At 41.1% G+C, this 1,007,204-nt stretch overlaps 13 protein-coding genes and 2 long non-coding RNA genes across 42 annotated transcripts; 5 read left to right on the top strand and 10 right to left on the bottom strand.

The window, feature by feature from the left end:
- Positions 1–10,950: 10,950 nt before the first annotated feature.
- Positions 10,951–78,970, bottom strand: AHRR (aryl hydrocarbon receptor repressor). The gene is made up of 10 exons (XM_075140683.1): positions 78,903–78,970; positions 71,528–71,709; positions 38,531–38,631; positions 22,051–22,140; positions 20,610–20,739; positions 19,023–19,156; positions 17,498–17,697; positions 15,719–15,837; positions 14,635–14,776; positions 10,951–12,070 (listed from the first exon to the last, which is right to left on the bottom strand). Exons 1-10 carry the CDS (start codon positions 78,962–78,964, stop codon positions 10,951–10,953), a joined length of 2,280 nt encoding a protein of 759 aa, XP_074996784.1. The 5' UTR covers positions 78,965–78,970.
- A 48,988-nt stretch (positions 78,971–127,958) lies between these two features.
- MSANTD3 (Myb/SANT DNA binding domain containing 3) lies at positions 127,959–138,552 on the bottom strand. Of its 3 annotated transcripts, XM_075142267.1 has the most exons (4): positions 138,354–138,552; positions 137,554–137,726; positions 132,115–132,560; positions 127,959–130,790 (listed from the first exon to the last, which is right to left on the bottom strand). In XM_075142267.1, exons 3-4 carry the CDS (start codon positions 132,527–132,529, stop codon positions 130,381–130,383), a joined length of 825 nt encoding a protein of 274 aa, XP_074998368.1. In that variant the 5' UTR covers positions 132,530–132,560; positions 137,554–137,726; positions 138,354–138,552; the 3' UTR covers positions 127,959–130,380. The 3 variants fall into 3 exon arrangements, with proteins under 3 accessions (XP_074998368.1, XP_074998369.1, XP_074998370.1); XM_075142268.1 differs by lacking the exon at positions 138,354–138,552 and having other exon boundaries at positions 137,554–137,907; XM_075142269.1 differs by lacking the exons at positions 137,554–137,726; positions 138,354–138,552 and adding an exon at positions 134,760–134,987.
- On the top strand, positions 138,425–169,537 carry LOC142078937 (uncharacterized). 5 transcript variants are annotated; one of them, XM_075142265.1, is made up of 18 exons: positions 138,425–138,818; positions 139,474–139,551; positions 140,461–140,529; positions 140,994–141,024; positions 145,450–145,509; positions 145,935–146,015; positions 146,698–146,834; positions 148,748–148,870; positions 154,698–154,740; positions 155,896–156,015; positions 156,830–156,971; positions 158,993–159,038; positions 159,408–159,467; positions 161,590–161,697; positions 163,380–163,476; positions 164,494–164,694; positions 167,820–167,903; positions 169,000–169,537. In XM_075142265.1, exons 2-17 carry the CDS (start codon positions 139,501–139,503, stop codon positions 167,897–167,899), a joined length of 1,449 nt encoding a protein of 482 aa, XP_074998366.1. In that variant the 5' UTR covers positions 138,425–138,818; positions 139,474–139,500; the 3' UTR covers positions 167,900–167,903; positions 169,000–169,537. The 5 variants fall into 5 exon arrangements, with proteins under 5 accessions (XP_074998366.1, XP_074998365.1, XP_074998363.1 ...); XM_075142264.1 differs by having other exon boundaries at positions 168,632–169,537; XM_075142262.1 differs by lacking the exon at positions 169,000–169,537 and having other exon boundaries at positions 167,820–168,048.
- Positions 164,313–170,634, bottom strand: LOC142078940 (uncharacterized). Its single transcript, XR_012672412.1, has 3 exons — positions 170,332–170,634; positions 168,988–169,041; positions 164,313–164,419 (listed from the first exon to the last, which is right to left on the bottom strand). It is a non-coding gene; the product is annotated as an uncharacterized LOC142078940 (long non-coding RNA).
- Positions 170,635–171,412: 778 nt separating this feature from the next.
- On the top strand, positions 171,413–232,182 carry TEX10 (testis expressed 10). 6 transcript variants are annotated; one of them, XM_075142246.1, is made up of 17 exons: positions 171,413–171,505; positions 171,978–172,107; positions 174,952–175,140; positions 175,948–176,654; positions 183,079–183,322; positions 185,370–185,482; positions 186,721–186,959; positions 187,467–187,499; positions 191,537–191,672; positions 197,825–198,000; positions 198,533–198,710; positions 214,117–214,205; positions 215,407–215,540; positions 227,195–227,275; positions 229,381–229,562; positions 230,529–230,739; positions 231,971–232,182. In XM_075142246.1, exons 3-17 carry the CDS (start codon positions 174,961–174,963, stop codon positions 232,082–232,084), a joined length of 2,817 nt encoding a protein of 938 aa, XP_074998347.1. In that variant the 5' UTR covers positions 171,413–171,505; positions 171,978–172,107; positions 174,952–174,960; the 3' UTR covers positions 232,085–232,182. The 6 variants fall into 6 exon arrangements, with proteins under 6 accessions (XP_074998347.1, XP_074998349.1, XP_074998351.1 ...); XM_075142248.1 differs by having other exon boundaries at positions 171,978–172,149; XM_075142247.1 differs by having other exon boundaries at positions 171,423–171,524.
- Positions 229,975–333,712, bottom strand: INVS (inversin). 5 transcript variants are annotated; one of them, XM_075142242.1, is made up of 19 exons: positions 333,582–333,692; positions 332,834–333,013; positions 330,615–330,682; positions 326,912–327,081; positions 319,106–319,272; positions 288,092–288,265; positions 282,255–282,422; positions 277,814–277,994; positions 274,067–274,176; positions 269,539–269,710; positions 264,772–264,927; positions 263,042–263,271; positions 261,328–261,434; positions 257,748–257,960; positions 249,409–249,710; positions 244,304–245,108; positions 237,319–237,551; positions 236,240–236,320; positions 229,975–233,361 (listed from the first exon to the last, which is right to left on the bottom strand). In XM_075142242.1, exons 4-19 carry the CDS (start codon positions 327,036–327,038, stop codon positions 233,246–233,248), a joined length of 3,342 nt encoding a protein of 1,113 aa, XP_074998343.1. In that variant the 5' UTR covers positions 327,039–327,081; positions 330,615–330,682; positions 332,834–333,013; positions 333,582–333,692; the 3' UTR covers positions 229,975–233,245. The 5 variants fall into 5 exon arrangements, with proteins under 5 accessions (XP_074998343.1, XP_074998341.1, XP_074998344.1 ...); XM_075142240.1 differs by lacking the exon at positions 332,834–333,013 and having other exon boundaries at positions 333,582–333,712; XM_075142243.1 differs by lacking the exons at positions 326,912–327,081; positions 330,615–330,682; positions 332,834–333,013; positions 333,582–333,692 and adding an exon at positions 324,584–324,794.
- LOC142078936 (uncharacterized) lies at positions 320,771–710,504 on the top strand. The gene is made up of 3 exons (XR_012672411.1): positions 320,771–320,780; positions 628,031–628,057; positions 710,492–710,504. It is a non-coding gene; the product is annotated as an uncharacterized LOC142078936 (long non-coding RNA).
- On the top strand, positions 333,694–385,777 carry ERP44 (endoplasmic reticulum protein 44). 3 transcript variants are annotated; one of them, XR_012672410.1, is made up of 14 exons: positions 333,694–333,983; positions 354,484–354,556; positions 355,820–355,859; positions 358,999–359,114; positions 369,351–369,535; positions 370,019–370,134; positions 374,116–374,173; positions 375,500–375,616; positions 379,587–379,698; positions 380,146–380,287; positions 383,248–383,350; positions 383,960–384,230; positions 384,316–384,455; positions 385,546–385,635. XR_012672410.1 is itself a non-coding variant. In XM_075142253.1 (12 exons), the coding sequence occupies exons 1-12, from the start codon at positions 333,921–333,923 to the stop codon at positions 385,645–385,647; spliced, it is 1,227 nt and encodes a 408-aa protein (XP_074998354.1). In that variant the 5' UTR covers positions 333,777–333,920; the 3' UTR covers positions 385,648–385,777. The 3 variants fall into 3 exon arrangements, 1 of the variants encoding a protein (XP_074998354.1); XR_012672409.1 differs by having other exon boundaries at positions 383,960–384,455; XM_075142253.1 differs by lacking the exons at positions 383,960–384,230; positions 384,316–384,455 and having other exon boundaries at positions 333,777–333,983; positions 385,546–385,777.
- On the bottom strand, positions 388,262–424,628 carry STX17 (syntaxin 17). 7 transcript variants are annotated; one of them, XM_075142255.1, is made up of 9 exons: positions 424,501–424,628; positions 422,859–423,042; positions 417,356–417,537; positions 409,804–409,869; positions 399,347–399,566; positions 393,875–393,993; positions 393,741–393,791; positions 391,862–391,948; positions 388,262–391,143 (listed from the first exon to the last, which is right to left on the bottom strand). In XM_075142255.1, the coding sequence occupies exons 3-9, from the start codon at positions 417,476–417,478 to the stop codon at positions 390,904–390,906; spliced, it is 906 nt and encodes a 301-aa protein (XP_074998356.1). In that variant the 5' UTR covers positions 417,479–417,537; positions 422,859–423,042; positions 424,501–424,628; the 3' UTR covers positions 388,262–390,903. The 7 variants fall into 7 exon arrangements, with proteins under 7 accessions (XP_074998356.1, XP_074998358.1, XP_074998357.1 ...); XM_075142257.1 differs by having other exon boundaries at positions 422,950–423,042; XM_075142256.1 differs by lacking the exon at positions 424,501–424,628 and adding an exon at positions 424,255–424,361.
- On the bottom strand, positions 456,616–486,475 carry NR4A3 (nuclear receptor subfamily 4 group A member 3). Its single transcript, XM_075142239.1, has 8 exons — positions 486,064–486,475; positions 483,367–483,531; positions 479,895–480,781; positions 477,568–477,697; positions 476,444–476,616; positions 470,623–470,822; positions 469,236–469,414; positions 456,616–459,594 (listed from the first exon to the last, which is right to left on the bottom strand). The coding sequence occupies exons 3-8, from the start codon at positions 480,777–480,779 to the stop codon at positions 459,332–459,334; spliced, it is 1,830 nt and encodes a 609-aa protein (XP_074998340.1). The 5' UTR covers positions 480,780–480,781; positions 483,367–483,531; positions 486,064–486,475; the 3' UTR covers positions 456,616–459,331.
- Positions 710,505–827,161: 116,657 nt separating the features above from the next.
- On the bottom strand, positions 827,162–831,648 carry SEC61B (SEC61 translocon subunit beta). The gene is made up of 4 exons (XM_075142238.1): positions 831,529–831,648; positions 831,331–831,428; positions 830,886–830,987; positions 827,162–827,495 (listed from the first exon to the last, which is right to left on the bottom strand). Exons 1-4 carry the CDS (start codon positions 831,529–831,531, stop codon positions 827,408–827,410), a joined length of 291 nt encoding a protein of 96 aa, XP_074998339.1. The 5' UTR covers positions 831,532–831,648; the 3' UTR covers positions 827,162–827,407.
- Positions 831,649–831,910: 262 nt separating this feature from the next.
- On the top strand, positions 831,911–833,726 carry ALG2 (ALG2 alpha-1,3/1,6-mannosyltransferase). Its single transcript, XM_075142237.1, has 2 exons — positions 831,911–832,312; positions 832,799–833,726. The coding sequence occupies exons 1-2, from the start codon at positions 831,974–831,976 to the stop codon at positions 833,699–833,701; spliced, it is 1,242 nt and encodes a 413-aa protein (XP_074998338.1). The 5' UTR covers positions 831,911–831,973; the 3' UTR covers positions 833,702–833,726.
- A 56,288-nt stretch (positions 833,727–890,014) lies between these two features.
- Positions 890,015–918,729, bottom strand: GLIPR2 (GLI pathogenesis related 2). Its single transcript, XM_075142236.1, is given in 6 exon segments — positions 890,015–891,595; positions 892,661–892,738; positions 900,585–900,688; positions 904,396–904,504; positions 917,913–917,940; positions 917,942–918,729. Coding segments are annotated over 6 exon segments (615 nt in total). The 5' UTR covers positions 918,077–918,729; the 3' UTR covers positions 890,015–891,434.
- An 11,217-nt stretch (positions 918,730–929,946) lies between these two features.
- BLOC1S4 (biogenesis of lysosomal organelles complex 1 subunit 4) lies at positions 929,947–937,050 on the bottom strand. Of its 5 annotated transcripts, none has more exons than XR_012672408.1 (6): positions 936,799–937,049; positions 936,258–936,329; positions 935,149–935,250; positions 934,278–934,412; positions 932,471–932,567; positions 929,947–930,929 (listed from the first exon to the last, which is right to left on the bottom strand). XR_012672408.1 is itself a non-coding variant. In XM_075142234.1 (6 exons), exons 1-5 carry the CDS (start codon positions 937,009–937,011, stop codon positions 933,708–933,710), a joined length of 552 nt encoding a protein of 183 aa, XP_074998335.1. In that variant the 5' UTR covers positions 937,012–937,050; the 3' UTR covers positions 932,552–932,567; positions 933,695–933,707. The 5 variants fall into 5 exon arrangements, 3 of the variants coding, with proteins under 3 accessions (XP_074998333.1, XP_074998335.1, XP_074998334.1); XR_012672407.1 differs by lacking the exon at positions 932,471–932,567 and having other exon boundaries at positions 929,947–930,428; positions 930,681–930,929; positions 936,799–937,045; XM_075142234.1 differs by lacking the exon at positions 929,947–930,929 and adding an exon at positions 933,695–933,737 and having other exon boundaries at positions 932,552–932,567; positions 936,799–937,050.
- An 844-nt stretch (positions 937,051–937,894) lies between these two features.
- Positions 937,895–1,006,626, bottom strand: PARD6G (par-6 family cell polarity regulator gamma). Its single transcript, XM_075142231.1, has 3 exons — positions 1,006,546–1,006,626; positions 992,834–993,056; positions 937,895–941,180 (listed from the first exon to the last, which is right to left on the bottom strand). Exons 1-3 carry the CDS (start codon positions 1,006,615–1,006,617, stop codon positions 940,321–940,323), a joined length of 1,155 nt encoding a protein of 384 aa, XP_074998332.1. The 5' UTR covers positions 1,006,618–1,006,626; the 3' UTR covers positions 937,895–940,320.
- Between the last annotated feature and the right edge of the window lie 578 nt (positions 1,006,627–1,007,204).

Here is a 1,007,204-nt window from a genome sequence, read left to right as displayed (position 1 = left end):
TGCACCGGTTTTAACAAAATTCCAAAATATCAAATCCACGTTTTACTACCTGTTTTTAATTAGCCCGCTAGTGATATATCTTGACGTCTATTATACTTGTATACAAAGCAGCATAGTTGATACTGGTTAGGTTACGTGTTACCAAAGGCATTTTCGTTAACTCCTTTTGCTTTCGCAGGAGTTGCTGGGTTGACCTCCCCAGGGCAGCCGTTGGGGCTGGAGCTGTGCTTGCCCGTCGCTGGCCTGCCTACATACTTCAGTTGTCAAGGTAGCCAGCACGCGTGCCTGAATCGCATGCCTAAATGCACGCGTTACATGCGCAAAACGGTATGTTTTCAAATAATGCTCAGGTGGTTATGGTGTTCTCTCCAGAAATGTGCCCTTGATTTTGGGAATCATGCAATACCAGTGAGGCCAAAACTGTTGGTAGATCTCCATGCACCTCTTTTTTAATCTTGTCCTCCACCGTGTTTCTTCAGGAGGAGCAGGAATGGCACTTTTAATACAGGATTATTAGTGGAGTTTGGGGGCAGATTATACCCCTTTTCAAGATGAATGATATTATTTGTACTGGTATTTTTCATGGGCATTTCTGTAACAGTCAGAGGCCTTTACATGGAGTCACATTAAAACGCTTGATAATTCTTTGTGGTTCTAATCTCAAAACCTAAAATAGACTAATTGAAAACACTGCACTGTACATGTTGTGTAATGCTTCCACACACTTCTTTTTAAAAAAAATTACATATTAAAAGTGCAATTGCACAGTGAAAGAATAAACACGTGTAGAAAAAAATGAGAGAACCGAAAAAGGAGAAAATGAGTTCCTTGGTTTTTTGAAAGAGAGACCAGGTCTAAACACAAAAGGATTTGGCGGTACATATACTTGCAGAACTAAACTGCTGGTGGTAGCTCAGAGTTTTTTGGCAGTACAGCCTGCTCAAGAGAGGATGATGTTTCACCAGCACTTTTTTTCTGGTTTAGGAGTATACAACTGTAATTAGTGAGTACCTCTGTCTTATTAAGGAGGGCAGGGGGGAAATGGGGGATTGCACTTCTGCCTAACATTGTTCTTTTGGCAAAACTTTTGAAGTATGCCTAAACTGGAAATAAAGCTACAGACACAGAAAACAGAAAGGGTGGAGGCCACAATGTACCATCCTATAAAATCACACAGGTAGAAAAGGTAGAGGAAGAAAAAGGAATTTTTTTTGATGGACACAACTGCCTTTAAGGAAGAAAGCGTTCTTTGGTTTTGTTAAGAAGCTGTGTAGGGGAGAAGGATGTGAGAAAGGACCCTTTCAGAAGAGGGAAGGTTACTGACCATGCAGAGGAAGAATCTTTTTGGCTATGATAAGAATAGAAAGAAAACTGAATACTGTTACTGAGATAACTTTTACCTCTTTGAAGTTCTTTCTTAGAAAGACAACATTTAGAAAAAACACACAACAGTTGTTGCTTGCCTCTCCTTATCTCACATTTTAAATGAACAAAGGGAGGATACATATGGTCCAAAAGTTAAAAGAAAAAAAGAGGTTTGGAAGGGAGAGTAGTGGGATAAGAAAGGGAGAAACCAAAGTTGACCTAAAGACGCAGAACAGCGGTGTAATTCCTATCAATCACACCCTCCTGTGCAAAATGGGGAGCTCTAGACCAGAACTTCACCTGATTTTTTTTATAGCCTTTTAGTTAGTTAAGTACAATTACTGAGACTAGCTAAGCAGCTGATGTTCTTTCTATTACCTTCTGCCACATTTTTGTATTAGTTATTGGAATACAATAATTCTACCAATAAAATGTGAAACTCTAAGTTTTGGCTGTTGTACAGCTGTCCCTGGAGCCCTGTTGCATCAAGGAAACCCCGAGAAACTTCAGACTGCACAGTTAGAGCACCAGCTGCACAACTGAGCTACAATGACCAGCAGCAAGAGAGTTGATGCAGACACTGAATTGCCAGAGTTTCAAAGACTAACCCCAGGAAAGGAGCAGGAGCACCTCACACCTCCTAGAATGATGTTTTCAGTCTGACTGAGAAATACAACTTAGCACTGAATTACCTCAATCTTTGTTTTCAAGAAATTGTTTGCAGCCTGAAAAGTTATAAATTCAATTCTACAGAAAATATAAGGACATGATTTCAGAGCAGAGAGTTATTAGCACTGGGTGGAGAATTAATGCTATAATCACAGAATAATTACACCTTGACAGCCATATATCAGTCAAAATGATCTTTTTTCTTCCCGAAATTTGCCTTAATCTTTCTTTACTTTCCCTCCAAACCTTCACCCAAAGAAGTTCTTTACCTAAGCACAGGCAGGTGCTTGGATCTCCATATGTTTCTTTTTTCAAAAAGTACTTTCTGGTTTTACTGTATTTTTCAGCCTGTCACTGATGATTTTGTTCAGAAGAATTTCTGATAACATGATAGGGAAATGTATTTATAATGACAAGAACATATGCCACGTGTATTCAAACATGACAAAGACATCAGGGTGGTAGTGTCTATGAACATAAGCTACCAGCAGCCCTCTTGTATGAGTCTCCTTCAGCTAGATAAGAACCTTGTGACTGCAACCTGAGCACGACCATCTGCGGAATCTCTTTGCTCACTATGCATGTTACAGAAGTCTGATTCAGTTGCGACACATGATTTCACATAGGACTTTGCAAGATTTCAAAGAGAACAAGAAACTCCAGGGAAAGAAACTGCTTTTCTAGCAAGAAATTTTCTACACTCTGGTTTAGGTTTAGGGTTTTTGTCTCAATATAATCAGAAAAGTCTTTCCATTTTGAATATTTACACTAAGACAGTAGAGAGAAAGAAAGGAAAGAAGAGAGCAGAAAGGAAAGACAAGAAAAATAGAACAACGGCTCTATACCTCCATCATTCTGAGGTTGGGTTTCTTAGTTACATGACACTCTGATGAAAGAAAATGAGTACATTAACTTTTTTCCCACTACCTAAGGCAATGTATGTATTCATAGGTAGGGGAAATGGTGTCTTTTAACTATTTCAATTAATACATCACACATTGTGAAGACAATTTAATGGCTTTTCTGAAGTGACTACAGTGGATGAGCGTGTCCTATTTAAGTTCCAATATGGCTTCAACACGAAAAGTTAAGAAAGGCTTCTAGGCAGCAGAAGCTGATCTTATCCTACAGAATATTCCTTGTCTCAGGCTTGTTGCCTCCCATTTAAGTATTTTAAGTACTAGGAATTTCCAGAAGAATCGCACATGCCCTGTCGATCTCAATACCATACCAAAGGATCAGCACCTAAAGTCTTACTGAGCTGGCTGATGCGCAAATGTCAGTCTCCCTGTGCCATCCAGAGGAGACTCAGTTCTAAGGATTTTAAGAATACATCACTGTGTTCTAATGAAGGGTGATTAAAACATAGAATATACTTCACATTACTGTATTACAATCAAGGAGTAGGAAGTCAGTCTTTCCTACAGGGAATTTAGGTACAGTCCCTTGATCTTTCATTTCACTAGACAAATATCCAAACTGAGGACCAGCTGAAACCAGCTTACCCTTGCACACTGCTGCCCTCACTTCAGATTTTCAAAACAAAACTCTGCTTTGGTATCCGAGGAGTCTGAAGTGATTGATTATAAATTATTGATAGTGTTATCTACAGTGGAGGTCTGCCCCAGTTTCAACCACTGGTGTAGCTGCATCCCAGCAAACGTTAGAAGCAGCAGGAAAATCCACTCTTTGCTGTACGACTTTACCCCTGGGTCAAATCAGGTTGGTTTTCAGTAAAAATAGTGGCTTACAATGGTGTACTTCAGTTGGACTAGCACTTGTATGGTACTCGGCAGCTGTCCACTGGTAGCTAAAATCAGGCCACATTCTCAGTAAAGACAAGACCTTAATCGGAAGCTTTAGCTGTCTGTGGACCGAGTAACATCTGAGAGGGAGATACATTCTCAGAGCTTTCAGAACTGCTCACCTTCCATACCAAAAAATACCCTCCCCAAACACCAGAATCCAGAGTTCATTCTGTCTCAGACTCGGGAGAGTTTATGGCTGAAGAAGTTTGAATGCTATTATTGGGCAGGTATTAGAGGCACGCACTAGAAAAAGAAAGCATTTCTTTCAGCCTGAAAGCTCCAAGTTCATATCAGGCAAGCGTTTGACTAGACATTTCTTCTACAAGAATAATTTTTTTATTGTTGTTACAGTAAATGCCTTGGGAGGCTCCTAAAACAGACTATGGGGCCACGCTTGAGGGATACAAATACCAGCTCATTAAGGAGAAAAGCTAAACACCGGTCACTGAAAATATCTTAAACCGTACTTCTCAGTGCTAGTTTTTAAAATAATATCAAAGCAACAACAACCACTAAGAAAATGTAACCATTTAAAACAACTGGTCTATCTTTCATGCTATTTACTGATCAGTGTCAGGGGATCATTAACCTTTATAAGGTTAAATCAGCGGCAATTTAACAGGGTACAATGCAGTGTCAGATTTCAGTCCAGACTCAATCCAGGGCACATGTCATGGGGAGAGGATGAAGGAATATCTGTGCCTTAAAAGCAGATAGCAAGAGATTCTTTTTTAGTGTATGTTTCCTCTGTTCTTTCCAAATGGTGCAATATACCAAGTACTTAGAAGGAACTGGTCTTGTTTACTATCAACAGTGGTTAGCGACTGTCCAAAAAGAGGATAAGCTGCTGATCTCTTTATAAGCACAGTTCTTAGGACATTGCTGCATGTGTGTGATAACTTAAACTAGAAGGCATTCCATTGATACCACATTTTTTCATGTGAGACCTGGAATAACAACTCGGCCACAAATGAAGTGGGCCAAATTCAAACAGGATGCACAGGTGTGTTTTTCTTGGGTTCAGACTTTATGGAAAGGTAAAGAAGCAAACCTGACTGCATTTACATAGGGGGGAGTCAGAAGGTGACATCTCACTTTTGATTCACACGTTTGTCCATCCTCCTAGAAGGCGACTGTTACATCTCTTATATCAGATTAGATTCTGTTACATGCGGAAGCTTCATCTACCTCTGTAATATCAATTAAGATGCATAAAATGTATCTGGGTTTCTTGGAAACAGGAGAAAAATCATGCCAACTGAAATAAACCAGGAAAGCCTTAGAGTAGATAGAGTTATGGCAACAAAATAGCCTTTATTCTGTAATGGAGAGATCTGTAGAGAACTTCTATTGTTAGTATAAGTTGCTTCCGCACTGAAGAGAGAAATCTGGCTGGTATAGTTCTCCCACTGTTCATGCCAGGAAATATTTCTAAGCACAGACAAGGCATTCAGTGGCACAGTCCTCTACACAGTTGCACCTGGTATGACCACTTACATCTGTGCAAAATGGCACCAGCATGTCCAGATGAGGATAACAGTGTTTTACAGTCACGTTGCATCAATGTAAATGGCAAGAGAAGGTGCAAAAAAACAGGTAGTGCAAAACCAGGCCCAGGGACTCTCATTCAGAGGGGTGTGACAGCGAGTCCAAGCGTGGAATTAAATGAGCAGCTTTTCAGCAGTCACGCTGGCGTGTCCTCCACTTGCCCGCAGCCACCTATTCTCTTACTACCCTGTCTCCACACTACCCCATTTCTGCCAGGCAGCTGCACAAGGAGCTGGACTGGAGAATATTACAAGGTTCATAGCACAACCCTACCAGCGGCCACAGCAGAGTGTCTGGCACCGGGACGTAAGCAGTGCCACTATGCATGCCAAGCAATGGCCTATGAGAGCTACTCCAAGAGAGTCTAAAAGGAACTGCTGCTCTTGTTTTTCTAGGTAGTGAATCAACAAGGTAGTGTTGTGCAGCACCACTGATATCTGACACTCTCACTCTACATGAGTAACCAGTTTCCTTGCCCAGAATTATTTTTGCAATTGGGATTAATTTAATTTAGATTTGAAGAGGGAAAGGGATAAAACCAGGCTTACTAGAGATGACCCTGGGGATGGCACGCCAATGTTTGAGGGACAGTGTGATAGTGAGGTTCTTCGGTCTGCCGTCTCAGAGGAGGCAGGGGATGGAGATCCATGTGGCAGCAAAGACCCAAGGGTTATGGATGTGTTAGAAACCATGGAAGCACCTGAGAAGAATGGTCACGTAGGAATTAGGGTTTCTCTCCCCAAAAAGGAGGCGGGATCAATAGCCCAACTGAAGTGCGTCTACACCAGTGCACACAGCATGGGCAATAAACAGGAGGAGCTGGAAGCCACTGTGCAGCAGGAAAGCTAGGATATAGTTGCAATCACGGAAACATGGTGGGATGACTCGCACAACTGGAGTGCTGCAATGGATACCTATAAACTCTTCAGAAGGGATAGGCAAGGAAGGAGAGGCGGTGGGGTAGCCCTCTATGTTAGGGAGTGTTTTGATTGTCTAGAGCTTAATGATGGTGACAATAGCGTTGAGTGTTTATGGGTCAGAATCAGGGGGAAGGCCAAGGCAGATAATATGGTGGGAGTCTGTTACCACCCAACCAGGAAGAAGAGACAGATGAGTTATTCTACAAGCAGCTGGGAGAAGTCTCACTATCACTAGCCTTGTTCTCGTGGGGGAATTCAACTTACCAGATGTCTGCTGGAAATACAATACAGTAGAGAGGAAACAGTCCAAGAGGTTCCTGGAATGTGTGGAAGATAACTTCCTGACACAGATGGTGAGTGAGCCAACCAGGGAAGGTGCCCTGCTGGACCTGTTGTTTGTGAACAGAGAAGGACTTGTGGGTGATAAGGCAGTTGGAGGCTGTCTTGGGCATAGTGATCATGAAATGACAGAGTTTTTGATTCTTGGAGAAGTAAGGAGGGGGGTCAGCAGAACTGCTACCTTGGACTTCCGGAGGGCAGATTTTGGCCTGTTTAGGAGCCTGGTTGACAGAGTCCCTTGGGAGGCAGTCCTGAAAGGCAAAGGAGTCCAGGAAAGCTGGACATTCTTCAAGAAGGAAATCTTAAAGGTGCAGGAGCTGGCCGTCCCCATGTGCCAAAAGATAAGCCGGTGGGGAAGAAGACCAACCTGGCTGAACAGAGAGCTTTGGCTGGAACTCAGGAAAAAAAGGAGAGTTTATGACCTTTGAAAGAAGGGTCAAGCAACTCAGGAGGACTACAAGGATGTCGTGAGGTTATGCAGGGAGAAAATTAGAAGGGCCAAAGCCCAACTAGAACTTAATGTGGCTACTGCTGTAAAAGACAATAAAAAATGTCTCTATAAATACATTAGCAACAAAAAGAGGGCTAAGGAGAATCTCCATCCTTTATTGGGTGTGGGAGGAAACATAGTGACAAAGGATGAGGAAGAGGCTGAGGTACGTAATGCTTTCTTTGCCTCAGTCTTTAGTAGGAAGACCAGTTATTCTCTAGGTACCCAGCACCCTGAGCTGGAAGATGGGAATGGGGAGCAGAATGAAGCCCCCATAATCCAAGGGGAAATGGTAAGCGACCTGCTACACTACTCAGACACACACAAGTCTATGGGGCTGGATGGGATCCACCCAAGGGTACTGAGGGAGCTGGCGGAAGTGCTCACCAAGCCACTTTCAATTATTTATCAGCAGTCCTGGCTATCCAGGGAGGTCCCAGTTAACTAGAGGTTAGCAAATGTGATGCCCATCTATAAGAAGGGCCGGAAGGAGGATCCGGGGAACTACAGGCCTGTCAGTCTGACCTCGGTGCCAGGGAAGGTTATGGAGCAGATCATCTTGAGCGCCATCACGTGACATGTACAGGACAACCAGGTGATCAGGCCCAGTCAGCATGGATTTATGAAAGGCAGGTCCTGCTTGACCAACCTGATCTCCTTCTATGAGCAGGTGACCCGCTTACTGGATGAGGGGAAGGCTGTGGATGTTGTCTACCTGGACTTTAGTAAAGCCTTTGACATCATTTCCCACAGCATTCTCCTGAAGAAACTGGCTGCTCCTGGCTTGGACAGGCGTACTCTTCACTGGGTAAAAACCTGGCTGGACAGCTGGGCCCAAAGAGTGGTGGTGAGTGGAGTTAAATCCAGTTGGTGACTGGTCACAAGTGGTGTTCCCCAGGGCTCAGTTTTGGGGCCGGTCTTGTTCAATATCTTTGTCAATGATCTGGACAAGGGGATCAAGTGCACCCTCAGTAAGTTTGCAGATGACACCAAGTTGGGTGGGAGTGTTGATCTGCTGGAGGGTAGGAAGGCTCTGCAGAGGGACCTGGACAGGCTGGATCGATGGGCCGAGGCCAACTGTATGAGGTTCAACAAGGCCAAGTGCCGGGTCCTGCACTTCGGCCACAACAACCCCAGGCAACGCTACAGGCTTGGGGAAGAGTGGCTGGAAAGCTGCCCAGAGGAAAAGGACCTGGGGGTGCTGGTTGACAGCCAGCTGAATATGAGCCAGCAGTGTGCCCAGGTGGCCAAGAAGGCCAACGGCATCCTGGCCTGTATCAGAAATAGTGTGGCCAGCAGGAGTAGGGAGCTGATCGTGCCCCTGCACTCACTGCACCTCGAATACTGTGTTCAGTTTTGGGCCCCTCACTACAAGAAGGACATGGAGGTGCTGGAGCGTGTCCAGAGAAGGGCAACGAAGCTGGTGCTTCTAGAGCACAAGTTTTATGAGGAGGGAACTGGGGTTGTTTAGTCTGGAGAAGAGGAGGCTGAGAGGAGACCTTAGGGCGCTCTAGAACTACCTGGAAGGAGGTTGTAGTGAAGTGGGCATTGGTCTCTTCTCCCAAGTAACAAGAGATAGGACAAGAGGAAATGGCCTCAAGTTGCGCCAGGGGAGGTTTAGATTGGGTATTAGGAAAAATTTCTTCATCGAAAGAGTGGTCAAGCATTGGAACAGGCTGCCCAGGGAAGTGGTTGAGTCACCATCCCTGGAGGTATTTAAAAGATGTGTAGATGTGGTGCTTAGGGACATGGTTTAGTGGTGGACTTGGCAGTGCTAGGTTAACGGACTTGATGATCTTAAAGGTGTTTTCCAACCTAAACGATTCTATAATTCTATGATTATGTGACATGAACAGTGGTGTGCCAGAGAGCAGTGTAAATTCCACCATTACGGTCTCATCTCTGAAAGGGTTCTGATGTTGCATTGCACCCACTGGTAAGAGTATTAAGCCAAGGATATCAAGACTGTCTCAAATAAGAGGCAGCACATAGCCAACAGGGAGCTGATTTACCTCAGACACAAAGAAAGAGAGATGTTCTCATGGCTTAGGAATGGTCAGCTGGACTACGGCAGATTTAACTTGCACTACGATAAGATATTATTGCACTTCTTTACTGTCCACTCTTGCCTTTCTGCTGGGAATACTGCCTTCTGCAGAACAGTCATCAAAAGGTATGTGTGTTACCTCAATCACTTCAGTGTAAAGTGCAGCATTTCAGAATAAACTATTGTTCATAATCAGAGAATGTATATCTTTACATTTGCCAACTCTAATGTACAGGCAGTAATTTCTATCAGAGAAGGCAGACAGTCTTGGAGAAGAGCAGCCTCCCAGGTGCAGAACCATTCCCCTACCTGAAAACTACATTTAACCCACATATTTATAGCATTCAGGAGAAGTTATGCCACTTTTCTGGCATGTAAAGCCATTTAATGACTAGTAGATATAGAAATGAAGACATTATAATTATTTATATTATTTAATTATTTTGAAAAAGAAAACATTCATTATAAGGCTTCTTTCAAAAAGCACATATACATCTAAGCTTTTTTAAAATGATGTGGTTTTTATATAGGTGAAGTTGATATAAAGTTGAAATAGTGCAATTTTAAAACAAAAGTTAGTGCAGGAATCAAACTACAACAACAACAAAAAACAAAACAAGTTGTAGATTTTTTTTTTTGTGTGGAAATACATTACTGCCTGGGTTCTAAGGAAAGCATACGGATCAGTTTTCAAAAGCACCAAAGTGCACCAAACTGCTTTTGAAAGGCGTACAACCTCCAATTAGCTCTCAGTGAGATTAAGATTTTCTTTTGGGAATGAAACTAGGATGCTTTTGAAAATAGCATATCTAATCTTAGTGTGGGATTTGGTTTTGGTGTCAGGTGACGATGTCTAACAAGCTGCTATCAGTGAAAGAGATACTATCAAATAAAGTGCATTTCCTTCGTTAATGTTATAAGTAACAGCGAGGAAAATAATTGGAGAAATATTTTCTTCTCATGTACATTTAAGAGCACTTTATAACTTATTATAGAAGTGGATAACATCCCATTGTTCAGTCTTTCAAACAGCAACATGAAAGGCTGGTGGCTTTAAAATGGAAAAATATGGGTGCTAAAACATTAGTATTATCAAGGAAACTGGGAAAATTGTCAGTTTGAAGTGAAATAATTTCTAATGCATTTTATGAAAGTCATTGGTTTTAATTAATGCTATCCTTTTAAACTAAGAGGTTGTGTTGGGAAGCCCGTGCCTGTTGCCATCAATTTAATGTTGAGATAAAGGACTAGCTGATGCTTCTTACTAGAGTAGCAAAAAAATAAAAATGCAAAAACTCCTAAGGTAAACTGGTCACACTGAAGACCATAAAGATTTTCTCTTTGCACAGAGGCATCACATCAGCTTGAGAAAAACAAACAGAACAAAGGCAGGAAACAGAAATAGCCAGACCTTGGTAATGAGCTGTAGACAAGAGAGGAAAGATGATAAAGACAAATTAGCAGGTATACTTGTGCAGTGAGTAATGATTATTTTTCTGTGCCTGAGGTTTTATCTTTCTTTCTTTCTTTCTTTCTTTCTTTCTTTCCAAAGATCACTAAGAGAAGGGCAATAGGGGAGGTAGGGGGTGTAGGATGTGTGCATGTCTGTGTCTGGTTTTTCTCACACACAGATGCACACACACACACACACACTCTCAAAATCTTTCCACTGGCTTTTAATTTTAGTAACTCATTTAACCCAGCTGGAAGAGAATCTACAACTTCTTGCTTTTAACATTATAAATATTCCAAAGGTTATAAAATCTATTGTAAAAATGTACATTCAGTGGCTTTATGAGGCACAGGACCTGCTAATGTATTTTCAGGGAAGCTCACATGTACTCTGTTCTGTCCACTGTTGGACAATGGCGGAGAATCCAGGGGCTCACGCTTGATTGCTTGAACCAAGCAGGGGTTTTTAAATTCGCATGGCATTTTAAACACCTCGTTATTCTGCTCTTTCTCTTCCCCTGGGCTGGGGCTGTAGAAGTGGTCATAGCACGCTGTGTGCGGCAGATCAGGCATGCTTTCCAAACACCCAGAGGAGTTCTGAGGGCAAAACGGGGCCACCTCCTTGCTACGTGAACCCTTGCAAGATCTGTTCAGGTTTAGGTTGTTGGGATGATTTGCTACGATGCATTGCCAATTATGAGGCGTGTAAAGGCAGTGCCTTGGCTTCTGACAAGGTGAGGTTGGCTCACAGAGGTCCGGTTCTGTTTTGAGGTGCACTCTATTGGGGTAGCTAAACACCTGCTTTCTCACCGAGCCGTTCTCATCCAGCCAGGCTCGGTTTTGCGACGTCAGGTAGTTATCGGCAATATTTTCAGAATCGGAATCGTATTCCGTTTTGATAGGCATTTCCAAGGGAAAGGCTGCGTCATAGAGAGACTCTGAGGATATTAACGGTCTCTGCAGTTTCAGATGGTCCGTCGCATAGTTCTCTGCATAACGCTGTTGTACGCCCGAGTAAGACTGGCAGCTTTCTGCACTCCCCCAGTGAGAAGGGCAAGTTGATGCTAAATTTAAGAAACTTTGGTCTCTGTTGTAGAATGATCCAGCTCTCCTGTTTGAACATGTGTTCATTCGCTGGCTCATAGAACAAGAGCTTGAGTTTCTTAAAGTCCAGCTACTGTTTGTGGTGCAGTTGTTTTGAACACCTAAAACTGATGTGTTAGAACTGAGAGGTTCCTCTTGCATAAAACACTCACCGTTTGTATGAGGCTCAAACTTCACTTTTACATTATCTTGTTCGTTTTTTACTGCTGTCCAGTTAAGATGCTTCCACTGGCCCAGAGTTTCAATGGCACTGTTATAGGAAAGTCCCTCCAGGTTTCCTTTCAAACTGGAAAAACTGCTTGGTATCTTCAGTTGTTCATCTTCTTCCCTTTCAATACAGTAGAAAAAAATCAGTCAATCAGAGGTTTCTAAATGGATGTTTTCTGGGATACAAATGGAGTGGCTCAACATACATTATAAGCGATACTTTGTCCTTAATATGGGACTTTCATGCTCTTGTCCATACAACATTTGCATTTGTTCGAGAGAAGAAAAGAGTGTGCATGCATCTGGGCGTCAATGTGTGTGCACAGCTACCTTTCTGTGGCACTGTTTGATTTAAATTCTGACAAGTATTTACTCTTCCATTTCAGGCACACAGTTCACAAAGACCTTAAATATTGTAGTTCAGTATGGTAACTACCTTACACTTTTGTTCTTCCCTTAAAATATATCTAAATAATATTTGTGTGCAGAAAAATCTAGAGATAAAATGCAAAGAGTGTCTTAAATGAGATATATTTTGTTAACAAGGAATTATTTGGACGTATAAGAACCTTCTGATCAAAGTGATTTGAGGGAGAACCATGGGGATCTTACATTTTGGGAATGCAGAGTTAGCTGAGAGGAAATAAAATGCCTGAATTAAGTGTCCAGAATAGTCACAGATGTTCATATTTGGCATAGGTTTGTTTTACATGTCTAACTTAATTCATGTTGTCTTTCGTTTTCTAAGATGGCTAGTGAATTAATTTTCCATGACCTCCAGCTGAAGTATTCAACATTAGTGAAGAGCTCTGGCAGAAAAAGTTGCCTGAGCATTTCCATGCCCGATGCAACGGTTTTCAGAACTTGGGGTCCAAATCTTCAGGTTCAGGATTTGTCTGGAATTCACTAACGTGCTGATTCCCGACGAGACAGGATCAGTGCTACAAAGCCGCCCCCTCCCTCTCCGAACAAGAAGTGGACATCTCAATAAGAAATGGAGCATGAAAACCTAGAGACCTAGTAAGGGTTTCAGAAGGCTTTTTTCTTAGCTATTAGCAATTTTTTCCTTGGATATGGACTCAATGTGCAAGTATAGAATTTTCCAGTAGAGGGAGTCCATGTTGTTACAAAGAGAGAATGCCCCACTGTAATAAATGTACACCAATAAAGGAGAATATTTTCTCCTTTTTTTTCCATTAGGTATTAAATATTTTCAGTCCCCTGCTAAATATTGTTATTGTTATTATTGATAGTCTTGGGATGCAAATGGTATGATACAAGTTTGCTGCAGAACTGGCTTTTCAGGAAATGGTCTAATTGGAAAGCAATGGACTGAACAAAACGCAATAGTCACAAAAGCTTAGACCCCCAAATGAAGAATTTTACAGTGAAATAGTATCTCGTGAAAATTCTCCAAAAGAATATATGTTTCCAGGAAGACAGCATACATTTTAACAAAAAAAGTAGTAGTAAGGATGAAGTCTATTGCAGAGTATCAAGAGGACAGAACTGAACATAATCTCCAAGGCCAACTCTTGTAACACTTCAGCCTGCAGGAACTATCAAGCACAGAGGAAGGTTTTTAACCACTCAGAGGGTAAAAATGTAACTAAATAAACATCAGAGAGTATGCTTAATTACACAGAAAACAATTTAGAAGTAGAGACTTGAATACAAGAAACAGCCACTTTTAATCTGCTTCTCAATAGCATGGCAAGATTATGTTTGTGCCATCCCAGTAACGGTAGAGTTCCACCACCCTCAGGTGGGAGCTCCTCTGCTATTCACATGGATCCTGAGAGAGATGCTGCCTGCAAGTGATACCTACTCTAGAAGTTCAAAGACTTTTTCATTTATTTCTTCCACCTGTGAGGCATCCTAAAGGAAGAAAAACAGTGATAACAGCCACATTTTTTCCACTGGGCCAGATGGTGGCTGTGTACACCTCCTGGCCCCTGCTCATTCAGTCCACCCTTTTATCTCTTCCCTCAGACCAGCTTGAAGAGACATCTCAACAAGACCCTCAGGAACTGCAACAGACAATCCCATGGAGGAAGAAAGAAAAGCCTATTTGGGAGGAAAGGGTAAAACCCAGCGGAGAGGTCCTCTTTGAATGCAAATCTGTGAGATTAGCTTCTCCTCCAAGGCTGAGCTTACAGCCAACTAGACGTATCTATCTACAAACATACGATGAATATGAGCATCCCTGTTTAGATGATGTTGAGCATCCACAACTAAAAACATGACCTCAACTGTCATCCATAAAGAAAAAAAAAAAGCTTAACATAATCAAATGTTAAAAAGTAGAAAAACCAGGACACTAAATCAGCGAAGAGTTTCAGCTGCAAAGTAAAGCAAAACCCCAAAATACATTTTTGTGTAAGAAAGTCAAAACATACTAATAATCAAGCATTTGGGTTTTGAAATATTCTGTTTTAGTATGTATGTACACTCAACTTCAGAAGAAAAAAAGACTGAAGAAAAGAAATAAATTTTGTTTAAGTTTATAACAGCCATTTCATATGATCCAAGACAAAAATGGATTTCCATTTTGTAAGTAAACTAAATCCTTCTCAGTCAGCTCTTCTCTTAGGTCACTACAGTCCTTTTAAAGATCTCATACATAAAGAACACATTCATTTTTCTGAAATACAGATTTTTTTTTGTATTGGAAAATATACTTACTTTAACATTTGCTGTTGGGCAAGGACATATTCTGAACAACCACTTCGATACAGAAGTTGAGTGTTAGCTTGAACCCAGACCCAGTGATCTTCATTTGTTTGTACTTTGACTAGAGAAATGCCATTTTCTCCATTATTCTTTGCTATACAATTTAAAAGAAAATCTATTTTAATACAAGCAGTATTTAGTATTTTTTCTTACCTCAACTATGGGTGAATGTTCACAGGTTTGTTTGCTGCCCTGGAATCATCAGCATAGGAAAGTACAAGCTAAAATATGTCACAAAACTAGGCAAATTACCTTTAAAAAATAAAATTTGAAAAACCTCATGAGGTCCTTAAACTGTGACCAGGGATTTTTCAGTATTATTAGTTCATTATAATTTTTCCCTCTCAGTAATAGTACTATTACAACAAAAAATGTTCATGAAAAATGGGGCTATGACAGAGGAATGGTTTTAAAGAAGTTGAAGGTTTCCATCAGGTATGACAGAAGGCTGACCACAACTCTACTCAAGAAGAAGTTGCCCATTGGGATAGACTCACCATCAAAATTTTCTCCACTGTAAAATCTGAAATACAGCATAGACTCTCATAACATTGCCACAGCCAAACACTGGAAAAGCATGAGTCAAAGCTGCAAGCAAATCGTGAGTTTTAAAGACAATACATTCTAATTTTCCTCTGTTTTCTGATCTTTAGGGAAAACTAGCATTTGTAACATATCATCCACTTTTCTCAAAGAGGGATAGATACTGTCATTAATTGTTAAGATTTTCACATAATCTTATTAAGTTCAGTGCTGCCATTTTTAGGAAAGCATATGTTGAGCGTTCTTATTTACTATGATTATTTATATATCTGTAAACTTGGCATCACAGTATTTCTGCCCACTCCGAAATAGCAGACTGATAGTACTATCTTTTAAGGCAGAAATTTTTTTTTGCATTTTTTTAAAGAAGGAGGTTTAGAGAGAAGAAAAAAGAGAGCATTGGGACCAAAACGTGAAAAACCTAACAGAAAAGAAAAGACAAGGTTCTTTCTCCATAAACTGTATATAACCCAGAAGTATTTAGCAGACACACCTTTGATTTGGTTTTCAGCAATCTGTAACACATTAGTGAAAGCGGCACCTTCATGATGACTGTTTCTTCCATATAATTCTGCTGCTTCACACAGCCCTGAATTACCTTTGGAACTGGAGCTATAGAGAGGACAGAAAATGTGGAAAATTCCTTGTCAGTGAATCAGTAAAATCACAAACTCTGAAAGATGTGATCTTCAAGTTGACCATTAGCAAATGCTTATGGTTTAAATATATAGTAAACAACACTAAATAATTATCTATGTTTCCCGCATCATTCAGTTGCTCAAACTAGTGTATGACTGGAATTCTGCATTCAATTAAGAGGAATAGTTATGTTTAGGAATATTCTGCTCACAACTCACTATATCTGCAATAATAAGTTTCAGCTTGAATCGAGACAAATGCTGTGTATATTCTGCTCTGCCTATTCAAGGTACATTCAAGGTTCGTTCAAGGTACGTACTGACCAGCAATGCACTTAAGAGTTAGCATGACTTCAGTTTGCAATAATCGTTACATGATTTGAATGAATTTTTTCCAGTCTTTAGTTCAAAATGCATGTTAGGGCTTGGAAAGGGTGCAAAGTCCATAACGCCGCTTTACAGAGTATTCCCTTTATTAAGACAATCAGAAAAAAAACTACTATATAAATTTGCCCACCATTCCTGGCTAGTATGCTTCAGGCCTGAACCAAAGGAAACACTGAAGTTAAATGCCCACTTCATTCTTGTCAAATCCTTGGCCAGTCTCCAGTCAGTTAGTAAAACTTAAGTAAAAAACCTCTCTTCTAGGAGCGGAATTCTGATCATCAATTAATTTCACCTGGGCCACTGAAAAACTAGCATATGAAAATGACTTTCCAACTCTGTTCCAAAAGCCTGCATAGTCCATTACATCAGCCTTCCAGAAATTCAATTCTTGTCAAAAGGATGTATGTGCTAGAACCACATTACATGTCTGGATAGGAACACATACACAAGCATATTCTAATTAAAAGCCGAATTATGATGCTGTCAGTCACACTGATGAGCGTTTTGCTTCACAGCAATGGACCTCATTGCTGTAAGGTTATGTTTAACCAAATAAGGGAAAATATAATCCTAGCCCCAAACATCAACTAAAATTCAATCATAGGAGAGTAAGGAAAATAAGTGTTAGGAAGGAAATGAGTCTCAACACAATCTGTCCCGATCTTCTGTGATTGCTACCAAGTGATCAGCCCCAGGCCATTTAGTGCAATTGTAGACTTATGTGTTCATAAGCCTTCTGTTGTAAGATAAATACATACACCAAATACATCTCATTTGACTCTACGTGAACACCCACACCCACACATTCAGCTTTCTGAAGTTTTCCTTTTCCTTTGTTTGCTACCAAAATGCCCAAGTCCAAATAATTGTGCTACCAGAAGATACTGAAATTTGAAAACTGTCAGTAAAAACACTTTTTCTTTTCTACTTTTACAATTAGTAGAATGACTTATTGTGTTGGTAATTTCTGAAGGTTAGGAAGATATCCTAACTTTCCAGTTTTTATATAAATTTATATAGATGGTAATATAATACTTAATATGTATTACATATAAAGTACAATATATTATGTTATAACATAGTTATTATGTATTACATAGTTAAATCCAGATAAATTACTCACTTTTCTAAGAAAGAGTTTTAAAATAGAGAGTTATTTAGCCTCATTTGTGCTTTTTACATGCTTAATAAACATAAAGCCCCCATAGTATATTTTACTAATTGCTAAAAGATTAATTTGAAAATACTTTGTATTCACTGCTGCTGCATCATCAGCTTTGTGTTTTGCTTTCACAAGCAGGCTTTTCATCTTCATCTCTGTCACAGAAGGGAGCAGAAGTGGTACCACTATGCAGAATAAGGACAGCTGAGGTGGCAATACTGTTCCTGATGAGGACTTCTTCCTTTGTCCAAAAAGAAACTTTAGTTTGCCTTGGAACTGCATTGTCTGTTATACAAAAAAATAATAGAATTATCTTAAGCATTTAGTGTATAAACATTTAAAATGCTAATACAACCTATGGACCATGTTGTTTAACACCAAAACCAGTTTTGAAACAGGAAGAAAAAATAGGAATTTCATTATCTTCATACAACTTAAACCATGCCATTTCAGAGGCATGGTGAGTGGATGTACTATCAACAGTAAAATGAGACATTTGAGGCTGGTTTTTGGTTTTTTCTTTCCTGCGTACTTAAAGCAGTTGTTCTGCGTTATGTTCTGTTCACCAAGATGGGCAGCGTATGGTGGTGCAAACAGCTATTTCCTCTGTGCCTCACTCTGAAGCTATTATTTTTCCATGCTCTGTTCCCTCCAGTGAGATGGTTCCTGAGTTTCTTTCCTCTTGCCCTGCACTTTCTCTGGGAAGCATATGGACTGGCACAACCCAAGGGCTGTGCAGGCAGATGCCAAGGGAAAAGATGTGCCCAAGATAGCCAGATACAAAGTACATAGCTTGGAAGAAACCATCCATCCCTGCCTCCAATCTCCATATAATCGGAAGGCAGAGATCAAGTTCATAGCAAGCTGCTGCCTCTCGGTGAAAAAATTACCTACCACAAAATGACCAGAGAAAAATCCATTTGAGTTGGGCATTTTCCAGAGCTACAAGATTAAAACAAGGATGCAGAAACGACTAACTGGTATGGCTGTTCAGACCCATAGTCTTCCAGCAAATGAGCATCTGAGACAGAAGTTGCATTTCCCTGTCTCGTGCTGATCCTCTCATTTTCTTTGCACGTGCCGTACTTTGTCATAAGAAGAAACAGCATTGGTCTTTACTAAGCAAATGGGGAAGTGATTTCTAGAAATGAGCCACTCCTAGTAAGGATATCTGAGCGTATGAGAGACTTTCTAATTCCAGTTTTTATTATTAAAGGACCCTTTACAAAAGGGGAAAATGGACCATTATTATTCCTGTTCCTTAAAGCAAATACTTCGTGCTTAAATGTTAATCGTTGAAACTCAGGCTTGCCACCCTTGTGCTAGGCCCAGTACAAGTCGAGGACAGATATTGTCCAAAAGAGCTTAAAACATAAAAGTTTATAGATTCTTTCAATTTCAAATACTACAACCTTCTTTCCTCCCATCACTCTTTATACATATTAATAAATGTCTTTAAGTGTTTGTTGTTAGTGCACAGCAAATGAAAAGTGTATCCTGTCCATGGCTCTCCACAATATTTATGTTCAATATTTGTGTTGAAACATTTTTCATATGAATTAAAATCTAGTATGTCATGACTACAGTTCTCTAAATGAAATTATACTTACAAGGAAGCCAGAAGTACTGTCCAACAAGCAGCGAACTCGACAGATGAAACAACGGGTTAAGAAGGAAGAATAATCTGTTGTCATGCTGTCATTCTCTTGTGCTTTAAACAATTTACTGAGAATATATTCTTCTCCTAGGAACAACAGTGGAGGCAATATATATCAGATCACACTAAGAAAGAATGAAAATGTTCTGTAGCCAATTGAAGAAGCTGTTATGGAAATTGCTAAAAATTACTTTTTGGAAGGGCAAATATTAAATTGTATCATGTATAGATACATCTGCACATGCTCTACCAAAAGAAAAAAGAGGAGACCTACAACGGGATTCAGGTGAGTTTCTTCAGAAACTTTGACTTTTTTATTTCCTGAGTTTTTGTGATTTTTAATGATGCAAAGCAGGGTAACAGATGTTGCTGGTTTTGAGATCAGAGATGAAACAAAATACATTAGAAAAAGGAACAAAATAAGGAAAAATGCTAATGCAAGAAAAAAACAAACAAATGAACAGTGGCTGATTAGCTAATATTCAGCTGTTGCCTCCTTGATTGTTAATGAAGCGTTTTTCAGTTTTGGACTACAAGTGCATAGCTTTTGAAATACTTATTTCCCAAAAGACACAAGTATTTGTACAGAAGTATGAACTCAGGAACTGAAATTCTCCACTGTATATATTAGGACAAAAATTCCAAATATTTGTAACTTTTTATAGTTTGAAATATTAATGCACATTGTTTAGTTTTCTGTGTACTTCCTACAAAATCTTGCAAAGTTCCTCAGATATCTGTAAGACCCCTGCAAAACACAGAAACTGCAAGAAATTCTACCAAAGTTTCATGACTGTATTCCTGAGGACTTCATAAAGGCTGCTGAAGGATTCCTTGCAAGTTTCTCCCCACGCATCAGGAGGCTGCTCTTCCTCAACTTCTTTCCTCAGTTACTTCCTCACCTTCTGGTGAAATGCATACATTTTGCTGGGATCAGTAATTCGTTATAAAGTTAACAATTTCAACCCCATTGTAGTCGTGATTTCAGCTTAACGCCTCATGTAGGAGAAACCTTGAGCACATGTATACTCCTGCCATCCTAGGGAAATACAGCCTCAGAGGAAAAAGTGCATCACTAAACCTACTTGTTCTTCTGAAGACTCCCGTCTATATAATTTTGCATGGGAAAACAAATGGCAGAAAGTGATGTTGCCACTGTGGTACTATACAGAAATGTTTTGCAGGGGATTTTTTTGCATTAATGAGAAGAATACTAATGTCCTGATCAGTGTGAACAAAAGGTTGGTAGGATGAACACTGATGCTGTTCATTCTGCATGGATAAGAATATCCATAGGTACATTAGTCAGAGAAAAATAAAGGAAACATCAACTTTGTAGCCTCAATGGCATGCACTACCTTATAAATTTCAAGGATCAGAAAGAAACATCGTCTATGGGACAATAACATTATAAATGGCCACTATTCAGCTTTCCAGTGAAGAATCTGACTTGATGTGGAACAGGCATGGGCATAGGTGGAGTGCAATTCTACCTCTATGCAGTGGTGCCTATGTTTCCAAACAACATATACAATCCCACCTGTTTCTGTCTGCAGTTGCTGCCCAGACAACATCTGGGGAGGATTCATGGCCCAATGCAGTTGTCTACAGAAATCCTGGCGATCATCCACGTGTATGTAATCATATATGTTTTGGTGCATTACATCAGTCTGAAACAATTACAACAAGAAATGTTTTATTTGTAAGTGTAGTGGGGCAGACACTTATCTTTAGGTTGATCCTTTTCTTAAAATAATGACTGGTGTAAGAAACCTTCAGAGCAAAGATTGATTGAGAAAAGTCATTTCAGAAGGCCCTGTTTGTCACATCTGCTTTTTGACTTCACATCCCAAGATGATTCTTTTTATTCTTAATTCTTTCGTGCATATGCAAATGTGAGTCATAAAAAAGTCCAACTAGCAGCCGGTGACTAGTGGCATCCCCCAGGGTTTGATGCTGGGACCAACCCTGTTTAATTTCTTGATTAGTGAATGATGGGATAGAGTGCACTCTCAGCAGGTTTGCAGAGGGTACCAACTGGGGAGAGCAGGACGGCTACTCAGACCTTGACGGGCTGCAAAAATGGGCTGACAGGAACCTCAGGAAGTTCAACAGCGGCAAAGTTCTCTCTAATTTTGGATACCCCAGGAAAAGAAAGATATTAGCATACCAAAGTGAGCCCAGGAGAATGCTACCAAGACACTTAAGAGGGCTGGAGCACATGACATTTCAGGAGAGGAAAGAACAGGGTTTGTTCAGCCGTAAGAAGAGAAAACCTCAGGAAGAACTTGCTGCTGTCTACATCGACCGAGTGAGCGGGTGAGAGGAGACAAAGCCCAACTCTTCTCAGAAGAACAAAGTGGGAGGACAAGAAGCAACAGACACAAGTTGCAACCTGGGAAACTGGGACTTGATATAAGCAAAAAAAATTTACAGTCAGGGTGGTTAAACACTGGAACAGGTCTTCCAGAGGGGTCAGAGGAACTCAAAACTTGACTAGATGAGTCCCACATCAACCTGCTCTAACTGTATCTGCTTTGAGCAGGAGGTTGGACTAGATGACCTCCAGAGGTCCTTTCCAACAACATGGTTCTGTTATTCTGTGACTTTACAAGGTATTTATTATACACAGGCAACCAGTCTAGAGTAGCAGCTTCTTATACTGAAATTGAAAGGAAACTTTTAGCTAAATCTTATTTGTATAATAGATCATGTTTCTGTTAACAAAAGATTTACAAAAGGAACAACATTACAAGGAATTAATCTTCACCTGTTAGATCACAAAAAAAAAGGCAAATTAGTCTGAAATGGCATAGTAAAATAACTTAATTTCAGTAATAGTGCATGTCTAATCAGCAGTAGAAAGATAAGGTGAAACAACAGAGTGCTGCATTTTAGAAAGCCAGTTAGCAGGAGTGACTACAAGAAAGTCATTACAATGACAGTGACTAAGTATTCTAAATATTTGTTAATATATTTACCTGATGAAACCCTAGATAGTCCACAATCGTCGATGATGCATAAAATATCATTCCATCTGCACTCACCACCAACGCAAAACCGTTCAGTGACTAAAGAAGGGAAAATAAAATCATTAAAAAGATAATCAGAAAGTAAAGAGTAAAATGCATATAAAATGTAATAATTTTAAGAATATTCTAGATATGAAAAAATCACTCTAGAAAAAAGTTTGACATCAAATTTTTGCAGAAAGGCCTTTTTTTCCTAAAATGAAAAAATTAATAACAGTCTGGAATGTGCTTTTTTCCTTTTTTCAAGAAGTTAGGATAGCTAATTATAGTGTAACTACCATATTACATTACTAGTTTATTATCTACTTTAAATTTTATTTTGTCATTAATTCATATAATTAAAAGTTTAATAGCAAGTGTCAACTACTTTTTTTTTGCTTTTAATTTAAAACATCACATTCCATAATAATTGCTTTGAATTTATATGCATTGATACCTATAGATAATATAATAATCTCCAACAAGAAAATTAAATACATGTGCTGTTGTAGCTATGACTTTAAAACTGGACATGTATTTTAAAGTATGGCTATTTTCTTAAGCTTCTATAAATATAGATACATAGCATAATTGCATAAATGCAATGGATATAAAAAGTAGGCAATAAATACTTCACTGATATAGACCAATGTTTAGTCTAGAAAAACGCTAAATTAATTCTCATAGACTCAGTGATGCAAGGAAAGCAACCAGAGAAATCCAAAAATACAAGTTAGGATTAAATGAAATACATGACGTAAACATTAAGATCCATCATGCTGCATGCAGACTGACTAATTTTGCCTCTCTTCCCTTGATAAAGATTCAGTAACGTATCTTCACTCCAGCGGGCTTGCATTCCAAGGTAGTTTAGATGATCCTTTCATGTGACGGTTTTGAGGTCTTTTGAGATTACAGTTCAAAATAGCTGCTGATGAAGTACTGCTATATTATTATTATTATCCTTGCTTCACCTTTCTCTCAGTTTACTGTTGTAGCGACGTGCCTATTAATCCTGAGTTAATCCTGAAGCACAATGAGGGCAGATTTTCAATTGCTCAGTAACCAGATACACTGACATATTTTTGTGAGCTTGGGTCTCTTTTCGGTTCCTAAATAAGGACCAGATTTCCAAGACTGCTCGAAGCCTGTTCCCACTGTGACAATGGTGGGCAGAATTTCAAGAGTTCAGTGCACAATAGGCCGACCTCCTCAGAAGATTTGGCCCCAATCATAAATGTGGAGCACCTTTGGAAATGTGGCCCAATGGGGGCCATACATGGCCAGGGGCTTTGCGCCTCGAAGAACCTGTGAAATGGTGACTGGAGGAATCTAATGGAGAGACTGCAATGGCTCACCTATGTTTGGAAAGAGCTGTAGCAGCAACTGATTCAATCAGTCAGTGCTAACCATAAGTCATCGCTAAGAATAGTCAAGGGCAAACCGTGTTCAGCTCCAGGTCAGCTCCATAGATACAGATCCTTTCCAGAATAAGCGTTATCTCTGGCTACCTGGGTTTGTGTTGAACACTAGTTATCCCTCTCTACTCTTCCAGCACAAGTTGTTGCTGGACTGGTGCTATTTGCTGCTCTAAACAATGCCCAAATTCATCCCACCACCTCACCAACCAGAAGACGGTGTGTCAAGATTTCTACATCTTCACATCTGTGCCTTTCACTGCGCTGAGAGGAGCCTCCATAGATGGTATCTGTCATATCCATTTCCAATGTCAAGTGGAAATAAGAAAGCATTTTTGGCACCTTGTCTCTTTGGACTCATCTTCACAGCAATGAAACCATCAGTGATGTGATGTTAGGAATTTTATTACATTTTGAACATCTGGCAGGTCTTTTAATTTGGACAGACTAGAAATTTCCACAAAGATAACCATAGGACATTTAAGGGAGCTCCTTCAAGCGGATGTCTGTGGCTGTTACTGTGCACGTTCCAAAAGACCTCCAGTCCAGCCCGTGCAGCCAGGGCAGGTAGAAATTAAGAGCATTAAAGAAATGTTCTTAACCTATGCAAATTAATGCACCCACCCCTATCTGGGAAGACTTCAAAAATAACTACAAGATCTGAATATGATCAAAGAATCTCTCACAGTATCATGCTGAACATCCTTAAAATATGCCTTCCAGTGTCCTGCAGGCAAGCTGCAGTTTTTCAGCCCCTGTAGGAAATAGATGGGGGAGCACCTGCCTTTGCCAAGGATTGTTTTTATGAATCAAGAAATAAATACCCCTATTCAAAAATGAATCTTCTTCATCCAACATACAGGTACATACTCTTTAGGCCCAGACACATACCCTAAGAGATGAGTCTCTACCTGTAGGATGTAAAACTTGCCCCCCCCCAGCAGAAGGCGGGCAGCTTTTTCTTTACACAAGTTTTTATTTCACAAAGCCAGAGCTGGGCTGGACCAGGTGCAGCAGTTTGTAAAAATGAGAAGGGGAAATGGGACCGTGTGTATTTCTAAGGGTTCAGATCAGTGGAGTGGCAACTACATCTGTGAGGTTGGAGGAGGTATTAAGGAAGGGTGGGAGAGAGCAAGAGGAAAGAAGTAGTGGAGGAAAAGTTCAAGGAGCCATGTGTTTAAGTTAAGCCAGAAAAGAGTATGGATTTGAGGGAGGTATGTAAATGAAGAGAATTATAAACTTCCCCTGCTTTGGTTTTGTTTTGTTCTCAAAATGCTGATGTCCTCTCCTGAGTTAAGATCTCTTAACTAAGCATCGCCTGGTTTTCATGACCCCGAACACAGACATCAGATGCTCTGCCCTGCAGGCAGGAAAAGCGAAACCCACTTTGGTGCAACAACAACTTTTATGGAGCCACATGAAGCTATTGAGGGTTAACACAAATTCCATGTGTCTAAACCTCATTTTAGCTGGGAAACCTGCTGCTTCAACCACACTAAAAAGAGACAAGCTGGACACAGAGTAAAACTTCATAACCAGTGAATCTTACCCATGGCTGCAAATTTTTCTGTTTTCTCAATATTACCCTAAAGTGCGGTTCAGTGTGAAACCTGACATCTGTAGCACAGAGGACTCTGAATAGCGTCAGAGTTGGGCTGAGATTTATACTTTTCTTACCTACTTACCACAGCTGGGGAAAAGGAGGAGGGTGTTTGCTAGCACAGGTCTGGTACACCAGAAGTGAGTAGTAGTGATTACAAATTAGTAGGAAAAGACCTCTTCTGACCTCTCAGATAAATCTCTCAGGTATCATATACAACTCCATACTCAAGCCCTTTACAGTAACACTGCACAGATTTTCCATTATTCTGGCCAGAATCCTAGTGATTTGTTAGACTGAGTGGAAGAGAGAGACAGCTTCAGTTCATGAGAATGAACAAAAACTATTCCCAGCTTTTTTGTTCGAAGTTACCAGGCCTCACATTAAACAGGACAACAAAGTATATGGCTCCACTTATGATTTTAAACATCCTCAGTTACTGAAATAAAATTTCAGCAATAGCTTTCTCTCGTTCCCAGTGAAGGGGAGGCTGCACTGGTGTGCTGTGTCAGAACCACAGCAGCCATCCGCCCGGGTTATCGATAACCTGGGGGGAGGAAAAGGGAAAGAGGACACGGACCAGCCTCATACCCGTGCAGTTTGCGCTCCCTAATGTAAGCACGTGTCTGCCCAAAACACAGAGGGGACAGCACAGAGAAGTAAAGGCAGCTCTCCTCATTTCACTTTATTCCTTTCAGTAGAAATAATGGAAAGCCTAAAATAGGGCTCTTGGATTTACAGGAGGAAATAACCGAACTCTACAGCTCAATGTCGATGCTATTTGCTTTGTGTGCAACTGGTGTGTTTTAATCAATGAAGTCCACTTGCATCCTATCACAATTTTTAGCAATTTGCATATACTTATAAAAGCACACAGGGACACACTCACACGTAGAAACGCACACACACGCACAGAAAGATATTAGCACGGACATTAAAACTTTTGCAACAAAAAACAACTAACTTCGAATTTGCAAAAAATACATGGTTGTAAACTGCCATTTGGTAAACCATATGGATTCAATGACAGATGGAATTTCTAATCCAGGATAATAACTGAAACATGTGAGACAGACTTAAGTATGTATTGTGAACATTTGTTTGTTTGTATTTGGCTTTTTAAAAACACTTACACAAGTTTTCTACATTGTACTTAAAAAATGAAATAACTCTTTCTTTTTCCCAAATGGAAAAAAAAAAAAAAAGAGCTTGGCACCAGACAGGGGCCTGTGTTCTTTTGAAAAAACATGTACATCCAATTATGTACTCACGAAAAGCTGCACCTGCTACTGAAACAAAAAACAATTAATCTGTCAGTTCAAAGAAAGTACGACATTATTCTGGTGCCCGCAGTAGCTGTGAGATGAAAGTTATCAGTTCCTTCCATTAAGAAGTTTTCGAAACATTAGTCAAGACGTTCTCTTTGGGAATGAAGGCAAATATTTTGAGGAAGATAGGACTTCCTTTGGCAAGATCCTTTATATATCCTGATATTTTTTCTGGTCCCATAGCAGAAAATCAGCCAGCAAATACTTCAAAGATATTTTGGTCAAGGTCATGGCATAGTAAAAATAAGGAGGGGAGGGGAAAAAAAAAAAAAAGAGAGAGAACAAGTTCCAAGCCACATTTCTCTTATTACTCTTCCTTGAAATAAAGGAAAATTCACTAGCATTAGGTCTCCAGAGACCATGTTACTATGGTTACTAAAGTACAACAGTCAAGGCCTGCAGCCATGCCTTGCTTTGAACAGATTTTCGAGTCACGCAACTTGGGTACTAAATTTCCAGGGTCAGTTGGCTCACAGTTTATCTGGAACAGCTTCATTTAATAGTGGATCGCTGGGTTTTTGCATCCTATGTGGGATGGGGCCATTTTCTGGTGATCTAAATAAGTAGCTATTTAAAAACTCTGGAAATGATATACTCGTTCTTGTCTTATGAATATTAGGAGGAAAATGCAGACAGTTAATGTGTCTTCTGTCTTTAACTGTATTGTTTAGTGAACCAGTATTTCTTTCCACTGGTGTTTTTAGGACTCATAATTGCCCTTCTCAAAAATTCCTCTGGAATCCCTGAGGTTCTCTTTATAAACCGAAAAAAAAATGAAACTCTTACAGAACCCTGAAATAAAACCCTGCATAAAAGACTATTCAGAAATACCGCATCGGGTGACATCAGAATATGGCCTTTGCTCAACCAGTACAGTATCTCTTAGCCCTCCGGACTCTTATGTATTTCTCTGGTATCTACAAAGCAACTTCAAAAGGAATATTTCTGTGAGTAAGCACTATTTCGTGCAAAGGGGGAGTGGCAGAATTGTTTTTAGCATTCACTTTTGATCAAAGGCTTGCATGTACTGCTTAATTTTCAGGCAAAAGAAACAAAGCAGAAGATGAATTTCCATCATTTGAGCCAGGGGAGGAAGTAAATCCTACAGGCTGAAGCCTACAGCCATGGGTTTATATGCGAAGCCTTTCGGAGGGAAATGTTCCATCTGATTGATTGGTTTTCGTAGACAGCAGAAACGTTTCTTTTCAAATACAAAGAAATACGCACATAGGATCATTATGCCCCTTTCACTCTTCTTGTCTTCCCAGATAAAACAAAGTTCACGTTCCTGCCTATCTCCTTGAGCCTGGATATCACTTCAGGCTCCTTAAAGACAGTATGGAAATCCAGCATCTAGTGCTGCGCTACCCAGAGCAGGGCCTGGCAAAATTTTCAAAGGTCATTCACACTGCCAGAAGAATTTGAGCCCTGGCCCTCCCATTTACTGTTGGAGGGAACAGCTGTGCCATCTGAAAGGCATGGGTGATTATGAGCCATTCAGCTGGTGAAATTTCTCGTTATTCCATTTTTCAGTATCCCACCGCTTCCATCAAGGAATTAGGGCAACTTTAGAGATACTTGTTTATATGTGTGTCTTCAGTCTAACGAGGGAGCTGGAATGCTGTGGCTTGTCAAGAGGCAGCAGACAAAACTGGCCTCCTGGAAATCAGTTAGGAAAATGTAAGTCATTGGGCTCTGGTAATTGTGAGCTATAAACTTTCAAGAAAACATAGTAGTTCCCTGGAGGGTGAGATTGTAGTGTGTGCACACATGTAAACGCATTTTAAACCACGGTGATGTTGTTTTTCATATGCTTGATATGTAATAAGTATTGGACACAACCAAGAACAACTTTGCCTTTAAAGTTTTTTGATTGCATGATGCAAAATTGTACATGTAGTTTTCTTCCCTTATACTTTCCTTCCATGCTAAGTTTTTGTAACAAAGCTTGCGTAGTCTATGTCAAGTCCTTAGGGTAGGGCCTCTCTTCTTTACTATATGCCGTGAGCCTGGCGCCTCAAAACCAACCGCTCTGCCCAAGTCGGTACTGAGGAAGAAGAGCTGTGTGCAGACTGATCTGACTTTGTATGTGCAGAAAGTTGATGTGGTGATCTCTGGAAAGAGATACATGCCAATTGAATCCCATTGTTTTCACAAGTACTAAACACTGGAAATGAGAATACAGACCGTGCTTCCAGAGTGGAGCAGTACTAGCGACTAATAGCTTACGGACAGGTTAGGGAAGGTTTTATTGCCGCAAAAGTGAATTCATGGGTGACACCAAACACCTCAGAACAAATTTGTTATATGGCATGTTTGTTTAGCACAAATTATTAACACCAACAATGCTTGCTATTGATGGCAAGGTTTGGTGGATTTTTTGATGTCTAATTGTAAAAAATCCATTATTCTCTTCTTTGCATAACCAGTTAGGATTTCATATGGGAAGTGAGTATATTGATACTACCTGAGATTAATGGACATTATACAAGTACTGGACACTATTTATAGTAATCTAAAGAAGAAGAATATTCAAATCATTAATTCTAAAATTCTCAGAAAAAAGCACATTTTATTTATGAATACATAGATGTATGTATCATGATTACTGGATATGCTAGTGAGTACTTGGATGAGTAACATGTCATTTACCTTAGCAATTATCATGAAAGCATGCTAAAGTATGACATAATCTTGTATATATTTTCCTTTAGCCTCCTCATTAATCATGATGTTGAATTTAAAATTGTGCTCTACCAGTAATGGAACCCTACTGTCAATGCTCTTTCACAAATACTATGCCCTGGACTACACTTGGAAATAGAAACAATCTTTATATTGATTTATGCAGTTTCTCATTTCACTTCCTCAAAAGCAGATGTTGTATTCACAGATGGAAGCAAAGCTGGGGCAATATTGTATCTTCAGTGCAAGTTCAGCCCTTCATTCTTTCTGAGTTCTGCAGCTGCTCAGGGCTTTTCAGTCTTCCCTTCAACCGTTTCAATATAGAAAATGCAAGCCTGATTAATTCCATTTGAGAAGACTCAAAATGAAGCATTAATTGCTCACTAGTCTGCACTTGTAATAACAAATTTAGTTAGGTAGCCTTTGCAATAACAAATGTAGTAAGATTACCCATTATCTTCCACAGAAATAACTTACTGAAAAGGATCTTGAGTAATATTTATCCAACATGTTGGACAATTAGACATATGTAAGTACCAAATGTCTGGAATTTTTTTTCAGTGTTATTTACATATAAGTGCATCAAGTCCTGAAGAGAAGAAGCCGCCATAATATTCCATCCACAGCTGACTTTTATTTGTACTTGCAAACTGTTAACGAGCATGAATGGCAGACATCTCTTTCTGTAAGGAATCAAAACCTAAAAGAGATAATGTTGTAGCCTGCATACTGTAAATAGAATGTGATATCCTAATTTCAGAGCACTATTTTTCTGTGTATTTAGCACATATATCACATTTTCTAACACAGCACTATTTCAGGGGGCGGGAAGAAGAGCAAAACAATCCGTATTTCACATTCTGTCCAATAATATATGCTAAACCATCTTTTATAAACACCATTTCAGGTCAGTGGATTTTTTATGGAGTGTGGCATTCCTGAATTTGACTCTGGGAACGGTCTTACTGTGCTAGTTATCATCTTATGCATGTTTTGTATCCTGTAAGTATCCTGTATAAAAGACACCCTGTCCCACACTGGCAGCAGGTGTGAATTCTGCTATTAATGTGTTATGCTGACCCAGAGAGGGAAGCAACATTTTCTCTAATCTAGATATCAAGTGGATGACAGTGGATCGTCTGGAAAGAGGTAAGGATGGAAAGTTAGAGGCAACTCCTCTAACCAGCAGCAATGATTGCAAATCTTAAGCTGAGTTACAGACGAGCTGAACCCCTCCCCAAGGTCTTTCTGCAAGCCCCTGCTTTCGTTTGAGCAGACATTTGTTTTCTTATTGCTAAAAAAAGCCCAATCTCAGTTACTGGAGAATTCTGGGGGTATTGCCGTACTGGGAGGAGGGGGGAAGGTGTAAAACATGTTGGGGAAAATGCCTGCTGTTGGCCACCATCAGCTTTTGCAGCTAGGAATTCCTGGAAGAACTGCAATTACAATGGGATACAAAAACCATCTCATTTTTCTTTTTTCTACTCATAAAATGTCAGGGACCATTAAAATCAGAATGATGGTGATTTCTCTTGAAGTTCGTGGAACAGGAACAGAACTATTTGAAGGGTGCCTATCTGTCCTCCTGTCTCCAAATCAATACTATATCCTTGCTAATAGGAAACAGTACATTTAATAGTCAACATAATGCTTTTTAATAGCAGTTTTCTTTTCAGTTCAAACCCATCAAATAGCATATTCAAGTTTTATTAACTGAGGCAGGCAAAAAGTAAAATTGAAATGTACTCAATATTTCTAGTAAAATATATAAGTTTTTCTTTTGAGACCTTCATAACGACAAAACAAAATCATTGCAAATTTGCAAAAATTCTTAAGACAACACACAATCTTGCCTGGACTTGCTTTCTTGCTCGTCACTTACTGAGGAGATAGCAAGGCTGCAGCTTATTAGCTTTTCTGAGTTGAGAATGAGGAATATACTGGAAGCAAGTGTCAGTTGTAAATACAGATTAGGCTACTAATTTATAATTTCACTTCAACCAGTTGAAGACCACTTAAACAATGTAAGATTGCAATTATCTATGATGATAGACAGGCATTATTTAAAGCGTATTTCTATTTCTTTTGAGGTTTTTTTTCACAATACATGACTTTGCCATCTTCAAAAACAGGACACTTCCCCAAAAGCAAACGCTCATAAAGAAACCTGTACGGAAGGAACAGTGTGTTATGATTGCCTTCGTTACTTGAATGCAAGAAGTCCAGCTCTAGTAGCAGACTAAATGCTGACGCATCTGTAGGACGCAGCGCTCACATACAGATATTGAACCTATTGATCAGCGAGAAGGGTTGCCAAGGGTTAGCTCTGAAGTCAGTGAGGAAAAAAACCTAACCGAGCTGAAACGGGAGAGTGTTTTGTTGGGGAGGAAGTCACGTGGCCGCTGGACCGTCTCCAGAGGCACCGAAATAGCCTGAGCAGGAACAGAGGAAGCGGCTGTGAAAAGTGAGCTCGGGTGGAGCTGGCTGTGATGAACAGGCTGGAGACAGCAACAGCGATCTTAAATTCGGATCCACATCTGGTCTGTGCCCAAAGCTTATTGATTCTTTACCTTAATGCTGCTGATGGACAGCTTCTCCGTTCACTGGTACACCTAAAATTTCTCAGCTAGGCCTCCTCATATGACAGCAGGTTTGCCTCTGCCCCAGCAAAGGGAAGCCAACTTTTCTGATGCCCGTGCAAACCAGAGAGGATGTTAACTGTCTCTCCTCGCTGCACACCTGCGCTGGCTGCCCGCTCCCCCTTCTCTATCACATTAAACATAAGCTGCTTGTCCTGATTTTCTGACTGGCTCACAGCTTGCTCCCCCCTCAATTACAATCTGTCATTTCTTGTTGGAGAAGCTAAGTACTAACTCTCATCAGTCCAACATGTTACCCTTACCCATATGCAAGATTTGAAAACAAGCACTTAATGGTGTTTCCCATTTTGCTAAAAGGCTCCACGCAAGCCGCTGCAGGGGTACCTGATTTTTCTCCTTCAAATCCCTCCTTAAAACTCTTGCAAAAGTCTTGGGAAAGGTCAAGCTGCTCATACACTATGAGTACTGGCAATCGTGATTACCATTTTGTTCATTATTTCCACACTCTGTGTTGCCCATCGAAATGCATCTTTCATCACTTGTCTCATATTTAGGCTGCAAATCTGAGGGAGGGGATCACATCTTTTTGTTTTGCTCTGCCCCTGGAGGGCAGAGCTGGAGGGTGCCACCGCCTGTATTTCAGAAACCTCAGCGCTGTGGCAGCATCGTGATCACTACAGTCGTAACAGTAGCACTAAGGACTGGAATAGAGAGCAAATGGTATTTAGAGGTCATGGGCTTTTCTGTCCAGATTTGTTTGAGAAGAAAAAAAAAGAAGAAAGGAATAAGCGAGAACATTAGTTATTTGTTTAAAGGGCAACAGAAAGGATATTTTTTGCACAAAGTTGTGGCCATGCCAAATTTCAAGTCTGGATTTTAGAAATATGCCTATTTGCAAAGAAAAAAAAAGGGACCAGGGCCTCTGAAATGTTCCTTTGTGTTTTGCCTGTGCCTGGCAAGAAGAAAGTGAATGTACGCATGTGATAAAATGGCAAGTTACTCCTGACCCCATTTATGGTGCTTTTTTTCACGGATAAATTCTCTGTAAGTCATCCCAAGTGACTAATGTAGCTTAAATCATGTCATCTGAATTACTGGGAGAAGGTTCATGTTTGAAAACAAAGGAAAGCAATAGGGTTGTTTGGGTAACTTTTAAAAGTTATATTAAGTGAAAAAGAAAATGCACGGAGACTATGAGCTTTTTATGAGAACTTCCTATTTTGATGGCCCCATTTTAAACCAGTAGATTAAAAGGTGAAGCACTATATCATCATCTAACAGGATTTACTTTAGAAGAACTTACTAAGAGAGTCAGCACCATTGGAAGCTGAAAAGGAATTCAAGACCAGAATAAATTAAAAAGCCTCTCTCTACCAGCTTCTGATTTCTGAAGTCTGTGCCTTGGTCATAGCCCCATATAACAACCACGCACTTTTGTCTGACTCCCAATTTTCCTTTTCAAGTTTAAATTAAAAAATAACAGGAAGAGTAAAATCTCTTGCTCTCAGCCTGAAATTCAAACTGGATTACCTTTTTCAAGAGCACAGTTTTATCAAGTACTGATTACATAAATCAGTTTGGAAGGAGGAAGTGGAATTAGACTAACAAGTTTAAAAAAATTACAGGAAACCAAGTGGGAAAAGGGTTTCCTATGTTATTTCCTTATGCAGAGTGAAGAACAGCACCAATAGGATGTTTTCTAATGTATCATTTTCCAACTCCCTTGGAATGAAACTTGAACTCTACTTCAAGCTGTTAGTAGAGGCCACCTGGAAATACCTCTCAGTGCCAAAATGTGCACATACACCTCTCTGTTCAAAGTAACTCCCAGAAAGCTTATTATTCGCAGCCACTCTTAAGGTAACGACATAATGTTAAATCATATGCTTCACGCTTGCATTGTATCAAATCCTGAATCCTTTGCTTTCAGATAAAAAGTCTGACTTTCCTTGGTTTTTATTAAGAAGACTTGGGCTCTATTTGGTATTAAAGCTAATGAAAAAAAGCCTCACTGACTTCAGTGGGAACTACCAAGCAAGAACCAAAATTTCCTATTCACAATAGTGCCCAAAACTGTGATATGGAATTAAGAAATAATATATAAAGGACTCGTCTGTGTGATAACGTGCCTATACCTGATTATGCTATCGCTTTGCACCAACAGTCAATTTGAAGCACAAATGCTGCTGGCTCAGTAGGTAGACACCTGAATTGCCTCACTGGTCATGTTACTTAAAACTCAAATCAGCAAAATTCATCTGCTAAATGGTAGAACAAAAGCATGCCTACAAGAAAGGCAGAAGCTCAGTTTGAAAATTCCAATTTTAGATGATTAAGTGCTTAATGTAATGAAGCTAAGATTATTGATACCAGTGCAGAATTATAAGGGCCGCACCACCAAAACTAATTTTCACTGTTTTTCTCCACTTTTGAAGACAGACATGATTTTGAAGAAGTTGTTACTTTTTTTTTTTAAACAAAAGACCATATATCTGTGGTTTTAAGATATTTTTTAAGATGCCAGGCATCTGACAGTCTTTGTCTAAAAATTTAAATAAGTAAGTTGTAATTGTAGTACTGTTTAGCTTCCTAATGGAGCTATGCAGAATGAGACTTTTGCCATAGATTAATACACAACATGCCAATAATTTGCTTTTTCTGCCATTGGTGAAAACTAAGAGGTCTGTCCTGTGTTTGGCCGGAAGAGACAAAGTCTCTTTCCTACGCACGAGGAGATTCCAAAGCATTCAGCAGCCTCCTGCTAAGCATATACACTGAGTGCACGGGTCTCCTGGGCAGTCTCCTGACATGCTACAATGAATAAAGATTGGTGTAGTTACCACCAGATGCTCCGGAAGGGTGGGGTGGGCTGCACAACCAGGGAGGCGCAGACGTTCCCATTGAAAGAGCAGGTGATTTCGGCATCGGAGCAATGCCGTGGAGGCTTTCATAAGGGAGCCTGTTGTCATCCTGAACTATGTACAGAAAAATAGGCTACGGGTTTTTTCTCTTCAGCGCGCAGACATGTTGAGCCTGCAGGCACCCTTCTGGGTTGTAATTCAAATTATGCCTGAAAGGTCCTTGCATTTCTTGCTCCCACGCATGGGTTTTATAGTGAAATAGCAACCAAATCCAATACCTCGTTATTCAGCCATGTGCCATTATTTGTTTTCAGTGGGAAAAAGGTAACTTGGGCATGCGTAGCTAACTATCTCTGCTCCGGAAGAGTAAATGTACAGTGTCACTGAATAAGAAATACCAGGATAGTATGATGACTGGCATCTTCAGTGCAGCCATAAAGAAAAACATGAGACATAACCACAGAAATGTGATTCTTGTGCCCTGAAGTCTGAAGAGTAGAGGACTCATGTGGAAATCTGTCTGTGAACTGGGCAAAAGAGTGGCTTGGAACGTTCTGAAAACAACACGGACCTTCCCTGAAAGAGTGCGAGCTGCCGGTGAGCACAGAAATGACAAAACAGGCCAGGTCTGGCCTTTATCAGTATTCATCAGCGAGATGGGGCATGACAGAACCAGGCAGCCTTACTCCATTAGCATCTGTTTGGGAGCTGCCTGGATCATCCGGATTTCTTTTTAATTTTTGTGACATTTTGGATATAAAACACTATTTTCACACCTGAAAAGAATTATGTCCAGTACATCTGGAGACAGAGATACCATAAATCCTGTGCTGCAGCCTACAACAGCAGAATAGAAGACCAACAGACATAACAAAGAAGGAAAGAAAGCCCATCAAGACATCTCCTTCAGCAGCAAGTGTTGAGACAGAAATTTGAACATCAGTGATTCTTCCATAACGAGCAGAAAAACTGCAGGAGCAACTGTGAGGTGGTCAATGAAGTCCGAGTGACAATTTTAGCAGGGTGCTGCTTAGTGTATGGGTGATGATTACGCAAGAAGCAGTGTCAGTGGGGACGATGGGGCCACTGCCTGACTGCATGTCATTGAGAAAACAAGTCCAGAGAGGGCCTCCCTCTCCACAACATTTAATTCTTCTGATAGGATAGTATAACAAGTGAAAATTACACATGCATTTGGGATGAGGAATTACCTGCACGACAGTGTAGACTCTGAGTCTGGACTTGAGACTGTGAGTGCAGCATAGCTGGGGGGAAGAGTAGGAGGTGGCTAACAGCCATGAGATGATTATTGCAATCAAGGCTATTGCCTAGATACCCACCAGTGATTCATTCTTATGCTTCCAAGTCACCATTTTATTGTGTTTCTCCACCCCATCACCCCATAAATTCTATCTGGATTTATTGACTGCCAATACAATTTATTTTCCCACTTCTCTGGTTATGGGTTTGGCCCAGTGTTCCTTAAGTATTCAGTAACAAGCTTCAGAAACTGAATGTGGCCCTTTTCTGCCAGAAGACCTGTGGCACAAGGGTTGCAATACCACCTGTCTTGGAAAATATTTTGAAAGTGCAAAGTTAAAAATCATTACTGCAATCAAACAGTTGGGTTCTGAAATCTCCAAGACTTCAAGAGAGCAAAGATTGTGCGAATGGGGTATACTCAAAAAGACCGTTAATAAAGTTGGACTTTGGTTCTTAGAGCTTTGTCTGTCTTTCCTCCAAAGGGGAACAAAGATGGCAAGAAAAGACTCTCTTATCCAGAAGAAGTGATCTTAAAACACTGGAAGAAATTATTTATTTAGATACCTGCTGTGCTCCACTAGAAAGTCTTTGATAAACTGCTATCATTGTTTATTCCATGATTGCTGATGAAAGCTACTTGATTATAGCTGTAAAAAATCTCTATAAAATCTTAAATAAAAAACACATGTTGTGGCAGAGGCCTGTAGAAATAAAAAACATTTTAAACATACTTTGAAGACAGCCTAATTCCATTGTTTTCTTTCAAGCTGAAAGGGGAAGAATCGCATTGTTCCAAGACTCGAGAGTCACAGATACATTATTTACCAGTAATTAGGGTTCTTGTTATTCCATGTTTCTATCTATACATAGAGCACAGTGATCATACCCACTAGGAAAAAAAAATGCAATTATCCCTGGTTTTCCATTAACATTGCCGTCAGGTACAGTATTATTCACACATATTTTGGTGATTCAGATTATTTGGTTTGTATTATATAAAGCATCTAGAAGAGGTTGCACAGTGCAAGGTGGTGTCACGAGAAGGAAAGCAGCTTTTGACAGCTGAAAAATATCTTTTGAGAGCCAATAAAGTGGCCAGATTCACAAGTCAATATACAAAGCACAGCAACCACCAGCAAGATTGTTTGCTTCTCCTCGGAAGGAATCACAAATGCAACTATTTAGTTAAATGGTGAATTTGGCTGAAAAACAAAAAAAACCACTTTTCTTCACATGCCGTGGCCACTGAATGAGCATCCGAGCCAAACTCAGTCCCCAGGGAACATTCCCAGCAAGGCCTAAGGAAAATTTACCCTCTTATTCAGGTCAGACATGCTCATAACTGAAGCCTGGTGAATAAATTCATATTAACATGCACTTAATCATCTAGTTAATGATCCACATTAAGTATGATCCAGGATAAAAGATCTCCCATATATCCAAAAGGAATGTGACTCTCATATACCCTGTAGTAAGCAGACCATTAGCATATTCAGTAGTATTAGTCTCTTGTAATCTGCCTGAAATTACATATTGGTGTTCTCTCCATGTGCTCGTAGCAGTAGGGCTACTGATTGAAGATCCTTAATGATTATAACTTCTGGGCATGTAATATACACCCAACAAAACATAGACTAACGATAGGAGAGCCTCATTAAAAATTAGATACTCACCATATTTACCGTTTATTGTACGCCCTGTACTCCCTGTTCATTGAGAATGGAAATGATTGCAAACAATACCTGACAGCCAAACATCTCATTTTGGCACTAGCACTAACTAATCAGATGCCTCTGTGTTACTTTTTTGAAATACAAAATTAAAATCTTCTAAAGTATTAAGAGGAAAGAAAGCAGGGTGCCAGTTTCCATTCCATAGACTTGAATGACTTATGATATTAGATCCCATGATAAAATGTCTTTTTTCTTTAGTAGTATACAGCGTTTATTTGCTGGAGGCTACTATTTAATTTACATTTACATGTACCTCAAAGCTGTGATTAAAACACAATTTTTATATCATGAATATTATCCTATCTAAAACAACTATACATATGTAGTCTTAATCACATAGGAATTTCCAAGGACCTCAGTGTATAAAAGGCATTATTACATCATGTGTTTGAAATGCAGATGTATGTGGGATGGACTGCTGTGCTCTAGCTGGTTCAGTAGTTCACAGCAGTATTAGTTCTTCATCCAGATTAATGGATCCAATTCTTAGTAACAGTATGGCCCCTTTATGCTGCTCTGCCAATATAAAGTCATCCTAAAGGGGATAAAAAATGCGTAGAAGGAATAACTTCTGCACACACGACTTCCCTCAGAGCACAGAGCTGAGGAAGTAGGGTAAATTAAAATATCCCAGAATAATCTTAACTCAGATCAGAAACCAGGCAAGCTCCTGTTGGCACCCTCAAAATATGGGCCAAGTAAAATAAACCTCTGCTATCGCTCCCAGTGAAGAAGAACTGTGAACTGGCCCACTGGTAATTTCAAGGATGTAGGGGTGCAAGGGACAATTGCCCAAACAGAGACTGACCGGGACTATCACGACTGCCAGTTTTGCTCTTGCAAGAAGCGCTCACAAGTGTGATTCCGGAATGACTCACTCCAAGTTCCCACAAAGCATTAACCTGGATACATGATCAAACTGAAGAAATTAGAGCCAGAAAAGACAGCGTTTTTTCACTCACTTCTAGTAGAAGTCCACCTTCTTGTACAGCAGTCTTGTTAGACACATTGTCTTCTTTTATTGTTTGGCCAACTTGCTTCTTAAAGTGCTTTTCTTGAATGGCTGTTGGAAAGAGTTATTATCAATTTAGAAATCAAAATGATTAGGGCCGCTAGACTAAAATTCTTATTTAGGCACTTAACATGCATGGATTTAATTGGGAGTTACTGTCTTTGTGGTCTGGATCTCAGTTACTGACAACTTTCTTTTGCTGTGAGGGAGATAGATACATATTTGGAAGTCCAGATGTTTTTTATATGAAATATCTATCACATTTTTTATTGAACATATTTTTTCCATTAGTGTACTCTACATAAAGCAACAACCAAAACCCACAGGAAAGAAACAAAAGAAAGTTAGCAAGTTGTTTTGTATATAAAAATATGTATTATGACAATATAAAGAAATGCCTATATAGCTCAGAAAACGGGGGACTGAAATAAGTTTCTTATTTTCAGTGCTGACCTTCTTGGCATCAGATTATTTTCAGTCTCACTTTACCCTATTCACTTCTACAAGTCTGAGCCTGACTGTAAGATTCAAAGGAATGTTCTTAAACTGTTTAATTTTTAAACAGAGGTTTAAAGTTTGTTTTTAGCAGGTCATTTACTACATGAAATTCATGAAAATCTCTTACTATAGATTAAAATTACATGTATTTTACTACTGATAATGAAAACCTTCACGGGAGTCAAAACTGGTGAGTGCTCTTCCCACACATGGGTTATCATTGCTTGATCTGAAATATCTTTGAATACTCAGATTAAAGTCTTCATATCGATATATCCCACAGAAAAATCCCTGAAATACAATCCCATTTCTGGGGATAATGAAAGAATTTCTCAGAAGGCTGAGATCACTTGATACATTGGGCTTCTGCATCATCTAGGGAGTATGACAGGACCTGTCTTTATCATTTGGTCAGTAAAAATTAAGGAGTCAGCTTGACGCTCACTGCCCCATCCCAGAGATGGGTCATACAAATATCCCGGTAGCAAACAGAGATTCAGTTTTCTGTTTGTTCTCCTTTCCACGGAGAGAATGAGAGAGGAGAGCATACCAGTGAGATTAGCTGGGACATTTGATACACATTGTCCCTTCCAGCTAAAGGAGAGCTGGAGCAGCCACAGCCAGAGATGGTTAATAATCCAAAAAAAGAAGGGTTGAGACAGACGGGAATAGTTTATACCAAACCAGAATAAGAAGAGGAGACAGCCAGCAAGCCTCTAATGCTCCTGAGCTCGTTGCTAAAAGTCACGACAATGGGATTTAAATTTTTAGTAAGATACCGAATTACGAAAAAGGTCTACATTTTTAAATGGCTTGAATAATATTTGTTGCAGAGGACCAAGCACATGATCTAGATGGAGTCACTTCCTTTCCAAAGGGCTGTGCAAGAGCCTCCGTATCAATATAACAGCCTAGTGAGGGGCTGTTGCAAGATACATCAGTGTTTTACAACAGATGATGGCTACACAGAACCACACTGACTGAATATTCGTGATGTTTTTTAGCTTACATTGTAAATATTTGCTGCCAGCGATAATGTCGGTCATTACCCCAAAGCAATCATCTCAAATGCATAATTAGATGTAATAAATCCCTCCCCTGGGCATGGGAAAACACATCAGGAAAATCCCAAGCTGCCTAAACCAGATCCCTACTCACGTTTTCCAGCCAAAACAATTTTGTGATTTCAGACTTGTAAGCTAGGCTGCTACGAGTGGGATATACAGATTCTTCAATCTGTATTTTCATTTTGGTATACCTTTTGCACTAATTGGAAAAGATTGCTTTTTTCCCCCCCCGATCAGCCAAGCCTTCTGCTACGCCTGTCCATAAGAACAGACATATGGACATTCGTGACAACAATTTTCAAAAGCCCAGCCCCTATTCCAATGGCCTCTTCCAGAGTTCCCCCCTCAGAAAAGATGGTTTTGTAATTACTGAGACGGTGGTTTGCAGTCTTTGTGCAGCTTAAAGGACAGACAGGGAGGGGTGAAAGGAAACGAAGGTTTATTTTTTTGATGCGTTCTTTTGGCGTTGTGAAAATTCCACCAGTTCTAACTTCATCGTTAGTGGAAACTATTATTTTACCCGACTGAGCGGGCCAGAGCTCCCTGCCTGTTTGTTAGCCTTCAGGCTCACACAAACACAGCAGCAGAAGCACAAGAGATGTTTGTTCCGCAGCTCGTCTGGCTACTATAAATTCCATCTCCAAATGGAAAGTATTTTAATGTTATTTTGCCGGCTAGAGTTACCCGTATGTTAGGCCACACACATCCGTTTCATAACATACCCTACTCACTGGCCTGGGCTGCAAGGAGACCCATTGCACCGCCAAAGACGAATGACACCCTTCGCGCCCAGAAGCAAGAGCTCCTCAGAGACAGGGGCCTCTGTTCCTCACACCTGAGGCAGCAGAGCCACCGCTCACTGTTCATGCTTGTTCTGCCTCCCTGCGCTGGAGATACTCCATTAATCCACCCCGGGCTTGGCTGATACGGCAGTGACAGCTCAGAAGAGATGCTACTGCTGGTGATAGCCTGTTACTCAGAGAAAGCACGGCAAGAAGGGCAGAAAACCATGCAGAGCTCCAAAATGAATGAGGAGGAGGAAAAGCAAGACATGACGGGGTGAGGAGGGAAAATTGCAAGGTGTTATCCGACTAGGCAGAAAAATAGGGAAAAGGAAACAGAGCAGCCTAACGATACCCCTGTCACCACCAAGGATCAAGTGGGAGAACTGGAGGAAAGTAAGTATTGGTTGTGACGGGTGGCTTGATAGCAAGGGCCCTGATGCCAAGACAGCTGTGATCAGACTTAGACATTACATAAAATGGTGGCCCTCTGGAGCAAAGGTGAAGCCTACGATGCCGAAAACAAATGAAAGGCTGGAGAATGCAGGAGTACTGTCTCTAGTAGTCAGGGAGGAGCAAACTGTGGAAAGATAAAAAATAACAAACAGCAAAGGATGACTCAGTGACCTGAGGGGAAAAACTCAGGCTGCTGGAGTTCCCATATATCAAGAATGGGGCAAGAAAAAAAAAATATTGCAGGCAGTCTGATGAATGCTGCTGGCTGTAAAAAACTGGAAAGTTTCAGCTTTATGGAGCCTTGGACTGCTTTCTGTGGGAGCGGCAACGCTTTGGACTAGACTGTCAGCAATTCAGCGTAGAGCGGTCACCTACTAGGTTCAAAACTGGCAAACTGAAGAGATGGGAAGCAGGAACAGCAGGGACCTTTTTCTGAGCACAACTTATCTAGCCTGCACTTCCAGAACACGAAATAAAACAGAAGATGGAGCTGTTCTGCCAAAGAAGATGAATGAGCGTATTGATACCATAGGGTGATAAATACAAGACATACACGTTCCAGAGCTGACAGTTTTGCAAGGTCATGCGATCCAGTGAGCGTGGTGCAATCCCAGGCAACATTAAAAACCCACAAGTTTGGAAATGCAGAAGGACAACACTGTGGAAATATACAGGGCAGGGGGGAAAGAAGGGGGCTAGGAGGAGGAAAAGGAGGGAGAAAAAAATGAAGAAAAATGGCCAATGCAGTTTCCTGAAGGAAAGGTCAAAGATCTGAGGACATTGTTCCAATTTCTGATCTGAAAGCGGTGAAAGGAGTGGAAACCAAAAAATAATGTAGAGTTAGAACTAACAGTTAATTAATGGAGGAAAAAAAGTCCACAAAAGGGATGATAAGTTGGTTGAAGGAGTATGAGACCGTCTCAGACAGTGCTGCTGAGCCTTTCACAGCTGCACTGTCTCTCCCCAGAACACTGTAAAAAGCTGAGATCTCTTTTGAGCCTTCAGTTCTGATACGAGCATCGCTATCTGCATTTGCAAACCCCTTGGCTTGAAAACCAAATCTGGAATATTGTAAAGCAGAGAAAAACTGCCTGACACTTTAAAGTCTATAGAAGCATCATGAAACCAGCCGTTCTCTTACCCTCAGAAATAACAGAACATTTATTCATTGCAGAATACTCTCTAGTTCAGAGGAGTGGAAATTTCAGGACCCTCATAAAACCGTACTTTTTAAACCCATAAGATTACATTCTCCATAGTACCCCTTCCTGCACAACTTCTTTCTTCAGAAAATAATTAGAAAAATTCCTGCCAAGCTAAACTCTGTAACAAACTAATGCGTGGTCAAACTCTACCCCAGCCGTCCCAGGGGCCTTGCACTGCTCAGGCTACCTGTGTCAAGCAACAGCACACGTGAGAAATGAGCAGTGAAGGGATGCTGGTTTGTGTCTGGACACCTCGCCTGGGTTCATTTGAGGTGTCAGAAGGGGACAGCCTGTCTTCTTCAGACATGGTGCGATGCAGGCGTATCAGTTTCAAGCCTTTCTACGAGGAGCACCTGTGAGATGATTTCTCTCCAGTGATGCCCAGGGGATAAATTGTTTCTTAAAAGGGCAGATGAAAATACCTGAATCTAGCTTGCAGGTTCAGAGATACTGCTTTATGCACACAAGTCTTACTTTTGGTAACTGTTACTTGAAAGGAAGTGAAAACACGTTTGTTCTTCCTGGATCTTCTAGCTGCAGGAAGAATCAGCTATGCGTGTCACCCTGAATGCTAAGAAAACAAAACAAAACAACTAGGAAACACTCGGTGCGAGCAATTCTGCTTAACAAACCTACAGCTATGAACTGAAATGATCTGTTTCCTCTTGCTGCATTACAGAGAACACCGAGTGACAATAAGGACAGCGCTCATTAGATGCACGCTGAAATTAAACAATATACAACATAAAGAACAATTATTATACATTGCCGAATGATATGAAAGGGATGTTTGCGCTCTGACATGCCACAACATACAGGTTGCACAAACGCTTCGGGAAAGAAACAGCACCAAAATGCACCCTCTGAATAAAAGCTGTATGGTGCTCAGTCCTGTTGCAGCGGCTACCAGAACGCCAGATGAAATTATGCTAGCAATAACGAAAAGTTTTTCTTCCCAACTTAGCGGTTTTCTCAGTCTGCTTCTTCTTAAGAGATGCTTTGAAATCTGACTGCCCTTTGAAGTTTCTCGAGTACAGCATGACATTTATTTAAGGTACAAACCAAACTGTTTGCTTTCCAGATCCCGTCCCCTCTTTCTCTCAGAACCTCTTTCCCCCCTTTCCCAGCGAGCCTCATCCATTTTTCCCCGCGCACGAGAGGGGCATCAAAGAGGTGCCACCGCCCGGCAGCCCTCCTCTCCCCGCGGCCCTCGCGCGGAGCTGGTGGGGCCACCTCGCCCCCCTGAGACCCCGGCCCCTGTCCCACCCCCGTCCGGAGGAGCCCTTTTGAAGGGGAGGCGAGGGGGAGGAGAAGTCCCCGCTGCGGAGGAGGCAGACTGCTGACTAACCCCAGCCCCGCTGTCACGCAAGCCTCGCCGCCTGTCAATCTCCCGGCGGCTCTGACAGGGGCCTGGCGCCCGTTCAAACCCTTGCGTGCGAGCAGACGAGCCGCATTACCCTATGAAGTATTTCATAATAACAACAGCTGTTAAATATTGATGACTCCTGGCAAGCGCTGAATGCTTTTTGAGAAGGTTAAGCCTTCGTGTAATGGAACCTAATTCCTCATTACATACTGTATCAGATATCTGGAAGTTGCCTAAAAAAAGCAAAGGGGCTTAAAGTAAAGGATCAGAAAATAACTCTCGTGCAGCAGGGAGAGGGGAGAAAGCCCTCGGTGCGAGACGTGAGGAGTGTTTCCCTGAAGTCAAATTCTTTCGCAAACAGTAAAAAATGCTGCCGGAGTGAGCATCGAAACGGTCGGTTTCGCTATATTCCACTGGATGGTTTTGTGTTTTTAGAAATTATTGCAGATGAGATAAAACAGCGACCCAGCTGCCACTGCTGTCTGTGTATGTAAGAGTACACATGGAAATTATTTCTACAGAAAAACATAGAAAAGAGGGAGAAAGCTCGCATTCCTATAGTTTTTCTACAAACATCAGCCCTGAGAGATCTGGTCCGTTAGAAGATTTAGTGGTGATCAGACAAGATATTAAGGATAAGATCTCAGAGAGTGTTTCCAGCAGGCAAGAAAGGGAGAAGGGCGAGACTTTTGCCTTGGGCAGGTCCTGATCTGCTCTCCTCCAGTTCCCAGAAGAAATCCCCCCTCTTCCTCACAGTGTCCTCTAAAATCCCCTCAGTCCTATCTTTTCCCTCTTGACCTAACTGTTGAGCAAGGTCGTGTCAGGAAGGGAATCAGTTTGGCGTAAGAGTTCATGACTGACAGACCCAGTCTTTGGGAGGGAGCTGCCGTGATGCCGGGGCAGGCAGTACCGGGGAGTCCAACAAAAAGGCAGCATCAGAGTCAGGGTGCGAATGGAAGAGAAAAAACACAAACCGAGGACTTCTTGGTGAGGCAACCAAGACAGGGTGGTTTTTTCTTGCATGTGAACAGAGGTCTGTGTGCCTTTGGGGAATACAATTTAGATGAGGCAAGCTGAGAAGCTGAAAACAATTACCTGCTTATGTTCAGTTGTGCTGCGGCGCAAGGAGTTCGGCGAAGCTTTGGGAAAGTATTTTACCTGTGGGGAACCCAGGCCTATTGATTGAGTCAGGATAGGGAATCACGGAAACTTAGGAAGCTGTAGGTTGGAAGGGACCTTTGAAGGTCAGCTGGTCTGCTCCACCCTGATCAAAATAGAGCTAACTTCAGTTAGGCAGGCTGCTCAGGGTTTTTGTTGAGTATCCCCAGTAATGGACATTTCACATTCCCTCCAGGAAAACCTTCATTGTTTAATTACAAACAGGATTAATTTTGTAAGGTAAGAGCTGCTTATGGTTTCAGGTGAATGAGTATTAGGATAAGTTCTGGATGGACACTTCCTGTTTCCACAATTCTTGGTCTGTAAAACGTGTAGAATAATTTAAGAAATGCTGAGAATGATTGAGTGGCTGTCATGAAAAGTGTGTGTATATGAAGAATATTTGAATTAAGTTATTAGCTATTCCTATAATGTTTTTTGATGGTTTATTCTATCTGTATCTCACACAACTGGCTCACAAGAAACCACACCTGTATGTCACATTTTTGTCTAGTCTGGGACTGTAACGTCTCCCTTATCCTATAACTTCTGAGGGATCACAGAACCAAAGAAAAGCTGTGCCTCCATGCGAAACCGAATTGTGTGCTAACTATACAAGCAACAGACTCAAAAGAACTTGTCTAGAAAGCACATTTCCTCTCTGCAGCTTACTGTTGCAACCTTTCTCTCTTCATACGTCTCAACAGATGATCTCCCCAACAGACAACTCCACATTGCACGTTGGCAAAGAAGATATTTTAGAGATCTGTTTGCATCAGTGTGAGTAAATATTTGAATTATCAGTTGGTCTGGTAAGTCTATAGTCATATTGGCTATAAGACTGCCAAAGACATGCAGTCCATGCAGTCCTCCTCAATTATCCCAAGATACAATACTTATTCCAAGTAACTGTCTTCCACTTCATCTTCATAATTCCATTTGATTACCTACTACTTTAAATATGATGATCTGATGATGGGAACTTATTGATTCATAGGTTCAGTCCTGGGGCCTTAATTTTATCCCTGTATTATTCCATTCTTAGTTTAATTAAGCTGTAATGCATTAGCTTGTCTGAGTGTGTATTTGCTTGCACACCCTTTTGAATAAATCCATAAAAGGTAAATACAAATGGGTTATTCTGTCAAACTACAAAATGGATCGCAGGCTTGAGTTATTGGCAACCTCGAGTAAGAAATCTGCAAACCACTTAGTCCACTTCCAAATCAATACCCACATCCCTCATAAAAATTAAGACAATTCCAACAAATTCCTTGCCCCTTAAGTCGTGAGTTTGTAAATTACATGTCCATTAATCAGAATCAAGATATACAGCATAAGTTTAGTGTAGAAAAAAATAAATTTAAGAGAACTATTCTGTATTTAGAAAACTTGCTTAACATTGGTTAATTCCAGAGTTAAGGACCTCAGATGATACAACCAGTTTTATGTTTGTTCTACTCTAGTTTCCATTTTCCTCTGTACTACACTCTGAAACACTTCACGTTAAGTCTATGTAGAGGGATTCAGACTTCACCAAACTAATCCACATTAGCCTTAAGTGTACTGCAGTGTGTTCTGACCTGCCACATCCTGATTGCTTGAGTGGGATCTCAGCAAATCCCACCGATCATGATACACATACATATTCAGAGGAATAGCACATCAGGACACATTGATTCTAGGATCTATGGAGCAGATGGCCTATCAAAACAACTTGCAGAGTTTCCCAGTTCTTCTAACTGTCCTTCATGATGTGTTGTTGGCTGAATAGCTGTTAATCTTTTCCTTTGTCCAGATATTTTTAAAAATCTGTACAGGGAAAAATAAAATTTCGTTTCGTTATATCCTCTGAATTCCCAGCACTTTATCTCTCTATGGCCCAAGACTGTAGTCTTCTTTTTATATGGCTCATATTATTTCATTGTCCCGAGGCCATTTTTTCACTGGTTTGATTCTCCCAATGAAAATAATACAACAATGGACCCTGGGGCCCACAGCAGAGGCAGCTACCCTTTGAGGAGAGACTAAAACGGTTGTGACTGTTTACTGAGGAGAGAAGGATGAGGGCAGATGTAACAGAGGTTTACAAAATTGTAAAGGCAATGGATAAACTGAATGCAGAACTGTTGTTCACCCAACCCCACAATATGAGGACTGTGAAGTGCTCAGTGACACCAGTACAAGAATGCTTTAGAGTAGATAAAAGACAGCAATTTTGGAGAAGAGAATACCAGACTAGATGGACCACTGGTGTGACACAGTATTGCATTTCTTATGTTGTTTTATGCTCACTGCAATGCCACAACCTTGTCCACGAAATTTGCTGCAGACAGAAAATAAACAACAGATGAACAAAAGCAGCATCTGTGACGCAAAATAAAGTATATCACAGAAGTGACAATAAGAAAAATCAGAACCTTATGAGAAAGCGTGTATGTGACTAAATTTAAGCATATGATGAAAGACCAGCTTGTGACTAATCATTGCATCCAAACAAAAAAAAAATTCTTTTATGATAAACAGCCTATTGAAATAAATTTGAGTCTGAAATATTTTTCAGAAACGTAAGTAATGAGACCAAAATCCATTTTTACTGCAAAGACAGCTAAGAGAAAAGCTATGTGTGTTCATAAGTAAGCAACTACAGTCTACTGGAATCTTCCCCACTTCAAAAAAGGAGAATGTAAGAATTGCATCTTAGAGCAGAAATGCAACGAAGTCCTGATAACAGATTTATCTTGAGAATATCAGAACATTTTTAGTCTTTATTGGCTGTGGAAGATGTGCACCATTTTACCCTCTTCAATTTAGATCTACAGTTTAGAACAAATCAATCCCTGAAGAACGAGATCAAATCAAAGACCAAGCGTGAAAATAAATGCAACTAGGAAAGTGCATGAGAAAGCATCCCTCCCCCTTCCTGATTAAATCAATCTGACAATGGCTGACTTATGTGAGATTTACATGATCTTTTCTAGCTTTTTTGGATTTGATAACTTCTTTTCCAGGCCTATGTTTCAAACAGACTATCTCCTGAGCTTCCACTCCTCAATTTCTACTGCTTTTATAACATTCTTGTCCCTTTACAATTTTGTTTGCACCACTCTGCATGGAAAGGCACGGGCTAAAGTCATACCTGCTAGCTCCAAGAGAGAATTTAAGTCAGTATCTCTTAGAAGAGAGTTGAAAGAGCATGTGTCAGTAGGCCAGTATATCACCCAAGAGACTGTTTAAAAATAGCCAAAGCACACGAGCTGGAGAGGATAAAGGAAACCTTTAAGATGAAATAAACATTGCATCTAAAATATTCACACTGAGACCTGAGTGCACAGGATGTGCATATGTTACCCAGAAAACCAAATCTGGCTTCATCAGTTTCAGAGTCAGAAATATCATAAGAGCAATTCCTTAATATCTGCTTTATATAGCAGCCACACTGTATCCGATATTAAAGGCAAAGACACAGCCACATTTGCTTTCCAGTGTACTTTAAGTAAGCAAACACTCCTGACAGAAGAAATGCGAGAATCTCCACCTTTAAGTCAGCTGGAGACCACAGCACGATCACCGATAAATACACACACACCAGAGAACACTCTCTTTCTAAGGCAGAGCTGCTTTGCTTTGGTCTTTTCTGCTATCTGTGGAGACCGCCGTGATGAGATTGACTGCATGAAGCCTTGAGAGGTTAGATGAACCTAACGAGCTGTGGGAAAAATATGCCTGAGAGGAGGTCCTTGAGCTTTGGCTTTCCTACTTCAGGAAGTAAAAGAACATGCCGAGACAAGATACAGGCAAATGAAACATCAGGAACAGTATCTAAAAGTTTAAAAAATGCTTTCAGAATCAATTTTCAGGATAATTTTAAAACACTGAACTATGTTCCAGAACGTTTTAGAATGCTGAAGAAAACCAGTAACATGAAAATCTTACCTAAAAGCTCACAATGAAGAACATTCCAACAACAGAAGTCAAAAACTACCAGAACCCTAAATTGATCATGTTACAATCCCTGGATATGTTTAATGGGTTTTTATACACATTAATATTTTAATGTATGCATTTAAAGACTAGTCCTGAAAAGCTATCCGAACAGATGGACCCTGCTCCCAACTGGAATCCCTTGTAAGTCAGAGCGCCTGCAGAGAAGACATTATGGTTTGTCCAAAAATAAATTGCTTTGCAGAACAGGAACCTTCTGCAGAAGTAGAAAACGCATGCACATGGTGCATTCAATTACTACAAGAACCTTCATTTCTCACTTCCTCACAAACTTTTTGCTTTGCCTTTTTTCACAGCCAGGTTCCGTGCTCAGAAAAAGATCCCAAGCAGATGCTAAAGACCCTAAGCAGACCATGGGCTTACATGTTCTCTTCCCCTTAGCACTAGAGAAATTAAGTTTTTTAAAAATGCCACAGTCCCTAGGTCAACGACCAGAATTTGGACCGTCAGATTTTCTAAGCATAATAAAAAATACTGTCTTTAAAAAAGGCAGGAAAGGTAATATTTGAATGCTCTAAAAATGTAAATTGTGGCCCTGCTTTGATTTGCTTTTCAATTTTTAAAAACAGAGACTACTAAGATATAGTGGTAAAATTAAAAGGCAGCCACAGAGTTCTTATCAGACTTGCCCCATGTGAAGACAAGGAACAACCAAACGATGTTCTGTATTTCAGAAACAAAGTTCTAGCTAATAAAATATAACCTTTTCTCCAGTTTCAACTCTTCTGCGTGTGTGTCATTGACTTGAACAGGCAAGCCTGACTCCTGTGAAGGTGCCTGCTCCCTTGACTCATAGCAAGCTACCAAAGAAATAATGAGTATTCCCTATGGGATAAGGACAGGAAACTTGTCTCCCACTCATGAGACATACAGCATTGCAGCCTCAACTTTCAAGGCAATTATAGTTCATTACAGCTTTCACTGAGTGATCAATACTAGGTGAATAGTATGTATAAAGAGAATGATGATACATAAATTACTTCTAGTGCTTCTTATTCTGTCAAGGCCTTCTGGATGAAAACTGGTGATTTCTTACCTACTGACTCAGATCTGTTTTACACTCATTATGTGAGATAAACATCAGCTTATATTGGTTTTTCATCACTTATAATACGATCTTCATTGGATATACACTGCGACTCGCTGCCAGAGTCAGTCCAATAACCATTGAAACAAAACTTATTAGCGCTATGCTAAGGAAAATATGAATAGGTTTAAGGCAGAAAACGAACATTGCAAATTGCAGAAAGCAAAAGCAAAGATGCTTTTGCACATATTCTTAAAAAAATGTGAAAGTTAACTGGAGCAAATGTGTACTCTAGAGACTACTTTGTTTTAAGCCGAGTATTTTTCAGAGGAGTCATTAAAGCCTTCGTCTATGAATGCTGCATCCAAAAGAGGAACATTTTTTCTCCTGCCGGGGCAGATTTGCAGGGAGGAGGCTCATTTCTGCCTTGCTGGTCTGGCAGGCAGCAGAGCTCTATTCCTCTGATCAAGAGATCACTTTCATAACCACTTTTCTGAGGTCACAAATGAGTCTGCTGCAGTCACGCAACCCCTCGCCTACCAGAGCTGACTATAACAATACAGGTTCACAGAAACCTTTTAAAGAGGCAGCCCATCCTTTCGACCCACGCAGATATAAGGCACACGCATGTTATCGTACGGGCTTCCCTCAAATATGTCACGGGACTATTTTATTTCCGTTCGAGCAGGGAAGAAAGGTATAGCTTGGAGTTTCATCTGGATGGAGTCATGTTGCTTGAGTAGAATTCGATAACAGTTTAAGATAAATAGCTTTTAAACTACACTGGCACCTTTTTCAAATATTTATTCAGCCCGTTCCTTTTTATTGTCTTAAAGGTCCATGTCTGCCAACCATGTGCTACTGTGAATTATGCTAATTAAGATATTTAAAAGCCATGGTAAACAGTCAAACAAACATTAGATTCAATAAACAACAGATACGATTGCCCTGAATTAAACACCACCCTGCTGCAGTGTTAGAAACACCAGCGATACAGAAATGGTAGATCAGGAAACGCTCTTACTATCAAAAGTTTATTCTGAAGAAATACTATGAAAATACAAGGAGTTCTACTTAGAGCTTGTTTCTAGGACAGAAAAACCTATTTTATATTTTAGCTGACAATGTCCCACAAATGACCAACATACTACTCTGTTGTACGGACGCGCCTTGTAGGTGGTAGCTGGAATGGCCTTTGGGTGATGGGGGGCAGGTGGGAATTAAAGTTGAAAATATTTTTCCTCTTACGGTAAGTCAACTCTACCCCGTGAAGGGAGGGTTTGGCCTATTTTCACAAGCAGTTAGCGCTATGAAAGCAACCGTTGTTGTTCTGTCATGAATTATTTGCACTAATTACCTGAAATAAAGTTTTCAAAAGCTGTTAAATTACTTTGGAGCCTACAATTTAAAAAATTAAGTTGGATGTATTGCTCATTGACATTTTATGACGATTAGTATACAGACACATTTCATTTAAAGGCAGCACAAACAAACTTGCCCGAACCAGCTTTATAATCCATCTTAAATAAGTAACAACAGCAATGAGGGCACAGCATTAAGCCTGTTGAGGACTCACAGTGTGGGCTGAGATGACTCGTTCGCACACTGTCCCGCAAGTTCATTGCTATTATTAGCCACGCTAGCCAGGTGAAAGCTCGTTCAGGTGCGCCCACACACGCTACAGACAGCTTCAGGGACCCTGGAGATGCACCCACAGGCTGTGAAGTGCCCTTGGCTTCATCCAAAGTGATACTGAGGCTTGACCTTGATGTGTATCTTCACCCAGCTCAAGCACGGGGAGAGCTCCCCTCCCATCTGCACTGCAGTTTGTCATTTACACAGAAGATGACCTCCCGGTCTAGCTTTGGTATGAAACTAAGACACCCCAAAATCAGCCTCGTCTCTGCTCCAGGTCTCGCCTACATTTGTGGAGGGGAATTAGGCCGGAATCTGGATGGGGGATTGTGAGGTTACTGCTGGTGAACCTCACCGTCACACCCTGGCGCGCTCACATCATGGATGGGAAGTCAGGGCAGGGAGGCAGGGTCAACCTCAGATGCCGAGCATCACCACAGTTTCTCAGCTCGGACAAAGTGCTGGTGGAGCTGATGAGACAGAGACGCTGATCTATAAAGGGAGGGTGTTGGCAGCCTCCAGTGTGACCTCGAGGGTAACAGTACCAGTGCAGACAAGGCCGCGCAGGCATTTTTGAAGGTAGGCCGTAGTTTCAAAGATCTCTGAAACTTCTGAAGATGTTGCCCTGAGCCTTGTGTTACTGATATGTGACCATTCACTTACCACTACAACAGCTTCCCATAGAAATGAAATTATACAAGGTCAACTCCTGCCTAAACAAAGAGATGTGACTTTGTCCCTCTTTATGAACTTTGGCTAAACCGCAAGAAGTTAATCTACAGTGAAAGAGCATTGATACTAATGCAAGTATTTAATTAACACGACAATTTTTCCTTTCTAGTTATGGAAAGAGATACATGAGAATACTGTTGTGCTACTTTACCTTTACGAACAAATTATACTGTTCTTCTGGAGGCAGCTGGCAAAAAAAATCATTGGTAACAGCAGGAATGAGTTTACGTATGGGTATTTCAGGGTAAACAGCTGCTAGAGTACTTGCTGCTCAGCTCTGTTCTGCACGGCAGTCTGGCCACAGAGCTGGTAAAGACTAAAAAGTCTTGCCTTACTGAGAGTCCTTTTTATATTCCTTATTATATGAAAATAAAATAATTGCCATCTTTTTTCAAGAATATGACCTCTTCTACTCAAAGACAGTGTGGTCAATTGCTCCATTTTCTAAGGAGACGCAAGAAGGCATCTAATACATGTGCCTAAGTGCCATTGGACCTGCAATTCTAGAGAAAGAATTGGTCAATAATTTAGTATACTGAAATCAGGATAAACAATGACTTCTGATATGCCAGTTTCCAAATAATTACTGCAAGCTTTCCTGATTGCCTCCACAGCTCTAAAAACTTGCACCTGACAGTCAAAGATTTGTACACCACTTATACGTATAAGAGAACATGCAGACAGTAATTTGGATTAGCTGCAAATCTGCCTTTACATTATTTTTTTTAAGTCCTTTTGTGAAGTTTATTTAATTTGAAAATTATCCAGAGAAATGTAATCCAGCTCACTTATACTCCAACTAATAATCCAAAATCAAACGATTAGTGTAATATAAATCATTATTTAATAAATAAATTGACTTTAAATAGCTACTAAGAGGTATTCTTTCATTAGAAATAAGTTTAAGTACTGTGAGAAATTACAGTAATTACAATCAAGCTTTAAAGATTTCTGAGTAACTCAGTTACAAAAATTATAGCAAGCATGCTCAAAAAAAACCCTTCACCCTCACCCTCTTCCTGCTGCTCCAACATATTTGATGCTCATCTACCTTTCTACCATGGCCCAGTGCTTTCCAGCCAGTTTTTGTCTGGAATTCGAGGAAAAAAGTATTCTGTTATTGCAAGGTAAATAAAGTTCTAGCTTGGCCAGGACTGCTAAAGGATACCTGGCACCATCCAAGTAGAAGGCAGATTAAAGAGGACAGCAAATAGTGCAGCTGCACGAATTAGTTGTTTAAAGCAAATTGTTGTGACTGAGCCTTCCACACATGGTGGTCTATACAACCTGTCCTAGCATGGCGTAGCCTTTGCCTGGTGTGCAGGATGAGAAAAGGAGCTGGAGCGCCTAACCGTAGCGCCCCGGCCAAGGCAACGCAGCCGGGAGTCGGTGGAGTCAAGGCAGGACGGGGCAGGCTGGGAACAGGGCAGCTGGAACATTCTTATGCCTGATGTATTTTCCACTGCCCAGATGTTCCCCAGTTGACACGAGCTGTGAGACGCTGGATGCGCCAGTCCCGGAGGGTGTTCTGACCCCTGGGAAGCGCTAAAGAGGCCCAGGCCTGCCCGGCATCGAGGAGGCACAAAGGTATTTTGAAGCTCTGACGGACTCTTCTCCCACTCGGTCCCTGTGCCAAGTTCAGCTGTGGTGCGGGAACTCAGCTGTGGCGCAAGATTCGTTTTGTACATTAACCCGATGAGCTAAAATACCATCTGAGACCAACATGTAGTTAATTGCTGTGAGAACAAAACTTTAAATTTCCTGACCTATTCAAAGTTTGAATTTCCCATTAACTCCCCATTCCCATACAAACAGATGGTATACAGGGTGTAGTTTCAAAACTCCCTGCATCGGAGCGTATGCAAAGAGAACAAGACGAGCTGAATTGCACACCCCTGGAAACCTGCTCTTTAAATGCAGAATGGTAAACCTCTAAATAAATCAATTAATGTGCCCAAGCGCCCCCCCTCCCCCTTCCACGCAGATAATCCTGGCTGAAACTCTTATGCCAAAGCTATCCCTGCCATGGGGAGCTGGAAAAGCACTGGTTAGCAGAGCTGACTCATCAGCTGACTAGCCCACAACATCAGCCACAAAGGACCAAGAATGCTGGTGGTGGCATGAAGCGTGTGGGTGGGAGCAAGGAATAAGCAATCATCTGGCAGCCTAATGCAGTAGGGAGGGTTGACAACAATTCATTATTTATTCCCCCCTCCCGCCCTAAGGCTTCATCCCTCTGCTGCAGTGATTCTCATCATCTTGACGCTGTGGTAGGGCTCTGCGTAGGGGAGGGAATGAAAGGTACATCCCCTCCCTGTGGCCCATGCAATGAAAGCATCAGCAGGCTATCTGAGCTCACCACACCCAGACCACATAGGGCAAAAGGCCCTCATGGAGGAGAATGGAAAAGAGGTTTGCCCGGTCCCTCTTTCACCCAACAGGAGACGAGAACAATGTCTTACTAGGAAAAAAAAGAGAGCATCACTTTCCCACCAAAGTCAGTCTGTTAGGAGAGAGAAGAGATGGAGATCCAGTTCTGGAATGGCAGAGGCAGATGTGAGAAAAAGCTCTTAGGGACGAAGCAAGGAATACAGGGAAAAGGGAGAATGTTGTAGCAAAGATGGGAGCACACAGCAAAAAACCTATATGGAGAAAACAAGAAAATCTACAGATGCGGAAGATGCAAAAAAGAAAAGAATTTAAAAAGAGGTGAGATGGGTTATCTCTAGAAAGGCTGCTAGACAAAAAGAGGCAGAAAATATATCTCAAAGATTTTGGAAGAAAACAAATTAACAAACTACAGACACTGAAACAGGGAAGGAAAGTCACCAAGGTAAAAAGCGAAAGCGCATACAGGAAAAAGAAAATTGGCAGACTTAATTAAAAGCTTGACATGAAAGTACACTGATAAAATCCCCCAAATTGTTCACATGTATCCCATTATCTCCGTGTAAATCTGAGTTCACTTTCCAGTGTTCTTTCCCTCCAGCAGCCTGCTACCCCTGCGGATCTGGCTGCAATATGGCTAGCTGGTCCCCAATTTACCTAGCACGAAACACTCTCCAGCCAAATTACTGGAGCGGTGAAGGTGTGAGTTCACCCCTCCCAGGCTTCAACCTTTTCAATGGCATTTTTGCTTTGATTCCTAAAAATACATTTAACTTCAGGCAATGCAGTTTTCAAAACACTGGGCCAGATTTTGAAGGCCTGACTTGTATTACTCCACTAATGCCAAAGTTAAGCAAAACATAATAAGGAATTAAGGACTTGACCAGTTGTCTTCATGTTTCCTCCCCAGCCAAACCTGTTGTTTTCCGAGAAGAGGCTTTTTGCCCAAAATTTGCCTGCAGTAGGTCTTTCCTGGCAGATTGCCTCAGTGGGAAGGAGATTTAGGTTTCCCACTGTCCTCTTTATCCTTGGAAAGTTTCTGTTACATTTCCCAGTCTCCACTACAGGCATTTCAGGGCTTAAAAGTCTTCCCCAACATGTTTTTCCCATGCTGTTGTATGTATCATTTGGCAAGAGAGCCATGGAGAGTCACAAAATTGCAGTTTGCCATTGCAGCTTTTCTCTAGCTGGAGAAACCATTCCACTTTATTTCCTGAACTAACGCTAAGCTAGTTGAACATTATCTTCAGAGATTCAGAAGACGGAATATCTGCTGAAGCTAGAATATCTGAAGTAAGCATGCTGACCCCTGTCTGGACATCATGACTTGGCTTGACTTGACTAGATAAAGACAAGAAACAATAAACTTACTCCTCTTTTTCAAATAACCTCTTGGAACTTGGTGCCCCTGCAGTGTTGCTGCGCGGGCATGTCCTCTATCCAGAAACTGACCTCTCCTCCCACCTCATTCTGCCAGAGGTGACTATCTCAGTCACACTACTGGTTTTAAAGACATTATCAATTACCACCATGATAATTATAAGGTGTGATCACAAAGCAAACCTTCAAACTGACATTATCTCTGCTTTCCTAGCCATAAGTCGTCAGCAACAAATGTAGGGTGGATCACCCCAAATAATATGGCACTTACTACGAAATTTATTAAATATTTCTAAAGTGCTTGTTAGTAAGAATAAAGACTGAATATGGCAATGCATAATACCTTCAAACTCTCTGCCATGTCACCAAGTATATATTTGGCTCACAAGAAAGAACTCTTCCCTTAAACAGGTATATAGAACTATATTGCTAGGGTTTAATTGTTATAGAGTTCTGATGGTTCTGAAGAAGTGTTGAGAACAATTAGTTTCTGTTGAACACAGTAATTTGAGCATGACTGAGCCTTTAATAACTATTAAAGTAATTCCTATGATTTTAAACATCTCTAATTTCCTCACACAAATATTACTTGTTTTGAGATGTACAGCCTTTTTCTTTATGCAGTGATGTAGATTAAGACATAAAAAGGTATAGAAAGAAAAAATGCAATTCCATTTTTCTCCACTTACTGTCTTAGCCCTCATAAAAACATATTGGAATATTTTCCAGATAAATCCTTACATTCATCAGTTCAAGATGTATTATCTAGGTTAGATTATTTCTCCTCTCAAGAAATGTTTTCATAAAGTATTATTTATTGGGCCATTTTCCCGTACGAGGTTTATAGGGGTCATTTGATGGCACAATATAATAATAAATTATTTGGAACAAAATACAGAGTTTTTATGACAAGTTTTCAGTGACACTGATATACAACATAATACTAACACAGAGAAGATAGCATTTTCTATACAGATGTTGAAACACTCAGGGGAATATATAAGATTAATATAAGGTGACATGTTTTGCAACAATTAGTAAAGTGGTTATGAAGTTGTTATTGAACTAGAAAAAGAAAACTTAAAATATGTTGGGTTTTGATTCAGATCTGATCTTTGCTTGTTTTCAATCCTCTTCTCTCACCTTCTTTCAGCTGTTTACAATATGGAAGTAGCCAATTCATGTTGCAGGTTCAGAGGTAAATGGGAATAGTGGACATTTTATTTATTATAACAAAAAACTACAGGCAGAGACCTACTTCCTATATATACCTTCAACTTGATATATTCCATGCAGATATAAAAAGGGAATGCACTGAGGGGATTTCAATGGAATTTTAGGGACACAGTAAATCCATGTGATATGTGTTTGGCAAGACTGTTATATAGCATCGAATTTTCACAAAAGAAATTATGAGCTTCTTTGAAGGTAGTTTTATATGTCTGTTTGTAACTTCTCTTAGTAAGCATTTAATTTAGTTTACTGATATGCATTCTGCTTCCACTTCTACTCATATAGATGTCAAGATTTTAGAAAATTTCATCAGTTGCATTATCTACATGATTGTACCAAAAATTATAATCAAATTAAAACTGGATTTATAAAGGGAAATCTGCTGTGCCTCATCTGAAAAAATTATTTCATTTCATGGTGGTGAATGTTCAGCGCACTGACTAATATGTTACTGCTACATTAGATAGAGAAGTAAAGCATCTGTGTTAGTCAGTTGGGATTTTCTTCCCAGTAACATAAAAAAGACAGTAGACCAAATACAATTAAATGAAAACAAGCCCTTCAGAGTAATCCATTGAGCCAAACTGTAGGACTAATCATATAGCAAAATGAGGTAAGCTTTGCAGACACCAGCTCGCATCTCATGGTTTATGATTTCCAAGCACCTAAATAAGATCTAGTCGCAGCCTACAGAGACAGGTGTCTTGCACAGATTCAGCCCTATAAATCACGTGATAAATCATAAACTTTTGGGTTTCACTAAATCATCAATTTCTTTATTTACTTTCATACTTCTATAAACCTACCAGCCACCTGCAGCTCTGCTTATAACTAACAAGTTTTTTGTGCAGGAGGAATTGGTGGGTAACCCAGGCATGATTTCAGGAAGGGCATTTCATCCATAAAGGGCAACGTGAAGAAAATGAATGACGACTGTAGAAGAAAGAGTCAAAGCTACGGAAAGAGGAGTGAGGGTTGATAAGAATAAAGACTTGGTAGGCAAGGATTATTAAATTACATGGCCTGTAATGGGAAAAAGCTGGGCATAGAGATGCCCATGGAGGTGGCAGAGCAAGTTGCTCAGTCAGAGAAATGGCCAAGAAAGAGAAGTTAGTAGCTATGGATTCTGTGGAGCACAAACGCCAATGATGTCAGGAAGGCCTGCGATACAGAGGTTACAAAACGATGAAGATGATACAAGATTTGGACAACAGTCTTTGCATTGTGTTCAGAAAGGAAGTTACAGTCCAGAAATGGTGGAGGGTTCCCAGGGTATAGAGGCAAGACAGAGAGAGAAGGTAGAGCGTGGCCTCAGCTGGACCCCAGGGAGGTGCCCCATGCCCGGGATTGGGGCTGTCCCTGGTGCCCCCTAGCTGCCCTGCTCCTGACTGGCAGTGGTGGGACAGGCTCTGGTTGGGAGGTCCTGATGGACACCATGGGGAGCCTCCATCCCTTAGGGAGCAGCCAGCCCTCGCAGCACCCTAGTAGGCGCTTCTGACGGTGGATGCTGGAGCAGCAGTGATGTCAGCAACCAAACGGACAGGGGTTTAGGAGAAAAGAAAGGAAGCATCAGTCTTGTCCATGGACAGCATTCAAAGATATGCCAAACTGTTTTGGAAATTACGCAACATGGAAGATTGAAAGGCATAAACTGAAAAGACTTTGGTCTTCTCCAAGTCTGTGAGGACTGGTCAGAACGTGGAAAATCAATTATTAAAGAAATCCTAAGAAACGGTGTCTGCAGGTCACCTGATAAAGTTCTTCCTCCCATGTCAACACTGAGCAAATGCCTCAGGCTGCTACTCAGAGAAGATGTCACCATTGAGTGTTGCATGACATAAAATAAGAGTTTCCAGATATTGGCACACATTTTCTGAAGCAGTAACTAGGTTAACCAGGGCTGCCTACCTGAATTCTAGTGAAAATTTTGTTTATTGCTAGCGTTTGATTTAGATTTCATTTGCTTGTTTTAAACTCAGTTAAAACTCCAAGCACAGTATGCAAAAAAACCCCCATGCACCCCAAGTACATCCAAAAAAGTCCATAAAGTGCTATCAGAAAACAAAATTTAAATTTAATTTGTCAGAGACTAAATAAAATCTTGAAAAGACACAATGAATTACTGAAAACCCTCAGGGCACTTAGCCTTGCCCTATTCCTTGTCTTCGTATCCTCTTGTCCCTAGGTTGAGTCATTCTAGTGGATCTTTAGGGCTATTGGAGATGGAAACACACTTGGCCCCTCAGAATAAAACACGGGTCACTCACTGACAAAGCATGCACATACCTAGGATAAGGCAGGAAACAACAGACACATACAGACAACGCAGAGGGAGCAAAACAAAAAAAACCCAATGAGACAATAGTGATGCTGATGCACATCACAGGCAAAGGTCTCAGAGCTTCAGTGACCTACCAATTAGCAGGACTTTGGGGAGCAGAACAAGAAAGAAGTTTTTAAAAATAAAACTCTTGAAAGTAAATAATCTGTGAGTGGTTAATAGACAGAAGCAACACAGCATTTATTTAAAAATCTGGTAAGTAGATGATGGAAGCCAGTTAAGGATCTGGCTATTAATCTTTATCATCTCCCCTCCAGCCTATGCTTCATATATTAGGTATGAAGTCCAGTTGAAAATCATGATAGGGCAAAGTGCTTTTAAATACAATTTAAAATAATATCATTTTGTCTAGTCTTGACACATCTTTGCAAAGTCCACTTGTACCCTGCCCCCATGCCTAGCCTTCAGACTGCATCTCATGGACTTCTTAGAGTCCCAGCAACCACCATGCATTGCTAGTGAGGCATATGAGACAGCATTTCAGAACTTCATGAACTGACTCTATGAAAGTACTACAAAGTCCAGAAGCTAAATGGTAGTCTTGTAATTAAAATTATTTTTAAAAAGGAAGTATTGTTTTAGATTTACATCTGAATGACAGACTCTTAATTCAAGATATTAATGGGTTTGCAGCTTTCCATCTCCATGGACCACAAGTGTCATCTTGAGATCTGCCTTGGCATAGCCAATATAATTGTACAGACTCAAAAGATTGAAGTTACCTGACCTGGCAAGCACCAGAGAGGTATGTCTGCACTGGACATGATGCAGTGTAGCACAGAGATCTTTGAGCTAGCTCTAAGGATGTTGTTATGGGCACACAGTGTCTTACGCTGCTACATGGAGATAACAGGAGCTTGAAAAAAAGTGTGGCTGTATTGGGATGGCAAGGCACATAATCCACTAAGCTGTGCCTCTCAGAAGGACTAATTCATGTGGGCTTGTCCCCAAAGTGACATAGCCACTCTGCTTCTTGCTACAGGACCCGCTCTAACATCCGCATTGTTTCAGAGTTCTCTGCAGAGAGCTTCACCATGTACTGTAAGCCAAAAGTGAGGCAGTAGCAAAGTGGGAAGAGAAACCAGGAGGACAGTCTCCCACACTGTTCTCTAGCCTAAAACTATTTGTCCTATTTGTCTTCAAAGCCCTTTGCAATTATATTATGCCAAGCTAAATTCCTTGTTCTGTTGGATAAGAGGTATTGCCTTTCCTTTAGAACATATCTGTGTTTAAAATAAGAAACAAAGTAAATCATTTTCTTGACAGTAAAGAAACACGTTTCCTCTCAGAGATGGTAATCACTCATGAAGCTGAGAACAAGTGTAAACCAAGCCAAAGTTCATGCCTGAGGGAATGCTTTCCTATCTCCCATCCACTGCAGCAGTGATTAGGACAGAATTATTGCTAGGACCTTCTACAATCACTGCGATTGCTAGCAACTTCTGGAGTAAAAATACAATCTTTCCTGTGATGAAAACCAATCTTGTTTCCATATCCAAGGAAAACTTGGGTCGCAGTTGAACTAAACTTATGCTAAGTTCTTTCTCAGTCTCCAACTTCCAAACACTCAAGAAAATGAGGTCAATAAAAGTTCATTCATTATAGCATAGAAAAATAGAATTTGATCCAGAGGGGACTATGAGGGTACTTCAACAGCCGGTACCAGGCTGGGCCAAGGAGGGTCTTAGCTGCAGAGGAAGGATTGAGGAAGCACAGCGCTCGAGCAAGATGAACATCACTGAATACAAAAGACAATGCGTATATTAGTCTACTGGATTAGATGGGCCCAGTTTTTTCCTTGCCACATACCTACAATTATTTACATTGATGCTACATGAGATGCATAGTGTGAGCTAACCAAATGCAACCAAGCATAAAAGCCTACCAAATCGGAATGGTTAAAAATGACTAGGCAAGCTGGAGAAAGATAGAGACCCGCACTTAACAGCTCAGAGTATTTTGGGGACTTCCCCTAGCATTGGACCAATATAGCAGCTGTGGTTTGTGGGAACACCTATAAAACCAGCCACTGTGTGTGTCTGTGACCATGTTGTCTGGTTCTGAGTGTACTTCCACTATTGCTGGAAACGGTGGAACTCTTCCAGTGCCAAGTGCCCTCAGGAGAAATCTAACAGTCAAAGATCCCCTTCCTGTCACTTGTCATTTCCAACTCCCTGATTTTATAATCAGTCTTGCCTATACCGGGCGAAACATTGAGGCCTACAGGGATGTTCACTTGAATGGCATCCAACAATAGAAAAGTGGTATAAGACATCATAGATCCGGAATCGCAAGAGGAAGTTCTGCAAAAAGAATCATAATGATGGGGTATTTCCCAAGACAGCACAAAGTCTATGGAGTCCAGCCCTCTTTGTGCAGATGACTGACTCAGCCTAACAGCTCTGAGTTTGTGAGGTCTGACAATGTGAACAACCTACAGCACATGACATGTGTAACCAAGGAGTACCAGAAAAGATCTGACACTTATTTATAACTAAGGTCCTTTATTTGCCATTACTCCAAAACAGAGCCAGTCTCAGAATATGACACTTAACATAGTGTTGCACTAACAGGTTCCCTTGGTCTTCAAAGGTGACAAGTCATTTAAGAGTCCTCTTGTTCTTCCTGAATATAGGCTTATTCCGAAGCAAATCCTGCTTGCAAATCTACTCTCCTTCTCCTACAAAATCCATGTTGTTTGCAGGAAACTAAAGAGAAAGCCAACTAGAAGAACAAGGTCCATCCTCTTACAACAAGGCACAAAGAGGAGATACGGTCCTCTTCCAAGGGTCAGCAAAGGTCTCCCAAGGGTCAGAGAGATCTCCAGGTTATCCAAGACGATATGTAGCGCAAAACAGCCTCAGGTATTTGTTACATGGAATGAATGATGTCCTCAGGAAACAAGAAGAAAAAAGTGAAGCATTGGTATAAGCAATATGTCACAATAAAATGGTCTCTCTGGCAATTAAAAATGTCAAAAAATCCAGTCAAAATAATCCACTGTTTGAAAATCGGTAACGTAGGGAAGAGTCTATGTGCAGCTGCTTCTCCAGAAATTAGTCCTGCCAGATCTCAGGAATGAATATATGCAGCTAGCCTGCTTAAAGTCTTGACGCTTGTACTAAAACTGCACTGATGTAGTATTTTAGCACTTGTTTAGATAATGACTTTCAGACAGTAGGTCTTCCTTCAAAGATTTACTTATGTACCACTTACACAGCAGAACACTTTTTCCTCTTTTCAATTGCTACATTGTTATGAAGATGGTAAAATTATAGAGCAGTAGAAGGTGGAAAATATTTCTTTCATGAACACTCCCTTTTTGGCTGAAACACTCTGAATGCTGTGGTAATTTGAATACGATGATTCAATACAGCCACAGGAATAACCTCACCTTTACCCACTCTGACCATGAAGGTTCCTCCTCAGTGCAAGCTGTTGAATATGCTGCCCTAAGAAACCTAAACAGCCTAAATGCTTATAGACAATCTAATAAGCTATGACTGTGGACTACAGCAACAGATACCCTAAAGACATTTTGTATGTGTGCAAAAAGAAAAGTCCTTATTTCTCTTTCAAGAAAGAAATCATTCAGTCATTCTGTTTCAGAGGACAGCATTGGGAGTGCTCTAAGTCAGTAGAATATGTCTTTAAAAAACAAAGTTGTAATTGTTAAACTGTTCAGATATGTTGGGGACTTCTTGACTCAAGGTATCAGCTTCAACCCTAGTTAAGCAGAGAACCACAACTGAAAACCTAGATTTATAATTCAAAGTACAGGTTTCATCAAAAACTAGAGGCTTGTTGATAATCTGAAAGCCTCTTATTATTTCCATAATGGAAATCAATATATAAATCATACCAAGAAAAGATCAGTGGGATTGAAGAGATGGAGTCAAGGAGGTATAATTCCATGATTGTTGATTTAGGCATTTTACCCTGTTCCCAACGTAGCCTCTCTTATAATCTTTATTCGTATTTCAGATCTTTTATTATTCTACTTTTCCTATATCTGTTCTAAATATATCCAGTACAAAGGACCTGGAGGGAGTCCAATGAAAGGGCACAAAGATGATGAAGGGACTGGAGCATCTCTTCTATGAGGAGAGGCTGAGAGAGCTGAGACTGTTCAGCCTGGAAGAAAGCTCCGAGGGGGGATCTCATCAGTGTGTATAAATACCTGAAGGGAGGGTGTAAAAAAGATGGAGCCAGGCTCTTTTCAGTGGTGTCCAGTGACAGGACCAGAGGCAATGGGCACAACCTGAAACACAGGAGGTTCCCTCTGAACATCAGGAAACACTTTTTCATTGTGAAGGTGACTGAGCCCTGGCACACGTTGCCCAGAGAGGTTGTGGAGTCTCCCTCCTTGGAGATGTTCAAAAGCCATTTGGACATGGTCCTGGGCAACCTGCTTGAGCAGGGTGGTTGGACCAGATGACCTCCAGAGGTCCCTTCCAACTTCAACCCTTCTGTGATTCCGTGATTCACTAAGACTATGGTTTTAAATTTAAGGGAAAGCTTCAGGCTACTGGAACCAGCTAACAAATTAAAGAAGAAATTTTCCCATGGAAATGTATCCAGTATATGCCATAATTGTAACAATAAACTCAAATGTATGAGTGTAGTTTCAAAATCAGTTAAATCCTGTTGTGGAAAAATTTTCCTTGCTTATGTAAAGTAAAATCTAAAAACCATATTTATACCAAAAGAGCAGAACTTGTCAATCCAGAAAAAAACTTCAGCTGAGAGATTTTGAAAAGAAAATCTGGGAAACCAGAAATGTTAGGGAGAGTCAGTGGGGAAAAAAGGGATGCCTGATAACCCCTCTGCTTGCACTGCAGTGGAATCCTGGATCCTCGGACCAGGAGCTTTGGTTCAGGTAAGCAGCAGTCATAAAGCAATGTTGAATAGCATTACGGTGCTGATAATACACTGAAAGCAAGATCATTCTTTGCTTCCCTACGCACCTCAAGTTTCAATTTCTTAATTTTCTGTGAGTGTCACAGGAGTGACAGGCGTGTCACATTAGAAACAGGTCTGCAAGCTATAGAGTGTAGACTGCAGCACTAAATATTCAAATACTACAATAAATAATAGCTGTCCTTCCTTAGGACAGCCTAATCTAAAGAATCCAATGAATGAACCTAAGGAATCTGAATCAAAGTAGTAAGAAGTCCATGTATGTTATTGAGCTATGAGACCAAGGGCCATGGATACAGTAGGAGGAGATGAAAGCTGGAACAGACTGCAAGTAATTGAGGATACTGAAAATCAGGCCAGCTGGGAGGAATGCTTTGTTGCTTTCTTCTTAAAAGGGATAAATTCAATTTCCATTAAAGATAAACATTGGTGGGAATTGGATCACACCAAACGCATAAATGAGTAAAAGGAAATGACCCACTAATATACATGCTAAATCAGAAGAAAGACAGAAACCACACAGTGTGTGCTATCCTGCCAGAACTAAAAAAAAATAAATATATAAGAGATTTAATTGAAGGGGAGAAACGGGTTGGAAGGAGGGAGGGCAGCTTGGTGAAAGTGACCAGGAAATCCTGGAAGCAATGGTTATTCCAGCAGCAGCAATCCAAGGCACAGTAACGTGAAGACACCAGACCTAAAGAAGGGAGACTTCAGTACACCTGGCGAACTGGAAAGAAAAATCTCAGAGGACAGATATCTAAGGGAAGTAGGATGTTCTTTCAACAAACCAATGCGTAGGGGATAAGTGTAAACTATCTCAATGGCAGAGAAGAGTGGGAAATATAAGAAAAGAACATCTTAACAAAATCCTGAGTTCTTCAATGACTGGAAGCTCACAGAAAATATTTTTTAAAATGAATAAAATAAAGCACAAGTGTATAAGAAAAAGAAAACAAACACAGAAAAGCCAATGCATAAAATAAGATGTAGCAAGAAAGGAAAGGTTATAAAAAGCATGCTGGAAGCCCTTTAACCATAGAAGGTTGGGAAAAGAGTTTTCTGCTACTCAGCAAAGGGGGAGCTACAGATAAGGCAAAAAAAAAGCTTAAGTTTATTGCCTCTTTTTGCTTCCATTAACTAGGATCAGGCAGATACTGCCACTAAACACCAGCAATAAGGCTAACACATAGGTACTTGGATGAGTTTAGTATTTGCAAGTTAGTTGCATCTGGTGAAAGTCATTGCAGCATATTCTGAAAATGAGCTGAAGCATACTCAGCTATTAGCTATTAGTCTATGAGAAATCATGATAAAAAGGGGAGATTTTGAAAGACTAGAAGAGGACAAATGTGGAGCTTATCTTTAGAAAGCATGGGAAGAGAAACCAAAGAATAGTAGGACCACTAAGCTGAGCTTCAATCCCTAGAAAAATATTGGAGAAAAATATCAAACAACCTATTTGTAAAGACTTAAAGATAATAAAAAAGAAGTAGAAATCAACAGATCTGTCAAGGACATGTTGCCATGTTACACTAAATTAATTACCTTCTACAACTGGACATGTGGATGGGAAGAACAATAGATATATTTACATGTCTTCATAACTTTAAAAAGGTTATTCTTACTGTCTCACAATGTTTTCAGAAGTAAACTGAAGAATCTTGTTGGAAGGGGGTCCAAGCTTACTTAAGAAACCTAAGAAAAGTTATCAATCATTTGCTGTAAAATGGAAGGATGCGTTGCACATACCCTAGATTAAATTTGAAAAAAGACAAAAGCAGAGCAACAAGAATGATTAAAGAAAATATAGCCTTTGAGAAAAAAAACAAAGGAGCAGGTCAGGGCTGTTTTGTCTAAAGAAGAAAAGATTGAGGGAAACATGGGACACCTTCATGGCTGTAAAAGCAGAGGTGCTACGAGAAAAGGGAATAAATTGTTCTCTACAGAAAGAGGGATTACACTGCAGTAGCAGAGATCCAGCTTGGATGTTGGGGATTGCCAAGGAATCACTCATGTTGCAGATTTACAAAACCTTCAGACAAATGTCCCTCAGGTTTAGGCAGAGTTGATTCTTCATTGAGGAAAGTCCATTACAGGCCTGCTTCCTAAAATCTTAAATTCTACGTGGAAGAAGATGACATAATATTTGTGACAAGTTTCTCAGATTCTACTATAATTCGGTTTAAAAATCCATATATAACTTCAGTCTAAGGCATGTCAAACAACATGTCTCCATGTTTGACTGTCACTAATTTTTGAAAGGTCTGGATTACAATTTTGATATAAAATTTAGAGAAACCTTGAATATATTTATTCACAGAGTTAATTCAGGATTCTCTACATTCCTTATTTAGTCACCCATAAATTTATCAACTTTTCAGCTTTCAAGATGAAATGAAGTCTGGAAGTAAGTAAATACAGAGAAGGCACTGAAGTCTGAAAGTAAATAAACACAGAGAGTCAAAATAATGCTGCAAGGGAGATTTTTGTTGGGAAGACACTCTTTTTGTGTGTGCATGCATGTCTCCGTGTTGGCATATGTGTATGTGTGAATAAACACAAAACACGCATTTGTGCATGCATAAAATGTCCAGATGGGAAAAATAACATAAACTATTGAATTAAATTACTTTTTATCTAAATGATGTAGTGAAGGATTTAAAATACCCCCACTCTTGAATAATCAAAAAACTGATCCATATTAAGGCCTCTACATTTGCCATCTAAGACTGTACTCAGCAACATTAGTTATCATTTATTAGGCATGCTTATGGCTAAAAGGATTAACATTAATGAATGGTATGTTGAAGGAAAGCTTGAGTGGCCTACCGATATAAGGTCAGTTACACTAAGAACTGAAAGATGAGAAGCTTTAAGCCCTGGTTGCAACTGTATTGGTCTACCTAAATTGTCGTAACTTTTTTTGTCTACCTAAATTTGTCGTATTTTCCTCACAGGTACTGGGAAGCTTAAGTTAGCTGTCTCTCAGAAAGGATCTGAGATGCTAAAAGAACAAGGTGCTATTCTTTTTACATTGATTACAAAATTAACACCTATACTAGAAGGGAACAATTTAAACGATCAACAAAAGGGAGTCGGTTTTGAAATAGAGCAAGACCACCATTTTTCCACCAGTGGAAAAACTGAGAAATAGGAGGTACTAAAGGATGTATTGTCAAGAGTGGTAAAGGAAGACAGATTACAATTAACCAAGATGGAATATGGCCAAGACAGAGGCCCAGCAAGCTCAAGTGGTCACAGCCACCGAGTACCACTCCACTCCCACAGGAGCCCCAGCCCAGGCAGATTTTTGTCAGGGCCAAATGACCGGCACAGCTTCCTCTTAGCAGTTGCTGTCTCTCAGTCTAAGTACTGGTTTAGATCCACACTGCTTTACACAAGAGATCTGGTGAGATTGGAAGGTTACTGCTGCAAGCCATTTTGAAGTGCTTATCAGGAAAATGCAAAATTAATAAATGCATATAGCTTGGGGGGAGTGGGGCTGTTAATAGAGCCACTGCCAACTGATAACGGAGATACGAAGACTGTAAACCAAGTAACAGAAGAATTGTTCTGAAGCCAAAGGAAAGCATTTCTAAGAATGAGAGAGGGAATCCACCATAGTGACCGTTAAAGTGAATACTAGAAAAATGTGTCTCAACAACCAGATCTAAATTTTGGAAAGGAACCAGGCCTTTGCGTAAACAACTTAACTAAGATGAACTGGCCATACGCTTCAAGGTACTAACCCGTAATGGTCACCGAAGAGGGAATAAATGACTGATGAATATTCTTTATCCCATAATACCTAATTCTCTGCAAAATGATTTTCATACTTGAAATCAATATGGTGAGGTCACTCCATGTCCTTTAATTGGCTATTGATCTTTATAAATACAACATTTGTGCTACACACCGAGTATTGCAGAGTAGCTACTGAAAGGACACCTAGTGGTAAGCAAATGAGTATGTCTAGAAACCTCTGGGACTGTTAAAGGTGTGTAATTACAATTATCAAGGGAATTGCTCAACTGTTATGGGTTGAATCTGCAATGTCATATATGAACTTATGTGCCAAATAGCACTATTCATGGTTTTTAAAAAAATGGCAAACAGCATTCTTACCAGCACTTTTTAAAAACATGGAATTTAAGCTTAACTTCCTTAAAACTCACAGAACAGTCTCTTAAATGAAAGATGCACATGCCTGTGTGTCATAGATCGCAATTTTGAATGTCTTGAAGCTCCACTGCATCAATTTTAGGAATATTGGAGAGCTGAACAGAACTCATTACAGATATGTTTTGCTCGATATTCAAGACAAATTTCAGCTTGCTCATCATCAATCCTTGGGTCCTCCACTGTGCCACTCTAAAATATCCTAAGCAATTCCTTCCCTTCTTGTCTTTCTCTCCTACGAAGACAAACAGCCGAAGCATATAAATTGTACACATTTGAGCTAATTTCACTCTTTTTTTTTTTTTGTCCATCCAACTTTGTAGTCACTTCTTGCCTGTGTTTATTCCAAACCCCTTAATATGTACTAATGCCCTTGTGACCAGGAGATGCCCACAACAGAAAGCTGTGTTCCAGATGGAGTCATGCTGGTCTCATGCAGAGAGGGATTATAACCTTCCTGTGTAGTGACATGCTGCCTCTGGGCAAACAGACCAAAATCCACACTTGGCTTTCTTGTTTATGTCAACATATCGTATTACAAGCATAGAACAATTTGCTGACCACTGTCCCTCTTCGATTATTGTTTTTATGTTCTCTTTTCCAGGTTTCTCTCTTCTATTGAACATCAGTTCCTCTGGATTAATTTTCCATGAGTGAATTAGTACGGATTTGCTAGGTCAGTTTCTCCAGATACGTTTTTTTTTTATCCAATTTTATAACATCTCTGTTTGCCACTGGTCTGTTCTCTGTCCTCACAGTGGTTATAACAGCTCACAACTTAGTACCATCCTTTGATTTACAAAGCCACAAACAAGCCATTTCTGCTCTTCTGTCCTCTTTCATCACAACAAAGATCGAAATACTGGGATGGATATTTTTATTTTGTTTTTTTTAGGTGACTTCTTACCAAAGTTTCTGTCTTATTCCTCCACAACTACAAGGAAGTAGATCGTGACGTGCCATGAAGCTGAGGCTGCAGCTCCTGCTCTTACCCAAACATTAGCACCCATTCCTCACCCAAATCTGTTTCCACAGCTCACCTCTCCTCCACTCCACCCTTCTGAAGCTCCAGCCTGCTCTCTTGTCTTGAAATGGCGTGTAGTTTCCTTCCTTTACTATAAACAATGCTTTCTGTAACCTTAGTTTCATGATGTAAACATTTAAAAATAAGAATGAAGGGAACACAGACTATGTGTTCAATTAGGTAATTTGGGGATTAAATTAAATGAAATCTCTCAAAACATGGAACATTTCAGAGGAATGAAGTCTGGCTTTACTTGTTTTCCTTTTATCCCATCCCCTTAAAAAAGGGAGACAATGAATCTTAGAAACTCTGGCAGAAGAGTAGTAAAGGCAGCTGAAGACGGCTTATTGCTTGTGAATCCAAGAGAAACCAAGAAAGTAAAGCTCAGAGGAAGGAGCCGTAACACTCAGGTATGTGTTCAAAGGGAAAGAGAGGCACTCTGTAAACCGCAGGATGCTGGAGGCTGGGCAACCAGCTGCCACAGTTGACATGGGAGGCTCCTGCTATCAGTAACATCACCATCTGTAATCTGATGTCAGCTTGTAAAATGCCCTACGGTTTGCCAAAGCCTCTTCTGGCATGTGTTTTATATATGTTAAAATAGATTTTAAAAAGCAAGAAACCAACCAACAGGTATCATTCTTCAGTCAAAACAAACAAAGAAAAAAATGGGGCTCCCTTGTACGCACTGTGCATTATAAGGAATAGTAACAGGAAGGAGCGGTAAAGAGCAGTAAAAGAAAAATAATGTCCCTAAAAAAATCTCTGCAGTCCACCTATAAGTTTTGGTCAATTATACTCCTTCAAATAGGCTTTTTTTTTTTTTTGCTTTTTTTTTTTTAAACAACTGTAGAGAGGATTTTCATTGTTAAATCCCTAATCCGGATTTTGCTCTTGTGAACTCTTCAACAACAGAAGAAACTAAGACTGTCTGCAAATTTAGAATAATTCTTATTATGTACATCTGAACATGCACATTTGGCTTTCATTGTGCAGTGTGCCAGACAGCTACAAAACCAAAGCGCAGCCTACTACAGCTTCAGTCAGCACTTTAAACTTAGATGTCACTTATCCTGAAAGAAAGTGATCTTTCTGGCCTTTCAAGCAAGCCCATTTCCTCTTGGCATACAGCAAACACAGGTAGGAAGGTAGTTGCTTGACTTTCACATCGTATTTAAACAGGCACTGCAAACAGGCACGATAATAGCTTCAAAAAGGGAGTTCAAAGTATCTACAGGTATTACATCTGCCCCAAGCCTCTTTGCCAGTTTAGGGATTTTACAGTCATGTTTTCCCGTTTCCTAAAGCCTGCTGAGGAAGGGTGGGGGTTATCCCGTTATTTGGTGAAAAACACACAAACGGCATAGGAGGAAATGCACAAAATTTCCAACACAACATCCCATGCACAAAATAAGTTCAATAGTAGATCTTTTTTTCCCTCCTTTATCGGAATAATGCTACTTGTTAATTTTACTCAGGATTAGTTCAAAGCAGCAATAAATTAGAGGGAGACTTTTAATGGGATATTGATATCTTAAAGGGACCTACCTTGAAAGAAACTTTTGACTCGGAGATAGCTGACACTGAGGCGCAAGACGGACAGTTTGTCCAGCTTCGATATGATGTCAGGTGGAAACGGCAGGAGGCTGGCCAGATGGTCCAGTTCCGCATTCAGACGGTCCCTGTGTCTCTTCGAAGGATTCGATTTTTCATTCCCGATTGCAGGCCTTCTGTGGTGGAGAACACATTTTCGATTACCTGTTTTACCTCCAGATAGCACACCTGGAGACTGAGACGTTGTCTGCAATTAGTTGATAACTGGCATATTTAACCTAGCTTCTGTGAAAACCTTTGAAGTTTTTATCCCCTGCCAAAAAGAGATTTACCATTCTGCATTTGCCATTGTGCAAAGACATGGACATTGGCCTCTCTTTTCACATCTGCCCAGTGAAAAACAGATGAAGAACTGATACCACTTACTCAGGACCCTCTCACCTTAGGGGAATGGGCACTATCTTCATGTTTTAGTGAATACCAGGAAAAATGATTTCTTATCTATGATGTTGTACAAATGAGGGTCAGAACAGCAGAGGAAAATTACCATGACTAATGCATGAACCCATTCAATAATCACTGTATTCATTCAAAGCATCTTGGTGCCCTCCATCTAATGACTCAAAGTTAACCTGTGGGTCAGGAGATAATTTAGAAAAGAGCCTGTCTTTAGACATGATTTTAAAAAGTACGGGAAGCAAGGTGAAAAGATGTTCTTTCCTCAAGCTCAAAAATCCTGTGAACATTCTCACATTTACCTTTCTACGTCATTAATAACAAAGATAAGAATTTGGTTTCTCTCTTAAGCACATTTGTATTCCTCCCAAAACATAAAAACTAATGTTACTTGGATTTCTAAGCCAAGCACTCCTAGCCCATCCCCATTTCATGTCCCTCTCATGCAGTGAACAGGACCAGATGTCTCAGAAAAGCTATTGTGAAAATGCATTAAGATGAAATACATCACAAATGAGGAAGCTCAGTTTTGGGGTGTCTGCTGATATTCTTCTCACAGAGCATGTAAGATGCTGTTTTCACAAGGGAGAAAAGGAAAAACTGGTGCACTTGCACACAGTCATGGAAACCTGATTTCCAGCATGACAGCGAGGAATGGTCAGTGCTGAAGCACAGATTTGTCAATTAAGCAAGAAGACCTGAGAGGTAAGTTTGAGAAGGTGATTATCTCCAGCAGACATCCATTGCTGGATCCAGCAGTAGTCAATGCGTTACCCAGGAATGAGCCACAGGCCACTGGAGCCATAAACTACGCGGATCCATGATCTCAGAGGGAGCCCAGTGCTATAGCTGAGCTAGCATCGCCCAGGGGACTTAGTGCTGTGCCTGCTGGTCCTCCACTCGCTCTCGTAATGCCCGCGTTCAAGTTCTTACTGTAGCACATCGCCACTTTCCTCCTGAAGCACCTTCTCCAGAATAAGAGACATTGAGAGAAAAATCAAGGAGAAAAAGATGGAAAAACACTGAAGAATGGGAAATGGTAGGTAAGGAAAAGACAGGTGTGCTAACAGTTTCCACTTTCACCTAACTGAAGGCGAGAATCATAATCTTGCGTAGCTTAGCTGGTGCTCCAGTGAAGAATCAGAGTAAAACTAATTATTTGTAGCACTTTACTACTGCATTTCCACGGTCCACACATTTACTATATTTTTCAATCATAATTTAATATTTTGAGCATTAGTATTTCACAAGGTGGTTAAAGGGTTAAATTGCAACATTTGCGTGTTCCCCTCTTATAGGTGCAATCTTAATTTATCATTGTAACTGTGATTAAAAAAAAAATAGTGTTGTGTTTAGGAATTAGTAAAAAAAAAAATCAATGTCTTGTGCACGTGATAGCTGACTTTGCTGCTAATTGAAAACCTCTTAAACCAAATCAGGTATGAAAAATTCATTGCTACTTTTGCGAGCCTTCAGTTCATTGTAACAGGATAACACTGATGGACAGAATGAATGAAAAAATGTTTGAGGTAACTGTCAGTGAAAACATTTAATTCCTGCTTTTTCAAATTCAAAATTACCACAACTGGTATGTGGCCCTTCGATAACACAATGAGTTGCTTTCAAAGACATGGGGGAGATTTTGTGGATTGGGATGAATAAGATACTTTCCTCTATTGGAGAGAGCAATTATACAACAAATAATGCAATCAACAAAGAAGGAATACTCTTTTTTTACTTTTCCAGAGTTAGTGTCCATATTGGGCACTAATTTTTTGGAGTACACCCTGAAGCTCAGCCATCCTCATGACACCAAAAGGATGTCTGACCTGTGGAGAGTAGTAATTTTGTGGGACTATAGCCTATAGTTCAGTAGAAACTAAAGAACATAAGCTTTTACTAATTGCTTTTTGTATCTGACAACCCAGCTGAAGCAAGGAAGCAATTTAAGATGGAAAAAATTAATTCCAATAAGGAAAATTAGACTAGTGAGTTCAAGGGGTAAAAATTGTCAAGACTAACATGGAATAGAAATAGAAATTGTTCAAGCCTATTTACCATGTAAAATAGTGACTGCTCTATGCCAGCGAGGTATGGTTTGAGGCAATTATATGGACTGCATTTGTACTGAGCGTAAGGAATAGTCTTCTGGAGATTGCAAGGAATGGTGTAAAAAGACTAAGGAGAAAGTTCAGGACAGAGTCTTCCTGAAAACTCAAGGAAATGATTTAGTGAGGGAGTGAATCCAAACAGGGGTTTGATGTAAATGGCAATTGGGTGCCAAGTGGATGCGATTTAAAACAATGCAAGTGTCATGGAAAGGCTAGGGTAGCTATCCACAAACAGAAAAGGGCAGGCAGGGAAATTCTTCAGTGGGCTGTTTTGAGGTAAATGGAAATTCTAGCCCTTATTTTGAGCTGTAAGTAGATGGTGCTTGTTTTGTTTGCGTTAAACCAGGGATTCTCAAACTGCGTAAGTCAGGTCTAAACAGAGACATAGCACGCACTCTTTTACTCTGCTTTTCATACAACACTACTACAATGAAGTAGCAAATGTAATTAAAACAATAAAGCTGGCATTTCCCTCTTTGCATTGTTAAACCATTCAAATTCTGCTCTGCAGTAACAAGTACTTGTACCTGTACAAGACCCATATCACCAGTCCCTGTTTGGTAGGAACTGAGTGTGGGAGCTGGTGCAGAGAACATTTTCTGTTCAGTGGTACGTAAGGCATTGAGCCGTTTGCGCTTTCATGATTCAGTGTGCCCATGACACGCAGGCCACCACTACTGCAAACCAGTTTGGTGAGCTTGCAGAGGAATTTCCTGCAGCTACAGCTCTGTCTGATGTTCGCTACCTTCTGAGGGAGCCCTACCCTGTAACGAAAAGTTCACTCTGAGTAAGTTTTCGAAGGATGATGAAGTGTTAAACCAGCAGGTGATCTAAACTGAGAAAAATCTAATCATTTACTATGACTGCAAGCTTTCAGTAAGAAGGGGAAGGGAAGAGAGACCATGAGATGCAACAGATAGGCTAAGTGCAAAGTAACAGCAAGATGATTATCATGAACCTGCTGACCAGCACCCACAACCACTGAGCTGTGCTTGGGCACTGCATGGGTATCCTGGCAGAGATGAGGTCCAGGGCCAGCTGTATATGTGCAGATGTTCACCATCTCCTAGGAGCAAAAAGGACCACCTGAGAGAAAGCTGTGTGAAGGAAAGGGGGCCCTTTGCCACCTTCTACCTCTTCTGGGTTTTCACAGTAAGGAAAGGCGAAAGCAGAATTAATGGTCAAGAAGACATGACACTGGCAGAGCAGATGAGAGGTGGGATAGTGTGATACCAAGTAAGAGGAGGGGCTATGCCACAGAGGGCCTTAAAATGAGAACTAGGAAGCAGGAGAGAGCTGCACCTCCTGAGGTCTCTGTTTACCCTGGCACTGGTACCGTCCTGGCTGAAGCGGGCAGTTTGGAGCAGTTATAGATACACGCAGAGCTAAGGCAGCTGTAGCTTGCCTTTAAAGAGCTGTAAAACATTACAAGAAATGTTTTGTGAGGGGAGAGAGTTTTACAAGATGCCAGGGTTTGAGACGAAGAAGTGGCTGAAGCTCTCAAATGGTAACTGTCCTGAAGTGTTGCCTTAGCATTTCTAGTGTAAGTATTAATTTCAGCACAGTGATTTTAGTTTGAGGTTAAAAACAAGATCTCTTTAGTTTTCACATGCTTGAATTACCAGTAAAATGTTAGGTTTCCACAGGAAACAAACACTTGGTAGAAAATATTTCCTTTAGTCAAAACTCCAGTTCTCTGGCTGCAAAGCATATCTGATGGAAATTTTTCAATCAGTTCAAGCTCCAGGTGTTTGAACTGGTTCCATAAAAGCCAAAATTCTTTAGTGTAGACCACATTTAATGGGGCTTGTTTGGAAGCTTTCTGGGGCAAAAGGACAACAGCTAGAGTTTTTTATTTATTTGCATGTATAAAAGTAGAACTTAAACCCAATGTATTGTGTGAAGAATGGCAACCTAATGAAGATAGTCTCTCCTAGTTCTGTGTAGAGAAGACGACTGAAACATATTAGGTCTTCCTAGTAAAACAAGTTTTCCCACACATTCTTCCACAGTCTTGTGGGTCTCTGCATTCTCTTGTAGAGCTTCTTCATACATTTTCATCACTATTCTGTAAAACTACCTCAGAATAGAATTTCTGTGCCTGAAAAACCACGGAAGTAGTGAGCAATATCATTCTGTGACATCCTGAATTAAGAGCCAGCTGCAGGATCATCACCTGGCTTGACAGCCTGGTCACAAAAAGCTGATGGAGAGGCAGAGAGTTGGCCTCCTGGGATACACTGAGTATGGGTAGACATGAACGTCCCAGTTGTTCTGCAAAGGGGAAAACTGCTCCTCTGTCTTTTGAATCCTGGCCTTCAAAAGGACTAATCCATTAATCCCTACAGAAATCCAAGTATCCTGCTCAGACTGGCACCTGAGCTCACTTATTCCTTTGTCAAGAGAAAGTTAAATTTCTAGAGGCTATTAGTGGAAAAAAGAGAGGAATCATTATTAGGACTGGCCAAAGAATTCCCATCAACTTTTTTTCCTGTGAAAAATTAGTTTTTCAACTGAACAAATACCTCTGCCAGAACAGGTGGCAACATCTACCATGGTTCATTATCAGAATGACAGGGGGAAAAGTAGAACAAGGCCATGGGGGAAAATGTGCTATGCTATCAAACAAGAGAAAAAAAGCTGTAACAAAAATGGTATGACATGGATCAAAATCATGGTTAAATATACTGTTCAATTAATAGGCTATGTCTACCCTTCTAAATTCAAGATAAATTATTTGAGGCAACATAACAGTAAGGATACCTCAGAGTCCTGAAATGTCAGTAAGGTCTATAGGTCTGAAGGACAGAGACCGTGAAAGGAGCTCTGTCAGCCCGTCGGTCTTGGGCATTCAGAGCCTCTTTAACTCCTAATCAGAGTTAGGAAGTCCCTGAGTGAGGGAATGAGCACAGGAAAGGCTTACCAGAGACCAAGCCCCCAAACAGATAAGGTTTGAGGAAGAGACCAATGTTGCTAGGAACTGAGACATCATCCTCAGCAAGTGATAAGTAACCAACCACAGGAAAAAGAAAAAATAAATAGAAAATCCCGTCTCCATTGCGGGAGCTCAATAGTCTAATAATTCAAAGCATGTGATTCCCTTTGTTTTAATCAAAACCAAGTTTCTTGATCAAAATTGTATATGTCCTGGCTGGATAAGCTCATGCTCAGGTACCTGTACTGCAATCTCATAGCAAAGCTATTTTCAAGGTAGCGTTACTTACAATGGCTCCCAAGGTGAAAACTTGCTTCCATCAAAGTAAGTGAGAATTTGCTTCTGATTTTGTTGAAGCCAGAACTTCAAAAAGGCTAACGAGGACATTTCCGTCCTTTGTTAGCCGGTAGTTTTCTTAACCATTGCGTTTATCTAGAAGTCATCTTTGAGAGAAGTTCTTCTAGCTAGCATATACGGTCCAGACATGAAGCTTAATGTTTCTCAAAGCAACGGCAACTCTCCCTCCTTTCTCACAAAAGTTACGATCCATAAACAGTTCTGCACAGAGGTAATTTCATGTATTGGAGTGGTTCCATACCTCATGCAGTTATAAAGTTAAATATCCACATCCATACTTGAACAGTAGTGCAGAAATGTTACATACATTTTGGATTTAACACTCAGGTTTTCCAGGAAGAATCGTTTTCTTACGTTCATTATCTTTGTTTATTGTCACCTATGATATATTTTACACTAAAAGAAATATTTTTTTAAGTGGGAACAAGTGGTTCATGTGCAAATCCTCTCCAAAATCCAAACAAAATCAACAGATTTCACTCAAACATTCACAGAAACTCCTCTTTGACTTTAGACCAATATATACAATTTTAAGCCAAGTGGGTTATTTTTAGAAGTTCTGAACAACTGAAAATAGGGAAATCTATTTTAGTTACCTTCTCATCCTTAAATTGTCTGTGAAGGCCACCAGTGCTAGTTCATAATTTTAACACAGTAAAAATGTGTGTTTCATAACCATGTAATCAAGTGTAACACAGAAGACGTGGGATGATTATATTAAAAAGCTTCATTTCACAGCATGGTTTATGGCATCTGGAAATCATTTTACATTTGAGTGATAGCAACCTTTTTTCCCTCTCATTTCAAGCATCTTGTAGTAACAACTTCCCATTGTTTTTTTTCTTTTTCTGTTTTGCCTTCACACATGCAATTCCTCTTTCCCTTTTCTCTCCTAATGAAAGTGATCCCATAGTACATGGTCTGGTCTTTATGCAAAAGTGAGTCACCAGTCTGCTTTTTCAGTTGACTGAACTGACCCACTTTTCGGGCTCGCACAGGTTGGACCTAGCGATGCCCCAAGCGAGGCTAAGCCCAGGAAGGGGGAAGGGGGGAGCGCAATGCCAGCGCACTGGTGCCACTCGACACACAGCTTCTCAAGAGCCTCCTTCAACAGGCGGCGGGGAACTCAGAAGCGCGGAGGTGGCAGCCACCCCTCCGGCCCATCGCCCAGCTGACATTTAGTCCACCAGTATCTTCTGCCTACGAAAAAGTGCCGTCCCCCTCCGCTCCTCACGGCAGGTGCTCTGCGGTACACACCACAGCCACCACTGGCCTCCTCCTGGGACACCGAGTGATGGGTAGGGACGGTTTGACCCATGCTCGGCATCCTTTCTGCAGCCACTCTTACCCGTGAAGAGCCAGCCTCCCGACCAGGGGTTCCTCGCGGCAGAGGAAGAGATTAGGTCTCTCCTGCGTCAGCGGGCCGTGGGAGGAAGGGACTCCTTCTTCCACCTCATTTCTAGCACATACATTCGGAGGGAGATGCCTCCTGATGAATATGATACTTAACTGTTTCTGAATGGGTTTCCTCCTTTTCCTCCCAGCATATAGGCATTCCCCCGGAGGAATCATTGTTTTGATGCTGAAAAACAAAAGGGATAGGTTTCTTAGTTTAGAGGTTTCTGTGTTTCATGCCGCTGTACAAAATGACAGCACCGAGAAAGTTCAGCTGAGGAAAATGTTTATTCCTTGAGTGTGGCATTCAACAACACTAAAAAGCACAGTGGCATTAGTTAAGATAGAAGCTTAAGGCTTATTCCAATTTCCTACCTTAATATTATTAGAATATTGATGTTTATATTCCATTTTCATTTTTTCAAATTAAGCATACTACACATGGTATAAAAATGGGTATAAAATACATCCTGTTTACTCGATATCCAAAATTAATTTTTTTTCCTTCTAGGCTCATTTTTAAATTCAGCTAAACAAATAAGAATGAATAATACTACCCATCATCTTCCGCAGGGAGGATTTCACAGCTTTTCAAATACACAAGAATATTGTCTTCCCTTACTGGCACTGTGATAAGTAGGATGCAATTATTCAAATCAGCATTTTTCCAGGTCCTCACATCCTCATTTTTAAAGACTGAAAGTATATCTGTTGGCACTTAAGAAGTGACACGCAGTATTGTGGTTAGCACTGGGACCCATCGCAGTGCTGATTGAGGCGACAATTTTCTGACAAAACAACCTTATTATTGCTCTGTTTGAGCATGTTAGCCTTGGAGACATTGCAAGCTCTGAAACAAGTCTTTGCATTCAGTCTGTTTAAATCTTCCGGAGATTAGCTGAATATCAAAGTCTCTTGATTTTCTGTCTGAAAGAGTATTTTAGTCTTGCTGTGTGCTGTTCAACAGTGGGTGCATGCTGCCTGAGAGGTTATTACATCTCAAGAGTATTTGCTGCTTTGTGTAAGATGTAAAATTAAGAGGCCCTTCTACGTCACTGAATCAAATCCCATGCTATTGAAGGCACCTATATCATATAACGCAAATCATAAACTTACCGAACTTCATTTAACAACTGTTTAGAGGAGCTTTGCTTTTCATTGAAAGGCAGCTTTCTGATAACTAGAAACCTTTCGCCTTCCGGCTTAAATTTGTTCATGGTCATTTTATGCCCATTTGTTCTTCTGCCAACATTGTCTTTTAGTTTAAATAGCTCTTCCTCCTCCATTGTGTTTACTCATTGGTGTATTTTTAAATATCAGTCATATCTTCATTCAGCCTTCATTTTTCTATTCTAGGACAACCCAAACTCTTTTATTCCCCTCTCACGTTACAAACTCTCTATTCTTCCCATCATCTTAGGAGGGTTTATTTTCTCATTTCAATCAATCTGTCTAAAACGCGGATAAACATAATCATGCACAGCATATTAATAAAGTCTAAAAGTATTTCATACATGCATATATAGACATATTTATTGACAAACCATTAATTCTTTATGGGAATTATCTCACATGATATTTGTGTGACTGCATTTTCTTTTTTCATAGCCATTATCAAATTCATGGCTTACAGCCATCCAGTGGTACCTAATATGCACAGTTCTCCGTCTTCATGTATAACTTACAATAAATAAACGCACAGTTTATGGAGGAAATCTAACTTTTAGTGCCCAAGTGCCTGGCCATCCCATTCATACAATTAACGTCCTTTTTGTTGTGTGAGAATTGTATCCTCTTCTGTATTGATGGTGCAAGCAATTAAGTTTATTGGTATACTCTTGGTTTTGCACAAAATTTCTTAGTAAAAATATGATTGTCTCCAAACTGTTGAGGAACTCTGCTTGTAGTTTCCCTCCTCATCAGTCATTTTCCTTTCAGCACGCTTTATTGACCCAGTTCCTTCCCCCAAGCCTTTCAATTCTTTACTAGTCCTCAGCAGCACAGCATCCTTTGCGTAATTCAGATAGATTAGGTCTACCATAATTCCCTCATATGGAAAATCAGTTATTGTATCAACAGAAAGCTATCAGGTTACTTTGTCAAAATCGTCTAAACCTACATTCCATTTTTATTCCATTACACAACTAACCATAGCCATTAATGGTTCTTTCCATGAGAATTCATTCTAAAATGATGCACAGTATAGAGGTCAGACAAATAGGTCAGTAGTTGCCTTCTCTCAGTTGTGGCTGGTGGTGGAAACACCAGTCATTCTCCAATTGGTGCAGTGTCACGTATCAAGTTCTTCCAGAAATACACAAAACCGTTTTTTTCACTATTACGGGGACAATTTCATGTGAAATTAGATGGATGAACTGCTTGGCCAAAGCCTATGAGGCATAAGATATGGTGCGATAAATACTGCTCCAGGTTAAGAAAGTTTGTTTATCTCACACACTTTGCTTAGATAAAGCCTTCTTGCCACCTTCAAAGACCTTGTTAGGTTAGGCTAGTCTACAAGCTCATTTTTTGAGACAGTCTGCCAGTTTTTAAGATTTCATCTACCCTGGTGGGTTTTCTGCTCCAGTCGGAAGCTGAAATGGTGTGAAGATGCCAAAAGAATTGCTGCAGTTTCTTGTGAGACCTTACATTAAAAGCTATTTTCTTTATATTGTAATACTTTTGTGTTGTGAGTCCTTCCCGTCCATAATATGAATCTATGACTCATAGTTCATGTTTCAAAACAGTGTCACATGCTAGACTTCCCTTCTCTTGCCTTCATGAGCAAAATTACAAGGAGGAGAAAGACTTGGACAGCATAATTCAACTGAAAACTGAAAGTTAAGAGTTCATTCGATCTCCCAAAAGGACCACTTTGTTTTAAAACCCATTCTGGTTCAGTTGATGAATATGTGACAGCAAATAGAAATAAATTAAAAGACCTCAGTATTCAAACAACTGAAAACCAGGAAATAAATAGCAAACAATATGAGCCAGAATTTATGAAGTGTAAAATGCTGGTTAAGAAAGATAAAGGCCCAAAGGAAAATTCACAAGTTGCAGCACTAAAGAGAAAAGATAGTATGCTTTTTAGAAGAATACTATGAACAAAAGAAGTCTAAAAAGTGTGTACAGTGCTTATTAGATGGAGATGGCTGTATGTTAGAACTGCATAAAAGGTAAGAGTGTTCCACAGATTTATTTCTAGTCTCTGAAAAGGAGGAGAATCGTGCACTTGCATCAAATAAGAATAAACCATGCACTCTTCAGGCTTTCTACAGGAACTTTCTACAGAATTAGGACAAGGGGTTACCACAGCAACATCATATGAAGCACTGCCTCAGCAACTGAAGACCAATGTCCTAGATATGCGTACAGCCAAGAGGTGCTTCTGCTACTACCACTAATGCCAATAGTGCCATGCAGATGGAATGAATGTACGGGAATAAAAACCAAGTCAGAAGGCTCATAGCTAGTGGTTGTAAAAATATGGCTGAAAACAGCACTTGAAGATGTTGAGCTGCACAGAACCATAGACCAAGAAAACCTTTCTTTTAAAAAACGGGGAAGAACATATATTCATGGTCCCGCCTGGACCATGCCCTTTTCTGATCATCTGTGAGCTCTCCTCTCCACCGCTGGGACAGAACGGCCCATCTCCACCTGCGGGAGGCTGGGGGCTCCGTCCCCTACCAGCCCACCAGCCTCAGATGTGAATGAGAAACGGGAAGAAGTTTGACAGCACTTGGCTGCTCAGGACAATCATGCTCTTTCCTTTCCCTTTCTCTCTGTAACACTTGAGAGTCCTCATGTGCTCTGCCCCTGTTTGAGGGAGGACAAAGACAAACCCAAAACTGCAACCTTCCACTCCCCCAGCACCAGAAGAGGGGGCTTACAAGCTTGAGGAGCTTCAGGAGGAGGATAGCTAGGAGTCAAAGGAACAGAATTGCTGGGAAAGGGCAGGTGTGGGCCTCGATCATTCACTTTCTTATGTCAGATGCGTTTAATCACTGCTGTCATTAAGTCATAATGAACCTCTGAACACTGGGGAAATCCAAAGGACTGAAAGACAGCTGCTATATGACAGTCTTCAGAGAAGGGAAACATAATGATCCAGCTAACCACCAGACAGCGAGACTGACATCCATCCCAAGGAAAATAGCAGAAAAGCTGATAAGAAAGACAAACGACATCACTTAGCAGAATTCTATGCTCTTTCGAGGGAAACTAGCTCAGTGAGAAGTTATCAACTCTAGCTGACAAAGAAATTCATTTGTATTAGTAAATCATTTAACTTAGCAGCACAAACGTTCTGATTTTAAAAAGCTACCATGAAGTATTATAGAGCACAGTTCCAGTAAGTAAAGAATTTGTCAAGAGACAGATGAAAAAAAAAAAAAGACTAATCTTTGAGAAATCACTGCTAAATAGAAAGGTTTTTATAAAGATCTTGCAGGCATCAAGGTTCAATACAAAGCCATTGGTGATAACATTTGCAAAGTTATAAAAATTTAAAAGAGTGGTAAATAATGCTGAAGACATAGTGAAATAGAGCAATCTGGCATGCCCGGTAGGCTGTTTCTGTTTATCCACAATGCATTTTAATATTGCCAAACGCAAACGCTAGCATCTCAGAATAGGGAATGCAAGTCATTGCTACTGAATAGGGACTGCATCCTGAAATGCCAGTGATTCTTGAAAGGAATTAGGGATCAAAGTGAAAAATGAATACAATCCATACCCTGAGCTCCCAGGGAGGAGCTGCTGCAAAGGCAGCTAATGCAGTTGCTGACCTAAGTGAAGTGATTTTATCTCTGTTTACAGATACGATGAGACTGATGCTGGAACAGCGTGTACAGGTCCCATGTAAGTGTTTTTCAAATAATGTTAGAAATTGGAAAGGGTGAGGAAAGAAGCGAAAAAAAGTACACATGCCTTGCATGGAAAAAAGAATTAGGTGACTTGAGTAAAGTGAAGTACTTTCATGGGGAAGATATCTGAAACACAGCAAGCACTTAGAAAGTGAAGCTGAAGCCAGATACATCCAAATAAGAAATAAGGCATTAATCTGTAACATTGTGAGTATTTAAACACTGGGGCAAGCTACAAAGGATTTAATGGATCCTGCTGTCTTGAAACCACTGTTAGATGTCTTTCTGTAATGTACACTCTACCCTAACAGCAGTTATGCTTAAATTAAATACAAGCAGTTGGGCTGAATGCAGGCATACTCATAAAAAAAAAAATTTGGTAGCTTTGGTAGCTATAGGAGGTCAAATTACATTATCCAATGATCTCTCCTTTCATTAAATTTTATGAATCATTTCCTGCCCAAATGTGATCACATACCACGCATTCAATGTCTGAACTACATAAAAGGGCTGTGCAGACCACAGCTTCGAAGCGGCGCAGGTTTCGAAGAGGCAGCCTGGGAAGAAGGAAGTTGTGTTCTCATCCCTACCGCACCGCAGAACCGCGGCGCAGCTTCACGGGCAAAGCAAGAAGGGGATGGTGCTGGAGTACAGCCTGGCTTTTCACAGGATTCTGTGTTGCTTCTTCCTTGGGAGGCAGCAGCTCTGGAAAAAGACTTCCACTCGCCATGGCTAACCAACGGAATAGGAATCTACCTGCCTGCTGTCACTAAATGAATTGCCATTAGCCCGTTTCTGCCCAATGCTTTGCTTCTGATGAACGGTCATGTTTTAGGAGAAAATATGATAACGGCTTTGGACCTATTATCTTTGCAAATAGCATGCAATACTGTGTCCAGAAGCAGCCACACTTCGAGAGAAACTGGAGCAAAGGGTCACAAAAATGATTAAAGGCTGGGAAAATGAGCCCCGCAGCCAGAGTCCGGGAGCACAAACTGTTTGGGTTATCATGAAGAACAGCAACGGAGAACTTCCTCACAACAAGTAACTACATTATGTAAGCAACAAACATTTCGTGACAGAGATCAAGCTAATTCTAGGCAAGATCCAATTTGCAGAATTTGAGGCTAATTAAATTCAAACTACAAATAAATGAGGATAACTATTAAAGTAATTTACGCAGAACTGTAGAGCATTTTGCTCCATTACTGAGCATTTTTTTATCAAGATTTTTTTGCTTAAGAAAACTATTAGACCTGTGTGGTGAAGAATTTGTTTAAGCATGTCTGATGGTCCATGTTATACATGAGATCGAAACAAGATCACGGTGGCTCTTTCTGGCCCTAAAATTTACTCTTCTGCCTCAATCTTCTCTCCAGTGAAAAAGGAAAAAGGTTAATTCACTAACCTGAAGAGTTGTTAGAAACGTTAATTTACTAATGAAAAGGTATATAATGCTTGACTTACAGTGCTGCAAGTACTGGGGATCATATGCTGGGCTTACAACACAGCTAAGGCTGTCTGACATGGCATATATAAAATCTCTCTTTAATTTCCTTTAAAGAAAATATGTACAAATTTGGCTATGTTTGGAGCTTCTGAAAAAAAATCCAGTTCGCGCGTGCTGGGGAGATTTGTTGTAGTCTGACAGTTATCTATAGTTTCTGCCTGAGCTGAGCACACGTCATCCCCTTCATCCCTCCTACAGGCATCTGCACTAAACATATGCATCCCCATGCGCTTTACATGCCTCCCCTCGGAGCGGGAAAGGCAGAGCCAGGCTTTCCCTCTCGCTGTTCCTCCCTGTCCTGGTGTGCGCTCCCCGCTCCAGCCGCTACAGCCCAGAAACAAGGGATTCCAAATAAAAGGCATGGGAGTGAGAAGTCGGCTGTGGGAAGGACTGGGAGGCAGACTGAGACGAGGCAGGGAGGGGACAGAAGCAGACTGCTTGCACCCCTGAGCCTCAGCATCCCTAAGACTTGCAGACAGAAGCTGTGCTTCCTAACGCTCCAGAAAGGGACCATCGGGGAGCGCTGCTTTTGAATTACCATTAGGACTTCAAAGTAACTGTCCAAAATCTGGGATTTTTGCCAGAAATTAGGTGGCCTGCATCCTCCCTAAAGCATTCTCCTGCCCGGGTCTCCTGCGGGCTCCTTTGCCGTTGCCGCTTGCGTTACCAGAAGAAGTCTGAGCAGGCAGAGCCAGATCCCTGCCCCGCTCAGAGAGCTTAGGGAAGGATTCGGGGCTGTGCAGGGGCTGTAGGAATGAGGGCTGCGTGATGCGAGGCATGCCACTACAGCCAGTGATGTCAGAGGCATCAACCCTCCTTTTCTGGGAGCCTCCGTCTGATTTCTAAAAGCGATGAGCGTTCAGTGCCGCAGCTGAAGGCACCCAGAACTGCGCTCTGCTTGAACGTACACCAAAGGCTGTGTCTTCAGAAAAATCACCTCCTGAGTGCCTGGAATTGAGTAAATGAGAATACATCTTTCAGATTTGTCTCGATGGATAAGAACATATGTCTCAGCGGTATAATAAAGGTTAATTCAGCCATGGTTTTGGTGTACTTAGATATTATAGTCACAATTATCACAGAAAAGTCTGTGACAAAATCAATAGCACTGTGTTTGCACGGGATTTGAACAGTGCGTCACACGGAGCTGGGACCACAAGGTGAATGAGGATAATAAAAACAAAATATGCAATTTCTATTTTTAGTATGAGATCAGGTTTAGTGCCTGTCCACATAGGTGAGGAATTCACATTTCATCTTTAATTCCCGGGTTTCCTAATTTGCAAGTGCTTGACTTTGAAACATGGCAGCCCTTTGCTACAGGGTGAGTATGCAGCTACGCTCTTCAGGAATCTTTAGCAGAACAATAATTTCAATCACTATTCTTCCCTCACAAACTAGTTCATTTGGGGACTAAATTATCTCATCCGCCCTCCTTTCTGTATTTGTTTAAATAAGAAAGCCTGCAATTAAGTTCAAGGAGACTTTTTTGAGCTTTGAGTATGTAAATAACTAACTTTTTTAAAAAGCTTAGATGCAAGGGTTTTTTAAAGTGATGTTTTAAAAATTAAGCTGTTTTTAGAACTTCTAACATATGCACTGTGTCACTTCAGGAAGGATATGGACCATAGTACATATGAAAACACAGAAAAAAAATCTGATTGGGCATATGTTTGGTACAATCCTTTATAGTTAGTGGAGTAGCATCTCTTTCTACCAGGCTTGACTTTGGTCCTCCATTGTCTTTGTCACAGACCGTCTGAGGAGAATAGGGGGTTGCCACAGCAGTTAGACTACCCTTTGCACAAAAAGGTGTGAGCAGTGATGAAAAGTTTTGCTACAGCTGGGGCATTTAAGATATCGTCTGAACCATAAGGCTTATTTGATGATTAACAAGACGCTCAATCTCACATTGCAGCCTTGCCCTCAGAAGGGATATTAGTGCAGCGTGTTTCACCTTTAAACTCTCAGGATCGTAATATCTTTGAGATCTCTGTCCCTCTGTTATGCATGCTGGAACCTGACTAACAGGTCAAAAGAAGTAACTTCTGGAGACTGAAAAGCAGACACTGTGAAAGCATAAGCATCATTTCCATAACAAATTTGACTAAAAACAGTAAGATAGGTCAATGAAATATTTCTGCCATGAATGTGTAGTGTACAGCCGTCTTCAAACTTTAGCTAGTTCAGGTTCTGGGAGCAGCTTTATGCTGGCAACACAGAGCTCAGTACAAGCTAACAACTCCAGTATATTTATCAAGTGTATATATAACTTTCCAGATAGGTTCTACCCAGATTTAGCTCTGGGCTGTCATGATAAGGCTGCTAGAGCTACTTAGTTCATCAAGTTTGTCTAGTTCATTAGTTTTCCCACACTACTCTGCACTTGTAAATGAGGGATAAATGCCCTTAGATAAAAAGGATAACAGTATCGCTTATTTTTTCACAAGACACATGTGGCCTTGCATTGGCTGCTTTTTGGGTTGTTTTATCCTCATGTTCCACTTCCCTGTTCCACCATAAGGTGAAACATGTTCCAGCACCCATACACCACCCTGATGGGGTGAACTAGACATGTCACTTTGAGTTGCAGAACTAGCCACAGGTTGCAAATGCAGCTATGAAGCTATATATGAATATATGCATATATATATATGCTGCAAATGCAGCTGTATGAAGCTATGCTGGTCCTCCAAACCCTCGTATAAGTTCACTAGCATTCCTGGTGCTACTTTCCCAACCACCTATATTTTAATACCCCGCTTGTCATTTCATCGTCTTTTGATCATCTGGGGTTTGGAGTTCTCTTTGAAATACTAGAAGAATGATAAGACTATTTACCATCCTGCATCCACCAGGCCAAATTAGAAGTGTGGTGCAATTTTGGAGCAAATGCTAACAGCATGAGAAACCCTGAGTTGTACAAAGGGAGGCTACAGATAGATTAGAGGATTGAACAGATGAGACAGGAAGAGAGAAACACTAGGAACCATTTTTAGGAGTTTTCTACTGTAAAACCAAAATGGAACTAATTTAAATGGGATCTTTATCAGGAAAGGTTTGCTTATCAAAATTAGGGAGACTCTCCACAGTAGCCAGTAAGCTGGTGATCCCCTCCTGCGAGTGGGCCAAGATCCAATTCCAAGTCTTTCAAAAAAGTCTACCATACACCATAACTGGACTCTCATTTCCCTGATTCCTCTCTTCTTTTCCACAAAAGGCTTCTTAAAAGGTTTTAGCTCCAGTGCAGAATAGGAGTCAAAATATATGACAGCTCATATATTTTGTATATCTGTTTTTTTCGTATATATATATTTCATATATATATCATATATTTGTATACTTCTGTATCACTATAGACAGAGAGACAGTGTGGAAAGAGAAAGAAGTGGCTGTCTGTGGCTCAGAGACACGGCCTGTCCTCAGAGCAGCCTCTGTGACACCAGGAGAACACAGCACAGCGTTTTCCCCAAGAAAAGAAGCAAAAGAGGGCTGGATCTAAGGCCAACAAAATGGGGACTGACATCTTTATTATTATAAAAGTTATTATGAAGCGTGTGTGTGTAGGAGTAGGAAAGCAGCGAGAAAAATGACTTAAAAACCTAGATGTAACATCACCTTGTTGGGAAGACACAATCCCATTCGTCTCCTGGCTTTGCTCTTCTGTGTCGCTCCTCCTCAGTCATTCAGTGGAAGAAAAGGAGAAGCAGAGGATGAAATGCCAAGAGCCCCCTAACAGAGATTCAGCAGAGCTTAGATATCTGAAGATCCACAGAAAAAAAGCCCCAAACTTTCAGGGAAAAAAGATGGTGTTTTTCTCAAAGCTTGAGATGGAAAATGGGAATGCAGAGAAAAATTGAAGTGAAACATGAAATATTTTCTCCCAGAACTGAGCAAGTTATGTTAGCTTGATGCTTAAATTGACATTGTTGTTATTGTTATCGCTGCAATTCAGTCTTTTAAAATGGTTTTGCTACCAGTGTAAGAACCACTGCAGCATTTGAAAGCAGCAGGTCACAGTTTGGAAACGCACGCCGAGAGCCAGGCTGGCGTGTGAGTTGTCAAGATTTTGCTCAGTTCTTGCAAGTCTTCAGTTTAATGAAGTACATGAAAATCAGAATGAAAACTCAAAAGTTCCTGTTTTTTCAGATACAGAATCTGAAGACAAAAGTAAAAATAAAACCTGATGTAGCTATTATTTTTGAGATTATAAAAGTAGCTAAACAAGTTATACTGGTCGAAAGGCTGGCTAGTTTTATTTGCTACGATGACAAGGTGCTACTCCAGCACCTTGGTTTGAATATGTACTCAAATTTATTGCAGGTCTTTAACTATGTATGTATATGTATACGATTTCCTCTCCTGGAACATGAATTTCTCCTTTGTAAGCAGTATAACATATCTATTCCTATTCTGTTTCTGAGATCTATGGACATATCTACCTTTTTTTGTCCATTCCTTGACAATTTTTGGCACTTTCTATTGTAAATACTTTTCCTGTTTATAGATATGTCTCCAGGGGAAAAATATATTTAAATATATTTGCAAGTTGTCTGCAGTACAACTCTGTCTTCTAATACTATTTATTATTACTATACTGTTACTACCCTAAAGTAATAAATATATACAAATTTATTCTCATTAATATCCCCAGCAGTAGTATTTTCTATGTGCTCACTAAATTTTTCATCATATATTTTTAGATTTTTTTAAAGAATTAAATTTAATTTTCATAAACATGTAATGACTGCAAGTATTTCACTTTATATAATTAGGGTAAGAGGTGGGGGGAAATTTGACCTCTTTCCTTCAAAACTCCCAGAATTTTTTTTAGTCTCTAAGATAAGAAGGCTAACGTTTTGTGGATACATCCTACCACAATATGATTTGTCATAAAGCATTTTTTACCATCCAAAACCACGTGACACTAATAAAGCAGCTAGTTTAATGTTTACTGATTCCCAACCACTCCTGAAAAGTAATAAACAGGAGTTTTTCGTGGAGTGAAAATCTTAGGGAATCTCCCTGATTGCAGGGTAGGGGAGAGCTCTTTTATCTGCTTTCATACCATGCCTTCCCTCCCCAGTACCTGAACACCCATCTATCCCAAGACAGAAAGATTTTGTTAATTATTACATCTTTGCCAATGGGGCTGAAAGGACCCTCAAGAGATCATATGGAACATCCTTCCCTGTTTCATACAGAAGCAGCTGTACCAAAACCATTCAGAGGTTTCAAATCGGAGAAATGGCTTGTGAACATGAAAGCCTTGTCTGTTTTTTCTAGCTAAATCAATTGATACAATAAAAAAGCGCCACATCTTTCTAGTCCTTTCCATTCTTCCATGCTTAGGCCATCATAGCTGTAACAACACAGCTGTTAAACCACTCCCAAAAGCTGCTTATACTGAAGAAGTATAGTTTCTATGAGTACCCCAGAGATTTTATTCCAGCATTTAACTATTGCTAAAATCACAAAATTTTTCCTAAGCATCTTAACCTAAATTTCCTTACTGCAACATAGGATTGTAATTTCTTGCCCTAGCCGACATAACTTAAATAACAGTTTAAGTTCAACTAACTTTGCAGCTAACCGTATGTTTCTAAAGATTTTAACTCCTTTACTTTTATTCTTCCCCTCTCTAGACTAAAGAATTATTTTAGTCTTTTCTTATGATGTTTTCTAGGTATCTGATCATTCCTGTTGCTCTCCTCTGGACTCTGAATTTGGTCTGTATTCTTCCTCAAGTACCCTGCTCCCAACTGAGCGCAATACTCCATCTGAGGACCTACCTGGGCTGAGTAGGGCAAAAAGATTATGCATACATCTTAGAAAAAACACTCCTATTTTTACACCCCATTGTTCCCTTTACCATTTTCACAATAGCACGATGCTACTGACTCATGTTCAGTTTGTGATCCACCAAATTTCCACATCCTTTTCTCCTTAGCTCGTGTTGCCTAGCCAGCCATTCCCCATGCTGTATTTGAGTCCATGATTATTCCTGACTGAAGACAAACTTTTGCGTAAAACCTTACAGACTCACATCCTGCTTGGTTTTCTGGAGGTTGTGACTGTCAAAAATCACTCTGAATTTGGCTCTAGTCTTCCAGGGTGCCTGAAACCTGTTTCAGCTTGGTGACATCTGCAGGCTGAATGCCCACATGCTCTGGCCCGTCCTTCGAGCCATTCGTGAAATGGGGAACAGCTCTGACAGACCCCCGTGGAGTCCCAACCTGAATGATACTTTTCTCAGTATACCCCTCCAAAATCTCTAGTACCTGTATTCTTCACCCACAGAACAACCTCAGCAAATTTTGCTTCTCTAGAAATGGCCCAAAACAAGAAGAAAAGACGGTGTTTGTGGAAGGATTCCTCATCTGAGGACAAGGAGAGGAAGACTCAATCTGAAAAGTGCGCTAGGAGTTCTCAGACATCAGAAAAACACATTTTGGAGAAGCAAATCCCTGTGAAAGACCATGAGGCCGAGAAGAGCCCACCTTCCAGACAATGCTGCCGTGATTGCAAGGTGAGGGCATCATATTTGGAGTTTCAGCAAAAGAAAAAGTTCGAGAGGCTATTCAGCATCCTGACTCCCAGGGATCAGTATACTACCAAATGTAGCCAACAGCTCATGGGAAAGCGAGACAATGACCCCAAAACTGCCACATATTCAACTTCACTCTGTCTCAGCTCCAGTGTTACAGAAGAGGGAGAAATCCACTAATGGTGGATTTTTACAGTCCTAATGAGTGACAAAATTTGATTTTATGTTAGCACATGTTTTCAGCAAGCTAAACGTACTGAAATGACCACCATTTAGCATCAAGACAAATAAAGTTTAAGAGTAAGAAATAAGTATTTAATGTATTTAATATATTTAATATATTTAATGCTTATATGGATATTGCTGTTGAATACAGAGCAATAGCTCTGATGCACCAGGCACCACTGCGGTCACAGGGCAGGTCAAATACATGATTGCAAGCAACATGTTTTGCAGCCCCAGCTTAATAGACTGCATCATGCAAATTATTTATTTCTTGTCTGCAGATGCAGCCTTGGTTCAAAACCGTAGACAGTATGGTCCAGCCCAAAGCGATCGCATCATCCGACAGGTACCTGGGTTCAGACTAAATGCTTCGCTCGTATACGCACATATTAAAGGCGTTCCACTAACCTAAGCTAAGCACAACCATTTTGCACAATTTTACACCACCATCCTGCACTGGCCCTGCTGCTGCATACCAGAAGGCGCCTATCAGAGGGAAAGGATAAGATCCAGAATAAGCTTTGAAAAACAAAAGTAAAAAAGATAGATATACTGGGTTTCTTGCGATTGTAGCTGCATGCCTGCATACCTGAGGATTATACTTGAGTGAAGAGATCCTACCTTGTCTACACTGAAATGGTTGTATCACACACTGGCACTAGGGACCTCGGGGGTTCATAAGTATTTGGGGTGCTTTTAGTTGACATTATGTTGGCATCATTTTGTCCACCCCACCCATGCAATCCTGTAAGTGCATCCATTCAAGTTCTGCAGTTACCCGTGTCATACTTGTTATGTTGACAACAGCGCAACGCAGCCTCAACTGCTATAGAAACGTCAAAGATCACGACCCTGAAGGTAAGTTGAACTAAATCCAAAATGACTGCCAACAGCTCTGTGGGAGCTCTGGACCGACAGAGCAATGCAAACACGCTCCTAAAGCATTTCCGTCTTAGGATGTTCAGCTGGTCCCTAACTGAGTCAAACTCCTTGCAAAGCCCCTTGGCATTTTCATTCTTCATGCAGACCTGGGAGTCTGCATTATGGTCATCGTTCTCTTAAAAAAAGCATCCGCTTGGTACACATAAGGCTGCATCGTTGCCCTTGTGTCCACCTTCTTTGCTTTGACCTCAAAATGTTTGTAGCAATCCTGGTCTGCATCTTCTAGTAGCAGTTTGCATAGAGGGCCAACAAAGAAACTTTTCTCCCAAAGCAGCAGCCCTTGCTACTGCTAGCCAAGTATGGCCAGATTTATTTATATATATATTTTAGCATATACCTCTGACATATAACTGACCTTCTCGTACCAGCAGGTAACTGACAGGAAATTAGTTTCTGGGGCGAAGACAATTTTTTGCTTTTCTCATCTCGTTGCAGCGATGCCCCATTCTGAACATCGGCGAGCGCTGCACTGCTCCAAAGCCCTCCTCTCCTGCTTGCCATGGCCACGCAGCGACGGTGACCACCGCCAGCGAGCTGTCACAAACACGGCAGTTAGGCAGCAATGGTGTGGGAACATTCACGTTGACAAATGTCCCGTTGCTTACCTCATGGCCGAACCGATGACGTCTTCACTCTACCTGTACCAGGGAGGCAGGCAGGCGCTGCCTGCTGTCCAGGTAACCCCGTTCCAGTGGGAGCAGCCAGAGTTGAGCAAAATCGCACTTGTGCCGTTCAGGCAGATTGTGTTAGCAGTTGATGAATTGTGGTTATCTGAGCTATAGCTTATTCCTCATGGGTAAGCCAACTCAAATTGAAAACATCACCACTCTTCAGCAACGAGTTTGTGTGTGTGGACATGAGTCAAATTAGAAGCAATGTCTGAGTTAGGACTCCAGTTTTTCCATAGTGAAGACAAGCCCATGTTATCCAAATCACCCCCTTCCCGGGACTCAACTTTATTGGTTATTCAAACATTACTGTAAAAAAAAAACCCTGGCTGTCACTTCCTACCCAAACTTGGCAATTCCTTAAATTTTCCTCCAAAATCTGCTTTGTCCTAGCTGTCTCTGGGCACAAAGAGACACTCCCACATCCTTTACATTCCAGTTGGGGCTAATTGAACTCACATGTCAGCATGAGTCAGCAGTAATTACCAGGAATATTAAGGAAAGATTTGGCACCGGACCTTGGTTATTCAACAGCAGAGCCCCCACGTTTAGTGGGGTCTCGGCTTAAATGGAACCCCTTAAAAACACGACAGCAAAAGCTGTACTGAGTTCTCAGTCTAGTTCAACTACGTATAGGCAGTTCCCGATACCGAAAGTGTTTTTACTGTATTTTTAGATATACCTACAGAAAGACAAATCTAATGGAAAAATCATTTCTAACTACTAAATCCTCCACGGTGGAGTTGAAATCTGTTTATGCACTGAAACCGATGAATCAATATTAGACGGGCTGGCTGGTTTTTGTAAGCATCCGCACTGCAAACAGGGCCTAGCAATGCATTTCCTCCTCACGATTCCTGGGCAGAAATCTGAATCGATGGGAAGTTGAGGTAATAATGTACCTCCTCCTCCCACGGCTCGTTTGGAATAAAAATCCTGAAACCACAACAACCCGGATTTTCCACATGCAAGTGTTCGTTTCCCCACCGAAACAGTCCCCCTCGGTACACCTTCACCCTACGGGCTGTGGATCCTTGGGCTTCCAGAGCTGGAGGTGTTTACACGCTAGCTCAAGGCAGCCCTTAGGAACCCAATCCTCTCCTTGAGACCAGAGAATACCCAAATGCACTTTTCCGGTCACCTACTGAAAAAAATAGGTTGTCACAAACATATATACTGATGCAGAGATGCAGTGGATGCGGCAGTGAAGAGTGAGGACTGTCTCAGCCCATGCTCAGGCAGGGGCTGCCGGCAGGAGCAGGCATTACTATCCAAAGTTACTATCCTAAACCTTAACTGGTAACTCTTTCTGGTTCTTAACAGCTACGCTATTAGGTACTTTTTTTTTTCAAGGAAATAAATCCTTGCTCTTGGTTGCAAATTAACCGAGTGTCTTAAATGCAATGATTTAGTCTTAGCCCTGGATAATAACAGTCTCTATGGTTAAAACAGGAGAACTGTTTTATTTTATCTGCTGCAAACATATGTGCATCAAGATTCTTCTCAACATACTATTTCTGAGCCCAACCGGATCAGTCAGTTTTATTTAAATCCAGTCCCGGTTGCCTTTTTGAAACCTCCAACTACCAAAGAACGTCAAGCATATTCTTGGGTTTTTCTGGTGGGTTTTGTTTCCTTTTTTTTTTTTTTTTTTTGGTCTTAATAATCTATCTCCTAGAAACTCACTAAATGACGCACAAATGCTGTTTGTGCCCGTCTTCAGGAAAAAAAAAGTTTTTTACATGATATAACTTGGTTTTATGCTATTTGCATTATTCTTTAATAGAGACGTAAAACTACAGCTTCACCCGAAGACATACAAAATTCTTGTTTACTAAACAAAGTAACGCAAAGTCAGAAAAAGCACCGGAGCCCGTACACACGCTTCGCCCTTCCCTCACTGATTTCTCCCGCTTTGGTATGTCAAACTGAAACACAACAAGAATTTTTAGCTCCGAAGTTACAAACTGCTGAAAACGAAGATTTTCAGGGGAAGTACTGCCGGACCCCGAAGCGTACCCACCCTGTGCAATGCCAAGCGAGCGCAATTCGGGCTTGAAAAAGGCAACGTGAAACTTTATTTCACTTGCTTTCCCCCCGAAGGTCTCTCGAGGTATCAGAGGAACGGATGGGTGAAGCCAGATGTGGCCAAGGTGCCACGGCGGAGCCCTCCGCCACCCCGGTTTCAGCCCTCGGGACAGCGGGGCAGCACCCCGGGCATCCCCCACCCGGGGACCGGCGGGCACCCGGCACCTCCCGGGGCTTTCGCGTGGGAGCTGCGGACCGTCACCGGCGCTCGGGTGGAAGAAGCGGGGCGCGTCCTGCGCGGCTGCGGTCCCACCGCCGCCGAAACGGCCGGGGGGAGGGAGCACCGACACCCCGGGGTGGTGGGGGGGGTGGTTTAGGGGGGCGAGGTGGCCGGAGCCGGCGGTCCCCCGGTCCCCCCGCAAAGCCCGGGCTGAAGCCTCGCCTGCCCACCGCGAGCTCTCGGGATGCAACGACTTACCCCACGGTCCCCGCCACGACCCGGGGGTGCAAAGTTTCTCCGGGCGAGGAGCAGCCCCCGGCCGCGGCACAGAGCGGACGGCCGAGGCGCGGCGGCGGTGCCGGGGCGGAGGTGGGGGGAGCGGGACGGAGGGCGCCGGGGGTGGGGAGGATGCTCGGCCGCCGCTTCCCTCGTGATTCAGGTGGCGGGCTGGCGGCCGAGTGACAGGGCGAGCCGCCGGCTCCCCGCTCGCACGCGATCCCCGGCCCGCCGCCGCCGCCGTCACCCCCCGCCGGCGGCAGAGGGCGCTGCGGCGGCGCGGCGGCACCGGCGGCCGGGGGCGGGCGGCGGCGGCGGGGACGGGGCCACCGGGCGCCGCCGGACGGGGTCGCAGCCTTAAGCGCGCGTCCCCGCCGGTGCTGCCCGCCGCTCCGCCGCGGGATGGGGGGGGCCGAGCCGGGCACACACCCCCCCCACAGCCCCCCGGTGCGGTGCACCTGCCCGCGCCGCCGCCGAGCCCGGCTCTCCCGAAGAGTTGAAAGGGAAAAGTACGGTGCGGGCCCTTCCCCGCCTCCGGGACGTCTGGAGCAGCCTCAACACCCCCGGCATCGGTGCCTGCGGAGGGGGCTTCCCTCTCCCCCCGACGGGCAGCTCACCTGCCCCTCCGCCCGCCCCGGCCTCTGCCCGATGCCGGTTTCTTTGCGCTTGTCACCTGGCGCGGTAGGAGACCGTCTCCCTCTGCGTACCGGTGCCTTCAGTTCAGCACCGTATTTACCAGCTTCACCAGGAAGCTGAGTAATTGCTGGGATTTTTGTTTTTTAACTAGCAGGTTTTTTTCCCCCAGAACGTTTTGCCAACGGATTTCTGGTTTGTTCTGGAAGTGGCAGGGGATCCCAGTCAAGCAGCAAGGCCTTTTGCGAGTGGTGTTAGATGCTGGTGTTTGATAAGTACCTAAAGCAGCTCTGGCACAGGAGGCTTAAGGACAGGACAGCCAAACCTGGGCAGGCTGATATGGAAAGTCCAAGGTAACAAAGTGAAAAAGAATCCTTGAACCCCCAGCAGACTTCTGGGACTGGTTGCTGTAGGGAGGATCTGTCTACTGCTCCTCAGCCCTGGACTGCCGAGGTGTCCCCTCGGATGCAGATGCTGTGGCCGGTACCACCTTCAGACAGCAGAGCCCTGCACCGCCTGCCTTCGCCCCAGATGCAGTGTTGCAGCTTCTCAGGCCCCAGCTGGCTTAGCTCTATATCCATGGCCAATCCTTCTGGGAAAGCCCAATTATCAAGATACAGGTGGCAGGAATAATGTATAGGGAAGCAAAGAACTCCTTTTTTGCTAATCTTAGAATCATAGAATAGTTTGGGTTGGAAGGCACCTTTAAAGGTCACCTAGTCCAACCCCCCTGCCGTGGGCAGGGACATCTTCAACTAGACCAAACTGCTCAGAGCCCCGGCCAACCTGACCTTGAGTGTTTCCAGGGATGGGGCATCTACCACCCCTCTGGGCAACCCGTGCAAGTGTTTCACCACCCTCATCACAAAAAATTTCTTCCTTATCTAGTCTGAATGATCTAACAGATGTTTCGTCCATACGAAGCTTCACTCTCAGGTTGCTTGTGGTACAGATGAATGAAAATGCAGTGCCTGGGCATGAATTTACTGGGGAAGGAGTGGAGAGGAACAGGAGTGTTAGAGAGTACCTGAGCCTTCCCTTCTCCCCTCTCGCCCCGGTCAGCAGTGAGAAGGGTGGCACCAGCTCCGTGGTAGGTCTCTGTGGCTGCAGTTGCGTGGCTTCCCAGCTTCCCCAGCAGTTCAGAGCTATGTCTCTCTGCAGTGCCTCACCACCTGACCTCACGATCACTGTTAAGTCTTTGACTTGACCGCTCAGTCTTGCTTTTAGCAGGGAGACCTCACTTTGACAAATGTATTTGCATAATAAGCTTCCATCCCTCTTTTGCCCACGTTCTTTAAGATGAGGGGAAGCCCGGACCCCAGCCCTCCTGTCCCGCGCATGAAGCTTGAAGAGCCCAGCTCGCAGGAACACTATTGTTCCAGCAAAATAGAACCAGTCAGTGTTGTTGATTGCTCTGTTACATCTTCCCAGACAGAGCCTTGGCTATAAAAATAGATGCAATAATCCACATGGACAGTCGCAATTGTAAACGGCATTCAAAAAGCAAAAACGGAATTCATAGTTTGACACAGACATATCCCCAATCCGTCAGGATGTGACACATTGGCAGCATGTCTGTGCCAAACTATGAATGCCACTATTTACTTTTCTTCTGAATGCTATTTACGATTGTAACCTTCGCAATAAATTAGTGTATCTATTTTATATCGGACATTTTCTGAGAGGCTTTGGTATTGTCTGCACTTATTATATTCACAGAATTGATGTAAGTTAGACCAATTCGGGCCACAATAAATCTTCGGGGATTACAGACTGTGCTTATGTTAGGAGGATTTGCCAGCATAACCCTACCAGCAAAATCCTATCTGGCAGAGGCGAGGCCTATGTTTGGAAAGAGAAATCAAAGGCCATCAACACTGAATAGCTCTCCACTAGATGGAACAATGGTACTTCTGCTGCCAGGCCATTGACAGGGAGTGATTTACCCAGAAGAGAATTGGGGAAGGGGGGGGGTGGAGCCCAGAAAGTGCTGGATAATGGTGAGACAGTCATGGGACAACTATTGTTCATCACTTCTCCTGGTGAACGCAATGCCACGGAGGAGAGCCGGGGAGCTAGGAGGTGCCTTGGTGTGTGAAGACACATCTGAGCTCATTGATGGGGCATGAACCGGCTCTCATTTAGAAGCGGCATCACCACGTGGTGTTCAGGCCACTCTACCAAATCTTTTAGCGAGTTCGTTTGACTGGGAACGGGGCCCAGCTAGCATATGTCCAGCTTGGAATTTGGACCCTTTTGCACCTGTCTGCATCGATACGTCCGAAGACGACGGTTCAGATGTTTCATGGGAGCTTATTCCATGTACAGCTGAATGACCCAGCCTGCAGAGAGAATATTTGTGCTGTGTTCTCTTCACTCCCTGGTTTTTAAATTTTGTTAAAAGTAATTACATTTGCCAGGCAAGAATTGTTTTTCATAATCTCATGCTGCTGACTGTTTATACTTATACCAGCTATGTGCAGATCTTTTTTATACAAGTTAGGCTTACTGAACAACTGCCAGATAGTTCTGCTTTCCTTCTTGAATTTTAATTGCTTACTCGCCCAGCATCTATTTTTAAAATGGAACTGTAAATGGAACAGTAAGTACCATCACTCACCGTAGAGGCAGGGGGTCAGCGTCCTCCTTACTCCTCCTCCGCTCCCTCCTGCAGGGGAATGTGGAGGAATCGGGACCTGAGCTGTCAAAGCATTTAATCACGGGCATAAGTTCAGGCATGCATCTAGACACTTTGCAGGACTGGAAGTAGAGCTCAGTATTTCACAGGGCTGAGACCAAGGTTATCAGGACATACTGATTTTATATTAAAGTCTGATCATCTATAGACTCACATGCACAAACGCACACATATACGTAGAGACACAGAAACGGCTGTAGTTGCAGCGCACAGAGAGTAGGAGGCTACAGACCCGTGCAGTCTCAGCTGCGTTGTGTGACCAGGAAAGCAGGTTCTGGATAGTGCTACTGGTGGCTTATAGACCCTTCATCCACTTAGTAAATCTGTGCCTGCACACGGGATTTCAAAGCGGAAATTTTGAATTATCACTCTGCTTTCTCCTCAAACTCCTTCTACTTGGTGGAATATGCAAGCATGTTCATTCAAAGGTTTGAATACGGAACCTAGACTCTCATCCACACCTTCGTTTTCAAGACCACGTGCCATTAATTTCTCACATAACCCCACTTCACTTCTGGAAAATAATTATAGACCTTAGTCTTCCTCTGTCTTCTTACGGTCATCATTACTTCAAGCCCCTGTACACTCAGAACACCCATTTTATCTCTAGTATTACTGCTTTTCAAATGTAACTGGCTTCTCAACTGTATACTTTTGCTCATTTTTTAATATTTCCCATTATTTTTAGATTACCGGGAAGGGAGGTGATCTTGTGCAGGAAAATAGCAGGGAGCTGGAAGCCAATATAATTTTCTTCTTGATGCTTTAAATGACACACACTATTTGAAAAAAGAGACAGACATTCTTAATATTCTCATAAACACAAGCATTTCCTCATGAAGCAACACTGGTTGCTTCTTACTCTTTCCATACTGCTTTTATAAACTCTTAAAATACGAAGTGATTGAAATACAGTAGGTCTCCAGATTGCCAGAGCTACCAATTTCAAATTACCTTCTTTTCTTTGAATCGAGTTTTTCAGAACTATGAAATCCCATGTAAGGGAAAAAATTAAAAAAGGATGTGTACGATATTTGGATAACATTCTTGTTAAACTGCAAGCCGTTCTCACTCTGTATTTAGTCCCTGATTCAATCAACTGCGCATAATAAATGCAGAAGTCATCAAAACACAGCTCGAAAAAGCATCGTGATGACCAGTTGGTATTTTTTTTTAATTTTTCAAGACGTGTTTAACTGATATTGGATAGCTCTCTACACTTGCATACTTCTAAGGGTTGTCTCTATTAATCTCATCTGACGGTGTTACACGCTAACAAAAATTTCGTCGTCTGAGCTACTTTTGCTTTCATTTTCCTCTTCCTACTCCTCAGAGGGCTGTAGGTTGGTAAAGGCTGTTGTGCTGATGTTTCATTGAAGGCTTCTGAATGCTGCAGAGAGGGAAAGAGGAACTTCAGTTGATGCGCTGCTGCTGCCGCCTGCGTGCAGGGGCTGCTGCTTGCTTGCTTGCGCAGCGAGAAGCCGGTCTGGGAGCCGTGGGAGACAGAAGGCTGAAACTGCTGCTCGCTGCCGCCTGGAGTAGTGGTAGATGCGAGATCTCAGATAACTGCACCCTGGAAGTGACAGTGACCTCGGTAATGAAACTCAAGTCACTTTTGTTGTCGCTTCCCCACCAAGGGGAAGGTTGGCTTCAGCCAGGGGTGGGACCTGGTGTCTCACCCAGAAACTGTCGGTGGTGCCTGGGGAACAGACTCACCTTTACAAGCCACCGGAGAAACGGAGATGAAAAAGAAAAATGAAGTGTTTTAAAATAAATGCAGAGAGCTCAAAAGAAGAATGAGTGCTTATAACAGGATACTTCTTGCATCCTTCTGTAGCACTTTTTGCATGCTTCTGTGTGCTCCAACTCTGTTTCTAGCAATTCCCCCAACCCTTCTTACCTAGAAGTCCATATGAACCTGTGAATTGCAGCAAAACGCACGGAGAAATGTTTAGCACACTCATATAGAGACTGGAGAAAGAAGAAAGGATGTTTAGAAATCGAAATTCTAACTGTATTTTCCCAATGGGAGTAAGCAGAAAGAAAATGATAAGAAAATATTTATAATAGCACATTATGAGATACCAAAATACGATTTGTCATATTATTCATTTATTGTGAGAAGGCATACAGGCAGCTAAATGGACTTGATTTCCTTAAGTATTAAAAGAGGGTGCTAAAGCAACAGAGAAACGGCAGAGTGGAGCCCTTACAGGTCATTATTGTCTATAAAAATCAATAAATAACTGCATCATGTCAGTGAATTTTTAAGTCAGTTCATTCCACATGGTCCATCTTCCCTCAGACAAGTCAGTTGCTAAAACAAGCAATAAATCATCCCCATTCTTTTATTTTAATACTGTAAAGAATATTTGTTTTTATAACCAAATTGATTTAAGACTTAGCGCGGCCACAAAACATTCTAAACAGATGTCTAACTTGAAAGACACTAGTATACTTTCTTACCCTGTAGTTATGGAAATTTGAGGTGCATGCAACCTGAAACCTAGATTTTTAAGCCTAAAGGAAAATGCATTTAGATAACATATATGTTATTATAAATATGTATTTGTAATAACTGACTTTAGTGAATAGAAAACATGCTTGCTACACAGCTCTGTAACTGAATTAAAAGCTGTGCAAACAGAAAAGTTGTTACGATACTTAGGATTTATGTGCAGAGGAAATATCACTGTATTATATGTGGATTTCTGTTTACAGCTATAGATGGCTCAGAGAAGAGAAAGTTTTTATTGACACATATGTGAAGAATCTGATGTGTAGCACAGCCCACGAGCTTTTATAATTGTTTGCGCATAGCACTTTCTCTGGGAAGTATTAGAAATGTTTCATTCCGAGGGACACAGCAACACAGGAGCACCAAACGCTTCTTTCTTCGACCTTGGGCTCAGAGTTATGATGGTAGGGCAACAATATTCTCTTTCAGAAAGTTGCCTTCTGCCTTCCTCTGGCTGGTGCATGGACTGGTAAAGCGGGCACTGCACATTCACCAGACTATTCTGGAGCTTTTCCAGCAGAGGGTTAGGACTGGTAAAGAGGCTAAACTCAAATCAAAGGGGGAAAAACCAACCACAGTGAAAAGGGGCATCGTCCAGATCTTTTTCTGAGTCCTGTATAAGATAGAGGGCATTTCTTCTGTCAGGAAAAAGCTCACAGATCTGATATGAAGCTACGCCAGTCCATCTCGCCCCTGCACACAACTCACTTGGACAGCGCAGGCATCATGAGCATGTGTGGCCAGCTCGCACCGATGCCACAGTGCCCCATCCCTGACCTTCTGCCTCTGCTCACCCTGCTTAGGTGACTATTAGAGACTACCCGGGAAGGACAAACGAGGCTGTTTCCTTTCCTAAAGAAGTCTCTGGCATATGAAGCAGCATGACACGGGAACAGGTGCCAGGCCGTGGTGCAGATGGGCAAAAAGGCAGTGCTGGGCAGGGACACCCTCAGCTCAGCTCCCAGTCCCGCTGTGGGGAGCTCCTTGAGATACTTGGAGCGGCCTTAAGCTGCCCCCTCCCAAAAAGCAGCAGCCCATAAGATGAGGATAGGGCACAGGGGACTAGTTTGCTGTGGAGGACAGTGAGGTAGAGCAATTGTTTTTTGACGCTCTGGATGGCCTTATGAATTTTAAACTAGCAGAATAGCCCTTGCCAATTGTGGATGCTTGTGCATGTGCATGTGGTGAGGAATGGGAGGGTAGATATGGGCATATTTTTGTATTTTCATTGAATTTAAAATGTTGACTACCGTAAACTGCAATTTGATGTCCAGTTTGAGTGCCTGGACCTACCAGGTTCCTTGTGGAGGGTCTGGGGGAGAGAGGGATTGCATATGGCTAATGGTACAGAGAAGGAAAGCTCTGCACAACTCAACAGCTTCTCGCCTGTCCCACCATAGAGTTCAAAGTATTCATCGTGGTGAGGGGAGGCAGTACTGTCTCTTGTGTTCCCCCAGGAAATAGTTTGGCTGTAGGTATTTCACGGACATGGCTATGTACATGACTAAATACAAGGTATAGGTGTTACTAAATGTGCAAACAAGTGTGCAAATATTATATATATAAAAATATATATATTTTACATATAAAGATATATAAATATATATATTATATATATTACTGTGCTAATAGTAAAAGTTTAAATTAAGGAAAAGGGAGAATTTGAGATAATATCTTGAACACAATGAAGTCAAAGTTACTGGAGTAGACTGCCTTCCTCAGGGTTGTTGCAAGAAGAAGCAACCCAACTTTTAGATCTAAAGGCACTTTGCTCCCTCAGGAAGGGAAGAATTGAGACAGGTGAGTCTTGCCAGCACAATACCTGGTGGTGGTTTAATCACTTACAGGCTGATAGAAATAAGGTTTGGGAACCCTGCAGCTTAGAAGATGGGGAGCAGGTAGAAGTTTTGACAGAGCCTGTCCTCATGGCGTTTGATTGTTTACCTATGCAATGTGCCATGTCACCTCTGTATCAACTGGCATTTTTAACAGCCACGTCCCATTCAACCACCTCAAGTCCCTCTTCTGGTAGGTCATCTGGCAAGTTTAATATTTTCACCTCTCTCTGCTGTTATCCTTGGCCTTTCATTCGCTGTCTCCTCCTTTGCCTTTTCCTTGCCTTAGAGACACCTTTGAGAAATCCTGCAGTTGTCCCGGAGACCTCCCTTTCCCGCAGGCAAGCCAGAAGTTTGGTCTTCCTTTAACTAAGCAGGTCAGTACATTTCAGGAACAGGCACAAGGCTGTGTTTGTCAGTACAAAGCTCCGTGGAGAAGACGCAGCCAAAGTGTTGCTTCATTATGCCTTCACCATCTTCTTCATTGTGATTCATGGAAGAGTTGAGATAGCGCTTGATAACTTTACTATCAAAAAATGCTCTGCCAAGGTACATACTGAAAATTCACAATCTTTTTCTGAAGTGATTTCCTTTGTGATCAAAATCCAATATGTACGCTGTAGGAGACAAATCCTCAGCTATGCAGTGCTCTCCCCTCAAACGTTTCTATGGTAGGGTTCATGGTGTGTCGGGATGGCCTACGATGGCCTACGGAAGCCGGGTACGCAGCACCACAAGAGAAGCAATGGCCAGGTTAGAAAGCTAACGCAGGGCAGATGCAGTGCTACAGGAATCGAGTTGATTGATTCCAGGGAGTGTAAGGGGGAATAAGGTGAGTTTTGTCTTTAGATATTAAAGACTTCTAGATTTTGTGGATAACTATAAAACACATTTAACACATTTAATTAAGGAATTACCTTAATTCCTTGGTAAACACATTAGAAATTTGAGCCAAATTTTGGCATCTTTTGTAAAGACAGGATAAGTAGAATTAGCAGGTCTCATTGCTGAATATCTTGAAATTGTTATATCAAACCCAATGAAGCTTTAGAGTTTTGATGTGGCAGGTCAGCTGAACTGGATGGTACCAGACCTTTACGCTTGTTTCTCCAGCTCTGACCAATCTGGCCCCGTCCCTTGCTTTCCCAGATACTCACCCTTGGAGCTGGGGTGGATTGCTATCCCTTCTCTAAGCTCACAAGAGGCAGATTTTTTACTCCCCAAAAAATGAAGGGGGTAAAAAAACCAAACTGAGATGACATATGTAGCAGGCTGGGCAAGGGCTTGCATTCAGTCATTTTCAGTAGTGTGCTAATCCTGATATTCCAGTAAAAAACAGAGTCCCTGGGGTGAAGGAAGAAACATCTAGTCTTTCCCTTAGGGAATCCTAAGGGAATTTTTCTGCCTCTTTGGAGCTTTGAAATCAGCATACCAACCTCAGGCACAGAGCGGTTTTTACCATCTTCTCTGAAGGGTTGCTGACAGGGAAAGCGTTCTCAGGGGAAGGAGGTTGGCTGGTGGTGGAGCGAGAGGATGGGGTGCCATCTCCATTTCTGCAAATTCTTGTCAGGCTTCAGCTATCTGGTGCACTCTTTCAGGAGGAATCATCAATCTTGTTTCCTTGGCACTTGCCGTCTGTCATCAACCTCTCTACTGTTGGCCATGCCGAAATGTGTGGGTCTGAATGAGTGTACCATGCCAACAATCCTGTCCAATTTCAGAGCTGGGAGACATGACGGGAGCCTTGCCCAGAGTGGTGTTTGCTTCAAGTGCTGTTGTTGGCCACTTTCAAATCCTTGATCTTTTTTCCATGCCGTAGTGTCACATCTGCAGCCCTACACAAGCATTACAGTGGCAATACCACCAAGAGCATGAGCTTCTGCCTTGATACAGACTGTCTGCGTCGTCACTTTACCCCAGGGGCAGGCATCAGTTGGAGCGCGATGACCAGGACTAGCTGAAAAACATCAGATGTATTTGCCAGGGTGTGCCTGTTGAGTCCTAAAGCGTGCAAGTGCATGTGCTGTACCAGAACATTGAGGTCGAACAGTAGCATCTGCTCGCTTTGACCCCAGGAGCAGTATCATCCTTCACATTTCTCTCCCCCTGTCTCATTCCTCCCATGAAGCACAACAGCAACAGGCACTGCCATGCTCTGAAGCAAGAGGCATCTGCAGAACAGCAGCCCTTTACAAACTGGCTAGCCAGAACTTGAGTAGCCTGCTGCAATTGCCCCTATGGCTGGGGCAGATTCGTGTATCCCTCTGAGGCAAGAGATCACCTTGGGCAGCAGTTGGACTCCAGTCCCAGATTCTTAGACAGGGGCATAATCAGACAAAAGGTTGTAGCTGGCTCCCTCTGTCTTTTATAGGAGTTAGAGAACTACATCAGGACTATTGCCAGAGTCACTGCGGTGTGCGAAGCTCCTCTACCATTCACTAAGACTCTGCTAGTTAAAGTTTTCTTGCACTGTCTTTCCTCAGGAGTTCTCTTTAGATCTCCTCTATGCGTCACATTTTGCGAATGGAGAGTCTTTGCTTGCTTTTGAGTGCCCAGATGTGCAGATAAATTTTCCTGGTTTGGGGGTGAGGAGATCAAGGCATCTTTCTTAAGCATTTTGGTATGTATGCCTGGAAATTGAATCCAGTCCCTTTTACAGTTAATCATTGCCTGGCAAAAAGGTTCATATAAAAAGTTGGTTGGTGATGCAGAACTTAGTATTGCGGTCACAGATTTATACCAATGGTGAGAAGCACGCAATAATGCTATTTTTGCAAACTAGATTGTTAGTTTTGAACTTTCAGAACTTTTGCTTGCGTTGGTTTTTGCCTGCACTCTCGAGAGGCTCATCTTGTAGGTTTAAGAACAGAAAGCCACATGCAGGCTCTGGTTTTGTTTTAAGCTCTTAGTGAAAGAAGCTAGTATTAGGCGAAGATCACACTAAGCGGTTACAATATTGTCACAGTGACTTGTGCTTTTCCTGTATTCTGAGCAATTGAACCAAGATTCTGACTGGGTAAAATGATATGGTGCATCCCATCTCCCTCTTCCTCTCCCACTCCAGTATGATCTGCTAATGTTATTCACATTCTTGTAACTTTTGAGGACAGATATATTTAGTGAGGGATAGTGAACAATGTAGTTTTTAATCTTTTTCTAGTCTTTGTCTTATAAGCCTATTCTGTGCAACTCTTGGGGGAAATATGCTTCTAGAAAACTCAATGTAAGTCATTTGAGCAATCTCATTTGAGATTCTTATTTTTTGACCAACACTTAGAATGACAAATGGATTTTCACAGTTCACCAATAAAGTATGGTACCAGAGTGATCCTTCATCTCTGAAAGCTCAGAAGTGCTGATATATATATTAACACAGAGGGAATATATATATATATATATATATATATATATATAGGAGAGAACTCCAATCTGCTAAGTAACCTCTTACCCGCTATTGAAAGGAGAAAGTGGTACTCCTTGTAGCCATCTACCAGTTGTTCCCCAACAGGTACTCCAGCTAGGAAAGGGAGATACTGCTCATCTCCTTTTCCTCCAGTATTAACTGACGAGGGAAAGGAAACCAGCCACGCTCTCCTTTCTTTGCATTCCTTTTTCTGGGAAACTGTGATCTGTGGTGGGGAGAGGGATGTAGCAGGCACATAACTAGCGAAGCCTCAAAGAGACAAGTTCTGAAAAGAGCAATTCATGGTTGTGTCATTTCATGTGTCATGCTTGTTTTGTTCAGCTGTGAATGTCAGTGAAGAGACGGCTTCGTTTCACACTTGAACCTCCGCTGCTGCAGATGGAAGTGTGCAACCGCCTTCTAAACTCCTGGTCCATAACATGCATCACTTCTGCCTGCAGATGGTACATACTGTTCTTACAGTTCACCACCTTTCTTCCTTCCCGGGTGGCCAGGGAAGAGAAGTATTAAAACAGTGAAAGCTTGGAGAAGAGTAAGGGAGAATGGGTGGGAAGAAAGTGATCAAAGCTGTTTAGAAGACCAGTGATCACAGCTGTTTTCTTTAAGGGCATCCTTTATCACTATATCTGCTGTGGATGGGCCCAACCACACTGTACAGGTGAGGTGCAGGGTCTAGCGAGATTATCCTCTCTAGGTCAAATCCCTGCACTGAGACATTACCAGTCATATGTAGATCACAGACAGACAACAGACGGAGGTTGAACTGAAGAATAAAGAGTTCCCAGTGAGATTCCAGAAATTCCTTTGGTATCCTGTTCAAGTGCTTCAATATCCTATTAAAAACTTTCCTATTATTATTTTCTGCAAAGCAAGTCCATTTATTCTTGTCCTTTTCCCAGTGGAGGTTAGTAATAAGTAATCACCATTCCATTCTAATACGTAGGATTTAATAAGTTCCTTCTAGAAAAGAGAGGAAAACAGAAAAAAGCCTGTCCCCTGTCTTTTGCCAGACATCATTATTTCTAAAACTCTGATCACTCTTGTTGCCCTACTTGGATTCACTTTTGGGAGGCTTTTTTTACTTGAAGTATTGTGTTTAAAACTAGGCACTGCTTCAGTTCACTAGTAGCCTCTTATCCGAAACCAGCACTCTCACGTGCCAAGATGGCCTCATGATGTTTGTCCAGCACGGCTCAGTTCTTCGGTGGCAATGTAGATAAAACAGGAGTGACAAAGCAGTTTAATTATGTTTCCCTGGAGGTAATGTGGGCCGGGGAACATGAAGATTCCGAAAATCTAATCAATACAGAAATTAATTGCTCAGATCTATCTTTAATAAAGGGGTATAGAGTTATCCAGTGGATGCTTTGCAGCCTTTCAAAACATCCAGTTCTGCTACACTCAAATCTTTGGAGAGAGGGCAAAGTACATGTTTGTCCCAAACCAGAGCTCAACTCTGCATGTCATTTCTCTCCCTTCAAAGGTTATAGGATTTTTTCAGAATGAACTAAACATGAATTTTTCCATAAAAAGACTCTGCAGGGTAAGATATAGCACCCTATTTTAAATTAGACAGCCCCAATCTGCTCATTGCTCTGTGTTAATTCCTATTCATTCATTATGTTAGGGGCTAGTATACCAAAGAGTGACAAGATTAATTAAAACAGCCTGGCAAAGCTGTCTAGGGCAGGGGAACTGCGCTAGAATATCCTGAGCCATATTTCAATGAATTTCTGCAGATTGTGTCAGTGGCAGCCATCATGGTCAGGAAATTTTCTTGCCTTAGCAATGCCAGCCTTGTGCAATAGCACTCCCCATAGCTTTAAGGATGACAAGTCTCAGCAGGAAGAAAAAATGAAGCAATGGTGATTTCTGGTGGTGTTCTGCAGCAATTGGAAGCTTTCCACCCTCAACACTTCATTTCCCAGTATGGAGAAAGACTGTGGCTGGAACTGGCACTTCTCGCTGCTGCCACTGGTAGTCTTACCTTCACTAATGTTGTTTGGGAGGGGGGAAGGAGGAGAGGGACACATTCACTGTGCCTTTCAAAAGATGGGCCTGTAAGACTTCTACTATTTCTTCATTCCCTGTTTTCAAAATGTAGCTACACCATGAGATCTGTCTCTGGGCAGATTGCAGAGACGCACATTAACCAGCTATGGAAACCTGCAGACTTCTGCCAGCATCTCTAAGTATGTCTTACTCCTCAGCTAACCTCTAATTTCTTCAGGTGTTTTGGTGTTTTTCCTCTACAGCATCTGCAGTCTTTCCTATCCTTTTCACAAATGCTTGTGTCGTGTAGAAACTGAAGTCTTGCGTAGCAAAGAGCTCTTTCCCCTTCCAGTAGCCGACTTCTTTCCTGTGATCGTCTCTGGAGCAAGGACAGATGGCTCCGATCTTTGCCTAGGAAAAGGAGCGCACTGTTCCTCTGCCAGACCCAGCGCAGGTCTCCTCCCACTGCAGGGAGACAAAAAAACGAGGAATCATCTCAAGCGGTCCCTCTCGCGTGCCAACTGGAACACTGTCGTTTCTGAGTCACCGCTGGGGCTTTGAGTACTCTCTTCACATGCCTCTCATCCACTAGTCCTACCCTGACAGACAGTGTGGGAAGAATGTAAGTGGTGTCATTCCAGAAGTCATCCCCCGCTGTCCTCATAGCCAAAGGAGAGGGTTTGAGGCACGACTGTGTTGCTGTTCATCTCTACTGAGTCTCCTTAGCCCCAGGCTTCAGGCTTGTCTCACGGGGGCAGAGAGTTTTCCTTGTACGCAGGAAGAACAAGGCATCTGCCACAAGCCGCTTGCCAGCAGAACTTTTATGCACCAAAGGTTCCTTTGTTTTCAGGTTTTTTGGACAGCCCAAATGTAACCCGTATTTTCAGACTGTTAAAACATTCAGGAACAGTTAGCAGCAGCACTGAAATTCCCGAGCATGTTTCTTCAGAAAAAATACAGGTGATAGCAAAGGTATTTTTCTGCTTGTTTTGTTCTTTCCACTACTTTCTTTTACTAGCAATTGGAGGGAGTTTATTTTGTCAAAATGATTATACCCCTAGAATGGCAAAACTTTTATCTGCTTTAAGAAGGAGAAAGAGTGCCGAAATGAAACCCCAAACAATTTGGACATCTGTGTTTATAAATACAACTTGACAAGCAGAATAACTACACCTGGCACATGATTTATTGATCACACATTGTGATATGATCTGCTAATTTCTTAATATGCTGACTTAGAGTGGCTTACAAGTTTCACTCTTGTGTTCACTTACTGAATCAGTTCTTTATTCTTTTCCAGTATAACATTTGAGTTAAAGGCAAATATTTTTAAAGCGCAAATGGATCATCATTGACATCACACCATTCATAGATTTTGATCATCTTTAATGCCCATTCATATATGCTCTGTGGACTTAGTGCTGAAGTTAGCTTCTCTAGCTTTTCAATTCAGTGTTTCTTTGACTATATTTAGATAATACAGAGTATCTTATATTGCAAGGGAATGAAGACATATATGAAAAAGGGGGAATCTTATCAACGTATATAAATACCTGAAGGGAGGGTACAAAGAAGAGCCAGACTCTTTTCAGTGGTGCCCAGTGACAGGACCAGAGGCAATGGGCACAACCTGAAACACAGGAGGTTCCCTCTGAACATCAGGAAACACTTTTTTACTGTGAGGGTGACTGAGCACTGGCACAGGTTGCCCAGAGATTGTGGAGTCTCCCTCCTTGGAGATATTCAAAAGCCATCTGGACATGGTCCTGGGCAACTGGGTCTAGATGAACCCTGCTTGAGCAGGGGGGTTGGCCCAGATGACCTCCATAGGTCATCTTCCCACCTCAACCCTTATGAGATCTGTTGTGATCTATGATTCTGTGAAAAAGACACAATGAAATTTATTTAAAAATTAGAATACTCACTCTGTCTAAGTCAAATGTTTTTGTCACTACAATAAATAACTTGCAGAATCGTAGTTTAAAAGTGCCTTTTTATTTCAGTTAAGTATAGCTTGGTATCCCCTTGTTTTGCTAAGGAACAATTAGGTACTAAATAACTTCCTGTCAAAATACAGAATTTCTACCCATTTTCTACCCGTACTGTTTGGATCTTCCTCAGCACCCAGGACTACACTGCATGAGAAGGGGCAAACCAATTCTTTGATGAGTCAGCCTGCTTATTTTTCTGTCCAAGTTCAAAGTCAATGAAGCCTGGCTTTCTTAGTACTCAGAAGGAATGGAGATGAAGAGACAGAGATATGTAGGGTATTCCTGTGACAAGTGCGTCAGCCTTTCCCTTAGTACATTTCTCCTGTGGTTTTTGTGGTATCCAGTATGATACACACCATTCTCATTGCTGAGTGCATTCATTTCATCTGATGCCTGATGTCTGTCTCTTGTTTATTAGTTGCACTGTTGACACACTCCATAAACCTAAAAGCAAGGAATTTATCATGAAAACATAGGTATTACCAACAGCACAACAGTAATTCTGTGTACTGTGGTCAAAGAGTCAAATATCCCCAGCGGTTTTCTTTGCCATAGCTTTGCTGATGCATCAAAAAGGGTGGAAGAGAGAGTGGAGCCCAACAGTATTCCAGAGGTGAGTCCTTCACAATCCTTCCTCCAGGAATCGCCCCAAGTCCCCAGTGCAAAGGAAGAGCCCTTTAGTTACGGCTGTAGATTTGATAATTATGTGCATCTGACAAACCTCTCAGGTGCAGAAATTGCTCTCAGGCCTCTGGGACAGACATCTTCTGCAAAAACGGTATCAAGGAAGAAAGTCTGGAGACAGTAATTTCAGAACTGTACATTGGGGGTGCCAGCGGAGCAGTGAAGCTACAGAGATATCTGGTGGAAGGGAGAAGAACTGGGACAATCCTGTGAGGTATATTGTTTATGTAGGGTTTGAACATCCTGACCCCATTTTTCTTGGTGGAATGGGAAGTGCCCTTATGCTTCCTATTTAGACAATTGGTACGTTCTCTGGGTGAGGCTAGCGATGCATGGCAAGAGAAGGAAGGCAGCGCAGAGCTGGTTTGGACCTGCTTCTAGTGGTAATGGCTGTAACATTTCTAGGACGGAGCTGATCTGTCATTAGCATTGGTGATTTAATAAAGCACAGAGCTCAGACTCGCAGATCCTGCAGGACCTCTGACTGTTTGCATGGACTATGTTTCCCATAACTGTGGGTCTCATGAAGGTATGTCAGCTTGGGCATGATGTCAGACTCAAACCACTTCTGGGTATTTATGTGGGCCTGCACATTGACAAGTAAGCTTCCTGGATAGCGAGGGACCTGGGAGCAGGAGGGAGATACCTAAGGAGTTCTCCTGGTGTTGGCCAGTTCTCCTGGCACTGACCGGGAGCTAATGGGCTCCAGCTGAATGGACCTGACTCTGCCACTGGGCACCTGCACACCATACACCCACCGCTGTGTTTCAGCAGTAGAGCTGAAGCTCTGAAGTTACTAAATGTTGTGAGACAAAAGCCAACACAGGCTCTCGCCCCATCTCTTACCTTCCTTATCTCCTCTCCCGATCACTGCGTTGCCCATAGTTCCCTTATCTTGCTATCACAGTAACCCCGAAGCCGTTCACATCCAGGAGGTGCTGCGTGCTGTCTGCCTGGTTGAGCAGTGAGATAATAAGCCCTCCTGGATTTCAGAGCAGTGGGTATCGGCATAAGATGCTCAGAAAACATTGGGACTTTACGAAAGGTAACGAGCCCAAATAGACTCAAGCTTATAGATGTTCATCAGAGTACTTAACGTAGCTCAGAAACAGCTTGGCTGTTCTGCTGACCAAGGGTAGTGCAAAATTGCTGGAAAGCAGTAACTTTACTGGCTAGCAGGAGTGCTCCAGACTTACCCAGACAGGCAGTGGTCTTTAGTTACTTGTTTACATTCTGTTTCTTCAGTAATACAATAAATATCAAGTAACTCTTCTGGAACTTGAGATAGGAATCTGTCGCATTTTTCAGTCTTGGCACAAATACTCTTTATTAAAAACAAAAATTGGGGGAGGAGAGGGAGTTGAAACCAGAAGACTTATCATAGATGGTTCTTCTGTTAGAGTGAAGGAAACTGATAATATCTGTAGATTTGACTTCATCGTAATTTGCGCAAGTGCCCGGATAGGAGTAGTCCACAGGTTCCTCTCTTCTGCCCATTGCAGTCTTCTGATTTTCCCCAAAGTGGCTAGAAGCAGAGAACAGTTTATTATTCATTTAGTTTACTCCGCTATACAATACATGGCTTACTCTTTACTCTTTGAATAGTGTCACTGATGTTTAGAAAATTCCTTGGCATTTTTGTATATTACAAATATATTGGCAAATGCAAAAGATATTTCTGTGTTTAGCTTATGTCCTCTGCGGGTTTGGCCGTGCCATTTCTAGCGAGATCCCAGCGGCCGGAGAGCACAGAAGGGGCTCACTCGTGGTGGCCACCTGCGAGGGGCGGGTGAGCCCCTCTCAGGCCTCCTCCCTCCAGCAGAAAGGCCATGTGAGCAGCTGACCGGAGTGGGCTGAGTCTCAGTTGACACCTGTTTGCGGCTTTTGGTTTACAGTTATCCCATTAAAATAAAGCTCTGGTGGCGGTAGGGCTATATTTGTATTTAATGATAGAGGGCCAAGAGATGTGTGCCTGTGCAGCTTTGATGCTTGAGATGAAGGACCCCCAGGCAAGCAAGACAGGAGAGAGGGAGAAAAAAAATTAAAATGAAATAAGGATGTCTTTCTTTGCTCACAGGGACTAGATGTGGATCCTGTTCACCATTCATTTCTCTGCTAAGAAAATAGACTTGTGGTACCCTTGGACCTGTCATGTCCCAGAAGAGTCGAAGAGGCTGGGGAGGCAGAAGAGGGAGAGGGCTGCGGGGACGGCCGTGGCTGGGGCGGGCAGCAGAGCGGTGACTTGCAAGCAGCTGGCGGTAGGCAGCGACGGTGGCTGCTGTACCGGCCGGTGCTGAGGCCGCTGCCTGGAGCGGGAGCACTGCCAGGGCCTAAACACCAACCCCTGGAACACCGGGACGCATCCAGGCCGGAACCATAAGCTGGGATCGGGTGCAGCTGCTAGCTGGGGCAGCGTGGCTGTCTTACCAACCGTGCAGTGCCGAGAGCCAGGATTGGGTCAGGACGATTGCCAGCACTGGGTAGCTATTTCTCCTATTAGTTAAGCAGGTTTTCCAAGTTTATATGTTGTTGTATTTTTTTCTCTTCTCTGGCCTCTCTCCTTGGGTCAGAAAATGTGTACGTCTAGAGCCCTTTTGTTTAGCTCTCAGCTTGGGAGCGGGAAAAAGTTACTCATGCCTTGAGCTCTCGGGGTATAATTTAATTTCCTGGGTCTGGGGCTAGTAATTTAAACCGGTGTCATTTAGGAGTTTTTTAGCCAGAGCACCTAGAAGCTGAATTGGCGGAAATGATATGACAAGGTACAGGTATGCTTTCTCTGAAAACAAGAAACAAATGTGAATGCTACCAAGAACCGGGAACTTCAGTTTTTTGTGTGTACTTTAGTGTTATCTGCACTGATCAGCCTCCCCAGTCTTTGGTTGTCTTTGTTTTCATTTTCGCATGAACACAATGATGGTGCTTTTAGACTGAGGTATTTCAGGCACTGTGTCTTACGCAATTTGCTCTTAAACAGCTGAGACATGGGTGCCTATCTGTGTATGACAAGGATTAGTTTATTGCTTATTTAATAGAGATCTTGAAAACTTGTTTATAACTGTTTACATACAATTTTTTCAACAATTCGGATTGCCTAAGGCTACGGCATGTTCCCCGTGCTTATGTGCAGTGTGTAACCCCCGTGTGGCCTCAGGCAAATGGAGTGGTTAAAAGATTTATGCACTGTGTGGATAAACAAAATCTGGGAGAATTTCCCTGAGGCTTTGCCTGGATTGGCAAAATGGTGTGATTTTAAAACATGATAGTTAGTACCTGGCATTTCTCATATATGCTGGCTTGATGAGGAAAAACCTGTATGAGAGAACCAGGGTTTTTAAAGAAACCCCACTTAGGTATAGCGTATGTTCACAGCCTGCCCTTTCTAACTAACTTTTTATAAGACAGCGACTACTGTCACTGAAATGCAACCCTTTTTCCTCGTGTAGACGTAACCTGAGAAAATAAATGCCTCAAAGACTTCCGAGAATTTCCCTGACCAGACGATGCAAAGGACGCGCCAGACTGAGACAGAGATTTGGGGAATTTCTCTTTCTGGTGGAGGAAACAAAGACGAGGCTACCAAAATCTCCTGCGGGTTCGGATCCTGCCCTGACCCTTATCGAGGACTTCCTGGAGCCCGATATCAATGGGAAAACTTCCACAGGCTGAAAAATGTGAGGATTTCACCTGCAATGCGTTTCCTTTGTTCTGGTTTTGTGTTGAACCCACAAAACTCTAGACTTTGGGAGTGGGGGGGGATAGCAAAGGATTTGGAAAGCCTTGCTCGCTCGGCTTTTAAGCAAAGTACAACAGGCTATATATAGGCCATATGTAATTCTGATTTCTCTAGGAAAGTGATTGATTTTCTTTCAGTATAAACCAGTCTCCCACTGGCTTAGGCCGAAACGAAATAAAGATGTTGGCTTGGCTTCCAACACCAGCAAGGAAATTAATTTTAAAACAGCACCGTCCGTTACACCAGGCCAGCATTCGCCTGGGCCTCAGACCGCCGCGGAAGGTCACAGGAGCCGGCCATTTTCCTCACGCCTCTGGCGCAGGCCCCCAGCCCCTGCGGGGGAGGGGGCTCTCGGGAGAAGGGGGGCACCGCGACCCCCACCCCACCATTCCGCCCCCGCTTTGCAGCCACCTCCCCGGGGCCAGCTCGGTGAGCGCCGCCGGGTGCCAGGGGATGATCCGGGGGGGCTTCTCCAGCTCCCGGCAGCGAATCTGGGAGCAGGTTTCCCGCTCGGGAGCTGCAGCCGCCCGGCGCTTCCCGGGAGACCGGCGAGCCCGGGGACCCTCCTGCTTCCTCGGGGAGGAGCCGCCTTCCGCCTGGGAAAGCTGCTGCTGCCAGGGAAGCGCCCGGACGCCGGGCGGCCCCGGCCCGCGGCCCGCGGCTGCCGCCCGCTGGAGGGAGCGGGCAGGGCCTGGGGCGGGGGGAGGGGAGCGGGGCGTCCCGTCGTCCTGCTTGTCCCCGGGCCCGGCGTTTCACCCTCTGCCACCCGCTGCCTCTGAATCAAGCCCATGACTGACTGACCGCAGCCCCTAGAAAGGTACCTAGTCTCAGCGGGGTGGCATCGGAAGGTGAAGCAGCCCTGTGGTGGTTTTTCTTCTGGCGGTCGTCTGCCCGTCACCATTAGGGCTTCTAAGTCTCAGGCTTACTCTGCTAGAGCACTTTTTGTCTCGATTAAAAAGCCCTTCAGCAATCTTTTTTATTCCTGAGGAGAATTCTTCTGCACTCAGATCATGCTACTTTACCAAATCCTTATTTATAAGCCCAAAAGGCTGCTCTCGTTAAGACAGCTGGTACGAGGAAACCTCTCTTACCCCTCGCCCAGAACACTTTATGGCTCATACCCACAGCCTCGCCTATTCAGGTTTTAACATCGGCACGAAGCGTAGGCATGAGGTCCAACAATATTTTGTCGTTGGATTCCCCAGGGCTACGTAGGAGGTACCACTTCCATCTCTTGCCACCACCCCTCGTTTATATTTCCTTTTAATCCTCTTTGCGGGTGCACCCCCTCAGAAGCCCAGGTCGGGTGCCTGCCACCGTGATCCAGAAACGCCGCTCGCTGGGGGTGCCTGCCTTTGCCTTCAGGCACGGCCTCTGCGCCTCAGGTCCAAATACAGAGTTTCGCGTTTGCATTGAGGTGCTTTAGTGAACTGGCCCGTCTCACAGAATAAGCCAGGCCGTATCGTATCTCTGCCTTGCCCTATCACTACCCTTTTCGCTCACTTGGTGCTAACTGTAAATGAGAGCGACGACTTGCACATTTCCTTCAAGATTATTCTTGCTACCTAATGCCTGTGGAATGTCTCTAGAGAAAGCTTTGACCAACAACTGTTTTTCAAGTGTTTTTATGCCTGTCAGTTAAGCAGTTTTAGGCCATTTAATTTGGACCGTTTCTTTTTCATAAATCATGTTAGGCTGAAGCAAAGAGTTTATTGATATGCATGTGTTTTTTATCAGTGCAGTTACCTCTTTTATCACAATTCTGACTTTGTCTAAGAACAAAACCAGATTTTTTGATAAGGTGGTTGTTTTGGTTTGTTTTTTTTTTCCTGTAGAAGCGATGCTAGTTACATGCAGATTTCCCTACATGACCCTTTCCTCAACTAGCAACCATCAGTCCTCCTCCAGGTTTCTGAGTTTTCCCAGTCTTCTGAGATGAGTATCAGTTGAACAGTAATGGTCAGCCATCATTGCTGGGACTCTTGGTACAAGTTTCCTGCACATTTTAATGAAAAAAACCCAACTGCCCAAACCTGGTCTTTCCCTCTAGCAGAAACCTGACATTCTCTTTCTGTAGAAAGGACTGTGAGGTTCTTTGTCATCCTCGTATGACAAATCAACCATCACCCATAAATCAATATCTTGCTGCTTTCTAAATACAGAAGAGACTATCCATTTTAATATTTGCTTTTTCTGTATTGATAACAGTTTACCATTGGCATATAATAACAGGACTATATACTTCAAGTTTTTGTTCCCTGCCTTGTACACCTCAAAAACACTTTTCTTGTGTTTAGGTCTGCTGGTCAACATTTCTTTTCCTACTGTGTTTAGCTTTATTTACCACGATTTAACTTCATTAGTTTCTTGTCTATATTTATTACTATCTATTTTCATTTCCTGCTGTTTGAAAAATAATGCCCTTACTGCCAACAGGTACATTTATTTCCCCTTTGAAGCAGACTGCGCTTGTGTTGTTCTTTTCACCACCACGAGCATGAAGTGTGGACACTGTCCCGACCCGGCTGGTTTAGAAGTTAAAGGGATATGGTGGCAGCACAGTAGTGACTGCCACTACAGGGAGCCAGTCAGGTTTATAACCATTTATCACATGAGATCCTTCAATTCATGGCTTTACCTTTTTCAAGGAGCATTCAAGTTTTCTGCGAAAAAAATCCAGATTATGGCATAACGTGCTGAATCTTGCAGATTCAATTACAAGGAAAAACTGCTTAGTTTGATGGTGTAATCAGCCACAAACGTGGCTACTTCTGTTCAGGAATCAAGTGGTAAGATAAAGGTTATAGACAGAAGCCTTCAGGTGCACAAACCTCTTTTCCGCTGTCCTGTGGTCACATTCTGGAAATCTTCAGGAAGATGAAACGGTTTGAGGAGCATCCTGCTGGCCAAAAGAAACCATCTAACACAAAGGCTTTTTTAACTCAGTGGAACTATTCTTTCCTGTTGAAAATGAGTTAGCGAAGAAAAGGAGAAACCTTATTTTTAAGTGAAGAGTGGCCACTATAAAAGCATAAAAGTGAAGTTCTATCCCTACTTTTATTTGTAACTATGCTACCGTTTCTTTTTTCTTTTGGATTTCATGAAAGTATTTAATGTCTTCTGATAAAATGCACTGGGAGACATTAGCTGATATTTTTCTGTATCAGTTAAAAAACAACCTTGTGTTGATGTAAGAGAAACCGACTGAATGAGCTATTCTAACCCTTATCTGATTTGAACCAGTCTTAAGACCTATGAGTTTCTAACTCAAGGTTCCACATGGAAAGATAGGGCAGCAAGCTAAAATAGCAGGAATTGGCTTCAGAGCAAATAAAGGAAGCCATTTCTTCACTCTACATATATTTCAGCTGTGGAACATATGGTTACTGATAGCTTACATAGGTTCAGAAAGATCTTGGACAGATTTATACAAGAAAAATCCATTGAAGGTCATTCTATGCAAAGATTCCGCTATGGTCTCATGGAGTATCTGCCTCATGAAGCAGTGCATGCTGTGAAAGTATTGTACACTTGCTTTTATTTTTACTTTTTGCTGGGCAGATGCTATTAGCCTCTTTTGTAGGCAGGATACTGGATTAGATGGAGCTGTGGCCTGATCCAGAACAGCTTTTGCATGGTCTTATGTACATGAATCCAACTGTCTCTAAGGTCTTGTCCCAGTTCCTCTGGACATTGTAATACTCACCACGAAGTTCTACATGTGGCATAGACGAGACACCATTGGGAAATTGTCCCATACCAACATGGCTTTCAGTACATTGGGTCGGCGCAGAAAATCCTAGAGAATCAGGGAGAAAGCTCAGGTTGTCCTTATCCAGTCATTGCTCTCCCTCTCCTCTGCTTGCTTCTGGAGACTCAGCCTTGTGGGTTTCCACACCCCACTGTTCATCTCGCTGCTTGTGAGTGAGAGGGACTTTCACTTTCTTGAATGTGTCACAGCATGGTTTAGTTTCAGGCTCTGAACTGATATCGTTAAGATGCTCTTAATAGGAACCCAATTATTTTTATTGCCCATCAGTGCCTGACACAGGCTGCCCAGAAACAAAGTGCTAGTGCTTAACTCAGGTTCAAATCTGATCTACTCAATAGACCTACAGGATGAACATTTCAGAGGATCCTATGACTGTATCAGCATTTAATCAAACAAAATACAAAGTTCTGTGGAGAATACGTACAACGGGCCTCACAAATAGCACTTTCTCCCACAAAATCTGACAGTGCCACTGAGAAAGTTTCTCTGTTCCATGCAGTTGAGTGGAGTTTAGTTTAAAAGACAGAAATAGCACAGTCATGTGTAAATTAAATGACATTATTTGAAAACAACTGTGAAAGAATGGAGACTAAAAATCTCGTCTAATTAATGTGTAACGATAGTCGATGATTTATTGACTTTTCTGTGAATATACAGTTTCTATTAACAATATTTAGATAAATTTTCTCAGAAATTCTTAATTATTTATGTTTAGTAATTTATGATTAAACATTTTACAAGAAACAAGGCACTAAAATGTACAGTTAGTCATCCTTATTACATACGCTGTTTCAGGCATAGACTAGATTCTCCTCACTTAGACAGTTATTGAATCTCTTCCTCCAATGGTACTTTTTGTTGCATTTCATACATCCCTGTCTGTTAGAAAGTATACATTTTAGGGCCCTACTTTTGTCTCCTTTTACTCACTGTTTCTGTAGGAAAATCAAAGAATTTGCTATGAAAATTAGCTACACAACAAAGATAATGAAAACCCCATTCCTCACATTTCTAAGGACTCAGACACACTGTAAGCTCCTTAGAGATTCGAACTATAATGTGGGCATTATTTATCAATTAAAAACAACAGTAACAAAAAAATTTTGTTTAAAGGTGTGATTCCAGAAGCTACTTCCGTGCAAGGCAGAAACAGCTTTGGCGGTGTTTGAGGCACCAAAATACTAAACCAACACTTTACAACAGGTGAGATGACTGAGGTTGACACCATGCTAGGAAAATCAGATTTGCCTCGTGGCTACCATTTGACTAAAAAGGGGATTTTAAATAATGTATAGTTTTTAGTGCAATTTAAAAAGCAAAACCCAGAAACTGTTGCTAATAAAAGGCAAAGACCACAAGAGATACCATCTAATGCTCCATTAAAATATTTAGTATCAGAAGGAGTGTATACATTTTCAAGTATCTTATGACAAATAGCCCAGTACTTAAGTGCTAGTTCCGGTTTAGATGCTCACCAACTATAAGCACAAACACGGCACAATGTAATTTTATATATTGTTAAAATACAACGGAATCTAATGTCACATAATAAATACAACACGGTGTAAAGAAAGAGTGGTCCTAATTATTTGACCACTTATATAAAAATGACAAAAAGGAGCGCCTAGATTCAAGTTTCTTCTTGAGATTCTCAAGCTCTCGTGCTGGCAATGTTTTAGAGGTCCAATTTTCAGTGCCTCTGTGTTTAGACTGCAGTGATCCTGAGCCCCCCGAACACACATGGAAAGATTACCACTTTCAGAGGTTTCCAGAGGATCCTTGCAGTCTCCTTGACCAAAGGAATTCAGGTGCAATTCCATGGCTGGTGGAATATACATGCAAACTCGGGGAAGCTTCTGCAGGATAAGAAAAAGTGATGGTGGAGAGAGAACCTCTTGCAACAACCTCGAATAATACCCTGGGTCATTGCCAAATAAAAGTGAAAGTTACTTTTTCCCCTTCGAAAGATAAGACTTCTAAAAACCTGGCCAGTAAGACTTCTCAAAACATGGCCAACATGATCTACCATCACAAGATGGTAGTACTGGCAGAGATGGCAATAACACATTTGGAAACAAATTATCTCTTAAAGCGTTTTCACTTCCTGGGTGTTGTAAAAATGCTTCTGTAAACGGCATGAATTTTTGGAAAAGAGAGGTTCTTACTCACTTAACCATACGAGTCACTCAAAGATTACAGGAAGGAAAATGTTAAAGAAAACCATTTTGTGATTGCTTTTGATAAGTAAAAAGTATTTTTTTTTCTTGCTCGTAGTCGCGTAGGCAGGAAATTCCAGAAGATGCCCAGGGGAAATGGGGCTCCAGTGCTCCCTGGAAATTGGTGGGATCTGAAAGTGTAACCAACGTGCTCTGTTGAAAATCCCATCCATGGTTTCTAGAGCCCATTTTGCCCAGAGGTCCGGATTTGCCATGACCCCTGCTGAAGATAGTGGGTCAGCACCTCTAGAAAACAGGCCCTGTAACTACACTAGTGCTGCTGGATGCTGGTTGGTGGTAAAACAGCTTGTACGTCTTCTGACTGGAAGTTCACAAACACAACCACAAGAAGAAAGATATGCTTAGGGCTATGCCCTCTAGTTCTCTGGGAAGTAGAACAGACTGGAATATCTCTGGTTTTGCATTTACGGACTACTAGAGCTTTTCTCTGGTACCGATCTAAAATGACAGGACATCTGCTTCTTGAGAAGCTGAAGATCAGATATCTCATTCTTTAACCTTAGGCTCTTCAGAAAAAAAATGGTGGAAATTATAAATAAACACAAAAGCCCACGTATACCTGAAAATACAAAATATTAGAAAAAGATTTGATATATTGTTCATTTGGTTGAATTTATGTATATTTCTAACTGGGGATGGATTAACGTAGTTGGCTTTATTTTTTTAATTAAGAATGTGAACTAATTTGATGGAAGTAGCAAAGATTTTACAAGGAAGAAAGGTGGGAGGGGGCCTGTGTGATATATTAACCATACCAGTTAACCAAATCCTAACAGAAAACTGAATCTGTTGGACTAAAGCGACAGTGTTAATTTATTGCTCTTGATAGTTGAACACTGACAGGGTATAATTTTAACCTGTCCCATGATTTGGAAGATTTTAATATATAACAATTTAAAAAACTAATTTCTTACCACCCAAAGCCATTTTTACAGATCACCAAAGTAACCAACTGCTGTTACTATGTCTGTACTTGTGTTTTAAGTTGTGACAGGATGTGGGCTTGAGTTTGCTGTGCCGTGGGGCTTGAGCCACTTATGTCCATGCTGTGTGTAGGAGAAAGGTGTAAGTTTAAGGCAGTCTTTTCCCATGCCTCATTTTCCCAGCCTGGCTTCCTGACAACACACTTGTGCTGGATTTACGGAAGCAGCGTCGGTGGCTGTAGCATTAGGACCAGAATGAGCGGGGAGATCTACACTTATCTATCAAGCCAGCGGCAATATGTAGAGAAAAGTATCGGCTTCAGCGGGACTGTGGAAGTATAAACTGGAAGCAAGCAATTAATTTATCAGTCTACAAGAGGAGAAAAAGCAAGATTTACCCCAGAAGACAGTGTTGTAATTGGCTGAGACAAAGTACCATTGTGATTGTTTATTGATTATACCTCTAAATTTGCCACCTTATCAGTGTGTCAAGGCACCTCAGTGACACAGTTAGCAATGATGATTGTTCCTGCTGGCCAAACCTCCTCATTTTTCATTTAATTTCATCCACCACCACTGATTTGGTAATCGGAAAAGATGCAGGGAGTCAGTGCCACACAGCTTGAGAACGTGAGCCCCTCACCATGGTCTGACTGGCACCACTGCATGGCTAAGTGCATCCAAGTAGGAGTATTGCATTGAAGAGGAACAGGACAAAATCAGTATGGGAAGTCTTCTTCAACTGCTATCATCAGCCACCAGCGGAGTGCAACATAAAGCCCAGTCTAGCCTCAGAGCCCTCAGGCAAGCCAGTAATTGAAAGCACAACAAGTGCATTTTGGAAACCAATGTTGCTTTATTTGGCAAGGACTTCTCATTACACCTCATTTTAGACAGAAAGTTGGAGGTAAGGCAATATTTGGATTGGATATTATTGTTCCTTAAGCAGAAGCTGAACCTCACTATTAGGTCAGCACTGATAACTCTCAGCCTGCCAAAATTTCTGCCCTGGTTAAAATACCAAATCCATCACATCACCTCCCTAATTTGTACTTTCCAGAGTCTCAGTATGTGAAAGCATTTACAAGATCTTTTTCAGATAAATGGAAATTACCATGTGTGTGTCAATTCAGACTTCATACAGTCCATAGGCTTGGTATTCAAAAGTTATAAAGCCACGTGGCTCATTGGGTTGAAGGACGGTTCTGTGGGAGCACATAGGTGTCTAATAGAACAAAACAATTTTTAGCAAAGTGTGTGAGAGCAACAGGTCAAAATTTCAAAACTCCACAATTAAACAGAAGCAGTAGTTTTTTTCCTCGCGTTTTACTGTGATACAGAATGCATGGCAGGAATTCATATGGGCAATTCTGCTGGTCCATTTGTGGCTTAGTACTTAATTTCAGGGCATAATTCTAAGAAAAGGGAAGGGATTTGTACGTGACCAAGTAATGGACAGAGCTTGAGCAGCTTATATGTCAACTCGTTAGTGCCATATAAATAATAAATTACTACTAAATTGGTGTATAATGCCAGTTTCAGATTCAGGGCTGTCCAAAACCAGCCTCTTATATCTGAGAAGAAATATCTAAAGACTTGTGGAACACAATCAATCTCAAGTTGTGCTGAATGCAAACCTACTTCTAGTCTCTTGCCAAACAAATTTGATTAATGAGGTGCTCTAACATTTGGTCAGAAACTGAAGCACACAACTATTCTGCAGCTGGACTGAATAACAAAAGGAAAACAAACAATCTCAATCAGCATTTAAAAAAAAACCCACATAAATTAAATAAGAACAATCTAAAAATCTATCTTGCTTTATTTCTGTTACATTAGGGAGTTATTTCCCTAGTGTAGCTTTTTATCTAGCCAGCTCTTCATCAGGAAGGCAACAGATTGTTTCTAGCTATTTTGACTGCTTAATTTTTTTTTCTTTTTTTTCCTTTTGTTTTTGTCCTGTGGCTGTTTTGACAGATTGGGAAATCCAGACTAGGATGAATTAGAAGGTTTGGCAAAAATACATGTTGATTCTTACTGTTAAAGAGGCTGACCATCCAGTGAGATGCATCCACACGCCCTCATGAATGTAACAGTTTTATAACCCAGAGCCAGTTGCCCAGTGGACAACCTTTTCCTTTTCCTTGCTGCATAGCCCATGCCATTTGGCAGACTGCGTGCTGGACAGATTTCACGTGCCTTTCCGCAGTGCATAGGATGCGTGTCTGGATAACGCAGTCTCAGAAAATTGTCCAACTTCAGTTTAGTAAAGAGTGAGGTCTAATAACTCTGGTGGGATTCCTACTTGACACGGTTACTTTTCTTATTGTCAGGCACTTGGAGCTGTGAATGGTATGATAGAGGTGTCCAGAGGCTCGAAGGAAAGAGTAATCAGAGAAGGTGAAGGCTACATGGGGGAATTGTTCGACAGTGATTGTTCATGAGAGTGTTACCTCTTGGGACAGCTAAGAGCTGTCTTCACTTCTGACTCGCTCTGAAAACCATGCCAACCCTTTTTTTTTGCCTTTGCAATTTTTTATTTTGTTCAGTGTTATTAACATGACTGATGATGTTGTGGGATGCCTAATCCCTTCACCACCAGAATAGTAAAATGTCCAGAGCCACAGCTAGCACTTTTCTATTTTATTGCTCTTGTTTTAGGCCCAGAAATCTGTCCACATTTCTATGTGCACCTTCTTTACATATGAGAGAATCAAGCTGTTTTCTGTAATTCTGTGACCCAAAAAAAAAAAAAAATTTTAAAAAAATTAAAAGATATCTAAGAAGCAAAGTCCCTTGTAAATCAGCAGCACAGAGGTTAATCTGTGATACCAAAACCAGAGATCACTGCTTGCTTTCACTATAAAAATGTGTTATTATCCTATTCTTATAGATGGCAACAAATTGTCTTCTTTTTATCAAATACACAGAGCTGTCCCCTATAATGTTTTTTGAATTATATTAACAGTCACTGCATATTATCCCATCATCTTGTTACTTGGTTTATTTTATTAGCCTAAATGTATTAATTGTGGTACACATTAGTACTTAATTTGCACAGAAACGTTTTTGAATATCTAACTAGAGACAAACTTCAGGAAGAGTGATGATGTGAGTTTACAGTCAGCTGCTTTAAGAAGAAACAGAAAAATAATGCGAAAAGACAGGCAATTATCATATGAATACAACTAAGATGCATCGGTTTTATAAAATTAGCTTTGAACAAGCTAGCTCAAAATATGAAATCACAGGACTACTTGTGAGGGACTTTACTTGCCTGGAAAAAATACAATTAAATGTGTAGCAGTTTATTGTTTCAACGTAATCATGAGAAAAGTACCTGAAAATATGATATGGCACGGATGTGGGGTTGTACAGACTGTAACCACAGAGATTCAGAATGAAACTGGAAGCATTATAATGCAAGTGGGGAAGAAGGAAGAGGACACATTGTAAAAGTCACTGTAACTATAACCAGCAAAAAAATAATCTACAAAAGATCATTGAAAAACACGTGTGTGATCATACAAATCCTTGGGAGACTGCTAAAATTTGGTGTTGGAAACACGCGAAGATAAAAGATCCTTAAACAAAATTCAAGACAACTAGATGTGGTATAATGTAGAAAAGGGTAACCCTGAGCCACCCTTCCCCTCTCTGGTCACAGGGCTGCAACGGGGCTATTTCAACCCTGCGATCCGAGGCTGAGCTCAGCCACGCCAGCTGTCCCTGCTCCGTAAGGACTGCTTCTCTGAGCAACGGCTGGCCAGGGGGGCTGTGTCTTTCAGCCCTGGCTAAACACATCTCTGCAGCGTAGGAAGGAGCATCACAGAGAGGATTTGTGGCAAGCAGCAAGATCCCTTGCTCCTGTGACAGAGCAGCCTGGGCATTGAAAGAAGTAGTATAATAGATTGCAGGATGGGTTATTTCTTTGTCAGGGTAAGAGCCTCGATTTGAGGAAATAAATATCTGAGAAAATCTTCCACTGAGACTCTTCCACTACCTAGAAAGAAGGAACATTGTTGTCAGGAAACCCCAAATCTAACGTCTGCAGAACCCCAAGGATTTACGAAGAATCAGTACCACTTACACAGCTTCAACACCCTGCATTAGCTCTGGTCCTGATGAATGACTTTGTACTCACAGACTGTCCTCCCAGAATTACATGGAGCAGCTGGAGTGGAGAAAGTGCTCTTTTCTATACAGATCTTTCTCTATACTAACCTCTCTTTAAAATCCTCTGATGTTCCTAGCCTGTGTGCAGAATCCAGAACGTATGGGCAGCTGTGTAGAAAAGGCTAACTAACCATGCTTTCTGTGGAAGGGGAAGATGACGACTGAAGAGCACCCGTTTCATGCTCAAATGCGATCTAGGCAATCTGGGCAAGAGAAAGGAAAGAGCAAAACACATAGCTCTGGATTAAATCCCCTGCTCATATTGCCAGTTAAAAAAACAAGAAGGAACACAGACATATGAAAGAAATACAGAAGAAAAAAATCAACAAATAAAAAAGATTTTACCAGATAGTAAGTTAGATGATCTCCAAAGAGAGACAGCACTTGGAGCCAGGTTCGTGTCATTTTGGGGAGCATAAAGGAATTCACCATACCTTGCCTGGAAGATCGTCGTTTCTCCTCATAAGAATATAGAGTCTGAGAACAATGGCCACTACATGTCTGGTATATATTTTTTGTTACGGAGTTAAGCAGGGATAATTTTGCCCAGTGTATCTTTTAAGTTCATTCTTGCCAACAACTTGTATAAAAAATAAAATACCGCTGTATATTATCTATGGAAAAACCTTGGGAAAGATTGGCCAAATGGTTAACAGGAAAACACAATTATGTGGAAGTATTTGAATGATGTAAGCTAGGAAAAAAGGGAGAGGAACAAATGGACGTATCATCTGAGATGGCTGTATTACATATAAGAAAAGTCAAACAAAAGAAAAGATAAACCCTAATACCAGAGGAAGTAATTGCAAAAAAAAAAAAAAAAAAAAGGTAAAAGCCACATTTCTCAAGTCATTGAAACTCCACCACACCAATCACGTTACAAAGCCTTCAGATGGAGAAGCCAAAGCCGGGCAAGGAGACACATTACCTCATCTTGTTGATCTTTTACATCTTTCTGTGTCTATCACCCAACCTTAGGGCAACCAACAGTCAACCACAGGTGGGAAAGCAAAAGCCTGTGTCATCAGTAAGCCATCTATTACCTGTACCACAAAAGCATCTTGTATCATTTGTGTTAGGTGTGACATTCCCATTCTTCCTCTGCGCATGTAGTGATCATTCTTTCTTTCATATCTTCATCTTGGCTCTTTCTAATTTTTCTCCTCTGATCTTCTGTTCAGCCTAAGAACTGTAACTTTTGGTCTCAGAATAAGAATATATCCCAAAATGTAAGGCATTGCCCACTTAGTACAGTCTGAAAACATGCATATTTTAAACGATTTTTTAATATAAAAATAAAACAATCTTTCATGAGCAATGGTATAACTTTCAGGAGTAAAAACTACCCTAATCTCACATTTCGTGAGATTCTCCCTGGACTATTTCATACCTTCTCACAGGATTATCTAGACCTGGATTGTCTCTCTGTTCTTGCTCTCTTCACAGTGCTGAAATTGTCTCCATTCATCACCTTTTGACACCTTAACATACATGGTTTCAATTTCATAGTTTCAAATTACTTTCACTTAGAAGCATTGTGGAAGGAATCCCATCATTGGTTAAGACAAATGGCTTTCCTATTCTTTTTTCTGGATGGTGCCTGAACAATTGTCATAACCACTCAAATAACTGACTCATCTTCTAGACCACAGAATGCATCCTCAGAACAAAAAGGTCCTCACTCCTGTTTACTTCTTTCCTTTGCCTCTACTGTTATTATACTTTCCAATAGTGTTTCCATTCAGCAGAAAAAAAAAGTGTCCATAACAATATCCTTCTTTGGAAGTTCTGTGCTTCCTTCATGCACCCAATTTATAAGAAAACTGAGTTTGCTGTCAAAAAGATCTGTCTTCAGATTTCATACACGGCCTATTTTTTTGATCTTGCAGCAGCTCTGCAAATTTTTTTTCTCTGTCATATAAAATAAGTTGTAATAAATCACTCCCATTGCGATTGTTGGTGTTAGCACGTTGAAGAGAGCAACGCATGTACCACAGCGTTAACCACAGTGAGTACTGTGGTTGGTAATGGCAGTGCTTGCAAAGATGAATCACCAGCAGGGAAAGCAGTTCAAGAAAAAAGAACACACACACACACAAAAACAACCCCAAAACAAAACCAAAAGGAACTCACCCCACCAGAAAGGACATCCAGGGAAGAGATGGGAGTATAACTGGGAATGTATGTTTTGTAACATATTCTAATTTGAATATGTTGCTCACTGTATGGACTGGCCCTCATGAATTATAATCTGAAAATACTTTATTGAATAATGGAATACTCAGGTTTTTCAATGAAAAGTTATGTTTCTGTTCATTTTTCTCACTGCTTCAAATGACGGTTGTACACCTTCCTGTAAAACAGCTTTTCACACATCAGAAGTTCTTATGAATCTTTGCGGAGTTTGGTATTTAATGTTTTCTTAATCCTTGCCGCACGAGACTAAATGATTGCCTGCGGAAGGATTATCTTTATTTGTGCTTTCCTACCACCTACTATTCTGGAGCCCCAAACTCTGTGGGGACCTTCATGTGAATACTTTCATACAAATCATGTCCATCACCCCTCTGATCACTGACAGCAAAGGCAAGAAACACACCACTGTGACACACAGGACAGAGCAAAAGAGAACAATGCTCCAAGAGAGGAATGATTCCCTTGAACTGCTTCCCACCCTATGTGAAGGAAAAAAGGGTGAGTCTTAGTCTTTTCTTCTAGCTAGGGAGAGGTTGAAATACTCAATCTAGCTGCTACGCTATCAAGTATTGCATAGGGAGATAGAGGGAGACTTTGCAAATGGGCTGGCTGGCTCACTACATTTTAAAAACTTTATGAATTGTTAAAAAGCTCTTCCCGTCAGAATGACTCCAGGTGAAGAGCACACGGTGCTGGCAGCAGCATGCGACCCTCCTATTTCAGTATTCTACTTGAGTACAAGATGGGTCTGGAAGAGAAAGGACAAGCACAATGGCTTCTCAGAAAGAAGTCACCTTCTTTCCAGCTTCTTAAGGGTCAAGGCTCAAACAACTGGAGGGCCAGTCCACAACCATTCTCTCAATCAACCAGCCAGCTGGAAAATATTACTGTTCTTCACAAGTAAAGGGCTCAGTTACTACAGTGGTCCTTTTGCTACTTCCTTCATTTTCACATCTTCTGTGAAGAATAAGTTATGAACTATATTAACTAGAGACAGGGTTTTTTTTGCTAAGCCCCAGCATAACAATCAACCAATATCTGTCAATCACCTTTTGTTTCAATAGCAGAGAGCAACTCCAACCCTTGCCTTCAATCCGGAAATGGTAGATAGGAAGAGATAGAAATCAAAATAAACACTATAACCTGATGTTTAAAGCTGTTAAGTTTTCTTAAGAACACCCAATGTAAGAATACCCGGAGTACCTTAAATTTCAAAAGGACGTTAGGGTATTCTGAGAGGGGAAAATATGTTCACATTTTAGAACACTGTGCATGTCTGAGAGTTAAACAAATCAGAACTACCTACAAATGAACAATACAGTTTTCCCCTTGGTGGACTCTACCACTGTTTCCCTAAACATTAAGAGTCAAAGTGTGTTCACTATCAGCCAGGCACCTATCCTGTCACTGTACATTCACATTAAAAAACCTTCTTTCCAGTGCGCGTTACTCATAAATGTGCTCAATCAGACTGACTCTCTGCCCCTTTACGTTCTAAGGTGAATTAGGAAAGGGTCTGTTAAAGGATGATACAGGCCATTCTTTTGTGATGGTCTGCAGTTTTCTCTCCCAATACATTTTCTTTTTATTTAGCACTTCCATTTTTATCCTGTGTTCCTCTTCAGCCATCTCACACTCTCTTTCTATTTGCTGTATTTTTGCCACATGAACTTCATTCATTTGGATTAACTGCAGTTGCAAAATTGACATTTGCTGATGATGTTCTTCCTCGTGCATCTTTTTCAGAGCACTTTCCTGAGATGCTTTACTTCTGTAGTTCTTATCTGCTGCTATTCTGACATCAGAACACGAAGGCTCAGGTTGGGAGGTACCTTCACATACTGGGAAATGTACCAGCTCTTTCTCTTCATCACAAAGTTCTCTATTTGAGACAACAAATGACTCTGCAAAACATAAGAGGAAAAAGTATTATAGTATTCCTTTCTTCTCCCTCAAAAACACAAACTTGTGATAATATAGTTATTGGTGCATGCATCTAAACCCTGTGCTTCTGTACCATAGTACAGGAGCCACTACATAATGTAGTTCTGTCACAGAATACTAAAGGCATAATGGTCTGAACTGAACCACTTCGGGTTCTATTGATAGACCTCCATGGCTATAACGGGAGCTCGGAATACTAAAGTGAATGTAGACATTTATAAGTGGGCACCTAAATTTAGGTGGCTGACTCTGAAGCTGAATCTTAATGCAGCTGTTTAAGCCAAACCCGTATGTGACTCGCAAAATTTTTATGAAAGATCTGTGTCAGGTGAAGAGCTGTATCAACACGAATACCAAGGGACTGAGGGAATACTAGGAAGAATACTACTTATTCCTTCCTTTTCACTACTGTACGTGTCGTAAACGTAGTGGTGTATATTTTTAAGAAAAAATTACATTATTCTAACTTTGAGAAGGTTCTACCAATTCTTCTGAAATAAAAGAAGCTACTCATGGAATAAAATAGTTACCACTGCAAATAAGGATCTCAAAATACATTCCTTTGCAAATCCTGATGACTACTTATGGTAAATACAATTATGAAAGAGACACTCTAAGAATGTTATCTCACAAAGTAGTTACTGTTGTCTTTTGAGCAAGGACATTCTTCTATGTGAGATCCTGACATAATAAAGTTTGCAAGAAACCGCTGTAGCCACTCTCCCTTCTGGTTTTGGATTATTCCTTCTGTGTATGCTTGCCAAACACAGAAGAATGTTGTGCTGAACTTTTTCAGAAAGGCCATTCTCCAATGTGGACTGCAGTGTGAAATATGGCTCTACGTACTCTTTTTAGTCCATGAAAACAAAGGAGGAAAGACCTACAGGGAACTCTTACAGCAGACAATTGTGTATCAATTTGCTGCTGGTGGCTTTTTTTTTTTTTTTTAAATGCTCAATGTTTTCCCATCAAAATGGTACTTTATAAAGGATCAAAATATCCTTGGGACTGTTCCCTGGGAAGCCAGCATGATAGCTACTGTGATGCTTGCCACAAAGTAGCAGATATGTCAAAAACTGATGAAAAAAAAAATGAGTAAAACCTCAGTTTAACTCCTGGGGGCCTAGGGAAATACACAGAGTCTTGTAATATCATAGCTCTGAAATTACTTTTCTATAACCAGCAGTCACAGCTAATTGGAGAGATTTAGACTGCTGAAAGAGAATCACTGGCAAAACCACATACAAAACAATACTACTTCTATCATTACAGTAACATTTATACCTTGACTAGAAGCATCAGGCTGATATTCAGAATCTTCTTCTGGTGGGCTCTGCAAAAAGTACATTTGCTCAGGCATTATGCTGGCAATCTTCTCTTTCCCTATGATGTGAGTATTTATAAGTGGACTAATACTTCTTTTTACCTTCTCCCGCCTTTCATGTGCCATTATCTTTTTTGTCCGTGCCTTGATATTTTCCCAGCATTTCTTTAACTGTTTGAAGTCTCGCAGTGATACACTGGGCTGTGAATTATATTCATGAGCTAGTGCTTGCCAGGTACGTTGTTTCAGCGCAATAGTTCTTGCATCACTTTTTTTACATTCAAGCACGTATTTGTATTTTTCAACTAATGCAAGCAGCACACTTTTCTCCACTTCTGAGAAGTATTTAGCAGGCTTTATTATTTCGTTTTGCATTTTCTACTGTTTCTCCAAGAAGCCAAAAATCCTATGGAAACAATGTTGAAAGCAAAAAAACAAACACAAATTAGAACTGGTTACAGTATCAGAAAACTGCATTTCAGCAAATAACTCCTAAGCATAGCTTCTGATTCTAACACACTTCTTTTTCTAGAATAGTTTGTGAGTAGTTCCAGAGCACTTAATGAAACATTCAGGTAAGATATAGTATAATTATATGGTGTTTTCTATTGCCACTTTAGCGGCTACACAGTTACAGAAGTATACCATAATGAGGAGAAGCTTCTTGTCTTTGTTACAATTTGTCTTAATACAAAAATACTCTGTATTCAATTTACTTAGTAACTTATTTTTAATAACTTGTTTTCCTACTCATTGTACTTTGTTACACCCAGAGAGTTTTCAAAGCGCTGAACTGTGGAACAAGTTCTGAAATCCAGCCCTTGACAGCTTCAGGTTTAAGTCTAAAGCCACCTTCAGCAGGCTTGGGTTTCCTTTGGTGCACAAAGTCAGCCCTTGCTGACTGCGTACAACTAATTTCTCCCCTCTCTCTACAATATTTGAAAGTTGTATAGAAATGATAGTAAGAAGTTCTCTTTTTAAAGACTTCTGTCGGTTTGGTTCTCCCCCATGCTCAGCCCTCCTTGTGTGACACCCAATAGGCAGGAGGATCCTGACCAGTATTACAATACTGAGAAGAGGCAAGGGTTGCAAGAAGACATGAATTAATTATGGAAATTAACCGCTCTGAAGCTACAAGTCCTTCACCCTTTACTGCTGATTCTGTGTGTGTGGCACTCTTCCTTAGGCTTGCACTTCCTTAGGTCACTCTCAGGAGCGAATGACCAGGCTAAAAAGAGTTTTGACCTCACTCAATACTGCTATATACTTACACTATGTTAACAACTGCCTCTCTTCTCAAGCCTAGGACTTACTTAGTCAATAGGAAGAGGGTAGCTGATACCAGGGAATTCTTAGCCATAAAAAAATGAATAAAGCAGTGTTTCCTTGAATTATTAACACATGACTGTGCTGCAAAGTGCGGTTTTTTCTTTTATCTTTCTACACGTCTTTCCTCATTCCCTCCCACTACAACTGTGTAGTCCCAATTACTTTTACATTTTGGGCGGAAACTTCTGGATAATTAAGTAGAAAATGGGGAAGCAATGCTGTCTTAGCTCACATTTCTTCTGGTTTTAATCATAAAACTCAGAGATGGAACATATATAATAAGATAATTGGTTCATATTCTTAACAGTCTAGGATTCTCCCAAAATTAATTTTCTAATATTTTGCCCATTGTTTCCACTACTTCCCTCATAACATTACTTGAAGATGTAATAGCACATCAGATTTCCTCTTTTCAATATTTTTTCCTTAACTCCATTGCACTAGCACTCTCTTCATACCATCCTTGTAATTCTTTTCCTCCAAACATCTTAATACTTACAGTTATTCTCATCTCTTTCAGTGAACGTAACTACTTATATTTACAAAGAAAGCTAACAGACTGGCTAATATCAAAATGAGAACCCAACTCTGACATAAGAACAGGAGCTTTCTGAAGTTGCCCATAAAATATGACAAAACCCAGCAAAACAAAGAAAAGGAGTCAAAGAATAGAGGAGGCAGTAGAACAAAGCCTAGAACAGCAAAACTGAAACAAAGTTAATAGAAATAAGTAATAGTCTGAGTTTAAGTGAAGTATGTTAAGTCAGTAGCAGTAGCTAAGTTGTACCCCTACTGAAAAAGAGGCAACAAACACTCAGTTTGTACTTTCTGTCACTGCTCGACTGGGTAATCACTGGGCATGTACCGACCGGACAGCTGGCACCTATGTGGTTCCTGACTAGTCACAGTTCTGCTGTCTCTCATCAAATGCTGCTGTCAGGAGGACATGGGAGAGCTGGAGTTTTTGCAGCAGACAGGATTTAGGAGACAAAGGGAAAGATCCACAGGAAACCAGACTTTATTAGTTCTGCTGCTCGCAGAACAGCTTGTTTATTTTGCAAGAAAGAAAAAGGTGGAAGAAGGAAGAGAGCTGGGTGGCTGAGCATAAGGAAGACAGTTCCCTGATCAGCATTTCCTCCATCACACTATATCAAGTTATTTATTGCTGTCTGTGAAAACTTAATCACCCCATGCGTTGGTGACAGGAATTCTTAAACACTTATAATCCCACAGAACACACTAAGTGTATGTAAACAAACTTGAAAGTATCACATACCAATCATTATAATGTCTAGGTCTAATAGACAGAAGAGAACATCTGCTTCAGAAGTTCCTTAAATAAAAAATAAATTAAAAAAATAAGCAAAAAGTCAGGAAATGGACATCCAACAAAGAGATACTGAAAACTGGCAACTTTGATCCACGAAAAAGCTCTCAAAACATGTAAAATAAAAGAGACCTATAAAGAAATGGACTCTATCTACTATTTTACCTATGTACTTATTGTACCATTCCAAACCATTGACCTGCTTTGGACAGCTGCTGAAATGAAATTCAAACTGTCTTAGCCTCAGTTTCACTGAGGAACAGGATGAAAAGCAGTCCCACCAGCAAGTCATAAGGTCCAATACCGTATGACCCTGAAAAACCAGGATCAGAGACTCTGTGTAATCAGAAATGGCTGATTCTGCCTTCCACTGATGCATGTAAATCTTATTTCTAGCTTTGAAAAGGTGTGAGAATCTCAGACCAAAAATCATAACATGTTTGTGTGTAGAAAATCCCTTCAATTAGAAAACCAATGGATTTTCAAGAACTTTGGAGACCAAATTCAAAAAGTTAAACAGTGATACTGGGACTTCTGGATTCCAGGTGCTAAATATTTAGCTACACAGACTGGCAGAGGTCAACTGATATCAGTAAATACTTAAAACATTTCCAAATATGACTTCATGTATATTAACAACCTATGTACTAGGATAAAAGCTCATCTTTCATGGATGGAGCCACAGCAAACCCTTAAGTATCACTTTCATACCACACTATCATTTATTACTATCATTTTTACTGTGGTAGCATCTGAGATCCCCAGTCATAAGCTCAAATACTGTACATTTAAGAATGGAAATGTAGGTCCTACTCTGAGAAGAATACAATATATGTCTTCCCTTCCCCCATACACATTCCTAACTATTTTTTTCCTACACATACACACCGTACTTGTGTCCTTTCTATGAAAAAGCCAGGATTATGATCTAGGATGCATAAAAGAACTCAAGAACAGGTGAAAGCAGTTTAATGCACTTACTACACAGAAGAAAAGAGTTCTTGAAGATTCTTTTCAAGCTCTTACATACTTAGCCTGCTTGCTTCAATATATTAAAGCCTATTTTCAATTAGGTGAACAGAAAGCACTTTGAGATGTCAGAGAACTTCAAATACTGAGAAGTTGCAGCAAAACACCACCATATATTTATATTCACCTCTTTTTCTTTATGCATATCAATCACCTTCTAGCAGCCCACTGGCTCCTCTGCGGAATATGAGAAAGGACTCTCACAAGCCCAAACAATTTCCATTTCGAGGCTAAAAGATCCTTCCAGGACATATGCCCATGATATAATTTAGCATATAGGAATCTGTGCTGAAATGGAAGCAGTTTACTGGGTATAGCTCATAGAGTAAACAGGATTGATTTGGGAATGTGTAGGGACATAGGGACAGTTGCACAGCAAATTCTAAGAAACAAAGAATGGAAGGCTTCTCCCATGCTTACAGGTGCCCAGGCTCTAAGACATGTGCAGTAAGGAAGTACTTTTTCCTAAATATCTTCTCCTGGCATGGCTCAATTCACAACTTGCATTAAAACAAATCAGTGTCCTAAGTACTTGTCCTCTCACACTAACCTTTAATGCTTTAAAATAACAAAAATGTCTCTCAACTCCTCATTTTTACTTTGAAATGTTGTGTGGCATTTGTCTTTTAAAGACTATAAGGGATGCGATCTGCAGGAAGAATATCTTGAAAAAAGATTACACAAGTGAAGAAGTGCACATATGTTCATAAATATGCATATATGTATTATGTTGCTTGCACACACCTAAACATACACCCAAACTCCAACCAGTTGCAAAGAAGCAACTTCAGGTTGGCATGTGTGAGCATTTTCAGTCCCCGAAATATTTTTTTAGGCATAAGAAAATGCAAAGAGAAAGTTATGGTGGAAGACTTAACGCAAATGTTAAGGTTACACTAACCAAACCCAAAGAAAATAGTTTGCTAGCAACCTGTGGTCACTTACGGTGTGAAAATGGAATTCATTTACCAATGCCAACAGGATTACTACCAGAAACAGTTAAGGATTGAAAAACAGAAAATTTACTTGTCCGACTTAAATTGCAGATGAAGCTTTAAGCATAGTCAGTAATTAACAGCATTGAAAATCAGTCATAATTCTGTCCTTTTCATCCAGTGTTTGAGGGTGAAAGAAAGGCATGGAAATGTAATGACCCAAACTAGTCACAACAACAGGTTTATATTTCATTTGAATGACAGAACCAGCAGTAAACAGTGTCCTTCTTTCTCATATGTTAGGTTTTCCTCACAGAGCTTCCATCAGAGTGTTCCAGGCCTGACCCTGTCTACCTTGAGACTTGAAATCACTAGGTAATTAGGTGCATATTACAAATATGAACGAGATTTATATGGAAATTGCATTACATATAATCAGATAAAAGAAAAACTCTTTGGGTGCTTTCCCCCCCGTTTTAATACAAATTAATAGTTATCATGGATCATCCAGCAAATGAATAAAATAATCTATTAGTAAAAATTCACAGTACTTTGCCTAAATTTCTCCTGGCAAATTTTATATACATATAGACACAAATGTATTTTAAAAAAAAAATTACATTATACATACACACACAGAGATATATTTCAAGCGGGTCATCCCACTACCTATGGAGGACATCCAAAGCAGTTTGTGCAAAGGAAGGTAATGGACGCAGGTTGTTATTTCAAACGATTGTCTGAAATTCATCAAAAATAGGCATAAACAGGAATCCTACCAGACTCTCCTGCACCCGAACTTCTCAAACATTAACTCGAGCTTGTTTTTATTTCCTCGCTAGCTCCTCTTCTGCTTGAACGAGAAAGCAGAGCAGGTCCCGGCTCGACAAAGACGACCGCTCCACCCAGGGCGGGCATGCAGGCTGCGGCTGAGGCGCCGATTCAGGGACATCTACCGCGGCAGGAGGAGCGGCAAATGGTCACGCTGTCATCCAGCGCCCGCGGAGACCGCGCTCTGCGGGGGCGGCGGGGACAACCCCACCCTGCAGCCCCCTGGTTTCTCCCTTCTCGTAACAAAGCGTCGCCGCCGCCGGCTTCGCTCCCCTCCCCTCTCCTCCTCCCCCCCCCCCCCCCGCGCTGGGCGGCCGGGCCTGCCTCCCTCACCTCCTCGCCGGCAGGTCGCCGGCACTCCTTCAGCTCCCCGCAAACCCCGCGCTGGATTTCCGCCTCTCCAGAGGAAAGGCGGCGCGGCACCGGCCTCTCGGGGCCCGCCGTTGCCGCGGCGAGGAACCGTCCCGGGGGACTCTGAACCTTCAGGTGCAGCAGCGCTGCGGAGGGGGGTGTGTGTGTCTGTGGGGTGTGGGTTTTGGGGAGCGACGTGCAAACCCCCAACGGCCGCCAGGAAGAGGGTGGGCAGCCCCGTCTGCACCTGGCGCAGGCCGGCGGGCCGAGCTCCCGGGCCGCACGTCGCTAGCGCACCCCCGGTGCGGTGCGGAGCGGGGTGGGGGTCCCTGACCCCGTCCGCCCGCCCGTCCGTCCGTCCCGGTGCAGCGGCAGAAGACGCCAGCTCGGGCTTTACCTCCGATAGCGCCCGGCGGAGCGACGCGCGTGTGTGCCAGCGCCCCCAGCGGCGGCTGGGGGAGGCGGGCCGGGGGTGCCGCGCCGCGCCCCGTCTCCTCTCGCCGACGCGGAGCTCCTGGTCCTCGCTACCGTACCGTCCCCCGGTCCGGTCGGGCTCCCGCGCCCCTTCCGCGCGTAGCGTGACGCAGTTCCTGCCCGCCCGGTGCGCCCCGGGCCCCGCCGGCGGCGGCGGTTGGGAGTGTAACGGCGAGCGCGCGCGAGCCGCTAGCGGGAGGCGCGCGCGTTGGCTCTCCCTCAGTCCCCTCCCCTCCGCGGTTGCCTGAGGAGGAGCTGGGAGCTGCGGCGGAGAGTCGCCCCGCAAGCGGGTCGGTGGGAAGGAGCCGGTCGGGCAGCAGGGAGTGCCGGTGGCCGCTGGGTGCCGGCACCCTCGGCTCCTCCGAGTGCTATCAGCTCCCGGGCTGGGGTAAGTTGGGCGCAGCGGCGGCCCAGCGGTGTCCCCGGCTGCTTGCGGGAGCAGGTGTCCGTCCCCTCCCCGGCAGAGCTGGAAGTGTCGGCAAGGCCACTGTTCCCGCGTCGTGCTGGGTCAGCTCCGCGGGCGGCCCAGGGGCCGGCTCGCTTTCTCGGCGCCGCTGTTCCCAAGGGGTTTGTAGCTTCGGCCCCCCAGCCCCCCCGCTGCCGCGGTCCGGAGTGGGAGCGTGCTTTTCTTCACAAAACCCCGCCGTGCTCTTGTTACAAAGGCATACCTCGGGCTCTGCATGCCTGGCTCTTGCCTCTGCGTGTCATCTGTCCCAGCCCATGCGCCCATTTCAATCCCAGGAAAGAAGGGGGAAGCTTGAAATAGTTCGGATTAGTTTTGTGTCGGGATATGTGTAATCTCCTGGTGGCTTTTTGTTTCCTGAGGGGAAACTCTTGGAGACGAATTGTTGCTTTCCACGCTGTACTTTTGCTCTCAAGTTAAAAATATGATCATTTGCCTGGAGATTTAAAGGTTGAGTGTAACTGAGGGTGAGGCACAAATTAAAATGGAATACGCATGACGCTTAAATAGGCGGAAGAAGAATATGAATGATTCTGTGAAGCTAAAATAATAGTTCGCAATCTTCTTGCAATTCGCCTAGAGTTTCCTTATCATCTAAAGATCAAATATGGACCCTGAAGCTGAGATAAAGAAGCAAGTAAACCCTTTCTACTGCAATGTAAGTATTCCTTACTGAAAATTGTAACTAATACAAAATAATTTTGGTAAAACAAAGTTGGACTAAACTAAGTGTGAACTTTTTTTTTTTCTCCTCTTGAGCAAAATTGATAAATAGCACTGGAGTTTAACTTATTCTGCTGTCTTTGTCATGTTTGACTTGGATGTGTGTCAGGAACCAAGATATTAAAATGAATAATTTTAATAATATTATGTTTCTAAATAAAGGCACTCTTTTAAAGTGGAAGATTAAACTGCAGCTCCTGTTCAGAAAAAAAAATATTCCTAATTTATCTGGTTCTCAGGTTTATTGTTGTTGTTTTTAAGCATCTTGATTTTTTTAGAGGAGGAGAAAATATTTGGACTGCCTTTGCTCATTCACCTGAATTTGAACCTAATCTGCTCCTGTTCTGAACCAGCCCAGGCATAAACCAGCTGTGATTGGAAAACTTCATATGCATGTGAGTGAGGCAGGCCCCAAACTGATAAGTGTGTCAGTCTGGATGCGGCACTGAGGACAACTGGCTCATCTTAGACAGGTGTACTGGCTTGTTACAATTATGCCTTGCCTCTGGTTCAGACTTGGTTAAGAGTTTGTGAGGAAGATCTTGGATCTGTCTTTACTTATCCACACAAAAATATGCTATGAGATAGCTGCAGGGTTCTGGAGACATCTGAAATTTTTATGTGATATGGAGATTCCTTTTCATTACGCTGTATTGGGTGGTCTTGGAGCCTCATAAAGAAAAGTTCTAGAAGCTGCTTTATTTTGTCTTTGCAGGAATAGTACTTTTGTAGAACTTACCTATACTGACATTTCGATAGCAGATTTGTTTTGTTTTGATATCAGTGGTATTTTTTTCTGTTGGTTTGTGTGCAATGCTAGAAATACCTCTTCTCTTTAACCTAGATTTGCAAAATCTGGTGTGCTTCTGCATTAAACTTGCAGACTCACTTCCTTGGATTCAAACACAAGACGGTAAGATCAGTTTTTGAATCCACCTCTTCTCAGATTTTACAGATTTATTTCACAATAGAATATGGGTTTGAAATCTAATTTTTAATGTAGTATTAAAATGTGCAATTTCAGATATTTAACTAGTTTTGTTGCTTTACTGCAATAAAGTAGAACTTAGTTTTGTACATTAGTCCTATCAGAAAATGTTGTTACAACTTTGTGTCTTGTATTCTGGATTAGTAAAGACAATACATGAGAGTATGTGGCTGTTAATAAACGCAGAATGGAATTATTTAAATCATAGACAATCTAGGGAAAAAGATGTATGTCTCTTTCAAGTTTCATGTAATTATCTATTCACCTGAGATAATCTGTGGTGTTGGTGTTAATCTAATTATTTTATAAATAATAAAATGTTTGCAATGTTATTTTTTGAATCTTTTGTCTGTCTGTCTTCCTTGTTGGTTGATGACTTGGTAACTTAGGTTGAAGAAGCACTGAAAGCTCACGGCATTGGTAAGTGCAAGATTTTTTACTTCCTGCTCTGCTCTATACATGCACTTTTCTCCCCATCCCGATGTAGTTGTTTATGAAACAAACAAGAAAAAGACTTTCTCGAGGCTTGTGTTTTAAGACCTGTCTTGTGTTTTTTAATGACATAACTATCTAATGCTACAGAAATCAATCAAATATGAGCAAGAGGTATGCAAAGTTTATTAAAAAGTGCTAGCTACAATACTACAAATCACCTACATTAAAATTTTGAGAAACCTTAAAGAATTCAAGATTTAAAATACATTTTAAAAAACTATGCTTCTTAAAGCGTGTAGAAATACTTCTTTCTTTATATACTTTATATTTGTTTTTCAAAAAAGCTTATTAAAAATACCTTAACTAGCTGAAGCAAAGTACTTTTAATAGGTTTAATATATCATTAAACCTTCCCCAGGTCTTTATGAACTGATCTAGTTCCAGAAGGAATGAAGGTCTAACTATGTTCATAATTGTTCTCCTACTTCTGTTTCATGATGCACCAAAATGTATTTACAGGTTTCTACAATGCACTGCTCCTAGAATTTGATTTGAAAGTTGTGGCCCAAGTATGCATAGTCATTCCACCGACCCAGTCTGGGAATTTTGTACAGACTGTAAAGCAAATTTAAATATTTACGAGCTGGGTGCTGTTGAAATGGATGCCCTGGAATGTTTAGAGGTGAATTGGCAGATAGTCATCATGTCTTTTTCTTTCTTCTTTTTTTTTTTTTCTTTAAGGATTGGTTGGCCACTAAAAAACTTGATGAGTTCTAGTGACCAGAATGTGATTCATGTAATTAGAGTCTTTGTAGGTTTATCTCCGTAACACTTTATTTCTTCTCTTTTACTCTTCTGATCTTTTGATTAAGATCATTTCAGAAGGTTGGTGGTAATGCAGACAGTATTAAGTAAAATCTAATTGGTAGGAATGAGCTGGCAGCTTCATCAGTTGTCAACACAGTATAGTTTGTAACTTAAATATTCAAGAAAAGCTTTCATGAAGATTATCTCTGTAATCAAAACATATGTGACTCTCTCTTGCAGTAGAATCATAGAATAGTTTGGGTCATCTAGTCCAACGCCCCTGCTATGGGCAGGGACATCTTCAACTAGACCAGGTTGCTCAGAGCCCTGTCCAACCTGACCTTGAATGTTCCCAGGGATGGGGCATCTACCACCTCTCTGGGCAACCTGTTCCAGTGTCTCACCACCCTCATTGTAAAAAATTTCTTCCTTATATCTAGTTTAAATCTACCCTCTTTCAGTTTAAAACCATTCCCCCTTGTCCTGTCGCAACAGGCCCTGCTAAAAAGTCTGTCCTCATCTTTCTTCTAAGCCCCCTTTAAGTACTGAAAGGCTGCAATAAGGTCTCCCTGAAGCCTTCTCTTCTCCAGGCTGAATAACCCCAACTCTCTCAGCCTTTCTTCACAGGAGAGGCGTTCCATCCCCCTGATCATTTTTGTGGCCCTCCTCTGGACCTGCTCCAACAGGTCCATGTCTTTCCTGTGCTGAGGGTTCCAGAGCTGGACGCAGTACTCCAGGTGGGGTCTCACCAGAGCAGAGCAGAGGGGCAGAATCACCTCCCTTGACCTGCTGGCCACGCTTCTTTTGATGCAGCCCAGGATACGGTTGGCCTTCTGGGCTGCGAGCGCACATTGCTGGCTCGTGTCCAGCTTTTCATCCACCAGTACCCCCAAGTCCTTCTCGGCAGGGCTGCTCTCAATCCCTTCATCCCCCAGCCTGTGTTGATACTGGGGATTGCCCCAACCCAGGTGCAGGACCTTGCACTTGGCCTTGTTGAACCTCATGAGGTTCACATGGGCCCACTTCTTGAGCTTGTCCAGGTCCTTCTGGATGGCATTCCATCCCTCAGGTGTGTCAGCTGCACCACTCAGCTTGGTGTCATCTGCAAACTTGATGAAGGTGCACTTGATCCCATTGTCTATGTTATTGATGAAGGTATGAAACAGTATTGGTCCCAATACGGACCCCTGCGAGACATCACTTGTCACCAATCTCCATCTGGACATTGAGCCGTTGATCACTACCCTCTGGATGGGACCATCCCACCAATTCCTCATCCACCCATCAAATCCATATCTCTCCAGTTTAGAGAGAGGGATGTTGTGGGAGACCGTGTCAAAGGCCTTACAGAAGTCCAGATAGATGCCATTGGTAGCCCTTCCCATGTCTTCTGATGTAGTCACTCCATCATAGAAGGCCACTAGGTTGGTCAGGCAGGACTTGCCTTTGGTGAAGCCATGCTGGCTGTCTCGAATCACCTCCCTGTCCTCCATGTGCCTTAGCATAGCTTCTAGGAGGATCTGCTCCATGATCTTGCTGGGCACAGAGGTGAGACTGACTGGCCTGTAGTTCCCCGGGTCTTCCTTTTTTCCCTTTTTAAAAATGGGGGTTATGTTTCCCCTTTTCCAGTCAGCGGGAACTTCACCGGACTGCCACGACTTCTCAAATAAGATGGATAGTGGCTTAGCAACTTCGTCCACCAGGTCCCTCAGGATCTATGGATGCATCTCATCAGGTCCCATCGACTTCCCATCGGGGTCCCATCCCCCTGCATCTTCAGGTTCCTTAGATGGTCTCAAGCCTGATCATCTTCTACAGTGGGCAGTTCTTCATTCTCCCAGTCCCTGCCTTTGCTTTGTGCAACTTGGGCGGTGTGGCTTGAGCGTTTGCCGGTGAAGACTGAGGAAAAAAAGTCATTGAGTACCTCAGCCTTCTCCATATCCCAGGTAGCCAGGTCTCCTGTTTCCTTCCAGAGAGGGCCCACATTTTCGCCAGTCTTCCTTTTATCACTGACGTACCTGTAGAAGCTTTTCTTGTTGCCCTTGATGTCCCTGGCCAGATTTAATTCTATCAGGGCTTTAGCTTTCCTAACCTGATCCCTGGCTGCTTGGACAATTCCTCTGTATCCCTCCCAGGCTACCTGTCCTTGCTTCCACCCTCTGTAGTCTTCCTTTTTGTGTTTGAGTGTGTCCAAGAGCTCCTTGTTCATCCATGCAGGCCTCCTGGCATTTTTGCCTGACTTCCTCTTTGTTGGGATGCATCATTCCTGAGCTTGGAGGAGGTGATCCCTGAATATTAACCAGCTTTCTTGGCCCCCTCTTCCCTCCCGGGCTTTATCCCATGGCACTCTACCAAGCAGATCCCGGAAGAGGCCAAAGTCTGCTCTGCTGAAGTCCAGGGTAGTGAGCTTGCTGTGCCCCCTCCTCGGTGCCCTAAGGATCTTGAACTCCACCATTTCATGGTCACTGCAGCCAAGGCTGCCCTTGAGCTTCACATTCCCAGTAGTATAGATTGAAGCCTTCTGACTCCCACCTGCTATTTAGGGTTTCTTGTAAGCCTTATGCTCAACTTCGTATCAATATCTGATGTTTTAGTACGAGATTACTTGCAACAGGAGAGCAAGAGGGTTGAGGGGCATTTAAGAGATGAAAAAATCAAATTTGCCATTAGCTGGCGTTGTTTCAGGCACTGCTTTATTTATTTATTTATTTATTTATTACCATGTAGTAAAATGCTGAGCTTTCTGAATTTCTGAAATTCTATTCTTCTTGTTGTCCTATAGTGAGTGCATTAGGCCCCTATTCAAAGAGTAGCAACTTGCTTCCTTTGCGTGCTTGGCATTCCACTCCCAAACACACAGAATCTCATCTCCTACAGATATCTCTCTCTCTCCAGGTTCCTCAATGGCCGATCATGTTACGTGGTCATCTCTGTCTCACCTTGCTTAAGGTCTGCAGCCCCAGCCCTATCACATGCCGTATGTGGATAGAAAAAAATATTTGACTGGGGAGCAGATAGCTGCAGAACTTTTCAAAAAGACGGAAAGGTTATGGGCTGAGTCAAGTGCCTTGCCAGTGGGCTGGCAGTTTAAGCACCTCAAGTTCAGTGGATTTAAACTTAATTGCTGTGATGTATTGGATTAAAGTAGTCCTGAAATTTATGAAATGAAGTTTTGTTCATTACAGAATAAAAGAAATTTGCACGGTGGTGAATCAGTCAGGCTTTTCCCTTATTGAAGGTTGTCTTATATATAAATTAAATTACAGCCAAAATTACTTACAGTTTAAGCCACTGGTTAATAATTTAATTTTGTGATGTGTGTTTGAACCCATGTTGTGCGATAACTACTGGCTCGGTTGGTCTTCCTCTCCATCTGCGTTGTTGAATTGCCTGACATTAAATAACTTCGTTATTGTTTGGTGTGAATGTTTTCTGACCATTTTTTTCCAAAAAAAATCTCATAGTACATTCAAAACTAAATATAAGTTATTTTTCTCATGTTGGCAAAAGCTCAAAGAGTTTTCTTTAAAAAAATCCATTATCATACCAAATTGGTTTTTGTACTTACAATTTTATTTCCACTTCTGGTTTGTTTTTATTTAGTTAAAACTGCAAGTGGCTCAGGGGAGCAAGTGAAAACACCTGTAAAGCTTCCTGATTATGGTAAGAATGTTTAATGAAAAAAAAAGAAAAAGAAAAGAGGGAGAAATAAAATGTTTTGAGGTACAGTGTTACAAGTGATGTCTAGACCTTAGCAGGTCATTGGGAATTCATTTCTGTTCACTGTTATTTTCCATCTGCAGTAATATTTTGTAATAATACTTAAAACAGTATTTGCAAACAAAATGCTATAAAAAGAGTGAAAATAGGATTGGGGGGATAAAGTTTTTCAATAACTGACTTAATTTGTGATGGGGGGCCATGTATGAGCAGGGATTTACTTGAATGTGAATTTCTCAGCATATTTTCTCTAGGCCAAAGAGAAGTTTATTTCTTTTTGGAGGGTTTTTGTGATGTGACTTGAGACTTTGAAGACTGATTGATAGATGGATGATGTTGGATTACATAAAATTGATTTTATCTTACAGTGCAAACTGAGCCAGAGAGGTTTCATGGACAGACCTTGGAAGAACAGCTTAATACGTGTAAAGATTCAGAACCTGCACTTGGTGAGGGTTTTTAATACTGTAATTGTTTGCTTGTGTGATGTTTACCTTTAGAGAGTATTGAGTAATTTTTTTAAAATGTAAAATTAGATAATCTGTAATAAAATCTTATTAAGTTTACATTGAGTACCTAATAGTATGGTATGAAAGTGACTGATCTTAGTGACAAAATCATTGGATTTGGCCTGGAATATTTTTGATTAGGGTAGATATCACAGGTTGAAAGTATGCTCTAGAAACGATCTAAGGTGATATGATAGAAAGGAACTTTGACTTAAATGATTGTTACTGTTCTTTGCAATTTAACTGCCAATCCTGTGGAGGGAAGGGAGAGCGGAGTGGGCAGGAAAAATAACTACAAGGCATATATTAAAACACATTCCCTTTTAAGTAGTTACAAAAGAATTGTTGCTATTAATTTTTTAGGTGATTTTTAAAAAAAAATTGTCAAGTTCTATGTGGTAAACGTAACGCATCTTAAAGAAATTCAGTTTTGTACCTTTGGTGTTGAGGAAGTCTTGACACCCAAAAGATAAAATAACAAAATAATGATGGTTCTGAAAATCTTGATTCATGTATTTGGCATGCAATAGTAATAGTTTCCTGTAATGTCGCTTTTGTAACTAGCACTGATTATTTGTTTCAGCGAACATCAAATTTCCTAACTTTTTTTTTATCAATACAGGACTTAATTATATAATTGAATACCGATCAAAAGACAATTTTCCTTTTCTCTATGAATGTCAGCTGTGTCACTGTAAAACAGGACTGAGTAACATGTTCATGCATGTTTGTGGTTCCAAGCATAGACTGGCATACCTGGTAAGTTTTTAGAGTAAAGATTTTTTTGGGGTTTTTTTTTTTTTCATGTAATAATTTAAGTAGAGAATTTGCTAGTCATATTATCATTAAAAAAAAAAGGTGTTACATAAGATTTTGTGAAAATGTGTGTGTTTGTGTTGCAACTGTGCAACTTGGTTTATGCTGTGATAAATGGATTTAAAATTCTGCTCATCAATAATGTGTATGCCTGTCCATTGCTGACACTGAGTTTTTAGTTTATTCTGTTTTGGTTGACCAGTAATGCCAATAGTGAAATTCACAGCTAAAATTGACTAGAAGTAGGTTTTTGGCTAAATCTTCTATTATCTTAAAGAACTGGATCAGTGAAGAAATTGTTCCATCTTTCAGACACTTTAGACTAAAAAGAACATAATTATAAATGAACATGATATGTATTGGATAGAGGCTGTGACTTGGAATAAGTGGAAAAAAAAAGAGGTTTATTCCCAGTTTTGTGGCTGAACAAGCCATGTAAGTTCTGTGCCTGTTTTCTGGAAATTTGCAAAGCTCTTAACGTTCATGTCAGCCCACAAATGCTTAAATACATTTTGCTTGAACTGTTTATTTTTTTCAGCATGTTTAGAGGAATGAGGCTGTCCAGTCTTTGAAATGTTTACTTGAATATATTTGTTTAGGATGGGCTTTAACAAAACTGAGAAAGCAATATTCTGAAAAGTATTTTGATACTTTCCATAAAATATCTGTTCAAAGCTGGTATTATATCCCATATATCTTGAAGTCATAGAAAGTTGTTGACTTCGTATGGCATTTTGAGGCAGTTTTAGAGCTAGTGTTGCTACCGGGTGTATTGTGATGTGTCTGCAATGATATCCTTCGTAAACATCATGCTGTTTCTGGTCACTAATTCAGATATACATGCTGAGTGAGACTTGTATTGGTGGTTTTGAATTCTCCGCTCTTGTATTTCTTGTCTGCTTTGAACTGTTTCCTGCAATTCTGAATCTTATGCTTGTTAACTGCATCCCTGTTATATTCTTAAATACTATAAAATATAATAATTCAAGAAGGATAACTTTTAAGTCATGCACCTGGAATGGATTAATCCTAGGCAGTGGGATAGGCAGGAGACTAAATGGCTGGAATTTGCTCTGCTGAAAAGTAGCGGGGGGTCCTGGTGGACAAGCTTAAGATAAGGAGTGTGCCTTGGCATCAATGAAGGCTAACAGCAAGCTGAGCTATACTAACAAGGGTATAGCCAGTAGATCAAGAGAAGTGATTATTCCCCTGTTCTTGATACTTGTTAGGGCATACGTAGAATATTTTGTCCAGTTTTGTGCTACTGCAGACAAGAAAGTTATTGATGAAATTGAGCAAGTCCAGTGGAGAGCTGCCAAGATGGTCAGGGCGCTGAAGCTCTTGCCCTGTGAGGAGAGGCTAAGGTAATTGGGCTTGTTCAGGCTGGAGAAGAAAAAGCATCAGGGGATCTAACAGTAGCCCTCCAATACCTCGGGGGAGGTTATTAAGAAGGCAGAATCAAGCCCTTTATGGAGATGCATGGCAGTAACATAAACTCAAACAGGGGAGTTTCATACTTGATATAAGAAAGAAGTTTTTCACTGTTAGGACAGTCAAGCATTGGAGCAGGTTCCCCAGAAAGATGGGGGAATCTCTGATTTCACAGGTTTTTAAGACCAAAGTGGATAAAACCCTGTGCAACCAGTTCAGTGTTCACTGTCAACCCTGTTTTGAGCAGAAGATTTGGCTTCAGTTCCCTAAATTATTCTGTGATTCTATAAATAATTGTTTTAATAAGTTCTGCTATGTATTTGTAAAAGTTGATTTATCTCCCATGATTATTAGCTATGCTAGATCTGGAAAGAGTTGCATAGGATAAAGTGTAACTTCAGGATTTGCATTTCCTTATTTTCTAGAAACAACATTATCCTGAGATAGCAGAATCCGATGAAGTTAAGGGTAAAGGCTCCGAACTGAACAGAAAAGTTAGGAAAGTTGCATTAACAATTGAGAAGAAAGAAGGAAGAAAACAAATAAAGGTACATTTCTTTAAGAATTCCAGAAGTTTTATGTTTATTAAAAAAAAAAAAAAGAGAGTAATTTCTGTTATGGTGGGCAGATCTGCTTTGGATGGTAAGAAAATCTTGGCTTTTTTAACCGTTATTACAAGTGCTTTTTGTCATCTTAATAATTTTTCCAGGATTACTCTGAACACAATTTCCCATTGGTCACTCCCGTCATAAGTATTTCTCTTGTTTGAAATAATACTCATGCTACCTGAGTCTACAGAAGTATGACTCTAGAGTGCACAAAATATCTATATTAATATTTAATCAATTCCCAGCTGGGTGTGTGTGTGTAAAATAACTTGTTTAGTTGTTGCTAGGAAACTATGACTTTTCTGAATTAGTTGCTGCTTTGTTAGCACCTTGTGGCAATTTTGGGGGGAGCCAGGTAAAAATTCTGGTACTACAGGGGGAAGTGTGGGAATTTGCAGGTAGATATGAGATTATCAGCAATGCCATGGGATCACAGGAGCACCACAATCTTAAATTCTTGGGGAGCTGCACCCTTAGAAGCATGTTATTATGAAGATATCTTCATATTGCTTTCTGTTGATGTTTACACCACAATAGTATTTAGAAATGTTTAACCACCTTTAACCGGGCAGGATATTGGCAAAGTTTCTCCTTCAGGTGTACCTTGCCATTCTGATTCATGACAAGCTTACTCAGATCTTAGTGTTCTTTATGGTATACATTAAATTTGTTTTCTCCATCAATTCAATGTCTGTTGACATCCTGCTTGTTAAGCAGTGTTTCTTGGCAAGATCTCTTGCTAATGCTACTTAACGTGCATACGCTATTGTCTCATTTCAAAGTGGAGTTCACAATGTTACTGTGTTTAAGCTCCTTCTGTCCTGCCCATCTGAAAAAAGACCCATGTTTCTTTCTGTGCAATACTATCACAGCTAGGCTCAAGGATGAGAGCCTGTACTGATCCTACTCTTTTTTGAATAAAAAAAGTATGGGAATATTGGAAGATCAAGTTTTTCTTCTAGAGTGAATGCTCTAGAAGGGAGAGATTTCAGATCATCAAATTCAATCTGTCTGCATATCCTTCATTTTTAACCTCTGCTTAAAAAGAAAAACAAAACTGACTATTGGCAGCAACTTTTTCTTTTGACCTACTTAATTCAAATTTTTTCTTGACTCAAGACTGTATATTTTACTTGAGGTTTATGTTCATGGATATAGAAATAATTAATTCCATCTATATTTTGTAGACTTTTTTGTTTTTCTAGGAACAGTTTCACTATATCCATAGCAAATCCATCCTTGATTTAAGGAACTTTCAAACAGAGCGTGCATAACCTGGTTTAATTTTACTGCTATATTTTCTGAAACCAGCTATTTGGATTTTTAGCTCTTAACAAAAATTTAATTGTGGTAAATAAGTGTCCAGGTAACTGACTGTTGTAGTTTAACCTGGCAGGCAGCTAAACACCACACAGCCGTTTGCTCACTGCCCCCCCACCACAGTGGGACTGGGGAGGGAATCGGGGGGGAAAAAAAGAAGTAAAATTCGTGGGTTGAGATTAAGACAGTTTAATAGGGCAGAAAAGGAAGGGAAAATCACCATAATAATAATAATGATAAAAGAATATGCAAAATAAGTGATGCACAATGCAGTTGCTTACCACCCACTGACCTATGCCCAGCCAGCTCCCGAGCAGCAGTTCCCCCCCACCCCGCCAATTCCCCCCAGTTTATATACTGAGCATGATGTCATATGATATGGAATACCCCGTTGGCCAGTTGGGTTAGCTGTCCTGGCTGTGCCCCCTCCCAGCTTCTCGCTGACAGGGCATGGGAACCTGAAAAGTCCTTGAGTAGGGTGAGCACTCCCTAGCAACAACTAAAACATCAGTGTGTTATCAACATTATTCTCATACTAAATCCAAAACACAGCACTAGACCAGCTACTAGGAAGAAAATTAACTCTATCCCAGCCGAAACCGTAACAGCATCCACCCCTTATTCCATACCATCTACGTCATGCCCAGGTCTCACACTTTCCAATACATTCCAATTAATCACCACCACTTTTCCTGTCTTTTGATATATACACACAGATATAATTTCCTAAGTTTATGGGCCATTCCTATAAAATGTTCGTTGAGTTCATTTAGCCCATGACTTTGGGCTCCATCTGTCATAACAGTCCTTCAGGGCAGGAGAGATGGTGTGTGGTGTTGGATTATTGCATGCTGAAGCTAGTTCTGGTTCCATTATCGCTGCGCTCTTCCGCTTCTATCATCGCTGCACTTTGCTCAGTTTCATCAAAGTTCATTCTTCATTAATCTAGGTGATTCTTACTGTTATATCATTGATATGGCATATAGCCACCATAGAAGTGATATACAGTATTATACAGCAATTAACATAATACAATTTAATTCATTGGCTATTCTCACCCAAAATCAAATCCTCTTGAGGTAAACATCAGACTTCCCCATCCTTTTGCATTACCCACCAAGTGCACCCAGGTCCTTGAGCAGAAGCAATCCCATGGATGGGTTTGCCTTTGCCCGAGGCAGGAGTAACCCAGACCGTCTTCCCCAGCATATTTTTTATGTGCATGACAGGGACTTTATCCCCCTCTACAGTACGTAAAAGTTTTGACTGGGCAGGCCCAGCTCGATTAACAGATCCCCTAGTGTTGAATAACCAGGTTTTGCTTTTGCTAAATGTGTATCCCAATGTTTGAACGTCCCAGCACCCATTGCTCTCAGTGTAGTCTTTAACAGTCTTTTATATCATTCAGTTTTCCCGGAGGCTGGTGCATGATAGGGGATGTGATATACCCACTCAATGCCATGCTCTTTGGCTCTTTTGGTGTCTATGAGGTTCTTTAAGAAATGAATCCTGTTGTCCAACTCAATTCTTCCTGGAGTGCCATGTCGCCATAAGACTTGCTTTTCAAGGCCCACTATGGTGTTCCAGGCTGTAGCGTGGGGCACGGGATATGTTTCCAGCCATCCGGTGGTTACTTCCACCATGGTGAGCACATAGCGCTTGCCGGCGCTTGCCGTAGCGGGTTCGCGGGAGTGTGATATAATCAATCTGCCAAGCCTCCCCATATTTATATTTCAGCCATCGTCCTCCATACCAAAGAGGCTTTACTCGCTTGGCTTCCTTGATTGCAGTGCATGTTTCACATTCATGGATAACCTGTGCAATAGTGTCCATGGTCAAGTCCACCCCTTGATCACGAGCCCATCTATATGTTGCATCTCTTCCTTGATGGCCTGAGCTGTCATGGGCCCACCAAGCTATAAATAATTCCTATGGGACTCCATACAGCAGCCTTCCACCTCCAATGCTTTCCTAAAATACGACAGGACCCATCAGTGAATAGGGCATATTGCTTCTGGTTTTCTGGTAGCTTATTATACAGTGGGGGCTCTTCAGCACACATCACCTCCTCTTCTCGCGATATTCTGAAATCTTTGCCTTCTGGCCAGTCCATGATCAATTCCAAGGTTCCTGGGCAACTGGGGTTTCCTATTTGAGCCCGTTATGTGATCAGTGGGACTCATTTACCCAACGTAGCACCGGTTGCATGATGTGTACAGGAAACTCACCCTTTGAACATCCAGCCCAGCATCGGCAGTCGGGGTGCCAGGAGGAGCCGTGCTTCAGTACCAACCACTTCCGAAGCAGCTCTAATCCCTTCATATGCTGCCAATATCTCCTTCTCAGTTGGAGTATAGCGGGCCTTGGATTCCCTGACTCCAAAACCCTAAGGGTCAACCTTGAGTCTCCCCTGGTGCCTCCCCAGGCACCTCCCCTGCCAGAGGCTCCAGGTAGGGCCATTCTCCCCGGCTGCGGTGTAGAGCACATTTTTTACATCTTGTCCTGCCTGGACTGGCCCAAGGGTTACTGCATGAAGTATCTCCCGTTTAATTTGTTCAAAGGCTTGTCGTTGCTCAGGACCCCATTTGAAATTGTTCTTCTTCTGGATCACTTGATAAAGAGGGCTTACAATCAGGCTGTAATCTGCAATATGCATTCTCTAAATGCCCACAACGCCTAAGAAAGCTTGTGTTTCCGTTTTGCTAGTTGGTGGAGACATGGCTGTTATTTTGTTGATCACATCCACTGGGATCTGATGATGTCCATCTTGCCATTTTATTCCTAAAAACTGAATCTCTTGTGTAGGTCCCTTGACCTTACCTTGTTTTATGGCAAAACCTGCTTTCAGAAGGATTTGGACTATTTTCTTCCATTTCTCAAAAACCTCTTCCACTGTGTTGCCCCACACGACGATGTCATCAATGTATTGCAGGTGTTCCAGAGCCTCACCCTGTTCCAGTGCAGTGTGGATCAGTCCATGGCAAATAGTAGGGCTGTGTTTCCACCTCTGGGGCAATCGATTCCAGGTGTACTGGACACCCCTCCAAGTGAAAGCAAACTGTGGCCTGCACTCTGCCACCAAAGGGATTGAGAAGAACGCATTAGCGATATCAGTTGTGGTGTACCACTTGGCTGCCTTTGACTCCAGTTCGTATTGGAGTTCTAGCATGTCCGGCATGGCAGCACTCAGCAGCGGTGTGACTTCGTTCAGGCCACAGTAGTCTACTGTTAGTCTCCACTCTCCATTAGACTTTCACACTGGCCATATGGGACTGTTAAAGGGTGAGCGAGTCTTGCAGATCACTCCTTGGCTCTCCAGTCGATGAATCAGCTTATGGATGGGAAGCAGGGAGTCTCAGCTGGTGCAATATTGCCGCCGGTGCAACGTTGTGGTAGCGATTGGCACCTGTTGTTCCTTGACCCTCAATAGCCTCACAACAGAAGGGTCCTCTGAGAGACTGAGCAAGGTAGACAGCTGTTTAATTTCCTCTGTCTCTGTCGTGGTTTAACCCCAGCCAGCAACTAAGCACCACACAGCTGTTTGCTCACTCCCACCTCCCAGTGGGATGGGGAGAGAATCGGAAGGGTAAGAGTGAGAAAAACTCATGGGTTGAGAAAAAGACAGTTTAACAGAACAGAAAAGGAGGGAAAATAATAATAATAATGATAATGACAGAATATACAAAATGAGTGATGCACAATGCAATTGCTCACCACCCATGCTGACCGATAACCAAGTAGCGATCGCTACTTCCTGGAACGTCTACCATTTATATACTGAGAATGACGTCACATGGTATGGAATACCCTGTTGGCCAGCTGCCCAGCTATGCTCCCTCCCAGCCTCTTGTGCGCTTGGCAGAGCATGGAAGCTGAATGTCCTTGACTAGCAGGGTACTTAGCAACAACTAAAACCATCAGTGTGTTATCAACATTCTTCTCATACTAAATCCAAAACACAGCACTAGGAAGAAATTTAACTCTATCCCAGCCGAAACCAGGACAGTCTCCAAGGCAGCTATACCAAAAGCCCACCTGTACCCTTCTGGGTCCTTGAAATACCCTCTCCTGAGGTAGTCTATGCCAAGGATGCACGGAGCCTCTGGGCCAGTCACAATGGGGTGCTTTTGCCACTCATTCCTGGTTAGGCTCACTTTGGCCTCCAGTACAGTTAAGTCTTGGGATCCCCCTGTCACTCCAGAAATACAGATGGGTTCTGCCCCTTTATTAAGATCAGAAGTAAAATCAGCTCGTTTAGTAAGGGATGAAGATGAACCAGGGCCATCACGAGAACAGGAGGAAGAGGCAGAACCCATAAATGACTTTTTGAATATCCATTCAGGGATTTACACTTATGTGTTTAACACTGTTGGTCATATATCTGATGAAATACCTATGGAATAATTTTATCCACAAAATAGCTAACATAAATGGGGTTTATTTTTAGGTTGTTACAGATGCTCCGATAATGAGGAGGAGATGGCAAGAATGTAAGTGTGCTCAGCAGCATGTAAATTGTACATTTCTAATTTGGGTAAACTCCCTTTGATCTAAATCAGCTTGATTTAAGGGCAAATTGAAAGATTTGGTCAGTAATTGTAGTCTGTGCTTAAGTTCCAAGCTGCATTTTGTACAGGATGAACAAGTTCTTCTATGGGCAACATAACCAGAGACCTGTTTTATATGGCTTTGTTCTCTCTCCCTCTTTCCATCCCAGTCCCCCTCGCTTCCCGGGATCCTTCACCTATGATTTCTTTTTATCTGATAACTGCTATAGTCTCTGCAGTGCCAACTACTCACGATCATTTTGGTGAACTGCGAACACGGAGCAGGTTGGAGCTCCATGTGTGTATTTAATTTGCAGTCCAGAAAGCCAAACAGAATTCTTAAAGCATAGCTATAGCTCTTACCTGTGGAAGAAAACTTCCTGTTTTACTAGCCATTGATACTTACAAAATTGTAGGAACGTGGTATCTGTGAGACTTCTCCACTCAGTTTAATCTTTCAAAACTCACTGTAGTACAATGTCATCCAGATGGACAGACAGTACAATTGCATGCCACTTTAGGAAATAGCTAAAAATTGCTATGAGAGCCTCATTCTTATACCTGCATGAAAAATAAAGATTTGAATTAAAACTAATGTACTTCATTTTAATGCGTATTAGTATGTAATTAGTATAGTGTCTTAAAATAGCACAATAGAAGTAATGAGAAGATTATTTCTATAATGATCTAGATTAGCAGTGTCATAGTTTGAAGAGGAAAGATATCCATTTTGAATCTAGGAAAGTGTTTTGAAATAAGTTGAATCGTATTTGAATTATGTTTCTTGACAGTAACTTATTGATCAATGTGTCTAATTTTGCACATGGCTATGTGGCATTCTACTATATTTATAATATTTACATCTTTTAAGAAATTTATGTATGTAATTATAACCAGGGTATAAAATATTTAAAACTTTGTTATTAATTTATAGTTCATATTTAATATGTTTTCACATAATAATGCTTATAAAATTATTCTTAATGTTTGTAACTGATAGTGCACAGAAACAGAGCTAGTTGAAAATGAAGTGCAGTCTTAGAACCCTCCTCTATCAAGATAATGCCGTTGTGCTACATTTCAAGCATGTTTGTTTAGATCCTAATGCAGATGACAGCCCTTCAAAAGCTAAAGTTCAGCATGTGGATATGTCCCTTAGTAATGAAGAAAAAACAGATTGTATAAATAAGGATGGAAAAATGCCAGACCCTATTCCAGGTAAGAGAAAAATGACTTTTTTTTTTATTAAATTTTTTTTATAACTTTCACCAATGCATGGTTACTCTGTATGTACCTGTTTATAGCTTCTATAGTTCAGCTATAGAAGGTGAATTTGTGCAGTGTGTGGATGGGTTTGGGGTCTGTGTCAGGGGAAAGAATAATCCCAGTGTTTGCGAAGAAAACAGTCCAGTTTTACTTAACGTTGCTGGATATGTTGGAACAGAAACAAGACAAGATTCATAATTAGAAATTTTTACTATGCGTATTTTTGGGGGAAGGCACAGACTGTTTTTGGGCATATAAGCTGTTCTTTGGTGTCAGTCAAAAAAAATGGGAACAGCTGCATGCCAGACTGCTTATTAGAGCACAAGAAGAATAGAAAGGAAATAGATTGGATAGATTTTTCTTTTTTTTTTTGAATGACATCTAAAATATTTGACTAATGCATATTTTCTTGAAAACAAAACCAGAATTAAATATAAAAATCAGTGAACACCATGTAACTGAAGAAACATCAGAAGCTGCTGCTTGGTTGTAGACTTAATGTCAAAGGTGAGATTAGGATTCTGTCTAAATGCATTATAATTATTCTCATGCGGAATATTTCTGATCAGAAATATAAACTTGTGCTTCATGGCTGAACCAAATCTTTGATTTTTAGGTTCAGTTTTTATTTTATTTCTCCACAAGATACCTTACTTTAACCTTCAGGTTTTATTGATGTGATCTTTAAAAAAATTCTAAGCAAAGAACACTTTTAAATTAAAATATTGGAAAACCATTACTACATATACTGATTTTGTTGTTTTAGATGAAAAGAATGTTCAAGAGGAGCAGGAAAAAAGTCAGAAAGAACAGGCAAAACCAGATGAGAAGGTTGAACCTAACTGGGCTATTGAAAGCAGCAAAGGCAACAAGACTGAAGAAGGCAGCAAAGGCAACAACTCAGAAAAGTAAAACAAACAAACAAAAAACCCACCACCCCCAAAACCAAAACCCTTTAAATTTACTCAAAGGAAAATGTAGATGATAACTGTCTACACTGGATTTGCATAGTGCGTGCTGTGATGAAGAAAGGCATGCTATAATAGTAAAGTGCTTGTCTTCTAAAATTGTGCTCAACTGCAAACTTCTCTCATCAACTGAAAACCTAGTGTATGTAAAGTGACTTCAGATTTTGCTCTAGATGCAACTAGTTTTTATATTTAACTGTGTTATCCTTAAGGCATAATCCTCATGTATTACAAGTTCAAAAAGAATGTTCCCTCGTGGTTTAAAAAACCTCACTGTTATGAGTTCATGTCAGATAATTAGGGTGGTATATGAACTGATTTTAGAAGGAAAAGACAATCAGTAAATAGCTGTAACAGTTGGGGTTCATCTTTACAAAATATTTAAGGGAAGAACAATAAGAAGTATTGTGTGTGGTTCTAAAATGGTGAAACTGTGTTTGCTGTTTGTAAACATCTTTATTAATAACAGTATTGTGAGTTTAGTTTGAACTATTAGCCTTTGTGTAAGCGAGATATCTCCAACATCCGTCATCTTTGTAAAACACCAGGAACCAGAGGAAAGCATTCAATAAGGGATATAATACACGTATCAACCCAAATATAAGACTTTTATTCCAGCAATTCGTTCTGTTTTGCTCTAATGACATTCTCTTGGAATGTTTCTTAACTTTAAACCAGTAGTATCTCTCCCAGACACGGATGGCTAACATCTCTTGCTTGTTTACTGTTACCCAGTAAAAGGAGAAATTTTCTTGTTCCTGAAATGTCTTTTTGAAGGACTTCTGCCTCTCTGTGGGGCAACCATTAAGGAAAAGCATTAATTGAAACCAGATTCAAGTCCAGGTTTATGAATCTTTGTGTTCATTTGTCTGGCTTTCAAATAACTGTAACAGTTCTTAATCTGGAGAGTGAACTAGTTAATGAAAACATCAAAAATAGGGAACCAATAAAAGCTGAGATATCCACATCTGGAAATGCTGCCGTCTATTTCTACCTTACACTGATCCTCATTGTGCAGTCCTGTACTTTAAGTTTTAAGAACAGCATCCTTTGGAAAATCACTTAATGTTGTTCTTTTAATCCAGTTGTTCAGATAGATCCCGGGTAACTATGAGCAGCCAGGTGTTTCAGCGAGAGACTGATTTGGAAGTTAGTTACTAAATTAGTACTTCAGCTTGTTCCTTTATTGTTTATTTTTGTGAGACTTCTGAGAGACATGAACTCAATATATAGTTTCTTAAAAGGAATAAGATCAGATTCTCATTGACAGGAAGCAGTCAAATGATGTTTCCACTGAAAGATTCTGCAGTATCAGTCTGAGAATTTCTATTACTCCTAGTTTCTTTGTAGTGAATTTCTGCACAGCCATCCGAAGATGTAAATTATTTTATTTTGAGTTCATTAAATGTATCATCTGCTTTTACTACACTTTTGATTCCTAAGAAAGATTTCAAGAAAGAGGAGGGCTTAGGCTTGGCAGTCATATGGTTTTGGTTAATTTAAAAAACCCAACCACTCTCAGTCCTGGTTCCTGGGTTTGCAAAGGATGGAATGCATCTGTAGTAGTTGTAGTTGCAGAATAGCACAAATATGGGTTAGTAACTTTTAGCCATATGAATCTTTGTATGCCCAGTATCTCTGTGGCTACACAGAGTAAAAGTTTACAGCTTTTACTACCAATGTCAAACTTTTTTCTTAATTCTGGGTTTTAGAACTTACGTAGTAGCTAATCACACTAAAAAAACCCTCATAAATAATTTTTACGATGATATCTGGGACCACTGGGATTTCTGCAAGGAAATAATATGTAACCTTTTAGTGTGTGTCAGCACTACTGTAGTAGTAGTGTGTTAGGAATTTAAACTGATTATCAATTATTGACTGGCTACAGATTTTTGATAGATCAACCAACCGTATACTGTTTTATTTATTAATTTATTTATTCTTTATTCTATCTTAAGGTGTGAGACCAATAAACAATTGCAGGAAGAAAACAAGGAAGTTGAGGTGAATATTTTTCCATTAATGGGTTGCTCCAGTTTACAAATAGTTGGGGAAATAATTACTTTAATATATGATTGGCAATGGTGTTTGCTTTTGCTTATTCAAATTAATAATATTATTGACAATAAATTAGCTACAATTTACTAAGCCAAACTATTAAGAACGAGGTTTTTTTCCTACTTTGTCATGAAAACACATGTACACATTTCATACAAGCACACACAATTTAATTAAAGCAAGAATCTATAAGCATAATAGTAATTACTGTTTAATTTTAGTTATAACCATAATAGTAACTACTGTTTAATTTTATTTATAATTACTGCTCATAATAGATCTCTGGACTTTTTTCTTTTTTTTAATATTAAACAGCAAGAATTTACAGCAAATCCTGAAGAATTCACTAGTCAAGAAGAACTGTTGGGTTATTTGGTGAGTGTTAAATCTTACCTTGCAATGTAATTTTTGGGAAAAAAAAAAAAAAAAAAGATTTCACAGAATTACTAAGTTTAAAATGTAGCAAGTAACATGAAAGCCAAAATGTAGGCAGTCTGCTAATCTAACAAAATATTTTGTCAGAAGGTAGAATTCAGAATAAAATTAATACCACTGAATTTATAATATATCTATTAATTCTAAAGTTTCTAGACAGGGTTTTTGCCAAAGTACTGGTTTACTGTCAGAGGAATGACTTGCATTGAAAATTAATGCATTTTTCTCAACTATAGCTTAACTCCACTCCTGAACTACATGCTTAAGTAAAATGACCTTTTTTAATTTTTTTTTCTTTCTTTTATAATTGGTCTACCATTTTCAAATGAGGAATTTGGAAAGATATAATTCAATAATGGAAGGAAGCAGAATGAAGAAAAATATCTGAGATATGCAGAAAGGAAAGAAGCAATTTTTAAGAAATAAAATACAAGTTGTATACTTAAAAACAGAAAAAACATAAACTAAAAAACCTACCTATTCCCTTTGTAAAGTAAGTGGTAGAGTTCTGTTCAGTTGTTGAAAATATGTATTATGTACACATCAACAGCAGAGATGCAATCAGAAAGAGTGGAAAACTAGCAGTTGCCAGTTGTTAGATGTATTAACAACATTTGTGGTCTTGCATACAGAAATGGTGATTTTATTAAAAGCATCAGCGACAAACCATACGAAAATCTTTACTGATAGTTGCTGTGACTCAGGTACTGCATGGTAATTTAAGTGCTATTGACTATCATAAAATCTTTTTTTCCACTTTTTAATAGGGAATTATGATGTGTAAAGATTGCACCTTGCTAATAAAACTTGAATTTGTTTTGCGGTATCCTCTTGCTTATTATGATTGTCCTCCAAGAACAAAAGAGGACCGTTGGCAATGTGATTGGAACAATGTTCTGTTTTGGAAAGTTTGAAAATTGTTTAATATTAGCATCTACAGTCATTTTTTAAAAGCTGCATTATGTATTTCTATTGTTGTTGGATTCAAAAGGCTTCTTATGTAGTGGAAAGTAATTTTACAAATATCTTTTTTGGTCTTGCTGTTCGTATCATGGAATAATTCCAGTTGTTCAATAATTATGCATACTGTATACTTGTTTAACTGTGAAAATCAGTGTGCTCAGCTTTGTCATTAAAATAATTGTATTTCTTTTATTACCTAATAGCAGAGATATCCTTGCCCAAGTTTAATCTTCTTTTTCCATCTAGTTTTTGAGAAGATCATCTTTAAATATAACTTGTGCAAACCAGGAGAGATAAATACTATTATTGTTAAAAACATAATAAATACTATTATTGTTAAAAACATAATATAATCCCTGTTATGCTGTCACATATGAACTTAATGCTACTTTTTTTATTACTTTTTTTCCATTGTCTGGAATGTTTACAGCTGCTTGTTTCTAATCCAGAAGACACTGAATTGTTAGGACAGACCTGCATTTCAGTTACATTGTGCCCAGTGGAAGTGTTTTCAGCAGAACTTTATTAGTGTAGACAAGAGCGTTATGCAGGTAGCTCTCTTTGTGAGGGCTGTTAGCTAGAATTTGGTCCCCTACTAGAGCTTCAGAGTTTCAAAGGCTGCTTTTTGGGAAGAAGAACATTAGTATAAGGCAAGGCGGCATGTATTTTTACATTCAGTAGTGTTCTGGATTGTTGCTACTTTCTAGAGAAAAGGGTTATGACTATGTTGCCTCAGGGAAGTTGTACATACTCATTTGTATGCAGGTATCTTGGAAGGAGATTAAAATACTTAAGGAAAAGCATTTTCCTGTATGTATTTCCAGGTGTATCTTGGGTTGTTCCTTTTCAAAGGATTGTATCGGATAGCTGCAGCTGCCTTCTATTAGGATCCCCTTCCATTTCCTGCCCTGCCTTCCCTGCCCAATTCATGGGATTAAAAGTAAAAACTTTGCTTTGTAACTTTAGCTATGTCTGACAGAAGGACAGAGACATAAAAAATGAGGTTCCTGCACGTTTTGTTTATACATGATGATGCTTTAATCTTTCAGAGGGAAGATTTTTTTTATTGTGTGTTGTTGTTTGTTTTTTTTTTTCCTAGCAAAGCTTTGAGATACTGAATGAAGATGATGCTTCATTTATCCTAAAAGTTACACAGACTCTTACAGATGCACTAGTGGAATATCGTCAGCAGGCTGCATCAAAAAAAGTAATTTGCATTTTGTTTTGGTTTTATTCTACAAATCTGTAGATTCCTGTAATTATGCATTTTTATTATTATAGATAGTTTAATTATACTTTAAAAAAATTGCTGTGGAGACTGTACTTTAAGTTTTGGCCATTAAATTCTTGAATTTTTGTAGTGATGATAGGATAAAATTATAGCTTTTCTGTTGAGGAGTCTTAATACTTTTTCTTCAAAGGTGGTTGGGTATTTTTTTTTAAGAGAAGCTAAAAATCATCTTGCCTCTTATTCCCCATCCTTTTCCTTACATCTAAGTTTTTCTGCTCTTTTTCCCCCTTTTCAATTCTAACTTAAGCTTTTCTCATCTCCACTGACCTCCCTGACACTCTTGTTCTGTATCCCATTTCCTTTCCCAGCCTTCACTTCATTCACTGTGTAATCAAACATCATTGACATTAATTTTCTTTCTTACACAACTTTTTTTTTTGGTCCTACTCTTTGGACTGTTCCCTTTGAAGTCTCTTTCTTCACACACTATTAGAAACCCAGTTTTTTTCCCTCTCTGCTATTACTTTTGATTGACTTGTCTTTACATAGGCGTAGTATGGAGGTGTTCTGAGGAGTACTTTGAGGCTGCTGTGGTTGCCGCTTGTGTTCCCTATACCTCCCGTTCACAGTCCATTATACCATAATCTCCACAGTTTCCACGCTTGGAATGATTTTTCGTTCGTTCCCCCATCATCAGCAGGGATGGTAGGAACTTTCCTCTTGTGGTGATCCATTCAACATATTTGGCATAGGAAACATTATTCCTTATCCCTCCCAACATTTCTTGGAGAATTGTCAGTGTTGAACAGACTTCTCATTTGCCACAACAACTAATCCTACTACTACAGCTACTTAACTACTTTTTTATTTAAAGGGTGAGCTTAAGTGGGTAATGCCAAATGCGGGTAAGTACCAGCCAAAAAGCTGGAGAGAATCACCGAGGTGACACTTCAAGAAAAATATTTCCTTTTTTTTTTTTTCCTTTTGTCTTCAAAAGCCTTTCTTAATTGAGGACTTTAAAAGTTTATCTTTGTTTCCCATATTCCATCTTCCCTCTATTGCTTTCTTTCTGCTGCAAAAGCAGTACTTCTCCACGATAAATTCCATGCCCATAGTTCTCATTAATTATTTACTGCTTTTTACTTCCTCATTAAGCTTACTTTCACCTTATTCCTGGTGGTTTTTCCATATCGGATTTTGTTGTTTTATTCGTGTGGAAAGAGGGCAAAATCTGACATGTTACAAAACAATCAAGTTCTAACTGAAGTAACTTCTAACCTACTAGTTGTAGAAAAACAATTTTTTTTTTTGTATTCTAAACTGTGATCTTTCAACTGGTAATTTTTTAACTAAATCTTTTATTCTAGAGTGTAAAATGCTTCCTTTTTAGACCTGACAGGTTGAGAATTAGGCTCTGTAATTATCACTTCTTCGCCTAATATAGTGCTTTTTCAAATGTAGAGAGATACCATGAGCAGTGTGTGCATGGAAGCTCACTACCAGCTGTATGATTTTCAAAGAAATATTTGATTTTTCAGATTTGTATGGCAGAAATACTGGTCTTTTATTTGTTTTGTGATCATTAAAAATGTTGTAGTTTGTCATTTTAAGAGGTTGTCTTGATGAAATTCTGAACACAACTTTTTTCAAACTCATAGGACATCTTAGATACTGAATATAATGGAGAAGAAGCATTGGAACATTCCACAGAACAGTCTGACCTGACTTCAGCAGATATTAGTGACTCTGATACTGGTAATGTTAGCATAATGTTAGCAATCTTGAATGTGCTTTAATCTTAACGCTGAACCTTGCATAAATTTTAGTAAGCTTTTTTTCCCTGCTTCTCTAAAAGCAGAGCTTACGAACAGAACAAAGCCAAGGTCACATAGCGTAAATTAATAGTTTGGGTTTTTTTTTCCATCCTCTACAGATGTTAGAAAGGGCAGACTATTCAAAAACATTAATCCTACTTAACTGTAGGATTTGGGGAAAAATTGAATTAATTACGATTCTGACTTTCCTCTGTCCAGAGGCAATTGTTTCTAAGGAGGCTCTCAAAGTTTAACTCTGGCTTTCCCCCTGTCCCCCCCCGGCCATTTCTTTCCCTTCTTGGTAGAGAAGAGGCTTAGTGCAGGTCTAGTGCAATCAAGATGCTAGTGGAAACAAAATTATGTTGTATAGGATGGAAAATTCTGTTTAATACCCGAGTATTGCAGCTACTTGGCCTCAGTACTTCTGATTCTGTTTTCAAAGAATCTTGGATTTCTTTGAGGTCATTTCCTTCTTGATATAAACAAATGATTATTTTTCTCAAGCATAGGAAGTACAATCCTATGCTTGGAGAGGAAAAATACCCAGAATACTAGTGAAGCTATTTTGTATGACTTTTTTTTTTTCTGTGTGGTGGCAATTTTCTTTTTTTCTAGGAAGCTTAGCTTTTGAAAACCTCAATTAATACAGTGCCAATAACAAAAATTGCAATGACCTACAATATATGAGACTTGGAACTCTTAGTTCCTTTTTGTAAGCATAATGGAAATAGCTTTCACCCACCTCCCCACCCTTGTTTCTCTAGGATTTTCTGTAAATGGAAAGCATTCCTGACTTTCAGTTGTATGAAAATGTAGCAAAGTCAGATGTCAACCTTACCAGCAATGCTGCTGTGTCGGACTGGAAATGCTTGTTTTGAAAAGCCCTATTTGGAGAAATAAGTAATGAAGACTCTTCAGAATCTTCTCTTACTGAAAAACAATATTTCTCTTCTTTAAGACTATTCAAGCAGCCGATCAGCTAAGCAGTCTTTATCAGTAAATGAAGATGATGAACCCCAAAACTTTTCAACTGGCTCTTCGGAAACAGCATGTGAGAACAACATCACTACTGAATTTTTGAACAGTGTAAGAAATATGAATGTTGAGGAAGTTACTGCTACTCTACACAAAATAGCAGCAGCAAATCCAGCTTTCAGAGGTAATTCACGTATATATGCATACACATACACACACAAAAATATATAAAAACATACATAACATACTTTTGTTAGCTCTGTGAAATACTAAGGACTATATGGGTCAAAGACATTTGAGGTATTAAGGAGGGCTGAAGAGACTTTTTTCTTTCCCCTTTAACTTTTGCAGGATCCAGTTTAGGAATGGTAATTCAAAATTCAACCTTCCCATTAAGGTGTTAATAATTGCTGAATTTCTTTTTAAATTCTTTTCTCATTTGTGCATAGTAACATTTACATGGTGAGAGACAGTAAACTAAAATCAAGCATATTATTAGAAAAAAGAAGAATCTTTTGTCTGTGATATAACTGGTGAAACACTGGTTTTGGGAATGCCAATAACAAAGAAATTTTTACTTATTGATTCCTGAAGGAACTGTACTTGCACAGTACCATAGAAATAATAATGAATCAAAGACAAGTAGTCTTTCTTTTGCTTACAAGTTTCTAGTAAGTTTCAGCTACTAAACCTTCCCACGTCTCCAGTCAACTGCTGCCCTTTCTTCAGAAGCTTCCTGTGTACATTTCTAAGCTTCTCAGAGTGTGTTTATGATCATCTGCGTAAAAAAAAGAACACTGAAGATGAGTACATTGTAGAGAAGCTGAAGATATTCTTTGCCTGAGTGCTCACTGTGGAAGAAACTGGAGAGACTGCAATCCGTGCCATAACCTCTCCCTGGGCATGTGTGTGCACACGCGCGCCAACGACTCAGCAGAGTATCTGTTTGGAATGGAAGTTCTGGAACAAACTGACAACATAAAACCATGAAAGTAGCAAATTGTCCCATAAAGCTTTCTTTGGAACCTGAAAATTTGTGGGTGGCAAATGTGGTTCTCTTTTATGTATATTTCTCTTTTTTTAGGGTTTTGTTGTGTGTTGAACACAGCTGCTTGCTCACTGTCCCCCACCCCCCGCAGCTGGACAGGGAAGAGAATAGGAAGAACAAAAGTGAGAAAACTTGTGGGTCATGATAAAGAGAGTTTAATAAGTGAAGGGAAGGGGTGGGGGGGAACAAGTGATGCAAAGACAATCGCTCAGCACTTCCCACAAGCAGACTGATGCCCAGCCAGTCTCTCAGCAACAGCCACCTTGGGAGCCATCCCCACCCCCTTGCCTCCCCAGTTTTTGTTGCTGAGCATGATGTATGGAATATCCCTTTGACCAGTTTGGGTCAGTTGTCCCAGCTGTGTCCCCTACCAGTCTTTTTCCCATCCCCCACCTAATCACTGTGAGGGTGCAGTGTGGGAAAGAGAGAAAGCCTTGATGCTGTGCAAGCACCCTTCCGGAACAGCCCAAACACTGGTGTGTTATCAACACTGTTTTGGCCACAAATCCAAAACACAGCACCATACAGGCTGCTGTGAAGAAAGTTAACTCCATCCCAGCCAAAACCAGTACAGGATTCCAGGTGATCTTTGAAACTGCCAGCTTCTATTGGACAGGTGAATAGAAATCTTTAGAAAAACAAGGTAGGAATTAGTGGACACATTTAAAAATATGACCTGCCTAGAGTGGTTGGGGGGGAATAAATATGGCTTTTGCGATAAGAAATCCTTCCTTACAGACTTTCTGGAGTTGTTTGAATGAGGTCAGCAAAGGAGTCAGATAAAGGGCATCTAATTCATATAGTCTGTTTGGAATTCCAAGAAGTTTTTGATAGGTACCCTAATCAGAGGCTTTTAAGGGAACCAACTGGCTGTGGAAAAGAGGGAAATCCTTGCACTGTTTAAATAATAAACAGATAGCAAATGGACAATTACTTTTTACAATGAAAAGAAGTTTCAGTAGAGAACTGTAGGCCTGTGCTTAAGACCTGTGCTGTTTAGTATCTTCACAAATGACCTGGAAAAAGGGATGAGTATCTGGATGACAAAATTTTGTCAAATTCAAAAGCGTCAAAAGTGTTGGTTGACTGACGAATTTCAAAAGCTCCTCATCAGATCAGTGAAAATACCAACTTACCAGTCAGAAGCATATGTCGAATACAAGGAATTAAGGAAAGAACAGAAAGCAAGATGGGAGTCATCATTTTGCTATTGCACAAACTCATGCTCTGCCTGTATCTGGCATAGGGCATATATTTCCGTTTCCCTTATTTCGGATAAAGGACTTTATTGCTGCAAAAGGTTTTGAGAAGGCAACAAAATATGGGGATATCTTCCATATAAGAAGCAATAGAAAGCTAGGACTCTTTTTGGCCTGGAAAAGATACGACTGAGATATTGTAACAGAGATTTGTAAAATCATGAGTGGATGGAGATGATAGACAGGATTCTATTATTTTTCTATCTCTTTTGATCCATAAACTTGGAGTAGTGTGGGAATCCAACTTCAAACTGGATTAAAAGAGATGGTTCTTCATGCAGTAGTAGGTGGATGATCTATGGAACTCCTAGCAAAAAGATACTGTGGATACAAAGATATTATATGTGTCCTTGTCTTCACTGTCTGGGCCGGACTGGGCAAGTGTTTGGAAGAGGGCTACTGAAAAGTTTGCCATATCAGGCTTGGAAAGTTTCCTGAGCTGAAGATGATCTGAGATTGGGAGAACATAGTATTCCCACACCCCACCAAGCATCAGGCATACTTGCCCTGCTCTTACTCTTCCCGTAGCATTTGGTTATGGGTGCTGAATGTTTATTATTACCACATAAGCAGTCCCTATGTTTCTTCTACTTCTCCTCTCCCCCTCCTAAAGTCATGGGCATTAGTTTCATCAAAGCAACATGGCCTTCTTGCTTGTGTTCAGAAGAGGACACTTTGACTTATTGTTACAGTGATAAAATCAAGCACTTCTGGTCATGCTTTCCTGATTATCAGCTGCAGATCTTTGGAAGTCAGAGACAGAGTAGAGGGGCAAGACAGACCCTTTAACTGAACCAGTACAGCTGTTCATAGCAATATACAGTTACAGTTTCCAGGCCATTCTGATTGTTAACAGTTATGGTATTTTTCATTTAATAAGAAAAGATCCAAACTCATGTCAGCATCTAAATGTTTCAGTATAACTTGTGCTTTTAAATGTATTTTATCACCAAACCACTTATTTTCTGTTTTTATTTGTTTGTTTGTTTGCCTTTAACTAAGGAATTGATATTCCGAATGTTATAAGGATCCTGACTGAAAGTGGAACTCTAAGAAGACCAAGCAATGGCAGCACACAGTGACATGGTAGTTAATAGAGTTAATATAGCAATGTTTACTTTCTGTAAGTTGGAGATTGTTGTTTTACTTAATATGAACTCAGTGTAGCTGATTTTGCTATGTTCAAATTTTGTACAGTGTTATTTTAATTAAATTAATAACTTGGTTTTGAGATTCTTGTTATTTATTTCTCCATATGGCTGGAATTTCTATATTTGTGGAAAGGTGGTAACACTCATGTTCTTTCTTTCCATGTTAAAACATACTTTTAAAATAGGTAACTTGTTTTTCTAAATACCTTGAAATACTGTACATCGACAGTCTGATCTTTTCCTATTGTTGGTTCTTTTACAAAGAGTTATCAACAGTATGAACTACTGCCGTCAGCAGTACAAATTCATCTTACAACAAATACTTGGCAGTTATTCCCTGTGGCTGCTGAGCCTGACTCAAAAGCTATTGTAATCAAAAATCCCTTCCCATATAAGGATTATGAATAAGTTTTCACATATGTTTTTAAGTAAAGATTAAAAATAATAATAAAAAGTCAGTGCTGTCAGTCTAGTTCTGAGTTAAGCAGATCCTGGATTATAGGCAATTTAGGGAGCCTAGATAGTTGGAAGCTTTAGCAAAGTCAATAGAGGTTGGCTATGTCTGCAAATTCAGGGATATGTCCCAAGAAATCTAACCAGATTACGATTAAGAGGCAGTGATGTGGTAGCAAAAGTATCTTTTCTCTTCTCTTATCCCACCAGTATGCGAATGAAATGAAAGCTGGCTTATCCAACTGTCTTCCAATTCAAGACTCTTCTAACGCGAACTTTTTTCCAACTAAAGTAGTCGTGGTTTTGACTGAATGTGAAGGTTTATATGTTAATGACTACTACTTTTGTAGGATGATGAAAAATGTTTTGGATGGTTACAAATTAGTGTGCTTGGGAAAAAAAATATTTTTTTAATTAAATTGTGTAATTAAAATTTGCTTCCTGCTTGTGATGTTGGGTAGCATTCAGTGGTTCTAATTAAAGCTCTTCAGCTTCGCAGCCAAATGCTGGTATAATATAGACATGTTGAGGCCAGATGGTAAATGAACTTTTTAATGTTAACTTACATTTTTTTGGAGATCTGGATGGAATTGAAAATCCTCATCCTGATGGTTTCACATCTTCATATCATGGAATGCAAGACACCATAAAAAAAAGGTAACAAAGAAAGCAGCAACAAGATTGGTTAGTTTTGTTCTATGAACACACAGGAATGAAAGCAGTTCAATGACAATTAAAGAAATTAAAACAAAACGCTGCTTTAAAGAAATTGTGAAGAATTTCTAGAATGCCTTTAAATATGTTCTTGTCAGAAGCAGAGATGGAACCAGAGCTCTTACAGCTAATTTAGTCTATAATGGGGACAATGTTAATGCCTGCTTAATGAAGATGAACTTCATAGTAAAAACATCTTTTAGTTGATACAAAATTCTGAATTCTGTTCCTGTAATACAGAAAATAAAAATAGAAACTTGTTTGTTTTCAAAGTGTAGAACATTCTATTAATTAAAATAATAAAATCAGAATGTTCAGCTGTTGTAAAGGGCCATCTCTGGGACAGCTTCTTTTTTCTCTTACTGTGGAATCATTCCTAGTGGAAATAAAGTTAAAATTAAGTTGAAATTACTTGGATTTGAGTATTTTTTTTTCCTTGAGTGCAGGAGGAGCATGCCGAAAATGGAAAGACCTCTGAATCTATAGCACACTGATATAAAATTGTTTGAATGCGTATGCTGCAGAGTGCTGCTGCACTTCTCAAAAACAGCTGAGAAAACTGAACTGCACAAAAATCATGAAGTGTATGCTTCTGGAAATATTTTTTGAGAGAATGTCTAACATAGTCTATTCAGTTGTACAATTATCTTCCCCTTAAAACTTCTTTTCTGGTGCAAACAGAGGCTGCAAAAGAATTATATTATTTTGTTCCTGTATCTGCCTGTGTTTTGTGATGGCTTGGTATGTTCTTATACTAATGGAAAACCCTATGTTTGTTCCAAAACAGTTTTTAAGGATAATGTTTTATTTGTGCCAGAATTTTAAAGCAAGAAAAAAGGGCATTCTCTTTCCTAATGATGCTTAAACGATGTTGCTGACTGTATTTAATATTATACATTTTAATTGTTTCTCTCAGCAACAGCAAGGCAGACATCTGGGGTAACTGGAGAATTAATGGAATTAAAACTTAAGCAATAGCAAGAAAAATTAAACCAAGAGAGAATCAATTTTTTTTTTAGCTTTACCTTAGTTTTACACATTTTACTCAGAGACCAGAGGGCTTTGGGGAAGAGATATCTAACAAAAAAATGCAGAACTTGTACTTCTCTTAGAAGGCAGAAAACGGAAGGGAGAAGGGTTTTCACAGGCACCTTGATAGGAAATGGAAAGTTGTGAGTGTGCAACAGACGACTTACTGTCTGGTGTAAATTGTGATGTCTGTTCTAGACAGGTGCGGAAACATCCTCCTCTTGTTTTGCTTCCTGTATCTTCTGAGACCGTGCTCTGTCCCTCTGACTTAGGAATCCGCTACCCCTTTTGAAGCAGCAAGCCCCATCTGGTGAATTTGATCGAGGTATCGGTGTACAAAATTATATAGCGTGCCTGATGGTTTGGTACTGCACGTGAAACCTGAGACGTTAATGCTGACTCTGCATTGCCTTCACAGAAATTTTTTCCAAGTCTATGACCACAAATCTTGCTATTTGTTATTATTAATGCATTCTTGTTGGAGGAAATGAGATACAGATCAAGAGCTGAAGTAGCTGGGCTCAAAGCATGAAAGCCATCCTATTACTTACTACAAGCAAGAGGCCAGAGCCAAGACATCTCTGATTCCAGTAATTAAAATGATGTAATGCCTCGCGCGATGGGATGCTGACATCTTAAAAAATGCTGTCGAACTTCCAGCAGTCATCCACGCTGCTTGAAATCAAAGCAGCGTAGCCTAACCACTCCAGCGACCCGACGGCACCTTCTCCCGGCGGGTGGACTGAGGTACGAGACCCCGCCGCCGCCCGAGGAGGTGGGGCGAGACCCAGAGGTGACTTCCACCCTGCCCGAGCCCCCGCCGCACAAGCGTCCCCTCCTGCCTGCCAGCGCCGTCAGGCTGCGCCGCGGGCAGTGCCTCTCCGAGCCTCTTACGAAGCTGCCGTGAGAAAAGACCTCACGAAGCGGTCACGGGCCGCCTCTCCAACCCGTACATATGTATATATGTAAAATGAGGATCACTTGCGTTCCCTTGTTTAACTGACTGCTTTGCCAGCAAAGAACTTTTACCACAGGAAAGGGAAGAACCTCGCGTAGCCCGTCCCCAGAACGGAGCGCACCGCTTCGGGGGAACGGAAAAACTCCCCGCGGCGGGCGCCGGCAGCGGGAAGATCACCAGCTCGCGACCCCCAGCTCCCGACGCCACCGCGGGCGCCGGCCCGCCGCCGCTGCAGGTGGCGCCAGCGTCCCGGCGCCGGCCGAGCGGGCAGGAAGCGCCCTCCTTCCCGCGCGGGGATGGGGGGAGCGCTCGCTGGTTGCAGCCGCTCACGTGGGCGGCCGTTTCCGGGCAGGTTCTCGGGGGCGGAAGGGGGCTGGTGGTTGGTGAGTGGCCGCGTGGTTGGTGAGTGGCCGGCGCGGCGCGCGGGGGGCTCGGCGGAGCCGTTGCCGCGCGGGAGGAGGAGGCGCCCGGCCCGGCCCTGTCTGGCCCTGCCCGCGGGGGCCGCCGGGCTCGCCCTGCCCCGCGCTAACGGCCGCCTTTTGTGTGACCCACCCCCTTCCCGCACGCTCCTGCGCAGGGCGGCGGGAAAGCGTGAGCACAGCCGCGGGCGTGCCGGTCCCGGGAAACCGGCGGCCTCGGCTCCCCCGGCGGCGGGCGTCGTCCGCCGCCGCCCCTGTCCCACCTCCGCCGGGGCTGCGCGCCGCCGCTCGCCCGGCGGCTTCCCTCAGCCGCTGCTCCCGCGTTGCCTGCCGCTGGTGGAGCCCCGGGGACTCCCGGGAGCCGAACTCGAGGCCTCCCCGCCGGGAGCCCCGGCACCGGGCGGGCACTAACGCGCTTTATTTAAACGCCTCGTAGAGCGACTGGAGCGGAGCGGCTCTTCGGGAACAAGCCGCAAGATGTCCCGGGACGGCGAGGAAGGTTGCTTGACGGCCTAGACCTGCGGGAGGAGCCGCCGCCTCCGCTTCAGCAGCGCTTTGGCTTTGGGGTACGGCCGTTGCGGCGCGGTCGTTGGTGGTTGGGTTTTGTGGTGAGTGGGGATGGGCTGTCTGTCCTGCGCGGGAGCCTCAGAAGGTCAGTTGCAAGGGAGCATTGCCCTTTGCTGGGAGAGAACTCGCCCAGGGGGAAATCCTTTATCAGATGAGAGGACTTAGGGCATGTACCTTGCCTTGTAGTCTCTCAGGATTTTCCTGACTGCTTGGGCTTGTAAATATGCTGGTAGCAAGATGCCCTGAGGATACTGCCTCAAAACTACAGGTGAAACAGGCGCTTCTTTTGGTTCCGCTCTGTTTCCCTAAGCCTGATGCAAGGATGGCTGAGTGACACTTGAAATAGCTTCTGAAAAGTGCTGCACACAGCTTTATGTTAAAGGAAGTTAGTATTGATTTGAGGTTATTTTAATGTTTTGGACTGTGAAACTGTATTAGTGCAGAAACTGTCAGGTGCACTTAGCTTAGTCCTGTTGGAGGAGGGCCAGCTGAAAATACGGGTAGAAGTCAAAAGGCAAACAGTTGTTGCAGCAAGAAGTTTCATTAAAATATTTACATAACTTCATAAGATGTATTCAGTTTTGCTTAATGTTTTATTACGTAGACACTGCGGTGTTTTCATGGCTTTGGTTTTGTAACTGTTTTATCTTTGATTTAGCGCAGTACATGTGAATTGGAAATGGGTATGTTTAGATTTCCAATAAATTATTTCCAAAATATGTAGCACAAGGTAAACTGTGCTTCTTTGTTTTAGTAGGAGAAAGTATGCTTTATAAGCCTTCTCCTTTAAAAGAACTTAGTTGACTTTGTTCAGGTGTGTGTGCATCTGTATTGTAAAGTTTTTAATGCTAATTGGAAGCCAAATATTTCATCTCGTAGAGTGAGGCTTCCTAAATATCTCCATTAAAGCAAGCTTTGTAAGTGGAAATAACATTCATGTCAAAAGCTTCTAACTATTTCTGTATGTCTTGCAATCAAGTAGTGAAAATCTTGTTGTAATTTTTTCCTAAAAGATGCACACGGTAAAAATAAAAAGCTTATAAAACTATAGGTGCTATACTTGGACACTAAAGGACTTTTTTATTTTGGCACCAAACCCCAAGTTTTTTTAAAGCCTTTTCAGTTGATAGGTTACTTATGCTAAATTTACACTTCAGTTAAAGTGGTCTTGCAGGTAGCTGTTTTAAGTTAGCATGTGAAAAGCAGAAATTAAGTTGTAGTCAAATGTTTATATAATCAGTTGTTTTTAGAAGAACTTCTATTCTTTTAAAAGAATAGAAAATGGCAGTTGGATTTAAAACATTCCTTAATGATTATCCTGATGATGTGTACATGAAATACTGTAACACAGCACAGATTTGCAGTTTGAAGTCCACTGGGAAAATCAGCTGTAGAATTCTATTTTCTAGAGTGAATGATGACCGTATCCACCATAAAAGGATCATTGTTTGGGTATTTTATTCAGGAATTTCTGTGTTTAGTCAGCTATATTGGTTTTTTTCTTTTTTTAGTTAGTTTGGTCTTTAAAATTTGAACATTGTGTTCGCAACGTTTTTGTATAGTTCAGACATTAAGAATGTGCAAAACCTAGTTACCCAAAGAGTGTTTTGAAAGAGAGAAGAAACAAAAAGTTTATGTACCTGACAGTACTGTGTACAGTGAGATCTGGACATATTCAGATTTCCAGCTCTCTAAATTACCTGTTATCATTAGAAAGTTGTGAGATGTTAAACCTCAACATCATAATGGCTTTGTGCTTGTCTCCCCCTTCCCCCTTTTAAATTGTAAGTAATTTCTACAACCACTTCTAGGAGTCATCAGACCATGGATTCATGGTCTTAATTCACAGAAATCTAGGTGCAATTTGTGTGTGATGTTGAGTGTTGTGACATCAGCTTCTGGAGTTCTGTTACGAATGAATTTAGAAGTACGGGGATTGAGGGAAGGAAGATAAAATAAAGGAACCTGTGGTGTAGTTGTTGGTTTTGGTTTTTTTGGGGGGGGTGAGAGTTGTTTGCTTTTGGTTGTTTTTTTCTTATCTGGTAGAATTAAGAGTACTTTTATCAGTACAGATATATCCAAGCCAAAAGGTCATTCAGAAACTGAAGTGTGGATTTTAGTTTGTTTTGGTTATTGTATGTCTATTCTAGTATGTCTGTATGACTTCTAAGTACAGCTACCATACTACCATTATGCCTTATTAAATATGTCTTAATTTTTCAGTCTCTTTTTACTTTATATGTGTCCATTTAACCGCATTTTTCCCTCTCATTCTTCCTAGTTACCATTTTTGAATGCACAGATTGGACTTTTCAGTGTGTAGTGGAAGTTTTCCTAGATTCTTGTATGCTGTTGTTATCAGTGAAGGCCTGATTAAACCCATGATTCTACCCGTGCAGACTGTATGCTATTAATGATTGAGTTGGTAAACAATGTACAAATTAAATGAAACAGTTCACTGAGCTCTTTTGGCCTGACAAGGGTCAAGTATGTAAAAAGTTGTTTTATTGGCAGGAACTTTTTAACAAAACAAAACCAACAACTTAATCTGATAAAGCAGTGGAAGATGCAGATACTTAAGTGATCTTTTTCAATAAAGTAGTAGAGAAAAGTCAACCAAAGGAGCAGCAGAATGTTTTCTGGACACTAGAAGAGCAGCTGTACTGTATCAGTCTGCATGTCTGTTTAGCCTAGCATCTTGTCTCAGGAGCGGACACTAGTTTATGCATAGGAAAAAGCATAAAAACACTAGCCTTCGTTAGGAAGTTGCTGCTCTTTGGTGGAAAAAAATACTTGTTTGTAGTGTATTTAATCAAATTAAAATTCTGAATATCTTTTTGCAGAGAATCAGAATGACTAAAAAAAGGAAACATCAAGAAGATTTCCAGAAAGTGAAATTAAAAGTTGGGAAAAAAAAACCTAAACTAGAGAATGCAACTGATACTACCTTCAAAACAAAGGCCATACAAATTCCTGAGCAGCTTAAAGAAGATGGAGTGCTTCCTACGCAAAATAGAAAACTTAACATAAAGGTATGCTGTGACATTACATTCTGAAATGACAGAAAATTACTTGCCATTTATCTAGGTTTACTATGTTTACTAAAGCTTAGGAAAAGATTTATTTAAAAGAAACAACCTTAAAAAAACCCATCAGAGTATCCGAATACAGCCTCTCTGTCCTTGACAATAAGCTGACCCATGAATTTAATAAATTGCTGGACCAGCATATAACCCAAGGGAAAGGTTTTCAGCAGTGCAAAAACTAAAGTTGCACACTGATTTAAATATCTAGGATTAACATTTGGCTTTTGAAAGTCTTGGATCATAACTTAAGGACAGGGTTTTAAAAAGTAGGCTTCCTGAGATGATGTTTTTAAAAAATTTTGTATTTCTTTGGGTGGTGGTTCTGCTTTCCTTCCTTTGCGTCATCTTCTATCTCTTGCAGCTCTCTGCTTAAACTGAAGAAAGCTGTTGAGACTGAGATTTCATAGTTCTACTTTTGAGAACAAGTTTGAGAGGACTTACTTTTGGTTATCCCTCTGTTAAGTCAGTAGGGTTGTGCATAAACTTAAGAATGAGGATTATCTAATTACCTGAAGGACAAGTCATGGTATCTTGTTTTTCCTGTCATTGAATTTTGATGATTTGTTCATTGTTATGCTTTAAACTAATAGTATATTTGTTCAGAACATATTCTGCTGCTATGAACAGCAGTACATCATGAGAATAGATTCAGTATTTTTCAGTGTTTAAGAAAAATGTGCTGGAAATAGGCGGGGAAGTTTAAAGAGCTTAAAGTAATAATGATAGCAAGTATATACGTTTCTTTCCTTTTAGGATCTGCTTTCACAGATGCATCACTATAGTCCTGGGGTTAAGCATAATGCACTTCTTGGGCTCAAAGATCTCCTGTCTCAGTATCCATTTGTAATTGATGCACACCTTTCGAATATAATAAGTGAGGTGGCAGCTGTGTTTACAGACAAAGATTCTGGTGTCAGAGGAGCAGCTGTGCACCTGCTGCAATTCTTGGCTTCAAAAATAAGAGCGGAACAGATTGCTCCATTTTTTCCTTTGGTAAGTGCCCATCTCTCCAGTGCCATGACTCATATCAGTGAGGGGATTCAGGAAGATTCATTGAAAGTCTTGGACGTTTTATTGGAAGCATACCCAGCTCTTCTCACAGACCGCAGCAGTATATTGTTGAAGAATTTTGTAGAGCTTATTTCTCACCAGCAACTGTCAAAAAGACTGAAAAGCAGGGAGAAACTTTCCTGGATGCTCTCTGTTAACCCAAATCGCAGAGTAACTTCTCAGCAGTGGAGGTTGAATGTACTTACCAGGCTCAAGAAGTTTCTCCAAGCAGTGGTAGATGGATCCAGTGAAATAGAGGATGAAGGGCTTCAAGAACAAAAAGATAGTCCTCATTCTGTGAGGAACCCAGTATGTATAAGTTGGAAGGTCCATGCAAATAATCAGCAACATATACAGCTATTTGAAAATGGTGGCTTACGACCAAAGATCAACTCATCATTTAGACTGAGGTGAGAAAACGTTAACTAATTTGGGAATTAATGTCAACTGCATGATCACAGTGTTAAACTGTGGTTTGTTGCTGTTGAAGACAACTATTTAGTTTTTATTGCGGGATTGTCTCTTAGCCACATTTTAGGGCATTTAGTGTAATGTGCAGTCTTACTGCAGTGGCTTGAAAATACGGAAATACTCAGCAGATAACCCTGCTATGCATATATCATGAGCTTTCCTGTTATCAAATAAAAGCTTTATTTTATGCTATTCATAATAATTTTGGAAGACCAACTGTAGCGGGTTTTTTTTGGAATGCGAACTGACAACTACAGGTTGTTGCAGGATATCAAATAGACCTGGGGGCAAGCAGGGAAATTTCGTTACATTAAACGTAAGCTTGTTTCTTGTACTGTGATAATGAATTTTACTGAAATGTTGTGCTTTTCTCTTCGAGAGTCTATTATAAGTTTAGGAGTCTATATAGCTTCTTTTAAAAAGGACAGCTTGATAAGATGTGTCTGGCTGTATGAAGTTCTGCTGACTTTCCGATTCTAGATATTTTTAATCAATTCACTGGTTTATATCTTCACTATGGATAAAAGATGTCTCGTCTGAGACATGTTGATGAATATGGAAGGAAGCGTAGTGTGCTTAGTCACAGAAAGGTTTGTGTGTTTTTTAGTAGTACTCTAAATAGATGTGAGCTGAAGTTAAGGGAGAAATAACTAACCGTCTTTATTTCTCTTCCTCCTTTCTGATTCACTCACTCTTCAAACTAGAGGAGAACCTCCCACCCCACTTAATGGTACCTTTTAAACCTTGGCATCCTAATGTATATGCATTATTATAGATGTTACATACCTGCTGGAGGAGACCTGGAATGACAACTTCAAAAACGGAAACTGTTTAGCTGTTACACAGCACTTCTAATCCATACATATCAAGGTGGTTTGAAGAGAAACCACAATCCTTGTTTTACTGCTGGGAGAGACTGAATAAGGGGTATAAAGCAGTTATACCAAATTCATCTAGGAGGTGAGTGGCAGAAAAGGGTATAAAACCCACTGCCTAATCCAGTGCTATGTCCATCTCGTATCTAGTGAATGAAGTGCAGAAGAAGAGGTGTTCTCTTTTAATACCGCAAGTGTTGGCCTGAATTAGCAGGTGTTTCCATCTCCGTCGTGGAGACACACAAATGACCATTCCATTCCCACTGTCCCAGGCTTCCGCTCGGTAGATAGCATATTACTTGGGTAGGTATAGGAAGCTTATATTAAGCTAACTAAAATGTGCAGCTTATTCTTATAAAAGTGGTTGTTAATGTAGCGTAAGAGTTCAGTCATGACCAACAATATCTGCTGCAGGTAAAACTTTAGTTGGAAAGTGAAGCCCACTTGAGGCAGGGGGAAGGGTTCAGTGCTGAGCACAAAATATTCGTATGGACTTCATCTCTGCAGTCAGAAGCATACAATTGTGGACCACCGTGTATCAGAGGATTCTTGTACTGTGCCCTGAATGATATGCAGTGTGTGATATACCATGCCCTGTAATAGCTGAAGGTGCATTGTATCCAAGGTCTAGGAAAATAAACTTTACATCTGATGTCACCTGAATTGGATTCAGCTTTTCTGAGGAGCTAGATTTTGCTGAAACATCGTGATCCACTTGTGGTTATAAATACTTTCAAAAAGGCGTTTGCAAGCATGAGGAGGAGCCAGAAGAATAGAAGGAAACATTGCTAGAATCCAAGGCGAGGTTGGCAAAGCAAGCTGATGGCAGCAGAACAGAAGAATGGAAAAAGAAGGGGCATCTGCAGAAGGTACTAAAATGTTCTTATTTTATTGCATTTGTGCATATTTTTGGTATATTCATTTTGCACAAAGCAAAATGTACAGCTTGGTTTAGTGGATATCCGTGAAATTTTAAGAGTGGAATTTATTGTGGTGACTTTTGTATTTGCCACTGAAATCTTTTTTAGTAATCTGAAGGTGTTTAATTCTGTCTCTTCCAATCCCAACTGTGGCCTTTTTACAGGCATTCCCAGGCCTCTGCTGCGGCCATTACTGCAGGGGCAGAAATGACTTCTAATAAGAGGTGCAAAACATCTGTAATGCTCCTTGAGTACTTGCAAAATCTCAAACTGTGTGTGTGTTTGTCGTGGTTTAACCCCAGTTGGCAACTAAGCCCCACAGAGCTACTTGTGCGCTCCCACCTGGTGGGATGGGGGAGAGAATCGGAAGAGTGAAAGTGAAAAATTCCTGTTGAGATAAAGACAGTTTAATAGAGAAAGCAAAAGCTGCACACACAAGCAAAGCAAAACAAGGAATTCGTTCATTACTTCCCATCGGCAGGCAGGTGTTCAGCCATCTCCAGGAAAGTGGGGCTCTGTCACACGTAATGGTTACTTGGGAAGACAAACTGCCATAACTCCAAGCTTCCCTCCCTTCCTCCTTCTTCCCCCAGCTTTGTATGCTGAGCATGACGCCATATGGTATGGAACACCCCTTTGGTCAGCTGGGGTCAGCTGTCCCAGCTGTGTCCCCTCCCAACTTCTTGTGCACCCCCAGCCTACTTGTTGGTGGGGTGGGGTGTGAAGCAGAAAAGGCCTTGACTCTGTGTAAGCACTGCTCAGCAGTAACGAAAACATCCCTGTGTTATCAACGCTGTTTCCAGCACAAATCCAAAACATAGCCCCATACTGGCTACTGTGAAGAAAGTTAATTCTATCCCAGCCGAAACTAGCACAGTGTTTTTGTTTTAAGAAGTCAATGCACAATTAGTCAAGTCCTAACTACAGATAATGAGTTGACCAAACCATAAGTAATTAACTGCGGTGTGTATGTATTGATGGCCTCATCGCTAATACTGCAAGTAAGTTTCAACTTTGTTCTTTAAAAAGTAGGCTTCCAAACACCACTAATAGTATGCTAAATTTTTAAAGTTCCTGTATCTTTTTGATCTTGCAAGTTCATCGGGTAGGGATGGCACCTCATTGATAACGTAGTGATTATGGAAAGGGATTTTCAGAATCAGTTTGCAGTGTTAATGTTTAGTAAAAAGTGTAGATTCTGAGCTTGGAATGCTGGTTGGTTCAACAATGCAAATCTTAAGACTTTATTATTTTCTGTTGTGTGCTAGGTCTTTCTACTGTGTGTGAATTAAAGATTACAGTGAATTAGGAGATTATTAGAATATATCCTCTGCCTTATGTGCTGACTGTACTGCTTTTTGCATCAAACTCATTTCAGATGTGGAAAAATGGAAAGCCTTCACAACCTAAAAAGTGATACCAAGGTGATCTTTTTTTGGACTGGAAGTAGTGCTGAAGAGAAATGGTGGAGCTTCTGCTTCTGCTGAGAAAGGACAAAATGAAGCTGCAGAAGAAAGCGAAGATGACTTGAGAGACCAACATTGAAGACAAAGCATAGTGAATAAATATGTGACCTGTGCATCAGACAGAAATGGAAAATACAGTTCACTTTGTGTACTAAGTGTTTCTTACAAAACACTTCCACAAAAAAGGAGGACAGCAACCTGGCTTAGACTCTGAGCCATAAAAACTTACTAACTTCCAATGACTTTTCCTATTTTAAGCAGCAGAAAGTTGTTTCCTTATTTTCTGTTTCTTTTATACTTCCTTGATTTCACTTTACTGAATTTCTGTTGTCCTCTTACTGTCAAATGGCAGATATGTTACACAATTTTCTTTTTTTTGGTCCTGCTTTATAAAAATATTGGCATTTTAAAGAAAAATGACAGCTTAAGGAGTATGCAAATATCTTGCAGCTCCTCTCAATACTATTTCATATTGATATGAAGGTAATATGCTTTGTAGTGTTTCTGAGAGCTCCCTTACCATTAAAGAATAGTGATAACAGATATGTGACAAAAAGATTAACACTTTAATTGACATCAAACCCTCCCAGTTCCAGTGAACCTGTATTGCTAAGGATATTGCACTAATCAAATGCATACTGGACAGAGTACAGTAATACTTTGTCATCATCTGTTACTGGCCATCAGATTTTATTTACCCCTTTTGTTGTTAACCTTAAATATTTGGAGGAGTCTTATCTTGAGGGATGGGGGCTTCTTTTGCAGGGGTACATGAAAGCTATGCTAAGTATTCTTGCCCAAATGCTTTTGGCAACTGGGTGGAGTATCCCTCTTGGCATGGAGTCTTCCTTCTTTTTCCATCCCTTGTTTCAGAAAAGTACTAAAATAGTTGGGGGGGTGTGTGTTATACTTTTGTAGGAATCTTAAGGTGTGTGTTGCCAACTTCTCCGGTTTCATGCACTGTTCACTGTTTAATGGGGAGATTTTTGTGTTCCAGAAATACATTGCTCGAATTCCAGAGCTCTGCTGTAATATCAGGTATTATTTTCAGAAAAACGATTAAAGACTACTACTTCAGAACTATTTCAGCCAAGTACTGACATTTCAAAATCTCAGCTGAGTGTGTAGTCCTGTCATGGCATAGCATTTACAGGGCAACCTAACTTTTTCAGTGAGGTTATGGTCTTGGTATCAACTGGCTGGTCCAGTGACGCTGTAGAATTCATTGTGGTTATAACTGGAAGATGGGATTTGTCTACTGTGTCTTTAGATGACTGAGAGTTAAATGTCTAAGTTGGAACCATTCACCATAAACTCTGTTCATAGTCTGAAGGAAACTGATGTCTTTACTGCAGTGTCTGTGGCATAGAAGGGACATAGAGCAACAAAAAAGGGACAAATAAGCCAAATTACGTTGACTGCGTACATTGGTTGCAGATAATGCTAGGCTTTATGAAATTTTAAGATGTCTGATAGTTTTAATAGGTACTAAAGATAAAACTAACATTTATTTTCTTATGACCAGTTATGTTTCTGCTTGTCCTTTTTATTTTGTGCTGGAGATCTAAATTCTCTTTCCCACCTTGCCTTCATTGAAAAAGAGCCTGCATTTGTCTTAACGCTTTCTTTTTATTCCTTTGCAGATGTCTTCTCCCTGCTCCTTTTACAGTTTGTTAATACTACTAATAATACCTAGGTTTGTTTTGGTTTCGTAATTCTTTAGAGACACCACTTTCAACTAGAGAGAAATGACAGAATAACATTTTCTATTTTGTGCATATTATAGATGATTGCAACAGCATGAGAAATGTAGCTTCAGAGAAGGGTATAACTAATTGGATAATTTGGAAATGACAGGATGACCAGGAAAAACTGCTTTACCTCTTTAATCCAATATGAAATTAAAATATTTGTAAACAGAACTTCTCTGCCTATGTGTGGAAGGAAAGGAAATAGTTTTTCAGATCCTATTTTGGGTGTATATGTAAAGAAAAATCACTTGGAGAACATCACTGAAATAGAAAGGAGTTTAACAGGAGGTTCAGCGCACCAATTTTATGTGTATTAGGAAGTTAGAATTATGATGGGAATTCCCTGCTGTGAGTTAAAAAACAGAATCGTAGTGGAAAACAATGTCAGAAATAATAAGTTGAAATTATTGTTGCTTTTTTTCTTTTCTCTTTTTTTTTTTTTTTTTGAAGGCTCTTGTTATTTGGAAACCCTTTCAGAAGCTTCTGAATTGCTTAAAATTAGCAGGAGTTATTCAGGGGTCTCTTTCTTTAAAGAACTTTCTTTTTAAAATGGATACAAATTGCCTGAATTTATCCAGGAGCAGGATTTGGTCATTTGTGCTGATAATCGCTTTTGAAACTCAAACGAAGTGTGTTATAAGGGGGAGAGGGGAAGTCCTTGGTTTTCTTGCTTTCTGGGAGATGTTCTTTTAATTTAAACTATATTTCTTCATTTTTCGGTAATTTTGTTTAACTTCATTATCAGATCATTTTAATAATTTTCCAGCTAGTTGCTCTCCAGAGCGTTACAGTTGAATATCAGGTGGAAACCAAAGTTATATTTTTGCAGAATAATTCTTTTTTTCCTATTAATATGAATAACCGTTATGTTTATTATAGCTGGAGATCATTATTAACTGTAATAAACCTCATGCATTTGACAATACTTTGTAGTCAGTTTCATTATTTTGCTTCACGGAGATTAAAACTCAAAGCTTTTTTATTTTGTGCCTAGTACAGTGAATTCTTATCTGTTGGTTGAAGGTGATATGATAATGCAAATCATATTTCTCTACTTTATAGACTTTACATATAACAATGGGGAAAGAAATACTGAAATCTAAGAAGTTGTTACAGAAGCACACAAACTTGCAGGGAGACTCGGGAGCAGGTTTGTTGTAGGATGGTTTGAACTCCCTTTTTTCCTTACTGAAATACCTAGCAAGAAAGCAGGCAAACAATTAATGTATTAAAAAAGTAATTTTTCCTGTTATTCAGAAAGCAGAAAAGTGGTATTGCTCTAATCTGTTTTTAAAGTTGTGATCTTTATATTTTTTCTTTCTTTTTTCTTTTTCTTGCTTTTGTCGTTTAGGTCTCTGGCAAGTGTAATGGACAGTGCAGAAAAAGGCCTGTCCTCAGCTGAAAACTTAAAAGGTTTTATTGAGATAATAATTCCATTACTGATTGAGTGCTGGATTGAAGCATCTCCTGCGCAATCAGCTCCCATTCTTGGAAACCTTTTGGAATCAGAATCTCAGCAGCTTATGCAGCAAGTGCTTAGTATAATACATTTATTGTGGAAACTCACAAAGCGACATGATGAAACATACAAAATGGTAAGGGAGAAGTGATCCGTGGCATAATAACGACAGTTCATTTTGTTTTGATCGGAAACTAGTGATTTGGTGATTGGAAGTAGTGGAAATATTTTATTAAGAGAGAAAAAGCCTAGGTTTTGAGTAGAACTTGCGTTTGGATTTTGTCAAGTCTCTTACTCTAAAAAAATCTGTTGAACTGAGCAATGAGTTCACCGATAGTCTCCAGGAATCCTTCTTGACAGACTGCAGCACAAAAGCTTTTGAAACTGAAAGTGGCATTGGAGAAGAGGAGCATTTTGTCTCCCAGATAACCTCTAGAATATGAATTTGAAGAGTGTAGAATGGAGTTGTTTGTTCCTTGTTTTTATGTGTTGAAAAATTTTACGGGAGTGGGGGGGTGGAAATGAACAAGCCCTGAACCCTTGGAAAGGTAGGGGATAACAGCGTTACGAGATCCTGTAATTGCTTGGTGCAACCTAAGTTGTCGTCATGATTGGTGGTATCACAAGAGATCGAATCAAAACCTCAATAAGAATTTTGGAAAATATCTTTGAAGTTTTTTTGCCCTAGTTATTTTGTTGGTCTTTCACTTTGATAAATGAATTGCTGTTTTTTGTAACTTTTGCTGCTCTTCCAAAGATTTTGCAAACTGGAAAAAGAACAGTCTTCTCTTTCCATTTTGGCTAGTGAGTAGTAGTTGGAAGGAATGTCTTGACAGCTCTTTGTTTTACCTGTGTATAGGACTGTAGGTCCACTTGCTAAACAAAAAACTACGTATAGAATAATTATTTGAAATCATTTGTGGAATCATTCCATTAGACCAGAGTTATCCAACGTACACAGCCTGAGGGATGGATTCAGTGTGTCGGAACAAAACATGCTGTTGCCCTTTCATCTTTTCTAGAAGGCCTCTTGGAAGCAGGCAGAAAGCAGGCTGTTGGCCAGGTAAATACCTGTGGCAGCCTGCTGCCCCTAGCCTTTTTCTTTAGGGTACTGCAGAACTGCTGCCCTTAGCCATGGGGTGCCTGCATTTCGGTCATATGAAAGGAATGCTGCTGTGTCAAGATGTAGCTCTTTTAGGTACACGCAGTTGCATTATGACCTTAGGATGTTTTGGAAAAAAAAAAAATCCGATGTCCATACAACTTTTTTTGAGCATATTATGTTTTAGATAAGATAAACTGTTTATCTTATTTTTCCTTTATAGTCACCTTTATATATAAAATGCATTCAAATGTTCAGTTTGAAAAAGGAAGCTTTGCTTATTTAATAGACCTTGGGCTTATGGGCCAAAGTGGTTATTAGAGACACTTTGGAAAACCACTATGAATATGCCTAGGGGAAACCTATTAATCTTTGAAATAGTTTAATGGTCATCCTCTGTTCTTAATACTTGAATATCAAAAAGATTATTCTGCCTGACCAATTTGATAGCAGTGCAGGCTTTTTTTGTGATTAGTTCTGCTGGACAGTTTGTGGAACGGTGACTGTGAGTGTCTGCTAACCCACAAAGTAAAATTAATTTTAAATATTGAAAAAAATCCTTTTTCTGTAAGGATGGCCTTTCTACTGGAAAACATTTTGTGTCGGTGGGCTTTGAACTACAAATACACTAATGATGGGGAAAGATGAAGGCAGTGTCAGAATATGTTGTAATGGAAAATTCAGGACAGTCACTGCAAGTAAATCAGAGTTCACTCTGATTTTAAGTAGCCTGATAAATTGATATAAAAGCACTTTAAATTCACATCTGTAACTCACTTGGTTTAATATTAATATACCCACATTAATACGTGCTAAGAAAATATGCTGGTCCAGTTTGGATTAAATGTTGTTGCTCAACCTTGACTTATATCATAATTTTACTCCCTTCTTTTGTGGACCTTCAGGTTCATGCACAGGACTTCACATTTACGTCTGAGAGTAAATATGTATGAAAACTTGCAAACAGAAGCTAAAGTTCCTGTTTTTCATTGATTCCAATAATGGATTTTGGAATATGATTGCATTGATGTATTTCACTTACTACCATGTTTTCTGTCTTATCATCTGCTTTCCTTAACAGGAACTATGGCTTCGAATGAATTACCTTGTTGATTTCAAGCACCACTTCATGCGTCATTTTCCTTATTCTTTACAAGAAACAGTAAAGCACAAAAAGAAAGATTCGTGCAAAGGGTAGGAATAAAATCAGTGTCATGTTACAGCTTTTAATTTCATAAGATAAGTGAGACAATGTGAGTCATGCTTTATCCAGTATTAAGTTTTTAATGTTGGAGAAGAAAGCTTTTTATTACGTATTCCTTGAAGATCTGTAGAGAAATTTTTATAGGAAGGTAGCATTGCTTTGAATTGAGAAGTTTTGGTTGTTCTTTGTAAAAGTATTGTATAGGAAGTAATCTGAATAGCCTCCAGTAGAAATTAAAATGCTGTCTTAGAGACATTAAAATATTTTATTGAATGCTTGATCTGGAATTTGCATATTGCTAAATGGTGATTTGTGTTGATCTGACTAGTTTCATATTTCTGCATGTTTTCTTCAGTTTATGCCATGTGTAAGTGATGTCCACAGGTTGAGATTTATTTGCTCATATTGTAATGGTTGGCTCTGAACTGAAGGGTGGCTACACTTAGGTTAACGCAGGTTAAAGTGCTTTCTGTTACTTAGTTTTCACAGCTCGGCTTTGTGTTCTGAATGTAGGTATTCATATTGTCCAGCTTTCTGTCAGTAAATGGTGTGATTTGCTTTTTTTTTTTTGTATGCTGTGAGTGACTAATCAGCAAGTAGAGAAGTTCTAGCATTATGTGTCAAGCTGCAATACCCTTGATTCCTGTCTTGATATCCCTTAATTTTGTCTTTCAAATCTCTGTAGGACAACAGGGTGGTCCTACAGAATATTGTGATGGTGAAAAATGTGTTTCTGATTCCACATGAGTTTGGAAAAAAAGTACATAAATGCATTTCTCTCTGCTGTTCATAGTGCTTTTTGTCATTGTGTGATAATGACAAAATCCATGTGATTCCTCACAGAAGAAACACAGAAGAGACTGAAACTAACGATTAATTTTTTTAGCCTTCCTTTACTGGTTTCAGTCATCTAAAAGTGCTGCTACGCCAGGGTAAAAATGTCAAATAGGAGAAACCAGACAGAGAGATACAATTTAGAGCTTTGGTTCTTGCTGCCACTATAAATATGAGAAATAGACATTTTGGTGGCAGAACAAAAATTTTCAAGTACCCAAATGTCAAATATGAAGACTTCTAAAATGTGTATTGGCTTTAAAACTTTAACACTTCGAATTTTTTTTCTGCATAGTATAATTTCTAGCAAAGTAACCTATATTAAAAGGCACAAAATATTTTTTTGAAATTTCTCTCTCTTTTTTCTTTTCTTTTTTCCCACCCTCCCTCTTAGCAACAAGTACTGTATGACATCCTCAAACAGCGTGGACCATCTTTTGCTGAACTTAACTTTGTGTGACATAATGGTTTCACTAGCAAGCACTTCAACACTTCAGACGGATTCTGGTTGGCTGGACATGATAAGGAAGTTTGTGACAGATACTCTTCAGGATGGCAGCAAGCTGAATAGCAAGCAGGTGAACAGGTTGCTTGGTGTGACTTGGAGACTAATGCAAATACAGCAAAACAAAGGTAAGACATGAGTAGTTTCTGAAAAGCAAAATTATGCACTGACAAAGAGCTTGAGTTATTCTAGCATTTTCAGGTCACTTCATCTTATATCCTCAGTTGCTACATCGTAATGTATTTTGTCTATAGAGGTAAATTGAACTTCATGGTCATATCCCTGCGTGTAGCATTGAAAACTGCTTGATTTTTAGGAATGCTTTTAGAGTCATACTGTTGATATGCTAAGTATTAATATATTTGTGTATCTGTTTTCTGTTTTTACTTAAGATATTCTTATAAATGGGAAGATGAGTTTTCTTCATGGAAAAAAATAATTACTAGGATGTAGAGGTGCAGGATACTTTAATACTCCAATCCTTATTTAAAATTATTAACGTAGCTGTTAGACTCCCTTGAGTACTGCCAGATGACAATTCTAGTTCTGTGATGACGTGAAATGCCAAGATAGTTCTGATGGAAGCCGCTGTAGAATATTTTCTGAGGTGTTTGATTTGAATCCTTTTCCAACAGAAAACATATTTCCAGTTGCGACTTGCAGGACCAGTACGGTAATTTGGCTTGGCTTTTTTTTTGCTTTTCAAGTACAACTTGGTTGTGTTCCAGATGAGACCTTGGTTGACATGGCTGTTAAATGATTGATGTAGGACTTCTTAAAGAAAGGACTTTTTCAGCAAGTCTAAAGGTGGCAGGGGTCTATTGTGTCTTATCAGTCTGGTAGAAGTGAATTCCATAGCCATGCAGCCAAGTGGATTTTATAGAAAATGCTTTGCCCTTAGCAGAAAGTATCATTGTTAGTGTTGAAGATGAAAAGATGTCAAATGTCCCCCAAATATATTTTGGCAGTTAGTTATATCTCCTTCCAAATCCATTTTAATTAGGAATCTGTCTATTCCTATGTCCCCGATGACAAAGACAATATGTAATCATTCCTGTCTGCACTCCAAATTTAGCTTCCTGTTGAAGGCAAATATTAGTCCATAGTCAGCGATGTGCCTGTCTCACCAGCTGAGCTAAAGCAGAAGAGTTGCTACTCAGGAAAGTAGTTTCCAAACTATTGTTAGGCTGTTAAATCAGATACTTCATGCTTTTCCTTGTGATGAAACATTGATTTTTTTCCTTTGTCTACTGAACTTTTACCAGATAGTGGATAATGACTGGTGTTTTTCTAACCAAAGTGGCCGTTCTAGTGCAATAATTTTTCTCATGAATGCAGAAAATAAATAAGCTTTAAAAAAGTTTAAATGAAATTCCAAAAGATTAATATGTATGGATATTGTCTGCTGATCCTGTAAAGGTTCAGGAATTTCACTGCAAGTAGGAAATTCTTTACCTCATGAATCTGTATCTGTTTGTGTGGACAATTTATTTCATCCCTTCAAGATAATCCTTGTGCAGTGCTTGGCTACATGTCAGATTATAATTCATTTACTAGCTGTAGAGGAAATACAGCCTCGACATGCTGGAGAAATGGACTGATGGTTCAACACGGAGAAGTGCAAAGCCCTGCGCCTGGGGAGGAACAACTCCATGCATCTATACGTGCATGGACAGAAAAGGACTGGGGGTCCTGGTGGTCACCAAGTTGAACATGAGCCATCAATGGGCCTTGGGCAAAGAAGGCCAGTGCCTGGGCTACATTAGGAGGAGTGATCACAGCAAGTTGAGGGAGATGATCCTTCCTCTCTATTCTGCACTGGTGAGGCCACACCTGGAGTACTGTGTCCCGTTTTGGGCTCTCCAATACAAGAGAGACATGGACATAGAGGAGAGAGGGCAGTGCAGGGCCGTGAAGATGATGAATGCACTGGAGCATCTCTCCTGTGAGGAGAGTCTGAGAGAGCTGGGACCGTTTAGCCTGGAGAAGAGAAGGCTAAGAGGGGATCTCATCAGCATGTATAAATACCTGAAGGGAGGGTGCAAAGAAGAGGGAGCCAGGCTCTTCAGTGGTGACCAGTGACAAGGCAAGAGGCACAAACTGAAACACAGGAGATGCTGTCTGAACATCAGGAACACCCTTTTTCACTGTTAGGGTGACCAAGCACTGACATAGGTTGCCCAGAGAGGTTGTGGAGTCTCCATCCTTGCAGATATTCAGAAGCTGTCTGGACATGGTCCTGGACAGCCAGACCTAGCTGACCGTGCTTTAGCATGGGTGTTGGACCAGATGACCTCCAGAGGTCCCTTCCCACCTCAACCATTATGTGATTCTGTGGAAGAAGAAAAGCTTCCTTCTTTTTTTTTTTTTTTTTTGATGCTCTAGAAATTCTAAACTTTATTGAGTCAGATGATACCGCAAAAGATGGTACATACCGAAAATATAACTCCAATTGTTTAAAACTTATCTGAGATCAAGATTAAGGGCCTGGAGGGGTATGTCGTCTCTAGAAGACAATGCGAAAGAAATAATGAACCGTTACAATCAAATTTTTTTTAGAACACAATGGAAATCAAAAGAGGGGAAATTCAGATAGAAAAAACAAAGAGCTAATGGATGAGAGGTATCTTTGCAGTCGCATTTTTCAGGGTTGCCTATTTTGAGTAGCTATTTATGCCGGGGTGAAATGCACCTTTTTTTGTGGATGTCTAGAAGAGCTTTGAGGTGTGATGTCTGAAGATTTCTCTGTGTTGTTTAAGGTAAAACTCTGGATCTGCTCTCTGTAAGTAGGAGGTCTGCTCCTTTCTTGCATCCCTCAGGTATGACTTTAGCAGCAGCTTGCCTGCTAGTTGTATTTTATAAATTTTCTTGGAGTAACGAAGAGAGCACACTCCGTCACTTCAGAAGGAGGCTTGCCACGTGCCAGTTAAAACTGAAATATGTTTAAAAATCATGAGGACTTTGGCTGCATTTTGGAAGTCTGTATAATGTGGACCTTTTAAGTACTACTTTTTAAGAATACATTTTTAAATGGCTTCTGTTTTTAAACTTGTCCTGTTTATATGAAGCAATTCAAATAGTAGGACCTGCTTTACTAAACGTGCCACAGAGGTGCCACAGCTACCATTGGAAGGTGGCTGAACATTCTACACACTCAGAATATTTATTTCTTGTTATATTTATTCAGTTAACAGTTCATTAATTAGCTAAAAGCTACATAAAGGTATAATTGTTATTCAATTAAGTATAAGCACGTGTTCTGTTTAAGAAACACTGTCCAAGATGAATCTTCACTTGAAGAGTATGTGAATTGAATAAGTTGATGCTCCTGATGCAATGAAAAGAACTTAATAATTTATCTTAATTAAAATCCATTCTAATATTTGATGCATTTTTCTGTTGACAAATGTGTTAGATTTCAACTTCTAAATGGCTCCCTGCATTATGCTTGAGTATAACCATGCCTTTTCAGGTGCTTTTTATAGTGTGTCTTTTAGTGAAAATCCCTATATGATAACTTAAGTATGTTCCCCGATAAGAGTTTTACTGATGAAGACCAGCTGCTGGCTGGATCTGGAATCGTTTTTAGTATGGAGCATTCTTGTCTCTGTGGGCAGAAGTAGCTCTGTTCAGTATGGAACACAAAATTATATCTGTTTTTGAATACATAACTTACTAAGATTGCTCTGTACACCTGAATGGAAAGACAAAGGTTTCCCAGTCTTGGTTTATGAAGATGAAGTGATTGCTGCTACTTAAGTATATATGACAGAAATGAATTCATTGGGACCCCAAGCTCTTCTGAGCAAATTGAGTCAGGTCTCATACGCTTCATATATCTCTCAAATTTTTAGATGCTTCCCCATTCTTTCCAGGCTTGTCTTCTCTAATTCAGGGATTTGTATGATTTTTTTTTTCACACTTTGTTAATTTTTGTATCCAGTGGTTTAATCTGGCTTCCAAAGAAAATGTTTTGGTCTGTTTCTCAGCCTATTGTAATAACTTCTGCACTTGCTAGCTGGTTTTAGCCAACTTTGACATAAGGATAGAACTTTCATACATTGTTTTAAGTCTGGTGATAACATATAGCTGATGAGAGCTTCAGAGAAGAAAAGGTTGCAGTGCGGGTTTAGCAGTTCTCTTTGTAGTGGCTTGCCAGTGACCTCTTGAGTTATGTATTTTCTGGTTAATCAGCAAATGTGATTTGGAGCCAGCTGGTTCAAAGACATGGAGAGCTGGTAAGGCTTGGGGTGTGTGGCAGGGAGAAAGGGAGAGTATAGAGAGAACTGAAGCCACTGTGACAGTGAGGGTTGGGTGAGCATAGATGAGGAGTAAAGAAGATCAGTGTGAGATTACTGCACTAGGGGAAAAGGATGTGGAAGATAGCAGTGGGAAGCAGGAATTTATTGGTTCTCAGCTACGTTGCAGCCTGTGCTCTGCCTTGTCTTCAAGAGGGTCTGAAGTTTTCACTTACATGTGGTCTTTATTTGTTCGTGTCGCTTTCACAAGCTACACAAGAAGGTGGTGTTTCACTGGTTTAGGAGTCTATCCAGTAGTTGTCTTAAAACATTTTGATACTTCCTTGTGGAGTTAAATGTAGATAGTTGCATATATAGATTATAGCTCTTCTGTGTATGGTATATGTATGTATAAAATCAGACGATTAAGAAGCACTACTTCAAATTTTTATATGTTTTCCTTCTAGTGGCAACAGAACCCTTGATAAAAGCAGTATATACACTCTACCAGCAAAGGAATCTCCTCTTTCCTGTCCGTACATTGCTTTTGAAATTTTTTAGCAGAGTTTACCAAAAAGAAGATTTGAGGACTCAAAGAATCAGGTAAAAACCATTTATGTATTCTTTCTCATTTCAACATAGTATATTTATTTCAAAAGTTAAATACTGAATTTCTATGTAGATGTTATAAAACTTCATTCTGAATCTGTTGTGGCATTGTGTCACTGAAATTTGAAAGTTTAGGTTCTCTGTGAGTTGTGAGATTGAGATGTGTATTAGCTTAGTTGTCTTTTTTTCTTAATGTAAGTACTAGATAGGTCTTAATGGTTTAAAATTTAACTTGAAGTACATTGCTGCAAGCTCATTGTTACTGACTGTGTGGTAGTCAGTAGATGTGTCAAGATTGTGCAGCTATAGCCATGGAGTATTTCCATTACTTCAGTCTGAGATCATGGACTTGTGACTTAGTGCCTTTGGTGGTTCTGGTAGTGCACGTCTAGCCTTTTGTATTTATTTTCTTTAAGAAAAGTATTCTTCTGTTGTTTTGGGTGTGTGGTTCTACAGAGACTAAGTTTAAGAAAATGTTCTTGTCCTTTTGAGTTCCCAGTTTTATGTGTCTATTAGATATCTGACTTTCTTCAAGTAAGAGGAGATTATTCTCTATATTGCTGTTACTACACTTTTTTGTCTTAAGATTTGTCCAAATTGTCTCCCAAGTCTTAACTTTTCCAGAAGGTATTTTTCAGCCAAGTCATCTGGTTCCAGCTATGTAAAATCCTTAAACACAGATCAGGCTGCATTAATCCTAACTCGTTTGAGAACTGCAAAAGGACATAAGATCATGCCCATGATACCTGATACTAGGTAAAAATCAAACCAGGAGCCCCAGAAGTACTGGTATTCACTAGCAGAAAATTGTTTTCTTCTTAACAAAGCAACTCTTTTGCTTTGTTAAATCTTATACTGTGGTAATGGCTGAGTACATGTAATTAGATCTACAGCCAGAAATATCTAACACTACTCTATGAACATGATAAAAAGTATAGGGAATTTGAAAGACAGGAAAAAGGCTAGGGAATATCCCATTTTCCTCTTTGTTTCACCCAGAGTAAAAAAAAGAGATCTTTTTCATACTGACTAATTTCCCTGAGGTTACATAACCACTGTTTTCTGTACTTACCTGGAAGTCTTGAGCATCTCATCCAGTTTCATGTGATCATCTAACTATAGAAAGCTTTAACTTTCTATCTTTAGACATCACAAACAGCAGTAGGTTTCCTGCTGTTCCTCTTAGTCTTCTACATGGAATTGTGACATTTTTAGTAACAGAAGAATAAAATCTCGAAAATTCTTTGCAAAAAGGATAATTGCACTTATGTCTGACAAGACATTTTAAGACGACTTAATGTTTGTGTACTGTACTGATCCATTTCTTTGCTTTGGAAACAAGTGGTTTTTTTCATTTCTTCAAGATGTGGACTGCGCAGTAGATCCTGGATGACATTCATGTTAATCCATTCAGTTTGATGTCATAGCTCCTTCAGCCCTCCTGTGACTGCTCTCTTTTTTTTTTTTTTTTTTTTTTCTCAGAAGCTTGTCAAGAGCAGTCTAAGAGGAGCAGAATTCGTGTTGGAACATTTTCCAAGGACATTTAAGTGAAGCTGTTTATTTTTTAGGTGTATCTGATTCAAAGGCTAGGTAGGAGCTTTTGGCCTATTATTGCCCTGTGAAAGAAAACTTGATTGATTTAGTACAAGGTTCAGAATTAATATTTTGGTCTTGATATTAGTTATCTTCACCCCTAATTGCTACGCACGTATGTGTAGTCATTGTGTGTGTATATATGCATATACAGTGTGTGTGTGTGTATACACAGGAACATATGCATATATATACTGGTAATGACTTAAAAGGCTCTTTAGCCTCACAGCCTGCCTTCAACACTGATCTATGTGAGATGCTATAGGAAGAAGGCAAGAATTACTTTTCCGTAGTACTCTAAGCTTCAAACGTTTGAAGCCTGTACTTCCTTGCTGCGCAGAACTTCTGTGTGTTAGCATCACTCAGTGGATGTCTCTTCCATGAGCTTTTCTGGTCATTCCTTGGACTGGTCTAAATCAAGAGCAACTGCAACATCCTTTTGGCAAGGAGTGACAAAGCTCAGCTGTCTGAAGACCAACTTCTTTTGTTTCTTTTGATCCTGACTCCTTCTAGCTTCATTTGATACCAGCACCCACTGCTTCTGTGGGAAGAGAAAGCAAATGTTTTATTCCCATTCACCATTTTCATGTCAAGTGATTTGAGACCTCTGTGGAGCCTACCTCTAACTCACCCACTTCAGATGTCTCTTCTCCAGGCTTTTCCTACTGTTAAACACAATCTGTCTATGCAAGGCCCTTCCCTCTTATGTCATGGATACTTAGTTTTCTTAAAAAGTTTTTGGTGAGGGATTTTGTCAGGTCTTTTGAAAATGAAAAAATTTTTATCATCGTTATGCTACTCTTGTTGACACCTTCAAAGACCTACTTTGAACTTCTTGATTTATGCTCAGCAGCTTCTTTCTTGTAATCATCACTTTAGTAGTAAGCTGATGAAATGCTTTTGGTTTATGAATGATACTTGATAAGCCAGGGTGTCATAGAAATTGTAGCCCACAAAGTATAGGATTGGTCTATAAGACTGTTTCAGTTTGAGATAGAAAGGATAAATAAAAGCAGACCTATTAATGGGGGTTGTCAAGTTTTAAAGCTCCACACCAAAGGTGTTTAAATGAAAGAAAAAACCGAATTAGTGAAGTTTCCTGAAGTATGAACAGGCCAATTGATTGGAATGGGGAGGGAGGTCTGGAGAATCAAGTCATAAATACAAATGAAAACTTGTCTTAGGCGAGGGAAGAGCTTGTCCAAGTTTTTTTTGCTGTTTCCTGACCAGCTTTTAGGGAGTGTTTATGGTAAACAGCACTTAGAGGGAATGGGGAAAAAAGGAATTGATAAGCAAACTGGTTTCATTCCTATTTTTCTGACAAGCAGGTTAGAAATAACAATTCCTAAATGTCAAACTGAATTATTTTTTTCATAGGATGTGAAAATAGCAAAAGCTTCTTAACCATCACACTGTAGGATAAGGGAAGAAGTGGATCTGAAAGTAGGATGAATTCAGGTTGTCCTTCGATATAAATAATATCTTGTCACATTTTTCAGTAAAGATTATTATAATTCATGTCAAACACAAGGGATGGCCAGAGTCCTCAGATATGGAAACAACAGTGCTGTAAACAAAATTGAGTTGAATGCTGTCAAATTAATGCAAGAGATGGGGATTAGGTAAATTTTATTCTAGAGACTTGAGAGAACTGGTGTGTGAGAATGTGGATAGTAAGGACTTTGACTATTACCTTTAAAGGCAGGTAATGCAATCTGGATTTGGTGTAAAAGATGGCATCTCACTTAAAGAATAGGAATGTGTATAGTGAGATACAGTACGTAGGTGACAACAGTGGGAGTGGTAAAACTGGAGAGTCTGCTAATACAGTTCCTCAGAGCTCTCTTGGAGCTAAACTTCTTGTTATCATTAGTGACCGGCACACAAAGCAGGAGTGTGCCAGTAGAAACTTTCTGGTGACATATAATTCAGAAGCATTACCTTACAGAGGAAATGAGAAATAAACCAGAAGAATTAGATTACCAAAGGGAATGGTAGAAGAGGGAGGAGGTGTATTTGTACAAAACAAAAATTGGTGCACTTAACGAACAGGATTTTTTAAATGTAAAATTCAGCCAGGCAGTTGCAAACAATAATCCTGTGATTGATCTTTCTCCTTCTATGTGCTGCCTGTGTACTAAGGTTGTGGGGAAAAAAGCAAGAGTAATTTTTAAAGATACTGAACCGTAGCAGAAGATACATGAAAGTATTATAATGTTTGAACAAGATAATTTGATACCTCATTCAGTTGACTTTATTTGTAGTTACTTAAGCCTAAGAAAGCCCGAACTGTAAGAGCTGCAGGGGCAACCTGAGCTATGGATTCCTTCCACTGATGTTTAAATTCACTGAAACACCTCAGTTGTGCTTGCTCGAGGCTCTGGATAAAGTCAATAGAAAGCTAGACGTTCCAGCAGGACAAATAAGGTCTTATGTAAAGAAAGGCCTCTTTAAATTTAGCAAGTGAAGAATCTGATCAGCTGAATGTAGTAAAATCTGTGGCCCAGATAGGTATGCAGGAAGGCTGAAAAAGTTGTCTCGTGTGAAACTGAGGCCATTATTTGTCATCCATGAAAAACCATGGTGACTGTGGGAGGTTCTGTGTGACTGGAAAAAGACTGTTATTAACCTGTCTTGAAGAGAATCTGGGGAATTTCAGGCTGATGACCCTCAGCTCAGTCCCTGGCAAGATCATGCAGCCTTTTGGCTTGGAATTAATTTCTGAACACGTGAGGGACAAGCAGGTAATCAGGACCAAGATGGGATGTATATAAGAGCAAATCATGCTTTACTAGCACGATAGCCTTCTGTGATGAATGACTGGCTGCACGGACAAAGGGAGGGTGTTTGACAGTACTCTTTCTTAATACCTTGTTTGCTGAGCAGCAGCAATAGTAAAAAAAGGAACTGGGGGTTACAGTATATGCCAAGCTGAATATAAATTAATAGTGCTTTCCCACCATAAGTGTAAGGCAAACCGCCATGGGTTGCATTAGGAGGAACGTGGCCAGCAGATTGACTAAAATTCCTATCTGTCTTTGGTCAGTAGTGGTGAGGCCGTACCTGTAATGCCATGTCTGGCTTTGGCAGGAGCAAATTGGTAGTTTAGTGGAGCTGACCTGTGGAAGGTAACCTTGAGGAAGGTAACCATTAAATTTTGAAGTGGAGAGCTTGATGTACAGTTCTGCTTTAAAAAGTTACGGTAGAAAGTTTATCTCTTGACATTTCTTCATTCTGATTTTTTTTTAATGTCAAGTTTCCTTTTCTAATTGCTAATACTGCAAATTCAACTAAATTATTCTTCCAGTTGACCCTTATGCTTCCTTTCTATTGTGTTTTCTACATTTGGAGTGCAGTTTAGTAATTAGCTGTGTTGATGTTCAGGGGAAAACGAATGTATTAGCTCTGTATGGCTTATGCATAGAGTAAGGATTTGGTTCAGTTCTTGGTGTAGTTTTGACTATATGGAGGTAGCAGAAAGTCTTTTAATAGTAGCACCTTCAGGAGAGCCATGTTTGAAGTAATTTGCCTGTGTGCCATAGGAATTCAGTGATAAAACTATAAGTGGGATTCGGGAATCCTTACTTTAATTAGTGTGAACTATTAAATTGTACTTTAAAAATTTACTTTAGAATTTGGAACGTGTTAGTAAAAGACCTACCTCAAAACCTTCATTACAATAATTCAGTATTTACCCTTTATAAGTAATATAAAGAGAAATACAATAAAAAAGAGAAAGCACTAGTCTCTAATCACCCAAGTTAATTTCTTCAGGAAAAAAAAAGGTAAATATAAAATTAAGTTTGAACACCTTTGTTTACACTTTTAAATCTAATTTTTAATATTGTTGCTTTTTTTTAATCATCGCTCCTGGTTAAGAAATGAAACTATGCCTGAAAAACAAAAAAGGGGCTTGGATCTTGGGGAGTGGGTGGGGGGAGAACCTTGATTATTGTTGATGTAAATAGTTGATTTACTGTAGCAGTTGAACAGGGAAAGAAAGTAAACCAATGTTATCAACTCCTATTTAAAACAACCAGTTCTAGTTTTTCATTCTGCTTTGAGATGTATCTGAATTGACAAGCAAGACGTCAGCAAAGGTGTAATTGAATTTAAAAGTCTAGTGTAAAGAGTAGTAGCTTGATTGGGGGGTTCTGTGTTATTCAAGGTGTAGTAATCTCATGGCTTTTTAGCCTGACTCATAACTCATTAAATATAAACTGATAAAACTAATGAGAAATGGAAAAGTTGCTTTGCCAGCATACGGTCAGTTCACACAAATGCTTTCTGAAAGAGTTGAAAATATGCAGTGCAAAGCCTGTGGATCAGATAAATACTCCTGATGTAACCCTACTAGCACACCAATGTGCTCAGATCATCTCGTGAAATATTCTCAGCAAATCACAGTATTGCAGTTTATTGTAATTTAATTGAACCTGACATTAAAGCAACTTAGTCCCGACTGGAAGGCGTAAGTTTGTGGGGGTTTTGTTGGGGGTGGTTTTGTTGTGGTTTTTTTTTTTCCCTCCAACTAATTTTCCTTCTTTCTTTAGAAGTCGAAGTAAAGTTTTATCTCGTTGGTTGGCTGGCTTACCTCAGCAGCTTGCTCTGCTTGGCTTGAGAAACCCTGAGCTTTCAAATCAGCTGATTGATATCATTCATTCTGCTGCTTCTCGTTCAAACAAGGAATTATTACAAAGTTTACAAGCCACTGCTGCTCGAATATATGGTAAGACTTTTACACTACAGCACAATGAATTTTGTCCATCACTTGGCAGGGAAGTTGCAATAAACGGAAAATAGTGGCGTTTCCTAGGTGAACGTAAAGTCTATGTGTGTGGGGCGGGGGCGGAGATTGGTTCAGTCCCTTATAATAAAGGTTAAAATGAACTATGTGTGTCACTTCCTAAAAGCTAGTAAAAAGATTAAAATCTTTAGTTCAGGTTAGCAGGACTTCAATCTGATAGCCTAGGAGCTTCCGTTTTTGAGAGATCTGCTTCTGGTAATATTGCTTCTCCTTTTTTTTTCCTCCCCCAGCCCCTTATTTCCCCCCCTCTCCCCCTTCCGTGTTAGTTGTATTGTCCTCCCTTCAGCAAGCGCTGTAGGCTCTTAACTACGTGAGAGTAGTTAGGGAAGAGGAGGGGTCGCTGCAGGATTGTCGGCAGCGCTCTGGGTGAGGCGCTTAGGCTGCGGAGCTGTTAGAGAGCGCAAGGGGGTTTGTGTGGTGTCAGCATGGTGATTGCCTGTCCGTGTGCCGGCAGATCCGCTAGATGGCACCCTGGTGCTGCTGCCGGCGGAGGCCCAGCGGCGCCTGGTGCAGCTGGTGTACTTCCTGCCCTGCCTGCCCGCCAGCCTGCTCGCCTGCCTCAGCCGCTGCTGCATCATGGGCAGGATGTCCTCCGAGCTGGCGGCCACGCTCATCGGGATCCTGCACATGAGGTACAACGCTGAACGTGCATTTTAGTTCGCTGTGTTAAAAAAAAAAAAAACAACAACAAAAAAACCAAAACAAAAAAACCACAAACAAACCAAACCCAAACAAACAAAACCTGTGAAAACATTTATTCATTAAGTGTTAACTTTGTTACTGGTTGCACAAAAAAATCAATATAGCATGCAAGAATTGCCATCAGGAAGAAAGGTAATGCTTCCATCAAGCTTTACTCAAACCTTTCACTTCGACTCTGTCCTTACACTGACTGATTTTCTCTAATGCTTGATAACAAAATCATATCAGTTACCTGTCAGGCTGCACGTTATTGAGCACCCTCTACCCAGAATGTCATCACTGGTTGTCTTTGTTCTGTCACCGATTGCAGCTTTTTCTCTTAAATACTTTGACCTGACATTTTGTGGTGAAAAATAACCAACCAGTGTGTATTCACATGTTCTGCTTTGTCTCAAATTTTTAAAACTCACTCTTCCTATAATTACCATGCTTAACTAGCCAATTCATAGTTGCTAGGCAAGTGTCTTGTTAGAAATCATTCACACTCCTGTTGCTTTTCTCTTGGCTTGAAAGAGGGTAAGTTTGCCTGTGAAGACAGGGAGAGAGGCTGCTGTTCCACTGAAGTGAGTGGAAGGCTTGCTAGGATTTCACAAGGGTATTTTTGCTTTGCTGCTTCTGAAGAAATACACTTGCTTTTCTCTATTGCTCAATATTGTTGGAGCTTGGATAAATGAACAGGAATTAAGCTTATATGAATTATGCTTAAAGTAATTTTTTTCTTAATGCTTTTTGGAACTTTTTATTAAAATATGACACAACACAATGTACTGTCAAATACAGACCTGTTCATATTAGCTGTAGAACATGTGGATAAGGTGACTAATGTATGAAGTAATGGTGAAATTTATAATATCCTATATATAAATGCATTACCGCTATAAAAATGAAATTCTGTCTAGTTTTGGGAAGGTGGACCTCAAATTCTATTTTTAAGAAAGGAGAGTTCTCTGCCATATACTGGAAATTCAGTGGCAAACCATAACCAATTCAAAGACAGTCATTGTAAGAACTGAAGTCAGTAATAAGCACTGAGGTGCTTATTTTGTTGTTGGATCCTATTGGATTTTCAGTATGGAAGATTTTTATAGCAATAGCATAACTGTTTTCTAAAGATTGTCAGAAAGCTGCAGGTGGGCTCTGGGCATTTGATCCTTCTGGCAGAAGGTGCAAGAGGCAGCTGGAGCGCGGTAACCTTACCAAAAGTAGGTTACATCCTGACAACAGAGGAGGAGGAGCAATCTCTCATTTTTCAGAGGTGAAAAGAAAGTCTTTTGATTTTAATTTATGACATTTAGAACATGTTTTAAACTAAGTTGGATTCAAAGATTGTGGATTATCAACCCAAGAAGTCAATCTGAAATGACTAGATGAAAAAAAAAGTACTGACGTAGTTATACTGGTGGAGTTTCTTGTATTGATAAGCCCTGACAGTCCTTCTTTCTGAAGATTGCAAGTTCTGATGAAACTTGGAAAAGCGATACTCATGATTGAGCGTTTTTTTTCTTTGATAAGGCTGTTCCCGCTTCGTTGAGAAGAATCGGTGTTAAAAACAGGAACTTGATTAGTTTTCTTTAGAAACACATCTGAAAATAGTGCAAGTCCTTGGAAAGATTAAAACAAGTCTTTTATAGACAAAGTGAATGCAACAGCATTGAAAATACATTCTCACCTATATAGCCAATTTAAAAACTTGTACAAGTTTTAAAGGGCTTATCAACGACACATTTTTTAGCTGTGGCTCAGCTTCTTAATATATAGGTGGAACCTATGTTGTGAAAGACTACTTTTTTTTTCTTATCGTCACAACCATAGACTTTTTTTATCCTAAAAACTTTATCTAGGATGCCCTAGAGTTAGAGAACTGAGATAATGTCAGACATGTTAGTGGCTGCTGAATGGGATGTCCAAAAAAAAAAAAGTTGCATTGGCAACTTAAGCATGCAAAGATAGGGAGATAAGTTAGTATTAATTATCAAGAACAGAAGAGTCTGCTGTATCTTTTTCCTTGGAAAAGAAGTTCTACAGTTAAGGAAACAGTAGTAGGTTTTCTAGATATGAACCTGTGCTTTATGAGCTTCATAATCTGTCATTGCTAGATTATTGTGTCCAGTTTTGTGGCTTGCTTTTAGATAATGATGTGGACAAACTGGATTGAGTTTGTTTAAAGGAGAGCAGACAAAGAACGATAGTCTGTAAATTGTGATAATGGGGAATGATTGACAAATTGGCATTGTTAGGCAAATAAGGCTGGGAAGGAGGGGGAATCATGTGGGTAAAAGGCTATTGGAAAGGAATGGGAGAATGCAGTTTTAGCAGGATTAGAAATATGGACCTTAAATGGCAGAAAAACATTTCGTTTGAGTGCTAGCAAAATTTTCTAAAAGCAAAGATACATGCTGGAATAGGCTGTGTAGGCAGGGGGTATAAATATATTACACTGGAGATATGTAAAATCAGGTTGGACAAAAGTGTATCATGGATGGCAGAGGTAAAGCCTTGAAAGAAGTAGAAGGACTAGGTAACTTCTGGTAGAGCTCTTGTGATGCTTGGAGTTAAACATGCAAGTTTTTTAAATGAATGATACTATAACAAAATGTATATGATTTCACAGTTCTGTGCCACAACTTGGTTCATGGAACACTTTCTGTAGTTTTAGATTATGACAGTTTTGCGTAGAGAAACTGATACAAATCAGTCCATCGGGAGATGTCATTTGTGAGTAAAACCGATGTTGTCAGTAGATGGCACTGTTTTTCTTCCAGTAGATTCATGTTCTATTTGGTGAGGGGGGAGTTTTTATAAATTTCTTTTCTTCTATGCCACCTGCTTATCTGTCATGCTTTAAATAGATTGCATTCAGGAGCGTCAGAGGCTCACTGCTGTATTTGGTAATTGTTCTTAATTTCTTTAAAAGCCTTTATTTCCGCATTATTCTTGACTGGCAGAGCATGTACGTTTTTACATGCATTTGAGAATGCACATACATACCCATGTATATTTACCAGGAGAATCTATGTTAAGGTGGATTTGATGAGAGTACATATGGATGATAATAAGACCGTTGCAATTATTCCAGGAACAATCATTATAAACTCAAGAAACTCTCAGCTTTTTTGTGTATGTGTAAATTATAAAAGTAGATAGTAAATGTATCCAGATGGCTTAAACCACAGCCCTGTGATGGTATCAGGCTGTAACATTAAATTATAATTATTGCATGTTAACTTTTAGAATTTTTTCGTTGATTAGAAATGAATTTTGAAGACATTCAATAGTTTTCACTTCTTATTTTTTCAGTGGTGAAATGAATAGTCAGGTGGTCTGCAGGAGCCCTTTAAGTGAGCCATGGTGGGCTCCATGTGCTGAGAATGAAGGTGGCGTTGACGGTATTTCCATATATAATGGAAAGGTTTCTGTGCCTGGGAGGGTGATTATCTATACTGTTAAATTATTAGGATGGTTCCTGTCATTCTTTTAAGTCTATACGCTCACTAAAGCATTACCAGTTGGCACAGGCCAAGGACTGTTCTGAAAAGAAAGCTGAAATGCAGCCACCCCATTTTGGATGCTGGTATGAACATGGCCAGATATACACTAAGGGATCTGTGTGCCAATGAACAGGCATTGCTGCTGTTTGGGTCACTGGGACAGCTACAGTTGGTGAGTTTCAGGTGAAACTGAGGGACAGGTGGTGTTGTCTTGGCTTAATTTTGCTGCTGTTCTCCAGCACCTGCCTTGTACCTACTATGTGGGACCTGAGATGTAAGTAACTTCAATAAATCCGGGCAGGAAGGGTTCTGAGAGATGGAAGCGTGCCAGGGTTTTGGGGTATAAATCTTCCCCCCTACTCCTGTTCGTACACAAACAGGTGACGAAAGGCATGGAGCAACATGAGCCAACAATCTGTGAGTTCAGACTGGGAGAAATGAGAGGTAGCGGCTCCTTGGAAGGAGATGAGCTCTCTGAGTCGGCCTCTGATGAGGAGGGGTGTGGGAAGTATTTTAGAAAGTCTTTGCGTCAAATCTATTGGGTGGATTTTTCTGTGGTCTTTAGGTGGCATTACTTAGATTGATGTATTGAGATGAACCATTCATCTTGATGCGGTGTGCCACATTTCTAAAAGAATTGTCCTCAGTATTTATTTTTAATTCATGATTTATTGGAACAGCTGGTAAATAATCAAATACTAGTTCTCTGCTAGTTAAAGATGAATGGTTTAAGTGTTGGGTGGGAATATGTAACATTTGGCACAAGTGGACCTTTGGTTTGAAATTCCAGTCTTAGCTTCATCTTGATGGTGGAGTTCTAGTGATTCCTTGAGGATGTGGACAGGTAGACAATTCTCTCCAGGAAGTGAAGAAATGTATCAATCATTGATGGTCTAGTAGGGACTAAGGTCATAAACTTAAGCAGTATTATCGGTAGAGCTGGGAAGAATTTTTGGTGTAATTCTCTACGCTTACTTTCTCCATTTCTAGGGCAGATGGGCTACTTCTGAATGGTTTTTAAAGGACTAGTGAGGCATATGCTTATTTTTTGAGTACTTTTTGGAAGACTGGCTTTGAGGCAAATCTTTTCATCAAATATGGAAATGTATTAAATGTTGTAAACTCACCTTCTTGTACATGGTAGATTGTCTTGTTTTTCTGACAAAAGGGAGGTCTGCTGTTTACGTTCCAAAATCTGTACTGTAACAGTTGCAGAGGAACACCATTTGTCACCATTTGTTAGGCTCAATGTTTTTGTTTGCTACTTCCTAGTGACTTTGTGGTGATTAAATGGCAGATATTCTTGCAAACACATTTCCCTTTTTTTTCCTTCCTTTTTGTATAAGGTAGGATACTTAAGATGATTAATATATAATCTGAGTACTTACTGTGATATATTCTATTCTATGAAATATGGATTAAGAAATGCAGATTATGAGATTGTGATCAAATATATAAACTAGGAAGTTAGATTGCTGACTTTACGGGAAAAGTTCTCTGTCTCCTCTTAACAAGTCTTGAGGTACAAATAAGGAAAACCTATTCAGTGTAATTACATAAATGCATTTTATTTATGTGCCTTTATTCAGTGTAATTACATAAATACAATTTATTTATGTGCCTTATAATAGTTATGATTTTCTTAGAACTTTTTATCCATTGGAACAGTGTGTCTGGAAATTATTTCACTGTAATAGAGAGTTGGACAGATAATATTTCACTGCCTAGATAAAAAACAATGGGAGTTAATTTATGGTATTTCTCTCTTGAAGTAGAGTGTCCACAAATGAGATCTCCAATGGCTTCAAACAGCCATTTCTTATTCTTGTGGGGCTCTTTCCCTGCTGGGCTCTTGCAAAGAGTTGTTGTTTCTGTTGCTGTAGAAAAGGAGAATGGTGAGGACCATATAAATAAAAGCCGAGACTCTCCCAGTGAGACATAAATTGTGTGGGAGTTCCTACTCTTCCCAGGTTTGAGATAACTCTGGGGGTAACTTGCATTCTGCTTGTCTTAACTGTAAATGAACTCTTTCCTTAAGAGGTAGTGCCTTTAAAATATTCTGTTGCTTTCTGGACAATAATGAGGGAGCTCAGCTGGCATCTCATCAAGCAGCCAGGCATGCTTGTTGGTTCCTGCTATGCTCAGGAATCTAGTGTTTAGAAAGAACTGGGATGGACGTTTTAACGTCTATTTGGTATAAGGTGTAAAATTCTGTGTCTCTAAATGTATTACCCAGAGATGTTTTAGGGTCATAATAGAGTTTAAAGTTTTCTATAGATATTTCCTTTGTAAGTAAATAATACTTTTACTTTATTTAGTCATCCTAGTTATGTGATCTGCAACCTTTGACAGTATAGCTTGAGGAGACACAGTGAGAATGCAAAATGTAGGTAACAAAGAGCCTATATACTACTTCATTAAAGACTTACTGAATGCATTATTGTAGACAAGAAAAAGAAAAACATTATATTCCCCAAAAGTATTTGCAAGCTGAAGAGAACCTGGAGAGGATATTGTAACCCATTTTTGTGCATAACAACACTGATAGAGCAATTGAATACAGTAAATCTCATACAAATGAAGTGTAGAAAAGACTTCAGAACAGTATATTTTTTTTAAAAAAGGAAGACATAAATAAAATTAAAATTTTAAGAAAAACAAGCGAAGTTCTTACTTAAAAAAAAATGATAAGAGAAAAAACACTTTTAAGTCATTACAAATGGTACAATGGGAAGTCAACTCAATACACCTTGGAGAATAAGTCGAAAAGCATACATGTATAGGAAGGTGTAGTAATTATGAATGGGTTGCTAAGAAAAATGTAAGAATAGCAAGGTCTGTGTTCACTGTGAGGTGCTTTTTCTGGCTATATTTTCACACCCCTCAATTTAGAAACAAAAATGAAGAGGGAAAGTATTAAAAAGGTTACAAAAATGCTTAAGGCACTATTGAATATAAACTAAAAAGAAGAGTGTGCTTTCAAAATGTTGGCATTTCCCTGACTGGGTGCCACTGAGAATGAAGGGTAAAAGATTGATCTGTTTTCCTTGCTGCAAGTTCGGAAAGGATCCATAGTTCTTGAGAATCGGATCCTGGGGTGGGTTACGGTGCATTCCTTCACCCACATCTGGTCAGCAAATTTCCTTTGCTTGGGACTTGAGAGAGGGAGAAGACTAAGCTTGTGTTTAAGGACACGGCCCTCTAAATTTGTCCCCAGGTGGTTGCTTGTAGTTTGATATTCCTAACCAAGGGGAAAAGAATTATGTTGCTGCACTTACAATTGCACCAGTCAGTAAATGCCATTTGCTCATTAGTGAATGTTTCTTCCGATTTGTGCTCTCATTTATAATGTGTAAGCAATTCTTTTCTTCAGACAACCTTTGCAACCATGGAGCAAATGAGTAGCTGACAGGCTTATTTTTAACAATGCATAGCTCAAATTGTTATTTTCTTAAAATAGGGGTCATATTTTTCCCCAAATCCCTGGTAATTCCTTGCAGATGTTTGTTGTATTTTGCCACATCTTCAAATGGAAACACTTGGTCTGTCAAAAGAGATAATGAAAGTTAAAACAAAAAATTCACACTAACAAACCATTGCCTACATATGGTAACCTGTTAGAGGAAAAGGAGGATAAAAACTCTTCACTTGCTCTCAGAGTTTGTGTTCAGGACCTGTGCTACCTGGAGCTAAGTTGGTGTGAATGATGAGATGGGTATAGTGTTGGAGAAGTATTCAAGGATTCAATTTTTTCAAAAATGTTTTCTTTTTTAAAGTATTTCAACATCAGCTTGTGACAGTCTTGGTTTCCTGTCTCTTTGAGAACTGGTAGGAAAACTGAGAGTGCTGATCCTTGTTAACAATGTAACATGAAACTGATTTGATTAAGTTGATGCAGGAACCTGAGTTTGTACTTTATTGCACTTGCAAGCAGTTGCATTTCAATTTGACAGAAATTATTTTTCATCAAAGCTAAACAGGAATAAACTATGCCAAAGCTGAGATAAGTATTGTCACAGGGCTTTTTAGTGTTTTAAAAGAACATATTTTACAGTAGTGCAAGTACATGCCTGCAGTGGGGGAAAATGCTTTTCTTTTATAAAGGTGCAGCAGTCCTAGTATGGTATTTGCACGTGGTTTTTCCCCTTCCAGTGTATATTGTTGTTTATACACACACAGTTCCTGAGAATGAGAACACAGGAGTGTTTGGGATGTATTGTAACATACTTGCCAAGCTCTCCAGAATAGCTAATTCCATAATTGTTCCATTACTGCATATTTGACAGGTGTTTTTACACGTAAGCACCATTTTAAATAGTTGTCAGACAGCGCTGCTACTAGTTAGGCAGCTAGGTGTCTCTGTAAAACATGAGACATTCATAACAATCCTGTGAGGAGCCTGGCTAGAAGACACATCTGTACAGTGTTGTCCTAGCGTGGTTTTATTCAGCAGAGCAGTGTTTCTGGGCTCAGTGCCCCCTGAGCAGTGTGCTGAAGAATTTGAATGAAGTCCTCTTAGCTCTAGAGAAGGATGCTACAGTATTTCCGTGGAAGTCTCCTGCTCCTCATGAGTACTGATTAGTAGCTGAACAGTTTTATCTTGATAGATAAACTCTCTGGGCTGATATTAGACTCACTGTGTTGAGAGGTCATAGATGGCACAGGTCATAAAAATAGGAAGCCAAAAGAAAGAGGAAACCTTTTCTTTACCCCCTTTCTGTGGATTAGTAAAGACTTTTTCTCAATGCAGTGCCTGGTTGATCACAGTGGAAGATTCACAACTGATAAGCAGTATTGTCCTACACATCTGTGGTCCTGGGTTGTGTAGGAAAACTCAGCCCTGTTTCATGCAGTGGAAACAACTTCTTGGTTGCAGTGTGATTATTCCAGCTATTGTGGAAGAACCACTGTACTCTGCTTCTCATATTTCCAAGGCCTTAACTGAACTCCTGGATAGGCAAAAAGAGCTGCTCAGCTGTATCCTGGTGAGCTGCAGAACAACGGAATGTGCATCTGGAAGGTGGTGGTGTGTCATCTTCAGACTTTAGGTAGATGAACTGACTGAATAGCTTTGGCAAGAAAAAAAAAAGACAGGGTAGACTTGCTTAGCTGCATGCTTCTATACTAAGTACTTTGGTATACTAAATAACATGAATGTTGCTAGTGGACTTTCTCATCTCTCTTTCTGGGTTGTTCCTGAATAGGCTGTACAGCCCAGTGCCAGCACAGGTCTCGTGAACTTCCAGTGATGTCTGTCTTCCACTGCATGAGCTGACCAGTTAGTTCTACCCACCATTTCCTACCTTTAAAGCAATTATCTCTTGATGTAAGGACCTTTGTTCCTACACTGTGGCTGCTTAGTTTTCTGGAATTCTTTTTCCTAAGTATTTTGGGGTCTTCCATATTCATGTGCACCTATCCCTTAAGAAGATTTCTAAGAGATATGTAAGGCAAAAATTCTTTCTTCAGAAACCATTCTGACTGTTCCTAAGCATGACATAGGTATTCACATGTCAACTAATTTTATCCATCGTTATAGTGTGTATTAATTTGCCTAGTACAGGCATTAAAGTTACAGACCTTAGTTACGTGGAACTTTTTTTAAAAAACAAAACAAAACAAAAACCAAAAAATATCACCATGTTTGGCACTCCGCAGCCTCTGTTAGGGAAGGTGTCAGGGAAGTTCTCAGATGGTGGGTTGCTCTCAGCTGCTAGTAGTTTAGTTCATCCTTGCCTTCCCTTGGAGCTCCTTTGCATGGTGAATGCCATCTCGTCCTGGTAATTCCCTTCTGTTTTGTTGGGTTCCATAATATGTTGTGCAGCTGCTTGAAGTTACAACAGGTCTTCCTGACGAGTCGTTCTGGCACAGGAACCAGCACAGTTTCTTCTCTGATATCAGAGATGGGCAGAATTCGTATAGTTTCTGTTCTATAGCCTTATCTTGCCTGAGTGCTGCTCTCATGCACTGTTTGTCTGCTGGGTGTACAGACTCTTGGGAAGTTTTCTGCTCCTGTGTTTGAAGGACAATTTATTATTAGTATCTCAGTGGTTAAAGCACTTGCTGAGGATGCAGAAAATCTGGGTTCACTGCCTTCATCTCAAGGGGAGGTTGATTTCCTATTTCCTAACACAGTGACTTAGTCATTGAACTATTTTGAGGAGGTGTACTTAATTTAATAATATATAAATAAATTATATTAATTTTATTAAATTTTCACGGAGTTGAGGCCTGGAATGCAGTTAGGTTTTTTTAGGAAATGAGTGAATCAGCTGGTGGCTGTGCCTATGAATATTTACATGTTCTGTGTGAAACAGAAGTATCAGTGGAAGAAATAGAGGGGAAACTCCTTTTAGAATGATTTTATGACCTAGAATTAAAGAAACAATTGTAGGAGGCCTTATTTTAAAACTGTGATCAATGGTTGATAAAATAAATCTAAAATGGTATCACCTATCACAGTTTAAGTTAAGTTAGGTTTCTCAGGCTGTTCTCTTGCAAATGTTTAATCCTGTAAAGTTTCAGGAACACCCTGCGCTAGAATATTCTCTATTATGGCAGTGGAAGCACTTTCCTGGAAGGTGGAAAAAAATGGATTTTAGTTTTCTTGAACAAAAAACCCAGACCTTTGATCTTACACTTCTTGAGTTCTGTAAGCCTCGCATTTATGAACAAAAGGGTGACAGTATCAGTGCCTCAGAAGAACTGTGAATCTTGCATTTGCTTTTTCTTGTTTTGCTTTAAAAATACTTGAAGACTGAACTCAGGGGTTTTTGAGATTCATTACACTTTTTTCAATTTTTTGCTGAACAAAAGCAACATAAAAATGTCAAAAACCCAACCCAAATTCTAAGCAAAATTTGCTGTGCTTGATAGGTGCCTTGCTGTCTGAGTTGGAGTTTGAGCAGTGTGTTTTACAGGAGGACAAGTGGAAGGATAATTTTTAAAATGACTGCAGCAAGGTTCATCAGAGTTCTTCTACCAGAGACCTCTAAATTACCCAAAGACTTCTCATGACTACGTAAGTCAAAACTGACACCTTAAACCTGAACCAGAAATCAATTGGTAGCTAGTTTAGGTCAGGAAACACACAGATAATAGTCTGTAGTTGAGAAATAACCACTTGTGCACAAACTGCAGTTGTTTTATTTTGCAATTGTGAGATACAGTCCAACCTGAAAATAACAACAGAGTGGACAAAAGTAGTGATGAGTAGTGAGTTAAAAGAAAAGTTAGCAGCGAGTGATAAAAGGAGTGCATTGCACAGTTGCTGTGACTGAGAAATATTTGCTATGCTAAGGGCAAGAGAAGCAGTGATTTTTAAGTTAATTAGATTCAGCTTTTCTTTTAATACCATTTGGCATACAGAGCAGGTTACCTAAAGGTGTAATTCTAAACCTCAGTAGAGAGGTTCTCATGGAGAGCAGGTAATCTTATGGAAATTACAACACTGTAATTCATCATAGTTAATATGGGTTTGGACTAGCTGACTGGAGAGGTCTCACTCATACGTAATTTGATAACAGGTTCCCATTGTCAGTAAAAATTTATTCAAAAAAGGGAGGTTATAATTAGCTTATTGCCTCTCTTCCACCTATAAATCAGATTTTTTAATTTTTTTTTTTAGTTAAATGTCTAACATGTAATTTACAAGCATCTTGAAAACATATTTTAAAAGTGCACCTAGTTCTTAATTATCCATGGTAGTCTTAATATATTAAACTAAGATTTTTTTGAAATAATTTCCAATGTATTTGTCATATATCAACATCCATTCTAGAATTAAATTTATTTTGTTCTGTGTTCTTTATCTTATTTCTGATTTCCTTTAACGCAAATCTCAAAATTGAGCAGCTTTTACTACATTATAGACACTTGGGTTCTAAGGTAATTGAGGCATTGACAACTGGTTAGATTTGTGTTTAAACAAAATTCTCCTGTGCTCTAATGCTGTTCTGCTTGTATTTGTAATATTAGAAGGACATCGATCTTGGTCTTAATTTGTTATGATATATCTGTGAGATCCTTATCTAGTCTTTGATTACATGATCTCGTGTCACTTTTCTGTCCTACATCCTGTATTGAGTGCATCATGCTCACTGGAGGAGTGTCTACATAATGTGACGCTTTGTCCTTGTTTCAGTAGAAGGCTCCATGTTTTTGTCTATTGTATTATGTCGCACTCGGAAAACAAAGTGATTCCCCCTGCCCATGGAGTTTTGTCTTGTGCTCAATTATTTTCACAGCTGTAGGAGATGAGGAGGTGATATTTTTTCCAACTTACAGATGAGGAACTGAGGCAAGGAAAAGGTGTAGGCAGAAGTACATAGAAGCACTTGCTAGCTTTAGGAATTCAGCATGAAACGTTTGGTCACTGAGTTTTCAGAATATTTAGCATTTTCTATCTTGAATGCAAAGGATTGACTTCAATTTCACTGTAAGTGCAAGTGGAGCAGTAGAGATCAGATGGGTCTATGTGCTGCTCTTTAAGATAAACGAACCTGTATCACTCCACAGCGCTTACTGCCCTTTTAGTCTTTTACTCACTGTTGAACTGTTGCAGGGCTAGTGATAACTAGCAGAAAGAAGGGATGAGAGAAGCCTCCACTATGAATAATGTGGGATTTTTTCTATTCTAAAAGTAAATTAATACCTCATCTGATGATACTTGGAGAAATGTGTTACCACTGACTCTGTCCTCCAATTTTAAAAAGTATTTATCTAGCATCTCATAGAACCTCTGCAATACAGGTAGGAGGGTGATCCAGTATAATGCCTAAAACCTATTTGTTTACCTGAATTAGTGAGCTAATCCTTTCTTCTACTTTTTTTAACCATCTCATGCCTCATATGCTGTGCATGTTATAGATAATGCAATAAATAAGGCAGGAACAGGCCAGGCTGTGTTAAACTTCATTGCATAATCCTGATCGATCCATTCATCCCTGATTTGAAGTAGGCATAGATTTTTTTGGAGAAGATATGACACATAATATTATCATACTCTAAGGCATATGCACAAAGAGGCCAAGCTGCAGATTATAGGCAACTTTCTCTGTCACTTTCTAAATTGAATGCTAGGTTATTTTTAACCTTAATGCTCTTTTAACATTGAGGCTTCTTTTATGCATGTAATAACTTTCACTTTTTTAAAAAAGTAAACTGCAACTGAATTCGGGGATCTTGGTTTTGTGTGTGTGAGCCTCAGTGTAGTTCTGCTTGTAGATGAGTCTTAAAACCATTTAATAGCTCTGTCACGGGCTTGTGTCATACACTGCCGCCGTGTTCCTGGGGCAGAACAGCAGCGATTCTCTCCGCTTCCTCTTATGTCTTCATCAGTGGCAGTTAGCTTGGCATGCTGTTAGGATGCTTAAAACACTTGTCCTGTTTTGAGAGTGTGTAGACAGTCAAATGTGGGTAGAAAAACAAAACTGCTGAAGTGTTTAAAAAATTTCCAGATGTTTAGCAATGAGCTTCAGAATCATTTTTCACGTCCAGGGATCTCCTGAGCCTATTGCAGTTTATGTGTTTACTAGCCTGCAGTGAATCTGAGTTTTTCTTCAGTTTCTTCAGACTTCATGTAAAATATTTGCATCCACTGGTCCTTTTATGAGGAATTCGACACATCTGCTAACTGTTGCATGGAAAAAGATTTTTATATTTTATATTATTTTAAACCAGATTCTGACTAGCTTTGGCATGCAAGTCCCTACTCCCTGAATTCAGGCTTATCACAAGTTCTTTCCATGTTTTCTGCCTTCCTGCCCAAGATTTTTTTTATTTTCACATTTCCCTGATGCCCTTTGCAGCTTGTCATCTGATGTATCTCTTCCAACCTCTTGCGTTCCCACCATTTTGCTCAGTGATTGCATCACAGTTTGGATTTCTGTGTCCAGTAAGTCCTAAATTATCCTGCATCTTTCTTCATGCTCCCCAATGCTTATTCTGGTATAATGAGTGACCTCAAGTCTGACTCGTGGTCCCTCTGCATTGGATTCAGGCAGCTTCTTCCCCTATGCTGAACAGGACATGGGCTTCATTCTCTCTTCTGGTATATGGATCAAATTCTCATGTGAATATTCACCTTATGTAGAATCTCTGGGGAAATAAGTTGCAAGACCTCATGCTGATTTAGTTGAGTATGTGTGAAATCTCTTGGATGCTGTGATGAATTGGACTGGGACCTCCTTGGAAGGAGGGAGAAGATTGTTCCTTCTCCTGGCAGAAGACTTCGGGCCACGGCCAAGGGGTTTGTGTCTGGAGAACTCAGTGTTGACAGCCAAGTGGCAGCCTTACGAATGCAGAGAGATTGAGAGACTACAGGTTAAGAAAAGTGAGCAGCGAGCCAGGAGGACCAAGGGCCTCCTAGGAACTAGGAAGGGACCATACAGAGCTGCCTGCACTGCAAAATCACTAGGTTGCCTGAAATATGCCTGGAAATAAAGATTTGCCATTAAGGATACAATGTGAAGTGGGAGCTTTATTTAATAAAGCCTATCTTTGTTCTCTCTCACCTAGCTGTGATTTTCTCCGCGCCCCCCCCGCCCCCCCCAATTAATTATCCTACATGGTATTCTGATTAAATCCTGAATTTTTTCTTTCATTTAAAGAAATTCTGAAATTCCTTTTTTTTTTTCCCCTTTCTTCTTGAGTTGCTCCAAACACGTGCATATTCTAGCTGTCATTTTTGTGGATGCTGAAATATTGTGGATGGATTTTCATGGGGTGGCAAAATGTACATGCCTGGCACAAAGTTATTCCAAATTTGATGTTTTTTGCTCCCAAAACATGGAGTTGTAAAAAATTTCTGAAAAACAAGCTTTCCAGAATTTTGTTACCCGTGAGCCTAAGCCATTTTGGCTGTTAGCGAAGAGAAATTAGGAAAAAAGTGATCCCAGGCAGATAGTTGGCTTGGAAAATTGCATTCGGAAGCTCTGAAATTTTGCAAGCTTGTAAGAGCAGAAAGCAGCAATCTCTTACAGGAAAGATCCATAGTCTGCAGCCCAAGTGCCAAGAGCAGCATACAAGTAAATTTGAATAATATGCGTTTTTGCATAATGTGATGTAGGTCTGAGCTGCAGCCTTTTGAAGAAAGCATGTGTGAGATGTACTTGCTCCCAGCTCCTGGCTTTCTCTTGGTTCTGCACCGATACACGAGCAAGATGCTACCGTCAGGTGATCAGTGGTATCTCTTGCTCCGAGTTTCCACCAGCACGTACAGCTTCTAGTTTGAGAAACAAAAGTAGGCTGGCGCACCACTTCGTACAGATTGCCCCTAAAAAGGGAAGCGTTGGGCAGCTTTGATAACGGGTTTGCTCCTGTCTTTGCATATCGCTCCTTTATATGTTCTGAATCTCAAAGCAAGTTTTGAATTTAGTTCTGTGTTCAATAGCTTAAAATCGATGCTCAAACTGCTTTTAAATGGGATCTATTGTTAATGTAAAGAGCTGTATCAAAACTAGTGGATATAATGAAAAATACAGCCCAACTTTGTAACGTAATGACTTTTACTAAGTAAGGGAAATAAAACTAATTTAATTTACTGTGTGTTGGCTGTCATCACTATATTAAAGGTTATACCGGTATTTATGAAAAGTTGCTATCTCAGTAATTTAATCAACTTAACAACCTAAGCCTATGTAGGGGTACAAAGTTCAATATTACTTGTCTTGAAAAGAGCAAGTTCCGTTTTTGAAGCTATTTAAAATGCTACTCTAACAACAGCAGTTAGAAACAGGAATGCTAGAATTAACAATTTAGTCATGCTAATTCATAGTATTGTGCAGGTAGGTTGTGAATTCTTAATCATATGGTTTTTAATAAACTATCTGCTATTGGTTTTGTGTAGATCATCCTTTGCAGGCTGGAAGTGCCAAGTGCAGGATAATTCAGTGAATGATGTGGACTATTTCAGCTTCTTGTTTTCAACCCTTATAGGTAATCCATGTGAATGTCATAATTCAGAATTAACAAAATGAAATTTGATTTGATAGTCAATTGCTGGTTTTAATTTAGAATAAATGGTGTAGTAAGTACTTCCTGAAAGAATTCTAAACTTGTTACATTGTTTTTTATGAGATACTCTTTTTTTTTCCTCTTGATCTGATTTTTGACACTCTATTTTTACACTTTATATTGCCATTTAGCCTGAATATTTGCATATATTTTCTTCATTGTAGCAACTTTCTTTGGAAAGTATGAGGAAAACCTAAATTCAGCATATGACTTGAACAAGAATTTTTTTCTAGATTTAAGTAAATGGCTTTTATTGGCTTGTAACAATGTAAATGCCTCTGGGATTTCCTGTGGACATGCTTATGCTATTAAAAACATTCCATCAGAATAAAGTCATCAAATTACGTTGAAGTGAGCTGTCCAGCGTCAGCACGTGAGCAGAATTACTACTTCTGCTATATTCTTACTGAGATATAAAAATAGTTGTGTTCTGGGGTGATGCCACTTTGGGAAATTACAGTGGTTAAAATGGCATAATATTTCTGAGAAATATCTTCCATTAACTTGTCCTGTGGTAAAAAGAAAGTGTCTTTTTTTTAATCGCATCAGTCATTTATAATGTTCAACTACTTCACTTTTAAAAATTACCTTTTTTTCCTAAAACAGTGAAGAGCCCGCTGTACTGATAACTGAGAAAGCGAAAGCAAAAACAAAGTGACTGTTTTGAATCAGTAATCTAGTTTTACTGAAACATCTGATACCTGGCTAGAAATAATTAGCCAAATGATTTTTTTTTTTTTTTTTAAAAACCTGAGGTTATGTTACAAGGTTACTGAGTTATTGTGAACACATGGTGAACTGTCTTGCATGATACCTGTTTTTTTTTTCATTTTGTAAAGATACATACGTTGAAAATGGCAGCATAATGTGGGCCTCTTACAGTTTTTACTCCACATTATAGTTTAAATGGGTATGCCATTGATTTTTCAAATATTTTTGTTTTCGTTCAGAAGTCAGAATTTGTGTTTTGATATATGTAACTTAAAATACCAAGCAAGAGCTTTTAACAAAAAAATGTTATGCAGATATAATTTAAAAGACAGGTTTTTGTCAATGATGCTGTTGAAGTAGAACAGTGCTTGGCTTGTTTTGTGATACTGTTGTACTGCTTCTTTTTCTCTAGGGTTTTCAAGAGAGGAGTTGACTAGTCTCCAGGGTATTAGAGGAAAGCCACACATTAGCCAGACACAGCTTTCACCTGTCCGTCTTTACCTAACTGATCTGGACCAGTTTTTACACCACTGGGCTGTGACAGAGGTAATACATCAACACTAATTCTAAATGACAGCATACAAACTCCGAGTGCTCTCCATCCCTTTTCCGCAGATGCCTAAATCTTGTTGTGAGTTGAGTTGAAAAAAGAACGAAAAATATAATAGCTGTCAAACAGCCAATGTTTTTCTATAGCCATCAGACAATATTTTGAAGGAAGCTGCTTTGAAGGGTGAACGTTCAGACACGTAGTATGCAAGACAATACTCATGACAAAAAATGGGTAGTAGCCTTGGTGGAAAATTCTTAAACACTAATAAGATTAAGACCAGCGATATGTTTTGGCTTTCAAAAATAAATTAATTGTAAAAATACTAATTATGAAGAGTTTTCTTTGAGAGTAAATTCCACTGTTAATTAAAAAGCATTTGCATTAAATGAGATTTTAACTTGGAAGTAATACTAAGTTGGCATTGGTTGTTATTTAGAATAACTTCTGATGCTTATTTAATCAAAATTTACGGGGATTAGAAACTTCACTGTGAATTCAGTTCCTGCTCATAAGATCGTAAGAACTGAAAGCTTAATTTTATTGCTGGTTCTAAAGGGATCTGAGCCACCTGACTTTATTCAGAACAGGTGCATATTAGTCTTCATTCTGGTTCAACTCTTTTTGTTGCTTAGCCCACCGTAAACCACTTTAAGGTGTGAAATCATGTTTTAGTGAGATGCCAATTTGACAGTATTTATGAAATCTCTGTCATGAATACAGAAAGAAGAGTGTAACAGAAGTTCTTAGTTGTATGATTTATTCTGGGTTTTCATTCAATCTTTGTGGTTCAAGAAAGCAGTATAGTAGATTTTTCTCTTCCAAATCATAAAGTTTATGTGATAATCTACTGAAATGAATGATAGTCCGAAGCATATATTGCATGTGTGCTATTATGTATCGAATAGTATTTTAAGCAAAGTTGTTATTGCTATTGTTATGTTGGTACCATGACTGGCACATATCTTTAGATGTCCTGCCTTCAGTCAGTTGGCCCGTGGAGCACCTAAACTTTCTTCCTAAGTTGTTTCACTTTGTCTCTTCTGGGCCATAATGATGTGTTTTCTCACCAAAACACCTTTCTCCAGTATTGAAAGACTAGAATGTTTTCTCTCCCTGTCCTATACAGAACACAGGATTGTTCCTCCGTGAATGCACCAGAGACATTATTTGCAAGTGTTTCTCAAAGAGTTCACATCACCCTATACGTCTGAAGGATTTATATATACTTTAGCTGCTTCTGAAAATGCCACCCCTCACATCCTCTTTCTTTCCTCTTTTTGCTTCTCTTCCACAAATCTATCAAAGTTGGTTGAGAAACCACACAATAGGAATATTTTCCCTTAGGAGAGGTGAAGTAGTTTGATTTGTAGATATCTTGTTTGTGCCTTTGGTTCCTGGTTGCAAGTTTGGTTTACTTGTCCTGCCACGATCTTTTCAGTGCCATCAAGGAGAGTCATTACTTTTCAGAAACTTGAGACTTGGTTTTGTTAAGTACCTTTTCTTGGGAAAGATACAAGGTGCTCTCTCAGGTTCTCAGAAGTGGATGGCAGTCATTAAGCAAAGAGCTGGATATCCTTGGTTAGTAAGGAAAGAGGATTTGGACATCCTATGGAGCATTGCACTACTCTGCAGTTATGTGTCAGCCTAAAGTCTTTTCTAGAGACTAAGTTATGAAGGAGAGAATGGGAACAAAAATCCCACGCATCAAAAAGCTGTGTGTGAAGAGCCGTGAGACCTTCTAGACCCACCTCATTTTGTGGACTCTTAATCAAAGGGAGTTCTGGACTGCCGCTTACAACTCTGAACTTGAGAGGGAGATTGGAGGCTTCTCCTCATAAACACGTTCATGACTGTGGAGAGAAAGTTTCTAGTAAACTGGGTTATATCGGATACACCCTAAGATGTGTCAGGAATAGTCATCAAGGATTTATGGAGGGCAAATCATGCTCAACCAACCTGTTGGCTGGCTGCAACAAGGTGACTAACTTAGTGGGTGAGGGGAGAGCAGTGGATGTCCACTTAAAAAAAAAAAATCAGATGTTTAGACTTTTAGATGACTGTTTTCTCTGTGTTTAAATATCTAATATAGTGCTGTGTTCATTAGGTTTTAGGAGTTTTCTCTTTTCCTTGTTGAGTACCATTCTCCAACCTCAAACATGTTGACCCATATTCTATTTCACGTTCAATTTGTAAAGAAAACATTCTGGGGACTGTACGCCATAAAAACTTTGGGATTTGGAGGCTGGACCATTTTAAAGAAAAGGAAAAAAAAAAAAAAGGAAAAAAAAAATCCTGGCTTGGGAAAAACCTTTCAGTTCAAGATTTGCCAAAAGTTGCACAGGAATACTTTTTGTAGAGCAAGTAGTTTCCACCAGGTATTCAACAAGCTACTCTCCTCTCAAAAAGAAAATAAACCAAACAGCAACAGAAAAACCCCAAACCCAGAGCTGCAGCCTCTGGGGAGAAGAAAACTGCCAGCAAATTAGGAGGCTCTTCTAGGATGTCTTGAAAGACAGTGTGATATGATAGCTCTATGTGCATTGAGTTTGAGGGCGGTAGGTTTGGAGACTGCGTTCTTCCAAGTGGGCATAGTTCAAGGTACGATGCAATTTCAGAATCAAAATATTTTTAGCTGTGACAGAAAATTATTTTGTTTAAATAAAGAAGGGCTACAGGAAATAATAAAACCCAGCTTGAGTCACGCTTTTGGTAGAACTGAGTAGAGCGGCACAGCTTTTGAATGCTGAATCTTTCATGCTTTCCCTTGCTGCATAAGAAAGTTTATGGTGATGCTATAACATTAAGCAAAATATTTGTAGTAATTTAAAATAACCTAGTAAGTGAGAACAGGCCTCCGTTGGCTGCAGAGCAAGCAGCATTCAAGCCTCTCTACTTTATGTTGACAATTGTTCATTTAAAAGAGTTCTCATTGTGTAGTTGTAATTCAGGTTTTCCTCATAACAGAAAAATACTTTATTGTGGATGAAAATAAATACAGAACTGGTGGAATTACGATTTGACAGCCTAGTTTCCTATGAATAAATGAGACTAGTGATCAGATTATTATTATTATTATTAGTCCATGCTCCTCTTTCTTCTCTTCCACCACTAGTTTTGTCTAAACCATTGGCTAGTTTTTGTCTCTTTGCTAGAAGAATAAAGTTGCAAATACTAGTTGCCCATAAGTTTTATGAAAATAAGCAGGTGGAAGAGCAAAAACTCTAGCTTAGCACGAGGCAGCTGATAACTCGGTTTCTGCATCCTGCTTGGCAGCAGCCGGCTGGGCGGCCTGCACGTGCATCACCCTGGACCAGGCTCGGCAGGTGCTGTCGCTTGGCCCGCGGGGGTATCGGGGGCTGTGAGGCAGGAGCAGCTGGGGTTACGGTGCTGAGGAAACGGAAGGGGAAGGGATGAAGGGTGCCAGGTGTGAACCTGTGGGAGGCCACGGCTTGTTGGCTTTATTGCTTGCTGCTCGACTTTGTTTTCAAATTCAGAGAAAGGCAGCCCCAGTTTTCTGTCACTAGCTAGCTGTACTGTGATACAGTCTCTGCTAGCTGTGCAGTGAGTGGTATGTGTTTCTAACGGTAATGAACTGTAAGAGGGAATTTGATGTATAACATATACATACTGGAGATGCAGAAGGAGAAGACACGTGCCTCTGAAGAAGGAGCAAGTTGTAAAGGAAAAGAATAACTTGAGGCATTTTCAAATGGGCTTTTGGAGTGTGTTATAATATAACCAGTGCAGTTAGTAGCATGTGTCTAACCGTAATTGGTGAAAAGGCCAAACAAATGCACTTCTGCTAGGGGTTAATGCTTTTAAGTGGATTATAACAAAAACTATTTTGAGATGGATGCTAATTGTAACTCTTTTTGTCTAGAGAGTGGCAATTGGTATAGTGGAAATATGAAGCCATGTTATTTTTTTATGGAAGCTTGTAGGTAATGGTGATTTGCACTTAAGGAGCAATGCTTAAGAAAAGTGTCCCTTTAAATGCCATGTTGCGTAGCTGTAAAGGTTAATCTTCACATTTTGTCTAAAAGATAAGTTAAATGTGGAAACCTTGGTTCCTTTTCTGGAGCAACTTCCACTTAAAATGACTTCTGCCTTATTAAAGCCAATTATTTAAAATTGTACCCCTGTAGCTGAAATAGATGGGGCTCCAGAATAAATGGTTGCAGCCTTAGGGAAGAGGCTTCAGTCTTTGTTCATTTAAACTGTGCCTATAGTGTTTGTCGGTAATATTGTTCACTCCCCTGTAATTGAATTGCTCTGCTAGTATCGAATGAAATAGCGCCAACAGGAACGAACAGTTTAACAAGGTAACAGTGTATACATGATAATTTCTGTTGTTGTAATATTTGATGTTTGTGATACTTGAACATTTTGGAGGGGGAAAGCAAATGATAATTCAGAAGTTCTGCTCGAAGTGGAGATTCTGGAGTTATATTGAGCACATAGCTGACTTGAAGAAATAAAATACTCAACAAAACGTTCAAGAGCAAACACTAGGGAAGGTCAGCTGCTTTTAAAAGCAGCCTTGAATTCAAAAACCTTGGGTTGCATATAATGTAATATACTGATGTGTGTCAAAAATGGAGAAGTCTTATAAGTGAAATAGAGTTGGGAAGGCTGTATCTGCACTGATATGCTCTGGAAAATTACAACAAATCATTAAAGATAGCAAGTCAATGCATGTAAATTAAAAGTCCCGCAAGGATGTTTGTCCCAAGAAGTAAATGGTGGTGTTGCAGTGCTGAAGCTTAACTTTAAGCAGAGATCAACATTTAAAAAAAACCCTAAATTTTTAAAATGAAGATTTTGAGTTGAAGTTCCTATAAGATTTCAACTTGGGGTCTTTATTGAGATTTCCAGATTAGAGTTACATTGGGGAGAAGAAGCAGCTGAGGGTAAATAGTATCCCTTTTGAATTAGAAATATGCTATAATTTTTACCCTCTTGAAGGAGGATAAAAAAATTCTATGTAAGCCCATTAGTGTTTTGTAAAACTACATCATATCGAAGTTTAATGTTTAGAAATGAAACAAATGTGGTTTTTTCTTGAAAAATAATGCAAATTCCAAAGAAACAAAACAGAAATTATATAAAAAAATGTAATGCCTCCTAAAATGAATAAAGCTCTTTTTCAAAGGTCTCTTCCATAATTTTTCTTAAAATATAAAACTTGAAACTTAAAACAAACCTCAACAACAACCAAAAAAAGAAAAAAAAACCCAAAACAAAAAAAAAACCAAAAAACCCAAACAACTAAAAAAAACCCCAATAAGACCCAAACACCATAACACAAACCCCCCAAAAACTGGACTTGATCTTCAGTTGTGCTCTGTTCTGCCTGCTTCTTATACTTCCAGTGTGTCTTGTGACATTTTATAGCTGGGAGCTCACACGTTACTCCATGTAACTAATGTAAATTAACATCTCCACAGTCTCTGTGCATTATGCTATAAATTCACATCCTGGTTTGTGATACCTAAACTAAATTTGCTTAAAAAGACAGGCTTTGTGGGACAAGAGCTAGTTTCCCAAGCGTACGGTTTTCTGTGTTTCCAAGTCCTTCTGTCTAGTGAGGGGACAGGCAGGTGGATTTGGAGACTTGTACATCAGACGTTCCTTTCACTGTCCTGCATGTGGGCTGATAGGGTGGCATCCACAAGGAGAAGGAATCGGCCGTGGTGACATTTTATAGCTGAGAGGAAGCTGCAGAGCTATGAAAGAAGGGCTTGTTATGGCTGCAAGAGGATGAAACAAAAGCTCCTTGGGTAGCAAAGCTATTTCATGGTGTCCTTTCTTTGAATTTTGTTAGTAAGGTAGCTCTGAGAAGACAACCAGACCTGTGCTGTATTTCAGGTACGGCTTTGTCTCCTCCTGGATAGCACATTAGCTGTTGAGCATAAAACCTGGTTTTGCTCACAAAAGAATAATATTTTCAGAAGTGCCCGTCACTTAGTGAGGCAGTAGGATTGTCTCTAGCCCATAGTTCTTTGCCTCTTGGCACCGTATCTTGCTGGTACCAAGATCTAAACACATGATCAAGTTGTTGCACAGTAGGTGAGCAGTGGTGATTGCCACCCATGTATTTGTGTCCAGTGGCAAATAAAGATAACTTCACTTGGTTTAGTCGACTTTTAATATAGGTTTAACATCAGGCACTGTGCGCAGGCTAGGAATCTGCTTATAGGCAATCGCTGGAGTTCAACAGATACAAGATAAGTTTGTATGCTGCAGTTACTCTGTTTCCCATCCGGCAATTAACTGTGTTTCATAATCCTGAAGTCTTTGGAAATACGTACTCTGTCAAGATGTGGGAGGCAATACATGTTCCTAAGCATTTGTAATTCTTAAACAAGTTTCTGCCTTCCTGTTCTGCTATCCTGTATGTAAAATTAGCCCCTTAGTGGGCTTCTTTTTCCCCCTGTTGCCCACCTATGTATTGTTCTCCTGCAGACTCCATTCCTTCTTTTTGGCTCTTTCTTTTTTTAACCTAGGTTTTGTTTTGTTTTATTGTGATTGTGTGTTAGGGGGGGGTTGTGTGTGTTTTTTTGTGGTGTTTTTTCTTTTTTTTCTGGAGTCACTGAATCAGGAATACCTTTCACATCCGCCCCTGTGAGCTTAGCCAAGGCAGATGAACAAAGATCTCTTGTTGTACGCAGCTTTCTCAACAACTCAGGGCACTGTTAATATTGCCCTGTCAAATCAATTTATTTCAGAAAGAGAAGCAGCACCTGTCAAGGGAGTACACCGCCTGATAAGCTAGGGTGCTTCGGGGGAAGCTGGCCAAGCTTCAGACGACAAGCTTCATTGCCTGCCCCATCACCTGAAAACTTCTCGTTTTCTACGCTCTGCAGTAACATGTTATACTGCATAGAGTCCCGCTCGAAACAGTCATTTCACAAGGGCTTGGGAATTGACTGCAGAACAGCCTGTTACATTTTAGTTACCCATGTTTGAGGTAGATGTCGATGTGAATTGAAAAATACATTTTAAAGTTCACATTAGGATATAGTGTCTGGTGTGTGCCAACTTTCTTTTTTAATAAAATCATTTCTCTTGGGGGCTGAACTGTCTTTGGTCTGACTCCATATAGTGGCTCGCTAAAATACTTGATCCACTATTTTTTCTGCTTTCTTGGTTCCTCCCTGTGCTCACACTTGTGTGTGTCTTCAGAGGAAGGTATTTTTCTTTGAAAAACAGAGTACTTCCCAGCATGATTAAGCTTGAAATTATATGCAGATTTCCCCCGGAGAGTTCCTGATAAAATATTTCCCTTGAGGCTTTTTGAGTCGAGAATCTATCACATTATGGGAAGCATTGAGTGATGTAGGGAGTGGGAACAGTTAAATAATGAACAAAACATTACTCTCAGTTCATCATTTGTGTGTGTTCCTGTTGCCATGAGGGCTCAGATTGAGACTGGGCTTTCTCGGTTCCTCCCAACTCTGCCTTTTGGAGTGGAGAGCATCTTACAGATAAGCAATGTTAAACTGATGGATTCCTCTGACTGTACATTAGAGCTATGAAAAGCCTGTTTCAGGTTGGATTAAGAGTCAGTTAAGTCGGCTGTCAGCAGCAAAAATGCTTTTACTCATCCAGTTGAAGACTAGAGTAAAATATTCCGTGGTGTAAGGATCTCCAGAAAGCCCAGGGAGTGTTCCTGGGCTGCCTTCCCAGCCTTTTTTTTTTTTTTTCTTTTTTTACCCTTCTGCTTTTCCATTTTAGCTGGCTACTGTCTTCCGTATGGCAGGCAAGGAGGCCTGTGTAGTAACAATTTCCTGAAGCGCTAGCAGGGAACCTGCTGCTGTAGTTGTGTGGCTCATTAGTTGGATGGGTAGTTGGGCTTGTCTGATCAATAAGGTTTGGTTTGAAAAGCTGCCAATGGATTATGAAGCCTGTAGTATTTGCTGCATAATGCTAACAGTTAATCCCTGTACTTAAGAGAATGCTTTTCTTTGGTTAATTTACTCAAGTGGATATTCAAACAAAACTAAAAAGGAAAAAAAAACCCCAAACCTCTAAATCTAGACCTGTTACAAAATACTTGCCTCAAAAAGGTATAAACCCACCCTACGATCAGAGATGCTTATTCTCTGTCCGTTCACTTCAGTAATACTCTGAAACAAAACTACTCTGGCTTTAGTCCAAAACCAATCTATGAATGCACCAAAAATGTGATAAATGCTAATCAAATGTAAAATAATGAATCAGCAGTGACATTTTATTATGGAAATTAAACATCATGCAAACCCTTGCCTAAGGAAAATAAATTGTCAGGAAAAATACTAATTTTCATGTGATAATTAAGTTTGCTTTGCTTTCATTTCCAAGTCTAATAACGTTTCAGTTTCACTTTTTATAACAGGCATTTGTTATGAAAGCCATTTCAAGTGGGATTTAATTTATGGAATTGAAAAGGATTGCCACTCCCACTTAATCGGAGGAAAATAGAATTGGATGTAGGGAATGATTGTGCTATTTTGAGGGTCAGAAAGATCTAAAAGGTTGAAAAATGAACTTGCCAATGCACTTTACCACCACCCTTCTAGGCAAGTATGCTGCTTCAGTGGTATGATGCCCAAGTGTTGGTGAATTGTACCTGTTATGAATTGCTCCTGCAACTTGTCATCTCAGGGGGAGCCTCAGTGGACTGGTAGGCCTGTTCTAGGGACGTAGTCCTAAGGGTGAAGTACTAATAACAGCTTTATTAATAATGAAACCTTATTTTTCTGGGTGGACCCGGTGGATTTGCCTTCAGGGTCTTTAATTTGTTGACCTCAATGGGTATGTATTGAATTAGAAGGGATCTCCGTAGCTTACTGTGTCTAGTCTCATGTGCTCACAAACCTGTGGCATACCCCATTTGCAAACTTCCTGAGCTTTGTCTTATGAGCAACAAATGTCTCCTGCGTTTCCCCTTTCATAATCATCCTTCCCAATTTCCGTCTCATCTGCATTCCCAGCCAGCTACGATCATCGTTATTTTTTGTTGCTGTTTGGTTATATTTGTTTTCCTGCAGCGGTTTTTACCTCCTTGCTGTATTTGTAAGTAGCAGTAATATCCCTTCTCGGGTATAGTTTTGCCAGCCTAGGCGGGTTAAGTGCTTTCTGTTGACACCTGTAAGACGGGATCTCCATTTGTGCAATTTTTCTATCCTGTTCCGTTTGAATTTACCTTTCTTGAAAATGAGTGACTCCTATTTTGCACAGTGTGTCAGAAATAGTCTTAAGTAGTAGGGTCTTACGGAGTAGTATTGAACAGACGATCAGTACTCTGTCTGATTACTTCTGTTGTGATGATCTTTATTTTTCTACCCTAAAGTGATGTTTGCCCGTTTCGTGGTTGTACCACAACCACCTTGTGGTCAATTATGCACAGAATGTTCTCCTCATTTCCAACTGTTAAAACTCCTAGCTGCATGCAGAAGTTTTTACTAGTCTCCAAGTGCATGACCTGCCGCTTTTGTTTCACTGAATTTTTTCTGAATCTGTTATTCATCAAACCCATGCGATCTTTTCTATAGGTTAGTCCAGTCCTGTCGTGGCAGTGTTTTTCAACTTTGAGCTGTCAGTCGACAGATTTCATCAACGTAGCTTTACTTGTTATGTAAGTGTTACTCATTAAAATACTAGGTCAGATGGGCATCAGAGTTTGTCCTTGACATGACGATCCCCAGCAGTAACCTCTGTCTCAGCTTGACTTTATATCTTACACTGCTAATATGCAAATGTTTTGAGTGCGTTTCGTGGGAATATTCCAGAGTACTTCATGTTTTATCACTTTCAAATTGCAGTGTACAGAAGCACTACCATATCTAGGATGGAGTACACAGTTTCAATAATATTATTTCATTATTAAGTAAATCTATAAGAGTATTCAGTGCAAAAGTATCTATAAAATTGTCTTTTAAATAGTCCTACTAGTCAAACAAAATACTTGCACAATTACACCTGTAATACTGATTAACAGGAGCAACGTCCTGACAGCCTGACTGTATTGTGTTCTGTCAAGCAGATGCGTTAAGGATCTCCTGAATCTGGCCAGCTTAAGCAGGGCTAAAAGCATGTGTGGCACGTAATTTTGAAAAAAGCTGAGCACGCTTTTATGTCACCACAAATGATACTGCTTGGCCGTTTCTGATTAAACCACGCTGGCATCCACATTACCTAGTATTGAGTTTTCATACCACAGGACCTTGAGCTAATGGTTCTGTTCCTAACCTTTCCTTTCCTTGGGGTCTCTCTTCAGCTGGAAATGTTGTGGACTATTATTTTTGATACAACATGGGTGATGTTTTCTGTTTTGTCATTATTGTTTAGGTGTCTTGACCTGCCCTGATTCAACTTAAGTCTCAAAACCAGGGCACTATCACAGAATTTAATCCCTCAAGTCAGATCATTCTGTGAAAGTTTTCTTTTAGCTCTTTCTTCAGTCAGCAAGGTATCTTAGAGGAATGGTTTTTGCTTAGTCGAGGTATTTGCAAAACTTGAGGACTTAAATTCTTCCCTCCCCCAAACGCCTGATCTTGCTGTTCTCTTTCTGATTCCCTTAAGCACAAACAGAACATTTCATTCTTCATGTGTTGGTTCTTCAGTCTTCCTTGTCCTTAGCAGGACGTCTTGACTGCTAATGGTCTAATAACACACTCGCGCTGCGTGCGTTGCTTTCTGGAGGCTTCAGTTGACACTGGGATAAGCAATGAATGTAAACAGAGGGAGGTCATCCAAGCGCTCTGACTAGTTTGCAAATTATTGGAATAGGCAGGAAGGAAAAAAGAGGAACAGAGAAAGCCATCTCTTGAGGATTGTAGTACAGCTTACTAGAGCTCTGGTTTCTTCATCCTATCCAGGAGCCATATAGCATTTCATGGGGTCTTGGTCAACAATTTTTTTTCTTTTTTTTTTTCTTTTTTTTTTTTTTTTTTTTGCTTTCTCTCCCCCCCATCCCTCCCAACCTCACCATTCTCACTCGTATGTTTTTTACTAAAAAATGAAGATCTGAGTCTTCAGTTCACTTTTTTTTTTTAAACCTCTTTCCGTCATGCCTCTGGGCAGCTAATACAGTTTGCTAGTGCCTGATTATATAAGCACCAGAAAGTTTTTGGCAGTTCATAAAACAAGATTTCCCTTTATAGCATTACATTTCGTATCATCTTTGAATATGACATTTTTGGCAGTGTAGAGGAAAATAAGTTGGAAGTGGATCTTTGCTACTTTCTTCTGTTGTTATATTATTTTTCTGTCCTGTTTGATTGTGATTCTTCTGTTTCATGCTTGATAACGTTATTTGGGAAGCTGTTTTCTGAAGTTCTTCAGCTCTGAGGGAAGGCACGTGGAGGCTTGGTGTGGCGCTGTAGCTGGATAGAATATTTTTGTCCTTCTGCTTCTATCGGATAGGTAAAAAAAGTCACTACCAAAATAAACAGTGGTGTAGGCCGTCATCTCTTTAAACACCGAACAATTTATGTGGACAATGTTAGTCTTATACACTGTAAAGAATCAGTAATTTGAGACAAAGCTGCCATGTGTCCCCATAGGTACTTTGTATTTAGGTCTGTCAACAAAGTATGAGACACAGTGAATGGTTGCTGGTTGCATTAGACTACTCAAATATAACCTTGTTTTATTTAAACAGATGATCTGTCACAGCTTGTCCACTATACCTTCACAAAGTCAGTGTTTTGACATTCTCCAGACTGGCATCTGTAAATATCTGGTAAGTACCATTTTGTCTTCTATGTGGCTTCCTTGTGATAAGTTTTGTGATGGTCTCTTAACCCTCAAATTCACTTATTCCATATATTTCATGTATAATTTCAACATTGGCAAAAATTTTCAACAAGATAAGCGGAGTTTTAAAAAAAAATCTTAATAGCTGTTGGTGTCAAAGCTTACATGGATTTTTTTGCTCTGCTTTGTGAATAGTTCAGCTTGTTTTCAAGCCGGGACAGCTGTAAATGAGAGGTTTCTTGGTTTGCTTTGCTTTTCAAAAGAGTGACTAGCAGCTCTAGATGAGTTTTAGAGTCTGTTGTCTTCTTCTAAGCCTGAATGCTTAAGGGGCATAATTTGCAGTTACCCGTGATGCTGCCTGCCGAGAGGGAGGACCGTTCTGTCCTCTCGAGATGGTTCTGTGATCTAACAAGTATCTGCAGTTCCCTGTGTGGAGGCCTGCTGAAAAATTACTAGACCAAAGCTTCCACAGGGAGTAGCTTACCTATAACCGTAGTCCAGATTTTTGGGGGTAGGTGTTTTCTTAAATCACAACTTTTAAATCACCTTATGCGTTCTATTGCACTGTCCCTTTGAGAGCAAACAGTTAAGTGGATTTTTATAGTTGATTAGACTGCTGCCCAAGATCTCTAACTGGATGAGGACACTAACAGGGAGGAAAGGCACTGTGTAGGCAACATCCTATATGGGGATTTATTTGAGCAGTCCCATCTACTGGATTTGTATAAATTGGAATGTCTGTGTTCACATCATCTTCCAGACTGGCTGACTGGCACGTTTCATCAGCGGTGTTGGCTAATTTGATCTTCAGGATGCTTCTTTGTGTGCAGACATCCGTCTAGCTCACTATCATTATTTCCTATTTGTGGTTGGTCAGGAACATCATTATTAGTTTTTATATTAGTTTTAGTGCCTCAGTGACCTGTAGTATTCAGCAGGGTCTTCGTGACAGTTGCAGTCCATCCTCTGTCACGCAGGAACGTCATCCTTCTACCTCTGCAACCGGCTGGTGCAGGGTCAGCTTGGGACGGTGATCTGCGCTTGTGGCCTTGAAATACACCTAGTGTCTTACATTGGAAGTATTTAAAAGTTTGAACCCATCATTGTTCTTCATCTTTTACCTCTCATGAGTAATCATACTAATGAAATACATTCCACGTTTCTGTAGCTTGTACTTTATTGATCTTTTTCTAAACATTTATAAAAGAAACAGCTGACCTTGGTAAGTGAACCAACTGCCTCTGTCAGCTTAAAACAATGTACCTGCAGGTGCGCAAATTAGGCTACTCTAAAACTCCTTAAATTAGTTTTTTAATAAGATAAATGGTGCCACATTAGCAATGCTTGAATTTTTTTTATGGCTTTAGAGGACAAAAATCTAGGATGGGTTACTCAATAGCACTTCGAAATTTAAACTGCTTTCTAATGCACTGCCTCTACCCAAAAATGAATTTTTTCAAAATTATTTATCATGCCTATAAAATCCTTACTGAAGATGATGTTCTCATTTTAACAACAGAAGAGTATCACCCCAGCTGTGGGCCCACCATATGTTTCATTAGCTTTAAATTAACTCGGCTCATAATGCTCTCATTCCTGTCGAGCCTGTCGGATTTCTAAGGAGACTCACCCTGATGAGGATCCAGTAGAAGCTTTTCTTTCTGGAGAATAAATCCGAGTTTCCTTCTACCTCAGTGACTGCTCACTGCCGCTTCACGACACGGAAGGGCTGCTCTGTCCCATGATATATGCTTAAAAGGAAAGACCTGTTCTGTCCAAAAGGTTCTGTTTGTGCCTGTATCATCTTTCAGAGCAAGGTTCAAAGCAGTGGGTTTTTTTAAATACGTTTGAGATGAGTGTTTATTTAGAGGGGATGGAACGAAGATGCCGGTTTAACCTTCTGTTCATATGGGTGGCAATTTCTTAGGAAAATAGGGATTTGAAAAAATGCAGTAGTGTGTAGAACTTGAACAGAAACAAAGTAATACATGTCATGATATGAAAGAGATTTGTTCAGCTCTAGGCATGCTCGTATACCAGCGAAAAACTTGTCGATAAAGTGATGAACTTGGGTTTTTTTGTTTAATACAGGTTGGATTGGTTGTAATACCCGATAGCACAGCTGGATCTGTTCTATGTGCCATAAATAAGCTCTTGGATCAAGCTTGCATCCTAAGTGAAAACCTGCACAAGTTCTTAGCCTCTTGTTGTTACAGTCTTCTGTACTTTCTGCTAACTTTAGACAAAGAGGATGCAGAACACGTACAGAAAAGGTAATGCTGCTTTTCTTACCGTGTGAATTGTCTCTGCCTTTATACCCACAAGTACTTAGAGATGTAAAATGAAAGGATACCCCCCCAATTTATTTTGCTGTCTTTTGCTTACTTCAAAACAGTACTTGGATTTAAGAAAAATAGCTGCAAAGTTAGCTGGAATTATTTAAAACAATAACTGAAGAAGCTTTCATCTCAAATTGTTCCAGTTAGATGTCAGGACCATCCTGACCTTAGAAAGGTGGATATTTATACCTTAATCTTTAGCTTTAGCCTTTAGTTGCATTAGCTACATTGAAAAGCAACATGCTTGTACCCTTAACTGACTTGATATTTCAGCTTTAACAAAACTTCTCAGGCATCATTTTATAGACTGCAAATCCATTTGATTTAAAAAACCAAAAGCTACAGATACCAGATTTAAATAAGTTTATTTACCTGTATAACAGAAATGTCTTTAAACAGATTAAACTTCAGATTTTTCCTCTAACTATTCCATATACAGGAAAATTGTTCAAAGGTTACTTAAAATTTAAGACATGTTTTTAAAGCTGGAGTCCTCCTTCACTTACTGTATTTAATGACTTGCATGTCACAAAAAGCTGATTCCGTTGTTTGGTTTCTTATGAGTCTTAAAGATTCAGGTATGGCTGAACAATGACTGAAAGAAAAACCTCTTCCCAGCTGCATCAAGCAGAAATTACACTGTGTAAGAGCTTCAGCAACATTTGTAGCTCCAGGGCAGGACCTTAATTTTTTTTCCAGGGCTGTACATAATTTTAGAATATTTTCAAGTTTAGCATTTTCTGTTACAAACTTTCTGCTTCGGCACTAATTATGGTGAAGGCAGTTGGCATGATTGAATTCAGAGGCGCGTTTACTTGTACAGCTATGAGGCAGGTTCACAGAAGATACTTGAAATACGTGTCCTGGATCATTTCCGTTTTTGTTCTCTTTTCCTCTCAGGGATATGCTGTGGGGATCATGTATTTCTGCATTAGCACTCCTGCCACGGTTACTGAGACTGATGCTGCAAAGCCTGCAAGTGAGCAGGATCTGTCGGGAAGAACTGCCCGTTGTCGCTCAGTTGCTTCGCTTACTGATGCAACATGGGCAGCTCAGGAGCCATATGATCACAAATGAATTTCTGGTGCAACAGATTATCAAGGACATCATGGTATGAAACTTCTTGTTGTTTCCCAGAGACTACAAGGATATACTTCATGTTTATGTTTAAAAATTATTGCAAACCCTGAAGAACAGATGTTTAGCAAAACACAAGTCATGGTTGTCTTGTAGTTGTCTTGGAAGCGCAGGCTGTGTAGCAGGCAGCTACTTGTCCGAGCTCCTGTGGTCACTGCACAGATGAGTCGGTTCTGAAGTTTAGCTTGCACCCAGCCCAGCGGCCCTGGGCAACAGTTGGCTTCCTACCAAAACGCACGGGAAGCGATTACCTACACAGCCTGTCTGAGGGAGAGCTGTCGAGAATAAGAAACTAGTCTTTTCTGTTTATTGGAGCAGGGGTACATAGGTGTACGAAGATGTTATTAAATCAGACAAACTCTCTTAAATATGTACAGTGCAAAAGATATTCTCTTTCAAATATTGCAAAACCCAGTGCTTCTATTGACACGTCTACGTTCCAGTGGTTTCGAGACTATTAGAGTTGCTTCTCTCTTCAGAGAAAAAATCTGAAACTGCCTTTGCACAAAGCTCTTACTAGTTTTGAGTGCAGAGAGTTTGCACGTCCCACAGGTTTGAATAAGCCAGACGTATCCATTAGTAGCTGTTAAAAGGCCTGTTACCAGAAACATACCCTCAGTGGTGGCGAAAGCAGATGTAAGAGAGTATCGCGCAAGTTCTCGCACACGGAATGAGGTGGTTGGTTTCCTTTGGTGTTGAAATGCCTCAGCCAGTTTTTGTGATGTTCCACTGCGGGTGGGTGGTGGTGGTTGTTGTTGGGGTTTTTTTTAACCACTTAGGAATGCTCAGGAGAGTCTATTAGTGGACCGTGGGCTATGTTGGTCTGTTGGTAGCAGTTCTCCTGTAGACTGGGGTATTGAGCTCTCCTGCTTTAGTAGAACCATGCTCATTTGCCTTTTAATTGACTACAAATTGCAGAATTGGAAAGTAAGGAAGCCACTATAACTAAGAGTAAGGACATCACATCTGGTGTAATTCCCACACTTCACAATGTAACACCGACTTAGTGTACCAAGTAGTAACACTTTACTGTTTCGGCTTTAACAGACATACCGTGTTGAAATGTATAAATGAGAAGAATAACGTGACTGTGTGCAGGTGAACGAGGCCGTCTCGTACCTTTAACAGTGCGCCTGATTAACTGTAAAAACAAAGCAAGTGCTGTCGGTGAAACTGAGTTTTACCTTTTTTCCCCTTCTTTCTAGACACTGAAGAGTGGTGAAGTTCAAGAGCAGTGGCTAACAGACCTCCATTACTGTTTCAACATCTACCTTGCCTCTCATCCCCAGGGACCTGGCCCTATAAACGCGGTATATTAAAGAGGTCGCACTGCATTTATTGTAAAGCATTTACTTCTATTTAGTTTTGAATGGAAGATGTTGGAACAAAGCTTGTCAATTTTTTTGTAAGTGAAACAGAATAAAAATTTTACAAAGAACTGCATACCTCTGTTGCCTTTCTTTTCAAGCAAGTAGACGTTACTGGAAGTTGTTTTAGTAGATGTGGTGACCACAGTAAGGGGTGTTAAAGAAAATCCAGTCTCCTTGAAGCTTAACTGCTTGCAGAGAAACAGACTTATATTGACTCCAATCATCTATTATTTCAAAGCATCATATTAATTTAAAAAATTATGTAATACCAACTAGAAGAAGAAACAGAAAACAATATACTTTGAAACGAGAGGGTTTTGCTGAGTTCATATTTTTAAATACTCTGTGCAGTAAATACTGTACGCTGGCAGCTCCAAAGCTGTTAGAAAAACAAGTTTTCTTCTAGAATAGGCCCCATGTTTTCTTGCTTTCTGTAGAAAGTCTTTTTGTGCATGTATAAAAATAGTTATTAATAGGGAAAAAATTGGTGATAATCTCAAAAAGTAGAAAACACACCCCTAGCAATTTCCATAGGCTGTGGAAAGCAATTTGTTTACTGAGTGCTTTTTGTCAACATCTCTACTTTTCCTTCCAAATCCATAGCTAGCTAAGAAACAATTGTTTCTTTAGTACAGAAGTGGAGCATGAAGGCTGTTCTTCCCTTCCTGTTTGGATTTTGAAATACATTTAATAAATTTGAGGTGAAATGGAACAGCAGTCGTTCAGAACTGTTACATCTTTAGTACAGTTTCCCTCTCCTTTGAAACTGCGTTTGATGAACAAATTCAAAATTCCTACTTTTGACAACGGAAAACTTTGGGAACCCCTGCAACTCTATTGTAATGCTGGGCTTAGTGCTTCATTTTCTGTTTGCAAATGCAATTCAGATTTCATGCTGTCAGTAAATAAATTAACAGTTGCATTCAAAAACTAATTTGTACACAAAATAAAATGAGTCCAACTCCTTAGAATTCTGCTTGGCATGTAATGCTGAGATAATACAAAATTGAAAATGTGTTCAAGTTTAATATATTGTAGATGACTTGTACATTATGAAAGATAACAGTGGTACCGGAATGTACTTTTTAAATTCCAAACATTCAGTTTTGCTTAGTGCTTGAGTCTTGTATTTTTTGATTTTGCAGCAGTGGTTGGTCTCATGTTGTATGAAAATTGCTTTGATTTTCCCATGTTCTCCAGCAAATTAACACACTGTAGGTTGTTTACTGTAAAAGAACAAAATGGTTTTGATGAGTAACTCTAGTGGATAAATGGAAGTTTAATCTACACTGCATTCTAGATTTCATAAACAATGAATCCACCAGGAAAATAACATGCCTTTTTTGTGACATCTCACTGTTGATTATCTGTAAATGGAGTTCGGTTTCTGTGGCACCCGGTACAGCTTACATAGAATGCTACTGCATATGTTTAACGCGGCCTATAATAATGGAGCTTAACCGGAGATTTACCCTCATAAACGAATGAAGGTTTCCAGGCTGACGGTTCAGTCACTTACACAATGCTCTTGGCTGAGTTTGCTGAAGAGCAAGAAGAGATTTTGTTGAGCAATATTTAGCAACGTTAGGTACTGGGTCATTTCTAGAAGGTACGGGAAACTAGTCCAGGGCTAAAGCAAGTACTCTCTGAATTATTAGAAAGCAGAAATGAATGTCAGCTGACCATTCTCTTCAGTTTTGAGTCTGGCTGAATGTCTGGACTCATTCAATGTTCTGTAATGTGCTACAAATAATATGTGTGTTTTCCTTTCCCAGTTTTGTAGAGATTGGATGCAAACATTTCAGTGCTTTATCCCATTCTAGCCAGGGTCATCCCAAGTGCCATCCCATTTCGTGGAGGGGGTGAACCCAGCACATCTTAAGGATGTCTTTCTGAATTGCAAAACCTCCTCCTTTACAACTCTATAAACACACTTTAATGTCCACAGTGAAATAAAAAAATGGGCTTATCTGTCTGGCCTGCTGCAGAGAGCCTCTTTAAATGCCATTTACTGAACTGACAAAAGGCATCTAATTAATAAGAACATATATTAAAAAAGGAACAACTTTCAGGTTCCAAAATGTTTTAATTGTGACGATCATAAAGGCTCTATTTGCCGGAAGTTTCGAAGCACTTACCCGCTGTCTGTATATCCCATCGCAGGCTCCTTTTCTACCTGTCACTCTCTGCCTCCCTTACTTATTTGTACATTTCCTTTCAATACCTTCTGCGTGTCCCCACTCCAGAGTGTTTGGTCTGCTTGTAAGTGAACCGAGTTTGGTGTCAGTCTCCTGTTACAGATTTGTCACAGCATGCTTTTCCCACTAGCTATATGAACATTAAATCTAGGGCTGACAGTCAGCCTACACCTTCCCAGATGCACCTTCTGCTAGAGAAGAATCAAACTGAGCTGTCCATTCTGACCTACTCCAGGCACCTACGTCAGAAGTAGAGTATCTGGCATTAGCCACTGACAGCTCTGAACTTTTCCAACAAACGTAATGTTGTCATGCACAAAGGCAGTCAGATGAAAAACATGTTATTGTCTTTAAGTAAGGGCTAAAGTTCCCTGAGCTCCTATTAGGCGAATAAAAGTAGGTAGTGTTCTAAAGGAACTGGGCAGAGTTCCTATCGCTATCCTATTCGTCACCAAGTTATGAAAGCAAAGGACACTCAAACCTCAAAAGAAAGCCTTTTTATTTCAGAAGACAGGGAGATCTGTTGTCCTGAAGAGTTAAACGAAAAGAAGCATTATTTGCCGAAGCTCTTTTAAAATTTAGATTCATGTCTGCATGAAGAGGTGGCAATCAAACACCTGTCCGGTCATGCCTCTTAATTAAAATGGTTTTGAAACAGTGGAAGAAAAAAGCCTCTTAGTGAGGCAGAAACTCTCAGTTCTAATGAACTCAAGGATAGGTCTACTGTCAGATTTCCTTTTGACTTAATAGTTTTGTTGGAAAATGTATTTTTGCTTCCCTTTGCAAATTATCGGAACTGCTGTCTCCTTGAAGCATTTGCGTTGTTGCTATCTAGCTGTGGCCTGCCTCTGAACAACATGTGATACAACCACGAAGACAAAATGACCAACTGGGCGCTGAATCTTCACCTGGTGAAGGGCTAACATTACCATAGCTCCCATCCCCGAGTAAGTGCACAATACACTTGAAAAAATCTTAAAAATGCTGTTTAGTAAAGAAGTAGAAGGAGAGATGACGGTGTACTCTAGCTTCATTTTTAGCTATCTATCTGTCAAATAATGCCACATGCATGGAAGTTCCAGCCTTTAATGACTTTGATAATACTTTCACAATCTCTGTTCTTCGATGCTCTGCTGTATTACGCAGTGTAGCCCCATCTGCCTGCCCCATCTGTAGTCCAGATCGTGCCAACCCTGCTGCCCCAATACCCGTTCCATACACAAAATTTCAGTTACAAACAGAGCTAAGGTTTTTCCCAAGGAAGACCCGATAATAACTACATGGTTCTCAAGTTAAGTAGCAAATAAAGCATGATTTTGTTAGAGCCTTAAAAATCACTGCAAGTAAAACTCTATGAAATAATTGAGGGTCTGTGCACAGTGCAGGATCCCCCTTATGCCATTTTAGAAGAAAGGGCAGAGATCAGATGAGTAACTTTGGATTTTCAAGTTTTTGTCTATGCACTAAACCATGTATTTCTAACAAACAAACACGTGTGTAAATTCTTGGCACATGTAGAAATCCACTCTCTTTACTCCTATAGTAAAGTATAGTAAATACTTGTGCTGTTGAACCAAAGTATGAGCATCTATAAGCAATTTTAACCACAGGTGAATGTTATCTGGCTTATCACTGTACAAGTCCATTATATTAATGTTTTTCCTAGTAACAGCCCAATGAAAATAAGTTTTCATATAAATGATTCAACACAAGGATAAAAGTACAGTGCTCAAGTAAGTCCAAAGTTAGTGAAAGAAAGAGCGTGCAAGCACAACAGTTTGGTAGTAGTTACGTGTTTTGATACGAGATCCCAGTTCTTGAGCAGATTTTTTCTTTTCTAAGATGAAACCAATCTCATATATGTATATAAAAACATTGAAGTATTCTTAAAGTGTATGTGTCCTACCTGAGACCAGCTGCACATCAGAAAGTTTCAGCTTAGAAGGAGGTCTTGTTGGCTGATATACTTTGCCTTCCTGAGAACGTCCTTTAACAAACAATATGAACAGTTCTGTGTTTATTCATATAAAGATGTGGTTATGTATAGCTATAAATTATTTAACTAGGCTACAGCATTATTTTATCCTAAAAATTATTCTCATTTATGATGAGGAAACTCATAAGACGTTCTATATGGCAGAAAAATTGTGACAACCACAACTGAACTTTAACTAAAGTTAAAATACATCTTGCAGCTGCTATAAAAAAGAAGGAAAATAAAATGATTAGCTTTATTTCTTTATTTATTTTATCCTTTTTGGCTACCTACAGAGCCATGATAGAAGTGACTTACCACCTGGTAAAGTACATAAAGTTAGCACATCCTTACTCCATCAGCGATTCACACTGTAAAGGAACTCAAAGTTTAAAAGCAGTGCTTTTCCTCTGCTCTTCAAGATGCATTCCTGTGCACCGTGCACATTCAGGCATAGTGCACAGCAGTGCAGTGCTATCATAAAAGTTGATCTTGCTCTGCCAGTAAAGACCAGCTGTCTTCAAACAAGAAAGTTACTAACATGGAACAAGACCATATTCTTCAAATGGAAATATTAAAAAAACCAATACAAATCCAAAAAAGTTTAAAACAGTGCTTAAAAAAATTAAACCACGTTCCAGATAGCCACTGTGCATCGATACAGCCAGCTACCCCCAGTTTAACTGCTCTGTTCTCTTTCCACATCGATATATGTGAATAGCTCTGGCAACAGAATTATTTGGTTGCTCAAGACCCTTGCTGGAGTAATATCACGTGGTGATTCAAACAGCTTTAGCAGCAGCCATTTTAAATCACAGAGGGTTTTTTTTTCCAACCTGAAACAGAAATACAATTACCCAGAACACCTGAAATGCAGACTGATTTTTATAAATAGTTGAAATCCCCAACGATTAGGGAAGAAGTGTATCGAAGAATCCAAAAATAGAGAACACTGTTATAAAAATAAAAACGTAGCTATTTAAAATAAAGTATAGTGAAGACAAAATTACCATATATCTGCTTAAGGATGGACTGCTTGCCGGTTTTTATGGCTGAGCTGGTTTTGCTTATAGATTTCAGATTTTTACATGAAGGAACCGATTTCAGAGGGCTATGGTTCAGCTGTTTCTTCCAAGCAACCTGAATGAAGAAGGCAGCTGTCTCTTGTCTCCATTTGTCTTCATCTTCTTTGCACTGCCGCTTAGCACTAAGAAGCTGAAACAACTCCTGTCTTAGCTGGTAACTAGAGAGCAGAAAAGAGAAGAGCACTTGTTTTAGGTGACCTGTTTTAACTTCAGTGCTTTCCACGCACCAGTTCACATGGTGGATTACATGAGTAACGGGGAAAACAGAACTCCCACTGATGTGCTAAGTCATTTAGACGAGAAATGTTTGCTCAGAAGAAAAAGGAGGAGCTGGGTTCAATTCTGGATGCATCCATTACTTCACACAGCTAATAAGGATCTGGCATTACAGGTATCAAAAGTTACAGTACTACAACATTGGCTTATCAACTGCTTTATAATATATGTAGAAAATCTGGAGAAGACAAAACCTATAAATATTTATGATATAACAGGATAATCAATACTGTTCTCTCATTTTCACTATATTCAGAGCTAATAACACCAAGTTTTCTTGTGTGCCTTACCACTTTGTATTCTCAGTCAATCAGTGCAAGAGACGAGCCAAATCTACCTCTCACGGGTTCAACTGCACATTTCCTCTACAGAAAACTAAGCTGTTTTCCATTCCTTCTCTGAAGATGCTCCCCTCGCCTTGTTTTCGGCCATCTGTTCTGGCTTTTTTTCCCTTCCCTTCAAAGGCTCCCCGTCTCCTGACCCAACCTTGCCACAGCTGCTTTGATCTTACACGCAGTCACAGCCCTGTTCCAAGTGGCAGCAGTGGATTATCTGACCTTCTTCCCACTTCGGTGGCTAATGGCACCAGCAACAAAGAGCCGTTCGCTTTTTTTCCTTGAATCAGATATAAGTATTCAATCAGATATTGGCATTTCACACTCACAAGTCAATTAACTGGCCTAGCAATTAACTCTGAATCTTCCCAGTACAAACCTGTCACAAATGAACACTGAGTAACACTTGTAAAATATTAATTATAAGTGTTTGGTAACAGGCCAGAAAACATTGATCATCCTCCCCTCCAGCATTCAAAAAGGCTTCCACTGGATGCCCTGGTAAAGGGAATGAGGAAGGAGGGAGCAAGAGGTGATTTTGTTCTGTTTCTCCATCTGCAACAAGTTCTAAATTAAAACAAAAGACAACACAACCAGATACAAATTGTTTAAATATATGTTATAAGCCAATGAACTATATAATTCAAACAAAACAGCAGCCGTATACAGAAAATGAGTACATAAAAGCACAATAGAATGTCAAAGGGGGATGATATGCTCACTTACAGCGCCAATAATTTTAAACTTTCAATAAGCTTAGTAAATTACCTCTGTGAAATTTGCTGGGTGAGACAAACGTATTTAATCTTAATTTAGTGGAGCTTCAGAATTCAGGCATGTACTGTTACCCAGCTCATTAAAGTACGTAACAAACACGGGGAGCATCTTACTGCATCTTACCAATAAATGTCAGTAATGCCTGCAAGTTGCAAAGCACGGTATGAATTCAGAACAGGAGCATTATTAAGAGACAGAAGAAACAAATGATCCAGTTTTGTTAAACAACACGTCACTTAGAACTTTTCATCGGGGTGAGGGAGGAAGAGAAAGTGAAGGGGGGGGCACAATTACAGGGACTTGCTAACATAACTTGAGCTAAGGATGGGTTATGTGAATATCGCTGCAGGAAAAACAATCGGGGAACTGTTTTCTACCTGAGCAGAAAAGAATACTAAGCTATTCTCTTGGAATTCAGTAATTACTGCCAGAAGCCTTTGCTGATATGTGAAATGACCCATTCACAGGCACTCCACCTTTGCACCCAGCTGTGAATTCGTAGTTGTAGAGAGCTTCTGCAACAAGAAGACAACTGTGGGACTCCGACACTGAGAAGATGTAGGCAGTGATCTTTAGAGCGTGTGCACACTTTTTTAATTCAGCTCTCCCATAACAGATCATTCTGATCCTAGTGAGAAAAAAGAATGGGATCGAGTTTGATGCTCTATGAATCTGATGTGGTGCCTTAAAATAGCCAATGCTTAGTCAAAAACACTACTGCACATGAAAGAAATGTGGAGTGTATGTGCAGAGTGACAAAGCTGGCAAATGGTATTCAGATTCATTGTTACAGAGGCTCTAATCTTAAAAAATACTGCTGGTAAAGTATGCGTGTAGCACCAATATATAAAAAAATACAGCTTGACTCCAGCAGGAGAGCAACAGTGACAGCAACCAACTTATTTCCAGCTTCTGTCGACTCACTGTGGACCCTGGAGAATGGTACGGGCCTCAGTGCCCCCCACGAGAGAGCGAGCCAGACACGGAATCTGTAAGCCTCAACGAGCAGGATAAGCAATTAACCTTTGGCAAGCCACACACCTTAAAATACACTTTTGAGGACTACATTTATAAAGTTTGTGGACTGTGGGAATTGAAACATTTGTCCGAGAAAGGCAAGTTTAATATACTTAAGTAGACCAGTACCATTGTGTTGTAGCTCACAATAGCTCTCAATAAACTTTCAATAAGTAAATCATGACTATAAAATTTGCAGAGTGAGACAAATGTATTTAATCCTAATTTAGAGAAATGCAGGAACTCAAGCATGTACTTCTACATGTTTCTAATGTAGAATGATACATTAACGATGTATAATTCTATTGCTGGCTACAAGTACATGCTATTTACCAGTGCAAGCCTGGACCCAAAAGACAAACACAAAACTGAGTGGGACCCACAGCCACAGAGTAGGTACCTGCTTAAGAACTATAATTTGACGTACATTGGATGGGAAATGAGGTATTTCAGAGAGAGTGTCAGAATAACTGACATAGTAGTAGTCAGCACATACAGCTTGCCTAGCGTCACCTAGCTGGAAACGCTAACCCTGACTTCTTGGCAGGTAGGTGCCACCATCTGACTTGGGGTCCACATCCTAAAATACCCACACCACCTCTTTTTTTTGAGATATATATGAACTCTGCTTCAAAGGAAGAGGCAGAACTCTCTTCTCTTTAAAAATAAACATTACTGCTGTGGTAATAGCATGGAAATTGGGAGGAGGAACTCTGGTCCAATTTCACAGCTCTCATCATCCATCGGAGTGTTTCAAAACAGACAATAAAGCTCACATTGAGCTTGAAGCATAAGCAGAAAAGGCGGCAGAACTGGCAGGCCTGGAAGAGAGAATGCAGGAGGGAAGCACGGCTCTTTGTAACAGTGTAGTGCTCTCGCCTCGGCATCGCTGGCCAATGAACTGTTCTGCATTCTGCATCAAAACATTCACTGAATTAAATGCATTATGATATCGCTGCAAACTTCATGAACTCAATCAAAGCTCTAGCAACAGTAAACCATCCATAGACGTAACAAAATGACAATGGAGGAACTGCCAAACTAATCTCTCCTGCAGTGTTGCAGAATTTATGAGCCTCGTTAGTGTTCTATAAAATAGGAGTTTTGCAAACAGAACAAATATATTTCTTTTTCTTTATTAATTCTTTAAAGAACAAAAGTCATTTAAACAATCTTTACTCCTCACAATTTCCAAAGTGGTGTAAGTAAGTGCATGCACTTCTTGCTGAGATAACACACCACTGCTGCTTCAGCAGGTGGACAGTTTAGAAAGATCTATCCAAAACGTTTAGATAGTCAAAACTTTAAACGGAATGCAAAGATTTCTACACAAGTAAGCTAGCTTGACACAAGGCTTTAGATCCCAGTTCCTGTGAGGAAATTTACACAAGCACTCACTACACATCTTTATGCTTTGACTGAAAGCTACGGCATGCACCTACTCCTCTATAAGGATTTTAATTTGGTGTTAAGTGAAAACAGAATAGCCTTCAGAAGCAACAGTTTCACTTACAGATATACTCTCCTAACTTACTCCTGACTTACCTTAGCTTTTGATATCTAAAAGGGTCTGAACACCTAAGACAAGAGTTCAGGATCTAAATTAGAAAAGAAAGCCGAGGAAGACATTGCCAGCACTGAGCTGCTTACATAGTGTTTGGAAAAATTTGGGAAGGCAGGCAATGTTTATTCAGCCTCTAGCAAGCAGCAGAGAGAGCTGATGGCAGAAGCCCTGGATCACTGGGAGAAGAAGGTGACTGCTTCGCTTTGCAGTTCAGTGTGAGTATGAGAAAAATCACAGAACCACGGAATGGTTTGGGTTGGAAGGGACCTTCAGAGATTACCTAGTCTAACCCTCCTGCCATGGGCAGGGACACCTTCAACTAGATCAGGTTGCTCAAAGCCCCATCCAACCTGGCCTTGAACATTCTGGGGATGGGGCACCCACAACTTCTCTGGGCAACCTGTTCCAGTGCCTCACCACCCTTATCATAAAAAATTTCCTCCTTATGTCCAATCTAACCCTACCCTCTTTCAGTTTAAAAATGTTCTCCTTATGTCCAATCTAAACCTACCCTCTTTCATTTTAAAATCATTGCCCCTTGTCCTGTCACTACCGGCCTTGCTAAAAAGTCTCCTTGCGTCTTCCTTCTAAGCCCTCTTTATATATTGAAAGGCTGCAATCAGGTCTCCCCAGAGCCTTCTCTTCTCCAGGCTGAACAACCCCAACTGTCTCAGCCTTTCCTCACAGGAGAGGTGTTCCATCCCCCTGATCATCTTTGTGGCCCTCCTCCGGACCTGCTCCAACAGGTCCATGTCTTTCTTGTACTGGGAACCCCAGAGCTGGATGCATAAATAGCAAATGGAGAGCAGAGATGATAAAGTACGGAAATAGGTGATACTGTACAAAAAAGTCAAATTTTCACCAAAAAAGAGGCTCCAAAATGAATTAAAAATACCATGTTCCAAAATTTTAACTTTTCACTGGAAGAGGAATGTACTCACAAAAGCCAGTGTAACTTTTATATTCCAACAACAGTGAAGAAATAACCTGGAATATTACTGGACTGCAAATCCAGCCTCATGCTGGGAAACATTTAAACTGATCAGTAAAAGAGCTGGAGCGAACAGAAGTATTTGCTGAGCCAACACAAATGTTTAAATGGCCACATTTCAGTTTAGGAACAAACGGACTGCCAGCTCGGACCATGGGGCTTCTGGTCTGGGGTCCCTTCCCTAGTAATGGGCAGCGTCAGCTCTTTCTGCAAATGACAAGACACTTCGTACTTCGTAAGTTAACTGTAAAAAGCAATGGAAGAAATACCAGTTCTCAAAACTCCACGAATAAGCAGCTAGTAATACTTGTGTCTCAGCTCCCTGGTATTTTGTGCATTAGGGAACACTCCACCTTGCAAAATAAGAAACAGAGGATTTTTTAAGCCTGGAAGCATCACTGTACGCAGGCAGCACAAACTCATGCTTCTTTACTGCCTTTCAGAGCTACGTGGTACTTGGCCACAAGGTCTTTACTTGTCAGAACAGCAGGCTTGTACAATAACCATTCAGAACTGTTCTCTCCTAACTTTCGGTCCCGGCCTTGCTTGATGCGGCCCAGAGGACATTACTGGAGTGGCTGAACCGCCCGGGCTGGCTGCCTCCCGGGGTGGATGCGGTGACAAAGAGAGCAGACCCTGATGCTCCAGCTGCTGAGTGCTGCCCTCTGCTCCACGCTGTGGCTGAGCCGGTTGGATGCAGACGCTGCCCTGCACTGGGAAGACAGCTAGTACTTTGCTCCTGGCACAGCAGAGGGGAGAAACAGCCCCTCTGCATTTCTCCGCGAGGGAACCAAAGCTTCCAGCATGACCCAGAAGAAGGGAGGTCTACCAGCAACTCAGCATTTATCCTGCAGGCAGTTGGGCATTAAGACCTGATTCTGCTGTTCCAGGAAACTTGCAGGTTTCCCAGGGACTAGTATGAAGGATGTTACTACCCTCTATATGCTCCCAGACATCCGCCAGCTGCTCCCTTTGATACAGTTTGGTGAACAATTTTTGCATCAGTACTGAACTATACCATAGGGCGTGAGAGTTGAGTTCTCAAAGGAACTTCCTTGTTATTTTTTCTTTAATTGAATACTAAGAAATATTAAAACGTATATGAAACTGTTAAGCTAGTGAGAGACCTGGAAAGATCAGTTATTAGTAAAAATCAGCATCCACTAAAAACTGAAGAAAATTTCAATGAAAAATAGGAAATAAGAATTATGTACATATTATATGCTTCACCTACAGCTACCATACTCTTCCTGTCAATTTTCATAAGAAATGAAATATTAAGGAGCATGTATATCAAGAATGACTGTATTTCTGAGGACAAAACTCATGCATTCATGAAAGCAGGACAACGCTGTGGAAAGCAAACATTGGGACATCTCGCTCCCTCCTGTCTGCTTCTTCTCTAGAGCAGTCATTCCTGCTGAATCAAGTTATTCCAGTAAGCTTCAAGTTTTGGCAATGAGCTCCATTCGAGCTTCCAAATCTCTTGTGGTTTGGTTATCCAGTTAAAAGTCAGGTCAGAATACAATTTCAGGTGTGTCAGTAAATGGTGCTGAAGGATCTGGTTACAAAAACCTTTTTCCAGAAAAAAAACGTATATCCCTACGTGTGCAAGTTTGCTAATGAACATGACAGCAGTGAACTCTAGGGTTAGTCAAATCTTGATTGGCACTCTCTAAAGAAATATCAGTGCTTGAAATAGAAGTTTAATAACTTCTCCAATTATTAAAAATCACCACTTACCTTGCACTTTTTATGAACTTACTCATGTAATTCTAGGTGACTGGAACACACTTCCACTTGTTTGGTGAAAAATTATTGAATTCCTGATTTATCACTGGTAATGTTGTAAGCAAAAGGACCAAATAAAGCACATTGCCGACCAGGCTAATGTAATTTACATCTACTTGTATCTCACTCTTCTGTAGCTACTAAAACAGTAGTTCTTACCTTCTCCATGTCCTCTGTATGACTGTAGCAGCATAGTTCTTCTTCCGAAACAGCTCTTTTCTTTTTCTTTCTTTTTCTATTATCTGCATTCGAATCTCTAAAGGGATTAGTTCAATATTTGTACTATGCCATGCGACAGAACATAATTGATCATCTGCATTCCTGGATCCAATTATGCCTGTTTTTTCCAAGTTCAAACTGTCATCAGGAGAACACACTGCTGGGTTTCTTTGCACAGTTCTGGTAGGTTCTGCCTCAGCAGACAATAAAGGGGAGAGCTTTTTTGCTAATTCATTATTTCCCACTTTGTTAGTTTGTTCTACAGCATGCACGCTGTCATTTCTGGTGTTTACAAATACCGTTTTGGCACTTCCTGGTCTACTAGAGCCAGCTGGTGAACATCGCTCGTCATTTACCTCTTTATTTCTGGATTTCTGCTGATGCCTTTTGCCTTTGGAAGAAGCCTCACACTGCTTTGAGTTTCTTGCAAGTTCACCAGTACAACTGACGTTGCAGAAGAACACAGCCGTTCCTTCACAGTGGTCCCTGTTGCCAGATGAAGACTGACTTTGATCTCTTAATTTTTCCCCAACACTAGCAGTCCTACAAGCAGAAGAAGTACGCCTTCTGCTCCTCCGAGCACAAATACCCGTTGCCTCGACAGTGTGTTCCTTGTGCTTTTCTCCATCAGGTTCTGTAGCAGCTGCAACTTGATGTTTCACTTCAACTTTTGTTCCCTCTTTTGCTTTGCCACAATGGAAATGGACACAACTTGACTTGCTTTTGATGTGTTTCCTCAATGAATCTTTAGACAGAGAAATGGAAACCAACATTCAGTCTCTGATCCGGCAAAACATAGTTCATGTCTCTAATGTTTTTGCTCAGTTACCTTTGAGGCACACTGGGATTTACTTAAATGAAAAAAATGTATAAGCAAAAAGAAGCAGAAAAGGACATGATTGCCTGTAACAGTACAGTCCCAAACTTCTTCATTTGCTTACTGTTCTACAAGTATTTTTCTTTCTCACATTACATTTGAGTTAGATGCCTAAAAAAAGTTCAGAGGGAGAAACTATTTCTTCACCTACCTGCATATACTGGTGTTCTCCAAAGAAACCAGCTCACCAGGTGGCGCAGGAATGCAGCCCCACGAACACACCTGCTCATTCCAGTGACGAGACCGTAGCAGACCTTCACTGTTTCAAGCTTACTCGCTGAGCTTCTGCCCTAGCCACCCTGCATCCCGGCACACGACGACAGACAGGGTAACCCACTGACCCAGGAAACCCAGAGCACGTGGCTTCTCGGTACTTTCCTTGACATCCTAAACGAAACTATGAAGTCCTTCCCATTTTTCCCTTGCTGCAAGATTTCTTTTCCCAGCCTAGGGTGGGAAAATAAATCCTGTGTGATAACTGCTGCTAAACACTCTCGTGAGGATGACTCGGAAGCCAGACTGGAGTGCAAAACTGAAAATCTCCATCTTCTATTTTGTTAGGGAACTAATAGGGCAATAAGAAAATAGACCAGACAGGATGAAATGTAACAGACACGGTGTTAAAGGGTAAGTAAGAGGGAAAAATAAAAGAAAGAGATCTTTGATATAATGGAATCACAGAAAATCTTCTGGATTTTCCAAAACCTGGTAAAACCATGGTACATTTATTCTCACTGTAACACTTGTACCAGATACTCCCTTGACTGGATAACAGAATATGGCAGATTAACAGATTATACAGAAGAAATTCAGGATTATCATCAATGATGTCTCCAACAGAAAAGATTTATCATGGTGACAAGTCAGTATGGGCTGGGAGGTTACTCTTACTCATACATGATTGAAGGGTAATTAGCCCTGTATGTTCTGGGACAGTGAAAACAAGTCTATTATTTTAATCTATTTTAATATATTATTAATTTAATGAATTAATTTTAAAATCTATTTTAATCTATTATTTTAATCTCCCAGAATGAAGAAGGAAATTCCCTCTCTCTCTCTCTCATTACACCTGGGGGATAGACTATTTTAAAAATGTGCCTTTTGAAGCCAAGATTTCTGTGGGCATAATCCCACTCTTAATGAAGCCAAGTACAAAATCGCCAGTGCCATCAATAAAAACGGTATAGGGTTGACAGTCAATTCAAACATCTGAAATTTCCAGCACTGTCACAACACTACTTTGATCTCCCATCAAGTTAATTTTTACAGTTGTAAGGAAAAAGAACACAGCCTTTTAAAAATGGCCTTGTCACTCTGAACTCACCAAAACCTGCTACCTGGTTTGTACGTATGGCATGTAGAACACATTTACTCTAACACCTTTAAGTCGTTAAAGTAGTATGTGCAGAACTTCAGAATCTGAACAACTGGGTAACTGAGGAATGGAAAAAAACATCATTTAAGTATTCTAGATCATCTTTGGAGGTTGAAATAAACTTTCTGAGATAGGAAGACCAAGCAATAACTAGTACAGAGCACAAAAAAGAACTTATCTGTTGCTACTATAATTAAGGCAAATCAGAGAATATACACAGGAAAGAGGATTTCTGAGTGGAGAAGAGATGAGAATAGACCCACCAACTAAATCACAGTTTTCATATATTGTTAGCAAATGCAAAAAATCTCTTTGCAGTTGCTGAAAATCTTTCTAAGTACCAGCCCACAGCATCTAAATTTATATTTAATTCCAATAAAACATCCAATGAAGTCCGTTAAAGTTTTGGTCACAAGAGGATTGATTAAAACACCTAATGAGAACTGATTAAAGGACTTAATGATTTGATCCTTACTGTGCCAACTTTCTTGGCATCATTCCAATAACAAAAAGAGAATGCTTATGTAAAAATGGCACAGCATTTTATTTCAAACACAGGCTTTTTAGATTGGGCAAGAGGGGGCTTGCTTTATGATCTCTGAAGGTAAACTGGTCTCGCTGTAGATGTAGACAATTATCATGCATTTTCAGAAGAACCTTGAGTAAAGAGTTTTGTTCTTTTCATGCTCAACACTCATGGTGAAGAAACATGATAAACAATAGTGAAGAATTTTCTATTTAAAATTCTATCTTTTGCAGAAATTATATTATGCTTTTAAAGATATATTGAAAAGCAAAAAATCTCCAGGCAATACCCCTTACGATTTTAAAACCATCAACATGGAAAAATTATTCTGGCACAGCTACTTCAGGAAATCTCCAACTTCAGGGAAGCCTTCAAATCAAAAGTCCAAGCTACATGCTGCTAGCATTTGCTGCTGGTTTGAATTCCCTAGGTTACTCTGAAAGGTAGTGTAGACAACTGAACACCAATGTGGTTTTTCAAACACAAGTATCAATATTAGAATCCTCTGCAGAAAATTTGGCAAATTCAGTCCTGATCTCTGCAGTCAGTTTGACCTATAGTCCGTGTTTCCCATGGACCACCTACTGCCTACTTCCTTAGGTCATTCTCTCAGTGCAAAACCATTACATTTGTTCCAAGAAACAGTGGGAGTCTGACTGATGCAATGCAGTTTCCATTGGCATAACCAATGGAAGATTTGTCAAAGAATGCATAGAGGAGTCAGTAAAAGAAATGGCTGTTCACTCCTCCTTTATAATTTCTTTGTCCTTCTCTTCTCTCCCTCTCACTGTCCTAATCCTCCCCACATCTTTCTTTCTCCTCTTCCTTTCTTCCATACTTACCACTTTCTCCTCATTGTGTTCATTACAACTACCCATTTTTCATTTGGCAACCACTGTTTCTGATTATTCTTACGGACTTTACTTTGCTGTCTGAATATTTTAATTAATATGAAGTTAATACATATGCAGATAAAGCTTGCTAGGATTTTTAACACCTGTGTTTATCATTACTTAGTTATCATAGTATAACTTAGGCTAAGATATATATGTCTGCTTTTATTATGAAAATATAGTCAAGTATTCTGTTTAGCAACACACTTCCATGTAAAAGCTAAAGAAATCTAGGTAAAATGATTCAGTAGGAATAGCTCTTGGACGTTCTTTTTCTTTGGATTATTATCATATTCTCATTAGCAGAATTTCCAGAGGAATTAGCAATAATTTTAAATCTGAGAAGGAGTTCTTGCAACTTACCTTAAATAAACTACTTATTCAATTTTTGCTTCTAATGATAACAAAGATGCTTTAACATGACCAGTTTTGAAAGATTTGAGCCATGGGCTCCTATAACTGGATGAAGTCAGAACTGATTGAAATGTTATTAAAATGTATATCTTGCAAAAACTAATATAGGAGTGGTGAAGAAATGATGATAAACTGATGATGCATTTACATATAGAATAAAGCAGTGGAGCAGGGCAAGAAAAGTAGCAGAAAGAGCTTTTTCATGCTGTTTCATAGTATAATTTCTAAAAACAGTCTCACCTCTCAAAAAATATCCTAGAGTGTTCTCAACAAGAGGACTTCAAAGACAAATCATAGGAGAACCCTGTCATGGAGAACGAAGCTGCCTGAACAGCTCCCTTAGTATGCTAGAGTGTCACTCAGAACAATTTTACCCTCATTTTAATCTTGTTTAAAAACAAGAGTTACAATTTCTCCATTAACATTTTTCAAGAATCCCACAGATATGCCAAGTATCTTTAATCTCATTTTCTCCAAACAGTGCAACTAATAGAACCCCTCCCAACAACCTGTTCTCACATATTTTAGGTATTTTTACAGACATTGTAGATACTGGTATTTTTGACTACTTAAGATGACAGAACACAAACAGCAAAAGAATCATAGAATCATAGAATCATACAGGTTGGAAAAGACCTCTAAGATCATCGTGTCCAACCGTCAACCCAACACACCATGTCCACTAAACCATGTCCCTAAGGGCCTCATCTACACGTCTTTTAAATACTTCCAGGGATGGTGACTCCACCACTTCCCTGGGCAGCCTGTTCCAAGGCCTGACCACTCTTTCAGTAAAGAAATTTCTGTAAAGAATCTGTATCTAACTCTGTCCTATATGAATTGCTTAAATAATGAAAGAACAAGAAATGATAGAAAGATAAAACAGGTCCTACACATAAAACACTCCCAGATATGGACAAAAAAAGATAATCAGGACAATTAAAAAAGATTACAAACCTTGCCTGATTTTATGACCTTCACTCTGAGGCTCTGCTGACAGGCAACTCTCCTTTGGTGTCCCTTTGTTGTGACAAGCTTTAGGTGAACCTCTACTGTTTCTCCCTGGTTGAATTTGCGAAGCATTGAGGGAGAGAGGTCTCTTATTCTGTACATCAATTGGTTTACTAGGTAACTGCGAGATGCTGGTAGTCTTCTCTCGATTTGCAGGATTCTGTTGTACTCGAAACCTATTTTGTTCCATATTCTGCATCCCTTTCTGCAGCCTGGCTTCTTTTCTCTTACTTTCCTCTTCACGTTTCCTGTAATTATAGTCAATACCATAAGAATTCCAAAGACAAAATCTTGGGAGCGTGTATCTAACGTGAACATGTTCCTGTCTAGAAACCAGACGCTGCCACAATAAAACCTTGACTATAACATCTTTTTCGTCAGAAAGGGACAGCTATTGCATTGAAGTGTCTTCGCTTGATCCAAAATAACAACTGGCTTGCAGCTACAGCCTAATGAAGGTTAAATCCTTATAAGCCAGCTGCCCATTCAGTTTGCGGGAGTTTAAACTGATTTTAAAACGCTCCCTTATCGAAAACAATGAAACTTAGTTTTTTTATAAATATACAAAAATTAAAAGAAGGATTTTGAAGACGTGTCAGGAGACAAGAAATACGATACTAATAACTATGTTTTTAATCACTAATGAACAATGCTTTAATATAAGTAGTAATGCAATGCACTGTATTTAAAAATCAGAAAACTTTAATAAAAGACGTCACCACTTTGAAAACTATTTTTCATACTTACCTGTGCCATAATTAATACAGACAATTATACACCAACTTCAAACTAGGTACTGGTACTAACTTGCTGCTATATATTTATCATTGGTAGATAATTAATTTATTTTCCATAAACAGATTATACATTATACAAATGATGAATACTGAAAATATGAGATGTGAATTAAAAACTTGTGTGCACATAGTATGCCATTACAATTATGACATTTGGTTTTCAAAAATGAAAGAAGTCACACATCTCTTAAATAGTGTAGATATACAAGAGAATTTTGGACAAGGTTAGGAAAGGCGCATCTGTTGAATAGTTTTGCAGCCTATTTTGAAATACAGCAGGATGTCCTTGCACTTTAGCTTTTAAATTCTTTTTCCTACAAAGCAGAATAAACCCAATAGCACATAGCAAACATTACATACCTACCTACCATTGAATGTGTTTTTATAAATTAAGCACTGGTTGTAAGATGAAGTGACGCTCTTCCTCTTGGAATGGACAGGTGGTAAATGTCGTATCATGTAGCTGCCTGATATTTTAACTTGCTTCCAATGCTACAACGTAGTTTGCAGACTGTTGACACATTAGCTCACAGCACAGCATATGACAGGTTAGTTATGCAGCGTGCCATCCCCAGTTCCTGTGAGTCGTATCAATGCCAGTATATGTCATTTCAGTGTGAGCTGCCAGGGAGAAGCCTTAACTTTATCTGTCAGTACTATCTTATCAAGTGCGCTCTGCAGAAGAAGCTGATTGAACTTTGTACCTGAAAAGCTGCTAATTGATCTAAAAAATACACTCTTGGCCGCCTGAGGTTCAGTATTCCCTCTGGCATGGAAAAAAGTGGCTAGTTTCAAATAGTATTGGCATTCCACAAACAGACTATATGGGGATGTCTGTCTCGTGTACAGTATGGATCTCACTGCCATTACTCTGCTGGTTGAGCTGATAAATCAGATCTTACTATTCACAGAATAGTCATTTTATTTTCTTCACAGAATCAAGCAGCCTATTACCAGTATCCTCCATTCAGGGTATTAGAAAAGAGAGTGTGAGAGAGGTTGTGCGATACACAATCAAGCCCAAGTAGTCCGCACTCTTTGGATGAGCAGATTAACTCCAAACATTAACTTCAGCAACATACCAATTGCAAAGTTAGTGAAATGACACAGGACTAGAAGTTGAGAAGAAGTAAAAGGGGATTTTTTTTTAAAAGGTCTTGTTTGTGTGCTAATTTTTCAGCTGAAGCTGATGAAATAATAAATGGAAGGGATTTCAAAGCTCCCTATTCATAGACCATCATCCTAACTGTCACAGTAAAGCTTAATTGATTAACAGACTCCTGAAGAATACTTATGAACCTCCCCTTGTGGCTTGCTTTATTTAGTTAGAAATACAGTTTGCTTTACAATGAAGGATACTTTCAAAATGAAAATTTCCAAGTTTTACTGTTGTCTGAGTTGAGAGACTAGGTTTCATGAACAAGTAAAGCAAGTAGACAAGTTCCTAACTTAAGGGCTCTCAGTCATTCTCAGGAGGTTCTGGCGACTCAGCAGGATCCAAATTTTGGCTCCAAAGTTAGAAAACTACTCTGTGATAACAGAGCTGGCATGCAAAATTTTCCACTTTAATTGCATCAGAATTTTGTCCTGAATGGTCATAAATTTGTATTTCATTACAAAAGTGAGAGAATGGAAACTGAGCCTTTAGCAGATGGAAAGGAACAGTTTCAGCCTTAAGCATTTGTGAAGACACAGAGATGCTTTGAATTTTTGATCCTGCTAAAATGAAACCAACCTTTTCTGTTCTGTTAAGAACACTTTACTTTTTGTATCTACTCTGTGGAGGACGTTTTAAATTTAGAACATGTCCATGTGCCTGGAGAGCATTTTTAAAGTTATCCTTGCAAAAAAAAAGTTACTTAAAAAATCGTAACTGAAAATATATCTCCAGGTATGATCCTACTGCTGCCAAAGCTTTATCTGAACCAAGAGGAGTTGTATTTCGTGTTGTATAAAGAGCTGTCTCCTGCTATACAATCTAGCATGCTGTTTGTTTTTGAAAGCATGACACTGTTGAATCACATCATGTTCAGCTTATGATCTACTCAACCTTTTAACAGACAGTCCTTAACAAAAATGCTAAAAAGACAGTTAATTTCCATCCAGTATTCCTGTGTTGATTGGTCTTGCCAGATGTGTGGAGCTGTCCATTTGTCCTTACCTAACCACCTCAACCATTTCTCATATGTATTAACACCATTCTGATTTCTGCTTTAGTCTTCAATGTGCTTACAAGTCTTACGCACCTTCGTGCCATTTGGAAATTTAAGATTTTACTTCTTAAATGAAAATACTGCATAGTATCAGATTCAGGATGGATTTATGCAGAATTCTCATCAATATACCCTTCCAGTTTAAAGTTGAACCATTAAACTACTCTTTGCATATGTTCTTCAAAGCAGTCTTCACCAATCTAATAGCAGTTTAATTCAAGCTACGTTGCCTACTTTGGTAATGAGAATGGCACACGAGAAAGTATGAAAACTTCAGGCAAGTCTGAATGACTTGTTCCTCCATGGCCATAAAACTTGTTATTCTGTCACAAAAGAAAATTGAGTTGGTTTGATATAATTTGTTCTTAGCAAATTCAGACCAGCCATTACTTCTTGCTTTGTTATGTTCCAGATACATAGAAGTTTGATTATTCATTCCAGGATAAGAAAGGTATGGATTTACTGTAATGAGTCCAGTGAAAGGCCATGAAGAAGCTTAAGGGACTAGGGCATCTTTCATATCAGAAGAGGCTGAGAGAGCTAGGACTATTCAGCCTGGACAAGAGAAGGCTCAGGGGGGAATCTCGTCTATAAATATAAATACCTGATGGGAGAGAATGAAGAAAATGGAGCCAGACTGTTCTCAGCAGCATCCACTGACAGGACAGCAGGCAATAAGCATAAATTAAAACTCATGAAATTCTATCTGAACACAAGAAAACACTTTTTTTACTGTGAGGGTTGTCAAACACTGGAACAGGTTGCCCAGAGAGGTTGTGGAGTCTCTATTTGCATAGATACTCAAAACTTGACTGGCCGTGGTTCTGGGCAAGCTGCTCTAGCTGACCCTGTTTGAGCAGGGGCAGGGATGGACTAGATGATCTCAAGAAGTCCTTTCCAACCTCAAAAATTCTGTGGTTCTTGGGATCAAGGTTTATACATCTACAGAGTCCTCTTCTTCTCCTTTGAGAAAGCAGACACTTTGCTCATTTTGTGAATTCTCCAGTCCCACCGGTCCTCCTAAAGTTTTTAAGGGTAAGCATTTTAAGATTATATCACCCAGTTTTCTAAACACCTCAGGATGAATTTTATCAGGCTAAGCTGATCTGAAAGCATCTCACTCATCCGATTAGTCTCTAATCTGTTGCTTCAGCATTTTAGCCTGCATTGCTGCCCTTCGTTACTAGTGTGAATTCCATTTGCTAATGAACATCATTTGACATTTAAGGAAGACTGAAGCAAAAAAAGACAGAACACTTCAGCCTTCTTAGCATCACTTGTGGATGAACTCTTTCTTTGCTCTTCCTTTTACAATGCGTATGTTTACAACGATTTATTGTGATACCTCACATCCCGTGCTAGTTGTTCTTATTTTGCACTGCAGCTTGTTTAATTTTATCATTGTACGTTATTATTACCCTCAATTTTACTAATTGCACCAAATTTCCACTATGCGCTCTCCCTTTTCAGGTTGCTGAAGAGCTCATTATTTTCTCTCTTGCTACACTTCCTATCTTTTCTCAGCATGCAGGCCTTACTACCAGTTTTTTGAAGAAACTCATAATCTACTTGTTCTCTCTTGCTGCTAGAACATTTTTCTAAATCTATTGAAGGCTGTTTAATTGAACTGTTTTATTTTCTTGCTGTTCTTCTCTTCCTAAATATCATGAGTTACTTACTCTTACTTTCATCCATTTCCCTTTCATATCCACATTCTCAATCAGTCTCCTCCAACTGGTCAGAATAAAAGCCAGAAGACTTAGTAAAAACAGAAGTATGGATTCAGGAACTTATTCTGAGAAATTCAAAAGGAATGTGAACAAGTGATGAATGAGTTCTGCAGCCCTTTCAAAACCCAATATATTGGACATCAGTTTTCTCTGAATATGCTTTAAACTCTTAAATATTATTTCCCTAAAGACTTGATTTTGTAAAAAGTAAAACAAAAGCCTCTCTTTAAAAAAGTTTTTAAAGTCCATCATTTCACCTGTATGTGGTCTGACTGTTCTTTAAATGCCTCCTTCCCAGACTGCCTCTGTGCTACTCTCCTAAAACACTGCTTCCCTCCTGCCAGGTTCTCCATCCCACCTATTAATAACCAGTTATTTTTACTCCCACTGAAGAAGAGCACCTATTATATTGACACATTTATGGCTGTTAAAATGTTTAGTGCCCATACATCCCATCAACATTGCGCTCTTCCAAAAGATCATAGGATCATAAGGTAACACATATTGGAAGGGATCTCAGGAAGTCATCAAGGCCAATGTTCTGCTCAAAAAAGGGTCAACTGTGAGGTCAGACTGGGTTGCTCAGGGTTTTATCCAGTTGGGTCTTGAAAAACTTTAAGGATAGAGACCGTACAAGCTCTTTGGGCAACCCGTTCCACTGCTCAATTGTCCCAACAGTGAAAAAATTCTCTTTATTTCCAGTCAAAATCTCTCTTGTTTCAACTTATGTCTATTATAAGTTTCCCAGGGATGAAAGTGAGGCCAACCAGTCTGCAGTTCCCCAGACTGTTCTTTCAGCCCTTTTTGAAGTTGGGTGCAACATTTGCTTTCCCCCAATATCATTTGGGACCTTCCCTGGCCACTGTGACCTTTCAAAGACGTTGGAAAGTGGCCTTTTAAGGACATCAGCTAGTTCCCTCAGCACCCTTGGATGTAGCCCATCTGGTCCCATGGACTTGTCTGGGCTGAGTTCTCTCAAGCGATCCCTGACTTAATCCTCCTTCACAGCTGGCAGCTCTCTTCCTCCTTGAACCACTTCTCTAAGCACAGAGGCCTGGGAGACCTTCTCGGTGAAGACTGAGGAAAAGAAGGCATTGAGTACTTCTGCCACACCTGTGTCCATTGTCACTAAATCACTTGCACCATTCAGCAACAGGCCCACATTTTCCTTGCTCAGCCTTTTACTATTAATGTAGAGGCAGAATCCCACCTTGTTACCTGTGACATCCCTTGAAAGCCTCAACTCCATTTGAGTTTTGGCTTTTCTGACACCATCCCTCCATGCCCAAGCAATGTTTTTACACTCTTCCTTTGCAGCCCGTCCCTGCTTCCACCTCCTATATACTGCCTTTTTGCATTTGAGCTCCGTCATGGCTTCCCTGCTTACCCAAACTGGTATCCTGATATGTCTCTTTGCTCAATGATATAATAGTGTGCATGTTGTTTTGGCCTGCATCAATTTTAATTTTATAATTTTATAAATTACCATTTCTTTGATATAGGTTTGTTCAACATGGGAAAATATGTTTGTATAGAAATATTTCACAGGCATTGAATACAATGAATGTAACTTTACCAGAAAATAATACAGGTATGAGATGTTGGTTGACTTTTTGTTAAGAAAGAAAAAATTTAAAAAAGCAGACTTAGGAATGATTTCTATTAGTGAGACTCTCTAAAATAACATATTACAAAGCAAGTTCTAAACACATACACTGAAAGAGTTGCGTGGGGGGGTTTCAACCCAGGAGTTTACCATCATTCTGGATTCCCACATAATGTCTACTTTTATTTGGAGAACAGATTTTTAAACATCAGTACGGACATTAGTTTTTTGTATGTGGCAACACTCTGGCCAATTTTAGCTGTGGAATGCACAGATGGGTACGCAGAATGATGACAACATAATGTCCGCTCCAGTTTATTACAGATCATAAAACTGCAATTAAATAAAATTTGTTATGTGACAACTTGATTTGCTTGTACACTCCAATTGTATTTTAATTCTGTTTTTATGGTATTTGGTACACAGACTTTGTTTCTATTGTTTTCAAACAAATCAGCAACAGCTTAGTAAGTTTCAGAAAGTACATCAGAAACTCACAAAGGAAAACAATTATAAAAACACCCCCAAATTTCCATGAGGCAATCCTTTTTCATTTGATCTTCTAGATGGGGTATCACAGATTCTTCTAAAAATGACTGTCATCACAAAGAATAAAATTACCTCATTTGGTAAAGTCAGTTGTGACCACACAGCAAGAAGCAGAGTTCTCCAAATTAAAAAGAAATACGTAAGATATTGTGATATTTTCAAAGGCAGCTTCTCCATGCATGGGTTTGACTTCTACTGACTTCAGCAGAAAAGGCAAATAGTAGGAGGGCTGCAAGTTACAACTTTAGGATCTAAAGATGTCAGCAAGAGATTAGTTATCTGATATTTCTAGCTTTGGTTCTTACTGGGCATTAACAATTATTAACCAGTATAGTAGTAGCATCCAAACCCAACGAAGGTCAGACTGGCCAGTTATACAGAACATCAAACTACCGAATTTGAAATAGAGCAGAGTGCAGCTGACTTTGTCTATGATACATGGATGCAACAAAAATACCTCTAGGTGCAATAATCATGTTATGTGTTTATTCATATGACCTCTCTTTACAGAAATAATACTACAAAATCATGCAGAAATCTTCTCAGACTGTTATGTTTTTTCATTCCAGAATCAGATTTCTTCAAGAGAAACGAGGTGCTAATTTGTTCTTCTTCATATGATGAATCTTAAGGATAAAGCTCAAGCAAACAAAGTATTTTGATGATCATTTATGTACCTTCTGATTTTAGAATTGCACTGCTTTGCTACCATTACCTCATTGAAATAGGGTAGAAACGCAGGTTCTGACCTACACATCTTACAAACAACTATTTGAATTGCGTATGTTAGTTATCTATAATCTAATATAATGATTTTATGGTAACTCTCTAATTCAAGAGCAGAAAATGTAAGTGCAGAGAATGATACTGCCAAGACAGAAGTTGCAAATAAAATCCAGGAGTTCAGTTTGCTAGAAAAGCACAACCTCCCCTGTGAAACACTAAGTTAAGCCTTATTAAACAAGGCTTTTTCTGTTTTTATTCTTCATCTATTTACTAATTTCTTTTCAAAACTGATATCAAAGACTTGATAGGTTAATAATTATTTCCATTACCTTAGAGTGACAAATGCTTTCCAAGGCTTTTTATCATCATACAGAGTATCAGGTAAAGATTCATGGATGCTAACATGCTAGTTTCTCACCTTTTAGTATTTTGCCTTGTTCTTGTATATTATATAAAGCTTGTTATTTAATTCGGGATTATTTGGAAAACAATTTCCATCTATAGGTGTACGGAAAAAAATCCATTATATACTTCCTACAGTTTCATGAATTTTACTAAGAGGAACAATAAATGATCATGAGTAACAGATAAAATCATACACTGATATATACAAACTCATGACAAATGTTTATTTGCTGGAGTAGATTTCAAGTCTCAGACTTACTTGGCAGCAGCATCTTTTCTCAGCTGTTCATGTTTCATTAAAAGATTCTTCCTCTCTTGAAAAGCCTTTCTAACTTTGTATCCTTTGTAGACAGCTTGAATTTTGAAAGCAGCAATGTCCTGTATGGCAGCTATAGACAAAGCCCCATGTTCTAACATGAACTGAATCACTTCATGGTGTTCACCAAGCAAGGCATAATCCAGTGGAGTATACCTAAAACCAAACCAAACCAAAACAAAACAAACCCACAACAATTACCATTGAACTAGAATTCTAACCATAATGTGCATTTACTTCATCCTCATTTCATAATAAGGCAACTTCTAGTATGAAGACAAATTAAATACTGTTTTCAGTAGGCTGTTTTACTAATTTTTTAATACTATTTTCCTGTCTTACTCATTCTACACACCATGATTATGTATAAGGCTTATTTTAGTCTCCTAATATAAGGGGAGGGAGGGGCAGACTATATGAAGTGTTGGATCAAAATCCTCCAAAGCCCTACCCACAGAATTCACTGCTTTAGGCAAGCAATCTTAAAAAGGTGTTATTGAGGTTCTCATAAAGAAATACAATCTAAATAAAAAGCAAGTTAAAACATTTTTTGTGTTATTTCCATATGAATTTAAGTTCTAGAAATTTACTGTCAAATCTGGCTTAAATCTGGCAGCCAAAACCAGGACACTTCTATACCAATGACTGAGGACAGTATGACTGACCAAGCAGCAGGATTACACCTGCATCAAGAGATAATTTTTTTTTTAAAGCACGAGGAAGACTGTTTTCAAATGTCTGTTTTCAAATGGACACCGGTACTAAAAATATTAAATGGCTTTGCTTTTTAATGGTGTCAAAGATGCCTAAGCCCTTTTAAAAATAATGCCCAAATTTCCCATTGTCAACACAGGAGCAAAATTTACATACCTCCCTCACCAACATTGAAACATTAGGCAAAGACATTTAGTGACTGAAAATTATCAGTCACAAACCATAATCAAGACCATATAATACAAGACTATCAAATAGCAAGTGTCAATGCATGTGATTGCGAAAATTAGGGCTCTTCTTGATAGTAACTTGCTAGGACGCAATGCTGGTAAGCAACGAAAAACAGACAGAAAGCACAATTGGACTTGCCATGCAGCAATGATTTGATGGAAGAATTAACAGTATCTGAACTGAAGTGTCTGCAGGAATAAAGACAATGACATAACATGAAAATTTGTATGTCAAGGTGTGTTGCTGATAGCATTTAAAGAGATACAGATTTTTGATAACCCAGGAATGGGAACTTCAGAAGGGACCTCATTTCAGAAAAACACATTTTTAAAGTATACCTAGTTTTGAATATTTTAATTAGCAGGTACAAAAGATATTAAAGTAAACTTTATACTACTAGCATGTATATGCCAAGACAATGTATTATATTACAGATCCCAGTCATGAAGACCCATATTCTTAAATGTGGATTCTCTAACTCCATTAGAGCTACGTTTGACAGTAAAAAATCACCCAAACCAAATCTAATAGGGATTTGTGCAACCAGACACTACCCATTCAAGGCTACTCACATACACTCCTCACAACCAGCCATTACTCTGTTGTGTCAGTTCAAAGCTTGTTATAAATTTTCTTTTCTACTGGTTATGTCTAAAGCAGATAGCTTTTAAATCAAGCTGGCTTCACAGGAAAACACGCAAAGAAGACATCAGCCATCAGCTGTTATACATAATTTAGCATGAAGTTGGTCAAGCAGCAGCTAGCCTGGCATCATGGGATGCACCCAGGCTGTCAAGTTGGATTATGAAATAATTTTGCAAAGAACAACAAACCTACCACCCTCCAGACTAGCACTTGATCACACATCTGCAAGCAGCTGGGCAGCTTAAAATCCTAGATGAAATCTCAGCTCCATCTTTTCACAAATCTATTTAGTTTTAACCACTATGTTTGAATTTTGAACTGGTATCTCATATTGCACTCTAAGAAAGTGAAGAAGGGAAGCTTCTTTCTATAGGTATATTGGAAAAAAAATTACTATTTGGTGAAATTCTTACTGATTAAAAAACAATTCCATCCAATTATGGATGAACGATATCCACGAGGTTATTTTTACTCTCTCTTACAACACTCGACTTGATTTTTCCACTTTCCAAACTTCCGATCCCTTTACAATAAACCAAGGTTTTGTAGATGTTTATTAAGAGGCAATTGAGCAATTTTTATATACAACATACTTTTTTTTAGGAGAATTATATTTAAAGACTGATTCATCTAGAAATATTTGGGATCTGTTTTGTTCTGTACATGGACTAGTGCTTAAGGGCTGACATCTGGAATACTGCTAGTTATATTTTGAGTAATCTAGGTTTATACATAAGAACATATATTAATGCCAGAAGGGAAACAAAAATAGATACTAACTGAATGACTATAGGAAAACCACAGCTAAAGTCTTTTCCTGACATCTGAGCATCATTAGTACATTTCTATGAAGCAAGTAAAATAGCAGCCTCCTTTCTGGCAAAATAGTGGCTTTTAATCTTCCTTATTAAGAGTAATTTAATTACAACTGTTTATTTAATTTTCTATCAAAAATTACCAAAGAGAGCATTGGCACTACTTAATTAGGAACTACTTATACTTTCATTTGTGTTTCTCAATAAAAAAATAAGAACGGAAAAGGAAGAGAGATCTGAGCGGTTTAGAGTAGAGAACAAAAGAGAAATGATGAGGGAAGAAAGCAATTAAAAACAGGGATAAGTATGGAAGTCTCAAATTTAGCACTAAAATATGGGGTTTTGAAGTCCTTAAGTTAATTAAAATGTTGAAATATTCAAATTTATATGGCATACTGATCATAATTTTATTTATAATTATGAGGAGGTCATCTACTCTAAAAAAGGCATTATAAATTTCTGCTAATAGTAATTATCTTCACGGTCAGGGACTAATTCGAACTCCACAACCCAGATCACTTTTAAAAAACTATTATTTATATGTCAATGAAAGACAAAGAAAAGAGATGCAAATGTACTGTCTTTTTATGATTATAGGAGGATTTTTTTTTTAAACTAAGCCTTTAGAATACAGTTAACCACCAGGTAATTTGTAATCCCTATTTTAAAACATAATATTACATTTCTCCCGTTTTCTTCCGTGTCACTGTATTCCTACCAAACAGAAAAGAAAAATTCCAGCCTGCTCCAACAGCAGCAGAAATCCTTTTCATCCTTTGTCCATACATATCCACTGTCAACTTCATATAAATGAAAAAGATCTTTAATATTTCAAACAAGTCTGGAATGAGTAAATACTCGCAGAAATCTCTGTAAGTTCAAGGTTCAAAAGTATAAACAGTTGAAGTTACTTGAAGTTAAGTTAACTTTAGTTACTCTTCTTACTTAAAGAAGAGATTTTTCACATTAGAAAAGCTGCTTACACTGAAGCCCAAGATTACAGCACTCCTTTTAGATACAAGATCATGATTCTCTGGCAATATCTGAACACTTAACATTTAAATCAGTCGGTAGCACTTTTGCTAAATTACAGAATAATGCATTCAGACAAGCAATACCTCTCCTCGCTGTTCTCCATATGATTAGGGAAAGCATCAAAACCAAGCAGCAACTTTATAGCATCAAGGTAGCCATTGTTACAGAGCCAGTGCAAAGCAGTTCTTCCCTGTAAACAATAGAACAGAAACAAAAATAAGTATTATCCCCAAACTCTATCATGCCACAATAAAAGTCGTAACTCATACTGTAATTCAATGCTTTTCTGAACATGAAGGACAAACTAATTCTTCTAAATAAACTTCCTTGTTAAAATAAAAGAATACAGCACTTAAAAATGAAGTAACTTTTTTTTTTTTAAAAACAAGATTACAACACTAGTGCTTTTTCACCTAAAGCAGCTGAAAAACAGCATTAGGAGACTAACTCTAGAGTTGCTTTCTTTGCAGCTATGCTGCCCAGGTCTGAGGCAGCTCTCATCAACCTTTGTAGTTCAGACTGTTTTCTAGGCTGCTCCAAAACACTGTGACAAGACTGAAAGAATTACCACAGAATTCAAAATCAGATGAAGTTTGAGGAAAGCTTATCAGCCCAAGCAAAGAAAGACTCCAGCTGTGCTTTCAAAACGAGCTTGATTTCAGAAGTCTAGTTTCTCGCACATGAAGCAGGAGTCCAACTCTCAAGATGCACTCTATACAGCCAGCTCATATATGACCACTCTTGGGACTGGGATCACAGAACCACAACATGAATACCTCAAGCTCTGTTAATATCAACAACACGTAGATATTTCACTTCACTTCCAGGCCATGCCTCCTGTCTGCCTCTTGCTTTTCTGAACTCCAAATGCTGGAAATATCTGGAAGGCTGGGTACCACAGAAAACATGAAGACATTCTGAGCTCAGTGCTAGCAAGCTGCCCCCTGAACCCCACGGGCTGACGAGCGTGCTGCAGCGTCTCTGTGTGAAACACGTGAAGCTGATATGTTCAACGGTACTCAAGCTGATGCCATACAGAGCTAGTAGCAGGTTGGAAAATCTCCCCAGCATGCTCTGTAGAACCCATAATAAAAAACACTTTTCCATTACCTGGAATTACCCATGCCTACAATGAATAGCTACAGAAAAGTTTAATAAATTGGGTGAAATTCTTTTGACTGATGAAGTTCTACCGAATTCTGAGAAATTATGTCATATAACAAAGAAATCTGTTATATGTTGCACAATTATTCTGGCTCCTAATTTCACTTACTGCTTGAATAATGGCACAAAAGAACATATAAACTAATCAGTGTTCTTTTTTTTTACCTGGAAGAGTGATACGTCTGTGGATACTTATGTGGATAAGTAATTGAAGCAGTTCTTGTGCAATCTCACTTGCAGTATCTTACTTGCTCTGTCTCTATGCTGAAGAAACACTTTACAGACTATAAAATCACATTCCCATGTCAGCTCTTAATAAGGAATGATAGCAGTTAAGAAATCAGATTATTAATATGACTCCTCATAAGACCACACTTTGACAAGGAAAACTCAAAAGTGATATGGAAAAATATGAATCTTCAATTCATGCTGCGTATTAAAATATTACTTTTCATTCAAGATTTTAGAAGTGAAGCTGTAGGGAAAGTTATGTCAGGATGCATTTCCTTTCATGATAAACAGCAGCAAAGATGCTTCTATGCCCAGAAAAAGAATGACCTTGAAGAAAAGGAAAATATTTTGATTTATGGTTATTCTGAAGTTAATTAAATAGCCCAGTGAAGAACAACATACCTCTTTGTCCTGAATATTTGGATCTGCGTTGTTTTCCAGTAACACTACCATGCAGTTAATGTAACCTCCATAAGCAGCACACTGCAGAGGTGTTCTACCTGCATAATCCTGCACATTAGGGTTGATTTTATTTTCTATCAAGATTTGGCACACGTCAGCATTTCCTCCCAGGGCTGCCCAGTGAAGGGGTGAATGGCCATCTTGGTCAACCAAATCTACTCTTGCTCCTCCTGTCACAACAAATACATTTTTGAACATAAAGAGAAAATACTTTTGAATGAAAAGAAAAAAAAAGAATAGGTTTATGTTCAACTAGAACTTACCTGGTAAACTGACAATTCAGAGAAATATTTCTGAAAGTAATTTCAAATTTGTTACTCATCCCAAAACTTAATCAAAATTAATTGGGAATGAAATAGTTTCAGTGAGGGTCAGGCATCTAACTTTTTTTTACAAGCTTCTGAGTATCCTCTCAGATGCTTTAGAAACTCTAGATTTGTCAAATGCCCTTGAAAAACCTAGCTTTTATTTGTTTCAAGCCTATTAATTTGCAGTGAAACTTTTATTTCTTAACAACAAAATCACTTTTGAAAATTAGACTTCAGATGAAATATCTTTTAAAATCTCTAAAGCAGACAAGATATAATATTCACAGTATAAGAATTACTTTTGAAAAAAGCTTGATTTTTTTAATTCAAGCATGCTAAGACTCTTTTATGCAGATAATTAATTTCTCTATGTACTCTTGTAAGATGTAAAAACTCCATACAAAAATAAAACTCCACAAATATGAAAACTTGAACCAACCAGCGGCAATGACTGTCTATATCATAAAATATTTAATTAAACATAACTCAGATTCTGATGACCAAGCTTCTTGCATCTACAAAAGCTAAATGGCATAGAGGGTGGAAGGAAGAGCTTAACAGGAGGTCAAAATATGCTCAGCACATCAGAGAGGGAAGCGCGCTTCTCAGTAAGAAAGGTTGGTTGACGGAAAACTTGCAACTTGTTAGCCTTCATACTTCAACTGTCCATAAATGGGATAATATCTCAAGTAGGAGGGAGACTGCTTCCAGCTACTTAAAACTTTTCTGTGAAGCTAAAATGACAGAATTTTGCATCTAAGATACCACTGTTCTTTCACCAAACTTCTTCCACTTCAGCAGAGTTTTTACAATTATCTAAAACTGTGTATGTTGTTAATCTTATTTCTGCCTACAAATAAAATACTGGTTATAAAAACCAACCAGAGGAAAATATTAATGATTTAGGATTTTTGATAGCTACCTTCGTTAAAAAATAAAGATTCATTTGAATAGCCAAGAAGTCTTCAAAGAAGCCTAAAAATGCTTTCTCACAAAACAGAAGAAAGCTTAACTTGGTCTTATTTACTGGAGCAAAAAAAAGAAAGAAAAACAATGACTTGCTGGGGAAGAGGCAGTTTGAGAGACTAGAACGTACTTGAAAAGGCTTCAGCAGAAAAGAGCTGTGAAAAGAACTACCCCAATTTTGAAAGTGTTATATTTAACTCTTCTAGTCGTTTTGCACAACACTGATAATCTTTTACATTTACTAGCGCTGTTCCACAAAGGGTACTTCCAGACAAAACCTGCTTTAGGCAAGTAATTTTCTAGCCCACCTCTTGCTCAGCTATCCTGTTTATTTCCCAGTCCTGCAGAAACCAGCACCAGAACTCTGAACAGGTTTGTAAATTTGTAACAGCTGACCTTTAATGAGTGTTTGTATCACTTCTTTGTGTCCCATCTCACAGGCTCGGAAAAGCGGGGTATGTTTCATGACATCCAAAGCATCTACCTGTGCGTTGTGTTCCAACAGCAATTTCACTGTGCTGACATGGCCAGAAAGGGCAGCAGCGTGTAATGCTAAAAGAATAAAATAGTAGGAAAAAGAAATCACAATACCATGAGGTTTGGAGGTTCACAATTAGAACAGTCAAAAATTAATTTCAACCATTTTGGTGGAAAAGGTGCTTTTCAACCACAAGAAACTGAAGAATCGTAACAAGTGATCACTAACCACATTTTCTTACCATACAAGCAATAAGCAGAAAAACTGTTAGCCCTGAAACATGTTTCTAACTTGTACAAACAGGAATTTTAACCTTAACAGCACCAAGATTGGCTTATACTGAGGATTTGTGGAAGGTTAGCAGCTTCTGATAAAGAGAACATAACATGATCTACTTCTGCCTCTGTTTTGTGGCATTTCTTACATCACCCCAATGGAGATGAAACTGCCCACTGCCAGTGAAAGAAAGCTTTCATTATTTCTTTAATGTTTTCCTGAAAATACCTTTTTTATTTCTTTCAAAAAAGCAAAGCTGTCTCAATTAAAACGAACTCCATAACTACCCAGCTGTTCCTGCTCCCCTTTTTTCTTTTGTTTTTTTCAGAATTACTTGAAGAAAATTTTACACAAAATTATGTAGCAAGGCAATCACATCTCGCACAGTATCTGCAGCTCCCTGTTTTCTCCAGGAAAAAGAAAAAGATGATGGAAAGATACTGCATTTTGTCCGATCCCTACAATTTACGAAGTTCAGCTGTACGAAAACTATGCAAGTTGATTCTGCAGATTCCTACTCTTCCACAGTTTTCTTTGCCCTCTCATATTTGAATGTATGCAGACTTCACTGAGTCCAAACCAACAAATAACATAGCTACTTTAGACCTCAGAGGTAAAGACGTGGTGTGCTATAACTGAAGTTGCTATCGCCTAACACAGCATCCTGCTGGCACTGTCAGCACGGAGGAAAATGTTGAAATGCCAGTCCAACCAGAAAGGAGAACTACACACAGCAATGAGATTTCAAACCAATGGAGGACACATATATTGGTGATTTCGCTTACACTTTGATTTCAAAATGCCTTGGATTATTTCCTATAGTCAGCAATCGAATCAGATAATCTACATTCTCATACTGCCTTACATGTAGAACATTTCACAGATGACAAAATCAAAATAATTTAGAATGAAAATACAAAACAGTGCAATTCATAAATGTGCATTTAGTAAAATGAATTCCTATTTCCCTGTGAAATTTCACAAATATTCATCCTTGGTGAGAATTCAGTCTGCTCAAGCAAGCAAAATGTGGGGCTGTAAACAGTACCTAGATGTCTCTACTTGTTTAATGTTAAAACAGGCAGGGTCAGGATCCAGCAGAGGCATTATACAGAAAGGCACACCACGAAGGCCAACGTTAGAAAGAATTGCTTCTTGAACCATAGCCAGAATATCAAAACTATTGCCTGCTACTGTTTACCACTGGTACCAGCTTCACACAGCTTATGAAACAGTAACCCAGCATAACCTGTTACACAGGCACTACTAAAATGCACAGGTTGTTCATACTGTCCTTTAACCAAATGCAGCTGAAGTCTGTTGCCTTAAAACACGTATTCTCAAAATTAGTGATATAACTGGAATTGCGATACAGACAAATGAGGCACTTCCTGCAAGAACTGGGGTCACAGCCAGAGACAGTATGAGAAGTGCTGCCTTAGTAATTGAAATCATGCCTTTAAGATGACACTGATGTTTAACTGTTGCAGCTAAAAAGCATAGGGGCACTCATCGCACTCGTGAAAAATATCTGTAAGCAGTAAGATCCGCAGTAGCTATGCGAGTGGGTGGCTATCAGTAGAAATCTGACAAGAATGAGATCCCTGCCGCTTCATACATTTGGATGGGCCTGGTTTTCATGGCCTGACCTCACAGTAAACTCTAGGTTCTGGTTTTTGTACTGCATTTCTTATGAAACCAAAGGCAGTAAAACACTCCATGAGATGACACATGGGGTGTGTGTAACAATACAATAGAAAAAGAGCTGCTGTGTCAGCTTGGCCGGTTCTTCCCCCCTATCACTCATTCTGACGCAGGCATCTTGTTTCGCACTTTGTGCTCAATATTTTCTTGTAAGCCAAATTTTCTGTGATGGAGTCACGGTGACTGAAGAGATACTTCAGCCAGCTGGTCACAATAGGCCCTTTGTTCAGCCGACAGACAGAGCCCTCTCCATTGTACGCAGTGACGGCAGAGCTATAAAGCTGCCCCTGTAACGCTCCTGCAGCGCTGATCTCTGAGAAGAGGGAAATTCCTTTCCCTTGGTGTCATTCTCCTACACAATACGGAGAGTCTGGATGTTCTAGCAAAGCTGAATGGAGAGCTTGCTCTTTTTAAGTAAATGCAAAAGGCTGCGTTAACGCAACATTATAACGGAGCTTAACTGAGTCAGCACACAAAAGTCAGAAAAACACAACCTTGAACTCTCCCCAGCAACTGTATCCCGGGCACGGCGGCATGTGCGCTATTTTCTATTAGGGCATAGTTTCCCGTCAGAATACAACGCTACTTTTCCCTCACCAAAACTTGGGAATGATTAAGAACCTTTGGAAAAAAACCCAGGTCTGAAATCAGAGAGTGATTTACTGGTGGGATTCCTTTTAAGTTTACAGCTCACTATAATAAAGCCTATGCTACTGCACATGCCTGCACAATGGTAAAGTTCAGATTGCTCGACAGCAAGCGACGAACAGCATAGTTCCCCACTTTAAGACTATTTATGTGTTCTACACAACGGCAGTTTCAAGTAACTGGAAAATCCATTCATTTCCTTGGATTAAAAGCCCTACAACAAAATCAAGATTAAAAGGTGATTACACATCACTGCTATGAAAGGTTTAAGACTGAAAGATAATAAACTCAACCACCTGAATTATTCAAGCATGAAATCCACACCTGAGTAATTTCAGAAACACAGTACGTGATTACTCTCTACAGAGAAGAAAACCCTTTGTAAGGAGGTTTGCACAGTGACTACAACATTACTGCACCTTAAGGTCTGAAACAAATAGTGTAAGGTATTTAAAAGGGAACTGTCAGGAAGAAGCAAATGTAGGTGAGATTGATAAAAGATGAAACCAGACTAAAATTGTAGAGTATGTAGTTTGTAAAGTCATCAAACATGCAGACTGAGATTTTATTTGTTGCACTATTTCTCAAACTCAAAAATTACAAACTATCATAACTTGGAAAGACTGATTTTTTGGTGTTTTAATTTGTAAGGAAAGAATGAATTTAGATATTTAAACAGAATTTTATGGTAACTGTATTTGGCTTTTTGTCTAAAGACCCACTATACCACTAAAGCAAATAAAAACTTTCAATTTTTTATATGAAAGTTACATTCATACATGCCGTCTTTCAAATCCTGAACCACTTAACCCTGACATTGCGTTTATTTACCATTTGTATGTTATTCGAAGTGTGATCTGAAAAGAGAAAAGCTCTTAAACTCCTATCTTTGTTTCTTGGTTGGGATAGATCTACCCTGCAAGTTCCCTTAATCTGAGCATATAGCTTAGGCTAGTTTGTGTATGTGTGCAGTGAAAAGATGATGCTTGAGTATACTTTAAAACAAATATAAACAAACATTGCAATATACACTATTCATGGGTGTCTGCTCTGACTATCAGCTTGGCTATCATTTTACTACTTATTATGTACAGGTATACATTTTTGCACTTAACTTCTAAATTTGTGACCTGGCTGTGACTGGCACTGGGTAGTTCATGACCTCCTCCCACACAGCTTACCCCTGCAGCCCCCTGCTACCAAACCTCTACAATTTATGGCCAATATATCCACATTCTCCTCTTTTTTTATTCAGATGTCATCAGCACACTATCCAGCTCCACTACTTTTACCTGTATTTCCAACACTGTCTCTCTGTCAGAACTGTTATTCTATTTTTGATGAAAGTACTAGATAGGTACAATATTTCTGCCACAAATTCTTATAATTTTTCATTAAAGGAGATAACTTCATAGTTGCTTTAGGAAATTTTCAATTTCATGACTTGCATGCTTGAATTCTGAAACACTGTGTTGCATACCTATCTTTTGCTTCAGGCAGATAATGGGATGATAAACTTGGGGGATATCAAGTTTAACCTCTTGTTTGGGCAACAGAAGTGCAATAGCTCTAATCTTTATTACACTATCTTTACAAATAGCTATGGTACTTTTGATTTTCATGATGGTAACTTAGCCACTTCACTGGTTAGTTTGTTCTATATTGTTTCAAAGTGTTTATTTACTTACAAATAAATTTTTTTAGCAGGCATTTTCAGGGAGGGCTTTTTTTGCAATTATATTTCATTTTATTCTTCAAAATACAGAACAGCTCTTCCTTTCCCAGGATTACAGATCTAACTAAATAGCAGCATAGCAGTACATTCTTCTTGCTATGTTTCAAACGAATGGTCCAATCTGTGCAGAAAAGATTTGTTTCTTTCCCACAAGAAGGCAAAGAAGTGACTCACATACATAACTAAACTAATGCAGAAGTATTTTCGGGATTAAGGTACACATCCAGAAAAAGATTAATATAGCTTCTAACAATGTTTTTTATTTGATGGAAATCACACTAACTGGAAACATCCAATGGTTCTTTACTGTAAAGCATCTTACCTGTGCCAGCGTATTTGTCTGTCATATTGATATCAATATCCAATTTTAAAGTCAGCATAGTCCTAATGACATCATCACTGCCTTTGCCAGCTGCCCACATGAAGGATGTTCTTCCCTCAAGATCTGAGTCATCTTTTACAGAAGGATGTTTCAAAAACACTTCAACTGTTTCCTGAAAAGACATACTATTGAAATTAACATTAAAAGGAATCTGTAACAACAAGAAACTATTGTGTCTCATTTAGCTGTTTATGAAGCAAATCAAAGCTTCATTTTTCCTTTTTATGTTTATATAGAGTAATAGCTCAACAGCAGCACTGCATTTTCTGCTATGCCCTTTTCCTTGTCAACGTTCATAGTACATTCTTAACTATGAATTTAACACTGTCATTTATTTCATACTTTTTTCATTTTAGTGTCAAACATCATGTGTTCATCATAAGGAAGTAAGAGACACTGCAGTCACTGCGAAGAAAGCAAAGGGAAAAATATCAGCTTATCAAAACATTATTGTAATACTATGATGCTAAAATAATGTTCCTTCAAAATATTCTCCTGACGTATTTTTTTGCTCCAATTCTAAATACGACTGCACATGCAAATATTTTAGTTTGCCAAACTCTATTAATTTGACTATTCAAAAAAAAAAAAAGGACTTTTAGGGCAACATAGACATATTTCCTAATATTTAATAATATCAACAGGTTACTAGTTACTGAAATATTATAAATCAAAAAAGATTAAGAAAACCTTTATACCTGAGTCCAGGCTTTCCACTGTAACTGTTACACTAAAATCTCTATTTAAATCAAAGCAAAAAGAATTATTTCTTCAAATGCTGTGTTTGTATTAAGCTCTCAACAAACAAGTCCCCTTATTTAACCTGCTGCTAAATTCTTAATAAGACACACAGGAAAGGAAGGGAGAGGAAATCACGACTTCTAGAAAAAGAATTAGGGGAAGATTTTCCCTTTTCTATCTAGTGCCTTACAAGGCTGTGTATTTAACAGCTGGTAAACATCTCTTAAGAGCCACTGATAGGTTAGCCAATAAAAACTGAAAAAAGTGGGTTTCATTATTTGATTTTATTTTCATATTTTAGGATTAACACTATTTTATCCTTTCCCCTGTGTGACACCAAAATAGCTCTATCACTGCTCTGGGTAGGATGAGAATTCCTTGGCTACAAGGAATCAAATGCTTATAATCCCAAAGGTGTTTAAATGCCTAAGTCCTATTGATTAGTTTGGATTTTTTTTAACTACTACTTATTATTTCATCCCTCTAAAGAAATAGGAAATTTTTCATTTATCTTATGTTAACGTGATCTAAGATCCTAACAGCTTCGTGAATTTGGGTCCATATCTGAACTATCAGTTCATTGTAAAAAGGTCCAGCCAGAAATAATGAGGAATGGAAGCATTAAGCCTTCCACACAAACCAGCATGTGTTCACAGCTTTGTGTACTCACACTGACCACCACTGCACCTCAGACACAAACGGCTACTCATTAGGCCAGCAGCTCAGCACCCTACCAGTACTCTGCACTGCTTGAAATCCTGCAAAGTGAAAAGCAGTATGAAGGCTGGACCTTTTCAATACTAAGGCACACATCCCACAAACATAAATAAGTAATTTTATTTTTCCATTAAGTTTTAGCAAAGCAACGTTTCTTTCAACCACTCTTTTTTTCTGGAGTTTTTAATGGGAAAAAGTGGAAGAAAATCCCATAGTGCTATAAGAGTTCTTTTCCAAAATGAAGTTATCATAACTTGAAAACAAAATGAAATTAAATTAGAACAGGATGGTTAAGAATCGGAAAACAGAAATATCGATCAGTTTAATTCTACATGTATTTTGTCATGAAAAATCACATGTATTTTATCTCTATTTAAAAAACTGGAGAAAACAAAATAAAAAACAACAAAGCTGAAAAACAACAGTAAAGGAGAGAAGTTAACCTGGATCATTTCATTCTGTGCTATTAAGAAACTCTGAAAAATGCTAAATATTATTTTTGAATATTCAAAAATAAGACAGAGGTATCCACATTTCATTTACTAGATCAATCTATGCAAGTATGTGAAAGGGAAGTACATTGTCTTGGATATCTCTGAAAAAATTAAAAAAAAAAAAAAAGATACATCTAGTCCTGCATTCTGCATACGAAAATCAATACTAATAGAGCATCTGCCTTCACACATGAAGTTCAAAAATCTAAAAAGGATGCTTATTTTGACCTTCTGCGGGATACATAAGCCATCTAAATTTCAGGCAACCTACTTGGGTGGTTATATTAGGTAACTACTCTTCTTCTAGAACTTTTCCTTCCATAGTAAGTGGGGATAAGTTAGTTTTAGAGAACAAATTCTTCATGTAAATTAAGTGCTGGCTAAGTCTCTTCAGTCTTTAAGAAACAAAAATGTCATATTAGAGTAAGTAACCCGCAGAAAAACAGAACAAAGAACAAGATATCAAGTTAATTAAAACTGAAAGCAACGCAAATATTTATAATAAACACAAAAACCAAACTTTCTTCTTGTCAGGGACTAAGAAACATCGCATTTTAACTGAGAAACACACCACGCCTATCCAAACTTGGGCAGACTGAACAGAACAACAACGTGGCTCTCAAACCATAAATATATAGATGCTACTGCCAAAATAAACATGGATGTGTCTCCACTCAGTTGTTTGACTATGTGTATGGAATGCAGCGGTGGGAATTACTCAAGGATTTGTATGTAATCAAGAAAAAAGGCAAATAGTGGTGCTCAGAAACAACCAAGTGGTGAAAAAGAGAGAAGCGTCAGACATAATTTAGGCATGCATAAACAGGGGCTCTTGGATACCAGCTAAATGAGGCTTGCAGATCTGAATGAGACTCTCCTGTTTGATTCTTCACGTAAGATGGGAAACAGTACATTCATTGTAAATACAAGATTACAAAAGAATGTCTGATTCCATCACCTACTCTATTTCCCCATAAAAACCTAAATGATATCATAGTTTGGGTGGCTGGTGAGATCAAAAGGCAGCAACATAATGAAGATGTTTCATAAAACTGAATCAAGCCCAGAGAAAGAAAGTCAGTATGAAAAATCATTTTTTAGGAATGTATCAATATAGGGGGGGGGAAAAAAAAAGATAAAAGCATGTGGAGATAATCACCAGATTGTAAATAAAAACATTCTATCTTTCCCATGAGTCTGACTCAAACTAGAAAGAAAGGCTTTTACAACATAAATATTTTAGGCGTGTGAGTCAGACCCAAATTGTACATACCACATAATGGACAATAATCAGCATCAATAAAAAATTCTCTAAAAAGGTGTACATTATACACAGAGATATGCTCCAATGAAAGTCTCAATTTAAAAAATATCTGTATGGTTTTACTAAGACCACCTCCAAAAAACCCCACCAAAACCCCAAAACTCACTTTCACAAGGAAACAGAAGGTGACAGCTGTGGTATTAATATACATTGGTCAGTTCCCTCTTTCAGTAGTACTTCTGGATTTGTTAACATGAATGGTTCTCAAAGACATTAAAATTTTACTTGTTTTATGAAAATTAACATCTGGATAGGCAAGAAAGACCCAAACTTGTATCCCTGTTAAGCAAATGCTGCAATATGCGCTACATAACTACATTAATTAGGCACTAAATAACCCTTTTTGTAACGGGAGGTTATGAATAATACAACTGAAGATGGGAGCTCTCAGCTTACTATGCATGGCATAAATCAACTATGAGAGACAGAGCAGCATGAAAAAAGCCTTCTTAAGTTCCAGTGCTTGAGAACTACTTCTATAATAACATCTATGACCAGCAATCATTAAACTGCTGAGTTTTATACTTAGCTCTACCGTATCTGATCTTGCTCTGGAAAAAAATTACCTATTCTACCAAAATATAAGAATTAGGCTGTCTAAGAAACCAATTTTCTTTGTTTTCTGAATTTAAAAAATATTTTTAAAATATTAAAAACTTCAAAAAACTTTTAAAAAATATCGTGTTCATGGAGAATTGTGACAAAAGGTACTTGCTTTACGAGACAACGGCTCATTCATAATAGCAAATACTCATAAGTTAATTACCTTCTTGAAGGCAAAGACTGGTTTGACTGGTACTGAAGCAGCTGTGCAAATACTCACAGGGGTGATCTTACCCTAGATATCTTATAACTGCTTAGATTTTGCTATAATGAGCCTTAAAAAGTGAAAGCACTGTAAAATAGTAGGTACCATTCTGCTTTCTATTGAAGTACCTAAATGACTATTGTGTGTTCTGATGCAACATATAGATCAAAGGGCCTTTCTTTGTACAGCAATGTTTTTTAAAATCTTTTTTTCATAGTTTGAAATTAACCACATTTATATCACATAATACAGGAAAACTCTGAATTAAGCTTGTGCAGACAACACTGTGTTTATATGATTTTAAAAACAACTTAAACACTTTGTTACATTATAAATATTTCAGCAAAACATATTTCCTTCACATTTAGGGTATGTACTACTTACAGCAAAGTTGCTCTGTGCTGCATAATGTAGGGGTGTTGCACCTTGACTATCAGATGGGATAGTTCCAAATTTATTTCTTTCTAATAAGAGATGGACAATCTGTGCATGACCTGAGAAAAATAATATAATAAAACCAGATATGTATCAAATCCTAAAGTTAAACACTTCCCTATTAAAAAAAAAAAACAACAGAAGAAGATGAACAGACTTCAATAAATAGTAGTATGTTTTTGTTGTAGCCATTATAGTCTAAGCGTAAGAGAGAAACGTAAGACTTGATATTTGAACTATTAAGCCTGGCATGCACCTTCTTCCCAATAGCATTCCAGTTCCACACTCTGTATCCTCATTTTTGAGGGGCATCTGTAAATCAGAATGACCTATGAATAGGAACATGTAGAAAGATTTTCTATTTCTTTTAAAAGAAATCACTAGAGCATTTCCCTAAACAAAGAAACCAGCAATAGTTGTTCAGACAACTGTGATATTAACACTGCAGTGAATGAGTTGAATATTTCCATAAAAAGCTTCTGACAATTCAGCTGAGATGCTGCATTTGAGTGAGAGGTCAGTCAGAAGCAGTAAAGTGAGCGCAGACTGATGACGATGAGCATTTGTCCACATTTGTCTACATTAAAAGGTAGGCTAAACCAACATTGACAATTTCATCCTACATCACATTGTTTTACAGAAATTTAGTGTAAATTGTTTACTTAGGTTTTATTCAATCAAAATTTCAACTGAAGATGTATAGCAAAATCTGGAGGCTGGTCTACTACCAGCTGTATATCTGCAATAAACAACAAACTGACACACACAACTCCTTCCATCAAAACAGATTAGAATGTTTTTAGATTAAAATCATAACGTTTTGGGGGGGTGGGTAAACTTTATATCCACTTAACAGACAGGAAAACAAAGACACAGTATATTGCCACTAAAGTCAACTGATCCTTTCATATGCTTTCTTTTGTAGACATATGCAGCTCACGGAATATCTTAATGATTTGGTATTTTAAGAGATATTATAAGGCATAAATCGCATAAAAATACTCTGATTTTACAGGAGAAATCTCCCAGTATCTTGCATGTGGGGAAAACAATCAATTTTGCAGCTTGTTACTTTTGCACAGTTGACCTGAATTTAGAATAAATGAAAAAAAGTAGGCAAACCTTTCTACTAGCAGTAGACTTTTTTTAATGAAAACACCAACAATTACAGAATGAAGCTGTGTAACAGTTGTGGTCTGTAGCTTTTAAAAACCTAAGAGATGGAGGACTAGGCAAGCCTTCTTTTGTGGAATGGCACTGTCAGGCTTTATATGTATAGAAGTATCAGAAACAAGAGAAAATGGTTCAAAAAGGATGAACAGCTATGTGGGGATTATTTTTTTCTAGAGGTTTTAGGGTGTACAGGAAGGTTCCTCTTTCCTTTCAGCCATTAAGACAAGCCTGGACCCAGAACAGAACAACATTCTGTCCCTTCCTACCAGAAAAACAGTAAAAAGAAGAGATGTAATGTTGCTATGCTCTGCTCCTCCCATCTCAAGACTTTAAGAAGTGAATTGAGGTGCACTGGAAGAAGTTGGTTCTGAGTGCAATCCTAGCAGGAAAAACATAGGAGTACTGATCCTGGAAAAAAGTTGCCTGAACTTTCAGGACACACAACTAGAAAATAGAATCTTCTGTAATCAGGACAGGAGGTCTACCTAAATTATCTACGAGAAAGAAGGCTTGAGGAAGTTGAAAAAAAATCTGTATTGGGTGCAATAGTAAATAAATTGGTGCAAAGATGGATCTCACTTGGACGTTAATGTAAACATTAAAACTCAATTCTTGAGGTCAAGAACTGTCATTTCTGTAGTACTTTTATTTAGAAGAGATGTAACTTGGCTGAGACTTTTATCTACACAAAAGAAAAGCTAACAGGAGCAACAATGCCCTAAGATGCAGTCACATGCAACCCATGACCTTTAACAGTATATTTGTGGCTGTATCCATGCACTACTTAAAACCTCCTACTGTTAACCCATTTAGTAACATTTTAGACTCTTTGAGATCTATATACAGCATCCAGTATCTAACTTAAAAACAAAACCCTAAAAATTAATCATGATTTACCAATCAGAAGTTCCCCATGGGCATATGCCACCTAGAGACCTCATCAAGTTCACAAAGGACTCTGGAGGTCTTGGCACATCTTCCCCCTTTATTCCACATTGATTAGACAATCCTTTTTTCCAACAGACAAAAATTCTCTCTTAAATACAATCAATTTCAAAACACGATAAATTTTGCTTCTTGGACAGAACCAAGTGATAATGACTATTTCTTTGGGAGACCGATCCTATGACACTTAAAATGTTTCACAATTTCTCTGTAAAAATTCAATATCCTTACTTGAATGCAAATGCAAATCTGAGAACACTCTTTCTTCTTTTTTCTTTCTTTTAAATAAACATAATCAAACTACATGTATATTGTCACTGGAGTTGCCGTAACTCGCTCCAGTGAGCAATCTGATTCTTTTATTGGCATTCTTTGTCTGCAGTGTCCCAAAGGGTCATGGGGATAAAGCCTGTTAAAAGGGGAGAGAGAGTGTTTGAAGATTCTTTCTTTTTATCCGGTACATGGTGTTTATTTTCTCCTCTGGCACATAGGAGAATGGAAAATAGGAGGTTAATTTTCTAAATCATATTATTTTTGTGCCTGTCATTTTATGAGTTGCGTTTCCCTGTACTTAGACTATTTATATTTAATCAGGTTTTTACCTGTTTTGCAAAGATCCGGTTTTGTAACCCGTAAAACCAAACCGTGCAGAATTCATATATGCAAGGTTATAATTCACAGAGCATCTGAGTCTCAGGGTAACAATCTGAACAGAAAAAAACTGTATCTGAATAAAACTTCTTGTCAGATCTGATTAGATTGTCATAATGTGTCTGATGAAGAGCTCGTACTAAGAGTAGGAGCAGTGTCAGCTCTGCCATTTTCTTGTTGTTCACTTGTGCTGGCATTATCAGATTATCTGCGGTTTCTTTGCAGGAATTTTTTTAAGTCACTTATCTATTTTGTGAGGGGTAGTTTAGTAAAAACTAGATAATATAATCCATAAATCCACTTAACTGGGCACACGCAAACTGCAATACATCGCAATAAGCTGAAAATGAATGAATGAATGATGATGCCACTGTCAACCCCTCCACATTGTGGAGTACTCACTTCCCTTAGGCACCTCAAAACCCTACGTGACTGTCTTACGTATGGACCAAGTGAGGGTGCTAGCATCAATCCGTATATTAAATATTAGCAAAGTTTTCTTTTTTTTTCAGATAAAAATTAAATACAAACAGAAGTTCTGATATTTTCTTCACGCACCCCAATGGATTGTCTTGCATACACGCTGGGGTGTGCACACCCCACTTCGGACACCACTGCTCTAGAGTACCAGGTTTTTTATCTATGAACAAAGCTACATATGCAAGAACATCTCAATATGCTCTAATTGTTCTTAAATCATGAGCATATATAGCCTGCTGAAGTAATGCATTTTACAAGGCTTTGGAGAATCTGAAGCAAAAAAAAAACAGTCTACACACAAGCTTCTAATCCTGGTCTAGCAGAAACTATTATTGCTCTAAGAGATTAGTTAGTATAATGCCAGGCTGGAATTAAATAAAAAACAGAGACAAAGATTAAACACCACAGTCAATTAATTATTAAATAACTTCAGCATGTCCAGTTTACCAAGTAAGGCTGCCCAGTGAAGGGGAGTTCGAAACAAGTTGTCATAGGAGGTCACGTTGCAGCCTTCATAGGAGGTCAGGACATCAACAACTGCTACATTCCCATCAGCAACAGCAAAATGAAGGGGAGTTCGTCCTTCATAGTCTTGCCAGTTAAGCAGAGATTCTGTAGGTGCAGCTTCCTTTAACAAAAAAAAAAAAAAAAAAATTTAAGTGGAAGAGAAAAGCTATATACTCTTTACAGACTTCTTTTTTTGAGTCTTATAATAAGGAGATAAACTGTCCTTATTCAGTAGAATATAGCTCTACAACCAAATACTTTTGTTACAGTATAGGCTATTTTCAAGTATTTCTTATACTTATTTAATTATTGTACAAGACCTGATTTTTGGTACATATCCTGTAGTTTTACCAGTCTGTTGTGCAGGTGGCTCCTTACACAGATCTTTAAAAGACTAACTCAGGCTCCTGTGAAAATAACTAGATCTTCTTACTTGATTTTCTAAGTTGAACACAACGTATATATCTTCATAGTTTTCTTCTAGGATACTCCCATTTTTGCACAAATTAATCTTATGGCTTTCATTATAATACTTTTCTAGCATTTTAAAACCACATGACTATCAGAGTATTTCTAAAGGATATGTCAAGGTCTGCAGCTGACAGGACAGAAGTAAATTAGAGAGTACTTCCAATAAATGCATCTACTTGTAATGGGCTTAATTTTGAATAAAAAGATCTTTTAAAGTATCATGATGTCCTGGTTCCGGCTGGGACAGAGTTAACTTTCTTCCCAGTAGCTTGGGGGGGTGTGCTGTGTTTTTAGGTTTGGTGTGAAAAGAACGTTGATGGCCCACTGATGCTTTGGCTGTTGTTGTGCTTGCACCGGGGGGGGGGGGGGGGGGGGGGGGGGGGGGGGGGAGAGCACAGCCAGGGTGGTGGACCCAGCTGGCCAATGGGGTATTCTATACCATGTGACGTCATGCTCAGTATAAAAACCAGGTGGGGGGGGGGGCTCGTCCCCCGTTCGTGACACGCGGTCGGCGAGCAGTTGCATTGTGCATCACCTGCTTTGTATATTCTGTTATTGTTGTTGTTCTCGTTATTATTACTGTTCTACTTCGTTTTCTTTCAATTATTAAACTGTTTTTATCTCAACCCGGGAGTTTTCCTACTTGTGCCCTCCCGATTCTCTCCCCCACCCCACCAGAGGGGGGGGTGAGCGAGTGGCTGCGTGGGGTTTATTTGCTGGCTGGGGTTAAACCACAACACATGATTAGTCATTTGATCACATAACATAGGCATTAATAGATATAACTTGACTTTACATCACATTTTCTTAAAAAACATGCTAAATTACTTTCACATAAGGCCCCTAGCTATATAGTTTTGTATTATAATTTCCTCTCTCATCAACTTTTTTTCTAGACAGATTTCTCTTCATGACTTTCTCTCTCAGGCAAAAGAACAGAACAGGTAAAAATGAACATCATCTTAGCGTTGCAGAGATCTCCAAATGGCAAATATCACAAAGGCCCATGAAATACAAACTTTAAACTTCACTTTCCTAAAAAAAGAGGTATCTCTAAAGAAAATGGCAAACAATAAAACAATAAAAATTCAGGATGCAGGACACCAAACATCTAGAGCAGAAGCAGAATGTCAAAACAAGAGCTTAAATAAACTATAAGTTTATTTAAGTAATAACAGTAAGTCTGCTGTTCTATCTCTGACAATTCAGAAAAATTGACTGAAGTCATGGGAACCCTGTGGAAAAGAAAAATGGAATGTAGTCCTGAGTTCTTTAACTTCCAACACTAGAGTGGATTTTAACCCATGACAATTGAGAAAAACAATCCTCCTGAAAATACAGAGCCACACTGTATCTTAGAATATACTTATGAAAGAGGAGGGAGAGATTGTGATCAGTGCAGCTTGTTAACAGTAAGGAAGTTCCTGATCCCTTTCTCACTAAACTAATTGCAATTTTTCCTATTGACTTGACTAGGTACACAAATATCACGCAGAAAGAATGTGGAAAACTATAAAGTTAACCTGGATGTGAAGATCTAGGGAGGAATGAGAATCAAAGGTGATGCTTGAGCAATAGATCTGGAACTGGGTAATATTGCAAAAAGTAGCTAAGAGAAAAGGGGAAGATTATGAGCTCTGCTAGGTAGATATCTATCAAGATAAGTAAGAAAAACACCTCAGTTTAGAGAGAAGACAAGATCTTACTAAAGGACTAAGTAAAAAACAAAAAAAGGTATTTATACTCAACAACAAAAAAAGATATTTATACTCAACAACAGATTCAATAAACATTGATTACCTAGTAACAGTGTTTCTGTATCATCAACTTTTACAGCATATTCTGTAAGCTAAATTACTTTTTCATTTAAACTTGTTATTATCTTACTCCATCAATAAGCATATATATGTATAACTATTTGGAATATAAACAATTTAGTTGATGCATGAAAAAGCCTAGATGGAATCAAAAATACACTGTTTTATCTGTCAGAGTGAAAAAAAAGAATCAAAAAACCCGGACATGATCATGATTCTGTATTACTAAAGGGAATCTTCGAGAACACCTTCAGTAAGGAGACAGATATTTTTTACCTTCGGTAGTACAGCTAGCTGAGATGGAGTTAATTTTCCTCGCAGCAGCAGGTATGGTGCTGGGCTTTGTGATTAGAACTGTTAATAACACACCAATGTTTTGGCTGTTATTGAATAATGCTTCCACAGCACCAAGGATTTCGCTTTTTCATGCCCTGTCCTGTCCTGCTCCCCCAAGAGAGTGGGCTGGGGGTCGGCAAGAGATTGGGAGGGGACACAGCTGGGACAGCTGACCCAAATTGACCCAAGCAATATTCCATACCATATAACATCATGCTCAGCAAAAAAAGCTCAGGGAAAGGAGGCAGGGGGATGCTCATGGCTACACTGTTTGTCTTCCCAAACAACAATTAAGTGTGGAAGCTCTTTTTCCACTTTCCTGGGAGTGGCTAACATCTGCCTGCTGATGGGAAGTAGTGAATAAATTCCCTTTCTTGCACGCAGCTTTTGCTTTCCACTGTCATTATCTTCATCCACGAGTCATCTTGCCTTTCTTCTATTTTCTCCCAGTCTCGCAAAAAGGGAGTGAGCAAGTAGCTGTGCGGGTGTTAGGCTGTTGGCTGGGGCCAACACACCACAACTTTTAAAAACATTTACCTCATCTATCTATCGTTTGAAAAAGTCTGTATTTGAATACAGCAATCCTTACCTACTTTTCAAATTTATTTATTTATTTCTCTAGTGTGGCAGAAAAGTAGATGGTATATACAAACTAAAACTTTGTGACAAAATTTTGTTTGTGACAAATTACTTCACAACTGAGTCCTAATTAAAATATCTTGAATAAACGGAAGTAATACAGAAATAAAATTACATTAATTTAACACTGGAAACGTCTCAAAAACTGTTTTTATAGTAAAAAAAAAAGTATCAGTAACTGTAAGATTATCAATGTGATTTGAAGAAAAGCAAAGCAAATTTTCATGTGCCACACATAAGTTCTAAACTTGCAAGCTAATCAGGCAGACAGACATATAAGTCATTGTAGTTAGCTTACAATCAATACGTGTCTAGTCCTGAAAGACCTTTGAAAGACAAAGACCTTTGAGAGACAAAGATATAGAGAGATTGTTGTAATATGAGAGAAAAATTCAATTGAGACTTCTGTATCTTTCCATGTTAGTGAAGTTCAGAGATTTCCACAGAATAAAAATCAAGGTAAAAATCAAGCTGAGCACATGATTTCATTGTACTCATTATAACTGTCAGTGTAGAAAATGAAACTGAAATACTGCAGAAAGAGAAAATATGCCATCAAGGAGAAATTACTAAATCTGTATACAGAAATATTTGGAAAGTCTCAATAAACTGATTGTGGGCTGACTGATAATTGATCAAATACTTCCCAGAATTCTGACTCAAAAGACCAAATTAAATTAGACTTTTCAGTGCAGTTAACTAGAAATAAACTTTCAAATAATGAAGAAAAGACACACAACAAAGAAATCAGTGTGCAAGACGCAACTGAGATGAGTAATATGGCTGGCCATTTTAATTAGGAGAACTTGCAACCCCTTTCTCCCTCCCTTACCCCCCAAATGAACAGTTACACACATCAAACTAATTAAGGGAATATATATAGTCCATGAGTTAGAGCAAAGATATTGACCCATAGAACTCAGAAGAAACCCCTTTCAAGAGTGCAAAAAATATTTAAGATGATTTCTTACAAAATTCTGTATATTAGGAAAAGCAAATGATTTCATTCTCAAAGAGTCAGTGGACTAAAATGAAAAATTTCAAGAGAATAAAAAATATTTCTATCAAATGAAAGCAATAAATACAGAAAGTGTTATATATATAACAGACTTTCTTACCAGAATACATTTCACTGTGTGAATTGCACTAGGGTCCTTGTTGTTAGCTGCCCAGTGAAGTGGGATTTTTCCTTCAATATCAGGAATTCCAATATTTGAATCATGTTTTATGAGAAGTTTCACATGCTCTGGGTTATTGTAGTAGGCACTCCAATGCAATGCTGTTTGCTGGAACACAATATTCACAAGTTTTACAAATACGTTGAAAAATGAATATAAGATGAAAATTAAAGTTGGTTAGAATCTGAAATGTGATTTAACTGTATTTTCACAGAATGAAAGAGATCACCTAGTCCAACTCCTCTGCTCAAAGCAGGGTCAACTATAACAGGTTGATCAGGACACAGTCAGACTTTTAGTTATCTCCACAGATAGAGACTCCACAGCCTCTCTGGAAAACCTCTAGTGTTTGACCAGTTCCAGTGTTTGACCTGCCTCACAGTAAAAAAATATTTTCTCATGTTTAAACAGAATTTATTATATTTCAACTTGTGCCCATTGCCTCTTGTCTGTTTCACTGGAGACCATTCAGAAGAGTCTGACTCCATCATCTTTACTGTCTCCCATATGGTATTTATACACATTGCTAAAATCACCCCTGAAGTGTCTCTTCTTCAGGCTAAATGTTCTCAGGTCTCTCAGCCTCTCCTTGATGTCAGATGCTCCAATCTATTAATCATCTTTTTAGCTCTCCACTGGACTCGCTCCAGTATGTCTATGCCCTTACTGTACTGGAGAACCCAGAAATGGACACAGCATTCCATTTGTGGTGCCACCAGTGCTGAGCAGAGGGGAGGGACCACAGGTAAAACCAGCTTTAAACAATGGGTAAATGAGCAATCTTTTGTTACATTTCAATGAAAAGGACTGACAGAAAATGGAGCACATATACCTAGGGTGGGTGACAACTCAAAATCAGTGGAAAACAGGCTTTAAACAAAACTGAACAAGAGGCCCATCTACCTGAGTAAGAGTAGATACACATCTTTGCTACTGAAGTCTGAATAAGGTCTAAGCTACACCATCTTACATGAGACCCACACTGAGAAGCCCTTCTGCTTGGAATATAAGTATTTGTGGTAGGAGATTAATTGCTTCATATGAGGATTTCTTGGACTATGGCACCTCGAATACTGTGTTCAGTTTTGGGCCCCTCACTACAAGAAGGACATGGAGGTGCTGGAGCGTGTCCAGAGGAGGGCAACGAAGCTGGTGGAGGGCCTGGAGCACAAGCCTTATGAGGAGCGGCTGAGGGAACTGGGGTTGTTTAGCCGGGAGAAGAGGAGGCTGAGGGGAGACCTCATCGCGCTCTACAACTACCTGAAAGGAGGTTGTAGCGAGGTGGGTGTTGGTCTCTTCTCCCAAGTAACTAGCGATAGGACGAGAGGAAATGGCCTCAAGTTGCGCCAAGGGAGGTTTAGATTGGACATTAGGAGAAATTTCTTTACTGAAAGAGTGGTCAGGCCTTGGAACAGGCTGCCCAGGGAAGTGGTGGAGCCACCATCCCTGGAAGTATTTAAAAGATGTGTAGATGAGGCCCTTAGGGACATGGTGTAGTGGGCATGGTGGTGTTGGGTTGACGGTTGGACACGATGATCTTAGAGGTCTTTTCCAACCTGTATGATTCTATGATTCTATGATTCTATGGCAGGAGAATACTGTCCACGCTACTTAGCCAGCCAACAGGGCAATGCCATTGGATGCAGCAATTTCAGACCTGGAGAAAATATCTGAGCTTGGTATTAAGCAATCATGTCCAAGTTAGGATGATCATATGAAGCAGACCTCAGCACCAGAGCTGTACTGTAGAACAACTGAAGTAATTAGTTTCGTCTCTCTTAAATTTGGAAATCTCTTGGAATAATACAAACTGATGGAGAAGCATATAACAAGATTACCCTCCACTAGAGGAAGATGGCACTCAATACGGACACTGGACTTGGATCCGTCTTGAGCAAACGTTTTGACTTTCTGCACTGTCATTGATCGCTCAGAATTCTGAGGTTGAATATTACTGAATCTAATGCCCACCGATCCATGGCAGTCCAATAAAACATCAAAACGCAATCCATGCTTCTATTGCCAATTCCTGACTGCCAGTGGCTTTTTATGGGCATTATTGATGTTCATAATTACATAAGCAAACCAATGTGTGGGGTATTTTTAAACACAAAAACTTTGGTATATTAACAAGTATTTTATTTATCAGACACATCTCTCCCAATTGCCAAGAGGCAGAGGGTTGTAAGATACAGAATTAATTTTATTTCCCATCTCTCTTCCCCCCTCACCCCTGCAAAATATTACATGGCACTTCGATTTGAAAACTGAGGGAAGTAACTGCTGTGGGACATTTGTGTATAAGCCTACGATACCTGGATTAACATCCTTGAACAGTGAGATAGAATATATGAGTTCACTATTGTATCCTTAATGTCTCTGTAAAGGAGGAAGGCAAAAAGGAGCCTATTTTTTGTGTTTGTTGCTTTAAGTTGCAAGTTTAGTACTGTGGTAACATAATATGATAGCACAAACTTTTTGTCTACCTGGAGTTCACTGAAAAAGCGCTCATTCTAAGACGTAACTGGAGGGGCTGCAAGAAAAGGTCTTATAACTGGTGCCACATACAACGATATCCAGCCTAGCACCATAAAGCATGTTCAAACCATCACAGCCTGTTGGGATTTGAATTGAAAAAACTTCTAGCAGTAGAAATTCGTAGTAAGTTAACAAATGTTATTTCTTAAGTGGAGCTGACCAGTATCCCTAGAAACTGACAGTTGCAATGAAAGCAAAAAATTTTTGATTACCAGGAGGCCAACGTAGCCTTGGTTTACTGGCTTCTCTCACCTTACAACCTGCTTTTCAGTCAGTTGCCTACATGGAAGTAGATGTAAAAGACAGTTGTTCTCTCTCATGTTCAGGAATTGTATTTGACAATCTTGATGTGCACAGTTGCAGTAAGGGAAATGAGTAAGCTATGTGCCCAACAGGGTGAAATATGTTGGACTCTGTCCCTGATACCACCTTTCATCAACCTGAATTCCATCTTTGCTACTCATGACACAAACTGGAATAAAGGTGCTCTACATTTTGTGGGAAATCTGGCAATGCTTAAATACTGCTTTGGAAATCTGATAAACAACAGACAAGGTTCCTAAAAAGTTTTGTCTGGTTTCCATATACCTTTGTTAATTAATTAACATGGTCAGGAAGTCAGCATGACCTCTCCAGAATGACTGCTGTAATTATAGCCAGGGTTTCCATGATACATGTTAGAACATCTTGGAAGGTAAACAGCTAATTGCTAGGGCACAGGCTGGTTCGACTCCATTGTCCAGAGGGGACTGAAGATTCATTTGTTGGAAACTGGGCTTGCAGCTGTCTTATCCTACATCCTAGATGATAAAATCAGGTAAGGATATCAGAGTTTAAGCAGTTACATCACTAGAAAGTCCAGTCCCCTTCTCTTACTATGTCCTTTTGTGGTACAATGAAAACCCACTGCATGAGATATGGAATGATGATTTCCACTAAGACCAGCCTTGTCAAGCTGGTGCATTGGTTATCAGCTGATCCAAATATACTTGATCAGGGCACTCACATTTGAATCAGTGGTAGATTAGTGCCTGGTGGGGAGAGTATTTTGCACCAGTTACCAGATCACTTACAAATTGTAAGAAAGAGACCTTCCTGCTCAATGCTTAAAAAGACTCCATCATCAGTAACAGTTCAAGTTGTATTCAATACCATGCCTACCTTGCCAATCGTAGTTACATAATCGTTTTTTGGTCTTCCTTTTGCTATCTACATGCACGGTGCCTCACTTTTTGTTACTATATCTTTGCAGAAAAAAATCAGGCTTAGGGAACATTCATATCTCTGGGTTCTTTGAAAGAAGTCTCTTTCAGATTCCAGGGTATGCAAACTGCTTAAGCACATGAAATTTAAACCAGATATTCCCAGATTAACAGGTCCGCAATAATTACTAGAAATCTGACTACTAAAGGCAATGTGATCACCTCCCAAACACAACACGCATCAAGCATGCCAACAAGAGGGATGAATCTGTTTTGTTCCTTCTTTTAAAATGGGTTAGTGTGCTATTACTGCGGACTGGCAGTACCTCTCTGTATGAAGAGTAATAGTAAATCAGTTGTTTTAAGAACTGTACCACTTTCCTTCTAAGATCTGTCATCTCTTCTGGCTGGTCATTTTAATGATAGTCCTTTTTAACCAACATCAGTAGATTATTTCCTGAGGCTCTTAGAAGTCAGTGTGCTTCTGAAGCAGGTTGGTAGTTTTATTGATGTGGTAAAGCATGACTCGACTTTGCAAAGGGACATGAGACAACTCATGATGATATATGCACTATATGATACACCTGGAAAGTCACCTGGAGATTTCCTGGCCTTTCAAGCAACTGTTGTCTCTACAGATGCAGAAAATTAGTCTGAAGGACTTTATTCTAAGAAGGTAGTAATGTAAAGCTCTGAAGATGTTAAGATCACTTTTTCTCATGAGGAAGTCTGCAGTTTCACAAAACAAATGTCAAAGTGACTAACTGGTGCTCTGCTTCAAATGAAAGTCTCATGCCAGAATGTCACTCAACTTCATCATCACATCCCTCTTACTACATGATGCACTCATGGAAGCAACAGTGCAATAACAATAATAATAATAATAATAATAATAATAATAACAACAACAACAACAACCACCACCACCTGATACTTTGTATTGTCCCTGTTAGAAAAGCTTCTTGACAAACGGCATCACATTCTATCCCAGGCCAAAAAGTCATGTATGAGTAGGAGACTCTAAAAATTGTCCATTTTTACTTACAAAGATACAGAAAAAAAGACAGCTGACCAGATAGATTTAGTCTATGGATATTTCTACCCTTGGACCATCCTTGTGGATGGAATTGAAGGATTGGAAGTAAAGGAGTAAAGTTGACTCAGGAAAAAAGGGGTGGTGGTGGTTTGAAGATGGTGTTCTAATTTTTGTCTCTTTTTCTCACTATACAAAATGACTTTAATTGGCAGAAATGAAACTCATTTTCTTTAAGTCGAGTCTGTTTTGCCCATGACAGTAACTGGTGATCAATCTTCCTGTCTTTATCTCAACCCATGAGCTTTTTCAACCTATTTTCTCCATCTGTTCCGTTGAGGAGGGAGAGTGAGAGCGGCTGGGTGGGCATTTGGCTGCGTGCCAAAGCTAGCCCGCCACACATTTCTAAAAGGTAGCACCTATGGACAGCTGTGTCAATATCACCACCATTTTAGTGGCCCCAGTGCAGGGCAAAATCAATCACCAAGTGTTAGGAAGGATGTAGCCAACAGCAAACCTGCATTCAGCTCAGCACCAAAGGAATCTCCTTTTTTTATTTTAAACTCACCTTTGGTATTGACAAATACTTTGAAGGCCTTTTGCACAAAGTTTTCTAGTGACTCTTATCATTAAATGATTCTAAATGTAGGGTTTTTCCAAGGAAGAAAAGCATGATAAGCACATGCTATCCAGATTTTAACAAGGATCACAATGTTACTGAAAGACTTAGACCTTAAAACCAGTGGGTTTTGGATCCTCTATTACTCTATGTACTCTCAACAAGAATGTCAATTAACTCAGTGCAATGAACTTTTACATCATTATCATCAGGGAAATATTAATGTTTCTAAAGGTGATTATTACAATACCAGCGTTAGCCACTATTTTGAAAACGCAGAAAAAGTTTCTTATGACTGAAATAATTTTTCACACACATCTGTTTGATGTAACACCAATTTCTAAAGCTGCTACAAGTGTTGTCTTAAAATAAGCAGTATTTTTACCTTGTTTTTGTCCTGGGTATCCACTTCTCCAGGTGCCATATGTTTTAGCAACAAAGCTAAACATTTTGGGCTTTTGTGACGTGTAGTTAAATGTAATGGTGTCATACCCTCCAAGTCCTTCTGCATCCAGTTCCCTCTACGAGCCAGTAAGAGTTTCATGAAGCGGTAATTTCCCTGGGTAAAGAAAAATATCAGAAATTTATTGCAGTTTATCAAACCAAATGATGATATTGTTTAGATAAATTTACTGTTGTATTACAGTGCCTAAAAAAATGCACCAAAACAGCTCTAAGCTTTGGAAACATCTAATGGAGATTTTTTGTTAAAAAACATTAACTCCTGATTTTTAAGTCTGTTTTGCTACTTGGTATTAGATACATATCTTCCATTAGTGGAGTGTGTAAGACAGAGTTCAGTAATACCAAAAATTCTGCAATATTGTCAGAGTTTCTTGACAGTTTAAGCTCAATAAACATCATGTAAAAACTGAAACAAGACCATTACATGCTGGTTTCAGCAAGGTAGACAGTTATCAGATGAGGAATAAAACTAAACATGAAGATAGATTACAATTTTCAAAATGAAAGTGAGAAAAACAACAGGGAATGATTCAGAGAGATAAAATGTACTCATCTGAATGAGTAACAAACATATAGAAAAGTGACTGTTTCTTACATTTTCAAATTGAGAACTGTATATGAGTTTTGATCTACTGTATGCATGATAAATGGATGGGATAGCTAGCTTTGTAAGACATTTAAAATACTTAACACTGTGGACTTACTAGGTTTTCAAAATAAATAATGTAGAAATGCTCCTGTGACTATAACTGAGGGTGGATCGCAAACAAAACAATCCAGTTTTATTTCTCAAATCATTGAAGAAGCCAGTCAAAAATTAAAGATATAATCATGCAATCATCAAGAAGCTGTAGTGATTTAAGGTATAGCCAGCTTTGACTTACTACTGCCCCTTGCTTGGAGGTTATTTTCCCTGTAACAGAGATGTTACATATGACATTTTGATGCTTCCACTTCACTTCAATACAAAGTCTATTGGGTTTTTCAAACCACCTTCAGCAGTAAAGTTTCGGTTAAGGACCAGTAACAGCTGAAGCAATAACTCATTAAAGCAAAACATCTGGAACTAGCTTGTGTGATCATGGTTTAAACATCCCTATTCTTTCCCCACTCTAGAGTTTAACCTTTCCTAAAGTGAAAGGAGTGTGCCGTCTCCCAATTTTGCTCAGTCTCCCAATGTTTCCCAAAATATTAGTTTTTTCCAATTTCACATACTGACAATTTAAGTAAAAGTATCAATTACCCATAAATATAATGAAAATAGAAAGCTCAGAAGAGAAGAGAAATTGCACTAATTCCACCCACTCAGGGGAAAGCTGCAGCATTTGATGAAGCTTTATTAGACAATGTACACAGGAAAGGTGACACTCAAATCAATAGAAGTCATGTCTTTGGGTTCTTCTGCTTATGGAACTACTTGCAAATTAACATATTTCAGTCTGCTACAATTCTTTTATAAATCCTGTACATTAACTTAGTCCCTTTAGACTGTCTTTGGAAAAACAATGAAAAAAAGCTAACCATGTGTAGACAAGTGCAAGCAGTGCTAATGGGGGCACTTCTGTACATCATAAGACTCAGAACTGCGAATCACTTTGTCAGTAGAATGGTAGGGTGGAGATGGGCCACAGGATTCCAGAGGCCCCCACAGTATCTAGTGCCCAGGCATAAAAATATTCTAGTTTCCTTTTTCATAGAAGCCATAAACATCGGAAGGGCAGATTTTACATATATTACTGTTCTGTTCTTTGTCTAATAAAAATGGAAGAGTTGAGCTTTATGTGGGCAGAATGGATTTCACCAAGTACATCTAAAATAAATGAATGTGATTTTTTTTTCCCTGCTACACTATTTTATTTTAAAATACAAAACAGGGAAAGCAAATCATGAATGAGCTCAGACAAAATAACCTCTTCCTGCTTCTACAGTTTATTGTCATCGGTTCCTTGCTCTTCAGCGAAAGCCTACAAAAGAAGTCTGCCAAAAACCTTACCACAAACCTGCCTGAAAATGCAAACTTCTCTTGCCAGAGACAGCATGGCTACTGTACTCTTCAACAGCACTCACAGTGAGTAGTGACTGACTAATTCTCCTTCTTCCGCTGGGTGCGAGGGAAAGCATAACCTTAGGATTTTGTCCCTTTAATACACAGACACGCATCAAGGCATACACTGAAGTACAGAGGTAGAACAGCATAACGTCTGCACAGCTACTGATCCGCGCAGAACACACTCAAAATGAATTCATGATAAATTTGGGAATGACTTAGGGATGAGAAAACTCCTCATTATTGCCATTATAATTTACAGGTAAATACAAGAAGAATTTGCAAAACTCATTAAAAAGGAAAAAAAAATAGCAAAAAATCGCAATGTATCATGATGTGGATGGGAATTAGACTGGGGGAAGACAACATTAAATAACGAGAGAATATTAGTCTTGGAAGAAATATAGCTGCTTTTCTCCATCACAGAGGATAATGCATTTGGTTTGTTTTCAGTATTTCCTGCTCAATGTGCATGCATACACATGAAAGAAAAAAACTTGATTTTCTCTTGTTGATGAATATTTATTGGAAGATTTGCAAGTATTTTGTGCTTTTTGAATGAATTCAACTGAAGAATCAAAGTTAAAATAATACATAAAACTAAGAAACGTGCATTTTTATTATTAGAGTTTCTTTCCCTATACTGTATTTTATTTCTGCTGTTACACATTTTTCCACCAGTTACTACTATATTATTCTGTTGCATGCTTAGCCACCAACAAATCCCTCTCCCTTAGGAAATGCATCTGTAATAAATCCCCTCATTCTGAAACACAAAAGATTCTGTTTCTTCCAAATGATTTAAGATTTTTTTTTAAAGACCACCACAGAAAACACCTGTACTTACATTACTTATTTGTAATGATCTTATTCATGCTCTTACTTCTGACTGCTGTTCTTTTCTTTAGTAATATCACAAATGTTGCTGTGTTCCTTTCACTTGTTAGAAAATAATACCATCCCTACTAATGACAAAGGAAAAATTCCCCAGCTTCAATTGATTACTGCTTAAGTTTGTAAATATGCAATGTATCAACATGTCTTGAAGGCAGATTTAATTTAGGTCTTACTAGGTGGAGGGGGAGAAAACATGCTTAATCTGAAAAGCAGTTACTAGTTGAATTCCTTCATTTTTATAAAATTCTTGTGTATAACAAGTCTTTAAGTTTTTACTCACAGAAAATGCACTTGATTGGTCTAAAGATTCCTGGGCAGCATGAAGCACTTTGGGTCAGTCCATGGTCTCTTAACATTGATAGTGTCTCTAAAATGATTCTGTTATACTGTGAAAACCTTATGAGCAAACAGGATTAAATAGTGGTACAGAAAACTGTACCTGGTAGCCAAAATTTACTATTCCAATGCTGATTCTTAAAATTCCTTTATATTCTATTAAAATTATTTTTAGCCAAAAGAGACTCATCTCTGTATGCAAACTACAGCACAGTTTCAGAGAACAGCTGACAACTAACTTCAGCATAATCAGAAGAAATACTTTGCTATTTCAAAATTTCAGCCACATATACTAACTACAATGGACTAGAACACATTTTTTGGCAGGCAGATAGTTCAATAAGCAATCATTGCTCTGCCATCAAGTAACGACTTTGAAGAAAGTTCTGGACCCCAAGCCTAACTGCTAAGCAGTCAGAAAAACCTTCCTTTCCTGAATGTTTCAATAGAGGAAAGAGCGATTGGAGAAACATCTTAGTCGGAATCAATGAATTTGCCAGAATTCAGATTATCCCTGAAATTGAAATTGAAAAAGTTATCCCCAAAATTGCAAATTCACTCAGAAAAAAACTGTCTAGTATTTTCAATATGACTCTATCACCTGGAACATGTTCCAGCAGAAAATTGCTGGTAAACTCTTTTCTACCTACTTTTCCGGGCCTACAAGATAACGTGTTTATTTCTTCATCCATCTAAAGCAGCTTTTTCAACCTATTTTCTCTCCCTGGCCTGTTGAGGAGGGAGAGTGAGAGAGCAGTTGGGTGGGCATCTGGCAACCAGCCAAGGTCAATCTGCCCCGTATGGTCACCTAAGTGAAGGACTAAAGAAAAAATGAGCTCTGTACTGATAACAGTGTTGTTATGATTCTAATCGTAGGTTGATAGTGAAATTACTGATGGTTGTACTACCAACGCATTAAAAATATTAGCCTCACACTTCACATCATGCCACTCTATACAGCCCCGGCGCAGTTCTGCTCTAAGTCGCCCAGTTGCCCTATGCCTCTGTTCCAAACACTTCCTCAGAACTTGGACCTTCACTCAGCAATGGGAAAATTAGGGAAAGAACTTTCTTTTTCCTTTCCTTGGATCAGTCTTCTTCCCTACCAAACTCATGGAAAACAGGAGATCTAGTATGTGACTGAACCTAATGTGCGCATACGGGTGTAGAGAAGGGGAGGGATTCCAGCATCACTGCGAAGCCACTCTAACATCTAATGACCTTCTGGACCAGGTTTCAGCCTTCCCCCAAGCAAACAGGCAGATACAGGTTCCTACTGGTCTATTGTTCAAAACAGTTCAATTGTACTGCAACATTTAGAGCAATCATATTTTCGTATTACTGTTGGGAAGGTTTAAATAATGTTACCCACCTCTACTAGCTGGCTCTCTGGTAATAGGTAGCACAATAGACCAACCAACCTAACACAGAAAACACTTGCATAAAAATACAGCTGTGCTAATATTCCAACACCCAAAATGAAAAAGAGGTTTTGGCAGACATTTTTATTCCCCACATGATATGTAGCAGTATAAGAAAGATTCAGAGTTGTTAATGTTTTTTTTTTAATTTACCTTTTCAATACATGTACTTAATTTAATACATTCCAAAACATGTTGTTAAAGCCTGCATCTTAGACTACCACAGAGCTAAAAACAAATTGCTGTAGTTAATCCTGTTTTTTGTGAAAGGTTTTACTCTTCATGTAAACAAAATTCTTCCAGAAATATCTTAGCATACATGAGAGTGAGCCTCCTTAACAGGTGACAGGATATTCTCTCCCCAACCGTGAGATAACATGCATGTTCCCTCTGAGACCCAGATCACTTAACTTGCCAGCAGAGAGGTCATGTTCAGTACTCTGCTACATTTGGTAGAAGCCTGGCAATGCCAGCAATGGCAGCTGGGTTCACTGCTAAGCTATCAGGAGATAAAAGAAGAACAAAATTGCAATTAATACTCACTAGGAACATCTTACTTTCTCTCCTCTTAGCTGGTTAAAATCTGATGCTTTTCTGATTCAGAATTGAAAAGAGTACAGTTCCTGTAAAATGTGTAAAATTTTCTTTCTGTGAACTCAAAGTCAAAGTCTGTAAGAGCAATAGGGACATTTAAAGTAACATCATGTAAAATACATAAATGTTAAAACCTGGATTACTGACTGTTGTTATGTAAAATAAAACACCATCTGAAATGGAGGAGTCATTATCATCTTAATACCAAGTGTGCATATGAAACTAAGTTTCATCACAGATGTCTCCTGGATAGTCATTAAGTAGATAAGGGTCCAAACACTTTTCCAAACTACAAGTAACACCAGAAGGCAGTAGACAAGTACACTTATTAATAGAACAGGAACCAATCCTTTTAATCTATTAGTATTCTTTCTCCTTATATTACTTCCATTTTACATGGCTAAAGCCTCAGTAAATCAACACCCCTCTCCTGTACCAGATGTGGTTCTAGAAGAAATGGGAAGGATAAAGGGAAGGGGGAAATAGAACTATTTCATCTAAATTCTAAATGAATGACAGCATATCAGTTTCACCGTAGTCCAGATTGCCATTTATTATGCACCAACAATCAGGAAGATTTTGCAGAATCCTAAATAAAATTCTCCTGGGCATATAATGATGAATGACACTTAAGTATTTTGCATAGCAAACTTTTAAGTATTTCAGAGACATACAAGCTTGCTTTACAGAGTACACCTGGGTTCTGGAAACATTCTGCTGATGTGCAACAGAGCCCTGTGAAAATTTATTTCCCTTCTCATCCCACTATTTCTTGGTGAGTTAACTTGGTCATTATATAACCACGTGCTTCTACGCTCTGACTAACCACTTCTCCTACCCTGTAGTGTGGATATAGCTCTGAGGTTGCACTTTTCATCTTTGGATTTTAAAAACATACTACGTAGGTAGATAAATGTAATAGCATTTTATAAAGGGAGAAACTGAGCTGTACAAGACAAGGCTAAGAGTCAGAGGAATATGTGCACCTCTCCAAGCATCAAAAGCACATCCATAGATAGGCTACCATCACCTTGTTATCAGTGCGTTAAAAGGGGCCAATACCTATAGAAAAATTGCTTATTTCCCTATTTATTGCTGAGACCACATTTTCAAAAAGCATAACAATTCTAATCCATGTGAAATATTTAACATGACTTGAAAGAGTGATTTGTAATAATTTATAATGTAGCGCACATGAGCTGACTACTGACTTACAGCACAGCTACACTTGGTTTTTGGAATACCTACAATAGGCTTGTGAAGATTTATTTGACTGTAAGCGTTGCTAGAGAACTAGGAAAAAGGCAGCCCAGCATCTCTATATAAGCTCCCGGTAAACATGGCAGGGGTCGTTAAAAAGAATGCCAAGCTGTTAAACCGTGAAGATGCTACTTTGGCCCCAATTCAAAATTACATACCTGCTTTCCCAGTACTGGGAACAGACAGACCAAAAGAACATAAAACAATTTAAAAGTGATCCTTACAAAGGAGGTGGTTTTTAAGGGTTCTTCATTGCCGACAGTCATAAGCACTGAAGATGCAGTCAGAGCATATACTTCCAGCAGAATAGAAAGCCTTAGAAATATTTACAGATAAATGGCAAGTTAGAACTGAAGGTTAAAATTGACCCTCTAGGTTACTAAATCCAACCTTCCAGCACCATAAGGAGTAAGGACATCTAATCCTTTTCCAAAAAATCCTAGAGATTTCTTTTAAGTGCAGTTATGGTGTTTTGCAATTTTTTCCCCATTTCTCTCAGTTTTGGGCTGGGTTTTTTAGGTTTTGTTTGTTGTTTTTTTAAGACACACACACACACACACTTCACTCTTTCTATCCATGAAGGTACAGTGCAGGTTTTAAAACCTAAATAAGCATCGGTCTTTTTATCTCAGTAACAAACGATTAACCCTACATTCCCCCCAAAATATCATCACGTCTCTGCACTCATTCGAGTTTGAACTCATTTGTTTTGAACACAAGCAAGCAGAGATTACAGAGCGTACCAGAAGAGGTCCCACTAAGCAGCCTACTGAATGGCAATGCTACTTGTCTATTGCTAATGCAAGTATCTTGTCAGATATACCAAAAACTGCACTTCTCTCATCCATTAAGTACATTCGTCGATCAATTAGCACATTGACATCCTTTTCAGTCGTTTTCAAATAATAAACTCTTAATACATAGAATAAATTGTTCTGCCCCATCCCCCACCCCCCTCACACAGACTTGCATTTTGGACTACCATATTTCCAACCATTTCAATTACTTTCAGTATTCTCTTACTTCTGGTATCCCAGACACTCCAATCCTGTCTTTGACTGACAATAACGCCTAATCTTGTGTCACTGTGAAGTATCCTTAGAAAAAGTACTACTTGTGATGCTAAGTGAAAAAAAAATTGAAAGTGAAAAATATTGACTAATACTAGGTTCAAATGCAACTGTTGAGGAATTCTAATACACTCCTTCTGATCTTACAGTTCATATTTCAACTGTAATTGTTTTCAGTTCCTTATGAAATTCTTTACCATACCCTTCCATTTTGTGTCCTAATTTCCCATTTAACTTGCAATTTTCCATCTAGCACTACAGTAAATATTTTCGTGCAGGCCTAGAGAGGCAATCTATTGAATTTATTTCTAGAAAATCAGCTAGCAAAATACCCAGTTAGTCTCGAAGAACCTACTGCTGACAGCGTGGTGTACATTTTACCCAATTTTCTGTTTATGTTTACGTACTTATCCCTTAGAAACTAATTTTAAATTCTTGCATGCTACTGAGGTCAAATAGGCTACTTCTCTCAGCTACTTTTCTTCTTATTTAAAACATTATTTACCAGTATTAAAAAAATGTTGATATTGAAAAGAATACCCCAAATTTCTCCAATGTTATGATTCCCAAAGAATGTTTCATTGATTAAAACTCTTTTGTGCCTTGCCCCTTGCTGTTTCTGTACTGTTAAGATGAGATTTACCAAAATCAGGCATTAACCGCTTACCATAGCCCCATAGACAGAGAGAACTGCAGTAACTAAGCCTGGTCAGCAACTGCACAGAAGACTGCAGGCAAGTGGTAAAATAAAAGTCCCCGCAGAAGCAGAAGCACGAAGGTGGACCTGTTTAATGGGGTGCATTTGAAGACAACAGAGAAGGAGTAACAGTGCAGCAAGTCCACCATCCATGACAGTAGGGATTTTGGAAATCTGATAATTATACATCCCACCACAGTTTAATAAGTTATTAGCTTATTAAATTTTGATTTTTGAAATATATTCATTATTAATTAAGCAGCACTTATGTAAGATGTTTTAGCACAATTTTCTCAGTATTCTTTTGTGAAAAGAGAGACTATTTAACAATCAGTAACTCCTCTTCAGAGGAATATATATATATATATATAAAATTCAGTTACTTTTACTCTTTCACAAAGAGAACACCACAAAATTATTACAGTTGAATTAATTGCAAAGATAAAACAGGTCTGCTTTTTTAATACTACACCAATCATAGTATGGGCAGTGATTATACTTTTACTGTCTTTAAATATTATTCATGTTTTAGTTTTCCTTTTTAAACTCATAAATTATACTTAAGAAAGTATAGCTGGATACATAACAAAAGCTTGAGACCAGGAAAATAAATTGTCTCATAGGTTATTACCGACATATTAACTCATGTACACTGTTCCTTTGGTTTAGACCCAGTTTGGGGCAGAACGAGAACTGGAAAGGTGCATGGAAATTTAGCATACCAGGCCACTGATCTCCTTTTCCAAAGCAGCACATTCTGCCCCAAATATACTAGTTCTTATTCTAAGATAACAAAAAAAGTGAAATAGATTGCTATGATTTTTTAACAGTCAGATTAGATATCAAACCTTTTAAACCCAGGACTCCTTAAAAGTTGGAGTTAAGATTTAATCGCTGCTCATGTCTAAAACACGAAATTGTCTACACTTTTTAATAGTGACATGCGAGTTTCTAAAGTCAGTATACATCTATACATTGACAAATAATAAATTGTATTGTGCACTCAGACACTCACTGGGGTAAAATATGAACAACATGAAAGTCATTTAGATTTTACCTTAAAATCCAAGCAGAATATAGCAGCCATTTTACATTACATTAGCACGCTTTGCCAACAGATTAGCACAGCTGCTACAGCCTAAATTGAGAACAGCTCTTTGCCATCAGATGCTTTCAAGAAGCAGTGAAAGTCAAAAAACTTGAACTCCTTAATTGCTAGCTAAGCCATTAAAAGATAAACATATCCATGAGCTTTCCCTTTAAAACAAAAATGGCAACTGAATTTAACCTGCTTATGTGCACAGAGTAGAAACTGCTGTCTTTGACCTACTCAATCTTACAGAAGATAACCTTGCTATATACACACACATACATACTCTCTCTCTCTCTCTCTCGTTCCGGCGGGTAGGTGCTGAAGAGAGGATGCTTCACCCCACAGATCAACTTGGTCACAAATTTTCAAAACCCAAGAATTTTAATAACTTTGGAAAGAAAAGGGGCTGCGCATGTGGTTTCTTTAGAGGTTGTTTCATCTATTAGTATCCTCTAGCATTAGAAGCAGCATGTTCTCAGAACATCAGAAACAACTTAGCATGACATGGAGCATATGAAGGACCTTCTGTCATCAACACCTGCCAGTTTTAGTAGCTTTTCAGGGAACAAACTAAGCTCTTACAAAAACAGAAGCTGTTTTACTTACTTATCTTACTTCTAATTTGATACATATAGGAACAGAATGCAAATGAAATCCATACATCAAAAGGAGCATTTTGATATGCTTATATTATCAGCTAACTGCCAGAAATCTGACAAGGATTCTTCACAAGAAAAATTATTAAAATAGAGACTAGCAAGTAGATATATTAATTAAATTGCAAATAAGAATTATTTAGATTTATAAATTAACACCACTTATGTTTTGAAAAATTATCTATGCATGAAATAGTGAAACGTCTTGATTTCTAATACACTGAAACGGAATGAATATTGCCTGGTTACAACAGCTATAAGCCCTGTAAGAGCTACCCTTTATACGTATATGACTGCACCGTTCTTACACTCCCTGACCATCAGTAAACTTTTTTTAACAGTTCCTGAAAAAAAAAAAAAACAATACAGTTACTTAGAACCTCAATTTCTAGTTAAAATGAGTAAAGTCACCATCAAAATAGCAGGCTGTCTCTCTGGTTATCACGTGCTGTATTGCTATACATAGAATATTGTTATTTGAGCAAATAAGCTCATGACAAAGCTTACATAAAATTTTGAATGTTTAAATGTTAATACATTTTAATTATTTTAAATTTCAAATGCTATATCAAGCATACACAAAATTAGAATCACAGACAAGCTCCCAATAACTTTTTTCCCCATCCCTGTCATAATAAATATGATTTTGATATGTAAACCATGAATAGGGAAGGAAATTCTATTTTATCCATAAATCTTAACAGTTGGATTAAAAATTCTTCATTAAAACATAGCAGGTGCAAAAATACTGTCACTGTTGAATGAAACCACACCAAAAGAGAGGATGAATAAATCAAATTATTTCACAAATTTAAAGAAAGGTGATCGTATTCATCAATCTGATTGCGAAGTCCTACAGAACAGATACATTGAAGCGTTTCTAGTAAACATAACAGTTACAAGGACATTCTCAATCCTTTCAAATACTCCCCTCAACCTTTGCGACATGGGCAAGACTTAGACACTGAAGATGATAATTCTTAGCTCATTTTTGCTGCATACTGTTTACTTACCGTGGTAGTCTATACTAACTACATTATAAACAAAGTCAGGAGAGGTAGTAAAGAAACTACTCCTTCCTGTTCTCTGCACTCCCTAATGAGCTGGCAGACGATAGTCAGAAGACTTGATTTCCACACGCATCTTCAGTATAGCTGCTGCAGAGTGAACGGAAACAACCTGTCTCTGAACAGACAGATAAAATATAATAATGTAAATTTTATTAATTATAGGGAGTTAAACCAGTATTCCTTCTAGCTCTGGAACAACTTCAGTCACAGCTGGACCAGTTTAATTCAAGAAAACTTGAAATCAAGTGTTTAGGTAGTTTTCATTTGAGCAAAACTAAGTGGTTAACTGCTTGATTAAAAATGTAACTGAAAAATAAAAGTGTAAGAAAATCTTTAGGATTATTGTTTCAGACATAACCCTTAGCAGTCATCCATTGAATTACAGCTTTGAAAAAAAAATCTGTAAGCTATTTATTACCTCTGCATGGACAAGGATGATGCCATGTCTTCTATCTAATACACCACTGGCAGATTTAAATATGTGATGTTTTGCTAATCCTTTCAAGTCAACCATGGAAAAAACGTCACTGATTTTGACATTGGGTTAATCTCACAGAGTACCCTTTTAGCAACTTTGTTAGCAGCATCCTAGCCTCAAAAGTAAAACACTCAACCGGACAGATCTCTCAGACAGCTGAATAGAAACCTTATTTACCAGTTTCCAAGCTGGACATGTTCATCTGTCTGGCAAAGCATCTTAGGCAATACATCAGCCAAGAACATCAGTACGACTTGAGGCCAGTTTTGACTATCAGACATTTTGACTGAAAGCAACGCGGTGTCTGAACTTAGAGCACTTCTCCCTAAAAACTCTTGCAAGATTGGCTTCAATATCTTGGTTTCCATAGGAATAACAGAACTATCAACTGGCACGCAGTCAAAGAATGCAACAGAGAAGACAACTGACCAATGCTGTAAAAGCCAAGGTGAAACTGTTTCCCAGCATAAGCTGAAGGAAAATAAGTGTTTGTATCTTACAGCCTTTGACCTTTTATCCATGGTCTGTACCTGCTGTTTCTGTGTAGTCTTCTAGGCTCTTCAGCTCTAATTTTTATGGTCTACCTACAGAAATCAGTGGCTTTCATGTAAAAAACACTTCAAGGATGAAAATGCAATTAGCATTCTCATTTCCAGTTGATCTCTTCTACTGTCATTGAACTTGTTTTCCTGTAGTGTTCTTTTAAAGTCATTCAGGCAGAAGTACCCACAACACACAATCTCTGGGGATTTACGAGAAAACGCGAGACTCATCATCCATATTTACAGGATCACTGCCCACCTCTTCATAAAGAATCAAAGACTACGTTTCCAAAAAATCTTGTATTTCAAAAAATATTGTGATTTGAAAGATTTGGCAGCAAGTGCTGACACCCTTCTCCCCAAAAATACAAGTACTAGAAAATATTTACTACATTCATTTTTTTCATCTTAATGGCTTAAAGTTGAACAGTCTTGAACTAAGAGTAGTGTTAAAAAACTGGAAAAATATTTCCCTGAAATATATCTCTGTCTTTTTCACAATGGCATTTTCCTATATTCACATTTTTCTCAAATCCTAGTAAAGTTTTGATTTATGTCCATATTTATAATGTTCTTTCCATTTTTAGTAATTATCTGTATACCTCACATAACTTGTGTGTTTTGCAGATGTCCAAGTCTCTCATGGCTTAGTTATTACATACGTTACCTAATGCCTCCTAAACTTCCCACCTCTCTTCCAGAAACATAAGACAAGTTAGGATGGTTGCTCAAAAGCATTTTAGCAAGACAAAAAAAATCCTCCATAATCTGCTTACACACAGAAATTTTTAAATTGTATAAGCTCATACTTTAAAAGGACAAACCTACATTTAGACAGACTTCATATGATTTTCCATTCTTCTAAATATGTTTCTATGCTATGTCCAGATTTCTGTTTAAAATCTAATAAAAATGTTATAAAGAACAGTATTACCCATGACAGAATTCTACCTGAGAAACAAGTCTGAATGACAGCCATCAGTCCAGTCAAAGTCCTCACTTTTTATCCTAACTCTGTGCAGTACTGTTTCATTCTGGAAGCAAACTAATTGCCATTGCTACTCAGTATTGCTCTGACCCGTACTGTGTCACTACTGCCTTGTACTTTTTAATTGCACCCCTCCAAGGGCTTGTGCAGGTGATGTCCTTACAGACTTCTGGAAACAACAATGCTTGCAAAATTAAAACTTTGCATGTATACTCATTTTTGAGCATATCTTCCCAGAACTTTTTCTTATGATTTTAGCTGCTATTTTATCTGAAAATATATCCATGTCTTTTAATTGATTTAAATATATTTCAAACATCTTAAGTCCTATAACAAACCACTGTGTGAAAAAATTACAAAACTACAAATCAAATTCTGTTTTATGAGAAAAGTTCTCCAGCCACAGTGAAATTTCCAGAACTATTACAGAAGTAGACAGACAACCCATAATGAAAATAACCTGCAATAAAGGTAGCTTTACCCTTACTTTAAGTAATTATTGAGACGCTTGAGGCTACTTTTATGTACTGTGATATTTTATAGCTTCTATAGATACTACAGTGATGTTTGAGAATTAAAACTAAGTCAGAATCTACTTACAGTACTAGTAAATAAACCAAAGCCTTAGTAAGCTACTCAAACTATATCCTAGCAGTAAAAAAAGTACTGGATTTATTTCTCTTTGTTCAGACTACAGGCAGTTAAAATAACAATTCAAGCTTGGTGTTTCTTAAAGTCTTCCCAAATCTATATCATACTAACAGAACATTGAAAAAACATGTCCTATGCATATATATATTTATGTTTAAATGTTCCCATCAGAAGGCTCAACATATACAGATGATATTCATAACATAAATCACTTAATATTTCAGTAGAAATCATTCCCCATTATTAAAATTGGTAGCATTCTTCATTAATTCCTCATTCTTCATTAATCAAAAAATGTGTAACAAAAAAGGCTTTCAAGCTGCTCTACAAAGAGAAAAAAAAAAACAACTTTCATAGGTAAGGTAAATTAATTTTGCATTTTATGAAATGCTGACATTAGCTGTTGCTTTCCAGGAAACCACAGAATTTGCTTATGTAGTTTATACATATCCATTTTGACTTGAGTGTGAGTCACCTAATTCTCTTTAATCAATAATTTAACCAACTGTGTACACACAAAAAGAGAGACAAATGAAAAATTAGTGCTCCTGGAGTTTGTGGCTGGCTATAAGATCTGAATTTATTTTTCAAATACCTTCTATAGCAATAGCCTAGCATGCTGAAGACATCCTATCTAGTATACTATTGATTCAAATGACAAGCCTGAGCATCAGATTAAGGACGTGTCATATACCTGATAGAAGATTCTCGGAGAATTCAGCAGAAAGATGTCCTGTTTCAAAATGATCTATTGCTGGTACTACATTTATTGAAGTGTATGTGGAAACATTTAACACAAAACTAATTCACTTAAAATTAGAAAAACACTTATAATCAGTGAAAACAAATACCTTCACTTTTTACGACAGAATACCTGGAAAAAGTCACCTCATTCTAACAGAAATCACCAAACAGCTCACAAAACTGAACTAAACCGAACTGATGAGCCAAATACTAGTGATAGTCCTGGTTTAATTAGTCAGTGCCAAATCTGGACACAAACAAGTAAGCGGTTTCTCAGTCCCAACAACAATATTTCTTCTTGTAACCATTAAAGACCATTTGTGAGGTCAGCTGCGGAGGGGCAATTAATGCAAGAATGATGTTTTATAAAGGACACTCAAACAAGGAGATGCCTTTGCCTGTAAAGCTATTTTTTAAGATACAGACTTGGCAGCAGACATCAATGTCCTGGGAGAAGAGCTGGGCAAGTCTCTTGTGCACCGAGGGATGCCGCAATGCTAGACATGCTAAAGGAACAGCAATAAGTGAAACAAAATGAAATCTATTCAGATACGAACTGTAACACTCCAAGTATAGTACCATGTTTAGAAAGAATCGCGTTTTTAAGATGCAACCATTAATTTTCAAGTTCAAACGCTAGAGAAATTTTCACTTATTCTTTGAATAAAACAAAATGAGAGAGAGGGGACAGCCATTTGGTAACAGTATATAAAAGAGACCTAGCAGTTGAAAACCAGGATAATTAAGTCAACTTAAAATAGCCAAGCATCAAGCAACATGTAATAACATTCTGTAGAAAAAGCACTGCTCATGCCTGCATAAAGTACTTCCTTTGCTGGGCAAAATTTTGCCTAACTGTCCTAAAGCATGTCTGCATCCTGTTCAGTTCTAGTCCGTCTTCCCAACAAAATATCTGAGTTTAAGTTATGCACCAGTTTGGGTTTTTTAGCCTTACGTGGTCACTGAAGATGTTTTTTTAAGGACAGGATCACTTTACCTTCTCATTCTTTTAACTGACTTTCTTCATAAACTAATATGAATTATTTTATTCATTGATATCAGCCTGAAAAATTATTGCTACAGAAGAGGACTTAGAAAAGATCTGAAAAAGTAACAATGGGTAAGTCATCAGACCAGCTGCTCTTCTAAATTTTACTCACAAAAGTATACGACCGTGAATTTGATAGATGAAAATAAAGCAACTCTACCAGCTGGCTGTACAGATATTTAAGATATCATTCCATATGCTATGCAGAATTAGTTCCTTTTCACTGGGAAACACAACACAAGTAGGGCTGCTCTATGTTCTGCCACCACGGCTTGCACTTCATTCATATTTTCAAAATCTTTTAGAAAATCACTGCAGTTGCGAACATTTCTTATTATTTTTAATGAAATCTGAAATGCTTGATATCAAGACAGCTCAATAGAGACACTAGTATGATAATACACTACATGTTTTGGGCCTGACAACATCCTCTGGTAAAAGAAGATATAAAGCCAAATGGTGGCAGGGAGGAGAGTTAACAGAGCAAGAAGCAGAGGAGAGATGCAGAGAAGTGAAATTACATCGTGCTTGAAAATGAGAGAGAATAGTTTGTACAATGAAAATAAGTCAATTAAGTTAATAAAAATACCTGTGACATTGCTAGAGGAGAACAGAAAGAAAACACCAATAGCGATGCTCTAGCTACACTAAGAAGGGGAGAAAATGGGGAAAGCACAGATCATTGCCATGGCAAGGAAATTGTCTGGAAAAAAAAAAAAGAAGGGCAAGGATTTTGGTAGCAAGTATTAGGTAAAGCTCTAGAAATGAGGATACTGAATTATGACACACTTCTTATCACAATGAATAAAAATAAAGCAGGTACTTGACAAAAAAAAGTAATTTTTCAGAAGAATGGACAGATTTTTAATAAGCTAAAAGTATAATTTAAAAATCTTCTAGTAATAAGTGGGCCAGGGCTTATTTTATTATCAGGAAAAATTTTTATTTTATTATCACAGTGCTTCTATAGCGCAGACTACAACAGAGTGTAGAAACACTGGGTCAGCATCATGGATATTGTGGATACTGGAGCCAGCCTGGCCACAGCAGCATAATACTCCTCTTGTGGCTCAGCAATCTCAGCTATCTTCACCACAATTAAATCTGCAAGAGCAGGCCATTATCTCAATTCTTCAGCTGTCTTCCTATAGCTTACACCAGAAGGTTAAATGTGATTAAATCAGATTAAATACCAAGATCATAAAGTGAGAGTTGGAGAAGCAATGAAACAAAACAGAGAGGGAAAGATGAGGCAGAGAACTGGGTTATAAGAAAAGTTAGAAGTTTAGTTCCAATAAAGCCTAGACTAGAAATGACAGAGGTACAATACCTGTCAGGTAACTAATTGCAAAAGCAAAAATTATTCAAGACCCCTGAATCCAGACTCTTACACAAAGATGGGCCTTTGGCAGCATGGCAATCAATCTGAAAGGGGAAAACCCCCACGATTTCTGACACATTAACCATTGAAGCATGATAACAGATAATAGTTCAAGATTTCTGCTTCTGAAATACTCAGAGCATTGTACTAACCTACGAAGATAAACCTGAGATTAAGGATGGGTTTGCCAGCATTTACAGCAGACCACGACTAAATACACTGTCATGAGTCCAAATGGCCATCAATAAGTAGTGTAGAAGAGAGGGAAGCGGCAGGGGAATCAATCCAAACTGAAACACCAATACTAAAACCACTAGTATAGAATAAATGATCAAAAACATCTATGAGATTTTAAAAAATCTACAAGCTTATAAAAAAGGAGAAAAATATAAAATTGTCTTTTTTTCAATGAGCCAACACAAAATAAAGGGCTTTTTCCCCCCCTCTCTAAAAACTGCTATTTCAAGGTCATCAGCAGCTAAGGATGCTAGCTCCTTGTAAGAGATGACCAGTTATATGAAGGATAACTTTGGCCAAGTACTACAGATCTCAGGAAAAGTGTGTTACGTAGAGAAAGGAGATACTGGTATGGTTACAGTTAAGACTTGCTTTGAAAAGAGTGACAAAGTAAGATGACAAAGAGAGAAACCACTATTTTAGCAATTTTATAAACAAACAAATCCTTCTTTAAAATCTAGTCCTATTATTTATCCTGGTAAGGTAAATATTAGTACTGTAAACCTTCTGAGACATTAAGCTGAAAAAAATTATTTGTTCTACTAGCATAATGGCCCTTTCATTGGATTTATCTTCTTTAGAATAATTCAAATCTTTCTCCAAGAAACAGGCAGAGAGCAAGGGATCAAAAGCAACAACTGTTAAGAAAATACAGATAAAATTCAACTGACAATTTTACCATCCAATGCGGGACTGGATCATAGTACTTACTCTACTTCCAGCAACATTGAAACAACTGCTATATCTCAAAAAACATACTGGTACTATCAGACTGCCAAATCTTTAAACAAAATATTAAAACAAAATATTCAGTTTCTTTATAGCTTCTGCTAAGTGATTCCCTCCATTGGTGGATATTTTCCCCTCCTATGTCATAATCTTTCGCATTTTTGTTCCCCATCTCAGTAGTTAACTGGCTTTTTCTCAAGACATAGGACCAGTCCGATTTGGTATCACGCTGCCAAATCTGTTTCACACAAACTCTGTCTGTCTCTGTGTGTGTGCACATGCGTGTGTGTGTGAGACAGAGAGAGATACAGAGAGAGCAGACACCACGCATCCTCATTAACTGGAGAGACATATAATTAAGCAAGAAGGGGTTAAAGCATACATTAGCCTAGTCTACTTTTCTATCTATTACTTTTTAAAAAGCTTTCATATGTCTTCTTCCTTGTTTCTGAAAGCTAACCATCCCTTCTTCCTTTCAGGAAGGTTGACATTTGACAGCTTAACATAGCTGACAGGGTTACCCAACAGCCCACCCTCCCTATTCTCAATCCAATTAGACCTCTAATCCTCCAGATGAAAGGCCCAACTACTCACGTTCCTCATGACAAGGACAGCTATTGATTATTTGTCACTACAGCTAACACCTTCTCTGTCGAGGCCACTCTGACAGAAGCAAACCTACCAAATTAGACAGCACTTTATCTGCCCTGGAGGCCAAATGGCACAACAAGTAAAGGCTAATAAATGGTATAAAAATGAACAAATCATAACATTATGACAGGTTGATCGTTGCCAGCAGCTTCACAGCTCAAGCTTGATGCTCCGTTAGGCCTGTTCCTTCTCTTTTCTCTTCCACTCGTGCTCCAACTTTGACTGAATTAAAGGCCAGAACAATTAAGGCATTTGACCAGCAAAGATAAGCTAGGATAGAAGTATCATCAAGGGACACAAATGTCAATAGCAGACTACCGTTTGTCAATAAAAACATTCCAGAGATGCAAATGCTTATGACTCTGCTCTCCACTAGGCTGTACTGACTCCCTTTGTACAGAGCTCTTCTCAAGCCCAGGCAGAAACTCTGGGAAAATTAATACCAGAAAACCAAGCTTGAGCTGGGAAACGTTCTTATCAGGCAAGGAGTTGCAGCATTAAAAAAGAAATCCTAATACCAAGCTACATGACAGAGAGATGTTACAGTTGTTATTTCATTTATTATCTATGAAATTTTCCTTTCTTTTTAGTGGAGTGATATAATCCAGGAATACATCATTTGAATTCATCATTATAAATTTTCTTCAATTGTTTCTCAAGAAAAAAGATCTCTGTTTCTAGGACGATATGCAGTGTCTAGTAACATAGGACCTCACAAGTCACATCACTCTAAGGCAAACTGAAAAGCAGCAACATTTATTATTTTTACAGTGGTACTATCCAAAAACATTAATAGCGAGATCAGAGGCACAGTCCCTGAACTGAGGTTCTTTAATGCAACAAACAGCAGGAAGAGAACATCAGAAAAACCCCAAATAAAAAACACCACAACCATAGGAACATTGTTAAGATGATGTAATCACAAGAATAATGTGAGTAAAAATACACAAGTTCTTGAAACAGTTAAAAAGCAGTTAGTACTCCCCTGCCATAATTAATTAGTTGATTTCTCAAATATGCCAGAAAGAATGTATTTTCCAGCAAGGGATCCCTACGCTTCTGAAATTACTAACAATAAAATACTATTAAATTACATTAAAACTTAAATAAAATAAAAGCTTCTTTAGCTAAAGAAGACATAAGACATGAATATCTGCTATTCTACTTTGGAAAAATCTAGTTTAACTGAGGAAAATGTTACTGTGTAACATCTAGATCGTACAGATATACAAAACTACATGCAAGTGCAACATAATGCTATTTTTAAAAAAAAATCTAAAGACTGTAAAAAGATTTAGTCAGTAAAAAAAGTAATCAAATTATGTAGTATTTGTCCTCAGACTGTTTTAACTTCTTAGGTTTACAAAATACTCTTGTGGATGAACACATGTTTATTAATCGTTTCAGTCAGACACAGATGATCAAACTCTTTAACAGATGTGCATTTCAGTACAATAATATCACAAAACATAGATACTAGAATGAAGAGCCTGGCAAACAGATCCCTTAAGATTACTGTTGCCCTTGGAAAAAATGAACCTACAGGACGTTTAGGTAAATTGGGTCTCACAAAACTCACACAAACTGGTAAAATATGGATAAGTTGAAATTGTATATAATATCTCTAGGAATAAACTTAAGTTATTACTATACAGCTTGAAAATATACTCCAAATGCAATAGATGACCGCAAGGAGGGGACAAATATTTTAATTATCAAACAGCTTCGTGTGCCATCGGGCAGGCACGTCTCCGCTCCGGGCGACAACGCCCGCCTGTACCCCCACCCCGCCCTCTCCCAAGCCGGGCCGCCTCCGCCTCCCCGCGCGGAGCCGCGCAGCGCCACCCGTGCCGAGGGAGACCCCTGGCGGCGCCGCCGGCCCGGCCCGGCCCGGCCCGCCCCACCGCCACCGCCGCCCCAGCGCCTCCCGGACTCCTCCTCGCTCGGGGCAGCCATTCTCGCCTGCCCTGGCCGCTGCGGGCCGGCGGTGTTCTCGGGAGCTGCTCGGGGTTTCAGCATGAAAAATTCCCTTATCGTGTGTATTACAGACCTCCTACTCATCCTAGGGTGTCTTCCAAGCCATGGTCTGTTCTTGTTTAGCAGATTCTCACTCTTTTGAACGCACGCCTTGTTTACCTAGGAAAGGAATACCTATCACTCTCCCAATTTGGTTTTACCTGGTCCGTTAAAAGTATTCTCATTTGGGCTTTTCCCCCCCTTTTATTATTTTAAGACCTTTTCTTTTTTTTTTTTTAAATCTTCAACTATGATGGCTAAAAAAACAATGTTATACTACAGGACTAGCTGGTGCCAAGCAGTGAAGAAAAATTACTATTCTTCTTCATTTCTAATCATATCAGAAAAATCTGTAAATGTCTTCGTATAAGTATTAGACTTATTAACCCGATGAGTTGGCTCCCCCGTTATTATTCCTGAGTTTTCTTCTGCAATACTTATTTATAATATTTGGTTTATGATCACCATTCTTGATAAGTGTGAATCTTTTCCATCATTATCGGTCAGAATCAGAAATCATATACTGCTATGTTTTTCAAGTTGTGTCCCATGAGACGTGCTTCCCTGAGAATCATATCTGAACATCCTTTACACATAGCAAGAGTTAACCCATTCGTCTTCACAAAAACCTTAGATGTATTTATTCTTTGTTCTACTTTTAAATTAGGTTCGTAACCCTCATAATTAAAACAAAATCCTTCACAATATGGATGCTACAGTGACGGCTGCCAGTCATCAACTAGAGATCACCACTTCATGTACATGTAAAAGAGAAGGCACCACACTTGGTCTATCCCTTTCCACGCAAATATACTCTGCTATGTAGTATTTGTCTAAATACACCACAAGTGCTCCTGCTGCAAATCCTCTCTTTAAACCTCCTCCATCCACCTTCAGCTTTCGCTTCTACTATTCTAAATGGGGAAAAATAGTATTTTGCTATTACGAGTGGAAGTAGATAGAAACATTCTGTCTACAGCAGGCTATAGAGCAAACGTGTCAGGTATTTATAGTATAATGCATTTTAGTGCCTCAGCCAGCTTTATTTGTTCCCTTTCACAATCCAGTCCTATCCAAAGACAATGACAGACACTACATTTTTTGTTTAGCCATGCGATAATTCCTTTGGTGCTCAAAATGACTGCTGCAAAGTAGGTATATTCAGGGAGGCAGTCACAAATTGCAAGCAATATTTTCAAACATAGTTTATAAGAATAAGCAAATTTAGTAACCAACAGTTACTAAAATAATTTAAAAGAGTCGATTTTACATATGCCACAGCCTACAGATATTCATACCATATTCATTCAGACCAGAATCTGATCTTTAGCTACTCTGAAATTCTGATCTTGAACTTGAAGTCAAAAGAGCTACTTTGGGATGTAAATTTTTGCATAATCTTGTCTTAAACTGTGATTTTCTACTAACATAAAACCAGTGAGAAATCAGATTCAGATGCCTTAGTATCTGCTGTGCAACTGAAAACTGGCTTGTAAAACAGTACTTCTACAGTTTTCTCTTCTGCAGACAAGAGAACCGGCCGCATTTTAACCCACAGTTTGACAGCAGAGACAGATGATTGCTGGATACCACTATAGTGACTTAGCATTTAAGGAGCAACCAACAATGTGCGTGCTCTTACCTTGGTACAAGGAATGACAAAGTGTGTAAGCTGAAAATACATTGCCTGAAAATATTAGAATCACATATTTGTCTTGCAAAGTAATGCCCAAATCAAGCTCTCCACACTAACAAAACTGTTGTCAAGCTTTTACAGAAACCTAAAGTATCTACAGGAAGTTGGGCTCCAATTGGCTTCAATTATGCTGCTCTATAATGTTTACTATAACTGACTTGAAAAGCCTTCCCTCTCCTTCGCATCTGTGATGCGCTAATGAATGAAGATACAGGATTTCTGAAGTTGAAGAATACACAAGGCAGTGTGCTGACCATTCTCCTAATATCCAGTGTTGCTTGATTTCCCAGAACATTTTCAGACCAATCATTTCTCCCTCTAGCTACACGCAAAAGAGCTTACCTAACACTGGTCTCCAAGATGCTTCTATCCTGTACTATTTTTTGTATACAAACGTGTTCCAAGCCACCCTGCACATTTCAGTGGAAAAATAGTGACATTTAAGAGGCCCTGGAGCTATGTTGGAATGCTGAGTTTCACAAGAGGAGACGAATACTTTGATTTCAAGATCACCATTTCATACTTTAATATTTTGCTCACTGATCATTAAATCAAGACAGATTAATGTAGAGGCAAATGGAAGTATTAATGAAATCTAAAGAACAGTCTGTGGCAGAATTAGAGAGACATACAAGATCCTGAAAGAAAGCCACAACTGCTATTTATCACACAAAAAAAAAAACCCTTCAGAAGGGTTCTCTTGTCCTCCCTCAAGTGGCACACTGCTAAATTCTTACCTAAGGTTTTAAGAATATTTTTCATGATGCCAAGGTTCATTTAGGAAGTTCCAGCCAGGTCTCTGGCGGCTTTATTATTCTTCCTGGTCAGTGACAGCACAACTTTCTGGGGGACCATATGGTAAATCAGATCTCTGTAACAATGTGAGTTTTTCCTTCCTAAACTTTTCCTGTAGTTATTTTTAACCATTTCAGTTAGGCTTACAGCACAGATCAACAGTAGCATCAGCACATCCAATAGTGAAAAGCATTTGGGAGCATGAGGACTTGTAGTAAACAGGCAGAAAATGAACCGTTATTTTGTAGAGTTCATTTTCTGCCGACTCACTGAATGGTGAGCAGTTCCGCAGTTGTGGAAAGGGGTTGGGGAAGGCTGTGGGCAGGACCAACCCTTTGGTAGCTAGATCAGCTTATCTGTAATACAACACATACAAATCACATGCAAGGAACTGTGCCTTCTGCCCTTGAGCGTCTTCAGGCTGCGTTCACTAGAGAACCCTTTGTTTGTGAAAGTAAAGAAAACATTTATATCACAGTTATTGCCTGTGGCTTAATTAAACACAGAGGAAACTATAGTCCTGCATGTAAAAAAATCACCTCTTCTGGCTGATTGGCCAACATTCCTGTTTCACACCTTGGTTTGTTCAGATTTTTCACATTTAGTTAAATTGTATATCATATGAAAGTATGACAGAATGAATGGAAAGCTCATTCATACTTCATGAACCCATATGTACAGAATTCATATTACTCATTATGAGCTCTTATTTAAGAGGGAACATCACAAAAGATTACCAGCCTAGCGAAAAAAGAACATCAACTGACCATCATCATCTCTGAAAGGCACTGTGATTATTTATTTCCATGATACAGATTGGGAAAAAAAAGCTAGAAGCGCATGTGCTCTTTTATGCAGTTCAAATAATGCCTTATGAATCATTTGAGAGACTATAGCTCTAGGAGATATATCTTGAAAAAGGTAGGGGAAAAATGGGGAAAATGCATAAGCTTGCTCCCAGGCAAGTTTTATTCAGGAGCTTTTAATACAAACATCTTTTACATGGACAAGAAAGGAGAAATAACATTCCGGTTTTGGGGCTCTTGAACTACCCTGACTGTACTCATTAGATAAGACTTGAGAATAAGCTTTCATAAAATAAGTGAACTAAAGACTACCTTCTGTTTCTAATTTTCTGCCATGTCTTACCCTTCCACAGGCTGTCTTTTCTTACTTCCTTCTTTACCTGCATGGTTACAGATGAGTATACAAGAACAACCATTTTTTCTAGTTTAAGAAAAGTTACAATTAAAGATCATTAAAATATACCCTCCTACTTTACGCAGAATTCCTAACTGCATCCTGGATGTACTGCTATTTATCAATAACTGTGTCAGCAAAGAATTAATATAACCTACGGAATATTTAATGCTTCTAGATAATGAAAGCCACATTTTCCCACTGGGGTGGTATTAATCTTCCTGAAACCAAAATTAATATCCTCCTGATAGTTAAGCATCCTGATAGATTATTTTAAGTGCATATTATTAGCATCCAACAACAAAACTATTGAATTTTTTCTTCTATCCTTGTTAACACAAAAGGCTGTGCTTGGGGAATTCACAGAGATTGTTACTTCCCCAGAGTAAACAGATTGCTAATAAGTGAGCATCCTCTGGGAGAAATTCTGAAAGAAGCAGGACTGGTTTTTTCCTTATATTAAACTGGAATTACTTATGAAAGATAGATGAAAAAATCATATACAGGTAATTTGGGTATGTAGAAACACTTCTGTTCAGAAATATCACGTGTGGGTGTTTAAGCAAGTTGCAATTTAAGACTAGAAGCAAATTGCTACCAGAACGCTTACAAGTGAAAATGAATGTCTGTAGTTAAAACTGCAATCCCAGTACTCATATCTGCCTCCACAGCATGTTCATTTCACAATAATCTAAGTTCTACCAGCTTAAATCATCTGTACCCACGTAGTAATACAATTCCTCAATGTGAAATCACTGGCAAATTATGTTAATGATTTTACTTCTATTGCAATCAGTCACTGTTTCAGCTCCCAGTAAATTACATCCATGTTCATGAAGTCACAACTGTCCTCTGAAACTCCTAGGGCAATCTTCACAGGTGCACTCCTACAATCATTTGTATCATTTTCTGGTGTGTTTGAGGTTTTGGGGTCTTTTTTGTTTGATTGTTTTTTAATTTAAAGTTTCTGAAGTTAATGAGTTGACCTCTCCTTTTTCCTTTTTTTTTTTTTATTTTTAAGGGTGTGCATCCTTTCAAAATTGCTTGGGAGACTTGTCCATTTAATGAGAGAGACCAAAACAGTCTACTTTTATAGTGGAATAGAAGAAAATCCAAGAAGAAAAACCAAGTAACTTCATTTACATGGCCTTCTGCCTACAAAGACTGAAACATCTCCATCATAAGGCTGATGAAGAAAAGACAGATACTACAAAAGATCATGTCAATGAAGATTTGAAAAAGATGACTTGCTAAAAAATGTATGCCTTGGGTGAGATTCATTTATCACAATTTAGACATTGACAACATCAAAACCTACATCAGTCGGATGCCTAAAAGAATGACTGAGCTAGTCAATGTGTCCTAAGGTACTCACCTATACTTTAGGGTGAATGAACTGCACCCTAAAGTGCATTAACTTTAAAAGTGGTCTAGATGACTAGCTCAGATGTACATGTCTGCAATGTAAATTTCTACAGTTACATGAGATTATTCTCACCCTATCATCTCACATTGCATTGTAGTATATTTTTAATATTTTCCATCAACAGAAAAGATATATTTGTTACATTTAAGCAAAGAGTTTAACTTTCTAGCTCCTTATTCATGCTAAGAATCTTTTTTGGACCAACAGATGTGTAAAGCTTAAAAGCTATAATACAAAGGATGTCTATCACCAAATGGAAGACTTATAATTAAGAAGATAATTATTATCATTAAGCAACCACTCATCAAAGGTTATCATATCAATGTATAACCACAGTTGTTTTCAAAAAGCATTGCTATTTCAAGTAGTATTAACAGCTGAAATTTCTGACCCTACCTTATTAACTTCAGGAACTTTCTGCAAAGAAAGGTGTGAGAACACTTACACTTAATCTGCTATTAAAGGAAGATGGCTAGGTGGACCAATAAGTAAGGGAATATCCTAACTCTTACTTCTTGCAAATAGTCCAGAATGACATTAACGAAGTCTGAGACAGAGAGATTACAAGAACTCTTTGTTGAGTGCCTGATACATCTTTCCAGGTAACTATTGCTTTGTGGACATGCTCCAGTGACAAAAGCCATTTGGACAAAGCATGGGAAGACAAGGATGACAGAGCGACTCATTAATTGGTAAAGATGACCTAGATATTAAAACTGCCTTAATAGGGTTACTGAAATCATCAGATCACCTTCACTTTTTACCCTTGTTGAAACCCGTGGAACTGAAAGAACATGGAATAGCATGGGTCAGTCTGCCTAGCTATGCTATCAGAAATGTTTTTGACAGAGACTATGAACAGCATTTATACCAAGTGCAGAAATTTTGATACTGTTTATTGATGTTCAAAGCAAAACAGAGCTATTTTGACAACTCACAGTTCTGAAAGATGGCTTCTAGGACACTTGCGGGACAACAAGCAAAAGCACTGGAGTGCACCAGAATATGTGGGAGGAGATCAACTACACAACTGCAAATAACAAAGTAACTACTTAAAAAGGAGTTAGAGGTGCCATTAGGAAAAGATGAAGGATTAAGGAACTACTATGAGACACTCTCTCACATCAGATAATGTTTTGTATGACTATATGGGTAATGCTGTAATCTTTACCTGTAATTTAGGAAGAACTCTGTATTATCAACAAATGAGAATTTGAATTTTGAACACTGGATGTGATTGTTACCATTTTGAAGGTCTGGAAGAAATGCTTTTATGAAATAAAATCCTTATGCAACAGTAATTACAAACATGACGGGAGCAAAAGTTGTCTGTTATTCTGCAGACAACAGCTGGAAGTATAAAACTTGCAGAGAGGTGGAAGTTAAAAATAAAAATAAAATATAATAGATAGCTGGTATGTACATATGTGTATGTATACACACACTCACCAATTATAGCCAGGTTTGTAAATCACATAGATGTAGTCAGAAGCTAGTTATGCAAGCGTTAATGGAATGATGTTACAGCTATTCCTTTAAGTCCTACCCAACCAGAAATCCATCCTAGAGAAAAAAGGCAATGAGAGTCCTAATTCATTTTACTTAATACCGATGATTTATGACTGAATTCAGGGCTATGCCACATTTCTGAATGTTTGTTCTATAATAGGGATAAAAAAAATATGCAAGCTATTTTACTAGGACTGAAAGACACGAACTGGCAATCCCTTTATCACTGAAGTCTCCAGACAGAAAAACGGGAATAGCTTCGTCTCAAGTGAGCAGGCATTTCTACCAATACCTTAGCAGAGTTATTTGATGCTGGAGAAAAAACAAAGGAAAGAACCTTACATTGGCTGTAGTTTTCACTGATGCTGAGGGAACAGAGTATTGCAAGATTCTCTGACAGACAAATGGCAAAAAGCATTCTGCAGAGAATGAAACCAATTTTTCTTTCTATAACCAGGATTACTAATGGGAGAGTCAACATCTTGAATCTAAACACATGAAGGAAGACATTCAGCTTCCTTCTGTCCAAGATGGCTAAATCATTCTTTCTATTTGGCATTAGAAGAATATCTTCTCACAAACTCTGAGACAGTTCTGTGGCTCCCAAATACAGCAGAGACCATTTTTTGTCAAACCAACTGCAAGACTGTTTCAGAGGAACACCTGTAAAGGGACATGTAAAAGAAGCCTGCAGAATGATAACCTAATAAGACTCAAATATTCTGGCAACAAACTCTAGCACTCGGGATGTCTGCTGAGATCTGATGAGTAAGGTGTTCCAAGACAGCAAAAAATGGCAAAAGTAATTCAAGTACCTAAAGAGGAAGGTTCCTACTCAGGAAACCTAACTGCATTTCACATCCATCTGCTTTAGTTGAGAATATGTGTGTGGAAAAGTGTCTTCTCTTTCCTGCCTCTTCACTGGTTGCATGTAAAGGTCTGTGCATTAATCTTCACTTCTCTCCCCAAAGAAAATGAAAATTAGGATGCAACTCAAGTGCAATTCAGGAATCTGAAATCTCCAAGCACTGTCATTCTGTGACTACAAATGAATGGAGATTTAGAAAGTCATATAAGCCTGTTTTGAAGAAGTGCAGGACAGCGATTGACTGACTCACAACCTTGAACACAAAAAACCTATAAAGTGGCCCTGGTAAATATGTATATTCATGATTAATCAACACTGACAATAAAACTTCGGAAACGGGTTATCTCAAAGCATTTTTCTTTTTCTGTCTGAAAGTCAACTTTCAGTATTGGTTACGAAGGAAAAATTTTTTTTACTGGGGTGGGGGGGAAATTAGCCCTTATGTTAGAGGAGAACATAAACCAAAAATATCAGAGAGGAATAAGAAGAATGCAAAACATTATTTAAACAGCCAAAACTGCATGGAACATGAAGTTGTTTTGAATTTTAATTTTATATATTTTGCAGAAGGCATTCATGATAGAAATGCGGATCTTAAAATGTTCATAAGGAAAGACTGAAGACAAAATTTTACACACATGAAATGTTAATTTCATAAGCTGACATCAATAGTGAGTAACTGCTCAGAAGGCACAGAATGTAGTTTTACAGGACAGCTAAGCAGTCAGCCAAATGCAAAGCAGCTGCAAAGGCTGTCTCCTGACCACTTTTTGCCACCCCAGCACTATGATGGCACAAGCACTTACGTGGCTATGGGGTGAATCACATCTATCTGGTACATTACACAATAAGTGGCTGACTGCATAAAATCTTCTGCTAAAACAGCATGAGATAAAGACAGTACCTTTTTTTCAGGTGCACTGTCAACTGAAAACACATCTAAGATGGTCCAAGTATCACATCATACAAACTGTCCTTTCATGATTGCAGCAAGACATAAAGGAAATGGAGAGCACATGCAATTAATGGATATTATGCCAAGGCAAAATATCTCTTGCCTTGAATAGCTGCTGTACAAATATCCACAATATGAACATACAGACAAAGACTTAAACACGAATTTATATTGGGTTAATATGCTAAAACGTATTTTAAAAACCTGGGGAAAATGTAATTTTTAAAATAAAATTTTTAATATGATTAAAATGTTCATGTGCCTATCAGGTCATAAAATCTAAAGCCTGTATGAACACCAGGGAAGTATAGCATCTTACAGCAATTTTTTAAGTCTCTGACATTGTTATGTTTATCAAATACCTGTTTGAAACAACAACATTCACAGTAAGCTGGTCACTTAGAAATATGAAGTTAACCCTGGTACACTAGAGACAAGGTTATGATGACGACTGAAATATTTCATCAGGGTATTGTAGTATGTAACCAAATAGATGAAACAGCCTATTTCAACTCAGCTATAACTTACTGTAACTAATTACGATTGTTGTCAAGTAATGTAGTGCATTACTGTACACATTTCAAGAATGCATTCACACTATTTTTTAATAGTTCACATTTTTACCTACGGAATTTGTAAATTTAAAATATTAAATGAACCCTTAATTCCCAATAAGGGATGCAGTAACACAGACCACACGGTCCTTATGGATTCCCATGCAAGTGTAACTGAACAACATCATCTTATAATCTTCCCAAATCGTTCTCTATTCAACTGCATATATCCTTTCTTACTAAATACTGTGACCATACTATAGCTACCTTTACGTAAACCTAACTAAAATAAAACAAAATAAAATGCAGAATATATTAAAAAGTATATAAAACATCTGAACAATGTGAATGATTTTAAACAGAGGACAAGTTATTAGAAATAGAAATGGTTTGCTACAAAAATCATGGCAGGCACTCTAACTGGTACCAAAAGACACAGCTTACATAGCCCAAACAACTTTCCCTTTTGAGCAGTTACAATTTTAAACATACTATAAAAGGTAAAATAGTAAATAAAAAGCTGTTCCTTTCAGTTTGAATTTTTAATCTTCTCTGTGGAGTCTTTTTCATAGTTTATGAACTCAACCTTCTTGGTTAGCTAGCCAACCCACCTTTTTTTTTTTCTTCTCCTGTCAGCAGTTTGCTCATTCTCCTGTAACTGTGGACACTTCCCCCAGCTCTAAACACACTCAAAGTTTATTTCAGCTTTAAGTTACACTTTTATTTACAAAAAATTACCTTTTATTTTATTGTTGCATACTTCCTTTAGCACCTCTTCAGTGGGACAATGTAATTGGACAATATTATAGACTGAAATTGTAGAAGGAAACACAGACAGTAATGCATTTCCTTCCCAATCCTGGAAATGATTTGGTATTCCATATCCTTGAAATTCTCAGACACGGCATTAATAATTAACAGTATATGTCCTTATATCCACTGAAATGAATGGTAACATCCTAAGGAGTATTAGAGTGTACAAAATTTAGTCTTTACTTAGAACTGGCTATCCTGAAATAGACAAGGACTATTTTTCCTAGGAAGTACAAGCTCTTAACACAGCAACGAATTATACTGTCTCTGCAGACAGCTACAAACACAGTGAGTAAAAACATTAAAAAATAAAAAATAACCCTCCAAAGATTTACTTTGGGATGGGCCAAGTTTTTAAAAAATAGCATTGATAGCATTATAGCATGATAGCATTACTTGCCTCTAAAATAACGAAAGCCTCTAAAGATACAACACGCTTACTCAATACAAGAAAATACCTGTTGTGAATGACGCACGTTTATACAAAGGCAGAGCACTTTTAATGTAATTACCTTTTGTGCAGCAAGATGGAGAGCAGTTCTTCGGCTACGATCAGCTCTATTAACATCGGCTCCAGCCTTCAGCAATGCCTCTGCACAGTCTAGCCTGTCAGCCAATACACAGTACATAAGTGGAGTTCTTCCAAACTGGTCCTCTTTATCTTTCAGCTCAGTGTTTCCTAAAAAAAAAAAAAAAAAGAATCACATGAAACAATTAAGTCTGTGAGTATCTAAGAGTAGTACTTTTTTATTAAATGGGTACTATAATTAGAAGTAGTACTTTCTTATTATAAATGAACAGAGTGATCAAAATAAAGGAGTATAAGGTAAACCCAGAGCTACTACTTTTTACTCTGTTTTTACTGACATTTATAGGACATTTCAAAACATATTTACAGAAAAAGGACATTCAGAAAACATTAGTTCCACAAATACACCTACCACCAGTAACATTCTGCAGTGGCATAATTATAAATAATTTTTAAAGTGTTATACAGGTCTTGGCTGCAAAGATTACTTTAAAAAATATCAAGAACAGGTAAACCAAATAGTCCTCCTGAAACCTGTGAACACTGTAAGTAAAACAAGCTCTGAAGCCTACTCACAGCAAGATTTATTTAAAAAGCATAAACAAGTCAATATTACATCAATACCATTATTTATTTCATAGCGCCTTACAATATGGAAACTACTAAAACTCTTCTCAAGCTTTCTTGAATTGATACAGTTAGTAAGGCAGCAATTAAGTTAAATAAGAAGTTTGAGGTCCTATAAAAAATCAAAACATTGTATTCCTATTCACAGTCAAAAAAAAACCCCCAAACCCAAACCAGTATGCATCCTCCACTACAAAGTTTCATATTTCTATTATGTCACCACATAGAAACTAGCACCTATAAATTAATGGGTATCAACTATCCTACACATCCCAACTCTAAATACATCTCCCATGTCGCAATGTCTACAATTATTCAAGGAACATTGAATTTAACAGGTAAGTTAATTTTTCTTTTTAAATATTCCTTTGTTTGCATGATTGTTGATGCTTCAAAAGAACTCCAGCAGAGGCATGCTTCTCCTTTACAAACACAATCTTCACTCTCCCCCAGCATATTTACTTATCTACATATCTAGTAATTGTATTCTCAATTATGATTTCTATTGATTCACCCAGCAGAAGAGTCAAGCAGATTAAATGTGAATCAAGGGGAATATCAAGGATTAAAATCCATTCCCTACCAACCAAGCCTCTCACAAAAAACACTTTTAAGCAGGATATTGCCAGTTAGAGCAATCATTTGCTCACTCACCTAATTTCCAAGTTCCTTTAAAACTGTTCAGTGAATACCATGTTGTTCTCATGATTCATTCTGTAAGACCTTCTCTTGCTTAAAAATTGTGATTTGCACTGAGAAAACTCTTTCTGCTCTGTAAAAAACAGTTTAGGAACCTTTCCAAGCCCTTCTGTGAATGCAGATATAGAAAAATTTTTTTTTTCTTCACCCATGGCCTTGTCTTCTCTAACTGCCCCTTCACCTTGACAATCCACTAGTTTTATAATTAATTTTTATGCCTCTAGCAAATTAGTCAAAAAAAAAAAAAAAAGTCTTTTACTGACCTGCACCTACCTTCCTCAGACACAGGTTATGTTTTCTGAAGAACACCTTCTTGCTTTTAATACCCCACTGTTACGCTGCTGTTTAGCATGCTCGCTTCCCTTTGATCTTCCTAAACTTCTTCTTTTGTTAAGTGCTTTTGCATTCACTTCACACTGCAAGCAAGGTGTTTGCTCTTTAGACTAATCTTTAGATTCTTCTTAGCAAACATTTTTATTTCAATGTCCTTCACCACTTTTACAGTACACAACTATAGTGGGCTGCCATTGCTTATCTGTGTATTCTCTGGTCAAGAGTTACAAAATGCCGCTTAGTAACACTGATTCAGATCCTACGCAGCAGTCAAGAGCAACTCAAGAGTTTATTCTGTTCTGGGTTCACCGAAATTTCTGTTGCCAGTCCATTAATGATTTCTAACAATTTAGTTTTAAGATCGTATCCTCAACAGCCATTTACCCAAAACATATGAATTATTACTATTTCCGGTCAATTCAGACTCTCTGATCTCCTTTAGCATGTCACACACATCACCATCGGGTCACATGGACAGTAACAAAATGACAGTACTATAGTTTCTTATTTAGACCTTTAAATGCAAAGATTAAGCTTTTTTTTTTTTTGGTGTTTAAGCTTGATTTATATGGTCATTTGTTAATCTCATTTGAATCCAAGACTTGTTTTCTGCTTTGGTTTTCAAAAGTGTATCATTACTCCTCCACCTACATGGCTTCCACGGATATATCAGAATACAAAGTATACCGAAAAAACATTGCCCACATTTATGCTATCTTTTCCTACTGTATTACTACATAAATGAAGATACAGAATAGCTACGATTCCACCTTCTGTAGATAAGCCACTTGCGTCATTTTTACCTTCAGAAACCTTGCCATAATGAGCATAACAGTAGTGTCTTGGATTTTTTCAATAAATAAATGACCAAAGTGTATTTTTATACTGAATAAAAATCAAATAATAAATCCAATAATAGAAAATTATGTTTGTAAACTTATACAGGTGATTTTTTTCCTGTGGGACCTTGCATAAAAACTGCATAAGAATCTGGTCTGAACTTTGCTTAGAATTAGAGAAGACAAAGTATTGGACCTATCTTATCCATTACTCTTCACATCGAAACAAAAGATATCAAAAAAGCTGAATTTTATGGTAGTGTATTTAAAAGTAATTTTTAAGACTTCTAAAAATAATTTGCAGTATGTTTCTAAAGGGGAGTTAAAAGCTGTGTAAGTTGAAAGGTATTTGGATTATTATTTATGTCCTGTTATATGTAACTACATTTTGATGTGAAAAAATAAATAGTTAATACAATTTCTACTAACACTACGTACATATTTGATACTGTTAAAATTCTAATTTTTATCAACATTTTTTGAGAAAAAAGCTCATGTATTGTCTTTAAATATTCACTTAAGTGTCATCTTATTTTCATTATTGAAGGCTATAGTTCTTTACTTTTACTCAAAATGAAAAGTTGTAATATTTACTAAATGCATTAGAAACCAGCATGTAGAAAAAAATAATGTCATTTGTTTAATGAATTACATGGCCATTAGGAAATAATTCAACATGTAACATAGGAGTTACACTGGGGAATTCAATTTTTTTTTATTTTCCCTAACTTGTAAAAACATTTGCTAGACTTTCATTTCACAGTATTACAATTCCATTGCAAACTGGATGCAGTTTCAAGATAATTCTTTTCTCCACTATTAGAAAGAAGTATTTCAAAGGTTATACATACATACTGTGAAACTGTCGATGTCTTACGTCTCAATATTTTAGCTAACAATAAATGCTTTTTCCATTCAATAGAGCATAGTATAGAAACATCAAAGCCAGTTATGACCAACCATGCAGCCCTGTGCAGCGACATATAGATACTGAGGTTCAAAGCATAATTTAACATGGCACTGCTCTCAGTCAACAAGCCAGTTTCTTTAATTAGCTAAGTATAGTCAGGTGCTCTTCCAGTATTAGTTCAGTCTGGTAATTTAGACACCACTAAACTATATTCCACGGTTCAGTGTTAACATAGCCTCAGTAGTGTCTTAAATTTGTTGAAGATGTTGGGACTTACACAACCACATATATTTTTAAAAAGAAATATATAAACATGCATTTCTCCCAATAAAGACACATGCACATGGCTTATGCTCATATAACACTTGTTTTTAAATCAGAAGTGTGCAAAACTAGTCCCTCTCCCTCAAATTCCAAGTCCCCTTTCTGTTACGTAATGTTAGAGGATATACAGAATGTAGAGACTAAAAGAAAGAAAAGGGTAAGGTCGAGACGAGCAAAAATGGCCTAAAGCTCAAGTACGACCAGGCTAAGTAGAGCAGCAAACATCTAATTTCATGTACAGCTCCCAAAGAGTGATGTAGCTGATGACAAAGAGTTCCCATGACTGCAGACAGTCTGAGTGAAAAATGAGCAAGACCTTCAAAACTTGATGCCAGTGATTTGCCTGAAGCTGCTGCACTGTTTTTTAAGGGAAAGAAACTATCTTCAGCTAACAGTAGGTTTCTTTTTGCTATTATTTTCTTTGCTTACAAGTCTCTGTAAGGCCCTTAGAATGGTTAAGGTTCTGTGGGCATTTCCCTGAAAGGATGTCTCTGTGCTCAGGGTAAGAGACAGGACAATGACTAGGAGCTACGATATCACCATCAGGTGCTAAGGGGGACTAACCTGATGAAATGCACTAACCACAGCACCCTGTGGACCACACAGTTGCAGTAAATTATTATTTTCTGCAATCAAGAAAGCACAGGTAGCCTTCTAGACATTCACATATTGGTGTATCTAAAATGTGCTGTGGCAAAATTAAATTCTTTTCCACATACCTGCCTAAGAAAGGAAGTTTGTTTGATCCCTCCCCTTTCAGGATCAACATCCTGCATTTCATAAGCTTGTTGCCAATGGAGGTCACAAACACCATGGAATCATGTGGCCCAATTCCAAAATTTATCTCTCATATTCATACCTCATCACTTCCTCACAGTCTGTGCAAGCAATCACATCAGACTCTAACACTTCTATGCATTTTTCAAACCAGAAGAGGAGAAAGGGCAGGAGAAGGACATGAATTCTGCTTAATTATGAAAAGACAGACCATGTCTTGTTACTTGCAAGAATCTTGCCTTTTGTAATATCTGATCTGAGTTTTATTCAACCGCCCACATTGCAGAACATGGAAAAGAGAAGCAGAGAATCAAACAAAAACATGCAACTGCATATTTGCAACCCAGAATTTATAGTTAACATTTACAATGAAACATTGTATCAGAGTTTTAGAAGCACTTGTATGCGAGTGATACATGATAAGGGTTTTAGAATGAGGAGTCGAACTGAACAGACACTTCGATATAATGACTACTATACACATTATTGTGTTCTTATAAACAATTAAAACAATTAGATGCATCTTCCTGAAACTCTACATAAATGCGTTAAATGCAAAATGATCCTCCAAACACAAAATTAACAACTTCTCCTTTTTTGTCTAGGATTCAAATCATACAGATGAGTTTTAACACTGAAGAACTGTTAATTAAAGACATGTTCAGTGTTGTATAAAACATAGAAAAGAAAATACTGTGACTATTCCCCAAAGCTTGAGATCATACAAGTCTAAAACAATGTGATACAGTACTAAGCAACTCATGCAATGCAAACAATTAGCACACTTTTGTTAGAGCATTGGTTATACAATAAGCACTTGGCATGTACTGTGCTTTATGGTATTTAACCCACAGGCTGTTTAGAAAGTCCTGTAATTAAGCATCAGTAGTGGTTAACCTAAAGGGACACTTTGTTCTAAAGCCCTCTTTCTCTATATAAATTTTCTACTTACCTTTGATTCTGTCTGTTTATTGGTACAGGACGTCCAGAACAGATTGTATTATTTCAAACACCTGTTCCTTTAAAATCACAGGCTATTGGGCAGCAGATTACACATGCGTCCATACTCATGAATTATATGCAAATACAATGTATACGTTTGTATACAGTCACACATGCTTCATCAAGCTACAGATGGGACAAGGAATAATTACCAAACAGGTTAGAGGGACTGCTCTAAGAGACTGTTTAACCAGCTTCTATGCCCCTCCTATGTTAATAATGGAATAGAGAAAATTCAAAGAGGAAAATAATAATTAATTTAGGGGTAAAATCTCCCTCCCTAAAAGAAGGAGAAAGTCAGACTTTATGTTACTGCATGTACTGCTAGTCACATAATCAAGATGCAAAGCTTGGCTGTGTTAGAAGAATGTTGTTAAGCAATCCAGCTTACGCGCACATAACGCTGAAGTACTGTCCTGAGTTAGATGCTGCTGCTGCTGAGTGCAGTCATGAAGTTCAGTGAATAACACCAATTGCTCAATTTACTGCTGGCATCAAGTTATACTTTCAACAGTGCCTGGTAAACAGCTAAAAATATTACTCTGATGCATTCTTCTTCTGCTAGGCAATACTTTTTTTTTTGGTCCGGTCCTGGCAAAAGTAAGGTCTGTGTCATATCCTGTCAAAACACGACAAAGCAGAAAAGCCAAATTTTGCTGTTACGGCAAAGGCTGCAAGGATTATGCAGTTCACTCTCCCATGTAAAAATAACACACAGCATTTTTATTTTGTTGCTGCACGATCGCCATTAAAAGAATAGTGATTTCCATATCTGGTTCTAATGGCTGTTTTGTGGCACATTTGACAAGGTGTACCAGCAACACAGAAGTACTTCTTCCTTTGTGTTCTCAAAATACATCTTTTGGCTGTGAGATTAACAAAAACATACTGAAGTCAGCAAAAACTCTTTGTTGTCCCTTCTGATTGTTAGCCAGGATTTGAAAGCTCAGACTTTTTTCCCCCTCCATATGCAGGCAGAGAACTTAAAAAAACTCCAGGTATTTAAAGCTACTTTGTAGTTGCATCCCACAGATTTCTAGAAGCATCTGCATCGTGACTGCCCATACATTGTTTATAAAATATTCTACAAAAGAGTAAACAGATAGCACTAAATGCAATCAGTGTATGTTTGAGCCATCATATGACAAAATAAAGTTGAAGGCCCAACAAAAAATATTTGTTTCAACCGGTAGAGCTTCTATAAAGTCAGTTCCCTCAAAGTTTTGCTCCTGTTTGAGTTAAATCATTTCTAATTGTCTTTCGAGAGAATTAGATATACCTTGTAAAGAAGAACGATTTACTGCTTTCTATACAGCTTAGACAATAGATCCATATAGCTTACTGTCTTGCCTTTAACACAGGTCAGCAGAAGATACATAAAGAAACTTGACTGTTGGTTTAATGTGATTACCATTAAATCCGTTACACCCATTAAAACTGACAGTTAACGGCATAAATACAGACTAAGTTTCTTATTATTTCACAGTCCTTCACCCTCACCAAGCTGAGGAATGGGATTTTCAAAAAAGGCTAAGCAAATAAAACTTCTACAGTATCAGATGGAATTGCATTTAATCAGAAACACTGAAAATCAAAGTCTTCACCTATCATACGACAGCCTTCTAAATGTATGTAAGGTTGTTTTTGGAACACAGACATATACTGCTTTTGAAAACTACTAACCTGGAATGCCATACAGTTCTTGGACAGAGAGGGAAGGTGAAATCCTGGGCTTTTTAATGGATGGGTATTTTTTTTTTACTTCAGCTTCAATAGGACCAGACTCTCTCCTTACATTTAATTTGTCTTGAGAAAGCTTGTTAGTGTATCAGAATCAAGGTAACAAATAGGGCTGGCTCGTTTTGTCCCCAAATACCACACGGTGACAAGACTTCATTAACTATAATAAATGATTTGTAAAAACAAGTTTATCAAATTTCCCACAAAAGCAATGATTCAAAAAATAAGGATTTGGGGCCAAAACATTTAGCCCAAAGCACTTCTCCAGAATTTCAAATTCCCTCAAACAGGAGTCCTGAATAAGTCTTCTGGTTGTATCACTTGCCAATTTTCTATTTTACTTCACACAGAAGTACCCATCAAAGGCAACAGATAATAAAAGGTAAGAAAAATCAGTCCTATTTTCAGGACTACATTTATTCTAGAAATACAGATAATCAAGAAATGAAAACGTACCTTAAAGATCAGAGCAGTAAGTCAAAACTAAAAAGCTTCAGTTCTGAAGTAACCAAAATGCATCTACAGTGAAAACATTTACCTGCTATTAGCTTTTGGAGGGTACTCTTATCTCCATTAACAGCAGCAGCATGCACTTCAGATGCTAACGAGGAACCACTGAAGAGGCAGTTTGCTGAAATATTCATACTCTTTCGAGGTGTTACCATAGGTCAGATCTGCACCACCAACATTTTTTGCAGGAATTCAGTTCTAAAAAAACCCCAATAAAATAAAATTAATTTTATAATGTCATTAAAATTACTCAAATAATGCTAAAGAGAATAAACTTCTGTTAGAAAAGAACAAACATGTTTCTTACTTTGTGGATTAAATATACCTCTAGCCACCATTCAACCAGAAAAAGCCTACATTAAGGAGATATATGTATATTATAGTTTCATTGCCTTCAACATAAATTTCAGTCAATAAGCTTTGCAAAAGTCTGCAAATAGGAGAATGTTTATTTACAAATCCAACAGACTGTTCTTCAGAGTGTTGGCATGCATGCTTCAATTCAGTAACCAATGAAGTTTGTTATCAAGTATCAACTTGATATATTACTCCAGTACTGGATATCTGGTGATATTTTACCATGATGGTCTATGGACAAGGTTTATAAGTTGAAGTAGTATCCTTTATTTGACCAACTGGCATAACTGAAATAATCAGATCAGCTTTCTAGATCGTAAGTGTCCTTCAAACCTGAACAGAGATGGGAAAGTGTGTGTGTAAGAAAGGCCACAATGAGTTAGACCAGAAGTCTGGCTCTAAATCCTGTCTCAAACTGGTAGATGCCAAACAACAGAGCAAATATATATATATATATATAAAAAAAAAAAAATAACTGACACGCCTGAGGGACGGGATGCCATCCAGAGGGACCTGGGCAAGCTCGAGGAGTGGGCCCGTGTGAACCTCATGAGGTTCAACAAGGCCAAGTGCAAGGTCCTGCCCCTGGGTTGGGGCAATCCCCGGTATCAACACAGGCTGGGGGATGAAGGGATTGAGAGCAGCCCTGCCGAGAAGGACTTGGGGGCACTGGTGGATGAAAAGCTGGACATGAGCCAGCAATGTGCGCTCGCAGCCCAGAAGGCCAACCGTATCCTGGGCTGCATCAAAAGAAGCGTGGCCAGCAGATCGAGGGAGGTGATTCTGCCCCTCTGCTCTGCTCTGGTGAGATCCCACCTGGAGTGCTGCGTCCAGCTCTGGAACCCTCAGCACAGGAAAGACATGGACCTATTGGAGCAGGTCCAGAGGAGGGCCACAAAAATGATCAGGGGGATGGAACGCCTCTCCTGTGAAAAAAGGCTGAGAGAGTTGGGGTTATTCAGCCTGGAGAAGAGAAGGCTTCAGGGAGACCTTGTTGCGGCCTTTCAGTACTTAAAAGGGGGCTTAGAAGAAAGATGGGGACAAACTTTTTAGCAGGGCCTGTTGTGACAGGACAAGGGGGATTGGTTTTAAACTAAAAGAGGGTAGATTTAGACTAGCTATAAGGAAGAAATTTTTTACAATGAGGGTGGTGAAACACTGGAACAGGTTGCCCAGAGAGGTGGTAGATGCCCCATCCCTGGGAACATTCAAGGTCAGGTTGGACGGGGCTCTGAGCAATCTGGTCTAGTTGAAGATGTCCCTGCTCATTGCAGGGGGGGGGTTGGACTAGATGACCTTTAAAGGTCCCTTCCAATCCAAACTATTCTATGATTCTACATATATGAATATGATTTTGTCCCCCTCTTCCAAATACCTTCCCAACCTACAATGATTTCTAGTTCAATCACTTCCTGAAGTGGACTTGGTTTCTGTGGATTTAGTACTCTGCACGCCCTGTTAATCTTTTTCAATTAATTTCTCTATTATAAACATGTCCAGTCTCCTCTTAAGATTATGCAAACTTATAGCTTCCACAACATCCACTGGCAAGGAGTTCTGCACCACAACCAAACACTGTATGGACAAACCACTAGCTTTCACCTGTCTTGTCCTGGCTCTTGCCATCTGAGAGCCCTTATTCCTTGTCCTGGAAGGGACAGTAAATAAACAATTTTTATCCATCAGTTATTATTCTACAGATTTTTAACACATCCTCCCCGATCATATCTTCCTGTACCGGAAAGAGTCATCACTTACTTAGCTGTTCTCAGGCAGCAGCTTTTCTGTATGCATGACCATTTTAATTGCCCTTTTTTGGACCTTTTCACAGTTCTGTCCGAACCCTTTTGAGATGGAAAGAAAACTCCACTAGCTATTCAAAACATGGATTGATGCAGTGGTATAATGGCATTCTCTTCTTTCTTCTCTATTTCTTTCCTAAATCACATCAACCACTACAGTTGCCTTCCTAGCCTCTTCTGAAATAGAAAACTGCTACCTTCGCTGAACTACCACTGCCTCAAGATCTTGATAACAATCAGCTCAGGTCCACACACTATTTTGGAAATGAAAAAGGGCCTGCACACTTGAAAACTTGTTGATTTTCTCCAAAAGTATCAAACACTTGAACTTCTATTTTCAGTTCTTACCACACTTCACATTTGGAATAGAAAACAAACTGAGGTGAGCAAACAATAATTGTATCACACCAGAAAAAAAAGAGGAGATATCGCTGAGGCTGTCTACTGAATTCTGGGAATTCTTCACCTCATCTTCTGTTCCATGTTAATTTAAATATACTCTTTTTGTCATGTCCCACATTTACATCATAGTACACTTGGAAAACAGCAAGAGGAAGCTATTTTGCTTCAATTGTTATTTTCAACCATCTTTGGTTTATTTCTTCTATAAATTTCATATATTGCTACACAGCATCTGTTGTTATTAAGATAATTGTGGATGGATACATATCAATGTTGGGGGGAAATGTTATTAAAATACCAGAAAAACATTCACTTTTATGTAAAACGAAGTAAAAATTTCTACAGCAGATATTAAGCATGAAGCAATAAAGGTAAAGGTCTTTACCTGCAAACAAAAAACAAACCCAAAATCAAATACAACTTAATACTCTAATATAATTGTAGACTCTTCTTCACAAGCTCCAAACTTCCTTGGAGAGCTGATAAGAAAATTAATACAGGAAGCTTCATGGCAAATCTAATCAGTCACTCAAAGAACATCTGCACAATCACGGTATCAGTTCATACCACATCCCTGGAATAAGCACAAATACGGAACCATGTCGTTGTACAAACCTGCTCAACAACACATCAATATGCTGCATCCACTCTACATGAAAACACTCGGGTATAACTCAGACTAAAGTATACCACACAGTAACTGCAGACAAAGCTTTTAACACGCTAGTGTCTAAATTGCTGCTTCTCCATCTTGTCCTCAGCCAAGTGTATGCTATGCTGCTTCTTTCAACGGCTAACCGTATCACTGAACCCTCCTTCCCTGAAGTCTGTCTGGTTGAGTTTTCATGAGCCATGAAACTGGGTTCATTGTGTCCTAAGAAATATAACACCTTACCTTCCAACCTTTCTCCCCCACAAAAACTAGTAATGGTGTGACTAGAAAGACATGAGATGCTAGTTTCCTTGAGTACATATGCTAGAACTCCTCACTACTGGAATGCTTCCTTGCTTGTGTTCATGGATCTCCCTCTGCTGTCTGTCGGTCACTTCAGAACCAGGAGTAAGTATGGTGCTGCCTAACTTTATCGCTCCTTAGAGAACATTATGGAAACATGCAATGGCTCACTATACTTTAATAAAGCAAGCAATTTCCCCAAACACTTGTTTTACCTCATAAGCAGGTGATCCTTCCCATAATCAGAACTGTGTCATTAATGGATTCATGGATTTGTTGACTTCTAGGAGCAGAGAACAGAAAGGAGTTGAAAGAGTCTAACGTGACAGGAGGTTAACAACGTTTCCACTTTTAGAGCCGTGTAAGAAAGGCTAACAGTGCCATAATACACCACAACAAATTACAGAAAAGCTCGATTTGACGTGGTGCTTAAGAAAGCCAAAGAAATTGCAGATGCAAACTTGACAACGCAGGGTGGACAAAGCTTACACAAGCCCAAACAAGCCCAAATACACTTTAAGACACAAATCACAATTGTTTTAATTTTAATGTAATAACCCTTCAAACATTCCTAGTGCTAGCTAAAATAATTGTTTCCTTTTAAGGAGGATAAAAAATATTCACATCTTTCAAAATACTTGCACCATTCTCTGCTTCCCAAGTATCCTCTCCTCCTCCAACAAAACTGCTTTTTTTGCCTTAAAAACATAATTTAAAGCTAAACTTTTCCTCGCAGCCTAGCAGTATGGTTTATGCTTTTTGTTATCTTCTCTACATTATACTGGATAAAACCAGATGAGGCATTTCTGATTCAGGCAAATCTGAAGAAACCAAAAGGACAACATGAAACTGAGCGTCAGTTACAAGTAGTCGCAGTGCCTCCCCCTACTTAACCATTACTTTTTTTCTCCTTGGTTATTCCTACAGCTATATAAACTTGTCTGCTATATGAAGGAAACAACAATACTCAACTGCAATCTGAACAAGAGGAAAGAAAGAGAAGGGAAAAGGCTGCCGAGATGGATCATGTGCTACATAGTTTAACATGCACCTGGCATACAAGACTACAGCTTGTTTTTAACTTGCCTCCACCTTTTCCTCAAAAGCTTCCTTTGGATACAGAGAATACATCAGGACTCTCTACATTATTAAGTGGACCTATATGCAGCATTGGAATTTTACACTTGTTGGAATTTTGAGATACTAGTTTTACTCCCCAAAGTTATTACTGACGGTTTTTTCCCCCATTTTCTTTACATTTTACCCTTCCACAAACAAATAAACTATAATATAAAACATCCAGGGGCAGCAGTGTAAAATTCAGCAAATACTGGAGAACTTAGTAAAGCACCAGAAGCACCCCAATTACATCAGCAATTATATAAAACTGACTGCATACAGAAGAGAATTAATAATGAAAGATGTTCATAATTTCCAGACGAAAACAAGAGCCACATCTGCATAAAGTGTCAGTAATCATCCAGGTGAGAAAAGCACCCAATTATCTCTACAGCAATTCTCAGTACAGTATCATAACTCCATTGAAAGAGTTAATTCTGCATCAGATAAATTGTAAAATATTACCAGGAACTATAAAAGGAAGATATGTAACTCTCCTCAGATATTTCTCTCATGTATATGACAAACAGACGAATTGGTATCTGGAGGACTTGTTTAATAAAGATCCTCACTAACAAAAAATGAGGCATTTATTTGTAAGGGAAGAAAAACAATAAAAATAAAAAAATAACTACAAGATCTGCTTATAAAAAGTTACATAATTTACATTATCTGTAATATGCATTGTACTACTGGAATCAAATGAATAATTCACTTTTTCTTCTTTAAGCTAACATGTAGAAAAAGATTAGCCTTGTCGAGTCACCTGAATCGAAGGGACAGTCCTATGGACACCAAGAGCTCTTCAAGGTATGTGAAATTTCATACCAAACTATGATAAGTCTACTTTGCATTACACAGATAATTAGAATTACGTCATTTTTCTATTGAGCAAAACACGAAGTTGTTAAAATTTAAACAAGATCACTCTATCAAATTTTACTGATACAGTTTCCACATGAAGAATGAGCTGCTATGAAAAAATATGAAGGTATTTTTCAATTGTGAACTAATTCAGGAGACATTCATTCTACAGATTGAGGAGCACAGGTTCTTAAGGTAGCCATAGCAGAATTGATAAAAGTTAAGTTCCAATTTCAGACTATAAAAAAAGACATGATTTGTATATATATATATTGGTGTTTTCACCTCATGAAACTGACAGGCCAAATGATTTTTGCAGGGTCACACATAGTCTGAGCCTGTCAGGCTTTCTTTGAAGCCAAATTGGGCTTGACCTGCAAAAAGCTGATGTAAAGGATTTTCTTTTAAATGGCGTTATGCCCCGTTTCACTCCTTACGCTTGCGTACATACTGGAAATGTGAAGAACGCAAAGTGCAGCTTTCCATGATCTTTTTGGGACAGTTCTGCAAGGTCTCAAACCACATATATACTCTAACGTCCAAAGTTTTACTGGAAGAGGATGAAGCACTGCATTTTAGGCGTTCTTCCTTTTCAGTATTTAGAACTCAGGAAATGACAAAAAGCACAAATCTGTTGAAGCGTCAGGGTATAAGAATGAATGATGACGTTCCACTTTGACCCTATTACCAAGCCGAAATTTCCCAACCCTCCCGCCAGCCGCTCTGCCCCCTCACACAGGCTGCGTTCCCCCGCCTCGCAAGCAGAAAGTTGCTTCCCCAGCTCCGAGGAAACGAAGACCCCGACGAGCACAGCGCCCAGATACCCCCCATCTTCCCTACGCCCAGAACCGCTTCCCCAGCCCCGGCGGCTGAAGGGGCCAAGGCGACGCCAAACGAAACGTGGACAACTTGCCGCCGGGGCTGCCCCCAACCCGCCCGGGCCCCGCGGAGCCCACTCGCCACCCGCCTCAGCCACGGAGCTGCCGCGCGCTTCCCGCCATCACGGAGGGCTGGCAGGGACCCCCCGGCCCGGGCCCCCGGGACCGATCGAGAGCGGAAGAGGCTGCGGTGCCACGGCACACCCCCGCCACCAAGGCGGAAGGGGTTAACCCTGCCTCGCCCGGGCGGTGACAGCCGCTTCCCTCCCCTCCCCTCCCCTCCCTCCCTCCCCGGCGCTGCAGCTGCGCCCCGTAACTCACCTCCACCCCACCCGCCTCCTCATTGCGCCGCCACCAGGCCCCACCCCTCAGCCGCCGGGCGGGGACGGGGCTCACGCGCGGGCAGCCCCGGTGCCTTCTGGGATCGCCTTTGCGCCTCCTGCCCCCCCGTTCCCTCCCCGGGCGGCGGGAGCAGCTGGAACTACGCTTCCCGGCGTGCCCCGCGCAGCGCGGGAACCCGGAAGTGAGCGGCGGAGGCGGGGAGCGCGGGGCCCCGCGGTGGAACTTGCCCGGGTGTTTCCTGGCGACGGGGGAAGTGAGAAGCCGCCGCCGCGGAGAGTGGGAGCCGCGTTTCTCCCCCTCCCGGGCGCCCGATCTACCATGAGACCCGCCATCTTCCCGCTCCTGCCTGACCCTGGCTGCCTCCTCCTCCTCCTTCTCCTGGTGAGCGACCGGCTCCTCACACCCCTGCCCTTCCCTTCCCTTCCCCGCGGGGAGCATCGGCCTGGGCTGGGCGGCGTGAGGGTGGCCGGCGGGCCTCGGGGCTCTTCCCTCCCGGTTGCTAGCGTCCTCCCATTCGCCCCGCGTGTGCGCGCCGGCGACGTGCCTCGGGCCGGGAGGCGGCCGCCGGACCCGCTGCTGTGCCACCCCTCGCCCCGCCGGGGGCCGGGGCCGGCGCCGCTCCGCCGGCACCTGCTCGACGGGGGAGGGGAGGGAGGCGAGCGGCGGCTGCGGGAGCGGCCCCGGTTGGCGGAGCTCGGTGTTGTGGCCGAGGCTGATAGGCTGCGGACCCGGAACGGGCCGGCTGCGGGGCGGGGTCGGGCCTGGGCTCACCGCTCTCCGGGCGGAGGCTCGGGAGCCGCCGCGGGCCCGGGGCATTGGCCTGGCGGGCGGTGGGGCCTGGCCCCGGCTCCTTCGCGGAGAAAGCCGGCGTCGCGCCTCCCCTCTTCAGGAACCGAAGAGGGAAAGCGAGGGGAGGGAGCGGGCCGGGAGGGCCGTGCAGCCCCTCGGGCGGTAGCGGGAGCCGCGGCTGCCGGGAGGGAGCTGCCGTAACGGACCCTCTCCGGAGCCCGCTTGTCGCCCGTCTTTCAGTGCTGCCGCCCTTAAACTGAGGGGAGCGGGTTCCCGTGCCCGACCGAGGACGGGGCTACTCCCGCGCCCTTTCCGTGAGCACGCCTGCAGCCAAGTGACCCTGACCGAGCTCAGCGGCCGAAGCCGGGAAAAGTTCCTGAGCTGTCTTGCGCAGTCGTCCCGTTTATCTTTAGTTGTCAGACCACAGCGGTTTTTTTTAGGCTGGCATTACATGCATGACCTGAGCCGCCTTCTGCCTTTGCATACACAGAAACTCAATCACTGATGTGTGTGTTTCATGGAGATATGTTGTCTCTGTTATATTTTGCCTTCTTTTTTTTTTTTTTAAAAACAGACTGATGTAGTGATTCTTACTTTTCCAGAATTGTATTGGGCCAGATTCTGGGCCTTTCATAGCATAAGTGACTTGCAGAGCTAAAGGGGACTTGTGTGAATAAGTTTAATAGGATTTGGTCTTAAGATACTAATGTGTTTAATCAATCTATTTTAAATATTTGGGAGAATAAAATTGGCCAGAAAATGAAGGAATAATTGGAAGCAAAGGTAGATAGAGCTTTGGGGATCCAAAGGGAAGTACATATTAATATAGCTACTAATGAATGAATTAGTTAGAAATGTGAGGATAAGTACTTAATGAACAGAACAAGTACTCGTTATCCGTTTGAAATGTGTACTTCTACCTGGATAAGCTCTGATTAAATTATTATAAACTTGCTGTAGTTTCAGGGTTAGTAAATGTACGTGATTGGTAGGATTTGAAAAAACACATTTAAAATGTTTATATATAGATAACTATTTATAGTGTGTTAGCTCACTATATGAGAGACTAAAGTGAAGAACCTAGTATTTTCCAGTGATACATGTGCACTAAAACAATGTTGCTTCTGTGCTAGGTTGATTTTCACCATTGTTTTAAGTACAGACTCCAATGAGCAAAAACAAGGAGTGTGTACCGTTTTAAAATGCCATTTAAATGGGCAAGTACAAGTTTGAAAAAGTGGTCATGAGTTAATGAAAGCATTTTTCTTTCTTCATGGTACAGTTGATCAATGCAAATTTAATATGCATCAATTAGATCTATGTGTGCCAACTACAAAATAGAAAATGGCTAAGATCTGAAATTTCTCCATGTTTTAGTTGCTGTTCTTTGTGTATGGGTCACTTAAACCTATTTCTAATGTGTTTAAAAAGAACTGTATACATAAAACCTCAAGAAGAATACAGGTCAGAGTTGTTTTTTTAAAAAGTTATCTGTGTAATTCTTCAGCATCATATCAGATGTGGCCCAGTGTTGTAACATGCTGAGTTAGACACTTGGATCAAGCCAATGGATCATTGCTTTTAGTAGATTTGTTAAGAGTTTTGGAAAAGTTGTCCTCAGGAGACTGGGAGTGGGAGGGATCCTTTTTCTTTAAAATAGCTGAAAAACTCTTCGACAAAGTATGATGTCTGTTTTCTCGTGGCATTCAGAGAATCTGGTAAGGTGTACCAGATTGGCTTTGAAGTTCTGGTGACTTTGTTTTTCTTGTTACCGACAGCCATGAATACTTAAGATGAGCAACATAACCGTGGTCTTGGTTGGTAAGGTTTGGGAGAGCACTCTGCTCTGCATCCAAAGGATGTGCCATCTGGCAGAGACTCTTTGAGCGTGACAGTTGGCGTGTTTTGTGGATAAGTGAACTTATTAGTGTTACATCAATGGTTCCTAAAACAGGATACAATGATATGTAGTTGTGAAAACAGCTTACTAAGCTGGTCTTGCTTAGTAATAGCAATGAATTTTTAAAAAATTATTTAAATTTCTAGACTTTTGGGTAAGCGTATTTCTTTTCTAGATGGGGAATTAAAATGCTGCAAAAGATAGAAAAGATACAATGTCAATATCAAAAGAAGTTCTTTTAAGAAGTTTGGCAGTAGGAGATCACTAAAATTTCAGAGGACTTTGGGCCTCACTCTAATATTTTCCTCCCTGGTCTCACTGAAGGTTGGGTTGCTAGGATGGCAATTGCAGCACAAAGCATTACAGGGATACCTACCAGTCCCAGCACAACCCTTTTCCCTTCCAACTTTTCAACCTCATGTGCTAGCATTGTATTGGGCTGCTGGGAGACAAACAGGGGCTGGAGAGAAGACCGGCGAAGTACACGCTGGCATGACCCCTGCCTCTGCAATACTGGGAGCTGAGTGGAAGGGCGAGCAGTGCACAGCACAGGCTGTAGAGGACTGTGTACAGCTGATCACAAGACTGGAATGAGAGATGCATAGTAATGTCGTGTGGCCCCTTGCGCTCATAGATTAAGATGTTTCTGCCATGTTGGTACATAGCTTAATAGTGAGTAGGACAGATCTTTAAGACAGATCCAAGACAGTGGAATAAATGCTGACGGGACAGTGGCTCATCACATTCTCCTCTAAGGCAAGGTGTGGTTCTTTGGCTTTGCTCTAACCAATCGTTCTGTATGTTTGCCTGTACTTGTATACTTCACCTATAAAGAAAATTCTAGAACAAGACACTCCGTTGCATATGCTGCTTCTGCCATATGTATGAAAGACATTTGCCATATTGCTCAGTACTTCACTGGGAGGCTCATGCACAATGTCTCTGAGGAACAGACATAACTAGAGGAAACCACCAACTGATAGTGAGGGAAATGAAAGGGGAAATTCTCTGTGGTTTTTTCTTGCTGCTTTTTTTTCTTTCCCTCAAACAACTGTAAAAGGATTTCCCAATTCTTGCACTTTGATCTGTGGAGGTTTATTACGTTTCAAAACACCACTACTATACCTTTTCTTTGTAACTTGTTTGGAATGGTGTCGTGGACAAACTGAGAACACCTACTTCTTAACATATTTGGCAACACCTTTGGAAGAGCGTATTTGTCCTCTGATATTCTGAGAATGTGAAGTGTTGGAGTGTTTTCTGAGTCTCAAAGCTTACCTAGTTTTCTAATAAGTAGTAGCTTCTCTTCACTTAGGGTTATTACGGAAGCCTGGTGTATGTTCCATTTATGATTCAGTAGCCCCACTATGTGTGCTCTACCCTATAAGTTGATGCAGTTTATCATTGGCAGGTAATATTTAGTGTTACAGTTGGTCTTACACTATAAAGATTTACATTTTCAGTGAAGCTTTCAAAATACTACTTATGTAGCAATGCAATTGCAGCTGTTAGGAACAGTAACTTAGAAGAGGCACTAGTCAATGAACTTTTGAATTTCCTATTAAACTTTTAACTGGAGAAAATACCATTGGGTAATATTCCTGTTTCTTGTTTGACTGCCACTGCCTTTCGTGTCTTGTTAATATGACCCCGAGTACCCAAATAGTGAAAGCGAACTGAAAATTTTCTTTTAACTTAATGTTAAATGCTGTAGTAAGTAAAGTTGCCCAAAGAGAAGTTGAACTTTCTGTACATTTTACAATGTATAGAGCATAATTCTGTGCATTTGCCTCTCTCTGCATATGTATTAACAAACAAATTTTATAGTTGGGATTCCTGCTCAAAATGTAATATTCTGAATTTGAGCATTAGTCAAAGATTGTAGTTACAGGCAGATTTTAGGCCACTGAGCCGTATACAATGAAAGGGGTTCCCTCCAAGAGTGGCATGGGAGTTCTGAGTTGTCCATCACCTGTCATGCCCTCTAAAGAGTGAAATAGTAGTTAACTGAGGACCTTTCCCTAGGTTGGGGCAGGGAGGAGGAAGGGAAGCTTAGGCTCTTGCTATGAAGAAGAATTGCATTCTTCCTGCTACGCCATGTGATGGGCAAGTTTCCTGTTTGGAGTGCTCAGGAGGGAAGAGAGGAGAAACTGAACTGGTTCTTCAAACAGAAGACTCAGACGACGCTGGAAAATGTATAAATGAGTTATTGACAGTAGGATGTCAGAGATCCTGTTGCTGGCAGGTGAGGAACTCTGTGGTGACACACTCCTTCATTTTCTTTTGATATCCTTACTGTTCTCCTCCGTAATCTGCTTTGGTTTTTTTTGGCAGGACCGCTTTCTTAAGCAAGAGACTGGTCCTCATACTGCTTTCTTGGGAAAGCAGAATTACCACTGGTTATTCTTATACATGCCCAGCAGTTATCCCCTGTGTTTTAATCAAACCTATTTCTTTTGAAACACTTAAGGATTATATGCTGTTATTCAGGAGGACCAATTGTTCATCTTGCAGGCTCTGTTCTAAGCCTCACTTGTATAGTTTCCAGATATTTTGTTTGCTTGAAGGGAGGGAGTTCTCTCACGCAAAAAGCAAGTATACAAATACGGTGTAAATTTTATACCAGAGCTTCTTCAAAAGCTCTTCAAGAGAGTCTAAAGATATTTTCAAGTAATAGGTGCTTCAACAATGCAGTGGGTTTGGATGCATTAGCAATACCTTTCCCTGCCCACCCCTCCACCCCTTGTTTGAGAGTGAGTTCTCAGTGATTTAGAGGAGGAATATCTGGGAATGTAAGCAGAAGCAATATAGGGTGTGGATGCCAGAGCCTAAGCAACGTTTTCTTCCAAAACTAAGCTGGAGAAAGCTCCCCTGAGAAGTAGAGGAGGGCAGGTGCATTGTAGAGAATTAGGAAAGGAAGTGAGATCAAATTTCCTTCTGAGAGTTCTGCCTTTGCACTTCTTTCCTCCCCAATGTGTCTTCATTCATCAGAAGCATGCTAACCATTGGTAGAAACATAGGTAATTTTCTTTTTCAAAATTGTTAGTAATGTCAACTGCTCATATAATCTAATTTTAAAAAAATGTTCATAACTGAGATTTTAGAAGTATGATTAACTTTAATTATTTTAATTTACTGGCTCTCAGGTATTTCATTTTACATTGTTAAGGGTTATTCTGTAAAGCTGTTGCTATATTCAACACTAACTCAGAATTTTTTTCACTGCCAGTTCAGGATGCTGTATTTCTCCATACCAGCTGTAGGTCCATATTGAATTATGCTCTGGTGATGACAAAAAGTGCCTTACAAAAAGTGACAAGGTATATTGCAAGAAAGTTCCATAAGTTTCCCTTTTTTCATGTGTGCTACTACTGAGAAACTGACTACCCTGATAATACACCCTTCACAGCTAAGAGCCATTCATGCTGTTAAAACCGTGCAAAGTTCCAGTACTGTGCCCTCCAGATAGGCACCTGTTACTTGCAACCTCTTCTAGGAATGAACCAAACCTGGAAGCTCCTTCACATACCTGCACGTACACCTTTTCTTTAATCTGGTTGTGATCCACAAGATCTGCTCTTTGTGTAGCTACATAAATGTAGAACATAAATGTTATCTTGTTGGCTGCAGTGGCATTAAGCAAAATGCAGTAGTCTGTATCTTAAACCACATACCGATTGAAATAGTGAAAGCAGTGAGGACAGAACATCATACATGGTCATCTAAATGTAGGTGCTCTATGCATACCTTTGGCAAATAACTGGTTCCCAAGTAATTGTATATGCACATGAGGTTTCTGGTAAACACAGTAAATCTCCTGTTCATCTGTTTTTATTGTAGTAAATGTTTTGGGTTTCTTCCCTCCCTTTGTTTCTTGATCTACATTAGTTTGGCTTTAGCAAGAAAGTTTAGATGGACAGGAGTATTGTGAGTCTCGCTGTATTTACCTGATGGAGTCAAGATGTAGAGTTTTGGTTTTTGATTGCCACTGGAAGTTTGATGATTTAAATTGGAAGGGACCTCTGGTCTTACTCCCTGCAAGACTAACTTAGATGGGGTTGCTCAGGGTTTTTCCCAGTTGAGATTTGAATATCTCCAAGGATGGAGGTTCTACAACTTCTCTGGGCACCTGTTTTAGTGTTTCATCAAAATCTTGTTGAAAGTTTTAACTGAAAAATCTGTTTGGAGCTGCAGCTTCTGTCCCTTTCTTCTTGTCCTATCACTGTGCATCTTTGAGAAGAGTCTGGCTCTGTGTCCTCTATAAACTCCAACTAGGTCGTTGGTAACAGCAGTAATAGCTTCCTCTTCTTAAGGCTGAAGAAATGCAGTTGTCTCAGCCTTTTCTTGAATACCCTGTTCTCTAGCCACTATTCATCTTGGTAGCCATTTGCTGGACTTCATTCCCATATGTTAATGTCTGTCTTGTACAGGCAATTGCAAAGCTGGACAGAATCCTTCAGATGTGGTCCCACAAGTGCCAAATGAAAGGGAAGAATCACTTCCCTTGGTCTGCTGGCTACACTTTTGCTAATGCAGCCCAGAATGCAGATGTCTTTGCTGCAAGGGGCATGCTGCTGTCTCCCGTTCAACTTGTCCCCCAAGACCTTTTCTGCAAAGCTGTTTTCTGTCTGGTTGGCTCCCAGCCTATATGGGAGGGATGCAGGACTTTGCCTTTGTTGAACTTCATGAGGTTTCTGTCAGGGCATTTCTCCAGCCAATTGAGGTCTCTCCAAATAGCAGATCTCCCCTCTAGTATATAAGCCACTTCCCCCAGTTCAGTATCCTCGGGAAGTTTGCTGAGGGGGCACTCTCTTTCCGTCATTCTGGTCTTTAGTAAAGAGAAACCTTACATCCAATATTGATCTCCATTAGAGACTAGTTGGACATGGTATCTTTGCTTACAGCCCTTTCAGCCCGGCAGTCTAGCTGCTGTGTCACACACTTTATAGTTCACTTATTCAATTCATATATCACTGATTTAGGTCTAAGGATACTTTGAGATGCTATGTTAGAAGCTTGCTAAAGTCAAGGCAAACAATATCCAGTATTCTTCCCTCATTTACAGAGTTAATCACCTCACTACAGAAAACAGTCAGATTGATTTACTTATTCTAAATCCATGCTGGATGGATGTGGCTTCTGGAAAGAAAATTTGTCTCCATAATCCTCCTGGGGACCCAGGAAAATGCATTTTGTCTGGTTCTGTGGCTCTATGTATGTCCAACTTGCTTAAGAGCTTTCTAACTTGGTCTTCTGCTCGTGTGGGTAATGCTTCTCTTCCCTGGTACTCTACTGCTAGGCTCAGACCTCATCAGTAGAAAAATCAGACAAAGACGACATTGAGTATCTAAGCCTTTTCCATGTCCTTTGTCACTATGTCCCCTGCTAGTTGAGCAGCAGGCCTACAATTTCCTTAGTCTTCCTTTTGTTGCCAGCAGACCTGTAGAAATCTTCTGTGTTACCCTTAACATCTTTCTCTAGTTTCAACTCCAGCTGAGCTTGGGCTTTTCTAATTTCATCCTGCCTGTTCAAGCAATGTTTCTGTACTCCTACCAAGTATATATTTTCTTACCTCTATCGTCTGAGTACTCATTTTCTTTTTCTTTTTCTTTTTTTTTTTTTTTTTTTTTAAAAAAACTCATCCAGAAACTCTGTGTTAACCCAGGTAGGTCTTCTGCCATACCTGCATGGTCTTCTGTCATTCTGCATGGTGGAGTGGATTGTTTTTGTGCTTTGAAGAGGTTGTCCTTGAAGATCAACAGGCTCTCGTGGGCTCTTTTGGCTTTCAGAGCCGTGTTCTATGAGTGGACTGAATTGTTATTAAGACCTGAGTGTCTTCAGTTCTTGTCACTTTTTTCCAAGGTTCTGCAATGTACATTTTTCTATTAAAAAATAAGTATCATAGTGGATTATACGTGGGAATTATTGTGAGACCCAGTCATTGGTGAGCTATATTTGAAAGTTTCATCAGCGGTGGCAATGAAATGAAACACTGGAGATCCCAATGGCTTGTTTCCTGGAAGAAGTAGGTTACCATATTTTATGTGCTGCAGTCTCCTAGCTGCTTCACTTTGGGTCCAAAATTAAGCATATGTAACCCACAGGGAGATTTCAGGTATATGGTTTGCTGCATTCAGTTTCAAAGGAAGATTCTTCTCTATGGCATCAATTTCTTTAATCATTGAAACTTTGTATCCTAAATGGTGTTCATGAAACAGGAACCTGGGCAGAAGGTAGAGCCCTAGAAATAGAGTATAGTAAATGACCTGATTCCTTGGCATACTTTTTGCAGCCAGCATGCCTCCTGTCTTGCCTGGCATCAGTGATTCTTGCCCGGTTGCCATGTATGTTTCATTGAGGTGCATCCAAAAAAAAATAGTCTGTAAGGATGTCAGGTTTTTTTGTTTTTATTTTTATAGATTTGTGAAGAGAAGTGGGGAGAAGAAAAGCAATCTAATCTCTCTTTCAAGATAACTGGCAGTAAAGCTTATGTTTTGTCTCCAAGTGGATTCATGTGGCAATTGGGCATAAACATGGAGAGAACTTTTTCATTAGGAACTCTGCAAGGAAGTATTTTGAAAGGCAAGGAATAGGTGCCTGTTCCAATGGTCTCGAAAAAGAAAACAGCAGCTGTGATAGTGTTTTGCTGTTTCTCATAGCTGTCGTGATTATGAAGTGATGATATAATTAACTTTCTCAAAAGCTTCACAAAGGGAAAGCTTTTCAATGATGTATCCATATTTGTAATCCCAAGAAGAGCTTTTTGTTCCTTTATCACTGCCTATCGCTTCTGTCTCTTACAGTTTATTGAAATCCCCTTTCTTAAATCTTGCTGGAAACAATTCTTTGCCAGTCATAAAAATTACAGATTTTCATAAATGTGTGTATTAAAATCCTTTTTTTTTCTTTCTTCTCCCTGTTGAGTCAATTCACTTGGGATTTTGGACAGAATGACTGAAAGATAAATTGGTTGCTTCACAAAGGTAATTAAGACAGTATGTGGTGCAGGGGGTGAACAGTTAGGGGTTCTTTCCTACTAATGATCTGTTAATTAGTGAAGGGAGCTCAGCGAGGGTATGGGCCTCAAGAATTACCTTTGAATGACATTTAAAACTGCTTTGGTTAAGAAGGTATCATTGCAGGGGGGAGAGGCCTTTTTCCTTTTTTTTTTCTTTAGTATTTTTTCTGTCAACATAGGCCAGCAGAATTTGCTAAACCAGTGCAAATGTGTACATATTAGTGTTACATAGCTATTAAATGTTATTTTAAAATAAGCCAATACACAGCTGTGATACCTTGCTGAGGATTTTGGTAACAATTTTGGTTGCAGCGGTCCTCTATGTTGAGAACAGTAAGCTCGCTACATGGAGCTGGTTAACTGCAGAGCCAGTGTGTCTGATACTTGCTACCAGTTCAAGCACTGCACCATGTGAATGTGTTAATATTATTTTTAGGACCAGTCTGGAATACTTGCTTGAATATTTTTGTGGGAGTCAGCCTGAAGCTGGCAGGGTTAATATTCCTTGAGGGAGGTAAACCAGCAATGGGGTATCTCTGTATCATGTTCTTTTGTGCATTTCAAAATATCTGTGGCATGTGTCCTGTCCTCTGCATTATTTACTCTTCTGCTGTCCAGAGTTATCCAGGATAAATTGACTGCATATGTGCAGGCCCTTAGCAGCTGTTCAGGGTAGAAAGAAAGTAGCTCTTACACAGTCTGAAATTAGCCACTCATTCTTCAAGCTACATGCAGCTGTGGTCCCAAAGGTGAATTTTTCTTTTCAGATCCAGGCAGCATTGTTTTAATCAGTGTTCTTCTGTAAAAGATAGCCAGTGGATTAATTGTATCTTCCCCCCCCACACCTCATTTAAATTGGGAGGTTTTTCCAATGAATGCCAACATGTCAATTAGAATGCAGCTGTGGAGTAGTAGTTCTATTACTGCTTATTTGGAAAGATCTTATCCCTTACCTTCTCATATGTCATTTTAAGGTAGCAAATAATAAATACTAACCTAAAAATTGAGGCAAAGCATTTGTTAGAGACAAGCTAATGGATTGCCAGGGAGCTGTACTATACTATGATTGGTAGTTTGCAAGTGTAGAATGGAAGTTTGTGGAGTGTGCATCACAAATTTGCCTGGAATGAAGAAAAGAAAATAATCAAAGTAATATAAATTTAGATGATGTTTTAAATAGATTTATTTAAAGTTCAGAGTTCTCATGTTAAGGGAATGGGAAGCTGAGGCAACAAAACCCCATTGTATTTTAGAAAGTTTATAATTTTGAAATTCTAAGGTGTTCTTCCTCATTTTGATTCCTCAGAAAAAGGGGGAGGAGCAGCAGGACTGAATCTCAAATGGTTTAAATGTATGGACAAATGCTTCGTATGCTACAGACAGCTGTGTCACAAAGTACTGTAGTTGTCTTTTGATAGTTGCACAAAACCTTAACCTCCTGCTGAAATATTAGGAGGTAATCTGAGGAAATGTGGCATCTCAATCATGGTGAAGGAAGAAAAAAAATCTGTAGCACAAGGAGGGTCTTAGTGATATTGGAAGTATTATTGCTAAAAGCTCTAGATCTGAGGTTAATAAAAGGCGGTGGTTGCATGCGTATTTATGCGTGGGTTAATCCTGGCTGAGATTGCAAGGCGTAGCATGACCGTGTAATGCTAAAACTGGAAGAGGGTAAGAATTTAACTTAAACTGCTAATTGTCATTCGTACATTTGCTGCTCTGCATTGGGAGTGTTGCTCTGTTGTTTAGTTCTAATTGTCATTGCCTTCAGCATCAAATAAGGATGAGCCCAGTCAAACTGGCTGTGCTTCTGTGTTTTCAAACCGATTTTGTTATTTGGAAGTACAAATAGGCAGCAGCACTGATACGAACGGTACAATTGAAACAATTGTTATTAGAGACTGATTTGTCCACTTGTCTTCCCTTATGTTGTCTTTAGAGTGGCAGTTAAACCAGTATGTTTTGCTTCCCTTTGGGTGGATTGGGTGAGGAGAATGACCCCAGCTGTATTTTTCACTTAAGTATTTTGTTTGTCTAATTGTCACTTTTACTGCTTTCTTTTAACCCAATGCCTCAGCTGCATAGCTTAAAGCAATGTGGATCCTGCACCTCTGGAGCCACAGGACTGTGGTACTTCATCTTTAACTGCTGATAAGAATATGTGAAATGCAGATTTCTCCAAGACTGCACTTTCTATTTTATCTAAATTGCTTCTCAGGTATCTCTCTCATGGAGGGCTAGTTTATATGTTTTTATGATAGCCCATATTTTTCCTTTTGAGCAGTTGGTTTCAGTAATTCATACCTACTTTTAAAGCAAGTTCCAGCCTGAAAGGTAAAACTTGAACAGGCTTGTCTTTGCTTAAAGTTCCCGCCTTTCTTGATACCGCAAAGAGATAGATAACAATGTTTTGGAGCAGAGGAGTTAAAAGGTATTCAGTATTGCAAATAAATAATATGGGTAATAAAAAGATAAGCAGCTAAAAGCGAGTAGATGTTAAAATTGAGCATTTCGCTTGAAATAAGTTGATTTTTGTCTTGTTGAACAATAATCTCAATATGTATTACAATCTACCAAAATAGAAATTGTGTGTTATTTTTAAAGCAGTGCAATGTGTGTTGGCAGCAAGTATGGAAAATTCAATTATCCACTTATACATTCAATCCTTCAGATTATTCCAAGGTAGCGAACGTTCACATGACGTAGGAAATGCTCTTTCTCCTGAAAACACTACATCTACTTTCGGTTTCTTCCTACAAGATTACGCTTTAAAGGAGAGATTCTGAATTTTGTGGCCGCTCCTTCCACAGAATACCATAAAAGTTTTGGTTTCACTTTAATATCCGTTTTCATTGCTAGTGCAAGAATGAACAAAACATATATGTATATATGTTATTAAAAAAAAAAAAAAAATCTCATTTCTTGTTCTGTAGTAGCCCTGTGTGTAAAGACTAGAATAGAGGGCACAGGAAAGACTGTAGATCATAGTGAATAACAGGATAGTATGTTGCTTTCTGTAATGATCCATGTGGCTCTCAAAACACAGTTTCTAATAAGCCTTCTATTTAGACTTGACTATTTATTTGAAATGACTCACAATTTCTTCTCTATTGCTCTGCATCGAAATAATTTCCAAAATATTTTAAGTGCAAAAATGGCTCTGACATCTTAAAATGCGGAGAGGAGAGTATGGAGAAATTATTTGCATTTCAAGGCTACATATGTGATCTGTGACATGAGGAATGGTGTTATGAGTATACACTCTCCAAGGTTTAAACTCTCTATGATGAACATTTTTGGTAATGGATTTTACGTGTAATAGCAATGGCCAAAATAGAGAACAGACCTTTTTCCTTGACGTGGTGAAAAGGAGCAGCACACTATTCTGCTCTGCTAGCCTTTCAAAGTCTTGACAAGACAAGACCAAACAACCCTTTATTTTGTATTACTGGATGACAGCTTTAACGAGTTCAGAAACTTCAGGGTGCTGGCTTTCATATACAGCAACAGCTGCTTAACTTGTGCCACTTATTTTGGAGATGGCACTTGTATTTTACGTGCTTTACTCCTTCTTGAAAGTGAATCCTTGTGTTGTTGCCAGATAATCAGAGCAGTCAGTAGACATGTAAAAGAAAGAGGTATCAAAACCCGAGGTTGTGGTTTTTTCCTAAAAAGCTGTACAAATTATACCTTTTTTCCAGGGGAATTCTAGCTTCTTGTGTAAGAGTAAGAAGCGTGGTAAATAAAATATCTGAAGATTCAGAGTTTTCAGTAGTTTCCTGGGGAGCTGAATTCATGGCTTTAAAGCTGTGAAACAGGCTTTAAGCTAGGTTCATATTTCTGAAGATGTGGAGCACTCTAAACATTATTCATGAATAATATAGTTGTTCAGGCACCTATTTCCATCTTTTATAGGTATATGGACTGTGTTGCCTCTAAGTGGGTGTTTGAGACAAGGAAACCAGTGTGTAATGGCCCTGTCTGGAGATTATCCTTTTCCTTCCAGGCTAAGAGAAATAACTGAAAATTAGAAATAGTTCAACTGAAAATAAATTAACAGGTCTTATCTGTGCGACTCTTTTTAGTCAGGCCTCATATCGTTTTTTTGAGCCCTGACTTAAACATTTCTATAACAGACAATAATCTGTTATAGATCTGCCCAGAGACTTAAGCTTTAAAACTGTGCTTGGGTGCGTGGTTCTGCTAATAACAGCTTTATGGGAAAAATGCAATGCATTGAACTGCACGTTGTGATAATGAGGTTAAATTTTCATATCTGCAATGGACTTGTTGAATGAACATCTTGTGTCTTCTAATAACAGTTCACAAATTGTTGAGAGTTTAACTTACCCATTTTTTCTGGGGACCTTCAGTGCTGTGGTAACAGACCACTAAGATATCTCTGCAGCTATGAATCATTCCCAGTCATACACGACAATCCTACATTTCCTTTGCTTGTGTGTTAAGTTCAGTTGTAGGACCCATAAGCTGTGAGTTTATTTCCTGATTTAGAGTGTCAAATCAATATAATTTGGAACTTCATAGATACCATTATAAATTGTGAATGGGTTTTTTTGTTTCCAACGTTTTCATTGGCAAAAAGTTCTTCAATACTAATAATACATGTACCTACAGCAAGTATTCCTGTCAGATACATAAAATGGGAGTAGATTACAAGATATGTGGAGGAAGAAAAGTCACGCTACCTCTTTTTAATATGGTGGTCTGTCTACCTAGCTCTGTGCAGTTACAGCACTGTTTGGCTAAATCATTATAAAATTGAACTGTCTATCAAGGCAAAAGAAATAAGCTCACTTTTCTTATATATATAATCTGTATTTCAGTTTAGTTAGATTTTATCTCTCATGTGAGTTAATAACTGCAATCCTTAAATCTATTTTCAGTAGCTTCCTTTGAGTGTTTTAAATTTCCCTGATTAAATTTAAGATACGGCTCTTGTGAGAAAAATAGTAGGAAAAGGATTTTTTGGTACTGATTTAAAAATTGCTCTGAAAACTTAAATATAGCTCAGAAGTGATCATTAGTTAGTGTTTCGAACTAATATAGTTTTGTCTCATAGTCTTACAATGGAAGTAGCTTATATTACTAATAAAAATCCTGCTTAATCAATAGGGATGGCAGCAGTTAGTCTAAATTATGAAAATGTTCAGGCACAGTTTGGAATCGAGTGGTGACAATTAAGAGTTGAAATGCTCTCGCTGAGAGGGTGGATAATGTTCTTTTTTTTATTTTTCCCCACCATTCTCTATTTACTGTTATCTCTCTCTGCTCTGAACTTTATGGTTCATTATAGGGCTTCTGGGAACGCCACCAGCGAGTTGCTCCTGATTGATGGTTCTGAAGCCAAACTTCAGGGGCTCTTACAATGTCTGTCAGCTTTGGCGTTGCTGTCTCCTGGGATTGCTTTCAATTTGTATCATCCTACAGCAGGCTGTAAACCTGCCTGCTTCCTGTTGTCCGGGAGTTTAATGCAGTCCTCAGAGCAGCAGCAGATTAGCGGCATGCATAAAGAAAAAGGTACTCGGGGACTGAAAGTCAGCCGCAGAGTCCCGTGGGGCTAGGACTTCAGGTAGTAACTTCGACATGTCAATCTAGATTAGATGCAGGCTAGAGCTGGTTGCCAAACGTAAAATGATTTTGTGGTAGAGGAGAAAGATGGGTTAGTTGTGTGCCTTTAGGATTTCCCAGCAGGAGGAAAAGGTAAATGGCAAGTTTAGCATGTGAAAATGAAGGCTGTTCTTGTTGATTGCCTTGCAGGTGTAGTACTAATTAGAAATCATAATGCTCCAAGAATAGATTTCCTATATTCTTCAGATAGTTTGCTCTGGAAATGGGGACCTCTGTTCCATTATCTGAATTCAAAAATAAAGAAGTAAAGAACTAAAATGCAACAGACCTGTTTTTTTCCCCTTTTCGTGTAGTTTTAAGATTGTGTAGTTAAACTGTTAAACTCTTCTGCAAGAAAATGGTGTGTGAAGTATGAGAAACTTGGGAAGGAAATATCGCTAAACCTATAGGCCTGTTTCTACTGTCCAGTTAGCAATTAAAGAGCTAACAGCACTAACTGGTAAGAGTGAAATGTTGGTAAAAGGTTTACCTAAATCTCCTGAATAAGTGGTGGGCTTCATTAATATGTGAAGTGGCTATTGAACAGCAACACTGTCAGCAGAAGATGAGTTGAAACTGGGTGCGCTTTTATTTCCTCTTTGGAAAAGGGATATGAAGCCTGGCAGAGGTCTGCCGTTGGAGTGAATGAAACAGGTTTTGTCCAGGCATTTTGTTTTGTGTAAGGCTGGTTGCGTAGCCTTGTGCCATGTGGCAGAGGAGGATAATGTTGTCTTTTTGGCAGTGCTTCGAGATCTTCCATTAGAAAAAAATCAGAATAAATGTCAGCTAATTTGTAGTTACTCCTCAAAAGCAACTAGTACTGGCTCCTGGCAGAAGTGGCTAAGTCACTTGCTAATTTCAAGTGAGGATCAAAACTGGCTCAGAAATACTAGGATTTCTGTACTAATTAAAATTAAACTTCCCAGTAAAAACATGAGCAGTGTTATCTTCAGAAACTTCCAGGAACCTGAACTGATATATTCCTGCTTTATTTGACAGTGTTTCTGAGGACCAGAAGAGTAAAAATACATGTGCCATCTCCTCCTCCTCCTCCCTCCCCCCATATGAGCTAAATTTTATCTTTGAGAGTGCATTGTTCAATTCCTGACTTTTTTCCCCTCAGCAATGCATTCTGTAAGTGTATACAAGCTTTCTGCATTCATTTGGTTTAGTCTATAGTTTGTTTTGTCATTTTTCTATCATGTTAAACAATTGTGAGTAGATTATAAACACACTTATCTAACTTGTGCAGTTTCACACTCAAGTATTTAATATTTTAATATTCTACTATACCTTTATTTTTTGGAAATCATTTTCTTTCATAACTACTTAGTTTTACTTTCAGATTTTAGTAGTTTAAGCATTTAAAAAAGTACAAATACAAAAACATAGCCAATTTTATCCAAAATAAAGGCAGCGACCTGAGTTGTTTTCAGGTTACTTACATAGCCAATTTTCCTTTTGAATTATTTTTGCAAGATGCTTTCTTCAGTGAGTTTGTAGCTATCTTGTGAGGTCAGTTGGAGTTGTGTTTTTTTACCCAGTTACAAATGTGAACAGTCATCCATGTGTCCTTCTGATGTAGGTGATGTAGGTCAGTGGAATGCAAAGTTTGCAGTTAAAAGTAAAAGATTCTGAAGACTTTTTTTTTAGCCAGTATGTTTTTCAGAACATATGTTCGATACCTGTTTCAGTGTGCAGCTGACATTCAAAAATGATTTCCTCAAAAATGTCTTGTTTTCCGCCCATGGGCATCAAGCACAGGCCTCATCAAAGGTCAGAAAATATTCTCAAAACAGTGTAGCTTCTTAGCAATTTAAATAAGAATTTATATTCCTTCATGTTAAATATTAATACTAGTAATATCATAAACCCTCTTGCATCTCAGGAAGATTACTGGGTCAAAAGGATGTGTTTTCTTCCTTACAGCACTATACCTTTATGCAAACTTCAGCTGAAGTGAGTCTTGCATATTTATTGACATTTCTTAAAGGAATGCTTTTTTTCCCCTGAGTCTATCTACTTATTATGAGGGTTTTGGCACCCGCAATTATTTAGTCAGTATAAAATATTTAAGAACGTGTTTATGATATATTTTGACAAAATAGAATTTTTCATACTTCTAATGCAAAAAGTATTTCAATTATCTCAGGTTTTCTGCAACTTTTGGGGAAAGACATTCTTAGTCTCAATTTTTTTCCACCACTGTTTAATATAAAGGGGAAATAGGATATACGGCTTAATTTCATTTTCACCTTCAATATATGAAGACGTTTGGGGTCTTTGTTTCAGTACATGCAGTTTGCACTACATTTTTCCACAATAAGAGTTAAGAAAGCGATCAAAAATTTTATTCATGCTATAAAGAAGTATTAATTTGCTTTTTCTGCACATAGCACAGTCTAGTAGAGGATTTTATTGGTTAGTAAGCCCTGTGCTTTGATTTTGCAGTTAAATATTTGCATTGCAAGTTAAGGTGTATTGTAGCAATCTACAAATGCAACTACATTTCCTGATCTGTTTAAGTATATCTGCTGAGTAACACAGCCTACTTCCCGATTGCAAATAGTATGCTTATCTATGTTATGTTTAACTTATGTGTAATTTATCCTATTAGATAAGATTTGTGTTGCTGCTGTAAAATTGTATTAGAAAAAACCATGTGGGTTTAAGAAACGGATATCTAATGCATTCGGTATGTTGAGACAATACAAACTTCTGAGCTCCTGTGGAAATAGTTTCACCAAGACCTACTGCGGAAATTCTTTCTGAGTATGAATGCTGATACAGAGCTGTGTGCAGCAGCTAAAAAGTTCCTATTTTCTCGAGGCTTGTGTGGATTTTCTGTGTAAACAAGCATTGTCCAAGATTATAAGCAGGATAAGTAACTCTGTGGTCTTCAAAGGTACAATCAGAGGTTCTTGAGACCTTGCAGGGCAGCTGAAGTCTTGGAACTTAGATGAGTTTGCGAAGTCACCTGTGGTAGGATCAGATGACAGCCAACGAAATTAATGTTGAGTTATAATGTCCTTTATTGCCTAGAGCAATATTCCAGCTGTTATTGTTAATCATAGCTACTGCTTCAATTGTACCCAAGTTACGTCTAACCTAACACTTGCAAGAGAACAGCATGTGCGTACAAACAAAAACCGTGCCAGCTCATTCACACACTTAACTGACCCATTACTACAAATGTAACTACTACTACCAGCACCTCCCCGTAGCAACATCATGGAAGTTGTCATCCCATGCACCACCCAGGGGCTGATGGGGAGGTATCTGCACTGGTGGTTGCTGTCAGCTGTCATTTATCTGGGGGTAACCTGACCGATGTGGACCAGGATCCATATATGTAGCTCTTCTCTGCAAAGACCGACTCATCCCTTCTTGCTGCTCAGCAGTCAGCAACACCAGCATCTTCAAAGGAACTTCCTCGATACTGGCCTGCCACAACTTGTGCATTGCATAGCTTGCTTAATCAGATATTTTTTGGCAGACCATGTCGTTATACTGTTAGTTTCGATTATGGACCTTACAGCTTAACCGTTAGTTTTGTTTCTATACAGTCATCTTAAAGCCACAGTTCAGACATTTGTGTTGGGCAGTTTAAGTGCCACAGGAAGGCTGTGCAAACTCCGCCACAGATCTTAGACTTGCATATAAGATAAGTATCTTGTCCAATTACCAAGTGAGAAGCACTGGTACATATTTTGTATTACAACAGCTGGTGTGTTTTCAAGCCTATAGTGTAAGATGGAGTGTATATGCTACCCAGCGACCTCTATATGGGAAATATTAAAGGATCAGTATCTTCACTGAAAAGCGTTTAGTGATCCATAAATCAGAAGGAATTGAAAATGATTGCTGCAAATCTCACCTACGTGTAATTTACAGTGATAGTTTGCAAGCTGTGACAATGTCTCGCTGCAGAAGTTTCCCACAATTTTTGAAGCTAATCTTAATGAAAGCAGGCATCCAGTATGGCTAATGTTTTTGAGAGGCCAATATTTGATATACACTTGCAACAAATGTTAGAAAACTTGATGTTTGACATTGAATTAGTCTTTTGATAAACTGTAACCAGGGTCAAAGACGAGTGTGCCCTGGGGACTTGCTGCTTGGTAGTCATGGTTCTAGTATAGGTCCAGGATAGGTCTCAGGCTCTTCCATAAATACAGAGATCCTTGTATCACTGGATCCTTGTATCTAACTGCTCTATGTGACATTATTTGGATGCTCTTTATGCTTCCAGCTAAATTTTTCCTTGGTGTCTTTGGCAAAAGCAGCCGTCAGCTCTGTCTCTCTAGCCATAGGCAGATTTTCTTTGCAGCTGCAAGGAGTAAACTAAGGCTCCGGGATCGTTGTAGTGTGTATGTCATGTGCCACCGCATCTCAGTGCAAGGACTAATTCTTCAGGTATCACTGGGAATCTCCGGTCTCTACCTGGCTCCTAGACCTGTGTGTTCCTGTCAGTGCTCTACCAAAAACCTTCCTTCTCCTTTCCTGCCATCTCTGTCAGCTGAATCATGGAAACCATGAATGGAACCATAGAATCATGGAAAATGAGGCTGGAAGGCATCTCAGTAGAGCGTCTTGCCCGAGCCCTGGCCCTGCTTAGAGAAGTGCTGACTTTCTGACCAGGTTGCTCAGGTTGGAAACATTCACGTCCCAGACCAGAATCTGTATTGTCCGGCTCAAAAACTTGCACACTTACCTCTCTCAAAGCAAAAATAAGTTGTAACTCACTGATATCTCTCTCACCTGGGATAAGCCAGCAACTTTACCCCCTTTTTCCCCGCCACAATTTGAGATAAAAGAACTGGGCCTGTTGCAGTGAATATGAGAGTGCTCTTCCATAAAACTGTGTATTGCTGTGATAGTTGCATTAAGAGTAATACATGTGTTGCTTTGTAATTGAATGATCTGGCTGACATCGTGTCTCAGTTTTTATAGTCTGATATGCCAATCGTGTGCTGGGACTGAAGCAGTGTTGAGGAAAAAATACAGAAGGAGATAAAAGACTGTAACTAGTTGAGTTAGATATACTGAAACTATTTTCTAAAACAGCAATAAAAATGGAGGCAATTGCAAGCTTTACCTAACGAGAAACTTTTTAGCCAGACAAGCCCTGTAAGGGACAGAAAGAATTACTTGTCAATGGGTGAAACTACTGTGCTTACGCGCTTCTGGGCTGTGAGAGATTGTTAGGTGGCTAAAATGGGGGGTTCATTTCTTTCTTCGGAGTGAATTTATGAATAGAAGTTATTCTTCAAGGTACAAAATTTACCTGTAACATTTCTGCCAACATAATAGAGAATCACATGAAGAGAGAGCCAATTTTGCTTTAACTGGAAGTATGTTATGTCTGTAAATAGTGTTTATTTGGGTATTTGTAGTACTGCTGTCATCTGAAATGCATTGACGGAATTACAATTATTTTACTGTTCTTCTCCAGCTTTTGAACTGCAACATTTAAAATCATGGATATGTTACTACTTTATTGCTGAAGATATTACATACCTTACTTGTTTGCTTTCTCTTTTTAGGTGTCTTGGCTTTTTAATCCAACAAGAAGTGAAATAACAAGTCTAGATAGTGGAAATATAGATGACATTTTAAGTGAGTACTTTGAATTTGTTTTTTTTTTCTTTGTATGTCTACAGTCACTTACCTGTGAATCTTGCAATGTTATTAAATGAATACCTTAGCTTTGAAAACATGAATTGCAATCGGCATAGAAGTATTAAATGCCTATGATCAAAATTAGCTGTCTGAACTAATGTATCACCTAACAAATTACTTCATTGTAATCTCAGTGAAGGATTTGAAGTGTCTAAGAAAAATAACTGGTATCTTGTTTGCAGATGATTACATAACCAAAACCTGTCAAGAGAGCATTTTAAAAGTTCCCCAAAAAATAGCAGCAACTGAAACCCATGGTGATGGGCCTTAAGTATCTTGCTTGTTCAGCTATGTTTTTCCTCAGGTTAAGCATTGTCCTGATTCTGGTGGCTCATAGAAAGGAGATTCATAAATTAAACAGACGTATATTCCTTGTCTGAAACCTTTTTGTCTGAAAATCTTAACACCATAAATAATACCATAAATTTAATCAAAAATCAAGTTTTTCCCAGACTTCTCAAGAGTTGTCTTTTCCAGCATGTTGGCTTTTCCAGGCTTTCAACATCTTAATCTTCGCTTGTAACTGCTTTGTAACTTCGTGAATAGGGCAAATTCGTCTAGCAACATTTCTGCTTTATAAAGCTGTGGCTGATGTTCTATAGTCCCAGTACTGATTTCAAGTTTTTTTTCAATGTCTAGGCCACTACTGCTAATAAAAATCAATTTACAGCATGCTTGTTATATTGTGTAAAAATCATAACTTACTTTTGGGCAGGAGATTTGCCCTTCTAGTTTTGATATATTTTCCTTTTTTTTGGTATGTAAAAATAATGTACAGGAGCATTATTTCACTACCTCATCTCATATATCCCTATAGTATTGCATTTTTTTTGACTGTCCCTTAGCAGTCCCTTTTCTAATTTTAAATCCAGGATTACTTTTTGTCTCATGTGTCACTTATTTACTTCTTTTGTGTCTTAATACCTTAAGTATTGACCTTTTTAATGTCTAATATATCAATAAAGTCAATAAAATACTTGAATGAAGGCCTCTTTCATCACTTTCCCTTTTGATATAGATTATATTTCAGATAAGATTTAGCCTAGCAGTTTTCTAGCAATCAGACTAAGCTGTATGCTGAATAATCTAGAAATATTTGCTTTTATAGTTTTTGTGCGTATTTCTATAATCTCAGGTAAAAGCACGAAGAAGTTTGGTTCACAATGTGACATTGGGTTTTTTCTTTTTCTTTCCTCTCAGACAATGCAGATGTTGCTTTAGTTAATTTTTATGCTGATTGGTAAGTTATACAAGTTTTTTTTCTATGTTTAAACTTCTGTCTTTTGAAAACTGTCATGTTTGGCTATAGTTTTCTAATTGAAAATACAGTGTTATATTGCTTTCAAACTAGTTCTTTCCTGTTTTTTTATGTCCTGATTACTTCCCCTTCTGCTGTTCTGCCATCTTTTGTTTCATTCAGGGCTCCTATCAGAGGAAAAAGGCTTCTATAGTAGTACGGAATAACATGCTATGTAATTGATTCTCCCCGCCCTCCCCCCAACTTACCAAAACAGATTTCATTAACTTTTTGCTCCTTAACATATGATAGTCCAAAATATTCCATTTTACTGTTTTGTTCTGTGTTGGTCCCGTGTGTGCATGCTAGAAAGAAAAAGGCTGGAAATCACACTAAAAATCAAATCCTTCTCTAATCTGGAAGACCTTCCTAGTGGAGAACTAGAGAAACTATAATTGAGGGGTGAAATCTGAGCAACTGGAAAAGGAAAGAATTTGGGGCCAGATTGGTTAGACGTTGTGAAGGACATACTTAGAGGGAACAGTTTACTTGAAATTATATTTTTTTAAAAAAAAACTTGCATACAAAATCATCGTTAGAAATAATGTAAGTACCATACCCCTGTTTTTTAATTGTGTAAGAAGTAATTTTAAATGTTCTGTTCTGGTCCACCATTAATATTTTTTAAATAATCTTTAGCAAGGAAGAAACCAGATAAGTATTCAGAGCAAATAAAATCTAACATGCAAATTAATATAGAAAATGAGTTTAGAAAAAGAAATCTTTTTCTGTCTTCCCTGATTAAAGTAATCTTGGATGTAAATAGCTTTATAATGTAAAGCAATATATAAACCGAAGTACTATACTTTAAATATTCCTTTCCCTGCTGTTTTGCTTTGTGAGCATAAAATGTTGGCCTTCAGAATCAAAGGTCATGTAGGTGATCAGACTTCTGATTTCTTTCACCACTTTCAAATCCCACTATATGTCTAAGTCTGTAGGTCTGCATGGCCTAGAAATAGCAAGCACACAGAGCTTTACATGAAAAATATACACTTTGCCTCTACTGATAATTCATTCAACTAGTAGCAGGCTAATTTTAATTGTTTTTTAAAAGTGTTTTTGAAAAATTCATACCCAGCCTTTTCATATAGAATAAGTTCTCAATAAAGATGTTTTTAATGCCTTCATTTAAAGTTTGCATAAAGATAGATATTATACCAATCTAAATCAGTTTAATAACCTTTGTATATACTTCTGTAATTTTATAGACAATTTTTAAGTTCAATTAGTTTGCATCTGTTCGTTACCATAGACTAAATTGATACTAGGCCCATTTAAACCAATAGAATTTTTCTTTAGAGAGATTGCATTAATTTACTAAGTAAGCTATTTGTTTGAAATGTTTTTCTTTATAATGATAGTACAATTAAGTAACTACTTAAGTAAGAAACTAGGTCTAATCTCTTACCTGTTCTGTGTAGAATTATGCTATAAAGGCTGCCTTTTAAAATAAGTGAATAAATGAAACTCTTAGGATGGTTATTTTCAGTTTGTGAGCTGCGGATACCTGGTGGATCATGGACTACTTCAAAAGGTTTTACTAAAGATAACCAAGGAAAGCAAACCTATGGAGAGTAAATTTAACATGCTGGAATTTGGGGTCTGTGTTGCCATTGAAAAATCACTTTTGGATTTTGCAAAAGACAAACTGCAGGAGGCTAAAAATCCATGTTCTGATACTTCTGTGATAGAGGGAAGATACCAATATTTTAAAACTTGATATAGCAAGGTAACAAGTGTCCTGGTTTAGGACCCTATTAGCACAGCTCTTTCTGCAAATCCCCACTGTTACTAAATCCTCTCTAGAATGGGTTTGCTTTGAATTTAAAAATTCACGTATGCTTGCAAGTTAATTCACATTATGGTAGGCCATAATTTTAAAAGATTACAGCCTTAATTATGATCATTACATGTAAACATTCGGTAATAACCCCTCAACATAGTGTACTGCCAGCCTATGATGTAACATGACCTTTAAATGAGAACCGATCAGTTTCGCTGATGTAGATGTCCTGCTGTAAGGGTGGAGAAGAATGAGGGACAAGGAAGCCATACGTAACATGTACATGCTACATAAATGTGTAGCATACAATTGTGCTGCCCAGAGTCAGGTTTCTGTCAGAAAATGGCCTTAAGCCCTGTTTGTATTTTGAGAGCAAACCTACCTCTTCACTTGAATGTTTGCTGTTGTAGTCCTAACAGCATCCCCAGGATATCACTCCTAACTTTAAGCAGGGCTTCAGTGCAGGCTGTTTTATTGCAAGTCTGTTCCATGAGGTCTCATTCTGACAACTTCTACAGTGCTGTTATAAGTCTTCAATTTAAAATTCTGCCATGTGTTTAGAAGAACAGAATATAAAATCATTTTATTGACATATTAATAATGGGCTTGTGCACTAATGTTACCCTAAACTCCCCAAAGCTACCAAAGCATCTTTACAATCCTACAACCTGTTCCATGGGCAGAAAGAGAGGATTTGCTTTGAAATCTGACATCACTAGAAGAAGGGACCCATGGGATTCTCTTTGTTCACAGTGCTGTAATAGCAGTCTGTTCAAATTCTATCAAACTTTGAGCAACAATATAACAAGCAATACTTACAACTTCTATTGTTGACCCTTATAAAGTTCTCTCTGTGATATTTCTTGATGATGATTGTTGATGAATATTTGAATCTCAACAATCCGAGTAACTTCTTTTACTATATTTTCAAAATTACTTCCCCAGGGCTAATTCAGGTAGAAAAAATGAAGAACAGACTTTCTGAATAGAATATATTTCCTAAAGGTTTATAATTGATTACTGGTGTTTCTTAAGCAGATAAAGCAGAGGGACACATCTTGAACTATGTATTCTTTTAGAATTTTTTTTTTTCCCCCCACATGAATTATTGAAGTTACTTTTGAACCTATTTTTATCCAGTCAGTTACTGGGATGATTACAAGTAGATGTTCTTTTCCAATAGTTTTTCTTTTTTTTTTTTTCTTTTTCCTTCAAAGATTGAAATATTCCGTGAGTCATCAATTAAAATATTTCAAATTAATATTTTGAGGTTATGATTTTGTGTTTTATCCACAGGTGCCGCTTCAGCCAAATGCTGCATCCTATTTTTGAGGAAGCTTCTAACGTAATTAAGGAAGAATATCCAGATAAGAATCAAGTGGTGTTTGCTAGAGTAGACTGTGATCAGCATTGTAAGTAAATCCCGATTTAGGTTTTTCTGTGCTGTCCTGCCAGTAGGTTACTCATTGTATTGAAGAATATACTAGACAACAATCTAAAGTGTAGTTGGACCTGACCCATCATTTAGCCCAGACAGAGTTGTTTGTATTCATCAGTCAACCTGTTCTTCCAAATTTGTCAGGGCAATCTCCAGTGTTGCTTTCTCATTGCATCCATGAACATGCATTTATATCCATTCACCCTGTCTCATGGGTGGAAAAAAGAGCTGGGATTATACATTGAACTGGTGCTCCTTGACGGGTCAGAGTGCTACAAATGGTGCAGATCTTCACAGCTAAGAAAAGGGAGGAGTAACCCTCCATTGTCAGCATCAAGATGATGTTCTGCTCAGGTCTTCCCTCCAACTAGGAGTCGTGGTGGACTGTAAGTTGACTTTTGCACAGCCAGGAGGGGATCAAAGCTTTTCTGCTTTGCTGTTTGTATACATGCTAACAATTGGTTGCCTATTTTGGTTTTCCCCCCACCCAGACATACATGAAAACCATATGCCAAAACTTACTCATTTTATGCTGGTATTAATCCCAAAACTTGCTTTTTAATCCCATAATAAGTAAAATGTAAGGAACATCTGCTACACACTGGAAGACAAATAGATAGTACTGAGATTTTTATTATGGTGCTTTTTATAGTATAAGATAAGCTTTTCTGGTTTGATGCTTCTGGAAGAACAGCACTTGCAGACATCGTTTCTTTACAGTGGCTTCTGATTCCCAAAGAGTAGTACCAGTTGCAAGTGGCTTCAAATTCAGTTTCTAACCAATACTGATTATAATATTTGGGCTTTACAAAACTGTTAATTTACAAAACTGTAAGAAGAATCACGGTTGGAAATTTGAGGAATCACTGTACAGAGTTATTAGTCTGTATCCGTAGCGTATCCCTGGGACTTACTGTTGACCTAATAGTTTTGGTTTAGTGCTCCGTTAAAAAAAAAACTAAAGAGAACCTTATAGGACAGAAAAAAAAGTCAATTACATATCTGTGAAAAGTAACTAATTTCATTTACCTTTTTCTTTCCCATTTTGACACTTTCTTGGTGTTAGAGAGGATTTTTCCCTATAATAAGAATTCTTGAAGTGTCTTGGTTCTTACTTGCAGGTTTAAAAGTCAGTAAGTCCACTTGAGTATCTTCCACTGGCACCATTTTGTGTTCTTTTTGTATGCATGCATGTAGTTGCCCAACAGTAAGAGCACCTGTCTTGTGATCTTGAAAGAGACCTCAAGCATAAAAAACCCCAAACTTCTAAAGGAGCAAACAATATCAACTCAGTTTCTGAAATGTGAGATAAGCTGATTCTTCAAACTGTCAGAAGTGGCCAAGGAGATTCTGGTTTGTCCCTTCCCAAAGATCAGAAAGACCAATTCATGACCGCAGGAAACTTAAATGCCTCTGGGATTAAATCTTTGAATCACTGGGATATCAGATCCCCTTTATAGCCTCAGCTGGAAAAGAGGCACAACAATATTCACCTAGGGTATATGAGCAGCTTTGAAGTATTCAGCTGCCTTCCTACATTGGAGTGGTAGGGATGTGTTGGGGAACTTGATACAAAAGTTTGAACGAACGTGTTCTTGAAGAGCAGTTACGTTAGACACATGGTTGTAGAATCTCCTTCTCTGAGCAGATCTCTTCTAGTGCCTTGAATACAGTGTAGAACAGTGCACCCGTGTAACTGCCTGTAGCATCCCCAGAGCAGCAGCAGCATGGACAGGGGTGTCTGTACTTAATGTGCTTCACAAGATATGCTTTAGTCTCCTTGACTTGTAAGTCCAATAGTGTTTTTTCTTTCTCATTATAATGTTGTCTCTGTTAAGTGAATGTTTTCTTATCTCCTTCCTGAGCAGCCTTTACTAGAATCATAGATATTTTGGGGGTTTGTGGGGTTTTTTTTGTTTTGGTTTTTTGGTGTGTTTTTGTTTTGGGGGTTTTTTCCTTATGGTGTGGTTTGGGTTTTGGTTTTTTTGGGGGTTTTTTGTTTGGTTTTTTTTGTTGGTTTTTTTTTTTGGACCTGGAATACCTTCCCAGATCTCAAATAATTAACTACATTTTCAGCTTCTTTCTTTTTCACACTTGGTGTTCTCTTCTGCTTCCAATCATCTGTCTATATGGTGTGTGCTTGGGAGATCTTAACCAAAAGCATAACATTAAGTATTCAAATTTGCCATCCCTAAAAGTCAATTTTCAAGTAAGGCAATGAAATCCTTTGGAGGCGTATTGAAGGCAAAGCCTGATACGCGGTCTTTGCTGAAGTTTTCTTATTGAGTTTTTTGTCTTTCTTTGTTCAGAGATCTACTGCAGGATCTACACAAATAAACTGCCCCTGATCTTTGCAATTGTAGAAAATAAATGCAGTTGTGGCAGACATTCTGATTGGTTTTGTATCAGCTCATTAAACCAGTCGTTTTACATACTTGAAATTACTTTTGCATATACTTTTGTATATATTCTATCACTTTCATCAGTGATAATTTCTCAAATTAACTTGAATCAGTTTGGGGGGAAAGGGGAATTAAGGACATTCACACTTTCACTTTACTTGATTTTTATGGTTGTCCTTAATAAATAAGTCTTATCTCAGTGTTTGACAGTCTGGTTGGCTCATCTTTTCACTGAGTCAAGATACTGACAATGAAACTTTCTACAGAGTTCTCACAAAAGACTGTAGTAAAATCAGCCAGTGGTGTTGAGTTTTATTGTTAAGGTTTACATTAACCACTGAAGTCCTTATTTTGTTTGTTGCAGCTTTAGTTGCTTGGGTAGCTCGGAGAGTCTTTGGCCTGCTGGATGCCCAGTGTTTAACCATGAGATGTTCTTGTCTTAGCAGTTATGTGCCTAAGAAAACTCCTCTTCCCCCCCCCCCCCAAGTATTTGAAACACTTTAGAAGCTTGTTGCTTAATCTTCTGCTCATGTGCTCGTTGAATTGAGCTCATCAGTGCTTTTTATGGAGAGCTAAGGCCTGGATGGAGGAGGAGATGCTACAGCAGAGATTGTCTTCCTTCCCTTGGGAGTAGGTGTAGTGGGCTAAGTAGTATGAGGCAGCCAAGAGTTTTGGTATTTCTTTTTATTACTGGAATACCATGAGTTATGTGTATTTACTCTTTGTGTCCTTAATTTAAGAAGTAGATGAGCATGACTTCTGCTGCAGGAGCTGTAAAATGTGAGAATTAAAAATAAAATCCTATAATGACAGACCAAGTCTTTTTCCCCAATTTGCATTGCCTTTTTGAATTAAAATAGCAAAGCTGTATATGTCATTCCTGGCTTCTAGTGTGTATTTGCTGGGTTATAAGCAGTGGTACATTTCATGACACACAGTTATTGGGTATGTCTTAAAGTTTTAAGTATTTTAACTTTGTTTTTCATGTATGTAATAGCACTATTAGGATGATGTTCTAGAGATGGTGGATTATTTGCATTACAAATGACCTGTTTCTTTTTGAAGCCAAGACTCTGTAGGGAATCCAAATAGCTGATTTCAGGCCACTCAAAAACAGCTTTCAGCATGGTCAGCCAGGCATGGATACTTTCCATTTAATGCACTATTATTGAAGCACACTGCAGGGCCCAACAGCTCACACCAGCTTCTGAGGGTAAAGCAAATTAAAGAGAATTATTGATGCACTGCCAAATGTTTGATGCTTAATGACAAAACCATCATTCTGTCTGCTCTTATAGCCAATATAAAGATGTTTTTCTGGAAAATGATCGGCCACAATGTGATTAAATACAAAATCTAAATATTATTAACACTATATTAAGCCTCTGTATGTGTTATATTTTACACCAGTTTATAATATTGTGGAAGAAAATTATAACTGAAATGTGTAAGTTAAGTTATCAGGCTGTTTTTAAGCTGGTGTGGAACAAACATTAAAGGTAAATCTGTTGAAGCAGGTACTCTTTCAGTTTCCAAGAGGTCATCCTTTTATAATTTATAAATATCTAAGTTAAAATCTTTGGTGGTTTTGGTGTGTTCGATTTAGTAATTGACTTATCTTAAAAATTATGCACCTCTATTCTAAGTGTAATACCTAGTAAAAGTGACCTTCCATATAAAATTATAGAAGATCTTTCTGCATATACGTTATTAGGAAGGTTTTGTTTTGGTGGGGTTTTTTTTTTCCTTGCTTGGGGTTTTTTGTGGGTGTTTTATCCTTTGAGTTAAGCAGCAATGTTGGAAACTCACTGGGATTTCTTATGTTTCTCTTCTCTGTGAGTGAATATTGCAATATAGAAGAACTCCTGTTTCTGGAGGAGAGTTTGTATTTTGAACAGTTTCTGTGAATTCAATATTAGGAGTTGTGGTACAGAATTCTTGTAAATGAAAGTATATATTGGGGTTTTAATTCTACTGCACCACTATTTCCTTTGGTTTCTCAGTTAAAAAATAAAAAATAATAGCTGGTTTGAGTAAGTTTTTGTGCTTCCAAACAGAAAACAACTTCCCTCTGGTGGGGTGTTAAGAGGTGCTTTGCTAGACAGACGGTTTAGGGAACTCTTGCCTGTCTTTCAAAACGTCCATGGGTGCTACTCTCATTCAGTGCAGTGAGTTGCTGATCTCTCTGGGTCTGGCCATTCCTGTAATGTGTGCTAGCGTTAGTCTTCAAAGAGTTACTTAGATTGGATTGCTGCTGTGCCTTTGGTAAGCAAAATAACTCGGTACGATAACAAATTTGGAGGTTCATAAATGAACTATAAATGAAACTGTAAACAAGCATGAGGATTTCATTGCATTCCTGCCACTTTGCCTGGAAAAAAAAATCAGTCTGAAAGAGTTATGTTTGGATAAAATAAAAAGTGGAAGTGATCCGGAGAGGTTGTTGATGGCTCTCCTCAGGAGAGCCATTTTGTTAGCCTGTCAGAAAAGGTTATGGGATGCCTACTGATGAGGCCCCGCTAAGAGCAGGCATGGCTGTTGTGAATGCTCCTTTGCAGCAGAAGGTGGTCTAGATTTGCTGTTTCCCAGCTTCTTAGTAGCCGAGTTTGATGTCGAACATTGATTGCTTTTCTTATACTTGTTTTGGGCCAACATACAAGTCATCAGTATCACAATCATTGCAGTAGGATGCCTAGTTTAAACGGTCTCCGAAGTTCCTTTCTAATTCTGCTTCCCATGAATATTCCTAGGTCTTAGGATTGTGTGCAAGTGTCACGAGAGGAGTAGTTTAACTGGGGAAAATTAATGCTGTATTACGAAATACTTAACAATAAGGTGAATGTAGTGCTGTATGTAGGAAAGTAGGAGACATAAAGGCCTTTTTAAGTGAACTTAAATTGAGAGAAAAAAGCTTGAGAAATAATAAGTAAAAAGGTACCTATCAAAGACAGATTTCATTTCTTATCTGTAGTGTGCCCTGGCAGGTAGCATGAGGGACTTCAAAAGGTGTGATTGATCTCAAGTGAGCAAGCAGAATACTCATTTGGTAGTCCCAGCTTCAAATATATGTTTTTGTTACCTTTGAGATGGAAGGTATTGCACAAGGGTGCGGAAGAGTTAAGATGATTTGACGCAAAAAAAGATTAGTGTTATATCCAGTAAATTCAAGTTATATCCAGTAAATTCATTCCATCTCTCTATCTCTCTCTAGCGACGCAACTCCTATAACCATCATGTAAAAACAAAATTAGGAGATGCAGTAGCTTAGGTTTGTGCTAGGTCTTCCTCAGACAACACGAAGACTCTCCTTAGAAAAAGGGGCACTACAAGTATTTTCAGGAATTATTTTTATGGGGTTTGAGTTTTGGAACTTTGATTTTCTTCCAGAAAATTTTTCAGGCTGTTGTAGTCCTCTGTTTGGCATGTAAATTGCTTCAGGTGATGCCTTATATTATGAGGTGGGCATTTAGGATAATTATCAGTACTGTTCAAATCCTAGTGGACACATTTTTTGAGAGCCAGTCCTGTAGACTTAAAATCTAAATATTTGTTTGATGGTGGTATGAATTATGACCCTGGAAGACTGACAGTGGACTGAGTTAATGATGGGGTGATACCCTGACCCTTTTAAATATTACTGGTCCTTCAGTGGGAAGGACTTTCTTAACTACATTGTGGGTAGGAGCCTACTTCAATCTTGATGCAGTTTTTCAACATATTCTTCATTGTACATTTAATTTTAATTTAGTGACAATAGACTTGAGATTCTTGGTGACTGGGCAGTTTAGAAATGGTTGTATACCAACAGGTATACATGCAAAACAGGGAGGAGAGAATCATCTGAATTCAACAGTTATTGGAGCTCTGCTTGAAATCTCTGATTTGTAGAAGATAAGATCATCAAGTATGTCAGTAGCTTGCTATCATATCTAATGTGAAACCATTCTGGTGGCATAGTCACTAGGCTTGAGATTTAATGATTAATTGGCCAAAATGAAAACACAAGGATTGTACCTTTTGGGTACCTTAGTATCTGAAGAAAATGTGAAGTCGTAGCTGAGAGACTTTTTTCTTTTTTTTCTTTAGGTAAGTTGCCCGTATCTGTTTCAAATACCTCTTTCATCAGCAAATGGACAGTGAGAATGCCTGGAAATATTTTTAAATTTAATTTAGGATTTACTATAACTAATGTGATCTATGAATGAGTTCAAACAATATTCCATGTGTTTGCATTGTGTATTTCCAATTTTAAAAGGAATATAATTTTGTAGTTGCTCTGCTTATGCTAACTCTACCTGTATCAAATGCCAGGGTTTAATGAAGCATTTAAGGTTTACTCTATTTGACTTTTGAATGAATTCAAACAATTTTTCATGTACTTGCATTTTATATTTTGTAAAAAGATGGTTTTCAAATACTCACTTGTGTAGGACTGTCATGTCTCTGTGTTAGTTCAAATACTGGTATTCATGGAATCTCAATGTAATTTGTAAAGAGCATGCAAGTTCTGACTTATGAAATAATGTTTGAATTCAGTCTTGACAGTGGGCATTTTATTACCCTTAATTTTTTTACGCAACTTCAGCACTTGAAGATTTGCATCCCTAGGGACTGAAATCTCCATCTCAGAGAACCTTCAAGACCCCCTGAGATGCCTGATCTGCAACGCGTGCATCCTCCTACAACTATGGAAATAACCTGAAGAAAAAATCCATGTTGTGAGACAAAAGTGTAGTTTTGGTGTTCTCTTGCTGTGGAGTTCAGTAACATACTAGTAGTCTTTAATCTCAATGCGTTTCTGCGAAACCTTGATATGTAGTGCTCCTATTGGACCCTGGTCAAGTTTGATGTACCGTCAGACCAAAAGTCCTTCTATCAAAAGGAGAGAAGGGCAGCAAATGCCTGGCTTGCTGACATTGTTTTTCTTCTGCTGAGCAAATATAAAGTGATTCCTCCCCTGCTAAACTTTCTGCCTTCTTGCAGAAGGTACTTTAACTAAAAAGTGATGGCATTTTCAAGGAAGAAAAAAGTATTGATCTAATACCTGTTTATGTTGAATATATTGGCATCTTCCCTTGAGAAATTTGAATTAATTTGAAATAAAAATATTCTGAGTTGAGGACATAAAATGTCTTACCCTTAATTTTAACTGTAATTAGTGCATTAAGAAACTCTTCTGGGATATTTAGGAAACAGGTCAAATCCTTTTTTAGTCAAAATTGATAGGCTGAATTCTGTAATATTTTATAGTGATGCAAAGCTTGTTAGGAACTGGGCTTAGCTGGTGAAGCTTTTAAGCCTACTGGCTTGAGGGATGTTAAAGAATGTTTTTGTGGAGGTGACATGGTTCTCATTCCTTTGCCATGCACGTTTTTTTTTTTTCCCCCACTTCTGGGACTAGTTTAAGTTGTGCAGCTGGTACAAAGATTGTTTTCAGTAACTAAAGGTACAAGAGATTGGTAGTGTTTTAGCAGCAATTAAAACTACTGATGGTTTCACTGAGAGTTTTCCAGGCAGCAGGGAATTGAGATTTTTTTGTTCTCTCGTAGAAGTCTGAAAGAGGTGGAGAGCTTTATGTGCTGGAGGACAGTTATGGGTGCAGTTCCATAGTGGAATGACTGATTTCCAGTTGCGCAGGGTTTTAATTTTGGTTTGCAACTGAGAGGTGTATGTTAGCTGCCCATTTTCAGCAGTTTGCTCATGACAACTGCCTCTAAAGAATATTTTTCACAGGACTTCTGTCTCCATTCTCTTTAAAAAAGAGTAAGTGTAAGATAGAAAGCAAATCTGGTTCATATTAAATATGTAATTGAGAAGAAAGGGCATCTTTTCAGAAAGGATTCATTTTTACATCGCTCAGTGCTGTGCCAGATACACTGATGGACCCTTGTTTGGTTGCCTTCCTGCTGTGGGCCAGTCCAGGTCACCTGAAGTGTACCCTTTGACTTCTAAGGAGTCAGTGAAAAGTATCAGGACACGCATTCAGGCCAGACTTTCAATGCCTTCCTCTTGCTGTTGACTGGATGAAATTTAGCTGTCTCCAAAGGATAAATCGGTCCATTGAAGTTCATTGTCTCTCTCTTTGCTTGAGAGAGAAAGGGAGAGGGGGAAGCAAGGGAGGGTGGTTGACTGGGATGAGTGACCTCAAAAGATTAAGCGGCTCTGGAAAGTGGGCAGACTGCTCATATTTTGGGATTTAGTTGGATTTAGGTACAAACATGGTTGAGGTTTAGGTAAACTGCATGCCACCCTGTAATAGAGGACACTCAGTTTTCCCAGGGGCTGTGAGAATTTTTTTTTTCTGGGTATATTTCCAGGGGAGGAATGAACAGGAGGGCATAATTAAACAAAGCAAAAGGAAAGAGCTTGCGGAAATCTACTTGGCATTACATGCTTGCTTTGTTTTTGGTCGTCTTTTCCTAAGATTCCAAAGTGTGTCTGGCTACCTTGTTTCTCTAGTCCTTCCTTATAAAAACTCCTTGAAGCTTTTGGTGAACCTCAACGACATCTGAAAGAGGGAAGAGCATTCAAAGCTATTAAGTACTTACGAACTTGTATTGAAGCGGTTGCTGGATATTAGAGAGTCACAAAACCAATTTCTGCACTGTAGCAAAGGTTGCTGTAAAAACTCTGATGGATCGTGCTCAGTGTGCCCTGGAACTGCTTGCTGGTTCTGTATGCTTCCCTGTCAATGCGTAGCTGGGAACTAGCTGCAACACCTATTGCAACTTGCTTGATTAACCAAAGTGGAAGCAGGACAAAGGGTCACTTGAAGTACTCTGGTGGGGTGTAGTGGAGAACTGGATTATTGCCTTAGTAATAGTTGAAGATAAGGGGCACAGGACACCCATTCATGGGAAACGGGGCTTTATTGCTTCTGCTCAGCTTTCTTCTTTGCTGCTCTTCTAATTTTACTGTAAAACCTCTTTCCATTTTTTGTTCTTTTACATTTCTAAGTCTTGTGAATAAATAACTTACAGTTAAATAACTGACCTGTTATATAATGGTGAAAATAGCTAGTGCTCTTGTGCTAGATGAACACAAATGCATGTTACTTTGTTGTATGAAGCTCTGTGTGGTCCAAGTCTAGAAGAAAGCTGGGCTGCGTGTATAGATGTGAATGAAGAATTGTCTTGAAGGGAATGCTGACACCAGAGAGGTGTTTGCCTTAATTTAGAAATCTGAAATTTTGTGTTCATTCAAAAACTGAACAGCTCAGAATTGTAACAGCAGTCTTCCGGCCTTCACAGGCTTCAAGAAATACTTTGCACAGGATTGACATTCTCTAAAATTTAAGACATGACAATTATATTTCCAGCATTGTAATTGAGATAAAAATCATAGGGAGTTTAAAAAAAAAAAGGGGGATGATATATTTTATTAAAATTTTCTCGTGAATTAATTAACTGAGATTTGGCAAGCTTTTAAGAGTGTCATGTTCTTGTTATGCTCTTAAATTGGCTTTCCTAGTTGTTCATAGGAAGTGTACTAAATCAGTATAGCCGACCAAGTCGAGTCTTTACTTACCCCAGATTTTGGTCATGTTTTTTTATGAAGATCAGTACATGTGAGAAGTACTGCAGCTGCTATCCGTTCTCTCCCCTATGGTGGTGTTTGGGGGTTTTTGTGGGTTTTTTTGGTTTGTGTTGTTTGGTTGGTTGGTTTTTTTAGTTGTTCTTGTTTAAAGATGTGGAACTACTGGTTCAGAGATTCTGCTTACATGCGCACATATACATGTGTAAGATACCATGTTCAGTGTATTTCTGTGTTTATAGGGTTTTGGTTTTATTTTCTTAATTTCTTTTTAGCGGATATAGCTCAGAGATACAGGATAAGCAAATACCCAACTCTGAAACTCTTCCGGAATGGAATGATGATGAAGAGAGAATACAGGGGCCAGAGATCTGTGACAGCAATAGCAGATTATATCAGGCAGCAGAAGAGTAACCCTATTCGGGAGGTCCAGGATTTGGAGGAAATTAGTTCTCTTGATGTAAGTCTTTCAATTTTATTCCTTCTAAATATATTCTTCTTCTTTTTTTTTAACGTTGAACTGATGAAACATAATGTGTTTGAAGTACATATTTACTACTTTTTTTTTTCCATTCAGAAACGTTATGAGTGCTTTTTTTTTTAAACTGAGAAGAAAACTGGATCATTTCCAGTATTACAAAGTATTCCAATATAATCACTTTCAACTGCATTCATTTTGTTATGGTAACTCCACTACCAAATTACTTATTTTACTTTTAATCATTTGAAAAGAATCATATGTTGTATTTGACAAGATACTTCTAATATTCCTCACTGGAAAAATATTCACAAGGATGCTTCTGAATATTGAAAAGGCAGAAAAGAACTTCTGCACAGTTATTGACTGTTGAATGAATGACACCTCTGTATTTAATACCCTTAGGGAGTAATGATAGTTTTTGATAATTCGAGGTAAGTTACAATTTAACCTTTGTTTTTACAGCGCAGCAGAAGAAATATTGTTGGATACTTTGAGCAAAAGGACTCTGACAATTACAGAACCTTTGAAAGAGTAGCGAATATTTTGCATGATGATTGTGTATTCCTGTCTGCCTTTGGGTAAGTTTTAAAATTTGTTGATTGCATGACTTCGTTATTGAAATTATGTTAATAAGCTGTATATAATTTAGTTGAATGGAGTTCTTTAATACTTTCACTGTGGCATAACTGAAGGGCTAGACCTTAACAGATAAATACACTGAGAGAAGGATAGGAGGAGAAAACTCCTCCGAGCCTTAATGTTTGCTGTGAAATCCAACTTTGATTTTTTGCCTCTTTTTTCTTTTTTTCACTCCTTGTCAGTGTAGTTTAAATGTCATTGGGGAGGTTTTAGGGGGGGCATGCTAGACAGTTGTGTCCCAAAAATCTGCTTCTTTGGAGGGAGAGGGGAACAAGTAGTGAAAAGTTTAAAAACTTTTTGGAAAAAATTTTATCAACTTTGTAGACTGAGTAACTTTTCTTTTTGCAACCTCCTAAATTTTTTTCTTTGAAATGTGACCATTTTTTGTAGGGGTGTTTTCCTTCTTTTTGTAGGTTTTTTTTCTTCTTTTCTTTTTTCCTGTAAAGAATAATTCAGTAATTGCTTGCTCATTTCCTCTTGATGTCAGGGGAGAGGACCTTGTTCCAAAACACCTGATTTCTGTGCCTGGGTCTGTTTCAGGCGAGTTGTATGTCACTGCACATGGTAACAGTTTAGAAGGGCAATTACGTTGATGAGCTTCATAGTGTGAGCCTAGAAGAACAACCTACAGAAATTCAAATTTCTCCTTGTTATACAGATTTACAGCAATATTTAAAAATATTAAAAGATCTTCACTGGAGGAAGAAGAATAAGTTGGGAGTGAGTGATTCCCTTTTTAAGTAGCATAATAAAATGCAATTATAGATTCTTTCTGTAGTTTAATGTGCCAGCACTAACCAGTTTAAAGTGATTGGGCATTAATGTGAACGGAGTGGTTTGCAGTCTACCCACAGCTGCAAGATCAGGAATTTGCATGGGTTATACTAGCTTTTATATACTGCATACAGTTGCCCTAAAGTTTTTTTGAATTGGATGTAGTGAAGGATAGCAGAGAAACTGGGAGGATGTATCAAGGTAGAAAACGTTTCATCTGTTTGAACAAAATTTGTTGTCAGTCACTGATGCCTCTTCCAATGTGTTTCCAAAAAAAGTTTGGGGGTTGGGGAGAGTATTTGTAATGTGCAGTACACGTGGCTTTCCTTTCCTTCCGTTCCCCATTAGGTATCCTACGACTGTATAAGCAGCCTTGGCCGTGAGAGAATAATCAAATCTTGTAAATCTGTGATCTGTAGGTCTGTCAGTCTATACCCAAAGAATGGCCATTATCTCAAATGTTTTCTGATGAATGCATCAATGCTTGGTCTCAGGGCAGCCAGTCTGAGTCATTATTAGAATTTTAAATTATTTTTTGCCCCATCATGAGACTTTCATTCTTTTCAGGAATGCCTTTTAAAAATCATTAGTAAGATAGCAATACTTTTAAGATTCTCTCTCCTGTTGTTTGAGTCTGTCTGTCCTTGGTTTGCTATTTGTCAACTTCGTATAATGAGGAATAGTCTCCCACCACTCAGTGTTAGTGGATGCCGTTCTTGAAGTGGTTACTATGGGGTTTTATTTTTCCTTTTTTTTTTTTTTCTTTAAAAGCAATAAGCAAACATAATAGAACAGATCAGTTTGATTATTTGTAACCTGCCTATGTAACTACAGATTGCACAGCAGGCTTGCTATTCTCTTCTCCAGACTCCCATTCCCTTTCTAGCCTGGAGCTGTTAGTGTTTTAAAGTGCAGCCTTCCAGACAGCAATCTTGGAAACTAAATGTTTTCATCTCTGAGTGGCTGCAGCTCTCAAGCTTCCTAACAAATTATGTGTGAAAAGACTTCTGAGGGAGATACTGGCTATATAACAGTGTTTTCTATTCAGATTATATATAGCAAAATGTTTCATGGGGAGCTGGCCCTGATCAGTCGAACTCTTCTGGCTGAGCATCCTAACAGCCCCTGGGAGGGATTTTTGGTTTTGCTATGGACAGAGTTCAACAGGTATATGGTTTGGGAAGTATATGGTAACATCAACTGTCATGTTCAAACTTCTAGTAAGCTAAAATAAAGTCAAACCAATCAATTTGACAGGAAAAAATTAATTACTTCGCTAACTTCTGTCAAGGCAGAACTGTTCCCTGCTATGCCAAAATTATTCTGGCTTTAGGTAGTTGTAATAGCTTATTTTTAAACTGTATTAGTGGTACTTAGTTGCAGATCATCTTGATACTTAAAACTATTCTTAAATCAACTGATCCTTACAGTTCTGTTAAGATCTGACGTGACCACAGAGCAAGATAATGAGAGAAGAGTTGTAAGCAGAAGGAGATAGGAGGGATACTGATGAAGAGATATTAGAGGTAGATTTTGGAAGTAGAACTAGGGAAGGGTAAATCTGAAACGTTTGTAGCATGGAAGAGAATGGCCTTGTGCCATTGAGCCATAGCATTGGAAGCAAGCCAAATACAGAAAACCAAAACAAACAGCCAAAAAATACTTTTGTCTTAAAAGGCTATGATGAACTGTAGATAATTCATGGAAGAGAGTGACGAATCTAAGAACTGTTTTAATTTTATGTTAGCAAGCAAATGGGGGGGGGTGTGTGTCTTGTGTGGTTCCAAGAGGCTCACCTTCTAGGTTATTGCTTCAAGAAAAGACACACTGAAGTGTTTCCATTTTGGTAGTTGTTTTAAAAAGGTGTATATCTTCAGGTGTTTGGGATTTTCTCCTCATGTCCCCACTTTGTTTGACTTGTCTGAAACAAATCAGTCACAACTGCAGTTACCAAAGCAGAAGAACACAGAAGAGCATATATTTCATTATAGATTATTATCAGCTTACCAAGCAGTGATAGGGCAGGTGGCTTCTATGTTTTCACTTCCTTCTTATTCAGCGAAGGATTGTTTGGGATGCGAGTGGTTTATCTCAGTGATGATGGTCACAAAGAAGCCTAATTTCACATTATGGGAGCAGTCATCATGTCTGGAATACAAAAATGCACTTTAAAAGACACATCTCTGAACTGGTACAAATACTGATAGGTGTAACATACTAGGCAAGACGTTTTTTGTATATGATAAGAAAAGGATAATTAGATTAAATGAATTAAATAAAAGGTGGTGAAAGGGCTTATTTTTGTTGAGTGCTTTCTTTCCTTATTTTTTTTTCTATCTCCTGTGTTGGATGCATAGCTGTCCCCATTTGTTTGAATAAAAGATCATAATTTTGGGGGTACAGGCTAGCAGCTTTCAGGGCGCTCTGTTGTGACTGGGATTAAGGAACCACAAAATATTCCAGAGCCAGGGGATGAACTATTAAGGTGACATAGTAAGCTGAATACCAAGGAGGAGCTTGGTGTTCTCCAGGTATGTGTTCTTCAGGTACACACATACCATATCATCAGTGGTCAGACTGCATGATGTGTCTTGTGCTCTCTAGGTCCGGTTTGAGGGTAAAACGGACAGTGTGGGCTTATTTGCTATCTGTTTTCTCATTGCCTGTGCCAGTAGTGCACCTCAAAGCCCTTGTTTATCAGGGTAGATAAGATGTAAATTTCTAGCGTAAACAACAGAACAGGAAGAATAAATGCAAACAAAAATCCACCCTTCTCTTCCTTAAGAAAAGGTATTAATTTGTTTTAAATTTACCAGATTATATTAATTCATTAACATTTTTCTCTGATGGTCTCTTATCCAAAATTGTACCAACATTCATCACTTGCACTTTTTGATGCCTTTAGTCCACACTTCTAGTCTTAGGGATACATCTTGCTGACTCCCTTAATGCCCTCTTGGCCAGGCCAAGTTTCTGTGGAGTCACTTTACAGTTTACTTTAAAGATCAAGGATTTAAATTTTCCAATTTTGAAGGAAAAAAAAAAAAAGTAGTAAAGAAAGGATAGCAAATTAAAATATGATTTTTGGTATCTCAGTTATTTTGTTTGTCTGTACCAAGACATGCTTACTGGTTGGTTTGTTGTAGGGCTATTTCAAAAGCAGAGAGATTTAGCGGAGACAATGTAATCTACAAGCCACCAGGGGTAAGTGTAACTATGTATTTTATTCTGCTTATTGTCATTATATGTGAATATGAACTAATGGAGACTATATTCATATCATTCAGTATGTTACTGCATCTCAAATCTTAATTTTGTTTCATCACTAAATAGTGTGAGAAATAGGGTCATAGGAACTAGTGTTTCTGAAGCAGTGAAAAAGATGTCTGTCTCATTTGTTGCCAATTAAGTGCACAAAACCTAAATCTGTCATTTTAAATGTCAATGTCCAGAATTTTTTTTCTTAGAAACACAGTTGACTCATCATGCATATAGAATCTTTGTGTTCTGCAGAAGTCTTAAAAATCTGTGAAGTTCAACAGATTTTTCAAAGCAAGTGACAATTACTAACTTTTTCTGACTGTCTCTTGCCTGTCTTGTGTGTCTTAGCCCACAAGGGCTAAAAGCTGTGCTCTTCATTTAAAAAAACGAATTAGTAAAATTAACAGTATGTTAACAAACTCTCATAAACATAGTCTTACTTGAGGAAGAATTCAGTACAGAAGAAAATCTGCAGGAATTGCTTTTTAGAAATATAATTAATATCTGAAAATCTGTTCCTTTCTCAAATATAATGTGTGAAGAGAGTTGCTTACAAAAGAGAAATAAATCAAAAAAGATCTAAGGGGGGAGGGATTTTCAAACATTTGTCTGCGAAAACAGAATTTATTAGGTTACCTAATTTATATGGCATTTCTGAATTAAGATGTGCTTAATCATGGCCACAGTTTGCGAAGTCATGCTTCGCTTCTTGTTAACCAACATTGTAATTACATGAAAAGATGGCAGCACTGAATTCTGAGTTAAAACTACTAGCAAATAAAGAAAAATTATTATTTATTCATGTCTGTTTGGCAAAGCAAATGTAAAATACCAGTTTCAAGTCTTGTAGGACACTGGGAGGGTTTTTTTGGTGAGTCTTTGTAACTATCAGCATGAAGAAGCTTAATATCTGCATTTAGTTTATATCTAAATGGGTTTTGTAGGTATGGAGATACTATTTCTCAACCTGACAGCAGTCTAAATAGCCTTTATTTGAAGCATCCCTAATTTGGAAACAAAGTATTTTTTCAATTCTTTTTCAGTCGAGTGGACTGCATAAATGATCATCTATAATATTTATTTTCCTGTTGTACTTTTGTAACATAGTTAATAGAAATGTTACATGCACAAGGGTTGAATATTGGTCTAAGACTGTCTTTCAATATTTATATGGATATTGTAACCTTTATGTCGGATAGGTAATCTTCTTTGTACGTAGCAATGTAATTTTTACTGTTTCTCAACTAGTATATTTTTCTTTTTCAACAGGAAAATGCTCCAGATATGGTGTATTTAGGCTCGCTAACCAATTTTGATTTGATTTACGCATGGACACAAGATAAATGTGTACCACTAGTTCGAGAAATTACATTTGAAAATGGAGAGGTAAGAATTTTTTTCTACCATTCTGCTTTCGGGGTTTCTTTCTCAAAGCCAAAGTGTCTCTTTCAAGGTCTTTAATCCATGCCAAAGACCTTTTCTGCATGCTTTGCTTTTGACAGAAAATAGCTGTCAGGTAATGTCTTTTCATTCTTTTGGAGCTTTTTGGTTAGACTTGAAGTTCACTGGAGGCAGATTTGTAGTAGTTTCATACACTACCAGAGTAAGAGGTTGTAATTATGCATGTAGATCACATAAGAAGTGTCTGGCGATTTGTGGGATGTGGACACTTGGACGCTAAGAATGTGCCTGTCTGTAAGTATGTATGAGTGTGTAACACCTTGGGTAGGTTGTATTATTCATCTAAAGTAAGTACATATTATTTATACAGATGTTATAACTAGATATTGATTTAAGATCCAGACATGAATGTTATTTAAGTGCTTTTTGCATCTGTTATGACTTTGAAAAAATGTTTCTAGTCAGGGTAGAAAATATCCATGTCAGCATGTCCATGACAGTTTGAAAGAGTAAAATAGTTGTAAACTACCCTTCATTTATAATCAGCTTTTAAAATTTAATGTTAAAGTTAGTAGTAGAAAAACGTTAACGTATTAACCACTTCCAAAGCATTATCTAATAAATAAGCACATTAAATGGTGGCTGACCATCTATGGAACTGGCAGTCTTCTGGGAGTTGTAATAAAAACCATGTGATACCTTTTTGTCAATCTGTGTTTAAGCACTGGTACCTTCTTAATCTTTTTAGCTTCACATGCTCTTTCTCTTGGGTTTCTTCTTTTAGCTGTAATTTGTAAGATGGAATTTGGGGGTTTGCTTTTACACATCTCTCTTCTTCTCATTATCCTTATTTTCTTTCAATGCTTTTCTGTTTTCTTTTGTAATTTACTTCTCTTTCATCTATTTCCAACTCTGTATTATAAATTTTTTTTTTGTAAAATAACCAACAGGAAAAAAAAATCTTTAGAAAATTAGCAAGTTTATAGTATCTCAAAAGGAGTATCTGTACATAGCCACAGCATCTGCTAGAAACTGTGAGGTTTGTAACAAATTGCAGTACGTTGTCCACACTGGATTAGAAACCAAAGAATCAGTCATATGATTCGTTCTCAGTTTGCGCTCTTAATTTTTTCATTCTGACTCTGCGGTGTACATAACACTGCTGTTCTGGGCATGCATAACATGTCAGGCTACATGACAGAGGGAGGAATAGGGTGGGGATGCACAAAATGGTTTAAGTACAACCTTCTAGTCAACCCTGCCAACTTTTATTGGAAAGTTCTATTAGTTAAAAAAAATTTAATTCTTCATTTGCAACTCAATATGTAAAAGATGCCACATGTTAACACGTTTAGAAGCGTGTGGTAGACTTTCAATGTACTTTTCCCATGGTGAATTGGATTCTGAGCCTTAGAAGCCAAGGTTCATCACTGTCAGCTTGTACCACATTGTGTCATGGTTTTTCTGGTTGTTCTCTCAACCCTCAATTCCTGTTTACTTAGGCAGATATTTACAATTCCAATGTGACATTTTGCTTAGCAACATTTGTTTAAAAATTTCAGTGCTGCCAGTACCCAAACAAATTTAAACATGCCAAAATTGACATACTTCTGCCTTCTGAAATTGTATAGTATTTAAATGGGCTCTTAATGCATATTGCACAATATTACAGGCTAAAAATATGAAGTGCCGTGGCTGTTAAGCTGTATTTATGGTACTAGAATACCGTATAAATAAGATAAAGACAAAAACTTTACCACAGACTTTAAATTCAATTTTAAAATCAAAATTGGACTCTGTAAACTGCTGGTAGGTTTTTCCCTCATTTTCTTTCTTAATGTTTTCATTATCTGATAAGTGTCATGGGCAGGCTAGTCAGGAAGATGGCCAATCTGAACAGAACTCATCATTGTGACTTTAGACAACACATAGTAATTTAACTCTGAAGCAAGGTCTTCTGCTTGAGAAGACCGTCCGTTCAAGAGACAGTCCTTGTACTCGATAAGAAAAGGCTATTGGTATTAGTAATATCATTCAGAAGAAAGCACCGTTTAACCTGTAATCAGTCTGTTTAGTTTTACGTTGTATGAATACAATGAACTGTGCGGTCTAACGATGGTGCTGAACTCTAAGTTTCTGAAAGGGTAAAAAGTTTCTCAAAGGCATACAGGAGTAATGTGGGCAGCTCAGATCCAATGAAAAATCTTTTGGTTTTCTCAGTGCCAAATGAGACAGTAGCTTTTGAGGGAGCAGTCCAAAGCAAATGAAATTGCTATTCCACTTGCCACGTCCTGATCAATAAGATGTGCTATGAAAGCTGGAAGAGAGAAGCAAACAAAGGAAGGTACTTCATAGAAACCAGTTAGGGCCAAAATTAGCAAGGCTTTCAAGCCAGCTGTCCTAACAACCTGTTTGGAGATTAATTGATCTTGTGAATATAACTTGCCACATAGGTTGTCCTTTTAGGTGCTTGCAAGCAAGAGGGAAGCTTAGAGCCGGAATACCAAGCTCTGTTTGGGAGTTCTCCCTCTGGAAATGTACCTGCTGAAACGATTGAGGAAATGGAGCCATAATCGTAGTCATGCGGAACAGACTTCTTCACATCCTCTAATAGGAGAGAGGCTGAGACCCAGCCGAATTCATGTGTGTAAAAATGAGAACGAGCAAATGTGATTAGTAGTTGGTTTAGGGATGGATTGGGAAGCTTGGATTTCATCAAGAGCACTGAATTTATTAGGATCTTTGCAATCTGCTGTTAAAAGACCAAGCTTCAACTTACCTGACAGACTTGGTTGAAGGGAGAATGACAGCCATTTCATGTACACTATGTAACTGGCTGCCTACTGATATGGAAAGCATTTCTTCCAACTTACTGCAAATTGAAAATACCTGAAGAAACTATTCTATTTGGTAGCAGAACGAACGAGTGCGATCTTTCTCAAAAAGCATAGACTTTATTCTGATACAGGCTAGAATCAAAGAAATAGCAGTACTTGCTTGTACACCAGTCGTGCAAATGAAAGCTAGGCAAGACTGTAGGCATTTGTTAAATGATAAATGATTATTTCTTCAGTCGGGCTCTAGTGAGTTGAGCTGATGTTCAAAGATGCCTAAAATTCACTTTTGAAGCAAGCAAATGCATTTTGTTTGTGTTTTGTTTGGGTTTTGAGTAAAAGAAAAATCCTGAATAAATTATTTGAGGAGTTCCTACATTTATCTGTCCCTGGACAGAGATCTTTAAAAGGCACTCGGGCTGCAAGAATGCATTTCTATGAGCAACTAAAGCTTGCCTGCCCAACAAAGGTTTTCATTTCTTTATCAATTTTAGTAATATATACTAGCCTGTGAATTTAATAATGGTGTTATATAGATAACCAGTCATGACACACTGGCAAAAGAGCAGTACTTGACTGTAACTGATATAGCTATGTCATTAGCTTCTGCTTTTTTCTTAGTTGTGGTTTTTGGGGTGGTTTTTTTTTTTTTAGGATGGAGTTACTTAAAGATACTCATTCATTGTGTTATGCTAGGAAAACACCAACCTATTACATAAACCAAGCTAGGACTGGATATAGAATACACACTCAGCTTTTCATAGTATTTAATAACCATGCTGTTCAGGCCTTATTGCTGTTTCATGAAGATGTTGTGTTTTCTCAGAATTGGGTTATTTCTTTTAAGCAAGTATTCCAGTGCAAGTGTATCCCTTCCCGAAATGTTCATAATGAAAATACACTCATCCTTTGTCTGCTGTATATGATACAGAAGAAGGAAACATGGTTAACTGTATCACTCGGGTATCTTAGATGAAGGGTCAGCAGTTAACATCTTTAGTCCTGTTCTTTCAGCTGTTTTTAAAGTAGAATCTCACTGAATTTGAAAATTGCTGGAATCACTTACTCAAGTGCCCTTAAGAAATGGAAGAAATGAGATATGTCGTTTGTTTTCTGTGCAGGAACTGACAGAAGAAGGCCTTCCTTTTCTCATACTTTTCCACATGAAAGATGACTTGGAGAGTTTAGAGAAATTCCAACAGGAGGTTGCACGACAATTAATAAGTGAAAAAGGTTTGTAGTAACTCCTACTTCTTGTTTTTACTGGCATTATTTTTTTCAGGCGCAGTGGAAGCAAAGGCCAAACAGAATCCTAGCTTTAAAGCTCTTGAGTCCGAAGGACTTATGTACTTTTGACAGTGAGGACCAACTCCTCTGGAAATTATTAAAATAGATACACAATTTATTGGTCAGTAACTATTTCAGAAATTCTACTTGTCTAAATGACTTCATGCAGTTTGAGAGGGCATTAAACAAAACTTCAGTTTGTATTGTGGCCAAAATCACTTTAAGAAAATCCGTTATTTTGGTGGTGTTAGTTATTTAAATCTATTTTCAAGTTTTGCATGTTGTATCTATCTAATATCTCCACCTTTGTAATACTTATGAAAGTTTTTAGGGTTTCAAGCTAATAATAAAAAAAAATCTTAACATGGATTTTTGTCTGCTTACAATTTTAAGGTACAATAAACTTCCTCCATGCTGACTGTGATAAATTCAGGCATCCACTCCTCCATATTCAGAAGACTCCAGCAGACTGCCCTGTTATTGCCATTGATAGCTTTAGGCACATGTATGTCTTTCCAGACTTCAGCGACTTGTCGTAAGTATTTTTCTTTGTGCATTTTGATTTGAGAAGGACAAAGGAAAAGACGTGCTCATATTTTAATCAGTACTATCATGGGAAGATGAATAAATCTGGGATAGGTAAGGCTGCCTATGTATGATGCAATGTTAGAGCCTTAAAGCAACATGAATTGGTGTGAAGTAATTGTTTAAATGGAGTTGCATTGCTTTATGCAAGAAGAGAATCTCCCAGTAAGTTTTTAGATGCTGCTTTTCTTTGAATTCAAATTTTTGCCATTTTCTGTAGTAGGTAGGCATTTGGAGCCTGGCATGGTATTTTTAGCCGTGATCTAGATATATCACTTAACTTTAAAAGGTTTAAAATACTACATGGAATGTTTAAGTGCTGTGTTATGCAATGATTACTGTAAAATGCACCATGTAAGAATTCCCAGCCTGCTGGTTTGGTTTTTCCTGCTGTGCAATTCCAGCCTTCCTGCATTAGTGTAACCCTGGAAAGCTGGCAGAGAAATCCTTGTTGCGTGGGTTTCCAAAATTTTCCACGTGCAGCTGGGAAAATAGCTGATCGTTGGCATGTTATCTGGATAAAATATGTGAGAGAAGTATCAGGGTGCTTGGGCGAAATGCTGCTTTGATAATCCTCTTTACATCAGCCTATCTCTTTATGTTGCACTGCCTTGGAAGCAGATGTTGTCTCCCATGGTTTGGTTGAGGAGTGAAGATGCGTACATGTTCTCTTCAGGGGCTTTCAGCATATACACTGCTTGTTAAGTCCTGGTTAAATGCCTAGGCTTTGAGACTTGAAGTTTTGCCCATTCATACTTTCAAAAACTCAGAGTATTTCATTTTTGTCAAAGCCAAGGATTCGAAGTTCAGACTTAGTATGCAATGTCAATGTAACCCCATGTCTAATTCTGCCATTCCAGCAGGCATTTTTCTACCTGAAATGTTGACATTTGGAAGGAGGGTTCAAACCTAGCTTCTGCCCATAATTTTCCACAGGCTTATTCTTAAAATGTAATTTCTCTTTGATGTATCTCAAATAGTGCTTTTCAAATATCTAAAGCTATGTGTGTGGAAACTGATAGCGACTATTTTTCTCCCTGCGTTCCTGTTTCTTTGAAAGATCATGTTCACAGCACATGCTAGCACTTAAAAAAAAGTAGAATATTTGCGTTTTGAAAGCACTCTTTTTATTGTCACTTTTGAAACAGCCCTAAAATAAATTAATATCTCTTGTAGGGGAATAGAGATGTTTAGTTTAGACTTTCATGTTATGTTTCTTACATGTTCTGTTTCTGTGAAACACTATCAGAATAATTAAAGCTACTTGCTTGTTTGTATACCAATTGTTACATACAAATGAAGATGAGAGAGAGATGTCAGGATTGTAGACAGTTGCTTAACGATAAATAATTATTCAACCTTATCTAGGAGATAGAGCTGACACTTAGAAACACCTAACAAACAGTTTGGAAACAAGGAGAGCTTGGAGCTCCTGGGCTGATATTCTTCTGCGTGTGTGTGTGGTTTGGATTTTTGTTTTGATTGGGGTTTTTTTGTTGTGTTGTTTTGTTTTAATAATAGGTAAAACCTTAATTCTGAGACTTTCATCTACCTGCAAGGATTTCTGCCACTTTAGTACATTTTTTCGACTCCTTTACAAACTGGTCCCAGACTGTTTCTTGTAATCTCAGTGCTGCCACCAACCAATAGGGTGTGGATATGGTACTTTCAGAACTGGCCCACTAAAAGATTTCCTCTCTCTTTAGGAGTTGTCTTTTTGGAGAATAGCCACTTCATAGGCAAATCAGACCATCACCCAATATTTTGTCCTCATACTTTGGCCACCTGGCCCTATTCACCCCGCTATCAGAAATGATAGCAAGGAGTGTTCCAACAGATCAGTTGTAGCTTCTCAGCAAGAACTGGCTGAGCTACAAGAGGCTGTAGGCACCAAATGCCCTTGCTGCATTAGGGGAGGAGAAGAGGTTGGAGAGGAATGTCTCCAGCAGTGTGCCTGACCTAGAACAGGGCAGGGGCCCAAGGTGAAGCAGAGAGCAGTGATTCTGCTGTCCCTACAACCGGGCTGGAATGAACCCCCTTCTCTCCATCAGTGCTAATTCCTGATCTTAACTGGGAAGTGAAGAGACCCCTCAAAGTACCACTATAGTACTGATTAGTTATAGACGTTGCTGTAGTGATACCTCCTGACTCTGTATTATACTACGTTTTATCTAATGATCTGAAACACTGCGGATAGCCTGTCAGACCACACTTCGGCCCTCTTTCCTAAATGTAATAATTGGTCTGATGAAACAGACCTACAAAACCTGTCTCCATTCACACGTTACCTTTTTGATTGTATGCGTAGTGCTCACGTTATTGTTTTTTTATCTCATCTTTAATACTTATTAGATCAACTCTTCATTTTAAGCTTTTTAGTCTATTTGACATTTCACAAAATTGGATGCTGTAGTTTAGCACGTTTGCTGTGGGTGACAGTAGATGATCTCAGATTAGATTTACATTGATACCCTCTTAGTGCTTATCTCTCGTGTATATGCAGTTGCTCAGGCACTAGAGAGCCTTTCAAAGATGTTTTGTCAATACTGCTACCCAACTGTCATTTGTATCTGTAAACTGTGCATTTGGAACCTGCTGTTCCCTCTTACATTATGGTTAGTGGGGAGCTGAAGTGAGTATACAATGAAGTTATCGGCTAGTACAACTCTGTGGGAGTTATTGAAAAGATGAAATACTTGCTGTGTTCTCAAGAGACAGTGGAAAGAAAAAGAAGCTGGTAGGATACCTTAACAAACCATTTGGCTTCCTGTCCTCTATTAATCACCTGGAAGTGGACATAGTGTGCCAGATAAACAGAAATTGGCTACTCTAAATAGTGCACTTCAAAACTTCTGTGTTTGGAATTAACTTGTAATAAACATGTGGGTGTTTCTGTTGGATTTGTTCCAGAGTTCCAGGTAGACTGAAGCAATTTGTACTGGACTTGCATTCTGGAAAATTGCATAGAGAGTTTCATCATGGCCCTGATCCAACTGATGTAGCGCCTGGTCAGGTAAGGTTACAACAAATACATTTAAAATTTGGCCATTTAATAAAGACCTTTTTTTACTCCTTGTCAGAGCTGTACTTTCTAACGTGTATACTTTTAACTTCAGTCTCCTGAAAGAGGAAATCTGTTTATAGAAGCATAACATTGCCACTCCTGCTTGTCTCTTCCTTCAACTTCCTTTGGGTAAAGGCAGGGAGAGCATTAGGGGGAAGTATGGTACCTGTTTGCCTTGAATAAGGGAAGAGTGTAAGAATATATACTTTTCTCCACTGAAACAGAAGATCTTGGGCCAGATGACTGTTCTGAGCTCATAGACCTACTCTTATGTTCTCATGTTTTGGTGCAAAAACTGATGATACATCATAGATGCATTATTTCTCACACGACACACCATGAGAGGGTGCTTCTAAGGGGAAACATCAATTGATTGAATGTTTTATATATTTACTCGTAGTCACCAATCCAAGCAGGAGGCAGATTGTTAAAGCATCAACAAAGGATTGATAAGCAGTAATAGGGCTTATTACTTTTATTAATATAGTTAACAAGTGGCATTAATAGTGGTCACAGGCTGCATTTGTCAGTTTGGATTTGTCACTGTTCTGCTCAAAGGTTGTCATGCTGTATAATTACATGCCTGGAAGTCACTCCTGGGATCTCTTCAGGAACACAACTACCAGATACTTCTCCAGACAAAACTCAGGAGCACCTCAGCATTTAGTTTAATCCAAGAGGCAGAAAAGAAAGGACGTTACAAGCCCCGATTCCTCTGCTCAGCCCAGTCTTCTAACTGTGTCTTGATCAGCCTTGTATCTTCTTGATACACCGCTCAGATCATATGCTTGGTGTCATGCTGAAAAGTGCAAACCTAACAGCCTGTCAGGTAACCTTCTCATTACCTCAGGCCCTCTCTAAAGAAATAACTGTTTTTAAACACTTACTTTTAAGTTCTATGTTGCATTGTCTAGGGCTCAAAGAGCCACGTTGATCCCAGAGGAGACCCGGTGCCCTTGTGTTGGGGTGCCTTGGGCCATCCCAGAACCCATGGGTGAGGGACAGAAACAATTTATGGCTACAGGCTCATTTTCCTGGTCATCTGTGGGATGTGGTAAGGATGGCTCTGCGCTAAGCCGTGTGAGTGCAGCCTCCTGTTGCCCTGTTCAAAGTTAAACGATTTAAAAGCGTGAAAGCCCTGGAGGGCTTGCCTTGGGCCAGGAGAATGATTGCTTTTGAACGTTGTCATGACTGGCTGTGAAAACACGAGGGCTGAATTGTCTCAGCAGTAATTCATTTAACTGGTAACTCCCTGTGTTTCTCAGGAATTCATTGAGCCACCAGAATTCAGGTCAAGAGGAGGAGACGCAGAAAATAGGGCTGGAGACTGAGGCGTAGGCCAGGCAGTTGGTCAGCTCAGTGCTAGAGAGGTGGTGCGTGAGGAAGAGACACTCTGAGGCAATTTGCAGTCTGGGGGAGCTTGGCCAGGGCGGGAGGAAGCCTGCCAAGTCCCTGGATCCTGCTGCCTATCTGGGCACAGGCTCGATGCCTAGAGCTGCAGGCTTGCTCTTGTCTCCATTTTGCCTTGAAAAATGCACACAAAACCTGGGATGTTTACCTTCACATCTCCGTATGGCATCCTGCCATCTTGTGGAAGATGTGTATGCATCTGCGATGGAAATGCTGGCCTTAACTAAACTGGAGGCTGCTGTCTTAGGTCATGTGTGTCCCCTGAATTGCATGTTTGTTGGGGTTTTTTTCGGTTTCCATAAAAAATGAATTCTAAAATATTTTGGCAGCGATGTCACTTTTGCCCTGGTGTATCTCAAAAACAAACACACAAACCAGAATACCTTCCAAGCAAGTGGTAGATAGACTCAAACAAATCTACAATGGGGTGCATTTAAAATACTTTTAAGTCACTTGTACAGAAACTTGTGTGATGGCAGTTACCTTTGAGATGTGCTAACAAAATGAATATCCTTAACTAATGGTGCTTAATTAATTAATGTGTGTGTGTGTATGTATGTGTATTCCACCTACTTGGCACTTAGAATGTGCCTTCCAAAAAAACCGAACTCAATTTGTGAGAATGCTGGACATTCGTGCACTCCCATAATTCATGTTAGAAGTTCATTTAATGGAGGTGATTGATTATTAAAATGACTCTAACAAGCAATTTTACTGTTTGGTCTGTTTTTCAGCCAATTCAGGATTTAGCAAGCAGCCCACCAGAGAGCTCATTCCAGAAACTGGCACCCAGTGAACATAGGTACACCTTATTGAGGGAAAAAGATGAACTTTAAAAACTTGAAATAATCTTGCAAGCCTTTCAGACAGCAGCATTGACTTCTGTGTGGTGGAAATAGTAAACCTATATTTTCATAATTCTATGTGTATTTTTATTTTGAATAAACTGAAAAATAATTTTTTCTCCCCAGGCTTGTAAATACGTTTGTTTGGTGGGTCATTCTGTACAGCATCTTTCAAACAGTACGTTCCTAATGCTATAGTAAATATCAGAGACCCATCCAGACTCTTGATCTAACTGTTCTGTAAAACTTTTATAATCCAAATGAAGGTATCCTTGCCAGAGACATGCTGTTAACTTGCACTATCCCATTAAATAGGACTTTTGGGTTGTTTTCTGTGTAACCTTTGGTAGTATGTGCTGCTTCTTCTTCTTCATGTGAACAGCTATCCTGGTAATCTATTTCTTTGTCACATTTTTCTCCAACTTAAGAGGGTCTTCTATTCTGGATACTTGGGAGGGGAATAAATTAAAGTTTTACAGAATTTCGTGTGGTGCTTTACTGGGTGTAAATGTCTAAGCAATTAAACAATTCTGACTATTAAAATAGTAAGCAAGGAAAGAAATTTTAATTATAATGGCTGTACTTTGAATGAAGGGGCTGTATTGACCTGCTCCGATTTCCTGGAATTATTAAGATTGTTATATTATCCACTCGGTTGTGTTAAAAGAACATGAATGTTGGAAGCCCTTCAAAGTAGGAGAGGACTAGGGGTGGACTGCCATCTTAAAACTGTCAGTCTTAAATTAATCTCTGTATGTATATGTTACAATTAGTCTTTTTTTTTTTTTTTTGGGGGGGTCCCTGCCTTCCTGGCAGACACTTACTTTCTGAACAACCATTGCAAATTTTCTGTTACTCTTTTTGTCTGGCTTGTGCCTTATTTATTGCATATTCTTTGAATTGTCCTCTGAAGAAGGAATTACTACTTTCCTTATGGGCTTGTCTGTTGTGCATAATACCAGAATACAGGCTTTTCTCAATGAATCTTCAAGCTGCTTGGCAAGATGAACGTATAGAAACTGTAAGATGGAAAAGTATCTGTTAATTTGGGGTGCATTGCTGGAGACGAACTAGTATTGGATCTGTACAGTACACTTACTACAAAGAATCTAGGTCCATGACTTGGGCCCCCAAGGTTTGGTGTCCTTGGAAGCAAGCTTGTTCTTTGGATAGGTGGACCGCTGGGTTCGTGTTTATTTCAGTGAGTGCCCCAACTTCTGCAGTTCACAGCTTAGGATTCCTTTTGCCTCTCAGGTAGATGCCACCTACTCAGTTACTGACAGAAGGCTGGCATGGTCCGGTGCAGCTGTGGCAAAAGAAAGGCTGCTGAATCAAGCCCCTGCAGCGACAGGCACATGGCTTCCTAGGGGGTGGTTCTGAGGAGAGAGTTGCTAGTACCAACCAGCTCTAAGCTACAGCTAACTGAGCAGATGCAGAGTTGGTAGCTAAAAGAGTATTGCAAGATTTTGTTTACAGGCATACTTTTTTGTCTGTTTTGTGAATCTGCATTTTGGAGTGCACATTAAGTGCTTGAAAGCCAGGTCTTCTCCTGTCCCATTCTTCATCTCATGCCAAATCAAGCATTTTTGGTAGGTGAGTCATACCACCTTCCAGCTGGAATCCAAAGATGTGCGCAGGGTATGGTTTTAAGGCTGCCACTTGTTATCTGCAGGTGGTGCTACAGAACTTCTGGAGTTGTTCAGGCGCCTGAAATTTTAGTCAATTCCTGCATGGCGCCTACAAGTGCTCATCTTACTCCACCGAGGTTCCTGGTTTTCCTTGGGATTCTTACTTATAAATGCTGTTTGGTAGAAGATGCCTAAACTTTTCTTTCTGGAGAGAGATGCTACCTCATCACACACCCAACAGTCCAGTGGCTGGTGCTTTCAGCTACAAAGTGAGAGAAATGAACCCCTTCCGCCATTCCTTCATCCAAGTTTGCGTTTCTGAGTAAGGACTTGTTCCCAGAGCTTTGGGATCCCAGTACGAGGTAGACAATTAGATGTAGCACTTTTATGACAGTTACGCACTCAAGTCATTTCATTGTATATTCCCTGGAGGTTGAACAGCTAAAGTCTAGGTATGCCTAACATGATGTTGAGTATCACTTGAACTCTTGAGTATCTGAAGAAATAGAGAATTTGCCTAGAGAGAGCAAGCGTTGGACAAAATCCGAGATGTGTTTCAAATTGAGCCCTTCAATTCTGATCATCTACATCAATGGTTTTAACCATGCAGTGCTCAGCTAACCACTCCCTTTAACGTTTCTCGAGGCTTTCATGGGAAGTTGTCAAACAATATTAGTGTAATCCCCATATGGAACAAAACCATTCCAAACTCTCTTTTTAATTGAACTTAAGGAGTCCATTTCTGAGCTAGCATATGTGTATGAGTTACTCAATGCATGCAAAATTTTAGGAACTTGTGTTAGTTTCAGTCAATGTAAATATTTCAATAGCTGAAGCATGTGTTTGGTAAGTCATTTCAGGATTCTTAAATCTTGCTAATGCAATTATTTTAATAATATAAAATTTGTGAGGGATTAATCCTTTAGACGCTGAAAGGAAATAAACCCCGACGTTCTCCATAAATGCTACAACCAGTCTCATAGGCAAAAACTTTTATTTGGTCTGAAAGAATTATGTACATCTCGCATTTCTTCTGACTAACACGCCTAGCAATTTAAATGCTAGTTTGGTTACTCAGATGCCCATGTTTCATCAATATGTAAATAACCCATCTATTTTAAAAAATCATAGCTTAAATAATAGTTTCCCAAGTCTAGTGTGTACACAATGTTTTGAAATTGCTTCCTTAAAGACACAAGGAGGAAGAATAGTTTTTGTGTTAGACATTTCATAAAATGAGCACATATCAAGCTGAATGTGTATAATCTGTGGCAGGAATTCAGTTTTATGAATTTAGATTGTCCTGGCATTAGTCCAGCTTGGGGGGAGAGGGTGGAGTCCTCAATGTCTCTGTGGCTGCTGTTATTTAAATGCGCAAGGTTTCGAAGCATACAGTAGGAAAGCAGACAATAGCTTTTTAAAAACATACAAAGAATCAACCACAGTTTCTGATTAAGAACACTTTTTTTCCTTAGTTTCTTCCTTTAAATGTAGAAATTGCATGTCAAAGGAATGAACAGCCTTAGTATGAAGTTATTACAAGCTCATTAAATGTGTTTACATCCAAAGTAGATACATTTAAAGACAAGCGTGTTTTGCCTGACAGGAGCAAATGAGCTGAATTACTTGGGTCATATTTTCCACTCCAGCTGATTTTACAGATGTAGGCACTGTGGTTTTAACACATGCAGTTATGACAATGTTCGTGATTACTTGTGGAAACTATTCTTGCACACGGTGCTTCCCTGAGCCTCAGACCTACTTAAAATAGACACGATGCTCTGACTGATTGATAGCAATTTCAATCATATTTTAAAAATAATAAGGAAGTACTGTTCAGAAAAAGATATTTGTGCTGTAACTAACAGTTGCTTATGGTGTCTCTAGGCACAAAAAATCTGTCATTGGTAGACAGTTATTTTCAATGATGATATCAAAGTACTGGTTAAGAAAAGGGAGCTCTTTCTATAGTATGCTTCCTTATACAGTGTTTCCCTGCTAGGGAGCCTTATTGCTGAACACTGACTTCAGTGTTCACCTAATAAAACTGGACTCAAGCAGAGCTCAGGATGAATTGAACATTTTAAAATTTTAAAAAGCAGCTTCCCAACCTCAATTTCTGTTCCCCCAAACAGTAGCAGCAATAGTGTGGGAACTGTCCTGGAAGGATGGAGGTAGGACTATGTGCTGAACAGTAGACTATGTAACAATAGTACGATTATGTGACAATAAAAACACGTTAACACTCCTGTATTTAACAATGGAAGTTTCAGAAGCAAAAGGCTTCTTAAGCAGCAAAATAAGGATGGTAAGAGTAACAGGCATCTGCTATAAAAAGCTAGCAGAAGCACTACCACCATTTCACCCCATACAGGCTCCACAGCGTGCCCCAAAATCTTGAAAAGGCTGAGAAGCTACTCTACAGTGCGGGTGGAAGCAGAAGTTTCAGAACTGAACAGCATGCAGGAGGTGTGCAGCTGACCCGGACAAGTGTGGTTTACTTATTTGTAAACAGCATCAGGTTGATGTTTTCAAAATAGTCCCATCATCCAGGGGCGTCAGCTGACACTGGCACTGTTTAAAGGGCCTCGCTGCTCCACCATCCTTTGACCTGGTGCCTGACGCCACCCGTGAGGGATAATATAGGCTCTTGAGGGAGTGGGCCTGGCTGCAGCACCGCCTTCCAGGGAAGCTATTTAGCTCTCCCACCAGAGCGCTGTTGATGACAGGAGATGAGAAGCAAGGGCAACATCTAGCAGTAAGCGCTGCTTAAGTAAGCTGAGGCTTTGGGCTTAGAATGCCAGAGCTTGTCACTTCATCCTGTACCATGTTCTCAGGACAAGCCAAGAAGTTGAACAGCCATGGAGAATTACTATTCTCCAGTAGCAGTCCTGCAGGGTTGCTGCTTAGGCTGTTTAATTCTTAACTACACTTTGAACAAGGTGAGGAGTTTACAAATTTAAAAAAAAAAGTACCTGAAAAAAGGGAAAAGCTGATTATGATGCTGATCTGATTTGGCTGATGGAGGCAGATGTAGGATGTGCATAAGTTTTTCTTCCACCTTGCTCAGCCACCATTTTAACCTTTTCCTATGGCAACTAACGCTTCCCCGTGCATTATCGAAGTGGCGTAGTCAGTCATGTCCTGGGGGTATACACAGGAGGAGTTTGGGAATCCAGATAAATGAACGTAGATTTAAAGTACTATGACCGTGAAAGATAGACGGAGCTTATTTCCTTTTCTTTGGAGCTCTATAGTAAAAGCTTCAGCTTCTGGGTGGCGTTCATGGGAAAGCACTAGGGTTTTCCAAATCTCTGTGTTGTCTGCAAGACACTTTATGCAAATTTGGCAGGAAGCACCTGTCACCCATCATTACAGCTGTGCATGTAGCTCACCTAAGAATTTTATAAGTAAAAGTTATCCATGTAATTTTCAAAGGACTGATGTCACTTATCACATCTGAAAAGAGAAATTCCGACATTACCGTTTCATCCCTCCCAAGTAACAGTACTGCTGTTAAAATTCACACAACTCAGCCTTGTATTTAAAGCATAAGGCTGCAGGTCTGTCATTAGCACGGCTACTACACTTTTGTTCCTAGTCAAAATGGATCTATACTTCAGCTGGATTTTTTGGCACTTTGGCGAGAAAGCTCTGGACAGCTGGAAGAGGCTCGCTCAATCATTTTTTGTTTTCTTCTTTGTATCAATTTTCCACCTGTGAAACCCAAAATCCCACCACCAAGTGCAGCTGCAATTCCTGCCACTTTGAAGCCTGCAAGGAGACCAATAGGACCCCCCACCACTCCACCAATGACTGCACCTGCCACAGGCAGAGCTGCCAGCTTGTATTTTGCAGCCTGTAAAGGGAAAAAAAAAAAAAGAGTTAGAATACTTGCCTGTGGTGCTGTGCATTTTCCCCTCATTGCTCTTGGCAATGACTTGAATGCTCAGTGATAAATAAACTTTACAAATTAGTATTTAAAAAAAAGATGATCTACTATCCCACATGTATGACAGAACATACAAAAACAATTCAAAATTGAGCTATCTCATGTATGCAGTTGTGAACCAGGTCCTTTTATACGCTGCTGCCTGATTATGTAGACTATTTATTACCTCGTCTCCATCATTAAATCAAATGAGAAACAGAAAATGCTCAGACTTTTCAGTAACATGCCTGAATCTAGCTTTGTGGCTTATTAGCAACTGTCACTGACATCGACATAGAATGGGATTGAAATTGCATGTTATCATCAACCTGATGTGTTACGCTTATTTCATTCGTGTGAGCCAATCTTTGAATGCTCTTGTCTTCGCAGGTAAACCAACGTAGCATCAGAATAGCATAAAAAAAAAGAAAAAAAACCAACCCTGTATTTCCTAGTAGCCTGGATGTGATAGAAAATTACAAGAGATGATTGATTTTTTTTTCCCCTGCTACCTGTGGGTCATTTCTTCCTTATTTCCTTAATTGCTGGCTCCCTCAGCATTAAAGACGGCAGATCAATTGGGTTAATACAGAGGATTGCTGGGAGGCAGAGTACCATTGATTCACCAGCGGGAGCAGATCCCTACCTTCCCCAAGTTTTTGGTTCCCTCTTCAACATTCACAGCAGCACTGTTGACATGGTCTTCAATCCTGTCAATCTTCTCCTGCTGAGACTAGATGCAAAGGAATTATGAGTGAGGTAACCTGCTGGGAAGCAGCAGTGAGCCAATACACACCATTTTAATGCCTGTAATCAGGGCCCCACAGCCGCTTTCATCTGCTACACACTGCAGCCGTGCAGCCTTAATGGTGGTTCATTAATAGCATCTGATAAACTGTGCTGAAACTACAAACTTGCTGTAAAAAAATCTTAACTGTTAAGTAATAATATGGTGTGGGTATTATACAATGTGTTGCTGCAGTCAGAGAAAACAACCCAAAACATATGATTTCTAAATCTTTTCTGTGAAGAGATGAACTCGCATTCCAAAGGGAAAAATAATCCAAACTAGCCTTTTTGTTTCCTGCTGAGTTTCATGTTCAAAAAAAATTCTATAAAGAGCATTTATAAGATCAGTACCAACTCCAACATACAAAGCTGCACCAAGAAATCTAAATAGAAGTGTTTAATTATGACATTATAAAACACAGACTTAACTTTACAAATGGAGTAGTGACAGTACTGAAAATATACTTGCTGTTGCTCTACTGTTTGATTTTACAAAAATGTTCCATCCTTTCTCCAAATGCAGTCAGATTCCCCTGCAGTCTCTCTCAGAGAACACTGGAGCAGAAGATAAAGGGGTTTGTTTGTTCTTATTTTAATCTCAGCAGTACCCAGGCTGTTTTACGTCACAAAATAACGAGATGGCCAATGTTCAGCTTAAAATAAAAGGCATTCTGAACTTTTTTCCTCTTTCTAATTCAAAAACTGCTGAATCCACCAGCTCTGGTATCTTCATCCATGATCCAATCCACACACTTTAGATACTTGCTATTATATCTAATGATGGTTATGTGTAAAATCCAGAAAGTCCTGGGAACAGGAACTCCCCTTTTTTAGCTAAAGCTGCTAACATTTAGGCTACTGAATAAAAATTTTTGCAGTCCCTCTCCAACCTAATGAATCCTAGGGTTTTTTTTCTATATGTGAAGCAGCACATATTCAGCAGAAAGGATAAAAGCTCTTTGATCTATCCCAACTAACCCAACAGCAAGGAGATTAAAGAACTCTCCTAGGAGATGAGAATTGTGGGTTTAAATTCCCTGTGGCACAGGAAGAACTAAACATTGGGAACTGAGTGTGGATGATGAAGATGCACAACCTTTTGGCAGCTACATTTGTGAGAGCAGAGAAAGGGCATGATAAAGGTCAGGGAAACTTCAGATTTTTCTAGTATTCCTGATTAAGCGAGAGAAAGTACCTGAGAAACACCCACCCTGTGCAATGAAGGCTATCGTCACCATTACGATTAGAAATCGTAAAACTGAATGGGACCTGGGTAGACGTCTGCGGCCAACACTGTAGAGCTTCTACTAAGGTTCAGCTTGTGGCCAAGGGCACTGGCTAGAACATCAGTAGTTGGTCTGGTGACAAGAACTTAGGAGCAATTATTAGCACTAGTGCTGAAACAGAAGACTACTGCCTCCTCAAAAAATTACCTTGACAGAGCCTGAATCAACAGGAGAGCCACAAAGATACTTGTAGCAATGAGTCACTGATGTAGGGAAGGAAGAGCTGATAGTTTTCTAACCAGATGGGGCAGCCGAGTAGTTAAACTAAGTTAAATTCAGTTAATGTTATTCTGCTATTCTGTCACTTTGATCAAGTGATACGAGCTCAGTCTGAGTTCAGATTACGGGCAGAAGTATTGCTCGTCTTTTTTTCCCCCAACTAGGAGTTACCCATTCACCCTCTTTTCGTTCAAGACTCTATCTGGGATGGAATGCAGAATTAATACTTACGCTCACTAAGAGAGAAAAATCGGTCACCAGCTGGCTAAGCTGAATCAAGTCCTGCAAACAAAAAACAAACGTTATTTTGTAATAGTTGCTAAAAACAAGAGCACCAACGTGGCAGTAAGGGAGTTTCAACGTACCTCTTCTAAAGTTTCCCAGGACTCAGCTGCATTTTCTTCCTGAGGTATTTCGGGAAGGCGGGAGTAGATCTGGATTAAACTTTGGGAGCCATCCTTCACTTCCGTGTTATATAAAGTTTCTGAATGAGAAACACGATGTTTATAAATAAACGCACTGGATCAGAATGCAGATGATGTGCAAAGTTTCTTGCTCTTAATGTTTCTCAAAGATAAACTGATATTTAACCTAACTCAAGCCAAGCAACAGCCCTGAAAATGATCATATAGGGAAAAGTCTTACTCACAGCACTAGACAGTTTCTTAAAAGGAAATTATTGCCAAAGTAATGGATTCATTTCTATCAGCGCCCTTTCACAGTCAGTTCTGAGAATGATATTAAATTATACTCCTGAATTCAAGGTCAGTTAATTAATTTTGTATCAGCCGAGCTAAGAAAACTGAGCTCGAGACAAAAACTTTTCATTTATATACGACACATAAAAACACTGCACTTCCAAAACTGAACAGACAATTACTCATTTTCTGATTGATTATTATGCTACCAGTTTGATTTTCAGCCATTTCGGATTAAAAGAAGCTGGAGGAACAAGCTTTCCAAGTAAAAGCAGTGAAACCCAAGTAACACGCTGCCCAGCATTCAGTGCTGGATCCAGCTAGGTAACGGTACTGTGAGGACGGCAAACATTTGCAGCTCAGTGGTGTAAAGGAGTTATATTCTCAAGTATCTTCCTTTCTAAATTACCTGGATTGAATGCAGAAGGCATTAGGACAGGGTACGGTGGAAAAAATGGGGAATGAGAGACAGCTAGGTGCCATGGGGGAGAGGAGATGTAATGAACAGACACACACACACCTCCTCCGGTCGAAGAGCCCAGTCGTGAGCCACTATGGATGTAATGGACATGTGCATAAGTATGGACAAGTAATTATGTGGTAATAAAGAATAATAACAAACAAGTTTGGCTTGTCGTAGCAAGGATTAAGGAATAGCTTAAGAGTATGAAAGGCAGACTGGAGAATGTATGTACGTAAACACAGTGCAAAGATCGTGTTAATTTAGACAACTCCAATTTCTGAAGGAAGATAGCTACTTTAGTAGGACACTGATGTTTCCTTCCTTGGGAGAGTAGTATCAAGAGAAAGCTTAATATGGGGAAGACTGGTTAGATATGTCTAATAACATTAAAATGTAAATATTGCATTAAAATCTTTAGAAACAATGAATGTACCCAGGCACTATAATAATATTATATAACTGTTACTACAACAGATACTAACAATGGAAAACAATAAAAATAATCATATTCAATAAGAAGTCAGTAATAGTGCATGCTTACTCGTGGAGTTAATTTATGATAAAATAAAAATGATACATTTTCATAACATTTGTCCATTTCTCAACATTTTTATCCCAGTATCTCAAAATACATTAAGGACCTAATCTTCCTACTCTCAGATCAATAGAAGTCTAACATCAACGAAGCCGATATTCAGCTGTAATTACTAAGTAAGCAGAGTAGCAGAGTAACAAGGATGGAGTAAGCGATCTGGGGTTTTATTTTGGGCTTGTTTTTCTTTCTAATTATTTCTACCCCTTTTCCTTTAAGAATCCAGACATGGAAGGCACTTCACCTTCTACAATCATCACCTGGTCTTCCAGAATATATTTTTAATCTATAGCATCAGATTAATTAATGTTATATACTCAGTTCTGAAGTATTCCTTTACCCTTTTCAATATAATTAATCATATATCCAAATGTGTCCATTTTTGGATAAACCAATTCTGCTACATATTCTGACATTTAACATTGGTTTTGAGAATTTTATTCCATTTCAATCCTTCACAATGTTATTTCAAAATCAAGTTTCTTCTGCCAAGAAAAGCATACTCTTCCCTAATCAGCCACATGCATGCTAAGTTGGTTGAAATTAAAATATTTGGAATTCAAAAGCAAAAAAAAAGCTCACTAAGCAAAATTGCCTCCTCGCAAATTATGTTTCCTTTCTGATCTGTCCTTAACAATCTATGCTGACCTGTTGTACAAAAGCACATCCTTCAACATACATGAATGATACTGAAGTTTTGCATGACACACATTCAAGAGAACTTAAAATTTTAAGTAGGTTTACACTGTGTTCATTTTCTAATAACTAAAAATTAGTGGAAAAAATTCCTCAAGAAAATTCTTTACTCACTTCAAAAAACTAAAGAATAAGAAGGGTGAGAGAAGGTGAAGTCACATTTGGGCTGAAAGCATGAGTAAGAAATTTATGTTCACTAGTTCATGTTTTATCAAGTCTAACCAATTTTAATAGAACTGAGAATGGAAGTGGCTCCACCAGTTCACTTACAGCATCCCCACAGAAATGCAGTAATACAAAACACCTCTGCAGATTTCATAGAGCAGCTTCGCACCTCATTACACTCAAGATAAAAATCTAATGCTCCAGAAGATTCAATATGTTGGTTAAAAGATCTTAGTAATTTTAAGAGTGGAGTCTCACCTTTTGTTAATATTTGTTCAAAATGCAATTAAATTCCATTTCTATTGGACCTGAGCCGAGGATGGTGAAGGGGGGAAGGGACCACATCGTTTCATTCACCTGCCTTCTAAATGGGCGATTTGAATTTGTAAACTCCTTCCTTCTCTACCAGATGGGAAGCAACATGCTACAAAGAATGGGCATACTGAAGCTCCTTTGATTAAGATCAGCAGCCAAGATTTGCTTTCAGGACTGCAGCCTCTAAGCACAAAAGAATAGGCAATATATTGCATCTGTGTTAGCAATTCAACAGAGCTGCTTTCACTGTCAGGCAAACTTGAAAAAAAAAAATCTGTTTAACTGTATTTAGTTGTCTGCCTGCCTGCATGTTTCATTTTAAATGGGGTGAATTATTTCCTGTATTCTTGAGCAGACTTGCAGGAGCATGTCATTCCAGTAATATTTTTCTGTTCTTCTCAGTCCAATCTTTCTGATCAATTTCTTGTCTGTCTGAAGTGCAGTTATGCTCAATGTCTTCCATACTTTAAAGGTATTTCAAATTAAAAAAGCAGTCCTGTTCTTTGAAATCAAACTCCATTTAACACCTGTGTAACTGTTAGAACAGCAATAAGCCAAGACAAGGCCTTTCCAATGAAATACCAGAATGTATTGAGGGCAACTGCAGAAAGTTACCAAAAGAAGAAATATTCTAAATTTAGTTCTGATCATAACAGAGAAGAGCTCACAAAGAGCCTGAAAGTAATGGCTAATATGGATGAAGGGAATCACTGAATACCAGAGTTCACTATTCTAAAACTCAGAGCTAAAGACTAAAGACAATGAGCTCCCCCCAAAAGAGATACTAACACATTTGGCAAACTGATTAATAGAAACTATGGGGAAGAAGTTCCTGAAGGATAAAGGACTGCAGAAGAGCTGGCAGACACTAATAAAACAGGCTATACTGAAGATGACAGCAAATTGTCCTGATGCAGAGGTAAATGTTTATGGATTCAGCAAGAGCTCTTAAATGCCCGGGATATCAAGAATTTGACACACAATTAAGATGAGTACAAGGAATAATATAAGCATGGGAAGTTAATATCATAAAGACTAGGACACAAATAAATTGCAACTACCAAGGGGCATAAACGGTAGCAAGAAAGTTTCTATAAATGCTTTTCAAGTTAGAGGAAGACAAAGGAAGTATAAGTGCATTGCCAGGTAAAGAAAGAAAATAACAGACAACCCAGAGAAAGATTAAGTCAGTCTTTATACAAACAGGTAGCTGTAATCAGGTTTTTGATGCAATTAATTTAAACAAGAAAGAAAAAAAAAGAATAGGCTGAAACATAAAGAGAACAGGTTAAACATATTTAGATGAGCTACGTCTATTCAAATCCTGAGGGTCTGATGAAATTCACTCTGAAGCATTTAAGAAACAGCCTCTGAAAGTTCAAGCATATTTCTGAGAACTTCAGTAAAGGGGTCCCAGAGGACTGCAAGAGAACAGATTCAGTTATTATCTTCTTTTTTTGGAGGGGAAGGAGAATGCAGCAAATAGCCAGACTTTGAAACCCACAAAGATATTAGGACAAACTACTGAACAATCAACTACAAGATGCTGAAGGTGTTGAAAAAGTCAAGATTCATATATCAGAAGCCAATTCAGTCTTTTTTATTGGTGTGGTAAGAAGATAGAATTTTTTTATGATGAGAGTGGTGAGACCTGGAACAGGCTGCCCAGTTAAGTTATGGATGCCCCATCATTGGAAGTGTTCAAGGCCAGGTTGGATGGGGCTTTGAGCAACCTGATCTACTGAAAGATGTCCCTGCCCATGGCAGGGGGATTGGACTAGATGATCTTCAAAGGTCCCTTCCAATCCAAACCATTCTATGGTTCTATATTTGATATATCTTGACATTCATAACGCTTCCCGATATTCTCAAAGGCACATGATATTCTCAAAAGCAAGCCCAGTCTTCCAGATCTGCTCTTCTTTTCTCCCTGTTTGACCATTAGACTCGCTAGCTTGTTAATCACACTTGAAAGAGTTCTTGTAGTTCTCTACATAGCAACAAGAAGGGTCATGAAATCACAGTTTATGGCAGGTTCTTCTACAATTCCATTGACTGAGAATACTCTTTCCATTCTAAAGACACATGAAATTTCCAAATAATTCTAGACAATACTGCTACTGCAGCCATCAAACTAGTTACTATTACGTGGAAGGATTTAATCCTGGTGTAACCAGCTTCCTCACAGATCATTAGCAACGAACACTGGCTGGTACCAGGGCATAATAAGGGCTTCCCCCGAAGACAGAATGGTAGAACAAGGAATGAAAGACATTTTGTAGAGAAAGGAGGGAAAAAGAGCAACCACGTCTGACTTGTAGCATGTTACAGTATGTTTTCAAAATCTTTTATTTAAATGGATTTATACTGTTTCCTGCTTTCTTGTCAGTTACCAAAATAAAATGCTACAGGAAGAGATGTTCTCCTTTATATAGAGACTTGCTCCTCTTTTCCAGGTATTTCAGCAGTGGCATATTATACTGTCTGTCATATAAAAATTGTTTTCTTCTTGATGTTGCAAGCACTAATTCAATGAAAATGGCCTAAATGATTACTCGCACACAATCAAGTGATTTGCAGGGGCGGGGGAAAGAAACGTGTGAAACGTGAATGTAAGTGTTCTTCGTATGAACAGCCGTCTATTTCAAGATCCAAGGCTGTGGGATCTTTTTCATGGAAGGCCACAACTATCTCATTTCTTAAGATACTTTAATTAGAGAATTCTCCACTTATCAAAACTCAGTCACAGGTCATGAGAAAAGTGTGGTGTAGGGAAAGAAAATCTACTTCTTGATTAACAATTATTCTTCAACTGAAATCTCATTTGTTTACTTGTTACTCTGGTCAGAAAATGCAGACTGGATACAACAATATAGATATGAGAGATACAGAAATTAAATACTACCACCTCCTCCTACAGTTGCAGATCTGGTTAAAGAGGCATCCTCCTGTCCTTCGAGTTGCTTTTTAAGCTCTTCTGCAGATTCAGAATGGAGCTGCAGGAAGTCTTTTATGGCGAATGAAGCTTCCTCTTTAACTGGATTTATCATTCTCTGCAGAACTGGGATGTCTTCCTGTCGGACTCGCAAACACAGTTTCTCCATCTCTCTCATGTTGGCTCGGAGTTGCTGTAACAGTTTTAAGAGTTATTTTGTAGCTTACTACATAAGAGCACCAGACACCTTTTGTGTTTGGGAAGCAACAATCATCTTGATTATCTTTAAATAATCATTAAAAATGCCATTTCTAAGTTTTAATAAACTATGACAAAAAAACCACCTCAAAAGCCCCAACTTTCAAGCAACCCCTATGTTCCAGGTCACCTCTCCGCTACATCCATTTTCGTTTCCAGACTGCATTGTTTGACTGCAGCTGGTTCGCCTGTCAAAGATGCCCCCAATTGCTGTAAAAGCCAGTGCCTCCGATACCGCAGTGAATCCTTCCTTTGAACCCATCCTGGGTCTCCCAGACTCTGTTATTTTCTGACCCAGTGCTATTCCCTGGTCTTTTTGTACTGCTCCTGCAGAAGAGTCACCCTATAAAAAATACAGTGCTCTGCAGAGAAGGGGCTCGTCCTCACTTAAGGTAGCTCAGCTTAGAGATGATCCCCTCTGAGTAAATGACCCATCTCCTACTCTTCCTAAGTCGGATGACAGTCCTGTAGCTGACGGTGACACCGAGCGAGTCAGCGATTTAGTCGCCTCAACCAGAGCTCAAAGCTGCCCATAGAGGAGGCGTCGGTACTTCCGAGCGCTTCGTACTCGGAGGTGCCACTACATCATAACCAGCTCGCTAAGTCTGTTGTATTTTTAGTATTTGCTTGTGCTTGTGAGTTCACTCAGTTCTCCATCTATAAAAAAATAAATGGGGGCGGCAGCTCCCAACACAGCAATCCCTAAACGGTGCAGTGAGGCGTCACCTGGACACATTGATGAATCTTTCTGGACGTGGCCTACTTTCCCTAGGGGAAACTAAGCTATCTGCCCCAGGAGAACAGGAACCAAAGATCAAGGAAGAGATGGTACCTATTATCTTCCCTGGCGAACTAATTTATCTGTAGTATTAGCCAACTGCAAAACAAGGGAGAAATATTTTTTAAGCCATCCCCATCAATATTTTGATTTTCTTGCTGTCAATTTTATAATTTATCCACTTCTCCAAGTAAAGAAGTCAGTTTGTTTCATTTTGCGTTTCAATTAAAGTATTTAACTAATTAATTCACTATGTAATTACTGAAGTTATTTCGGTGTCTGTGATCAATTCAAGCCTTTGCCAAAATATTTACACAGGTTGTAACAAGTTAAAATAATACCCAAATAAAGTAAGTGATTGCTTCTCAAAATTTGCCTTTTTTTATAATAAGCAACTGTGGTGATTATTGCACTTCAGGATACAATCATTTGCAACCCCCAACTACCCCAAAACTATCATTTTCATTTTGTAAAGACAACTTCAGGGACAAAGGAGAAGGATTACTTTTTTTTGCAATAGTTAGAATCACAGAATCATAGAATCATTAAGGTTGGAAAAGACCTCTAAGATCATCAAGTCCAACCGTCAACCCAACACCACCATGCCCACTACACCATGTCCCTAAGGGCCTCATCTACACGTCTTTTAAATACTTCCAGGGATGGTGATTCCACCACTTCCCTGGGCAGCCTGTTCCAAGGCCTGACCACTCTTTCAGTAAAGAAATTTCTCCTAATGTCCAATCTAAACCTCCTTTGGCACAACTTGAGGCCATTTCCTCTCGTCCTATCGCTAGTTACTTGGCAGAAGAGACCAACACCCACCTCGCTACAACCTCCTTTCAGGTAGTTGTAGAGCGCGATGAGGTCTCCCCTCAGCCTCCTCTTCTCCAGGCTAAAGAACCCCAGTTCCCTCAGCCGCTCCTCATAAGACTTGTGCTCCAGACCCTTCACCAGCTTCGTTGCCCTTCTCTGGACACGCTCCAGCACCTCCATGTCCTTCTTGTAGTGAGGGGCCCAAAACTGAACACAGTATTCGAGGTGCGGCCTCACCAGTGCCGAGTACAGGGGCACGATCACCTCCCTACTCCTGCTGGCCACACTATTTCTGATACAGGCCAGGATGTTGTTGGCCTTCTTGGCCACCTGGGCACACTGCCGGCTCATGCTCAGCTGGCTGTCAACCAGCACCCCCAGGTCCTTTTCCTCTGGGCAGCTTTCCAGCCACTCTTCCCCAAGCCTGCAGCGTTGCCTGGGGTTGTTGTGGCCGAAGTGCAGGACCCGGCACTTGGCCTTGTTGAACCTCATACAGTTGGCCTCGGCCCATCGATCCAGCCTGTCCAGGTCCCTCTGCAGAGCCCTCCTACCCTCCAGCAGATCAACACTCCCGCCCAGCTTGGTGTCGTCTGCAAACTTACTGAGGGAGCACTCGATCCCCTCATCCAATAAAGATATTGAACAAGACCAGCCCCAAAACTGAGTCCCCAAAACTGGGGAACACCAGTTACATGTTATATAGTTATATTATATAATATAGTTATAATTATAATATAGTTATATTCTTTTTTTCAGAAGAAGGATGAATATATTTGATTGGAATATCAAATATAATAAAATACAGAAATATTTCTTCAGTTACAAGAGTTTTGAGAAGATAAACAGTATTCACAACTAGCAAGAAGAGTCTGTGTGCAGGCATCTCCTGTGAGATCAACTTCTGTCTACAGCAAAAATAGAGGGGTATTTTTATTGCCTAGGCCTTTAAAATACAAAAATGCACACAACTTTTCTTTTTGTACAAATAAAAAAAAGAAATTTATAGTTTAAATTATACCACTTATTGTTTTAGGACAGAGTTTTTACCTAATTATAAAAAAATAAGGCTGTAATAAAAATAATATTCCTTGCATTACATTGTAAGATGATATAATAAATTATATTACTTATTGCATTATTTACCAGTTGTTATGAATATTCTTCTCACAGCAGAACAAGAGAATGGATTAACACCAGTGAGTGGTTAGAAAAAGAAAGGTTTTCTTTTACAAGAAATAATACAAACCAGGTACAGGTAATGCCTTAGAATGGCAATATTGCTTACCTGGAAAAGCAGAACTAGATGGAATTTATTTTATTTACATACACTAGTAGAATTAACTTTTTTTAACAAGTATGGAAAAAAATAGTAGAAATATAATTTGAGAAGAAGGAAATTAATACAACAACAAATTGAAGTAATGCTGCACGAGCCATATTAGGCTACCAAAGAAAAAACTATTGATTCATAAAAATCATTTGTCAAATTACTAAGAGTATATTCTATTGTATGCTTAAATTAAGAATACTACTAGTCAATTTAGGCTGCATTATTTAAGGCTAACCCCAGGTAAAAACACTGTTTAACAATTAAAAAAAGGGAGATACAAAAAATAACTTTGTAAGATATTGAGTTGAATTAGAAACATGGTACCCAGTAATTTTCCTCATACATTTCTCGTCTTAATCTACCTTGGTTTTCCTGTTATCTTCCTCCCATGGTCTGCCCATAAGTACTGAAAAAGGGAGAACGTCATCACTGTCATAGTCCACCATGTGCCAAAATTCTCAGTTTATAAAATCTTGGCATTTCATTTAAAAGACAAAACGGGACTATCTAGACACAACAGTTAATTATCTATTTTGTGAAAATTATATGCAGGAGACTGAGTGAATCCTGCTGTTCTGTTTCAGGAAGCAAAATTATTATTATCCTATCTTTGGACATAATGGAGATAAAAAACAATACACCAAACAAAAACATGTTGTGAAACAATGACAATAGTGAGTTTGGGATGAGTTAGTAATGCTTCCAAAGCAGTTTCTTTAAAAAAAAAAGAAAATTTCCCAGTTGAAATTGAGTTAAAATACAGCTCTGCTAGGGATCTGCACCACTGCAGCTGCCGCTGGGGCAAACTACCAGTATAGCCAATGCACGAGTATAATGAAGGTGCAGCGACCAGCACAACTACCAACTTGCTGCTGGAGTTTTCAAAAATCCTGAACAGAAGCTTCAAGAGATACAAACGACCCACCCCAAGGAATGGCTAAATCAGATCCTCACTTTCACTGTTCATTATTATATTGCTGATCAAAGAAAAATATTTGTGAGAAAGAAGATGGAGGAATCAGATGATGATATTTGCCTGCTTGGTGAAATTTAATTTTAGTACCTCTTCCTTTGTGGTTTTGGAGAGAGGACTCTTGTTCCATTTATTGTCAATTAAACAGAAGCTAAACTGATTCAGCCTAGCAAGAAAGCTAAGCCCTGCTGCGAGCAGACACGTCTTAGGAGCTCACCAGGGTGTAACATGATAAATGTTATGGATATGCAAATGACTGTGACTTCTTTTCATAATCATTTTAATGGGACAGAGTTTAATTTCTGGGTAGAGCATAAAAGTATATCACCCTCTTCCCAACTGTTTCCACTTTTAAAACCAAGCTTACTTAGCGAAGAAGGTAATACAAAATCCTGTTTTCATTTATGGGAACTCCTGAGTTTCGAACTCACCAAATTCAGCTGAAAAGACACAGAATTTTTCTTTATAATATTTGCAATTTTGGTCTGTTAACTTCCAAAACCAACTCAGTCTTTGTTTCAAATGGCTTTCTCACAAAAAATGTATGACAATAAAGCTGGCGAAAACCTTGGGAAGTCATCCCTTTAAAACATGATCCATCATCCCTATTTTATTTCTGACAGTTGTTTATTGACTCTGGCCTTAAAAGTACTTCTTTATGAAGAGCTACAACCTCCTTGACATTGTATTACAAGAATTCATTATCCTAATTGCCATGGCATTTTTCCTCATGTCTAACAGAAATCTCTCTTGCCTCAGTTTAAACCAGGTATTTCTAATCCTCTCCATTCAAAACGAGAAAGACAAACCCTGTCCTCTTTGCAACCATCTTTTCTGTATTTGCAAACAGACAACACGCCACTGTCAGGCGTTCTTTGAGCAAAATAACTAATTTGTCAGTCTTTCCAAATAAGCCCTGTTTTTTCCCTATTTCTGACCATCTTCATTGCTTTCCCTGAATATTCCCTAATCAGTCCATAGCTTCCTTAAAAGTGTGGTGCCCAAACTGGAGTAACTATTCTACCTGGGATCCTACTAATGTTGACCAAAGAGATTGTATGAGAGGCCGCACTGACTATTCTCCCGTTTATACATCCCGCTACTTTATTTGGCTTTTTTGTATCACTACCACATTATTGGCTCACTTTTACTCTGTGTCCCTCAAGTTCTCTCCTGCAGAAGTGCTGCCCCCACCAGCTTCCCACGCTGGATCTATACAGCCAACGATTGCCCTTGTCCCCGTCCAAAAACATACTGATTTTTCAGGTCTTTTCTCAACATCATTATGAATTCTAATCCTGTCCTCTCCACCAGAATCCCAGAATCCCTTAGTCTCTCTCAGGTTTATGCTGTTTGCATATTTTTGCTGTATAATGAAACTAATGTTACATGGCTATTATATAGTGCTTTCATCCCTAGGTCTCAAAGGACATTATTGGAGTAAGGTTCACTGTTGTTCTTGAATAGATGCAGAACTGAGGTAGGGACACAAAGTCTGAGCCTAGTTTTTCTAAAGTGTCCACAAATTTGGAGGTAGGTCTGGGAGATCCACCAGGATGATGGATTCACTATATTATGTGAATAAATATAATGGATTTTTTTCAGAAAACTAAATGATAAGTGGCATGGTTTTCACAAGTACTGTAAAAAAATCTATTTTTTTACTCTATCAACACATCCAAAATGGAAAGAAACAGAGAAGTCATGCATCATGAAGTTGCACTGCTTTTCCATTCTTTTCAAAATCTTTACAAACACAATCAATAAAAAAATAAAGAATAAATTATAAATTTCTATCAGAAAGTAAAATACAAAAAGAGACAAATGAGTGAAAGGAGAGCTTCATTTATACTTTTTTTTTTAAATCACTGTTGCTGAAAATGACTGTACACATCTGCCCATTAAGCTTACCTTATTACTCAGCACACAGTTTTAAATAAATAAAAGAAGGAATTATTGTAAGTATTCAGTTGTTAGAATTATCTTTAAAAACACAAAGTATCTTCCCATATTCTGCTCCTCCTAAGTGGTTTATGAACAGGAGTTCCTCTACAGATGTCTTGGACGTGTGAGAAAAATGATAGACTCCCTAAGGGATTCAGAAGTCTTAACAGCAATTTTCAGAAAACCAATAAACCTTATTTATGCAAAAGAGTAAAACTACTTTTTTTTTCAGTATTTGTTTTTCAGAGCAGTAATTTTTCTTCACTAATGGTGACAGCTGAACTTTCAAACCTGATGAAAAAATAGATGCTGTGTTTCCATAGGCTTACTGTAGGCCACCTTAAAATATCATCATCACTTCACACTCAAATACATAACACTCCTGAACATCACCACCAATATTATACCAGCAACACCTGTCTCTTCTGTGCAACCGATTTCATTACAATTGAGAAAAAGTAGCGGATGACAATGAAGAAGGAAATAATGGAATTCCTATTCAACGCAGCAGGCAAACGCACGCACACGCAGCGACCCGCAGTACTGTGCCATAGCAGAGAGCTGGGCTACACTGCCAGAGCATGCTGTTGATTAAGGACACATAACACCACAAGGAAAAGAGGTAGTAACAAGCATAAGGACACCCCAGTGCTTCAGTGCTGACCCAGCGTGAGGCCCCCGGCCACTGGGTCCGCATGGCTTGTACAAATGTCAAAGGGCTGAGATAGGACCAAAACCCTTGAAAAGGCAGTAGTGACTGGAGCTGTAGGATTATTTCCATGTAACACGTGATACCTCTACCAGTTATGGAAATATCTGAAGTTCTATCTAAGGCCCCCAGCAACAGCTACCTGAAAATCGCAGAATAATTATCTGCTTCAGCCACGTGTCCTTGGCAAGGCTGATGTTCCCAGAGTGCTCAGAAAGTCCAGCACTTCACCTACTCTATCCCCATCAGGCTACACTGCTGCTAATGCTACCAGCTAACTGAATCCTGGTGGTCATGCCATTATTACACTCAATCTCTGCCATCATCATTTTTCGTCTTCTTGGTTGTATTATCATTAAATGTAATCTCATACACATTTTCCAATAGTTCACACTTTAAACTATTTATGCTGAAATAGTACATGGATGACACGGGATCTGTCGCATCCAACAAATCGGTCCCTTTTTCTCTTTATCTCCTGTCTTCTGTGCATTAATCACTGTCAACTCTCCCTCCATTCTGCATGTTGTCGTTTTAAATTAAGAAGTAAATAGCGCCTCCAAACAAACCCACCACCTTAAACCCTCTCAAACATAAATATGATTTCTAAGAAAGTATTGCAGTAGCTTAGCTGTGCAAATGTAATCTTGCCTTCACTTATCTTCTCCGGACTTTGTTCAAAGTAATGTAATAAAGGATATATGTTACAAATTTCTTGGCATAGGTCAAAGAAAATCTGACTTTAAGGATATATTTACCTTTCAGATGGCCACAGGCTGCAATAGAGAGCTGATTTTACATGACCCTGCACTGATACCACAAACAATCTCCTGCAGCAACAAAGGCACTCATCTACCCTGCTTCTCATGCTTTCCCAGTATATTGCGTAGTGTTCCAGAAAGATATTTAATTTGAAGACTGCATAATTTTAAAGATAGTACAGAAGACATGAGCCATACAACTAAGCTTTGAAGATTTATGCCAAAGAGAGCTGATTGAAAACCATCTTTTACTTGTAAACCATTTTCAGTTGAAACGGAAATCATAAAAGTGAAAAAGAAAAAAAAAAAAGATTTTTCAAGTAGCTTTCCACGTTCGAGCAACACAGTGGAGAGACTACGTCTGCGTAGGTATGTTTTGCAGAACAGCGTCTCCTTTTGCAGGCTAAATATAGACTAAAGCCAGATCATTCATCCACAGTATTTTTCCTTTTTTTGTTCAATGCCTTATATCCTCTCTAGTAACTGCAGCATTTTTCTACCTCTCACTATGAATATGATCAAAGCAGTCCTTAGGTGTTACAACAAAATACTGCCATTTCATTGAAATTAACTTAAATCTTGCAATAATTAACCAATTGTATGGCATAGTCAGCATATATGGGGCAAAGCCTAGCAAAACCGGGTATTTATTCAGGCCCTAACATTTTAAGAAGTCCACAGACCATTCCTAAAAATGAAAATCTAGAAGAGCACATTCGTGAAAACTAATACACAGTATATAAGAGCTATCTTCTCAAGGGTGTTATCATGCCCTATACAAAGATTTCCCCAGTTTCTTCACTTCCTTTTTTAGAAATCTTTAATGTGGCATCCAGTCATCAGAAAGAAGAGGTATACATTTATGCTCATCTATACTTCTATTATAATTTTGACCATCATCAAAAGTACAATAGAAGTAATTATTCTGGGTAAACTGAAAATTCGGAAAAATGGCTAATTATGTGCACATGGATTAAATGTAGAGTGGCTGTGCATATATTTGTCTAAAACTTGTGGCGGATGCCTTGGGTCAATATTGACTTAGGGATTCCTAATGTATTTTTACAACATCTAATTTTGAGAGCAAAGTGTGTGCTGCAGAGAACATTTGGTATCACAATAATTAATCTGATTTCTTCGCAAACAAACAGATCACAAGTCCATTGGTAAACATTTAGACAGCTCACAGCAAACACATTCTACATGTAATATAATTTATTATCAAGTACTCCAGACTCCTAACTATTTAATTAAAACAAAGAGCTAGTCGATTCCTTTTGATGGACCCAGATACTTACTCTGCTCTCTGGGTATCAGAATATGAACCACTTTAATGCAAAACTTGCATCCAGATCTAAAAGCAATAAGCATTAAATAAAATAGAAGGAAATTTATTTTGGCTGAAAGTGAAAATGGCAGGCTCTAGGTTCAAGACAAATATAAATGTTTCTAGAGACAAATATGAGGTTTTATTACTAAAGCACTTAATGTATTTAAAAACATCATCTTCAACATGGTTACTTTTTTTCTAATTATTCATAGATTTTGTCTTGCTAAACAAATGATACTGGTAATAAAGAATTCCAAGAGAAGCCTTTTCTCCCCTCAGATGTGAAAACAGATTAGAGCACAGGTGTAAGCAAACACCTGCTTACTACACCACACTTGCTAGAATGCCACTGTTTTAACAGGACTTCCACATTTGGAAGACTCTTTCAATATTAAGAATAAACTTATTTTATATTCAAATTTCAAAAATGCTTTGTGAAAAATCAAAATAAACATTCAAATCTCCAAACAACAGAAAAATCAAGTGGATTTCATATATAACGTCTTATAATCTACACTAAAAAAACTCATTAACTCCAGCTCTGCCTACTGTCTAATTCTGTTATTCAATTAGGATTAAGTTTTTCTTTCTGAGTTTTTTTTTTTCATTTCACTGTGGGTCTAATTTCCCACAGTACGGCACTACAACAAACTTGGGAATTTACAGTATTAGAATTATAAAATACAGTGGTTTAGGATTGTGCTACCCCTGCTGGCAAAGCCTGCTTGTCTAGATGCAGCGAAGGTCACAAAAGGTTTGTTCTAGTAACAAAGTCATGTCCCTCCTCTGAACAACACCTATGAAACCAACACAAGATGCCTCTCCTGCTGGCAAAGATACGTCTGTCCCCAGAATTTTGCCAGTACAGCATGTTATAATCACTAGCTGCTATATCTGTCAGCAAACTTTGCAGTGCAAATCTGGTCTTTGTGTTTTTCTGTACTGATAACATTCTTTGGCTGTGTGCTATTTAGCAGCGTGAAGGCTGATGTTTGGCCTTAGCTTTTGCATCATTTTCATCAAGACATGCATTTTTTTAGAAGCAGATGTGAGATTTAGAAACAGATGTGTGCTGAGTTATGGGTGACTATGCATGAAGTCACTGAGATGATGCCATGCTGACAAATGTGCCTGGTATTTCCTCCTTTGATGATATTATGCATCTAACAAGATTTGCACACCAAAGTAGTAGTCCAGATGTTCTGTGTTTGGCCTGAAACCATACCTTAAAATTAACAGTATCTCTTATTGCAATTCCTGTCTTTCAATTTAGTAATGTAAGAGGATAGTTTGCAAAAGACCAGAGTCTCCAAACTTTTGTTGTTCAAGAATCCTGAAACATTTCTGACTGCATTTGCCTCATAGGACATAATTAGGAAATCCCTACCTTTTAAACAAAGTAAAGCAATGCCATATACTTGTCAAATCCATCTGTCAAATACACATCTCTGTGAAGATCCATCCCTGAGGTAGCCAGTACTATGTATGTAATTTAATTCCATTAATATCACAGTCATTTCAATAGCCTTACCTGAACTGTTCGTCCTGCGTTAATGTGCTCTTCGTGCAATCTGTCCCAGAGCCTGCATCTTTGATACTAAAATAAAGGAAAAATAGTCCATATAATTGCTATTTTTACCAACTAGCTATGCAGAAAAAAGGAGCCTTCAGTAAATAATCACTTTAATTTTCCAAAATTGACAGTATAATACAGATATAAATATAGAGACATTATAATGAAAAAGAGTAGTAAAATAATAGAACTAGAAGCTGTGATTCCTGGAATATGTGCTGAAACCATCAAAGAATGCATTTATACTAGACAATATTAGAACATTCTTTTTAATTGTTTAAATAACAAGACAAAATATTTACCATGATTTGTGAGGTATTTTTATGTAAAATTTAATTCCTCAATTTCTAAATATGCTTTGTTACCAATAAAAAACTTTACTTAGAGCCTACATCTTTCCTTAATTCTTTTCATAATTTCAGAGGCCACAGTAATAAAGACCACAAGTTACTCAGCTTCCTAAAATATAACGAGAAATCTGAAGTTACTATTTCTTTTTGGAGAAAAATGTTATTTCATGTTAGGATTTTGTAGTGCTCTGGAAGAGAAAAGGTTTAGTGTTGTTCAATTAAGTCAGATTAAAGTGATTTTTCTAGGAAATTAGCAACTTCTACATAGATTATTATGCCATTAAAATTGCTGTCATTGTTCTTTAAAATAAAATGGACAAAAAAATCTGTATCAACAGTAGATCTTCCAATTCAAACATCGCTGAAAGAGTACTGAAACAGGAATTTCTGAGGGGGGAACAGAAGGGGTTTGGGGAAAAATTACCTTTCCAATTTCAGCTGACTGTAATATATTGTCCATGTATCGAATAATAAAAAAAACTGTTTTCCAGTTAAGAACAAGAAGAATTCCTCAGGAAACCTTTATTGCTCTTTATAATTTCTATTAGAAAGGCTCAGCACATTTATCTGCTTTATATATTTAGTAGTTTTGTTACTTTACTTTGAAATTGCTAGCATGCTAGCGATGACCTCAGAGAATCCAATGACTTAATACACCCAGTGCAGTGACATTTATGTGGTCAGAGAATTCTTCCTTGTTAACGTCTCTTTGTCACCCGACACAAAGTAGGCCATACTCCTGGGCAATATTCACTCTGGGGGACTCAAGGATAGCAAACCTTGAGGAGGGATGGTATTGCCGTTATTTATCATTAACAAATACATGTAAAACTAAGGGAAGTCCATGAAGTAAAAATACCTGGAATTCCTTAACAGGAATCCTAACCTGTTAAGAGTGGGTCCAGAGGATGGTCACAAAAATGGTGAGAGGACTGGAACACCTCTCCTATGAAGAAAGGCTGAGACAGTTGGGGTTATTCAGCCTGGAAGAGAATGCTCTGGGGAAACCTGATTGCAGCCCTTTGATATATAAAGAGGGCTTAGAAGAAAGATGGAGAGAGACTTTTTACCAAGGCCTGTAGTGACAGGACAAGAGGCAACGGTTTTAAACTGAAAGAGGGCAAGTTTAGATTGGACATAAGAATGAAATTTTCTACGATGAGGATGGTGAGGCAGTGGAACAGGTTGCCCAGAGAAGTTGCGGATGCCCCATCATTGGAAGTGTTCAAGGCCAAGATGGATGGGGCTTTGAGCAACCTGACCTAGTGGAAGATGTCAGGGGGGTTGGACTAGATGGTCTTTAAAGGTCCCTTCCAACTCAACCCACTCTATGTTTCCATGAGTCTATGACACTTAAATGTAATTGTGCTATAACCAAATAGTTTGTATTCCACATTAGAAATACAAAACATAACATTACTCTTAGACAATCTCTTTTCCTCTTTGTCCCATTCTCTTTCGAGAACTCTAGAAAGAAACCTTCGTGCTTATGCTTTGGATCCCTTCCATTTCTCCTTGAAAGTATCCAGTGGACACGGAGAGAACTCAAAGCTTTTGATAATATCCTCTGCATTAATTTTTGTAGCAGGCAGTCCTCACCAACATTTCTAAAAGCTCTGTAATAAATGTCTTACACAAATCTATACATTCTGATGACTGAATAAGACTCAGATATCTTAATTTCTCATTTTGTGTCACCTGTATGAATCTTCCCACCACAACAATGGTCCCCAGACAAAGTAAAAAGTGTTTCGCAAACATTCTTTAACTTTGGCACAGTCATGGGAAATGAAATTAAAACTGAGAAAAGGATGCCATGTCTTACAGCACTTTTTTTTTTAAAGGACTGTTGCATATCATCAAAAAAGTTTAGGGCAGCGTGCCAAAATCTCCTATAGTACCATGACAATTGCTTTCATCTAACAGAAGCTAATAGAAAGTTCTAACTCTTTTGGATAAGCATGCATTTTATTCCCTCTTTTGGAGTGAAAGATCATCCAATCCACAGAATGTGCTTTAGAAAACAAGAACTTTTGGGGGAAAACATGAAAAGAAAAAAAAAACAAAACCAAGTATAGAATACTGATTTCTTAAGGATGTAAGTTTTAAGCCTTCAGAAACTGTCATATGGAAAGTTGGACTCTCAAATAGTTGAGAAGCAATGCTATGACAATGGATTTATGGTAGCCACTTCCTCAGAAAAGGTGTACTCAAGGTCAAATTTCATTATATATTGATTTTATAGTTTCTTCAAACAGTGATTTAGTAGATTAATTGTTTGGACTATCTCTGGAACCTAAGGTTTAAATCAATATTCATGAAATGAGGTTAGAGATATTGGCTTCATCGTAAGTAAATAATGTTGCTGCTCTAAGCAATTTGACATAATTAGTGATTTTTGCTTAAAAGTAGCCTGTAAAACAAACAGGACCAGATTCTACAAAATTATCCTTTTACCTCTAGGGATGTTTGGTTTACATGGCTGAACGTTAATTTTACAAAAAGTGTTTTAGAGAAAACCATTTAAGCAGCTGAGGCTGACAGCTCACAAAAGTAGTGTAACATATTCGTTATGGCTAAAATGCATGTAAAAGATATAAAAATGTAAATTATTATGGAAGTATTTCAACCAAACTAGTGCTAGTGTTCTGATAATCTAAAACTATCTGGAGTGACAGATTTCAAATTCAGATTTGCCATATTTTTATTCTCGCCTTCTCATAAATCTAACAATAGAGTGAACTTTGGACTATTTATAGTTCTTACAGCCAGAAAAGTATAAAAAAAGAAGAAACTTTCAAATTTTAAGAACATTACAGAGTGTGGACTTTTTAAAGAATCTGGCATTTAGGGATTATTTTCATACTCAGATGTATTACTTCTCATAAATGTTTGTGTCTTATATTTTTTGTCAATACACAGAAGTTCTGAAGCCTTCAGTACTGCTGAATACCTTCTGGTACAGATACCAATTTGAAGGTTTTATCCGTAGTTATTTGTTTCTCATAATTCTGTTAATTACTAATTCAAATATAAAATCTGCCAGGACTCATACTGTCAGAAAGACAAATCTGTAGTAAAGGTTGCTACCACTTCTTGCTTTCATAGAAGTGTTGTTCTAGAGGAAACACAGTTAACACTTTAAAGAACTATGTTTACAATTATTTAAGGATTTTTCTGAGATGCAAATTTTATTATGTTGACTGAACAGATCATTCGCATTGATACCAACAACCTGAAAATCTCAAGAAATGTCCAAACCAGATACTTTTAGATTGCATCAGATTTTTACATTCAAAATATAAAATTCAACTCAATAAAGCATCCTGGTATTTCAATGTGATCATTGAATCTCATCACAGAAACGCTGCAGTTTGTATTGCCTATAATTAAACTCCAGCTAAGCATGAGTTTCTGACAATGCTTTGAACAAAGTGTTGAATCAGAACTAACCTAAAGACTCATTTTATCGTGAGTGCTAATATTTTCTGCATTTTCTTCTAGACACAGAAAACTATCCTTACAACAGTCTCCCCTTCTGTCTGCAAAACAGGAATGCTTAACTCAAATGAGTTGCTGGGCCAATAAAGACTTCAGTTGACCAACACATGGCTGAATTAAGTGGAATGTTTTTCACCCCTTCCCTGACAGCATGGTAACACTATCTGGCTAGATACAGTATAATTATTCTTTGTCTAAATACGTAAAAGATTTTCAGCAGGATCAACCAGTAACTGGCTACCTCTCCTCACTGACCAGGTTCTGCAAAATGCAGCAATTCCTAAGATCATCTCTCACACTGGTAAGTACTACACAGGGTAAAAATTGATCATGTCTCTGTTTCTCATTGCAGCACCCAATGCCTTTTGAAGCTTCTTGATAGGGTTTTTATATAAACTAAATGAAGGGGGGGTCTACATATATGGACAATACTTAGCAAAGAATCTATTTAGCTGTACAAAGTAATACTCTTCCAAAAAAAAATCAAGCAGCGTAACAGTTATGCCCATCCCCTCCATCCTCTCTCCCTAATTACTACCTTACACAAATCAAAAGCTTATCTTTACCTTCAAAGTGCAACAAAACCATTTGTGTAACGCTAATGTGCCCTGCTAATCACTTCCCATTCTGTACTGGCAGGTCAGCTCCCCCCTCCCATCACCAGACTACCTTTTTCCAGTGACCACCCGTTTGCTCCTCTCAGGCAAGGCTGTAGCTTTTATGCCACCCTTTTGCGGGTATTTATTAACTGCATCCCTTCATTTCTGACTGCCTTCCTCAAGACTCTGAAGAATGGTACACCTTACTGCTCCACACTCACTGATGCTGTTGGTGTTAACTGAAATGCTGCCCTGAAAATATAATTTTTAACATAATTTTAACATAAGCCAACTGTGGACCAAAAACTACCTCTCTGCAACCAAGAAATCCCTCTTGGTGGATTATGACAAATGCATGTTGCTTCCATGTGCAGTTGTGCAGCTTCTGGTTAGAGAAAGAAGGGAACAACCTAGCTACCAAGACTGTCTATATTTGAATGAAACAGCTTGCATGGAAAAGCTATTATTACGATGCTTTCCTCTAGGCATCTCTGAATCCTGTCCTATTCCACATTATTCTTCACTAGTTGCCCTTAGCTAGCTCTGCCGCCACTGCTAGGTACGGGCCGTGCACACTGAGAGACGTACACACTGATCCCTGGAGGCTGTACACCTCGCCAGGGCAATTTAACAGTCAAGGCTGCTTGCTCCCCCATCTTCTCACCCAAGAGCAAGCTAATAGTGATTCCTCTGTACTCTGGCTAGAATGCAAACTCAATTAATTGTTCTTTATGATTCTAAGCTGGAGAACAGAAAGCTGCTCCTGGCTGCTACAGTACGGGGCTGCTGCAAACTGGCCAATTACAAGGCAAAAAAATGCTGAATCAACTGGCGTCTAGGTAATGTAATGAATTATACAAATATGGAATAACAAAGAGTAAACAACATGCTGTGACTGAAAAAATAGGTCATCTCATTCAGCAGTTATTGCTTCAGGCAAATATTATACTAACACACTTTTCAGTTTGTGAATATTGCAGTTCATATCCTTATTGTACCCTTATTACACCCTTACCTGGAAAGAGTCAAATGATTATCTCCCATCATTAGTACCAGCAGCCCCAGGTCTTCCTCTATCCCAGTTTTTCTCCCGTGCCATCGTCAGCCACCATTTCTGCACTTTCACCTCCCTTACAAGCTCCCCCCACCCAATTCTTTATCCTTTATTTACGTGAGCCAGGAAGAGTTTCCTCTTGCACCCAAGTAAGGGAAAGTAAGAGGATGAGACAGTGGGAATGCAGAAAAATCATTTCCCTGTTTTCATTCTCAGATTCAGGACCAATCAAATTAGCAACTCCAGGAATGAGTTCTGCTAATTTCTAAGTACACGAGCATGCCTTAGTGTTGAGTAAATCTTTAGCAATCTGCAGCTGGTGAAGTTCAACCAGTATCTACTGAGTACCTGCAAACCACTTTTTTTCCAGAATCGTACCTCTTGGCCAAAAAATGGCAGATTTTTAAAGGCACAGCAAAATGTACAGTCCGGACAAAGACCACCCCACAAAAATATCTCAAGTGTACCAACACGTCACTGCTTTGAAAAGAAATTATTACTAAGCTATCAATCACTTACTATCACTTAAACTAAGCATTTTTTATTAAAAGAAATGACTATCACTTGAACAACATTATTTCCTGACTATGTTCTCAGAAACAAAGACATGGATTTATTTTCCCTCCTCCCCCATCCCCAAACTACTCGAGGCAGAAACCTGGCATGGAAAATTTCATCCAACAGGTTACTCACTTGGTAAAGTTACAGTAAAGTTATGGTAAGAGTTGTGAACAAATGACAGCAGCAAAATGCAAAACAGTTTCAACAATACATTATACGCACCCTTCAGACCATACCTTTAGGAAATCAAAATCACGTTCACCTATTTTCTTCCAATTTCTTCATTCCTTCCCAACGTGTTAAAAAATGTAGGTGGGTGTCCTATGCCATCCAGATTTACATATACACTTGATTTTATACATTGTGAATAAGCCTAGTCAAATTAATACAATGTATGATTTTTCAGAAACATGTGCAGAACTGCGCAGAACTATAGACACTCACTGTTGCTGATTTTTCTGTGGTGGTAAGTATAATCTTTTCTAAACAAATATATTTTGTATGGTCATTTCAAAACTTCCATTGCAATGTTGATATTATGACTGTAAGTGTGTTTCTGAGACGCTCACTCTCTTCCTTTTTTATTGGTGTCACCTGTTTTAGTAAATCTCTTACCACCTTCCTCAACAAACCAGTCTCTCTGCTTCTACAGGCTATATCTATACTAATAAACAGAGATCGAGAATGTTTCAAGTCCGAAATCTGGTCATCTGTGCTGTTAAATTGTTAGAACTGTCCCTGGCCATGCCAAACAGCTCTCTCACATAAAGAGTTCCTGAGAACGACTGAGGAGTTATAAACACAGAACAGAGGCTATTCCCCATCAGCAGTGTGGATACAGCCACCCTGTTTTGCAGAATATGAGGATTTAATAATATGGACATAGGCCATTTCATGCCAGACAACTGTCCTGTGCATGTTTATTTTACCAGTACAGGCATTGCCACAGTGTATGCAAGAATTTAACTTGAAAGCATATTCAGTTTCACTGGCAAGTGTGAGCTGATGTCAACAAGCAGCACATAAACATACTACAATTTTGATACAATTCCTCTTCTATTTACTTAAATAATTCAATCTTTCTATTTTTCTCAACTCAGTTTAAAAATATATAGAGAAAAAGATAGGTATAAACAATAAGTTACTCAGAATAGTTGGCAGCTAACCACTGTGACTTAAAAATAAAGAATATTGGGCTGCTTTCCTTACAATAACTTTTTAACACAGAACAGTAATGTTTCTCACTCTGTAGACTGACTAGTTACTACAAATGTAAAAGCCTTTGTACACACTGAATTACCAGACAATACTGAAGTTTCATTTTTAGACAAATTTGAATTAAAGTATTTCATAATCAACTTTTCATCGAAATCTCTATATAATCTTCCAGTGTGCCTGCTTCTATACTGTAAAAAGAACTACATTAGTAAAAAGTGAACACTAACCTTCTCAATATTTATTTGGTGTTTTCGTAACCTTTCCAAATCTGTTGGAATTGCCACTTTAATGAATTTCTGAATGGCAGGTTCAATTCGACGGAGTTTAACTTTTTCATCATCTTCAGACATCCTAAAAGCAGCTTTCAAGTCAGCACTTGTCCAGTATACCTTCACCAAGGTAGAAACCCCTAAAAATCAAAGAATTACAGGCTTACAAAAATGTGGTAATTTAGAATCACTTTTTAAAAGAAAGCAAAATAAGGTAAATCAGTCTTTCCAATAATCACATCTATTCCAAAACCACATTTGAGCAGTATTAACTACTTAAAATCTGGATACTCTATTTGCATTTAAATGTATTATTTCCATTTATTTGCAGGCTTTGGGGATCATTTTACATAGACAGAATTTAACACTAAGAAAAAAAAAAGCTAAATAATTAAGGCAGATGCAAACATGCTTTGCAGCATAATGATAGATGGAAGCCTTTCAAACAAACTTCCAATTAGATGCTTTGCTTGATCAGAATTCAAGTTTTGCCAATTTACATTCTGAATCACCTTAAAAATTGTAAAACATGTCCTGAAAAGACACCAAAATAAAATTAATTTTGGAAGTCCATTTCCTAGAAAGGTTAAGAGCTCCTGAATCAAGATTTGCACTCCAAGCTGCATTTGTCCCTTCCTGAAAATGACGAAGGCATCACCTAACAAGGGGTTTTAAACAGGTAGCTGAAATATTTGCAGGACTGGTACATAAGCAGCCTGAACTCTGTTCCCTGCATACCCATAAAACATAACTTTGAAGTTTCACTTCTCTGAAAGAAAGATACGTAGAACTGTATATAATAGCATTTATCTACAGAGCATATGAGTAATATAAAGGAATTCCACCATGCTGAATGCACACAAGGGGCAAGAAAAAATTACTGTGAAATAATTCTGTCGTTTTAATACTGTATAAACAGAGGTTATTTAAAGGAGATTTTCTTTCTGTATATTTCTTTTTTAACAAAAAAAAAGAAGTTGAAGTTGAATTGCAGACACGTATGAGAAAGTTTTATCACAAGTGTCAGTAAAAAAATACGTGCTAACTTGGTTATATGAAAGCACCTGTACTACAACAGCAACTGCATCAGGTGGCTTTCCCTGATTTTCCTCTTCCAGTAACCAAACTAATTTAAAATAATTAAACTAGCATAATCCTCCTGGTACAGATTAGGCACAGCAGAATGTAACAGATTAAAAAGTTTTCTTATTTTTCACACAGACAAACAGTGAAATTAGACATTATTTTTCTCACATCTAACTGGGGTGTGAAAGTGCAGAGGCAGAGTGTTGAGGTTTTTCTGAGACCTGTGATCCCTGCAGGTAGAGAGAACTTGAAGGTAGACACCAGTTGACGGCACTGGGTCTTCGACTGAACCGCTCAAAGTTCAGTCACAGCCCTCACTTGGAGGGCATGTACAAATCTCCCTCACCTTCAAAGGAGCCAAGTGGTAAGCATCTTCCATCAGGCCAGTGAGAAAGCTGACAGCGCTTCTGGCAACGGGAAGCTGGGTTTCTAGAGGAACACAGTCCCAGATTACTCTCCTTTTCCAACACAGTTGCAAATAAAACAATGCTGTGTTTTTCTGAAGAAGAGAATGCTAAGAGAAGACTCTCCTTTATCTATCCCATCCAACAAAGAAACTGAAAACTGTGGAAAACCGACCATTTACTGAGAGTAGAACAAGTTAGGGGAATCAACCTTTAAGGTTTCAACTGCAGAGTTACCACTGATACACCTTTTCCTTTTTCAGAACCTCAGAAGGAAATTATTTCATCAATTGACTTTGCAGTCATTGCTGCTTTGCAAGTAACAGAGAAATATACTATCAAGCAGTCTTACAAATCCCCTTCTAACCCAACACATTTAATATTAATAGGTCTTTGTCCAAATCTCCAAATAAACATGCAGGGGGTGGTCGCATATTTTTGGGAATGTAAAAAGAACTTTAATCCTTTTGTGTTGATTTACTCTTTCCAAGATTCTAAAAACAGTAGCTTAAATGCAAGATGATAAAAAATACATCAGTTCTTTTATTATACCTTGGTCACTACGGTCCCTAACACTTTTGAAAAGAGCCACTTATATCTCACAGTTGAACTCCATTTGGAGCCTAGACCAGATCTTTTTTTTCACAATGAGCAAAGGATAAAAAGCATCAAACTCCAAACTGCAGTACTTCCTCTTCGAATACACATTTAATTTCCTGACAGCTTATACACTAATCCACGAGTTTATGAGCTAGAATTAATTAAAATTTCGTTCCTTAAAGATATTTAGTAGCCATGTCATGCTTTTCTTTAATATTGAATCATCTTGAAGAAGCAAATTCTTCTTGAAGACACAAATTCTTCAAACTTATCTCACAACGTGAACTCACAGAAACCCACAGCCCATTCTGTCTTAGAACAAATACAGCAGAGATTAAGCTAAATCCATCATAATTTTGTCCTTCATGTCCTTTAATGACATCTAGAGATTGATAAGAGTCAAAACTGACAGATTAGATGACTTATAAACTGGACTCCTGTGAAAGCAGAGTTAATGTAACCAACAGCCGTATGTCTTGAGTAGGTAATCTGAATAAGCAAGTTTTAAATTCAAAGATTTGGCTGCATGCAGGGCTCTGGATAGTCATTTTCTTCTCCTTAAAAATTCCCAGACGGTAAACTAGCTTTCATGACAGTGTCTATGAGTCTCTTTAAGGCACTGCTGCCTAAAATTCACTGCACAGTGAGTGTGAGAAACTAAGAAAGAAATATAAAAACTCCTTACATTCTCACCAGGTTTCCTGTTTAATTTTCTCTCAAACAGTATAGTAGCTTTTGTAACAAAAATTCTAAGCTATAAAATACCAATAAGAAAATATGCAAGGTCTTACTTTTTTTAAGTTCATATAATATGGTAAATAAAATTAACATTACAAGTTTTTGTGATGACCATATGTTTGTTCCAGATGCAACTTCAAGGAAATCTAAGGTTTCTTGCATACTTTATTGGGTTTGTGTTTTCCTAAGCATAACTTTAACAATTAATTTCCAAAGCTATAATGCCTGTTTTTTGAGTAATCACAGAATAACAGGACAGTTTAGGTTGGGAGGGATTTTCATCCGCCATCCAGCACAAGCTGAATTAGATGTGGTTGCGCAGGCCCTTGTCCAGTCAAGTTCTAACACCTCCAGGGATGGACGCTCCACACACTCACTAGACGCCTCCTTCAGTGTTTGACCATTCTCCAGGTTAAAACCAAACTAAACCAAAAAGACCTTTGCTGTAGCTAAACCAGCTTGTGTCCATTGCCTTTCATCCCATTGTCAGGCACCTCCAAGAAGAGTCTGGCTCTGTATTTTCCCACACACAGCAGCAAGATCTCCCCTTTCTTCACCTTCTCTTCTTAAGGCTGAACACACTCACCTCTCTCAGTTTCTCCTTGAGTATCATGTGCTTCAGCTCCCTAAAAGCCTTGCTAGTCTCACAAGTGCCGAACAGAGCAGAAGACTTACTCCATCGACCTCCTGTCCCTCAGCCATGATAACTAATATGGCCCACAATGCAGTTGTCCTTTGCTGCAACAGCGCAGACTCATATTCAACGTGCGGTCCACCAGGACACCCAGGTCCCATTCTGCAATGCTGCTCTCCATCAAGTCTTCCCCCAGACTGTACTGGTTCTTGGGCTATTCCATCCCAGATGCAGGGCTTTCTCATTGCCTTTGCTAGAATTTATGAGGTTCTGTCAGCCCATTCTCCACCCCCGTTAAGATCCCTCTGAGTAGCAACCCTGTCCACCCTATCAACCCCTCTCTTCAGGCAAGCAAAAAACACTGCTCTCAACTTCAGCTTTTTAAGACGATAATTTTGTCTCTGTCCTTGGATCTGAACTGCAGCCAGCATGTACATGAACCTGCACAACTTCTGAACTCTTCTCAGAGGGTGCCGTTCAGACACCATGAGGTTCTGTGACCCATCACCCTCCCTCTCTGATTGTTTCTGTACAGGATGATCCTTATGGGTCCCTTCCAGCTTGAGATATTCTATGATTCTATGACTGTCACTTGAACAGGGGCTTGGGCAGTTCTTCCTACAGGCATTTACCAAGTTCCAAGCACAACAAAATCTCAAGTTCTCTGAGACTGGAATACACAGCTCTGATTCTCTAAAATAAATTCAAGTTTGAGCAAAAAAGCCCAAGAGAATACCATATCATTAAATCAGTAATTTAAAAAGTTAGATAAAACCATTTGTAATTAACTGTCCTTTATTATATTCACTGTGCAAGATATTTTGATAAACAAAGAAATTACAGAATCTTGTCTTTTCAAATGCTGATGCTACAGGCCTGTTAGGGGTTACCTTCTAAGTAAAATACTTTCAATTTAACATTCAAAATTCATGCACCAAAATTCAATTATATTTCAGTGACAGAAATAACACTTATCCAGAAGTGATCAAGACCCAGATGCAGAATAATTTTCAGTCAACTGTGTTAATAAAAAGGAAGATATATCCAAAGCATACTGCAGCAGCATTATCAAAGATGGTGACAAAAATTATATATATCTCCTTTCTTAATATTTACGTTTTCTGGAGACTGGCCCCAAACTGAAACTGTAATTGTGAAGTAAAATTAGCATAAAAGAATACCATTAACTCAATATCTGCACTTAATGTGAAAATCATCTATGTTCTTACTACCCACGACAGGAAAAATTCCTTATCTAGTTTGTTCTCCCCATGTCCCTGAAATTATTTAAGCATATCTTCCATAAAGGATTAGTCCACATGCTCTTGTTTGTAAGAAACAGAGCAAAAGAACCTGAGGAGTTCCACTGGTTTCATCTTTGCTTTACCAAATAAATGGGTATGTAAAGCAAGAAAAATTTTTCAGAAACAGATCACTTCCTCTTTCAGCTTTTGAAGGTCCAACCAGCATATGCTATTTTATTTCACTGTTTAAATCAAATAATTTTAAGAGGTAAAAGAATTTTCAGGCATCCAATTCCAAGCGGTGAAAGTGCGAATGTAATTCTGACACTAACACAAAATCTCCACTTACTTTGTGGTGGTGCATAGAAAGCACATAGTCACATAGTTGCAGTTAATCAGAAGTAAAATTCTTCGTATGTATGGTAACATGCTTGTAACTTGTATTATAAATTTCAGTAAATGCTGTCAAGATACATCAAATGTTACGCTCATGAACTTCTGTTACGCTGCCTAGTGTTCTCCATCCAAATACGGTAGGAAAAATGCAGAATAAACCTGAAGAGTTCTGCTTGCCCAGGGAAACACAATGTAACACTCCTATTTGATTTTAATTCACTTACAACACTTTAGACAATCACTGCCACTAGAAAAAGTAGATGCCTTGTTTTTAAGGGTTGTAAGGCCAAAAAGCTTTTTCCTTTTCTCAACGTAAATAAAATAAATTAGAATACAGATGCTAGAATACAGAGACTTACAATAGCTCTCTCACTAAGGTGACCTGGAACACTTCTTAGAGTAGTACTGGCCCCAAAATTGCCATGACAAAGAGTATTCAGTATTGCTCACTTGGCTGAAGTCGGTAGTTAGTGAGGAACACGCTCCTGTGGCAGGCTACAGCCAAATTGCACTTTGGGGCTGAATTATATCTTTCTCCTTTGGCTGTAAAAGGAACCAAAGGAAAATAGCTTTGTTAGGCTGTAGCCTGCCCCATTGTCACCAGCCCCAGCATCTTCACAAAGTGACATGAAACTAGTTTGCGGGATAAAGAGCCGTGCATGCAGGATCTCCCGCAGAACAACCAGAATTAGCAGCTGTATGCAACAGGCTGTGGGTCACAGTGGATCTGCGTGCTTGTGGATCACTCGGCAAGACAAACTTGATCCAGACAAGGCAAGGGCGCCTGATTGCATTTTGAGAAATCAGAGCAGACGACAGGCATTTTGTATTGCTTTTACATGTTTAAGCCAGCTGCAAAGGGCAGAAAATACCTAATGACTAACACGTCAACATTTTTTGAACAAAGCTGAACCGGTGCAGTGAGTTTGAGATGGACTGACACCTGCAATACGTGGCCGCAACGCAGTTCAACCTGCAATCAGAGCCCTAATACTGATTTTTCCATATTACTGAACTATGCCTCTGGTCTCACCCCTGCAAGCAAGAAGTGGTTATAGAGGCCTGCGCTTCCTGGATCTCGCCCCTAAAAAGCGAGGGGTGCATGCAGAGAGCAGAAGCATACGGAAAGAATAAAGAAAGGTTTTATGGTCTGTATCAAGGCTTCAAGTGGACTACACTAGTTTCTTTTTCCTGAATTACGTTTTTAAAAGCCTGGGGAATGCAGGACTAAACCATTTGCCGCACTGTGTTTTCACTCTTTTTTTTTTGGTTTTTTTCCTGAACCCAAGCTGGTGTGACAAGTTCTGGTTCGGTTCAGCTCCCCGCCGGCAGGTCAACCTGTGCCTCCCCGCCCCCTGACCCCCCCCCCCCCCCCCGCGCAGGACCTCCAGGCCCAGCCGCTCCTGGGGGCACCCCCACGGCTGGGGCACCCCCCACACTCCGCCGCGCTGCCCAGCCTTGGGTGCCCGGCCGCTGGTGGGGAGGGAAGCCGCCCTCACCCGGGCCCCCCCGCCGTGCCAGCCAGCCCCCGGGCGCCGGGAGAGGGGCAGCCGAGGGGCGCGGGCCTGCCAGCGGCAGCAGGGCCCGGCCTACGGCCGCGGCCCGCAAGGCCGAGGTGAGCGGGCGGCCGCCCCGCTGCCCGCCGCGCCGGCTGGCTGCCCGCGGCGGCCCTCGCTGAGGGGCAGGAACCGCTGAGGGTCGAGGGGGGAACCCGGCGCTCTGCTCCCCGCCGCCGGCCGCGCTGTGGGCTCCTACCGGCCAGCGGCGTCCGCAGGAACCAAGCCCCGGGCCCGGCCCGGCCTCCCTCTCGCCTCCCCGGCGCGGGAAGCGAAAGCGAAAGCCGCGGGGCCGCCCTCGGTGGGGGTCCGACAGCCGCCCCGGCCCCGCTGCCCGCCCCGCCGGCGCGGGGCCGGGGCAGCCCTTGCGCCCTCCCTCCGCGCCCCGCTGCTCCCGCCGCCCCCGGCCGTGCGCGGCCCCCCCGCCCCGCCCGCGGCCCCTCACCATGTGGCGGCGGTGGCCGATACGACTACCGCGGGCAGCGGCGGCCCCGGGACACTGGGCGGGAGCCGGCGCGCAGGGCTCCCCCTCAGCGGGAGGCGGCCCAGCCCCCGCCCGCTACACACACCCCCCTTCGCCGGGGCGGTTTTCCTCATGTTTATTTCCCTCCGTAACTCTTGGTGCGGGGCGGCAGGCCGGGGGGCGGGAAGAGGCCGGGGCGGAGAAGGAGGAGGAGGAGGACGACGACGACGACGAGGTCGAGGTCGAGGTCGAGGTCGAGATCGACGACGAGGAGGAGGAGGAGGAGAAGGAAGAGGAAGAGGAGGACGAGGAGAAGAAGCTGCCCTGGCCGAGGCAGGGAGTACCAGGCGTTTGGAATAAGGGCTCATCGGGAGAGAAAAGTTAAATTTCTTCTTCCAAAAGAAGGCCAAAGGTTCCCGCCATCACTTTAGGAACTTTTTGTTAAATTCCCCACTACCAACATTTTTACTTGCCTTGACACGTAGTTTAGGTAATACCACATAGCCAAGTGGGACCCTGGGGATGCAGAGCGTGGGTTTGTAGGGGACAAATGCCGACCAGGCCGTGCCGTGCCTTTCTCCCCTCACTAATCTTCACTGTTTCTAACAGCGTTCAGAGAGTAAGTGTCTAGGAAATATTTTTGACCTGTATTTTGAAAATAAGTGTAACCTGTTTGCGTCTGACAGCGATCATTGGATCCTCTCCCAACACCGCAGCCTTTGGCTGGCGGAGCACCTGCTCCCAGCAGGCATGCCGGCAGCTGTAGGACAGGCAGAGCAAAACCTCCCAAGGGCAGCCTGGTATCACTTCTGGTTGTTTTACCACCTCTGAATAGAGGTGAAAAACTATCCGGCTACCTGGCAATATCTGGAGAGCAACTATGTTATGCCACTGTTAAAATAGAACATATTTTAACTGAACTCAATAGCATTAATAGAACAGACTTAAGAAGATCTCCGCAGTGTCAGAGATTAATTTAAGCTGATTTTGCTGTTCTGGACAAGATTTGTGTTATCTGTCTGTCTGTCTGTCTGTCATTCCATGCCTTTTTGGCCAGTTCCAGTCTGATTTGGAGAAAGTCATTACACTCTTACAAGTTTTGTGGAAATTGATTGTGAAATAAACTTAAATTTGTTTCCTCAGCAAGAGAAGAACAAGCAAAAAAGTCACCTTTTACACATTCCTGTTAGCAGCAATCAGTCAGACAATCAGTATGTATATATTAGCCATCCACTTTGCATATACATAGTTGCAGACTACTAGATGGGATTTTCACAGGGCAAATGGAGAATAAATTGTACTTTTTCTAATTAAAGTTCTTTAGGGGCTAAAGGATTCAAATCCACAATATCCAATGTCTTCATTAGTTCTGTTGCTCACAAAATAGTTGCTGGAATGGCAATGGTGTACTGGGGAATGCCAGAGTACTAAAAAAAAGGTCACACTGAACATATATTTAAAAAACGGTAAAGAAGATGACACAGGCTAGCCTAGCATAGCCAGTTTGACATGGATGTGCAGCAGAATCATGGAAGTGCTGACCTGGGATATAGTCATTAAATGCCAATAATTAAATGCCAGTCAACACACTTTTATGAAAAAGATTTGATTAAACGCATTTCAATTTAAGTTTTGTTGATAAAGTTAGTAATGTTGATGTAATAGCTTCCATCTGAGGGAGAAGAGTATGCTATTCCCATAAATATAACGTGGAATACAAATTCTGCATAGCTCCTAATAAGTGATTCAGCTGACAGTTCTCAAGAGAAGTAATTGTAAGTGAAGATTTGTCATAAGGTTGTCTTTTTGGGTGGTGTTATTCTCGGCCTGGTACTATTAGAAATGACCTAGACGAAAATACCAAATCACTACTTTGCTGTTGTAGATAAAGGTAAGGGCAGGTCACTTAGATAAACTCTTTTGAAATGCTTTGTAAGGTCTTCTCACTTGTAAAAATACTCCTCTGAAGACAGTCAAATTGGAGGTTATACATTCAAGATAAAGCCTCAAAGCCGCACTTGGAATCTGAGGGAGAGCAAATGACATGAGACAACGCTAAAGGGGACCTGGACGCTATGACATAAGCAGCTGATCATGAGGTCCCAGAACAAAGCTTTTGCAAACTGATACTCTGAAGCAAAACCAGAGGAACATCAAATACAACTGGAATGGATACTACCCCTGTTTATAAGCACTGATTAAACCATTTCTGAAAAAATGCATTCGGTTTGGGCATTTACACTTCAAAGGGATGTTAAATATTGGAAAGAGTCCAGAAGAAAGTTACGAAAAGTGTGGAAAATGTGCATTATTGTGACATACTTTAGAAGTACAATCCAGTGCAGGTGAAGAGATACCTTTGTCATAAGCGTACTAGGACTTGTCTGGGTTAGAGATATTTGAGGAGTAGAAGCAGTGTTAGCTTTCAGAAAACGACAAAATTCTGAAAGCAAAACTAAAAAAAAATAGGACTAGAAATATGGCTATGGGATTAAATTCTCTGTGAATCTGTTTTGAAACAATACAAAATTGTCAGTAAAAAAATTGAGATTTTTTCAAAGATGTACTGTAGTTCAAGCGTACACAGCTGCAATTTTGATGCAGAGCACATTGGCAGAGGTTTTGTGCAGTCTGATACAGAGGTGGTACAACCACAAAATTATACTCGGTCTTTCCTTTCCTTAAACTTTATGACTCCAGAAGAAGACCAAGAAGTCTACTATGTAGCAGCAAAAGAAGGAATAGGATCCCAAGGATGTTCCCAAAAAGAAAATGTCTTTTTTTATTATTTTTTTGTGAGTTCTAAGAGGCAACGTCTGAAGAGCTCCAGCACATTTCACTGTGAACATGACGTTCATGCCTGACTGCCCAGTTCTGCTACCATTGCTAATATGATCTCCCAGACAACCCAGCAGTGACTTCAGAGAAGTCCATATTTCCTCAAGGGAAAAATGACATAGCAAAATGCTATGTCACTCATGTAAAGATCATCAAAGGAACAAGAGTTCCACCTTCAGGTCTGGGAAAATACTACCTCTGATGGCAAAAGATGTAAAAAAAATGTAGAAAAAAAAATGTAATGTGTAGATGGAGTTGGACTTCCTGAATTACAGACAGACTCAGACTTGTATTCCATGTCTGTGATTAATTTTGAGTGAGTGGTCTTTTACAGATCTGATGGCCGTGAATGTTCCTATACAGTTATCAGAGAAACTGTTGTGTATCACCAATAAATAATGTAGAAGAAAATCATGGAGAGTCCTAGAAAGTCAGAGGACTTTCGGATGTTGTACATCCGACTAAGGAAGAGCTTGCAGCAGTTTCTTTTTCCACATGAGATCATTCATAGTTTTCAGATACATGGATTTAGGACCAGGATCCAGGTGTGCAATTCATTCAACATGGTTCCTTCTTCATCCTACTGCTCGGCTCTCTTCTCAGCAATCTTTCCTTCACACACAGACTCTCAGATAACTCATGCTGGGGTCGGTATTTCAGAGTGTTGCTCAATAAACACAGAACTTCCCAGATACTTACATTATGTTCCAAAGATATATCTTTTTCCAGTAGAGCATTTCAAAATTCTGTTGCCTTTTTCAATGCATTATTATTACAGATACACTGATTTCACTGTCAAAAGACTTGTGCTGGCAAGAACCGATAATAAAGTTTTCATTGTGTCATGGAAAAAACAGCCATTACTGTGTTACAGTTGTCCTGGTTTTGGCTGGGCTGGAGTTGATTTTCTTCCTATTAACTGGTGTGGTGCTGTGTTTTGGATTTAGTGTGAGAATAATGTTGATGACACACTGATGTTTTAGTTGTTGCTGAGTAATGTTTACACTAGTCAAGGACTTTTCAGCTTCCCAGGTGCTCTGCCAGGTGCACGAGGGACTGGGAGGGAGCGTGGCCAGGATGGCTGGCCCAGCTGGCCAATGGGGTATTCCATACCATATGACGTCATGCTCAGCGTTTAAGGCTGGGCGAAGAAGAAGGAAGGGGGAGATGTTCGGGGTGATGGCGTTTGTCTTCCCAAGTAACCATTACGCATGATGGAGCCCTGCTTTCCTGGAGATGGCTGAACACCTGCCTGCCGATGGGAAGGAGTGAAGGAATTCCTTGTTTTGCTTTGCTCGTGTGCGCAGCTTGTGCTTTCCCTATTAAACTGTCTTTATCTCAACCCACGAGTTTTCTCACTTTTACCCTTCCGATTCTCTCCCTCATCCCCCCAGGTGGGAGTGAGCGAGCGGCTGTGTGGAGCTGAGTTGCTGGCTGGGGTTAAACCACGACTCAGTGAACATTGCACTCTCTCTCAGTCTTTCAGGAGCACAAGGTTGTTCGAAACAAGATCCCCTTCTAACACACATCCCTGAAACAATCACACTCTCTCAGTAATTCTTGACTGAGGGGTGTTTTGTGGAATATGCGGCAGCATTTTCTGAAACTGTCTTTCTGATGTAAGCAAAATACTGCGAGTTGGTTTGGGGGGAAACTGTTTGCTACCGTTGACAAAAATTGTGCTGTAGTTTTTTACGGTTGGTGGAATTCTGATCCGATGCCCTTTTAGTGTAATTTGCTGCAAAACCAGCTCAGATTTGGTTGAGGATCATTTGTGCAGTATTGCAGAAAGTAGGTCTCCCAAGTGGTAATAAAACAGAAGAGGTTTATTATACATTAACATATTCACAGTAGCAGTAACACTGAATAGGGTATAAAAGTAAGAGAGAAAGCAATTAGGGCAGATTTTATTTTGAGAGAAACACTTTCTCGCTGGTTGCACTGGTTATTTGGGTCTTTTCCAGCGTATTCACAAGTCTCACACTGTGACCTTGGTGCAGGAACGGTTTACAACAGCTGCTGTTGATCCTCCCCTGCAGGAGTGGTGCAGAAAGCCTATGCAGGGAGGATGGTAGGTGCAGAAACTACCTATCTACAACTCCTGGCCCGCAGTAGGGTTTCCCCGCTGACAAGAGGAGGGCGAAGCAGGCATCGCTAGCTGGTGAGAGCTCGTGTCGCCGGCACTTGGGGAACACGTACGTGCAGCACTTTGCCTGGGGAGCCTTAGCTGTCCACCGCCGGCATAACCAAAGGACATAATACATTAAAACAAGTGTTGCTGGGGTTGTGGCCCTGCCTGGGAACTTCCCCTTGACTGGAATTTAATCAAGACCCAACATCTTTTCATCCCAACTGGAGCTGAAGAGGCTTTCTCACACTCAGAACTACTGGTCAGCTTTCAGTTTGTGCTGTAGCAACACTGTATCAGATATTCTCAGGTTTTTTTTGTAAGGTCACCTAATCAGTTTTACTTTACTACAGAAGAAGGTTGAGCTAACTCAGTTAAAAAGCTTTTAGTGGGACTGTCTTTTGTGCACGTTCATCTCTTGCTATAGGACTGAATAACGGCATCACCTTAAGCTAAATCTCTACAAGTTACTCTAAATAAAAAAAAGAGTTTCCATAAAAGGCATTTTTACCAACCGAAGGAAGTTGGTCCTTTTCTTTTGTTTTTTTAATACAAGGCCTTAGAAATTCTGTATCAAATCTTAGTGCCGTTCAAGTCAGTGGTAAAATTTCCATTAAATTTAGCAGGGTGAGGATTTTGTTCTTTGTCCAGGTTCCAATGCTTCCTAACACAAGAAAATACAAACTGTAGTCAGGGGGAAAGAAGAGGTGGTGGTGAATCAACTGAACAAACATTCGTTTATCCAGCTCATCCACCACACTTACCGGCAAACATTCCTTTTGTAAAACCGTTCAGCCTTGAAAGAGGGATTCAGAATGTCTTTTAATTGCAGACCAGAGGTGTAATATCGTGGGCTTGCATTCATAATCAGTTTATATTAAAATGTTTTTAATTTTTCTTGCTTAGTTAGGAAGATGATTCTGATTCAGCTGCTTCTCTAACATGTGCAGATCATGAGCAACTGCCTGTTCAATAAAAACTTTAGGGAATTTCAGAAACAAAATTTAGAATACTCACATTCATTTGGGGTGCTTTTCCACTGACTTGATGTTACCACTCTACTTTTAAGATTTCATTTGCCTCCTCTCTTCCCCTTTATGGGATAACCAGAAAAACTTTGTCCAGCTCTGCCAAAAAAGTTCCTTGTGATGACAGGTGGGGCGAATAGACATGACGATCTGTAGCCTGGCTAGTTTGGATTGTGGAATATTTCTTGGATATTGTTCTTCTGGAGAAGAACAGTTTATCAGACTGTTTCTGATTTAAAATCCATGTCAGACTCCAAGGCGTACATCGAGTTAATCAGGAATTTACCTGTCTGTATAATGACCTATTAATCACGCTACTGGTTCAAAGGCCTTATATGCCTTCTAGCTTTGGATTGACTCCAACAGTGGCCACAAGTGCACCGTGAGGGAAGAGTAAGAATCGGGCATGCATACGTGCTAGTTCCTCCTTAACGTTCTCCCAACCTTCAACTTTTGTTACATTGGGGGTTTCCTGAACCAGATGCGGTTTCTTTGCTCAGTAACCCCAGTGGATCTCTCTTTCAAATGTTCACCCAGTCTCCCCTAGAAAGTAAGTAAAGCTCTTTCAGCCACGAAGTCCTTTGGCAAGGATTCTCACAGGTCTGCTGCCCTCTGTGTAAAAAGGCTGGCTTTTCACCTGATTCCTGTCCAACCTCTCTATGCTACTCGTTACTCTGTAGACCTCATTTCTGCTCTACATTGTCTTTCTTTTCAGGCTCAACCACTCCTTAAGGACAACTTATTCCACAACTTTGATCATACTTGCTGTTTTTCTCTGGGCCTTTTCCAGTTCTGATACATGCTTTTTTTTTTTTTTTTTTGGAGATGAGGGGATCAGAGCTGCACACTGTATTCATTTTGTGGCCAAAATACAGATTTATACAATGTTACAATCATATTTTCTGTTTTGTTGTCTACTCCTTTGCTAGTAATTCCTAGCATTTGATATGTGCCTCCCTCTTTTTTTATCCGTGTCTAGGAAGTTTTCCTGCAAGTCTCCATTATAAGTCTTGCTTAGGCCTCAGCCTAACGGTAGGCTACTTAGCTTAGGAACTGACCATACAGTTGCACTGAAAATGATTGAAAGCAACATAATAAATAATGCAATTGTACAAAGGAATACTTTCACTCACAAGAAAGCGGTTCTTGCTAGGAGAAGTCAGGGTGAGTCAGAAGTGAAGAGGAGGAATGGCTGAGGTATAACTCAACATCTATTGCTAGAAAGTATCTGTCATTTCTAATATGTGGCAGGCGGTACACACTTTTAAATGTAACTGAAACATTATCTTAGTAAGTCATAAAATACACATTCTTAAATCAGAACCTTCTTTGGCCCTGTGCCGCTTTGTTTTTTTCTGTCTTACACATTTTCCAGTATCCATCAATTTCTTTGTATCTAGGGAACCCCTCATGACCTGGATCTTTACAGTGATGCTTGCTGGTATTATCTTGAAAAGTTTAAGTTGCTTCTTGGCAGAAGTTAGACCCTTTTCTCTGAAAGATGCAAAATGAGAAGGGAGTCACAATTAACTCCTTCACTGTCTCCTGCTTCCTGCTAGGTCGTAGATATATCTAAGCCTTGAGGGGGAACACTGGCATAAGACAAATGGCTTAGGTTCAGATTTCAAACTTCTTACTTTCTTCCCTGCTAGACAGTTTTACTGCAGAAGTGCTCATCGGCACTTCTTGAAAAAGAAAATGGATGGTCTAGCGTCGAAGATGCAAAGCTGAAGGATATCAGCTCTGTTGTAAAGTCGGGTAGACCTTTTCACTACCGCACAGGCAGAGTCATGTATACTGTGAAGTGCTCAAGTTCTGTAACAGTAGAGTGGAGATACTGCACAAAATGAATATACATGACTCCAAGAGACTTAATTCCACAGTAAGGATTGTTTTTATAAGTAACATTTGAATCTTATTCTATTTACTTCTAGTATGGCAATAACACTGTGAAGCCCTGAAGTTCAGTCTTGTAGAGATAAACCTACTTTAAAGTTTTGTCTCAGAGAAAGAAAGCCTCTAAAGTCTATTTTAGTTTTAAAAGTAATTGAAAATTTGATTTTCTTGATGAGTACTTTGGGGTACATGTTCAGCTAGCTGTGTGGAGAATTAGCTGTGCAAGTCCCATTACCGCTAATGCTACTACTAATTCCCTGCACATCATACTGAATATTTACATCTTCGTTTAGTATTTAGATGAGCCATTAAAATACTGTTTTTTCACTGTTACAATCATCTGTCGAACAAAAAAAATCATAAACCTGTGGAAAAGACAATTTTTAGTTAAAAATGTTTAATGCTATTTAAAAAATAGCATTATTAGAATTTCAATTGAACCCTAAATCGTGACTAAAATGGCTTCATTTCTCACCTCGGAAATAGTAGATTGGATTAAGGTCCTGTAGGGCCGTGTGAATGTAGATTATTTGCTTTGTGTGCAAAAGCTCTGGGTGTCAGAGAAGTTTAAGAGGGGCATTAGCTTAATGCTTGGGTGGTACAGAGAGTGAGTTATTTCAGCAGTTTTAAATCTGGTAGCCAATACTGTCCACATGATGGATTTCAATCATTTATGAATGGTTCTCTTCCATATCAGCTACAGATATCACTGGGCAAAACCTTTAATTGGTGAGTGAATGTGTTTGGCAACCTTGCACATTGACAGCATCGTTTGACTACCATGACCGGATCTCATTTTCAGTCTGGCTGACTGCTTCATGCTGAGGATCATCTCTGAGCTGGACAGCAGTCTCAAAGTGAGTAAGATGGAGGTAATGAGTACAAAACAGCTCTTATAAGCCTCAGGCCTCAAAAGAAACCGAGACAACATTTCTATGGATCTAAGCGCAGAGCCTGGTATCTACTTTCTTTTACAAGTAGTTACTTAGGTCTCTTAGTTGTTCCTCTAAGTTGTGATTCTTAATGTAGCTGTGATTTAGTAGGAAGCAAATGGGGAATCTTCCAGTACTTTCACTTCTAGTATCAGAAAATTTAGAGGTAAGGCCAGGACAGACTTGATGTGGAGGGTGGCTAGATGTGGAGGCTGACAAGAAGCAGGGCAGAAGTGATGCAGTGCCTGGATGGGAGCAAAATACACCTGAACAGTGGGGGAGAAAGGACTACAGTGAAGGTAGGAGTGGGTCCAGATTCAATTTGTTTGTCTGGGAAGTCTAACAGACATGTGGAAGGAAAATAAATAGTTCAAAAACCAAGACAGAGTGAACATTAAAATTTTACACCGGTGTGTTTTTAATCTAATGCTGTGTGGATTAAACTTCTGGTTTTGGGGATGTGACTCAGGGGGTTGTCAAATTAGAGTTTGGCCCTCCTGAAGACAACTCTCAGCACCTGAGTAAATCAGATGAAAGTTTGCCTGGAATTTAAAAGTGCCATGGGTTTCTCAGGATTGTTTCAGAGCTGATGACTCAGGAAATTTCCTGAGACCAGTTGAACCTCCGTCTTACTGTTGAGATTAATGGACTCCCAGCAGAGCTTAATGTTCAAATGTTATAAACAAGATTCCTCTAGGCTACTTTAGGCTCCAATTACTCTGGAAGACTTATGCTACACATACATCTGTCACTTCAGGGGCATCTTCAAAATATATTTCAGGAGAACAAATTAGTCCTTCCTGAACTTCTTCACTGCGGCCCTCTGCCCTCTATGACTTCCCTTCCAGGGGACAGGAATGCAAATATTGAGCACAAAGAGCTGTCCCACCAACTGACACTCATCATGTAATACCCATTTCCAACAGCGGAAGCTCTCTACCGATGGCGAGTCCTAGTGAAAAGGCTGCATGCAGGTGCAAGTGGAGGAGCAATAAAGTGACTTGTGGTTCCTGTGGAAGTCTATCCTGTTTACAGGTAGTTCCGCAAAGAAGGAGCGTAAGTGGGATCAGCTCGCTGATGAGGATGCTGGGATCTGCCTTCTTCCAGCCCACACCCTACATGTGTTTCTTGTTATGCATAGTCTTGTTCTTTACATTGCCACCTTCAGAGTACTCCACTACTAGTCTCTTGCCTCTGTCCTTCCTGTCCCTTCCCCAACTCTGTTCCCCTATGTATGACTCATTCCCAAAAGCTCTTTATCTTTTCCGCTGTCCAAATGCCCTGGGTCTATACTGCACTCCAGCAGACCTAGAAGCTCTGCAGCAGTGCTAAAAGCACTCATAATAATATGTAGCAATGATATCAGTACTGTAAGGAGAGGAAGAGATGTCAAAGATATACTTTCACTGCCACCCTTAGCTGAAGCAAAAGACCGTCAGGCAGCACTGGTGATCAGTGTGACCAATGTAACATCAATGTAAGTCATCAAAGCTCTTCATTTTAACAAAAATGTTGACACGTTTTGCACGAAATGCGGAAATGTGTGGCACATCTGAGGCTATCATTCCTTTTTTTTCCGGTCGGTGCCCTGGATCTGCCCATGAATTGCAAGGCAATGGCACTTTTTGCTCCCTCTGTATGATCAGTTCCAGGTGGGAGGTATGTTCTTCCTCCCTCTTCCACGAGGCTGCCCTAGACCTTCTGGACCCATTCAAAAACACATTTATCCGGGACACCTTAGGTTCTCAGCATCATGCCTGTTACCTCATCAGACTCTTTTTAGAAGATAAGACTGCCTGTAGGTTTTGAGACTCGCTGTTCATTATTTTTTGCTTCAGAGGTGCAGTCATCAGCAGTTTTATTCTGTCTACCCAGTTGCTGTTGAAGCAACTTCCAAAGACTGAGTAATAGACTCTGTACTACAACAAATAGCAACATTTCACAAGAAAATTGTGTGAAAAGTTAAAATTTTATTGTCAAATGTTTGAGTTTCCTTAGATTTACATAATTATAGAAAAGTATTTCTATTTTAATTCTTTTATGGTTTTGGATGTTATAAAAAGAAGTTGGAAGCAATAGAATGTCAAGTTATATAAAGTTGTTTGTATTTTTACCAATTTATTATATCATTTCACTAGCAAAAGGCACTACGAATGCAAATGTTATGGTTTAAAACTCATACTTTATTAATGGAAATTTCTCAGATAATGTTCACATGTTATCAAAGTAAATCAGGATTTGCCATTGATTTAATTGTCACCAGGATTTGACTCATTTAAGATAAAAAAAAGTCCTATTTCAATGTTGACATACTGGAAGTCAAGCAAAATATCTTGTCATAGTTACAAGGCATAGACTTGTACTTCAGAGTTTAAGTTCCTTTTTTTGCTATGCACTGGAGGTTGGTACTGTAGTTTTTGTAGTGTTTCTTCCCTAGAGTGATGTCCAGTCTTGCTGCAGCCCTTGAATAGACATTTTCTGCTAAGGCAGAGTGTTATTTGTCACTAACTGCATGTGGATACAAACTGAATCATCAAATCAGGACTCTAAAAAACAAGAGAGAGAGTGGAAAAAAAAAAGTGATCACTCTGTACAAGGCAATTAATGCTGGGACCTTTACAAAATGGGGAAATGGTAATCCTTGGGAGATGGGTTGGATGTACACGGACACAAGCAGATTTGCTGCGATGTATTACAGGTAGTGCCAATTGAAGGCACGTGAAAGGTTTTGTAGTTTTTCACTGCCTGCTGCTTCATTGAATCATTTGCAGTGATGAGGAGTGACCACAAAGGCACATACAGCAAAACTGATGTGATAATGTGCATGTATGTATTGCGCAGCAATTATGAATACACCAGAGGTTATCCACCGTCTACTGTTACACCTCTGTTGTGTGAGAGAAAATGGAAGCAGAGTCTGAATAAAGAGAGCAGTGGGATTTAATTGATTTCCTGCCAATGCGCAAACATCTGTATTGACACTATTTAGCAAAATTACAATATGTTGTCCAAGATCCATGTTTGGCAGAGATGACTGATGAACCCTCAGATAGCATGCTGATTTTTTATATTTTTTTTTTTTCTGACATAGGCATTATTGCTGTGATCTGTGACCCAGCTCCATTTTCAGCTACACTGAAGGATATCAGAGACTGGGCAGTTGTTGGAAACATTGACTGAAGGGTGACTTGTGTGCATAGAAAGAAGGGGAATTTTACCTAATACTGAAATCGTCCTGGCATGCCTTGTGTGTAGAATTTTTACCACAAACTTCCGGGCTGCAAGTGTAAATAGCACAGCCTAAATAGCACAGCCCAAGTGTTCAGTTTAGAGGGGGAGTTTTAATGGCAAAGCGAACGTGCAAGGCGAGGGAGAACTATAGAGCCAAAACCCCATCAGCCAGTCAAAAGCAAGAGGCTGAGGGCAATGGGAGTAGCAAGGAGAAGAAGAAAAGAGCAAAACCAGGTTTCACCTATGTAAAAATGGATGCGAAACGATTTTCAAAAACATCAGGTGCTGAGAAAGGAGAGGCCAGGTGAGGGCTGCGGCAGGGCTGTGGCAGGGGGTGCGGCAGGATGAGTGAAGGCAGGTTTGCAGCGGGGTCTCGGGGCTCAGCTGCCTGAGTTCTGGCAGCAGAGCAAGGTTCTCCTTCAGCCTTTACTTCAGTGGATGCGCTGATAGGGCCTTCGCCTTTCCCCGGCTGTCCTGAAACTTGGGTAAGAGTTTCTTCTTTAAAACCTCTACTCTTCCATTGAAAGTGCGTTCAGAAGTTCTCAGTGGGGTCTGAGGGACAGGAGCATAGCATGACATAAGCGTCATTTGCCTAGAAAACTAGGACAGAGGGGATATTAAATAATGTTATAGGCGTTCATGGCACAGGGGGCTCAGGTAGAACAATTTGAAGAGAAAAAGGTGTTCTTTGGATTAAACAAGATGGATTCCTGAGGTAAAAAAGCATGTTTTTATGTAATTAAGGACTACATCAAAATACTTACACAGGAAGAAGGGGAAAAAAGTTTCTTCAGGCGCAGAAGATTCTTCTTGGTTCTTTTATTTCCTAACTTCTAAATGCTTGACTAGAGCTACATAAGTTTTTAAACAATTTTTTGTGTGTGTGTGAAAGACATGTATCCAGTACAGCAACTGTTCAAGTGTGAATTTATTTTTAAATAGAATTGACTCCTTGTATTAGTATAGGTGCTTTGGAAGTAGAAACATTTCTATATTATCACCATCTATCTTTTGAGAAAGAGATGGATATTTTTACCTTGGCAATTCTGGCAGCAAGGTGGAGGCAGTTTTACAATAATCTGAATATATTTAGGGTGTGCAGTTCATTTTTGTACCTAATGAATAACTGTGTGCCTGAGTGGGTGGATGGAAAATAAGAAGCTCTCGGATTAGATAGAGAAGGTGAAACACGTTACATTTATGCACGTAACATATCTGCTAATATTCCAATACATTTGATAAAGTCACTGTTAAAAGCCATTTTTAATGCATGTGATGGCAATCAGTTTTCTTTAAAAACTGTGATTCCGGGGGTGGGGGGGAAAGTCCATACATTTTAGAAACCAATACAAGTGTTTCATTGAACTAAACCAGAAATCACATTATTTTCCAGTCACATTTCTCCTGTGGTCCCCGTGGTGCTGTAGGCAGCAATGAAACAGAAATCGGCACAGGCTGAAAGGACTACGGGCAGAGCGGGCGCTCACTGACGGGGTGACACACGGTTTCTTCTGCACCGAGTGGAGTCCGACACGTTTGGTCTGTAGCTGCCCCACGTGGCTACTAAAGACAAGCTACCAAATGCTGTGCTCGCACACAAAACTGGTAATAAGTAATTAATAGTATGTCGTGGTTTAACCTGGCAGGCAGCCAAATACCACGCAGCCGCTCACTCACTCCCCCCACCCCCAGCGGGACGGGGAGAGAATCGGAAGGGTAAGAGTGAGAAAAACTCGTGGGTTGAGATAAAGACAGTTTAATAGAACAGGGAAAAAAAAAGGGAAAATAATAATGATAATGATAAAATATACAAAATGAGTGATGCACAATGCAATTGCTCACCACCCGCGCTGACCGATAACCAAGTAGCGATCGGTACTTCCTGGATCACGCCTACCCTTCATATACTGAGCATGACGTCACATGGTATGGAATACCCCATTAGCCAGCTGGGCTGGCTGTCCTGATTATGTTCCTTCCCATCTTGTGTACCTAGCTCAGTCAGTAGGCACGGGAGCTGTCCTTGGACTAGGAGGGCACTCAGCAACAACTGAAAACATCAGTGTGTTATCAACATTCTCCTCATACTAAATCCAAAACACAGCACTAGGAAGAAATTTAACCCTATCCCAGCCGAAACCAGGACATAGTAAAATGATGGCTAAGAACACTGAGGCAAATTAAGAAGCATGTTATCAAGAGAGTATTGTGGAAATGGCTCAATAGCCTACGTCAGAGAGTCTGGGGCACAAAACAAGGAGAACCTGCAGACTCTCTGGAGAGCCCTGCAGGAACGTCTGAAGTTAGAGAGAAGTGGGTGAAGCAAGAGCCTTCTGCCCCGTTTCCGTGCAAAAGGATGGCCGGTCCGAGAGCGTCCGGCAGTCCTGTCGGCCAGCGTGCCTGGGAGGTCTCAACTGGAGGCAGGTGCTCCATCAGGATGGTCACTGTCACCACAGGCGGCTGCTGCCCGTGTTGCACAGCTAACCAGCAACTATAACTAAGCGGCAGCCAACCAGCTGGAGTTTGGGGAAGAAGATGCTCCGTAGATACTAAAAAGTCATCTTTTGGGAGGACTGCAGAGCTTTGCTTCTTTCCAGAGGTCATATTTGTGACCTGGCGCGATGAAACTTTCTACATTCTTTAGTCCTTCCCTGGGTAAAAATGGCTCCTTTATCAGTAAGGAATGTTACCTGTTGAGATATGTGTGGAAGAAAAACTAAGTATCCCTTGGAAATTCCCTGTGATGGCTAGTGTGTCATTATTTTCCTTAGCCCTTTCTCCCTATGAACAACAAAAAGGGATCCTTCATTTGTAAGGAACATTTCATGTTGATACAAGTTATGTGGGAGAAAAAGAAACACCCCTTGGAAATCACATACAACAATTGGTTTGGCATTGATTTAGTTGCTTTATATTTCTTTTTTGCTGGATAATTTTGATATAAAATATGGAGCAAGATACCTGTAAATCACTTCTGAAGGAGCCTTGTGGCCTAAGAGCTGATAGTCTTTTCTGACCATGTGCTACACTTTTCAGAGCCGTTTCATTCAGCTTATGTGTCGGCTTTCATTGCATGTCTTATAAACGGTAAAATCATCTAATTCAGCCTTAATCGATTGCTGCATGTTGATACAGAAAACGGTGCATTGCAGCACTCTCATCCTTTGTGCAAAAAAAAAGCGCAATATTTTTAATGAGAAAGGAAAAAGAAAGTATGACAATAAATTCAAGAGTCTGCTCATTTAAATAGCTTCTAAATTAAACATTTGCATTTTGTGAATAAATCTACATTCTAATGTCTGATATCTGGAGCAAATCTTGACACACCTTGGATATCTTCATGCTTGCCAGATAGATCCAGTTATAAGGGTAAATCTGCCACCTTCCACACGTTTGGCTGTCAGTACTGTCTTCTCAACACATGATTGCATCTTAAATTCTGTGTTCAATATTTCATGTTTCTGGAATGAGTGAATCCTGGGAAGGGGACAGAGCAGAGGGAAAACAGATATGCTATTTCTTGGCTTTCAGGTCCCATGTGAACAATTAAGAATGCCAATATCCAAGTATAGTCCCCCTTCCCAAAATAAACTTTCTCCAGAATATACGTGCACTTTTAAAATTAGAAATAATTTCAACATATTGAAATATTAATTTTAAATGTGTTGCCATAGGATAGTAGAACAAAGGGTGAGGCATAGGAAAGGGGAGAGAAGAATTATAGCATAAAACAAGGCTGGTACCTGGGAAAAAGGTGTATGACAGAGACCGACAGCTCTACTGAAGACTTTCCCATTTTCCTCTTGGTTGGGAGGATGCTCTCTCCCATGGAATAGTTGCCTTGGCCACAGCAAGCAGGGGGCTGCTGCCCAAGCTCAGCACTCATAATCTATGCAAAATAGCTAAATCCTGGTCTCAGAGGAGACTAGCAATTTTTAAGCAGAGCTAGATTTAGCATTTTCAAGTCTTCAGATCATTTCCCCTTTATCTCAGACAAAGCCGTGGTCACGTCATTGTGCGGAAAGCATTACTTAAGGTTTAGGGAGGGACTGGTAAACTGATGTTTGTAGATGAATCTCAACTGATTTATTTTAAATTTTGAGGTGTGTGTGTGAGAAGAAGAAAAAAGATCTTTAGATCATCCTTGCTTCCTCTGACTGATACCCAGCTGCTACCATTTTTGAATCCTGGTGGTTAGTTTATTTGTTTTCAAGGTTGCTTATGAAAAAAAAATAAAAATAGAGACAGAAACTTGATTTTAAAATGACACATCTCCAAAATTGATGGTGTTTAGGATGCTTGTCACTGAAAACGTAGCACTTGAAATAAATTGCAAGTGCGACGCATATCAGGATAAACCTCAGAATTTTCCCAGATACGCTGAAAAGTCTGCAAAAAGAGATGGGTGCCTGCGGCCCTGCTTAGGCATCTGTTTGCCATATGTTTTCACTAAGGAAATGAAATAAAATGTTAGAAAATCTTCAAGAGGTAAAATGTAGGAGGCAACAAGCTAAAAATAGCAAGGCTTACATGGAGACTGGACAGCTGGGTCTTCATGGGCTCAAAATGGAGTATAGTTAATGCAATATTTACCAGTGCTTCTGAAGCACAGGGGTACTGGTCCTCACAGAAGCCATAACTGGTCCATAGATCTCCACCAGTCCCAGAATATGTAGGAAGACTATCTAGGCAGATACAGGATAGACTAGAAACATAAACAAGTTAAAACTTACATGTGTATGAGGTGCAGGTATTAGACGTGACGGGAGACATGTCATGACACCAGGCACAGACTATCGTGAGACAACCCTAGGAAACAAAAATGTCTGTGTGTACTAACTGATACAGACCACTGGCAGTGAAATAAAGATAAAAGCTGCGTGCTCAACTAGATGGGGAACCGCTGGAAAGACAAAGTAGCACAAGGGAAAAGTTGCTGAAGAGAGGCTTGCATGGAAATCATGGGAACAGCAGAAAAGAAAACCTGGAGCAACAAGTGGGAAACATTGCAGAAATCAGAACATAAATTTGTACAGTAAGCTGTGTATAAAAGCTGTACACAAAGCCTATTAAACCAATTAAAAGCTAATATACATCTGTCCTTCAGAAAACAAACAGTCGTAATATTTTATTACTGTGGCTATTGACGTTATTGCTCAGCTCTAGATTTTGAGCTGGTGAAACTGGAGTAGCTCTGTCAAAACTAACGGAGACAGCAGTTTGCACTAGAAGGAGAATCGGGTCTTGCCTGTTTGCATGGAACCTTCATCAAGATGGTGTGCGAAGAGATACCTCTGCTTGTGCATGAAAATAGAGTAACTGGTTGGGTGATGCAATATTAGCATGGATGTTACTAGGACTGGACTGTTTGCTGCTCTGCGGTTGATTATTGCAGTTTGGATACAGAATTAAAGCATGATTACTAATGATTAGTGAACAGAACATACACTTAATTATGCATGAATAGTCATGTTTGAATCTGAGAATTCAGCTGAAGACAGACATTGCCAACGCATTTATGCCAATAAATAATAAATAAGGAGCATGAAGTTGGCAAGGAAAGATATATTCAGAATTTTAATTCCATTTCATAAACTTCATTTTTGCACTGTTTATCATTTTCTAAATTTTGACCTGTCATCGACGCATTTAGGAGCTCAGGAGTGCTCTTCCTAGATCGGACTTATATTTACAGGTTGGTCTACAAAGTTGTGAGGAAAATAAAGCTCTCTCTCATTCAGAGCCAGAAAAAAACCTGTCAGGCAACTCAGGCTGACCTTGTGCATAAAGATCATGAAAGCTCATCCCTAAACTGAGCCCCACAACTTCAGACACACTGGAGCATTTCCGACTGCCTGGACGAAGTCGTTCGGTTCCACCAAGGCTTGCATCCCCTGCCATTGTTGGGAAGTAATTAGCTACACTAGTTTCAGCTTAATTTATGATGATCCATATGTGCTTCTCTGAGGCCCTGCTCTGAAGTGAGTTTTCAGTATTGTGAGATTGTATTTCTTACTCCTCAATACATGTCCTCATATCTCCATACAATTTTTTAATACGCTCTTTTAATCAAGCAGTTCAGATCACTCTCTACAAATTACCTTTCCTCCTTGTTTACCATCCCACTTGTTTTTGTATCCTGTGCAAATTTAATCAGTGGAAACGGTACCAATGACAACATCATCCACTAATAGACCAATAGGAAGAAATTCCCAAGGTATATCCTTTTAGTTCCATATAATGTGATATTCAAAATCCATGGTCAAATGATTTGAAGACATGGGCCTATGAATATACTGTATGAACACAGTTATCTTTGTGAACCAGAGCAATACCTGTGAACAGAAAGAAAATTGAAGAAGACAAAATAAAGGAGGTTTGTTTTACAAGACCTGCGTTCCATGAAATCGTATTGATTATTATTAATTGCAACTTAAGTGTTCAATTCTATATTGGTGGGCTCCTAAATGAAACTTCTCGTTATGCGTCCAGGTTCAGCATCTGACTAACAGATCTATATTTTCCTGGATCATCTCTCTGCTCTTTTTTAATATTTGGAATACGTTGGCAATTCAAAGATCTTTGAGATTTGTCCTGTTTTCTGTGCTGCTTGTTTCCCTCTAGGCTGCTTGATTTGTACGTGTGTAATTGCAGCTGACTCTGCATCATATTTTTCTTCATTCTGGATGCCAAATTTTCTGTTCCGTATACAACATTTTATTGGGCAGATTTATCCTCCTGCTTCCTTCTGAAATCAGAAGAGAAATAGTGATGAACACATCTGTCTTCTGAGCCTTTGGTCAAAATTATAATACCTGTTTCTAGCAACGGACCAATATCTGCTGCAGAAATTTTTTACTCTAATGTGTTTCTTGTATGTTCCTTCTAACTATGTTGCCCATTGATCTTTTCTTATATAGCTGTTTTCAGCAGAGTACATTTTTAAAAATTTGCAGTTTACTGCTATTATCCTTTTTTGCATTCTTTATATTTTGATTGCTAACGTTTCACTAGCATTTCTGCATCTTCTATATTTCACAAATTCTTTCTTCCCCAGCATGAATTCTTTTCTACTTGCAAATTTGCGGACCTTTTTTTTTTTTTGATACCCACTAGAATGTTCTTGAACAATTTCCAGTTCTTATTAATATTTCCCACATTAAATTGATGTTCCTAGCTTGTTAAAGCAACAGGTTTTTTTAAGCTTGGACAAATTGTCCCTTTCTGTTTCTAACTGGTATCGCATTCAATGCGCATGAAGTAAATGTGAGAGGGTCGTGATTACTGGTAGCCAAATACAGCAAGTCTTTACCATCTGAATGAGGTCCAGTAACTAATGTGTCTATACTGGCTGCAAGATGCCTTTTAAAAAATATTATTTATTGTTTCTAGAAATGCTACTACAATGTTGTGACATCCTCTATAACAGTGGTCTCCCAAGTGAGGTGCATGCACCCCAGGGGGTCTGCAAGATGATCCTTTGGGGCACAGGAAGTAAATATAGAACTTCATTAGTACAGGTATATAATTTATAAATAAATAAATATACATATATTGGGGGTGCATGCTCAAAAATTTTTTACTGATGGCGTGCACGATCAAAAAGGTTTGGAGACCACTGCTCGATGAGATGCCTGGTAAGTACATTCTTAGGCTCCAGTGATCCTAAAGGCAAGATCAGTCCACACAGCCCATTTCTAGTTTGTCCTGGCCACTATCAGGATGCTGGGCTAGATGGACCCTCACTTGGAACTAGCACATGAGTCCTTTTGTAGTCTTAATCCATAAAATTAAAACCTTCTGTGATTGTGAACTGTCTGCAGCTTTCTAACAATGTATCATTTTTTATTTAAATTTTTTTTTCTCCCTCTTCTATCCTTACAGAATTACGGTCTTTTAAATGGTCCGGTCATAGGAATCGCTCTTTTAATAGTGAGTATTGAAAACAAAATCTCTTATATGATCTGTTTTCTTTTTTTTACCATCTACTCTGATTGTAATCACTATACAGACAGTTACAGTAACATCCTTTGCTTTATATGTTATGCCATGCAGGTTAGCGAGACTGGTTTGGACTCTACTGCCTGGATAGTGACAGCTCTTCACAGCAGGAGGGAGCTGCAATTTGAGATTGCAAGCAGTAGTCCGCTTCCAAAAGAGTTTCTATGGTTTAGAAATTTCTAAGTTTAAAAACAATATTGGACTAATAACTAGGCTGTTATTTTAGGGCAGCCTGTTAGAAATGCTGCCCTTTGCAGCCTCACGTGTCTCTCTAAGTGCAGAACACACAGTCATTTTTGGAGGATTTACTTTTTGGACCATCTTAACATGCATCCTCGCCCTATGAGCTTGATGGGTTTTGCAGTCGTGGCTGAGTCTGATCGAAGCTGACATCTGTGGGCTTCTGTGAGGGCTGTGGGAAGAAAGTACTAAATATGTCAGGTTAGAGTCTCCCCAAGCAATTTGACAATTGTTAGTCTGAAAGCACCGTTTTGGAAAAGTATGCTGACTCATGTCTTAAGAGAGGAAGGATTTATTTTTTGAAGCAATAGGCTAGTATGGTGGGATCTGGATTCACTTCTTGACTTTTCCAAAGTTCCCATGTGACAGAGCAAGTCGCTAAGTACCTCTGTCCATAAAACTTCTACCCATACAGCAACTATAACTTTTTTCCTCTGTCTTGCTTCATTAATTTTAAATGTCTTCAGAGCAGGGGGTGTCCGGGGGTGTCTCTAATTATGTATGTGAAGAGGACTTGGCAAAATGGGCCCCTTATATCATCTGGGATTTCTGCATGCTACTCCCATGCAAATAGTATATGTACATAGTACATATGTACGTAGTAATGTTCAGAAGAGTACCCATGGCTCTTCTTGATCCTGTTTGGGGTTATGGGTATGCAGCAGATCTAAAAATTAGGCCAAAGTATCCTGACAGCAAATGGGAAAATAAATGCATATTTGTAGCATCGCAGACCAGTAAGAAAAGGGCAGGAATCAAAGAACCATAGAAAGGTTCGGGCTGGAAAGGACCTTTAATGATCATCTATTCCAACTCCCCTGCCATGGGCAGGGACATCTCCAACTAGACCAGGTTGCTCAAAGCCCTGTCCAACCTGGCCTTGAACACTTGCAAGGAGGGGGCATCCACAACTTCTGCAACACTGCAACCTGCTCCGGTGTCTCACCACCCTCATCGTAAAAAAGTTTCCTCCTTATGTCCAGTCTAACCCTACCCTCTTCCAGTTGAAAACTGTTGCCCTGTCACTACAGATCTTGGTAAAAGTCTTTGTCTTTCTTCTAAGCCCCCTTTAAGTACTGAAAGGCTGCAGTAAGGTCTCCCCAGAACCTTCTCTTGTCCAGGCTGAACGACCGCAACACTCTCAACCTTTCCTCATAGGAGAGGTGTTCCAGCTCTCTGACCATTTTCGTGACCCTCTGGACCCACTCCAACGTGTCTTTCTTGTACTGGGGACCCCAGAGTTGGATGCAGTACTCCAGGTGGGGTCTCACAGGAGCAGAGACAAGACCCCACCTGGGAAAACCAGGTTAGTTTTAACCCAGATCTGTTCCTTGCTCTGTTTCTCCTCCTGTCCACGTGATCCCTGCTGCTGGCCCAAGGAAGGGAAGGCACTGCAGAGGGAGGGTACCAGGTGGGCATGGCGTGACTGCTGCTGACAGAAGTCCTGCCTTATGCCAGCTAGTCACATCTGTGAAGCTGCAGCCTAAACGACGTGGCAGTCCAGACCAAACTAGGCCTTCTGTTTTAATTGAGTAGGAATAATGCACTATGGAAAATTGGAAAATGCTAATGCCAAATAGCGTTTCCCACCGTATTTATTAGATTTCTGTGGTTGTTTCTGCCCCTCAGAGGCCAGCAGCATGATTCATGTAGCCTTTTCATGTTGCGTTAACAACTCCATCTTGTGGGAAGAGAGGCTGCTCTGGAGGCATGGAAGAGAACGAGTTTTTTTTCCAAAATCTTATGTTTTGTAAGATAATTTGAAGATTTCATTTCAGTTCATAAAATCTACATTTTTAGTTTCTCAGGTTCAGCCTTACCTTGAAAAGTCTTTCATAGAATCATGGAATGGGTTGGGTTGGAAGGGACCTTAAAGATCATCTAGTTCCAACCCCGCTGCCATGGGCAGGGACACCTTCCACTAGATCAGGTTGCTCAAAGCCCCATCCAACCTGGCCTTGAGCACTTCCAGGGATGGGGCATCCACAACTTCTCTGGGCAACCTGTTCCAGTGCCTCACCACCCTCATAGTGAAGAATTTCTTCCTTATATCTAATCTAAATCTACCCTCTTTCAGTTTAAAGCCATTACCCCTTGTCCTATCACTACATGCCCCTGTAAAAAGTCCCTCTCCAGCTTTCTTGCAGGCTCTCTTCAGGTAGTGGAAGGCTGCTATAAGGTCCCCCTGGAGCCTTCTCTTCTCCAGGCTGAAAAACCCCGTCTCAGCCTGTCTTCATAGGAGAGATGCTCCAGCACCCTGATCATCTTCATGGCCCTCCTCTGGACTCACTCCAACAGGTCCATGTCCTTATGTTGGGGGCCCAGGGCTGAAAGCAGTACTCCAGGTGGGGTCTCATGAGAGCGGAGTAGAGAGGGAGAATGACATCCCTTGACCTGCTGGGCATACTTCTTTTTATGCAGCCCAGGATACGGTTGGCCTTCTGGGCCTTCTGGGCTGCAAGTGCACATTGCCGGGTCATGGTGAACTTCTCATCCACCAATACCCCCAAGTCCTTCTCCTCAGGGCTGCTCTCAATCCAATCTCAAGCCCATCCTGTATTTGTGCTTGGGATTGCTCCGACCCATGTGCAGGACCTTGCACTTGGCCTTGTTTAATTTCATGAGGTTTGCACGGGCCCACCTCTCAAGCCTGTCAAGGATCTTCTGGATGGCATCCCTTCCCTCCAGCGTGTCAATAGTACCACGCAGCTTGGTGTCATCGGCAAACTTGCTGAGGGTGCACTCAATCCCACTGTCCATGTCGCCGACAAAGATGTTAAACAGTGCCAGTCCCAATACCAACCCCTGAGGAACGCTACTCGTCACTGGTCTCCACTTCGACATTGAGCCATTGACCGCAACTCTTTGAGTGCGACCATCCAGCCAATTCTTTATCCACCGAGTGGTCCACCTGTCAAATCAATATCTCTCCAATTTAGAGATAAGGATATCGTGCAGGACAGTGTCAAATGCTTTGCACAATTCTATGTCATCTACCTGAGACCAACACTGTAACCCCGTCGTAGAAGGCCACCAAATTTGTCAGGTACAATTTGCCTTTAGTGAAACTATGTTGGCTGTCACCAATCACCTCCTTATTTTCCATGTGCCTTAACATAGCTTCGAGGAGGATCTGCTCCATGATCTTGCTGGGCACAGAGGTGAGACTGACTGGCCTGTAGTTCCTCAGGTCTTCCTTTTTTCCCTTTTAAAAATGGGGGTTATGTTTCCCCTTTTCCAGTCTGTGGGAACTTCACCGGACTGCCATGACTTTTCAAATATGATGGATAGTGGCTTAGCAACTTCATCCACCAGGTCCCTCGGGACCTGTGGATGCATCTCATCAGGTCCCATCGACTTCCCATCGGGGTCCCATCCCCCTGCATCTTCAGGTTCCTTAGATGGTCTCAAACCTGATCATCTTCTACAGTGGGCAGTTCTTCATTCTCCCAGTCCCTGCCTTTGCCTTCTGCAACTTGGGCGGTGTGGCTTGAGTGTTTGCTGGTGAAGACTGAGGCAGAGAAGTTGTTGAGTACCTCAGCCTTCTCCATATCCCAGGTAGCCAGGTCTCCTGTTTCCTTCCAGAGAGGGCCCACATTTTCGCCAGTCTTTCTTTTATCACTGACGTACCTGTAGAAGCTTTTCTTGTTGCCCTTGATGTCCCTGGCCAGATTTAATTCTATCAGGGCTTTAGCTTTCCTAACCTGATCCTTGGCTGCTCGGACAATTCCTCTGTATCCCTCCCAGGCTACCTGTCCTTGCTTCCACCCTCTGTAGTCTTCCTTTTTGTGTTTGAGTGTGTCCAGGAGCTCCTTGTTCATCCATGCAGGCCTCCTGGCATTTTTGCCTGACTTCCTCTTTGTTGGGATGCATCGTTCCTGAGCTTGGAGAAGGTGATCCCTGAATATTAACCAGCTTGGAGGAGGTGATCCCTGAATATTAAACAGCTTTCTTGGCCCCCTCTTCCCTCCCGGGCTTTATCCCATGGCACTCTACCAAGCAGATCCCTGAAGAGGCCAAAGTCTGCTCTGCTGAAGTCCAGGGTAGTGAGCTTGCTGTGCCCCCTCCTAGGTGCCCTAAGGATCTTGAACTCCACCATATCATGGTCACTGCAGCCAAGGCTGCCCTTGAGCTTCACATTCCCCACCAGCCCCTGCCTGTTGGTGAGAACAAGGTCCAGCATAGCACCTCTCCTCATTGGTTCCCCTATCACTTGGAGAAGGAAGTTATCGTCGACGCATTCCAGGAACTTCCTGGACTGCTTATACCCTGCTGTGTTGTCCCTCCAACAGATAGCAGGGTGTTGAAGTCCCCCATGAGGACCAGGGCTTGTGAACGTGAGGCTGCTCCTATCTGTCTATAGAGGGCCTCATCCGCTCGGTCTTCTTGGTCGGATGGCCTGTGGCAGACCCTCACCATAATGTCACCTGTCCCTGCCCTTCCTTTAATCCTGACCCATAAGCTCTTGGTCGGCTCCTCATCCTTTCATGTAAAGCTATCAGTTATATCTAAAATGGATGTAATTCTGTGTCTGAACATGCGATGGATCCTGATTCTTTTTCCGAAGGACTGAACTGTGTCAGTTTGCCCAGTCGCTGAAAATACTTTCCACTGGGTTGCCCTCAAGAGATCAGTTTAAGACACAGCATCAGTACTTCTGTACAATTTGAACCCAGAGCCCTCCAGCTTCGGCATTTTATTTTCATGACTTAAATTTGTTCCCTGACTCCTTAATTTCAAAGGGGCAGCAATCCACCAGGCTTTCCCTTAGAAATCAGATGAAAAGCAGATGTTCATGCTGAATATTGCACAGCTCTGTAGAGCAGGCGGGAAACTTCATGTAATAAAATTACTCGGTGCGGAAATTCTGTGGCCCAGTTCACAAAGCTTATGAAGAGCCCTGCCATGAGTTTGATTATGCCTTTTGAAATTGAGGGTAGGGGGAACAAAGTTAAGTCATGAAAATAAAGTCCCAAAGGCTGAACGGCCTGGGTTCAAATTTCTCAAAAGCATTAGGAGTAGGTTTTAAAAGAAATCCTTGCAGTGAACTGCAGCGGGAGGTGTCATCAAAAACTGGGCAAGCTGGCACAGTTCAGTCTTTCCTCAAAAAAAAGGGAGGCAAAATGTACACTTCTGAGGCAAAAGTTTTTTTTCAATAAAGGCTTTCTTTAGATGTTCATGTTAGCATGTCTCAGCATCTGTTGGAATACAGGGCTTCTTCCAATGGTTCACTTTTGACTTGAATGTCTAGTCTAAATCCCTATTTGCTTTTTTAACACATTATACTTTATATATTTTGTAACACATTATATATATATAAGCTCTCCTTATCAAGTGTAGTAATTCTGCCCTGGTTTTGATTATAATCTCCTAAAAAGATTCATCATTTACCGTCAAGAAAAACTCTCAATTCCTTCATACCTTATGAGACATTTTTCCACCATTTAAGAGACTTTTTACCTCCCCATCGTGTAGGGAAAGAAGATGATCAGACTCAGAATTTATTATTCAAATACTAGTTTTCTGTTAATAATGTACAAAATCCTTTCTAAATTAGAAACAAATGATACGATTTCACCTGTAATCTATCAAAGATGCTCCAGGTGGTTCCATTATTTTTCTCATCTTTTCTACTCATTTACAGTAGCTTAGAGTATAAATCTACTAGAGTATAAATCTAATCTTTCCAAATTAGGGCAATACTGGCATTTTTCTCTGCTTGGTTTTATTTGGATATCTTTGTTATTGGGAAGGCAGTTTGACAACCAGCTGGGACTCGTTCTCACGTGAGCTGCAGAACGTGAATCTTTTACTTTGCTCAGTAGACACATTTCTTTCTTACCCTGAGCATGCCCAATGAAGTAAAACCTCCCCTCTTGCTGGTGATGCTATCATAAATTTGCCTTCTTTCTTTCTTAACAAATTAATACATTTTGCTTTTAGAGAGATGTTCACCACCAACACAGGGTTTGATAAGACTTCTGAGTAAATTAGGGCACTAACTCAACTGGATAACCATAATACATGATTAGTTAGAATCATAGAATTATAGAATGGTTTGCGTTGGACGGGACTTTTGAAGATCACCTTGTCCAACGCCCCTGCCATGGGCAGGGACAACTTCCACTAAATCAGGTTGCTCAAAGCCCCATCCAACGTGGCCTTGAACACTTCCAGTGATGGGGCATCCACAACTTCTCTGGGCAACCTGTTCTAGTGTCTCACCACCCTCACAGTAAAGAATTTCTTCCTAATTTCTAACCTAAATTTACCCTCTTTCAGTTTAAAACTGTTACCCCTCGTCCTATCGCTACACTCCCGGATAAACAGTCCTTCCCCATCTTTCCTGTAGGCCCCCTTGAAGTGCTGGAAGGCGACAATAAGGTCTTCCCGGAGCCTTCTCTTTTCTAGGCTAAACAACCCCAACTCTCTCAGCCTGTCCTCATAGGGGAGGTGCTCCAGCACCCTGATCATCTTCATGGCCCTCCTCTGGACTTGCTCCAACAGGTCCGTGTCTGTCTTGTGCTGGGGACCCCAGAGCTGAACACAGCACTCCAGGTGGGGTCTCACGAGAGCGGAGTAGAGGGGGAGAATCACCACCCTCGACTTGCTGGCCACGCTTCTTTTGATGCAGCCCAGGAGACAATTGGCTTTCTGGGCTGTGAGCGCACATTGCTGGCTCATATTCAGTTTTTCATCCACCAATACCACTGAGTCCTTCTCCACAGGACTGCTCTCAGTTGACTCATTGTCCAGACTGTATCCACATTTGGGGTTGCCCTGACCCAGGTGCAGGACCCTGCACTTGGCCCTGTTGAACTTCATGAGGTTTACATGGGCCCACCTCTCCATATTATTACATTGTAAATGAAATGTCTGTAAATGTTCTTGATATGCTTGAATTAAAATATTTTACATGATCTTTGGATGTTCACAGAACTTCAGCTTTCGCGAACAGAAGGCTTGTACTCCGCCTTGAGCAAGATTGAGATCTACCTTTAAAAGTAGCTTGCCTGAGAAGATGCAGCTAAGCCTCCGTACCTTTCCTTACTATTTTTGCACATGCTGGCATAGAAACCAGCTGGTTGTACTGAAACTTGGATTAATTTGAAGTGTAAGAAATGGAGCTTAACACAAATGCAGGTAGGGACTGCAGTTACTTCTTAACCGGGTGTGTGCAGAGGTGTAAGAAAGGTGGCTGTAAATCAGAGACGGTATTAACTGAATCCTGAGGACATGGGGGAAAAACCCGTATACATACTGAAGAAGTCAATTGTTAAAGGAAGGTATAATGAGAAATGGATAAAAGAGGGAAAATTATATGGGACTGTACTGAAAACATTCCAAGTTGCCAACCCTAATTAGTGTTTGTGAAATCCCTGACTGTTGCCATGGCAATAAATGTGATACTACAAATGCAGCATTCTGACTTCTTCACAGGATCAAGTGAAGTTGGAAAGGAGCAAATCTCTGTGTAAACATCAATATCGTCAATTAATTAGGAAACACAGCAAGATAAATAATAAGACCCCATGAAAGGTAAATTAATTTCTGTTTTCTGTCTGCTATGTTTGAAAGTTTCCCCAGTATAAAACTGTCTCTATAATTCACTTTCATTCTACAGTAGTGCTTAATCACAGACCACAGTGGAAGTTATTGTGGAGGGAGTTTTCTAATACATTACTTAGCAGGTTAAAGACTTTGGGTTATGTGAGATATTTCAGCTACTTAAACACATTTCTTACTTTAAATGTCACTTAGCTTGTTTATTTATTCATTTATTTATTTGAGATAAAATTCCATCTTAACAAGCCCAGAGTTCTCTGTTCTTTTAAGAAAAAACTGTCTAAATCTAAAATGGAGCAGATCATCTTGCGCACCATCACATGGCATGTACAGGACAACCAGGTGATCAGGCCCAGTTAGCATGGGTTTATGAAAGGCAGGTCCTGCTTGACCAACCTGATCTCCTTCCATGACAAGGTGACCCGCTTAGTGGATGAGGGGAAGGCTGTGGATGTGGTCTACTTGGACTTCAGTAAAGCCTTTGACACTGTCTCCCACAGCATTCTCCTGGAGAAACTGGCTGCTCATGGCTTGGATATAGAAGAGACGTACTCTTCGCTGGGTAAAAAACTGGCTGGATGACGAGGCCCAAAGAGTGGTGGTGAACGGAGTTAAATCCAGTTGGCAACTGGTCACAAGTGGTGTTCCCCAGGGCTCAGTTTTGGGGCCAGTTCTGTTCAATATCTTTATCAATGATCTGGATGAAGGGATTGAGTGCTCCCTCAGTAAGTTTGCAGACGACACCAAGCTGGGCGGGAGTGTTGATCTGCTGGAGGGTAGGAAGGCTCTGCAGAGGGACCTGGACAGGCTGGATCGATGGGCCGAGGCCAACTGTATGAGGTTCAACAAGGCCAAGTGCCGGGTCCTGCACTTGGGTCACAACAACCCCAGGCAACGCTACAGGCTTGGGGAAGAGTGGCTGGAAAGCTGCCCGGAGGAAAAGGACCTGGGGGTGCTGGTCGACAGCCGGCTGAACGTGAGCCGGCAGTGTGCGCAGGTGGCCAAGAAGGCCAACGGCATCCTGGCCTGTATCAGAAATAGTGTATCAGAAAGGAGGTGATCGTCCCCTGTACTCAGCACTGGTGAGGCCGCACCTCGAATACTGTGTCCAGTTTTGGGCCCCTCACTACAAGAAGGACATGGAGGTGCTGGAGTGTGTCCAGAGAAGGGCAACGAAGCTGGTGAAGGGCCTGGAGCACAAGTCTTGTGAGGAGCGGCTGAGGGAACTGGGGTTGTTTAGCCTGGAGAGGAGAAGGCTCAGGAGAGACCTTACCATTCTCTACAACTACCTGGAAGGAGGTTGTAGCAAGGTGGGTGTCGGCCTCTTCTCCCAAATAACAAGTGATAGGATGAGAGGAAATGGCCTCAAGTTGCACCAGGGGAGGTTTAGATTGGACATTAGGAAAAATTTCTTCACCAAAAGAGTTGTCAAGCATTGGAACAGGCTGCCCAGTGAAGTGGTTGAGTCACCATCCCTGGAAGTATTTAAAAGACGTGTAGATGTGGTGCTTAGGGACATGGTTTAGTGGTGGACTTGGCAGTGCTAGGTTAATGGTTCAACTCGATGATCTTAAGGGTCTTTTCCAACCTAAGTAATTCTATAATTCTATCATTCTATGAAAATATTAAATATTAAAAATGGCATTTTTTTCTCATGATCTTGTCTCTTGCATGACTTCAGAACCTTGTACTTGACGTTAAAGTAGTTTCATTATACACACATAACTATCTTGCAATATACATAATATCTAATTGCAGCTGGACTCCCAGCCTTCTCTTTGAAGAAAATCCTTGCTTTTGTGAGTTTAGGTCAGAATCTTGATCTCGTCCAACTTTCACAGCCATGTCACAACTTCATGTATTCAAACTTCTTCATGTATTCAAACTTCTGTAATCAAATACAGCCAGAACATTCTGTATTATGAATATAAATGTAAAGGTGTCTAATGTTAAAAAAGAAAAGAGAAGAAAAATTGCTAAAAGTGTTTCCATATGGTAAACAAGTTTCTTTTTCCTTTATTTGGCAAATTTCTTTTATATTAACTGTATTGTGAATTCTTACAAACGTAGGTCTCAAATGCAGTTCTGAAATACGTCATCCATTGCTAAGAATTTGATTAATTGACTCCCCATTTATTCAATTACTGCATCAATAGTTTGGCATTTTTAAAAGTTAATATTTTTTATCCATTAATAATTATTGTTTAATCCATATCTTGAAATACTCCTAATGGTCGGTTTCATTAATAAAGAACAGCTAAGTATCTCTTTTCTAAATACTGTCTAGTTTGTATCACAGCTTAGCTCCAAACATGTGATTGACCAGGACTTTGAATAGTCTCATGGATGACTTATATACGCAGGTTAAACAAGATCAGTTTGAATCCATGGGTTATTTTGAATTTGTCAATGCTTTTATCGTGTTTGCATAAAATTTGATACAGTGGCAGCATAAATTGCCCAGGGAAAGAAAAAGAAAACAAAATAAGAGCATTCACTGGACACTAGCTCAGTAAACAAAAGTTTTTATTCTAACTCTGTGACTGAAATGCTATATGCCCTTGGGCATGGCATTCTACTCCTTTTTTACTGTATTGCTCCTCTTTCTTTTTCTTTTGTCTATTTGAACTGGAGCTTCTCCCGTGTGGGTACTGGAGGTGCTAATTAGGATAGCTAGCAAAATGGGGTCCTGATCTCTGTTGTGGCCTCTAGGTGTTGCTATAATACAAATAATTAATCAAAAGACATGTTTCATAGCGTCCATAGAGGGAGTTGCCAATTTTTGTCAGAGCCACAAAATTTTGTACAATTAAACCCCCCTCTCTCTCTCCCTCCTCTCTGCAACATAACTGAAATTTTAGCTTTGTGTGTTGGACAAATGAACCTGAATGTGAAAAGTAAAGGCTGGAAAGCTGTACAAAGAGCTTTGACTCACCTCTAGCTAAAGTTGCTCATTTTGGGGTGCCTTGGTGCCAGCCTTCTGTCCAAGGATGGTCTTGACTAGAGGAACCCGCTATCATATTCCTGACTCAGCCCAACCTTCCAATGCCAGAGTCAATCACTGGGCATCACATCCTTTGCAAGGACTCTGCCGCTGATGTGGTTTAGGAGTGCATGTAAGGCGCGCATAAGGACACAAGCGCAGGTGATCTAGATCAGGACGTAGTTCTGTTCCCATGTCTAAGGACACAACTTACGGCCCCTGAAGTAATTACAAATTGAGATACTTGCAAGTTTATGAGGATGAGCTTTTTCTTGTAAGGTGAACATTCAGACCCTGGTGCAGGTTGGTCACAAGATCTGCGTGTTTTGCCTAACAGGGGACTATTATGCAAAACGCATTGCCATTCTCATTGAGGATTTTAAGATTTTTAGTTTAATTTTAAAAATAAGGCATAGGAAAAAAGCAACAAATAATTTGGAAGAGTTTGAGCAACCTTTTGTTTTGTCACATTTCCAAAGAAGGAGTTGCCAATCCTGAAGCCTGACACATCACACCCTTTGATGCTCGGCTAGAGTTGCTGCAGAAGAACAGCTCTCACGGAGGTGTGCCGGAGCCATCAGTACTTATGGCAATACCCGGAATAGCGGCAGATGCCTCTCAAAACTGTATTTGTAGAAAATGCATTTGCAGCCAAACAGTTTTCTCTGGCGGGGGATAAGCGACCCCTCCTACAAAGCAAAGGCACGCTAAGGAAGGGAACTGGACGCACATCTAAAGAAAACGCTGCAGGTGCTTGCTGGAGCAATGTCTTACCAGGATTTACTGACACAAAGGGGCAGAAGATGGGGTCAGAGCTCTGTCCTCTTTCTAGCCAGACAGAGGTGCTATATGGGACCACGAGCCCTGTAGCCATCCCCTCCCTCCCTTGTGGCCATCATCATTTGTGAGTTAATTACAATCCCTTCCTGGCACGGAGGAGAGGTACAATGAGGGGCAGGTAGTCTCTCTGCTCTGGTCCATATGTAGTTCAACCTCTGGGACAACCATGGTCCAGCTCTCAATATCTAATTGAGATTGCGTAACCAGATACTGCGGGTCTTATTGTATTTATAGAAAAGCTATTTTAATCAAAAGAGTAGCCGTTAAATTGCCAGTGTTCTTAAGCATGCTTCACCAATTTTTCCACTTTTAAGACTCAAGTTTTTTTTAATGTTTTATAAATGATAAAAAATTCACATCAGATTTTAACAATTAAGCATACTTATTCAACACACATGGGGCCTCTGAAAAAAATGTTATTCAATTTAATAATTTTAATTTACATTGTATATGTACAAGAGCATTTCTTTCAACCCACAGGTTAACACCACAGAAAAAAAAAAAAGAAAGAAAAAAGAAAAAGAAAAAACCTACTGCGGTTAGCGGAGTGAAGAAACTCTTGAAACACTGTTTTGTCTGAAATAAAAGCAAGGCACTCTCCCTTAACACCTGATATATTCCTGAATTCTGCCTAGACAAAGGCATGTTCACACCGAGAGAGCTCTAAGAAAAGTAGTAGATTTATTCTGCGTTAACTCTTTCTTTTACCACTGTGACCTGTCACTGGCTGGACTCTAGGATGAATCTGTGTATTGAAGTTGACATGAAGGACAATTCCACAGATGAGGGGATTTGGGAGAGTATCACAGTTAAGACTATCTATGGAAGACTGGAGGACACCAGCTACGGGAAATCTCACAGGGGGCTCTGGACCTGCTACCTCCCACTCACATTCCACTTAATAAATAAACCTTGCTCAACAAAAAAGCAATTGTACTGTACTATGCTGATTCGCCTGAAAATTCTCTGTAAGGGCCCACTCGCAAGAAGCGCCTGCAAGCCCTCATCTGCCTGGTGCTCAGCACCTGGCAGGATTTGTCCCTAGATAAAAGTAATTTCCCAAGGGACTTGTGTCTTACACAAAGAGACAAAAGTAAACATATACTTTTGGATTTTGTGTCTGTATGTTTTTGTATGCGCACATGTGTGTGAGTGTGTATATATATATACGTATATATATATATTTAGTATATACAAAAGCAAATTCAGTCAAAATATATTTGTCTTGCTGGTCAGGCTTGTTACAGCAACCTACAAGAAACATTAGCTTCTCTGATATTTAATTATGCTATTATGTTTGCACATAAGCTTAAAAGTCAATACAAAAAGCAATACTTTTCCAAATATTATCTGCAGGTAAACCGGAAATATTAACTATAGTGATTAGAAGTCTGTTTCCCTATTGACACTACTATAAATCTTGATATAAGAATAATTTTTTCATAAAAGCACATCCAAACATAGTAAGTGATAAAATACCAGATTACTATTTGAAAACCATACAGTGACTCGATATCTGGGTTATCCTTTGCAGCAATTAGGCAATTCATTTGGCATCTGTTTGATTGTATAATTTAATTTCCATATAAACAGCATAGTTTAAAAAAAGACAAAAGCTAGAATGTTTAAAGCTAACAAAAGATACAGTGACATCAGGTTGACATTCAAAAATTTCCTTAGCAAAATGACCAACAAAATTTTGACTTAATACAGTGCATATAAAGTTTTTTAGAACTAAACTTTTTAAATATTATTTGAATTTAGCAAAACATGAGCAAGATTTTAATATCAAAGTGCTAAACAGTACTGCCTTAGAAGTCACTGCAAATAAACTGTAAAATAACTCTGCTTGTGATTTGACAGATATTTTATATACAAATGGTTAATAAAAAGACACGCGCGCACACACACACGCACACAAATATAGGTATATACATATATATATACACAGATTATATATATGTATATAGTTTTCCAACTGGTGTATCTGAGTCAGTGTGAACACCCCATTTAGTTATCATGTGTAACAGGGCTCCCATGAGCTGGCAGTCATTGCAATAAATACAGGCAAAGCCATTACAATATACCATGCATACAAACATTTATACAAATAAAGACACTATGCAACAAATTATTTCATATTAATATGGCATCAACAGTATAAACATACAAAAAGGAGTACGAACACGGAATGTTTAAACGCAGCCCACTATATCCTTCCTAGCACTTACATTCATACTATTTTACAAGACTTGCTTGTTCTTGAAAACCATCTTCTGTCTGTTTACTAACTAGTCGCTTATGTTAGAAGTCTAAACCTGAACTATCCCTGATGCTGACCCTGTATGCTCCAACCTCTACTTACTCAGATTTCCTTAGCTAAGGAACAACTGAGCTACAATTGCTCCCGTGTCTTCCACATACATTTGTCAATAAGTCGCGCTACATGGAATCAAGTTTGGAAAACTCGGTCGGGTAAGTTAGTGCATGTAATTTTCTCACTTGATTTCTTCCGTTTGTTTTCATAGTAAAATAAATTAGTTAATAAACGAGACTTAGTAAGACAGCACTTTAAAAAATTGCACTTGAACATGGGAGCTAACAGCCATTGTCATTTTGCTATATTTGATTTGTATGAAATGTTCAATTGAATGTACTTTGCTAAAAAAGTGAATTTTTGTTTAGATTGTGCTGATGTATGTGCCCTTGATGCAGGAAGTATGCTAAAGGTATCCTCACAAAACACATACTACCCTGGCAAACAACTATTTGCTGTTCTTGTTTTCAAACACAGCTTCTACAATTGTATTCCTCATATACCGTGAGGTGTTAAACAACAGATTTAAAACAGTCGTGTTAACCTTTTACTGCTGCTGGGATAGCATTGTCCAAAAGTGCCATATTAGCCATTTAAAAAACCCAAATCACACAAAAGAAAACAAAGAACACAACCCCAAACCAGTAAGCCAGTAAGTTTCAGGCCTCCGGTTGTAAGGACAAAGCGCCAGAAAAGACCTCATTTTAGACTCGGAGCTGCTTTTCTGTTAAGTGAGGGCAGAAATGTTAGCTGTAAGTCACGATCCGTTTGCCTGCTCTGGTGGGCATTTGCCTTTCAGGAGGGTGGTTTGACTCAGAAGGGTAAGGTGTCCAGAAACAGCCTGTCGATAATGGAAGGGGCTGGCACCAAATCTTCCAGTTTCAGGTAAAAGATGCGCTGCAGTCCCAGTGTGCAGAGAGAACGCAAGTCAGCCAGAACACCCAGTACCTTCGGCTCTGCAGACTCAAGCGGTTGTCCTTTGTTTTGGCAACTGAAAGTTAAGTGATCTTTCAAACTGCTTGTGATCTTGTTGCATAGCTCTTCCACTTTCTTTGGTTCTTTTAATCCATGTCGTTCTGCAAAGCGAGAGAAAAACCACATCAGCATCCCTACCACACATTGAGAGAACTCGTTTTCTTCCGTGTAACCCAAATCCACACTCTGGTACTCAAAGCAAAAAATGCTTTGAAAGTATGAAATTTCTCAGAACAGTTGGGGTTATACGATGTCAGTTAACCTTGCTGCCACACCAAATAAGAGATGGCAAGTGCCCTTTTCTCTTTAGCTGCTAAAATAGGCAGCAGAGATGCTCAATTATGATTGAAATTCTAGTACAAGGAGTCCAAGCATCCTCCGATCTCGCATAATTTTCATTATATGAGACAGAATTAATTGGGTGATTTTCCAGCAAAACTATCACAGGAGGTGTTTTGGAGATTTCCGTGCTTCCCCACCAGTTGTGAATGCTCAATAACTATGGCAACCATTATTTATTCAGTGAATTCAAGTGGCGATCGATATCCTTAGCCAGCTTCATCAGCGCCGGGCCTAGAATTCCACCAGGAATTTGCAGACACTCTTATAAGAAACTAAAGGCACCTTACCACCCTTTGTTATTTTGATCAGCTGCTGCTTTTTAGTTTATTCATCTTTAAAAGGTCTAAGATAAAAGAAGCCTGGAAGTTAACTATTTTGCTTTTAGTGAGCAATGCCTAAAGGGAGAAGGCAGCTGTGTTATCCATCACCAAAACCTCAGTGTTCCTAAAAGGAAGGGGAGCTGGGGTTTGTCCCCCTTCAAATAACCTTTTAAAATGCTACAACCATGTTAAATGCATCCACAGTTCTTTAAGCATAAGTAGAATGAATCAGATTTGTAATTCATTAAAAGCAGGCTCTTTACTGGTACATGGGGAAAGATAATTTTGTGCTGTTTGCCACCAAGATTTAGTGGATAAATTCATATAACATTTCAGAACAAATAATTTTCTGATGTTTTGATTTGCCTTTGACTTTGAAATTCACAGGTAAGTAAGAACTTGCTTTACAGCAAAGTCGTAATAATTTACACATGAAATAGAATAATACCAGATAGGGCAGTCTAAGAAAATGCAGGTTAAATTAATTTTAACCGACTAGACATATAAAAACAGTGACAGCAGCGGACGAGGAGTAATTCTGGCAGTTCTCGTGTTTGATGCATTTGAAGTCGTCTGACTTGCCTGGCCCTCTCCCCCACCCCTGGCAGCCACGTGCCGTATTGTGCCCATTGCCCCCAAGTCTTGTTCCTCTACTCCAGGAGGAGCGGGCAATAAGACACTTTCTCTGTCCATCCCCTAACGAGCAGTGAAAAGAGTACAGTTTTCTTTACTTCCAGAAGCAGGCGTGATGTCTGCGCAAGGCGCAGTGGTGCGTGTGTGCATAAACTCCTCGCCGCCTCCCCTTACCGCCTGTTTTGGCTAGATGTTCTTGACAAACCAATAAAACAGATGGGATTCAATGAAGGCAGTCAGAAACGAAAAGGTCTGATTTTCCACTGATATTCACCCATTTCAGCTCCTGAAGAACACTAGTTTGGGAGCAGAATCAGAGATGGGCAGACGTGTACGTCTCTGGCCAGAAGCTACTGTGCTCTATCATTTAAGTACCATCAATCTGCCCTGTTGCTTCAGAGCAACACTCATCCAAGCAGTAACATCTGCTTCAGACATCTTTTTCACCTTGCAGGAATTAAAAACCCTAGGTATTCTAAGTGCCTTGTTTACATTAAAACACGAGGAGTCAATGAATATTTAAAGCCTTTCCAGTAAATGGTGTAGAGTGTAATTATGTAACCCTTAACTATACAGGTCACTGAGAGTAAATACTTAGGCAGATTCTGCCATTAAAAATCTTGGTAGATAAATATTTTATACGGATTTGAAAAGCTGTAGTTTTTTTTTTTTACCACTAGCCTACTGAGAGAATCTGCAGGACATTAAATTAATCTTGCAGTCTTTGAAGAGTTCCCATCTTTTAATCTGTTTTGAAGTTGTTTCCTGGCTGTGTAAGTGAAGATATCTTTATAGATCTAGGGAGCTGAAATACTAGAATGGATCCAAAACCTGACTACAAATTAGCAGAGCACATTTTTAAACCAAGGCCTCAGTAGGCGTGCACCTTGCTGCAGAGCATGGAAAATTATCTCTGGCTCTGGAGCATACAGCAACATTGTTAACGTTTCCAGCCAGAACTAAACATTCTTTGACTCACACTGACAAGTTCAGAAGGTTTCATGAACAAGTCGTGTCTTTGGTGGCTAGCCATGAAACATACTGACGCAAAACACAACACGTGCAAAGATTATAATATTAGTAGCCTTACTTTAAATAACTAAATCATGAACATTCAGAATTAAGACATACTCTGTCCTTAAGCTGCTCTCCGGTGCTACAATATTAAAGCAGCCTCCGATAAACCAGGCTGTCCTCTCCTGCATCAATTGCCATGCAACAGCCTCAGCTACTTGCAAATCTCTACAAAGGTAATTCCTCACGACTGGAACTGCCTCGCTGGAAGAAGGGGTTTTCAGTCTCCAATCCCTAAGGCATCCCTTGCGGACCCATAGAAAGTCAAAGCCGTCTGTGTGGAAGCCCTTCCGCTAGGAAAGGGCACTGCATGCGCTGGCATTGCCATCGCAGTCTCTGGTGTTAGCATCCAACTAGTTTCTGGGGAACATACCAGTATAAGAAACAACTCGTCTCTTAGGTAGAACTGAGGAGTCTTGGGTCTAATTTTCTCAAAGATTTAAATTTAATAGTTAGGGTTCAAATAGCAGGAAACACATTTTCTTGCCTTTTCCACACAACCGGTCTCATTTGGGCAAAGACAGACCCCCAGTCTTTCTCATTCAACCGAAAGGGAGCAGCACAAGGCACCTGTGGTAAGTGTGTGCACTGGCGCTGAAGCTGATGGCCTCTAATCATTCGCCGTCTTCCACAGGATGTTCTTATCCACATGGGAACGACAAGGCCAAGATTTATCCCAAGAAGTCAAAACCAATAGATTTTCTCTAACTGATTGAGGAGGTGTGTAAATATTATTGTATTCAGACTTTCTTATAATGACAATTAAAAAGGCACCGGGTAAAGTGAATATAGGATTTCTCAGCCTCGTGTTTTAGGACACCATTGATTTTTGCAAAAAAAATGGTGATTTATGGCAAAGATGCTCGCCATAAGCCTGTCAAAATGATTCATCGGAAGTCTTGTCTCTAAAGCTCTGCAAACTTAGCAGCTCATCCTGGCAAACTGAACGCAGCAAATTTTTTACACCTTTCTCCTTTTCCCAGGAATCTCAATGCGATTCTGTGCTATAATTACACTGATGAGCAAAAACTTGATAGGAAGAAAGTAAGAGAGCAGGAAAACCCGTCACCAGCTGTGCTAGTCCTTCTTTCCCTAACCTCTGACACGGGGTAGATTATGCCAGGGCTAGGCAGACCGAGTGCTACCTTTACGAGAAACACCTCTCAAAGAGCACAAGTATCTCAAAGACCTTGAGTATCTCAAAGACCCTTCAGCTCTGTGCTGTGTGTCAGGGTGGGTCAGTTTTAGCCTTAATTCATTCTGAGGTGTCCAATCAGAAATGCAACAGATTTACGCTGCAAACTTAAAATAGGCCTCTTGCTTGTCTCGGTTTCAATATAGTTATCTGATTTTCTCTTCCCCCTTCACAATCCTCTTCCCCTTCTATAACTCAAACAAACACGAGGCTCACTTGCCTACAGCTTTCTGCCTGTCTCGTGCACACCCTGTTACACAGCAAGATTGCAATTTGGCAGATCCAAGAATCTCCTTTCGTGTTGCAATCTGGCCCGTGTTCATCCCGCCTAACTCTCAGGCACTTCTCAAGGGTGCCCAAGCTAGGAGCGCAGACTTCTTGAGCTCCTCCTAACATCAGTAGAAGGATGGGCATTTTTAGAAGATGATTACAATTTTAGGTGGACTGAATCATCTTTTGCAGGTGCCCTGTATTCTCCGTCGGCTGTGCAAGGTACCTGAAGTTAGGTAACCTGAATGACCACACAGGACACCATAGTTTGCTCCCTCCTTTAAGAAAACCACAACGTAACACAGAGACTGCTGGTTGCTGCAGGAGGAAAGAGTTCTTGCCTCAGCAAAAGGGTAGGAGGGGAGAAGGAGGAGTGAGTACTTCACTTTGATGCTGACAGTGTTTCCCTCGGCAAAGTGGCGGGAGGAAGGCAGACAATGCAATCTGGAGGGTGTTTTTTTTTTATAACTGGCTCTCCTACACTCCTCCAGTCTGCCACCTGCTCGTATGTAGACCCAGCACACGAAGCACCCACTCTGGAGGATGCTGGCGACAGGACTGAAGGATATCTGCCGCTGAAGCGAAGGTGAGCCTCCCTTCCGGAGGGAAGTTGGACAAACTCATGTTCAGAAGGGAACTGCAGCAGCCAGACCCTGTTTAGCCAGACCAGACTCCTTACTATTTCTTGGTATGACTGATGGTGCTAAAAATTGTGTTTGTAAACTAGAACAGAAAGCCCAACAGCAGGAAGACAAACACAAACTCATAATTAATTGAAACCTCACAATATTCTTCAATGTTCTGGTGCCAGTCTAACAAAGCATTAAGAGTGTGAATAAGCCCAATATATACAGTGGCTCTGGGCTGGTCTGTAACACACTTAAAATAAAACATATGCTGAAAGAGCTTGGCTGAATGAGGGCTAGAATGCTCTGTACCCGGCAGCATCCCACTGAGAGTGTCAAGTGGGCAAAACAATAATATTTTGATGTGGATAGAGAAAGGAAGAGGCAGAGAGGAAAAGAGAATCATCGAGAGAGAGAGAGAAAAAAACACTAGCAGTTTTAGAGCAGGCAGAAATTTGAGGCTAAATTAGAGTGTGCCCTTGAGATGATCTGCATTGGAGTCTCAATCTTTATATTTTGACACTGTTTGCTAGAAAAACTGTAAAGCAGAGCATTATAAATGGTCATTTGGGAAGTTAAGGAACCACTTTCAAGAATAGGCTGAGCCAATATCTGGTCTATTCTGCAAAGCTTCATCATCAACACTATCCAGTCCAGCATGGAGCGGTTGTGCGGGAACACTTGTGATCCATGCAACACACAAAACTGATAGAAATCATCCATGTGGAAATAAGGACAGAACTTGTGCCAAGATGACCAGCATTTTCTTTCCACGTCGGCACTCTTCTTTAGCTCATTAGATCCTACATCCCAACGGAATAAGTGATCCAAAGAAAAAGAACAGGACAGAACTAATTTCTTGCTTTCATGGGGATGTGGGGTGAGTGTCATGTGTTGTTTCCTAACTACTTTCTTCTGGCTGATGCTCAGAGTGCCGCTGATGTGCTCTGGAGGAAGTTGTGTCCAGCCCTTCTTAACCAACTGAAGGAAGTAAAAAAAGAGAAGAGAGACAGAGAGAGGAAGATCCTCAAGGAGTACCTTAAAGAAAAATGATGTGCTTTGGCATTGCAGAGTTTTAAGTTAACTGTTTGCAAGCCACCCACAATAAACCAGATGTCACTTCTTTCATTCTGAGTGCTCTTTCAAGCTGATGTCCTATCTGAAAGGACTTGAAAATTCAGCAGCAATCCGACATGATACTTTTCCTTCTAGGCAACATACTGCAAATTCCCAGGAAACGTAAAATAAACAGGAAAAGCACAAATATATGGACTTTCTAATGGATTATACAATGCAAAATATTACAAAATCTTTTCCTGTTTATTTTATGTTGTGCATACCTTTAGTTTTACGCAAAGCAAGCAGTGAATTAGCGAGTATTGTGATACTCGCTAGGTCTCCTGTCGTTCTCTTCAAAATTACTAAACAGAACAAATGGTCATACATGCCTATAACCATGCATCCTATGGTGTGACCTGCAGCTGTGGTTGAGATACGACATGGAGCTTTGCAGCTCCAAACAAGTCAGCAAGGTTAGTTAAAGGGCACTAGAACTACTGGGGCTGCTACTGGGGAGCCCATTTGACATCCCAGAATGAGAGAACAGCCTTCAGTATCTTGGACGTGGGGAACAGTGGAATGTCTTTTAGCCTCCAATGCTAATTTTTACATTTATTCCCTCTTGCTTCATTGGGAGAGAGATGTTAGTTCTCCCTGTCACTCGTGGAGAACAGACATGCAAAAGAGAGTAGCAACTTCTCTTACTCCTGCAGCAATACTGCCAATGACTAGTATACAAGAGGGTTTGTTTTCTAAGAGCACGTCTTTGTTTGGGCTATGGAAAGCACTCATGAAATCAAGAAGAACAAACAGGTCATTCATTATTCCCAGGAGCGTTTTTCTTTACCTGGAGAGATTATTCTTGAATTTGGTGCTACCTAAGATGCTGTACCGTATTAAAACAAGCTATGACTATTATACAACACTGGGTTGTCGTCTTTTTCTTTTTTTGGTGACCATCAAGTCATGAAAAGTTGACTAATGCAAAATAAGAACTGGAGCAATTTGTCTAATAATGAAAATTTTGCTCAAGCCAGCATTTCGGTTTTGCAGTGTTGCTAATAAAAGCAAACGACTAGATTCACAAAACAGAGCTTTCCTGCCCCTTCCTATCTTGCAGCCCAATGACATGGATATCCATATGGGACACGGGAGATTCACGGTCAGATTCCCTTCCTGTTGGAATCAGACCAGAGACTGGGCCTTGGGTGTCCCTCTGAGCACCAGCTTGTCCCCAAATCATCCTACACAACAGCCATTTTGCAGCCCGTGAAATATGTCAAATGGCCTTAACACAAAAGACAGTGATACTCAATAGTCGGATATCCTATGTTCCCGGAAAAGGTCACTCTCTCTTGCTCTGGCTCACAGAAAGGGCTTGAACCAGGGTTTGCTAATCACCCATTGCCTCCAACAGTCCACTCCAGGAGAGAAGAGTACCTTCTCCAGAGATAAAGAATGGCACCTAAAACACCCACCTAAACCTAAGCCAAGCCCCAAAACAATGCTTAAAAATGTTCAACAGATTTCAGATTTCCAAAATTTATCTTTAATATTTTTTCTCTTTTGGTGGGACTAGCTGAAAACCAGCACATGGCTTGTCATACTCAAACCATAGGGAGAAGACAAGAAGCCATTTCTCATGGGATACAACACCAGAGGCAAATCTCAAGACTTTCCTGAATATAAAATTTCAATATACTATCACTGAGAAAGTCTCAAAAGAACCCTGCCCACCAGCATTTTGTGCTGTAGTGCTCTCTTAGCCATAATTACCTGATTTCCTCTGTCAGTTTTTTTTTAATATTGTTCATCATTATACAATACCATCCATTTTCAGGTGACCAAATTTCTGGCTGAGTCCTTAAGTTAGCTAGCTGTCCTTGGAGAGCTGAAACCTGTGAATATAAATCACTAGACACGGGAGCTTCGGTCTAATTTAGATCGCATGAAAGTATACTCGGTCCTTAACAGCAAATTGGCAGAGATATATGGCCTCATGAAATAAAAGAATAAGCAGAAAACTACATTAATTTTAAGCACCATCTCATACAGGTGAGAAAATCAAGAAAAGCTTGACAAATACAGAAAACCTTAAAGCTTTTATGGACAGAAATGCTCTCCTTTTAAAGGCAACAGTTACTTCAATTTGTTTAGAAACTTTGAGAAGACCAGCACAATACAGCCAACTCCTGAAAGGGTTGTTATCAAGGAAAGGAAGAAATGTGGGGTGTTATCAATTAAAAGCTATTTCTATTAAATATCTTAGGGTGACCTGAGCCAGCCACTGGACAACTTTGACTCTGTACGTAAGGGCAAGCAAACAGTGTCTAACCGAACAAAGAATCATCATGTTAAAACAGGGCACGGGTTTGTAAGAAGAAAAGCTTTTCTTCCTATACAGTAGCTTTTTCTACATTCATGTAGACAGCTTGCTGGGAATCCTGTTCATCGACCTGCACCCTCTCAGTCTCCAGGAAGATAATCAAGAACAAGCTACCTGTGTCTATCTAAAAAAGACAGATATCTAATATACAGTAAATAATCAAAATCAATGATAAGTGCTATATATATGTGAGCATATATGCCTGTATGTAAATATATATGGAGCGAAACAGCACCTGTCCTTGATTTATAGATATGTAAATGCATACACATAAATATATACATTGTATGTGTATATAGGTATGTATATACATACACATATATATACGTATTTCTAATACATATATGTAAGTATGCATGAACACGTCAGTGGACGTTTATATACACGAATAAAAAAATAAGTTGGGAATGTTCTTTCTCACTTTAACATATCACTCGTTTTGAAAATTCTTTCATACAGAACAAAGCAACTCCAATGAGTTATTCTGGTCTTAAGGGTTTTGCCAAAGAAACTAGAATCTGGACCTTAATGTACCCTTTCCAACTCCAGAAAAAGTGAACAGAAATTAATTAAAAACCTGAAAATGCTTTTCTTAAGAAGCAGAGAGTTAATGCTAGAACACGTAACCCTTCACCCAAACGCCGGAAGGAAGCGTACCATGCAAACTCTGAAGCCAAAGTCTTGGCCCCACAAGTGTCAGCAGGGAGTGGCCAATTTATAGTTTTTATATTCGCCTTTGAGCGTTTTACCTCAGTGCTTCCCTAGCGTCATCTCATCCTAGGTAAATGAAGACCGCAGGTGATATTGTTGAGGCCACCGCCTGCAAACTGGCGGATGCCTGAATTGCAGGAGGAAATCAATATCCATCCCAGTGGCGCTTATAGCATCCCTGGGAAGATCAGCTCAAGGCACACTGAAGCCCTGTCTCACACTGACAGAACAGCTGCACCTTTATACTACCAGCTTTTCTGAAACGAGTGTGAGGCGCTCGGCAGAGATGACTGCTGCTCCGACTGCTGCCGTAGGGTTGTCAGACAGCCTTACTCCCAGCCCTTCCTGCTTCCCTCAGCCATGCCTCTTCAATTGCGAGAAGCCCAAGGTACGCAGTGTGTACTTCAAGGAGCTTTGTTGTTTCAGGAATGAGAAAATTACACTTTATAAGGTTACGCTCCTCCGTTTTGTACTTACTGGCCAGATTTGGCAGATTCTGACATTAGTTTCCTGCTGTTTGCCCCAGCAGGCAGAAGGGGTGGTATGGTCACATGCACACCCAAAAGCTTTTGTGCAACTGCAGAAGAGGATTTTTTTCTTACTATTCTGCAATTTTCTCTCTCAAAAAAGCAGTACATGGAATATCTACAGTAGCTTGGCTACCACAAGCAGCCTGCCTGCCCTCGTGAAGCGCTCCTTCTGGTCTAGCTCTCTTGCTGAGAGGTGAGCTATACTAGCTGTACGGCTTCTAGCTCTCGAGCTACCCTGGTATTAGTATTCCTACACAGAAGACCTAGCTCTGGTCATTTCATTAGGCTTTTCTGGGAATTCAGCAAGTATTTTGAATGTTTTTGCAGGAGCTACACAATTTGCTTGGAAGCAGTTTGCTTTTTAGAGACTATTCCAAGAAAACAATGAAACCATGAAGAAATAGAGAGTTAGATAACGTTCTAACCGGGGTATCTGATGGCCTAATGTTAGTCCACAATTTCAGTACGGTCATGACCATGCTTCAAAATCATACTCACTTGACCCTGAATATAGCTAAGTTAACTGAAATCGCTTGAATCTACATTAAAGCAAAGCACTAGAGTCTGAAGCTTTCTATTAACAAAGGAGCACTTACCTGTAATCATAGTTAGAGCTGATAAACTTGCTAAGGCTGGGATATCAAGGTTAAGGCTCTTTAAGTTTAAGGAAAAGTCTTTAATAGAGTCGAGCCACTCCCCAAATCCACGAAGGCACTGAAGTCTATGAAGCACAAGTCCATTGCAGAATACAAACTTATCCTCAGCAGTATCAGACCTCAAATAAAAATAATTGAAAAAATTATAAATGCATCTTCTACGTTACAGCAAAATGCATAACCAGTATTGAAGTGTCTGTCATTTAAAATACAAGGCATATTATCCTGAGACATATGTGGGCATTCACGTTTGACAATATGCTTCTCCCTTGGGGCCAAAGTACAACAAACAAGCTTCTATGATTGCTTACTTCGTAGAGTTATAGGCCTGAGGTTAGGTTAGCTGTAGCATGTGGTGTAGACTGTCTAATTAGTTAAGATTTTGGTCCTGCCCAAAGGCATAAACAGAGAAGACATTTTACATTAAATACTGTATGTTTGAACCAAAGGAATACTAAGTGAGTGCATTTTGAAATACAAAACTAATAAAAACTGGAGAAAGAAGAGATTCTGCAACTCTCAGCATTTACTTAGCCTCATCTGCATCTTTCATACTGCAAAAATTAATAAGGAAGAAACAATGGAAAATACATGCAACAATGCACCACAATACACATAACATCATAAACTCTTTTATGTGAAAATCTGTGTGTAAGAGAGAGATTACAGCCAAGCTCTCCTCTCCTTCCGCTCCCCATTGCCAATATCCCTGTTAAAAACCACATGCAAAGATCATTTTCAACCTAAAGAAACAAGGACATAACTCAAATCACCAGTTTGGAATTTCCCCAGTCCCTGAAACTGGTTTTGGTAAAATGTCTTAACTAGTGCTAGACTGACAAATAGCATTTCACTCTATTAAATGACTTTGTATTAAGACGAAAAACAATCTGAACAAGATTTTAACTCTTCATCCCATTCAAAAACAGATGACAAAGATGTGCATGCGCAAAAGAAGGGGGAAAAGGAAAAAGCTTTCATACTGAAGGTGCTTTTCTATCGTTTATGCTGATGAGTACGAAGCAAACTTGCTCAAACAGTACCTGAGGATCAATTTCAATTACTACAGAAGAAGAGGACGGAGTATATCAAATAAAAAGATGCACATTAGCGAGACCTATGCTGTCTTTTTAAACCACTTTCTTATTTTTTCTGCAGTGTAAAACAAGTTAAACACCGTATCCTGTGGATTCAGACATTGCTGATGTTTTGTGGGGTTTTTGGTACAATTGACAATGTTCAAAGATATGGCCATATTTATTCCTTAAAAATATTTAGATAGATGGTTTTTCACATCAGCTTAAGAGGAAATGAAATAAATAGTTACCTGATGGAGAGTCTTAGTACAAACAGCTCCAAAAAAGCTGATTCTATGAGTAATGTCTGATCTTCTTTTGGGAGGTCAGTAAATCCTGGGATTTTTTCTGCCCAGCCTCTAGATATGTCAATGGAGGCAGTCAGAAGATTATAGAACTGTTGTACATGTTCTGCATCTGTGCCTGCAGCAGCCTGATCAGTGGAACAGTACTAAAATGAAAGCCACAGAAAGCAACGTTATATGCATTTAAGGGCATTCTGTGAAACATACGGCGTTACCTGCCCAACAACATTTCCTTCTGTGGCAAAGCTGGTATTATTAGCAAAGGCATAATAAGTAGGTCTACATTATCTACCTATTTGGCTACCTACAGGCGTTTTGCTATTCAGATGTATATTGCAAAAATACTTCCACATGTATAGAAATCGTTTAAAACTTATAAATTAAATATAATACTTATCACATTTTACAAGTACCTATATGCTATTAGTAAATAGAAACAGAAACCTGGTGGGTAGGATAATTTTCATCGCACTAGAAGAGGAATACTATTTAACTTACTACAATTAAACACTTTTCCCATTGATGAATTTGTCTCAGTATGTCCAAAATGCAGATTTCTTCCAAAAGCTCTCAAACTGCATTTTATCTGACAGTGATAGAGACATGTAAGATAAATCATCTTTTATCTGACACATGCAGCATCGCTTCATTTGAATACAGAATTGGTTCAAAGTAAAACAGCTGCCCCATATCACCTCTTATCCTTCAAATGGAAGCATTTAAGGTTCAGGAGAACCTATTATCCTGCTGATGCGGCCATAACTCTTCCAGACAACCATTCGACAGCCTCAGCTTGCTCAGCTTCCCCGTGACCCTCTGACAGCTCCCTCCCCGCTATCTCCTGCTTCCGCACCAGTGGATCCCTGTCACTCCCGTGACACTGCTCGCTCTCTCTCGGCAGAATATACAACAGGAGCTTTCGTGGCTTAGTCTGATTCTGTGCTTGGAAAGGGCTGCTGGTTTTCTGAGCAGGAACTGAATAATTTGGGATTTATTGTAACAACATCCTCCCCATCAGGCATCTTATGGGTTATTTCTGGGAGGGACCTCGTACCAACTCTCCCTCTGGGACTCAGCCAAGGAGAAGTCGGGGTGGTCTGCATGGCCCAAAGAAGTGTGCACGCCCTTTGGAAACAACTTTCCACATGCAGTTCGGGCTTGAGTCCGTCAGCCTAAAGGTCTCCCTAGCAACTCCCCAAGCCAGAGTGGAAGCAGAAAGACCCACATCTCTTTCCCGATGGGTAACAGTGGGCTGGCAGCCTGGGAGGACCTTATCACAGGTGTGCCACCTGGGCTGCAGATATCACCCAAGCTGCTTACTGCAACCCAAAAGTCACCTCTGTGCAGGGAAGAGAGGGGGGAGCAGCGAGCAGAACTTCTCGGGTAGGTATCCTGTTCTCTGCCTGTCCTACTTGGAGCTGGTAAGGGATGAAGGACACAATGTCAGAGTCGCTGATTGACTGGAGAACCATGGCAATCCTAGAGACCTGTGGCTGTATCTGGGGTACCGGTGCGAGTCCTGAATGACTGTGTTCTGCTTACCCAATACTACCTACACGAGTTACTCATAGAATCATAGAATCATAGAATCATTAAGGTTGGAAAAGACCTCTAAGATCATCGAGTCCAACCGTCAATCCAACACCACCATGCCCACTACACCATGTCCCTAAGGGCCTCATCTACACGTCTTTTAAATACTTCCAGGGATGGTGACTCAACCACTTCCCTGGGCAGCCTGTTCCAAGGCCTGACCACTCTTTCGGTAAAGAAATTTCTCCTAATGTCCAGATTTCTCCTAATGTCCAGTGGTAAGCTCCAGCTCACATCCCTAGTCAGCTAGTGAAACATGTGCGATCCCTCTTTTAAAGTTCACGTGGAGGCAAATTCTGAACCAGCTTCCCTGAAGGATCCTGTGACAGTGAAGCAGGTAGAGGCCAAAGTACAGAGAGGATGGGGAGCAGCGGTAGAAACATCTGCATGCTACATCATTTATCTGTTCAGTCCCCCATCTGAATGGAGCAGTTGAGATTGCTCAAGCAGCATGAACTAACTACTCCTGGCACTGGACTGCAACAAGATGCGGCGGGGTGATTAGTGGGTAGAAAAAGATCATATGCTTTTTCAGACACCTTGCATGTTCTGGACTCTCCTAAAAAGAAGCTGTGGAGCAAGCCAAGACAGTGTGCCTGTGAGGAGATGGGCTTCTCCCATTCATGGCCTTCAGCTCCTGAAGACTCTGGGAGATGTGCTTTGCTCCACAAAGGGGGCTGAGCTACGACTCCTTTCTACACAGGGAAAGCAAACAGGTTGATGAAAACTGCTGCCTCACCATAGGTACTGTTAAGGCAAGACACATTCTTGATCCTTTGAGCAGTGAAGAGGAAGGAAAAGAAAAGGAAAAGAAAAAGGTACTACCCTAAGTTCATTCTAAATATAACTCATCACAAGTCAGTGTAACTATGCCAGGTATTAATTTGTTCCCAATATTTATTAAACATTCCTTCGGCAAAAGTAAGGCAAAGTTTTAACATTTTCTAATGAAGCTGAATGCTGCATTATGTCACATAACTGTGAATGCTACAGTACTGTATACCCCACGTCGGACACTTAATTAAATTAAATGCATCTAAAAAAATTATAACCTGTATTTGTTGTTATAGTTTAGCCCATGAGAGCAATTTTAGAAGAAAGGTTAAAAAATTATATGGAATTGTGTAATTTTTAGCTACTGTACTATGTCACTGCTCACTACAAAGAGTTAGCACTTACAAAGAATAGCTAAAATAAAGTATTATTTACTTGTAACAGAACTTATGAGTATGTAAGTAACCATAAACAATATGTATGGTTCTGTTTTATGCACCAAAATCTGTGGGTTTTTTCCATGATTATTTCCTTGACAAGAGGTGATATTTGACCTAACTTCTGACCAAGACAGCTGGTAAGCCTGCCCTTGCTCAGGAGGCCATAGTACAGAAGGGCTCGGATCTGCATTTCTCAACCTGCCCCGTGCAAACAGGAGGCACGCCGGGGGAAAGGCAGAAGACAAAGCTCTGCCTTGCTCCCTTCCTCAGAGCTCCTTTGGGAATTAAATGAAACCGGACTGCTGCTCACGGCGGGGTGTGCATGTGCAGCAAGCGACATTAACTTGCCTGGTGTATCTGAAAAGATTCGGAAAGCCTGATGTTGGGGATGTGCCTGATAGCACGACCTCGTTCTACCCTTTGCCGGCTTTCATCGGACCTTCATCAACTGCTACAGCTGCAAAAGCCTAACAATAACTTCTCTGCACAGAGGAGAAGCTACGCTTATTTTTTCCAAAAGCTCCGGTATTTGCTTAACTTTGTGGCTGGGGAAGGGGGAGGATTATTACCTAAATGCTGCGCTCTCCTTCCAAAAAGGCAACATTTCTATTTAAGTTGGTGGCTGTTCTGCATGAATAAGGACGGCAAGATATAGGGTCTGTTTCTCGTCTCACTTACTTAGAAGTGTAAACTCATGGAATTGTACCAGGAAAACAGGTGTGAGACCAGACTGCGGCCCTTGGCCTTTAAGGAGTTCATAAACCAAACTCTCTTCCTAGCAATTGCTTTTTGAAACCAAGTACCTAAATATACCATTGCTGTGGATTGGTAGGTTAAAACCAGTGGTGAAATGAAAAGTAGCCATGTTCTGAACAGAACCGGTTGCAATCTGTTTTAGTTTAAAAGTCATAGCTTATTTAATTTATTTTTGGTTTTGCTTTTTTTGGGGTTTTTTGTGTGTGTGTGTAGGTTTTTTTGGAGGGAAGGGGTACACATTCCTCTCTGAAACTCTTATCAGTATTTTTAAGACGGTCAAGACATTATGGCTTGTAAACATGAAGACCATGCTAAACATTAAGGTCATGTCTGCAGAAGTGTTAGGACCTGCTCCAAAGCCAGGTTTCCAGATCTACCCGTTCGTGGTGCACGGCAGGGTCACAGCCTAACCGAACGTCCCATAAGTTAGTCTTTACAGGTACAGGATTATTCTTCAAAGGGATTTTTTAGCATTGCAGTGTGTTTACTGCATATTTCATTTAGTTAATCTCAGTTTTTACACAGCATTTGCTTCTGATCTCCCTTAACTTTCCAAAAGAAATATAAGGTTTATGAAAAACATAAGAATCTATTAATTTCTTTTAGCATATTTTTGTCTTTTCAGTACTGCTGAGCATAACAGACTATGATATATTTTATTGTAAAGAAAAACTTGGATATTAATATGTCCGAACAGATAATCATACTTAATCTTTTTGCTACCAAGACTAAATTAATTTACTGTCAATCATATGCTTCCTCTAATGTCCAACAGAATTGTTCAACAATTAGATCTCTGGGCTGTTTTCATTAAAAGAGAAATAATTACTCCAGGACAGAGAAAAAAGTCACATAAAAATACACAGTTTTCATTCAGTTTTTTGGAAATGCAGAAGAACTTTATGTCTATAAATAAATAAATACATAAGGTTAGATACCGCTTTCACGGCCTGGCTGTTATACGCCTGTAATTCTGTGGAACCCAGCAGATTTCTGTCAAAGAGCACAGCTCGTCACACACCTCGGTAGAATGACCCCCTGAGACATTCCAGGTAAGTTAAAACACATGTAAATATGGCTAATGTATTCTCCCCCTTAAAAGGCTGTCAGGTATTGAACAGCTAGATTCTTTGTAATAATTTGGGAAATTATATGATTGTATACTCACAGATTAGCTTGAAGAAAAGATGTTGCAGCATGCTTAAAGTTGCTAAAAGATATGTAAGTATATTCTAAAATAGAATAACGTATTTTTTATATAACTACAATCAAATATGTTTTAGTATTAAATATTACTTAGCAACAAGTGATAAATGGCCAATGTAGATGTTGTCTGAGTACAGCTGTATTTTCTACAGTCTCAGATTTAATCATATTTCATTAAGGGGAAGGAATTTGATCTTGTTTTTCCTTAGCTGTATTTTTTCTTTTCCTATATCAACCTGCCTAAAAATCTATTTAATAAGCCATTTCCATGCCATATTTTAATAATTATAGAACAGTTTTTTAAGCTTTAAAATATTCCACGAATATTTAAATGGTGAATATGATACATTAAAAAACAAGGCTACAAAATATATAATCTCTGGTAAAGCTTTGCTGAGATAATTTTTTAGAATTTTGATTTTAAAAGGTTTGTTTTACAAATGTAAATTTTACTGAAGAAATATTCATGCTGGGGTATCCAAAGCCAGACCCCCATTTAAATAATGGCAAAATTCCTATTGATTTCAATAGAAATGGCCCTATCCATCCAGTGTTACTTTCCGCAACCCTTATACCTGAATATTAAGGAAGTGCTATTAGATTTTAGCCTTCAGAACCTGGAAATTAAGATACTGGACACATGAGTACTGCTCCTGAGTTCAGTAGATTAATCGATTGTATTGTAATTGCTAGTGTTTTGGCACAGCCTTTTGCAAGAATACTACTCTGTTTATCCACATATTTTTGCTTTCACTCAGCCATGAAATATACTGCAGAAAACTTTGTGATTGAGATCCTCCCGATGAATAGTTACTAACACAATTCACTGTACCTCCTTTCCCCTCATCGTCCACCTACCATGAAAAGACATGGCTGGCTGGGCAAATTTTTACCCCCATGATTTGGTTTCATTTTAGCAAACCGGCTGGTAAGTAGGAATGCAGTTCACGAATCATTTCTATGTGGAAAACAAACGGGCCAAGAAAAGTGAGACATACTCTTGAATAGTCAAGCTCCCTGGGCGTGGAGTCGGTTAAAGCTCGTACAAGGGCGTTCATCATGCTGATGGGAGGAGAAGGCGGGGAGGGCTGAGAGGGTTCTTGCTGTAAGGGGCTCTTTGGTTTGGAAGGCAGCCGACCTCTTCTCCCTTTCAGGCTGTCGGTACGGACAACTAGGTAAAAAAAAAAGGGGAATCGGTTGTGAAGATACCAGCAAACGTCGGATCAGAATGAACACCTGCTTTTCTTATGGTGGCCAGCCCAGCAAAAATAAGAGCATTCTCCAGTTTCAGCACATGCTCTTGATGCCTTTGATTGCAAAGGAACACAAACGATACCAAAATTGCGTCAGACCTATGATAGTAAGCAGCATAGGGCTGCTTAAAGCCCAGCTGTGTTCCTAGTGTTCGTGCTTTGTTTGCAGCACATCTATGCGCCCCTGTATGTGTGCCCAGGCACACACACACACAGAGACACTCTACTGCTGAAAGAAAACTGAATGTGAAACACAAATTCTAATGTTCCTACTACTGGTGCACCTTTTAAATGGCAGAGTCGTTCATTCAAAGTAATGTTAGCTTTCTTGAAGCATTGGAAAAAATATGGTCACGCTATGTACGTTATATTATCCATGTTAGTATTTGCAATGGGACTACTCACAGTTATTACTCACATACTTAAATATTTGCAGAATTGGGACTAATGAGTTGATCCTGTTTCCATTTAAATTAATTGCAAATTTACAATCAGCTTATGGGAATGAGACAAGATCCTATGTCAAAATGCACACAACCCAGTACAGCCCCCGGTGAGATAACAGGGGGAAGCCAACAGCATTATCGAGCAACGTTCAAAGTTAATAAAGGAGACATTTTGGCCAGTGTCAAATTATCCTCTCGTGACCTTGCTGTTCTTGAACTCTGGGGTCTAAAGTCTAAATATGATAATATGGGTGAAAAGAAGAAAATCAATACATTATTACACAAATGCACATATTTTGGGGTAAGTTATGAATCCCATCACTGTAAAATTCATTGTAAAGACATCCATGTCCACACACAGACACAGAGATTCATTAAACGTAGTAGTTCAATGTCTGGGATAATAATAGCAATAGTCCTTACCTTCTTTAACCATGCCGACGCTGAGACACTTCTGAAACCGGCAGTATTGGCATCTGTTACGACGTCTCTTGTCCACTGGACAGTTTTTATTTGCCAGACAAACATATTTTGCATTTTTCTGAACTGTTCTCTGCGAAAATGCAACACAAAAATAGTAAACCGATCATTTCTTGAACAACTTAGAACCTGACAAAATGTGTTTTAATTACAACATGAAAAGCGACAGTGCAATTCATATAATTAGATAAAATTAATTTCCTAACACACTAGCCTCCAGGAAAAACAATTTTATTAGTGTTAGCTGCTGACAATGAAAATCATCTAGGATTGTTCTGAAGCAAGTCTCTGGAGACAGGCAACTTTGAATGATAAAATCATATCTGAAATTACCAGGTCATCGCATCTACCTTTGGGGATTAGATTATCTCCGCTTTTAATATCCCTTTGGGAACAATTTTCTACTTGGTTCATTCCCTTGATTATTGCTGACCTTATTAAAATAAAATCAAAATGATCTGCGATGTACTTCTCTTGCTATCGCTATTGTTAGTCAAATACCACAATAACTGGTTTGGTTAGCCATTAAAATCATCAGGGAGAAAAATAAAAATACCAGAAACCCCTACAAAATATCTTTAGTTAAATATTCTGGGAAAGCTAACCTGACCTGGGGAAAAAATAGACAGAATTATACTGTAGTTATATACATTTAATTAACTCTAAAATGATCTTAAAACGACACAATAAATTTAAGATTTGTAAAAACCTGGTAAGCCTTGGCAGAATGTAACAAATATTGATGCAAAAATGTATTATGTGTTTCCATACTTAAAATCAAAGACACATCAATAAATAACACAGCACAAAAAAAAGACATTAGCAGGAAAGACATCAGAATAGGAACAAATTTATCAGCTTAATGTTCAATATTAAACCTTTCACTGCAATTAAATTAATGGAAACATGTTATTTCATAATTTGTGTTCCTTTTCAAATAACAGCCTCCATGTACTAAACATAAGAGACACAGCAAATATTGTCCATTGTGCTTTAGAGCTGAAAACTGTTTAATTTTGCAGAATAAGCTCTAGATACTGCTCCCCGTCAAGGATATGCTATTGATTTCCACAGGGGCAGGATCGGGCCCCTAAGAGCTGCTATTTCCAGGTTATTTGTGTTTCTTTTTCTAATTATATTTAAATAACAAATGAGTTTTACGGGAGATGTATATTCTACCATGTTGTCAAAGGGTTATTAAGTAACATTAGCAGCTCTGTATACAATAAAAAAAATGTTGTAAGCCTTCCCCCCAGCTATTTTTGGACTATTTTTGTTCCCATCGTATCTTTTACCAGCAAAGGGGTACGACTGCTATCTTTGCAGGAAGGAATATACCAAATCAACTCCAAATGTATCAAATCTTAAACCTGCTGCCCAGAACCTAAAAGTCTGTCCCAAATTCTTCACTTAAACAAGCTAATTCTGAAAATAATGCTGGAATCTGAACTCCGTCTGTTGAAAGGAAATGACGAAGCGCCCAAATCTAAGAGCAAAAAGAGAGTATTCAAATCTTAAAAGCATAAGCACCAAGTTTCCACTGAGAAACTGCCGTGTATAAGTTACTCGTGTTGCAAAGCCTTCTGCGTTACAGAGCGGGCACCGGGACCCTGTGCAGTGCTTAGTCACTGCTCTGCAAGCAGCTTTCCACTGGTGAGGACTCACTGGCCTCCTGAACTGAAGAGCAACGACGAGGCAGCAACCAACTAAAACTAGAAGTGCTTGGGTTTGTCCCATGCGTGAAACCAGCTTCCTCCCGGCGCCGACCCTGCAGCCCTCCCTTCACACCCCGACCACCCCCGCACAACAAACGGCACCGCTGCAATCGAGTAAAATGCCAAGTGGACTTCATGATTTCTGGATTTCTTTCCTCGCTTAAAAATGAGGTTTAATTGGAATGAGTGACTGAGGTTGGATATATTCCAGGTGAGTTTCGCTACGGAACAAATGCAGTTTATAGCTCAGAGAGGGGGGACCCATGAGCCCCGTTGAGGGCTGCTGGCAGACCGGGGACGTGGTTTGCCCAGCTCACTGCCACGGCCCTTTCTCAGCCGAGACTGGCTGATCCTTTTATCCTACAGAGGGCTTGCTTTGGCCTTCTTCAAAAACTTTGGGTGGGTGTCCATCACGCCCTGCTGGGGGGCTCTGAACTCTAACACAACGCCCCCGAGCCCCGAGCCCCCGGGCGAGGACCAGGAATGTACTGGGTCAAGTAGGGAGGGAGGGGGGCTGGGGGAAGCGCGGAAGGGAGCAAACCGCAGAGCTCTCACCTTGAAAAAGCCCTTGCAGCCCTCGCACGTCCGTACCCCGTAGTGCTGGCAGGCGGCATTATCCCCGCAGACGGCGCAGGTGCCTTCCCCGGACGAGGAGCTCCTGCTGGGCGGAGATGGGAGGCCGCTGCTGCCGCTGCCGCTGCTCTCACCCATCAGGCTGGAGGTGGCTGCGTTGAGGCCGAGCGATGAGAAGGTTAAGGTGGCTGGTCTTTTGGCCAGGTGAAGCCCGTAGGAATGGCTCTCCATGGGTGTCTGGCTGGCGGCAGGTCTGTCGGAGCCCAGGGGGAGGCTCAGGGAGGCAGGGTCGTAGCACATGTGGGCGGCCGCGGCCGGCGTGTGGGGGGGCGAGTGCTTGAAGTGGAAGAGGGGGAAGCGCGGAGGCACGGTCTTCATGGGAGCAGCGTCCATTAGGTGGCCGGGCGGCAGGCAGGTCTGCGTGGGCTGCAGCGGGGGCTCGTCCCACAGGCTCTGGTGGGAGGGGAAGCCGGGCGTGGTGGGCGTGGAGGGCGGAGATTGCTTGAAGTACATGGAAGTGCTGGGCATCCCCTCGTCCGTGGAGGGTGGCAGTGAGGGCTGGTAGGGGGAGAGCCGGGTGTCTTCCATCTTTATGAGAGGCCTCTGGCCAGAGGAGGCAGATTGCATTTGGTAGAGGCAGGAAGGCTTGAGCTCGTAGCTGCCAGAGTAACCCTCCATAAAGGTGCTGAAGCTGGGAAGGGAGGTGGTGGCAGTGGCAGTGATTTCGGTACTGCTCAGGTCCATGGTCAGCTTGGCATAGTCAGGGTTCATGATCTCCGAGCTGTACTCCGAGCCATACGCGTAGGTCTGAGCTGCATAATTTGAACCGGGCGGTGAAGGACTATACTGCGCTTGCACACAGGGCATATCTGCAAGGGCAAAGGGGAACGTTAACAACAAGCCCAGCGGGCCGAGGCCATGGCCCAGGCCCTCGCAAACTCCTTTCCTAAAAGCTTTCCCACATTTCACGGAGCTCAGTTGGACACCCGACTCCCACTCTCGCCTGGACAGGGGACATATAAATTAGCCTCGAGTCTTTGCCTTTCAACAAGAAATATGCATGGGGGATCGACTAAGCATTGGGTATTAGGGAGCTGCTCTCATCTAGTCGCGGGAGCAACTCAAATTTATACTGGTGTCAGTGAGAGAAGGAGCCATCTCAAGCTGCCCTACATCTGCTGCTTAATATACATAGGTGTCAATGAGAATTAGATAAGCAGAATGAAAACAGTTTATGGCTCTAAATCTATCTCTATATGCATGCAACCATGCCATAAAATTTTCATGAAGGGTAAACGAGATTATCAAATGCATAATATTAAAAATGATATTTATTTTAAAAGAAACAGCATCTGCAGTGCATGTCAGAGGAACGACTCAAATCACAGCATTTGCTACTTAGGACTTGCAAACATCAATTTTGCTTACTCAACTCTGGGCCTTTGAAGCATATTTCTGGTCAGCTAATACTTCAAGGTTGCTGCCTAACTAGCAGTTTTAAGGCTTATCTGTGGTAGAACATTCTCCTAAAAAAAGTGGGTGGTACAACATATCCCTAAATTTGCAAACATGTAAGAGAAAAAGTACGTGGTATTTCTGTTTTTGTAGGAAAGCAAGGCTGAGGCTGCTAATCTAATTGTTTTTATCCATTAGTCATAAAAGTTAATATGGTTCACCAATAGCTGGGATGGTTGAAGCAACACAGTGCCTGGCTATAAAGATTTGATTTTTTTTTCTTTTACGTTTCCTACTAGTCTGCTGTTTCCTTTGCTGCTCTCAGGAAATAATGGACCCAATTCTGCAACCCATTTGAGGTTCGCCTGATTAAACACTGTGAGATTCTAGCCCAATATTTGCAACCCAAACTAAAAGAGCATGGTGTATTTCGGCTCCACAGCAGAGGAATAAAATGCATCAATTAGTATATATTCTCTTGTACAGAGAAAAGAAAAGTAAATATGGAGAAAATGTATATCAAAATTAAGTGCAGTTCATCTCTTCTTAATCATGGTAATTTATATTCCAAAAGCACTTGAGAAACAATTCATACTAAAAAAAAAGCTGCCTTGAAAATAATGGGGTTTTCCTCAGCATTTCAAGAACTCCCTTCACTTACAATTTTAAAAAATTCACTTGAGCCTGGCATGCAGGAATCCAAATACTTCGTGTCAAATCAACTTTTAATTCTTTCCTGCGCGCTTTGCAGATAAACATATTTAAACTAAGCACCAGATTTCAATTATCGTACTGTCACAAAACATTCAGATCTTTCTTCTTGTCGAGAAAACATTAAAAACTAAGAAAAAAACAGTGCTGCTTTCTGAAATTGAGACCTTCCTGCTTGTAAATCCAAATACTTACAAAAAAAAAGCAGGACTACCCTTTCACAAGCCTTGCCTCCCAATGTTATTTATGTGTTTTTCTACCATTCTCTTTTTTCCTATCAATTTCTGTCCATGCCATTCTACGCACACACGTTTCATGCCAAGTCCTGTTACTATCATTTGTTAGTTTAAGGATCATCTGTTAAAATGTAGCGATCACTGCTTAATCAAATAAAAAGAGAAAGAAATTCCTTCCACGCCCCTCAGCTGAGAACTGGCGAGGAACACAACTGAATGAGCGGACAGATAATGTGTTGATACACAACCCTATGAAGGAAAAAAGCTCAGAAAATGAGCAGGAGTTCAGGGAAACAGATCATTATGCTTTTTTTCTGTTTTTTTTTTTCTGAGCATAACAGGGTTATGTCACTGAATTCTGTGCAAAGTGGAGTAAGAAAACAGAAGTCTAAAATAAGCCCGACCTGAGGACACAAAAAATATCCTTAACCTAAAGGTCCGGTCTCTCCTGGCTCTGCAGGACTCCTCCTACCTCGCCCTTTGCCAGCGCACTTGACTGACTAATTCTAACCTCTACTTTTCCACTTAGGGCACCAATATTAATTACCCTGTGAAGTAAATAACCTGGGATTTTTTCTTCTTTACCCAACAATATCTAAAAAAAGCCCCACAGGAGGCGCATTGAACAGCAACCTGTCATCAAAGCCCAAATTAATGGGTAAAAAAATCAGGGTAGGGACATTCCGACCTTATTATTCTGCTATCTTTGCGAGAGCTTGACATAAGGGATGCCCAGTTCAACGCCAAGCAAGCTGCGCTCCGCACAGGGACGCTAACATCCCATCCATTTTCCCCTTAAATCTGGCACGTCTTCGGCTGGGGGTTGGCCAGGCACGGCATCGCTAAAAGCCCTGTGACACGCGGGCGCTGCCCAAATCCTGTTGGGATTTAAAGACCCGCCGGCCCCGCTACGGGACGCCGGGGACCGATGATGCCAAAGGGACTTGGGAAGGGTAGGGGCCGCGGCAGGAGCTCTCGCACCCTCCCCCTCCTCCTCCTCCTCCTCTCCCGGGAGGAGCCGGGCCGCCCGGCCCCGGGGAGCGGCAGCTTACCTGGCGGGTATCTTGCGCGCTGAATGGTGGGGCTGGAGGTGCGGACGGAGGCGGCGGCGGGCGGCGGCGGCGGCGGCGGCGGCGGGGTGGGTGCCGGCTGGGACCTCTCTGCGGAGGCGGGTCTGGGGCCGGGCCTCGGCGGGGGGCGCTCTTCCGACCCGGGCTCTGTCCGCCGGCGGCGGGAGAAGAAGGCAGAGTCAGGGGGCGGCGGTGCCCAGCGGGGCAGAGGGGCGGCCCCCGCGCCTCCCCCCCCGGCGGAGCGCTTCGGGGGGACGGGGGCGGACCTTCCCCCACGCTCGCACGGCGAGCCCCCGCCTCACCCCACGGGTGGGAACGGGGAGCGCGGTTCTGCCAGCTCCCGCTCCCTCATCGCACAAAAGGCAGAAAGCACCGGGCTGGGACAAGGGAGCCGCCGGTTTGTTCTCCGAGAAAGGAGCCCGGGGAAGGCAAGAGGAGAGCCCCGGGCGGTGTGACTGCAACAAGCGGGGCAGCATCCCCCTGCGTCCACTTCCCCGCGGGAACTTTCTTTTTTTGGGGGGGAGGGGGCCAGCAGCAGGCTGGAAGTTTCTATGCAAGGTACCGGCAGGACTTGAGGGGTATCCTACCAGCCCGGCTAGCCTGCGGCGTCTCCGGGCCCCGCTCCCCGCGCGGCTCTGCCCCGCGAGACCATCGCGGGCGCGGGGGAGGGAGCACGGCCCCGCCGCGTCCCCCCGTCCCGGGGGAGCGCTCAGCCCCGGCCCGCCCGGCGCTGCCAGCACGGCCGGGGGCTCCGCGGCAGTGCGGGGGATGCGCGGCGGCGCCGGCCCCTGCCCACGGGAGCCGCTCCCCGGCGGCTCTTTCGCCCGCTCCTTTTTTTTTTTTTGCCTTCCCCGCGCCCCTCGCCTTTGATCCCTCCCCCCCTCTCAGCTCCTGGGATGTTAAGTGACTGTCAGCTCATCCCTTTCTCTCCCGAGGGTTTTGTTCCCTCCCGAGCTCCTGCGAGGCGGCTTCCCGCTCGGCGCGGAGCGCCCTGGGGCTCCTCTCCCCCCCCCGAGCCGCCGGTTACCTAGAGACACTCGCTGCGCTTTTAACCATGCAACACCCCTCCGGACTGCAGCCGCCCGAGCCAGGAGCGCAGAGCCGTGAGGGCTGTAAATTAGGAGGAAATAACTACCCTTGTCAAAGCTCTTTTCTTCCTCTGTGCACTTTACATTCAGCCCCGAGTGACACCCCTCCCCACCCTGTAATACGAGGAGGAAACCGTGAAATACTCCATTGTGATTGTGACTTCTTCAGGCGAGTTTCGAAACCTTCATTTACCCGGGAGGGACCGCGGAGGGGGAAGCTCCATTGAATTAAAAAGTTTCGAGCTCGATTTCCACCGCCGGTTAGCTCGCGATTTTTTTTGGGGGGGATCGCCCCGAGCCGCACGGTCACTCCAGCAAATATCCACGAGCTCGCGTGAGATTCACCTCCGAATAAACCGTCTGGTCTGGTTTAATCCATTGTTTTTTACCGGGGCTTGACTCCAGCATACAGCGGTCTCCACGGAGGAGAGAAAAATAGGGCGAAGAATGTAATCGAGTGAAGCGGCTTGGATAAAAGTTAGCGATTCATTCCCAAACTTTTTTTTTTTTCCCCTGAAGAGAAAAACCCGATCCCAACACACCAACCCCCCTACAGAAAACGGCGTTTTCCGCCCTCTCCCTGGGAGATAGCCTCGCACGGCATCCATCATCTTCAAAAATCGCAAGTTAAATAACAGCGTTATTAACTAGCCGCGCGAAGGTGAGCCGCATCTCCGCCCGGGACAGAGTATCGCGATAATGCCGTCTCGATAACCGTCCCCCGACATAATATCACAACCCAGCGCCCGCGCTTTCTCTCCTCTTTCCAAGACTGAAACTTCTTTCGCAGCTATTAAGGCAAGAAGGCAAGAGCGAGAGGCGCCGCAGGGGCAGGCAGCGGGGCAGCGGCGGCGCAGCCCGGCCTCCCCGCACCGCACCACCCGTGCCGGGGCACCGCAGCCCCTCGTTACCATTTCTGACCTCCGAAGGGAAAGGTGCACATTTCCGAGGAGCAGATGCCGGGCAGACGTGCCGAGCAAAGATCCCGTCTCATTTCAATACAATATGTCACATTCCAGCAATTACCTCTGGAGGCGAGCTCTTTCGGGCTGCCGAGGGGGCTGCTCTCTCCCAAAGTGAGGTTAGATCAACCTGCTCCGCCGTCCCTATTAGACAGCTCGAACTTGTGCAAACAAAACCACCTATTTCCCAAGCGCAGTTAAAGGAAGGAGACAAATTACTGCCATTCATCACCGGCGCTGTAAACTCCCGGCCGCCGCCGCCGCCGCCGGCAGCATCATTTCCATGACAACAACTAGCAGAAATACCTTAGTACCACCGGCTCCGGCTCCCGCTCCTCTCAACCACAGCCCTCCCGTCTGCGAGGGGCGGCGGTGCCCCGGGCACGGCGGGGGTTGCTGAGCCGGCAGGGAGGCTCGGAAGCTGAGCGGCAAATGAGTATCCACGGGGCGGGGGGGAAAGGAGAGGGAAAAGTTTCAGCGAGAGCCCGGCACGGTAGCGCGGCGGCTGAGCCGCATCGCCCGCCGCCGGCATCTCCCGAGCATCTACCCCGGCGGCGCAACTTTCACCGAGTGGGGACACGTCGCGCTGTCCCTCTCCCTCGGCCGCTCCCGCTCATTCGTATACGTACTCGGTTGCTGTGGAGGTTCCGTCTTTACATCTACTTTGTAGGTGCCCGCTTCCTTAAAGGCGCATGTAGGCGCTGTCCAGCGGCAGGACCCGAGACACAAAACCCCGGAGACTCCCGGCGGCTGCAGGTCCGGAGGGTGCGTTATCCCGAGGCATGGAAAAGGATTGCAAAAGCCCGAGGAGCCAGGAGCCCGTCCCCGGGCGGAGGGAGGGAGCGGCCGGGAGGGCAAGGGATGCCGAGCCGCCGCCGCCGCCGCCGCCGCCGCCGCGATGTGCCTTTGTGTGTGTGCGGCGGGAGCCGGGCCGGGACCTGCGCCCGCGTCCCCGGTGCGAGTGCGAGTGCCCCGGGGTGCGCGTGTGCCTGCGCGGAGAGAGGGGACGGAGGCGCCTCTCTGCGCTGCTCTCCCGCTCCCTCTCTCTGAACGTCATTTATGTGAGAGGAGCCCTAGCGGCCTCTCCATAGAGCGGCTGGAATGCGAAACGTCAATAGTGACGCCATGGGAGCCTGACGCTACTGACCCCCCCCCCCCGCCTCAGTGTGTGCGCCGCGCTCCCGCCGCACCGCGCCGCGCCGTGCAGAGCCGTGCAGAGCCGAGCCGAGCCGTGCAGAGCCGAGCCGAGCCGAGCCGTGCCGCGCAGCGCGGGTGAGGCGGCCGCTCCGCCGGCAGCGGGACAGGGTGGCCGGCCGGTCGCCTCGGAGCTGGCTGCCCGCGGCAGCCTGGCGAGTCGCTCCCAAGACAGATTAAATACTTTATTATTAATATTATTTTATTATTATTATTATTATTGTTGTTGTTATTATTATTATTATTATTAAGAACAACAACAGCGATCGTGTTGTGTTGTTTTGCAAACGCAGCAACTCTTTGCTGGAGTGGTTCAAGGGGAAAAGGGCTTTGCTTTAGTGGCACTTTCAGGAGGAATTATTAAAGGTTTCTCTTTTTTTTCCCCTTTTTCCTTTTTTCTCTTTTTTCTTTTTCTTTTTTTTCTTTTCTCCTTTTTTTCTTTTTTTTTTCTTTTTCCTTTTTCCCCCCTCTTTTTCTTTTCTTTTGAAACTTTCCAGTGCGCAGGAGCCAAGAGCAGGTTGTGGAAGGCGCCGCTCTGAGCGGGCGCTCGAACGAGCGGCCCTGACAAAGTCCGGGCTCCCGCCTGCGTATGCTTGTCTGTCTGTCTGTCTGTGCCTGTCTGTCTGCCCGGGGCGCCGAGCCTGCGGCGGCTGGGTCCCCCGCCGCCTCCGCCGGCAGCAGCCGCCCGCCAGCCGCCGTGCCTGGTGCCGTGTTTACTTCCGCTGCCGGCAGCCGGGCCGTTTGCTATTGTCATTGCGGCCGTTACGGCCGTTGCTGTGCTTGTGCTGCGCACGGCGGGGCTCTGCCACACGACTTCAACCGATGGGGTCGGGACGCTGCGGGGCCGGCGGCGAGCGAGGCGCCCCGCTCCGCGCACGCCCGCCGCCCCGAGGAGGAGGGACCAGCGGCGGCGGCACTTTCGCTTTGCCCGCTCGGGGTCCGCCGCCTCTCGCTCCACCAGCCCGGCGCCGGCACCGCCGCAGAGCGCGCTCCCGCCCCGGGCGGCGGGAAGGGGAGGCCGGGGGGCGCGGGCCTCGGCGCACGCCGCGGAGGCCACGCACGGGCCCGGGATCCCCTTCCCGAGGCGGCGGGGCCGGCGGTGCGCGCCGTCCCCCCGCGGGCGCCGGGGCCTCCCTGCCGGGCCGGCGCGGCTGCCAGGCCCCCGCTCCCCCCGCGGGGGAACCCGCCGGCCGCCGGGCTCCCCGCGCGGCGACACTTCCCCTCGGGAGGCAGCCAGCCCCCGGCGGGGCCAATCAGCGCCTCCACGTCACCGCGGAACGCCATGCTCGTGCCGCCGCGGCCAATCCACGCACAGGACGCGGCGGGCCCCGTTCCGAGGGGCGGGGCGTAGCGGGCTGACGCACGGCAGTCGCGTCATTGACGCAAGCGGCGTTGCTAAATTTAGCCGCCGGGCCCCGTGCAGGGCGATCGGGATCGCGCGGGGGAGGGGGCGGAGCCGGAGCCGGAGCCCATTGAGCGGCGGCGACGACGACGGCGGCGGGGCGGGCGGGCGGGCGCGCGCGCGCGCGGGGCTATTTTTGGGCCCCCCGGTTGTGATTCGGCCAAACCAAATATAGAGGCGGGCGGGTATTTATAGCGCCGGCGAGTCCCATTGTCGTGGGGCCGCGCCCCCGCCCGCGCCCGGCTTCCTCTGCGCAGGGGGTGGAGTGCGGGGCTGCGGGGACCGCCCGCCCGCGGGGACCCCGGCGCGCCCACGCGGCCCCCCCACCCCGTGCAACCCGCTCCCCGGCTGCCCCCCGCCGCTCTCCGGAGGGGGAAAGCCGCAGCCGGGCGCTGGCGGGGGGCGCCGGCCTCGGCTCTCCTTCTCCCCCAAAAAAGCTGCGCTCGGTGTCTGCGTGTCCCGCGTGTCCGGGTCGCCGGCTCGGGGCGAGTCCCTCGCTGCAGTGTGCGGTGCTTTCCCTCGCCGTCCCGTCCCATCCCTTCCCATCCCTGCCCTCCCCCGGCGAAGCACTGGACGTTCCCGAGCGGCGGCCAAATGCCCGCTGCGGGGAGCGGCGGAGAGGCTGGGGCTAGGATCCCCCCGCCCCGCTAGTGAGGGACACGCGTGGAAGCGCGGGGTGTTTCCGCGGCGGGGATGCCCCGCTCGGCCGCGGCGGGGATACCCCCTGCCTGACGCAACGGAGCGGAGCAGGGGCGGTGGCGGGCGCGCATAGCGCGGCGGTGACCTCATGGCAGAAGCGGCGGCTGGTTGGGAGTCCTCCCCCCGCCCCCCCCCCCCCAAACCAACCCCCCCGCCCCCCGCCTGTTGAGTAAGCGCCGGGAGAAGTGAAAATGCCATGACGGGCCGGTGCGCTCATCCCCGGTGCTGACACGCCGCGAGAAGGGAGATTCCCTTTGATGCCGCTGCCGGCGTGGGCGGCTGAGGGCAGGGGAGGAGAGAGGGTGGCACTTTCCGCCCGCCGCTCGCCCCGGGCACCGGCCCTGATAAAAATACTCCGCTTTCCATGCTGTCATTTCTCCTTTGCATCTCGGCCTCTCTGCTGGGAAAGGGACTCCGCGGAGCGCGGCCGCCGCCCGGGGCCGGCCCCCCGCCCCCTCCGGGGGGCTACCCCCGGGGTATAAAGTCCCACCGTCATCCCGAAACTCGCAGCTCCGCACGGAGAGCGTGTGCAAGCAGAAAATGTCGGTACCAGGTCGATGGGCCTAGAAACCGTATTGCCCTCTCTCCCATCCCCCTCCCCCCCGTGTACTCCAAGCAACTTCGCAGCTTCCTCGAGCTGTTCCTGTCTCCCACGACGTGAAAATATCGTCATGCAAGAAGGATAAAAAAAAAAAAAAATCCACCCCAAACCAAAAACCGGCGGCAAGAGTGTTTTGAAAGTCTTTAAAATAATCTTCGAGGTGCTATTTAAAGAACCGCTACACAGGAAACAGGATATTTGGAGAAAATGGTTAGAAAGTGGCATTGGGAGCGCTACGCGCTTTGGGGACATGCGGGTGCTGCGCAGGGAGCCAGGCGCTTGCTCACCGCCTGACCAAAGGCAGCAGTTTCCTCCGGGGAGAGCACGGCCTGCTATTTTGCAGTTATTTATGAAATGAGAGGTCACTCATTATGTGCTGCGGGCTTCCCAAGCGGCGAAAAGGAAGTCCTTCGTGCAAGGAGCTCCCAATCTAAGGATAAACACCGGGGCGGAGGGAGGGATAAGGGCACAGGAACAACACGAGGCAAATTGTCTAACTGGTGTGTACATGGCTTGATTCGCTGGAGGCAGCGGTGCAGGAGTGAGGGCCAGAAGGATGGCGTTCCCCGGCATTATTGGATAACTCAGGATAATCAAACCAGGCACTGCAGGCTGCGCCACGAGGGGAGGAAGCCTGTGGGAATGTGAGGGAGGCCTTGGGAGAAATAAAGATCCCAGAGGTGGGGAAGGTTGTCGAGGGACATTTGCCGGGTGATGCCAGAGTTGGGGAGACTGAAGGTTACACAGGGGCCCTGGGAGCAAACAATGTGGAGGAACTGGGGGTTCACTTCCAGTGCCCACCCTTGCATTTGCATTTATGGACGCATAACTTGATGACAAATAACTCCTTATCAGAATTTGCAGTTGACTTCTCCTAGACCAGAGCTTGTGCAGTCCAGGCCAGTCTTCAGGCTGCAAATTTCTGGGACCAAGGCAATGAAAACGACACTGGTTTTAGGCTTTTACTGCAGAATTTAAATACCCAAGTCAAAAAACACGATCCAGAAATCCTGACCAGCTGCCGTCTATCTAGAGGCACCTAAATTCAGTAGTGCTACAGAGGTGCTCTTTGGAAGGTCACCTAGTCCAACCTCCTACTCAAAGAGTTCCCCTGTATTACCTACAATTTTCCCTATCTTCCTCCAGGATATAGAAACCAACTGTTTCTCTGCCTAAATGCCGCCTTCTAGGAAAACCCCAAAAGAGGAGTCAGTTGGTGCACCCAAATTACACGATAGCTCGCTAGTTTCAGGACTTGCACAGAAAGTAGGACATCCAGATTCACATAGTTTGTCTGGGGCAGGGGGGCGAGGGTGGGGATGGGGAGAGCCAACCTGCATTCCCCACCTCCCAGGAGACTGCTGTAATCCCTGCATTATTCTGGGTGGCACCTCACCCACCCGTTTGAAGTGGTGAAACCGCTTTCAGGCTTGTGTGCAGGCACTGTAGTCTAGTGCTTCAGGCTGTCTGCTGGATTGGAGGAGATCTGCCTAGCCATTCCTGCTCCAAGGACGGCTTGTGTATTTTATGTTAAACACCTATAGTATAAAAATACTGCCATGGCCTTACGCGAACTGTCTTTCTTGCCTGATTAATCCCTTCCTATCGAGCATGATTTCTATAGTAAAAGCTCCCTTTCCCCTCCATACCTTCCTAGATAGCCAATACCCTGGTGATGAGGCCATTCTCTCAGGTAATGGTTGGTGTGGATTTGAGTCTTTTTAAGCAGAGAAAGGCAGCTGAATCCCAGATCTTCTGTCTTCTAGGGAGTGCTGTCATTGCCAAAGCTACAGAGTCAACAGAAGGTAGCACCCATCTTCTTTCAGCTGTGTCTCTGAAAAAGCTCATTGGTGAGCATCTTCAAGATACGGTTCTGATACCCTGAAACTTCCTGCAGTCCTAAGCTATGTAACCGTGCTCCAGAGGGGTGGGATTTGGGGTGTGGCCCTATCAACTTGTTGCAGGTAGTCTGTCTTGTACCCTTTTCTCTCCCTGCAAGCATGCAAAGAGTTAGCTGATTAAATTGGATTTCAGGATTTCTTTCTGGGGATGGGGCACTAAAGAAAACACTGCAGTTTTTAATTTGGTCCCCCCAAACCTTGTTGGATTTAGGTTTGAGTCAGAGTCCTACCCTTCAGAGGTATCCTGATGTTCAGAAAATACATGTAACAGGTTCTGGTGCTGATCAAGGTGATGAAAGTCTTGAAAACAGGATGTGATCCTGGTCAAAATGACACCTAGCTGACCCTGCATAGCCTGGAACAGCAGCTCTGCCTCGGCTGCCTTACGTGTGGTTAGGCCAGCAAGTTTCTGTATGAGAGACAGCATGCTACATTAGATGCTCAGGACACCCAGTTTATCACTGCTGTGTTTCCAAACTGGAAGAGGAACTCATCCCACCTCCTTTGCTTCTCCCAGTGGGAAAGAAAGGTGCCCTTGTCATACAGAGGTTATGATGGGGAAGAGCGGAAGCCCTAGCTTAGCCTTTGGTGGTGTGTTTGGCAGGTGTGTTGACCCTGACAAAACTGAGTCCTAGTCTTGATTAAATTAAGTCCTAGTCTAATCTAGTCTGCCGTCATACTTTTACAGTCAAAAGTTTATATTTTCTTTTCCCAACTAGTTAAAAGAAATGGTCGGCTAGTTTATGCTCAGATTTTCCAAATGACTGTCATTGGATCGAGGCCATGCATTGGAAATTTTTGCCCCAAAGGAAGAAATTTTGAGAAAGATTCAAATGATTCAAACCCAGTCTTTTATGAATGTTAGAAATATGCACAGTATGCTTTGTTCACAATAGCTCTGTTTTCCCAGACAGAAGCTCCACCAACTGGTGGAATTGCCCTGGAATTCTGCAATACCACAGATGGGGAGGCTTGAATATTCCTGGACTGACTCAGCCTGTTCACTTTGCCTGGCTTGTAAGACAATAGGCGATTCTTTCGTGCTCGTGGAGATCCAAAATTAAAAGTAAAGGAGGTCGCATATTGATGAAAGGAACGACTGCCTTTCAGACAAACCCGCAGACTGAACTGTGATCATATTAAGCAGAGGGGCTGTTGAGATTGTAATTCCTACTGCCCAGGTAAGAGCTGATTAGGAATGGGAGAAGTCAGGACCCGACAAGGTTCAAAGATGCAAGCATAGCAGATTATTAAATAAGAAGATGAAGAAGCATTCAGAGGGATCTTAATTTAAGTACATTAATTATATAATAATGAAGCAGCTTTAAACTGGATTTATCATGGATATACAAGAACTACATTTCTCATTGGCCTTGATTCTTTCATAAGGACAACCTTATTTGGTTGTGTTCACTTAAAGAAAAATGAGAGGGGGGGAAAAAAAGCTCAGGCTCATCTTATCCTGGGCAAAGATCTTGAAAAGCGTAACATTTATTACAGAGAGATGGATTTTAATCAGGATCAAGGCCATAGGGCTGGTTTATAAACCCCAAAAGTTAATACTTTTTTCCCCTCTACCTTATAATTAATAAAATAGTAGCAATTATCATTATTATTTTGTGAGTTCTTTTCCCATGGCTTCCTTCTGAGCCCTTAATTTCTAAATTTAATTCTTGACTGGATTGTCAATCTTTACTCCTAAGAAGGAGTCTCTTTACTTACCACATGGAGTACTACACAAATGCAACTGCATCATTGTAAAGAAAATAGTAATTTATACCAGATAACCATTTAGACTCGTTCAGCAGGCATTGCCGTTCTGGCAGACTAATACTTTCTGTTCGTGTTGACAAAGGATAGCTCCTCAAAAGCATCAACTTGTTATTTATTTACTTTTCCTAACATCTTTCTATGAGCAGAACCTTTTAAATTCCATCTGTTCTTATTACCTCGTCTTTCCGGTTACCCTGTTTGTTTTACTCCTAATGATCCCTAAGCCATTTACCTATGTTACTGGGCATTGTGTTTCATTTACTGTCCCTCTCACCTCTTCTTGGACTGCATTTTCTTTCCTTCCTACTCTTTCCCTGTCCGTTTCTCTCCCTTCTTGCTACTGTGCTATCCGAACTACCCATTTCCAAGAGCCATCAGGCAGCACTTCCTCAGCTGGGGCAGGACGAGGGGTTCGAGGGGAGGACAGTGGGAGAGTCCAGCTGCCAAGGCAACCGACTGTCCAGGTTTTGCTTTTTGCTTCGCCTCTGTCCTGGCTTGTGCCTTTGCACAACTCCATTTACCTCTGCACGCTTCGTTTCCCCACCTGTAAAATTACAACAGGGGATTTAGGAAATAAAGGCATATAGACAAAAACTAATTACTATTATTGTTTATGTCTTACTAATGCACAAGGCCTCAGACACCTCAATGGCAATAATTCCTTTTTTTCTTACGCAAGCAAATGAATAATTTACCCGAGAAGACCTGGGCTATTTCTTTCAAGCTTATCACATCTTAAAGATCAGAAGTGGGCTCTAGTATCGTGTCACAGGTTAAGAGAGTTTAAGCATCAGTTTCCTTCAATTATGAGTAAAACTTCTGGCATCTCTGAATCAGCTGAGATGATACACTGTTAGAGTGAGCTGATGAAATCAGTTCCATTTCCCCCTCCCCCCCGCACTGTATATGAAAGACCAGACCACGGTGTATGCGCTCTAGGCCTGAACTTACAGCCCTAGCTCCGGGAGTAGGGTGATGAGCTCAGAGTCTAGTCTTTCGGGTTGTGAAAATCATCTTGAAATCCAAACTTGAGCGAAACTGGCAAGTCATGGCTGCCCGAGCCCATAGCGGGCTGGAAATATCATACTTGGAGCTGCCTTACGCACGCTCCTCTGTGCAGCCCTCTGGAGATGGTGGGAGTGAGCGGTGCCAAAACAAACTTACAAACAAAAGGAGCAAAGTGCGCTGAGCGCAGGTGTGCTGCTGTTGGACCAGCTTAGGGAAGCTGGGCTGTTCCTCTCCTACCAAAGAGGAGGAGCCTGCTGCCATTTCTGCAGGAGAAGCTGCGAGGAAGGCAAGAGAGGATGCTATTGCCTCACACTCTTCAGGAAAGCATTTGAGCTTTGAAATGTGTCTTGGAAAGGCCATCTTCAAAGTTAAAGCAAAAGAGAAGCTGAATTCCTGACTTTGTTCCCTTCTGTTCCAAGGAGGCAAGGAACTTGACAGTCTCACCTGATTCTAATTGTACGCTACGCAAAAACTTACAGGTGGAGTGCTATATGAGATGGTGATGCAGTTCAAATAGCAAAAATTCAAAACATCAAGAAGTGAAAGTCAAAACCATCTAAATACAGCTTTAGAAAACAGCTGTCGCTGCTTCTGGGGCAACTAGAGCAGAGATCCAAAATTATAGAAAGGCTACGTGTCTCAGTGATGGAGACGAGGGGGAGAATGACAGAGAAGAGAGATTCCACGCCTCGTCTTCTGCTTGCTTAAGTTATCCTCCCTTGAGTGCTCGAGCTTTGCAAAGGCAAACAGGAAGCACCGCAGTGGAACTGAGAATCAGCGGAGCTGCTCACCGCTGTAGCACTAGGTGCGTTTTTCTAGTGAAAGGACCTCCGCATTTTCAAAGTAGCAAAATCATAATAGATTCTCTGTAACTCCTGTGACTGAAAGAAAAGACCAGCAAATGTCTTCGCAAAGACTATTTAAAGTTGGCATCGTTCTGCATAGTTTTGGCGGATCTCAATGCTCTGCCTTGCAGGAAGGGAATGGAACATCGTGCAGCAGGAGAATTAACGTTCGAACAATCTCCTATTTTTCACTAGGATACATTTTGTATTTTCATAAGAAATTTGTTGAGGATGATGAGGCAAAAGCTTTGTCATGCTGTACTTAAATTTGGCAATAGAAACTAATGCATACTTAGAAGTTCCAGGCAGTTTAATGAACAAATTTCATTCCCATTTTCTCTTTCCTTCACCAAAGCTTTCATGTGCTGAGCGCTAGAATAACTCTGGTGTTTTCACCCTACGAAAATTCCCCACTGATCATTCTGCGCATTTGTGGTTCCATGCAAGGGGGAAAAAAGCTTCCTGCCATCTGTTCTGAATTAGATATCTTTTCCTATTATATTTCCCCGCTTTATTGTTTTTGTTGTTATGAAATAGTAACTTAAATTTGCAGTATTTGTACTCTTAAGAGTTTAGGCAATTCCCTTTATTTTCCATGCTGCTCTTCTTCAATTAAGACAAAGAAATAGTAGCCTGTTTTCAGTAGACAGACAACACCGCCAAGCTTCAACTTTTTATCATTCATTTTAACCTTTTCCTAGCGTGGGATTTTCTTTCTAATGACAGGAACCCAAAACAGTATCATAAATAGGCTTTTATTTAAAATCATGTCATTTCACGATCGCTTCCTTTCTAGCTGTTCAATTGGCTTTTTAATCGCTTCGTTGTATTACAGGTATTTTTAGAGGGCTCCACATTACCTGCAGATTTTGTGTCACATCAGCATACTCCATTAAATTCCATTAATTTTTCATTTGTGCTGATAAGCGTGCAAGGAATGCGCTGCTTTTAGATTTTTAAACTTCACTGGCTGAGCCGCTGTAGCTTCACCAGCTACCGAGTGAATACACTCGCTTCTATTTACCGTGTCACGCCTGGCCAGCGGTGAAACCCAGTCAGGATGAGGGAACGGGCCGTTCCCAAGGCAGTAGCCGCAGAATGCCAGGTGCGACCGTTTGCTTTAATCCCTTTTCCCCGGTTTGGCGGAGGCCCCCTTTCAAGAAACCCTCTATTCCGCCGTTGCCCCGGGGCTTGTCTACGCCACGGCACTTCACCCGGGGGCGAACGCTTCAGGCGGGCGAGGGCCCCGCAGCCAGCACCGGGGCGAGCCCCCCCTTCCCGCCCCCCCGCCCAGGGCGCGAGCAGGTGACGGCGGGTGCGGCACGCGCGCCCGGTCCCGTGACGGCGCCGGCGGGCTTGGAGCCCGGCCCGCCGCGCGCCCGCCCAGCTGAGCGCCGCGTGACGGCGGCGGCGGCGCCAACAGGTGTCCCCGTGCCGGGGCACCCCCCTCACCTCCCCCCCCCCGCGGCCGGTGACCCCCGCCGGCCCCTGGCCCGGCTCCCAGGCGGCGAAGGCTGCGCTCCAACGCCGAGGTTCCCCGCGGACAGCCGGGCCAGTGGCGGGCAGCCGGCCGTGCCGCTCCGTGTCCCCTCCTAGAGCGGGTCGCTCAAACCGCGCATCGCCGCACGGCGGCCGCCCGCTGCAGCGCCGGTCCGGGCAACAGGTTCTCCTGCCTCCCGCTTGGCCTCCGAGTGGGGGAAGACTCGGAGGCGGCCCTCCGCACCTCCCGGGAGAAGGGAAGGAGGCGAGGGCTGGCGCTGCGTTAAGCGGCGGCCACCGGGACAGCCCCGGCTCAGGGGCACCGCGCGTCCCCAGCGGAGCCGGCACCGGGCGCCCGCCGTTAGTTACGGCACCTCCTCGGCACCGTTTACCACAGGGGACCCGCTGACCTCGCGCTGCTACCGCGCGCTCCCTCCGCGGCGGAGATCCGCTCCTCCCACGCGTGGGGCCGCCGGGGCGGGGGGGAAGGGGGAAGAAGCAGCGTTTTGAAGCTGCCGTGGGGCCGCCGGGCCCCGCTGCTCGGCCCACGCACTCCGCGGGAGGAGCGGACCCGGCCGGGGCTCTGAGGGCAGAGCGGCACCGCCGGCCCCGGGCGGAGACTCCGCTTCCCGGAAGCCTGGGGCCGGGTCTTACGCTTTTGTTTTCCGTGGGGTTTTTCCCAGGGATGGGGGGGGGGTAGGAGGGGGAATCCCCCGCTCGGCGCCCCGGCCGCGGCCCCGCACCGCCGGCCCGCCGGGGAAGGGCGCCAGCGGCCGGCCCGCGCCCTCCGCCGCCCCGCCTCCATCAGGCCAGGCCGCGCGCCGCCCGGCTTCCCCCGCTCTCCGCGGGGGCGGGGCCGGGGCCGGCCCGTCACCTGACGGCGCCTACGCCGCGCGCGCGGCCCCGCCCCCCCAGCGCGTGCGGATGGCAAACAAACGGCCGGAGCGCCGCGCGCCTCTTTTTTTTTTTTTTTTTTTTTTTTTTCCTCTCCGCCTTCTCCAGCTATAAATAGCTCGCGCCGTGCGTGTGTCACGTTCCCATTACGTACGCCTTACGCTGACGCACGGGGGCGGTGCGCTCCGTGACGTCAGCACGTATCCGGCCAATCTATAAATAAACTTCCGGCGGCGGGTGCCAGGGGCGGGCGGGCGCGGGCCGCGGCGGCGCTGCTGCCGCTGCTCCCCGGGGAGCGGCCGGCCCCGTTGCCGTGGTGACCGCAGCCTCGTTTCCTCGAGCGGCTGCTGGGCGGCGCCGCGGGGGGGGGCCGGGCCAGGAGCTGCCCTCGCCGCTCCGCTGGGAGCCCCGCCGGGCCCGCGGCCTGGGTGGGGAGGAGCGCCCGTGGGGCTGCGGGGAGGCCCCGGCCTCCAGCTGGAGGGGCTGGGAGCGGCGGGCTGGGCCGGGCTGGGCCTGCCCTGCCGGCGCCCCCGGGTCGCGCTTTGTCACGTAGCTGCTGCTCCCCGCCTTCCCCCCCCTTGCTGAGGTGATAGCGCGGCACGGCTCGCTGCGCACGTCTTAGTTACACACTTCTAATGACCTCCCTACTGCTAAGGCCGTCGGTTTCTTGGGACAGGCCAGGGTGAAGGCGCGGTGCTGTGGAAGGATGTGTCCGCAGTGGTGTGCGCGGTTCCCCTCGGCTGGGAAGAGGAGCAGCCTCAGGAACTGCCCTCCGGTGCCCGTATCTCAGCCCCGCTGAGTGGGGGAGCTGCGTGCCACAGGGCACCCCTCCTCTGGGGAGGGGTGAACTGCCGTCCAACAGCAGCTGATGCGGCCTTTTCCAGCCTCTCCTCTCACCCGGCTGCACAGCAAGTCCTGAGCTGTGACAGTTTGCAGCCATGTGTATTAAATCATTGTTTGTCTTCGACTGTTGACTGTGAGTTCAGTAGTTCAGTAATTCAGTAGTTGCTCCGCAGTTGGCCCAAGTCCATGTGCAGCAGAGATGGAGTGCGTAGCAGAAATGGTAACTTCAGCCATCCTGCTGTACTCCTCCTAGTCTGAGATCCAGATCCCAGATAGAGTTTCAGGGAATCCATACATGTTTTAGCTGGTAATGTATTCCTTGCTGCATAATGAGTGTCTCATAGGCTTAGCTGCAACAATCTCTTAGGAAGCAGGCAATGCTTTTTTGCATCCCTGTAAGTCGAGGAGGGAAGGGAACGTAGTGCTCTTGCAGCCTGGGCAAGTGCTCTAACCACGTGTCTGCTGTGTAAAAGTGGTTGTGATGGCTGGTCTCGATGTCGTCAGTACATATTAGGCCCCTCAGGGCTAGGGGGTGTAGCAAGATAATTCATTTTGCAAACAGCTGTGCTGGCTGAAGATGCAACTCTCCCCCAGTGATTTGCTGCCTTCCCTCTGCCAGAGTTACCGCCCCCACAGCTCTTGAGTTAATGTTGGATAAATGAGCAGCTGGGTGAACTGTACTAATTTTGCCTGAAGCACACTAGGAAGGATTGGTACGATTTCTCTTGCTGGCAGAGGTTTGGACTTGGTTATCTATGGCATATAGATGATGACAGCATTATATGGCAATAATACGTTCACCTAACACAGTGGTGTTTGAAAGAAGATACCTGCCTGTTGCTTGAGGCATTGCAACCCGTGAGGATTAAGGTGGGTAGACAAATACTTGGGTCAGTCTAGGTGGTAGTATCCTGGGTCTGCTCATAGCAGTGCTCGATGCCCAGGTAGCCTCTTTTGGTGAAAGCGTAGGTGTGGGCAAAGAGTTTGGCTCTCATCTCTGGGCATCTCACTTGCATCCTAAATGTATAGGGCTAGGTTCAAAGATAGGCCTGCTCGACTGGCTGAACAACCTACTGAAAAACAACTCTGGAAAAAGAAATCCAATTCTAGTACTTAAACTATTGCTAAATAGCATGATAATTAAATTATTACCTATTTTTGATTATAAGTGTTCTGGACAGGGGAGCATCACAGTTACTGGCCATCTCATGCCTCTTATTGCTTGCACCAAGGTGTGGTGGTTTTTCTTCCCCCTGAGTCTTTGCAAAGCAATAACAAAGTAAGTGTAAATAGCAGATTTACTTAATATAAATCTTACAGTGCTTGGGGTTTCAGGAAATCCAGCCATCTTAATTGTTTTCATGGTATTTTTGTGCTTCATTTTGTAGGTCAGTGTCTAAAACTTGATTGGTTTGCTTAAATTATAGGTTATAAGGTACTTGATGTTACACTTTTCTTGTCTTGTGCTTTTATATCAATGGAATTTAAAAAATAACTTCTCCCATTAAGAGAATTAGCCATTTCAGTGATTCAGGGTTTCCACTGAGTTCTGTGCATTTGGGGAGTTTTGTATGTATTTTCTTGCCCTGGTAGAGTAGACAAATTCATTTCAGTCTTTCCACAGATAAAGTGAAAGTTTTACAACTAGCAGTGGGTTGAATAGTGAGATACGTGTCATTTCTAATCTCTAGTCAGCTTTCTAGGACATATTGGATGTAGTAATTTCTTAATTTTTCAGAGATGTTGAAGCATTCCTTAATCTTGCATTTTTCTGGAGATATAGCCTTCTCTGATGTACGTGGTCTGTTGGAACATCATACAGAGACTATGTCAGCCTTCCCGGAGTTCAGATTTGATGGTAGTATCAGCTTCAGCTGTCAAGGAAAATGGTTTGCTTCTTCAGTAATTGCATTCTTGGAGAGAAACTTGGTGGTTCTGCCGTTGCTTTTTCTGCTGGAGAATTTTCCTAGACAGCACATGTGGCTGCACAGGTGAGCTGAAACCAGAAGCAGCTCGGTTATCAGTGACAGATTTTCTCTGATGTTTTCCACCGTTGCAATAGGATAGACTACCTGCCACATCATCAGTGGGATGGCCGGGTGCCTCTACCTGGTCATCCCCAAAGTATGAATTCCAAGCCATTGGCACCTGTTAAGAGGCAGGTGAAAAGGATGAAAGGATCTAGTTATGAACGAGTCCTCATACTAACCTACCTCTCTGAAAGTGGTGGAGCCAAGTCACAGCACTGTCTTTCCAGGAAAAGTTGACTTTGTATTTCCACCACGTGATATTTCAAAGACAACTTTGAGGAGAGCTGTCTTACAGTGCCACTGGTGGGCAATATGAGATCTTGATGTGTTTGAACAAAGCGCTGTTAGCAAGCTTCCATTAAACTGATCTTGAGCTTTTTGTTAACCAGTCTTGTGCCATTTGATGCCTAAAGGTCTCCTGCAGGGTTCAAGTGTTTTACTAGTTGGCCATTTAAAGGCTTTTGATAGCAAAAGCGCTTATGTGTGCAGTGAACTCTCTCCCCACGGAAAGAATAGAGTTGGGACACTTGACAGTGGTCCAAGGAAAGCTGACTTTAACACTGTGTCACTTCTCAAGGCTGGGTCCAAAGGCCTTGAATTAAGGAGGGTGAAAAAGGTGGGAAGTTAGAGGTAATCCTGGTGGGGCTCAACCTAGAATAAAAAAAAGTAGTGACTCTCTCAGTTCTCGTGCATGGGCAATAATTCTCCCAGTGTAGTGACTTGTTTGAATAGAAGACAAGTTAAACCAGAACAAAGAGCTTGGGGGAAAGCAGAGAAAGATGACTATGACACAAAGCTCTAAATGCTTTGTAGGGTGCAGTAATGAAGCCAAAAAACTAGTCCCCTTTATAGTTGTTTCCCCAGGCTCAGATACCTCTTAATTCTCAGTCCTGGGAGTAAATGTCCTCTACAGTGATGCTGTATGTGATCAGGCTAATTGACAGTGTTTCTGTCATTGCAAATGATAAACAGTAATAATATTTTTGCAACAACCCTTGATCATAAGAAAATCTGATATTAATGTGACAATATTGTACATTCTTTGGGTACTTTACAAAAAATCATACTTTTTTTGAATATCTTTTTTTTTTTTTTTGAAAGGTTTGCTCTCTAACTTCAGGTAGACTGGGATTCCAGTCTGTTTTACAGAATTCAATGTGTCAGTTATATTTTTTTAATAAGAAACAGAAAAGCATTCTATTACTTCTGTGATGTATGTCTAGGAGCAAATTTGCTAATGTTTATCTTGAGCAAATTCTTGTTGCTTCTTTTCCAGAAATGTTTCATTTGTTGAAGAAAATTAAGTCAGAAAAACGTGTTTGGATGGAATATAACAACACGCAGGATTGTATTAACATCCAGTTTGGTATTTGAAATACTAAAAAGTGTGGCTTGGTACAGTTCTTGAATATGATTGTAACAATCCTGTGTACGAGGGTTCCATGTTCTAAAAAAGTTTTAATTGTCATTGTTTTCCTTGTTCCCTTGTTTTTCGTTTCATGAGAAGCAAAAATGGGCTAACTTCGTGATTTGAGTGGGACATCGTAAGCAGAAGAGCACAAGATAATGTGGTTTGTTAATGTCAGCCTTCAGCTTACGTCTGTGGTCACACTTTAAAATGCCGTTCTTGGTTTCTCTGCCTTCTGTTCTTCTTTTCACTCTAATCTCTCTTCTGCCTTATACCACTAGAGTTTTCAGTCTCTGTTTTGCGTCTCCTTCCTTCCACAACAGGCCAGTTCTGGACTTTCCCGCTTCACATTTCCCTAATTGACTAGTTTTGTTCATTTATGTATTAAAAATAAGGAGTGTTTTCATGCTAGCTTTCTAGGTTTTTAATAAAACTTATATTTACTTTTTTTTTTCCAAGCTGATCTCCTTGTGGGAGAAGTGCTAATGAAACCTGTTAATGTCTAAAGCATGCGCCTTTTTCTTGTGCTACATTCAGTCTTTTTCTAACATTTTTTGACATGTGGTTTTCATTATGCACTCTTCTGCTATTGACTTTGTCGTTCAGAACTGACTTCAGTCATGAATAGAAACTAGGAAGGAGTTTTGCTCTGGGATCTGGCATATAATGGAGACAGAGCTACTTACGTATGATGAGGTTTGTGCATGCCTTTCCTTATGATGGTCTTTTCTACTAGTGAGTAGATCTTCCCTCCCCCCTTACTTGGTCTGCAGCGTGCTCAATATTCCATGGCAAAGCCAAGACTTTTGCACTGGGAAGGAGATGCAAGCCTGAGACGTGATCTCTCTGTTTCTTCTCTGAGGAAAAGAATCCGTCTGCCTTTAATATTAAGGCCTCTAGAGCCATAGAGCAGCAAGTAGTGATGGAGGACTGGTGACTGCTTTCCATCTCCTGTTCCTCCAAGGTGATTGGAAGTATTTGGAGAAAGACTAATCCCCTCTATTTTCCTCGTAGAGATGTCAGGAAAGTCAACATGGTCTGTCTTTGTGGGAGGGGCACTGGTTACTATCATGTTAGCCCTTGTAATCCTGTGTGTCAAAGTGATTTGATCCTGTATGCATTCTCAGTAATTTATTTACAGAAATATACTTGGGTAAGTAAGTTTATTGCTCTCTTTCACTTCATTTGTTACTTAAAAAGTGCATGGTGCACTTAATTAACACCGCTTGTGCTTTAGTCGTGGAAGCAGTGCTGCAAAAGTAATGAAAGGTAGAAATAACCAGTGCAGCCATCTGCAGTATGTTCTAATTTCGTTTGAATGTCCTCAGTCAGTGACGGGGAAAAGCTAGAAAATGGGTGATTGAGGATTTAAGTGATTGTTCTTGGCTGTGATCATTTGGACATTGGGCCAATTATTGTTGGAGATGGTTGGGTAGGGGAATTGCGGCTGAACAAGATAAATGATTCAGAAATCATTGTTGATAGAGCTTGGTAGGACTGATAAAACAGGAGGAATGGAAGGTAAGAAGTCTTGTTAATATTTGATAAGATCTCTTACAGGTTTTAAAGGCTGGAGTAATTGCATGGCAGACTTTTTTTTTCTGAGGAACCTGAAGAAAATACGGGAAATGTCATACTGAAGTTCTGCAACTCAAAAATAAAAGACTTTGATTTAGAGCTTGTTTTGGAAAATTCTACAGTGTAGACAAAAACTGGCTATGTTAACCTCTACTTCCGAGTGATGCCTGAATTCCCCTTGTAAAAAAAAAAATCAGTTTGCATATCCTGGTATAATAATTGTATAGATGTAAAGATGTGAGCTTGCGTGTACGCCTTCACGTGAACTGTAAATGTTTTCGCTTTGAAAACTGTCCTAATTGTTTCTTAAAACTGAAGAAAGGAGTTATGTTAAGTATTAAGCTAAAATAAATTCTTGGCTGAACAGTGTGTGGGATTCAGTAGAGTCATGGATGCATAATTGTACAGATTTATTTATATTTAAACAGTTTCCTGAATTCAGATTGTGCCTCTCGCTTGTATAAATACTGAACCACTCCCTCCCCCCCTAATTTCACCATAACTTTAGAAGCTGCAAATCCGTGTGCTCTAGTTGGCTACTGACTTTTAGTAGCCAGTCATATGGTATAGATTTGCAAAGCTGACGCAAAATGAAGCAATTCATCTCCTCCGTAATACAGGCTGCTGAAAGCATATCACCCTGAAGCTCTGCTCGTTGCACTGTAACCCTGCTGAGTACCAAGACAAGTTCAAGGTTTTGGTTTTGGTCTTAGACTTTACAATGCATGATGGCGATGGCCCAGGCCGCCTGAGGGAACACCTTCTGCAGTCACGGCCGCTCATGACAGCTGCATTCCACTGGAACAATGGCATTGTTGGCGAAATGGGGAATGAATGGGAGAGACAAACTGCTTCTGCAGCTAGCCCACAACTGAGGGATTCATTCCTGGAACACATCAGAGTGACTATAAACCTCCCTGTCCTCGGAATTAAGCGTAAAATTCACTTGCTTCAATCTCGACTCTCCACAATGACAGGGAAAAAAAAAATCCCTAGGGCGTAGACAGGGATGATCTCAGTTTCTTTTTAAAAAGCCCAAATAACAATGTATATAAAGTATAGAAAAACTAGTGTAAATTTTGTCCACTATTCCTGTGCAGTTTTTGGTAGTCTTCCTCATTACTCTTGTCCTCAGAACTTTCACTCTGTTGGCCAGCAGTAAAAATGCTACTTAGACTTGTTTTTTGGCTGAGGAAAAATCCCAATCAAAGAGGAGACAATAGAAAGCCAAGCGGAAAAGCAACACAGAAGAATGTTTCTAAAAACTTTAGCTTCTTTTTTTCTGCTTCCTTCTTTCCTCTGCACGTCTCTTCTTAATATACTTTTTATTTACAGATGTGTTATTGATTGTTGAAATGCAACAGTAAAGTTTATTAACTGTTGTAGGAGTGTTGCAACTGTTCTCGGGACAGGAACCTCGGTGATCTGTTGTAGCTTGCATTTGAATGAGAGTAAGGCCATCAAGTAGCAGGGAGAAAATACCCACTACAATTTCCTTTCCAGAAAAGCATTAGACAATGTTGATGGCCCATCTGGCTGTTGTAGTCCTTTTGCTCGATAGTTGAATTTTGGGCCTGAGCCTAAAGAAACGGTAAATCTGTTCTGAAATAGCTAACAAATGGCTTGGTCTTCAGAAACAGAAGTCCACCGAATCATGGGTGTCATTAGAGGGTGACTAGAGACCGAGTGTCTGCGATGCTGATGCCGAAGGAAGCTGGTGGGTGTCGGGTTCAGAACAAGAGGAGGTGGTTCTTTGCACAGTGTGTCGCTAAGCTCTGAAATTCCTCACCTGAGGATATGACGAGTACTAGAAGTTTGCCTGGGTCCAAGGAGCTGGCCGCACGGAAAAGCAAGCCATTGAGACTTAGTAGCTATCAAGACCGAGCGTGCAAACTCAGGAGTGGTTGAGAGTGGAAAGTCGTCCAGGGATGTGTTCTGACTCTGTTGCCTAAGCGTCTTTTTTTAGTCAGTATTGCACAGAATGCTTGGTTAGGGGGATCACTGATCTGACACAGTGCAGCTGTCTCTGTATTTTTATGTTTAAAAGCAGTCTGAGGAGAATGGAGGGAATGACAAAGCTTACAGAGAAATCAAAACTAAAGCTGGCTGTAAAACAGCGCAGAAGATCTTGCAATTCTGCGTGACTGAGTGAGAAAATGGCAGATGAAATTCAGAATTGATAAATGCAAAATAATGCACATGGAGAAAAACAACTAATTATACATACACAGTGATGCGCTCTAAATTACCTATTATCACTCAGGAAGGATCCTGGACTCATTGTGAATAGTTCTGTGAAAATGTCAGCTCAATACTCAATGGAGGTCAAAAAGGCAAGCGGAACAATGTTAGGAAGGGGTAGAAAGGGAAGAAAAAAAAAAAGAAAAACCCATCAGGCTGTTATATGAATCCATAGAGATCTTGAAAACGGCATGCATTTTGGGCCACCTTATCAAAAGGAAGATAGAGTAGAATTTGGAAAAAACCTGAGCAAAGGAACAAGGCTCGTTGGAGTGGTTTTCATATAAGGACAGAAAAGTTTTTCACTTTAAATAATAGATTTCAGGGGAGAGGGATTGAATATGATAGCTCTCTGCAGAGGGATGAATGGTGGACGGGAGGACACGGAACAAATAATTCCTTTCTCAGTAATAAACCATAAAATGAAGTCTTCACGGTGCAAGCTTAAAAACAAGCAAGAGGAGGTACTTTTAAAGGAAAAAAACTGCAAACAAATGATTACTTTGTGCCATTTGTTGCTGCAGTTGGTTTGAATAAACAGGTTAAAGCAGTGATTGACAAGTTAGCGGGACAAAGGTCCAGCAAGGATTACTAAACACAAAGGTGGTAATGCTGCTTCTGGTTCAGAAAGACCTTAAACTGCCTGCGGCCGGAGGGGAATGGTGCTATGCTTTTCCCAAAGTAGTCAGCGTGGGCCGCTGTCAGGGGCGGGATAGCAGAGTCAGTGAAATTACAGCCCGACGCGGGGAGCGTGCCTTACGTTCTCAGCCCTGATGTCGGGAGTAGTGGCTGTGATGCTCTGCAGCGTGGCTTATAACAGATGAAACGTCTTGTTCACAGGACAAGTGGTGTGTGCATGTGACAGTTGAGGAAAGGAAGGCTTTGTTCCTGAATATAAAAAGATGGAAATAATTTAAATTCAATGTAAAAAAATCTACAGAAAACCATGGCCTGGTCTGTTGCCTGTCACACGTTGATTTGATGGATGATTATAATATCAGGATGTTTATAAGCTTTCAGTAGGCTAGGGGAAGATGATCTGCGGGGTGGTCTGAGGGCACATAGTCTCAGGTGCGCCTTAGTAATGTCAGAGAACATTTTTCGGTTTCTCATTCCTCACTACAAAGCCTCTTTTTTTCCCTGAGTTTGTCTTGGTGACATATTTTTCAACCAGGTACCAATTTCTTTGAGACACTTAGAGACACGGGAGATGGTGCTGTCTAAATTCGAGGTAGCAAAGATCAGAAGTTGGGTATCGCCTGTGTTTTGGGGATACTGTAGCCAAAGCTCTCTCACTAGTCCTCCCAGTCACTTTACAGAAGCTACTTCTGTCTGTAGAAGAGCAGCTGGTCATAACAGCCATGAGAGTGGGTCCTGGGTGGAGAGTACTTATTTTCATCCCTGAAGCCTTTAAAAAGCAAGACAGGAATGAAGAAGTTGTTTTTACTGAACTTTCTGTATTTGTTAACTTCATGGACTCAGGGGAAAACATAACAACTAAGACAGTCTTGTGAATACATATACGTACAGTAATGTCAAATCCATTTTCTGGGCCACAGTCTAATAATAAAAAGACAAAATGAAACCTATAAAGTTATTGTTTATTACCTCTTCAAGACTGAATCACTCACACTGGAAGTGAAAGAAAACTCTACTCTTTCCAATGTTTGTTTGTTTGTGTGGTTTGTTGGTTTTTTTTTTTAAATTACACCCTGTACAAAGCAAGTGAGGTAATGCTGAAATACATGTTTTCTAGTGCCAGTCTGCTCAGCATCTGGTAGAAAATATCAAGAAGTTGTCCCTACGGAAAGTATCTCCTGAATCAGGTTGAAGGCAATAACGGAGATTCTGTGGTTAAAACTTCTGCCTACGACAAAGTTCTGAGTATCAGTGTTCCAACTCCTGTCTTCAAAAAAAGCACAATAATTAGGTAATTAGGGGAATAGTCCGTACAAGGAACAAAGATGCTCCATGCAAGTATACCACTTTTTACAATTAATGAACAATGCTAAGTGGTTTTTAACTCTTAAAAATGCAAAAAAAATCTGGTGTATGTATGCTGGTTTGAGTAATTTCTTCAAGTTACTGGATGAAATTTATTTTTGTTGTACCCATAGTGTTACTCTTATCTCGTGTAGCTAGGTCTTTGCTGAGGGCTTTAAGTGTTCATTTTAAAGTTAGACAAGTGATTTTCAACCTTTCAGTTTGAAGGCCCAGAAAAATGTGCAGTGGTGGAAGGAATACCTGTTAGAGCAAATTTAAGCCTGTGAGAGTTGTCTTTGTGGTTTTGTGGTCCCTGAGTCCACCAATGCTTTGGGGGTCTCCAGAATTTGAAACAACTTATTTAGACTCTTTAAATTATGTATATAAAAAAAATAAATAAAACCCCCAAACCCGTTCTCTGCATGGAAGCTAACAATTTATCCCAAGTGTGCTGCTGGCTTTGCCAATAGCTTGCTCTGCACATTTATTCATGCATCGACTAGGGTTTTTCTTTCAAGAAACTGGCTAGCATTGATCAAATTTAATTATGCTGGACCAATAGAATCCATTTAAGTCTTCCTTCCTGCAATGCTGAGAATGTTATGAGCTGGTAAGAAAGCTGGTGTTCTTTTCAAGTATTACTCCATGAGTCACCAATTCTTCATTATTAAAACAGATGAGCTATCCCTGTCTTCTTTTTTTTCTTTCTTTTCTTTTCATTTTGGTCTTTTAAGAATTTAGTCAATTCTCTTCTATTAGTAGCTTTTACTGGTTTGGTCAGTAGGGAGGTCAGACGTACTGGTCTTTGGCTCCTAGGATCCCTCTTCAAGCCATTAAAAATTTTTCATGTTTAGTATCTCATGTTTCCAGAAGCTGAAATGGATTGAAATGATAGTTACATGACAGACATGATAGTTTTGTGATTTGGGGAAAAGTTCCTTTACATTTTTGGTTTCAGGATTCAGCTGACTTCAGGTTTCTGCCCTAGCATTCAAATTCCACTGGCCTTATAAATGGCTTCATCCCTGATCACAATGACTTCTGACAATAGCTGTATTACGTTGTAGTTAAAATAGTGTAAAAAACCCACATCCCAAACCAACAAACAAATCCAAAAGGTTAGGGAGCTCATGAGAAAAGACCCAGGTCCCTTTTCATAGAGCTCATTCTGGTAGTCAGCTTTGAGGAAGGAGAATGCTTATTAACCTCACAGCATTCTGTACTTGTCTGTATTCTTTAATAAAAATTGCCTTTGCTGAGCCTTCACCTGCAACTTAACCACTGGTTTTTTTTTTAAATCTGAAACACAAAGGGCTGTGAAGTTGCCGAGTCCTTTCTACAGGGGCAAAGGATCAAAGATGCAACATGTGCACTTGGCATCTGTGTTTCTAACACTTTCTCTCTTTGGTCTGCTTGCTCCTTTATGTTTTTTTTCCAATTATGAGTGGGAAAGGGCAAGGAAGGTAGAGGAGGAATGTGCTCAGCAGAATTGGTTTTCCCTGATACTGTTCTAAACAGGACCTCTGAAAGAGGAACCTTCTGTTTCAGGACTCTGGTGCATCAATAGTGTGATGTCCTGCCTGCGCGTTTGGAAGATACCCATTTGGCTTTGTGGTTTCTGCAGGGAGCTTTTGTATGGAAACAGCTTGTCCGGTGAAGTAGTATCTCTCACTGTGTGTAAAACTAAACTGGGCCAAATAGAGAAATTTTGCCAGCTAGGTGGAGCTCCCCCACTAAGTTTATTCTTGTCTTGATTTTGTACAGCCTTAGTCACTATCTGTAAGTTCATTTAATAGATGGCCCATTTACGAAAAAAATAAAATCAAAATGTAGGAGAAGCTTTCTCCTCCATGGACTTTGCCACAGGCAGAGGTAAGCACACAAAAAGCCAGGGTGGTACGGATCTGTGCTGTTGTTGAGGCCCTATCTCTCCGTGGTGTTTTCATTCAGTGCAAACCTGGAAGTGCTGGCAACACTTCTTCCCGGTTAATAGAATTTTAAAAATACCTTGCGATGACTCAAACATAGCCCATGGATTACTGTAAGATAAACTTATCACTGAGCTGTAATAAACACCTATTCATAGCAAAACTGATTCTTCCCCCTTCCCTCAAGGAGTGATTCTTTAAGCCTGGCATCCTTTGTTTCCATACTTGCTGGGTCTCTAGAGAGCACCGTATCAAGTGATTCCTGTCTACGTGTGACAAGGATGACCTTCCCACTGCAGCCTGAGATGTGAGGATCAGATGAGGTTCACCATGCATTTTTATGCTGTCTCCACAGTAAAGAATCTGCAGGACATTTTAGACATTGATGCAACCACATCATTTTTCTGTTAGGCCTTTAGTGATGCTGAAGACACTTAGTCTTCAGTAGTTTTCAGTAAATACATGAAGTGAAACTTATTACATGGTTTTGTTGATAGTTCAGGAAGAAATACAGAATCTAGATTGCTGTCTTACAGGGAATTCGTATTTTGGAAAAACGCAATTGCTTTGTTGTGGCTGTGAGGAGAGCCTAATGTATATCCTCATCCGTGTTCAAAATAATGGGTCTGATTTTGCTAAAAGCACGCATGTGATCAGTTACTGTTGCTCAGCTGCTGAACAGTAATTCATTATGCTACAGTAATGTGTGTATTGTTTGCTGTGATACCCATACGCTGGAGTAAAAAGTTATGGTTCGGGATTTGAAATGTAATAAAATAGAGCTAGTAAGAAGCTAATTTCTTTCTCCACAAAGCTTCTTTTCTAAGTAAAAGTGAACTTTTTAAGGACCATAGTGAAGTATAATTAAGTAAAGATTTTGGGGAAAAAAAAAGAAAAGGAAATAGCAAACAAATAACTCTCTATGCCAATAATCAAAGACATTTGTTTGAAACCAAATCTCTCCAAAAGAAATGTACATATATATGTTTCTATTGTAATATGACACTAGTCTGTAGACTTCTGTATGATCGTCTATGGAATATATTCAACCACTAGCAATCATTGTTTCAGTTCACCAAGTAACCAGTTAAGAGGAGAAAATCAGTACCATGTTGTAGCATTAATAATGGCAGTAGAAGAGTTTTAGATTGAGGGGAGTTTTTTTCTGAGGATATGCATACATTGGTCTAATGGGAAAATGTCTTTAATTCCACCCTTAACAGTGTGGGAAAAGTTTAAAGAGTTTGAAGAATCATTTTAGTTCAGATATTAAATGAAGGCAATCTCGGAGATACCTGCTGACTGATTTCTGAAAAACAGTGCTCTGGGGAGTAGCAACCTTACATCAGTTAATGTCTCATGTTTTAAGAACTGATGGTGACACATATACACATTTTATCACAACTTATGTAGAATTTGGAAGATGAAACACCAGAAGGAGAAGGGAGGAATTTGGAGGAATCATCAGAAAGTCATTTTCACATGCCTGACTGGAGTGGTAACTACATTTATGATGTTGTGGAAAGAAGGATATTTCGATGCAATTCTAGTTTAATTTTATAAATACACAATTGTTTTATCATGAAACCAAATCTATTTTTATATATTTGCTATTCCAATAACATTGGAAAATTGTTGACCCTAAAGCCTATGCAATTGTTAAAGCTTAGCAGCCTGTGTATTTATTTACAATTGTAATTCCATTCACTTATTAACTGAAGATTTTTTAGCATAGTGTATTGAGTGACTATATTAAGTATTCTGTGCATCCCCATGACTCTGTAGACCTAAGCAGTGCAATGATGACTTTTTCTTGTTTCTTATGAGCACACCTAAATTTTGGAGGAAGATGAGGTTTGAGGCCTCAGTCTCAAGGAATAGATTCAATCCTCTCTGCAATCCTAAGTGCACCTTTCCGGCCGATGATTTAGAGATAAGGAGTGACCTGAGATTTATTGAGTACCATTGACTATTGATTCAAGGCAAATATTCGAAGCATGACCTGCATCAGTGACTCAGACCTATGCCAGTACTACAGAAAAAGTTTCAGTTACAATGGTGCATTCGCCATGAGGATTGCCACTTAAAATAAAAAAATATTTGACTTCTTCCTCAGCAGAGCTATGCAGGAAGACCTTCATGTTCTGGACATAGTCACCAGAATATGTCAATACAAGTGTTCTACTTTTCATAGAATCATGGAATCACAGAACCATAGAGCGGTTTGGATTGGAAGGGACCTTTAAAGACCATCTCGTCCAACCCACCTGCCGTGCGCAGGGACATCTTTCACTAGATCAGGTTGCTCAAAGCCCTGTCCCACCTGACCTTGAACACTTCCAGGGATGGGGCATCCACAACTTCTCTGGGCAACCTGTTCCAGTGTTTCACCACTCTCATCGTAAAAAATTTCTTTCATATGTTCAGTCTAAATCTACCTTGTTTCACTTTAAAGGTGTTGCCCCTTGCCCTGTCACTACAGGCCTTGGTGAAAAGTATCTCTTTTAACTCAAAAGTATTAGGCCTTGCAATGTAGTGCCTCAATATACTCTAGAACACTTTAAAAAGCTGTACCTAAGATTTATCATCAGTAGTAATGAGTGCTATGATATTATGTGACTAGGGAGAGAATCATTAGGTTAAAAACACAATGGCAAAGATGTAAAATTGGTATATCGGAGCAACTTACTTTTTTATAAGTGTCACAATGAGCTTCTCTACTTCTGAAGCCAAGTCCTTAGTGTTAGCTATTGATTTTTTTATTTGTGTAGACACACAGCAGAGAATTTAAACGACATCGTATCAGCTAGTAATGTTTCAAACCAAACAATGGGGCCATACATTTGACTGGAGAAGAAATTTGTGACTAAGTGGTCTTATGGGAACCTTGTAAACCAAAGATGGTGGTAGTTTTGCCTTCAGGTTCATCACTGGTGCAACTGAATGATTTCATATCTGTTTGTATATGATGTTGCTTTTGTACTGGGGTACTATAATGTGGTTGCAGAACAATGGACCAAAATATTCAAGCTTTCACTGATGCCCTCTGATTTTTTTCAGACCATTACCACAGAATGCGAGTGTGTATTTCAGTCCTTGTGAGAAGATGGAATAACAGCCTGCCCCTGTTGGAGTCAGGAGCCAGATTTCCATCAGTGATGCAAATAGTGATTTATACGTATCTGTATATTAATGGCAGGGGAGTCCCCATCCTTGAGGCAGTATGTAAGTGTGAGGTTTTTAATCAGTATCTTCAGACCTTAATAGTTCAGCCCTGAGTGGATGCCTTGCAGGCTGAGCAGGGCTAAATACTGGATCCTGACAGTCGTCGTTTTCTTCTGAGTCATAGTTGCTTCAGGCTGTGGTGACAGCTGCTGACTTTGCAAATAGCTGGGCTGGTTGGGGATGTTAAAATATCATCTCTTCGTTACTGACCTTGCTGCTAAAGAGTATCACCCTGGCAAATCTTGTAATGGAAATAAGCGTGCTTACTTCATCCACTACAGGCCCCGCTAGAAGGTTTGATTAAAACAGCTGATAACCTTGCAGACTGGACCAATGTGAATGAGGCTCATACAGTCTGTTTTGTTAGCAGGGCTCTGCGAGCGGTAACCTGCACCTAATGGGTTATGAGGAGCAACCAGGAGTGGGAGCAACTTCATCCTACACAACTAGATCTGAAAGAGGATACACATATGCAGAAAAGCTTGTTCTTACTCAGAGTGCTACTGCTTCAATTTATATTGGTGTGGGGAAAAGAATACAACTTCCCCTTCTCCAAACACAATTATTACTTGTACAATTTTGTATTTTAGCTATAAGCTGTGCCAGTGTAATGAATTTTAATATCCAGGTTGGTATCTCTGTGCTAGGAGGTCTGTATTCACCTGATAGTTTTGCTAAAAGCATCACACCCTTTACTGAAGTTGTTATATGGCTAGAAAAAAGCAAGCCTTAAAAAGTTACAAAGGAAAGTGTTTATGTGCTTTCTCAGTAATGTTGCTCTATATAGGTAAGTAATTCAAAATGTTAGGTCAGAATATCTTCTTTTTTTGAATAGTGTAGAGTGCTCATAATAAATATAGTAGAATAAATAGGACAGATATTTGTTTTTACCTTTGCTGCAGGGTACAAGTATTTAAAAGGTGTCTTAATCCTTTGTTGACTGTGTATTGGTTTTGTTTCTGGCCTGCAATTTGCAAAGAGAGATTCAGAAAAGGAAGTGAAAAGTATTTTACAACTTGAACTAGTTTTAGTATCTAGTAGACTTGTTGCAACATCTGTACAGGAGCCTGCGGAGAACATGAGTATTCTGAAAAAAAAGTTTCATGCCTGCTTAAATGCTACAAGGTTTACTTGTTTAGCATCAGCAAATGGAGTGGTCTGGCAGCTCAAGACTCGAGACTAGGAGAATGGTGTCCTTCAGAATGACTGTAGTTTACAGACATTTTTTCTTATTTCTGTATAGTATTTGATTCATTAATACATTTTTTTTTTGCTTTTCAGAGTACATTGCAAAACTGGCATTATATATATATATATATATTGCATAACACTTGCTGAAAAGATTATACCTCGTCAGGGGTAGAAGGGGATTTCAGAAGCATTTCAGTATAAAGAGACTATTTCGAATCACATCTTGCTTCAAAGGAAATTCCCTCATGAAATGTATTAGCACAATGAAGACAATTGCTGTCTTTGTATCACGTATTTAAATTAACTCCTCAGCTATAAATGAAAGGTTATACAGGTAGCAAACAATAAAATGAAGAAGAAACTGTATTTTATGTATTTGTCAGGTGAGGAAAAAATACAAATACTATGATGATGAGATTAGTATGGCTAGGTGTGGATAGGGTTTATATTGTCATGCTCTGTGCAAGTTGATGGGGGTTTTGAGGGAATGAGGAGCTACCAGCAAGTGTAGTTTTTTATTTGTGATGATGGGTCTGGTAAGTGAAAAAAAATACATACATGGCATAGTTTCTCTGATATTAACTGCACTGTGCTTGCTTACACCTGCAGATTGTCCTGCACTTTTGGCTACAGTGATAGTATCAGCTGGATAAAACGAAGTATGTACACATTTCTCCATAGTCTTTACAACACTAATTGCGACTGCTTCTGCTTCTCTGCTGTCTACTGTTGTCTACACTGATGAGCATTACTAATAAGACTAATATTCCCCAAAGCAGTATTTACGGGACTCTTACCCTGTGCTGGGGAAAGAGACTGTTCTACTGGAGTAGTTTTCAACAATAACACATTCTTTGAAAGTATTGACAATTCACAGAATATAGGGCCAGTACTTCACATTGTTTTTGCTTCTTGCTGACAGTTTTCCTTCCTGTGTCCACAAAGAAATGTCATTCATCCTGGGGAGTACAGGAAAAGGCAGAAAGGTGAAAATAGTAGTGCCAAGGACAGGAAAAGGATAGGAAACTGAAACTCTGTTAAGAAAAACTGAGACTTTTTGATGGTTCAAAACACAGTCAATGATTTAGCTTCTCAATACATTATTTGTCCCCAGCTTTCTCAAATTGGTAAGTTTCTGATGTGTCCCTTATCATATTTTATGAGTACTAGGGCAAAATTTCTAATGAGTGAGGAAGAGTAGTAGACAGCAAGTGTAATCTGGGTTACGATGATAATTCTCAGAGAAGTAGCAAAACTAATTGTAATACTAACTCCAGGAGCAGCTTTGCTTTGTTTTGTTTCTAATCAGGAGATACCTGGAGACACATTCAAGGTCAGATTTAAGTGTTGTATTGACCAAGGAGACATTAGAAGGTGGTACGTTCTCCAGCTGCGCATCCAGGAGAGAGTTTTACATAGGTTTTCAAAAGATGTTAATGACATGGATTGTAGAATTGGTAAAACCATGAGACAGGCATCAAACATGCATTCAAATTTGACCCTATCTTTTGCACAAAAAAATATAATATATAGCATCTCCATCTCAAAAAATACCCAAAATAAACATGAAAAGAGTTGTAGATCCTACAAGTCCTGTCAGTCACCTCATGCAGCATTCATAATTCCATAATCACATTTTTTCATTTAATGAATGAATCAAATATATAAAGAGTCCCCATATTGGTTGCAGTACAAGAAATGGGTAGAATATACAGCAGGATGTGGTAGAAAGAAATACGACCTTTATGGGAATAGGTTTTGGGCTCGTCCATAAGTGAAGGCTAGGCTGAGAGCAGAGGTTGGAGTAATACCCTCTGAGATGTACCCTCAAATTTGAGCACTAGCTGCTGAATGGCACTACGTTTCTGTGACTTACCTGTGTTGCAACTACCGGCTGATCTAAATTTGTAGAAATACTTCTTCCATCTTAAAACCACAAAGAATGGATCTTAGAAAGACATCTTTTCTCTTTTGGTAAAAGGCATCTTTTCTCTTTTGGCTATACTTGGAAGGAATAGCCATGATTAAGAGCAGTTTCTTAGGTCTGTAATGCTCCAGGCATTGCGGAAACCACAGCGTGGTTTCGAGCATACAACATCCTGGTCACTTCCTCCACGAGGGAGCAGACTGGTAAGAGAGAGCAGGACAGACATCTGTCAGGCGTGCTATAGTCAGCAGCTGGGAACATCACCACTTTCATTTCAAGTGGCCTTGTGTAAATGGCAGGAGACTTGTAGGTGTCAAAATCCATCGTTCTCTTCCTTAACCACAGAAATCTTGCGCAAGGTGAAATCAGGCAATCTAGATGCAATAAAACTAAGTAGGGAAAATGTTGGGCAATACCTGCTGACATCACTGTCGCTAGACATAGACCATATGTGACTGCTGTGGACTGAAGTATGTAAACTTTACTGAGCTGTGGTGTGCTGCGAAGGTTAAGGTTAGTCATGCTGGAACCCTAGCAAAAGGTCTCTTGAAGGAGGTCCACCTCTGTGGCATTCGGTACCCAAAAGAACTGAAAAGACAGAAGTTTTCTCTAGGCAGGGATGTCCATGTTGGCAGGGTGGTCATCAAGCTGAGCATTGGTGCGGCTCTGGAACCTGCTGCTCTTCAGAAGAGCCAGAGCCTCGACGGAGAAGGGGAACCCTGGTGAGGGTGCAGGCATGCTGTAGCTTTAAATCTGTAAAGGGATGCCTGGCAGAAGGGGGCTGAAAAACTCTGCCAGGAGTAGGAGGATGGGGGGAAAAGCAGTTTAAGGTAGTGGTCCTCAAAGTTTCTGACTGATGGATGCCTGTTAACCTCATTCTTTCTCTGGTACTGCCACTGAGCTGTTTTGTCAAACCTTTAAAAGAGACACTGTTGAAAACAGTGTTTTAATAGACTTTTGCGGGCCAGCCTTAGAGCGTTTAGCCTGGCCTGGTGCACCATACTTTGGGAGTGCCTTCTTAAGGGGAATTCTGGTCTACTTATTGTAATAAAGTTCTCCATTCATTGTCAGAAGACTGAAACTCTTTTGGGGATTCTGCACTATTGTCATTTGACATGGTGGCTGTCGGGGATTGTGGATGGTTTAGAGGCATATGGGGGGTATTGGCCTATCACAGATTCCCTGGGAGCTGCTGTGTGCCATGGGGGGCCTTGGAGTCTATTCTCTCTTGCAGAAGGGACATGCTCTGCCCACCCCCAAGGAACAATAACGTTCAGACAAAGAACATTTTTTCCAGATCTCTTTTGCAAACATGGAGCTGAGTGTAGAACCCTTTCTGAGCCGAGAGGGAGCTGCAGAATTTTGTGTATCTGCTCTATCGTGAAGCCAGGACGAGTATTGGGCAGAGGCTTCTTTGGAGGGTGATGTTTTGGGACCACCTGAGTACAGATGGTTCTTGCTACTCTAAAACCAGAAAAAGAGCTTCTGAACCCTAGACAGAAGGTTTTCCATCCCTGTCATTAAAAACAGCTCCACGGAATTATGGAGACATGGGCAGTAAAAGCCAAAGCACTTAGAAAAGCAGAATGGAGTGCTCTGAAGCCATAGGAGGAAGTCCGATTCCTGAGTAAATAAGCTACTTTTGATGGAATTCCAGGATAGCTACCGCATCCCTGAGATCAGTTGTGGGTCTAAACCAGGTGTGGAATATGTGGGACAAAGACACAGGCATATCCTCTCAAGTGGCATCTTTTTAGGGGGTGGTCAAATGAGACAGAATGAGCAGATGTACCAGCTCGCCACTACCAAAAAGATGAGATCCTCTACCCTTCTCTCCCTTTCCTTTCCCATCATATACTTTGTGTTTTCTCTGACACTTGTATCTCCCCAGGAACTGATTTAATTCACTTAAATGGCAGACCATTTATGCCATTTGTGTTGTGGGTAGTTTTCTGAAATTTCAGTCCATCAAATCAGATGGTAGAAGAGACTGATGCTACAGCCATAAAATGTGACAGTGGATTATGCGGCTTTGAGCAGGGGAGGAGGAAGATAGGAGCTGGGGCATAGAAAGAGAGAAGCAGGAGAAGAAGAAAGGGGAAGACAGACCTTGTACTTTCAGCTGCAGGGAACCATTTGTTGGGTTTATCTACCCATCAAACTTATGCTGTGGCTTTATGCCAATTCAAACAAATTTTCCAATTAAAATTGAAGAGTTTTCCTTACTAATTTTTGTAAATGCCTTTTTTTCCTCTTTCTGCTTGCAAGAGGAATTGATGGGTAAACTGCATTTTTAGCTCTTCACATACCTGAATTTTTCTGAATTTTGCTGAATTTCATGACCTAGATGTTGGTCTTCTCTTGTTTCATGAGGTATGTTCCATGTCTTCTGTAATTCATTTTTTGTAATTCAAAAAATAAAAATAAAGAAACCCAACAGGGCAGAACCGAAATTCTGAGACCCAATGTAAAAGTCAGATTTGGTGTTCTCAGAGTGACACTGAGGGTTTTTGTGGGGAAGGAAAGGGTGATTTAATCTCTAACAAAATCCTCAGCTAAAGAAAAAATAGATAAGTAGAAGTCAAACAGCAACAAAATGCTGAGTATCAGCCCTGTGGGACTCAGATTTAAAATGTAGAGTAAATTTCACTGCTTTGCTGTGTGCAGTTGTTCTTGTGGACATTCAGATTAGAGCCAGAAGAGATGGGCCATAAATACAATGGTCTTTAGAAGCAATGACTAATAAGGAAAGGCAGGTCAAATATCAACCAACAATTTTAGCCTCAGTCCCATGAGGATTATACACAAACAGCTAAATATAGGAGCATTCTCCTAAATTCAGACAAATTAATTAAGGCCAGAGAGAATTTTATGTGGTTCAGAGCCCACTAGGAAAAGCAAAATCATATAATTTCATAAGTCTGATTTCTTGTTTTCAGTGAACAAATGGACTTGAATGATTGGTAACTTCAACACTCTGTTGACCAGAACAAAAACCTGTCCCTTTCACCCAAGACTGTAGACTTTTCTTCACCACTGAAGATCCTTCTCTCTGTAATAGAACCTTGGGAAAACCTAGGTTTTAAATTTTAGAGCATTAGACTTCCTATTACTCTGCTCTTTTAAAAATTGTATTCCTCAAATGATAACAAAATCCACCAACCACTACCTTTTTAGTGGTACAGGCATTAGCGATGGAGGGATCCTGCACTTAGACTTTAGAAAATTAGTCGGGGAGTGGTTCTTTCTATGCTGGCACTGAGTAAGAAGACAGAGATTTAAAAAAAATCTTTAAGAATCACATATCTTTACAGCCAGCTCAGACCTTTGGCGGCGTATCCTCACCACTGGCCCTCGGTAGCCTTCTGCATACAGCTTTGATGAAGCTATTTCAGGGTTCCTTTTTCCCCTACGTGACAACTCGTAACTACGCTTGCTCTTTGGATGGGACTAGACTCTGGGGTTTTTGTCTTTAAATTGTTGTTACTTATAATGAACGGTAAATGAAAATTTTCAGTGGACACTGAAATGGCTGGCAGTGAGAAGGGACTAGGGGCAGACAGACCCACTGGCAGGGAAGGGGTTAGAGCACTGTGACATGGGGGCAGTGAAGGTGTGACCTGCAGAATCAAAGACCCTGGTACCAGGGAACAGGGGGACAAAGATGGGGTCACGCAGAACAGTAACCGGAAAGGAAGAATGGGATATGCTGTTATGAGGTGCACATGGAAAATGAGGAGCATGAGGAAGAGGGGGGATTGGGAATGTGGCGTGTTACAGCAGTTATACTGCTTTAATCTGTCAGTGTGGTGTGACAGGGAATGAACAGGATCCACATTTCTGACGTTTCTTACACATTCTTGTCATATTGGCTGGTTTGCAGGCATATATCAGAGCATTCATTTAAATTTTTTTATTTATATCTGAAATCTGCTCTAGAGGAATTTCTAGGTCCTTCAGCATAGACATTTTCTTCCTTTGTCTTTGTAAATGCAAAGATCAACACACAACCTTTCATATTTCTTAACTAATTTTGTACTGAGATGTTTATTACATCTTTCTTGCCTGGGGAAAATCCCATTTGTCTCGAGTGCACGGTAGTTTCTTCTGTTTCCTGTGAAAAGCTGTTCTTCTCAGTAGACTGTGCTTCAAAGATATTTGCTCTAAAATGCTCAACAAAAGCCATGCAGTTTGCTCTATCCTATCTGCTTTAAGCCATTGCATAGTAAGAGCTTCTCCTAAAACAAACAAACAATGCGTTCTAAAAGCTGAGTGTCTTTATAAAGGTGTTAATGGAGACGTGTAAATGAAAAGAAATCAAGTTGATGATACATTTTAACCTACTTTTAAAACTTATTTTAAACTTAAACTTCAAGTAAGTAGAAGCGTTGGAAAGGGAGGGTGAGGAAAAGGATCTCTCGCTCTTTCTTTCTCTCTTTCCAGCTTGTTTACCCTGTCCATGTGCCAGCACAGTGTGGGTATTCAGTTTCACTCTTTTCATAAGAGTTTTATACAGACATGCACCGATTTTTTTTATTTCTAAGATTATTGCATATGTTAGTAGGGAATGTGAAATCTGTTAAAAAAGTAGAGGATCCATACTGTAAAGCCACAGAATACATCCCGGGGGATTTAGGGACAGATGGGGGATTTGCCCCATTTCAAACCAACTTTAGATTGTTAGATTTCAGCGTGACGTAGTCCCTTTGAAGAGATGGCCGCAGCAGCCTGTACATCTATGGACTTTCCTAAGGGTGACTCCAGGGCATGATAAACTGCTTTTGGCTGATACTAGGAGTAAGTTTACAACTTTTAACTCCAGCAGCGCACACCCCCTTCTCATCATGTATGCTGGGTAACATACGATGGGGGAATAGAGTAATGATTCTCTAGATATCTGATCAATCACAGGAAATAGCTGGCACACAGTCGTTGCTAGTCTTTAATCTGAGATCAGTTGCATGGGAGAATTTTCTTACTTCTTCTCTCCATGGTTATAATCTGGCCTTGAGTTTTTTTACTCTAGATAACATCTGATAAGAGATTAAGAACATGATAAGAAGCTGTTTTATATGAAATTTAAGAGGCCATTAACATTCCATTGAATTGTAAAATTGTCAAGCTAAAAACAGCTCTCCTGGTGTTCTGCACAGATGCAATAGCAAATCACTGAGTCACAGGAAATGATTCAGTCAACATTTCTAAACTTTCAATGTGTGTTTTATGGAAGAAACTTGATGTAAATGTTTAGACAGTTATGGTTTTGGAGATAAATATTGCAATTTTATGGAGTTTGGGGTTTGACGTACCAGAATTGTGGTGCATAGTTGTCAATTTACTGAACATCTAAAGCTGTTCAATTATTGTATTTGATTCCAGTGTGGGACGTTATTTTCTTCGGCTAATGAAACGTGGTGTCGTATTTGGGCATAACAGATTACACATCAGAAAATTAAAGGAAAATTAATTTTTAATGACCTGGGATTCCCTCTGCACTGCTGCAGGAGAACTTGCATAGGCCTTCACACAGTTCTCCTTAGTTTCTTGTCTCCTCATCCTGTAAATACAGCACTTCAGTGATATGACCTCTCATGACAGGTTTTTCCCCTGCCCTAAGTGATCTCACTGGGATAAACTGCTTTAGAAGGTCAAGTTAAAATGTTTCTTCGCTCTTCATTTTAATTTCATTAATTGCAACAGAGAGAGTGCTCACAATGCAAAATTCACTTTTTCTTATGTCAGTTGCTTGCAGTTAAAGCCTTTCTTGTATTTTTCAAATATTTTATTTCAGTAGGATTTTCTTAAATGTTTTACTTGGTAAGAATTTGAATGGACCTGCAGTGGGCTATGGCTTAAAGGACATGAAATCAGTATTATGATTACTGTACAAAACTATTATACCTAGCTATACTTTTGTGAATCTGAAATAGCACTACTAAAGCCAATGTAGATTTTCTGGATTTACACTGATTTAACTGAGACCAATCCAGGCCTGAATATTAATATTCACGATTAAAACATAAGCGGTGAGGCAGGAACTTAAGAGTTCATATTACTTCTTGACATTAAATATCTCATGGCAGGACTTTTAAAAAAGTCTTGCTAGCACCAGCACGATATACAAATTCTAGTTGCAACCGTATAATTTCCATGTGCCTAACCTGTCCTTACAGGAAAACAATCCCAGGAGACAGCTTCTGCGGGTGAGCAAGTGTCTGCTAGTGTGTGGAAATCGATATTTGGACCTGAGACAGCGGAAGATCGACAGGGTGTCTCAAGTTTCTGGCTGTAACAGGTGAGGACAGGCATGTCAAAACCAGTAATGTCTTTGTGGTTCTAGATTTCCACCTCGAGGTGGAAAATGGAAAAAGGTCCTAAATGGAAAAAGACACTCCTCTGAATGTCCCTGCGATGTTGAACGATCAGGATGGATCGGTCGCCCTAGACAACGTAGGGCGTGCGGTGACCGAAGAGTTTGGTTCAGGCTGAGCGACGCTGCACCGGCCGCAGGTGCCCAGGCTCTGGCAGGGGGGGCTGCAGGGGCCGCCTCTGTGAGGAGAGGCCGGGGCTGCCCCGTGCGGGACACAGCCGGTTCCAGCCGGTTCCAGCCGGCTCCAACGGCCCCACCTCAGGGCACCGCTGAGCCCCGCAGCCAAGATGGTGGCGCCTCAGGGAAAGCCTGTGCAAGAAAGGGCAAAACGCTGCCCGGCAGCAAGGGGTGAGGAAAAAAAGTGTGAGAAACAGCCCTGCGAGCCCCGAGGGGAGAGCAGCAGGAGGGGAGGAGGTGCTCCAGGCGCCCCAGCAGAGACATCCCTGCGGCCCCCGGAGAAGACCATGGTGACACAGATTGTCCCCCTGCAGCCCATGGAGAATCACGATGGAGCAGATATCCACACTGCAGCCCCTGGAGGGGACCCCATGCTGCAGCAGTCTTATCCTGAAGGAACTGCAGCCCAGGCGAAGGGCCCAAGCTGGAGCAGTTCATGAAGGGCTGCAGCCCATGAAGAGGACCCAGGCTGGAGCAGGGAACAGTGTGAGGAGGAAGGAGCGGCTGAGAGGAGCTGTTATGGATTGACCGCAGCCCCCATTCCCCATCCCCTGCACTGCTCGGGGAGGACGAGGTAGAGGAGTCAGGGATGAAGGAGTGAAGGTGAGCCTGGGAAGAAGGGAGGGGTGAGGAGAAGGTGTTTTTACTTTTGTCTTTGTTTCTCAACATCCTATTCTATTCTTAATTGGCAATAAATTACTGTCACTGCCTGTGACAGTAATTGGTGAGTAATCTCCCTGTCCTTATCCCCACCCATGAGCTTTCTCATCGTATTTTCTCCCCCTGTCCTGCTGAGGAAGGGGAGTAAGAGGGTGGCTGGGTGGGCATCCGTCAGCCGGCCAAGGTCAACCCACCACAAATGCATTTTGTTGTATGTGGGGACTATGAATGTTCTAATTCAACGGAATACCTGCTATGCAATTCCTGATGATGAGGTCTTTGGTGTCAGATTGTTTTTGAGGGAGATGTAAAGAGAAGGAGAGAAGGGAAGCAGACCTAATATTGAATAGATACTCAAATGACAAACCAAGACAAGTAGCTTTCACTGAAAATTGTCTTGAAAGGTTTGTAATGACAGTGTTTCTTGACTTTTTTTAGTCTCCAGGGTGAATTTTTTAAGTAAAAGGCAAGAAACAGTTAAAAAAATCACAATGCCAGTGACATGTAGCAAAAAAATCAAAGCTTTAAACACGAAAATAAGTTTCCTTTGTTCAACAGCCTGTAACAGCTAGCTTTGAAAATTCAATCCTGAAGCTTTTGCATTTCCTTTTAAAAAGTTTAAACTAAGTATTAATGTGGCCACTTGGGATTGCACACAGTTTCCTTGAAAGGACAGAGAAACGTATCCTTCGAGGGCTTATACTATGTATTCAGTTTTGTAACTTATAGCATCTTTTTTTTGAAAACTGCAGTATTTTTTGTGAAATTTCACAGGCAGCCCTTGGCCAGAAATACATTGTTTTTACAACAAAACAAAAAATTCCTTAAGATTCACTGATATATACAATTAATTGAAACTTAATGAAGCTGCTATTAACTAACTTGTCAAACTTGCATTCCTCACTTACCTATAAATCCTTTTCAACATACCTATTTCCAACTAATCTTCACTTTTCCTGCAGAGTACTTATTAATTTCAAATTGGCTTAAAGTAAATAATTTAAGGATTGTCATAGCTAAGGTTTAATATTGAATTTGTTGAAAATGTATATACATAGAAAGTACTGTGATTTGTGGTTTATCAGACGAGCTCAAGAGACAAAAAGTTGATTTTTTTAGTATACAGCTTCTGTAAATTCTTATGGGTCTGTTAATGCCAAGGTAGTTACAGCAGCAAATGTAAAAATATATATGGCAAATGGAAGACAGTGAAAAAGAAATTCTGCATGAAAAACAGGACAGACTTCTTTATCTCTCTTTTTAATCTAATCAGATTTTAAATGTATCCTGAATTATGTAATCCACCTCTTTAAGCTAAATTGTAGTAAAATGAGTCTGCAATAGTAGAGCAAAACAGAAAGGAGGAAAATGTTAAGCTCCTGTTTAAGAACCATTCATGGAATTATCCGTCGTAATGAAGTTAATAGGAATTCGGCAAGGATGAATGCCAAACCCTGCGCCTGGGAAGGAGGGATCCCGTGGAGGAGCACAGACTGGGGACAGAGTGAGCAGCTCTGTGGAAGGGAGCTGGAAGGCTCCTGGACATCAGGTTGGGCAGGATCCAGCAATGTGTCCTGGCAGCAAGGGAGGCCAACAGCATCCTGGACTGTAGCAACAGGAGTGCAGTCAGTAGGTGGAGGGAAGTGATTATTTCCATTTACTCAGCACTTGTTAGACCACATTTGGGTACTGTGTTCAGTTTTGGGCCCTTGAAAACAAGAAAGATAGTGGTTCAGTGGAGGGCCACAGTCAGGGGGCTGGAGCACTTGCCCAGTGGAGGGAGGCTGAGGGAGCAGGGCTTGTTCAGCCTCAGGAGGAGACTGTGTTGGGGGCCCCTAATAGCAGCATTCCCCTACCTGTGACAAGGTCATCAAGAAGATGGAGCCTGGCACTTCTCAGGAACGCAATGTGGGAGAACAAGAAGCAACAAGCAGAAGTTGAAACAAGAGAGGTTCACACTGGGTGTGAGGAGAAACCTTTTGACCATGAGGAGACTCAGGTACTGGAACAGGTTATCCAGAGGAGGTCATGCGCTTTCCATCCTTGAAGGATTTTGGGGCCAGGTTGAATGAAGCCCTGAGTAACCTCAAGGCTCATCCTGCTTTAAGCAGGACGTTGGACTAGGTGACCTCTTGAGATCCCCTCTAACTTGAATTATCCGTGATTCCATGTGATTTTATTATCATTGTTGTTATTTTCTTTTCTGTAAAAGGTTGAAAGGCTGTTGTAAAAAGTGTCCTTTCCAGACTTTACATTCGGTCTCATTTCAGTCTTAAGTACTTTTCACTTGTGCTAAATGTGATTTGATATACATGAAACAAATTGTGTCTGACACAGAAAACTTCAAAGTTTTTGATTCTGTGATCTTAAGACATTTAGATAATTGCATATTTTTCCTCAAATGAAAATACTCCCCTGCACATTTTGGCAAATATTTATTCATCTCCCCTGTTTTAATTGGTAGTTAAATGAATGGAGCATGACTTTTTTATCAAATAAATACTTATTTTAGAAATTAAGGGTATAATTTGAAAATAAAAGGTAATTTTTGAGTTGAACAGATTACTTGTATTCAACCACTATTCATTATCTATTTTCACTTTATGTCATGACTGTTTAAAAGGACTTAAGAATATATTCCTAAACTCAGTGTTAGATGCAGCAATTACATTTTCTGGTTGGAAAGTTAAGTTCTTCAACAGACCTTACAATAGGCTTAAGTAAGCTAAAAATAAACTCCAGGCAGTTCATATTAACTGGGTAATAACAGGCAACAGCAAAAAGCAGTATCCAGCTATGATGAAAACAGGAAGTTCATTACACAAGCTGCCCTTTCCAGATAGGTATGAATTCTTAAAGGCTTAACTAAAATAATAATCCCTCAAAGTTTTTAATAAAAGCAGAGAGTTGCCTATTGTTCATGGCTCAGTGGAGACGAAAAACATGCACCCCACTACATTGTGAAAGATCTGCTGTGTTCTGGGAAACAACACTATTTCCATTTAGTTATTGGTAACCCTGATTTCAATTTTAAGTCACTATGGATTTGATCCTGCAGAGGGCTGAGCATCTGAGCCCTATCCAGCAAAGCTGCATAATGCTGGGAGCGTGGTGAGATTGAAATGCAGAAGTTGTCCCTGATTGACTGGGGTCAGAACTGAGTGCTGAGCTCTTGTGAGCTATCTGTGCTCCAGCATCTCCCGGGAAACCACATTCCCCCTCTGAAACAGTAGTGTCCTCTCCACCTTTTCTTGGCAGGTGGAGGTGGCAACAGGGTCCTTTCCTCAGAAGTGACGAGTGAAGCACTAGCTAGATCTAGACCACTCCTAGAGATGTTTTGCTAGAGACATGCTACTCATTTTATTTCTGTGGTAAGAGGCAGGTAAAAGAAATAGCCCCTCTTGCTGCTGACCCAAGGTATCTAGAGATGATCTGCATTTTCTCAGCCCCTCATTCTGCTTGTGAGGTAGTAAAGAGTAGTTGTGTGCACAACCAAATATCTGGCGTACCTTCCTGTTGCATGCGTCAAATACTGATCTGAGCACACGAGAGGGTGTTTTGGATGGAGGACCATCTTATTTGCATTCGGGGGGGTTTAACACTTTCTCTGATGTGTTAACAGGAAAAATTACAGCAGCTTAAGCATGCCGTGTTTCAGAAGTGCCATGCACTAGGGACCCAGCCAGGCTGCGGTGATAGAGGGTGTCGCCTGCCTGAGAAGGGGCATGCCTCTGCCTGGCTGTGGCCTTTCTTCTGTCCTATAGCGCTGGCTGATCCCTGCTGCCCTTTCACCACTCTTTTCCCTGCACCACTGAACCACCTCTGCAGGGAAGCTCTCACCCACCTTTCAGGAGACCACTCTTCCACAGTGTGGTTCTTCCTCTGAGGCCTGTAATAGGAATCCATGTGTATTCGCTAAACATGATGCAACACAACTCTCTCTCACCCTGTGTTCAGCATGCATTTGCATGACAAAAGAAATGTCAGTTAGTATTTCTCTTGCCAAATGAAATCATGTTAGACTTTTATGTTTGCTCTGGTTTGGGCGTTTTTTATCTAATGCTGCCCATCCAATAAAATGACCTCTGAAATTAAGACGTTTGAAAGTCAGAATTCACTATTTCCACCCAGCAGGATAGAACACAGCCATGTTGTTAAATAATGACAATGTTGATTTACTGTTAACAAATTCTTTATAGAAGCTAAACACATTAGACAGTCTACACAGATAATACTAGTATTAAACCCAGACCCATGGACGAACAATTGCCATTATGCTCTTACCACGCAATTTTGGTTCTCAAACTGGAAAAAGCTGGTACTTTGTGTATTAATTATATGTCTGTATAGTCTGCAAAGGCTCCTTATCGTGTTTCAGGAATACATAACCATAATGATTCTTGTGATATACGACAGGAGAAAGCTTCTTTGTAAACTTAAGATCAGGTTTCCTGTGGAATCTCCTCAGGTTTAAAAATTGGAAGTCACGTCATTCCCTACTTAATTTGTCTATGTTTAGCTCATGGATTACAATAAGTACTTCCACTTTTAACCACGTCTTGCTCCAGCATATTTGTTTTTGCTGCTGCTCTCGCTGTGCTAAGTCCAGCTTGGATTGCTGTGTCTGTGCAAACACATGGGAAGATGCAGTTCTCTCAAGCTTGAAGCGTAAAATGGAAAGCCTCCAAATGAGGGGAAGGAGGAGAAGATAATGATATCTACGCAAAATCATTACAGTGACCTGTTGATCTGACATCTTTTTGGTGTGTAGCACTTTATTTACATTAAAAACGTTTCATTTTAACATTTTGTCCTGGAAAATTTCATGATAGTGATGTGGAAAAGAGGATTGTTGCGTTTTGCTGTGGGAGAGAAAAAAAGAGGAAAACTAGGAAAATGAGAAAGTATGTGTTGCACCGGGGACGGTATGGACACATGGACAGTAAAATTGAATGGCTGATGTGTCACGGAGATGAAGGAGGAGGAGATGAAGGTGACAGGCAATCAGCAGTGACACAGTTCATTGGCAGATCTGAACGTCTGGCCCAGATCTTGCTGCTCTCATCTGCAGTAAGGGAAAGAGGCTGCTAGATTTCTTGCCCCGGTATTTCTCTTTCATTTTTTGTTCTCTTTGTATGCAGTCTATTAAGCAGGTTTTTTTGCTAATAGGTAATTCTTAAGCATTCCTTTTATTTCACTACATTGTCAAAACCTGCGGTAACACTGAATAGCAATGCTTGTGATGTTCTTTTGAGTTCTTTGCATTTTTATACCGTTCAGATTCAGATTACCCTGCGTGCTATTTAGGTCAGAGTGTGTGGGGACACAGCTGCTGTGAAGCTGCTTTTTTTAAGTCATGAGGAAGTTGGGATGTGACTGGCAAAGGAACTTCCCTAGGTCTCTTTACCTCCTTCTTGCCTTCTTGTGAAGGACTCCCTTTTAAACTTGTTGTTGGATTTTGAAGGCATGGAGAGTTCTCCACTCCCCCATCTGCCTTCAAAAACCATAATTAAGCTGCAGACTTAAGGCCTGACACTGAGATGGCAGAGTCTCAGTGGTTTGGACAGATAAACATGGAGAAATGCCAAATAGGAGCATTGTGGGTGAGGTCCTGTCTCTGAAGGGCTGTTTCATTGTCTCCTGCTGGCTAAGAATACTGAGCAGGGAGAGGCAAGGAGGCCTCTCTGTCTGCAGACGCTTCTCCTTTGCGAAGTGCCTGTGTGAAACAGTGCTGCAGTGGATTGTGGTAGAAGGGATAAAAAAACCACTCAGCCGCTGCTGGGAGGCAGTGGGCAACAACAGAAAGGTGAGTGCCTAAAAAAAGGCATGGGATGGGGAAAGAGTACATCTGGAAGGAGAAGAACTAAAACTAAAGGTGCAACTGTAAATGACAGCGATAATTAGAATTTTAACATGTTAGGGTTGTGATGGGGGAATAGTTATTATTTTTCAAGATAACTTTTGGATGGACTGAAACCATTACTTACTTTCTCTGTACACTTTTCTATATACTTTATATATACAACCCTTAATATATTTTACCAAATTAAAAAAAAAATTCTTAAAACAATGCAATCTGAAATGTCAACAAGAGAATGAAAATTTTTAATAAAACGATGATTTCCTGAAAAATTATCAACTTAGTTGGAATTTTCTTTTCCAAAACTGCTCATCAAAAAACCTTGTAGAAACCTCCTCTTATTATATTCCCTAGTTTTGCCTGCTGCAGTACAGGATCATTCCCAGATTAATGTAGATTCTAGTGTTTATATAATCTACTGTTATGCCAATTAATTCAATTTCAGTGACCGATTAAAGTTTTCCCTACTATTAAACTTCAATGCTCATCACTTATTTTTTCCTTGATATTTGTGTAATACTCTCTTGTATCTCTCTAAATGATTCTGCTAATGAACCAGTGTAGAGTTTGCAATTTCAAATATTTGTTGTAGATGTAATCATAACTTAGCTGCCATTTAACCAGTGCTATACATGTATTTCTCTTTTCATCTTTTCTTTTAGTTTAGTTTCCCCTAATTATTTTTGTAGCTTTTCTTTGAACTTAATCCAATTTGTCTACATTTTTCTGGTAATTAGGTGCTGATAGCAGAAAAGCATTTGGACAAATTCCACCTGTTATGTGAAGAATAATTTCCTTTTATTTCTTTGAACCTGTCTCCTACTAGCTTTCGTTAATGGCCCCTACTTCTTGTGTGTGAAAAAACAGCGAGCACTTGATTTCTAGCCACCTTCCCACATGTAGCATGATCCATTTTGCATTCTGTAGCTCTTTTATGGTTCATTTCTTTTGACTTCCAAAATTACTTGCCCTGTTATTTTTGTATGGGAAAGAAGTTAGGTTTGTTCTGCCAGTGGTTGTTGGAGCAGTATGGCTTTCTTTCTTCGGCAGTAGAACTCTCTCTGGTTTTCTCTAAACTTCTGCTATTTATTTAGTTATAAATTCTTTACCTAATAACTTTAGCACCTAATAACTTTAGCAGTTTCTAATGCTTGCCCTTCATCTATGAGTATGCTAATCTGTTAAAATAATATTAGTCTGGCAAAGTGAAGATCTCAAAGGAAAAACAGAATTCCAGTTGCTCGGGCAATATTAATTTTGAGACCTCCTTCACTTGTGTGATGTATCTTTAATTTATGATTAAACTCTTTTTTCTTTTACATAGGATTCTGTCTCACTAAATGCAAGGATGGATAACACTGAATGGCAAACACCTTCCACATCTCTTCCTTATCCTTTAGCTGTAGCATCCTTATTTTACAGGCAAGGAAAATATGTGAGAAGGACATAACAAACTTTTGCTGACATTAGGACAATGTCTGTCAGTGTGGAGACTGAGCATTGCTTTGGTCTTCAGAGCTGGCCGTGAACATGCCTAGGAGTGCACACTTTGCAGGGACCTTGCTTCAGAACTGGGTGGTCAGATCACACCCCTGAAAGTTAGCACCTCAAGCAAGACATACCAAAAATGAGGACTGCAAAATATTTCTTTCTTGGGGGCAGGGATGGAAATCTGGAGATTTCTGTGAAATCTGTGAAAGAGTCAGGAATGGAAGTGAGTTCACCTGACTGAATTTCTGCTTCCTAAACTGTACATCCGCTCTCACCTTGATGTCCTCCTGCCAGCCTACTGTAATGCTTGAAGCCTTATAGAAATTATGGCAGAAACAAAATCAAGAATATTAAGTGCCCTGGTCTGTGTGTAAGTACCATTCTTCCTGTGAGCTGTGTCAGGCAAGGGGGATGTGAATGTATAATTTAAACCAAATTGTTTTCCTTCTGGATAGGGATTGATTGGGCAGTCTTAATTCTGGACTTCCCAAGCTTTGAGTGCTAGATCCTAACAATTATTCTTCAAATGTTAGTTTAGGGAAAAAAGGATGGAAAGAAGTGAAATTCATCACTTCGTTAAAAGACAGAAGTTGGGCTTCTTCTCATTGCTTTTATGTGTAATTCTAACACCCTTGGTTTGTTGAATTGGTCTCTGCCAATTCATTTAATGAAATGAAGGTTAATTGCTTCAGTATCTATCTGCTGTGGTTTGCAGGCCAAGCAGTGGAAGATGATGTGACCCATAACACACTGATCAACTCTATGATACAAACTACTCTGTCTATACAAAAACATAGTAATTTTTATTGTGTTGATTTTACGGGTCATCCTGAGGTTGTCTACAAAACCAGCACTGGTCTCTGCTGGCAAGGAGCCTGCAAAGGTGGTTTGAGGTGAGGCCAGCTGGTGTCATGCATGATGTGCAGATCTCTCTCATACAATGCGTGTATGTAGCTGTCACGTTGGACTGGCAGCATGTAACTGCTTTCGGTATGTTCTTTCTTTCTAAATATACCTAAGTAATGCTATGCTTTCAATCTGCTTAATACATCTTTGCCACTTTAAAAAAAAATCTTTCCTCTTCTTATCAAGAGGAACATTTATTGCAAGTAGGACAATGTTATGACGTGAGATACATTTTGTTATTCCCTTTTCCCCCACCAGACCTTTCCTTTCTCTTTCTGCCATTCTGTGGCAATTATATGTTCAGTCTGTGCATGACTTTGCATGTGCTTACACATCAGTTTTACAGCACTGCTCCCCCTTGCCCATAAACCAGTGCCTGCTAAGTGCTTCGTGCGCTCTTGCCTTCCTTCCCTTAGTGCCTGTAGAGCTGTGTACAAACTGCTGGAAAGAGCTGTGCGGCAAGAGGAACAGGGGAGGGCAAAACTAGGCAGTAGGTGAGTACCAGCCAGTGCAATGATCAAGACGCTTGTCTGTATAAATTGTGTAGGTTTTTTTTTTCAGTATTTTTGGAAAAATAGCAGACACCGTAGTAGCAGAATGTACAAATTTGTAAATAAAGCCTGGTTCAGTTCCGGTTACAGAGTGATTCCCTGAAGTAGGAATTTCCTTCATCTCACAGTGGATTATTGTATAATAGCCCATGTTTTATCAAATGTGAGGCAAGAACCTTAAAGCTTTGCTTTAAGATGATAAGATTTTCTCTCAATGAAAGATTATAAAGGTTCCAGGCACAATGACAAAAATTAACAGGTGATTTGAAAGCATTCAGAAATCAGATGTTGAGGACTGGTCTATCACAGAGTAGTTGGATAAAGAAACAAAACCTGTAGCTACTATAGACTGTCATAAATGTTCTGTGTTACGATTTAAAGTGAAATAATTTAAGGAAGTCTCTGATAAAGATTATTCCTTCCAGATTGTAGCCAGAAGGATGCCAGGAAAACTGAAGAAACTTTGTATTCAATGAGGTTTGTAAAAACAAACAAAAAAGACCCTTTCTGTATTTTGTGAACTTTTCATTAACAAGTATTTGTGAACACTGGAGATTTCTGCAAAATGTTTTTAGCAAAGTAGATTTTGGCCGTACTAAATAGTTCCTCTAATGCATTTATTTAATTTTTCATTGCTCATGGTTCTGCTACAACAAAAGAACTTGATCTTTTGGCATCCGCTAATATTTTTGCTTTGATCCTGTAACCAAATGATGTTAGCCACAAAGTTATTTTAATTTTGTCATGATTGTACTTGGGATACTTACTATTCATTTTGGTTTTGGCACTCACAGCATTGAAACTTAACCCAAATAACCAATAATGTGTTTGCAATAATGTCAAGCAATATTTGGCAATTATTTCACTGTATGAATCAGGAAGGTGTTTGACACTAACCTGATTGCATCTGGGAATAATTGTGAGCTTATGAAACCAAGAGTGGAATTATAAACTAAACAGCTATTCATCTCTGACAGGAACATAGCAATTATACTTTTTCAATAATATGGGGTTTTAGCTGGAAATCAATATATAACAGGTAAGGGGTGACTAGTAGGCTAAATAATTCCTGCTAAAGAGGCTAAGAGGTAGCTAGGCAAGACTTTATTCTTTTAGCTTTACATTTCAGCTTAATTATGTTTCATGTTAGTATACATAACTGGGTTTTACAGCATTCTTGAAGTCATTCAGCCTGCTGTGAAATAAAAAAATATGGTTAATTGATGTATGTTTCTGTATTTGAGACCACTGATATACTGGGTGTTCACATGGTGATTGCAAAGGGAGAGAATGAGTTATATACAGCCTTGAGTTCTATATAACCAGGAATTTTTAAAATAAATTTTTGGTCTTCGTCTTGCTAAATGAAGAAAAGAGAGATTATTCCAAGACATAGGCATCCTGGAAGTACAGGAGTCTAATAGGTAGGTAAGCAAACAATATATTTCTTATGAAAAGAATAGTTGACACTACCTGACTGAAGCCACAATCTAGAAAAAAATTATAAAGTAATATGTAATTTATCTGATCATTCCTATTGATCTTGATAGGAGGTCTGTAATGGGTAATGTTATTGACATGTAAGAGTTAGCAAAGTCTGGGACAGAGTCAGTTAAAGGCATTTGGTTAGGAGCAATGATAATTAGCACAGGGGTTTTGTCTGGTTAGATTGGATTTAAAATCTCAAATCCTTATTTCATCTTAGGACTAGTTTACATGTCTGTGCCAATTTTAAGAACCAGATAATATTATCAATTTTTATAACTTACAGGTAGAATGAATATGGCATAAAAAGATATTTTCTGAAAAGATTCATAATATCAACACAGAAGTAACTAGGTGATGGTTTTAATGTCATTAGTATGGTGGTAGATGATGGTATTATTGTTGTTGTTACTATTATTATTACTATTATTATCATCATCATCATCATCATAATCATCTCGGATATTCACAAGATCTCCAGCCAAACTTGTTGAAGCTGGATTTACGTGCTAATACTTTTTGCCAGCTCCTAGTGATTAAGCATAGTGGGATAGGTACATACATTAAATTTCAGTGGCATTTTCTTATGGATAAATGTACTTGAATTTTTATCTCACATAGGAGAGTCCCAAATCTGCCAAGAAATAAGTCATTAGGTAATTTTCTCTTTCCCACTGAATTCTATGATAACCTGACAAGACATTGCCTAGGTTGTGTTCTTTTCACATCATTAAAACTCAGAAGCCGAGTGGCATTTCCACAAATAAATATACAGCTTCAACATAAAAGAAACTTCCTGAAAAATCTGAAAAATAATTTGCCAAAGATAAGATAAAATATCAGATGGTAGAAGTACTGCTTTGGTTTTGTTGTACAAGTCCTGGTCTATTTCAGACGGAAGAAGAAGAGTTCAATTTTAACAGATAGTTCCAACTATGGAACTAAACAGAGTCTTATTGGTTAGTTTAAGATAACATATACAATAAACCTTTATGTCTGACAAGACATATTTAAAACCAATTGCAAGTAGCTGTTATTAAAAAGTTTTCAGGATGAATGGGCCTTTCTGGTTTGCTTTGTAGAGGAAAATACTATCATATTAGCCAATAAAACATTTATCACGATTACTACTGGTTGCCCTAACCTCTCCATTTTACTTGGCAGAAAGCAGCATGGAGCATTGCTACTCTTTCCCTTGCTCCTGAGCCTCCACTAGAATGTCTAGCTAAGGTGGCTAGATGACATTTTGGCATAGAAAGCATCACATTTTCTCCTGCCAAATTCAGATAGTTCATATATGCAGGTGAAATTGAAATGTTGCTCTCACTGGTTTTTGGGATATGATTCTTAGCCTCCTATTAGCTACATACATTCGGAAAATGGGAAAAACTTGAAATGTCATTCTGAACAGGTGCAGATATTTATGTGTGTCACCCCCTGGCATATTGATATTCTGCCTTGCAATATGAAGGACACTACTTTACTATGACATTTAACTTGCAAAAATTGCAGCCTCTGGTTTCTTATAGATGGATCCTAAAGAGGAATTATGGACAAGTTAAAATCTATTGTAATTTCTCTCCAAGCATTCATTCTGTGCAGGAGGGTTGGATAAACAAGTTTCACTAATAATCTCAGAGTCACATAATATATTAATTATAGTGAATCCTAACCAAAAAAAAGTTCTAAGCATTTTTAATTCATAACTGCTATTCTTTGTCATAAGTAAGCACTTTTGACGTATACTGCAGCCACTCCTGTCTTGCCTTTTCCTTAGCTCAAAAACTTGCCTTTGAAGGTGGATAAAATACAGTTGTTGGAGACTGACTCCTAGAACTGCAAATTACTTTTTGATGCATTTTTAAATTCGTTTTGCCCAGCCTTTATGAAAGGTAAATTTCTTTCAGTAAAATCTACTGGATGTTATTTAAAATGGAGACACACAGTTGTGTGGTGAAGGGATACATGCTTTGCTGGAAGAGAGTAGTCTTTAAAAGGGGTTTCCTATTTAAGCATTTACTCAAATACTTATAGTTTTGAATATTGTAATTTCCATATGACAGAAGCACATTCATTATGTTAAAATATTATAAGAGGCGCAAAATTAATCTACCTACCCTAGAACTTTTCACATGACTTCCTGATTCTTGCCCTTCTTTTCTTCATCTGCTGTAAATCATTCAGAAGAACAGAAATTGATGGCTGTCTTGGTGGACTTTTGCTTTCTTCAGACTCTCCTAGAGGATGTTGCAGTTGTCAAGTGTGGGAATTGCTCGTAGCAGAACTGGTAAAGGAGATGATTTATGGATCAAAGGCATTGCTGGGCAATGTCAACAAATGCCCTGTCACTTATGTAGAACCTATCTTTTAATGACTGTTTGGAGTTCTTAAATGGGATTTGGCCGCAAAAAAACTTTTGGGATAGTCTTCCACAGAACAGTGAATATCCTTCTCCGTTTCTCCACTTCCTCTTTAAATTTTCCAGGGTTGTTTTGTTTTGTCCTTCATACTTTGTGAGGCTTAGGGTGAATGCAGTATTCAGCTATTCTGACATCCAAACATTTCAAACAGTATCTCTGTGCTCAAGAAGTCTTATTTTTCAGTGAAGTGTATTTGTTCTTTTATTAATACCTCATTTAATATCGTCCTACCATTCAAATTCAAGTTGATGAATATTCAGAAAATACTTGCACAGAAACACTTCCATTTTTATCCCGTCCTGGTGGAGGAACCCTTGCATTAAGCAAACCTCTTTTCTTTTAACCCTCCTCCAGTCTGCTGAAAGTCAATAAGCTGATGATGTTTCAGCGACTGCTTTTCTTGCTGCCAGGCGGAGAAAAAGTCTATCTACAAAAGCATTCTCCTGTCTACAGTTACTTGCATGTGCTCTCCCCTCTCTTTCTCCCTGAGCTGAGAAAGACTTCTTCAGAAAAGAGGTCCATGTTGGCCGCTTACCAGTCTCTAAAAATGCCCAGTGCTGAGATGTATTCAGGTTCTGTTCAGATTGATTGCTTGAATTTTGTGGCTGGCCTGACTTGCAGGAGGAAGTTTTTGAATGTATTTGATAATCCAGAGAGAGCGTGGAACTTGGGTTGTGAAATTTAATAGTTGCTGTTCTAATTAAAATTGCTGCATTGAAAAAAACCTCTTTGTGAGCAAGCATAGTTGTCTGATGAATGCTGAACTGAGGTGCTTCCTTTGTTTGTGAAAATTTTGTCATGCAATACATGAAATAGAAGTTTCTAGTCAAAAAGCAGGTATTATAGATATTTATAATTGGGCTCGGTACAAAAAATGATTAAATTGCCACATTTTGAATGTAAAGATTCAGAATTGTGGTTTATCTTGAAGACACAAATGTATTTATTTTACAGTTTACAAACAAGAAAATCGTGACACAGTATGTAAAACCAAGATAAATTCCTAAATAAGACATACTGATATATTCCCCAAGGGAATGTCTGCATTGCGTTAGTTCCACTGTGGTAACTTTCAAGTGTTATTTTTACCTGCTACTCTAAACATTTTATAAGAAGCTTTCCCCTGATGTGTTTCCATAGAAAGATCAGTTGTCTGGAAAGCTACAGGTGGGCTTCTTTTGATCAGTACTTTTGATAGGTATTTCTCATAAGTCTTGGCTCTGGGGCCAGTCCTAAAAAATGGAAAAGAAACATGTAATTGTTAAATGACAGATGTTAAAAAAACAAGCAATTAACTGTGAGCAGTAGGCATCCAATTCAGCTGGCTTTTATATACATACTTTGTTTATATGTAATCTTCAAGAACAGTTTCTTCATAGATATGAAGCTGCTGCCATACAGGTAATATCTGTGTATGACCTGTAAGATTGACAGACAGAAGAGTTAAAAAAATCTCCCATGTTGTGTGAAAAAACTTGGGCAATGCTTGCAAAGATGTATGCTTGCAAACAATTGCTTGTGTTGCTATGAACAATGCAGTTCCCAGTCTGCTCCCAAGTCAGGTCATTGACTTATGTAGACCTTTGGATGGTCCCGAGCAACTTGATTACATAGGAAAGATGATATTGGTGGATAAGAGGTTATTGCAAATGTCTTTGTTTCCTGCAAACTTAAGGTTCCCTAAATGTCTAATGACTAAATTATATATCACTTAGAATTCATGGTCTCATTGCCTTCTTATGCCCATTCCCTCACCTTTTTTACATTTCAGGAAATGTTAAAGCACCTGACAATTATTAACTGATATTTTGGAAATGTTTAGACAAGAGTAGCTGGGTTCCATAGTCTAGTAATGATACTCAGAAAGATGGCTTTTGTACCCCAAGATGGAGAAATGTTATAGAGAAATGATACTGTTCTCTCTGAATAATGGGATTTTACAAGAAAAAAAGACTCTGAAGTTGATAGCAAAATTCTTGTAACTGTCAAGAGGACTGAGATTTCATAAGCTTTCTGAATATTTTTTGATATTTTTAATAGCCAACAAGAAATTTTGGAATCACTCCATGGTGAAAATTATAATTACTTTTATAACATTGAAACCTCAGGTAGTAATTCTAGTTGAATGGACTACTTAAGAGCTGTTATTTTTTAACTTGATTTCAAGATTTTTGGAAGAGACTTATGCTGTGGCATTGTCTGTCCATCTGCCTGTTCCACACTAATATCTTTTGAATTCCTCGGTCAAATTCAACCAAATCTGAGTTACCTGTAAGAGTCCTAGTTTACTTTATGTTCCTTCATCTCACATGAAAAATTAGGGGCTGCATGGAAGAAAGAGTCTCAAATTAGCGTACTGCTGAGGAAATAGCAGGCAAGAAAGCAAACACTATATATTTTACTAGGCAGCAGTGGGCTAAGTCTAACTTTGGACTAACCACATTGCATATGCTCTCTTGCCTGGTTGGGATGGGATGATGAGAAATGGTGGTGTCGAGTAGGTTTATGGGATGAAGGGAAACATCTTTCTTTAGTTCTACTACTCACAGAAGAGCTCATTTGACTGGCATTGCTATAGCTATCTTAGTTCAAAAAGAGAAGATTTTGAAAACCAATATCATATGCTTTATTAAACTCAAGTCTTACGTAAGGCTATATATAATAATTTTAATTTCTGAGGCTTCACAAGTAATCCTACTTAAATATATAGAGAAGATTTATCAGAAGATGTTAGTGCCATTTTTCTTGATTATCACTTACTGAGGCTTCAAAGTACTCACTTCAAAGTGCTTAAAAGCCAAATGTTTTTTTTTTTTTTCTTGCCACAGCATCCCGTAACCTAATAAAAGGCAGATTATACTGATTTACTGTGAATCACAAGGGATAACTAAAATATAAGTTTTTTACATGTCTACCCCATAGGATTGTGAGTTATGCCAGGACTACAGGCAATGTAGATAATTTTGTATAACAGGTACAGAACATTCATGTTTTTAAAAAATAATATTTTGCTTCAGTATGACAAAGGACATGTCAGAAAGAACGCTTTACCTTCAAACTTAAAGCCACAGGGACTCATGTTCATTTGGCATTTCTGCTAGATGAATCTCTCTAAAGACAGTCACTGGTGAAGCACTGTCCTGCATGGCCTTTGGTAGGCGGCCACAAGGATGCTGTACAGCAGAGTCTTCTGCTCTCTGAATGTAATGCTGCCTTGCAGGCAATCTACAGCTGGCCATTCTGGTTGTGCCTGGTGTACAGCAGGCTGCCTTATGCCACTCTAAGCCCCTGGGTGTTCTTGGATGCATGTCTGGTGTCCCCCTTGCAGTTCCTCTGTAGGAATAGAGACTTCTCAAGGCGCCTCAAGGCACCCTTCAAAAGTCAATCTAGACCTGTTCTTTGGCTTGCCAGCACACTTTGGGTCACCACTGAAGCTGTGAATTTTACTGTTTGAGAAAGTGCCGCAGCAGAACCCTCTGGGACCAGACTACAGTTCGTGTTTGGCTACTGTTCTGTTTCAGTTTGTGACTAGAGCAGGCTGGTAAGATAGTACTGAAAATTTACCAGTTCTGGCATAAAATCCGTATCCCTAGCCCATCAAAAAGAAGGATGAGAAAATAACATTTGTATTATAAGCTACATTTTAACCCTTACTTGGATACAAAGAAGGAAACTAATTATGCAATTAAAATTTGCCTAGCGTTGGTCCTCAGTGAGTTTAACAGTAATGTATTGTTCTCTGCTGCAGGGAGTGGCAAATGTACCAGAACATACTGGATTATATCACAGCATGGCTCTTATACTACTATCCGCTTTACACAAACTTTGAAGCTCTTGCCTATGAAGCTGCCAGAACCTGGTTGTGGGACTGTAAGACACTGGCTGCACTGTAAGACACTGTGGGGAGAAATCCTCTCTGTCAAGTATTAACTGGAGCCTCTTTAGCAAGCAGTAAGCCAGAGTTTTGGCAACCCTTCATTCAGAGGGACTTGACCCCCTAGATCAAGTTAGGGGCTCCTCTGAATTCCATCAGGATGAACGTACGTGAGTTTTGAAGTTCTGAATATTGAAGTGCTTCTAACAGAAATTAATACCGGGGCCCAAAGTTATCATTGTATATAGTTGTTGGCCAAGTGACTTTAAGCCTTAAACAAAGACTGCTAATCCCAGAGAAGAACAGCCTTTCCTGAGCATCCTGCATGTAGCAAGCCATTTTTGGGGAGTAAGAACTCTGTTGTTATCTGCTGAAGTGTGAGATTACGGGATTAGATGGTCCAGGTTTCATTTACATGTAAACTTCGAGACAGCTGACATCCCGCTTTGAAAACTATTAGTAAATTTTAAAATGAGGGAAAATGTAACATCAATATTTGTGCTTGCTGAGGACTGCCCAGACTGCTTTGCAAACTATAGTACCAGGGTGATGAAGCCATAGGTCAGGCATGAATCTGGAAATGTTTCCCTGTTGTCAGGACTCATTGGAGTTCATTTTGAGCAATGACTCTCTGTGAAGGAGGAAAGAAGGAGTGGCCAGGGCGTGTTGCCACGATGGAGCTGATAGGTCACTAAATTGGCTAGTGGGTACGGCAGCTACTCGTGGTGCCTGGCAGACTTATATGTACCAGCAACGGACTAGTCACGGAGTAGACCAGCTAGGTGTTGTCGTTGAGTACAAAAGCCATGAGCAGGAGCTTTGCTCTGGGCAGAGTTGGGGTAACTAGATGAGCCTTGGGAAACTGCTCCTCCCTTTGCAACAACAGATCAACCATCTGCTGAAGTTGTCTGAGAAGGATAATGTGGATGGCCATCCCCGGTAATAGCAGTTACTTCAGTGGCCACTTACACCTATGGGAAGGGGAAAGGGTCAGGACATTTGCTGGTCAGGACATAGGAAACAGAGGAGGCTAGCTGATGGTAGTTTTGATTACTGTAACTCAGGTCTCCCAAACTCAGCTTTGGTTATGTTGTCATCTCCAAAGCTACTGAAGTTCTGCTTGTTTATAAACCTTTTGAGTGTTCTGGTGCACGTGAGTCTGGATGTTTTCTCAGTTTTGGGCATAAATTATGCTTCATACAGCATAATATAGTTCCCTAGGCTTTTGGGTGGGAGCTCAAGATAATATTTAAGAATTTTACTAGAAAGGTCTAGAAACTGAGCAGATCCTTTAATTAAAGCAAATCAGTATGGGAGAGAAAGGTTACCTAGTGACTGAAATTATAGGAAATATTCCACTCTGTAGTATTCTGATTTCAGTAGCACAGCTGCACAATTTTGCACCCTTAAATTCTTTCTTGCCTCTTAGCAAGCATTAGAAAGCACCTGTTCTTTCAGTTATGCTGGAGCTATGCAAATAATTATGGAGTCTCAACATACCAGAAGTGAAACATTAATTTAGGAAAGCCATCAGCAACTGAAAATAATGTAAGAATTGTAGCAGATTAGAATGATATTCTTATTATCTAAGGATAATTCTCATTATATGTTTGGATTGTTGCAATGGCTTACATCCTTCAAAATACTTCACTATATATTACGATTTTGAATATCTCTGTGAGATATTCTTTTTGTCATTTCTGTTATGGACCTCTTACATCTGAGTAGCCCTGGAAAAATAAAAAGCGTCCTCCACTCTCAATGGGAGGAATGGGTGAATGATGAACATATCATGCAGTCCAGCCTGTTTTTTCAAAGAAAATGATGCATAGGTAAGTTAAGTAATTGCTGATGCAGGTATCTGTGGCAAAATTCGGAGTGAAACTCAGGTATGAGTCCTGGGTCTCACTATCATTGCTAGGCATTATATATAGTGCATTTACAGGTCCACTGTACGACATTAGTTATGAAATGTAACGGATGAAATTTAGTGGTGTTTAAGCTTGACTGGCATAAAGAAAATAAAAGACTATAGGTCGTGTCACCTATAACTGGCGGATATGTTTCATCATGACTGTCTTTCCAAAAGGCTGTTTGGCTGTAACAAACAGCTCCTTGGGTCCAAATCTTATGTGCTGGATGACTGTCTCCAGCTAAAATGATTCCTTTTTTTAAGTTCAGCTATTATGAACCCAAGCCGTTTCCATTAAAATATAGCTGCATAATGCTTTTGCTGGGTAAACTCTAGAGCATTTATTTTAATTTAGGAGATATTTGAAATATGGTGGAGATGGGGCTGGTGACAAATATACACCTTTTTTAGTCTCTATAGAAGCCTCACAGTGTGGGCAAGGTACAGAATCCAATCACATCTTAGGTTACAATGCAAATAAAGGGATAAATTTATCATCTACCTTATCTGAAGATGTTACATAGTTGATCTCTAATATCCTGGTGGTTTGGAAGGCCATGATAAGTTTTCTGGAGCAGATCTGCAGAGCTGAGTAAAAATACAATGTTTATGAACTAACCAGTGCTGTATGGTAGATATCGTAGTCTACCATCATATCTTCTGCTGTATGTTTCTCCTTTGCTGTGTGACCTCACATGATCACTGACTCCCCAGCATGTGACAAGTCCCACATGGATGGTCCACAAGATTCCAGGAGTGGTTCAGTGCTCCAGAGAGGTTTGGGAACACTGATTTATCCAACAGATAGAGAGGATTATCAAAGTTTTCCACTGTTTTTCTCTCCTGTTAGTTGCTGACGATGTTTGTGGAAGAATAGGTTCCCTGTCTTTTCTGTGCGATCAAATGCTTCTGCAGCTGGAGATGAGGCTAAAGGGAGGAGAAGGATGAAACAACACTCTTACTTTTTTTTTTCCTATTAGCGACGTATTTCTTTTTATTCTCAATGCATTTTTCAACTTTATAAAGAAAGCTGGGATTGAATCTGTGGAAAAACTCCACAACTTACTTACTTTGTCTGCAAAATTAAGATTGCATCTCTGCTTAGAAGAATGCAAAACTTCAAGGTTTGGTTATATCTCATGGTATTACCTTCTATTTTTTGGTATGTCCTCCCCCCCAGTGATGTTGAGAAATTTATATTAAACTTAGGGAAATAATAAATGTTCTGTAGTACATTTAAAGGACTAGATATGTTATTTAAAGGACCAGACATGTTAGTCCTTGTTATGTAGTAACATGCGTCCTTCTTTCTAATCAACGTGTTTGTATTGCCTTGTTCTGTCATTGGCCTGCCGTGGCATGGAGCGAACAATATGATGTCAACCATGGAAAATCAAGATATACTCACTGGTAGGCATTTGGAAATCTTCAGAGCCAAGTGACATACACAAGGGTGTAACAACTGGTAACAAATAAGGCAAATAGCCTGGAACTATTTAGTCCAACTAAGTGGACTAAAGCCCTGCTTCAGAAGGTTCTCTCTTGCAAAGTTCTTTCCTCTCATACTTTCTGTACCATGTCAGTGGGCAGTCAACAGTATGGATTCTGTCTGTCTCAGCTACCGGGAGGGAATGTAAAGGGGTGGACATGAGGATGTTGCTGATTGTCTTGAGCTAATGCTCTGAAACTGCCTGTCTGGCAAGAGCCGCAGCCTGATAACAGAAGAGACAGCTTTCACAGAGTCACAGAATAGTTGATGTTGGGAGGGGCCTCTGGAGATTATCTGGTTCAACCACCCTGCTCAAAGCAGGGTCATGTAGAGCAGGTTGCTCAGGACTGTGTCCAGTCAGATTTTGAATATTTCCAAGGATGGAAACTCCCCAGCTGGCCTGGGCAACCTCTTCCGGTGTACTATCACCCTTATAGTAAAAAAGCTTTTTCTTGTGTTTAAACTGAATTTCCTGAATTTTGGTCTGTGCCCATTTCCTCTTGTCCTTTCACTGGGCATCACTGAGCGTGTTTGGCTCTGTCTTCTTTACTGCCTCGCATCAGATATTTATAGACATTGATAAGACATGCCCCCTACCCCCAGCCTTTTCTTCTTCAGACAAAACCAATCCCTGCTCTCCCAGCCTATCTTCTTATGTCAGACAGTCCAAACCCTTAATCATATTCATGGCCCTTTGCTGGACTTGCTGCAGTATCTCCATGCCTGTCTTACACAGCACTCCAGATGTGGTCTCATCAGAGCTGAACCGTGCGGAATAATCACCTTCATCAACCTGCTGGAGATGCTTTTCCTAGTGTAGCAGGGTGCTTCTGTTGCCTTTCCTGCAAGAGTGACTTGCTGGCTCATTTTCCACTTGTTAACCAGGACCTCCAGGTCCTTTTTTGCAAAGCTTCCTTCTAGTCAGTCAGCCCACAGCATGTACTGATAGGTGCAGGACTTTGCATTTCACTGTGTTGTATTTCCTAAAATTTCTGTTGGCCCATTTCTCCAGCCTGTTAAGGTCCCTCTGAATGGCAGCACACTCACTGGACTTATCACCCATTCCTACCAGTTTTATATCAACTGCAAACATGCTGAGGGTGCGCTCTGTCCCATCACCTAGGTCATTAATGAAGGTGCTAAACAATATTGGACCCAGTATCAACCTGTGGGATACACTGCTGGTGACTGGCATCCAGCTGGACTTCGTACAGGTCAGCAGATGACAACTCTTTGAGTCAAATATTTCAGCCAGTTTTCAATCCACCTCACTATCCATCTATCTAGTCCCTACTTCATCAGTTTGTCTATGAGGATGTTATGTGAGACAGTGTCAAAATCCTTGCTTCAGGCAAGATGAACAACATCCACTGCTCTTCCCTCACACCAAGACAGTTATCTTATCACAGAAGACTATCAGGTTGGTCAGGCATAAGTTCCACTTCCTAAATCTGTGCTGACTTTCCCTAATCACCTTCTTGTCATTCATACGTTTGGAAATGGTTCCCAGGAGGATTTGCTCCATCACCTTCCCAGGGATTGAAGCGATGCTGGCTGGATTCTCCTTCTTGCTCTTCTTGAAGACAGCAGTGACATTTGCTTTATCCCATTTCTGAGGAACCTCACCTCATGCCCATGACCGTTCAAAGGTTCTTGAGAGGGGCCTTGCAATGACGTTGACAAACTTCCTCAGTCCTTGTGGATGCATTCCATCAGGACCCATGGACTTGTGTATGTCCAATTGCTTTAAATGTTCCCTAACTTGATCCTTCCTGACGGAGGAGAAATCTTCATTGCTCTAGGCTTTCCCACTGGTATCAGGGGCCTGGGATTCCTCGGGGCAAATCTTACCAGTAAAGACCAAGGCAAAGAACGCATTGAGTGTCTTGTCCATGTCGTTTGTCATGAGGTACGCTGCCCCATTCAGCAGCAGGCCCACATTTTCCCTTCCTTTTGCTACTTATATACTTGTAGAAGCCCTTCTCATTGCCTTTCATGTCCCTTACCAGATTCAGATCCAGATTGCCTTCAGCCTTCTTATCCCATCTCTTCATGCTCAGACATTGGTTGCGTTACTCTACTTCCACCTCTTGTATGCTTCATTTTTGTGTTTTAGTTAGAGCTCTTTGTTCATCCATACAGGCCTCCTGCCACTTTTGCTTGATTTCCTGGTCACTGGGATAGACATTCTTGAACTTGGAGGAGGCGATCCTTGAAAATCAACCACCTCTACTGGATCCTTCTTCTCTCTAGAATGGTCACCTGTTGGGATTCTTCCAAGCAGATCCCTGATCAGGCCAAAGTCTGCTCTCCTGTAGTCAAGGATTGTGATCCTGCTTTTTTGTTTCTTCCCTCCCTCAGCATCCTGAACTCCACCATCTCATGGTCACTGCAGCCAAGGCTGTCCCTGATCTTCACATCCCTGACCAGTTCTTCCTTGCTTGTAAGTATAAGGTCCAGCAGAGACCTTGTGGTCTCCTCATTCACCTGTGTCAGGAATTTATCATTAATGTACTCCAGAAACCTCCTGAGTTGCTTGCGCCGTACTGTATTGCCCTTCCAGGAGGTATCGGGGTAGTTGAAGTCCCCTCATTTACCTATAATGTTCTAGTAGCAGAAATTTGGTAAAATACCAGAATGTAGGAGTATATATTGTTAAGTACATTGCAGTTAGCCATTCTGCCCCTCGTCTCTTGCACACCTGTGTATGAACAGCTAAAAGGCAGGCACAGACCTCTGTGTGGCATGTTTACATGTGCTCCATGTACATGAACATTTTAAGTGACGTGCATTTGTATTTTCAAATGTCCCTTACCAGATGCCACAAGGCTCTAAGGGCAGCTGCCATAGTTGTGAAGAATAGTAAGCTCCTGGAAAAGTACCAGTTAGGTCGAGATGCAGAGGCCAAACCTTTTAAGACATTTGTGCTGGCCACATTCCAGTTGTTTAGTGAAGAGAGCGCTGTTTTCCATTTATAATTGCTGATAACCCGAGAATATATCACTACTATAACAGAACTAGTGTAGAGTTTCCAGGGGACAGGGAAATCTCTGCCATCAGGTATTACTCTCTATCTGTAAAAAGTTCACAGGGTCCTGAAGATGAAATCCTTATTATGGTCGTGAAATATTCTCAGATGATTAGACTCCACTCTGGAAGCAGAGTGGAATCAATGCTGAACACTTCTGATAGTCCTGCTTTGAATATTTAAGTCTGTGTTTGCAATGTGAAGTTGCTTCTTCTCCATGCCAGAATCTCCCTTCTTTTAAGAAATGCCCCGGTGTTGAGCTCTTTTTGATTTTTCTGCCTCATGTATTCAAACAGCTGCTTCAAAGACATTATACTGTTGGTTAAGCAGTGCCTAATCCAAATGGACGGTTGGTGGCTCTGCTTAGGTCTGTATTTTTTGTATATTTCCTTGAGCACAAAGGTTTGAAAGGCCTCATATAGGCTGTTTTGTTTGCTGTCTTGGTGATGGCTCTGTGACAGGATGTGCACAGATTAGAAGAAAGATTAGATTTATGCTTGAAAACTATCAATTGTATGCATGTGAGGTACAAGTGGAAGTTAGGCTGAAGCTCAGTGATGGCTGGTGCTTTATTTTTACTCTGCTGCTATGATGTTTTGCTCCTTTATAAAAAGAGAGTGATAGAATCAAGCAGAGACCTCTGGAGGAAGGGGCAAATCACTCCTTGAGATCATCTGAGTGTATAGGAGGAGAAAAAAGCTTTGATACATGCTGGTCAGGCAGAGGAGGAATGTCTGTCTGACACTGAAAGCTAGCTGAGGAGCTAGGAGATGGCTAAGGAGAGCAGGGAGCAAACACAGAACTAGGCCTGAGTGATTTCTCAGGATCAGGAGGGCATTGCATAGAATTGAGCTGCAGCCTCAAGACAACAAGCTGTTAGGTTGCCAGAAACCCTAAAAGAAAGGATGTACTTCAGAAGGGTAAAATAAGCAGAGAACCTTCCATTGCAAACCATTTTAAAATTTCGTTTCTGTCTTACCTAATTACTTAATTTATATCTATTATAAAGAGTTAACTCTTCTTGTTTGTATTTTAATAGAATCTGGCTTTTCACTGGAAAAATCCTTCCATTTTTAAGGAGCAAGGGAAGTTCGTTTTACAAGCTTTAAGCAAATCTGTCTCACAGTTCCTATCCAATTTGAAGTTTAGTCCTTGGCTCACCTGAAAAAGTGATCTTCAGATTTTTAGAAACTGCTTCTAACTTTGCATTTTTCTAACCACATGTATACTGCATTGCCACGGTGCAGGTTTAATTTTGAGGCTTAATAATGGAATGCAAAAGCTGTTTTTTTTGTCTTGTATGAGATATGCAGGCTGGATGTTGACCAGATGTCAAACTTTCTGAAAATAGTTCCCCTTTTGGGGAAGATGACCAGCATTTCTGTGTTTTAAAGGAGATTCCTTATTTCATTATTTCGTCACATGAATCAAGCATTTGCAGAGTGATGCTATAACATACACTGTTGATTAAACCTTGTTCAGTGTGGAACTCATCCTGAAGAAATATTGGTACTATCCAGAGCCATTCATGTGTGACAAAAGATTTAAAACGTGCCCTCTTCCAAGGTTTATCCACAACTAAAGTATTACTTCTTGGTAGAACTGTAATTTTATGTACATGCTAATAATAATTCCTCTTTCAGTTAAGAAAACAATTAAACAATTAGGTCGGAAAGGGCATGTATTTTCTTTCTGGCCACCATCTCAAATTGTGAAAATATCCATGTTTCTGATAGCTGTTCATTACCACAACTCTGAAAGGGGAACAAGCCTCTGTCTCTCAATTAATTAAAAAAGAAACAATGAAACTGCATTAGGAATATTTGCAAATGGGAAAAGTACAGTGCATTCAAAGATTCGGCTTTTGAAAACATATAATCATTTATACTGATAAAGCTAACACTGACTTTCCAGAAACACCAGTAGGTTCCTGGCTCTTTTATTCCCTAATACAGCAAAGTACGCTGTACATAAATAATTACTCAGTTTTAAAAAAATGTGCGATCATGTTTATAGTCACTTCACTTCAATTGCCAAAAGAGTTCAAGTTATGGGAGATATTTCATTTTATCAGCCTGGAATATTTGGAACTACTGAAGCATATCTCCACAAAAATATTATCTCCACTGTTGACTTAACTGTGCAGTTGAAAGGATCTTGAAAAGTTTCCTCACCATTAGAAGTTAGTTTTCTGCATTAGGTGAAGATTACCTAATTGCAATTTCTAATTTCTTTAAGGATGATAAGGATAGGAGTGATGCTTTCAATGACTAAATAACTACTTAAAAAGTTTTTTTTATGACACACTTAAAAATCATAACAACCTGCTCTTCTGTATGCTGGAGTTAATGATGTAATGCTTTCTGTGAAAGGTAAGCTAGGAAAAAGAACTGACAACTGATTCATACATCACGGTTTAATTCTTAAAAACACTTCACATCAAAGCAGAAAAAACACCAAGCATTTCATTCACCTTTCAAATACCTGGATTTGTATAAAGCCGCAACAAACAAAACTAAATTTAAACTGAACCAGTTGCTTTCTCTGGAAAGAGTGTTGACCTTTCAGGAAATCACAAATGTTTGTGACAGGCTGAACTTCCAAGTCAGGATGCGGAACCTTTGCCTGGGGAATTTTGTGGAGGGTGAGGGTGTCAGTAATACACCTGCTGCACGAGCCTTGAGTAACGAAATTGTCTGTGGCTTTATCCTTAAGCTTTCATTCTCTCTCTTTCTCTAAATTCATTGGCTTTAATATGCCCTCTGCTAACTCGAGTGCACGCTCTGAAGAATATTTTTCTTTTGAAAACAGATGGTATGGAAATTTGTTAAATATTGGTTAAACCCAAGCTACAAATTAATGTTAATTTCAGTTGAATGTGTGAAAAGACATACAAATTGATTTTAAAAAACAGTTTAAGAACTCAAATGTTTAAAAAGGTATTCATTATCAGTTTTATCTCAATAAATTGAATATGATAGTATGGGGGCAACAGGAATGCTGAACGAGAGAAAATTGGATGAGAAATAGTATTTCCCTCTTCTATTATGTTATCACCCATGAAAGATGATGAGCCAACTTCTGAGGCAATTAAAAGCTGCGTTGTCAAGAATATGGCATCCCATATGGATTTCTGGTAACTGTACTGCTAGTCCGCCCTTTAATCACAACAACACTGATCTTTTTAAGCTGCACCTAATAAATAGGTGTCCATATTAAGTGACAGTAGTTTCAACTTGCACAGCTTTCAGCCCTGTAGCTTGTTATATTACATTTTTGCTCTTTATAAAGGTTCTACTCATAAACATATTACATTTATTTGTTCAGGTCTTGTCTTCCTTATATTGACAAGTAATAATATGCAAAGGCTTCATTTGGGTGGGCGTGGAGAGCAACTGAATATATCTAGGTCCTTTAATAAACTTTCCAGGTTATATTTTCTAATTGATTGTTCTTTGGTTTATTTTTGGGGGGTGATTTTTTTCATAATCAGCTTTTAGAGCTGTGGTACTCAAATCCAACTTCTTTATTCCAATTAAGGCCTAGTCACTGCTGTCTAGACTGCAGTAATGATGTTGGTTGTTTTCCTGTAATAACCCTATTGATACGCCCCAAAATAGCACTGGCCCTTTTTTTCAAATAGCTGATGTTGGCTGATTGTACAAATAGTGGACTATCGTCCATTACATGTAGTCTGTTTTTTGCCGTAAAGGGAAACTGTGCATTAAAGATAAATCGTTTTGAAAGGAAAGGGAAGGTTTTAGCCTGAAAGTCGGTTTTCAGCCCTACTTGGGGAAACTGTCATTCAAGCTTTACATATCAGGGTTGTGTCGCTCTAGGGCATTATGTCTGCTGTTCTCCTAGTCCCTCATGGCAAAAGGGTGAAGGCGAGAGCTGGGGTCTAATGAATTGCAGGCTGAGGGCAAACTCACCTTCCTGTGAAAACCGTGGTTTAATACCTTTTCAATAAATTGGGCATTAGCCTGAACCTGTATTATTTCTTGCTATTATGTTTTTTATGAAAAGAATCTTAGTTAGCTGAAGCACCAAAAAGACCTACTTCTGGCCACTAAGGATTACGTATCTCTGTTACAAGTTGGACCAGTGTGATGTAAGATTGTAAGTGCCCTGTCTGGCACTTGAATGTCTCTGGAGGCAATTCCAGAGGATCACTGGCTATTTGGCATGGCAAGAAAAATTTCTGCGGTAGCCCCTCCATGGTGTCAACTTAGCTCAACATGTTCATACGTCTTTTCTTCAGTTTGGAAATCTTCGACTCGCTTTTTAATCTTAACGAAAGGGCAGGAAAGTACAGTTTCACAAAGCTGTCACGGGCTCAAGGTATATATTTTGAGCTTGAGCCTTGTTTTGTATAGACTCATATGTCTGTGGTTTAGTTGGAAGCTGTGTCAGAATGGGTTGCTCTAGCTGCTTTCTTCTTTTATGTGTGTGGAGAGACTTGCTTTACCTCTTTACCAGAAGATTGCTGGTATCTCTAGAGGTGTTGTGGTATTATTGAAACTGTATGATTTGTTGTCTTGTCCCTCTTGAAACCATGCCAGGTTCTTGTAGATAAGTACTATATGAACATCCATAAAATTTTCATCACATATTAGCAGCAATGATGGGAGGCCTTAGGTACTGGGAATGGTATGAGTGGATTTTGCCGGGCTGTTTTGTACTGAAATAAAGGAAGAAGTCTGGTACAAGAACCTCTGCGCTAGATGTTTAGATGAATACTTGGCCTTATACCAGATGCTGTGATCAGGGGAATGCCAGCCAGCCGGACTTCTGTCCTGTAGGAAGAACAATCTCTGAATTTCCCCAAAGAATGGTGTGACTCTGCACCATCTGTAATGACAGCCATTGTGCTAACTGCACAAAAATCCTTCACTGGGGCATCTGTGAAGAGACTTATCTTTTGTTCATTTGCTGTTTTTTCCCCCCATTAGTATTCATGAGCTAATAAAGCAATAGGCCACAATATATATGTATTTTGAATTGCAGTACTTGGTACAGATAAGGAATTCACACAAAATCATGTGAGAGGAAGAAAGGCGCATGACCAGCTTTGAATATATTCTTCCCACACAACAGAAAACCACAAATATGTGCAACTGATGAACAGCTAAATCAAGTCCTCTGTTGGTGACCATATTAGCTTCACATAAGGTGCTCTGCTTGACTGCCACTCAAGAGCTTGTGCTGTAAGTTCTGCTAGAAGGCTGAAATTGTTTCAGAACTTCCAGGGTGTTTGGGACAGTAACCCTACAAACAAGGAGATACCAGGCCAAGGGAATGGGACTATCATAGGAGGCTGCACATAAGCACATACACAGGCTATGCATCTTAAGTTGACCTCTGCTGGCTGGTGAGCGCATCAGGCAGGGAGTTAGGAGATCAGTACTCTCCTCCTGACTCTGCCAATGATCTGGCGTTTCCTGGCAAATCGCTTTATCTTTCTGTTTCTCAGTTTCCCTGTTGCTTCAAACAAGGAATAATGTTATCCTGGGGAAAAGTTTCTCCTAGAAGAGCCAGGAAACTCATAACAATAAGGTTTGTGCTTGTGATGTTACTACAGAAAGTCCTTGAGTTTGTTACAGAAAAAAAGTTCCTTGCTTCTAACCCATCAATTTTTTTTCTGCTGGGCCTTTCCACAGCGGTTGATCGTGGATTCTAACCAATTTTAAAGCAAAGCAGGGCTGAGTTGCTTCCATTAAGATGCATTCAGTAAGAGACAGAAGTGGATAGAAACAGTGCACGGTGCAATCGTATTTCTAAGACTATTTTGTAGGATCATTTTTTGCTATCAAGGAACCAGAAAAAATAGAAGAAAATACTATTTAAGTCTATTCTTATTGATGGGATTTGTGCAAATTTAAGAATCTATTATTTTTTGTAAAACTGGTACTGCTCCAGGGAGAGAAATGAAGTTTATCTGTCTTGACAAGAAGCTCCAAAGATTTGAGGGGAGAAGTGTGAGGAAGAAAAGACATACTGAAGTATATAACCAAATAAATAAATAAATACATGATAAAGAATGGAGAGAAGAGAACGAAAACTCAAGGCTTATTTTTTCATAAGAGATTCTATAGTAACAAATTGGTGATAGTGTAATGCCAACATTAATGATGCATATCTGTGTATTAAAGTATATGAAATTAACTCATATAGATGTGTTCCTTCTGCCTGTGTCCGTACTGAATTTAACCCACAACAGTAAGACACCTATTATGGCTGATCCTGAGTATGACAACTATGAGAGCTGCAGGCAAATGGCTAGATCACTGACTAGGTCCTGGCCTGAACTTAGGCTAATGGAAGAGAAATTGCTGGACAACAAATTAGAAATTCCTGAACATGATACAATAAAGCAAGAAGCTGGCAAAAGCTGCAGCTACTACCACCAGGAATGGCAGAATTGTCTGGATTAGAGTATCAAGGTATTTATGTTACAACACTGGGACCTGTGGGGAAAACAGTAAACAGGGGTGGTTGGTGTTTATTTGGGAGAGAATGAGGATGGTGAAATAGAAGAGAGTGAGAAGACGAAAAGGGAATATAAGGGGTAGCAAGTTGTGATTAGTGCTGTCTGGGGATACCTGTTGGGCAGTCTTGTGCTTTGTCACTGTGGACTAAACTAGGACAATAAACCAAACTTCTTATTCTGACCATAGCACATGCATCAAACCTGCTTCCCTAGTGAGGAGGACCAGAGGGAGCAGCATGCTTTCCTTAGCCAGCCAGGGAACACCTGAGGTAGATCAGGCATCCTGGTATCACTATGACCATGCCTGTCCCAGGCCTAAGGTCATTGGCATCCTCCTAATGACTTCCTGCCAGCATCAAAACGTGCCAGCAGAAAGCTTGTGCAATCAAACCCACTAGAGGCTTTTGAGTCTGCTTCTTCATGGCTTTGGTAGAATGAACTTCAGAAACTATATGAAGTGGTGGGAAGGACCTCTGATCACTATCTGTTCCTCAGTTTGGCTGAACATAATTCTCCTAAAACTAAGAAGGTTCATTAATGTGGCATCTCTGGAAAGTACTGGTTCATCAGAAAAGCCCTGGAAATACTTCTGGTGTATGATAGGGGTGAGACTTGCAATATGATTTTATAGCTGTTGTTAACTACGTAAGTGAAAAGAAAAATATGAGTAGAAGAATCAGCTTTGGATTGCTAGAATGAATCTGTTGCTTTTTTCATTAACCTAGTTTAGTGTTAAGAGGGATCTCAGAAGCCATAGCAAGAATGGGTAGAGTGGACGCAAATAAAACCTTTCATAATCTGCAACCCGGGCAAGTTTAGTAATTCCTGTGTTGTCCTGCCAACAAGCTGTAAGGCACAGTTTGAAAGCCAGTGGTCCCAGAGCTGGTCTGGTGGGGGAGAAGTAATAGAGAGGCAGCCCTTCACTTTAGGAGACTCTAGATTATCACCCACAACTGTAAGAGATTTCCTCTTGTGCATTGTTTTGATTTTTGCTATGTGAATGACCTTGACTTTTGGATGGGGAAGTGCGTATAACAGCAGTCAGTGTCCATAAGCATGCACTTGATACCTCCAGATGACCTATGCACCTGGCCTGGTATTTTTTAATAGTGAGGCCTTTTCTTTTTTCATCTCATGGCAAACTCTGTGTATGCTTTATAGCTATCAGCTGTACATTAACTTGCCCTTTGAAAATCTACCTGCTAACAAGATATTCTTCACCTGTCTGGAAATGATGGTAAAGAGGGGGTGCAGCTGGGTGGGACTCCTATTTGTCATGTGGCAACACTCTGTCCTGGTAGACCCAGCTAACCTTTTGGGAAGAAAGCTGGAGACTGCAGTGGCAACGAGACAAAGTGAGGGAGAAACTGCCATTGGGATCTCTAAGAGTTAGTATTGCCAGAGATATCTCTGCTCTGGTTTACTTGAAACTAGACAGCATAACACGATTTTAGAGTTTGAGATGGATCACTTGAAAATTAGCGTTTCTCCTCTGTGGATGGAGCAGAATGATTTTTTTCCCCTCCAAATGACCTAGTTTTCAGTGTCCAGACAGCCCTGTCTGCACTCACCTGCGGGCCCTACTCGTCATGCATGCTGAGAGGCTCATAAGTGCTATTTACAACCAAGTATTTTCAACCTTGTTGGCTAACAGAAATGTTTTCAAGACCTGGAAGGTAGGTCCAGACTGCTTGCCCACACCCACATTGAATATGCTAGCTGATATGCCTAGATGCATGGAAAATTTATACATTTTCACCATGCAAAATTACACCACTTCTGGTAAAAATTTGTTGAAATTAAATTTTTTTAAATGTTTAACATGACTTTTGATTTGTATTCAATTTTAACAAAGTTCGTACTTTTCCCTCTCTGCAACATTTTAAAATCAATTATAGAACTTCTCACAATTTCATTAAGGTTCTTGTTCTATCATTGTTGTGACAGACTGTAATGGCTTGTAGGATGGTGGGAGGCAACTCCGAGGAGCAGTGAACTCAGGAATATTGTGCTTATCCTCTGTGAGCTCTCAAATGATATCCTAGCAGACTGATGGAAGACTGCTTCTTGAGACCAAACATTTTCTCTCTTGGAGATCAGGGGATGCATAAGGCTCCATAGTGATTCTGTGCAGGAGCAGGTTTTGGGGGGGAGTAGGGAGAGCTACAAGCTGGTTTACACATTGCCATCTGAGAGGAATCCGCTGGTCAAGAGATGGGAGCTGTGCCAGAGAATATCTGGTGCTGCAGGCTTGGCCTTCGGGGGCTAGCTCTGGTGGATTTAACTGTGGAGGTCTAAAGGGATGGCTGGTCCCCATCTGTGTCATTTTCCAGAGCTTATTGCCTCTGCTGCAAAGGTAGCAAAGCAGGATTCTCATCAGTTCCTTGGCTGCCCCAGGTCACTATCCAATATTTCTGCATAAAACCCACCTTTGAAGTAATTTATTGCAATTGAACACCTTTAACTGTGTTAGGTAGTGGACTGACAGGCAGATCTATGTCCTCTACCACTGCCTGCGCTATCAAAGTGGTAATCTCTGGCAGGGAGGTGCAGAAAAGAGGTGTGCAACAAGCTACAGCGATATTTTCAACTCTGCTAAATAAATCTTCCAGAGTTTGTCTGCCACTCGTCTCACAGGGGGTAGAATCAAAGGACGGCCTGGTAGCGAGGGGTAGCCAGCTGGAGACCGCCTCTGCCTTCTCCTATACCACTGGCACTCTTTAGAGTATGAGTTTCCTAAGATAGATACAGGGTGTTCTTAAACATCCCTACCCCACTGACTTAATCTGAGGCCAATGCCTCAAATGGTCTCATAATCTGAGAAAATTGTGCCTGAATTTGGTTGATATTATGAAGTTATTTTTTAGCTCTGGCTATGCATGCTGTTGTATCCTAGATACTTTCTTGCCCATGTGCATCCATTCTTGTAGGTGAGACTGTCACATCTCTTCAGGGCATTAGTTAGCTCCTAGATTTGAATGGTTAGTGATTGAAATAGAAAGCATTTGAATCAAGGTTTGTCTGAAGCTTGGAACAAACAATTCTGGCTGTCTTGTCCTTGAACAGAATGTATGGGTTCAAAGAAAATTATCAGAGAGAGAAAAAAAGTTGCATATGAATGGGGAAACACAGAAAGTCCTCAGGAAGAGACAAAACTGGAGACAGGTAAGCTGCTCTAATGGGGAGGTTGGGTTAGAAAAAATAGGGTGATTTGGGAGTACCCCATGTTTCAGAAGAGTGTGATCTGACCGGAAATTCCCTATGTAGGTCCAAAAGATCTGAACTGAGCTCAAAGGAAGGCTCTGATAGGATGGTGAAAAGGAGGAAGGATAGATCCATGTATTTGTTGTGGCATGAAGTAAGTAGTGGTGGAATCTTAATGAACTTTGTCCATAAATCTGAGTTTTGCTTTTGGTTTACTTAGCTCTACCAAGTACTTGTAGAGAGCTAAATGGTATACCGGAGAGCTTGCACTTCCAGGGGTAAGTTCTGGGACATAACGTATCTCAATCCTGAAGGACCAGCCTTAAATCCTGTGGGGACAAAAATTGATTCCATCTTTTGGATGCCAGAGAGGATCTAGAAGCTGAAAACTAGAGAAGTTAAGTGAGTGAGTGTGCTGATCCTTCCCAGACCCTGGAGGTTTCAGGTTGGAGGGGGGTCACTTTCCTATTGGGCTACGCACAGCTGTGTAGCAATAAAGTCTTCCTCTGTTCAGTGTCTTCCTTTGAAAATGTAAGGTAGGTCCATTTCCACCAGCTTGTAATTATTGTATGTCAGTTGGCACTGGTTTTTTTAGCATGCTACAGCATCTGTTAAAATATCTGTGTGATGTTAGACACTGCATGTTTATTCCTTACGGCTTTCTTTCCCACTTCTTTCTTATTGTGGCAAGGGCACAGGGCTGTTCCCAGGATTTGTGCCTCAGCAGCACTTCAGTAAGTCTGCATTAACAGACCTGTGATCCAGAAGAAAAGTCATAGCTAGAGAAATGAGATACGGATGGAGGAGGCTTGAAAGGCTACTGGTAAAATGTCAAAGCATGGCCAGATATTGCATGCACGCGTTCCTTACAATGCATAACTCCATGTGCTCTTGTGCAAATTGAGAGTAGAAATGGTGTCACACTGTCTGTTTCTTATTTATTCAAATAACCCCTGGCTTGGAGGTCAAACTCTGAACCACAGTGCCACATCCAGTAAGATCTGCTCTGTGCGTGTGCGTGTGTGTGTGTGTATGAAGTACTGGGAAAACCTGGGACAGAAAGAGTCCTTTATTAGCCATACAGGGAAAGTAAGGACAGCTTGAACTGTGGTTTCCCTGTCACAGAGCATGCAGAAGAACCTGAGGCAGCAAGTGCTTGTCCTGTAAATTCCTCATCCCTCTCCGACAATACTCAGTGGTCTTAAGTGCTCCTGTTGGTGTCTGCAGGGACGTCCACTTATCCCTGATGTCTGAACAACAGTTTTCCAGGAACCTTCCAGCCTTTAGGGTGGCTTCTAGGGACTCCAGTGTGCTTGCATTTCCCAGAAACAGTAGAGACCCTTCTCTGAGTGAATTGACTTGTATGGACTACCCATGCTCATGGAAGCATAAAACTGCAAGGAAATGGCAGTTTTGATACAAAAGCAGCAGGCTGGTGAGCACTGAGCAAAGTGGAGCTTGCTTAGCGCTGGAGGCCTACCTTCAGTTGTGTAAGGAATAGAGTTAATTCTCGCCTGGCCTCAGGTAAATGGATGACTGCATGAGCAATAAGGTGTTTAATCACAAAGCCACTAGAAACAACTTGACATGAGATGGAATTGCTTCATCAGAATTTGTTCTGAAGGGATCAGGGACCAAAGCAGCAAGGATATGCCGTGCCACCAGTACAGAATAAACCTTCCTGTCTCTCTCCTTCCTAAGCAGGTTTGTTCCAAACCAGTGGAAAAAAAGTGATGTCTTCTGAAAGGCACAACCTGCCTTGAAAATTTAAGTCAACCCCACAGTAGAGAAATAGGGGCCATCACAAGTACTTCATCGCATAATCCCACTTCATGTCTGAGGTCCTGGGTGAGATTTTCAAATATGTCCGAGTGAGTTACTGCATGGTGGCTTGAACTCCAAATTAATTGAAAAACCTAGTGATTATCTCCGCTAAAGAACAACAATGGCTAGTTCTTTCTGTGCGGTTTTGAAAGTATCCTTACTTTCACTATTGCTGCGACTGACTGTATCACATGTCACATGGCAACTGAGTTGCCAGTTTTAGCCTATGAGAAATGGAATGGCCTTGGAGCAGGTGAACTAACTGTTCTGAATAGTTTGTCTTTTGACAGCCTATATACTCTTCAGGAAATGGACAGGTTAGCTGTACACATTTGATAGAAGTGCTAGTATTTTAGCTGAACTGGCTGTTTTTCAGGAAAGAAGGAAAGGAAAGGAAAGGAAAGGAAAGGAAAGGAAAGGAAAGGAAAGGAAAGGAAAGGAAAAAGGGAGTCTTCACAAATCTCTGAAAGAATATAATTTTTCTTCTATTATTGTTCTCTTAGAAGAACTGCACTTGAGTGACTAAGTTAAATAACACAAGCAAAAGGTGATGATTCATGCTGCTTTTCCTGATAGTTTCTAATGTTCAAAAGCCAGTATCACAGCTGCAGCTCTGAATAAATGCGTGGGGAAAGGAATAAAATTATAGTAGGTATGTTAGCGTAATGTTCCCAATGTGCAGCCTGTGTATGTGATTACCTAATATTCCTTACCAGCTGTTTCTTAACATTAGTCATAGTGATCTAAAACAACCACCCTCTCTTCATTTATCTCAGTAAACGTTGTTCTTTTTTGAAGAGGTAAGCTGTTTAGGAACAAAAGTTGTTCCCTCCTCCCCTTCAGCTCTTTCGTATGCATGTCGTAATCATCTTGAATTGGAAACAGCTATAGCTGACTGTATAAGTAATAAACAGTGAAGAAATATTTAAATATGGTAATTGCTATATTTGAGTATCATTATGAATGTGTTTCCTAGTAGCGTCTGGAAAATGCAAGGCTCTGTTCTCACGCCAGTACAAAACAAAGATAAAAGGAGGAAATGTTTTCATTTTCTCGTTTAACACTACACTTCTGTCTTTCCAAATGGAATCAAGATATGCTCCGCAATTCAGTGTTTGTCTTTTCATTTGAAGCTGCTTATACTGTGCAACCATTTTGGTTTTATTTCAAATATGCATTGTCATCTTTCATTATCAGTTCATGCTAGCATCTTCATAAGTGTCTGTCCCATTTACTGATGGTGAGCTGTGCTCTATTCCTGCCTAGCTTCCACGAAACTCAGTGGGACATGTGTTCCCAAATTCACTGGGACATAGTCAGTGGAGTAAAAGCTCAGGGTGAGGAGAATCTGCTCAAGGTATGTCTGAAGGGGAAACAGCAGGAGTGCTTGTGAGACTGAGGAGATGCTGCAAGTAGATCTCCTCACCCTGTGGCTTCAAGTACCTTCTCTCGGCAGGATGGTGACCTTCCTTGACAGGGCAAGCTGCAAACCGAAACCTTCCTGTAGTTGAAACCACAAGACTCATTCCTTTCTCCAGAAGAAGGCCAGAGTCAAGACATGAAATGATATCTAGGGTCATAAGCTGATCATAAGCAACCTGGTCTGGACCATGTGATCTCTAAGAGGGCTTCTTTGTTTCTGTGTTACATCTGTGTAAGCAAGAGTGTAATTTTGCCCAGCACTTAAAAGTGATCATTTCTTACTGCTTAGTCTAAGGAAAGACCAGATTAGTCCGTATTCTAGCATGTGTGTGATACTGAAGCAGCAGTTGAAATTTCCTACCTGGTCTTGAGCACAGAACAGATTGATAGGAATGCTTTCTTGTCAGCTGTCAGCAGTGAGAAAGATTTGTGCTCCTCTGCAAAAATAAAGCATTCATGAAACAGAAATCAGTTGATAAGTATTTGGATAAGTTTATGAATAAGTATTTAGAAAATCTATTTAAAACCCCGAACAACAAGAAACTCAGAGGACTAATCAATGTGGAGAAATAATCAAACTGGGCATATATGGAGGGAAAAATACTTTATTTGCAAGTTTGAAGGCTAGTAAATGGTAGTAAAACCCAGATATCAAGGAAAAATGTAGAGAAAGGCTCAGCTGGGGTTTGATTAAAGATCAGTGGGGAGGTCTCATTAATATGTAAAGTGCAGTGTATGTACCTCTTTGTCAAGATATAGCTGGTGCAAAATCAAGGTTGATTTCTGCATCAAAACACCCATGTTTTCTTTTGTCTTTTTACTAGCCTATTCAAACTGTGTCTTCTCTTTCTGTTGGCACCATGTTCCTGATCAAACTGATGGGCAACACAGAAGAGAAAACTTCTGATCTCAGACTATGTTTTTTCTTTTCTCAAAAGAACAATCAACAACTAGAAGAAATTCAAGTGATTTTCTCGGTAGCTGCTACTATGTAGCTGAATAGCCAAAGCTCTTTATAGAAAACAATCTTGAAAATGCAGTCCCAGAAAATGAAGTGTGTCATTTATAGACAGTAAAGAAGCTTTCAAAATTGGAGCACAATACAACGCATTCTGCTCTTAAAGTTATTTAATATATGCAGAATACCAGCATGAAGTATGTACAGTCAATCTTTCTTTTTGTACTTCCACTTAGATGTTTGCTGCAACACACGAAAGAGATGTGTCAACTGAAGCATATGTTAGGATACCTGACAAACTAAAATTCAAGGCACAGTATTCAAATACTGAATTCAGGTCTTTTGTATAGGTAACCAGCTGTTATTTAACAAAAAGATACCGCATATTTATTCATAGTGAAAATATTTATAGTGAGCACATAAGCAATGAAAGCATGCGTTCTGGAATACTTTAAAAACAACTGTGTAAAAGCCATTTATTTCTGAGGAAGTTTAATCCAGTGTACTGCCATACTAGCTCACGCTCCTGCTGTTGCCCATACATTATGTTCATGAAAAGTAACAGCTGTAACATCTGTTATCATCACAGCATATCTTCAGCACAGCATAACACACATTTGTACCATATATGCAGTCTTTCTCTTCTCCTCACCTCTTCTTCTGAGATAACTATCCCTCCTTCAATATAAACATGCTGTGCTTATATAACCTGAGCCTCCTGAAGTTGAAAGGCATTCACAACTTATCTGGATCTATTGCCAAATCCTTCTTGACTGGGAACATACAGAAGACTCTGGTTGGGAAATCCTCAGCAGTTAGGGCATTCAGGGCTCTTGAAAATGAGTACTTTCTTCTCTTTAGTTTATCTGATTCAACAAGGATGTTCCCTGTAGACAAAATGTTAATATTTCTGGGATGTCAGCAAAGACAGTAACCTATCTCCTGGATTTCTACAAAGCATGTTTCCTTCTTCTTAAACCAGTTGAATCAAACAAGGGATTTAAAAGCTCAATCTCACTCAATTCTTAATTTTTGCTTGTTTGTTCTTTTTTTTTTTTTTGTACTTACCGGGAAGGAGCAGTAATCAGCCAGCTAATAGGTAACTGATACACTCAGATTTCATGGTCCTCTCTCGCAGTACTCCATATTTATAAATCTACTGTGGAATTTACCTCTTATTTTAGTAGGGCCTTGTCTAGTAGAAAGGTGATGAAATAGCAACAGTTTGTCATCAAGCTATTACAGATGGGGAGAACCAACTCTGATGACATATCTTTGGTCTCTTTTTTCACTTTTTGTCATTCAGCTTGTGGGTGTTTGGTTATCACTCAAAGCCTGACTGAGTCTGATTCACCAGGCATTTGAGCTCTAGCTTACCAGTGCTATGTAACACCAACCTCTGTGCAACATATAGGGTTACACCTGCACATCTAGCTAGCTAGGTTCTGTGTTGTTCCACACATCCTCCTTCCCCGGTCAAACATAGCAAGAATTCATGATCAACACTAGCATAACACAGAGTTTCAAGACCATTCCAAAATAAAAGCCCCAACATTCAATGATCTATGAATAATTGCTGGTGCCTCGGGTAATTCCTTCCGTCCAAACAGTGTATTTCCATAAATTCTGGTTACCTCCTAGAGCCTAGCTCTTGATGGTCATTGTCAATGATTGACAATCATTGATAGTCATCTAAGATCGCTATCTGTGTTGACCCTATCTGGGTAAAACAGCCGACTCAGAAAACCATATGTTTCTCCCTTATATGATCTCCCTTATATGAGGATGTAATTGATATGTCTGTACTGTGTGACTGTTTGAAATTACTTTCATGTTCAAAACAGCTTTTGGGTCACCACTGCTATCTGTGATCTGTCTTGTTACAAATAGGCACAGTATAATTTTCATGAAATAATAGTAATACTCAGAACCTCACATTAAAATAAGTCTTGTTTTTACACTAATCTACCCTATTAATATCTGCAAACCCCTCTTGACTTTGATAGCAATTTGCTGGATAAGGAAATAACAGGCTATTGATGATATACTTCAACCTATATATCATTGCAAGCTGCTTACTCCTTTGTTACTAATTGATGGCTTACTATTAAACAATATTGTGTCAGGTATGGTGCATCTAGAGAAAGCTGTAAGATAAAAACCTAGTAATCATATTTCAGGGAAATCATAGAATAGGAGCATGGAGTTTACAGCCCCTCTCCCATACAATCTGGAAATATGCTGTTCTCACCATCCTGTGCTTAGACTTTTCAGTATGGTCTCATCTGCAGCAGCAGTTTCTGAACATCACAGTTTACATCTCATCTAATCCTGGTCTCTGGTAAGTAAAGACATTAAGCTTTGTATACTTATTGATCAAGATGAAAGTTTTTGCTTGCACACATTGCCATGTGGATTTCCTGTACTAATCATGCTGCTCTAAGAGCAAAAGTCCTTCCCTGAAGAATTCGGTAAACAGTTACGTTTTCCTTGTTTTCAGAATGCATGAGGACCAAGGGGAGAGGAGGCAGTCATGGGTTCAAGCAACATTTCAACCTGGCAATAAAAGTCAACAGACATTAGGACCAGTTGCTCTGAGTGATTTTAGCAAGTGCCAGAATTGTAGTGCTGGACACACGAATTCCATGTAATGGAAGAAATACACCTGGCAGGAAAGGCAATACAGCTAAACTGAGACCTTTGATAACATGCCCTCCCATTCATATAAGGAAGATGTAAAAGACTTCCTGGAAATAATGAATTAGGTGGGGAAACACGCTTGTGCCTCCTGTGCCACAGCTGGAAAGTGAAACCATTGTACTACTGAGCAAAGACAGTCAAAATGAAACAGGGTAAAGCTGTTCACTCTCTGGGACGTGTGATATGTAGGATCAGGCCAGAGCATGTACACAATTGCTTCCCTTTCATGCATCCCAGTGCACATGTGGACATCTCAGCTAGGTTTCCGCAGTGCCTCCAGTGCATGGTAAACTAGTTCTAACTCAACGTGCACCCTTCTGTCTGCATTTAAGTTACAATTTAATAGCATGAATTATTGTTTCATCTTCTAAAGGATTTTTCAGCATTTTGTGGAATGACTGCCATGTGAAATAGAGACAATAAAATATTGACAGTATTCATACAGTAGTTGGGAGCAACACTCCTTTGACTCAAGAAGCTGCAGGGTGAAATTCTGTGTCCAGTGTTAGACAAAGAGATCAGAGCACATGGGCCCTTTTGGGCTGAAAAACCTATGAATTTCTTCGATAAAGGTAACACCTGGCACACTATAAAGCCAAATCTCAAAAACAGACATTGAATTTTTTTTATATTTGTTTAACAGCATACAGGAATAAAGAAATGAGAACAGGGCCGACAAAAGTAATGATACTTTGAAAGTAGAACATACAAGAAAAAGAGACAATAAAAAGTTATGAGAACATATTAATCACACAGAGTCTACCATCTGTTGACTGCATATATATACTCCATCCTACTGCTCCATATGGTACTCGAAAATAAATACATATAATGATGGATAACAAGTGAAAAATAGCACACAAAAGGTCTAATGTACACGTAGTAAATAAGCATATGGCATAATGACCCCATTTTGGTGTATCTGGTATGACCTCCCAGAATACACAAGCAAGGAAAGGAACTGATCAGCAATTGAGCAAATGTGGCATTAAACAGATCTACGGACTTCGGTCACTGAAAACTCAAAAAAACTTAGCTATGGAAGGAGCCTTAACTGAATAAACAGTCTAGGAACATTAAGCCCTGAAAATAATGGGACATCATACAACCACAGAGCTCTGCCCAATTGCTCTGTCACTCCTCTTCCATCACTCTCTCTCTTCCATACACATCCAAATATCAGTGACTTTCTTCTATCACAAATCCTATTTTGCTTTGTCTGTGGGTACCTTCAGTGATGGAGTTTCACATTTAAGGAACCAGAAATCATTGAAGACACTCTTCTGTGGACTGGGGAGCAGAGGACAGAGGTGGAGAGTGTGCTTCCTCTTTTTCTGCAGATGGTTCCCTGTGCAAAATAGAACACTGCTCAGCTAAGAACCAGGTCTTCTTGGATCAGAGAACAAGGCTGACCTGCAGGGCAAGTGGAAATAATATTCCTCAGAAGGTGGATGGTGCTCCAGAGAAGCTGGTAACTCTCTTCATTTTTTGCTTCCCTCCTCTTGCTTCTTCATCCTGCTGAGTTTTGGGTAGGAAAGAAGTTGAACTCTGTGCAACATGAAGGTTAGTCATGCGTCCAAGTGCTGCATTTTCGTTGCAGTCCCTGCCAGAAGAGTAAGGTTTTTTCCAACCATGAACTCTGGGCACCGAACAGGGGCATCTTCAGCTCTTCATTTTAGTTAGAGAAGCTGGTTTGACAAACATCCCATGGTCATTTCCGGATGTTCTTTTTGTGTCCTCTAGTCCCATCACAGCTTGTTTGGCCAAATATATAGTTCTACAGTCTTTCATAATTTATTGTATGTGTAGTTAATGGATGGATAGGCTGTTTAGCATTGTCTACAATTCCCTTTCTAAAATGTAGAACTAAGGATGGAATTTTTCTTGCTGTAAGTGGTAGCAGTTCCTGTATGAATTTTCAGATGAGAATCACCTGGCACATTAGGCGCTGTGTGAAACAGATGCACCCTACTTGTGATAGCAGCTATCAGCTCCCAGTTCACAACAGACTTTCTGATTTGTAAGGGAAGCAGGCAGCCTGCTGTGCAAATCCTACTAGTTTAGAAGTACTTCCTTTCATTTGCATCCTCTTCCCCCACCCTGTATTTGTGGACTTCCATGTCATGCAGAAGAGATGAGCTGCTGACCATTGGTTACTGCCATTTCCATGGCAGCTACAAAGATTATTTTGGAAAGCAGTTGACTCTAGCTGGAATCTTTGATCTTTATTTCTTAATAAGTTGTGCTCAATGTACACGTATTTCCTATATTTCTGGTCCTATTACAATTCAAACGTTTCCCTTTGCTGTTTTTATGGGAATATTTTCAACCCAGCAAGGAAGTTATGCCTGTGCCTGAAGGAAAGTCACTGCAAACTGCTAATCTATCGTCTGTGCTCTGGGCTTGCTGCCTTGGTGTTGCTGTGAGCAGAGGTCAGCATGTCATGGGAGTGAGCATTCTGCATCCACTTTCCTGGTCCTGTGCAAATGATAGATGTGGCATGAGCTGAGACTCCTTTTTCTGGAATGTGGAGGAAGCAGAGTCCTGCTTGAGTGCTCTACCTGCCTCCAACCATAGCTCCAATATTGAGAGCAAGTGACATTGCTACACTTGTACAAGAGAAGGGAGGGGATTAAACCTGGTCCCGTTGCTAAGTACTTTTGTGATTAAAAATAGAGAGCTCTTGTCAGGCTCTGTTTACTATTCTTAGTTGTGTTTTGTTTTCCTGCAGCTATGTGGTCCTGATGGATGCTTATGGTTGCAGAAGCCTTGTTTATCACTTATGTTGTCAGAGTAGTGATATGTGTTCTGCCAGGTAAAATTTAGGGGCACGTGTCTCTTTGTGGCAGAACAGTGAGCTAAAAGGACTTAATGGGGAGTTTTTATGAGAATTTTCTATTTGTTGACCACACATAATAGATGAGAGATCTGATAAGAGCCTTCATTTCTCTCTGGAAAAGTGACCTTTCTGGAGGTTCAGCTTTTTGATTCTTTTTCCTTAATTTCTGGTCATCTGTTCACCTTCTGGTTTTGGCGAGAAGTGGAAGTATTGCCCTGCCATGAGAAATGCTTTTTCTAGGGTATTTCTGATCCACTGAAGCCGTGAAGTGCTAGAAATCTTTGTGAGAAATCTTATCCTCGTGAAATTTGGAGCTGTGTTTGGAGTGGTGTTTCCTCAGCAGCATGTGCTTACTGGGAAGAAAGATAGAGGTTGCTGGGCAGTGTAACATTACGTCTGTCTTCTGCTGAGTTGTTTAAGTAACCTAGAAGGGGGGAGGGAGTGCAAATAACATGTTAGAAGAGAAATCGGTGCAGCAAAGGTTATAAGCAGGTAGTGACAAATGTCATCCCTCCCACTTGGACAGAGGATAGTCTGTCTGGCTAGAATACTTTTATTTTCCATACTTAACAGTGCCTCATATTAGTCTATGTTGACAGGGCTTTCTGGTTTTGGAAGCCAAAGGCAAACTCTAACCTTATTCCCAATCCAATATAGCCAACATGAGGCTCTTTTTTTTTGTCTCGTAGGATAAGCCTACATACTAAGCTGCAAAGGGGAGAAGATTCAAAGATTAATTGAGCCAGCTCAAAAATCAAGACCAAATAACTTACCGTAATCACTGCATCACAAAAAACTGATTTCTTCCCTGATTTCTCCCCTGATTTCTTCCTCTTCATAGTGTGTCTGGAAAACCAGGTTGTCCAGATCGTTCCTGGATGAGTGCTTGGCTGCCTGTGGCAGCCTGCCATTCACAGACAACCAAATTCCCTGCCTTTGCCTCAGGCTGGGTCTGGCTAGGTAGGTACATTTCTGTTTGGTATGCTAGCTGTACAGTCTGAGATAGCCTCATTTTCTCACGGGCCTGACGTTCAGAGGTGTCAAATGTTCCCAAATCTCAAAAAGTCAAAGGACATCTGGAGGCTCTGAAAATCTTGCCATGGATGGATACATTCAATTCAGCACACAGAACACTTACAGGTGATTTAGTCTGTCCCTAGCTGCTTTTCCTGTCACATGTTTTACTTCTGGCTCTCTTTGTGATTAAATTATATTAGCAACTTTGTCAGCTGTCTGACTGGGAAGCTCCTGCTCATGGATCCTACAGATTAGTTCAGATTCTATACCTTCCCCTTTATTTATTTACCTTTTTTTTTAAGAAAATAGCCATTTTTGGAGAAAAGAATAAAAATGGGCTGTCCATGAGTATAGCATCACCATAAAAACTAGTAGACAAAGGCAATAATATTTTAGAAAATCTTCATGGTTGTTCTAAATATACCAGGAGCTTTGTGGCCTTTATTTGTGGTTCTTAGATACTCAGATTTGATAAAGTTGTACCAATTTACCTTCGCTCTCGTGTGCAGTCTGCGGTACAGCATCAGTTACCCAAACTGGGCATATACATGTGTGCAAGTGAATTATTCTGTTTTTCATAGAAAGCCCACAAAGAATAGTCATCTTTTCTCTCATCTTAGAATTCATCCCCTCATACAGTTTACCATCTCTTTAGGTCTTAAAACCATGGTTGTGATTTTTTTGGTCTATGAACTGGATACTGCTGTTTGGCAAAATCGCTATGAACATATTGCAGCTAGAGGAAGAGGCTACTGAGTTTTAACTATAGCCTGGTATTTCTAAAGTTCAGGTTTAGGTAAAGTTGTAGAGAATGACAGACTACGGAGAACTAAGAGATTGTGGAAAAATTCTGTAACATAATTTCATTAGGTAATTAGAACATTTAGGTGACTCAGTTTTTTTGTAATCAGCCTTACTGTTTGGAAATATTGGGAACCTTTTCAAGCTGATTAAGATGTTCCTTGAATGACTTATACATACATTACTTTCTTCAAGCTCTGTTTCTAAAACTGCATCAGCTATTTGGCATATGTTGAAACCTACTTTTCTACAACAGGTGAAGAAAGGGCTGTGAGTAAAGTATGAAGTAAAGGCAACATGTCTCTCTAAAGAGAAACTTTCTGTACCCAGATGTTCTTGGATCACCACAGGAAAAATGACTGATGCACAAATCAGAGTTCACATTTGTTGGTCCAGCAGTTTCTGTCTGCTTCCCCACTAAGCTCAGGCTGTTTTCAGATGGAATGAGGTGTATTTTTTTCAGTTATGATGCTGTGGAGGCTTTTCTTGTGACACAAGAGAATAGTAAGAGAGGCTGAAGGATGAACATTTTGATGGATTTGAGAACAGCCTTATGGCAAAATAACTCTGATCATGAGCAGTCATCTCTAATATGTGCTGGTATTTTATTTTATATCCATTTGGAACCAGTTTATTGTTAGCTTCTTCTCCCTCCCCTTCCTCTTTGTTTCTTTTCTTGGATTACATGGAGACTGTTTTCTTCTGTTACTGGAAGTTGCCTGAAGTGATTTGAAGAGTTTTTCTCTCTCTAACATTCCATCCTGGACCTGAAACACACCAGTTTCTATGACACCTTCTTTTGTTTTTGACTAATGGTATTTTTTTACTTTTGAGGGAAGGGGGAAGTGTCAACAAATTTTCAGGCAACTTTCATTATGATTTAATCTGGGTATCTGTGTAGGAGAACAACTAGGAGTCAAGTGCTGTCTTATCGCTCAACACTAGCCATCCTAAACTTGAACAAAATGTGCTGCTTGTGGGGAACAATAGGTATTTAGGCTCTACCTTGTAAAACTACTTTTAGCAGAACTAAACTGATGCAAAGTGTGTTTGTGATTGGAATGGACAAGTGTCCACTGAGTTAACTGGATTCTGTGAAGTCAGTTCCTAGAAGAACTGCACTGGATCAGTGTAGTTAACACTTCTCCTGTGCCTTGTGGTGCAAGACTGCATCCTTAAAACACTCGATACTTTAACTTCACTTGTACTGAACAGGGTAACAGTCCTTGAGTATACCAAGGAATTGCTCCTATAGCAAGGACAGCAGAATAAGGGTCCAGAGTAATTTCTAAAAATGCACTAGGTTTCATTCAATTCTCATCCATAGCAAAGACATTGAGGAGGACCAGAACAAAAATGTGATGGATGCATAGGAAATATACGAACCTGGTATGTGCAAAGGCAGATCCACCTGACTCTCTGTCCCCTGGCTTGGATAATTAACGTGCAGTTGCACAGTTTTGTTTTAAATGGAAGAACAACTGGTGCTCAGGGATGTGGGTGAGTGAAGAGAGTGTTATTTGGAAATAGGATCATGCAAAGTCTTGGAGGACAGCTATCGTGTGGCTACACCTTCAAAGGAACCCTCTAATTCCGTTCAAATGATAAAGGAGAAAGAAGGCCCAGGTCCATTCATGTGAAACCATGAATAGTTTCCTGGCTTTGGGGAACATGCAGCTTATGCTTCCTGAGACTGTCATCTCCTCCTCTGAGAAAGCACAGTGGAAACACCCTGGAGGGAAAAGTCACATGGGAGAAGATCAAAGCAACCTGAAAAATGTAACTGAATGGCACTAGAGAGGCAAGGGAGAGGGATGATGAAAAATGCCTGCTACCTAATGGCTCTGACACCGGCAGGGTCAGGGAGAAGGAGATCAGCTGGGACAAACAAAAGGCACCCTCAAGAAACTGTTTGCCATTGTGTGCTGTAAGTATTCCAAAAGCCACCTATCTAGAGTAACGCTCACACACCCTTAAGAAAATAAGATAGACTTTTTCCCTGTCACATTTTTGGTTTACTTTGCAATGTTTTTTTTTCTCTTCATGCTTAAATAAAGCTGCCTGACAACTTACATGCCTTTTAGACTTTTGGATTTTAGGAGAGACCAGATAGAGATGACACACTTTTCTTCTATAAGATCAGTAATACAGAAAGAGCATATACCTGGCCGTCTCCCCTGCCCATAATGTGCCATCACATAGGGCATAGACTATGGACCATTCTCCCACATGGTGTGTTGCTCTCTGGCCTAGGCTGTGCAAAACTGGCTAATGTAAGTGCATAATCTTATCATCTCTCCTTAAATTCCACAGCCCATTCTTTCCCCAACTCATAACCTGCCTGAATTGCTGGTTAAATCTAAATTTTCTAGAAAAGCATCTACTTAAGACAGTAGTATGCATAGTGTGTAGCGCGATGGCCTAGTGCTCCTGTTGGACATTTAGATTCCAAATTAGTAATATTAACAACAGCAATAAGTAAAGATGCCGTGATTACAAGTGAAATTTTTTCAAATGGATCTAAAGTGACGCTTATTAGCCAAAACCTTTGAATGACAGAAGAAGCTGGCATCACTTCCCAATTCCTTTTCAGTTAGGAAATGTCTGTGGTCAGAGCATTTTCATCTATCGTGAACCCAAGACTCTAGATTAAGAGAAGTGGCTAAAATGGATTTTTATAAATTTAGTGCAAATGCCGCTATTTTGAGGAAGTGAATTTCTGCTATAAGACACACTCTTCTGAACCTGCTGCTTGCTATCCAGGTTTCATGATCTAAATGATTTACTGTTTGTTGCCTCTTGAGAGCTAAGAAATTTCATTCTTGTGATGAAAACTCCTGAGGAGATGCACTCATTTGTAGAGTGCTTCAGTTCAGATGAACTATATGAGTGTGTGCATAATAATACTGATGACAGACTTCCTTGGCTGATTTTTTTCAATGTATACTTGTGTTTGTTTTTTTTTTTTAATTTTTATTTTTGGGGCATAGTGTCTGGGGATTATAATCTTGATTGGGACTTCCAGTTCAAAAAGGGAGCAGTAATTCTTTCCTTTGTTTGACTGGGATTTATCAGAGTAGTGCTTATTTAACCTCGTGGGCGTTGTCGTGTGATACCACTTTTGGGCCTGACAGGCTTGGGAGATTTCCTTCTCTACCACCTATGACGTAGCTGTGCAAATGAAAAAGGGAACTTAGTTTACTTCAGGGAACAACTTGCTTCTTCTCCGATAAGATTTGGTGTCTTTCACTTCTAAGCTTACCCAGAGTTCCCAGAGATTAAACAGTGAGGATAAACTGAGTTCAGATTAGCTGAGCCAAATGAGGTTTTTAATCCTGCCATTTTAAAAGTAATACTGAACACTCTAGGGTCTGTTTGCTTGTTTTGCCAGTCTTCTAGTAATCAGGGAAACTTTTGATACAAAGTGGAAATGTTTCAGGCCTGGAACCAGTGCATGGGTGAGCAAGTACAGGTGTCTTTTGAACAATTTAAATGAGGGAGCATGGTAGGCTCTCATCAGGCCAACGGCAACCTTGTGCTGGCATGGGATATGCTCAGATGAGTGCGCTGCTGTGGGAGGAAATAGAACAGCAGATGCTGCTGAGGTGGCATTGGGTGAGTTGGCCTGAGATATGGCTGCTCACCCAGACCAGCCTCTGGCCATAATAGAATAGGACTGAGACCTCTGGGGACCAGTTGCCACCTCTGATTAATCATACAGCCCCCCATTCCCATTTTTCATTGTATATTTTGAATGTCTTGGTCACTTAAAGATTTTGGTATGACACTCAGGAGGTTGAGAAGATTAACCATCCCAGAGTCCTGTCATTTCTCATTGTCCCATAGCCAATGGGTCACAGCTGGGAGCCGGGCTCTGCCTAGGTGTTAGTTGCACAACACTGCAACTTGTGGTGGTGCTACTTGTATAAAGTTGTGTGTATGCTCTGTACTCACTGTAGGCACGCTCATGCCCTCTATATGAATCTCTGCAGGGCTTCTACTTTACCAGTGCTTTAGTTTGGTTTCTTAAGGAAATTCTGGTTACGCAGTTGTACAGTGTGCTTGCCCCCTTTCTCCATCCCCTTTCCTCCTTCAGTAGCTTCTTATGCAACCAAAAGGTTGAGCTCTTAAAGAGATGTGTTTCCTATAGAAGTCATGAAGCTGCATAGAACAGAACAAGCTTACCTGTGCCCTTACTGAGGGGCTGACTTTGGTGAGCTGGTCTCCTTCTGGACACCAGAAAGTCAAAGAGAGGAACCTTATAAAAGCCTCCACCATGTGAAAAGCTTCATCTGAATCTTATGCCTAATTGGATGCCAAAATCAGGCAAGCATAAATCTGCAGAAAATGTGAGTCTTTAGTTCTGGGTTGATGGAATGGCATTATAGCCTAATGCTCTCTGAAGACCCAGTCTCAGCTGAAGACCTTCCCTTTACTATCTCCAGGCCTGTCCTCTTCCCTCAGTCCAGATGCAGTGAAGGAATTCTGTTTCCAGCCTTCCGGATTGAAGAGTAGAAATGAATAAAGAAAGAGTCCACAAGGGAACTGAAGAGAGAAGCCTGCTGCCTCATCTTCACCTTGGCTGTTGTCTAGTACTGTGTTCTGGATGAATACCCTCGGTTATTGCAGAAGGCCTTGTGCTAGCATCAGTGGTGCTGGTGCTCTGCGTGTTTCTGCTGTGGAACATTTACTCACGTGAGAGGTGGAAGAGGTCTGAGATAAGGGTGCCTTGGACTGCGCAGTATCCCTGGGGCATGGACCACATCTATTCTTCTGTAAAAGATCTGGCATGGTTTATGGAGTTATGTGGAAAATGCACTGAGAGGTGTTTAATAAACATTATGCATCTCTACGTAGTGTCCTATGTGGAGAAGAAGCATTAAGTCTCAGCTAAGGGACAGTAATGAACTCAGTTTTAAGACTATATGTGGCAGTCAGAAAATTTCCTCTCCAGAAGCACAGCAGTTCCGTGTAATATGTTAGGCCTGTATATAGGTGTATATAGAAAGACATTCTTGTCTCTTCACTTCAAAAGGGCTGCAGGTTAAGCCCAAATTTCTGTTAACAGAAATGATGATACATTGTGTAATTTATTACCTTGGAAAGCTCTCTGAAATGTCTACTATGAACCCAAGCTTTCTCTCATTTCAGCAAAGTTTCAGTGCGGGAACCTTACGGGAAAGTAAGAATCTGGGAGTTACTGGCACTCTGCTGAAGAAACAAGTCACCAAAGAATTCATGGTGCACTGCTTAAATTCTTGGTTGCAAAACTGCAAAAGTTGTTGCTGGTCGGTTTAGGATTGAATGTGATGGCACATAACACTCTCTTCTGTGCAAGGACAGGGTTTCAGTTTTCTCTGATTTGTGACATAAACAAATAGCAAGTGGCTTTGGAATATGCATCTTGAATAGATCAGCCCGAGAATGGAGATGGTAGCTCTTTCTGTCACATTTTTTCAGCTTTTGCAAGTTTCCTACAGTAAAGGATGCAGGGCTTCTGCTAAGGCAAGCACTGCTAACTCCACTAATGAATGGAAAGTGATGTCTGACCATGTGATACGAGAACAGCACTTTCCATGTTTGCCTGATTATCGAAGAACTGGAATCAGCATTGACGAAGATAATGTGATGTCACTCTTTAATCTGGCAAGCCTGCAAAACCACTTCCTCCTTGTGTAGGCTGGAGGTCTCATGATTGCCATTTCACTCTAAAGCATTCATTGAAAATGATGTAAGACAGTAGAGCTTTGACTCTGTCCTTTTTTTAAATGAATGAATGCTATTGTGAAACTACTTGCAGCTATATTAGGAAATACACTGGTTGTTCAACAGAATATGCTGGTTATCAAACAAAAAGGAAAAAAAATGAAAAGATTAACTTCATCACAAAATTTAGATTTTTTTTTTTGAGCTTTAGCTTTGATTTCATTTAACATAGATTAATAGGCTAGCCATCAAGTTAAAATTCATGATCTGAAACACCCAGGGCCTGGGCGTTGCCAGATTGAAAGAAGCTGGACATCTTAAAGTTGGGGCTGGGGTGGGTATTTTATACCATAAGGATCCTGTCCATATCTTTATCTTAATATGGTTTTAATAGTTCCCTGGATTAGAACACTTACATTTCTTGAGGTTTCTAAATGACTAGGAAAATCTTGCAGGAGGCTACTCCTGTCACGGTTTGTACTGCTATGACTTGTGTAGTGGGATACATGTTTTTGCAAGGAGTAGTTTGTAAACTGTTGATGGACAGGAGTCAGCTAGGGATGACAGTGAGGTCTCTAAGTCCTTTTGCATCGCACAGTGCCACAACTGTTGCTGAAGTAATGCACACTGCTACTGCAGGCAGGGGTTTGTCCGCTAAAAATACGTTATAAATGTGTTCATATGCACTTTCCGCTTAGTGGAATACACTCATAATAGGAGCTAGTAGAAAATCTTCTAACTATCCCTCTCATACTGTTCTCCTTCTCTAGTCCTACTCTCTCCTACCTGTGAAGGCTGTGTACTCTTTAGGTAGGATGACAGCCTCTTCCAGTATCTTCACTATAACACATAGAAAGTGAAACTGATTTTTTTGGGGAGCTTTTGGAACCTTACACGCTGCAGGTAACAATCACCGTTTCCTTATTAAAAGAGGTCAGTTTGCTATTAGAGCTGAATGTGTAAAGCAAAACAATTAAGGTAAATCCTGAAGTTTTGTTTGGAAAATAGAAAAAAGGGATGGAAAAAAGTCCAAGCTATTTTTCTCAACGTGTTTGAACTAGATTCTTAAAAGACTGGTAACAGAGCTGAGCAAATATTGGATGCCGTTAGAACCAAAAGATGAGCTGAAAGGTTCCATAGTATTAGATCATCTAATTCATTAATTTTTTTGCTCATGGATTTTGAGGAATGTTGCTTTGAAATTGTGATTTGCACTCTTCAGGAATTTCTGGAACATCATGTAGAAAAACAGAAAATGTAGTGGTTCTTCAAAGGATGGCTGAAAAATATAAAACCTGTAGATGCCTGTTCTTTTAAGGCATTGTCATTTTGGGGAAAGAAGTGTGATAGCTATTTTTTGTTGTTGTTGTATATCCTGGTTAATAAGAGTATAACTTTTTCTTTCTTCCTGTTTGCTTTTCCTTAGTTTGCTGAACTAAAAAAAATCAATTATTGGCATAGCCCTGATCAATACAGACTTTTGTGCAAGCCGGTAGTAAGAGCTTCTATTACCTGTATGTATATGCCAACTGTTACAGAATAGGCCAAGCCTTCTTAAAAATCTTCTTTATTATATGTGACATGAAACAAAAGCATGCCTACACACAGACTACAACAAATTGTGACGCTGAGTCTGATGGCAAGGTATGCTGGATGCAAACACCAAAGCTTGGGGGCAACTGAGCCTTGTGTGGTCACATTGTATGTGCTGCTCTTATTCTGCCAGGGCTTGACACTGGCTGAAGGGTGACTTGGAAGGACAGATGGATTAGAAGAGTGGACAGTGATGAGGTGTTCCCCTGATAGCTCAGAGAGAAAAAGAAAACATGGACACATCTAGAAGGTAAGGATTTGTAGCAGTGGTTGACTCAAAGCTTCACCCTGTGTCCTGTGTTCAGAGAGACTGCCTATCAATTTCATAAAGTCTTCAAAGTCACTGTTTGGCTTCTGTAACATCAAGATGAACCTGAGCCTTGCTTTTTTAAAGGAAATTGAGGACTCTGAGAAGTTTGTAAATTCTGTTATTCAAATTCCTGGCAAACACCTATCAGGTATCTCATTTTGAATCATTCTCCTATCTTTAGTGTCACCAGTGGCATAGCTGAAAATGCCAACAGAAACAACTTTTGAACCTCAGCACAAGCCATTACTTGGCAATTCATCTTGATGACTTAAGCAAGATCTGCGATACTGAACACCTGCCAGCACGTTCCTGGGATGCTTCTGATGATGCCATTGAGAAAAGCTTATTCTTTCACTAAGTTGATGCTAAAAACACAACAGCAGAATGTGTATTCAGGACATTTCAGGATATAGGTATCAGGGAGCAGGAGGAGTGGTGTGCGTGGGTGGTGCAAAGAAACAGTAGTGGCCTGGACAGCTTTTTACTAAATAAAGCATGTAAAGCCCTTCTTGGCTTCATATATAGTACTGGGATTGTAAGAAAGAGGAATGTCTTGAGAGGTAGGATAGCTATAATATGATGCCTTAAAGATGTAAAAGCACTAAGCAAAAGTAATTTAGTAAATAAGCACCTTTTTTCAAGTTTCTCTAATGACACAGATTTCTTCTGCCATTCATACCTTGTTCAGTCTGTGGCGAAGTGCCTTTTCTAAGGTACCTGTGTACCATGCAGACTCCTAAAATTAAGGATTAATGTACAAGTACACTTCTTTTTCTTCCTAAATAGTTGAACAATCTCTTCTTTTTTTGTCCTTCAGTGATTCTTACTGAGTGGTTGCTTAGTCCAGGAAACTTCTAGCTCTGGACACGCAAACCAGGCAAACCTTTCATTCCACAAAATATAAGTGAGATGCCCATATATGACCAAGTGAACACGTTTGGCAAAGATCATAGAAACCAATCTTCGTGAGCACAAAGGGAAGTCTATCTTCCTGGCTCTTTGAAAGAGCTGAAGAGTCAATCCAGACCATGCAGGAACTCTAAAATCAGCATGTGAGGGAGCTTCCGGTACAGCTGCCTGGCCCTTAATTTCTTTTCTCTCCCGCCACAACGATAGCACTACTGACTTGGCCATTGAAAGTGAAACTGCAAGATGCAGCTTGTGGGGTGTCCCTCCAACTTGCTTTAGCTGCAAATTCAGCAGTTTGGCAGTTTCTGCAGGAGAATCTTCCCCCACCCTCCCTGTGGAAGGCTTGAAATTCCTCATCTCGTGCTATTGTAACTCAGCAGGGCAATTTTCCCTCAACATGTTGGAAACAAAGAGCTTTACAACTACCTAGTGATCAAAATTGATCTATAAATCCATTCCTGCCTCCCCTTATCCCTGTTCAACGTTGTGTGTACTGTCCATTATCATGGGATGCATCACAGTATGTTCTGAGTATATTTAAAATTATCATTTTGTATCTCTTTTTGTATATTAAAACCAGATCACTAGTATCTGTAATTAAAGGTTTTGTATCACTCTGGAGTTTTAGAAGAATGAGGCTAAGAATGCGGACGGTTTGGGATGTCCTCTTCTAGCACATGTCTGGATGACTCATTAAGGCTAATTTTAAATGCTGGTGGCATGTCTTGTCAGATTGGCTTAGTTTGCCATTATTCTTTATCCCTGCACCCAAGGCCAGTTGCAAGGTCTCTGCCCTGCTCTAGTCTCATTGTAGGTGTTAAAAGTTCACATCACTACGCTCTGCAGCAGTTGTTTAGCTGCAAAGCACTCTAATAATGGTCTTCAGAGTCCAAGATAATACCAAAGCTCAGAGAAGAGGTCAGATGACCAGCTTTTATAGGCCAATATTGTGGTTGACAGGGCTATGTTGATTTTTACAAGGGAACAGAATATCCAGCAGCACTGGAAGAGTAGATGTTTTAATTCTTGACCTTTCAATTGAATCCATTTGTTGTGCTCCTCTTCTTTCAGAGAAATCTGAAAGGTATCTGCCCCACAACAGATCCCAGTTTTGATCTCTTGTTGAGAAAACCATTACAAAATGCTTCTTCCTTTTGTATTTATTTTCTTTATCTCTGTTCTAGGTTTCTCTTAGGGCTTTTATACGCTGGTTGTCTTACAAATGTTAATGGAATAATCTTGACAATTTCCTGTGAAAAGACTTCAGCAGATATTTAGATATCTGCCACAGCAATCTGATTCTTTGAGTCATTGGAGTTATTCTGAATTCTTTCATTGATTGGGAGAGCAGAATTTTTTTATGTTTAGTATATGTTCCAAAGCAGAGATTTCTGCATTGCAGCAGGAACCAGAATGCAGAGAGACATAGTGTTTTGTTCATTGTTACACAGGAAGCCAGCAGAAGCACATAATTTGAAGCCAGATCTCTGCTCTGCCCTAGAACCCTTTTCATGGCTTTTTAATACCTTGTGTCTGAAGGCCAGACGTCAGGATTTTAGAAAATGGAAAGCTGTCATAATTTGTTACTATGGAACATATGTGATGAGCTGACTGACCAGTGTTTTCTTCAGTCCAGAAATGGTCATCATCTTCTGCTGTCATCTGTCGGATGTCATTTATAGTAGGTTAACATGCAAGACAGGAAAAGTGAGCTACAAGGCTTTCCTAAGGAGAAGTGAGCTAAAAGGCTGCATAGCACTATTCTTCCAGACACTGCCTGTTTTTAATTTGCAGTGGGGAGTGAAGTCTGTCCTGTCTAGCGTCTGTCACTGGCTGGGGTGTGGGTCTGTGTTCTGTAGCAGGGATGTTAAGTGTAAGAGCTGTGTCTCCCTAGGAAGTATTGGGGGACACTGCCATCTACTGTCTCCCTTACCTGAAATAATAGTTTGGTTATCGACTTTGTAGAGGAGAGGAGTTTCTTCTCCTGTTGCTACTACTTTTTTTTTTTTTCAACAACTTTTTTCAGTTTCTTGAGCTTCCTACTTGCACATCTCTCTTAAATGTGGAGGGATCCTGACTGAGGTGCAGTAGAGAGGACACGATGCTGGGATTGAGACAGAGTAGCTTCTGTTTCTATCTTCACCACTTGGCATATTGGAGAACCTTGGGCAAGTTCCTCTGCCCCCATTTCCACCTTGCTAAATGAGGAGAATGGTACTGATCTGCCTCATAAACTGCATTAGTGTTTTAGCAGCAGGTCACTGTCATTATTACTGTGTTGAATAGCTGCAGATTTGGAATAGTCCAAAGGAGGAGTAACTCTGGTCTGGGAAATCCATGCACAGGTGTAGGGAAATCATTGCCACAGTATTTTCTTTTTGAGAAAAGTATCCAGTGTTGCGTGCTCTCTTTCTTCCCCTCTGCTGGTAAAAACTGTACCATGACATGTCATCACACTTCTTTCTTCTTCCTTTATCCCTGCACTGGCCTCTGTACAGAGGTGGGCTCTTGCCCTTGGGCGGGGCACAGACAGAATCACTATCCTCTCCAGTGGGAGCAGCGTATGTACAGCAGCTGAGGGGAGCATGTGGTTCCACATTCGTGATGTCAAAATGTGTTTGTAAGACAGCACAGGCATCCCAATGGCCTTAGCTTAGTCATACTGCTCGGTACAAAACCAATACAAAGAATGCTGGATTCAGTTCTAATTATCCACTCATAATTAATTCATAATTAACAACAACAGTCAACACTGCAGTCCTACTCAGTTAATGTCTTCAATATCGAAAGCTCTGAATCAAATTTTTTATGTGTGAGACAGCTATAACTCAGCAAGATCCTCATCTTGGGGAATTGATTGTTTTGGGTAGTAAAGCTGGGTATTCGTGCCAGGGAATAAATAAAATTGTAACTTGTTGTAAAGCATTTATTAATTTTTGTGGGTCTAACTTCCGGACAATAGTTATCACTGGGCAGTAAATCACTTAAATTGAGCCCCAAGCACCGAAGGGCAGCATAGCTAAGAAAAAGCATTCCTTTCTATTCTGGCAAGAGCTGGATGCATCGCTTCTCCCAGCTGATCATGCTGGGTTTGCATACCTTAATGCTTCTAGGCAGTTAGTGCTGCAAGGATGCTTTGGGCAAACGCCGTTGTCCTACAAAGTCTTCACATGGCTGGGAATTAGCTTTTATGCCTCATCTGTAGCAAATAATATGTACAGGCCACAAGGTCACGGAACCACAGAGTCAGTGAGGTTGGGAGGGACTTCTTGAGATCTTCTTGTTCCACCTCTGTGCTCAAGTGGGCTAGCTGGAACAAATTGCCCAGAACCAGTTGGATTTTTAATATCTTATGGATGGAGACTCTACAACCTTTCTAGGCAACCCGTGCCAGTGCTCGGTCACCCTCACATTAAAAAAGTGTTTCCTGGTGTTCAGATGGAATTTCATGTGTGTCTTAATGTGCCCATTGCCTCTTGTCCTGTCCGTGGGCAATACTGAGAACAGTCTGGCTCCCTCTTCATCCCTCTGACCAGGTATTTATACATGCTGATGAGATCCTCCCTGAGCCGTCTCTTCTCTAGGCTAAACAGTCCCAGCTCTCTCATTTTTCCCTCCAGTCCTGTAATAATCTTTGCTACCTTTTTCTCGTCTTGCTACAGTAAGTCCATATCTTTTTTGTACTGGGAAGCCCAGAGCTGGATGCAATAGTCCAGATGTGGCCTCACCAGTGCTGAGCAGAGAGGAAGGATCACCTTCCTTGACCTGCTAACAACGTTGCTCCTAATGCAGAGGATTCTGTCATGCAGTCCTGGGAGAGATCCCTCCAGCTGACACTGACAAATAACTGTGCTTGAGTGCCATCATGCTGGATATGCATGCTTGAACTTCTTGTATTTGGAAAAGGCAACCATGCAATCTCTTACTTTGGCCATTCTGGTACAACTCCTCTCTGGCTATCACTTTTGCATGGAACTGGCATTTCATAGACTAAGATTTCTTAGACCTTCAAGATAAATTTTTCATTTTTCTCATTTCTCACTTTTTCCATTTCTCTAACCCATTTGGGTGCTTGGAGGTTACATTTGTGTCTTCAGATGTATTATGGAGAAAGCAGACAAACAATGAGAATTGCAAAGGGTCTAAATCCATTGTTTTTCCATGTAGCAAGCATAAAAGGTTTATAGAACTGGAAAAAAAAAAATGTCCTGCATATATTTCTCAGCTTCCTCATCAGTTTATAACATTTTAAAGAGTCCTCCAAGGCAACCAGAATCCTCTTTTTGCATCTCAGGGCTTCTCCTCAAACTACAGCCTCTATCTCTCTCTCTTTCCCCCTGCTTCTCTCCTTCTCTCTCCCTCCTCTCCTTTGTCTTCTGTAGGCGGTTTCTTCTTTTGACAATGTCTAGCCTACAGATCAGTCCCATATGCTCCTTACATTTCTCTTGCTTGCTCTTTCCTTGGTTTCTAATGCCATAATTCTTTCTGTGGTCTTTCTGTTGTTCTAAGAACTAAAAAGTTCAAGGAAGTAAAAAAAAAATAATCCCTGAGAGTTAAGTCATCCTGTCTTTCTGCCTATGACGGTGAATGGTTGTCTCCTCTAAAGGAAGACTTGTAGGTATAACTCTCCTGTCTCCTTAACACACATCAGGAGAATCATAGTAAAAGAGCATCATAAGACTTCAGAGGACAGGTAGTCTACAGAAAACAAATTGGATTTTGCAGTTTGTACAGCTGTCTTCTAACCACTAGCACTACTTTCTGCAACACCAAGATTTACTGTCTGTCTTCACAAAACTACTACTGTGACCTCTAGTTCATCATCTGGATCCATGGGCCGAGGCCAACCGTATGAGGTTTAACAAGGCCAAGTGCTGGGTCCTGCACTTGGGTCACAACAACCCCAGGCAACGCTACAGGCTTGGGGAAGAGTGACTGGAAAGCTGCCCAGAGGAAAAGGACCTGGGGGTGCTGGTTGACAGCCGGCTGAACGTGAGCCGGCAGTGTGCCCAGGTGGCCAAGAAGGCCAATGGCATCCTGGCCTGTATCAGAAATAGTGTGGCCAGCAGGAGCAGGGAGGTGATCATGCCCCTGTACTCGGCACTGGTGAGGCCGCACCTCGAATACTGTGTTCAGTTTTGGGGCCCTCACTACAAGAAGGACATGGAGGTGCTGGAGCGTGTTCAAAGAAGGACAACGAAGCTGGTGAAGGGCCTGGAGCACAAGTCTTATGAGGAGCGACTGAGGGAGCTGGGGTTGTTTAGTCTGGAGAAGAGGAGGCTGAGGGGAGACCTTATTGCTCTCTACAACTACCTGGAAGGAGGTTGTAGTGAGGTGGGTGTTGGCCTCTTCTGCCAAGTAACTAGCGGTAGGACGAGAGGAAATGGCCTCAAGTTGCGCCAAGGGAGGTTTAGATTGGGCATTAGGAGAAATTTCTTTACTGAAAGAGTGGTCAGGCCTTGGAACAGGCTGCCCAGGGAAGTGGTTGAGTCACGATCCCTGGAAGTATTTAAAAGACGTGTAGATGAGGCGCTTAGGGACATGGTTTAGTGGGTATGGTGGTGTTGGGTTGATGGTTGGACTGGATGATCTTAGAGGTCTTTTCCAACCTTAACAATTCTATGATTCTGTGATCTCTAGTGCAATATAATGCATCAGAAAAGAGTTTATGCAGAAGTTAATAACTGATAATCAGATACATTAAGCCAAGTTGTGGTCTGCAAAGTCACTGAAATTATTATGGTTGGCCTTCACCTGTAAAGACTGGAATTGGTGAAAAAGGGACAGATTTTTAACTATGATAGATTAACATGGGGCCATGGATATCAGCAAAGTAATATTCAACTTCTGTCAGTAAATACTGCTTTTCTGTTTACTGTGTCTCTAAAGAGAGTGGCGAATGAAGATAAAACACAGAGCAGATGTAGCTGTCTGAGAAGAAACCTTTCATTTTCTGTTAAGCCTGCAGAATTTATAATAAATAAAATGGCAGACTACATTTATTGCAGGGTAGTACCATGTCTGGGATCAGAAGTGGATGAGTGATGTGATTAAGAATTCAGCTACTGAACTGGAGCTGTAATAGCTGCTTGAGGGTCTTCCTTTATCTTGTGGAGTTATCATCTGTGCAGCCGGAGAAGAAATGCTCTTCATCTCTTAAACCTGCTGTAAAACAGATCTGACTCTCTGGAAGCTTCCCTGTTTTTGTGATATAGAGTTAGATGTCCAAGCATTGGCCAGATACTGACAGCTACTGAGAAAATGTTATAGGATCCAGACCATTTTGAGTTGGCTGTTTTTTAGTCAGATTAAGTCTGTTAAAACTCTTTACAAAAGAACTATAAAGTATTACAAAACTCAACTGTGCTATCAACTGTGTTGCCAACTGGAAAACACTTGATATCATTCATAACAAATCCTGTGATATTTCCATCACTGTGCCAAATTATTCAAATAAGTACTCCTCTCCTCCCTTGAAGTGGTTTGAGCCACGTACACTGTGATGTAGGAAGTTATTTAACCAATGAGCTGGTTATATCCGTAGGCATTTGAGTCAATGAACAGAGGGCAAAATCATCTGTGTTGAGTCCAGACAATCCACCCAAGGAAAAGGCCTCAGCTGTGGAGTACGATGTATTCTGATCTTGAGGACTTGGGCATGGCAAAGTCCAGAGAGGATATGTTTGATTCAGAGAGTGTAGTATCACTCAGCACCAAGTGAGAGAGTGAAGTATCACTCACTAAGGTATCAAGAAAGGATTGTGCATAATGCAACTTGGGCAATTATCTACAAGGCAAAAGTGGAAGAGACCATAACGAATAAGCCAGTCAGCATGTAAAAAAATTGTAAATGAAGCCTGAGGCATGATGGAGACTCAGTGTAGAGGACAATACTGCTCCTCACAGCAGTTAGCACAGATGAGTTTAGCAAGTCAGTATCTATGAAGAAAGCCCTAATTGTCTTCATTTAAAAACCAAAATCTTAATTTTAAATAATCAATGGGGTACTTGAAGCAGTTTCAGCATTGCTCAACAGCCTGTGTAACTGTTACATGAAATGCATGGCCAAACATTAGCAGTTTCTACATAGCCTTACTCATGGTTGCCCACCATGTCCTCCAATTTGCTTTTAATGGACAATGCCCCACTGTTCAATGCAGCATTGCTTAGCTTAATATAGAAATATTATAGATATATATAATATAAATCTCCTCCCTTTCCATCTTACTAAGTAAGTTGACCTATTGATTTGAAAATTACAGTTACTGCAAGACAGAAGTTTTTTTTCACTGTAGAGTTTGCAAGATTCATGGATCACGTTGGCTATCAAGAGTTGTCACTTTTTGTCCCCTAAGTGTGAATCCTTTTCCCAAATTGCCTGTCACTGGTGATTCAGGACAAAGGAAGATGAAATATTAATGCTTTTCTAGCAAATATAAAACCTGAGTAGTTGCAATGTAACTACAATCACCTGGGTGTCAACAGTGATATTTATTTTCATTCTGTGCTAGAACTGTTAACTTGTAACTGGATCGAGTAACCCTTTATGATAGTGATTTGCTCAGCAAATAAATATCCAGTATGCTGACATTTTTATTAGGTAGCAAGTAGTCATCCAGAAATACTGACTGCTCACTAACTTAGCCAAAGGCTCTGTAACTGCTTCTGCTAGGGATTACATCGTCGCTTTAATACAAGGCAACAGAGGACTCTCAAGGTTAGTCTTGGGATAGCCATAATAACAACAACCATGTATTTTAAGCGCCGTCTCCGAGTTGTTTATTGCCCACTTTTCCACAAAACACAAAGTACCATAGCTAAGAAAGCAATGTGTCCTGGAATTTAAATAGCTTTCTGTAGACACTAGCTTCGTTGTTTCCTACCATAACTGGATTCTTCTGGTTGAAGGTAAAGCTTACTGTCTATGACTTCAGCTCAGCTGTGAACAGCAGTTAACTATCATTGCATTTTCCTTTTGCTTTGCCTTCAGATACAAGCAGCATGCTCCTCACATTGACACAGATCATAGAGTCTCTGTCAGAACTGATAAGCTCAGCATCCAAACTCCTCCTGAGCCATGTGGAATGACATACAAGCCTGTTCGTCCTGTTGGCTGATCTCTAAGAATAGCCGCACCAGTGTCCCTCTTCTGCAGCTGGTCTCTTATTACAGACATGCTCAATCACAGGAAAGACGACTCTTTCTGGAGGATAGATGATAGCATTTCCCTTGACAGGTCTTATTCTCTAAACATATTTTTGATTTTATGATCGTTCTCTACCAAACTGTGAAATGTGGTGGAGTTTATCTGGTATTCTGAGCTGGACTTCAGAGAAGGATGAGTAGGGATGTGGCTGTATTCTGCTTTGCACTGGGGACAAAAAGAAGGAAAAGTGTGTAGGCTACTTTGTCTTCCTTGCAGCTTTTCTTTGTTTAGTTATAACCCTGCTGAGAAGACTTGATTGGCCACAGTAAGGACTGGGTTTATATTTGAGGAAATACTAAAGAAATACCAGCTTGAGCCTCTGACCCGATCCCACCACCAACAAAAAAAACCCTGAGAAAGTGAAATTAAACTTTCTGTTGTTCAGTGAGTTAGTTTTCCCTTGACATGCATGATTCAATTGACTTAACAAACAACAATTTATCAAAGAAAAAAGAAAATAATCAGGAGGGTAGATTGGCAGGGTAACATGCAGTGCCAAACTACTTTTTTCCTGAAGTCCAGTTGTTGACACTGTTCCTCTGCTTTTTTACTGACACTGCTGGTAGGTCACCTGATGGCTTCCCACCTTCTCTGCTAGGACTTCATTTTCAGTTTGAGATGGACAGGTGCCAGATGCAGAGTCTTCTCTTGGCCCAGTTGAAGCTGCCAGTGATCTTTCAGTCAGAGCTGCTCTTGCCCTGCACTAGCTACTCACCATTTCCCTTCTCCTTGCTCTGGTACTACTCTAAGCCAGCCATTGCAGTTCTGCTAGCAGTTTCTGTTTTTCAGCTCTTTGGTAAGAGCATAGGAGCAGCACACAGAGCTATGCTCAGACCTCTTACGTATGGGGGACAGCCACTCCTACCTCTTAGTTTAGAAGAGGCTTAAGTAGATTGTCCTACCATCTCTTCCCTCCGTCTTGGCCTGCACACACAACTACTGGCTTTGTGGCCAGAATCTGCAAGGTGTTTACATAAATTAGGATAACCGCTGACTCTAGGCATATTTAAACATAATTCACTGCCCCAGATACCTATTTTCCAATCTTGTCTCAGCTTCATAATATTTCTCTCCTTTTCCTTTCTGTTGTAAACAGAAAAGCCTCCCAAACAAGATAAAACAGCATGTGTAAATTGAACATTTCAGAGTTGCCCACTGACTTTTTTCATTCATCTCTCCTACACTCTAGATGTAGTCTCAGTATTATAGCACCAATAGAGGGGAATGACAGAGAGGAACAGCTGAGAAAAAGGTGATGTGTTAACTCCTCTTTATAGTCTTTCTCATGCACAGATCAATAAATGGGAAAATACTGGACTCATAAAAATTATGAAGACATTGGGCCAAATCCTAGTCTTAGTACATGAAGAGTTGTGGATTATGAAGCCCAAAGGTGGAGAGCAGGTAGATCCTTCTCCTGAAAACTCTTAGAAGACTAGGGAATGGCTGTTTTGTCTTTGGTATGCCTGGTTTCCTAACCAATGACTGGTATCGCCATTGGACTATCTTCTGAACTTGGCACATCGTGAAAAATACAGCTAGTACAGAGCCATCTCTAGAAGAAAGTGCCTATGTGTTTGCCTCTCTTACTCTCTGTACATAGGCTATGTGTGTGGGTATCATCCCTGTACATGTGTTCAAACTGATGAAATTCTCTATAAAGCAGTCTCTTCCAAAAAATTAGTCTGAAAATATCTTTGAAATCCTTCCTTTTGGATGGTGCTACCTTATGATGTCAGGTACATGAGAGCACCCACAGAAGCCAGGTTTGCAAAATAATTCTTCAAAATTTCTGCAAAGTGTCAAAAGACTGAAGTAATTCACTCAGATCTGCAGTAGGAGAAGTAAAGTAGCACAGCTCAACAGAAAGCCCACCTTAATGCTGTTCATGCTTCAGCCCTTTCCAAAGACTTAAAAATATTGTTATATGCTTTATTGACCATCAGAGGATAGCTAGGCAGTTAGCAGAGCTCACTGTTATTCAGGAGTTGGAATTAAGCATGATTTATTAACATGGCAACACTGTCTTCTGCTGGCCACTGGCAGTAAGAGAGTCAAGTCTTTGGATCCCACCCCATTCCTCTGCATTTCAGGAACACACTTCGAGTGTATTTCCTTGAATTCACAATGAAAATGAAATATTCCCCAAGGAATACCTTCTCTTCCTTCATATCTACATGGTGCATTAATGATGTAGCAATGAAAAGGGGGTAAATGGTTTTTGTTGTTGCTGTTTTGCAGGGTTTTGGCTATTCATTTAGGCAATATATCTTTTTGCTTTCATCTTGAAATAGAGGACAGAAAAGAAATATGATTTATTTTTTGCCCACTTCTTCAAATATAATAACTGGTGGCTGTAACAAACTCCCTGAGGAGCCTTGAGTTTGAGCATCTGCTCCTTACAATCTTTTCACAGAGACAGCCAGAGAGCCTCCTTGGTTACTGTTGTCCACCAGAAGACACTTACGCATCTCCAGACTTGTGTGGTCTGGAACTAAGATCTCTGCTTGGTTCTTTCAAAAGAAAGCTAATAATTTCAAATTGTCCCAAGCTATTATACTTTAAATACTCTAGTAGGTGTGCTGGAGAGTTGGGGTACCTGTGTACTACAACTTAACTTATATTCCATATACTTGAGTAAGGCATGTATTGTTATTACTTACCTAGCTTGAAATTACTCTTAACATCATATTAAGGTAAATGCAAATAAAAACGTTTATTTGGAACTTCTAGAATAGATGATGTAATTACAAACTTTAGTGGCTCTTGCTTGAGACCTCAGTGATCAAAAAATAGCAACCTCAGGATGATAAAAGGCATAGGGCGTTTAATCCTTATTGCTTTTTTCTGGGCATACTTGAACAGTGATTAAAAAAGAATAAATTTGCAATACTTCCATGTTTTTTTCGTATCTTAGGCAAAACTGAAAAATTTAAATAAGAGAATATGGCTCTCAAGTGTCTTTTTGGCATTGCATTTGTTATGTTTCTTTCATTTATCAGGACTGGCATTGTGCAGAGCTGGGAGATCCATGCCTTGGTCTCAGAGTGACAGATCATATTTTATCTTTGAGTGGATGGTGAAATTGCCCAATTGTTTCTGAGAGAACATAAGTGTAGGGGTAGAATAAAAGGACCCAGAGGGCCAAATTCTGCACAGACTAACACCTGTTTGCCTTAGGGATTTAAATTAAGACAGAATTTCTTTCTTGAGCTAAATTCATCTCTCTTATGTGCAAGAAACTTTCACTTAGGCAATTTTGAGTTATGCAGATCTAGCAAAACAAAATATGGCTTTTTGAGAAGAAATGCCAAGTTTTATTTAATTTGAAACCCCACTGACTTCATTTGTGCTACATACAAGTAAAGGAAGGCATTTTTAAACCCAGAAACTTATTGGTGCATGCATTATGATTTGGAATACGTACACACTGTCACTAGTTCTTCCAAAGGAAGATTTTCTCAACCACTTCACCAGAACGTAATTCAATGGATTATGGCTATAAATGGCTCAGCTTTAAAAACTTCCGTGCTGTTAGAAAGAATAAAAGCAAATGAGGAAACTGTATCTAGACCAGAAGTAATGGTGGACTGAGTTTTACTTGGAAAAATGGAAAGGATGAATTTACTTCCCTAGTTCAGAGAGTTCTCTGAACTAAAATATTTGAATGGGTCCTACTGTGTCACTTTTCAAACATCCTTTTGAATCGAACTAAGTTAAGAGACAATTGCAAACAAAGACTGCAATGAAATGCCAAATCGTGAGATTTTTTAAAAACTGATCAGCGTTCAGGAACTGTGAAGTCTAGTCTCTAATAATTTAACATTGGTCCTACACACTCTGGGCTTTTGCAGGACAATTGGGTTCCTCCATTAGTCCATTAAAAGCTGCTCTCATCCTAAAAGGTATCAAAAAGTTGTACTGTGGTGCTGAAAATAAGTAGTGCTCTCCTGTTTCTAAAGGCTGACTGAACTGCCAGATACTTGAGTAGCGTAGGGGTTCAGAAAAAGTGCTGGTAACAAACATGCACATCTGCTTCTAGGTATACTCTGGTGGAATTCAGTGGGCTTGATTAAAGAGTTTTTAGTCATATTTGGGCAGCTATTCAAAGTCCGGAAAGGGAAGATGACTTTATAAGTAGTTTAAATGAAGCTAGCGATAAGGCTGTGAACATGTGCCCATCTCCTGGAAAGAGACAATAGGGTAAAATGGGTGTAAGAGAGACAGAGACCTTTGTTCATATATTAAATCTTACTCCCTAACCTCCTTCTGTTATAGGAACTACGAGGAGGTGTTGAGTTCAGTACATACTTTTGGCAGCCAGTGATTGGTGTCCTGTAAGTCCTTTGGATAAATACCGTAGCTCCAGTAAGCCCTGCCTAGCTGCATGTGCCTGGGATTCTTTCTGAAGCAGAAGTACCATGAAGCAGCATGCTATAGGAGAAATATGGTCAGTCCAGTCTCCCAGTGGGCAGCCTTTTTGATCCTGGGCTCTGAACTGCTGCTGTATCACATCAGAATGCAATTTGCCCCACAAACACAACGGTCTTCTTGCCCAAGAAGAGGAAGGAGTGGATGTAACCTTTACACTCTTGGTTGCAACATGCCTTCTAAAAAGGAAAAGTACACACACAGTTAAACTACGCTTTCATTCTTCCAAATTCTGAACTTTGCCCAAAACTTAGTTGTTGCTTGAGAGGCCAGCCAGGCCACTAGGCAGCCTGCGAATGTCAGGTAAATTGGCAAGCTCTCCAACAAAAAAGGCAACATTCACAATGCTCGTGATAACATGATTGTATCGAATCATCCAGTTCATTGTTTGAGATACTTAAATTAGTTTGTAGAATTTGTACTGAAAGAGAATTAAGCCCTGAGAGTTCAATGGAAGAGAAGTTGCTTTGCTGTAGTTTTCCCTTTGCAGATCAGTTCTAAGAAAAAAAAAGCCTCCTAGTCGAACAACATTGCTAAAATTATTTTCTATTTTGAGCGTGTGTTTAAGCTAATCCTTTTGTTCCATTCAGAGCTCATCCGGTGATGCAGTGCTCCCTTTTTTAGTTCTCAGAATTGTTGCCCATAGCTAATCTACGCTTATATCTAAGCCTTTAGAGTTTATACCCCTTTACATGGACACCTCTGAATTCAATCGACTGAACTGGAATTTGTGAAAGTCTAAATGAATGGAATGAACAAGGCGCTGATGGTAAGGCATCTTGTAGGACATGCAGCTAGCAGGAAAGCGTGAAGCGTTCACAAAGAGTACGTGAGGTCATCTCTGTTTTAATTTGTGCTGTAGCCCTCCAGGGTTTGGGCCTCTATGTTAGGAGAGACAAACTCTCTCAGATCTGACTAAGTCTTCCTTACACCCCTTAAAACAACATTTTGCTCCTTTCAAAGGGGGTAACTAGCATCATCTCCAAATTACTCTGATCTGGTCTTGATTGCTATACCTAAAACATAAAAATGCATTTAAGACAAAAAAAAAGTACATATTTTTTGATTTGGGGCTAGATTCTTCTCTTATATGACTACTCTCTTTCCATCTATTATGTAAGATCAGTGCTTAAAATTACCTCTCCAAGGGATACTTTCATTTCTCAACTGCTCCGTACGACCCCACTGTTCCAGCCTGTGTGGCCTTAGCTCCTGGCTACAACCTACAGTGTTTCACCATTTATCCCTCTTACTACACTGTCAACTAAAATGGAAAGACAGAACAACCTCTGGGTTATGATTCTTTTACTGTTCTCTCCAGGTGTTGACTTTGCTTCCTATCCAGCCCATGTGGCAGCTCAGAGCAACACAATCTCAGCTTGTAGGAATAAGCACAATAACCGTATGTTTCCAAGAATGTCTATGTTTTGGGATCACTGAAAGGATCAACAGCGATGAAAACAGTGTTTCGTTGCCCTTATGATTTTGCTGTATGAGGGTAATACTAAAGGCATCTGTAAAAGTGCATATCATGCTGCACTAGCCACCAATTTTCTCATGTATTACAAATTCTCTACAACTTTTGGGATTTCCCAGTTAATTTTTAAGTCATCTGGAGCTATTTCCAGAGTGCAGAAGCCTGTCCCTCAATCAGTCCCCATAAGTCTTGAAGGCTTTTATATTTCTCCAATTTCCAAATTTTTTTAATACATCATTGCACTGCTTTTGTAGCACCACAAAACCTCCAACCCCTGCCGGCCGAGGCTAGCGACTTGGCACGGGCCCAGGATCTGCCACAGGTAGAGAGATACACTCCATTTTAGCAATACTGCCAGTTTCAAACCTCTTATGTCAAAGACTATGGGCAACTCAGATGATAACTGAATGCACAATCCTAGTCCATGCACAATCTGTTTTGGGCCGGGACAGGCAATGGGAGCAGTGTTAGTTATTCCCCTGGCTGCTCTTTTGTTAGCAAGGGCATGCTGACCTTCTTATTCTGTGGGGTCTTCTTATATTATCCAGAAATTCTCTAAAGCAGCTGAAGTCCTCCCTGGATGGGCTTCCAAAGAGTTTTTATGGGAAAGCTTGTCTTTGTCATTACATTTCTTTCCAGTTGAGACCCACCTCAGTAATTTCTCTCACTGGTCCTGTCAACAGTCTACATACAGCTGTCAGCTGAAATTGTACCACAGCAGAAAAACAAGAGCCAGCAACATGCACAAAGGGCTACCTTCTTGTCATCTGAGGTTGTCTGATATAGACACGGCCACCAAGACTGTGCTTACTTGAGGTCAGATCAGGAATGAAGACCATCTGTTTGTATTGAGTGATGTTTAAACTATAGCCTTCAGAACATCATCTGTGTTAGGACAAATGAGTGATATGGACAATAACAATAGCTTTAGAAAAATGTAAAAGTAGCTAGGGGTAAGCCTTTTGGAAATGAATCAGGTTCTTATGGTAAGCATAAGAGGAAAAAGGGATCAATTTAGGCCTTCCTGTCTAAAGGTTTTGGTATTAATACTAGTGTATTTTACCAAGGGATGCCCTAGGGAACATTGTACTCAAATTGTGAAAAGCTATAGCTTATGCTAGATACAGCACTTCATGTGCTCATTATGATACATCCTTTTCTGTTACTAAAAAGTTTTAAAAATAAGCAAACAAACAAATTGAGACTACACATCTGTAATGTCATGAAAGATACAGAGGAAATGCAGCACTGAAGATTCAGTTCAAGTTGAATCATTGATATCTATTTAAATTAGTGCAGAAAAGATATTTTTTCTTTAATGCATAGTGACTAAATGTATACAGATAATAACTGCATGATTAAAAGTCTCAAAAATGGATATTTAAAATCCCATGCTTCACAAATGTATCAACACGGGAATTTTTAAAAACTCCTTAAGAAGTTTTAATAGTAATAATGTTCAGTAGGAACACTTGGAGAAACAGAAATGATAGTTAAGTGCCTGAAAAGGATCTTCACATCATATCCTGAAATAAGCCCAGTATCTTAAAACTGGTATCTGTTTGTATGCACATAATTAGATGCCTATGCATGGAAGTAAGAGAATAGGTACATTTGTTTTATTTTGTGGTTCAATATGGCAAGGATGCATTGAGAAGTGATCTTTTCCTTTCCTTCATATAGGTTTTAGACTATTTTGCATCTAATTTATTGTAAATTACAGTGAGTTATTATTTAACATCCACTGACACTACCCATTCATCCACTATATCTGCTTTGGCTGGTGCTATCAGCTGCCATTGTTTTTACTGCTGCTATACATACTATAAAGATCTTTCACTCTTCAAAAAATAGCTCTGTTTTGGATCTCCAAGAGGTAGAAAAATGCTTTTACAACAGTTACTGATGTCTGTTTCAGCATGTACATAATATCTAGCCTCACAGAATTTCTTCCTTTACTAGTGAAGACACTGTTTAAAAATATAGATAAATTTGATGAGATTAGATTTTCCTGCCTTGGAGTAAAAGTTCTGTAGAAATTAAAGATGGAATAATTTGTATTTTTTCCCCCAGAAAAGATTCCCTCCAGTTTTGAACTGGACTACAAAGTCAAATCAGACTCCTAAAAATAATAATATTCAGTGCACATATTGACAAAACCAGAGAATCACATAATACAAAAGCAGTGCTCGGAGAACTCAAAGAGACGCTAACATAGGACCATAAAATATTAGAATTTGAAAATGTGTGAAATGATCCCTCCCCATGCTGTTTTTTTTTCCCCAGAAAAAGTAGACACCTCCACTTGCGTACCCTTTTTCTGCCTGGTAGGATCTGGAGGCAGAAAAAACATATTCTGCATCAGGATATTTATTTGCATGTCTTCTCTCCTCCATTCCTCTTCAACATGGCACATGAATTTTTGAACATTTTCCACTGTACTGCCCACCACTGGTGATTTTATCATAATAATGATTACATGAGCGGGTGCAGTTTGCTCTTCTCATGTTCATCTGTTTCAGGCACGTGTTCCTTAAAATACATCTTAACTAACCATTTATTTTTGAGGTATATTAATATCTTTTGTAGGGTCAAATATATAATCTTTTTTCCATTTTGGAAGAAGTTGTCCAGGTATAATGGGAATTTTTTCCCCCAAATATTTTTGCTAGGGTTGCAACATAGGCCCTGATGCAATTGTTCTGAGTATTTAATGGAAAAAATAAATAGCTCAATGCTACAGAATCACAGATAAGAGAAGAGAGACAAAATTCGAAATTCAGAACTGATAAAATAATAAATACTGTTTTTGGTGAGATTATGGGTACTAAAAAAACCAAAGCAAACAAAATGAAAACAAACAAACAAACAAAAACTCCTAAGAAACCAAACTCCAATGGCCAGTCCTATTGTTATGTGGTCAATGGGAAGACTCCAACTGATTTCAGTGGAAGGGAATGAAACATCATTTCAGTGAACTTTTAAGACTTTAATAGTTTAGATAGTTCTCTTCCTTCAGCCTCATCACTGCTGAGCCCATCTCTGGATAAGCCAAGAGGCCTTACGGGCCCAGGGGTGGCGGCTCTCTGGCCGTGCTCAGGCTTTGCATCAGGCATTTCAGAAATATGTTACTGAGACACACATGGAAAAATCTTCCAGCAGCTGAACACCGAGGCAAAAGAAAATTATGGTTTCACAGAAACTTAGTGTCTGAAGAAACAACTGTGTGTGATTCCTGTTGGCAGGGTATGATGCTCTGACCCTGAAGCCAATGGATCTTCTGTCATTTACTTCAGGGTGTGCAGGACCAAAGAGGTGGTCTGAGCTGGAGTCTGGTCCTTGTCCTGATCCACTGGTTTGTAAGAGTTATGTGATGACTGATGGGGAATTTCTCTGGTGGAGGGACAGCGCAGCATTGCTCATTTGTGTTCCCATTTGTGTGCCCCTTCTTTACTGTCCCTCTCTGCTCTATCTCTTGCAAGCTGCGGCGTGGTCTCCCTGCGGTGGGTGTCCACAATGTCTTCCCCAAGGCTGGTCTTGTGCTGTAAGCCTGTCCACAAGTCCATGGGTGCAGTGAGAGCATGCAGAGCTTGGTGGGATAATGCAACACCAGGCAGGCCAGGAGGTCTGACCTCCACCCACCAGGACGATGGTGCTGTGGATGGGCGATGCACAGCAAGCAGAGCACGCTGTGCTGACGGCCTCGCCAGGGTCTCCTCTTTCCAGTGGTGTGCCACAGCTTCACTAGTTCTCGTGTACACGCATTTTCTCCTCTTCTTCATTTGTAACTGTTCTGATCAAAAGGACTATGAAAAGGCCTACTGATGGTATCTTTTAACAGAATAGATCAGCACATCTTCCAGACCTGAAACTGGTCATGCTTAATCAATGCATTTTAATTTTAGGTTCATCCTTTAGATTAGAAAAAGGAGTTATTTATAACTTTTGTATAAAATCCATATGTTTTTATCTCAGTCAGAGAAGAGTATTTTGCTCTTAATGGAGATTACTGGAGTTTTTGACTGGAGTAATTTGAACTCTTTTTTAGAAGAATAAGGCAATATAAACATACAGACATGAAAAGGCAAATAGACGCAGTTTGTCCTGTCCTGCAGAAAACGCTGCAGGCAAACGATCACAGTGGCAAAGTGGGAGTGACTGAGTCCAGCAGCCCCTCTTTGAATTCAGTGAGATCTACTTAGGAAGACGTTTCAAATACTTTTTCCTCTTAGTTTGTTTAGGGTTTTTTTTGTCAGATGACGAAGATCTCAGCTATACGCTCAGCTTTCTCTTGGTGCTGGCGATTTCACTGCCTATTTCAGGCTCTAGCATGACAACGTCACTTCTGCATGGTTTCAGGAGAGCTGAAGTAAACACTCCCATGCAGTGCTCTGAGAGCCCACATAGAGTGGCTCATGCTCATTCTGCCAACAGAGCTGTTTCATCCCAGACACTATATTGTCTGCATAAATAAACTGTAACAGGAATTCATCCACCAGCCATTCGTCAGAGATTTTATTTCTATTTTTGCAGCTTGCAGTAATTATTTCCTCATAGGGAAGCTGATTCCGCTTATATGGACTTTTCTTAAGATGGAGCATCTTCTCTGTACTTTTCTTATACTTGTTGTAAAGAAAGATTATTCATCTCTAAATTTATAGCATCTAGACATGTTCCCACTTGCAGCACCCAGACAGACAGTTATTCATTTAGCTCTTCTCAACACCCATTTTAAAAAAATCACTAATTCCTTTTTGAAAGCGACTAGAGTCTTTATTTTCCATCATACTTAGCACCATCTTCTTGATCTTACGACATTACAAATTCATGGTTTTTTGCCAAAATTCAGGTGCCTATTTGGACTTGTTTGCTCTCTTATGTAAATGCTAATATTACCATGTTTGTGACCAAAGTCTAATAAACTCCCATAAAATAAAGTATTAATTCGTCAAATTAGGAAGCTTGTAACATGAACATATGTAAATGCTAATGTCTTTAGTTAATAGAACCTCATAAAGCTTATGTGATAAAACTTGTTTCTGGGCTTTGCCTTCAAACTTCATGAGATTAATCAGTGCTGATAATTTCTTGAAGATAAATTGTCCTCCATTGACAAGCTGATACTGCAGAGCTTTCAGGCTTTTTCTGTGTGGGGAAGATGAAAACTTTGAGTTGAAGGGGGAACATGCCAAGGTCTCACTTTCTGTGCACCACGACCTTTTAGCTCACTGTTCTGGTGGAAGGCGTAAAAGATAGCTGGTAATAAATACATATGGGGGTGAAAAGGCTCACTACAGTGGGAAGAAGTAAGTGAAGGCAGGTTCTCATTGCATCAGGTCCGACCAGGTCTAAATCTGACCTCTGATTTCTCTGCTTTGCATAGAGGAGTTCAACATGTAGTACTCACACCCATGTTTGTACCTGTCATCAGAGAAAAAGTGATGGTCCTCAGTTCTGCTGTCCCTGGGGTCACAGAGCCTCCTTTGGACTCCTGACACATGGCCCGCCAGGGTTAATTTCAGATTGTTCTAAGTGATGGCACGAGCCTTTCTGTCACACAGCTGGCCTGGAGTCTGGCAGCGCAAAGCCAGGAACAGTGACATCACTGAGGAGGGACACTGACCTCACTGAGGAGGAACAGTGATCTCCCTGAGGACAAACAGTCCGAAGCAGGGCAGCTTGGTGACCATGGCAGGTTCTGTCAACAGTCCAGTAATCACTGGGCAAAAGCAGGGCAGCAAGTCAGGTCTAATGTCAGTCTAGGACCAGTCAGCAGATCAGGGTCAGGGAGGGCAGCTAAGGACAGGCCTACCCAATGACATAGTTCGGGCTGCAGCAAAGGCCTGTGAGTACATGGAGCCCCCCAACCATGGCGGGAGGACCAATGGAGGCCAGTCAGGGCCAGTAAGGCCTGTTGGTGTGCCCAGGGTCCCAGCAGCTGTGTGCGGTGCTCAGTTGGGGACATGAGCTTGAGTCCTTGACTGCAAAGGAGCAGTTTGTGAGGCTGAAGAGGGAAAATAGATCTTTAGTTTGTGATCTCAGATACTGTTGACTGAAGTTCAGTTTTTAAGTCATTTGATCTCGAGTCCTTGATGTTAAGCCGATGGGTGAGTGAGGAGAAAACAAAGCTTTGTGAAATCAGACACCCTTGCCTTGCTCATCTCTACCAGATCACTGGTGCGTGCCAGTATCTGCCCTCTGGTCAGCAAAACCTTCTCTCCCAGGAGGCCTGGTGCTGCCTTCACAGGCTAGTGCTGTCATCCATGGCTTCGTCAGACCCCTGGCTACCAGAACCATCTTGCTATCTGAGTCTTGACTTTCATCTTCTTCTTGCGATGACCAATCTTTTGAAATGCATTTGGAAATTAAGGTGGAGGGACAGAAAAAGGAAAAAAAAAAAGAAATAAGAAAGATAAAAATGGGGACGGAAAAAAATGATCAGGGAAACTAGGATCTCGGTTTCCTCCTGCTAGACACTAACAAAAAGCTTTTGAAGTGTTAGACCACATATTTTCAGACGTGCCTGGGATCACTCTTTACTGAAACTGCTGATCACCTGCTTTTTAGCTGTGAGGTTGACTCTTATGCTGAATGCCTGTTCTGCCAAATCCAATCGTCAAGGCAAAATACTTCACTTGCTGTAGTTAAATCTCATGATTTTTTAAGCCTGTCTCCTGATTTTTGGAGCCTGACTCATGGTTTCTGTGGAAAACTTCGGCTTGGCAAATGCTGAAAGCAGTGGGAGTATTTGCAGCTTGAAGGCACTGTTCAGCGAGAGGAAGGGTGGAGGAATCTGCCCCTCAGCAATTAGTAGAATCGCTTTCGACGAAAGGACGTGTCATTTGGTAGGTTATTTTAGCATGCTGTACAGATGCAGATTATTTTTTAGAATTTTTAATTGGTGATACCATAGCAACTTTATACAATGAAAAACAGTCCAGGCCAGATTGTGCCTGACAACCACCCGCCTGTTTGGGGGTGGCATAAAGCTGAACCGACCCAGGAGGACTTTGAGAGGTTCTTGATGCTCTGAGTCTTGGTGTGGAAGGCAGTCAGATAGGTGAAATGGGTTCCTAACCCCACAGCTAGAGGGACAGGTCCATACCCTTGTTTCCCTACAGGCCTTCTTGCGTCCTTTGGGATTGGTCAAGATGTCGCAGCTAAAACCCTGAGATGCCAAAAAATGATTTAAATTCCAGGGTTCTGATAGATTTTTTTCCCTCTGTGAATCAGAGATAGGAGAGTGTCTGAAGAAGTATTGCAGGGCAGAAATACATGTATCAGATTGCTTTGTTTCTTAGGCCTACTAATGCTGCCGCGCTCAATAGTTTTTTTTCAGTTATCAGTGAGAACTAGGCTTTTCCTCTGTGCATCCATCTGAAACATTGTCTACCCTTTTGGGGCTAAAAATCTAGATGGGACATGTTCAGTGCTGGCTCCGCTTCCCGTGGTGTCAGTCTGATAGTGAGGGGCAGAGAAGAGTGTCACCAGGTCCCATGATGTAGGTCCTTTGGTGTTCTCTCCTTAGCCAGAGGACTGTTTTTCATACTTCAGGTGCAAGTAGATCTCAAGTGAGATAAAGAGGCCATATTCAACTCCGTGTAGTATTGTGCTTTCATGCATGAGGTCTTCGCCTTTCCATCATGTCTAAGGCATGTATATGTATCTATGTATGTATATGACTGTGAGATGTTTTGAAGTCAGTGATAGAAATGAAAATGGACTGTGCTGACTGGGTGAGTAGGCTAAGGACCAGCGTGAAGAGGCTAAATGTATGATGTGGACAGATGGATGTAAGCATGAGGCAGTATATGAAAGCAGAGGATCTTGGCTAAAATATGGAGAATAGATAGATCATGAGAGCATTGTGGTTCCCAGCCCACCTAGGGAAGATGGAGAGCAGACAATGACTTTCATTGAGAAACAGTGATGGGAAAAAAGAGACTTGGGGAGGCAGGGGGCTTTCAGAGGAAAGTAAGATATGATCCTGACACTGTGATAGGTAGTTAGGATAAGAGAGGATCAAAGCAGCACCGTGTATGTGCTGTTTATTGTGGACACATATTACAGCAAAGACTGTCTCTTAGTGGATTTAGGCTTTATCTGGAGACAAAATTCAACATGTGATTAAATTGCCAAACTTGTGGAGAACGGTGACTCTTGGGAAGGAAGATAGTAATGAGAGAGAGATTTTACAAACTGTGCAGAAGCTTGAATGGAAAAAAATGAAACTGATCCAGGTAGTGGATCAGTTTCAGTTCATGAAGAAAGTACCTGACATCAGTTCACTTACATGAGGAAAGTACCTGACAAACACAGATTTCCCCCATTCTGTATGGAAGAAAAAGGAAAGGCGTGGAAAAAAGGTCACTCATTCACCTTGATAATACCAGACTTCCTTCTGCAAGGTCTCCAGCAGCCCTCTGTTGTACACAAACATGTGTATGGGAAAGGAGCTTGAAGGAAGAGCAAGTCCAACACTTGGGAGCTGTCTGCTTCATTCCCAATGTAGATTCATAAAAAAGCTAACACAGAACATGACTGTGCTAAATACTTATGCTCAAACATTTTCCTACCCTTGTGGGTAGTCCTATGTCCCTGGTCATCCCCTAGAGATATGCACAAATTGGCTTCAAAAATACAGCAGGAGAGGAATGTTGCTGAGTATCCTTTCATTCAAACCACTTCCCATGGGATTTTCAATGGAAGAAAGCAATTTGACTGTGGGAAATTAAACATTCTTGAAGCTATGAGCAGAATTTATCATGAGCTAATGCTATAGCAGTAGAAAAACACCTGAAAATATCCCCAGGGGTCTTCTAATAACATTTTTTTCTTTGAAGATGGAAGAATATACTGTGTCTGCATGTTATTATTCATCTATAAGAATTTAGCATTAATTATCAATTTAAAGAAATCTATCAAGGACTAATTGGATGTATTTTTGTTAGTTTCCGCTGCCTATGAAAATGAAGTTCTACATTTTGAATAGTGGTCTATGAATCATGGAAGTGTTTCTTTTTTAATTAGGGAGATATTAAATACTGATCCCTGTTCTGCTAATGTGGTCAATGAATACATCACGGCTGGAAAGTTACGTTTTAAAAGTATGGTGGTGGTCACCTATTTTTTTGAACACATTCATAATAATGAGCTGAGTTTTTCTTTCAACATTAAATTGCTTTTAATGAGAAGCTAAATAGCAAATAAATACCATGGAGCCAAAGCTTATGTATTTACTTCTGCATAATGCTGTGCTCTCCAAATCCCTTCTCTGCTTTATTAAACCTTTATTAAACCGTTCCCCTTTCCAAGTAATCTTAGTTTGGTTGAAATCTTTATATCAGTTTATGATAAAAGATTATCAGAATGTTACCATTTTTTGAAGAACGGCATCACTTCATCTTTCATAAATACTAATTAAACAATTCAGGCTTACATCAGTGCCAAGATTCATGTCAGCAGTTAGTGCAACTTGTTGTTGTAAGATTAGTTCTGACACATTCCTTCCAGCGCAGCAAGCAGTGGGATCCTGTGCAGCACTGGGAAGAAATCATCTCTCTAGAGACTGCCGGTAGGTATCCAATAGGAAGGAAGACTGCTTTCTTTAACAGATTAAAAACTCTCTGCTGACATACTCCCTAACTGAATCATCTCGAACTGTAAGTCTCACCACGCAGGAGGAACGAACGTATCACTCATCACCCAGTCTTCTCCCTTTACGACACTGTTAGGCCATTTGTATTATAGCATCTATGCACTGTGCCCGATGCATGGCTGTGGGGCTGGCTTAAGGAGCCTTCTCTAGTCTGGTCAGGGATCATTCACAACTGCAATAATTGGCAATGATTTCTTGACTACAAGAACATCGAATGAGGCTTGCTCCTTTGAGCAATTACTTGCTGTGAAAGAGATGTAAGGGAGAGAAATGACCTTATTCTGTTCAGCTGGCATGTACACTGCTGATTCAGGGGCATTCACTGGGCTCTGCTTAAAGGGGTACTGATAGAGGTGTCAGTGTCTAAATGTTACCATTTGAGTTAGCTGAGATATCATTACTTCAGTCCCCAATACAAAACTAAGTAGAAAAGATGAGCTGAAAAGCTAAAAATACACTTTAAACTAAGCACACATAGTTTCAGCAAATACAATGAGAATTTGGGAAGTATGCCGTCTCGTGCACCTGGCAGAATTCGTTGCATGGTCTTTGTCCAATACAGAAATGTTATGCCAACATGCAAACACTGGTATCTTAAGAGCTGTGTAAAATGTTGCATCTCCTTAGTAGAGCTCGTCTTCAAAAGAATTGCTTTAATTGTTCAGATTTGCAGGGGTTCTGTTACAATGCCTTTTGGGTATCATTTCATTTCACTGTGAATGCTTGTGAAGTTGTAGAGTATGGTGACAGGGAGATAAAGACAGACAATGCTTCAATGCAATACAGAGACTGCTTGCCCAGCAGTGCACTGTGAACCAGTATTCTGTCTTGTTTCACAACACGTTAAGACCCAGATTTTTCAGAACAATGTAAGCATTTGTGTGTCCAGTTGACATACGCAGTTGCCATGAATGTGTGTGCGCAACTATAATAAAATGTAAATGTAAGGGACGGAATACATATCTGGTGGCCTGTGTGCCTAAAGCAATTCAGTGAGTAGTGCACTCACTCAAAATTGGATTTTAACCATATTGCAGTTCTGAAAACCAGTCTAGCCTGAAAACTTGGATCCTCACAAGAACTGAGGCATACAGTGGCATTGCTGTTTATGCTACATATTTTTCTCTCTTTTTAATTTAATTTTTCCTAATGAAGTACCATTTATTTTTTAAAAGACAGTGCATATCCACTATCGGAAGGTTATTAAATAGGTAAGCCTTCTGTATCCTCCTGTTTGCTGCACTGACTTGAAGTGAGTATGTGAAGCTTTGCTCTCAGTTTGGGTAGCTAATGACGAGTTTGCACCTCAGCATTAATCTGAAGAAGAAAATCATTATGATACAAAGTGGTCTCACTGATCCAGGAATGGCATCAGATTATACCATACTAGAAGGTGCATTTAGACCCTGTAATCTGTAATCAAGTGCTACTTGGAATCAAGTGTATCATTCAGATACTGTCTTTGGCCATTTGTCTAAATACACACTGGAAAATAAGCAGTTAAGATCAAATGCCAAGATATGTGTCTTTCAGGTGGTATGTGTGTGGTGCTGTTCTGAGCATGCTAGTGCATGGAAAAGACGTATAAACATGAGAGATGACAGAACAATTTTTAATTTCTGTCTTCATCATATACTGAACATCAAGTGGGAGACCAAAGCATCTTTACAGAAAGCAAAGCTGTGAAGCGTGATGGTACTTTTTGGCTTTATCACATGCGCTGCATAAATGACAGATTAGTCCAAGCAGTATCTTATTTGAAGAACCTAAGTCTGCACAACTGCTAGTAGGCTGAGCCAGATTTGGGCTCATAGATAGATGCATGAAAGCCTTGAGTTTTCTAAACATCCCAGACTGGAGGGTGCTTCTTAGCAACAGCTCATGAAGTGAGCAGAGATACAGTGGTCCTGGCTGGGTGCATCCATCATCATCTTTGTCATTATTCATCCAAAATGGAGGAATGTTGAGATATTCTTTGCTGATTTTAAATCTGCAAATGTGGAAGAAAGCTATATCACAAACAAGTCCTGTTTTTTTTGCTGAAAAATTCTGAATTCTTACCCTAAAGAGAACTTTCCATTATTAAATAGAGCAGAAATGGGCTTCTTTATGAACTTCAGGGGGACCACAGCTATACAATATGACTTTTTTAGAAAAGGTCTCAAATATTATCACAAAGGGCACCTGGGTAGTTTTTTTTTAAGGTAGAGAGAAATAATTTTAGTCTATTCCCAGTTGATACTAAGACTCAAGTCAAGACCTCATACTGCATTAGCACATGTGGCACTGCAACTGGAGACAAAGGCAATTGGGGGCACATTTTTAAGCTCCGTAAGAATTATTCAGAGATTTTAATTTGTTTGTTTCTTTGATTTATTTACTCTCAGGTCGGCATATTGTAGCTTAGACAGCACGTCTTTACGTGCAGAATAATATCCCAAGCATATGGGAGGGAGGGTGCTAAGAAAGGCTCTTCTATCAAAGGAAAAGGGCATAAAAAAGAGAAATTAGTCTCATTAATATATAGGAAAGAGGTGGGAAAATTAATGATGACTCAGAAATTGCTGAAATGAAGTTTGAAGTTTCTTCCTTCAGGCATTTTTAAGTTGTGAATGTATAAACATTTTGTGTAGAACATATGGAAGAAACGAAGCTTTTATTTCCACTTGCATAACTCAAAACTGTTGAGTTTATAGGAAAGGAAAGGAAAAGGGAAAAAGGAAAAAGGAGAAAGGGAAAAGGAAAAGAAAAAAGCAAATTTGGCTGAGACCAAGCATGAAACATTTACATTCAAAAGAAATACTTTTTGTTTTGTTTTGTTTTGGTAGATTATTTTAGAAGGAGTTGCGAGTAACTGAGAAGGGGAATCTGAATGGGAAGCAGAATGCCACCTTCACAGATAACCAACTACACATACACACAGATAGAAGATATTTTATGCATGTGAGTTCCTTAATTTAAACTTAAGAAGTATGATTTACTCTGTCCTTATGCTTAAATTAACTGCAATTTCAAATGCATAATGTACATATACTATAATATTGGGGATGGTAATATCAGAGCGGTTTTTAAAGTGTATACCACTGTTTAGTCTGTTCGCTATATTGGTATATGATAGGTATTCAGGCTGTTGAGTGTTACTGAAAGCTGACAAAATAACTGGACTTCCACCAGAAAGAAATAATTAATTCTTTCCCCAAAGCAGAGATTGTTGTTAACTATTCTAGAACAGCAACTGTTAAAGCATTCAGTCTCAGAGATATTCTAATGAAGACAGAAGGTTTACATAGGCTTGGCTAGTCCCCATGGTAACAGCCTTTCTACTGGGTTACCATAGGAATCGTCAAAGCCTTTGTAAGCCTCCCTTAATAGAGCATATATGCTTTCCAGGCAGACTGGAATATCTGCTAGAGGATACACCTCCTGTTGTTAAATATAAATATAAACAGATTTTGTTTTGGAGTGGTACTCATCTCTGTTTAACTAGCTGTGCTACTCTTTACGTTAGAGTTATATTAAACATTGGAGTCACCTGTGATATAGGAAAATGTGTGAGAGCTGCATGGTTTTATGAACAAGACAACCCATATACATTTGTACCTAACCTGCAGGGAACTGCAAGCAAAAATACTGTTCTATACAGCACTTCCGACATAGCCCAAACATTGCGGTACATTGCCCTTTCACCTTCCTGTGGATGTTGCAGAGCTTTAGTCATTCTGAAGCTTTGCTGGACAGAAGTTATACAACAGGAAACAAACAAGCAAGAAATGGAGCCAAAGGAAACAAACAGAAACCCCATCTGAATGAAACAAGCAGAAAGCAAGCCAGTGAGTGACTTCAGCTCTGTAAGTCTTTCAAGACAGTTGCTGTTTTGAACTTCTAAATAATGCTCCTTGAAACTATTACCTGGGCACAGTAGTAGTAGTTTCTTGGATAACTAGTCAGGAGTTGCAGTTTCACGTCCTTGATCGTGAGGCTTTGCAGTTTGGTGGAGAACTGCAGGTTGTGAGGGAACCATGCACCTACTTGCTGGTCTTGTCATTGTGGGCTTCATTTTATTCAAAAGACCTTTACAAATGAAAAATTTTAATATCATTTTGGTTCTGTTTAAGCTCCCAGGATTAACACAGTGTTCTCCATACAGAGGAATGACATTAGTAAGACGACTTGTTAGGAATCTAGCCAACATCTTCAGGGCTTGTTATTTTTCCAAACAAATGTAGCTAGCTACAAGGCTTTCTACTGTAAAGCTGACAGCATCATAATGCTTTTATATTCTACTTTCCAGTTGGCTAAATTTCATTATACAGTTTGGGGTTATAAATCAGTGGAGCTGAATTGAAGGACATGGTCTTACAGGACAACACTAGCAGAGAATTTGGCCCTTGACTTCCAGTTACCAAGATACCAGCTTCTACATGTAAAGATCTCTATGAAAAACAGTAGGATTACCTACATGCTTTGGTTAGACATGTGCTTCCTTGTCTTACCAGAGAAGGAATTCTGACTGGAGAAAACAAAGGTTTTGGAATTACCTGAAAATGTGTTTATTTTAAAATGGATAATTGGAACTGCAGATGTGAAAATTGCTATATATTGTGGTAAGTTTATCCAGATGGTATGGCAAGGCATACATCATACATTACGCCTTTCCAGAGCTGGTAAAAAGGCAATATATTTTTCCAGAAAAATATTTGAATGAAGCCAGAAACATCATTGGTTTCACAAGTAACAGAGGTGTCACTATTAAGGACATTTTTTGGACACCCTAGCCCAAAGACGATCTCTCTAGATACCCAAAAGCAGACAGTGAAAATCTGAGGATAGCAGTCATCCAGAATTGATTGCCGGGAAAGGGAATGAGAAAACAGATAAGATTTGTAGAAGAGTTAATAAGGGATTCTTCTGTGCATTGATAATTTAAAGGCTGCTTTAACTGTCCTCTGCCAGTTATGAGTTGCCCTCACACAGAAATTGATCCCATATTTTTGGTTCCATTTTAGGAACTGACAGAAGTCACAAAGATGGTATCTGGAGCAGCAAGAGAAGCAGGATTATGTAGGGTATGACAGTATCAGTGCTCTCCAATGTGCTCTCCCACTAAAAATGTAGAATGCTTACTATTTTTGGAGCTCTGACTTTCCTAGCCGTGCATTGTCTTGTCAGAGAGGATAGTTGCAGGACTACCTGAAATGAAGGTCTAAAAATAAAGCCATGACTAATTCGTTGTATGGTTCAACTAGTTACGTGTCCACCAAATAGAAAAATGCAGCTTTAATTTCAGGCATTTTGTTCTTTCACCATGAGAACAAAGAGGATGATGTGGCCCAGATAACATTCCTTAACTCACTATTATTATACAGCTTCTAAAAAGCCCTATAAAAATGGCTCTACCTGTAGGCTTTCTGTAAGAGTGCACTCAGTATGTAAACTGCCCCTATTTGTCCCACTCTTTGCCATTGAAAAGTTTTTACTGGCTTCGTGTTGTAGAAACTGTCACTGAAACTTTTTGGAGGTGAGAAACACATGTGACTCATGTTTTGAGACTGTGTGGCTGCAATTTTTCCCAAGTGTTGTGAAGAAACTGCTGCACTCACTGCAGCTTCCCAATGAAACAGCCAGTATATTTTATATGTTTTTATGTTTGCATAAGAAATCACTGACAATCAAATTGTATGCTTGCGCAAAACATGGCACAAGAACAATTTGCCTGGCCTGCAGGGCATACACCACATCTGCTCCATTACTGAAGGTGATAAAGTGGGTGGGGGTAAGCTGAACATATTTGGCAATTTTATGCCAACAGGAGCTCATTCTAAACTCTACTTGGAGACTACCTGCTGACAGATGCACTGTCTTTCTCAATGGGCAAGAAATTGCGCATAGCATTTCCATTCTGGTGTCTGCCTCTATCTGCCCTTGGTCCCACTTGTATCCCCACCCCTTTGTCTCCTCCCCATCTTGTGTTTCCTCTTTTGTCCTGCAGAGTCAGCAGTCTGGATCAGACCTTACAAAGGGATGGAACATGCTTCACTCTCTAGTTCTTTCCCTGGTGTGTTTTTTGCAGCAGATGTTTCCATCTGTGTACCTTGCTTTCCGTTCCTCATGAATATGAGTATACATATGCAGCATATTGCGTTATCTTTGTCTTTCCCATCTGGCCATTCTCAGGCATGTATAAATGCATTTACTTACACAGACATGTTTGCTGTAAAGCCAGGCCAGTGGGGGCACCTGTCCTAGGCACCAAAAGTAAAGGGAAGGCAAATGTACTCGGGTCTCTTTGGCTCCTGTTGCTGTCTGTTCTGCTCAGGCTAAGGACTGAGGTAACAGAGTGGTGCCATGGCTGAATACAGGCTGTTTGGAAGGACGGGCTGGCAAGGCGAGGATGGGAAGTTGCCCTTCGTGTGAAAGAGCAGTGGGAATGCATGGACTCTGCCTTGGGACGGATCATGAGCTAGTCAAGAGCTTAGGGGTTTGGATTAGAGGACAGAGAGATGTGGGCAATGTTGCAGTGAGTGTCTGCTACAGACCGCCTGTCAGGAAGAAGTAGATGATGCCTTCTTCAGACAACAGGAAGAAGCCTTATGTTCACAGGCCCTGGTGCTCACAGAGAAACTTTAACCACCACAATATCTGCTGGAGGGGCAACAGAGAAGGGCACAAATGATCCAGGAGGTTTCTGGACTGCATTAATGACAGCTTTCTAACACAGGTGATTGAGGAGATGACAAGGGGAGGCACGCTGCTGTACCTCATACAAGAAAGAACTGGTTGAGGATGTAAAGCTCAGGGGCAGCTTCTTCTCAGTGGTTCCCAGTGAAAGGACAAGAGGCAATGGGCACAAATTGTAATACAAGAAATTCCATTTAAGCACAAGAAAATATTTGGGTTTTTTACTGTGAGGGTGGTCAAACACTGGAACAGGTTGCCAAGATAGGTTATGGAGTCTCCATCTTTGGAGATATACAAAACCTGACCGGACACAGCTGTGAGCAACCTGCTGTAATTGACTCTGCTTTGAGCAGGGAGGGTAGACTAGATGATCTGAAGAGGTCCCTTCCAGCCTCAACTGTTCTGTGATTCTAATTTTGTAATGTAAGAGAGGCAGTAGAAAGACTCAGATGAGGACGGAGGAGAAAAGGAAAAATGGGGATTGTATTGGATCCAGCACCGCAGTAGAAGGAAGCACGATTTGAAAGTAAAAGCAGAAAGGCAGCAAAACAGGAAAAAGCAAGAATGTCCTAGCCTACGGCCCACCCTTTCGAAGCAATGAGACATTAGCTAGCAGCTCTTTTCCAGAGGGAAATGTGCATACCTGGGTTGGAAGGAGGTAATGAGGAGGTGCCAGCCCAGGTACAGTACTGTTCTGCTGTCTGCGTTGTGTGCTGTCCTCAGTAGATGATTCTTGTTCACCACATGGTTCATCACATGCCATGTGTGCTGTATGGACTGGTAGAACTTCATGTTTCTTCCCTGCTCCCCATGCCTCTCTCTTGCTTTGGAACTACTGTGAACTTACAGCCCTGTGCTGGCACCTCCTCTCCTCATCATGACCCGACAGCATTGTCCAGCTGCCCCCAGCAACTGCTGGACTGCAGAGGCACTGAGTAGCCACGGGTGGTACAGCACTAGAGGGAACTTACTCCCTTTGCTTCTGTGCCTGCACACACCTCTTCAGACTGGTATGACAGTGACTTTTTGCCATCTTAAAGACTATGTATTCTGTTGCTGTTGGCTGGATGTGTCAGGCCTGAGCTGTTTAATGTTTAACTTGAGGGAGAACATGTCTTAAACAAAGAAAAACAAAAACCAGCTGAACATGATTATATCCCTGTTTGGAAAAGCCTGGGCAACCATCCCTAGGGTAACGAGGAAAAGAGGTCACTGAAGAAATACTGCAACCTACAGCATGAATGGGAGGAGGGTTGAGGTGTCTGAAGCGTAGGAGCTGTTGACAAGGAAAACTGGGGACTTTTTAAAGGAAAGAGAAATCGTGTCAAGGAATTTCTGCCCGCTGCGTCACAGGTACCTTTCTGAAAAAAGCTAAAGCACTGCCACAAGAATGGGCTCAAGGGGGACACCAGCAGTTGCAACTTGCACACCTAGGGGAAGTGATTAGCATTAGATGCAGTTAAAGAAACTACATAGTGTTTTTCTTGCTGGAAGTGAAACTCTAACGCCAAGAATAAGTAAAAAGGCAGGGAAATAGCTTGGTAGTAGGTCTAAAAACTCAGAAGATTTAACACCTGGAGAACAAGGGGAAGACTCCAACCGTCAAGACAGCAGCACAGAACTGAAAGTTGAAAGGAAGGGAGGTCTAGGGTCTTTTTAGTTCATTCAGTTTTGTTTGTCTAAGATATTTCAGCAGCTGAACAGCCTGTAGAGCAGCCTTGAGTGTAAATGTGCATGTCTCTTTTGATTTTTGTGGAAGTGTTCAAATGAATACATGCACTCCTATACTCGATTGGGATGCATGCTTGAAATCATCATTCCTTCATTCAGTTAATTCTTAAAGTATTCTTTAAGTATTAAGAAATTACATATAGAAAATACCAAGAAAGAATACCAAAGAAATACCAAGGAAGAAAAATGGATATATATGCTATGAGAGAAGGCCTAAGCTGTTACAGTTAAGCTGTAGGCCAAGCTCTAGCGTAAAGAGGCAGAGTACTGTGGGTGCCAAAGGAGCTGTTGAACGGAACTGCGCCAGCAAAGACAGTGGAGAGTTTACCCTGTACGTACAAAGATGATCTTTCTTTCTGCCCACAGTTAGTCTGTTAACAGCTTTCAAGATCACAGTAGACATGAGGAAGAAACAATTTCAAAAGATCCCAGAAATGCTGAGTTGACAGCAAGGAAGTGAATGTTTATGAGAAACATTTATGAAAATATTAACTTTTGGCAATGTAGGCATCCCTTTTAAGCTGAATGGGAGGGGTGGGGTTTAAAATCATAAGGAACCCCTTAAAAATTCATGCCAAGATACAGCCTAATGGGAGCAACAGAGTAAAAAATATTTATTTTATTATTAGTTAGTCAAATAATGAAGCCCTAGTGAAATATTTTTCTCCGTTTTTTTCTCTATGCTGGAAATACTGAATGAGCAAGGAAAATTAAAATCAGAAATAACGACTTAAGGAAAAAAGTCTGCAATCCCTGTCTGTACCAGGGACTAAGTATGTATGGACTGTATATATTTAGTGTGTATGATGGTTGGAAAATTTCTTTTCCAGAGGAGGAAAATATTACTAAGAGCTGTAGAAGATTCTGACATTGTCATTTCAACCTCTGCCTTTTTCTTATCCCTTCCAGGTTTATAGATGTTACTTTTCTTCATTTTTCTATCCTAATACTGATATGTAGTGCTGGCATTGCAGAGTGGAGGTTTAAGAGACAATGTTGGACAAAACAAGAACACTATAGGTTATTCATTGTAAAGACAATACAAAGAAGTTGAGACTATTTAGCTCTCATATTTTGGAAAAGATAAAAAAAAAGGCCATGCTCTTTTGAAGGACTGCTTTGTAATTTTTCATATACATATGCATATAATTTTCCAGATGCGTGCTCTTTTGCCCTGAGCAGAATTGCCACATGTCTGACGCTGTGAGCCTGAGGATAAGGCAGCAAAAACCCCACCAAAGGCTACACCTTGTAGCAATCATTTTGTGTCGTAACTTGTTACATGTTGTAAAAGACTTTCTGTAAATTCTTATTTTTCTAACACATTTAAGTTAAGTTTTTAACTTAAATGTTTTAGAGTTCTTGTGCATTCACATATATCTTATTATCTTGATACTTCATTACCTGTACTATTCATGTTTTGTATGACATTGCTCTGCTAAACCTCATTTGTGCACATGCCCCCCATACCCCCACTGCAAAGGATTCTGTTGAGATCCCCACCAACTAGGAAGCATTTAAAACTGCTTTTTAGTTTTAATAGATGGTTTCACTATATGTTATAGTCCTTGAGCATTTTGAATGATTCACTCAAAAACTGACTTAGAAGAATGGGAAATCAGAGATCATTTTAGTGTCTAAAATCAATTACTTCTGAGATTTGTGAGTGCAAATTATGGTTATGGGCTTTGAGATTGAAATGATTACCTTCTACCTCCTGAGCAAAAATCAATAAAATTAATTTTAATTGGTGATTTTGCTACCATGTAGGAAGAAGAATATGAGTAAATGGAGGAAAAAGATCTAGAACTGAATTTTTCAAAACTAGACTGATACATTGATCATGCTGTCACCAACCGTTGCTAAATATAAACATTCACTTCTTCAATTTTAGGTTTACCAGCATTAAAGAAACACATTAAAAAGTCATGTGCACTTCAGCATCTGGTAGGCCGTGTTTTTATGTTTCAGAATAATATTCCTCACAATACAATCATAATAAAGCTACATCTCGTATAACTGGTAGACATTTTGTGTCTTTACCGGTCTTGGATATGCAATATTGCACCCAATCTTATTATTTAGCACTAAAATACTGTGGGCTGAGTCTGCTTTATATTTTTGTTCCTTTCTATAATTCTGGTTGTGTAAAAGAGCCTTGAAAGTGGCTGCAGATTTGGCAGGGGCTTTCATAGACGTGGCAGTCTTGATGAGTTCATAATGACTTATAGTGCCCAATATGAGAATGATGCAAAGCAGAAGACAGTGGTTCATTGTCATTTCCTACACTTGCCTCTGCTCATGCAATGTGGCTGTGAAACATTTTCATATTGACCATATTGTGTTTTGCTTGCATTTTGCAGTCATCTTCCACATGTGTAAATGGAGCAACAAGTGCAAGATTCCTGCATTTTCAAAATTCAATCTTTTCCACAGATGAAATTGTAAAATATAATAAGATCATAAAGGAAATAGCAAAATGTGATGACAGTAAGGGTACACACGTAGACAAAAAATAATGTGTGCGTATGTTTTTTATGATATTACACATTACATATGCACACACACTTTTTGTCACAAACCCAGTTCTTTTGAGGTGAAGAGGACCTCAGACACAGATAGTTGTAGAAGTAGAAGTAGAAATGACTAAAACATGTGCTTAAATGCAGGCTTGGCATAGCACCATGAAATAAATTCATGAATGCTGTTCATAATAGCTTGTTGCAATTAGAGATTGGATTTAACTGTGATGAGTGACATGACCAGATGACATCAGGGGAAAATAAAAGCTGTTTTGTCAATACTCTTGTTTTCTATCTTGCTACTTGCCATTATAAAGTCAATATTAAGTCCGAAGTTTCCACCTAATAGGAGACAAGATTGTATGCCTCTTACCTGTGCAGTCTCTGAAACCTGTATCTTAGATATAACCATGTGTTTGTTTTATTCAGAATATTTACATGTAGTGGTCACCACTGTATATTCAGTTCTTCCTGTCATCTCTGTTGAGATCTGTGGATCTGTAGAGGCTCTTTTGCTTGAATAAACTGGTGTACTTCATGCAAAATTATACATAACTGAACCAAAACAACACGTTTTGCTTTAGTTTCCTGTTTGGGTTCGGCTGTGACTAAAGTTTTCTGCTCGTGACAGAGTTCATTATGTGTAAATGGTATATACTGTGTATATGTACCTTCAGTCTTACAGCTTCTGGGGACTCTCCTTTCTGATGTGGTCATATAATAGTCTAAAATTTACTAGCAACAAAGCATTTAAGAGTTCAGACAAGTGTGAAGTGAATCTGCTAAAGAGATTCCCTGTGAACATTTACCATTCAATTTTCAATGGTGTGCTGCAGGAACCTTTGTTTCTAGGGGTAAAGGCAGAGATCTTTACAGCAAGTCATCCTAGAAAGGGAGATGGGGAGAAAACCAGAAGTTTTCTTTGATGAGTTGAATGAATAGGAATGGAGGGCAGCACTTTCTCGTCTATTTTTTTAAACTTTATTAATCTAAAATGATTAAAATGAAAACAATGCAATAAGTTTCAAAAGTAGATCACCTTTCAAATAGTAATGTGAATATAAAAATCAATAGCAGCAAATTTTGTAAATCATGGTAAAACATATGTGATGCTTTAACATGTTTAACTGAAGCCTGATGTGCATCAGCAAGCTTTCACAGTTAATTCATGTCATTCTGGTAGCACACTTTGAGACTGTTTTCGAACATTTTTAAAGATAATGGTTTAAAACCACCCCATTAATTCCATTATGTTTTTCCCCATGGATTAGTTTTATTACATGATGAATATCCAAAATCTTCCATGTAATCATGCAATAATATTAAATGACCTAGGACTAGGTGCTACTTCCAGGTATGGTCTGGAGCAAAAACAATGGATAAAAATGTTGTCTCAGGGGAAGCACAGGGATAAACTGTCCATCTGAGACACCCCTCTGGGAACAGTTTCGTCCTTATTCTACCTTTGTGATAGCAATATAGTAATGTTATCCCACCTTAAAAAGGTCAGCATTCTCAATAGACATCTTGTCAGCTCAACAGGTTGTGTGCCTGTATGGTGGGTTGCCTGGGACAGAGTAATGATTCCATGCACTTGTCAGTGGACGGGGCTCAGAAGTTTTGAGCAGAATGTTTCTCAGTGAGAAAATGCCAATTAATTCAGTTGTAAATGTTCTGTGGGAATGTGTCAGGATTGACTATACTTTGTTTGTTTTGCTTTCAATCAAAACAAAGCTTTTTGATAACATTTTTTATAATCTTGTCATGACAGAATATTTGAATGTTTCATTTTGGAGCAACATTTCATTCAGGATTGTGTTTGATATTATAAATTAGTCAAAAATAAAAAAGTCAGAATTAAAACTTGACCTTAAGTGAATTTTAAAAATGTCCTAGGCGAAACATTTACTTTGCTTCAATTTAGAAAGGGGGAAATGTTAAAATGTCAGAGTTTTCCAGGAAACAAAAATTCTACTTTCAGAAAAGTATCTGACAGAAGTCCATCATTCATCATTTAAAAAGGAAAGTTTTACAGTTTTCAAAACAAATTAAATATATGGCTAAATGAACAAAAATTGCTTAAAAATAATATTCTGCAGTCATCTTAATTTTGAAAGATTAAAAAAGTAATTGGATTTTTTATTTATTAAGTTGCTTAAAAAAGTTTTCTGAATGTCCAAACCAATATTTGAACGTTTGAGTCCTGTCACTGGGCACTACTGAGAACAGTCTGGCTCTTCTTCATTCACTCCCATCAGGTATCTACACACCTTGATGAGATCCCCCTGAGTCTTCTCTTCTCCAGGCAGAAGAGTCTCAAGCTCTCCTCATATGAGATGCTCCAGTCCCTTAATCATCTCTGTAGCCCTTCAGTGGACTTGTTCCAGTAAGTTCATCTCTCTCCTGTACTGTTGGAGCCCAGAACTGGACACAGTATTTCAGATATGGCGTCATCAGTGTTGAGTAGATAGAAAGGGTCACCTCCTTCAACCTGCTAGCAACACTCTTCCTCATGCAGCCCTAAATGCTGTTGGTCGCCTTTGCTGTGATAGTGTATTGCTGGCTTGCATTCAACTTGTTGTCCACTGGGACCCCAAAGTCTTTCTCTACCAGAGCTGCTTTCCAGAAAGTCAGCCCCCAGTGTTTACTGGTGCATAGGTTTATTCCTCCCCATGGGCAGGACTTCACATTTCCCTTTATTGAACTTCATCAGATTCCTCTCTGCCCAGTTCCCCATCTTGTTGAAGTCACTTCTCCCAGTTTTGTATCATCTCTGAACTTGCTGAGGGTTCATTCTGCCCCATCTTCTAGCTCCTTAATGAAGAGGTTAAACAATATTGACCCCAGTATTGACTCCTGGGGTACACCACTAGTGACTCGCCTCCAACTGGACTTTGTGCCACTGATCACAACCCTCTGGGCTTGGCTGTTCAGCCACTTTCAAACCACCTCACTCTCCGCTTATCTAACCCATACTATGTCAGCTTGTCCATGAGGTTGTTATAGGAGACTCTGTCAAAGGCCTTAATAAAGTTGAGGTAAACATCATTCATTACTCTTTCCATCATCTGGCAAGGTAGTCATTTCATTGTTGGAGGCTATCATCTGGTTGGTTAAGCATGACCAGGTAAATCTACACTGACTACTTCTGATCACCTTCTTGTCCTTCATGTGTTTGGAAATGGTTTCCAGGATTAGTTGCTCTGGGGGAGCGAAGTGAGGCTGACCAGCCTATAGTTCCCCGGATCTTCCTTCTTGTCCTTGAAATTACATTTGATTTCTTTGAAGATAGGAGTGACGATTGCTTTCTTTCATATTTTCTTTGCTTCCACATAATCCCTTTTGCCATGAACAGACACTTAGTATTCCCACGTTCATTCATTCCCTTACCAGATGCACAGGCAATGCTTTGGATTTCCTTGACATACACACAGTTGTTGAGGGCTCCTGCTCAAAGCAGCAGGGAGGCTACGAAGCAGAACACTCAGATAGGGCCTTGGAAGAGTGTTTTTCTTCATCCTACCTGTTTTTGAGGTATATCTAGAACTTATTTCAATTCTGTTACAGACAAGAGAAGGAGACCCAGAGATGCAGGGCTTCATTTGTTCCTCTTTAAAAAGCAAAGAGAGTTCCCCCGCTTTGGTGGCAGAGGTAAATTACAATTCTGGAAGCATTTTCTTGCTACTTCTGATTGTGGCTGCTTCTCCGGCTGGGACTGCCAGGAGATTGAACATCTTAGAAACAGTCTGATGAAGGAATAAGGTGTGAAAGAGTTTGGATACATGAGCTACTAAAATAAACTGCCTCAAACATCCTACTGTTTTCCAGATCAAGGAGTACGCTGGACCTGTATTGTCTTCCTGGTTGGGCTTTAAGAAGTACACTAATAAAACTGACTTTAACTAGATCCTATAATGTAACCGTTCTGTCAGGAGTTCAGTGACATATGTAGCCCCAAAACAACAAGGGTATTTTATTTCTGATAGACATAGGTAGAGAGTTTGTTGCTTCATTTAGTATTTTCACCTACATGTTGGCTCTGAACCAATGTCAGCAATTTGGCTGAGGCTGAAGTCTTTGTCAATGATAGGAAATAATATGAACCACCTTGAAGCTGTAGAAAACTCATGCTCATGTGGAAACTTGTAAACATGCAGAACCAGAACATCAAGGAAATATCTGGATACAACTGTAGAGATAAAAGAAGGACATCAAAAGCCAGAAATGTGTCCAGTAACAGTGAGACATAATTTGATGGTAATTCTTATTTAAATGCTTGTTGGAAGATTAAGAAAGAAGAAAATAAGTTGAAAATAGAATTGTGTTCTTCTAGAGACCACCAGGCTAGATCAGAATAATAAAATATCCTGGATCAACTCATCTGGTACTCAAAACCACATAGTTCTTTTACCCACATGGAAATTTTAAATATGCAGACATCTGCTGGGTAACAAACATTCAAACTTGGTTCATTAAAGTGCAGTTCTACTCTTTAAAGTGGATATGTGAGAATGACATCGAGGACCTCCATGTTTGTTGTCTCTCAAAGATCACTCTATCAGATTGTTTCTGCTTACTGGTTAAAACATGTTTTTTTAACATCAGTCCACAAACTTAACCTTATTTCCTCAAGGTAATCCGAGTTTTCTGCTTATTAGGCATTGCGATGAGACTTTTCTCCCCATGATACCTTTGTGGCCGGAACTGTAGACAGTTCTAAGTAATCAGAAAGCAGAAGACAAAGCTGTTGGTGAGGCAGAAGGAGAAACAAAAGCAATTTCTCACTTGGCCTTGCTGTCTTTGATCCTCTGGGCCTCACTTTCTCTGTACCCTTAGCAACTCTGATCAACATGAGCAATGGAGGGGACATGACTGAAACAGCCCCTTTGCCTGTTGTCTTGGGAAGAAGCTGATTTCTTGTCTCCTCCTTCTAGAACTCACAGCCTGAGCCTAATAGTATGAAAAGCTGCCACGAGCTACGGATTTGTGGAGAACAGTTACACAGTTTGAGGAAGAGAGATGTTTGATAATGAAAAAATCTTAATTCTAAACTACAGACCTGAATTAGATTTTAAGAAGAAGGTGCTCAGAAGTGAACCATGGAGAAACCTCAATGTTGACATATGATGAGGAAAATGAATTAAAATCAAGGGGCTTACTCCTGATTCTACTGTGCACTCTGCTTGTCAATGTAATCAGCTAGTCAGGTCCTCTGTCTGTCCAAGATAGGTAGAAGGCTGAAAAATGCAGGTGGGAAATCACAAGAGGAGATTCTGCATGGAGAAGCTCACAACAAAATTGGAGCAAATCTGTTAACTTGGAGGGAACAGGGAGGGAGAGAGAAAGAAAACATCTAAACCAGAGTAGCCCTCTTTTAGGGTTGCACAAGGCCACTTTCTAGAAGTACATATCACTCTAGTAAACATGCAGTTGCTACTAGTGTATATAAAATTAACAAGTAAAAAAGTGCTAGAATCTATCCTCAAACTTGGATTGCAAGAAGTAGTATAGTGTCCAGGTAAATAATTTTCCTCTCTTGTTAGAATAGTACACTCAGCCCCAACAGCATACCTGTATCTGACTTCTTGTCCTCTTAAAGTGTGGTTTCTGTAGCCCTGTTCCCACAGAGAACAGTGTTTTCTGCTGGAATTAGTGCTACAGATGGCTTCAGGAAGCATCTGTCCCCAGAGCCCTGTTACATAGCTACCATGGGTGCATAATTCTCTGTATGTTATGAATACATACCCTGCTCTGTATTTATCACCTTCAGAAGAATAGTCAGCTAATCTGAATTATAAAGATTTTATGTACTTGTGTACTTTTTGGCCCCCAATATGTATGCCCAGTTATTGCTCCCATCAGTCAAAATAGGTATACAAGACACATATTTAAAAGATGATGTTTGTGAAATCCTCGCTTATCACCCCAGATCACATTTTTGATATATGAAGTTGTATGATTTTTGTACAATCCAAGAACAGCTCTTAAATGTTTTAAAATATGATTACATTATATTGCAGTATCAAAGAGAAACCTTTCTGTTGGGATATATTCCAGCAGTCTCCTTCCTTCCAGAAGGCAGCAGCCACTCCCTGGATCATTATTGAAGGAGTTACAAGGACCTGAATTTTCCCTTTAGGAAATTAGCAGTAAATAGAAGGAAGTAAACTAGTCCTTATTCATCTGTACAATATCAGAGATGCTCTGCATCATTTATTTTACAGGTTATTACAAGGCCATCTCTTATATCTGCTGATACATTTCTGAAATGTGTGTAGTACAACATTTGTGGATATTACTATCAATAAAATCTAATTTAACAACATAAGCTTGTCCTACAAAGGTAGGTAAACAGCAGATTTCTAAGCCCAATCACCCTAGTAAAAGATGATTTTGCTTTCGCTCCTTCCTTACTGTGAATTATGAAAGAGTCTGCAATTTTATGGTGTGCCCATTCTTTTCTTTGTCCCCTTTTTAGATATGATGGACTCACAGTAGAGAAGGCTTGCACAGCCAAGGAGTCTGCTCTCTGTAGGCTTCTTTTATTTGTTGCAGAAATTGGAAGATACGTAAGAAATGACCCCGGTGACTGTGGGAGCGTGGAAGACAAAGGTTCCTCTAAGACAGTTGGATACTATTCAGATAATTGAATTCTATTCGTTGTAGACATGCAAGAATTCCATAAACCAAATGTTTTATGCATGATCACTTGAAAGTTGTTCTGCCACCACTTTACACTCTTGTTTGCGAATGGGACGGAATCAACAAGATCCTAATGTTGGATACATGAAATGCTATATATATCACCAAGTGCTCTTAAAAATATGAGTACAAGGCATCTCAAAATGGACATCCACCTTTACTGAACGTTTTTTTCTTTAATTGCGCTTTGTTTCTGCTGTCCTACTGTAAATTGGGGATAGTCAACTCTGCCTTTTCACAGGAAGGCTGCAAAGATAAATTAGTTGACATTTTCAAACATTAACTTCCACTCAGAAGCTATAGTGGTGAATACCATTAGCGACCTTACAGAAAAATTAATTTCAAAATGTTGTAGATTTCCTCACTGACTGACTGACTGACTGAATACCCACTGGTTGACTTTGGAACTGAGGTAGAAATTCTGAAGAATATTTGGTACAAAATTCATTAGTTCACTCACTCACTGTTATATGAAAGCACAATGGAACTTGGTTAAAGTTACACAGCAATTTTAATTCTGACATTACTTCTAAAAATTTTACTTTGCAAATTTATTATTCTCTTAATGCAGCTTTTTGGTGTTCTATAGCACAACACAAACATTTTACTAAAGCTTTCTATGCAGGAATGTATAATGTATTATGTGTAGTAACTGGCTTTTTTTTCTTACTTCAATTACACTTATTAACAATGACAACTAATACTGTCATGTTCTTGAGGTCACATCCTGAAATGCCATGTGGCCATTCCCTCCTAGAAAAATGTGTTTATTGTGGATCATCATCAACTTCTGCAATGCACATGTAAAATACCCTTGGCATAGTTTTGCCAATGTGTATGCAAGATGTTGTTTCCATAAACTTTAGCATGAATAGAAGTTTGTAAGCAGTTTACTTTTAAGAAAAAATATAAAACAATTTACAATTTAAAGATCTAATGTGTTAAAGCAAACAAAAAGAAAAGAGAACTGAAGTGATTTAATGAAAAAACAAACAGAAACTTTACCTTCAGTTTTCTTTTGCTCACCTGACATACAGAATCATATATTCCACAGAGAAATAATTCTACCTATGTCTTGTACCATCTTTGTTCATCAAGTACAGCCCTCTTTATGACTCCAGTTCAACAGGGTACTCGGGACACAGTAACTTTTAATAAGCAAGGAAACCAGTCGACTTTAATGAGGTCACTCATGGATGTAAAATCAAGTATGTGCCTAAACACTGTGCTCTGCCCATTTAGCGAACACATACACACAGTGCTTCATTAATATACAAAATTTCGGTTAAATATAAAGTGGAACAGCTATTGTACACTTGCATTCTGATCAGAAGAGGTAAAATTGCAAAATCTCATATGTAAAGTATAGAATATAGGAAGATAACTAAATTAATATTCTATTTGTAACAAATCTCATCCCTCAGGGTGACTTAGTATTGGACCTTTGCATCTGAAAAGAAGAGGGATACATTGAGCTAAAGCTGAATCTGCTTTTTAAGAACAATATTGATTCCACTCTCACCCATTCTCAAGAGTTTGCTTTCAGCCTTGAGGAATACACCACCTTTCAAATCCAATAAGGTAGTTTTTCCACTGTTGCATTTTGTGTCTCAGTATCTTATACACTGCAAAACAGATGCAGAAGGTAGGAAGGATCTTTTTTTTTTCTAGAGAAATACTATCATGACACAAAAAATCATATAGATTTCATTTGTACACCAGGTGAAATTTCTAGCATGCAGAAAACGGAATTGAAATTTTCCGTGCTGCCATTACATTGCCAGGGGCACAAAGATAGCTCTGTTACACCTGTGTGTCCTGTGTTGCTTCTGGCATGTCCCTTGCTGTAAAGCCCATAAACTCCCCTTCAGTGCTGTTTTATGGAGATATGCTTTAGCTTAGCTCTGTTTTTGTGTTCCACCAACTGGCTTCCCTGTCAGGATTTTCTTTGAAATTGAACCAATTTTTTTTTTTTTTTTTTATGGATAATGTTAAAGGCAATAAATAGTTGAACTCTGGCAAATCTTAGCATTTATTAGAAATACATCCCATTCAATATCAGCATTTTTCTAAAGGAATATGTACCTGTGGCGGATTTCCACATTTTATCCAATGTCCCAACACTGCAGCTTCTGACATATCACCAGTGCCTTGGTCCTCTGTTACAACTTTCTTCAGATGTAAGGTTTTCGGCTGTAATCTTTTTTACTGACTCTTTTGCTACTTTGAGATGTGATGTGTTACATTTCTCTTCCTGAGGAAGTATTTTTTAATAATTTTTTTATGGTGTGGGTTTGTTTAGCAGCTCTTGAAACTGTTTACCCATTACCTGCTTTATTTCTTGTCTATTTGAGAAGTCTTTCCTTGCTCATCCTAGGATGGCCCTAAAGTTGCCTGCTGAGATCTTATTAAGCTGATAAAGTTTTACTACTTCTCTACCAGTAACCACATCAATATGCTAAAAAGTACTATATACATTCTTCTTTTTGTCTCTTCTCATGCTGCTTTTCACTGCTCTCTATCTTTTGTTACATATAGAATTTTTGACTGTTCTTGTCCTTTCTGGAGGTATTTTGGAGAAATTAATTTTTCTTTGTTTTGTTTTCTTTCTTTCTTTCACTTCATTCTGCTTATTCTTACTTTTCCAGATTTCTATGTGGCTGGTATTAAAACTAGATACTATTGTGACAGGTGTTTTGTTGCTGCCACATGAAGAAAGGTTCATGATATAGAAACAATGTCTTTTGGTGGACCTAGATTTTAGCACCTAAACACTGTTCTTGAGGCTAATTTGAATTTGTCGCTCATATGTCTTGCCTGTTAGCCTTATACTGGCCTTCAAGGATTTTTTCTCGAGTTAGATATCTGTTATTGTCAGAGTCTGCAGGCCTGAACAACAGTGAGTGGACAACCAACCAACCATGAACTCAGAATCTGCCATAACATGCAAAATACATGACTGAATGTCCAAATTCTAGTGGAGGCTGATCATCCAGTAACATAATCTTGGCACATAACTGTATCATTGCAGATACAGTTTTGCAGCTGAATCCAGACATGTATTTATGAAGTCTGTTTTCATTTTTAATACTTTCTGAGGGCTGTGATTTGAAGGACAGTGTTTACAAATTGCAGTGTTTATTACTATGTTTGTTAGGCTTTACAACTCCCCTCCCCTCCCCTCGCCTCCCCTCCCCTCGCCTCCCCTCGCCTCCCCTCCCCTCCCCTCCCCTCGCCTCGCCTCCCCTCCCCTCGCCTCGCCTCCCCTCGCCTCCCCTCGCCTCCCCTCCCCTCCTCTCGCCTCGCCTCCCCTCCCCTCACCTCCCCTCGCCTCGCCTCGCCTCCCCTTCCCTTCCCTTCCCTTCCCTTCCCTTCCCTTCCCTTCCCTTCCCTTCCCTTCCCTTCCCTTCCCTTCCCTTCCCTTCCCTTCCCTTCCCTTCCCTTCCCTTCCCTTCCCTTCCCTTCCCTTCCCTTCCCTTCCCTTCCCTTCCCTTCCCTTCCCTTCCCTTCCCTTCCCTTCCCTTCCCTTCCCTTCCCTTCCCTTCCCTTCCCTTTTCCCTAGTGTGGGGAAAGTAACTGATTTCAACAAAATCTAGGAAGGTGAGGATGTAATTTTCCTTCATGAAAGCCACAAAACACATTAGTGTGGCTTATCTCAGCTGACGTGCTTTACATTTGCAAGGAATAATTTTCTAGTACACTTTTTGGTTTTGAGAAGAGACTTGTTAGTATATAATTTTCCCAGATTTTCATATTTCACATTTTCATATTGTTCACAAGCTTAAACCCCTGCTTTATCCCAGTGTTCTACTTCTGCTACAGTACCTGTTTTAACGGTATTGCTACTTCATTACTAAATCTTGTCAGTTGTTTCCTCTGTGAATTGATAGTTTCTTGTCATGTATTTAATTGCTGTTTAATTCTTAAGTTTTTTTCCAACCACTTTATGATGTCCCCTTTCTTTTGTTAATTGCTTTGTAATGAGAATCATGTAGAAGAAAATATAAAGGTCATCATGCAGTTGGAAGAATATTCTTGACACATCTTGACCCCATTTATGACCACTGGAATGTTGCCATTTGCTTCAAGGATGGTGCAGACAGTGTCTTGAGGGTAATGTTCCTCTATCATCATTGCAGCATGAGTACACCTTCAAGTCAAAAGATTAATATCCGATATGTGTGGTTTCTTATTGTCTCAAATAGCTACAATCAAAAAACAGGCTCTAAATAGGTGCATTTTACTGTACTGTATGTTCTACAAATTCTGGTTGTTGTGAGCTAAGAGTGAGTTTTTAGTGTTTGGCTGGCTGTCCGTAAATTCCCATTTATTTAAGCTCATGAGTAGATAGTTTTGTTGATGGTGAGCAGCAAAGCCACCTAAGGGCAGCTGAAGCCTGTGAGGGAAAAACATTCTTCTAGATATCCCAGGATAAGATCAGTCAAAGCCTGGAAGAGATTCACAAAAGCCCCAGTTTTCAAAACGGACATCAGTTTTCAGAAAGAGCTCGGTATATATTGCCTTGCACGACCAAACATGCCAGTATCTGAGGGGAATCTAATCCTTTAAGTGCAGAGTAAAAGTTGATAGTTGACTGTGTATACTGCTGATTAATTTTCGTTTAATTTTATTCCCTAATAAACATGCCGAAGTTGATTCCCATATTTAAAATGATTATATTGGGGCATAATAAGGGGCACAATATTCAGAGGCTGTGAACATCCATAGCGACACAAATTCAGTAGGGCCATAGGATTTTTGTGAGTATAGTCTGGAACAAAATGTGAGAAGTTTTAATTGTGCATCAAATTCTAACAGTATGACCACAGAACTGTCTAAAAATATTTCTCTGTTATTTCTGAGTAATTTAAGATCTTTTTTTTTTTTTTTTTTTGGAATTGGTGTGAGTGTAGAAGATGCTGAGTAGTTTTTTCTACAGCCAAAATAAACTAAGTGGGACATCACTCATTTGCTACTTACGACTCTTCATGCGCCACTTAAAACTTCAGCTTTCATTCAGATGTATCCATTCTCTTTTTTTTAGGGTAACAGTTATATGTTTGTCAGGCTTTCTGAGCTATTCTTACTAGCTTCCATAAATATTCAATTCTAATATTACAACTTATTATTTTAAAAATGGTGTGCAGCACATCTAGCAAAGTATTATTCTTGGTTTTGGAATAATGACTGGCTTAAGAGTAATTTAGAGGGCATAAATAAAAATAGTAAATGAATATGGTTCTGCTTTTCAAAGGAGTCAAGTGTCCTGCTTATTTTCTGCCACAGGAAGTTATCATTCATAGATATCTTAAGTTTGTTTTGAAGTTCATTTTATTATCAAAAAATAAAACAGCAAATAATATTAAGAATGATTTTATGCATGTTATGACTTAGGAAAAAATCTAGTTTATAATACTTTTTCATGAATATTAGAAAAAATCTTCTGTGCCGTCTTTGGAGAAGCCAAATCTTTCATCTGGAATTTAATTGTTCAAACAAACAAACAAAAAAGCTTTATTTTGGGGGAGTTAGAATGTTGCTCCACGATACAGTCATAAAAATATACTCTCAAACAACCACTGCAGAAAAATATAATTACGCTCAGAAACAGAGTCGTTAGAGATGAATGAGCAAAGAGTGGACAGAATGTGTTGCTTGACAAATTTAGCTCTGCCTCTGTCTGTCACTTGTTTGTGAGCTGCTTTGGTCTTCCTTGAATCTATTTGTTACTCTAAATTAGTCTCCAGTCGTGGTGGCAGCTCTTGTGTGTTCCCATGGCCCTGGGAGCTATGCCAAACATGTTCTGCTGCAAGCAGAGCCTCCTGAGCAAGGCAGGCTAGAGGGGATGGGCCAGAGTCAGGAGCTGGTCTTCTAGCTTGGCCAGTGGGCAAATGCTGAATGCTCTTCTCCTTTTGATACAAAGCCAAATAAATATTACAGATAGATAAACAATAATCCAGATAAATTACCCAGGTATGGAAAAGAGACTAAGAGCTGAGGACATGGAACATCTGGATCTCATCAAAGGCAGAAATCCCAGCCAAATATGGTGGAGTAATTATCTCAAAAGCACATCCTAATCTCAGCAGAATGGAAAAGAAATGGAGCCTTTGAGTACGAAAACCTTCCCGTGCAGTTACTGTCTTTGAAGCAAGCTGTGAGCGAACTTGATATGAGCGTGTGTGCTATCACTGAAGAAACAGTAAATCAAGTCTAGAGAGAACTCGAAGGAACCTATACCAGCTCCCAATGTTGACATTAAAATAGTCCTTACTCAAAGATATTAAAGTAGGAAAAAAAGAAGGAACTATACCTGTGACACAGCTGCTTACAGTGGAATCAGATTAATCAGCTTTGTGAATCTGAAGATCATCTCATAGTACTCTCAATGGCATTTGCAAGAATACATTAATATTGAGAGATGTAGTTCTTATCTTAAATCAACCACAAACTTATTGAAGAAAACCGACTAACATTCAGATTAAGGGGAGCTACTTGTGATTCAGGCCACTATTGTGTAAGAGAGAAAACTGCTCCTTTAAAGAAATGAAAATAAGAGATGAGACATAGCTAAAGCAGAGAATCCAAAGAATACATGAGAATCACACAATGATGTTGGTCACTGAGAGCTGGCTTTGGAAAACCATTGATTGAAGTGTACAGAGAGCATTGATACTGTAGCTCTGTTGCAATGCATGGAGTCATATAAAGAATGGATGGACTGTTTTAACGAGTTTCTCAGTGGTGAAGTGGATAAAGACAAAGATTCAGAGACATTTTCTAGGCAGCTGAACCACTTGTGGACGCATTATTTTTTTAAAGAGCATAAGGAAGCAACCAGAGCATAAAGGAACAACAAAGTTTCTATTGAACTATTAAAACATAGGAAGGTGCAAGTTAAGTCAAAGATCTACAGATTTATTTCTCATGTCAGGAATTTTGAAAAAAAAATAACAAAGTAAATACAAAGTGGCAATCAAATCCCTAGTTTTTCAGGTGGACAAAATAAAAGACTACTGCAGAAATTTCTCATCCATAAGATCCCATCTAACTTTTACAGTTTTATATATGCTTAGCAGTTACACAGAGGATTTAGTAAAAGAATATGAAGAAATTACAGAAAAATAGGTCTGTTGTGGCTCAAATATTTTCAGTTTGTCAGCTGCTTGAGAAAAGATGGGAAAATAATAAGAATATATGATTTTAGAAGAAGATATGTGATGGTATAGCTCAAGACAGTACTGTGGACACAATGAAAAATTTGGATTCCCGAGGAAAATATTAAACATTGTCGCTGCGGAGTATAATGAGAGAATGAAATCTCTGCCTAATTTGTTATGAAGTGATACTACTTGCTCTCTACAACTGCCTGAAAGGAGATTGTAACGAGGTGGGTGTTAGTCTTTTCTCCCAAATAACAAGCGATAGGACAAGAGGAAATGGCCTTAAGTTGCGCCAGGGGAGGTTTAGATTGGTTATTAGGAAATTTGCTTCATCAAAAGAGTTGTCAAGCATTGGAACAGGCTGCCCAGGGAAGTGGTTGCGTCACCATCCCTGGAGGTATTTAAAAGATGTGTAGATGTGGTGCTTAGGGACATGGTTCAGTGATGGACTTGGCAGTGCTAGGTTTACAGTTGGACTCGATGATCTTAAGGGTCTTTTCTAACCTAAATGATTCTATGATTCTATTCTATGATAAGGTAGGAAGTAATTTTTAAAACAGGAATGGAAAAACTGCAATGATAATTACAAAATTCTTTTGGTGGTGTAGATGACTTTACTGACTTTTATTTTGTGCTGATATATGCGGATGATCAATTTACCATGAAACAGACAGAAAACATGATATAAAAGAACGGTTAAAAACTGTGCTTGAAGTGGCAAGAACCCCCAAATATATGTAAAAATATGAGAAGACGCTGAGCAAGCTTGCTTAGTAATAATCCAACATCATCAACAAATCAGATAGTGTAATATTTGGAAACATTTCTTGCTAGTAATGCCTTGTGGACCTTTGAACTTAAGATGTGCTGCAGGAGCATGATTGTCTATTTCTCTAATGGGTATATTTAGCCACCGGCAACCACTGAGGAGAAGCAATACTGCATGTCTGTAGCTTGATCTATGGACTTTTTTTTATGTGGATGTATGATGAGCACATCCAGTAAGGATGAGGAACGCCTGGTGTTGAGACACACTTTTTAGTGAGGGAAGGGAGCTGATATATACAAAGAAAACTCTGATAAAAGTTTCAGGGCAGTCAGTGAAGATTAATACCTGTAAAAGTAGTGATTCCTGAGCATTTCAATGGGCTGAAGCGCTGTAGTGTTAGAATAAAGCCTGATTGAAATCTCTTGGTAGGCTCTTTGCATGATTTTTAAATGTGTGGCTGACTACAGTAAGAAAGAATGACACAGAGTGAACTAGTCTGAGAAACAGGAAAAGTATGACTGTGGTAAGTTGTTAGAGCAGTACAGGAACTCTAGCACCTTTCTTGCTCTAGTGTCAGCCCTAATGATTATGCTTTATAGGTATGTGATGTGAAGAATTTAATAACATTTTTGTTCCTATATGTAGGCCCAGATCCAAAGTTAATGGAAGAAGATGACAGTGATTACATCCAGGTAAGGAAAAATCTGGGAACCATGCTTCCAATGTGAATTACTGTGTGTATGACTAGTACCTGCACATTAAAACTGCTCTTCAGTTTTCACTGAATTTGCTATTTTGCGAAGCGATTCCTATAGCACATTTGTCATGAATAGATGTGAAAAACAGACTCAAAAAGGTCATACAAGCTAAGTGAATGGAGTTTTCTGTCTTGAATATTTGCACTATTGTACTTCTGTTGGCCTAATTTATTTATTACTTAATTTCCTCTCTCATTCTGGGCCTTGAACTTCACTTACTCAGTATGGAGGTCAGAACTTCTTAATAAATCAGATTACTTTCAGAATGGTTGGCATCTAGAGAACATACACTATATTTTTACATAAAGCCTCTTTTGAAATAACTGTGGTTATTGCATATATAACAATAGTCAATGCTTGAATGTGAATTTTTTGATTGGACCATTGTGCACAAACAGAAACAAGATCTATTAGAATTACATTTCCATGAATTACTTTTTAAAAAATATCCAATGGATTTGTACCAATTCCAGATGCCTATCTGAGCCAAGCAAACCATCAGATTTCTGAATTACAGAAAACTGGTTAACTCATTGTGCTTTTTTTGATATGGGCCTACAGATTAATCTGAGGGAGGAAAGTCTGGAAAAAAAGAACTCACATGGCTTGAAATAAGGGATGACAAGTGGCCAAGAATGTTTGCTGTAGACTACGAGGAATCTACCTGTTGAGGACAGTGGAACGTGGATCCAGTTCTGCTTAGAATTAAACTACATGAAAGCAACTGAAGCCAATGAGTTTATACATGAAACAAAGAAGGAACCAGTATGGTCCACATGAAAGAATCCTTCATACCCTCTCTGCTTTACCTGGTTTGATGCGGTAACAAGCAATATGTATATTTATATTTTTAAAAAGAGCTTTTTTCCAGGCAAGTATTTCTTGCTTTGTTTTGAAATCAGAAGATATCACCTGAAATTATTTTTCCACCACTTATTTCTCACTGAAAAGACAAAAAAAATTAAGTTCTTAAAAGTACATTTAACTGGTAATGTATACTGTTATATTTGCAATCTATAGACTATTACACTTAAATAATATTTTTAATGTGTATTTTTATACTATATGGTATTAGTACACTTGTGTGTGCATTTTCTTAAAGATTCTTAAAATTCTATTCCCTATGACTAACCCCTATATTGTGGATAAAATAAGCAATGCATCATTTACCAGACATGTTGAGTACCTGAAATTCATGGGATTTGGAATGCAACTTATTATTTGAACACTGCTGGCTAGCGCTAGGCCTGGTATTCTTTCCTCAGTACTCAGTAAAAAAATAAGACAAGAAATTCTATTCTGTTCCATCCTTCAAGGCATACCAATTTCCTTGGTATTTGAAGTCCTATAAAGCCATCCATTAGATAAATGGGAGGGGGGGATAAGAAAGCCATGTTTATAAATTCAGGGTTCAGGATAGACCTTAGATCATCTTTTCACAGGCAAAAATGGGACCTATAATTCAAAGAAATTACATCAGAATAATTAAGATCAGAAAATGACCTTTCAGGACACGTCCTGCTCACTCTTTCTCTGACTTTTTGTACATCTCTGTAGCAAAAATTAGCTGCTCCTAACAGGTTACACAGAGATCCTCATGACAAGAAGGGTATGTGGGTGCCGTTAAACTGATGTATCAGTTCTGTCTCTATATTTCCACCAAGGGATGTCTGAGCTTGGCTGGAATCAATAGCAAGGGCTGGGTAGCATGATAGGAATTGCTTTGAGTGAAAAAGACCAATAAAATAACAAATAAATTATGAGTATAACCTAGGCATGTAAAATCCTCCCAGACACATGTGGAACAGGAGGTTTGTATAACTTTCTGTAACCTCTGGCTGGAAATGGCACAGCTTTTTCCATAGGAGGCAAAATATGGCCCTTTTTGAAATAAAGGATGAGCGTTATCATACAGATTTTCTTTTTTGGTATATGGCCTGATATGTCTTCCAATGTTTGCCTAATGTTTCAGGCACTGATGTTACTTCAGCTCGGCCCTTTTGGGGGAAAGAGAGGAAAAGGAAGGAAAAGAATGATATGGTTGCTCCAAAAGCCGAATTATATGCTTGCTTCAAAAGCCTCTGCTGACTTGAGAATCAGTTAATTCAGCTCTTCATTGACTGCTTTCTGAGGAAACAGAAAACCAGGGCTTTTACCAGAAAAATTCAGGGGACAGTTACAGGTGGCAGGTGGAATGGTAGTGTCATGACTGCTATGGTTCTGCAGTGAAATAGCCATGGACGCTGGTGGTCAATTTATTGGAACAGGGATTTTTTTTTTCTGAATATGCATAGCAAAAAGCAAACTGCACCCTTTCCTTTTCACAAAAGCTAGGTCTTGTTTTGGTAACAACAGTAATAAAAAAGGCCACGAAAGAGCAGAGTTGTAGAGAAAAAGCCACATTAACATAAGGATTTCTCAGCAATGACCATATTGATGCCACTACCTGAAGAGAAGTTTTTGAACCTCAAAAGGTACATCAGAACACTTCATCGGTCAAAATGGAGGGCGCTGGCTGTCCGGCATAGCAATGGATGTGAGCTGCTCAGTTACTGCTGCTTCTTGCTCCTGACGAGGTAACATATCTGGGTAGACTGTGGGTCTTCACTCTAGTTGCTGGTCTTTACAAGATGGCGGCCAATGAAGTGCAGTGAAAGCCAAGTAGCTACAGTGATCTGAAAGTGCTATTTGTCACCAAATTCTTAATCATCTTTGTGTCTGAATCTTGCAGCTTTGCAAAAGCTGCGTGTGGGTGAGTCTAGGTTGTTGCTAGCCCAGGTATATCCTGAAATTCAATAAGGCTTGGTCACTTTGAAATGATTTCATCAGCCTCACAAAGAGTATGGTCAGACTTCCTTTGATTTCAAATAGCTGTAATTTTGCCATAAACATTTACATTGGTGATATGAAGCAAATCTCATGAGTTTTTGGAGGCTGACAAATCTTTTCCATGCCAGTAACGTAAACCAAGAGATGTCTAGTGCTGCCAAGTGGAGTTGAGTGAAACATTTTTGATTGCTTTCTTTGTACACAGAGTAAATAAAAACATTTGTGAACACAGGTTGTTTTAACTGAAAAATTATCAACTTAATATTGATGTTTCTGAAACAGAAATTTTAATTTTTATTCAAAAACCTTAATGTCAGAAGGTAGTTACATCTAATAGTAAAATAGGTGAAAAATTAAAAAAAAACCCCAACCCACCTAAGCTTAACAGTTTCATTTGATTAGAAATGGAACACCCCTTGCTCGTTTACTTCACTGTGGAAAATAACAGCCAATGGCTGATGGTCAGCCAATGTTAAGTCAATTGTTTGTGCTGCCCTAGTTATAATTGCCTTTCTATGACAATTCAAAACAATTTGCATGTTTGATGTTCCTTTTCTAATGGCCCTTTTTTACCTAAAAGAGAAATATTGTCCACGGCTTTAAACTGTGCTTTTTTACTGTGGAAAAGATGCTGAATTACAAGTATTAAAACTTGGAAATGTGAAGAAAAGTGGTGGTTTTACCTGTGACACAATGTTGCCAGTTTGCTGTGGAAGACTGTGTGGACTTACGAAAGCGATTAATCTTCAGTCCTGGCTGCAAAGGAATAGCTACATTCTGTGACAGAAGTGACACAATTTTTATCTTACATCAGGCTGTGTTCTCCTGGTTTCACATGCAAATCTTTGCTAAAGAGAAAAGTATCTGTACCCACTTCCCGTATATAACATAACCTTCCAGGGCTTAATGTGAAAAAAGTCATTTTCAATACCACTACTTAGAAGAGTAACAGCAGAATGTGGTTTCACTGTCGTGGTTCTCAAGGCTAACTTGCTTACCTTATTTTTGTAAAATAGCTAAAATACTAGCTAAATTTTAAAATATTTGAGATTTATTTACAATATACTTAGAGTATTGAATTTTTTTGTTTGTTTGTATTTTTCAGTGTTCAAAAGACACAGTAAATGTTTTGGTTAATTGAAACTTTTAGAAAAAAGAAAATTAGAACTTTCCCTTCCCCTTTTCTAAAGTGCACTTAAGAAAATGTGTTTAGAAATGCTGTACTGAAAGTTTTCACGCTTTTAATTTCACACTGTCCACTCCTGCTCCTTGTAGTTCCTGGAGCTTCCAATTGAGATCGGGCTCTTATTCCTGCAAATGCTAACCGTACATAATCAGGGATAATCGAGTTTCCAAAGACCTTCCAGGCTAATGAAGCAAGACAGGAAAAATAAGCATGGGTGTTCCTGCTTTTTCTAGCTGGGCACTAAGGGACTGAATGATTAGGATACTTGCCCAGTGTCAGGAAAGTTTGTTGCAGTAACAGGAACTGAACATATGTCTTCATTTTCCCAGGCTCCTGCTTTATATAGAGACCCTCTTTCCTTCTGTGAAACCTTATTCTTTCTGAAATGCTGTATTCAAGATTCCAAATAGTTAAACCTGAATATTTGAACATATGTTTTTCAAATTTGTTATATTGTGGCAAAGTTAAAAAAAAAAATTGCCTGCTAACGTTCTTTTTTTAAAGGCCATTAAATAGCCTGGGCCTAGATGTTAGGCCATACTTTCAAAAACTTTTGCCAGCAAAAATATCTTCCTTACGCAAACAAATCAATATTTATGTGTCCTAGCTGAACATTTACATGAACAAATAAAAATTTTGCCTGGGCAAACACTGATACATGAAGGCTCCACTGGCTTGTCTCAGGATAGAGCTCTAACTAAACATGTTTTCTAGCAATAAGTAAACTATCCATTTTGAAAGTGTAGTCTTCTATGATTTAAGAAGAATGATATTTTTCATATTAATAAAATCTGGGGAAGTAATAAACTGATGGGACAGAGCAGAAATTCTACACTTTTTACTAACTTTTCAAATTTAATAAAGCCTTCTCTTAGAAAGTTTTTTTTTGCTCCTTTTGCAGTGTACTTTGCATTTTTGTTATAATTTCTAGATGCAAGTTCTCCTACACAAATCATTAACTCAATGTCTATTTAACTTCTCGGTTTTGAATGAAATGCTTTGATTGGAAATTCAGGGCAATAAATCAACAACCTTTGAGGGGGCAGGGAAGAGAGAAAAATCCTGTGATTTCGGTTTGGAATAGAAGGACTGTTTGTGTTCTTTTGCTTAGGATTTGTCTTGGGTTATCCTTGTCAGCTTTAGCTGTCTACTGTCATCAAATGGAAGATCCTAACTGGAGAACTGGAGACTCTCCAAAATGTATGGAAGTTAAATAAATCAAAATAAATATCCTCTCACCTGCACTGCAATTCTTCTATTCAGACTGGGAGGTCTTGAAGGAGTCTGTCTCCTTGATCCCTTTTAGTGCTTTGGAATTCAATCCAAAAAAAGAAGTAAGTGCCTAAATTTAAAACTGCAATCCAAAAACCACTGTTTTCTTGCTACCAACTCATAGAGGTGTCTAAACTCTACAGTATGACTTATTTTTGTCTTCAGACCTTCTTTAGATATCTAAAACATGTGCTTCTCTGCTCCTTATAAACCATCTTATGAAATCCTTTTTCAGCCACTTCCTTCAGAAGAGGGCTGTGAGAGACAGAGGGCTGATCAATCCTACTAACTTGACCATTTGTATAAAGAGTCAAAAATCTGGACTGATTTCTTCCTTGACATATTCCTTGCCTTTGTTAAAGCCAGTTAAACCAAATCTCCCATTACTCCCAATAAATAATGGAGGAGAAGTCTCACATTTTTGATTTGCTATTGGAGACAGAACCAGAGATCTTTTCCAACTTTTAGCCAGATACAGAGGTGTGCAACCAAGTTCACTAAAAATGCATTTATACTGATACTCCAGTCTCTGTGGCATTGCACAGTACAGTCGTCCCCTCGAGATCACAGCACCCCTGCTCTCAAGTTCAGCCTGAGCTCCAGGTACTACGAGTTCCCTTTGTGATAGCTGGCAATAGCGACCTTCAAGGTAGTCCCCTCTTTCTCATGGCCCATCAGAGCAAGGGCAAGTGTGGTAAAAGAAAGCCAGATTGGCCCACTTTTGGGAATCTTCTTGAAACCAACCACACCAGAGGTTTGTTTTCAAGAATATTAAGTAGCATGCGCTAGCCTGGCCTTGAGGGCACTCTTGCACATAAGTAGCGTAGATGGGGGTTAATATGGTACTGAAGTTATTAGGGGCAGCCAGCAATGGAGGTGTGCCCTCTTTTATAAAAGGGTTAAAATCAGCCCTGTGCAGTGGTGTCAGCCGAGCTCACTTTAACTCATCATATCCTACATTGAAGCCATAAACTGTCATCAATGTAAATTTCTCTCCACACAATGGTTTAACCTTTGCTGAAAGAATCCGTTCCCCTTTATATCGTTTGTTATCAGATGATTTAATTCTGCTTTCTACTTCACGTCCTTTTCACCATACACCAAAGTGATGCTGGTTGTTACCTGTCACCACAGGTGTCCTGAGCCACACACGGTGTAGATTCATTGACCCTGTGTAAAGGGGTATCCCCTGTGTGCCTCAAAATCAAAGATGAATAGTTAATCCCTTGACTTCCACCACAGATAAAAGTAAAATGAAGTTTGTGTTTTTTAGTAAGAAGTTTATAAAAATTAAAATTAACACATCAGTTACTTGTGCTACTTGAAATATAAGGCAATACATCTTCAGGATTTCTCTTTTTAGACATCTGAACTAGGACTGATTCCAGTTACTTCACAATCGTTCTGTCATACTCAGGCTTCAGGCCATCAGTCGCTGGGTGTATTGGTCAGACTAGCATCTGTTGGTGAACCTGACTTGCAGAACATGTCCTCTTCCTCTAGGTGTGTCTTATGGTGTGGGACTCGAATCACAAGCAACTTAGTCTTATATTCAAAAATGCCCCTTGACTGTGAACTAAGGGGGGATTTTATCATTTCCACTCTCAGAGCATGCCTTAGAAAAGAGACAAGAACTTCTCACAACCCCTAATAACTGAGTTTGAGCTGTTGAGCATAATTTGATCCTCCAGAGTGAAACTTCTCAGAACAGAAGCCGTCACAAGGGCTAATGCTTCCTGCTCCATACCAGCCAAACAAAACCAGGCATTAAAAGGTATTCCAAACGTCCTCTTCCTCCTGCCTCCTTGACTTGTGTGAAATTCAGTGGCCCATAATTCTGCTTAACTGATCCCAGATAATGAGCAAGGAAAATGGAGGAACCATTTCTACACCAAACAGGCAAACCACACGCACTGTTCTGGCTTGGGCCATTTGCCTGTTAATGTAAGACCTTAATTTCTTTTGGCTTTCTAGAGAATCTTCACACGCGCTATTGCTCAGTTTCAGTAGTTTTAATCAGGCATGATATAAGGATATTCCTAAAGGCTATCTCTGGCCTAGTGAAGATAACCTTTTTTAGCTCCTTCTGTAGTCAGTAGAGAAAGGCAGGGCCCAAGTTTGGCTGCAGTTTAAACCTGAATTTGATTCATCTATAAAAGACAATATGGTTAGATTCCTGCTGTAAATCGCTTTCTAGAGGACCCATCTTTCTGCACTGACTACAGAGGGAGGAGAGAGAGTAGCCATTGTGGATGCTTCTGCTATTTTAATAATGTTTATCACAAATAATTACACCTGTTTAATATTAATAATTACATGCCAGCCAGAGTAACGTTTGTTCTTAGAACTACTTAGAAGCTAACTGCAACACATTAATAACCCCAGAAAACAGAAACTAAAGTGTAGTGAACAGATATCGCCCCATTAACTGTTTGGGGAAATCCGGTTACTTGTTGTATCTGCTTTCTCTTCTGTCTGATGTAGCTTGCTGGCAAAACACAAAAGGCTGGTATAGTCAAATCTCCTGAAGTATTTAAATACCTTACTTCAGATAAGAGGGAAGTTGTTGTTCACAAGCATTTGCCTATATCACCTTTAAATCTTACCTTTAAAACCAAAACGTTTAATAAAAATCTGGTTTTGATGTTTGCCACAGCAGGTTGAAGAGAGCTGTAACTTGGGAGTTACAAAATAAAAGATCAACTTTTCTGAGTTTTCTTTGTAATTCTCTATGCGTTACAGAGCCTGAATGAGTAAAAGTTGTGGAGAAGGCACATTGAAAATAGTCTGAAAAGTCAGAAAACAGAACAAAAAGTGATTCATACCTTCTCATTCATTCACCTTCAAACAGGAAAGCTTTCAGAAGTTTCAATTCAAAGCGGTCTAGAAGCTACTAGCTAGGTAGAAACCATGCTATGGTATGTTGAATGCGTACCAGCGTTAGTGCATGGGGAATTAGGAGATGCTATATATCTGTTAACATTAACAGGGACAGGGAGTTGTGGTTTTGGGGTTTTTTTATTTACTACATATAGGGAGGTAACACCAACTTGCATTGTTCGAAGAAAATGTAATTATAGAAATGCTGTAAACCTATAGCTGTTGACTTATCTGCATTCTCATCTGGTCAACCATTTCACACAGAGAGGAAAATCCTCATAGGAGCCCTCAATTTTCCTTCAAACACCCTCCTTTTCACTGTTTGACTGAATGTCTTCCATTCTGCGGAGGAGAGCTCCGTAAGTTGGTGATTTCCAGACCACAGCTGGGAAATCGACAGTGTAAACTAGTGGCAATTTACAGTATATATGGAACTTATTTATCAAAAGTGTCATCTTTTTCCAAAGTTGCAATCCTTTTACCATGCATCAGAGGGGCTTGTGAGAGAAGTTAACCTTGAGGAAAAATCATGAGGTACTCACCTGTAGTCATATCTATCATAATTCTGTATCACATTAAATATATGTGCTGAAGAAGACACCATTTAAAATTGAGTTCATCATCTGAAGTTGATGTTTAAAACCTGAACACTTTTTCATACAAAAATTACCCTGTTTTTACCAGACTTGGCATTTTTCATATTGACAATATGCTTTATTTTACACGTTCTCCATACACTACTCCCTAATCATGAGCATTTCATCCTCATTTCATCCCCAAAATGCAGTATCACAGGTTTCAGCAGGAAGGGGAGCCAGGAGCCGAGTGTGGTAAACACAGAAGCAGTGTCCTCACCAACAAGGGTGCCATCCTGCAGCACCTGGACATGGAAGCAGAGCAGGTCTCGTGATGATAATACCTTCGGCCAAGAGTCCAGACAGCCAGACAAGCCCACAGCAACATGGCAGGTCCGAGCTCAAGCAAGCAGGTCAGGTCAGCAACAGGTCAGCAAGTCAATGGTAGGATCAGTCTGTGCTTGGATGCAGTAGCCACGGTCAGACATGGTCTGGGGCTTGTAGTGATGAGGCAGGTCCATGGCCAAGCTGGGGAGTCAACTGAGTTGGAGGGGTGAGGGTTGAGGTGCAAATCGCTGGGGCACAGCGTGCAGGACTGGGCATGGCTACAACGCAGCTGCTCTGACCAAGGGTGAGACCCTCAGATTAAAAGCTTCTCTGGAGAGAAAAAGGGAGAGCGGTGGCTGAGGTTTCCTAGCGGTCTCAAAGAGCTCTCCTCAAGGCTCAACACCTGCCTAAACTGGCCCTGATCCCAGACTGCCAAACCCCCGGGCAGAGGGGGGCTTGCTTCAGTGAGTAAGCGTGCACTGAAGCCTAGGTTGCCCCTAGTCCACACAGACCCGTACTTGTGCAGCAGTTTGCCCCTAAACGCAGTGAGGCCAGCATCGCTCAACATGTGGTCTGTGGGCCAGTGCCGGTTTGGGAGGCATGAAAAGGTGATCCCAAAAGTGGTTGCTGGATCCTCATTGTTCTTAGTGCCTGGGGAAGGGATCTGCTGCATTTTGTTTGCAATATTAATTACAGTTTGCATGTTTGCAATTATATCATAATACAGGTTTGGAAAACAGCAACATTGGGTGGAATTAATCTGCTCTAATTTAGGGATCTAAAAATTGCATGGCTAAATCAGACAGTAAATCACTTCAAAAAGCTGAAGTGTGTCTTTTAAGTAAGCCACAATGAGGAATTTTGGCATTTTGGTGATGTGCATCACCCAATTTAACAAGATATAGCAATGCTGGTTTTAGTATGTTGCACTCAGGATTTTTGTTTTACAATAGCTCGTATTTTGTCAATTAAAACTTGCAGTGCTCTTGGTTCATCTGAATTCCTTCTCTTTAAGACCCATTACCAAAACTGTCTGCTAGTGCATGGAGGAAAAAAAAATACGTTTTTTATGTACAAATAAGTTTTATTATGTACAAAGAAGTTGGCATTGTTTGTACAAAAGTTCACTCACAGTTCCTGCTAAAAAATGCTTGAATTATATGTTATTTCTCCTGAGAAGTCTTAAGCATTCACAAAGGAAACTCTCATTTAAACAGAAAGCAACTGACTTTTAAAAACAATCTCTTCTTGCACCTTTTTCCTTAAATGTGAACACAGCTTATGAATCTGTGCCATCACATTTGAACTTGAATTTGTATGCTAGATATTAATTAATAAAGGATGTTTCACCTGCATTTTTATAGTTAATAGCTCTGCTTCAGACATGTAAGGCATTTTATGCATCAATTCTTCACACATTTTATGGCCCCACACAGTCCCTCAAATAATTTATCACAGCTAAAGACCAACCAAAATAAATAGTGTAAGATCTTCTGAAAGCTCTACGTTTACCTCTCTCATCAAAATTGGCAAAGTTCTGACACATTGTCTTCTCATACTCCTTGTTAATGTACCTTTTGGTATTGTGTTTTCATATCTGACCCTTCATAAACATTTTGTGCCTCATTCACACAAAGCAAAGTTAATTGAGCAGGATTTGCTTTGTCTGTTAAAAAAGAAATTTAGATTTCAGAAAGATGGGGATATCTTGCTCAAGTGAGTGATAAAGGCATGGTAAGATTTCTTATCTATGGTGAATACACAGGCTATTTTAATCCATTAAAGAGAATGCCATATACATTATTGCTTATCAGAAGATGTACGTAGCCACAGTGTGCAGCACAGGAATCCAAGTTGTGGTTACGAGCTTTTTTTATCTACCCTAATATACAAAGATCATTTAATTTTTGCAAGAGTGCTGCCTATACTCCAGTCTGGGCCTTCACCCTATATTTGTGGTGTCTATGCTGGGCCAAAACGCTCAGAAGGCTTCTAGAGAAACTCTTGCACATAGCAGAAGGTTGACATGGGCAAGGTGTTAAAGGTTTTCCCTGTTTCCACTAGGTCAAAGGAAAGGCTACTAATAAAAGAAAGGTTTGATGTCAGTTGGGTGATAATCAAGAGACTACTTCATAGTGATGTGACAGAGAGCTAGATCATGGACAGATATTGGATGGGAGTGTGTGAGGGTGGCTGAGACTGACAGAAGCACCTCATGATAAAGAGAATTTGAAATCTACTTAAAAAAATCTTTCACTGTCCCTTTCAGAGAAAGCTTGAATCAGAAGGCCAGGTTACGCAAAGGGGAACTCTGGACTGTCTCCAGAATGGACCCAACCTGAAGGACTAGTAGAGTGGGGAAGAAAATGAGGCAGGAAAGCATACATAGGACTTTTTTTTGGGGGTGCTATAGATTCCATGTCTCTTCTGTTGTCTAAAATAGCAAGTGATAATTTAAGAAATCCTTTGCAGAGTTTCTGTCATTTGCTTCAGGTCAAGTATCCCCCAAAAAAGTGTAGCCTAGGAAAAGACAAGATTTAGGAATGGTGTTGGGGGTTCTTGGACACTAAAGCTTAAATTTCCTTTAGGAGAAATGGTGCCAACAATCATGTACACAATGACTAAGATCAGAGAAGAAAGGAGACAATACATTGAAAGAGACAGGCATTACTATGGGTCCTACCACAGCAGGCTGATGAGCATCTGGCAGGAGGGAAGTTGACCAACGCTATGACATGTAAGGTAATTTCCTCACTGGCCCTCTTGGGGTGGTTAGTAGCTTTGCAGAAATAAAGTACTTAAGGCAATAATGCAGTCAGCAATTTTTATTGGTTTGTGTGGGTCAGTTTTGCTACTTTTGTTTTGCCTTATTGTTGCTACTGCGAACAGTCGTTAGGAATTTTAAGAGTTCGTACGTATCACAATGAAAACAGAGAATGGTGTGTAGGGGGACATGTGTGGATGGAAGATGGGCATTTCTGCTCCAGACCTGGTGCACGCAGTGTTCCACCTGCAGCCTTGCCAGCTTCACCTGCTCTTACACTATATTCCCACTTGTACAATCTGATGTGACTTTTAATTGTTTGCCACAAGGTGACTTTTTAAAAAAATCTATGTTCAGCCTGTGATAAAGTTGCTTAATACTTTTCTCCAGAACTAGTACTAAGCCATTAGGTCCATGTCCTGTATTTCTGTAGATAATGATTTCAATTAGGTGTCCTTTATGAATTTCAGGCTAATTTTTCCAATCATTTCTCCAGTTTGTTGACATCCAGCATAGTTATAGGCCTCTCCTCTTTTGTGTAGTTGGCTAAAGTAAGCATGGTCTCTGCTTCTTCATATCAGCTGTTAATGAAAATATCAAACAGCATTAATCCAGAACAGCCTTTCATGAATTTCCATTCAATACAGTCTTCAGGCCGATAGTGAACCATTATGAACTACTCTGTGTGCAAACGTTTTCAGCCAATTTTTTTGCTTACTCTACAGTAATTGCATCTAGTCTCTGGCTGTGTCTACATTCATGATTTGGAGAAGCAGCGTATCTTTGGCCTGTTTATGTGTGTTGGTTTGGTTTTATTGAGATTTTGGAGTGTGACGTAGACTCCTTTGAGATAAAACTAAAACCGAATTTTGGCTCTAGGTATATACTGAAAGCTCTGCAAACCCCTGCAGAGACTGGTAGGGTCCAAACTAGTGATTGGTTCTTTAGGTGTCTTTGAACACAGGCCTCTAGCTGTGCCTGCTCCTGTTGTGCCAAATTATTTTCTGTGTAGGCATGTTTTCCAAGCTTGCTTATGGGACTATCATATAAGACAACTTTGAGAGTCCTATTAAAGTCAAACCCACTTTGGCTTGATTCTGATTCCACAACTGTGCTACAGTGGCTTAACTCCATTGCTTTAATGTTTTCTTTACTGTGTGAAGGCTCCTATGTGATTTGTAACTGACTAAAGGAGTATATATTCACAAATGCCTAAACAGCCTCTTGATATGTCATGGGAATTACAAATTGTCACATCAGTCAGAATTTTGTGAAGTAGCATTATAGTCTTTCTCTCTGCCAATTTAAGCATAGTACTTGTCAAAACTGTTTTTTTTTTCTCGTTTACTTTTCTTTGTCCATTTTACAATCAGGCAAAGAATATGTCTAGTAAGATAGACCTTTTATCTGTATTGCTCCCTGAGAAAGATTGTTTTTGTTGGGATGTCTATTGCCAGCTTCTTGTAGGAAATTGTGCTAGTTGCTCATAGTTGCTGCTAATAAAATGAATTGTATGATCTTCTAAGCAGCAGGATTCTCTGTAAAATTTTTCATAAAATTTGTCTTTCCAGAGCAAAGTACCGAAGTGTGCAACTGGGGGAGGCAAATGAAGGAAAAGACAAATTTCCTTTTTCTCCCTCTCCCCTCAATGAAAGCTTCATGTTGGGAAGTATCAGGTTTCTACAAAAGGGACACTCTTGAACCAGCAGAAGTGGGATGGTGAAAGTTTGTGGGAGAAAGCTTGAGCTGAAAACAGACCCAGATACTGGGTCCAGTCCTCTTCTAGCGTAAATGGGTAGAGCCCCATTCCCGGAGACTGTGCCGATTTACATTAGTTACACTTTCTTCATGGCACTTCCAAGTGTCTTTCCTGGCTGTAAACTTTTGCTTTATTCTCTGACTCTTTGACTTTCTGAGAGATGTATATTTGCTTAGTAGTATTTACTAAAAGATTAAGTGCCTGAAAATTTTTGATGTATTTATCACATCCTCTGTTTTTGGGTCTAATTCCCCTCCTAAGCTTTTTGTCAATCTGAAATAATGCACGACAGTAATGGCAATGCCTTTGGTGAAACCCACAGGAGAATCAGGCCCCACATATTTTTTTTATTTATATCCCCAGAAATTCCTGCTCCTGATACCGATTGCAGGAGTGTCCACACCAGTAGTGACTATGGCAACAGAACGGCTTCGCAGCTAGAGCTACCATCCCTTGTCATCGCTTGGGTAAATCAAGAAGCCCTCCCAAAATATGCCCAAGCCTCTTTGTGTCTGGTCAGTTGCACGGCGTGAAGGCATGTCCTTTAACTCGGCCTCACACTTGCTGTGACTGGACTAAGGCAAAGCGAAGGTCCATCCAGGTGGTTTGTGTTCAGAGTGCTGTGACAAGAGGGGTCTGTGCACTCCCAGATCAGGCCATCACTTCACATGGTAGCCGCAGTGGTAAAGCCCGTGCCAGAGTTATTTAGTAAGAACTGTAATCATCCTGGGGAGCGAAGGAGAGCCTGTGAGGCTGGAGGCTTCCCTGCAGCAACTAATGAGCTGTCTGTGGTGCCTTTCAGAGGAATAACTTTGATATAAGGAACAGCTCAGGCTGTTGAAACTGCTCATCCTAGATTTCTTCAAGGGGAAATTACTGATTTAATCACTTGTCCGGCCTCTGCATCAGATCATTGATTCATATGATGAAGGCCTTAATTAAGGCTAAGGCCTATCAGTGCATGCAGCAGTCACTTTCTCTGTCTCTTTTCTGGGGATCTTTCAGCTTCAGGAAGTGAAGTGGCAAGCAATAAAAAGCCTGTTTTGTACAGTTTCTGATGAGTTGTGTGGGCCAGTCAAAAGGGAACAAATACTTCTGAGAAGGCTTTGAATGAATATGAGTGGATCTCTGGTTATCATCCAATTGGGAAACAAGTCATCTCCTTTGTAACATTTTAATTTTTTCAATTGCTTATTGTTGCTTGTGGTTCTGGTTCCCAGGACTTGGTGGCCATAAATCTTTATGTGAAAGCAATGACTTCTATTTCGATTTATGTTAGATGTGTTAAGATATGTTAAGATATGGCAAAAAAATCCCCGAGTAGACCAGTTTCCAAAAGACTTCTTAATGCAATCAGGACTGCATATTTGCAGGTCTAGCTACAGTCCAAATGCCGCTGACTCAGACTACTTTCCATGTATCAGCCTGCAAGGTTCTTTGCTGGTTTAATCTGTAGGCAGCTATAGGCTTGCTGGTCCATAATTTCTTTAAAGCAAATGTCTCGATCAGCACTTTAAATATCTCCAGAAATGTCACTTTTTAACATAGAAGAATCTTCATGTAAAAGATCCTGTCATTCCTAGTTTTGTCTACAATTTCTTATGTGTTCACAGTGTTGCAGCATGAAGTCATTTGTCCTGATTGCTTAGTCAGCCTCCAATATGAAATAACAGGTTATGAAAGGGTACAGAAAACCTGCCTATAGCTGGTATCTTGCTGTTGCTTTCTCTTCAGCAGTAAGGACTGTGGCACACCTTTATGCATTTCATTTCCTGTAAAACATGGTTGACTGGTAAACAATGGGTTCTTGCCATCATTTGAATGGTTTAACTAAAGAATTTCATTTTAACCAAGAGATTTGTGTCCTTTTGTATACCAATTAAATACACATTAAGACACCATATCAAGTAATCATGCACTATCTCATACCTTTATTGTCATAATCATAATCATTCAGTGTGTTATGAGACAAACTTATCATCAAACTTATCAAGACTTGTAGTTGACTGAAGAAGCTGTGATTATTCTCCTCAAGCTACAGCTCCCTCGTGAAACACTCAGGTAAAATCTGCTGCTTGAAATCTGATGGGAACCCCAGTCTGCTCCATCTGGAATTCAAAGAATAATACTGACCCATGCTCTTCACACAGCAGTGGGCAGCAATATGGTGATAAGTTCTACATGAAACTGAGTATCATCTGTTGACAGCTGAGTCACACGTACCCTGCTGCTGGTTCAGGGCAATTTGCCGTTCCTGAGCCATGCTGCTTCTGCTAGGTATCATAATTAGTTATGTTAAGGTACCAAAAGATAAAAATACATATCTGAAAGGCTTTGCAGTGAGTGCTATATATCCTTTTATCTATCCTTGGGTGTTCAAATATGTTGGAAAATCTGGACTAGCAGGCTGTATTGTCTCCAAACATTGGTAAAACAAAACGAAACAGACAAAAAAACCAAACCAAAATCTAGCACTGAGCTCAGAATGGTGGCACATTGCCCATGCTCCATCTCCACCTTCAATTTAAAAATGACCTCACACAGAGCAGCATTCATGCCTTCTTGGCTTTTGACACTGGGAGTAGTCATTTGCAATGACTTCTGGGAAGGACAGTGAGAAATACTGCTTTACTACCAATCCTTTCAGCAAACCCTTTGGAACCCTAAATCTCCACAGCAATTCTCTGGACTTGGGTTGCTTCACGATGACTCATCCTCATCTTGTCCAGGCACTGTAACAGTCCTAATTGGAGCTGTCATAAGGTATGCATACACTATGCAAGTGGGCTGGTATCACCACATTGTACGATGTCCTTTAAGATATACCAGCTCAGTTGTAGCAGTACAACTATAGGAAAGCAGCAGCCTGTTGGAGTAAATAACCTTCTACAGCATTTGGATCTTTGCATTATGCGCTCCTGCACAATGTATATACATAAGCTTTTTGCTTCTTCTCTTCCTGTCTCTCCCAAGGAGCTGTTCATCTCCTTAAGAGGTCTTGGGTGGAGATAGCAGAAATTCTTCATAACTGAAGAAAGGGTTACTAATCCACTTCTTACACTTTCCCAGGATTTTATCTGCATTCAAAACAATACTCCCTCTTCCTCCAAAGATAAAAAATACACAAATGTGACTAGTTCCTATTGTGCAATGATTTTTTGTGCAAGAAATTATGTTCCCTGTAGTGAAGTTCTTATCTTCAGTTCTCTCATCTCCACAACAGTCAGACATTTAACTCTGCTTCAGTATGTAATCCTTGCTGTACTTGGGGAAAGTAACCGCACAGGTAATCAGGAATGTCTTTTCCATTACTAAAATCTGTCCTCACAACAATGACAAAAAAGAAAAAAGAAAAAAGAAGAAAGAAAAAGAGAGAGCATAGAGAAGAAGAAGGGTACAACCTAGATACGGCCTGGGATGAAGCACTTCAAGTAAAATACTATGCAGAGTCGGGTCTGCAACGGTCACAGCAGATCTTGGAGACAATGAGACAGTGAGTGAAATTAGCCTGCCCTGCCTTATGTTTATCAAAATCAGACATTCACGTTTGTGTTGGATATCTAGTGTCCTTACTGATGTAGAGAAAAAACCACCCCTGGAAAGTGAATCATCTAATCCTAAGATAGGTTATGTATAAAATCAGTCAGGTGAATCATCACTTGGAGAGGCCCGTTTCTCTTCAGTGACTGCAAGACGGCTCAAGGTGACAGACATTACGGACATTATACACGAAATTAAATTGTCTGAAGTCAGATGACATGAAGTCTAATATCCTATGTTGTAGCTGAAATAATTGTGTTAGTATGTGAAAGTTTCAGAGCCCGATAAAGAGGCTACTAGCTCTTCTGAGTCCCATCAGTAACAAAGCAAATGGAAGCGAGTTGATTTCTTATCTGGTGTAAAGCAGCAGGATCCCATTGGCAAGATTGCAGTGACTCAAGGTTTCACTCCTCAAGGTGAAGATGAACATCTATCTGTTACGCTTTATATTTTATTACCTGGAATCAGATTACATTTTACATTTTATTACCTGGAATCAGATTCCTCTCACCTCACTACAGCTGACGTCACCCATGCTGCCTTCATGGGCGGTGGAAAACAATGAGCACCATTAGCATGGGATTCACTCGACCTATTTCAAAAATCCGCTTTAGGTAGAGATAAGTAGCTCCATAGTTTGTGTTAATTAGACTGACTAGATGCCCATTGTCTCTAAGAACTATTTATGGCGATTAGCTCCTATGTAAATGTCCACATTGCACCTTTCAACCATCAGGTGAATGGTATTCCTAGTATATGGAGTAGCTGATTCCACCTTAATTTATCAAGGTCATAGAGAAAACTTACAGTATCAAAAGATTTATATAAAATAGCTGTTAATTTTTTTGGTGCTCCTATTTCTAACCTGTTTTACTTCTCATACAGCTGCCATTACTCGCCTTCTTTGGAGTAACATGGGAGATACGTTAAGGTATTAGGGTATACAGAACAGAACAGGGCACATCACTTCTCCCAGTAAAACAGACCTCAGTTCTGGTTGCCCAAGGCTGTGTTCTTCTCAGGTACCAGTGGTGCATCATTTGCAGAAGGCACTCAGCATGCCTGAAAAGCAAACTATTCCAACTTAGGTGTCTTCCATGCATTTTGAATGCTCTTATCTTAGGCTTTAGCCATGAAGGAAGGGTGGTTGTGATACTGGGCTTTGTGTTGGAACAGAAAGTGAAGAAAACACTCCATTTTTACTAACCTAGAAAAAGAGAAAAAGGATTCTCTCCTCTCCTCCTAACTGCTACTCAGATTTTAGAAGAAGAAAAGGCTAGCACATTTTTTTGGCATGGAAACACTTCCAGATTGTGTCTTATTTCTTTGAACTATGCAAGCTAAGATAATGATATAAGGATAATTATATTTCATGCTTCAAACTGAAGTTGATAGGAGAGAAATATCCTTCTGTGTGGAGCTTTTACATCATGTTTAAAACATCTGTTATTAGCTGAAGCCAGAAAGACCTATGCATGTATTTAAAGAATATATTTAAAGAATGGAGAACGCAACCAGCATTAAAAAACAACCTTCTTTCTCCTTGTATTAGCTAATCTGTTATTTTAGTTGCATCAACAGTGAAGTCGCTGGTGACATATCACATGCTGATCACCAGTGTACCAGAAAGGTAGTTCACCAGCAGCTTCAAAACATGCAGTTTCCAGAAAAAGGTAACAACAAGATTATCTTTTGTCAAAAAAACCCGTCAGTAGTCTCCCAAAAGTCTTCACCAAGTGACAAAAAAAAATTCTTCAAGAAAAACTGAGAAAGCTTCTTTAGAAACAACCTCACCAAAAAGGAAAGAAAATGCAACGGTTTAGACTGCTACTCTAATCATTCAGTTTGTATGAGGAAAAGAGGTTAGGATTAGAAATCAAGAGGCTGTTTTCTGACCAGCCCTCCCATGTTTCTGAGGGCTGCTAAGCTTCGTCACCGAGGCAGGCCATAGTAGGACTGTCTGTAGCTAGGCAATGCCTCTCTGCAACCCCTGTCACTATTCAAGAAGCTGAGTAATGATGTAGTGGAGGCTACTTCAAAACTGGTGGTTGCAAAGGGCCTGGATTGCCCCTCTTTTAGGTTTTGTACAATTTAAAATCATACTGAGTGAACACAGAGCACGTAATTGAAAAAATATGAATAAGGAAGCTTTTTGGAACTTTGGAAGAAGACTTCTTCCGAGGCCCTTTGCTGCTGGGAATGGAGCTGGAGCAAGAGCTCTCCAATAATGCAATAGTGAGCAGTCAGACTTGGTTGGCGTTTGGCCTTTTGCTGGGACATGAAGCAGCAGGATTTCTGGGCGACAGGTGACGGACAAGACTAGCACAATGCTTAGTGAAATAAATGAAGGCCATCTCCTGAAAATGAAGAGAGGTAGTGGATGGGGATCTATTGTGCTGGACCCGAAATATCTGAGATATGAATCCTTCCTCTTTTACCTTGTTTCACCTAAAATGCTGTTGGTGTGGATGCTTTCATGAGACGGAACTGAAATGGCATTGAAAACCTCATGTTACCAAATTAATTCCTCCGGAGGAAGGCAGAATTCCTTTGTTGCCTTCCTTCACCCTTCAGAATAGAATTGTAAAATTCTGGAGATTTTGGGTTTTTATCTTGTCCATTAAACTTACAGAATGATTGGATAACTTCTTATCTTTCTCTTCTGTCACTGAATAATTTTGATACTTTACATTTGAATCACTGTAAGGTCTTGAAGCTGTGGTAAATAAATACATAAAAAGCTATAATTCTGGGGTTAGTTCCAAATTTTTGATTTGTAAAAAGGGACAGAATATCAAGATCACCAGACACTGGTAAGGATAACCCTTACACTATTAGGGTAAGAAAGTGCTGCAGAACATAAAGCTGTGCCTTTTGGAAAGGAGCTGGGGCAGCATCTGACAGGATATCTGACAAAGCAGTTTGCCTGTTCGTCTCTTGCTATACACAACACGTTGCTGTACACAACACGAAGCTGAGCACTGGCAGAAACCCATTGAGTGAAAGGATGTTATTAGGTCCCCCTTTCCTCTTTGACTGGCAATGTGACTGTAGCTGACTGATTAGCAAAATTGCTGATCATCATTTTTAGTCTTGAAATTGTAGGACTGTGTTTTCAGTTTTGTTTTGCTTTGTTGTTAGAGAACGGGATAATAATTCATGATGAAACCATATAGGCTACAATAAAAAACCCCACAAAACAAAAACCTTTGCTAAGCAGTTGGTATTCAGTTCTCCGACAGGCAGAATTTAGAATAAAAGGTTACTAACATTTTGGCAGTGTTTTCCTCAGGCTTTCTCTTGTATTTCTGCCAAATATCTCACAAGGCTCAGATTTGATTAAAATGGCAATGCTCTCTGCTACTTGAATGTAATTAGAGCCATTCATTACAGCTTTAGTTGACAGTTTGGCAACCTGTACATTTTTCTGAATATGGACAGCATTCCATGGAAACAGTTCAAGGGAAGAGCGCAAGAAGAGGGTCCTCTCTTGAACTGCAGCAAATGGAAGGCTGTCTATGTTTAGAGAAGTTTACAGGTTTTCGAACTGTCAATCGAAGCTGCAAGGAAGAGTTCTAATTAGATTAACGTAGCAGAGCACCACATTTTTTTGTCAGCCAGCTCCCGCAAGCTCCTACTATGTAGTTATCACGTATCCTATAGGACCATTAAGTATTTCTATTGCAAGTCACTTTGTTTTGCTGCTATTAACCCTGGTCTTAGAACACTGCTGGATGGAAAATACATCAAGAAAATGTGTTTGCCTATGTAAGCCTTTTCTGCAGGCCAGCCTTCTGCAGAATTTAGGAGAAGATTTTTAATCTGCTTGAATTTCTCACCCTTTCCTGTATATCTCAAATAAAACATGGCTCAAATAAAGTCAGAGCAGACCTGGACTTCTTTCAGGTTCCTAATGAATTATATCTTTCGGTTCAAAATATTAAGTCAACTATTGTTACTTTTCATTTTGCATTCTTCTGTGCCTGCCCAGGGGCTGCTAAAATATAGCAAGAAATGTCATTTTAAGCATCTTCCAAACAATCTTCCACAACACAAATCCTGTTGATTCCAATCAAGTTCTTCTTGTGAGTAAAGTAAGAAAGGCTTAATCCAAAATCTGATGAGAACAACTTTCCGTTTTCCCTGTGGCTCATCACTGTTAAAAGGGAAAAGGAAGAGTGCAGATTAATGGATAGGGCAATCTGCAGTTCAGTTTTGCATTGCTTGTTGCTGGGCTACTTCAGTATGTGAACCAGGGGATGATGGCCTCATTGCCCTTTTGGTTTCAAGGCAAATTGAATAATGAGGCTTGCAGGAGAGAGGGTGCATCTGCATGAAATATGGGTTCAAAGTTGGGATAGTCTTGAGGTCATTTGTTTGTTTACAGAATTGTACACAAAGCCCAGTTCCTCTCAACAGCAATAGGAACACGCAGACCACGAGCTTTTGCCAAAGTCTCCCACCAGACAGTTTAGCCATGTGCCAGAGAAACATCTGTCTCTTTCTGCCTCAATTCCTTTATCCTCTGATATTTAACTGCTTTCCTCATTCCCAGCCTTGTTAGATGTCCCAGTCTCTAAGTCTGAAATCTCAGAAAACCTCTTAACTCTGGGTGGAGCCACGGCTTTGGGCTGGCCAGTTAGAAATGCTTTTATTCTGCTTTGCAGTAGTGTGAGTTGCAGAGCAGTCACAGCTCAGGACATGGAAGGCAGCAGGAAGCTGTCATATTCCTGATCCTGAGTGACTGCCGAGCCACCCCCCTTTCCTCCCAAGTCAGCTGAACCTCCCTCAGTGAGCTCAATGTCATTACTTTTACAATACCTATGATGACCCTTTGCGTAATTGCCTGCTATGTTTGTGCTATTTGTCTTCTCTTAAGCCTTGTGTATTTTTATTCTACGACAAATTCATTAGATAAGAAAGCAAGAGAAGCTAAGTCAAACAAAATCCTTACTGTCAGGGCAGATATTCTGGTAGGATGTACTTACTTTGCTAACAGCTGATGCCACACAGAGCTGTTGTAATCTTATGACTGATGTTACTGGGATAGTACTGATTTTACTGTGTTTGGGTAAATTCACAACTTTAAATAAAACAGCTACATTGGTAAAAGACCAGCAGACATTTATTGCCTCTAATGGTGTCCAGCGGACATACTTCTTAAATCCAGCCTACCACTATGGAGCCTGAGGCCATGCAGGATTCCCAAGATAACCAGTGCCAAACATATGTGAAATCAGAGGAGCAAATTAACAGAGTAATCACAAATGTTTAACTATTTATGTAGTATTCTTCCTATCAGGACATTTTAGCTCATAATTGCAAATCCATTTTCTTCCCTTCCCATTCTTCTTGGAACCTCCCTCTGCATGATCAGCTTTCTTTCCCACATGGGAAAGACGACCATCTTTCTTTCCCCGCATGAGTGGGAAAGAACAGCTTTCAGATGCTGTTGTTTGGCTTGGCAGAGGGCCTCACAGGCGATACCTGCTCAAGTGGTTCTAACTCATAAATTGGGATTTTACTGGCAGCCCAACTGTATTTGGTACCCGCCTCTGTACAAATGTGTCGCAGTTATGTTACATTCTCCCATGGGTTAGTCTGTTTTGAAGTCTTCTCATGGGAGTCCAGTAAATACATTACAGTTCTGGAAGTTTTCCTATGCCTCAGAAACATTTTTATGCTGTTCTGTCTCAAATTTTCTCTAAAAGGCGTATGCTGTTAGATATAAGAAGTCACTCAAGTCACCTTAAGAAGCATCCTTAGCTCCATGTGTTCTTTCACCAAGCCACAAACATTAATATCTGTGTTGAATATGAAAGGGACTTTGAAACATAGATAGGTTAAGGTACCTAATTTGACTCTGAGACTACATAAAGTCTATCAAAAGCAAAGTAAAATATTCTGGGAAGAGCTCTGTGGTTCGATTTGTTTCTAGCAGTTTGCTAGTAACTCACTTGGAGTTCCCTCCTTTATACTGCAGTCTGCACTGAACACGTAACTGAGACAGAGGTGGTCACAAACTGCCTTCAGAGGAATTCTCTACCTGGCTAGGATGCTCAGCACCAATTTTTTTCTCTTGTTGCGCAGGAACTTTTGTGGCCAAAAGTGACTTACAAGACTGCAGGTTTCACACTTCAACATGTTTCTCTCACTGTCTTCTTCAGAGGCTACTATGGTGCATGACTGATATTACAGCCACATTACAAGGTCAGTCCCTAGCATTAGGACAGATGCTTACTGCACTCCATTTCTTCTGTAGGAGCTACACATTTCAAGGGCATTTCTATAGACTAGCCACATGAAAAGTACTTCCTAGTGTTTATATCTTTTTAAGATCTAAAGTGATAATTGACAACTTATATTTTGACTTGTCCAGATCCTATTCAAATTCTAGAAGTCCAGATTTCAAGATAACTTTTTATATGTGGACACATTTTGATACACTGCCTTCATTTGAAGTGAATTAGATGATTTAATTACAGATCCCCTTACTGCTTAGTGTTTTAAGTAAGTCTGCTTTAACAAAACATTATCAATAAAGTCAGTGTCCTTATGTATTAAAAAATCCAGTACTGAAATGATATTGATATGAAACTGAAATAACTGGCCAGAATGAAACACATTTGAATTTCACCGCTATGTACTTTATAGTTCTTAGATCAATTCTTACATCTCAGACAGGATGAAAACATTTTTGCCTTGGCAGACTTAAATTCATAGAATCATAGAATCATAGAATAGTTTGGATTGGAAGGGACCTTTAAAGGTCATCTATTCCAACCCCCCTGACATGGGCAGGGACATCTTCAACTAGATCAGGTTGCTCAGAGCCCCGTCCAACCTGACCTTGAATGTTCCCAGGGATGGGGCATCTACCACCTCTCTGGGCAACCTGTTCCAGTGTCTCACCACCCTCATTGTAAAAAATTTCTTCCTTATATCTAGTCTAAATCTTCCCTCTTTTAGTTTAAAACCATTCCCCCTTGTCCTGTCGCAACAGGCCCTGCTAAAAAGTTTGTCCCCATCTTTCTCATAAGCCCCCTTTAAGTACTGAAAGACTGCAATAAAGTCTCCCTGAAGCCTTCTCTTCTCCAGGCTGAATAAACCCAACTCTCTCAGCCTTTCTTCATAGAAGAGATGTTCCACCCCCCTGATAATTTTTGTGGCCCTCCTCTGGACCTGCTCCAACAGGTCCATGTCTTTCCTGTGCTGAGGGCTCCAGAGCTGGACACAGCACTCCAGGTGGGGTCTCACCAGAGCAGGCCTGCTGGCCTGCTGGCCACGCTGCTTTTGATGCAGCCCAGGATACGGTTGGCCTTCTGGGCTGCAAGTGCACATTGCTGGCTCATGTCCAACTCTTCATCCACCAGTACCCACAAGTCCTTCTCAGCAGGACTGCTCTCAGTCCCTTCATCCCCCAGCCTGAATTGATACCGGGGATTGCCCCAACCCAGGAGCAGGACCTTGCACTTGGCGTTGTTGAACCTCATGAGGTCCACACGGGCCCACTCCTCGAGCTTGCCCAGGTCCCTCTGGATGGCATCCTGTCCCTGAGGCGTGTTGACTGCACCACTTAGCTTGGTGTGACCTGCAAACTTGCTGAGGGTGCACTCAATCCCACTGCCTATGTCATTGATGAAGATATTAAACAGTACTGGTCCCAATAAGGACCCTGCGGGACACCACTTGGCACCAATCTCCGTCTGGACATTGAGCCATTGACCACTACTCTCTGGATGTGACCATCCAACCAATTCCTCATCCACCGGACAGTCCACCCATCAAATCCATACCTCTCCAGTTTAGAAAGAAGGATGTTGGGGGGGGACCGTGTCAAAGGCCTTACAGAAGTCCAGATAGACGACACTCGTAGCTCTTCCCATATCCACTGATGTAGTCACTCCGTCATAGAGAGCCACTAGATTAGTCAGGCAGGACTTGCCCTTGGTGAAGCCATGTTGGCTGTCTCGAATCACCTCCCTGTTCTCCATGTGCCTTAGCATAGCTTCCAGGAGGATCTGCTCCATGATCTTCCTAGTACAGAGGGGAGACTGACCGGCCTATAGTTCCCCAGGTCTTCCTTTTTTCCCTTTTTTGAAAATGGGGGTTATGTTTCCCCTTTTCCAGTCAGCGGGAACTTCACCGGACTGCCACGACTTCTCAAATATGATGGATAGTGGCTTAGCAACTTCATCCACCAGTTCCCTCAGGACCCATGGATGGAACTCATCAGGTCCCATGGACTTGTGCACCTTCAGGTTCCTTAGATGGTCTCAAACCTGATCTTCTCCTATAGTGGGTGGTTCTTCATTCTCCCAGTCCCTGCCTTTGCCTTCTGTGGCTGGGGCAGTGAGGCTTGAGCACTTGCTGGTGAAGACCGAGGCAAAAAAGTTGTTGAGTACCTCAGCCTTCTCCATATCCCGGGTAACCAGGTCTCCCGTTTCGTTCCGGAGAGGGCCCACATTTTCCCTAGTCTTCCTTTTATCGCCAACATACCTGTAGAAGCTTTTCTTGCTGCCCTTGATGTCCCAGGTCAGATTTAATTCTATCAGGGCTTTAGCTTTCCTAACCTGATCCCTGGCTGCTCGTACAATTTCTCTGTATTCCTCCCACTTTTGCTGTCCATGCTTCCACCCTCTGTAGTCTTCCTTTTTGTGTTTGAGTTTGTCCAGGAACTCCTTGTTCATCCATGCAGGCCTCCTGGCGTTTTTGCCTGACTTCCTCTTTGTTGGGATGCCTTGCTCTTGAGCTTGGAGGAGGTGATCCTTAAATATTAACCATGTTTAATGAAACATCATGAAACAAGTTCATGATGAAACAAATTCCTTGTTTCCTGCTTTTGCACATTACCACTATTTGACAGAACAGGTACTCATCTTTATGATTTACTGACAGTCCTTCCAGTCTTATGAATCAATGTTAATATCATTTTGTGGTGTGTTGACCTTGGCTGGCTGCTAGATGCCCACCCAGCCTCTCTCTCACTCTGCCTCCTCGTCAGGGCAGTGGGAGAAAATAAGAAGAAAAAGCTCATGAGTCAGGATAGAGACAGGAGATCACTTGCCAATTACCATCATGGACAAAATATAATTGACTTGGGGAAATTGGCCAACAAAATTTGAATTGGATGGTGAGAAACAAAGACAAAAATTAAAACAATACCTTTCCCCTCACCACTCCCTTCTCCCAAGCTCAACATCACTCCTTCATTCCTGACTATTCTACCTCCTTCTGCCCTGAGCGGCGCAGGGAGGTGGGGAAAGGGCGTTATGGTCAGTTCATAACAGCTCCTCTCTGCTGCTCCTTCCTCCTCATGCTGTTCCCCTGCTCCAGCTGGGTCCCTCCTATGGGATACAATTCCTTCAGGATAAATCTGCTCCAGCATGGGCTATCCATGGGATGCAGTTCCTTCAGGAAACATCTACGTGCTCCAGCATGGTGTTGTCCATGGGCTGCAGTGTGGACATCAGCTCTACCATGGTCTCTCCAGAGGCTACAGGAGAATCTCTGCTTGGGTGCCTGGGCCACCTCCTCCCCCTCCTTCTGCTCTGACCTTGCTGCTCACCAGGCTGTTTCTCACACTTTTTTCCTCACTACTCACTTCCTCCACAGTGTTTTGCCCTTTCTGAAATACTTTTTGCCGGAGATGCCACCATCTTGGCTGCGGGGCTCAGCTGTGCCCAACGATGGGTCCGTTGGAACCGGCTGGAACCGGCTGTGTCTGGCTTGGAGCAGCCCCGGCCTCTCCTCAGAGAGGCCTCCCCTGCAGCCCCCCCTGCCAGCACCTCGGCACCTGCACCCCGTACACGTTTCTAGACCACTAAAAAGAGCCATAAACCCAAACGGAATTACCTTTTCCATAACACATATAAGGCAGATGTTATGGTACTACTGTCATGGTGGTTGGCCTCCCTTCTCCTCATTCCTAGTTGTTTCCAGCCCTACTGCAATCAAATCCTGCCACAGGAGCTCTCTCGCCGTCTGTGCATTTGATCTCCTTTCACTGATCTTGATATGAGAATTGAAATTCAGCCGAGCATCTCAAGCTGGAATACCTTCAATTTATCTGGGGTGGCCTCATGGGTATGTGGTATGCCAGGTACAAAATCTCTCTGAGTTCAGACTCCTCTTCTGCCTTTGCACGTAAGCCCAATGATGAGACTGATGGCTGGATCCTGTTTATACATCAATAGCTTTCACTAGGGACAGTACTTTTTTTTTTCCTGGGCTACGTTCTGCAGAACAAAACTGGTATGCTTATTTTGACTGTTCAGGCTCCCCTCTATCGTCATCTCCCCTGTGGTAACTGAGGCTGCAGCGTTAAATTGGACCCCTCAGGGTACTTTTTCCTTCAAACTCCTGAGGACCACCAAGGTGGGAAGTTTGTAAATACCCTTCTCTGCCCAGATTCTTTGATCGGCCTGTCAGCTTGTCGGAGTATCTCACTTCCAGTGGTCTGCATGGAGCGAGAAAGGATGCTTTGATGATTTGGTTGCTCTTCTGGGCCTCCCTAGCATCTTGCTGCATGTCAGAGTGCTTTCCTGGTTATCACCAGCCAGCAGAAGGCACTTTCATCTGTCTCCTATGTTATCTACCTGAATTAGCTCCTGACGTGATCCACTCTGCTGCTCTTTGGATACTCTGGAAGGTGTGTTGGGCAGTGAGTGTGCATGATAAGGTGCCTTGGGGCCCTGCTTTGGGATTTGCCACATTTCTTGGTCAGGAATGTACCGGTGGTATCCATATAAAACTGTAAGTCACTAATCTCAAGTCAGCTTAGGGTTACATAAGGCATGCATACATACATGCAATGTACATAATTCACTTACAATAGTTTTAAAAAGACATAGGGAAGAAAACTCAGGCTTAATACATTAAAAATTAAATCAGAAAGGTCACTCTTTCTCCCGCTTTCTTCCCCTTTCCCATTTAACTTGGGTTATCCCATTCAGTCCTTCATATAGTCTCTACCTTAGTGGAGAATGATAGCTTTTAGAGCAAGTTTCTTGAAGAAGTACTTGACAAATTCTTTCTTTCACCCCAAAACTCATTCCAGATTTTTTCTGGGCCATTATTGTTAGTTAAATTAAATATTACTTCTCTTCCTTGGGATTTGCAAATCACTGTCTGTTAAGCTAAGGGTGATCTCCTACACAACTCTGCTGAATGAGAGATAAAATTCATTCTCATCCTCTGACTTTGGCGATTTTTAGGTATGCTTCCATGTGAAGCATCACTATATGGACCTCACATCTTACAGGAATCGATATGTTAACAAACATACTGGATACAAATGTATAAGGGATTTAAGTGCGGGTAGACAATTTCTGGCTCTTGGTTGAAACCAGACACCGTGGCACTTGACTTCTGCAGCAATTTGACCCTCTCCCTTAGCCTTTCTCACTTCAGCTCCCTGTAACACAGCTGTCAGTCTCAGTTCTCCCTCCTCTCAGCCCTGTGACAGAGGCTGTGCCTACACTCCGGATGCCAGAGCCAGCTCCGAACCCACTGCATGGTGTTAACGTGCTGCCAGTTTCCCAGAAAGGAGTTGATCCCATCATACAGCAGACTGCTGCAATTGCTCAGGTAGCTCTTGCCCTCAAAGTGCCCGCTCTCCTTCTCTGAATTTGAAGGGTGCCTAGATGAGGGATTTATGTGTGGGTGTCTACACTGCAGACAGTGTTTCAGTGCCGTGTGTGTAAAACATGAGAACTGTAGTGATTTGTAACCTAACAGGGAAAATGTGAAGATAAATACCATGTTATTATAATTAGACTATTGGCTAGATAGCACTTTTGAGCTTTTTTGACATTCTGTTCTGTAAATCCTGTCTCCAATTCATGTTTGCTCAACTAGTTTCAAGCTTTCTAGATCCTAATTCCTTAAAGACCTTCCTTCCCTGCTCCAGCAAGATGGCTGATCAGAAAGAGGTACAAATAAATTATTTGTATGCATTGCTTCATACGATGATCTGGATGCATGTAAAACAGGTGGAGTTCATAACTGAACTATCTTTAAACAAAGTATGGCAGCTATGGCAGCAAAGCCACTGTTTGGACTGTATGTCAACACAGCTACCCAGTATGCTAGGTAGGTTTCCAACTGTGCTGAAGTTCCCAGCACTGGGCAGGACGCTTCTGTGGGTACTAATACCTTTAGCTTGCAGTCCAAGCTGAACAGTGTCTTACCCAGTGCGCCAGGATGAATTCTGGCACAGAAAGAGAGATGTGAAGCCATACGCCTGCACGTGCTCCGGGTGAGTGCGTGTTTGTTGCAGAACCTCGGTGACACTGGATATTAGGTAATTACAGATATCTGCCTCTGTTTTGGCAATCCTGAGGGCTCATCACTTACATGGCTTTGGCAGCGTGGAATCTGTTTTGTCTTGTGCTGCTCTGTACTTCCGGAGGCTGGAATCCACACACCTCTCCGAAAAGAGAAGCAGGTTTTCTGTGGAACATTTCTGACGTCCTGGCTTTGTTACAGGAGTTTTACCTGACCGGCTGGGTGAGCGGCAGCGTGTGGTGTGGCAGGGGCAGAACCACGTGAGATACTGGTTGCCCTGCCAATACATACATGCGGACTGGCCACCTGGCTGCTGTCTCTGGCCACACGGAGTGGCTGGATCCCTTTGGCAGCACCAGTTTGGTTCTTTTTCCTTTACCCAGACACAAAACTTGTAGAAATGTTTTATCTTTGACATCTTCACCCATATGCCAAGTGTGAATAAAATTACTCTGTTGTTCCAAAAGAGAGGAGGAAAGAGAAATGTATGAGTGGACAGACTGTGTGATCATCTCAACCTCATTTCCTTAGAAACCCAAAGTAATCATGGATCTCCAGAATTCTGGAAAACAGCAAAAACTCTCTGGAATGTTACAAGGGGGTATATAATATAAAGGGTAAAATATGTCCTAGGTTTATTTTTTAGGTTCAGAGCAGTAGGGCTATGAACCTAAAACTGGAATACATATGGAGAATGGATTTGATTTCAGTGACTGGAAGCGAAAACATGGCCATCTCAAACCCAATTTCCTTCCTCCTGTACAATTTTCTGAGGTAGGGTTTAATGTTTTCCCCGGAGAGAAAAATTAAATATTTCCTTGAAGAGTATTTATAAAACTAAAGAAGTCTACACGCTTGCGACATCAAATCACAAATGTAGTGCTATATTGCCCTGTAGGCATGGAAATTTCAAGCTTTTTAGTACACTATTATAATAATTTTAAAATGCATTTCTTGCAAACAGTGTAATTTCTGGAGACACTTCTGTTCATTGGCTTACAGATTGTTATCACAGTTGTGGAAAGAAAAGAAGAAAATATTTCTATTTCCAAACACCAAGATCAGACTGACAGGCCTGCGCTCTCTCTGAGGGATCAGTGGTGACTTCTGTTTTCCTTTGACTGTACAACTGCTTTCCAACCCTCGTGCAAAAGCATTAATCTTTGTTAGAAACAAAGCACATCTATTCATAAAAATCCCTTTGAGGATTTATCTCAGTATGTTTTCAAGAAAAAGTTTTTAAATGCTTTCACTAAAGCAGGATAAATTAAAAAGAAAGATTTGACCTGGAAAAATAGCAATGACTTTTAGTCGGATACCCCAGTGTATGTCACTTGCTGTCACATTCAGCTTATGAGACTGTTGTCAGCACAGTTGTTGGTCTGTTCCATGTATTTCAAGAAAACTGGGTTGTAATAAATGGGGACAACTTGTGACAATATAACATTTAGCTAACAGAAGCCATTTCTGATCATTTGGGTTAGGCGGCAGTGAGTGGATTCCCCAGTTCATGTCTCTGCATCCAGAAAACTCTGATTTTATTACGCTGAAGTGACTCCCCACAGACTAGTGTCTTGAATATCCTCAGCGAAGTCAATTTCATAGCCTTTTCTGGCACCTTGTTTCTCCATTCACAGCTGGCTTTATTCTGCCTTCACACAGTTATGAAGATTTCCCTAATTTTTGATCTGCATTTTTTTTATATTAATACTTCATTTTATTACTTCCTGGTCTTCCCAATTGGTTAATGAGACTGATTTATCTCTTATCTAATATCCATTCATAATTCCATGAATAATCCTGCTTCCCCTTTTCTCTCCATGAAAGCTTCTCCATAGTTGAAGATGTCCTCTCTTAAACTCTTTCAAATTCTACAGCGGTTTTAAAATTTGTCCCTATATTAAAAAAAAAAAAAAAAAAGCATGATTGGAGCTATTGTAGCGACATAGTTGTATTTTTAGCTTGATATTTTTATTAATACTACCCAACATAGTGGTTGACTTTTCTCTGACAGTCACAGTAACTTGAATACAATGCATTAACAGTTTTAATCTTTCTCTGATATGAGTGGCTAGTGTCTTTATAATGGTGGTCTTTATAACTTTTGATTAAGTGTGGACAATTTGCATAAATTTTCCCCATCTGATTCAAGCCATTTTTATCTCTTTAAAACCCTGGACTGCTATACAAAAAATCAGTAGTGAGTTTTAACTGTTTTAACTGTCTCTTTTGGCCCATGAACAGACTTCAATTGCAAAGTTTTTGACGCTTAACTCAGAAATATAATACATTTTAAATGCCTCAGTGCTTGAAAAGTCTTAGAAAGTGCAAGCTCTGAATGCCTGGCTCTGCTGACCTAAGGAGGGCTAACTACACTGCTATGATGTGGTGGAAACACAAGCAAAGGTAGGGGAAACTGCTGGGATAGTGGGAAGGAGCTGGTAGCTGTTACGAGGAAGAAAAACACATGCAAGACAGAAAAACAGATCTAAGCTGGAACTGGCAGCTAGAGAAGTCATTTTGTTGGAGCCGTGACTGAAGACTGAAACATTATAAACTCATAAGACTCTTTGACAGCAGTACGTGATTTCATAGTAACCTGTAGAAGATAACTGAATAACTGTTCGAACTGGATAACAACAATTTCTAGCCTGAGTAACTTACCCGTGCTAACGAAGATGGAAATGAGCTTTCACATCTAACTCTTTTCCTCTATGTTGTCTTAAATGGATTTTTATTTTATCACCAATGACAGGAACTTACCCAGCTCATAACTAGGATGGAGTAAAACTACCTAATCCAGGTATGAAATACTATTCTTTGAAAATAACATTTCCTCCTTGACCCAAGTTTATTGCAATCTGATTTGTAGTACAAATCTCCTGCATGACATTGATTAGCATGAAATGGATTGCTTGGTAAATCTTCGAAGTTGGGCTTCTGCTAGACTAAAACCATCCACTTCAAGGATTGTCCGTATCATGTCAGTGAAAAAGATCCCATTATTTGTTTTAAAGCTCTGAATTGGGACTGGTATTTTAGTCAATCCCAAAATTTATTCTGGCTCCTAAAAGCCAGGCTCTTAAATGCTTGTGTTCAGTTCCTTATCCTGGTAGGATACTTCAATAAGACTGGACTGGGTTACAATTACCCATCGAAAAGACTTCTACGGGATTTCCTTGAGGAGATTTAAAGTTTCTTGCAAACCCTTCCATTACAGACAGTATCTTTTCCATTCTTGCCCCAGTTCTGCTGTTACAGAACCAGCAGCTGATTTTCTGTGGCTTACTGGTCCCCTAAAAACATGGAAATGCTGTACCTTTGCTTCAGCTTCACACATCCCTACCCCTCACTGCTTGCTAAAACAAGTAATTTATTTTGTGTTGTTATGAAAGTGCTCCCGCTCAAACTGTGTATTCGCATTGATGATCTTCTGTGATAAGATACTGTACAACTTTACAGTGTCACACTAACCACAGCAGCATGCAGGAGCTCACATGATGGTCATTTAATATCCATGACTCACAGTCCACAGGACTAGGATTCCAGCCAGCTGGGATTTGTTCTAAGTGGCGTGAAATGACAAACAGTGCATGAGATACAGCTCAGATACCAAACATGGTGGCCAAACATTTAAAAAAGTATGGCTCCTTGCCCTCTCCAGTAAAAAAATAACAAATCATGCAATAGATTCACTCAATAACTATTGAATATCATTTTTCAAAAACTTAAGAAAAATTAAGTGCCAAAATAAAGAACATGGTATCTTGGACTTTCTAGGTGGTTTCTACACCCTCCCTGGTCTCTGGTCATTTCCTATTCTTAGGTTTGCTTTGTTGAATTTTTCAGTTTGAATTTTATGGTGGAAACTGATAACTGTTGTAACTGTGCTTGTTCTTTCTGCCTGATTTTTGTATTTAAAACTGCAGCTTATTTTCCGTGGCTTGATATTCAGCTGGGATGTTATACTGTTGCAGAGTGCAAGAGGGATTAGATGTTACTCTGTGATTCACCCAGTCCCCGAGGAGAGCTATATAAAGATCATCCTCTTCTCCTTGGCCCCAGGGAAGCCAGGGGGCAGATTATGAGCTAGCGGAAAAGACGAAGGCATAAAGAAAAAAACTCACCATCTGCAAAGAGGTTCCAGGAGCACACATCCCCCTGCTCTTGCATTGTACAGAACTGGGAAAAAGTGTGCTCCACTGCTTGGCTGCTCCTAGCATAGCCATAGAGGGGCAGTTGAAGGAAAAAAAAACACTTAAAAGTTCTCTTTCCCACATTGTGACTGCTCCTTTCACAGAAATTGCTCAAGGTTTCCTTTTCCAAGGAGAAGAAGATGATGTGGAAAGGCACGACTCTGCTGTTTACAGATGCCTTTTCTCTACAGCCTGGGAAACCTGAAATGTGATTGCCTTGTAAGGGCAGGTTATTTTCAACCACTCCCTTCATTTATGTTCCTGTTAAACCCATGGCTTAAGTGGGGCTTCTGTGCTGGAGAGATTTTGCACTGGCTCTCTGCCCAGGGGTGGATTGCAGCAAGAGTAGACTCTGACAGAAATAGGTGGTTATGAGTGTAGACCTCTAAGTCTTGAAATGAGAATATCACTGCTAGAGGTCAAGGTTTATGCTTGCCAGTATTTCCCTCATTTACTGAACTCAGTTGACTCTTCTTTGTCAGTGCTGGCTATTTTTGTAACAGTCGTACAATGGTGGGGATTTTCTCATTTCAGTCCTTACAGAAATGACACAACTTGGGATACTTTTACCTCTGTGACTTCATTAAGTCCAAGCTCTGTGTTTTCATGCTAAAATTTCTTCTAGATTATTTGTTTGCAAGTGAGAAGTGTTTTAAATTCTTTTCTACAAAATATTTAATTGTATTTTTATGTGTTTTATCTGAGGCTTTAATATTTTAAGACTATTATTTTGTCCTGCAGAAATTCTTGTCTTTCCTAATCTCTCAGAAGCAAAGCTCTGAATTCTAGAGAAGAAAATCAAGACAATTGTTTTTTTTTTTTAAACCAATATGCAGCAGTTTCAGACTGCTTTTCAAAACACTTGGGATTATGGATTTAAAATAAAAGTCTCATATCTGGTCCTTATTTTGCTTTTCCATGTTTTTTGAGGAAGAATCAAGATGCGATTTGGAAAATTTGAAGAAAGAAGGAACCTGAAAGCTGACAGCTATGACAACACCTGCCTCAGCTTTCTGTGTTCCGAGTGGCACATTTAGTTATATTTATCCTTCTATTTTTGCATCACCATTTTGTCCCACATCTTGTCACATGGAGCAAGGTTTTGCTGCTTCAAAGTCTTTGTCAACTGCAAAGTCACTGCTAGATGTAGCTTATTTAAGATGAAAAGCCTTTCCAAAATAGAGTTTGACCTTTTTTACAACAGGAGCGATGTTTTTTCTTTTTCCAATTTTGAATTAATAATTTTACTGTGGCACTACCTGGTATTACCATTGGCTTTACTAAGGCTTCACTGCCTTAACTTTTGGTTTTAATGCTCATTATGTTCAAATGTGTTTTGCTTTTAAAATACACGTTGCTATTCATGTCACTGAAAGCAAACTGAAAGTGCCCTGTACAAGAAGGTAATGAGATTTGTGTTGTTCCTTGGGGAATTGTTTTAGCCTCAGATGGCACTTTGAGAAGACTCTGTCCTTGCACAAGTAAGCTTTCCTTAGTTATAAGGAGATACTAAATATAGGGCATTAAAATCAATGATAAAGGTTGTAATGACTTCACTGGGTCAAGGATTTTACCATAGGTTAGTGAAACACAGAAATGAACAGAAATGAACAATGTGCACTGTCTCCCTCAGGCTGTGAAGGCAGGTCACTCTTGGTATGAATGTTGGATCTCAACAAAGCACTGCTTCTTCTGAAGTGAGAGGTGTAGCATGCATGAAGATGAATCCACACCATGCTACTCACTGGATTTTTTAAGTTGGTTTGCATCTTGTTGGCAGTAGCATGCAAGGAAGGGAGAGGTGAATCTGTAAACATTTGTTCTCTATTAGTAGATGACATTGCTAAGATGTGTTTAAAAATTTGGCTGACTGGCCTCAATTTCTTTACTCTCTGACAGTCTAAGTTATATTTATTACAGATTACTGAAAACTGAATCAGTAGATATCTGGCGGAACATTGCAGTCACCTTTTGACAATAGCTGTTCCTTTCTAGCAGTTTCCTTTGAGTATTGAGCTACTCAGCCACCATCTTGGGTCAGCTAGGCTCTGGAGCCTACTGATGCTTTCTGGTACAGAAATGGGAATAAATGGACAGGATTACAATTTTCAATAAAAAATTGGGTTACAAAGAGCCTAACAGACTAAGACTTTTTTCAGAAACATTATCTAATCTTAACTGCCTTAATGACATACTATCAGGGGGAAGAAAAAAGGAAAAAAAAGGAATGAGGAGTTGCTTAGGTTTGGGACAATTTATTTTCCTCTACCTTGCTCTTTGGTTTATGTTTCCAAAAGTGAATGCATTGGCACTTGTACTTTGTTGATTGGAAAAAAATTGGTATTCTGAGCCCTATCCTGCATTTTGCAGGGCTGGCAATGTTTCTTTACCCAGTCTCGTGCTACCTTCCACAGGCCTCTAGATAAAGGTCCTAAATCACGGCACTTTGCTCATCTAATTCACAACACTGCCCCTCTCTCTATGCATTAACCATTAGCCCACTGTTCCTTCTTTCTACTGCCCTGCACAATTTCTTCTATCTTGCCTGTTGCTGTAAGAGGAATACATGCAGGACCTCCATATGTGGAGGTCCAGGTGATGTATACTTCAATTTGCTTAACTTAATAGTTTAGATGTGCTGACATTTGTTGCCACCATCTTTCTAGTCTGGTTCTCTGACAGGAACTAATGGTTAGAAGATAATGTCTACGTGGACATATTATTTTGTAGTATTGGTGAAGACAGGATTAGAAGATGTTCTGAGCAGATATTTTGGAGAGTACATATAAAATCGCAGTCAGGTTGGAGGATCAGTTTAACATAGCAATATGTCAAAAGAGTCTAAAAGGCCTTTAAATGGGAAGTATTGCATAGGAAACCACCTTCTCATTTGCTGACGACTGACTAGTTTCTCCTGTAGAAAAATGCCCCAATGCAACTTGCTATCTTTTGTGACTTCTGTTCAGCTGACAGAGTGAAAAAAAAAAAGACAACTTTATGGATCTCCTGTCTGCAGGAATCAAATTGTGGAATTCAGTGTCTCACTCTACTCGGAGCTTGAAGGTCTTCAAGAATCATTCGAGGGGAAAGGAAGGGAAAGTCTGGGAGCCCGGAAGCCATGAAACATCACGGTTTTGCAAATCAAACTTGTATAAAGAATCAGACTGATTTTTGTAACTGAATTTGCCAGGAAGAGAAAAGAGCAAAGACATACCCAGCTCCAAAGACCTGGGCTGAGGCTGGGTGTGAGCTCATTTCACAGTAAAACTCTAACAGCAGGGAAACTGTGTGCCCTTGTGTAAGAAGAACGCTGGCGACAGCGCTGTCAGTGATGGCACTGCATTTACTGACCATTTGGGATGCAGGGGACAGCACGGGGAGGATGCAAAGCTTCAGCAGAACCACTTCCAAGAGAAGAGAAAGTGGTTGGTAGAAGACTCCCCCTCTCTCCCACTGTCACCCATGATGATTTATGAACCTCTCTGCGGCTCTCTCCTGGTCTTTTCAGTGCAAGAATCCCGTTAGCTTTCTCATAATGGCAGAGGTAATTAAAAAGGGGATCAACTTCAGAGGAACATAAAACACACACCAAAAGTCTGTCTCTTTAATGATATCCCCTACATACTTTACTGGCGGGGATTCTGCTAGTCTAATACCTGTTAATTTTCTTTCTAATTAGGGCTATAGCTCACCAGAGGCTGTTTTATATTTAATATAGATATGGTTAAGGGGCCTAATCCTCAGTCAGGGAAAGAATCTGGAGCTATGGAAAGAGATTTTAGAAGAATAGAGTGGAAGACATGGTACACAAGACACTGGAAGATCAATAGCTTGTTTTATCTTGGCTCAAAACCACCATGGAAGATACATGGAGCTTATACTACTTTGAATAGAAGGGGATTTTATAGGGAGAAAGCTCAATGTAGCCATAAGCATATTAACTTTCCTTACAGCTATGTTTTATGCAGTGTGATGTAAAAAATCCCAGGCCTTCTGAAAACTCAGAAAATTAGGGCCACTATGCTGTTAGCAGAATGGAATTATGAATATCTGGCATCCTCCTCCCTCCCCAGTGTCCCTCCAGTGCTGAAGTGAGGCAAAGAGAACGCCTGGCTGCGGGGGAAAAACCACCTCTGAAAAGGAACAGTATATGTATACATATTCCCTCTTTCGAGGTCAAATGTTCCTCTTTAAAAGTTAGACCGAAATTTCTCAATGAAATAGGTTTTGATCAATTAAGTTTTTGTTGAGCCTGAGTATTTTACGAGTATTTTTCATTACTTTATAACACAGGTGTCCTGTAGAATTCCTGTCTGAGTGGCTGGATTCCTGGCGAAACAGGTATTTCATAACTCGGTTTCAGGGGAGATCCAAGAGGCATATTGCCAAACTCTGGGTTCCCAAGCATGTGCAGAGTCTGAGGTTTCCTAAAACTGTAAGTCTGAAAGCGAAGGAGGAAGGAGTGAAGTGAAGAAAGGGAAGGAGGAGGCTCTGAAAGCTGCAAGCCTCCCCATCACAGAACTGAGATTTAGATTTTAGAAGTCCTGGAGTAGGTTTCCAGGGTCTGTAGCTGGAGCACTTTCTGTATGATGAAGTTGTCACAGAACTGTGAATCATAGAAGCTGCCCAGAGCCTATAGAAAGTGGCCTGCAAACAGATTTTGTGTTGGAACAAGATTAGTATGTATTTAGTGGTGATGATACCAAGATTATTTTGAAAACCAGGTCATCCCAAAATGCACTGATATGGCTTAATATGCCTTACAAAATTTTCTTGCTAACAGAAAATCTTCTATTTTTAGCTCCATTTTGTGTAGCTGGTCAGAATCCTTGTCTGCAATTCTTCACGAGCAGTAACTTTCAGTTAGGTTGAAGAGTAATGTGAACAACTAGAGTTTCAGGAATTATGGCTGTACTGTGGAACACATTCCATCTAGAACATCCCCAACTTGTATTGAAGGAGAATAGATGACTGTCTTGTCAAGAAATAACCATTTCCCACAATTTTTCAGAGACTCACTGAAACTACATTTGGAAAAAAGCTGTCAAGGTATTTAATCTTCATCCTCTTATTTCATAGAATCATAGAATCATAGAATCATTAAGGTTGGAAAAGACCTCTAAGATCATCGAGTCCAACCATCAACCCAACACACCATGCCCACTACACCATGTCCCTAAGCGCCTCATCTACACATCTTTTAAATACTTCCAGGGATGGTGACTCCACCACTTCCCTGGGCAGCCTGTTCCAAGGCCTGACCACTCTTTCAGTGAAGAAATTTCTCCTAATGTCCAATCTAAACCTCCCTTGGCGCAACTTGAGGCCATTTCCTCTCATCTTATCGCTAGTAACTTGGCAGAAGAGACCAACACCCACCTCACATCCTTCTCCTTGTAACCTCGTATCCAGTTCCTTGCAGAAGCCAATCCCAGTGTGATAATACTTGCAAATTTTCTTTAAGTGCAATTTCTTCAAGTGAATCTCTGAAGTTTGTTCCTCATGCTTTGTAAACCAGCCCAGTGTGAGCTAAGGGACATGGTGTAGTGGGCATGGTGTGTCGGGTTGACGGTTGGACTCGATGATCTTAGAGGTCTTTTCCAATCTTAATGATTCTATGATTCTATGATTCTATGCCTGGGAAGTCTTTGAATTCTAAAGGAGCTTATGGCCATCTATAATGCTTGCAGTAACGTAGGGCACCAATCAGGAGGAAATGAGTTTATATGCTTTCTGAACTTCTAGTTATTCCCAATAATAAACCCTTCTATCACTGTAATTCTGTTCACTTCTGACAGTTTGTGTCTTATAAACTCTCATACTATGTTTTAACCCTTCAGTTTTTAATTTGGTGCCTTTTTTTTTTTTTCAAATATGCATGTCCTTATACACTGACAGGGCTTGCACAAGACTGAATCAAACCAAAAGAAAACATCTGAAGATGTCAAAATGTGGATGAATGGAAGTCTCAGCTGGAGTGTTCCATACTGTTTTGGGCACCATACTTCAGAAAATATGTGGGCCAAATGGATGTACTCTGCAGAGATTAAAAAGAATAACAGGTAACTGTGATCAGCAAGGAAAACAAAAATAGAATTCGGTTTATTTAGCCTGAAAAAGGGAACTCCAAAGGAAGACAGGAGAAATATTCCTTAGGTATGCAATTGGTTGCTGGGAAGGAATAGTTTGTTCTCAGAGCGTTTACAATGCATAAGACAATAGATAATGGGTCTAAACTGGCCAAACACGGCCAAATCAAGGGAAAAATTGTTAAAGGGTACTCCAGTACTGGATTATATTGCCTGAGAGAGCAATAAATCTCCATCATTAAGGGAGATATTTGCCATTGTTTTAGGCAAGTACTTCTCACGTATGGCTGGATGTGGGTTAAAAGGAGGAACTAGGTTGATTTTTGAGAACACTTCCAGAACTATTTTCTATAATACGCTTCAGAACGAGTAGGGAAGGAGGGGACTATTACAGTTTGGAGGTCAAGCATGAATAAATACCCAAAGATTATGATCTTTCACATGATTCCTTTATTGGCAAATATCACATATAAAAAGTAAAGGAATACTTGCATCTTTCCTAATACATTAAGATTTCAAAAAATAGCTGGCCGTTCTTCTGTTTTGTCAAACGTGATGAAGTGATACCCCTGTTATTATCTCTCTCCTTACTCTGTTATTGAAAGAGCAATAGAATAAAGATATAATTTTTACCCTGTAGTACTTTTAGGCATTAACGCTCAGGTATTGTTGTCAACCCTGCAATGGACTCTTTCTCTGAGCTTGCGCAAGACTCAAAACCTTTGTAATACTCCATTTTGTAAATGTCATTACTCTCTTGCCTCACAGACAAGGCATAAGTTATTCAGTGTCTGCAGACAGTTTGATCTATGTATTTGAAGGAAATACAAGATATTAGTATCCTATTTATTATTATTTTTATATATCCCCTCAAAAACCCCACTTTTCTGTTTTTTACAGAATTTTTACAACCTGTCTGTGAAAATGAATTAAAGAGTGATTATCATGTGATTGATGTTTTTTCCTTTTAGCTTGCTTTCCTAAGGAATGACAGTCATGCAATCCCGCTTTCTTTCTTTCCCTTTCTTTGTGTGTGCATGTGTCTTTTGTATCTGCTGGCGAGTTTCAGTGAGATCTGATAGAAGGCCAGAGATCTTAAACATATTCTATTCCTAGATGCTTCATGAAATTAGGCACAGAGTAGAAAAGGATGATACTCTTAATCCTCATGGGGGGGAAAATAGTTGCCTATGTTAACTGTCAGAGATACTCTTGGAAAAGAGTTGTTATGAATGACCAGCCACAGGAAATGCTTTGTTCAGAGTCTATGGCTGCAGACAACAGAGGATGTACTCCACAGCAAAGTTTTTGTTCCTGTGTAGACTCTTATTCTCTGGTCATTAACAATGGGGTTAAGAAGTTTAAAAGTCAGTTATCACAAGCCCAAAAGCCGTTCAAAATTAGGCTGCATTAGTTCATGTGCTCACCCAGCTACTTGTTTTCTTGTAGAGAAATTCAGTTAAAAAAATAGTCATGATCAGAATCCTAAGGATGAATTTGAAAACAACAAAAGCTGAGAAATCCAAAGGTAAGGCTCTGTGGTCTTGCATATAAACCATGCATTATGAAAACACTCTATTAATGTAGTACTTTGCGCTAAATTTTACAATGATCGTTTTAAAATCCATTGCAGCCCAAAGCCTTTGATATTCCTCCTAGCCCCCCCCCCTAAGAATTTGTTTGCTGCTGGCTTTTCTGGGTGTGAGGAAAGCAAATGTCACATTGGCTGGCTGCCTCTTCTTTTGGGCATGGTCACTGCAGATTGGCTCTAACCATTATTTGTTTATTTTTCAAATGTTCTGGGGCAAAACAATGGGACAGGAAACGTCTGAGCCTGTCTGACACTCCTGCAGCATGAGCCCTGCTGGAACAGCTGGGGCTCGTTATTTTGCTGGGTATTCCTTGGCTCAGGCCAAAGTTTCTTGGCACTTTTTCACCTCTCCTGTTGTACCGCTCCTAGAAAAACTGTGTCAGGGTCCTGAGTGCATTAACGGGCCTTAGTTGCTCTGACCAACCTCACCTGGGGCCTCCACTGATTCCCTCTGCTCAGGGGCTCCATTACAGCTCCATCCCTGCCTGAGTTACGCTGTTAGTGTGCCTGTCTCTAGCTCCAGCTGTATTGCAGTCATGCCTGGCCGTGAGCCCTGTTGATGTGGCTGGATCCTGACCTGTGGACTCTGCTCCCAGCTTGACATTGGACCTGCCTTGTCATTATGGACTTGCCTGGTGATCATGAGAATGTGTATGACTCTGGCTACCACTGTCAGACCTGGCCTGATCCTGACTTGATGATTTGCACGTCAGGCTTGACCTTGAACCTACTTGTCACCACAAACTGTTCGGGACTACAGGAGGCCTCATGCCTCAGAGGTGCAAGGCTGTAGTTTGTCTTAAAAGAGTAGAGGTGCTTCCACTACCTGACCTTCCCTTTGTCCCTTCTGTGAGGAAAATTAGCCAGATGGTGCAAAAAATTGTAATTTTGACCAGCCTGTGTACGTGAATTTGCCCTTATCCCTCATTCTTGCACATCCAAAAAGTCCTGGCTAAAATCAGGTTCTTACATGCACATATTGGTATTTACACATGTGGTATGGGCACACTGCTGGGAGGGGTGCCACTAAGGCACGGCTTGCCCTTGCTAACCTCTTCCCAAAGGAATGGAAATATCCTTCTGACAAGAGGTAGTGGGACTTAGATTCCTTGAATTTCAATTACAGGTGGAGGAAGGGAGAGAGGGAAGGAGAGCTGGGTATTGTTGCTGTCTGCTTCCCTGTGCACAGCATATATTTCTGCATGGATTTCCAGCAGCAGTCATTGATGATCGCATCAGCAGTAATGTCCCTTGATGCTTGCAGTCCCTCTTAAGGAGGCCAGGGACTGGAGCACTGCATGGAAATGGGGTTGAAAGCAGGAGGGGATACCGGTGACAGGTGAGTAGAGAGCAGAAGAGTTGCTCTCTGCGTGGAGAAGTTCCATCCAGCTCAGCATGTTTTCTCTGATAGGAGGCAACAGCAGGTGCCTGTGGAAGAATAGAGGAGCTGTCCATTTCTGGAGTAACTCCTTCCTTGTTACATCCTTCCTCCATATCTCCAGCAGTCTCTGGGTTAGAGACTTCCTGGTCTAGAATCTGAGCCGTTCTATCTGAAGATACCCAATGGACATGACCTTCATGTTCATTGTCTTTCAGAGAAGTTTGTTAGGCCTACCTAGCATTGGGTGACACTGAGATGCATAATTTCAACGTGTACTGTGCAAACTTATCCTCTCTATTTTTTTCTTTTGTGCAAGGACTTCCGTTCTAGAGATCTACCTAGGCCTGCCAGGGCATATTCAGAAAAATATGGTTATAGCACATCTCCAGTAAAACTCCTGTCACTATCTGAAGTCACTATCTCTTGTCATTCCTGTCACTATCCTTCAGTTCTGTGAGTTTTTGCTGGTAGAGTTTGGGTTGTCTGTTTTGCTGTGCTTTGTGTTCTTCCATGGGATGGTAAGGTAGAACCTTTTCAGCTGATATATGTTGTTTCAGTTGAGGATGATTTCTTTTGCTGGGTGGGAAAGAAACAACACATTACCTTGTGCTCTAGTTTATTTGTTCCTGGAACAAGTAGTCTTCCATGGCTGATGGAAGGTAACTGAACTGCACTTCTGAATTGTCAACTTCATCTTGTACATCTATATGCAGTAGGTAGCCCAGCTTCCTTGTTTTACTTTGCCGTGAACTTCCCAATCTAGGAACTTTAATTCCTGTAGTTTTCCCATCCAAATACCACTGAAAATTGTCTGACTAGCCATGCTTTTATAGACAAAACCAGATCCAAACCAATTGCTCTTCTTTTGAGCTAGCTAGAGCTAGCTCATGTACTGAAAGCTACTAGATGTATGGCTAGATGGGCTGATTAGCTTATTTGGCTCTATTAGTGAATTTGTGTTTATTACTTCTATTATTTTACTTATTATTTTAATTTAATGTATTATTTCTAAAGTTTTTCAACAACAACCACCATTATCTTGACCTTGCGCTCTCCATCTTTATCAGTAAAATCCTACCAGACAACAGTGGAGAAAGTAGGAATTTTCCGAGGTTTATTTCTGCTGCAGAGAGAGGCAAGAGTTTCCATTACCCTGTTTCTGTAAAATCTGCAATGTCAAAGTCATGGGAATTGCTTGCATGAAAATTAAGTCCTTTGTGGATTCAGATAAGCAGGACAGTGGTTCTCTGGAATTCATGTGTTGTTTTACGATGACATAACAAGTGCTACCATCATTCTCAGTATGTGACTGAAGAAGTTTTAGGTGTCATCTTTCCTGGCGTCCACAGAGATGGAGGATGAGGTTTACTATTTAACAGCTATTGGTGACTTTCTTTGCTCACCAATTTGGAGTCAATGATGTACTAATACCCTTGTTTACCTGGAAGCTGACGTCCTAGAGGCAAAACAAAGATTGGTCAGTCCCCTGGGCTGGCTTATATGTGGCTTAATAAAATGTTCTTTCATTGGCATATATTATGTTTTGGTCACTAAAGCACCACTGACTTTGCTTATCCGTGATCTACTTTCTCATTTTTCTTGTGATAATTTCCAAGCTAACTGTTTAACTGGTGCATAATTTGGTTGCAAACCTTTCTGGCAAGAATAGAATTAATGAAGATCTCAGGTGTGTTTCAGACAAAATCTGCCTCAGACCTCAACTTCATTTCAAAGTCTTGAAAATAAATATTTTTTAAAATGACAGAAATGCAAGGAAAACAGTTAAGAAAATAAGTTTTCTTGGTAACAGCAAAGAATGCTTTTAATTTATTTTTTTTTCCTTTGTAGAGCAGTCTATGTCAGCCTTGGAAAATGGTTGAACTGGGAATATTTCCTGTCAATTAAAAGATGTTTTTGAGTTGAATTAAATCAGCACTTAGAATTCCACCTTAAATCTTCCAAAGATGGCACTTGCTTAAGGTTCTGAAGATAGGAATATGATCTGCTAAAAATCAGACAAGTGAGCAGAAACAAACTATGACTTCTGCCCCAGGGGTAATGGAGACGGAGATGAATCCTGACAAGCACACACATGACAAGATCTAGGCAGAGCAAGAACGGGTGACTCACAAATTGTAGTGGCACGTTCTCTCCAAGGGCCTCAGTGTGCAGTAATGCCTGAAAGATCTCAACCAGGATCACATGATGCATACAGTGGTTGGCTGACTGTTGAGCCATATAATAAAACCCCAACAAATTAAGTACAAAACAGCCCCTGGTGAGCTATAGCCCTAATTAGAAAGAAAATTAACAGGTATTAGACTAGCAGAATCCCCGTCAGTAAAGTATGTAGGGGATATCATTAAAGAGACAGACTTTTGGTGTGTGTTTTATGTTCCTCTGAAGTTGATCCCCTTTTTAATTACCTCTGCCGTTATGAGAAAGCTAACGGGATTCTTGCACTGAAAAGACCAGGAGAGAGCCGCAGAGAGGTTCATAAATCATCATGGGTGACAGTGGGAGAGAGGGGGAGTTCTCTGCCGACCACTTTCTCTTCTCTTGGAAGTGGTTCTGCTGAAGCTTTGCATCCTCCCCGTGCTGTCCCCTGCATCCCAAATGGTCAGTAAATGCAGTGCCATCACTGACAGCGCTGTCGCCAGCGTTCTTCTTACACAAGGGCACACAGTTTCCCTGCTGTTAGAGTTTACTGTGAAACTCTACTCCCAGGTCTTTGGAGCTGGGTATTTCTTCGTTTTTTTTTCCCTCCCTGGTAATTTCAGTTACAAAAATCAGTCTGATTCTTTATACAAGTTTGATTTGCAAAACCATAATGTTTCATGGCTTCCAGGCTCCCAAGGTGCTTTTGTCTGCCTTTCCTTCCTTTTCAGCTGTTCCTGTTTGTCCACTCTGGTCCTTCTTTTCTCTGCCCAGTCTCTTGCTATTCCTTTTCGTTCTGCTCCCTCTGCATCTTTTTTCCCCTCCTCTTCTTATATTCTTTTCGGTTTGTCTCACTTAAGCCATTCTGCCCAGAACACAGGTCTCCATTGCTTCTTCCTCATCTTGCCAAATCAGAGCACCATCCCTTTATGCCATGTCTGAATAAGGGTAATCCTGGACACACAGATATTGTGTGCAAATCTCCATGCAGGCTCAGATATGGCAAATACTCAGAGCAGAACAAACAGCAGTGGCAGTGGGGGCAATCAGAGTTTGTCTCATCAGCAACCTCCTTCTAGCCCATCATCCTGAGATTCTGGGTCCTTGAAAAAGACACAAGAACTGTATCCCCTAAGTCAACCAGGGTGGACTCTGTGGCAAACCATCTCTCATGCTGTCTGCCAGACCTGTAAGAATACTGTTGATCTGTGTTCCTGCCAACTCTATTAGGTAAAATAAAGGTCACCAAATTCCAGATCTAAAAGTAGGAGGGTTCTTGTCTCCAGCAGGCTTACTGCAAGCCAGCTGTGCCTGTACAGTACAGATCACCTGTCCCAGATGTAGTGGGCTTGCTGCACTTACAGTATAGGGCTTTTCTGTATACATGTAGTGGTTATCTGATCATGATTATGACGAAATTACAGTCAGGTCTTTGACTTTCAAAGTCTGCTGTTCTTGCCCATGTCCCTGCCCAGAACAGCAAACTTTTGGTGAAAGATGGACCACATTTGATTAAAAAGCCTCCGAGGAGAGGCCTTCTGCCAGAGCAGTCTTGTTGGGGGAACAGATTGTCTGGACAGTGGTGTTCAGAAAGGAGGGAGTTTTTACAATGCGTTTATAAATGTCCTTTGAGAAAATCAGGTATGGATTTCAGTTAACTGTCTGAACAGCCAGAAACAGTAGTTGGCTCCCAGGTTCTCAGATAAGTGTTATTCATAGAAAGTGTTTTAAAGGATGCAATTATGCATCTCAGCCTCGGTAGTCCCATTCTGCCAACACAAAATGCTCCCATTCAGGGTCTAAAAACATTCTTTACTTTCTCCGAGGTGTGCTCTGTGCTGATGGCTGTTGTCTATTTCCTTCTGTTAGATGTGATTACATTTCACGAGTGATGGAAAGGATTCCAGCTGAAAAGATGGATAGATTTTGGCAAATCTGTTGTCCTTTTAAAGCCATGACCCTACAAGGCACACATGGTATGAGTTGGCCGACAGTATGCTGGCAGACTCTGTAGACAGCTATTGAAGTCAATTTTTGGCAAAGATTTAGCTAACTGGGTTGTTACCACACATTTTTTATAGCCACTGTGGTTTACTTGGACATGGAAGGAGTGACGTAGCACACTGATTTTAAAAAAGCTTAGGTTGTTACCACTTTAATACCAAGAGTATAGACATCAAAGGGTGGCAAATGTGTTACTGCAGCTTAACGAGTTACTGTTTGTCATTGCTGAGGAGAATTAGCTAGTTAAGCTCTGATAACCTGATTGCTTGTAATTTTCTTTGTAGAAGATTACAAAATTAGCTTGTCATTGATTGGCTTTGAGCATATCTGGATGTGGATCATCCATCCTGAAGTATGAAGTGGAAGCCGCATACCTCTAAAATACCTGTCCTCTTCCCTAGCCCAATCTCATTTTCTTTTTCACACTTGTGCAATGATGACTGCACTTAGGTGTTTGCTGCCTTATTCATTAACTATGTCTCAGCCAGGAAATGCATTAGAGGATTCCTTGTTTTGCACATGCTCCATATATGCTTATATGAGGGCTCCAAGAAATAATCTTTAGTCAAAAGGTAAGGCTGCATTTGTATTTCACTGAATAAAAGTGCTGGATTGTGTCATAAATGTGAAAATGAATTTGCTGTCATCAGATCTGTTAGTTTCTGTCTATCTCTTTGTTCCCTCTCCCTGAGAGTGCTCATGCACATGTGTGCGCGCACACACACACATACACACACTGTTTGTCACAATTCAGTACAGCTGGTAATTTTCAGTTCACCAGAAGCTCAGAATAGCAGAGAAATTGTTCAGTCAGGCTTGATATGGAGAGAACAAGTGTTTGCACACACTCTCTCTCTTTCTGGGAGGAAACTATCAAAAGAGGTTTGAAAAAAAGAATGTCAAAGAGAAGAGAGTCAACACATTTGCCTGTTCTTTTTAATATACTTTTTGCTGATATACAGGTGCAGGTCTGCCATGGTTTAGCTAACTGAAGCAGGAGTTTAGATGCAGTATTGCTTTAACTGGAAAGGTGGACAGGAGCAAAGCAGGTAACATTTCACTACTGAGAATCTTCTATGAGTGTGTTATATCAACAAAAAAAAGCTTGAGAGGTCTTTCTTGAGAAATAACTTACTTCTCTCTTTCCTCTTTCCTGCTTTAAAAGACTGGAAAACAACATCTCTCATAGCCCTCTGAAGAGGCAGACACACACACGACCAGAAAAGAGTTTGTTAGCTCGGGAAATACAGCAAAACAAGATAAACAGATACTGCCGATAAAGTGGCTTTCTTCCACCCTTCCACCTACCAGACTATGTCCCACAGAACAAAGGCTTTTGATTCCATCACTTCAGTCACCCACCAAGTACCAGACGAAAGTGTCTTTGGGGCTGTGTATTCAGTGCGAGCAAAAGCCAACTTCTACCAAGAGTCACCAGTAGATTCAGCTGTACTAAGAAAATAAGCTGGAGTTATGCAGACACTCAAAACCAAATGCTCTTTTTTCCCTTCTTTCTTTCCTCAGATATACATATTCATCTGGATTGAAAATAATGGGAACTAAGCAAGTCTCAAAGAAACTGCACAAAAACCAGCTGTTGTTTTCTGCAGTAAAATACAGTTTTCTACAGAGAAAAATATGTATCTTTTTAAAAATGCAAACTCCAGATATAAACTCCGCTTGACATTATACCAATGTTTCTTGAGAATGTCTCTCTCTGCTATATTAACTGAGCAAGGAGACTGACCAATTTATTAACCGGTCTTTTATGACTTAGGAGAAAAATTCATCCATTTTGGCTATAACATTAACATCAAGATTTAAAACTGAAATGTATTTTGTCTTCGTGAAACAAATCTGAAATTTCATTTTCAGTTACATATATTACATCTACATCCAGGAGCAGCAGACAGTTTACTGAAATCCATCCTTCGTTGACATTGGCAATATCACAGAAAGAAAGCCTAAATGTAACACGAAATATGAAAGTATTTAACACATTACAAATATAGATAAGTATATTTTTAATATAGTTACATTGAAGAGGCATGGCAACCAGTTAAGTTCCTTTGAAAATGCCAAACCAATTGTTTAGCTGCTGCACGGAGCAAGTATCCTAGTGAGTTGCTCACAATGTATGAGCTTTGGTTCTTATTATACAGTGAAGACAGACCAAATCTGCAACCTTCTCAAGTTTGTTTACAATATGATCCAATTAATTCACATCTGATATTGAATAACAAGTTCTACTGTATTCAGTTGCTAACAATTTTTGACACCAAGCATTTTTCCTGCTGGTGCTAATATTGATGGTCAGGGACAGGGGGGTGAAATCTTGATGGGACTAGAAAAGAGCGACAAGATGGGGGAAGTCCAGCCACACCCATGTGACTCCCCCATGTTCACCTTAGGTGCTCTTTGGTGGTTTTGTTGTGCTATATCCTTCTGGTGCCTCCAGTTACCAGGGTATATAATTTTATACTTCCTGTTCTTACACTTCACTATAATAGACAGTGGAAAGTCAAAAACTCAATAGTACCTCTCACATCCTGAAGGCAGGCAGACTGCCTACACAGTTTTAAGCTGGAATTTCCTTTACGCTTTGGACAATGCAAAAACATACCATACAAACTACGCAGTATTTTGACTTGCAGGAATGACTTCATGGTTACTCCGCTTTCACTGTAACTTGTGTGCATCCTCAGGTCTTCCAAAACCTTTCTAGAGATTCCACCAGGAAGTAATTGGCATTGCTTCTCTGTGGTATACACACTGGCCAATTCAAGTAGAAGACAATTTTGGCTGAGCAAACTATGCAGCACGATGTGTATTCCATTAAGTACTGTCATTCTGGCTGAATGAGGTTGGTCTAAACTAACTTAGTCTGTACTGAAGATAGCAAGGTTGGTTCAATTATTCATTTGCACAAAACTCACTCCTGTTCTATTATTTGAGAAGCAGTCACAGACATTCATCTGCGACATATAAATGAATATTGTTCATTATATATTGAACTGTTTGTTTCCTGTGGGTTGCTGACTGATGGGTAGTTGATGTGAACACATGGGAGCTACTCATGATACATTTGCTCTGACTGTTGGAGAATCGTTTGTAGCCTGCTTTTTTATGCGACTGTTTTACAAATAATTTAAATGAAGATAAAGATTTTAATGGAGGTAAATATTAAACAATGAATAAAAAAGACTCGGGAAATAAGAAATTATCCTGTTTGTGAACAAATATCTTCGTCCACCTAAGAAATTAAGTGTGAACTGTGTGAGTACCACTTAGCAGCCATCAGAAGAATAGTGCGGCACAATTGGTCCTGTAAAGGACCCTCTGGACTACGGCAAATATATATTATTTTTGAGTGGAGTAACAGCCTCCCAACACCTGCACAGACATGCATCACTCCTATTCTGTTTTCATCCTAATACTGCCAATGGGTAATCAGAATCATCAGGGGGCACTCGTAACAGTGAACCATTGGGAGCTGTCTTGAGTAGTTCCAGTGCATTCATCTGGACAAAAATGTGAGTGTGGTGTTAGTCCATTTTGCAGATACAGATTGGAAAATAATAATAGGAGCAAGGATTGATTGGTTATTAGAACAATACGGATGTCTGGGCTGGGTCTGCTCAAACGATACAGGCAGAAGTAGAGTAACCTCATATGTGCACAAAGGATAATCTGGAAAGTGGTGACTCTGCAAAAGACTCAAATGTAAAGTGAATAAACAGCTGAATGTGAACTTCTGTGGTCTCCGGCTACGTGTTTTGTAAAAAAGGCTGTCAAGTAGCAATAGAAGGTGGTACTGCCTTCAGGAAACCGCCACTAAAATCCTATCCAGTCTCTACACACCAAACAGCCTGTCATTAGGAAAGAGTTCAGAAAAGAGTTACAAGTCTGTAAAACCTATGTAAGTGTGACTGATGCAATATGCTATTTAGTTTCTATAAAAAAAAGCTTAAAAGAAGACTCATTTATGGTACACAAGAGCTGTTGAACACTAAAGAAAATGGCAGAAATGAGATTTCTGGAAAGTAAATATAGACAAATCAAGCTAGAAATGATGTGCCTACTTCTTGGTGTGGTTAGCTGACCCCTGGAAACTACTTACCTAGACGTGAACCTTGCTCCTGTCACTTGAAATCTGTAAGCCAATACTGGACATCTTACAAAAGTTGTATTCCATCTCAGTCAGGGATTATGCATTTGCGAGTGTTTTCAGCTGTTGGACCAAATAGGTCAGCAATCAAGTAAGCTCAAAGACCCAGTTACAGAAGAGGAAAGTATTTCAAATAACTTGCCTGAAAAGCACTTTAGTGAAAATATCAGTCATGGCCCAGAGCAAACGGATGCTATATGAATATTGGATAAAAGAAATATATAAGCAGGATAATATTATGAACTTAGCAGAAAGGAAGTTATCAATACTAAATTTCTGAGCATTTTACCACAATAAGAAATAACTGGCAGCTTGCCTCTAACAGGGGAATCTCATCTAAGTTTCTGTGAGGAAGCAAGGGTCTCATAGCACTTGCAGATGAGTTGCAATGCGTCTCTGGCATAAGCATCATTTGATAACCATTATGCTTTCTAATCACTTTCTAATTAAGCTACATTATTACAAATATGATGCACAGCTGTACTTTATTTGTCATATTCTTCCTTGGACTTATTGGCTCCAACCTGTAGCCTAATTTTCGTAATATGGGGCTGCCTGAAAAAGTTCATCTTGTCAGTTCTGGGTGCTGAGTTGAAAACGTCATTCCTTCTGCAATCTGTTACCTATGCTCTTCTCCTTTGATATTTCCCTCCTTTCTTTCTTTTCCTTCCTTCCCTCCCTTCCTTGCCTTCCTTTCCTTTCCCTTCGTCCTTCCCTTCTTGTTTTCCTCCCTTACTCCCTTCCCTCCTTCCTCTCTTCTCTCACATCTTCTCTTCTTCCTTCCCCCTGCCCTTTCCTTCTCCCTTTCCTCCCTTTTCTTCTCCCTTTCCTCCCTTTCCTTCTCCATTTCCTCCATTTCCTCCCTCCCTTCCCTTCTTCCTTCCTTCCTTTCTTCCCTCTTTCTCCCTCTTCTCTCCCCCCCTTTCCCTCCCTTCCCCTCTGCTTTCCTCCTCCCGCCCCACCCCCCCCCAGCCCGCCGAGGACTTCGCTATCAATATCGCAAGACTTCAGTAGAAAATCTCCTCCCAAGACTTTGGAGATTTAGTCAAATTTTCTATGTTCAGGTTTCTAAAGAGTAATTGCATGAATGATCAGTTTCTGCACCATCCATTAACCAAAAGGAAGGAAAAAAAGAGAAAGCATAGTTAGCTTTATTCATTACTACTCTTGCTTTCTACTGTAGTATTTCTGTTTTTATGTAACTGTTACATAATGTGTGTGACAATTATTGTAGTATTTCCATTGTATGTTTCTAAAGAAATGAAGACATTTAAAATGTCTATAAACTACCAGTGTAATGTTTTATCATCCCCTTACGTGGTTACAAAGCAAATACAGAAATGAAAAGATGAATCTCCATATTCTCACGCTGTACAAGCAACGTTAATTAATTCAACATGACAAGCTTTGTGAAGTATCTGGGTAAGTCAATCTAGTATCATTTTGTTCATGAAGCCCAAAATATAGACTGACAAAGCACAAGTATGAAATGCATTTCAATCAGTTTAATCAAATAGAGTCAATGTAAAGAAAAGGGACATTGTCAAGATGTGTCAGTGAACATTTGACCTGCCTTGCAGTTAATATTGTTTTGTGCAAATTTCTCTTGGGGGGATACCCTCTCTGTTCTGCATTTCAATTCTAAAAAATGAAAATTTTATTTTTGATCTGGTGAGTGGTAATCTATAGCAGGAATGATATAGGAAAGACATCAGCTGCAAATCATTATCCACACAGAATTTGAACATGTGAACTCAGACCCTCAAAGGAAATTAGACCATTCGGTGTAAGCAGATTCTGCTTTCTGCAAAGGAGATTTTGGCTGGTCCTTGCATAGATCCCAAAGACGAGATTATAGAGCACCAAATCCAAAATCTGCTGGAGAGTTTAGCCTGTTCTCTTCTCTAAAGCACAAGGAGACTTGGGCAGGAAAAAGATGTGGGCACACAATGAACACACAATAGCAGAGCCAAGTGGCCACAGAGCTTGGCAAACTGCGCCTTTTTAAGGGCAGTGGAGGGGGTTTGCCACAGACGGCTTCAGTGAGACTTCAAGAGGGATTTCCTGGTGAGATAATTCAGGATTTTTCCCAGGAGTTCCCAAAGCTGCATTACTTCTATGCATCCTAAGTCTTCCTCTATCACTTTCCATGATCCCAGTGATAAGCAAAGCTGAATGCAGGTCTATATTTATTTCTGAAAATCTATTCCCAGACCTCTTTTCCCAGTGCTTGATCTAATGCTGTGCTTTCTGATCACACTCAATATGCAGGATAACATTAACGATCAAATCATGGCGCAAAATAATTCTGTTTTGCCTTTACATTTACTTCCCTGCCAGGGAATAACATGATCGTTTTAAGGGCTTTAAAAAATGTCTGTTACTCTATCTGAAAACTACAAATTGGGCAGGATTTAAATTCAATGTGTGTAACCATACACACGTGTGCACACCAGGAATTAGAAAAATAGCTGTTAACTTTTTTCTCAGGTGAAGATAAGGTGGTTGTGGGGGTGACCAAGATTTGGAGAACAGTTTTAAAAGCCCATTTGTCACAACAGTATTTGTTTGAAGGTTTTGTTTCATTTCCTGGACTCTCAGCTTTTGCTATGTAAAAAATCATCGCTGTCTAGCTGTCGTGGTAGCCTCAGACACATGAACCAAGTTTGCCAAGATATGGAGAGATCTGCAAGGAGAATCCTTAACAAATGCCTGAGCAAGCTGCTCTATCCACCTCTGTGAAGTGTTGAATGTTACACCCAGGAATGAAGACTGAATTGTCAGTGTTAAGTTTCATGCCTCTCCTGAGAGATGAAAAGAGGAAACCCGCAGATTTTCTGGATTTCAGCCCCGCTGATGGTTGCCATTTGTGCCCCCTCTCCTGCTTCCTGGTCCCTCCCCCTCCCCACACCTAGATGGAGTCATGCCCGGAGCTCAGGAGAGCCCATGGGTGCACTGAGAGCACGCCCAGAGGGACAGTCAAGCTCTAGAATCACAGCGGACCCAGTCATACTTTCGATATGCGCACACGCTGATCTGAGCAGGGTCCGTTTTAGCAACTCATCTGCAGGGCGTGTTTTTCAGGCAATGCTCCAAAGATCATGACTGCACATTTTTCCCAACCTGTTGATGGGTGAACCACAAGAAGTTCACAAATGTGGAGAGCTCTCCATACAGTTCAGTGTTTCTCCCGGATCTCTTGGAACCGCAATACTATGTTGAAGCGTTGCGAGTTCTCTTATGTGATTTTTGAATGCTTCCTTCTTCAGACTTTGCTGGAATGAATTTAGAGCTACATGGAAAGAATGATTAATTGCAGTTCAATGAATCACAGAAAATGTTGGTGCCTGGTTCCAGCTCTGGAGATGCACCTGTATCGGTCTTATTTATTTGAACTGGTTTACCCTTTAGTTTTACAGTCAGCAAACTAGAATAACCAGAATGGTCTGAAGTGTCTTATTTTGATATTTGCAGCATTTTCACCCCAGTATTTTATTTAAACCTTTCTGGTTTTCATGAATATATGCTGCTGGGTCCTTGACTAAGACATTTAACAACGTGAGAGTGGAGTATTTTGCTGCTACAGTCTTAGACCTTCTGAAGAGCCTAATCAAAACCAGATTTTTTTTTCTTTAATTGGAAAAGAAATGAGTGTTTTGCACTATACACTAGCTAGTTAGCGCTATCATAAGCAACCCTCTATTAATCACGTACCATTTTTTGCAGCTGTGTACAGTAACTGACCTGCCTAGATACACTATAACTGAAGCAATTAAGGGTCTTTTGTATTTTTTATGTAATTACCACTTCTGAGCCAGGTTGCTAAATACTTGGGACATTTGGGGGTATAATTTCAAGGTCATTATATTTTTGTTCATCTCATTTCCTAGGAAACCTATTTGCAGACTTGCCTAAAGCATCCCAGATACTGTACATTAAAGTATGGCAAATTAATTTAATCCTACCTCCTTCCACTCAGTAGGTGCATGTCCATTTTTCCAACGTATAATACACAGTATGTTTTTAAATTGTAAACTATTCCTGTTTTTAATGATGCAAACAATGGAGAGACCAAATAAGCTAAAGGAGCTAACACATTTATCTCTACATTCTGCCATCTGTTTGAAACTGCTGATGTAATTCCAGTTTTAAATTACATTAGATCCTGCCTTCTGGACCCCTTTCCCTATTTACTTTTTTTTATTTAAGGCTTTAGAGAAAGCAGTGCCTTAAGGTTGTTGACTACTTAATAAGAAACTGTGTCTTTGACTGTTTTCAATCTGGACTTAAATGTAGGTTTCCTGGACAAAGAGGTATAATGGAAGTAATAGCTTTATTTCCAAAAGATGAAACTTATTCTCTGTGTACAGTTTGATGAGATCTGTTTTCAGCAATAATGTTAGCAACCAGCAGATTTGTTTATACTGAAGAAACGGCAGAGATTAAGGGTTGTGTTCTTGCATACTCTATTGTCTAATGATGGAATTTCCAGTTTCATCTCTGCGTTTATGCTTCAGAATTAGTTTAATTTCTTCTATGTAACCTCTCCCCCTTATTTTACTGGCTTAATTAACAACCTTATATTTATTTTTCTCAGCACTTCCTTTGCCTTTTGAATCCACAGTGGTAATTTTCCATTCTCTTTTCTTCTGGTATCTTGTGGCTGGAATCACTTCTTTGTCTGCATTTGATATTAATGTTGATCTTTTAAGGATTTGTTTAAAGGGATATTGGTCAGGCTCTGTCTTCAACAAATCTATCAAACACATAGCCTGATTTTTGCACAGTCACATTAAAGTGTTGAAATCACAATTCAGATTTAAAAACATTTGCATCACAGAAATTAAATTAATGTATTCTGGTTTATTTTTTTAATATTTTTTTTTTTCTTTTGGTTACATTCATTATGTAGCCACAGAATAGTCAGAAGTATAAGGACTTTGGAAGAAAGATGGAGTCCTGTACTAAAAAGTTTGCAGACTTTTAATTTGTATTGATTTTAAAAAGAGAGAACACATAATGAAAAATTAAGAAAAATGCATTTCAAGCTACATTTTGCTCATCATGATAGAGAAATTTTTCACGAGCATATTTTCAAAAGTCATGATAACATTTTAAAAAATTGTATAAATTTTAGGATGATTGGAACAACTTACCCGTTTAGAATTGCTGAACCATACCAGCCAAAAGTCTGAAGAAAATGTGGAAATAGATTGGTTTGATTCTGATCCTTTATAGAAAATTTAGATTTTTAATGAAAAGTAATTTCATCACAATATTTGCCTAAACTTAATTTGGAAAATTCTTTAAAAGTAAAATGAAAACCCACAAAATGAAACCTTTGTTGTTTGCTTTGGTAGGAAAACAGACATTGGGTTCATTTGGAATTTAAACAGATTATTTTATCTTTCACTGTCTGACTTAAAATACAGAAAATTTGTTATTAATAAAATTTAATTAAATATAGAAATTGTAATTCATATGCAACTCTAGTCCTCTTACTAAATGGTAACTAGGAGCTATGTCTACTGTCAAGTATGCATCTTAAATTTCCTATCCTGAACGATATTCCAGAATGGTAGCAACATTGGTAAATCAGTCACTGATCCATGCAAGTTTCTGGTGAAGAACCTTGATCGAAGTTTCAAAGTTTAACCTTCCTAAATCAATCCTACCAACAAAAATATATGCCATCAATTATTGTGGCTTTGACTATCATCATGTTTAATCACCACAAAAGTGTGGTGATTAAAATGCAACAGACTTAGTGTAGGCTTTCCTCTCCAGCCACTGAAATCAATGGCTAAACTGAAGTGGTGACCAACTGTTGGGAATGTGGATGACTCTGCTGTTTGTTTGTTTGTGCCTAGCCTGGCCACCACCAGCGGTGAAAATCTGAAGCAGGGAGCTGTAGTATTCCCTCTACACTCCAGCATGGCCATCCCTGGCTGGACGGATATGGAAAAAGTCAGCAGCTTCCCATGAACTCTTGAAGACTAAGCCAAGCAGTGCAATGTTCAACCCTGACCTGTATTTTCAGAGGCTGGTAAACCATTTATTCCATATTTTCGTATAAGACTATATTCTATGGTGATTCATCTTGCTATGAAAAGATATCTGGAGCAAAGTTAAACCAGAGATGCGCAGGTAAAACAAAGCACATATGTGTTTTAAATAGGTCTAAAGCTGATAAACGTGCCAAAATATTGTCCGTTAAAACTTATTATGAGAGCTCATATCAGCTTTTCATGGATACAGACAGTGATGCAGAGCAGAGCAAGGAGTGTTGATTTTCTGCTTACAAAAATACCATTAACTTATAGAATCTAAGCAGTGTTTACCAAACACAGAATTTATGACTCCACCCCAGCCTACGAGGAAAAAATAATTAAAGTCACGTTATTTCTTCAAATACTCAGATTCCAAATGTTTGGTAAGCAGCTGCCTGTTGTGGTAATGCTCCTCCTTCTGCACAGAATTTGTATTCTAGACCTACATGAAATTAGTATACGAAATGAACTGAGTGAATGATTTGTTAGAAGAACTTTTTGTTGTGAAAATGTAATGAATATTTCATTATTCCAATTCAAAGCAACTATAAATTTAAAATATCAAGTTTTGCTGTGATGCATAAAAACTATTCATCATAACTGTTAAATACAAACCATATTCACTCCTGGTAAAAACCATAAATATGACAAGAAGTCCCAGAAAGTCGTAGTTATGGTTAAGAAGGAGTCTATGTAATGAATACAGTAAAATTCCTCCCAAATGTTTTAAATAATGCTGTCTTTTCTGAGGACAGATTGCATTTTGTCGGCATCAAGATTTGCAAACCAGTCAGGTCACCAAAACTCAAACATTGTCATTGCATCCCTAGGACAGTGTAATATCAAAGTATACTTAAAATCTGATTTAAAAAAAAAAAGTCAAAGAATATGTCTTACCAAGTCCTGTGCCAGTTTATTTGCAAGAATCTCCAAACGTTTTCTCCAGTGTGCACACCAGGCCTTTCAACACAGTTCCTGGTCTTAGAGAGCACTTTCGAAATGACAGATCTTTTGGGATCCCAAGGAACCTTTAGTAAATTGAAATGTAACACTAATACCGTGGACTGTGTTTCCCCTGGAGTAAAATATACGTTGTTCTTCTTGAGACCTGTGCTGCTGAAAATATCTGATACTTCTTAAGCACAGTAGTGGATGAGTTCATAGGATGGCAAGACTGATTTTTAAACTGATTGGATAACTTTGATTTGATTAGTTAGTTTATTTAGTGATGCTGAGATCTTACATTTTCCTCCAGTTCTTTTCTTACTATTGATTTATAGAACTGCATTTCTTGAAAGGAGGCCACTGCAGCAGCTCTTGGTGCTTGTTTGAGATCTTCTAAGACACATGCATTGCAAGAGAAATTCAGTCCAGGTGAATTGCCCTGTAATCAATCCCATCAAGAAAGTCTGTGCATAAATTAAATTAAATTACGTAGGTAACATTAGTCGCTATCCCTGATCCACTGTGATGCTGGGGACCATCCCATCTGAAAGAGAAGCTCTGCAAGGCGGACGGATGGCAGCACGCTATGGGCTCTGCAGAACAGTGCCACACTCTGGGTCGTTTTACAGAAAAGGCTCTGACTGTGGCATCCTTCTGTTGTAAGGAGGGGGGCTGCCTGATCTGACCATACAGACAGTGTAAAATTTTGGACAAAGAGTAGAAATACTGTGGTTGCTGTAGTGGTTCAGAGATACAATAGAAGTGAGGCTTGTAGGGAGGAATAGTCTTTCACATAGCCAGGACCCCAGCCTAAAACTCCAATTAGAAACCTTCAAAAAAATCAGCAGAGACTATGCAGCATGAGTGTGAAACATTGTTCATATTACTGAATGAGTTTACTAATTTTCAAAATGCATATGCCTGAATGTATTTACTTTATATGCTTTCAAAGACATTCTGCATATACAGCTTGAATCCAGCCTTAATACAATTTGCAATGAGCTAGCTAACGAGCTTCTGGTTTTGAACCACTTGACTCCATTTTCAAAAGATTAGACCCTCTGAGAATCACATTATTCTTATTTTTGTAAAGTATTTGAATCTAGCTACTGCAAGGTTACAAAATGCTGCAGAACAGTGAGATTCAGAGATTATTTAATCAGTAATAAAATGTCACTGTAGGCAGCATAGCAGTACTTCCTAAATCCCTCGTTGCATGGTCGGCTTATTTCATTAGAATCTGTGCTGGCCGTTCTCCAAAGATGCAGAACTAATGCTATCCGCAATTATCGGATTTTGGTAAGCACAGAGAATTCGATAGGTATAGTGTTAATGATTGAAGAATAGCTAAGCAAGCCCCTAATCTATTGCATATTGTTTAAAAAAAAATAGGGCCCAGCCCTACCGTACCTAGTTATAATATGGCTCAGATCAGCAGGATAAGTAGCTCTGCACCTTTTCTCCCTGTGCAGTAAATGTAATGCATTGCTCACTATTTTGCAATACCGAAAAAACCTTCGCTGAGAAATAAGTAAGATGTAAACTGATTTCTTACAAGTAGGTGTATGATATCTACCTGTAATGGTCATATTCCTGCCTGTTGGGAAAAGAATCTATTGATAGGAAAAAGAGAACATAATCTAGTCTAACCGTCACTAGAAATATCAGTGCCTTTTAATTAGCCCTCAGCAATCGTAAGTTATCATGGTGTGTATTGTACTGTGTTGATAAAGCTGTGAGGGGAAGAGACTGTAGCTAATAACTAACTCTGAGGTCAGAATTACAGCATGTTCGGTGTAGCTTCTGGATGTTGACACTTTCCAAGAGCAACGGAGACGTGGTTCCCCTGGCAGAAGGAAAGAGGTGAGTGTAGATGTAAATGGATCTTGGCAAAGGATTTAAACTTTGCATTTGTAATTGCATTATTTATTGTAAATGCATACATTATATATTATAAAATTACAAATAAAAATATTGGTAATTAAAATACTTTCCTAAAGAAAAAGATCTGAAAACTTTCTATTCTAGAGAATATAGAGCTAATAGATGAATTTAAAATATTTTGGGAAAACAAAAACTCCCACAGGACATTTTTTTCTTACAAGGGGTTTCTTAATTGAACATTCAGTACTATTATTGATCAATCAAATTTAAAATCTTTTTACGTTTCAAATTGCATCATCGTCATTAATTCTGATAGTGACACCTAAGTTTGGCTTTCTATTGAAGCAGCCTGGTAATAAAACACAGCGGAAAAAAAACATATGTATTCTGAAAATGTCATTTTCCTGTATCTGCAGTCCATCAGTCCAAATTACCCTGCTCTTTTTCCACTGTCTGATTAACAGAAGTCACAGAGAATGGTATGAAATGTGAACAGTTTAGTTACTTTTCCCCTTTGGTGTCTTGGTCTCCATCCTGCTGTTATCTACTAACGGAGAAGTTTTAGTGGAAAATGGAAAAATGGTCAGAGGAACCTACAAGTCAGGACACAGGTATGGCCATTAAGAGCTGTTGCTGGTGCCCATGGCTGAAAAAAAGAAGTCCTATCTTCTCACGTTTCCATCTGCAGCAGGCTTTGGGCAGCTGAAGTTGTCCTGCATAGCCAAAACACCTGTCATGGAGGCACATGTTGCCAGGACCATCGGTGCACCGCGAGGAGACCAGCCCCTCGAGGGCCCCCAGCACACCGCGGCCCCCGGGCCCCGGCACCCCGGGACCTGCCTGGGGCCTTCAGCCCCTGCCTGAGCTCCCATCCCACAGTGCCCAGGCAGGGTGAGCGGGGCAGGCCTGGGGCTGGTGCCTGGCGTCCAGATCACCGGAGGGGCTGGCCTGAGGTCAAGCGGGGCACGCAAGGCAGCAAGATGGGGTTTGGTCTGGCGCTCATCACCGGCAAGCCAGGCCCGAGGCCAGGCCATGGTCAGTCTGTGGGTTGGGGTTTGAATCAACGAGGTCCTTCGTCAGGCGCAGGCGTGGGCATGGCAGACTGGGAGATGGGCACTCCAGTCTCTGGCACTGGTTACTCTTCTTATGTTGCTCGTGAGATGTGGAGAGTTGTCATTGAGGGGCCAAGCTAAGTACGAATGTGTGCCTGTGGGATGGGGCCCTGCACCACACAGGCAACGGGTGACATTTTTATTGGCCATGCATGATACAAACAGGCTAGGGACTGACCAGCTGGGGGGCACCTCCGCTGAAAACGGCCTGGGGATGCTGGTGGTCAGCAAGCTGAACATGAGCCTGCAGATGCCCTGGCAGCAAAGGCGTCTGAAAGCATCCTGGGCCACATTAGTTACAGTATAGCCGATTGACCAAGGGAAGTGATTATCCCCCTTTACTCAGCACTCATTAGACCATGTCTAGAGTATTGCATCCAGTTTTGGCATCCCCAATACAAGACAGACATGGATAAACTGGAGCAAGTTCAGCAAAGGACCACCAAGGTGTCTGGGGGCTGGGGTGCTTGGCCTGTGAGGCTCAGGGAACCAAGGGTTGTTCAGAAGAAGAGAAGGCTTCAGGAGCACCTAACAGCAGTCTTCCAGAACCCAGAAGGATGTTACTGAGGAGGTGGATCCAGGCTCTTCAGAGTGGTGCATGGCAGGAGGACAAGAAGCAATGGGCATAAATTGAAATGAGAGATGCTCAGACTGAATATAGGGACAAATATTTTCACCATGAAGACATTCAAGCATTGTAACAGGTGCCCAGAGAGGTTGTTCAGTCATGTTGGAGGTTTTTGATATCTGGCTGGATAAAGCCACCCAGTCTGACCTCATGAATGAACTTTTTTTGAGCAGGATGTTGGACTAGAAACTGCTGGTGATCCTTTCCAACCTGAATTGTCCTCTTATTCAGGGTATGATTTGCTCTTTTCTGCACAGTAGGTGCATTGTGGCAGGGAGAACTAAAAAGAGTGTTCTACGGCTGATATTCTAGTGTAATGGTTTCAGAGTTGAATCCTTTGGAAGGCTATTTCTGTTTTATGAGTTTGGTGTCAGATGGGTGACCTGCTCTTCCCAGAAGAAAATGAACAAGTCAGGTGGTCCCCTCTGGAGCGGCGGCATGGCTCTTGACTTGGGAATAACTGAGCTTTGCTCTAGGGAGAGAGACCCATGGAAGTATGGACAGCCTCCAATACAACAGGAACTGGTAAGAAGAAGAAGAGAGACATGCAGACATCAGAGGCAATGGAAATAAAAAAATTCCTAGGGATCAGGAAGGACAGTGTTTACTGTAATTCTGACTGTTGTGGAGCTTGTCTGAAACCCACCCTAGAAGGAAAGACCCATCTGCAAGGACTTCTTATTTCCAGTCTTATCTAGTGACTTTGAATTCTTTTACACAAACATTTTAGTTGTTATAGTTCATATTCTAAAATAGTAAACTCTTGGGGGTTTTGGTGAAATTACTACAAGAAGTTACTCCAGGTGCACCTCAAAACTCTGAAACTCACAAAGCTCTTTATGATGAAGAAGGTAATGAACAACGAACCTGGGCATCTCACATCCTGAGGGCATCAGCCATTAGATTATTCAGTAACTAAAATTTGTCCATTTTTAGATATTGCATCTTGGGTCTAAAGCCTGTAAACATGAGGTTGAGGCCCTCATCAAATTTCCTTTGAATTCCCCAGATGTTAGAAAGAGAAGGGACATGTTTTGAGAATGGACTGAAGTGTCTGAAGAGTATGCAATTTTTACTGTTAAGTTTTCTCTCAGGCTTAATCCAAAGAATGTTTCTTCAACTTGCCTTAAGTTTTTAAGAAGTATTTTTATTCCACAGTGAATCTCATTACATATTTTTAAATTTGGATTGCCTTTAGAGAAAGAGTATTTCAAATAGTCATCTTCTTGAAGACTATTAATGTCAGGGAGCAACCAGAGCAAGGCTGCACCACAAGGGAGGACAAGACGGAAGCCAAGGGTGATGGCAGTCACCCTTATTGACCAGGGTGCAGGCCCACAACACCTGAGCTGGGTGAGCAGAGTGCTGATAACAGGTCCATAGATAATCTCAAAGCAAAACCACGAACCAGGTCCATTTAGAAGACACAGCCAGAGACAAAGCTGGTCCAGAGTTTATCCAGGAGCCAGAGCCAGCTGTGCCTGAGCATAGTTCCAACACTGCTCCAGCAAGGAATGAAGGCCGAGGCTTGAGTTTAGGTGGAGCTCCTTGGCCCATGGGCAGAGGATGTGGGTCGAGGTCCCAGGCCAGTAAGCCCTATTGGTGCACTCAGAGCCCTGACACATAAGTTGTTCTAAATATTAAAAAAAGCCTATGATTTGTTATGAATGATTGCTGTTTGGTAATGATTATATTATGATATATATATCTTTGCTATAATCAATTAAAGTACTTAAATGTGAATAAGTTAGAAAAACAGTTGTTTTGAGGAATTTTGCATTCTAGATTGGTTTAAATAGTGTTTATAAAGTTGAATAATTTCCCTAAATGGACACCAAAAAAAGTGTGAATTTTAATATGAATGGCTTTTGTTCTAAAACCCTATATTCAAGGTAGAAAGTAAGAAAGCTTCAAGCTTCTTGTGCTTCAAGCAAGAGTGATGAGACCTGTGTTAGAAATTCAGACAAGACCACTGCAATTTTTTGTGAGCCAAAACCATTTTTTGACCATTAACAGCAAAGGCAACAAGAAACTGATGGTCTTGTGGGAATGGTAATTAGGAACATAATTTGGTCCCAGAATAACAGGGTTTTTTTTCTCTTTCTCTTCCTTGTGCCTCTCCAGTGAAGGAAAATCATGGAATTGATAGAGTTGGGCTATCATTTTAGGTCACTGCTGAAAATAATAGAAGATATAAAACAGCTTAACACAAAGCCTCCACTGCTATCAGAATAATTTGACAGTCTCTTTCTTGAAAAATTAGATATTAAAACATATATATCATACTTATCAGTACTTTATCAGTACTTGGAACACTTCCTCCTATGGTGAAAGAGCAAGAAATGTGATCTGGCTTTTGTGGGTATTTAATGATAAGTTTTTCTAGAGTTTCGAATGGTGATCAGACCTTTGTTACTCCAGTAGCAACCAAACTCACTGTGGACCGACACCTAAGTTTTAGTTTGAGTTACTCTTTAAGAAGACACCTTTAGCCTACTCATGTAGACTTTCTTTTTTCAGAGCAAGGTAAGCTTTCCCTGTACCTAGAAAGAAAAATCAGCTAAATATTGTTGAGAAGCTTTGGGGGGGCCCAGACAGGATGGACAGCCCCAGACAGGATGGATAGGATGTAATGAGTAGGAGCACTCTACCAGGAATTTAAAATTAGGGGGGTTTTGTAGAATTTCATAGAAATTGATACAGTGTCACAGAGAAGTCTGGTAGCTCTGTGATCATGGCCCAGCCCTGGGATTCAAATATGGTTCTGCTGGTTTTTGCGTTTCACCCATACAGATTGCCCTCACTCAGGCTGTAGCTTTGGATAGTTGGCACTAAAGACAATAAACATAAAAAGAACTTCAGACAATCCGTGACCACAACATGCACATTTTGTAAGGGATAAGTGCCAAATATCATGCCAAATGAGGACTCCTGATGTTATGTTGTGACATTTGGGGGTATGTGAGGAAATAAGTAGTTCAAAAAAGTAGTTGCCTTTCCTCCATTAACCAGCTCATAAAAACACAGATAGCTGATGATGTCTGTGTGGCAATGGTGCTCTAGCTAGTACAATGATTCAGGTACAGTTAGGGTTGTACTTCCACCTGTTAAAAAGGCCCAAGCCTAAAGGAGGCACCTTGACCTCTTCCTCTTTAATTTCCTCAAAACTCTAAGAATTGGGAAGAACAAATCTTTTTTAAAGACAAGCCACCTGGTAAAATATTAATGTCCATTTTCAACACTGATCTGATCTAGTGTTCCTGGTGCTCTTGCGCACTTTTGGAATTGGGCATCTAGGTCTCTGATATGGTGATAGTTTGCTCTTTTTTCCCCCAAGATGTGAGACTGAACAGCGGTCAGTGCGAAATTAGAATTCACCTCTGGTGTGTTACACAGCCTGAATGATCAACATTTTTTTTGTCCAAGGATTTTACTCAGACTTTTCAATATTTTTTTTTAGTTTAATACTTCACCACTGAATATTTTTATATAACAATCACAAAATGAAATATCAGCTTCAGCTGGAAAAGTCCTGTTGAATTTTCTAGCCATTGATGCCCAAGCAATTTTTCTTTGTGAACTACCGTAAAGCAGCAGGACCTGACAAAGAGTCAGTCACGCAGTGGAAGTTGTCAGATGCTTTGCGTCCCATAGCAAGGTGGAACCATGGTGATAGATGCCATCTGCTGGGACCCCACACACTAGCACATTCTCAGGTAATGCTTGGTGGCCATAGAATCTGCCTGAAACTGTGACTTATTAAATCAAAGATGACTGTTGGCAAGCTGTAGCAATAAATGCCAGCCGGCAAAGCTGGTTTAAGCAGGCCACTTGCAAAGCCTCATAGACAGCTGGTGGTTCAGAGACTGAGGCGTGGAAACTACTGCATTTCTCTGCAGGCTCAAGACATCTTTTGTTACACAGCTTTTCACATTTTTAACCAAATTAGTATTAGAAATGCCATGTTCTTCCTTTCTAAAATGTTAAGACAGGTTTTCCTAGTATCACACAAATAAAACAGTCATGTTTTTTCTGCCTTCAGACATACGATTGAAATTGTTGAATAATCAAAATATTTCAATGAAAATGTAACTCAGATTTGTGTTCTTGTTGTTTTGTTTTCACTAGGCAATTCACTGGATGAAGTATTCATAAATGTTACACAAATGTTAAAGAATATTTATGGAAATACTTCATAGGAATTCAATAAAGTAATTTTACTCTGAAAACAGTATTTGGCGATGTGTGTTAAATCAGGTATCACAGAGAAACATACACCATTTCATCCATGCATTCAGAGTAGCTCAAATCTTTACTACCAAGAATAGTGCACACGCAGTATACATACCAACAGTTATTTCCAGAAATGATCTGTAGACGTCAGTGCTTTTGAAAAAGTCTTAACTCTTCTGAGATATCTAAGGTATTGGCTGCACTTTTTAATTATGGTACTTAACCACTTACGGAGACCATTCTAAACTGTACATGCTATGAATGATTTGTCTATGTTTTTTCCAAGTTACTGATGCTTAAAAAAAGACCTATCTAAAACATAGTATCACTAGTTGAATTCAAAGCCTATAAATGCACTTTCAGTTTTCATTCTGCGTGACAGTGCTGCAGTTGCAGTTTTTGATATAAAGCTCTCATGAAAGAATGATTAAGAATCAATTGTTTTGCTGATATCAGTCAATTTTTACTGCATTCCTGCTCCCTAAAGTTTTTCTGTTTCTCTCCACACGATCAGCCAATTTTGCTTTTAGGAGGTTGATTCTTTATAAATCTAGTAATGCTTACCACTAATGATTCCACTGCTGATTTGAGGACTTGAAAAAGATTCTCTAGGAGGCTGCTGTAACCTGTGTCCAGCTGTCTACATTTTCCTGGGAGCCTATTTGCATAGATGGGGTTAGATGAAGTTCAGAAACCCACTAGGAAGGTCTCTTCATGAACTATGGCCTCAAAAGCAATTCTTCCCAACATAGGAAATATTTTTTTCTACAAAAGCTATTTTATTGTTTTACTTCTGGCAGTGGCTATTTTGGCTTGTACCAAAAGCATTAATCTTCTTTGTGCAACATAGGTCATCAACTGAGAGAGGAATTTACAGTAGCCTGTTGAGAAAGTTTTCTGTCAATGTTGCCTTCCTCAAAAGGCAAAGCAGCTGGACGGACAGACTGTGTTAAGACCGCTCGTTAAGTTCTAACTTAGCGCTGTCTCCATGACAGCTTTAGTTGGAGCTAACGTTTAGGTCATAGTACTCAAACAAAAGTGAGCAAAGGCAGAATGTAGCAGTGAAGTTAAAGCACCAATGTTGTAACTCTGCATTTGACTTCCTGTAAAAACTTGTAGATACCGTATTATAAATTCTGTACTTGATAAAGCTGGGACAGCTTGCATTTGAAGTAATTGCTGCTCCATCTACAAAATAATCAGATCAAACAAGAAGGAGGAGATCACTAAATATGCAAGATTTTGCCAGAGTGAAAACTAGACTTACATTTTAGAGGCTGAAGAATCTAAAAGTACTTCAAAATGCTGTATTTATCTCAGCTTCACAACAGAAGTAATCAAACTGCTGACTTCCATGCATATTTGTGCAAACAAAGGCACTGGATTTCCGTGTTAATAAAGAAACCGGGCTTTCACAGAAGTATATCAAAATAAGTTTACTCAGAATGCACAGCCTGCTGAGTGCATGAAGCGCATTGATGCTAAACACGAGGTATAACGTCATTTACGATGGTGACACAAATATATGAAACTTTGTATTGGATGGATGATCAATGAGAAAGAATGATTAAGAATCCACGTTAAAATTTTAATGGGCATTAATGTGTAGCCGACTTATTAAGGAAAAAAGTCCCACTTAATTTACCTCAGTTTAGAAAAAAGTTCGGGGAAGGTTCTGGCGAAGGGAAAATCAGAATGAGCATCCATTACATGGCAGATAAACCATCTCAGAGTAGACATTTTCCTTATTATCACCAATATAGAATTACATTGATCCCATTAAAGTATTTCAGATAATGCCTGCTACTTCATACAAAGTACCGGTATTCCATTTAGAGCAGCAGCTATATCCACTGGGTTTGCAGGCAAGCTTATTTTCCAGCTGCTTGTGGAAAATATTTCTGCTGCCTCTGAACCCCCTGGTGTTTTTCCAGTCATCTTATTGCTAAGGCTAAACCAAATACATGCTATCTACTACTTTAACTTATGTTTAGTTGAGCCATTAAACATACTATTACATTGTACTCTTGCAAACTTCATAGACTGAAAGATTTAAGATTAAACGATAGGTCTAGAAGCCTGAGAAAATTCCCGTAGACATATTGAAAACACTTCTTTTCAACAGTCAACTAAGTATCGAGGCTACTTAATGATCAAATCAAGATCTGCAGACACCACAGCCTGCACACACTTTCTTAGAAGATTTTAATCTTTGTCCTTGTCCTTCAGTGGAGTTTCTTTCCAGAGCTTCTTGGCTTAATAAATGCCTTTCAAGAAGGCTTTAGTACAAATGAGAGAGTACTTGTGTAGCAATCTTGAGTTCTTATCAGCTGTATAGTGATCAGGTGAAGGAATAATTGATTTCAATCAGCAACACCTGTTTTTATAATTGCTCAAGTGATTATAATTCAATAATAAAAAGCCAATTTAACTATCTTTACTCAGATATTAACCTCTGATATACAGCATAAGAGTGAAATTGCAATTGGTTAAATTCCCTTAAAAAACCAATTGATATCATACATTTACCCTATTTTGGTCTGTTTTCTTTCTTATTTTCCCTTGTTATTTTATTTATTTTCAGAATAAAATATGTTTACACATTCTCAGTTGAAAGACCCCCATTGCTATCCATTTTCTACCATTGTCAAATACGCCCCGTCTCTCAAAAGGTTCAATTCTTTTCATTTTTCCTCATAGTTATCTTTTTATGATTTGCCATTTTCATGACGGCATTACATTGTTGACACATAATTCAGCTTGTGATTTCCTATAATAGCTAGATCCATTTCGGCAAAACTGCTGCTTAGCCAGTTATTCTCCCTCCATTTTTGTGCATTTTCTCTTTCCTAGCCAATTATAAATATTTGCAGTTGTTCTGACTGAACTGCACCCAGTCTTTTTTCTAGGCATTCCTCCATTTCGTCAAGATCATTTGTATTCTAAGCCTGTATTTCTTGCAGTCATTCCCAGCTTTGTGTTGTATGCTTGTTAAGTTTGCAGGCTCTCCAGTCCATCTTCCAGGTCTCTAACAAAAATACTGAATACTAAGAGGTCCAAGAGATGTTACTGCAGATCTCTTCTCAACACATCTCGTCATTCTACCTACTAAAATAATATTAACTACTAAGATACTGCATTTCCTTCGTTTTCTTTTTTTATGAGATTTTTGTTCTGAAAATAGAAGTAAAGATAAGTCTCTGATTTCCCCCCCAATCTTCTTCTCCCTTCTCGAATTAAACCAGGAGTTTGTCTTTTTCAAATCTTCGGGCATCTCCCTCTCTTCTATGAGTTCTCAAAAATAATAGCAAATCTCCTTGTGGCAAATGTCTGACCCAAAGTATTCCACGGTGAATCTTTTTTGGCACAGCTGATCTGAAAACAACCAAATATATTCTGTAACCTGCTCTAGTAACCGGTTTTAGTCTTTGTCGCTGATCTGTTAGTCATTGGCTTGCAGTTGTGAAGAGTGAAGAAAAACAAAAAGAAGAAATTAAACATGCTGATGTTCTCAGTCTCATTTGTCCATACCATTAATTGTTCTTCCGCAACCAGACCAAAACTTTTCTGACGATTTCCTTAGTACTGATATAGTTACAAAAAGTATAACTAGACATTACTCATCATATCCCTCATTAGGTATCTCACACAGGCATTTCTAATTTTATCTGTATGTGCTTAAACTATTTTTTTATGGTTGTTCTTACTAACCCGACCTGGTTTCTATATTCTGTATGCTTTTTTCCCTAGCTAGAATATGAATCTCTACAACTTCTGTTCTCAACAAAATGAAGTATCATGTCACTCTTCTTGGCCACCCAGTACTGGAAGGTAGTGACAACATTGTTTCCTTCCTTTTTTTTTGTTATGAGAGACACAGTTATTCTTATAATTTATCCAACCAGCAGCCAGGACTAGTGTTTTATGATCCTACTGGAAAAATAACATATAACTCAGGTTTTGCTTTGGCGCCAATCATGAGCAAGAAGAGCACAGCCGCCTGAGGACATTGCTGTCAATTGTATCTCCATGGTGCCACCTTCCGACAGGCTGAACGCAGCCGCATCGGCGCTCCCAACGGCGCCGCACGACAGCCAGCTCTAACAGCAAAATACCGCTGCAAGGAAGAGGAGCTTAGGCGGCGGGATTGGCCCGGTGGGAACGCGTCTGCCTGAGACTGGAGAGATGTGGCTGTGAGGATCAAAAAGGGAAACTTTAGGAGCGTGATCTGGCATGTATCTTGTTTTCTGTATTGTATGCAGAACAAAGTGGGGTTCCCTTCAGTCTACTGGGCGCTAAGACTCAAACATTGTGTGAATGCTGGCTGTCAGGTTTATGTCATGTTGAATGGTCAGTAATAAAAGAACTACCAGAAAAGCAAATATTTTAAAATATTTTAAAATTTATTTTACAGGAAAAAACCTGAAAACATTAGTATTTGTGCAACTCTCTTCATATCAGTTCAGGGTTAATTTACAACATGGTGATGGCAGGACTACTAGACATATTTTCAATGGAGGGAGAATTGGTGAAGTTGATATTGAAGGCTTTCCTAGTGAGTTGCCACAGCTCCCGAGCAGCTTATGCAGAGATGAGAGCAAACACAAGTCACTCTCTCATCAGCATGAAATGTATGCCTTGCGCTCTTGACTTAATTTCTTGGTCCCTATTTTTCTTTCTAATTCCCTCTGTTTCTTATTTAACCTCATCTATAAGACAATAGGAGAATGTAGACTTGGGTTGAATGTTACCTGCTGACTCAAATCCTTCTTTCAGTACTTGAGTCCTATGAAGGGAAATACCATGAATACCTCCTGATGCAGGTGTGGTAAACTAGGAGAATCTAGTTTGTGCTGATTTTTCTTACACATTGAAGTGCTCCTGTATGTACCTGATTAAAGAGGACTGAAAATAAGTCCCTGCCCATTAATGGGCTATCTTGCTTTTTGTTGACTCAGATTTTAAAAGCAATATTGCTGAAGATGCATAAGGAAAATATAACCCATCTCAGTCTATCTTGACCTCCAATACTCCTCAAAGTATTCGAGTTACTGGAGTAACTTTAGTAAAAGTATTGGAGTATTAGACCTCTAATACTTCTAAATGTTCTGCTGAGAAGTTTAAAAATAAATTTAAGCAGAAAAATCAGCAGATATGTCTATAAGATGGTGTGGGGAAAAGAATCTGATGGAGGAGTTACTCTTTTGAGAGACTGTTCCTCTTCATAGTATGGCTCTCTTAACTCTTCTGAAATGATGTGAAGCCCCCATACAAAACTGAATGAATTAAAGAAAACTCCCGTCATTGTAAGTTTTAAAAGATACTATTTCTCTGACATTTCTGTCATAAGGGTTAGTTGCAAATGGTTTGCTATGAGAAGTTGACACCTGATATTCAAAATGTGAATGGTTTTGTTTAGTTCTGACGTTTCAAATAATTGCATATTGTTGCCCATTCTATGGGCATAATGCTTACAAGGCAGAAGGCTTGAAGAAACCAGGGGTCTTGGGCTGTCTGTCCAAGAAAATAGTGCTGCAGGGAGAGTAGCCTAGCAGTAAGCAGCCTTGGCAAATGCTAGAAAATTAAAACTATTCAAGAGGCTTTTCTTTTTGTTTGTTTGCCTAGTTTTAAAATGATATTCTCAGTGGAGATATCTGGAACACTGCCTATTTGCATCAACATGAGGCAAAAATTCTGTCATATTATTTAAAAAGAGTTGAATCTGATTGAACAGCAAAGGTACTCCTTGGTACATGACTTGATTAAATATATTTATTTTTTGTGGCTATGGTTATACGCTGTCTTCCCCTTTTTAGACAGCCTGTCTGTCCAAAGGGGCAGCTACCATTTTGGGAATATTGCAACACATTTTTACGGAACATATAAACAAGATGTTTTCTACCATGTGGAACTCATTTTTTGTTTTATCTAGGTCAGTTGCTACCCTTGCTCAATACCAGATCACTGAAAATACATGATCATGGTGCATGGCAAAACATTACAGCACAGGTCTATCTACACAAGGTTTCTTCTGTCTTACAGACAATCTGTAAAGAAAGAGAAAATGTCTCATTATGAAGCTATCTAGAGATGATTTTGCAGATCCCAAAAATATACTTTAATACAATGTGGGTTTTTTGTTTATGGGAGGGCAAGGTCTTTGACCAAAATACGTTTGTAGGCTTCTCTTAAAGAACAAATGAAAAAATCAACTGAGAAATGTGGATGTATCTGTTCAAAAACTGGCTGAGTTTTTCAGGTCACAGAAGACCATTTCCTGTCAGTACAAGAAGAGAGCTAAACCGCTGATTTGTTTATGGGTGAATAAAAATCCTGTGGCTTTAGAGTGCTTTTTGTGTGGGGAGGGGGAGAACAGGGGAAGGCAGGGAGTTGTTGGGCTTTTTTTCCCTGTAAAATAAAATAATGTTATTTATGTGCCTGTTTCACCAGCAAGTGACTGCACTTAGTACACCTTCAGGTTTTGGAATAAAATCTTTCTTTAACAAACCTTACCTGACCAGAGTAACAAAGCCTGGATCGAGTATAAGTGGGGTCAGTTCCAGAAGTAAACGCCTATCTGTTCTATAACCAGGTCTACTCTTCATTTGCTGAGGCCTGATCTGGCTCTTCTACTTCCCTAAGTAGGGAAAACATCAAACCTTGAGCTTCAGTTTCTTCCACATGCGGATTGTGGGACAATTGTCACCTGTGGGGTTTGTGGAGGGCTGGTAGGAAAGACATGACTACAACTCTGTGCTTCCTGATTTTAGGAAACTTCTTGGTTTTCTGTCTCTTGAAGGAGGAAGAGTAGAAATCAGCTGGGTGTATGGCCACACCTGGAACCATTTCTTTTCCCATTATCTCATATAGCATCCTGGTTTAGTTGTGTGGGAGCACTATGTTTTGGAAGGACTAAACTTACTTGATAATATGTCCCTACAAACACCGAAGTAAAATATATTGGTCCTAAATAGAGCGCTGGTGTAGCAATTGTAATCTGAAACAAGACATCAGCCTGAGTGAGTTTGCGAGGTTTTATGTGTGGGTTTAAAAGGAAGAGAAGTGCTGGGATCCAGGAATGATTAATGGAAATTAATCCAGAAATGCTGCCATGCAGCATTCCAAGAAGAGAGGACTCATTCAGCCTGTGCGGTTTGTATGCAAATTGATCTTGCACAGGGAGAGAGATTGTTTTTGACAACTTGACTCTAGCAACGCTGGGAGGCACCTAGAACGGTCCTACTTTCTATTTTCTCCAGTTCCTCATATTCCTTGAGGTGTGGATAATGAAAGACTCCTGCCCAAACTAAATGTAGCTCATGTTGACAGAGACAGCAAATATACATGGTAGCTTTCACATTTCTCTGTGAAATCTTCTGACTTTTTTCATGCCTTTTCCATAGGGCAAGCTGTGAAACAACATACAATTTCTGTCACCTATGTTGAGATTTCAGCAGTAGGATTACAAAAGATGTGCAGGTCTCTAGAAAAACATTCAAAAATGGTGTTTGAATGATCTTTGGACTCCCTTTAAGCTTCAAAGGAACTGTAACACTTTCTCCTTAACCTCAGTAATTGCTGCTTAAAAAAAAAAAAAAGCAGATTTTAAAAAGAAATCATGCAATCTAGAAACATACTTTCCATCTGTGTATTGCGGCTGAAATCCAAAATAGGCCAGCTGGTCATAGCACAGCTCACATATTCACAGTATCTGTCCTCTGAATAAGTCATTTCATCATAAACAGTGGAAAGCAAGAAGCGGAGCCTTAGCTTCTCTGATTTTTTCCCCTATATTTGACACTCAAAGGACTGGCAGGTACTAAAAGATTCCTCTCTGATGTTAAATTTGATATTGTCGTTGCATTTTATTTGCTGCTCAAATATGTCTTTTTAAAACTGTGTGATCCAGGATGTGGAGTGGAATGTTTGTTGTGGCAAATGCCTCTCTTCATTGGAGCAGTTTGGTCTGGCAGTGTTCCCAGTTTGCTGTAGATTTAGCAAGCAAGTTGTGCACAATCCCTTGATTTTTGTTCTTGCTTTTTGTGGCACTCTCTCTATATCTTGAGAGCTCCTGGAGTTTTACAGCAGTGTCTTTCAGTATCTACATTTTATATCGAATCAACAGGGACTGATCCCAGCAGACTAGAAATCCCTCTTTAAGTAATGGGATATCTCTCCTTTCTTCCCCTCCATATTATTGATTTTGCTTTGGGGAGCAGACACTGTGCATAGAGGCTGCAACCTTCCCTGCTCCTTCCCCGGGATGGAATGTTTTGAATCAGTGATTGTCACTCTGTGCTGAATCCTTTTAGATAAAAGATGGAGAGGATGTGTCAGGTAGGGGAGGAGGGATGAAAGGCAAAAACCGTGGTAAGAGCACCCAGGGATCATGAAGGAGAAAGTTAGTCATTGTAGTCTTTCGAGGTGATCTAAAACAGTTTTGATCAGATACAACGGATACGGAGCCAATGACCAAGCTCCGTCTGAAGCTTCACATAACCAGCGAAGGAAATACGGACATGACTGATGCAAGTCCTGCAGTTATGAAAGGTACTCAGGCCTTGACTAGCAGCCTGTCAGTGTGGGGGCACCCGACTATGTGAAACTGGAAGAGGGTTCTGGCACTGCTTAAGCTCTTCCCATCTTCCTCATCTGTAGTTTGGGAAGCCCTCCCCAACTGTCCTGGTGGCCCTCCACTAAACTTGCTGCAGTTTGTCAAAATCTTTCTTGCACTGGGGAGAATTATGTTGAATGTTTATAAAAACTAGAACAAATGACGGTTCAATTTATGGTTTGGTGCTTTACTATTTTATCTGTTTTATCTGTTTAAGCTTTATCTTAAATGTATGAGTCTGGACAGACTGTGTTTAAAGTGCTTTGTCTACCTAATGACCAGACTTTTGGAGAATTTAATGATGGAAAGCATGAGGCTACAGTCTATATCTTCAGCAAATGGATATTACGCTTGGAGTGGGACCATATGCAAAAGAATGGCCACTTTCACAAAAGTAACCAAAACCCTTGCTGCATGTAGAAGTGTGGTTTCCATGCACAGTCAGTCGTGCACACCTATATTATACCTCTGTGGCTAAATAACTACAAGCACAGCCTTTCTCTGGGCTCTCAGAAGAATACTACTATGCTTTGTAATTGCAGCTGTGTGTTAATACGATGCCTCCTACTCATTAGCAATGGTATTCACTCTAATTGTATGGCTTTTTCTGTACTCTTTAAAGGACATCAACTTGGTCAATTTCCTTTTTTTTTTTTTTCCTTTAATAACAAAATGTCTCCTTTGGTCATTAGTTACAAAGGTGCATTTACTCGATACAGGTTTACTAGTATTACAGAATCATTACGGGAAAAGGGAACCTCTGGAGGTTTCTAGTCCAACATCCAACTCAGAGCAGGACCATCTCCAAAGTTACAGCAGGTTGTTTAGGGCTTTGTCCAGTGGGTATTTGAATATTTCCAAGGATCAAGGTTCTACATCCTCTGTGGGCTACCTGATCCAGTGTTTGACCCCTCTCATCATGCAGATTTTTTCCTTAGATCTAGTTGGAATTTCCCTTGTTGCAACTGGTGTCCATTGCCTTTTGCTCTATTACTATGCATCTCCAAAAAGAGTCTGTCACCCATTATTACTCATGCTGCAGCTGTTTACAGAGCTGTACAAATGCCTGGTGAAGAAAGACAGGTACTCTGAATAGCTGTCAAGTCGGAGTAATTAAAACCAGAACCTGCTGGGCAGAGGCTTCTGCAGGCCAGGAAAGTGGTACAGCTGGTTTGAATAGCTGGACGAAGCATTAATGGTCGTACCTGGGAATACAAAAAGAAAGGTGATACAGGTACTAAAATGCCTCTTTATGGCTCTGCTTCCTCACAATTAGGGAAAATTTCCCCTTGTGCCAGTTGTGCGAGAATTGTCCCAGTTGTGCCACATAATAGTTTTTCCAAAAGGTAGTAGATGGTAGCTTGGAAAAACTTGGTCCTTAATGAACCCTGTAGGTCCTCCCGGGAGGCTGAAAGGATTCCTTCTCCTTCTGTGTGGTTTTGGGGTGGGTTTTTCTCAGTGAAAATTATCACAGTTTTCCAGTCCTGTGAGCTATGCCTGTCCACTGCATTCGTTCTCAACCCGTGGTGGACATACTGGAGTGCATCCTGCTCACTCCACAGGTATGCCTGTGCTAGTTCTAACACGAAAAGTAGAGAAGAGTAAGAGTCTCTCCTTGCTGGGATTTTGTGATATAAAGTTTCACACAGGGTTGGTACTGGTACGGGACAATTGATCCCTGAGATAAGATTTGAGATTTCAGTCTCTCTGGAATGCAGGTGGAATAGAGGTCTCTGTGCGTTCTCCCAGATCTCCAGTCTCTCTCTGTGGCCTGGCTCACATTGTGTGTTCGTTCTTCTCTTACCTTCATGGCAAGATACGTGCTACGTGCACCTCCTAGGTTAGTACTGGGATGAACAGCTCTGCGCAAATGGATTTCACTGCTTTTGAACTCCCGATGAGATCAGGTGGACTATTCAAGCAAAGCTGGCCGTCTTTTCGTGTTTACTTGGACAGTATGATATACAATAGATTCTGCTTCCTATCCCAGATATTGTTTGTTCAAATCTGGTTATGTGTGAGTGGCTCAGGCACAAACAATTCTTGCCATTCAAGCAGGATCAGGTGTGGTTTATATCCTTCCAGATTTGTTTATTTGTGGTGCGGTTCCATCCTTAGAGATGCCTGATTGTTGAGGTCTGCTTAATTCTTCACCTACTCATATAGTTACCTTTACTCAGTTAAGTAATACTGCTGAAGTGTAGCACGAGTCTGTTAGATTGGGTCTGCCTCTGTATAAACTTACTGTAATGAAAATGTAAAATAACCAGAGCAAACCCCTATTCTAACTACATATACAATCAAATACGCCCTCAAGTAACTGGATCTGTAGGATAGAAAGCAAAACATTGCAAATGGTACTGGTTTGCAATAATTCATAATCCTTTAAGCATATAAATCCACCAGACAGCTTAGAAGTGCAATTTCTGCCACCAGCTATGTTGAAAATGCACTTGCATACTTCGTACTAAACTATGGCATCAAGCAACAAGCTATGCTCTAGGGATAGTGTAGAGCCCCTATCACTCCTGTGCCAGTTCTGGGAGTTGTCATGTCTTAGGGAGGCACAGTGCCTCCAGAGCTGCTTTTGCATCACTATTAATTAGGGCGCAGTTTGCACTCCTTTCTGCATCTTGTCAGCTTCAGTGGCTGGTGTGCAGGATGAGATAGTCTCGTCCCCTTAGTGTATGCCATAAGAACTGCTACAGTGGGTCAGATCGAAGGTCCAGCCAGGCCAACACGCATTTTCTGACAGTGGCCTGCAGCAGATGTTTAGAGAAAGAGAAGCAGAACAAGGCAATTACAGAGAGATACTTTTCAGTGGTTTGCCGGGAAACCAGGAATGCGGAGGCTTCTTGAGCCAGATATTGTCTCTACACTTTAGCATATGATAGCTGTATAGGCTGCCAGTGAAATTGTTTTAATCTCCCTTTGAATTATTTTTACTCTTCCTGCCTCCCCAATATCCGATGGCAATACATTCCATAACGATTCTCTGATGTGTGAAAAGTGATTTCTTCTGCTGTCTTTAAACCTACCACCTGCCAGCTTCACTGGATATTTTCCCTCCCTGGTCACCCTCCCATTCTTGCACTATGACAGTGAGAAAGAAACACTCAGCCCCAGTGGGCAGCAGCATCCTTAGCTGGAAGCGGTCCCTTCCTGTCCACTGCTTGCACAAGGGGTACAAGAGGGGAAAAGGGTATTTTGTGCCCAGGTTTTGCACAAATGCATGAAAAAGGAAGGGGTACAATCTGGCAGCCACTCTCAACAATTACCTTGTTTTTAGGAGTGGAGAAAGCTCAGCTGCGTAGCTTCTTGCCACAGACGACGGCAAGGATCAGGGCAGAGATCCCTTTCTGTCCCAAGAACAGCAAACACCTTTTAGAGAAAACAAAGCATGTTTCTAACAGGCTAGTTCTGAAGAAGAATGTGGAGGGGATGTTTTTCCTTTAAGAAATATCCATTCAAGTTAATTGAAACATCTGTGTAAAATTCATTACATAGTTTTCTTTCAAAAAGAAATGACAGTTCAGTTCAAAGCTTTTGAATTATACTTAGATTTTTCTTTAGAGGAATGTTTTGTTTCATTTCAAAATTAAGTTTACTGGAGTTTAATTTTAAAGAAAACAAAGAAAATGAAGAAAAATGCAGTGAAAGCAAGAAAGCCTGCCTTCCCTTCCATCGTGAGCTGCTTCTGATAAAAAATGTTCCTCATCAAAATAACAAGTCCCCTCCGCCTTCTCTAATATGAATGATTAGACCTGTTAGAAAAATGTTAGAGACTTTGTCTTTAAAATGGTCTTTGGCAGGTTGTGTGCGCTACACAGCCCAGACCTGGTGACTGATAATTATGATCAAAGTTACATTTTACTATATTTACATATTTTAAATTAGATTCTAGGTAGCTAATTGCAAAAGAACCAGAGGAGGATATTTACAAAACTGCATTTCATTCTTTCCTCCCTTCCATGTTCTATTTGGTCAGAGTTTTCCACAAAGGAATGAGGATTTTTAACCTATCAACTCTAACGGTTGTAAACTGAATGACAAGCAGAATTTAACATACTAACTTCTGCATTTTTTTAATATCTCAGCTATAGAAAATCTCCTGTTGGCCCAGCCGACATTGAAATCAAAATAGATTTCTCTATTATTCTTAGAGGAGACCAAAATGTGAGCCGATACTAAAAGAGCGACTGAACAACAATCCCTATCTCCCCACAGTGTGAAAAAAGATACTACAAAAATTAATGTCTTCAAAGGACTTATTTGACATTTCTCCCTGTTATTTATTTATTTAATTCCAGGACAGGCACAGTGAAGTAAAATAGGTGTTAGTACTGCTAGTAGACTAACGGAGACTTTGCAGATGCAGGAGACAGCTTCTGAGAAGCAATGACTGAATATTCTTGATAATGATCTTTCTAGCAATCGATCAGTATTTATTTTAGGAAATGTCTGAATAGGTAATATCCATAAACTGCAAAGAAGTGTTCTCCTGTAAGTCAATGTGATTGCCAAAAGACTACCGCTACGTAAATTAAAATCTGCTAATTGTTTAGTGTTGCCAAATGTTTAACTGGCCTCTGAAACTTGGCATACACAATGAAAATTAGTTACCAAATGGATGAAACAATAGCAATTATCCAGGAAACGTGATCTTGTTCTCTTAAGATGTGTGCTGAGATGGAGTGCCGTGCTGCCTTTATCTCGCGCTGGATGACGGGGTGGGCGGCGAGGTGCCCGGTACACAAAGGTAGCTGTGAGGGGTGCAGCGAGCTGGGCAGCTTGCAACAGCAGACGCAGCTTGGCTCAGTGGCTCTGGGCTTGGAGAAGGAGCACACAGCAGAAGGTGTAGCAGCGGTAACAGCACCGTATTTTTCACGACGGGAGGCCTCTGTATGCTGGCCTACAAATCTCAGCTGAAGGGTAGGGTGTGATTGGGAGAAATTTCTAGGGATACTTGTGTCCATCATAATGACTTGGTCCTTGAAGGTAACGGTCTTCGATGGCTTCTGAAGGATGGTAGATTCTGAACTCAGGTGCTTTGGTTAACTGCCTGGAGTTAGGGTAATTCTGGGTCAAAGAGATGAGACTGGGTCTATGTGTTGGCTCTCTTGTTCCAGCCAATCCCACCTGGCCTTAGATGACTATGGTGAGATTCCCTTTGGGCTCTCCCAGCATTTTAGCTCATAATTCATTTCATTCCAAAGAAATGGTGCAATAGCAGTGCCCGTTTCTTTCCACTGGCTAAAAAGAGAACCCAGATGACTGGTTTGGGTATATGTGTCTGCAATGTAAAAATATCTGCAAGTTAGGTGAGATCAGGGGCCCATTTACAATCTCCATGGATTGTGACCATTATGAACCTCTGAATACACACTCACACCATTCTGTGTATCAAAGATTTGGCATAATGTTGCTCTAAGGGAAAAAATATTCATGCTTGGTTTCTTTGATCCGGCTGTGAAAAGCTCAGTGTAGGCACCAAGCCTGGCAGCAGGAAAAGGAAGGTTAGGCTTACAGCAATACTTCCACTTGGCTGTATTTGATCTTCCAGAGGTCACTCTTTCCCTATACCTACATTATATTGCTGATAAAATTATTACAACTCCAAGGTCCCTTCCACAGAAATGGAACAGAAGCAGACATGATGGCAAGCAACTCTAATCTCCATTGTTTGCACAGGTTTTGTTCTCAAAGGCCAGAAAAGAAGTGTGAGGCTTGAGGGTCTTGCTAGAACTCATTCCCCACATCAGCCACTGTGACCTTTCTATGCAGGATTACGCCATAATGTGCTGAATAGCCACAGAGTCACAGCAGTTTTCTGAGAAGTGACCATTGGAGTGACCACTGAATATGCAATTTCCAGCTTACTATCCAAATTTGTAGTTAAAATCTATTTATAAAATCCCTCCTTGTCTTCAGTGCAGCCTTTTGTACAACCCTCTGCAGGATGAAGTGATCTTCTCAAGCTGTTGACATACTTCAAAGAAGAAAAATATACTATGGCTTCCCAGGCCAAAAAATGTTCATTACCATCTCTGAAGTATGAATAAAATCACCTAATCTTCCAATCATTAAGCTGCTCCCTAACTTTTCTAATCACCGATTTTAACGTGATTAAAACCAGACACCATGCATCTGATAACACGTTTGCACGGGACACACAGAACTGTGTTTCAGTTGGACCTTGCTGCTGAGGGTACGATGCTGTTTGTTGGCACGTAGCAGCGTTCAGCTGGGGGACGTTTCATGCTGATCCCAAGCAGCAACTTCCTCAAGAACACTGGAATTCCAAGTGGATGATTTTAAATGCAATTTATCTGCTCACAGTGTATGTACAAAACTATCCCCAAGGTCCTTCCGAACTGCCCTGTGGTTATGCCCCAAAATATATTTCATGCACCACGTGTAATTCAAATATGCCCGAAAGGACTCGAAGACCAAGAAGTGAGTTCTGATTGAAATAATTCCTTGGGGGAATGTTTGTTGCTAAGAAGTGGCTGAATACCACAGAGATTAATAATCCCAGTACAAAATATTTTTCCATGCTCTTTCATTCCGCTCATTTATTTAGAACATATGCCAGGGAGCATTAATGTTTAAAAAAGCCTCCGCCCACATCCATGTACAATGTTCTAGTAAGAAGGGCCCAAGGTTATAGCAAGTGTAGTCTTCTGACCGGGCAGTTAGGTACATTTACACCACTGACCTTCTTCCCTTCTTTCTTCCCCCAAGAGTCCTCTCTACAAGAGCGCAGGCTTTTTCCCAAATGCCCTTAAGAGAAGGAAAATGGGCCTTAAAACATGTAAGCTTTTATTCTTGACTTTATAGCCTGGGAAGAGGAAGAAGGGGGTATAATTTACCTGAATTATTTTACATAGCTGCATTAGGATGAGATGAATCCACCCTAGAAATGCCTCTTTTGCTTTAAAGTTTAGGTGGCTGAGACAGGTACAGATGTGTGAAGCTAGGAAGGGTGAATCCCGGCGTGTTCTTCAGGTGGTTCTTGACTGCCTGTTTTGGGGGGGTGGGCGCCTGCGTGTCTACTGTGTTACTGTGTTGTTTCTCTACTAATGCAAAATGATAGTACAGGGTACGGGGACAGTATCCTGTGTCCTGGGTGTCTCAGCTGACGCCGATAGTGAAAGGCACTGTGTTTAAGAGCTGGTCTTACTTAGAGACCCGTGTGCTGCCCCCTTTCCCCCCCTTCCACTACTGTTTCTACACAGCTCCCCCTGCCCCTTCCTTGGCTCGGTGAAAGGCAGACAGGACTGCAGTTCTGCTTGATGTTAAGAAAGAGAAAATACATCACAGACTATACCAATCCTGTAACAAAATAAAGCAAACTTTTCTGGCTCATTGCTATTTCTATTGCTCCTTTGAGTATACATAACTACGGCAAGAGCAACTGTATAATTTGACCCTTTCTGAAAACGAAAGGAAGGAAAAACTGAAACGTGGTTTCATTGAAACAAGAAGATTACAAATAAAATGAGACCCTTTGTACAACCATGCAGAGAAAGCAGCTCTTAAAATTACAATGACAATCCCTGAGTCAGATCCAGTACTTGGGTGATTGTTTTAATTAGGACTGACGTATATTTGTCTCTAGATGTTTCAGCAAGTAGGGGAGAAGGGAGATCTTGGCAGAAAGTGTATGTATCAGGAGGCACCTGATGCTATTGAGCCTGAAGCAAACCTCCCCCAAACTCTTCAGGATGTCATTGAAATACACAGATGTAATTATTTGAAGTTCCTTAAGGAATTGATGTCGCAGTAATTAGACAACTCATTACATCAAGAAATAAGGAAATAAGACTGACAGAGATAAAAATGAACACACTGATAATTTAGCAATATGTGAACAAACAGGATTGTAAGAACTGGCTTTCTGAGATGAGAAGCACCTAGGAGGGAATCAGCAGACCCAGGCTCGCTTTCGTCAGTCCATCCGAGTTATAGATACAATAAAGAAAAAGAGGTCAAAACAGCAAACTGTCTAGCCTAGCCTTTCGCTCAGCAGCTTGCTCCCCAGGCCTCCGTCCTCTCCAGCCTCTTGTCAAACCTTGTTCAATGGTACCTCATCCCAAATGAAGGGTAATGTGTGAGACCTTTAGAACCAGGCTTTGTCATGTCCTCCCAGCCAAGTGGACAGAGTTTTTCCTATGATTTCAGATAACTTTGAACGAGGGCTTCAAGTCGCTTACACTGACACCCTGCCTTGAATGAAGGTGCCCATGGAGCATCTACTGTGGAGCTGACTCTCCCTCTCGCCTGTTACTTTTTTGAGCTCTGCATGTACTACTTGCTGGAACTTCTAATGCACCATTTCAGAATTTCCATCCAAAAATCGCCCTGGTTAATATTCTATTATTAATTCTAACATCTGCTATAAGTCAATTATTAAACAAACATTCTCCTCAGGGAAACCTTGGTGGTAATAACATAAGAGACAGAGAGGTATTGTTTACATGTCAGTAAGTATTTTGAGAGTTATGGTGAAATTAAACTTTAAGACACAGCATTCTTATTATAGCAGGAAACTTTAACCATGTACACAGTGCTTAACTATTGTCTTTACAGATGATGTGGTGCTGAACCAAAGTTTTAAACAATAAAAATAAATCACCAGCACATGCTACCTCTTTGCGATTTCTCTGCCCATTAAGAGAAGACACTGTCTGAGTAAAATAATTTCGATGTTCCTCTCAGGACTGTATCTTTGCCTACTTTCTTGAGCCTCCTACCAACGGTGCAATTTATTTGAATTATCTTCAGATTGACTCTTATATTACAATCCTCAGCTGCCCTTTCGAGTTTCCTATTGCATGGCAACACTCTTCATCTCTGCCCTTCCTGATCATAGATCTTCGCTTTTTCTATCCTTTGCCTGTGAAGAGTTGTCACCAGTTTTGCTGAGGACTCTTGGGTCACTCTTCAGCTCTGCAGGGAGGGAAGATGCTAGGAGGGCCTGGATAGTTCATAGGGAGGGCTAGGAGGGCCTGGATAGAGGCTTATGGTGCGGAAAGGTCTTATGACCAGTCACTCACCTGAAGCCAAACTTACTTGGTCAAAAGTGATCAGAAGAAATTTCCGAAATCTTCTTGGCAGCCATACGTAAATGGAAACTAAAGCTAGCAAAGTTGGTTTTGGTTATGGTTTTTGGGGTTTTGTGTGGTTGTGGCTTGTTTTTGTGTTTTTTCCTTTCTTAATAGAGCATGTCCCGTGAAAGATTTCTTGCAAATTTTTCAACAAATCACACTCTCTCTCCCCAAAAGTGCCTTAATTGGAGGGAGGGGTGAGAATTTGTCATACTGACGTTCTTCCTTTTTCTGCCTTTTGCTTTCCACCACGGGAGTCAGGTTCCAGATTTTGGCAGTAAAAATGCAAAAAACCCCTAAGTACGGAGACGGAAAACTGTTTGGGAAACAAGAATAACCCCAAAGGACAGTAGTGACCAGCTGTCCCGAGCGGCGGCTGAACACGGCTCATCTCAAGGTGAGACGAGGTGCTGCCTCTTCTTCCCTTCTCCTTGCTGGCACCGCACCGCCGCTCCTGTCCCTGACCGAGCCGGAGGTGGGGAACGCACGCCGGAGGTGTCAGAGGCAGCAAAAACTCCGTTACCCCCAGGCTCTGAACACTGCCTCTTTGGAAAAAGAAACGCTACGGCGAGGTGAAGACCCGTCGCCGTTCAGCAGCTGCAGTTTCTGAGGGGGATTTCAGGCTGAACCGGCCCCCGTGCGCGGGGCCGAGCTCTCCCTCAGAGGTGCGCCGGGGAGGGAGTTTGCACAGCTGCTGCCGCTCCTGCGAAGGCCTGACCCGGGAGCCAGAAACCTGGTCAATTAGAGGCTTGTCATTGACTCCAATGGGCTGCAAATGAGCTCCGGAGTGAATAAAGGGTTTCAGTTCCTGGAGCTGCTCCTCTGGCACCTTTCACCAGAAAGGGGCCAATTTTACAGTTTTAAGTAAATAAAGTTTAAAGTAAACAAAGCTGTTTTTCACCAAAACTCTGGATTCTTTGTATGTGAAGAAGTGGAAGCTGCTATTGCCTCAGAGGAAAACTGACAGCTGAAAGGAGCAAAAGAAGAGGCTTGTGAATGAAAAAAGCTGTATGACACACTGCAGCTCCCCTAAATCATGCAAGGCAGCCTCCTACAGTAATACCTGAGCTAACTCCAAATCTGAGAAGCATTATAGACCTGTCAGCATGGCACTCTGCCTGCGCCACATAGCCCGAACCTGATGTAGTTATGCTGCTTCTAGGACACAAGCTGGTATCTGTACAGTGCTGTACTGTGCTGGCGTGACCAGCCGTTGCTCCTTAATGCCCCACAGATACCTAACATCATGTCTCAGAGCACGCTAGCACACGCACCTTTCCCAATTTGATGCCATACTTCAAAATCTAAATCTGTGTAAAATCCATATACAGGCACTCGATTGACTGGAGAATTCAGCCCATAGGCATTTGAGCAGCTAAACTGATGGGTTTTTTCTTTGTTTTGTACTGAAATGAGATGGTGCACTAATTTCACTAAATCAGCCTAAATTCACCTTTTGGGTTACAGTCACACCAAACATACAGCCTAGTTTGAAGTGCATTCCTGCACTTGTACTGCGCAGAGTAGAAAGACCAATATCTGGATTTCTTTGGGACATTTCTCACGTTCCTGCTATGATTCCATCATAAGAAAGGTGCAAAAAGGAGCTATAATTAACCATTTGGAAGTCTGTCATGTTTTCACAAGGAGATAACAATTTCCCCTTGTTCGCGTTACAGTATGTTAAGTATTTAGTAAATAGTCTGGAAGGAGACTCTTTCGAAGATTTTCATTACTTAACACCTACTGTTTTAAGAACTATTCCTAAATTATTGTAATAGTGCAAGCTAAAGAGATTTCACATATAGTGACTTTCTTTTTTTCCGTTCCCTTCCCCTCACCCCATTTATTCTCCCTTCTCGGGCCAGAAAAACTCGAACCCCAGAATTCCTCCAAAAACACAACTCCGGTAATAATCAGAATGTCAAATTTCTGACAAATGCCATCTGCTGATTTCTTTTTTTCTCCCCCAAAAGACAAGATTTTGGATACAGCTAGTAAGTACTTTAGCTTCTTCTACTTTGTGATACCAAAATAATCACCATGGCAACTCTTTAAGGGCAGTCTTCCAGACAGATTTATTGTGAATGCAAGAACTCAACAGCACTCTCTAGCAAGAAACAAGACGGCATCTATTGCAGGTTATTTTGCTACAATGCATGAATGATGACTAATAGACATAGGCATGTCTGTCTGAACTTTTTCAGTTATCCCTAATAGTTTAACTTGGGATATTTATAGGTGGTGGAGGATGCAAGGGGGGGGGAGGGAAGGAGAAGCAATCAGTATTAAGCTTACACAGCTTATGTTATAATTGCCTTTCCTGAATACATTTTGTGCGGCCCCTGATGGCTGTAAGACAAGAATACCAGGGAACAGCACAAATACTGGAACAATGATGCATTAGACTAGAAGGAGGTTGAATTTCTTTTGAGATAACTAATGAAGCTTTTGGCATATCAGTTTTTTCCTTCCTTTCTTATTTCTTCTTTCTTGGCAAAACAATGCAAGTAAAGGAGATGATTGCCAAACTATTCTTTGCTATACTGGAAATGAGGAAAAAAAAAAAGAAAAGAAGAAAGGTTTCTTTTGCGTGGCTGTGAGGAAGACAGACCAGAGCAAATGCTAAATTATTAATCCTAAACAGTCATGCTAGTATTTTCCAGGTAGCTCCTTTTTGGCTCAGGTGTTGGTTGGAGTTAGCAGATACAATTTGTACATAAACCAGAATTTTGGAAACCAGCCAGCATTGCTGTGCTAGGTAGTTGTGTAAGAGGTTATATATGGTTCTTGCTTTGCATTTGGCAAATGATTCTCACTTAAACATTCATTTAGCATGATTACTTAAGTGAACCATATAAGGCTATTCCTTGGAGCTGCAAAATTAACTTGTTACAGTGATACACCATGCCAAAAGCTAATTTAGGCTCTACTTGGGAATTTATAGCATTTATTTACCATGCCATTTGAATAAGGCAACTTTGCTGACAACTCTTAGCTGGTCACAACTTTTATATCATGCTGCATCTCATCTAACACTCCCAAACATTTATTTTTCTGTTATGCCCTGGCACCCCATTCTTCTCAATGCAAAGTAAGAAAATAGGAAACCCTGTACAGAAGCAGAAGGCACGCTAAGCCCTGTGAAAAGTGTCCTTGTCTGCGTGAATGAGGAGAGGACTTGGGAGTTTTGGGGAGTTTTGCTTTAATTGAATTGAGCATTGAAAGAAATAAGAAGGATCTTTCCCACCCTCACCTCTGATTTGAGAAGATCAGAGGCACAAAACAGGGACTGTTTCTTTCCTTTTTGTCAATTCAGCTAAAAGAGAATGTTAAAAATATCGAAGGATCCCCTGCCTGCAGTGTCACGCTCGGAGCTAACGTCCTGAGAATGTTACTTAATGTATGCCTGCGTTCCGCAGCAGGTACTCTTCCTTGGGTGTAAAATATCCCACAGGTTTTGTTTGTGGGCTTTCCCAGCCTCGACTACATTGCAAATTGTTTACGAAGTGGAACAGGAGGTAAAGCAGATACACTGATTCAGTGAGGCAAGTTCTGCAATCACCAGAAACTCGTGAGATTTCCTTGAAAGTCAGGAGTGCGTGGAGGCAGGGGAAAGCGTTGATGTCGCTTTCTTTTCAATCGACTCAAAAGTTGGCTCATTGGCTCACGTTCGGTCAAACGAGTGCACGCAAATCCCTCCGGCCAGGTTACTGTGCTCCTTATTTGTCTCAGAGTGACTGAGATCAAAATCTGTCCTGTCGTCTCTTTTTACATCTCATTTTCTGTGCAGCCATCCTTTGTGCAGAAAGCTCCCTGTGTTGTTCTTTGGTGTTAGTTTCAGCTTTCTCCTCAAGCCCAGCTCGTTTTCTCTTTAGCACTGTTACAATTCGAAAGTGCTCCTTCCTTTGTCTATTTTTTAAACAACAAGAAAAATAACGAGGGGAAAAGTTAATTTATGTCTCATTGTAGATACTAATTGCAGAATGCGTCGTCTTTCTTTTTTCCCTTTTCTCCCCTTCGCTGACGCACATGCTCTATAATAAGCTCTGTTACTTGGAGCCTGTAAGCCTCTATAGTAAGCTGAAACTGCTACTATATTTACTCACTTTCCACATTTAGACAAAGGCTATTTTTAACTGGAGTTCTATTTGCGGGGGCTGCCAACGTCACTTAATGTTCACATGCATCTTGGGCATCATATGCTTGTTATTTTTATTTACTGTGCCTGTGCCAGGTCTGCTTTTTTATGGGAAGGAAGAATGAGAATGCTTCTTCAGGCCAGTTCTTGAAAGCTCTTTTGTACAACAGCAGATACACAGATAAGCAAAGAAAAAGCAACTCAGCGGTAGATTTGGCAAACCTGCTTTTTAATGGCTGGCATTTTTTTTCTCGTGGTCTAGTCGCAAAGCTGTGTTCTTAGTCCCGCTGCATTTGTTAAAGGTGAAGATGGTTCAGCGGCACGTTAATTATTCTGGTGTCTCCTGGAGGAGCCATGAGCTCTTGTTGTGTGAGGAGGGACGCAGGGATCAGGAAATTATTATGATCCCAGTACTGCTACCAGGAAGTTAAACTAGATGATGTGTAAATAATCAGTGCTTTTCTGATCCTTCTTGTTAATAGGTGCATGCTTTGGAACTTGAATGCAACAGATGTTACTTTCAGATAATTAGTTCGGATTTTCAGTGTAAGAGTCCCCTGAAAATGCTGGAAAATATGGTGCTGCAGCCATAAATCAAGTCTGTAAGTTGGGGCCCGTACATAGCATTTTCTGTATGGGTTTCCCAGCGTTGCTCTAGTGAACTCAACTTGACCTAAGGGAATTGCCCTTTACAGAGGTTAGAAACACTTCATTCAGCATGCTGACTCAGGATGCCTAATTCATTTGGTATTGCCATCATCACGTGCCCAGGATTTTGAGACACCCACATGCTTTTGTAGGGAATACATTTTTCTCTGCGCACATAGCAACAACTTTATTTGCACCAAAGAATGAATTCCTAGGAAGGAGTAAAGTTAGGGAGCAATCATTTAATGCTTGGCTGTCAGCATGCTTAACTGGAAAGTTTTAGCAGGAAGCTAAGTTAAGGAAGAAAGCTGAAATGGAACCTCCTAGAAGTGGATTTTAAGTTTGAAATGTTTTGGAAAGCTTACAGGTTTTTTTAAATCTCTCTCTGTACTTCCTACTCTTAACGCTAATTCCCTTTTCAGACTGATTTCAACATGGGAGAGACTGAATAAGCTTCACACAAGTCAAAATTTCTATATGTTGATCACAACAGAATCAAACCTTTTACATTTTCCTGTCACTAATTTTTCCAGCACTGTTTCTTTCCCCCCTACAGTGAATACCTTAATTTTTTAAAAAAAACCCTTCTGGTTGTCTGTAAAGTGAGGTCTGGGTTTAAAATCAAAACTGCTGTTTTCACATATGTGCTTCCAAAGCTGGGCAGCAAATTCCTCTCTAAGTCATGGACAGGTGTTGAGAGGGTCAGTGAGAACTGCGCGTGCTTAACGCTCTATAGGTTAATACATTTAGTTAGGTGACTAAACATGAATGAATCTACATACCTGTCTGTAGATGCTTTTATTTAAAAACATGTCATCCTGATGATATTACCCTATGTGGGATTCCTTCCATGTGAAATCACGTTTCTGCCACTAGCTGATGCATATTTTTTGATGGTTTAGAAGCTACAACCTGAAACTAAAAGCTAGTGAAAGGGAAGCGTGTCTGAAAAAAACCCGTAGCTGTGTATCTTTGATTATAAACTGTCTTCTAAAAAACTTGTCTTTTCCAGCCCCCCTCAGTTCCTGCTAGGCCTCCGATCTACCGTTAGAGAATGAAATGCATTCCGGACCTGAGGGTGACCCCAGGCCAGCACGGTGTGTAGTATCTCTGTGATTCTTGCTCTGGGCATGGTTCACGCTGGCGGGGCACAGTAGCCAGGCTAGCTACTGATGTTACTTCACGAGCTCAGGAATCACGATTTAATTTTTTTGTTATTACTTCTGGTCCTTTGATAGGAGCGTAACTGCAAACACTCTGTTCCCTGTGTACCGTCTCTGATATCCACTGCCACGTGATAGCTAAAATTGTACAAGAAAGAACATACATAAACATCCTTTCGGAGGCAGAACCCGTCTTCCCTTTGTCATGCCACAAGCATGTGATGTGCACATGGCTAACTAATGACACACAGCCAATAGCCATATGTATCAGGAGCAGAGGTGAGCTCATCTATATTTTCAAGGTAAATCCGTCAGTTACCTTATACTGATAAGGAACGAATATATCAAAACCACGGCTCATTAACACAGCCATTTTTTCTTTGCTGTCGCAAGTTACAAGTAGCAATAACTGTGCTTCAGTGGCACTGACATAATTTTCAGCCATCTACTACAAAGGTACTTTCTCCAACTTTTTCAGTGCAGTGTCCAGGCATGTTTTTGTTGTGTATGCAAAGATATGATATGTTTATGCATATATGAATGGTTCTTTTCCTGTCGGTTCTCCATAAGGGGAAGGGTGGGCGTGATGGAGTCTGCAGGGTTCAGGAAGCTTTGGTAACATCCTCTCACCGCTCTGTCTGATACGATTTTCTATCTCTTTCCAGCAAACTTTGTAATTTATAGTAGTACTAGACTTACTCTGTGGCCATAAATGGCAGGCAGGTTACTAAAAGATAAAATAGACTCATAAGAGAGCCTATGCAGCCTGCTGCCAATATATCTGATTTTCTACAGTATCAAATATTTGCACTAGGCTGTGGCAGGAGGCGATTTATCAAAAGCAAAGAGAGCCTTTTTCATCTGAAGAGCTACTGTGGAGGGGAGGAAAAGGGTTAAGTATTACAAAAGTTTAAGCTGCCAGCCAGCCCTTGTGCTCTGCTGCTTCGCAGAGGTTTCCCTTTGATGGAAAGTATTTCAGTGACACAAGACACTGGCAGCTGAGGTAATACGCTTCTGCTGCAGAAACCTTGTGCTTGCCAGTGAAAGTCAATGAGTGAGACAGTTCTGGGAACAGTGGCGGCCAGCTTCGGTCCCTCCTCGTGCATTGCTTGTGCGTGAGAGCGTGCTGCAGGAGTGGCGAAGGGGATTGCACCGGGAAATGCTCCAGATCAGGACAAATGGGCATTATTGCCCTGTTGCTACGCTGAAGAGCCTTTCTGAGGCATGATGAGCAGTCCCAGACATTTCTATGTTACTCATTATGGAGAGCAGCACCAGGACAATGCTTATGGATCACTGCAATCAAACTTGAGCCTTCAGAGTAGATGTTGTACTGCTTTCCTCCTCTTCCCATTGATTCTTGAATGTACTAAATCTATGTATGAGTATATTGTGGCTTAATGCGTGAGTTGTCAGGAGATGATACTCAAAACCTGTAGTACCAGTTCCATTTCATGCGACCGATCAAACTTGTCACCTTGTCAACAACATCCTTTGTTGTAAAAAGAGCCTTTCATATTAACTCTTAATATGAAATGATTTTTACAATAGTTTATACTGTTCAAAACGTTCATTATGGCTGACCATAGCACACTGAGCCCCAAAACTGAGCCATAGACCCGAAAGCAGACAGATGCTAAATACCTTTTGTAAGTTGTAAGCCTGTGCTGTTTGAGCAGTGTAAGAAACGTTGCTGGTAGTACAGGAATATGCATAAACCCAATTCACCCTTGGTGCTCTAGTATGTCTGGATACTCAGAGGATTTGGGATGGTGTGTGAGAGATGTAAGGCTTTTTTCCCCCGATATAATCTCTTATGAACTAAAAAGAAATCGACAAATTAACTTGTTTTTTTCCAAAAAAAGGAGATTATATTATTGGTTAGACGTACCAACAGACTGGAAATTTTTGGTAGATATATCTACATTCACCAAAATTCCTGGAATTTGAATGTAGTAGAACCAGTTTTTCTTTTCCTATTGAGTTCCAGTGTTTGGTGGCTCTGAGGAAGCATGACAATCCAGGTATGTGCATTCAGAAGCCATTTTACTCAGAGAGAATCAGCGGTGCTTTTTCAGTTGCTGCACCATATCACTTGTGGCAACACTTGCAGGACAGACAAGAGGGGAAAAACATTATTTTTAAAAAGCTATCCTGCGATTATTGCAGGTACTCTGTTTCAAAGGTCTTAGAGACAGTTTTTAAGTAGAGATGGCCTTATTTAAAATAGAGCCAGATTTCACATATCACAGAAATGAAAGCGTTTGGGGCCTGAGGTTAGCATGTTCTAAAGAAAGAGACTGTTTGTACTGCTTGGATTTGGACCTAGTTTGGCATCTGCATGAATATTTGGATCTAGGCTTACAGGCAGGGTAAGGCAGCATGAGCTGCCTGGAAGGAAGTTGTGAATCAGGCCCTTCGTTTCCAGGCATTTCCAGGCATTGCTTTTCTTCAGAGAGAGAGCGAGCAAGTTGGCATTCAGCCCTCAGTCTTCATTCAAACCAAATTCCAGTTGCAATATTGCCAACTCTAAGTGTTAAAAATCAGGAGATTAAAAAAAAAATAAATAAATGTTGTGTATTTCTGTTTGCCGTCTGGTATTTGAGACTTAATATGGGTTATGTTTTCAGGCTTTTCTCTGCAACCAGAAGAGATAGCAACTCTGGGGTAAGAGGTTGAGGGCAGAATGAGATTCTTACAAAGCATTTGACTCCAAAAGCAGCGCTTGAATTGAAATCCCAAATATTAGGAGATCACACTATAAAATCCCATGAGTCAGAACACATTACCATATAAGCTTGTGGGAATTTTGTTGAATAAGAATTGGGTAAGGACTCCGAGAATAATTTCATTATATTCCATGTTACTGAACATGCTTTCAATAATTGTTAAAAAATTCATTTTCAAGAAGTAGAAGCTTCACAAAGAGCTTTTATTCTTTGAGCTGGCTTTTATAGAGACCTGTCAGCAAAAATACTAGATTTCAGTGTCCTTGATATATGCGGTTCTCTGGATGCCACGTGTCTGTCCCCTGGAATAGGCTATAGCATAGGAACAAGCAAGGATAAATGAAGACATTTGTTATAGCCTGTGAATCCATCCAGCCCAAATATCCCAATACATAAACAACACCAGATCCAAACATCTTGTCACATCTGCTTCGTACACCAAACAGCTGGGTGCACAGATGCTTTGGTCTACTAGAGCATCTTAGGCTGAGTGCATTCTTCTGTATGCTTAGTTATTTGTTTTAATTGGTTTTGATGATTTGACTTAAATCGCTTCTGATGTTGCTGGAATACAGGTACTTCTGTGGCTGATTGTGACAGCTGCCACGAGCGCGTGAGAGGCAACGTCGGTAACCTAAAACTTCTGGGTGAGAGATCACCGTGAGCAGGCCCTGAACTCAAGGACCTGTTCAGAAGCAGGAATGTTGCCCTCTGAGCTAGAAAAGACACACACACGGAGCTTCTGGGAAAGGAAGGGAAAGTTAAACAGCTAAATAATGTGTATCTCTCTATAAATTATGTATAGACATACACATATATCTACAACTACATCTATATATATTTATCATGACTGACAGAGCATCTTGTTGATTTCTCCCTGCCCTTCTTCCCTAAACCCATTCTGTCTGTCTTGCTATCATATCATATCATATCATATCATATCATATCATATCATATCCTACCCTACCCTACCCTACCCTACCCTACCCTACCATATAAAAATTTACTTTCAAAGCTGTTCAAAGGCAGGATCAGGTCTCTCTCATCCACATGGTTAAACAGCCAGCATGCCTACGAGGACTGTAAATAATAGATAGCATTTTTTCTGAAAGGGCATACGCCCAGCAGCTCAGCAATTCCCCACGCTACTCAATCATTTCGTGATTCATTTCGGACTTACAGGGAAGACCCCTCTTGCAAACGGCACCTCACTGAGCACCTGGCACGTGTGTCAGTGCTTCCAATGGAAGTCCAACATTCCTCAGCTACCAAAAGCAGAAACAATCACAGACCAAGATGGTCTGGCTTCTGGCCAACTTTAATTAATTAAAGTTCTACCAAGCATCACACATTTACCTCTAAAAAAAAATCCTGTTCGTATTAAACGAAAATCTTCTGGGGAAATGAATCACCAAACCCCTGCCAGCACCTAATCCCGGTGTCTCGCGGTGCAGGACAATACCCCCTGACTGCCGTTTCAACCTCAGGCTGCTTCCACTCGGTGCCAAGCTGCGCAGCCTGCACCGTCTGCACCCACGTCGCTCAGGGAGTGCTTCTCGATGGCCTTCCCTCTGGGCCATCTGTATGCAGACTGCATGTTGCACGCAGCCCAGGAGTCCTTCCCTGCGCCTGCCCACTCCCTCCATCCCATCTTTGTTCTCTGCATCCCTTTGGAAGTTTCATCCTTGAGGACGTACCAGACAAGGCCTCTGTGCCATAAGCACATTTCTATACAGAAATGACCCAGCTGGCACAGACCCTTGCAAGCTTTCTTGCAAGCTCCGGAAACATGCGAACACTTCTTTGCTCCTTTGACATGTTTATTTTAAAATCTATAAAACAAAGAGGAAGCAGAAAATGCCAGTAGGGGAGGAATTTTCCCTAACTAGTGGAAAGGGCTTTGTATCTATCACTAGTAAACAGGCAGGAGGGAATCCTGTACTCGGTGTCACCAGCGGGACGTTGGCTCACCTCTAGTCATTCTATACGCACCATGACATTTGCTAAGTCAGACTTTTCTCTTATGTCTCTGCTTTGCACGAGGCACCGAATTACTCACTTCTCTCTCCCGGGAACACCTCCCTGTCATCCATCCTGTGCCACAGTGATACTGCGTCACGAGTCACTTAAGATTAATTACAATTGCTCCACGTTTGCTGAACCTTGGAGAATCAGATATCGCTCCTCCTCCCCGTGCCTTGCTGTGGTCAGGGAATTTACATCTTCTGAGTCCAGCACAGCTATCCAATCATCTTTGAAGTTATCTGCAGTTCTTCATAAACTTTGACATCTTTGTAACACACAACTGAATTTTACTTTGACTAAACTTTTCACTAAAGTCCTTTTCCTGATCTCTGACCCAAACCATGGGAAAAAACATCAGTCTTGTTTCATTCAGTGCCAGAAGTTGCACAAGTAAAATAAGCGTGATGTAGTCCCTTCATGTAAATGGCTGAAAATTACCCTTGCATTCAGCACTGCTTGTATAATGCTTTTTTTTAAACATCAAAGAGTGCAACCACTTAATTTTTGAGCTCCCCACGTTACAGGAGCTTGTATTACGCCACCGAATTAGAAAGATCGATAAACATTTTTGCCTCAGGTAAATAATTTGCAACAAGAAATGTATTCTGTGAATGTAGTTTCTTTTCTGCTCAAGGAATATCTCTGGGAAAGTTGCTGTTTCCCTGAGATGGTTGTAATAAAAGCTAAAATTAACAAAATAGGCGTTACTATAGGCATCACCAATAATCTTCCAGGAAATGAATTTAAAAACCTCAATCTATGCATATTTGTGCATGTAAGATCATAGTTTGATTTCCTCCCATTGCTCAGGGTAGTTAACCTCCGTCACCTGAATAATCATGCAAATCAAACAGGAGCCTTGCAAGAATCCTGGTAAAGTCTCTTGAATCTCTTCAGACACTGTAGGCTTTTCTTTATCCTTAGAAAGGCTGTATTTTGTGAGGCTGGGATTGTGTTAAATGGCAAAATTTCTACTTCACAGGGGTGTGAGTGCCAAATAAAGGTAATGCACAAGTATGAATGTTTGCTATTTCCCGCTGTGGAATGAAGATGACTACATTTGCAGTGCTGGAGGTTCAGATGGGAATGGCAGAGAACGTATGGTTGATATTATATATTATCATTTTGTGTCAAGGATTTGGAATGCCATTTCATGGGTGATGGGGTGGGCAGGAGGGTGAAGATAGAAGAGTGTTAATAAACAACCTTATTGCTTCCTACTACTTGTAATTTGTTTGCTTTTTTCACAGAAGAAATCCTCTTCGTACCTTATGTCAATCATAGCTGAGAATATGAACTCTTTTTCATGTGAATAAATGAATGTGAATGTATGTGAATAAAGTAACATGCCATTTCCTATCTGGAAATTATGCATACGGTTCATATGGTGAAAATCCATTTTCTCCTTAAGCCCACACTGGTGTTTCAAATGCTGATGTTCTTGTAGAAATGAGGAAAAAAATTGCTAGTTGGAGTTGGCTTAAAGGAAAACAGTCAAGATTTGCAAGACCATCATTTGGATTGAGTGAAGTCCTTTTCCTTTTTCCTTCTTACTTGTATTCAAACAGCCTGTCAGCTTTTAGCCTTCTTTCGAAAGTAACAGTCAACAGTCAGAGCTCTGCCATGCCCGGGGACCAGCAGCTCCGTGCCGTCTGTTGGCCGGGACGGAAACAAACCTGGGGCTGGTATAAGTGTGAAAATTCTCAGTAGGGAAGCAGCTGTGTTTTGATCCTCCCGGAGCATCTTGGAAACTAGCAAGGGGGATGATAATTATGAAGACGATATTATAATATTCACATTTAAATATATAGGTTTTATAGTTGCTATCTTTTCAATATGCATTCGCTTAGGCACAAAAGGTCGCGTGTGTACTAGCTGCATATGCTTTTGTCCCGTGCCACAGCATATACGTGAATCACACGGATTGTACGTGAACACAACTGTGACAAAATAAATGTCCAGAATAGGGTTTGGGGAAAAGTTGGTAAGTGCCACAGTCATATCAAAATTCAGTCAGTACCTACTGTTTCCGATGCTGTGGAGCGCCTTGGAGCCTGCTTACTACATGGGGGATTGTTCTGAGCATAGCTGCAAAATTCAACATATTTGCAGATGGTAGAAACCTATCCTATCCCCACAGACACTGCATTGGGATTATCCCGTTGGGATGATTGGGTTATACCTAGTAAGGAGAAGGCAAATCGCACTGATTGCCAGCAGGGGAGAGAGGCCATTTTGTAGGCACCGTAGACTACTGAATCAGATTTTAGATATCCACTTTATTTTATAAAGTTTCAGGGCCTAGCCCACCTATTTAGAAAGACAGTGAGGTTCACAGTTGCCTGTTGAAATACATGAACTAAAAGCATGCATGCAAGTTACAATTCATTTGTCTATAAACAACATATATCCTGTGGACAATATTTTCACAGGCCAAGAGTAAATGTGTGGTAGGGTCTACTACCTTGGAGGGGGTAGGGAAGAAGGGTGGACAAGAAGAGCTGATGCGCTCAGCTTCGGTAACTCTGAAGAAAACATTGCGTATCATATCACTCAATAGATCTATGGCTACTTACAGAGGTAGATCTGCCCCAGTATTTCTCTGTCTGATTTTCCTTTTTTTTCCCTCCTGATTTTACAGTATGTTAGTTTTTGGTGCTTGAATTTTTACACCTGTTGTTTGTATGCGGAGTATTAACACAATACTCCTAGATGTGTCTGACTTTAAAAGTTTGTGTTGCCATTAAGCTATTTTCCTTTCTTTTTGTGAGAGACGGACAATTAAAAACATTCCCACTATTTGTAAATTCTCCTTGTGAGGAACACAGCAGATTGCCTGGATCTTCTGCTTGTTGTTCTGGCTTCAGTTTCAGAACTGAATGCACTCCTTCTGCTCCGTCTGTTTGAGTTTTGACAATGCAAAGGATGAAGCTGGAGGAAGTCCCATATATAAGCGAGGTCTATGCTTCTGCTTTATCTCATTTTTAATTGAATTTCAATTGGATTCTGCTCGCTTTTATGTAATTTGGTGCAGGAGGATACAGAGTTTTTGTAGTACACTTTCTGCAACTACAAGTTCTCTCTAGTCATGAAATGATAACATATAATGGGCATTATATTTAGGCACAGCTGATGTTTTCAACTAGTACCCTTTTCCTGCAAAATAAGTTATTTTGCACACATTCAATTGCTAAAACATATATAGGAGTAGCTAAAAACTTCACTATTGAATGCATTAGCATACATTTTTCCTCTTAATTAACTGCGTGTTAATTATTCGTCAAGCAGAAAACAAACTAGTGCGTTTCCTTCAGCTGATCATGCAGTGTGCTTTTGTAATGTGCCCTCTTTTTGTCGGACAAAGGAACAAATCCTCACTTGGTTGATGTATGTAGGTGTTTCCCTTCACTGCAATGTCTCACTAAAAGCCTTTTGTTTCAACTGGATTTTCTTTACAAACTTCTCACTTGACACTGTCTTCTCAGCCTGGCTTTCTCTTGTAGGTTGAAGTTCAGCATTCTCGAGGTTCGTTTTATTTTGCAAGAGTACCATGCTGATAAAGCCAGGGCTGCAGTAAGTTCTTTTAGTGTCAAAAATCATTCCTGTAAGCAAGCCTATCAACATAGACATGCTAACTTGCCTATGTGGTATCTTTATGACATTTTATACAGATGAATTTACAAAATCTGGGACTGTGTAGTGAGTCTTCTAGATATTAATTAAATACTAATAGCATTCTTTTGTAGCTTCATATGTGTAAAGCATTTTTTGTAAAATATTCCACAATCTATTGCAGATGAAGTGAGGAACACAAACGATCAACCTGAAGTATGAGTTTAAGTTTGCTTGTATAACCCAGTTACACATTTCTGTCTGTATTATGAAACCAACAAACTTTTATTAGCAAACAACTTCAATTGCTAAGAGTTGGTTCAAAGAACATATGTCATTATACACTCTTTTTATAAACAAAACAGGCAAATGTAGAAAACTTTATAAGCTCATCTTGCAGCTTCTTTAAGTGTATAGCTTAGCAGTTTGCAGGATTGAATACTATAAAAGAAATTAAAAATTCAATTAGAGCACAGCATTACGAGATCATTAGAAATGAAGTTGTTGTATTGTGTTAACAGAAAAATTCTGCTGCTTTGGGGTGTTGTAACAGAGGGCACGCTACGCTTGCTGCCGGGGCTGGGTGGACTACATGGGTGGACCTGTGAGTGGGAAGACAGCTGTCTGCCTGGGAAATTCAGAATGTTTGCTCTGCTGGAAACACATAAGCCTCAAATTTGTGACATGCAGTGTAAATTCATACCATATAATTAATTCATACCATTTATAAGAACTACTAATAAAAAGCCCTGCAAAAATTCTGCTCCCAAGTCATGTCAGCTTATCAAATTGAGACCAAAAATGCTGATCTGGTCAAAAACTAGCAGTGGAAGAAAAGAAAGTTCACTGTAGAAGCTTGGATTCAGGCGGAAGAAAGGGAAGGATCCATCTCCCCTAGTCCGAGCCATGCAAAATCAGATATCTGATCTGAACCAGAATCTGAACCGGTCAATGGCAAGTGAGAGAAGGTCACCTCTAGAAGGGTGACTCACCCACTCCTTGGAGAAGTGGTCCACATGAGATGGGTCACCCCACAGTGCTTGCTGCTTGGTTCTCGGCAGCTGCAGAGGAGGCCCAGGCTGCTGGCTTTGGTGAAATGCCGAGCTTTCCCATGGCCAACCTGCAGGGAGATTCACCTGTCCTTGGACCCGAGACTGCCATGCTGCCTCTCTCTTCCGGAGGTTCAGTCATTTTATTAGGTTGTAAATCTTTAATTTCAGGTCTTGGGCATCCTCAGGAAGGATATAAATTGTCAGTGATGTTTTTTTGCATGTTTGTGTACTGGCGTTTTAGTCTGTCGTCATCTGTGTTTCAGGTGGAAGAGTTCGCACACAGGACACGTGCTGTCTATGCCAGTCATAGCTCTGGGCAGTTTTCTGCTTTCGGGCCCAGCTTATGTCCCTCCACCGGTTTCTAAACAGTTGCATTATGCAACCAAAAGGGAGAGCGTGCCAAGCCCTTTGGCATAGTCCTGCTGACAAAGTCCTCCTTTCCCAGGACAAAGAAGGGCAGGGCTGGGCTGCAATGGCCCATTCAGCCTCTTTGCTGCACGAGGCTTCGCAGCGATGCTGTCTGCATGAGAAGGAACAGGGAGAACAGCTTATCTCCTCGTGGATCCCAGCCCGCCGTGCATTTTAGGGTGGACAGATGGAAGCCCCATTGGATCTAGCTGTGGAGGGAGTACAGATTAATTGCTATCTGACTGTTGCAGAACGGTACCAATTTCACTTGCCTGGGAAGCGGTGTGTGTTCCAAGGCAAAGGAAGAATAACATTTGCCTGATGCTATTACTTCTCTTGTTCTCCTGCCTGCAAGAGGAAAAAAGAGGCACGGTACTGCATGGAAGTCTGTTTCCCCGCTGAGGAGAAATAAAAGCACCTCATCCTGCAGGCACGTAATTTTGTTAGTCTGCTTTGCCAATTACCTGTTTTTAAAGCACTTTAAATTAGATTCAACTTAATTCTGTTTCACTTTCAGGTCATAATATTGTTTAGAAACATTATGGAAACATAGACCCAATAAAAGTTCTCAGTGGTTAGAAAAAAAAGAAGGTTGATATTTCCATCTTTGCTGCTCACTGCTGGCCCCTTTGCTTGGCTTTGGAGGAAGCCCCGAGTGCCTCTTAGCACCTCTGCCCCTCGCGCCCGCTCTGTGACTCCACGGGGTGGATGCAGTTGTCGGTGCGTTACAGGACCCACTTAGGTGGCAGCAAAGGAGACCTCCACGTCATAGCTTGAAATGGTGATGAGACTTTAGTAAACATGAAGAGAAAGAGCGCGTGAGGCGAGAAGGGAGGTCCGTGCCTCTCGCTGCGGCGGTGCTTGCTGAGCAGCGATAACAGCAGGTCTCAGCTGGGACGTGCCAGGGGAAGGTACGTGTTGTCCCTACTGTCTCCAAGGGATCGCTGCCGGTACGGCAGTGACTGGCTACGTCTGGCAGATGGGGTCCTGGAGTGAGAGCAAAGCTGGTCTGCCGCGCAGAATAGAGATGAGGCACAGTGCTAGCAGCAGAGCAGAGAGAGAAAAGACCCAGTTGTGTGAATTTCCCCATCTCTGAGACCTCTCGGGTCAGCATCTATTGAAAACTGTGTTGCTTATTATTCCAGCTCCCAGGCTGCTTTACTGACCGTCTTGACGACATTGCTTTACAGCAGTAAAATAATATTTGCATGGAACAGGATAAAATTTGGAACTCCTAGTTCTTCAGACAAGCCCTAGTATTTTTTCAGAGCTTAGACAAAAGCTTGGGAGCATCTGTGTCTGCTTAAATTGATGGATGTGTGCAATTACTCCATTGAAACTTATCCCAATATAAATGCAGTTATACCAACATAGAACTGGTGTAAAACCAGAATCAGGTCCCAAATAATTGTCTGAGTCTTGACATGGGTATGTAAGCCACACCAGTTTATTTTTACCATTATCTAATGCAATAAAGTATTTCTTTGAATTTTTCTCCTTGTAGAGGCATGTAATGTGCTTTAGTGAAGTTAATCATGTGCAGCCTCAGGTGACTACTGCTTGTATTTCTAGTTTATTTTCTAGCCTTCTTTTCATTCTCCCTTATTAATAGATGTGCTGAGGTTTCAGAGGAAGCTTAACTTTCTAGAAGCCATTTCTCTTCAACTAGCTGTGACACATGCCCGCCTGATGGATGTCTGGTACTCACTTTCTCTGCAGACGAGTATCTGGTTTCATTGGGAGTCCTCGCTGACTCTAATATTGCTGAGACAGCTGCTCATCTTTCTTTTTTTTTTCTTTCCAGCGAGGAAGCACCGTGTACTCACTCTAATTACAAATCCTGTGATCTGGCCATTCTTCAGCTTTTGCAGCCTGCCTGTAACTCTCCCTATTGAGGTTTTAAAGATGATCTGGACGCGGAACACCTGATCCCCCCCAAAATATCCCATCTCATTTATTGCTTAGTTTTGCACTGATCCCCACTTTGGTGTCTTTACTGGGGGCAGAGGGGTAGAAAGGAAAAGGTTATTTGTTTATTTCTATTTTGATTTTATGGAAAGGGGACTGAGAAAGCAAGGCTGTAACTCCCTGGCCACCATTTTGTGTGTGAGGATGCAATACCTGATGTGTGCTCTGTGGCTGGTCCTAGCTTTGCAGAGCCTCCTCCTTTTTGATGGAGGGAGGAATTCAGTAGTTTTGATTCCCTGGTCTGAGTTCGACAGCTGCTGGGGGCTGTGGCGCACAATGACTTGTAAATGGTGCCCATAGGCACCGTATTAAGGGCAAACACACAGAAACAATTAGTGACTTTTCTAAGCGGTTACTGTTTGATGACTACCTGAATTAAAATTCTTAACTTAAATGAATCAGTGGCAAATACCACTGAAAAGTCCATCCCAGCTAGATTTAGATTATTAAAATAGGTATAAAGATTGATACGGGTCTGCAGAGAAGCTCCACTGAGCCAGGGAAGGTGTTCAATCAGCGGTCTCCTATGGTCTGGGGCTGGGTGTACTAGCCTACACACCTGCACAGGGCACCTGCCTCCTTAGCTCAACCTTTGCGAGACCCTAAACTGATGTTATAAAATACTTGAGCTTCAAGAAGTATTGTCTTTGTGAGTTGCCGTGTTCTAATCAACATATTTCTCTAAGTGATGGCTCACAGGGTTTGTGCAAATTTCCTGCTGATTCTGATTAGTGTACATAAAAATATGCACATGCATTCTCTTCAAATACAAAATCTGCCTTGTTGCATGGACATGGGTATTCCTATTTCTTTGCCTTCTCTATCTTTGTCTCTCAGCGACTGTGTAAGCAGGCCAGCCTGCAAAAGCAGAGCATCCGTCACTGGAGAAGGATGACTGGATTTTTACTTAGTCTGTAAGCATGTGGAAGATGTTGGTGTGGAATGAATGTATCTTTTAAGTTATACCTTTAGTATATGATTTCTCTGTAACTCAGGGATTTCTCTGTAACTCAGCAAAGGCCTTGTCAAGAGTTTATATGGTCAGTATTCACTGATATGGTTTTGTCCAATATGGTTCGTTTTCACTTTACGAGTTGACAGCATTTCTTACATACCTTTCGGCTGTATGGAAGCCAAAGCCCTTGATAAACAGGATCCTCTTTCATGCTCTTACCTTGTCTTCATCCTTCTGAAATTTGAAATAATTTCTTTGTTGAAACAAGTACATAGCAGAGACTATTCAGAAGTTCTTTGGTTGTTCTTCTCCATGGCTCTGTGTTTACTTACAGCCCAACACAGTGTAAACTTGGGGGTGTTGTACTGATCTGTCTGCTGAGTATTATTTCCATAAGTGTTTATTTTCCAAGAGATAGTGCTGACTGTCCACCTGAGGATGTGCAGAAAAGCACAGTCCAAAGAAAAGATCCACTTAATTAGCTGAGAGCATACCTGTTTTTCTTTTTTAAATTGCATTGTTTACCATAGAGCCTATATTGATATATTTTTTTTAAATCTCAGTCATGTGGCTGAACAGTTTGAAAGATGCATTAAAAAAATAACAAAGAAATGGTTTTTCCCCCCTTCATTTTGGATGACCTCCAGGCCCTCTAAATCAGATTCTGGCCTTGACTGCTGCCATTTCACACCCTTTGTCCCCTGTTGCTGTTCAGTCCTGGCAAAATCCCATTCCTTTCTAACGGATAAAAGTTTCTAATATCTATACATCTAGGAAAGTTACTGTTTGATCCAGAAGACTCCAAAATTATGCTATTTGTCTAAGACTTGAAAACAACCTTGTGCAGATGTTACACTCTTTGACCCCTATCTGTTAAGCATGCATGACACCCAGAGACATACAGTTGTAGTTGCTCCCTTAAATAGTCTTATTAAATAAAACTGTGTAACATAAAGCAATGAATCCTCATCTCACTGAAGTCTATAACAGAACTCCTTCTATAGAATAGCAAAACTGCTTCATTTATTTTGGACCTGGATCTTTATTTTGCCACTTTTGAGTTACAGGGAAGCTTTTTGCATTGACATCACTGTATGAAAAGCAAGTACTGTGTCAACAAAAGTGATGTCTTTAAATGGTGGGTGAGATGATTACTGTTTCTACCTCATTATGTGAAGTTCATTTTGAGTTTGCAAAGCATTCCACAAGTCTCAGTTAAATCACATAAGGGAAATACTGATGTACGCATTTTAAATGTGCATATACTGCCACAGTGAGCATAACGGTTCATCCAGAAAACTAGAGAGAGGTGCAGCATAGCACACATAGGCATCCTCTAAGAACAAAATAAATGGGGGCTGTAAGCTGGCATATATTAATTTTCCCCATTATTGTTTTTAATGTCTCTGTATCTGAACTTAGAAGCACTACAAAAATCCACTAAGTTTTCATTTGCACTTTGCTGCTTTCTGGTAGCGTAACAAGCAAGACAAAAGCGGAGCGTTTGAGAATACTCCCAGATGTTCGGCTTGCTAAAGCGCTGCACATGTGCCGCTGTATTTGGTATTTTTAGATTTCTCTGAGATCCAAAACACTATCAAACCCCAACAGCTTTTTCTCTCTGAATCTTCAATCCATGCTGTGTGGCGCTCGTTTGTATTGTATGATGCCAAAGCAGGGGCTGCATAATCAGATACCCTGGCACTTTGATACATTTTCTGAAACTACAGAAAAAAAAATGTGGGCTTAGGAATGCATTCTTTAGCTCATCCGGTAAAATCCTTAGCCAGTAATATTCTCCCTAATCTGTTATCGGGTTAAAAAGAATAAAAAAACCCTCTTAACCACATTCTTCTTCCTTGTAAGCCACAGACAAATTTTTCTACTCCTCCTGTCCCGATTCCCCGACACTCCTCCCCACCGCCCACTCTGTCTCCTCTCATGTAAGATACAAAAAACTTATAGTGTTTCTCCTGGGCACCACGAGGTTGAACTAGAAAGCCTGTCTACAGCACATTCAAAGATGACACCTGTTTCCTATTTAGAGCAGGTTCTGAATTTCAGCAGATATCGCTGTTTCTCAAATCTGACTAATGCACTAACATAAATTGTTCAAGACTCTGCATCTCCTTTCATATTAATCTTCCCCATGCTCTCATCCTGCCCCTTCCTCCCTCCCAGGACTTCTCCATCAGACTTTTCTTTTCGTCTGACTGCGACACAACAGCTTAACCATCTCCTTCCACGTCAACAGCTTGTTTCCTACGCCGCTCGCTGCGAGCATTAAATGGCTGATTGGATCACCTTGTTATATCGCTAGTCAACGTACAGTGCCTCTGGGAAAACAGTCACAGCTTCGGGGAGCCTGCAGTAACGTGGTTGAAATGCAAACTGACAACTGGGAGCTTCAGCAAGGAGAGGTTCCTCCCCGCCGCGCAGGTCCCTCTCCATCAGCATGGGAGGTTTTCTCTGCTGTTTCCAGCTTTGGTGTGAGGAGTCTCCCGAGTTATTTTTATGAGAGGTTTTTTTTTAAAACCTCTGCCTGTCCCTCCTGTACACCCTGTGCTGGCTGCCCAAGGGCTGTTGAGTGACGGACTTTAGGAGGGACCGCGGCCAGGGCGGTGGCGTGAGCCAGAGGGACGTGTGACCCACATGGAGCCTGTCACCAAGCGAAGCTGCCTTGGCAGGCCTGCCTGGTCACCAACCCCACACCAGCTCAAACCACTTCTTGGTAAAAGGTTCCTTTCTGGGAAAGTTTTCTTAAGATCCAGGCTATCTGGGTGTTTCACTTTGATACCTTGTTAGATTGCTGCTGCCACTACGGCAAGTGCTATTTGCAACGCAGATATTCATGTACGTTTCAATGTACATTGTTAAATGACATGTTTAAAAAAACCACATGTTAAATGACATTTCTTCTCTGCATGGTGGTTCTTCTATGCATGCACCGAGACTGGGACTGCTGGTCTGAGCAATGTGGCACACGTAGCATGTCTCATCACATCAGAGTTTATGAGTTGGAATGGCTTTAATGGAAAAAGTCTCGTACAATGAAGAACCTCAGTCCCCAAAATAAGAGAGCTATAGGGTCATAAAATCATAGAAAAATTTACATTAGAAGGAACTTTTGGAGGTCTCTAGTCCACCCTTCTGCTAAGACCAGGGCTAGCTTCAGAGTTAGAGCAGGTTGCTTAGGGCTTCATCCAGTCAAGTTCTGAAAACTGCCAAAGACAGAGATCACACAGCCTCTCTGGATGCGTTTTCTCAAAATTGATGTGCAATTTTTAAATATGTCTCAGGTCTTCAGGTAAGAGTAGGATATACTTTGCGCCTCTGCTTGGAGAATCATAGTGCCTCGGCTGCAAGTGTTCAGGCCAGAAGTTACTCCTGTGACTACAGCAAACGTACGTGGCTAAATTCCGGAGGGTTTTCCTGGAGCTTTTACCACCAAGGTCAGAGGATTATAAAGCCACCAGTTATGAGTACAGTGTGAAAATACGCCCACGTAACATAATGTGGCCTAGCTTTACCTCTTGGATGCCCACCAGCCTTCTCTGCGAGGATCCAGCCATTGGATCTTTCACTTGAATTTTCATGGAGTATAGGCAGAGTCCAGGCAAATGCCCCTGTTTGTTTCCTCTACCTACTCCCTAACACCTGCTTTTGAGACCTCATGGTTTGACTCCCTAGCCTAGGTCCAGTGCTGACTCTTCTGTCTTTTATTGGATCGGTATTTCCACTGTAAAGGTTAACATTCAATTTCCACCTAATTCTTCAAGAGTTAGGCACTTATTAGTGGAAAATACATACATGTGGGAGCATAGAGCCTTTGTGTAGCTTCTGAATGCAACAAAGTCCATTACTTAATAGAAAAGTACAGAAGGACTTACTAATTCTTGCTGACTTAAAAAGCTCCAAAAACATGGTAAGTGCTGCCTTTCCTTGGGAACTGGGCAGGGAGTTCAAGCACCAGGAGTCAGCATCTCCCATTGCCCCATGAGGCTCCCACACAGGCCTCCTGATCAGGAACTGCTGAACCAAACCTTGAATTGAGAGCTCAATTTGGAGCCTACCGCAAAATTCATAACAAATTCTCCACCTTGTCACAGTTAAGGGTCTGGCTTGCAAAACTATCTGCTTCAAGTAGCAGTGGGAATGCACAGCTACATTACATTTTTAAGAAGAGATATTAATTTAGCAAAATTTAGCAAGTCTATGAAGCATTTGGTAAGAAAGGAACTGGGAGTGCCACTTTAATGCAGCAAATAAATTTTCAGCAGTATTAGAGTGCAAATTGCTCACGCCCAGATTTGGAAGCGAGATGTTTTGTGCGTCTGTAGAATTGTGCGTGAATGAGCAAATGAAGAGCCCTCTCAACCCCAGGGAGAGCAGAGCAGTGCTGACCACTGCCACGGCCAGCAGAGTGAAGGCAGAGCTCACTGCCAAGTGCATGCTGTTACTCTACTGAAAAGAGGCCAGATGCACCGTGGCTGGTGAATTTGCCAGCTGCAGCGTGTGCTAAGTATCAGCAAGTGTGGTGATGCTCCTTAGCCTGCGGTCCATTTCCTCACATGTAGGGGTGCACCATAAGGCACAGAAAGCAAACTCTTGGCTTTGCATTCTTTAAATGCGAGTTAACATAAAGGGTCAATCATTTACAGCCTTTGATCAGGAATTGGTATGTAGGGAAAGCTCCGTGTTTCCAATGGGAGCAGGATGAGTAACCAGCTGGATCTGCTGTAGTCATTTGCTCTGTGGTTCCTAAGACAAAATTACTACGAGTCTTATTTGGTGCAAAACATTTTAGTTGTCATTAATGTATTCATTTTTTAGCAGAAAGGAAGAGGAGACTACTCTCCAAAGACCCCTCACTACTCGCCAAATACACAAAAAAATAGCAACATGGAACGTGTGGTCTGATTTCACAGGTGACCTGTGACACCTGCAAACACAAACAATCTGAGCCAGACCTCAGACTCTCTTTAAACCCAGCTCAGAGCTAATCAGCAGAACCCAGAGCATGATCCCTCTCATCTAAGGTAAATATCTATGCTTGGCCAAATGAATCGTCTACTAAACTCCAGTTTCTATATTGACTCTATCTCCACTGATGATAAAGGAAGAACCAGGAAGTCCACCTGGCAAGTGGACTTTGCAGACGATGTTAGGAATCCTGCTTCTAGTGTCAGAATGTTAAAAATGACTCTGTCTCAGTAAGACTTCTGTGAATTAGGGCAGTGTCCCCTGTGGCAAACTGTGGAGTGCAGATCCATAACAGAATCAGAAGAGGAGGAGTGTTTCCTCAGTAATTCTCCAAGTAAGAGTAACCGCTGGAGGGAGAGGACATTGAACCCCATGATGGGACACTTCCGTCCTTCTTACCAAAACAATAATAATAAAATACAGAGAGTTAGAAATGAGAATTTGCAGAAATGTTCTTTAGATGAGCTTCATATATGCAAAATTGCTTTTTTGCTTTTGTTGGAGAATATAATAGAAGCAGTGTCTTAGGAAGCTTTAAGAAAAGCAGAAACAACTCTCAGTGTGTTTTTTTTTTTCTTGGTAGGTGATCAATTTAAATGTCAAAAGAGACCAATTGGAAAATTCTTTAAAAAAAGTTAAATTGAACATATTCAAGTGGAACTTGTTCCCTTTATGTATTCATGTGTTTTATATTCTGGCATAATTATTTTAAAACATGACTAAAATACAATGAGTTTGATTAAGATGGTTTTAATAAGGAGCACAGAAAATGTGTCTGTATGTAATAATAACAATGAGCCTCATATTTTACAGTTTAATTTGCTGGGTCAACATCTAATGCTTTTCCCATTAGCATTGGTGTGATTTGATGTGGAAAATAATCCCGTTTCCCAACAAACTTTAGGAGATAACAAATATTTAATGACACCCTACGTAGAAACAATAAATAAATTTGAGTTGCTCTTGGACTCCTGTGGAAAGAGGTTGTGAAAATTTTATAAGTTGGGAATTAATAAATTATAACCTGCCTGTTAAAATGTGAATCACTAAAGACTCTTGACACCCTTTTCCTTTCTCTAATTAGAATTTAAAAATAAATAAATGAACAAATAAACTTGTCATGTTTAGAGGCTAACTAACTTCTCTGCACAAGTTGTGAAAGTAAGAAAAGTTGATCATATACAGTTTGCATATTTTCTTTTACAAATTAGAATTTCTGGAAAGGACAGGAGTGAGATAAAGAACCAGCAGGATAAAACATAACCCGTTTATAAAAACGTATTGTAACATACAAAACCGTTACCCGCAAAAATTCCTGAAGCCTCCAGATTCTTTATGATGCTCTGTATATTAAACAGTCGTAAGAATTGTCAATACAATTTTCATTTAGTAAAGCAAAGTTAGCTCAAGACACTTCTATATGTGCCTTTATTTATGAACATTTTCCATTCCATTTCAGAATGAGCAGAAATAAACACCAAAATGATGATACAGGGAGATTGGTCAAAACAGTGTATCTACTGAATATTCTGTGGAGCTCAGGTATTTGTCTGGGAAACATGGGAATTAAGTGTCTGTCCATACGCTGGTTCTGTCAGCCCCCTGGATCTTCATAACCTTTCCTCTCTGCTGAGCTCTCCCTATGCCCATGTGGAAGGGGCAGCTGGTCCTTTGGGGCCGTGAGGATTCAGGGATGAACAGAGGGAAAGGAGTGAAAGCAGACCCTTATTCCTCAGAGCAGAATGAAGGTACGCTTAAAATGTAACTGAGTCTGCATTCACGTCTGGGATCCTCCATTTGTCTTGTGAACAACCTGTCTTTCTCTGTTGGCCTCGGGGAGTCCATGGGCGGTGGATAGCAGGCAAAGCCCGAGTCCCAGGAGGGCATCGGGAGGAACGGTGAGGCTCGCTGAAGTCTCAGTGCTCTCTACAGATACTTCCACCTGCTTGTTAACCTCCCTGAGATATCTTGGCATAGAGGACTTAACTCCCCGGTCTTCTCCCTTCCTACAGCATCTCGGCAAGAGGATATGAGAATTCCATGAAGGGCAATTTAAGTTTCCCATCTCCTAAGCACATATTCATCTCAAGCATGGGGATCTTTTGTTCGGAACAGAGTACATGCTCGTATTCACTAAAATGTCCTTGCTAAATGAAAGCCCATAATCTTGTCTGCTTGCTTCCACTTTCTTAGTGTTCACTGTCTAGGGGGAGATATGAAGAAATGTGAGAGTAGATAATAGTAAAGGATGATTGGGCAGGCTTTGTATCTTCCATTTAAAATTATTTCTGTTATTTTTCATGATCTGGCTAATCTTCATGGCCATTTTATTATCTCTGGTTCCTCTTTTCCTCAGTATTTATGACTCAAGATGTAATCGTGTAAAATTGGTCAAGATTAGGTTGGCTGTCTCTGCTGAGCTGGAATTAAGTTTAGTCTTTTGCTGATCCCATGTAGAAAGAACTATTGCATAATCTGATTGGGCTAATGACTCCTAGTACTGGCTCTTGCTGAAATATCTCTTTTATTCATCTCAGCAAGTATCTCCTTCTCCAGATTTTGGCGATTCATCATACTTTAACTCCTGTTTCAGATTTCTACATTTCCAAACCAAAGTTCTCAGCTGTTTGGTAATGTTCGTTCTCTGGCACTGTTTGTTAGCAGATAGAGCCAGACAAAGCCCAGTCAGAATAGCAGTATCAAAATCAGAGCGCATCATTCTTTTGCCTAAAGAATTATTGTGGATTTTGCAGTCTCATTTTTCAAACAGGTCTGATGATAACAATCTTGGAAGCCACCTGAAAACCAGGACTTTCCTGAAAAACAGATGCTACTGCCTGCACTCTTTTGGTAGGCGCTGTCTAGGTACTACAGCTAGAGTTTTACTGCCCCTTTCATACAGTGCTCATTTTGTTTCTGCAATGATTCTTTGCCTGAAGAATGGTTAATTGCCTCACTTCATTGCTGTGTCTTCTTCCTTCTCAACAGCATGACAGCGAGTGCTCACATAGACGTATCCATAGGAGAGGTCCCTAGGAATTCCCCTCCAGGATGTCGGCCATTCCAGGCCCTGACCCTGCCATGGGCTCAGGAACAGCAGATTTCCTCCCAGCATGGTTCTTCGTGAGGCAAAGCACATCCAGGAACCAGGATGGAAGCTGTAGGCCATCCAGGAGTTCCCTTCACTGCCATGGTCTTCTGCGGTCAGCTGAGCATGGAGGTTGTGCTCATGGAAACCTGCTCTACAGCTGAGCAGAATCGGGATTTTAATTACACCATCCTGTGTCGCTTTCTTTGCATGTCACAGTACTTGAAATGGTGGGTGCAAGTCTTCTGGCATTAGGTTCCAGTCACCCTCTACAAAAGTGGTGTTGCGGGCTCAGCCTAGACTTGAGGAGTGGATCCTCTTCTGATCTTCCCTGGTTTGCTCTCTGTGTGGCAGTCTTTAGCTCAAGGAGACCATCCGGAGCCATGGCAGAAAAAGGGACAACTGAATATCCAACAAATATCCAACCTTCCCAAAGCGTAAGGTGTTTTGATCTGATGTTTGATTCAGGTCGATCCTTTCTGGAGACATGCAACCTATTTTAGATATTTTTTTTTTAATGTAACTAAAAGAGGAGAAAATATTTTCTCATGGATTTATTCTGCTTCTGTTACTGTCTTCATTATGGTTCTAAGGGTTGCCTGTGATTTCACTGAAGAATTGTATCTGATTATTGTTCAGGTCTGGAGAAGAGAAGTACTCTGTTGTATGTAATAGGAGCATGGAAAAAATTTGAGAACCTGTCATGGCTGAACAAATTACCTAAGTAGTGGCTGTTTTTTTAGTCATATGTTTAGTGTATTTTTGCAACATACTGGAGCATTTCCTGCTCTTGCATGCATGAGTGCTAGCTTAGAGCAAGTCAGCTGAATTAACATTATTTTCTTTAGAAAACAGATTAGAGACTTCAAAGACTTCTTAGTTGACTCAAAATGTTTTCATAGGAGAAGGTAAATGAAAATAGATACTTGTTTATTCTAACCAGACTGTAAATAATTTAGGAACTTTGCATCCATTTTTGTTTCTCTTACCAGAAAATGCAGAAATTCAGAAAAAGAAAATAAATGCAATTAAAACCTTAAAAATTCCAATACAAATTAATTTCACATTTGGGGAAAAAATAAGGCTCATTCTTGATTAACCTGCATTGATTCACTTGCCTTTTTGTTAAAAATGAAAGCATCATATTAACTTTCACATTTGACTATAAAAACCTCTCTTTTTTTATATGTCCCTAGCAAAAATCTGTCTCCCAGCTGGCCACCCATTCTTTGTAAGGGAACTGGGCATACTTGAATTTCCCAGAACATGTCTATTGGAAGGCTGGTGGAAAGCCATGTTCCTCTGGCTCAGTTCTCACCGTTTTTTCTGCCGGTAAAATTTTGCACACAATAACCTTCCCAGCAGCTAGCGACTTGTTCGGGTATAGGCACAATCAGTCTGGAAAGCCATTTATACTGGTGACCATTTTGACCCCACAGCATCTCACAAGACAAGCCTAAGACTGAATGAGCTGGTAGTCCCAGCTCATAGCTCACAGAGTTTACTGTGCTCGAGCCCCTTTACAGTGCGCATGATCCTAGCATCTACTTTTATAGATACACATCTCTTGAGGTCAGCAGGAAGATTAAAGTGTGTAATGGCTCTTGGCAGCTTAATTTCTCAGTAACAGCCCAAAGGAAGGTGAAGTTAAAGACCACTGAAATGGTCCTTAGCACCCAAGAATCCCTGTACACTCCTCTTTTGTCACCATATCCCTGGCTAGTGGGGTGATAAGCAGGGTTGATAGTGCGGGGAAGCTTTCATTCCTGACATCTATGCCATTGTGTGTAATGGGTAAGTAGACGTCCTCCAAAAGTGCTAGCAGCGGTTCTCCCGCTGCTAAAACACAATGATTTATAAAAATAAGAGAAAAAAGATTTGACATTTCCTAGACTGATTTAGAAAGTAACAGTGCTGACCAGAAAATAATTTTTTAAATATGATTTAAGCCTTACTAGTGTATTTCAATTCAAGGATTAATTTGCTTCTCACTAGAGTTTTGGTACCACCCTCTTTGCAAAAAGTAATTAAAAAAAATTCATTAGTGGGGATGGTAACCTCTTCTGCCATTTCAGTCAATGTTGTAAAGGAATGTAGCCTCAAGCTTTGCACAGCTTGGCACTTGTTATAAAGGAGGGTATTTCTAATAAGATTTACATTTATTAAGACTACTGTGGCTGCCCCAATCTTGATCTTCTTGAAGTTAAAGGGAGAATTCTTACTGACTTGACGTAGGATCTGACCCAAACAGCAGGATATCTTGAAATAAAAAGCAGCCTTATAGCATCCCTCATTTTACTGGGATAAGAAATAACTTCAAATCAGCCTTTCTCACAACATTTTGTTCTTACCTCGATATACAATTCTCACTCACTCACACAAACACTTGGCATGGCTATTTTAAAATAAATTACCTTAAAATAAGTTACCTCCGTACAAACCGCATATGATACAAGACACAAGTGAAGGCACTTGATTTAGGACAAGTATAGGTTTCTCAGCAAATGACTGTTTTCTTTCAGCAGCTGGCCATGGCTCTGTAACTTTGGATCCCTAATATAAAAGTTTTCCCTGTTAAGTGTAACTGTATAGGTAGAGCCAAAGTGAGTTACATTTGTGCCTATGTCATGATATGCATTCATTGCATTCCTTTCCCTGATCAAATAAAATTATCAGAGAAAGATTTGATCATATGAGGTATTCTTTATGCTATGGCCTCTTACCTCAGTAGGAAGAATGAATTTGAGGGCTGAATTGCTCTAAACGTACAGTCATCTGAGTTAAACCAGGACACCTAATTAGAAAAGTATAGCTACTAGCAGACATTGTGAAAAGGAACAGCTGCTAAGGTGTCCTCTGCCTTACCAAGGCCCTTGGTGTGGTCATCATGTATGTTCTTGTTATCTTCATTGATGTCTTTTCCTTTCATGGAGCTATGGTTTCCATGATATCAACTGACAATGAACTGAAAGTCTTAATAATGATTTGGGTTGAAAAGAACTTACTTTAGAAGGATTTGCTAGACTCTACACTACTAATAGACTACTACTCTAAGCTGCCCAGCATTCTTAAAACTACAAGACTTTGCATACTGAATTTACTCGCATATTTACATATTTGGAGAAGATAGTAAGTAAAGACAGCAGTGGACGCTTTGTACCAAGTCAGAGTATTTCTCCTGATGATGTAAGTTGATTACAGCTGTGTGAAATGTCTTTTTTCTTCGGGTGTTTTCTTGTGAGAAGTAGAAGCACCTGTGTGTCATTTTCACTCACCTTTATCTCTTTGGGAAAGATCATCAGGTAGTTTCAGCGAACCTCATTGTTGTTACAAAGATGAAGGGAGCAAGCAAAATGACCCCGTTCATCTGTATAATTTATTATTTTCTTGGCTTCCAGCATTTCCTCCCTTGTTCATTTTTCCTGAATAATTTAAAAATTTTTCATCTCAGTTCATACGGGAACATTTCCATAGTAATTTTGATCATGTCTGTCTGGAGTGCTTTTAGTTTTGGGTTTTTTTTTTTTAAGTTGCTTGTGCCAGAGATGCATGCAATATCCAACATATAGCATATCACAGAGTTTTCCACCTGCAACAAAGGAAAAGAGCAATCAGTAGCTTCATTGGAGCTAAACACTGGATTTTATAGAGGCACATATGTATAAGTAATTGTTTTAAGTATCACAAGTCTTTCTGTATGAAGGCCTATTTTTACTTTCAGTAAAATAGCCAGACTGGTATCTGCTCATGAGCCAAGTCACACACTTTTTTTCTATTGTGAACAAGAAAGAGCTTACAAACAAAGATTTAATTCTTTAGCTGAATAAATAGTTTCTTGGCAGCGATTATAAGGGGCGCAAAATGCCTATTATGCTTTGATTATAATTATAATTCTCACTGAATCATCAACTCCTATAGCAAGGACTGGTATTTTTTAATAATGAAGAACTGAATTTTTAGCCTTGAACAGTCATCCGCCCTGGACTGCAGAAATGTATCAAGTATACAGCTAATGTAAATGAGTGTTTTTCTGCATTGCCACTCTTACTGTATAGTTTGGGGAAAAGAAATACATCTATAAACGAGAAAGCTGCTTATAGCAGATACATAATTCAATACATTTCAGTGTTAACTTTGTTTCCAAATGATCTAGGGATGATATCTTGGGATGTTTTTTGAAAAATTACCCGTTTTAGAAAATCTGCTGCATGATATGAGGATGGATAACTTTGGTTATGCAAGTAACTCATTGATATCCAATTTATTAGTCTAATAAGTTGCATGCTATTCCTCCTATTTCCTGACTGGATGCAAATATCTCTTGGAATCAGAGCTGTCTCTACTAGAAATTAACTTTTTGCCTGGTATAAAATGTACTGGTTTCAGCAACTTTTGCCAGTGACTCTCTTGAAAGAACATTCAAGGAAAATAACCGTGACAGGAGCAATAAGCCAGCAAAACTGTTCTGACCAAATACTTGGAAACGATATTTTAAGGTGTCCCCTCAGCATATTTTTGGACATCTCTCGGCATATTTTTGGACAGTCCTCTTTCAGACCCGGTCACCCAGTCACCCAAGAGAATGCAAGTAAGATCAGTCTGGGAGATCTGGTCCATTCCTGTGGGCACAACAGCTTTCAATGACCCAAACACTTGGGCAAACTCACAAGGAAATGGTCAAGACTGATACTTGACTGTCATCATGGCAGATATTAGTAGATGTCCTTTGAAGGCAATGTTTCAAGTTCAGCAAGCTGGCATTTTTCAGCACCTTTCTGTCTACTAGCCCCATAGCTGCTGCATCGGGGACGCTGCAGTGTTGTCACACCCTTACTGACAGCTTTTAGCAAATACCAACTTCTGAAACAGCTTGAAAAGCATCCAGGAAAGCTAGGGACCCCAGGAAACGCATTAATTCTTTGTCTCTCTTTTAAATAACATTGGATTAACATTAAAAACAACAGTCTTCCTGGAGACATAGTGTTAGACTGTGCCCTCAAGCCATGACCATCATTGGCTATAGAGCAGAGAAGGAGCAGCACGTGTAGACCTGGAAGCTGTGTTATTAAAGGAATCTGATCAGCTGAGCCAATATGTCTCTCGGAGATTCAGAGCAGAAAATAGAAGAATGCTCTCTGCCAAATCACTCATTACCTCACACCTACCCCATCTCACCAGACCTCTTTTAGGAAACAACAGCAACAGCAGTGCTACTACCCTCGCGTTTTTATACTTGGACACTGCACAAAGGCATGAAAGTCCCTGCCCCAACGCTTCTCGGAGCTAACAGGGGTTTTGCAACAAGTCCCAGGAGATGGAAGGACTCTTTGCATCTCCTCTCTCTCCATCCCCCCTCTCATGCATACATACATATGTATGCACAGTCAGGTCTTTATTTAATGGGACTTGAATTTACAGCACATTAGAAGAAGAGTGTGTGGTTTGTACAGAAAGTGATAATACGGATTTAATTAGTTTGATCTTGCTTTCTGTGCTAAAACTGAGTATGTTTAAATTATTATTGTGGCATTTCTTCTCTATTTGCTTTGTATGTATCATAAATAATAATACAATAAGTTTTCAAATGTCTTTTCTGGTGGCTATTAGGCTATGAAGCAAAATGGGAGTGCTCAGTGGAAGACTAACAATAACTTTATTGTTACAGTACATTTAATTCCAAACAAATCTGAAATCTAGACGACTTTAAAAATTCTAATCCTTTCACCCATCCTGAAAATGCCGATATTTTTTGTATATGGCTGTTATTTAACAGTTCAGAAAAGCACAAGACAACAAATTGGGACAGACATTCATTTAACCTTACCTAGTCAGCCAAAAGTTAAGTGTGTAGTCTAAGCTAGTTGTGCCACCTCCTCTTAGTGAAAAACTAATCTACCTCACCACCCACCTCTGTGATCAGCTGGGCTAACCCAAAGGAAAGGGCAGGAACGCACAGACAGGATCAGAGAAATGTGGGATGGCTCTTTTTCAGGACAATATTATTTTGAATTAGGTTAAGCCAACTCTAAAAATCTCACCTGGTTGTTGTAGCTAGAGAAGCCCCTTGTTTCATTTTCAGATGGGTTTTTTCTTTTTCCCCTTACAAGTTCCTTCTATTTAATCCTGCAAGTTAAAGATACTTAAGGCAAGCAAATATCAGGCAGGTCACCTGAGGAGCATGATATTTATAAAAATAACATTTAATTCCTTATTTCTCTGCAGATATGAAGAAACAAAGCTGTATTATCAATGTTACGTTGCTCAACGTGACAGGGAGGATGTTGGCCAGCTGAGAAGATTTCAATATGCCCAATAGAATCAAACAGAAAGTAGGCAAATTGAGAAAAAGTAAAAGAAAAGATTAAATATTCTGAGAAGACTTGAAATTAGATGAGTTGAAATTACATTAATCCCTTTGAACCAAAGAGCTTTCTGCCCTCAAAATTTGCTCCAACATATCTTTGATTTCTCACTGTGACAATGGGGAATCTCGGTGACCTGTCTTGCACCTAAAGAATAAGCAATTCTGAAAAAGTATGTGTGGAATTTTCAAGACTCAGCAGCATGGTTTTTTTGCCTGGATAAAGTCAATCTGAGGCTACTGGAGGGTTACAGGGAAGAAAGAAAAGGTTCTTATTTAGGATCCTACTGAGAGTCAGTTTGTCATTCTCAGGGAAGATGTCATAATAGACGGATTACTGCGAATTGAAGAAGCTGCTTAAAAATTCCCTAAAATTTTGGCACAAACTTTGACACAAAATAAAGATCCTGAAATTTACAGCAACAACTATTCAAAGATACTAGAGGAGAAATTACAGAAAGTGCAAGTTTAAAAAAAAGCACAAAGGTAACCTAGAGATTTACTGTGATTTAAAATATCAAGGCAGTCAGATGTTTTTAGAAAATAGATATCCAATCTGAAAGAATTCTGTAGGAATGAGCTTAATGAAAGGTCAATGAAAATGGAACTGAGGAATAATAAAGAACTGGATCTGCTAAACTCAAAGACGTAAATACATATACAATTTATTTAGCTATGTCCAATGCAAGGTATATGTCAGGGCTTACCTAGAAGCACTGTGTAGAGAAACTATGGGAAAAAAACCACTCATTTTCTTTATCTTCATGAAAATTTTTGGAGGCATGTATTAGACATATTTCATTCAGTTATTTGAGGAGACAGACTGCTGGGAGATTAAGCTAAATCTGAATTTAAAAAAAAAATTTTTTTGCAGGGTTTTTTTTTAATCTGAAACCAGGAAATTTGAGTCTTGGTAAGTCAGAGCAATGAGTATTAACTTAGTACTTCACCAGAAATTCACCATCTCCTCGTTAATCAAACCAGGTTGACAAAGCCGATGTTCAGATCACAGGATCCTCCATCAGGTGTTGATCTTCTTTCCACCTGCACGCCGGATGAAGCGCAGCGCCAGGGACCTTAGTAGTGTCTCACAGCCCTGCCACAGTCCACAGCCTGAGTTCAGGGCAGGACTCAGCATCCATGAGCAGGCGTGCCTGGAAGTATCATGGGGAACTGCCAGTTTGCAGAGCGCTTTGGTAAGTAACTCTGCCCACAGGGCAACTCTTCTTCTGGAGTCACTAGTTTGTGGAAATGAATTGGAGAAAATTGGCTTTTCTAGCTGCTATCAAAGGAGGGCTTTCCTTCAGCATCCCAGTGCCATCACCCAAGCCCTTTTGTATTCATGGCAGGGGAGCACCCTCTTGACAGTTGCCCAGCCCAGGGCTTGACAAACAAGATAGGAAACCATATATTTAGAACAATGTGTACAGATATGTACAGGACTTTGACCTACTCCCCATAGTCCTACACAAGATAAGTTTCCCAAAGGGCAAACTCTTGTGTCCTGTGACAAAGAAAAAAAAGCATTCATGCACTGGGATTGTAGGACTTGTTTTATGAGGATTTCTTCATCTCTTTCTGTCTTTTTGCATCAGGACTATTAAGCCCCTAAAAGACATTTTCAAGACATTGTATGCAGAATAATGCAATGGCAGATTACAAATTTAGGTGCCTGATTAATACTGCCAGAGGCTCAAGCTTTAGAGGATTGACTAAGTGCAGTTCCGAACGTGGGATTTTCATGCTGTATATACATTTGATTTTGTTACTCAATATTCAGGTTAGTGTGGTGTCTAGTACATTGTGGGAGAAACACTTGATATTGTATTGCAGATAAATGCATGGAAATATATTTATTCTCATATTAAAAATGTCATTATTGGCTTAAAATCAGGACTTTGATAGTTTGAAGTTTCTGTTCATTTGCTTAGGCACCGAATTCAGATGTCATTGATGAAGCTTTTTCTACCTTGCCTCTAATGCTGCTGGCAGCTCTCCCTTTACCTCTCTTTCTTTCCACCTCCTTGCCTGGGCAACCATTTCTCCTTTGCTTCATGAGTCTTTACTCTGTACCTTGTTCCTTTTTTCCCTAGTACTTGGTTTCAAAGCTGCCTCCTGGGGACGTTCATCTGATGTTCTTAACAAACAAAGTCTAGCGTTGTGTGAAACTCACATGCCTTTGGGTTTCACCACAGATTCAGATCCTGGTCAAAGTTTTTCTTAGGTTCATTAACCTTCTTAAAGGGACTTGGTCCTTCCATTAAAGACCCAAACCACTGCTTACTTTCATTATCAAGGAGCACATGAACCCAATGGCTTCATGACATTTTCCTAGAAAACAGTTTGTAGCAATAGTTTCTAAATTTAAGTAATCTACAAGCCTGGTAGGAAATTCTGAAGATGTGCATACATGCAAATCACACAGAGCGAAACTTTCTGGCTACATGTAATACTCTTATATTTGTCTTGTTTTAGCCTTAGGTCTTCTATTATCTGTAGTATTGTACAAGTTTTAACTTACCTTTAGCAATTTTGCTTAAAGCTATCTCTCCTACAGTACAAATATTGTCACATGGTTTCATTTTATCTGCTCTGTGCACACATTTTGCCATTTTTGGTGTATCTTTCACAATCAGCTATTCCAATAAGTACAGTATCATTTATGTCTGGCTCATTAGCCATGCAGTCATTTCTGTTTCACTTGCTTTTGCTCTTAGTAAAAAAATGTTTTATCAAAATGGTAAGGCTGAGCAAATAATTTACATCAAACACTTTATCTTCCTTCTCCTCATGGGAAATCCATGACCAGATTGCACTTATTTCTCGATTATTAATTATTTATACTTTTCCAACACTGACTAATTCATTTCTTACTATATGGATTAATTACAGATATCCTAAAGAGAAATTAATTTCCTTCACTCTATAATTAGTCAGCGAGGTCAGGTCGCTTTGTTTTAGATCCATGGTCCATATCACGCACAAGCATTCTTTACCTAGAAAAATGAAAATATTAGTGCCAGTAAAGTGGACAGCCCTTGAATGTTTACAGAAAAACACACACCTGTGTCTTTCCGGGTAAATGGATTGTGTTTTGGTTAACATTTTCATTCACATTTATTTTGCCAAGTTGTGGGGATGCTAACAGTGCGGCAGGGAAGCGAGGCCCTGTTTTGTACATCAGTGTACCAGGCTATTTGTAGTATCTGAGTCTGAGCGGCACAAAACGCAAGATCCAGAATTTCCTGCGTGTGAGTCTCAGGTGTCCACCCTCCCTCAAAAAAGTGCAGTGAAATCAAGGTCAGTCTATGGGTGCTTGTTCAGGAGACACCAGGCTGAAACCAGGGCATATCCGCCTTCGGAAAAGATCAACAACTGCCTCTGCTGTCCTTGAGTTAATGCCACCAGTGGCATTAATTCACCTCACCCTGCTCTACTGGCTTCCCAGGAGAAGGGTAGTAATGCCTCTTCAGTGGTTCCCCTGAAGGCAGCGCACCAGGAAAACTGCTCCGGTCTGCTTGCAAGCAAGTCAGAAACGAGCTTGGACGTTTGTAAACTCAGCCGGATCTCCCCTCTGCCAACCTCAGAGAGGAGTTTGGGAGTGCCTCTCCGAAAGCACTATTCTGAATATCCCTTTGGTGGGGGACAGTTTGTCAATCATAGATGAAGGGCTGGGCTTCTCTCAGCTTCCTGTTTTCATGAAGACCAAGCGAGCTGTATCTTCTAAAGAGAAAAATTTTCTGTGTATGTACTGCGAGGGGCAGTTTAGTTAGTTTTAAGATAGTTGTTTAAAAGGAAAAAAAAATCTGGTCACAGCATAAACACCTACAAGATGCTGGAGCTGATCTTGCAAGTGGCTGAATCTCTATTTGTCTGAAATCTGCAGACAAATATGTAACAAATGCAATGATTTTAAAGGTGTTTAACAGCACTGAGCTTTTCAGAACTGAACGTCTTCACCCAGGCCCATCCTCTGGGCCTAGTATCCTCTTGACTCACTCTTCAGGCAGTAGTCCCCTCTCTTAGGAGCTACGGTGACCTGTAGCTGGCATAGAAACAATTTGAAAACTCCTGACAGGGCACTCTTCTGCATCTCAGAGTGGATTTGCACTACTCAGTTAATGAGCTACTAACATTTGGAAGCTTAAGGAGAAAAGAGGGTGAAGGCAGAACTATTAGCCCTTGTCAACCACAGGTGCTGACATCACTTCCATCTTTAAAACTGGGGCTTCTTTCATTAATTGGGTTAGCCTTGAAAAAAACATGGTTCTTCAACAATCACCCTCAGCTTCTATGGCTTTAAGGCCTGGAGGTGGAGGTGGCCAGGCAGTGGGCAGGTTCATGCTGGGATGGGTCTTCACTGACAAGGGTCCTTATTTTATAGCTGCCATCTCTTAAGAGGGTAGCACATGATCTTGCCACCAACCTCTTAAGAGGGTAGTCATAGTCGTCATAACATAAAAATGACATCTCTGACAGAGCTGTACTTTCTATTTGCACCCCTGTAGTCTGTGGTAGTGAATCTGAACGAGTATTTCTACTGAGCTGTTGCATGGGCTTGGCTTGCTGAAGTTAGCAAAACTGTAAGAGAAATTAATGCATGTGGGTCTGTGATCTGCATCTAGAACTGCTTCTACTTCAGGTTCTATCCCAGCATACAGAAGACAGGAGGAAATTATATTATCTACTCGATAATTTATTCTAGGAAAATGTTTTGAGTGGAAACAATCAGCGAGAGATTTGTCTTCTTTTTTCAGCAGTTACGTATTCTCTGTTCTCTGCAGAACATGGTAATATTGTGGGGTGATTTCCTCGCTGTCAGCTTATAAAAATACCATGCTAATTTGTTGTAGTTGGAGTGGCTCTGCCGGGAACCCTTCCAAAACAGTCAAATACCTACATGGACTCACTTGGCTGCCTGGCTTACTACATGCACTCTAAAAATGGCAGGGTGAGATGTATTAGAACATACCAGCCTAGTCACCATCTCCCTGCTCTTCTACTCTTCATAGTAAAATCAATGCACATTGTGCTCTCAGGCTGGGGCTATTTTTAGGTGTTATTTTTCCACTCGGTCTGCAGCTGTTTTCAGTCACAAGCTTCTTTAACTAAAACAAATACGCAGTCCTTGGCAAAGAAGAGGTTGCAAAGAGGACAGAAGTGTGCACATGAATCTTGTGCCTCCCTCACACAGTTTTACGTAGTGAGGGTCAGAGGGGAGCAAAGAGCACCCTGATGTCCCAGAAGCCAGGCCCAGCACTCACCATCATGATTAGCCCTACCTTCAGCCCTCTTCCAGAATGACCGATGAAGGGCAGGCTTCTCAGGGCAGAAGAATGTGGGAGGAGGAGAGCTGGAAGGCTACCAGACTCAGCATTATCTGCAACACCTCTCTGAGAAATACACAAAGTCACAGCCGTTCCTGAGCCTTTTGCCTTTAGTATGCACGACCTCCTTCAGCAGAATATGTAATTCCACCAGCCCTACTGGGTTGTTGTCATTTCCTCCTTCCCTCTCCACCTTGGGGAATGGAGAGAATGGAAAGAATGGGAAGAGTTATCACATGGGATGCCTCAGAAACAGTTGGTCTCTGAGCAGGAGCTCTGACTTTTGGAGCATTTCCTAAACTCTGCAAAGCATGAGGGCTGAGCTTCCCTTCAGTTACAGAAGGGAAACTGCTTTATTCTTTCTTCTCCACTGCTCCCACTTGGCCCCAAGGCAGCAGTGGAAGTCCATAAGGCCAGAGCTGCAGCTGTCTATCTTCAGTGTGGGAATGGCTTGGTTGAACCTCCTGTTAATAAAGAGCAGGAGAGAGTAGATTAATCCACCTATGTCTTACCTGGTAAGCTGAGGTTAACGTCATATCGGGATATGTTTGAAGTCAAAAGGGCATAGCAGTAGCCAGCTAACTACTTTTAGTGTTTTTTGTCAGGCTCAAGTGATGGAGAGAAGTGAAATGGAGTGACCATATTGTCTGAAGCCACTTCCATCCATCACACTGGACATCTTCACCGTCTACTGCGTAAACAGATACGGTACTGAGAAGACATAGGTCTTGAGATGTTTCTTAACCTTTAGTGCTGCATACAAGCCATGAACACTGAGAAGCCATACCCCCTCTCATAAGTTTCTCATGTCATAAAATACCATGCTTGTGCTGGTGAACATGAGGAGATGGGCAGGCAATATCTTCTTCATTTCTCCATCATCCCATTCAATTCATCTGAGGAACCTCATTGAAATAATGGGAATACTCTGGTGGATAGTATGTGCTATGCTTGAAAGCAGATGTTGGAGGGATTGTGAGCTTAGATTATAAAATCCAAGTTGACCTCCTTAATCCAGCACAAGGCACACTTTTGACGTGGAATCAGGATCAGAGTGTCTGGCAGATATCATGGTATTTAAAAAGCTTTATTCTGTGATACAGACCCTTCACTGTGAGGCTGATGCAAGTAAAACAAGTATAATTTTAGCTTTCCCTGTTTTCACTAAGCAGTGTACTTACTAGTGTCACTACATAAAAAGCTAGCTAGCTATGGTGGTAATTAAAAAAAGCTGCATCATGAGAGTAATTTATGCTCGTCTTTTGACTCATATTGTTGAAAAATCAGCTTTTGGTAGAGTTTACTGTTTCGTTGTTTAATATGGAAACTTTCTCACACTGTTCTCACACTGTCCATTAGGAAAAGTGCTGCCATCCTCCAAGTGGACTGTCTAAACCACAGGTGTGAAGTGCCTTGTTGTGCTATACTACCAAGTTTTTCACTAGGTTTTGTATGAAAAGCAAACAAAGACACTTCTTCATGAAATCAGAAGTGCCCAGATTATATTTCACATGTGTGAGTTTCCTTGTTTTTATTAAAATTAAGTTTGCTCATTTGCCATTTTCAAGCTAGTTTGAAATGAGGATCACCTTGTATCCTAGGAAACACAGTGAGAATTTTATATGTGATCACATTTTTATCCATGTTATGAAAAAAGCAGATGGTAATTAGGTGCATTATTCATAGGAAAGCTTGTTGAGCGCAGTGTCTGTATGGTTCCAGCTTCGATTAGAACTTGTTTGGAAGAACTACTTCATACCTTTCAATTGCCCCTCATTAAGTGTAATCATTACTCTACTGTGGCCCCAGTGTGCTTTAATTTGTGCAAAACAGCATACACAATATTATTTAGAAAAAAACCAGCAAATTTCTAGGGTCCCTTTCATTCTGCTTGACATCAGTGTGACCTTTCTGTCCATCCAAATTCATTATTATTTATTGCAGCTGTGAATGTGCCTTGTAAGAGACCACTTGGCAGCGGGAGAGGTGCAGACCTGTCCGGGTTCAGGGACAGCAACTGAGCCATTGGAAGAGACCAATTCACCCACTCAGGTAGTGCAAAGGATGCTGATGGCACACTTGGAGGCTGGGCCAGTTTGCACAAGAAGGGGAGGTGTCAGGATTCCTGTATCTCCAAGCCTTCCACCACGGACAGGATGATGGAGCAGAAAAGGCACAGCCATGCTGCAACAACATGTCTGCACCAGGATTTATGTTAGCTCAACGCTACCTACATATTTGCCTATTTAGGTGAGTCCTAAATCATTCCCAGCGGGGTGACTAGGAGTTGCCAGATAGCCACTTGGCCAGCTAGGAATTTCTTCCTCCCCTCCAGGGATCTTTATCTCCTGCTGTAGGAGTCCAAGTCAGGACAGCTTCTTGGGACCCAGAGAATCCAGGGCAGTAAAATCCTTTTGCAGAGGCTGTAATAGTGACATCCTCCATTTCTGAACCTGACTTTCTCACACACTGGGCAATCCCTTAAGTACTAGCACAAAAACTGTGTTATCGAAAGCTACTGAAAAGGCAGACACTAATACCTTTGCCTTTTGCTAAGAGAAAGCCTCAGCGCCTCTTTAAACAACACATTTGCTGCTCACCTTGCAGCAGGATGCGTTCTAGCCCACATCCGAACAACACATTGCCCAGTAAACAAGACTTGCTGTCTGCCTTTTAGTTTGCAATCTCCCACTCCCAAGAAACATAGCTGGAAAGCTAAAAGTAGCTGCTTTCCCTTCCACCTTTGACATTTTCTTGATTTGTTCACAATTAAGCTTTCTGTTTGGATAGGACACATAGCCAGGTGGTGGTAGCTTCCCTTAACATCTGCGGGAAGGACAGTGGCCGTGCTTGTACTGCCAGGTCTCCGCAGCATTCAGCACCGTTGAGGTACTGCTGTCTCAAAAAGCTGACAGGCCTTTGAAGCAAATCAGGTTGACATAATCCCAGGAGATCACGCTAAGGATGTCCAGATCTCTGTTGGTAGTTCTGCTAAAAGCTCACTATACTTCCCCCCTTCTCTTGCTTTTGGCTTTTCAAATGCCACAAAATGTAGCCATGGACTTTTTGCCTCAACATTGAGAGTTCACAGTGTCCTGATTATATTAGTGATCCCATATGAATGAGTTGATGCACCATCAGCTAATACAACACACCACATCACATCTCTTTGGGGATGCAGACGCTTCCCTGCCTGTTTCTAAAACATGAATCCAATATTCAGTTCTTGTTTCTCAAAAGTCTTCAGTAAGCTATCCCCCTCAAAAATAAAAAATAAATTCAGGTGTTTCCACCTGTGTAGCTTTGCCACTCAGAAGGTGGAAACGTATACAAGAAAATACAGTGGGATGATCAACAGAGCTGAATTATACCAGGGTGACTGGATGGGACACCCACTTCAAACCCTGATTGCCATTTTAAAACATCCATCCTGGAGACCCCAGAGCAACCGCGTGGCTACACGTATTCTTACAGAAGTACAAGGTCCATCTGCAGCCCAGCATTTCCAGTGAGCCATACAGCCCCGACTAAGGAATTACCCTAAACGGAATGACTGGGAAATAGGACCCACCGCACACAAGCATCCTTGTTTCTCACTGAAAAAATCTTGTCAGCCTAGCCCAGTCTTGCACTTGGGCTTCCTCCAGAGACTTCTCTGTAAAAGAAACCCAAGAAGTCCTCACAGATGGCACTCAGACTTGGAGATCTCCATATGGAAAATATTTTTGGAAAGACAAATAACTGTAACTGGGTCAGACAAGATTTTTTTCATACTGCCCCTGAAAATAAAGAGGGGTAAGGCTATTGTTTGTCTGCTTATGCTACACAGAGGCTTCTGTAACCTTCCACAACGTGCTAAAGTGGGCAAATAAGGATATTCAAGCGCATATTAACACTTGTATCACGTAAGAAAGTCTATGTGTGCATGTGTTTAAGAGAGAGGCTATTTAATCTTACCAGTACTGTAGATGTCCATTTTATTTATTTTGTGGTTAGGATATTAGCAGCTTCTACTACGTCATCTGTATTTGCTTCTGAAGAAATTAATTTCAGCGTTTTCCTCAATGACAAACTAATGCTCTTAATGTCTTCTCTCTCCTTTGCAGCAGACAATACACTTAGACAGTGCCAACTGTGTCCTGCAGAAATAGATTGCTTTGAAGTAGCCATCAATAAACAGATGTGAGGGTCCAAATAAGCCTGGTAAAATATACACTTGACTAAACAATGCATCAACACAGTTGAGACTTCTTTTTTTCCGCATTTGAAATGTTTGCCAAGTCCCTGACTGATACAGTAGACAAGATGGTCCTTAAAGATTCAACATAGCCATCTTCAACACTGGTCTCCCAGAAGCAAGGCAACGCAAACCTGCCATAAAATCAAAACCATTCAAATTCTGTGCTTTGCTAATCATAAAATCCAAGAAAAATTTGCTTTTTCTGTTCTTCACTTAGAATTCCTTGTGCCTTGAGTAGGCTACCATTTAAAGTCTCACCATGATTTCCAGTATAGATTTTTATAATTAATTTTCAGGCTTCTGCCATCAGAAAAGTTGATCTCTTCTCTAATAACTCAGCTTAGGAATGACCTTAAGGCTTGTGACAAGATTTTTTTTGGCTCACCTTCTTGTGCCTCTGGTGATGAGATATCTGTATTGCAGCGACCTATCAGACAGCTAAAGGCACACATCTCTAAGCACAACATTTCTGTCAGTGTTGTCAATCCCATTTCACATGAGACCCCAGATGAACCACAGGAAGGCTGAGTTCATTCTGTTCCTCCTCCTATGGCTTCCACCTACACATTAGCTCTGAGTTCCAAGCTCAACAAAAGCATAAGGGAGATAAATGGGTTTCCTTCCTTCCCTCCTTCCTTCCCCCCTTCCTTCCTCCCTCCCTCCCTCCCTCCCTCCCTCCCTCCCTTCCACTAGTGCTATTTCCCTGATCTCTCCAGCCTCTCCAGGTGGTGGTTCTAGCCAGTGCCACATACTGACACTTCACACCAAAGCAGGACACTGCCCCAGACTAGCCTCCATCACTACAGAGGTCACTGATGACCAAGTGCACATCTGGGCTAAAATATTACATTCCCCTTAATCACGCAGCCAAGCCTGGTTTAGGTGTGTGTTTTCTCAAGCTCCTAGTGAAGCTAAGTCCACCTCTTCCCAGTTGCCAACAAAACAGAAAGTATAAATGGCCTTTATTTGTGGATGTACCTGTCCTCTTTCACAGGCAGTGGCTTGCTGTTGTTATGGAAAGCCTTGATACGAGAAGTCTATAAATTGTGTGAAGGAGAGAACAGCGTTCTGTGAACAGGTCTCCTGTCCTGAGGGTGCAGTCTGCTGTAGCTGCCAGTCAAAGGCCATGCCTCACGACACAGCTCTGCTTTTCAATCACATGCTCTCATTTAGGAAAATTCAATTTCTGAGCCCATCTTGCTGTGCAGAAACAAAAAAACCCAATCTATAACTGATTTTAGTCATAGTGATGCTGCCTAAATTAGACAGGGACCTGAAACAGTGGGCCTGGTGAGTGCACAGGCTGCCATTCATTTGTCCCAGTATCAGTATTCATATCTAAATCCCTAACCTCAGGTGTCTGTCTCAGTACAGGACCTTTTAGCATCCTATTAATGGCCTTTTCCTAGAAAAAAACCTGTTCGCCATTTCAATCATCCTATGCCCCACCCACCCAGTTACCAGATCCTCTAGACCTCCTAATTGCTTTTCCAGAACAGGCACGTGTCCCTGCTATAAGCTTTATCAGCTGAGTTGAAAACATGAAGCGAAGCAAAACAGATGGAATTTCATAACCAATTAAATACTACAGAGGGAACCGTAATGCATAGGCTCCTCATTTTCAAACTGAAGTCAGTCATCTTGTTAAGCCTCCTTGTAGCTGTGACAGAGTCCCCTACGTTCTCTTCTGCAGCCCCAAAGCTCGAGTGGATCCTGCATGTTGGGAGCATGCTGAGATCCTGCTGCAGGACTGAGTAAGACCGCGCTCCAGAGAACTCTAGCCAGTGGCTGCACCTTCCCTTCATCTAAACGCTCGACATGTCTTGTCTGCAGTGAGTCTGTGGTTCTTTTGGTATTACTGAACCATCACGGTCTGATTTTCTGCGTGTGCCTGGTAGTGTGCTCTCTCGCTTCACAGCTCAATGAAAAAATGGAGTAACTATTAGAGAAGATCTTTACACAGCTAGAAGATGTTGGGTTTGTGGCCAATATGCAGCATGGGCTTGTAAACGATAAATCCATGCTAAATATGGGTGAGGAAATTCTATGGCAGAAAGGAATAATCAATGGGAAGAGGGACTCCCTTGGCCCAGGCTTTCACTCCTTTCCCAGCTGAGCTTGTGGAAATCAAAGTTTATAGTATTCTTAAGTGAGAGGAGGACCTGCCCAAGCGAATTACATGACAGTAAGACCAGCACATATGAAGTGAGAATTAGGCTTAAAATATCAAGGCCCTGGGGATTTTTTACTGAAGCATCTGATACCTGGGTCTCACAAAATCTTACCCACTAAATTAATTCAAATGGGCTTGTGCAGATTTGTCACGTGGATATAAATGCGGTGGTGATGCAGGGAATCACCCTGTAAGAGGCTGCACACGCCATCGCTTTGGTCATCATTGTCGGTGAGAAAGCTTGATCCTGTAGATTGAATTCCCAGTGTGGAGCACGCTGCCCAAGGAGACCCACAGGTCCCACCAGCACGGGCTCCTCAAACAAGAGTGTGAGACCTGCAGCACCACCAGATACTGAATGGGTGGGAAAAACCAAATCTATGATCCCACCACAGGACTGAAGCATGTTGCATTGGCAGGTGGCTCACTGAGGACGTAAAAAGTAACTAACTACTGCAGGTGAGTGGAAAAGTTAAAAAGTGAGCTAGAGGGTCTCTCGAGAGGGCTATGTTCCTTTGGCTCCGCTCACACGCTCCACCTGAAGCCAGTCTGCAGCACAGGGGAAAGCAAAGAGGAGGGGCAATGAAAGATGGTGAGGTTATGGAGGGACGGACCAACACCGTTCCCTCCCGAGCTACACAAGCTTCCTGCGCCTGTATCTTTGTAAGAGAGAGGGAGATAGAAACCACCACACTGCTTGTTGTGAAAGGTTACAGGAGTAAAAAGAAACATAGAGGTAATGTAAGAAAGATGTTTCTGGTTAGTACTGGTACACCAGTCAACTGAATGTGTGTCAATTCCCTTTCTTCCTCTCTGCGCCCATCTAAATATATATTTAGATGTGAGCAGAGACATTGTTAATCTCAGATCCCAAATGCCACTTTGATAACTGCCAAGATTTTGGCGGGGGGAGGGGAGGAGAGGGAGGGCTGCTGTAGCAACAATAATACGACATTATGTTTTCTGTCCTGATGGACGATTGTATGTGAGGTGCTCCTGTCTCCAATATGTACAATATTTCAAACTTTCCTGCCAAAAATAAAAATGGAAAAAATCAAGAAAGCCTTGAGGCAACAATAACTTATTTGACATCAAGTTACATGGGTTTTACATGTTTATTTCCTCAAATATTCAATTAAAAGCTTACTTACTGTGGCAGATGTCATATCACATGGTGCATATGCTCCCTCTCCAATACAGAGCAGCTTTTTAGAAATGACTGCCAAAATGTTGTAAAAACTTTTATAATGGTTTCAGGATGAAGCATAAAATGTAATAAGTCACACATTTTTGTGCGTATTTTATTGATCATTTGGTACTAGCTTTCTGTTTGGGGGCGGGTTTTTTTTGATTGTTTTTTGGAGGAAGGAGGAATTGTTTCCATGCAAAGAGGGAGAGAAGGAAACTGTTGGGTTTTTTTGGAAACTGGGCATAGAGGTTTTGTTTTGAAAAGATGGCTGGAATGACCTGAGCAAGTCAGGTTTCTTTTGGTCTGCTCTTGTTCCTGTGTGTGAAATACAAAAAGATGTGTAACTACTATTAAATACTTCAGTAAGTTCAGTTCCACTGAAGGCATTTTACTTCTCTGAAAAAGATCTCTGAAAATTCTATTGTTGGCCATTTGGTTAGCTATTATGTGGGTAAAAATAGGCTGTTTTCCAAAATCCTTGTCTGATTTCCATTCATAAATTAGTGCATGTGTTAACCAAACTTAGATCAAATATTAAATAGATGTAATGCATCTACATCTATCTAAATCTGGTAGAGCCACCTGTTATACCTCACAGTGTAAGCCAGTCATTAGTGACTTTCAAGAAAAAAGATGATTTCTGGTTGACAGAGTCATCCATACTGAAGATACTGCATGCTTTGCCATAGCATTTAAAAACAAGCCCTGGTTCAAGGATGCTGGACTACCTACATAAGGGTCTAATCAGCTATGATGATCTCCATGTCTTTCTTTTGATTGGCACTACTAAAAGAGCTCTGAGAAAACTCCAAAGCATCATGAGGAAAGAGCCATGAAAAAGAAGGTTGAAGGTAACAACGCTCGTATTTGCGCCCACTGAAGCCTTGTATAATCCCAACGAACAGGGTCCCTGGAAAGATATTACCGTCTTGTTCAGCAAAGGAGCGTCAGACCTAGGAAAGAGGATGAGTTTTTACAACATGACCATAACACACGCCAGCTGACATGTTACACACAGGACAAGAGTGAGGCAGTAATATGGATCTGTTTTCGTTAGCGCCAGTGCCTGCTCCCATCTCTATAAACAACACATGTCAGCGCTGGATCAATATACTTGAAATGACAGAGCTCTATGGATTTTGAGGAGCTTTTAGGACAAAAAAAAAATTCCAAAGCGTCTTCACTGCAGAGTAGATCCTGACTGTCACCGGAACGTGGCACTTAGCTCTCTGAGGTTGCCCACAGAGAGTCTTTAACCCTAACTTCACAGTGCTTTCAACCCAGGATAGGTGGAGTTTAAATTTAAGCTTTTTTTTCACTTCAGCATGGGCTTATGATCCACTTTCTTTGCCATAAGAAGACAGGCTAATCAAAGCCCATGGCTGTGAGGCTCCCAAACCATTCCTCTCTCCTCTTCTGATTCAGAGCTGAAACTCCATGTTTGACTCCTTTCTACAAAACTTCCACAGTATTCAAGCAGAGATGCTATGCACAAAAAAAGACCGAGCAAACTCACTTGTTTCATAGAATCATAGAATGGTTTGGGTTGGAAGAGACGTTAAAGATCATCTAGTTCCACCCCCTCTGCCACGGGCAGGGACACCTTCCACTAGATCAGGTTGCTCAGGTTTAAGATGAACAGGACAAACTCTGTGCTAGGGGTTGCCCAATCTAGTAGCCCAACAGGCGAGGCTACTGCATCTCCATGTCCTCAGGTCCAGCCAGTAGTGAGGCTGTGTATGTATTCCCAAGAAGCACACACAGACACGTACATACAATGTGCATATATGTACACCACTGGCCACACAGACCAATGTACACAGGAAACGCCCCCACAAATAAAAACATAACGAGCAGCCTGATCCTGTTTCCCTCTCTGGATGATCAAGATGAAAGTCCATCAGTGGAAAACATATGCATATATACAGATATATAAAATCTAAAACCCTCCTTACTCAGTCTATCGAGCAGGTGGCACCTAGATCCCCCGTCTGCCCAGCTGCTGGCACCTGCACAAACAGAAGCCTGACACCCACAGCCCCACTTCGACCGCTGGTACTCAGACCTCCTCTCTGACAGATACCTATACACACACATATACACTTGCTACGGACCCCCAGCAAGTGGCCTTGGATACTCAGGCTATCCAATAGCTGGGTCCCCCTGCCTCCCTGGTACCTCACGCACAGGCACACACACAGAAGCAGAGAGGTCTCTCTGGTAGCAGGTCCAGACCTACGGTCTCTCCAGTGCCTGACCCTCAGACTCCTTGGTCTCTCCGACAGCTGGCTTGCAGCCCCTGGTCCCCCCAGCAGCCAGCCTTCAGTCCCTCTTGCCTCTCCCGTATCCATCTCACAGCATCCAGCCTCTCTCATACCTGACTCCCACGGTCGGACAAGCGTACTGACCAGCAACCTCTCTACACCTCTCTACACGGCCAATCCTTTCCAGCACGTCAGGCAGAGGAACGTCACGGCGGCCACGCAGTGCTTGCAGTTTGCAGTCAGGTGCCAGCTTTTTCACTGACCATTCTTTGGACAGGATGTTCTCGGGATTCCACAACTCGGTGTGCATTTTTCACTGCATGTCATAGGCAGGTGTAGCAATGAAAATTACCTTGTAAAGTAAGGATATGTTTTGTAAAACACACAGTGTAAATTCATTCACCTTTTAGAGGAACTGTCTAGGCTAGGATCTGGAAAAGGTAAATAAAAGTTGCAAAATGGTGTGCCGTCAAGTAATTTCAAATGGTGGTATGAATTTCAGAAACGAACAGAAATTCTCATCATCTTAGATACTGTCGTTTACAACTTGATTCATTCAGATCAGCTGGTAAAATTCCATTGGGGACTACAATTAGATGAATAAGGACCCTTGCAAGCGCAGTAGTGATATTCACTTTGTAGAACCCAGCCTATAAGAACATGTTACTTATCCCAGGTCTGACACAACGATGAAACAAAGCGAACAAAGTATTTAAAGTTGAATGCTGCTTTGAGCATAAGGAAACAGACTGGAATTAAAGCACAAACACCACATTTTACATATATACCAATCCCAGTATTACTGATTGTTTTTTAATGCATTCCAAGCTTGCAACTACTATTCCGTGGAGACAATTGGTCCTTTGTCATTTTGATAGAGAAACATACAAAAGAGACATGGGAAGCCTTTTCCATCCGCCCACGTTTCCCCATTCTTGTTGGACGGCTCCCTTCAGCAAGTTTTGAAATATATTTTCTGGTTCAGTTTCACATGAATCCAGCATTTCTAGTTCCAATATTGATTTTTACTCCACCATCTAAGGTGCTTCGGGGTTAGGAATTTCTTCCATGACATATGCGATTTTTTTTCTCTCAGCCCACTTCTACCACTACTGTAGTTATACGGGGTGTATTGCTCTAACCCACTGATACTAAGCCATGCTCTAGAAGACTGGCTAGTGGTCAAAAGTTGTTCCATACTGACCAGTGCCATTAATTAAAAAGCTGATGAGATCAACACCAGCAACCTCACTAGAAACTCTGAGCGCTGACAGCAGTCGCATTAGCACGGTAACTTTGGGAATTGCTCTTCGGAGCTATCCATGTCCCTGGAATGTTGGGCTGGGATTCAAAACGTGCATTTCTGCCAAACCTTGTGAGGGATAAGAAGGTTACACAGAATATGACCCGGAAAAGTAAAGCCTTTGAAAGGGTGCTGCTTCACAGATGCAGTTACCCAGAATTACTGCGAAATCCAACTTGCAGAGCAGAGCTGGGAAGGAAAGAAAGTGCTGGTATTTATTTTCTTGCACAAGACTGAAAAACAGGGCCCCTATGAAAGACTTAATCTGACAGCAAAGCTCCCACAAAAAAAAATGGTGGTTTAGGGTCTCTATTGACAGCAAAAAACATAGACAAAATGTCAACGCAGGTGTACTCTAAAATGTGTGCTTACAAGCTTAGTTTGTTGAGGAACCAAGAGCAGCACCTGCAGCAACAGCAATTTTCCCCTGGATCTTTTGGAAAAGAACCCTGCCTACATCTCCTCTTCCTTTTATCAAGCAATGGCTACTCCAGGCTCTGTCCAAAGACACACGCTGGTGAAGGAGAACAGGCATAAAGGTCTCTCTTGATCCCGAAATCTCTAGTCTTAGGGGAACACTGTAGTCCATACCTATTGTGCAGCTCAGTCCGGCCACGGAGTGAGAACTACATTCCAGTCTCACACAGGAAAATTCCTGCCCACTCGCAACTACAGAGTGAACTTAATGAATCTGGAAAATAAATAAATAACTGAAATACAGCTGAAACATTGGCTGGGTTCCTTCAGGCATCAGGAACCTGGGTGCTGAGTCTTCTGTTATCACAAGCATTTGTGGAAGCCAAAAGATAGTTTCCATCTTCTGTCCATACCCATATGGAAAGGTGGGAGCTAGACATAAAGTCAGCACCAGAAATTGCTCAAAATTACTCTGAGGTTGCTGAGAACTAGTCCTTTGAGGTACTGCGTGTGCTAGCCTTTGAACTGAAGAAGCAAGTAGCATGCAGGCAATTTTTCTTTGTGTAAATGCCAATCCAGTATCCAAAGAGAAATTTGGATCCACATTAAGAAACTTAAACTTAGGTTTCTACATGTGAGCCAGGTGCTCAAGATACCACCGCAGTCACTGGAAACTTAAGGGTTATTCAAAGGCACCGAAAACTCAGTTGCTACATTTTGTCAGCTGAATAGCTGTAAAGCTGCATCAAATTTTAAAGTCTAAATCTGCAAGCTGAATCCCAACCCCATGTCTCTCTGTGGCAAGCAATTGGAACCGTGCAGCAAGAAATGATTGTAGCAATAACCAGACTTATTACTGGCTCTACCTTGAACTTGGTCATGGAAAGGCTGAACATGTGCTCATACACTAATGAAACAGGTGATTCCTGCCAAAAAAAGATAAAACGAACAAACAATTCTTCCCTTGATTTGACAGGTCAGGTTTAAGATCTTGTTACAAATACACTTTTTGATTTGTTTATGGCATCATGCCCAGTGTGTGAATAACTAAGAAGGTGTTGCTACCAGCCATCAAGAAGTAGGAGATTGTCATGGTTTAACCCCAGCTGGCAACTAAGAACCACACAGCCACTTGCTCACTCCTCCCTCAGCGGGATGGGGGGAAGAGAATTGGAAGGGTAAAAGTGAGAAAACTCATGGTTTGAGACAAGAACAGTTTAATAATTGAAATAAAAGAAAATAATAACAACAAGAACAACAAGAACAAGAACAAGAACAAGAAGAAAAAGAAGAAGAAGAAGTTGTAATGAAAAGGAAAATAACAAAGAGAGAGAAATAAAACCCAAGAAAGACAAGCGATGCAAATGAAAACAATTGCTCACCACCAACCAACGGATGCCCAGCCAGCCCCCGAGCAGCAGCCCCCCCGGCCCATCTTCCCCCCCAGCTTTATATGCTGAGCATGACGCCATATGGTATGGAATACCCCTTTGGTCAGTTGGGGTCAGCTGTCCCGGCTGTGTCCCCTCCCAACTTCTTGTGCATCCCCAGCCTGCTCGCTGGTGGGGTGGGATGTGAAGCAGAAGAGGCCTTGACTCTGTGTAAGCACTGCTCAGCAGTAACAAAAACATCCCTGTGTTATCAACACCGTTTTCAGCACAAATCCAAAACACAGCCCCATACTAGCCATTATGAAGAAAATTAACTCTATCCCAGCCAAAACCAGCACAGAGATTGAATTACATTAGAGCTTTTGGGATTTGTTTTTAATCAATCAGTGTCAAGGGACATCACTTTCTGCATGTCTCTCTTCTGGGGTATGTAGTAGTCTCCCCGTTGAACTTACCTGTGACAGTCACTGCTCAATTTCAGTTTTTCTGTGGAATATTGGGACCTTCAGGTATGTCCATATTGTGAACAGGCTCAGTCAGAAGGTTGATTTTTCCAGAAATTGTACACAATTCGTTTGAGGGAGAAACCACACTATGGTTTTGTGGGCTGGAGGCAGAAATGCGGACACTGACCAGAAAATATCACTGGTGGATAATATTAAAAACTAGATTCTAATAAAAATGCCTAAATAGATTGTAACAGATTATTGGAAAGGAAAAGTAACTTCCATATATTCTTGCATGTTGTTAAAACTCCATAGAGCTAGTTTGTTTTACATGTGAAGCAGTGACCTGTTCCTGCCGTTTCAATTATTTTTATTAATGAAGGTTTTCGAAGGTGAATGTATCTGATACCAAAGACAAAGTCTTTAGGAGTTGGGATAGTTAAATGAATCGTTCAGGGCTTTTAACTCAATTCGATCATATTATAATGGAGACATTGAGTCATAATATATGACATTGACTTAATTATTGTAATCAAGCTAGGTGATCTAGGAGATGGCACTTCTGGGCCTGTGATATTGGCCTGCAATTGTACACAACCAAGGGAAACCATTTTTTTTCTAAAGATGCTATCTTTTGGAAAACTTTGCTTGCTTATCTGATCAATAATTAAAGAGGATGTGTTCTGACCTGTCAAAGAATATTAAAAGAGCTATCTGAAACAACCTTGCAAAGTACTTTAAACATGTGTGCAGTAACAGAAATTATTTGGCCCACACAGATCTTGAAGTCAAACACTCATTTACTGGAGTCCATAGTGAAAGACGGGTACTTCCAGGGGTTGATTCTTCTCAGCTGTTAGACAGTTAGCTGCCGATGGGATGAATTGTCTCCTGTTTCTCTGCATTAATTAAAGAGGAAGCCGAGATCACTAATATAGACTAAACTCCAGTTTTAGATGGTCACAGTTCTTCTCTTACACTTTTCTGATTTGGAAACCAAACATTCTCTTTAGGGGCAAACTTTTCCAGGTATGTACTGTAGGTATATGCACCTACATATGAGGCTGCACTGTCCTATTCACTGATGCACTGATGCACTGTCCTATCCACTGATGTTTGAGTAGCTTTGTCACAAGGTAGGTAGACGACTATGCTCTCTTTTGATGTCTGAGACATCGACTGAGAGTGAAACTGGTCCCCACTAGAGCCCTTGCACACAGCATGCAGTTGTCACATGTGTGAGCTCCCACTACCGCACTACAGGTCTCAGTAGATGATGAACATGCTCAAAATAGAATTGGGCACGGGCACTACTAATGAGACAGCGTTGTACCAGACAGATCCTTTCTTTTTCCTGGCTTTTGGGCCACATGGGTCAGTTTGGAAAAACAAGTATTAGTCTTCATGCCAAATACTACCAATATTTATGTTCGTATGAATATGTTCAGAATTAGCATTGTTTTGAGTCAAAGACATTCTCCATTTGGAAACATTTTATTGTCTAAAAGTTAGAGCTGACATTATTACCACTCTGCTCCCCGGATAAAACTTTTGCAAATGTAAAGACTAGGGACATACATCAGGAAGGAAAGAAAAGTCCTTGGAAACGTTGCATGGGATCTTGGCTCCATTGAAATCAATGGCAAAACTTTCACTGACTTCAGCGGGGCTGGGATTCCACACGCCGCCGATGAATTTGTGCATGCAGCTGCTAAAGCAACTGTGAGCATCTCCAGTGTGATTTCTGAACCTGAGAGAGAGAGAGAGACTTCTACAGGTTAATTGGTACATGCCTTCACTAAATCTAGTGCCTTCCCTTTTATTCTCCTTTAAAAATATTTTCCTTTTAGAGGAATGTACCACAAATGAAAATTGTTCTGCTGCTGTTCTTTGCAACACTGGATGTGAATTACATGTACTGAATGGATGATCCACTCTGTAGGAAGTACAAGACAACAGGGAATATTTATCTGTCATTGTAAGGTAAACAGAGCTAAGAATTAAAGACGAAGTGGCCAGAACAGGGACGTATGCACATTGACTGAATAACCTGAGCATCATGGTTTTCAAATCTACCTGTTCTGTAATTGTGATTAAAGCTATCTTTAATTCATCTTGGATTTGCATTTGCCTTGTTTGGTTTCTGCCCATGTATTTGGGAAATTTTAAAAACTGCTGTTTTCAGATTCACTGAAATGTGAAAAAAAAGGACAGTTAAAAATCACACAATATATGCAGTAATGGAACACAAAGATATTTGGGAAAATATGAAGTGAATAGTCAAATACATGGCACAGATCAGAGGTGTTAAATTAACGCATGGTGGATACACACAGTTATTCTGAGGAAATGAAAAATGATCAGGAGATTCACTCAAATCAATGCAAAAAAATTGACTCTGACCATGTGTGTCTCTAAGAAAAACAGGTGAAAGCCCATCCTTCTCCCTAGGAGAAGATGCTCTAAACTTCCTAGAGACAGCCACTCTAGAAGTGATTAACACCACCATCAGTTGATCTTTGTGCAGTGTTTTAGAGATCAGAGTCTTCTCACTAAAGATTACTCATTTTCAGCTGTTTCTAGTTTAACTAACATGTAAAATGCTACGTACAACAGCCATGGTTTGGAGGCATTGTTTCTACATTCCTTTTTTAATTTTAGCAGCTATATTTTTTCCTCTTAATCCCTATAATAATCCTGTTTTGAGGCACGCTTAATTATTTAACTTTGCCATTCTCTCAGGGAAATTATGGACTAAATTGCATGCATGTTAGTAATACAAAGCACCATTTTGTTAGCTAATTTAGAATTTCACACCCACATCAAACAGGCAGATGTCTATAATCTATTATTTGTGATCCCGCTCAACTGCGCCGAGCGGACAGAGCCCACACTCCTGTTCTCCCTTCCCGCTGCGAGGGCAGCATCCCGCTGTCAGGTCCCCTCGGAAAGCCAGCCCTGCGTACGCTGGTGCACCATCATTTGAATCTCCCAATTTCACAGCCTTTCTCCCTTAATGCCATGCTCAGTGGACACAGCTGGCTCCTCTTTTCTGTTTGGAAGTTGCTTTTTTTTTTAAATTCCTTTACTACTGCTTGATTGCCGTTGGATACACTCTGGCTCGGCACATGCTTCTCGGCTTAACTGTGATAATTTCTGGCCCAGGTTTGGGCCCCACCAAACCAACTGTCAGAATTTCTCCCAGGAAGGGGGAAAAGACAAATTTAAACTCTCCTCCCAGTTGGTTTTGCTTTTAATTTAGAAATGAAGAGCGTATATTTATTTCAAAAGGTTACGTGTCCCTTTTCATCATTCTTGGCTCTCACATTCATTTTGTATTGCAAGTACTTCATTTTACGCCTTGTGCAGTACGATGTTGTTTCTACTGTAATGCTGTTTAATGTAGCAACACAAACCTGGCAAGTGACCTGAATTTCACAGATCAACTGCAACCACACAGGAGACGTGGAGACCTGCAACAAGAATGTTTTGTTTCCTGTCTTGATGTTCTAATTGCTGCCCATGATCCAACTGCTCCCCCATCTGACCTTGCATGCAATTTTCACCGCTTATTCTTTGGAGGCTGTCTAGATGTATGACATGTCTGCAATTCCTCTTGGTATAATGCATATTCAGCACCTGATCAGCTGCGTGTCTCTGGGTGTGAGACAGTCTAAATGGAGTCGTATCAAATGAATTATGTGATGTACAGGGTGTCTCCAAGTATGTCATAAGCATAGTGTATAAGCCAGATTCAAAAGGCAAAGCCCTACTCTCTGTTGAATATTTTGCATGGACCATCTGAGAGCTCAGATGTCTTAATAGAGTTTCTTTCTTAAAGCAAGCAAGACTCTTTAGATAACCCCAGTGGCTGGAATATTGGTACAGGCTTGTAAAACCTGATGATGCTTTGAATATGTCATGCATCTTTCCCATGATAGTCTTTTTTCTAGCACTTTTCTTCACCTTAAGTCACTCAGACAGAAACATGGAAAGAGTGAGGATGAGTGTAGGGGATGCAGCTGAGAAACCGAAATAGTATCAGCTTTGCCAGTACTTTTACAATTCTATATATGTTCATTGTATTCTGAATCCACCAGCCACCTTCTCTCAGGGTCAGAGCAGACTCTACCTGCAAAGCTTCTGTGCACCCTTGTTGAACATGTTACATTTCTCCTTTCATTTCCTGTGGTTTTTGTTAGCTACAGGACTAGATCATTCTGGACTAGAGCATTCATTTTCATCAAAAGTTCAAGATCACCCCATGAGTATGGATCAACCTAGCGGTAAGACTTAAAACTCTTGGTGACAGTTTTATTTACTAGTGTTTCATGCACACTATGTTCCTTATATCCCATATGCCTTCTCCCTCAGAAACAGCAATCTTACATTCACAAGAAATCAAGCTTTACCAATATATTTTTATATTTTACCAATATATTTATATTTTATACATCTATACATTACTAAATGTAGGTCTGACCTGGAAACCCTGCTGCACAGCCGACTTCGGGAATGAACAAAGAAAGTTAATGTGGCTTTTTTGGGGGTCTATTTCTACTTTGTGAAGGAGTACTTTTTTATAACAGGGGAACACCAAGCCAGTGACTGGATCAAGAGGGCCAGAGCGCTCTCTTCAAGATCACCGAAGGAAGGGGGAAGCCCTCAAACGCCCTTTCTCTAATTTGGCCCTAAGCCCAGCCAGACAAACCTCCAGGAAGGGGGAGGCTCTCAGGTGACTTGCAGTCAGACCTTCTGGTCCTCAGGGACAGCATCCTCTTCCTTTCTAGAGCCACCTGACAGACTCCCTGCAGGGAAGATCTCTTCGTTTGTTAACTTCCCCATCTGCTGCTGCTGGCATGGTGCACCTAGAAGCCATCGCTGGCTGGTACCCTGCTTGATGGAACCCGTGTCCAGTGGCAAGGGGCTGTGAAGGATTTACAGATCCTTCAGCAAAGGGCTGGAGAGACCTAAATATACTAGATGCTGGACTATGCTTTTTCAAAGTTAGATGCTCATATTCACCTCCACCAACTGAGAATTCATAGCGGTTAGTTCCTAAAATGTGTTTGCTTACCCTGTCCTGATATGTATCACGGACTCAGCTTTAGATATGTCCCATCTCATTCAAACGTGGGAAGACATGCTGAAACAAACTGCACAAAGACAACACCGACCCAAATGAGTTTTCTATCAGTTCTATACCTGGCCATATCTTAACCTTAAATGAGAAAGCCACAGAGGACTAACTTGTCTCTTTCCCCGAAGTCTCCTGTTGCACAATTGCCAATAGACAGAGCTAGTATAACCCTAAAATCACATCTCTTCTGTGGGGCATGCTTTCAAGGCACACAGATGTCCACTGGACCTTGAGCTGAAACATGCAAATGCACCTGCCATCAGTGGCAAATCCTATTATTATTAATGCTAACATTAGAAGAACTTTTAACTAACGGAGCAACACATCTGGATTTGTAGCAAAAAACTATCAGGACTGAGGAAGTGAAATTATATTCTCAGGAATGAATTATTCACTACATGTGTACAAGCAGCAGGAAGAGAACCGCAGGCTGAGGAAAATATGTTCAAACTTACCAACAAAAATAAATACATGAAAGTATGATGTGAACATCAGCTACATTTCCTAGGCAAAAGCTCCACATGGGGGCCTGAAATCCAACTATATTTGCATTTTGACATATTATCACCAGAAAAGACATAGCAATGCAGCCCCTGAGGCAAGAGAGTTCAACATTGCCAGGCCATCTGGGCTTTTTTCTTATGGGTGGAAAATTCCTCTGTTCCCAAATGTCCTACAGGATTGTATAGAGGGAAGTAAAGAGCGTAAATGGGGGATGCCCTGCCTTGGAAGCAATGAAGCTATTGCAAGGAATCATCCAGACAGAAAGCCTGTACTCTTGAAGAAAGCAGAGATGTTTTTGCACTGCCTCCCTGAACCTAAGTCATCCACTTGCTTCCCCTTTCCTCCCAGTCTTGATGAGCTCACATTATCTGCTGTAATGCTTCACAAAGCTGTTCCCCTTCCTCTCTCTCATTCCCTCTAGCAGATCCCCTCTCTTTGATTTGCCATTACCCCTTACCCCAGGCACATCACTCCTCCTCACACACACACAGACACAAGTCCTGAAGAGAGATTACCATGACGCACGTGAATTAGTCTTCTTGAAGGCTGCAAAGAGTGGAATAAATGGGAAGGGTGCTAAAACTCTATGGGTCTAGTTTGATGAAGCAACTGAGAGCTGCACAATGTTTGCCTTTAAGGGGATAAAGGAAAGAGTTACTGTGCTGCTCGCAGAAGCTTCAGAATTTGGAAAAAAAAGGAAAGTGCTTTGAAATGCTGTCATGGGAGTGCCCACTTTGAAGTTGTGCTAGGAAACCCATCCTGGAGTGCTTATGCTCCTGGGAAAATTCAGCCCAGATGTGACAGCAAAAACTGTGATGCTCGAGCCACAGTTACAAGACCTTGCCATGAGGGAGCACTACATGAGTGGGAATGAATGGAACCAAAGTACATTTCAATCAATGAACCTATGCTGATATGCTTTAAATCAAAGAAAGAAACTTGGGTCTCTACAGATGCCTCCAAGGATGGCCCTGGGGCAATGCTGTTCCAGGAGAACAGAAGAGACGCACTTGGCTTTCTATGGCATCTGTTACAAGACTGATGGCTCAGCCTGAACAAAAACATGCCTGACTCTAAATAAAGTTTAGGCATGGCCCACGGATGTATGACATTTTCTAGGCATATGTAAGCTTTGTAACTAAACAGAAACTGGTCTTCAGAATTACTTTTTGCTTACATACAATATAATGTGTGTATATATATGTGTATATATACACACACATATATTAAGGAATCTGAATCATATGTTTGTATAATCAAGCCTAATGGTGAAACTACAAAGTTAGTTATTGGACTTTCAGACAATGAATGGTAAGTGCTCGGTAAATGCAAAAATATGTGGCAGATGCAAAGGCATTCTCTTATTTTGACTTCATTACAGAAAAGTTCTTGTGAACTTGTGTGTTCATGCAGCTCACCAAGGACATGAGGGAGCTGAAAACCCTGTGCTCTTTGCTAGCTCACTGAAGGTCATCAGAGCACAGCATAAGGCAAATTTCAGTCAGGCTTTGAAGAGACCGTCATTAAGGTGGTTTCTATTTCCACAACGAGGGCCACCGCGGTAGCTAGAGAAAGTAGCTGCAAGGCAAGCGATGGGCAGGCCAGACATCTTCAGTCAGACATTATCCATGGTAAATAAGAAGAAACGTCACTTTGCAGATTTGCTAGCACTTGGAGCTGGTGGTCAGCAAGTTCATGTCAGACTGTTAAACGGGATTTCCTGAAAGGGAACCATGATTAGTTTCCTTTCACGCTGTAAGCCTGCACTTTAAAAGCAGATCTTTTGCCAAGAGGATTCTGCCAGTTGTGAAGCATGGTGGCCCACAGACAACCTCAGAAGTCTCAAACCATCTGGCTACTTTGATTTTAATGCTACATAGGAAAATGTCTCTTTCATCTCAATAGCATCTTACGTATGCCATTTCTATCCTTACCTTATTTTTACCTACAAGAACAAGAGTCTACGGTAAAGACCAGATGGCTAAAGGAACCATTTCAAATCCTAAGCACCATGACTGCCTTAGTTTTACACATTTAGTGGACATAAATTCTTGTCATCTTGTTTTATGCGAATGGCAGGATTTATTAGATCAGTCAGGTCATTAAGTAATTTTTTTCTTTAATAATGTCTTTGATTCAGTGAACTAAAATTTATGCTCTGTTATAGTGTGCTAACAGCTATTTTTTGGCTAGGAAAGTCAGCAATAAATCTGAATTTAATAAACTGACAATAGATCTCAATGTGAAAGAGATTCAAGGCACTCATTTTTCCAGTTATTTAAAAGCAGTGAATCCTTGCATAACTGCAAGACTAATTCCAAACTAAAAGCATATTCTCTCTAAAAATATCTCATTTATCACAACATGCAATTCTGCTTAATGTGGAGATTATTTTAAAAGCTGTCTAGCAATTGCCCTGGTCACCAGTGGCAGCATGCTCTTTTCATCTGCCAAAGAAGAAACAGAATTTGGGATTGTTCTTTCATGAACACAGCTCTGTGAACAAGCACATACGCACCTCTACATGCACTCCCTCCTCCTCCTGCCATCTCCATTCTCTGCATGCATCCACAGACAAACACAAACACACAGAAAAAAGATTTGGAGCTGGAGAAGCATGGTGGAACAGGTTGCCCAGAGAAGTTGTGGAATCTCCATCCTTCAAGATTTTGAAAACCCAGATGGTCAAAGGCCCTGAGCAACCTCGTCTTGCTCAGAGGCCCGCCTGGTTTTGAGCAAGGGGTTGGACTTGTGTCCACCAGAGGTCACATCCAACCTAAATTATTCTACGATTCCATGAGCTTGTCAGCTACCTGCTCTGTTCCTCGCTAATGAAATTTTTCAGGAGCTCCATGCACACACCCACAGGTTGTCTACAAAGGGAAAATCACTGGCAAAGCCACACAGACATAGTTTTGTCTGTATATATATGTCTCGCTATATATATTGTATGTACATATGCATATGTGTGTGTGTGTGTGTGTGTGTGTGTACATTTGTATGTGTGTTTGTGCAAATGTATGTACATATGTATACAAACATGGCCTTCATTAGCATACTGCCCCACTGAAATATCAATGCCCACCCAGAAAACAAACCAGTTCTCCTGCAAGTGATGTGGCTGGGAACTAAGATGGAGTGGCTGTGCGTGGCACTGACTGGGCAGGTCTCTCAACGTGCTCAAGCAAATTGCAGAAGCAGTGAAGGCACAGGGCACAGCTTCACCATGGAAATGTTCACACACAGGTCATGCCATTCCAGGTTCTGGTCATCCCAGCGCATTGGGTAATGAATAGTTCATCCCATCCTGCCTTGTTTTTAAAGGACCTGAATGAGGTATTATGTGATGGATATGCATGCTGCATATGGGAATCACTCACGGCTAGGTGTTTTAATGACCTTGTTCTAATTTCTGAAATTCCCTCTAGCTATCTGCTTATCATGAGTACTGGGCTCCCAGCCCAGTCTTAGGTAGATCTTTTAGGCCATAGATAAATTAAATACTTCATGTGCATCAAAGGACTCTTTGTAGCTCCAGAAAGCCTTGGTTGGTAGAATGCCTTTGTAAGCTTCTTTTATTAAAGTCTGCCACTGTGTTCACCATGTTCCACAGTATTGCATCTGCCACTTAGATAGCTTTGAAGAGAGAGGGCATGTGTTGAGCTGCTCCAGAGGACTGTAAACCAGATGCACCAGAACAAAAAACAAGACACTGGTCTTTTCCTATGTGTCTGGCCTAGATTAGACTCCTGTGTGACAAGGGCCAAGGAGGCAGAAGAACTGCGGTCATAAGGGAATTGTCCTGTACCTATGATGGAGCAGAAGATGAGGAACTCATTGCTACGAATGGGACCTACTCTCAGCCCTTCTGGAGACAGTCATAAGGGTAGGAATATCACCTTTCGATATCTGAGCCCTATACTTGAATTTTCTTTTCATACCTCTCCACTTTCAAGAAGAACCCCAGTGAATCACACTGTCTGGCTATAAAAAGGGAAACTAAGAGAAATGTCAAATGTCACAGTGGCTTTTTCACGTTATCTCTCTGTTGTTCAGACAGGAAGTAGGAGTGCATCCTACTCGCGGTGCAGAGAGGGGAGACAGCTGCCTCCAGAGTCTCTTTATCAGGAGGGACTGCCCCTTTCGGAGAACCACAGGGTTGTTTTCTTTTCTTCTCAACACAGTTTTGTTTTCTGGCCTCCGTTCTACCAACCTAACTCGTCCTCTGAGAAGCAATGTTTCAGGGTGTCCTGTCTGCTAACATTTGGTCTCACTTCCATTTTAATCCAGATTTTGAACCATATCCATCTACTCTCAAACCATAGGAAGTGGTTGAGATGAAAAATATTTCATTTCAAGTTTGAAAGCCTGATTGTCATCTCACAATGCAGTAGGTTAGGAACAATATCTTTGAAATTCATGCCACACTGGGTAAAAGAGCTCAGAACACATTAATGCTTGAAGTGAAGGAATAAAACAGCCTCTCTCAAGCTAGGCTCAGACTTCTTCTTAGGTAAGGTTAGTTAAAACATCTTGCAGCCACGTTTTCACACCACTCTGAATGAGTATCGGTTACAGATCCTCCATGAATATTTGTTGCCCAACTAGACAACAGGTAGGCATTTTATTCATCTCAAAGGGGAGGTGGCTTGTCAGCTGCTCTGTGGCCAAATCCTTTAATTCTATTCGCAAATACATTCCCACTGGTAAAGTTGAAAAGCTGTATGCAGTCCAAAAGCTAAAATACCTGGCAACTATAGCACATATGTCATAGTCTATGTGCTAATAAGGGTTGCAAAGAGCTGGAGCAGCCCGCGTAGATAGCTGCAGGATCACCTCTCACATGTATGACTGACAGGTAGAAAACTATCAAGTATCCTCAGACAGGCAAAGTTTTTTCTTCTCTTAAGGAAGATTGGCAGTTGCTGCCCAGTCCGAATCATCCTCTTTCTAGACACTACAATTAATAACATGAAGAGACCAGTCAGTGATTAGATCAATGATGTCTTGAGCAGATTCCCTCCTTGGTTTTGGCCTTTGTTTAAAGCTGAGGTTGAATTTCTCAGGGCCATAAATAAGCTTCTACAGATCTGAAAGTAGTGTTTGCAGCCCAATTAGCTTGTAATGGCTCTTCAAGCAGTTGTTGATGATAGTAATCCGGGCTTGAAGTCTTGGCATGTAACGGATGCTTGTGATTGTAGCTCACGTTGTCTCATATTGGCTGAAGGCGTATAGAGAGGACAAGGGTCACTCAGTGCTATCACAAACTAAGGCCTCTGACATAAGGCATCCCTCAGATACGTACCCCATTGCCCATGTGCTGAGCTTTGTTAGTGAGATCATGCCAAAGCTCAGGCTAGAGAATTATCAGCTTTCTGAAAGAACAGCATTATAGCACTACAGACAAAGCGCTCTTATGTGCTTTGTGCTGTGCAAACTGAGACCAAGTGGTAAATGTGTCAGTTTAGGAGTGTTTTGGACTCAAGAAGCAATGGAATGTCCTTTATATCTTTCGTAATGAGAGTCTGTTTGGATTAAAATGATCCCCATGTAAGCAAAAAAATTACCAGCCTTCCCATTTCAAAGCTGGCAGGGCTTCTTACACAGACCTCTATTCAAACAGTGTAGGGGAAGAGGAATAGGGGACTTTTTTGTTTAAGTCAAATGACGTGGTGTGTATTTCTAACATAAAAAGCAAGACAGAAAATGAACTCTGTCTGAGGCAAAAGATTTAGAAGAAAAAGGAAAGTATGAATGTAGGAAGCTGTCTGAGCACAAAGGCAAGGAAAATGAACACTTTTAGTCATTGACAGAACATGCATTTTTATGAGTGTTAACAGAGGTTTGGTGTGATGATTCCTATAATGACATCCTAGCCGGTACAGCTGGTCTACAGGCAGAAATGGAAGAACCTGGATGAACAGTAGGATCTACGAAAAGTCTTTAGAGCATGTTGTAAGAACAATTTCAGGCATTTTGGGAAGATCTGAGATTGACAACCTAGCAGGGTTGAAAACCATAGTTGAAAACTACAAGGGAATTCCAGCTGAAGAAATGCAAATCTATACATCATCTAAAAATAACTGCAGACAGCTATCCTACCAAAGCCCAGAAGCCCTGGAAAGCACTGAGGAGTGGTCCATCTAAGCCAGGTTCCTCTTCTCCAAAAGCTAGCAAAGTGCAATGCAGGAGAGGAGACTGCAGAAAAGGTCACTATGTACCATTTTGCCACAAAGATGGATGTAACAAAACAAACATTTAAGATAAAATGATCAAATACAGTTTATTACCTCAGGCTTAATTCTCATGTACCCCTGCTAAGAAATCTGGACTACCCCTTTCCCTCTATGCAACTTCCATTCTCCGCACAAAGAAAATACCACCCTCTGGCTACGCAAGGAAGTACCAGAATAACCTTCACAGTGCTCCCCTTTCCCCCCAGATGAAACTCACTCAGCTTTCTAGTTTTTCTGATACTCCCCAAGAGCTCTCCCCACATGCTCACAGCGCTCGCCTACCTGCTCTGCTTAAGCCCTTTTCTTTGGTTTCTGTCCCACTCACACTTCTGTCTGCTGCTCTTCCCACCTCTCACCTCACTCGGTAACACAAACCCAGACACTACCATGACCTTCCTCTGTCACACCTCTGATGACACTTGACCCAACCTGGCTGCCTGTCCGTCTCCACGCTACTCTTTGCTGCCCTCATGAACTTCTCCTGCTATAACCTCTCATGGCAACACGCCCGACCTGAATGCTTCTCTACTCAGTTTTTCCCTCTTTTCCCTGGCAGTCTGTTGCATGACCATACCATTTCTAAACCTACTGCAGACAGCCAAACTATTTTCTCCATCATCTCCCAGCCCTGACAGAGACATGCGTTTTTTCTGCTGTCACTGTCACTGAAGCCACCTTTTTGCAAAGATGCTCTCATGCTCCCTCCCCTTTCTCTTTCTTCTCTTCCTCCTCCTTTCTGCTCTTTTGAATAACCCTGTATCCAAGCCCTTTCTCTGCTCCCACATTGCTCTCAGCCATTACTCTCCTCAGATTGTGTCTCCTGAGAAATTTTGGAGAGCTCCTGATCCTCTTTCCACCTTCACCCATCCTCGGATGCGGATGCTTGTGTGCTGATGACAAGCCGATCCTATAGGTGTTGGTTTCTTTGCACTTGTGTCTTCATGCTGTCTGCAGCCATGCCTCAACTTTCCCTCTCACCTAAAAGGCCGCTCACCAAGCCATGCTCTCTCTCCCTTTGTTCCCTCCGTTGACAAATTCCCCCTCCTATGGTGACCAAGTCTCTTTAGCATTATCCATTGCTCCTGGATAGAACCCCTCACCTGGCGTCTTCCAGTCCATCAGCATCTGCGCTCAACCTTTTGTCCTTGCCCCCTACTAATAGCTTTGCTGATGCTTTCTTGGTGCTGTGATTCTTTCCCCCCTTTTTCCCACTGCAAGTTTTATCCTGGCACTGGCTCAACTGCAACAACTGTTCCTCCAAGAGCAGGCTGACAACTGCCACTATGAGTTTGTTCTCTCCTTTTTCCATTCACCCGTTTCATGCAGCACTTAGCACAGTGGGCTTCTGGCCCACGAGCGAGGCATCTTAAGCACTGCACTGAATGCAAATATAATTACATGGCTGTGGAAGTTGTTCCTGCCATTCATATGAATAGTTAACTGCTTTTTGTTAATTAACTTTTTGCCGCCATGAAGTTTTGTAGCGATCTTTATGCTGCTTAAGACCGACCCTCTCCTGCAGGAATGGTTGAATAATAGCACCAGCTGGATGCGTCATAATTATCACAGCCTCGGCACTGTGGAAATATAAGACTTCTGGTGGGTGGAAGCCATTGCCTCTTTCTTTTCCTGTGTGCCTGGGCTTATCACAGGATGTCATTCAAGGTTAAAAAGCTTAGCATCCCTGCTGATCATGCCTTTCCCCCTGGAAAAAACATGTGATGGATATGATCAAAAAGGGTTGTATTTCAGCTGCGCAGTCTGTTCAGGCTTGTCCTTCTTTACCTCACCCATGGTGTCCCAAAAACAACATGTGACCCTGTGCACATGAGGGATTAATAACTGGTATTTCATTTTAGTGATGCTGAGAGCATCAGATCATTGTTGTGGGACGCTTCTTCAGAAAGCTGGAAGCAAATGAGCAGAAACACAGCGGTACTGCTCGCCTCACACCAGAGAGAGGGAGACTGACTTCGGTTTTGCCACTTTAATGTTTAAATCATTAGGGAACGTTGACTCTAGTTTGAGAACTCCTTGCCCTGCAGTTGCCTGTGCCCCTTTCTCTTGCCTGTCAGTGATGTCTTCACGGTATGTTATGGAAAAAGGTGAATATATATTTCTTGTTCTTAGATACCAACACATGGAATTTCCATCCCCGGGTCTTCCTCCCTATTTATAAAGAGATGCCTCTAGGCATTTCTCTTTGAATGCTACATTTTCTAACGTGAACATAGCTGACCTTATATTTATAGTTCCTTAGCATCCCTTTCTATTCTATATCTGCTGTAAAATTCAGCCAAGATCAGGTAGAGAGAGGAAATGGTTTAGACTTCTAACCCAGACTGGTAATAGCATTAATGTTTTGAGCAGAGATAATGTATTGCAATTCCCATTGACCATCCTATACTGAGTATATGCCTGGAAAGACTGTCTTATCCTCCTTCTTGAGGATATGGTTATGCCTAGATTTGGGACTGAGGCCTCACATACTCCACAGCCAACTCCACTGTAATTGTATTGGCAAGGTTCCTAAATTCTGCAACAATCTGGTGGAGGCAAAAGCCAATTCTGACACTGCTACTTTTCTGCTGTAACAAAGGATATGTTTAATCAAATAAATATCAAGATTAACAATGAGGACAGTGCAGTGGTATCTCTGTTACTGCCTCAAATACCACTTTTCCTTCATCTAGTAACCTCGGTTTTCAGTACACCACAGTGTTGGGGTTTTTTTACATCAGCAGCTTTTGCCTGCATCGTGGCATTTGCAGGAAGGACTCTCCTCCAGGCAAAATCAACAGATTACTTTATAAACAGGACATTGCAGTTTAAAATGATGAGGAAGCGCTTATAACAAAAATCGGTCTAATGATGCGTACTTATTCCTAGGGTTAAACATGAGATCTCTACGCTGCCTCTTGTCTTACTTGCTGATGATTTGCATATTATTGTCATAATAGAATATGTCAGTGTTCTTCTGCTTACATATCCCCTATTTATTTCTTCTTTCTTGCCATATTACCAGGTTGCTTCACAAATACAAGCAAAAATAGGTTTTTGTTAGATAGCTACAATGCTATTTTGGTATAAGGTAAAAAAAACCCAAATTGTGAACTTATTTCTGACCTTCTGAATGCAGGACACAATCTCAGATTTGCTGATCCTTAAAAATGCAGATAATTTTAATGTAAATTCCTTGGACAAAGTAACTAAATGAGCTGCAGTATTCCTTTGCCTGGACTGACCTTATGACTAAAACACTGCCAAAATTTTACACGTTTTCCTGTGGTCTGTTCTCCAGACAATGAGATCCACGCTGCCAGATTTTTCATTAATTAGTTCTTCAGTGGATGATAGAAAAGCAAGAAGAATATAAGCTCAAATGTGTTTGCTTAACATCTGCTGCCCCTTAACCTGCAGGTTCCACATTTCTCTAGCAAATAACTTTTCCTCCATTACCTCAAAACTACAGTGTATCCAGCATTTTTCTTTTCATTCCTTGTACGCTTTTGCTCCTTTGCCTTCTCTCTCATTACTGTTTTCCTGGTGTTGACATTAGGACACGCTAATCCAGTGACTGGCCCCCCCTTTCCTCGGGACTGCCCTTCTGTGGGGTGAATGGAGGGGTCAGGGAAAAAAGCTGATCTTTCGTCAACACAAAACGTGCGTGAAGGTGGCTCTGTTATATGGGTCAGCTCTGGAAAGACGGGAAGAGCTTCTGTCAATATGTTAAAGAAAAGGGAGCCATTCTGATGACGCTATTAAGAAAATAAAACTGCTCAAATCTCTCTCTCCTCTGCCTCACCTTCCTGTAGGAATCACCGCTGTTGTTCATCTCCCTGGAAGGGAGGAAGGGAAAAGAAGGGAGAGCCTCCAGGATATGTTAAAAAAAAAAAAAAAGAAAAAAAGACAGTTCTCAACTGTCTGAGCCATAAAAAAGGTACATAGACAAAGTAGGAAAGTATAAACTGTGCCTCCTTTGGAGAATGCAGTGGGGCACGAAGGCGGCCAGGGGAATGTGTGGGGGCAGAGGAGCATGGAGGCTCGCTGATACTCTTGTGAAACTGCCCGCTCCCGACCCCGGCGGGGCCAGCTGTCGCGTTAAAATAGCACAGCAAAACGCACGCACCCCCTGCTGCCACTTAGCTCGCAGCCGGGGCAGCTCCGAGGGCTGCCCCGCTCCCCGCTGCCGCCGCCGCCGTCACCGGGGGCGGGCGCGGGCCCAGCGGCGCTGCGGGGCGGTGGAGCCTCCCGCCGGCTGCCGCCTCCTCTTGCCGCGGCTGTGGCCTCCGAGAGAGCTGCTCTCCGCAGCTCTTCAACAGCTGGCCGTGTCCAACCCTTCTGGTATCAAACAAGGCGTGAGCACAAGGAACGGACTTTCCCTTTATTGGGCTCAGGAAGAGAGTTTTCATCCCTCTACCCAGCTACCTACTCCCATGAAGTGTGCAGAAACTTAACCTCTTTGAAATTTCCACCTCTCTGTCCCATTTAGCGCTGGCCAATAAAGACACACACGCATGCGCTCACCACAGGCACCCTCCTTCTTCTAACAAGACAAGTCCAATACTGAAGCCTCCTGGTGCAGCAATCATTACAAGACAAAAATCACCAAAGGTTTCTATGCATTTTACCATCTCTGCTGTATGACCATCCACCTCATCATCACAAATGCTCTTCACCCAAAAATGCTCTGGTGAGCTGATAGCACCTTGCGCTCAGGGGAGCTGAAAACAAACGATAAAGGTAAAGGCGACCAAGGTGAGAGATGCCAACATAGGAAGGTTTGCATATCCTGATTTATGCTGTATACTTATGATTAGGTTTGGTAGGCAATGCACAGACAGACCCTATGCATAGGTCAAGAGGGGTGAAAATTTGAGCTGTCTGAGTTTGTCTGGCCCAAGGCTCTGCACAGATCTTGACCAGCAAAACTGATACTGCTTCCCTGCTGTGCTAGTAACTACATGTTGCCAACTCCCTCATTCACCTTCCCTGCTGTCCAGTGGTTTTCCTTCTTCCCAGATACCACTCTTCTTCCAGGCTTTGCAGGCCTTCCTTTTTCCTTACACCACTTTTCCTTCTTATGTGTGTGCCTCTTGTCTCCCCCGTCCTACCTGACATAGGAAATTTATGGTGGAAGACTGAAGGAGGAGAAAATAATTCTCAGGAATCAAGTGGAGAACGTGGAGAATGAGGAAAGGGGCTAAGAAGATGGCCGTCTTGGGAAGGACAGGTCGAAAGGAAGAATTTCTCTAGTGATTCCTGAAGATTGTTTCCTTCAAGCTGTCCCATGTCATAGAAGCCACAGAATGAGCAATCCAGCTCATGTAAGTCCTTTTTCTGGGCAAAATGTTATGTACTTGGTTAACAGCCCATAAAGTAAACATAAATCCCTAAGCCCAAGAATGTCATTTCAGCTAGGAGCATCTGTATCAACATCACGGTGACTTTGCTTGGCTCCTGTTGCTGTGGCCTTGAGGTAAATACATACATTATTTTTTATTCATCTCATGAGTTTGGACAAGCTTTGTATCCAACCCTCAAAAGTCACTGTAGTTCCAACTTTACAGCAGGGAGGGTATGGGAGATGAAACAAGGTAAGCTCTGAGCTTGCAACAATTAATTTTTTAGCTTTATTCAAGAGTAGAATAAGCAACATTAATCCAGTAAAGCTAGTTATCATGCAATAATACCTACAGGGTCCACAACTGTTGAATAATTTAGAGTAAACTTTGCACTGAATGCCATGAATTATACTCTAAAATAAAGAGTACACAGTCAAATCAGTTAGTTCAGCTTGAAATATCTGGGTCCTGATCCAGGATTTATGCCTGTATTTAAATCATATTACCCTCAGTCTACATTTCCTTCTCCAGCGAGAAGTGCCCATCTGCCTCAGTCCACGCAGAGCAAAGTCCAATACAGCCTTAGCTGGGCATTCCAGTGCGGGACTCGGGTTTCCTCTCCGATGTGCATGGGTCTCCTCCACACACACCAGTCCTGTCCAAATAATACTGGAACCCCGACTGACCTTTCAATATTAATGACACCATGCTCTAGAAAGCAGTAGGAGAGAGGTTTTCAAAGCTGCTGAAAGACATAGATAGGTATCCCGTGGGATTTTCGAATGTGACTAAATAGGCCAATTGGCTGACTCCCACTGCTTTCATGAAATCAGTAAGAGTTGGGTACCTAACTTCTTCAGTCATGTTTGGAAACCTTGCTGCAAGCACCTTTGAATAACTACGAATTTTGGGACATTTGGCCTCAGTTACAGACGAGGTCTGCCCAGGCACACAGTAAAACCAAAAAAAATCCTCCCAAAAGCTGGTTAGAGCCTAGTACCTAGTACATGAGAGTGCTCAGAATAGCTGGGTTACTCCAGACAAGACATACTGACTCAGCTTTAGCTTTGGTTTCATGTGCTTTGTATCTCAGAATCAGACCCAGCAGAAACCGGGCTAGTGCTATTTTACTGAAGCCTGAGGCCTGGAGAGCACCTGCAATTGGAACAGCTGCTCCATGTACTTGGTTTCTGAAAGAAAAAGGAAAAAAGAAAGGCCCTGCATCTCCACAACTTCTTCCCTCCTCCCCCCCTGTTAACCTGGAGCATTTCTGGCAAGGACTGCCTGCAACCTGAAGCTACGCTCCAGAAGCCTCTCACCTGGGAGTGCTAACCAAACTGTGGGCTGTGACCTGCTCACCACCATTTTGCCTGTCACTCCACATGCAATGCAGGAGACTATGCTACGTCGACAACATCTTGTCGATGCAAAGATTTTTACCTCTACCACAGCAGATAAACAAAGACTTGCAAGAAGTGCAACTTTCAATAAAGTCAGTTCTGGTTCGAGAAGTAATTGTTCATGTAACTGTTCATACCAGATGCATGGTACGGCTGTCTTCATCGGGAAACTTTCATTTACTTTAATTGTTATATGAAAATAAACAAAAGCCTTTTTGTGTTTCTGAATTTCAGTCTGCTGTAGAAATCACAGTTCACCACTGAACTCATCACTAGCATGTGAAAAATATTTTGGGAAGTCACATCACACAGGTCTTCCCCAGAAGTCAACACACTGAAAAAAATGTACGTCACGTATATTGCTCATCGCTTCTGCACAGATCTGGGTTCATCAAGTTTGAGCTTTGATTCATTTTAGCCACACGGCCAAAATGATCCGTATGAATCTGTCCAAAATTGTCTGCCTTTCTGTTTCAAGCTCATGCTTGCATTCAGAACCAGACACAAACATGCACCAGCACTGATATTCATCTTCTGGTTACTCAGAACCAAGCCCCCACCTCCAGCAGTATTTGCATTCAGGCTGGAATAGGAGGCACCACCCCGGCAGGGAGCTTAATGTGAAGCTCCACATTTACAACCCTGCCACCAGACTAAATCAAATGGTACGTGGTCCATAACACTGTCACGAAGGTAGGGTATGCCGTTCTGCATCTGATTAAGAGTGATATATTCAGTCAACCCACATAATAATGTTGTTTTAGGACTAAAATGAGAAACTATTAGCAAATGCAATAATCTTCTTTTTCAAATGATGAAGACGATGTGCAAATACACCCAGAGTATAAAAACCTAGCCATCCTAACGATACAGGGATACCGGGGTCAGGACTGGGATGCTTTATAGCCTGCGTGCCCTGCCTTTTGCCTCCTATTCGTTGTTTACGCTTAGGAATAGAGCTGTGGGGGACGGGATAGTTAGGAACTGTCACCGCACGAATGACATATGGGTGCTGCCTGGCTCATGGCATCTTCATGATGGTGTGACTTCTAATCCAGACATATGCAGATTAGCAGCGGGTTCAGTCACGCTGAAAGCATTCAGGGCTTCCTTTTAAGCACCGATCCCTTTCTGACTGGCAGTGATGTGAGTGTCAGCTACTGTTTCCTGATGTCTCTCTCACATGACTCCCGAGTGCCGTGATACACCGCGCTCGGACGGCTATCCGATTTCTAATCAGCGTACTGCGGCAGCAGACAGTAACGGGGGTTTCTGTTCCTGGCCGGGCGCCACAGTGTACTTGGAGACATTTGCTGCTTGCATGTGAGTTTTGGAATCCCCTTTTACAATCAGGAGGTCTGTGGAAAAAGAAATCCCTACCACAGCACGAACATAATACTGGCTCGGTGTGAGGCCAAAAGCATTAATCTCCTCCAGCCTTAAGGCCGTGTGCCTACGGACTCCAAATGTCCTGGTTCACTCAGCACATTTCTCTCGACCTTATGCATGATTTTTTTGATAATTATAACGTCACATGATAGCACACTGCACTGTCTTTGAGTTATGAAACTGGGGCTTCACATCGGTAGAAAAATCCAGGTGCTTTTTTTTAAATCACTCATAGGAGAACGGAGAAGCCGTTATTGCGAACTGCAAACCTGATGGTACAGCAGCTTCCAAACTTGGGGATGAGTTGCCTTTATCTTGGTTAAATGATGCTCCAGTTTAAATAAAAATCTCTCAATTTGATTTTCATTGAAAAAACATGGACTTCTGTCTGTAACTGTCACTGGCAACAGAGCCCGCAGCCCCACTTAATTCAAGCCAGGACTCCACTTAAAATGTTTATAAAGGAGCAACAGGTGACTAAACGCTATGCTGAGAGGCACATCAGAAATGCTTTTGACAGACAAGAAATTTGGCTTTGTCTTTTGTACCAAGTGCTGAATAGGTTTTGAATTTAAAGAGGTGTTCATAAAAATGAAGATAAAGAAGCCGTTGTGCTGTGAGCCCTCCTCCGCTGTTACTGTCCCTCACAACTGCTCCTTTTTCAGTTTTGGACTCCCTGTCCTTCCTTCCCCGGGGAGAGGACAGCCCTCCCACGGCGGGGGGCTTTAGAGCTCCTGCAAAGGCATCTCATGGCCCCGCTCGTAAACTGCTGCTGGAAATTTTCCTTTCTTTGGCATTACAAGGTAAGTGATGCACTTTTGGGGCTTCTGGCTTGTCACTTCTCTGCCTTTGTCAAGGTAGGGAGTGCGTTCCTACACTTGTCAAGGTAGGAGGTTCGTTCAGTCCTGCTGCTGTCACCGCCCCCTCTCTCAAAAGCTGCTCGGGCTGCTGTAAGAGATGCTACAGCACAAGGAGGCAGTAAGGAACGGGCAGCACGCAGCTAGCGGGGATGACCAGTTAGCCCACCAGAAGGCATGACCGGCGGTGAAGAAGGCTGCTGTTGCTGTTAATGGGAATGAAGCGCTGCTCATGGTGAAGGTGAGGTTCCAGTTCCAGTGCAGAGCGCATGCTCCAGGCGTTCCCGACATTAAGACACTCCTTTGCAATGGACAACGCATCAGCCTGTCCACCAGACAGTCCTGTGGCCAGCACAACTTCCCTACCTGTAAGAGGACAGGACTATTGCCAAGGCTCCTTGGACGAGAGGAAGGAAGGAGGAAAATAGAGATGGTTCCAAACCGCTGATACAGTTTTCTTCCCTTTACCATCTCCTACTGAATTTTTTTTGTTTAACTCTTTTTTATATCATTCACAGCATGTGAATAGGTCAGTGTCACTGACCCCTGGTTATCCATCAAGCGTAATTTAGACACTCAGATTGCTGCAGAGAAGGGAATTTGAGCTGATGCCATGCAAGTATGTTAAAAAGGACCACTAGAAACTGAAACTATGTTTTGTTGCCTTCAATTTGGGTATGGCAGAATGGCTGCAGTTGTTTGGCAGGTCATGAAGGCCCAGCAAATTTACTTTTACAAGACTTAAGGAATGTAGTAGGGATCAGATCAATGTGATCATACAGAGACTTGTGAAAAGTCAGTAGAATTTTTTTATTGATACAGAAAGATCTCCTTGCTGTTGAACATCCCAGATAACTGGTCTATAAAACATGTAAATTCAATCACATGGTTTATAAACGCTGCAGGAAAATTACCGTTTTCTGCACGTTTCTATAAATGCAGTTCCTGTAGGTCTGACGGAGAGGAAGCTTCAGGTTTCTCACTTTCCTTCCTATTACTGAGTGGGGACCACGCGCCCGGATCAGCTGAGCATGGGTCAGAAGAGCAGCAACAGTGAGGTTCACCACAGATCCTCCTGCCTGCTGTTCTGGTCTGCCAGCCGTCGTCAGTGCAGGCACAGGACCACAGAGCCACTTCAGCTGGAAGGGACCTCCGGGGGTCACCTGCTCAAGCAGGGCAACTTCAAAGTGAGATCATTGCTTATTAACAACACAATGAAACACAACAGAAACACCGGGGATGCACATCTACGTTGGATGCGCAGCACCAAACAGAGAATTCAGAAGAATTTCATAAGTACATTCACAGTTAACCACTACCTTAACTTTAAAGGCATATTTTAATGTGACACTGATTCATGATCAGCTTTCTCCGATAAATACAGCATGCCCAGAATCCAGCAACTGTAAGCTGCTCAAACTTAGTAACAAATTGACCGAAGGAAACACAATGCTTTAATCCAAACACAAGCAGCAGACAAAAATCGCAATACGGTTGTCAAACAAAGCATAATCTTGGCTTTTACTTTATTTCAGGTTTGGGTTTTTTTTTAAGGAACTGTAATTTAACCTTGTCAAGTAGGAGTTTCTGGGTTTTTTGGGGGGTGCGGGCTCTCTCCAGATCAAAGCAGAGGCATATGAGGAGAGAACTGAGAGCAAGCATGTGCTCTCACAGTCGGTGTCGGGCAGCTGAGGGTGACCGAATCTGCTCCTCATTTACTTCTGTACAGCTGGGGACCTCTAACAGTACTCTGCTTGCTCCGCTCATATTTCCTTTTTACAGGGGAGAGCCTTTCATCAGAAAGCTGGAACAAATTGCACCTTTGGTTAAACCATCATGCATGCTAACCGTTGCTTCCTCTTTCCCGGTATCTGACATCAGAGCCATGCTGTTTGAGGAAGTCACAGTTACAGCGATTGTTTCTAACCGCTGCTCCCTTCTATTTTAGTCTGGCTGAGAACGATCCCATCCCTTTATACTCTGCTTCTGGCTAAATACACTTATATCTGTAACCTGTACATCCAGAAACATTGTTTGAGAAGACCAGAGGACAAGAAGACATTTTTGCGCAGAACAAAGGAGCAGAAAAGGAAAAGTGTGGCTCTTTTTTTTTTTTTTTTTTTTTTATTTATTTTGTATCGATTTTAAATTCTTTAACAACAACAGCACTTTGATTGATGCGAAGTCACAATGAACTCACAGTAGACTTGGCGGTGTGATGAATGCTCCTTTGACCTTTAGAGATGGTTGGCCTCATTCCCCCACTGCTGTGCACCTCGGGTTGTAATTTATACCTGTGGCAAAGTGGTTACCAAATCAGCATGGTAGCAGTTTATAGCGACTCGCGCGAATCACAACACAAGGAACAAGGCAGGGGGAAATCAGGACCAGTGCCTTCTCCCACAAGGCATCAAAGAGAGGATCTTTTATAATTTACTACAATACCGCCTAAGTACCAACCTAAAGCGAGGCCCTGCCAGGCACCCTACAAACACAGAATAGCGGATGGCTGCTTGCCGCAGCCCGAGGGCTTGTCTACGGGGGGAAGTTACTGCTCATTAAATGAAGGTGTGTGCAGGGAAAGTGGCTCTTTGTGCTCCGGGAGGAGACGGTGCAGTTTGCGAGCTCCCGGCTTATTCCGGCGCACAGTGACCGCAGGCGCTGTGTAAACCTGCGGGGCTGCACAGCAGCTAGGCAGAAGGGCTGGAGCCCCATTAGTACCCCTCCTAAATCTACCCTGCCTCCCAAGCAGATTGGCCCTGTGCAGAGAAACCTCTTTAACCCTTTGCAAGTTGCAAAAGCCTGGGAAACAGGCAGAAAAATTACGTGGGGAAAGAGGTTTCCAGAGCTATGCACATAACCCTGAAAGGACGTAAGAAGGACATGGACCTGTTGGAGCGAGTCCAGAGGAGGGCCATGAAGATGATCGGAGGGCTGGAGCACCTCTCCTATGAAGACAGGCTGAGAGAGTTGGGGTTGTTCAGCCTGGAGAAGAGAAGGCTCTGGGAAGACCTTATAGCAGCCCTCCAGTACCTGAAGGGAGCCTACAAGAAAGCTGGAGAGGGACTTTTTACAAGGACCTGTAGTGATAGGACAAGGGGTAATGGCTTTAAACTGAAAGAGGGTAGATTTAGATATAAGGAAGAAATTCTTCACTATGAGGGTAGTGAGGCACTGGAACAGGTTGCCCAGAGAAGTTGTGGATGCCCCATCCCTGGAAGTGCTCAAGGCCAGGTTGGATGGGGCTTTGAGCAATCTGGTCTAGTGGAAGATGTCCCTGCCCGTGGCAGGGGCGTTGGAACTAGATGATTTTTAAGGTCCCTTCCAACCCAAACCATTCTATGGTTCTATGATTCTATGACGGTGTTGGCCACATCTACAGGGCCCTGCTAGATCACTCCTAAGACTGTCTGACTCATGGTGCCCCAAAGTGGAGGAACCTACCTGTGTCCACACTGAAGGCCTTCAGACATCCCAAATCTCTCCTGAGGCGGAGACCAGCTCTGTGCTCTCTGGAATGAAGTCAATCTCCAAAGCCCACCAGGAGGGAAGGGGTCCATCATCGAGACCCTTTAGTCATCATATCCTCAAGGCAAATGCACAATGGTCACCCTATAACCTCACCATGAAGCCCTGGGGTGAGGGGTCCTGCCTTCCTGAGCGCTATCTAAGATCACCCAAAAGCAGATCTAGCTGATCACATGCAGGCGTGCTGGGGCTGGAGCAAGGGGAAGTCAATCCATCACCTCTTTGCCAATGACTGAGGGCCAAAATGCCCCTTTTCTGAAAAGAGCATGCAGGCTTGAACAGAAATAAGAGAGGTCTTATACAGCAGGTGTTTTGAACACATAAGCTCCTGGGCCCTCACAGGGAGATGGCTTTTCAGATGGTTCAAGGAAGGTTTGCAAAGGTGTCTCATGAAATGTGCCTCCTCTAAATATAGTGATCACCCAGTCCCAAGGCCTAGGAACAAAACCAGTTTCTGGCAGAAGAAACACAATCCCTCAACTTCTTCCAGAGGTCCAGGGCATCTCCCAGGACTATCTTATTCCCTTTACTTTAGAGGCATGTGTTTGGAGTCAGTGATACACAGCAGTTTCTGACTCCAAGAGAGCAGCCCAAGCGAGTGTCCTAGGACAGGGCAATTTGGGCTGGGAGTCACAGCCTGTGACCACAGGAGATGACTTATCTTTGTGAGGTAAGTAGAGAAAGCCAGGAGAGCAAGGTCTGACCAGGGCCTACGAAATGAAAACACAACTGTGCAGTGCCTTTTCTGTCTTTTTGAAGTCCTGCAATTCCGCCATGTATACCTAACAAACTCATTTTGAAAGTGCCCAAGAGGAACTGGGATTTAGCTTATTTGCAGTGTTGTGACAGGCAAGTTTGTAGAAAACCAGTGCATAGTATCTCCCCAGACACCAGCGGCTCCAGGACTAGGCAGGCTGCGTGTGAGTCCAGGAGTGCCTGCACTTCACGCATTCCCTTGCAAAAGGCAGGGTATGTTAAAATGGCCAGTGCACCATCATTTTGCACATACACACCCACAGCAGCACAGAAAATACAGCAGACAGTGGATACGCTGGGGGAACCAGCATCAAAAGTTCACTCAGCTCTGATGTGTGACAAAATGGTCTTCACAGAGTAGACAAAACGCCATTCTCTCTCTAAGACTGTGTCTAATGCCACCCCACTCCACTCCTCAGTCCTGCCAGGATTAACTCCACCAACAATTTCACAGAGCTCCCCAAGACACACATCCACAACTACATCTCTGTCCCTCAAGTCTTGCCTCCTTTGTGGCCAACGAAACCTCCCCTGGGTCCCAGTGACTCCCCACACTTCAGTTCCTGGCTGAAGGCAGGACTTGGTAAGGAAATGGAGAGGACAGCTAACCTCTGCTTCCGCAGGCTCTCCCTACATCTGAGATGCCTTCTTGCTTTTACAAGCACCAAGGGACAAGTGCTGTTTATTTAGCAAAAACTCTGGAATTCGTCAACTTAAATCAAATAGCGTTTTGAGCCTGTTATTTGTTCACAGCCCCTATTCAATAACCAGATATGATGAAGCCTATGAGGTGTCTCGAGCATAACTCAGTGCACAGTTTGTCCTGTGTGGTCCTTACAAGTGATGGCACATGAGTCAGCTGGCTCACCACTAGAAAGCAAAACCATACTCCTCATAAGCTTTCAATTAGAAACAGTAAATTAACAAAGCCACAATCACTTCTTAAAAGCTTCTTTTTTCAAAGCAAGCTTTTTCTGCTGTCCCTTCTGATTTCTTTTGGGATCCTGAGATAAGGACGAGCTCCATCTCCTTCTGAAAGAGGAAGGGAGAGCAGGGCAGGCAGCCAGGTGCAACCTAGAACAGCAATGCACAACATTCAGGAAGATTTCAGCTGGAAGGGGTCTCTGGAGGTCTCCACTTCCACCATCTACTCCAGGCAGGTTTAGCTTCAAGGCAGACCAAGTTGCCTTGCAAGTTTTCAATGTCTCCATGGACGTGCAATGTTTCAGAGAGATCTGTTCCAGCATTTGACTAAGTCTCCCGGTAAAGAATTTCCTTTCTACAGTCAGAACTTCCCTTGCTGCATCTTGTGACCGTTGCCTCTTGTCCTTTCGCTGAGCAACACTCAGAGGAGTCTGGCTCTGTCTTCTCTGTAACCCCTCTTTAGACGATTGAGGACAGCCATTATCCCTTCCTTCGTTGGGCCAAATACCCCCAGTTCCCTCAGCCCACCCCCCTATGTTACACACTCCAGCCCACAGCACAGGAGCATTTTACTCAAAATTAATGACATTATTCCATTACTGCAGAGGTCAAAACCAATGACCTCAGGATGTCACCCCGTGTATTTTAATGATAAAATGCTGACATTTTAAAATCATTTGAGGATTTTTTCCTCATTCTGTATAGGTTAAATGCTCCTATAAAACCACAATAAATTAAAAATTATATGGAGTTAAATTTTATTACAAGTTGCATGAAGTACAGCAAGAAATCACATCCTAGCAGGTGCCCATCCCTCTCTGCTAGGTATTAAGCCTGTCGCTTGTCCAGCTGAGCTACACTAAGCATCAGATAAAACCTCCAGATTGATTAGACCCAACTGGCACCTGCAGAATTAACACCTGCAATTTTGGTCAGCTAGCTAAACTAATTGAACTGAGCAGCACAAAGCTATCAGATTTCACTCCTTCCCTTTTCACACATAACTCTTGACGTCCTTTGCAAGCGGTTGTGAGAAACTGCATATTTGATTTAGTTTGAAATTTGATCATTTTCGCAGGTGACCACAGCTTTGTAATGCAAACATGGAGATACCTCTTTATTATCGCTGAAGAACAGAGGGGGTTTGGGTTTTTGTTCTGCTTTAGGGAACTGCCATTGGATATTCAGTGACAAGCAGTTTGAATAGATAGATTTAATTTTTGCTACAGCCCCAGTTACAATAACAATCCTTACATCTCTTGTAATTACCACCCAGCATTTCACTCACAACTACATAACAGCCTCTCTTTCTGTATATTTAATCACCCTCTCCTAACCTCCAACTCAACTAACGGAGCTGCTGGTTGATCAGCAAACAAATAATCACCTGAGTGCCAGACACAGACAGCTGCACCGTGTGTGTGTCACTCACGACCCGCCTGCAGAACGCAGCAAACGCCAGATGCTTGTCTTGGAGCAAGCGTGGCAGCAGACCACCGGACACAGAGAGTGGTGCATACATGCATGCGTGTGCCTGTATGTATGCAGGGAAATAAGAGCAAGAAAAGCTCGGAAAATGTTGCGGGAAGGAAATATTTTTATCTGCTCTTCTCTCATGGCTAATTTGCGTCTTGGTGTTTCCTCAGTGTCATGACTACCATACCATCTGCTAAAGAGAAAAGTTTGGTGCAATCCCAGGTAGTCAAAAAATGAGCTGGTTGCTCAGACTGTGCAGAGAGAGCAGATTTTGTAAGTGGTCCTGACTAATGTGGTGTGTGTCTTTCGTGAGTTTTATGATTTCTAAACATTACAAAATGGCAAGCAGTTACTACTAATACAATGTTTGGCAAAATCTCCTGACAAAACCCAAATTTTACATTTGATTCACAAAGTGACAGCGCAGTTCAACAAAAGGTGGACTTGTAACAACTGTCGGTATTATTCACACAAATATATTAATATTTTGATTTTACACACACCACCTTGAAAAGAAGTTAAGAGATTCAATACCAGCTTCAGTGTATATACACCAGAATGCTTCTGAAGTACATCCGAGAATTCTCATTTAATGATGTGATATTTTATTTTAAAATATACATTCAGGTATGTGGTGATTATTCAAGAAAGATATAAAGCTCACTCAAATCCATTGGCTTCTCTAAGGCTGGATCTCGCTTTATTGTTTGATTTTCTTGACAAAAATGGCATTAATACTTTAGTGGAACCTGGGATTATATCAGAGCCTTATTAGACTGAGCAGTGCAAAAATAAAACGTAACAGAGACAGAACTTTAAAAAGTAAAGATTTGTTGGGCAGCCTTCCACTTGGAAAGAGATGGTCATTAGGTTAGAGGTAAGCCATCTTTTTTAACTAACCTTGAGCAAAACTCAAATTTGTGCCCAGTGTAGGTGCACACTAACACCTTATTAACATATTTACTTCTTTTTAGCAATAAAAGCAGACATTAGCAAAGACACAGTCAAACTGAGGTAAAGAGGCATTAAACTTTTCCCTTTTATGAGTATAACTCCGAATGTCAGATTGGACGTTACAAGCAGGCAAATGGATGGGAGTAGCCATACAAGAGCAGAAATGTTTTCCCCATCTTATTAGGGAATGTCTGCCTGATTACAATAAGGGGAAGGAGAAGGGGGAAAAGGGGAAGGGAAGGGAAGGGAAGGGAAGGGAAGGGAAGGGAAGGGAAGGGAAGGGAAGGGAAGGGAAGGGAAGGGAAGGGAAGGGAAGGGAAGGGAAGGGAAGGGAAGGGAAGGGAAGGGAAGGGAAGGGGCCCTCTGCCATCTTTACACTTATCTCTTCTGCCCTCAAAAGGCTTTAAATTCCCATCCATTTGTTTAGATTGTACTCTGCCTTCAGAGAAACACATTCTTTTCTGTGTTTGCCAAAGAAGAGACAAACTCCCTTAATCTCCTTCTAGCTGAAATTACCCACCAAACTAGAGAACTCCCTAGGTGTAAGTATGTGAGGAAATGCAAGAATCCTATGCAGAGCTCACCCGAATATTTCCCTGGTAGGATAACACCACTGTGCCACTGGCAATCTCTGCTTGTGCAAACAAAACTTGACAGCAAACACAGGTGAACCTTCTGAAAGATCTACTCTTAGAAAATATAGTAAGCTGCTTGATCCACATGATAAATAAGTGCTTTGTGGGCTATACCTATACTGCTGGATCAAAACTTCCTTGCTGCTACATTTTTCCTTCCATATGTTGGCATTTAATACTAATTTACTTATGTGGAATCAGCCATAATCACATTTGCCATAGGTGAGCTGTTACCAGAACTGGAGGGTATTAATTACTAGGAAGAAACTGAACTAAAAACACACTCAGCTGTATGTGTTATGATATGTAAGGGAAAGAAGAAAGTGTGAACAGCATCCTGCTCTGCTGCGTACTGCTGCAGCACTGACTCAGTAAGAATGTGTGTGCGTGCATGCGCATTGATAAATCACACGCAATACTAACTTTCTCAAAGTAGGGAAGGGAGGGTCCACAACCCCACGTGTATTGGCTGCATATCGGTGCCCACTGGCACCTGTGGAGAGTGAACTTCTGTTACCTACAGTCTGTTAGATCTCACAAAATGAACCCAACCTTTTCCTTCATAAAATAGCACTGTATGGAAGTAGAGTAATCTCCAGGAGAACAGTATAGATGGAGGGGGAAATGCCAAACTGTGTATTTCATCATTTGCACTTAAGAAGGTGGTATGAGAAGTGGTTTGAACAACCCCCTTCTTCTGAGCAAAACAGACTGAACTCAGTGCCTGAAGGTCTTAAATGCTGGCATCCACCTACTGGCTCACAATTTATATCATCTGCATCTATGTGACAATTATACAGCTCCTTCCAAATTGTTGATAAAGGTATTGAGCAATGCTGAACCAAGAATAGCTCCTTATGCAATTTCATTTCAAAATTTACAGTACTCCTCTGCCAGCTCTTCTAAACAGAGATTTCCAATCTCTAGTGTGCAAAGCCCACTGACGGTCCGCATGCAACCTCACAGGAGCAGCCAAACAATTAAAACTCAGTCCTGCTGCTTTCTTCTGGAGGCAATGAGAGACTGCTTGAGTCGGTAAGAACTTACTGTCATACTTGGGCTCAGTCTCACACTGTGAAGGGAGCTACTCCCGTGTAGCTGCTGCTAACAGCCTCTTCTCCTTCCACCACTTCGACTGCTACAGGACATACATACAGAAACTAAGGGCCAGCTCTTTTTCCTCTGAATACACCACCACGGTTGCTTTCGGTTTCACTGGCAGCAGTATTTGTTCTGTAGCTGAATCACTTACAGGATCATACTGTTTAGGGGTAGTAATGGAAAGTGGAGTAGTAGTATCACAGTAAAACCAAAATGTGCAGCTGAAAAAGCTGAACGTGATAGTAAAATCTCAAATCATTAACAGAAACTAATTCATGAGAGCAATAATCCAGCTAATAGCCAATCAAAAGGAGGTGAAGTTGGAGAAATATGTAAAAATAAAAAGATCAGAGAGGAGAGAATCAGATGGCACCTGACAGAGGAACAGGCATTCAAATATGAAATAGCACATAACAAAAGAAAAAACAAGGAAAATAATGTAACAATAACACAAAGGAACGGAAACCACCAAATATAACAGAAAAATCTAAATAATATTAATAATCCCAGCAAAGGTCCAAGTCAGTCCCAGAAAACTGTATACAACTTTTGGAACCTGAATTCAAAGAATGAATGTTGCTTATTAACAAAGGCACCCTGAGGAAAGGGGGACAAGTGGAAAAACAGATGACAAGCAAAAAACAACTTTTCCAATCTTTTATGTTCATTTCACCATTGCATCAACACCTTTCCCCTCCCATGTGCACGCACACACACACTCTCCATTTCTTTCCTTGCTTCAGCCTATTGAATCCTGTCACTCATCAGCTGTCTGGGGTCTCCTATAGTCTTTGTTCCTTTTGTGTACAAATAACCAGCCCAATGAAGCTGCTAGGATTCCTAGTTCCTAGTGTGGCTACAGAAAAGACCTAGTTAAAGGTAAAAAGTCCAGCAAACTCTAAAAGATGTTTGAGAAGTCAGTGTACCTCAAGAAGTTACTGTGAAATTAAGAGCTGAAATGCACAAATCTTTGGATCTGTTGAAGGGGATGCCTTACATTGCAGTTTCTTTGTTGTCTTCAGAGGTTGATGGGCAATTATCTGCTGAATATTTTGGTTATTGTTAGAAAATGCTAATTAGTCAAATACAAACTTTTGGGGAAAATAAGGCAGTATCAACAAGAAGAGCCACAAATTTTGGTCAAAACTACGAAGAAAGGAATGCCAGGATAGCTAGTAATTTGCTTGTGAGGGAAATTCATGTGGCATGTGAGAGAATCAGACACAAGTCCCAGCTCTGCCTGATTCACAACGAGAATATGAAGGAAGCCAAGTCAGTCTTTCTGTGGTTCAGTGACTATTAATAGAAGACAGAACAGACGCAACTGGAAAGCCTGAGAAAGTCCCACACACTCTCCTTTGCAAAAAGAGCTGTCTGGAGACTAGGGAGGCCACAGCCTAGTTTCAGCAGAGCAGGCACTTGAATCTACATTGAACTGTCTCAGGTTTATGTTGAAATGTGGAGGGAATATTTATAAAATCTCAGTGAGTTTGATGGGCTATTCTGCACCTACCTCTGTGCTCCTTCACAGCCCTCAAAAACGTACGATCCTGGTGTCTCCACTACACCCTGCTCTCCTCTGAGAGCTCAGAGGAGCAACAAGGTGGCTGAAGCAAGTTCTTTTTGCTTAAAAATCCAGGGACTCTCAAGGAAGACCACCACTTCCACAAGTTACTCTTCAACCTCTGTCACCTCCCCTGAGCCTCTGCAGGTGTTCTGTGCATCAAGTGCTTTTTTTGTGCTGCAGGGAGACAATTGTACTACAGAGTCACTACTGGCTTCTTTCATTGTTTTAGCCTGCATCTGACTTGGCTTTCTTTTCTTTTGTTTTTGTGGAAGGATAAGAACTGTGTACTCCCTAATATGGAGGAAACTAAAGCACAGTAAATGAGAAGACCACAAATTAAACCTTTATAAAAGTTATGTATAAAGGTTGTTAAAACCAGTAACAGCAACAAACCCCAACCAACCTGACAAAGACACCCAAGAACAAAAATCAAGAGAAAGTTTCAGGAGTCATGACTCGGGTACCAAGTGATTTTACAAGTGCACAACAAAGAAAAGTTCAGCAGAAGTGACTTCAAACTCTGTGAAGAAGTATGAGAGGAACCTGTAGACAGATGGGATACATAGACTAATACTGGGAAATAGAATTAACTCTTTGCTCAGTGGCTACCAGGAACAGGAAAAGCAGCGATTCAGGAAACATTTCCTGGAGGCAGAAAAACATGACCATTCCTTTGTCAGGACACATGTAAAAGGAAAATACAACATCATTAAAAAAATTGCTAGAGATTTTTGTTCTTGCCCTGACCCAGAAGGCCATCTCCTCTTGATAATACTTGGGTTTGCATCTGTGCAATCACACAGGTATCTCCTATTACTTACAGATGATGTTTATCATAGAATCACAGAAAAGTTGCTTGAAAGGGACCTGTGGAGATCATTTAGTCCATCCTCCTGCTTCATACCGTGGGTATCACCCACACTAGCTCCCATCAGCTGTCGTTTGTCTGGCCAACTCTTGAAAATTTCCCAGGGTGGAGATTGCACTGTCTCTCTCAGTAACATGTTCCAGGGCTACACTACCCCTCTCATGGGTTTTCCCAACCATTCAACCCGAACCTCCCAACTGCAATTCTTGGCTGTTGTTCCTTGTCATATTGTCTGCTGCTAAACAGTAGAGTTTGGCTCCGTTGTCTTTGTTATTCCCCCTCCAGTTGCTGTAGGCTGTTGCTGCGATCACCCTATAGCCTCCTCTTCACCAGACTAAGACTCAACCATATGTGGTTCAAACAGTCCACCATAACCAGCCAGGCTGCTGCTTAGCCAGTTACCACTTTGTACCAATGCTGGAGTTATTCCGCCCTCAATGCAGAACCTTGCATTTCTTCTTGCTTAATCTCATGAAATTTCTGTTGTCCCAGTCTTCAACTTTCGGAAGATTCCTCTGGACTAAAGCTCTGCCATTCTGTGTGTCAATCACTCCCCCCCACTTAACACAGTCTGCAAATTTGCTAACGGTGCCATCTGCCTCCTCATACAGGCCACTGCCTTCTTGTCTTTGCTATGTTTGAAAATGAATTTCAAGAAGATGTTCTTTTTCAGTGACTGAGGTGACAATAACTGGCATATTGTTCCCTGGATCCTCCTTTTTGCCTTTATGAAAGACAGGCCTTTTAGCCTTTAGCCTTTTTCCAGTCTTTATGGACCTCCGCAGATCACCCTGATTTTTCACAGATGATAGACAGCAAGCACCTCTTTCAGTACCATCAGATGAATCTCATCAAACCCTATGGATCTGAATGCATCCAGTTGTACTTGTCTCTAACTCACTGCTCCTTCCCTGTAGGCTATCCTCCATAACAAATAGTGCTGGTATATATAAAGCTGGGAGAAGGCTTTGTCTGTAAAAACTGACACAAAAAAGACATTGGGGACCCTGTTTTTTAATGTTTGCCACTACGTTGTTCTCCCCCATTCATCGGTGGGTCTACATGCTCTTTGAACTTTTTTTGTAATTAGTGTTCCTGTAGAATCCCTTCTTGTTACCCTTAATGCCCTCTCCTCATCTTAGCTCCAGCTGGGCCTTGACCTTACTCTTTTTTTTAAAAAAAAGCTCCAACAATATCTTTATACTTTTCCTTCGTTGTACATTCATCTTTTCAATTCTTGCATGCTATTTGGTTGCATTACTGGATCACCTGCTTAGTCAGGAGAGCTCCCGGCTCCCTGCAGCTCCCTGCTTGGTCAAGAGAGCCTTCTGCTGAAAGCCCATCCTGCACAACGAGGCAGTTTGTTCCTAATTTCCCAATAAGGTTTTTTTTTTGCTTGTTTTTGCCTGTTTGTTTTTTGTTTTTTTTTTTTTTTTTTAAATCAGGCAGCCCTCCTGTGCCCCTTTCTCCTTGGCAGCTTCCCTAGGAATTTTGTGTACAAATTCCCCAACTAAGCCAAATTCTGCTCTATAGAAGTCCAGGGTCCTAATTCTGCTGCTTCTCTTCCCAGCCTTCCTCTGTACCTTGAACTCAATCATCTGATGGTCAGTGCAGCCCACGTTGCCATTTCTGCCATACTTTCTGCCAGTTCTTCCCACTTTGTGAGCAGCAGGTCAAGTACAGCCCCTGTACCATTTGAATTGTAAACTGTCAGCAACATAGTCTAGGGACTTCTTGGGTTGCTTACATGGTGCAAGCCTAGCAATACCTACCTGGATAGCTGAAATCTCCCATGAAGACAAAGGCTTGCAATCAGGAGACTTCTGTAATTGTCTGTAGAAAGCCTCACCCTCTACATCTTGTTCAGGGGGTCTTGGTCAGACCCCACCACAGCATCTTCAATGTCACTCAGCCCTTAGACCTTGACTCTTGACAGACACATCCTTGGATTTATACTTGAGCTCTGCAAAGTCAAGGAGCACCTTTATGGAGAGCACAGCCCCCCCGCTGATCTTCCCTAAACAGCCTGTACTCAGTCATGAAGGCACTCCAGTCAGGATCCAACACATAGTTTATATACGTTTCAGAAGACCTCCCACCAGAAGTCTTCATATCATGCATTTTGTGTAAGACAGTGTTACACAAAATATTACTGCTCTGTTTTCACTTTTTCCTCCATCTTTTGTACATCACCTCTTCCTGTCATCCTATTAACTAATATTTCAGCTCTTTAGGGCTAAGCTTTCCTTCTACATTTGTATTTCACACACTCGAGTGCCTACTCTCACTGGCACTAGTGTAACAATCATCTTTTTTATTAGTGTAACATAATATAACTGGGGTGAATGTTGGGGCTGGGGGGCAGGAAAAGAGGAGGAACAGGTTCCCAGTACTCATAATTTGCAATTCATCAAACTCAAAAAAGATGAACGCACCTTAAAACACTCAAAACAATTCAGCATCATTTACAAATGTAAGCAAAACTCTGTGATCTAGTTATGGTCATTTATCATTATTAGGAACAGGAAAAATAACAGTTAATTTTGAATCCATTCAAATGAATGGGAGATAGACCTGTAGGTGATCAAGAAGAGTGAATAGACTGTAATTATACTACTTTTACTCGAAAATTCATTGCAAAATTATGTGCAATAATTATGCCACTGTTGTACTGAAGCCAAAAATGAATTAAAAAATATCCTGTACTTACACTGATTACATTCTACAATCCTTTCTATGAGACCTAAGAGGACGAAAACGGATAAAGACACCGAAGTTTCTTAATCTTCCAACAGAATACCCCAGTAGTTATTGATGAATAGCAATTAATGCCCCCTAAAGAATATTCAAAGGAATTAACAACTCTGTGGTCTCCAGAAGGTGAAGGCAGATGCTGCATACTGACTTCTCCCTATCTTGTGCCACTTGTAAGGCATGCTTTTCAAGATTTAGGAGCCCATAGACCGTAAGCGTGCCCTCCAGAAGGTCTGCACGAAGTGACGGCTCTTCTTGAACCCATCCTCCCATGCTCACCTTCGCCTTCTACTCAAAGTCTTTCTCCCTGCCAATAGCATCCAAGTCAAGGACAGGAGAGGGCATTTGCCAGCTTCGGAGGTAGCTCTTATTAAGCCAGTAATGACCCACCATGCCCAGAAATAGCCTGTCACAACAAAGTGCCTGAATTACAGGACGGTGTATGCAACTCCTGACTGAACATGTGTTCTCCAGCTGCTCTACTCACATATACTGGTGCCTGCTTATGCCAGCAGCCACATCTACTTGTCCAGCTGGCTGCTGTGCTGGATTCAGGTGGTGAGGAAGAAATCATCCCCATCTAGCTGAAGCACCTCATCCTGGGTCATTATTTTTATGAAGGGCATTTCTCAGACCCAATAAGCAGTAAAACAATACTGAGATTTTAATACACTTTTTACAAGCTTCCACTGTAAATATGGCACAGTTCAGATTTCATGCCAAGTTGCAACTGGTATTCCCAATGTAAAATGTCTATTAAAACGCAGTTCTTCAAGGAGCAACATTAAAGCAAACCTGGTGATTGAATTCACTGTCACAGCCATGGTTGACTCTCATCTGTCTGTCTCTCAAGCTCTCTTCCCTCCCTATGTTGCCTAAAAGGAGCATCTTTTCACCTCAGTTTTCCTCCTTAGTCTTCATCGTGAGGAATAATAATCAAGGACACAATTCTGGTAGTAGGTGGCTTCTGTGTAGAGCTCTTCTTCTTTGCTCTTGCCAAGATGAACAGTGCTGTCCCACTCTTTCCTGCCCAGCATTTTACAGGTGGGGAACCAGAGGCCCCAAAAGGTGATTTATTGAACTGGCAAACGACAGAGCCAAATGCCATATAGATCCTGCTGTCACCATCCAGCACTCTAGCTAGAAGAAGGTTTGTTCTCTAGTCTAATCTCAATGATCACTACCATTGTGAGTCATGTTTCCCACGCTGTCACGGATTCCTCACCTGTGTGATGTTGCTAAACAGGGGTCTGAAAGGGGATTTTAGACACCAGCTCCTGCCCCAATTACTCACACAGAGTTGGCACCGTTATGCAGAGACAGATACAGTAATTAGACCTATGACACACCTCAGTGTTTAAATATTGCTCCAGCCTCCTTACATGCAGGATTTCATGAAATGACCTTGGATTTTCTGAAGGTGCAGCACAACCGCGGCACATTTTGGTTTGAAGCATTTTCAGCGCTTGAGAGCAATTTTTATTTATTTAGTTGGGTTTTTTAAGTCCTTAAGAGTAGAGCTTCTTTTTGGCAAGTACATGTAAAAGCAGGAAAGCAACAGACAGTGCCAGCCTGACTCTCAGAGAGAGACAAGATCTTTAAAATAGTATTTCCGCTCCTTTTGAGGCTACAGCCTGTGGTTTCATCTGAGGTACCTGTGTGGCAACCTATTCAAATGAGCCCACAGAGACTCTCATAGTTGAAAGAAGTATGAAGGAAAGAGGAATTTCCAGTGGAAAATGTGATTGAATGGAGAGATGTTCACTTGGACAATCTCTTACCAAAGCACAGAAACGACTAGAGGTATCTGCCAGTCTTTTTTTCCATGCCATGAGGCACTCTCTCTTTACTGCTTACATCAATTAGAACTCAATGTAATTATTGGGCACATCAAAGCATGATGCCTCCCTTCAGAAAGGCTCACAAGCCTGCCCACTCACATTGTGGTCTGCAACTATGAATCCCCCAGCACTTAGTGATGTGTTTCACACCTCAGCTCAGGGCTCTGAGCGATGTTTGTAGGCTCTTCTAGCCCTGACAATTACAGGCACCATTCCTCAGGAACCCTCAGACTTAGTCAAACATTCTCTTTTTTTCATATTTCATATTAATAAGAACTACTTTTAGAACATGATGCTCACAATTTCGTATATAGTTAAGAAAAGAACCCATCTATTACCTGAATATTTCAAAATTGTGGTAATAGTACAAGACAGTGTAAGTACATATGTGTTTACAGACTTTGAAGTCAATTGTTCTCAAAATTTGCATGTGGGGTTCTCAGTGTCTCAGGGAACTTGTACGTGCATGTGTATTTATCAGAATCACAAGGATTTTTGTATGCATCAAGCTCTTTTCCAGCTATAGGTACTAATTACACTGATCACTGAATTTGTCAACATGCCTGGGTGGTTTTTTTTGAAAATCGGAATGATCTCTAAAGCTGATGCTTAAGGGAAACATCAGGGGAGACAGGGTCAATTTGAAAAAGGCAAAAGGGAATGGAAATGTTATGGTTTGGGGTTTTGGTTTTTTTGTTTTTCAGACAAGTGTCATACCATTGCTCTTCATCACAAATAACCCTTTTTGTTTCAGTGACAGTAACTACAAATGCATTTGTTCTATGATGACAGCGGTCTGATTTGGAAGCAAGAAATTCTCTACCAGAAATAATCCACGTTGTACCCAAAACCTCCAAAGCAAAGCTAGGTCCAGACCCCAAAAAGAGCTGCCTGAACAGAAGTTAGTAAACCAAATACTCTTGCTGATCTGAGCCTCCTGTTCTGCAACATAGTCCCAGCTGGTCTCACCCCAGCTGCACATCCCAGTCTCCTCCCTAGCATGAGCTCTCACATTCCTCTGCTTCACTGGTGATCCAAAAAGATTCATTTCTGTTACGTGGTCAGTTTTCTGATCTGGTCAGTTTTCTGGCCACTGTCATAAGACATAAAAAATGTTTTTACAAAGATATTAACAACAAAAAGAGAGCCAAGGAGAATCTCCATCCTTTATTGGATGTGGGGGGAAACATTGCCATCGATGATGAGGAAAAGGCTGAGGTACTCAACGCCTTCTTTGCCTCAGTCTTTAATAGTCAGAGCGGTTATCCTCAGGGTATTCAGCCCGCTGAGCTGGAAGACAGGGACGGCGAGCAGGAAACCCCCCCCATAACTCAAGAGGAAGCAGTTAACGACCTGCTACGCCACCTGGATGCTCACAAGTCTATGGGGCCGGATGGGATCCACCCAAGGGTACTGAGGGAGCTGCTGAAGGAGCTTGCCAAGCCACTCTCCATCATTTACCAGCAGTCCTGGTTAACTGGGGAGTCCCGGACGACTGGAGGCTCGCCAATGTGATGCCCATCTACAAGAAGGGTCGGAAGGAGGATCCAGGGAACTACAGGCCGGTCAGCCTGACCTCGGTGCCGGGGAAGATCATGGAGCGGTTGGTTTTGAGGGCACTCACAAGCCATGTCCGGGACAACCAGGGGATCAGGCCCAGCCAGCACGGGTTCATGGAAGGCAGGTCCTGCTTGACCAACCTGATCTCCTTCTACGAGCAGGTGACCCGCCTCGTGGATGAGGGAAAGGCTGTGGATGTGGTCTGCCTGGACTTCAGTAAAGCCTTTGACACTGTCTCCCACAGCATTCTCCTAGAGAAGCTGGCGGCTCACGGCCTAGACAGGTGCACTCTTCGCTGGGTAAAAAACTGGCTGGACGGCCGAGCCAGGATGAGTTGTGGTGAAGGGAGTTAAATCCAGCTGGCGGCCGGTCACGAGCGGTGTTCCCCAGGGCTCAGTACTGGGGCCGGTCCTGTTCAATATCTTTATCAATGATCTGGACGAGGGGATCGAGTGCTCCCTCAGTAAGTTTGCAGACGACACCAAGCTGGGCGGGAGTGTTGATCTGCTGGAGGGTAGGAAGGCTCTGCAGAGGGACCTGGACAGGCTGGATCGATGGGCCGAGGCCAACAGTATGAGGTTCAACGAGGCCAAGTGCCGGGTCCTGCACTTGGGTCACAACAACCCCAGGCAACGCTACAGGCTTGGGGAAGAGTGGCTGGAAAGCTGCCCGGAGGAAAAGGACCTGGGGGTGCTGGTTGACAGCCGGCTGAACATGAGCCTGTATCAGAAATAGTGTGGCCAGCAGGAGCAGGGAGGTGATCGTGCCCCTGTACTCGGCACTGGTGAGGCCACACCTCGAATACTGTGTTCAGTTTTGGACCCCTCACTACAAGACGGACATTGAGGTGCTGGAGCGTGTCCAGAGAAGGACAACGAAGCTGGTGAAGGGTCTGGAGCACAAGTCTTATGAGGAGCAGCTGAGGGAACTGGGACTGTTTAGTCTGGAGAAGAGGAGGCTGAGGGGAGACCTTATTGCTCTCTAAAACTACCTGAAAGGAGGTTGCAGTGAGGTGGGTGTTGGTCTCTTCTGCCAAGTAACAAGTGATACGATGAGAGGAAATGGCCTCAAGTCGCGCCAGGGGAGGTTTAGAATGGACATTAGGAAAAATTTCTTTACTGAAAGAGTGGTCAGGCCTTGGAACAGGCTGCCCAGGGAAGTGGTGGAGTCACCATCCCTGGAAGTATTTAAAAGACGTGTAGATGTGGCGCTTAGCGACATGGTTTAGTGGGCATGGTGGTGTTGGGTTGACAGTTGGACTGGATGATCTTAGAGGTCTTTTCCAACCTTAGGATGATTCCATGATCTACTCACCGAGTAGGGGTGCCAGAGACACCACAAGAGAAGTGACAGGAATGTGTAGCTGGGGAAGGATATTCAGCAGTGGTCCCAACTTAAATGTTGTTTTCCTGCAGCCTGAGACTTTATAGCTTGCAAAATTATCCAGGAAAGTGCAGTGAAGGGACAGAAGTGAGACATCAGGGCTCAATGGCCTTCACATATCTTGTATTCGGGGACTGGGGCACCTCTGCCTGCTTGCCTTCCACCTTCATGCACAGGAGGGCCAATCCTAGGCACAGAGGATGCAGCTGCCTTGGGCAGCAGGTTGATAACAACCACAGCCCTGACGTCTGCTCTGAATACACTGGAGCTGCAGAGAGCCAGGTCAATACAGCTGCTGATACCAACGAGGGGATGGAGACAGAGGTTTCAACTGGGGTCTTCACTCACTCATCCCATTTAACAGCAGCAACAAGTTGCATTCCCCAGACTCTCTCCTCTCTCTCTGAGCTAGCTCCTTTCCCTCGCTTCTCCTCTCCCACAGTGTGGGTCCTACCCCAGCACCTCACTTTGGGCTTAGCAGCACTGAGTTTGGTTTACAGTGCTAAGAAGCCTAAGCAACCTTTGCCATATGGCTATGAGTAGCCCAACTGCACAGCTGTGATCACAACAGCTGCCGGCACTTGTGCTTCATACAACGCACAAATCTGCAAAGGGCAGGAGGTACAGGCATCCTTACCCTACCTTAAATGTTCAGCTAGTACAATCCGCAATTGCCTGAACGCCCTTGGAGATATAGTAGTCTTCAGCCCCTAGAACTACGGCTATCTATCTGCTGCGCACGGCCATGGACATATTGGTTATTGTGGCTCAGCAGCCACAAGATTATCACGGTTGGTCATCAACCCAAACAGGCAAAATGAGAATGTCAAAGAGCGATGAAGGACTATACTGGAATCCAGCCAAATGAACCTGAAGTAGTCTACACAACCCTGCCGTGACAAGCAAAGGAAACTGTCAGAAGGCCACCATCTTCTTTGGGATAGTTTCTGCAAAGCTCTAAGCAGCTGAACAGCTCCGGAGATCACCAGCACAACAATCTGTGCTGTTCTGGATCTCAGTAGTGGGACCACCACAAAAAGGTGCTTGTGGAGTTCATCACAATAGTGTAACAGGGGGGTTTTGGGGTCGGTTGTTTTTGTGGGTTTTTTTAAAGGGCAAAACAGCTGAAAACCACAAAAATGAATTTGTATCAAAATGAAGTTTTGCAAAAATGAAGGCAAATGCAGTCCTTTGCCCAGCCTAGTATATAACTGTAGTTTCCTCCCATGTCCTAGTACGGACACATCTGAACTGGAAACGGGTGATCTTAATAAATGGTGTTAAACTGCATATTTTTCATTGAACTGGAGGGGACGGAAGCAAGGAGCAGAAAGCTAAGACACCTGTTGCAAGCCACCTTCAAAAGAAACTATATAATACTAATTGTAGGCTGTTATAAAAAGCTTTATAATGCCTCAAAGGCATTGGGTCAATGTGTTAACAATTTGGTTCATATACTTAGTGGAAAATAAAGAGAAAAGAACTTCAAGCTATGCTTGCTCCCTGCAAACTAAAAACTTCAGCTGTATAGTTTGATGAGTGGCTTTATGTTGGAAATTCCTTTACAGTTATAGAAAGAGTAAAAAAACCAACAACATTGCAGACCTAATATTGAAATAGTAACAGTGAAGGAACAAAAGAAAGATTTGGAGAGGTTCCCCAGGGATGGAGGAAATATTGCTATGTAATCAAAGGACTATTTTTTCTTCCTTGCTTTCTCAAGACAAAACTTGGGTTCTAGTCTCTCTAAAAAGAAAATCTTCGGTTTTCAGGTGATGGCTGCTTCACTCACGGAGCAAAGAAGTGTGAGGAAAGACAGCGTCTGGGGAGGAATGAAGCCAAGAGCATTTATTGGAAGGTATTAACTATATCAGAAACAGTACTTCAGACTCTGATTTAATTGAAATCGGGAATGTAGCTGGAGAAAAGAAACATCGCCAGCATACCCTGGAGAGCAGTGCTGAAATCTGTGCTACATTGACCACTGACAATCCATAGAGAGCTGGCAGGTCACACAGTGCTGGCTCTTCTCCTTGTTTCCAGCTGCTAAATTACATTAAAGTCAGCTTAAAATTCATTAAACGCCTTCCTATTATTACTTTTTCATATAAGCTGTTGTTAGAGCTGCTGCGGAGACATTGTGTGACAGTGACAGTGAAGGGAGAGGCCTGAGTAAATATGAATGGGAAAGGAGAGGTGATTTTGACCAGGAAAACGCTTGGGACCCTTTGCTTCAGAATTTAACTGCTCTTCAAAAGATGAAAGCAGCTACACAGTAGATTGTGAATTCAGATGCTTAAATGCTCCAGAGATACCTTAATACTGAATGTGGAGGTCACGTTTTGTTTTGCAGTTTTGTATAAATTCCGAACCAGTGAGAGTCACCAGACTCTCATTGCAGAGACTGTGCAGACTGTCATTGCAATGATGTTGACCCGGTGTCACTGATAATTACAGGTAATTTCAAGTGCTGTCATTAATTTGCCTTTTTCAATCACTCGGCAAAGCCTTACAGGCTTTGTCCTGTATATAATGGTGTTGAAGGTAATAAGATTTCTTCCATCAGGGATTTGAGGAATTGGATTTAACTCAGAATTTTTAAAGGCTTTGCACTATTTCTTGCAGGTTTTGGAAAAAATAATTTTTTAGCAGTTTTCGCTGATTTCAGTGGGAAGTTTTTCCAGACCAGGATACAGAGGACTGAAATTCAGAAACATTCTGTTACTCAGTTCAGAAGGGAAGCTCATTTGTAGGTGGAAGCGGAGGGGAGAGCAGGGGTCCTCGCCCCACCCCCATATAAGCCTTTTTGCTTATATGTTCATTTTTTATAAAAGATCAAAAATACAAAGATTCTTTGCTTGAATTCTGGCCTTTAATGGCATGTCCCATGCAACAAAGAAGAATCAAGTGGCATGAAATAAGTGTGGCTTTGCCAACAGGACAGAAATGACAGTCCAAGCCCAGTATTAAATGGTATTTTGAAGGCAAACATCAGTCACAGTGCTGTCCATTCATCTGATGTACATGAGAAAAACATATCAAAGGGCCTTCAACAACACCTTTTAGCCTGACTGAAAGAACAAATTTATCAGTTTTTCTGGGAGAGCAAAGTAAGAATCTACTGGAGAAAGAAACTCTTTTTAAATCTAAAAAGGAAGATATAAACCCTTTTTAGTGACTCATATGACTTAGAGCTGTAGAGACTTTTTAAAATAGTATTTGCAATTTCTGCAGGGAAGACTTTCAGAATAGCATCCCTAAAAATACCCCAATGCCTTTAAAGATTTACTGTCCATGCCCAGAACTCTTGAAAAAAGTAGAATATTAAAATAATATAGACCCTACCAGAAAGCCATGCACCTACAAATCTTACAACCGGAGTGTACATGGGACATGCAGAGGTCCATACACTGCAGACCCCTTCTGCATGCCATGCAGTTTCTCTGTGTATGCCATTCCCACTGGTGTCACACTTCACCCAGGGTACACAATGATGCTTCCAGCACACAGTAGGCATGTGTACTATTGGCTCATTCTGATCTTCGCTAAATATTTGGAGCTGACTTTGGCTTGCTTCATGATTCAGGTGCAGCAGAAGGTATGAAATTTCTCACGATGGTGGGCTTCCTATGTCTTGAGGCTATAGCAAGAGCAGTTGAATCGGCTATTGCAAATGTGCAGAAGGACAACACAAGCCTGATGAGACTCTCCTGAACCCAAGGGGCTTCTAGGGAACTCAGTTTATCCTGCAGGTTTCCTCAGTGGAATATCCGCTCCCGGGGAGAGATGAGCTGCAGAGCCACCGGCTCTCTGTGGAAGAACTCATGTCACGTTCCTAGGTGGAGCTGTTCTGCCCCCGCATGGCAGGTCACTAGCAGAGCATGGAACCAGACCTCGGCTTCACAGAGACAAACCCATCATCTCATTGCAAAGCATGCCAAAGATTTTATGCCACATGGAAGGGACCTGTGTTGGTGTTCAGAGCATCGTATTCTGTTACAATTGCACATGCCAGAAAATTGCAGGAGTAAAGCAGCTGAAGGGAGTCTATAAAAAATTAATGGCTGACATAAATATCGACCTCCGAACAAAGAATGGTCAGAAGTGAAAATGCAATAGAAGTGAAAGTTGTGACTTATTACAGGCTTTGTGACAGGTTCTTATTTGGAGTACTGATTTTAAAAGATGAGGAATTAAAGGTAGTTTTTAGACAGGATGCAAACTTGGCCTTTGCGGAGGCCAAAACTGCGTATAGGGTACAATTGGGAAGGAGGTCCCTGATGATGTTAACTGCTTCATAGATGCAAAGAATGAGATACAGAGCCAGATACTGGAGAGGAATGAAGCAGAAAGTTTCTGTGGAGGAACCCAGACAGCCTTTGAGAGGAAGAGGAAGACTATGTCCGTAGAGAGAATTAACACACAAAGCATGGGAAGTTCAGAGGAGCATGGTGAAGCGTTCCCATGAGACAAGACAGTTCTTCCCATTCCCCCCCAGGAGAGCCTAGGCAACACCAGCAGTCACTGAGAGCTAAACAGGGGCTTGGCTGCATTCAGCTGACTCTTCTGAGAGTGGGAAGAAGATCGTGACTGTTTCCTGACTACATTCAAACAAATGTATAGAGCTTTTATGTGGGCAGGGGCATCTGGTTTTCACACCATATGCTACTCCTTTTGGAGTATAAGTATATAGCTGAGTAAATGCAAGGGGATGTTTATATGATGAGCATGAAACAGTATGAAATGACACCAGAAGCCAGTAGTAATAAATAAATTTTGCTTTCCATCATGGGGCTCCAAATTCTCTTTACATTTACAATGTAAACTTTACATTAATCCACTTGATCTTAAATGAGATGGCACTTGGGCAGGGATGGGGGAAAACAGTTATTTTTCAAGATTTGCCTGGACTACACTTGTTACTTCCCAAACATCTAAAATGTCACAAACGAAACAAACAGAGAAACGAAACCAAAGTAAAACACACCAAAACCTCACAAAATTCCATCACGTCCCAGTCGATGTTGTCTCCCTGCAGTGCTTATCACCAAAGATGCCTTACTTATTGATACTATATTCACTGGCAAGGTGGCCTCTTGCCATCCCATGAGGGAAGCTGTGACCAAGCAACTAAACACTGTTCTCCAAAAAAACCTGAAAAATCAAATACTGTAAGAGGTGCAGAAGTGCAGAATTTAAGAGGGCACCATGGGCTTTATTAACCCCCAGTGCTGTGGGATCCTTTCTGTCTTGAAAAGGTTTCCATCAAAACCCTTCTTACAGGTTACACAATAGAACAGGCTATTAGTAAACAAAAGGATAAAGAATAAAGAAGAAACAATTTCACTGCCTCTGGTGACTGATTTTATTAATTGTAGTCTGGGAAGAAAGATGGTCAAAAATAGACTACTGAAGACAAAGGTAAAGCATCTGCCAAAAAGAGGTTGCATGTCTCAAACTGAAACCTATGTGTGTCGGTGCGAATATATTATTTGCTACCAGTTTCTGCTGTTTTCAGTGAATTTCATACTAACCTTACCTCCCAAGGAATGAAAGAATTGTTAAAAAATGGGTATTTTTCTGGAAGAAGCTTGAGGAAAGAGCTTGAGGTGTATTGGTGCACATCCAAACTAGTTCTTATCCGTTGTTAAGAGTATAGATGGTGCCAAATAATACTGCCAGTACAGGGAAAAGGCACATGTACAACTAGCATGATGAATTTTCTTGACATGAAAACTTTGAAGAAAGTTGTCCAGCAGAGAAAGACTGAAAAGGTGCCAAACATGATGCAAGCATAAAGGCAGGACACAGTGCAACCACATAGAGAAAGTGATAGAAGGGTCTGTTTCTAGCCGGGGGAAAGGTCTGTGATGGATTAATTAGTAGTTGGTGGACGTTTGCCATTCCAAGCCATGCTAACAACTCTCAATCAGACCTCAATTTCAGAGTTTCCACAGAGAAACATGTCAATATTGATGCCCAATGGATTTAGGAATTACACATAAATACCTGATGTATCATGTATGCACATACATACATACGTATTTCTGTGAACACACATCCATATATTTAGGAGTACAAAAGCAGAGCCACCGATATATATTTATGTGATTATACATGGATGTAGTTATATGGTGGTTTTATATCTGCATCTGTAACTACAGATAAAATTTTGGCACAGTATAAAAATACTGATATACATTGGAGATTTCTTTCTATATCCAGAAGAAATAGGAAATATGTACATGAGATAAAACTGTGTGTAAAGATCTGGCAGCCTGACACACTGAGTAGGCCCGTGCTCTCATTGAAGGTTGGGGCTGCATTAATGTTCGTTTCCTTTCAACCATGACAGGGAAGGAGGAGGGAGGTCTGGAAAGCACCATCTGCTTTTCCAGATTGCTGTTAATCTGCCAATAATTCATATTGGATATAAAGAATTAATGCTATGGGAGAACGTTAAAAATATACAGAGCCTTCATCTTCAGCATATGGAGCAAAGACCAGCAACGAACAGGCATCAGGTTGTCCTCATGGGCCAGGAGGGTGGAGAACCCTCAGAAATTCGTCTTGTGGGAAAAGAGAATGAAAACACAGACAGGTGTGGAAGAGGAAGGGGATATTCCTCTGATAAACAAAGAAAGAGACCTGGAAGTCAACAAAAAAAGCTTTGCAAAGAACGTTTTAAGGTTGGACAAGCAACACTGGAGAAAGAGGGCCCAGGCCCAGGCATGCATAGGAATGAATGAAATCCTGGCTTTGGGGAACGTGCAGGCAACGCTTCGTGAGCCTGCGATGGCTTCTCTGAGAACACACGCTGGAAACTGCCACAAGCAAAAAGGTCACACGAAGGGAGCCTGAAGTTACTTGGAAAGGGTGGCAGGGTGGCGTCAGTGAGAAAGCAAAGCGTGGGGTGATACATCTGAGGTGAAACACTAATCCTGTAACAGTTGACTGTGGTTTTTACATTGACCAGAAAAGGTCGACATATGGTGTGCTGGGAAAACTGCCAGCAGAAGTGCTGCTATTTTTTGAATGTTTTTAATATAGATTTCAACCTTTTCTTTTATCTATGCAGCTCTATTAGAGAAAAGAGTGCTGGTTACTACAAGGAGTGATCTCTGCTTCTTATGGCTCCTCTGAAGATGTAGGCTGAGTAGGAGTGAACTACATACAGGTGACAATTCACTGGAAGAGGGCTGTTTTGTTCCATACGTGGAATTCCAGCACGACGTGGGCATGGGAACCTCTGACTGTACCTATCCAAGTAAACCCCTGAACAGGGTGTGGGCACGGGCCTGAGCGCTGACAAGCAATCAGCCTTACCACGGAAGCGTCAGCATGGTTCCTGCACAGCTTTGGCCCAGGCCAAATGTCATCGCTGATCTCAAGTAACGCTTCAAGAGCTGATGCAAGCCAACAGCCATGCTGGATGCACCCTGCCTCTCTGATGGGGAGGATGGGTTAAGAGACTCTAGCTTTACAAACACGACCTCAGCCATGCCTGTTGGACCCAGGATCAGAGAGCAATCCCTAGCCCACATTATTTAGCAATGCAGATACAGCCTTTGAGTCCTCACTCCATCTATTCGTATGTGCCTCTATACTTTGCTCCTATGGCCTTCACACAATGACACACTGCCCTCTTCGGAGCAATCTGCCAGCACTTGAATCCAACCAATACAAACAAGGATGAAGGCTTTTGCATCAGCAAACATGGTATTTTGGATCCATCCTTCTGACCCTCCCCATCCAAGGTGGTAGAGGAGCTTTACAGAGGTGAATAAATAAACTTTCAAAGCTATTACCTTTGCAGTCCTACAAAGGTCCTGGGTCCTGTGCGGTGTGAAATTGTCTTGTGACAACAACATTTAAATTTCACACCAGAAGCGAAAGGACTTATCTACTCTGACACTAGGAAAATAAAATCACCCGCCTCTCTGAGGACAGAAAGCTGGTGCAGCAACATAAGTGATCTGGCAGTTCTTGCATAAACAGGAAGGGAAGAATTCCACAAATTTGATGACATGTGGTCTTTATTTTCAGAGTTGTTTGATTGACGAGTGACTGTGAAGGGGTGCTGTGTACGGGGAGCTCTGCTGATGGGCCTCGTGATCCAAAGCTGGAAGGAGCCCTAGACTGATATCATTGCTACCTGATGACAATTTTCTGGCTCTGGGGGGTATTTCTTCTGTCAGACATACTGGATTCTGAGTGCCATCTCCCCTTCATTTCATGTGTCTTTTTTTTCTCTCTTTTTTTTTTCTTTCCCTTCTCCTCTGAGTTTTCTTACAGTATAAAACGTGTGAATGGGTATGGGTTGTAGTCTGAAATCATGAATGTGGTGTCTCTCTTTCACTCTAATTTTTACAATCCTTGCTTTACACACAATAAAAACTACCAGTAAAACAACTTGTTTTATTCTCCTCTCTGGTAAGCTTAAGCTGCAGGTTGAGAACTTCTCCAAAGTTCAGCCTTTGTGAAAATACTACAAAAGGAGTAGGGGCCAGAGCCTAATGCCACAACACCCTAAGACCCTCCATCAGTAAAAGCACAGACTAATGACTCACTTTTCAGAAGCAGTTATAATAAAATTTTTGGATGAAAAAACATAGCTAGAAATAAACCCCCAAATCAGGTAAGATTTTGGACACACAAGCCCTTTAGGAGGTCCTTTACCATTACGTATTTATGGTTTAAAGCTTTAGTATTCTAGATATTAGCCTTAATTTCCACAGATGCACAATGAATTTTAAGGGAAAAAACTCAGCACACTAAGTAATGTTCAGTTTACCCGTGACAGGCAAAGCACAAATTCCAGAAATTACACTTCTGGCTATACGAAATGCACTTACATTCCATGTGTCCAAAGTATATGTTGTTTAACTTAATGGCTTGTTTTATGAAAAGAAAATGAAAGACATCATTGGTATAGCTGCTTAATGTTTTATTCCTGGCTGGCTATTTGGACTAGGAAAACAACAGCTTTTCTTTTGGCTGTTAGTGTTTAGTTATTCAATGTTAACAGCCAAGAAGTAAGCTGTTAGCCCTCTTCCTCTTCTTCACAGCTTTTCTTTCCCTAGTGGGTCTAAATCTGTCCTTCACACATATGAAGAACAATTTGAATTGTAGGGATTGCATTTTGGCCTCACAGGAAACAGCCTATGGCTTATAATATTTCCTTTTAATATCAGTGTGGTTTGTTCTCCATTCTTTTAAAACAACACCGTAGCAGCTTCATTTCCTCTGTCTTTGATGCTCTCCATTAAACACCATCGCAAATCCTTCTCCTTCATAGACCTGCTCCCAGGCTAAGCTCTCTTGGTACAACTTCTGAAATGTAATTACTATTCTACCCAAATCACTGTCCCCGCTGCTAGACAAAGTAAATAAGCTCTAAATATGGTGGCTTTCCTCCTGCTTCCCGAGAAGTCTCAACAGCACTCACAAGGTCTAACTAGATTAACTCTAGAAGCATTTAAAAGTTTCCTTGAAAGATGGCAGATCCTGGTATCAGAGGATGATGACTGCTTGATTCATCCCCAAATAATATCTTACAAAGTAAACCACATATTCACTATATTTGGGTCAAGTGTGTGAAGGCCAAATCCAGTAGTGTCATCTTCAGCAGCATGCAAGCTCTCTTTTCCTAAAGACTCGAAAAAGTCACACATCTTGCCTCTCTTCTCTTTGGCGGTGTGCTTTCCTTTCCACTGCCCCTCTGGGTCTCAACGATGATAGCTTCGGTGCAGGGGGAGGGAAACAGTGAGCTATCAGTATTCAAGTCTTTCACCCGTATGATCTTGATGGTTTTCCCTCTTCAACTTAGGATCTGCTTGGAGTCCTTTTTACATGTTTTCTAACACGCTCTGCACCTTGGCCTTTCTTCACTCACCTCCAACTCTGTGTTACACATGTACTTACTACATATGGTGTGTATTACATATGTCGGATACTTAGTATTTGTTCTCTTTGTTATTCCTAACTGGTTTTACCCAGCTCTAAAGGTTGCCTTCCTTCAATCACTAGTACGTGACCTCTGTGAGCTGTTCATAGCCCTGGGGTCTCTGGTATCATCTTGACCCTGTACTCTCAAGGTGTTTTATTCTAGGATCAGTCATACACAGCTCCTTCTACAGAGAATAAATACTTGTTATTAATTGTCCTGGTTTTGGCTGGGATAGGGTTAAATTTCTTCCTAGTGCTGTGTTTTGGATTTAGTACGAGGAGAATGTTGATAACACACTGATGTTTTCAGTGCCTACTGACTGAGCTGGGTACACAAGATGGGAGGGAACATAATCAGGACAGCCAGCCCAGCTGGCTAATGGGGTATTCCATACCATGTGACATCATGCTCAGTATATGAAGGGTAGGCGTGATCCAGGAAGTACCGATCGCTACTTGGTTATCGGTCAGCGCGGGTGGTGAGCAATTGCATTGTGCATCACTCATTTTGTATATTTTATCATTATCATTATTATTTTCCCTTTTTCTGTTCTATTAAACTGTCTTTATCTCAACCCACGAGTTTTTCTCACTCTTACCCTTCCGATTCTCTCCCCGTCCCGCTGAGGCGGGAGGGGGAGTGAGTGAGCAGCCGCGTGGTATTTGGCTGCCTGCCAGGTTAAACCACGACATTAATATCTTCTAGTTACAAAAAATATATAAGAATAGGTGTTAGACCACACAGTTGTACAAAGCTGATCAAAAGCTAAAACAAAGTAAGTAATAGTTACCTGGTCATTAGACAGTCACTATTACAGGTAAAAAAGCTAAAAGAGATCTGCAGGCAGGCCAAGACAAGTCCATACAAATCCAACAGGTCCAGAGGCCTCCGTTGTTAACTTCAGACAAAGCCTGTGGCCTCTTACAATAAATGGCAACACCATATCTACTGGGCTACAAGGCTACAGCTTTTCCTCGAACACCGGCCTTACGATAGAGATCTGAAAGTCCACAGCAGAATAGTCTCTAGTCAAATTCTGAGTTCAAAAAAACCTCTCAAGAATTTATGTCTTCAGATCAGAAGTGGACCTCTGGCAAGTGGTGGGGACTGTGATGCAAACCCTTTCTCGTCAAGAGCAGATATTCAATTCAGACTAGATTAGAAGGGACTAGATTTCATTACTCATCAGTCAGTCTCTACAACAAATGTCTGAATTACAAATTTGCCATCGTACAGGAAACAAACAAGCATTTTTATTCATTGCAAAAGAAGAGGAAAACGGAAGATTTCATGGCTGTGAAGAGCACTGTAACACCCTCTTTGGTCCAAATGAAAGCTTACTTCTCACCAAAATGAAACGATCGTACTCCTGAAAGGTGCTCACTGCTCCCTCTCTAGCTCAAAATACAGGAATAAACAGCATATGAGAGTCTCTGGGACAGTCAACATAATCGTCAGTCTCTGCCTGCATATCCAAACACAAATGCAGATTTAGACTGAGGCTCACTGTCTCTGACCTCTCTCTCCATTTCAATGTGTGTGTTACTTTGAAAAAAATGGGTGTTACTGATTATGGAATGATAATAAAAAGACACCTATGAAATCCATATAACTCTTAGCTTAGCCTTTACTCTTTTATGTGTTTTTCTTGTGAGGTTCTCTTACATCAAGCCAGAAATTAGTATCAGACATGGAATCTCATAGCTCATGGAAGAGGCAACTTGACCTTTACTCCTATTACCTTCCAAAAATATATGAGATTTTAATTCCATCCTAACATACTTCATGTTATTTCCAGGCACCGCCAACACCGCCATTCTCGTTTACCTCTACGCAGAGTCATTCCGGAATTTGGTGAAGAAACTTCCGGCTGATGACGTTGTGTAGAGCAGCGTTAATCAGGAACCACTGAGCTAAGCCCTCTACGAACAGACAGAATGCAATCCTGGACCACAAGGACTGACTTCCAAGATCCGCTCTGGATATTTCAGCAAACATTCTCATGTTCTGAGTCTACAACGTGTAGAAAAGAGGAAGCCAAATTTGTTAGGACTGTATCTTTTGTTTGCAACCCATCAACCACATCAATTTGGGCTACTCATCTTGAAAGAAAGGGAACAGGACAGAAAATAGTAATCATACCTGCAGAATTTTTCAAAAACCAAAATTCCCCAAACAAGTTAAGATTTCCCGTCTGTCCTGTGTAGTGTAAGTATTGCAAAAGCAAGGACGCTTGCTTACAGATACAAAACAAATTGGAAAAACGTGCCTTTGTGATTGAAGAATGTCTCCACCTTTTAAACACTGGAAGTTGTTATTGATTTCCCCACCAGATGGAGTAGCATGTACAGTTTTGATGATTCCTGCAGACATGTGATTTATTTATTTGGAGTGCATACTGTATTCTCAGCTAATATAATGGAACTATCTCTACTTGGTTCAGTAAATCAAAAATTCAAGCTCCAAAGGCTGAATAAGATCACAGATAAAACTAAGAATCTTCTTTCTCTCCACAACTTTCCAAGACCTTCTTTTATTGAGGTTCTGCTCACCCTCAGCTCTTTACCTCAACTGCTGTCCAGCAGAAATATCCCAAGTTTCAGAGGACGCAGCCATTCAAGTCAGCGTCAGCAAGGCTCCACAAGATTCATATGGTCATAGGATAATTCAGGTTGGAAGAGACCTTGAAAGGTCATCTAGTGCAACCCCCTGTTACCTACAACTCAAAGGTGGGTCACCTATGAGATCAGACCAGGCTTCCCAGGGCTTTATCCACCGGGTCTTGAAAACATCCAAGGGAGGAGACTGCGCAAGCGCTCTGGGCAACCTGCTCCAATGCTTGACTGTACTCATGGTGAAAAGGTTTCTCCTTATATCCAACCTCTCTCATTTCAGTTTATGCCCATTGTTTCTCGTCCTCCGGCCACAAACTGCTGTGAAAAGCCTGCCTTCAACTTCTTCATGACCTCTGTGCAGGTATAGGAAGGCTGCTATTAAGCCTCCCTTTCTCCAGGCTACACAGGTCCAGTTCCCTCAGCCTCCCCTTACAGAGCAAGTATTCCAGCCCCTGACCACCTCTGCTGGATTTGCTCCAGTTTATCACTGTCTCTCCTGTATTAAGGGCGCTCAAAACTGGACACAGCCAATCCCTGCTGTAAACTGACGCGTTGGGCCGGCACTCTCCTGTGTTTCCTATACTGACAACTCATGCACGGGCTAACTCATATTAGATGGATTTTATACTTTTCTGTCAGGTGTACAGCATTATGTAGAGGAATATTTGTAACTTAAGGACCCTGGAAATCCTGAATTCTAGCCTGGCCTGTGTCACTGAATTGCTGTGAGGAGAGAATTAAATTCTTCAATTTCCACACTGCTTCCAGGCAAAGACAGCATACATCTCACAGGAAACATATATACAAAGTTCACCCCAACTCAGCAAGTCTGACTCGAGACAAACACTATTCTTTCTTTATTAATGTGACAAAAGAACACAACCCCTAATGCCTTGGGATCGGTTTCAGAAGCAGGTGTGATAGGGTGGGACCTACCCAACACTTTCATCTCAAGCTGTATTTTTCCTGGAAAAAGGCAGAATGCCACAGAAACCCAGGCAGTGCTTTCTGGCAACGAACAAAGGTGGGCACATACACAAAGAAATTGGAAGTGGCATTGATGCAGTGCAGAAACGAAAGCGGGGCTTTGCTCAGATGTAAATGGCTTTATCCCACACACAGCAACAAAGAACAGGACCTGTGATTACTGCCCTTCTCAGCAAGCAAAAGGAGACAGTGCCTGTGCAAGACCAACCACAACCAAGACCAAGACCAAGTCACTTCTTCAATGAACTATATCCCATACACGAACTTGAGCTACACATGAATGACGTATCTCCTACAAAGTAGCAACTGCAACTAGTCACACCAGGGGGTGAGCAGAAGCCATACAATTGTTTAAAGCAGGAAAGGAGTTGAGGGATTAGTCTGGCCAAAACTTGAAGGCAGCAAACCGGGAGAATAAAGAAATTATGGTGGTACCGCTTGTTACTAATAGCTAGTAAGTATTAGTGGTCCTTAGGAATTAATAATATCTCAGAGTATTATGTTTTCTTTACTATCTTATTTCAAGTCAAAATGTAGGTCTGCTTTTATTTTAAATTTACTTCCAGTTCTGAATGAGACAGTTGTCTTCTGATGCACCCTAACAGTCTCCCAGGGAGGCTCTGCTACAGCGGTTTTTTACCCGGCAGCATCAAGTGAGGGTGAGAAACGAAAAGTAAGAAGGGAAGCACTGCATGAAAGCTCTTCTGTCACGGCAGGTGCTGGAAATATTTAGCATGGGCACGCTAACTAGGCATTACAGTAACGCTTTCAAGTCTGGGATCTGATGGTGTTAAATGCACAGTGAAAAAATGAGACTCTGTATGTGAAAGTATTGCTTTGACTCCGTACATTTGCTGGTTTACAATAAAACAATCGAGTTACACCTGGAATGCCAGAACCTGCGGTGCCATCACTCTACCATTTCAATCTGCCTTTGCAGCTTTTTCACAGCCAGGTACTTCACAAAGACACTTACGGTAAGATGGGATGCTGCGTTGGGAATGTATGCCAGCTTTTATAACAAGGTTCCTTGTCATCTGATCCATGAATTATCAATAGCAGTATTGTTCCCAACTTTAGCATTATCTGAAAGCCACTGTCTTATAGTAGATGGTGGGGGAACAGCTTCTGGAGCATTAATACAATTGTCTCACAGCACTTTTCTACTAAACATTGTGATTAGATGGCTTTTTAAGGTATCAGCTTTTCATTACCTGATGCTCAGCATTGTAGGGGCAAGGCAATACACTTCCTTACATCAATACCATCGATACTGCCTAAAGTACAGGCATATTTACATAGCCTGGGAATCAGCTACAAATTTTCCTAAGCCCGGCATGACTCCACCTACAACCTCACTGCTAAAAGGTGTCTTTTTACGTAGGAAGATAGCTAACTGCTGCACTTATCCCAATGTAACTTCTCAGACAAGACATGGGAAGATCACATATCTTAAATTATGGACTTTGATCAGCTTATAAAATGCTTTTATGTTGCATTGCCTGCAAGAGCAGGGAAAGTGAACTTTGTGGCATCCATGTTATTTTCTCACTCTAGGCTTTGACGTCTGTATGGCGAAGGTGAGCCAGGTGTAAACATCCAGACATCTGTACCCAAACTCTCTGGAAAACATCCGTGCTTCAGCCACTACGTGTGACCTGGCTGGTCAGCACTGGCAATTACCTGGGATTACGTGAATAGGGTTCTTCCTCAAAGCTTTTAGCACCTCGTCTACTTGAGAACCGGGAGAAGACCACTCAGCCCCGAGACTCTGGAGGGTCAAATGCTCTCAAGAGAAAGAACCAGGATTTTCATCCCAACAAACAATGAGCCTGCTAGAGGCTCTTAAGCCAGAGAGCAGGCGAGAGGGGACAGAGCCACTGGTAAAGTTATCTAAAGATCAGGGTCTGTGGAGACAAAAGGAAAAGGAGCTCTCCACCAAACAGAGCACTTGGGCACACAGATATCAGCTTGTAGTGGCTTTGACTCATTTTAGGGAGATATCCTAGAGACTGAACCCTTTTTTCTTGGCAAAGAAGTGCCTGGCAGAATAGTTACAGTTGTATTCCTAGAGCCCCTTTTCCTTTCAAAGAATTAGTTCAAGGGAGGAAAGAATAAAGGGCGAGTATATGTTTAGAAGTTTTCTTCCTTCTACCGGGAACATTGGGAATGCTGAGAGGAAATTCAGAAAAGCACACTTTTTTACTGAAATCATCCCAGAAATTAACTTTTATGTGTTGCTCTGGCCACCTAGTGCATATTGTAGGCATCTCCTAGGATTGCCTGCGTGAGACCTACACATAACAGAAACGGTGTAGGCTATTGAGAAGTAAGAACTTTATATAAATCGGTTTATGAGCCCGCAGATAGATCTGAATGCACAGGTGGTGAGTGAAAAATGAACAAGCAGAAGGCCTGGGAACAGTGCCTAATGAATTTTGGGAAGGCACTCTCAAGCACGTCTGAGTTTTCACTCGCATTCTCCATGCAAAATAGAGCATGGGGCTAGAACCTGCTCTTATGTGAAATCCAGTGTCTCAATGCCAGCCTTGCACACAAGCCCAGACATATCAGGTTTTTGTGAGGATGGCCAAAAACAGGGACAGGAGCTTAGAGTAAACCTGCAGCGATGCAGACTCATTCTCGTGCTCCTGGCAGGAAGGCAATTGGTCTCATTATCTGCATCTTCAGCAAGTTAGTGAGGACACCAAATTTCAGAAAGTGGTAGCTAGGCTGGAGAATAGCACTGCGATCTGAGGGACCTTAGCAGCATGGAAAAATGAACCAACAAAAACCTCTGAGGTTCAGGAAGGACAAATGTTAAGTCCTGAACCTTGGATGCAGCAACACCATGCAACAAGAAATGGCCTGACTCACCAGAGAGCAACTCTGCAGAAAAGGACCTGGGTGTCCCAATGGACAGGTGGAACATGAACCAGTAGCATGCCCTTGCAGCGATGAAGGCTAACCATATAGCAAGATGCACAAAGAGCATGTCAAGGGAAGTAATCCTAAAAATACTCCTTTATTTGACACTCATTTGGAATACTGTGTCTAGTTTTGTGCCCCCAGTACAAAAGAAACAATAACAAACTGGAGATTCTAGGAGGGGGCCACTTAGATGGTTGGGGGCTGGAGCACATGACATACAGGGACAGAGGCAACCAGGTTTGTTTAGCTCAAGAGGGCTAAGGGGGGAACACTAGCTGCTGTCCTCACCTGTCTAAGGTCAGGGAGTAGATGGAGCCAGCGTCCTCTCAGCAATGCACAGCAAAAGGATGGGACGCGATCACTGCAAGGTCAAACAAGGGAACTTCTAATTCGATATATGAAAAAAATCTTCACCAGAGAGTGGTTAAGCACAGGGACAGGTACCCAGAGAAACTATGAAATCTCCCTCCTGGGAGATTTTCAGAATGCAATTGGACAAGGCCCTCAGCAACCTGATCAAGCTTTGATGCTTGCCCTGCTATGAGCAGGGGGCTGGACCAAGGATGTCCAGGAGTCCCTTCCAAAGTACATTTCATTATGACTTATACCCATATTTCCAATACTATTTCACATTGTTATTGCTACCTAGTGTTAAGTGCTGGTTCCAATTTGAATTTCCAGTTCATGGAAAATGTTGACATTTGCAATTACTTTTCATTTTAATTTTGACCAAAACAAAAATTTTTTTTTAAATTAAGAATTTTTAAAAAATAATTGTTTTGAGAGCATAGAAAGTTAAGCATATTGATTTAAAAATATATTTTTAATATAAAATTTTTGAAAAGGTCGCAAATTTATAATAATTTATAATAGCATCAGATCTTCATAAATGCTAACTTTGTTGTTTAGGAGGAAGACCTTTATTTTTTTTGTACATGAACATGCTCTGGGGGAAGATGTGGCTTATTTTATTTCAATCTACCATATACTGTAAGTTGCAGCAAACCACCTTCTATCTTTTCATGGCTATTTATTGAGAATGTAGTAGAGACATGAAAAGCTGAGGCTATTGAACGTGAAAACATCCTTCATCAAGATGTTAATTAGCCGTTGATCTAAATAGCTTTTTTTAAGGAAGAAAACATCTTCTAGTCATCCTTTTGGACAGAACTGCTCCATTTTCCCTTAACACTTTGTGATTTCATAATTTCTCTACTTCTCCAGTGAAAAGGCCTGGCAAAAAAGGCCTTAATTTCTCATGCAGATGAAAAGCAGATTCCAGAGGTTGAAAGGGGTGGCGGGAGGTTTTCCTGCCAAGTCACTTCTGAAGGCTGCTTGGTTTCACCAAAACTGTTCTTGAGGTGTGCAGAGCTTATTATGTTGCCTTGCTGGCAGACCTTAGAGGTCAGGGAGGAGCCATACTGCACTGCAGCCAGATCTGGTGTGATGCACCACAGCTTATGGCCGTTGCTCCATTTGAATCTCAAGATCCATTGCTCGAAAGCATAAAACTATGCTGGAACCCAGTTCTTCCAGAGCCTGAGGGAACAGCTGCAAAAGAAGGGCTGCAAGGGACCGAGCTAAAGAAAAGGTCGTAGTGCTGAAACACCAGCTTCACTGAAGACACTACCTAAGCTGACTTAACAGAGCAGGTTTTGACCTGCTGCGCAGGAGCAAGTCGGCAGCATTCACAATTTCCTCCTCCTGCTGGTACCTGGAGGTGAGAGGAATTTGCTAGTTACAGAGTTGACTAGTTCCTCAAATAGTCTAATGCCATACAAATACACATACATATTTTTTAACCCAGCTAACTAAAAAGTCAAAATGCTAGTACATTTGGTCAGAAGAAACCAGTGCTGAGCTTCTAGAACGGAACTACTTGGATTTGTCCTCGGGGTGTGCTGGATGCGTTTGCTGAAGTCTGCTGACAACAAAAGCATACAAACAACATCTCTGCTATCGATGGGGTATGGAGGAGGTGGAGCAGTGATTTCTGCTTCTGTCATTTGACTTCCTCCTCCTTCCATCCCACGGGGTTGCCAGCACACCTACCCAAAGCTGCACTGCCTTTCCATGCACGGCCACCCCTAGCGACCCGTGCTCTACTCACCTACCTCTGGTATTTGGGCAGAAGTCCACCCCCACAGGCAAGCTACAGATATATTCCCAAACATTATGGTATGGTACTTGTTTTACTGGTCTGTGAAGAAAAAGACTGAAAACATCACATGACGTGCTAAGAAAGGCTGCGAGAGGTTCAAAAATACTCCAGTATTTCTGAATGTCAAGGTTGCGTCTTAAGCTCCCAACATATTCACATTTCTAAAAACTTTCTGATGTCATCAGATACAAGTATCATCTAACTTCTGAAGCAAACCTTTCTATCAGTCACTTGTGGCATATTTCCAAAGTGTAGAATCACAATTTTGCCAGGGACCCCGCTTCGACAGCGTTATAGCATTAAGATCACACTGTCTTAAATAAACTCTGTCATAATCTGCCCAGTGCCTACAACTTCAGCCAAATATATTCTTGTTCCCGGTCTCTGTAATGCTCCAAATATAAAAAATTAAAAAATTAAAAAGGCAACCTTTCGGAGTAACCACATTGTTTTACAGCTTATTCCTTACCTTAAGAACAAGGAGGGTCTATTTTTCTAATAAATTGAATTTAATCATAAGTATAGCTCCTGGGTATTCATTTGAGGCACTAGCAGATAGACTCTAACTCTGTGTTGGCACAACCAACATGAAGCAAGTTAAAATGAAATGGTTCAGTGATACCCATGTAGAAAAAACACACTCCAGCAGCATTAATGACTTATTTTCTTTTTTAAGTACTTTCCTGAATTGCCAATTATTTTTTCTTCAAGGACCATGGTGCTGCTAAAATTTTTGCTCTTTGGAAAGTCTTTGTTGATGACTGTGACCTGCCAAGTATGACTTCATGAGGCTTTTGGGTTTCATCACCACTGTACGCTCTCAGATTATTTCATCACCAAAATGAAGTTAAAGATCTGTCAGCAGCAGCTGGGATGCAGGGTTGGATTTCATCTCAATCAATCTGGCACTTATAATGTTGACAAATGCTCCAACTACTCTGTGTTGCTGTCCACAGTTCTTCAACTGCCTGGAGCAACAGGCACAGGACCTTTTCACCTGATGCTAAAACAGGTTAGCAGAACTAAATCCTAGAAATGCAGGTTTGTCACCAGTGACTACAAAAGGCACACAACTATTAGCAGCTACATTGTGGAAATTTAAAGTAAACTCATCTAAAGTTAAATCTCACCTTAGAGAGGGGAGATTTCTGTGTCGTTCACACAGAGAAAAGGAGTTCAAGTTACCCATCCTTAAGAAAAGCCAGGAAAAAGTGGGGAGAAGGGGATGAAGTAGTGGCGTTCCTTAAATATCAGGAAGGAACAGCTGCAGGTGGACTACCTTGCTTGGACACCAGGACAAATGAAAGACCTCTGTGCTTTCTGCAGAACATAGATGCTCTTGCAGAGAAGCTACACTGCCACAGCCACAACAGCCTAAACAACTGAGATACAAGGTTTGCTGCAAGAAGTGGTCCCCTCAAAGTGGTCAATCTTTGTGCAATGGTCCAAGCAAGAGGCCCTATCTGATGCTCTTCTGTTCTTGAGTTTGCCGTGGGGCAGAAAGTGGTTAGAAATAATTTCAGCTTGGAGGTGGAAAATATTCTTGGAAGCAGAACTAGCAAAAACATTTTTCTTCTTCCCACAGGTGTTGTGAGGTTCTTTCTCTGTTCAGAAACAGGAAGATAATCTCACTCCACAAACTCTTTCATTCAGTGAAGGCAATTCTATCATAAGATAATTTTGCATGCAGACAGCAGGGAGATTAGTATTATTTAATTCCACCTGGAACAGAGGAGAGAAAGGCTCTAATTATACTATCCAGCACTGTGAGTTCCTCCATGCATGAGTTTTCAACCTTCTGTAAAGTTTTTGATTGTTTCTTTGTTTTTTAAATCATGCCCAAATGCCAGAAAAGGCGATTAAAAAAAGCTTTTCAGCAAGGAGCATGGAAACAACAATGGAACAAAATTAGAAAGCTAGGTCTAACAAGCCCCACAACTGCATCAGGTTCAGATTCACACTCAATTACAACAGTTTGGTCCTTCGCAAACTTCTCAGCAGTTTGTATCATGCTGTTATGTTTTTTCTCTCACAGATGTCTTCCCGAGGTGAGGAATAGTATGCTCTCCTCCACTGATTACAACATATACCGTACTCTAACTGCATGGTACTTTTACGTAAGGAAGGAGTAACATTACTTACCAGCCAATCCTGGGAATGTAAGGCAACATTGCTTTAGGTTCTTTTCATATTACCTTACCAGAAAAACAATCAGAACAATAGCTAATAAACCTGGAAGAAGGTCTCACAGAATGGTGTTTGGTAATAGATGTTGGGGATGCAGCCCCTCTGAAACTGGAGCATCCTGACTGTAAATATAGTTCTATTTTGGAAGCATTTCACTGAGATAATGTCTTACCTCTTTATCATTTGTAAATATACTTGATATCTCCCTGCAGTATCAGAGGAGGAAAACAGGTCAGTATATTTACTCACTGATAAATGCTTGAACTAAAAAAAAATCACACTAAACTAGCTAGAATTTCACTTTGTTAATATTAAGACAAACAGCTCTTTGGAGGAGGCAGTGCATGAAAAATTTTGCTTAGTTCTCTTTTATGAAATGATAGCGTAACTTCAAAGAATTCCTCCATTTCTGGATGGTCAAAGAATCGCACACGCTATTCTGGAAGGCAACTGTGTGAAAAATCCTTCAAAATAAGAAACAAGGATAATTATTTGCCACCTGCAGCCGCATGTGAGATAAAGGTGTCAAATCTGTGGTGATCCACATCTGAACTTGGATTTTGTCATAACTAAAATGGGTCTGTTCTGTTCACTATTGTTACTACCTGCCACGTCTCTGCATCAGAGCATTATCCTACTACATGGCACAATTCAGTATAATAGGCAGCCTCCAGAGAAAGAGAGACAACTAGAATACAGAAGGAAGAAGAGAAGGTCACAATACATGTCAGGGATGAGGTGTACTCAGTAACTTCAGACCTGCTCTTGCTTTGCCTGGCTTTCTTTTCACCAAGTTCTGAAATCAAAGCAGAAGTCACAAATGCTATACAATTTTCCCCTCAATAAAAAAAAAGCCAAAAGGCAGACAGTCCCCTCTTATAGCTCACATCCCAAGTTAAGAATCATTAATACTCTTAATATATTGCTAACAATGCCAAGTCTACAAAACATAGCCTTCTATGAAACATATTTATATAAACAGCTAATATGAGGATGTCAGTGCAGCCCTTATTATCAAAGCTGGAAGTATGTAACAAGTAAGCCTTTGGAGAAAAAAGAGGCATCTTGTTTTCCAGACAAAAAAAAAAGGTAAATTTTTCTACCAAACCTCTCACAGAATCTATTAATATATTTATAAAGTAATTTAGCCCTCACCACATGATCTCAGTTTAGCATCCACTCATCTCTAGCTGACACAGCTGAGGCAGAGAACACAAGCTGTTCTGTTTGCTTCTTTGCACTGCTGTCACGGTGCAGTCTAATAAGGGCGTACCATCTTACACTTTCAGAGACACATCCTTTTGCATTTCTAAACTGATAAAGGGACCATACACATATGCATGCATGTATCTTTACAGATATATATTTATGCCTGTAGTAAAGGCATTATGACTTACTGTGAACAGTACTGAAGAGAACTTACACTAGTTTATGTTATGTCTGATAGGCTCAGAGAGCTTAAGAAACAGCTGGAGATGGATGAGACATCGGAAAGAGCTGACAGTTTCTTCTTGGAGGGTAAATTCAGAGTCTGATGTGATAAAAGAAAAAAAAATCCTTCTGCTGCAAAAGAGCTGTGCATGTACGGGACAATCATGAATTATGCACTTGAACAACTGCCCTTCCCCTCGGTCCCTTCAAGAACGAGAAACATTGTGAGTGAGTATCAGAGGCACAGTATTTATCGTGACATGATGGCAAAAGATGGGAGGAGTTCACATGCTACATGCACACTACAAGAAAGGTTGGCCTGGATGTAACCAACTGGATACCAGTAAATAGTGAAGCCTAGAGGGAAAAAACCCAAGAGATTGTTTTTGTGGATCAGAGCTGGCTTCTACACAAACAGCAAAAGGTAGTTCTGAAACATCAGAACTAATGAAGCCCACACACCTACAAATCCATTGCTTGTAGGTGATTGACTTCAATGTGCGAAAAGGTGCAAGAGCGAAGATTAAAGCTTTTCCTATCATAAAGGCATTTAAGAAGTCTACCTCTCCCCCTGTTCTCCCGAGGTAACAAGTTAAAAGTGAGTGTCTCTTGCTCAGAGGGAACTTCTACAGTCTCCCTCTTGCACCAGCTACCTATTCCATCCAACCATTCCATCCAAGAATAGTGTCTTTCAGCTTCTACTCCTCTGTTAATTCGGACTGAAGTTGCCTCACATACTCAGATCTATTGCTGGGGGAGGGAGGGAAAGCTTAAGTGACTCAGACGTACTCACGTACAACAGGACAATTTCCTTATAAAACCCCTTCTTCACTTGAGGAGTAATGGAGCCTGAGGTTGGAAATATTTTTTTAGGTCAAGAATAAATAAAATACATTCTAGTACTTTATCATATCTTCTATGGAAATGGAAGTTCTTCCAGATTTCCTGAACCTTTACTGTTAAGGAGACAAAGTAAAGATCTTTGAGGATCTAGAGCCTTCTGTAGCACTTAAGTAAATTATAAAGATATTTACAATTTCTAACTGTCAGTTCAGCCAAACTTTTATTTCAATCACATACAAGTAGGCATAAAAATCCAAAGTCTTACTAATTCCTAGTTGTCTGATATGAAGCTTTGCAAATTACCATCCTTTCTTCTTCTCCAGCTATTACTGAAAGACTAGTTTTCTGTATTACAGATTAGCTATTATTCTTCAGCATGGCCATCATTTATTCACCCAGGCCAAACAGAATGTCACATTCATGATTAGCCAAACTTCTGGTAAGTCTTTGCAACCTGCATTTCTTTATCTGTACTTCCGTGCAGCTGAAGTTTTTATAAACATCGATTGCAAGAATCCATTACAGCTCCTGTACAAGAAATGCTAAAAATACAAGCATAAATATCTAACACTTTTATGCTAATCATTAAAATTATCACAAATTGAAAACATACGATAAGAGAAATTTGTCTTTTTATCATGTACAAGGAACATCAAACAAAGGTACGGATGTCTCAGCTAGCTGCATACAACTGAAGTATCACTTCTTTCATGAATTAAAGTAGCAAGGTTTTTTTAAACCATAGGAAAGCTCACGCTTCCAAAATATAAAGCCAGGAAGGGATGGGAAGTAATTTGTGCAAAACTAAAGACATTAGACTCTTTGACAGTGTATGCAAAAATCTATGATACAGGCCATTCTAGAAAACAAAATATTTAATCAAGGACAGCACTGTCAAAATAGTCAATGTTTTTATACTCAGTTGAATTAAATGTGGGCTGTGCAGCAGTAAGCCTTCCCCTCCCGTCCCTTTTCTTTTTCGTAGCTGATTTTGGTCTTTAGAAGCAGCAAGATACCAGACAAGCAAAAATATGTAGGGCTTTAAATGGAATTATTTGATGTGGCAAAACAGCTTTTAGGGACTGGAAGTGTTAGAAAACTGTATCATCCAGAGTAAAGAAGAGGTTACCTACTTAGATATTACTGTTATCCATTGCTCCTTCCCCTCACGCTATTTTAGAGTATATTACTCCTTTCCCTTTGAGTACCACAAACTAAGTCAGCAGCACAGTCTGTCCACACGGTCAGTAGAACGACTGACCTGCATTTGGTCTTAGCATTTTCTTTCTTGCCTTAAAATGAAATCACTGACTGTACAGATTGTATTTTCTTGCTAGGCAAAGCATTTACATAAGAGATTCTTATCTCCACCTTTTGAAGTGGGGAGCTAATCCCCCTATTTGTTTTATTTTCCCTTGTGTTTTTACTTGCCTCCTATATGCATAGCGGTAAGTGATTTGTGGATCCTTTTCCCTTTGATACATGATTTATTGGGCTCAGTTTCCACTGCTTTAGTGTTGTATTCTGCTACCCTACTATCTTTGAGTCACCAGAATTCCCTGTTCCTCTGAAAACATAACCCTCCTACCATTAGATTTTGTAAGACAATTTTCAGTTTCCGCTCCAAGTCTTCTATGTTTCCCTCTACATTTACACTAGGTATTATGGCATAAGCACAGCTCAAAGCAATTACCCTTACAGCCCTGAAACCACACTCCTTATTCTTGTTTTTGTTCTGAACAGTTTCTTCTTTTCAGAAGTAATGCTACTTTAAGAATTGCTTTAAAGGAAGGTGGTGCATAAGAGAGGCTGCTTCTACAACATGTCAGCTGTCAACACTGGTATCAAGGCTGCATAACCAAGAATATTGTTTTCCCATTACAAGCTGATATTCAAACAGGAATCATAACATGAACAATAGGCTAAATTAATTCTATCCAACTGTATGGAAAGGCCCAATTCGGTTATCTGAATCTCAAGACCACATCAGCAGTGAGAAACAACTGAAACGCTAAGGCACCAGTATGTATGTACCTTTAAAAAGAGAAGGAAGAGCTGTCTGACTGTTCAAAAGGAAAATAAAGAACACCACCCAGAAGGAAACTGGAGTGATTATCTGAAGAGCCACTTAGCTGTATCTCAGCCTGTTTGCATGGCCTGCTATTTAAAATGCAGCCATTGCTTTTCCAGTCCTCCCATTCCATTTTCCTCTGTAAGTTTCTCCTGGACCTGCAGGAGAAACATGTCTTTGACAGCCATGCAATTATTCTTTTAAAAATCAGCTAGGTACCAGTTCACGTTGTTCCTCAAGCGCAGTTTGAAAAACAAGCATACTTATATATTTTTATGTATAATGAGCACTGAGTAAAGTTTAACTTGCATTTAGGAAATAAATGAAATAAATCCAGCTACTTTTCTGGAGTTAACAGAAGATCATGACCAGCTCAGCTGGTGTACTTCAGTTTTATTTCAACAAACATGTTTGTTATCTTCTCATGTTTGTGCGCCTGATTTTGCCTCTCCCATTCACAGAAAAAGATCTTCTGGCATAAAATTACATAGCAATGTACAGTATAGAAGAATATGGTTTGAACTGTTAAATGGCATTTACTCAGAAATATGGTTATATATTAAAACCACAACTATAATGTTTTAGTTGTGGTATGCTGGAATAGGAGCAAAAAATACAGTGAAGACTGTTTCTATTTCCATATACAACTTTTATTGCAATACCTGTATTCTAAGCGTACAGATACAAATATAAAATGACCCATGACAGACTTTAAACCTGCCCAAATAGCAAACTGAGAAATTCATTCGGTATTAGAGCCAAAGTTGACAGGACTTCAACACGTGATAGGAAGCTTCCCCAGTCTCTCTCCAAGAACAACCAGGATCCACCATATTTTTGGTCCAAGATGTATGCTTTAAGTTGGCAGCTGAGTCTATGAACGAGTGTATTTACCCCAGATGTGCAGCATAAACACAGAAGCAATAAAAAGAAGACTCATGACCAAAACTGGAACAGGCCCGCTAAAAATAAAGGAAAAAAAATGCATTAACATAAAAAAAAACCCTCTGCTTTGTCCAAAGGCCAGTCATTATGAGCCCAGTGAACTCATCAGTTCATAAACAATTGTACGAGAAAACTGTTATTTCATTCCCACAGAAATACTTTAAAGTACACAGAAATGAGATAGCCATCTCTATCAAAAAACTGCTGCTGCCCCTATGTTTTTAAAGATACAGTTTTACACGCCCTAAATGTTACATAACTATAAAGTACAATATAACAACAAAAAAACCCCACTTATTTAAAATATAATTAATGGTTCATTATTACTCATCATTGCGAAAACAATCTCTGGAAATTTATCATCTGTATTTACCACTCAGATAGCCACCTGAGCAGAGATGTAGTCAGATACAAAAACCAACAGAGTCCTCTAGCGGCTAGCAAAATTTTGGCATAAAATTCACATTAGCTGTTTCTTCAGAGGTTTTATTTCATTTGAAAACAATGGCAGCAGTGGGTGAGTGACAGGGACTTCTGTTTTCTTGAAAAAGATACTCAGAATGTCGACGTTAACTCCATCATTAAATCATTACCTAAAACGTATAAATTAACAAATTTCTTAACTTTTTTCCTTCCCATTCTATACATTGTTTAGAAAGTGTATAGTGATGTTTTTAAAAAACAGTTTAATCTTAGGGTGCATGTTGTCAGACTAAATTAGCTGTTTCATGCTGTTCTGAGACACAACAATTACGCGCGCTGTTACACAATTACACGCACTCAACAGTGCTTCATACCACTGACTTCATACAATCTCATTTCTGATTTTCAACCTGCTCCTGGGAGAAACACCATGAATTCTGTTATCCAGCCCGGATTACCCTCCAGGTTACTGTTTATAAGCAGGTAAGTGTTACTTGAATACAAAGTAAAAAAGAAACAGAAAATGGATTGAAACAATTTACTAACATATTCTTCTATGAGATCATGGTCCATGTACTTCAAATGTTCGTAACTATAATCTTACATTGAGTTTTAAAACTCAATTATTATCCATCATACTTAGACTTATTTGCATATGGAGAACCCTGAACACAGACATAAAGCGTTTAGCAAACAAACCAATGACAAAATGTGCAAAATAAAAGTCCACACACAGTGACTACATAAGCAATCCCTATGAAGGGATATCTTTCACTAAGCAACAGAACATAGTTCTCAATCCCCAGTGTTTTATACATATTTGAAGTTTATGTCCTACATAATATAAATCATAACAATATCAGGTGCACAAAGCCCTTACACTGTATCTGAATTACTATTTAATTCATTTGAGACTTTAGTAGTAGTAATACGTAAGGTACTCTTTGCCGAAGGCACACAGGAATAGAGGAGCACCACTGACCAGAACAGAGCAACATGGAAAAAAACAGGGGGGATTGTTTGTGTTTGGTGTTTTTTTTTTTTAGACACGCAGATGACATCGATCCCCCTACAGAATAATCAGCTTTCCAACACTGACATGTATATCTCATTTCCTCCAGTCCCAAAGACAACCTGCTGAAACCCTGCAATTCTCCTCCATACACCTGAACCTTCTCAGCCCACCACGCAGTTTAAATAAATAAATAAAAAACATGATTCAGGCACCTCTAAGATTTGGTACTGTGCATTCTCCGAATGTCTTTCATAAGGCTGCATATTATACCACAAGGCCAATTTGATTCTCTATCATGGCTCCACAGGAAACACTGCCTACAGCTCCTTAAGCAAGAAAGCTCAAGACAAGATACAGGAACCACAGGTACGAAGTGCCACAGAAAGAGCAACAAGTTTGGGTTTAGCCTTCTTTTCAAAGTAAGCGATGCTCGATCTGAGTTTTAAAAGAGAAAAATATCATATCCCACTCTCAGCCACATCCCCCACAGCTCCCTTCCGCTAATATTGTTTTTAGAGACATACATATTTTGTAGCATTCTGTACAGATAAATATACTTTCCTGAGGCGAATCAAACTCGCTTATTCAACATATTTATTATTTCTGACGGTGAGCAGACACTAAATACCTGAAGCATCAGAGGTATAATTATGCACAATATAAAATATAAAACTTCTGATCTAGAGCGGAATTCTCCTGGTCATAGCTAGCATGAAATAACCTGTGTTTTTATGTATTTTTTCATAGTAATTTTAAGAGCTTATCTTTTAAACAACATGAGAAAACACACAAAAAAAACACCACCAGGCTAAGCTTTCGCACTGCTTTATGCAGTAGTGATCACAACCATTTTTAAAAACAACTTTGGCTGAAGCACTTTACTAAAGCAACCACAACCCCTCTACAACCCATTTTCATTTTCAAGCCTACTGAATAGGGCAGAGATCATAACAGTTGGTTGCTATGGAAAAAACATATGTAGAAAAATACATGGAAAGCTGTAAGCAAGAAACTTGCTCCCAAGCCATGGTTCAGAAAATGTTACATCTAGTGTGCAGGTGATTTGTAGAACTAACTCACTTTCACAGTTTTTTTTCTTCCATTAATAGCCTGACCATACAGCTACCCATGGTAGCTTGCAAAAAAACCACTCCCAGTATTCCAAAACCTTAAAATTGGGAACCACTGTGTTGCAACATAAATAGAAGGGAAAAATCTATCTACTGACCTGCTTGTATTGAACAACTGAGTGGCCATTCAACATCAACAGTGAAACCAAAGGAAGCTTACTGAAATTGGTAAAGCTTCTTTGACAGCTTGTATCACAAGTCTATTGAAAAAAAAAATCTACCTAATGGTAGAACACTTCTGGGTTTTCTCAGTTTGGTTTTATTCTTTTTTTTTAGTTCAGCTTTAGTAGGCCAAGCAACGCAGAAAATAGTTGCCTTGCCTATCTGCATAGATTTGCTCTAGAACACTACTAATTTCTCTTCAGCTTTTTAATAAAAACACCTGAGATTCTGCAAGCATGTAGCGTATCAGTTATATTATGTTTTCAAGGGGGGGGTGCAGGATCACAATATATCTATTAATAAAGAAAAAACAAAAGTTTTAATTAAAGACAATAAAAACATGCACATAGATGTCTAAATTCACTGTGACAAGTAATCTTTCCCAACTTCAAAGGGCTTGCTTGCAGTCTTCAAAGACCACTTAAGGTAAGTCTAGGCAATTACAAAATATAACTTGTACCTACCTTTTTAAAGCCACTGTAACTTTAAAAACTACCTCTCCAGGTTTACAGATTAAATAAAATATTTCGTCCCAAATCTATCTAAGCAGCCACCAATTCAGCACGTTTTCCCATGCAGACCAGAACATTGATCTCTCAATTCAAAGACTAAAAGATTACACAAGCAGGTAAAAGACATAGCCCCCATGCCAGCCACCACCCACATCTCCAACTTACACTTTGAGCCCTGGAGAGTCCTCAGTGTAGAATCGCCACATCCCACCAGTACCTGTGGAAGTAGCACGGCCTGCACTTCTTGTCCCACAGCTGGCATTCTTCCTTTAAAGGGTAACAGCATGAAACAAAGACCACAATACGTTAGCAGTCTGTCACCTTCTAGCACTAAGCACCCCAAGAGACTCTGCAGAAGCAAGACACTTGCATCAGCCTATGCAGCCGGGCAAGCAGAGGGCACGACGGCTGGCATAGCACCGCCTGGGGCTACAGCCAGGTGCACCGAGGACCGATGAGTTAGACCCACAGGAGCCCTGCCCGCACACCCCACGGAAGCGCACAGCTCAGCCCGTTTCCACTGCCCCCCGCTGGGGCTGCCCTGCCACAGGGCACAAAGGACGGGGAGGGAAAGGGTAGCCTCCGCCTCGAAGACGCCGCGGGCCCCTACCTCTGCCGGACGGTGGAGCCCGCCGCGCGGGGAGCCACGGCCTTGCTGGGGGAGCGGCCGGAGGAGCCGACGCTCGTGGCGCTGGGGTTGGGCCCGGGCTGCGGAGAGAGGAGAGAACCGGGAGGGGGTGAGAGGCGGCGGACACGGCCAGGGGAGAGGGAGCGCCTCAGCCACCCCTCGCCCCGGGCAGAACCTCACCATGGCGACGGCGGCGCTGGCTCGGGGGTCGGCACGGCCTCACACACGCTCCCGTACGGCCGCTCCGGCCACGTCCCTGCCCGCAGCAGGCCCCGCCCCCGCGCCGCGCCTCCCGGGGCCTCGCGGCTGCCCGGGACGATGCCTGAGCAGCGCCGGCCTCTTTTCCCTCACCCCCTCCCTTCGCGGCCGCTTTCTGAGCGAGCTGACTCCGCACGACGCCTCGGTCGCGCCCGCTCCCCCACCAGCGGCCGGGCCGGGGCGACCGAACAGGGAACGCGCGGGACGAGGCGCCGGGCAGCGCCGGGGCCACCTGGCGGGTGGGGCGAAAGGGAAGGCCCTGGAGCAAGGCTGACGTGTCCTGCGGTGGCCGTCGGGCCGCACATGCGCGCTGCTGCCCGGTACGTGGCCGGCGGGCGGGCGGGCCCCTGTTCCCCCCGCGGCAGCCATGGCGGCGGCGGCGGAGGAGGAGGCGGCTGGGGAGGGCCCGTCCGTGCTGTTCCTGCACCCGGACCTGGGGCTGGGCGGGGCGGAGCGGCTGGTGGTGGACGCGGCGCTGGCGATGCAGGCGCGGGGCTGCCGGGTGCAGATCTGGACGGCGCACTACGACGCGGCGCGCTGCTTCGCGGAGACGCGGGGGCTGCCGGTGCGGCGGGCCGGCGGGTGGCTGCCGCGCAGCCTGTGGGGCCGCGGGCACGCGCTGTGCGCCGCCCTGCGCATGGCCTTCGTGGCGCTGTACGTCCTGCTGCTCAGCGGCGAGCGGGTGGACGCCTTCGTCTGCGACCAGGTGCGGGGCCGCGCCGGGCCGAGCCGGGCGGGGGGCGCCGCCGCCATTTTCGGGCGCGCTGCTGCGGTGGGGGGGAGGCCCGAGGGAAGGCGAGGGTGCTGGCGGGCTCCGGGGCAGCTGGAGGGGGAGGAAGGCGCTGCCGCTTAGGCTCCCCTCCCGGCTCGGCCCTGGTGGTGGGCCTCGGCAGGAGGAGGTGCGTGGGGAAGTCCCGCGGCTTGATGGGGCTGGGGCGGGGAGGGGGTCTTGGCAGAGAAGGGGTGTTGGTGGCCTCGCAGGACGAGGTGAGGGAGGAAACCCAGAGCCGCAGCAGGAGGTCCTGTACGAGAGAGCGCAGCTTGATGTGCTTGTGGAGGGGAGAGGGAGAAGGCACTTGGCTTGCAAAGGGCTGGCTCTCAGGGCATGGCTTTGACATCACGCGTACACGCCAGCGGCGCTAACAGAAATAGTGAATGTCTTCTCTTGTCCTGTCTCTCCTGGTTGCACTAGGTGTCTGCTTGCATTCCTGTACTTAGACTGGCCAGAACCCGTAAGAAAGTTTTGTTTTACTGTCACTTTCCTGATCAGCTTCTGACCAAGAGAGAATCTCTCCTAAAGCGCATCTACAGATTCCCGCTCGACTGGCTGGAGGAGTACACGACTGGCATGGCAGACTGTATTGTTGTGAACAGCAGGTTCACTGCCAGTGTGTTCAAGGACACGTTTAAGTCCTTATCTCACATAAACCCAGATGTCCTCTACCCATCGCTCAATATCAGTAGCTTTGAAACAATAGTTCCTGCGGACATAGCTGACCTGATACCCAGAAAGAAAAAGTTCTTGTTTCTTTCCATTAATAGGTATGAGAGAAAAAAGAATCTAGCACTGGCTCTTGAAGCTTTGCATGAACTTCGAGGAAGACTTGATTCTCATGAGTGGAGTGAAGTTCACCTGGTTATGGCAGGTGGTTATGATAAACGAGTTCTGGAAAACGTGGAACACTATGAAGAGCTGAGGAGACTTGCAGCCAAGCTTAGTGTTGACGACCATGTCACTTTTCTGAGATCGTTCTCAGATGAACAGAAAATCTCTCTTTTTAGTAACTCTGTGTGTGTGCTTTATACACCAAGCAATGAACATTTTGGCATTGTTCCTCTGGAGGCAATGTATATGAGGTGTCCAGTTGTAGCGGTTAATTCAGGCGGTCCTTTAGAATCAATCTTGCATAATGTTACAGGATTTTTGTGTGATCCTCTGCCAACGCAATTCTCTGAGGCCATGGAAAAAATTGTGAGAGATCCTCTCTTAAAGGACACAATGGGAGCAGCTGGGAGAGCCAGAGTTATGGAAAAATTTTCCTCAGAAGCATTCTCAGAACAGCTGTACCAATACATATGCAGATTAACACAATAAAATTATATTCCCATATTATATTTTACAGCTTTGTATCTCTCATTTGTATAGAGATGTATTCATTGTGACTATGAAGAAGAACCCGGAACATCTGAATTTCCTTGTATGCTTCTTGTGCTGCCTTATGTCACTCGATACAAAGAATGAGCAAAACATGTCCCACTGTCTCATTAGAAGGTTAAAATTTTCATGTGGTAGGCTTATCCGCCATTGTAGGAGTCCTTTTGCGTACAGTGCCTTGGAAAAATGCATAGTTAAGTGGCAGTAACTTACTAGGAAATTGTTGCACATCTTGCTTTAATACTGTACGGTATGGCTGATTCAATTCACAAAATGTGGATTTGTACAGATAAGACAAGCGCAGCTTTATGTATTTAAAATGTTCATCAGTAATTTTTAAGTAAAAGAGCTATCATAGCTGAAGTATGGAGAGAATTGCACAGTCCAATCAACTGCATGTTTGAAAAAAAACAACACCGTTAGGGATGTGAATGGTATGGTTTTAAAATTATTGACCTTTTACTGTGCTCCTTTTCTTAAATTGCATCATGTAGTCACACTGAGTGTCATAAACAAGCATATGGGTGTGTGAGCAGGAGGAAGCTGAGACTAGAATAAAACTGAGGACATTGGACTACCTCGGGCAAAAATGTTAGTGCTGAAATTCTATGTTGATGCAGATATCTGCAGTGCTTAAGGATGTAATTTTACTTTGAGAGTTTCTGGTTTGTAGAGACTTAAATGATAGCCCCTTTATTTAATGTTTCATTGTAAATGACAGCACACTTTTAAAAAAGGTGGTAACCTGTAGCAGGCAATAAAGACAGATTTTATTTTGCCTGTTTTAGTGGTAACTTTTCGGTATAATTTTTCTGAATAGTTTAGCTGGGGGATACTTTTCTCCTAATGCAATGACTGCACGGGTGACAGTAATTTGACTTTTTTTCCAAGTGTAATGCCTGGTTTTGGTCAAGGAAGACCTGATTTTTTTATCTACCTCTTTTTTAGCGCATCTTTATTAGTTGGTTATTCTGTTTGGTTTCCAATAACACACAATCCATACAGTTGAATTTTAAGTCTGAAAATGGATTGAGTAACTATACAATTTCCTCATTCTTTGAAATGCAGTTTTATGTATAAAATACAATTTTGTAGTCCAAATTCTGCAATTTGTATTTAAGATAAAGTTTCAGGCATTTTCACATTTAGTACTTCACAACAGAGAGACCAGTCTTTCTGTTGCTTGGGTCTGCAACCTAGGTTTCAGTGTAAGGCTTTTATTTAAAGTAAAACAAACAAAAAATCCACAAACGAAGTTTGTCCTTGTCTTTATTTGGGAAGTTGGGATGCTATAGTGGTTACTCATTGTGGATTGGGAGTGGGTGGTCTCACAGGCCCTATTTCCAACATTTCTGTTTGTGTCAGAAGAATTGGCAAGCCTGAATCTATTGTCTCTTGCCTGTTCCTGCATTTGTGCTCCTTCCCCACCACTTAAAAGTTTTCCTAAATCTTTGTGCAACTTTTTCAGGAAGGGTAGAGCAATGAGTGACTGAAGGGCTTGGAGAGAGAGCATGAAAATAATCTGTCGTCATTGACACTAACACCTTCAAGACATATTTGGCCTGGGTCTTAAGCTCCACTTAGAAGGTGCAAGATGGTTGGAGCCGATTCCTGTGGCTGCTTGGTTTATACTACATTTTCCTCTCCAGATTGCACTGGAGTTAACCTGGAGCCTAAGGTACATGCCAGTGCACGCTTGCCAGCCTAGCTGTGGGGGTAGCTCCATTTATGCTCCAACCTTGGCCTCCAGCCCCTTCCTGAGCTGTGTTGATGGCAGGCGTGTGCCTAGCCCTGTGCCCTGCAGATCCTGTCAACTGGATTTCATGAATTGCACTTGGACTTGACCTGCTGTCTCACGTTCACCTGGTAATCACTGGACTGTCAACAGAATTTGTTACTTACACCAGGCTGCCCTGCTTGGGTGCTGTGCCCTGGTTGGCAAGATCACTGTCCCTCTGTGATACGATCTCCCTCAGCTTTTGACTGTCATCCCTTGCAGAGCAGCCCCAGTCTTGCTGCTTCCTGACAGGTAGCTCGGGCCGCCTCAAGCCCTGAGCTGACTGACACGGAGCCTGGCCTTCAGGCTGCCCATCAGCTGCAGGTTACCTCAGGATCCTGCAGGAAGCTATGGTCAGCTTTCAGGCTGTTTCAGCATCTCTTGCTCCCCAACTTCTAGAACGACTCAGTGGGGACTTGGACAATTTTATCAGGGTTTATTAGTCAGATGTGGCTAATCTTTACAGCCTATCCAGGGGCTGTACATCCCAAGGAATGTTAGATGCTCAGGAGTAATAATCTCCCAGCTCTCGGGGCAACCCAAGAGTGGATTCGACCACGTGGAAGACAATGGCCCTATGCTCCAAAAGCTGATGACTTATTCATTGATTTGGAGCAGTTTGGGGGGGACTGCAACTGTGCAGTGGCCAAGGCTGTCTTGCTGCAGCTCCAGCAGGGGAAGTAGTTGGCCACTAACTACACAATTCAATTCATGGAGTTTATTGTGAAAACTGAGTGTGAAGAGCAAACCCTTATGGCCCTCTAAAGTCTAGGGCTGTCTGAGGCCCTCAAAAATGAGATGGCTAGGACTGGCCTACCCCAGAGCCTGGGGCAGCCTGTCAGACACTGGAGAAGTACCTGGCTCCGCCAGGAAGAGCATATGCAGACTGCCACCATGTTTTGCTCCACCTTCCTTACTATTCCCAGAGGAAGAGCCCATGGACATAGGCACCATCTATCTCACCCCTCATCCCAAGAATGAGAACACAGATGGAGAAAAGGGGATTGCTTTTACTGTGGTAGAAATGGCAACTGTGTTGTCAGTTGCACCAACAAACCCTCTGCTCTGACAGTCACTTGCTGCAGGTACATGTGAGGCAGCTGGTGTGGCTGGCAGACTTTTGGGTTGGAAACCAAAGTTAGTGACGAATGGACAGTTAAAGTGTGTAGAGAGAGAAGCCTGCAGACAAGGTGGGGAGAGAAGCAACTCATTCCTCAATTGTATTCCAGGTTCTGGTGGTAGATCAGCACCACTGTTGGTTCTTCTGCTACCTTAAGAATGTGCTAGCACTCCTCAGAGGCAGCTTTGATTTTCAGGGGCTGCTTGTCCCAGACATCATAATTCCTCTCAGCGGGGGTGAGCTGCCTAGAGAAATAGACATAGGGCCCTGGGTCCTGCTTTGGGCCAGCTTCTGGGAGAGTATGGCCCCTATGACACAGAAGCATCTGGTTCCACAATGAAATTCCAGCCAGGGCCTGGACGGGACTGTGAGGCAGGCTGTGGTGATTGCCTGTTTCAGTTCTTCAGAGGTTGCGTGTGCTTCTTATGCCCACAGAAAGTGAGGTCCCTTCCAAGTAGGTGCTGTTATAGGAGCCATGATACTGGAAAACCCTGTTACAAGTCACCAACAGAAGTTGGCAAATTCTAAGAAACTCTGCAGTCCCTGCGTGCTAGAAAGGAAGGAGTGGAAAACTGCTTTCTGAACCAGATACAGACACTATGAGGATCTTGGGATACTATTTGGTCTCTTCTATGCTCTGACCACCTTCCATCATTTTGTAAGTAAGCGATGTCCTGCACAGCCTGCTCGATAACTACATAGTGGCATTCTTGACATTTACATATTCTCTGATGCTCAGCAGGCACACAGACTATGCCAGGGAAGTCCTGAGTCACTTGTGCAGTAGTGGCTCCATGTCAAACCCGAGAGATTTGCTCTTTTCAACAGCACAGGGTGGAGTTCCTGGGGTACCTGGTGGACCCCAACTGCTGGCAACTATGGATCCCAGGTAGCCTGAAGCCACCTTAAGTTGGCAGGCTCCTTCTGTGAAGGGTCAGAAACACCCATACTTCTTTTTGTCAAAAAATATGGAGCACTGGCAGTGGAGGAAGAGGGGCAGATCAACCCACGTACCAGATTGTCCTTGAGGTGCTCCTTGAGGGCTGCTGATTTGGAGCATGACAAAGCCTAGATGCTCCCAAAAGGCGCTAAAGGAGCTGGTGGGCAGGAGGTGTCACTCTGGGTGCAGGGGATGTTAGAGAAGCCTACAGGGCTGTGATCTGCCTCTGCATACCGATCACAGTTCCCTGCGGGGCTCGGGGTCGAAACAGAAACTGCAGGGTGGCCATGGGCTCGAGTCTTGTGACACCTCGGTGCAGGGAGGCTCTGTCTGGCTTAGTCTGAAGGCCAGGCTCCATGGTACTCACTCAGCTCAGGGCCTGAGGCGGCCTGAGCTAACTGCCAGGGAGCAGCAAGAGCAAGACTCTTCCACAACAGAGAACAAGCCGGGAGCCAAGGATGGCCACAACGAAGGCTGGACAATGATCTCACTGGGAAGGTGCAGTCCCACAGCCCTTGAACTGGGCAACTAGAGAAGGGGTGGTGTCAAAAGAAGGTCCTATCAACAGTTCAGTGATCATCAGGCAGAAACAAGGTAACATGTCAGGTCCGGGTTCAAACTAGGAAAGCCAAACAGCTGAAGGACGGGACTAGAAAGAGGTGCACCTACAACACAGCTCACGTAGAAACTGAAGGCCCTGGCCTGAGCATAATGGAGCCCCTGCACCCACCAGCAGTAGGTGTGGGTGGAGGCCCCAGCTGGGGCTGGTCAGGGCCAGCAAGGCCTGTTGGTCTAACAATTGCTGGACTGTTGAGAGACACTGTCACTGCCACCAAGCTGCCTGGGTACAGCGGAGCTGTGCCCCGGCTGGTGAAGTCACTGCCCCGTGTGCTGGGATAACCCTCGGCTCCTGACTTGTGTGTCCTTGTGGCTCCCTCACTCTTGTGGCTCCCTGGCAGCTGAGGGACTTCTTGAGCCAGTTGTGGTTTCTTTGTGTTATTCAAATGGATCTCTCCTCCATCACTTCTTCCATTTTCCCTTTGAAATTCATGGAAATGTTTACATTCATAACACCCAACTACAAGGACTTCCACAGTTTTAGCTCCCCATTGCATGAAGACCACCTTCTTCAAACTGTTTTGAATCCACCTCCTGCTTGCTTCATTTTAAGCCTCTTAATTTTTCCTTTAGAAGAGACAGTGAACAACTAAACCCTATCCATCTTCTCCACACCATTTATAACTGCAGTATAATTGCAAAGGCCTCTCTCTTTGCTGTCCCTTCTCACTTTCTCCTGCTGGAGGGGGACTCTACACTGCCTCCCCCAGAGCCCACATCCTTGGCATGGGGTAAGGCAGGAGATATAAAAATGATGGGTTTTTTTTCTTGTTTAATTAATCTGCCCTAGGTTACCTCTTGACAGGGGAGGCACAAATCAATTCCTCTTTGGTTTAGGTTCAGTAACCCTCAGTAATCCTGGGTGGATTGCAGTTTGAACAACAGCATTACATCTGTATAAATTGCCTAAGGATTTTTTGTGTCCCCAGTATTTATCTTAATTTTCTGTCTTAAACTGTTGAGTGCTACTGTTGTACGTGAGGAAAGCTAACTATGTTCTAATACTACATAGTGTCTCAGAGCTGTAACCTTTGAGATTAAAGCTGTGGTTGTCCTTAAATGTTTTGGGATTATGCAGTGTCTCATATTAATACGTTCTCTTGAGCATCTCTTCATCTAGTCCCATACTGTCCTTTCACTACTGGTGTTTTAAAGACCACACATGAAAACGGAGTTTTAGGTTTACAGAAGAAAGAAACTTTTTGTTTCAAAAGTGCAAGCGCTCAGTCAGTTCCTTATTTTATGCCAGTGTAGCTTTGTTTCCTCTTTACTTCCTCTCTTCCTTTTTGGAAATCCAACAAGAATCTTGATTATGCAAGTAGAATGCATGATGTCCTTGTCAGTGACAAGCCAACTGTCAATTAAATAAAAGCAGTTTCATCATGAGAGGACAGTAAGTGCCCCCGTATTTTACAAGTCAGCATATCAGGGGACATCAAGTACATTTTGTTGTGCTGTCTCTAGACCAACACAATACAAGAAAACAAGGCTGACCAGTATTGAGTTTCCAAAATAGCAGGTTTTTAAAGCAATAATTGTTTGTACTTGTATTGAACCTGTTTTAGAAATCCATACTTTTTGTGTGTATATCTTTCCTCCTTTCTCTTTTATTTAAATAAAAATTTATTTATGAGAGTTTTATTTAAATCAAATTGCAAATGCCTTGTGCAATCTGATGTCAGAAGAAATACTAAGTATTGGACTAGTACAATTAAATAAATTATCATTAGCCTACAAGAAAATGAAGGTTTTAAATTCATATCCCACCAGTGTGGTGTGAAGGATGATGCAACAAGAAGAAAATAGTTGTAAGGAGGAATTCATGTCCTATCCTCTCCTTCCCATAATTTGCAAATCCTTCTACCTTCAGTTAGAACCCAAATATATAAATAAATAAGCCAAAATACAGAAGTTTTTGAAAGCATAGTTGGAAAAATAAGGGCAGACTACGTACAGGGATGCTAGGTGTGAACAAAGGAAGGCAAGAAGAGAGGTGATTAGGCTTTAGAGTTTCTTCACTTACCAATACTGTGGGCTGGAAAGTGGAAACCCACAGTTTTCTTTCTTCGATTTACCTTTAATACCTACAGTAAATAAGATAAGCCACAAGCAAATAGTTTCATACGCATAATTTTTATACACTCTTTTTCAGATTATAAAAAGAAATCAGAATAACAGCAATTTCAGGATTAAACCAGCCTGCTAATGTTGCTTTTTTCCCTCTCCCCACCCCCTTCATTACTATTTTTTACAATTTTACACAATATAACAGATTTATAGATTTTAACATTTACATGGAGTCTATAAAAACCTCATGTTACATTATCATATTGCTAAACTTTATTCCTTTTTATTATGGCTTTATTATTCTCTCTCATGGATGAAATGGGTGATATTTTATTTTGAATTGTAATTTATTATACAGTTAATATTACAGGGGTATTTTTAATGAAACAATAACTGTAGAATACTGAAAAAATATAGTATTATGAAAGGGGTATATTCAATAGCATGAACGTTAACACAAATAGTAGAGAAGGAAATAGACATTTTAATTATAGTTACCTTTATCTGCTTTTATGTTGAAAGTAGAACATGTGACCCAAAAAGAAATAAATCAGAGGTTAGTCTCTATTGATTATGGATGTGCAGTTCTTCAGTGCTGGTTATTTTATGCCCAAGATTAACTGAGTTGATTGCAGATTTTTGCACTGTTAGTCATATGGGAAGACCAACAAGTTTGACCTCATGAACTCTGAGACAAATCTATTAACATTATGGTATCTTTATGACTCCAATTCCTGTGCACTGGAAGAGAAGAAAAATATAACGCTTGAGAAAATGAAAATAGGAATCATTTGGAGTTGTTTTACGTGGAAAAAGGGAACAAGAGTTGCTAAGTTTTAAAACCCTTAGATAAGATAACCAATCACTTGGAAATTAGCCTTCAAACAACCTACACTACAACTACAGGCACATGCCATATTTTAATTTAATGAACTTTTCCTCTCACAATTATACACAGAACTCCTGCACTGTATAGCAAGTTGTCTAGAAGACAAAAAACTGAGAAGCCCTCTTCAGTTATTCCCAGGCAAAACTGAAAAAATAAGAAAAAAGCATAATTCTTGTTTGTGTCTCTAAGTGTTTACAAGTGTGTAAAACAAATCATAAGAGCATCACACCTTCTTTGATTTAGTCTTTTTTAATCTTGATCCTGGCCGAGGATTAGCCCTGTAAACAAACCTACAGCTGAACAAGGTGCTATGTGTAATAACAAATATTAGACCTTGTAATGATTAATTGCAGGAAGAGATCCTGACCATCACCTCCTCTAGGAACACAGGATAAGAGGACAGAGAACTATGGAAGCATAAAACCTAGTAGGAGCGTATCTCTCATTGGCACCCCTCTTCTAGCACCTGGCACATGAGACAGACCATTTGCCTCCTGCATCCCCCTTTTAAAAAACCTTTTGTTAACAAATTGAAACCCAAGAAGATATTAACATGGCAAAGGACTGCTCAGAGGGACCTAGTGACTGGAGCCTAGCCGGGCGTTTGACCGTCCATCAAGGTGAGAGAGGTCCAAGCAGAGCTACTACAGGAGCAGCACAAGTAATGCAGCAGCCGAATGAAGATGTCTGATGTTCTAGTGGGGGCTCATCAGTGGTCGGGAAGAATGAAGCCATCTTTGGTGCTAACGAGGGAAACAGCACTCAAATAGGCCAGGAAGAAATCCAGGACCACCTCAATCCCCAGCTATCTCAGCTTCCCTCCAGTCAATCCTTTCTCTTACCTCTCACCATCTGTGCGGATCCAGTCAGGATAGAGTTAGACTGCCAGGGAGGAGCAAGGGCCATTTGATCACTAAGGGGCAGGGAGGCAGGAGCAGTGTGTAATAACGAGGTGGCATCCCACAGTACGCAGGCAAGGTGAGCAGGGCAGGCCTGGGATGGCAGGACGTGTGAATTACCGAGCGTAGCTGTTGCACAGCTGTGAACTTACCTCAGCAGAAAGGGAACCAGAAGGTAGCCTTTGCTCTGGGCAAATGGCTGTATCAGCTGGCTGAATGAACTGGCTGTGTAGCTGTTGGTCCCCAAATTAATCAAAAGAATGCAAATATACCAGCACGGCTCAGCCCAATGTAAAGTATAAAATACGAACAACAAACAGGAAGAACTCTGAAGAGAGCTATGGGCTTAGTGGGTTTCAACCCACATATTCCTTCCCGGAGACTGGGAACACCCAGCATCATGATGGTGAATATATTACAGAGATTGGTAATGGATTTGTATTGTGACTCAACTGCATATTACAGTTGCAATACTCTCCTAAGTATGATTTGTACCTGTATTGTGATTTAAGTGCATTGCTGTATCATTCTGATAGATCAAAATCCCATGTAACATAAGACGTTTTTTCATAACTTGAAAAAACAGTAGGCTTGGTGTTAAACATTAAATCCTTCATGCGTGGAATATGTAAAAGAACCTGGTCAGAGAGTAGCATGTGCCCTGTGAGGAGAAGTTGAGGGAAGCAGGCTTGTTAATAGCCGCCCTCCAGTTCTTGTAATGGGTTACTGGAAAGAAGGACCAAGGCTCTTCACCCTGGTGCCTAGTGGGATGACAAGAGACAAAGGGCATATATCAAATCAAATATATCAAAGGAAGGTTCCAATTGGATATAAGGAAAAACATCTGGTCACTGTGAGAACAGACAAGCCATGAAACTGGCTGCCCAGACAGGTAGCACAGTCTCCATCTTTGGAGGTTTTCATGGCCTGACTCAATAAAGTCTTGAGCAGCCTGGTCTGATCTCATAGCTGACCCTGCTTTGGGCAGGAGGTTGGACTCTGGCCAGAGAGTACGAGTGAAGTACCTCAGAAGTCACTATTGGGTCCAAAAGTATTCAACATCTTTGTGAACAATCTGGTATTGAAAGCGCCATCACCAAGTTTGCACGTGACACCAGGCTGGGAGGAGAGATATATATGCTGGAAAGTAGAGCCATCGTACACAGAAGTCTGGACAGTCTGGAAGATTAAGCCAACAAGAATTGAAGATAGCAAAGATAAATGTAAAGCCCCACACTTGGGACAGAATAATCCCAAGCAGCAGTACAGGCTGGGGTCTGACTGGCTTGGGAGGAGCTGTCTAGTGAATTTAAAAAAAAAAATTAAACAGCCTTTTCCGTGTACAGTGTCCACAGCTATTGAGCAATCAGCTAATTCCATTTATCTATGAGAGCTATATTCTAACACTGTGAGAAGTCCCAGTGGTCTGAAATTGTGATCTGAAAGTGATACTAACAGGACTATTTATTCCTGCTCAAAGGATGGGAACAAAATGTGAAGAAAGCCTCTGGAGGGACCCACTGGATGTCACTGTATGAATGGAAATTATTTGCTACTGCTTCCCAGGTTTCAATCTGTTCCTTAGCTTTAGATGTAGCGAACCCCATGTCACACTTGTGTGTTAAATTTGTGCTTGTGCAGATACTTACCAGCAAAAAAAGAAACACTAAATAGGAAAATACAGAATATTTTTTCTGGTTCTGTTGATTATGCTGTTTTCTTCTCTGCATGATGACACTGGTTTAACATTAACACTAGACTGCAGATTCTACAGGCTTACTGCAGGGTAAAACCAAAACCATAAAATCTTTTTCCTTACAGCATGGTTACATTGTGGGAACTCTTTTCCTTAGTGCTAAAATAACACTAAAAGCCAAAAAGAGTTTCAAAAAAGGGTTAGGCAAATAGGTCAAGTTAAAAAGTGATGGTCCAAATACAGTCATTGCTTAGAAAGTCCATCAATAAGTGGTGATTAGGAGCTGGAAACTATATTAGATAACACACAAATAATACTAGACATAAGCATCTGCTTTCAGGCACTGCTGAACACAGAATATAAATCCAATCTGATCTTTGATCCGTATTCTGACCTGTTTTGTTCTTAGGCAGAACCTCTCTATCCCTAAGTATCCCAAACCATGGAAAAATGGATCAAGAAGGCACCCAAGGAGCACAAGCAGTGCTTAAAGGACATGAAAATAGACAACTGCCTTCCTGAAACTGTTCCTGACCCAGGAAAAAATCTATGCATCGTCATAAACAGCAATATACCGACAGAATTCTGCTGAGAGGGGATGTTTAATACATCCAGTGCTAGTGTCTGCTTTAATAATACTTAAAGGAGAGATGCTTTGTCACCTATTTCAGCAGCATCAAATTTTCTGCGTGGAAGTATTCTTCTAACACTTCAGCATGAATTCAAGACAAGAAATTGGCACTTTTAAATTAAGCTGTGACTTACTGTGAATAAAGTGAATAGTATTGCAAAACATCATCTCTGAATTTTTGATCACTAAAGCTATATGAAAGTTCATGATAGGTGACAGCTTGCATTCCTTCTATATTTCATAAATAATCTGGGATGCTCAAGTCTCAAAACACTTTGTGTATATACAAACCCACTGTGGGATCTGATCTTTTGAGTGAGAGAGGCCTGTTCCAGGCTGTCCCGCATAGTGACAAAAATGCTCATGTAAGTTTTCTTTCTGCCTATATATTCTTAAAGGGAAGTCAGTTCCTAGAACTTGGGGGTTGTGGGGTTATTAGTGAGACTACATTTCTAGAGGCTGAGGCAGATATTAATTAGAATTAAATTTAAAATATTCTCTGCAGTGAGTAACGGCACTTGCCATTAATCTAACATGGTAGTCTAACCCCACAGCTCCAACAGACTTCTATATTTGACAAGGGAAAGAGATTTTGATTATGTACCAGTTTAACTAAAATTAGGCAAAACAAACTCTGACTCACGCAGGTGAACAGGCTCCCTAAAATATAATTTAAAAATATCAACTGTGGTCAACTCAAACAAAGCACCTCAACAAGGATAATAGAGGGAGATTTTTAGAAGATTAATAGACAGCAATCGAGAAGGATTGGAGAACATGCATCAACCTGATAGGAATGATTAAGCATTAACGTTCCTTCCTTTAAGGTGTGAAGAAGCCATTACCTAGATTTGTAGAAGATTGCTTGATTTTTATTTGTTTCCAAGCATGAATATTGTCCCCAAAAGTAACTTAAAGCAAAATTCTGTAGTTGAGCAAAGGAGACTGTTTTGTATGCTCCAGATCTCACAAAGAAATGATTCATTGTTCTGCTAATCCTTATAAAAGGACAAGAGAAAGTGAATCCTGAGACCACTATACACAGAAAAGCAGCAAATTTCGAAGAAGAAAGATCCATTTTGAAGAAGCAGATCCACTGAGCATAAAGCAATCACAAAAAGCATTAAAAATAAACGGTTAATGGAAAGAATTGGAAAAATATGGAATGGCCTGAGATGAAACACTCTGTGCCAGGATCTTCTTCAAACTGAGACTCAGGAGAAACCAAGACTTCCACAGGAGATCATAACAAGGGCAGGATTTTCAGCAAGAAATGTGCTTTTCTTCAGAGTAGGTAGCTTCCTCCTTGAACCAGTCTCCTGAAGGGCACTTTTCTCAATCAGACGTAAAATAGGCCCTAACTACATGCATTTCTTAAAGAACAAACTTGGGGTAACGGCAGCGAGTAGGATGATTTACATATAATTTTCTTCACAGTAATAGGTATCAGAATTTATATACATGTGTACACATACTTGATTTATTTTAACGCACTGGAGGAGGGCACAGCCACTTCACCTAAATTCCAAGCTGGAACTTGGAACTCAGCTGGATACAGTAATATTCTTCCTATCTTAGTCTAGAACCTCCTATAACATCACTTTGGGTTGCCAACCAGGAAATCATTTTTATGTGTGAGCAACATTGTAAGTGCTTTGTGCCTGTTGAATAGTGGTCCAGAGGAGAGGAAGACTAACCCTGAAAACAAGCTGTATTGTGTTGCAAGCAGCCACACCTCAAGTCCAGAGTCACACTGTGATAAGCACCGGTTATATTGGCATCGATACCCTGTGCTTGCTCTCGCTCTCCCTCCCCTGAATTCCCCCCACAACACACTTACCATTTGCTTTTATCAGGCTTCATTTCCTCCATGTCTTTATCTTTTTATTACTATGATACAAGAGTCACCTTCTTATTACAAAATACTCAGGAAGCTGTTCTCCTCATCTCAGACAGTTTCATCCTAGAATGGCCTGCATGGTCACCACGTGCAAGAAGAAAGCAGCAGCAGTTCCTGCCTGTTGTGATTAATGCTTCACATAATTGTATGTGACACAGAGATGCTATTCTCTTAGGAGCATGTGAAAGCCATATAGAAGAGTGAAAGAAAAATTAAATCTACGACACACTGGGATCTGTGAGACTTCTTCCAATGACCATGGTTTGAATGTGGAAAAAAAGATCCCTGGTGCTCAGATAGCAGTAAACATTGCCATATTGCAGCTGCTTGGATGGAAACTCCCCTGGACAATAAGCAGATGAGAAACAGGCAAGAAGATCAACACCTTTTACAACTTAATTCAAATCTCCTTTCTCTTGCCTGCAGACGACTTCTAGTTTTCACCTTCCTTCTTTAGAACCCTTTTATATCAGATTCCCTCACCCAGGCAAAGAGCAAGGTCATTCACAATGGCAACAGAAAGTTGATTAGAACAAATAACAAAGACTGTAGCTTCAGCAGTTAAAAAAAAACTTTAAGAGCATTAAACAGATGAAACTCAGGCAGGATCTACTTATGTCAATAGACTCCCACAGCGGGTTTCAAGACAAGTGTTTCCTTTTCATAGGACTCAACATGTTTCCTCCACCATAGTGATTCTAGGCTCAAAGTTCACCCTAGAACTGTGCTGAATTAATGCACAAAAGGCCAAGCAATTGATTGCTAAGGTGCTTACAAAATGACAGGCTACGCCACGCTCATGCCAGGCCTTCAGAAGCTGAGCAAAGTAACTCAGTTCAGATTTGAAACTCTCACCTCCCCAAAATATTCAAATTGCGCATTAGACCGTGCTTGGTGCTGGTCTTGGTGGACAGGGACAGGAAGGATAAAAATAGTTTTTCCCCTTTGCAATGCTGTTTGCATTCTCCCAGTAACAGACTCCCTTTGCAAATTGCAAAGAATATTCCAACCCCTACAGAGGGAAAGAGCAGGAGAAATGGATGGAGGTGGGCCTACAGCCAGAAAGTTATCCATAGACTTTCAGATGACATCTCATTTAAGCTGATGAAACTCACTTTCACATGAGTTGTGACATAACCGTGGCAGGAACTGACAAGTGTCAAAATCTTGCTGAACAAATAAGATTTCAAGTCCTATCCCTCTGTACCGAAGAAGAGCCAGCAAATATTGCATATTTATCCTGCTTTTTCCCATGGCACTAATTCCTCTCAGCAGCTTCATTGGCGCTCTATAAGCATGCCCAATTCACGCTTTCACTTAGAATAGCTGCTGATGTTTAAACTGAACTTTTCATGGCTTTCCCGTTGGGGTGGGAGACCTTCCTAAATATCACTCTACTGTGGGGAATAAAGAGTTACTGGATGCTCTGCCATCACGATTGGGGTTTCCATGCGGATTCTTGAGCCCAAGAAGCGACCCCTTGTGTTGACCAGGAGACCAAGGAATGATTTTCTTCACAGGCCAGAACATCTCTCATTCCCTTTTTCCAGTGCTCTCAGCACACACCAGTGTCTTAATGGAACAGACCAACAAGTGTGGACCTGGGCACAATGGACAGATACTCGTAAGAAACAGATGGATTTAGGTATCACTAGATCATGGCGTCCAGGTGCAAACAGGGGGAAATTTCCAGCAGCTTCTTCCCCTTTGCAGTCATGTAATAAGCATACACCGGGAATATCGTGACCTCTTGCAACTAATCAGGTCCTACAGCCGATTTTTTTCCAGAAGAGTGTCTACCTGATGCTGCTGCATAGAGATAAACCACGCCACAGAGTGGCTTCCTCACAGCCACTCACTGTGCCTGCAGCTGCGGCCATGGGTAGTGCCTCCTGACAGCTTTCATCCCCGCCGCTCAGCCCAGGTGCTATGACAGGCCCTAGGTCTGCAGACTTAGTGTGGCTGAGGGAGTGGGGGAGACCGTCTCAGAAAGCAGAACCACCATGACCTGGAAGGACTGCAGTTATTATTTCTTGGGAAGTAACAAGTGTTACACAAGCATCCATGTTGTGCCTTTTCATCTGTCCATGCCCTGCTCCTCGGGTGAAGGTGAAAGTTGCCTTCTGCTCAGTCACCCTTTTCCAAGAAAGGTTTCTCCACACGTCTAACCATGCTCTGACAGTTACCCCAAACCAGGCACAGCCTTCCTCAGGACAGGCTCCAGCATGGATTATCAGACTTAACAAGGAGTGGAGCGTCTCAGGACAATACAGTGAGGTGGGGTGAGCCTGTCCATTTGCTCTGTCAGAGCAGGCTCAGGAGACGTGCCAATGGCAAACTGGACAGAAAGTTCGGGAACTCTTTTGCTAATGAACCTCCCTTTGCTCCTGCATGGATTTCCTCCTGGAACTCCCTCACTTGCTTCCTTCCAGACGTGTGACCCCTTGGGATTGTACATATGGGTGACCGTACTCACAGCAGCCTCTGCTGCTAGTTCCAGGCTTGTGAGTGAGGGGGATAACCCACACTCACCATGGTAGAATAACATGCTCTTCCTCTTCTGGATCTGTACTACATCATCTGCTCAACAAACAGAGTGGACAGTTCACTGCTGGTCTCAAAATTCACACGCACCTTTAGAGTGGATGCTAATGCATTTCAGGTTTCTCCTCAAAGTAGGCAATAAACTAAGATCAAGGGCCATTAGTACTAGGTCCCTACACAGCAAAAGTAAGATGATTGTCCCCCTCTGCTTCCATTGTTTGGGCTGCAGTCCTTTTTCCTGGTAATTCCTCTTCACCCTCCAGCTACTCGATAGAGCAAGCACTCCCTTGAGGAGTCAAGCCACGGCCCACAGCGCAGGAAGATGTGCAATATGCAGCGAGCAGGGACAGTGCAAAGGAAGCCTCCCTGGCAAGGGAGGGCTCTGCAACACACAGCAAACATCTTCCTGAGGGCAAAAATTTGCTTGTAGGATTGATGAAGTGTTCTGCAGAGCAGGCCTGACTGAGGAAAAAATAAAGTTCTCCAGCCTCTGACTGCCCCTGGGGGGCAGTGTCTGGGGACTTTTGCAGAGGAGGAGAAATGGTGGAGGAAAGAGGAAGTATCATAAGGCTGAAGTAAATGAGTTCTGAGTCAATAAGGTGTAGTGGCAAAGGAGGGAAAGCTTTTGAGAGACCTGATAAAGGAATCCACAGCTCTATAAACCCGAGATTAACACTTTTTCACACACTGGTGCCATCTGCACATTTGCAGCACCCTGAAAAACGATAGTCATGTTATCTCCATATCTGGTGAAAGAGTTTCCCCAAGGCTTTGCAGAAACTACAGAGGGCACAACAGTTTGCACATGTAAGGATGTTGTAAGGCTTGTTGGCAGTTAGCTTGTCCTTGCAGAAAACAAGCTGAAGATAAGCCTTAGGTTCTGCTAGGCAGGAGTTCAGGGCCTCACTGAGACCCCTGAACACCCTCTGACTGCAGCTACACATCCCAGGGGGTCAGGCAGCCTCAGTGCCATGCTGCAGAAGGGTAGCCAAATATTGAAAGTGTCAGTGTCCCCCAAGGGACAGAACAGCAGTTAGTTCTTGCAGGAAGACATTATGGGCACTGTGAATGGATCACATCACAGTCTCTAAGTCATCTCATATCTCCTCTCTGTCTGCTAATGCCCTGATGGATCATGGATCAGCATCGCTTCCTACTAGACATCCTGCCAAAAGCACATCCATCTGCAGAGCCTGCTGCCACCACCACAGCTTGCACATGATGCAGCAAGTAGGGAAGGTTAGTACACTAGACAGGTCTATGTTGCATGAGCAGAAGAAATGAGAGAGGATTGCTTTTGAACGTTCCCAACTACTTTTACAGTAGAGAGAGGGCCTGGGACCATAGAGGTCTTGAGATGTGGGCAGCACAGGCTCACACCAGTCTGCTCTCTCATCCAAGTAACAAAACACATAGATGATCCATCTAGGACAGAACGATCCATCTAGGACTGCACAACCTACCTGCAGTAAATAGTTTATCCAGTGGCTTATCTGCAGCCACCAAAGGCAACAGAAATCTCTCCATTATTTATTGTTAGTACCTCATGAGCTGACATTTAATTTAAGTCTTCCACTGTGTCTTGCCCAGCAGCTTTAGCATTATAAATAGAGAAGCACTTTCTTTCCCATTTAAGAACTAGCCACAAGGATTCAAATCTGCTTGATGAACCTTTTCGTAAGGCTTGCATTCTGTTGTCATAAATGGGTGATGTTCAGAAGTTTACAGGCACTTCTGTTTTGAGGAAAGTTACCTCATTGCTGGAGGCACTATTGCTTCAAGGCATCTATCAATGTCCAGCCTTCATGGGCAGACATGTTTCCCTAAATACTGTAGAGATGAGGAAGTTGTTTCTTTTGTTTACAGTTGCAAGCTTCTTTACAAACAGCTTTTTCTGAGAAAGTTTATTTTCTTTCTGTTATGAAAGCTTCCACAGCACTTGGGATACCAGGCAATTTGACACAGAGGACAGTCAGGTTGGCCACGCACAATGTGCCCTTGGCAAATCCGTGTTGAGTATTGCTGATTGCTTTCTCGTCCTTCACATGCTCAGGTATGGATGCCAAGAGGACACGATCCATGATCTTTCCAGGGAGGGCTTTCACTGTGTGCTTTTCTCACTGTACTTCATCTTTACTCATGCTGCTATAATTGTCTACCCTTCACAGTATCTCAGATGCTGTATTACATTTATTTGTGACGATGACAGTAAGCAGACCCACCACCTTCGATCAGACAGCACTCAATCTCCAGCATAACAGTGTAAGTCATATAAACATGTAGCCTGCATTCTCAAAACAGAAAAGACTAATGCCAAATCCAAACATCCTTCAGATGAAAATACTTACCAAGAAACATAAAATAAGAGGTTTCTCCTCATTGAAGTAAGCTGTCAGGGTCTAGAAGAGTGTAAAAGAACCAGCCACTCTTCCAAGGAAACCTCTCAGTCCTTTGTAAGCATGGTCTGAAACCTATCCACATATCTTGCAGCTGGAGCTGAGAAGTAAATCAGGCCATCTGGTCTTCAGACCCCTTGCTCATGTAACAGATTAGCCACTTCATCATTAATAGCTTTTCAAAGCACTCATAAAGGCACTTCCACCACTTATGCTTTCATAGATACTCACTTATTTTAGCATTTGAAACCTCTTTATCTACATTAAATGTTTATACTACGCTTATTACCATAATACCTGTGTAGCATAATATATGTGGCCTCAGAAATCTCCTGGGAATAGGAAAATAATATTACCTTCAACTTACAGGCAAGGAGAGGTCCATATGTTTTAAGCTCTCTGTGCTCAGTTTTCGTTTTCTGCTAAGACTTGCCCTTTCATTTCTGAAAACAGGACTTTGTTTCGGTCACTTGGACCCTGCAATGCTGATCACAGACGCACATGATTAGAGTGCACTCCTTGGACGCAGAAGCTGCAGTGTGGGAGATGAGGAAGAGAGCTCCACACAGCAGAGAACACAAGTGAACTCATGTCCTCTGACTTGGGCTGTAGATGGGAGGCATCAAAGCCTCCTTTTCTGCCAGCTGCTTCTATGCGGGACTGGACCCACCAGGCCTGCCCTAGGAGCATCTGCTGGATCAGGTTCCCTGGCTGAGGGAGCAGCTGCTCTGAGGGACCTGAGCCGTTCTGAACTGCTCAGCACTTACCCTGGGGCACACATGTGCCATGGGCTTATCCATGTGCCCCATGATCTAGAAAAGGTTCCTATACTTATATATGCTTACTTTATGTTTGTAGATGGTGTATTTTGAAATGGCTTTATTAAGCCAGCAATTGTGATTACATTTAAATAGCAGTGGGAGCTCAGTGTTGTTAAAAATAGCACTTTGACCATTAATTCAATTTCTTCACCTTTTATTTTTTTTTTCACCACATTTCTTTCAGGAAAAAAACACCTTATATTCTCTTAAGGGAGAGGTACAGCCAATTAGTGGCTTATATATTTGGTCTATTGTCTTCATGAATCTGCTTTCTAGGTTCCAGAAAGACTTACAATTTTCCCTCACTTCTATGTATCTTGAAGACTGCATGAACTGATTAATACTCTTTTCCTTCCTACAGTCTAGAATAGTCTGTATTCCTGAAGTTTTGTTAATATAAGCGTACATGGGAAGACTGCAACCTCAAGATCAAATGGAACTTTTACTCAGCAGATGACCCGTTTTACCACTTACCTATGTGTTTCTTTAACAGGATAGTATATAAGGGAATGATTCATCTTTTTATCTTCACCTCCATTTTCAGGCTCAAAAAATAAAAGACCACACTACTGACATTTATTTGTCAGCTGAAGTAACTTTCCATGCTTTGGAAAATAAGACTTTTAGCCCTAAGGAAAGGATCCTTCAGTGTAGGAATAATGGCTTGTGTTAGATGTCTTTGGGATAAAAAATTACTTCACTAAGAACATTAAGCACTGGCTATTCCATGACATCTTTCAAGTACCACTCTCCTTGCAGCAGAAACTAACAGCCTTGAGAATGATGCCCAGGCTTTCATTTCAGTGTCTCAAAAGCATGTGATAGCTCAGGATGGGAAATTAAAGGAACAGCAGGAAGCCCAATGAAATAATGAAGACTTCCTTGGAGACAGAGAACAAATGGGAACATGACTCCATGGCTGAGTGGTGCTTCTACTCCCGGTTTCTATGGTGCCACTCTCAAAGGGGTGAGTCCTGATCTGGGTGAATCCTCTGAGCTTGAGAATTCAAGGCAGGACTGCTCCCTCTTTTGCAGAGTCTATTTTGAGCAGGGCCTCATCTGATATGTTTGGATTATGGAGCAAAGTCCTGGCATAAACTACAACATCAAGACTGACTATGCTCACCAACATAATATTAAGGTCAAAAGCAGAGGTGCCAGTGTGGGGTAGGATCCAACCAGGGGGAGCTCTGAGGAATTCGTATGTGTGAAGTGACATCTGGTAAGGTTTTGCCATGTAACTCCATTCGAGGTCTAAACTTAGTTTTGTCAGGCCACTTATTCAAAGGCTTTTTTTCTGGATTTCTAGCTGGAAAATCCATGGAATTTCAGCTGATATAATGAGTATGCAGTGCATAGAGATGTTACACATGTCTATAGTTCTCTTTTTAATAGCACACAAAATTAAAGCATCCAAAATTGGAATTTTCTTCCCCCAAAAAGCCACCAGTGCAACTTTGTGATTTGTTTCATCAGTAATGCAGGGATAATCTTGCTTTTGACAGATGAAAACGATAATAAAAATCCAAGTGAGATCCACTTAGCCTAACCCTGAACAAGGCTGACGTATGGAAAAATCAGACTTACCTGAAACTCCTTTCTGACCTTGGTTGTAAAAATTCCAGCTCAATCACTTCCCACTCCTTTCCTAGCTATAGTAAATTTCACTAGTAGGAAGACCGGCAAGTTAAAGGAAGTGATTCTTCCCTCTACCACGCATTCATGAGTACTCATCTTTACCTTCGAAAGACAGATAACAAACCTGCATTAATTAATGTATATTCAAAAAGAGCTCTAGAAGTTCTTGAGAAGCATTATTAGTTATTTCTGAGGGAAAGTGTTTCACTATATGATTAGAGATATACTAGACACATACCTAAGTAAAGTTAGAAGATAAAATTTTTTAGGTATCAGAAGTGTCCCCATGAGCCCCTGATTTTCTAGGCTATCAGTAGCTCTTTAGCTACTTATGTCCTAAAAGTAGGGTTTTAACTGTGCTTTTTAGATGTGAAATAATGAGGCATATAAAGAAGATAGAAGATCTCCACAGAGGTGCACAAAGAAAGGATAACAGACAACAGACATAAGTTGCAGAATTCTGACTAGATATACAGGGAAAAAAAATCACTATAATAGTGGTCAAACACTGGAGCAAGTTGCCCAGAGAGGATGTGGAATCTCCGTCCTTGAAGATACTTAGAACTCAAACAAGTGTGTCTCTGAGCAAGTAACAGGGTAAGTCCCTGGCTGGACCAGATATGATCTCCAGAGCTTCCTTCCAACCTACATTTTTGTATGATTCTATGATTATGACACATAAAGACCTCTTTCACATTCACATGTATCATATGATGTCACTGTGTGAGTTCCTATCAGCCCCTTGATGTCATAATATCAGTCCTGTGGGGTTCATTTCTGTTCCTATTTTATACTATGTCAATCCTGACACAGACTGAAAATTTTTAAATCAGAACATTGTGTTTGCTGACCTACTCTGAGCATGACCATGGTGATATGTTAAATGCTTATTACGTTTATTGCTTTTTTTGGAGCGCTTACTTAACACAGCTTGACAACAAGGTTCCTAATTTTTCACAGCGAATGTAGCTTTATAACTAATAAAACTCGTGCCGCCTGTATTATGGAGAGTTTCAATGTTTTTGACTTATCTAGATGGCCTCTTATTCAAGTGGAGTTACTTTGGAAGTGTCTTGGAATATGTGTATCAGTTATATGCGGCTTGTATGTATTCCTTCTTGGGTGAAATGAAAAATTTAATTATATGAAAAAAATGCAAATTGCTGCCAACTGTGTTAACTGTGAGAGAGTTGCATTATCTTCTAACATAAATTGTCAGTGAATTGAAGAAAAGACGTTTTGGAAGCTGATCTGATTACTGTCAGGGAAAGTGCTCAAACTCAATTGTTGGCAAATGTCCAGTACCCATCACTGAATGATCATCACCTCATCATTCAGCCTTCTCAACTGACATGCAAAACAACATCCAAATATTCATTGCACATCTGTGCTGGACAGATTATGCATTAGCAATTCAAATCAATTCAATGTACAGGCAGTTTCTGTAAAGGCGTCTGTTTGGGTGAGATGCCTTGTTGTCTGGGATGGATAATAAGGCAACTCTGTCTAATCTTGGAGAACAATCAACCCATCTTGAGAAGGTGACTGACTACGTATGCTCTTGCCCTGACAGCACTAGAACAATGGCCCCATAATGCACTTGACTCAGCTGGTAATAAAATCTACTTTTGATTAGCAGCCATGGCTTGTGTCAATCACTGCATGATGTACCATTGTCCTCTGGTCCTGAACACAGTTTATTTACAGGGAAACAAAAGCTTTTTGGATATGGCTGCTGCCCAGAGATTGCAAAATAGATTGAGCTGTCAGCCTCACACACTAGATGAAGATTAATGAGTTGTGCAGACAATAAATATGAAGCAATGACCATAAATATGCTAATAGGTATTATCCATATACACTATAATTGCTACAAAAATTAAAAAGTAGTGTGAAGGAAATAGGTCACAGGGTGACAGATAGATAATCTTGGATGCTGAAGATCTTTGGCTCAGTCAGATTCTCTACAGGTTTATTTCCTTCAATTAGACCCTTCAAAAGAGTAATTGTTTAAAAGCTTTCTGAATAATCTCTTTTGAAACAGAGGTTTATGGGAAAATGTTTATGAAAAAGTGACTTCAATGAACATGTTATTGGAATGAAAAAGGTGACTACCAAAAGCAGGCTACGCAGAGATTAATGTCTGTGATCAGCTGCCCAGCTTCACTATGAGGAAGTAAGTGAAGTGGCACACTAGTGAGGACTTCAAGGAAAACGTACTGAAGAGACACAGCAGTTTATATATATCCACAGACACAAATGAGTAAGGTCATTCCCGAGCAAAATATAGAAGAGTTGCATGTACATCTGGTTATGTTGGTTTGTTTGGTTTTCTCAGCTTAGCACAGTTGTTTTCTTTTTTTTTCTTTAACTGAAGAAGGGAAAGATGCCCAGGGCTCAAATTTTCAGAGTATTTCCAATCAAGCCTCTGGTGTTCCAATTCCTTTCAAAGAGCACACAGTCTAGACAGTTTTTGTCATGTAAGGATTTCATTTGAACCTGAAACTCAGAGAGTTAAACATCAGACTATGTTAGCTACATGTATAAATGCCTCAGCACCTAAGGCTAGTGAAATTGTAGCAACACTGAAAATAAAGGCAGTCATACTCTTGGTATTCATGGCTTTGACTCTCTGTTCTCTGAGGCTTAGAAGTGCCACTGGATGCTTTTCAGGTCAGCTCACACCACCCATCTCCTCTCCTCAGATTTTTAGCTTCTGGAGCAGGAAAATGACTCAGATACTCTCCCAGATCCAATTTACTGTTATAGTGTCAGTGATACAAATGAGTTATTTTCTCTTTCCTTCCATATTTTAACTAGAAGTTGCATCAGTTTGGCTCTTAAATTATCACTGCTTGGATTTTTGGCAAACAGTCCACAAAGACTTGCAACTGCCTTAGCGCTTCTGTGCCAGGCTCCCTGCAAAGTCAGCTGGACATCAACTACACTTGCCTAACATCTTAGAAGTTACACTTTCTAACTAGAAATACCAGTAAAACAAAGCAAAAAAAAGGTAGGGGACCATTTAGGAAAACGTCTCGCACAAAGCTGGCAGGTGAGAGGACAAGCACGTCTTTCTGGATGAGTCGGTGGAGGAAGAGGACCTCTGGAAGCTGCGGGCTCAGGGATCGAGTTCTTGCTCCCAATCCCACTTCAGCAGTGACACTGGGTCTTTTTAAACTGGAGGCTGTGATATTAGTCATGTCACATGTTGCCAGTGAGGTCCTGTCCCACCACCCCAAGCAAGGTGAGCACAGCAGACCCAGAGATGATAGGCAGGTTGAACCAAGGGTCCAAATCATCAGGCAAGTTTGATGAGGCAAGTCCAAGGTCAAGCCAGAAACATGAGTCAACAAATCAGGTTGAGGTCTGGTGATGGTAGCCAGGGTCAGTCACAGCCCAGCGATTGCTGGGCAAGTCTATCCTTGCTAACCAGGCAGGTCAAAGGTCAAGCCATGAAGACAGGCTGCAGCTCAGTCTGGATCAATGAGGTATGGCTGTGATGGAGCTGCAGACAGGTGCACCTACAGCATCACTCAGGCAGGGACCGAAGGCCCAGGGGAGGATGGCCAGGGCTGTTAAGACCTAACAGCGGACTCAGCCCTGACATGGGTACAAGAGATTGGCCTTGTTTTCATTCATTTTCATAAAAGCGATTGTCCCAAGTTTTCATAATAAGCTGGAAACAAAAAAAGCAAACCCCTTCCAGGTCAGAACTTCTCCATAACTTACATTTGCCGCACCACTACAGTAACAAGAGCATGAAGGTAGGCAGAGCTCAGCTGTTCTTAGCACCGGGTCATCTGTGTCTACTCACATGTTCCTCATCCAACTCACTGCAACCACATAGCAGATTTTAGAGCCACCTCCTTGCTGACTAGGTCCATGGCACACTTGTAAACAGAGGCTTCCCTTGAATCCCTTTGGTGGCTTTCCTCTCCTTATTACATTGAGTTTCTTCACCTTGTTTTTATGAGACTACTATTATTTTCTCCTTTCCCTGCTTATTCACTGATACCTCTGTGTCGTGGTTTAACCCCAGCCGGCAACTCAGCCCCACACAGCCGCTCGCTCACTCCCACCTGGGGGGATGGGGGAGAGAATCGGAAGAGTAAAAGTGAGAAAACTTGTGGGTTGAGATAAAGACAGTTTAATAGGGAAAGCAAAAGCCATGTGTGCAAGCAAAGCAAAACAAGCAATTCCTTCATTACTTCCCATCAGCAGGCAGGTGTTCAGCCATCTCCAGGAAAGCAGGGCTCCATCACGCGTAACGGTTACTTGGGAAGCCATCACTTTGAATGTCCCCCCTTCCGTCTTCTTCCCCCAGCTTGACGCCATATGGTATGGACTATCCCATTGGTCAGTTGGGGTCAGCTGTCCCGGCTGTGTCCCCTCCCAGCTTCTTGTGCACCCCCAGCCTGCTCGCTGGTGGGGTGGGGTGAGAAGCAGAAGAGGCCTTGACTCTGTGCAAGCATTGCTCAGCAGTAACGAAAACATCCCTGTGTTATCAACGCTGTTTTCAGTACAAATCCAAAACATAGCCCCATACTAGCCACTATGAAGAAAATTAACTCTATCCCAGCCAAAACCAGCACGCTCTACCAACAATGAATTGTTCTGAGGCACTTTGCTTGCAATAAAACTTTTATTTTATCTAATTTTAACTATTTTTAGTTAAACAACTTTGTGTGTATCCATTATGAATTGTGTTTTAGGACCTTCCTTAAATTTGTTTTCCCAGAGGCACCATCACATATAGAGTCTCCGTAACTTTGTGAAGCCTTCATTCCCCGTGACTTTGCCAGAGTCTATCATCATTTCCTGATGGGCTGTTTGGAATATTAACTATTAAATTATATTAACAAAGCACCAAAAGATTTTAGCAGCTTTGAAGGAAGGATCTGTAGCAATATGTGCAAAGAAAGTGACATTTTTGTTTTTATTGTCACTTTGAAGAGGGCCTATAGCATTAATTGTCCTATTCTTACATGGAATTTTACTTGCATTTAAGCTGCAACTTTAGATATTTTATAACATTAAGTAATTCAAAATGATAAATGAGAGACTTGAGAAATTATGAGGATAAATATGCGTCATAATTACAGAAGCCCTAATGCAAGCAGAGTAGAAAATAAAAATAACAAACATTAGAATTAAAGAAAACCGACATATATGAATTAAAGAAAAATTGAATGAAAGAAAAGAGTTAAAAGAGCAGTGCTGCCCAGGGTACATGGGCCAGATATCCCACTGCTCAGATAAATAGCACATATAAGAAGAGAGGAATGGACTTTGTATCCTTTGTTCTATAACCCACCACATGCAAGATATAGATATTATACAACCCTGAGAATGCTATATTTTTATTCTGTATATTTCCACTTTGAGAGCCATTTCTGTGACCTAATCAAATATTCCTCTTTGCCTAAGGGAGGAGACCCATGGATTTTTAAACAGCCTTATTTAAACTATTGGAAAAGGAGTGTGTGCCATTTGCGAAGGCCTGTTCATTAAAGATGGAGGCTCTGCTTTAGCAGGATTTGAATGAGGAAGAACAAAACATCTGTGTCAATCTGCTCACATAACGCAAGGTCCCCTAACAGTTCCTTCCATAAAGAAATTAATTTCAACCATCCGTTGTTAATTGAGTTCTGATTTCCAGCTCTCTGTAAACCAGTTTTTTCGGGGGTAGCTGTACCACACCTGAACTCTGGGTGCTATAATCAACTCAAGTTGCAGTTTCCGCAGGACCACCACTTTGCTGCCTTTTTGTACATTGCCTTTACTCAGAGTTGTAGTAATTCTTAAAATGAGGGGCTATCTTCTACAGGTGCAATTCAGTACAATAGAGTGCAATGCAAAAGAAGGAAGTTCTCTGCCACATCAGTTGCCAATCCCTGATTCATACACTACTAATTTGTTTTAGTAGGAGGAAATTTAGTTGGTTTGCCTAAACTTCACCCTGACAAGAGCAATAAAAAGGCATGTTCATAAAGTTCAGTTTCATTTCCCACATGAGGATATGTTTCAGTTTCGTTTCTTTCTGATCATGGTAGCAGTTTCATTTCTTTGCTGTTAGCTAGCCAGTGCATAAAAAGACTGGCTGAGCCTCGCAACGCTTCAGCGGAGCCCACACCATCAGAAGGAGAAATGTCCGACCAAAATGTCCGCAACGCTGGTTTCACTTCCTCCGGGATCACAGGAGGATCGCTTGCTTCATCGATGATGTCCCAGGAAGCAAGAGCGTCTGGGGGAGGCGTGCATTCTGGAGGCCCTACTGCTACTCTCCAGGAAATGGGTATGAGTGATTTTGTGTGCGTGTGGTTTTGTGGTTTAGTGCATACGGCTGAACAATTTTTTTCCTTGAAAATAAGCTTGCCAAGTAATCTCTTCTCTCCTACATTCCTATATTGTGCTGAAGACAAAAGATTCCTATATTTAACTGCATGTTATGAGTGGGATGCTATTAAGGGTGTTTTCTGTGTATGTACATATGCATGAATGTACACATACATATGTGGTATTCATGAGATTCAGGACAATGTTTATTTGAAGTTTGTGCTATCTTTCCATTCTGCTAGGAATCATCAATAATACGGAAAGTCATAGTAGCAATAAGCAACGATACACTTATGCAAGAACATGATCTGTGTAACTACATTTCATATAAATTATCAGATTTCCCTTGCTCTTTACTCACATACATCCACACAGGGAGAATCCATAAAACCTTATGCAAATGCAATAGCAGAGGGAAATTAGCTGCAGTCCAAGAGCTGAATTCACGAAGGGAATATATACACATCCTTGACAGCACGTATCTAAGTACTGAAATTAGGCATAGCTGGCTTTCACACGAGCTAACTCTGCAGGTGCCTGCTTTTCTGTTGCATGCACAGAGCAATCCCTGACCTGACGACTCTCAGCAGCTTGGCACTTGTTTAACCCCAGATCCCATGGGATTCATGCACAAGGTATTCTCCCTGCCAGTCCTGCCTGTGTGACCTGATTCAGCAGGCATCCTCTAAGCAGGCATAACCCCGCCAGAAGAGAGTGCCCCACGTAATCCTCCTTTACCCAACAGCACAGTAGTTAGCAGGCTGACCTTGGTCAAAGGCTTCAAAACCCTTAGAGGTCTCGGACCCACAGCTCCCGCGTATCAGGAGTGCGCTGAGCAGCAGGCTGCAGGCTGGTTACAGGTGGGGCTCTCTGCCATATTGGTCAACTGCTGGTCTACTCCTTTCGTAGTTGTCCTGGTTTCAGCTGGGATAGGGTTAAATTTCTTCCTAGTGCTGTGTTTTGGATTTAGTATGAGAAGAATGTTGATAACTCACTGATGTTTTCAGTTGCTGCTAAGTATCCTGCCAAGGACAGCTTCCATGCTACCAGGCAGAGGCTGGGAGGGAGCACAGCCAGGACAGCTAGCCCAGCTGGCCAGCAGGGTATTCCATACCATGTGACGTCATGCTCAGTATATGAACGGTAGGCATGATCCAGGAAGTAGCGATCGCTACTTGGTTATCGGTCAGCACGGGTGGTGAGCAATTGCATTGTGCATCACTCATTTTGTATATTCTATCATTATCATCATTATTATTATCATTATTATTACTATTATTATCCCTTTTCTGTTCTATTAAACTGTTTTTTTCTCAACCCATGAGTTTTTCTCACTCTCACCCTTCCAATTCTCTCCCCGTCCCACCAGGGTGGGGGGGGGAGTGAGTGAGCAGCTGCGTGGTGTTTGGCTGCCTGCCAGGTTAAACCACGACAGTAATAAGCAGCTAGAAGTCTGCTGAAGGATGGAGCTGAACCTGACTCCTCCAGCCATAAAATGGGTGGTTGGCCAGGTGAGCTGACCAGGGTCCAGATTTGGGGCATCTTTTAATAGTAGAAAATGCCATAAGTTCGATTGAGGGAAAGTAAGGGGTTTTTTTTAAGATATGATTTACATTGCTGCCAATATTATTCATAGCATGAGGCTCTCTAGACAGTGAGGGAGTAAATGACATAAGGGTCATTTAGAGAGATACTGCATGTGACTCCTGTGAGGCATTTTTAAATTTTTACCCTGTATGATTTGATCAGTGAGTTTAGCTTACCGTTTATTGAATATTCAATAGCAAAGAGCTTAAGGGATGGTAGCAGCACACGGAAAGAATATGTGAGGCAGTCAGGAGAGGAGGAGGACTGAGAGTGAAGAGCAGGAAGAGCTTCTTTCGGGCACCACGCTGCATTAGCACCAGAGATCCTGCTACTCAGGAGATGCCAGTTACTTACTCTAGTCGTACACTAGAGCAGAGTCAGCTGCACAATTCTGCCTTCTGTTACAGATTAGGGTGGTACAGCAGTACTCAGCACACCCATAACCAGTGGCAAACTCTTCAGCGGTGATGCCCTACAGAGAGCATGAAGTTGCAGTTTCTAAAACCAAAGACTGAAGACTTGGATCCCTCCATGTGCTGAGAAAAGAGAGAAGCAAAGTAAACATTTAACAATGCCTAGTTTTATTCTTTTGATGTCTGTATCAGCTATGCACTTTTATGAAAACCACTGGTTTTGGTGAAGAGAAATCTGCACGACTCAAGGAAACCTTAGCCATGCCTACAGGAGATACTCCAAAAGAGCTTTTATCCGTGTGAAAAATGCTAGCTCTGTAACATTGCCAAGGCAGGTGTGAGCTTTGGCTCCCTGCAGCAGGAGAGCTTGCCACACATGCTTTGTCTGATTGAGAGCTAAAAGGGCCTGATTTCATTTCCGCAGGTGCTCACCGAAATCTCTCGCTCTTCAAACACATCTTCTTAACCTTTTCATTCAGACTGTAACCCCTCCTTCCCCCAGAACAAACACACTTCAAGGAGCGGCTGATTCTGCAGCAGGGCATGAGTATTGTTCAGTATCACTTTACAGAAGATGTTATAACAAGCTCATCACCAAAATATTTGAGCATCCTCCAGGAATGCTTTAAGCATTATCACTAACATTTGTCATTGCTAATGCTTTACTCCTCTCCCAGGAGAAGAAGAGTTTGCAATGGAATACTTTGCTTGGGGCTTATTTGTAATGAGATGGAGACATATAAGTTGGCCCAGCTTGCTGTGTTTGAATTCTACAGGTATCTATTAAGCATAGGTTTATGCTATGGAAAGTGAAGTGAAAGGAACATATCCGTCACGTGGAACAGTAAGTGGTGAGGTCTGCAACAATCCTTAGTTCCTGTAGGGGTTTGTTCCACCGTCCTCAGGCAGCTCCTCAGAAAACTGTGATTTCAGCAGAGACAAACGGTGCTGAAACTCTTTTGAAGATCCAGATTTATCAAAAACAGTCTGTACAAGAGTTGTAGATTTTCTTTGTGTTCTGGGAACATCCACAAAACACTCCAAATGTCTTTTTCCCCTAAAAAGTATACTTTTTAGTATACTAAAAAGCAGTATACTGATGGAACAAGTCAAGTAATCAACAGTCTCTTTGTCTTTTGATATATTTGCTAGCCTTGAATTTTTTTTAAAACACGGTAGTTTATAATTATCCCATAATGTTCCTTCCAGTCAGGAAAGCACAGTAACATCTCCTTTGTAACTGTTCTAGGTGCCAGAGGCTCAACCCATTCATCAGGCTTTACCAGTGGCGGGATCTCCGGTGGATCCCAGGCCTCCCGGATGATGTCCCAGGAGGCCAGCTCCCACGGAGGTGGAGTTCCCAGGGGCGGTACAACTTCCACTGTCCAGTCCATCTGTAAGTGAGAAACCTCCTAATAAAGATGAAATAACAAATTACCTCTGAGAAGTCAGCAGTATTTCAGCTCAAGCGTACATTTACTAGATGAAGGAATGTAAATAAGAGAAGCGGCTGCGTTGTATTTGAAGCAACATTTCTCCTGTGTGTTGCTGTATATTCGGTGGGAAGCCAAAACTAGGGAAGTAGCGGAAATAACAATGCCATAAATTTGCAAAGGTATGGATGGATAGAAGAGGCAGAAATCTGAAACACGTAGTGACAGAAAAAAAGGCCAGTGGAAGTTCATTAAATATTTTTCAAACACAAATTCAGGACCAAACCAAGAGCTTCACATTTAAACATACAAAACAGATGAAGTGGGAGGAAACAGTGAAACATGAGAATGGAGTTATCAGGCTGACAGACAGGAATCATTAGTCCACTTCTTGTGGCCTTTTAGAACAGCTTAGCTTTCTTTCCTTTAAAGTAAATTCATTGGGTCAAAAGCAGAGGGATCTACCTGCACTTACCAGCTCAAAGCAGAGAACAGCACAAGTTTTGCTCATCACGCTGCCAAGCTGATGCAGCCCATACCTAGATAAATCCAACCAAGGTAAGAGGAAGCCTAGTCTGTACATGAATGCATCGGTAAGGATGCTAATTATGGTAGTGGGATCCTACAGAGTTTGGAAGAGAATTGGAGACAGGATTGAAGTTCTTAATTTCAAAGAGTGTCTTTCAAAGTGTAACACAGACCGTTGGTCTCTGACCTGGGAACATTTGTTACCAATACTCAGATATTCTGTATGTTTCCCTGCAACTTTGCTTTAAGTTGTTCTCACACGTTTCTTTATATTTGTCCTTAGCAATGGGTGGCAAAGGAGGAAGGCACTGAATCGAAGAAAAGCTTCAGTCCAGATGTGCTCGCTCTGCAAGCAGTTCATCCTCTACCAACACAGTCATTTGACAACTTCTCCCCTTCTTCGCTCTCCCTGTCACTGAGATGAAAGACAAAGCCTTTTTCACATGCACAAATAAAGCTTCTGTTAAAATGATGGATTCTTGCATGAAATTAGTGGGGTTGGGGATGAGGGGCAGTTTCTTCCTTGGTTAAACATTTTTTGAAGCACAGGCACATACAAACACAAGCCAATAAAAGGAAGCTAAGGTACTTTGGACTGCAGGGGTGTATTACAAAAATCCTGGGTTTAGCAACACTAGACTCTCCAATTACAGGTAGCTTGCTTTGTTTATTTTACAAAAAGTGATCACAGTGCAAAAGTCACCCTGTTGTGAGAGAGAAGCATAGAAACACCTGATAAGGGGCATCCAGCAGTTCCCTTTGGAGGTACTTCTAATGGGCTATCAAATTAAATTCTACTTCATTAAAAATACACATAAGCAAATGAGAACAGATCCCAAGAAATTTCATACCTCAGAGATGCAACTGATATATGTATCCCTCTACTATTTCTAAGGTCCCTTTCACCTTAATATTTCAAGTCCCTCTTTGTTTATTAAGAGGTGTCAGCTTTGTCACATTTGAACAAAAACTACTCCTGTAAACTTCATGTGATACCCGAGAACAGGTAAGGAAGGGAGCCCATCTTCTCTGGTATAGGTCTCTTGCTGTTCCCCACACGCCTGACTACTTTCATGCATATGTACTCATACAATGATGTTTCCCCAGATCCAGGTAACAGTTCTGTTTCCTATACAAATTCCCACATACATACTCCCCTACAGTTCCCATCTTCCTCCCGTCTTTCTGGCTCCTCATCCTCCCTCCCCTATCACCTCCCTCCCTCCTTCTGTATTTCTAATAAAACTACACAGAGCAGCTTCTCCTTCCCTCTCTCCACCCCAAGATGAAGGGAGAGAATCTACACTTTCAGGCTCGAAGTTAAGAGGCGCTGGGTTTGTGGTGCGTGTCTTCACGGCTGGGAGACCGCTTTGTACATAGAAAGATTTAGTGTCAAAGCGACCTTGGTGTGAGGAGAATGGGGGCAGTTCTCTTGTCCAACCTCCTGCTCAAAGCAGGGTTAACCTTAATGTTAAACTTGTTTGCTCAGGGCTTTGTCCAGGCAGGTTTTGAAAATCTTCAATGGAGATGTCACAGCTTCTCTAGGCAACCTGCTCAAAAGTTTCACCACTCTCACAGTTGAGATTTTTTTCCATATGTTGAAATAGAATTTCCTTTGTTGCAAAGTTGCACTTACTCCAATGGATCCTTAAATACACACTTAATAACGATGTACTTTAGAGTTTTCCACTTTAGAGATTCACCAATAGACATGCTTTCCTGAACTGGCACCTAAGCCTGACAGTGGGGAAGATGGGACTAGAAACGTCCTTTGCAGAACTCAGTGCCTCCCAGCGCCGTTGCTGAGAACAGACACACCATCTGCAAATCACCCACTGTCACATCAAGAGGAATGGATGTTTTCTCTCTCCCCATACTTTCTGTACAATTACAAATTTAGAGATTTCTTCGCACAATAGTAGTAGCTTATATTTATATGTTAGCTTTCATATTTAAGGATCCCGAACTGTTTTGTTCACTGCAAAGGAAACGCAGCAACATAATCACATGTTGGGGTTTTTTTACGGTCAGTCACCTTTTAACTTGACTTGAGTGCTTTACATGCATGTGAAAGCTTCCCGGCTCATTGCCTGCATGTTGGCTTTCTACTGTTAAATTGTTACCACTGCCATAAATATCTAATTGTAATATTGCTGTTGTATTCTGTAACAAATAAAGACAAGGAATGAAGAACACCATGACCGGGTGAAATGAAAAAAAAAAAAAAAGTAAGCTGTTGTGGAGCAAAAAAATGAAGTATTGAGGACTCACAGACAGCAACCAGCCTGCAAATCTGACTGAAAAATGTGGGGCATGCTCTCTGAAATGGTATTTTATGTGTATTTTTCAGCTTTTCTTCCAGCCTGTCTCTATTCTCCTCTAGCATCTCTCCGGATCTCAGCCACCTCTCTGCAACAATGATTTTCACACATGCCCCAGTTGCCATTAAGCACAAGGCAAAAAGTTTGGCCATACATAAACAGTAGGATCTGGACACCGGTGTCACCAGTCCCTGAAGAGGGAAGGGAGGGGGAGGCTGCTGGGTTTACTCTGACGAAGTTTGTGTCTGGTTCTTCTGTTCTGCTTGTCCCTGCTTATAACAGGCCTGGCTTTCCCACTGTCCCCACTAAAACAGCCTCCAATTAAGCAATCCCCTTTCACTTTCAAACCCGTTCCATAGTCATCCTCAGTCCGTTTTACAGCAGCAACCTCGCAACTGCTGCAGGACATCAGCAGGGTCCTGTTACTTTCCTCTCCCACCTTGGCTCAGCCTCTGCGAGAGCTGTGTCGGAGCACTTTGCTGGCTCGGGCTCTACCCCCTGACCTCACGTCACCTCTAAAAAAGGCTGCACCAGCTTTGTCAAGCAGCTACTGGGGTACAGGTAGAGAAAGCTGGCTACGCGGCCAAGAGCACAGCCAAATTTTTCTAAGGCACTTAGAAAAAGTGGCTTATGGCTGCTTCATCACAGTTCTGCCATCTCTTTACACAGGAGGGAGGAAGCATAAGGTCAGTGTAAGGCAATGTGATTTTGACTGAACAGCATTTTATGTCTGTTTACTACAGATTAAAGGACGTGGGCAAGTAAAAGGCAAAGGAGAAGCTGCATCCTGTCTTTATCGATTTTTACAGATCACCAGTGATTCTGCTTTTGCAGCCTTGGCCATCCAGCATAATAAAAATAAAAGCATTGAAACTCTGGATATTTGGCATAGCCTCGGTGCACGTGTGCACAGATGGACTCAGTAGTTTGCTGGTCTTCAAGTCTGGGCTAGTACACGGCTCTAATTAAGCCACCCTACACTTTCATCCCAACGCCTAATGCAGCAGCCTGTGACTACTGAAATGTAGCTGTGATCTACCAGCAGATCTTCATTCCCTTCTATGCCCTTAGCACTGGCAGGAGGTACAGCAAGAAGGTCTATCCTGGCTGTTCCCCGTTCAGAGATTCCCCCATGTGCAAATGCTGAGGTACGCTGCCAGAGAGCAGCAAGGACCTAGATTCCCATAAGCAGACATTCAAACACCTGCTTTAGCTATAATGATGCTAAAGTGAGTCATAACAATGAAATTAATTTAAGAATGACAAGAAATAGTAGAAGTCAAGCACATACATAACTCATCGGACAAACGGTTTTGTAAACTGAAGCTGTATTAGCCGAGAAACAATGTGTGACCATTTCATGGCAATTAAAGACCTTGTTTCTTATTTTCCTGCAGAGAGGGAAGATTTTAAACTGGGTTTCAACTTTAATGTTGGCATTTCTTGACCCCAAGTGCTTTTGTCTTGTTAAAAAATGACTGTCATTAGTGAGAGCTGACAAAAGGTATTTAAGCCTAAAAGAAGGAAAACCAATCCAAACCAAAGCAAGGATCCTTAATCACGTATCATTTCACTTTTCAGCACTTACGTGATTCTGGCATTATCAGTTTGGATTATTTGTCCCATCTTTAGATCTTGTTGTGTTGAGAACTATCCTAGATAGCTTTGCTGAGGCAGGGAGCATCCTCAGCTGCATTTGAATTCACTTCACTGAGTCAGCTCTAAGAGATCTACAGGAGAACAAAGGTAAGTGCTTCCTCCTCAAAGCCTTACTCGCAGACCACTTAAGCAAATTCGTATGTACATTATTGCAAACGAAGTATTTACATTTTTAACAGAATATAATTGAAAAGGTCAAATAACAACAAATATGGCAATCTAAATCCCTCATGTCTCTCAATCAATCTTTCCACGACGAATAGACAGAGAGAGAGAGAAAGGAAGAGAGGCAGCCGTGTGTGATTACCAGAGCAATAGCACTGAAGCAATACACTGCAGAAAGCACATAGCTCTCTGCACAGAAATCAATTTCTCCCATGGGATGGGGTCGATAGTTGTCTGACAGGACAGTATACAGGCAATTTAATAGCATTTTATCTAAATGAATCTATTCCTCCCCCCCCACCGGCCTCACAGTTCATGAGAAGACTCTCTTAGTAAAATAGATTTATTTATTTTTTATCATACAACAGGAAAGTATTTATCATTCTGAAGACACTACCATTGTCTATTAAAAATCATTTATCCCTGTTAGTTGCTCATTACCCACAACTCTTTCCCAACATCGTTATTCTAATTAGTTAATTCATGCACGCAGCCCATAAAAATCACTTTCTGTTACTCCGGAAACATTTTTCTTACCCCAAAACATTTTAAACTATAGGTCACCCTTTCAGGAAAAACAGGCCCACAAAGCAGGCAAACTCAGTTGACTCAAAGGAGTATTGGTATCTGAAATGACATTTTTATGCAAGAAAAAGCTTATTTTTTGAGGTATGTGTTATACACAGAGATTGGTTGTCCAGTGTATCTATTTCAATAGTACTTAATAAGTAATAAATAATAAAGCTGAGCTGATCTTATTAGTGGATATCTGTGTGAAGTAAGTGGTAATGAATGAGAACCCCTAATAAGCATAATTCCAAGGACGGATCTTTGGCGCTCTGGGAGTTTGGTATTGTGCCCCAAAGGCCCTTGTAAATCCAGCTGCAGTTCTTGCTCATCATTTAGAAGATTAGGGGCTGATAAGCGACAGTCAAGCCTTATTAGAACAGGCTAAGGCAACAGGAAACATTAATTGGGTAATTTAATGCACAAGGAGACAATAAATGCCTGCATTGTGGTTCAGATGCTGTTTCCTCTATTGATTCGATCATGTCTTATTTTGTGAAATTCTCACAAATTCTTGGTGGAGGGACTGTAAGACAAAGTCAAAGTTTAAAAACACCAGAATACTTTTATTTCCTACGTCTCCCCTTCACCTCTTGTGTTACCAAGGGACCCATCAGTAGCCCTGCCCTTGGAAGCCAAAGAATGAAGACTACTCCCTCGCCCAAGGACTCCTCCAACAAAGCAGAGGAGAGGCCCAAGGTAGAGCAGCTATCTGCATCTAGCTTGTGTTATGGTTTCACCACAGCGCCTGCTCACAGCAGGAGTGCAGCGACTCCGGGGGGAAGTCCGGTCTCTCTTCTCCTCTAGAAAGCTGGGAGCACTTAACAAAGCCCTCTTCTCTTTCACCGTTCTGAAGGAGATGTAGAAAGAGTTGCTGGACAGATCTTCCTCTGAAAGTAAGGAAGATGAGAGGAAACACCTGACATGGGTGTTTCTTCTCTGCCTAATGCCAGAATTAATCCACTTGTGAGTGGATTCTCTCAGTCCCCTCAGTGGTCAGTATTCATGTCTAGAACACCAAAATCTCTCAGTTATATACCAGTTTCTCATTTGGATCCCGTTCTAAGATTTCCTTCCCTGAGATGTCTTTCCTACAGCTGAGGTTCTCTTACAGTAGAAGAAATTCAGCATGAGAAGGGGAGTCTTTCTTTTATCTAGCTGACCTAGGCACTCTTTCCCTCTCATTTTCTAGCACTGTAACTTGAAGATTTGGGGGTGATAATTCATGGACACTTTAATAATTTACATTTGCAGCAATTTAAATCTTAAAACACAGTTTGAAGACATGCAAGCATCATTAATTTCAAATAAACATTGTACATTATGCTCTGTTTAACAGCATCCGATCTCACTTTTTGTAGCTTTATTCCACTTTCAAGCATGGCTTTTGAATCATTCCTTTCAAAGATTCCCAGCCACAGCCTCTCCCTTCCACTCAGCAGCTTGGCACCGTTCCTGCTGCGAGCAAGGCTCCCCGTCCCTGTGGCGCTGGCTGGAAGGGTCACTCCTCGTTGCCTGCTGCAGCAAACTCACTGTGGGCAGAGCACCCCTACGCTTCAAGCTTCTTCAGGACTGTCACATTTGAAGTTGGTGTCCTCTTCACGCCTCCCCATATTTAAGGAAGGAGGTAGCCTCTCTGACTCCATTTAGCATATGATGTGGTGCTGCAGGGTGCCTGTTAACAGATGCCTAAAGTCACGGAAGCCTTGGTAGAAGAGGCAGGGTCCACCAAAGGCCAGCACAACACCCTCTCACCACCACCTTAACCAGCGCTCTAGCCGCACTCTTTGCATCTCCCCAAGGACTGACCAAATCACAACAATCTGAGAGTGTCCACTAGATCAAAAATCGGAAACATGCACATCTTCTTGTGGATATAGTACTTATTTGTAGTTGCACTGACACTATGCAGGACAGCCAGTGGCGGACCTATTCTGCTGGACACAGTGCAAAGGTAACTCAAGGCAGATCTCCACATCTCCTCAGAAGATCTGACAGTCTACCTGGAGCAAGACCAACACATTCCTCTCAATCCAGCAACTAGGTACCCAGTAGCTGGGTTAAGCAGGTTAGCCCGTTTCCTCTTCTGGAGAAAAGGAGACCCCAATGCTCTTTCTCTGGGCTTTCATTCTGCTGAAGTTCTGAGCGTTGTAACCATACTGGAAAACAATAAAATTGTGCAGGCTGTCCACAATGGTCCATTTCCTTAGGGCCTCACACATTAAAGAGACACAATTAATAATTCCTTTCAAATACATAGTAATACAAAAGATTGTAAGTACATTCCCTTATAAAAATATTCATCATTAATGATTACAGTAAAAAACTTAAAATGGTTCCCCATCCTTCTCTGTATCACTTTGGGGGAAAAGTGAGCATTGAAATGTAATCTGGTTTAGTGCTCATCTAATACGAGCAATATTTTATCTAAGCTATCTTGTTTTTACTCATTGTTTGGTTTGTTGGGGGTTTTTTTAGAGAATGCCTGAATGTGGAAATAAATAAATAAATAAATAGATTTCCTTTAATGTCATAAAATTTCATAGAAAATATTGTCCCTAAGGAAAAAAAGCGTATGCTACAAAAACAGTTCTTAAAATTCAGATGTTGCTTTTTGCAGTCTTTTGCAATCGGAATCTCCACCCAGCCAAGATTTTTACTGGCCAGTTTTAAGCTACCTCTGCAATTTATGTTTATACATAAACAGCTCTGATTTTAATTGCTATCAACTTCTTATACTTGATAGATGGTCTTAAATATTTTTTGCCTCCAGAGACTATTTACTTTGCCAAGTATTGACACACTTTCAAGATTTATACTTCTCGAAGGAGCAAAGTTTACAATAAAATATAATGTATTCCGTGGCTGTGAATGGTAATGTTACTAAACAATCCAAAGATATTTCACAACTGATAGTTATTTCCCTTTCACACCCAGCACGGCACTGTTTTAGTCCTACTATAGACTTAGGTTTTTAAGGAAAACTAAAATGCCTAATTTGCCTAATATAATGTTTCAGAGATCCAATATCACTTAATTTAGGTTTCCTTTCACTAGGGCCATTATTGGACTAATGATTACACTTTCATTTTGCCCAATAATTATTTTAAGAGGCTAAATCTTGTGGAAGGGATTCATTCACTTATGGGATTGGAATAACCCCTTACAGAACTATCACACTGCAGTGAGAAATAGGAATTGTTACAGAAGTGTAAAATACAATGTCAAACGTACAGGTAGCTACTAATTATTAGACAGACATAACTCGGTAGATGATTGAAGTCACATCTAGATCTAAATATCTGGATTGGATCCAGTTTGCCTAGAAAAACCCCAGCTGACAAGGAAGGTTCTTAGAAAAAATACATGAATTTGTACCATCTCCATGCAACTGCTCTTGCATTACTGCAGAAGTAGCATCATCAAGCTCTATCAGTAGCTCTTTTAAAATCAGCTGAAAAGACCTCCAGCACTGAAACAATTCATAGATGACGAAGTACGGCTCTCAGCCTTCTAAGGATACGCTTTCAAGGGAGAAGCTTTCGTTTTCTTATTTGATTTTTTTCAGCCATTTCAGCTCCTTAATATAGCTTTCTATATATTGCCTATTTTGTAAAGAGCTAATTTAATGTCACATACCTCCTTTGCAAAGGAAAAGGAAAGACAGCTCTGGGTTGCTCTCTTTTTATCTTATTATTACCACTCTCAAAGATGAGCAGGCACCCCAGCAATCAAAGGAAACGCACTCCTTGTGTACCGTGACCCATCTTCCTCACTGACTGGGGAATGGGAAGGATGCGATCCCAGAGGGTCTGTAATTTCCCTGGGGTAGGTCATTATGCAGCCTGTACGAGAGTAATTGCTGTGAAGTTTTGAGTTTAAACATCCCAGCTCTTGGGGAGACTACAATTCCAGGTTACTTGGTCTTTGCCCTTGAGATGGAGGAGACATTCCCTACAATTTCTATAAGAGATGCTAAAAATTGTAGGAATAAATGATTTTGTCAAGTAATAATTTCTATAATTACTCATTGGGAGTCCTTGCCCTGGGCATCCTCCCTCTCCCACTCATCTTATAAGGATTTTTCTAGAGCAAATAATAGTTCAAACTGCAGACAGAATGAAAACTGAAGAAAGCTGAAGAAGAGAAGTATGAAGAGAAAGAAATGAGCAGTTGCTTAAATCTGTTAATAACCAGATATAGAAACAACGAATGAGAATGTTCAGAAAATTGAAGAGACCAAAAAGGAAAATATTCTTCCAGATTTCATCTCTGTAAGAGAAAGCCATAGAAATGGAGACCTAGTTCAGGTTATGATTCAAAAAGCATGTAAATGCTTACTTAAGCACTTATACACAAATGCTTAAGAAGTTCTTCGTGTTCCATCATCATGAACGTAGTTTTTACTTAGGCCTGATGGTCTGTGTTGCAAAGATTTTTTGCAATATCACTAGTGAATTTCCAACAAAAATTTTATTGGGATGTAAATTAACTCTAGAAATCTATTTCAAGATACAAAACTAGTAATTCTTCTGTAGTGCATTTTATTTATTCCTTTTGACGCAAGGATATAAATCTGACAGTAATTTTGTACCAATCCAATAGAGGACTTATAAAAGACAGTGGATGAGATAATTAATTTCTGATTATTCATGTTTATTTTCTCTTTAGCATAAATAGATTATGAAAATAATCTGTTCCATGGCTGGTGCTTTTCTGATGAATTTTAAATTACGTGTGGAATATTCTTAAGAAGAGAGATACTAAAAATATAAATTTATTATTATTTTGACTCCTGTTGGCTCCTGTGCTTAAAACTGGAATACACACAAAGAGGTTAATGACATTATGATTTTCAGATAATCTGTTTTTAAACTGCTGACTTGGAAATTGTGAGATTAATAGCACTGAGAACATCTAAAGGTAATAAGATTACAATTTAATATTAACTAAGTGTTTCTTGGGGGTCTGCTGTAGCAGTGCCTCATCTCTGGGATACACTAGAGTAATTAGTCTGTAGTGGCATACAGTGGTGACGCATGATAACTGCAGCTTTTTCCTGCTACAGTTCGGGCTTTCCATTCACTGGTAACTAGTTTTTATTTGTAATACCTGACATAAACAGGCACAGAGCAAGCTTGCAATGCTCTTGCCCTAAGTTGACGCTGATCAGGGAGAGACCAGTTCTCAAAGGGTCCCATACTGATCCAAATGCACAAGGAAAAATTTTCTTCAGATAGCAGAATTGCAGAATTTTTTTCAGATAGCAGAATTGCAAAAATCATCTGCTCTCCCATCTACTACACTCCAGGACTGGTGATATTGCACAGTCTCTTCAGGAGAGCCTGTTGTACCCAGGGTGGCCAGGTCCCAGGAGTGCAGTGAAGACTCTGCAGCCAGAGCCCCTTGTCCTCCAAGGGACTTCTACCCACACCTTGTGGACACATGCATCTCGCTGCTTGTATGCAGGCTTGAGTGAGTGAAAGCTGGGAGAGCTTTGTATATTTGGTGAGCAAAAAAAATTAAGTTAGAAAAGTAAGGTAGCAAAAAAACCCTGAAAAAAACCTTCATAAGAATTTGAGGGGGAATATTTTAATAATCTCAGTTTGCAGGATGTCCTCACAAAACACAAAGCTGATGTACTTCAAGGACTGCTTCCCATAGAACGTCAGTGGGATTTAAATGCTGTTATTTCTACATTTTAAACTCTACCTTTAAGGTAATGTGGAGTTTTGAAGCAACAGCTTCTGCATTTCACCTAGAAAATTTAGATCCACAGAGGATCTCATGTACTGCATCCACTTAAAAGTAGTGTTATGCTCAGTATTGATCCCCTCCATACCTTCATTCAGTTCAACTGTTCAGATTTCCAGCTATTTTTACACAGCACTTTTGACTGCTTTGCTTGCTAGGGGATGTCTTTATACCAGTAGGAAAACAGTTAATGATGTAAAAGGGATAATGACTCAAGGAGTGAAAACCAATAACAAACCCATCAATATAATACATAGAAGATGATAAAAAATAAAGACTGGGGTCTAGTCGCAATTTCTCTCAATTTCAAGACCTCTGCAGTTGGATGAACCCCATTAGGTTGGCAGATGTGAGCCTACTTTACACTCGCAGGAGCCCTGTGGCAGTACCCTGAGGCAGAAGATGTTATCTGGGAGCAACTGAGGGCACAAGGAACCTGACGAAGTTGTCCAGGGCCGTGCAGCAGAGGAAGGAACCTGGGACTTCCTAGATCTAGGAACTTCCAGGTCCTAGATGACACTGGTACAGACCTTCCCCCCCGCACCCCCCAAGGAGTCACAGAGGCTCAAAATACACCTTGGAAGTCACTCACATGAGAAGAGCCACTGACTATCCCCACTTCTCGACCCTCTGTTCCCCTGCTGATGTCTTCCAGGGTCCATATGTGACCCCTGCCAAAATGAGCTCTAGCTGTGCTGCAGCTCCCTTCCCCTCATACACAGGCTTCCCTTGTTCGGAGGCCTCTCTCAGAAACTCGGTCCCACGGCATCAGAGGCGCACAGAGGAAATGGAGAACAAATTGCGCAGCGTCAGTGAAACATACAGTAAAAATATGTGAACACCTGCAAACAAACAGAGGAAGAGGTAGAATAAAGAGGAGAAGAGATGAAAGGGAAGGTAGGATGCACGTTTACGAGGGTAAAAGCAATGGCAGCCAACCTCTGCACTGAAGGGAAAAAACTAAGTAAGGAGCAGCCATAAGCATCTCTAGCTGCGAGGGTGAGGACCCCACTTCAGCACAAAGTTCTCCTTGTAACCACTTCTTAACAACGATGGGTCATAGAAATGCTGGCCAGAAGGGACCTCTGGAGGTCATCTCCCACTCAAAGTGGGACTGTTGCCTGCACTAGATGATGTCAACTTTGTCCAGCTGAGTCTTGAAAACCTCAAAGGATGGAGGTATCTTGAAATGTTTTCATGCATGTCGTTGCCACTGATTTCAACAGAATTTGGAAATCTACACACTACAAAAATCTGTGTGTAAAACCATAAAACTAAACAGTTCTTCCACTAGTGGTAAAAAAAGTCACTGCTTTTGAACCTGTGATAATTAAAGTTCTGTAAGCTGTGTTTTAGGAGTATCAGCATATCTTGCACAGGCTAGCTTACTCCTTCCCGATGTGAGCCATAGAAGCTTCTGTAGGTGCACCCGTGCAACTTGTCTTGTCCCTTGTAAGCAGTAGAAGACTAGTGACAGGACAGCATCCATTGCAGGGCTATAACAGCGTATCTGCAGTGCGTAAAGAAGTGTTTAAATGGATCCCTTCTCATGATATTTGCAAAAGCAGGCAAGCAGTCATTCACTACATATGGTGACCAGCTTAGCCCACCCAGGAGTTGTTTTAGACCATTGCTACTGATCGTTACCTGTAGTGAGCTAGCTAGCAAAACATTAATATATTTCAGTTGTGCCTATTGACTGTGCATTTTAAATAGACTCTGCTATACTCTCCCAGTGGAAAGATTTATTTTACTTTAAGAATATATAGGGCTCTGCTTTCAGTACTTTTTCTTTGTTTAACAAGAAGCTCTCTTACTGAAAACCCAGTAGACCACAAAACCGGTCAGGGGCTTTTATCCAGGATGTCTGACCCATCGCCTGACAATAATTAGTTCAGGTTAATTACAGCAAATCTGTAGATTTGCAGCCTGAAATCATCTCATCCCCTAAGCTGAACCCTCCAGAGGTTTCTTTTATGAGCTCTGCATCCTAAGGGTGGACTTAAAGTAATGAATTTGTCTCTAATAAGATTCATAGGTTTGTTCCCTAAGCAATGGTGTCAATTATAGAATCTAACTCTGATGGCTTATTTTGCTGAAAATAGAGAAATAGAGTGTTTTTAATGAAGCATGCAGGATTTTAACATTTTTTGTTTAACTCTTTGCATTGTCAAAATGTATAAAAATACAATTATGCGAAATATCATACCACTTTCTGTGTATTTCTGTGTGTGCCAATAGCTAATTTCCTTCTGCTCTATAATGGAAAAGGTTAATGTAATGACTCTGAGATTTCATTTGGAAATGTTCCAGAAGAGTGTCTGAGTATTTGCTGCACTTAATGGCAGGAAGTAATAAGTGAGGTTATGTATTGGTGAAAAATGTTTCATGTACTGAGAAGATTAATACTGGAGAGAGGCACAGGGGACACAAGCCTGAGGCTTCCTCCTCAATTCTGACACAATATAATATGTCCATACTTGATACGTGCCCTTCTGTAGTTAGGTCTTAATCATTAACAAAGCAGACAGTAAGTCTCTGGGGAACGTGGTATCAGGAAAAGAGAAGGAACCAGCCATAGGATTCTCCTCTCTCCTACAAATGAGTAGCAGGCACCTCCAACTTGGGAACACTGGACCAGCTGGTACTGGTATCAGCAAGGTATCTACATAGCAAGATGATGCCGTAACACCCTTCAAGGGTTCAACTCTGTCCTGAGTATCTCAATGTCTATACTAATTTTTGTGCATAGTTATTGTACTTAGGGCTTCTGGAAGATGAACCACCATGTCACCACTTATTTCAGCATTTTATTTCACACTAATTGTATTATTGATGAAAGATTATTGCATATGAAAGATGTAGCCCCTTCCTTTATCTCAAACGTCTCAAATTTACTTTTAATTCAGATTGCATTCCTGTTGTTTGAGTCAGTCCAAGTCACAAAACTAAGGTTTCAAGCTCATGATAAATAGCTCCAGTTGTTTATTTTACTCATTTTAATAATTAATTAAATTATTATTTTGCTTTTAATTGCATTGAAAGAAGAGACAACATTCCAGACTCTTAACTCCACTGGAAAGAGATGGATGAGGTTGGACATGGAAGAGGGTATACGTGGCAGTAGCTGTCACTGGAAGGGTGGATGTGGCTAAGCGGCACAGTACCTGTACACCTACAACAGCTCCTAACATTTAAAACACAATTTACCCGAGCAAGGTAAACGACTAACCTTCCACAAGAGCATGTTCTGCTCCCCGGCCAGGGGTTGCCCGGGCAGGTCAACACAAGCCACATTTTCAGAAAGACTTTTAGATCAGCTGGGGTCTCTCTGCACCTTCAGCTGAGGGGAGAGGGGAGCCTCCATGCTTGTTTGGTTCGTGGGTGATCAGCTGAGCACAGAAATCACCGTCCCAAAATGGGGGTTTGGGTCAACATGGGTGCAGACTGTTGGGTTGAACTTAGAGATTGATGTCAGGTACATGAGACAGGCGTCAGACAGGACAGGCTGCCGCGTTCACTGGTGGTCTAGCTCACGCTGGGAGCGGGGACTGAGGGCTGTGTATCTCCTCGCCTACCCCGAGTCGATGAGTTCACTGCATTCTCACTTTTTACTGACTGTCACGCATAATCTTCCAATGATCTCCGCTCTGAAGGCTGCTTATCTAATGAAGTCTATTTCGATGCACGTTTGAAGCAATAAAGGCATCCATTAGGAAGAATAATATTTAGAAAAGGAAGAAAAATGCACCGGAGATGCCAGATTAGAAAGTAAACTCCCTTCTCTAGGTTAAGCACTGATCAGATGCTTGCAGTGACACACTTTTTTTCTGGAAAACACTGAAGTACTGTATTGGGTTTACGTGGCAAGGTTCTGGTAGTAGGGGGTCTGCAGGGTGGCTTCTGTGAGAAGACACCAGGAGCTGCCCCCATGTGGGACAGAGCCAGTTCCAGCCAGCTCCAAGATGGACCCAACGCTGGCCAAAGCTGAGCCCATCAGCCCATCACCACCACGCTTGTGGTGCCTCTGTAATAACATATTTAAGAAAGGGTAAAAATGCTGGGCAGCAGCTGTGAGAGAGGGGTGAGAGTATGTGAGAGAAACAGCCCTGCAGACACCAAGGTCAGTGAAGAAGGCGGGGAGGAGGTGCTCCAAGCGCCAGAGCGGAGATTCCCCTGCAGCCCCTGGTGAAGACCATGGTGAGGCAGGCTGTGCCCCTGCAGTCCACGGAGGTTCATGGTGGAGCAGATATCCACCTGCAGCCCGTGGAGGACCCCATGTTGTAGCAGGTGGATGTGCCCTGAAGGAAGCTGCAGCCCAGGGAGAGCCCGCGCTGGAGCAGGCTCCTGGCAGGAGCTGCGGCCCGTGGAGAGAGAGGAGCCCAGGCAGGAGCAGGTTTTCTGGCAGGACCTGTGGCCTCATGGGGGACCCACGCTGGAGCAGTCTGTGCCTGCAGGACTGCGACCCGTGGGAAGGACCCATGCCGGAGAAGTTCATGAAAAACTGCAGCCCGCGGGAAGGACCCCGGCTGGAGCAGGGGAACAGCGTGAGGAGGAAGGAGCAGCAGAGATGAAGTGTTATGGCCTGACCGCAGCCCCCACTCCCCATCCCCTGCACTGCTCGGGGAGGGGAGGTAGAGGAGTTGGGAGTGAAGATGAGCCTGGGAAGAAGGGTGGGGGTTAGGAGAAGGTGGTTTTAGTTTTGTTTTTACTTCTCACTGTCCTTCTCTGTTATTAATTGGCAATAAATTAAATTAATTTCCTCAAGTCTGTTTTGCCCGAGACAGTAACTGGTGAGTGATCTCCCTATCCTTACCTTGAGCCATGAGCTTTTCATCCTATTTTCTCCCCCTGTCTTGCTGAGGAGAGAGAATGAGAGAATGGCTTGGTGGGCACCTGGCAGCCAGCCAAGGTCAACCCACCACAAGTACCAAGACCTAAACCTTTAATGGAAAAATTACTTGATTTCATATTTTCCCAACAGGGTCCAGGGTTGTATTTCTGGAGAAGGAAACCCATACCTAAGAAAGCAAATGGATTGATCACTCGTCTCAGATGGCAAATGCTTCAATATCAGCTGCTGTTTTCTCTGTTTTAGGGCAGGGGTCTGAACCTACAAATTGGACGTTGTACCTGGGTATCCGCTCTGCTTGAGAGAAGAGAGGGTCCACATCAGCCTACCTGTACGTCCAGCTGCCCTCTTACTCGTTCATGCAAACAAAAACTGTTTCAAGACAAGCAACTGAAGACTGTATCTACAGCCTGGCAGTTGCAGCACTTGTCTTAGACACAACTTGGACCTGAGACTTATATTACTGGGGGGAGGCGAGGGTAGGAGGATCATATTAGAAAAGACTCAATTTTCTTCTGATGTTGAATCAAATAAAAATTCTACAATCTCTCACATCTCTCATAAAACTAAAAAATTGTTTTTCAGTAGCCCTAGGGACTGACAAGTGGTATTAATTTATTAGAAAACTATTTTGGCCACCTCTTTGAAAACATTTCCATTACAAAGTTATCAGGCAGTGGTTAGGGGAGGCACATACTGTGCTCAGCATTGCAACATATTTTGCCGCATAACAACCTCTCCCCATAGAAAGACCACAGAAAAGCTCAGGTGTACAGAATATCCATCTTTTAATCCTGTATTGCAGTCAGAACTCTCCTCACTTGGAACCTGTAACCTGTTAATTGCCTTACCCTCATTTATATGATAAGTGGTTCATTTCCTTTATTGTGATTGAATCCCCTCCCTATATTACAAGAAAACTGGAGCTGCAGAGAGTGCTTGATTGGATTTCATTGCTGTAGGCCATTTCTTAAACAGGTTACAGGTTGACAAACATAGAAGGGGGATCAATATCCATCCTTTGCCTCATTGACAAGCTAATCTTTTCAGTAAACATTTCATCAGTACCTGCCATTTGTATACATACCTGCCTCATGAGGATGGAGAAAGCTCTGCTTTATAAGGTTTGGGTAACTAATAAATGAAAAGACAAGAATATAAATGGGGCAAATCATCAAGATAGCATTTTTAGGAAAATAGCCTTTCATTGCCTGCAGAATATAACCAAGCACGTTTCCAACCATTCTTAATTTTAATTAGGTTGCATTACACTCAGACCCGGTGTCAGCTTCTGTTTCTGTAACTCAGCTTGTACCGCTCTCTCGGAAAGGTCTGCCCCTCAGCCCGAAATCTCCAGCCGTCTTACAAATGCTTTTGAGGATCACACTTGCCAGAATTAAGAGATATTAAATGAGCTCAGCAAATGTAACAGGGGAACTAAACTGCCCCTTTTCAATGCCCACTTTTTGCTTGCTTTTTCACTCCAGTCTAGCTGAGAAGGGCCACCACGCTCAATAAAGTGGCATCCTCCTCTCTTATCAGAGGTAACAGGACTATTTTGAGTCGGGGTTTAATGGAGCTGAGGGTCTACTAATCACTTAAAACTCATGAGTCATATCCTAAAAGAAAGCAAAAGAGTTACGTTACGTGTGTTTGGAGACATCTCCTTTTGTTTGCTTTTGTGTCACATGTTGCAGTCTTCTTCCCCCACAACGACGTGGGCTAGAAACTGGCATTGTCTTTTACATAAGTGAGGGCCAAGACAATTGCTATATTTAGGCTTCTCTTACAGTCCTGCCTATTAGAATTGCATGGCTGAATGACAAATGCAGCAAAAATGGGCAATGCCGAATTTCGGTCTAACCTGAGACACAGCATGAAGACATTGACTGCAGAGTCCAGGGTGAAGGAAAATGGGCAGCAAACATGAAACTTTGGGTTCACAAGAAAAGAAAATAATTCTGCTGTTGATAGTTTAGTAATAAGTTTATTACTGTCTTCCTATCTTCAATATCAAACAAAAGTAGATAATAGTGATGCAAACAGGCTGTACAGCATGACAGGTAATCAATTTCTTTTACAAGCCCTTCCTCTACTTCTAGGATCCAAAGCTACTACTAGCTGGAGGAGTGCACTGTTTCCTTTTGCACTCCTGAAATACAGCCAGCAGAAGCATGCACACATGAAAACGCAGACACGTAGACAAGTCTACCTTCATTGCTCCAGCCTCAGCCTCTTCACTAAGGCTAATAGCGGGCGTGCTGGTGCAAACAGGCCATTGGTGCATGTCCCGCTTTATCTAAGCTGCTTCTGATCACAGTTACAAGACTTGGCATTCCTCTAGCTTTAGGCAACATTAAGGCTTCTAGACCATCTTCATACAGTGCTGCCAGCTGGCCGCTGGGATGGGAGATACCGGTGCTATGCAGTCATATCAACACACCTAGGATACTCTACCAAAGCTGCTTACGGTGTTTGTTTGTTCCTTTTAACATTTTTAATTTGCCATCTTGCCAAGTCCTACAAACCAGAAAAGTCCCCTGCAATAATTTTGGTGGTAAACTTTTTCTTCAATTTCTCACTAACTTTCCTGTTTCTTCTGTGACGTGAAGAAGCTCTACTAAACCACACAGTAATATTTACCAGTCAGATAAACTTTGTAGACAGTAGAAAATATGAGAGGTGAAGATTACCCCAGATGTAACTTCACTGACACCTCTGAAGTAACATTAGAAATATTTTGGTCCTCCACCTTGCTGGTGAAAATTGAGGTGATACAACTATTCAGTGCTTGAAGAATGAGAACAGAGAAAAAGTAGGGTAGTGTAAAGATCAGGAGAACACATACACATTTCCTTTTCTTCCCAAGGGAATCTTTCAATAAGTCTTTTAAAATAAACATTAACTCACTGCAACACACCTCAGCTGTCTGTTCTATCATCTATATAGTTTTAGGAAGAGCAAGTGGAAAGGAAGAGCTCAGTTAATGTTCAGCAGTCTGGGAGAGGATTTATTGTAACATATTTCCAGCATATTGGATACCCTCTTTTCTCATATCAAGCTGGTCTATGTAGGTCTGAGAACTTTTGTTTTCCAGCCTTTTCAATTAGCAAAAGCAGTGTTAGGATACATCTTTTATTTCATGTGCAGACTAGAATATTCACATAACCATAGGTTAATTGCTAGTAAATGTTGCTCAGGCAGTCTTGGGTATGTTGATTAATGGCCTCAGCGAGCAGGTGAAAAATAGCTAGGCTGTTGGAAAGGTGATTAGCAATTTTAACTCTTCAGCTATTGTGATGGGCATAGAGAATCAATTACTAACATTTATAATACATTTCACTGAGTACAGTGGCATACTGAAACGCAAGTTACAGCAAGGCAGAAACAATCACCGAGTTTTTCTTGCATTCAATTTTATAGAAGTTTACAAGACAGAGAGAGGCAAGAAATTTTTTTCTTCTTCTTTTTCTAAAGCTTTTGGAGACATCCTTGATAAATGCATGGGAGATTTTATACATAAACACAAATACTCAGTTCTGTTCATTAATCCTATTCTTTGAAAGTAGAGAGGGACAGAGATGCTGCGTGAAAGGTAGCATGCCAGCAAACAGACCCTGTTTTAGCTCGTAGAGGCACAGCAATATTAAGCTATGCCTTGCGACAGCACAAAGCTTGCAGTCCAGGGGCTGAAGAAAAGAATGATGAGCTTTCAAGCTGCCACTGATCTTTCAAAGCTCTGAATACCATAGCCTCCCTCAGAGCATCCAGGAGACCACGGTGCTTGTGGGAATTCATGACAACACCTCTTCTTACCCGACTGCAGACCCTGACAGTGCTACTGTGCCTATTGCGGTTTCAGGGAAGGGATTTCTCAGCAGTCAGAAAAGGGGATTTCAAAGCTCTTGTAGACTGCTCCAGGACATTTACACCACATGAAACCGTCTCACCGTCAGCCTTTGGATAGCCGCCCAGCTCCACAAACATGGTCGCAAATTGCCTTTTTCTAACCTAGTCCTCAGAAAAGCAGGAAAGCATCACCTTCAGCCTGACTTTTCCTAGCGAGGCTTCTACAGGCTAGAGCATGGCCCCACAAACATCGGAAGCACCGCACCCAGGAGGGTGGGAGGATAAGCAGCTGAGCTCACTAAGAGAGAAGCTCATAGAAACACACCTGCATACTCTGCAGTGAACACTGCTTCCTTCAGGTATAAGGCAGACTCCAGAAAGAATGACCGTGTTCCCTGAAACGATGTACCTGTCAGCTGTCTGGGCGGTAGGCAGGGTGTATTGGTACACAGGTCTGCCAAAATCAACTCTGCATTGCTGAATGCTCTTTCAGGCCCTAAGTTAGAGTCCTTGACTCAGTTCAGGTACAGCTTGGCAATCTCCTCAGTCTGCTCCACTGTATGAGCCAGGCATGCACAGAATGATCCTTTGCAGGTTTGCTGACGTTTTTTTCAATCCTCCCATATTCTTTGGGCCACCATCCACCTTTAACCCTAGGAATTTCTCAATAACTTCTGTCTACCAAATCATCTCTTTAGGCAGAGTAGCGTAAGGGTGGTACACACTCATGAACAGTCATCGCTGCCTCCTAGACCATCGCTTTGTAGGCCCTGGTCTAGGATATAAGCACCATATAAGCCTTTACGAAGCATCCATAGTGCTCAGAGCCCTCTCTTCCGGCCCCCTCTTCTGTGCTAGCCCAGATGAACTTGTGCTACCTACCTGCAGAGACTCCATGACCCATATTAGCATTCAAATCCCAGGAGGGGAAAATAAAACAATCCTGAACTGCAAGAGAAAAAGAATGGCAAGAAGCTGAAGGCTATATCTGTCTGGTAATGAGACAAGTTCAGTTGTAGCAGGCTCCTGGAAAGCTCATCAAGAACAATCCCTCACATGGTTTCAGAAAATATGCAACAGGAAATTACAGCCTGAAGGCACCGTGTTCACTAGCAATTCCCAACCAAGAAAGGGAGAGGACAAACCGAAATAATTGAATAAGACTCTTTGAGCTTTATATGCAAGCTCTGCACTTGCCAAGGTAAGTGGGCAAGCAGCCAAAAGGGACACGATATATCACTAATTATCGAGTATAGGAGAGAAATAGCCTGCTTGTTGGAGAAACAATTCATGTAAAGCTTTCTCTATACTTTCTAGTGTAGATGCTGTAACATTGGCAGCGTTCAGTAAAAGCACATCTTCCACAATGTAACTGTCTGGAATGAGGCATTTGGTAATGTACCTGTGATGGAAGGACAGGGGAAAAATCCCCTCCCATACTTCTTAAACTGGCATAGCTTTTCTATTGACACTTCTAAGAGGAGACAGCCTGTGCACAAAGAATGCAAGGCACTGTAAGCTATTTGTTTCTTGGAAGAAACATATGGGATAGATAGCTGTATGCAGTGATTTGCCACAGTCACGAGGCACGTGAACCCCTTCTTGGCAATACCCCACTAATAACCAACTCACTATTGGAGGAGATTTCTTCTCTATTTTGCAGAAAGCTTAAGCAAATGTGGGGAAATGAAGAAAAGTGGAGGCAGAAGGAGAGGGGAACATCCCCGACGTGGCCAGGCAGGACATTGCTTCCTCTCAGATGGGAGCAAGCGCTGCAGATGCAGAGTGCGCGCAGCCAAGCCGCTCTGAAGCAGCCTGCCAGCCCCTGGAGCTGTGGCCACGGATCTCCTCCTCCGTCTTCTTCCTCTCCCAACACATCCGTGCACACCAGCCAGCACCCTTACAGATCTCCAGCACCTTCTCTCTGTGCCCAAGGCCAGTGAGGATATTTGAGCCAGTACTACAAAAAACATTGAGAACCGTGTCAGCCAGAACACTTTAATAAGTGCAAGCTTTTCACGTCATGAATCTCCTTGTTATTACTTTGTTTCCTGGAGTCAATGTCCAACGTGAACTTTGGATGTGGAGAGAGCAGCAGCCCCGAAGCTGCGGTGTGGGAGGCAGCTCTGGGTGGGGACTCTGGGCTCCCCGGCAAAGGACAGGACAGAGCACAAACCCGCTCACTGCTCCCATCGCTTTACCTGACTCTATTTGTATGGGCGCCGCTAAATCCCTTCCAAATTACATTTTCAGTCAAAGTCGTGCAGTCAAAAAACCCCCAACTCAGCCTGTCTTTATTCCACTCCACGCTGTGATTATCTTTAAGATGGTCGATAATCGAGCCGTGGGATTAAGAACATTAAAAATTACGCTTAGAGCAAAAGCCAAGGCGGCGTGGATGGCAGGGCACGGCAGAGGCGGGGGGGTCCCCGAAGAGAGGCGGCGGGGGGTGCCGGCTGGGCCGCCCGCGGCGGGCGGGAACGGCGGAGCGAGGCTGCCACCTGCCGCCCGCCCGCGGCCGCCGCGGCCTGCTCTCGGCGGCCAAACCCCGCCGCCTGCAGCAGGCCGCCTGCCCGAGGCTTGTATTCAAGCCGAAGGCGGGGCGGGGGGGGGATTGTAAGCGGCCGCCCCTTCTGAAGGTTTTGGCAGGCAATCATCAAAAAAGACAAATCAAGTCTCTGACGAAACGCGCGGGGGTGAAGCAGGAGTGGAGGAAAGACCCTGACGGACACCTGTCAGAGACCCCCGGCGCGTGGCAGCGGAGCCATCACCGCTGCCCCGACTCTGCCTGCAGCTTTCCACACCCCAAGGCGATGGAGTAGCATTTCACTATTTCTTCTTCTTTTCAAGCGCACGCTGCATTAACCGTATTTTACAGCTGTGCCTGCCTTAACGGAGAGAGGGCGTATTTAATGCCGCAGCATTTGTTGTTGTAAGCCTGTCATATCCTGCCCCTGGGCTTTACAGGCCTTGCTGGGCCTGTCAGGCATGGGACTAGAGACCGGGTTTCCCAAGCGCTCCAGCTCTCCCTGCAGCCACCCTGCTGACTTGACACCAGAGGGTGAGGAAGAAAGGGGGGACTGCAGCCCTACAGAGACAGCTGAGGGCAAAAGGGCCTTCATGACTGTCTCCAGAAAATGGACAACCAGCTAGACCCCCATCCTGACACATCAGTGAGCACCCCAGAACGGATGGATAAGGGAGAAGTTGTGCAGAAAGTTCACAAGGTTGAACTTTCATTTCAGGTATGAACCCTAGTCTGGATTTTGTTGACCTCTCAGCACAGCTTTGCCCAGGCAGGCTGTCCCCAGCCATTGCAGATTAGCAGGCTTTGCACCCTGGCCGTGCTTTAATGTACACTTGCTCTCCATAGACCTTTTTACAGCTTTTCCTAGGTTGCTGTTAAATAAGGTCTCGGATTCTAGTCTGCATGTTGTCCATGCAATCCATGTCTGCTTTTTCTGTGTTGTTTCTTTACAGTTTACCTGGTATAACCGAAAGCCAACTGCATTTCATTGCATCGATGACGAGATTCTTGCAATCCTATGTCTTGCTCAGCATCCTCCTAGTCAGGAGATGCAGAGGGATTCATTTTTGAGCAAAAGGAGAGAACTTACCACTTCTTATTAGAGGATGTGGAGGACCCTGACAGCACTGCTCAAGAAAGTAAACCAGCTCAGAAGAGGGACCTTGTCAGGTAGATTTACAGTGGCTGCTAGGTCGTGCAAGGGTAAACTCAGCTAGAAGTCCCTACTCTCTGTGAAGGAGCAGGGGAACTATGAAGTGTATGGGGAGGAGCGCAGCAGAGAGGGGGTCGATCGGCCCCCAGACCGCTGTTTGGGACATGTGGGTACGCAGGAGGGTGGCAGGGGCACCCACTATCAGACCATGCCTCCAGAGAGGGGAAGGGGGAGGCTAAACCCAAGGCACTGCTGGAGACTGTCAGGCCCTTCTTGGCTTTCAGGATTTAAATCATTTCACAAAGGGCTTCCTTAGCAGCTTAAAGAAGCAGATTATTTTCTGGCTTGTGACTTGCTTCAGGCTGATCGTATAGGAAAGCCCAGGCCTAGTGCAACTCCTGTTCTGTGTTCCTGCCACAAGAAGAGGAATCCTCACCCACAGTCTGGAGTGCAGAGCTTTGGGGAGCAGAAATTATTGCGTGATGTCCTCCAGAAAGGCAAAGAGAGAGCTGAAAGGCACTAAAACTCAGTCCCGCTATTTCCTTCTGCTATGGTTTGGGAAAGGTGATACAAGGATGCAACAGCTCACTGTGGAGGTGGACATGCAGACAGGTTTTTTGGTCTTTAGGTTGTGTGAAGGAGACAGAAATAATGATGTCATTTTCAAATTTCACTTTCCTACCATGTAATAACCGGAGCAGCCTAACCCCTGACTTTTTCCTGCGTTCTCCCTAGAAATGCAGTTTTCTGAGATTTCTAGTGCCAGGTTCAACAAGGGAGGGAGGTGACTTTGGCTCAGTGACTTTCTTTGTGCCATCTCAAGCCTCTTTTCGTCTCTGCTTGGGGTCAAACAGCCTCCAGTTGCCATCTTATACATACATAGCCCTTCCTTCACACAGCCTCTGGGGGAGAGAAGACGTGGCACTGGCGTGTACTGCGACCGCAAGGCCAGCAGCACTGGTGTTTGTAATCAACAGACTGGGATGGTCTGTGGCTTTGTTCACAAGACCATGTTCTGGGCTTTCTAATACAGATCAAAACAACTATCATACCCTGGGGCAAACTAAATGCCAGTGAGCACTTTGCCTTCTTAAAATATTTATTTTCTTAAGCTTAAGGTGTCCAATACTTCAACTGAAGTCATACCTGGCTTTTTTGCAGTCAGCTGCTTGGGTATCATAGGAAGGTAAGAAAGCAGATGCTGAAGAGACAGCTCAAATTAGCATTAAAACCAGTCACGTGGAAAAATGCCTTTAAATACTGAATAAGACAGAGAAAAAAAAGGCTATCAAAGTCAGATACCCGCAAAAGCTAAAAACATTCGTAGGGCACATGTGACACTGCAAAAGCCTGCAGGTCAGCGGTCCACCAGTCTAACATGACTTCTCTGCAGTCCACCCAATCAAGTCAACCACTGTGTGGGAGGCAAATGCACCTGAAAAATTAAAGCTTCAGACAAGTAGAGTGGCTGAGCTGCCAAAAAGCAAAGCATTTCCAAGTAGAATTTGCAAAACTTGAGCCAAGTGCTCGCATCTTTGTTGCCCATGGGCTGCTTATTATTATTATTATTATTCATGGGCTTTCTGTCTGATCTGTGGTCTTCTAACAGTACTTCCACCATTTCTCAAAGTCATCTTCCACTTTTTTGGAGGAGGAATTGCCTGGGGTTTTCCTTTTGGGAAGATAAAGGAGGGAAGTTGGCAAATTAAAATGCATTAATGCAGGCTTCCCTTTTTAGCACTTTTTGAAGACCAGTCCCAGTTCTTCCCTAAGTGTTTTGTTATTATTTAACCCAGAAGACTGGAAATGCAGCCTCAGACCAGCTAGAATTCCTCCTCCTCCTCCTGCTGCTGCAAAAAGACCTTAGAAACCATCCGTAGGCCTCTAAAGGTAGGTATTTTTCTTTGGTATCAGAGCTGTCAGGTCAGCTTTTTCTTTATTCCCGGGGCAAACGTGACTTCTATGTGTACAACCCTGGCTGAGGAGGCTCTTAAACACCTTGTTCTGCTCTAACATGACAGGAGATAACCTCTCTTTTCCACCGCCCAATCTCCACAACTCTCCAAGATGTGGTGGGGAGTGGAGCAATACACCTACACTGAGTCTTTTAATACAGATGGCTGGTAAGTCAGGTTTCAGTGTACACGTCCCAAAAATCATATGGCTTCAGGAGTGTTACCCTTCCCTTTGCATTTGGACTCCTACATACTCTGGCTGGTTTACTGTGCAGCCAGAGTTCATTTGCAGAAGGTATCAATATCATGATCTTGGGTCATGAAGAACTAAATTGACGGGTTTTTTAATTGTTACAGTCATACTTACCTGCATGGATGCTCTGTGAAGTGCATGAAGCGTGCATTGGGTCTATTTGAGTGGCTTTGTGCTTCTTCCATGTCTGATTATCTCTCGTGCACACTCAGAATGCTCTATCTGAAAAGCTCTGGAAGTTCACTTGCCACTATCATTTTAAATAAAGACAACAACAAGTTTTGTTTTGTTTTGTCCTCTCTTTACCTACCTTCCCTTAAAATAAAATCTAGGTAGAGAAAAATTCTGACTGATTCCCTCAACTGGTTGGGAATTCCTCCCAACCAGTCAAGGAATTATAGGGCCAATAGCAGCAATGTCATTAGGAAAAACCAGGGTATTTTAATACCCGTAATTTATTTAACATCAGCTTTTACCTTTATGTCAGTTGCAGCAAGCCTATTTTTTTTAGAATGACCTGTTTTCATTCTCAGGGATGATAATGCGCTGCACATAAAACATTAGCCTATTTGGAGGTGCAACATTTGTCAGCTGAGAGTTGAAGAGGGGAAGGCCCCAAGACTGCAGTTATTGAAACACACACGTCTGAGTGGGAGTGGAGTGGATATTTACTGAGAACACATCAACCGAGAGAGGAAGCAGCAGAAATGAAACGAGATACAAAGCAGGAGTTCAACAGAGTACGCCTCTTCAGCTTCGGATTCAAGTGTTAGCTCCATCTTTGTATGAAGGGCATGATTTATCATTTCTTAGAAGGTCTCTTCTTTCTTTTCTGGACTAGAATATTTGCTGCTTTTTTTTGCTCCATGTTGCAAAAGTAATAATGTCATATGTTAATGTCCTGGCAATAAAATTTGAAGATTATTCAACAAAGACTCAGGTAACAGCAAAGGCTTGAGTAATTAATATTCAAAAATATTTAATTTTCAGATGTTCATTATATGTGTTAAATTCCTGGTTACAGCAAAAGGATTGTAACATACAGCATCACAGTGACATATAATCAAGCCGTAACAGTGCAGTTTATTACAACTGTGTAAACAAAAATAAGTATTTCTGTAATGGCACTCTTCATGAACCAAATTCTGGCATACAGAATCTCAGCAGAAGTCAAAAGAAACATTTACAAAGAAAAGAAAACTCCAAATTGAAGCACAGTACACGAACCTGGCCAAAACGGACCAATCCACATTTCATAAGAGAAAAAAGTGTCCTCAGAATTTTTGCTTGCTTGCTTTTAAGGAAATGCAATCTGAATTTTTTCAAGGCATCAGTCCAGTACATGAAATATTTTTACTATTATTGAATGATATGAACAAAGAGTAAACATCTCTTATTTATGACCATGTGAATACCTCCTACTGTGACATTATTCAAGGAGACAAGAGATGATTTGGGAATGTTATTGTCTGTATAGCATGACATCTGCAGAAGATATTCCCTAGGAAATACAAATAAGCTCTTGAGAAATAAAATCCAACGTGCTCCATCAAAGAACATTTCTTTGTGCATAAGTATCTAAGAGAAAAGGCAGTATCTTGCCTTCCTGTAACAGAAATAAGCGATTTGATTATAAGACAATGTACATACTGTAAACATACTGTAAAATGGGGGTTCAACCTGAAATAGACTCATCTCAAATAGATTTTACATATTAGCACCTAAAATGTAACGTTAGGATTTTAAAATTTTTAGTAGCTTTCAGGTCATGCATTAGGTATAGCTTGCTTGACGGATACAATTTTGCCAGCAACGTTTTAGTGTTCCGGGAGATCCTCTTGATAAAAACATATAGGTCTGAATGCCACTACATTTTACACATGTACCGTTTCAGGGAGTTTTGCATATGTTCCATCTGCAGAGAGCAGGCCCCACAGTAGCAGGAGGTATAGATAGAGCAAAGAAGTTACAGTTATTAAAAAATACTGCAAAACTGTCAGTAAATGATAAAATTACAAGCTGGTATCTTCAGTTTACAGAAAGCTATAAATTTGCTTGTTTAAAAAGAGACATCCAACATGTGCTTACTCACATGCTGACACAGAGTTCATGCAAATTATTAAAAAAACCACCTTATAAATTTTACCCTTCAGAAATGGTGCATATACTTCATCCTCAAATAAACTGAAGCCCCCTCAGAAACAACAGGGACCTAATGTGCAGATCGACTCAAGCAACATGTAATTGCTTCCCCTGTAATGAGAAGTGAACAGCAGTATCAAACAGGAAATTTCATTGAATCGTACTTCATTTCAAACACTGTTAAGTCCAAATCCAGGTTCACTTGTCATTAAGCAATAAGACTACCTTTAAAAAAAAAAGTTATTTTCTTGGAGGAAGGACATTTTCTTCATAATAGCCTGGATTTACTACATTTCCAGCTGGATCATATCTAGCCACCACAAATGTTGAGCCATCGCTAGCAGATGCTTTTCCGACTCCCATCTTCTTCGTGTTCTTCCAAACCATTGCTGTGAAGTGACCTTCAGAAAGAGATAAACATATGTATTCATTTTAGGTACTAAACCTTTAACATTCCCTTTAACGTGTGAGGAAGGGAGGAAGACAGAACAATACAAAACTGCTTCTTTCTCTAACAGGAGAACAAGCTAAGGACGTGAAAAGAAAACTACATCTAGCATTTTGTCTTGAAAAAGCCTGATCTGATCTGTTTCCACGCTGCTATTCCCATTTCCATGTCCTACATCCAAATAAGAATACCTAGTAAGAGAATAATGAAAGAAGTAGTTTGATGATTATCTGATATAAAATTTGATAAAGAAATCACAGTCTTCACTCCCTGCAGTGTGAATAGCGGTTCTGACAGTGATGATTATTCATTTGCTTTGACCATCTCATACTCCGCCATGTGTCTGCATGTGCCGCTATTCAAAGTAACGCTGTTTTTGTGGGTTCTTCTGCCTACTTGTAATAGTCACCCCTGCATTGTGCTGCTCTGTCAGTTGTACCCTCTATGCATAGACAGACCCCTTGGGAGAAAAACATTATTTTCTTCATCTGAAACAAGCTTGGGTGTATCTCTTGCTTGAGCATTATTCAAGGAACAATGTTCTTATGTTCATTCAACACTGGATTGTCAATAGGCAGTCAATGGCCTGTGGCAGATCTCCAAATTGTATCTGAAGTTCTCTCTGTGATTGGAGTGATATAACTTGGTCGAAGACACATGTCAATGTAAACAACAGCATGGTACATTCAGTAAGTCACCTATATGATTCCAATTTATTATTTTCTACAAATTAATTTCCCTTAAAAACAAGTTGCCTTTTAAAAACTTTGGAGTCAGAGGAAAAATACATATTAAAAAACTCCACAAATTTTGCTTACTTCCTCATTTCTCAATTTCCTTTTACCCTTTTGTGTTTTTTCTAACATAAAACTTTGAGGAAATTCTAATATTTTTTCCCTCTATTTTTTTTTCTAAGAAATAAAGGTAGTTTTTTGAAAAATACCAAAACAAGTTGGCTAACCAATTTCTTAAAATAAAAGCTGCGTTGTTGAAGAAACAGTGCCCAGTCTGACCTTACCTGTCCCAGAAGAAAACCCTGGGTTTTGAAAGCTGTAATTTTTTATTTCACTGTACCATCTGTCAGCCACATCCTTTCCTGAAAGACAGAAGAAATCTGCTGTGGAATCATGACATAAACACGGAAGTGTAGCTCACTTGTAGCCTGGCCACCAAGTTCTTCTGTTAATAGCTGGCAAGAATTTCTAGAAACATGGAGAAACAGTCTTTTTACTGAAATGAGTTTCTGAAATGCAGGTAACATGGTAGTACATGTAACTTACCAAATACTTATTGTTTTGCAATAGCTGTTGCTACTCAGTTACTAATTAGTCTGATGCTTTTTGTTAAGCATCTCGTGCCATCAATGCCATCAATGACTTGGGTTCTGCTCGATGCAAACACAGTCCATCAGTTCCTCCACTGGAGTGCCAGGGGCTGCGAGGTCGGCACAGCCTGGCTCAACGCCTGGGCAGGCAACCCACGGAACAGCTGTACAACCAGGTAGAGTTCATCCCGTTCAGGGAAGATCTCTGCAGCAAGGTGCTCGTCTGGTAGGACAGAGCTGATGAAGAGAGCTGTACTGTCTCCAACAGATCAGGAAATAGGAGCACCCACCAATTCTCGCCTGCAGTTAAAACTTTACAACGTTGAAGTCAGAAAAAACTTCGGACAAGAGAGGTCTGTCTGGTACAACATTTGGATTGAACGGGGCAGAAATCCCTTTAGTCCTCAAAGAAATCATCCGGCAATTTAACACACTGAGTTTACATTTTTTACTGCCCACAACCTTCTGTAACTTTCAGCCTGGAAGGTAGTGAAGACACATCTCCCACACCTTGGATGAGTGCTCCTGTCATTAGGCTTCTACATACAGCTTTCAGCAGCTCCTCCCTCTTGGAACACGTTTGAAAAGACTTAAATGAGCCTTGCCAGATTTGCTGAGCAAAGGGCACAGGGACCTTTTCTACAGGGAGGCCTCCCACCTGTGGACACAGGTGTATGAAGATATGCCCTTACAGCTCCAAGCAAACCAAAGAAAAATGACACTTCTACATGCTCTAGTTTTCCATGTTCTCATCAGCATTTAATACTTCAAACTTCTGAGTGCATTTATTTTTAGTGGGTCTTACTTAGCACTTGAGCCATTGTGGATGTCCGCTTTGAGGCATTCTGACTTGGGGTGCTACAGTCAGACGCCTCAAATATACATGCCAACGAGCTGCTGCTATGTGGAAGTCCTTGTGTCCAGCACATTCACCAAAGGCTTTCACTGACCGCAGCTGTATAAGGACTATGACTATGGCCAGTGAGGTAGCACTACATGCCTGTGGGTCTCTAAGGTTGATGTTTGCCAAAGAAATAATCCTTCCTTGTTTTCTGTTGAACAGTTAAGGAACCTGATAGAAAGGAGGAGATTCTGACAATCTGCAATGGATCCGGTGGAACAGGCAGCACAGAGGGCAGGAGCTCAGACCAGAACTTGCAGATGCTATGTACTCAAAAGTCAAATGTTACTTCTTTTCCATTACTGGTTGTTAGGAAATTCTTGTGTCAAACATTGGGAGGGAAAAGGGGGCAGGTTTTTCCCTGAGCTACATCAATAACGAAATTTCTGCTTAGCATTCCAGGAAGTATAACGCAAGGCCAGTTGATTTCATAGCAAGCTGCCAATGCTGTTAAGCTTACCGTCATGAAAAATGCTGGTCCCTGGTGGACTGTTGGCTGCAGAACAGCAATGACTCATGCTTTGCTATTTTGCAGCAAAAAGCCTTAAACTTGCACTGTTCTAGAAGTCAGACGCTGAACCGTTAACTCCTTGAAACTTTGGTTGCTTTATGAGTGCAGTCTGCTAAAAGGATGGAGTTGTTAGCCTAGCAAGCTGGCTGTCAGAGCTGTCACTGAAGGGAAAATATTGAATGAAATGCCATCTCTTGAGAGGTTTGTGAACTGAAAGTACTATGAACTTATCTATGCCACACTGCGTGTTAGGAATGGTGCTCTCTTAGTAGACTCAATTTACATTTTCTACATAAAAAGGTAGCAAAACCTCTCTTGCTTCCCAAAGTAAATTTTTCAGGAATAACAATAGGTTCCTTCTTTCCCTGCTCTCCCTGCACCACACAACAAACCCTGTAGACCTGTTTTACAGCTGAAGTCTGTAATGCAAATAAAGTATCTGTTCATTTGTTACTCGCACTAAAGCTAAAATGAAGACTGAAAATTGTGCAAAGAGCAATCTTTATGCAATTCAAGGGGAAAAGAAAAAGCACATAGTAAAAAAAAAACCCCAAACATCCTAGACTTCAAAGCTATGAAGGATTTAGATGTGTTTGTGGCAAGCGGGGTGGAACAGAAGTACAGAATGTGACTGCAGACATGTCAGATCTTATGAAGCACATGTATTTTGTGTGTACAAGTGCTTAAGTGACTGTACTATGTAAGTAGTATTTTTACAGATGTAGGACTGCATTCCCACTGCTACCAGCACTTCATTCCCTCCATTAATATATCAGTGTGACACAACATAAAAAGCAGGCCAAGAGAAAGTCACCCCCACTCTGCTTACTGTAGCTCTAAGAAGTGTACCTAGGCTCCACGTGACAAGAACTTAAAATCTCCATAATGGAAATGTTGCAAGACACATGGAAATTTTGACAAACACAGTATCTCTTCATAATTTTTTTTTTTAATTTAAAGAATACCATCACATGAAAATTTCGTAAGACTTTAATTCAAGGGAGATGGCAAAGGCATCAGGTAAGAATACCTCAATCCTGTACATGAAAGACAATGGGCATAGCTGGGTAGCACAATCTGTGATGTGTTAATTCCCAGCCTTCAGGGATGAAAGCTGGCAACTTACTGCAGCCAGGCAGTGAGAGCCTAGAAGCTGATAGCTATGCTCCATTTATTCATGGGCAGGATCAGGTTATCATTATACGGCGTTGCTGTCATCCTCCTTGAATTAAAAGAGTCACTGACTTCTTCCCGGCAAAAGAGAAGGTGACCAAAGGACTAGGCGACTTTTGACAGACTGTCTTGAAATCATGTTAAAGAAGCGTCCTGGAAGTGAAGGGAATGAACTGTATCTGTCATATGCCGCAGGAGATGAGGGGATTCCTATGTGGAAGTTATTGCCATGCGAGAAGACAGGTAGGTACCTAGTGATTAAACACGCTCTCTTTCCTCTGAGATACTTTTCTTCTGATTCTTTGCCCCTTGGGGAGCAGTAAACAATGCAGTGGTGGGACACAAGCCAAACCAGTGTTGAAAGTGACAGCTGGTACACAGGGGACTAAAGGAAAATTCTGGTTTGAGCCCAGTGACCCCTGGGCTTCCCAGGGCCTACAGAAAATGATCTGAGAGAGAACAGCAGAGGGGTCAGCAGAGCACGGAGCTTATCTGCTTTAGCAGCAACTTGCATGCTCAGACTTGCTGGTTCAGAGAACTGACCACAGTATTTCCATTTCATTATTACGGAATAAGTGATGCAGTTATATTTAGGGTCCGTTTCCCTTGCATTTGAATGTTTCATTGAAAACAGTTCGCACTCCCCCCAAAGCCCCCCCCAAAACAGGGGTTGGTTATTGTTCAAAATGCATTTCAATCAGAAGGAAGGAAAGAAAAGAAAAGAAATCTCACACCCACCCCTCATTTTCGATTATTGCAAAAATGATTGAAGTTTCCTTCTATCAAAAAGCACGCAGGTCTGTCCTACAGTCAGTGCTGCAGCTTCTCTTCTGTTGCTCCCCTTGCAGAACTAATTTTTGCTTTTTTTTTAAATATCCTTCCTCTTAGCATTGCTGTAAACCACATTCACAGTTTCAACACTTTCTCTATGGAAACATAGTTTGACTCCACCCTTCTCCTAGCGATAGCTGACTGATGACCTGCTCGCTTAGACTTACTAGATGTTCATTTCGGAACAGTAGGCTGAATCTTGCTCTAATGAGTTTCATCGGTACCGTGACTCTCTGGACATATCTACATCGCGCAAAAACTTGGTAAAACAATCCTTGAATTAGTACCCACGTATAGTTCTGCCCAAGACTAGGTCCAGAATCAGCACAGTGATTTTATTTTATTTACCCAAGCTATGAGCTAGTAATGTGGCCACACTGACTGTGCCTCAAGCTGCCTCATATGGTCAGAGGATTGACCATATGAGGTCAGTCCATACACAGGACTAGCAGTCCTGGTGTAAAGTTCTTCTGCTGATACCACTCTCTGAAGGGTAGAGAGATAAAAAAGGGCCACTGTATGTAAACAGGTGTCAGAACTCTTGCCTGGCCATGCCCTGCATCTCATCAGTTGTCCTGTTGTCTCATTAAATTTCATTTCTAACTATTCTCCTGGGTGAGGAGCTCTATTCTTTGTGGATGGGGCGGGGGGCGGGCTGAGTGCCAACAACTGAGATCAGACCGAGAGTTGCAGGGATCTGGGTGTCTGCGGTGCCAGCAACTGGAGCACTAGCGCGGGTGCGAGTGTGCGAGCACTAGCAAAGCGCAAGCTGGACTAGCTGGTGAGCAGGTGAAGTGGTCTGGGAGGACTCGCTGCAGAAGTGTGTGGCCACTGCAGGGACAAGGGGGGTCCTGGCTGACGGCCAGGGAGCTGTGTGTGCGTCTGTGCGAGATGCGCTGTACCAGCAACTGGAGTGGAAATGCAGCCTCAGGGGTTTGTACGTCCAGGTGCCAGCAGCTGGGAAGACTGGGATACAGGGGCAGCTACCGGGCAGACTGAGTGTGTGAGCCCAGCTGCTGCAGGGATCCACAATGGAATTTTACTTCCATTACTGAAATATCTATATTAGATATATTATTTTATGTTATAAAAACATACATTTTTACATATATGCATACATTACTAGAAAAAATACATTTTATGTGTATATATTATATTATTTTATTTATATATATTGCAATAACAGACTTCATCGTGATCAGCCAGAAAGAGGAACAGGATGAGGCCACTGGTGCTGTTTATGTGCATGCTAATTGCATCAGTCTGTGCTGATCTGTGTGGCCACATGCTGTACGTGTGTGTTTGTATGTGCAAGCCTGGGAATGCACTCTCAGCCTCACTACTGGGGGCACAAAGCTGTGGCAGCCCTACTACTGTATTCGGCTCCCCCTAACGACTGATTTCTCTTACTGTTTCTCCTCATACTAAAGAATCCTTAAATCTTCACGTAATCCCACTGAGTAAGTTGCTAAAAACATTCTAATAAAATCACACAGGACATATTTCGGTGCGAGGATGGGTAGCATGATGGCGACCTACTTAAAAACTGGGTACCCCAAACCTCAGAATTTCCCTCAAACGTTTTTCTAGCTTTTGTTATCACAACCTTCCTCCCACCAGTCTGAGGGGAAAGAAGGTAGAGGTAGATTTGAATTTGCCTCAGAAATAAAATATCTACCTAGATTGAAGTCATACTAATGGTTTTAGGAAGTAATCCTCTACTTCCAGCACTCCTTATGCAGGTGCTTATTTTATTTTACTTTATTTTATTTAACAGTACTGTATAAGCCTGGTGTTAGACAGCGAGAGATGCATCAAGGCAGGCTCTCAGTCGGAACACGCTCCTCCAGGGCTGGGACAGAGGGTGTCTGTCCCGCTCTGCCCACGAGTCCCCATCCGTAGGCAGACCCCGGTTCCTCCCATAACAGATTTAGGGGATAACATACAGTGAATTTCTCTTACGAACTCTCTAGAGTTCATAAGCTGCAGTGCTTTCACAGGCAACACGGCACGTTCTTCACGACCCCACCAGCCGTCCCAACCAGAATTTAGTCATCCAGTGCTTGCCTTCAGCCTCCCGACGCATGAGAAATGCGGTGAGGCATCCTGAGAAGCCTGACATACTACGGCTGCCAAGGCAGGCTGCGGTCTCTCGCATTAGTGGCAGATGACAGCTCACTTATTTGAACAGAGACAAAGAGAAGTCTGCCACAGAGCAGTTCCTGCAGGACTGGAGGGAGGAAACAGCTGTCAACTATTTCTTGGATTACAGGGATATTTCCAGCTACAGCTTTAGGCTATGTAACAATAAAATCCTAAGTACAATTTAAGGTATTCCTGTACCAGGAGAGGGGTCAAACTAGAAGGCTCTTATAGTTGAAAGCTTAAATCTTCTCTGAAACAAGAAATAAATCTCCTGGCATTATTAGAGAACTCAGTAAGAGCCAAAATAAACAATAGCATCACTTTTTTAGAGAGAATACGGAGTATGCTGGAGGTTTATTGAGTTTTGCTTTATCTGGGAAAGAAACCGGAAGACACTGCCTGCCTTTGTTAAGCCCCTGAATGGATGCCTTAATACAAATTTCAGCCTCATTGAGCAGGGTACAAATTAACTATCCAAAGGGAACTATATGAGAAAAAGAGGAAGAATGAACCAGCTCTACAGGGATGAAGACTAAGCCCAGACGAGAGAATAACTTTCTTTGAAGAACTAGTTTTCTCATTCTGGTACTTTGAATGATCCTGCTACATAGGAAATGTAGAAGTGTTTTACAGAACAAAAGAGGATGTAGCTTAATTTTCTCAGCAAGACATTCAATCCTGTGGATAAAAAAATAGCAACAAAATTGCTCAAAACTGGCAAGTTATGTATGGAAAGAGAGCATTGAAGAAAACAAATGGGATCCAGAAAAAGACAGGCATTATATAATTTATGGAAGGATCCATGTGTTTTGTTTCCAACTCTCTAAATGGGAATTCTGTGACTTTAACCTCGGGGGAAGGAGCATAGGCCATTAACACAAACAAGAAGGAAGAAGTAAGCTCAGTCCGTGAGTCATAGCCACTATGCAAACTTTGCCTTACATCTGTGTTTTCCCATGCTGCTCTGAACTCTTGCCTCAGACTCTTGCAATGGACAGAATGCCAAATAGGAGTAGATCGGATTGTATTTTTCCACCCTGGGCTTCTTTTTCGACATGAAAAAGTACCCATTAGGGACTAGAGTTGGCACTAGCAGAGGAACCGAGCAGTGTCCCTGGGTCTAAAACTCACTTACTAAAATTTCCAGGTTCCTTCAAACAGGGCCTCCAGCCTGCAGAATGAGCTTCTGTCTCCTCGAGGCTGTGCTGGAAATTCCAGGGGTAGATGGGAATAAAGCAAGCAAGTGGTCACTTTTAATACATCCCACCTGCTGTCCCAGCAGGCTCAGGCATGAGCCCTGCCTGCTGGAGGAGGCAGGAGGGAAGAGCCCGCTGAACATCACTCCGACTGAGGGCTCACCGCAGGCTGTCAGCCTGGCCAAAATTCAGCTCCTCGGACATCCAAACCGAAGGCTGCCAGTTACGTGTTACATTTATGATCAGAAAATATATGGAGTATTTTTATCTTCAAAAATGAAGGCATGGGAAAAGGCTCAAAGCCTGTTTGCTGGCAGAGCAGGAGAGGCTAGGTGTCTAACACATTAGCCTCTGTCGCTTTGGTGTCCACCCCCCCCCGTTTTTGCCCCCACAAACAGGAACTGCTGTGTAGCATGCAGTGGCCATTTTTCCACCTTCCTCACCACAGTTGGCCTGCGGTCAGCCCTCTCTTTGGCTGGGACAAACTAAGGGTAAAGGTGAAGTACAGGGCATTGACAGCTTCCTTCTCTCCTCCCACGGACATACAAGTAGCACTCAAGACAGCTCCACAGCTGGGACATGCGGAGCAGCCTAGCTGCCAAGCCCTGCCTCCAAAGGGACATAGCACACTGCCACAGTCCCTTACCCCCTCTGTGCCTACATGCGCTCCTTGCTCTCAGTACACGTAGGTGACTGCAAACCGCCATCCTGTCCCCACGGAGCCTGGGCTGGGCTGGGATGTGGTGGATGCATTTTCGAAGCTGAGGAAATGCCAGTATGCTTGCAACCAGATGCCCTGAGCCCAAAGTACATGAGACAAGTCATTTATCCAGTGAGAGACAACAAGAAAAGAAAGCTTACCTGGTTGGTCATAGGATGCCCATGCTAGGTTTTCTCCACATTTTCCATTAGCAGACTCAGAGCTGTGTTTGAGGACCCTCGTGGTAGCCAGTTCTTCTGCATACCTAGCAAAGGAATCCATACGTTGTGTCACAGACCACAGCCCGAGTGGGCACAGAAGAGGAGGAGGAGGAGGAGCAGGAGGAGGAGAAGGAAACACAAGCAAGGAATTTTGCTGGAAGATGATGGTTTAAGCCAAGTTAGGACATTAGGAGAAATTTCTCTGGACATTAGGAGAAATTTCTTTACCGAAAGAGTGGTCAGGCCTTGGAACAGGCTGCCCAGGGAAGTGGTTGAGTCACCATCCCTGGAAGTATTTAAAAGACGTGTAGATGAGGCGCTTAGGGACATGGTTTAGTGGGCATGGTGGTGTTGGGTTGACGGTTGGCCTCGATGATCTTAGAGGTCTTTTCCAACCTTAATGATTCTATGATTCTAAGTTACACAGCTGCAAAGCCTTGAAGTTGGGGATTCTTTAAACCTACATAGATCTAGGAGTCAGGAAAAGGGAAGGTCTAGAGGCCATTCTCCCTGTCTTTCATGAGCTTCTGTCACCGCTAAGAAGGGCCTAGAAGAAATCAAAGGGCAGATCTCCCCCCACCATGTTCTGCCCAGAACCTGGAAATCCACCAGCCATCCTTGGCTGCAGCTGCCGGGGGAAAGGGAAGCACCTGCAGCAATTGCTACAGGTGTCACCTCCTGACATTTCTAAGCCCCTCACAGGAGTAACTTAAATCTTCTCGATGAGATGGAAAAAAGACCAAACTGGGGATTCAGTCAAAGTAAGTGTATAAAACCTATATTTACAAATGAAAAAAGGCCAAAGGCAAAACAAAAGCAACGTGCCAGGCACCAGTACGGAGGAGAAGGGGACCACCCGGAGAATCTGAGGCAATGACTGTGTACACCAAGACAGAGATGAGCCGCAGCATTTCTATAGGAGTTGACATGTGTGAGAGCGTGGGATGTATTTTATTGTCTTATGACAATAGGGTTAAGAAGAACATCATGTGTAAAACAATTATTCTCTTTATTCAACATTTGAAAGACTTCAGTACAGAGACAGTGAAATTGGAAAGACCATTTGTTATTTCTCACGGCACAAGGAATAGGAGGCAACACACAAAATCATCAGGTCATAGATTTAAAAGTCAAGTAAGACAAAGCGCTTTTTCCACACCGTGCAGCAGAAGTCATCGCCACAGGACGATGCAGACACCAAGGCACATGTGGGTTTGCAAAAGAGCTAGACAAATTTATAGTGTGTGTGTGTAATCTTCAGGGTTTATTAAACAACAGCAACAAAAAAATGAGGATACGACCTACTGCTTAGGAAAAACGTAATTTTCAGGAGAAATCTGTAATTTCCGGGAAAAGATAATGGGGGAAGATCATCACATTTGTTTTGTCCTACTACTCCTTCCCTAATCATGAATTACTGGCATCTGCCAGAGACAGGAAATTTGTCCAGCTGAACGTTTTGGCCCAAGCTAGTACTTCAGTCATTAGGTTCTCATTTCCTTCTGTCCTAATCCTCCCACCAAAACAACAACAAAAAAAAGTATTTAGCTACCTCCATTAATTTAGAAATAATGAAAACTTGTCAGTTGTCAGCCTGCTAGATCCTGAACTAGGAGATCTCTAGATGCTCCTTCATGCCCTATATCACTACAGTCCTGTAATTTTGTCTTCAAGGATTCCCACATCCCAAGCAAGAGGCAAGACTGGAACAAAGTACACATTGCACACGGACAAAGTTGCCAAGGATTTGAGACACAGGGTGATTAATTCTCTCTAGCTCAGGCAGTTGAAAGCATGAGATTTTCATCTGAGATCATCACCCTATGCTTCATTATAGTCGGAGAGAAACAGACACCTGCTGTGGGTGACTCATCTCTTGCTAAAGCAGGGACCCAATAGTCAGTTCACCTAACCTGCTGCAATTATTGGAACTGAAAATAGTAGGAAACAGACCATTTTCAACACAGATAGCGAAGCACAGAAAAATACCCAGAGATTCACCAAATATATACCAACAAAGATATCAGATACACCTAAAGAAAAGGTGAAGTTCTTCTTTGAATTTAAGATTATGCAAAATCTGCCTTGACAAATATGAAATTTCATATATTTCATGTCTTTCATTCAGATCAAACCATTTCTGGTTCTTGCTATCAGCCAGTTTCACCAGTCTCTGAACATGCATCTTTTGATTCTTACAAGTTAAGTTACAGACTGCAACCAAAGAAAGATTTCCTATTGTTATTCATTCCAGTGGGGAAAGTCAGCTGAGACCAGAGAGGACTGTGAGGAATTCCAGAAGGATCTAAAAATACCCAGCAAGGGCAATAGCACGCTTGGAGATAAATGTGGAGCAATGCATATTTGACAGAATAATCTGAACTATTCATACAAGTTGACTTGTTCAAACCAACTGTAGCACTCTGGAGACAGAACAAGTGTTCTTGACAAGTCAATGAAATTTCTTCCTCGTTGTGAGGCATCATGGAAAACAGAAACAAAACAGCCCTTTGAAGAACAGAAGGAAAACCCCAGCAGATTACAAAGGTATGTGGATGAGTCACTGGCATTCCACCTCTTAGAAATACTGTATCCAGTTATCATGGTGTCTCAAGAAAAAAAAAAAGTGTGAAAAAATAAAGACAGAATCAGATTTTGCTTGCTGCCAGAGGGCATGTCCACACGCCAAGTACACGGTGCGCTGTACAGCTCAACACCCGGCGGAGATCTCTGGTCTAGGAGTGCGGGAGCTGGTGCATCTGTGTGACAGCGCAGCACCGTGCTGGGACAGTAAATCAGGTTCTGGAAAGGCTACAGCCTCTCTGGCTCCCAGCCAGCCGGTGTGGAGAAGTCTGCACGGTTATGGTAGAAAGCCTGATGGGAGGTGAGATCTCATGTCTGCAGGGATCAAACTGGCCACTATTTAGCTATTATGGAGAGACATTTATTTTCTGAATAGTTTAATCATCATTTATTCCTTTAGGTATCTCCTTTGTACTTTGAAGATCAGCCTGAAAAAACGGAAGATTTTCAAATCTACTTTGAAAGAGGTCGCTGTAAAGGGAAAGGAAATAATCTGATTGTTGTGTCTACAGCAAAGAGGACAAGCAGTATTGGACTCAAATTTCTGTAAGGAAGACTTAAGTCAGACAGCAGGAAGATGGATCCACTGTACGTTAGACCGACAAGAAGTTGTGCAGTCTTCAGCACTGGAGAAGAGGTAAGATGTGTCCCTCCTGACAGACTAGAGAACAACGTATACGGATTTTGTTTTGGGGGCAGGGAGATAGACAATTTGATCTGAAATTACTTCCTTCTGATTCCATCACTTCCTACCATGAAAAAGTCCTTTTCTCACTATTTCAGCAGCAGTGGATATTCTCCTGCAGATGACAATCCATCATCTGACAGAGGTAGTGGTGAAGCATGTTTTAGGCAACTACCCTCTGCAGAGGAGACATACCAGCATAGACAGATGCAACCCACATCTGGAAAAGGGTGCAAGAAAGATTTATACAGTTGTGACCACAGAAGCGTCCATGTGACCAGCTGGTGCAATGTGATGGAGAAAGAAGGGACGAAAAGGGTTGGGTAGGGAGACAGAAAGAGTAGAGTCCCTCACTTTCCACCCAATGAGTCTTCATTGAATATCAGCACGTCAAAAGGCAAATATTCTTGCAGTATGCACAGTCAAACCTAACGGAAAAAAGTGTCACAAATCTCATTAGAGAAAAGAAAGGACTGAACTCACTGTTGGGCTCCTCTGTTTAACTTCTTGCAGAGTTTTAATGGGGGGACTCCGTGTTTCTTCCTGTAGTCATTGTGTGCTTTCAAGACTTCTTCAGCAAATTGTTTGGAAGCTGAAATCACATCAAAAAAATGGAAAAGTCTGTCAAATACAGACATTAGTGAAGACAGAAAAAGCATACCCTGTAGCTAAGACGCTGGTGCAGGCTGGACTGAAGAACAGAAGAATACCACCCTCATTACCTGGGAGAGGGAAGAAATGAACCGTTCATGCCTTCCATCCAGGAACTAACTCTAAGAGACGCTCCCATTGGGATGGTGCAGACTCACTAAAGGTTGAAGAAAAATGTGAACCTTATTCCTTTCCTCAATAGCAAGGTGATTTAAGGTTAGTTTGGCTGACTTTCATTTTAAGATTTCGGCGCACTGCATCACCATTGCAAAGAAGTCTCAGATTAAGTGACAAATAGGTCCCTTGAGGAGATGCACAAAAAATGCAAATTATTGTCTCTGCATGCAAGAATTTTCTGTATCAGTCAAGACACCACCTAAAGAAAATGGAGATACTAAAATGTGTAGAACTATGCAAATACTTTGAAACAGGCATCGTTCTTTTCATTATATAGTACAAATCCATGGAAATCTCAAAATGCACCTTTATTTGGCTCAAGACAAATAATTGTTCACAAACAGCAAGTGGTAAGGAAAGGAACGACTGCTGGGGACGATTTTTTCCCCTGTGCTAGAGTGCATTCGATAAATATCTGAATTCCAAAGTTACTGCAAAGCTTTAAAAAAGCTCCTGTTTGTACCCTGATAAACTTGAGACTTTCAACAGCACAAGGCAGAGGACAAGCAACAAGTCACAGTGCAATTCACCTTGACGGCAATTTCATATACCTCCTTTTATGACTTTGGTGATTTTTTTCCCCCAAGATTCAGAGGAAAAAAAAGTCTTCGCTGGCACTGATCACCCTGTGGAATTTGCTGCTTTAAGAGAAATTTGGAACCTGAAACAGGGTATTGGGGCAGTTAGAGAGGTATGGATAGCATCTTCAAAACAGAAAGACAGTTTTCACTTTCTCTGTTTTGCTGAAGCTTCTGAACAGGCCAAGACATATTTAAGTATTTACTCCACTTTTACCATGACACAGGTTTCTACATTGATGAATGATTCATCAGCTTTATTTCTGAATATCCTAATTAGCACGACTACCATCATTTTCCTTGCAAGAGACTTTGAAGCCCCAACAGACCTCATGACTAGAAAGTGTTTCCTGTTATTAAGCTGAGCTTTCTCAACTTCCTCTCACTACTCGATCCCAACAACTATAATCAATCATTCTCTCCTTTATTAGCGTGTACACTATTCTGCTGTTTGTCATGATGCATTTTCCCACAGTAGACCTGTCAGTTTGCACATACTTCTCTGGAAACTGTCTCCTAAGGTGATTACCCAACCCACGCTCATGCTTTACGCTGTTCTCAGAGTTCTCTCCTGTTTCAACAGCTTTAGGATAACACGGCAGCCTAAGATAATCTCAATATCCAATGCACATAGAAAGCCCTTACTGTTTCACACAGTACCTTAAATCTTTTGAACAGAGTCTGAAGCTGGGTTGACCTTTTCCAGACCAAAGTGTCATTGTGGACATGTATCTAATATATTCTCCATCAACATGCTTTCAGGCTCGATTTTTTTGGTCTAAAATTGTTGGCATAAGACAGCAACAGGGACCCTGTTGAGAATGAGATGAGATCTGCCCACCACCTTCCTCCTTTTAGGTTTTCCTTCAATTTTGTGTGTCACAAGTTGCATATCATCAAACAAAACAGGCACCTCCACTCTGGTGTTTAAGCACCACATACCCTTTTGCTAACAAACCTCTCCCATCACTCTTATTACCGTTGCTCACAGCTCACCGATTCTATCAGGCCAAAGTCCTAAACCTCTCATCTGCTGCATCATGCGGGGTCATGGCCTATTTCTAAGGCATCTATCATAGGTTACTGAGGAAAGCAAGCCTACGGCCAGTTCACTTAACTTCACTGATGCACGGGTCCATGCTTCCAGCAGGGAAATTTTAAGACAGCCTGTAAATCAAAGAAGTTGAAATACATGTCTTCAGAAGTTGCATCACATACTCCAGGCTGCATTTTTCTTTACAAGACCATCTTGTGCAGATCTAGGCTTAATATCTCATCTGCTCAGCATTAAATAGTAGATAAACGATCTGACCTGCAAGTGTGAAAGTTTCTATTCAAATTGTTTGCTCGCAATGACAATAACAAATAGAAATTCTAAAAAAAAAAATTAAGTCAACTGAAATACAGGTTTTGTCAATTGTCAGTCCATCCATTAACAGAAGTATTGCATAGTCCAGCTCTGTACTAACATTTTGACTTACAAAGACGAACAAGACACGGGCAACACTGAGTTTCTTCTAGCCACAGCAGGCACCGCTATGCTGTCCCTAGAGAACCTCCATCCTCCCCTTCCCTCAAAGGTGGCTGCTATACAAACACTTATCTACCATGACTCAAGCTCATGTGCTAACCACTTCCCTCTGCATGGCCTTCTCCTGTGCATGCTGATGTGTGGAGAGGGACGCCCAGCTGCCAAATGTATTTCAGATTTGTTTTGGAAGACATGTTAAGTTTTTCCATTTTACCAGTGTTCCATACACTGAGAAGCCAGACATTAAAAGTGAGAGTTAACGGGAGTTTTCAGGCTCCCACCCAAATGGGAACAGCTTCCCAAACAGCTTTGGAGACGTACTTTTTTCCCTTCATGTTGGCTGCTTAAGCTGCTAGAAAAAATTATTTCCTACTGCCAGGAAGTTAGGTTTGGTCATGAATCATTACACAGCTTAGTAAGTAAAACAACTAAAGGTATCAGATATAGTCGCTTGCTTCTTATTATTCAATTATTTACCTCTATTTTGGATACTTCTGGAACATTGGCTAAGACAATGACAGCACATGACAATGAATTGCCAGGCTCTGATGTGGTACAGAGCACACCTTACAGTTGTTATGTTTTTGGACTTTCAGTTTCATTGATCGGCTTCGTGTGACCATGGAAAAGTAAGCAGAGGCACCTAGGTTGCCTTTTCCCATCAGATTTGTTTTTCTGAGCATTCTATTGCTCCATTCTCTTACTCTCTCTAAACAGTGCCAATCTATTCAGTCTTTCTCAAGTGAAGAGCTCTTCATGCCTGAATCCTTCCTGCCTCTTCTTTCAACCCTGCCTTCTCCTGCTCTGTTCTTTCCTTAGTTTGGACATCAGAACAGAAGCAAGTTATCTGAACATGTCTTCCGTAATACTAGTTGCTCTGCATCGTCTTTGCAGCCGTCAGCTGGACCTACTCCACTCCTCTAGCAGAGCTGCAAGATGATGTGCGGAAAGAGTAACAGTAAAATATTCCACAAAAAACAAACATGGAATCTCTCCACCCAATACCTACACAACAGAAATGCTGTGGGCAGCCCTTATGTCACCGTTCAGGACACACAACATTACACCAGGCATACACTTGACTAGCAAAAAAGGCATACTTTTTTAATGACTAAGTATCCGCCCCAGTGATTCAAGAAAGAGCATAGTATCCATTTCTAGAAGTATCATTGTCTTCTCAGTGTTCTCTGTTCTATTGTTTATGGATTAATCTTCCCTGGCAATTTTGTAGTTTCCATACATACTAATTTTTTCTGTTTAGCCTTCAGATAATTAACATATAATGCAGTCCACAAGAAATGGACCTGATGTTGAATCCTGCACAGAAGTGTACCATTATGTTTGTCTCAATCCCTCTTTGAACCATGACATAGGCCTCCACTCTTCATCCAATGTCAGGTGGGTGGAGATAATGACCTCACCTTTCGATTCTGCCCCAGAATAAATCATTAGAAATGTGCTCATGTAATGGCCAGAGCAATATATCGGAAGAAAGCTACAAAATACACTTCAAAGGACCCTCCCTTTTGGAAAGAGGTAAACGCAAAAGCCTGATACCGACAACCTTGGCGACGTGACTCGTATTATCCAGGATACTGCATGTTACTTGCCCACTCTTTCCTGCCCAGCACACAGGGAGGAACGTTAGTTACCCAGGCAGAAAGAAGCCAAGCGCCAGAGTAAATGGAGAGGACACAAATGCAAAGTGGACAGAAAAGACATAAAAAGGTCACCGGGTAACTGTTTAAACACTGAGTATAGCTCTGCTTTAATACTGACGTCGCTTCAGTCTCCCTTGACTCTGCAGAATTGCTCTACCCCTACTCTGATAGCAGCAATGGGGCGTGGAATGAGAATGCAGCAAATACCACTTTTCATATGCCCAACAGCTTTGTGAAAAAATTCATTAGAGGCTTCAGGGAACTGCAAAGTAATTACATCAAGAAGTCCTTCATTACTGTCCCAGATAATTGAAGATGCCTCTATTTCGACAAAATTCTCAAAGTATATTAACAGATTAGAAACAAACAAAATTCTTGAGTAAAAGACATCCCAGCTTCTAATGACCACATTTTCATCTAGACCTTTCTAAGAGACCTGACATATTTATTATTAATAATCTTTATTAATAACTTTATCCTCCCTTGAAATGTAATTCCCTGGAAATTAGCCCCAGCTGAATCTTTCACACTCTGAGAATAACGTTCCTTCAACGGAGAAGTGACAGATATTTAACTGATATGAGAAATGTTAAGAGGACAGTTATGCCTCTACTGCATTTTGACTCAGCACTTTGGTTTGAAGTCACAAACACTCCAGCATGGTCTTATACTGGCTGGCCTCTGCAGTGCCACAAGGAGCGAATATTCCATGTGTCTTTCTCCATGTATTTGACTGCACCTTCTTGCTCCCCGTTTGGGACAGTAGCACCTTCAAAGACTAGCCCTTAATGCTATTCCTAAATACGTCATTTGGGAGCACGGATCTGATGCTCCAATTCGTGAGTCACTTCTAGCCATAAAACCTGACTTCCTTCAGTGCTAAACTCCCCTGCAGTCTAACAAAACTGGCTGATTGCTGGGAAACATACAGAAGAAATGAAATCACGTATACATCCTGGAAGGAAGGAAAGATAAAATGATACTATATTCAGAAAGTATTATATCCTGAGTGGGGTTTCTTTGTCTTCTTTTACACCTTTGCACCAAGAATTCAATAAAGGGGCAACATCTCCATCCTATGCAATAGGCATTTATGGGAGAATCCATAATTGTCAGTACACTATTTCCCTTCCAACCTGAATTATCCTATGACCCTGCTAAAAGTTAGAAGAGAAAGTATTGCTTATGGGAATGAAAAGAATTGGGGGTTTTAATTAGACAGGAGGTTGAATGGGGGTAGTTTCCTGGAACGTTCTTGTGTTTATCAGGCCGCTCAGAATAGTTTTCCCTTCAGCTCAGGAGATCCCTCTTCAGGGAGGAGATTCTCTGATGTCTTTCAGCATTCGGTTTTGCCTGATCTTTTCTTACACGCCTGCTTATCACTGGGGTCAGCTTCAGGACAACGGTAAGATGTCTGACTTAATTGAACCTGATGGACAAAGTCCCCAGTCATTTTATTATGTGGGTTTCCTCTACAGCAAACTGGCAACTTAATAACCTTGCATCACCTGTGCCATATGACGTAACATAGTATTTTCCCCCATACCCAATTTGAGGCATATTGCCTGAGAATAGGAAGCCGCCAGTGTAATAATGTTTCAGTGACATTAGTCATGTCACTATTTGATTGCAAATCCTATTCTTGCTATAATAGACAGTGTTGATTACTTCCTCACTTAAGGCCTTTCACAAACTGTTAGGCAATTGACTGCCCTGATTAAAAAGGAACACCTGGTAAACTGGAAACTGCACAGCTCTGAGAGGCAGCAGAGCCTTCTGTGATACAAGCATTTTAAAAAAAAGCAACACTAATCAGCAGTCTTGAGCACTGACAGAACCAAGTTCTCACCTTCATTGGAGGCAAGGGTGGGGGGAGAAGTCCTCTGCTTGCAGCCCCCTGCTCCTCCAAACGATCAGACGAACAAGCCTGTCAATAAGTAGCCATTACCCTGGAGTGGTCATCTTGCATAAGGCTGGAACTGACTGCTCATTGTATCTGGAGAAGCCAGTGTTGGCTTTGCATGAGAGACAATCAAAAGTATTATTTTTATTACTGTTCTGCCATGGAGGACAACTAAATATTGTAACCGTGCCACACACCCACACAGACAACCCTGGCAGACAGTTAATGAGTAAGCTGCTAACCCTTTTAAAAAGGCTAAGGATACCCCCTCATTAGTAAGGCATTGTATTCTTAAATCTAATCGCCACACAATTCCTAGGGAACATACACTTCAAAATACAAAGCCCCGAGCAACCTCCATGTGTTAGAACTGACCACACTATGCAGGAGGAGAAAGCAAAGCAATCTTCTCCATTTCTTCTCTTCCTCCTTCCCCAACATCATATCTGCTTAGATTTTCTAATTACAGTTATTTATGAAGAAAATAAAGTGCAACTGTATTCACTTATGAGTAACACCAGAAATCACAACTTCCCTACTACTGAATCTGAGCTTCAGCCATCAGGTTGTGATTCCACCTTATAACAATGTTTGCATGACAGCAGCATGATACTATACTCTTCAGCAAGTAAAAACTCTTCTAAGCCCTCTGTAAGTCATTTGCATGTCTAACTTGAGTAATTTTTGCTGGTCACTTATTCATATTTTAGATGCTGCATATTCTTGTGCTCTGTGGATGTGGTGCTTCTAAGGGCAGCAACAGAGAGAACCTTGTTGGTACCCAGTGCCAAGTTCATTTTACACAGCACTGTTAGCTGTCTGGTGCCAACCCAAGTCTTTGCAAAGTGAAGAATTTAGAATCACAGAATCATAGAATCATTAAGGTTGGAAAAGACCTCTAAGATCATCGAGGCCAACCATCAACCCAACACCACCATACCCACTACACCATGTCCCTAAGCACCACATCTACACGTCTTTTAAATACTTCCAGGGATGGTGACTCTACCACTTCCCTGGGCAGCCTGTTCCAAGGCCTGACCACTCTTTCAGTAAAGAAATTTCTCCTAATGTCCAGTGTAAACCTCCCTTGGCGCAACTTGAGGCCATTTCCTCTCGTCCTATCGCTGGTTTCTTGGGAGAAGAGACCAACACTCACCTCGCTACAACCTCCTTCCAGGTAGTTGTAGAGCGCGATGAGGTCTCCCCTCAGCCTCCTCTTCTCCAGATTAAACAACCCCAGTTCCCTCAGCCGCTCCTTATAAGACTTGTGCTCCAGGCCCTTCACCAGCTTCGTGAATTTTGCAAAGAAGAAGAACTGAAGAAAAGTAGAACTACCTCACTTCTCCTGGGATATGCTCCACCATTTCATACCTCTACCATTTATGTTCTACCATTGCTTGGGGTAGCCATACCTGAACTAGCTTTCATCTCATTAGCTCCAATACTCTCCCACCTTGCTTTTCTGCCAAGGACATCCAAGCTAGCTGGGGCAATGCTCAAAGTATGTTTATTTATCCACCTCCCTGAGGCATGGAAATATGGACATGCACATTTCTTCTGATCACTGATGTGTAAACTCACCTATCCAGTAGCTCAGGCCAGGCAGGGAGACACAGGAAGCTTTCCTTACCCATATTTACTATCAATTACATCATCTCTTTCTCATCCCCCCGCTCAACAAACCCCAGTTCTCATAACTCAAAATCTTGAAAAACATGGTCTTTATTTCATAGAATCACAGAATCATACAATGGTTTGGGTTGGAAGAGACCTTTAAAGGTCATCCAGTCCAACCCCTCTGCACTGAGCAGAGACATCTTCAATTAGATCAAGTTGCTCAGAGCCCCGTCCAACCTGACCTTGAACGTTTCTTTAAACCTGTTGATTTCAATGTTCCTTCTGCAGCTCCTGTTGCTTATGCACTGGCCCAGCGCTTGGGAGCCAAAGAAAAAAGAGACTGCAATATATGCAAGGAATGTCCACGCATGCCTACACTCAGGGACTGCAGTTCCAAAGGGAAGCCCTTTGCATCTCTCCAAAAAGCCAGTGCCACACCTACAACATTGTGTCACGGACATCCCCTCCTGTGACCTGCCATGAGGGCACTTCAGGGGAATATACTCCTCACGGTTGTAAGTGCTCATACAGTGGAGCTGTAGAATCTATGGAAGCTCTCTCTAAGTCTGAACATCAGGAAACACTTTTTCATTGTTAGGGTGACCAAGCACTGGCCCAGGTTGCCCAGAGAGGTTGTGGAGTCTCCATCCTTGGAGATATTCAAAAGCCATCTGGACATGGTCCTGGGCAACCAGCTCTAGGTGTCCCTGCATGAGCAGGGGGGTTGGACCAGATGACTTCCAGAGGTCCCTTCCCACCTCAACCTTTCTATTATTCTAAGCCGAGAGGTCTGTTTTAGTAATGGGCCTTCATAAGGGCAATTCAAGAACAGGTTATACCCTACCACAGTTCACCCCAAATCACTTTTTGAGGATCACTTATTAAGTGCCCAACATGTGCCAACGGCCCACAGAATTTACAAGTGTGACAAACAAACACATAGGGTATAATTAAGCACGGATTCAATAACTTCTTAACACCTGCCTATTACAAACCATCATTAGGGCTATCTCATGGAAAAGAGCTCCCCTACCCCCCCATATTTGCATTTACAACAGGGCATGGAGAATTCAGCAACACGTGCAACCCCATTTCAGCTTTGTGACGCACAGGTGTATATCCAAGGACAGCTCTCACAATCTAAATTAGAAGATGGCTCCCAAACCCTGCTGCTACAATGGTGGCATGGCAAAGCTTCAGAAGAAAGTTGACTTAGCATTTCATGTAGCTCTGCAGTGATCACGCTTAAAGCTGAGACCAGGCAAAGCCCACGTGATTTCTGTTCAAAGCAGAGATTCGCTCTGGTAACTCAGTTCCGTCAACATTAAATGATATTAAATGACGTTTGTGGTGGCCTTAAACAGGCCCATATTGCCTTCCTCCGCAATAGCCCAGACTACTCCCGTCTCCTCATACCTGCTTGCACAGAGCAGTTGGCCACCCGCCCTCACCTCGCCCTCCTCTGCAGGGCCACCCAGCCCAGCTCTGGCAGAGCTGCTGTTCAGACCTTCAAAGACTGGGCAGATCTTGCTTATATCTGCCTGTAAAAACATAACATAGATATGGTCCAGCTAATCTTTTGGAGAACAGCGCGACCTCTGTGAAAATAGTGATCTGAAATAGCCTTCTGGTCTGTTGAGATACATAATAAACAACAAAACAGTTACAATGAAGAGACTCATTTTCTCATACTTTTTGTTCTTGCACATAGAGCGGCAACTAAGGCAAATTCAAATCTAGACAAGATTGATACTATTGACTGCACCGAGAGAAAACCAAGGGTTTGAATCTTTTTATGAATTCCAGTAATAAAAGCTTTCTTCCTGCTTAATTTTTTTTTTTTGAGAAGGATTTCTTGGAGGATTCAGAAAGGAGAACTGATGTTTTTTGATGTGCAACTCTATGGCATGGGAAACCTTGGTAGGTATCTCGGTTACTACAGACTGTCGCATTCCATCTTATTCTTTGCGAGCCCTTCATACTTGTTTTGGTATTTATCTGCCTTGAGCATGAGGAGCTAAGGCTACTAATCTAACAGTCAACAGGAGTAACCACTGTTGCATGGGGTGGCTGCTGCATTCTCCTCCTCTCCCCCACCGAAACCCTGGTGGTTCAATAGGCAGGTAAAAACTGGGCCCAGAATACTGTTTGCCAAAGCCTGACGCCTTCCTGGCAGATTTTTCTCTATTTGCCATTTATTGAATTTGAACCAAGTAGGCAGTGTCTTCTACGCACAAAAACTGGAGAAGTGTGGTGGTTTTAATTGCATTAACTTGATTTCTGAAAGGCCCTTTTCTCACTATACCTCCAGTTCAGTTCTGGTGTAAAGAGAAACAGCCAGTAACTTGTATTAACAACAAGTTCTGCACATACCCCGCTGTTACCAAACACGAATGCTCGGTTGCTAGCAGTTTAGACTAATTCATTTCCTCTCTCCCCACCGGTCTGTAAAAGCAGCCAGCACGAAACGCGTTGTCGTTTTGGCAGCTTGCGAGTACCGCGTTGCTCAGAAAGCAAACAGGTCACTTCTCGAGGATACTCGTACTTTTGTTACAACCTGCTACGGCTGTCTGCTACCGAGATGCTAGAGTACAGGTTTGCACTTCAGATCAGCTGAAGATGTAGCTCGCTCCACAGAAAACACGACCGTCCTTTTTACTGTGTTCCAAAGGTGCATCTTAAGAGTTAAAACCGGCACATGCTTCTAAGGAAGATTAAGAACAGCATGGAAAACTGCACCCGGTTTGGTTCTCGTCTCTTTTCTTCTTGTCAAACCCCTTTCTCGGCCCTTATTTTTGTACTGACTCAACAGGCAGCGCAGCGGGTACCTCCCAGCCCTTCCGCTGCAGTCCCACCCACGCTTGCAGAAGGGGGAAAAAAAAGAAAAGAAAAAGAAAACCAAACACTGTAAAAAGATAGCCGATGTTTACTGAGCCTGTCCTGCTTTTTATCTGATAGTGTCTGCACCCACTAGCCAGAAGCCACAGGGCGATTCCCCGGCCGTCACCTCCGCCTGGTTTTTAGGGAACGAGCGGGGCGAGCTCCCTTCCCCCACCAGGCAGGGCCGGAGGGGAAGCGGAAGAAATGAGACTTTTAGCAGCCTTTTTCGGCCACCATCCCAGCCTCTTCGGAGACTCCCACCGCGCAGGAGAACTCCCCGCGCTCCGGAGCGGAGGAGCGGAGCCGGCAGCCAGCTGCTTCTCCGAGCATCGCCCGCAGCTGCTGGCGCGGAGATCCCCTCCGGGGCGAGGGCTGCCCGCGGGACCCCGGCCTCCGGCCGCGCACAGCTGCGGGGGGGTCACAGCCCTGCCGCCACGCCAGTCTTAGCAACGGGGCAACAAAGAGCAGCCAGCTCCCCCTCGCCTCATTTCCTGCGGAAAATCCTTACCACAGTCGTTTCGGTTCGGGGTCTGCGGGGAGGGGAGCCTGCACCACCCGCTAATCCAAATGCTGTCCGAAAAGAGAAGACCGGGGGAGGGCAGAGGGGGTCTCCGCGTTTGGCTGAAGTATTTGCAGGTGTTATGGCCATGGGAGGGGTTTTTCTAAACCTGATGAGGGAGTTTCAGTATGAATTTGGTTTTAGCAGCCTGCAGCTTCCAGGGAAGAAAGCTGAGTCAGAGGTACCCATGTCTTCCAACGCTCAGCTCTATTCAGTGAAGCAAAACCAATGCTAAGTCTCCGGCTCCGATACTTGCAATGAATGTTGCTTCAAATATAATCCAACAGCTAGTAACAACACAGTATTAGGGAGCTTTTATCAAAGAACTGAGGTTTTCAACAGCAGGATTTCTTTGCCTGGGGATACTCAGGCCTCCAGATAGATTTACAGAAGATAAAAAGTTAAAGAAACTAAAGACATTCATTCTAAAACAATGGCCCCACTTTACAGGAATTAGAGCATCCTTAAATTTATACCTGCAGGTAATCTCCACCTTAATCTTTCTGACCCAGGAGAGGAGCAAGCACTCTGTTTGGAGGTCAGACAGATCCCAACCCGTTACATTTCCATACATCCTAGTACAGAGAAGCCTGCCCGCATTGTGTCCTCAAGAGTACTACGGCAGGAACATGAGGTATTTTACACAAAACACAGAGGAAGCAGCACTCTCTAAAAAAAATAGCTGCTCTCACCCATTCAAAGGCAAACCACACTGAATGATCTCAGACAGGAATTTAAAGACTTCAGTGCACTGGAAAGGGCAGATGGGATTTAGTCAATAAACCAATTGTCAGGACAGGATCTCAGTTTTCCGATTCATCTAAAAATACCGCACGCAGCTCAAAGACAGCAACCTGGACCCCGTTTACCATTGATTTGAAAAGCACGACACAAGCGACAAAACATTTTTAACATGTACTTAGCTCTCAAGCTCTGTTTGTATAACTACTTAGGGATGCAAACAATACACAAGTCTTGGCAAAAGCGGTTTCTGGTCTGTCATTGCTCCGAAGCTTGGAACAACCAACTAATGTGCAGTAATAAATGTGCAGGAAATAACAAAGACAGTAATTACCTTATGACTGTATTAGCAATTTGCATATATTAAAACAAGAGGAGATTTTCATCATTTTGGGACTGGGAGGTGCACACTGGAATATCTCTACTGCTTTTGTCCAATTAACTTTGCTGATATAAGATACACCCTGCTAGACTTTTCTGGTATTTTTACTTTTCATGCTATTAGCAAGAAAGTGCTGAACTTGATACTTCTGAGCTACTACAGTTATTTAAATTTTTGTAAGGTTATTTACTAAATCCCAATCTACTTGAAAACCCATGCAGCTTCCAGGACACGGGGCCACCACCACCCACTGGCAGCTATATGGTGCTTTGCCTGGACTGTGACTGGGTGTCACACCAGCAAGCCCTTTACAGTCACGTCTGCAGACAGCCCTCATCTCATCTAGGATGCTGACCTTTAAAAAAAGAAAAAGGAAAAAAACTCAACACACCCATGCTGAGGCCTATTAAAGTGTTACCTGCAAAAAGATCTTCCTCAAGTTTCTCTGGAGGAAACCTATGGTTTTGAGTGAATCAAGTACTAGGTTTTGCTAAGCATGTCCCATACGTGCTGTTTATGCACAGGACAGACAGACGATATGCTGTCAGGCTCTGATTTGTCACAGAAATAACGTCCTAACCACAAGAACAAAAATAAACCATTCAGTTTCGCAGCCGTTTCAGAAGACTGGCACAGATTTTTGCTCCTGACAGGACACAGATGGAGAAAGCCCCGGGCACGAGCTCTCTCTTCTTAAGGTCTCCGGCTCCTGGGCAGCTTCGGAGGCGTCTGCCCCAGCCGAGACTGTCAGCGCAGGGCACGCAGGCAGCCGGCGGCGGTGGGGAAAGGACCAAGAAGGCAGCCAGCAGCAGGGAGAGGCTTCACAGAGATCTGCACAGCTGGGGAGAGACTTAGGAGCTGAGCAAGGCTATCCTTGGTAAAACAGCAAACAAATCTTAAATCTGAATCCTCCCAACAGCAAGGCTGATAAAAAGCTTCCCCCCTCAAAGCGTCCTGCTGCCCATCTGCAGCGCAGGTAACTTTTGTCAGACAGCTAGACACAAGATGATTTTAAAGCTATAGGGCTTATAAGTATTTCATACAGCAAAGCAAAGCTCTCATCAGTTACAAAATGTAAACCGTATATAATACAACTATCTCTACATTGTTCAGGTTGGGGAGGGGGGCGCGTTTTTCTTGCTTTTTTTAATCTAACCCTGTGTCAGAGAGAAAGCTCCTCCCAGGCTGTACCATGCACAAATGAAAGCAGCTTTCTCCGAGAAAAGCCACTAACGCTTTAGCAATGCTTTCCGAGCACAAAACCAGGCACGGACATTGTAAGAATACACAGCCAACTGCACGAAGGTATTTGCTCACCTGATTTTCCCATGATCAAGTGGTGTTTTGGTTTTTTTTAATTTCACCTGCTGCCTCCTCTCGTCACTGAGTTTCGCTGCTAAGTGCCGGGGACAAAGCGTTCGCAATTTCAGCGCAACTTCTTCAGTCGCCTGCGACCGCTCCCCGAGAAAACTCAGCAGCATGAACCCGTTACCGCCCCTTCTTCAGCACTGGAGTAAGCCTGCCCATGCCTTAAAAGGCATAGGGACATCGCTTTTTTTTTCTTAAAAAGATCCTGTTTAGGGTCAGGAGCTATTTATCCTCCACAGTAACCAAGCAGCTCCAAAACACCATATGGTTTCACATACCAATTTAGCTTAGTAATCGCGGCTGTCTTCTGATAAGAGGAGGCTGTGAAAAGAAATTCTGCTGACAAATAATTTTGCTGCCACAGCAGGCATAATCCATGAGGCTAATTCATACAGCTAAATACTTGTTAAAGTTCTACCCAGTTATTGTATGTGAAGTTGAAACAGGCAAGTGATAAGACAGTTCAAAGTATACGTAAAACTACATTTTATGTCTAAAATAAATCTCTTTCTGCTCTGTTACAACATAATCCGTAGAAGGTATTAGTAAAATGCAGCATAAGATTTTGCAGGTTAAACAGGGACCGTGCTGATGGTGTATTTCTGTAAAAAGAGCTGGATGTGCATATGCCTCATTTTGTCTGTGCAAGCACACTGTGCCGCTGTTATCTTCACACTACATCGAAATACCTCAAGCTAATCTGACAAATATTAACTTCTTAACTGCGGCGAACACGATACTTTGATTTAACTTCAGAAGTGCTGCATCTCTCCAAACAATAATTCAGTTATGTGTTTCCAACTTTCATCTTTTCATCATCACAAAAGATCATCTGAGGTTAATGCTTCCCAATTTTTTACAACGCCTTTCAAAATTTCGAGGTTCTACTTGGTTTTGTGCCAAGTTTGCTGGCTCAGCAGGTTTTAATTATCCTTTATCTACCTCTGGAGGCTGAGCTCCACGATGAGAAAAGAGAAGAAAACTCAGAAATAAAAAGATGTAGGGTTTTTTTTCTTCCCTTTTTAAACAAGCAGCAGCAGCAGGTGGGGAAAGACAAGATCCCTTCACCAGCATGCTGCTCCTCCTGAGGTTGCTTCACTGGCAAGGCTGAAACACAGGCGGAGGGGGTGTCACTCTCTAGTAGCTGATGGGATCACTAAGAAGAGGTACGAGGGCAACCGATCACCACCCAGAGGAGGAAACCGCAGGGCGTGAGATCACACTCATCTTCGCAGCTGCCCGACGCTTCCCTTCGCTGGTAGCAAGGCAGGCAGCAGAACAGGAGGAAGAGATCAGAGAAGGTGCAGAAGGAAATCTCTTCCCACTCCCTCTGCTGTGAGGGGCAGCAGTTGCCGGAGGAGCAGGGTGGAGAGCTGGAGCTGGTTCTATCAGAGCCCTTTATCCGGAGGCGAAAGCCGCTCTTTTATTTGCGTGCAGGAGCGAAGAAACCATGGGCCAGTCTGTGAACCCTAGCCTCTAAAAGTGCTCTGCTAAACTTGAAATACTGGGTTGTACTACTCCTAGGACACACATCAATGCTCAGCAATACCCCGTGCCACCCTATGGCCGTGACAAGGAGTAGAAAGGAATTTATATTTGCATAGTTGGGAGTCTCTGGTATTTGAAATGTTCATTTATATCCTTATAGTTGATTGTTATATTTTATACTGTTTATGTTTTAGATCTTTATAATATTCAGCTGCATTATAAAGCAACATCCCCTCAGGACCTGGACTGCTACTAAGAAAACTGCATCAAGATCTGCAAAAGTGACCAGAGACACCTGCATGCCATTTTCACAACATCCTGTGCCATCATAACTTGGAAAAGAGGGTTTCTCTGACCGGGCAAAAATCCAGTCTTACCTACAGGAAAAAAATGGTGCTTTTTCTGATCAGTAAACAAGGAAATCAAAATCACTGCTCAGGCATGAAATGTGAAAAGTATCAGTACAAAGTAAATGCAATGATTCATCAGAGACTGGAAAGCAATGTAAGCTGAGATACACAGAAACAAAGAGGAAGGGGGGAGCTGGGCTTTTTTAGCATTTTAACATTACCTGCTGAAATTTCCACACTAACGAATATTGCTGATCTTATCAGATGGAAATTTGGAGGAATTATGTACACTAATAATTAGGAATGTAATCAAGTCTTTGAAACGAATGAAAGTGATTAAATAAAAGCCACTGCTAGGGAAATTTGCAAACTGTAAATCATTAATATCCTTTTGCCAGTTTCAGGTAGTATCAAACACACTGGAATCTGTGTGGAAACAAATGGGATTTCCCATTTGCTTTATGATGTATCAGAGCACCTCCAAATGCATACTTGTTCAATTACTGCACAATTCCTTTACACAGAGAAAATACTAAGATGACACTGGTATTATCCAATAGTGGGCATTGGAAAGTATCTTGCAGAAACAGAAATGCCCTGACACAATCAATCAGATCTGAGTCCAGCATTCTGCCTCCTATAGCAACAGCTACTGAACATTTCTGGAAAAGATGCAAAAAAAGTACAATGTGGATTGACTCATTTTTAATTGTTCCGTCTTTCTGCTAAAAGGAAAACAGAACAAAAACAGCTGGCTAGAAAAAGTAACACTTAACTAGTAAAGACTGGTGTAATAAGTATTCTTTCTGGAAATAGGTGATAGAGCATGTAAGAAGGAAAAATGCAATTTGAAAGGAAGTGCGTGAATCATTACAATCAGGGAGTTAGAGATAATTTATTTGCAGTAGAGCTATTTCATCTGCATCCTGAAAATCTGGGGCTAAAATTTTGGTGTCAAACTGAGTATGTGGCATTCAGATGACAAAACAGATTCCTCCTGCTACCCTATCTTGCCTTTTCTCCCAACAAAGCAAATCCATTTCACCCATCCGCATCAATTGCTTCTCTTTACCTTGATGTGACTGACCCTAACGCTCGCAGTCCCCTCTGGTGCCATCCTATGCAAACCTATAACCTCCTCTGGTGCCATCATATGCAAACCCCCATCCTCTCCTGTCTCTTCTGGAAGCTTCCTGCACCCCGTCCCACCAGCGCTTTCTCTTTGCTATCCCTCAGCCAGCCCTGTGCGACCTGCGGTTCGCATTGTGACCAGCCCTGGGTAGCCGCAGGCACTTCTGCAGTGCCCCGCAGACTGCCTCAGGGCTTGTGGACCTGGCAAGGCCAGTGGGGTGGAACTGGCAGTGTGAACCTCCAGGCCCAGCTGGGATCGTGCCGCTGCCTGTTGTCTCACACAGCTTAGTCTTCACAGCCATGTGCTGACAGCCTCCTATATTCCTCCAGTAGCTTCCACCAGCCAGCCGTATGTGGCTAAATCTGTATAAACTCAGGACTAAACGGATGTCTTTTTGATAGAACAAGAAACCCCAGGCAGACTCCAGGTTACCCGTTGTCTTCTTAGAGGTCTACCTCCACACAGCTGAGTTACCCATCTCCATCTGGCAAGAGAACCCACCTAAGCAGGACCCTGCACCAGCTGTGTCTCTGTTGCGAGGGCCCCAGTAGCACCATGGATTTCAGCCTGCAGACTTCTGTCCAGCAGCAGTGCAAGCGATGAAGTAACAGCTGGCCAGCTGCTGTCTATGCAGATCCCCAACTGCTTGCGGGCAGGCTCAGACACGTTTAAGAAGGCCTGAGATGGACCTTCTCACATGTGCATGCTCTGATGGGTCCAGTTGATGCAAATGCCTGTCATCATTCATGTTCTGAATCATTAATTCATTCCATCAATTGGTATGAATCAGGTACAATTAGGTGTCCGCACAGACTGGGACAGGCATATGACAACACTGTCATACGTAAGCCCTGCCAAGGAGGTGTGTATGCCCTCCCAGCCTTTTTTTAAACACAGTTGGAGATGTTAATTTTTCTTGAAAGAGGAGATACTCTTCTCTGCTTTCTAGTTTGACCATAACTCTCAGGTGCTGAAGAAAATGAAAAGCACTGAGCTGCAAAGAGCAAGAGTACAAAAGCAAGGTTATTCCTCTTTTCTCAGCCCTGTGCCATTATCTGCTGGCCACATCCACAAAACCCTCACACAGAAAACAGGAGACTGTCACTGCAGAGTAGTCATTGACTTTAACTTCTTCCTACACATTGCAAGATAAAAGTAGCGCATGATTTATCACCAACAATAGTCTTAAGGGCTGGACTCAAAGCAAAGGTTTGGGGGACAAAATGTGGGAATACTGTTGTCCAAAGGAGAGAGTGGCACAGGCACTGCCTTTCTCTCGAGAGGCCCAGCACCCTCCCCAGCTGACATTCTTCAGGCTCAGTCCTTGACTATCTAAATATCTGAGAACACAAGTACACAAATCTCACCAGAGTAGGGCAGTGAAATGCCCACTTCAGCCTCAGGATGTTCCTCAACATGGGCCAAACTACTGGGGTTCTAGCTTCAGAAAAGAACCAGAGGAAAACCCTCAGCATGGTTGCTCTCAACTAGCTCCAAGCAGGAGCCTCCGTAAGAAGCTCCCACCTCTGCGGATGCTCAGAGTGCTTCCCCTGCACCCTGCCATGGAGAAAGACATGGACCCCTATGGTTCCGTAAGAGGCAGGGGCCAGCTAAGCCTCAGGGTACAGAGGAGTTAAGGTAACGACGACGGGGAGGAGAGGGTGCCCTGCCACAAAAAAGGATTTGAGAGTTTCTGTCAGTGCTACAAAGCGTTACCTCTCTCCTCCAAGGCTGCCGTGGGCTGAACAGTACCTGGTGCATGGTGTTAGGACACTTCATGGGCTCTCTGCTTCAGCACAGTACCTCAGGCTGAGGTTAAACACCGTTTTTCCAGGACCACTGCTCTGTAGCTATGATAAGAAAAGTCCAGTGACAGCCCAGGTGAGCACAAATACCCAAAGGAGTCCGACGACTAGGCCAGCTGCTGACCTCCAGTAGTGGTATATCCATACATAAACACGCTGCATCTGTGGTTTTGCCTTCTTGTGCACAGCTCCACAATCTACTACTTTTTGTATCAGATCCCCATACACAGTAACCTTTGTTTTAGCAAAACCTCATCCTACTAACTGGAAGCACCTCCTGCTTAACAGCCACATATTTAGCCATTACATTAAATTATCCTTGTATATGAACCACTTTATGAGTCAGAAAGTAAATTTGAGCAGTTACTCATGAATGAGATCACACAATTATGATAGGTCCTGAAAACATCAGTTTAAATGTTCAGAAGAAGACAAGAAAGCACATCCAATATTGGGAATAACTAGAGAAGAAATAAAGAAGGCGGCAGATTGTGGTACTCTCTAAACCTCTGATTTGCTTGTGCCTTGAATTACATGGGTAGTCCTGTTATCCTCAAAAAGGATACAGCAGAAGTGGAAAAAGATCAGAGAAAGGCAACAGGGGCATGGAAGCTTCATACACAAAACAACAGGGCTTTGAGCAACCTGATCTAGAGGAAAGTATCCCTGCCCATGGCAGGGGGGTTGGAACTGGATGATCTTTAAGGTCCCTTCCAACCCAAACCATTCTATGATTCTACGATTCTTCAGCCAAGGGAAGAGATCATGGAAAGGGAAATTACAGACGTTACTACAAGATGATGAGCAACACAGATGGCTAATGACTGTTGATTGTGTCCTCCAATACAAGAATTAGAGGATATTAAAAGAAACTTGTGGGAACAAAAAATGGATGTAGGATGCAACAGAGAAGCTACTTCGGCAAGGAGTTTTTATTTTTGTGCACACTGCCCCTTGCCCTACCAGTGGGCACTGCTGAGAAGTGTCTGACTCCCTCCCCTTCACGCCCTCCCTTCAGGTATTTATACACACTGATGAGATCCCCCCTGAGCCTTCTCTCCTCCAGGCTCAATAGTCCCAGCTTTCTCAGCCTCTCCTCACAGGAGATGTTCCAGTCCTTTAATTGTCTTAGTGGCCCTACACTGGAGTCACTCCAGTACTTCTGTATCTTTCTTATACTGGCAAACCCAGTAAAGACAGCCCAGTAAAGACTTACCAGTAAAGACTGAGGCACTGAAGGCATCGAGTACCTTGGCCTTTTCTGTGTCCTGTGTCACCAGGCCCCCGCTACATTCAGCAGTGGGCCACATTTTTCCTGGTCTTCCTTGTGCTGTTTATGTACTTGTAGAAGCCTTTCCTGTTGCCCTTCACATCCCTCACCAAGGATTCAAGTCCAGGTCAGTCTTGGCTTTCCTAACTGTATCCCTGCAAGATCAAACAGCAGCTCTATCGTCCCGCTGGGTCACCTGCCCCTGCTTCCATCTCCTGTACATTTCCTCATTATGTCTGAGTTCAGTTAGAAGGTCTATGTCTGTTCCTCCACGTCACTCCTCCATCATCTCCACTCCAGCAGCTTTCCTACCTAACCTTTACATCAGGCTCTTCTCTTCACAATTCCCTGCATGAATTTCATTTCCATATAGGGACCCATTCAAGTCCCCAAATATAAACTCCAGCACCATCACATCTGCATTCATCGCACAGCTTTGGTTCAGTCTTTGTACTCCTGAAAAGTGCTGCTTACCATCCTGGGGCTATGCCTGCCTTAGCAAGTAGTTCAGCGCAGCAGAGGCAGATTTGTAAGGAGAAACCTGATGTTCAAGCTAAATGTTTCATTGAGTTTCATCTTGATCTAAGACTAGCTGAAGGCCAGTAGCAGGGAATGAATACCCAACAGCAGCTGTAGCATGTCAGATAAACTCCTGGAGGAAGTCTCTGGCTATATTCGATCCAAAAAGAATCAATTTCACACCCAGAGACTGTTCCATGATGCAAACTAATGAGCGCTAGAATGCTGAGATGGGCACTGGAATATCACCTAGCCCTGCTTTCGCTGATCTCTTTCTATTGTTGATTCTGTGTCCTCATAATTTCATCCAACTCACTTGGCAGAGTCTTGACTTATCTCACTGATACATGCAATGAGTTTGCAAAGCTCTGCTCATCTACCTTGGTAGCCAACAACATCATAGTTGATTTTCCTTAGGCAAGATTTCTCTGGCATTACTGCTTTGTGTTTTCCTTCCTTTGACTGCAGAAACACAATTAAAATCAGGAAAAGTCAAGCTAATAAATCCAGAAAGAAAACACAATTTTTGTTCAATTATATTGTCTAGTATTTTTCCCCTCAATAAATATTTTTTCCCTTAACGTTCTTCCAATACACTGGATTTTAGATGCAACAGGCACGCTTCCAAAAGAATTCCCAGCAACCACTGACACCAGGAATGAGGGCACTGCTTATCACTAGCAGTTGAACCCCTGTATTGGACTTGATAAAACATTGCTAGATGTAGGCACAGGACACACAGCACAGACATCTCTGCGATGACAATGAGAAGGCTATTCCCAATGCCTAATTTTTTTGTTCTTCTTTCCCTCTACGCTTCCAATCAAACTGCAAAGCCATCCCTATAGAGGAAAGGGCTAATCAAAGAAGCGTGAGGAAAACAGATGCTAATTCCATAGTAGGCATCTCCCGGGCTGCAGATCTCCCTGGTGACACCGCCAGGGAAAGTGAGTCCCGCCGGCATGTGGCTTTGCTTGCCTTCTCGGGCGGACGTCTGGGAGTAGAGGGATGTCACTCCTCACCCCTGTGCTGGGACATCAGTGCTGTTTGGCTTGGCAGGACTGATTTTTAGTCAGAGCAGCCTAATGGTCTGGCTAACTCGACCTGCAAGTCGCACTGCTTTCGTGAAAGAGGCAGTAATGACGACCTGTCCAGACTGTCCTTTCACAATTCTTCTAGTACAGATAAAGCCCCTCCTAAAACTGTAGTGTTGGGAGTAGTGCACCCCGAGGCAAAAAATTAAAAAAGCTCCTAAACTGTGAACAAATAAGAAAAACCGCATGTGTGAGTCAGGTCTCGTGTGGATCTTCATTCATACCTCCCAGTGCAGGGATCTTGCCCTCATCTGTTCGTGCTGCTCAGAGCTCTGTCACCACAAGTTTACGCCTTAGCATTTGCCCTGGCTTATCTCCTGGCTGTGCTATTTTCTGCCTCTTCCATTCCTGCATGAGGCTCTTACCATTCCTTTTTTCTTTTTTTTTTGTATGAATCAATCTGAACCAGCTTTTCTGCCAGTTTGCAGTTCTCTGCAAACCTTTTAGATTGACTGATGTTCAGAGAAACATTTCAGATGCTCCTGTCATACTTAGTGCCAGCTCTCAGTTTTAAAGTCCTAGGATTGCGGGAATTTTCAGCTATTGCTTTTTCTTTTTTTAAAGGTTGCTTTCTAGACCACTTGCTCGTAAAGAAAATGTGACAGTGTCACCTGTAAGAAATAGATGGCAATTAATTTATTTTTAAATAATGTAGGCATCAAGCTATTCTCAAAAAACCTACAGTTTCTGAACACTGGGAAATGATAAATCAAATTAGAAAATTATCTTTCTTTTCTTTCTTCATTGATGCTCAGCAAGTGCTTTTTTTTTCCCCCCCATGAATTCTGTCCCTGTCTTTTCACTCTAACCCTCTACCAGAATTCTTGCTAACATTCAGTTCATTTTCTTAGCTCTGTCAGCTTATTTATATACCTGTATTTTCAATATACTTTTTTTTTTAAGACTATTCAAGATCCTGTAGAGATAGCACATTTGACTGAAAACATCGTATTTTATGACTATTTATGTAATTTTAACATCTTTGTTTCTATTACTTAAACTAATAGTCCATCAAATAATGTACAGCCAAGTTGACAAAAATTAAATGATGTTTTGAGCCTTTCATGTGGATTTTAGACAGGATACTTTGGTTTCCCTATCTTATCCTTTTGTCTGATATAATTCCAAAGGCATTATTTCAATTTTTCTTTTTCAAACTATGTATCTACAGGTGACTGCATTCTGTCTCGCCAGCGTTGTTCAGTACTGCGCACGAGCAGTACCTTCTGTTTCCCTTTTTTCTTCTTTGCTTGTTACTTAGCACTTTTAAGACATTGATCATCATGCATAATATGAATACTACTTACACTGTTTTGGCAAATCATAAAAATGACCAGCATTAAAAGTTCGTGAGTAGATAACCTCAAGCAAGAAGGTGAAGAAAATTCCCTAAATCTCCAAGATCAGCTGGAGCTGGAGCCTGTGCTACCACCTTTAGGCTGTACTACCACCCACCGGCTTAAAGTAGAAGCAACAAAAGCAGCGGGGTGGACAAAGCCTCTGCTCTGCTGTTGCAGCACACGGTAACCTAGCTCCTGCAAGGCTGTGAAGCCCAACGGTTGAAGGCTCCTCATTCCTGATGGATTTAGCTGCAGTGGCTAGAGAGATTACTAACCCCCACTATGGTCCTCCTTGACTATAGCTAAATGTGGCAGGCATTTTGGCTTTTCAAGGCAGGGCTTCTGCCTGGGCATATGGGATTTTCTTGGTAGCTGGTCCAAGACTAGAATTTTTTTTCTACGAAAAAACTGAGGGAGTTTAAATGTGTCATCACTTAGAAATCTTCTCTTTTTTTTTTTTTTTTTTTTGTAAGGGAACCTTAAAATATTTACCATTTTCAAATGTAAAGTTCTCTTCATAGATGTAGATCTAAGCTATCTTGCTCTTCTTTTTCATTCTGGAAGGCGTTTCACTCAGGATCACTCTCTACAGCTCAAGATCTTAGTATTTGGAAACAGTTCCTGTGCAAATTAAGCTTGGTACTGATTTCTTAGTATTGCAGGTAAAACTACTTAACCTTGAAGGTTATCGTCAGCAGAAGCAATGAACTGCTATGGGTTTTGATAATGTCAATGTAATCCAGTGCATCTTTAAATCTTTAAACAAGTTATTATATGATTTGGTCAGATAAATAATCAAATCTGTTTCTTTTCATGTCAGTAATGTGCATCCTTCTATAATTTCTTTAGGCTTCATAGCACCTGCAGTAGCATTGCTCAAGAGTGGAACAAAATGTGTAGATCCAAAAATAATTAAATACAAATATCAATCTTTATATGCCTACTTCAGGCATAGTTTATCATATAACTAAATATTTAGGTAAGACAGATCACATTCATTTTTGTCCAGGAGCTATGTGGAAAAACGTGGACCTCTAACATTCAGTCCATCCTGCATATTTTGTGAATGAAGCTTTTGTTATATATAAATACATACACCTTACAGTAAACAGGTATCTTTTAGTAAGCCACAGCATTAGTTTCAATTAGACACTTGCCTAACATGTACCTAACTATAAGAATATAAAAACTTTTAGCGTTATCTCTGTTAGGATAACTTTAAAATTTTTGCTTCATGTCATAGAAAAAAAGTAAGATTTGTGTGTAGACTCTTTTGTTGATGTTAAACATTAGCTTGTTTCATACACTCGATAACCAACCTTTAGCAGCTCAGCTCACTAAATATAACGTCTTGCTTTACATCAGTTCTATCTGAAGAGCTCTTCACGTTAAAAACAGGTAACGTAGGGCTATTGTTACTGGCTTCGTACCTTGGAACCCAAGCAAGAGGAGAAAGATGAACACTGTACAGAGAAAGATGCAAGTACAGCTTTCTGGGTGTATGAATATCAGTATCGGTGGATTTTGAGATTTAGATTTTATTTGCAGGCTGGCAAAAACAGTAAATATTGAGCCTAATACCGAGTGTGAACGCTTGGGACTTTTTTTATGATATTCCTGCTGGGTGAGACTGACCATGAACAAGGAGACAGCCAAGGTAGTACAAATACAACAACAGAGCGCATGTGTGGATCTTGTCAGTATTATGAGAATGCCTTAATTTTATGACTTCTATAGACTACAGTTCACAGATGAACTGTGACCTTGTTATTCTGTATCATGTCTTAAAAAAGCCGCAATTTATTTATTGTCTGTACTTTTATAGCAGTTCCTTAAGAAATTCTCCATGTACTGTCCATGATTTTCAGTAATAAAAATATTTTGGAGCATTTCCAACATAGAACTATACTAGTTATAGGAACTGTGTGACTTTTGTTTGTGGTGTGCTTTGAAGATACAACTTACATTTTCCATACAACTGTTTAACATAAATGCCCACTTCAGAATATGTGAATTTTTCCTCTCATTAATATGAACAATATTGCATGACAAATACTCAACTGTATAAGCTTCCTGAGATCTTTTTTTTTTTTTAATATTTTAAATCATATCACCTGTTTAAAAATAACTGCATTTTGGCTCCATTCAGCAGAGGGCAAAGTTGTTATTTGAGCAGTTGATTCATTTAATTAAAAAGCTGTTCTAAAGTTACTTTAAAATTTTTTGTAATGTCAGTATTAGTGTGTTTAGGAGTATTTGGCTGTAGCCTTAAGTTGCTACACTAAGTTATAGGTGTGTCATTTCATTAGATTTCACTGAGGAGTGACAAGCCTTCAAGGATTATTTATGCATAAACTGAAAGATACACCTTTTGGAAATGCAACTGTAGCTGCAGTGGAACATCTAAATAGCGAAATATTTATGACAGCAAGTAGTATGGGAGGCAGCAGGGAGCCCTTCTTCAAAGTCACATGGCTGTTCCTTTCTGCATGCTTATATGTAATTATTTTTCTAGACTCTTTATGTTAAAATTTGGGTAAGTTTTACATTAGAACTGCTTTTGGAGCCTACCAGTTTTGACTTCACAATCTTTGTTTTAATTTTTACTAAATGTTGCTGCAGATACTGTTTAGAACCTGGTCCCTGTTGCTATTGGGAGACAAGACCATACGGTTTTCAAAGCTTTACCTATTCAGATATAATCCTTGCTCTACAACTGCATACCTTTCTCTGTGCTTGCAACACAAAATCAGCAGATATGTTGTTTCCCTAATGCATTCCTTATTCCTCCAAAATCTGAATTTTGGATATTTGTAGTGAGTTATATTGGCAGTAAAACAGAAGTAGAAAAACTGTTGTTCAGAGGAATACAACAATTTATGATTAACACCCGCTAGATACTATATGAGGCTGCACACAAAAAGGTTCTCAGAAACAATGGTGCAGTTCGATACCGTCAGGTGAAATGCAAGACCACAACAGGGGTTAGATAGCGATTAGTTTATTGATAATATACTCACACTGCAATCAGCGCGGGGAGCCCCAGTAACCGCACGGAGGGTTGCAAGGGAAGAGCGGTCAGTCTGGTCAGGCGCCCGATTGAGGCTCAGTCCAGGGACGTCCCTGCCTCAACTTAGATATTTTTTCTTTTTGACAGCCGGTTATTTTTATATATATATCTCTATATCTATATCATGCCCCCTGGTTACCCATCAAACAATACAATGCTGCAATAATTAGAAACTCAGGTCACTGTGACCTGATGATCATCATTGGGGGCAGGATGTTTGCTTTGTGAACTGGGACTAGATCACGTGCATCGAGCCATGTCCTTGACTCCTCGCCGATCTTCCAAGTCCTCCCCTTGCAACTTGTATGTCCCAACGTGGTGCATTTCTCTGTACAAACTGCAGGGACCAGGTTCCAAAACTTGGAGTGGACGATTTTATGCATAGTTTTTCTTTCACCTCAATCAGTACATTAAGGGGGGGGAAGAAAAAAAAAAATCCTTGTGGTATAGCTATTTACACTTGCAGCAGCACAGATACTTGTGTGTTAAAAGATTTTTATATAAAAGTGTGTTTCCTATTATTTCCCTATTTAAAAAAAAAAAAAAATCTAATGCAGAAGTATTCTTAAGCTCCTTCCCCAATATAATCTGAAAATTTATACTGTGTTTTAGGAAGACTTTTGAAATAATGTACACAAACAAAGATTACCTGAAAATACTGCCTGAAGGAAGACAATGAGAATGGCAATATGCCATCAATAATGCTCAGAAATGCAGCTATTTTGAGGTTAGCATTTCTTTTTTTCCACTTGGCTGTCTCTATTCTGGCTGATTCATATCAATCCCAAAGCAAAAATCATCAATAAGGTGCTTCATTAAGACATGGAAAATAGTCTTCAGTCTTGAAGAGGACTGGAGGTTCATAGAGGGTCTGCTGTTGTCGTGAGGAAGACGATTTCTGCAAATTAGATAAGTTTATTTTTCGCCTTCTTAAAAAAAGCAAGTTTTAAAACAAAGCCTACAGAGCTAAAATGCAAAGCAAGAAAACTTTTAAGGCGTATCTCCTTAGGTGAATCTTTAGTCATAGCTCAGATGAGTCTGGCATATTCTTAATGTTAGTGACGAAAAGCAGCCTTTGACTTTTGCCATTCTACCACCTGAACACCCTCAGTCCTGGAAAGTGTACGATATGCCAGCTTTGCAGGAGCCAGACAGGTAATCTTTTCCAGCTGATGGCAGAGTCATTGTAACCTTCATCCTTCCAAAGCCATATACCTTTACCTTTCCTGCTCCAGCCTTTGAGTTCTCCTCAGCCGCTTCCTTTGAGTTAACCCTAGCCTGTGTTCTCATTTACTCAGTTAAGAAAGTCTTCATATGGAAACACACCTCGCAAATGTTTCTTTCGAGAAGGCTGCTGCTCCTGCTGGGCTTCTTCGTCAAGTATACGTTAGCATATACGTAATATGACATACCGTTGAAAATAATAGGGTAGTGGACTGGAAAAGAGCTGTTGCACTGTTTTTAAGGAAAAGTGTACACGTTTCTTTTAAATATCAACGGTACGTTGTTTTGCTACACCAAATGGCTCATTTAAAGCGACAACAGCAAGGACCATTACTGACTATCATGTCAGCCTTCCTGCATGTAAATAATGCTGCACTGCAACACAGACCCAGTATATGTTTTCAATACATGGTCTTAAATAGAAGGCTTGAAATCAAGACTTCATTCATTAAAAATTCTTTTGGACTCATGAAAAGATTTTGATTAAATATTTTGCAGAGCTCTCAGTCAGTTTGTCTGCAGAGTTTTCAGGTACTTTTTTGCCTGTCTGGGATGAGGAAATTAGAGTCTTCACCAATAATAAAGTTAAAAGCATACCAAGTATCATTAGTATACTTGTGGAATGCTTTTACAGTACCAAAACGAGGATATAATTAAGCATACCTACAAAACAGCTACGTGGAATTTTTCCAATATTCAGTTGAGCTGTATATTTGTACTCCGTATGAAATAAGTACATATCTTCCTGTTATATACAAAATTGCCGATTTACGACATTTAAATTGAATTTGTCTTTAACTTTACGATACCTTTAATTCCTCTCAAATAAGTTTGTTTTGCCATTCAAGTTGTAATGAAATAAAAAAAAAATATAAACAAAGATCAGATCTATAAATAGCGGATATTATCAATGTTCTCTATATCAGAAATTTTGCCAAATGTAAAAACAATCTTTGAAATCAAAGTTCTGTTTTTAAAAATTATTTCCTATCCTGTACTGCCCTATGAAAAAACACCTTGCAAGCAGGGGAAACTAAGGTGACAGGTATTCTGCAACTCATGACGCTGATTTAAGAGGCACTATATTTGCATATGTGCAAGAAGGGGATAATTTCAATCCAGTGAGGAAATTCATAGGCAGGGACAGTACCCACAGTTGCCTAAGTACACATTTATGAATAGTTATTTTTGCAGCTGCTTAGCAGACATTTTTACCTTTTGAGAGAGTCTACATCCTTAGTGATATTAGAAGTCTTACAGTACTGTACTTTACACTGCCTGGTATTCACAAGGGAAGAACTTGGGGCAAAATCTGAAAGTGAGATTACAAATACAGAGCTTAAGAAATACAAAATATATCCTTTGTGTAAAGAAACAGATACATTTAAAAGGGAAGAGAGTGAGGGGGCTTGACTAAATTAAAATTGTAGCAGGCAAACATGAACTACAGCTACAGTGAAAATCACGACGTGGGTATAGCCGCCTTTTCCAAAGGATTGATTTATTGAGTGAGCTAGTTAAATGTTAGGCATAAGAAGAAATCTCTATAGGCATTTTCATTCAGACATGCTTGTGTTTACTAGTGCAAATAGATATTCTACTATGCAATACTCAGTACTGCTGTGGAACAGTGACCTGCCTTTCAGTATATCAATTAATACCAGCAAGTTCTAAGTGTTGATTTTATTGCTACATACTCAAACCAAGGAACCACTGGACATGTGAGGTTCAAATTCCTGACACTTTCACAGACTTTCCACCTTATTAAATGTGGAAAAACTGCTAAGCTGACGAAGCGTTCCCATGCAACACTAGAAAAAGCACTTTCTTAGAACTTTCAAACTTTTCAATTGAAGATGATAATTTCGTCTTGACAACTGTTTTTAGCAATGAAACAGAAAATACTGTTGAATATTCTTCAAGGCAACTGCTGCAGTTGTTCGTTCTTGTAATTGGCCCATAAATAGCAGCTTTGTGTTGTTTCTTTCAAAGAGAAAAATGACATCACTCTAAACTTACACACCAAAGAAAATGAAGGAATGAGAAGTTAACTAACTTAAATACTGCACAGAAAATAGCAGTGAAGAACAGGTTTCCTGAACTAAGAAAGCTTGCAATATGTAGGAACACAAATACCTCAAAGAGCCACAACCATATTCCTCTTTCCCTCTTCAAACCTACTTTATTTCAGCATTCTCACCAGTATTATGATACAGAAGCCTGAGATAGTACAGGATGAATATAGGAAAAGATAAAGAAAAGAATCTGGGAGCTGACAAGACGCAAGGAGGAGTACTTATAAATGGTGTACTGGCAGGTGATAAGAAGCATTGGGTGTTCAGAAGATTTTTTTTTTTTTTTTTTTAAACCAGCAGTTTATTTTAAAACTAGGGCATAGTGCCAGTTTAAGGCTAGGTAAGGCATCTCTTTGAAACATACCAGAGAGACCATTTCAAGTCTTCCATAGAGAAACAGTCCACATCTAGTAACAAGGAAAGACAGCGAAAACTGTATCCTTAGAAAGTTTAACAAGGTGCTTACATGATTACTGAACTGTGTGGATTGAGTATAAACAGAACCTTTATTTTAAAAATGTTGTGCAGCATAGCTTTCATTTCCTTTTTTGGTAACATTTCTGGAGTGATATTATTAATGCAGTATGATCCTTTATCAGTGTTGTCTGTACAGGCTCTTCCTACTTGCTTTGCATACCATCAGAGATCAGGGGTGCTTTAATATAAAGGCTTGTGCATTATGTGCTTGTTTGTGCCCTTCACGTTCCCTTCTTCATGTATTCAGCCTTATTTTGGAAAGTTAGCAAATCCTTGTAAGAATTTGTGTTTTTTAAGTTTGGGGTTTCTTTGTTACTAAGTCTGAGAACTTTGCAGAAATCCTAATACAGTATATAAAAGTTTTACGTTTAAATTCAGATATATGTGCAACAAACTTACTATTATTTTAATCATCCACTCTGGCAAGCAGAGCAACTGAGCTGGTCACATGGTAACAAAAGCTTACTTACATTAAGGAAGGATGGTATGCTGATTGTGTGCAAAATTTTCTTGAATGTGCTCGGAAAAGCTCCAAGGTCTGTTTCTGCCTTTATGACCCGTTCTTCCAGTCCAGCTACGCTATTTCCAATCATCTTCACAAAAGCCTAGTGTGAAAAAAACAAAAGAAATCCAACTTTTTCACTAACAAATTAAAACAGGATTACGTGTTGCACAACAGTGGTGAAAGTTCCATTACTTAAATGAGAACAAGTCAAAAACTCCATGCTCTATTTCCCTTCCACCTACAAGTCCATTTTATTGCTAAAAATTACTTGAGATACTGAAAAGGCTGCAAAATCAGGTTAAATCTAATAAAACAATCAGTCTTCGTTTTCCTACTTGCCTTTCAAATAACTAATTTAGACATCTTAGAATTTAGACTTCTATCTGCATTTCTACTAAAAGTGGGACCAAGGATCTGAATCATAGTTTTGAAGCTTTACCAGGGATCAACAGACCTCTCATTCTACTACTCTCCGAATAGCTCGCAAGACAATAATTTTGAAAGATACTATTTAAAAAAAAAAAAAAGGAAGAAAAAGTGGTACTATTGCTTTCTGAAAGAAAGGTGTCTGCCTTGCTTCAAGCAGTAAATAAAAAAAAAAAATTTATTTTAAAAAAGGCATTTTGTTTTAGAATACCCACAGTCTCCAGAAATTCTTAATAAATTGTGTTCTCTTTATTAACCCTGAAGTATTTAACCCAGATTGGTCATGGAAAGCAAAACAGATTTGAGCCCGCTCCACATGCATGCATGCACACACACACAATTACAGCTTATCACTGATTACTCCCCCGTGTTAAGAAATGGAATACATCTAGAAGATATCAAATACATACCTCTAGTTTGTCAATCTTCCTGTATATCTGTCTCATTTCTGTAGCTTTTGTGTAAATTTGAGGTATACTTTCATTGACAACCTGAGAGGAATCACTTCGAATCTAAAGATGATTCAAAGAAATAATACAAAAATCAATGAAAAAACCAAAATGTTTAGTAGATTTCATTCTGGAAACTAGAACTGTGCTCCAATTAACAGATTAAAACTCATAGTTTAAAAATATCAGATTAGTATTAGTACAAAAATACTAGATTAAAACTAATAAGCTAGCTTCTTCATATAGTTTAGTAAGTGCCTTTGAAGAAAAATTATTTTGCATAGGCAAACATTTACCTTTATAATTATATTAAAAATAGGCAGCTACAACTTTATCAGAACTAAGAGATGGAACATTTCCCAAGACATACTAAGGAATTAAATATATTAAACTAAAATTTTGACTTAAATTTTACTACCTGTATGTTTCCTCAACTTTGCTAAAAAAGTCAGGCCGCAAAATCTTGTTTTATTGGGATAAAAAAAAAAAAATAGTAAAGTTCCCCTTTGCAGGAGAACCACATGTGCTATGCTTTAAAAGACAGTCTGTATACCAGTGTCAGCTTATAGGAACTTTCCATTCAGTTCCCCCGCCTCCCCCCATGCAAAAGTGAAAACAAAGCTGCCTTTCTGATGAAAGAGAGTCCCCTAAAGGCAAATCTAGCTTTGGAGGTTTGGCAACTTCGATCAGATACTTTGATTACAAAAACCACAGAGGATGTCTTCATGTATTTTAAAGCAGAAGCAGAGTATCATATTGTTCTTTTAAACATCTGTCATTGCGCCATTCAAAATGGGTTTCTATGTATGTACACGGGCGAATATACAATTAAGTAAAAATGCAGTTATATAGCTATATGGGCATATTCTGCTCTGACATGAAAGTTTGGTAGTTTTCATCCATGACTTACCTAATTATCAAAATGAGTTATCTAACTATCGAATGTGTTTTCATACTGCAACCTGCCTAGACCAAAGACTGCTTCCTATCTCTGTCTCATTTAAAAACACAAGCACACGTTAAACTGTATTCTGACTTCAAAAGCACAACTATATGCAAGTTATACGTACCATGTCCAGCATTCCCACAAACTCGTCCACTCTGGTCAGCAAATCTTCCAGACTCTTGTCTAAGCTGTCTATCTGCAAAAGAGAAATACTTGAAAGGTTCTTGAAAACACACAAAAACCCGTCTCCCAAAGCAAGCCTCGGAGTACCGACACCAGCCAGACGAAAACCAGCTCAACAGGAATCCCACAGCCTTGCCACCTCTCGGCCGCGCCGCTGACCAGACACACCGGTACATCTTGTCCCGCACACAGACGCACGGAGGCCGCCTAACCGGCGCAGCGTGCAGAGCCGCCCCGCTCTCTAACGCGGCCAAGCCGCGCCGCTTCGCAGAGCCGCCCTCAAGTGACACCCCCTTCCCCGTCCGCCTGCTCCCCGGCACAGCCGGGGCGGCCTCGCTATGTGCGCCGGACACCCGGCGGCGGGGCCGGGCCGGGCCGGGCCGCTCCCAGGGAAGGGCCCGCCGTTGCTCCCTCTCCCCGGGGAGCCCGGCAGGCCCGGCCGCAGGGGCGGTGTGGAGGCCCCCGCCCGCCCGGCCCCTCACCTGCTCGCTGAAGAGGCTGCGGTCGGCGAGCAGGTAGGCGGAATAGGCGGCGGCGGTGGCGCTGAGCGACGCCTCCGAGACATCCTCGTCCTCCGGCTCCCCGAGGCCGGAGGCGTTGCTGTGGCTCTGCGAGACGTTCCCGCTGTCGGCGCCGGGGCAAGCGCCCGGCGGGTCGGCGCCAGCCCTCTCACCCGCTCCCGCGGCGGCCGCCATGCTGCCGCCACCCGCCCGCCCCCTCCGCGCGTCAGGCGGCGCCGCCGCTCACGTGAGGCGGGGCGGGGGCTCCCCCGTCCGCCGCGGGGCGGGGCCGGCGCAGGCGCGCTCGCGATGGACGGACTGTGAGGAGGCCGGCGCTGCGGCCTCCCCCGGCCCCTCGCCCCCGGCGCGGAGGAACGGCGGCTCCGGGACCGGGACCACGTATCGCCGGCCTCGGGGCACGCAGGCGCCGTCCTCGCGCTCCAGGCTCCGCAGGTCCGGCAGCGGCCGCTGCCTCTCACCGGCCCCGGGGCGGGAGCCCGGGCTGTCGCCTCCGAGCTGCCCCCCGCCCCTGGGCGAGGGCCTACCGTGCGTCGGAGAGCGAGAGACAGGAAGGTGGCTCCTTCTGCGAGCACCTTTGTGGGGGCTTTGTCCTCTAAAGAGGAGTAACGTGCCTCTCGTGCCTCCTTCCCTCAGCCACCCGCCATTAAAGCCCCGTTCAAGAATTCAATCTCGCACCCGAAGGGGCCTCGGCGCTTAAGACCTCAAGGGCTGGGTCTTGCCTCCACCCGGCACCCTCTGCCGGGAACAGTCTGAATTGAGAAAGGGGTTCATCTTAAAAAGGCAACTAGTATGAGACAACTTCAGTTATCAATATGGTGCATGCAAAAATAGCAGCTTTTTTTTTTCCTAGTTGATGCAAATGAGCACACAATGTTTGCAAGCCTTAAAAGTGATTTTGCAAAGTGTTAGGTCTAAAGCTGATACATTAATACTTTGCTATTTTCAGCTTCTAATTGAAGTCTTGGGGACAATATTTTCACGCTGATGTGTGAAATGGAACTTGGTTTCCTACGTCCTGGGATGAATTAGCTGGAAGAGTTTGGATATTTTGTACTAGCACGCTTTATTTGGACAGTCACCGAGTGGTCTCCAGGCAAAGGCGTGCAGCGTGGCAGTGTATTGCTAAGCCAGAGGTATCCCGGGCTTTTTCTGAGGAGCCAGAACTACCCCAAGCCCTCAAAGCCATGAGGTTTGAAGCCAGCCTTGCTCTGAGGAGCACAGCAAACTTCTTGATTCCCATGGGAATCGGTATAACAGTACCCTTTAGTAAAAGCAGTACTGGGAAGAAACATTATGGGAAGAAACTTGGTAAAGGCAACAACAACCGGGGGAATCAAAGTCTGTGCTGGTACAGAGAAAAGCATTACTCAAACGGTTATGTATTTGTAGAGTCATCAAAACTAAGTATCTTGTTTCTACAAGGAAGTGAGATACTTCCACAGAAAGATGTGCTTGAGCATAGGGGAAAGGATATAGCGTAGAAGTAAGACAGTGCACATTTTATTGCAGACAGGTCACATTTTCATCAGTTAAATAAGGTAAAATGAGTAACTTCAGCCAGATAAATCCACTTATTCATAAAAGTAGTCTTACTTAAGGTGTAACAAAATTTTCCTGGTAAGATGGTCTGAGTGACTGAAGCACATCCAGCTATTCATTTTTTTTACTGCACCAATAATCAGATTTTTTTAAAAATGACAACCTTTGGTACAAAGTACAAACACAGTTTTAAGATGAACAGTATCAATGTTCTATTCTTACTGTGCTGGGAAAAACAAGTACGGCTCTATAACTGCTGTGATACCTAGAAGAGGTTTAATTAGAGTAAGTGAAAGAATTTTAAAATAGACTTTTAAAGCAAATCTAAAAGAAACATACTAAGTTCAATGTCCCAAACATATTTAACAATGAGCAGAAGACTGGTTGTTCCACAGGTATTCTAAATTAGCGACAATGAATTAGTCCGCACATCCTTTGTCCAGCCATTACAGATTCCAAAATGGAATGTAATTTTTTCAAACCAAGACTTCTGACTTTTCATATCCATACAATATTTAAGAAATGTCTATTCCACCATATAAAAAAGCTTTAATGTACTACAAAGTTAAAAACAAAAAGAAAATGACACAAGCTAAAAGTAGAAAAATACATTGTAAAACATTTATATTTTGTTCCTTACACTGATCAAGATATAACAAAATATTTTAGATTAGACCACTTTCATAAATTCATGGCATTTTCAGAAGCAGACAGTTATCGACTCAACAGTCACTGGTTACCCACTAGCCAGCACCCAGTAAAGATGTCTGGCCATCACAAACATCCAGTATATTTTACGTTTCCAGAAATCCTGTGTAGACATTAAGCTTTGTAATTACTGGAAGAGTCCAAAAATAACAGAACTATTCTAAGTTAGGGTTGACAGTCGGTCAGCATCCCTCCTCTGTATAGCAATCAGCCAATCTTTTGTAAGGAAAGACCTTGTGGATTTAGGTTGCCCCGAATGTACAGCAAGGACCTGCGTCGGCTCTGAGGTGAGGGGGACAGTCCTAGCACGCTCTTCCACTTCGGTTGCCTTCTCACTTGCATCCCTAAATTCACATGAACCATGATACTGAAAAAACAGAGATGATGGGAGAAAAACAATTTGAAAAAGAGGTATTATCTAATAAATATCAGAAAAGAATACATTTACACATAATGGAGCTGAACCTAGTTTTAAGCCCTTACGGTCAGGTTTTTCTTTCCCCCTGCAGCACAGGCAGGGGTAGGCGGGCAGGCCTGCCTCTGAGCAGCAGGTGGTGCTGATCCCACAACAGTAACAGCAACATCCGCTGACACCGCCTCCTTAGGCTTTTAAAAAAATATATATATCTCTCTATAGTTTCTTTTGGAAAATGTATTTGCAGCATCTCCCTAACGTTGTTACCACCAGAGTAGGAAACCGCTACTTTTATAGAGCTTGTCTGGATTAGACATAAGGTTGCAGATATGGTGTAAACAAGTTAGTGTAAGGTCTATATGTAATGGTGGAAGATTGGATGGCTACTAAGAAGCACTCTCTTTAAACTGGTATTAGAAGAAAACCAGATTCCACTTCAAATAGACTGTTACTATTAAAATCTAATTCATATACATGCATGTATAAATACATCCACCCATGCATTCAAACCCAAGTATGTAGCACTGCCATTGGTAGCCTATAAGACTGCTTAGATTTATACCAACTAAAACAAATTTGTGTTCTCACTTCAGGGCTGGGACATAAACCAGGTTTTACACTCTGGCTTTCTCCTGACAAATTTTGCACTGCATGACAGTTTTATGTCTAACTCCAGATGCCACGTTTCCTAGAAAGCAACAATTTTCTGCACCCATGAGCTCTATGAGAATATCAGCTCTCTGTTCTGTGCATAACATGTTGCAAGAGTCAATTGTCCCAATTGGCACTTAAGACTGAAAGGAGAGTTGCGGGAATTGCTACTAAAGTGTAATGACTGTTCCGTCTTCCTCGATACCTCCTCTGGGGATAACCAGACTGTGTCGGGGATCAGTTTTTAAGGAACTGAGTAGTTTGTGGATGTTGCCGTTGCTTTCTCGGCCAGAGTTGTTGTTGAGCACCAGGTCCCTTTGAAGTCTGTGGCTAAGGCTGCTGCCATTGATTCGAGAGAGGCCACTGGAAGTAAGGCTGTGCAGTTTAGGAATGTGCTGTGGCTCCAGACCGCCCTCAATGACAATGTCAGCCTCTTCGTCACTCTCCATTTCATCAGGGTGGAAGTTCTGCAGCACGTGGGATGTAGACAAGCTATGGTGACTAGCAGTGCTGTCTGTAGACTGGCCAGAGCTACCAGACATCCTACTGCTTCGAATAATATTGTTCCTCTGGTTTGCTGGCTTGACCGTGATAATAAGGTTATGGCTGTTGGCAATCATCATGTCTGTGACTTGGTCGAGAGTCTTTCCTGCTACTTCAATGCCATTAACTTCCAGGACTTCGTCATTCACAGCCAGCAAGCCTGTGCTCTCCGCTAAGCCTCCAGGAACCATACGAGAGATGAAGATACCAGGTACTTTTTCTAGTCCATGAGGAGTAACCCTTACGCTGGTGCCATCGCGAATGTAAAATCCTAAGGGTTTCTCACACCCATGTCGATACAGCCTCACTCTCCTGTGTGTTTCAGGAAGAATGTCCACATCAATTATGGAAGACACTGGTCTAAAATCATGAGGCATGCTGATGTTAATGTGCGGACGCCGGCGGAGGTTGTCATTGCGGAGTGTCACCAGAGCCTTCTTCTTCCGTGATAGCGTGTTAGTCCCAAAATTACTGTAGTCCACTTCATCTGAAAGAGAAACAGTACCAATGTATCAATCAAAGAGAGTACTACGATCTACATGGCATCTTCCTCATAAATCTGGTTCAGTGAAGCCACACTCCTCATAATATGGGAAAAATCAAATTAATTCTTCCACTTACTCTAACTGTTGTTTCATTTTATGTCCATCAGCACATCATTCAGAATAAATGAATTGTTTTCAGTGACTACCCATATTTCTTCCATATTTTGAGGGAAAAAAAGACTTCTGATTCTCAGGTCCTGTTGTCAGCTGCGCAGAATGCAATTACTTGCAGCTGCAGGCCTGATAGACCATCTTAGATGTGAGACCATATTTTCAGAGTTGAATTGTAATTTTACACATACATCTCAAGTGGGCAAGGAGTGTATACACATTCCTAAGCTAAAAGTCTGAATCTGGGAGTATTTTAATATCCAATACACAGCCTTAACTGATAGCAGACCTTAGGTACAAACATGAAAGCAGGGTGTGAGAGAATAGCTGGATATGTGTTTTTAGCCTAGCCTTTTTTAGTAAGGAATTTATGTTAATATGCATCTCTCGGTACAGCGCTTTTCTCTTTGGAATATTTTACTTCACTTCAGCTGAATTTGACAGCAATAAAAAGTGCTAAAAGTGCCAAGTACTGAAAAAGTTCTGTGTAAGCAAGCAGCCCGGTTGAAAGAGAAGCAGGGAGACAGAAACTGCTCTGCTGCCTAGTCCATATGCTAAGGATCACAGAACAGGCACGGACTCACAGACGCACTCCTGCCCTTGAGAGGAAGATCCACAGGAGAGCAGCCTTTGTAGAGCCTACTGTTTAAGGAATTGTTTAAATATTTCTGTCTCTGTAGTGGTATCTCAAGGGCATGTGCAAAGTGATCAACTTTAAATCAGCCAAGAAATATGATGAGTTATTCCATATAAGATGCGCTTTGCATAAAAAATACTTAGTCATGAAGTTGTTAATGTACAAAATGCGTCACTGCATTTCACATTAAAAATACTGTGCATATTTTAAACATGAAGCATGCACTAGCTGGAAAATTACTTCACTGGGAGTTTAAGCATGCTAACACTTTTCAGATAAACTAATAGACTTTAAGTTTATTCTACTGTTGAAGACGAGCAGTAAAATACAAAAGTACAATTATTGACCTGCCACTAAGAAAATTCTGACAAATTAACCCTGCATAGTAATGTTTGAGAAAGTAAGACAATACCTCTACCTGATAAAGGTTGAAAAGAAAAAGTGTTAGTAAAAACAAGCTTATAATTACATTTTTATTTCTTGCAAGGTCTCATTTTCAAGTCAGCTTTCAAGGCGTATTATTGGCAGACTTCAATTAAGTGATATTAAGTTACACAACTTAAAGGACACTAAAAAAAGTGCTAAGCAGCAACCTGATCTAACTGAGCCTGCTTGGAGCAGGGTGTTGGATTAGCTGGCCTCCAGAGGTCCCTTCCAGCCTAAATCATTCTGTGATCCTACATAGTACTTTGGGCTGGAAAAAATCATTTGAAGACTTCAGAAACGCTCTTTCTGCACTCTCCTGTAACTTATTTACACTGGCTATACGAACACTGAGGATATTACAAGGCATATAGAAAGTCATCCTGAAGGAAAAGCTTCTGTGTACTCCTTGGACAAGTTTGTTAACTTCACACTCGCCTTTTGTCTCTCCTCCCAGGCTGTTCAGAGCCATACCACCTGCACAGGCCCTACTGTGTTATTTAGACTGGTGAGGCACAGCACTGGAAGTTCTTAAAACCACCCAAACACAAGAAGCTCCCAACTGGTTCCTGGAAGTGTATTCACAGCCAAGACAGTGACTGCGTGGAGATGGCACCTTCTCAAGTCCACCTGGTGAGCAGAGCCAGTGCAGTGTCTACTCTTTTGAATGCACAAGCCACCTGCGGCAGCTAAAGCCAGGTATTATTCTTTTTCTTTCATCAACGGGATCACTATCATCTACATTCACCTAGACTTTGAGTTTTGATGGATGATTTTAAAGGTTGGCAACAAATATTTTTTCCTTGTAAAGTATGGGTCCACAAGAGATGTCTTTCATCACCACAGTCTCAAACACTGCGCCCTACTAACCCTCAGAATTCACTGATAAATTTCTATGACAGTCCTATGAAAACAACTTGGGGATTCAGATTTAGAATCAAAATTCTTCCTCACTTGAAACATAGCGCTGTAGAATAGTAGCACTGTACCTTAAAGCCCAAGACAAGCTTTATCCCAAAATTTCAGTTTAAGATGGCAATGGAGGTTTATGCGTAAGACTGTCTCTTGCAGTACTGGCAAACCAAACTCAAAATAAAAGCTGCATCCCTTAAAGACTCAGAAAATTAGGTTGCTGAGTGCAGTTTATTGCACTGCAGGTAAAATGAAACACATGCCCTAGTTATCCATCAATTCCCTGAAAGCACCCAGGTAACTGTTCTCTCCCTCTCTCTCTATGTTAGTATATTAATACTGAATTACTTTAAGCAGACTTGCAAAAACTTTACCGAATAATTCACCTGGGAAGATTTGTTGACAACACTGTTTTCTTCCCGTTAAGTTAACAACCCAGAGAGCTAATTCTCACAACATGCAAGTTTGTGATGATCAGGTGATATCACAGGAGAAGTACGATTGTCCTCCTGACACACATAGGTCATTTCTGAAGCAGCTTCCTTTGGCTGAACCACCACGAGGGAATGGCATAAAAGAAGTGGTTGCTTTGTGCCTGTGACCTCCTCACCTGTGCTCAGCCCACTAATCTGTCTCCTCAGATGACTGCCAGCATTCCTAACCTCTGAGCAGCTTCAAAACAACCACCTCCTTTAATAACAAAAAGCCCAGCTTACCACAAAAATGCTATCTTTTTCCTCTAAACATGAACCAGGCAGAAGCAGGGATTACCTTACAAGTGATATAAGCTACTTTCAGTGTTGGACCACTGACCATTCTTGGATTTAGTATTTCGGGGCTGGAGCAGATTAAAAAGCGAAGTCCATGTGCTGTTGATGCCTGGACTTTTTGTTTTTAAAACAGCGTCAGGCATTTGTTTCCAACTCTGACCCTAAACAGGATTACATATGAGAAGGATGAAGTCCCAATTTTAACAGGTAAAACTGTTAAAACCTATTATAGGTTGGAGAAATGAGAGCTAATTTGGAGAGCTTCTACAAAAAAATACCAATTAACTCTATTTTCTAGAAAAAATTAAAGTACACAATACACGCTCCTTGACAGTACAGGGATTATTACATTATTTGTATTCAAGATGACCTGCTCACTAGCAGTTACGCTTGCTTGGGGCTTCACCTTAAAACAAAAAATTAAAAAAACAAACCCAGAACAAAACAGCCACACACCTTCCCCCTGCTATTCAGAGCCACTACTCCTGCTGTGGGAATAAAGCAAAGTATCTCTACTGAAGTTTAACATCAGCTGTTGCTGTAGCAGCAGAAAGTCATCAATTCCTAGCACAATGAAAAAAAAATTTCCTTCCTCACAAGGGAACTGGGAGAAGTCAGCCAACATCACTCCGTTTTATCAACTACAGGGTGGTCAAACAGTGGTGTACTGCCTATTTCCAGCTGGCACATGTCAGACTGAAATGAAAACTGTATCATTGCATAATTTAAAATGACACACTTTTAATGAAGGTCAGTAACTTGTTCTTAGGTTTTGAGTTTCTCACCATATAGGATTGCAAGCAGGAATGCCGCTTTAGCTAATGGAACAGACCGTGCTTGATGCTAGGTCTCGTGAAGACCTGTATATACCATATGGAACCAGACAGAGCTCATTTTTCACGTTTCATTTGCTGCAATATCAAATTCTCCTTTTGCAGAGCACAAAGTCTATAGAAATCTGCATGCATACTGACAGAAGTGCCATCAAGCGACACATCTGAATAGTGCTTAAAGCCCCATATTTTACAGGGTGTCATGTTTTGCTATGTCTTGAATAAGGCTGGAATGAAATGTTACATGCAGGTGACAGAGGGAGAATTAGTCTTTTAGGTGCTGAATATGATCCCCATTTCTTAGAATGGGGCAGATTACATGGAGCATTTTCATGTACAAGATGTAGTGCTTTCAGATGAAGATAAGCTGGACAGATAATCCTGGATAACCACTAAACTTCAGAAGACTTGGACCTAAATTTTACTTGTTTATCATTTGCTTGCTACTGAAAATACTGTTCCTGTAAAAAGAGGTGAAGATGAACATTTACCACTGTTTGAGAAAGAATCCTCAGCTTTCCAGTTCTGTCCTACATCAAACCACAACCCAAAGCTACACAAAAAAATACCTCCAGCTCATCTGTAGGCACTGAATATTATCACAATTCTTCTCCCCAAAAAGCTTCAGTTTTTGGTACATTTTAAGAAACATTTTGTTATCTGGCAATGAGTTACATAAACCCTTAAGTATTTTGGCTGCATCCTTTCTGTTAATATGTGCTTATTTTCCTTTTTTTTTTTTTTAAAAAAATAGAATTGTCACTACCCACTTACCCATGAGGACCTTTCTGTTAGAGAAGATATATGCTACAGGTCTCTTCATGCAGAGATGTACCTGTGCTCACTTTCTTGACAGCAGTGGTGGTGGTGGTTTTGTCTTTTTTTTTTTTTTTTAATCTGGTGGAATTACCTCCACTTGTCCAGCAACAGTAAAACCCACTAAAGGAGGTTTTCACTTCCAAGCATAGATATTTTATTATCAGAATATTATTATTTTTTAAACATATGTAGAAAGTTATAGATGGTAACATCTTTGAAGTACTCTTCTAACAATTCTGTAGTCAGCCTGTGACTTTACAGAATACATTTATACCTTCCTGGTGGGCATCAAAATCCTATAGTTAAGTCATACAGTACATAACAGCAGAGCATACTTAAAGGACCATTTATAAGGGAAAGAAAACTGCTTAGAGCATCTGGTTGTAGCCAAAAGAGTATTGTATTTCTTTAATTTACATGAAACAAGAAATTATAGACCTTCTGAAAAAACCACCAGGAGCACCACTCCCACTGCTTGGACAGCTGCTTTTCATAGGAACTGCCTGCCAGATGAAATACCAAAGCTTAGCCAGATAAGATTGTATAAACAAGCTGAATTCCACAGAGAAGCAGACTGCCAGGCTCCTATAGGAACAGTTCATTTCAGACTCTACGTTTTCAGTGTACATGCACTCATGGCTTATTATTTCCTCTGGGAACTGTGGAACATTAGTTGACAGCTCTGGAAAGTACTTCAAAGACAAAATTACTTCCACTAGGGAGAGCAGCACTTCAGGCAGCTTGGGAAGGAGGCCAATGAGTCATTAATAGTGAAGGGTAACCCCTCCATCCAACAGATCTCTATTACTGAGCATTCAAATTAGCAGCAGTCATAAAACCGTTTCAAGGGAACATGTCATGTTTAACCCTTCTACCTTTCTGTGTCCCAGCTACAAACACCGTCTGTGTTTGACACAAGTTGCATTCCATGTCTATTTTCTCAGAAAGATCAAAACCAGAAGCATTTGTCAAAGCAATCAGACAACAAATAAGCTGGCAGTCTCTCATTTGTGACCTGTAAGGCTGACCACATGCAAAGGGATTTAAGAGGAAACAGATATGAAGTGAACTATGGCTTGGGGGGAGGTCCAGTGCCAGTATCACTCATCAAGGAGTATTTAATGGAGGGAAAAATAAGGTTATCTGAATGCTAACATTGCATTCTGTGTGTTACAGGAATATTAAAAATCCAGCTATCGCTGCTGCCAGCAACCTCTGGGTGAACCAATTTGAAAAACACACAGTAGGTAAAGTAGTTGTAGCTGCTATTCCATTGAAAGTCAAGTAATGTACCCCACACATGCACAGACACGCACACACACACACACACTTTCACACTCACTCCTCTCCCTCCCTTCATATCACCGTATCACAAGGAACTGGACACAGTCTCATCAACATTTAGAAGACTACCTAAACCTTATACTTAATCTGTGACATTCAACAGGGCTTTTAAAGCACAAACAAGATCAAAAGGGACAAGTGCAAATTAACAAGAGAGCATGTTATCCTTGATATCCTTAATCTCAATTCCTTTATTTTCTAAAACAAATCTTTCCGAACACTTGTTTGTAGACTGTAAACTCAATGACATATTTTTGAGAAGAAATTTCACCAAATAACTGCACTAGAAAGAAAATTTGAGAACAACATCCTACTCTGGTCTAGTCCCTACTAAACCTAGTAAACTGCAGTTTTGCAAAAGGCAACCTTCCTTCTATAAATATTCAGTATTAAAAAGATAAATTTGCCTTCCTACTTAGGAAGCGTTCATTAGCAGGTTAGGATTAAAATCTGAGGAACACAAATGTGTCTCTCTACTCTCAACACGTTAACAAACTCAAAATATTCTGCCCTCTTTCAAGAAAGTGAACGTTATTTTGTTTCTTGGTCTAGCGTGTTACAGCAAGCAAAACTGTAATTGCATTAGGCTCAGGCTCTCATTACGGTGTCAGACATGCATAAGAAACATTTTTAGGCTGCTTGCCTTGAGGATGGAGACAACCCTTGGGAATTTAGCCTGCGCTGCTGGTGTGGCCTCCTGCACTTCTCACTGCTTGTCATCAGAGGCCACTGTTCCCTTGCTGAACCTCTTCCCTTCTCGGCAGAACCCTTTATTTTTGACTCGCTGCACTGCTCCAAAGGAGCAGAAGCTGTTGCTCGACCTGCACGTTTGCCCCATGAAACAAGTGAGGCATTTGGAGGAGAAGGGTGCTACCAAATGTAAGCAAGTGTTCAGCCCTGTACCTCCCAAAGCTACCCTCAACCTCAGAAACATCCAAATCCAGCTCATCACACTAGCCCAAAAGCCAGCTGTGGGACTCCAAATTTTAGAGGTGAAGTTGTGCATGGTGTTTACTAGGATTGTATTTATAGGATTGTCAGGGTCTTCCTTCTCTAAGTTTCAGATGTGACTTCTTTTCTACTATAAGACATGACAGAAACAGCCCTTCTCCCCTTGTTTCCCTCCACAAACCACATTATGCCAAGGTTATGTTATTGCAGGATTAAAAAATTGTGGGGTTTGAGCTTTGGCTTCGTTGTTTGGGTTTTTTTGTTTGTTTGCTTGTTTTTTGTTTTTAACTGTTAGTTAATACTTCCCTTTTCCTGCAGGGGGGTAGTGGGAAGTTGGGGGAAGTCATGTTTCTCTTGCACATCTCAGCCATCCAATCATTACTGTGTTCATCCCAAGGTCGCAGGGGCTGCTATGGAGGCTTTATTGGTGAGTTGGTTTCCCAGGCAGGTCAGCACTGAGTGGACACCCAGCAGCAGTAGTGGATGGGTGATGCATGCAGAGAGTAATAGCATCACCTGTAAGCAGCTCTCCTGCTGGCTGGAGCCTGACAAACCAAGCCTATCACCATGCACCCAACAACTCCCAGCAGCCATCAAAAATTGTATTCACTCAGCTGATGGTATCCAAATGGGAGGGCTATCAATCCTATTCAAAGATGCTTCAGAAGGAAAAAAACCAACCCCCCCCCCACCAAATCCCAACAACCATCACTCTCCAACCTATAATTACCTGCAATCTCTTCAGCAAGTCATCATTATAAACTTTACAGTTTAAAGTTATTAAAAAGCAACCCTTTAATTATTTTATTTCACCCACTCCCATTTTTGACCTGCAACAAGCACGCTCTTCCATTCACTCAGAAGATCAGGCAATTGAGGGGAGCACCATTTGCTCTCCATACAGACACAAAGGGAATCTCTTCTTTCCAAAAGAAAATGTGTATGTGTTACACAAAGCAAAACAAAATGAAGCAAAATGAGAGACAAAACTATAACAACTCTTACTACACACTGCAGATACAGTAAAAAAATCTTATTAATGACACAAAAAAGCAGTGGAGTTTATCAAGTATTCTGCGAGTATTGAATGTAACTGTTTCCCAGCTGATGGTAGAAAAATAGTTACTTTTTGCACAAGTCTAAAGTTTGGAAGATAAGAAAGGTAAACAGAGTTGACAGATTGAACCAAAGAGCAAATTCAGGAAAATACTGTTCTGTTTTTCACAGCTGCAATATTTGGAAAAACCACCGCAAATAATGAAGAAAAAAAACGGAAACCCCAACAAATTCACCTCAGGATCATATTCATTCAGAATACATATTTTATATCTCTGACAAGAAACAAAAATTTTTGTCTCACAGTAGTCTCAGAAGAAGCTGCAAACGAAGCTTGGAAAGGCAGCACAAAATAAAGGTAGTGTATTTATACTGGACTATTCACACAGCCATAGGTCAAAGGAGAAGGTTTTGAAGAACTGCAGTACTGAACCTGATCAGAACCATCATCCTATAGACCCTGATATTAAAATGGAGCCTTTTCCTCCTTTCAGAAGTCACTTCGTCAGCATCGAAGGCCATTTCAGGGCTCTGCTCAACAGCCAGCAGAGGTGAGCCATGCCAGGAAGGCAGGGCCTGTATTACCCAGCTAACACAGCCTGTAGATTGCCCAAGGGAAACTGAGTCTAACCTGGTATTTCACACCCCCTGCTGCTGCTTTCTGCCGCGTACCCTCCTCTTCTCTGCTGGGTGCTCTCCTCCTTTCCGCTCCAGAGTGATCCTCCCTCCCCAGCTAAAAGCAAAACTGACACTAACCAAGAATTGTCTATTATGCTGTGTTCAGGTAACTGCTAATCACATTTCTGTAGCGTGCAAGTGGTTTTTCTACTTAGAAGGAGAAGTTCTCACAGAGCTGGGAGCACTAGCTTTGGATAAGATACACCTGCAGACCTCCTGGGTGACCATGGCTGAGCTATTAAATTCAGTGGGCTTTATCCCCTGCACCTCCTTGTGATTCCTTCCTACTTTCAAGAAAAATGCAGTGTTGCCCAACGTGCACATTAAAAGTCTTGAGAGATCTCACAACCATAGCAGTGGGGACATTCGATTGTTGCAAACATTAAATCTGTGAGATACAAGGGTACTACCAAGAAAGACTGTTTTCTGTTCTGAAGTAGTTCTTTCTCATGCATTCTTTTGCTGAGTAACATCTTATTCATCCCAAGCTAGTTCAGACAGGCAAGCTAGGCAGCACCTTTTCACTTATTCTTCTAAATTCCCAGTAAAAAAAAAAAAAAAGAAATCCTCAAACTGTGGAGAAGTTCATATTTAATGAAGATTCACGTCTCAAAATAAATGGAAGTCTCTTCTACACTCGTTACCCTGGATTGTTCTAAAAAGTCGCTACCACAGCTTCTCAGAGAAAGATGTGTTCTTACGCAGTTAAAATTCTTTTAGGATGCATTTTCTCTCTTCAAAAAAAAAGGGACACAATCATGTTTTTATAGCTTCACTGTTGTGGTGTGATAATACCACATACATCCTGCAATAGGGGGGAGGGAGAGAAAAACATTTACAGTGCTTTACAAAGCACTTTTCTGGTTCCTGCCTCCACGCCGGCAGATTGTAAACAAAGTCCAGATTCTGCCCCTTATCACGGAATTAAAAAGGTTTCAAAACAAGCGTGGCATAAGAAATTAATTACAACACTTGTCTTTCAAGTCGCGACCTCTGGGAGTCTCCCAAACTTTGCCGGCTGGAGTCAGATGAGTCACAAGACAAACACCCCTCCCGGGCCAGCCCCGCGCAGGGCTCCGCGCAGCTGTGCCCGCTCACCAGCCCCACGCAGCCGCTGCCCCGGGTGCCCCGGGCCTCCTGGCGCTGGCGGGCTCTTCCCTCCACCTGGGCCTCCCGGACGCACCGTGATGCCCTCCTGGCTGGCGGGACGGGGGAGCAGCGGCAATCCCACCCAGTTTATCTCCCGCGTCCTGGTGGGACAGGAACAGGAGGCGCTGCCCCAGCGCAGAGGCGTTTTCCAGTCCCCTGCTCCCCAGGCTGGAGCAGGCCAGGGCGGGCAGGAGCAAGCCCGCAGGCGGGAGGAGAAGGAGCGGCACCGAGCCCTGGCAGAAGGGAGTCAGAGCCAGTCATCCTCTGTGCCAAGGGAGTACGGCCGGTGCAACCCTGTGCTTCAAACGTGAGAATGACAGGGTGGAAAAGGAGCGCCAAGAAATGAAGCAAAAATGAGGGCCCCTCAGGTTGCGGGGGACAAGGGAAGAGCAACCTCAAAGCGCTGCTAGTACAAAGCAGAAGAGTTGCAAACACATTTTATATAAATCTATTTAATGGTCTGTTTTCTAACGTGGAGGAGAAGCAAGGTCAAGAGCCCAATCTAACTATTACAATTCAAATTGCGTCTGTAACGCTTGACTTCCCCAAGACGTCCCTCTGGCATCCTTCCCCCTTTCGGAGGACACGGCTGCTCACCTCACAAATGGAAATCATTGCTGCTTCTAGATACAAACAAAGCAAGCCAGGCAGCCCTCTTTCCTGATGACAGGTTGCAAAGTAGTAAAAGCTGCCTGCAGAGTGCAAAATAGGATTTTTCCTGATTAAACACAAGGACACAAGCAAATGTTACTTTTCTTGAGAGCTCAATCGCTCCTGCGGAGGCCCAGCCCTATGCCAGGCAGCGCAGAGTGGATCTACCCTACAGAGAGGGGCTGGGAAGAATTCCTCGCTTGGGGAACAAAACGCCGACCCCATTCCTAGCGCACAGGTGCCCCCAGCTGAACCCTGCTACTGGTGTATCCCCAGCCCCTGCCCACAGGCTAAGGAAGGACCGAAAAAGGTCAGTCCGAGGGGGGCTGCCTGTCTGGGATTTGCCTCGTGCACAGCCTCCCTACAGAGCCAAGCACATGCTGGTTGTCTTGGTGGAGGGAGAAGCTCCACAATACACCTTTTTTTGCAGCACAACAATGGATATTTAAAGATTAAAACCATATCGCACACGTTCTCAATGTGAAGTTTATCACCATCCCATGTGGTCTTCAACCCACCTTGTATGGCACATTACCATGTGGTACCCATAACCTCTGCTGCGATGCACCACTTACGTGGGCTACAGCAGCATGTTACCATCTTGTTTCCTTAGCAGCCATAACAGCATGAAGCAAGAAGGTCAAAGTGATGTCCCCACCCCTCTTCCACAAAACAGAAACAAAGCCTTGCCTAATATACAACTACCACGGCTTCTCCAGCTGAGAAGAAAATAAATTTGTTACTTTTAATGTTAGACTAGCAATACCCTTTCCTGGCCATCACCAGAAAGCAAGAAGCACTTAACTCTCATCCCTCCTCTGTCAGTAAAAACTGCATGTTTTACTTAAAAGCAGCTTAAAGGATCATGGTGATTCTGGCAGAAGGATCAGCTGTGTAGAGTTATTGGCTAAGTGATTTCCCCAACATTATTTTTATAACGCTATATTCCTTTCTCCATCACTGGCTAGGGCTCCATGCCCAACTGTGTAGACAAACTAATTAAAGGCTGCAGCCTGGGCAAACTTTGCACCTGAGGGGACTCCCAAGAGCTGCGGACATTAGCAGAACCTGTGTACATGAGGGGTCCGGCCCTCAGATGACCACTAACTGGACTGTGAAGCTTCTCTTTTCCTAGAATATCAAGCACTGATCTGCAAGACTGAAAAAACAAACACGGAAAAAAAAAACCAAAATACACCAGCAATGTTTACACCACTTAAAAAACCTGGCTTCCTTCTTCAAACACTTTTTGAGACACCCCCAGCATTATTTAAGTGTGGTAAACTAGTGGCTGGTGCACTTTTTCTTTAAAAAAAAAGTGTTTCTTCCTATGAGCACATGATACAAACACGGGAGTGGCAGACAGGAAGTGATTATTCAGAAATTAAATAATTAGATCAGGTCCCATGATATCAGAACAAAACATGACACATGGCAAGTAAAGCTGACATTTACTGGCTCAAATGTAAGAAAACTCTTTCTTTATTTACTAAACTTAATTCAGGGCTCATGTAAGCATTTTGTCTTCTTAATGAATATCAGTGTTGGCAGCTACAAGCATCGATATGCCTCCTGGGGAGCACAAGTTATTCCATGTATTTCACCAGCAAAGTTACACCAAACTGCAGTACAGACCTCCAGCTTCTACCCAAACACGTTTTTTTGAATGAAAGCATGGCTCTGCCAGTAGTAGCAGCAAGTCTCTGACGGCACTGCTGCTCACGGTTTGACTGGCATGGCTGCTCCAGAGGTGCTAAATGCAGACGCTGCTTAAGCTCAGCCCTTGTCTCTGCTAATAGCAATCTCCTGCCAGTACGAACAGAGAGGAGGTTCCCAGGGCGACGCTTGGGTATGCCCGGTATTCCTGCCACTGGGAATTCCCTTCATGATCTCAGTTTTCCTGTTACACAGGAGATAATACCGGGTCATCACCACATTTGCTTGTTAAGCGACATTGTTGGGGGGTAGGTGCAGACATATACCTGAAAGAACATACAGTGAGTGAAGTGCATGGACTATGCTGAGACATGGCTTTTCCTGTGCCTGGAAAAATTAAGTTGTGGCCAGACCACAGACATGCAACTCCTTAGTGTGCACTGAATGATTTACTACCATTATAAGTTCCAGAAAAGTCACCTGAAGAAAAGCATCCCACACAAGAGGGCTAATTACATAAAGCACTTTTCATCTGTGGATCCCGAAGTGCTAAAAATAAAAATCTACTGTTCACAAGAGACTAAGCTCCCATTAGAATGGTTAAGCTAAAAACCTGGAGAATGCATCAGAGGTTACACAAAGCCCAGCAGCTTCAAAGGAAGGAGGAGGGATTTGCACGGTTCAAAGGCAGGAAAGAACAGATGCAGTACGTAGGACTTATTTTCATTACACTGCATAGCTTGTTTCCAAGAATGCTTTCAATAGAAGCATCCTCCCAATACAAAAGGCAAGTGCTAGCTAAGCTGACTCGGACAAGCTTCGATACAAGCTGCATCCCAGCCCGGAGACTGAACTGCTACCAGGAACCTCAGCTCACCACTTACTTCTCGCCTCTAGTTGTGAGGCCTTCCTCCACCTTCAGTACCTTTTGGGGTACTGCTGTGAGCAGCCAGCCCATGTCTTCACCCCCCCATATGATACAAGAATGACAAAAGCCCAGTGTTCCTTTTCCATGTCTTTCCTCACCTCATTCTCTTAAGTTGCTAGACAGCATCAGGAATTGGCAAGACTTTTAATAATAGGATCAGGCAGTGTTACTAAATCCATACAAAATTCCCACAACAGGAGCCAAATACTGACCAAGACAAGAATTTTTATTTGATGATGCATCAAGTGAGGACAAATAGTTATATAAAACAAAAACACTGGCTCACAGGTTGATGTGATCAGTATGTCTTCTTGCTAAGATGCTCTTGCAGGGGGATACTAACACTCAGCACTAAGGTGTGCTGTATTTTAACATGCACTTATTAACACACTAGCTAAAAAAAAAACAGCTTACTCGAAGTCTACCAACTCCACAAAGTTTTGCGGCTGCAGTGTAGAGATCAACATTAAGAGCCAACAACTCACTCTCAGGGGGAGATGGGGGGTGGAGAAGTTTGTATTATGCTTATGTTAAGCCCGCCGGACAGGTTTAAAGGCAGCCAAGAAGGGAAGTGCAGAACCTTGTGTTCGGTACAGCACTCGGAGGCACAGCGTCAACACAGGGCACCTCCTGCAGAAACTGAAAAGATCCGAGTGCTTCCTCCCATGCTGAGGGACAGATAGAGCATCAAGGAGACAGGTTAAACAGGTTTCACAAAAGTTAACACCGCCTGCCCTTGGCTTAGCAGCTAACACCACATTAATCCAGGGAGCCGCAGTGAGAAAAAAATAAAATAAAATAGAGAGGTAGGAAAATTTTTTCTGGGCTTCTTTTCCCTTTACCCATCCAGATCGTATTGATCTGCTTGGCTCCAGTTTTTCATTCTGGGTGGATGCAATTTAACATCCAGATCACCGCACTAAAACTCTACACAAGACAGCTCATCTTAGCTTTGTCTGTATCTGTTCATTTCACACAAGTCAGGCACTTGGCAACGGCAAGTCAAGTGATAGGTTAGTTGAAAGGAATCACCTTGAACCCTCAGCCTCCACCTTTTAATACACAGATACAGTACTGAAAGTTTAAGAAAGAAAATGGGGAAAAAGAAAAAGGCTGTGGCTATGAATCACCTGCTTGCCTGGGCAAGAAAGAAATCTGGAAAATCCTGATCCTAAGAGTACCTGAAGTATAGTGAAAGAGCGGTGAGGCATTCAAGACCAGCTAGGCTTTATGGATATCAAAAAGACAGTCAATGGAAGGGAGAGTCTCATTTGTAACACACGTCTCCTGAGAAAGCACCACCATCCTGTTTAGTTTTATGCTTCTCATGTCAGATCAGTCAAAGGCCAATGTAAAGTTAACATGCCAGATTTCACATCAGCCGCTTGCCCGAACAACTGGGGAAACTTTTTAGCTGAGCTCTGCTCTTTCGCTCGCTTCAGATTGTTGCATTAATTAAGAAGTCTTGCTCTTGTGTTACACAGCCCACAGGATGCGAGGAGGAGATTCCTAGCTTTATAATCATGTTAGTCAATAGCTCCCAGCGCTCTCACCGCTGCTACGCGCAGAGCCAGCATTGCGCTGTCCGTTTGACAGGCTGTGGGAGGATGCTGCGTAGGAGACTCGTCACGTTATGCAGAGTCAGCCCGAGCTCCTTCACAATGGGAGCTTTCTGCAGAAGCGCAACATAAAAACCTCCCTAAAACTACAGGACCATCTGAGCAAATTTCCCAAACAGAGCGCCAGCCCCGCAAAAATTCACTTGATAAACAAAATGCAGTTGCTAGCTGGCGAGTTCTGGATATGGATGTGTCATCTTTGGGCTCACCCAGCCCCTAACCTAACAAGTAAGTAAAAAATATTACTATTGTCACCTCCAAGCTTAGACTTAAGAATTTCCATCTTGGAAGCACTACAAGAAGTGAGTCACTCTATATACCTTGGCAGTGATTTGCAAGCCAACAGGGAATATCCAGAAGGAAATAATGTCACCAATTGGTGAGGCAGCAGCTATGTTTACCAGCTTAAACAAGTTTGTGTCTCAGTACCTCTAGTTAAGTATGGCCAACAGCGAATCTCCAATTCACAAGTTGTAAAACTTTCAATTCAGAAGTCATTTACAACTTAATATGCCTGAAAATTAGAGATCTTTAAAAGTTATCCCAATTGCTGAAGAAAAATACTAGATATTAGGATCACACAAAGTACTGAGTTCTTCTGAATACCAGTATTGCCCTTGCCTGATCTCTGCAAGGTCTTTAGCAGAGTGGGAGGTTTGGACACTGGAGATGCATTCAGCAGGAGGCCAGAGCAGCTGCCACCCTGCACTCTCTCTGGGCAGCGGGAGGGACGTGGAGAAGAGCCGGCCAAAGGAAGCCTTCACAAACGGGAGCCAGGTGTGGTGGCACAGGGCACCCACAGGGACAGTAACCAGAGCCGCTCAGCACAGGCAGGAACAGGGTGGGGAGCCGCCAGCCTGAGCGACTTTGACAGCCTGAGGAAGATTTAGCTCTCTGAAGCTAAAGCTGACTATCCTCAAGAAACTGCAAGGTGTGAACAAGCTAGTTAGAAAGAAAAAAACAAACAAAAAACCCACCCAAACCCATTCTGTACTGGTCAAACTAAGTGTTGAGGGAGATACCAATAAATGAGACACTGAATAATTAAGAGGACTGCTTATGTGTCAAATGAGATGCTTAATACTGTACAAGATGATAGCTATTCCCTAGCTAAACCTAAGAATAAACTGAGGAATTAAGGGCTCTCAACACATCCGTTTACTACATAACCTCTAGCAATTTACATATTTGTTACCTGTCTGATGAGCAGTGCTAAAGGCGCACGGCAGTGCAATTAAGGAAGTCTTCCTTACTTCACTGCAAATAAACTCTTAATGTGGCTTACTCACGTTTTGAGCTAAAAGTTTACTTTTCAGAAGGGCTAATGGAGATGCATCAGCTCCTTTGAAACAGACAGTAAGGGGACCAGCACGGAGCCAGGCTTACGGCATGGTAGAGTTAAGACAAATGTCAGACCAAAGGCTGTCTAAGCAGCTGTGAGAATACCACCAAGCAGTCACTTGAGAGAAAGTATATTAACTGAGCAGGGTCCTTAAGCTGGTTTTCCTCTGTCTACTTCTAACAGCTCTATTATCCTCAGAGGATTTATTCTTTCCAGAGTATGCCAACTGCCTTCATTACCAGAAATGCTTTGTAAACAGTAAAAGCCAGACATTTGTGTAAGCAAGGATCACATTCAACAACTGCATGTTTTCAAACAAGTGACTTGCAAAAAATGAGGTCACAAATCCTTTCTACTATGTTGATTCAGAAGGCAGGAGACATACCTTGTCACCTTCTTCCCATCCCAAGAAGTCTGTCATCAGATAGTTTTAACAGTATCCAAATATCCTTTCTAGCCTTTTTATTTGTGCATATTATTGCAAGTCTTCAGGATGCTTTCATTAAGGCCTCAAATGGAAGAAAGTAACTGTGAGCACATACTCTTCCCTCTTCTCCTCTGCAATTTATAAATGCCTTAAGTAGGCAATAAAACAAGGTAGAACAGTTTGACTAAGATGCTTCAATCCTCAGGTTTTATCTCCTTCACAGTATACAGTCTGTGCCCTATCAGCTGCCAGTGGTTAAGAGGCAGAAGCAAAGGTGGTGTATGTTTTTAACACTGCAACCCCAAAACCACAAAATAAAAGCCTTGCAAGAGCCTCATTTTCTTTTAATAAAACACTAGGTCTCTGCTGCCCACTTGGTAGGGCACTTTAAACATCCTTATTGTCTAAGCAGACAGAAACTGTGTCTTTGCAAACACAAGGCATCATTACAAGACCTGTGTTCATTTGTTCTCATGAGGAAACAGCTTTCTGAAATTTGCTTTAAAATTCCCGGTTTTGAGGTATCAGTGCATGGGGCAGCACACACAAAATGTCCCTAACTGGCATTTGCAGTTATTGCAGATTGTACTAGTTGCTCATGCAGATATTACAGCTGTCAGCACACACATATCACCAACCACAATTATTTGCAGACTCTTCAAAAAAGGCTGCCCCTGTACAATAGTGTTCTTACTATATGCATTTCAAAAAATCACTTGCGTTACGATGGAGATAAATGGATTTAAGTGACCATCTTGCTAAAGCATTTACAATAGGAGTAACTTGTAAAGTTTGAGAACTTGGTGTAGGCAAAACCTTTGCACAGCAAGTTCTCTTTAGATGACTAAGCTGCCACTGAAATGCGCTGAAACTGTGAACCACAATTCCTCTCACAGGGGGCTTTGCCAGCTCTGCTGCCTACTGCCAGTTTTCACCAGCTCAGCACCAGCCACCACCACCTGACAAACCACTTCCAAGTTCAGCATCTGTATCGAGCCTCGCAGTCTAGGGGCAAGGTAAGGCAGCCAAGCACAGCAAGAAAGTTCAGACTTCTTGCACTGTGGAGCGCAATGATGCAGAACGAAGGAGGAGAAGTTCTTTTGTTTCTATGAATTTACACACGATCAACACTGATAATTTCTCTCAATTGCTGTAGTAGGGAAAGCCATGTTTAAAAAAAAAAAAAAAAAGGAAGACGACTATATCAAGCTTCTTCCCTCCTCCAACATTTTTATTTTCCCCTCTTCACATCTCTAATGGAGCATGAAAGCTGTTGCTCTGTCCTATCCGCTGTCGCTCTCTGTGCCAGCAACACAGCCAAGAGATTCTAGCTCTAAAATTTACAGACTGTGTTATAACCTGTCAGCACCTCTGATGTAAAAAATATGCCGGATCGCACCCTTCAAATAATTTCCATCAGAGGAAGTCATGCTGTCAGTGGGGTGGAGAAAATGGAGGAATTCCTGTCTACTGTTAGACTAGAAAACTTACTTGGGAGGGGACTTCCAATTAAAAGCTAACACCTGAAATACCACACCAATTTGTGTGTCATTAACACATATGTTTATCTAGAAGACCAACCTAAAGTTTGTTGATGAAGAATCATTGCAGAAGGTGAGCAGCGACTAACGTGAGAGGAATGGGACATGCAGGAAAACATTGCTCAATGCTTGTTTCGGGTAGGAAGTGATACAGAGAAGAGACATGGTCCTCTCAGAGGACACCCATGCAGAAAGGTGTATGCTATGTCACGCTGTTGCACTCCCAAGTGCCACTGTCAGGGATCAAACTGCTATACAGATTCTGATACCGAGCTGCCAGGAATGCAGAGACTTCAGCTTACAAAAGCTATGAGCTGTCATTTTATTTTAGGACAGGCTTGATTTTGTGATGTTCTACATTCTAGACATGTCATACATTCTAGACAGGTCCCCTGTCCTTCCAGTTAAATCATGAGCTGTCAGCTGGATGTTGGCTCACTAAGAGGTAACTTGGACTTGCAACTCAAACCTGACCATATACAAATGTAGGCAAAGCATCACGACAGTTTCCAAGTTTGAGAGTCAAATAATGTTGGCAAAGCTGGGACTGCCACTGTGAGGAGAACATACCTAACATCCCGCAGCATGCACGAGTGGCTTCCACATGTTCCAGCCAGGGCTGAGCACAGCTCTGTCCTACTGTCAGCCAATTAGTCACTGCATAAGGGGAAGTAGGCACATTGTGGGTCTTCTCATGAGCACTCCCAACCCCAAATAAAAGCCAGATTTCTACCGAGTACTGGGAGAGATGAATATACCTGCTCAGACTGTCACCACACCTCTCACAAGCAAGACTCTCAGAACAGTAATTGGCTCCTTACAGAGCTGTAACACACACACACACAGGAGATTTGAATTCTGGTTATTCACGGATGGCCGATTCGTACTGATAGTGCACCTTCGCCAAACCCACCCAGCAGGCTCAGTTCGAACCCTCCAACGCTGCCAGCTTCCCGTGGACCTTTGCTAACTAAACTCCACCCTCCGCTCTTTCATCCTGACAAGCGACTAGGTTATCCAGGATGCTCCAGGCTGATAAGCAAATTACTTTTGATTACTGCTGATTGTATTAATACAAGTAGCACTTCAGCAGCTGGCTCCACACAACACAGAAAGGTTAAGGAAAAAAAAACCCACAACACACCAATAAAAAACAGGGCCATTGATAGGTGAACCACCTGAAGAAGCAAATACTTTGCCAGCTATTGGCCCGATTCACTCTGCTCATGCAGCAATCCTTTCTGTCTAGTCTCTCCCGACAGAGATCTTCAGGGCAGGGACTGCATCCACATTTTTGGTACATTGGGTCTTCAAATTCTAAACACAACATACAGATCGTTCAAGCCTGTGGAAGAGAGAATACTTGCAAAGAAAGGACTGGTTTGTAAACAATCTTCAAAATTTTCCTGTAAAAAGAATGCACTCTCTCTATATATATGAAATATATATATTTTCATGTTCGTACATATATATGAACATGCATTTCACAATTTTCAGTCACGCCTTTTCATTTGCTTTGGCCCACTGCTGCCTGGAAGACAGCCACACTATATCAAACATTTCATAGTTTCCAAATCTAGGCAAGACAATCTGGATTTAATTCAAAAAGCAACTTTGCCTCGACTGAACTTTAATTGGTGAATCTACTTTTGAAGAGGCAACTTAAGAGAAGGGAAGGCCCACCTCAGCTTTACATTCCACTTTGGCCACAGAGAGACTTTCAGTGTGAAAGCTTTGCTCCATTTCCACCACCAAGGGCAGAAAAGCAGTATGGAAAACACACTTGAAAGGCAGTAGGAAAGAAGTATCAATACTTCTAAGTTCTGAAGAAGCGCTAAAAACAGACACGTGAGTTACAAGGACCACATCCAGCCTGTTGGTAGTTTTGCTGGAAGGACAGATTCTATCCATGAGCAATTTCAGCATGCATCTCCATGCCTCAGACTGAAAACTGCTGTACCCAAGCGTGAATTTGGGCAGATTTCTTGCCATTCTTCCATCTGGTTTTGTGGCTAATTCAATCAGTCCCTGACTCCATCTTCTCAGGCTGCAGTAGGCTGTGCCATGGCATGACCCTAGCTTGATTTTAGGATTGCTACAGCAAGCCAAACCCACTGCTGTATCTTTCTCCAGTTAGGATAGTGGGTTTTGTGGCCAGGTAAAGGTGCTTCCTCCTTGACAGCCTCTGAGCAATTGGGAGGAAGTCACTGCTAGTTCCTGCAGGTCACTAACTATGGCCTTTTAGCCTCTCCCTGTGGGAGTCCAGAGGTTTGGGATTCATCAGGTTAATGAAATAGCAGTTGCCAGCAGTTCCACAGACCAATATTAACAAAATTATTTTCACCTTAACCTTTTCTTGACTTTGGGACATCAAATGCATTAATTGGTTCTTCTTTTCAGTTCTCCTAGCTAAACAAGGAGAAGTTTCCAGGCCAAGTCAATTCAGCGAGCCCTCTCTCAAAATTACTACCATAAAGTCCCTACTTCATTGTCCTCTTGCTCCCTTCCTAAAAAATTCCTGGGATGACCAAAAAAATCACATAAATATTCCGGGAGTACAGGATTATTTCATGCAGTTTATGTGCAAGTTTATAGCAGAAGGCTACCAATTCAGGACCAACAAGTTATAGCGCAGGTTGAAAACGTTGGTCCTTACAGGTAAATATTTCCTATGTTGTCTTAGCTCAAAAGCCTGCTCCAAGTCTGATTTTGCAGACTTTGCTTTGGAAAGGATTCTTTTCAAATCAAGAGCGGCCTGTTAAATAAAGTCAAATATGTATGATAGCTCTATATCAACTATTTCTGTATGCCTTTACAGTAATCAGCAATCTTATGGATGTTACCATCTGACTATACAGACAGCACCTCTAAAGGAGCTACTGAGGAAAGGAGGCAGAAAATAAAGTCATGACTTCTGCTTTGGAGAGAAGGGACTTAAGGAGAAACACTTGAAGGATCATTAACAAAAACCCAATGATAGTGAGCTAGTAATTGGCTGTCCATCTGTCCTGGCTTCAGAATAAATCTTTGAAACTTCTCTACCAATCCTTGAGGAGCCCCAGGTCAAATAGACAGTGAAGAACCTCTGCCCTCATCAGGCTCCTCCTGGGAAAAGAAACGTACGTGCACACACACACGCTGGGGCACAGATAATGAAAAGCTCTGCAGAGAACTCCCTGAAGCTAGGCCATGTGGCTAACATCAGAGGGACGGTAAACTCTGTGTGAATATATCTGCATAGAAAAAGGCCTTTAAAGTAAGATTGCTGACTGCATGACATGCACTGCTCCTACCGTTACTGGCCAGCAATTTGCTCCAAAAGGATGGCTGCTGTCTGTACGGCTGCTCGTAGCCTTCTAGCGTGAAAGGGAAGCCAGCCTGTGGGTTTACGACTCATTGATGTAACTCCCAAGTACCCAAATACAGGGCTATATAACCCAGATTCTGCTGTAAATGTGGGAGACCCTCCCAGTCCAATCTGCAGAGAATTGACAAGTTACTTCAGTTTGAGCAGAGGGACCTGGAGAGGGGACAGTGCCGCAGCTCACTTTGACAATCTGGTCAAATGTTGAAGTGACATCTTCTAAAGAAATGAAAGGTTTGCATTCGACATCGAGTGAGATCTGGAGTAAGAGCAGATAAAAGAGAAGGTTGTTTGTCCTAGGAGGTTCTGACAGAAGCTTAAAGCAATGCTTATGTTCTGGCCAGTGTCACTGACGGAGGCCAGCAGAGCCATGGTGATGTGCCAGCAGATGAAAGCAGTGTTAAGTGCTACTGTGGAGGGAGCAGAAAGCATCTGAGCATCTGCTGACCTCACTAAAACAGTGGCTACTTAAGAAAAGTCTTCCAGAAAAACAGAAGCGAGAACAGCTTGTTCTTCAGACTGTCAAGCTTATAGATATCCACTCAAAGAATCTGGATTTCACAGCAGAGGCGTACAAGGCTGTAGTCCAGTGTACACACAGCAAGCCAAAGGCTGTCATGGACACTCAGTCACAAAGGTATTTAAAGCAGTACAGAGGGCAAAAAGAGAAAGAATCAAAATAAGCAGGAAAAGAGGAGGGAGGGGAAAAAGAAAAAAAAAAAGAGGGAGGAGTAGTGCTGAGCTGATGACTACATTACAAGGAGTACTGACTACCAAAAAGAAGCAGGATTTAGAAGAGTCGAAGTCTGTATAGTCCTAGAAGGTTGGCCACAGGGGAAGAAGATAAGAAAACAAGAGGTTCAGGCTTCAGAACATGAGGTAGAAAGAGTACCGTGACCAGCACTGAGGAAAGCTGAAATTCCTTATTTGGGAGAGGAAGGAACTGAAACTATTGCTAAAGATTGAGAGGACCTCTGTAAATAGAACTAAGTAAGTTCCCTCAGTCATCTCACTTTAGCCTGATATGCTTTCCTTAATGCAGATTCCAGGAAGTAGATGAAGTTCACAATTCACACCATCTAGACACAAATTGCTAATTTATTTGTATCCTCCTCTCTTTCCACCGAAGACAGTATTCAGGCAGAAAACCCTATACCAACCTGACACCAAAACCTTTTATTTTCTCCCCTAGAAAAAGAAAGCTTTAGCTTTTATCTTCAAATTAAGAACTGTAGTTTGCAAGGCATCCATCTGCTATGACTAGATTCACAGGGCCGTATCATCATCACTCCACTGAAGTCAGTGGAGCTGCAGCTGGATCTCCTTCATGAGCGTCATGGTTTAAACATCACAATCTGATGTGCTGTCAAGTTGCAGAAAAAAGTATTACCTGGCTTTTGTTTTTGGCCAAGTCTTCAAGGTCTGTGCCTAGTCTTTTGTGATCCTCTTCCTGCTTTGTCTCTCAGCATGCATCAAGGGAGTTGCAGGCCTTTCACTAAGCCAGGTTTGAAATACAGCACTTGAATTCATCATGAAATTCTACTTGTTAGGGCCGGTTTGGGGCCCATTAACTCGCATTACATGGCAGAACTCCACAATGTCATGAAGCTCATTGGACTTCACAATCCCTTCTGCCTCTCAGGAATCATCAGCTTTGTAAACAGCAGAGACAATTACTTCCACGCAGCAGTTATTTCAAGCTTCCCCACTCCATGAAGATGGGTTGCTTGAGGTAACAAAGATGGCCCAAAATGCTTCCTGCTCGAGACACCTTTCTTCTCACCTTTCAGCAAAGTACCTCCGGGCACCACAATGCTGCTGATTCTGGCCGATCTGGAAGCCTTCAAAGGTGGCGCCCACCTCCACTGTTCAGAATTTGGCACCAACAACCCCTTGCAACCTCACAGTGTTTTACCCTTTTTACCCTTTGCAGAAGCAAGTGCTGAGATGTCCTCTGAACAATCCCCAGCATCAGCTAGGCAGCAGTCCCCACAATGATTTACTCCTGGCAACATGCAGACAGGTGGATTGCATGGCCCAAAGTCTACATAGGTGTTCAAGGAACAGCGCTTTGTAAGCTCTTTAGCCTACAGGGATAGATCTATCACATCATGTCTGCGTGACTTCTCTATGAAGACTAAGCATAAGTGGGCAGGAGGTACACCATCCCACTTCGGTGCTGCTGAAAGACTGCAGCATTGCTTAAAACCAGGAAAAGACATGGCATCTTCAACCCAGCAACACATTATGCAAAATAAACTTTGATCCTACCCGAAAGCCGTTTCATGCCTATTCCCCATGCTTCTCTCAGGCACACAAGTCACTGAGTTGTACTGCTCCACTTCTACAGCAGAGCATAAAAACAGTACTCAAAGCAGAGGAGGTTGGGCCACCAGCTGCGCTGCACCCAGTAGAGAATTCTTGCTCCCTGCAAAGGTGAGACTACAGAGAAAAATCTCTAAGACTGCACAGTGATCTTAGGTGTTGGGAGGAGGAATAAGGGTGGTGGGGGTGGTGGTAAAAGATGATCTCACGCAGTTATCAAGAAAAACAGGAGGGAGGGAGAGGAAAGAAAGCACACCTGACAGACATGTTAAGAGATGTCTGAACAAGAACAGGGCTGGCCCAAAACCACACTGCAGTCTCTTGGGAGCAGTGGAAGTAAAAGCAGTTCTGCAACTAAAGGCTTATCAATCACTTGTGTGTGTGTGCTTTACTGAAATTCTGAAGAAAGTGATTTAAAAGACAGGAATCGAAGGATGACTCTAACAGGCTCTCAACAGACAGGAAGAGGAGAGCAGATATGGGCAGAGGGGACAGCATAGGAAGAGGTGCAAACACTATGTTTGGGAAAAGCCAAGACGTACAAAATGCCCATATGCCATACCTGGAATGATTCTTATCTCCCTTTCCTTTGAATAACCAGTGCCATATTGCTGACTCCCTTCATATTCCCACTTACATCAGACTGTCCCAAAACATCCTTTCTTCTTCAGGGGTGGTGACTGCTAAGCTGCAACCTATGAAACAAGCAGCTGCTGAAGGAAGGATGCACTGAGTCTTCAGTTGACTCACAAGTCATGCAACTCAGTCAGAAGAGAATAATTCACAGAGCCATTCCGTGGAACAGGAGAACGAGAATTAGATGCTGAACTATCACCATTAGTTTACTATGCACGTTTGGATCCGCTTTGTCCACAACTCTAGCAATCCAGCTAACACTAGGTTACAGACTTAATCCTGCAAAAAACGACACCGCCTTGCGAAAACATATTCCAGCCTAAGCTTGTTTAGGTAATTAAGACAAAAGATCTTCCACCCTACCTTTGCTATAAGGTATTCCAGTACAACTGTACCCAACACTTAGCCTCAAAACATGCCCATTCAAGTTTGGATACTGGATTCAACCCACTTAAAAATTCTTCTGCATAATTTGAAAAAACTGAGCATATACTTCATTAACAGCTGGCTGATTAGCATTAATCAGCCATTTCACTCCTCTCCCACTGTCCTTATAGCCAGGGGCTGAAAGCATTCGCTATAAAAAGTCACTCAATTTATTCAATTTATAAAGCTTTGTCACATGATAAATATGGTCATGACTTAAGATTCCCAACAAGCCTTTCCTGAGTCAGCACCACCAGACTGACCCACCTCCTGCAGTGGGTGTCTGCCCAAGCCCAGCCACGTTCCTCCCTGAGTACACACTCCAACTCTTATTTCTGGCAAAACTACTCTATCCTCACCAGAGCAGGATTTCCCATGTGTTACAACTCCAACACTATGGCATAGAAGAACATATCTGTAAAGATGTAGCTATAGCTGTACAACAGTATTCAGTGCTGCAGGAAGTGAAAAAAGTAGACAAGATGCTAAACTGATTTAGTGCTTGTTACAGTTCATTCCTGTTTGCATATATAATTCTCTAACAACTCTCCAGACAAGCACAGCACACCCAGTAGCAGCACAAGCCTCTCATACAGCTCCTCCTCAACTCGGAAGCAGCAGCACTAGAAGGGCAGAGTAAGGTATTTGTAAGCTTTCAGGTTTGGAAGGAATTTCACTGAGTACATGTGTCCAATCCCCCACTACCACATCCAATGTCATAGGGTGGTCTCCTGAAGCCAGTTAGATGTCTGTTTCCACTCTGCATCCTGGGAGGCTCACAGAAAGCATCGATGCTCCATTGATTAGAGACCATTTGAGCTGCAGCACGGGTGTATTTCTGGTCAGTTCATAGGCATTTATTCTCACGCTAAAACAAGTCTTCAGCTTCTTCACCTCCTTCCCCTTCCACAGTCTCACCCATCAAGTGCTTCATATATTGACATCTGTACAGCTCCTCTTTACATGATTCTCTCACCAGGAGCAGTCACCTTTGGACTGGTACAGCAAGGTCTTTGCCATCTAATGAGCTACCAGTTTCTATCTTTCAGTCTCTGGATTATTTCAAGTCATCAGCCTGCAAAGGCCTGGATTGCAGGAAGATGCATTTCAGAGCTGCTGTTCCATTATTTCATCTATGACGAAGTCAGGAGTTTACAGGAACAGAAGAATTGGCGTGTTTGTTTTGACAAACTGGGGTTTGAAATGTGAGTGGAGGGCAATGGCAAGTAAAAAAAGATGCACAGTTCTCTGATTTTTACCAGAAACTTAATGAGAAAACATTCATGTTTTCTGGCTATATTTAAAACTTCACTTTCACGGGAATTAACAGAAGATAATTAAGTCCTTCGTTTATTGCATTTGCGTATGTTGCCCTTTTCGGGGGGAGGGGCGGAGAGAAAAATCCAGGCTTTGGCATCTGTTTCTCTCCCCTAGGCTCCTCTGATATTCCTTGGCACACCAGACCTGATCATGAAAGACTTCAACAAATTGCTTGAGCATTTTCAAGTATGTCAAATCAGCATTACCACCCCTCACCCAGTCTGCCCTTCCACACCCGAAGTAAAGCTATTCATTGTATAAGCACCACTTGCTGAAAGAGTAGAGCTCACACAAATGACATGTTTTCATAAGGTAGTGAAACACCTCCAGCTACTCACTTTCCTGTGGATCCCCAGCAAGGATGGTCTGCTGAAACTCCAGGCACGAGAGAAAAAAAACAAAAAAACCAACCAACCAAGTCCCAGCTTCACATCAGCAGAACCCAATGTTTCTTCTATGGCAGGTAGTCTGCCACGACATCTGCCACTGGCCTCCTCAAGGCTCCAACAATTGCAGCCTTTCTAGTCAGCGGAAAGCCCCTTATTCTACAGGGGCGAGGGGATAAGTCAGCTGTGCCATACAGTCGTGGTCCTGCGAGACCACTGCGACGGTCAGCTTGCATCTTGCCAGCACAGACATATTTGTGAAGAAATTAAAGCAGCTTGAGAAACGCACTGCATGGCCACCTACACATCTGCAGAAGTCACAGCTTGGCTTGATGTGCTGAGAAGACCTACGTAATGCTGGCAAGCAGGAACAGTGGCCAAAACCAGCAAACCAAGTGGCATTAGCGTCGGAAGGAAACCAGTGGTTAACACCACCTGCTCTAAGTCAGACCTGCAAGCGAGGTTCCACTGAACAGCTTTTCAAAGGCACATAGAGGATTTAACCAAGTCCTGCAGCAAGGATAGGAAACCATTCATTTTGGATATTTCAAGCATGAAAACGTGTTTGTTTCTACTCCACCATCAGACAGCAAAGGCATTTTCAGTGAAGCCAGAAATAAGTTAAAAACAATGAATTCTCCCCTCCTCATACATAGCAGGACAGGGGAAAGTTGCTTTCCCAGTTCAGCTTAGGCAGCTGCCGAGGGAAGGCAGAGGGCCGTCCGGGGCGGAAGGAGCGGTATTGCCAAAATCAGCAACACAAACATCAGAACAGCTTCAGCATCTCATCCCCCGCCTGCTGGCGAAGCAGCTCTCCTTCTGCCAAGGCACAGGGGAAGGTGAGTCGTCAAAGTAACTGAAACAGATGAACACTGGGGATAGATTTCCTTTAAGAGTCTCATTAGCAGAGCAACTAGAGCCTGATCTCCTCCCTCTTTACTGTAAAAACATAAAAACATACTCTTTATTAAACTCCACTTGCAAGTGATTTCAGAGAGACTGGAAGAACGGCACACTTAATAATAGAACATGACTGGAAGGGCTAGACCTGATTTAAAAAGTCAATAAAGCGTGTGTTTTCATTAAGAAACAAAACTTAGTCGTGGTTTTAATAAAAATCCAACCCTTATTTGTTTTGGAGGAGGAGAAGGGAGATCAGGTTGCTGCTCCCCTCGCCTCCCCGGTTTTGAATCCATTTCATTGCTCCTGGCAACAACAAACAAAATTCAGCTCATCCCTAGGAGAGGTTTGCTCCTAAAAAGAGTGGGAAACCCAGGCACGTGCTGGGTGGAGAGAGGAAAACCACTTGGAGATTCCTGTATTGCTTCAAAGATTAATCTAACATTTTTGTTTTAGACCAGAAGCAGCACAGCAAGATCGGGATTTTGTTTTTAAAGGGCAATTAGAGTCTTCCTCCTCCATTTGTTCTTTCTTTAGAAGAAATGTTTCTATTGTCTTGACATTTTGGAAAGGAAAAGCCCCACTGTGATTGTTTTACAGCAGTTATGAAATGCAGCAGCCGTACAATATGCAGCCCTAGGTTCGTGTTTTTGGTTCTCTTTTAGGTGCCCAGCCCGGGCTGTGCAGGCATGAAATCATTTGCCCGACATCTAAGGAGAAAATCACTGATGATTGCAAACCAAGATACCCCCCCCATGCACAATGGAAGAGCTTTGAAAAACAATATGGTCTTTAAAAGAGAGCCCACACATTAACAACCCGTTGCTTTTCCACCTCAGTCACTGCCTCTACCATAGTCATTTCTTGGTATCAGCCTATTCAAGCTCATATTACTCCTATGGAGGATATAAAAATATTTGGCTTACAGAGCATACACAGACTAAGAACAAGTTACCCTGGAAAGCATGCTGCTAGACTTACAGTCTAAAAGCACCAGGACAAACGACCATTACCTACTCTACTGAAATGGCATCTGAAGAGCCATCTTAAAAGTCCTTTAATCTCTTACCTTTAGAAAACTTGCCAGTATTGAATGAATCGCAGTCATGTTGCCCGCTAGCTAAGGTCAAGAGTTCTGCAACACGTTGCTGTATGATTTTATCAGGAATCAGAAATGCAGAACTCCTCATATGGGCCAGCAGCCACCCCACAACACTTGCCATGAAAACTGGCGTGTACCAAGTGAACAAGGAAGATGAATTTTCTAACTGTAAGCAGTTCCCTGGGGACATCTCAGATTCCTGAAAATCTTGCTGTCCATGAGGTGCTTGGTTTTTCTGCAGCAAGACTGTAATTTTATTTCAGAGTTTGAACAAGGAAATTTTGGACAGCCCCAGTCAAGACACACCAGGACAGAAGCCCACTGCATTTTTAAAGCCAGGGTCCTTATTTATCCCATACAGCAGTCATTAAAAACAAAACCAAGAATCCCCAGGATTTTAGCCTCAGTTTAGGGAAAAAAAAAAGTTTAAGTATTTAATTTCAGACTTCCCACAGTGATTAACGCAGTTAAAAAAATTTCCCGGTAAGACGCAAGAGCTGTACTTATCCAATCGATTTCACGCCATGACACTGACAGTAAGATGCCTTCCTGCCAACAGCTGGCTCTTACTAATCCTTCCATTCAACCTGCCGAAACACGATTTTGCACCCAAGGCCACATGCAAAAGCATCTGGCTCAGGAGCAGAAAAAGAGATGCTGTTACGCAGGATGAGCTCCACACCTTTCCTTTCTATCCCCCTAAATGAACACAAACAATGTTTGATGCCAGATCCCACAGGCCCTGTGATGGAGGCGACAGCCAGGAAATGCTTCTTTAAAAGTGGAGGTAGAGGCATACGCTATAAATTAGGTACAGCCCAGTGCAGGTGACCACAAGGTTGTAATGCAAAGCAATCTTAATTTCAGATTGAATTAATCCTAAACCTGGAGATTCATAGTATGTTGTTGAGGTCTCTTCTGCTTACTAAGTAGAAGAGACTAAGCAGTCAAAACTCTGCTGCGAATTCCTTACGCCTTACGACCGCCAACTTAGATACAAAGATCAAGGAGGTGAACAGCAGCTTCCAACATAAGTGAACTCCAGCAGAGAACATTTTAAGAAGTTAACAGAAACTGGGCTGGACAATAAAAAGTCTAAACCCAAGCGGGTTCAAGGCACTCCAGCCCTTTCCTGCTATAACATGCCATGTTTAAATGGAATCGAGTTTTTATGCCTCGATCCAGGGAGGATTTCCTTTTCTAGGACAGAGTAGCATACTATTTCCTTCCCTCAAATAAAGGCAGCAAAACTAGGTCTTCTGAACTTAACTTGATCCAGCAATGCTGGCATTGAGTGCTGGTCAAACAACAAGGGAGAAATTAAAAAAAAAAAAAGTAAGTAACATATTAGTTTACTCAGAGACTACCTTTATGCTAAGACTCAGGAAATGGATGGCAGAAGTTTTATTATAACTAGAGGGGGAACATTTTTCTTTAATAATCTCCACAACTGAAGTTACTCAGGTGTGTCTCCAGCAGACCTAGTCTCAGACACATTGCATAGTCAAGAGATGAAGTCATCATCAGTGCAAAAACCAGTCTAGCCACCAAAGACGGAGGTTTTTCTCCCACTCAGCTACTTCACAGCAAACATCTGATGTACCTGAACAGAGCAGAGCATGGCCAACCACCACTGCAAACAGAAGGCTCCCTAAGAAGAGGCAAGATAAAGAGCACAAGCTACAAACTCAGTAACGGAGAACCCTGCGAAAGACCGAGTCACTGAGCTGTGCAACTGCATCACGTCACCAACACCCCCGAGGGTTTAAGGAACACTGACACACGTCCGCCTCAGAGCTTCAAAACAAAGTGACTAGCGAGCCTTTAATGCATCGCGCTCTCCTGTGTCAGGAGTACATCCCAACCACACAGACACAGAGCAATTAATGGCTGGTTAATGGTCAGAATTGCCTCCCGAGCTGGCCAAAGCCAAACATACAGCATGATGAGCTTATGTGAGGCGTGTGCCATTTAGGACACAGCATCCTTAATTCAGATTAGGTTTTATTCATTGACTATTCACATCAGTCAATAATGCTCCCTCCTCTCCCATCTTAGGCAATTTCAAATGTTGGGGGGGAGAGGGAAGAGGAAGCATTATGCTCTTCTTTCTTCCATTCTCCTAAAAAACGACTTGCAGCGTTGGGGTTTCAGATTTAACAGTAAGCAAGTAGTTATACGAATGGCGTTGGGAATTGCAGCAGTGAGATCATAATCTAAGGACAACAGCATTGCACAAGTTTACTTGCATTTTCCAACCTGCCAGTCGTTTGTTACATGAGACAAACAGTAGACTTGGACTCCAGAGGGTCAGAATAACACGCATCTTTAGAGCAAGCATGTTTGAAAACAAAGTCATCCAGACACATGGAGGGCAAAGGGTGAGGAGATCCATCTCCAAGAACACAGCAGACTGCACCATGGGATCTCTAGCATATAACTAAACTATGTTGTTTTGGAACAAAAACTACCAGTGGGATTTAGGAGATGACAGAGAAGCTGACTTGTTATTTGCTTCACCCGCTCACACACAGGTAAGAAATTTGCTCAGCCAGAAACTGGCTGCAAGCAAATTGCAGCACACACAGGACATACAGCACCAATTCCTCCTGCATCTTGCCGACATAAAATAAGCAGGGCCTAAGAGGAACTATTTCACTTCTAGTGGGTCCAATCTTTCTCATGCTACCCTTTCTTACCCTGTTCTAGAGAAAAGCACGCCTCTTCTTCCCCAAATTATGTTTGATTTTCTCTTACTCACCTTCCTAACCATTTGAATCTGGACAAAATACTTTAGGACTGCAACAAAAGCATATACTTACGTTGAAAGGTACACATGCATTTCTAAATAGCTCTGCGGGAGCACACAGCAGCCAAGGGAAACTCCTACCACGTACCACTTGTACAGGAGTTTGATATGCAGGGGCTGGGAAAGCACTTCAAGAGACCATTTACTGCAATTTGCTACAGTGAGACAAAAGTCAATTATCTCCCAGGAAGGGAAAGCCAGCAAGATGGTGAGAAAGGGGCTCCTGGCAACTTTCAATGACAGTGTGAAAGGCAGTTATAAAAAATAACAATAAAAAACACCCCCAAATCCACTGGAAGGGAGCCTAAAAGTCTGCCACACATCTCTACTGTCATGCGGGGGTCTGCACATAGGGTCTGCAGCCACAGAAGGATGACATTCACCATTTCCAGCCTTCCATCTGGGCAGTCTGTCCTGCTATACCACCACACTAAAGCTAGCTCTGCATGACCAAGTAGTTTGGCCCACTTGAAGCAATCTATAAGACAACGATACAGAAGGTCCCGACATCCAGACTAAAGGTTTACAAGGCTTTTACTTCAGACCAGGTCTCCAGCACATCAGGTGAGCTGGATGGGTTTTGGGAATGCAGCCTCTGGTTTTGTTTTAGGTAGAAGGAACCCAGCTTGCATGCCCTGACGCTGCTCTGCAATGCCAGACAGCACATGGGGCAGGGAGGGGGTGAATCAGGTTTACTTCAGAAGCACCCTCCTGATCCAAATCAAAACATGAAAAGCAGACATAGCCATCTTCCAATGCCTTTACTCCACACCAGTGTCAGACCTAGTTTCTCCTCCCTCAGTTAATCTGTTTAATTTGGGGAAAAACAGAAGGAAAAGTTTCCAAAGCATCTTTGCCTTCTCACTGCTCACCTCTGGAACTTTCTTTCCTGAGATGAAGGGTTAACGGCCAAAAAAGGACACAGCACATTAAAGAGAGGCTCCCCCCGGGCCAAATTGCTTCTCAGATGCCAGTGTGCTAGTTTTATTGATGAATACATCCTGCTATGTTTGTCATGGTAGCATGTTTTTCTGAGGTGTTCTCTAGGTTGCCATTGACCACGCTGGATAAAACTACTGACTTTAAGAGCAGCTTTTACAGCTGCTTTTGAAGAAGCCTCCCCAACCTGCAGCATTGCTTACGAAGTGGCTCAAGCATGGGAGTGGTGAGGGAGGAGGAAGACACTACACAGAGACGTCCACCACACCAGCTAGGTGCTGGGCTGCTGCTGGAGGTGCTGGGCTGCTGCTGGAGCAGGGAGGGAATCGGTGGCTGGGAAGCAGCAGCCAGGGCAAGGACACTGGCACAAAGGGTCCAGCAAGGCCACTTACTGGTGGAGCGGGAAGGGCGGCAGCTGCCCAGCCAACCTGCTAACTCAGAGCTCCCCAGTTGAGGAACCTCCCCCCAAAAATGGGCCTTACCACCAGCTTCCACCAGGCTTTCGGAACGTTGCTGTGCAGGGCCATAGGACAAGAAAAGTTGGATGCTTTGCTAGACTGCAGGGTCTGAAAGCACAGTTTGGTCCTTTATTATAAACTCTTTTAAAAAGAGATTGTAACTTGTGGGAAGCTTTGGCAGAGAATGTAAATTCCTCCCCCCCTTTTATATGCCTCTAAGAGCTTCAAGCAATAGTCAAAACACTCCCAGGACTTTCAGTTGCTGTCTCAGCTTAATACAGGACCATATACTTTTTCCCCTCCCACATGCATGTCCTCCCCAGTTTTCCAAAGATGCACCTTTGCCAGCATGAAGACAGGCATGGGTTACACTTCTGGCAGCAGAGGGAACAGGCTGCACAAACAACACAGCGGATCTGCAGCAACTCCTCACTGCATAAAAGAGTGCTTGGGAAAGGGGAGAGGACGGCACAAGGGGAACAGTGTATTTTTCTCCAGATTGAAGATACTGAGTGGGAGTGTTTTTGTTCATTTCAAGGGCAAAAAACAATAAATTCTTATTAGCATGCATACTATAATTCAAAGTCTTATGAGCCTCAGTGCAATAGCAGTATGAAAGACGTTGCCAAGCAAAGAACTGCTGTGCTGCAGAAAACTGGGTATAAGTGGAAAAAATTCAGCAAATAAGTTTTCCTTCTCTTCAGAAGGAGTTTTACCTCAACACACTGGCATTTTATTTCCTCCCTCCATCATCCCAGTCACTGATGCTCTCAAGAATGATGGCAATTGCCTGCATCATTCTCCTCAGCTGGTTCAGGAAGCAATGACGAGGGTAACTCGGTGCATGCAAAGGGCGATTGAAATCAAGCTCGGAAAAAAGTGTAACAAAGCCAGACCCCTGTGCTTTCAGGAGGGTTTGCTTCTCTGCCCTCAAACAGCAGCCTCCTTCAGTCCCACTCCTCACATAGAGGCATTCAGTTTTCAGTGAGGCCACCTTTCCTTTTAGTCCCCATGGTTGTGAGTCATCATTGAAGGACTGAGGTTAGCCTCTGGAAACCACCAATTTTCCTCCTTCCTGTAATGCTTGGCGATAGAGCCCATATGAAGTTTTGAAGAAAAATCTGACCCCAGAGGGCATACATCTGTTGGCTGTCACCTAGTGACCCTTTTTGCTGCACAGGTACCTGTATTAACACTACTAAAGAACTGTTCACATCACACATGCTAGAAAAATCTAGGTGTAGTAGAGCAGATATCTGTTTATAGTATAGTGAATATCTGGTACTAGCCACACATTGTAATTTCTCCACTTCCTCCCCCAAAAAGAGGGCATAGCACAAGGAAAAAAATAAATGCACGTAGTTCTGTTAGTTTACCCCTGGAGCGCCAAGGCCAAGGGCATTACTCTCCTGTCCATGGTGGACGGCTGCTCCCCCAGCTCGCTCCGGACATCGGGCACAGGAATCCGAGCTTGGCACCATGCTAACCCAACTATGTGGCTTCTGGAGCAAAACCAGTTCATGTCCGGCCAAGAGAGCACAGAAGCAGCCAAAATGCAACTGCCTGTACCACTGTCTGTGCAACTCGGCACTTAGATACTCCTTCTGCTTGTGTTTTCAGGTCAAAGTTTTTTTCCTTGGTAACTACAAAAACTAGACAACTTGCAGAAGCGCCTCAGAAGTCAACCACCACAGGCTCTAGAAGCAAGGGCTTTGCAAATAAAACCACCCAGCATTGCCAGAGCTAAATAAAGCAGCTGAAGTTTACCTAACTACGAGTATGTTAACTATAACATACTTTTTCAGGAATCACTGTTTCGTTCTTTGAAGCTATGAGCAACAGCATATCCCACAGTGCTGTCTCCCCAGCCTGGATGGAGGATATAGCCTCTGTTACTTTAATTTTCTACTCCTTGAGTTTTTCCTTGAAAGTCTCCACCCCCAACACTGCATTCCCATCTATCCGCCCCCAAGCACTTGGACTAAATTAAGCCAAAAATCAAAGCCAGCTGATTATTTATTAAACAAACAGGATACATTTTGTCTTTGGTAGAATCAAGCACTCCTGGTAGCCGTAGACTTTAAACTTTATTTGGGGGGGCGGGGGGAGGAAGGAAGCGGTGTTTCACTTTAGGAGAGCACACTGAGAAGTCGTTATTTTACTTAAAAGCCATCTGCCTATAAAATGAAACTGTACACGCACGCAAGACTTAACAAGCTGTAAACAAGCATCAATAGCAACACTCATATTTCAGTGATAATAGCCGTCTTTGATCACATTTCTTTAGACTACCCTCGCCTTCAAACCATTTTCAACTCTCTCAACTCCTGTCAAGCCCATCTCCCACATCTGCCGATTAAAGGAAGAGGCAGAAATTGGAATTAATGGGGGTGCAGGGAGGGAGCTGGTGTGCTTTGTTTCTGTGCCAAAAGCTTTACCAGGATGCAGAGAGGTCCCTAACAAACAGGGGCCAGCAACACGTGCAAATGGAAAAAAAGCCACAGTTATGTACACAGAAAGGCATTCCTAAATTTTTCCAGAGAAATTCTGAATACTTTGTTTCCTGTGAGAAAATGAGCATTTGACTAGAGATCTCCTAATCAGGAAACAGACACGTCAGGTATTTCTAGAATGCTAATGAATGTACAGAACAGAGCAGGGATTATCTGCCGCCTGCCTCAGCTGACACCAGGGACTCCCAGCATCTGAACTCCCTCCTGCTTTTATTCCAGTCACAGTTTGCAGAAAGATCTTTTGCATGAAAACAAAACAATACACAAAGTCAGTTCCCAAATGGATACAGAGAGCTACATGTGGAGCTCCAGGAAGACAGAGCTTAGAAGCCACTTGCATCAGGGACTGTTTTCTTCTTCTGGTTGGGGAAAAAAGAGAAAACATATCCAAGACAAGAATGTGCAATAAAATCAGATTAAGGAATGTTAGTCACTCCTGGCTTTCCCTCAAAACAGAAGTCAAAGACTTTCTGCCATTCATTCACAAGATGTCTAAACAGTGACTCTTGCTGAAAGAAGAAGAAAAAAAAAAAAAGATAAAAGTGAAAGGAGGCAAAGAAGGTTGCTCTTCTCAACCTACTAATAAGCTCCCAAAAGTGCTTTTCCTTCGTCCGAGTGCTAAAAGCCAAAGCAATCCCTGCAGCATCAGCAGGCGCTGTGGTCAGGGCTGGGTCCCAGCCAGCCAAGAGTGCAAATACAGTATTAAATGCATTCATACTTTCCCACTGAGACAAAGCCTGAAAAGCCTAACCACTGGTCCATCCTCTGTGCTGCCTCTTCCCAGTTAAGCCTCCTGATACTGCTCCTAAACAAAAATGTCCATCCGTGTTTACACAAGGAAGAAGCTGAGGGTCATGGGCTGGAACAGCTGAGAAGAACAGGCACATTGCTGCAAACGTGTCCACTCTTCCTCGGATTGGCTTAGGTTCTCAGTGGCTTTGCTGTTGCGATTCGGCATCCATTTACACAAACACCAGTGCGGTTCTCGGAGAAAGGAGGATTGTAATTGAAACCACCAAAAATAACCATTGGCATACGACACTTGTTATTTAGCACAGACCCCCTTCAGCAGTTTTCATGGTCATGATTCAGCAGACATGGTGGCAACACTCCAAAATAAGGTCTCTTTCTCCTTTTTCTGCAAAAGGACCATGGAGATGCACAGAGCAGCTTAGGAGAGGACCTTGTGCCGCAAGCTTAACTGATTTGCCACCACACTGCATCCCAACCACAAGAGAAAATACAGACTAATGCAGTTGCAGACAGAGAATTGTGCTAAGCCTTCACAAAGCCTCTCCCAGGGAGCCCTTTCCCCACAAGCAAAATGGATCTGGGCTGCTATTCCCAGCAGCTGATGAGTCAAATTCCATTATGAAATGCTTGCTTAAGACCAGAGTTGTTATTTAAGGAGCCGGTATCTCACCTGCCTCATAAAGCTAATACAGGTACACGAGACAACACACCCAGAATGTAGCTCCTCTCTTTACCTACAGAAGTGATGTGCTCTGAAGTAGCTTTTCTTTGACTGTTTTAAATGTGTCACGCTAGAGCAGGAGTTGTTTACCCAATATCTGCTGAGATAATAAAGCTGGATATATAACACCTCCCGGCAGCTGCAGAAGCTAGTGAATGTAAAAAAAAAGCTGTTGGGTTTGATTGAGCTTTTTTGGTTTTGTTTTGCCTTTTAAAATGAATTAAGATAATTTAAAATTAAAATTCTTCATCTCAAAGAGGGCCTGGCTGAAAAAGTTACTGAACGGCTATATGAGGTGACGTTTCCCTCCAAATTTCACCACACAGAGACCAGCAGGGAGCAACATATGCCCTAGACTTCTTGTAAATATATCTCAATAAAAACAGGTTGTAAGCCACACAGTTTCAAAACAGTCAAAATAAAACTCCCTTCCTTCCTATAAAACTGTGCTTAAACTTCAGGCACAAGGTACCATATTTAGCATTTCCAGAGGGATGCACACAGAGACGACCACGAGGAAGATGGCTGTGGTTGTAGACCTCCCTTTAAACATCTTCTTTTGCTTTGAAAACAGACAAGCACACTATGTCTGAAGAGAAGCAGCTGTTCATCAGCTCCCAATTCACACATCCATTGGGCAAGTGAGCTCCCACAGACATGAGCGTTTTTGTCTTGCACTGGTCACGTCAGATCCTCTGAGCTGTCAGATGCAACTGCCTTCATATATAAGGACTCAGAATCTGCTAAACCAATTTGGAGGAACAATTCTGCTCCTTGGAGTCTTTATAGGGTTTGAATTGAACTTGGCACCTCAGCTTTGGATCTCATCATCCTCCAAAGGTCCCGGGCTGCTGCCCATTCACGTTGTTACTGGTCATCGTCCCCTTGGGAGGGCTAGGAATCAGGGTACAAATAATAAGCAGCAGAGCATAGCAGCTGTATCACGCTGGTGCATGGAGAGACAGAGAGAGAAAACGACAGAGGGGAAACAACTTTTAAAAAAAACTGTGCATTTGACAGGTTTTTTTAATGAAAGTAAACCACTCAAAAATGTATACATGTGTTCTGAGCAGATTACTCATCGTAGCTATTTTAAAGCCATTAGCTGGCAACTCTTTCCCAGCTGATGTGGATTCCCAGTTGAAGGTGCACTAGACAACACACCCAAACTCTTTAGTTCTTTTTTTACTCATTTTGTCATTAAAAATAACTAAGTGGCACGGGATCTAAGTGTCTTAAAAACACAGTGATTTTTTTCATCAAGAAAAGCTTATCAGGCCAGTGCAAAAGCTGTTCACCCAGCTCTTAATGGGAAGATAAAGAGTTAGGCATATAATCTGCCCATCACAAAAGAAAATGAATTAAAAAAATGAAAGCTTACCCACCTTCAGCTGTTGGGAAAGCAGAATTCTGCAAGTTGCAAAAGCTCATGTGCTTTATCATGGAAATGATTACATTATTCAGGAGTGGCTAGTGGCAGTGACTGTACCACCACGCTGGAAGACGCACCACTTGTGTGAACTAGTAGCTTGGCAATCATCAGCCTCCCACCCTCTGTTTCTGAAAGAAACACCACGCTGAACAGTGAAAAGAAAAGCTCCCCACAGAAGCACCCAGTGCAAGCAAATTCAGGGGCTGTATTTCAGTAGCTCTATTCTTCCACACCTTACAGCAGAACTTGTCTTATTTTACTGACATCTAAGCTGCCAAGAATTGATGTTGAGATTTAGGTAAACATATCAAGTATAGATAAATATTACATGCAGCCACTCTGTTTCTTCCAAGTGTCAATATTCTCAGTGCCACTGAGATTAAGAGCTTGAACCATATTCTGTACTTCACTACCCGAATTCAACATCCAGCCTCCTTGTGATACCCTCCCTGGTAGGGTGTCTCCAAAAGCCGACCTAGCCATATAGCAAGATATCAGCTCCTCAGGCCTCTCAAATTGCGGTTCAGAACAGCTACTCTTTCTGCACATGCATTTTCAAGCCTGCTGGTTGCAAACGCTAAGTGCTATAAAGAAATAGTTAAGCTGATTATTTGTTTTAAAATGATTCATGTTTTAACTACATTAAAAAAAGTCTTGAGGCAAAAGATCTAGGAAGCGAGGTTTTGCAGACAGAGTATGTGAATTCGGAACCAAAGCCCTTCCTGCGTTCCTTTTTAAAACCAGTGAGATTTTACCATTTTTTTTTTTCAGTTCTTTCCCCATCTTTCCCATGGATGTTTGTAACTTCCTGTGCGTTCTCTCTTCCTCTGCTTTTTGAATTGTACTAAAACTTTCTGCTTCTGGGCAGGTAGGTTCTGGAAGAAACCTCAGCGATATGAAGACTGCAATCTCAGAACCCCTCCTGCAAGATAACGAAGCAGCCAAGTGCACAGCTGCAAATTACGCGCAACGTGAGCCCAAAGTGACACAGACTGCATCTGCTCAGGGACAAGACTTCCCCTTCGATCCTGAACTCTGCCTTAGTGCTCTGCACCAAAGCGCACCGCTTCTGGTATCAGTGCATTGGATCAGCTCGCAAAGCCCATCCACGTGCACTGTAGCCAAGCACCACGTTCGAAAGGAGAGGGATTCATTCACTGCATTGAGTAACAAGCATTCCAGATTTATGTCAGGCTGCGTGACAGCTAGTAACAAGCAAATCTTACATTTTCCTTGAAACAGTACAAACACTGCTTGTAGAGTCAGGAACCACGTCTCGGCAAGACAGCAGGAACCAAATCTGAGTAACAGACTTCACAACTGCACGTCACGGAGCATGTGTAAGCCATGCCAGTCCGTATGAGCTGACACAGCCCCATCACACAAGAGGGATGCGAGGCCATGCCAGAGCCTTTGTGCACCTTACAGACACGGGATTGTAGCAGGCTGCCTTTACGAACCTTTGGACCTCAGCACAACCCCAGAAATACCTCTTAGCAGCAATCCCTCCACAGTGATCCCTCCTCAGCAGAGATGCAACTTCTCCTCGTTATTTCTATGTGCGAGTAGCTATCCAGCAATACATGTTGCCGACACTGATATGCCTTGTAGTGCCAGGAGGTCTTTAAGGTAGGGAGACCTGGTTTGCTGGAATTGCTCAGTCCACACTAGTTGCAAGAGAGCCACCACAGAAAGGTACCATTCAGCAAGTGCTAGTGAGCAAGCTGACTAATCAGGTTTACACTAGCAGGGAAACAATTTCCTCTCAAGGTTGCTGCTGATGCACATACAGAAGTATCTTCTTCACGCTTCTCTCTCTCAGCTCTCCTGGGACATCCACATGGAATTGAGGTGGTCTGAGACAGAGGCAAGAACATTTCTGAAGACAGATGGAGCTAGTGACTCTGATTTTCCAAGATAAGCACAACACACCCATAAACCAGACCAACAAGACTCAAGAGCATGCTACCCACACACTGCATGACAGGGTAGAAAGGCACCCGCACCACACTCTGCAGCTCCAGTACTTCCTCATGATGCAATATAGCTCTGGGAATTCAGGATGCCACTGGTGAGAGGAAGGGTGTGGGACATCATAGCCACCACTTACCAACTGAATGGGGACCAACTGAGGTACAGCACTGAAAAAAAAACACTCAGGGAAATACTGCTGTCCAGCCTTAGTCCAGGCATCCGGATGTAGGACAAGTTAGTTGCAGGGATGCTCTCCACATGGTCAACACTGGTTCAACACCGGTGAAGCCCACTGCAAGACAGGGCTTTGTGCGTACCTCCAACATCCTTCCTCTTGCTCGCCACCGCTATGCACTTCCCAGAGCTGATGCAGATGCCATGTATCCTTGCTGAGGGTCATCTGAGCAGAGGAAGCCAAATTTATTGCGGCAAGCTGTTTCCTGTGATCTGCAACCCATGAGCTGGCTCCTGTGGCCAGCTGCTTCTGGGAATGTTTCAGGGAGGAGAGATGGGTTTTGAGGTACTGCCAAGCCACTTTGCCCACAGCAGCACTTGTTAAATCACAACAGATATCCATTCTGCAGCTTCTCCCAACACTCCCCCTCTCCTCTCCATCCCCTCTGGATGACATGGCATGCCTGAGGTGAGCCTGAATACCTCCCCCTGCCCCAGCGTGCCCTGCAGTGCTTGTACAACAGAGATCGGCATACAGCAATGAACGACATCTAACATAGAACCTGTATTGCAACCCACACGTACCATACTTCTTCATTACACCTGTAAGGTGACTGGGAAACTGTGCATATGGCAGGGGGAGGTGTGCTATGATACGGTAGCCAAATAGATCAAGGAAGCAGAAATTAAATCCCACTTAAAGTGAAATACAGCACAGGCCACTACTCTTCTAGGACCCTGACGGCAGCCTGCAGACAGAGATTCAACTCCTCTCTTTCGGTGCAAGAAACATTAATGCACCAAACTCTACACTGTGACAAGAGCTGCCAGGTAATGCTGTCACACAGCCTTTGAAGTCAGCCGAAAAAACAGGGAAGGGGAAATTCTGCAAAACTCTCACCAGCACCTTTGTATCCACAAGCAAAAGGCAAGAGACCCGAACAGAATACTGAAGTTAAAGTTTCCTGTTTTTCATAGTCATAGCCCAGTGCAGGCACAGATACCTTGAAGAGGTCAGAAAGGCACCAGCCACACAATTACTGAAATCAACTAAAACAAAAAAGAATCTGATGTGCCTCTGGCTTGGCCTGTTTACACAAGAAGAGGTGTTAGCCAGATCTAGTGAAAATCATGACCAGAATCAGCATTTTCAGCCACCCTTGCAAACGTAAAGCTCACTAGCAAATCATCAGCAGCACTGTCTGTGCCACAATTATTGTCTGTCCAGGGGAAACCCTTGGGATACAACCCTTCATGTACAACAAGCTGGTAAATGGAGACATCATATGGTTACCCACATGGAAGAGTAACTCCCTCATCAATCAACCTAACGGATGAAGCAGCAACTTTTCAACCATAGCACTGTAGGATCCAAGTTCAGTTTAACACTGGAAACAAGAATCTCACATTTTGTGAGAGGTACAGGTAAAACCCACCATGAAGAGGTCATCTGTAGCTTTAAAGACAATTCAGGCTTGAGGAGAGATCCTGTACCAGGGCTTAATGCATAAATGTTAAGTTGGCTCCCTGTACGCTACCCTCTCCTCTCTCTAATACCCAGCAGAAGTTTTAAAGGCAACGAGTACATTGCACAAGTGTCCAGTGCACTTTCAAGTGACTGAGGATTAATGCAGGCACAGCAGACATTGTCACTCCTGCTACTGATAACCTTTGTCTCAGCTAAGAATTGCTTGGAAACAAAATTTTTAAAACGTCTTGTTGTATCTGTACTTCAAAAGTGCTATACTTCTATTTTTTACCTCTACAGAGGGTAAGTCACATTAGAATTATGCAGCTTCAAGGAATGCAAGCTTAGGGAACTCCATTTTTTCTTGCTGCTAGCGTCAAAGACAGTACCTCTGGACTTATTTAGGGGCTCTATTATAAAGCATTCATTCATTCAGATTCTTGCAGTTTGGGGGGGAATTCTTTCTGAAACTTTATGGTTTTCTGGTTAACACAATGTTTTTTCCTCCCCTTTAATCACGCCTGCTGTATTTAAAACTAGACCTTAGTAAGTATATGAAAGCAAAAATGTAAAGATTACATTATTTTGTAAACAAAAATCACTGCATCTGCTAGATACATATTAATAAAACTACCAAATTGCTTGGCAGAATGAAAACGAAGCAGCAATAGAGCAGGCTAATAAAGTGAACAAACTGGTTGCCATCAATGTCCAACTTGAGGTCATAACTGACAGACCTTCTCTTACCACACCTCAGTGGCATGCATAGATGAGGAAAACAGCTTTAGGCCTTTTCAAATCCTCAGCTGGTGCCTCAGCTTTAAAGGAAACAGTCGTGTTCACCTACAGTGGCTGAAGAGGCAGAAACGCTGTCTCGGAGCCTGCCGCTGCCAGCAGCTGGTTAGCCTCACAGTGCTCTCACCGTGCCAAGACGGTGCCTTCCACCAGTTCCGCTGGATTCCAGCTCTCCAACTTCCACAGATACCAGGCAGTACAAAATTTCTTATTCATACGTAAATTCAAATTAAATAAATGTTCTTCAAAATTTCACAATATTTATTTTTTTTAAATTCTCAACTCTGCTATTATTTCTAACGCAAAGGGATAATCAAAGAAGAAAACAAATTGGTCTAAGACCCACGGTAACAGGTAGTTTTTCCTCACTAATTGCTATTTCCACACCTGCTCTGTCACTGCCGCTCCACCCCACTGATGCCAATGTTCTCCAAGCCACCTTCAAGCGCTTGGAGTAAAACAGGCACCAGCACCGGTGCGCTTTCACCCAACACACACCCTCCTGCCCAGTGAATGACAGCCTTGCAGAGCAATTAAAAAGCTAAGGCAAGAGTAGAAAGCTGAAAGGAAGAAAAAGCAATAAATGGGAAAAAGAAGCAGAACAGAAAAAGTACAAGAAAATTAAGGCCGGGGGGGAAATGAATGGTGTAGAAGTTGTTCATATGAAGTTTTTAGAGGTTAATGTTAGCATATGGCAGGGGGCTGAAGAGCAAGAACAACAGTGAAGTTTTCTAGGTTAATGGTTTCCTCAATATTCCCACAGGATTCTTTGCTACTCTAAACATAGCGCAGAGGAAAAAATAAGATTCGAGTAGATCATCATCGGGGGCAGGTTCAAGAAAGAGTTCTTTCAACCTCCCCCAAACCACTTTCCTCTCTTGGAGTTGAAAAATATCCAGAGTTCTTGCGCAGTATTAATGCTGACACTCACATTTAAATTTGGAGTGTGCAATCCCACCAACACAGGCAGTCTGAAGACAAAAGAGGAGCTTTCAGTCACTTATGGTTTGAGTTGAGTTATATTTGTTGAGTTATATTTCGAGTTAATTTTTCAATGCCTACTACAAACACCTAACAGAAACATCCTTCACTGCATGCTTGCTTTCAGTGCAAGAGTCTACTGATCAAGTTGTCATAAGCCCTTTAATGTACTTAAGAAGTTTAGAGTACTTCAGAAATTTAGCAGAAAGCCTACTCCTGAAGGCCTGAATCTTGAGTAATGTTTGTATTTGCATTGTGCTATCTACCCTCCCTCGCTATGTGAAAGCTACTTTGAGCTTGTGAGGTCTCTTCAGGTAAAATCTGGTGTCAAAGAAGAGACTGTCAAGTGCATTTCATTATTATCTGCACATTGTACTTGTTCCCATCACTTACAGAAGGGAAATGACAGCTAGGCACAACAGGAAAAAACCTGAGCCATGAGCAGGAAACAGAATCTCTTGTTTTGACTACTAAGGTAAGGAAAGATAAATAGTGGAAAATTCCCTCATAGGGACCTTAACAGAGGTGGATCATTTGACAAGTCTTCCTCACCACTGTTTTTATACAGTCAAGCCACCTGTTAGAGCAACTTCACTATATTAAAAAGGGTCAGACAAGGAAGAAAACAAGAAATAGTTTTACTTGAGACTATCTTTAAGTAGACATAATTGGGGGGTTCTTCTATTTTGCCTTTTTAAGTACTGTCAGAGCCGCAATCTGCAAGCCACAATCCTGTAAGACAACAAACAGGAGTTTGGAGGGACAGAAAAGAGTGGTTATTTGCTTGTTCTTATGTGGGTTACCAACTAAGGCAAAGCATGAAGTTGAGTAGAGGTTCCTATTAAAGGCTGCACAAGTTCCCACTGTAAACAAGCCTCTTTAGTCTAAATTCAGCAGAATGTGTGGTGCTGGTACCAGCCTGATGCAATTTTTAAGAAGCGTCAACTGTTAAAGTCTGTTTTTATTATTAATATATTTGATTATGTGTTTTTATTATCAAGTTATTTAACTTTGAAACAGAAACCAAATCCCATGTAGCTTTAACACAGAAGTGCAACAAACATTTGCTGCCAATGACAGAACAACAGCAGCATTTTTGCCAGGCTTCTGTTCCATGCTTACTGTACACTGCAACTACTAATGTTTACACAGCACGTATTTCTGCAACAGTTCCCACTACCAGTTATCGACCAACTCTACAAAGCCTATCTGTAGGCTATGCTATTTCCACACGCTTTCCCCTCCTTTCACTGAAAATGCTTGCTTACCAGGTGTTCTGGCTGCAATTAAAGGAATTGGTGATGAAAATCAAATATCCTCATACTCTGAAAATGGAGTTTTGAAGGAGAAGGAGAAGAGCAGTCTCGTGCTGGCTCTGCTCAGCCACCAGGTACCACTAACCATGCCAGCAACAAAATCCAAGGCTGTTTTGTGTTTATGTCTGACAAGCCAGATAAAACATAATTTTTTTAAAGGTGCTTAATAAAGTAGTTGAAAGATAATGATTACCCAGCCTCATCATTTGCACATGAAAGGTGGAGCAGAGAAGTTACAGTAATTTGTTGCCAGACTTCACTGGAACAAACAGCTGCATTTTACTTATCTTCAGATATCAAAGGACCTCAGTGGGACAAAGATTACATGGCTTGACAAGCATTCAAAGACCCCTCCAGCTCAAAAACAGAGATGTTTCTGAGGAAAATCATGGAAGGATTTCATTTAAGCCTAGCAGCAATTCCTATTACACTAGCATGAAATCTACCACCATCCCCTAATCTTGTCAAAGCTAAGACAAGATGCTTCATCTCCTTTCCAAACACAGTGGCATTGCACATTTCCAAAGGCTACAAGCAGACAAGTTCTTCCTCCCAGGAAGCAGAGGCCTTCACGGCAGCGTTAAGTCGCTTTAAATTTGCTGTGGTCCTGCCCATCCCATACTAGCTCCTCAGTCAAACAACTAGTTTTCTGCCGAAGAGCTGGCTCAGAGAGCTGAGCCCCTGGGTCACACCAGCGCCAGGGCAGAGGAGACAGGGTAGCAGCCCTGGGACAGTCGGATCAACAGCGGAGCCGCACCCTCCAGTGCGCCACTGAGCTACAGCAAGTGGCAGAAGAGTTTCTTCTCCCCCCACCCCCCCGCCATACAGGAGCAGATAAACTGAAGACCTCAAACCACCTCCTCTGCACCCTTAACTTTATCTTATTCCCTCAGACTCATGTAAGACCACTGTGAAAATCTACACAGCTCAACCAAGAGCAAGACCAGAAGTAGTTCAGTATTCTCCCTCAACATGTGCTGCAACCTGCTTTATTATTTAATATATCAGACGCCTTTAACTCTATCCCAGCCGAAACCAGGGCACAAGAGCAGTAAAATCACATTGTTCTTGTTCAGAATAAAACATTTTGAGAAGGTGAAGTCAATGCCTGTGCTGTAAAATAAACAGGAAGGTGACTGAAGAACCAAAAAGAATATGTGAAAGACTTCAACTCAAGCTTTTCCAACTGTACCCCCCACTCTAGAAGGCTGAGCAGCGAGTTAAAGTTTTTAGGTAGCTGGAAACAGGTTTCATTTTAGTTGCTGCTTCAAAGCCAGTTTTTGTGTTTAACACATGTGGTTAGACAGCCAATCACCATTCCTGGGGATTATCTGCTTAGAGTATGAAAGACAATAAAACAACCCACCATCAGTTTTTCAGTCAGACCTGGGCATGATTCCCGTTAGCACATTTTTATTTTAAAACTCAGTGTGATTGCTATGATTTTATAATACGAGAAAGCTAAGCACAGATGTTGGTACTTTGAGAGAACAGAACTTTGCCAGGTAAATAACAAATTGCAGTTATGAACTGCTTCTGAATATACAGAAATATGTTGCGTGGCACAGCAGTTTAAATACATTAGTCGTTGCATGCAGTTGAAGAAAAACAGCATCTTCCAAACTTTAATTTAATGTAAATTAAAACAGGCCAAATCCAAAACCCAACCAGGTAAATGCACATTTTTCCCTGTTGATTTTGGATCAAGCTTTAAGTGAGAACTGATGGTAGACAGCAGCTCTAACCACTCAAGGAGAAAAGCAACGACTGGTGTTCAGTACTGGTTTACTGTTACAGTAATGGGCTATTAAAATATAACTACAAAAGAAAAGACACTTATAGCAAGTTTCTGAAGGTGGTACTTAATGGCTTTTTACACACTATCAGTTTTCCAGACCGCAAAATGCAAGACAATACAGGTATCAGAAGACATGAGCCTTCTCCAGCTTCAGGCCACCTCAATTAACAGCTGCAGTTCATTTGTGGAATTTGCTGAATTATTATGTAAGGTCCTGTTCCAGTTAGCTGTAGAGAGTGTTTTAGGGTTATTTGCTGTTAGAATGCTCTTCAGCTTTTTCACGTTTTTTGCCTTTTATATTCCTGTAAGAAGTGTGATATTTGACAAAGATACGCTGAAATACAGATCCAGCATCTGACACTCCAGCATTTCACCTGTCTCCTACTTGTAGGACACTTACCATGAAAACATGTAAACCTTTACAAAGGTTTAAAATTAATTTTATTGATGGAAAGACTGTGAATTGATCTAGAATCTGCTTTAGGATTGACAAAGTGCCCCCACATTCATTAATTTACTGTTATTTTTATGGAAGTTGCTTAAGAGCAATAATAATACACCTGCTGATTCACAGGAACAGCAGCTGTACTCATGCAACAGCCACATGCACAATCACAGTCCCTATTGACACTCTGTCTTGTCAAGATTGCCTGAATATTTAAGTTTGTTATTTCTCCAAACCCCAACTCCTTCAAGTTTTCCTTGAGAATTGTTCTGCTGAGAGATACATTTTCATCAACACTACGGATTTATAGGAACAAAGCCACTTGCTGAAACTCAGGCAAAGCAAGCAGAGGTCCAAAACCTCAAACCACCATCAGGACACACCTCCAGTTGTGATGGGGACAAAACAAAAAGGCTTCCCAGAAGAATAGTTCATTTGACCTCAGTCTGGGATCAAGATGAGGCCTGACAGGCTGCTCACCACCTCTCTCATCTCCTTTGTACTTGAGCTACAGCAGATTTTCTGTTACTGCCCATTACTCTATAAATCCTAAAGAGTGGTAGGAAGTGAAGGTCGGGTCATCAGCAGCCTCCATCACTTCTCCCAGAATCAGAATCACTAGTCTGGATTTACAGTGATGTGCTCAGTTAGAATTACAGCCAAATATCACTCCATTCGCTATGCTTGCTGTGCTTCAGCATCCTGGTCCTCGACCTACCTCTTTTCCTTGGAAAAAAGCACTGCACAGAGTACTTACAGAGTGATCACCATGTTCATTTTGCAACACTTCCCTGAGTTTCTGAACTTCCTAGGTTAAACACACTATAGTAGGTAGCCCAAGCAAAAGAGGAGAAATCTTGAAATCTCTGTTACCTGGTAGACCTCCACTTACATCCTTATGTCCCACTTGCAAAGTTCAAGGAGTTGTTTCAGGCAGGTTTACAATGAAGAAGTCATTATAATTCTGCTATTTATTCCATTCTATTTAAAAGCCTCCAATACAGCCTGGAGAACACATACTCTGCCTCTGGGAGATAGGCATTAAAGCAAGATTTGGTAATAACATCATTCCGTTTAATCATACAAGGAAAAATGTAATGCATTCACATTAACACCTTTCAGTTTTTCTATTCTTTGTTTCTGCTTGAATTCATAGGTTACACTTAAATATTTTTGCAGTATTCAAAAGACTGTCTCAAGCACTGTGGTTTAAATCAGACATAGAACAAACGAAGTCTTGAAAAAATGGTGACCAACTGCATCATCAGATAAGCTCTTCCTTCATGCAGGTCTTGGCTAGAGTACAAGAGTTCAGTTATTATGGAGCAAGTCAAACACATCCATAATTCCTTGTATTGTTCTATGGTCTTTGGTACATCTGTCCCTTCCCCAGCAGCAGGCACTTTCCATAGAGTGTTCTGGACATGTCTGATATCAGTTGCAGCCAAGTGAATAAATTCTTGGGCTCAAAGCATCAGCTGATATAAATCACTACTGTGCTAATGAAGTCAAAAGAGCCACATCAGTTTACAACACAGGACACGACCCATACTTGCAGCCTGGGAAAGCAAGTCAAAGGAAAACTGCCTTTTCTTTTTATAGCCTGGTTCTCTAATTAGGATTTTTGTCTGCACTGTAATTTGGTATTGGAGAAAAAAAAGAAGAAAAGAGCACCACATACTTTCGGCAGATGGACCACTACAAGCTATAAAAACTTGTCATAGCTGAGTTTACTCAAACTTAACCTGCAAACGTCCTAGAGTCTTCAAGACCCCCAAAAGTATGAACAGTAATTGTTGCGAGCACACTGGGAATGGAAATTCAGGTCCTTGGTAAAAAGGCTGGCTAATAAGCACTGCCATCCCCTGCCTGGGGAGGGAACAGCTACTGTGATGCTGAAAAATTTGGGGCTCAGCAGACTTGAGCAAAAAGGAGTAAGTGGAATAAAACAGCCATCCCATACCTGACACAAACCTGGCATGTAAGAGTCCAAGCAGTGCGCACGTGGCTTGCCTCTGGAGACAAGTGAGGGAAGCGCTTTTGAATTGAAAAAGTGCAAGACTAAGCTCAGATAAAAAACAACTAGGCAAACAAAAATCAAACTAGCAAATTGTTGCTTGATTATTGTGCAAATAGTAAGTTACCTATTTTGCCACTCTGGGAACAAATAGTTAAGCTGTTTTAACATGATTGTATAATTCAGTTGACAAAGAGAAAGGATAACCCAGCTATAAACCGGGAAAACAGTAAGATGTTTATCAACTACATGATTAGTCAGTTTGCTCTGCTAGAGTAAAGACCTGAACTTCAACTATTCAGTCCTTCCATGCCTGCATACTTCTGCCTAATTCTCTCAAACCCTCCCTGCTCTAAAACACTGTGAGAACAACCTTCGGCAGCCACCTCCCAGGACTTCTCCCACTGAAGGGCAGTGATCCCTGACCCAACAGGCTAGAGAGCCCATGCTCTGCAGTCTCCGTCAAAGTCACAGAAGACGGCTGGCCTCATATTTTACTAGCATCCCTGGCAGCTTAGTTTCCTGCCTTTGAAGTCAGAGTTTAGGGTGTGAGCTGAAGCACTGCAGGCACATCACATTCCCGCGGATGGCACAATGATTTCTCGATGCTAGTCACCTTGTTCTCTAGTGCAGGTCTCCAGCAGAAGGATCAGCATTACTCCGTCACCCCAGTCTGGACAGGGAAAACAGCAAGGGTATGATGGAGCAAAGGAGGAAGAGACAAGATTTCAGTAACTCCTATTATTGTTGAAGGGAACAATTTCTAAAGGCTTCTTCTCAGAAAAGGAAATGGACATGATTGTTTGGGAGCATCCATAATTATGAATCTCAAATGTTAACCCCCAGGACTCCCTTATTAAAGGTGCCATTAATCAAAGGGACAGGCCAGAATGTACTGTTCCCTTCACCTTCATAGAGGGAGCACAGGAGAATGTGTGTTGGGAAAGCTTTCAGGCTTTGCCACACGTGAGGAGGCACGGGCCTGTCTTCCCTCTTGTATGAGCTTCCTTACTTGTCAGCATGATTCTTTCTACTGAGCAACAGGTAAAAGAAAAGCTTTTCATTTAAAAAGGAAATACTGTACTTTTTTATTGAGGTTACAAGTGCTAAACCTCCACAACTAGCATATTTCTCTTACTGAAGAAGAGGAGGGAGCATTTTTTCTACATGTAGTCAACAGTTTTCTCTCATTTGCCTACTTCTGCGATCAGCATTTCAGTGGCAACCCCCCTCCCAACGCAGAGTTAGGGATACTCAGTGGCTTCAGCAGTCTGCCCAAGCAGGGCAAGGACAGCTGCCTTTTGAACAGGATTGATCCAGAGACATGAATAAACTCGTACTGATGCAGGCATGACAAAGTCATGCAAGCGATTTCTCATGACCTGACCCACCATGAACATTCACAAGCCCTAACAGGCATTGCAGGAAGGAGACTTAATAGGACTTGTCATCCACCTTTGCATTTTCTGCACAAGAAGGGAGAGCTAGCAACCTACGTCCTCTCCCACAGATATGTCCACTCATCTGACAGACACACAAACAAAACAAACTGCTCTAGACCCTCTTCTCCGTTGCCTCCTTGAGCACTTATTCCCATCTAAAAGAAAGCAGCAGACAACATGCTGTGAATGGGGAGGGCCACACAGCCCTGGATGTATCTGAGGACACCAAATGGAACCACACACTATACCAGCTCATACCAACGAGCAGGCTGGAGCCTCCAGCTAAATCCTTATCAGTACAAACGCCCACACAGCAGAGAGTCCAGGCCAAAAAGCTACATGACTGCTCCAAGTCTCAGATCAAGTCTCGTTTCTGACTCCGCTACTGACAAGATTTTAATTCCAAAAGCCCTGTGCTATAAATCTCTATCTGACTGAAAAAACTGTGGAGGTAGTGTTAACACAGTGTTAGGTTCCCCTGGGATTTAAGGAGCTCTGTGGGGAAGACACCTTGTTATAAAAACCAATCCTTATCTGAAGCAACTGCCAAACACGGTCTTTAAGGAGAATGTTTCAGATATCTGCAATAAAAGCTTGACAAGAACAACACACAGTCACTTAAACCTGATGTCATCTTAACATTTGGGCAATTCTGTCCAAGGTTTGCTTGACGATTCAAGATGCAAAGATTCAACATTCTTTAGTGTCAGGGAGGGGAGAATCAGCATTTGTCTGTCTGCCAGGTCAACATAGTCAAACAAGACCTTATTTGTGACAGAACTTTTTTTTTTTTGTAACTACATATCCGTGAGCATTCACACAGTATACAGATATGAATCATTTGGGTATGACACTGACTATCGAGATGGATAGATAAGAGTTCTAAATGTGAAGTAGCAGTACAACACTAGGATCCCCTCCCTCCTCACAGCTCCCTCAAACAACTGGAGCGGTGCAGTTGGCACACTCAAGTGATGACACAGTACCAGCAGCACACACTCTCCTCGGAAAAGAAGGGGCTGATGGTGATTCTCAGCATGTTATCCTTCAAACACCTTACAGGCAGCAATGCAGTCCCTCCACCTGCCCTGAAGTCATGCCATTCCTGCAAGTTGTAACGAAGTGCCTGAGAGGAAGAGTGAGAGGGCTCCTAGGTCTCTCTCGCATCATTTGAGCCTTTAAATGGGGGCCACAAGTCCACTCTTCACCTTGCCCCAGCACACTTCGAGGCACCGAAATGAAACTGCATCTTACCTTGTCTTTGTATAAAAACCCTGAGCAGTGGATGAGCACTTGAAACAGCCTTGAAGAAGTTGTCATCATTATTAATAGGGAGAAGGTCTCCATGCACATCAGCATATCCAATCATCACTTCCAGGTTGGCTATGTGATGAATGTGAAGAATTAGTTTGTAGAAGTCTTCAAACTTTCCTGGCTTGTAGCGATCCAGGGAGAACCTTCTGAACTCTGCCCCAAACTGCAATAGAAAACAAACAGAGCATCTGCTGTCAAATGTCACCACAGTCCAATGCTCTAGCTTGGCATCTGAACATGGTATACATCACCTCTCTCTTTCTATGATGAATATAGTCACATATCAGTGCTTTCAAGTCTACAAACCACCTTTTAGGTCCCCACATTAGAATATAACCATGGCTACCAAGACATCACCCTGCTTGACAATAGATATGCTCAAGTGTGCCACCTTAAAAGCGTAGTTTTTAAATATTAAGTTTTCATTAAACCGTCTAGAGGATAATTGCATTTGTAGCATTTAATTTTGAAGCTCCATCATTCATTATCATCATCTCGGGCATCCACAGAACCATTCTTCTCCGAAGTAGAAATGTTCACTCTCCTGCTTTCAAAAGAAGTTACTCAGCTATTCAAACAACCTTATAAGAATTCTTTGCACGCTTCCCATCAATACCACTGGGATCCCAACCACAAGACCTTTAAAGAAGTGTGGTATGCGAGCGCACAGCTTGTTATTAGGAAATCCACTCACTCTACATGCCCCCTGAATTTCCTGGTATCCATACAGGAGGAGGAAAGTTCTTATTTTAAGTTAGTTTTCATAGGTTTAATTTTTCTGTCACTCCACTGGTTTTTATCTTTGAGGCTTTACAGACCAGTAAGTGGCTGTTAAAAAAAAAAGTGTGATTTGGCACAAGACAATTGAAAATGTTATAAATCCATTGAGTTATTTTAAATAAGTCAGAAAGTGATTAAGGAAAAGATTTCAACAGACCTTATTTCTGATATTAGAAACCAAATATGCTATTAAGAACAGGAGGAAAAAAAATAGATTCTCTAAGGAAACGAAGAGAGTGAAAAAACAGGTATCTAGTTAAACTAAGTAGCTTAAATCATCTTTATGGTACATTTAATTTCATAAGTCAGATTGTATAGTACTAGTAAACTACTGTTCATCAACTGAACCTCTAAATCATGCTAACTCACTCCTGAAAGCATGGAACCACATCCACAAATCCAAGAACAAGGAAGGCTGTGACTAGGATCTCATGGAAGTTCTCAAAGTCAGTCAATACCAGGGCAAGAAACCAAAGACCAAAAATACCTAACAAGCAAAGAAAGAAAAAAAAACCTCAAGAATTTTTCTGTAGATAAATTCTTCCTCAAAATGGAGAATGACTTGCTTAGAGGTTCTCAGATGTTAAATCAACTTATACATGCAAGCCACTCTTTTGCTGAGACTAACAAAAGTATGAATCATCACCATAATCATCTTCAAGGAAAAAAAAAACAAAACAAAACAAAAAAACAACAAAAAAAAAACCCAAACCAATCCTGGCTTTGGGTGCAAGCATGTTCTCAAATTACTTCCACAGTTATGAAAATCCCACTCTTCAGCATCAAAGCCTGGTTGTGATCATCTGAAAGCTTGTTTAGTCAAATTATGCTGCTTGTTTGCAATATTAACTGCTAGTTCCAGTTTGGATTTCAATTCAGAGTGCCCATCCAAATGTACAAAAGCCGAACAAACCACAACTGGTTCCAATGGAGGAAAAACTGTCCTCCTTTGTCCGCCCCCCCTGCTCCTCTCCGGAAAAATCCAAGTGGCAACTTACTTCTGTTGACACATTTCAAACTGAAAACAAGCTTAAGTCTTTTTATTTGAAAAGTATCTTAAAGTTTTCCTTTTCCTAGATTCAAACAAGAAGCAACCATCGAGTGACAAGTTTAACATCTACATGGTAAACTAAAGGGGCAGGAACAAAACCTTTGTAGGCTTTGTTTAGGGCTGCATCTCCTGCTCCGCACACCTGAACAGGAACAAAGGATTCCTTCAGCCAAAAAAGCGCCAGGCCAGGGTAATCCCAGTAACCTCTCGTTTACTGGACAGACAACTTGTTCAGGACCATTAGCATGCATGGCACTTGGAAGGAAGCGGATGCCGTGCAGCCTCACCCCAGCCAGTACAACACCCGCCCTACACGACACCCGGACACCGGCCCCGCGCCGTCTGCCGGGAGAGCCCGTCGGTCCTGCCCTGCCTGACACAGGCGCCGAGGCACCGGCCAGCTCCCGCGGGGCTGGCCCTGGGGCGTCCCACTCCGCGACACGGCGAAGGAGAGAGGAAAGAAGCCAGGATGGTTATTTACACCTTGGTATGACCCGAAGTTCAGCTTAAGCTGGCACATGCGAGGCGGACAGCTGGCGACAGGGCCAGGCCTCCCAGCCTAGCCCCCGCGGGCACTCCAGGCAAGATGGCATCAGTGGAGCACGAAGTGTGGGTAACAGTCCACCCACAGGGATGCAACTGCAGACTCGGGGCACCGAGGTCTGCTGCAAACGCTCTAGAGTCAAATGAACTCGTTCAGCCTCAGGGAAGCCCAAGAGACAATTTCCTTCACCTAGGAACGGGACAACGATAAACAAATGCAAGCGATTTCACTTGTGCTTTTTGCATGAGGCAGCCCTTTAAGGCAAGGGAGCTAGAAGGTGATTCTGCAGAGAGGAGGAGGAGGAGGGAAGAGTCTCTTCAAAAGAGATTTAAGCAGATAATGCGGATGATGTTTTGTTGTTTAAATGTTAGCATTACTGTAGTAGTAGTTTAGCTGATTAATTCACCCCGTGTATATACACAGGCAGCAACCATTGTCAACGGGTCTTTTCAGAAGAGGGGAAAAAAATGCTTCAGCAGTGACCGTTCATTCATCATCCCTAATGAGGCTGATAGAGAGTATCGCAGTAATAATAGGTTTTGCAGTACTGCACAGCTTGGAGACTGGGTGCTCTGCATTGTATTCAACCAGGATTTCAAGATAACATCCACCACGTATCTTCCAGAAACTACAAATTCTGAGGGCTTTGCACAGATAGTCATCTTGGCTATCTGTCTTCCTAAGCTACAAAGTTCATCCTTAGTATATCCCTCCACAGAAAGAGACACAAGGACTGGCGTCTGCCAGCAGTCTCTGCCAGAACAACTCTGTATTACACTGTTTGATAAACTAACAGTTTTAACAAGCAGATAAGTTTTCCATAATGAAGTAAATGATTCTGCCCTATTCATCTAATGCAAATACTGCATCTACTATTGCAGAAGTCAGAGGACAGGAGGGTCCAAGGGAACTTAAAAGAATTTAATCTGACAGAGCTAATTATGACTGAAATAAAACCTAGAAAGAACTGTACATTTTGTTTCACAAAGAATAAGCTCTGTCCCAAGATCCTCCTAAGTATCAGCCAGCCACTATACTTGCTGTCTGCAGCTAGATGACAAAAAGCACCCAACAAAATGCTATACATCAAGCAGGAACCCTGAGCAAAAACAGATGCCAAGAAAAATTAGCAAAAAAGGAAAAAACAAAGTGTTCTGATAAAAGTTGTGTTAAAGAAGAAAGTCGTAGCTAGCTGACCAAAACTTACACAGGCTGACCAAGAACAATCAACCGCTTTTTTTTTTTCTGGCTAGCAGGGACCAGAGGTCAGAGGAGACGAGGGACCAGGATTTTGACGTTTGTTTACTTGGAGGGCTGCTATTTTGTGAAATGAAATCAGGAAGAGTTATTTGCAAAGCAAAAGAGACCAACTTTTTTTTCTTTAAATTTTAATTTTCAAAAAACTGACAGGATCAAAAACGAAGCCCTGTTTATGAGGTGCCATCCCTCTAGTTTATTGCTGGCTTTGAGTTCAGGCTATTGTAATAAGAAAACATCAAAGAGCAGCATTTAGCAATAAACATGAATTATGTTAGCCACCTACTTCTCCCATGAAGTAAATATCAGGAACAGAAAGAAAAACAAATACCTTCATCCTTGCATAGACTGTAATTTCTGCTTACCTGCAAGATTTTCAAAATGGGAAAGACCTGAGCAGGGCTGCTTTATCAGTGAGAAGGAGCAGAGGCCAAGATAGGGGAGGAGGGAAGACTGAATGTAAATGGTTTTGTGCTGGCTGACTTCATCTGGGACTTCAGAGCTCTGCTGTCACATTCATGCCTGTGTTTCTCTGTTCTCTCTTTCTCCCCCAGCCATGTCTTCCCCAGCTCACCCAGCACTCTCTTGCTCCGCTCCCAGTCTCACAGCGGTTGTTGCTAGTGGCAAGATGCTACCGATCAAGCAGATGTTCTCTGCAACAAGTTCTCTCTTCTCCCCTTCAACCACCTGCCCCAAAGCAGCTCTGCTGCGTCCCAATGATCAAGCTGGTGGGGAGCGTGAGACTTCACGTTCTGCTCAGTCCCCTGCTCACCTCTTGCTATTTCTTCCAAGAGACAGTCACAAGAGCAAGACAGCCTCTCTGCTATTTGCCCTTCATAGGAACCCCATCACAGACACAATTTCACTACTTCTCCCTCAAACTTTTTACCTGATTGGCATTGTGCCATACTCCTATCCTTCTCCCTTGTATTCTCCCCTTTCACTCCCCCATAAAAAATACAGCCATGCTCGGTATCTTCAATTCTTTATCTCCCCAAAGAAACCCAGTGGTTCCCCTTCTTCTTCATGCTTCTTGGACACAACGTCTCTGCTTTTCATTTGAAGAACAGCCTTTGCAACTCCTCCAACCCTCTCCAGTGGTCTGTGAGGCTCAGTCCATGACAACACTCTTCTCTCTTCTGCATCTACTCAGAAGACAAATTCAGCTTCTTTCTCTGTCCCCATCACTCTCAGATCAACTTCTGTTCATGAGATGCACCTCCCATACAAGCTCTTACTGATCTCTTCACAGATGCTCAGCTGCCAGCCCAAGGCCAACTTAAAGCTAAGCTTACTCTTTTCCCTGCTTCACCTACCTTCTTTCATGATTACTGGGCACAAGACCATTACACTGCCTTCCCCAGCACCTGTAACTCCAGTACCACCCTTCATCCAGCCAGCTACATATATCTGTATGTTAATTACCCAGATCTTTTCTGCCCAATATCTTAAATCCATGGACACCATTCAGCTACTCATCTGCACAGCTGGACTTTGCCTTGACTGCTGCTCTATACTTTTCCCTAGCTTTCCTAAACACTATTTTGCTTCACTACCACCTAATTATTTCTTAGTTGGTGGTAGTTTGTGAAAATAGCTATCCACAAAAGCTATTTTCCCAGCCTGTTCTTCTGAACTCATCATCCCTTTCTTTGCCACCCCTGCTCCAGTAGCTCCTCTCCTATCAGGTCATCTGTGTAGCTGCTTTCTCCCTACCATCTCTCTGTCAGTACGGCCTCTAAGCAGCACATAGTGCCAGCCTTCCTCATCGCCTCATCTCTTTAAATCCACAGTGCTGTTCTCCTTCAAGAAGCAGTTGTCCGCAGCAAAGCCTTTAAAATAAATCTTTGCCTTAAGTGGTTGGTCTACCTTTTCAAAAGCAAATCTCTCCCTTTTTTCTTCCAGTCCCCTACATCTCTGGGAACAAACCAAAGTCTGTTTGCAAAGGATGTAGACCAAGCTCATCCTGTATTTTCAAGAGAACACCGAGCACCACACGCACCATCACACCACACAGCTTTAGCACAAATACAGCACAGGATGCATACCTCCATGGCGTGTCACCATTAGCACAAGGGGGAAAGAACATCTGGCACCTTGCCACACAGAGGGACAAAGGACTACTGAATCAGGACGTCTGGTCAACACCGCCAACAGCAGACAAACCCGTGAGCCTAGCTTCCTGCAGAAAGGCAGCCCTGCAGTAGTACAGGTCTCTAGCAAGAGCAAACCATTTTCTGAACAGTTACTAAGAGAGATATCTGCGTGGTTACAAGACACCTGTAATCAGTAAGGGCTCTGGCTGGTTGCAAACTTATTTAAGACCCTTTTAGTTTCCGCCAGAGGTTTCCCCATGAGCTCAGGGCCAACAACAGCTGCAGAGAAGCAATGTGATGCACGCACACGCACACCTAGCCAGACCTGACAGGGGACTGGGAACAGCTGTGCAGGGCGGAAGCAGGAGGGATGGCCCCAGGCCCGGTGGCCCTGGGGCTGGTGCACCACACCCTGCCCCAGACATTTCTGCCTCAATTAACTTCAGGAATTTCCAATGGGAACGGAACTACCCCTGTACTGGGACATTTTGCCTTCACTTAGAGGGAGGGAATGTCTCCAAAGGTACATTTCATCTTTAACTTCTGGCCTGCATTTTGAAGGTAATTAGGGGCAAGCAATCAATCCCTGGAAGAGCGTTTCTTGGTTACTAAAAGCTCAGATTATGTGTGCACAAAGTCTCTTACAAAGGGAATGATAAGGGACTACTGAAGAAAGCACTATTAATTGCACCCCTGAAGAACCCCTTGGAGGTGGCTAGTCCTGCAGCCTGCCAGACAGAGCCTCCACAGGTATTTTAACCTCACACGGGAGACATTCCTTTCTGACTTGGCTGTAAACAACTTTTCAACTTTAAAGAGCACCTCAGCAAATTAAAGGTCCATTGTTCAGTGTCCTTTAGGACTGTTTCAGTGTGGCGAGACTAAAATTCAGAAGACTACTCACATAAGACAGACTGGCTGGACGAAGTTTTAAGCAGATCAGAAATTCCCAAGTTACTAGGCTAAAAATGATTACAAAAGCAAAGGTGAGAACCTGGAGGCAGGTTCAAGAATAGGAGGGTACGGGAGGTGCTGAAACACAAGGTAGCAGCCCTAGCCTTCTGTTCAATGCATCCTAGGGATATTGATAACCATCCGGTTAGCACAGCTAGCACCCAAGCCTGTAACAGATTACTAACTTCAGGAACATTGTCAAAGGAACTACCATCTTTCGGTAGCTAGATTTTGACATTTTTTTTTTGTTACGCAGGGCCTGAGACTATAACCCTAGCACCAGAGCCTATCCTCTTCCATCCCATGCTCTGTGAAGCCAGGTAGCTCAAAGCACGTGTGCCAGCCTTCCCTGTATCTCCTACAGGCATTACTGCTCACGTAGTGCCAAAGTCTAGGTCAGAGAAGATAGTTACGCTGTGCTGGTGCTTATTGCAGCTGTCACCTGAACAGAGCTATCACAAAATGACTTGTCTGTGCAACACCTCTTCAGCTGAAAAGTTTGGCCTCTCATCTGTGAAGGGCAGCAGGCACGCACAGGACCAACTGTTGTGGCTCAGCTGCTGCATGGTAACTTGTTAAGCTGTGGTCACTTTCCCTCAAGTCACCTAACCATTTAAAGACAGACTTAACTTTACTAGGTATGACCACTTCAGAAAGTCATCCTGCTACGAAAAACAAAGATCTGTAATAACAGAGGAACCAGGAGTTTAGTAGATGCTATTTAGCATACCAGAATAAATACAATACCTGCTGTCAGAAGCTCAGAAAACTGGGAGGGAAAGGAACAGAGGCAAGATTTCTTCAGAGATTAACATTTACAGTCTCCTTCTCTTGACACGTTTTGCAACAATCCAGACCGTCTCAAGTTGCTATTGCTGTGGCATACTGTCTTCATTTGAGAGGGGGAAGCATTGCGGTTTTCTGAGTCCATGCCACATTTGGTTTGCATATAATCAAATATGTTTTGAAGCTCAAAACCAGAAGTTAAATCAGCTGGTTACAGGGCTTTTCACTGCACTTATTTTAGTTTTATTCTAGGTATGACAAGTATGACCTTAACTTGGAAGAATCTAAAGTACTGCTTAAAAACTTAAAGCAGACTTAAAGTCTGTTTTAACATCCTGTAGGTTTAAAAAGAGTGATGCTTTTTGATCAATTTTGAAGTGTGCTGCACATGGAAAACATTTCTTGAAACTTCAGAAGGCCTGTAAGGCTTCAGAGTTAGAGTGAAATCAAAGTACAAAAGGCTGGAAAACACAATTTGTAGACCTCTCTCACTTAGTTAACACCAGACAGAGAAGAACCAGACCTTTAAAATCTCTTTACAGGGGACTGGTGAAAGCAAGTCTGCTCCTACCTCTGTTGCTACAGCTATAACACCGCTTGATGTTATACTTTATACCTTTCAAACATACAGTGTGTATACATATACTGTAACAGCTAAACAGTCACGTGGACGTGCAATACTGCTAAGGTGTCTGAGCAGTATCAGCAACTTCTGGAGGAGGGGGAAAAAAAAAAACCAACCAGGGGGTGTGAAAGGTTTAAAACAGCTATCTTAATGTAACAAGCACAGGTACACTCCTCCTAAGACGAGGAGATGGCACATGAGCAGGAAAAACCACCCACAAGCTGTTTGGATATTACATCAATCTAGCAGTTGGGGAGGCTTGCTAAGCACTGACTTCTACACTTGCCCAAGGCCAAAACACATCATTTTATCTGCTAGCGACTTCATAACAGCACAGGGCATAGCTGATCCCAAACATGCTCTCTGTCTTCAAGGTCCAGAACAGTATCATGTCTATACTCCACATACATCAAAATATGATTGAAAATTTATTAAAAATCCATTTGCAGCATCCATCTGAACACCAACATTTACTGGAACAAAGTCAAAACAGAATGGGAGAAGAGGAAAAAAAAATATGGTTATAGTTAACTGGATATATTTATCTTAATGGGTTTGTTTATAGTAGTAGGGTGTTAGTCACATTATTGTTAATTTGTAAATCAGTTTGTAATGCAAGAAAACATGACACTATTAATAATGCAGAAATGTCACAGTTGGCACTTGAGTCAGGTAGCTGCGTTTTTATAATCCTCAGCCATCATCAAAAGTTCCTATTGTTCAGCAACAAAAAGGAGTTTTTTTCCAGAGGACTATTTTTCAGGGAACCACGAGTGCATTTACCCACTTTTGAAAACATGAAATTGAATTCTTACTCATACATACAGCTTGCAGAAAATAACGTAGTAGTAGTGGAGAAATGCTTTTCTGCTGCTTTTAAGCCAAAACCATAAAACTGTCAGTTTCAAAGTGCAAAAAAACACACTTTCACAAACAATTCAAAGGGCTACCCTTTAAAGGCCTGAGGCAATCTCATACCTCTATTATTCCAGAATATTCAAGTGACTGGAAAAGAAATATACACTTGGGCTGATAGTTATCCTCCTACTTGAAAAGCTGTATATACAATTCAAGAAAAAAAAAAAATATCTTTTCACTCAGAGCAGTACAAGAGCAGATTGGCTACATAGAGCTATAATTAAAGAGAAGTCTCACCATTAATGTAGGAATTCCTATTTTAAAAGTATTTGTCCTTCTGTAGACTTACACTCATGGGGAAAGAGGCCTGCAACTTCTTTGTAAAGCTAAGGAGAGAAAATGAAAAATAGGTTTGGGATCTCGTGGCCACAGGCAGGATTCTTAACAAAACAAACAAAAAAAGCCCTGCACATAGCATGCGCTGGAGCTCTTGGTAAAAGGGAGAAGAGAGAGAGAAAGGGTCATCTGGAAACCTTTTTCAGAGATTAGAGGCAATTTCTTCAGAGGGGACAGATACTTCTCTTGTCACCCGACGGGGGAAAGGAGCCAGTGAGTACCAGACACATGAGAATACACAGTTGTTTTAAGCCAGCAAGATAATGTGTTTTCAGATCCTGTCTTAAAGGGCTGAAACATTAATCCTGAGCTACGCAGACAACACCTAGATAAGAACTGATCTTCTAATGTATTGTCGTGAAAGACGGGAGAAGAGGGATAAGGTGTAATTACAATTCAATTAATATTTTCCTACGACATGTGCCAATTTCTAAGCAGGTTTCTCTTTATCCTTCCGCTTTCCTATCTAGCAATAAGCTTTTAAGTGTTTTGATTATAAGGCCAGCTCTCGGGGGAGGAGACAGAGGAAGGGAGGAAGCATGGAGCCCGAAAGAAGAGGACTACTTAAAGCAGAAGACTACAGCAATTCCCATCACTGCCATGTCTGAAAACAGAGGTGCGCACAAATGGCTGATGCTCTGTTTTCCCCTTCAGTATTTGCTACAACACAGTGATCCGAGAGGCTTCTGCAACACCTTACAGTCGCCCAGAGAAAAACCGACCTGACGTACACCAAAAGGTATTACACAGCTCCACAAAGCTCATCCTTCTACAAAGACATATAGCCAAAGAACGTATCACTGTGAATGTTCCCACCGGGTAGTCACAAGGCATTTAAATATCCACGGATGCGAGCGTCGGGAGCTGAAGTACGCTTCTGGGCCATGTTCCCAGAGGGGTTGATGGGTCCAGGGAAGGTACAAGCTGGTCTAGACCAGCTGAAATCCAATCATCCACAAAGCTCACATGTCTGCTGGACGTGGAAAGAGGAATACCGGCTGCAGTTTTCGGCCCTTCAGCACAAGGAGGATGTTGAAAAACTGGAGTGAGTTCAGCCACCAAGATGCTCCCTTCCGCCTTCTCTCCCCCTGCCCTTTTTTTTTTTTGTTTTGTTTTGTTTTTTTAAATAATCCTCTGACACACATCAGGAATCTTAAAACTTAAGGATACTTGGGGATTGCCAGAGAAGTGTCTTACCCAGTATGGTACTAAGGATATGACAAACTCTCCCCTTCCAATAATCAAAGGCACAAACCAACTTTCAAGAACTTTCTTTTGGAGAAATGGAAAGAAACTCAGGAAATCCGGGAAAATCTTGGTCAGTTTTCACAGGAGCCATTTCTGAATTGTGACTAATGCAACACACCAGCTGGATGGTGGTTTATCCTTAAGGAAGGAACCACCTGGTTATCATAACAGAGACAGGGCTATCAAAAACCCAACATTTGCAGACTATTGCCCATCCGACTCCCCACAGCTATTTTTTCCAGAGCTCCTTCACGTCCAACTCGATCTTCAGAGAAGGAGAAAAGCTGTTTCATGCCATTGTGTAAAAGCAGCACTCTCTCACACCCAACTCCTCCGCTAAAAGGGATTCCACCTGCCCACGGCCTGCCACTTCCCCAGCCTTTGAAAAACCACCCGAGAATCCCTTGATCCCTGGCCAGCAGCATGCCCCGGCGCAGAGGCTGAGCTGCACCCACCTCCGCTCACCTGGCAGCCTGCGCTCTCAGGCGATAGCTGCAAAATCATGAGTTCTCAGACTCAACTTTCGAGTTCTCAGACAAGTCTGGACAGGCCTCGTACCTACAAAACACAGGCACCTAAATGTTTAAAAGGCTGACTACATACAGTTACTAAAAGCAGCATTATTCAATCTTTTTGTTTCCCCAGCCTTAGATAGTCCACCCAATCAAATAAAACCAACCAATCCATATTTCTAGATGATCGCAGCAGGACAACCCAGTGATCCCCAGGGACAAGACAGACAGCATCACTACTGACCCTACAAGATGACCATGTTTTAACGAGAGCTATAAGGTCTTTATACAGTACCTTGCCAGATACCATTGGCCAGAGCTCCTCACTGGATCTACTTCTAACCACTCAAGAGTAACTCCATGTGAGGGAACCTACGAGCTTTACAGACAAAAGAAAACCATCTTGCAATGTCAGTACCTACCTCTGTTTGCCAACAACCTGCAACAGCCTGCTACATAAACAGTCTAGATGTTATTGCGCACAAGTCATGCTAACAGTATAACCCCACTAGCACCAGGAAATTCAACAGCACAGCCTCCACTGACTGGAGGATCATCACTGGGTGTAGGCCCTCAGCAGGATATTTTGAATTTAGCCACTATTTTAAGTTTCCTTCCAATGCAGTACAGTTCTCTAAAGTAACTTCTGGGCCATCAGCAGTGACAACCCTGAGCTACAGAAGACCTCCAGTAAACCCCTCCCACCCACACAAGTTTATTTTCCTTCTCTCCAGAAATCATTTGTACACTTACAACCTCCCTAAATCACTCTGTCTCTATACAACTACGTAGGATTCACTTACAGGATTCATGCAGCTGTAAAGACGACAATGAGGAGTTCATTATAAGGTTGCTTTTTAATTGTTAATAGAACAAATTCAAGCTATGGCAGTATTAAAGTAGGAGAGAGAGGATGCACTTAAAAAACCAACTCTGATCCGTGGGCAAGGTTTTAGTTTGATGCTTATACACTGTACGGAGTATAACTCAGTAACTAGAAAACAGGATCTGGAGCATTTGGGGGCCACAATGAACATTGTGGGTGGGTTACACCTTAGAAGCAGTACAAACTGAACCAAAACTTTCCAGCAATGGAAGCAGGATGGAACTTTCCAGGCCAGCTGAGCCCCTTCAAGTGGCAACAGGAGGTTAGGAAGTAAGGGTCTCAACCTACATTTGAGGTTCCATGTTTAGAAATGATTGGAGAGTCCCTTGGACATAAAGTGGTTCTCCCACTGAAGCCATCCGACCATCCTCACGTCTATGTGTTGCTCAAGGCTGTTTGATCTGAGTGCAAATATATTAACAGCAGCAAGGGACAAATATGGGGAGCACCGAGCACAAAGTCCCCAAAACACCGCCTCCAATACCATCTCAGCAGGTGATCAGGGCTGTGCACAATTCCAGGACATGCTAATGTTACTCCCTACTCTTTTCAGCTTACGCATTGCCTACACCTTTTCTGTTATATGCATATAAAACACGGGCTTCCAGGGAGATTTCTCGGTTTTGCTTAAATGCTACTTATTTTTGCACACAGAGGTGGCAGGCAAGATTTTGATGTGCTGGTTCAACCAAGAGCGACCACAGCCTCTTGAAGAGAGCTCAGCAAGACCAACCATAGACACAGCTAACTGATACCATCATTTTAAGAAGCCGAGCTCCGGCAGACAGCTGTTTCTGCACATGACAGCCCTGCAGATCACAACTCCTTCCCCAGCGATACAAGCGTGCAAAAGCTGACTGGCTTATGGCGGGTGCCGGCACCCCCAGGTAACACCTGGTAGAACAGCCACGGGAAGGTGAAGCTTCCCGCAGGCCTCGCTCTGGCTGCTCCGACTGGGATCTACAGCAGAATTTCGGCGCTGCCAGCACCGGCCGGGGGGACCCGGCCCTTTTCCCTCCCAGTCCTCCGCTCCTCTTGCCCACCGCGCCGGGGCACCCGACCCACAACCCGGGAGACCCGGGAGATGTCCGAAGCACCCGGGCGGCGTGCTCCCGCGGCGGCGGGGGGCAGGAGCACGCAGGGGGCGGCACCGCCTCCGGCCTCCCACCCGCCCACCGGCGCCCCCGGCCCGAGCCCCAGCCCTCCCGCCAGGCGAGGCGACCGGCGCTTTCCGAGCTGCCCCACGAAGTTAGCGCCGAAGTCCCCGCGGCGAAACAAAAGATCGAGCGGGAGCGGCGGGCGCGGGGCCCCCGGCGCCCGCCCGCCCCGGCCCCGCCACCGCCCCAGGGGCGGGCGGGGAAGGGTCGCGCCGCCGCCGCCGCCTCACGCCGGGCAGGGGCGGCTCGCCGGGGGCGAGGCCGGGAGCTGCGCCCGGAGCGGGGATCCCCCCCTCTCCGCGGGCTGCCGCCAGCCCGTCACCGCTCTCCGAGCTGCGGCTGGGGCACGGCTCCAGCAGCAGCGGGCGGGGAGGCGGCGGGGAAGGGCGAGGGATGCCGGCGGGGGGGGCTCCATTCATTTTCGGGAGAGCCGCCGGGAGCGGGCCGGGTAGGGGCGCACCCGGCCGCCGCCGGTCGAGGCCGCGCCGCGCTCTCTCCTCACCTTACTCTTCACTTCCACCGCGCTGCACTCCAGATACCGCAGAGTCTGAGATTTGTTGAAACTCCGGTTCATCTTCCCGGCGCCGCTGCCTTCCCCCCCCCGCGCCGCCGCCTCTCGCCCGCCCGCCCGCCGCGGGCCGCGCGCCCCTGGGACGCCCCCGCCAGCCGATCGCCCCGCGCGCGGCAGGCGGCACGCGGCGCCCCGCTACCGCTCCGCTCCGCTCCGGCCACTTTGTCCCGGCGCGCCAATGAGAGCGGCCCCTCCGCTGGGCTCGCGCTCCGGCTCCCAACAGCCGCGCGCCCGCGACTCGAGGCGGGCGGGCGTCTGGGCCGGCAGGTCCCGCCCACGGCCACGCCTACCCTCACCGCTTGGCCCCGCCCCACCTGGCGGCGCCCCGCCCCTCGGCGGCCGCGGGGCTCCGGCGCGCCCCGGCCCCACGCGTGTGCGCGGTGCGCGGCTGCGAGGGAGCCGGGGAGGCGGGCGGGGCGGGGGGCAGCCGTGCCGCAGGAGTGGCTGCGGGAATTGCTGCCGTTGAGGTTGAAACCGAGTGCGGGCAGTCAGGTCGGTGCGGGGCCGGCCTGCCGTGCGCGCCCCCCCGAGGACGGGCGATCGCCGGGGCTGGAGGGGCTGCCGGGGCTGCCGGGGCGCCGCGTCAAACC

The sequence above is a fragment of the Calonectris borealis genome, chromosome 2, assembly GCF_964195595.1.
Source record: "Calonectris borealis chromosome 2, bCalBor7.hap1.2, whole genome shotgun sequence".
Classification (NCBI taxonomy): Eukaryota; Metazoa; Chordata; class Aves; order Procellariiformes; family Procellariidae; genus Calonectris; species Calonectris borealis.
The sequence above is the reverse complement of the archived record's forward strand: the minus strand, read 5'-3'. Positions and strand labels throughout refer to the sequence as shown.

Coding starts and splice junctions, on each gene's coding strand:
- AHRR (XM_075140683.1), bottom strand. CDS start 78,964: ATGATTCCTCCGGGGGAATGCCTATATGCTGGGAGGAAAAGGAGGAAA. Junction 71,710..78,902: donor AGGAAACCCATTCAGAAACA/GTTAAGTATCAT, acceptor TCTCCACCACAG/AAGGCCTGCAATCGGGAATG. Junction 20,740..22,050: donor ACTATCTAGGGTTTCATCAG/GTAAATATATTA, acceptor TAATTGTTTCAG/ACTGATGTAATGCACCAAAA.
- MSANTD3 (XM_075142267.1), bottom strand. CDS start 132,529: ATGCAAAACGAAATAATAAAGCCTGCTAAATACTTCTCAGAAGTGGAG. Junction 130,791..132,114: donor GCCTGATGCTTCTAGTCAAG/GTATAAATGTTA, acceptor TATGTTTTGCAG/AGTCATTTGTTGTCTCAAAT.
- LOC142078937 (XM_075142265.1), top strand. CDS start 139,501: ATGGACCCTGAAGCTGAGATAAAGAAGCAAGTAAACCCTTTCTACTGC. Junction 141,025..145,449: donor ACTGAAAGCTCACGGCATTG/GTAAGTGCAAGA, acceptor GTTTTTATTTAG/TTAAAACTGCAAGTGGCTCA. Junction 146,016..146,697: donor AGATTCAGAACCTGCACTTG/GTGAGGGTTTTT, acceptor TTATCAATACAG/GACTTAATTATATAATTGAA.
- TEX10 (XM_075142246.1), top strand. CDS start 174,961: ATGACTAAAAAAAGGAAACATCAAGAAGATTTCCAGAAAGTGAAATTA. Junction 186,960..187,466: donor GCAAATACAGCAAAACAAAG/GTAAGACATGAG, acceptor CTTTTCCAACAG/AAAACATATTTCCAGTTGCG. Junction 230,740..231,970: donor AGATTATCAAGGACATCATG/GTATGAAACTTC, acceptor CCTTCTTTCTAG/ACACTGAAGAGTGGTGAAGT.
- INVS (XM_075142240.1), bottom strand. CDS start 327,038: ATGGTAACACCTCGAAAGAGTATGAATATTTCAGCAAACTGCCTCTTC. Junction 274,177..277,813: donor TCACTGGGCAGCCTTACTTG/GTAAACTGGACA, acceptor TATTTTTCTCAG/GTCATGCACAGATTGTCCAT. Junction 263,272..264,771: donor GATACAAACACTCATTAAAG/GTCAGCTGTTAC, acceptor TTGTTGTGACAG/GAGGAGCAAGAGTAGATTTG.
- ERP44 (XM_075142253.1), top strand. CDS start 333,921: ATGAGACCCGCCATCTTCCCGCTCCTGCCTGACCCTGGCTGCCTCCTC. Junction 375,617..379,586: donor TTACATTTGAAAATGGAGAG/GTAAGAATTTTT, acceptor TTTTCTGTGCAG/GAACTGACAGAAGAAGGCCT. Junction 379,699..380,145: donor ACAATTAATAAGTGAAAAAG/GTTTGTAGTAAC, acceptor TACAATTTTAAG/GTACAATAAACTTCCTCCAT.
- STX17 (XM_075142255.1), bottom strand. CDS start 417,478: ATGTCTGAAGATGATGAAAAAGTTAAACTCCGTCGAATTGAACCTGCC. Junction 393,792..393,874: donor CCTGGGAAACTTTAGAAGAG/GTACGTTGAAAC, acceptor TTTTGTTTGCAG/GACTTGATTCAGCTTAGCCA. Junction 391,949..393,740: donor ATTTTTCTCTCTTAGTGAGC/GTAAGTATTAAT, acceptor CTTTGCATCTAG/TCTCAGCAGGAGAAGATTGA.
- NR4A3 (XM_075142239.1), bottom strand. CDS start 480,779: ATGCCCTGTGTGCAAGCGCAGTATAGTCCTTCACCGCCCGGTTCAAAT. Junction 476,617..477,567: donor CGTCGGCATGGTTAAAGAAG/GTAAGGACTATT, acceptor TTTTTTACCTAG/TTGTCCGTACCGACAGCCTG. Junction 459,595..469,235: donor AGCTCTAACTATGATTACAG/GTAAGTGCTCCT, acceptor CTCGCTTTGCAG/AACGACATGGATTAAAAGAA.
- SEC61B (XM_075142238.1), bottom strand. Junction 830,988..831,330: donor GGCTCCACCGTCCGGCAGAG/GTAGGGGCCCGC, acceptor TACCCTTTAAAG/GAAGAATGCCAGCTGTGGGA. Junction 827,496..830,885: donor GACTCTCCAGGGCTCAAAGT/GTAAGTTGGAGA, acceptor CTTTATTTTTAG/CGGGCCTGTTCCAGTTTTGG.
- ALG2 (XM_075142237.1), top strand. CDS start 831,974: ATGGCGGCGGCGGCGGAGGAGGAGGCGGCTGGGGAGGGCCCGTCCGTG. Junction 832,313..832,798: donor ACGCCTTCGTCTGCGACCAG/GTGCGGGGCCGC, acceptor TGGTTGCACTAG/GTGTCTGCTTGCATTCCTGT.
- BLOC1S4 (XM_075142232.1), bottom strand. CDS start 937,011: ATGGCGGCCGCCGCGGGAGCGGGTGAGAGGGCTGGCGCCGACCCGCCG. Junction 935,251..936,257: donor TTGTGGGAATGCTGGACATG/GTACGTATAACT, acceptor AATCATCTTTAG/ATTCGAAGTGATTCCTCTCA. Junction 930,930..934,277: donor GCATACCATCCTTCCTTAAT/GTAAGTAAGCTT, acceptor TCTAATTTGCAG/AAATCGTCTTCCTCACGACA.
- PARD6G (XM_075142231.1), bottom strand. CDS start 1,006,617: ATGAACCGGAGTTTCAACAAATCTCAGACTCTGCGGTATCTGGAGTGC. Junction 993,057..1,006,545: donor CGGTGGAAGTGAAGAGTAAG/GTGAGGAGAGAG, acceptor TTTCTATTGCAG/TTTGGGGCAGAGTTCAGAAG. Junction 941,181..992,833: donor GGTTTTTATACAAAGACAAG/GTAAGATGCAGT, acceptor TTTCTCTTTCAG/ATGAAGTGGACTACAGTAAT.